The sequence below is a fragment of the Arvicola amphibius genome, chromosome 2 (assembly GCF_903992535.2).
Source record: "Arvicola amphibius chromosome 2, mArvAmp1.2, whole genome shotgun sequence".
Lineage (NCBI taxonomy): Eukaryota > Metazoa > Chordata > Mammalia > Rodentia > Cricetidae > Arvicola > Arvicola amphibius.
This window is the reverse complement of record NC_052048.2, coordinates 168,316,850-169,450,316: the sequence shown is the minus strand read 5'-3', so window position 1 is coordinate 169,450,316 and position 1,133,467 is coordinate 168,316,850. Positions and strand designations below refer to the sequence as shown.

Genomic DNA, 1,133,467 nt, shown 5'->3' with positions numbered 1-1,133,467 from the left:
GCAAGCAGGCTGGTAGCGACAGAAGGAAGCAAATGAAACTGTACAGAACAAGGAAGAACAACAACTCTTAAATACATCAGTAAACCTGACCAGCCACATTGGCACCATCAGTCTGCTAACCAGATAGGTTTGTTGTGGACCTACGTGGCTCCAGCCTGCACTCAGAAAATGTGGAAAGTGTCAAAGTCCATCCAGTCCACATTCTTTCAAGACACTTACCCTCTCCGCAGACATTGATGTAGCCCTGTTTTGTGCTTTTGACTTGCTTTTTTCTCTGGTATTTGTCTTAAGGCAAGGTCTCACATAGCCCAGGCTGGCCTTTAATTCCTTTTCCTCTTGTCTTAGCCTCCTGAGTGCTGAGATTACATGTAGTAATTTCGTGTCTTAGTCTTTCCAAGACTCAATGTCCTACCTCTGTTTGCTTGATTGGTTGGTCTATTTTGTTTTGTATCATCCTCTGTCCACAGATAAGGTTTAGCATAAAGAGATGATGTTTATGCTTTATTTCTTTGACAAATATCTTACAGTCACTAAAGAAATCTTGGTTTTCTAACCCCTAAGTCAGGTCTGCATCTCATGATCAGTTTGCCTTGTGGCTTAATGTCACTAAAGAAAACTCCCAGACATCCATTCAGGATGGAAATCCCACATCTACCATATCTAACTAAGGAGTTATGGTGGGGTCAAATATCATATTAAACTTTTGACTTTCTGTTTTTTGTTTTCTTGTAGTTGGCAACATGCAATTGGACCATTTGGACCGGTCATTCGTTTTCAATGAAAAACGGCGAAGAATTGGAAGAACAGTCAGATCCCAAGAACAGCATGAGAACAATGAACTGGGGTCTTGGAAATTATTCTATGTTCTCTGTTTCATTTCTTCTTACATTTCTAGGGCTGTGCAGAGCTTTTGAAGCTTTTTGGTTGTTAGTCTAGATCTGTACACTATTCAGAAGATTTGTCATTTTAGGGAAAACATGAATGGATTTTGTGGCTCTAACTTCTGAGAGACTGATTTTCTGATACCTGATTTTATGTCTCTGAGGTCTCATGGGATGTCCTATGAGTCAACTCTCTCACACTACCTACTGAGATGTAGAATGTTATTTTGTAGGTTCAAAGGCTCTGCTCTCATAGAAGATGCTAGACACAACTGCAAAGACCCTAGGCACCTCTGTCTAACTTGGTAATAATAAATGTCCCTCCTCAGGTTCAATGGATAATTAGCTATGACTCAGAAAGACTTCTATTTGATAATTTATCATAAAACATAAAGATCGGAAGCAGCCACGTAGATGGGACACACAGGGCAGAATAAGAGCGTGGGAGGCAGAGTCAAGCGGATCTCTGTGAGTTCGAGGTTAGCCTGATCCACACAGTGAGTTCTAGGACAGCCAGGGTAGGGTAGAGCTTTCATGATTTGTTCTGGTGTTCCTGGCACATTGATGTCACCATCATAGAGAGTATTAAAACTTTACTTTAAATTAAACTAAAGTTTGATTTGATTATTTTGAACCGAAGTTTCAGACTGGCAAGGTGGCTCAAAGTGTTCGGGCACTCACAACCAAGCCTGAACACCTGAGTTTGATCTTGGCAGTCGCATTGTGGAAGAAGACTGACATATCCAAGTGGAGGCATCTTCCATATGCATGTGATGGTACACATGTATGTACTCACATGTGCAAAACAGATATACAAATCTATGTTATAAATTTCAGTTTATTTATACAGACACAATAGATTAAAGATTGATCATCAGTTGTTGAATGCAGTTCCAGCCCTATCTCTTTTTCACTAGAAGCTTGATTGTAAGGACGAGGTGTGCTAAAAGCCTTAACCACCACCGGTCAAGGAGCTGTCAAGTCACCTCACTACCATAAACTCAGGTGTGGCTGAGGGGAGCAGTGTGAATAACAAGATATTTCTATCACTCAGGAAATCTCAAGGGGTTTAGAAGCTTTGTACCACCAATGATGAACAAATTACATAAATACACACTCTCACACACATATGTATACATATACACATATGTATGCACACATATATATGTATACATACACACATGTATACACACACACACACATACATACCATACCTACCTATCTCCAGGCTTTTTTGTTAGACCCTATAAGAGCTTGCTTGTGATGTCCTTAGGAACCACATAACAGGAGCCACAGTTAGGTAGAATAGAACAGATACATGACATAAAAAGATACATTTTATTGAAAATAGTTTTTCACACACTACATCCTGATCATCTTCTTCCCCTCATCTCCTCCCAGATCCTCCCAACTTTCCACCTATCCATTTCCATGACTTCTTTCTTGCTATCTTTAGAAAACAACCAGGAAATAAAAACTAGAATAAAACCTACCAAACAAAATTGCATGAGATATACATACATATGCATGCCCCCCCACATAATTCATAAAAACACAAAATTGGAAACCATAATATGCAAGCAGAAGACCAGTAAACAAAAAAATGTCAAAGCAAAATGAGACAAAAAAAATTCTGCAAAAAGACCTTTGAGCTCATTTTGAGTTGATTCACTACTGTTGGGCATGAGACCTGTCCTTAAGTGTGTGTGTGGTTTGCACACCCAGTGAGACACCATTGGAGAAAACTAAATTTTCATTTACTGGTGGTTGTCAACTGGAAATGGCTTCTGGGTTAGGGATGGGGCTAGTATTCACTTCACCCTCTCAGCACTGGGACCCCATCTGGCTTGCACAAGTGTATGCTGCCAAAGATTCTGGGAATTCATATGTGTTTCAGTCCTGTTGTGTCTGGAAGACACCATTTCCTTGGGGTTCTTCATCCCCTCTGACTCTTAAATCTATCTGTCTTCTTCTTCTTCTTCTTCTTCTTCTTCTTCTTCTTCTTCTTCTTCTTCTTCTTCTTCTTCTTCTTCTTCTTCTTCTTCTTCTTCTTCCTCCTCTTCCTCCTCCTCCTCCTCTCCTCCTCCTCCTCCTCCTCTTCCTCCTCCTCCTTTTCCTTCTCCTCCTCCTTCTTCTTCTTCCTCCTCCTCCTCCTCCTTCTCCTTCTCCTCCTCCTTCTTCTTCTTCCTCCTCCTCCTCCTCCTTCTCCTTCTCCTCCTCCTTCTTCTTCTTCCTCCTCCTCCTCCTCCTCCTTCTCCTCCTTCTTCTTCCTCCTCCTCCTCCTCCTCCTCCTCCTCCTCCTCCTCCTCCACTTTCTCCTCCTCTTCCCCCTGTTTCTCTTCCTCCTTCTTCTTCCCTCAGCCCTGAGTTGAGGGATTTGATGAAGACATCACATTTAGGTGTTCCAAGTCCCTAACTTGCTGTATATTGTCCAATTATAGGTTTCTGTCTTGGTTCTCATCTCTTGCATGAGGAAGCTACTCTGCTGATGGGTGATTGAGACATTGACCTATGAGTATAGCAGAAAATCATTAAAAGTAATTTAATGATATGTTCCTTTAGCAGAAAAATAGTATTTGGTTTTTCCCTAAGTCCATAGCCTGTACAGTCTCAGGTTCTTTTTTACCAGAGCATTGTTGGACATGCGACCTATTTTACAGAGTAGCCTTTAAATCCAATCGGATAGGTGATTTTTCCACTATAGTACCAGTGTATCATGCAGGCCAGACACAACTATTGATAGTAGGTTTTGGAACTAGGTTGGTGTTTAGCTTTCTCCTCTGGTAGAGTACCTTCTAGTACCACGAACATGAATTGGTAAGAGCAAAAGGTCTAGTTTGGCATCACTTCAACTTCAAGTTCAATGAGATATGTAAATGTTATCTTCAGCCTTAGGCTCTCACCATCAGTTTGTGGAGAGAAATCAACAGCCTTGAGTTGTTTAAGGATTTCCGTGAGGCCCCTTTGGCTAGCCATTGAGTTGTAGTACTCAGTTCTGGCTCATTAATAGATGTCAGAACAAATACTTCAGCATGTTATGAAAAATAGGATGTTTACATATCATCAGAGTATCTCTTCTTAAGTTCCTATTAATTAAAAGGGAAATGGCAATGCAATTTTTCAATGGAGAATCCAGACAGACCAGTAAGCATATATGATTAATGTTCAACATCAACAAAAATAAGCACATAAACATCATGTGCTCCTGATGCAAAGCTTTGGAAGAGCACAATATCCTTGCATAGAATTCTGCAAAATTGAGCATCTGTTTCAAAATGTGTGATCAAAATCATTCATCATGGGACATAATACAAACTTAGAGAGGGGGATATTCTACAAAATAATTGGACTGTAATCTTCAAAACTTGTTATGGTCATGTAAGGCAAAAATAAAAAGAAATAGTTTTGAACTAAAAAAAATGAGTAACTTGACATAGGAGTCTTCATAATATTTTTGACTATGTTTATTTTTTAAAAAATTATGAAAAATATACTTGTTTATTAAAGCATAATAATAATTTATTAATTCCAATGTTCTAATAGGCACACAAAAGAAAGAGATCTTTGTCTTTTTTTCTTTTCTTTTTTTTTTTTTGGTTTTTCAAGACAGGGTTTCTCTGTGGCTTTGGAGCCTGTCCTGGAACTAGCTCTTGTAGACCAGGCTGGTCTCAAACTCACAGAGATCCGCCTGCCTCTGCCTCCCGAGTGCTGGGATTAAAGGCGTGTGCCACCACCGCCCGGCAGAAATCTTTTTCTTATTACACACTGAGGTTTATAGTGCAGACAAAATCGTGTATGAAACTATTATCTCAGATATACATTTGTTTTGCAATGCTAAGGATGAAGCACAGGATTTTATATATACTAGCAAGTTTCCTGTCACTCCACTACATTGCCAGCCATATATGCGTGTCACACACACACACACACACACACACACACACACACACACACACACACGCACACATTGGAATTATATGTTGTAGGAGGAGGCGTGTTTGTTTCCCAGCCACGCAGACTCCCAAAATAACCACACAGAAACTGTATTCATTAAATCACTGCTTGGCCCATTAGCTCTAGCTTCTTATTTGCTAACTCTTACATCTTAATTCAAACCATCTCCATTAATCTGTGCATCACCACGATGCTGTGGCCTACCAGCAAAGTTTCAGCACATCTGTCTCTGGCAGCATCTCCATGGCTTCTCCATGACTCTGCCTTCTTTCTCCAAGCATTCACTTTATTTTCCCAGCCTAACTAAGTTCTGCCTGCTATAGGTCCAAAGCAGTTTCTTTATTCATTACTGGCAATTCAGCATATGGAGGGGAATCCCACATCAATTATATGTATATTTCTTGATCATTAGAGAACTATTTTCTGATTAATTTTCTGTACTGTATATCTGTAACATAGAGTATACAAAAGTATGCATACTGTATGTGGAAAATATCACCACATATTAACAATTGCAGAATCTCAGTAAAAATGAATTTGAAATTTATTTCAAAATGTAAATTGACCCACAGAAAGTTTAGCTCTCATAGTTTCATTCAAGTCGGAAGGAATCTGTTGTGGAATTAAAGCACTTTTGCTGCTGCCTGGACCACCTACATGGCCTGGGAAGGACTCTCATGGTAATATGGTACACTGGCCTCCTAAGATAGTCATAACAAACTATCAAAAGTTTGATAATTTAAAACAACAGGATTTTCTTCCTTCTCAGTTCTAGAACGCAGAATTCTGAAGCCAAGAGCCTCAGGGCTGCAGTCACTGGAGGCTCTAGGAAAGGAGTCTCCCCTTTTGGGTTCAGGTGTTGTTCATGTACTACTTGACCACCTCAAGCTGTATGAACAAGGCATCCTCCCTGTAGTCCATCTCTACCACCCCTCCCCTCCTTTTACCTTTGGTCCAAGTGTCTTGTCATTTAGATTCAGAGGTCTCTTCTGTAATCCAAGATATTCTCATCTCTAGTTTCTTAATTACATCTGTAAAAACTCTTTTCCAAATAAAGTCATGTTTACTGATCCAAACATATAATTTAGCTTTATCTTTTGTAGGGTGTGGGCAAAATTTCCCCTGCCACATATGATTATCTATTTTTTAAAATAAAAATTCCAAAAGAAAGATAATTTAAATGAGCTTGGTTAAGACTTACTCTTTTTACATTTCAATTATTTTCTCTCACACTCTTTACACTGGACGGCTTCGAAGCTGGTGTGAGGGGTCCTGACGAGAAATCGAATAGACATGTCTTTAGTGAGAAACACATTTAAGGCAGTCTGTTGTTTTGTTGGAAAGCACAATGAATGAATTTGGATGAAGTTGGTATCCAGAAACACTTGTGGGCAAATTATACCTACTTACACATACTATCCTGACACAGAAGTGCAAAGCCATAGGCATATTATTGATATCTAAGCTGTATAGGACTTCTAATCGTGTCTTTTATCAACAAACACTACAAACACATGTGTCAGACAAAGAAGAGTAGGAGCGGGGTTGAAATGCACCGAACAGGAGTGCATTTGGAAGTTTGGACTTCTTCCTATTGCCTTGTCTAGGAGTCATGAACAAAAGCCTGAATCTAATCAACGCTCATGCTGCCCCAAGTCTGTCATATCAGTAGTATACTTGTTATTGCAATATGAAGATTCATAAATTCACAATATTTACATGTAGGCAATGTGGAAGTTTATCAAAATTGTGCTTTTCAAAATTTTAGGGTTTAAGGCATCAAATTTTAATAGTACTCTAAGCAACTGGCATAACTAGGTGTAAAGTCATACATTTTATGCATTGAAAGTTATCAGACTATATATCAGTATAGCTGTTATATCATGAATTAATGAAGTCTATCTATTACAAATTAAATACACACATATGATGGATGCATTGAAATGACCTAAAGAACTGCCAGTTCTGGTGATAAAGCTATACTCTTAAGAGAAGCTTACTTAATTTTTTGAAAAATCTCAAATAAATATTTATATTACATTAAACATGTTTACCTGCAATATGCTTGTATATACTATTGGCATTAACATTAAAATTGGATCAAGTAGTTGAACAAAGAGCAAATTATGTTTTCATCTTCTCTATAGAAGACAAAATTACAAAATAATCATAACATGAAAAAATGAAAAAACTGAATAACATGTAGTCTAAAATAGTAAAAATAATAGTTCAGAGATGAATCAGGCTAATCAGTAAAAGTATTTGCCCAGAGGTATGGCTTTTACAACATCTGATTCTTGTGACTCTAGAGTATTTGAACTGTGGTTTGTCATATTCTAACTGTCCCTTCTTTATATTTACATGTTGAAAATCTAGGATTATATTACACAAAATACGAGCACACACACAAAATTTTTAACTTGCAACTCCATTTCTTTTATATAGTTTTTTATATAGTCTTTACATAGTTATATTACTTTTGTAGAATAGCTGTCTAATCCACACATAATTCCGACTCTCTCTCTACCTGGACTAGGAGTTTTGAATTGATATCAAAGTGTGAAGATGGGTGAACATTAGCAGTTCTGTTTTATCTTAGGTGCTCATCTTTATGGTTGTGGTCCCCCATAGGATCATTTACTTCAGCACTTTCCCAGCTAGTGGCCGGGTGTGAAAAGGCTATGTAAACTTCCAGGAGTTCTTACTGTATTTTGTCACAGCTGCAGAAAAGTAGCTAATACATTTAGAGATGCAGAACTTAGCCTCTTGAAAGAGTCTCCAGCATCATGCTGTATTTAAAACAAAGTCTGTAAGATTAAAATTACTTTCAGATATTTCCCGTGATTTAAATGTGATATATTTTTGGAATGTACCCTACAAACAACTGAAACACTGCTAATTTTTTTTAATGAAGCATATATTGGCAAAAATACAAAAAGCCTGAATTTGAATTTGTTTCCTAAATGTGTGTTTTGTTCACAACTAATAAAAGAGAACAACCATGTTAGGTGTGTTTGTGAGAGAATATCATGACCAAATGGGACATATGGAGGAAAGCGTGTAAATTGGATAACAATTCTAGAGGGAGCGTCCATAATGGCTATGGGGGGTCTGGCCGTAGGGCAGGAGCAGCAAGCTGAAACAGTACATCTTCAACCAGAAGCACCAAGTAGAGAGCAAAGGGAAGTGGGGGAGGTTATACACTCTCAGGGCCCAATCCCAGCAGGTTCCTCCTCTAGCCAAGCTCCGCCTCCTAAAGGTTTCACAACTTCCCCAAATAGCCACCACCAGTTGAGGACCAAGGTTCAAATACCAGAGCCAGTGAGGACATTTCTTATTCAAATCGCCACAACGGCTATATGTACATATTTTCATTTGCTTAAAACCTAAGAGTTGATACTAGGCCGGTAGCCTGCTTGATGCTTCCAGTGCAGGAATTAGAACCGTAGTTGGATCCCAGTAACCAGCTATCTAGCTGGCCAGCACCGCATACCTGCAACTCCAACATTAGGAAGGCAGAGACCAGGGGATCCCGGGACTTAGGAGCTCCAGGTTCAGTGGGAGAGCTAATATCAACAAGTAGGGTGGAAAGTGACAGAGAAAGGTACCTGAGACCAACCGCCACCTCGGCACATGTACTTGCATCCTCTCACACCTTTCTACAAACCCACCCCCACACCATCCCACTTGCATGTTGATGGTTGTTTTAAAAATGGGCTAACATGTTTTACACGTTTAGTCTTAGCCTCAGAAGAAGAACAAGAAAATCTAATTTTTGATGTGATAAAAACATGCTAATTACATGCTAATAATATGTGGCTTAATTATCCCGCTGCTTCTTTTTAATGATGGCAGTCTTAAATCCTTCTCAACAGCACAAATTGTGGCTGAAAAAAAAAAAAAACCCTCAAAAGTATATAGGAAACAGGTTTTTCAAACCAACTATTCCCCTACCCTGCTGCTACCGCTTTTAATATGAACACTGGAGAAAATATACTGAGTGCCAATGAACTGAATGAATGCTTGAAATACTAGGCCATTAACAAGCTAAACTTAGGATATATATATATATATATATATATATATATATATATATCACAAGTTTTATCGATAACACATTAATATTTCATCTTTTACTTTACCGGGGGATTTCCAGTTCATTATTTTCAGGGAGAAAGATTTTTCATACGTCATTGCACAAATGTTTCATGATTGATGTGTTTTGGGACATAAGATCCGTCACTTTTTGGCTAAACCGTAAATCCCTGAAGAGGACAGTCTGAGTCTGTTTGTAGCAGCGTACTTCATCTCCGCCGCAGCCAAGTCTTCCTCTAAACTCTGCGTGGTTCTCTTCTCAGTCTCGAGTCTTCCCTGCCTATTGTTTTTGCTTGTTTTGTTTTACTAATTCCAGCCTGATTATTGTGTCCACAGTATCAAAGGAGTCATGTGATCACAATTACCATGGTGTCCTAATCAGCAGAGTTCTTAGCAATTGCCAAGCTAGGTCTCGGGGGATCAGGCATTGATCTTTGCATGACCCAAGACATTCTGGCCAGGGTTCCAGGAACATGTGACACAAAGCATGGTTCAGGCTATTTCATTTACTTTTAAGCAACTGCTTTGAGGATGGGAGGAGAGATAGCTCAGTAAGCAAAGTGTTTGTCTTATAAGCATGAACTCCAACCCCAGGACACATGTGGAAAAGCCAGCTGTAGTTGTGTGTGTTTGTAATCTCAGCACAGGGAAGTAGAGACAGTGGGGTCTCTAATATTCATTGGCTGTCCAGACTGGTCATATAAGAAGCTCCAGGCCATAGAGAGACCTTGTCTCAGAAACAACAACAACAACAACACAAAGTATATTGTACATATGGATCAATCCCTGTGGTTGTATTCTGCCCTCCACACGCACGCACACACACACACACACACACACACACACACACACACACACACACTAAACAAAGATACACACAAGTTTAAAAAGCACTTTGGAGGTATAATTAAAAATTATGTTACAGACATGCTACATGCATTAAACGTCTATTACAATCAAACTAGAATGAGAACTATGACTACATTTAAACCTAAGCAGACACAATGTGAAATAATACACTCACATACTAAAAAAAAAAAAAAAAAAATCCCAAATTGGCCTAGCTGGAAGACAAATTGTCCTCAGGTTCCCAACCAAACTAAAGGTTAGAAGAACAGTGGCAGATTACATACGCTTGGGGCATATTTTTGGTATCCCATCTGTCAAAATTACTCTGCGTTATTCAGAATATATTTCATCACCATCACGCGGAGTCATGCTTTATCTAAAATGACCAGATAATATCACCACCACCAAGATCCTGGACTGCAGCCAGGCCTCTGGCATTTCAGCGATCCCGAATGTAACCCAACACCACTGTGAACAGGATGTGGAGGCAGCTGTTGTTGCGGGCGGCAGGGCGGGGTAGCATTTTATACCCAGTGGCCAGAGGACTGTATCATAATTGAACAGAGAAACCTAAAGCATTGTAGCCTCGCTTTCTGCAAAACAATCTTCTTGAAAGTACAGCAGTATGAGTTAAGGCTAACTTGCAAACCCAGTAGCTATTTCTCGATTACCATTTCTGTTTCGATGAAACAAGTGTTGTGCAATTTATTTGTGTATACATCTGTGTCGGATGTCCAATTTTGAACATACCTTAACATGTGACTTGTTTTCCAAGTCATTCTTGTAGGTAATTTAAGAAAGAACTACTCAGACTAGGAACAGAAATGGTAAGGAAATCAAAGAGGGGAAAGAGGGGGAGAGGAAGCCATGATCAGAATATATAATACGAAAAACATTTATTTACAATAAAGGAAAGAAAAAGTACTTAGAAGGAGAAAACACAATCTCAAAGAGAGGCACCAATGAGCTGAGTCATGAACACAAAACCCAAAGGAAATGGACTGGAAATATATGAACCCAGAGTCAGGGAAGGATGGACTGGTGTGTAGGTAGCATCAGCACCTTGAGATCCTTAAATGAGAACATTTATAAGGGTTTAGTTTATTAACAAAGACACACCTTTCTTCTCTTCATTGGCTACTGGAATAGATTCTCTCTTTTCCAATTACTATCCCTCCTTCTGCTGATCTCAGACAGCTCCTGCCTTATTCAGCAGTTTAGTGTTGCATTATTAAAAAAAGAGATGGGGCAGAAGGTGAACAAATTTGAGCGCCAAGGAGGGATGCAGACATTGCCACATAAGAGGGGCTGATAAAAAAGGGAGGGTATTTCAGTGATTGCGATAGATTGTATGCCTTCGTTGCAGATTTTAAGGTAAACACATGAAGAACAGAAATGATTTAAAGTCATTGCTTAGATTCCTGGGTTCTGGCTGCCTTGCTGATCCCACCCTGGACCCCCGGGACTTTGCCTCTATAAAAATTCTGTTAACTTGTGCCTAATCCTTAACTTGATCCAACAGCTGGGCATGCTTCTTGTTGAGACTACAGTGAAGAAGAGGAGCCTAAATAGTGACTTGGATGATAAATAGAGAATTATAGCACAGAGGAAACTATGACTTGCTTCATTAATCATCATCGACCTTGTCCTTGGTGATAATGGCTTCTTCCCTGCTTTGCGTTGTGAACTAAACAGCACAAAAGCTTTGTTTGGTTAATGTCTAGTTTCAGTCACTCCCTTCTGCTTCTCTCAACTATAAGTTTCCGAAAGAATCTTCAAAGATACGACCTCTGCCGTCGGAGGACTACTATTGTAGTTTTAAATTTGTCATTAAGTATATTGCTCATCTCAAGCGTACAGTTTCCTCTCTCCTCCCACATATGTCTGAGATGCACAGTAACCAAGTTACAAAAAGGCAGATAACACACACACACACACACACACCCCTCCCACCCTAACCTATTCTCTCTCTCTCTCTCTCTCTCTCTCTCTCTCTCTCTCTCTCACACACACACACACACACAGGAAGAGAGAGAGAGAAAGAGAGAGAGGAGAGAGAGAGAGAGAGAGAGAGAGAGAGAGAGAGAGAGAGAGAGGAGAGAGAGAGACTTACCTTACTTATTAAAGCTTTTGAAAAGTCACAATTAAAAAAGATAAAATAAGTATCCGTTGACTGAAGGAAAAGTTGATGGTAGGCTTTGATTAAACATCACAGTTTTAGCCACTGTGAGAAGAATCTTGGAGCTTAAAATATAGTTAATGGGATGTGGAGATGTCTCATTGTATCAGAATGCTTGCTGCACAGTCATGAGACCCGGGGTTTGAACCCTCAATATCCATACAAAAGCCCGACTTAGACGTGTATGCTTCTAAACTGCAGCACTGTGAAGTGAAGGAAAAGGAAGGTAACTGGGCCTTGATGGCCACGAGCCTAGCTCTAGGCTCAATGAGAGATAGCATCTCAAAGAAAATACGATACAATGATAGACTGAGGACACGTTCACACACGTACATGTATGCAAGCAGCACACATATATACCACATATACACTGACACACATACAAAAACAAAATTAAATAAAACAACAAAGGCCTAGGTTTCCTGTCAAAATGCAAATTCCATATCACAACACCATACCAGTCACGAGACAAGCCACAGCTAATGTGTTTGATATACTATGGCTGTAGTTGTATGATTGAGATATGTAGAGATTGTCCAAGCCATACAATTGACAAGAAACCACAACTCCTTCATAACTTTCCCACCCTGATGAACTGAAATTCCCTTTAAAGCTCTGAATCACAATATACTTTTTGTTCCTTGCTTCTGGCAGGTGTATTGTCACAGCGAGAGAAAAGTAACACGTTAGTCAAAGTATGTATTTCCCAAGAATGAGTACCGCTTAACCAACATGAGCCCTGTTCTCTCTGCCAAGAGACCTTCTCCCTGCTCTCAGGATAAGGAGCGAGTGGATAAATGGATGGAAACAAGCAATCTGAGATGCTGGAGCAGGCAAAGCAGGTGGACCCTGCATTCAGGAAGCCCCTGGGCACCACTTGCTTCAAGGTCATCCTGAGCACCTTAGCCTTGCCTAAAAAGAAAAGTATTAGAAGCAGAATGAACCTGTGTCAGTGTCACTGATGAGACCTGTCCTAGCATGTGCCATTGAAGGAATGGAGTGGGGAGAGGGAAGGAGGGAGGGAGGAAGGGAGGGAGGGAAGAATGGGAAAATGAGAATAGGTATTGATGTATAGTATCCTGGCTCCTTTCTTGTCCTGGGACAGAGGCATGGCTGGCCTCTATGTTTTGTTTAAGGGGATTCCCAGAACCATTGTGCTGCAGCATTGGAGCCTTTAATGAGGAGGACATGCACTGTCACACCACACGAGTCTCTTCTTTCCTCTCGGAAGGTAAAAATCCTAGTGTCGTCTGCTTCTCCCACAAGAATGCTTGCCGCTGGAGGACATCCCTCTCTAACCAAACCAAAGGCTGAACCCCATTGTTTGACTGGTCATAAGGGGGTGTGTCTGAGTCTGCAGCTCCATGACACTTTCACCTTGTCATTGAAACATCCCGTGTGTGATAAGAAAAACGCTACATGGACATTTAACAATGATTTTTCTACTTAACTAGGAGCCGTACCCCCGGAAGCCTATCGTGCTTTGTTTCGACATTTAGTTTGTTAGTACTTCTCACCACTGTAGAGCTTTAAGATCATGGCATTCTACTTACGAGGAGTGACGGAGCTAAATAAGGAGGGCGCTGTGCAGGTTCAATGATACATTTCCACCTTGATCTTGGGCATTTTAATACTCCGTCCCCAGTTGGTAGCAATGTTTGGGGAGATTTAGATGGCATAGCCTTGCTGAAGGAAGCATGGCACTGGGGAGTAAAAAGCCTCACCAGTTCACTCTCTGGACTTCACACGTGCTGTGAAGGATGCGAGCCTCTGCTTCCGGCTCCGTCACCTTCCATTTGTTGCTATGCCTCCACTAAGATGGACTCAATCTTGTTGGAACCGTAGGCCCGAACTTTCTTCCATAATTGATCTGAGCCATGATGTTTGATCACAGAATGGAAAATAATGAACGGAGATAGCCCTTATAATGTGGAATCTTTTTACTTCTAGTAGTAGGGCTTTCAAAGTGTTGGAGGATTGACACATTCCATGTTTTCCACTTCCTTGAGTGATACCTGAACTTCTCGGGTCTAGTTAACCAATAGTGAACAATAACCAATAAGAACAAACCCCTGTTATTAATACAGTCTTGGTAAGTTGCTTATTTGTTTGGTTACATGTATGCTATTTGCCCTACTTAGATAAGTTACAGCAGCTACACAGTACAAACATTTATATCAGATCACATTCATAGCTGCCTCCTTACATTTTATTAATATTTATAGATATGTTCTATTTTCTCAATTAAAATTTTGCTCATAAACAAAGGTAACAAATATAGGCATTTCACAAAGAAAATAATTTTGATAGTATATTCAGTTTTTAGGAAGACTTAAAATCTCACAAACCAACTCAATTAACATAGAATTTATTACTATCCTAAATTTTGGCATAATTCTTTGGAAATGACTTACTAATGGAAAAATAGACTCTCAATGTAACTATGTTTATAGTAATTTGAAATGTGTTATGAAAATTTTAATAAGTGCTAGGGATAAATAGTACATCTGTGTGATATGAATAATTTATTGAACCATGTTATAACCCTAAAGAACAAGTTCAGAAAAGAACTAGCTTAGTGCATTGCTGTGTAATATTTTTCAAAAAATCTCTTTGATATGTCCTTAAAGACTCTTAGAGGATGATTTAATAGAAAATCACTCTGTAAAAGGTAGAATTTGGGGTTATCTTGTGCGTGTTTTAATGGATTGAGAACCTGAAAAACAGTGAGTCAGCAACATAGGAAGTTTAGGAACATAGCAAGAGGTAAAACTTCCACAAATATAAATTCAGGGAATGTCTCTTCTCGCTTCTCCTCTCCTTTCCTCCCCCTCCCCTCCCCCCTCCTCTTCTCTCCCCTCCCCTCCCCTCCTCTCTCTTCTCCTTTCCTCTTCTCTCCCCTCTCCTCTCCTTTTCCTTCTCCCCTCTCTCTTAAAAACATGATGCTTCTATCTTTCAGATTTAAAAGGAGTATATTTTGTGTGTACTTAACGCACTTCTCAACAATTATTTGTTTCATTAGTTTCTTCTAAAATTTAACTTGTCAATGAAATTATTTCATAGGCATAGTTTCAAGTAAAATTCTTCCATAAGTTTGTATTTTAAAAGCCACAGCGTAGCTTGGTTTGTTGTTTGTAGTTTGAAAGGCATTCTTTAAAATAGTCATTAAATACAATTGGAACATTTTCTCTGCTTCTTGCAAAAAAAAAAGACAGAAAGATTGATTCCCCATGTGCATCAAATAATGAACACTGAGCAAATGACAGCAGCTGTCACGACAGCCATTGCACTTTCTGCTTGAACCACACAAAGCTCGTATTTTTAGGAGGCAGACATAGGGCTTTATATCACATTTATTTTGCATCTGTTAAATTAATGCCAAAAATTTCTACCACAAACTAAAGATATATTTTGCATTTTACAGAATTCCATTAAATGGAACGTATCAGGTTTTGGTAGAGTTAATATACTTTACAGTTACTAGAACACATTTGTCATTTGTTATTTCTAGTGTTTTTTTATTGAGATACAATGAACATAAAACGAAAAATCAATTAAGCCTTGTATAATGTTGAGGTGAGGAGCACTGAGTCTGTGCATCATCATAAAATAGTGTAAAACTCCTGACTCCTCCAAAAAAGCAACCTACAGTTGCCTACGACTGGCCAGAAGAGTCAATTAGCCAAGGGTTCTCCACCTAGAGGTTAAAATGATCCTTTGACAGTGTTTGCCTAAGACCATCAGAACACAGAGATGTTTACATGAGGATTCATAACAGTGGCAGAGTTACAGCATGAAGTAGCAGTGAGATAATTTTATGGGTGGGGTCACCCCAACATGATTAGCTGTATCGAAGCATGGCAGCATTAGGAAGGTTGAGAACCACTGCTTTATTGCATATATACAATATATCCTGAAAATATGTGGGACCTGCCAGAAATGATTTCTATGACCATATGTAATTTACAGAAGGGGGCAAACTTTTCACAGAGAGATTATTAGTGTCATGTGCCTCTATCTTATGTATTTTTAAAAACTAAGTTCACTGCAAAAGTATCAGGAAGAAGCTATGAAATAATTATACCAGTATACTATTACTGCAGTTTTTATAGTTTTACATTAGTAATGTACCTTTGTATTTGTTTTCATTTCTCTTGAGTAAAAAATTGAACAATGTATGGTTTGTAAGTATTTCTGCATACAAACCTGGAAAAGTTTAAAAGAAAAACTAGATAAGTCTGTATTTTATGATAGCAAACAATAGACTATTATCAGGATACTTTTTACATTTTCTTAATTTTTTTGTTATCTCCAGGCTTTCCAGTTTAAGACTTCCAAACTGTAACACACTACAAACATTTCCTGTGCCAATGGATCCCTGTACAATTTGTGCCGCCCAAGGATCTACTTTGGAAAGCATTCTGCTGTTCAGATACAGAAAGGTCCACCTAGATTCACTGGTACATGTTGCGGTCTGCTGTTTCCACGCATAGCCTGTGACTGACTTGCTTTCTGCCCCTGTTTTACATTTTCAGGATGTCAAACAAATAGGTTTTGACACCATGTAGATTTTGAGGGAGATTATTTTTATGTAATATAATGCGTTAGAGATTGATCATGATTCATGCATATCAAGCCAGTATTCCTTTTAATAACCAGGGAACATTTCACTGATGAATATGGAATGGTTTCTTAATCCATTATCCATTGACAGTCATGTAGAGTGTTTTCCATTTTAACAATTATTCATAGTTTCTATAAATGTTTCTAAGATGTTTCACCCCATGTTTTCATATTGGAGTACTATTCGTAGGAATGGAATTGTTAGGATGTATGTTACGTGTATGCTTAACTTCATATAAATTTATCTGCAATGACTTGCTATTTCATTAGGACTCCTTTGCCTTATCAAATATCACAATGAGTGCAACATCCAAGAACATCAACTGTCTCTATGTTATTCAGTGTCTGGTTTCTCATTGTTATTTCTACAGGGTATTTTTTGGCAAACAAGTCCTTTAATTGTGGGGGAAACTTTAAAAATTGACTTCTAATCATTGGGTGATTACATATACAAATTATTTCTGTGTACTGATTTTGTAGCTTTCAGCCTTGATAAAATTATATGTTAATTCTAGAAATTGTATGACAAATACTGCACAGTTTTCTACATGGACAATTGTATAAGTAATATATCCAAAAGCAGCTTTACTTTTCCTTTTCATGCTAACTTCATTTTTTTTTTGCAATATGCAGACCTTTATTTTGCAACATTATTGAGATCAACATTGTATTACTTCAAACCAAAAAGCCAACCTTTGCAACTTTATGTCGTAGTGGTCATAAATAGTGCATCTTTTACACTAAACATCCCATCAAGTGATGTCATAGTTTTTATTTCCAAAATTTTTGCAGAATCTAAGTAATTTATAAAAATAAATTAATATACTTTACATGTAATTATATATACTTAGGCATAGTTATATACTTATATATAATTTTAAAAGTTATGTATTAATTATAAGAATTATGTGATTTAGAAAGAACTTATGTGAAAATATCTCTGTGTCTCGTTTCTTTTAAATATCTCTCATTCATTCTTGAAGATTTAGAGGGGGAAGCAGAAGAGGAGAAAGAGATGGGGGAGGAGGAGAAAAAGGAGGCAGAGAAATAGAAAGAGAAGAAACATGAGTGGGAGGAGAAAGGAGAAGGAAAGGGAGAAGGAGGAAGAAGAGGAGAGAACAGTTAAGGAAAAGGAAGAAGAAAATAATGTGAGGCTGGGAATTCTTCTCTTCCAGCAGATTAAAGACTTTTCATCCTTTGTTGTACCGCTTCCTTGGTTTCCTCTGGAAAATTTCTCATTTTTTCTTTGCAGCATTGGAAAAGAAGTAAAAGTGAGGGACAGAGAGCACGCAGCCCCACTGCTTCCCCCTACTATGTTTTCTCTTCCTCCTCTTCTTCTCACTGTGTGGTATTAAATGGCCCATAACTCTGGGAGATTGCAGCCCAGTTTGTTATTTGCTTTCAGGAAGGGTTGGCTTCGTGAACCTATAATGGAAGAGAAATTGTGTATAAAGTGTTTATGATACTGTTTACTGTATCCTGAATGTGTTTTTAAACTTTCACTCCCAGAGAGGATGAGCTCATGGAAATGGGAGCTAATTCACGGCCACCAGAACATCACAGCACCATCTCTGGAGATGCACTCATTACAGTACGACAGTGTATGCTGCCTATGATAAGGCATCAGCAGGCTTTCCCGTCTGATATCCTCATCATCTAGGAATTCTTTGCTGTGATGCTTTAGACCCAGGACATATAGATACTTCAGCACCAGTCGGTCCAGATGCATAACTTACTGTTTGTGTATAAGATACTATATACATCAATACTTGGCTTTAAAAAAAATCAGACCACAGATAGAAATTAGAAGATTTTACTTAGGGGGAAAATAGAATTCTATTAGCAAAGAATCAAAGAAGCATAAGACAAAGGAGAGACAGTGTGTTCCTTTTCAAAGAGCAGCTGACCAATACCTTGTAAGGCAATGGAAAAGTTTACCCGTATGTTCATGATGTAGGTAAGGATCTAGGAATGTTAATAGTTATTCAAAGAATAGAGGCCAAATGGTGAGCCTACATGGTATATCTGTATGTCACTATCAGACTTGATCAAGACAAATTGGTCACCAAGCAAATGTTCATGTATGAACATAGCTATAGGTGAAGAGATTTAAAGTCATGGCTTTCACTGAACAAAGTTCACATTAGGAATAGTTATTGTGTAAGATAATTCATAGGCTAAACTCAAGAAATCTACTGCATAGATTTAAATGAATATAAAGATAAAGAAAATATTTTTCATAAAATTATTTATTCAAACCCTTTATTGAATACAATCTTAAAATTTTGAATGGTGTCAAAAGGAAAAGTAGTAAATGAATATCAAGGCATCTATGCAAACTATTTATAAGCATGGGTTCTGATTATTACTGTCAACTGAAAGGAATGCAAACACAGTGTTATTATAGGGAAAGATTGTACATTAGTATGCATAACATTGCCCTACTTCTGTAAAACAACAAATGAAAGCTATGTGAAGAGAAAGAAGAGAGAGAGAGAGAGAGAGAGAGAGAGAGAGAGAGAGAGAGAGAGAGAGAGAGAGAATGTGCTCATGAACTGATTATATATCTATATGGGAATATAGATCATCTCTTGTTGAGTGAGGAAAGAGTATTTAGATATGAGCTAGGAACCCCTGTTTGTCTTTGTGTGCCTTTTGCATATCTATCTATCTCCCTTGTTACAGCTATCATCTGATACTGGCGGAAATTCAACAACATTTACATTTAAATCTGTGTCCGAGAAAATGTAAGCTACCTTATCACTTCATCTCGAGCTCCCTGGAACCAGTCGTTGGTTTTTCAAGCAAAACTTCTTGGGTAACTACCCTGTTTTTGATCACCAGAACTCATCTATCTAGAACACATCACATGAACTAGATACTCTCTCAAGTATTCTTTGACTACCATGCTTTTGTATTTACATGAATCTATATTTATTAAATTCTCGAACAATATTCTTCCTATTACTCCCAAATAATTTTCTCCTCCATAACACTATCTGGAGTAGAACTGTTAGCATTTATGATGGATGCTTCAGCCTATAACAGATATTCTAGAAACTTTAGCCTTGAAACTTCCTACGAATATATGTGTGTACAAATTGTGAACCTCAGTATGTTCCAACTGAACTAATAAGAACAGATGGGAAAGTGAAGAGCTCCGCCTTCAAGCAGGAACGCTTGCTGACCGAGGCACCATTTGTTTGCTTTGAATTTCCGCTCTTTTCTTCCAACCTCAAGACTCCTGAAGGACTCTGACCAACCTCCCTATACAGCAGTCAGGTTGAGAAAACCTATAGCTAAAATAAGGGACGCCTTCCTCTTTCCTTTGTCTTAGAAATGAGTAATACCAGAATGCATGGAAGATAATGTTTGTAATGGTTTTATTTGACTTTAGCATGGATTGAAACTGAAAGAATCGATAAATGAAATTTATAGCATATTAGTCATTTCCCCTGTTGCATCAGATGACAGAGCTGTGCAGTAACAACAGAAACCTAATGTGTATTTCAACCATTTATTCCTCCGGAGATGAGTTTTGGAAGGCAAGGATTAGTTATTTGGGTTTCATAAACATTCCTTTCAATTTTGTTTTGATTCAATTGTGTTTTTGCTCTGGGTAGTAGAGCAAAAAAAAAACTCGAAGTTTTGCACGTTCTAGGCAAACCTCCTACCACTTAGCTGCATCCCCCACCCCTCTCAGGTCTTACAGAGCACCATATATTCAGCAATTAAGTTAAAGGTTTCAAAATACATCAGTATAAGTGTTTTCTATATGTAACCAGAGGATAAGACAGAAATAATTGTTACTTAAAAACCCAAATGAGAAGGAGACAGTAATAAAAATCCCCCTTTAATTCAGGAAATCCCCCTAATACACTGAAAAAAAACATAAATAAATATGTTCTCATTGCTGGGTGTAGGTGTAGGCATTGTACTTCTCACAAGGGAATGTGTTGTTTTGTTGCCTTAGCCAGTCGTGATTGAGCAGTACAGCTTCCTTTGTAATGAAAAACTTAGAGCAATCTGCCTACATAAGTCTATACACACAACACTTAATAGCAACAGGATGAATCTTTGACAGTCCAATTGTATGGTGACAATACTGAACATTAGTTAGGACTATGGTTTTGGAGCCACAGTGCTCAGCCATTTGTCTCTGCTCCATTCATTACTCACTATAGATGCTGTGGAGTTAGTTTCTCTAAGCATCATCTTCCCCAAATGCCGGCTATACTGTATAGCCTGTGAAGAAGACTCCAGAGAGGTGCTCTGCAAAGCGCTCAGCACAATGCTTGGCACATGGCCAGTAGATTGTATCGCCTAATCATTAACTGTTGTAAGACATCTTCAAGGCCATTGATCTCATTCACTGAGCTAAAAAACAATTTCATATGCTTCCATTTTCTGGGCCCTACAAAGAAGCTTAAGTAAACTTGTGTGAGACCAACTTAGCTAATCCTCATAAGAACCAGATCAAAGAAAAATTGTGAACTCTAGACAATAGAACATCCTCTTTGGAAGTGCTATGGCTTTCGGGAAGTTGCCTGAAGTCTTACTGTCAAAGGAAATAGTCCAGAGGAAACGGTCTCTGCAGCTTTTGAGAACAACAATATCAATTGCAGATTATTTAAACTAATATTTAAACCCTTAAGTTGGCTACTCTGAGGAATGAGGGGAAGTTGAGGGCTTTTCTTTCTTTTTACTTTCTGTATTCTTTTCTTCTTGGTGTCTGGCTACCGTCGCTGATGGCAGTGATCCCAGCGAGAACACAGGAGAGGTACAGTGGTAACAGGAAAAGATGAAAAGGAAGAAGACATGGCTTCATTAATTATTTATCACTGCAAGCTTAAAATAGCATATTCACTGTTCTAAATGCACAAAATCAAAGAGGGGGGAATAGAGCAGAGCCAGTACCGACTTATCAGCTCCCAAGTGTTTGTAGCATCTCCTGGAATCTTTGCATTGATTACATAAGACATTCCATTGGGCTTGACAGGCCATCCTGCAGTGACAAAGTTCAGTGGTTTAGAGGCAAGGCAGATAGAGCAGGCGATTCTGAGAGGCTCTGGTCATCCACAGCACTATACTCTATACACTGTATATCCACAGCTCTTTAGCGTGGTACTCCTTCATCATGCTAACACTTCCTAGTTTGTTCCATTAATGTAAAGAGTATTTGTAATCTTTCCCAAGTCAATGCAGCTTCCAGAACTGATGTTATTCCCATTCATTCCTCGTTGGCCCAAACAAGTGCATGCACTCAAAAAGGAAGAGAATGCACAACTCATAGGATGAGATTTACAGATACTGACAAGCAGTCTTTCCCCCCCCGTAAAAGACAATTTCTTCTTTTGAAGGTGAGAATGTAGAAATCTGGGAGACATGGACATCTAAGACAAATTCATGTTGCCAGTTACCAATCTATTGGGATACACATCTCCCAAATCTTTCTTTTGTATCTTGTTGCTTCACAAACATTCACTTTTACATTAACATCAATGTAACACACAAAACAAATATATTATTTCCCTATGGAGCAGTGAGGTTTACAACTCATACCAAGGCTGGATCCGTGTCCCAGTTTTTGATGAGACACTGATATTGCATTGTGTACTTCCTTTATTTATATTGAGATAAATATTTTCAATTTCATAGTTCCATTTTCGTCTTGTTTGCTTCTCTTGTTCCAAACTCCTGTAGCACTCATGAGCCCTGAAGGAATCTCTGTGTACCCTTCCAGCCCAGTAAAACCATGGCATGTAGTTCAAAGACAGGGCACCAATTAAGCTAAGAACATTTTCCAGATTCAAGAGAGCCTCTGCATTTCGAGCACGGCCTCTGGATCAGTGGCGATAGATAGTAGTTCAAAAGGGACCAGTCAGCTTCGTAAAACAGGCACCTTGGTTACCCATTAAATTTGCCTTTGTAAATAAAGCAGGGCCCGCTTCTCTTTGATCTTCGGAAGGCAGTTCAGCGTGCTATACATAGCACAGGGATGAAAGTGGATGGGGCCGCTTAAAGTGAAATACACTGCCATGTGATATACAGCTTCGGAGCTGCTGCGGGAGGCGCAAGGAATTTGTAAGTAATGTCCTTGTTTTGTATATTTTCATAGGGCGTTTGACATTAATTTCAGGGTTTTAAAAATTCATATAAATAACAATGGGCACTGCAGGGAAAGTTATAAAGAATGAGTCATAAATATGATGGATGGTTCATAACCGCCTGCATGTACCTATTTCCTTTCTTTCAGATTTCATCTTGTTTTCCATCAAGTGCCCTTTGTCAATCTCTCCTCGACCCGGACACTAATTTTTTTTAATCTAATAGAAATGCCTTAATGACTTACATTTGATTTTTATCCCCTTGCTGGCTGTCACGACTTGTGTTTGTGTTGGTAGAGGATGGTGTGCTTAAAATAGAAAATAAAGCAGTTATTGTGTTTTCTGTCCCAATGACCAACTACTTGCTCCTGGTAACTGATGTCTGAGCCATATCCCCCCTCCAAATGTCAAGTTTTATCTTCGTTTTTAATAGCTGCAAGACAAGGTGTATGGTCATATCTAGGTTTTTCTTTATTTTTTGTTTTGCCATTTTAGTACAGAATTTAGATCTAAAGGAGTAAATCCCCATCGGATTGAACTTTTATAAAAGCAAGAGATGAGCTAGAAAGAGAAGGCTGGGGAGGGTTCCAGTATCTTTCTTCCGCTGTCCTCTTTCCTCTCCATTGGAAGCTTTCTCGTGAGCAAATACAAATGATACATGAAATCAACATTTTATTTTAACCTTCTCTAATGTTCATTAGAAAAAGCCTAAGTCTAAGTTTTCGGTGTTTATCAGATTTGCATTTTCTTTAATAAAAATTTGAAAGTACCTACTTTTCAAGCATACTTTTTATTTTTAAAAGCAATTATCTTCCCTAATTTGCTTAAAACTTATTTTAAATAGTGTTTAGACTTGACAGTATGTCTTCAGGTTTTTAAAATAAATTTTGATATCTTTAAAGTTTAGAAGACAATTGTCTATAGACAAATACATAATTATGTAATACCTAAGATCAGTGTATGCCAGAAAACATGGTGACTCCACAAAGACGCTCTGTTTAACTCTTTGGCAGCTACATGAAAGTGGTAGTTTGTTACAGCAATGAAAGGAAAATAATAACGATTTTAGCAGCGAGAATGCATTTGCTCCTGTCCAGTGCATTTCAGGTGTGTGTATGCTGCCGAGGACTGAACCTAGATCTCACACACCCTAGACTGGCTGCTCTTTCACTGAGCCACAGCTTCAGTCCCTTTCATAAACTAGAGAAAATAAATGTGAAGGAATTTAGTTTAGTAAGAAATTTGAAAAAGTAGGCTGCATACACAATTCATCTAATAACTTTTTATATGTATAATTTATATCTTCTTTTAAATGAAAATAGCTTTATTGATTTTCCTCATTATACTGATAATAGAACATTAACACAGGAAAAAAACCTCAAGCAAAATCCAGTCCAAATTCATTTGAACTATTATGAATTTCACCGTTTTGAAACAGCTGCAGTTAGCATTTTGATGATTTTATGGAAATTGGAAATATATTCTATTCTTAAACCAAATCATTGTTTCAAAATAATACTAGACATGTAATGACTTCAAGATTATAACATTTCTGACATATATTTAATGTTGCCAGAAACAAGTCCAGGATGACCAATTAAATTTGAGTAAGCAATGATACTTTATTTTCAGTCAACCTCTCTAGGACACACTAAAAAGAAAAATAATATGGTTTATCTACAATTCAAATTTAATCAGGTACTCTGCATTTTTATTTTCTATGTATAGCATGCCTTCCAATATGATTTGGATACCCTAAATAAGAACAAGGGATTGAACATATAGTTGGATGCTATGAACACACACAGGTTTGACAATGTTGGGCAATGCCTGTGAAAATTAAGAGCCCATTAGTCCTCTTACTATCAATTCTAAGATACATTTTCATATTGAACATGATTAAGGTATAATCAGCGACATTTTCTAATGTTGGCTGGACAGAAAGGAGTCATATTTTATTACCCCTAGAAGCTTGTTATTACCACTAGTATTAGAGGCAACATACAGCCATAAATATTCTTTTATTCAGCAAACAATTCGAGGAGCATTTTGAGGAAAGACCATGACGTCTGCTTGCTGGATATAGCCATGTTTTTGATATGTTTCATTAGGAGCCAGGATGTGTAATTAACAAAAACTGAAGAAAAGATGGCTGTTTAGGAAGAAAACCGTGAATCTTTTCTTTGGAAATTCTGGAGCCTCAATGTCGTTGGTGGCACAGAGACAAGGTGTGTGAAACAGTGCCAATGCCCCCGGTGTCAGGTCCATGAATGACTGAGTATAGTTAACTCTGAGTGACAAACACTACTAGGAATAATTTAAGTTGTTTTTCTTTCCATTTGCTGTAAACAGGAGGGAGACTTATGGTAGAATCTGTCCAAACTTAATCCGGGAGGAGCTTTATAAAGCAAGCACATGATAGTGAGAATTAACCCCCATCTCTAAGGGTGCCAACACAGAATCAGACAGATTCCAGCGCTTAAGAGCACTTGCTTGTCTTGCAGAGGACCCAGGTTTGGTTCCCATTACCTACATGGTGGCTGATAACTACCCATAGCTTTAGATCTAGGGAATCTGATGCCTCCTTTTCCGCTTCTTGGGCACCAGGCATTTACAAGATGCACATCCATGTTTACAGTCAAACCACTCACATACCAATGTAAATAAATGAATAAATAAATAAATAAATGTAAACAAATTTTCTGGGGACATAGATTAATGGTAGAGCAGTAAACCAGCATGCACTGGTCTCCAGGTTCATTCCCTGGTACTTGTATAACAAGGAAGCAAACAAGCCAACAAATCATCACACAAGATTGTCATATTTTAATTGACAAAATTTTGTGCTCACTAACAGAACATAAACTACTGTTCTACTGCAAGACATACTAGGAAGTGATCCAGAGACATAGTGTGGTTGATAGAGTTCTTGCCTATCATGTAGGAAGTCCTGGGGTGGATCCTAGAACTGCATCATCCAGATACAGTAGAACATACATGTAACATCAGCCATTGGAAAAGGAGATGACAGAGGCAAGAGGATCCCACATGAAAGGTCATTTTCAGTTACATAGCAAGTTCAAAGCCAGCCTCAGATACACAAAAGCTTGCCTCAAAAAAAAGTTAAAAAATTAAACAATCAGTAGATCAATAATAAATTAGAGTAGGTAGAATAGTATTTATTAATGATTTTTTTAAAAACATGTTAATTTTTGAAAAATATAAGTTTCCCTTGTTATGGCCTTTTTGAACCTATGTGATAATGGAATTATGTTTTATGTAACATATTTTAGTCTTTAGAAGTAATATTCAGTGGGACTTCATTTTGGAGATAATGTCATACAAGGCTGTTTTTGTCATTGTTATGCTGGGATCATAACAGGGTCAATAGTAAGAAAGAATTGGTGCTGAATGGAAATCAAAACAGTGATCCCTTTTTCCTCATTGTCCACTAGTTTAGCTAATTTGCTTGTTACCTTTCTTTATAATTTGGTTACATTTCTCCCTTCTCTTTTTTCACTCCAAATTCTCTCATATACCTCTTCCTAATCTCCTTCAAAATTATGGTGTCTTTGCTCATGAATTGTTATTGTATGTATATACCTATATATACCTAAATACACATTGTTCAGTCCATATAATATTATTTATATGTTTGTTTTCAGGACTGACCATTTGACTGTAAATAGAGACTGTACTTTTGTTTCCCAGCCACCCAGACCTGAATAAGCATACAAAACTATATTAATTACAGGACTGTTTGGCCAATGTTCAGGCATATTCCTAGCTAGCCTTTATATCTTAAATTAACTCAATTCTATTACTCTGTTTATTGCCAAAAGGCAGTGGCTTACCAGTAAGGTTCTGGCATCTTTCTCTTCTGTCAGCTACATGGCATCTGCCTGACTCTGCCTATTCTTTCTCTCTATTTCTGTTTGGATTACCTGTCTAGCCTTACTCTTCTAAGTCATTGGCTAAAAGCCTTATTCATCAAACCAACAGTAGCAATACATATACAGAAGGACATCCCACATGATGTGCATAATATAATACAAATGGGTTAATTTAAGATATAAGAGTTCATTAATAAGAACCCCGAGCTTCTTTATTAAACAATGATAACACATATTCGTAGCATACAGAGGGGAATTCCACATCATTTGGCAATCAATTTGGACAACCAATTGGTGTGCTCTTCCCTGGTGAGGACCACCTCTCCCATTCCCAACTTTCCTCAGTTGCCTATAGTTGCTTGTTATCTATATCCAGAAATTGCTGATTCCACAGTGGGAATTTAGGATTTAGGAAATGAGTAGATGATATTAGAATAGATGTTTCAAGACCAGCTCAATAATATAACATTTGCAACTTCTGCTGACAAGTGAAGTACATAAAAGTCAAACTTTCAATGAAAGAATTATAGTAACAAATATGTAACTTCATTTCTTGTATCCGGTATTCTCTCTCAATGGGACCATGTTCTAGCAATGATGAGGACACAGAAGGAGGTAGGACAGATGTAAGGTAGAGCCTTGAACCAGCAGCTAGAGTATTTAGATAATGAAGTCCTGGCTGGTGAGCAGTAGACCATATCTTCCCTCTCCTCTGATTATTTGCTTAGTAAACCTCTTAGTACTTCTACTGTGAGTTTGTGGGGGGCTCTTAGAGGGAGTCTCCATTCCTGGTTTTGGAACTGAGGAAGTTTGAGAAACAGACAATGGATCAGAAAAGAGACAAAAATAGTTTAGAGAAGTCGGGTAGCTTCTAGGCCCATTAAACTTGACATTGGTTTGAAATAGTGTATTGATGGAACTTGAAAACACTGCAGATGAGAAAAGGGATAAACTCATTGTAGAAACAAGGAAGGATGATAACCACAGTGGCTTGCATATGCAAGCAGCATTCATCCTGACTCCGTGAGGCAGGAAGCAGTGCACAGCTCCTCCCTGGTACCTTAACAGAACTCTCTTTTTTCTCCTTCATTGCTTCCCCTTTTTTCTACTTCTCTTCTCCTGTCCCTATCTCCATCCTTCTCTTTTCCCTCCCTTGCACCTTTCCCCACATATATGGAAACGAACCTTCCCACAGGATGAACACAGACATTCTGGTCTTCTCTAGTGCTTTGTATTCAGGGACTTTGCTTTGAGATTGAACAATTATACTAGCAATAGTTAGTTTAATGCACTGGGAAAGTTTTTAAAATAAAGTTCACTTTGTTTCATAGCCGAAGATTTATTTTTTACCCATTCTTCATCAGTAATAAAGGTGGTATTGAGCTTCATCTGTTTGAGTCCATATTGCTTCTTAGTGTATACTGAACTTATTGAAGAAGAAAGGGTATTACCTATGTTTCCTTTCAATCATCATATAAGGTTACCTCAGGTTGATGTCGTTAATTAACCAATCATATCCCCAACGTCTCTTCTTTTGATCCCATGCTGCCAAGAAACCCTTGAATTGTTACCTGAGACGTTATGAGGCTTATTTCTAGAAAAATAATTGTGCAGCACATTTAAGTGCCTGATCTCCCTGGTACTTACTTATATTACTCCTTGTGAATTGGTAAATGGCCATTTGATTTGATACTTCACTTTTCTGAGCTTGGTTAATATGTATCTGACCACAAGGGGAAGGTCAGTCCCCAAGATGCTCTTGACATTTTTATGCCAAGTAGACAAAGTTGCAAGATATTTCAGAATCCAATCTGATATGCTTTCAGTATCAGAAAGAGTTGTATCATTTGGTTAGTGTGGTAAAAAGTATGATTTCTATATATTCAAATATGTTCATCTTGAGGTGTAAATTATTTTTACTTACCTCAAGAACTAGGAAAAAATAAAATCAAAATTGGAGATATGGTTAGCTAGTGAAAAGTTAATAGACTATAAGCTGACTTGAAATTGGATAATGATGATTTACTTATGCATGAGTTATGTGAGTGTTTTCTGTTTTCAGTTTTGAAGTTCTTATTATGGCGTGCTGTAAGCAATCTAAAGGGCCCATAATGTTGTCATGCCATAGACAAGATAGTCTTTTCCTAGGACTAGCCTCCATTTATTGGGAAGTTCGGGAATTATGGCAGAGGGAGACAGCTCACTGGTAAAAGAGCTGGACTTGAGTTTAGATCTCCAGCACTCATGTCAAAGCTGGTGCCACCTGTAAACCCAGCCGTGAAGTGATGAGGTGGTGGGGGGGATACTTGGAATCCACTCACCAGCTGGCCTAGCCAGTCAGTGAATTCCAGGCTCAGTGAGAGAACCTGTCTAGAGAACAAAGTGGAGTTCCACAAGTCGATAAAACTACACAGCTGTCACACATATGTAGTGGGCCTAGGCTGGCTCCTCCCTAGCTGTTGGTTCAGAGTCTGTGAGCTCCTATAAACCCAGGTTAGCTGTTTCTGTGGGTTCCTTTATGATGACCTTGACCCCCCTGGCTCATGCAATCCTTCCTCTTTTTCTTCAACTATTTGTGGAACTCAAGCCTGTCCCTAATGCTTGAGCTAGCTTTTCAGAACCTATTCCCCTTACTGGGCTGCCTGACCCAACCTTAATACAAAGGGATGAACTCAGCCCTACCTCAACTTGATATGCCTTGATTTGTTGATACCCCTGGGAGGCCTGACTGTTTCTGAGCAGAAACAGAGGAGGAGTGAATGGGAGGGGTCAGAGGAGAGGTAGGAAGAACAGGGTGGAGGGGAGGAGAGAGGGGAAGCTTCGACCAGGATATAAAAGAAATGAAAAAGTTTCACTAATAATAATGAAAAAGAAAATAGATGAAAAATTTAATTAATAATAAAGAAAAAGTGAAGTGAGATAGAGCAATGCACCCAGTATTTCCCTCTGTCCCCCACATATGTGTACCTACATACACCTGTGAACACTAATGTATACAACACACACACACACACACATATAAACACATACTGAAAATTTCACAAAGGTTTTGTGAGATTTTCTTTGTGGAAAAGGTAATTTTTGATGATAGGCGTTTATAACAGTGCCTTGCTATTCAGTCTAGACTAATGAATATCAACATGTGGGCTGTGGCCCTTCGGGATCACATATCGGATGTCCAACATATCAGATATTTATATTACCATTCATAACAATAGCAAACTTTTATGGTTGGGGTCCCCACAACATGAGGAACTATATAAAAGTGTCACAGCATCAGGAAGGTTGAGAACCACTGTCAGACTGTTTTCACAGTCTTCTTAATGCTATTCTTCCTAATGCTGCGCATCACAGTGAGCTTGAAAATGCATTTTTAATGTCTATGAAGATTTAGATTTCATTTTTAAAAGATTCAGGGCAATCAAAATACAATATAAAATTTCTACTAATGTGTACATGTTTGCTATAAGAAATGGCTTGTGGGTTAAGAGCACTTACTGACCTTGCAAAAGATCCACGTTCAGTTCCCAGAACTCACATTGCTCACAGCAATCTGTAACTCCAGTCCCAGAGAATCCAATGTTTTCTTCTGGTCTCCACAGGCACGTGTACCTGTGTGTGGTGCAAATTAACTGATACAGGCACACTTGAGTGTGCGCACACATGCGTGCACACCACACACACCCACACATCATATTTAAAACCTACATTTACTTTGAGTGATAATTACAGATTCCAAAAATTCCTAAGCAAGTCAATTTTGGTAATAATGAAGATGAATTTGGACCTTTAATGACATAATTGACCTAATCTCTTAATGACTTCCCAAAACAGTTCAAACAAGCTTTTGCCACATCTCTGGGTCTATTATAATGCATGGATAGATGACTAGATACGAGCAGGTGAACCTCATGCTCATTTTCAGAACTTGAACAACATAAAGATATTTAAGCTCCCACTTTTCTAATTGAGTGATAACAAATTATAGTGGTGCTTCAAAGTTTTATAGTGTTATGTGAAGAGGCTTGTTGCATGCCTGACTCAACAGATAACAGGTACCATTTTGGTTGTATTTTTTTTTTAGCACATCCAGAGCATCTAGTATGTTAGAAAGGTGTGCTACCATCCAGCCACATCCGTAGTTCAGACATGATTCTGAAATTGAGATAACGAAGGGATAATTTATTGCAGAAAGCTCTCTCTCTCTCTCTCTCTCTCTGTGTGTGTGTGTGTGTGTGTGTGTGTGTGCAGAACCAGCTGCCTTGACAGCATTATGCTGCAGTGAATCATGGTTGGCTGCCAAACAGAGGCTTCAAAGCCTCTTGTGCAAAGTTAGGTGATGAGCTGCACAGTACAAATGATACCCTGCCAGAGCTCTGACTTCAGATGTCACGGGGTGGAAGCCCCACACAAACCTCCAGAGATCTCATACTCACCACAATAAGAAGAATCTATAAGTCCAACAATTATCCACACAGACTTTTGGGGATGTTTACTTAATTCTTAGGATTTCTTTCCTTCATCAACTGTATTTTCAGGTATTTTGGTCATATGACCATTGAGTGCTTGCCTACATCCCCTCTAGCCTCATGATTATTTGAGCTAAATGAGCAGAATTTGAATTATTTATGGAGCCTGTAAAACAAAGTTTATCTTTCTAATACTTTTGTGACTGGTATAATTCTGATATGGAATTTTATATCAAACCACAACTTTTGACTACATTCAAACAACAAGCAGAATGATCTAGGAAATAACAGGTATTGGGGATCAAAGATGCTGACAAGATTTGGCCTGTCAAGACTCTGAAACATAATGTGCAGATTTTTTTTAAAAAAAATAGCTATATAAAAAGGAAAACGATACCTCCTGCATTGGCAGACTTACGGAAATTAACTGGTTTTCTGTGAGCTCTTTGGATATAAAGACACCTTTTATGTGAGACAATAGAGATGGGATCTCATGAATACCAGAGGAAAACTGACACCAGTTCCTTCAGGTAAAGGGAGCTGAACTAAAATGCTTAACCATCATTCCAAGTCCACTCTGCTGATATCTTCAGTCAGATCAAAAATTCCTTCTTGATAAGCTGCTCCATGGAATTTCCCCCAAACTAGCCCAGATGAAACTAATTTAATTATAAACTAATTAAAATACAGGTTTTAATTATGAAATATGTGTTGATGACTGCATTTTTTCAAATGTTAATTATATGTCTTATGATATAGGTTTAGATTGAACAAAACATTTTAATTATTATTTTAGAGAAGTTAATTTTTTCAGTTTGAAAAATGTTTTGAGAATGCTTCTAGGATAATGCTAATCCATTAAGAAGATGAGCAATGGTAATTATATTTAAAGAGGTTGCTGTCTAATGACAAATATAGATGAAATATCATTATAAAGTATAATTGTCCAAGGGGTTGATGTAATGTGTTTTGGGAGTATTAGTGAAGGGCACTATCCTGGGGCTGGGGAAAGTTTTATTTTTGGCATACTGTGTTGAAGATGCCAGTAGGTTTTCAGCAGAAAGCTGGATTTAAGTAAAAGTTATTGATAGAGCTAGGGAATATTCACATTTATGGGAAAAATTAAATGCTTGTGAGGACATTACTATTCACCAGGAAATGTGCTATTCTTCATGATTAATCTTAAGAATGTGTGAAAATGAAGTTATTTATAAATCTTCTTATAGGTGGGTTTTGATCTAATAGATAAATGTTTGATCATTTTCTCAAGAAAAAAATGTAAGAGAAAGCAAACTCTTTGGTTGGCTGTCCTCATCTCAGATACACAGTGCTTTTTGGTAGTTCCTATGACTGTCTAGAATTAGTAAAAAAATATATATATATTAATAAAATTTTGAAAGCAATAAAATTGGCTACAAGTTGATATCAAAGGTTTCAATCAAGCATACTTTCTCTGTGAGTTTTATATACACTTCTGTCTATTTATTTTGTCTATTATTGTAGTTTTCTCATAAAGTCAAATCTATGCCCTTTGTTGGGGACCTGAAAAATAGACAGAGATTGGTGAGACTACTGAGTTTTACTTCTGCTTCTTCCCTAGAATCATTCATTCTTCTTATATTTTCTACAATTTGAGTATTCACATGCTTAGTTGTGTTTTCTGAGCTGTTTTATTTGTGGGATCATGAAACCTATTATCATGGCCAACATTCCTGTAGTTACAGGGTGATGTGCGATTCCCCTCTGTATGTTGTGAATACCATTGGTCAATAAAGAATCTGTCTTCTGCCTGGCAGGGCAGAAAAGAGGAAGGCAGGGAAAACTAAACTGAATTCTGGGAGAAAGAAGGCAGAGTCAGAGAGATGCCATGTATCCACTGCTGGAGAAAGACATGGGAGAGAAACTTACTGGTAGAACACAAGCCTCTTTGTAAAATATAAAATAATGGAAATGGGTTAATTCTACATGTAAGAGCTAGGTAGCAATATGCTTAAGCTATTGGCCAAACAGTATTGCAAATAATATAGTTTTGTGTGATTATTTTGGGAGTCTGGGTGGCCGGGAAACAAACAAGCAGCCTCATAAAACAAATTGGTGTGCCTATGTGATTGACTATATCCACATAAAACCCGAGAAAGCTTAAAAAGTAATTCTAGACACAAAAGAACAGAGTTAAGCATGGTTTCTTGGTGGTCAGCATGCCGTGCCACAGCTCCTTTAAGAGAGGTCTTCCTGCTTCAGCAGTAGCACCAAATTTCCAAATATTGTTTATAAATGTTTGTTTACATTTAAAGGGGGATGTGATATGGATATACTACAGAGATTTGCATTGGTTTGGATCTTGGTTTATTGATAAAATTTAAGGCCAATTTTATTAGCTGTATATTTCTGTTCTTCATTAAGGTATTGTGATTGTGCTGCTCATTTAGAAATGTAATGCATAATTAAGAAATATAGGTTAATAGATAATCATTTACAATAGCTTGTAGTCATGTTAGTTAGGTTTTCTAGTTATATAGAGATATATTTCAGTTAGATAGATATTTTTCAAATCTTTCAGAGACCTTCAGAATATGGCATTTAAAATGTTTAAGAGATTAAGACTTTTCATGACAATGAGACACATCTGCTCCTGGCAACACCAATAACTTCAAGAGGAAGATGGTACCAAAGAAGTTCCTTATGGAGTTTGCTAGCCATTTGGGCAAGAAACTGCTCTTGCCTGGACTGTTTGATGCCATGCTGTATGAACTGGACATGCAGGACCCACAGAGAAATGACTGCTGAACTTGCCTAAAGGTGAGATAGTCCTTTGGGGTTCCTGCTACATGAAAGAGTCTGCTAGACATTCTGCAGGACACAGAAGAAGGTGACTGACAAGCTGTCAATATAGGTGGAACTGTTTTTGAAATCCTGCTTCATGCAAAAGTCTGCCAGATACTAGTTGAAGATGGGTGCCCAAAACTTTACTGAAGAACCTTGGGTGACTGTCCAGGCAGCGAGATGTCTTTGCCAATGCTTACAATGCACATTCTGTTTACTTAGGTAATATTATATCCTTCTAAAGTCTTTGATGGAGTTGAAGAATAGATAGTTATAATTATAGTTTTTCTTAATTATGATAAAATAAAGTGGATATAAATATTGTAACTGTAATTCTTGTTTGATACCTGTTTTGTTATATGTAAATTTACTATGTTAAAGTTAAAACTTTCCTTTTTATTTAAACAGAAAAGGAGAGGTGATGTGGGATTCCCCTCTGTATGCTATGAATACCATTGATTAATAAAGAATCTGTCTTGGGCTTGGCAGGGCAGAATAGAGGTAAGCAGGGAAAACTAAACTGAATGCTGGGAGAAAGAAGGTGGAGTCAGGGAGATGCTATGTAGCTGCCAGACGGAAAGACATGAGTTGCTAGTTGGAACCTTGCCAGTAGGCCACAAGCCTCATGGTAAAATATAAAATAATGAAAGTGGGTTAATTCTAGATGTAAGAGATAGCTAGCAATACACTTAAGCTATTGGCCAAACAGTATTGCAAATAATATAGTTTTTGTGTGATTATTTTAGGAGTCTGGGTGGCCAGGAAGCAAACACAAGGCCTCTGACAACAACCATGGTGAGGAGTGTAACATGAGGGGCCTGCTTGTTAGGGTTTCTGTCCCACTCAGTCCCCCAACCAATTTTCTCCAGAGAAAATCTCACAGAGGTCTACATAAATCATAAACTGATTTGCCCATTAGCTCAGGCTTTTCATTAACTCTTATAACTTACATTAGCCCATTATTCTAGTATATGTTAGCTACATGGCTCGGTACCTTTTTCAGAGGGGCAGGTCACATCTTCCTTCTTTGGAGGATGGGCAGGACTGGGGAGGAATGGGCTTACTCCTTCCCAGAATTTTCCTGTTCTCATTGACCCACCTCTACTTCCTGTCTGGTTGTCCTGCCTATACTTCCTGCCTGGCTACTGGCCAAAATCAGCATTTATTTAAAACATAATTGACAGAATACAGAATTGTCCCGCACCAGAGGAGTTTGTATTTCACTGTAACTACAAGCGAAATATACCTCAGTGTTTGGCGTGAAAAGTACCTATTTGTGTGCTATAGACATTAGACTACATTTTAGAAAGGGATTTGTGCAGATGTGTCAGAGACTGTAGAAGTAGTCCATTAGAGTCATGGCAGGAATTTGCTTAGGTTGGTGACAGTAGACACAGAGAACTATAAACAACTGAACATATTCTCTGTAGTAAAATGGATAGAACTTTCCATCCAAGTGACTACACATAGGAAGAAGAGTGAGGGATTAAAAATTAGATTTCCAGTTGGGTAAAAAAATAGTTTGAATAAATGGTGGCTATTCACTACTTCCAAAGAGCAATGTGATATTCCACCCATGAAAATATATTGTGTACATTAAACCTGAGATATTTGTAAGTTTGGATACAGGAGTTTTGAGTCCTTAGCTAGAGTCAGGGGATACCTGTAATTTAAAGCTTGAGAACTAATTAAGATGATACAAGGAGATGGAGTGACTGTGGACCCAGAGTAAAAGAAGACAAACACCTGGAAGTCACAAAATGCCCAGCCACACAGCTGTTCTCTACTCCCAGCGCCCTGTAGGGTGGGTGAGCTCTTGAAATTAATCCTGGGTTAATTTTGTGGAGTAGAAAGGGAGCAGTAGAGACATATATGAAATCCCTAAATAGAAACAGCTGCTCACTCTTCTGTGTAGTAACCCGATGACTATTTATTTAGCTTCAGCAGAATATTTTTTTAAGGAAATATTCTTATGCTGTGCGTATCTTGACATCTTACCAATGCTTCTTTGACTGTATTCACAGGAAGTCATTTTTTAAGTAGAATTAAAATGTTTATCATGTACAGAAAATGTGGAGACATCATATAAGTAACTCTCAGGAGCCAGCGCTACCACTAAACTTGTGATGCTCTGAGTATCATTAAAATGAAGCCTCTTCTACCTGTGCTTTGTGCAACTAAGAAAGTAAGGTCACACTGGAAATTTGCCTATCCTGACTCTTTGGCATTTAGTAAGAGATTGTTTTTTTAGTTGGCATTTACTGGAAAGCAATAATTTAATAAGGCCATGATAGCTTTTAAATAATTATTTCATAGACTAAGAAGCTTTTCTTGCTTCTCCTTATTTGGCCTCAAAGCCTGGAGACTTTTGTTTGGCTCTGTTTTCTTTCTTTCCTTTTTCTAAGGCATGAATGAGCTGAAAATCTAAAGCAACCCTGTTATGGTCTGTACTGGGGTTACTTAGTTAAAAAACAAGTTTGTCGAGTTTTAAAGAAAAGACCTGTTGGCTAAGTAGAAGGCAAATATTTTCTTTAGTGCTGAGTGGGGAAGGAGACTTCTCAGGTGACATGCCACTGTCTCTGCCCATCACTTCTCACCAAAGCCCCCTTTATCACAGAGAATAGGGAAACAAGGTAATGCATTTAAAATAAGGTGAATTTATATAAGAAAAAAAGAACCCTTTTCCTCATACAATGCAGAATGAGACAATGCTGTGACTTTATCCAGCACCTTTGGTTCTGTTTTTGAATGGAAAAAAAAAAAACCCACCACCATCACCAACAACAACAAAACACACACACACACACACACACACACACACACACACACCAAAACCTGAGTTCCTACAGTTATTGGGATATGTTTTTGACAAGGATGGAAAAATTAAAGATGATAAAATGGAGATACTAAATACAGAAGGGAAAAGTAAGAAAAGTACTTATGGCTGTCCCACTGTGAGCATGCAGTGGGGCTGCACATTTCCTCACTCCAGATGTCTCTGAAGGCTTTACTGATGCCCTGGAAGACAGCCATGTCACTGCACAATAGAAGTGACCTGAGACTTGCAATAAACTCTAGAGCAAAAGATTTTTCCTCTATAGTGACCTTCGTTCCAGAGAAAACAGTTTGAAGGGGAGAGCCCAAGTGTTCTGTTTTCCAGTTGCGAAAGTTAAATATTACTGACAAGGTTCGATGCCTGCTACTTCGGGTGCCTTCAAAGTGTCTAGGAAATTTGTTCCAATGAAATATTTATGCTCAAGGTTTCGTTAGGAATATGTTGGAGTCCCTGGTCATGACACAACCCAAAGAAAGCTGTCCTTGTTGGAGACGCCTCGTTTTAGCTCCATAAATAGATATTCTTCTACTGAGGGACCAGAACAAGAAAGGAGGCAAAATGTCATGATTTTCCAGCAGAGCAACACCACTGGAGTAGAGTTCAACAGTGGGAATGCAAGCTCAGTCTTGCCTCTAAATCTGCTTTCATGATGTCTGCAGGCATGCCGAGCTTAAAATGTTCTTGTTGAAGGACAGAAGGGTATAAAGCAGTCTGAGAAGAAAAAAAAACCTATTATTGTGGAATATTACTTTAACTATGTAAAGATGTGTTACATTTATTTCTGCTGTGAAGGTTCCTTTAACTGTGTAAAGGTGTGTTATGTTTGTATCTGTTGTCTTTGTTTAATTATGTAAAAATGTGTTCCATTTGTTTTGCTTGGCCTGCCTAAGGCACCTGATTGGTGTAATAAAAAGCTGAATGGCACATAGGCAGGAGAGAGATAGGTGGGGTTGTCGGGCTGAGACAGTAAGTAGGAGGAGGAATTTAGGCTCAAAAAACGAAGAAGGAGAAGAAAGAATGAGAGAAGAAGAAGGAGAACAAGGAAAAAAGAGAAGGACATACCTGGGTCCAGAAGCCAGGCAGCTGCCAGCCAGTCAGGTATAAAAAACAGAAAAGTAGGACATACATACATGTACATACATATATACATCATACATGATACATACAGAAAGGTAAAAAACCCTGAAGCAAAATGTAGATAAAGATAAACAGATTAAAACAAGAGCTAAGATAAGGCCAAGCATTCATAACTAATAATAAACTTTCTTATTTATTATTAAATAATAACAAATAATAAATAAATAATTAAATAATAATGAACTGTTTGGGAGCTGGTTGGTAGCCTAAAAGAATGTCTTCTATGTCCTATGGTTATAATATTCTTTCACCCCAGTGGTTTCTGGAATTTATAATATGTATCCCATTAAGGGACAGTACTAAAAATATTTAATTTATAGTCCAGACTCCAACAAATTAGGATGGGCATTCCAAACCCTTGGAATGTGATTAGGAAGTAAAAGTACTAAGAGTAGCAACTGTGTTGTTCTGAAGAGTACAATGATTTTAATCATAATTTTGGTCACATCATTGCATGCTAGAAGAATATGGTCTCTGAAAAATTAGGCAAAATTTCTCATTGAAAACTTCAATGATATGTAGCATAATTTTTATAGAAGTGATAATCGTCTATGTGTTAATTTCATTGGTTAATAAGGAAACTGCCTCGGCCCTTTACTAGGACAGAAAATTAGGTAGGCGGAGTAAACAGAACAGAATGCTGGGTAGAAGGCAGTGAGGCACACGCTTTAGGCAGTCGCCATGTAAGCAGTCGCCATGCCTCTCCTCTCCGAGAAGGACGCAGGTTAAGATCTCTCCTGGTAAGCAGCCACCTCATGGTGCTACACAGATTACTAAATATGGGTTAAAGCAAGATATGAGAGTTAGCCAATAAGAGGCTGAAACTAATGGGCCAGACAGTGTTTAAATGAATACAGTTTCCGTGTAATTATTTTGGGTAAAGCTAGCAGGGTGGCGGGACACAGCCCACCATTCTATCTACAATAATATCCACTTGTATCATCATAATATATTATTTTATTAATATTAATTCTGATTGAAAACATTTCAACACTACTTATTTTGAGACTTTCTTTATACTTAAGATACATAATCAAAACTGAATTATAATCAAGTGACTTTGGTAAGTCCAAATAAGTTTTCCATTTATATATTGAGACACAATGTTTTTGTTTTTGAGACAGGATTTCCTTGTGTAGCTCTAGATGTCCTGGAACTTACTCTGTAGACCAGGCTGGTCTCAAACTCAGAGATAAACCTGTCTCTGCCTTGCAAGAACTGGATTAAAGGCATGTACCAGTAAGCTTGGCCACATGCTTAATATACATATATGCATGTATTTGAAATATTTCAGGACCATACTACCTGAAAATTTGGAGAAAACTCACTTAGCACAGTTTTTCCACGCATGATTTTTATTGGAGCATAATCTTTCTCTAGCCATAGATTATAAAGGAAGTTGTTTGGAGTTGTAAGCAAGTTGAGAGGACTCAAGACCTCTGCACTGGCTCTTGAATTGATCTCATTTGTCGTTCTATTCAGCATGCCCAGAGTGTATGCCCTGACCAAGCAAAATAGGGCATATATATTTTCTGAAACAGAATTAACTTCTCTTTGACTGTCCCTACAGACCTTAGTGATCAAGTACCACATTTTTAGGAGGCAGTAAGGAATGTAGTTCTGGCAGAGGAAATAGTCCAAGGGGTGACTCAGAGCTCCTTTGGTTATAGAGGAAGGAAAATAAACTGTTAGGTAATTGTAGAACTTTATCTCTTGAAAAATAATAGGCCAGATTTAGTCTTCTCTGCACTTTTCTCCAGAGACAGAAGGATGCTCAAAATGGGGCTGGAGAGATGGCTCAGCAGTTAAGTGCACTGACTGCTCTTACAGACAAACTGGGTTTGATTGCTAATATCCACACGATGGCTCACAACCATCTTTAACACCAGTTTAAGAGGATTCCATTTTTTCTTCTGGATTATATGAACAGCAGGTACACAGTGATATATATATATATATATATATATATATATATATATATATATATATATATCCACCCACCATCCCTCCTATCTGTCTGTCTGTCTGTCTGTCTGTCTGTCTGTCTATGTAAGCAAAACCCTCATACACATACAAACAACCTCCAAGAAAGAAAGTAAAAGATAAAAGAAATGGCTAATAAAACAGGAAACAAAAGAAAAACAAAAATACCATCAATCACTTTCTTCTATTGGTCAAGCAAAGATGATACAGAATAGACAAACATACATACAGATAAAGATAGATTGAGAGATTGTAGGCAGAGGTTGCTCTTTTGTTTCCCGGCTGCCCAGACACAAAATAAACACACAGAAACTGTATTAATTAAGACACTGCTTAGCCCATTAGCTTATGCATATTTTAGCTAGTCCTTATATCTTAAATTAACCCATTTCTATTAATCTGTGTATTGGTTCTGTGTAGCATCTAGCGTCTGTCTCCTGAGGTGGCTACATGGCTTCTCATTGAATCTGCCTACTCACTCCTCTTCTTGGAACTCCCACCTTGCCCTATTCTATGTTGCAATAGTCCCAAAGCAGATTCTTTATTAACCAATGTCAATAAAACATATTCATAGCATAAAGTGGGGAATTCACATCTGTCTAAATAAAAGGAAGGTTTTAATTTTAACATAGGAAAATTACATATAACAAAAGAGTTATCAAGCAAGAATTATGGTTACAATATTTACATCTACTTTATCCTTTATGTTAACTCAGGAAAACTAAGTAAATTTATGTTAACTAAGGAAAACTAAGTAACGTTATGTTAACTAAGGAAAACTTCTGTTCTGCAACTCCATCAAAACCTCTAGAAGGATATATTACCTAAGTAAACAGGAAGTACATTGTAAGCAATGTCCAAAAACTCTAGAATTGACAGAGACATTTTGCTGCGTGGACAGTCACTTAAAGTTTTTCTGTAACAATGGGATGCCCATCTTCAGCCTACAGGCCCATAATATCCATCAGACTATTTCATGAAGCAGGAAATCTGAAGATCTCTTATGCCTTGTACTGATAAAGTTCATCAGTTGCTTTCTGCTGTGTCCTGCAAAATGTCAGGCAGACCCTTTCATGAAACGGAACCTGAAGGACTGTCTCACCTTCTTTATGGAATTTCAGCAGTCATTTTTCTGTGGCTTATGCATGTCCAATTTATCAAGAAATCCAGGCAAGAGCAGTTTCTTGCTCTAATGGCTAACAAACTCCCTAAGGAGTCTCTTCGATACCCATCATCCTCTTGAAATAGACTGGTGCTGCCAGGAGCAGATGTGTCTTACTGTCATAAAAAGTCCCAAGTTATTAAAACATTTTTAATGGCATATTTTGTAATTCTTTGAAAATGTTGAAGATTATCTAACAAAAATATATCTCTATATATCTAGACAACCTAACTAACATGACTACAAGCTTGACTATTATATATGGTTATATATTAACCTATATTTCTTAATTATACATTACATTGTAAATGAGCTCCAAAAGCACAATACCTTAATCAAGAGCAGAAATATACATATAACAAAATTAACCTTAAATTTGTATTAATAGACCAAGTTCCATACCAATGAAAATTTCTATAGTATATCCCCTTTATATATATATATATATATATATATATACACACACATTTATAAACAATAATTTAGGGAATTTGGACATATTTCTCCCAAACTGCATTCTGCTTTTTTGTTGGGCAAAATGTTTTGGGGTTTCACGGGAATCTTTCAGGGGGTCTTGGCCCATCAAACCACATTAGTCTGGAAGAATTTCATTTCTATGAAAACAAAAGCAGAACCTCTTTTCCAAAGCATCATATCCTTAGACCCAGATTTTGAAGTCAAGATACCTTAAATATATGTGTGTGTGTGTGTGTGTGTGTGTGTGTTTTCCTTAGCAGTCCTCAGAATCAAATGTCTCTCTGTAGTCAAAAAATTCAAAGAAAACACAATAATATGCATAATCCAGACTCTCTGTCTATATTCCATCTTTATGTGGCTTATTTTAATCTATGACTTTATCTCTTTAAAGACTTTGTTCTTTTAAAAAATATTTGCTTATTTTTATAACTATTTCTTCTCTCTCCCAAGCCTATGTACACTTACTTATCCAACACCATGACCCATTTAGAGGTCTTTTCCATCTGGACTTGTCTTTATTGCATGAATATCTGTAACTAATTTTGACTCAGAGCACTTTTTCATTTTAAATAAGTGGGAATGGCTAGGACAAACTCCAAGGCACTGCCTATTGGCTTCACCCAGTCCAACATGGCAGAGGCATGTTCACTGCCTCTGAGAGCCATGCACATGGCTCCAGCTCCACAGTTGCAGCAGGTCTGTGTCACGATTAAGCAATTTGTATCACACAGCTCATAGACCCCATTTAAGTGCTTGGCCTCTTGAAAGCATGACTCAGAAAGCCACGGTTTCAAAACTACATGTTTTTGTTGTAGTTGTTGTTGCTGTTGTTTTGTTTTGCTGATACCACTGAATCAGGAAGATCTCTCTCCTAAAGGAGCTATGGCACCCCTGCTCACTGCCAGCAAATAGATCCTATCCCTCCACCCCCAAAAATGCTGGCTACAGAGAAGTCATGCTTAATTCTGTTCTTTTGTGCCTAGAATTCCTTTCCAAGCTTTCTTAGGTTTTACATGGATGTAGTCAGCACATGTTGGCATGCCAATCTGTAGGTGGAGGCTGCTTGTTTGTTTCCCAACCACCCAGACCTGAAATAAGCACACAGAAACTGTATTAATTAAAATAGTGCTTGGTCTATTAGCTTCTGCATATTTATAGCTAGCTTCTGTAACTTAAATGAACCCATTTCTATCAGTCTGTGTGTCACCATGTGGTTGTAGCCTAATGGTAAGGTTTCATCTAGTATCTGGAGTCTGTCTCCTGTAGCGGTTACATGACTTCTCATTGACTCCACCTACTCTTTCCTCCTCTATCTGCTTGGAATTTCTGCCTTGCCCTATTATGCACTGCAATAGGCCCCAAACAGCTTCTTTATTAACCAATGGCATTAAAACATATTCACAGCATACAGAGTGGAATCCCGCATCAGATGATGGGTGGTTGATTGGCTTAGGTAGCCTGCTGAGCAATATGAACACAGCATGATCTCTGTGTCCCCATTTCTACATCTGACAAGCCGTGTCATCAAGGCTTACTTTTCCATTTTTTTCTTGTCTTATTCCTGTGTCCTTGGCTTTCCATTTCTTTTCCACCTCCTCTCAGCATCTTTTTTCTACTCACCGCTGACTCTCTTCCTACTACTTTCTCCTTCCTTCTCTGCCTCATTATATGTCTTTTTTACCTCGCTCATCTGGTGTTCTACAAATACTTTCTTTCCTCTTATAATGCTTCAATACCTACAATTAGCACCTACAATGGAAATTTGGACAGGTTTCTGAGGTGAGGAGATAAGGGTGCCTGGAAAAGGTTTTGGGATACAGGTATTGTAAAATATTTAGTATGCGAACATACTCAGGTTTTGTATAATTAAGATGCCTAGGAAAACATACAAAAGGGTACAGATTAAACTAAATGTGCCTTTAGCTGCTCATTAATTAAATGAAGTGAATGCTTATGATTTGTTTTATCATTTTTACATTAAGAAAAATTCTCAGATGGAGGATAATTGCAGCAGAAGCCTAATTACATGCTAACAGGCCATAGTCTTTCTGTTCTGATGCATTAATGATTTCTTTTGTGTTGTAATTGTTGTATTCATCAGGGCATGGTAAGTGTTTCCTTTGCAATAATCATGTGGAGAATGCAGCGTGCCAAGTGGGGGATGTGGCACTGAAGAACGAGCCAAAGATTTGAAATGTGTTTGATATTTCTAGCTGAATTCACTGCAGCTTTACTACCTAACACTATGAAAATAATTCTAAAACATTTCATATTAATCTTTTTTGTCAGTCATTGGAGTACCAGCCTTTAAATAATGACATGAAGACTTAATATTAATTATGAAAGCTTGACATTAACTTTATTTTTTCCAGTTAGCTTTTATAACTTAAATTAACCTTTCTTTATTAATCTACACTCTGCCACGTGGCTCAGTTACCTTTGTTCTGTATCATGTGTCCGACTTCTTGAGAGTCTCTGGTGAAATCTAGCGTCTTGATTCTTACCATTCTTTCTCCCTCTCCCCCAAAATCCTTTCTATCCCTCTCCTGCCTAGCTATTGGCCGTTCAGCTCTTTACTAAACCAATCAGAAGGTTCCTTAGGTGGAGACACATTTTTACAGTGAATGCAAATATTCTGTAAGAACAATTGGAACTCTCCAGTGAGCTTTAGCAGAGCGCATGTCTTTGGAGAAATCACCCTTTTCCCTCATCTATTGAACTGAAGATCACAAGGACACTTTCACCGAGTTCCTGCAGATCACTGATTCACTAATTATTCTGTGATGATTTCAAGTTTAAAAAGATCCATTATCATTGTCATTTGGCACTGTAAATGAATGAGGATAAGTTGAATGCATCATGTTTTATGCACTTGACTATGGGTTAGAAGAGCAAACCACCAACAATTGGGTGACCCATATTTATAAAGTAAAATGACACTCGCAGTGAATGGTCCAGGTCTAAAAGGCATCATAAGTAAATGTGAGCACAGGTGATTCATATATTTTAATTATAGCCATTTTAAACCTGAAAAGCCAAAGGAGAATCAAAAGGAAAGCAGATTTAAAGTGAAAATTCTTAAATGTACCCACAAAAACCATGAATATTTGACCCGTGTAACAATAGGCCATTTCTGAAGTTCTCCCAAATAAGAAGTTTTTGTTATTGTTGTGAAGTAAAGAAAGTATGTAAACTAATCTTGTACCTTCGAAACCCTTCAAAACACAGATGGGGTGTCTCCATAAAAAATGGATGAGACACCTATTTATTATATCAAAGCTAACTCTAGCTGTCAGGTCCTCCTTGCATCCCTGAATGCCTACCCTTTACAGGGTAGCTAGAACACCCCATCCCTTGCTGGCATACTCCAACCCATACCCTAAACTTCTCTAGCCCAGAGGCTGAGCTGCCCTTCCCTATATAATCCAACCAGTTTGGGTACCTGGTCTTTCTACTCTACCCTCTTTGGGCCTCCTGGCTGATGCACCTGGTTCCTCTGTCTTCTTCTTGCTTCCTCTCCCCTTTTCCTCACATGGCTCAGGGTCATGTCCTCTCTCTCTGACTCAAGCTCTGCTCTCTCCCGTAGCTGTGATAAACCTCCTCCACCATACCTCGGAGCTGTCATGTTCTTTCCCTTCTTATTTCTTCTTTTTATTCATCTGGGGCCAAAACCCGGGACCAGTCATGCTCCTTTCCTTTTTCCTTTTTTCTTTTTTTCTGTTTTCCTTCCAAAAACATTGAACTACTATTGTCTACAGAATCAAAGCACATTGCCCTTATCGTACTAACTGTTTAGGTTTCTAAGAATGAATGTCAGAGTCGTGAATATTCTTCTGGGACACAGAGGCAGACTGGAGAGGTCTGGAAGCAAAAGAGACTGTTCCCTTGTTCTACCTTGTGTGATGTGACAGCTGTGTTAGGACTAGCATTTCAGAGACAAGTATCAAGAAAGTGACTGACAGAAACAAAGAGGGCTGGCTTCACAACTTCGGGGGCAGCAGTTGTGACATTTTCTTTCCTTCCTCTATTTTCTTACTTTCCTCCTTCTTCTCTCCCTTTTCCTTGTTTTCTCTCTCTCCTCTTTCTTTTTTTTTACTTTGTCTCTAGCTATTTTCTATGCCTCTTCCCCTTCATCTCCCTTCCTTTCTCTCTCATACACACTGTTTCCTTCCATTTCCACTGTATTTCTGAGCTTTTGTGCTCCACATTTCCTTCTTTATCAAGTCCTTTAAGATGGCTCAGTATTTATAAAAATTTGTGCTTATTAAATCTTATCCAATGGAGAAGCTTATTTCGTGTTAACGAGAATCTTCCATACGTATACATCTAAATGTGTGCACAAACACACACACACTCACACATACACATACACAAACACACCACACCACATACTGTTTTGGCTGATACACACAAACAAAGGAAATTTCTTTCCTATAGCAATTAGCAGAATGGTCACAACAGTGAAGAGTTTGCCAATGTCTGGGAAGCAAATGGAATAGTTAGTGTTTCCTCTGTTCTTAGACTCCTTAAAAGGCTAGTGTTTTATCCTTTTGTTAAAACCTGCCAATAGAAATGATCTCCTCTCTCTCAGATTTCCTTCAGCAGATTCTACATATTGCTATCTAAATACTCTTCCTAATTACTATACAGCCATTTATTTTTTATGTATTTTGCTGAATGACTAGGTCCTAGAGGATTGTAGGAATAGACAGCCTGGCACAGCATTTTTGTCACTTGCCTTTGCTTAACATGATATGCTTAATTTTCTCAGGACTGATATGGACAGAGTATGAAATTATCACTATTTATATGATGCTTAAAGATAGTTCCTATTATATAGTAAGTACTGTAAAACAAAACAAAACAAAAAGTTTGCTTATTTTTCTTAGGTAGAGAATTATGTAAAAGCCAAAAATTCTAGGGTAAAGACAGATAATAAAATAAAAGATAGTTATGGCATCTGTGTGAGAAGTTACCTGGAATTTGGAGCTGAAGCTCTCTTAGTCAGTGAGAGACCCCAGAGAGAGGGTCTACTGGGAACATAAGGACCACAGATGCTGAAAGTTGCTAACGCTTGTTCTGAGTGTACTATGTGTTGCTACAGAAGCCCCTTCTCACTCTGAGACATTAGTCAAAAGCCGCAGTGAGCATGGATTGTAATGGCTGTACTAAGGGAAACTTCCCAAACAGCTGTCCCCTTCTGACAGAGGCTGGTGTGCAGGAGCTGGCATGGTCTGTAAACTGCATCAGGACTCTATGAGCATTTCCTCCTTCTTGCCCCATTGTTGAATCCCCAAAGGGGGTGAAAGGTGAAAGCATTTTTTACCCATGGCTTGCAGGAAAGTGGCTTACCCTGTTCTATTTAAACCTCCAAGGACAGTGTGACCCCAGCTAAATTTAGGCCACTCACATATTACACAACCTTTGTGTCCTCTTCAGGGGGCAGGTGTGCAGATAAGGAAACTGAGGCGGCTGGCAGTCTCTATCACATCCCTACCAAGAGGTGAAACCACCACCTACAAGCAGGTACCCTCTCCTCAGACTTCTGCGTTATTGTTCAGTCACATGTCGCATCATGCCCTCGGTGGCTCTAAATTCATGACAAGTTTCTCAGCCCGGAGTTGAGATCTCCAATCCAGAGACTGCAAACTTTTCCAATTAGAATACTGGATTCCTAAAATTAGGCTTGAGAAAGTATTCCTTTCAGCCTTATTTGCTGACTTTGTATGGGCTAGAGTTCAGGTCTCTGGATTGGTCTCAGAGCTTGGGCTTGGCAAAGACTGTCTAAATCACCTTGGCAGGAATGGGACTCCTGCTTCAGAGAGACTTTCTACATTCTTTCTCTCCCTCCCTCCCTCCTACTCTTCCTTCATCCCTCCCTCCCTCCCTCCCTCCCTCCCTCCCTCCTACTCTTCCTCCATCCCTCCCTCCCTTCCCCCCTCCCTCCCTCCTTCCTTCCTTCCTTCCTTCCTTCCTTCCTTCCTTCCTTCCTTCTCCTCCTCCTCCTCCTCTTCCTCCTCCTCCTACTCTTCTCTCTCTTCCTTCCTTCCTTCCTTCTCCTCCTCCTCCTCTTCCTCCTCCTCTTCTCTCCCTTCCTTCCTTCCTTCCTTCCTTCCTTCCTTCCTTCTCCTCCTCTTCCTCCTCCTCCGCCTCTTCTCTCTCTCTCTTTCTTCCTTCCTTTCTTTCTTTTTTCTTTCTTTCTTTTCTGCCAAACTCCCTTCCTCCTGAGTTCTGCCCATCTGCCAGGGCACCTGCCCTTCACCATTTGCCCTGTCTCTTTGACTGCCATCTGCCTTCCTGCTGAGATTTCCACCTAGGGCTTGCCAGTACATTCCCCTCATACTCCGTTCCGCTTGGCTGCCTGAATTTACACTGCCTTTTGATGAGTCTTTGCTCAAATTCCAGTCACACTCTAATTGATTGGTTTAGATTTTAGGTTCTGGCCGTCCTCATCCGCTCCCACAACGGAGTGAAATGAGGTTGCGTGTGAAAGCTTGACTTGCTACGGACTGGGTAAGTTTGTCTGGGAGACTTGGAGCTTAACAGCTCGAAGGATGTGGAGCAGAAGGAAAAGGGGAACTGAGTGTGTGATGCCATCTTTCTATAGGTAAGTTCGTGACAGCCAGGGAAAGGAAAATGGGGGGAGAGAATCAGCTTAGGTAGCACAAGTTTCCTGTTTGATTCTCAGTTACGCGTCTGATATGAGGAATGGCCGTGGGGACGCAGCTAATGAAAAGACAGTGCTCAGCTCTCCAGCCCTGGCTGGCTGCTATTGCTCCTTAAGCTTCCTTCCTGGAAATAGGTACCACTTCATCGCATATGGCAGGCTTGGGAAGATTTCAGCCAGGTAACAGAAACACATAAGACATAAGTAAAAATCTCTCTCTCTCTCTCTCTCTCTCTCTCTCTCACACACACACACACACACACACACACACACACACACACACACCAAAAATTAAAAAAAAAAAACAACCAAACATATTTTAATTCTTACCAGTTATTTTTGAAAATATTTACAGATTTTCTAAACCAATCCTGCTACCTTCCAGATCTGTTCTGCAGCTAGTCAGGCAGCTTACTTTGATAATAAAGTTAAGAGATGTGCTCCAATGATGGAAACACCCATACATCATCAGAATTAATTGTGGAGTTTCACTATGGAATTCCTATGCCACTGGCAGGTGATCACCCTCTCCGTTCCCCCTGAGATTAGTGGTCAGTTTATATTGCTTTCTGAGAGAAAAAAAATCAGCCCTAACCAAGATACAACATAATGGAAAGCATCTGTGTCATCTAAGTAAGCATAACATTACCACTAAAAAGAGAATAGACATTAGATTTCCCCATCCTTCAGTCAATAATGTGTGCATCCACACTATGAACTATGAAGTAGAAATTCACCATAACTAGGGATCAGGATATATAGTTTTGGCTAACCAGCACACATAAACATACCTTTATGCACACGTATACACAGACATACAGAGATATGCATATAATAAGAGAAAACTTTAATTCCAATAACACGATTTTTGTAAAGGCTAAATTCTAATCCCAAAATTGTAGCTGATATGGCAACAGTAGTTATCTTCTACATGGTAGAAATAGCATATTTGTGTTTGAGGTAGCTAAGTGAGCATCATTGTAAAAATCGAACATCTCAATATTATAAATGAATAGACATTTTATGAGGTGTCCAGTTGGAGTAGGAACTGAGGGGGCAGAAGTTGAGGGTGTGTTGCAGCTTACTCAGTCTGTCTCTAGTTGTAGTACTGTGGACGTGACCGAGAACTGGTGTCCTGATACAATAGAGTGCTTTGCGACAGCTCTATTAAGGAAAGAGGAGCTTGGTGCCTGATAGTTTATTAGACCTCAATTCTTTCCTTTCCTTTCCTTTCCTTTTATTTATTTTAAATAACTGAAATTAGATTTTTTCATAAAGAAAAGATGTTTTAGGTTTTCTAAGCTTTTCTTTCTGCAAAGAAATTGTGCCAATGAAGTTGTAAACTGAGAGCTGGGATTTCTCTGGAACCTTGACACTTTATGGTCTATGTTTCTAATAATGACCCAGTGGACACCTCTTGAGTATAGTGGGGTTGTTGCCTTCAATGTCTGCTGGTTAATAAGTTCAAAATCTCTGAAGTTGGGGCAAGAGTTGCCTCAGGTGCCGAGACGGTATTCAGATCGGTTTAATATCCACCACAGTAAGACCATACTTATTGTTAGCAACCAATTCATTCATGCAAATGTAACAGGGTCATAGGGAATGAGGCAAGAGTGACACCTTCCCACACTACCTCCAAGGAAGTTTCTGTAATCCCTACGGAGATTAATAGGGAGGAAGTAGTTTCTTTTTTTCTCCAGAAATAGTGGTGATTGAACATGAAGTCTGGATTCACATAATGGCTTTGTGGCTAGGAGGACATGGGAGGGGCGAGGACTCCGAGATGATACATCTCAGAAGATGTCACAAGTGTCAGAAGATGCTAAATGAGCATCATTATAAAAATGATGCCGGGGACAAGGCCTGCCCCCGAGACTGTTACAGAGGAAAGGAGCTGTGTTTGTCAGTTCATTGTCAAGTAAAACGCCCTTCTTACTTAGTGTAGTGGTCGAATTTCTAGTTTCCAATTTGTATATATGTTCAAAATTAAGAGACATTTAGACTCTTCAGTTAAACAATTTTAGGCAAACACTGAAAGTTGCACGTGGTGGTGTTCGTGGGACCATTTTTGTTTATGGGAAATTTTAATCTGACTAGATACTTTGCCTTTTAAATTTATTTTTATTTTTTGGATAAGGTTTCAGTATGTAGTCCTGGCTTTCCTGAAGCTCACTAAGTAGTCTAGGCTCGCCTGGAACTTTCAGGGATCCTTCTGCTTCTGCTTCCTGAGTGCTAGGATTAAAGGCATAAGTTACCATGCTCAGAAGATGCCTTGCATTTTATCTGGGTATTTTAACCTTACAGTACAGAGAAGGTTACTTGAGTCAACAAAGAAAAGGAAGGCTTTTTTGGTCTTATTGGGCATGTGCTTTCAGAAGAGAAAGGTAGGACTATATTTCATAGCTTGAGTATGTGTGTTTGATATACAGCCAGTAGGAAATGACCAATCTGTCTTCCTTTTTGGAGCCTGCCAGTGGGACCTCCCCCCGACCCCCACACACACCAAGATTAGAGATGCTGTAATACAAGTTAACAGTGGAAATAGGAAGGCAAAGCTTATTTAAAAACTAAAAGCTTAGATACTCCTTTAGTTGCTACATCATCATCCTGAAGAGGTCGGTTGAGTCTCAGTATGCCATCATGGTTCTGAGAAGTTCATGTATCACTGTGGGAAGAGGCATTATGCTGTGTACAGAAGACTTGTTTAGTAAAAGCAACCCATTAGCCTCTTTTGGTTCATAATGGTAAAGAACCGCCTTTTACATTTAGAAGTCAGCAAAACTCGTTCATTCATGCAATCAAACACCTATGCCGTTCCTTCCTCTCCACGCCAAGCAGAGTGGGCAGGGTAAGCTGTGCTCAAGTGGAGTGCCTTGTGCTGAGATGAGCTTGTGCCCGTCTTCCTGCATGACTGAGCTTCGCTCTTAACTCTGGACCTGATGAAAAGAGTGCTTGGAAATGCAGATCTTATTCGTATTATTACCACTAAATAAACAGAAAGGAACTGTTCGGTCTTTTCTCAGCAGGCAGGGACTTAAATTTTCAATATCTTCAGCAGGGGGCAGGTACAGTGAGTGCCACACACTCAAATAATACTTAATGAAGCACATACTGCCTTAGAATGGGTTCCTGCCTTCCGGGCAATGAGTAGACTGCGTTCTTAATATGCCACTCCTTACTCAAATGGTAACGGTGCCCATGTAGAGAATGTTGTTGAGGAAGCTTCAGAGCCTACAGAATACAATTGTTAGGCTCCTCCCGGAGAGGGAGGGGAAATGGACTGGACTACTTTTAAGTAGCCCAGGGGCTTCCTGGTAGGGAACCTTGCTCAGGCTCTGGTGGCAAAGGGCAAAATGAGGGTAGAGACTTTGCAAGATGTTTGGTCAAACTGAGGAGGCCATTCCAGCTGCCCTGTGTTCTAAACACGATGCGGTCTTTCATACTGAAGTTGTTTAAACTCTGTAAGTTGCCTTGAGAATTTTGAAATAAATGGCACACTAAGTCCACCCTTTGGAGACTCCGATCGCAGTGTGTTGAAGTTCACCAGAGCTTCAGGATTTTTCTCAGAGCTCACCGGAAGTGATCTAACACAGGGACGTTGAGAACCACTAAACTGTTGTGTTAGACAGACAGCTGGGATTCCAGGCAGCAGTGTGGACTCTGGTTGTAATAAGAGGTGATTTAAACTATATGTTGACTTTCTTTTGGTTCTACATTACTTATTTCTGGTGGAAAGAGGGGACACATGAGCCTCTAAAGCATTTTTATCTATTTTTATTATTTTATCATCCTAGGGCAGGTGACCAGCTTTCTAACAGTGGAAGGGAGTTTTTCTTCTGAGATGTGAGCATTGTTGGCATTCCTTTTCTTGATTTTAATGCAAAGCCTCCCTTCTAGGAGGGAATTTTTATATCTCTCAGGAAGGTGTAGCACCAGCAGCATTCGAATGGTGCTTTGTTTTGTTTTTTTTTTTTTCCAGCTGTCTATTGCGAATCAGGCAGCAGCCTTTGCTTTGCAAACCCACTGGTGAAGGATAAAAGCAGCTTTCTTAGCTCCTCCCCACACTTCCAGAAGTCACTGCATGGCTGGAGTGCGAGGCCATCTGATGGACGCTCTCCTTGGCAATCTGTGTGGATGGTTGAACTTCTTGTATGCTTTTTTAGGGCTGAGTGTCTTAAGGTTTGCTTAGGAAGAATGTTATTAGCTTAGCCCTGGGCATCCACATTGTCTCATGGCGTTGACCTCAGTTCCAACCACCGCGTCTTCTTGTCACTTTGGTCACACGGCTCACAGGTGATGACGGACACAGACTACAGCTGCAAATTATACTGAGGACGCCAGTTATTAGCTTTCCTCAAAGATGTTGCTTGGATCTCAGGTAACTCATATTTTACAAGTGAGGTTTTATTTGCTATTAGATGTGGGAACAGACGATCACTGCAATGTATGCTATTGTGAAGGATAAAACTCAATCTTTTTGTGGGAGCAGCATGATCCAGCAATTTAAATTTTTCAGTGTGAAATTTCTTACTTCTGAAAGAGAAGCTAGGTTTGGAGAGATGCTTTGTGGTTACCGTGATACTTCCTGAATTCCACCCTATTTTTTTTTCAAAACTAGAAATTCAGGAAGTACCACAAAGTTTCTGGAGACTCACTACCCTGTGTGCCTATTGAGACAAATCACCAGTTAGAACACAGTCAAGAGAAATTTGGGAAAATTTGAATTACTTCTGAAAGAATTAACTTCTCTTTTCCCTATCCGAATTCTAAGCCTGGATAGGGATACATTGATGGTCTTGCTAGTATTAGTGGAGTGGAGTGGGTTAGACTGTGTTTTATATATTTATATATTTATTTGTTTTTGATTGGGGGCGTGCAAAAATCAATAAGGATCACAGGGCACCACGTTAATGACAAGTCACAGGAGGCGGCTCCACAAAGGTTGTGAAAACTAGTCTCTCATTGCAGGAATTAGGTTGGGCCACCCGTGGCCCCCCTTCTCAAACACAAATATTTTCATATAATAAAAGCCTGTTTCCTTATGCTTATAACTCAGTCTCCATTCCTGCAACGCCACCATTTTAAAGGGACTTGCTGCGAGGACTCTTCCCTGCTTCGCAGGTTTTTATCTCTCCAGCATTTTGTCTCAAAGAGGTGAAGAATCCCTCTGGGGTGTCACTCTGGGTGAGAGGGACAAGAAACACCCACTAGGACCCAACCGGGCAGCCAGCGGCCGAGCATGCGCTGAGAGTTTGTGCAGCTGGCCCTGGCTGCCGCCGCTGCCTCGTCCGGACTTGGCGAGGACTTGGGAGGGACAGCAGCGTTGGGAGGTGGCTTAGCAGAGACTTTCCAGCGACTGTTGCCCGGGACTTTTTTTTTCCTTTTCTTTTTCCCAGGAGTCAGCGACAGCGACGGCTGGGGAGAGTGAGACAAGGAAGCGTCTGCTGCTGGAGCCAATGCCGCCCTTTGGCTCTCCGGGAGGAGTGTCCCTGCCCGGATGAGTGTCCGCCGCGTGTCCCCGACTGTCCCCCGGTTGGAGCGCGGCTCGGAAGGTGAGTGGCCACAAGTCCTGCATCTCTTCTGCCCACGGTCCCGGCTGCCCGCCGAGTGGCTTCTGCGCTGCTCGGTGCGTCCTGCCGGGGGCGCGCGGCCGCGGTGGCTTTGCTTCACCGCGCGGGCTTTGTGCTCTGCGGGCGGCGGGGACCTCAGGGTCGCGGCGGCATGCGGGGTCCTAAGGTTGGGGGGGGTGGGTGAATGACCTGACCCGAGTGGGCACAGCTGCGCCGACCCTGATTCCCTGAAGTCCCTTCCCGGCTATTCGCCACCCCGCCCCAGGCTCATCTATTATTCCCGGACGACCAACAGTGTTTCTCACATTCTCCCAAAGAAACCCTAGTCCCGGGGCGGAATCCTAGTTTTGCGCTGCGCCCCCTGTAGTCCCCCGAGTTCACACCCGGGATGTGGGACCGGGTGGTGGGGTGGGGAACGTTGAGCTGGGACCCAGGAATTGTCCTGAAAAGAAGGGCACTAGCTTGCTCCAGTTCACTGTGTGTGTGTGTGTGTGTGTGTGTGTATGTGTGTTGGGGGAGATGCCCGTGGCATCTCTAGAGAGGTAAATGTTTGTAACCTTTAGAACAATTGCTGTCCCCTGGGAAGAAGCAAAGAAAATCTCATTAGAATGCAGAAGACCGCGGGGCAGGTCTCCTGGGAGCCACTTTACTGTACACCTTCATTCATCCCGAGAGTCAGCCTTTTTTTCTGGGCAGCAGGTGTTATCCGAGGCCACGTTAGAACTTTTAGGTGTCTTGTTCCCTTTATGACTCTAACAAATAAGTTTTGATGGGACGATGTCTGGAATAAAGGAGGCTAGGGGATTCTGGGACCCATCTGAGGTTTAACAGAATACTAGGCTGGCAGAGGGCTGCACTTGTTGTGAAGTTAGTTCTCTGCTTGTGCCCGTTCCTGCAGATCGCGGCTGCTGTGCCTGGATCGGTAGGATGTGGTGAAAGGATGGGGCTTTACCCTCTGGAGATTCACAATGGCCAGAGAAGATTCCGTGAAGTGTTTGCGCTGCTTGCTCTACGCCCTCAACCTGCTCTTTTGGGTAAGCCTACAGTTCCACCATCCCAGCAGGTGGGCATGGCTGGACCCGGTTTTCTGCACCACCAGAGAAGGCGCCAAAGGGCATGGCCCAGCATTAATTAATGACGTGAGATCACATCCTCTGTTTTGCAGAGAAGTAAAATTTGACCTTCTTAAAATGCCTTTGATCTAGCTCAAGTTCCATGTGTAATTAGAAAAAAAGTCCGCTCCTGTATACAAGTGCCAGTAACATTAGACATGAAGCTAAGCTAAGGATATAAATAAATGCACGCTCTTGTACTGGTAGATAAGAGAATTATGGCATACTACTCGCGAAAACTGCTAGTGTGCAGGACTTTTAGATAACTGTGTAAACCTTACATTTTTCTTTATGTCATAACTCTGCGCCTATATAAATTGGTTGTGGCAAATGGTGTTAATGTCTTTAGAAGGATTCATACTTAGAGATTCTATCAAAAGTCTGGATAGGTTTATAAATGCCATAAACTCTAAAAGGTGGTTGTCACATAACTATTGCTAAGTTGGGATGTTTGAGGAATTTCATGTATGCTTTTGGAAAAATAAAAACCCAGTCATTTAAGAAAACAAAATACATAAAATTTAAGAAGCCCATGGAAATTATGCTGTGTGAGTTAGGGACACTTCATGTTTACATAAAGTGTTAATAGTGTATTATTTCTAATGCTTAGGAAGATTTAAATATTACAACTGTGAATGCTACTTCAGAAGGCTGTCGTGCTTAAGCAAATTCCCTTTTGCTGCTTTTGTTTCCTTTCAGTAATTTATATTCACCATTTCCTGCTGGAAATTTTAGCACGCAGTTTATTTATTTCTCTGTCTGTCTGCCGTCTGCCTGGCATTGGCCAGTCCCCCTTCTTTCCCAGCAGCTATTATATCTGGCCTCAGGATGGCATTAAAAAATATTCCTTTAGGATTGACACCATTCTAAGATGACAAATTAAGTCGTTAATAAGTTATCTGAACAATATCCAAAATGACAACTTTTAAGACGTCAGGGCAAAAATTAGAACATTGAGTAGTTCCATTCGGCATTTGGAACTAGAAAAAAAAATCACTAATATTTCTTATGTTCTTTTCAGTTCTAAAAGGACACATTTTAACAAGGGTCACCAAATGACTGGTTTAGCTATTTGCTCTTAAGACTATGAACTCTGTTTCTCCTGAAATGTGTAATTATTACTCTTATTGCTAGGTTTTGACTTGCCTACGTTATGCTGAGTGACAGATTTGTTACCGTTACAGTTCCTCATGAAGGGACCTTTATGGAAGGCCAGGTTGAACTTCCTTTCTTTGTAAATCAGGAAATTGAGAGCAACTTAAATGGCATGGCAGAGGTCAGCTATTCCGATGGTGGTACCAGGGACAGGGCTGAGCTCCCTGGGACCTAGACGGTGCCCTTAGCACGCAGGCTTTATTTGCCTCTTTGGAGAAATTTCTTATTTTTTTTTCCAACTCCAGAAAATACCCAAATCATTCTGCAAAGGCATTGCTTTTCTGAATAATGAAATCTGCTTACCTCCACCCCCTTAACCGTTTGCAGACCCCTTTATGCTACCAGGGACTTCAAAATGTTATTCTTTTACTGTTAGCCTGTCCTTCATCTTTCTGACCGTAAGAGTATGGATGTTATGATTTGTGTGTTTATATAGATTGCTACCTCCTGTCTGCAGCCCTGTTCTCCCAACTCTGGTCCCTTCTCTGTAACAAGCCAGCACAACTCACTGTGCTTTAATTTGAGTTTTAGACAGAAGTGCCATTTACTTTTGCTATCCAAATGTATCTGCTCATATACGTTCATGATTTATTTCATTATTTTTGTAACTGTCGTAGATATGAGATTGTTTATACCAAAACACTTGCAATGAGAGCAGTAACACAAAGACAGAAATGCAGCTAACATTCATAAAATACGAAAATACAAAGTAGCTCCTATGTAGTTATTGTATATTTACCAGGTAAATTGAGTGCCTTGGTTTTCTATCTTTAAAATAGATAAAAGGCCCGCCATATTTTTAGGGGTGTGCTGAGCATGCAGAACAGTGGCACTTAGTTTAGAAGCTGGGTGGCCAGTGCAGCTACCACAATCTTGCTAATCCCTCAAGGAGACAAACAGGGAGTGGATTGCCACTCTTCCTGGTAATAGGAGTGGTGATTATTATTTTCCTGATTAGCATCGCTGTTCCTGCCACCTCCAGCATGGTACTTTTGATCCAGTAACCTTGCTTCGGCATTCTAGCTCAGAAATAAAGACATCAATATACCTTATTCTTTGTCCAAGAGTATCTGTTACCACCTTGTTCGGAATACTGTGCTTTTCAATTTTGACCCATCTGAAAATTTCAAGTTTTGTGACATTATTACTTCACTTTTTACTTCTTCCAATGCCTGCAAGAATTGCCACCTGCATATCTACTTGCGTATAATTTTGGATGCATCATCCCTCTTGTATTTATATTTATTACCTGCTTTGTTCCTATTGAGGTTTCCCTCTTGCTTGTTGATTTTATCTGTTGTGGCACAGTAGTGAAATCTTTCTATAGTTCCTTTACAAAATGTTTTTCTAGATGGGTTCAGGTTCTCCTATAGTGCTAACACTTTCTTTTTCTTGGTGAAGGTTTCTTTTTCCTTATAGACTTTAAGAAGTTTTTAAAAGTGTGTGTTGCGGGGGGTCTGACAGTGCCATGGCCTGTCAGACCATGGGATGGGGGTGGACATCACAGGATAATTCTGTAGAGCATTCTTCCACCTGTATGTGGATTCAGTTGAACTCAGGTATTTAGAGGCTTGTATGACAAGCCTTTTGTGACTGAAATATAGTAGTACTGGTCCCAAGGTTTGTTTTTTTTTTCCACTCACTTAAAAATATTCATGGTGCCAGGCTCATGCTTGCAGTCCTAGCAGGAAGGCTGACACAGGAGGATCGCTGTGAATACAAGTTCCGCCCGGTTAGGTAATGAAGTCTAAGCTGGGTCTTGGGTACAAAATGAAGCTTTGTTTCAAAAATCAAAACAAACAGCGGTAAACAAAAACAAAATAAACCTTATGAAATATTTGTTAAAATCTTATGAAATAATAATTTCTACTTTGGGAAAGTTGGCAAAATCTTCTAGAGAGAAACCAAAGCAAAATACTGTCCTTTGCTGGCCAGCTCACTCTAGTGTTTATCACTGACCTATTCTTGGGCTTCCTTCCTTCCTTCCTTCCTTCCTTCCTTCCTTCCTTCCTTCCTTCCTTCCTTCCCTCCCTCCCTCCCCCCCCCCCCCCCCCTCTCCCCCCCTCCCTCCCCCCCTCTCTTTCTCTCTCCCTCCCTCTCTCTCTCTCTCTCTCTCTTTCTCTCTCTCTCTCTCTCTTTCTCCTTCCTTTTTAGATAAAGAAAGCAGTGCTCAGATGAGCCTAGTATTCGCTAGGAAGCGTCAGAAACAGGAAGTCCAGGTCCAGCTTTGTTTATTTATCCATATGTAGAAAATAGAAAAGTTATCCTGCTGAGAACCACGCTGAATGTATCCACAGTGATGTCAAGTGAATGTCCTCAGTGGGGAAGGCTTGGCTATCTACCTGCTTGTTCCAAGCCCTCCAGACTTGCTTCTCAGGCCACAGCGTGCACGGAAATCACCCGAGCACGCTGCTAAATTTCAGGCTCAGCTTCCCTGTGTGCCCTTGTGTACATGCATGTGTACCTGTGTGTGTGTGTGTTTGTGTGTGTTCACACGTGTGTGCTGAAATTGAACTGAGGGCTTCAGACCTACCAGGCGAGTACTCTGCCGCCAAGTTAGAACATTAGTGCTGATCACACTAATGAAGTTTCTCTGTCACGTGATTGGTCCGAGTCATTCTCCTTCTTCGCCAGTCGGAACAAGTGCTGGCTTCTCGTTATTATTGGATTTACAAGCAAGGTACACAGTATCTGCACCCCACTCCCTAAACTTCTCTACATCCTGACTGTAGAGAGGGGGCTTATTTCTTTCTCTCTCTTGTGAGTTGGCACACTTTTCCTTGATACCCAATAGTGCTCCAAAGTAGAGCCTTCTACACTTCACACTGTAACATACTCATACCTTTTATGTAATGTATTGGTGCTAGTCCCCTTCGCCCGACACTGAGGGTTTTTTTTTTGTTTTTGTTTTTGTTCTCTGCAGAAGAGAACAATACATCTTACTTGGGAAAACATAGACAGCCCATGTAATATTTGTTTTGCTATCCCTGGCATAGAAAAATCTTTAAGGAAAAATGTAGATCTTGAGTATTTAACTTTTGTTAAGTGTGAGGTGTCGCCGTGTTTAAGAGGAAGCAACCCACAGGTCCTCAGACCCCAGCGCTCTGCATTCTCTTCATTCCCGAGGAGCGGTCACTCTACTTGCCATCTGTTGAGTGTCTTCCAAGTTGTGAAGAAGCTTGACCCTGTCGCGGTTGCACAGGGACAAAGCACAGACTCTGGATGACTCTGATAGTTGTCTAGTGTTTTGTGGGTGTCGCGCAGCTGTGTGGGGAGCTGCACAGAGGGAGTGACTGACACTGGATCTCTGCAGCTGAGAGCTCTCTGGAGATGATGCTTCTTACTGCACCAGATGCTGGAGGGGTAGCGATTATTTTTACCTGAAGCATCACAGTCTTCCCGTTCAAAGGACACATCACTTAAATGAAAGCTTTCTTATGTTTTAAGAATAAATTCTCTAACTTTCTGATTTGGGCATTATTCTTGGGTGATAGGTGCCTGTTATTATAAAGAGGAATAAGTAGGATTTTTTGAAAGTTCAGGAAAATGACAAACACTTCGTATTTGTTCGTTATTTTCTAAAAGCATGCTACCCTTTCTGTAACATTTAGCTCCCATTTCACTTATTATATGTGTGTCATTGGTGTTTGCTTACCATTTTAAAAGGTACTAAAGGTGGACTTTCCCTTATTAACCATGGAAAGAGACCAAAAAGATGAAAGATGAGCAGGAACTCTTGTTCATGGGTCAGGGATGGGCCAGGGATAGATGGAGCAACAGGAGGCACCGAAGAAATTCCCCTTATGTTCTCTGGATGTCAGCATCTGTCACAAGATGGTTTCCTATCGTACACTCCATAAGATGTTACTCTCTTGGCAAGAGGGAGTTTGCCTCCAAAAAATAGTTGTTTTTCATATTGAGATTGATATCCTTTTATCTTTGTACTATGAGTGGTGTTCAAGTTTTTTTTCTCTTCCTAATTGGGGATAAAAAGCACTCTGATCTTTTTGAGCTCTTTTAAAAATAAATTTTCATCATGAAAAAAAATCAATCCAGGCAGAATTAGTATTTTTAAAATACATTGTGTTTCAGCTGTCACAGGCTTGATTGTACCTCATGGAATGCTTTTGTGGAGTAGGCAGTAAATTCTGGATTATGTCAGTTCCCACTGGAGACAGGAACGTTGGGTCCCTCACCCATCCTACCAACTTCAGTCAAGGAACAACCCCAAGCTAGGACACTGGGACAGTAGAGGTTACTGCAACACCCTTAAACTGTAGTGCAGAATGAAATAATCTACCCTCTTCTCGTGACCATATTCATTCTCTTGTAAACTCGTGTGATTTTGAGAATGAAGACAATGTCTGCACTAATTATGTCAGAACATCGGAGACTTAAGAGTGAGTCTCTCTGGTCCAGGGACTGAAAGTTATCATATGTAGGGAGAGATGGTCTCCCTACATTTAATTCTGTCAGAGTGTTTGATTTTGCTAAAGATCTCTAGTATTCAGCTTGCTCAGAAAGCAGAAGATGTTCCATGTAGTTTAATTACTTTCCCATAGACTCACCTAGCTAGTATGAGGCCCAATTACTCAGTGAGTATTCTTCAGTTGAGCAAGTAAAGCAGGAACTGAGATACACACTCCCACAGGACTGCAGCAAGAGCGTTCAGAGTGCTGTGGGTACAGAGGGAGCCTGGAGACAGTCTTTCCATTTTAACTGGGGCTTGGGCTGATGTCCAAGGAGAAGTGGAGGTTACTTTGCTTCTGAGGACTGGAAGGCCAGGGCGGGACAGAGTGACTGCAAGAACAGACACGGGACCTCGGGAGGTATGCACGGTATCCTTTGCAAGGGCTTCCATCATTGTTCAACTATGGGAACACTCTGCCAGCAAACACTATCGATGATGTATGAAATTCTCATTCTGAACTGTTATTATGGGTGTTATTGCTTGCCACTTCTGACTAACAGAGTCTATGCTTAAATTATGCCTGTGAGTAGTTTCTCAATCTTTTCTGGTCATTATTAACATTGTCTATTCCTTGAAGATGTCGTCCAATAGTTTTATCTGTTCTCCCAGCTTCTGTCACCCACTCCTACAAGGAGAGCTGGGAAGGCATGCAGGGAGGGGGCGGAGGTATCATGGGAACATTTCGCTTTGGCCTCCAAACCAGCAAGAATTTATTTTACTTTACGTAAACACAAAGTCAGCTTTTTTAAAGAAGTAAGGCTCTCACTTCAGTTCAGCATTTACAGGAGGAGGGAGATGATGCTCCCGAAAGCCTGGATTGTTTGTCTGAGTGCTCCTTGTGGAGACAGAAGAAGAAGTAAGAGCTAGACCTTGCTGACATTCTATCCTTGTGAACAGATTTGACACACAAAGGAAAAACATCTATCATCCCTGTAGAGAATCTGTGCCACTGCCGATTTCTGTGACTTATGCAAACAGTTGAAGAATCTAGAAGCTTTGTTTATGGCAATGGCCTAGTTTGTGCAAACTATTAGGTAGATGTTTCATAATAAAACTAAGAAAATGTAAATGCACGCATAGTTTTGATTTACAAAGCAACTTGATTTAACACTCTTACCCCCATAGTTAGATTCAGGAGAAAATGGACCATGCTCTCCTCAAATGAGCACACTTGGTATTATTTGTTGAGAGCTAGCATTTTTCTTAGTACTTTACAAGACTGGATGCAGAAAATGACAAATGCATATCTATGAAATAATACTTGTGTTAGTTTCTACATGTTGTCTTGATGTTTAGATAATACACGGCAGTACTGGAGATCCCGAATAACAGGTGAGTAACTATGTCCCTGATTTGATTCATATGCATCCAATTTGTAAATTAAAATATGAATACCTGATAAATACGTATAGTATTTTATATGCTTAGTCCAAAAAAAGAGAAAATATAAGTCTAAAACAAAATAAGAACTGATTTGGGGAAATCACAGAAAACACAGCAACTGAGTTAGGAGTGTGAGCTGTTCCTGTAAGTTACACTTCTTGATTTTGTAATGTGAGAATGACTTATTGAAGTGATTCATTCTCATTTTGGCTTAGTTCCTTGGTGTAGCCATGCTCCGTTTGTGCCTTCCTTTACCACTTTCTCAGCCTCAGTGAGTAAAATCACTCTTTGAGGAAGAGATTGTTTTCAGGCATTTACGTCATTTATTTTTAAGGATGCTTGCTTGCTGTGGTAGAAGGCTTGGTGCTGATATTTATTTTTGACTAGCGTCCCAGGTACAGCAAACTGCAGTGTTTGCTAGACACCTGTCAGAATAACACAGTGACACATGGTAGACTGTACAGTGCACAGTCTAAAGCTTTCCTCTACTAGTTTCTGACCTGCATTGTAAATCATTACATTGCCATTTGGCCAGCATCTTTCAACAGAAATTTTCTAGCAAGTGAAGTTTAGTTCTGCTAAAGATCTCTAGTACTCAGTTTGCTCAGAAAACAGAAGACGTTCCATGTAGTTTAATTAATTTTCCCATCCACTCACCTCTCTTCAGTTGAGCAGGTAAAGCAGGAGCTGAGATAGACGCTCCCGCAGCAGGACTGCAGCAAGAGCGTTCAGAGTGCTGTGGGTACAGAGGGAGTCTCGAGACAGTCTTTCCATTTTAACAGAGGCTTGGGCTGATGTCCAAGGAGAAGTGGAGGTTACTTTGCTTCTGAGGACTGGAAGGCCAGGGCGGGACAGAGTGACTGCAAGAACAGACACGGGACCTCGGGAGGTATGCACGGTATCCTTTGCAAGGGCTTCCATCTTTGTTCACCTGTGGGAACAATCTGCCAGCAAAGACAATGGAAGAACAGTTTAAAGAGAGAGTAAAATGGCCTTGTGTGACTGCTGCCGGCATTTAAACTTCACTCTCGAGGGAGATCAGGGAAAAGGCAGTCGGAGTTGGGAATAATATAGGGACGGCTGTGTGCTGAAGTATGCTTGATCCTGTTTTGTGGACTCGGAGTCTATGGGCTGGAGAGATATCTTATGGAGATGGTTGCTACATCCTGACAAGAGAGGCTGGGGCTTTAACTAGTCCAAAGCAGCAGGAAATGGGGAGGGATTTGCCAGATGCCTCTCAGGAACCATGTAAAGGCTTCAAAACTAATTAAATGTCCAGTGAGGAAGAGGGAGAGGTTCAGGCTGTCTGCCAAGATGCCAGTTGATATGATTGAAGGGCTCGTTATCCCATTCACTAGGCCTGAATACACCGTGAGGGGGACAAAAGAGCAAGCAGAGCTGAGGTTGGTTTCAGACATGCTAAGATTGACAATGGCCATCCAGTAGCTCTCTGAGGTCAGTTTCAGAGATGCTAAGGTTGAGAATAGCCGTCCAGTGGCTTTATGGGCTGTCCACTTGGTAAACCTTCACATGCCCGGTAATTCCATTTCCGAACTGATTTAGGAACAGTCTAGACTCTCACATTAAGAAAGATCAAGAGAAACTCTCAGGTTGAAAGTGGTATGTGATAATCATAGGTAATAGATTTGGGTCCACTGCATTAAAAGAATCTCCTTTAATGCAGATTTTTAAAAAAATGATCATTTAAAAGTGAAGAAAAACTAAGATCAAAGAAAGATTAAATGTCATACCAAAAGTCATCGGCCATAAAGGTATAGAAGTAGGATTCATAGTTGGAGTTCAGAGTTCTATAGCTTCCCATTGTCATCATGATCAAGGACGTACTCCTTCAGGTGGCTTCCAAGGCTGTCATCTGACTCTTGCCTGCGTGTGCCTTCCCACCAGAGCAATTTCCCTTTCCTGAACGTATCACGCTGCCTTCCACTCTGGAACCTTTGCTCTTCTTTTTGACTGGAAAGTTCTTTTTTATCCTTTCCCTCCTAATTAACTTGACATTGCTCTTCAGATCTCAGGCACCTTAGAGAAGTCCCTTTGACCCTGTGGATTATGTCAGACAGTCCAAAAGGACTTGATAATGCCTCTTGTCCTGTTTCTGCCCTACACTTAGTACAGTCTGCAGCTGTGCATTCACACCTCTGAGGAGTTGGTAATGTGTGTCCTCTTCCCTGGTTAATTGCATCGTGGAGATAGTGTCAGTTTCTTCCCATTAGTGTGTCTCTAGCACACAGCACAGTGCCTAGCCAAGATCAATGCATAGTCTTTGAATGGCATCATGACTTCAAAGCCAAAGCTTTATTCATCCTGCCATTTCAGAAATGTCTTGAAACATACAGTTCAAATGAAATGAATTTCTTCTTTCTTTCTTTCTCTCTCTCTCTCTCTCTCTCTCTCTCTCTCTCTCTCTCTCTCTCTCTCTCTCTCTCTCTCTCTCTCTCTCTCTCTCCCTCCCTCTGCCCTCCCTCCCTCCCTCCCTCCCTCCCTCTTTCCCTCCCTCTCTCCCTCCGTCCCTCCCTCTCTCCCTCCATCCCTCCCTCTCTCCCTCCGTCCCTCCCTCTCTCCCTCCGTCCCTCCCTCTCTCTCTCCCTCCCTCCCTCTCTCCCTCCCTCCCTCCCTCCATCCCTCCCTCCCTCCGTTCCTCCCTCCTTCCCTCCCTCCCTTCCTTCCTTCCTTCCTTCCTTCCTTCCTTCCTTCCTTCCTTCCTTCCTTTTTTCCTTCCTCTCCCCCCTCTTCTATAAGGGAAGAACAGTGTCTAGGGACAACCACTGTTAATCAATTTTCACAATGAAGTTTCCTGAGTGTAAAGTTGAAAATGGACTCAGAAACACAAGGATGAGTTGGACGGGGGGGGGGGGAGAGGGGGGAGAATGGGTGGATATGATCAAAATACATTATACTCATGTAGGAAATTCTCAAAATGATTAAAAAGAAAGACATTCAAGGATGGAGATATCAAGATCATTTCTTACGTTGTAGAGCAACGAAAGTGTTCTTTATAACTGCAAAATAATTTAAAATAATGAAATATCTTACCCCTGTGACTTTTACAAGGTTAAGAGTCACTCATTGACAAGCAGATGTGAGATGAAAGGTGTGGAATACAGGTTCCTGAACAAGTGACGGGATAGTAAGTGATCACTGTCTTCCCAGCAGAGAGCCATTCTTAATGGCGGGCAGGACAGGAGCTTGCCTTGGATGCTTTTTCTAGAGAGCCTGTTTCGAGGTCACTGTCTGCATCAGCTTAGACTGATTACCATCTTAGATGACCATCCATCAGCAATAATTCTGAAATAACAGCTGTTCATCAAAATGCCAGAAATGTTAAACGTCAGGTTAAGTCAAATTGCTTGAGTGTTATTCTTGAGTCTTAAGAAAACACAGACATATTTGAAAAGATTTCAGCTAAAACAGGGAAATCTTCAGAATTCAGAAGCCAACTTTCTCTTTTTAGCAATGGTTTCTAGGCAGAATCATTACCAACATGTTTTAGGTAGTTTGTTTCTTCTTGCAGTTTTGAGTTAGGAGAATTTTAAAGCACATATCTACTTGGAAGGACTGTAATTAACCCCTCTTTCCTCATTGCTCAGTACCAGTAGCCACGAACACACCCTGTTCCACTTTCTGCTAACCTTCCCTGCCGGGCATGGCTGTTTATTACTGCCTCTCAGTCATAGTGAAACCTCATCCACAATTCACAGTAAAGCTCTCGAAAGTCAGGGACCTTCACAAATAAATTGAATTTGTGTTCATACCTAAAAGAATAGTCAAGGTCTTAGTATTTTTAAACATCGGTGTTAAAATTTCTCCAGTTGTCTACAAATTCCTTTGATATTGATTTGTTTGAATCAGAGTTCAGAGAAGGCCAGCATATTAAATTGGGCATGTTTTGATCTCCTTTTAATCTTTAACAGTTCTTCCTTTACCTTTTGAAATTTGTGTTTCAGTGTCTACCTTTTTTTTAAAGCAAAGAAACAATTGTGTTTGTTTTGTGAAATAATCTCACGTTCTTGATTTTTTTTTTTTTTTTTGGTTTTTTTGAGACAGGGTTTCTCTGCAGTTTTTTTTAGAGCCTGTCCTGGAGCTAGCTCTTGTAGACCAGGCTGGTCTTGAACTCACAGAGATCCGCCTGCCTCTGCCTCCCGAGTGCTGGGATTAAAGGCGTGCGCCACCACCGCCCGGCTCACGTTCTTGATTTTATTTACTGTATCCCAGAGGTGGTGACGAGATCTAGACCTTGTGTTGTTCCCATAAACTGATACAATTGGATGCTTAGTTGGGTTCAAGCTTGACTTTTTCGGTAAAAATTCCTTATCTATATATCACTGGATCCCGCCGATTGCTCAGATCATGGGACCTGCAGTGTCTGACTGTCTCTCTTATTGAACTAGATGGGTTGGGTGGCTCTGTTATCTGCAGTGTGATCTTTCTGTTCTTCACAGCTCTCTCCGCCTTTCATGGCTGCAGTGGTCTTCAACCCTGCCAGTGAACGGGAGCAGCTGGAAAACTTTCACACCAATGGTGCTTTATTTCTGCTCCAAGGGCTGGTATTCTCTAGGCTCAGGAGTTGCGTGAGTCCTAGGTGACTGTCTGCTGTACAGACAGACTGAGAATTTCTCATCTGCTAATTTCGTCTGGCGTTGAAGAATTTCCTGTATAGTTTCAATGTTTCAGGAGAAGTTGTTAAAAGGCGTTACTGCAGTATAACGGCTGCATGCATGACTAGAAATTCTGTTCTTAAAAAATCTCACTAAGTCTTGGGCTCTGCCTTTACTTTGTATAAGAAAAATAGAATAAAAATAAGTAAGAGGTTCTCATTTTCTGAACAGTGATTTGAGTGTCCATCATGCCATAAAGATAATCATTGATTTTAGAACATAATGATGTTTCAAACCATTACATTTATTACTATTATTCTAATGTTCACTTTGTTTGGATTTTAGTCTACAGAAGTGTTTTTTTTTTTTTTTGTAGCTCCTGTGACCTTTTTGACAATGTTTAATTGTTCAGGAACCATATTTAATTGCTTCATTGCATTTAAGGATGACAGTTTTAGAGCCATCTTAGACTTAAAAGTTGAGTTCTCCTTAGGCAATTTCGTCACTGAACTTGAGGCCACTCACTTAAGTGTGCTTGTCTGTATCCTGTTTGCAGATATTCTGTTTCTTGTTTATGTGATTACTATATAGACTAGCCAGATGTTTATGGTACCAGTAAAATTCAATAGAAAGCCCATAAGTAATTAGGAAAAACATAAAAATAATACAATAAATCCTTCACTTAAGGTTGTTAATCTTCAACTGACTGTTAGAGAAATCTCTGGTAACCAGCTTGTTTGTTATGTCTTCTCTTTAGTTAATGTCCATCAGTGTCTTGGCTGTCTCTGCTTGGATGAGGGACTACCTGAATAATGTATTGACTTTAACTGCAGAAACAAGGTAGGCCTGTTATCATTGAATCTTTTTGCTTGATCTCCCCAGGTCACAGTTTTGAAAAGTCTTTGCTCTAATCTGTTCGTTGAAGGGTTTTCCTCGACTATCTGGTAAAACACTTTTTCCTGCCTCTGCACCTTCATTGCTAGAATTTACTCCTTCCTTCCTCCCTCCCTTCCTTCCTCCCTCCCTCCCTCCCTCCCTCCCTCCCTCCCTCCCTCCCTTCCCTCCTCCCTCCCTCCCCCCCTCCCTTCCTTCCTCCCTCCCTCCCTCCCTCCCTTTCTCCCTCCCTCCCCCTTCCTCCCTCCCTTCCTTCCTCCCCCTTCCTCCCTCCCTCTCTTTCTCCCTCTTTCCCTTCCTCTTCACCCCCTCTCTTTTTTAAACATTCTCATTAAGGAATGCCGCTAGTCCTGTAGGATATCAGGTAACATGGACAATTCTATGATCAGTAACACACCAGTTGCCTGGCTTGTCCTTGTCTCTGAGTGGAGACTGTAATATATATCACCCCGAGTCATGGTAAGAATCAAGTGAGAAGAAATATTTTTGAAAGGACTTTAGTACAACAGTACTATAAGCACTGAGCAATGGCTAAGTTTCATTATCATCACGATCACAGGCTCTGGTTAGTGACTATATATATATATATATATATATATATATATATATATATATATCTTGTCAAAAAAGCTCCTCCTTTCCTTCTCCTGTGATTATCCCCCAATTTTGCTATTCTTCCCTCACATTAGAAAGTGAGCAGTTACCAGAGAGAACAAAAGTGCTGTACCGACTTCAACTTCAAGTTTAGGCAAGAGGGCAATCAGCTGGCTGGACCTTGTGTGATTTTCTTAGGCTGGTGCTTGGGAGCCCACACTTAAAATGTGTTGGGGTAGAAATGCTGACAGCTACATAGAAGCACCATAAGACTAAAACAAAGATAGAGTAAGCAAGCAGATAGACACAAAGCGATAAAAGTCACCAGCTTTGGAAGGCTGATGGCTTGCGGAACCAGAGCTCACAGTGGCATTTCTTCAGTGTCTGGATCTGGGGAGCGTTTTGATCTCGTTGGTAATGCTCTGTTCATCTTGTGATACGATCTTCCTCTTTTAGGGTAGAAGAGGCGGTCATCTTGACTTACTTCCCTGTGGTCCACCCGGTCATGATTGCTGTTTGCTGTTTCCTTATCATCGTGGGAATGCTGGGATATTGTGGAACAGTGAAAAGAAATCTGTTGCTTCTTGCATGGGTACAGTGTTTACACCTTCTCTTTATTAAACGTGTAACATCACCTGATAATGCGCTGCTATGAGTCCATAACTGTATTAGCAACTCTAAGAGGTAGTCATTATTCAACATGCTGTCGGAAGGGAACGTTCTTTCCATAAGAGATAACTTTGGTTCAAATATTTGCTATATTTGCATTATGAGGCAGGAAGATGACATATGCTATTTAATTATTTCACTCTGGCCTTGTTTTGACATTTTCTTTCATTTTTTTTCTTTTCAGTGGTATAGACCTTTCTCCTTTAAGGGCCAGATTTGAGGTGTCATAATGAAAATTTTTATCTTTTAAAAAACCCACCTGGCTACCCTATTTAGAAATTTAGGTAGGGAGATGAGATGTATGGTATATTGTAATCACCACACTGCTTTATATAGTCTTGTGGATACGAGAGAGTCTCGAGTTCTTTAATAATATTTTGCTTTTTTATTTTTTAACTCTGAAAGAGTTGTACTAAATTGCCTTTTAAATTGCGTTTACTCCTTCAGCTTCTATAATTAATTTTATAAATAAAGACTGCTAAACTTTAGAAATTAAAAATGAGAGTCTATTAAAATAGTTTGCATGTACATTTCTAGAAGAATACTGAAAGCGGCATTCCTGTGCCAACAGGCAATGAGCCTGCTAACATGGAAATTGTGGCCGTGAGGGGCTCCAGAAACATTAATTCATTGAGTATGTTCCTTTCTTTGTAGTAGGTTCCCAAATGAGCAGTTTGCTGGTGAGCTGGATCTTTGGGCAGCATGAAAGTTGTACTTTTTAGCATTTAGAGTATTTCCATAGGGCAAATACTCCTAGCATGGCTGACTTCAAGTTACCAAGATGACATCACCGAATGTGGGTCTGGGGAGGAGTGAGTACACACTGGCTTACCACAGCCAGCTTGCTCAGATGTGTGCTTGCCAGGATCCCATCCAGGCCAATTCAAGCAGAATCTTAGTGTGAAGCTGAATTCAGCTTTAAATGTCACAGGAACAACCTTGGATAAATTATCTGTAGGTTCCTTAGAGAGTAATTCCCAGGTTGAAGAATAGAAATTATAAGCTGTAGAAAATAAACCATACTTACAGGATGGAAAATGTACTTAGCACCCTACTTCACATGTGGACATAGAGCGGAAAGGAGAATTGTAGTAGAAGGGTTTCCAAGCTTATGATGCTCTTATAATATCTTTAAAATACCTGAGTAAGTTTGTGAATTCATGGAATGACTTTATATAAGTCTCTTATATAAATCCGAACACTGTGCAATGTATTTCAAAGGTAAGAACATCTCAGCAGCCTTCTTAAGAACCGCAATGCTGCACTGTTCTCTCAAGACCAGTTTCTTTTATATCTAGTTTCAGTTTGATTGGTGTTTTCTGCTTCCTTCCAACTTTTACTCTGGATGGTTCTTGGAAAGCAGTATGAGATGAGTTGGATCAGGTATGTTATGGAACCACAAAAACTTTTGAGAACACATTTTAAAAACCAATTATGTATCCCACTAGGTTGTTTCAATGCTAGCAAAAAAGCCGGTAGAGTAATTCAGTCTGCTACTTGACATGTGACCCAGATTTGTGAATGAGTGTCTAGTTTGTGATGTAGGAAAAGGCCTTATACTATGCAAAGGCATGGAGGACTGAGGTCCTATTATCATTAGCTCATTTATTCATTCGTTAAACATGTATCAACATGTATATGCTATCTGATTTTTTTTGCCGTCAGAACAATGCATGTGATAGATGGATAATTCCACTATTGTCCGAGAAGACCTCTAACATGGTCTGAGGCTAGAGAGGAACAGATCTAAATGCAGCCTTGAGGGTCAGCACCGGTCTAGGCTTGTCGTGGTTGAGCACATCAACCTTATTTCCTTTTTCTGTCTCTTCTCCCTTCTTTCTTTGCTTGTGTTCTTTTTTCCATGAGGTTTCTTCAGGGCTGTTGCTGCCCTCCTAGTCTATAGGTGCCACTTCATCTTGGTTCTTCCTTCAGTCAACTGTCTTTGGGAATCCAGTCTCCAGTCTCCTTACAACGTTACTATTCACTGCAACCTTCTAGACCCTGCTCTGTCTAAACCCAAGCACGGGTTCTCCATTGCTAAAAATAAACTGTGCTCTCAACCCTCAGTGGTCTATCACACATATATCTGCTGTTCCTCAAGCTGTTCGTCCCCCAGCTTCCTCCCCAAGGCCCCCCGCCATAGTCTGTCCCCATGGGTTGTGGTTCTACAACTGCAGGAACTTGGCCACCATTTCTGTTCTTCTTTGGTTTGCTCTGTACAAGCTCCCAGGACATAGAGTTTTCTGCCTCTGCTATTGCCTTGCCTAACCCAGTGTAGTTCAGCTAAGCCAATACGTCCATGATTATATTACTTCTGTTATGCCCTAAGCCTTTGATAGTCTCCCCACTGGTTAGTAAAGTTTTTAAAAGCATCTGGAACTTGCATCAAGCCCTTCTGTAGCTAAGCCTTCCTCTTCCGGTTTTAGTGCTCTTACTTACTTCATTATTCTCTAGGTAAGGTGTATTTCTGATCTCTGGACAGTTTTTCTTCTTCTCCCCTTTTCCTGCTTTTATTCTTGCTGTCTCTTTAAGAGTTCTTTCCTTAACACTTTTGTTTAGCTATTACCATTCCATCAAGACTTATCTGAAATGTTTTCTCCTGAAATACTAATAACAATGATGAGCAAAGTAATAGATAATATTTTTAGGATGCTTCTCATGCTAGACACTGTAGAGTTTTACCCAATTACTGTTATATGTAATTTCTTACATCAATTAATCAACTTTATCCTTCCCACATCTCTAATGAGATAGCTACTATTATAGTCAGATAATTAAAAGGGGACTCTAGATCACAGAGATGTTAAGCCCTTCCCTGAGTCTGCATAGTTTTTAAATAGAGAATTGGCCACTCATACTACGGCAACCAACTTGAATAACATACATTTTGCTATTTTACTGTATAAACATGGATTTTTTCCTAAGTTCTTCGTAATGTATGGTTGCAGCACATAAAATATTTTAGATGTGGCTGTTGACTTCAAACATGACAGTAGTTCTTTGACAGCTATGTTAAATGAAGCCCAGGGAGCTTGGTAACCAGCTCAAGGTCACCGCAGGGCTGTGGCTCAGCTTTGGTGATTCTGATTCCAAGGACAATTCTCACCGGGCCTTTTCTCCAACTTGGAATTCCAGTAAGTTGCCTTTCTCATAAATCTCTTGTTATGTAAGATTGGTCAAACCTGCCATACTCTGTGCAGCCACTCACCTAAAGAATAAATGTCTACTAAATGCAATTGGAGTCGTGAAATTAGAAGGCTGTGAGAGTGGGTGACCAGCACATTAGACTGTATATGGCCCCTGGGAAACTGTGAGAGGAGATGGATGAGTTGGCTGTTGGGAAGATTTAGATTACAGAGGGAAAGGCTTGGTTAAGGGGGCGTCAAGTCAGTGTAGAATGGGACAATATTAAATCTTGGGTAAATATTTGTGAAGCAACCATCATGGCTTCCTCTTTGATGTTTCTTTGCCTTTTATCCTAATTGGGAAAACTTACTGGAGGTTCATTCTTTTTATTTTAGATGCAAATATTTACGTATGCACAGTGTGTTTCTCTAATTTGTTTCCCTGTGTTAGGACTTACTTTGGTTTTAAGACTTATAAGCCACATTAGTGTGCAAAAGCTATTTTTGCTTAGCTTTATTTCTTCAAAACAATTGGTATTTCTGAGAGCTGATGTGTCTCTTGAAGAGTTATGAAAACAGGACTTTTGGTGGGACTGGAACGCCATTCAAGTAAAGTGAAACTGTCATCATCCAGCAGTCCAGTTTAAAACAACATAGGGTCAGGTCTCCTTCCAAACAAATCCTTATAACCCATCTGCCCTTGCCGTGTTCCACCTCCAAGAAAGATACTAAACCAGACTATCTGCAAGCAAACAGACTACGTATTAAAAATCCCGAGGAATGATCATTAACATAATGTAATGAATTATCGGTTTATAGATGTAAGAGTTTAAAACAGCTTGATTTAGGTACCCAAATAAGACACAAGTTGCATAATTAAATTTAAGATAAATAATGGATAATATGTGAGTATATCATGTGTAATGTTCAAAATACGCATGTACCAAAGTATTATTGTTGTTTTTGTGAGGTTTAGTCTGTATTTTTTATGAATCAGGCCACCTTATTCTGATTAGAAATGTTTTCTCCCTCTTTTTTTTTCTGGTGGTAGAGAGAGAGAAAACACAGCCTTGTGTATGCAATACAGGCCAAAGTACAGCTCTAGATTTGATTATAATAGCTATGAAACTTTCATAAACAAGAGCCTATCTTTATGTTTCTCTTTTTAAAGATATGTTCTATGTGTATGTGTGTTTGACTACGTGTGCATAAGTGTACCATGTGTGTGCCTAGTAACTGCAGAGGTTGCAAGAGGGCATTGCATCCCCTGGAACTAAAGTTATAATGAGCTGTGAGCCTCCATGTGGGTGTTCAGAACCATACCCAGGTCCACTGTATGTAAGAGTAGCAAGTGTTCTTTACCACGGAGCTATTTCTTCAGCCCTAGAAATGTATAGTCCTCTGAACAGATTAAGAATAATTAAATTCTAATTACGAGACCATTTTCATTTTCTCATAGGTCAGAAATAATTGGGAAAAGAAACTTGGACATGCAGTGACTTTCAAAGTAATTTCAGTAGCACCAATTCCTTCCATCTTTCACAGAGAAATTGAAACTAAATGGAAATTGGTTTTAAGCTGCAGATAGGCACTCCCCACGGCTTTCGTAGTAGACTAAATGAAATTCATTTGTTATTGCGGTTCTGCTCCACTATTAAGGCAGGCATTAGCGAAGCCGTGCCAGCTCCGGGGGAATGTAAACAGACTAACAGACAGACGCTCTTACAGAGTCGACAGCAGCTGATTGCAACCATCAGGTCATTATTTGCCAGCATGGCAGACTAATGTTTCTGCTCCACTGTCAGCACATGACAGGTAGCCAGGGGCTGGTCAGAAGGAAGCTGGTCGACCTGTGGAGGACCTGTACATTCTCTCGTGGAAGATTATGTCTTCAACTTTATCACTCCAGACAACTTGCATACGATGACTGAGTGTGTGGAAGCATTTCAAATACCTCCTTAAAATATGCAGTGACTGAACCGGCTCTGAATAATTTCCTTTGTGGAAATCAAAGAAATCTTCAACAATCTTGAGGGAGGGCTGTAGAGATGGCTCAGGGGTTAAGAGAATTGCCTGCTCTTCCAAAGGTCCTGAGTTCAATTCCCAGCAACCACATGGTGACTCACAACCATCTGTAATGGGGTCTGGTGCCTCTTCTGGCCTGCAGGCATACACACAGACAGAATATTGTATACATAATAAATAAAAATCCCCAAAAAACCCAACCTTGAGGGAGTTTCCTCTTTTTGAATGGCGTTGTTTAAAACCATAATCTAAAGCCAATATATATTTATGTAGTAATAAATTTTCTACAAGCCTCTGATATAAAATTTTACCTTAGGTAGCTATCTTTTATAGTTATGAAGATGCTCTAAGTGATCAAGTTAAAATACATCTATTAAGTAGACTGTTTCTTGTCTGGCTTGACGTTTGGAGTTGCGAAGCTAACAACTTTACTCCTAAGTTGAGATCCACTGTGTCGCTTTTCACCTGCTCTGCACCCGTCAGGCTTTCCCTTTGGCTTCTCAGAAAGCTTTCCTGATGATGAGCCTTGGGTAGGCTAGTTACAGAGGAGGAAAAGTAGCGTGCCTGGAGTTACACGGCTGGCAGTGCTGTGGTTAGCATTCAAATGCAATCAATCTGTGTGCACACCCATGCTTGTTTCCCCATAAAGTACCGCTATAACGTGTCTGATCGGCCACACTGGCCATGCGTTTTTAATGCTTAGCTTTGCTTTAGTTATTACTACTACCCACTCTATTTATAAGAAGTCTAATCTTTACGCTTTACTAAGACTTTTACCACAGTTACTCTCTCTAACTAAGTCTGTCAAAGGACCACACAGGTTCTCCTCTTACTTCCTCCATCCTCCCCATTGTCCTTTCCCTCCTCCATCACATGCCCTAAGTTGGCAGCCTGTGCAAGGCACTTTGAGAGACAGCGACCTCTGGTCTGCTCTAGGAAGCACCTTGTTCCGTACTGTCTCCTAGTACGTTTGTGATACTTTTTAGTTAGAGATAAGACTACATCCATTGAATGGTTGACTGCTCTTAGGGTATGCAAAGTTTAAAGTTTGGTGTCAGTGTGGTGGCACCTCATCACTGCACCCTGCCTTTAAATGATGCTCACCACTTTTGCTCCGTGTGCCTGTGGTGAGGAAGGTAGCAACTATGAAATGTCCCCTTTCTCTCCTTTGCTTCCACGGGGCCTCTTTTTTGTGAATTTCTTAGGCAAATATCAAATAGTAGCTATTCTTTTAAAACCATGTAGCTCTTTAAATGAGTTGAGAGAAACTCTTTTGCACAGAGTCTTAAAACAAGAGGGCAAAAAATGAAGGTAAAACATGAGAAAATGAAATCCTGTACATCAATGAATAAACTAACTTTCAGAGGAACCGCTTAGATCAACTATGTAATGGCCAATGATATTGATTACTAGGTAATATTACAAATGAAAAACCATTTAGACATTTATCTTTTAAAGATTGGAATTTATATGCCTTCATTCCCTGGGAGATAAAGAGTGGTAATAGGCCCTGGTTATAAGTCTGGAGTTTAAGATAAATCTTAGCAACTCAAATAACAAAAGTTATTTTTTTTATAATTATTTGAATTTTACTAAATGTGGAAATAATATAGTTATACCTATCTAGTAAGTAGTACACAGAATTTGGAGTAGTACTCCAAAATAAATAGCTACTCTTTTTTTTTCTTTCAATTGTCATTACTTCTGTTCCATACCTTTAGTGTTTGGAAGCTACAAATGTGCTCAAAATGATCGCACCCACGAAGACGTTGTAGAAACAGTGTGTTCAAGGAGATAGGAATTTTCATTAGTTGCTGCTTGCTGATGTAAGAATTGTTTCTAATTAAATAAAATTACGAACAATTTCAGGGTGTCTCCCAGGTAAGACCCTCTTCAAATATTTTACAATTTCAAGTTCTACTTAGGCTTCACACCACTGAATTTGAAGCAGATATAGTTGAGGTACAGTTGGGGTGGGTGCTAGGCGCTAGGCTAAGGCTAGGGACTGACTGTCCTGAATATCACATGCATGATTGGCAGTCTGAAGTTTTTAAGCAGAAGAACGATGCCCTCTGGCTCATCTCTAGGGAGCATCCCTGGTAGCAGTGTGTGCTCTTAGTTTCTTTGGGGCCTTTTGCTCAGCAGTCTGGAGGAAGATGAATACCTGCCTATTCTACTCTGGGCTGAGGTCTTCTGTTTATAAAACACTTTTTAATGACGGAAGAGAAAATTGAAGAGATTTTTTAATGCTCTCAAGATGCCTTTAACTGTAAAGGTATTCATTGTAAATAAAACTGTAGCAGTCTGAGTGTCTTCAGTGCAGATTTGATAGCAAAAATATAGCCATCTTGCTAAATTGACACCAAGAAACTGCATGCTGGCCTAAGATGTTTTATGGAAACAACTGAGCACCTAGAGACCTTGTTGGAGGATACAAAGTGCTTATTTGCTATGCTTTTGGGTTGAGCAAACAGTTCCATAGACAGCAGGGCGTGATGGTACAAACCTGTAATCCCAGGCACTCAGGAGGCCAAGGGAGGTGGACTTCAAATATGAATCTCGCCTCTGCTACAGAGGGAGAATTCCCACCAATAAAAAGTTCTGCTGACAGCTCATTTACTTAAGGATTGTGGTAGATTGAGATTGACTTAATGTGATTAGAAGCATTGACTTGGAGATAACGTAATGCTTGACTCAGTCATCATGCGTTTGTTTATGAAAGCAGGTTTCCAAAGCTCATTACTTTTCAGCATTTTCCCTTCAAATATTTGTTTGTAACAATAGAGTATTTATTTAAAATTGTTTTGAAGTTGATGAGGTTTAATTTATACTTTTCCTGCTGTCATCTAGACCAGTTCTCAACCTTCCTAATACTGAGACCCTTTGATACAGTTACTCATGTCGCAGTGACCCCCACCTATAAAATTATTTCATTGCTGCTTCACAGCTGTAATTTTACTACTGTTATGAATAATAGTGTAAATATCTAATACACAGGATATTTGTATGGCCCTGAGGGGGTCATGACCCACAGGTTGAGAACCACTGATCAAGGTTGAACTGTTGCTGTTTTGGAAACTTGAGATTTAATGATTTTGCCATTCATACATGATTTCCTTCCCTTTGTAGTCAACCATGACTGTCAGTCAGATTGTAAGAGTCCCCAAAAGTTGTTTTCCTTTATTATTATTATTATTATTATTATTGTTGTTGTTGTTGTTTTTATGCATGATGTGTTTGTGTGTGCGTGCATGTGTGTGTGTGTGTGTGTGTGCTCAGCACACGTATATGCACTCACACCTACTAGGATGTGCATGTGGATGTCACAACTTTGGACAGTTGGTTCTCCCTTTCTACCTTTACATGGGTCCTGGGGCTGAGGTGCCTCTACCCATTGAGCCATCTCACCAGCCTGAGAGTTCTATTCTTACAGCTGGCTTTCTGCCTTTCTATGTTCAACTGTATGATAGGGCTCTCTTTTTTTGTGTGTGCTGGGTATGTAAATAAAAATGTAGTTGACAATGAAAGTGTAAAACTCTAAGTGGAGCTTCATGACTTCAGAATGGCCATTCTAACTGTATAAAAGATCACTGAGGTAAACGGGGTTTGGGATTGGGCAAGTGTTTGAGTGACAACCTTAATTTATCTGTCTGGTACTTTTACTTGTGGGTTTATTGCAGTAGAGTGATTTTATTTAATTTTTTTTAAAGAAAATATATTCTTCACTCAGGAAGATAACATTATTTAATTTAATAGGTTAAAAACTATGAAAGAACAAGCTTGTCCACATATAATGCGTAATTGACTAAATGGTTTTAGGAAAATAAAACCTTTTTCTTTAATGCTCTTTCTGGCAATGCTGAGGACTGAATGCAGGGTTTCATGAATGTTAGGCCAGTGCTCTATGACTAAATTATATTCCCCAGCATAGTTTTTAAAAAATAGTATGTATGCATGGTGTGTGTGTGTATGTGTGTGTGTGTGTGTGTGTGTGTGTGTGTGTGTATGTACAAAGATAAATTGGATAATTTAACTGAAAATAAGTGTAAAACACTGTGATTGAGTTCTTGTTTTCACAGTTGTGATGTTTTGAGGTTATGAGCAGGTTTTAAATTTGAGTTTTTGTGGTGATATCTTATCTGTACTCTAACAAATAAAGCTTGCCTGAAGGTCATATGGTTAAGCTAGTCACTAGTTAACTACAGAGGCTGAAAATATTTGACAGACTTTTCTGCAAAGCAGGAAACTTAAAAGACTGGCTCACCTAGTTTGGCAAAATTTGCCAGTTGCTTTCTTCTGTGTTCTGCAGAATGTGTGGCAGACCTTTTCATGAAGCAGGAACCCTGAAGGACTGTCCCACCTTGTTTTGTCAAGTTCAGCAGTCCTTTGTTTGTGGGTCCTGCATGCCCAGCTTATACAGCACATTGTCAAGCAGTCCAGGCAAGAGCAGTTTCTTACTCAAATGGCTAACCTTGACACATTAAAACTAACGTCCATAAGAAGCTTCTTCCATGCCCATCATCTTCTTGAAGTAATTGGTGCTGCCAAGAGCAGGTGTCTCTCACTGTTGAGAAAAGTCTAAGTTCTTTAACATTTTAAATCCATATTCTGTAGGTCTTTGAAGTGCTTGAAAATTATCTATCCATTTGAAATATATCTCTGCATATCTAGAGAACCTAACTAAAAAGACTGTAAGCTTGGCTATTAAAGATGACTATTAATTTGTATATTTTAACTATCTATTACATTTAAAATGAACTGCATAAACATAATGCCTTAAATAAGAGTAGAGCACCCACAGTCTGGGGCATGGATCCACATAAGACCTAAAAAAGCTTTAAAAAAAGAGGGATTCTAGGCCCACAAAAATGGGAGCCAAGTGTAATTTCTTGGTAGCAACATTTTGATTTTTAAGATGGGCTCTTTTTGCTGGTAACATGCTACAGCTCCTTTAAGGGAGAGCTTCCTGATTCAGCAGTAGTGGAAAAAACACTGTGCAGTTTTGAAATGGCAGCTTCCTGGTTTATGCTTCTAGCATGAATTTTGGCTCTTTCAGGAGGCTGAGCACTTGAATGGGGTGTGTGGGCAGCATGCTGCAAGTTACTTGGTGGCTGCATGAGCCAACTGGTTACCGGAGTCGAGGTGGTGAGCATGGCTCCCACCTGGCAGTCTCAGAGGCAGTGAACGGACCTCAGCCACGTTGGACTAGGCAGAGCCAAAAGGCAAAGCAGCTTTAAGCCTAGCCACACTGCTTAGCATTTTAAGAAGTGGTCCCGATCAAAAAGGATTACAGATACACAATAAAGACAAATTCAAATGAAAAAGACCTCTAAATGGGTCACAGTGTGTTTTAAAAGTGTACATAGGCATGGGAGAGAGAAGAAAGTGAGTATAGAGAGTTATAAAAAGAAGTAAATGGTTTTTTAAAAAATAAAATAATGCCTTTAAAAAGATAGAGTAAACATGTACAGAAAGTAATAAAGTAAGAAAAATAAATCACACAAAGATGGAATATGCACAGTGAGCTTGGATTATATATATTATTGTGTTTTCTTTAAAGTTTTTGACTGTAAAGGTGCTAAGTACAGAGAGATATTTCATTGTATGGGCTACTAAGCTAAACCAACATATATACTTTAAATGTATCTTGAGTTCAAAATTTGGGTCTAAGGATAAGTTGCTTTGGAAAAGAGGTTCTGCTTTTGTTTCCACAGAGAATTAGAACCTGTGGATTCCTTCCAGACTAATGTTGTTTGTCCCCTGAAAGGTCACCATGAACGCCCCCCCAAAATTACTTAGTCCAACAAAAAGCAGAAAGCAGTTTGGAGAGAACTATGCCCCAATTCCCAAATTTTGTTCATAAATGTTTACATTTAAAGGGGGACATGCTATAGGGATGGATACTTTGCGTTGGTATGGATCTTGATTTATTGATACAAATTTAAGGTCAATTTTGTTATATGTATGTTTCTGTCCTTGATTAAGGTATTGTATTTTTACAGCTCATATAAGAATGTAATATATAATTGAAATATTATGTCAAGCTTGTAGCCATGTTAGTTAGATTTTCTAGATATATAGAGATATATTTCAATTAGATAGGCATTCTTCAAATCTTTCAGAGACCTTCAGAATATGGCATTTAAAATGTATATGTATTGCTTTTATTGGTTAATGAATAAAGAAACTGCTTTGGCTTCTGATAGGGCAGACTGGAGCTAGGTGAGAAAACTAAACTGAATGCTGGGAGAAAGTAGGCAGAGTCAGTGAGATGCCATGTAGCCGCCAGAGGAGAAAGGCATGAACTGCCAGTTGGAACCTTGCTGGTAGGCCACAAGTCTCATGGTCTAGGCATCCAGGAACAAACAAACAGCTTCCACCAACATAGAAATATACATATAGTATAGCAAAATTAAACTTGTATCAATAAACCAAAGTTTATACCAATGTATTTTGAGATTATCAGTTTTTTGCATTAAAGTATATTCAATAATCTACCCCTTTTTATTATTATAATAATCTATCATTTCCCCATCATTTCTATATCATATCTCCCTATTTTATTTAGAAAGAGATTGGCTATGACATTAACCAATTTTAACCAACCTCTCTTAAATAAAAATAAACACCTATAAGCAATATTTTGAGAATTTAGTCATTGTTTTCTAGACTACTTCCTGATGATTGTTGAGCATTGCTAATCTTATGGAGACCCTGAGAAAATTTAGAATTGTGGTTACATCTTGACTGTAGTAGTTTGTGAGGCTACATCATCTTAGCCAATTGCCTTGAAACTATTCAGGATTTTGAATCACCATCCGTCTCATCAGAACCTCTTTTCCAAAGCAATACATCCTTAGACCCAAATTTTGATGACAAGATAGCTTTAAAGAATATAAGTTGGTTTAACTTAGCAGCCTGCACAATCAAATGACTCTTAGTAGTTAGCTCATTAGTAGCCAAAAAGTTTAAAGAAAATACAATGATAAACATAATTCAGACTGCGTATTATCCATCTTTATATGACTTTTTTATATTACATTTAGTGTCTCTTTAAAGACTGTTTTATTCTTTAGGAGCCATGCTCACTACCCCACTCTGGAAAGCAGTAAATCCATGCCTCCACCAGACAGCTTGTAACATGGTACCCATAAAATTTTTCTGTCTGTATGAGTAAAAGCTAAATCTTCCATGTAGCACACTGCATGGCTTGGATTACCCTTGTGTACCATGGTGAGAATCCACCATGTTGTGCTTGAACATTTTGCTCTTACCTTACTGAGAAATCTTCAAATTACTCTAGGCTTGTAGGCTGAAGATGGGTGCCCTAACATTACAGAAGAACTTAGGGTGACTCTCCAGGCAGCCTGATATCTCTGTCATTTCTAGAATTTTGGAAGTTGCTTACAATGTGCTTCCTGTTTACACAGGTAATATTATATCCTTCTGCGGTCTTTGATGGAGTTGAAGACTAGATAGTTATAATTAAGGTTTTCCTTATTTATGATAAAAGATAAATTAGATATGAAATTTTAGACTCACAAAGGTAGACCAGATGATAGAGTATCTTTCTTTAATTTTGCCAAATGAAAATAGACTAACTATTATAGCTGTAATTCTTGAATGATACTTGATTTGGTGTGTGTGATTTTACTATGTCAAAGTTAAAACCTTTCCTTTTAATTAATACAGAAAGAGGGAGGCCTTTTTGATGTGGAATGTTCTCTTGTACACTACAAATATGTTGCTTTTATTTATTTATGGATAAGACTGCTTTGGTCTATGGCAGGGCAGAATATAGCTAAGTGGGAAATCCAAATATACAGGGGAATAAGGGTAGAATCGAGAGATGTCAGTGAGCTGCTGTAGCTGCAATATAAATCAGAGAACAGGTAACACCATGAAGCCACGTGGCAGTACACGTAAATTAGAAATGGGTTGATTTATATGTAAGAGCTAGCCTGTAATAGTCTGAGCCATCGACCAAGCAATTGCAGTTAATATTAAGCTTCCGAATGATTATTTTATGAGCAGCTCTGGGAACTAATGTGCTGGGGAGAAATCGGCCCAGTGGGATCAGGCAGGACACAGAAAACTTCCGGCTACAAGTTTTCATACTTTAGTGTTTCTCTGTTGAATATTATCTCTTTAGATTTCCAGTTACATCTTTTATTAGAATTATTGTCATGGTGATGCCTGCCACTCTCATACTTGGGAAGGGCTGGTACATTTGGTTGGCTCTGCATGAGATCCTGCTCTGGGTCATCAAGTCTTGTGTTGCTTGCCTAGGTTGCTAAGGTAATGTCTAAAGCAATTTTTCCACTGCATGTTCACGCACAGGTTCTTGGAACATGAGCTCTGCCTCCTTTTCTGAGGAATGCCTCAATAATCTGCGGCCATTGCTGCTTCTGAGACCAGGAGCAGCCTGAAAATTATTTGAGATCTGGCTGTGCTTGCAGACTTGAGCTGACCTTGCTTACAAGGGAACAGAAGCTGTATCTATGGTGACCTCTCTAGTGTGTCCAGCTGTTTGTATGTCTTACCCTTAATGCCTTCCTTCTCATGATATAGGTCATTGCCCAACCCCTACCTCAGGAGGAGCTTATAGCACTCAGACCCTCAGAGTCTGGCAGGTCTCCTTTCTCTGATGAGCTGTTGTAGTACCATGTGGTGCACACACTGATTTGGGACTCACCAACAGCTTTGATGAAGACATTGGCTCAGCAAAAGCCAGTAAAAATGAAACTGCAAAGGGCCTAAGTGAAGGTACACGCTTAAAATAGTCTTCTATACATTTTCAGACGTCAAGCGTGAACGTAAGACCATGGCATGCCAATATTCACCTGAGCTTGGATTTCTGTCCAGGTTGAGTAGCTGCAAGAGGGTTGTTCTGTCAGCCACCCTTTTTCGAGGTTTTTCCACAACCAGACTAACCTCATTCTGTTTCTGATTGCTCCAAAGAAGGACGTTCAGTGTTGCCTTTTCTTTGAAAAAGTTGAAGGATAGCATTAGACTCTTGATGCGCCTGCAGTGTCCCACTGCAGGCTTGGCCGGCATGCCATCTCGAGAACTAGCTAAGCAGAGGCCGTGTGGGTATGTGTGTTTTAAGCAGCAAGTATTCTTGGGCTGTTAGTATTTCAGTCCCTGTGAATTCCTAACAGAAGGGCAAACTGTTCCATTATCTTGTACAAATATTTGGCACTGGAATTCCCTTATTTACTAACTGTAAGCAATATAATATTTCTAAACCTGCAGTCGCCGTGGGAGGAAAAATAAACAACTGCCATTGAGATACTTCGCACTGAAAGCTTGCAGAGTTCAGGATCTGGCAGGGAGAAGCTGGAGTTTATCATTTATCATCCCGCGAACGCAGGCCTTTAATCAGACTTTCTGTTTGCTCAAAGAGTTGTTATGTAGCGTGGAGAAAAAGTCAAAGGGTCTGTGTTTTTAAAATATTAAAATGTCCAGTGAGGCATGTTGTACTTTGAAATTGGCTTTATTTAGGAGAATTGTGTCAATTTTCCTAGATAAGCAATTTAGTCTTCTGTGGTTAGGTTAGTTATAAAATACAAAAGGGGAGGATACTTAAATAACTTTTTATAGTGTCATCACTTTCACTTTTTTTAAAAAAAATCAGGAAGCAGTCTCATAGAGTTGGAGTTACTTGGCATATTTATTTTCTCACAATATTCATTCATTTTTCTTACAAACTATAGGTAAACAGCGCAGTTTTGTCTGATTAGAAGGAATATGCCTTCCAGTTGGTGTTGTGAGGGAATCAGGGTGCATAGCAACTACCTTATTTTTTTTTTTTTTTGATGTTATTTACAGGGGCTTGGCTTTCATTCATCATCGACACCACATAGTTCTTACTGTAGGACTGAACGGGACAGCGTGAAGTTTTACACAGAGCATACCTTCACGAAAAGACGACTGCCATAATTAAAAGTATTCATTTTCACCATCTCTCAATGTCCCGCTGTGTCTAGCTTGCCCACAACCTTGATTTTGTTGGCAAAGATTAGTTTCGTAATTCCATTAGGTTGACAAAAGCTAAAAACAAAAGTATTTAAGAATTCAGCTTCCCTAATAATGAAACTACTTCAAAATATTTCATTAAGCTGGGTGGTGGTGGCACACGCCTTTCATCCCAGCACTCAAGAGACAGAGGCAGGCTGAATGTCTGACTTGGAGGCCAGCCTGGTCTACGAGAGCTTGTTCCAGGACAGATAGGACTGTTATACTGAGAAACTCTGTCTCAAAAAAATTCATTAAAAATATATGTTGCCTCCTTAGAAAGTTTTTTTTTTAAAGTATTGTTAGTAGTAAAGTTCTAAAGGTATAAAAAGAAATAAAATCATTTTCTGTTTTCAGTTTACTGAGCTTTGGACACTATCTAGTCCTTTCTTATAAAAATGCGACATGAAAATAAAAATGAATTAATTCTAGTGTCAGAAAGAAGCTAATCTGACCAAAACTAAAACTATATGAAGAAAAGAATATGGAGCCGCTTTCTGATAAGATCTTAACTGCGGTAGAGCAGTTAAGTTTCTGCCCAAAACTCGCCAGAGGTAACAAAGGAAAAAGGGACTTCTTTGTTTTATCATTCTAAAAATGATGTATTGGTAGGTTTTTATTTTTCTGCAACTGGAAAGGAAAACGCTAGATATACAGGGCTTGTGGGACATTCCTCCCCAGTTTAAAGGCAGACATACATGCGCACATGCACAAACACATGCACACACACTACCTACATACATATGAAAGAAAGGAAGATTGAGAATGGAGAGGAGGCTGTGAAATACTGTCATCTCAGTGTGACATCTGACTCACTGAACATTCCAGCGGGGATGGAAAGGGACCATGGAGGAGTTGGAAGGGGAAAGACAGGAGGTGGAAATGATCAAAATGCACCGTCTTTGTGTAGGGAATTCTCGAAGAGTACATTTAAAATATCATTTAATTAAAAAAAAAATTGATAGCCTTATAATTTTTGAGTAGTAAGTTGTATTAATATATGTAGAGGTACTATATGGTTTGTATATGAATGCACATGTTAATGTGTATCTATGCAAACATATCTGTGTATAAATATGCTAGGTTTTTTGTCTCAGTTTTGATATATATGATTTAATTATACCCATATGTGGATATATTTCTTCAGTAAATAAATTCAAGTCTCAGAATAAAGTTACCTTTATAAAGTTATAGCATCTTAAGCTTCTTAATTTTGTTATTGAGGCAAGCTATTGTAGAAGATAATCTCATACTGATTTAGGCAGAACGTGCATATGGTTTTAAGGAACAATATTTCAGAAGACACCGTGATTTCTTGTTGAGGTCAAGGTCATAAATCACATTTAAGTACCTCCTTTGTGTGCTTTACTAAACCGCTCCTATTATGAACTACTGAAGGCAATAACTAAAAGAAAATAGTTACCCGAGCATTTTGGAAAATTTCCTCATGCCACTCAAAGCGTTTGACTCTAATAGCCCTAAAATATATTTCACGGAATGACAATCTTCAGTACTTTGGAGAGACTTCTGTTAGAATTAATTCATCAGTGTAAAGCACACTTAAAGTCCCCTGGTTTCTACGTCTTTTCTCCTGGCCCCGAGGCTGCACGGAGAGATATCTGCTTTAAATTTTTGTCCTCCCTTCTATGGGCGTGCTCCATGGCCATAATTTAAAGAGTTAATTTAGTGCTAAAAGCCTTATGAAATATAGAAGTCCTTTACCCCTGCCATTTTCCACTCCCAAAGGCAACTGCTATCAATTGTGTCTCCGCAGATTCCTCTGTCATTTACCTCTCTACCTCTAAATCACAGTTTTATGTAACTTTCCTCATTCTTCCAGCCTTAGTTTTAAGTACCGTACACAGACTTGAGTAAACGGCGAATGCCTGGTCCTTTCCTGCCCGCCATTGCTATATTTCCTCCTAAGACAGATGTAGTACAGCTTTCGTTAGGTCAGCGTTTAACAAGATGGAATCTATGGACAAGCTACTGACAACTGGGCCGCATTAAATAAGGCTTTAGTTCTGAAATAATGTTTTGTTAAAATTAATAACTTAGTTTCTTATTATAATCTTACATAATCGCAATTCCTTCTGGGATCATTGTTCTCCACCTATTGGAATGTATTGAACCATTTAGTGTTTCAGGCCTCTCGGACTGTTCTAAGCCAGCTCCTGGTGAGGTCTGTAGAAGCTGCAGTCATTTATCAGATGGTCTTTTATCTCTCCGGCATTACAAGTGCCGTCTCTTAGTTTAAATACCTTTGCCTGGCTTTTACCTACCTTCTTTCTGTTTATTCTCTCAATTTTCATCATGGTTTCCTGCAGAGCACACATAAGAGATCTTTTTTGTTTATATGTGTCTGACTGGAAATGGCTCTTTAAATACTCACTCAAACATTGACTTTGGAGCGTGAAGAGTTACAGCTTGGAAATCATCTTTTTGTCAGAATTTTGGAGACCTTTCCCACTGGCCTTTAGCTCAACATGTTGCATCCATGCTTTTGACTGAGTTTCAAACTCTGTAGAAAGGTGTGCAGACGTGGCCTTCAGACCTGCGTCTGTTGGCCCCGCTTGTCTCCTGGTGGACAGCTATCTGAGTATCTCTGTGGCCTCATCTTCTTTCTGGTAGAGACGGGGTAGTCACCCGGCTGCACGGTATCGGGGGAGGAGACAGTAAAGGATTCAATGTTTCCTTAAATGAGCTTTGGAGAAACGTTCTTTGTCAGAACCCACCACCCCTGCAAGTGGACGAAGCTGCTAGTACTCAACTGGGTTCAAGTTGTTCTGAGATTTTCCCCTCTATCCTTTAACATTTTCAGAATCGCAAATACATTTGCTCTTCTCCTTCCGTGTCGTTTCGTGTTTTGTTTCCTCTAGGATGATACCTTTGTTATTATTTTAGCGACAGTGTGAGAGACAGAACAGACAGCCAGGCATGCTCGTGCTTGATCTGTTTACGTGAGGGTGGGATCCTAATGAAGGAGATATCAGGGAGCTAGGCCATTTCTGTAAATAATTGACTCTAGTAAACTCGGGGATTTGCTATTGCTATAATCTTTAGAAAGGGTTGGCTATGCGAACCTCTGTTTCTACTGAGGGATAAATCCACCCACAAGACACCAAGGACTTAAATATATCTGGCCTTCACCCTTGCTGTTTCCACTTCGAAATGATGGAACACCACACCTTTCCCTTCCTCTTCAGAAACTTCCAGGGGACAAAGGCTGGTCATGGATGCCAAGCTGTTCAGCCGTGGGCAGACCTAGTTTTTAAATAGCAAACATTTTGGTTTCAATGCATGACAGAAAGAACTTGACTTCTCTATCCTTCACCATGCTGTAGTCTCCCAACACAGACGCTTAAAAAAGTTCCAGCTCTATTGTCTCCAGACAGGTATTTTACTGATACTTTTAATAGAGAATCTGAAATTATATTCTGTTGTGGGGATGGCACTCATAGACTCCAAAGGATGAACAGTGTTTTATAGGATCATCCTCTAGTCGTAATAACATAATAACAACAGTGCTCCACTGGCCATGTGCCGGGAGGTGAGCCTACTTATTTTAAACATAACAGAGTCTATTATGTGATTAAGAGTGGCTACCATTATTTTAGGGAGTGGTCGGAATGCAAGGGCACATAATGTCATTGAATCCTGTGCATGGTCCTGCTAAACAAATTCTCATTTCACGAAATAGGAAGCAGTCTTAGTGGTTTATGGAAGCCCATCAAGCTATTAGTTAAATTAGTCAGAAACTGAAGCCTGGTCTGTTATGTCACGGTTCATGTTTTTATATTTCTATAACATTTTCATAAAAGCCAGCAATGCAACTCTACATGTGTGTTGCCTGTCCTATTATCAGGAAATCAGACCCTATTACTCAGTGCTTTTTAAAAATTACAGTAGTTTGAGGGGAAAACTGGTATGCATAACGCAAATTTCAGTTTAGTTCGAATAGAGGGTCTTAGCTATTTTAAGGAACCTTACATTAAACAGTTTTACAAAGTAACTAAAATGGTAATGAAAGGAATTACACTTGAGTTTCCCTGCAGAAACTTGCTATTTCTTATTCTTACTTCTTTAAAACACTTAGTTGCTAGTAGCCCAGGAAGATGGCGAGGAGGAGCACGGTGCCCTCCCTCCTTAACTGTAGAAATGGTCTTAAATGTTTCCAGGCACACTGGATTACCAGAGTGTAGTCTACTAAAACAGACGTACATAAAACAGAGAGGCAGTATTTAAAATACAAATGCGTAGACAAAAATCAAGGGAGTCAGATGTTAACAAGAAGCTCAAGGTTCGAATTAGGTAGAAGAAACCCGAGGAAATGCTGAAATTGGCCTTCTGAATGTGCAGACTGATCATTATTTCCACTGACATTTATTGAGTATGCACAGTGTGACAGGTACTGTTTAGGCACTGGGAATAAAATGATGGTTAAGGATAAGATCTTGCCAGCTGGAACTGACGGCCCGGCTACTGACTGACACAGTAACTTGTGGAGAAGGCAGGCAACTGGTTTAAGCCTCCGAGGCCTAAAATACAGCCAAATACACTTAGGGAAGGTGAGAGTCCAGTGGTCAGGAACAAAAGACAGTCCAGGAAGAAGCTGTGCTCCTTTGTGGACAGTACAGGCGGTCCTAGAGGGAAGAGAGCACCAATCGGTGCTGCACCGGGTTTCACAAAGCAATACAGAAGCGTATTTCTAACACACTTCACATTTTCTGGAGCACGTAATGGGGACCAAGTCCCCTTGACAACCTCATTTTTATTCATTGTACAGATGTGTCAATGGATAGCAGGCAGTTGAAAGAACAGACCTAAACCATACTGCTATTTGGAGCTGGCTTTGAACGTCAATCTTCTAGCTCCAAATTCAGAACTTCCCATGTTCTAGAAGGAGAGGTACATGAGAGAGGACATGCTGAGTTGTTGTGTAAGTGCACCAGGTTCAGGGTACCTCATCAAGCAAACCACATGCACGGGGAAATTAGGGAGAGAGGTCCACCAAGAGAGCCTTGCCAAGTGGGACGCTGGTTGCATGACGTTCCTCCACTGTGTGGATGGACAGGGCGTAGCTGTGAAATGCAGTGTGCCCACTCACTTCATGCTGGAACAGAGCTGGATTTGTTACCTAATCCTTAGCTAGCTTTATTCTACTGAAGATAAAGATTACCGTTGGGCGTCCATTGGGCATCAAGATGCTGCAAATTCAGCTCCTCAGTTAAAACAGCAATTGCATGGTTCTGTGCACAATGGTCAGTAGGAGACTGATTTTAGTGATGCAGATCTCACCACAAAGGAAAGCGAAGGGCAAGTACAGTCGGCATGCGTGCTGTAGGGATGGGCTTGATGTGCGGAATGTTCCCAGAACGGATTTGACACTTTGAGTGTGCCTGGAATTAGGTGACTGAATGCTTCATGCTAAAGTGATAGTAACACATGTAGCATCCTTCATTAAAAAAATGTTCACTTGAATTGAAGTGTACATTTAATTTACTTCAGGAAAGCTTGATAGTATAATAAAGAGTATTTTCAACCTCAAGGGCAAATCAGTCGGTCTTCTTGAGTGCTAACGGGATAATGACAGTGACTTGGTTCATGTGGGGTAACTTGCATCTGATGAAACCCCTGGAATTTCCCAGAGTTAAAAGAACGGCCAAGTCATACGTTATGTGGTCAACAATCAGTTCTGAGTTTTGGAAGGAGAGCATGTTTTGCTGTGTGTGCTTTACATATGCATGTCTGTGGATGACTACGTAATAATAGTGGCAGCTCGCTGTCATGGCTGTTTTAAGAAACTGGATGCCGGGACTGGAGAGATGGCTCAGCTGGTAAGAGCACTTGCTATCCTTGAAGAGGACCCTGCAGAGGGTGACACTCAGCTACCTGTAACTTCTATTCCAGGGAACTTACATGCTCTTCAAATGACCTCCATGGGCACCTGCTTACACCCAGACACATAAACACACACAAAATAATAACGGTATAAAGAAACTCTATATTATAGCATATCTGCAGTCATAGCCTGTGACTTGAATCTAGAGGCCTGGCAGTTCTTCGTGTATTGGACATATTACCTACATCTGAGTATGTGCCTAGAGCCAGGCCCTGGGGCCTTTTACAGACTCACCGGTGACTCAAGAAGGCAGAGAATAAGGATGACAGCTCAGCTGGAATTTCAAAGGATTTAGCTCAGTCCAGAAGTCTTCATGGATATCACCGAAGCAGATCGGGGCAGCTCTTTTTCCCAGTCAGCAAACATAGTTACCACCTGGTCCGTAATTATCTTTAGTGATGTTTTCCTTTTTGAGGGGACTGCCTTGGTTTTTACTGTGAGTGAACATGTCTCTTTTCTTCCTTTTTTAAAAAACATATGTTTTATTGATTCTTTGGAAATTTCACACCATGCACCCCAATACCACCCGTCTCCCAGTCCCCCGTTGTCCCTCCTCCCGCCATATCTCACACTCACTCTTGCAGTGTCCCTTCCAATGGAAAACCAAAAAAGAAACAATTAGGTCAGATCCTAATAATAACAATAGCAATATTAAAAAAGAATATCAATTTCAATTAAAAATCAATCACCACCACCACCACCACCGACAACAACAAGAAAAATCCAAATAAGCAAATAAACAACACAACAACAACAACAAAAAAACTAAACTTTCAGATTAAAGCCGTGCAAAGGTATTCCGTAGTGCAAATAGTGTGATTTTCCCTGCGGTCTCCTGGCCTCCGAATAGCTTATTTTAAGTCAAAGGTAAGAAAGATCATTGATTGATATCTTTGTAAGACAATAGTAAATGTATTTTTCATGTTGACATACTTCTTAAGTATTAAAGAGAGCCCAGAGAGAGAGACAGATACGGGGTAACCTAGTTCACCAGATCTCTTCCAGCTCGCCTTTCAAGACTGAAATTTTTCAGTTGACCCCGGGAAATAACACGTAGAGATGGGATCTGAGTCCTGAACCTGCACATGTCTGCATCTGCATTAAACACGCTGGAAGCAGAGATGCTGGTGAACTGGGAGACCCTTAGCAAACGCTACTTTATCTTTTGAACTGATTACTGTTTCTAAGCTTCGCTACTTAGAGATTGTGTGGTTGTGTTTTTTTGTTTGAATGAAGAAATATGAAGGAAGCAAGTTAAAACTACTAGCAGCGGCTTCTATTTTTATGTTGTAAGTACTATTTCGCAGAAATCATAGAAAACTGTAATTTTCGCTGTCGTTGATTGCTCTTCTCTTTTTGACAGCCTTTGAACAAAGCGTCTAAAAATGCCAAGTCTTGAAAGCTGACAGTCCTGTGCCAGTGTGCTCCTTGCTCTTCCTTCCCTCCTCTCCTAGTTTAGCCATCCTTTATGTAAATCTCATGAAGTTGCTTTTCCTATAGGCTGCTCTCCTGCAAATAGAACAGTTAGAAATGTTTCCATGGTGCGTATCAGATCATCTACCCATTGATGGTTCCATCACACTTAGAAGACAATGCACAGGCCTTCCCCCCCCCCCCCCCCCCCCCGCCACTGTACCTCAAAACATTGTCTGGCATCTGCTCTTCTGTCTCAGTCTAGACCTCACTCTGGTTACTTTGAGTCTGCTTAACTCACTAATACACAAAGTGGCTTTTCATTTGCTGCTTCCTCTTCTGAGATGTCTTTTTTTTTTTTTTTCTGGAATCCTTACAGTTTTGCTTCCTCCTCTTCCTCTTAAAGATCACCTTTATTAAGAAGTTCTTTCCAGTCTCTGGGAACTGCAACCACTACCAACCCATTCTGCTTCGTTTCCACTTGGCTGTTTTGTGTAGCAGGAATTTATCTAGTCCTATGTGGTAAAAAAAACACATTTAGGTATCTGCGCTTCCCTGAGCTCTGATCGCAAGGAATGGGGTAGTCTAAAGGTACCACCAGCATCCAGTGCTACCACCTAATTCCGTGCTGTGCCCGAAGCAGAAGACTTGTGTGCCCAGCAGTGTTCTGTTTCTGCGGGAATCAGAGGAAAGAGCTTCTCAGAAGTCCCCTCTTCCTTCGGTTTTCACTACTGGCTTCTGTAAGGTCACCTCCACCAATGGGGAGTGGTAAGGAAGAACAGAGAACAATGCTGCAAAGATCTAGTTCACAAAATCTATCAGGCACATGCCTCAGTCACATGACTTACCATTTGTACTTATTTCCTTGGTGGTAAAATGGGGGTCATCCTGTTTCGGAAGGCTCTTGACTAAATTATGAACTCGAAAAATTGAATGCTATCCAAAAGTTTCTAATAAGAGAATAGTTTCCGGTTCCCTGTCAGGCACCTGAGCTCTGAAGTAACACCTGGAAGGAAATTGTTTTTATATTTTGCTAAAAAGGTGCATACTTCTATTGGTCCTCCCCAAGATGAGTTACTACTGGCGAGATACATCTTTCTCCCTCAGTCTGTGCATCCAGGCGATGCAATGTCTTTAGCTCTATTATTGGAAGGTATTGTTTCCTGCTTGTCTGTAAGGCCACTACCTAAATTCAGGTCTTCACCTCAAACTCGTGTTGACTGCCTTCTATGCTTTTTAACTCGTTCCTCAGTCCTTCCCTTTCAAGCTGATTAGTGTCCTGGCATTATTTAACCCATTTGTGTCTTCCTCTTATTCAGAAACACTGAGGGATGCCACCTTACTGCCTACATGGTCTATTTAAAATCCATTAGCGGGTCATCTGGTTTCATTTACCTTTCGATGTTGGTCTCTCATTTTTCTTTCTTTTGCATACGTGTGTCTGTACTCCTTGATGCTCCGTTGTACCACCCGCCTGCCCCTGTGTATTCATTTACATCCTTTTTTATGTAAACACTTCTCTATTTTCTTCCTTGCAGGTCTGCTCCCTGTTCAGGATCTTGTATATTCTCTACTTCACAGAAATACCAACTCTTTATTTGCATTTCTCTTTTCAATCCTGCATTCAGCTTTGTTACCTATTTGCTTATGTATGCCTCCCAACGCCACTTTCCATAGGAGAAATCTACACTTTATTCTAAATTAACACGATTAGTAGAGATTTTTGTCCTATATTGTCCTTTTTACAGTAAAGGAGCCCTCCACCACTTTATGCTAAAGAAAGGGGAAATATGCACTGGGGAAAGCATTGGACTTGCAAACCTCACCTCATTCTTTCTGAGAAGAACTAGGTGTCATCTCTCAGAGAACTTGATTCAGCTTTATTAAAGTACATCATATAAGTTCTTATTTAGCTCAGTGACACTATTGGCATTTTTAAAAGATTTACCCTAATGACTAATGACAAAGCAAAGGCCATTTAGGTGACTCCTGGTGGTATCCTGTAGCTGGGCCCCGGGCTTGGGGAAACCTGTTCCCTGTGCTACCTGAAGAAGGGCCTGTGTATTCTTGTCATAGATCAGCACAACCCTGGGTACCATTTGCCTCGGACGGTCTCATGCTAACGCTCCCTCTGTCTTTCTGCAGTACTTTGGAACTTTGCTGGTCATCTTCTGTGTAGAACTGGCTTGTGGGGTGTGGACGTACGAGCAGGAGGTTATGGTGAGTTCCCGGTGGGACCCTGGAGTGTGACTGGGCTACATGGTTGTTACTTTGCATGATCACATTACATGGTAAGGGTGAACATTCCTGACACTTCTGAAAAAAATCGTATGTTTTCCCCCTGTGGTTAAAGTACTTTTCCAAGAGGTAATTTAAAATCTTGATCTTGAGGTCCTCCATCGTTAATTCCATAGATTTCTTAAACATGGACATCATGGGTTGGGACTAGTCTAAGACAACTATACCAGCTTCTGAATTAACAGTGAGGAAGCATGAGCTTGCTGAAGAGTGTTAGACCACCTCCATTAAGCCCATCCTTGCTGACCCAAGCAGAAAGCAGGGAGGAAGCCAGTATCTCCTGATTGCAACAAGCTGAACTATATTGCCCTTTAAGAACTGCATTTGGAGAATTGCTGCGTGCTTACCATGGTGTGAAAACTCTCACAGCTTGAGATTTGGCTTCTTGAAAACAGCAGTTCAGCATTTCCTGTCTTTTTTCAGCCATTGAAACCACTAGAAAAAAAAGCCTTTATAGCTTTCTTAGTATAAAAGAGTTTTTTCAACCTTTTCCGCCAGTTGCTTTTTCACTTGCCCACTACCCCACTCCACAGCCTCCTACCCCAACCTTCGCTATTGCTTAAGTTGTTCACTTCAGTGGTGAAATTAGTACGATTGTTCCCAGTGAGAAATGGAGTTGCTTTGCATATCTGTGCATGCTGGCTGGTATCGTGCTTCATAGAGCAATTCTGTTTATGCAAAGTAGTGCTTTTCAATGTGTTGCCCTTAGGCCTTCTGGGGAAGCTCGAAAGGTCGTTCTGAATCATGTGCATTCCTCCCTACCAGTCCAGATGTGCTCGGTTAGAACACAGGAAAAAGGTGGGGCCTGGGCACCTGACAAGCTTCTGGTGTATTGTAAGCATTTAAACATTCAAGACCTCTTAAGAGAGGGCCACAGTAATGAGAAGGTGATAGTGTTGTGTTTGTTTCAGAGATAAGCAGGACATTAGGCATTTGCGTAATACAATTGATGTCATTTCTATTATTGGTATTCTATTATTACTAATATTAATTATATTCTTATTAATATTCTATTATTAGGGAGCCCCTTTGGATTTCTGAGAAATCAGTATGGTGATTTCTCAGAAAATTAGGAAACAACCTTCCTCAAGGACCAGCAATATTACTTTTGGGTATATACCCAAAGAATGCTCAATTGTACCACAAGGACATGTGCTCAACTATGTTCATAGCAGCTTTGTTTATTATAGCCAGAACCTAGAAACAGCCTAAATGACCCTCCGTTGAAGAATGGATAAGGAAAATGTGGTACATTTATACAATGGAGTAGTACACAGCAGAAAAAAATAATGACAACTTGAAATTTGTAGGCAAATGGATGGATCTAGAAAACATCCTATTGAATGAGGTAATCCAGAAAAAGAAAGACAAATATCACAAATATTCATCCATAAGTGGCTTTTAGACATAAAGAAAGGAAAACAAGCCTACAATGCACGGTCCCAGAGACCATAGACAACAGTGAGGACCCTAAGAGAGACACACATGAATCTAATCTACATGGGAAGTAAAGAAAGACAAGACTTCCTAAGTAAATTGGGAGCATGGGGACCATGGGAAAGGGTAGAAGGGGAGGGGAGAAGAAGGGAAGGGAACAGAGAAAAATGTATAGCTCAATAAACTCAATTAAAAAGTAAAAAAAACCCAAAAGAATTTGTTCTGCAAATATAGAAGTTATAAGAATTAAAAAAAAAAGATTCTGTGATGAATCTGTAGTGTTTTGAGGCTGGTCACTGACTGGATATCCCCTGGCTACCACAGATTAATGGTCAAAGGTGACCTGTGCAGGCAACTGTGCTAGGAGTCACAGCTCTGTGAAGACACACATAGCTTCATGTATGAGGACTCACAGGAAGAAGATACAATCTATGGAAGTTGAAGCGTCAGGGTCGGTTCTAACTAACTCAATATAAAATTGAGAATATATGGGTCCATATGAAAAACGGTCCACTTGCTCTCTCTTAGTTAGATTTTCACGTTATACCTAGAAACTTTGTACATTAGCAAAATGAAAAATTGTAGAGCCCGGATTTTTGTTTTAAACCTCCTTATATGTAGTTTACTCTGTTTTTCAGTTTTCAAGAATAGCCTACATCCCTAACATGCAAACAACAGAAAAATAAATCTTATAAATAATCATTATTTTTTAACCCCAGCTTTTGGTTGTATTCTGTGTGGTAATTAAGATGAGTATCTTTATGGATTCATTTATTTAGTTAGTTTAGAGGCAGGATCTTAATAACCCAAGCTAGCCTAGAACTCACTATGTAATACAGGCTGTCCTCATATTCACGGCAACTCTCCTGCCTCCACCCTCCAAGTGCTATAGTTATTTCCACAAGGCGGCACATCCCATTCTTTCTATGAATTTTCTAGATGGGTTGTGAAGTATGTGTCCAACTGATATATGATGAGTCTCTAAAGCAGCCGGAAGCTTAGAATGAGTTCATTCTGCCTGTTTGAGAGGGGCGCTTCCATGTCAAGAAGCATAGAAAACAAATGAACTTTCATTTGCTGTCTATTCAGGGACGGTCCTCAGTGATTTCAGTTCCTGGGACACTAAATGAATGCACACTGCTTGCCATTTCAGCCATGGGCACACGTCATTGTTTTGCTTGTGTAAATCTTCCCTATTCTGTCACCAGGAGAGAGGAGGGAAGGGCCATGTCCAAGTGAAAGATGGAGAGCAGCCTTGCAGAAGAGGAAACCAGCGTTGCCATTTTTATTGCTTCTGTCCTAACAACGGAAAAGAGAAGTCTCATTAAAGTTTATTGTCTGCCAAATTTTGCAGAATCCAACCTTTACATAGAATGGGCTTTGTGCTCCAAGCTGTTTCATGCAAGCAAGCTGTTCACTGTGTGTTGTGTTTTATGGCCAGTGGCCCCCGAATTTGGTGCCAGCACCTCAATGGTCCTCTGTTCTCTTGCCACATTTGGTTTGAGATTGATGGTGGCCACAGTGCAGAAACGACCAGTGTTTATTTTGGAAAGCAAAAATTTAGAAAAAGTTATTCTATTAACTCAGTCAGAAGACTTGACATCTGTCTGCTCCCCCCATTTGTTTTGTTGTTTTTACACCCTCAGCTCCTATCAATATTCCAGCTAAAACTTGTCAATAATATTAACGGTTTCAGATGACGTATTTCTTGAAAACTTATTTTACTTCCATTTATTTTATACCATAAAGGATATGAGATAATGCTAATTCATAGTGGGTGGCTTGAACTTTGTCTAGTTTTCTGAACCTTATGAAATCATAAGAATAGACTAGAACGCATACCCAACCTACTTGCTATTTTTTTTGTATTATGTGTTTCCAGGTGATTATTAAAATAGCCAGAAAAAGTAAAACTGAAGAGTTTCTGTGATTAAGGAATTTTTAAAACTTACTTCGACTGATACTATTTATTTTTCCTCAGGTAGCTCTGGCTCTTCTTCAACTTGCTTTGTAGGCCAGGTTGACCTTGAGCTTATAGAGACCCACCTGTCTCTGCCTCTCAACTGTTGACATTACTTTTAAATTTAATTTTTAATTAAAATTTATATGCACATAAGCACGCTGTGTGCACGTGTGTTGCATGTTCTCAGGTGCACATACACATGCTTCGGTGCTGAGGTCAGAGGAGAGCTGATGTTCTCCTCCGCTGACCCCTTCCTTGCTCCTTTCCGACAATTCTCATATTGAGTCTGGAGACAGGCGTCTTCTGCTAGTTTGGTGCCCTTAAGCTCCACGAGTCCTCTGCTCGCTGTCTTTCCTCCCACCTCCTGAGCTCTGGGGTTACAGGCACATGTACCCACATCCAGCCTTTCCTGAATGATGGAGATCTGAGCTCAGGTCCCAATACTGTGCAGCATGCCCTCTTATACACAGAGCCATCTCTCCAGCCTGAGTTTACGATTCTTAATAAGATCTCAAAATTACCCTGGTCTTAGGTCATGACTTTGCGGGAGGTGGGAGGAATGACTCTTTCATAGAGGTTGACTAAGACTGTTGGAAACCACATATATTTACATTATCATTCATAGCAGTAGCAATATTACAGTTATGTAGTAGCAATGGAAAGGATTATGGTTGGGGGGGGTCACCACAGTATGAGGAACTGTACTAAAGCATTACAGCATTAGAGATGATGAGAACCTCTGTTTAGAAGCTCATATGCATGTCTTCTTTCTACATTCTAGTTCTTGATTCCCATGTCAGTTTCGTGAATGGCAGGCTTGCTGGTGTGAGCTTAATTTAGTCTCTAAACAAGTATAAATTATAATACTATGTGTCAGCCTTAGCACACTCTGTGCACATGTGGTGTTGTGTTTTCAGTGTGCTGAAGGTTGTAGATTTATGCGAGTGAGCCTTTACCAGGCTGCTTGGACTTGTATCTTGATGTTTTGCTTTGCTTTGTTTCGTATCTCTAGGTGCCGGTACAGTGGTCAGATATGGTTACTTTGAAAGCGAGAATGACCAATTACGGCTTACCCAGGTATAGATGGCTTACACATGCTTGGAATTTTTTTCAGAGAGAGGTAAGTGCTGCTATCCCTGGGGGCTGAAAGCATGTTGTCAAAGCAGGTGTGCAAAGAGTTGACTTTGATCATTTCTGCCGTGAAAACTGAAGCCTGGGCATCTGCTGTCAGTGGCGCAGTTTTTCCCCTGCATGCTGCAACTCACTCCCTGTTGTCTTTCCATCTCAGATACGGTCGTTCACCTTCACACCTCTGGTCCACACACGCTTCTTCAGAAGTTGTTTGGCTCAACTACTCTGGTTTCCTTTTCATGAGTTATTTAATAAACAGTTAAAGTTTTGCTTAGAAATTTCTCTTTTAGGATTATTTTACTGCTTTCGGAGTTACCAGGACTTTAAACTTTGTTTCATCGTTTTTAAAGGTTGCTTCCATTTGCGCATTTTGTTCGGATGAACATCATTATCAACCAGCCTGTTTTTTTTTTTTCCTAGTCAGAATGTCTTTGGTTCAAGTCCCATCTCTGTTACTTACGATCAATTCACTTAATTCCTTAAACCTACATTTCCACACCTGTGACATAGGAACAATATAGGTACTCAACCTCTTGAAGTGTTGAGGAGGAAGAAGAAGAGGGAATGAGGTCATCGACTTGATCTCAGTTAGCTTCTGCTTGGTAACAGTGACATTACAAAATAGACTTCTGTTTCAAAGCCGTCTTACATTTCATCCAAGTATTTTAAATGGGAACTGGTTTCTGGATGTTTCAAAATTGAACGACTTGAGATTAATCTTGGATCTTCCTTCAAACCAGCTCTCCTAAGTGTTTTCCTTGTGATTGGAGAGACATTTCTAGAAGACCCTGTGTCTTAGTTTATTTTCTTTTTCTTGCTTTGTCCCATGAAGCATTTGAGGGTGAATATCTTACTGGACAGCCAACCCTGTCCGTGCCTGTGGCAGAGGTTCAAATCTAGGACAATCTCCAAAACCTGGCTTTGGGTCACAGTTGCTGAGATGGTAAAACTATCAATGCCCCACAGATTTCCTGTTATTCCATTGTTTCCTGACTTTGTTTGTTTATTGCATAATTATAGTAGAAACAACACAATGGGAAGACATGTGCGTTTATAAGAAGCTGTGTTCAGGGGCCGTCCTGGGTAGAGCTCCAGAGTCTACTTTCTGGAATGGATGATACAAACTATGATAAACCAGGTTGAGAAACAGCGACCTTGTTTTCCTCCTGTGGGGCTCTACCTCCGTGAGCAGTGTACATGCCCTGCAAACCTTCCACGCTAGTTCCCTTGGCCTGGTCTCTCTTATCTCACAAGGCTCATTTGCCTAAAAAGAGTGCTGAACACTTCCGAATGTGTGGAACACTTTCAAAGCTCTTTCTATTAGTCTGATAGGACTATCATGGTTGAGTGTCACAGACAGGGCCACTTAGGGCAAGTGTTTGTTCATTTGTCTAGAGGCTAAAATTTCAAGATTAGCAGTACTGATTCTTTTGAAGCCTCTTCCTCTGGCTTGTCGATGGCCTTCTCCCCATTCTTGTTCTATTTGTCTTGACTTTATATGTGTCCGTGTTTAATTTTTATCTTCCTATAAGGATGTTATTCATGCTTAATTGTGCCCCTGATGATGGTCTTCTTTGACACTACTTACTCCTCTAAAGGCTCCTCCACCATAAACAGCCACATTCTGTGGCGTGAGGGCTAGAATTTTAACCCATAAATTTAGATGGAGAGCGACGGCTCAGCCTAGCATGCTTCTCTTCCATAATAAATCATGGACCGGGAAATTACCTGGTCAGGTTTTAGCCCTCGAAGCCCCTCATTCCCTGTTACCCCGTGCATGTGCCGTAAGTGAATGGATCTTACATAATTCTTAGTGACACTTACTAATATCTTCTTAAAAACCACATTTTAAAAAAATGTATTTATTTTAACCTGGCAGTGGCTGTATAAGATTTGGAATCACAGTTGCTGCCATAGGATTTTGGAAAATAACTTCGTCCATCAAGGGCCTCGGTTAATTTACATGTAAAATAGGGATTCCATGGTATTTTCTACGGCTTGGCATAGTATCGGCTTGGAGTAGAGCAGTCTCGGCAGGTAGTGGCAGAACACAGATTTTTACTGGGGTAACACCGAGTTTACCTTGAGGAGGTTCAAGAAGCCTCCGTACAGATGCACTGTCCTCTGTTGGGTAGGCAAGACCACTGCAGAGAAGACGGATGTCAGTGGCTCCTTAGCAGTGTTGGCACTGGACATGGATTGTTTATCTGGGAAAGACATTGGTGTGGAAGTCTTCATTTCCTGGCAAAGTCAGAAAAATGGACCACTCCCCTGAGGCTGTCAAGTCAGCTGGAAAAGGCCTGGTGTGGCAAGGAAGTGGAGGAAAAGGTCTTCTCTGGGTAAAAGGCTTTAAAAACACCGACCTAACAATGTGATCGTTTACAGCATTCAGAAAGGGAAGTCTTTTAATTGTGTGCTGTATTTTCAGGATTCCCAATGGTTGGGTCAGTGTGTGACGACACAAGAATCAGTCACTTGCAGTGCTTCGTTGTGCCTTCGTTGTGCCGTTTGTGGTACACCCACGGCTTGAAAACAATACAGAAATTATTTCTAAACTTTCTCAAAGCTCTTAGTGTTAATGGCTCACAGTGATTATCATTCAAAGTGCTTTTCCGACGCCTTTTTCCTTTTTGAGTCATAAGCTCTTGAGTCATAAGCTGTTTAGGCAGAGAGAGTGAAAACGCACAGAATACATTGAATATTTCCCTCGCTTGCTGTCGCTTGAGGAATTCAGAGTTCTTCCAAGTTTTGGTTAAGCTTTGAAATGGCTCTGGATTGTGACATTTCATGATTCAGTGTTAATCTTGAGCGGAGATTGGTCTCCTGGGCTATGTAATTTGCATAACCATCACTCTTGGCAGGGCTCTTCCCCATGACTGCCCATGTCCCTTCCTTCTGACTTTGAGAAGAGGACTTCCCTCTTATCTAAGGGCAAAGCTCTCCTCAGGAGAGTTAGCTCTTCTGAAAGTCTGCACCTGCCTTCAAGCAGTATTTCTTAGCCCTCATCAAAGTAATAATCTACAGTTAAGTACAACAAAAAGCAGTCTTCTTTAGCACAGTTTAGAGAAAGGCAAGCTCACTTCTCTTAAGTCCAACTGCATTCAAGCTAAGCATACCATCATTTTCCTGCATTTATATAGATACGATATGATAGTTTATCAAGAAATCCATCCTACTGGGTGATAATAAGTAGGTCAAATTATTTTCGAAATTTGCCTTGGTTAAGGAACCAAAGACTGCCTGGTGACCTTCGTGATGTGAGCTTTGGTCATCAAGTCATTCCATAGAATTTGTGGAGATTTTTATCACAATAGTTGAATTTGTTGCGTATTTACACTAGTGAAGGGGATAAGAAAGAAAACGATTCACTACTTTCTACTGACTAGAAAAGGTAATGATAATCAACATTCAGCTACGGAATTTGTAAGTATTTGTGTGAGATCTGTCATCATTGTAACCATCCGCAGAAGATCCCAGAGTTGGAGAGTGAGATACCGTTTGCTTTTAGCAGGGGTGGGTGTTGCTGTTCAGAACGGTCCCATTATGCGATGCTGACTTTGATATTCCTTTATGATGCACCTGTCGTCAAGACAGTAAGCTCACAGAGCTTTAGCTAACACACAAGTTTGACCTCGATGACTACCAGCATTTAAGCAATCTACTGTCTCATCTCTCATAAGTTAAACAAAAACTCTTCTGTGTAGTTCCTAAGTGTGGGCTGCTAACTCTTTTTCAGTTTAAGTGCTGTGGAGTAGTGTACTTCACCGACTGGCTGGAAATGACAGAGATGGACTGGCCTCCAGATTCCTGCTGTGTTAGGGAATTCCCAGGATGCTCCAAGCAGGCCCACCAGGAAGATCTCAGTGACCTTTACCAAGAGGTAAGACCATGTATGGTCATCATACCATGGACAAAACTGCCCAAAAGAGCCTTCAACACTGTTCTGATTAAAATTTCACTTTCTGTGTAACTCTTTAGACTGGAAGTTCTTCTCTGATTTATGCAGCAACAAGAAAACAAAATAAAAAGAAAATATCACTAACCACATGTTGACAGAGGCGAGTGGGAAAGACTAGCTCTATCATTAATTTAATTTAATTTTATTTTTTTAAAAAAAAACCCTTCCCGTTGATTAGATTTCACACTCTGATGCCTAGAGCCAATTTCTATCGTGTTCTAGGGCTCTGTTGAAAGTAAACATGTGCAGATTATGTGGCTGACTGGAGCTGTGGGAAGCCTGGGCTGTGCAGTTCCTGGGCAGACTATTTTAGGGCCCTGATGTAGGGGAAAGAAAACTCTCCCGGGAAAAGCCCATGTGCTGCTCTTTGGTTCCCCCTGCTGGTGATAACTGGTAACCTCAGTCTTTGCTGAATCCGTTTGACTTACTGGGTTTAAATGAATGGTTTGGTGCCAGAAATTTACATATTGTATGTCCTTCCGGGATTTATCCCAATCATAAATCACCCGTTCTTAGAAGTTTTATATCCCTTCATATTTAATGGTTTCACAGTCAGTAATGGAATGTCCTTCTCAAATTAAAACATAATGTTTTTCTGCAAATTGGGCTGGAGAGATGGCTCAGTGGTGAAGAAAACTTACTGCTCTTTCAGAGAACCTGGGTTCAGTTCCCAGCACCCACTTGGTGGCTCACAACCATCTGTAACTCCAGTTCCAGGGAGTCTGACACCCCTTCTAAGCCCCATAGGCTCCCGCACACGCTTGCGTGTATTTAAATCTAGGCATACACACATGCACATGAGATTAGATAAATGAAAAAATTGAAAGTTTTACAGTAGTCACCGCTATGTGTGATTATTTTTATTAAATTAGACACATAATTAAATTAAAATTTCATTACTCAGATGCAATAAGTACATTTCTACTTGTGGATGCATTGGTCATGCAGTCATGGGACACGGCTGGACACTTAGGCTTCACATAACTACTTAGACTGTCTATACTGCAGCGGAAATACATCCTTATATATTCCGTGTGTCTATGATACGGCTGTAAAAGGATGCATGTGTGTGTTCTGCGCATATCAGTACACAGAAGTTGATTTCACTTGTCACTTGTCACTCTCCATTGTTCCACCTTGCTGGTTAAGACAGGGTCTCTCACTGACCCTGGAGCTTACTGACTTGGCTCGGCTGGTTAGCAACAAAATCCCTGGCATCTCCCTCTCTCTGCTACCCCAGTGCTGGGGCTACATATATGTACCCAGCATTTATGTAGGTGCTGAGGAATGGAGCTCAGCTTCTAATGCATGTATAACAAATAATCCCATGACTCACTGAGCCACCCCCACCCCCAGCATCAGGACTCTTAAGATATGTGCCTTTCATGTACTTTAGGAGAGAATACATTTTTTTTAACACCACACAATATTGTAGACTCACTTTTTTAGGCTACCTGCAAAGTCAGTTGTGGAGACACATAGTTCATGCTGCATACTAATTGATTTGAATTAATTTCAACATTGAACTGCAAGCTAAGTGATTTAGACAACAGAAACCGGTTTGCAGTTCTACAGAGTAGAAATTCAAGGTCACTAGGCTTGCAAGGTCAGGTCACCTCCTTCCAAGGCCTAGGAGAAAGGGCACTGTATGCCTCTCCCCCAGTTTCTGGTCCTGTGGAACAATTGTGCCGGTCTGTGTTTTTCTCTTCATATGGTATATTCCAGGTGTAGATCTGTCTCCAAATTCCCCCTGAAAGGTCACCTTGGAGCCCAGCATTCTGCAATCTGGGTTCATGATCACTTCATTACACCTTCAACAACCCAAGTATCATGAAATCGCACCCTGAACTGTGAAGAGAGCAGATTCAACATACATTTTTCGAAAACATAGTCTAACCTATAACCAGAATTGTTGTAGCAGCTGGGTAACTCGGCTTGTTTATTTTAAAAGAAAATAAAAACTTGTATCGTGATTTCCTCACATTATGAAAATACAGCGTTTGGCTTTTACTGTTCTGAACGTATTATGATTAGGTGTATTTGGCTTCAATGATACAAAGGACACATCGGATACAGTTAACTGAACAAGACATCTTCGAGTCGATGTTTCTAAGTCCCTCAGTGCTGTGCTCAGGTGAGAGATGAGTGCTGTGTTGCCCAGCGTGTATTGTAGAATGTGATAAAATGTGTCCAAGCCGTCCTTTTTCTATGCTACACAACACAGGACCAGGACTCATTGTTTCTGAGAGTGTTAAGTAGAAACTACCGCAGAGTTTAAATACGTTATATTTTACTGCTGTCCGTTACAAGAACAGATGACTACAGTATGTATATATGTATAGATATGTGAATTGAATCCTATCAATGTTCCTAGTGTAAACTTTGCTGATTGGGAAATCAACCAATCAGCACCGAAAATGACCAGGTTCCGGCACAGTGATGTGGCATCTGCCTTGGTGCTGATGGTTAGAACCATGGTGGAGATCATAAGACTGCAGCCCCACTGTGCTGCTCTTCAAAGCCTGAGAGTGTGGCTCAGATCTTTCTGCTACTGCTTCCTAATGGGATGCTCTCCTTTGGTGGTGTGTTTTCAGGATGTCTAGTGGAGAGGTCAGAGGAAGCCTTATTGCTGTCCTTGTGCAAACTGGTAGCCCAGATTAATTTAAATGTTTTCCGATTTCGATCAGAAAGCTTTCAATAGTCAGCTGGTTCGGGCAGTCATCGATCGATTTCTGACACAGACCTCTGGGTAGATAGGTCATATCAGAGCAATCTGCTTTTACATTTGACAATTAACAACCGATGCTGATATTAGTAATGATAACAGGACAGAGTTAGATGCGTAATTGACTTTCAAAAGTGGATCATTTAGTAGCTTTATGGCTCAAGTAAAATTAAGTCTGTAATTAAGAAATAAGCATCCTGAGATCATCCAGTAGCAAAATGCGTGTTTAAAAGGAGAAATGGGTGACCAAGAGCTGGGGGGTTTGAAAGGATTCTTTTGAAGTTGAGAACACTAAGAGAAAATATTTTAGAGGTTTTCAAATATCTCCAAGTTCATAATTTAGAGCAGGAATGAGGAATGCACAGTGTTGCTCCAAGGGCCAGATGTTATAGGAAGGACATGTGCATCAATGGGAGTAAGACCTTGCTCATCAGCATCTGTCCAATCATGAGATAGATATAAGATCCTATCTCATTACTAAAAATATTAAAGTCGAGGTCGGATGGCCACATCACTGGGTACTGCAGCAGGGGTTTTGAAATTACAAGTGAGTCTGTACTAGATGAACTTCAAGGTCCCTTTATCTCCCACATTCTGCAAGTTCAGAGATAAGTACTTACTTTCTTCCTGTGCTCTTTCTTCACGAGTCTGAAACTAGGGAAATAAATCATTCTCAACCATCTGGTGGCCTGCCTGGTTCCCTGACCCAATAATATTTTATGACACATTTCGAAACCTGTGAAAAATGATAGGGAATAAATATAGCAACAACTGCACATTTTTTGAAATATCCTTACCAGAGCTACAGTTAGGTCTGGCACACAAATCCGTGAATGTCCAATAATTAGAGCATATGCACTTGAGTATGATATAAATTTGATAATTACATGTGCGACTATCTCTGACTCTTACTTTGATTTTGTATATCTGTGTACCCAAAATATTTTGTGATTGTCTTGAGTTCTTCATGTAGTCTAGAATGTTGTGAACAAAATTCTCTCTGATAGCTTAAAAGGGTAGCAATATTGACATGTAGCAACAAGAAGACAATTACAGAAAGAAAAAAAAAACAAGTGGTAGTAAATGATTTGAAGGCTTTGAACTCAGTACTAGAGTGAGACATTATTGGTGGGGGTGCTTTTTTGGCTAGCATGGGGCTATCATCACAGGTAGCATTTCAACTGAAACCAATTGGAGACAAGGATTCAACTGGGCAAAGTCTGTGAAGAGTGTTTTTTTGGTTTAGAAAACTGCAAGTATCAAGGTCTGGTCAATGATCACTGGCTTCCTGGTACCCCATTCTTGAGAAGTATCTGTGTAACCATGCCCTCAAATGCTGCCTGGTAGACTTGACCTCAGCCAAGCTTCAAACTCAGACTTGAAGTTGATGAGATTTAGCATGCTGCATATCTCCTTCTCAGAGCTGACGTTGGTGAGATTCACCATGCTGCATGTCTCCTTTCCTCCATTAGAAATATCCAATGTTTAGGCTTGGCCTGGAGAAAACAAACAAGAAGAGTAGAAAATACATGAAGGATGTTAGAAAGTTTCACAGCACCCGGATCCCAGACCTGCTGCCATGGGTGTGGGCCTTCCTTGGAAGAACTACAAGTTACACCATCGAACAAACTCGCTTTCAGTATCTTGTGTGCATTTTGCCGTTGAGCAGTAGCCAACGCTGCCATCAATACTTTCAGGGGTTTTGTTAGGGAGAATAACAACTCTTCATCTCAGGTGGGCACCAAACAGGCCCTTCAAGGGAACCCAAAGGCTCTAGTGCTCTATCTCAAAAAAAACAGATGACGCCACCAGGCTCATAGCAGCCCTACCTCAGATGGAGCCACTCAAAATGGAAAGCAAGGAGGGACTGAAAGTCAAGTGAAACATGTCTAGAGGCACATTTCTATGTCTTGTAGTTAAAGGAGAGACGATTGTTAAAACGCACTGACTCCTCAAGAAAAATAATGTTCTCCGTGATGTAGTGATGTATGTAAGTGCAGGACAGAGCGAGACCCTTCATGTGGCAGGGTGCCTTTGGGATATTTTCCCTTTAAACCCTTAGACTTTCTATATTTCATGTGTTTGGTCTGAATCTCATATAGTCAATGATTTTTCTCCCTAGCAATTATGTTGCTATAAAGCATGTACAACTTTAGAACAGTGGTTCTCAACCTGTGTGTCACTACCTTATTGGGGTCAACCTACCCTTTCACAGGGGTCGCAAAGCAGATATCCTGTATATCAGACATTTATATTACAATTCCGAACAGTAGCGGAATTGCACTTATGAAGCAGCAACAAAAATAATTTTATTGTTGGGAGGTCACTAAAACATGACAAACTGTATTAAAGGGACACAGCATTAGGAAGGTTGAGAACCACTGCTTTACCTGGTAGCTTATTTCTTCTCCCACTACCTACCACCTATGAAGAAAGGAAGTCACAAAGGGCAGCAAGTGCAGAAGTGAAGGTGTGCATCCTTTTTCTGTTCCTCGGCCTTCAGGACACAGAGAACATGCCAAAGACTTGTGTGTATATAGATCATCAAATACAACATGAACCGGGGACCAGGAGCCACGGCTTAATTTAGGAGTGGGTGAGCATCACTTAGTGGAAAGTTACTAAAAGGAAACCTTAGGAGCAAGGGAGATTCAAGCTAACAGGAACCAATAGAATTCTTGCTGATGGCAGACCAATGCAACCAGACTTTCATAAGGGGCTAGGGGGTGAAGGATGAGATAACAAGAATGGGGGAACTCTATGAACAGAATTCTTGCTAAAATCGGGGCATACAGGCAGGCATGGAGTAGTGGGGAAGAACTACGACTAACCTAGAAATTTGGTCATCAGTGCTGTCTGAAGTCTTCTTATCTCATTTAGAGTACTGGATGATATGTGGGTTGATTATAATGATTTCCTGCTGTTCATCATCTCTGAGTTGCTGTGTGGTTCTGGTCTGTTCTTGCCAATCTCTTTTGTATTGTTCTGAACTTGAAGGATAATTATTACTCCCCCCCTTTTTTCCCTGAGCACTGCCTTTACCCTCTCTGCTGTTCATTAACAACCCTCTCCTGCTAACACTGGCAGCCAATTCTAACAATCAGTATTTTCTGTGTATGGAAACATCTTTCGGATATAACATCCTGTTCTAATTTTTCCTCATTTCTGAGCTGAGGTTGGAAATAGAGCAAAGGCACAAGATGCTCCGGTGGAAAGGAAGTGTGGCCTTTTGTGAAGCTCTCTACTGACAGGGCCAGTTGATCATCACCTAGGTCACCCATTCTTCAGTCTGTATGGGCTTCTTCTCAGGACCAAGAAAGGCTTCACATATGAGACAGACAGGAAACCAGGAGGAGTGAGAATCCCAGAGAAACACAGGGAGGGGAAGGAGGAGGAGTTACGAGCTTCAGGCAAGTTGACCAAGTCATCAGCAAAATAGTCAAAACAGGGTCTAGAAACTGAAGTAAGATTTAGATCCTCTTGAATAAGGGCACAAAAGGGAGCTGGCATGAAAGAGACAATCCTTAGTTGCCGTTGTCTTTGTACTCCAGTTGTGCAGTGGGGGGAAACACGTGGTGATGGTAGTATCTCGTGGGTCTTTCAGTCTAAAGGCTAAGTAGGTGTTATCCATGTGAAGAAAGCTTTTGATTGGCAGGTGGCAGAAGAGGCCGTCTCCAGCTAAGCCCTGGTACACAGTTAGAACTGACAGCATGCCAAGAGAATGGGCTGTCAGTGTGGTGCACAGAGCAGCGGCTGTTATGAATAGCCTCATAAGTTCTGCTAACACACAGATTTTATACTCAAGTCTGTAATTGCCTAGTCAAAAAGCAAGCATGCTCACAAATTTAAGGCATTCCCATGAAAGGGAAACTTAGGACAAAGTAGTCGTGGGATACTGATTTATTAATAATGAATCTCCACTGCCAGATAAACACACAGAGAGCCCCCTGCCCAGATGGTAAACGGTAGGCGGCTTTTCAGGCTCAGTGGTTATTTAGATGGAATTTTCCCCAAGAAGTTTCTTTCTCAGGGTTCTTTATATAAGCTCAGATATCTTCTATCCTGCTTTTCTTCTGACTTCATTATCTCTCTCTAAACTGTCAGCAGGATCAGGTTGACTCTGGCTTGGGGTGTTGCCTTTTTTATCAAAGCCCCTTGCAGGACCAGTTTGGGTTGTTTGTGGCTGGTGGGGCCCAGGGAAGGGCTTTTATCTGCAGGCTTCACTTGATCTAATCTGGCCTGGAAATGCTCTGGCAGTTTTGCTGCTGGTATACAAATGCATTGTTCTTTTCTTTCGCTGGCTTTCTTGATAGAGTTCAATAGGGAGTTTCCTGTTCCTTCTTCACTGTTCAAAAAGACCACTTTCCTTCTCTGCTTTATTAGTAGAGACTAACAATGTTTGCCTGAAGAATGTAGTGCCATCAAAAGCCTTTACTGTATTTTGTCCCCCCAAAAGTATGCTACACAGCAATGGCTTCCAATGTCCTTAAAAATCATAGTGCTGCTCTTGTAAAGAAGGGGATGAGGCAGGCAATTAAGGTGAAGGTCAGGCCTTGAGGCAGGAAAATTAGGTAGGAGATCAGTGGATAATTCATGTGATTACAAGGGCTAGGATTCGGTGTGTGGCATTGAGAATGAACTAGAGGAAACAATTGTGAAAGGCACTTCAAATCAAAAGCAGAAAGGATAGGTGCAGACACGGGGGGTCGGGGGGGGGGGGGTCATGGCAGCCAAGCGGCATGCCTGCTGACTTTGATTGGGACCCTGGATAGAGGAAGCCTGTACTGAGGGGGTGGGGTGATTAGGTTCTATCAGTCCCATTGTTTAAATGCTGCATTGAAGGCAGTGGTGAGGTACAGGTTGAGGCAGAAACCCAGGAGACAATAAGGAGTTCAGGAGGCAGAACTCAGTTAGAGATGTGGATTTTGTGGGTGTCAATAAAAAAAAAAAGATTGCTTCAATGGTTTGGATGAGGTAGGACTTTGTTTCTCTTTCTTGGAGAAGCCTGCTGCTTTGGGCAGCCAGTCAGCTCTGTGTTCAAGTTTGTTCATGGGCCAGTTGTGATGTCACCTTACCTTCTTAGGTTCCTGTCTTTCAAAGTTACTCCTACTTTCTTCAAGGGCCCTGGGCAGAAGGAAAGGATGTGAAATGGGATCATAGCCTGTTCCAGAAAGGCCTATGTGCAGGTTGTGGGTTGGTTGCCCTTAGCCAAGGGTTGTGAAGTAGAATACTGTTTCCTCAGCCAAGCAAAGGGTCAGGGCTGACACTGCTGTACCACAGCTTAACATGTACTCAAGAGAACTTAGGTACCTTGAGCAAGGAAAACCCCAACTCCTAGAGAGCACTGCTGCCTGAAATCTAATGAATGAAGCGTGGAGTAGTGGAGAAACATGTCCACAGAGGGATATGAGCTAGTGATGAGCAACCAGGGAGGGAGGATGTCAGCAAGACCATTTCTGATTCTTTCCTCTGTCTCTTTGTCATATTCCCCGGCACCTCAGTGAGGAGCTGGTCACCCGTCAATGGCTTTCTGATGTGGGATTCCCCTCTGTATGCTGTGAATACCATTGGTTAATAAAGGACTGCTTTGAGTTATAGCAGGGCAGAACATAGCTAGGCAGGGAAAACTAAACTGAATGCTGGGAGAAAGGAGGTGGGGTCAGAGAAGCCGTGTAGCCTGCAGGAGACAGATGCTGGGAACTTTACCCAGTAAGCTACAGCCACATGGTGATACACAGATTAATGGAGATGGGTTAAATTAATATGTAAGAGTTAGTCAATAAGAAGCTAATGGGCCAAGCAGTGATTTAGTTGATATCGTTCCCGTGTGAATATTTCGATTGTGGACGGCAGGGACGACCAAGCGGCCTGCTGCTGCAGATTTCCACAGGGAGGAGATTAGAAAAGAAGTTCTTAGGATTTATGGCTTGCTTCAGAGAACCAGAAGTCTAGTATCTAGATAGCTGTACCTCACCTTGAGGGAAAGAAAGAGGTGGGGGGGGGGGCGGGCAGGAGCTAGGAGAGCAGAAGTTCATGAGACCTTGCTTCTGCAGTGCCTTTTCATGTCCAGCCTCAAAACCCACTGCCACCTTTAGGGTAGGGGTGGGCAAATCCTGATGGACACGTTGAGTTTTTCAAATAGACTAGCTTCCATGATGTTCTGAGTGAGGATTTTGCAGCCATCGCCTTTTAAAGCCCTAGGAGATTTCTCTCAGAATTATCAGCGTTTTGTGGAAAAGCAGCCCAGGAAGAGACCATTTGATTTGGTCTCAGGTTGTCAGGCTGTGAATGACCAAGCTTGAGTCTGCTTGTTCCAGGAGTCCAAGCTTAGATTTCTCAGGTGTTGACTGCACGATTAAGACAAAGCTGAATTTGTTAAAACTCCTCAGATTTCTTGTATGTTAGATAAGATATGCACAGTTCAAAGATGAACAGAAATCCCCCGTACACCACTTGGCATGTAAAAATCACACCACTTCAGTACATAGGGGTAGCTAATGATGCCAGTAACAGCAATTTATTAATGGGTTTATTGAATTAAATAGAAAAAGTAGTGATCTGCAATTAGGTTTTCAACTCGCTGTGTGGCCCTCATTTGGCTCATCCTAAGAGAAAACTCTGCACCTCTGGCTATGTGATTTTGTGCTGACTGAACGTGGAGTTTCTATGTTACAGATTTTGATGTTCTGCCGTCTTCCCTTTCCCCCCTTCTGATAGCTGAACAATAAGCGTAGACAAATCACATTAGGTGGGGACTACACATAAACCTTAGCATGAGGCAGGCAAGGGCCCTCCTCTGCTGTGGAAAGCTGGGTGTGCCCGTTGAGTTGTTAGACTCTGGTCTCCTTATATGCAGTTTTGGTTAAACAGCCAAATGTGCCGCAAGAGCATTTTTTACACTCGGTAATGTAGCTTGTATTCTGTGGATATTGTGATGATTCATTGAGCTATGAGGATCCGTCATACATCCAAAAACAATAAAATAACTTCTTCGTTATGTTTCTTGGGTCTGGATAAACTTTCCTCTGTAGAGGTCAGAAAGTTTTGTTTTGGTGCATGCTGTCCAGGTTTTATTCTTTGAGGAAGCGCTTATTTCCCTGCTGAGTTTAAGATTCTTAGTGAAGAATGTTTGACCAACCTGTTAAACACCTATGAACTCATGAACTGTTACCATTCAGTTCTTGGATTCTAAAAAAAGGAAAGCTGAAGATGATACTGATTATACTTATACTGATAGTTACCTCAGTCATCTCAAACTTGAGACGCATGCTTGTCATCAGAAATCAATTACAAAAATATCAATACTGCTATGCATATATTGGCACCTAGATCTTACTTAATACGGTATCTCCATAACCCTTTCAAGGCCTGCCTGGCTTTCTGATGTGGCCTGAGAATATGGAATACTGAAAAGCCACAGGTGATCTTCCAATTTTAGAAACTCATTTTGGAGATAGATCAGAGAATAATTTCAAGTGTATAATTTCCTCCAATGAAATGAGGCATCCTGACGTGCCTTCCAATAGATGTCAGGAAATGCAGAGATTCATGTGTTTCCCCCCCTCTCATAAATGTAGCCTTGTTATTTATGGCTGAAAGTTGACCAGAATTTTAATACTGCAGCAAGGAAAGTAGGTGAGCCTTGAATTATCTGAGGTTATTAGTATAGGGCTTACACGATTCTATTTAAGATGAAAACGTATTCAAGTAATGTCAACTCAGAATATCTTAACTGCAAATAATCAAATAAATGAAATTCAGTTCTTTCCTACGGTGAGAAAAATGAAACCCATCTTTGTCTAACATTTGTATTCCTTGCTCGAAATAAGTTTGGGTTGACAATTATACATCTATGAACAGGGACAGACCCTGCAAGTGAATACCCCAATTGTTTTGTCTAGACCTAGTGTCCTGCTTTTCAACAATTCAGTTTTACACTGGAAAACTAAATGGTCTTTCAGTGCTCCAAATAAGTTCAGGGTTGTGTTACGATTTAATTACTCCGAGAGGAGTGGTGCAAAACCAAAACTGAATGTTGGAGCTATTTCTGTGACAAATTTAGAGAGGGAAAAAAAGGAGAGAAAAATGAGCACACAATGAGGAATGTTGGCTTGGAAAGTTAATCTGTACATCTAGTTTTAAGAGCTTCTGGAAATGATTCACTGATGTTCCGCATAATGTTTATTATCCTGCAAGATAAGAAAGATTGTTCTGAGTCATCAGAGACGAGTTAAATTGTGTGCACCTTAGAGAAATCTGTGCTGTTATTTATATGCTCATACCTTGTGTCTTTTATTAAATAAAGAATCTAATGCAGTGTATTAATAATAATGAAATAGAATTGAAAAGTCAAGGTGAAGGAAGAGGGAAAAACAAGCAGACACACTCAGTATGAAGGTCACCAGTTGCTTGCTGTCCTTGAGTGTCCTGCTACCTCTGAGCTTCCTGACAGACCCTGAATATGCTTTTCTGCATAATCGGGATTCTGGGAGGGGTAACACTCTAAGTTCTCAGAGGCAGAACAATTCTGAAGTACTATTTCACAAGTGGGATTTTATGTGTACAGCTTATAATGAGTCTAGAAAAGCATCTTCAAGATTCTTTTAACCAGTTTAGAGATGGATTTTCCTCTGTATAATTCAAAATCTCTCAGCAAAATACCTTAGTGGGATGTAATACATAGAAGCCCAGGTTAGGATATTGCACATTGGCAGAATCTGGTAATCTGGTTTGCTGGTACATAGAGGCACCACTTCATTGTGTTGCATTGGAATACTCCATGGATAATATTTCTAAGAAGCTTGTGATAAAGAAAATGTAAACAGTCTTATATGGGGCAAGCTTAAGGGACTAAAATTGTGTAATGTTTGAAGGGTGAACAAAACGAAGTGATGTGAGAGACAGACCGATGGATAAGCAGAAGACTCCAGCAGGATCTCTTCTCTGGGTAAATTGTTTTCACCACAGAGAGGAGATCAAGTCTTTTTATGGCCTCCTGCTGTAGAAGGAAATACAGCCCGTCTTGTGGCACAACAATACAAACTCATGTTAGGTATTCTGAGTGACCCTAAAAGGTTACTTCTCACCTGGATGCAAACTCACTTATAATAGCCTTCGTTTTCTTAAAATTCTATGGCATTTTCTAGTTTTTTTTTTAAATTAAGAAGCTTTATCATTTTCAATGTAACATTGACAAACTGAGCATAATCCAAAAAAAGATCACTAAGGGACCTGGCAGTGGTAGCATACAGCTTTAATTCTAGCACTCGGGGGAGGAAGGCAGAGGCAGGAGGATCTCTGTGAGTTTGAGGCCAACCTGGTCTACAGAGTGAGTTCCAGAACAGCCAGGGCTACACAGAGAAACCTAGTCTTGAAAACCAAAAAACCAACCAAACAAACAAACAATACCACCTCCCCCACCAGCAATAACAACAAAAACCTCAACAGATTACTAGGAGCCTTGGATATGTGTTTGGAATGCTAGAAGGAACTAGGTATATGCACTAAGGGTTAAAGCAAAACAACATTGACCCTGTTGTATGGAAAAGGACAGACTGAGCACAGAATCAGGACCAACTCACACTGTTAGAAAGACACTTCTGGTGCATAAGTGGCAGGTAAGAGCTAGGTGTACAGGGTGCTTAGCTCAGTTGGAAGAGTGCATATGAAGCATGCAGGAATCCTTGGATTTGGTCCCCAGCATCACATAAATCAAGTGTGGTGCACACAGCTTTAATTTCAGGAAGTAGAGGCCATTCTAGTCTCCACTGTGAATTAATTTGAGGCTAGTCTGGCATGTCTGAGATACAGTCAGAAGAAGGAGCAGTGTGGATAAGACTCAATCATGAGACGGGGAATCTTGTTAGATGTGCCACTTCATGATTCCCTTAAAGCATTTTTTCAGCTATGCATGTGGGCCTTTCTTCTTTCCTTGTATATCCTGTAATTATTTTTTCTTTCCTTTCTTCTTACCTCCATCCCTTCCTTATTCCTTCCTTCGCTCCATCCTTCCTACCGTAATTCCTCTTCTCTTTCCATGTATCTTTCCTTTTTCCTTGCTCTCCATCCTTCCAACTGGGTATTTCGGATAATTTAAGAAGCCTCCACCCTGAGCCATAAAAGTTTCTTGTGGTTGCTTGTTAACCTATTGAGTTTTTGACACTAATTTTGTAAGGTCTATGTTGTTATTATATATATATATATATATATATATATACACACACATAATGAATAAACAGATTTCCTGAGGTGATTAAATTCAGCAAGTCTCCTAGCCTTAATTACCCCTAGCCAGCAAGCCTCCAAGTCTCAAAGACTCCCAGACTCTCAAGGTCATTAAGAAGTGAGATCTCAGGGCTTTCTCAGGTCTTTATCAAGCTCATGTCCAACCTTGGGCATGTGTGTAACTGTCTAGATCCTCAAAGGTGCATAGGCATTCTTCCAAGCCCGCTATGGACTCATCATTCTCCAGCTGTGAAATCTCTTAAGCATTTGTTTGGTCCTCCCGCAAAATGTACAAATGTCAACCAACCCGTCGAGCAGCCTCTGTGACCAGCAGACACTCTTGTCTTCGGTGGACACTGCCAGGGGCAAAACTCATGCACTGAGTGGACTCTAGGGTCACACGACAGCCTAGAGTTCCAGGGAATTAAGAGATCTGACAGATAATGGCAATTCTCATAGAAATTAGGCTTTAAAAAGGCAACTCCATCCTGCTCTCTGTGCCCAGCATCCACCATGGATATAGACTGCTGCTTTCCAAGACAATTGCAGACTTAAGAAGACAGATGGAACAAGGGACAGCCAAGTGCCACAAAGCTTTTTTTTCTCTCTCTCTTCCTGAAAGCCCGGTCTTTCTGGAATAAATGCTGCTCACATTGCTGCAAACCTCTGGCGAATTCCTAGAGTCCTGAAGAAGTTGAATCTGACTGGTTCTGCTCGGCTGCCGTTGCTTGTGTGGAAGACACTACTCAGAAGTCTTACTGGGCCACTTTGCTGATGTCACTAATTTTCAACCATGCTTTTAAAAACACGGAAAGGAAACCTACTGACTTCCGAGATCCACCTCACTCTAGAACAGTATATATCAACTAATGTATCTCCTTCCCAAGGAATCCTGGATAATACAATTTACTGTGCCCTTTAAAGGCTAAATTTGATGTTGAAAAATATCAACACTGACTTTCTGTAACTTGCCAAAATATGAAGGCAACAGATTGTACCTGGCCAGCTTCTGTTATGCTTTACCTGCATATTTGAAAAGAAATATTACTTCTCCTATGAGTTTTCTGCCAAAAATGAATTATTTTAAAGGGAAGAGAGTCTTGACACAAAAAGGAAAAGTATATAGGCCAAATTTAAGTTTCAGAGTCTATTGAAGGAGTAAAAATGAAGTAATTGATGTATTGCATTTCAAAGGATTGAGGCACCAGCATGGATATTTTCCAAATGCTGTGCTTTTTAACGCATCATTAACTGTAGTCACTGTGCTGCATAATAGAGCTTTTGAACTTACTTTTCCTATTTAATTGAAAATTCGGATCCTTCCATGGTTCACCTTTCATTCTAAAACTTACTATTAACTAAATATTAGAATGCCCATACTAATTTTTCCTGTGCATTGAAGACTCATATTTAAACCCCAATATGTGAAACAGGGACAAAGATCAGCCCCCATCACCCAAGTCTGTTTTCTGTTCATTTCCTAAGAAACTGATAGAGTATGACACATATTTTTTTTCAGCGATAAAGTTAAGAGAGGTATCTATCTATATTAACTTTCCATATGTCTGAAACTAAAACTTCTGAATTTAAATGGTTTTGAAGAACTGTTTCTAAATTATATAAACTTTTTGTCCATCTGTTCAGGAAGCCAGGTAGACATTTTGGATATTGATTTCACTTTTCTGAAAAATATTAAAGACCACTTTGGTTTTTACAGGCTAGGGTTAAGAAATCAGTATTTTTTGGGGGGGGGGGAGGGTTGAACCAATGAGTTTTATTGGGGTTACTTGCAGGAGTATAGGTGAGCTGTTCCTTACAGGAGCAGAAATGACTTAAGATAGGTGCATTACCAAAGTCTGCTCCAGCATTGGTGACAGCTCACAAAACTAGAACCTGAAGCTCACTGCACAGTCTGCAATCAAATGAACAGGTTGAAGAGCATCCTTCCCAGGTACCCCAGTTCTAGGCAACTCAGCATCTTCCAGGCCGCTTGACTGTTCTCAGACTCCTCGCTGCAGCTTGGCTTACTTAGGTAAGCTTACTTACTTGTCTTACAGCCTGTCTTTATGATTTTCTTTTGAGAAGGAGAAGCCTAGTGAATCTGGTCAGTTTCAGCGAGTTTCTGGGGATATTTTGAGCTGTTTACTTTGTCTTAAGAAGCTTCCCTTCTAGATGGAATGTTTCAATCTCAGAGGAAACTGCTACACAACAATGGACTGGTTTTGCTTCCTCCCAACTTTCTTTTTTTTCCTTGGTTTTATTGAAGTATATATTTTTCTCCACTTTTCTCCCTTCTCCCCTCCCCTTCTACCCTCTTCCATGATCCTCATGCTCCCAATTTACTCAGGAGATCTTGTCTTTTTCTATTTACCATATACATTACAATCATGTATGTTTCTCTTAGGGTCCTCTTTGTTGTCTAGGCTCTCTGGGATTGTGAACTGTAGGCTGTTCTTTTGTTCTTTTTTTTTTTTTGCTTTATGTCTCAAAGCCACTTATGAATGAGTACATATGATATTTGTCTTTCTGCATCTGGGTTATCTCACTTACTAGGATGTTTTCTGGATTCATCCATTTGCCTGCAAATTTCAAGATGTCATTATTTTTTCTGCTGTGTAATACTCCTTGTGCAAATGTACCACATTTTTCTTATCCATTTTTCAGTAGAGGAGCATTTAGGTTGTTTCTATGTTCTGGCTATGACAAATAATGTTGCTATGAACATAGTTGAGCATATATCCTTGTGGTATAATTGAGCATCCTTGGGTATATATCCAAATGTGGTATTGTTGGGTCTTGAGGGAGGTTGTTTCCCAATTTTCTGAGAAATTGCCATACTAAAATTCAAAGCAGCTGTACCATTTTTCTTTCCCACCAGCAATGGAAGAGTGTTCCCTTTACCCACATCCTCTCCAGTCTAAGTTGTCATTAGTGTTTTTTATCTTGGCCATTCTTACAGGTGTAAGATGGAATCTCAGAGTTGTCTTGATTTGCATTTCTTTGATGGCTAAAGATGTTGAGCATTTCTGTAAAGTGTCTTTCACCCATTTTAGATTCCTCTGTTGAGAGTTCTCTCTTTAGGTTTGTACCTCATTTTTAATTGGATTATTTGTTCATTTGATGACCAATTTCTTGAGATATTTGTATATTTTGGAGGTCAGCCCTCTGTCCAATGTTGGGTTTGTAAATATCTTTTCCCATTCTGTAGGCTGTTGAATTGTTTTGTTGACTATGTCCTTTCCTTTACAGAAGCTTCCCAGTTTGAGGAGGTCCCATTTATTAATTGTTTTTCTCAGTGTCTGTGCTGTTGGGGTTATATTTAGGAAGTGGTCTCCTGTGCTAATGTGTTCAAGTGTACTTCCCACTTTCTCTTCTCTGAGATTCAGTGTGGTTGGTTTTATGTTGTGGTCTCTGATTCATTTGGACTTGAGTTTTGTGCATGGCAATAGATATGGATATATTTTCATTCTTCTACATGTTGATATCCAGTTATGCCAGCACCATTTGTTGAACATGCTTTCTTTTTTCCATTTTATATTTTTTACTTCTTTGTCAAAAATCAGATGTTCATAAGCATGTGGCTTGATATCTAGCTCTTCTATTTGGTTCCATTGGTCCTCCTGTTTGTTTTTATGCCAGTATCAGGCTGTGCTCAGTACTGTAGCTCTGTAGTAGTGTTTGAAGTCAGGGATTGTTATGCCTCCAGTAGGTCTTTTATTGTACAGGATTGTTTAGGCTATCCTGAGTTTTTACTTTTTCAATATGAAGTTGAGTATTATTTTTTTGAGGTCTGTGAAGAATTTTTTTGGGATTTTGATGGGCATTACATTGAATCTGTAGATTGCTTTTGGTAAGATTGCCATTTTTCTATGTTAATTCTACTTATCTGGGAGCCTGGGAGATCTTTCCATTTTCTGGTGTCTTCTTCAATTTCTTTCTTCAAAGATTTAAAGTTCTTATCATATAGGTCTTCCACTTGTTTGGTAGAGTTACCGCAAGATATTTTATGTTATTTGTAGTTATTGTGTAGGGTGATGATTTTCTGATTTCTTCCTCAGCCCATTTATCATCTGTGTAAAGGAGGACTACTGATTTTTTTTTTTTTTTTTTTTGGTGGATGTAGCTAACTTCCTTGGGTTGGAGTTTTCCTTCTAGTACTTTGTGTAGGGCTAGGTATTGGTTAAATCTGGTTCCATCATGGAAAATATCTTGTTTGTCTATTGTGATTACTAGTTTTACTGGGTATAGTAGTCTGGGCTGGTCTCTTAATGTCTGGATAAAGCTTGACCAGGACCTTCTGGCTTTCATTGTTTTCATTGAGAAATCAGGTGTAATTCTGATAATTCTGCCTTTATCTGTTTTTTTTTGGCCTTTTTCCTTTGCATCTCTTAATATTCTTTATTTTGTATGTTTAATGTTTTGTTTATTATGTAGTTGAGGGGATTTTCTTTCTTTCCTTTTTTTTTTTTTTGATCCAATCAATTTGGCGTTCTGTAAGCTTCTTGTATTCTCATATGCATATCTTTCTTTAGGTTGGGAAAGTTTTTTTCTATGATTTTGTTGAATCTATTTTCTGTGCTTGTGGTTGGACTTCTTTTCCTTCTTCTATTACTATTATTTGGTCTTTTTGTGGTATCCCATATTTCCTGGATATTTTGCGTAAAGTTTTTGTTAGAGTTAATGTTTTCTTTGACCAATGAGTCTATTTCCTCTATTGTCATCTCAGAACAAGAGATTGCATCTCTTGTATTATGTTGTTTATGCTTGCATTTGTGGTTCCTGATCATTTTCTCATAATTTCCATTTCTATAATTCCCTCAGATTGTTTTCTCTTTATTGTCTCTATTTCAGTTTTCAAGTCTTAAATTGTTTCCCTCATCTGTTTGATTTCTTTTTCTTGATTTTCTTCAAGGTATTTGTTGATTTCTTCTAATTTTTTATTTGTCTTTTCCTCCATTTCTTTGAGGGAATTTTTAATTTCCTCTTTAAGGGCCTCAAATATTCTCCTAAACTCATTTTTAGGTCATTTTCTTCTGCTTCATCTATTTGAGTGTTCAGGTCTTGATTTTGTAGGGCCACTAGTTTTGTTGGTGTCATATTGCTCTTTGTGGTGTTGAGTGTGTTCTTACCTTATCTACCCATCGTTTCCTCTGATTGGTGTAGTTGGGGTTGTGTTTCTGGTGATCAATCTTCCAAGTGCCAGAGGGTCCAAGACTCAGATGGTTATTTATCATGGTGCAGTCAGGCAGTCACCCCAGAGGTCACTCAGCACTCTCAGGGGTCACTCTGCAATCCCTGGGGTCATTTGGCCCTGCTTCCATGGGGGTTGCTTATTTGGGGCTGCTTCCACTGAGATGCTGCCTTGGGCTTGCTCCAGCAGAGGTCACTGTCTCAGACCTGCTCCCTATGTGGTAGCGCCCCTGTACCTGCCCCTATAAAGGTCATTGCCTTGGGCCTGCTCCAGAGGAAGTCACTGGCTCAGACTGCTCCTGTGGAGTTCACTGCTTCTGCTTCAGGCCTGCTTAGGCTGAGGTAGCTGGCTCAGGCCTATTTCCACAGATATCCCTGGCTTGGGCCTGCTCCTGCAGAGGTTCCTGGCTTGGGTCTGGTCCCTTAGAGGTCTCTGGCTTGGATTGCTTCCTCAGAGGTCCCTGACTTGTTGCTTGTCTGCAGAGGTCTCTGGGTCTCAGCTCTGCTCCCTCATAAGTAGCTGCCTTGTACCTGCGCTTACGGAGGTTGTTGGCTCAGACCTGCTCTGACTGAGGTCGCTGGCTCAGGTCTGTTCCCATGGATGTTCCTGACTCATGCCCAGTCCCACAGAGGTCTCTAAGGTATCAGTATTTGTTGGGGGACATAATGCTATATTTTGGTTTTTCATAATCTTGTAAAATGTTGTCATTTACTTTCTGGAGGCCATCAAACTTTTCATCTGCATGTAGTTGAGTTTTCTAATCTATAGCCTGACACAGAGCTCAAAATTAGTACCCCTTTTGCTCTAGCTGTGTTCTAGACAAAATTCTGAGTGTTTTTTCATTAACCCTCCCAAAATCCAAACAAGTGACTCCTATTATTTGTTTCAAGGTAAGAATACTGAAGCTTCAGTTCACTAACAATGGCACAACACTGTTCCGCATAAAGGTTATGCGTGGTTATTTTAAAGTTGGATTCGACTCTGATAGAATTCCTTAGTAGAACGGTTTAAAATATTGTTGAACCTTGTAAATTGTTTTGGTGATGTGTAGTTTGGTTTTCTACACATTATTTGTACACGTCAGTGAGTGTGCTCATCTCTCTTGTTGTGATAAGAAAGTCAGAGATACATGACTACAAATTGATGTTAAATGTTGTAAATCCTTAAGCACTTTAAATTTATTTTTGGTAAGATGGATAGCCCTTTGGCTTTTTTTAAAATGTTTTTATTACCAGGAAAAGGCAGTTATTGCAAAGTGTCTGGCGACTTTTATGGGATTTCTTATTGCTTTGAAGTAATGCTTTATTGGAGTAAAATTACCAACTAGTACTTTTGCAAATGGAAGAACTTCCTTCCGATAAGATATGAGAATGATAACCAATTTCATATCTAGTTCTCATAGACACATGAATTCTTCTTAGATTGTGGTAAAGAATACAGGGAGGCAGGGATTTAAATATTTGTGAATTTCCTTTTGTTCAAGTGGCTGTCTTTATAGGGTAAACACTACGTCACTTTTACTGGAAACCAAAAGCTTTCAAGGGTTTTAAGATGTATTCTTAAAATGATATCTCAGCTAGTCACCTTAATTTAAAATTAAATTCCCTTTAGCAGAGTGAATTACTTCTGAGCTGTGTTGACACAGGCCCCTGGAGACAAGGCACTGGTTTCTCAAGAAGATGACAATGCAGTTCTTAGTCACAGTACTGTTTCTTTGTTTCTTTACTCCATTTTTCTATTTCATGATTTTTCTTTCTTCTACTTTTATTCATGCATAAGTACTGTTCTTACATCATTTCTACCCCACATTCACCTTCCTTCAACTCTTCCCATTCCCCTCTCCCACCCCCTCTGAACTTTATAGCTTCATATTTAATTATTATTGTTATATAACAATATATGTATGAACACAACACAATAGGTCCATTTAGTGTTGCCCAACCTTATCTGTGTTTAGGGCTGACCACTTTGGATTAGAGAACCTATTAGAGCCTGTCTCTGGAGAATACAGATTCTCTCTTTCTTAGAAGCTATTAATTGCTGATAGATCTTCATCTAAGAGTAGGGCTTTGTGAGATTTCTTCCATTGGGATGTCAACTGATGCTGTCATTGTGCAGGTCTTTTAAGGCACCATTTTGTTGAGATTTCACGGGCGCAGATCCCTGTAATGTGTACATGACAAATACCTTGTAGCTGATGTTCTAGTCCTCTGAATCTCAAAACCCTCTACCCTCTCTTCCAAGGTGTTTTCTGTGCCTTAGCTGTAGGGCTTGTGTTATAGACTCATCAGTTGGTAATGAGCACTCTACAGTTATCTGCATTGTGACCAGTTGTGGATTTCTGTAATGGCTTCACGTTGCTGCAAAAAGATCCTTTGTCATGGGATGAGAGCAAGCGAGGTCATGGGTCCTAGAGAACCTACGATTGTCATGTTCCTCACCCATATACCCCCAGGTGCTTTCTAAATACCTATCCCTAGAGCCAAAGAACTAAAGCTGCTACTTTTGTTTACCCTCCCCTTTCCTTTAGAATTCTTTCCAATTATATGATGCAGTTTCTTGTTAGGTTGTTTTTGTAAAACTGGATACCAACAATGACCTTGTTAACTTTTTTCTCAAGTCAAATATCTGTGACCTGTACGGGAACTTAATTTCTATGCTTCACATCCATACCTGGAGGGATAGATGTTACATCATGGCAATAACAACCCCACTAATACCCTTTGTGTGGTATACAGAGTTTGTGAGGACCATAGCTCTACTCATTTGCACCAGTATGTCTGAAAGCAGGCTGAGGAGATGCTTTTGATTCAGTCTCTGACCAAGTGAGGCATTACTATGGCTCAGCAGTGAATAAGAATAATAACAATAATACAATAACAATTTATTGTTTTGAAATAATGTGGTTAAATCTAGATTGTGAGTCAGCAGATTTAGTTTTGGGCTAAATCTGGTGTGGTGCACTTTTGTGTACAGAACTTCATAACAGCACCCACCTCCATTTATTAGCTAATGTCAGCATCTGTTTCTGTATTGCAATGGCAGAAGAATGAAGTTGGAAAATAGACCATATAGGCTGCAAAGCCTATAATACTCTAGTTCTTCACACATATACTATAGCTTCTTAACTGTGATTCTCAATCTCACATGGACTGTTATGAAAAATTTGGCAACATTAAAGGGTTTCTGAACATGAAATAACCACAAGTTAATTCAAAACCAACCCTGTAATGAATTCATGGTGCTTCTAACAGCGTTTGTCCATGTCACATCATGAGTCACAGCAGCTTTGGTATCGGGCACACTTGTGTACTTTGTACTATGCTTGTGTTTGCTCATTCCATACAGTGCCAACGGCATTGCCTAAAACAGGGCCGCTCAGGCATGTGACTATCATATACTACAAGCTGCAGTGCTTTTAACTGTAGAAACAAAGTTGCATGCTTTTATAGAAACAAATGATTAACTACGAAAAATATGACTTTCCTATCACTGTTCCTCACCATGTAAAAACTATATCTTTGGATTCTACTGTATAAGAATTTGGTCTTTAAAATTATTTTTAGTGACTGGTTTTAGATTATTGAAAATTATTAAATAAGTGTTGACATGGGATTAAAATAGAATTTCCAACAGTTTCTGAAATGGTCCTAAGCATACTCCTACTACTATGTGTTTTTTTTCAAAGTGGTATTCTTGGCACTGAAGATTAAATAAAAATGTTGATCAACTCTGAAATACATGGTGAAGGCTAAAGCACTACAATCTGGAATGTTTAACCAAGATTCAGTTCTTCATGTTAAAAGCAACAAACACATCCATTTTATATTATGCAAATTTTTCTTTAGCCTTTCTTAAATGGTAAATTTATATGCATAGTAAGTTTAAAAATATTTATTTATTTGTGTGTGTGTGTGTGTGTGTCTGTCTGTGTACTTCCAAGAGTGTGTGCAGGTGTACTAGCCCATGCTTAAAAGAAAAGAGCATCTGGTGCTCACTCTGCTGCTCTCTGTCATGTAGCCAGGGTCTCTCCCTGAACCTGGGGCTAGGTGGGAAACTCTATCAATCCGCCTTTCTCACATTCTTGAACCTCGAGGTCCAGGCATGCACAGGACTTCTGACTTGTTTCATGGGTGCTTGGATCGAACTCTGGTCCTAACTGTGAAACAAGTGCTCTTAACAGCTGAGTTACCTCTCCAGTCCTAAAGAAGTGTTTTAAAACACATTCCTTTATTATTTATTATCAGTAAATATTTTATTTCTATAGCTATTTTATAAACCTATGTACCCAAAGTTTTATTAAAATTCTCAAGCGAAAAGCAGTTACCATTATAAAATAGTTGATAAGTTATGCTCTAGATGCTGGGTTTTATTTAAGTCTATGTGTGTGGAAAACAAAAGAAGACTGATCAGAATTAGTTAAGGGAGCTTTGCAAGGTGCACACCACTCTCTATGGGTTGAGGGGACACTAACTTAAAATTCATGAACTAACTGGTTCACATTTTTTTTTTTAAATCACTACTTTTGACAGTTTAACACAGACAACATGAAGTTGATTATGTTATTTCTTTTACAGGGTTGTGGAAAGAAAATGTATTCCTTTTTGAGAGGAACCAAACAATTGCAAGTGCTAAGGTTTCTGGGGATCTCCATTGGTGTGACGCAGATCCTGGCCATGATTCTCACCATCACTCTACTCTGGGCTCTATATTATGATCGAAGGGAGCCTGGGACAGACCAAATGCTGTCTCTGAAGAATGAGGCTTCCCAGCACCTACCATGCCATTCTGTGGAACTGTTAAAACCAAGCCTTCCCAGGATCTTTGAGCACGCGTCCGTGGCCAGCAGCTTCAGCACACACTTCGAGATGGAGGAACTATGAGGAATGCCAAAGAAGGAAGTCACAAAGTTGTGGCACTAGTGAGTTCTGGGTACACAGCAACCTGTTTCAGAAATTTTCCAACACAGGGATATTCTGCCAAAGAATGTCTAAGCACACAATTTCCACTCTTTCAAACAAAGGTTTGTAGCAGGCTTTCAGACTGTCAGCCCCCCAGGTCGGGACACAGAGACTTATTAGTTATGAATGCTCGGCCTCATCATATGCTTGTCTCACTAGCTCTTATAACTTAATTTAAACTGTTAGACTCTTTCTCTTTCATTCTGTATGTCCTACTTTTCCTGCTTCTTCTGTGGCTGACTGGCCTTGGGCGTCTCCTCTTTCCCCCTCCTTCTCTCTTCTCTTCTCTCTTAAGACTAGATTCCTTTGCTTATTCCCTCTGCCCACCAGTCTTGCTTATCCGTCCCCTGCCTAGCTATTTGCTCTTCAGCTTTTTATTAGCTCAATCAGGTGCCTGAGGCAGACAAAGCAACACATCTTTACATTGTGAAACAAATGGAGCATAAACCAATGTAACCCACCTTTACATGGTTCAAGTAATAGTCTAGAACAAAGGTTCCTCATGTTAGCACATAGATGGTAACTGATGCCCTTGAAAAACCCCGAGGATAGCTTTAATAAGCACTGTGTTGTTTTCTTTTTTGTTTTTTTGAGCACAATGATGTTTTGAGGTGACACAGTTCAGCCAGCATTTCTGCAGGCAGTCATGGACATGACCCATTCGTGGTGGCACTGGAGCTGCTGTGAAGGGTAACGAACTTCCTTTGGCTAGCCCAGAAACTCTCAGCTGACTGCTAACATAGGTATTTAGACAATACTAATGACCTTCATTACCTGATGATGTATTGCTTTGAGGATGATTCGATTATATATAAAAACTTTTCAAGATTGGTGACTACCTAAATATGATTTTTGTTGGTTACTAAAATAATCTTATTAATAATACTTGTAAGAGCTAACACATTGTCTTAAACTTATCAGGGATATATATGTATATAAGTCTGTGCTGTGTCTGTATAATTCAGTAGATTTCAGTTCTAATGTTATGAATGGCAATCTTTGAAAATGACAAATTTGTCTTATATAGCACCATTACTTTTTGTCTTTCCCACCATCAGAGCTTTTAAATTCTGTCCTGGGTCTGTACTACATTTGTAACTGTTAATTTAAGTCCTTAACCACTAATTTTGGAAATTACCAGTGTGATACATAAGAATCATTGTAATTCTGGCTGCAGGAAGGATTAACTACGGAATTTACACATAGTTGATTCAGCAGAAATTCAGATGCTCTTTTCTCCCAAGTGAGGATTCTTCTTGACAATAAACACTTTGTCAAGGAGCTTATGTTTTCCTTTGGCAAAATAGAAGCAACAGTCTTGAAGTCGATGTAATTTTACAGAGAAACAACATTATCTGCAGAGAGATGCTCATGGGACTCTCTGAACTAAGTGATAGATTAACTAGAGGGAATTTTTGCTTTTATTTCACCAATTAATACACCATGGCAAATTACACAGAATATAATTTTTTTACAAAAGTAGAGGATATTTATTTGAAATGGGAAAAGTGCATTTTACTGTATTTTGTGTATTGTGTTTATTTCTTGGATTATGGAAAGAAAATTAATACAGGTGTCAATAAACATTTTCTAGAGCATGGTGGTTTGTGTGTGTTTATTTTCAAGACAAGGTTTCACTATTAAGTAGTCCTGTAATGTGTGCCCACTTTTGTATAAAACAAGCACTTTTATCAGTGAAGAGACTAGCAAGGAAGAGGATGAGAATGGGAGGAGCGGGCATGGGGAGAGGCCTGCAGTATTGGAACTGATCCATGCAACAGTCACATGACATGTTTCTCAACATCCTCTGCCATTCCACCACCATTGTTAGGAACACTTGAAGTAGAGCATTGGGTTTGGGTTGAAGTGTTCCCTTGAGGGCATACTCATGTGGTCACCTAAAGATCAACGACTGTTTAAGAGGAACCGCATATCTGGATGAGGGTGTCCTTACCTGAGAACACAGCTACAGGCCCCGGCCATGAATTTGAAGGCAGAAGCACCTCAAAGCCCTGTGCTTTGAGCTTTCTTATGCTTCCAGATGTGATGAAGCCTTGGACTCTGATGGCAGCATCATGAGCAAGTTGTGCAGTGAGGGCCCCAGATCCAGCTGCAGAGCCCCATTCCTTCCTGTAAAAGAAATTCGAGTGTTTTTCTGGTGTCTGCCTCTTTCTCTGTGTTCTGTGCCATACCAGGCATCAAGGTATCTTGATGGGTATGAGATTATTTCTTTAGAGGGTCTTACTTGTCAAGATGTCTGCAGTTCTGTCTAGCTTAGTACTGGGCACAGCTAGCCCTCAAAAGAACTATGGGGACCTTGGTTGCCCCAAAGGTCAAGCTGTTCTCACTCACTAGCCAGCTACAGAGAGAAGATATGGTTGAAAAGCCAGCCTTGGGTCAGCCTGTAGGGGGAGGACAAAAGATAGCCCTTCAGGAACACACACACACACACACACACACACACACACACACACACACACCCTTTGTCTTGTTCCAAGTCTTCATAGCTAAGGACCAAAGCAGAACAGATTTTGTGAGGCCTTCATATGGCTCATTTGATCAGGGTCAAAGATAGGTCTTTTATTTATTTATTTATTTATTTTTATTTATTTATTTATTTATTTATTTATTTATTTATTTTTGGCACCATACAAGGTGTGTTGCAAAGTATAAAATAAAGTCTGCAGTCTTCTTCAAATGACTGGATAATTATTACTAATTTGCAAACTCAGTAACTAATATGTAAGCTGCATCTTCACTGAAAAGAGAATGTATTTTTTCAGGTTTATATTTTAGCTAAGTCATAGTGTAATTTAATATAAAAACATGCTCATTTCTGTTAGTTTATCTTTCTAGTACCTCCACATTGAAGATTTTGTTGTGTTGTTGTCAATTTGAAAAAGGAAAAGAATGTTGTCTCAACTCCTTGGAGGGAAGAAGCAGGAAGACCACTTAAACCTTCCAGCTCAAGGCCAGTCTGGTCAGTAAAGAGAGGCTCTGCTCTTGAGAAAAAAGAGGAAGGAAGAACAGAATATGGAGTTATATAAAAGATGAAACCCCAATAAATCACTTCCTCCACTTTCACCTCTGACACCCAAATAATGAACAGAGCTCTGCTTTTCACCTGGACTGTTTAGATAGCTGTGAAGTCCGGCTGCATCTCTTTTGATGTATCGCACGGTCATATAACATGCTTAGATTACGTTGAGCGGAGGGGGAAAACACCAGTCTTCGAATTATAGGAATTGACTTTTAAAAACAGGTATTTTGATATATTACCCGGTTTAGTGCCCTCTAGACTAGTCACCATAAATTTCAACAATCATCTTCTACATAATACATTTGCTTAATGGGAACAAATGACATTTATAGCCGAGGTCCACAAAGGCCTCTTACGGTAGCGGTGCACCTGGAATAATAAAACTGCAAGGAACTTTACAATGCTCATTTAATGCTGTAGAGTTGAGGGACGGCTCTGTTTGGGTACAGTGGGGGAAAACTGTTAACTCTGTCTTTGGCAGCTTTTATAAACCTTTTTCTCTTTTATTTTTTGATAAAATCACATGTTTTAAAGTAAAAAATTTAAGAGATTATTTTTAGATTGGTTAACAGGCCATTCGAAGCACTCCTGAGACCCAGAGAAGGCAATTAGAGATGATGTCTGTTGTAAAACTTATAAAGCCTGTGTTAGAGATGCTTGTGATAACCCCAGGAAAAGTAAATAAAGGCGCATTCAGTGAGCATGGCCGTCCTGAGCAGAGAGAAGAGGAAAGTGGGAGGAAGGCAGATGGACCAGGCTAATGATCCTCGAGCAGAGTAGAGAAGGAGGAGCAGGATGCTCATGGCGGCACTCCATGAGTCAAGGCTCTGAGCTTTAAATAACTGTGTATGGTTTTGAGGCTATGACCTGTGGTCCAGTGTAGAATGCTGGAATGAACAGCCAGTGGGTAAAATGTGGGCTTGGAGTTTCTTTCTGTAGATTCCCATGTTAAGCTGCTGCTGTGTTTTCAGAAGAGGAAATGCATGACTCAGACATTCCACTGTTTCATCCAAGCAAGAGGGATGGGGCCCGGGGGAACAGGTGCAGCCATCCTGCCATCCCTGGGGACAAGGCACGCTTTCCTGTGCTCTAGTGAGGTTAAGATCTCTGGAGCTTCAGCTCTGCATGCTTGTGGAGAGAAAAACCCTCACCAGGAGGATGGAAACACAGAGCTCGGGGTGCATAAACCAGACCGACTGCTACAATGTGAATCAAGGAACAGGGTCCATAAGACTAGACGGCTAGAGTGTGAATACATTCAGGGTAGCAGCAGGTTGGCATTGGGGTTACAGAATGAAAAATAAAAGAACCCATATTTCTAGATTTTATACCGGGTGAGTTGGCAATGGTGTCAACCTAGAAGGAAGGCTGGAGCAGAATAAGAGTGTGGCAGGGTCACTAATTTGGTTTGGGATGTGCTGAGTTAGAGATGCCCGCAGGAACATGCAGATGGAGAAGTCTACAGGCAGCTGTAAACTCCAGGCCGCCACTGCGGAGAATTCACTGTGGAGCCTGAGAACTTCTGTGCACTGCTTTCCCATTTTTGGAAGGCTGACAGAAAACGGGCTGAGGACCAAATCTCGTGAAGAGACTCTCTTAAACAGGGTGCTACCACAGCTTCTCTTCCTCTGGACTCCTGTTCCTACAGATGTGTCAAAGGAGGTAAAGAAATGAGAGCTAAGACTCCTGACTCTTCAGTGACAAAGAGGCTGCCTTTAAAAATATCCTGCCAGCTACCATGTTGCCTGGCACCCACGTTCGCTTACTCATATGATCCTGTGATCTAAAAGTGCGTGTTTCTTTCCTATGAGCACAGTTCCTACCCGAGCAAATCCCAGAAGAAACACATACGGAAGAATCGCGAACATCACCTTGGATGTTCTAATACTTTCCATTTTAATATGGTAATTGCAGGCTTCTGTGCATTCCTTCATGGGAGCCTCCGAGGTTCCAGACACAAATTTCCCCTCTTCTCCACGGTTATTTTCCACTTCGTATGCATCATTACTTCCATTTTGCCAACAAGGAAGAGCAACGTAGACGACTGATTTAGTTCACACCAACAAAGCAGCACTCTGGTTCCCTGCTCTGCATGTTGTTACACAAGGTCTTTATCACTGTGGTGAGGCTCAGCTTGTTCCTCCAGTGAGAAATCCAGACCCTCCTGCAAGCAATTCAGTGTTTTCAGGCACAATTGTGCTCCAAAGTTTTCCTTCAGAGCGGCCTCTTTATCCATGTAATTTCAACCCTCCTACTATCCAGAGTAAGTCCGGATTGTGTGAAGTTTTGGTGGATATCATGTATTTCTTGGTCTCTCTTTCCCCTGCTGCTCTCCTAGTAGACTCTATCTTGTACACTCAAGCAGATCCAAGTTCATTTCTATAGTCAGCTATAACTATATGTTAGGATGTGTCTATAACATCCCTGTAGTGTGGAGCGGCGGGGCGGCTTCCCGCCGCCCGGCTCCTGGTCACCCGGCTAGCTTTACCCCGAAATAATTACAAGGAAACTGTATTCTTTTAAACACTGCCTGGCCCATTATTTCCAGCCTCTTACTCACATCTTGCTTTAACCCATTTCTAATAATCTGTGTAGCACCACGAAGTGGTGTCTTACCGGAAAGATTCTAGCGTAAGTCCATCTTGGGCTGGAGCTTCATCGCATCTCTCTCCCTGAGGAGAGGCACGGCAGTCTGCCTAACTTAGGAGAGGCGTGGCATCTGACTGAGCCATCTACCTTACTTCCTTCTTCCTGTTCTGTCTACTCCACCCACCTAAGGGCTGGCCAATCAAATGGGCCAGGCAGTTTCTTTATTAGCCAATGGGAGTCTTCCATCACATCCCTGTCTTAGTACATATATAACATGCTAACTCTTATGGAATCATAACCACAGTCAAGAGGTAGAGCATCAGTACAGTCTCAGAAAGGCTTCTTTCTGCTCTCTCGTAAACCCTGAAATTCATATTCCTAGCCTCAGTCAACATGGTCCTGCCAAATGGCTCTCACCCACAGGGCCCTTATTTTTAGGAAGACAGGACTATCTAACTCAGTAGCATACATATTATTTATAACTCACTATGGGATAAATGATGGTCAGAGGTCATTAGTTATGCCAAGACTTGTCTGCTTAACACCACAATTATAAGAAAGCAATGGCTCAATCCATGGACTGATGTCTTATGTTAGAGAGTTCAAATTACTAACTTGCTGTACAAAATAGAAGAGCAATTACACCTTAGGAAGCACAAGTGTGAATAGTAGCCCCAAGTGTGTCAGCCGGATGATGCTGTTCTCTTCTCTTCTGCTAGTGCTCCCAGCTCACACAGTCACATTGTGTGCATCACTTCCACGCCCACAGTCCATGCATAAGAGAGGCTGGTAAACAGCCTTCGTTCTGGACCCCCATGCACGCAGCTAACTGGGAAACCGTATGACCATTTTCAGCATCTACAGAATAAAGTCTTCCATTTGTAACTGTTTTTCTAAATGAAAACTTTAATACTTTCTTACACAGCCTGGACAGTCACGATCAATTCAAAGTCTGTTATATGCTATGTGTCCTAGGTCTTCTTGATTTTGGTCACATCATGGACATCCCTAAGATAATTTATCTTTACCTGTATGTCTCAGAAAAGAAACCAATTCTATGAAATGTCTTTTCCATGACTGCTGCAAGCCTCTCTCAATTATATCTAAATTGGTGTTCTGCATTTTGTATTATACTTTTCTGCTTATATTGTTTTTTTACTCGTCTGAATTCTGTTGACAAAAATTACATTTTTATTATTTCTTCTCAGTATATGCATGCATAGGCCAAGGTATATTTCTAATATTTCATTTGTAAGTTTATTTGCTATATGTATAAATTAATATATGCATAAACAATGAGCACCATAAGTAAATCTAAAAGTCATCATTCGTGTTAATTAATAAGGACAACCCAGAACAAAGGAGAGCATTTTTTTTTGAGTTGGACAGAGAACTCAGGGTTATCAAGGGCTAAGTACTCATTTAGCTACAAATGGATATAGATTGGATCTGCAGAATGTGTTTTGGCTCATTCAAGTCTTATAAATGTTTGAGTGAACTCTCAAATTGTACTTGTGGTCCAATAATATAATAGTGCTTTAGATTTATAAATTGCTTTTATGCTTAAGCCTGGATTGCTCAGCTTTCAATATATATTTATTTGATTGGTCTTGTGCAGAGTAAAAAGATGCATAGACATCACTAAGAAAAGCCCTGGAGAGTGAGGGACTGAAGCAGGTGATTTCTAATTGCAGTTCTTAGGCTACTTTAGAAGGGACTTGAAAAAAGGGAGGCATCAAAAATGCTTATGCATGTGTAACAAACAGCAGACATTTGCTCTTCTCAAAAGCCCCACTGGGCTCCATTTTGTCAACCAGATAAGATGTTGAAGAACATTGGCAGGTAAATGACATACTGGTACTTAGCCAGGTTTGCCTAACTCTAAAGCCCACACTTTTGACTACCTTATGAAGAAGCTATTTAGTTAACGGACTGACAAAATCATTTCTCATGGTTGTGATATGTTGTTATATCAGCATATTGCATCACGTTGACGATATTCTTTAAGACTTTTGTGATATATTCAAAATCAATGTTAGTTTGTTTTATTATGTGAATATATTTATCCTAGACACATATTGTATCAAGATGAAGCAAAGTACTTGCAAATGGATTTAATTTAGCCTAACCATTCGGAAGGTGTACATTCCATCTTTAACTTCTCTCAACACTAGAAGTGAGAAAACAGGACATTCTCTTTCAGTCAGGACACAATGACAGGAGCAAAGGATCAGATTTAACTTCCTACCTGGTGTAAATAATTTCAAACTTTGTGCACAAATATTTTAAGTTTTTTTTTTTTTTACATTGTCCATCAGGTAATAAAAGAACAGGATCCGTATGAAATTGGTGAGTTCAGTCCTGTGTTTCCCGGTGCGATGCTTTGAGTGGACTTCCATGATGTGGTAAAGGGAAAGAGAAGCTAGGAAATTCTAGAGGAGACCATGAAAAGGAGGTACAAAGAGAGTTCAGGCGCACCAAAGTGATGCAATTGGAAGACAGAGGAATGAAGTGGAAAGAGGGTGTAAGTCACGGGAGGATGAGCACCTCACTGGATTATTCAGTGGGTACTGCTGACCTGAAAGGGTCTGGATAATTCTCCTGGTGCCTACAGAAGGCTGGGACTAGGGTCCTGGAAAATCTCATTGTTCATGGAGCATTGTGTAGAGCACTGTGGACAGTCCCACCTCAGATCCTGGGTCAAAGCAAACCTTAACATAGCTCTTCCTGCTCCAATGAGTCACCAAGGAAAGACCCTGCTTCTATGTGACTTAACTGCACTCAGAAAGAATCTTAAGAATATTCATAGATAGACCTACATATTCATTTTCCAAAAATAAAAATAGACCCTCACAGTGTTAGACATACAATAACAATCATCAAGACATGCTTGAAAAGTTAAGGAAATAGGATCCATAACAAAAGGAAATATCAGCAGAAATAGACCTAGATTGTCACTATTGGTATAACTAGCGAAAAGAGAGTAGAGACAGTAGCTGTGGAAGTATTCCACACATTCGAGAACTTATGAAATAAGGAAGATAGGTAGATGAGAAACTTAAGTCAAACTTACAGATTAAAAAGATAGAGAAGATATTCTCAATAGAGTTAACATCATATTTTTCATCCTAAATAACAAATTAACAAACACCAAAACACAGACACATAAATCTCAAAAAGAATGAGAAAAGGTAAAACAACTAAAAGGTAATCAAGATTTACAAACTTCCTAATGAAAGCGACCTAATGTGTATGTAACTGAATCATCAAGGAAGAAAGCGAGGTTTAAATAAATGGTAGATAAGTTTCCATTTTTTCAATAAAATTACCTTATATGACTAAACTCATCAATTAAAACATCACATAGCTAGATTAAAGTAGCTGTCCAATGGTTTGGGAGATCCTTCTGTCTATGTGTTGCTTTTATTGGTTAATGAATAAAGAAACTCCCTTGGCTTGATAGGGTAGAACTTAGGTATGTGGGGAAAACTGGACTGAAAGCTGGGAGGAAGAAGGCAGAGTTGGAGAGAAGCCATGAAGCCGCCAGAGACAGATGCTGGGAACTTTACCTGGTAAGTCACTGTAACGTGACAATACACAGATTAAAAGAAATGGGCTAAATTAAAATGTAAGAGTTAGCCAAAAAGAAGCTAGAACTAGGGGCTGGAGAGATGGCTCAGAGGTTAAGAGCACTGACTGCTCTTCCAGAGGTCCTGAGTTCAATTCCCAGCAAACACATCTATAATGGGATCTGGTGCCCTCTTCTGGCCTGCAGGCACACATGGAAGGAATGTTGTATACATAATAAATAAATAAATCTTAAAAAAAAGAAGCTATAACTAATGGGCTGAACAGTGATTTAAATAATATGGTTTCTGTGTGGTTATTTTGGGTCTAAGCTAGTTGGGTAGCTGGGAACCAAAAAGCACCCTCCTCCAACAGTTCAAGTAACCATTTGTCCAGCACTAATACCCAGATGTTGCTATTCTGAGCTCTGAAACTTCAAACAGGACTTGATATTTTAAGTATCAATTATATTTTTCTGCATCTATATAACACAGAAAAAAAGTTCCCATTATAGTTTTAAAACTAGAAAGCCAATTAGCTCTATATTCTTCATAACCAAATTTTCTTGTTAAAAGATTCAAAAATCTAAGAGGACCCTAAGAAATAAAAATGCAACTTCATCAAAAAATATTATCAATTTGCTCTAATTCAGTCACACAGAGAAACATTCTATTGCATCAGAGGAAGAAGTCTTATATGCTTAACTTTAGGATGCCAGACAGCTTTCTAACAAGGTGTATGCAATATAGTGTATCCTAGTGAACCCCCCAAAAATGACTATCCATGATATGGTGGGTAGTTTTATGTCAACCGGACACAAGCTTGAGTTATCTAAAAGTGGTAAACTTCAGTTTAGAGAATGCTCCCATAAGATTTATCTGTAGGACATTTTCTTCATTAATGATTGATTCGGTAGGGTCAGGCTCATTGTGAGTTCTGCTGTCCTTTGTTCTGGTGGTCCTGGATTCTATAACAAAGCAGGTTGAGAAAGCAGGGGAAGCAAGCCAGTAAGCAGCACCTCTCCATGACCTCTGCATCAGCTCCTGCCTCTAGGTTCCAGCCTTGTTTGAATTCCTCTTCTGACTTCTTCAGTGATCACTACCACGTGGAAGTGTCAGCCAAATAAACCCTTTCCTCATCAATCAACAACAACATCATCTACAACACATAGAGCTGTAACAACTGTTCACAATTCTATAGAACATCAGATAACAAAATATCTATCTGGAAAAAGTAATGAAAATGCTTGTCTGGGTAAATATATTTAATTTTTTCTTACTGTGCAAGTTAAGACATAGACTATATTTTCCACACAATGGGACAGTGTATGTAGGAAGCTCAATGGGATCTAACAATCCCTACTAGAAATTATACATTATTTCAGCAAGTATATGAAATGTAAACAAACAAACAAACAAAAATTGTTGTTTAATACACTGGCAATAAACAGAAAGTAAAGTTAAACAAAGCATCATAATCTGAGTAAATTTTAGTTCATAGATTGAAAACTGTACAACTTGACTGAGAAAAAAGTTATACTAAATGGAAACACATGGCATGAAAAGGGACTATGAAATTTAATGTTATTGTTGTGATGTACCCCAAATTTATTTCTAAGTTCAAAGCATTCTCCATTAAATGAGTTTTTACATAAACTGTCAAAATTATTCCAAATCATATGAAGACTTAAAAGATTTGTAATAATCAATGAATGTATAAGCTGAAAAATAAGAACAAAAGTAGAAAGATAATAGAAACTTTCTTTGATGATATCAGTGTTCTGTGGTTCTGGTGTTAAGACACAACTAGATGGAAGGGACAGGGTAGAGATTTCAGGTAAAAAATCTCTCTCACACTCACACACACACACACACACACACACACACACACACACACACACACAGACACACACACTTTTGACCATGATGAAAAAAAATGTGGTGGAAGAAAAGTCCTTGAAACAAATAATGTGGTTCAGTTCGGTATTCCACACGCAAAAGACAAGTTGGGGGAATTTGGATTACTTATCAAAAATATTTCAAAATGGATCTTAGACCTATGTTAAGACCTAAACCAAAATACCTTGAGAACAGATAAAGAGGAACTTGATGGTCTTAGTCTTATGCATAAAACCCATAGACTAAGACATTTGGAAAGTGTATTTTAAAGATTTCTGTTTATTAAAAACTGTTTTTAAAATAGGAGAGATTCGAAGCTAGGACCAAAGAAGTCAAAAAAGTAGAGAGGGACCATGGAAGGAGGCAGACAAGGAACTGGGGGAGCATTGTAGTAGGACTCAGGTGCTGTGAGGGAGGTTAGGGGAAAACGGGGTGAGGAACGTTTACTTGGAAGGGGGAGGAAGGAGAGATAAATAACTGCAAGGATGTTTGAAAAAGCCATGGGGAAGTTATTTTATAAACTTCCTTTAAGATACATATATAATGTATTTATATGTGTATAATATGTATATATTCATACACACAGTGTGTGTGTATATATGAATGAATTTGTGCCACACAGGGTGACAATGCTCCCTGCTCACAAATAAAATTCTAAAATACAAAAAAATTTTCTAAAAAAAATAAAAGGAAGGAAAATTACTAATGGAAAAGAAAAATATTCATAGAACATGTATCTAATATGTACCAGGTAAAAATTTTGCACATGTATTATATGAAGAACTCTAAAATATGAAGTCTAAAGTTTCTTTGATTAAAAATGGTTCGAATATTTTGACACATGTTTCATAAAGAAACATGAATAAATACTCAGCCTTGTTATTCATTAGGAAGCTGTAGGCTGAAGGCACAAGATATCCTACACACCTACTAGAATGGTTGACATAAAGATCTAATAGTTGCAAATGTTGATGACGCTCTGTGGAACTTGACTTGAGGTTGACTGTAAATTGGCCAAGCCACTTTGGAAGCAAATTTATCATTATTTAAAATTATTCAACTTAGACCTAAGTATGACATGGCCATTCCAATCCACTTATTTAAGAGAAAGCAAGTAGAATTACATCCCTGGTCTTTATATGGACGTTTGTGGCAGATTTATTAGCAATAGTCAAATATCTCTGCAGTGTATCTGGAGGAATATGAGTGATATAATTCTATTTTAATTAAAAATGTATTTAAAAATATCAAAACCTGGAAACATTCTAAACACCGCAAGCAATTGAATAGATCAGCAAACTGTAGCATAAAGATCTAGTGGAATAACACTTAAGAGCAAAAACAAATGAGGCTGTTGACTTATGTAACTTGATGGGTGGGGCTTAAAGTATTATGCTTCTTGAAAAGGGCTCAGCAAGCAATGGGAGGGAGGGAAGGAAGGGGGAGAGGGAAGGAGAGTGAGAACACAAATTATGGGTATTCATAAAAAACAGACAAAATAAAAACATTTTGTTAATAAAATAGATCATAATTTTAAGATTCTGTTTGTGTAAGACTAGAAAATTCCAGTTAATTTATTTAACTGGATACAAGAAACATTTATGCCTTTGTTTTTATTCTTGATTGTGGTGATAGATTCATGAATGTGTCCATGTAACGAAATATGAAATGGTACACATGGGGTATGTGAAGTTTCTTTAGAGGAAAGAAGTTGACTTCCATGTAACATAACCTACTAGAAGCAGGCAGGGTGGATTGATAAAGCAAAGCTTGTTTTGATGAGTGTGTGGGGGATGCATGTACTGAAACACTGTACTGGGCCCTAGTGATAATAGACGATGTACGATCATTGCATGATAACACAAATCTTTAAAGGATAAAAATTTTTACGAAGTAGAACACTTACCGAGCAGTTATCTTGATGAAAAGTAATTTTATTCCCCCACAAACTTCCTTAGATTTAGCTGGTATAACACAAGTTCTTTTATGTCTACTATTAAATAACTTCACATATTAAATGCTTTACAAGCCACGTGAGCAATTGCAGCTGATGAGAAGGCCCGCGGTGCCCCCGTTTTCACTGTCTACAAGTCAACAGTACTCCTTGACTCGGGTGGCCGCCTTTGGTTTACCTCCCCACTGCATTCTGATGGGTGAAGTGCTTCCTCTCACAGAAGTGCTGAGCGACATTCTAGGAAAGGGCTAAGCCTCCACTGTTAGCAGTTTGAGGGGCGTTTTTATTATCTCACAATGCGTACATCCCTGAGCCTGACCATTCCTCCAGAAGCCTTGCACAGATTTTCACATCTAGCACCAAGGTCCTAGTCCCCTGAATTAAGGCTGAGTTCCCCTTTCCAGTCCAGGACCTCAGGAGCCTGGCAGCATGTCCTCCGTGGCATTGTCTTGGCTGTACCAGTCACACTCTATGCAGATGCAAGAAAAGGGGAATGAGATACTGACCTTAAGAGGACGATCACATCATTCCAGAAAAGCGTAGGGTACACATGAAGCATCCTTTGGAGAATAGAATCTGACATGAGTCATTCAAACCTAGTTTTTCCTCTTGTGAGTCAAATTCAGGACACGCATAGTGAACACACATTGCAATGGAGCTGTGTCCATCCCTATAATACAGCTTTATTTTTGTCAATATAGTGGAATGTTGAGACATATTATTATCTGTATTCATGCTATAATGTCCTTGAAAATGACATTCCCCCCTCTTTTATTGCCTTATTTTAAAATTAAATTTAGTTGTTGCTCTATATACAATGGGTTTAAATATGACATTTTATACACAAATATTGTATTTTGCTCATACCTACCTTCCCACCACCCTTCCTTTACCTTGTACTCCTTCTGCTGGTCCTCTTCCTCCTTTAGGTAGTTGTATGTAAACTTATACACACACACACACACACACACACATACACACACACACTATATATATATATATATATATATATATATATATATATATATATATATATAATAGAGAGAGACAAATCTGAACTTCTAACCTATGAGAGGAAATGTGATACACGGTCTTTCTTAGTGTCTTCGTCCCCAACACGTTCTATTCTCCTCTTCTCTTTATTCTCATTCCTTAAAATAATCTCGTCAATACTTTACACACACACATACACACAGTCTATATACGAGTGTCTAGATTCTGCATATAAGAGAAAACACACACTATTGTCTTTCTGAGTTTGGCATATTTTATTTAACACGGTGAGATTCTAAATCCTTCATCCATTTTTCGGCAAATTACAGAATTTTATTTTTATTTGCGGTGGGATAAAACTTCATTAAATGTTTATAGCACATTTCTTTATGTGTTCATCTGTTGGTGAGAACCTCAGTAGGTTTTATATCTTGGCTATTGTGAAATTGCTTTGCAATAAACATGGATGGGCAAGTATCTCTGTGTTACGATTCCTTCGGGTGTATCTAGGGGTGGTAGAACTTGGTCATGTGATAGTTCTATTTTTGTTTTTATTTAGAAGGTTCCATATGCTTCCCATAGGAGCTGCACTAGTTTTCATTATCACCAGCAGTGAATAAAGGTTCCTGTTCTCTCTGCCTCCCTCCTGACCTTGCCAGTATTTACTGTCTCTCCCTTCGTAGAAGATACCTCTTCTGACTCAGTCATTATTCTGTCCTCGGTATAGTTTTAATTTGTATTTCTCTGTTAGTTAAGGATGCTTAACAGGCATTTAAAATGTATTTATTAACCATTATACTTCTTTTAAGATCTGTCTGTTCATTTCATTTGTCCATTGTTGACTCAATGATTTGGTGTTTAAGATTTTAAGAATTACTTTTAGTTTCTGGGTATTAAATTCATGTCATATGAGTATTCCCAAAGATTTTTCTCCCAGTCTATAGACTGTCTCTTCATGCTGATTTTTGAGACACAATCAATGACTGTTTGTTTTGTTTTTTTATTGGTTATGAAAACAATACCTGAAAGCAAATAAATAGGAACAAAGCCACATTGTCGAGGTGTGATAGGCCTTACTGACAGTGTCTGACACCTGCTCTTCCATAGGCCAGGTCTTCACTTGACTATTTTAATTTCACTTTCTGTTTGGGTCCTGCATACATATATACACACATAAAAAGGATACATTTCTTTTTAGTCTTAAGGAGAACTTTTCAAATCTAAGTGGGGAAAAAAACTTTGTCTAATCTATTAGGAAGGCAGGTAAAATTTTTTGAGATATGGTCTTGCTGTAATACTCAGGCTGACCCTTAATTCCTGAGCTCAAACAGTCTTCCTGTCTCAGCCTCCCTAATAGCTGGGAATTATAGGCCCAGGCTACTTTGCTGGCTACTTCTGTCTTCATAATTCATTGTTCATTAAATTCTCAAAGAGCAGAACACTGTAAGAATAGCTAAAGAAAAAAATTGATCTATTTTAAAGAAATTTAAAATTAAAACAATTGCCTTTTATATTTTATAGAATAAACATGAGAATTTTGCATGCATAGGTTAAAATTTTTTATCTGATGGAAAGCTGTACTCTAACAAATTTAGAAGAAGAAAATTATGGTGGGAAAGGCTGTGCTATTATTCTGCTAGGGGTTCAATGGGAATCAATCTGACAATCAAATGTCTAATGGTAATTCCTAATTCTCTTCTATTGTCTCCTAGTTTTACTTGTAATTCATTTTTTTATTTTCTCCTGCCAAGTTTGAGAGCAATTCAATTCAAGTCAGGAAGACATAGCAAGCCTCTGCTCCAGAGAATAAGTTGGGCCGAGAACTAGAGATCAGAAGAGAATTATAAAATCCAATCTCTGACTCGAAGAGCTCTCTGTTTACTTGAGCAAAGAGGTGTGTGGACATGTAGTGGTTATTGAGTGCCTGATGGAGTCTCTGATACAGTGAAGGAACTCATTAACGTGTGAACTGAATCAGGCAACACTAAAAAGGGGGGCATAAAGTTCTGTTAAAATACACAAGGTGCCAGAAAAATGAAGGTATCCAAAACGGCAGAAGTTTGCGCAGATCACTAAATCATATTTCTGTAAGGCAGATTTGAATTAGAAAAAACGACTTGTAGTCTAGATTAGGTTAAGTAAAAGAATAAGAGAGATAGACTTGAGTGTGTGTGTGTGTGTGTGTGTGTGTGTGTGTGTGTGTGTGTGTGCGGTCTAGAGAAGACCATACTCTCTTTGGACAAGGTAGAGAAGATGGAAACAGCAATGACAAGACTTCATGAGAATTTTGGAATTTATTCAGGAAACATGTGTTCTAGATTTATGTTACTACCAGGATAAACTAGGAAAAAATACCAGAAAGGCAAGGAGATGTGAATATAGAAATTGCTCAAGTGCTGGTTACATTAAGTAAGGTTGTAGAATTTTTGAGAAGGAAGAAACTGACCTCAAAAAGTAGGGAACAGTAAAGTTTAGTTACCGAGGAGAAAGCAATGAAGCTGAGCTCTCTGCTTTAAAAGTCAAAGATTGAGAAGAACACAACTGGAAGACAAAAAGAGAAAAGGCAGACTTGTGCTGAAGGTGTTGATTGAGATTTACCTTTGGGAATTCTTCGACAATCAGGATGACACAGTTTTAAAGGGAGAGAGTCAGCTAAGGGATGGGTATTTCTAGACCTAGATCTATAAGTCCTTGGCAACAACTGACCTGTCTTTTAACTCACTACAATCTCTGTTCCTGTGTTCTCTCCTTCTGTGTTTTATAAGCCTGGAACAAGCCCATCAAAGGCTCTTCTTTCATGATTCCTACTAAGAATTCATAAAGAGGAACCTAGTTTCTCATTAATCCTGAGACACAGGCATGCTTCATGTAAGGAGAAGATAAACAATGGCTGAGACTGAGCTACATTTAATGGGAAGTATAAATTGGAGAAGAAATAGAAGCAGAAAAACCTGAAGAATATGCAGGAAGTTTTGTAAAAAGAAAAACAGAATTGAACTTACTCTGTAATAGGACTCAAAGTATGTGTATGGGGAACATGGACAAGAGATCTTATTTTTTCAGGGATGAAACAGAGAAAAGGAGATGATATATTGAGCAAAAAGGGGCAATACTCTCGAGTTTAAGGACAACTTGTTAGAGTTCAGTTTCAGTGTAATGAAATTTCAATTCCCGGACCAACATGACATTAGATTGAAGATGATTCAGATCTCCGGAATTTGGTAACAAGGAATCCAAATTGACACATCCCCCAAGTGACTCCAATCTCTCCAGTTGTCTTTGGGCATAAAGAGAGTTGCCATACTTAATAGTGGCGTACTGGGTTTTCATGAGGAGACCCCGTAATGACAATTATAAGAGTAAAGGTATAGATGGGCAGTGTGACACCCACACTTTAGGACTGTGCGAGCTAAAGGGAAAAAGACAGCTGGAGCGAAGGACGTCATTTCTAATTACAGCGCTTCACTTCTTAATAATAATAGATGTATCTGAACCACAGCAAAACAGTAACATTTGTTGGCGCTTAAGGGTGTGAAGACAAATGTTTGTTTACGGTTTCTAATTTTCAGTATTTTCAAAATATTTTAGAGTAGGATATTTTAACATCTTAAACAATTGAAACGAAACTAACAATTGGAACTAAATATGTCTGCAGTTCAGTTCATATTGTGAAAACACTGCCTGTTGGAAAAGGCAATTTTAAAAATAAAGATCCTTAGAATTGTACTGAACTGGGCGCATAGCTCAGTGGTACAGCATTTGCCCTTGGGTTCTAATCACACACACACACACACAGACACACAGACACACTCACACGGAAGGGAAGAGAGAGAGAGAGAGAGAGAGAGAGAGAGAGAGAGAGAGAGAGAGAGAGAGAGAGAGAGAGAGAGAGAGAAACTTCTAGAAGACAAAGACAAAAATTAATGAATAAATGAAATTGATTCTTAATTTTGAAATAGACTTATTTTTATTTTTTGCCAGTTTTATATATGTGCGCAATGAATGTTAGTCCCTTCTTGCTATCCTGTCTTATCCTCATCTCCTCTCTGACCGAAACTCTTCTTCTTTCCCCAAATCCCCCTTCTGCTTGTCGTTTTGGTGTGTGTGGTCCCCTGAGTTTGAACGAGGAAGCCTGCAGGAGCATGTGTGGGAGAATACATGCTGTCGGGGCATCTGAGTGCCTAGCTCACTGAGGAAAGTGACATCCCTTCTCCCAGCTTCCATTACTTGCCCGTAGTCCCTCAGGGAGAGGTGCGGCCTTATGAGCCATTTGTTTCAGGATGAAATGTTGAATGGCCCAATCGTATGCAGGTCTTTTGCAGGTAATAGAGTTGCTGTGAATTCACAACCGAGTCCGCCCTGGGTGTCAACCCATCACGTCCACCAAGTCTGTTTCCCAAGAGTCCCCTTCAACCTCTGATGCTTACAATCTTTCATTCCCCTCTTCTGAGATGTTCTCTGTGCCTAGCACTTCACAGTCGTCACGTATTCTCTGCACTCGAACAGTTGTGAGTCTCCGTACTAACCACTGCCCAACGCAAAAAGCAGTTTTCTGACGAGGGCTGAGAGCTGTAATAATCCCTGGTTACAAAGATAAGTATTTAGCAGGCAGTTTGGCACTATGTCCACTTAGCAGGATAATGCTAGTAAATTTTTCTGCTAGGGCCTCCTGTCTGTTTATGATTTACATTTCTAGCAATTTTTAAATACAGAGATACTGGTTGGATGTGTCATGTCTTTGAGTAGTTGATGGGACAGATTCACTCAGCCTGGTAATCTCATTCATCTCTTCTTGGAGATCTGCAGCTTCCTCCAGGCATGGGGTACTCCTCCCTAGAGCTATGAGAGGAGGAACTCAGTAAATGAACCACTTAAGACTGATACCATGGCTGTCTCACTCACTGACAAGGAACACACACCCAGTTTAACGTTTTGCTTCTGTAAAGGGCGCTTTAATTTAATCACCTACCTTCAACTGGCTGCTCTGATTAGTACCATTCTTCTCAGTGATTTCAGAGGAGAAAAATCAGTAGGTACTGAAAAATCCAGCTGTCGTGATTCAGGTTCAGATATACCTGGGATGTCCTGTGTGTTTAACTCAGATAGTCAGTTTGGTTGCTCACCTTCCTGGACTTAGGGGGAGCTGGGAGGACCTTGGACTTAACATAGTGAAGGGAACCCTGATGGCTCTTTGTCTTGGAGAGGGGTGGAGTGGGGGTATGGGTGGAAGGGAGGGGAGGGAAGGGGGAGGAGGAGGGGAGGAGATGGAAATCTTTAATTAAAAAAATGAGAAAAAAATTAAAAAAGAAAAATAAAAAAAATTGACCTAAAAAAAAGAAAAAGAGCTCATGCCAAGAATTATGAAAGAGAACAAAGAATAAGCAATTTAAAAGTAAAATGTAATAATTGAGTCATGTATAACAGGCTACACGGAAATGACACCCAGTTAGAAATGCGTGCTTTCCATATGATGTGCTAAGCGATGACAGGATGTGAGGAAGCTGAAAAAGGAATATTCAAGGTCCCCAGAGGAATACAGCTGCATCATTGGGCTCTGTCCAGCGTCAACAGGAACACACATGTGACCTGAGTACACAGGCTCGTAGGCGTGACTGTCCTGAAACCTTGTACATTGGAAGACCCTTCTAATATACATGTCTCACTTTCTCTGATCCTTCCCGTCCCACACCAGGGTACTAGCAGACCATCTCAGAAAGGGAAGAAACAGGGCTGAACACACTAGGTACATGTTCATGGTCTTCCAGCAGGCAGTCCAGCCGGACTTTAAGGTGTCCCTTCTCTTATATCTGCACCCTTCGTATTCTTTACTGGGTACTATGTCTTGCCCTTACAACATCAGTTAGGTTGGAGAAGATTTAAAGTGATCCCGTTTGGGAATTCCTTACCAAATCCACAATACACTGGAAGTAGACTCTAGTAAGTCACGTTTCATTAAGAGAAATACCGTAGGGTAGGCTGTATTTATCTAGAATAGTTGAAGGTGGAGAATGTTAGCTGCATAGGACCATGCCATTGGATCTTATTTTTTTGTGTGGAGAAAAAAGTATTGTTTTCAAAATAAACTTACCAGTCATTATTTGTTTTTTTCCCCTTAGGACCAAAGCAATAAGAATGTTGGGAAGAAACTTATTGCGCATAGCTACATGACATTTTCTGCTCCATTATGCTGATATATTCACCATTTATTGCCTCCTAACACACTACTCCCAAAGCTTAGCAGCATCAAATGGCCAATTTTTATTATCTCAAAATTTTTGAGAACCATTTTTTTTTCCTAGATATTCTGTTTCAGAAGATTCAGTGAAGATGTTGAATGAGGAGGCTGTGATCACCAGATCCTGAAGTGATTCTACAGGATCCACTTTAAAGACTACATTACTCTCATTGCCTGTTGACTGTGACTGTTCTAGGTCTCAGATGTCCATACAGATCTTCCCTCTAGACAGTGCCCAGCTCAACTCAGAGCAAATGACTCCAGAGGAAGTCCTAGCAAGACTCAAGATGGGAGTTGCCGTCTCTTTCTAATCTAATCTCAAAGTTGTACTTCGTAGTCCTGCCAGACTTGATTAGTTAGAAGCGAGTCATTAAATGTTGCCCACACACAGGGAAGGGAATTAAGCTATTTCTCAGATGAAGGCTTCTCAAAGAATTTGTGGACACAGCTTTAAAACCTTGCTTTCCCCGGTTCTCGGCTTTTGCAGGAAGAGAAAGAACATAAAGTAGATTTATTCCTCTTCAGCTGGTTCGCACACTAGTAAAGCTGATAAAAACAGATGAAAGCTCTCAGGCTCTGTCCCATCCTTCACTGATGGTTCCTTTTATTTTCCCACTCCCCCTCCTCTGAAGGCCTTTGAAGGCTAGATGCTCCATCTGGCCAGGGCCTCTTCTTTATGCACACACTCACCACACGGCTCCATCCAATACCGTGCTCTACACACCAGCTCCCTTCTCATCATTCTTCTCTTTCTGTCTTCAGCCCTGACCTTGCCTTTCAATTTCAGTTTTATATATGCAGCTTCTCCTTGACACTTCCACACGGAACACATCAATTTAAGGCGTACCATGGCTAAAATGGAACCCTGCGTACTGTTTCTCTTCCAGCCTACTCATTTTTAGTGACTCTACCTAGCTGCTTAAATTCTTCCTGTCTCACAGCTGAGTCCCAGACAAGGCTTGTTAGCACCTCTTTCTAAATTGAACTTAATCTTCCTCAGGTTTCTCCATATCTACTATAACACCCCGGTTCAAACTACCACTATTTACCACTGGGAGAACTATTAGAGGGGGCCCCTCTGTTTCTCCTTGCTTCCTCCCTCCCTCCCTCTTTGCCTCCCTCCCTCTTTGCCTCCCTGCCTCTTTGCCTCCATTCCTCCCTCCCTGCCTCTCTTTCTTTTTTCTCCTTTTTACGAATTTTGCTGTTCTTATTGCGCCACCATACTGTTTTGAGAAGCAAAACAGTATAATTTACTCATAAAAATTCTTGTGGCCTTATATTTCACTTAAAAATAAACCCAGGTTTTTTTTTTTACATGTTTCTCTTCTCTGCTGACTAGCAAGCCGTACTTGCATTATTTATATTTCCTCTTCCATAAGCACTGACTGTGTGCACATGTATATCTATGTTTAGGGATGTATTTGTATGTTGGTGCCTGCTGTATGAGTTGATGTAGCATGTGTGTGGATATGCCTATGTTTCTTGAGTTTATGCATATGTATGCATTTGTGTGTGTGTGTGTGTGTGTGTGTATGTGTGTGTGTGTGCGCGCGCGCGCGCACGTGCATGCATGCACAAGTGTGCGCCCATGCATGGTGTGTGTATCTGCTTACAAGGTCACTCTGACTGATAGGCTGTTTAGACAGAATAGGCAGTATAGGCAGGAATTTTGAGAATTCCTAGGACCTCATTTCTCTGGAGATTCATGAAGTTTACATGGTCTCTTGCCAAATGCAAATATCCAGGGAGTCCCATGTATTGTATCTTTCTTTCAGTTATTATAATTGCATGTGTCCCTTGCAGCCTTGTCCATGACAGTCAAAGATAAGAATGAATGGACAAGTCTCAGGAAAGGAAACACCGGGTCCTTTAGTTTCCTGGCGGGTATCATGCCCGTTGTGGTGACATGCCCCTGTGTCATAGTCTACCCCTCCCCAATAGGATTGGGCAGCACCGGGAGTCAGAGAAGCCAGTTCCCAGCTTCTGCTGAGCATCTTCTGAGCCTCTTCAGCTTCTCATTTTGCAGGGCCCCCAGATGATTGGCATCGTTTTCATTTTTATTTAGAATGGTGAACATATAAATTTGTTCCCAGTAGATGCAGTCACTTCTCAGTAGGCCAAGCAGAGCGCAGTAAGACTATGTATCAGTGACTGTCTCATGCCGTCATACACAGCCACACAGGAAGCCTTCACTGAAGTCCCCAAGAGAAAGCCAGCTTTTTTCTGTGGGGTTTTCTTTTCTGCTTATGTTCTGATTCATTGTTTGTCCTACTTTTTCCTCAGACATTCCTCACTCTGCTTCTCCTTCAGGCCACACCACTTCTTCATTTCCTGGACTTTAAATCATTGCTCCAGAATTTAAGTGGGTTATATTTATATCCTGTCAGGTTGAGAAAATAGGAAACCCACCTATTTACCCCACCCCTAACCATGCAGTTTCTCCTGTAGCCCTTCAGAAGCTAGTTCATTTTTGACCCGTGCTCAGAGCCAAGAGCTTCAGCAGAGTTTTCTGCTCTTGCAGCTTTGGTCTAGAGCTGGTTTTACTTTGGGTGCTTTGCTCAGTGATGCAACGGCCGCTTAGACTCACCTCTTTCCATACCGACTCTCCCAGGCTTTTCAGCAGGCCAGTGAAGTAGCCCACTCCTCTCAGAAACTTCCCCATGTCCCTTGCTTCCGCCAGTCCTTCTGTACATCCTTACACCACTGTACCGTCCTTTCTGGTTCACCTTCATGGATTCCTCTCTTACTCTGCATCTTATTCAATACATTTCGACTTGAGTTCCTCCTCTATGTTGCTCTTCCCACATAAATAACTTTCAGACTTTCTTCTGGGACAAGCACCGCTGTGTCAAACTTGTTTATTAAAATCAAGAAGAGATAGTATCCGGTTCCATTTTAGTCTTCCAATACAGAAGTAAGCATGGCAATTTCAAAACCTCGTTTGACAAACAGTCATGGTAAGTACACAGCATTTCTTGACATTACTGTTATTTTGTCCCTCCTCGATGACCCGCGAACATAGTCAACACAGGATTCCTGATCATCTCAGCAAATGACGCGTTCCTCTGTCAGTCAGCTACCTAAGTCAGACATTGTTGACTTCCCTTGATATCTCTCGCATAGACACAAATCATTACTCAGGATCCTTTACTTTGACTCCAAACTGTCTTCCTAATTACATAGTTCTCTCAGGTTCCACCTTAAATCAGCTGCACCTCACTTCTCATCTGAGTTACTTACTGTAATGATTTTCAAATTGGTCTCTTGGCTTCATCTGCCCTTTTCCTCCAACGTGCTCTTCGGCACACAGCAAGGAGGCTGAATTCTTAAAAGCATAAATTGGATTATGTCATCCCTCATCTCAAATCCTTCATGGTTTCGCAGCAGACCAAGGACAAGCTGCAGTATTCTTAGGTGGGAAGGTCAGTAAGTTCATCCATGCCAAGTATCCCATGCTGCGTCTGATCCACAGCCACGGCTTCCTTCAGTCACTGTAAATTAGCTGCCCAGTCTTTCTAGGAGGTTCCAAAGCTTAGAAAACCTTTTCTATTCTGCAGGTTATCATTTGTCTCTAGAGCATGCCTGGAAAGTTATCTCTCCCTGTTTGTATAATGTCTGCTTCTTTCAACCCCAATAAATTTATCCTTTAATGAAAATTTTTATGAATTTGGGTTTTTTTAATATTTATTTATTTATTATGTATACAATATTCTGTCTGTGTTTATGTCTGCAGGCCAGAAGAGGGCACCAGACCCCATTACAGATGGTTGTGAGCCACCATGTGGTTGTTGGGAATTGAACTCAGGACCTTTGGAAGAGCAGGCAATGCTCTTAACCTCTGAGCCATCTCTCCAGCCCCTGAATTTGGGGTTTTAACTACAGAGCCCCTCCTAATGAATTTCACAGTACCCATGAATTTTCATTAAGGCATCACTAATTGCAATGATATGTTATCTCTCTCTTTTCCTAGACACAAATTTTATAGCGGCATCGATAACAGCTGCCTCCTAGTTGTTTTAGCTTAAGTGTCTAGAGGAGCATCTGTCTCAGTCGTTGGGCTGATTAAGTAAGCAAGTGAAATGTGGTCATCTCATCTCACTGCTTCCTGGTCATCTCAGTGGTGCAGGCACCGCCAGTGTACGATTCTGACCCAAGTGGTCACAGAGGTTCCCATTCTCTTTGCTCTTAAGTGACTAAATCTAGAACTACGGGCTGCACCCAGCTTGAACAGCATTTCATTGTGGTTTTGCAACAGGAAAGTTTTTGTTTGGGAAGTGGATGGGCTTTGCTGTGGGAGTTTGGTCTGAATCTTCTCCTGAAGTGGCCTTGGATCAGTTATTTCACTATTACCCTTGTTTTGAAAATGACTTTTCTAAAATCGGCTTACATGGTCATGACAGAGAAATAAAATTAAGAGAAAGACTGGCATTGGTTGATAAACTAATAAATGTTAGTCGTTGTATTGCATTGAACAATCATATTGGCACTTATGAAAGAAAAATACATAGGAAACAAGGATGACAAATTAGTGATTCATTTATTTGCCAAAACTTTGGCTGAAATTATTAAATGTTTGACCTTCGGCAGCAGAGATGTAAAAGCGTTTAAAAGCTGTGGCTGGTACTCACCCCTTAGATTGGTTCTTTACACTCTAGGGGTGAATGCATGTGTGCTTGCCAGGTCTGCAATGGGGTTGCCGGTGGAACATATCTGTTTCAGCTCTCATGTGCCTTTTCCAGTAGGCTCATTCTCTTTTACATGTTCTGTAGGCCTCCGTTTCCATTTTATTGTGGGTGTGAACATTCTACTTGCTTTTATTTTTCCCAGGATGTACCTCACTGTAAATATAGATTATTACAATGTACTTGGGATCCAAAACAACAACAAAATACGGATACTACCGATAGGAGAATTGCGGTGTAATTTTGCTCCTAGCATCTCCAATACACATCTCGCTTACAAAGAGCATGGAAAAAATGATAGCTACACCGTGTGATTTTCAGTAGTGTACTCTTAGTCTTGTGTTGCAGTATCATATAATGATATCCTGAGAGGGGAAAAGTTCATCATTTTTAGATACTTTCTTGAAATTTGTTTGATTTTTCAGACACTGTGCTGTTTCTGGAGGAAACTTACATACCTTTCTTGAACTGTACTTCACACTGTTTGATATTTAGGCTACAAGCCAAATGGTCATTGAAGGGACGTTGTCTTTTTTATCCGGATGTGTCCTTAGTCCTCCGTGAAGTGCCATATACAGCAACTAACTGGGGAAGGTCAATGATTGTGGGTTTTACACAGCTGTGACCCTTATAAATGAATAAGTAAAAAGAACTTTACGTAGCCAAGTTAGAAGCTCATAGATTTATTTAGTGATAAAAGATTGATATTTTGATGTGTCCTCTAATTATATAGTTCTGAAAGAGAAGTTCAGAATTTACAAACTCACCATCAGATATACATAACTTAAATTTATTTATTTATTTTATTGAGCTGTACATTTTTTTCTCTGCATTCCTCCTCACCTCTCCCCTCCCTGCCTCTCTCCTCCCCTTCAACCCTCTCCCACGGTCCCCATGCTCCCAATTTACTCAGGAGATCTTGTCTTTTTCTACTTCCCATGTAGATTAGATCCATGTCTGTCTCTCTTAGGGTCCTCTTTGTTGTCTAGTTCTCTAGGATTGTTATTTGTAGGCTGTTTTTTTTTTGCTTTATGTTTAAAAATTACTTATGAATGAGTACATGTGATAAATTGTCTTTCTGGATCTGGGTTACCACACTGAGTGTGATTTAACTTAAATTTAAAACAAATAAATCTAAGAGACCGATTACATTTTAAGAAGAAAGCTACTTTTTTTTCTTTAAATAAAAAGGTAAAATTTTAAGTTCAATAAGCAATGGTGATTCTTTTTCATATGTGTCTTTTCAAATCACTGCCACCTTAGCTCTTCTGTGTAGTGGTTGGTGCAGGTTTCAGGATCCCAGGCATTTCATCTTCAGAGAAAAGACAGCAGTGCTCAGTAATACTACAGACGCTACTATACATAGCTTCTCTAGAGCAATTCATTACAAAGCCTAGTGTTGTAGAATATTATTTTAAGGTGCATTGCTTTTGTTTATGCTGCAGTTGTTTAACTCTGTGAAGCTGTGATCCTTTTCTTGTTCAAAACATCTGCTGGTGAAGGGTCAATATTGAGACAGGAGGAAGGATGGGGAGGAGGCGGCAGGCAAAAAGTATATATAGAAGGGAAATCCGGAAGAGGGGAAAAAGCAGGAGGACAAAGAAAGAAGAAAGACAGGCAATGGGAAAAGAGAAAAAATATGATAAAATATATTGTACTAAAAAACTTAAAATAGCTAAAAGAATTAAAGTCTCAAAAGAAGAGAAAACAATACAACAATTTTTTGGACCTTCATTTGTATTTAAAATTTGAAAACAGTTCAGAAGAACTAACAATGTTTTTCTTTAACATAATAAATATTTTTATTTTTTTATTTTTTTGTTTTTTTCTTTTTTTCTTTTTCTTTTTTTATTTTTTTCTCATTTTTTTATTAAAAATTTCCATCTCCTCCCCTCCTCCTCCCCCTTCCCTCCCCTCCCTTCCACCCATACCCCCTCTCCGCCCTACTCCAAGCCAAAGAGCCATCAGGGTTCCCTTCACTATGTTAAGTCCAAGGTCCTCCCAGCTCCCCCTAAGTCCAGGAAGGTGAGCAACCAAACTGATAAGGCTCACAGAGAGCCCGTGAGCATGAAATCTACAATGTTTAATCAGAATCAGAGTCACTGATTTTTTGTCTGGATCTCAGTCTCTAAATTGAGCTCATTGTACTCTCTTGCATGTTTGTTAAAAATTTAGCTGTCATACTTTAATTAGAGGAAATTGATAATGGAAGGAATGTAGTGAATTAATTTTCATCACTCTTAGAAAATTAACAAGTCTATATCTAATCATAAATAATTACATCAACTAAATTGTCAGAATTTTTGCCAATTAATATAATATAATACAGTATAAGTGTGCACTTATATTAGGGTTTACTTGTTCCATAATCCTAGTGTGGAAAATCATTCAGAAGGGATATTTTTCCTTTTGAAGGCAAGTTTGAGAATTCTTATCTTTATAAATTTAAAAAAATGTCATAAAACTACAATTTTCCCATCAAATTTATATAATTTATTATCTGGATTGGACAACAATAAGCTGCATGTGACGTGTGTTCTCACATGCATGTCTTTTGAATGTTAACTACACCTCAAACTTTCACGTCAAAGAAGTTTTGGGCAAAATACAATAAATAATAAATTTACCATTTGAGTGGTAGAAAAGGAAAGGGTGAGAAGAATAAAGAAAAATTATTATTGGGCCAGTGATAGTTTTGAGCATAAAACAAGAAAACGATGAAGCCAAAAGAAGTTTTATGGAAAGTAGTTACCTCCCAAGCACCGTTTAAAAAGGTCCATTAAATTTCCTACAGTTCCCTGTAAATCAAATGCCGGTGTTTACACTTTATTGAAGCTTTTTATTTTATTAGGAACAAATAAAATTTTTGGATTTCTTTGTGAAGATGGAAGCAACCAGGGGTATTTTAACTTTACCATATTTATTTAGAATGCTGAGAGATGCAGTCTTCTTCCCCATCAGGATCTCTTAGTACCTAATTTTGCATGAGGAGGTACTAAATGCCAGTAGGCTCTTCGTAGACATTCTCTGAAACTTTCTGCAAGACTTTAAGAAGTTAGAGAAGGTACTGAAGTGGAGAAATCAAAGTTATTTATATAATTTTGGATATTTGTATTCTGTTACCTCAAGCGTCTAGGATGTAGACTGGGAGCAGCAGGTACTACAGGCTGTGACTGCATTCTTGCTCAGTGACTTAGAAAGTTTTAACCTGTTTTACTTCAAAATGAAAGCAAGGTGATCCAATATAGTCTTCTCCATCCCCACTTACACACACTGTCATGAGTTTCCTGGAAAAATATTTGCTATCTAGAACAGCAATGAATTTCATCACTACCTTTCATTTTATTTTAATTCACTCAAAGTGAACCCAGAAACAGTTCTTAGCAGCACACTTTTTTTTTGAGGTGAAGAACATTTCTGGATTGAGAAAAAGGGAAGAGAAATGAATGGTCTCTCTTTGATCAGAAGAAGCGATGGTATTACAGTATTTTTACACAACAGAACCATTCACAGAAAGACGTGTTTTAAATGTTATAATTTTAAATTAAGAAAGTCTAGACTTGCTATTTCTCAGTTTTGACATTTTTCTGCAGTTACCTGGTATGTTCGTACATTGTTTTCACATCTTTGTGGTTATTATAGTTCATCATTATTTGGTGCTCACTGTGAATATACTTTAAAAGCTGTATACTAAAAAGAGCATGTTAGGGCTCTAGTTCCATGATTTGTGCATTGATTTCTTACCAGGTTGACTAAGGATAAAAATATTGTAGGATTAGAGTGAGTCTTACATAACAGTGTCAAGTTCAAAGTTCTTTCAACTTCAAACCTTACATGTCTTTTTTGTAGTTCTTAGGACTCAATTCTTACTGTGTTGTTTTGGGTTCTATTCTCCACTGTGCGCGTTGTCAAAAATTCTCTTAGAATCTCTGAGCATAATTTCTGAAAACGGATAATACATTAAGATGCCTTTTGTTACAGTTTATACCCCAAAAGAGCAATTGAATGAATGCAATCAAATGCTAAAAATACAGGCTCTTCAACTAAAACTGAACCAAAGGATGCATTTTTACTAGTTTTTAACACCCGTCAACACCCCTCCTCTTGTTTACCAGTGTTCTTCCAAATCTGTGTCTGCCTCTTTTGCTCTGCTGATGCCAGGATCTCAGTCAGCTCTTCCCGTGCTTTGGAGTGGCCATAGATGATCTAGAACCATCTTTTTTGTTGTTGAGTTCCTGGATAGAAGCTTCTTTTTAGATATCCTTCCTCTCAGGTCATACATTTCTGTATGATTCATTATATAAACTATTTTGAGGTATGGTGCGATGATTCACAGCAACATAATTACGTTTGGAGAAAATCCAATTCTAATAATTTCTTTCCACAGTCTCTGAAACTGTAATATGAAATGTGGAGGAGAAGCTTCAAGGAAAGAGTATTTTTCTTTCTCCCAATTATCAAACCACGGTAGTGAGTTCTTCCTTTGTTTTGAATTTGTTTCTTTTTTGGGGGGTTTTCTCTGAATAACAAGAATTCACATGTTGACCTTTTGCCCTACACAGAGAAGATTTCATTGGCATGGTGGAATGATTTGAGACAGCACTGTAAGATCACTATCTACACATAATGCTTTTTAGGGAAATGTCCTCGGGAGATGAGGCCAAGTTGGTATTGAGCAAAGTAGACATTTGCAGTACTGGCCGTGAGTAGCAAGGAGACACACACTGCTTCCACCCATTGACACTATGTAATTCCTCGAGGAAATGTGGCCTACCTTTTACCCCCTTTTGTTGAAAATAGATCTTTTTATACAATACATTCTGATATAGTTCTCTTCCCTATGCCCCCCAGTTCTTGCCTAGGGTTCTACCTCTTTTATGTCTCTCATTAGAAAACAAACAGCAATCTAAGGGATAACAATAAAATAAGATAAAACAAAACAAATAAACAAAAACATTAAGAAAGGAAATAACCCAAGAAATGGCACACGAAACAGATATAGACCCAGAGACAGACTTGTTTCCTCTTGTTCACACATTCAGGAATCCCATAAAAGCACAAAACCAGAAGCCATAATACATAAGCAAAACCAGTAGGCTGAAATAAAATAAAAAATATAAATGAAACAAAAGTTAAAAAAAATATCCTGACATGACATTATGGGACAAAGTAACTCCACCAATGCTATTGAGTTCTTCTATTGGTCATTGGATCTTCTTTCTTTCTTTCTTTCTTCCTTCCTTCCTTCCTTCCTTCCTTCCTTCCTTCCTTCCTTCCTTCCTTCCTTCCTTCCTTCTTCCCTCTTTTCCTCCCTCCCTCCCTCCCTCTTTCCTTCCTTCCTTCTTTCCTTCCTTCCTTTCTTTCTTTCCTTTTCTTTTTTTCCCCCCTTCCTCCCATCCCCTTCTCTTTCTTTCTTTCTCTCTCTCTTTTCTTTCTGGTTTTTTTGAGATAGGATTTCTCTGTGTAGCTTTGAAGCCTGTACTAGAAGTTGTTCTGTAGACCAGGCTGGCCTTGAACTCACAGGGTGAATCTAGTTTCTTAATAGTTATTTTTTTAGTGCTTAATGCAGTATCCAGTTTATGATATGTACTCCGGAAATTGAGTTATGAGTAGAATAAATAGTATATGACTAATGAATTTCTATAGAAAACCCAGAAGAAGAAATTACTAGGGAAAGGAGGAAGCAACCAGAGTAATTAATGCTTGAAGTGAAAAGAGGGAAGTATAAAGCGAGCAGTAAACAGCCAAGCATTAGGGAGTGTGGGCTAATTTCATGGGAAAAGCTTTGCTAGAAATATAATGATTACAAACAAATTGCTTTTTAAATTATTAATTGCTTAGAAATAAAACATAATGACCTGATAAAAATTACTCTCCTAAATGCAGCTAGCTGAGATAAAAGTGGTTTAAATTTTTATTTTATTTTTTTAAATGGTTGTGTTGAAAATTCTGTTGAGGTTGTCACAGTTTAATAACTATCCTTACACCCATGAGTTAACAAAGCAAAAACTGCAATAACTCTTTAGGGAAGATGCATGTCTGCCCTACGAGGCTCAGAGGACTCGTGTTTGATAGCAAGAAATGTTTTTATTCTTTTGAGCAATGTTGCTGGCAGACATGAGTATAACTCCCCAGAGGCGATTTCCAAGCTGTTGTTGAGACTGGAGGTAAGGAAAGAGAGGTGCAATGAACCCTTCGAATCCAAGACTGACGCCTGAGGAGCTCACAGGCCACCATGGAAAACTAACTAACAAGAATATGGATACTGCATACCCAAAATTAGAACATACAGAAAGAGTGAAAATTAGTCTCTGTACTAAATGGCTTGCCTACTTTCCTTCTAAAAATGCATTAAAATTGACGTTCTTCCCTATTAAGTCTATTCCTGGTGTCCTACTGTTGAAGAAAAGCTTAACCAGTTTAGATTACGGTGCACTCCTGAGTTCTTTTAGTCTGCGTGAGCACAGAGACCTCTCAGAGTTACACTGAGTGTGACACATCTGTTGTGAAGAAATTAAATCTAAGAAGAAAGGGTCCCAAGCAACCAGGTTGTCCTGTTCAAGCATGCACGTGTTTTATTTAAGTATTCTCCAAAAGTCTATTTTTTTCCAGCATAATGCAGATATTATGCTATCCTTTGAAATAAGATATATGAATTTCAAACAAAATTGTCAAAAAAACAATGACCTTAGTTACTCCATATGATACACAGAAATAATTACATTTCACTTACAATACAGATGCACTTATCACAGTCATCAATAGTCATCAATATCATTCGCCACCAACACAGTATATTTTTAAATCACCTCAAACATCAAAAAGTTTTTTTAAATTTCTTTTCTGTGAAAATCTGCAGAAATCAATCATTTGTGATAAATGACAATTCAAAAGAGGAAGAATAATTATCAACCCAAATAAGCTAAGTGTATTTCATTTCTTTTTTACTATTAAGAACATGAAAATAGAGCTTTTTATTGGGAATCAAAAGATGTTAAGTGTTCTTGGTTGTACTTTTCTTAGTCTATACTTTGAAAGGTTTTTCAACAATTGCCATCAAAGAAGTTTCACTATATATTTGCTCTAGAAGCACAAAGTGACAAGAGGCAGGTGTTAATAGAACTGTTAGTATTCACGCTGCAGGAAGATTAGTAACTTTTTAAAAGATGCACTAGGAATAAAGCCAGGTCTTCCCGAGAGAAAGTGAGTTCCCCTCCCCGACACTCAGCTGTTTAGGAAGATCTGTGTGCCTAGCACTGTTCTAGAAGCTATTCTATAAACGGGAATCGATCATTTCTGGCTTTATCTGAAAATGGTTGGATTAATTCCTTTTTACGGTAAATTGTGATAAGCATTTTCAAACCTCTATGGTGGAGGATTAATTATAGTAATTATTAATTCTTTCCATGTATAGAAACTAAGCTTTCGTTCTTACGGTGGTGGCTTGAAATAAACAAAACTTCTCATGACATTAAACTTTTTTACACTGTCACGTGCAGACATGTCTGCGGATATTTAAGGGTGAAAAGATAGCAAGACTTTTCACTTAAATGTACATAGTGGTCAACTTCACATCATCACACTTCTGTCCTCCTGATTTTGCAGAGAACTTTGTGCCTTGTGATACACAGGATCATTTGAGATAAGTTGTTGCTTTCTTGGATGGCTTCAAAAGCCTGCTCTCGTTAGATATTGCTACATAAAGCACTTCAGCTTGACTCTGCGTCTCAGTTGTTCTCAAATGTATTCAAGATCTGAAGCAAAATAAATAATACACTGAGACAGATGCTGAGATCGTCGGTCTTGTGATTGTTAGTCCCATTTAACTCCTCTCATGAAATACATATAGATGTTTCCAGGGTCTGTGCTTTCCACAAATAGTGAAAACACTGGAGGTATTTCATGTCAACTCCTTTACTCTAGTTTTTGTCAAGGGGATTAATGACAGTCTACTTATAATAACCAGTTGGGAAATACAAACATAGGAAACTTTTTATTTTACTACAGTAAATACTAATCCTGTCATTAATGGGTAAACCCAGTAGAAAGACACTAGAGAGATCCAGGAACAGAAAAATGCACTGGGTCACTGGAATACAGATGACCAAAGAATACTACCAAAAAAACATTTAGGACACAATAGTTTTGGATTAAAAAGTCACCTAAAGCCTGGACACACCAGAAGGTTTTCTATGAACGTGGCTCTTACTGTATCTATGAATATATGGAGAGTCCAAAAAAAAAATCCTGATTCCTGATACAACAGATATAGAATGAGTTATTGCAGTTTAACAACGACTAGGTGCAAGGTTAAACAATAATTAATACTGAACTATCCAAACACTTTAGATTTACTAGTGTGCATCCCCATGAGAAACACTGCAGTGCTAAAAGGAGTTTATGTGCACAGCCCGTCATGGAACATGGACAATCAGCTCATTGTAAGTGCACAGAAAGTTCCCCTTTCTACAGGTATAGTTTATCATGCCTATTCTGAAGACAACATAAGGAAACTGAGATCACTGCTCCAAAGAATTCTAGCATGCATTAGGATGGTTTCCTTCAGTCCATATAAATGGATCGTATGACTTTTGTCATCTACGATAATCTTCGCCAGAGCCAATGTTCATGGTTTTAACAGGAAAAATTTTTATCAAAATGTTTTCCATATTTTTTTGTTTTGCATTCAACTGGAACATTATGTTCAAAGATTCATTTTGTTTATTTTCTTAAAAAAGAGTCCTGATCATAAGAAGCATCAATAGATGGTATTCCATTGTGCTCATTCACAAAGTCAAAGGACCACAGAGTCTTCCTCTGTGAGCAGGTTGAACTCTGTCTCGAAATGCCCTTTGTTCTTCCAATTCATATCCTCCACTTTGAAAGCTTTATTTTTTTCCACTTCCAAACTTCTTGGTTTACTGTCTTAATCTGCAAAAAAGGATTATTATTTCTTCTTTCTTCTACTTTTGATTCTTTTCATAGTCAGGGTTCCAATTCTCTTAGACCTGTGACAATTGTCTTACAAAGCAGACACCCTGACAATATTTCCTCCCGAGTACTCTGGAGACTCTGGCCTGTCATCACCTTCTGGCGTGGTTACTGGTGGTGTTGGGATGCTTATTATTGCTGTGGTCACGTAAGGTTGTTCACAGTTTAGTTTAACGCACTCTTCCATTTTGGCATTTAAGCTGGATCGGCTGTTTGAGGAAAAAGTACGTTTGAACATGTAAGCTATTGAATTTTTTTCCTTGGAAACTGAAGAATGTATATTTTACTACTAATAAATAGTATTTAAACACATAAACAATAGCATATTTGAAACAATTTTAATATATATTATCTTAAATGTTAGCTCATTAACATGAATTATATTCCTAAAATCATGGTCAACTTACTTCAATCAATTGTTTCTCAAAGTATATTCTATACAAATATAAAAGGAGCTCAGATAAGAATTATATGTCTGAGATGACCAAAGTGAAATAGTTTTTTTGAGGGGTGAAGTCTTTGAGAGGCTTAAGGTGCCAGCATGGAATGTCATTTCATCGAGATTTTATAACATTTCTGGCCATAAAATCTTATAGGTGGTGTTTTGCTGCAGCGCACAGTTCCTTGAAAGTAACCCACTTAATGATGGTCATATAAGACCCTCAACATAACAGCTGTAAGTATCTAAAACTTGAAGGTTTCTCCAAGTAATAGTCTTACACTTGTAGAAAGTGAGACAAGTTCCCATGTCAAACTTTCTGTGAGGACAAGGAGGAGGGAGGAGCAGGGAGTTTGATGTTGGGTATCTTCCCGGTCACTCTGGACTTTATGTGTTGAGACAGGGTCTTCTGCTGACTCACCAACTCCAATTAGTCGAGCTACCCAAGTTGTCCCCAGGATTGCCTGTCTCTGCCTCCCAAGTGATAGGATTATATGCCCCTGTAATGTATGACCACCTTTGATGTGGATCCTAGGGGATTTGAACTCAAGTCCTCAGGTTTTCATGGCAATCAGTTTACCCAAGAAGCTATCCCCTCTGCCTCCTAATGCAACTCTTGACCCTTACTGAATGCTTGCTTTGTTTTGTCAGTTTTGCCTCCCTTGTTTTCTAGGAACTAGGACTTAGTGGACAGATGGGTTGTAGCCTGATTGCAACAGACACGGTCTAGGAACCAGGACAGGCATTTATATCATAAACCCAGATGACAGGGGAATCCCAGGTACCTGTTGGATAGCGGGGTTCTCTCCACACATCGGATCTGAATTGTGCTGAGCTCCTGCACACTGCCTCGATGGCTTCCCGACACATTGGCATTAGGAATGCGGAACGTTTTTTTGTGTCGCCGTGAGCAGCAAGTGCTGGTGATCCCTTGTTGTGAGGACAAGGAGGGGCTGTGACTTGAAGGACGGTTAACCGTGGCAACCTCCATACAGCTTTCTTCAAAGACTTGCTCATCCACAAACTCATGGTTCTGCGCGAGAGTGGGACGAAGGCAGAGAAATGATATTTTCAATGGAAAAGAGATTAAATATCACCATTTTAAAAATTGGCTAGACTTGATCCAATAGGTAAGTAATAGGACTGTCCAAAAGACTAAAATATGAAAGTAAAAATTCCTCTAGGGAAATTTTTTTCGTGGAGAAGAATCTTTCTAGCTAGATGTAGAGGCTGACACGAGCAAGCTGATTCGGTGTTTATTTATAGGCCAACATTTATTTTATTTTGAATATCATTTGTTACCATAAGCATAAAATCAGGATGTCATAAACTAACAAAACCTCTTAAATGAATATAAATAATATTCATAAGGAATTTGTAAACTCCTAGTGACTTTATTATGCAGACTAAACTTATAAAAAGAGACTACTGCAACAGACTATCTTAAGTTAGATTGCCTGTCACATATTAGCAAATACCTTCACGTGTTATAGAAACATTTTCAATTAGACAGTGAGAAACCTCAGGCAGTCCTGTTCCTTTTGATGCTACCCTAAGATTCTCAAAGTGCAGACAGCTATTATTTATTAGTAAAGAATGCAACATATGTACGTATCTCACAAGAGATTAGCTCCAAGCTTGGAGGTCTTTCCTTACCCCTATTCATCATCCTTTCTATTTTCCTAACTCCACACTCAGAACAAACGGTGAGGTTCATCATTTCACGACCATGCTTTACAGACCACATACAAATTTTAATTTAAAAATAGGAAAGAATTGCGTCCTGTAACGCCTACATACGAATTTTGCCTCAGAAATGTTAGAGCAAACATTCTTTAGCATGAATTACTGGGGAAGGACTGCAATTACTATTTTATCTCTCTGTGTGTAGAAATAGCCTTATAATGAAAGGCTTCGCACATTTTAGATTTCACTTAACCATCCCTCATCCTAAAATATTAGTAAAGCAATTGAAGCAGCTCATAGTCTAATGGGAAACAGATTGTTTTAGTTACTCATTTTGTCATTTCTTTGCCGAGAATAGCATTTTGAAGCACACAGAATTCAGCATTCTACTGTTTAGAGCATGGGGAACAATGATTAGGTGACAGAATTTCATGTCGCTTTTTGTAGCACAAAGGATTTATGATCTGTGTTTTTCTCATCCGGTGCATACGCAGCACACATGATAACAGTCGTAGCACACGGCAAGTCAGACTTATCTCTTCTGGAGTGGAATCAAAGAAGCTGCTTTGCTTCTGGTTGCTCTCTCTTTTTCTGGGTAGCTCAAACTAGACTGTATTTCTTGGCGTTGAGGACATTTTATTTTTTCTTTAGAAATATCTTTCAGTGATAAAATAGTGGCAAAGACAAAAGAGTGACACATAAATCTATTTTTAATCTGTCACTCAACTTTGAAATTGTTCTCCGATTACATTAGAAGCACATGTATGGCTTTATTTAAAATTTAAATATAGTCATGTAACTTCCCCGATTAAATCTCTAAATTTTCCACTTCTCATGAGATAATCATCACCTGTCTATCTCGACAGTGCAGGACCGAGCCACTGTCTTTCCCGCACCTCCTAGTGACCTTCGTACTCTTTCTCTGCCTCCTCTCCCGTTTGTCTGCTCTCTTTCTGCTCTTAGATATCCTCTTGCAAGTGCAAACCTAAGCCTTTCATGGCTGTGCCATCTCTCCACCTCTTACATTGACTTCTGCTGTCACCATGTCTTTGACTACCTCCAAATTCATTATGGACACGTTTGCTGTGGAAGAATTCCCACTGATCGTAAGCAAGCCAGGAGACAGAGACTTTTCTGTATCTACGATACTCTGAGATTATCATTTTACTGTACTAAAGATATAATTATTAAGTATCTATCTCTATTCATTATACCTGTGAGTAAAAGAAATATGTGCTTTCTCATCCTTTCTCTCCTTGTCGTTTTTTGTGGCAGCTTTGATAGTTTCTTTATTTAGATATAAAGACACTTGAAATTTTATTAGTTTTCCTGTGTAAATAGTTTTACAAACACAGAAGAAAAATATTTTATTTGGAAGGTATCTTTCGCTCTTTCTTCATCTGGTATCTTGGATTGGATTTAATGGAGCCACTTAAGGCCAAGCATCTATAATAACTATAGCAATTTCCAAGTTGAATTGTAACTACGTAATTTCAATTACTGTGGAGTTGTCTGTACCCTTCCTTTTAGCATACTTTTGGGAGATTCAGAGACTCAAATCCTGCTTGGAGACATCATGTTTGCACAGAAGTGAGCAGCATGGCAGTCAGGGTACAAGGCCGCAGCTCCGCGGTCTCCTTACCGTGGTTTTCTCCAGGCAGTGAAGCAGGTGGTGGTGCTGGGTCTCGAAACTGGATCCGGATTTGCTAACGAAGGCTGGTTCGTCCTCTGAAGACTGCAACACAGGGAAGACACGGAACTGCCTTTTAATTTGTAAGTGAGGAGAATCTGGGCTCCCCATGGGTGCAGAGAGTTCCGGCCTGCTTTCTGAGCCTGGCTGGCAACACTTTACTCATTAAAAATAGACAAATGTATAATTAAGTCTGGGTAATCAGCAGGTTCATTTCCACTTTGTCTTTTAAGACTGCACCTTCTTGAAGCAAAAATGGAACTCCGTATTAGAGTACGTTTATTGAGTTTATCAGGAGTTTGCCAAGTTCTGCTGTGACCATGTGGCCTTTGTAATACTTATTGAGTGCTGTTCTCTCTTCAATGGAAGTAGAGAAGGATATCATGTCTCGCCCCAGACTCCTATCAAAGTGTACTTTTAAATATATGTGAATATATAAGAACTTGAATGAATGAGAAGTTTTTACATCATCCATTTCACAGTGGACAGGATGTCAGTGGACAGCGTGGAGCTGGGATTCCTTAGTGAAAAGAGAAATCATGACCACTGGAAGTATGTCCTAGCACACGTTCTAAGCTCTTATAGGCAACTACAGTGTACAGCGGAGAGTTATAAAAATGTCATTCAGTGTTTCACTGGTCATTGTCATAATCACCCACAATAAAATCCTATGGTTAAGTGGCGCTGAATCACGACCATGCTGATGAGCCCAAAGCGAAGTGAAGGGTTTGACTGTACCTGCAGTTGGTTGCTGAGTAGCCCGTTCCGTTTGCTCTGCATGTAGGCATTTGCACTTCCGCTTTTGGCTGCCCGGATCCTGGCCAGTCTTGCTTTCTACAGGGGAAGAAAATCAAAGATCCTGTGAACACTGATGAATTCTGTTTATAAGTCAGAGAATGAACTCTTTTAAAAGAAGTTATTATTTATGGTGGTGTGTGTGTGTGTGTGTGTGTGTGTGTGTGTGTGTGTGATGTGTGTGGTGTGCACGTCATAGCTCACATGTGTGGCGGTCAGAGCACAGCTTTGATAGAGATCTCATGCTGGTTTCTGAGTTTTAGACTCAGGTCTTGGGATGCCAAGCCTTTACTCACTGAGCCCTGGTGGTGGCCTGCAGAAAATGGATCCTGTGCAATCCTACGAACAACAGACATATTTTCAAAGTAAACCCGCTTCCCAGCTGAAAGTATTCAAAACGCTCCTCCCAGTTTTGAGTGATTTCTTATTAACTGTCTTGGAGCTGGCTTATGCAGTTCAAAATTAGGATTCATCTTCATAGTAAGATCAAATTATTTTGTTATTCTTTCAAATTTTTTTTTGAGGAGCGAAATAACAGTTTCACTTGACTTATACTTCCTCCAATCTGCGTAATGTGATGAAGTGGAAACCACAGGCCCAGCAAAGCAGCTGTCGACTCTTGTTCATGTCACTTGTTTCTTATTTAAAACTTAGTAACTTGTTTCCAGGAATGAGCTGAGACTTCCCCTCCCTCCTTCTCTCTCATGTTCTTGCTTCCGTCTCTACTCCCTCCCTCCTTTCTTTTTTCTTTCTCTTTCTTTCTCTCCTATCTTTCCTTCCTACTTTCTCCTCCCTTCTTCCCTCCCTCTCTCCCTTCCTTTTCCCTCATTCTCTCTTTACCCCTCTCCTTCGCTCCCTATCTTTCTCTAAATTCACTATTATCCAGTACCTGTCGACCCTAATTGATTGTTTCATTTACAGCTATGCTATGAAATTGATCGATGGAGAGCCCAGGCTGAGTCACAACACGTGATCTTAAAATCCTCGACAATTTGATTTGGGTAATTTGATGTCGGCACAGGTTTGTTCATTGATATATTCACTTGATTTCTATTTTACTCTTGAATCTGTTGAGATAAAGTATGCAATGAGTCTACCCAAATGGATTTTGAAAACTACTAAACTTTCAAAGCATTTCCCATAGACTGCTCTTGTGTTTGGAGGATTTCGTATGATTATCCAGTGGTGAGCTTGTCAGTGCAGCGTCATCTACCACGACAACCGGTGGCGAGCTTTCTAATCTCTGCTACATGGCTACCTTCTGACTATCATGGAGGAAACCTGATTTCCCACCACAGACAGCACATTATGGGGACCACTCCTTATGACTAAAGGGTAACCAGCTTATGCAACAAAACAAGGGGTGGTGACTTGGTCAAGAAGTTTCTTGCAAACTTACTCTAAGAAGTCCACTCTCCCTTTTACGAACAATCCATAATTACACTACCTTAAGGTCTCAAGGTCTGGAATGCTGTTTAGTGTAAAAATACAAAAACTGTTTCCATTCTAAAAATAGAACAAAGATGTATGCCATGAAGAAAATTGCTAACATCACAAAGACACACACAAAGCAAGTAGTCTGACTCTTGGCCATTCTCTGTAGCCAAGGGCTGGTGTATGACCTGTCAGAAGCTAAGTACATGCATGTACATGTCTTAACACAGCTGGGAAGACATGAAATTAAGTAGTTTATTCATCTAGGAACTTAATCTAGGAACATACACACAGATGACTATAAATTTCATGGCTGTATGATATGCCACTGTTCCAATAAAGTATGCTTTATTTAGTCAACTATTGACTAAATATTGGTTTCTTAAGTACTGAGAATTGAAGCCAGGGTTTTATGCATGCGGGGCAAGTGCTCTACTGCTCATTTATATCCCTGGTCTTTTCTGCTGATTTTTAAATTTTAATTTGACAGGGATTATACAGGGGGTGGTGTGAAGAAGAGGTTGGAAGGAGGGCACATGGGAGGAGTTGGAGGGAAATAATGTATTATTATCTTGAATCCCCCTGAGCTGAAATTAAAGGTGGTATTGAACCACTTGATTGGAATGGTAGGAGCTGATCTCTAGTCCTCTGGAAAAGGTGCAAGCTCTCTTAACATTCATCTTTTCAGTCACTGTGTTTTATTTAATACTTTGAAGAAAGGGATTTTTTAACTGGGAGAGGCTAGCACTAAACTGATCTCGCTTCATGTCCCTGAGAAGCTGGGATCACAGGCATGTTTTAGCACAATTATCTTCCATTTGTTGTTGTTTTGAGACAGGCTCTTATGAAATTCAGGTTGGCCTTGAGTATATTAAATAGCTGAGGTTGACTGTTGGAAGGCCTTGCTGGCTGGCCAGAGGTTTCAGGCTCTCACGGCCTGGCAACTTTTTTCCAAAGCTTGACAACATGGAGACTGATGTGGGATGCCCTTCTGTATGCTGTGAATGTTTTATTTCCATTACTTAATAAAGAAGCTGATTTGACCAATAGCCAGGCGAAATAGAACCTGGTGGGAAATCCAAGAAAGATAAAAGGAAAAGGAAGGCAGAGACTGAGAGATCCAGCAGCTGCCAGAGAAGCAAGATGTGAGGTAAGAAGCCACAAGACTCATAGTGAAATATAGACTATTAGAAATGGCTTAATTCAAGTTGTAAAAGCTAGTTAATAATAAGTCTGAACTAATAGGCCAAATAGTTTATAATTAATATAAACCTCTGAGTGTTTATTTGGGAACTGTTTGGCAGGAGAAAAAATTCCAGTTACAGGAGACTTCCTCCCTCCCCTGCAGAAACTTCTGATTTCTTTCTGCTATTATCTGGATAGTGGCCCTGGACCTTGAGAGCTGATCTTATCTAAATGCTGTCTCTAAGCCAGCTGCCTGGTTTATCTTTAGCTTGACCCTTGACACAGATTGCTGCTAGAGGACTTGTGCTAGGAGCTCTACTGTAGAACCCTACTGCCACATACAGAGCCTTGTGATAGGAGAGTGCCACTTAATACAAATTAGGTTTTTGTCCCCAGGCTCCCCAATCCTATATATTCTTTATTCTCTGGAATAAAGTTGAGCTGATTGACTCAGTCTGTCTCCAGGCTGGCTGTCTCTGTTGTACTCACAGCTCTCCAAACCCTATTCCCCATTTTTGCTCCCTCCACTCTCATGGACCAGTGCAATCAATGACCTGGAGGAAGAAGCAGAGCCACAGCTGGCCTCAGGATGGTCATTGAATTTCTAAACCTCCTTTCTCCACTTCTCAAGTTCTCGGATCACAGGCATGCTTGTCAATCAAAACTTTAAAGTGGCCTTTGCCATAGCAAGCAAGACTGCTTCCTTTGAGCATTGTGGTGACAAACTTCAGATGGCAGACATGCTTTCATATGGGAGGGGAGACACACACACATACACACACAGAGAGAGAGAGAGAGACAGAGAGACAGAGACAGAGACAGAGAGACAGAGACAGAGAGAGACAGAGAGAAAGTGTGAGAGAAACAAAGAGATATACACAGAGACAGAGAGAAACACACACATACACAGAGAGACACACACACATACACACAGAGAGAAACAGAGACAGAGAGAGAGACAGACAGACAGACAGACAGACACACACACACACACACACACAGAGAGAGAGAGAGAGAGAGAGAGAGAGAGAGAGAGAGAGCGCTTTGGCAGGTTTTATGGACTTCTCATTTCATCTGCTTCTTTGAGAGGGGTGTTGGGGTGTTGAGCTGTCTCAAACACCATTTATCACCATGGCTTAGGTTCTGCTCTTTCTTCCTTCACCCCTGTGCTTTGTGTGTGCCGATTCCGTTTTAAATAATGTACTGAATCAAGATCGTTTCTCAACGTAATGGGAACAATTGACAAATATCACTTCTGTTGTCAGTATAAAGTTTAGATCACTGAAAACATTTCATCAGTACTGGGGAATTAAGTTGGAAGGGAGGAAGAAAACCTTTGCCTTCAAAAGCTGTGAGTCAGGGCTAGGTTTTCAGACCAAACTCAAGATAATGGCACTGACAAGCATGCAGGAAAATGCCCTAGAATTGTCCCAATCAATGGCAAACAAGACTGTTTACCTATTGATTTCTAGGAAGTGTACATGGTGATTTCACTCCTTTCAACTGTTCAAACATTCATTCCCTATTCAATCCACCACGTTTCTTCTGTTCTTCTGCTTCACACTCTCCCTTCTCCATCTCCTGCATTTCTGTGCTTCTTCCCTCTCCTTCTCTCCCCCTCCATTTCCTCCATCCCTACTGTCTTGTATATTGCTTTTCCTATATCATAGTCACCTCTCTCACCTATTCTCTAAGTATTAGGCAGCAATTTGAGTAGTGCTGACTTTTTTCTTTGAAACATGTACCATAAACAAAACTGCTGTCCATCACAGGAGAATGGTATATCTTTCATCACATAATAAGAAGTTTATACGTGCTAGTTGTAGCAGGAGGGGCCGCTTGTTGGTTCCTGGCTACCCGGCTAGCTTAGACCCAAAATAATCACACAGAAACACACTGCTTGGCCCATGAGCTCTAGCTTCTTATTCATTAACTCTTATATCAATTTAACCAAGTTCTATTAATCTGTATATTGTCACATGGCTGTGGCTTACCAGGTAAAGTTCTCAGCACCTATCTCCAGTAGCTCCATGGCATCTCTCTGACTCTGCCCCTCTTTCCCCCAGCATTCAGACTAGCTTTGCCCACCTAGTTGTGTTCTTCCCTGCTGTAGGCTCAAAGCAGTTCTTTATTCATTAACCAATAAAAGCAACACATAGACAGAAGGACCTCCTACATCAGCTAGTAGCAATCACTAACACATCAAGTCTTAGCCTTCTGTAAAAAAAAAAAAAATTGAGGAGAAAGGAGAGCTGGCGGGCTGACCAATCCTGTAACTACCCAGGCTGCAAACCAGGGTTATTTGTTGGCCCACCCAAATATCCACCCCATCTGTGGTCAGCTAGAGTATGTGAAGAGACTGGTCCTGCAGATCCAAAGCTGCAGGATTTCCACAACACAAGGCAACAGCAGGATAAACAGGAGGTGCTCCAGTGAGGATGCAGCATCAATAGTGCAGCAGAAACTAGAAGACTGGAACCAGATCAATGACTCTTTGCAAAGAACAGTTGCAAGTAAAGATAGATGAACAAAAGCATTTGCTGCATGACTCACCATGCTACACTAAGCTTGGATGACAAGACTCCCTTCCCTTTTTTCTTTTCTTTTTTTCTCTCTTAAAATATTTTAGCAGGGGGCTGCAAGGGCAGAAGGCAGATACCCAAGGATGGGAAGTATATGGGACAGAGATGTATGATGTGGAAGACAGAAAGACTAAATGAAAAGAGAGTTAAACTTTTTGTTTTAAAGACAGAACATCCATTTGTAGTAAGCCATGCACTGTATTAGTAAAAGAACCACCTGTTCATTTGTCTTAATTTCATCCACAACGTTTTTTTTCAGTTTGCTGTACTACTGTGAGTTAATTGGCTTAATGCATCCCGTGGAGTGCCATACCAAATACCTGTTGAATCCTAGCCTTTACCATCTGTGATTATAGCTTTGGTTCCAGCAGGTAATTGCAAGAGATTGCTTTACAAAGTTGCTTCAGGAACTCGCTTTTCATGTGGCCTACACAGTATGACAGTCATAGCAATACTGGCTGTGTAATGAGAGGTTAAGAGAGAGCAGTCCCTTCAATCCCCTACTTGTGCCTCAGAGAAAATAGCAGCTTCTTGCAGTAGCAAAGTACCAGCAGTCAGAATGCAAATTAGGATGAGGTTTTAGTAAATGTGGTGAACCATAGTGTTACTGAATCAAAAAATATTTTCAATACTTTGGGAAGATAGAGGTATCCCTGGCAGTCTAGTGATTGAAAGAATGTCTCTCTTTTTACTAACCCGAGACAATTCATCACTCCTAAAATATTGGCTCCCACAGTCCCTGCCTAAACCAGGTGGTCCAGACATCATCACACCACAGTTTGCTTCTTCCGTTCACGGCTCAAATGTTCCATGTGGACGGATGTAGCACACCAAGCTCTGTCCGCTCTGGAGGTCTGAAGGAGTTTATTGGATTATTTCCATCTGCTAAAGAAAATAGCTGCTCCAGAAAGGAGTCAAGCCAAAGCCATGCAAGATGCGAGTGGAAGAGAGCATCTTAGACGGTGTGCTATTCCCAGTTTGAACGTGTGGGTAAGCCCAGAGAGGGAGCCTTGGCAGGCACGGTGCTGGGATTCGGCTCAGTGGAATGAGTGAATGAAATGAACAGTGAGCAAGAGGACTCACAGCTAGGAGAGGCACACAGGGAGCTATGTGAGAGGGCATCAGAGGCAAGGTCATTCATATATATTATATATTAATATTTTAATGTATATGGATATTCAGATTTTATATATTTGAATAATGCTAAAGTTCTCTGGTCTTGGGACTAAACCAACAGGTGTGATCACATGAAAGACCTCTGTAAAACTGAAATAATGATGCAAGCTTTGCAAGAGATTATGACTATAATGACATGTTAAAATCCTCCATGGCATAGTCGAAACCCTGGATGGAGACAGTTGTTTTGGTATTATCACATATTGTGTGGTAAATTCATGTTAGCTTTGAACAGGCATACGACTATGTAGTCTCATTCATATTTCCAAACAGGATAACTTCTTGCTTCAAAATATCACCCTTATGATCTAGTATTCTACCAGTTAAGATTTACTTCTGGCAAATAAACTCTATTTAATATGCTGACTTTTCAATGACAGGATGAAAAATCAATCTAATAAGGTGCAATTGCCAGTAGTTGGGGTAGAACAGGGTACCACAGTTGGTGCCTGTCTTCACTCCCAGGTTGGTACTCAGTAAAGACTATCAAGGGCTGAGAAGAATGGAGTAAATGATGCATTGCTTTGAAGGTGGGAATGTGTAGGAAACAGGACTCAGTATGAGGAAGGGCCTAGAAGGGAAATCCCCTGACAGTACTGGCAGTAAATCTCTCACACGCATACAATGTATGTTTCCGTCCTTGTTTAAGGTTGGAGCCAGCCACAGACCCAAACACAGAAAACTACAATTTCATAATACTATTTTAATTGGTCCATTTGAGTGTTGCTGTTATTGAATTGTTCCTGAGTAGAGTGCTTGCTTGACTGAATTATTGGTTATTTTTCTGCACCTGTGATATTTGCTCACCGAGGATCCAGACACAGATTAATATAAATCATCTTAATCTAATGGAAATTTAGTCTGTTTTGTTTCCAATCTCTCAAGATAGAAAGTAGGGAGCAGTCCTTGGTAACTTATTTTATTTAATATACACGTTCATCTTGAGATTATGCTTAGTTTATGGGACACAGGCTTTTCACTGGGCATACTATATTAGGTTATTATATCTGGCTTTATTAAGTCTATTTCTCTAGTAGTCACATGCAGAATTCATTACACTGTGGCAGAAGTTTGGAATATAAACAAGAGTTTAAAAATGCTGAAAAAAACATTCATGAAGTACACTTGTCAATTATTGTGCTTTATACTATCACATCTATTTAGCTTTGGTCTTCAAATTTATTAAGGTATAAATAGTTGCAAGCATTTTCCCCGCTTTGTAACTGGTCCCATCATGGAGTTTCAACATGCTTGTCAATATTTTATAGCATGCGTAAAGTATAACCTCTCACAAGGTAACCGTTGAGTGAATGACCATGATCTTGCATAGGTACATTCTGTGGAGAGCACATTTATATCATCTGTCAGAGAAGGCTTTCTTTGAACTTGTTTAGCCTTAGAACTGCTTGCTTTAAGGAAATCCAAATATTAAAAAGATATTCTCATTTTTGTTGTTATACATGATATTCTTTGCAGAATAAAAACAACCCACAGCTATTTGTGCTTCGGATTGTTTGTAAGTGGTTTTTATACTAACAGAAGGCCTAAAATGGAGACAGGTAAATGGCCAGAGTTAAGCTCTTTGGAGGATGATTGCTATTTCAGTGTCTGTGAGTGCCTTGGAGAGGGGTTTTGCTGTGTGGCTAGAGCCACTCGAAAGGTCCCTTGTAGAAGTTCCTGGAACCAGTCCTCAGAGCTCTGCTCCAGATGTGTCTTGCAAGGGATGGGAATGGCAGAGAGTGCCTATTCATCTTGCTCCTTTCCTCCCTTCTTTCTCTTTCTTAACATTTCCAGTCTAGGGGATTATTAGAAATCCACAGAAATTTTGTCTGAATTATTTATTGCTGCTCTGGAAAATAATTTAAAGCTAGCAATTTGTTCATCAATGGGGGAGGAATTCCTTAAAGCAACCAGCTCTAATGTTGGCTAAGCAGAAGGAAAAGTGCTCTCTGACCTTGTACATGAATGAGGTCTCTGCAGAATGTGACGTCCCTATAAGGAATCACTGAGATTATCCAAGGGTTCCCTTTTTAGGGTTTATACTTTACTGTTGCTACACATTGCTGACCACCATGTTTAAACTCCATTAGGAGACCAGTCACAAAGCCAGTAGTTCATTAAATTGCTGGTGATGTCTTGCAGGTGCCCTGAATTATCTAGGTTGTGCACCAAATGAAATGTAGTTATGAATAGAGTTTGGGCATTTTAAAGTCGATGCTTTCTGGAAAGGGTAAAAATGCAGTGGCTATGCAGAATACAGGAAATGTAGCATTGTAAGTACAGAGAAAGATTTCCAAAGTGATTTCTAAGCAAAAGGGACTCTAAGAAGATGACTCTTTTGATGTAGAAGGAGGAAGGCATATGTACTAATACTCATCCAGTTTTTCTGAGAAGCACGCAGTGTCAGTGTTAAGTGATTTATTAAACTTAGATTTCCAAATCAGATTTTCACGGTCTTACCAATCAGTCTCAAGATGGTTCCGAGAGAAGGGGACTATCAATGAGCACCAAACTACATCTCAGATGTTCTTCTCACCTGACTCAGGAAGTAGAGAATAACTGATTTATGCCCTTCCCCTTGCTCAGACTGGCTTACACTGAAAGTTTGGTCTTTAACTTTTTAGTTACATGATCTTATAATGGCTTGATTCCTGGAAACTTTAGAATTCCCACCCATTAAATGGGCAGAATGATGGCAACCAAATCCTGGAGTTTGGTGAAGACTATATAAATGATGATTTGAATATTACACCATTTCCTGGCTCATAGGGAGTCATCGGAATATTGAATGTTGCTAATTATAAGTTATTATAAGTTAACTATAAGCTTACACAATGTATATTTCTGCGAATCATCATAGTCTTCTTGTTTCTCCCACTTTACACACAAGTCTATACTGGGATTATTTTTAAAGGCATTAAGTACTTCGAGTAAAGTTCAGAGGCACAGGAAACTACTAGAAAAAAACTATTAGGAAAACAACAACAACAACAACAACAACAACAAACCAAAGAACAACAACTCAGGTCCAAACGCTCAGGATTTTCCTAATTCCTGTCTCAAATGAGTGAAGGAGCTGCGATACACATCTTGGTTCTCATTCATAGCCCTCTCTTATTTGGAACCTGTCTGATCTCTGCTGGATAAGGACTAAATGAATTAGATCTAGAAATCATATTTTAATAATAATTCTTAACCATATGTATCTGAATAAACTGTTATTAGGTCTGTTCACAATTACCCCTTACTTTCTACCTACTGCCCCATCAAAGCCATTCTCTGCCCACTGGTAATCTAAAAGGGGCTGTGTGACCAACTTTGGCTAAAGCATCAGAGGCGCCAGGGTCTGGGGCTACTTCACAAAAGCCCATAGGAGGCAGAGTGCAATTCATCATGCCCATGACCGTAGCGGTGTAGTGCATGGGGAGTTTCCATTTCTAGACTGGTAATGGACCAGTAGTATGGTCTTGATCTATATCCACTCACATTAGTGAAAACACAATCCCTTGTTTTAAGCCTCTGAGATGCTAGGATTTTTTTTTTTTAAATCATTAACCTGTTACTGAATGAACGGAGAGGATTTTTAAAGAAGATCGCCACGCTGCTTTCACGGAGTTCAACGCCTACCTTCTGCGCCCTTCGTTTGTCTGCTCGCTGGTTTTGGTGGTAGATCCGACTGAAGTTGGACACGATCACAGGCACAGGTAGCGCAATGACTAGCACTCCACTCAGTGAGCAGATGGAACCAAATATCTTCCCTGCTATGGTTTTCGGCACCATGTCACCATACCTGGGTCAGAGGAAAAATAACTGACATAAGTCATGGGCAACAGTTCCGCCTGTTACAAACAGTTCTTTTCTTTTTAGCTTTAGGTCAAATGAGTCTTGGGAAACATCTCTATTTCTACTTCATGACTACAATATGCAAGGTGCCAAACTAGTAAGTGAGAAATTATGAATATAAGACTTGCAAAACTTACCTTTCAACCTTGTAGAAAATGATAACTTTTCAAAACCCCCCAGACTAGAAAGTATTTAAAGCCTGATGATGTCATGATAGTTTTTCAATTTGCCTTTTATATAATGTGGCATAGTTTTTTTACATTTATTAATAGTCAATATTTCTATGCTGGAATTTATAGTCTAGATGACACACTTTTCTACTTAATTGTTTTCAGCACTGGATGGGTGATAAAATTTAAGCAGGAAAAGTAGGACAGTATATCACATGTCTTTCGTTTTCTCCAATCATTGTGAAAACAAACCTTGAAAGATTCCCATTAACCTTCGCTTGTGATGTCCCATAGTCATTTCTCATGATAACCTTCCCAGTCCTGTGCTGGTGTGTGATAGCTGACAGTTCTCTCAAACACTTTGTTCTTTGCTTTGGTATTTTTTTACTTTCTTACCTCACTGGGAGCGCCTTTCTCATTTTTTTTTCCTGGCTTCTTTCCCTTCATCTGATTTCTAAAGCTTTGCATAATTTATATCTCAGTTTTGAATCCTTTTGCCTTTTCAATCAACGCCATAGCTTAAGGTTGGTTTTCTGTAGAAGTACCCTAATTTGCACTGACAGCCTCTGTGGATGGATCTCCTGTATGTGAGACCCCCTACCTTCAGTGGTTTGGTCTGATTATTTCTAAACCTGGATGCCTAAAAGTCAACAAAACTGCAAACTAGACAAAACAGGGCTTGTCTGTTTCCAGCTTCCTCTGTCAACTCTCAAATCACTTTTCACAGTTTGCTGTCTATATAGTTAGCAAAATTCTCCCACCCTGACCCCTCCACATTCTTAAGCCAGTACTAACTGACCTACCCAGTCCCTATTAGAGTCACGCCTTATCTTTCAGTTACCCCTTTCATCTCTGACTAAGACATTAAAAAAACCCATGTAGGCCTCTTTCCTCAGCTTCCACTTGCTCACTAACCAACAAGCAGAGCAACTTGTTCACCCTTCCCACATTTACCACAATACAACTCATGGACTAGAGCTCCGCTTTTAAGATGGAAACTGACCAATTGATGCTTCATTTCAGCTTTCCAATGGTTTTGAAACTAAAGCAAATTGAAACTTAGCCCCATTGACACCAGATTATGGCAACACCATGACTACTTAGTCCCTGGCTACTTCTACTAGATTCTGCCACACTCCCTGTCCTGTGGGCACTCTGGCCATTTGGCCTTCTGTTTAGTGTGTGGTGGCACTTAGATGTCCTCATTCCAAAAACTATTTCCAATTCACACTGTTCACAGTTGCTATTCCCTTCTTTCATTGTTCCATGACAACTTCTCATTTTGTTACTTTCACAGTTCACCTGGGATATAGTATTTATTTTTTATTCTTGTTTGTGAGAATGGGGATTGAACATTGTACATGCTAACCAGGGGTTACATCACTGAGCTACATCTCTCATCTGATATCTTCTCCTTACTTTTCATTCTTCATAAAAATAAAGTTGACAGGGTCAGAGCTGTTTGACTTTATCTCTTTCGAGCATGAAGCAGGCTCTTACTGTATATCAGTTAAATGCATTCATTGTTTCCTTCTTTAATAATAGAGGTTGTCTAAGGCTTAATTCTTGGGAAAGAATACCGCATCTTCAGGTATTTATTGGGAAATGATCACCCTTACTAACATGGTTCTTGTGAGAAAACATTTTTTAAAATATTTATTTATTTATTATGTATACAATATTCTGTCTGCGTGTATGCCCACTGGCCAGAAGAGGGCACCAGATCCCATTACAGATGGTTGTGAGCCACCATGTGGTTGCTGGGAATTGAACTCAGGACCTTTGGAAGAGCAGGCAATGCTCTTAACCTCTGAGCCATCTCTCCAGCCCCATGAGAAAACATTGTTATGTTAACCTGTAGATGGGAGAAATTGGCCGAGGACAGGGCAGTGACAGTAACAGACGGGATGCTGACCAGCATCGTATTTGAGGATCCCACTGGGGCTCTTTGAGTCTTTAGTTACTCATTCTAGTGTTTGCAGGTGATCAGAAGTGAAGCCAATTCACGATGATTCAAATTCCTGCACCAGAATGTCTGTATAGTGTTAATTATTGCCCAGCTTCTGTGACTACATGCAGGGTTGCATAACTGGTATAAGATTTCTGAACACTGCCCAGATCAGAAATTGATTAAAAGTCAAACTGGTAACAAATTAGAAGTGTTTCCAGCAGCATTGGCTCGTGTTACATCAGACACCTTCACTGTGACCTTGGCTCTGCTCACATCCCTGTAGCACTTTTCCTAACACATGCAGGCACACACGCCACAGTCAGAACACACTTAAGTGCTGGTTCCCAAGGACTTCGTTCTCAACTACTGTTTGAAGTTTCATACAAAGTCTTTGAATTCATGCATCTCTTCTACTTACTCAATGCCCCAAATGGTACAATACGATTAGTCACAAAAAGAACTAAAGTGAATCCACATATATTTATTTTTTATTTATCTATGTATGCATGTGTGTCTGTATATACACATGCATGCATCTATCATCTATTTGACTTTTTATTAATCTTCTCATTTTTCAGTTTATGTAGGCATGAAAAATTACTAGTTTTTAGGCACAACGTATTATAAATCAAATTTTATTAATATCCATTCATTTTCTTTATTTGACATTTTTACAAAAATTCTACGGCATAGAGATCTCAAAAAAGGAAAAATCATATTTGCGTAGTTTTGAACTCTAAATGGCAGGTGACTTCTTTTATTCATATGCTTTCTCTCTGACCTGAAGACAATATATATATGTTCACATAATAAATGAAAAGCGTTGTAATCCTTCACTTCCCTAGAAAAGTCATGGCTTTTCATGTGCAAATCTATTTTCCATGAATACTAGGAGGGAAGACAAACATGGTGTTTAAAAAACAGTCACACATGCAGAAGGGATCTTCTTTCAAAAGGAAGGAAGTGTTGATGGTAAAATAATCCCGATGTTCAGTCTCTCCCCTGCTCATTTTGTTGTTCTATGATGAAAAGTCACAAGTTGCCTGGTATGAGGGATAGAATGGCTGGATCCCACACAGGTGCAGTGAAGCCCAGAAGAATCATGACTGCTGATGGAGCCAGGTTCTGGGTCCACTATACTGTGTATCAACTACTAAACAGTTAAAATAAACACAGCTCTATCTGGGCAGAAATAAATTCTTAGAGTTATATTTGAATGATTACTGCTCTCTTCTCTTCTCCTTTCCCCTCTTCTCTCTCTGTGATTGATTTTTGTGTGTTGGAGGTTTTATTTTTATTTTTATTTTGGCTTGAGTACTAATCCAAGAGGTATAAGAAACAATTTCTTCTGACCTGGAAACTGGATTACTTATTAACCAATATTTCTATCCCTCAGGGTCTCAGTGGCTATGTTATTCATGGATTTTCTGCCATCAACTTGCAATCTAGAAGGATCACAGCTTGATGGATAGTTTTTTAGTAGCTGCAATGTTTGCAAATAGCAAATGACTTTTTAAAGTGTTGCCATATAACACCTGCTTGTGGTACAGAACTTGTTTGCCAGAGGGGCCCTGGTATTAATTTCAGTGGTAGGATTTCTCTGTGACATTTTGAAATCAACTTTTGCCTAAAAGCTACGCTGATTTTGAGCTTGCCTGTTTTGCCCTAAAAGTCAGTCCTTCTCTCCTACATAGTTTGAGAACTTCACGTACATTTTCCAAGTATTGTGAGCCTCTATTAACCCAAGAAGGGGCAACTAAAAGATCCTCTTTCATAACTAGAGGTCTTGACTGGAAGTAAATAGATTTTCAGGGAATTCATGAATAAAGCTCAGAGGGGTTGTCCAGAAGACAGTTCTACCCGTTCACATTATTTCCCTTTCCTTAGATCTTTTAATTTGTTTGCTTGTTTGTTTTGCTGGAGAGGAATCCTCATGCTGGGTTCCTCTCTACTCTATGACTGAATCCTTAAGAGTTGAAAAACAAAACAAAGCAAAACAAAAACAATTAATCTAGATTCTCTTCCATAACTATAGGTCTTTTCATTAAGTTATTATCATGGATGAGTAACATTTAAAACATGATAACAGTTAAGGGGATCTGACTGTCATATACTGTTGATAAACGTTTGAATTCAATTGAACAAAAGAAAGGCTCTCAAATTATCTCCATGATTTTACAACTGCATAAATACTAACTGTCCACTAGGGGGCATAAAAACCTAAACGAAAGTTTGGAAACAAACCAGGTCTTTTCTGGTCTTCACAAGCTGAGATCCGGAAAAGTATTTCGAGTAAATTGCCCGCACAGATCCCTTATCTTGGTCTACATAAGCTCAACATTTAGGATATATTTTGAGCATCTTATTACTCAGGAAATAGTGGAACAGCACAAAAATCCCACCAATTTCATAGATTACCCAATTTCAAGGCGCTACCAAAAGGATACAGAATAATACCGACAATATTTTGCTTCTTCTAAAAAGATAAATCATCTTCTACAGTGTGTGTTATCACCAAAGCACAATTTTAAACAAGAAATTTTTTACTGGGACCCTGAGGATGACTATGAGGGACATTTAAGGACAGGGTGTGTATAGAGAAGGGGAAGGATGGCAGAGCTTCGATGTCTTCAGCCCATGGACTGAACATTTTCACCAAGTCCATGTAGCTTCATTCAGCCTTACTGACTGGGTTTCACTGGCCTCTGACTTTTTAACAAACAAATTCCCATCTCTCATTTTTCTTTTTACTAGCTTTCCGCATTTCGCATCATAAAAGGAAGGCTTTAAAGTTCATAAACGGAACAGATGATTGTAACGTCACGTCCTAATAAAGTATTTATTGCCAAAATGAATGCCAACATGAAAAGACTTTATAGTCCTGTCTGAAGAATGCTTTCTTATTTTCAAAGAGGCTTTTGATTATTTTTTTAAAGTTAAGACAGCATAAGCATAATTGATTATCGTGAGGCACACATTTGAAAGCAAACAAAATTATGCCCAAACTCTAATAGGAATGGTTTTCCCAGCTGTGGGACAACACAGGGAATTTTTTCTCTGCTTTGACCCTTGTCTTTCTTGTCAGGAGACCATTTTTTGCTGTTTTTAAGTCTGCTTATGTAATTCTTTGGCAGAAAAGCCCTAGATTCTGTCACCTATAAGAAAGAGCCGTGACCCCAATAGCGTTTCACCTTTTGACCACTGGTTCCCCTCTGCTACTTATCCACACACACCACATATTGTAATAGACATAGAAACCTCTTTGTTACCTGAACATAGCACGTTCCTTCATAACTCTAATACCAGGTGTGTCTAACCTTTTGACAATATACACAACATTATCATTTGCAACATTCATAATCAAGAACTGTGAAATATAGTCACAAAAAAGCACCTTAGTGTTTTGAGTAACTTTGCAATTTTATGTTGCCCAGCACTTATAACCATTCTGGGGCAAGTGGAAACTCTGGGCTGCAGGTTGGACTTGCCTGCAAGAATACAACTCTGTAATCGTGTTCTTTCTAGAACAAACATATTTGCATTCCCACTACATGAATCTGATGGGAAAACTACAGTTTAACCTTAATAAACTACAAATATCAGTTCTCACTTGATGAACGTCTTGACCTTCTTCTGGGGGTACAGTAAGTCTATCTATTCTCTCTTTTTTGTATTTTTCAACCAACAAACCACAATTAGTTTTTCTTTTTACAAGCCTGTTCTCTCTTGCTAAACCATGATGCCCAACAGGTCAAGGATCATGTCATCATCATAAACTCAACTTTAGTACAAACCTTGTCTATTGCTCAACAAATAGTTGGAGCACAATAAAAGTTTATTGCTTAAATAAACCAGTCAAGGTGATGTGTGATGGCACATAAGAAATATGGGAGGGACTGAGAAGAGATTCTTGTCTCCTGCTCTTTTTCTCACACCCAGGAACAGGTCATTAATTTCTCTTTTCCTTTCTGGCACTGTGTTTAATGTCCAGATAACTTGGTTCAATTCCCCATCAATGCATCATGCTTTTTGTACCTACAAGACTTGCAATCTTTAAACAAGACAAAGGTGTAGAGACTAGACACTTCCCTACTCCCTACATGCCTTTATTGTCACATGCTTAAGACAGCTGACTATGGACAGCATTTTGAAATGCCTTGACATTTTTTGATAGATTTTGTGACCTCAGATGCTCAGCAATTGGCATGAATAATGACTCTTTGCTATCTTAATCTCTCCCATCGTCCTGGGAAATGGCTGACGTTTTCATTTTACCAGTCTTGCCACTGCTAATCTTAGACTGGGAGCACTAGCAGTCTTCTGGAAAGATCACTGTATGCTGCTCACTTTGCCCAGCTGGGTCCACCATGGTTTTACTTGGGGAATGCATAAGAGGAAACATACTTGTCATCCGCCAAAATAAAATTATCCCAGCAAGCAGGTTAAAGCTCCCACAAATATGATCACTTGGTTTGGGGCCAATTTAGTGTCCCACACAGTGCTATGAAGCTGGTTTGCACAGTGGCTTTCTTCAGTTTCCTGCTGCTGTCACTTCCACCTCCGTTCCTCAATTTGATAGAATACCACCTCTGTGCAGGAACCCATTCTCCCATCCTTCCCCGAGGCTCTTTCTGAAAGAGCAAGTCATGATGGCTTCTTACAGTGTTGCCCAGCTGGCTAGGCCTCTCCATCACTTGCAGATACCATGGAGATATTTCATTCGAAATCATTCAAAGGCGCCTTTGCCCAGGGCGGGGAGGAGGAACTAGCCCCTAGGTTTAGGCCTTCATCACATACATTTCAGATGTTAGTCAGATAACTGAAAAGCCAGTAACCGAGTTATTTATTGTTAACGTTTTCATTTTACCTCACTTGAATTCGAATTGTCTAAAACCTATTAGCTACCACAGGCCTCAAGACACCTTAAATTGCGATTAAGTATTTACCTATTTTATTTTCAACTATGCATTTCAAATTACTTATGGATTATCCAGTAATGACCTAACACATCTCTAATTTCTAATTATGCCCAGACAGTCCTGAGAATTTTGCAAATTGTCTGTTTTGTAGGTCTTACAGAAAAGAATACATAAAATTGCAACTGCTTGCGAGACAGTGGGGCAGAGAACGAATCCCTTTTGGAACCTGTAGTATCTGAGGAGATAGTACAATTCCAAGCCATATGCCTTCTGACAGTTCTGGCAATACAGCTCTATTCCACTACCTCTTCTTCACCCTGTCCCCTGGCCTGAGCCCTTCCTATTCTGAAGGTCCAGGTTGAGTCTGACCACCATAGACCACATTCTTACAAGCCATGAGTCCAAACTGAAGGTTCATCTTGGTCCATAATTTGCGCATCTTTTGGCCTAGCCGCCAACTAGAAACTTGATGCTAAAAAAAGTCTTCATTTTGTGTGTATGTGGAAGTTCAAGGACAATTTGTGGGAGGTGATTCTCTCTTCTAATCACGTCAGAGCTGTGGCTATTGAACTCTGGTTGTGAAACTCAGGCCAGCTGTTTTTCCCCACTGTGTCCTCTTGCTGGAACTTCAGAGCATTTTAAAGATGAATAATGTGCAGCTTCATATACACAGTTATTCTTTCAATACTAAAGAAAGGGAGCCCAGAGAAGCTGTGCTTTTGCATGTGCTATGCTGCGGTGCCGGAGAATTGTCTGTATTCTGTCAATTATGTTTTAAATAAACGCTGATTGGCCAGGCAGGAAGTATAGGCGGGAAAACCAGACAGGAAGAAGAAATGATGCAATGAGAACAGGAAAATTTTGGGAAGGAGGAAGTTGATTCCTCCCAATCCATGCAGATCACTGAGGAAGCAGGATGTGACCTGCCAGCTGAAAAAGGTACCAATCAGCTTATAACTTATGGAGATCTCTGTGTGATTTTCTTTGGGGCTTGCTGGCTGTGGGGAACCGGGCAGGACAGAAACCCCAACAACCAGGCCCTCATGTTACAATGCTGTGTGTGTATATGCATGCACACACACATGTGTGAGTGTGTGTGTGTGTGTGCTTGTGTGTATGTGTGTTATGTGTTCATATGTGTGAGTACACACTGTACACCTGTAAGGGAGAAACTGGCATCAGTGTCTTCCTCAATCATTCAGTGCCTTATAATTGAGGTATTTTCTTTTATTTGAACCCAAAGCTCACTGACTCAACTAGTCTATATAGCTAGCATGATTCAGGTAGCCTCTGCCTCTTCTCGTGAAGATATCTGTATAGATTCTGGGAATTCAAATTCAGGTCCTCGTGTTTTCCTAGCAGGTGCTTTATTTACCCAATGAGCCATTTCCCCAGACTCAAACTACAATGCCGGTTCCCAAAGACAACTGATATTTGCACTAAAATCCCATTCTTCAGGCTAGTCTGGAAATTGTCTATATCCTTAAAGGAACTTTATTTTTGATGAGAAACTAAAGGCTCATGTTTACATGAGAGGTCTTAGGAGAGTAAGTCTTTTTGGATCAATGTGAGGCCAAGTTAACTCCTAAGATTAAATGAAGATACTATATACATTCAAGGTCTAGATTGCTTTGTCTTTTCAGAAGAGATTAAAGAATTGATTGGGAATTCTATCAACTATAGAAGATATACATGAAGAGAGTATTAAATAACTTCAGGTCTCTATTTGTATCGTTCTACTGTGCCATAATTATCTATAAAATGCTCTAACGGTTGCCTTCTCATTGTATCTGTTTAAATATCACCAACAAAAACTAAATTTAATTAAACAGTAAAGTATCCAAGTTTAAATATAAACCAACTTAAAATCTGTAGAATAACATTTGTCTCAAAATACATTTAAAAAAGAAAAAATGGAGTTCTATTGCATGAAAATAAAACTGAGAATTAAACTTTAAAAAAAATAGCAGATAAAATCCTGTATTACAAGGACAATCAACATACAAATTCTTACACCCCCTTTCCATGTTCCTATCTGCATGTAGCTTTCCAGACGGGAAATTATTATAACGTAATACCTTTTCAAATACAAATACAGCTTGTGCTCACATTCTAAGCAAAACATCGCTTCCTGTCTTCACGAAAGAATGGGCTTTATGGTGGAATTTTCATCACATGGCTATAATACCGCAGAGCAGATTGCAACCATCAACACAAGAAGTCACCATGAGCAGGGGTTAGGCGAGAGTGAGGAGTAGTTCGGGGCTAAAGGCTTCAATGGGAGCTGGAAACGTGTGAAGGCATGGGAAGAATTGGAGCCACAGGGGCCATGTGTGTCACCTTACAACATGCACAACAGGAGCAGAAACACTTGCCCCTCTTCCGCAGCCTCCTGCAGGCCCACTGATTACCTTTCCCAGGTAGAACAGCAGATGCCTGCCAGCTTAGGGGACTGCAACCTGCTGGCATCTGCACAATTGAGGGGACCAGGAAGCCAGAACTCAGGGTGTTTTCTCCAAATCTAGCACAGCTCACACCTCAGAATCAAGATTTCTATTTGGTAGAATGCAGTATTTGGGCCCAGATCCAAAGGTATTGGATTTTTTTTTTTGGGGGGGGGAAGGGGTGTCAAACATCATTTTATACTTCTTTAATATTTAAAAGTACTTGAAGAGTGTACAAATAATTCTTAACATGTGGTCCTTTGAAACACAAATGCGACGCTAGATTGGCCTGGGTAGCTTGCTAATTTCTACTGTAGACATTATGGCAATATTAACTTTATTTTATTTAAAAAATCTTATGAATTCTTTGAGAATGTTGCACAATGCATTTTGAGCATATCTATATGCACCCCTAATGCCATCTTGAAACTCCTCCACGTTCAGCCCCAATTCCCTACTGACCCCCAACTTTACATCCCTTTTAAATCAGTCCATCCATAACCTCCAGTTTGTGCCCTTTGGGGTGTGAAGCCATCCACACTGTGAAGCGGTCAACATGCCAGAAGCGACACCCTGAAAACAAAACTCGCTATGCCCACTAGGCCATAAGCGCTTCATTGTTCCTTATTTGAGTGGGGGTTGAAGCCCTCCACAGCCTGTGCTAGGATACCTACTGGCTTGATCTTCCTAAGACAACCACAAGGGTTCTGAGTCACACGCAGAGAGGCTGTTATTTTGCTGATCCCCCCCAACTCTTACTCTTTAAATGAAGAGTATTTGCTAGAACGTGAACCCCAGCAGTGAGACTATTTCACTGGGAGCAGCAACACATGTCACTGTCATGTCACCCCGTGTTTTTGAACAACTACACGCAATTCAGCTTCTTCACTTTAAAACCTGAGACGGTTATACCTTCTTCCAGGGCAGGCTCCAGGGTTTTCAGTTTCGGGCGGGGGTGGAGGAGGACCACTCCTCCTCCAATCTACTCTGAGCAGAGAACAAGATAAGGAATCAGGATTTCTGTTTGGGTAGAATGCAGAGGGGGAAAACAACCACCCAGATGGAAAGCAGTATTATAAAGATGTAAATTGGATTCGGTGATTGTAAAAATGTTCCACTTGTGTGAAATGGGCACACTGTGTAATGAAAGCCGGTCTCAGGGGCTTCCAAGCTTTGTGGTGACTCAGTGCTGGCAAGGGGCTCTTAATTAGAACAAATTGTTTCAGAACAGAACCACCGAGAATGCCATCAGTAATAAATTAAAGTCATATTTTAAAGGCAGGTGAATACATGTGAACCAGGTTGCTTTTATAAACCACAGTTTCACCATTAGCTTATTTGACCACGCATCTTTCAGTGGTAGAAGTCTTTTGTTTCTGTTGTTGTTAGATTTGTTGTTAGTTTTTATTACAGTCATGAAAGTCTATAGCTAAACATACCAGAGACTGGCTGTTACTCATAAATTTACATTTAAAAATATCTTATGCTCAAAGGAGACTATAAGATTGCCAGTGAGGGTTCTGGCAATAAAGTGGAAATATACGATGTGATGTGTGCCTTAAATTAAGAACAAGAAAGAACTCAGTGGTGCCATTATGGGTGTCATTAGTGTGAATAGCAAAGATACTCTCAAAATCTGTTTGACAACTAGGTGCTTCTCCCGCTAATGCGGGCTTATGATAGTGTGTGTTTGCAGTGGTAGGGGAAAGCCTGTGGGGTTGTCAATACTCCAGGAACCTGAGAACAGTGCTTTGTGATCAATGGTGGTTGAGTTTCATTATGAGAAGAGATGCTGAAATTTGAAACAATAGTACATTCCTCGAAACAATTGCAATTGGTTTTATAAGTAGAAATAAAATTGCACAGAACCAAGCACCTAAACTAATGAACTACCATGCACAAGAAGGAAAAGCTAGAAGCAAACACAGCTCTTAAATATATTGCTCTCTTCTCCTGTTTTCCTATAACTTCTCTAATAATTTATCTAGTTCTCATTATGAATTGAGTATTTTGATGCTGAGGATAGACTAAACACTGAGCTCTCCCTTTTTTCCCCAAAGCTCTCCCACTCAACAACAGAAGTTAGAACAAGAAACAAGTAATTGAACTACCATTGTTGCAGGTCTCTAAATATTGTTATGCATCCTTTCTTAACTTCTTCCTTCAGGATGCCCGAGGCTATTGCTTGCCAGCATTGCTCTGTCTGATTCCAGTTCTACAGAAGACAATTGTTAATTACTCCATTTACACCTCTGACATTTACCCTTAAGAGGAATGCTCCATGGCTGGCTTTTTTCTTTTTTTTTCTTCCAGGCTTTACTGCATCATCCCTCCCCATTCCCAATTCTGTCTCTCTCTCTCTCTCTCTCTCTCTCTCTCTCTCTCTCTCTCTCTCTCTGTCTCTCTCTCTCTCTTTCTCTGTGTGTGTGTGTGTGTGTGTGTGTGTGTTTCTGTCGCTCTCTCTCTCTTAAAAAGGTGCATTCTAGTTTGCTTTTTATTCTGGGATAGCCGTTACTGATAGCAACTGGAGGAAGAAAGGACTTATGTATCTTATACTTCCACGTCACAGTCCGTCACTGAGGCAAGTTCCGGCAGGAACTCAGGCAGGGACCTGGAGGCAGGAACAAAGCAGAAGGCATGGAGGGAAAGCTGCTTAAGGGCTAGTTCAACTCCCTCAACCCTGAATATATAACCCTGAATCACCTACTCAGGGAGTGGGGCTGTCCACAGTGGACTAGGGCCTCTTTTATCAATCATTTACCACGGGAACATCCCAGACCACCTACAGGTCACTCTGAAGGAGGGATATCTTCAACTGAGGTTCTGCCTTCCCCAGGGGGTGGGGGCAATGCTAGTTTGTGTCAAGGTGACAAAAACAAGCAAAATGAAACAAAACAAAGCAACTAAGAAGTGCAGGATGAAAGCGGCAGCATTGCCTTGCCTGGCCCGTTCTAGCATCACCTTGTCTGCCTTCTTCCTAGCATAGCTCTCTCAGAACACAGGAAGAGGGCAGGAGGGCACACTGATTAGGCCTCCCAGGATTCTTCCTTTCACAAGCATTCAACTTTACTGGTGTAGAACAAAATCCTATCTGAGCCGTGTATGATCCTATATGAGTGTAACCCAGGGAACTTTATGGACACTTTAAATTACATTTCAAACTAATTTTATATCTGAAAATCTAGTGTCCTTTCAACTTTCTCTAACCGTTTAAATATGTAAAAACGCATCTACAATTAACCAAGGTATGCACTGTTTCTATACGTCTGTTTTTCATGAATAGGAGACGGATAGAATTTGACGCATGGTTTGTCAAATCCTGACTTAGAAGGCTCATTCTTCATGCAGGCTAGCTACGATAGAAAGGCTAATTGCTGTTTCTTCAAGGAGGATTTGACATCATTCACTAAAACCTTACCTCAACTCAGATAAACATTATTTTTTCAAATCCTTTCTGCTTCTTGACTTTTGGCAATGCACTCCCGGGACAAGAGGAAAGGTTATTCGGTGCATTTTTCCTTCCCTCTTTCTTCTTCCTCTGCCATCTCTGGACACCTCTGCCTTCAGGTTAGAGGAGATACAGCAGTCACGGGCTCGCTATCTCGTCTGTAATTTGCCACTTCAGATTGGAGCAGGAGGTGGGCATGGGCAGCACTACCTATGCTCCTAACTCTTTGTTAAGTGGGGAAAGAAACGGATGGACAACAGGTTTCTTGCTCTTAGCGACCCCTAGTAGACAAACAGGGGGAATGGTTAAGGAAACGCAGCAACTGCTACCACAGAGATTATCAGGGGAGTGCCTAGCAGTCCATCAGTCTTGGCAAATGCCTCAATAAGGTGGCAAGATTTGAACAGAAATTAGAAAAATTAAAATGAGGATGTCAAGCAATAAACAGAAGGGCTGTGTTGTGGAGAGGCTTCAGGTAACTTCTGGCTCCTGGCAACAGCAGGGTCATATGAGTGAGTAGACTATAGGATGATTCTGGGATGTCGTCCATTGGGCGACATGTCTCAAACACCTTCTTACATTACTGAAAGTCTGCAGTTAGAGGCTCATTCTGCCAGGGAAACTCTTGTCTTTGATAAAATGCAATTGTTCCCCAGAGTGGCCGCACACGAAGCTTTTGAACACACATGTGTATATCTGGGAAATGAAGGCAGTTTTGAATGAGATGTTGGAGAGGAGAGTTGTATACAAATTCAAGAAAGGGATCTAGAGATGAAGGCGGGGCACTGAAACCCAGATTTATTCTTCTCAAAAGTTTCAGCCAGGGCTGGATGTGCCCAGAGAAAGCTTTTTTTTTGTCCCCCTTTCGTGGGCTGACTTTTAAAAAGGCATTTGTTTGTCTAGCAAGAGTGAAGGGAGCCAGCCATTGTGCCTGGGAGACCCTGTATTGATTCTCACCGAAGAGCTACTAAATAGAACTCGACTACAGCACAATACAGGATTAATTTCCTTCCACATCAGCCCACGATGGGCATGCCAATATGCATTTATGAAGCTTCTCTCTGTGTAGGGATCGGGGACCTCATGAACAAATTAACGTGCTGAAGTCAAAAGGAAAACGGCCAGTTTCAGTTTTGCTTTTCTTAGATTTTATAAAGTAGAATCCAAAAAGAAACATTTTATCTAACTTCCTAACATTGTCCATAACTACTTATATTGAATATGACAAGTAGTTACTTTATGTTTTGAGTCTTATAACTTTATGTTTAAGACAATAAAGACAGCTTTTCTTCCTCTTTGTAAATCTTTGCTATGAAAATGTCCCACAGTTTACAGAAGGTTTGAAATGACTGTGAAGTATAATAACAAACACTTGCCCGTCTAGAAATGAGATCACTCCGGATGAAATTTTGCTTAAGCTTGTTTCTTTCTTTTTTTTTGTGTGTGTGTGTGGTTGAATTGTTCAGATTTAATACATGCTGTCACTTACTGGTTCATGCTAACAGCAAAGAGGTGAGGTGCAATTTATTACCATCACCAGGACTGCAGGTCAGCCTTGGGCATTCAGACAACCTCCCAACTTTATGAAGTCCCCCTGAACAATAATTTCATAGTTCTGTTTGGGTTTATTTAGTATTTTTGTTTGTTTGTTGTTTTTGTACATTTCAGAGACAGGGGCTTGCTCTGCAGCTGATGATCTTCCTGCTTCAGCCCTAAGTACCGGGAGTATAGATGTGATCTCAGGCTGGGGCATATACTTTTTTTAAATTGATTTTTATTGAGCTCTCCATTTTTCTCTGTTCTCCTCCCTGCCTTTCCCCTCCTTTCTTCAACCCTCCCCCAAGGTCAACTATGTTCATAGCAGCTGTGTTTGTCATAGCCAGAACCTTGAAACAACCTAAATGCTCCTCCACCAAAAAATGGATAAGGAAAATGTGGTACATTTACACAATGGAGTACTACACAGCAGAAAAAAAATGACATCTTGAATTTTGCAGGAAAATGGATGCAGCTAGAAAACATTATTTTGAGTGAGGTAATCCAGACACAGAAAGACAATTATCACATGTACTCACTCATAAGTAGTTTTTAAACATAAAGCAAAGAAAACCAACCTCCAAGTCACAATCCCAGAGAACTTAGACAACAATGAGGACACTAAGAGAGACTTACATAGATCTAATCTACATGGGAAGTAGAAAAAGACAAGGTCTCCAGAGTAAATCTGCTTGTTTCTAAGAGAGGGGGAATTTATAAAGATGTTTCTAGTTCAGCATTTACCTTAGTGATCTCAAACAAATTTCACATTTAAAAAATGAAGTGATTGTTTTCTTAATTTAATTGATTAGGGGTGGATACAAGTCTTAACTAATACCCTCCTTTCTAATTAATGATATGGGTCAATGAAGTGTTTGAATGGCATTCAAAGAATGACCAGGTAGAAGACACACATAGAACATTGCATGCAGGCCTTAAATGTGAAGTCAGAGAATCAGTCTGAAACTCGTCAAATGTGGTGTATCATTGGCAGGATGTGGGCCTGTGCTGGTGTGTGTTCAGTTGAAGAGCTACAATTCTGCTCATATGTGTGACATATTGTTTTAGCGTTCCCTTTTCTACTTAAAAACACACTCAAAAACAAAACAACAAAAAGTGACCTTGTTGGTATAGTTTTCAGGTCCTCTAATAGGCCCCTGAGAATTCGTGTTCTTGTCTTTATGTAGAACCTCCTTCCTACTTGAGGTCAAGTCTCTGAGAGCAAGAACATCCTCTTCTTCTGGAGTAAAAGATTCAGAACAGAGTCCTGTCAATCAAGGGTCATTACCTGGAATAGTAATAGTTCTTATTATTTCATAAGTTAGATATTTGAAGACTAAGATACTTTAGATTTGCAGACCACATTTGTATAATTTATCTTACCGGGCCATGAAACTAACTTAAAAATCTTCTTAATATACCTAATAAACACATATTGGATGCATTAGGGGTGTTTATTCCAAATTCTATGCCAAATCACTGCCACGTGCAAGCAGAGCGAGAGTCCTCCGCAGGCTCTGCCTTTACTAGTCAGGAATCCCTCTCAGTCTCTTATTATGCTTCGTACCCTTAATTAAATATTTATTGCTTATTTTACTTAGGTGTATGTATGTATGTATGTATGTATGTATGTATGTATGTATATGTGCCATAGCATGTATGTAGAGTCCAGAGGACAATTTGTGGCTATTTGTTGCCTCCTTTCTCCATGTAGGTCCTAAGGGTTGACCTCAGGTAATCAGGATAGGGGACAAGTGCCTTATATATTTGATCAGTAATGCCTGTGCTCTCTCGTGAATGCCAAGGAGAGTTAGAAACAAGAGAGAGGCTTATCTCCTTGGCACCATTATTCGACTATATATTCCTGGTCCCCATCATTGATTTGGATGACTTAGTACGTCTTTGGTTGTCTCAAGGTTGCTTGCCATCTCCATCGAATTTGTGAGCTTCCATTTAACTCATCTGAAAAGTGCATTGTCTAATTAAAATGGGTGTATGCTTTGATCTGAAAACAAAAGGGGAAGCATGTCTTGACTCTGAAGGTCAGCAATGGCTGCTGTGCTCAGACTTACCATTTCCTGCTTCTGTTTCATTACGTCATTGCTCTCCCTAGGAAAGATGCGTAGGACATAAAGGGATGGTGCCTGGGCATTGCTAAATCCTTAGGGTCCCAGCATTCATAATGCTGGGTCCAGGAGTCCCACAGAGCAATTGTCTCTGTGGTGTGTTTAAGCCTGTGTTTGAATCACAATGGTCCCATTTTAGGTGTTAAGTGCAATGTGTTCTATAATCAAAAATTTTTTACTCACATAATCAGATAAAAACATTAATTTATTTTCTTTCTCAAAACATTCTTATCATCTAAAATAGGCTTTATCTAATCAACTTTAGCCTGTAAATTAAAAATCTCCATGATTAGTGCCCTTTCCAAGAGAAGCATGCAGGAAAGAAAGTACAGTTTCGGAAGAAAATAAGTTGTATTAGTTTAGGGAGAATGAAGGACCCAGAATTATTCAGCAAGTGTTTCATTTTCTTGTATTAGTTCTGTGCTCATTATTATCAGATATGAGATAGTAACTAAATACTACAAAAGAACGACTCAATGGATATGAGCAAATCCTCTTTTGCTCGCTACTTCTCAAATACCTTGATCAGAAAGCTATTCTTACCACTGAGTTCATTTATATTTGCTTTGTCTGAATATAATATACTTTATTCCTGAAAGAACTAAACCAAACCAGGACAAGAAGAGTATGACATCACAATCCTTCCCTTCTGAAGCCCTTACTTCCACATGTAAGGCTGCGTATGCCACAAAGTTAGAATCCGGCAAAACTTAACAAAAACAGGGCTGTTACTGCCCACTTGCCACCGAATTTTGGAATAAAAGAAAACCCCATGATTTTTGAATATAGACTGTACACAACAACATGTGCCCCCATTCATTTCTATCTCTCATGGCAGAGTTGCCTGTCATCTTCGTCTACACGGAGCATGCTACACAAACATTCCGCTGGTACTGATTGCTCAATGATAAGCTGTCGTGCCCTGGGGTACCATTTCATCCCGAGGACATTTTAACTGAAGCCACAGCAGAGTTAACTTCTGCTTGGCCAGATGTGAAGGCAGAGGACCAGCCACCCTGTTCAGACCCCTCTCCCTCTAGTATGTGACATTGTCTGTTACACCATAACCTCTCCTACACTGCTCTCTTGTCTTTCAAATGTGGGGTGAGAACAACTCCCCGTTAGCTCTTCATTAGTGATGGGCATGATTACTCCAAACCATCTTACTCAGGCACGTGAAGCTATTGGCGATCCCTTACACCAGGTTGAATTTCACGCCAATTTTGTGAAACAATAAGCAACTATTGTTATCATTAAAATTATTATATTATTATATGTTATTAATAATTATTAATTATTGGGCACTATGATAAAACATTATATGTGGAGAATGTATTCTTAAAAAGTTCATAGCCTCATTCTGAGGTAAATGTTATTGTTCCTATTTTACACATAGAGGAAAAGAATTTTAGGGAAGTTGTAGCAGCAGCAGGAACAGGAGAGTGGGAAGGGGTGTGTGAGCATGGCCCCGCATTCCTAAAGGAGCTCATCCATATGTTTATGGCCCTGTTTGTAAATGGGTTCATATGAGCAGATACTGTGCGTGCTTATTATTTGTTGAGCAAAAGACTTGAACCAAGCACTTCGGATCTTGCAGTTACACCAAGGCCTTCAAGACGGTGATGGACAGAATTTCAATCTGTTCAGAAAATTTCAGAGACATGGAGTTGCTTTTTGAACGTCCAATTTAAGATTAATTTAATTAAACTATTATTAATTTATTTTACTTCCCTTCGACTATAAAGTCCAATGCAATTTATTTTCTTAGGCGGAAGCGTTTTACATCTTTCATTACAGATTTTTGTTCGCTTGCTTTATCTTGTGTTGTTTTACACATTTGTACTCTTAGGTTACAAACTAAGTTACACAAGAATTTCAAAAGTTCAAAATTCAAAGAAAATCCACAAAAATGTAAAGGATAAAGTAGTTTCTTCAACAGAAGTAAAAAATTTATTTTAATTTTATGTGTATGTTTGCCTAAACTTATAGATGTGCAGTATGGGCAGTGACCAAGAAGGCCCTTGCTAGGACTGGAATTACAGACAGTCGTGAGCCACCATGTGGGTGCTGGGAAGTGAACCTTGGTCCTCTGGAACATCAGCTAGTCCTCTTAACAGCTGAGCCATCTCTTCAGTCCTACTCAGTCCTCTTAATGTGCATGGTGATAAAATTAGAATAAGACACTTGGGATGCGTCTGGCCACATCTTTTCACCTTTTAAATTGGGAGAAAGGCCTTGAGTCATGAACCATCTGGTGTGGCATGAATATTCAGCTTCTTTAGCTTTTCAAGGATTATGCTCTGTTAAGCTCATTTACTGGTCCCTTAGCTTGAGTACTTTGTGCATTTTTCTATTAACTTGTCTGATTATTATGTGGCATCTAATCAAATCTAATTATGATTCCAGCTATAAATATGAAGGGGTAACTTCATATTAAAATGAACCCCTTACATCAAGTAAGGAAGTAAAGGAAGAATACCCTTACTTCCACAAATGAGGTATGAACTGCTTTTGCCCAGATAATGAAGTCTAAAAAAAAATAAAAAGTATAACTAAAAAAATAAAAAGTAACTATAACCAAAATATTCTGTGAACTGGATATAAACAGAACTGTTATGTTATGATACATAAAAACAAAATAGTCATTTTCCTAAAGAAATAAAAAGACTACACACATAACATCCTCAATGTCATGAGAAGCAAGCTATTTTTACATTTGATCTTAACACAGGGAGCCCTTAGGTCCTTGGCTTAACACTTTCTATGGTCTATTTGGTTCAGCTTATTTTCAGAAAAGAACATGATTTCTTTTCATGTGTGACTTCTTTATTGTGGAGAATGACATCATCACAGCTTTTAGATACTGCATTGTTTTAAGGATCTTAGTAAAGAGAATGCAAGTCATTAAAAAAATAAAATGCTGCATTTCCTTCTTTGCATATACTACCTTCATAAAATAAATAATAAATAGCATACATGATGTGGACCATAAAGTAAGGGGTCTGAATATGTATGCACTGTCTACTGTACGGATGTACTGTAGTGTTGGTAAGTCTTTGATCAAATGCTAAAACCAGTGTCTTTGATGAAAGAGTATGGACATCTCTCAGACAATTCACAAGACCTATCTTTTTGCTTCTAATGTAACCACTTGTGTATTAGAAAAATAGCAGAACAATCACATCATATGTGCTTATACGTATATGCTTGGATAGTATACAATAGACCACTTCCATTGTGGCATAGATTAAGGGATACAATGTTGCATTTTATATCTTCAAATAAATCATATCAGAAATGTGGAAAATATGTGTAAGTTTGTGTAGAAATAAATAAATGTGTGCATAAAAATATAGTAAATCTGACTATTGTAAATCAAAGACACTAAGAGAGAGGGCAAAGAGTCTAACAATTCTAGTTTGGTAAAAATCTATGATACTGTTGTTGCTGTATCTTTGGCTTTAATGAGCTAATTAGGACAGATTCATAGAAAAATGCAGGGTTCTGCCAACCCTGGGTGAGTGTAAATCTCGTGCCATTTTCTAGCTGTATGAGTTACTCAACCTTAATGAGACTAAGTCTTATAATCTATCAAACAGACTAAAAAACATGTTTAATTTTCTTGGTGGAATCTAAGTACTCATCTTAGAAATGGCTCCTTAGGCAAAGACAGTCTTGAGCTGTGATCGCTAGAAAGACGTATTTCCTTTTGTGTGGTTGCTGGAATGCACGTCCTTGGAATTACAACTTTGTCAGGAGAAACTACAGGAAAAGCAAAGTCCACACACACACAAGGGATCGGGAAGATAGCCGACTTTGTTTTCGGTTCTTCCTTTCTTCAAAAGAGACCAAGAAGACATCTTCCTGGCTAATTATTACAGAATTCAACCTTCAAATGATTTCAATAATGAAATGAGGGAGAAAATATAGCTGCTCTAAATTACCTGTTCCCTGCTCAGATTTGAATATTTAATAGCTCAGTCAATGGAAAAGCAATTAAAAAACGTCTGCAAATAAAAACGATTCCTCATTCCTGGTGTGCCAACATGTGTACTTGTCTCATTTGCCGCTTACAACAGGAATCTGAAAAGACTTGGGGGCTATTTGTCATCCTTTGTTGTCCTCTTAGTAGGCTGAAGTCATGTATCTTTATCTTAGTGCACCAAGATGCTTTACTGTGGGAATCTGGCAGTAGCATCACCAGGTTCAAAGCAGTAACCTGCAGGAGACTACCACAGTAAACGTGTCTGGCTTCACGGGTGTGATCTGTGTTCCACAGGCCACAGCTCATGGAAGTTCTGTGCTCATTCTCATACTGTCATGGGATGCTTAGTGAGTTTTACCTTTCAGCATGTGCTTTGCAAGTCCAGCGAGACAGCAGAGCAGGAACAAGAATCAAACAATTCTGTTGCTTGTTTGCACTCATAACTTCCTATCTGCCAAGACATTCTGTAACTCAGTATATGGACCAGCTTCGCAAGTCTCTCTGGTTAAGCGTAACGTATACCTTTTTCATCTCCCCCGGGTGAATAGAGACAATAGCTCTCAAAAGTCAAACTCCCTTTGCTTAAATTGCAAATATTTTTTTTCACAGAATACATCCCCACCCCCACTCCTCCTAGATCCACCCTACCTATCCAACTTCAAATCTTCTTTCTCTCTCATTAGTAAACAGACTCTTAAAGTGATTTGTACCACACAGAGAGAATGAATGACATTCATTGTAAGAACATAGATCTAATCTACATGGGAAGTAGAAAAGAACAAGATCTCCTGAGTAAATTGGGAGCATGGGGACCTTAGGGGAGGGTTGTAGTGGTGAGGGGAGAGCCAGACAGGAGAGCAGAGAAAAAATGTAGAGCGCAATAAAAAATCACTAAAATTAACAACAACATAAAAGAGCCATAACAACCAAAGAACCTGCTTTCTACCCTTCCTCTCTCTGTTACTTCCTCTATCAGTTATCCACACAGACAGGCAAATCTTAGTTGTTTGTTCTTTCAGTTCTTCTTTGTTTAACCGCTGTGTGAAAGATAGAGAAGGCACCTATGATGTGTGAAGAGTGAAGGAGTGCCAAAGCAGCATTTGGGTGTGTTGGCTTTGGGAAGGGATACCATGGTTCTGGCAAGAATAAAATGCTCCCTGCCAGGTATAAAGTGTGATCTGCGTGAGGCCGCCGAGAACGCTCTCACTAGTGTTTGTGTTGACGCTGGCAAAGATGAATGAAAAGATTTCTAGTAATAAGCTGAGGTTTAGTTCATTTTGAAATAAAGTGAGCAACAAATAAATGTAACAAGTCAAAGGAACATGGAAGAAAGGAGAAAGCCTTGCGTTAATAACGTTAATGGTATTTTCCATGCGTTTGCATGGGGCCTCTTATTTTAAATTGGTAATGGGTCCTGAAACTTATGTGTTCTACCTGTCATGGATTGGGTAATGAGTGGATAATTCTAAGAACACGGAATACCTGGAGAATCAGATTTAAATGGTGATTTGCCACTTAGTTAATCTCTCAGAACCTTAATCTTTCATTAGTTCTTTACTTAATCTGTTGATTATTGAAGGCTATAGGGTAAAATAAGGAACAAAACAGACATCATACATCTTACCTATTTGGGGAGAAGACAGAAATGAAGTCAATCAAAAAAATACAAAGATCATGCTATGTGCTACCAAGAAAGACTAAGTAAGGTGTTTTGAAAAAGAAATTTGGGGATAGTTTCAAGTCCTGATTCAGTTTTGTGATAGAAAGCTTAATCTGAGTCATGGAGAATGCGTAGGCAATAACTGGAAAATGAGGTTGAAAGGAAAGAAACAGAAATAGCTGTTTGACACAGCGTCCATGAGGTTATGATTTTATGGAACATGTTTGCTCAGGCCCAGCCACAGCAAGCGGTGAGTACAAAATGACTTGCACCCTGACTTGACAGCAGGGACTACTCAGCGTGACGTTAGTCTAATCTTCACCACCCATTCCTATTAATCAATGTGTAAAATGTTTCTTCTCTAGAAAGTCCATTATCGATACAGTCATTCACTTAGTGGTATTTAGTTGACCTATCAGACACAATGCAATTCTGTTGCATGAATTCTCTGACCTTGAATAGCTCTTTCTCATGTATACATATCCGTTTCTAATGAATTTCCCCAGGAGGTCTGTAATTCATGGTCATTTGGCTCAGTTGTGTTCACGCCTACCCTCGGGCACGATAGCATTTCAATTAAAGAACGCGAGTCAAAGTGCGGGTTTCCCTCCTGTCTTTCCTTACATTTGTCACTGGTTTTAGGGCCTCCATTTTATGAGGTTGGGTTAGCAATCTTCCACTGAAGTAGACAAAGGCATCCAAATGTAAATGCTGTAGGATGACTCTTGAGTAGGTGAAGCTGGTCATGGACATCCCTGCCTCATCAGCAGCTCTCAGCAGCCTCAATGTGTCACCGCTCAGAGTTCTTGAGCCTCTCCTCAGGAACAATGCCTATCCACTTCAGCCTGGTGTCCTATCCCTCCCGTAGCATGCTGGGTACTTGGCCTGCCACAACCTCTCAATTACTCTAACAAGAATGGGACCTAAAAAACGTTTTCACTGTGGACACACACACACACACACACACACACACACACTTCCTTTTCTAAATTTCTTTTACTGCTAGTAGAGTAAAATATTCAGACAAAAGTAACTGGAGTGCAAGAGTTTATTCCAGTGAGCTCAAAGCAGAGGACATCATGGTAGGGGGTGGGGAGTCACAGCTACAAGGGCTGAAAAGTAGCTGGTTACTTTTCATTCTCAGTAAAGAAGTAAAGAGATCACAGAAAACTGCAGCTCAGTTCCTTTTCTCCGCACATGCCATCCAGGATCTCCTGCCCAGGGAATGGTCCTACCCACAAGTGTGATGGGTCTTCCCATATGGATTTACATAATAAGTAACTCCATGCATGCATGCATAGAGGAACACCTCTGAGGTGATTTCTAGATTGTGATATCTGATGTGGTTGTAGGTGCCTTGGTGTAGAATTATTTCCAGGATTACACATATTGTCTTCTCTACTCTTCCAGTTTCTCTTTTCTTAAAGGTACAGAGACTATGATTTTGACACACACACACACACACACGCACAGACACACACACAGACACACATGCATATATATATGTATATATATACACACGCGCACATGCATATACATACACACATACACACGTAACACCCCTCTTAAATCATAGTGTATGGATTTTCATGACTAGGCTGAGCTAAATCATTGGAAATGTTTCTGGACACCTATTATATGAACTAGTATGAAAAAGACTCAGTTGAAATTGATGTAAAATTTAGAGAGAAATTCACTCCTGCCAGGAGTAGATGGCTAAAGGAGGGTATAGTGTAGGATATATATTTTATGGAAGTCATAAGGTAGAATTATCAAAATTCTTCTCTTTTTAGAATATAAGCTACAGCAGTACTATAGTAATGAAAATGTCTATCCTATGCCTTCTCTTAGTTAAACGCAAATAAAATGTTGTCAGATGTGCTAGAGAAAACACAAGTTTATCTTTCAGTTCTTGCTGTAAAAACATTGTGAACATTATAGCTATATGCAAAGAATCAAGTTTACAGCATGAAATCTTGGAAAATATTACAGGTGTATGTTAATCAATTCATAGAAATGCTATTTTAAAGATATTTTGAGATTTGTGTCATTTTCAAACATTTTTGCTTTTTTCCTTTTGGAAACAGGCTTTGCGGTGTAACCTCTCTAGCCTGGAACTAGTGATACAGGCCAGGTTGCCTTAATTTTTTGGAAATTCTCTTTTTCATAAAAGGTATGCTGAAATTTTATGCTTATAACTTTTGAGGATGAGTTCTAGCTAACGTTCAAAGTAGAAACCAAATGTCCACCATGAGGGTATGAAGAGGTGTTGGAGGAGGCCGCTTGTTAGTCCCCAGCTGCTCATCCCCGAAAAAAATCACACAGAAACTATATTATTTAAATCACTGCTTGGCCCATTAGCTCTAGCTTCTTATTGGCTAACTCTTACATATTAATTTAATCCATCTCCATTAATCTGTGTATCACCATGTGGCAGTGCCTTTCTGACTACAGTTCTGGCATCTGTTTCTGGCTTCTCTCTAACTCCACTTTCTTCCTCCCAGCATTCAGTTTAGTTATCACTGCCTACCTAAGTTCTGCCCTATCAACAGGCTAAGGCAGTTCCTTTATTCACCAATGGTATTCACAGCATACAGAGGGGAATCTTATCTCTTTAAGATTTTAGCAGTGTGATCAGGTCACGAGATCTCCTTTATTGTAAGGTCCCAGAATGAAAGGTTTCAAAGCAGAGTTTATCTGGCTTGTCTTACCAGTTGCCATGTGAGGATATATACCTCTTCCTTCCAGAGCAGGGGTTTTCAACATTCCTAATGCCATGCTGTGACCCTTTAATTCAGTTGCTCATGTTGTGGTGACTCCCAACCACAAAATAATTTTTGCAGCTACTTCATAACTGTAATTTTGCTACTTAATGCAATATAAATATTTTTGGAGATAGAGGTTTGCCAAAGGGGTTCTGAACCACATGTTGAAAACTATTGTTCTAGATGGTGCAGCCGTAACCAGACAATAAAAAAAGATGCATTGGTATTAGACTTCTTCACTTCTGGAGCTCTGTGAGATAAATAATATCTATTCTTTATAACTTTCCCAACTTGTGGTATTCTGTGATGATAACAGCACAAATTAGACTATTGCAATGACTTTCCTTTTTGTCTTACAAAGGGCTCTCAGCATCATATAACCTTCAGATCCACAACAGTTGGAAATACCCCTGGCTAAATTCCTTTGCAATGTATCATCAGCTACACTTCACACAGGGAAACTTCATGTGGCCTCTTGTAGCATATCCACCTTTCTGCATTTTTATAACATTGATTTTTATAACATTGAGCCTTAAAGTCTTGAGAGACTCTCTGTTTATGGCAACTAGAAGAGACAGCTCACCACCCAGACCTGGTGTCCTTTTAAATACATTTACGCTACATTGGAAGATAGTGGGGGAAATAAGTATGATTAATTGAATGAAATCCAAATTGTTTAACACCTACCCTGTTTTTAATCTGCACAGTATCTCCAGCAGATGGCTCTTACTGACACTTTACAAAGGAGAGAACGTCCTTGGAGAAGGTGAGACAGCAGGAATAGGACCTGGATTGGAACTGAGCTGACTCCACTAGAACTTCTCTTTGCTGTGCTATGCCCCAATGTGTAAAGAAGCTCAAGGAGCTAAGTTCTGCTGATAAAATTTAATCTGTGCCATTGAGCACTCGATTGTTGAATGTTGGAATAGGAAGAAGTCATGTCTTCTAATTCTGCCTCTCACTTCTACACTAAAATCACTGAGGTCTTAGAAAAAAGTAGTTCAGATTTATAGACTAAGTGTTGGCACTGAACTAAGCACTTGGGGTCTCTGGATTCTTTTCATAAATAGTGATTATAAGAAATATAGAATATAAGTCATAGCCTGGTACTGCTGTGGCTGGGTACAAACATGCTTCTTGTAAATTCACATTGATGAAGTTGCATTCTTTATTTCAAAGAGAATACTAATAGACAATATAAAAGTAATCTGAATATAAATTCCTTTAAAAATATTTAAAATTCATCCCTCATTTCAGATATTGTAAATGATTTACCATTTAAATAATTTATTTTGAAACTGTTAAGTAGAAATAATACTGCTCTCATTTATACAACACCCATTGAACTTTATATATTTCTATCCTATACACAATTTAGTATGATCTTTAGAGAACAATAAAACCTAGATAAATTAATTAATTTATACAAGGTCACCCAAATACAAAGGGTAGAATTTAACTAACCTAGATCATGTTAACTTCAAGTAGCAAGTGTTTACCAATATTATTTATTGTTAATTTTTTGACAGTTCCTAACTGTCAAAGAGCTGTCTACACAAACACACACACACACACACACACACACACACACACACACACACACACATATGATGCATTTTGGTCACTCTCCTTTTCTGTCTCATCTCCCTTCACCTTTACCAACTCCCATGTTCTTCCTATCTGTCTATCTACTTGAATCATAGCATGTGAGTGTGCATGCATGGGTGCATGCGTGCATGTATGTGTGTTGTGAGCCATTTACTCTAATCAGGAACATCTGTGTGACTATTGAATTGAAAGTGCTTATTGGAGCCTGGTGTAGTCCCCAGTAGGTACATAACTGAAGGGAATCAGTCTTCTTTTTCATGAAACTATGAGAAGGAAATAGTTCAGTGGTGCGGGGTATAGTCCCCTGAGTCCTTCCGCTGTCCATGCTTGGCTGTTGATCGGCCCATGCTTGTGCCACTCCAGGGAAGCCAAACACATGTATTGAGTTCTTGATTACAATGGCTCAGTATTGCCCAGAAGATAATAGTTTCACCAATTTTACTGAAGTTTAACAAACATAGGATCAAAGTGTGTGTATTCAAGCATGAACTATATTATATTCTTGCTGCTGTGTATTTTTTACACTATATGTGGGACGATTATGCTTTCCATTGAAATCAGCAATCTTTTCAATACCTTTCAAACATTCTTTGGGAAAAAATCTTAGTACATAAACACTCAGGGGTTGTGGATTTACTCATTGAGCAAGAATAGCCTTTGAAGAAAAGATTATTATAAGAAAAACATCTCAGCTGGCCAGAGCTTTAAGATTAAAGAATTATTTCTGTATTTTAAACTGAAGTTCAAGGATTTATAAGATTTACTTAAGCCTATAAAAATATCCTGGTAGTATCCTGAATAATGTATCATCCAAAAATAAACCAGAATTTATTATGAAATTCTGATATTTTAGAAATGTCTCTTTTTAAAATTGCTTTCCTGCTATGCCATGGTTGATTACCCTGATATTGATTTTTGTTCTTCTTGAATAAACAGACAGGGGCTACGGAAGGCACTATTCCCCACTGAGATTTTCTTCACTGAAGATTGTATTAGAAGGAAAGTAGACAGAACTGGAGAGTGTTTGGCCACTAGCCATTATTATGTGAAATAAAATGAGCATACATAAATTCAGCACTATGTCTAGCATACAGAAAAATGCTCAGTAAGGGTTATCCATAGCTGCTTTTATCAGTGAACGCAGAACAATGCCAAGGAAACCACCCGAAATGTGGACGGTTCCCTAGAATGAGCATAGTAATATTTTGTTGAATGTCTCATGAGACACTGGAAACTTAAAGGCTAGTTAGTGGAGAAATACAGCAGGTACAAGCTGTGCTCTGGCTCTAATCTGGCTTTGCGCCAGTCATGGCAGGACCCCTGTCAAAGGCTGACCTGCTGAAGTGACATTGCTGACTCTGTAGTCTTGCCAGAGCCACCTGCAATACATCAGCACTTTTGTTCCTGTAAGTGCCACAGACTTTTAACAAACAACCGATTTCTCACCCAGGGAACACTTTTCCTTTCTTCTTGAGTTGAGGGCTCCACTTCAGCCTGCAGTAGTATGGGAGAGCTGTTCTCAGTGCTACTGAAGATAAACAGGCTAGAATAATTTTATTCACTGGTAGTTCTCTAAAAGGAGAGATTGGTAAGACAAACATGCTATCCACATAGACAGAGAATTCCAGTTATTTTAAATATAAAGAGTGAATGATCACTTCAATATCCTGATAATTATTGCCAGTGAGGGCTCCTAGCCTTTGAGAGGCAGTTTGCCACATGGCAGTATCTGGAGGACCATGCCTCAACGGTGACTCCTGCCATGAAGCAGAAGGATTGAACCCTGAGTGGTTCTCAAGTGAAGCTGTTTTCAGAAGGTTAGGTACAGCTGTGATCTTGTGAAAAGGATAAGTTGGTAACATAAAATCCATCTTGTGTCACTAGTGAAAATGTGATTATCCAAATGATTACCAAAACTGCCATCTCCGTTCCTTAACCACTGGACCTCTTAGGATATGTAGATTGCACAATCCACATCTGAGACAGATTTTTTTTTTGGTTTGTTTGTTTGTTGCTGTTGTTTGTTTGTTATATATGTTGTTATATGCCTTGGAATTGTGGAACTAGGTTGAGATGTTGAGCAATTATTAAGACAAACTTAATATTGTATAGAAGGCAAACCTTTTGTATAATGGGTTATCCCTGATGCATGAGCTAGCTTGTCAGAGCCCATGCCCTAGGCTCATGCTCAGTTAGTGGCAGGGGCAGGAGCTTGGTCCTCCCTCAGCTTAATGGGCCAGACTTTCTTGACTCCCCATGGGAACCCTTCCCTTTGGGAACAGTGGATGGAGAGATTGGGTTGTGGAAGAGACAAGGGGATACAGGAGGAGAGGAGGGAGGGAGAACTGTGGTTGGAATGTGTAAAATGAAATTTTAAAAAAATCATTAAAAAAATTCAGGATAAACCTACCCCAGGACCCAGCAATTCCACTCTTGGGAATTTACCCAAGAGATGCCCAATCATACTACAAAAACATTTGTTCAACTATGTTCATAGCAGCATTATTTGTAATAGCCAGAACCTGGAAACAACCTAGATGTCCTTCAGTGGAAGAATGGATGAAGAAACTGTGGAATATATACATATTAGAATACTACTCAGCGGTAAAAAACAATGACATCTTGAATTTTGCAGGCAAATGGATGGAAATAGAAAACACTATTCTAAGTGAGGTAACCCAGACCCAAAAAGATGAACATGGGATGTACTCACTCATAATCAGTTTCTAGCCATAATTAAAGGACATTGAGCCTATAATTCGTGATCCTTGAGAAGACAATAAGAAGATGAACCCAAATAAAAACATATAGTTATCCTCCTGGATGTTCGAAGTAGATAAGATTGCCGGGCATAAATTGGGAATTTGGGGGTGGGGTGGGGTGGTGGCAAGGGAAGATGCGGAGAGAAAAACGTGAAGGGGAGGATGGGGAGAGCTTGGGGGAAGGGGATGCTTGGGATATAGGAAGGGTGGACATGGGAGCAGGGAAGCATATATCTTAATTAAGTGAGCCATCTGAGGGTTGTCAAGAGACTTGACTCTAGAGGGGTTCCCAGGTGTCCAGGGAGATGCCCCCAGCTAGTTCCTTGGGCAGCTGAGGAGAGGGAGCCGAAAAAGGCCAAATCCTATAACCATACTCATGAATATCTTGCATATCACCATAGAACCTTCACCTGGCGATGGATGGAGATAGAGACAGAGCCCCACATTGGAGCACCGGACTGAGCTCCCAAGGTCCTGATGAGGAGCAGAAGGAGAGAGAGATCATGAGAAAGAAAGTCAGAACTGTGAGGGATGCGTTCACCTACTGAGACGGCAGGACAGAACTAACGGGAGATCACCAAGTCCAGTTGGAATGGGACTGATGGAACATCCGACCAAATCGGACTCTCTGCAAGTGACTGATGGTGGAGGCTGACTGAGAAGCCAAGGACAATGGTGATGGGCTTGGTCTCTCGACAAGGACGGGCTCTGTGTGAGCCTTGTCAGTTTGGTTGCTCACCTTCCTGGACCTGGAGGGAGTTCGGAGGACCTTGGACTCAACATAGTGTAGAGAACCCTGATGGCTCTTTGGCCTGGAGAGGGAGGAAGTGGGGGTATGGGGGGAGGGGAGGGGAGGAAATGGGGAGGAGGAGGGGAGGAGATGGCAATTTTTACTAAAAAATAAACTGGAGAAAAAAAAGATGATGGAGATCTACTAGAATCTGAGTGGTGTCATCTAGTGTCCACTTCATGCTTAGAAATCTTCTACCTTTATACAGGGAAAATAATGTGGCAGAAACTGCTATTTGACTCCTACCTATCTATTTTTTATATGTATAATATACACATCGCATATATACAGCTATAGATTTATAAAGACATATATATGCATATTAACATATTCATAAGTTTGTATTAATTCCTTAAGTGCATAACTAAAGTGTTGATATATATTTCAGTATTGTGCTCATTGAATTTATATTAGTCAAGTTAGGTATGACTATACAATTAAGCTCTAACTGGTGAAGTATATGCAGAAACCGTAATGAAGAATTCTGAGAACTTTCCTTGAAAAAGAAAAATAACAACTTTGTTTTTTCTTTTGGTCACCTTTTGCACAAACATAGCAACTATGATTTCAGTGTCTGTCTTTGCCTGTGAGTACTATGGTTGCATCATGGGAGAGCAAAACCCATGAGTTTTGAATGCTCTGCAGTTCCTGTGCCAGCCTTCTAACTCCTTTATCTAAAAGGAATTAAACATAATTTTATTTTTAGAAACTACTGTAATATATAGAACAGGATGACTTGAAACTCCATTGTACAGAATAGCTGCCTTGAATTCATGGTCTTTTGTCTTAGCCTCTCAAATATTTAATTTATGTTTAGAGTTATGTACCACGATGGCTTTTCTCAAAAATACTTCTCTTTTATTTATGTCACATAGACAAAACTAATGTTTATGCATAGCATAATAGACTTTATAAAAGATTTAAACAGAATATTTATTAGATTTTCTTTTCATTATTCTTTAGAAAATTCTGTACATTTTACTTTCAGAAAATATTTATTAAGAAATGTAAATCTTCACCATCCAAGAACAGGTTGTTTTATACATACTGACAAAACACATTGACTTCAATATTTGTTTGTTCTGTAAAGGACCTTGCCAAGTTGATTAACATTTTGGTTTTATACATCAACCTCATCCATTTTCCTTCCCTTTTTAAGTGCTCAACATTTGTATGTTAAGAGTAACCATAATGTGTTAATCATAATTTATGTCATGATTATGCCTTTTTGCCTAAGTGGGATATTTACTTCCAGTGGTAAAAAGTCAAACTGATTTTCTATTTGTCATGTATCATGGCAAAAAAAAAAAAATAAAGACCAGGGCTTTGAAAAATGAACCGCTATTCAGTTGGGATAATGTATCATATATGTTTCTCCTTCTATTGGCATATTGGCAATAAATGTATATAATAAAGACATTTCCATTAAAAAAATCTCCATGAACTTTCTCCCCATATTTGGTTCATCTACTTTATGGTTTCTTCTGTTTATAATCTTTGCTTCCTAATAAACCTTGAGAAAAGGAAGTCTTGGCCCCTCATATCTTTACTTTCATGAGGTTTATGATTCATTGTCTTGATATCAATCTATGAAATTTTCCACTATTTCTAGCATCATTATCAATGGCTTCTTAAATCTCAGTTTCTCTCTCCTATAAGTGTTTAATCTCTGCTCTCATTCTTTCGTTTATCTTCCTTTCTTTTCAGTCCTAAGTAGTTCTGGACCCAGTAGGCCTCTTCTTTCATTGTCATATGCTGATCAAAGCTTTTGTATGCCATGTGTTTTCTGATGACTAAAATTTGTGCAACCTAGTTTCTGAAGTTTATGCTGTTATGGCTACATTTAACTGTTGTCTTTTCCAACTATATCCTCTCTTTGGGGCATGAGTTTACACGCCCCCTTTCCAAAATCACAGTTTACCTTGAGAATCCTTCAGTCCTTTTTGATTCCTATGTTCCACCTTGACGTTGGCCTTTTCCTTCTTTCATGGTTTTGCTCTTTGTCCCCTTATCATGTGCTTTCATTACTGACTTAATTTTGAAACATTCCCACTCTATGCCAGCTCATTTTGAGAAAGGCTTCTCGTTATTTAACTCCATGTCATTAGGCCCCACAGTGGAGACTCATACAAATGAGAAACCCAAGAAGAAACCCTTTGAATGAATATTTGCTAATCCATTATATAGACAAGTGAAGTTTAGACATGTTTTCAATGATTTCACCCATTTTTCGTTTGACGACTTAAATCGGGTCCTAGCTAGACTTATTTTTATAACTTAAATTTCTATTATGCTTGGAGCACATTATTTATATGTAATTAAATACGGAAGTGCATAAAAACTTTTGGAAGAATCCTATAGTATTATCTTATTTTCCCCATTTGTGGAACACAATTTTTTTGTTGGTGGCACTGGAAAAATGTATGTTATCTAATGTAAAATAGCTTTTGTAGTAAAACTGGGATTAGAGAACTGGTCTACTTTTAGGTCTGATGCTCAGATTTACTCTAAAGTCCATTTAATTCCAGATCCACCGTTGTAGCACTGGGGACTCTTTATTCCACAGAGGATTGACTCCATCCGCTATTGCAAGATCACATAGCATACACTACTCTTAGTAATCTCAAGTACCTGACATTGACTGAGAACATAAATCCTGCCAGGCACGGTCTCTTACTCTTGTACATGCATTTTCTGATTTACGCATCACAGAAATTTTGCAAGCTAGTCCTCCTCCTCATCATTATTTCTAGTAAATTTGGAAACTGAGCCACAGAGTGGAAGAAAAACTGTATAGTTTTCCATTGTATCAGCAAATGGTAGGGATGTAACTTCAGCTCAACAGTTTGACCTCAGCATGTATGCTTTTATGTAATTTGCCACAGCTGTTTTGCAATGTCCAAAAGGATCCCTAACATTATAGCAGGGGTAAAGTCATGAAAATCATCAGCTATCTAAACAGTTAGTTCTGATAGCTTTCAAAAACGAACATAGTGACACACAAAAATCTGTTGCCCCAACTGTGAAAGCAATAAAGGCTCTTTATGGTTTCCTATAACATTTCGTAATTGTGTTTGAGAACAGCTAATAAATGACATTAAAAACACTTATTCTACCTCCGATCCCATCACTATAATTTAGAGTTACTGGCTGGCTCTCTCCTCTTTAGTTGTAAGTTATAGTTTTATTAGTTGTTTTCCCGATATCTCGGAGCTTTTTTTTTTTTTAATCTCAGCTTTTCACTTCCTTGCATTTTTACCACAGGGGTAAGGCTGCTGAATTTTCCTCGTCTGCCTTTCAAACATTTCACACTTTTATGGAAGTCCTCTAAAGGATAATCTGTGAATCGCCACATACATGGATCTCATACTAAAGTATCCCGCCAAAATTTATACTCTACAAAAGTGGTTAGTCCTTTTCTACATAGTAAACTAGGGGCTCTTTCTTATGAGGCATTTTGGTAATTTTAAAATATCCTTAAATTCTACTTTAGATTCTAAAGCAAATAATTAAAATGTAAATTTCAACTCATGCACAGATAAATCAAAAGGGAATTCTTCTACCCATCTAGACAGAAGAAAATATTTTTTAAGAGACTGCATTGAAAATATAAACATTGGAAAAACATTTAGTTAAGTAATGCGAAAAATATTAGTCACATTGCAAAAAAAGGTATCTGCTGATTACTTCATAGTAATAACATGGTAAAGGAGGAAATGCAGAAACAATATCTGTAATTAGAATGCAAACTCACTCCTTTATCAGTGCTTAGGGGGGATTGATCCCCTTAACCCTTCTTGGGTAAAAAATGATAACATCTTCACTAAAGCAGTAACACATGATCTGTACAAAATAGAGCAATCTTGGGAGTCATAAAAGTATATAGAGCATCATTATTTACAAATAAACATAAATCTAGCTTTTAAAATAGGAAGCTAATTGCATTTGCTTGATAATCTATATTCATTCTACTTACTGATCAAGCCATATTATTGAGGATTTAGGTTCTGTCCACATGGGTTTTTAATATGGCCAGTTGCAATATGGAAAAATGCTGCCATCAAAGGAATATATGTAGTTCCAGGTCAAGCACAGTTGTTAAAGTTCTTGCTGCAATCAGGAAGACCTGATCTTCATCCCCATAATCTATTGACACATTATCCCAGTGCTGGAGAAGTAGACAGGTGGATTACTGGGACTTTATGGATGTGGTACTAGGTTTATTTTATCACAGGCATCTTACCACCAAAATGAAGGTACACAGCTTCCAAGAAATGACATCCGAGGCTAACCTTCATCTCCATGGCGTGTACATTCAAAGGAACATCCCTCAGTCCAGCCACTACTCCTCAGCATAAAATCTGGGAGGGCTCATCTCAATCTTCTAATTATCATTTGAAATTCTATTTAAATTTTACCTGACACTTAAAAACCAAAATCAAAGCACTTCACACTCACAATAAAATTATAATTTATCAGCTTTCTCTAGCTGATTCTTTGCTCTTAAAAAACAGTATTTCGGCATACTGAAATGACTTTTCACCTGTTTACTAGCCATAGACGATAAACCCCACAGAGAATAGCATTATCTTGGATTATCTATGAAAAAATAAAATCAGTAACTTAAATTATGTCTGAACAACACAATAAAACCTACAGAATCAACTAACGTGGGTTCATACAGCTCATATAGAGACTGAACCATCAACCAGAGAGCCTACATGGGACTGACCTAGGTCCTCTGCATATATGGTATAGTTGTGTAGCTTGGTCTTCTTGTGGGACTTCTAACGGTGGGAGCAGGGGATGTCTCTGACTCTGTTTCCTGGATTTGGGACCCTTTGCTCCTACTGGGTGCCTTGTCCAGTTTTAACAGGAGAAGAAGTGCCTAGTGGTACTGCAACTTGATATGCCATGGCTCACTGGTAAACATGGGAGCTCTGCTCTTCTCTGAAGAGGGGGAATGGGGAATGGGGGGGTGGGGAGAGCTGGAGGAAGGGACTGGGAAGAGAGCAGCGTGGGGATGGGAAACTGTGATCGGGCTGGGGAAAAAATTAATCAATCAATGAAAAACACAAAATAAAAAAGAACTACACATCACATTTGAACAATAAAAAATTATGTTTGTGTCAGATAGCTTCACGAAGTAGAAAGGCTGCTGGGACAATGATATCTCTGGGTGGCTGCCATATTTGATGCTCCTAGGAACCGTTTCTATAAAGACAAATAAAAGGATTTATGCGACATGGGACTCCAGCCAGGGGTACCTTCTGTATGAGGGACAGCTAATTCTTTGATTTATTTTATGGCACTTAACTTTGCATTTCTTTTTGGAATCAGTTCATGGCAGCGCAGTCAAGACCTCCCGCCTGCAAACCACTCAGAGCACGTATACTTTGAGATATCGTAAGTTTTCTGATTAGTCTCAGAGCATCGTGGGCTTTACTAAAAGGAAATGCTCAAGGTCTTCAGAAGCAGATGGCGGGGAAGGGGAAGGCTAAGTGTATAAGTGAAATACTTGAGTTTCTATGATTTGCTGTTATCGTCATCATTGCCACCACCACTATTATCACCATCAATCTAAATATCTGAAGCTCGCATATGCACTTGCTGTTTTCTCCAGCATTAGCATATTGGAAGGAGCATATATTGGAGAATTATTGAAACTATCCACATCCAAATTTCACATCTCTTTCTTTGTTTCTTGTTTGTTTCTTTGGTCCTTTGCTTGTTTCTTAAAAAGCAAGTGAATGATACAGCAGACCAACAGAAAGAGAGAGAGAGAGAGAGAGAGAGAGAGAGAGAGAGAGAGAGAGAGAGAGAGAGAGAGAGAGAGAGAGAGAGAGAGAATATGGCTATATCAATTGGGTCTTTCCTAAGATATGCCAATGCCTAATATGAGAAACCTCAGAGACTCCTCAGCAGAGTAAACATAAAATATCAAATTTAGAATACATGGCACTGTAAAACTTTGTTCTTATAACTGAGGAGAATCACAATTTTTTTTCTGTAAATGATATAGATTTTTTCATTCAAGTGGAAACTTCTGACATACACACATATTCATATATATATATATATAATTTGAGTTGATTTAAAAATTTTTGATCATCATAAAACAAAAATTGTGCTTTGTTGTGTTTTTAGCATCATGGTGTACTCAATGGCAGGGTAGGAGCTAAGTCCCCCCAAAACCTGGAGGCTTTGCTGAAAGTAAGGATCGTCCAATCAATTTACATCAAGCACTAAAAGGTATATGTGTGTGTGGGGGCAGGGGCGAATGGGGAGGTGTTACTATTGTGGTTTGGTAGATGGGAATCAAATTTAACTTTAATAATCAAGTACAATACATATATTAGCTTGAAATAAAATCTTAAATGTAGAGAAACAGAATACAACATGAGTTGGTTTTCTTAACTGCACAGGTAGTGGATGCAGGAACGCTGATTACCTTGGTCAGACAGAAAAGTCCCATAGCTTCCTGGGATGCTCAGGGCCCAGGTTTCCTTCCACAGTAATTATTTAACCAGTGAACAGCAGGGTTACACATATCTGAGCACTATAGTTCATCATGGAAAGCATTGCCGAAATAAAAGAGAACTGCAATAGTGCTTGTAATTCTTTCTAGATTTTGTATTTTTTATAATAGGAGGCCATGCCGTATTATTTTAGGGAATGTTTCTATAGTTCTATTGGGATGAAGAGAAGCTTAAATTGACTTTGTTATTTTGTATGGCTTGGTTCATATAAGAAGACAGAGTTGTCTTCTAAATTATATCATGTGTCATGGTTTCCAATGAAAGAAACAAGCGCCAAGTTATAATTATTCATGTATGGCTTTTCATGTATGGCTTTCGCCTGGTAATTAGACACAGGTGACATGTTTAATGTCCATGCTTTTTAAAGGCTGTCTATACTTAAGGACATATTCAGGACATGAGGAACACTTATTAACTAAAATATCCAGTTGAGATGAGCACACCCTATCGAAACATGCAGGCAGAAAACAGAGAAAAGTTTTCAAGGTTTTGGAAAATACATTATTTTACCAGTCTGCAGGCAAAACTGTATTTAAGCTGCCATGAGTTGATTCTAAGTCCAGTATTACAAGGTGGATAGGGAAGGTGCTTATCACTCTTTCTGAGAGAGATCAAACATGGTTCATGCTGTCCTCAAACCCACTATGTAGTCCAGGCTTGCCTTGAACGCCTGCCTCCTCCTCCGAAGTTCTAAGATTATAGGTATGCACTAACAAACCTGTCTTGTTTTCCCTCATTTTTGCATGATCACACATTTTCTTCTCTTTTCTGGCATTTTGCTGCTGTGTTGCTTCTCTTTATTGCCTTGCTGTAAGATTCTACTGCCTCAGTATAGCAGAAATCAAAGGGACAAACACACCAAAGATTGCCTTGCTGTAGGAGTTTACTACCTCAGTCGAATACAAATCACAGGGACACATGCACCAAAGAATGAGACTGCTCTCCTGCTACTATCCAGTAATATGACTCTGATCTCCCCAACTCTATTTCAACTTCTATAAAACAAAATGATTATTTTTGGCTGAGATTAATTGACATAGCACATACGAAATAGTAAACACAGAGCTTGCTCTGTAGTCGCAATGCATCGGAAACTAATTTGCTTCATTCCTTTGTCCCGTCCCTACTTTTTCTCCCTTTGTGCTTCCTCATTTTTATTCATTATTTATTTATAAACATAAAAAATCACTTTTAATTTGCAAGGTACTATACTGGGATTAAGGTTGAAATAGTACCTTACGGGGGAATGAATGATCTCTGCCCTCACGAACTAACTGTCAAATACGGCAGACAAACATTAATCAAAATGGAACATAAGTGGGTATAAAAATTGCTACTGCTAAACATACAGGAGAAGCACATGGTGCTGTAAGGGTGAATGACAGGAGTATTAATAACCCCACTTTTCCATTAGTACAAGCAGAAACATAAACTGCACTGCAGAAATTAATGGAAATATTTATATACTTGTGGATTGAATCTGAAAATATATGAATGTTGGTACTTTGGTGTTCTGAGATCCTCAGAATCATGAAGCTGAGTAAGAGATATTATTACAACCTTATTTCTATATTATGGTTTAATGCTATACCTTTGTTATCCATGTGCATGCATGCATGTGCGTGTGTATATGTGTGCGTGTGTATGTGTGTGTGTGTTTGCCTGTGTGCATAGAGCATTTTTTGTAGACTGTGAGATTTAGCCGTCCTTTGATTAAGTGAATAGGATTTCCTTTGTTCCTGTGTGTAGGGATGTACTTTGCTGTTTAAAACTGCGTGTTACCCAGAAACTCTTAAGTTCAATCACATTACAACCACTGCACGGAAAATAAAGCTTCTTCCCCCATAGGAGTTTCACAGTAATGAATGGAGTCAAGGCAGCAGCCCAGTGTGCAATGCCCTGTGGGGGCTGAAGCCTCTCTCAAGCCCTGTGGTTTGCAGCAAATAAAGAAGTTCCACGTTCCATCTACATAAGACCCTTGCCAGGAAGTGCCAGAAATCAGCAGTCTCAAACAGCAAGACACTCTCTTATTGGATAATAATTCTTTTCTTGTTAATCCTAGAAGGGATGGATGCTTGCAGGGAGCCCTGAGGTCTGGGGTGCGAGGACTTGTTATGAAAGGATTGTGCCTGGGGACCTCTCTTCCTTGCTCACTTTGTCTGCCAAGGCTGCGGAACTTAACTCCATCCATTGCATTTGCTACATAAACATCGTCTAGTATGTCTTTCATTGTCATAGCAAGTGACTATCTGACTGTTAAACATGGGGAAAATAACTACAGAAAACAATTTTAATAGAAAATATGGAGTCAATTGATAGACAAGGCACAATAGCCAAGGACTGTTCGTTCCTTTAGATGCCACCCCAGGTGTATATTATCCAGCCATGGTGACCTTGGTTGCTCTAGGAGACGACCTGCCTATAATACACAAGACACATGCTATATCTCCTACCATCGTCCAAAGAAACTGACAGAAAAGCAGACAGAACTTCTCTTAATGGCTCTTTCTTCTTCGGCCAGCTCCTATCCTACTCCTTTCCTAGATAGTATCACTATTTGAGAAAATTTGCTTTACAAGTTTACCTATCTTCACCTTCCTTTCTTTTATAGCCCACTGATACATTTCTACCATTCATAAAAACTCTGAAGGTTCTATAAGTCACTAAGTCACATTAGTGACAATAAATACGTATCTCTAGCTTTAAATAATAATTATCATTTGAAAAGAAATAATTTAAAATAAAAGAACCACTTAAAATATTTGTGCTGTCATTTACCAGGCCGTAAGGACCAGATCAGAGGCCCAGTGGTAAGCAACTTCATTGATGTGACAAGCACCTGTCCGCATCCTGCCCAGACGGTGAGCAGGGCATTGAAGCAGCCACTGATGCATGACCTGGAAGCTCTTTCCCCTACCAATGTTAGTCTAGAGGGTCTAGGATCCTGCTGCTTCTCAAAAGTGTGTTCTGGGGAAGTACTTGATGGAAATACTGTCAAGACAAAAATACAGCATTTTATACCCAGTTTTCGTATCTCTGTAGTATGTAGTGTGTGTTTCCTAAGATGAGGAAAACATGGGTTTATGTAGGAGAAAACCAACTTACCCACGTGGTTCCACAGTACAATGACAGTATGTATCATTGCAGGTTAAAGTACACTGTACATATAGGTTTAGAGAAAAGAATAATAGTTCTAACCAAGCTTGCACATAAATCATAATTACTGAACCACAGTATCGATTTCAAAATAAATTGAAGGGCAACCCACACCATAAATTTTATGGCTTTGCTCCTTGCATATTTCAAGTAAACATTAGATCTAAATTGTATACATGCTGACATTGGTCTCTTTCTTTGTGAACAGAATGAACTGACCTACAGAATCAGACTATTGAACTAGAAACACTTCAGTTCAAATACAAGTATACATATATTTTAATATATTTATCTTTTTGATTCATTTTGCATCCTAACCACAGTTTACACTCCTTCCTTTCAATATGTATATCTAAGGCATATTTGAAAAAATAAAAATTATTCTGTGGTATAATTCACTGTGATTCAAAGTTGATAGTAAAGGAAAGGAAAACACTGCCAATATTCCCTTGTATTCTGTATTTTGTCTGTTGAATATTTTTATTTTTGGACCTTCTGTTGCATTTTTTCTTGTTCTGCAATGAAAATGTAAGGCTATACTACAAGTGAATGTGTGGGTTAGGTTTACTTCTGTGTACTTTATGGACCATAGACCTGTTCCTCATGAGCCAGATGATTCATAATTTGTTATAGACATTTCTAAAGCCCCCGAAACATCACACAACTAAGAGTGGGGCATTTGAAAGAGAGGATGGCTATCTAAAGACTGGATTTTAATCCATTACCTACTTGCCCCACCAACATTATCATTTACCTCATTTAACTGCTTGTATTGTGGCAGCAATGCTAACCATGAGATCTATTCTAAATTTCAGGCACTGAATACGGTATTGTTAACTATACATAATTGTTCAATTTCTCTATTCCCCAGTCTTAGAGTTTGATATAATAGGATATAAGAAGTAAGGCTTCCCTTCCCTGTTCTTGGATTTATGCAGGTCCTTCTGAAGATCTTCAAATGAGGACAGAGAGATACTGTCATTCTTTTAGAGAGGCATATATACTTCTATGTTTGTATTTACAAGCAAGGTAGAGTATTCTTCAGAATAATTTCCCCTTGAGGATTATGTTGTAGATAAAAACTGGAGTGTGGGAAAAATCCTAGAAAGGATTGACAAGCCAAGGCGTTTTTCTCATTTCAAGCAAGCACATCTTCAAACTGGTGAGGGGAGCTTCACTTCCTCCAGAAACTCAACCAGTGGATATCTCTACACAGCAGAGTGTGGGAACTTTAGTAACATTGCTTGCCACATTTTTTTGTGAGATTTGAAACAAAAATGGCTTACACATTTTAAAATGACAGACACAGAATAATGGAATGAATTTAAATACAGTATCTATAAATAAAGTTTTATTCAGACTCAAAAATTTTGTTCATTTGTTGTCTGTTTTCCAGTTGCTTTTCTGGTATTGCAGCAGAGCAGAGTGGTGTTTACAGCATCCATTTGGCTTACAAAGATGAAAGAATTTGCCATCTAGTGCTTTTCAGAAAAACAAAAAGAACAAAAAGCCAAACCAAACCAAACCAAACCAAACAACAACAGCAACAAAAACCATCCCCACTACCACCAACAAAACAAAATTGTGGATCCCTGGTCCAGAGCAGAATTTCTATGAAAATTATGTAATTCTCTGGCCTTAATGTATCTAACACCCTACATATAATATTGTTTATTGTAGTTTACATATTTCAGTTGTATCAGGAATACTTAGCATATGATATACTCTTAAGTCTTGACATGTCCAATCATGTTACAAGTACTGAAATCTATACATACTCTGCTGTACATCAGAGGATTCATTTGTCTTGTACAGCTTTGACCGTGTAACTATTAAACACCCCAACCCTCTGACACTAACTTGTGTTTTCTACATTAGGCTTCTTTGAGTATGACTATTTTTGAGACTTCTTTTAAGTGGAATCATTTAGTATTTTTCCTTCTAGGTATTGCTTATTTCATTTACTCTAGTACCATCTCGATTCATCTATATTTCTGTAGTTGGCAGGGTTTTATCTTTTTAATTTTGGAAACTGGGATGCCCATGATCTGATTTCTGCAGCATTTTTTATAATAGCAAACACCTAAAAACAAATTGAATATATATTCAATTTTGCATTAGAGACCAGATATTCTTATGTAGGGACCCAGATGTGCAAGCATATTTGACAAAAAGATTTCCCAGGCTACATAGAGAATAATATGTTTTTACCACAGGGAAGGTTAGTACTGACCTTCTTCTCTTGGGTGTACTTGTGTTGGGGGGACAGATGGGTATGATTTTCAGTCACTTAATGTCCTGTTGAGATTTATAAAGTTTTGCCATAAAAAGGTAATTAATGAAAATGCAGAAGCAAATTGGCAGTGTTATGTTCACTGAAACCAGATTTGTAAATGACCAATAGCTCACAGGACATTTGTTGGCCACATTTAAATTTGAATATTTGTACCTTAAGCTTTGTGATCCAGTTTTTATCGCAGTAGACCAAATTCTATCTCTTGATACTGGAAAAGCTAGTATATTATAAGAACTTATTTGCTACAGGGCTTTTCCTGAACCACAGAGAAACCACTTTGAGCATCATCAAGAAGAAGACATCTGTGGTGACTTGAACAGACTCGTGTTGTGATGTCATTAACTTCTGACAGATCTACTGACTGAAAAATATGTAGGACTATGTCATAGACTTAGGTTTTCCATAACTTCAGTTAATAACAACCCAGTGTGTAAGGGTGGAGAAGGAGGGAGCTGTGTCTTCCTCCTAGTTTTAATCGAGGGATACAGTCTCTACCTTTACCCGTACTCATCCATGTGGTTATTTGTGGGTCTTGCTATAAACATCTTCTGAGCTGTAAACTGTGCTAGAGAGTCCCTAAAAGGAACAACTGAGAGACCCTTAAGGTAAAGTCAGAGAATATTAACTTTCCTATGATCTAAAGTAGGCCTGTGTTACAAAATCCTCTAACTTCTTCATATTAATATTGAAAAATATTAGCCAATTTGCTACAGTGATCAAGAACTGAGAAGCAAAGTTACATACTGTATTATAACCTTCTGGAAGTGCATCCTATAACGTTTTTCTCTTCATGAATCTTTGTCTCTTGAAAATAACTTCTGTTTACACATAGCTGCTTAAGCCATAAGGCCCAAGGCACTGAAATACAGTACGCCGACTTGAATTTCACAAGTTAGGGATTATACACACGGGCGTATTTTAGCAAAGATGGATTTTCTCTATTTGAAAGTCTCAGGAATAAGGCTACTCCTAGCTAGCCAGCAGAAAGAGTTCAGTCTTTTGTATGAACTGGCTTTTTTTTTTTTTTTTTTTTTAATGGCAGAAGTTTCCATGTAATCAGCACCATCCCTGTTGCTGTCAGGGGATGATCAAACCCTCCATTTTCTTATTATAACTATTTCACTAACTAAAGGCTCTATTTGGAGATGGCACCTATTATCCCAGTGGTTCAAGCTGGAAGCCAGAAAAATCACAAAAAGGGAGGTAAAGGAACAAGGCTTCTCCATGGAAACCGCAGTGGCAGAATCTCTGATGACCCCGCCCTTCCATGACTTCATCTGTGGTGAGCTGAATCACCACCAACCACCCGAATCTCTGAAAAGCTATTACAACTTCTCATTTCATATCATTCTTAAGGCTTTATAGGGGAGTTTCATCTGTTTTATTGGTTACTGTATCATAGTTGTCTTTCCCCCTAATTTATTAATCTGATCTAGTCATTAATTGTGACACTATCTTAAAATATCATGAACCTTAATAATTTTTTCTCTCTAATCATAGAGTATCTTTACCATATTTTACATATTGAAATTGCACACACCTTAAGTTTCAGTAATACAACAATTTAGGCCTTTAAGTAGTTTTTCTTTTATTGAGTAGTGTCGAGTAGTCTTTTTGCTAAACCAACTACACAAAGACTTTCAGCATCTCTCCGAGTAATTGTTATTTTTCAGAGGCTAGAAACCTTCTGTGTGCCACTGATGTCTTCCAGCACTTTGGGCCTCCTGGACACTCCTCTTTCTCATGCTGATTTGACTGAGAGATGCCAACTAGTCAGCTTGCAGTGCCTGCTTTAGAGAAAGTCAAGCAAAATGCATGGGACCCTTTCTCCATCAATGATTAATTGAGGGCAGGAAATACGCTTGTATTCAATACGAAGCACTTTTCTCATCATCTGGGGGAGGGGACCAGTTCCTCACTTAGCCTCTTGGCTTTCAGCTTTGGCTGTGAGTAAAAATTTGATTGGTGTTTTCAGGTGACATTTTCACTCGTAGTGCTTTTTTTTTTTCTGGCAGATATTGACGTTTTCTCTTCCCAGAATTGCTCCCTCTCTCTCTCTCTCTCTCTCTTTCTCTCTCTCTCTCTCTCTCTCTCTCTCTCCCTCTCCCTCTCCCTCTCCTCTCTCTCTCCTCTCCCTCTCCCTCTCCCTCTCTCTCTCTCTCTCTCTCTCTCTCTCTCTCTCTCTCTCTCTCTCTCTCTCTCTCTCTCAGAATTTCACGTACAAAACAATCTCCCCCCTTTTTGGAAAAAGTGTGACCTGAAGCGTTCCATGAGGAAAACCGATATGCTGTCCGAGTCATCCATGCCTATCCTCCTGTCTTTGCCAAGGGCTGGGGTAGAGAATGGCCAAGCCAAACACTTTTCACCAACAGGATAGCTGAGGAATCTGCTCGAGGTCTCAGACACATGGGCTGACTCATCTTCTTTGACTCACTTAGACACTGCTCCTATGAAAACATACTTACATCTGCTATGAGCATTTGAAGAGCCAAAGGTAGACTATCATCAGAATAACAAATCATGTCAGAATGAAAACATGGGGTAAACATTAAGCTTCTGAGAAAAATCATACCACCGGGCAACCCCATAGTTCTTAAGGGAGACTACAACTATGTATTAAGTGCTTCGAACTTCACATGGCTACAGACAGCTAAGTTCTCAGCTGATATATAACCATGACCCCCATTCAAATATATTGATCCATTGCTTCCCTTTCAAGGTATTTCTGCTTAGACTGTATACTGTTATTATAAAAATAGATCATGCCTATCAATAATTACGAAATGGCTAATAAATAGTACCAATTATTTTGTCTGATAGAGGAAAGCTTAATAATTTTTTATTGTCACACTAGAATTTTCATCCATATTGTATAGATTTATAATCTCTATATGTGCCTGTGTGTGCTAGCCCTATAGAATAACAGTAGGCTTCTGGAATTTTAACAGATTTTATATTTGTTTTCTGTCCACAGCCGTGGATTCCAATTTACTCTCTATTCCATGAGTTAAAAAAATATACCATTAATAATATCTTTAATATGCTGATTATTAATTTTCAAATGTCTTAATGATATATGTAATTTATCATGAGAAGTAATCAATTTATTACTGAAGTAATATTTGCTAGCATTTTTCCTCTATACATGAAGGGGATAATTTGTATAATGAAAACAATATTCATTAAGAAGAAACAAAGAAATTTTGTTATGCTATATTTGCATGCTTTAGCTTGGAGAAAGGAAAGCAGAGGAAAATTACTACTGCACTGATGAATGAATAGCTTCAAGTTATGGGAATACATGTTGTGGTGGTGCCCGAGATTGTCTTATTAAAAAAATGAGACAATAACCTATAATTAAAGTAATTTATATCCAGCATATCATGTAGGAGTTTATCATTTGTTTTAATGTAGTATCCTTTCTATTGTACTATTACCGAAGTTTAATTGTGTTTTTTTGAGAAATTTCATTTAATGGTCTCCAGTTACTGCCAGCTTCTTAATCACCCTAATTATGTTATTCTAAACTGAAATACCTTTCATGCGGACATTCAGGAAAAGGTATTTCCCATATGATCTTAAAAAGAGTCCTTAAGAAATCCTCAGTTTCTGCTACAAAGCTAATATTCACATCCTCCCTGTGTTTTCTTAGAAATTCAGTTGATGAACTGGATCCTTGACATTCAACAACAAAAACGTAAATAATGATTCGACAATGGGCAGGAAATTTGAAACCCCCAATTCACTTACGTTTAGCAACTTTCTTTTTTTTCTAAAATCATAATGATTGTTTCGACGTTTCCTAGAAGCAGATGCTAGTTATGTGCATTTTAAATACTTTAGTGTTTACTTTGAAATCTCGCTGGATCTTGGTGTAGGTGAAGAGCAGTTTTAGATTTCAGTGTCTTTTTTTTTTTTTTTTTTGGTTTTTTGAGACAGGGTTTCACTGTAGTTTTAGAGCCTGTCCTGGAACTAGCTCTTGTAGACCAGGCTGGCCTTGAACTCACAGAGATCCTCCTGCCTCTGCCTCCCGAGTGCTGGGATTAAAGGCGTGCGCCACCACCGCCCGGCAGATTTCAGTGTCTTTAAGGAATAATACAGCCGCTTCTCTCATCTTTCTCATCCCTCTAGCAAAGGCTTTCACACAAACAAAGAACCTGGAAGCTTTGCAGCTGGAGCACAATCATCTCTGCCCATACCTGATCCATGAAGAAGGGAACTGTGAAGTTCACAGCTCAGAGATACGGGACTCCTGCTGCTAACCCATGCTCAGAATGCATATCCTGCATCCTTCCCAAATGCCATTTGCAATGAGTCTTCTTTGGAGGACTATTTGTTTATATGCATGAAGGATGCAAATATGCAGGAATAAATTGTTGAAAAAGCTATACAATAATCACAGTCCTGAATGTGAGCTATAAAATTATGTGGTAGAGTGCTAACTACTGTGGACTTAAGAGTTCAACACTTGCTCCAATATGCTGTACAACTTTACCAAGTCATATAGGCATTGGAAGAGCATAGGGGACCCACTTCTTTTGATCTAGTCTTTGTAAATTAGTGATACTGAAGCTTTACACTCAATTTATATAAAATTTAAGTTGAGTATTAATTAAATGTATCTGGATGAAAGTGGGAAGTACTCTACAACACATGGGCACAGGAGGCCACTTCCTATGTACAACCCCAGCAGCACAGGCATTAAGGGCAACAATGAATAAATGGGACCTCCTGAAACTGAGAAGCTTCTGTAAAGCAAAGGACACTGTCATTAAGACAAAAGGGCTACCTACTGACTGGGAGAAGATCTTCACCAAACCCACAACAAAGGTCTGATCTCCAAAATATATAAAGAACTCAGGAAACTAGACTTTAAAATGCTAATTAACCCAATTAAAAAGTGGGGCACTGAACTGAACAGAGAATTCGCAACAGAAGTTCAAATGGCCAAAAGACACTTAAGGTCATGCTCAATCTCCTTAGTGATCAGGGAAATGCAAATCAAAACAACATTGAGATACCATCTTACACCTGTCAGATTGGCTAAAATAAAAAACACTAATGATAGCCTTTGCTGGTGAGGATGTGGAGTAAGGGGTACACTCATCCACTGCTGGTGGGAATGCAAACTTGTGCAACCACTTTGGAAATTAGTGTGGAGGTTTCTCAGGAAATTCAGAATCAACCTACCCCAGGATCCAGGAATACCACTCCTGGGAATATACCCAAGAGATGCCCTATCATACTACAAAAGCATTTGTTCAACTATGTTCATAGCAGCATTATTTGTAATAGCCAGAACCTGGAAACAACGTAGATGTCCTTCAGTGGAAGAATGGATACAGAAAGTATGGAATATATACACATTAGAGTACTACTCAGCGGTAAAAAACAATGACATCTTGAACTTTGCATGCAAATGGATGGAAATAGAAAACACTATTCTGAGTGAGGTAACCCAGACCCAAAAGGATGAACATGGGATGTACTCACTCATCTGTGGATTCTAGACAGAAATAAAGGTCAGTGAGCCTATAATTCCAGATCCTAGAGAAGCTAAATAAGAAGGTGAACCCAAAGGAAAACACATAGTTATCCTCCTGAATATTGGAAGTAGACTAGATTGCCAGGCAAAAATTGGGTTCTTGGGGGTGGGAGCTGGGTGGCGGTAAGGGGTGATGGGGAGATGTGGATAGAAAAGGGAGGAGGGGAGGATGGGGTGACCCTGGGGGAATGGGATGGTTGGGATGGAGGAAGAGTGGATAGGGGTGCAGGGAAGACGATATCTTAATTAAGGGAGCCATTTTAGGGCTAGCAAGAGACTTCACTCTAGAGGGGGTCCCAGGTATCTATGGAGATGTCCACAGCTAGTTCCTTGGGCAGCTGAGGAGAGGGAGCCTGAAATGGCCCCATCCTATAGTCATACTGATGAATATCTTGCATATCACCATAGAAACTTCATCGGGCAATGGATGGAGATAGAGACAGAGACCCACACTGGAGTGCAGGACTGAGCTCTCAAGGCCCAAATGAGGAGCTGAAGGAGGGAGAACATGAGCAAGGAAGTCAAAACCACGAGGCCCACCCACTGAGTCTGCGGGCCTGGTCTAATGGGAGCTCACCAAGGCCAGCCCTACCTTGACTGAAAAAAACGTGGGATCAAACTGGATTCTCTGAACATGTCAGACAATGAAGGCTGACTGAGAAGCCAAGAACAATGGCACTGGGTTTTGATCCTACCGCATGTACTGGCTTTTGGGGAGCCTAGTCTGTTTAGATGCGCACCTTCCTGGACCTAGATGGAGTGGGTTGGACCTTGGACTTCCCGCAGGGCAGGGAACCCTGACTGCTCCTTGGACTGGCAAGGGAGGGGGAGGGGATCTAAGGGAGGGGGAGGTAAATGGGAGGTGGGGAGGAGGTGGAAATTTTTAATAATAAAAATATAAAAATATTAAAAAAATGTATCTGGATGTTTTAAATCCAACTCTTCTAAACTTAAGTGCCTCATTAGTTCCTGAAACAACTTTGCCATTTCTGTTCTTTATTCAGCAAATCTATACAGAGTCAGGCAAATGTATGTCAGGAAAATTCTAATAACAGGATTTTATAGCAGTGGAAAATCCAAGTCTTTCAAGGATTAGTATTGGACATATTACTTAACTAGGCTGACCATATATATTAACATTTAATATAGTAAAATACAGCAGTAAGACTTTCTTATTTGAAGTTGAGTGAGTAGTCAGGGGTGATAATGGTCAGGCTAGGGGAATAAGATGACCCAGTTGGCTAGCAAAGACCTTAAATGTGACATTTGACCCAGGATACCATCCATGTGGCATTTAACAGGTGCTATTTTTTTGCCTTGCAATTTTATTTAACTCATTTACTAAGTGTAAGTTGTGTTTTCTGTTGTGAGGTAAGATACTTGCATTGTTTCAGGAATGTGTTTTTATAAGGTGAAAAGTCAGAAGTATCTGCTATGTGTAGTCCAATAAGCACACGTTCATAACTAACACAAGGCAGGATGTGGGACACACATGAGAAATATTGGTGAATTTCCAGGAAGGGAAGAAGGGTGTCCCTTTACATAGAGACTGCCTTCCCAGCCAGCCTGGAAGGAGGACGGTACCATAATTCTTTCACTCCCAAATTCTAGCAGGTGTCCTTCTTAGCTACTTTTTGGGTGGTGAAAGTTTAGCAGAGGAAGCCCGTCCTTTCTGGTATTGGTGGGTTCCTGCCTTCTTAAATTGACCTGTAGGAGAGACTATTCTTATGCAAATCAGTCATGTCTCCAGCCAATGCCATTTCCACTTTTATTTCCCTTATCTACCTGTACGGGGAGTCTACACACTGTCCGGCCAGCCTCCTCCTTCCCCCATTCTATCAATAACTGCATTATGTATGAATAGCTGAGTCTTTGCGTCTTTCCATCATCCAGTGCAAGTACTGGGGACATGAGCAATGTATATTTAAATGAGAAACTGACTAAATGAAAGTTCTTTTCTGTATTGAATTTAGCAATATTTAATTCAGTTGAGAAATAGACTTTTCATGACTAAAGGAACCAGAGAAGAGGAAAAATTGTCAAGGTCTTTTAAAATTTTTTTCTGTTTAGAAAGGACAGTGTGTGACTTGGGTTCCATGATTATTTTCATTAGAACAGTAGTGCTGCCATTTAATTGCTTGATTAAAAAGATCACATTTTAGGCCAGGTTTGGGGACAAAAAGAGAATTACTGTATTTTCGTGCAGAAAATATTATATTCTGTCTGTGAATTTAAATACATGCATGACTGTCTTCTTTTGTGGTCCCTTTCAAATCCCAAGTGTCTCATTTAAAAAGGAATCATTCAGTTCCTCTCAGTCAAAAGATTAAGGCATTTTAATTTTCCAAGGAGAGAAATTCCCAATGCCATACGGAAGTTTCTAATCCTGTCCCCATATAAACTGAATTCTCAAAAACGCCTGCCTCTGAGGGAAACAAAATCCATTAAAAAGTAGTTATTAAAGCCTTTGAAGAGAAAACAATATTAAAAGTGGAAACATGATAGCTTTGGGGCAATGAAACTCACTGGAAGTCTAGTATCAGGAATGAAAAAGGAGAAAGATCCTTGGTATAAAACAGGATTATGATGAAAAATATAACTAATTAGCATTTTCATTGTTTCTTTCAATAAAAATCTCAAGAAACTTTAAGGGACAAGCAGGGTGATAAAACGATGCCTCAGGGTAGGCTACCAGATGGAATAATTTACACACAATGAAAATCTATACGATATGGAAATGCCACTGTTTATATAAGCTGCCTAACTGCCTCGTCATGGTGTCTGTGTGTATTTGTTGCCACACAGAGTGCTCCAAAGGGTTTAATATGTAAGGACAATATAAATATTTTAGTAAGCACTATTACCTTACACGTATAACTCTAAAGCTATATGTAAATAGGTTAAGTGTCAGAAGTTTTAATATGAATGAAAACACATTCAAATATTGGATAAATTCTGTCGGTCCTTATTGAGTGATAACTTCTCTCTCTAGAGCATAAAAGTTATCAACAAAGAGTGTATATAACTACATGTAGAGGAGAACAGTGGCGGGGAATAAACTCTGCATGTCTTTGTTAGGTTTATATTGCTGTAATAAAGACCACAATCAAAAGTAGCCTAGGGGGATTACTTTTAGTTTATAGCCTATCATGGAGGGAAATCAAGGTAGGAGCCTGGAGGTAGGAGCTGAAGCAGAGGCTCTGGTGGAAGAATACTTACCAGATTACTCCCCTGTCTTGCTCTGACTGCCATCTCATACGACCCAAGACCTTCTGCCTAAGAGTCCACCCACATTGGGTAGGACTCCCGTACATCACTCTGCGAAATGCCTCACAGACTTGTCTATAGGTCAAGCCGATGAAAGCATTTTCTCAGTCGAGGCTCCCTCTTCCCAGATGACCCTAGCTTGTATAAAGTTGACAGAAAGCTAAACAGCACAGTTCACGTTTTATGGTTGTGAATCATCTGTCATTGGAGGCTTGCAGAGGACTGAGAATGTATGACACATTCTTATGCTAGTTCGGAAGAGAAACGATGTGTTGGATCGCCCTAACAATCAGAGTTAATATGCAAGAATCGCAATGAAGTTTAAATGTAACACAGGGCATGTGTTCTGTTCTGATAAGACTTATTATCTCAAAAAAATGGAATGGAAGCTCAGCCTTGGTTTCAAGTCATAAAAGCCCCCCTTCACACTGACAGTTCAACAAAAATGCCCCGCAAACTAATGATTATGTTTCTAATAATGATTATGTTTTTAATAAAGGATTAAGATGGAACACTGATCAATCTATATGGACTGCTGATTAGTTCCATGAATCTGAAAATAACACATGCTATACCTAAGTTTACTGACCTGGAAACAGCTTCAGTCTTTTAAGCCTTAAGCCTGCGTTATAAAATTTGGGAATTAAGTAATTTGTGGATATTGCAGAATCTTTGCATAGAGGCTAGCTTTGGAGTGTCATAGCACATTGAATGCAAAAATCAACACTTTACGAACAACATTTAATGGAGGAAGTTGTTGCCCCTGAAATGGACTGACTTCATCTGGTTCATGTGCTATTTGACTCTGGGAGAAAGGGGTCCTATGTTCCATCTTCTATATATTTTAAATTTTAGAATTTAATATAACCTCTGTTTAGCATTCCTTATTTATTCATACTTCTGTGTGTGGGTAGGTGTTCTGGACACTCAACATCAGATTCACCTCTAGTCTTCACTGTTTCACAGTTACTGAATATGGAGTCTTTTGGGCACCTTACTTATTCTTCTCTGGTTCTCATGAATTTCAATTTCTGGGCATATCAGTTGATTCTTCAGTGGAACTGATTTATTCCAAGCTGCGTAAGTATTCCTAGGGCCCTGAAAGCCAGTCATGGAAGTGTTTGTGTTTCTTCCTACAGTTGTTTTCTTGGTAGCACTGTCTCTAATGGATCTACTTTAAGTTCTGCCACCCTTTCTCCTTTGAATCTGGCCTTTATTGAGTTCCAAAGACTGCAAGAGTCAGTTCCTGTGCTTAAACCTTAACAGCATGAACACTGCTAGGATCTCTGAGACACGAACAAGTTTTCAACTTACTGTAATCATGTACTCACTTGATTTTTTCCCCAAAGCAATTACCCAGTGGATTTACAGAATGCTTATTTAATCAGGACTCAATTTTACCCACTATGATTTTATGGATTCAGGGCTGTCCTTCAACACAACTGATTATTTCCCACAAATTCTTTAGAGAAAGGAACTATTCTCAGTTCTTCCATGGAGTGTAGCTATTTGGATGCCTCTATTCACTTTTCTCCCGGTATCATCAATAATTGGACTTGCAAGCACTTAAGACATTGTTTTTTAAAATCATCAGAAATGCTGGGGAAGGACAAATTATAAGAAAATGAGCCTGCTTACCATGAACTGTAGATGCAGTACTTCTCCTGAAAATCATTTGTCGAGATTTCTACTTGTTTCTTAATTCACGTCTGATATATTGAAATACATTTATCTAATAAGGACTATACCATTTAATACACTATTAACTTTTGTGATGTATCCATGCATTTTTTACATAAGAGTTGTGATTACCTAATAACTGTGAGGATTAGAATTGTATGTGAAAATATTCATCTAAATTTTTTTCAGGCTCAGAACACAACTAACACTGCACTTTTGTACATGGAATTTGACAAGCTCCAAAATGTACTCATTCACTTGCCCATTCACACATTTTTCACATCCTTTGCAATTTTGAACTTGTTGGGAGCAGTGAGACCCCAGATCCTGAATTTCTTGTAATCCACTGATCTGAGTGCCTACAGCTGTTCTGAGCACGAGACCTTCAGGAGTTCTGATGGCAGAGTGGTTTCTGGTGGGTTTGGCTGGGGCGTGGCTATCTCTATATAATCTGCCCCTGACCACAATAAAGGGGGCATTCTTGGGGAATTCAAGGATGACCCATGTCGCTGTCTCTCTGTCTTTGTGTGTCTGTGTATTTTAACCTCCAGCCCCTTGCCCGAAGTTCAGTAACTGGGTAAAAGCGCATCAAATGCAGACACGGGGGCACGGTGCGCAGCAGAACTAATATTAGGCCTTTAGAATTTATTAACATATTGTTTCAAAGACTCTATAACTAATGACTTATACCCACAGATATGGAATCTATTGGTAGTCTAATGCAAGAAGTGATCGACATTCACTCAATGCTTTGGGTTGTCACTCATTTGAAAGGAACCTAAATCAGGCTTACCTTTGGCATTTAGCAAGGATTTCCACAAGTGTTTCTTATATCACTTTTGAAGGACAAACCAGAATTTTGTGGGTAAAGAACAGAAGGCAGCCAAAAGGCAAGGGGGAAGAAGTGTCAAACACTCAAAACTCCCTTGTGATTTGGATTGTTGGCAGTATAAATTGGAAAAGGCAGATGATGCTGAATGCTGTCACTGGGTCATAGAGGGCATTTTATGTCATAATGAAGACTTGGGATTTATTTTGTAGGTGAATAGCCATTGTAAAATTTATAGCAAGAGATGACATCATAAAATTTGCATTTGGGAACACATTTTAGCCGAGTGTGAAGGATTGATTACAACAGAACAACACAAGAGATGACAAGAAGGTCTTGAAATATTTCAGTGATAATTAATATTATAGGAAAGGAGAGTTGATGTGATATTTGTAAAATTAACACTATTTGATAAACAAAATAGGGTAAAAAATAGTCTACAGGAATTCAATCTATCCACGACGAATTCCAGATTTCTGGTTTACATATCGAGTTAGTAGCATGGGTCTGTATTTGTATGATATTTAAACACGAGAAACATTAAAATTTAATGTATTTACGTTTTAACAAGCATTCAGTTTGTGATCACTACAATGCTGTTACATGGTTGAATTTGGTGCACCAGATACTGATGTGAGTCTCATGCTATGACAAATGCGGGTATTCCTGACATGGTTAACTTATATACTTCATCAATAGTTGAAAATGTCATAGTATACCTAGCTAGTTGAATATCATGATTTATCAACACAAGATGCTACAGGATGCCAGTGGCTTATGCCTGTGATCACCAGAGCTGGTCAGCATGGTAAGAACATGTCACCATATGCCTCTAGTTTGGAAAAGATTGAATTCTATAGAACAATCTCTACTGGATATGTACAGTTTTTATAGCTTCAGAAAGGAAAAACCAAACCAACCAACCAAACAAACAAAACCCCAATTAACCAACCAAACAAGAAGTCCCAAAAATCTTAAGCCTAGCCATTGTGGGTCAACTACTCCAGATCACAGATTAGATGACTCAAACAACATAAAATCCCTTTCTCATAATCCTAGAGGTGAGAAGTCCAAGTCAAAGTATCATCAAGACTGGTTCTTGAAGAACGTGGCTTGTAGAAGGTGTTGTGTTCATGTCACTTAGAAAGAATCTCTACAGTTTCATGATACACAGATAGCAATTAAAGATGTTAGCTAACACAAAGGATTCAGAGAACTAACACACAGGAGATGAACATAGAGACAATTCATCAGTTAGAGGTGGCCAATGGCTTTATTTATCTTGAAAATGTTATATTTCTGAAGCATATTTGGGTTCAGCAGAAAAGAGCATAGTAATAATTTTGTAAAATTTGTTTCTGGAATAAATTTGAGATACTTAGCGGATTCATAATGAAAAATGGGAAAAATTTCTTTCTTAAGTAGAGGCAAATTCTTCCTCTATGAAAACTTCCTATATCAGGAAGAAAGAAAGTATGTATAAGAACTCAAACTTTTTCTGAATATGTGCATATGAACTAAAAAAGAGAGATAGTTAAGAAAGAGAGTTTATTGACAAGGCGGGAGGAAATGAAAATAAGGTAAAAGCAGTGAGTAGCTTTTAAGCAGAACAGGATTATCCTCCTGTTTACCATTGCATACCAAGTGATTCCTACCTGGAGAGAGAATGGTGGCTGCTGCTCAGAGAGGGCTGCGCACTAAGGTGTGATGCCAATATGAGGGTTGTCATATCTGCTTCCCTTGTGGGAAGCTGGGGCAGTTTGTGCAAATTCTTGTTCAGTATGCATGGTAGAGAAATTCAAAAGGAGGCTCTAATTTTCTCCATGAAATGTGAATAAATTTACATTCAAAATATAAGGAAGGGCTGCACTGGTTGCTTATGAGTCAAGAGCACTTCTGGCTCTTTCAAAGGCTACTTGTTCAGTTTCCAGACCCCACAACCTGTATATTGTTATGGTTTTGGTCCCTGTCCCTTTAAGAGACAAGCCATGCCCACTCCCTCCCCCATCAGCTGAGAGGCAGCTTCCCTTCTGCCTCTCTTCCCCTGTCTCTCTCTCTCTCCCTCTCCCTCTCCCTCCCCCCCTCCCTCCCTCCCTCCCTCTCTCTCTCTCGCTCGCTCTCTCTCTCTCTCTCTCTCTCTCTCTCTCTCTCTCTCTCTCTCTCTCTCTCTCTCTCTCTCTTCTCTCCCTCCCTCCCTCTCCCTCTCCCTCTCCCCTTTAATAAAGCTTAATGTCTATTTTCTGTGTCTGTGCCATTAAACCACCGCTGCACCGCCTGTTCACCCGCCGCCCTGGTCACACGTGTTCCGCGAGTCTCCGCTCAGCTATGCGCAGCTGCCCAGCTCCTATCTTTTTAAGAACAAAATATATAGCTCCGGGGGGCACAAAGCTTTCAGATGTCTTAAAGCACAAGGATTACATGCGGTGCACATACATTCTTTTAGGAAAAGCATTCACTCATGTTCAATAAATAAAAAATAAGAAGCCTGGAATGAGGAAATTTAAACAGTCAGTAGTCGATGTTCTTTAAACAAATAATTATAGGTTTACTAAGGGGTTGACAATCTATCAAAGCCCTAAACGTCACAACAGAGATAATCGGAGAGATGGTTGGTCCTACTTTTACAGGGACTTCCTCATTTCACTCAGGAAATGGATCAGAACCTTCTGGACACTGGTGTAGATTTTGACAGAACCAGGAAAGAGGAACTATTTAGAAGCAAAGCCCTGAGCCCATATAAACTGAAAGTGCACCTCTCCATTTTAAGGATATTGCCAATGCCTGTCTTAATGTTATTCAATGACTGAAAAATAAGAAAGCCTGTTAGCTATCAGAAAATGCAAATGGAGATGCTAGCATGTATTTCAAAGCCTTTGTATTTTGCCATCCAGAATGACCTGGAATATGAAGTCTATGGAACTCTATGATTATTGAAAACTAATATGCTGGTCTGGAAAAGTAAGCTGGAGGATTTTTCAAGGCAAAATGCAATATTACCAGTGATCATGGCTTAAGAGACTGTGGTCCTGCTTCAAACTTGTCATCATAAGAAGGAGATTCATCTTCTGGAACAGAGTTCAGTAGAGGTGGACACAACACAAACTTTTCTCCTAGACTTTTACTCTTACTGTTGTTGCTATATGTATTGTTACAGTACATGAATTAGCGATGAATTTCTGTGGTATAGCAAGCATCAGGGAGCTTGCTCAATGGTAGAGTACTGGCCTGCATGTGTGGGAACCTGAGTTCAATCTCCCAATGTCACCTACGAAATCTAGGAGTGGTGGTGCATGCTCGTAATCCCAGCTCTTGGAAAGCAGAGGCAGATCAATGGCTTGGCTTTACTGGACAGCCAGATTAGTCTAACTGGTTAATTTTAGGGCAGTGAGAGACCCTGTCTCAAAAAGCATTATGAGCGGTACCTGAGGAATGACATAAGAGTTTGTTCTCTGGTCTTTCTATGCACATACACCTGGACAAATACAATCACGCACATGGTGGCCCCTTTCTTCACCAACAGAGAAACATTAGCCATAGACATTTCCCATGCACTAACATCTGGAAGCGTCCCCCAGATCTTCACGGCTAACACAGATTTCACAGTTGACCGAGGAGAGGGCTCTGCCGCTGGCAGATACTATTTCTATATTTTACACCTCAAGGAGCTCAGTGTTTGGGAAATTGTTGAACTATCTTTGTCCTCTGCAAATCAGAGACAGCAATGGCAGGCAGCCTTCTGGTGGGGTGTCTCCTTGTCTCCGTTCTCAAGGAGCCTGGGAAGTGCTACATGGGTAAATGGCTTTCTTTATATCCAGAGCACCAAGCCAACAAACGGTGCTGACAACATTTCGCCATTCATTATTTCCTCTTTTAATTCTACCAATTAATCTAAATTCCCTTGGAGATAATATTCCAGCAGGTTAAAAATTATAAGGTTATTTCAGAGGCCAAATAAATATAAACTTTATAGTCCTGTTTGTATGATAATTTGCTTGACTTTGGAGAAGGACATGGATGAAACTCAAGATATTTATTTGTACCTGATAAAGAATTTTACTCTTGGAAAATTCATTATTGTTTGGATTTCAGTTTTAAAGCCGTGAAACAACGAGGTTAGAGCATTCTTCTCATCTCCCCCTTCAGGACAGAAGAAAGCTGAGTAACCATTTATTAAATCCTATTTATTTGGTTCTGCTTAGAACCATTTTGAAAGTCTTAATATTTTACTATTATTATGCCTTCCATAAAAAGAAAGAGCTTTGGCAATTCGTTTATACACTGAAGTATAAAGAATAGACAGTTAAAATTCTTCCTTTTTGAGGAGAGCTGTTTAGAAACAGGGCCATCTATCAAGCATGTTAAAAAAGAATTGATCAAATTTTGCAAGTGGTTCCAGATAACAAAGAAAAATGTCGGCGTAGTGAAAGGTAATAATGAAATGATTTGGCAGCTCTATCATCATAAATATCAACGAGCACCGTAATTTTAATGTTGCTGAAATTGGCACTAGGGTATTATTGATTTTCTGTATCATCTAATGGTTTCCTGCAAATATCTTTCACAAAAGCACATTATATGTCTTCTTAATAATCTTTTCTCGAGTCATATACCTTCAAATCCTGCTGAGTACTATTTATTGTGCAGTAAGTTAAAGTTATTAAGCATATTTCTATTAAAATTTTATTAGACCTGAACTAATATCCTCAAACTGATGCAATGTCAGATTAGTATTTAACCAGTGCCTTGATTGTTTTATGATAGGAACCGTTTAAAAAATCAGAAAAAATCGCCTTATAAAGGACTATTCAAATTTATGAGAATTTGAACTTTTTGTATTTTAAAGTAGAGATGATGATTGGAAAGACCTGCTGCAACAATGACTTCCTTTGCTTTCGAAGCCTTTGTCTTTCCATCCCTCCTAGAGCTTTCCACTTGGGCAAAAGATATTCTCATCCCATGACCTACGTGAGATGTGCTTCAATTCTGCTCAATTCCCAGCTGCTCTACACCTTGGCCTCGAATTACTGCCTCGCAGCACCGGGGGATTGAAGAGAGAGGATAATTACTGAACTTTATGTTACTATTGATGTGTGAGAAATTTCCAGAAAGAAAATCCATTCATTTTAACAATATAGGGACACTGGCTAGATGAGAATTTTATTCTTAACACATTTTTAACCCTCTAGGAAGTCACTGTTTGAAAGTATGTCACTGAATTTTGATTTTATTCAGGCTATGAGACACATATTTCGATGTGTGTGTGCTTCCTCCGAATGACACCTTTTAGTAACAACCATTTAAGCTAATGCAGCACTTGATCACTTGATGGCTTTCTTTGGTCTGGTGCTGTCAGCTTACAACGAGTTGACTTTGGTATTACACATCTTTACTTTCTCAATGTTGGGAAGAGGTCTGTGTTCCTTGTATGGAAAATGTGCTAAGAGAAAAATCTGGTGAAATTGTGTTGGGCTCATTGTGTTCTTTTCATTCTTCTTAACCCCTCTCCCCTCTCAATTGCCACAGTTCAGACAAGTTTGGGAATATTCATTTCTACTGCCCAGAGGCAGGAACTGGATTCCTAGGAGATTGGTAATATTTGGTCTATAAACTGCAGTATATATGGAAAGAGAATCACAGGGTATTTCTCATAATCTCCTAACACTTGTCAAAATTACTCTAACAAAGTAAATCCAGACTCAATAATAATTAATCTTTTCCATTGTAATGTTTCTTAAGTTATTAAGATACAGACGTCGATCTGACTCTACATGCTGCTGAGAATGTTCTATCTATACAGTATACAGTTCAAATTTGTTTTTAAATCACTTTAAGGAATTAAAGATTCAAAAGATGCAAATGGAGACAAGATGGTAACCCATAGCTGTGTTCTTGCATGGCTACAAGGATTCTGCAGCTACCTTGAAGTTATATGTAAAAGAAGGTTATACCTGGAGTACTCAGGGGAGTTATATGGCTTCTAGCAGAATTTCAAAGTTTCCCATACTTCAGAGTTCTTAGGAATCTAGCTAGACATACTAGGGTTTTCTTACTATTTTGAAACTAAGGAAGCAAAACACACAGACTTTGCTGTGTGCAAAATCATCTCCCACCAAGGGAAATGGGGGTTAAGCTTGCACATTATAATACTCTGTCTGTACCTAAGAAGTAGATGGTTCACGGGAGCTCAGATTCAGTGTGCTTTCTCCTTTTTAATAATTTATGTTCTTTTGCACCCCTTCTCCTCCTCTTTTTTCAGTATCTCTCTGCACCTACAATGATTCCTACATAACTGAAACCCACAAAACTGATTTGACCCTGCAATTTCTTTACTCTAAGTTTTTCTCAGTCTTTAATATTTTTTTTTTCTGTGAATTATCTGGAGAGTTAAAAGTGGCTTTCTCTGATTTTCATCTGTTGGTTTCATAGAGTGATACAGTGGTAAGAAGCTAGGCGACTGTGCTAATTAGACTAGCCAAACTTTGAATAGGGTCTAGAAGGCAGAATGGATGGATGCTTCTCACCTATTCAGGCATGATGACTTCTCTTTGAATGAGCAGGTGGTAAACCAAGTCTGCAGCTCTTAGGAAGATCCCCCTTTCTGTTGTCTTCATTCATCAGAACTGAGTTATTTCACCACTAGGCTGCCACATTCTTTAGTAAAAGCTGGGTATCTTTTACATTAGTGTCTTTAGGGAGGAGCTGGCAATTGATGCACAGCGAGTACTCAAAGCTGACCAGCTTTGTTGGTCATCCTCAGTTGGTAGGATTTATTTTGGGTCCAGCTAATAGAGGATTTTTCTATTGATTCCCAACTTTCCATTCCATCTTTTGTTCCTGAGTGCACCCCTTCCTCCAGTGGCACCCTTAGAATCATGGCTAACAGTTTTTGTGTTGGTACAAGATTAAAACATTTCATGTTATAATGCTTGATGCAAATGGAGACAAGCATAGTCGCAAACTGCCAAACTTGTCTGGCCTTTTAATATTGTCTACGTGTCTTAAGAAATTTATATTTAATAATTTTGCTCCCACTTTCATCATTATTTTGCAATTCGTTTGTTATTGGATTCGTCTAGTCAGGAAGGTAATATTTGACATACTAAGCTATTTGCAAAACTACAGACCACATTTGAAATACTATCTGCGATTACTAATGGAGCAGCAGCATTTATACTTGATTGGATGTGCATGCTTATGGGCGATTTTCCCATTTGTTATTTGAATAATTGTTCTTGTAATAAGCAGATATAAGCACAGAAAGATCCAATCTAGTTTGATCATTGCAGCACTATTTGAAGAAAAGGAGATGGGTTGTATGAGTCAATTATCGTAAAGAGAATGGAGAGCAAACGACTCCAGTGATTTCTTTTAGATTAGGAAAAGCAGTATAGAAAACCTCCCAATTTCCCTTCTTCCTCCTTAACTAATTTTATGTTGCCTTTATTGCCAGAATGTCCACAGGCATGCACAACACCTTTCCTTTATTCCCTGGAGGAACAGAAGCTGTTGACAATATTTGAGGAAAAAAAGGTAAAAGTCTGGAAACTGTTTTATGCTATACAGGTTTGCAACTCAGTAAAGCAGAGTGAGCTAATGAGGAATTAACTCAATACAAGGCACTGAAAAGGATTCAAGTTGTATGTATAAATTAAATTGTTCTTGGGTGTTGCTGACAGAAGTAATGGTGCTGCATCCATTTAAAAGTCTGGTGCATTTGAATGTAGAACTACAGAAAGGCACAATTATCAATTTATCAACTACCAACTGAAAAGCAAAATCGGGTTATTTTGGCAATTACTTAATGGTTTGCATTATGATGACGATATTCAGAGATATTTTTTCCACTTCATCACTGCCCTTAAATACCCCCTTATCTGCGTTATAACCAAGAGATGATTAATGGCCAGAGCACTATTGGAATCCACATGGTGGTATGGTTCCCGAACTCTCAAATTTTGGTTACTTAAACCATGTCGTCTGTTGGTCTTATAAAACTAAATGTGCTGACTCTGAACAAATTCCAGACTAAGGTGATATTCAGTTATGTCGACAGGGTTACACTTTGTCACAGGATACAATCTGATAAGTCTAAAGTATTAGCCTGGTGAATATTTTTCTACTGTTAGTTTTGATATTATAGCACACTTGCATATCTCCAGAGATCTCTTCTACAAACATCTTGGGCTCACAAGAGTCACCTCATCACTACAACGGTAACAAAAGCTCCAGAAAGCCTCCAGTGAGAAAGGGAATTAAAGTTTTGGGGGTGGAAGGAAACTAAGGGTGAATTCAGTTTCCTTTCCACAATAATCATTCTTAGTCCAGCTCACAAGGCCTGCTCAGCACTTGCCTTACTTTATTTTAAGTAAAGTAACAGAGTCCACAGTTTTGAGAAAGAGCAAGGTATATGACAAGGGATGGTGAGAGGAAATGGGGAAATGGGAAAACTGCTTAATTATATTCTCATTTCAAAAAATCTTTAAGTCTAAATGGCAGCTTCCCCTTACTACTCTGAGTGCGGTTCCTGAACAATGTGGGTCACAGATTAAGATTTGTCCCGGTGTGTGCTGTCTCTGCATGTCTTTTATTCCTGTGTAGGTAAGTGCAGTTATCTGAAGTGTTGCACACAGAGAACATCTGAACACCTCACAGGTCTGGGTCCTCCTGTCTCGCACATGTATATGTACCTTATTCTGTATTTTAGGAATCTGTGGTCATTATTATAGAGATTTAGATTGTTTTGTCCATTTTTAAAAATATGTTTTAAGTTGCTTTTTGATGCAGTGCACAGAGGGTTTTTTTTTTTTTTTGCATTTGGGAACAGTGCTAAATGCATCTCAGTTGGAGATTTGGAAAGTAAATTGTTTTCTTTAAAACCGCTACATCCTCAAACAATTTAGATTCCGTTAAGTCCCTTGATCCCCTTCACCTCACATATGAGGACCAGGGAGTTAGGTGTCTGATTGCATCTCTTAGTAATATAAAAAATTATAGCCATAAATTCTGACCAACATGACTAGGGAAACATGAGCTAAACAATGATGACATCAAGGAACACAGCAAACTGGATGGAGAAAAGCTCCTGAGTCCTCAACCCTACTCCCAGAGCCAAAGGCAACCAAGGAAAACTAGGAGAGAGGAAGGTCCCACGAGAAGACCACACCAATCAGTTGTCCAGTGCCAACAGCTATCCATGAAGACACACATACAAGTAACATCATATAAACTTAACATGTTGTTTTAAACAACATTTATGTATCTACATATATTCATGCAAAAATAGTGAAAAAGGAGGCCATTAATTTCAAAACAAAGTGAGGAGGGATATATAGAAGTGCTTGGATGAAGGAAAGGGAAAGAAAAGAATGCTGTAATTAAATTATAATCTCATACACACAAAAGAAAAAAAAACAAAGAAAGACCCAGGCCATATCATTCCCATTTGTAATACTGCTAAAGAGTCTATTAATACAATCATTTCACAAAAATGAAATAGTAAGAAAAAAGAAAACCAACCTTCTCTAAAATCATGTAAATTCCTTTCCCGTACAAGACAGTATTTTGAAAAAGTTATAGTTACTACTGTTTTCCTCCTTTTCTATTGTTTTTGAAGGAAGGGCTTTTTTGGTTTATAGGTTACTGTCCGTTATTCAGAGATGCTGAGGCAAGAACTAAAGTCTGGAGCCATGGAGAAAGAGTGCTTCCTGGCTTGCTTCCCCTTTCATGTCTAACTACATTTCTTAAACAGCCAGGCCCATCAGGCTCAGGGATGGAATTACGCTGGGCTGGGTCTTCTTACATGGATTGGGAACCAAAAACATGTGCCACAGACATGCCCACAGGCCAATCTGATGATTGCAGCTCCTCAGTTGAAGTCTCCTCTTCCCAAGTGTGTCAAACTGACAACAAAAGTTGGTCACTACTTTTTCATAGTTTTTCCTTTTTTTCACTTTTGTTGAAAATATATTCTTTTCTCATACAATATATCTCGATTACTGTTTAGCCCCCTCTATTCCTGCCAATTCTTCCCCAACTCCTCTCCTCTCTGGATCCACTCGCCTCTGCCTCTCAATGGAAAAGAACAGGCTTTAAAGAGTAACGAGAAAACATCACAAAATAGAATGTAGTAAGATGAAGCAAAAGATATTGTATTGACATTGGACACAGCAACTGAACAAGAGGAAAAGAGTCCTAAGAGCAGGTACAACCTATAGGATACTTCCTTTAAAATGGTGACGGGAAAGAGCGATATAACAGAATTTTTAAAAAATCATTAAATCAAGTCCAAGTGTACTGTATCCCTTGAATAAAATTACAGAGCACAGCACAAAATATTCTTGCTGATAACTTTTAATGACTTTACACTAAATTGGTATTGTAGAATGCAAGCGAGCTTGCTTCACATAATGGTCCGTATTTGTGAATTTGCATTTAATGGTTTTCCATGCCATCCTTGTAGCCCTATTCTAATCAATAATAATGACACAAATTATGTTTTTATAGAAAATTAAGACTAAACAAGCAAAATAACATAAAGTTATTTCTATTGAAATTCAACCAGGTGGAAAGGAAGCAAAGGAAACAGAGGTCATACCTTATAGGGGAATAAACAATCTGTTCCAAATTGTAAATTCCTTTTTACAACTCCTTTTGTTTTATTTAGAAAAATGTTTTTTATTAGGCAGTTTCTCTCTCTCTCTCTCTCTCTCTCTCTCTCTCTCTTTTAAAAACAAGGTCATTGTTTCTCCTTTGAAAATTTAAAAAGAAGAGGATATATACATTTTTTGAGAAGGCTCATTTTACATTGGCTACTCATTTTAATTGGAAGACTTCAGACTCTCGGTGAGAATTGCAATTTCATTGCCATTTGAAAATTTAATTACCATGTTAAAAACAATTTGAATAGTAAAGTAAAATTAGCTCTACAGAATTTTTATTTGCTCAGTGGTAGGAACATCTGTGGCGGTATTTTAATACTCAACAATACACCTGTGACTGTCTGCAGTATCTCCCCCATACCTAGCCTATGGGAAAGATGAATTTTCCTCCTCCAGGTCTTAGGCACAGTTCAAAAGCAATCTCTTATTATTCTTGCCTTGCGGAAATTAGTTTTCTCTTTAAATGACTCATCGGGCTGACATACACGGCCAGTTGCAAATTTACTTACTATTTTTTTTTTCTCATGGTAGGCAATCAACACTATAACATACCATTTTAATCAAAGTAAACTTTCACAATTACAATGTAAATGTATGAGGCAACCATGAATTTGCCAGTCATTTTCTACTATTGTATATCCGCAATTTAAACATGGGACATAATCCCACACAAATGATTCTGCCCAGGTGGTGCTGTTGATAGCACCATGTTTGCTGGATTAAGGTCAGGACCACGTGGTTGCATCATCGGCAGCAGTGGTGATGACTCACAGTCAACATGAAGACTGAGTGTGGAAAATGGGGGCTGTCTGCTATCAGCTCTACTATGGAATGCATCCCAGAAGAATTTATACTAGAGACACAGCCCAAGGATCTAACATTACAGATGTTCATACAGATAAAAACAGGGCCACAGGGAAACAATAAAGCCTATTGAATTTTAATAATTTTATTCTTTGTTATCCCTCCCCAAATTCCATTCTTTAAAACAATTTTAATTCCAATCACATATCTGAATTGCTTACTATTTATACCTAAAACCTGTATCACATACTAGACCTTTTCCCTCACCCTTCATCCTTCTCTCATCTGTCAGGTTCAATTTATTTGATTAAAACAATGAAATCTCGCACATTTCCTTCCTTATGGGTTCTTCTGTATGGTGGCCTGTACAGACTTTTGAAAGAGCATAAATGCCATGATTATAGATGCTGGGCATACAACAGGGACCAGGTGAACGCCAATGTATTTGGACCATTAATTTTATATGAAATAATAAGACGTCATGCGCAATTTCTTCATGTGGGTGTGACTAGTGTGCTGGTTACACTCTGGGAAGTGTGGATTCCAGGTCATCTGATTGATTTCCCAGTTAGTTCCTCTTACTTGCCTAAGAGTTGTATTAGTTAAGTCTCTGTTGCTGTGATAACAATGCCCTAGCCAAAAGCAACTGAAGGGAGTGTTTTTTGCAGCTTACAGTTTTGCAGGAGTAGTCCATACTGGTAAGAAACACATGGCGGCAAAGAACAGGACAATTGGCAGGAAGATGGCTGATCACGTTTCAATCACACAGGAAATGAAGTGAGGGACGAGGTAGTGAGGAGCTGCGGGCTGTGTTCCTGCTGCCCGGCTCCTGGCCGCCTGGCTCTCGCACAGCTAGCTTAAAACCCGAAATAACAACACACAAACTGTATTCTTTTAAACACTGCCTGATCCATTAGTTTCAGCCTATTACTCACATCTTGACTAACCCATATCTAATATTCTATGTAACACCACGAGTGGTGTCTTACTGGGAAAGATTCAGCATGTCTGACCTAGCGGCTGGCTTCATGGCATCTCTCTCCCTGAGGAGAGGCACAGCAGTCTACCTCAGAGAGCAGAGGCATGGCGATTTATCTCACTTAGGAGAGGCGTGGCATCTGACTGAGCCATCTACCTCACTTCCTTCTTCCTGTTCTGTCTACTCCATCCACCTAAGGGCTGGCCAATGCAGTTTCTTTACTAAAACAGAAGGCCCTCCCACATCAGGACTAGGTAGGCCCTCAAAGCCTGCCCATAGAAACAAACTTTATTCAAGAAGACTTAACTAATTAGAGGATCTGAAACCTCTACAAACAGTACTACTGACCAGGGACCAAGTGTTAAATACATGATGCTACAGGGGACATTTCTCATTCAAATCACAACAGGAGTTGACAGCAAGACCAGCAATGTCTTTGAGAACTGTTCTATTGGTCAAGTATCAAAAGGTAATGCAAAATCTGCACAATGGTATACATTATCTAAATATCAGTCCCAAGGTAGGTCACATGCCCAAGGAATGAACACAAATTAAGAGGAAAATCTTTTGCCTTCCAAAAAACAGGTGTAATCCACATGATGAAAATCCTCAAAGGGAAGCTCAATATACATGTCGCAATGACAGTTTTCACATTTCTTAGATGCAAAAGCATCTGTCTTTTTTTTTTTTAAATCAGCTTCAAATTATTCTTTTCTGGTATTGACTACATTTTAAGAAACAAATTCTGAATATTTGAGATGAACAACTTTCCCAGAATTGGCAGTTAAGACTGCATGGGACTGAACTTCTTTTCTATGCTTAACTGAACCAATAATAATGTTTCTTTTAGCTCCATGGTTACAGCTGTTGATTTATCCTACATGAAAATTTCTCAAAAGGCAGAATTAATTTTTCCACCCTCTGAGCAAGCTCTGCTAAAAAGCCATTTCCCTCTGCTGCTTTGGCAAAAAAATAAACAAGTTTTCTTGGGATGCCAGTGCTCTGTATTTGCATGTGCTCCTCTAGTCCCAGCTGGATGGGACCTTGGGACAGGGAAACAGATAACATATCACATTTCACAAGGAGGCTGCCAAATTGTTCTCCTTTATGCACCCCAGTTCTGCAAGCCCCCCCTCCCCGCCAGGGTGAATGAGAGAGAAAAGTGAGCTGTTGAGGGGAATAATCATTTCGCACAAGGTGAAAAGAGAAGAAAAAGTGAAAAACATCTCGCTCAGCACAGGATACATTGTATTAATTAGTCTGGGTGTGACACAGCTCTACAAGTGGAAACGGGATTGATGAAATGGGAACTATCAAATGAACACATTCTGTAGATAAAAATCACTTGGATGTTGTACTTCATAGCTCCCCTACATACTGTAAGAATTACTTCACTTTTCATGACCTCATTAAAATATATTACAGAGATATTTCTGAATATGAATTTTCAGTCTAACCTTAGGCTTTGTGTATTTTTAAAGTGTGATGCCGATCCATTTCTACCATTTCAGATTTAAGCTTTTTTTTTTATTATTTTTACAGTGAGAGATTACGAGAGGAAATAGTGCTCTAAGGTTCATTTGGTAAAATGCCTGAGTCCTCTGGTCTCCAGAAATGAGGAGAAGTTCTGCGTGCCATCCAAACAGACCAAGCAATTCTCTCCTCCACTTCTGGTCTATGTGCACATTCTAAATTCCGCTGAATTTGATTATTAGGAGGTGCTGCACATATAACACAGTTATACTCTAAGTTATACTCTAAGAACACAAGATACTTTAAAAAGGCTTTTGTGTTAGCATTGAACACTTTTAGTATTAATTAAAATGTAGACATTTCATATTTCATAAACGGACAGTCAATAGGAATTTTCAAAATTCCCCAGTTTGTTGAAATACTTCTATGGAAACAAAGTACAACTGCAAACTAATGAAAAGGTTTGTGGTCTGACTGTATTCATTTAAAGTATGATGTTTTCTTTCAATTTTGTTTATAGAATTAAAAGTTAATTAGATATACTAATGTAAATATTAATAAGTATAAATATAAACAAACAACGTTTTATTTGCTTTATTTGTTGTAGATGTCTCTTTTTACCACATGACAGGGACTCCAAAAACTGTGGCCACTTCTTATTATAGTTACTCTTTCTTATCAGTTCACCATTAGATTTTGAAAAAAAATCATGTTGTAATATATATACATGGTAACATATATGTTGTAATATACATATATATATATATATAATTTAAAGTGGTAACCAATAGTAAGTTTATGATTCAGTAGGTTAACCTATATTGGCACTTCACTTTTTACATTAAGCTTGCTTTATATATAAAAGATATAAAACTTCAAAAATTATACATTTTATTGGAATATCATTTGATATATTTGATATATATAACTAATATATATATATATATATATATATATATATATATATATATATATATATATATATATATATATATAATTTCCATTGCTGCATTTGTCACCTTTAGGAATAGCATTCATAAATACAAAAGTCAAAATCCATTTTCTATTATTCTTGAGATAGTGGCTGCATGATTACTTTTTCTGTTCTCTCAGAGCTGCAGATCACAGGTCCTGTCCAACTGTGGCTTAGTAACCATGGGTCAGCCTTTCACTGCCTCCTCTTTCTCTGCTTTCCTAATGCCTCCAGCTCCTGGAAGCCAAGCTTCTGCTCCCAACTCTCCACTCTCCTGAGAAAAACTTTTTGTCTCTCACAGTGAGGGAGACCCTGCAAAACTTCCTTTTTGTGCCTGGTGCATTTCACTTATAGTGCTTTGAAATTCCATTACTGTTGCTGCAAATGGCATGATTTCATTATTTGATTTGGATGACAACTATTTCCTTGTGTATATGTGCCATGTTTTAAAATCTATTCATCAGGTGACAGAGAGGAATGTTTCATTTTGTGGCTATTGTGAGCTGTGCAGTGGTGAACACAAGAGTGAAGATGTCTCTTTGACCTACTGATTTTCTTCCTTTTCAGTAGCTGGATTATATGTTTGCTTTAGCAACCTTCCATGCTGTTCTCCAAAATGGCAGCACTATTTTACATTTCCATCTGCTGTGTTCTTTCTCTCATAATAAGGATCACTTGACGCCTATTTTTTACCCTTGTTGATGAGCATTCTTACTAGAGAGAGGTGATATTACAGTTTTGATTTTCTTTCCTTGATGATCTATGAAGCTGAACATTTTGTTATATATCTGTTGACCAGTTGTATGCTTTTGTTTGATTGATTTCTATTTGTAACAATTTCCTCATTAGCTTTCTCTTGTTGATGTTCAGTAGTTTGTAGATGTGTGTTAAAAATATATCAGATATGGGGGTGGTGGCACACACCTTTAATCCTATTCCTAGGGAGGCAGAAGCAAGTGGATCTCTGAGTCTGAGGTCAGCCTAGTCTAGAGAGTGAGTTTCAGGACAGCGAGAGCTACACATATACATGAGCACATGTGCATTCACGTGCACATGCACACACACACTTACACACACATACACAGACACATACACACACACACATACACACACGCTCACCAGAACAAAACAAAAGCAAAACACCTGCCTTAAAACAAAATAAAACATGTCTGAGAAAGACAGTACTTTAAAAAACATCTAGAAGCAAGTTTTAAATGGACTTAATGCATGTGCATTTTTTTCAAGAAATAATCCAGATAAGAGTTTTCTGTATGTCACCGCTCTTTACAAATACATCGTTGCTCTTAATAAATTCTCCTAAATCTTTTTGTAAACAACTTTATCAACAAATTATAGTTACACTTCCTTAATATATTCCTATGTCAGCATTGTTTCTCTTTTTTGATGAAAGAAGTCATTGCTAAAGTATAATAATCTTTTTTTTTTTCAAGGACTAATTAGGAATGCAACCCTGAATAAGTAATGGTGTGTAAATTACTGCTGGTGTCCCAAGGATCCAGTATCTCACATATTCTCTTCCTTTCAAAAGTTTGTCCTTTCATTATTATGCCTCATTTATGCTACCAAATATCGGATTCATCCTTTTTTATAGCTGATGGTGCCTCTTTTGGAGTAAAATTATTTAAGGTTATTTCCTTCCTCGGGAAAAAAGTAATTTAAAAAATAATGATAAAAAAGCCTCTTTCTAGAAAACCCCTATCTTTTCCTCACATACATATGAAAGTAGATTAACATCAAAACCCTTGTGTATTTATAGAAGAATTGTTTCAAGACAATTATTAGAAGTACTATTGGAGATAAAATTCTGCTCTAGGTATTTTGTTAATTCATTTTTTAATTTCTGAATGTTTAACAGGCATTTGCAATATCTGCTCAAAAATAACTAAGGTTTGTGTGATGGCTGATCTTTCATGTTAACTTCATGGGACTTACCTCTATGTATGCCTGTGAAGACATTTGTGGAGACATTTCACAGACGAAAGAATGCCTACCCTGAATGTGAGTTGGACCAGGAAGTAGTTGGTGTCCAGGACTGAATAGAAAGGGTAGGGGCAGAAGAAACAAGCCAAGCACCAGTGTTTATCTTTGCTTCTGGACTTCCCCATTCTTACAGCTAGAACTGCTCTTGCTCATCCCTGCCCCCCACATATTGCACTGTACCCACAAACCATAAGCTTTACTTTCTGCTATTGCTTTTGTCATGTATTTTGTCACAGAAATAGTTATTAGTATAACATGTATGAACAGCTTTATTTTAACATCATCTCCAATGCTGCAGTGATTATCTCTTGCATATCGTATTAGAGATGGCTTATTCCTAGAATTGTATGAACACATGTGCATGCATATCTATATCCATATTTATATTTATGGAGTCATATTTCTTTACTAAAAACCTCTTATTACACAAAACTGTACCTTGCTATTTCGTTGGATATGTTTTAAGTACATGATGTATGGTTTCATCCTTTTAAAGTACTGTAAACTATTCCATTGTATGTAAACATTTGAAGAAACATTTCATATTCACTACACAAGCTTATGCAATATTTTAATAACTCAGTCATCTATTATGTTGAAAATTTATGTGGTTTCTATTTTTTCTACTATGGTCAGTAAAATAAGTAACATCATCCAATAAGTGCTTATATTACAAGCTGCTGGTTAGTTTCTGGGATCATTTCTGGAGTTAGTATCAGGAAATTTAATGAATTATAAATTATGATTGATTTAGCCAACTCCTTCTGTGTAGAAATTTCATTACTTTATAGTTCAGTGTGTGCTAGATGCAGGTGTGTGTTTCTATCTGCAGTCACATGCAGTATGCTATGTATTAAAAGTGCTATGTTGATTCAGTCAGGGACCTGCTGAGTTTATGTGACAGTGAATATATTTGACATCTGTAAGAAAATATCAGTCTTTTCCTCATGAAAACACCAATATCTTCCGTCCTGGGGTCATGCTACAGTTTTGAGTAAAAGGTCAGTCAGCACTCATTATTAAAGCAGGTAGAAGAAACATAGATGCCCGCCTTTCCCACGCTTAAAACAAGGTATGGGAAGCACCTTGTCTCCCAACAAGGAACATTTGCTGAGCACTAACAATATAGAAGCACTGGAGGAAAAAACCCAACCACACACGAGTCCACATTTGTAGATGGAACGGCGGGCTGTGTCCCTCCATCCGGCTAGCTTTACCCAAAATAATTACACAGAAACTGTATTTTTTTAAACACTGCCTGGCCCACTAGTTTCAGCCTCTTATTGGTTAATTCTCACATCTTTCTTTAACCCATATTTAGTGATCTGTGTAGCACCACGAGGTGGTCGCTTACCAGGAGAGATCTTAACCTGCATCTGTCTTGGAGAGGAGAAGCATGGTGACTTACTATGGCGACTGCCTGAAGCGTCTGCCTTCTCTCTCACAGCATCCTGTTCTGTCTACTCCATCCACCTATGTTCTGACCTATTGGGCCAAGCAGTTTCTTTATTAATTAACCAATGAAAGTCCTCCATCATTTCCCCTTTTACTGTTTAAACAAAAAAAAGAAGGCTTTAACTTTAACATAGCAAAATTACATATAACAGAACAGTTATCACACATTCATGCTTTGCAGACACAGTTTAAGCTGGATAGGAAGGATAAACATAAAATAAGTGGTGAGCAAGAGGGGTTCAAGATCATGATTGGGAAAACAACAGAGACAGCTGACCTGGGCTGGTGGGAGCTCTGGGACTCTGGACTGATGGCTGGGGAGCCTACATGGGAGTGAACGAGGCCTTCCAAGTGCAGGTACAGTTGTGTGGCTTGATCTGTTTGGGCGGGGGGGGGGGCACTGGTAGTGGTACCAGGCCTTATCCTGGAGATAGGTTTATTTTTATTTGTAACTATATGTAGGTGTAGTTATCTCCCTGTGGGTACATGCACATAAGATAGGTGCCCACTTCGGCCAGAGATATTCGGTCCCCTAGAGGTGGAGTTACAAATGGTTGGGAGCTACCTGCTGCACACTGCAATGGTTAATCTTAGTTGTTTCATTTTCCAATTTCCCTTAGTAGTGGTGGGATTATAGATATATGCTGCTGAGCTGGGCTTGACATGGGTTCTGAGGATATGCACTCAGGTATTATACTTGCAAAACAAATGCTTTATCCACTGATCCACCTCCCTAGCTCAGATCAACTTACTTATGTCTTTGATTTTTATAAACTCACAACTAGGAAATTCAAATATTGATCAATTATCTTATTTCCAAATGACACATCCTTTAATATTAGAGGAAGACACATTTTGATATCTTTCTCCCCACCCCCTCCTTCCCTCTGTCTCTTTTCCTGACTCTGTCTTTGTTGACAGAGGCCTCTCGGTCCACCCGATCCTGCAGTCACACAGAGGTCTACATTAATTATAAACTGATTGGCCTACTATATCAGGCTTCTTATTAACTCTTATAACTTATATTAGCCCATAATCCTTGTCTGTGTTAGCCACATGGCTTGGTATCTTTTTTGGCGAGGCAGTCACACCTTGCTTGCTCTGTGTCTGGCTTCCTCTCTGTCTAGGTGACGACTGCAGACTGAAACTTCCCTCTTCCCAGAATTCTCGTTACCCTGTCTCTACTTTCTGCCTGGCTACTGGCCAGTCAGTGTTTATTTAAAATACAAAGTACAGGGTACAGACCATTGTCCCACAACATATCTTTCTCACTTTGTAACTAATTCCTTAATCATACTGTTGGACTATTCCATTGTTTATCTTTTATACATTGTCTTATTACTTATGTTAGATGTTTTTCTTCATTGCAATGAGTCTTGATAAGTATATTCATATTCCCCAAATTTAAAAAATCAACAGAATTAAGTTTAAAAAAATCAGCCTGAATGTGTTAGTAATGGCACACTTCACAGATAACACACACTAACGAAAAAGAGTAAGACAGAGAGACAGAGAGAGACAGAGACAGAGAGACAGAGAGAGAGACAGAGAGAGAGCACTAAATATATTGATCTAGCTGAGAAAGGAAGCTGTTTCTTGAGGTCTAGTCCTTAATTTTGCCATTAATTAGTTGTGTGTGTTATGGAGAGTCTCTTAATTCTGGCTATCTTTTCTCCAGAAGTAAGAGGGAGTTTAGGCCTAATCTATTTTCAGACTTTTTCTTCCTATGTAGATCAAACTGTGCATCAGATATGTTTTCTTTTTTTTTTAACGAGGCACAGCCAATTTGCTATGAAACAACCACACTAATGTAATTAGATGGCTTATTAACTTTTACTTATATTAATATACTGTTAATAAAATTGACTTTTGAAATATTAGAATACAATTTACAGTGACTTTGAAAGACACATTAGTTAAGGTTTAAGAAGCACAGTAACTAAGACAGGCTATTACAGTCACATGGGTGATGGGTTCTATGTTTTGGGTTGCTGGAGAGTAGACTTACTACGCACTGTGCTTCTATGTCGAATTACTTACGACTTTCAGAGATGATAATCAATGAAGACTTTTGGTAGTTTAAGAACTCATGGAAACTATCAAGATTGAAATGGAAAAAAATCAGCCCAAAGTCATTCTTGTACAATGGAATCACTACGCTGCTAGTGTAGCTCAGCAGTGCGCCCTATAGCATAGAAGTGTCCTCACTTTTTAACTCTTACATTTTAGTTTATAAATTAATTTATTTGAAATTTTTATAAACCCTATTATTAAGAAACATGGAAATTAATAAAAGCACCACACACAGAAAATTAACCAGATACAAAGTTTATACAATGCAATGGTCTTTTATAGTTTGGAATTTTATTTTAGAATGAAAGTTGTACGGTGCACATAAAAAGCAATGTTTATGTTTATTCTTTGAGAATTTCATGCAATATGTTTTGATCATATTTTTCCTCTCTCCTCCAACTCCCTTCCCAATCCTATTACAGGTTCCTTTTCTCTCTTAAAAAACAAATGAAAAAATAAACAAGCAAACCAAGGTTTCAATTTATGACGCTGACTATCTCCGAGCATGGAGCCCATGTGGTGTTTGGTGACAGACCCAGTGTTATTCCATTGAAGAAAACTGATTTCCCTCTCCTGTCAGCTCCAGTTGTGAGTAGCTTCCTTAGTAACGGGTAGTAAGTGGGGGGGGGGTTCAAGCCCTCTTCCTCCTTGATGCTTCTTGTGGATAAGTATCCTAGGCTAGCATGATTTTTAATGAACCATTTACCCTTTAGGTTATTACTCAAAATATGTATATCTCAGAAGCAGACCTGAACGTGTAAGGTAGAAAAAGAGATTTTGAGCTGTTGATCTATAAACTGAAACACATCTGAGCAAATATACAACTTGTATTTTGTCAGTAGAAAATGCACTTTAAAAACTGCTTCTTTTGACTAGAAAAGTTGCTCAATGTACAGAGTACTTCTCTTTCCTCTCTGTAGTACAAGCTGACCTATAATTACTTGTTCTTTCCTCAGGAGATACCAAGTCCTCTTCTAGCTTCTATAGGCGCCTGCAATCAAACAAGAAGCATTTACACATACAGAGCACACATACATACTACACATACCACACACACCACACACCACACATACACTATACACATATATACCACACACACACACATATGCACACATACCACACAGACACCACACACACATATATACATACCATACATACTACACATGCACACCACACACTACACACAAACACATACCATATACACACACAAACACACTCACACACATACCACACACATGCACACACACAACACAGCACACATACTACACACATGTATACCACACACACATATATACACATACCACACACACACACCATACACAAACACACCACACACACATACCACACACATACACACATACCCCAACACTTCACACATAAATACATACACCACACATATATCACACATACACAAAACATATGTACAATAAATCTTTAAAAATTGTTCTTTACAGGAATCTGATTGGTACCAGCGATGGTGCAAGTCTGCTGAGAAGAAAGCACAACTATTTCACTGTTTTCCCAGTGCTGAGATAGCTGTAAATTACATCTGACTTCAAACAGTTTCTGCCTTCAGAAACTAATCTTAACACTTCCATTTCTTCCATTTTTTGCCACTTAAAATGGAAGCCATGTGACCATTCATATAATTTGCGCGGGGCAAGGCTTTCCTTGTATGTTGTCATAGACTAAAAGTCCAGAAAATACGATGAGAAAGACAAAGCCAATGCAAACATGAAGACTGAGACAGAAGAGGAATCAACACCAGTGATATGGGAAGACAGTTATTTAATTTTAGATAAAACCACAAGCCACAAATAGAAATACTGTTTCTAAGAAAAAGGTATCTTGAATGTATTATGTCTGAAAGTGCTTAGAAATCCAAACTACTGGGAGAAAAGGAAGGAAGCAGCTGGCAGTAAGAAAGGAGAGCATGGTTTCAGGACAGAAGAAACAGGGTAGTCAATAGCATGGTTGCGGGAGTGACCGCTCTTTAGGTTTCTCATGTTTGCTTACGTGGTAACACAGAACCACTTGTCTAGCTGTGTTAAGTGGGTCACATATGGCTGTAGGAAGAAATACTTTGGACAGATTGTCATTGTGTCATGTCTAGATCACAAAACATTTTCATCAGTGTCCAATTTAATTTCCCATGGCCCCACTTCTGTCTTTCTCAGTAAACTGATTTCACGGTCCTGTTATTGGATGCCTACACTGGGGTAACGTTCCCATCTCACTCAATTCATGGCACTCAAGTCTTTCCAAAAGAGAAGGGCAGAGAACCTCCTAAGTGTCCAACAAATTTATATTATTTTAGGTTTAAGATATCTTATCATCAGACATGTAACCCTGTGTTAGTGTCTCGTTTATCATGTGGCTATGTGAGAGGCAGGTTTTTACAGCAGTAGGGCCCAGGGCTACTGCTATGTTCAATCTCTTTGCTTTGCTGTGAGGGTTGGAACTACTTCTGAGCTTATATCTGTTTTACTAAACCAATTTCCTGAGTCATTTAACAATGTATAACAAATGCCCTCTGAATGCTGATCATTGCAGTAGGCACAGAGAGACATTAAAGGCAGATATAGGACCCATAAAACATTTACAGGAATACAGAAAAGACCAACTTCATGAGGGAGAAATGCTAGCAACACATAAAACAGCTAACTGTGAATCCATTCAATAAATATTCATTGTCTATCACTGTCCAGATACTGCTAACAACTATGGATACAAACAGCCATTATGGAGCGTAATTCTATCCTATCTATCAATCTAGACAGAATGAGGTACCAGGCAGCAGTAAGAACAATTATGAGAATGTAGAGTAATTGTCAACAGAACATATTACCAGTCACAATAATTAGAAAGGGCAACACACACACACACACACACACATACACACACACACACACAAACACACACAACTGGACCTAGGATTAATTTTAAGTAAAAATATTCTTAATGAACACGGAAATAGGACCTAGCTTGCTTCTTTAACAAATGAGCATTTTTAGTAAAGAGAAACCACCATGCGACAAGTGACTAAACTGTGATTTGTGCATCTTTATGAGAATGACAGTCTAGTTGGAGAGACAAAGTGGATGCACAAACACAGCTTTGCTATAATGTCTTTGCTATATTTTATGATTATGACATTTAAGATTATAGAACCTAAATATATTCACTTTTTGGTACTCTGTTCTTTCTTAGGTATTTGGAAATTGATTTTTAAACAATTTGTCTTAGCAGTTACTTTACTAAAGTGACCATATGTATCTATAGCATCCACCTGTTTAGACTCCCCAGGTTGTATTTGGAAGTATAATCTGGGTGCACAATCTGGACCTCAGAAAGGGAGCTGAATTCGTGTATGTGGTTAATGCATTTTTCTATTACAATGGAATACAATGTCTCTGAAGTAGATGGTTCTTCCACGAGCAATGGCTATCTACCACTCTTTTCATAATCCATATCACTTTTTCTGTTTCCTAAGTGGAAATTACAGCCTATCATTTACAATTTATTACTACACTTCATTCTAATTATGCCAAGCTTACCACTGTATTCTCTATGCCTTTTATTCTCAGCTCAGTACTTAGGCACAAATTCTTCTGTGTAGGATACCGAATAGCTTTCGAAAATAACACATTTATTCTGGAAACAACTGCTATATGTACCGTGTGGAAATTGTTATTTAATTGCAAACCTTTTGACTTTTTTTGAACCTGACAGCTTATTTCTTTTTCTGTTACAAAGCCTGTGGAATAACATGGGGGTAATCTTATTTATGCAAGTAATAGAACTTGTTGTAGAGTCACAATTTTTGTTATAGAAAAACGTATCGAAACTTTTATTATAGAGAAACACTCGTGACTTTGGAATCAGGACACATTCTTGAGTACCTGTGACTTTGGAATTACAATAAACGTTTCACTTTCTGTTTGTAAAATCTTGGTAAATCGTTTAGCCTTCTCAGACACAATCAATAATTCTAGCTTCATAGATATCCCTTGCAAACTTTTGGAATGTACTATTGTTGCCAACTTAGTTCTCCCTTTAAAGAGATTGATCATCAACAGAAGAGAAATAAAGTTAAAACATTTAAGCTGCACTGAAAAGCTTTGTATTTAAAATATTAATATGTAGCCATACAGTATATTTTATAGGTTAAAAAATTAGTGTACATCGTGAGCTTAATGAAAAAGACAGATTTTGAGACAAAATTTTCTTTAAAAGAATTCATGGATGTGATCCTAGGATGCAATTTTGGTGTAAATAAATAAAAAGAATTGGCAAAAGTCAGCTCTTACACAGACACCATGAGAGAAAATCATTACAAATGGAGGCTTTCAAAAACACACCCCCCGAAATACTTTAATTATATTCTTACTCGATAAAATATTTGTATTATATGAACTTAGTCTAGGCATCAAAGTCCCAGGAACCATGAAGACAAAGCGACTGAAGAGCCCTAATCATGTGAGGGGCTGGGTTGGCAGTGGCTGGTTTCTCAGGTCACAGCTTAGGAGGCAGACATGAGAGCACCATGCTTTTATTCATCTCATTCTTTCTCTTTGCCTTCTCCCCATTATGTGCCGCTTCATAATGTAGAACACTGCTTATCCTTTCCAGGAAACTTTTATAATTGGATTTTCGGTACCAAATGTGCAGAAAAAAAATTAAATGTAAGACGAAGGAATGCACTTAGAAAACGCTTAATACATGTTATACTTGAATGGAACAGCTGGTGCTTGAGAAAGCAATTTAATGATGCAGTCATGCTCTTAATAGGCATTTATTTGTTTCATGGAATCACATGGATACTAAAAAAAAGGTGAAATGTTGAGGTTTTATCAGTCATCCCTTTCTATCCACGGGATATTTCTTTGGAGGGGCTTCTTCAAACCCATACAGACTTCCCATTGAAACAAGTTCTCTGGAAACAGAGGGAAAGAGGGGCAGGGACTTGGAGAAGGTTTCAATTGTCCTGTGGTTTGTACAGGATAGTCTGGACTCTAAGAGCGTGTCCATAGGGTTGGAATGTTTAGCTGGGTATCCTGCCTGTCTTTCCCTAGGGCCTCTGGAGGGCAAAGGGTTTTTTGGAATAAATAGCCACTCCAGAGAGATCATCTTGTTTAATTTCCGCATATATTCTTTTTGGGTTAAAGGATTCGCTGAGGGTCCCAAAATGACAGTTGCTGATGTTAGATTTACACTGTTTCAACACAATTGGATTTGTTGAGTTAACTATCCAACTGCCCCCAACAAAGCCCTGAGGACATCAATGTAGTTTAAAACCTCAGATAATGATAGTGAATTTTGATTGTAGAAATGGAATTTCTTAGCTATTTCTATTGCCTTTTTATAGTCCTTCTACAAGAGGTATGGTTGATATTAAACAAAAATTTTCAACATATTCCTCCACCAACCATTCTATGGTTAAGTAGCATCTTTGAGAAAAAACCAAATTAAGGACTTACAGCAGGAACTACTAGTAGCAACTAAAAATTTGAAAACAAATTGTAAACTTTCTTCCTCTTCTCAGACAGTTGTGAAGAATTTGTGGTGGAACCTTAGCTTGTCCCATGGAAATTCATTTATGCAGATATAAATCATTTAAATATATGGAATTCTATAATGCTGCTAAGTAAGATTTACAATGGCTCTTGTGTTTATGATGTATTTTCCTGCAACACAACCATTTAATGAAAGGGTTCAAGAAGCCTATTGACATTTACTTTTTTTCTATACAATCTATTTATTAAGCTCAAATATAACATTCACATTAACATCAAGCACAGGTAAAATATGAAATTGCTAGAGAGGAATGATGACATATTTTAGGACTTTGATGGTGGTGCCAACATTTCATTTAGGATATTTATATGTGTCATCTAAAAAGCACAATAAATTTCCGTGAAGGCTCCATATATTATGGGACTTTTCATCAACACACACCACAGGGCAGGGTAAAAATCACAGGGGGAGGAAGAAATAGTGCTGAATAATCAATCTTTGAAAGCATTCAGTGTTATTAAAAAAGCTACATTTAAATTACCCATAAGTCTGAAAACATGAATGTGTCGGAAGGGGTAAGATCCGTATGTGTAGATGAGCGAGTTTTATAGGTAGGAATGGGTATTTTACTTTTGCTTTTTCTCAGTATTAAGATTATTTTGTCAACATCATGTTACTTGTGATATTAAGGATCAGATACAGCCTTCGCCACTGAAAGGATGGGAAAGCCATCTGTGTGGAGTCAGCAGCTTTCCTTGGTATCTAGCCACTGCGTTCATTGGCAAAAGCCTAATTCCAAGGATAGTTCAGTGGGCATGATAAAGCAGTGTGAAGAAAGAGTACTTGGATGAGCCATTCATGACACCTACATGCTGTTGAATGTAGCCATCGAGTTGGTTTGGCTTTTTCCAACAATAAACTGAATTTATAAGAATTAGCATGAATCTACACAATCCACTTTGGCTCAGGACTTGAAAATGGGCAACAGAGATAGAATCAACAGAAGCCAGCTGGGCCATTGATGCCTTCAGGGTTGGTGATGGACTGCTCCCTGCTAGGACTGTGGGTGAGCTGTTCTAAACTGAAGAGACAGCGGGAGAGGGATGGGAGCCTCATACACGAGAAGCAAACATCTTCTTCGCTATATAAAACCAGCTCAGTGGGTCCTTAACCTTGTTCCCTGGCTTATAAAAATGTACCAGACTGAAAGTGAGCAGTTCCTAAGACTCCACCGTAAGCGTGTCCGCTGGTTCACAGTTCCTTTCTCCTTACCTCCATTTTCGCTATGAGTGAGGTAAAAAAGCCAATAGAATTTTCTACAGTCTACATATCTTATTAATATCCTTAACCTTACTCTGGTACCTTTCTCCAAGATTTATTCAGAAGTACTAAGGTATGTGTGAATGCTTGCAGGAGGCTGTTGTACCAAAGGAAAACCTCTGTATCGAATACATAGCAGGAGCCAGACATGGTGTTGTATATTTATAATCCCAACATTTGTTAGCCAGAGACTAGAGGATTGCTGTGGACATAAGGGTAGCTTGGTCCACAAGTTCTAGGCAAGCATGAACTATGGTGTGATATCCCACTTCAAACAAAACCAAACAAAAAAAAATCAAAAGCAAAAACTAAATGGACTTTAAAATAAATTCAAGAAAAATCATTAAAACAGCAATCTGTGAAAGTGATAATCTATCTATCTATCTATCTATCTATCTATCTATCTATCTATCTATATATTTACTTTACATCCCTTTCTGTTTCTGTCTCCCTAATTACATCCTCACAACCCACAAGCCTAATCTCCCAATAACAGGCATGCATAAGAATAATCTCTAAATCTTTAATACTTCCAGTGATTTTTAATTTCCATAAAATCCTAGAGCAGGTTCAATACACCTGCTGGGTAGGAACACTGTTTTGATTTCCAGAAAGACATTTTCATCTTTTGAGGAACAGAGAGAAGCGTGAAAGCCTTCTGAGTATGAAGTACTATTTACAAATGGGTACGTGGTTATCAATGCAGAGTTATACATATGTTATCTTAACTCCCTTCTTGGGAGAAATGTCACCCTCTGTTCAAGGATGTATTTTAGGGCTCATGAGATCTAATCTTTGAGAAAATACTTTGGAAAACCAAATATATACTTATTTAATACAAATCCATATCCCCAGGATAGGCAAAAATCTCCTTTAGCAAATTTATAAAGGAAATATATAGACCTTGGGAGACACATTTGTGGGTTATTGGATTTTGACACTGAGCACAGGTAGAGTCTCTAATTTGTCTTGTTGTGACAAAATTCTCGACTCTGTGACTTTAGGGTAGAGAGGTCTACTTTGCCTCCCTGTTGCAGAGAGGGACATTCATCATGATGAGGGTGATGCAGTAAAGGTCACAGTCTATGGCAGTGTGAGGGGTAAGGGGCAGCTCTTCACATCCTGTTGGATCAGAAAACAGGGTCCTCCAGTCTACAGCAGTGCCTGGCTGTCAGCCATGTTTAGTGATAATCTCTCCAAGCCAGGAGCTATTTTTCAGAGGCTCCACACTTTCTTCAAACACTACAAGCTGGGGACCAAATGTGGGAGGTTTGTCATCTAAACTGCAACAATATCTGTCTCTTGTTTGGCTGCTGGTTCAGTGTTTCCCAAAGATAAAGAATCTCTGGAGACTCATATAAAGTGATAGTCACAGAACATCCCCACCGAAGATGATTAACAGCTCCTTACGACTTTGTTTTGAATCTTACATAGCCACTAAGAGCAGAGACAAAGTGGCTCATGGAAAACTTTGGTTAACACATATGTGAGAAAAGAGCCTAATTCTCTATGTGAGTAACAAACTCTCTCCTCTGAACTACAAAGGACTATAGCTAGTCTTCCTTTTTATCACTTTAATAGTCAAGGTAAGATCTTAATTTTAGATGTTTTGTTTCCTGGTTTGTCTTTACTCTTTCTTATCTTGATGCTATTCTTTTAGGATGCTTCTACTGCTGGCTTCTTCATACTTGATTTTAACATTGAGGTAGGCATTCGATTGAGTTCACCTTTTCGAATGTCCAGGAAAAGCCACATAAAGCCTAATCTCTTCAAGCTAGGTCTTAGACCCCTGAGATGCTTATGATATGTGCCAGACTATTGATAAGGATAAGGGTACTTCAAGCTCTAAAGTCATCTTTAGATTTGAAGAGCACATTTCCCGTATCTGACTTAGTAAAAATTCACCGGAGAGGGATTGCTTTTTCACCTCAACAGTGATCAAATCAAGTTAATCTACTTATCCACACTGAAAATAGGCACTGAGAAACCCTGAGAAATTGTTGCCTTAGGTTAACACTGGTATCAGTGATAGGCAGAAATAAAATCTATTCTGTGCTAATATAGTAGTTGATGTTCATGAAATAATTACCTAAGAGTTATCATTCGTTGAATGGATGACTGCCACTCAATTGCTAAAATATACCCTTAAAAAAAGTCAAGCATGTCAAACATGAATACTATATTAACATTATTTCTACCCTGGTTCTGCCTCTATCTGAACACTAGCTCAAATTCATGACCTCTTCTGCTTTAATTGATATTGCAAATGACATACACATACATCACATACACATATTACATCACACATAGAACCTTTAAAGTTCATTTTCTGTTGTTCCTGTGAATATGTGTTTAGAACTTATCACTTGATACTGGGGAAGCTAATTCTTAGAGAAAACTGATTCTTCTTCTCTTAGCAGCCACCGATTGCCTGTAAATCTCCATCTATAGGTGGGACTTCATAAATTTTTGGGGTAAGTTTTCATATCAGTTGGTGTTCTGTTATGTAAGCTTTGTATAGGCAAGAATATTGTTGAGATTTCATAGATACAACTTACCTGCTATGTCTAGAGGACACTATTATAGTAGTAGGTACTCATGGTCACTGATTCTTAAAATCTTTTGTTCCCTTGTCCATGATGTTTCCTGAAATGCACTTATAGAGGTTGCATTTTCAATATACCATTCTGGGCTGACCAACCCATGGCACTTATTCCCTGAAGTTTGACCACGTTTTTTATCTATGCAATATTCGCCACTGATTGTAAAGGGAGCATTTTTTGATGAGGGGTGAGAGTTATGTTTATCTTTAGCATCATGAGAGCTAGTTCTCAGGGAGGAGGCTTTCAGGTCAGTTCTAGCTTAATTCCTACAAGTACTGTGCCAACAGCTTGTGGTGTCTTCAGAAATAGGGTATTACCTTCATGTTCTAGAAGGCAGCCAAAGGCAATTGCGGTAGCTTATATTGTTTGAGAGTCTCTTGTGCCCTCTTGATCTGAACAACTAAAATACAACTTTAAAACAATAACAAAAGACTGCATGTATTTCAAATACAGGCCCAGAGGAAACTGAGTTGGAGCTGACTTGAAAGCCTTCTCCTGTAGAACGAAGCGGCGGCGCTGCGTCCCGCCACTCAGCCGCCGGCTAGATTTACACCCGAAATAATTACACGGAAACTGTATTCTTTTAAACACTGCCTGGCCCATTATCTGTAGCCTCTTATTGGTTAATTCTCACATCTTCCTTTAACCCATATTTAGTAATCCGTGTAGCACCACGAGGTGTGGCTTGCCAGGAGAGATCTTAACCTGCGTCCATTTCGGAGAGGAGATTCATGGCGACTCACTATGGCGACTGCCTGAAGCATCTCCCCAACTCTACTTCCTTGTTCCCACAATTCTGTTCTGTCTACTCTGCCTACCTAATTTTCTGTCTCTTAAAGGGCCAAGGCAGTATCTTTATTAATAATGAAAGTAACACATAGACATTCCTTCCATCATTCTCCTGAACCAACTTTCATTGTACCAGAAGATGCCAGGCAAGCTCCCAGAGGAGGTAAGCAGCCAACAGTCTTACCTAGGTTTGATGCCTGTGAATCACAACAATTGGCATGGAACCATAATCCCATGGTGCACTAGTGGCATGCACACCTTGGTGGTAACCAACAGCTCACCAACTGTGCTTAAGACCCACTCAAAAAGAGGGAAATTATACCTGGCATTGGAAACCTATTGAACTAACCAGGGCTACAGAAGTCAAGGACCTTGAAGGAGAACATACAACATCCTCTTTACTAAACAAGCACAATCCTTAACTACAGTCTTAATATCTGTCCTTATGCACACAGATAACTATAGTCCTCACGACTCAACTACTAAACTTCTCTATGCCACTAATGGAGACCATTATAGAAAATTACAACCAATCAAAATGTAGATTTATAGAGGTCAGTTCCAACAGATACATGCAGAAGAGGGGAAGGAAAGAATGTTAGAGCCAGAGTAACAAGAAGTTTGATACAAGATTGTTCTTCTAGGAATGTCAGAAGCTACACAGTAAACTCATAAACCTCAGTGCCTTCCAGAATGTGGGAATTAAGCCTCATATTCAGAAAATATCTTTGACAGTATTTCGTGTTTTGAAACCCGATTCAACTTTTCATCAAGTCTCCTACATCTAGACTTTTTGTTATTAACATACCTGCCTAAATATGAACTGAACAAAGACAACCATAATACAAATGCTAATGGGCACGGGAGAAAGTCCAGGATGCTCCAACAGTACAGAAAAAGCTGCAGGAAACTAAGGCTTGCTGAGAATGGGAGAAACAGCCTTCTACAGGGAAGAGCATACGTGTTTTTGTTATCCAAAACAAAATGGGCTGCCTTTAAAACATACATAAAAGTATATTATGAAGACTAAGCATGTTGTATTTAAGTACATTGGAATATATATGTAAATACACATGCATATATGTATGTAACAGTTAATAAAAAAAGAGGCTATGAATCTGGAAGTGCAAACAGGGGTTTGGAAGTAGCAAAGGAAAGTGGGGATTGATTTAATTACATTATAATCTCCTCAAATAAATAAACATATAAATACTTTTTTAAAAATTGAATAAGAATAGTATTGTAAAAGTCTATTATTAATTTCAAATCTGCTTACAGCCTAATACCCTTATTGTACAAAGAATATTGTCATATTATATTTCAGTACTGAAGAGTGAATTTACTCAGTAAGGAAGAAATAAAGAAGACCCTGAACCGTTGATACAAAGCCTTCATTTGAGAAACCCTGTCTCGAAAAACCAAAAAAAAAAAAATTTACTCTGCTTTACAAATTAAGGGGGAGAAGAAACAAAAATCAAAACATCAACAAACCCCACTACTTTCCAGTCTATGGGACTTGGATAGAATTTCCTGAACCTCACATTCAGAAAAAAAATTATAACACTGTTTTTTATTTTGATATATGATCCAACTATGCATCAAGTCTCTTTCTAAAGTCTGGATTCTAGACAACACATTCCTATAGATTAACAGGACTGCTTACTTCTCAGGGGTGCAGTGAGAGAAACAGTGTTTTTCTATCACAGAAGAGAAACATCATGCACACATGTTGGAATAAAATTAGACCAGACCTGAGTCTGGATGAGGATCTTATTCTTTCCAGGTTACTTATCTATGCAGAGGAACCACACAGTTAAAATTCTTTAGGCCCAGATTCGTGGTCATAGTTACGCATGTGGCTAACCATAGTTTTGTCAGAGGATTGCAGACATAGTCCATACAGTACAAATGCTATGATGTTACAAGCAGATTGTAGAATGTACTCTTTCTGTTTAGGTATTCTGAGAAATGCATATTCTTGATGTCCTCTTTGTTATGTTCATTCAGAGACTTCCTTTTAGGGAAAGTTACAGATGGCTCTTTTGTTCATATATTCCTGTTGTCAAGACATTTGCTAAATTATCAAGTTGCATTATTTTGTAGTCAAAGTTTCAAATATGGGGGGAGTTCATTTCCTTCATAATTAAAGAAGTGCAGCTTCATCTGGTAATAAGGAGGATATTGGCAAACACAGCAAAATCTTCTAGTTATCACAAATTTTAACCACCATCTAGTGACATGTGCCTGCTGTGCTAATTGCTTCATTACTGTAATTATGCAAAAAAATAATAGCATCCACAGCAAAACACAGCGCATGAAGCATATTAAAACACAAAGAAACATGTTCCACATTCTTTAGTGCAAATATAAATATTTCATAATGGGGAAAAACACTTTTATATAACAGTAATGAAAATTCTGCAGTTAGCTTGAGTTCTTTCTTTCAAGTAAGTCTTTGCAGCACTCTTACGCACCATGACCTCTGCTGTCTGTGATTAGAACCATAGATTTTTCTCTGACACCCAGATCTCTAAAAGTGAGGGGGTTTGCTTCATTTCTTTCAGAGCCCTGTTATATATTCTTTCCTTATTGCATAATTGTTGATGACTCTGCAGATGCTAACTAAAACAGTAAGCGGAAAAGCAAGTGACTAAATGAACAAATAAATACAACCCATCAATCTATTGTCAGATGCAGAATTACAAAGGATGTCAAGGAACCACTTTACTGAGACAAAAGATAGTATGTCCTGGAGAAGGTGGGCAACAGTTATGCTTGGAGTACTTACAGCAATCCATGGCTAGTTTTTATATAAACATTCCTAGCCCAGGACAAATAGATAAGTATCGTTGGTTAACACTACCCAATTCTATTACTTTAAATATTTTTAAAAGTCTTATTCCTTTAAATGTTTTTAAAAGAAATATTCCTGAGAAGCTGGACATAGCGGCCTATATCTGCAATCCTAGCACCCAAGAAGATGACAGAGTATCTTGGGTGTCCTGTTCATCTGTGCTACATAGTAAGATGCTGTCTCATGGCAGAAAAAGAAATAATATGAAAATCAAGCATTAAAAAAGGAATCTTTTTGAAGGTTTAACACTGATCAAAGTTCAGTTTTGTTGTTTGGTGCTTTCCTCAAATTCAAAACAGTATTGTGGGCTTGCAACCATCTTTACCATATGTAGCTTTTAAATTAAGATGCTGAACAATTCATAGGCATTCTTGAAGGTCAAATAGTTGAAATTGTTAAAGACATTCCAGGACTTTTATGACTCTCAGCACAATTTACAATAAGAGATTCTCAAATTCAATACTTGTACATTTGTAAGCATGCCTTAAGCACCTATAGGTGCCTACATCTCAATTTTGAGACAATAACAAGCACTCATCTGGTTGCAAGATCTCTGTCATATGTTAGTCTTTCCTATTTTAATAGCCCACCATGCCCCCTTTTCCTTAATATCCATCATTATTGTACAGTTCTAATAATGCTTTCAGTATTTTATTGCATTTCTATGTAAAGATATTTAGTACTATCCCACATCAGCATGTGCATGAGAAGATGAAGCATCACCCATAATCTGTGCATATCATTCCTTATGTTACCGAGGAGAAACAGTGTATTAATTTTGTTCAAGCCAACAGCACGCTTAGTACTGTCGCTTTATCCATTCACCCATCCACCCATCCGTTTGTTACACAAGTCCAGTCTTAGATGTTAGGACTTATTGATGACCTTCTACACATCAGGTTTCACACTAGAAACCGGGGCTACAACTGTGAAAGAGATAGAACAAGCTCACACAGCAAAACAACTAAAGTAGGTTTCCCTTCAGGATCCCTGACCTCTCTACGCATGGGTTTTTGGCTACATTTACACTACTAGGCATGAATCTCCTCCTGCAGTGCAAGGATCAAATCTAATCAGAAAGTGATTGGCTGACCCCCCAAACAGCTGACTTGTGCCGCTGTCAGTGCTGATCAGAGTAGGCAGAGTGGTTTATGCAGCGACTGCTAACTCTTTAAAGTGCAGAGAATAGGTAACTACGAGCATGCAGCTACAGACAAGACATCTAGATCAACCTCTTCTATCTCAGGTTGAGGGAACACTGCAGGAGAATGGGCAGAAGGAGGCAGCATGGAGCATAGCCTGTAACTACAATCTCAGAATATAGCCATAACTATGTTGCACACGCTAACCCAGAGAGGCTGTGGTGGCTAAGCAAGACATAAACAAATTGATGCTAATTACACATTTTATTGCATCGAGACCCCTAGCCAGATAAGAACTGCTGGCAGTTGGTAGCTGCTGAGAGAGAAGGGTTATTTTTCTTTAACACTGTGACTACTTGTAGGTTGTGTAAACCTAAGTGGTATTCCTCATATCTATGCACATTTGGACTCAGGGTCATAGTAAAAAAAAAAAGCATGAAGTTGAGAAGTAGTACTGTTGGGTAGCCTAAAAGGAATCAGAAGCGGGGCTACTGTTTGGTGGATTTGATTAAGATACACTGTACATGTATGAAAATTTTAAAGGATAAAAACAAAATAAAAGTGTAAAATTTCATACAGTAAGAAATATAATTTCTTCTGTGTTTTCAGAGGAGAGCAAAAGAAATTCAGAAGCAAAAGGAATTCACAACAGGATTAGCCTGAATTAAGGAACTGACAAAAGGTTTTGGGAGGGAAATGGAATGAGTAAGCAGGCTTGGAGCACCAGTGGGAATCATGCAAATGGAGAAGAGGTAAGAATGTTCCAGGAAAAAGGAGGGCCTTGGAGTGTGACTACGACTTCAATAGCTGGAGATATGAGGCAGGACTCAGTTGACTCCAGGATGACGACATCTAGAGGGCAATATAAGAGAGCAGCCCAAGGTGAGGCTAGCCTCCGGAGGAGAAAGAGTGAACTTTCTCCATGATATTGAACCTCACCTTAAGTCTGGTGAGGGGCTATTTCAGGATTTAGACATTAGCATGGTATTTGCTTCTGCAGTTGCAAAACCTCGCCTTGTTCCAAAGTAGAAAACAGGGGAGCAAGAGATAAAAGAAAACACAAGGAGTACCTTGAGTTTTATAAGCATCAAGGAGAATGGATATGCCAAAGAGAAAATAGCCTGGAGGGCTAAACAGCAGACCTCCAACAGGCTGGAGATAGGCCAGGGTGGATGGCAGACAAGTTGGAGAAGTCACAGGTATAGCTCAGGAGATTCGGCGCTAAGTATAGAGTCCATGCGGTAACAAGTTCTGGGCTCACAAATATGTACATGAAGGTAGTTAGTGTCGGTTGTAATTAGTATGTGTTTGTGACATTCAAGACACAGGTCAAGATGACAAACTGTTGTTAGAGTATAAGTGATTGTTAAACAACATTGCAGAATCCTTATATTGACTTTTCAGGAGTCTCAACATGTTTTCAGACATAAACCCATACACAAAATTTGGATGTAGGAAGGCATTAGCATGAATATTTTATTCAATAAATATTTGTTCACTGAATCTCTACAAGCAACTAAAGCTCAAAACATTAAAAAATGTTTCTTGCCTAAGGTTTTAATATGAGCATAGATTTGCAGTTTCAGGTTTTATATGCTATTGATTAGATCAATAGTGGTACTATCTAGAATGAGATCCGATAAACGCCTGTGAAGTCATGGTGATATTACAATTCTTAGAACTTTTGACATTTTCATGACCATAGTTTCCTTGTTTTAGGCAAAATTCATTTTTCTTATATTAAATAATTTCAAAATACCTGCCTCAGACTTCAAGTTTTTGTTGTTCTAAGGAGCACAGAATCCTGATCTTTTCCCTTTGTATCCATTTTTATATGTTTTAAATGAAAATATAATTACATCCCTTTCCTTCTTCCAGCCCCTCTTCTTTCCTTCTACCAGGTTCTCCCCAGTCCTCTACCTCCAACTCCTTCAATGTTCCCCTGACTGATAGCCTTTTCCAATAGTATTACTATTCTTCATGCACATATATGCATAGATGTTTTGATACATGCTGATGCATCTGTTACTGCTGTTTGTGTGTATAGGGTGTCAGGGCTGACCACTTTGTACTGGATAGCCAACTGTGGAATCCATTGTTGGGAGAGGCTAACTCTTCTTCATTCAGTTGACTGTAGTTGCTCATCTAGGTATGTGACCCCATGAGATATTCCCCCTTAAGTATTAGCATATCTATTAATATTGCTATTATTCAAGTCTTAGTTATGTAGTCATTTCTATGAGAGACTGTTTCACGGTAGACTTCCTGAACACAAATGCAAAAATCCTCGATAAAATATGAGCAAATAGAATGTACGCACATATCAAGAAGATCATTCATCCTGATCAACTTGACTTTATTCCAGAAATGCATGGTTAGTTCAACATACACAAAAAAATCATATAAATTGACTTAAAATTACCTGGTCATCTCAAGAGATTCATTTAAAGTCTTTGACAAAAATCCAACATGCTTTCATGATAAAAGTCCTAGAGAGAGGATTGGAGGGATTTACTATCTCAACATAGTAAAATCTGTATCATATAACCACAGCAAAAATTGTCCTGATTAATTAAATAACTTGAAGCACTCTCATAAAATCAAGAAGGAGATAGCTGTCCATAACCTCCACTACTTTAACTGGACCCATCTCTTTTGGCTCTACATGCCACCTTTGCCTAAATAGAAAATGTTAACCAGTATCACTGTTCAATAAATATCTGTACTAAGTGAGTAATACAATAATCAATAGTGACAACTTGTCTATTTAATTCCATATTAAACAAATAACTTCAGCCATAGCTATTAAATCCTTACTTTCTCTAAAAGGTTCAGAGACATGCCTCTGAAAATGAAATAACAGTAATTCATAATTTTACATGTGTGACTTGTCATGGGCCATCAAGCCTCAAACTTGAGTGAGAAACAGATCAATGACTATTACAGAATGTCATTAGGAGTAATTCTCTTGCTATGTATTTCTTCCCTTAGCAGAAGAGTGGTATTTGGTTTTCCCTTAGCTCTCCAGTTATCTAGTGTCAGGTTGTTGGCCACCCAAGCAGTGTCAGCTATGGGTTTTATCTCATGGAGTTGGCCTTAACTCAAATCAAATATAGGTTGCTTACTTCCACAAGCTTTGAGTCACACTATTGCACCAGTATATCACAAATGTAGGTCTCTCTTGTGGAAGGGTCTGTACCTGGGTTGACATTTACCTTTCTACTTTGGTAGCATGCAGACTGCCTTCCTACGTCATAAATACATGTCTGTAGGGTCGAAGTGCATTATACTCTCATAATTGTTCTTACTAACCACCCATTGCTGTTACTCTCTTTCTAGAACTGTGTACATACATAGTTCTAGACATAGCTATAGTTTATTCATCTCATGGTTTTGGTATCCTTGGGGATCTTAGAATATATTCCTGGTGGGTAAGTACTTTATTCCACAAACACAAAACAGTCATAATGATGGAAATGTGTGCACTCTAAGTTTGTTCACATCTTTCTGTGTGATTGAGAAAGATCATTCCACATCAGTAATAAGAGATCTACTCAAAATGCCCCGTCCACTCTTCAGCTAAATCTAAAGAGAGACATTTCCTTATTCTGAATGATGCATACTTCACCTCGCAGGAAGGTGGTAACTTATGGGTGCTGCCTATGTCTTCCAAAATTCATTGTTTTTAACTCCAGTTTCTTAGGTATGAGGTATATACAAGCAAAAGAAAGAATTGTCTATGTCCTGGAGGTGAGTCCTTGTTTGCTACTATTCAGCACAGGTGCGTATATGCTGCTGAAATTAAAGTCTAATGATAGGAAATTGCAAAGTGATGAGATATTCTGTCTCATCTTATTTTTTAGATATAGAAAATTGAGACACTTTAATTGCAGATGCTGTGCTATGAATACTTCACATTTACTGGAATTGTTATTTTCTTTTTTTCTCTCTTTATTTTTTGCATCTAAGTGACCAGTAGGAAGGTACTGTGTAAGACTTACACCTGAAACAGACCTATTGTGATCAGCCTACAGTCCACTTGAAGGATCTAATGATGCACATGGCATCCACAGGCAGAACTGAATAGCTAGCATCCTTCTTGCTTCACTCCGAACCCATTCAAGAACAACTCTCCTGGTTGTCTTTAAGCCAAGGGTTGTCTGCATTGTGGGATATTGCATCTCATTCTTGACACCTGGTCTCTCCATAACAGTGACAGCTGCATCCCCATTCTCCTGTAGTGCAATTCTCCTGTAGCTACCTTTGGTCTCCTACAAGGTCCTTCCCCTTCTGTCTCCAACTTGAGGTGAATTTTGATAGAGGGGAGGGAGCTTGGTCCTAGGGTTGAGAGTCAAGTTGTAAAGGTTCATTTCTGGCTGTGAGCTCATACAATCTTTAGGGAGTTTTCATCTTTGGATATCTAAGGGCTCAGAGCAAGGGTGGCCTAAGTACGATGATGGATTCTTTGGCAGTATCCTAGAGCGTCCAAACAGTGCTGCAAATCAGTCTAGAAAAAACACTGTGTACTTATTTTCTAATCATTTAGAAATCACGCTATGTCCTGGGGAGGTTATAAAATACATAGAAATCCATTTATCCTCCAAGGGAATAGAGGTCTGGGAGAGAATAATGACAAGAACTTGAAATTTCGTTTGGAACCCTGACATCGTGAATTCAGACAATATCTGGATGATTTCACTTTGGGAGGCCACAGCATCATGAATACATAAAAAAAGAAGAACAAATCTTACCTCACACAGAACATCTATCATTTTAAACTTCTTATGCTATTGCTTAGAATTTATCAAATGTAGGATGAAAAACCTATAATACTTATTTTAGGTTAAATAGAGAACATGAAACTATATATACTATATAATTTTATTATCAGTTGATAGGATCACACATATATAGAATTACTTTAGTTTTAGATATAAAAAACAATCTATGTAATGGAATATACAGTCCAAACAACATTAATATAGAATGCTAAATTCATAAAATAATAAATAAGCCATTTGAGAAAGCATTGTATCCAGTAGAATGCACAATTTTATTCCTTGCCAGAGGAAAGCCTCTAATGTTGATTCTTCTTTGTATCACCCTGCAAAGTGAAAAAATGCTTATAGAAAGTCTTGCATGTTTAATAGGGACTTTCCCATGTGCATTATTTTAAGACTTTGCACAGTAATGAGCTTCAATAACTTCAGCTTTGACTTTAAAAATCACTAGCATTTAAACTGCAGCCCCATGACTAAAGGCTGGACTACTTCATACATTATATTCATGTCTTAGTCCCAGATAAATACCCTGTCATCTCAAGAATATTTGCATAAATATTGAATGCATAACGAGTACTTAAATCCACAAAAGCGGTATTTTGTGAGAAACCTACGTGTGACATAATGTTACCTGAGTGGAAAAGATCAAAATGTTCTCTTGACAGAATCTGCAACATTTCTCAATATGCTAGGTGTTCATTTCCTTTGCTATCAACAGCTTTGGGAGCAGTTGTTAAAAAAAACATTTAATCTCTTTTAAACTGCAGCTCCTCAAGGCTGATGTGATCACTAAACCAAAGATTTTCTAATTTACAGATTTAGTTAGCAGATGCAGTTAACACTCTGCTTACAACATTAACAGGCACAGATACCTAATTTTAATTTCTCCCTTAAAAGATTATAGGAGGATGCTTCTGGCAAGAATAATTTTCATATTAACACAACGGCAATTCAAAATGAGAAACTTTAACTTAGATGTGCTAAAACTCCAAGGAAAACACACTATGAGGAGAATATGGCTTACTAGCCCTTAAGCAGAGATAACACAATTTTCTCATTCTTCTAATAGGTTGAGAACTGCCGAAATATGTAAGCAATAAAAACAAAATTTGCTTACATGTTATGAATAGATATATATTAAGTTATGTTTCTTGTTTTAAATTGTGTGTATATTTGTGTGTGTGTGTGTTTTGTGTGTATTTGTAAATGCTGGAACTGAAGTTACAGGCAGTTGCGAGTTCCCTGCCATGGGTGCGGGGAATGGAATTGGGTCCTTTGCAAGAGCAGTATGCACCCCGAATTGCTGAGCCTTGTCTTCAGATTTTGAATATTTTTGTTTCTTGATTGTTTTCCTTAAAAAAAGTATTAACAGCAAGCTGTTATTAAGTTAAATAAAATCTGTACTATTTCTCTACCATTGAAATGGATTTAGTCAAATCACAGCTAGCTTGTGTAAATGATTAACATAAAATTTGGGATAGCATGGGAGGGAAGTAGATATTTTATGAATAAAAGAAATACAACATCAAGTTGACTTTTCACTTTCTGTATTATGGTTCCATTTTGTGTCCACATTTCTTTTTTAGAATAAAATGGTGCCTTGGTCATTCCAAATGCTAATAGGTTTCTGTTTACTGAAGAGCAGTTGCATCTGTGTAATGGGATCAGTAGGTTTAGGCTTGCAACATCATTGTACAAGTGAGCTGCAAATTATTATCTCGGTATCATTCAGTGATGATCCATGGAAGATGCTTGGATCAGCTCTTTGAGACCTATCCCTTAATGAGAGAAATTCCAAGATGGTGGACTCATTTTATTTACCTCCCCTAAATAACAATCCTGGAACTTTTTATGTCTGATAGATTCACCTCTCAGGTTTTCAATTATATCTCTATCGTTTTTACATTTGCAGTTTTGACCTGAACTTCTTCTCTGAACTTTTGTGTCAGATCTAATGCACATAACATTTCCATTTAGATGCCCAAATGACATCTCAGACTTCTAATTTCCGAAAGTCAACTCTTAATGTCCACTCATTCACTTCAATACAAAACTATTATTCCAGTTGCCCAAAACTTAACATCTGAAACCATTCCCGAAATCTCGCCCTCCTATGCACACCACTATCCATCAAACAACTTCCAAAGGTTCCTAACAATTAAGCAGTGATAACTACCCCCAGCCAGCAGGCCCAGCATGAGAGACACAGCACTGGACTATGGCAATACCCTTCCATGAGCCTTGCAGTCTGATGTGCATCTCTAACATTCTATCATTTGCTTCTTTTTCAGGCCATGTTAAATCTTTTCTGTATCGTTGCAATTTTAGTAGATATGCTGCAGAATCGAGCACTCTCTTTGTCAGTCAACAGGCATGAGATTCATTTAAAATATACCATTAGTTCATTTCCATCTCCCTCTCAGGAGATGCAAATGTGGCTCACAAGCCCCGTGCCATTTCCGTTTTGTTTATTCTCTCACTCTTACTCCAACCTGCTCTTGTTCATCTTAGCCCAACGAACAATCTCTTTACCTCTTTTTGTACATGCATGAAGAGACATTTTTCTGCCTTAGGCAATTCTTCTTCTTCTTTCTTCTTCTTCTTCTTCTTCTTCTTCTTCTTCTTCTTCTTCTTCTTCTTCTTCTTCTTCTTCTTCTTCTTCTTCTTCTTCAAATGAAACCTTTTAGTGGTTTGTACTTCTACAGAAAAGTTTCTTTAGGCCGTTCTGGAGATGACACCTTAGCCAGGAGTTCTTCCACGAGACCTGTATCACTTTCACAAACATCCTGCAGGATCCACCATATCCATCACTTCTTTTCATTTGTATCCCTTGGAAGAACGCAAGTCCCTGGCTTCCATCAAGAGCCCTTTTCAGTGTGTCTTCATTTTCACATAGGAACAGTGCCTGACACCAAGTAGGAACATAATAAAAATTTATTGAATTAATTCCGAAAAGCTGCAGGAAGTGTTGGCATGGAGAACATGGTAACTATGTATTTAATGATGAGAGCCTCCTGGGCGAATATACGCATAAATGAGAACACTCATGTGGCGGCTGTAGTAGCTCAACTTAAGGAATACATTCCTTGTGCAGCTGGTAGAATTCCTGGGAACATTAGGGAAAGAATGTTTTCCCCTAGGGATATAGCTAGCTCTGCTTTCATTAAATTTTTATTTATGACTGAAATGTGCCAAGGGAAATAACATTCTTGGTCCATTCAATTACAATTTGAATATCCCCTCAAATTTTGATTTAGATGGTGAAGCCATCATTAGAGTATTAGTTTCCTTCAAGCTTTCTACACTATTTATACGCTCACTGGCTACATCCAGAATCTAAACCCCAAATTTTCTGTAATGTTTCTTGAGTGAATGAATGGCTTAGTGAATATGTAAATAAATGACAGCAAGCATCTTACAATGGGATTTCACTGGAGATTTCTTATAAGGACATTTACAGTTGTCTTGACAGCATCACACTCAGTTTGCTTCTGTATATGGTAATGCGTATAGTAATGCATATGCTTTGGTATATGGTAGTGTAAAAATTCCCGTGCTCTGAGACCTTTGGAATAGAATACCTTCACTGATTCTCAGATTGCACAACGCTCATACTATTTTATCCACTAAGTATTCGGTATTCTCTAGAACACTGGGACTTCTGGAAATATTGTTTGACCTTTGCACCTTTAGTTTTCTGTTCACTGCCCTCAACTCATAAAAGACTGAAAGTCTCTGTCTAAATTATTCTAAGTCTTGACTTATTTTGAATAATGTGTAAATTGATTGAATTTTGTTTTTATTTTTCCAGGTTTGTAAATTTATTGGAATTGGTGTTTCTTAGATTAAAAATGTTGCTCCACTTTCTCAAAGACATTAATTAATTGATTAAATTTTGACATTTTATTTATTTTTTTAAGGCTTGTTTTATTTTAATGACTGATCCACCTGAGGCCACAGGCAGCCCACTATGTACAGACTCGAGGGAAGCTCTATTTCTTGGTCTCTTCCTTCCTCCTTCTACAGAGTCTTGATGATCTCCTCCTTCTTGGCCTGGAAGCGCTCCTTCCAGCGCTTCCTTGCTTCCTTGTTCTTAGACCTGCGAGCCTCAGCTTGGTCAGCCAGGAGCTTTTTGCGGGCCTTGTCTGCCTTCAGCTTGTGGATGTGCTCCATGTGAATCGGCTTGTTTTTGAAGACATTCCCTTTGACCTTCAGGTACAGGCTGTGATACGTATGGCGGTCAATCTTCTTGGATTCACGGTTTCTCCTGAGGAGCCGGCGCAGGATACGCATCCTTCTCCTCCAGGTCACTTTCTCGGGCATTCGGGCATTGGCAGATACCCTTCTGCTTCCCTATGCCCATAAGCCTGCCCTTCTGTTGAGCCAAAGTGTTTTTCTGCCATCGAGCCCGGGAATGGACAGTCACAGGCTTCCGGATGATCAGCCCATCTTCGATCAGCTTCCGTATCTGCTGACAGGAGTTGGCATTGGCGATTTAATTGGTCTCGTTGGGGTCCAACCAGACCTTCTTTTTACCGAAGCGAAGGACGCTAGAGGCAAGCGTCTTCTGTAGCCTGAGCATACTCATGGCTGCGGACTCAGCAGCGAAAGCTTTGACATTTTTTATATGAAATGGTGTTGCCTTACTAATATGCTTCTCTTTATTTACTTAAATTACTTATTTCTAGGTGAACTAATGTCTCTTACTTTTGGCTTATGTGAGCAAAATTGGTGGCAACAGAAATAATTTTACTTTTGTGAATACATTATTTTCTCATCAAGCTACAATAAATTAATAGTTTTAATATTATATAATGCACTTGCCTTTATATATATATATTATAATTACACAATTTAGATATAAATTGTACATTACAAATGTGATAAATAGTTCTTTCATGAAAACCTTGGTTAAATTATTTGAGTCTTTGACATAATCTTCCAATTTGAAATTGGAATATGGATTAAACAATTCACTTTAATTCAATAGAATTGGTAGTTAGGTAGCTTAGAAATCAGACTGTTAGAATGATATTGGCAAAAATATGTCAATACAAACTGCTCATTACATTTACTCTTAATTGTGTGTATATGATTTCAGAACTGAGTACTTGATATTGGATAACCAATTAGGTGGTTCATCCCAGGGGAAGACTGTTTCTCCCACTCTCCATATTTCTTAGTTGCCTGTAGTTATTTTGGGGCTCTGTCTTTCTATTCTTTATTTCCATGACAAGGACAAATGACAACATTTAAGGATTTGTGGAAATGGTGAATTCAATCTCCAGTCTCACCTAGGATGCTATGGTACAAAGTGCTTACTTGAAGTCATATTGCAATATAATAGCTTTTCGGTGCTTGATGAAAACTGTCGTGTCTACAAATGGGAGTGTGTTAGCCAACTGTAGATAAAATATCTGATGAATTTAAAGGGACTGAGATTGTGTAGAACATAACATTAGACCAGGGAAGAGCAGAGAGATCATGTGAAAACAGCTGTGAGCTATTCAAGGATTTTCTTTATAGTGATCTCTTTCATTAGCACAATATATATTTCAAAGCATATTTATGTCAGCCTCACTTGAACTTCCAAATAGCATTAAGATCTGTGTAGGGTAAAAACCACAATCTTTCTTTGGAAATAGGAAGAATATCTTATAGTGATTTGCCCAAGTAATATTTTTATTTTATCTATTTTTATTTTTATTTTATTTTATTTATTTATTTTTATTTTATTTGCCAGAGTAATATTTGCCCAATATAATTATTCAGATTTCAGTGTTGAATGAAATTGTGTCTTAATATGAATATACAGAATGCAGTAACATTACATTTTGAATAAATTCAAACTTTCTTTTTTGTCTTTTTTTAATTGAAAATAGATTCTTCTCTTATAGAATATACCCCAAACACAGTTTGTCCTCCCTTTTCCCCTCCTAGCTCCCCACCACCACACTCTTTCCAAATCTACTACCTCTCCATGTCTTCTTCAGAAAAGAGCAGGTCTCCAAGAAACAACAGTCAAATAGGAAAAAAAAAACAAGATACAATAAGAGAAGGCAAAAGCCCTCAGATTGAGGCTGGACAAGACAACTCAATAGGAGAAAGAGTCTTAAGAACAGGCAAAAGAGCCAGAGATACATCTGCTCCCAATGTTAGGAGTCCCACAAAAAGCATCAAGCCAACAGCCATAACATAGACCCACGCAGGTCCCATGCTTGCCACTTCAGACTCTGTGAGCCCATGTGAGTACTGCTTAGTGATTCGGTGGGCCCTGTTCTCCTGATGTCCTCCAACCTTCCTGGCTTTACAGTCTTTCATTCCTCTCTTCCTTGGGTTCACTGATTCCTGAGGGGAGGGACCTAATAAAGACCTCCAATTTAGACTCTCGCTGTGCATACTGTCTGACTGTGAGTCTCTCCTCCCACTCCCCTTTGCTACTGGAGGAAGCCTCACTAGTGAGTACTTGTAGTAATGTTGGGTATGGAGACTTAACTGGCCATTTGTATCCAGCCAAAGCTTCCAGTGGTGGGTTACATTTGCTTGAGCTGTTTGGCCAAGGAGGTCCCACAGAGGTCACTAAACAACCCAGGCTGAAGCTAGGACAGAAGGTTGCCCTCCAAACACTGACAGTGACCCCATTGTTCAGGACCATTTCCACACAGCTCACTGAATGTAGTGAGTTCAAGCTGGTGTGGGCCTTTACTTTTATGGATTGTTGGAACAACTCAAAGGCTGATTGAACACTTTTTAAAAAGGCTAGGTTTTCTGTGGTGCAGACTACAGTATAATGATCAAGGACAGTGTGCTGTCAAAATAAACATCTTCTTGAGCTTTTTATTGTACAGTTTGTATCAATTGTTTATCTAGAACACCATGTTGTTCTTACAGTTCAGTTTTCTACAAAGAAGCAAAAGTAGATCAGAAAAAAACTATTTACATATCAATACAAGACGACTAGAAAACTAATCAAATATTACTGAGATCCACACATTCTCAATAGTGATCTTAATTTTAAAAGAAAAGCTGGTAGAATCAAACAGTGTTAATGAAAATAAATTCTTATACAAGCTCAAGGAGAGAGAGGCCTAGTGTATCGGATCATTTTCAAGGACTTCTTTTTCTGTTTTTAATGCAGTTTCTAAGTTGTTTAAAACCTGATTTAAGGAGAAGTCCTTTATGACATTGCTGCACAACTGGAAATAAATTATGAATGTGTGTGTGTGTGTGTGTGTGTGTGTTTTCCACAGCACAGGTGTGGACGTCATAGGACAAGTTTGTGGCGTGGAATCTCTTTCACCACCTTTAGGTCAGTTCCATCAGGCAAACTCAAGTATCTAGGCTTAAGCAACAAGCTTCATTATCTGCTGGGCCATCTCACTGGCCCCAAAATAGACATTTTAAACTACTTTATATAAAATAAGAGACAGTATGATTTTAAACATGTAGGTGAAAACCTATGAATGGACAACGGTATGGCTAATTTCTGTTATTTTGTAATCTAAAACAAGAACTTCAAATCATCCAAGCTGTTCAGAAGAATTGTTGACCAGCTGCCTGAAAGAGATAGTTTCTATCCAACTAAGCTTTCTGGCAGTTGTAGAGTGAGCTCCAGGGCTCCAGCTGTTTTGAGCTGTCATTCATCCATGAATGCAGCTGTCTTTGAGTTATTCTTGCTTTAGTAAGTAAACTCTCAACCATACGTATAAGTAACCCCAATAAGTTTACTGATTCACCAAGCTGGACTTTGGTGATATATTTGACTTGGTCTGTTGTCAGTTCGCTGTGTACAATAAGGAATGTTTGTTCATTTCTCCCCAGGAAGAATCACACACACACACACACACACACACACACACACACACACACACACTAATGGAAGATCTGGATTTTAATTTTCAAAGATAGACTGAGTATTTATACTGATCTTACTAAGATTTATACAGATTTACAAATTATACGGATTTACTGAACTGTAAAAACCCAAACCAGGCAAGATTCTAATACTTTTCAAGTTTCTCATGTTTTTGTTTGACATATCTGCAATCCCCCTAACTTTCTCATAAGAAAGCTATTCTCACATGTTTTCAATTACATCTTACAGTTCAAAAGATGGGCTCCGTTTCTGAAGCAGTGTCTCTTGAGTGTCTCTGATTTCCATTCAGTCTTCTCCACGTGAAAAAAAAATTGTTTTCCTACATACATAGCACGATCAAAGGAGGGCCTTCTATCTGCAGATAGAGTGCCACGCTCAGTCTTGGTGGAAGAAACACCGTGTTCACAGAGCTGGGGCTGGCCCAATGACTCACCACTCATAAATTGCTGAGAGCAAGCGACTGTCAATTGCTCAGCCCAAAGTCAACCAATTCAGAGGCCGTGGAAGAAGAGGAGTTGGAAAGAATGTAAGAGGTAAACGATGGTAGAGAATGCTCTGAAATGCTGTTGTCTGAGTATCATGGCTGCTGTACTCATGAACTGATAGTAGCCATGGTTACCAGCACAAGATTGGAACTGCAAACATTCTATCATGGATGTTCCATGGACTTACTATGTCTCACCTTTCTCTGAGGAACTGCTAGATATTAAAGGCTTCCCGAAGAGATGCGGCCAATGTGCATCTTCTGTCTAGCCACTGGTACATTATTCCTGCTATTAGTGAAATAGCAATACAGAAATGCACATGCAAACAGTCATAATTAAGCTCAATGTGCTATGTTCACATTGAAAAAAGTAGATGGGAACTTCATGTATGAGATCATCAAAGAATTAACTAAAATATTTTGAACAAAAGGACAATTACTTGGAGGATTTTGTAATAAAATGTGTTTCCACTTCCATAGTAGAAAAGAGGAGCAGGAAATAAATTGAATTAGTTGACAATGTACATGGAACCCTAAAACCTACTTATGAAACTTACAGTGCATATTTTTTTGTTGTTGTTGTTTTGTTTTCGAGACAGGGTTTCCCTGTAGTTTCTAGAGCCTGTCCTGGAACTAGCTCTTGTAGACCAGGCTGGCCTTGAACTCAGAGATCCGCCTGCCTCTGCCTCCCGAGTGCTGGGATTAAAGGCGAGCGCCACCACAGCCTGGTTTACAGTGCATATTTAGGAGATTGTTAGTTGACACTTGAATGAAGACTAAATTTTCTTGATAGCTGATAAAACTGTTGCAAAGCTTGGATATAATCTAAAGACGAGAGAATAAAAATGGTGATTGCCTGCAATGTTTTCAATGAGATCACTCAGTTTTTCATTAATGGTAGTTGCTTGGTTATTTCACTGTTTATATCCTGACATCTACTTTGTTTCATTGGTTCTAGGGATGGGAAGAAATAACCATTTGATCCTAGACACCACTTATGAGTGCTACTCAGTTAATTTTATAGCAGCTATTTATTAGATATTAATGCCAAACACTATGGGCCAAGTCCCATTCTACTTCCCTCCAGAGTGAGTCACAGCATAGGAAACACTGAATTTATACACTGTAAATTAGTGACTGAATTTCTCAGCTGTAAATTTGTAGGCTTATGCTCAAAAGTTGTGTTAGTTCTTTTTATAATAAAATCAAAATGGCTTTCCAAAAATGTAATTGTTCCTCTACTACACAGTGCTATAGTATATTTGAACACTTTTGTTTGTTATTGTCAATAGCTAACAGACTGATTTTTTTTTTATATTTCCACCCATTGGTTGCCAATACTTTCATTCATTTTGTGTCTAACTGCAATTATATTAGGTAGAAAACAATGACATCAAATGTGGCTTTTCTCACTAGAAAAGAGATATGGTAAAGTGTGTGGCTACCTAAAAGACTGGGGATGTTAAGTTTAGGGAAACTAAAATCCACTAGTGCACATTCTTGGTTGGAGAACTAAGACCAAATTTATTTAGAGGTATAAAATATATTGATACTTCATTCTCTTGGGAAATGTTTGTTTCTGATTTAACCTTGATAACAAAGGTGGGGGATATGTACAGATTCCTGACACACGGTGTCAATGCAACTGCAGAGACTAAATACTGGGAAGAAACCAAGGGAAAGACCTCCTTGAACAATTTTCTACATTTGTCCTCAACCAATCACAAATGAATATCTAGTATAACTTTACTATAAATTCTTACTTCACACACTCTGATTCAAAACTTTCTATATAGTTATGGCCTACTTTTATAGTTTTGTGAGTTGGGGCTATATGCAAGGCCAGAGTTCTAGTTCTAGGTTCCTTAGAGAGTCGGGGTATGGATGATATGAATCCATTAGGTCATTTCTGCAGCATGTGCTTGTAGCTTGTCTTTGACCAAGGATGAACTAGTACTGTGAGTGGCCTTTAGTTCCTGCATATGTGTACAAACCTCTGATGTTACTACATTTATATCTAGCAGACCTAACAAGGCAATAGTATTTGAACAATTAGCCTTTTAATACAATTCTGCCATATTGTTAATGTGCAAAAGTTTTTTTTTTTCACATCTGAGACCTAGTCTAGATATTTAAACAGAATGGCTTTTGACTTACTCATTAGCACAGACAAGCCTGGAAATTGGAATCTTATTACCTTTCTCTCTTAAGTATCTTGCATTGTATCTGTAGTACCAGGCCCAGACCCATCAACATTTCACTTACTTTTATTCTAACATGAAATTACCAACCATTCTTGTACTTTGATCCTGCTCCACTCTGGCTCAAATTCCTCTCTAGAATTGCCTGCTTTCAACATTCACCTTTCACATCCTTCTAGCTCTTCAAGACCCACGTAAGATCACACAACAAAGCACCTTCTGCTTAATGTGATCATCTTAAAAAATCTTTTTAAAAAAGAGGTTACTTCCAGAGGAAGAGTTTGCAAAGCTCCACCCCGTGTGCATGAAACTATAGGGTTGACCATTACCACTTTTTAAAGCCCTGGCAGTAAATTTACTATTTTATGCATGCATTTCAAATTGTTTTTAATCAAAAAGTATTATTGGGTACTTCCCACATTCGAGGAAAGTCTTAAGTGAGATAGGAACTTTGTTTTCAAAGAAAGCATGGTCAGAGGATCCGGAAATATGGCAAAAATGTGTTATGTTCCCAATCTCTACCTAGATTTATTAACAATTCTTACATTTATTGAAATAACATATGGTACCCTGGTGTAGGAGGTCCTTCTTTCTATGTGTTGCTTGTATTGGTTAATGAATAAAAGAAACTACCTTGGCCTGATAGGGGCAGAACTTAGGTAGGTGGGGAAGATGGAACTAAATTCTGAGAGGAAGAAAGCAGAGTCAGGAGAGCCGCCATGGAGCCACCAGAGTCAGACATGCTGAATATTTCCTGGTAAGCCACTGCCACGTGGCGATACACAGATTAATAGAAATTGGTTAAACTGAGATGTAAGAATTAGCCAATAAGAAGATAGAACTGATGGACCAAGCAGTGTTTTAATGAATACATTTTCTGGGTGGTTATTTTGGGGCTAAGCTAGCTGGGTGGTCAGGAGAACAAGTGGGCCCTCCTCCAACAACTGGTGCCCAACATGTTCATACCAGTTTTATTTTTGCCAGAAAACAATTAAGAAGTTGAAAAAAGAAAGATTTCAGTATTAGCCAACTGATGTCCAGGTTAAGCCTCAAACTCTTGTTTCTATGATGTTTTTTACATTTCTTTACTCAATCTTAAAATTTATGTCTGCAACATCTATGACCTTTTCTATTCAATGTGTTGTAGTTCTCCCAAGCATTAAAACGAGTTGCATATCTTCATGTCTATATTATGCTTCTACTGAATAACTCTGATGTAAAGAATAATTTTTGGAAATAATAATTCTCTAAAGATAAAAAATTAACATGGAGGTTTAGTTTAGCAAAAGTTATCTAAACATAAAAGAACAATGTGAAAAGTGTGTGCAGTGGTAGAGAATCTTGGGAATACACTGTATATGTTATCATAGTTTATATAGAAAAGAATGTGTGTATGCAGGTGTGATTCTATGAGGCAATGAAGATTATATGGTTATGACACTAGTTTGAGAGTCCATTGATTTTGCTTTAAACTTTTGAATATGATAAATAGCTGGTAATATTTTACCAATTTTGTTTATTTATTTAATCACAGAAATTTTGAGTGGTATATGAACATCTTATATATTTACATAATTTACCTAATCCTACAAGGACAAATCATCTTTGAGTAAAAACTTCCATTCACTACACCAATAAGGTTCGAAGAATAATTTTCTTATGTGTTTTGATATAGCATTAGGTTCTCTCTCTTTAAAAAGAGCTCTATAAAATGAAATATATTATTCTTCATGCATTGTTGAACTTTGAAATTGATGGTTTAATAATTAAAACTTTCTGGTTGAGAGGTTTAACACACGTTTCTCTATTTTAAAGCAAACTTGGATATATTAGTTACGGGATGGTTAAAATCCAATATAACATGGTAATAAACCATTTGGTTAAGCAAGATTACTTATTTTTCAGTAAGCAGACTTTTCCTTTTGCGCATAATGAAGGACAATCTATACAGTGTGCTGCCAGCCTTTCTGTCTTATCTTGGCCAAGTCATAATGAATAAATTAAAAAATAAGCCTCTAAGAAACAAGGACATTTTCATTCAAATGTACCCTTTCATTTTTTTTTATATATATATAGTTGAATGTCATTTTTCTCAGAAGTATGAAGGGTAGCTGGCTTCTTTCAAAGGCTGAATGAAAGAGGAGAGAACTCGCTCCCAGCACTGCTCGACTGCCTCCATCAGTCAACAGCGGCAGTAAATGGAGACACTGAAACATGCTCCTTTCATCTTGTTTTCTTCCTGCGCTTACGGTATTTTCTATTTTTTTTTCTTTTTCTACTGTCCCAGAATGCATTCTTTTATTATCAGCTGTCTACAAGATTTCAATTACTTGTACTTCCTGAAAAACAAACTTACCTACTTTACTTAACATCGTTATTTTATTTATAGATGTCAAAATGAACAGATCATTAACTGAAATAAAAGCCTTAAGGACAAGACCTCTTTACTGCTAAGTTTGCTTAATCTCTTTCAAAAATTAAAACATTTACTACATAATTCAGATTTTTTTGTGCTAGATCTGAGAGACCCTGGAATAAGTAGGTAGGTACATTATCCCAAGTGCTCTATGCTAATTACAGCGTGCAAATAAGTGCTAACATCTTAGAAATAACATTTCTGGGTTGCAGATATGACTTAGTTGATCAAGTTCTTGCCAGACAAGCATGAGGACTTAACTTCTGATCCTCAGAATCCATGGGAAAGACTGCAGACCCAGTGGGGGAAAGAGAAGGGGAGGGAGGGAGGGGAGGTAAGGGATCTGCTGGAGAGTCAGGAAACAGCAAGTTCAGTCTTCAAAAATGGGTGATCGGTGTAGGAGGCCTTCTGTATTTGTGTTGCTTTCATTGGTTATTAAAGAAAATGCCTTGGCCTAGTTGATAGGGTGGAACACAGGTAGGCGGGGAAGACAGAACAGAATTCTGGGAGGAAGAAACCAGAGACAGGCAGACGCCATGGTTCCCCTGCCCGAGGTAGACGCTGGTTAGACTCATGCAGGTAAGCCACAGTCAAGTGACGATACACATTAATGGAGATGGGTTAAACTAATATGTGAACGCTAGCCAATAAGAGACTAGATATCATGGGCCAGGCAGTGATTTAATTAATATAATTTCTGTGTGATTATTTTGGGGGTCAAACAGGTGATGGAGGGAGACATGCAACATTGGCTTTTGTCCTCCTTAGGTAATGCTTCAGTTACTACCCCACGTTTGTACACCAGGGTGTTTACTTGATGTGTGTCATCTCATTTATTTGGATTCATACATTATGATCTAGTATAGTAATAACTTTTGTTATCAGTGGGAAGATTTACTCTAGGTTTTAAGATCTGTCTTTCCAAATAACTCAGTAGAAATGTACTTATTAATTTTTTTCTTAGTTTCTCAAAGAAATATAAGGTCTTTTGTTTTGAATTTCATCAATTGACTATTCCATATGCAAATAGTGTACTCTACTACTGGGTGGCAGCCCTGCAGTGGCCAGGTCCCAGAGGTAGTTGGTAAGGGAAGGATGAGCCAGACATGATGGTTAAGAGAATCTCGTAGCCTGACTAACTAGCAGTCAGAATGCTTCTTTATTTATAAAGAATTAAGTAAACAGAGATAGATACATGTTGTTCCAAAACATAGAACATATAATTTTTGTTTTGGACTTGTGTTTAGCATTTTCTCTTACAGATTTGGGTTCACAAGTTCAGTCATCATTAATAAACTGTGACAGAACAGAGTTACCAATTACAACCATTTTCCCTCAAGTTTCATCATCAATGATACACAGTTATCTTTTATATCATTTTTACTCATCAACTCCATAACCCAATTTTTAAGAATCTATAGACATATGACAGCCTGCTCTCAGGCTGATAGCTCTTGAGGCTTCAAGGACACTAGACCAAAAGAAAATCTCTATGCCAGCACACGCAGAATGCCATGTCCCAAGCAGTGTATTATTAACTCTTAATGGTCAGAGTGCCCAAGAAAAATCCGTAGGCCATAGCTGCTTCAGTTATTATTATTCAATTTCTGCCAAAATATAATGTTTTATATTTTATATCTTTAAAGAATGTGTCTATATGTCTTATCATGGCATTCTTTTGTTCCTTGGTTATATGACATCATAGTGGCTCTGCATGAGCTAATTTTCTAAGCAAGGAAGGAGATAATATTTCATCCTTTTATCATCTTATCACATAATTCTTGACACATTCATATAAGTTTCTGTGTGGGGCAGAGGTAACTTCAGTTAAACAACTTTGTTGCTGTCTCTGCCACATAATTACCTGAGTATATAGTGGGAAGAGGCTTGCAATCTGACCTGGAGCCAACTCCTTTAGCCAACCAAATCTTGTTCACATTTTTCAAGTTTATTTTGTTTTAATTAACTTGTTCCTGAGTGAATACAGGGTCAGATTCAATTTACCCATTGAGACGGTGGAACAGATCTAACGGGAGACCACCAAGTCCAGTTGGAATGGGACTGATGGAACAGGGGACCAAACCGGACTCTCTGAATGTGGCTGACGGTGGAGGAGGACTGAGAAACCAAGGACAACGGCAATGCACATGAACTCTACAGCATGGACGGGCTCACTGTGAGCCTTGTCAGTTTGGTTGCTCACCTTCCTGGACTTAGGGGGAGCTGGGAGGACCTTGGACTTAACATAGTGAAGGGAACCCTGATGGCTCTTTGTCTTGGAGAGGGGCGGAGTGGGGGTATGGGTGGAAGGGAGGGGAGGGAAGGGGGAGGAGATGGAAATCTTTAATAAAAAAAAATGAGAAAAAAAATCTCATAGCCTCATAAGTAGACTTTTGGCTTCTTAATGTGTATTACAGACTCCAAGGCATAAGGAAGACCTTTAAGTAGATAAGGATATCTCCTTAAAAGCATGAGGGATGGATAACATGCTTAGAACTTTCCTGAGGGATTTTGGAAGCAGTACTCCTGGAAGGAGGCACACATGATTCATAAGAAAGTTTCCAACAATCCAGTGGCCTTAAATTGTACAAATTAAAAGCCCCTCCCCCTCACGCAGAGATCAAAATCAAAAGTGTCACGGTGGCCATCATGTGGCTCAACTTTGCTGAATCTCTGTCAAGCAGCTGTGCTGGCTTTATGCCTTCTGCCACCCCCCATCGGATATGGCTGCAGCACTTGATATACAAGAGTGAACAGGATAACCGTGGTCTCTGCACGTATCATTCCCTGTGGACTCTGAATCACGTTCCGAGACTCGATATTATAGATAGTGGGTGAATGGAAGCAAGAAAGGCACTTTTAAGATTAAAAGCATCAGTTACATGTTTTGTAGTTAGAATTCAGGATTTTATATTGAGAAAAGAGAAGCATTTAGCTTAGACACTCATAACACAAAGTTTAACATAGTATTTAAATGAAATTACTTTTTCTTATGTCTTTAGTTATAAAATAATCCTAAGGAATATTATGTTATTCGTGAGAAAACATGAATTTTAAAAGCAGGCTACATACTTGCCCCAAGTAAGTGAATAAGACTTCTAAATAAAGAGACCATTCCATTTCTTTTCTCAAGAACAAATCTTTTTGCACCTCTTTCCTATAGACACTCTGAAGTATGAATAATACAAATATTTCCTTTATATTACAGTTTTCAAGTTCATAATTCGATGCTTAGTTTTCAAAAGATTATAAGCCAAGAATAGTCAGGACAATAAGTAAAATAAAATGAAGGCTTTCAGGCTGCAGAGCCAATCCTCTTTAAGAGACCACATCATGGGGCTATATTCTTCCTGTTTAGTGTTTGTTGCCATTGTTATAAATTCTATTTCTTATTTCTCAATTATGTTTTGTGAATTTGCTCCCGCCAAGCATTCTGTTATATGAATGGTTGGTCTTCTGCTGTTCTAAACACTTGCACAAACTGTTGCTTCATCTCAACTGGAAATAAGACAAAGTTACCGACCTCTAAGAACAATTACATCTTGAAGCTGATTACGGACAACCAACTTCTTAGAACATGCAGTTCCTCAGACAGAATGATAGATGCTGGTAAAGCAAAGGGTATCCTTATAGTTTCACTTTCTATTGTGTTAATGAGCTATTAGCCTACACTTGAGGTGCAGAAATTCCCAGTATTCCTTGGGGGAAATAAGAAAGAATTGCCAATTGCTAGACTTCTCCCTAAATTGTTGAATGTTGTATGTCAGGACACGAAATGGAGTTATTTTGTTTATGTGCTTACGAAATTCACATGTTCTTCTATAACATGTTGCAATGCTGCCGAATAAAGTAAATTGTCACTAAATTAAGCTGCACCTTGGTGGGTCTCTCCTAGTTCAATATATCAAGCTATTCATGATGTAATTAAAGAAAATGCACAACAAGAAAATGAAATAAGAGCTTGCATTTTCTAAAATCATTTACTACCTTTGCCTGTTAAACAAAGCTAGTCTCAAAAACACACCAAATGTTAATGTGAATATAACTTCAAATATTTTATAATAAATAAGAGGGAATATAAATAGAATAGCTGTCATTCATTTTAGTGATTCAACAGGAAACTGGAGAGGCATAATTTAAGGTAGACAGGTCAGTGGTGTGTACCATAGAGAGTTAATTTAAGATAGACAATTAGGAAAATGGTATGTACCACTGGGAGTTTATAAGGCACACCTATTCTCAACAGATTGTTAGCTTTCTTCGAAAAGTCATTGTATATATAATTAGATAGCATCATGCATGCAGGTATAAAATTATGCTTACAGGAAAATCATTTTCCTTATGGCTGACTCACATTTTGATTCTGACTTCAAGTAAAGAAAGTAGATAAGCTGGCTAGCGGCATCACAGTAAACACCTGGGGCATACATTTATTACAGTTTCACCGTGAGGCCTCATGCTGTGACCGTCTCGCGCTGCGCTGGACTGCTATCTTGGATGTCGTCCAGAAGAAGGCAATTACAAGAAGCACCGTACTTCTCCTGCTTCATGTCTAACATACTTCTAGGTCATAGCCTAAGAAACCTTGCATTACAGGTCATCTATGAGCATGCCTGGAATCCAACGCATAATTTCTCCCTACCTAATATGGCATTTGCATTATTTCTGAAGCTGGTATGGAATAATTAATGTGATTACTGGGGTCAAGATGTGCGATTTTATGGTTATAACTACCAAGGATTAGTTTTATGTGTATATAAGGTTTTTCTTGGATATCTCAAACAAACAAACCAAACCCAAAACAACAACAATAAAAGCCCAAGCAAAAAGAATTTAAGGTAATAATAGAAAGGGTGGAGAATAAAGAAAGTTGTGTAAAACTAACAAGCAGAGAAGGGCTAACAGGTGGTTTGACACTACAGCATGGAAGATACTTGAGTGTGACCTGACTTAAAACATGCCAGACACATGACAACTGAACATATACAGAAGCACATATGCACCCAGACACACATCTTGCCGCACAGATATGCGAAAAAATGCTTTCTGTAATTTTTACCTTTGGGTAGCCAAATTAAAGGAGGTGCTAAGCATACTCTACACTCTATTCAATTTTGTTCATTAAAATATTAATTATCCACTACAAAGGAAGATATCATTAAGGGGTCCTAATATGTAGCTGCGGGAAAAGTTACCACCGTTAAAGTGTGGCTCTTTTTCTTTTAAGTATGTATTTTTAATTTTAATTATGAGTCTGCACGCATCTCTGTGTGGGTACAGGCACATTTCTGCTGAGGCCAGAGGACTGTGTCAGGGACCTTGGAGCTGGAAGCTGCAAGTGGTTGTTTCATACCAGCTTCAAAACCCTGTTAGTTCTACAGTTTACTCGACTCTCAGCTCTTTATGGTTCTGGTTACACTCTGCTTGATTTTCATGCTATCTGAGGACAACCATGGACACCTACAACTGATCCCCAGGGGTTATTGGTATAAAACCTGGCTCTAGAGCGCGAGGTTACAGCCTCATGACGTGGTTATTCAGAACTAAGCTTGGGGTTTCCGAGCTTAACCTGAGCCATCTCTGGAGCCTGCGAGCATGGTTTCTTTATGCAAAGCCAATGTTTAGGACTGAAGCACTTGTCCAAACCACTGGGAGATTTGAGGGGATGAGCCATTTCCATCAGAATTTCAAGAAGTTTTGTGACATCTCGAGATAATAAAAGCTAAATACTGTAGCACTATTTATACTTAGAATGGCACATAGCACCTGTGTTTTCTACTAACATTTTAGATGTAGTTTCTTGTTTTGTGTTTCTAATAGCATTGTTGGCTTGTCATAGAATTGCATTCCAGTTTTTTACTTGAAGAAATTAATCCTCAGTGGGAGAAAACATTTTTCTCTTCACTGAGGTAGTAAAAAGTAAATACATTTTAATACAGGAAATTTGATTATAGAATTATTTTAAGCCTACTAAATCCAATACACTAATTTTCTTATTTTATCAAAGATTTTCTTCTTCATGCCTTGCCCTGTTGCTACCCCTCAATGCCACAAAATAATTAATACTACTCTGATAGCCTCATCTAATTAAGAATAATTATCTTATCTGAGGGACATATCAAAATCACCACAAGCAACAGAGAAACAAGTTATTTGTAGCGTGTAGCAATTGCCTGTGGCCAGCCATGCAGAGACCTGCTGTCACCGGTAGCATCTTGTTTACAGACCAAGGCTCGGGAGATGCAAAGCATACTTTGTAACTTCTAAGTAGTATTAGCACAGTTCAGATTTCTCCAGATATAGATGCAACTTGGTAAGTTCACACACTACTGGTCATCTCCTCCTATAATGTGAATATTAAAGATTTGGAATCACAGTAATATGGACTATCTATGCGGCATTAGTTGAGGAAAATTACAGATCACAATACAAACAAAAGAACCTCAGCTCATTAGGCCCACGGCTTAATTTCCTTCTTTCATTTCCTGTAAAAAAGTAATCTATGAGACATAAAATCTGCCATACAATTCAAGTCAGTGTTATCTTCCAAAGTGTTTTGCATGATCTACAAATGTAAAGTTATTATGAAATAAATCAGATTATTAAATAGAGGTATAGAATTAATATGAGAAGTTGAAGTTAATATTAAGGTACTAGACTCTGTCCTTGTTTTGTAATTGTCTTTAGTCCAGTTAAGTATTATATAGAAAATATACACCTCTGTTTCTAGCCTTGACCTAGTTTTCAACACCAAAGTATTTTACATATTTCATAGGAAACCTGGTTGTTATTGAAGATTAATTAATCTTTAGAAGTATAACTATCATCATTTAAGTATCCTGTTAACTCTGAAAGCAAATCTAAAAGGAGACACTGGATACTTAGAAGAGGCTGGCATTTCTGTTGAAAAAAGCATGCTGTGCCTAAAGAGATGAGTTGGAAGGAAAAGCAATTCTCTGGATATATATGGATACATATCTTATGACAATGTTGACAAGATGTCAACATAATGCAGTGTATATTCCAAGGATCTCTAACCTACCCTCCTGCTAGAAGACTGGGGAAGGAAGGGGGATGATTTTGACACTAGTCGATGAGGCTCTCCGGTGAGAGTGATGGTTGCTTAAACCCCTTTAGTTTTCTCGAATGAGTGATGATGATGAGCTCTTTATATTTAAGGGAAAATATATTCAGAAATATCAAGTGTAATATGACAAAAATATAATCTTAAATTTCACATTCTTGTTATTCTCAATAAATACTCCCACTTACTAAAACCAGAATCCTGACATTATTTCCATCAACTAACTGTTCAACTCTGAGTCAATAGTGATCTTAATGCCAAATCATAATGTCAAACAATGCACTTTATTTTCATATCTATTTCATGACCCACTTCAGATAATTATATCACCCTTCTTCCCACATATTTAATCTTTTCTACTTTCTTTCCACTTGCCGTTGTTTATTGTAGCAGCAAAGAATTTTCCAACACCAACACATGGTCTATCGATGAAGCTCCCTGGCAACCATACTTCAATGCAGTCTTTATCATACTGAATAGAATCCAAAGGCAAGGCAGTGTTTTCTAAGATCTCAAATAATTCATATTATCTTTTGCCTCGCTTCTTTGCCATTGGTCTTTGTAGTTTGTGGTTTTGCTTTTTGAATAACCCAGACATATTTGCTTGTACTGCTGAGATTCCTCACTCTTCCCCTTAATTGAAGTATCAACTACTTGGAGAGAGAAATCATCGCAATTGTGTAAGTTTTAAAGCATATTGTTCAATCCTATGATGTCTTACATTTTTACCCAGTTCTATAAAATGTATGGTGTTAAACTTGAGTCACCATCAGAAATCTGGAGATGCTATCAGTTATAGAGAACTTGTCTAAAATCAGCAAAGCCCTAGATCTGCCCTCTACCCATGTATGTACTCGTTCTCTCTCTCTCTGTCCTTCTCTTTTTCTCTCCCTCTCTCCACACTCTCTCATACACAAACACTCACACATATATCATTATCAGTATTTTATCAGTATGCACCGTCAAATCTGGAACACAATGAAACTAAGACAGTAGCTGAATGAGCACTAGCCCTTATTCCGTAGAACAGAATAAAGGTGAAATATTCACCTTGTTGCCATGTTCTGCCACCAGTCTCATATTTACAAAGAAAATTGTACTACCATTTTCCCCTAACACTGCTTCTTAAACTTCATAAAGTCAAAGGTGCTTTGCTAAGCACGACTCTTCAAAATTTTCTACAGTTACTGAGAACTATGTACATGCATATGCAATGTGCTCACTAACATCTGAATTTAGCTTCTAACCCGGTATGATGACGTCATACATATGGCTTGCCATTAGTCCTGCAAGTGCATTTGCTTCGTTCACCTCACTTTAAAATCCAACCTGCCTGACTGATAGAAGACCAAATTCCACGAAGTAAAACATTCTCAGATTTGTTAAAGTCCAAGCAATCCTTGTCATTTTCAGCAGTCATCACCCAACTCGACTGCTTTCAAGGCAAAGGTTTCCTGGCATTGGAAAAATGGTTCCTTTGGAGGAAAAACTCATAGTTAGACCTGCTTTCATATCACACCACAAAACTATGCTGTTAGGAAACTCAAATGCCAGAGAAGCAGTTGTTCATTCTATTTTATTCCTGTTTCCTCATACACTGGTGTAGAGTAAAGCGGGTGATTTGTGGGACTCTAGCAAGCAAAGGAAGGATGAGTAAGTGACGAGGACAAGCACTAGAGACAGCACAGACATCCTCTTAGCTGCTGGGAACAGGGCAGTGTTTTAGGTCACTCCTACATGTGTCATTGAGGAGGCGTTTCAGGATGCTTTCCAGGAGAACAATTCATGTCAACATACAGGAGAACAAAGGACATTTTGCCAGGAACGGGAAAAGTCTCCTTCTTTGTTTTTAAAAGGAGCAATGCATTTGACATTTTTGCTGATACTATCTTCCCAGGCAAACCGATTATACATTAGAGTATCTTATCATCATACCATTTGGCCTTTAGAAACAGAGATTTCTAGTTCTATTGGGATTTACAAGGTATCTGTCAGGCCAAAATCTGTTCATGAAAAATTGAGTACTTGGGTCCCAGTAATAAACTACCAATATCATTACTTTTTTCTCTCACCAGTGATTAAGGCCAGTGCTACTTACAGATTTCTGCAGCAAAACAAAGAATTACAGACGCTTCTGTGCAAAGTCACAATAGGATTTTGGATTCAGGATTATACAATCTCATATTGTTACTATGTTTATCTTGCTGTATTACCTTGTTAAAACATACCAATAAAATAGCTAGGTCCTCTACTCTCTTTGCAGATGAAGTTTGGTTTAGATGACCTGTATGTTCTAAGATAGTAGGATAATCAAATTATTAGTCAATTAAATTATTAATATATGTGGTATGAAAAGAAAAGTTCAGATGAAAACATTAAGCCTAGTACTTAGCAACCTTTTCTACTCTGTTTTCCCTCAAGTCTATAATAATATGTACATGTGTCTAGTAATTTCTCAGGAGTATTTTAGCATAAATTTATACAAGTAGCACAATCCACCCATTACCCCATAAAGTACCTTTGTTCTTGCAAAATAGATGTGATAATCATAATTTTTAAACTTTACAAAAAAAATGAATTAAAAGCTCCCGTGTCATATAGTTATCTTGTAGTGTAGAACATTTCCTGGCGTACATTGGCATAGTAAAAGAAGCTTCAAGCCAAGGATCATTGCAGTTTAATTGGGTTTAGGTGGAGAGCGTACACATATAAATAGGGAAGTATATGTGTGTAAAAGGAGGGTGTGTTGGGAAATAAAATCTAAAAGACTGTTGGCAAAGAAATTCAGTGAAGCAGATGAGTCTCACAACTGCAAATAAAAAGAGATGAGGCAGAGAGTTGCACAGATTTCATGAGAGCTGAAGGGGAGAGGAAGTCAAGTTCAACACAGCTAATAGTGATTCTCTTTTGTAGTGCTGCATGCCCACTCCCGGAGGACTGAGTGTGGAGTCTACACTTTCAAATGACCTTCACAAATGTAAACATACATATTTTGTCAATGAATTGTTTATCTGGATAAACACTTTAGAGGTAAAAATATGTAGATTCCAAAATAAGTAAGGGCCCAGATTTTTTTTTTTTTAATTTTATGAAAGCAATGTTTAAGATTAAGGAAAAACATTACCTGATCTAGCAATTGCAGGGGTTTGGAATTTGGAGTTTGACTTTGGTTCATCCAATAGATCCTAACAAATCTACTGGAATTTCTTCTCTTTCACAAATTTCATTCCTAAAATGATCTAATTAAACAGAGTCTGGGAATCATATACAACACTTTTCTAATTAATCAAAAAGAATAAATTATTCTGACATCTCTCTTAAAATGCCTTAAATGTAGCAAGGTTACAATTATAGCACTCATGAATTTATCAATATTCCTGGTATAATAAAACTATCAGGGTTGATAATGAATGATCATATGTACACTGTAAGAAGTACCTCATTGTTTTGAGACCAAACTTCATGACTGAAATATCTTTCTTAAGACATAAGTTTGGTAGTAAACTATGGATACCTGTGTGTGTGTGTGTGTGTGTGTGTGTGTGTGTGTGCAGGGTATTTAATGAAGTATTATGAAAGGGACAAAACATAATTATGCAAAAAATAAGGTGAAAACATTTGTAAAAGGAACAGACATTTCTGACACATACTGTAGTAAGATGGATATAGTTATTATCTGCCAGCATATTCCATAATTTACTTAGTACCTTATCAGAAGGATACCTGATGAGTTGTTTCCTTAACTGCTAAATGCGTCTTAATGATTTTATGTAACGAGAAACAACACTGTACAAATGAAGAAATGGTGGTGAAATTAATTGCGTTAGCATAGGGGATTTGAAAGACAAGTTAGAGTGTTTATTGTTTCAGAAATAGCTGCTTGTTGAAATTCAGCCCGAGTTGTTTACAAAACCTTCATATACAAACTTCAGGACTAATGAGCAATGATACAATGGTTGTTTGTTGTTCGTTTGTAGGAAGCAATTCACAAAGGACATATCTTGGATAGAAGAATTGGCTAGGGTTCTGTCAGGTGTGTTGGGAAAACTACAAGAACCAAGATTTTGAGTTCATTTTCGACGAGACACACTTAGGGGGTTGGATAGGTGGGAATTATTGTGCGTAAGTGGACTTCCTGTGGCTGCAGAACATTTGACAGCACTGTTATTGCAGGGTACAACCCATGGAGTCAAAACACCATGAAGCAAAGCTTTCTTTTTTTGAAACATCCATTTCGTTTCCAGCTCTGTTGGTGGTTTCCACAGAGTAGCTCAGGCAGAGTCATGTCACAGTTCCTGGGTACTGCAGCTTTGGATGATATTTTCAATATTATTACTAAGAAGTTTTAAAAGGTCACTTTGTCAAAAGATTCACCATGGAAAAATATATTTTCACCTTATTTTGTAGGAAAAAAAATAAAGATCGTTGCTCATCTGTGTTCTTTGCACTCTATTCACATTTGAGAGAAAATGGAAATAACAAAAATAAAATTCTTTTTACACTTGTATCTTTGAGAGTTCAAGCTTTGCATCCTGAAGCATGTTTCTTTCTAATATCACCAGTGCCACCTGGATTTTCTAGACGCAGACTAGAGTTTTTAAAGCAATCTTCTCTGCTTCCTGCTTTACACTCTTTAATTCTGACAACATTAAAAAAAATCACAACAGTTCACAAAATCTACTCACATCCTAAGAGCAAAAATAGTTTATTTCTGGGATGATTCATACTCCCTGAGAATGAAGGGTAAATCACCAGTCTCTCAAGGCTGGTCTAGATTTAAGGGATGGATAACTAACAATTACTTTCAAAAGTTCACGTTCATTACCAGAGCTTTCTTTGAGATTCAGACCTAGAGATGCTAAGTAACAAGGAGGATTCAAGGTGGGACACATGGCTCTCCATCTCCCTGGGAAGAAGAAATAGAATAGATTTTGTGGGTGGACAAGGGATGGTTAGGGAAGAAGACAGGAGGGATAAGGCAAGGGGAGGGTGATGGAGAGAATAATGAGAGAGACTACTGGAATTGGGGGTTGTATTTGGGGGTGATGTGGGAACCTGATGTGTGACAACTGTAATTCTATGAGGGTGATCCTAGCCAAGACTCCTGGGTAAACGTGATGCGTAGCCTGAACTGGCCACCTTCCGTAAATAGGAATGGCTTTCAGTTGTGGGACAGGAGTATCAACCAAGTCACAAAACCTTCGACTTACAATTTGCCCTGCATGCAAGATATGCTGGGGCAATGGTAGCACAGAAATTGTGAGAGTAGCCAACCAATGACTGGGCCAGCTTGCGACCTATGACATGAGAGGGAGCCCAAGCCTGCCACTGCTTGCATGGCCAGGAAACAGAGGCTGGCTAGCCCAGAGACCAAGGATACTAACAAACATGACCAGCAAAAAAAAAAGTCAGTGAAATGATTCCTAATGATATTCTGCTATATTCATAGATTGGTGCCCGGCTCAGTTATCATCTGAGAGGCTTCATTCAGCAACTGATGAGAGCAGATGGAGAGACCCACCGTCTCATTAGATGGAGCTGCAAACCTCCATCACAGACTGTTTCCCATGTTGAGAAAAGATGCTTCCAAGTTTTTAGTGTATTTGAACTTCATATAGTTCATGAAATAATAAGTTCTTTTATGATCTGGTGTTCTAAATGAGGAGATGAAAGAAATCAGAAATACTAAATCACATCTAATGTGTTGCATGCCAGTGAGTCCCCACGTAGTATTATTTCTGCTACACCATGATTCATATGGATTCCTTTTTTAAAAATATTTATTTAATTATTATGTATACAGTATTCTGTACTGTGTGTATGCCTGCAGGCCAGAAGAGGGCACCAGACCCCATTACAGATGGTTGTGAGCCACCATGTGGTTGCTGGGAATTGAACTCAGGACCTTTGGAAGAGCAGGCAATGCTTTTAACCTCTGAGCCATCTCTCCAACCCTTCATATGGATTCTTTATAAGGCTTATTTTCCAGTAATATTTGTGCCTTCGTTAAAATACTTATGTATAATTTAACAGTAAATGAATCCCTTTACACATTTTTGTAGATTTTTTTCTTCTTTTTGTCCCAGGATCAAAGGGAACATTTCAACAGATTTATAAATCAGCATTTACTCTTACAAACTGCTTCGTTTTTCTGAGTCTTTATTTCTACCTTTCCTACTTTATTTCAAGAGTTTGTTTAAGAACATTCCTGTAGACACAGCCATAAGAAAAAGTGATGAAATGCATCTTATTCACAGGGGATGAAAGAAAAATTTGAAGAATGCCGAATATTCCAGTGTATTATTAAACACTGAGTCATGGGGTAGTGGGCAGCACTTAGTTTTGTCCAGCTCTGTTGAATAGATGACTTCTAGAGGCCAAAGCAGCTGGCATGAGGTGACAAGAAAACAAACAAGAAAAATGCATCCTAAAGCTTAATGGTATAGTTGTTCAAAAAGAGAGGTAGAGATGAATCCCAAGATGAGGACATTTACGAATCGTGAAGGATTACCAAGAGCTGCCATTTTTCATACCAGCACACTTCTTTGTTTGTTTGTTTTTCAAGACAGGGTTTCTCTGTCCTGGCACTAGCTCTTGTAGACCAGACCGACCTTCAACTCACAGAGATCTGCCTGCCTATGCCTTCCTAGTGCTGGGATTAAAGGCGTGTGCCACCACCATTGGCTTCCATAACAGCACCCGGGAATGGACAAAGCAAAGAACTCTGCTCAGTGTAGAGGATATTCAAATCCTCTCTCACTGCTATTTGTTTGACTTTATTGTTTACCTCTACACCACAAAGGACTGGAGTGGAGGCAATCAAGGTGCCGGAAGGCTTGGGACTGTGTGACTCCAGAGCAGCACACCGAGAAGAGCAATAACTAATGGTGCCTGCTGCAGCAGGTCCTAAATTCTTTGCTCTTATCTTCACTAGACAGTTTTATATTTGAGATTTCCCTTATCCACCTCTTCTAGCTGATCAAATTGCAAAAAAAAAAAAAAAAATCACTGAGTGGAATTCTATATTGGTCTTACATGTGAGCGGGCAGACCTATAAATTAGCTAAGTAAGAAAGGGTTATATATTCCAAAGGACATTACCGCTCAGTGATGGGAGGGGCTTTAAGTCTCTGAGTTGACAACTACAGTTTTTTTTTTCAAAGTGGAGACATATTATGGATTAGTCAGGTGAGTTTTTAGTATGAACGGACTGTTAGAATGTACAACTGATTCACGATGCTAGTATACTATGTTGTATAGTGTGTATATATATGTATATATATATGTATATTAAACTCAGTTTTTAACTGCCACATGCATTGTATATAGAGGAGGGCCTTCTGAACAAAAGGGATGAAGTCCCATTTTCTTTCTATATTCGGTTTGTAAATAATTGACACTCTCTTCAGCTATTGTGGTACACAGTACAGTTAGATGTGCCGAGGAAACTACCTTATCAAATAAACACATACCTGCAGTTGTGACATTATATTTTGAATGCCCCTTTTCTTTTCTTTCCTTCTCCTGCCTCTTCCAAACAGAATTTTCTATGCAGAACTGGTCACTGGTGACCGTTTGTCTCATCCAGCATAGTTCTATACTGCAGCATCAGGGACCTTAGTTCATGGGTACGGCAAGCACTGCTTTAACAGTGGTGTGAAAACGTTAAGCAGCACAATGACTCTGGTTTCCAATTCCTAGTGTTTTTTTCTGGCTCCGGGATCAGGGATAAAGTGTTTCTTTAGCTGGCTCAGGTTCCAAATCCAGGCTGTGTTTCTTTCACTGGCTCAGTGCTCAGAACCAGGATACTAAGGGATTATGCTAGCACTATGGATCACAGATCTGCAGGGGCCTGGCTCTCTCACCTAGGAGCCTACACTTCTGCTGAATTTTACTGATTTCTATTAATAAAGTTGTTTTGCTTAAGAAAATTACTAGAGTAGATCTATGTCTGCATTTTTAAGTCAGAAGTATTTTCCAATAGATTTAAAGATGATGTTGAATTGATTCAGCCATTCATAATTTCTTTTGGGACATCAGCTCTCCAGCTTTTTCTCATTTCTTTGAAGGTAATATATCATTCCCCACCCCATGTGTGCTTTGAAGATTTTTACTTCACTACTTTCATTGACCTTCATTCCTGATACTTGAAGATTTCACTGTGATAAAAACCAATGTGGTTTTCTTTGAGTTCGTTTGACTTTCACTAGCTAACATAAGGCATATGATACTTGGGAAACTCCTACTTATTTTAAAGAATGTTTTGTTCAGTAGTCCCTCTCTCTGTTTCTAACATTAAAGTTACATGAAATTTGCTCTAGGTTATATGTTCTATGCTTCATTTTCTATCTTTTCTTTTTTCTTTTTCTTTTTTTTTAAAAAAGAAAACAAACTATCTCTGTTCGTTATACTAACCAATCTAAGTTCCCACTCCTTTCCCTCCTCCCATTTCCTCCACTCCCGCCCCCATGCCCTCATTCACTCCTCAGAAAGGGTAAGGCACATTGCTTTGGGAAAGGTCCAAGGCCCTCCCTACAATAAATATGACACACTTTACCTCTAGATTCAGAGCATGTTAAAGAAATGTGCCCTGGTCCTAAAATTGAAGTCTAAAAGCTTAAGGGAACCAGAAAAGAAACAGTTTGGACCCAAATCAGAGCCATCTTTTCCTCTGACCAACTGAAACACAAAAATAACCCATCCCTCAGTAGGGAAGTAGCTACATCTAGACCAGAGGCATGACTTCCCCCTGATCTTAGCAGGAGGTGGCCTCTTCCAGTAAGGGAGGCAAGGCCTGACTGCCCCTGACTTTCCTCAGACTTTGGCTCATGAGGTGTCCTCAACCAGAAACTGGCAGCACATCACTCCACAGAAAGAGACCAATCAGGAATGGGCAACACCTCACCTCATAGGGAGAGGCCAATCACAAAGGAGAAAACAAACACAAAAGACACATGAATTGAAAGTTGAGAGATTGCTAAACGTAGCCAGACAAATATGATGAGGTATAGATAGAAACAAATTAGAGAACAACATAATGAGGGTGAAGAAGAGGCAGCTAGGATTAAATCCTGAATGTTAGGATAAAAGCCATGTGACGTCATACCTGGCAAAACAAAGGAAAAAAAATTCACGGGATAATTTGAGACTACAGGCAGACAGAGGTACTGAGAGGCAGTTAGAATAATTTGGGTGAGAAATGATGATACCTTGAGTCTTAAGAAGGACAGAGAATACAAATAGGAAAGAAAGAGCAGACATGGAACTTAGAAGAAGAATCTGAGAGACTGAGACATCTTGGCATTTTTTTTTAAGCATTACTTTCAAGTAAGAGATTTCTTGCCTGGTTGATTACTTGTTTAGAAAATGATGTGAAACAATGTCTAAATATAAAATTGGTATGAAGTCTTACATGTAGAACTTGGTTTCATACATACAAGTCTGAACTTTTTGTTCTTCTTTCATTCAAATTTTCATACATCTACATAATAATCACACTACAGCCCTACTTCAAATTCCTCAGTGATTTTCCCTTATTTAATATTAATTGACTAATTTTTGTTTTTAGTGTGCTCCACTGTTGGGGACCCTTCCCCCACCTCCTTGGCTATGGATGACCCTGGGTAGTGCCGCAGAAACCAGGACACAGGGGATGCAGCGTAGGAGATACAACTGCATCCTTTATTGCAAAGCCAGTGCTCTTTTTATAATACTCAAATCACGATTCAAACTAGGTTCCCATAATACACGAAAATAGTTTCATAGACTAGTCACGTGGTTGCAACTAATTTTAAGGACTTCGTGCCCTAGCTAAGCTAAACAAAAAGCTTGGTGTTATGGGAATAACTCTTGTTGTAATATAATATATAAAAACACCTCATCAGAAGACAAACCACAACCTAATCAGAGCCTTTGAACTACAGTGCACATCTGTGTTCTCAAGGACTGACCATTGGCAAGGCACTCTACTGATGGGAGATGTTTACCTCCTCCCAACTTGGTTTGCCAAGCCTATCAGCAAGAATGCTACCTCAAGTCTCCCTTGCACAGAGTTTCTATGCAGTTCAAAACCAGTCCTCTACACTCCACAATCTGGATCTACATATTAAGCACTAAATTTTATCAATCTCAATCCCCATCCCTCTTTTAATGGACCTCTAAAGATACATATTTTTCCATTGACTATCTGTGTACATTTTACATTCTGTATGAAACATGCGTCATCATCAAAATTATACCTTCTCTAAAAGAAAAAAGATATCCATTGAAGTACATATTAACTAAACAACAGCAACAAAAAGAACAATGAGGTCACAGCACTGACAGGTGTGCTATTCTGAACTGTTACTTATGCATCTGACACAGCTACTAGAGTACCACATATATTTCAACAAGATGTACACTGTTTTTTAACACTTAGCACAAAGCTTTGAACAGTGAAATATAATAAAGTTCTGACTGCATGGATACATGTTATTAAACATATTTAACCAACTTAACAGATAAAGAGAATCTCAGAGAAAAGAACCAGTCCTTAAATATTGAACAAAATTGAAGGAGACTAGATATTTCTATCTAATGCACCACTTACATCTTTTGTCAGCAAAAATAAAGATGCACAACTCAGCGCACCCGTTCATTCAGCTGCTAGCTAATAAACAGTCACAGATAATACAAGCTGGATTAAGACATATTTCCAATTCTGCATGCCACTGAAAATTTAGAAAGTTGTCTAAATTTAATTTAAGAACTTGTCTTAAATTAATTAAAAGGGAATTTCTAAACACTTTCCATAAATCTCTAAGTGAAGGCCAATGATGCTTTCTGATAAATAATAGGATTCATCTGGTAAGTAGACTTATAATTGCCAGTCTCCATTGTCATTAAAATAAATTTACTTTTCTTCATGCTCATCTGATTGATTTGGAGTGATTACTTAGTCAATTATCTGAAATTCAAAGCTAATATCATTTTAGGTGCATCTGAAAAATGACAACCTTAAATGTCAAATATTCTGTCCTTGTAAGTTAGATTCCACTCAAATCTATTCCAGTGGCATACATCTGAATCTTTAACATATCTGATAACAGAAAAAGGTTTTGGAATTTTGCTTATTTGTAATGTTCTGAAATTTGAATTTTTAAGAGTAGAAATAACTGATAAAAATAATTTTTATTAAAATGAAAATGCTGTTTGAGTTTGGTCTGCCTAGTGAACATTAAAAATGGAGCACTGAGGCAGGCGGATCTCTGTGAGTTCGAGGCCAGCCTGGTCTACAAGAGCTAGTTCCAGGACAGGCTCTAAAAAAACAAAGCTACATAGAAACCCTGTCTCGAAAAACCAAAAAAAAAAAAAAAAAAAAAAAATGGAGCACTGAGCATCACTGAAGCCTGACCGTGCCCTTTAATTTTTCAGTGTGTATATCTCCAGGAAATATTGCCAAGGTCAGAAGACTAAGGCTTCTAGGTTAAAACCACAGTTGTTCCGAACAGGATATTTTTAAATGATTTATTTTGATGTGCATGAGCATTTTTCCCTGCTGTATAAGTGCATGCCAGAAGGGGGTCTCAGATTTGCTCAGAACAGAAGCTAATGATGAGGGTTCTAAGTCACCACAGGGATGCTGGAACCAGACACAAGTCCTCTGTAAGAGCTGCAAGTGCCCTTAACCACTGAGCTGTCTGTCCACTAAATTCAGCACAACTCTCTTCAATAAAGCAAATCAACTCAGAAACTGTGGCATTAGTATAAGCATATTTCTCCCAGAGCCCCTCCCTCTTTCCTGTCTTGTTTTCTTCTTCCTTTCTAGGTCTTGTATCTGAGTGTGGCGGATGAGAAGACTGACTGTCACAGATAGCTTTTTCTGTTTGCTCATCCTTTCTCTTGTTGTTTGAGGAACTCCCAGTGTAGTTTTGGGAGAAACTTGATTGATTATATGAAGTTCAGTTATTTTTTCCTTCATAGATAGCCAAGCAGTGAAAAAAGAAAAAGATGACTTGAAACTACGGGGTTTGGTGAACATGATGAAGACAGGGGATTGCGATGGACTTTTGAGAGTCAAATTATAAAGAAGAATAATATGCACACACGTATCACAAGTATATTAGTACATTGTACAGTTAATATTCACTAACCAAGAGAGACAGAAAAAAGAAAATGCCATTGGGATAGTTTGGATGTAGCTATCTGTAGCATAATGTTGAATCTGGATCTGAGAGATGATGGCAAGATTCCTAAAGACATGAACATTCCCATACTTTTAGTTGGATGAAAGTTGTATGTAGAATGGAGAGTATTGAGAGTATTGAGAATTCACTCTCTTTCTCTTTCAGTTTTTATCTCTCTCTCTCTGTGCCTTCCTTCTTCCCTCCCTCCTTCCTTTCTTCTTTCCTGCTCACGCTGAGTTCTGACAAATCAATCTCCAGTCTACTGAGGACTTACAGATGTCTTCAGTGTGGTATACTACTCTGCAGGTAATGGAGGTATTCTGCTTCAGGAGGGAAAGACTGTAATATAAACTATGGTTCTTATATCAGGAAATGTGACGGCTGGACAATAACTCCAGCTCATAACTCAGATTAGTGCCTTCCTAGAACAGGTGACAGACAACTCTTCAGGGCTCTTTCAGCATGGAAAGATCCAGGAGATAACACCCACCAGAACTACCCCAGACATCCTGATGTGTGGATTTCTACCACAGAATAGCGAGAAATGGATATTTGTTCTGTAAGCCACTTGGTCTCCAGTTACTTGTCAGATTAAGAGAGACATTATATACAACCCATTTTTTATCATTTGAATACTTTTCAGCTATAAAAATAAAATCATGAAATTTTCAAGTAATGGATAAAGCTAGGGAAATTATATTTCATTTTATGAATTCTATTATTATTCTAATTAGCTTTTGTTTTATTTTGATGTTTGAGACAAAGTCTCTCCATATAGCCCTGCATGGCCTAGAATTCCCTGTGTAGACCAGGCTGGCCTCCAAGTCAGAGAGATTTGCCTGTCTCTGCTCCCTGAGTGTTGGAATTAAAGGTGTGTACCAGCATGTCTGACCTGTTTTGAGAGCTGCTAACAAGATGATTCTGATAATGTTGGGAAATCTCTGGGATTTGGGAGCATATAATGGTCTTCCAAAAGCTCTGCCTCTCCCCACAACCCCATGTCTGCTTCTGCAACATAAATGTCTCAGTGTGTGGAATCTGGTAGTCCTGGTGGGGGTAAATGCTGTCTGCAGCAGGCCAGTGGAGTAGTCAGTGGAGCAAGGACTTTACAGCATCGAAAACTGGAGAAAATGTACCCTTTCTCTTATTAAGAATTAACTGGGAAGAGGGGCAGGTTCCAAGGACCCTGCCCCCAGTGGCTACTGGGGAGGAAGCAGCTTTCTTAACATAATCAAGGATTTGGCTTCTGTTGATAACAGTAGAAAGTGCCAAAGCATGCACTTGAATGATTTTGTGACAGTCTTCTCAAATATATACGGGGACGATGTCTATGGCCCCTAACTAGAAGGAGATTTAATTAACTTCTTCAATGCATGTTTTGAAATCAATTCTGCTTGGTACGTCTATCAAGACCCTGTTCTACCCCAAATCAAACACTCTGTGGAAACAGTGAAGAGATAAATCGGAGTGTGATTGTTTCGCCTGTCACACGCTGCCTCCTCTTCAGGTCCTAACACCTGCTGTGGGAGAGTATTTGATTAGTAGACGATTTTCTTTCATTCTGTCTGCTGAGCTAAACGGAATAGGCTCATCACAAAGTGATTCTGAAGTAATTCCGTGTTTGCATTCATGCCGTCACACTGTGGGCTTTTGAGTTGTCCATTTTCTATGAACATTTAACAAAATCTGCTTGTTTATGATATTTGACCTTTTCACTGGCGTTGGACATCACTCATGTGTCTGCTCTCAGAAAATGTGGGCATCAAGGATGGGTTATAAGACTGTGTCATAACTGTAATCCCAGCAGACATTTCTTCTCCTTTTGAAAATGTTAAACATCTCCACCAAATAATTTAGAACAAAATGAATGCTGGTGTGTGTGTGGGGTTCAGTAGCACCTAAAGGACTCTGTGGACATCTTCTATTTTATAGCTAAATGAACCAGTTTTATTAAGTAAAATTACACTAATGTTTATCAGTCTTTATAAGCTGTATATATTATCCCACCAGATGAAATATGCAATTTGGAAACGTGTAAATGAAGACTTTTCCTTGTAGCCTGAAGCACAAGGAGAGATAAATACACATTTCTGATTTCACAAATATCATTGCCTAACTTTCCAAAAGTCACATAATTCAAGGCAAAGGGGTCGGGTACGTTTACAGGACATTGTACTCACCATGCTTTTTAATGCAGGAAATAATCTATGGCTCTGCTGCCGTAGGGCCCTGTTTCATCCTAGCTGCTGCATATAGCTAGGCTGTTATGCTTGGTGACTAAACCTATTCAACACAACAATCATACAGACAGCTTGACACTTGAAGGCCTCTAATGCAACCACTACTAACCTCAAATTGGGTGACTAAAATATTCTGAGAATCGATTTAAAAATTAGAAATACCATTAAATTTTAATAAGTGCTGAAAACTGTATTAAGTTTTGTTTGTAAAATAATGCTAGCCACCAACTGTTCTTCACTGAAACCATTTAAAATAGTACACAGTACACATGTGTGTATGTATGTATATATAATATATGTATATTATATATACATATATACAAATTAGCTTAATGAAGTGAATTATCCCTTTGGAACATGTATTACCTTTAATAACAAGGGCTTTATTTGAATTACCTGTGGAAAGAACTCTGCATGCCAGGCAGGCTCAGAAACTAACAAAGATGATATAATTTATCCACAGTGATGCTCAAGTAAAGCCTGCATTGTATTCCTTAAGAGTCCTTTAATTACAGGTTCAAAGTATAGGTTTGGCTGTAGCTATACTTCTATATTAAGAGAGATAATTTTGTAAATGTACAGTAAATGCAGGTTGTATTAATGCTATCTGTTTCTTCTTTTTCTCTCTCTTTTCTTGAGACAGGGTTTCTCTGTGCAGATTTGGAGAGTGTATTGGCACTCACTCTGTAGACCAGACTGGCCTCAAACTCTCAGAGGTCCCCTGCCTCTGCCTGCTGAGTACTGGGATTAAAGGCGTGTGCCACCACTCCTTGACAATATTACCTGTTTCTATAGTACCCTTTTCATAATACTTTTCTACTGTATCATTTTATTTATGCCTATGTACTCTTGTGGTCTTCTGTCTTTCCTTCTTTCCTCCTTCTCTCATTCCTTTCCTTCCTTCCTTTTCTACTTGTGGAGGAGAAACAATTACACCCGCTATTTCAGATCCTGGATTAGAATCAGTGTAGTTTTATGAGAAGGACACTGATTACTCAATCACCTGACTCCTGAAGGCCAATCTCTTCTTTTACTGGGTAGGATATTCAATGAATCACAATTCAAATACAGTAAACGGTTGACAAGTCTATTTCAATATTGCACATGTTATTTAGTGTCTGTAGGGGTAAACAGTCTTTAATATGACGAAGAGGACTCTTTAATTCTCACTGTTCTCGGTATGTGGGTGGAAAGCTGAGGTATAGCTTTCCTTCTGAAAGACATGGGGTATCATTGGTGATCCATGTTATAGGAGGTATAGTGAAGAATAGTATGTCCAAAGATATCAATCCACAGACGTTTTCTGTGAAGTTTTAGTATCTACTGGTCTAGAAGACAGGCATGAGGTAGCTTTTTAGAGTGTTTCCTGAAACTGAAATATAAGTAAAATTTCTGCTACAAGTCTTCATATGTAATTATCATCAAAATTGTCCTAGGAAATGACCCGCTTAATAAGTAAAGTCAAGCCATAATGACAAGGTCATAATACTAACATAATTTGGCATAAATTTTATGAAAACAAACCTATTGTAGAACATATGCATAATTTTAGGAGGACTGGGTTTGTTCAAAACAAATTATGATATATAAGCTACCGCACATTTTTTTTACTATGGGATTACATATCTTTTAAGAGTCAGATAACAGCTTTAATTAGAACTTCAACCTCTAAAACCATGGACATACCTTACTTTCCAATATACTCATTAGAGCAGGTTGAACTTATAAATCTTGTAGCAGTTTTCCTCATGCCCAGTATCCCTTCAATAAAGAAATAATAGTTTAATATTCAACTACTATTATTTACCACAGAAAGCCTTTTGGTAAGGATCAATGACAGGATTTGAATTTGGTAACATGTGGTAAAAGATACATCTTATTGTAGTATGAGGATGATATCATGCACTGAAGACTGAACAGTATGGTGCCTTTATACAATGGAAGAGAACTGCAGTTTAGCGTGACCAGTAAATAGCTTACAGCTCATTCATAAAGAGCTGAGTTGAATCTTCATTGTCCATACTGAAAAGAAAATAGTCAGACACTGTAGTGCACATCTGTAATTCTAGCTCTGGGTAGACAGAGACAGTAGGAGCCCCACATCTTGTTGACCATTCAACCTAGCTGACTGGTGAGTGTCTAGGTTTAGGCAGAGTCTGTGTCTCAAAACATACATTGGTGATCAAGCTAGACAGACAATGACATCAATCTTTTGCCTCAACACACAATGCAGTGTTCCTGTACCCACATACAAAACTGAGCACATACATGCACACACAAGTTAAATAAACAACTATGACATTAGTTCTACAGCTCTTGTAATTAAATGTGTACATAGTAATAATTATAAAAGAACCGATTACTTATTAAGTACAACCATGATCTCACTTGGAGTCCCACTCAATGTTATATAGCTAGGATTGGCATTATTTCTGTTTTGCATAAGAGAGAACTGAAGATCCATATAGTGAGGTAATATCACTTGTGTTCAATCAGGAAAACTTAAAAGAATTCATTTAGAAATGAAATTCTTGTTCTGTACTGAAAAAGCATTGGTATGTTTTCTAGATAAAAATATTACTTTTTAAAAATAAATTGATCTCATAAAAACACATTCTGTATATTAGCAAGCAACATAAAATTTAAAACAGAGCAACTATTAAATTCCTTTTCTTGTCTGCTGTTTTGTCTTGGCACTCGAGGCTTTGTGAGCTGGTGAGCTGGAACGTGCTTTAACAGTTTTCTGTGTGGGCCCTTGACATAGCCAATGCTTACAGCAAATGGACTGTCAAATACTCTCCAGCGGAAGATTTTTAAAAATACCTATACGTTACTCTACAAAATACTCTATTAAATATTCCATATATTCATGCATATTATATTATTTATTAGGAATACATTTTGGGAAAAGCAGAAAAGATCTTAATATTAAGGCATGAAATTCTATTTCTGTTTATCTCTGACACTTGCAATGTATCATATCTCAATATACACTTTTTTGTACATATGTATAATTATAACACTAAAATGTAACCTTAGAAGCAAAAGATTCTACTCTGTGTGTGTGTGTGTGTGTTGCATGTTTGTCTATGCAGGTGTGCCCTCCCTTTCATGTGCACGTGAAGGACGGCAGTTGAACCTGGCTATCTAGTCTAGCATTCTTTATATTTGGAGACAAAGTCTCACACTGAACTTGGAACCTGAATGGCTACCCTGGCCAGCCTGTGAGTCTCTGTGATCTGTCCTGCCTAGCTCTGAAGTCACAGATGTATGTCACTACTTCTGTCTCTCTGTACGGGTGCTGGAGACCTGAACTCAGATACGGCCATGATTTTTTTTCTCATTTTTTTATTAAAAATTTCCATCTCCTCCCCTCCTCCTCCCCCTTCCCTCCCCTCCCTTCCATCCATACCCCCACTCCCTCCCTCTCCAAGCCAAAGAGCCATCAGGGTTCCCTTCACTATGTTAAGTCCAAGGTCCTCCCAACTCCCCCTAAGTCCAGGAAGGTGAGCAATGGGATGTACTCACTCATAATTGGTTTCTGGCCATAAATAAAGGACATCGAGCCTATAATTCGTAAAAAATTCTAGAGAAGCTAAATAAGAAGGTGAATCCAAAGAAAAACATATAGTTATCCTCCTGGATATTGGAAGTAAACAAGATTGCCGGACAAAACCTTGGACTAAATATAGTGAAGGGAACCCTGATGGTTCTTTGTCTTTGGAGAGGGGTGGAGTGGGGGTATGGGTGGAAGGGAGTGGAGGGAAGGGGGAGGAAAAAAAAAGAGAAAGAAAAAAAAGAAAAAAAAAGTAAAGGCCAGGTATTTTCCAAACCTCAAAAAAAAAAAAAAAAAAAGGGAACTTGGGGGTGGGGTGGGATGGGGGTGGGGGGATGGGGAGAGAAAAGTGTGAAGTGGAGGATGGGATATGTCACCTAAGTAACTACCTCCCCAGATTCCAGAGATCTTCTAATGACCATTCCAGCACTTTTGCTTTCGGAAGACAAACACTTGAACTCTCGTTTGCTTCTCCCCTGGGGAGTGAAATGCTGTGTCAACTCTGACTGTGTGCTTAGAAAAAGTGTTTCTCAGTCAGCTAGCAGAAGGTGATCTTTATCAAACTTTTATTTCTTTGCAGTATGACAACACACACACACACACACACACACCAACACACACACACATACAGACACAGATACCACAGACACACATACCATTGTCATAGAGAATAATTTGATATTTTCAAACTCAGTCCAAGAAGTAACGTTTTGAAACCCCAAGACATTAGGATATGCAGCATTATTGAGTCAAATACTGTCAGACAGGTGGGTGGATAATTATGTCCCACATTTAAAGGAATCGGATGAGGCAAATTTAAAAATATACATTAGGCAGTGGTGTTAAATGAATTCAGTCCTCTTCCTGTTCTGGTCTATTTTATCATTCCTTCCTCCACCCCCTTAAGAGTTTCCATTGTAATTGGTGACGGAATGCAGTTTCATAGCAAGCTGTGCTCCCTTAGGCCACAGATGTCGGGAGGTGGGAGTGGATGCAGCTGTGAAACAGGGGCCAAGTTCATCCTCCCCAGCAAGCAGAGGTGAACACAGCTCCACTCTGGTTTTAGCGTGCTTCTTCCTGTTATATTTATCAAGATTATGAACCTGAAAGAGGTGGATGCCTGTTGGATTCTGAGCCTATACGCTGGCTTGTAGAATCTACTCAGCGATATTTGCTCAAAGTGTTTGCCCAAGATCCTTGGGCACAAATCCTTGCAAGGTGCCCTAATTAATCCAGACTGAGGTCTTTTGCTCCCAGGCGTAGGATTCTGTACCTACTGTCACTAGTGTGGGCTTCATCTGCAATATTTTCCTTTTAACAGGACTTGATAGCGTCAGGAACCAGAAAATTATCTGCTTCTACTAATATTTCTAGCACTAACTAAAAAATCGGCAATCTCTGTACATGCTTTTAAGGATAAGAAAAGAAAGAGATCATTTATTACATGTTAGTTTGGGCATTTTGGGTTAGAAAATACTGAGTTGCAATGAATCAGTCGTAAATTACTAAATGCAGACTTGATAGAATCGAAGCAATCAACAGGAAAAAAACCTTTAAAATGATTTCACAGCGAATTGTTTCACCTGGGTGAAATATCACCTACTTAAATATCCTGTGCACTTTTAATACACAGAGCCCCCAGAACTAAGTCTCCCAAAAAGTAGCTGCACAAGAATTCAGTCGAATAGAAGAGAACAGGTGGCAGAATTAAAACGTATACTTTCCCCTTAATTAGTAAAAAGGTGTTACTGACTGACCCTCATGAGTTAAAGCACTTCTTAACATTCTAAAAGTATAGTCTATGCAAAAGGAGCATGATTTCTAAGAAGTCCGACTCTGATTGTGTAAGTGTGAGTCACATGGTACCCAGGAGGCGCTTAATGAGCTACATAGGATCTATGAATGATACAAAACTGCACTTCTGTTTTTTTTTTTTTGAGTCATACGATATTAAGTTCACAAGAATCAGTGCAACAGCACACAGTAGGTTCTGCAACGCATGCTGTGTCTGCTGTTATAAGGGCAGTGCACTGCTTCATGAAAATGGGACCCTCTGAAGACAGGAACATCGATCAAGCTGAGCGTGGATTTTTTATCATAATGTGGAGAGAATAAAGTGACTGATGTAACAAAAGGAATGCTGAGAGAGAAAGGTCATCTTCTTTCTCTCACTTCTGTGTTGTCTTTCCACACAGGTATTTCTGTGAGGAAATCTATTCACTTGGGAAAATTAAATTCTGTACATTATTGGAGGATGCTTTCTCCAGCATGCCTACTGACCATGAGCAGGTCACGCATAATAGGATGTAGCTGCTTTTGAGGTAAAATTTACATTATGACACCTTCCAAGAAATTGATGTTCTTGATGTCTATTTGATTAAACCAGTAAGAGAATTTGCCAAATATTTCTATGTCCACTTTTTCTGGTTCAAATTACTGACTAAATATTTCTTTGCTATATTTTTACATTATGGTTGAAATTAGAGATCCTGGATTAGAAAAAAAACCCAGCACACTCCACTAGCCTTCTCGAACATTTTTCACTACAGATGCAAATCCATGTTCTTTTTGCCTTTGAAGAATATTTTACAGCATTCAAACATAAAAAAAAATATTTAGTTTATAGACTGAGGTAATGGATGTCCTGAACAATTTATATACACAGTGTTTCCTTTCATTAACAAAGACCTAAAACTCCTTATTTATATTTAAAGAAGAAATTTAAAACTATTTTTAATGTTAAATAACGGCTCTACTACCCTCGAGTCAAAGAAATCACCTATATTTAGTTCCCTGAGAGGGTTTTTAGGAAGTTGTGCTTTGTCCCCTAATGAAACAAAACGTTGTTTCTCCCTGATACAGATCTTGAAGAAACTTGAAAAGTATGGGCACTCCTGTCTAAATGAAACCATTCAAGCAGGGCTTTGAATGTGCCTTTGGCAGAGATTTATAACACCTACTTAAAATGCTACATGGGTAGGAAATGAGAAAAAGACGAAGACAAAAACATATCCTCTAAAGTGAGGGGACTGCTGAGGCAAGCGAAGTCTTAGCAACCAAGTACCACACATCACTGGAACATATCCTTGGCTCTTTGACAGTCTACCAAACGCACAAGAGAAGGAGAGACTCACTTGATGTAGGAGACGAGAGTAATTGCCAAAAATTGAAAGAAAATACAGGCCATCAGTTCTGTTGATAGTAAATTTGAACAAAGATGTTGGTACATTTTATGAATGAAGTTAAGCTTTGTACATTAAAACATGTTGTATTCTGACAGTATCAACCTCCAACGACAAGGAGAATTTTGTTACTTAAGCAAAGGAAATAGAATATAAAATCCACACTACATACACAGTTTAGACAACACTAACTTTAGGAGGCACTAGCTTGCTTCTCATAGGGTACAATGGCATCTTTTAAAAAAACCTATTTGTACTTCATGTATGTGTATATGTATGTGAATTTATTAATACATATTTATAACTATTACATATCATCTGTTATGCCATACTGAAGCTCTTAGGAATCTGATCACGTAATCGCCACTTAGGACACAATGCCATATACAGAAATCAAAGAGAGTAGCCTTTGGCATTTTTCTTGAGAAAGGATTATGGGAATGAGCTCAGAATTTATGACGTACTTGATTGGCCCATATAAGTGTTAAAGGGTTCATTGTAAGAAGCTGCCAATTCTCCGTAGCAAAACTCGAGAGGATTTCTCATTAATGTAGTCTAAATGGATAGCCAGTGACAGAGCAGACACCAGAGAAGACCATATAATTTCCTAGAAATGGACGCTTAAGAATTCAGATTCACTGTCATTGCTTTCAAATAATGCTGTGGGTACGGGTCCCTGTTTCAGGCAGCTGATCGCTGAGATATGTCACTCTTCATGGTTAGTCTTTCTATCCTGGCCACGATACCTGCCTCCCTGGCCTGCTTCCTGGAATACATCCCTAATCAGCCTACCCAGGTAGTACCTGCTCTCCCCTTATTCCCTTCCTCCTTGAGAGCCCAGTGAATGATTTCTGACCCACTGAATATATGATGCAAATCCATTCATCTTTTCGGCCGAAATTTGAGGATGTGGCTTTAATCCAAAGCTGCAGCGCAGTATGTTTTCCCACAAAGTTTGCCTATTTTGTCAGACCAAGTCATGCCTACGAAACTCATATAACTCTTTTCTCATGTATTTAAGTCATTTTCAATTAGACCACACCAAAGCCCTTTGCCAACTAAGATGACAATCTTAATCTTCATTCCCTATTATCCTCCACTCACTGAACATATTTCCTCCTATCTCCCCACGATTTCTTAGAGGTTTACATTATTTAATATTACTTTATTTCAAGGTTACGTTATGTATTTCTGCAAGAATTGAGCAGGGGAGGATGGTTCAGTGGGTGAAGTGCTTGCTTCATAGACAGCAGAAGCTTGGGAGCGTCTGAGTGCAGATGTGAGCACCCAGGGAATAAAAATTTGGGCATAGTTTGTATGCCTGCAATTTAAGCAATGGGGTTCAAGAGGAGTTTGGGTGACATTTTCTGGAAAGAGTTTATTCTGCAGGTAGCTAAATTTTGAAATCTCCCCTTTGTATTCTTCTTGATATTTCTGGCTAGTACAGCTTTTTTTTTTTTTTTTTTTTTGATGATGTTCGAGAGTGGCATTGAACATAAAATCCATTTTAGCTGTGAGAATGTTTTCCCTCTTACCGCTAAGAAAGCTGGGTTGGAAAATTGCAACATGAGTCAACTAAAAGAAACAACAGCAAGCATATCAGCAAGTAAACTTTGAAGTGTGTGGAGAAAGCCCAGCACCTGAATGTGAGCCGACCAGTTATCAGTGCATGCCGACACAGCCAAAAGCAATCCACGAATGCCCCTGGGCTAGGGAAAGTCTTGGCAAACCAATGTGCATAGAATGTTAACTGCTGATGCCCTAGAGCAGCGTGCTTGTGATAAGGTGATAGATAGCATGCACCCTCAAAGAGGATGGTGGCTTTCTTTATATTAGTGAAGCATGTGCTCCACCTGTCTCTGCCAGTTTTGCCTTCCTGATAGCTATCTCAGTTTTACAAGACTTTCTCAAGGAAGTATGATTTTATATGATTAACGCCATTTAACATTTCACTGAAAGTATCAGCTACTTCCTTTCCCCTACTGAGATGACGCTGTTCAACCTGTAGCCTCCCTGACATTCTGGGGTTGGCTCCTTCCCAGCTGAAGTCTGCACGCATTGGCTGGATGACTGAGAGAATTTTTTCGTGTGTCTGTGTAGTGAGGAGCTGACGGGCTGGCCTGCTTTTCATCCTGCCCGGCTTCCGGCCACCTGCTAGCTTATGCCCCAAAATAATTACACAGAAACTGTATTCTTTTAAACACTGCCTGGCCCATTATTTTCAGCCTCTTATTCACATCTTGACTAACCCATATCTAATAATCTGTGTAGCACCACAAAGTGGTGCCTTACCAGGTAGATTCTAGCGTGCGTCCATCTTGGGCTGGAGCTTCATCGCATCTGGCTTCTCTCTCTGGAGAGGCATGGCAGTCTGACTAACTTAGGAGAAGTGTGGCATCTTACTGATCCTTCTACCTCACTTCCTCTTCCTGTTCTGTCTACTCCACCCACCTAAGGGGCGGTCTATCAAATGGGCCAGGCAGTTTCTTTATTAGCCAATGAAATCAACTCAAACAGAAGACTCTCCCACATCATTTCCCCTTTTTCTGTTTAAACAATAAAAGAAAGGCTTTAACTTTAACATAGTAAAATTACATATAACAAAATAGTTATCAAGTAAGAATTAGTTACAATACTTATATCCATTTTATCTTTATCATAACAAAGGAAAACTTTAACTATCTATCCATTCTTCAACTCCATCAAAGACTCCAGAAGGATATAATATTACCTAAGTAAATAAGAAGTAAGCAACTTACAAAACTCTAGAAATGACAGAGACATCTCACTGCCTGGACAGTCACCCAAAGTTCCTCTGTACCATTGGGGCATCCATCTTCGGCCTTCAGGCCCATAGTTTCCAGCAGACATTTCCATAAAGCAAGAAATTTCAAAGACAGTTCAGTCACTTTCTGCTGTGTCCTGCAGAATGTCTTGTAGACTCTTTCATGAATCAGGAATCCCGAAAGATCATCTCACTTTTAGGCAAGTTCAGCAGTCCTCTCTCTGAGGGTTCTCTATGTCCAGTTTATGCAATAGTCCAGGCAAGAGCAGTTTCTTGCCCAAATGGCTATCAAACTCAATAAGGATCCTCTTCGATGCCCATCATCTTCTTGAAGTAGATTGGTGCTGCCAGGAGCAGACATGTCTCATTGTCATGAACAGTCCTAAGTTATTAAAACATCTAAAATGCCATATTCTGTAGTCTTTGAAAGATATGAAGAATGCCTATGTAACTTAAAATATCTCTATATAGCTAGAAAATCTAACTAACATAACTACAGGTTTTAATATTATTGATAACTATCCATTAACAACCTATATACATTACATTTTTAAATGAACTACACAATCACAATACATTAATCAGTATCAGAAATACACATACATATAACAAAATTTACCTTAAATTTAAATCACTAAAGCAAAATCCATATCAATGCAAATTATTCATCTCCATATAATATCCCCCTTTAAATGTAAAAAAAAAACATTTATAAACAATATTTGGGAACATGGGCGCAGTTATTTCTCTCCAAACTGCTTCCTGCTGAATGGGGGCGCTGTTAATCAGATCTTCATGGTGTAATGTGTGTGCCAGTTTTATCGCAGTCATTAGTTGGGTGAAGTAATTTTCTGAAGATGTTCACAGCAACCTTTCAGGAGGGCGTGGTCTATCATACCATATTGGGATAGAAGCAATCCATAGGGTCTCATTTTCTGTAAAAACAAAAGAAAACTCTCTTTTCCAAAGTATCATATCCTTAGATCCAAATTCTGAAGTCAAGGTATTTTCAAAATGTTTATTTTGGATTAGTTCAGCAGCATTTATAAACAAGTATCTTTTAGCGGCTGTTGCTCCTTCCTCAGCATTCAAACAATTCAAAGAGAGCATAATAGCATACAGTATCAAGGTTCTCCATGTATTTTCCATCTTTGTGCGGCTTTATTTTAACCTCTATTTCGTTTATTTTTACTTTTATTTTTTTGAGACAGGTTCTCTGTATATCTTTGTCCTGGAATAACTCTGTAGACCAGGCTGTCCTTGAACTCTCAGAAATCCGTCTGTCTCTGCCTCCCCAGTGCTGGGATTAAAGGTGTGTGCTACAACACCTTGAACTCACAGAGATCTTTCTGTCTCTGCCTCCCAGGCATTCGGATTAAAGGTGTGTGCTACCACACCTTGAAGTCACAGAGATCAATCTACCTCTGCCTCCCAAGTGTTGGGATTAAAGGTGTGTACTACCACAAACTACTCTCTTTCTTTTTTCTTTGTTTGTTTTTTTAAGAACTTTAACCTTTAGCCTGCATATAATTTTAACACACTGTAAACCATTTAGAGGTTTTCTTTGTCTTTGAATCGTTCTTTACTGTATATTTCTCTTTTTCTGACCACATGAGTCTTTAATTTACCAAACAATATCAGTAGGACTAAAGCCGTGACTTTGCCGGCTAGATCCAGCCCATTCCTTAGCTTTCCAGCCTCGTGGCAGAGGTACCAGCTGTAGCCATGTTTATCATCACAACTCTGTGGCGGTTCAAGGTCCCTGCCAGCAAGCAAGCTGCAACAGTGTTAAACAACACCCCAAAGCTCCGTAGTCAGGACTGCCTGCTTGAAAGAGTCAGAGTTTGCCCTGGCAGGATGGCCCAGAAAGCTGGCATTTTAAAACGGCACAGCTTTTTTTCCTGCTACAGCTAAAAAACGAAAAACAAACATTCAGCTTTTCATCAACACCATTTAAGTGTTTCGTGGCAGGACCTCTTAAAAGAGCTGCAAGATTTTGCAGCTAAAGCTGAGTCAGGAAGCCTCTCTTAGATGAGAGTGCTTTCTAACCTCTAGCAAGCAAAGCCAAACCTGAGAAATAGCTGCTACCAAGAAAACATGCTTTACTCTATTCTTTCCCAAGGTTTCTCAGGCTTTCTGTGGATTCAATTATCCACGTTGGGCGCCATTCTGTAGTGAGGAGCTGACGGGCTGGCCTGCTTTTCATCCTGCCCGGCTTCCGGCCACCTGCTAGCTTATGCCCCAAAATAATTACACAGAAACTGTATTCTTTTAAACACTGCCTGGCCCATTATTTTCAGCCTCTTATTCACATCTTGACTAACCCATATCTAATAATCTGTGTAGCACCACAAAGTGGTGCCTTACCAGGTAGATTCTAGCGTGCGTCCATCTTGGGCTGGAGCTTCATCGCATCTGGCTTCTCTCTCTGGAGAGGCATGGCAGTCTGACTAACTTAGGAGAAGTGTGGCATCTTACTGATCCTTCTACCTCACTTCCTCTTCCTGTTCTGTCTACTCCACCCACCTAAGGGGCGGTCTATCAAATGGGCCAGGCAGTTTCTTTATTAGCCAATGAAATCAACTCAAACAGAAGACTCTCCCACATCATGTCTGTACTTTGTTTTGTTTCCTTGTCCTTCCTTAAAGCTAAAGTGTTTATTATTTCCATAGCTTTTTGTTTACACATAAGTTCCTACTTGATTCTCTTCTACCTATGGTACATATGATATAACTGTGTCTCCCTAACATTTATTTGTTAGAAAGTCCTGAAGTTAAACTGTAACTACTCAAAGATGTAGGAGGATGGTTGCAAGGTACCTAAGTGAAAACGAGGCTGTTAGCATAGCCCAACTCCATGATGATGGTGGCTACGCGAAGGGTAGAAGGAGGTTCCTGTTAACACAGTTGGGGAAATGGGCCATCTATAAGTCAATGAGGGAACTTAGGAATATGATGGCACTGTCATCTAAGACTCTAGATTTGTATAAGAAATGTGAGAAAATGTATTTCTGATTTATTTCCATTAAAATGTTTTTGTAATATGTATTTTGATCACATTTTCTCCTTTCTTCAGTTCCTCTCGGACAAAACCATATGCACACATCTTCCTCTTGAACCACCCACACAGTAGTGCTTTATGATGCTAACAAAGGAACACACACACACACACACACACACACACGAGTCCCTCATTGTGTGTCTCTCTGCCTCTCTCTCTGTCTCTCTCTCTCTGTCTCTCTCTCTCTCTGTCTGTCTCTGTCTCTCTCTCTGTCTCTGTCTCTCTCTCCCTCTTTCTCTCTCTCTCTCCAAATAAAGCATATGCATCACAGAGAGTCACAGCTGGATAATGTGCAGCAAGTGAGAGCCCTTGGAACACTCAGCCCTAAGTGGGATGTCTCCATCAAAGCCCACAGAGCTCAGGAATCCTACAGAAGAGAAGGTGGATAGAGTATAAGAGCCAGAGGGGATGGGGGATACCAAGGAAACAAGGCATTCTAAATACTGCACAGCACAGAGCAGATCACACATGAACTCTCAGAAACTGTGGCAGCCTTCACAGAGCCTGCTTTGGCCTGATGGGGTCCCAATGCCAAGAGGGTAAGCAATCAAAGCCCCCATCCTTAACCCATCTCCAACTGATAAACATTCGCATGTGAAAAATTAATTTTCTCCTACAGAATCTCATAGGGTAAACAAACAAATCCACATGCCCAGCAGTGAATGGCCCACACAAATGGAATTCCATGGCGTTTTTGGAGGTTCTTCGTCTCAATGCTTTGTTGGGGCTTTTTTTGTTGTTTTCATTCCAGTGCATATTTGGATGTCTTTTTGTTAATTCGACGTTGTGTTGTTATACTATATTTAGCACAGAAGAAAATTATCCAGTCTATACTGATATTAAGAAAAGAAATGATTAGTTGAAAGTAGTCTCATGAGGGCACCACCGTGACAAGATGAAGTGTGTCGCATAGCTATCTTATATGGCAAGGTAAAAGCAGTTGACTTTTAAGTTGTACTGTTCACTGAATTAACAAAAAAGTTAATTATTTTCTGAAAAGTGCCTATTTCTGGTTGTCATCCTTTAACCCAGTAAGGAATAGGTTTCCTAGTTTCTCTTACTATAGAAACGGCTCTGAGCAGACCATTCCTGCTACCCTTTCAGGCAGGAGAACCTCACATAAGGGAACTGTGAGATGATGAATGTCCCCAGAAAGACATATTTCACCAGTGGCCTATTCATAATAACTTATGAATAGAAATCATAGAAACCCAAAAGGAAAAATAAAAATGACCTTCAGACTGTGCTATTATTCTTTTTTTCATCTTCTCAGATCCATCACACACTTAAAAAAAAAAAAAACTTAGAATCGGTGATGTAAAACCTGCCATTGCTATTTTCAAAATATTATTAATTTTTCTATGTCTCCAGAAGGAGCCACATTTTTAAATAGTAAAGCATGTATAATAATGAAATCGACCTTCACTGGCCTGCTGTCAGTGAGTTCTTTCCCCTTTTGCCATTTAGCTGGGAAAGAAGGATGTTTTTTTTTTTGTTTTTTTTTGTTTGTTTGTTTGTTTTTTTTTTGGAGAATGGACAAAAGCAAACAGGTTCAGAAGAAAATCATTCATTCACTTATACAATTAAAAATTTTCAGCTTTGGTAAATTGTGGACTTTGCAACATTTATTGAAAATGACAAAAGATCGTGTTTGAACGTCCAGTCCTACAGAGTCTGAAAAATATTTAAAGGTAATCAAAGGTACGTATAAAATTGCTGCTGCTTACATAATTTGTGAAAAATATCAGAGGTAGGCGGATCTCTGTGAGTTCGAGACCAGCCTGGTCTACAAGAGCTAGTTCCAGGACAGGCTCCAAAGCCACAGAGAAACCCTGTCTCGAAAAACCAAAAAAAAAAAAAAAAAAAAATTTAACCAAAGGGAAACAGTTTAATAAACCTGTAAGGTATAATATTTTTATTTTATAATCAATAAAATTTTGGAGAATATTGAAAAGAATCTTTTCTCTGACAATTAAAAGTATAGAAACCCTATGAAAGATTGAAGTCAAGTGGTAAGCTCTTGAGGTTTGGTCAGTTAGTACTTCATTTACTTTTTAATCAAAACTTGTTACAACAAAAATATTTTAACAATATCTCTGGGTGTATGTATGCATATAAAAGTCTAGATAATTGTAAAAAAAAATACCAGAAAAGAAAAGAGTCAGATCATATAAGTGATGATGGTAAGATATTATGATTATAGGCCTTATCAATTGTTCTGGTTTCCATGGTGTGCCAAAAGCTTTCAAAATGAGTGGTCATGCAAGGCTCGGAGGGACTGAGTCACAGAACGCTGCAATACAATCTTCTTTTTGTATGAGAACTGTGTAACCTATAGTTATATCTATCAGCAGGAAGATAATTTCTAGAAAATGAAGAGAATGATATATGCAATCTGAGAATTTTTCAGAGCTTTAGACATGGCTTTCTCAAATACATTAATTTTGTCTATGAGAACAATGAGGTGAAGCAGGGAAAACCCTCAGGGGTGCATGGGTTAGGGGTGTTCTTGTCTGTGCACAAGCACAAGTCTCCATAGCTGATGCTGGCTAAGCACAACTAGAGATTTACAGCTAAAATAGTGTGCTTCCTCCTAAGACATAAACTAGCTCCTTAAACACGTTATTCCTCAACACCATGCAAGAAGGTGTATAGATTTTTGTGTCGTTGGAATTATTTGGAAGGAGATTCCTTGTGTAGTAATTTGTTGATCTGTTGTGAGGGTAAGAACTAACTGCTCCTTTTAGCGCCAGAGTGATTTGTGCATACGGGTATTTTAGAGAATCCAAAGAAAACATTTTTTTTTTTTAAAAAAAGTCTTTTATATTTTTCCCAGGAATCAAAACAGAGCTATTAGTTTTCTTAAAAGCTGGTTTTTACAAAGTGGCAAGGGTGAGAATTAACTTTTAACCCTGCACTACAACCTATGAAGGAGCCAAGTTTCCATGTCTAGACTGAAACCAATAAAATTCATCAAGGAAATCGAGGGGAGGATGACCCAGAAGTTTTTAAAATGGGGCTTTTGTGTGACTTAAAAGCATAGCTAAGTCAGCTAAGTCTAAAATCCAGCCATCCAGACAACATGGCTTAAATGAGTCCTTGTCTTAGGCATCATTCTTCGCTGCAGTGTTCCCTGGATACATGCTAAGGTTTGAAGTTTCCTCCAAACTCCCAGATGCCCTCCCCAGATCTCATCAACAGAGGCATTCTTGGCTCCGCTGACTGCCATCTTTGCTTCCACTCATCTCTTTAAAGGAATGTCACTGCTATTTGAAATCATCTTTCAACCAGGATACGTAAAGCTGGGCAGCTGACGAGAATTTCTGTTTGTTGCATAGTTAAAGACACTTGGCAGTGATTGAGTTCAAAGCTCCTTGCCTAGGAGGTGACCCAGATCAATTCATTCTGGACTCCATTAAAAGGGAGTCCTTCAACTCTGAAACCTGAAAACGTTTAGTGGTATTATATGCAGCTGTCAACAATGTTACTCTGATTGCATTCATGACTAAATTCTCTGGTTCAGAACCTAACTAGGGAAAGAACTAGTAACACTGAGGATCGTCAACTTTCAAATCATCTAGGGTTAACTGAAATTGGTTCTATTTTTCCTAAAATAAATAAAAAATAAATAAATAAATTAAAAAATAAATAAAAAAAATAAAAAATGTTTATCTGAACCTTCTTTTAAGTAACCAATGTTACCTCAAGAACTGAAGTCCAGGAATTTAAGTGTTAAAATGATGTGTAAATTGTTCTTAATACCTGGATTTAAGTTATTTAAAGACAGGAATGACAGGCAGAAAAGTGGAGGTAGGATTCGTCACAGCATTCGAACTTTTCTGGATTTAATTTCAGAATAATTTCTCAACCATAATTCATCAAAGTGGGTTGCTATAAAATTGGAGTTTTGCTCAGTGTCTGATATCTTGCTAGACTATGTATTAAATTTGGATCTGGTAGAAAAATTGTCTCATTTCTGTGACAGAGATGTTCACATTGTATTTTTCTTACATTTGCTAAATTCTCAAATTTGTCACTCTTTTTTCCTTTTTTTATGGTTTAATTTTTTATATTTAAAAATTTCCATCTCCTTCCCTCCTCCTCCCCCTTCCCTCCCCTCCCCTCCACCCATACCCTCCCCTCCCTCTCCAGGCCAAGGAGCCATCAGGGTTCCCTACTCTATGTTAAGACCAAGGTCCTCAGCCGGGCAGTGGTGGTGCACACCTTTAATCCCAGCACTCGGGAGGCAGAGACAGGCGGATCTCTGTGAGTTCGAGGCCAGCCTGGTCTACAAGAGCTAGCTCCAGGACAGGCTCTAAAAAAAAAAAAGCTGCAGAGAAACCCTGTCTCGAAAAACCAAAAAAAAAAAAAAAAGACCAAGGTCCTCCCAACTCCCCCCAGGTTCAGGAAGGTGATCAACCAAGCTGAGAAGGCTCCCACAGAGCCAGTCCATGCAGAAGAATCAGAGCCCAGCGCCATTGTCCTTGGCTTCTCAGTCAGCCCCCACCGTCGGCCACATTCAGAGAGTCCGGTTTGGTCGCATGTTCCATCAGTCCCATTCCAACTGGAGTTGGTGATCTCCCGTTAGTTCTGTCCCACCGTCTCCATGGGTGAACGCACCCCTCACGGTCCTCACTTTCTTTCTCATGTTCTCCCTCCTTCTGCTCCTCATCAGGACCTTGGGTGCTCAGTCCAGTGCTCCAATGTGGGGCTCAGTCGTTTTCTTCATCTATCGCCAGGTGGAATTTCTTGCATATCACCATAGAACAAATTTGTCACTCTTAAAAATACTCAACAGCACTTGACCTCTTTTCCTCCATCTCTCTTTACCTCTTCCTTCTTTCTTTTCAGGTGTGTGTGTGTGTGTGTGTGTGTGTGTGTGTGTGTGTGTGTGTGTGTGTGTGTGTTAATGTGAGGTCTAGGTTAGTCTTGAATGTTCCTTCCTCAGATGACTTTTACTTTTATTTTTTTTAGGGACAAGTCTCTCTCTGGCTTGTCTAGCAGGCTAGATTGGCCAGCCTGGGATTCCTAGTTATCTGCCTATCTCTGCTCCCCCAGCTCTGGGATTTTAAGTGTATCGTCATGGTTGACTTATTTACATGGTTCTGGGAAATGATCTTAGGTTCTCACACCTGATGGCAAGTAACAGACTAAAAATGAATGAAGGCTTAGTGAAAAGCCAATTTACCTTTTCCTCACTATTACAAGTGGTTTGTAGGTACACTAGACTAGTAGAAAAAGACCATATTAGTAGTGTAGGGAATACTAGTTTTCCATTAAATTCAAGTGGAGAGTTAAAAGTAACAGAGCAACTGTTCTTTTGGGGGGAGGCCTCATTTCATTTTGGAGAATAAATTGGGACATGGGAACATCTGAAGGAATAAGCTGGGAAATTTGTTTCTTACTGAACTTCCAAAAGAGAATTTCTTTTTTAGCATTTTACTCAAACCTTGAGGACAATACTCATTTGCTAGTTCCAATGTGCATTTTTCAATTGCATCTGCCATCTGAATGCTAATGTGCAATATAAAACAAATGGAAGAAGAAATGGAAAAACTGGAAAGCATTGTAACATGACTGACTTGTAGTTATTTTGTGCTTATGCAAATTTAAGTGCTGTGGGAAATAATAACACTCAAAGTATGCTTCTTCCATAAGTTTTTAAAGAATGAATTTAAAGAAGTATAATTGAAGAAAAACCTTGTAATATCCAGATTAAATACTTTATTTGATGGCTCTATAATATTCATTGAGTTCTAATAGTGTACCCAATAAACCATAACATATTAAAAAATTTGAAGCATTTCAGGTTAAGTGTGTAAATATTTTATAAATGAAAAGGATAGCAGCATTTTTTAAAAAGGAAAAGCTCATGTGTGTGCTCTTTTCTATGTGTGTGTGTATGGTGCATATAATTATTAGCTTAGACATTCTCCACTGTCATTTCAACGTATATCAGTTGACCATTAATGTTGCTCATGTTCCTTCACACATTCCGAAATTGTTAAACTGTAACTAATCAGGACAACAGGGCTCATTTAATAGGGCAATTAGTTACTCAATATACACACAGGCAACAGTATAAGTAATCAATCACATACATATGCATATGGTATGGTATAGACACTATAAGCCACTGGAATTGTTTTTTAAATAGTGAAAATCTAGAATAATTGTGTTTAAAATTTCAATCCTAAAATTTCCCTCTCTAATCTAAAACTCTATTGTGAGCATGTAATACTTTCACACTACTGAAAGAGTTTTTTTTCTGAGACATTCAGTACATTCTCCACGCAATCCATATACTGTGTGTGTGTGTGTGTGTGTGTGTGTGTGTGTGTTTTAAGTAGTTGCTATTCTCATGGGAGAATTTTCACAATTGAGCCTTCATGGTCTTGTGCCTAAGCCTATGCACTAAGAATAAGGAAACCATTGTTTTATATCTAGCTATATCATATGCAAATGAAAGTAGATAAGCCTATAACACCAACCATATATTAGTCAGGGAGGTAGAGCCTGGAAGATGCCAGTTTGAGTGCAAAGAATATTTGTCTTCTCCCGGTCCACTCCCCACCTCTCTTCATAGTTTATTACCTTAGGCAGGGTTTTGTGAATAGAGGGTAGAGTGAATTATATCACTGAGAAATAAAAGAAATATTCTGCTTGGAAAATGCAACAAGTAAATCCACATAATTGCTTTCGGAATACAAATAAACAACTTTAACAAAAATTAAACTGGTGGATGATATCTGCATACTTTGGCTTATTTTCAACCGTATATTTGGCTTTCCTTTGCCAGATGTTTAGGTAATGAATGTTGAGGATGATGCTTCATTGAGAAAGAATTATGCAGCTTTAAAAGAGAAGACAGATGTTGAACATGAAAAGGGAGCTCAAGGAATTTTGCCATGATTTTTTTTTTTATGTAAAGTCACAATTTAAGTCATGCCTTGCCCATGCTTTTCTGGGGTGGAGTGATTTAGAGATGCATGCAAAACTAGCGTGTCCTCATTTCTATGGGACAGATTCTAGAAAATCAGACCTGCCTCTTTCTGATGTCTCTTTTCTAACTCCATTCATTCATAACCATCATACTGAATAACTGTGCAAGACATGGAATCGGCACTATTTCAAAAGAGAACCAAGGTTTTGATCAAGATAATTTTTCATCCATCACTTTAAATTAATATAATAGAAATAATATTCACCGGCTTTATTTTCTTTTTTGTCACATTCAACCTTGAGCTTTATTAGTTACAAAGTTCTAGGTAAATGTAGACATGCTGAGGTAAGAAAAGCTGTTTGGAAGCGTACTCCGTGTGCACCCAACACACGAGAACTATCAGTATATAAGTAAGAATGCGGAAGAACACCTTAAGAAAATGCTGAGGGCAAGTGTGGGTGCTGGAGAATGAGGAAGTGGTGACAGTAACAGGAAGGGTGAGAGAAGATAACGATCCGAGAATATGAACAAGTCCTTTACAGGTGTTATGCATCACGTGACATTCATAGCATTTTTAATACAGGCCATAAAAGATGGCACTGATTCATACCAGTTTGGCTAATTACCAAGGATGAAGAGGTCATACTTAGCATTGAGACTAGAACTGCTGGTAATGTTTTAATTAAGGCGAATGCTACTTGGTACACGGAATGCCAGATACTCTGAGACAAAGCGAGTGTGCCACCATAGGTGCAATAATTTAAAAGTTAACACATGGACAGATACTAGCTAGGAAGCCACTTTACTGGGAAAGGTGGTGTGTTATTTATGAATGGAGGAAGCTATCATGAGACAGTAAAAGTTTATTTCAATTGAGAGAGAAAAATAGAAAAAAAAACACAACCACAACACAATGATAATGAGAAATAGGAAATTTACAGGAAAATAAACTCCCAAAATTCTCATTATTTTATATTATGCACACACTCAAAATGATATTTAACAATAGACATTATGTACAAAATATTAAGAAATTCTGGTGGGATTGCTCAGTGGTTAAGACATTTGCTATACAAAATGAATGACCTCAGTCTGATCTTAGGAACCCACACAAAAGTAGAAGGAGAGAATCAACTTCACAAAGAATTCTTCTGACTTTCACATGAATACGTTGGCAACACACACACAGAGTTCCCTCCATGTACACATTGGCACACACATACAAGCACACAAAGAGACACAAACGCAATACACATGCACAGAGCATGCACACACACATTACACATACAGCAATACCCAAACAATACATAATAATATTTATTTACACAAATAGGGATCTCAAAACTTCTCTTTAATATTGTTACTATGTTACTTAAGCGAGACAGTGCTCAGAGTATTTCAGCTATGTTTCTGAAAGCACCATTAGCAATTCTCAAATAGAAATCAATCCCCACCTGAAGGGTCCCCTGTCTCCACTACAGCTCAATCAACCTGTCACTCCATGGCCCTCTGCAAGCATATGTCCAATTACAAATCAATCTTAGCTGTCCTTCATCTCAGCATCTCAGTTTGTAAACACCTTTAAAAAACCATCTCACAGAAATAGCATACAGTATTTTGTTGGAAAGACAATTTAAGCTCCAAATTAATTTTTCCTATTGCAACCCAGAATCTCTTCAACCGGTAGGGAAATACCTAGGAATCATTTGGTAAATTCCCTTTATAGTACTATTTTGTATATACTGAAATAGTTATTTTTGTTTTGTAGTCAATTTATTACGAAGGAGCATCTCCCTCCCCCTATTGGTGAGAGATACAGTACAAGAAAGACCCTGAGTGGAATCCTGACAGGATAGATACAGCCAGATCTTAAGTATGCTGTTGTCCGTGTTTGCATATATGTGTATTTACATTTTCTTACCTAGTATGATAAAGTATCACTTTCAATCAGATACTTTAAGATGCTAAAATAACTAATAATTGAATCAAAGAATAATTTGCTTTAATAACAGTTATGGGGATTTAGTTGCTTTTCCTTTTTCAAAATAGATAGCACACTCTTCCAATGACATGAAGTGGTCTAATGCCCATTGATATGGTGAGGGCAAGTGAATGACTTAGGGACCGATACATAATATTAAGCTGTTGTGTAGGTTCCTGGGATACAAGCACTGTTAGATAGAAGAATGGTTTATCACCGGGGAAAGATCTCATTACTCTACTTACTGTGATATGTGCTTTAAAACTTATGAACTGTTTATTTCGGGAAATTTCCATTTTATATATTTGAACCAGAGGTGGAACTGAAATTTCATAAGGTGAAATTATAGATAGAAAATACCACTATCTTTTTTTGATTATAAAAGTGTGTGTATTTGTTTGTTCATGCACACTGGGGCAGCTGACTGACCTGTAAGCTGGAAAAAATGTCAAAAGCTACTTCACCGAAACTTGAGTTCTTTATTTTGGCTCCTGTCTCTACAGGAATCCTCAAGCGAGACAAGTATTTGAGGATATTGTTCTATTTCTAAATATTGAAATTTGACCAGGAAATAATTAGATGAAGAATTTCAGAGACAACAATTAGTCCTGAGAAATCATATTGCAGAATGCAGCACGAGAGGATACGCTGTGTCCCTTGACACCAACCAAGGATATCTGGAACCAGACAATGTAGCAATTTGTCACACCTTCAGTGATCCTGTCTTGCCCAGATATTGTGAGGCCTTGGTCCTGCCTCAAAGGGATGTGCTAAGCCGGGCGATGGTGGCGCACGCCTTTAATCCCAGCACTCGGGAGGCAGAGGCAGGCGGATCTCTGTGAGTTCGAGACCAGCGTGGTCTACAAGAGCTAGTTCCAGGACAGGCTCCAAAGCCACAGAGAAACCCTGTCTTGAAAAACCAAAAAAAAAAAAAAAAAAAAAAAAAAAAAAAAAAAAAAAAAGGGATGTGCTAGACTTTGTTGACTCCTCATGGGAGGCCTTACCCTCTCTGAGGAGTGGATGAGGATTGGAGTGGGATGGGGGCAGAGAGAAGGAGAGAGAAGGGAGCAGGAGGGGAAGAAGTCGGAACTGGAATTTGTATGTAAATTTTCAATTCAATAATAATAAAAAATAAATAAAAGTAAGAACATACAATAAGATCACTAAAGGCATGTGTTTTATAGGAGAGAATCATAACATGGATACATTTAAAGATAGATAAATGCTGCAAACTTTTTCCTAGATCACTGTGGAAGTAAGGCTATATTTAATATTAAACATCTGGTGTCTATTCTAATGCTTGCTTACTCTGTCCTCACGCTTCTAGTGAATATGGAACTACGTTTTCATGTCAAAGACTCAGTGAGTCAACCCAGGAATAATCGGGGCAAGCAACAGACATACCTTACTGTCACATATCAAACAATTATAATGAGTGTCATCACCTTCACCTTCACAAACATTTAGTTAGCATTCCCTACTTTAGATAGCTTCATCCTCATAAAAACTCTGTGAGGCTCAACCTGCTCTTTATTGATAACGGGGCTTAGTAGCTTCCTAATGGTAATAAATCAAGGAGTGTTAGAGATCAGGCATCCTGGAGCCAAATCCAGGAGCTAATCTACTCTGCACAGAAGCTCTAGGTGTTCTGAAGCTGATTGTTAATTGGCCTTCAAGGTGAAACTTCCCTGATTAGAACTCTTGCCACATACCTTAAGTAACTCTTGTGGAAGTCCTGGGGTTTGATTATAATGAAAACCTTTGCCCTAAAGTGAGATGCAGATGTATCTTTAAGGGAAATGCAATCCCTCACTTTCTCATTCCCGTCTACTCACTAGAATTATGTTACTTAGTTTCTCATCTACTAATGAAAATTCACATTTTGCCAAGAATAAAAGGGAATCTGGCCCATATCATTAGAAGCTCAGAGGCAGGACATAGTGATTCTTAAATCATCACAAAACACTGAAGTTTTAGGCCCGAGAGCATTATTATACAGCAGTCTCCACACAAGCCCACTGAATTTACTACATATTAATCTTCAGGGTTAGAATAGAGTTTATTTGCTTCCTGACTCAAAGTCATCAAACTTGGTTCGTGCACTTATGTTGAAAAAAAAAAAGGCTTATGTAAATGTTCTGGGATATTTTTGCAGTGCTGTACATTGGAAGCTAGTTTGTGTCAACTGTTTTTCTTGTGGGTATATTACCAAGAACATACATACGAACGTGTTAAATCAATCTTTTGTGTATACACTGGCTAAATTTAAGAACAGTACAGGCTTTACCGATGCAAAATACATTCACTAGAGAAAGATGTAAGGATGGCGTGCTTACGTGGTGGAATGCCTCAGGCCTCGAGCATATCTAGATATCTAAATTCTCTGAGCATTGTGTTTACCATCAGATTGGTGGTACCCAGGAGGCTGACATACAAAGTTCAACATCAGCAAATGAATTTGCCCACAGGAATAAAAAATATTGTTGAAAGTGCTATACTGTGTGTTTATAATCACCATTTAATTATAGGATCTAGATGGTACTATATAATTGCATGTAAAATCATATGGTTGTAGAAGTTTATTGTGTGTTTTCTCCATGGTTTTCAGCTGAAATATCAAAGTGTTCTATAACATTTTCAGAAGTAGAAGTCTCCAATTCAAACTATGTAAGGGCATCAGAAGAAAATTCTTCTGAGATACAAATAGTGATAAACCCGTGTTTTCCAAGATCCCAGACACTTTTCAGATGACAGACATACAGACTTGAGAAGAGTGGCTACACCTGAGGCAGTGTTTACGTCAAGCAGAAACAGATACTGAAAAATTATGAACTGCATAGTACTTCTGCTGTGACTTTGGATTACAAGGAACTCATATTAAGTATATACAATTACAAATGACTGTCCACAGACTGTGAGAATGGTAATATCCAGTGCAGCTATTTTGTAAAGGAGAACATTCATATTCCCATGCAAAGCAGCAATCATTCCAGTTGCTGGAGAGAAAATAAAAGGGTCTCCGATGATCACTGAATACAAATAAACACAACAGGAGTAGGAGCATGAGGTTCTTTTCACAAGATTGTTTTTCCTTTAGGGAATAAGTCTAATAATAGACATTCTTATGAAAAATAATTTCCCATTTGTGAGAACTGTAAGGCAGGCTCAAAAGCAAGCCAAATATTTGGTGATTTCTAATGTTTGCTTCTTTAAAACACAATTAGAAAGTATACAAAAGAACCAGCAATTTACCGTGCTGCCAAATGTGCAGGTATGAATGTAAATATGTTTAATATTTATGTAAAATGTTGTCTATTAAAATAATGGGCAAAAAAGGGGAATAACTCAAAACTACAAGAAAGTGATATTTTAAAAATTCCAAAATATATAGGAATGAGAAGAAAAACCATTATACAGAAAACAATTATATGACATCTATATCTTGTATTATATATTATATATTATGGATTCAACAATAATTTTATAAACATGGTACACTCCTTGTATCCATGGGTTTAATCAACAATGAATTGGAATATTAAAAACATAGCAGAAGTTTTTATAATTCAAAAGCTAGATTGGCTGTGTGTCAAGCACTTGGGAATCCAGGCAACTGAAATGATATGTGGACCCAGCTCTGTTCTCACACATCCCTGCATGTTTTTGAGCACTCTTCACTTTACATCTCTTTTCTGTAGTATGTACTTAATCTAAGATTACTGTACATATAATGAACATGAATGTATGTTTTTTTCTTGCTTCTCTAAAACAGAGTACAGTCAAACAACTATGCTTTTAGCACTTACATTTTGCTAGTTATCATACATTATCTAAAGCTGGCTTAAAGTATGTGAAAGGATGTTCACAAGTCATATACACACACGAAGTCGTTTTATATAGTTACTTTAGCCACTGTCGATTTGAGTATTTATGAGCATCCTTGACCAGAACCCTCATCAGTACAGAAAGAATGCATTTTCTCTCATGGAGATTTATTTAACATTTCTGAGCCATAATGATGCTTACAAGAATCCTAAAAAGTATCATTAAAGAAACAACACATGTTTTAAAGGTTTTTTTTTTGATATTTCGATTTTTTTTTTTTACTTTGTAATTTAGAAGGATGAGGAACATGGTGCTTTTTCCGTCAACTCATTCCTCACTTGCCTAGCTCTGTGTACCACTCTGCTATTTCAGGGAGGAAGATGACTCATGCTGAAGCGGAGCTGCTGACACCTCCATGTCAGTAACAGAAAGAAAAATCACAAGCCCCTGTGCTAGCAGTCCTTTCTACACAAGAATTTTCCGAGTCTCCTTTCTTGGGGGAGACTCAGTCCTTTACCTCTGAACATAGGTGTCCACGAGTCCATGAGTCCTGAAAAGAGTTCTCTTAATTTCTGTTTGTTGACTACGATAGTGTGTAGACCCAGCAATTAGAGAATAGGGTGTTTTTTTTTTAACCTTTTTGTGGTATCACTGGGGAAGTGACTAATAATTTTTACCTTGCTGTGAGTTCTGAAACGAAAAGTACTTGTTAAAATTTCATATTTGGATTTCCTCACTCTGGGATCACAAGAGAGAAATAGAGTCATATCAATTCTATTGAGTATTCTGCGATTATATGCAATTATATTTTTTAGAACTCACAGGAGAAACTTTGTGAAAAGAAGACTTCTCGTGGATCATTTCCCTTGACTCAATGCACTTACAATTTGTTTTAAGAATCATGGAATTTTTGTGTTCTCAGAATAATATAAATTTTATACTGAGAATTTTATAAGAATTTTACAGATAACTCCCAAACCAGCTCTTAGTAAGTATCAAAGCCTCATGAATGCTTCACAGAAAACCTGTTACCTCAACACTATGATATACCAATACATTGTTTATATTAGGTAGATATCCAAAAAGTCCTCAGCATTGCCTTCTTATTGGAGATGTAGTCTGAGAGTATTGGCTACCCTAGAACTATTATTTTTAATTAGAGGACCAATCACTTTCTTCTGTCATAGACATACTATAACTAATACACATAGTATATGATGTAAAGATACATCTAAGACGCCTCCTCTTCCAGCATAGATATGAACCCCGAGGTACATCTCCACAGGGTACCTTGCTCGGAGCCCCAGAAACAGGGACCAGCTACCATTCTTTCATGCTGATGGCAGATCTTTCACCTCCATTTTAAAAAAACCTTTCCAACAATCAGAGAACAGCTTCATGGAACCTGTATTTTCTTTTTCTAAACTATACTTATTTTTTTTTGAGTTTTGGAGTTGTAAGAGAAAAAATTATTTTGGTAGCTGCAGCTAAAAATGATTGTAAGTGAATACAATTTCTGAAAATAAAATCCTATTTTTCTTCTCATTACAGCCGTAAGTGTGATTCTAGATGAATAAGAATATTCAGCAATATATTCCATCTGATTCAACACATAGATTTTCTTGTAAGAAAATAAGAAACGAAGGGAAGCAAATTTTGGAGCGATGGCTCCAAAAGGTGGGGTAACAGAGTTTCTCTCAGAATGTCTTAGGGGCACTTATTAAAATGTGAAACCATATGCTTTGAAAAAGATTATTGAGCCAAAATTTTCAACAATGGAAACATTAGTTGTGCTATTTATTATAAACTCTAGAATCAGATACTCAGAGCAACAACTAAATAGGGTTTATTAAAGATAATCTTGATATTTTTCATATTTTATAAAACATATCTCTGCTCCTTTTTTAAAAAATATAATTTTTTGTGAGAGCAGATTTCCTAAACTAAGACTTTGGAGCACTCTCCAAAGAGTCAAATGGATTCTTCAGTGATTGAAGTTAAGTCTAATTCAATTCTGTACATTTTTTTTTTCCTAAAAGACTATGGCTTTGTATCCTTGCAGGGTCACATTTTAAATCAAACATCTGTAATATAAGCAGGCAAATACTTCGTAACCAAAAATTAACTCATAGTTTACTATTGTGATCTCCTCCAAGAAATTCTTTGACATACAGTCCTTGCCACATGTAAATGGGATATAAATCTGTATGGAGTTCCTCAGAAGAACAACTTCACAGTGATGTTTTAATCTGAATTGAAAAAGAAGCCGCAACAGTCACATCACTTTTACAATGAATTACTAACAACAAAAGACTGCAATGTATCCTACTTTATGGACTTCCGTTCTAATTATAAATATATGTATTATTTCTTCATATTTGATCCCTTGATCTTTACAACGATTCTGTGAGTTTTGTTAGTGTGAAAATAGAAGATTTCAGACCAAAAGGTATTTGATCAAATTTACTAATATGTTGAGTACAGGTAAAAAAATGGAGGGTTTTTGTAAAAATCTCAACCATTTATTTAAATTTTATTGAGATATACCTAAAATAGTTTTTTTTGTCCTTGAGCATAATTGGAACAAAATAAAACACAATAAAAATAAAACACAATAAAATAAAACACAATAAAACAACAACAAAAACCAGCCAAAGCAGATATGTGAAGAGGAAGAGGCAGTTTCAATATTATTTTCATCATATGTTTTCTAGGGAGACAAATATGGATTATAAGGGCAGCATACAGGACAGAGATCTAATTTAATTTGGGACCACTGAAGAAAAATTCCTGAAGGAAGAGACATCAGTGATGGCAAATGAAAGAGGGGGCAGAGCATCCAGGTTTAGAAGGTGGGAAGCTTGTAAGGCTCATGATTGCTTAGATGGATGCCTTCTCTCCCTCAACAGTCTGCTTAGCAGCTTCCAGGGCTCTGAAACCCCCCTTGATTTCACCAGTCCTGCAACAAAAATGTGTGCCATCTCCAACAAGATCTTATCAGCTAGTTTTGGTGAAATGATCAAGAAGAATGGCAAAAGCCTGAAATGTTTGGGGGTGACCTTAGGGACTTCTGTGACCAACACCTCATAAGGAAGTATCCTACACCTGGCCCTAGGACTTTTAGGCCTGGGCTTTTAGGAACAACATTATCCCTGCATGCAAGGTATCTCCTTCTCGGGACTATTTTTGATGTGTGTTCACATGTGCATGTGTATACACACACACACACACACACACACACACACACTGAACTGAACTAGAACTACATCACTTTTCTCCTTCCAGCACCTCTCACGTGCTCTCCACCTGCACAGATCCCCATTCTCAAGTTGATAGCCTCTTTTGCTTTATTATTGTTACATATATATGAGTATGTATAATAGATACAAAGAATCAGCTGAGTTCCTTTTTGTTGTTTGTGTATATTTGGTTTTGGAGCTGAATACTCTGCACTGAACAATCAATGATTTGCCTTCTCCTCACATACTAGTTGATTCTAGTTATTTCTCTAGGGGTAAGATCCTGCAAAATTTTTTTCTTCCACGTTAGCATATCCATTGCCATTGTTCAGGTCTTGTTTTATCTTGTCTTGTCTATCTCTATGAAAGAACGCTATATGATGGGAACATTAACTAGTATGCAAATTTCCATTTCCGAAGTTAAAATAAAAGAGGGTGGAGAGGTGAAGGTAGGGATTCTAGACAGGCACCAGTATCTACAAAAGCCGGGAGGTAGCAATGCTTCTGGAATATTGGAAACACTGGAATGCTGAGGTTAATCTGACTGTAGAAAAGGAAAAGAAAAACATGGGTTATATTCTTGAGGATTTTTGAATGCTATTTGGAGGGTTTTGACCTGGGCTCTGTTGATGTTACCATGATATTACAATTATTACATTTGCATTTCAGAATGCTTCTTAGGTGTAGAGGATAGGTTGTGAGGTAGCTGAATTGAGGGGAATCTGTCAAGCTGATGGGCTTAAAAGTGATGATGGTTTCAGTCTAGAAGACAGATAGGTGTAGTGCACAGCAGAGGAGTGGAACTGAAGACCTCTATGACTGATTGGACGGAGCAGAAATGAGGAGCGCAGAATGACAGCTCACCCAGTGGGCAACTGCGTGAACAGTGGCACAAGCTGAAGTAAGATACGCAGAAGGAAAGACTTTATGTTCAAAGAAAAACCACATGCTATCGCAATAGTTTTATTCTAAAAATTGCGTAAAAGCATATTCATCTAAGTAGTAGGAAGTATCCGTTTAATTACACTCCTTAGAATTTTCTAACAGGCCCTTGATTGAACTCATACAGTTAGCAGACACCCTCTTTCATTCTTTTCTTTAGTATATATGTGTCTTTGCTGCATAATCAATTTTAAGGACAGCCTTCGCCTATGAAAGAGAATGATGTGATTTTATCTTCGATTACTAGGAAAAACTGTACTGCGCATTCTTCTAACACATATGTCAGGATTCTATTTTAGAAGAAACAGTTGTAACATTAAGATCTTTACTTATGGGAAACAACAAGCAGCATAATCGGGATCTAAATGAACAATACCCAGGTTTCATAATGTGTAAAGTCAATTTGAATTCAAATTCAAACTAGATCGTATTGTAAATGATTGACTTTTTCTCGGTAATTGTTATAATTTGCAAATAATTTTTAAAAGATACTTTATTTTACCATAAATATTTCACTGTGCTGCACCAGTTCCATACATTTTCCCTTGTTCATCAATGATTCAATACTGTGTCCATGTTCTTGTTGAAGGCTCACGTGAGGAACCAGTTTCAGTGTCCAGTGCTGTGCATGTCTACTAAAACATTTCTATTTTCTTTAAGGAATTGATCTTAGAGCTTGCAACACAGTTTATATGCCAACAATGGCAAACAATTACAAAGTATTTTAAATTTTTGTTTTTAAGTTGACATCTGAAAGAATGAGAAAACTGAGGTTGCCCCTCAAAGATATTAAAGCTGTGATTAGGAAAAACATTTTTGTTTTCCACTTTGCCTACTTTGGCTTCTTTTTCACTAAAGAGAATGTTTCCTTACACCTCAAACCCGTGCTTCAACATAGCACGATGGCCTTTTGTACCCCTGAACGACATTCTTATTAGTGCAGTGAGCACTTTTTATGCCTGTTTCCCCTGACTTCTTAATACCCCATTGCAGAACATATTCTTATTTTTAATTTTTTCATAACACGTGGATGATGTGTTTTATTTTCAGTTCCTTCTGACTTTTACATTTTAACCAGCTATCATAGTTTATTTTCTTATTTTTTTATTTTTTTATTTTTTATTTTTTTGGTTTTTTGAGACAGGGTTTCTCTGCAGCTTTACAGCCTGTCCTGGAGCTAGCTCTTGTAGACCAGGCTGGTCTTGAACTCACAGAGATCCGCCTGCCTCTGCCTCCCGAGTGCTGGGATTAAAGGCGTGAGCCACCACCGCCCGGCTATAGTTTATTTTCTATTCTTATTTCCTCAAAAGCCAGTGTGTGCACTTCAGGGAATCACATTTGTCATTCAGTGTAGGCTCTGAGGAAACTTGTTCACATCCATCCTAGTGAACTGATATGCTCAAAGCTTCTAGAGATGGAAGCAAACACTGACTCCCTCATACATGGATAACTTGAATTTATCCAATCTAATAACCTGGTCATCCTTCTTCCTGTCTCACAAATATATTTTTCCCCATAAACCAGATGCATTTCGGGATCAGTCATTTGTCCATCACTTAATGATGAGGATATTACCTGACAACATTAGACAACTTTTTCCTAGTGCAAACATCATAAAGTGTAAATACACAAGTTCTGTCACCTGGGGCTTCACTAGGCAATATTATCTTAAGGAATCATGGTATCTGCCATCTTCTTGCCACCGGCTGAAAAATAGTAATTTAGCATGTTTGTAGACCCTTTCGTTTAGGCACTCAAGTCACCAGAAGTCATCTATTAAAAACGACACATCTTAATATTTAAGAAGTAGACTACAGCCGTGTGTGGTAGTACGCGTATTTAGTTCCAGGACTCAGGAAGCAGAGGCAGGTGGATCTGAAGTTCAAAGGAAGCCTGGTCTACAAGGGAAAGTTCCAGGACAGGCAGGGATACATGGAGAAACCCTGTTTCAAACAACAACACAAAAAGTGGACTATAGATTAGCTACCAGAACTCACATCCTAGCTGTGACTTTGAGCAAGTTGGTCAACAGTTCTGAGTTTCATTTGCTTATCTAATATGATAATAATATCATTGCATAGGGTTTCTTTGAGGATTACTTTTCATAAAGCCTTGTATAGAGACTCAGAGTATATGTAAATCCTTGTTATTAATCGTCACCTTTTCTGCCTCCTCCTGGATATCTTGAGTCCAATCAATATTTCAATTTTACTAATTGTGTTTCTTACAAATCTACCTTTTTATCTCTCATTGCTTCCAGCTTCCTTAAACAAGGACATATCAGCTCGTATGTCCTTATTGCAGTGCCCAATACAAAATAGACCCTCAACCACTGTTAAGCAATTAATAAGTTATTTTATCAATATTATAAAATTCATTTCTGAAAGAGGATTCGAGAATTCCCATAAGTCCATTGAAGGTAATTGTTTGGGAAGATTGATCATTTGGGCACAAACTAGTGTATTTGTTAATCCATTGCAATTTTTAAAACTACCATGACTTAAAAATACTAATGTCCTGTTTACAGGCAGATATTCAGTGGAACAATCAGACATTTTGGTACTTACTATTTTTATAGCTCTGAGTGAGGCACATACAGCTACTCTGAGTTCTGTTTTCTTCTCTAAAATTAGTAAACTAGATTAGAATGTTCTCAATAATGTTAATGATTCCAACAGATTTTAGCAAGTATTCAAAACTTAGGAAATGAGATTCAGAGAGGAACATATCATGGAAGAAGTATCAGGAGAGGGTATATGAAACTGATAACCTCAGCTGGCCAGAGGGTGCTTAGCTCGTTGAGACAGGCTGAGAGACAAGATTTTATAGAAGGTATCTTTATAAATTTAATTCTGCAAGATGTTCCTGATTCTTAGCTTCCACTTGCATCTACTTCAAATCACAAATCTTTCAAAAAAAAGAGCAACAACAACAACAAAAATTCCCCAAAAATGCTTATCACAGTTTTGACCTTGAGCCAATGAAAGGCCCCATAGAAAGAAAATTCTCTTAAGGTGATGTTGGCCTTTAAAATGATAAGTTCCAACATTTTATTGTCATTTATCCCATTTTTTGAAAAGTAATTTAAATAATATTTAAATTCTCACTTTAAGTAGCAAATCATTTAAATGTAACCTCTTTAAAAACACCTGATCCTTAACATTTCCTCTGTTGATTAATCTATGGCAAACTTTTGTGTAATAAATATATGCTGCAAAAATGATTTCTGAGACCTGGAGAAAGATTTTTTTTTTTTTACAAAAAGTAGCAGTGTTTATATCAATGTTGAATTATTTATGAGTCCGCCACATAAATTCCAAATTTTAACTGAGAACAAGCCAACAATTTTGGGCTCCCAGGCTTATTTGCTTAAAATTATTATTTTATGAAACACAGTCAGACTATGATTTCAGTAGAAACTTACTCCAGTTCCATCACAATGTCCAGAAAGTCATGTGACTACTACCTCCAGCCATCTAATCTGGAGCAGTGTCACCTTTCATCCGAGGACCTTCTCCATCCAAAGGACCCACGCTATTTTCAACACATCCTTAAGAGCATAGTTAGTGACCAACAAGACTTGGCATAATTTTCTGATAAGTATTGCTAGCAAACATCCTCACAAATTCTAATGTTGATGCAGCAGATCATCGTATCATATTTCACAGAGCACACTCAATTAAAAAATGATCTCTTGTGTGATACCTAATCATATTATAAACTGGATTCAGTCAAGTTCCAAAGCACAGGTTATAGCTGTACAATAGACTTAAATTTCAAATATACTGCTTATTTAACCCTGAATACATTTGTTTTCCTATCAGATCATTTGCTTCATACTCTTTTTTAGAAAATACTACTATGCCTAGATGAAAAATGGTGATACAGTAGCTTCTAAATCATATCTTTTTCATGGTTGATATTGAGTTCTGAATTGTGATCATTCCCTTTCTACCTGTGTGATCTTCAGAAAGTTAAGGGATCTGCCTTCAGTATAGTAGAAGGGGAGAGTGAGAATTGTGCGCAGTGAGCACTTCCCACACGATTGATTCCAAGGTCAAATGTAAGACACTGTGTGCACAATACCTGGCAAAAGTACAAGTTATGTGAATTCTTGCTGTTAATAGTTTATTAGTAGTAGAAAGCATTGGAGTGTATCTGAATTTGAATAGTTACTAGAAAATATGTAACTTTACTTTTGGCAGCACTACCACAATATTTTTTATGATATACAAAGTCATGCATTCAATTATGTCCTCATAAAATTGACTCAACTTCTGAAAGCTACAGTTAAATTAACAGTTACTTTTTCTTCAGTGTTTGTTGATATGTACTGAGCACTAGTAGTGCAAGCAACCGAAAACCAAAAATACCAGCAGATAAGGAGATGGCTCTTTGGTTAGAGTGTCTGCTGCACAAGCATGAGGACCTGAACTCAGAGCCCCGTCACAACTGTAAAAGCCAAAGAGCATCGAACTTTTGTCACCTAGCCAGTGGATCAGAGACAGGTGAATCTGATATCGGCTGGCCACCATGCTAGATAAATGAAAAGCTCTTACTCCGGTGGGAGACTGTCTCTCCAAAATAAGAGCAAAGGTTTTAGAGAAAACTCCAGATAAGATCTCTGGTTATCTCCGGTTTCTACATTTATTCATTGGCAAAACCTTTCACCTCTATGTGGCCATGCATTTACACTCAATTCCTGCCAATCAATTTGTCAATCTGCACATTTTTCTATCTATCTATCTGTCTGTCTGTCTGTCTGTCTGTCTGTCCGTCCGTCCGTCCGTCCGTCCGCCCGCCTGCCTGCCCACCCAGTACAAAACTATCTCCATCCCCCTAAATCCTAGAATTCATTGTTTTTAGTTGCTCGTTATTTCTGAAAGTACATCTACAAGTAACTGACACACTAAAATTAAGTGTTGACACTAAATTTGATATGAAGGACTTTTACTGATTAATTATTGTTATTATATAGGAATAATACTTGTTTATCATTTATTTAATCAAATTCTCTGTAACCTTAAAGACCTTAGTATAATGCTGTGGATTATCCACTTTTACACGACTATGCCCTGTCAGATATAGACATTTACAAGATATAGTTTGCTTCTCACCAGGCTTAGTGAGTCTATATTGATGTGGGTGGGCAACACAGATATTTCAAAGAAACAGAAAACTGCATGGTGGGGAGATTGGAAACCATATTATCCTGCTAATAAAGCACAAACTCAACAGTGCATCATTTGAAAAACTTAGTGAACATCTGACTCAATCTCTTTCACCATAGGACGTAGGCCATTATTTTCAGTGAAAGAATTATTAAAGTGTAGATATTATAAGACACAGTGTGGTTAATTAATTGTTCATGTATATTCTACACATCCCATTTAGTTCTTCCTAGAATAGTTCTTTATATGCAGATAGATAAAACTAATGTGTGAGCCAAAATAAGGTGTTAATTCCTACCCCCAATCCTGGGGTGAATAGTTAGGGTGAGGGGTGTTCCTGTGTAGGAGGAAAAGGTTTTCAGTGGTGCTAAATGTTATGGAGAATGCTGTAATTTAAGGGTGTGATGGTTGTCCCTCTCTTTCTCATCCCAGCACCTATGATTGCAACGCCTCTCCTTGTGATTCATCAAGGCCATTTATATTCCCTCCCCTGCAGAGCTTTCTACTAACTTTTTTTAAAAGTCTGAAATAAAATTTTACCTTGTAAGAACCAGTTCATGAGTTTTCAGGGTTTAACGTTGTTATTGGGCTCGAAACAGTATAAAGGCAAAACTAATCGAGCCAAGAAAGTCTACATAACAATTCTCTAATGACCTCTGAAGATCATGGAGAGTCACAAAAATATTAATAATAAAGAATTGACAGAAAATATCAATAGAAGTACATGAGGATTATATCGTAATTTCTTTTGTAGCCAGATTATAAAAAGTTAGCCAGTTAAGGTAATTTGAATTTCAAATCCTGTATTGTTTCAGGAATTTGGTATTTAAAAACTATGAAACAAATATTCATTGTTTTTAGTTGCTCATTATTTCCTAAGATGAATCTTCAAGTACCTGCCAAACTAGCACAGGATTAGGTGTTGACATTAAATTTAATGCAAGTGACTGTAACTGAGCACTCATTAAATGTCACTATTATGTTAGTTAAAATCCAATAACAATAGATAATGAAGTTCTGAACACCTCAAGGATATTAGGTTTCCATTAGAGAGCCATGTAAATCAATTCAAATTACTGGTGCCATTTAAAAGGAAAGCTAGTTGTATGCTATTAGTCACAGAAAATAGACAAACATGCATGTTGCTTAGAGAGTACCATTTGGTGTCTGATATCTCCTTGATGTTAGCTATTTTTATTGGGGTAATATAAAGTCTCAACGTAGTTTTAATTTTTATTTTTCCTAATTGTTAAGAATATTGAACACATTTTTTTTCAAAATTTTTATTCATTTTACATATCAACTACAGTTCTTCCTCACTCCTCTCCTGCTTCACCTCCACCCACTCCTCATCCTTCATCCACTCCTTAGAAAGGGTCAACAAAGCCTGGCATATCAAGTAGAGCAGGGAGCAGGACTCCCCATTCTCCGCTGCATCAAGGCTGAGCAAGGCATCCCACCATAGAGAATGGGCTTCAAAAAGCTCCTTTACCAGGGCTAGATCCTAGTCCCATTGCCAGGGGCCCTACAAACAAACCAAGCCACACAACTGTCACCCACATGCAGAGGGCCTAGTTCAGCCCCATACAGGCACTTCCGCTGTCTTTCGAATTAAAGGTATTTAATAGCTATATTTTTATCTTCTTCTGAGAATATTTTGAAAAGTTCCATAGCCCATTTTTTATTTGGATTATTTTGCTTTCTTGTCTCTCTGAATTTTGAGTTCTTAGTATATTCTGAATATTAATTCTCCATCAGATGTGAATCTTGCAAATATTCTCCCCAACATTGTGGGCTTCTTCATGAGACTGATTGAATTCTTTGCTTTACTGAAGTATTTTAGGTTTTGTAAGGCTACCTTATCAGTTTTGGTCCTTTTAATTCCTGAAAAAGATACTGCACGTTTGTTTCTCATCTGTGAGTCCTAGCTAATTATTAGATGTGAGTGTGTTACCTGGAGTAACTGCAGACGCCAGGGAAGGAAAAAGAGGCGACGGGTGATGGTAAAGAGCTCCAGGCAGGGAGACAGTAAGGAAGACGTTGAACAGAGCTTTGAGGATCCTTAAAATAGACACATCTCTGGGCCAGTCATTCTCTGGATCCTGGGACTCCTGGCAGTGTCAGGGACAGGCTTACTTCTGTTGCGTGGGTCTCTGGTTAGACCAGTGATTCATTGGCTATGCCCACTGCCACTCATACTTCAGCCCATCCTGTAGGGAAGACCGAGTGTAGGCTGAAATTGATATGTCTGGGTTGGGGTCCAAACCCCTCCACTGGAAGTCTCGCCTGATCACAGGATATGGCCGGTTCAAGCTACAAATCCCTGATTACTAGGAGTCTTAGCTGGGGTTATCCTTGTAGATTCCTGGAAGTTTCCATTGCACTAGGTTTCTACCTGATCCCAAAGTGCCCCCAATTCCAGTAGTCTCGTTCAGTACTCTCCTTCTCCACCCCTTCTGTACCTGAACCCTATGCTCCCATATCCCATACACACCTGTTCCAAGTCCACCCACAGAATCTCTTCTATTTCTGCTTCCCTGGGAAAACTTAGTCTCCCACTGCGAGCCTTCCTTGTTACCCATCCTCTCTGTGTCTCTGTATTGTATCATGGTTATTCTTTCCTTTACATCTAAGATCCACTTATAAGTGAGTACATACCATGTTTGTCTTTCTGGGTCTGGGATACCCCATTCAGGATGACTTTTTTTCTAATTTCATCCATTTGCTTGCAAATTTCAAGATGTCATTGTTTGTTTATTTGTTTTTAAACCACTGAGTAATACTCCATTGTGTACACGTACCATTGTGTACATATACCACATTTTCTTTATTCATTCTTTATTCATTCTTTGGTTGAGGGATATCTAGGTTGTTTCCAGGTTCTTGCTACTACAAATAAAACTGCTATGAATATAGATGAGCAAGTGTCCTTGAGTTAGGATTATGCATCCTGTTGGGTACATGCCCAATAGTCATGACTTAGAGACATAGGATAGAACCAAACACAATTGGAGGGAAAAATGTCAATTTAATGTTGCCTAAGAATATTCTGTAATATTCATAGATTCTGCCTAACCCAACTGTCATCAGAGAGTCTTCATCCAGTATCTGATGAAAACAAATGCAGAGATCCACAGCCAAGCATTAGGGTAAGCTCAGGAAACCTTGCTGAAGAGAGGGAGAAAGGATCAGAGGCATTGGAGGATCAAGGACATCATAAAAAAGTCCCACAGAATCAACAAAGTTGTGCTCATAGGGAGCTCACAGTGACTGAACTGACAATCAGTTAGCCTGCAAGAGACTGACCTACGCCCTCCGCATAGAATGACAGTTGTGTACATTGGTCCACTTGTGGTAATCCTTAGCAGTGGGAGCAGGGACTATCCCTTACTCCTGACTTTTGGGACCCTATTCCTTATACTGGTTTGCACTGCCCAGCTATAATATAAGGGAGATCTTACTTTATCTTTATATACCGTGTTTTGTTGATATCCATGCACGGCCTGCACTTTTCTGAATAGAAAAGGAAGAGGAGTGGGCTGGGGGTGTCCATGTGAAGGAGTGGGAGACGGGAAGAAGAGGAGGGAGGGGAACTGCAGTTGGGATGTAAAATAAATAAATAATTTTAAAAAGACTTATATGGTAAAAAGGAAAGACTAGAAGATAGCTCTCAAAATTCATTGATAAAATTCCAGATTACCTTCTTCCAGAGTTAGAGATTAATTAACATACACGCTGCTTTTACAATATGTACAGTAACAAGCAAATCACAAATAACCCTGAATATTTGGGTAAGGAGGCTAGAGATGATCTCAATATAAGGCATTTCAATTTTATGAAATGCTAATATGTTCACAAATTCCTTTAAATAATTTATATTTAATGCTTACTATAGAGATACATCTGTTTTATTAAATCATTTAAATTATCTTCTAACCCATATTTTTTAGGTAGCACCATTTCTATGTGCAGTTGTGAAATAAATCCTTTCTCCTCAGGATATGTAGCAGGTGCTCTTTCAGCACCTCAACTGAGTAAAATGGTATGGTGGATAAAGCAGGAGAGCTACCTAGCTGATGAGGTAGGGGCTCAGGGAATATGCTAGAGCAAAACCTTGAAATGGTGATAGACGAGAAGCCAACTCCAGGATGGTGTTCCATCTATACTAAGGGGAGATCCCTAGGTTGTGAGACAGTGCACAAGCCAATGTCATTGCTCTCCCTAGAAGGCAACTTCTGGCCTCCTCAAGGCACGCTCTTCATTGGCTTCTCTCTTATCACAATAGAAGAGCTGAGACACCTGAATTTGGGTAGTGGTTTGGACTGGTGTTCATTCCATGTGGTGACCAGGCCAGCGTTTGATACAAAGAATGTACATAGGGCGGGAAGAAGCAATCCATGGCTCCCCCTAAGATTTGTTCATTTAACATCCATTCTCCATCCCGTCTTACTCTGGACACACTGAAGAGAGAGATGTGAGGCCAGTTTAAAGTGTCAGGAGCTTTGTTCACTGAAGCTTGCATCTACTAATTTTTATTTAATATGGATCCCTTCAATGTAAATACAACATGGTGGCATACAATAACTTGGACAAGTGATAAGGATGCTACTCTAACTTAAATTTCGGGGAAGCTGGGTTTCTAATGATTCAAGACTTGCTGAACAGGGCCAGGCGGTGGTGGTGCATGCCTTTAATCCCAGCACTCGGGAGGCAGAGGCAGGCGGATCTCTGAGTTCGAGGCCAGCCTGGTCTACAAGAGCTAGTTCCAGGACAGGCTCTAGAAACTACAGGGAAACCCTGTCTCGAAAAACCAAAAAAAAAAAAAAAAAAAAAAAAAAGAATTGCTGAACTGCCAATTGCTTCTCCTAATTACTCTCATATCAGTGTCTCCTCTTAATATATTGCAAGCATTTAAGGAATCCTATTTAAGACACCTTTCCTATAGGGAATAGCATTCCTGAAATTTGTTTATTGATATGCCGATTTAATGATTCTGTATTGCAAATTTTATGTATTTACAATCAGGGATTAAGCATTCATTTGAAAACTGAAGCCAATTTAAACGCTCTCTGAGGTTTTACTGTATTTAAGATGTACACTTATTTAAATATGCCTTTAAATGATGCTTTGTGGAACTACATAGAGCCCACTTATATTTATTTTTGAGGTTATAATATAATTACACCATTTCCCCTTTCTTCATCCAGGTCTCCCACATTTGAACCCAGACAGTAGGCCTTCAGTTTCAGGAAACTAGATCCAGGGCAAACATATGGATTTTTATAATTCACCATGATGAATTTTAGGTGCTGACCTAATAGACCTGATTTCCACGGAATAGGAGGCTTTGCAGTCAATTGCTTCTTTCCACTGTGGGGGGGAGGGGGGGGAGGGACCCAAAGAATAGTGGCAACGTCAGCTGTTTCTAGGACTGGAAGCGATGGTACTTGTTTTGAGTAATTTCCTATAATTTTCATCCCCAAACCGAAATGTCCTCTTAATTTTTGTAAAAATGAAGAGTAATCCAATGTACATTCTGCCACTAGGGGTCAGCAGATACTGGGGATGTTGGGCACAGCTGTCCAAGTGAGAGTCAGGAGACCAGAGATCTCTGTGTGTGGGTAAAATGAGATCTTTCCTTACACTCCCAGTAAGTACAGAACAAGCAGGACCTTAGAGGCTTTTGACTCTTCATCCTTTGACATGCCAAGTTTGGGGACAGGAACAGAAGATGAGGGACATGAAAAAGACCTGTACTGCATGGAATGAAAGGTAATACTCACTGTGTAGGAAGCAGCAGCTAGCTATGTACCTTTTCACCAATGACTCCATAGATCTTTGGGACCTTTCTCTCAGCCAGAATCTACAACACATGGTCCCCAGAGTTAAAAAAAAAAAAAAAACCAAGCATCTCCAAGAAATATCAAAGCACTACTCAGAACTCTCCAATTAGAAACTCTGATGGATTTCACGAATCTATATTTAAAAGACCTCATGGTCCTCAGTGAATCAGATGGAAGGTCATTTGAAATCACTCTCTGCTACAGGACAACAGCATGACAATGACGACGATGACGAGGAGCAGAAAGAACAACATTCTACTCAGTTAATTTTCTTTCGGTTACTCCTTGGATCCTAAGCTGTTCTTTATTATTTTTTTTTCATATTTGTAGCCAAGACTTAGTTTATTCCTCTTCCAGCTCAGCAGAAAAGCATGCTGACCCTAGTGGGAATAGCAACAAAATGCCAGAAAGTCCCAAATGAAGCATACTGTCCGTGCTCTCCAGGGTAAGATGTTCCTAGCAAGGTCAAGTTGTCATAGGAAGATATTATTCTAGAATACCATAAGCTTTGCTTACAGAAGCTACATTAAATCTTTCCTTGAGGGAGAGAGAGAAAATTAGCATCACTTCGGATGGCAGACTACTTACTCACAGCAGTCTCCGAGACTCATGAGTTGGTTGTAAAACACACGAGAAGGTTCACTTTCTTTTCTGCATAATTCTACCCCTCACTTAAATCCACCCTTCAACCAGTAAGTGTCTAGAGACTCATGCCCAATTACAGAGTGATCTAATCTCTGTGCTCACAGGATGGTCTAAAAGCATTCCTAGCAGATATGAGCTCTTTCTATATTTAGAAATGGATCAAGATGAGAATTCATCAACCTCATCAGCAGCTGCAGCCAAAGAAGCAATACATTAAGTAGCCATTGCACAAAATATAATGCAACAGGAGTGGGAGCCACAGTCAAGGGACCTACAATTTAGCCAAATACATAGATGCATTAAAAATTAACATTACTAAGCACAGCCAAGATTAAGAATTACAAGTGTTTTAATATATAGATAAACTAAATGTCATATACACTTGTATAAATATATGTACATTATAATAATCATCTATAAAAAGGAGACAACTGTGATGCTTGTGATAACAACATGGAAAAACCGAGGGAACATTACCTTAAGTGAAATAAGCCAGATACACACTGCATTATCTCACTTATGTGTAGAATGTAAGATGTAACCCTTACTTATACAGAGATTAGAATGATGGACAGCAGTGGCCAAGGAAGGGAGAGACATGCGTGAGTGTATGCGGGGCAGGAAAACATTACTAAAAGATATAAAAGTCAACTGTGAAATGAATAAATTCTGGAGATCCAAAACACATCATTGCAACTGTGGTTAGTGATAATGTATTATGAATCTAAAATTCACCGAGAGAATTACATCTAGAGCAGCGGTTCTCAGCCTTTCTAATCCTTGGTAATTTAATACAGTTCCTCATGTTATGGTGACCCCCCCCCCCAACTGTAAAATTATCTTTGTTCTTATTTCACAACTGGAATTTTGATACTGTTATGAATAATTAGGAATCTGATATGCAGGATGGTCTTATGTGACCCCTGTGAAAAGGTCATTAGACTCCCAAAGTGGTTGAGACTTACAGCTTGAGAACAATTGATTTAAAATATTGCCATACAAGAAAGTACCTATGTATAGTCACAACTTGACTATTATTATAAATTTATTAATTCTGTCAAAATGTGTATATGTGGACAGTATTATGTTGTATACCTAAAATACACCAATTTGTCATTTATACCTAAATTTTTAGGAAAATTGGAAAAAGTCAAAGTTAATTGTATGAAATAAATTATAGAGTTCAAAACATGTTATATAAAAATATGGCACACTGATTTCCATATTTCAAACTAAAGCATTTAACAACTATACAGCAGACTTCCTCTTTTTTTTAAAAAACTTTTTTTCCCCACAAGAAGCCGTGGGAAGGAAGGACACACGGTTCGCACAAGCAGAGCAGACTTCCTCTTTACGCACACATAAACACATAAACACTGTGTCTACAGTGAACCATATGAATGCAAAGGCTGAAGAGTGATTGGATCCCCTGGATCTTTTGTTACAGACAGTGGTGTGATACCGTGTTTGCTGGGAACTGAGTCTGGGTTCCCCAAAAGAGCAGCGAATATTTCTATACCAGCAGGGCCTAAGATTGTCAAGTGTGAACTACCTTCCCATTCCCTAAGAGAAAGGGCGTTCTTAACTCTAAAGATAGAAGAACACCAAGACTCACCATTGCTAAAATACCTTGGTAAGCATTTGTTGGTTATCTTCCTGTGATGGATAATCTTCATTACCAAATTGCCAAGATTTGGATTTACCGAGGAAATACATTTCTGGGCAGGACCATGGATGATTCTAAGCAGATCTAACTGAGGATGAAAAAGCCACCCTAAGAAGGATGGCACCATTCCATGAGCCGTGATCCTAGACTTAAATAGATCCAGGGCCCAGCTTTCTCTTCTAGCCTCTGTGTGCATATGGTGCACCGGTATATAAGCAGGCAAAACACTCATACACATAAAATAAAAACAGATATGATATTAAAAAGAAACACCCAAGGTTAGCCATTTATATTGCAGGCCTTCATTTTTTTTATGAAGACCCATGTTTAACATAAAAGTTAATAATTAATAAGTTTATGAGAGTTTTCCAATTTGCTTATGTGTTTTGTGGGCTGCAGTAAAGAACCTGAAAGGGTGAAGAAATTAATATTTAATATTTGGTAAATGGATGGCAAAGCAGTATTAACTTGAAATCAGAACAAATTTTAGAAACAGTATCTCAAAATTAGTAAATCCTCCACATACAGTAAATAAACACAATGCCCATTTTCTCAATTCAATACAAAGTGATTTTTATGATTCTTTGCAACATAACAAAGATCCATATACCTGGTTAACATTATAAGTCACATATATGATTTTAAGAAAAAATATTCCTCATAAAGATTTACATTTCTTTATAAGAAATGTGTGTTTTTGTTGGAAGGAGACATTTATTGCAGTCTGGTTTCTTGGAGCTATCTATTCTATTTCTCACTGGGTTTCTTGCATCTCCTGCAAAATGAGGCTGTCATGATGCCTGAAGAAAGCAATATAGAAATTGTTTAGAATAGAAACCACTAGTATTGTGTCCCCTGGTTATTTGATGACCCTAGGAAGTCTTATATCACAAAGGTCACTTAGAGGAAATCTTTGTTCTCATCCGTCTTCATGTGTTTGGTATCTGGTTGGAGTGAGTGGCACACACTGAACATTCAACAAGTATCAGGTAACCAAACACATAGTCAACACTCTCTGGGTGTCACATCTTACTATAATTTCTAGCGTAGGTGCAGGTGGACAGTAGGAGACTTAAGAATGCCTTAAAATCAAACTTTCCTGGTTTAGCTTATGAAGAATTACATGACTTTTTCAAAAGTATTCTCTGGCATTTTCTTAAAGTGAGAGGGATAACTACAATGAAACAAATGAGATTATATCCCTGGCTGTGTGCTAAGATAACTTCATTAATTGCACATCACATATAGTCTTGACTTACAGGTGGAAATGCAATTTCAGGTTTCCTCTATTAACTTTAAAAGATTCAACTTCATTTCTTCAGTACCTAGGACAGCTCCCGACACATGGAAAGGGCATAGTGACTATGGACCAATGACTATGTGTGCATAAGCCATACTGGCAGACTTGTGATTCTGTAGCCATCCAGTGAAGTAAATAAATATATGCAGGAGATGTGTATATACTTTAAAGATGGTAGAAAAGAGGTTTTATTTATTTATTTATTTATTTATTTATTTATTGCTATTAGCTATTGCTTTCTCAAACTCAACAGAAAAAGCAGGGATATTTTGAGAGTTACTTTAGATGGACAGAAAAGAAAGTTATGAGGTTTTATTTTGCTGTGAAAATTCTTTAAATGAGGTATTTCCATTTGGGAAGTACTAGTTCCAGGCTGTTTTTCTAACGCCATGAATGTGTTTGCTCTACTGGGAAAGTGCTTCTCTCCCCTCACAATTTGTTCCCTCTCAAACCGATAGGAAGATTCCACAAGCATAAAAGCAAATTGGTCTTACTTTCCAGGAGGCAGTTATGAAGGCATGTTTTATCCTGAAATGGCTCCCTAGAGACCTTGAAGAGCTGTGTGCATACAAAAAGCTAGAGCCTCCTGTGGTTGACTCCAAAGTGCTTGGTTGAAAAAACCATTTCCTTTTCTTTAACATAAGATGGAATCCAGAAAAGCCAAGCACTGTTTAGGAAATGTGGAGCTATGTCACCTTACAATGATTTCTGACCAACTGGGTAGTGCTAACTCTGTCCCTTTCTGTTGGTAGCTTCATATAGGTTTCTCGATTGACAGCAAAATACAAAAAGGCGATGGGCAGTTCTACTCACTTTTCCCCCTGATTTCCTGACTAAGAGGTAACAATTCTTCCTTTTTTTCTTACAGGCTGTTGAATTTCACGCTAATGCATATTTTCCCACAAGTCAAATGGGAACAACACATTATTTCCCTGCATGTCTCACTAAACTATCTTGATAATGCACTTTTTTAAAAAAAAAAACCCTCATTTAAAAGGGTAAAAATTACCTCCGATTTTAAACAAAAACACAAAGAAACACAGTAGACAGAACCAATCAGCACTAATGGAGGATGGGGTACTAGAAGGTGGGTGTTCAGCAAACTGAAATATTTCTCCAGTGGAATCTCTAACTCTAGCTAGGTCTGATGCTGGTTTTGTATTTAGTGGGGCTTACTAAATTATGCATGATTTGATGTATTCTTTCCAACTATGTTTCATCTTTATGTCTTTTACTATACTCATTTTTTATATGGCCATTTCTATTTCATTTTATGAAAACTACCCTTTAGAAGAACACCTGACAGTGTGATGAATGATGTCACACTGCTAATCTCTGAAGACACGGGGAATTCTCTTTGAAATAAAGTATGTCCCCCAGAATAGCATCCTAGGAAGATGATATTTCCAGTACTTCATGGAGCACTAGCTCAGGCGGCTCACGTTAATGTTAATGGGAGCTAATCGGGGAGAGAATAAACACCTTAGCACACATTTCATTTAAAACTCAGCATGATCTGAACAACAGCCATTTTACTCAGTTAGCAGGATGGATGCTTTTAGAGTAAAGGGAAAACCTGCTGTTGAGCTCACAATTCCTCTAGGTAAAAAGGAAAGACATTATTTTAAATGTTATTTGTACCCATAACCCACTACTGTGCTCCAGCTATAATTTGCAGCAACATGTCAGTTAAGTCATAACAGATGAAACCCTAACCTTGTTAATCAACACCCAAACCCCAGAAGTGCAGAGACTGAAGGCTTTGCAGGAATGTGCTATTATGCACCGAGAAAACTACCTCTCTTCTCAACCTCTCTGCTGCTACCTCTTACTTTTTCTTCTCACTTAACTCTTCTATCCATTTCACCCATGCCCACAAAAGGAAATGGCTGACTCCTACAAGTAACCATAACTGATCTATGGAGGAAAAAAGGACGGTTTATTAAATCTGATGCAGCATCGAGGTTCCCTTTCAAATGGCATGTCCAGTCCTGCTGAATGATCACGTCGTTTGAATGTGCCTTCTGAGTCTTCATACTCTAAATTGACGCATTGTTTCTGCTTCTGCTTTGAAAAGATTGAACCCTGCTTGTCTGCTTGTTCACATTTTAATGGATATGGGGTCAGATTTCACTCAGATAAACATCTTGTTAAGGTTCAACTTTTATGACAGCAAGTATTTTTAAAATCTAAAGTCTAGTAAAATGATTATATCTAACTATCACTACTAAACAGAAATGTCCATGGGAGTACAGTGTTGCCACAGGTCAGGAGGTGGGTACTTCTTCCGTAGGTCTTCTGAGGATGCCCGCTCTTTTCATTCTGTGGCATTTTGCATCTGGTTTATCTACTTCCCTAGTCCAGTACTTTCAAATCCTCATTAGAAACACACAAGAATAGACTGGCCACTAGCGATATCTTTATTATTTCCCATGAAATGCAATTCTCTGTGTTAGGCTTTAAAGAAATGAACATACTGATTATTCCTGAGAGAAGGCTACAAGAGTTACCATCCCTCCATCTCATATGACAATATTTATCAAACCTGTGGTACTAAGGTTGTGTTACAGGATTTCCCTCTCACTGAAAGACTTGTGGAAGCAAGACTTTCCTAGCTTGGTCCAGAAGGAATTTGTTGGCTTGGGTGATTTTGAGAAAGGAGGAAGATGAAGGCAACCTGAATTTTTGAAGAGGAGAGTGAGGCATTTACATTTCTGAATTTATGTTGTATAAAGCCAAGCTGCCTTTCAAATGAGAGAAGATCCCTAGTAGTAGATGGAATAGAGGAGAAGTATTTGAATAGCATGTTTTATTGTTAACTTGTTCAGAAATGATTGCCTACCTACTCCCCACCTTCATCCATCATTGAAGTTTAGGTCAGATTTTTTTTCTTTTTATTAAAAATTTCCACCTCCTCCCCTTTCCCTCCGCCTCCCTCCTCCCCTTTCCCTCTCCCTCCCTCGTCCCCCTCCCTCTCCAATCCAAAGAGCAGTTAGGGTTCCCTGCCCAGTGGGAAGTCCAAGGTCCTCCTGCCTCCATCCAGGTCTAGGAAGGTGAGCATCCAAACAGACTAGGCTCCCACAAAGCCAGTACATGCAGTAGAATCAAAACCCAGTGCCATTGTCCTTGGCTTCTCAGTCAGCCCTCATTGTCAGCCACATTCAGAGAGTCTGGTTTAATCACATGCTCCATCAGTCCCAGTCCAGCTGGCCTTGGTGAGCTCCCATTAGGTCAGCCTCGCCATCTTTTTTTTTTTTTTTCTGATCCAAAATATAAAAAAACTATGAGTTCCCACAAGTGTTGGGGGTAGGATCTTACTACTTTGAGTGATTTTCCAAATGTCTCCTGTGCTTCCTGAATTAGGTTTTGATTACCAAAGGAACTATATTGGATTGTTTTGTGTGTCAACTTAATACAAGATAGACTTATCAGAGAGGAAGGAGCCTCAGTTGATGAAATACCTCAATAAGCTCCCATTGTAAGGTACTTTTTCATTAAGTGATCTTTGACGGTGAGAGCAGACCATGGTGGGTGTTGCCATTCCTGGGAAGGTGGTCCTGGGTTCTATAAGAATGTGGGCTGAGCGGGTAGCAAGCCAGTAAGCAGCTCTCCTCCATGGCCTCTGCATTAACTCCTGCCTTCCGGAATCCTGGCCTGTTTGAGTTCCTGTCCTGACTTCCTTCAGAGATGAACAGCAATGCTGAAGTCTAATCCAAATAAACCCTTTCCTCCCCAACCTGCTTTTTGGGCATGGTGCTTCACTGTATCAGTAGAGACCCTAGCCAAGACAGTAATACAGTTTCTCCAGAAAATTCTACCATATACTTTAAGGAATTTTCTGAAGTACTTGGTTATAGATAAGGTTTCTTTTTTTGCTTTTTTAACTATTTAAAGATCAGCGAGAAAAGCTGTTTTTATAATGGCTCTAGGAGGTTAAGTTTCCCAGTAGCAGACAGAAATCATGCTTGTGAAGTTTAAGACTTGACTCTGAAATTCTGATGTTTTTTTGTAAGGTGCCACATGCTTGTAATCACATGGCTTATGAGGTAGAGACAGAAGGAGCGTTCAAGGCTAGTCTCAGCCGCATAGTGAGACCCTGCTCACTTCTCTCTATTCTAGAAACAATGTACCTAGAAACCTCTGGCAAGTTGGCTGCCACACCTTCTTTGTTGTGCCCTTTTCTGGTTAGCATTGTGCCATTGTCACATAATAAGAGTCTACGTTACTGACAATACAAAGAGCATCCAGAAAAGACCTGGACCTTCTTGTTCCTACTCTTAAACCTGGATGAACAGCACTTAAAAGGCAAGGCAGGTCCGTGATTTATCCATGTCCTTGTACCCATTGTGAAATCCATATCACCCCTAAATGTGTTAGATTCCCTAATTGCAACAACAGAGTCTACAGCTTCCGTGAGGCTGTAACAAGCATCTTCTCATATCCCTCTTTAAGATTTTGCTAGAGCAATAGGGGAACTGAGATTCTTTTGTAGCAAAAAAAAAAAAATGGATTTTCAGGGACAAAATGACCTCCATGGAACCCACTTTCACAGGCATAAAAGCACAAGCAGATCATCCCAACACCGGGGCAGAATGGGAAATTATTTCGCCCACTGAGCTCTGACTGAAGTTCATGGTGCAAGCCCAATAGATTTTGGTCAAGTAATTCTAGGACTGACTACGTTTGATTTACTGACGCTCTCCCTCTCCATTATTTGTGGGTTAAGACTCTTGTTAATGTAACCTAAGGGAGAGTGAAATATAATTATAGAGTAGTCAAGTGGATTTCTTGAAAAGAATTTAAATTTTTCTCTGTGTTTGACTAATTGTTTCTATACTAGTGCCACCATTTATGTTTTTCTAATCAAGTACTTGTCATGCAATAACCTGAAAGGTCTTATTAGTCACAATTCTCACAATAGACTCCAGAAACCACGAGGTTGGTAAAATGGGGCATAGACATAGAAAAATAAAAAGTTTTAATATGTACTGATAATCCTTAATGTGAGAATCTGAATAGTTTATTACAAGTAAGTTATTTATGTTGTATAAAGTACTATCTTACTAGACACACAAATACAGAAGGAGTAGGTTCAATTCTGTATCTAAGACAGCTTACAGATTTTACTGTTTCCTAACAACATAGAAATCTCTATTTCGAAGGCTCATTAATTCATGAAATCAAGGGAGGTCTTGGGGGAGAAGATATTTTCTAGGGAATAGAACAAATTAAGTGAAAATATCTGAATGCACGGGAAAATACTCCTCCTACCGCATACAAACACATGCAAACAAACCAAATAACAAGAAAGTAAACAAAAACACAGCTATATAGATTTGTATCTGTGATGCCCCTATAAATCCCCTGAAAACTGTGAAAATTTTTAAATATTTCTAGGTGTGAACTTTTATTTTTAACAATAGGAACATGCAAACCTACCCTATCACAATGGGCAGATTATGAAGATGAGTATGAAATAGCAACTGTAGGCACTTTTAAAAATTCAAATAATGGGATTTTGCTGACATTACTGAATAGATCCCTCTCTAAAGAAGAAAAAGAGCATTAGGTGAATGTCCCTATTCGAAGGATCTCTTCTTTTGTGCCCCATAATACTGTTAAACTTATCAGGGCTTGATTGTTTGCTCAATCTAAAACTAACAAATTTCACTTATAAAATTTGATTTTCAAATGTAGAGAAATTGTTATTTTCCTTTTAGGTTTCTTTGAGAGGGAGATAGAAAATGCAGATGATCTCTGCTGAATATTTATCATGTTAAAAGAATCAGGGAGAAAATTGGATGTTTGAATGTGTTGTGAATATACAACTTTAAGTTTCAGGTTTGCATTTTTTAATTTTAATTACTTATACACCATCTTCCTGTAGACCATGACTGTTTTCTTGATACCTAAGCATATCTTAGTGTTATTAGATCATAGGAAGGGATCCTGACTTCAAAAATCAGTGACTTGTGTGTTACAGTGGGTTTTTTTTTTGTTGTTTGTTTTTTTTTTTTTTTTTTTTTTTGTTTTTGTTTTTTTCGAGACAGGGTTTCCCTGTAGTTTCTAGAGCCTGTCCTGGAACTAGCTCTTGTAGACCAGGCTGGCCTCGAACTCAGTGATCTGCCTGCCTCTGCCTCCTGAGTGCTGGGATTAAAGGCGTGCGCAACCACCACCCGGCTGTTACAGTGGTTTTTGATAAAAGAAAGTTTATTTAGACTTTTGAATATATTTTAGAGTATTTTCTTGTTGATGCAAATATTATTTTACCACTTTGATACCAATACATTCTATTTATTTCAAAGTCACTCTTAGTAATCTGTGCATTTAATTTTTTGCTATAGCAACACTGCTAGCTCACCTGCAATCTGAAAGTACAAATATAAAGATATTACACAGACTATACCTAGAAATGTATATTGGATTAATGAGAATTATTAGAAATGAATAAGAGAATTTTATAAGCCATTTTCATGGAAATTGTTTCATCTCTCTATTAGTGACATTCCCTGTTGATTTGTGATATCCCTGATATAAAAATATAAATGTTTCTGGAACAAAAACGGGGTTCTTCCATGTATTCTACATGAATATCATTTTTTCCAGATATTCAATCTACATTAAATTATTTTTGTAATATTTAGAACACATACTTTGATAACTACTAAAACAATCTTTTATCTGTTCAGGTTTTCCATATTATTCTGAGGAGTGGATTTACATTCATGAGGCTGGACTAAGAAGACAGATACCTCTTTCATTATAAAGTATATTACCCTCTCCCCATTGCATGTTTATTGTACTGTAAGCATGGGGAATATGGGTATTGGTGGGAGGGATATGGAAATGATTTTAAATATAATCAGCTTGCATTGACAAGATATTTTGATTTTGAAAGATAGATTTTAAAAATGGATTTTAATAATTAGAGTACAGGAGTTTACTGAAATATGGAAATATATTTAAAAGGACACTAGGCCTCCTCTGTTGTCTGATGGTGTCCTTCCTCTAATCAAGTAAGATTGGTTTTACGTGCAATTCACTCCCATAACTTTTCACTTCCTAAGAACTTAAGGGATTTTGAATTCAAATGTCATTATAAGACTTAACTTTTTCGGTTGAGGATGAAATAAGAAACAGAGGGATAATGGGGGTGAGCGTGAAGGAAGCATAAGGATTATCATATACAGAAATGCTAGAGAGCCAAATTTGCCCTAGAAATTAATCTTGTTTTTTTTTTTGTTATTGAATATGTGGCCATGAGTCATAGAATTTAAGAATCAACCAATTAAACACTACAAGGTCAAGAGACCAATCATAAAACTCTACAGAAATTATGCCAAAATTGTGTGGTTGCATGTGATTATTAATTTATGGATAATTAAATTAAAAAAAACTCCTTGGATAAGTTTTCAAATAATAATATAGCAAATAAATAATGTTTTAATGGTAATAATGGACTTCATATTTCTACCATCCAAAAAATATTGAAGTACATATATGAATTACATGACATTCTTCTCATGGGTGTGTATTAAACAAGATTGAATCTCTGCTATAATACAGTGCAAGTTTGAATGATTTCTGGTTTTCTTTAAGGCTTCTCATATGTAACTGTCTATCTTTTTGATTGGCTATTGCATCTTAACCTATTTCCATTTGCCTTCACATAGCACATTAACCTTTTTGAGACTGTTTAAAAATAGTATATCTGCTTGTAAATCAAAAATTTTGTGTTTGCTTTTTATTTATATAGACTTCTACACAAATTCTAACATTTTGACTTAATAAAGGCCATAATTCAAATGTTCCATTGAAGTAGATTGTAATTATCATCAGTTGTTCTCTTACTAATCAAATGGTTATCATCCCATGTCCCTTTCAACTTTGCTTATGTGGTTTTATCAGTGGTCTCTACCAATTATACACAAGGTGGAAAAGAGCATGGCTTGTTTAGCCAGCTTTTTATAGGAACCGGGGTCTCCTGCCCTGGGTTTAGACCATGCACAATGGACCAGATCAGTCACTAATTAGGAAATTGTACAATAGACATGCCTACAGGACAGTCTTACAAATGCATTTTCTCAACTGATGGCTCTTCTTCCCAAATGACTCTAGCTTTTGTTGAGCTGCTAAAAACCTAGCTAGGAATATTATCGTACAGATAAACCAACAATGAACATTTCCCAGCTCTCTTATACGCACATTTTCATAAACTGTAACATTGCTATAGGAAAGGTAGATAGCAACTGCGAGTCTTTCTCTCCCTGGACTGACCATCATGGAAATAGATCCACTTTTCTTTTATAAGTCTCTGGCCCTCAATTTATTTTAGAACAAATGAGAGCAAGCAGAAAATCTTAAACAGTTTTGGCAAGTCAGTCAGGGCAGCAAACTCATGGGTCTTAAAGTTAAGAGATTGTTTTGAGTCTCAGGAGAGATTTAGGACTTTTAAACAGTGTTGAGACTAAGAGAAAGACTATGGGGACTTCACAAGATGGACTGAATATATTTTGCATTATGATATGGCTATAAGCAAATGGGGGCTAGGGAGTGGAATGTGGAGGTATGAATGGGCCCCCAAGGCTCAAATATTTGAATACTTCATCACCAGGAGTGACACTATTTGAAACAATAAGAAGTATTAGGTAGTGTGGTCTTTTGGAAGGAGTGTGTCACTGAGGGTTTCACTGAGGGGCATTGAGGTTTTAAAAGCCCATGCTAGGTCCAGTCTCTTTCCTTTTTTGTGAGTCTGTTTCTCTGTATTTCTTTCTTGTTCTCTCTCTCTGTCTCCATCTCCCTCCCTCCCTCTCTCTCTCTCTCTCTCTCTCTCTCTCTCTCTCTCTCTCTCTCTCTCTTTGCTGTAGATTAGAATGTAAATTCTCTGCTATTGCTTCAGCAACATGAGCACTACCATGCTCCTGCCATGTCTATACCCTTATAATAATGGACTAACTCTCTGGAACTGTATTCAAGACCCAAAATAAAAAGCTTTCTTTTACTAAAAAGAGAAGAGAACAGAGTTAAATCTTTATAGAAGATATCTACCTAAAATAAAAGTTCTTAACTAATATTTATGTGTATTGATTCCATCAATCACATCTATTACTTATATGGCACAATGACCAAAAGATCTGCAAGCTTTTTGCAAATCAAACACTTAGGCAACAATGCTTCAAAAGAAAACGTAATTGGGAAAGAAAGAATTTTAGAATTAATGGTGATTTCATGATAAGATTCTTTCTGTAAACATGACCCATAGAACCAAAATAAGACACCAAAATAATTCACCAAAATAAGGCAGTGTTAAATAACAGATCAAATAAGAACAATAAAAAACTGTTTAAATAGCAGTTATTTTTAACTATGTGAGCAGGCAAACAAGGTGCTTTACCTCTCAAAATATGAAATTACTTCTGGATTTTACTGAAGTGCAGAGTACAAATGTGAATCTAGTCATCAGGGATAATCTTATCCTTTCTGGAATGTTATAAATGTATGAGATTTTAAACACACACACATCCAGAGCCCGAGCACAATAAATAGTAGTCTTTTGTTGAATCCTAATGCACAGTCCTTACAAGAGACATCATTTTATTATTATTCATGTCTTATAAATCATATACATATTCTTGCTTCCAAATTGTACCATATGTTATCAATAGAACCCTGGGAATGGTTGAATGTGTCCCTACCAGTATGTAAGGATGAATGTACTCAATTGACTCCTTGAATGACTGAGCTTAGACATTTAATATTTAACAGCAAAATATGAAATCTCATGAAGTGGACTGAATGAAAGAGGAATGTGGTAAAGACAAATCAGTTTTATGTCTCACAATATAGCATTACTGCTGCTGCTGCTGCGTTAGCAGCTTTAGAAATTGCAAGTGTCATAATTCTATCTTTTATTAACAGTCATGTAAATTAAATACATTGGAAATCTTGTGCTGTTGGGGAAGAATAAAATCAATAAATTTCTTCTAAACTGATATGTGGTATCATCATGTGAACATTATGGGTTGTGGTGGTATCTCCCAATCCAGTTGCAGAGTGATTTTAAGCATCCCTTGAAAATGAATATCTCAATGTGTGATGTGGGAGGTCCTTCTGTATATGTGTTGCTTTTATTGGTTAATGAATAAAGAAACTTCTTTAGGCCTATAGCTGGGAAGAACAGAGCTAGGAAGGAAAACTAACCTGAATGCAGTGAGAAAGAAGGCAGATTCAGGAAGATGCCATGTAGCTGCCACTGGGAACAGAACACCAGAACCTTGTTGGTAAGCCACAGCTATGTGGCAATACATAGATTAATGAAGATGGGCTAGTTTAGGATGTAGGAGCTAGCCATAAAAAGCTAGAACTAATAGGTCAAGCAGTGATTTAATTAACACAGTTTCTGTGTGGTTATTTCAGGTCTAGGCAGCTAGGAAAATCCAAGCAGCCTCTTATAAAAAAATGTGTGATGCATGCATGATAAAATTCAACTTTAATATAACATAGTGATATTTTTGATGCTATTGTGATCACCAACAATTTCAACAAGATTTCCATTATCTTTGGTTTTCTCTCTCGCACTGGAGAGCTGCATTGGAAGGGGTTTGAAATTATAGATTTTACTCATAAGCTCATTAATTTACCTATTTGTATAAAGCAAGATTTTAACATCTGTTCCTGATCCTAAAATATTTTAAAATATTTAATAAATTAAAAAGGTAAGAACTTTAGCATATTAAGGCAACAACTGACATTTGAATTACCTAGGGTGTGTCTGAATTTATTGACAGAAACACACAGGCACATATAATAAGTGATTAATGATATAATTTGCTTCATTTACTCCTTCTGACCAGTAAAATTATCTTGCTATGTTTACCTACCTAGGTTAAGAACCTGCTCTTGCTCCCAGATCATCTGGTAGTTCCAGGCATATGGCCAAAGGCAGTTGCAAAGTAAGTGGACTGTAGCTTGTATGGGAAAGCAGCCAAATGAAAGACTTAGGAAGTTAGAAAGAGCACATGCCTGAGTAAGGAATTCATACTTGTAAGCTGTCTAGTCTTCTATTCCATTAGTAGCTACCTTACAGGTAGATGGTATATTACACTTTCTGGTCCTTGCTGAAAATATTTCTGTCACCTTCATCCTCTGATGGACCTTCTTTCTTCTTTCTAGAAATGTAACCATTTTCTTTCTCATATATTCACCATCCATGGTGTGTCACCATTTGCTGTACTCATGAGAAGGCAAACCAATGTCCTACCACTCCTCCCTAAATTTTAAGCTTATAAAATAATGATATAGATCAATGTCCCTTTTAAAATAAGTACCAGCATCAAGTATTTCATTCTACTGATATAAAGTGGGCAAATATAGGTATTCAATCCTTATCACAGTCTAGTTTTCATATAATCTTAGTAATTCAGAGATATCTATGGCAGCCATCTGGGTTTAAGGACAAGAAGTCTTTAAATACAAGTAAATAAATACTCATTAAATACAAGTCATCCATGAAACGAGAACTTCAGTTCTCACTACCAACTGGCCGATTTTACAATGAGTGTCTAAATGACTGCAATACATGAGATGGAAAGGCACACTCTGAAACGTCCAAGGGACAGTAATCACAGGACATTAAAGCCACAGAAGAAGTATTGTTCTCTGAGACATCTGGCAACATCTCTCATGTTGCTCCTACCCCATAAACAACCTTTGGCTGTGTATTTGTTAAATCATTATATATGTTTAAGACAATGGTACATTTTTATATGTAGCATGTAAACAGTGGAACTGTTCTTTATAGTCCCAGTAAATTATCATATCTGTCATCATCTCACAACATCATGTGAATTGTTCTGCTCATTTCCCAAAGTTTGCTGGGGTACCTTACAGTTCTAGCTACTACATTCTGAGCATATATGTATGATGAAGAAGTCTAAGGTAGCACAAGAAGACTATACATTCTTAAAGTTGTTTTTGTAAATATATTCTTTCAATTGAGATTTTTGATAAAAGACTACATTTTAGGGAGTTTTCTACATAAAGGAGAGATGTCACCCAGTACCCTTCAGAATCAGGATCACATTGTTCTTTTCATGGCTGTTTTCCTGTACTCATTACCATGTTTTTATGAGGATGAAAGTGTGAACAGAGCAGGAAGTTATGAGGCAATAAGTCCACGGTTTTGCCTCTGAGGTGGGGAGCAGATAGTGGGGTACCATGGCCTGTGGGAACTGGAAAAAAACAAGTGATTACATCTCAAACTAGAAGCATAGAGGAGGCAAGGGGAGTTCTTGAACCTTTTATAGGAATCTTGTTAAGAGAGCAGTCATGCATTTACATGGAACCTCAATTATATAACACAATCCTGTTGACAGAGGTTTTCTGTTTTGCTGGTTCTACAGCCATTCAGATCCCAAAGAACACACAAAGTTCTACAGTAATATAAACTAGTTGGTAGCTCAGGCTTCTTATTAAGTAACTCTTATATCTTAACCCAGAATTCTTGTCTGTGTTAGCCATGTGGCTTGGTACCTTTTATCAGTGAAGCATTCTCATCTTGCATCCTCTGAGTCTGGATGATGACTGCAGACTGCTGCTTTCTCTTTCCAGAATTCTCCTAATATGGTTGTCCCACCTATACTTCCTGCCTGTCTACTGGCCAATCAGCATTTCATTAAACCAATACAAGTGACAAATCTTTACAGGGTACAAGACCATTTTCCCAAAGCACTTCCCCTTCTTATTTTTCAAAACAAAAACTCTGAATCTAGTCTCCTTTATTTAGCTTTTTTTCCTGAACGCATTATTCATAACAGCTTGTAAACAACACTTTAAACAAAGATAAACATCCACAATTCATTTTTTGGGGGGGATGTGGGTGTAGTTTTTTAAGGCTGATTGCTGATTGGGGTGCTGATAATCATATGGGGACCTAAAGAAAATTTAGAATTATAGTCAAGTCCTGACTGAAATATTCTGTGAGGCTTGATTATCTCAACCAGCAGTCTTGAAGTTATTCTGGATGTAGAACTCAGAGAAACCTCCAACAGAGGTACTCTGAAATGTTGGATGACCTGGGCCATCTGCTCCTATCAGAGATTTTTTAGGGGGTTTTGGTCCATCAAACCACATTAGTCTGGAAGGAATTTACAGGATTTCATCCTCTGTGGAAACAAAAGTAAAACCTTTTTTCCAAAGCAACATATCTTTAGACCCAATTCTGAAGTCAAGATACCATATATATATATATAGAATCAAATGTCTCTCTGCAGTCAAAATATTCAAAGAAAACACAATACTATACATAATACAGATTCTCTGTTAATATCCATATTTTTATGGCTTATTTTTCTTTTTACTCCTTTAATCTGTATCTGTCTATACTTTGTCTTTTAAAGACTTTATTTTATAGAGCCATTTACTTTTTAAGAAACTATTTCTTATCTCTCCCAAGCCTATGTATATTTATCTAACACTGTGACCCATTTAGAGGTCTTTTACATCTGAATTTATTGTATATCTGGTATTCATTTTCTGACCAGGAAGCGCTTTGAAAATGGTAAGCAGCTTGGTCTCAGCCACCCTGGATGCTGGCTCTGCCTCTCTCATCCTTCAGTGTTGTGGAGGTAGTTCACCACCTGCTCTGGGAATGCTGGGTGGGAGCCATCCCCACCATCTCCACTCCAGGCATGTGGCACATAAACCCTTTTTAATCCGAGTAAAAGCTAAATCTGCCATGCAGGACACTGTGCAGTCTGAAGATATCTCTGTGTATGGTAGTGGAAATCCACCATGCTCTACTGCCTTTGCATGTTTAACAGACCCAATCCTGCCACCTGCCAAGGAAGGGAGTGCTGAGTCCCAGATATGTTCTCAGCCACTTTCTCCTGGCCCCAAGTGGGCACATAAGCATCCAGACAGAGTGGGTGGTGAGCATCAGTCCCCCAAAAGAGCCAGAGCTGTTCCTATAACTAGCATGAACGAAGAAGCCTTCCCTTAAAGAAACAGTGCTGTTCTTGATACTAAAACTGAGTCAGGAAACTTCTTAAGGGAACTGTGTCTCTTCTTGTCACTAGTAAACAGAGAAAGAAGCTGTGTTAAATTCTTTTTTATTGTGTCTAGAATTACTTCCCAAACTCTCTCAGGTTTAAGTGGATTTAGTTGGTCATGTTGGTGCCAATTTGTTGGTAGAGTTTGCTCATTAATTCCCATCGGCTAAGACCTGAAATAATTACACAGAAGCTATATTATTTAAAAACACTATTTGGCCAATAGCTTTAGTGTATTGTTAGCTAGATCTCATATTTTAAATTAACGCATCCCATTAATTTGTGCATCACTATGAGTTTGTGGCTTACTGGCAAAGTTTCTGTGGGCTCTGGTGGTGGTGTCTATCTCCTGTGGCAGCTATGTGGCTTCTCCCTGACTCTGCCTACCTCTCTCCTCTCCATCTCTATTTGGATTCCAGCATGGCTTTACTCTGTTAAGCCATTAGCCAAAAGCAGCTTTATTCATTAACCAATAAAAGCAAAACATATACAGAAGGCCTTCCCATACCAAATCCCAATAATCCAATAACCTTTGCTATATTTTATTTACTGAAGGTTAAATAGCATCATCTAATAATGCACCCTGAGGATTAGTCCTCTGATCAGAGTGGAACCATGGGAACACTAAAATTATACCCAAAGTACAACCATATCTTTTATCTTAAACTTCAGAAAAAAACTTCAGATTTTAGATGTCTCAGATTTTTTTAGAATATTTTTATGCATATAATGTGAATAGAACATAAGTTTAAAAAATAAAATCCATTTATTTTCATATAGAGCTAATACGTACAGTCTGTGCATGATTTCAGATCATATTTTCAGTGCACATTATTTTGTCTATAACTCCTCACTTAGCTTCAGTGTGAAATTTTCTACCTGTATGACTAGTTGACATTAAAATTTCTTCACATTCTGTAGGGTTTTTAAATTTCAGATCTTCACACTAAGCCTGTCACCTTATAGTAGACCTTTCTGCTCATGACAAAGTTGAAAGTTTGTGCTTATGCATGCTATTTCTAAGATCTGTCTCTAAAATTTAATTTCCTATTTCTATCTTATCTACATTTTTCAGTGTTGGTGTATTATTTAAATATAATAGATAGTTCACATATGAAATATTGATGTGTTTCTTAATATATTTAATTTATTATTAGTATTTTTACCTATATATGATATGTGTTCCAAAATGAAATAAATGATATAACAAGTTCAACTTAGTGGCTACCTGTCAATTTCTAGCATAAAAATAAAGAAGACAAAAATTACTAGTCTCTGTTTTCTTAACAATTTCTTGTCACTCTGCCTGCAAACTGATTACGTAAAACACACTCGAAGAACACACTCATACACACACATACATACAGGGACCCACACATATTGCAGACACATGCAGACACACACAGAGATACACACACAAAAACCACACACACAACAAACACATGCACATGCAAATATATACAGGGACACATATACAAATACATGCATACACACAGACATGACACACACATACAATAACATGATATAGCATTATAGGAAAGCCTGAAGTGTCTTTTGTGCACGTGAACTGTCACAACCTGGATCCCTTCACTCTCTCTATATATCACACTCATTTGTTCCTATTTCAGCCTCAGAAGACATTGAACACAATTTTAGAAGTTATCCAATTTGTCCAAATATCAATGCTTTAGTATTGGAAGTTAGAAGTATATTAAGATCCAAATTATTTGGAAAATAATGGCTATGAAGAACTCTTTGTAGGCTTAGTAAGATTCATGGTCTAGTTCCAGCTTTCATTAGACACATGTCTTGAGGTGAATAATTTCTTTCTCTGCCTTAATTTCTTCTTTTACAAGACAAAATATTGTAGTAAAGGTACACTTTTATATTACTTTTCAGTTCTAAAATAATTTAAAATAGCTAAATCACATAACCATATTTGAATGTTGTAAAATATATCAATTATCTAGAGCATAGGAGATAGCCCATCAACAAGCTTTTGTTTGTTGCTTTATTTTAATAGAAATTGTATACCGTAGTACAGAAAGCATGAAGATAATATTAAAGCTAAGGCCGTCATGCCTAAAATTGTACAAGTGAAAAACAAGCTTACAATTTTGAATCATGTATGTCAGTAAGAAATAAAAAAAAGCAAAGAGGATCTATCTATCTATCATCTATCTATCATCTGTCTGTCTGTCTGTCTTTCTATCTATCTATCATCTTTCTAGTATCTCTCTCTCTCTACACAACCACACACACAACACACACACACACACACACACACATAGTCAGAGGGGACTATTGCTAGAAGTAAGTCATGATGTAACCATTAATAAATGGAAACATCTAAGAGCTGGAGACCCAGCCCACGACTCTGTAAAAAGATGACGGCAGCAGCAGCACTTTATAGACTTCCCCCAACTCCTCATTGTATAGCAGCAGAGACATTTATAGACATCCCCCAACTCTTCATCTTATTTAGTGAGGCATGCATTTCCACCGTCGTTGTGCCAGTTACAACTCTTTAAAAACTAAGACTCCATATAAAAAAAAATCTTTCAGAATGACAGGAGAACTACACACAGAATATATTTCTAAAGGGGCACATTTCTCATTTAGAAATATCACTGATAACAGATTAAGAATATTTTGTCACCCCCAGTGGATATGGTATTACTCCTATAAACACTAAATAGCGTTTTACGGAAGGTGTATATTTTTAAATTTAAGTACCTTTTTTATTATAGGCTAGATTTAGGTTTACAGGAAGGTCGCAGTATAGCACACACATTCCTGTCTGCCACACCCCTATTTTACCTCCTGCCACCATTACATCAGTATGGTGCAGGCTCACCAATTAAGTTAATATTCTTGGCAGGTAACGTTTAAAGCCAACCGTAGTCTTTGTTTAATGTCTCTCTGTTCCAGTACTGCTTCAGGATACTACATTACACGGGGCCTTCACCCACCTTAGGCTCCTGTGTGTGTAGCTTTCTATCATTTCTTAGTTTAAAATTATTCAAATAGTTTTTTGAACATGCATTACTGAATTTGGGGCGTGTCTCTTGATTTGGGATTGTGCATTGCTTCTCATGTAGTTAGACCAGGTTACCATCAGAGGAGAAGAAAGCACATATAGCGAACTGTCATTCTTATCTCATTTTGTAATGGTGTATGGTCCCCACAGAGCATTATCGATCATATGGCCAACATGATTTTCTCCAGCCTTCTCCCGGGTGTCTTATGACCTGCTCTTTCCATTTATGCTCCGAGCGGTCATCAGCACAGCTCAGCATGCAGGGTTAGCAACGCCGCTTCAGTGACTGATGGGAATATATAACACAAATTACTCTGACTTCCTTTCTATAATGTTTTATTTAAGTGATTTTCTAATACTCTTTCTAGTATACATGGGGAGTGATTCTAAACACTGTCATTCTCTCTCTCTCTCCAAAGCCTTGAACTGTGATCGCAGAGTATTTGCGGGAGTTTAAGAACTTGTCTTGGCATTGCCATTTGACATAGATGGTTGGGGGACTGCTGTGATTACCTTACACCTGGTCACACCCAGAAGGAGACCATTTATATTCTACCCAGTTATTGTTAAACAAAGGGTATAGAAAGAAATTTGTATTAAATTTTAACGTTCCTTAATAGTGATATGAAGTAACAAAGAAAAGCTTCTGGAAACATGTGAATTCCAAAAATAGAATACCATGAGCAGCTCTGATAGCAGAGAGGTTGATTCATCAAATAGTGTGAACAATGTTAATTTAAAATCCTAAACCCCACCATATTTTCATAGATATCTGGTATCCAAAAATGTAACTTTATTGAATGAAAATTATCCCTAAATATTGAGAGTATATTTATATTATTTCACACATATCATTGTTGGTAACAGCATAGCTAACATTGTTAAAATTACTTGCACATAGAACTCTAAGTTGAGAGCAGAGTATTGGTTTGGTTCTGTCAACAAAAGGCAATGATTATAAAGTCAAGCAAAATTATAATAGGCATCTATGCTTAATGCCATATGAATGACACAGAAAATATTCTGACAGCCTACAGAAAAGAATAATCACCAAGGGCTAAATGTATCAAAGGAATCATGGAGAAAAATAAAATATGACCTGAATTTTGAAGGTCCTTCCAGTTTGGGCTGAAAGGGAGTATATATGCAATAGTGTGCTCTCATCATAAACAGAGTTTTAAGTTAAAACAATTTTCAAATACAGACAAGTAAATAGTAATAACTGGCAAACTGCAGTGGAGTAGATTTTAGAGTCACTTATTTACATGCAAAAGTCATTTGTGAATGTCACAGCGCCTGAAGGTTTCCCACTAAACTATCTAATTCCAAAATACTGTTCATTTTATGATGGGTTTTAGATAATGTAATGGTGAACAAGAAAGAAAAAAATCAATTTAGTTAATGTAATCTTTGTAAATAAATATCCGTATAAGTTAATGTGGGTGTTATAATAAAGAAAAGTATTGACAAGAAGATTAAAAAAAAGCAAAGAAATAAAATCATTAGCCAAACCTCCATTGCAGAACTACCACAAATATTTGGTTTAAATCTTTTCAGGTGACTGTTTGCTTTTACACTTGATTCATTACTTTGATATTTTTAGTCACTATATTTAGCATTACCTTACCCTTTATCTCTAGTTTATATTGAAAGGACAAGTCCTTCTGTCATAATTAATAATCATACCATGACTTTTATCCATTATTTTAGCACTGATTTGCTTTAGTTCATGTGGTATGCATATTTAAATCATTTATATATACAAATTACATTTTCATAAATTGCTTTCTTCTTACTCTTTAGTATTTCCTGTTTCCTTCCTGCCTTCATCCTTCCTCATGATGGCTTAATAAGCTTGTTTTGATTTTGTGATCATTTCGAAGCAATGCATAATACTTTAAATTTTAGCTTGAACATTCATTGTTTTGTCCTGCTCCCGTGTTGATTCTGTGTTCCTCAAGTGTATATTTCAAACTGACTTTATAAAATATGGATTTTTATTAAAATGTAAGCATGTAAAGGCTGAAATGTAAGTGATAGAATTTTCTTATACCATAGATAAGAGCAATAGTTTGACTCACACATACCCTGACACACTACTATACCACACCCCACTCCCCGACATACAACTGTACCACATCCATACCCATATACACCCATACACACACACATACACACACACATTCCCCCTCCCCACCCATACCATACATACACATTTAACACACCATACCATATCCTCCCCCATACCACTGCATTTTACAACCCTTTAGGTATTTTAATATTTCATTAATATTTAGTTTTAAATATTTTTATTTTTTATTTTTATTTTAATTATCTTTTTGATTTTCAAGACAGGGTTTCACTGTGTAGTTCTGGTGATCCTGGAACTCACTCTGTACATCAGGCTAGCCCTGTACTCCAAAGAGATCTGCTGAATTTTGGGATTAAAGGTGTGCTCCACCATCACCCTGCCTCTTTTTTTAATTGAAAAATATATTATTTTCCCATATAATATATACTGATTATAGTTTCCCCTCCCTCTACTGGTCCCAGTTTTTCCCAGTCTCTCCTCGCACCTAGATCCACTCTCCTTCTTCATCTCTTTAGAAAAACAGAGGCTTCCAAGAGATAACAGCTGAGGTATTTGGAATGTTAATCACCCCATAGTTTCACAGGGGATAGGGTTTAGTAGAGGTGGCCTTGTTGAGTGGAATGTGTCACGATGTCCAGATGTTCAAGCCTAGTCAGTGTGTCACAGTGTTGTCTTGCTGTCTTCAGATATGGTATGTCGATAATCTCAGCTATCCTCTTCAGCACCTTGTCTGCCTGCATGTCACCATGAGTCCCACCATGATGACAACAGACTAAAGTTCTGAACTGTAAGCCAGCCCCAATTATTTTTTTTCCTTTATAGAGTATCATGGTCATGGTGTCTCTTCATAACAATAGAAACCCTAAGACAGAAGCATTGGTTGGTATGTAACTAGACAGAAGGCTGACATCAGGACTGGGGGTATTGTGGTGATAGCACAGATCATGTTTTTGTTTGGAGGAAGGTGGATTTGGGATTAGAAAAGATGTTGAAAGCTTTAAGTGAGTCCCTTACTCTGGGCCATCCTAGTAGGAATATGGAAGACAGTGGTACTAAGGATTATGTGAACTATGGGACCTGGCACAAGAGGTTTTAGAAGAGAAAAATGTTAGCGTGTTGATTGAGATCTATTATTGTTACATTTCAATGAAGAATGTGGCTGCTTTCTGCCTGCCCTTGTTGGAGAAGTCTGATTGAGGCTAAATTGAAGAGTTTTGGATTAACTTCATTGGAAGAGGAAATCTCAAAACAGCCTAGTATTGACTCTGTTTTGTGGGGGGTTTATTAGATTCACTCTTATGAAGTTCTATAATGAAAAGGACCAAGTTGAGCAAGGAAATTACAAAATGTAAAATTGAGGAGTAAATGGGGGCCAGAAGACGAATGGAGCGAAATCCTTGTTTAAGGAGATAAATAGACCAAGGAAAGCCTGATGTTAATATAGAAAAAAAGAAAGTGGTGACCTCAGGGGCACGAATATCGGCCCCCATGCCTGCGTAAGCCCCCACTAGTGAAAACGATTCAGGCAGGGTGTGGGGTCTCACACCTTTAATTATAGCAATTTTATTGCAAAAATGCAATTGCAAAATACGTGAGGGGATGTGGGATTTCCCTTATCAGGTGGCAGGTGGAGAGACAAATTCGATCAAAGGAATTGTTTTCTAGGACAGAAGTGATACAGAGAGTTTATATATAGAACATTTACAGGAGAAGGTGGAATTAATCACAAGCATATGGGCTTTGAATGCATGAAATAGGTGGAATTGAGTTGAAGTTATAGTTCAGTCATATCAAGGATAGTTCCTACACTGAAAAAAATTAAGAGAAATGAATGAATTAAGGGAAAGGATTGTTGATGAATCTAATTGACTTTTTAAGGAATTGTGAAGTCAAAATAATCAGCTAAGGGAATAAGGATGAGGGAAGAAAAATAAAAGGAGAATGCATCAAGCAGATTTCTGTCATCCAAAGCTGGAACATACTAGAAAAGTACAATGGGATTTATGAATTTGTATCAGTCATCCCGATTGTAAAACTATCATTCTTTGGTTTGTTTTCAACAGTGTTCCCATAGTTGTTCAAGACTGTAGGGCAAGTAGAAGAGAAGGATTTAACCAAAGCTGGGATTTGGCAGACGCATGTGTGTGAAATGGGAGAAGAAAGTAACATGAGAGATTATGCTATATGCTAGGAAGTAAGGCAGGAAGCAATCATGCAACCCTAAATTATGTCAGATGACCTCAAACAGAGTGAAAAGGAGGTAAGGAGAGTTAAAAAAGTTGGAGAGTCGAGGAACGAAGAACCCGGCATAAGCAATCAGATTACTGATACAATAATACGGAAATGAAACAAAGCCAAGGGCTGGATGTTAGATGAAGACCTCCCTAATTCTGAAGTATCAAAGGTTATAGAAGTTTGATTCCCCACCAATGAATGGCATAATATACAAAAGAAACACTGCCTGTAAATACCTGAAACTGCATTCTTAGTATATACCTGTGCATGGGAAGAAAAAAAAAAAAAATACACATCTTAGGGAAGTTATCAAAAATGTATGACATGACAAGTTGAGACCTGATCAGTTGTCAAGAGAACAGAGGTTAGGTAGATCTCTGGCATTCCTTCCCCAGTGGATAGGAGCTGGTCACACTCCAGCAGGAGGAGCGTGCTCCGTAATTACAGCGGTGGACTTGCTTCAGTTCAAAGAAAAAGGCGCCTAGTTTCAACTGAGTTTCAACTCGAGTTAGCAATTGAAAGGCTGTGCACAATAATGTCTGTATTTATTAAAACTGCCTATGAAATAATCCCATGGCAGAATGCCTCCTCTCATGTTTGGGGGTCAGCAGTCTGTTTATTTAGGAAAGGCACTTTTGCTGCTAGCTTGATTTGCTCTTTGGGATTTTTTACTGACATCGTTGAAATTTAGCCAAGGTAATAGAGCATTTCAAATTCAACTGGAAGAAAAGTGTTTGGAGTGCTGCCATGGAAAGCTTTCTAGAAGAGAAACACGGGGTGAAGGTGAAATGGCCCAAGTACATCTGAGATCCTGGCATCTTTCACATCACAATAATTCAAATCCACCGCTGAATAAGCTACTGGGAAAATATCTTTCTCACTTAAGCTCAGATTTACATTGCATACTCTGAACCCACGATAAAGGTAAGATTGTGGGAACCTAACCATAATTGAAAAGAAAACAGATAGAATACTTGCCCGGAACTTGAGTATCCAAATGGGTCAACATTCCCCAAGATAAACATTCGCTGCTTTGTGTAGTCATTGAAATTCCTCTGCTGATATGAAAAATACTAATAGCTAGGAATGAGAAGTCCCAAGAACACACACTTGCTGTGTGTAAGTCATTTAGGAGATGTCAGTACATTATCATTTGCCTTTCCATATTTATAACGTTCATTGATTGCTATTAGAAAATAATTGTGGGACAAAATTAATGACTAAAGTTCTGTCAATATATGTGTTAGTTTGTGAGCATGAACTATTCATTGTTATTCCTTTCGACATTTCATATGTAGTTAGAGACAAAGAGCTAAGAGAGCCACACTAATGTAGATTATGAGACTGAACAGGTAGGAAAGGGCTGCTGGATTAGAAATTAAAAAATTGTAGCCAAATTTAAGCAGAACAATAATTATTGTTGGAAAATTTGCATCAACTTTGTGTTTCTGCTTGTGTTAAGTTGTTTCTGTCCAGGTAACTAATTACTACCTTTGTTCTAGAGCTCGTGAAGAATCTGAGTATGCATAAGAATGCATTCTCAACACAGAGGTCATTGACTGTTACTCTAGTATTTTTATTTCTAAATGACATAGATATTTTACATTACCATAAAGTAATTTAGTATTCAAAGTGAATATTTAGTTCTATAGAGATAATAACTCAAAACTGGAAGAATCTAATTGCTAAGAAATCTTCTTAAATATGTCATCAATTTTCATAACAAATCTTTAATTTTTATTTTTATTTTTTTTATTTTTTCTTTTATTTTTCCATTCAAAATTTACACTTCCTCCCCTCCTCCCTTTCCCCTCCCGCTTCCCCACTCATCCTCCTCCCTTCCCCTCCCTCCTTAAGAGAGGGCAGGGAACCCTGCCCTGTGGGAAGTCCAAGCCCCCCCCACCCAACACACACACATCCAGGCCTAGGAAGCTTTGCATCCAAATAGACTAGGGTCCAAAAAAGCTAGTACATGCAGTAGAAACAAGTCCCAGTGCCTTTATCAATGGCTTCTCAGTCAGCCCCCATTTTCAGCCACATTCAGCAAGTCCAGTTTGATTGCATGCTCATTCAGTCCCTGTCCAGCTGGATTTGGTGAGCTCCCATTAGAACAGGCACACTGTCTCAGTGGGTGGACCAACCCCTCGCGGTCCAGACTTCCTTGCTCATCTTCTCCCTCCTTCTGCTCTTCAACTGGACCTTTGTGTAGCTTTGGTGCCTATCTAGGAACTAGCTCTGTAGGCAATATTTCTTTTATTGCCTTTATTATATTGATGTATGGTCCTAGTACCTTTAATCTCTTCAGGATTTTTATTATGAAGGGATACTGAATTTTGTCAAAGGCCTTTTTTGGCATCTTATGAGATGATCAAGTGGTTTTCGTCTTTTAGTATTCCCTCTAATTTCTTTATCCTTGAACTTATATGTTTTCTCATTCTTATAGAAGTCTCACTGCTATTATGAAGATGGGTTGATCATTTTACTGATCTGTAGTTAACCATAAGCCCAACATGGAAGGTACATGTAGATATGATTACAAGACAGCATGCAGCACCTATAAATGCTGCCATAGAGATTGAACTGTGGAATTTTTAGAAGGAAGGAGTTTTTGTTAAAGTAGCACCCAAATTTGATTTTAGTGTCAGATGCTACCTTAGCCTGGGACATTCAAGATACATAAGTCATGTTAAAGTTTCTTTGGCAAGATGGCAAATGGTTTCCTCTCTCAAATCTATTTGAAATATTACAGAAACATAATGTCTATCTGTCTGTCTGTCGTCTGTCTGTCTGTCTGTCTGTCTGTCTGTCTGTCTATTAGACTAGTACAGCTTATTTCCATCAGGTTAGCCAGTTTTTCATATCTCAGTGATGGTGGTGAAGAAGTGCCTTCAGTCAACTGGAACTAGAAGATTTCTCAATGATATTAAACTAGCAGGAAAAAGGACACCAACTTCCTTTATACATATGAGGCTTTAAAAACAAAGTTCTACACAGGTAAAAGATAAACACACTCACTTAAAGAAACCTATGTAACCATAGCTTAAGGGGGCAATGGAAGATAAGAAGAAAAAGAATAAAGAGCTTTTTAGAAATCACATTCTCAGGATGGATTACTGACAAGTAATTGCCATGGTGATCCAAGAGCCCACCCATCCCCTCATACCACACTAGCAAATAGCCCTTCATATATCCCATCCACATTCATTTATACCCACATCCACATCCCTCAAGAAATTTTATCATTGGAAAGTTTAAACTCATTAAATGACCTGAAAATAGATAAAGGAACATAGGAAATTATGTACAAAATTGAGATTTATCTCATAACCAAACAATTCACAAAATGCTAGTTAAGCAAACTTCAGTTCATTCATGGTAGAAAATAAAGTAGAATACACAGGAAAGTGAGATATAAACATATATGTACATAAAAATATCAGAATAATATGGAGCATATACTTAGGTTTGTGTTATAATTTAGCACAGGATTAATTTGTGCCCATATATTATTTTCTTTACACACAACCAATGTATTTCTAGACAATGATAGCAAAATGTAAATAGACATTATTTGGCAATATACCATTAGAACTGGAAAGATGATAGAGGAAGAATGAAGCAGTGAAGAGAGATATTATAATTACATTTTTTCTTTAAGATAAATGAGTTTGTTTTAAAAGGTAAATTTCAAGATAGAATTCAATGCATATGAATTCATAGCCATTGAGACTAGATTCACAAGACCAAGCTCATTCCAGACAAAAATCTCTAAATAAAAAAGGTAGGATATTACACACTTTTACCCCTTGCTAAGATGCTATTAGCATTGATAATTGCTGGCGGAAAACAAGGCTGTGAGACCATACATTCAAGAATCTATGGGCAGCACCAATGTATTTGTTGGGTTTAAACAAAAACAGAAGAGGAGAAAAATGGCGGCTGAATAGAAAAGGAAGAGAGGGTAGAGCATGAGCGAAGGAAGTAGAGAGACTATGACCAACATTGTAAGAAGTCCCAATAAAAAAAAGATAAAGTCTACACAAATCGATAACGAGATAACAGAAACCACTCCAATTCTCACAAGTATGAGCTGATGGTACAATGTAGAGACGGAATCCTGAGTGCTGTCTCTCTCCACCTATTACCTTGTAGCACTGTTAGTCACCTACCACTTGCTGTGCACTGGTCTCAGAATACAGCTCATGCAAACTTAGCAATCTCATTAGAACTATAGTGTTCCTAAAGTCAGGACTCCTCAGGTGTTGGCAATTTTAAGGATGCTTTTGAACTGAGTCCAACTAACATGCAAGCAAAAGTTAAAAAAAAAAATATGACCCCTTGAAATGTTTTATTGATTTCCAGGAACGAGGCCCCTAATGACCATTACACTTTGCTTGCTACATGTTTTATGGATGTTTTTATTAAAGTTGATTTAATTTCCCCCAGTCCACGTGTTCTTACTAATTGAATCATTTTCCCTAGTTCCCAGAAGACTATAAAGTAGGGAATTTATTATATGCTGCGTAACAATACATTTTAGGGTAAATATATGGATGGATGTAGCTCTACAGATAGCACGTTGTGCAGGTGTGATAGTATATGATTGTAATTACACAACAAACCCAATGAACTTCATTTGATTTTTGTGAGTTCACGGCTTATGAATGTTACAGTAATCCATTGTTGTTATTATTGAATTAAATTCAAATATTTATGTGATTTTTATGTATAAGAAAGATGCCTTACTTTCTCATCATGTTGGCAAGAAATGCTTGTTCAGGAGTTTAGCTACTGCCCTTTGTCAATAAACAAAATATTAGAATTTGTTTAATCGAAAAACTGAAAAAAAATAGAGATAGAAAGTTGTGTATCTCTTTTTCTATATTTGTCACTATACATTTGTGAAGGAGAATGTCTAAATGTAATATAATGACATTTAAAAATAAAGCAGCTACAACTTTACAAATATTCAGAAGATAATAGGTATTCATCAAAATGTGACATAAAGTATTACATTTAAATCTTTACGTCTAAAAGTTTTATTTGTGAATCAATCATTTTATTTGCATGTCAGACATGTACTATATTAAAAAGTAAATCAAAAAGGTATTTTTGTCAAGTGTTCTTATACTAACTCACTGTCTTCTTTTTCCTGCAGGCACATGGAGCACTATATTTTAAAATTCTGCTCTGGACACAAGCACAATATAAAAAACAGCACCAGTAAATCTCTTTCACACTTCATTATAAAGTTTATATTTTACTTTTCCTTGATGTGTAACTTTTCTTTTGTATATTAGGAGACTACTTCAGGGAGATTTTAATACAATTATTCTCGCGCTGAGAACTTCATAAATTTTGTAGCTCAGATTCACTCACCATTCCAGATCCCATTTCTCATTGTACAGTCTGCTGTTTTTCAGAAATGCATAATCAATATTGATTACTTCAGTTCTGAATTGAATCAGAATCAGAAACTGTTGTCTGGTGAATTTGCTAAAAATTCATAAAAGAGAATGTATAGATCACAGCCATACGCTGGCGTGCTAAGGGCAATGTTTGGGGAGAGTGCCCAGGGTTAAGATAAAAGGGAGTCAGCTCTTTTCACTGGGGAATGCTTCTGAATGTTAGAAACGTACATGCAAGCACGTAAGATGGGATCATCTTTTGTTAAGTGAGATGGGCACCTTAACATGAGAAAGACAACAAGGGAGCATATTTGGGTGGAATAGAGAATACTAGAATATCATAGTGATAAAAGTAATAAATATAAGCTGTCTAATAAGAAAAAATTAAAATAGTTCCTGTTTTACATTCTCTTTCTGTGGTTGGTTTATCACAACCAGTTTATGTATCTTACATTGCCAGGTTACACCTGACTTGGTGTAAATCACGGAATAACTGAAGCAGGCGTTGAGGCAGAAAGCATAGAGAAATGTTTGTTTATCCACCCACAAATCCCAGTTAGCTAGCATTTCCACATAGTTTAGGGTGTTTTGTTGTCCACCGTGGGCTGGGCTTTCCCACATCAATAAAATCAATACAATATCACACAGACATGCCATAGGCCTATCAGACCTGTTAGTTTTATTATTATTATTTTGTTGTCATTGAACAAATTGTATTGAGTGAATCGTAAATTTACATCAGGCACAGTATTATATGCCTTACTGAACAAAAGAATGTCTACCTTCAGTATCGAAGAACACATGAAAAGCACATACCAATCGATGAGTCAATCTAAGTTTTCCCAAAAGCAGGTGCTCACCGAGTGTTTGCCACCTGGGAAGGAATGAAACCCTGCCAGACATTTAATTGCACTCTCAGAATTACAAATAAGGATTGTGAAGGTTATCTCAGGTACAGCAGCAATGTGCTGTGCTTAAAAACTATACAGCAGTATTCTGGATGCAAGTAGGTGTCCTGAAATGAGAGCCCCCCCCAGAAAAGTAAGCTAAAATCTCAGAACTAACTACACATACAGAAGCTCTGAGAGGGTTTATTTTTAATAAATAATGTGTTTTTATTAAGATTAAAATAAAAATTTAATTTTTAACTGCCCTTTTGGACTCTGATTTTTATTCTGAACTTGAAGCTTCTTCCACATCATAGACCACGAATATTACTCCCGAGATTGTTCAACTGGTTAAGGACTTGAATTTGTATAGAATAGAAGCTAACCAGAACAAAGTGAGTTTGCAAATCTAAAACCATGATCACAAAAATCACAGTACACCTACCCAGAGATAGATTACACTGAAGCAAAGGTTAATTTATAAACGATAATATTTTTACTAATCAAAATAACTAAAGGGCCATATTTACATGGGGTGAAAACAAAGGTTGGGGGAGTGGTGTGCTATGCTGCCAGCCCCGACTTCCAACTCACTCTAGAGAAGAGTGTGCTAAATGCAGGGAGAGATGCAGCATGTCCTGGCTGCTTTTGTGTGTCAACTTGATACAAGTTACAGTCATCAGAGACCAAGGAGCCTCAGTTGAGGAAATGCTGCCATGAGATCCAGCTTTAGGGCATATTCGCAAATATGATCAAGAGGGAGGATCCAGCCCATGCTGAGTAGTGCCATTCCTAGGATGGTGGTCCTGGGTTCTAGAAGAAAACCCACCGAGCAAGCCAGGGGAAGCAAGCCAGTAAGCAGCATCCTCCAAACCTCTGCAACAGCTCCTGCCTCCAGGTTACAACCCTGTTTCACTTACTAATCTGACTTCCTCCAGTGACAGACTCTGACATGGAAGTGTAAGACCAAATAAACTCCTTCCTCCCCAACTTTCTTTTTTCTCATGGCGTTTCATCACAGAATAGAAACTCTAACATAGACACTGCATAAAGCAGCATTACTGTCCCAATGTTAAACAGAATCCTAAGAAAGTAAAAGCTTTATTGTTTCACTTTTAGAATAATTTGTAATCCTAAGCTAGCTAACTCAAGAAATTTTTAGGCAAGAGATTGTCTCCTATGAGTATAATATACAGTTGGATAGTGACGAGTTTTAGTATAATCAGAAGAATTAAAGTGAAGCAAAAGTTGTCAAAATAAATGAACAACGTACATCCTCAACTTTAATATCTAAGGCTTTTATTATGCTTGTTCTCACAGTTAGTAATTTTCAAAATTCAGCAATTGTCTCCCTGTCATTAGTGTGAATTAACAAGGCTCTGTGGTAATAGCAGCTACATTGGTAATTATGGAAAATGAAATTACATTTCTAAACAAATGAAGGCTAAATTCATATTTAGTACTGACTGAAGACTAAATGTCAAAGAAAGAGCAATTAAACATGCATTTTATAAGCTGGACTAGAATGGATGCAAAAAGTTTTAAGAATTATGTAACAGTCACATACTTCATTTTGTTGAAAAGCCGTAACCCCATTTCTGGTCGCTTAATGCTGTATTATTATTAGTACAATTTCTTTCTGTCCTCCCAATTTTGTTCTAATGAGACATTAGCTGCTTCCTCCCTTCCTCCTCTTCTCCTCTTCTCTCTCTCTCTCCTCTCTCTCTCTCTCTCTCTCTCTCTCTCTCTCTCTCTCTCTCTCTCTCTCTCTCTCTCTCTCTCTCTCTCCTCTCTCTCTCTCTCTCTCTCTCTCTCTCTCTCTCTCGTCTGTGTGTGTGCATGTTTTAAAAATGATTGATTTTAAAGGCTTTTCTTTGAACTTTCCAAACTTTTATTTCATGTCTGTAATTCAACATTTGTTGTGTTTGTCTGTTTACCTTGCTTTGGTGTTGATTAAAATAGAAATTTACATTTCAATGAGGTAATTTGGCTAATTACTTTTTCATAAAAGTCTATAAAAACTGAAATGTCTGACATCAGAACAACAGTTTACCACACCTGAAATGAGAAAACAGTCATTTAAAGGGCACATGAGCTTCTATAAGTTATTTTACTAGTTACTTTTTAAATGTTATTAAATACTATTGTAAATCAGGGTTTAAAAATCATTCTTTGGTCACTTTAGTATGTATAAATAGAAGCTACGTTGGAAATGATGGAAGTATTAATTTTATTATGATATTTAGGCAAACAAGTAGTGCAAAGTTCATGTTGGTATTAAAATGCATTTCTAAAATAAAAATTTCACTCAATACTAAAATTACTTATGTCATTACTGTAAGTGAGAACTCTGTTAATGATAGGAATACATAGATGTGAACCTAACAGTGTCCTGCAGGGATAGCAGCAGGGTAGACAGATGCCTACAGAAAGGACTCCATCAATATAATAAGAATCAAGAATAATTCTGTAAAGGTTATGGAGGAGTGTCTATGTGTTAATTTCATTGGCTAATAAATAAACTGCCTCAGCCCTTTAATAGAACAGAAAATTAGGTAGGCGGAGTAAACAGAACAGAATTCTGGGAAAGAGAAGGGAGACGCTTCAGGCAGTCGCCATGCTTCTGCTCTCCGAGATGGACGCAGGTTAAGATCTCTCCTGGTAAGCGACCACCTCGTGGTGCTACACAGATTACTAAATATGGGTTAAAGCAAAATGTGAGAAGTTAGCCAATAAGAGGCTCAAACTAATGGGCCAGGCAGTATTTAAAAGAATACAGTTTCTGTGTAATTATTTTGGGTAAAGCTAGCCGGGTGGCGGGATGCAAGCCCGCCGTTCCATCAACAGATTGGTTTTGTTGCCCATTCATTGGTTGATGGATATATAGGTAATGGGCAACCCTCTTTGCTCTCTGTGCATGCTGTGGAAGGGATATAAAGAGGTACTGCAGCTGAATTTTATTCAGATGTTTAAATGGACATCATCCTCCCCATGAGCAAGGCCAGTAATTTGGGATGCTTCAGCACAGTGTGTGGAACATAGTGTGGTACAGAATACAGCTGGAAATTACATGGTGCATATGTATTCAAATTTGCCCAGAACTGTAGCAATTTGTGGCAATTACTACAAAAGTACTTAGTAATAGTACCTCCTTTCGGAAAAGAAAGTAAGATAAAGGCTATTTCCACTCTATTTACCAGCCATACTAAATGAAGACTGGGTTGTTATCTTTGGAAGCAAAATGATTTTTTTAATCCAAAGACAGATATGAGTATATTAAATTACAGTTTCTTGCAGGCTAATGCAAGAGGATGAAACACATAATGCCACGAGGAAAGAAGAGTTCACTCTGAGCCAGCTCTCAGCAAGCCATCCCTCATGACCCATGGCGTCAAGGAAGAGTTTATGCAGGGTTTGATATTTGAGATGACCTTAAACAGAATTAGGCCTTGGATCCACATTCTCTTTATTCTCAGTGGCTCAGTCAGCTCAGATTTCCATATAGGAATCATTTACTAATCCTCTTGATGACACTATAAATGTTTAAAAACCCTATGCTTTTAGAAGCATAAAATAAATTTCTATTTTAAAAGATTAAAGAGATGAGAATGAAGTGTCACTCTGACTTTAAAATGAGTCTTATGATGTACAATTATCACAGTATTCTTTTTTTTTTTTTCTCTTTTATTTTTTTTCTCATGGTTTATTTTTTTTTATTTAAAAATTCTTGATTAGATAAATCTGTGAATGTTACATATACTGTAATCTTGTTTTTTTTTTTTTTCAAGACTGAGAAGTATGCTGTTTAGGGAGATGATACAAATTCATAAAGGTGAGTAAGTTTATGATTAGAACATTTTTAAAACATGCATTCATTGAACCAAGTAAAATATTTCATGGTCACACTTTGACATGTGTGTACAGAGTGAACTTTGGGTGCACATTGTGACCCCCTTCCCTTACAGTTCACACTGCTGGAAGGACCCTCACTGGGGAAGAGGAGAGGACTAGAGGTGATCTGTCTAAGATAACTAGGAAGTATTTTCAAATTGTACATTTTAGATATAACAATTGTACATTTTAGATGTACATTTAGATTTTAAAGAATCGACATATTCAGGACTTACTCATTCCTTTTGTTCTCCCAGGGATGGATCTCTGGATTATTATTATATAAAATGAGAATAAAAATCACCTCTTCTAGGGAATTGTCGCAGTGTTTGGAAGAGAGCGAATTACAGGGCACTCATAGCAAAGCACAATAGACCCACAGGGAAAACCCGGGTGAGGATGTGAAGAAATCTTACATTTACTCCTCGGCTTCTTTCCAGAGAACACTTTGCATATGTTATGCCATTGAGTTTTTATTTTCTCTGACTTGGAGTGAGCAAGAATGATTCATTCGGGGACATACTGCGAGATCTTGAAAGTCATTCTGTGTGTTTGTTTTTTAATACGTACCTGGTATCCAACTGTGTAAATTAACTTAGAGTTTTGAGTAATGCTTATTCAGTCCTGTTAAAAAGAGACCGAATGAAATCTAACACAGAAGTGGCACAGCACAAGTGATGTAACTATTTCACATGGGCTAAAGATGAATAAAATATTGAGGAGATGGAAGTGGTCACAAAGATGCAAAGACTAGGATGGGGGAGTTTGCAACCATGTGTGCAAAACAATTTCTTATCACTGTGATGTCAAATCCTCATAGGGCAATAGAACTGGATGGCATTTTTGGAGATTCTTTTTTTTTTTGATTTTTCAAGGTTTCAAGGTTTCTCTGTAGCTTTGTTGCCTGTCCTGGAACTAACTCTTGTAGACCAAGCTGGCCTCAAACTCATAGAGATCCGCCTGCTTCTGCCTGCTGAGTGCTGAGATTAAATGTGTGCCCCAGCACCACCTAGCATTCTTGGATATTATTAAGAATAGTGCTTGCTATTGGGTAACTAAGTAGCTGATGGTACATGATAGAGGGATGTCAAGCTTTTCATTAAAAATATAAAGTAAGTTTTTAAATTCCTAATTTATTACTATCTTTTGATCATACTACTATGTGCCTTTATAACATTACAAACTGACTGTGGGCGAACATCTTAGTAACTATCCAAATATATACACAGACCCTTATTATATACACACAGATATAGTACCTTATATTTCAATATAAGCTGAGAGTCTGTTTATAAAAATGTTTTTTTGTTTCAACAGTATTTATGTAGACCTAAGTGGTATACAGATATTATGATGAATCTAGAGAATGGGCAATTAGTGTCTTAAAATATTATTTAATATATTTAAAATTAAAATGTATCTATGTTTGTGGAATAAAACTCAATATGTAGATTTTTAAGCATAAGGGGGTATAATAAATTCCATAAATTTACTATTATCTGATTAGAGTTACGAATATATCTGACATAGGTAAAAATGCATGCCTGATTGCTTTTTTGATCATTACTCTAATTCTGTAACTGAAAATACTGCTGAAAAATTCAAGAAAGGAGTCATGTCATGTTTGTGAATGCCAGCAATCTCACCGGTATAAAGGTGATGCCTGAGAAACAATGGGTGCAAAAGACCACGTGGCTTATGGAGTGCTCTCTAAGCCAGGGTGAGTTATAGTGTAAGACAGTATATTAAGAAAAGAAGAGATAAGAAAAATTTAAAGACAACATTTGTAATGTAAATATATAAATTATGTTTTAAAAATAACCATTTTAAACTGTGCTCTAGAAGAGTATTTTAAGTTTCATTATTTATGGAAACTAAAATTTACACATTTTAATCCTAATTCATTTTTATGGAAGAGACATTTTTATCATTGCATTTGTATGTACTCTGGTGTTACAAACAGCAAACACATAGGTTCTGTTTTTTTGAGCATCAATGTGATTGTGAAAGAGCTCGTTTAGTTGACAATCTGATGTAATCCTCTTTGCAGATCATGACGTCTACACTAAGATCCCTGGTCTTGTAACCATGCTTGGCCCTGGGACTTTTTTAACCAACGGAGAAATACATATGTTAATAGTTTATTAAGTGGACCTAATTCCTCAATTCTTTCTGTTAACATTTGTTACCAAATTGGTGAATGATACAGCTATAAGCTGGATCAAATCTGAATTCAAAAACCAAGACCCGGAAGAAAGCCAACCACACTGGTAAATTAGTAGTAAACAAACTTCTATTGGACTTAGCTGTTAAAAACTAGGGGATTATTGTAATAATAGCTAGATTAACCGTTATCAATTCACCCAAACACTGTTTTAGCTTTTGTGATGACTATTCTTGGTGTCTATATCTTGACTTTCTCTGGAATTAACTAAAATCTAGGAGCTGGGTTCACCTAGTTCAAAATGGAAGAGCCCTTTCAAATCCTGATACATTGAGGTGGGAAGATATACCTTTAATTTGGCCAAATCTTTTGGTGACAGCATATATAAATGACATAAAGAAGGTGTCTTTCTGTTCTTTGCCTGCTTTCTCTCACTCTCAATGGCAAATTCATTCCCTCACAGGCACTGGAGCCTGCTTCTTCTGGATTCTGCAGATACTAAAATTCAGCTGAGACATCCCACCTTAAAGACTGAACAACTATTGGGTTCTAGGATGTCCTGTTGCTACACAGCCATTGTTGGTCTTCTGGGACTCATTCTGTAAGCTACTTAATCATTCATCCATGCGCATATGTTTATATATACACATATACATTATATTTATATAGTCATATATATCATATATACTAATCATAATTATTTATAATAATCATGTATATTAATTCTATCAGTCTGATAACACAGAGAACCCTGACAAATACACACTTTCTACCACTCTAATACATGAACATAATAAAATAAACTTAAGTGGAAACATATTTTAGCTCATGGATTGAAAAATATTAGTTCATGATTTCCTGGCCCTTTGCCAGTGTTGGCTCTATTCATTATATCTAAGTAATAAATATGTGTAATACAACACATAATCCTTTGGAGACACTCAAAAATCAAATCTAATATTGCATTTCTGTAATTGCTGCTTAAAATGAAATTGGCTAATTTTTAACTGTAATCTTTTTATGCATTTATTAGCACCCTATTGTCAATCAAAATTTGATTCTATCATTTGATGTAGCTGATAATTTGACTAATGTGATATGTTTTATTTACTTCGTGTTATTGGTTTGCTATCCCACTCATAACATCTTTTATTGAATATTAGGGCATCCTTAATCATATACATTTTCCCAAGTAAAGAATATGATCTTTAACTGTACAGTTAAGGAGTACTATCAGGGGTGATGAGAAATGACCAGAAATGCCTCTATGGACATCCACAAATTTGACTGAAGGAATGTGAAGATCTGAATGTAGAAGTACCGTCTAGTGTTTCACTAAGAACGGAACAGTGGACAAGGATCATTAAAACGCAGTTGGACTACTGTATAGTGGAGCATGGCTTTGGGAGATCATGGCAACAGGATCAGAAATTCAATAAAATCTACAGCTAAATATTATTTTAGTTACTTTTCTATTGTTGTGAAGAGCTACCATGGCCAAGGCATCTTACATAAAAAAGAATTTAATTGGTGTTTGCTTATACTTTCAGAGAATGTGCCCATGACCATCGTGACAGGAAGCAGGGACAGCAGATAGGCAGGCACACTGCTGGAGTATTACCTGAGAGCTTACATCTTATCCACAATTGGAGGCAGTGGGATGTTTGGGATGAAATCGGGGCTGGTATGAACATTTTAAACCTCAAAGGCCATCCCCTGTGATATACCTCCTCCTAAGCCACATGGCAAAGTCCTTTGCAAAACAATTTTGTCAACTAGGTACCAAGCACTCAAATATATGAGCCTCTGGGGGGGGGGGCATTTTCATTAAAACCATCACACATAGTAAGTTTGGAACTAGTCTAAATTACATGATGTCACATTGCAACTCAAAAGTAATGTAACTGGAAAGAACCGATTTCACTCACTATTTGGAGTATATCAAGGATCATTTTTTAAAACGTTTATTACTTTATGTACAATGGAGCTTCCATGCCTACATTACCTAGCATGCTATTAAGCAACTGAATAGATGAAAGGAAAAAAATGAAATCATAAGAGTAGGGTGTACAGAGTAGTTATGGTAATATTGGTGACATCTTAATACATGTTAGTAAACATATTCAAATAATATTATAAGGCTGTAAATATGCAATAATCATCAACCTAATTCTATGAAACAAACATTTATTTTTGTATCTTATTCTTTAATATAAAAGTTGTAACCTTAGGTTTTAAGGAATATTAAGTTTTGTAGATAATACTCTCACGAGCTGCTCTAGAGTCATAGCTTCCTTTTACAAGAGTACATTGTATTTCATTGGACTTTCATTCTATAATTATGGCAAAACTTCCAACAGGTTTACCACTGTAAAGGATGCTTAAGTGCATATTTATATGTGCAACTTTCCTTCTAATTTGGATCACTTTATTAAAGTACAATTATAAGTATATAATTTAAAGTATAATTTTTATTCAACTTTTCTCATATATTTTGATCATATTCTTCCCCAAATTCTCCTGGATTCTCCCCAACTTCCTGATTACTTATGCAACATTACATTATTTCGCTCTCAAAAAATATAAAAACTAAACAAAAAATAAAAATCAACACAAAAATGAAAAAAAATAAAAATAATCAATAAGAAAAAATAATCACCACCCAAAACAAAAGATGCACATACATACATGTGCACACACACACACAAAGCCAAAATAGGGAGTCAGTTTGCTTTGTGTTGACCCAGTACTCCTAGGATTAGGGCCTGCCCTGGGGTGTTATTGATATACCTAATGATACCCCATTTTGGATATATCCAATTTTCCTTTTCAGCAGTGTCAATTAAAAATAGCTTATTGGTTAGGGATGGGGCTTTATTTCTACATCCCATTCTTGACATTGGATTTGTCTGGTTTGAGCCTGCATGCTGTAACCATCTCTGTGAGTTCATATGTATAAATTAGTTCTGTTGGGTCTGGAAGGCCAAGTTTCCTAAAAATCATCTGTCACCTCTGGCTCTTGCAATCTTTCTGCATTCTCTTCTGCACAGATCATTGAGTTGTGAGGGGAATGATTTGATAAATATATTCTACTTAAGGCTGAGTGCTTCAAAGATTCTCATTTTCTGCACGCTGTCAAGTTAGGGGTCTCTATGATAATTATCATTTACTGCAAAAGTTAGCTTCTCTGATGAGGGCTGAACAATGAATGGATCTAAGGGCCTAGCCATATGACATTAGGAGTCATTCTATCACTGTGTTTATTTAGCAGAATAATGGTAATAATTTCTCCCCTAGGGCTTGATGTGTGTAATCTAGGTTTCTAGCTCACAACATTCTTGTCAGTTATGGGTTCCATCTCATTGAATGGGCCTTAACTCCAGTTGAAATTTCTTTAGATGCTTCATCATTGTGCCACTATTATTGCCCAAGGTTTTACAGCCAGGTCACTGTTGTAGATTGCAGGGTTTGTAGATGAATATTGTTATCTTTCAGTAGTATGCAAAGTACCTTCTGACAGCACAGATTATAGTCAGTAGGTGTGAAACTTCTAGCCATGGACCAGGTTGATTTTTTCATGGTCTGTGACATAAGTAAGTAGCATCTTCAGCAATAGGGACTTACTATTAGGTTATGGAGTCTAACCAATAGCCTTGGGAATAGCCTGTGATGTTTGTATGTGCTTATGAAACCCCTTTTATTGAGAGTATGTTTTAATAGGTTCTTTTTTTGTCAAAATATAAAGAGTAGGCAAAATCACTTAAATAAAGACTTTCAATTTATAATTAACTTGACTCATATATTACATGGCTATTATTACTTGCTCATTATATGAAATTATTATTAATACATTCTTTGTGAATATACTCCCAAATTAATTAGAGAACAATTATATTAAAAATATTTTCTCTGTGCAAATATTATGATATTTAATAATTATGATAATTTGTAATTTATATTCATGGCTTACCTGATCAAATCATTATATGTCTTAACATTAACTCTGATTGCATAAATATTGCATTAACTTCAATCACACAAGATTTTAGAGACCATGTTAAATAAATATGAAGTAAATAAATTCAAACCAGAGAATTAAAAACCTCAACTGTATAGTAATAAATTTCATATTTTTTAAAAAAGATTCATATGTCATCAGAAAACTGCCCTTAAAGTATAATGGTTATATTAATGAGAGAATGCTTTCATGTAAGATAGATCCAGGAGAAATACATTTTAATTTTCTACTGCCCTTGAAACAAATTTCCATGATGTCTAAGACTTCAAACATCATAAATTCCCTGGCTCTCCAGGTTTGGAATGTAGGTAGGTGCAACTCTTTACCCTGCTCCTATTCCTACAAGCAAAACCACAATGAGCATCAGTCTGGACTCATTCTAGGATTCTGAGGTGTCTTGGGATGAAAATCCAAACCCACACTCACTGAGCTTATTGTCAGGATCCCTTTCTCTAGGGTAGCTCTGGAATCTGAGATTCCTTGCCAGCAGCCAAGGAGGAGCTGCCCTCACTCCTTTCCATGTGAGACCTTCACTATAACCAACAAGCAGCTGTATGCCCAGTCATAATGCTTCAAATCCCCCAGACACTTAGTCTTGTGTCTTCTCTATCATGTAGCCGAGCTAAGTGCTCTCCTCTTAAAATCTTCCATAATGAGATTGAGTCTACTTGGATAATTCACAAGATTCCCAATTTAAGTGCCGCCATCTCAGTCACCCATGCAAAGTCCCTTATCCATGTAATGGCAATGTATTTGTCCCACTGATTAGCAGGATAGACATTTTGGGAACAAAGTGTTATCATATTGGGGAAAAAAAACAAAAAAAAAAAAACCCAAAACTACCATTTCTACATTTCTCAATTCTTTTAAAATTAGAATTTATTTTTATTATTTAAAATAAAATGATTTTTAAACTTAAATATATTTTGATCATATTAATTCCCTCCCCCAAATCTTGCCAGATCCTCTCCTCCTCCCCACCCACTCAAATTTAAGTTCTTTTACAAAAAATAAAATCCAATACAACTATAAACACAAGGAAACAAAACCAAACCCCAAAGGACCAAGCCAAACAAAATCAAGCAAACAAACAAGCAAGCAAGCAACCAAACAAACCCACCAAACTATAACCGAAAAAAACCACACACCACATACGCACAAAACAAAAACAAAAACAAAACAAGACCTGAAAACTGTGGAGTCCAGGTGAACTACTCCGGAACCTGACATCTGTCCTGGAGTGATTGATATATCCATTGTCACTCTATTGGAGAAAAGTGACACCTCTCTCCTTGCAGGTGTCAGTGACATTTACCCTAGTGGTTAGGTCCTCATCCATCCATCCATCCATCCATCCATCCATCCAACCATCCATCCATTAAAACATAACAATATAAATTTATAAAACAAGGACTTTTGACAAAATTCTGTTTCCTTTATTCATAGCAAATACAATAAAATTTAGATTACTTCTAGCAATATTTTCCATTTCATAGAGACAGGTTTACAGAGTTAACAGATGAAATCTTTGCACAGATCAATGTTCTTGAAATTCAGTGTAATAGATGATTTGGGGTATTGGTCATATTAAGGGAAATTCTACAGAATAAAATGAAGAATTGGCAAGTGAAGTACTACAATAACTTTCTGATAAACATCTCTTGTCTAATTTAAAGTTTTCTTCCATTTCTGGTTCCTGTATATTAAAGCAGACATTACTTCCATGTCTCAAATGAATCTGTGAAAAGTGTTTTCATAGCTCGGTGATTGTGCCTTAATACTATGTAATAGCTAATAACTCTTGCTGGAAAAACTGCTTTCAAAGGGGACTGTCACCTTTCTTTAGGAAAGTACTTTCTTTCTTTTTTTTTTTCTTTCTCATGGTTTATTTTTTTTATATTTAAAAATTTCCATCTCCTTCCCTCCTCCTCCCCCTCCCTCCGCTCCTCCTCCCCCTTCCCGCCCCTCCTTCTCCCCCTTCCCTCCACCCATACCTCCCCTCCCTCCCTCTCAAGGCCAAGGAGCCATCAGGGTTCCCCACTCTATGCTAAGACCAAGGTCCTCCCAACTCCCCCCAGGTCCAGGAAGGTGATCGACCAAGCTGAGAAGGCTCCCACAGAGCCCGTCCATGCAGAAGAATCAGAGCCCAGCGCCAATGTCCTTTGCTTCTCAGTCAGCCCCCGCTGTTGGCCACATTCAGAGAGACGGGTTTGGTCGCATGATCCATCAGTCCCATTCCAACTGGAGTTGGTGATCTCCCTTTAGTTCTGTCCCACCGTCTCCATGAGTGAACGCACCCCTCACGTTCCTGACTTTCTCCCTCATGTTCTCGCTCCTCCTTCTGCTCCTCATCAGGACCTTGGGAGCTCAGTCCAGTGCTCCAATGTGGGGCTCAGTCACCTTCCCCATCTGTCGCCAGCTGGAGGTTCCCTCACGGTCCTGACTTTCTTTCTCATGTTCTCCCTCCTTCTGCTCCTCATCAGGACCTTGGGAGCTCAGTCCGGTGCTAGCCATAATTAAAGGACATCGAGCCTATAAATTTGGGATCCTTGAGAAGATAATAAGAAGGTGAACTCCCAAAAAAAGATATAGTAATCCTCCTGGATATTGGAAGTAGACACGATCGCCAGGCAAAATTGGGAACTTGAGGGTTGGGCGAGACTGGGCCAAGGGAAGATGGGGAGAGAAAAATGTGAAGGGGAGAATGGGGGGAGCTCGGAGGAATGGGGTGCTTTGGATATACGAAGGGTGGATATGGGAGCAGGGAAGCATATATCTTAATTTAAGGAAAGTACTTTCTTTAGGAAAGTACAGAGTACTAAATGCTGACGGTGGCCAGCCAAGTGCAAAGGAAGTCTCACAGTGTTACCTAAGTGAGCTTTTCTGCCTACATGTTAAGCTTCCACACTTGACCAACCATTCCTATAGAAATATGGTCACAGTTTCCTATTTACCAAACATGCTGGTCACAGAAATTGTGGATCCTATAGAATGGTGTACCTGCACTTGTAAGAATTTACAGTGTCTCAGAGGTGAGAACCATGGAAAGGATTGGAGATCAAAAATAAAAGCCTTTGTGTCCCAAGACGAGATATAGCCCACGCTTCTTTAAAAGTCTAAACAGAGTCTTAATCAGCACCATGGGGTTTCAGGAAACGAGAGTACTGAGATAGGAGGAACCCACCATGAATTCCTATTGGACTTATAAGTAAGTGCACTGTGATATGACAACCTAATGTTTTTCAAGTATGGTTATGTAATAAAGATAGCAAAGAACAAATGCTCATGCCTGACAATTGCAGAGAATACAGAAAAGCTACATCTTACTGAAGTTATGTGCTAAGCACTTGGCCTACCAATCTTTGAAAATTTGCATAACAATTGTCTAAAATTTCAGCTGACAGGGAATGAAATGCTACCTGCACCGAAATCTTCGCTTTCTTGTTATGCTGCAGTACTTCTTTTAGCGATCAGATCCCAAATAATGACTTTACCAACACTTGACAGCTTATTGACAGTAATTATAACGTGAACTTCAACTATGCATGGTATTTGTGAACATGAATTACTGAAATAATTACAGAAAATGAGATTCTGACTCAACAACTCTACTGAGAATAGCATCTTCCTTATTTTCTCCAATAAAGGATTTGAGTATATCATTAACAATGTCTGACTTTCACCAGATTTAACTATGATTGTTCCTCATGCAGTATTGACTAATTCACAAAAAGCTCATTATAAAATTGCCTGCAAATCCAATTTTGACAAATGCAATTGCTTTTTAAGCATGCAATGTGGGATTTTTAATAAGAGTAATTGTGTAGCCAATAATTTCTAAAATGAATAATCAATTCTTAGCTTGCCATTGTTTTTAGATTAAAACCTGACACGCATTATAAAAACTGTTTTACTTGAACAAATGGTTTCCTTTTGGAAATATGAAATTTTGACAAGTTTAACACTGGTTTCATACTTCACAGAACAACTTTGGGAAATACAGAATTTTATGAAACAGCTCTTTAGGGTGTGTCAAAATTATGTTATGAAAGACCTCATGGTTAAAACCTTCTTTAAATTAAAAATACTTTGTAATCTCAGATGTATACTGCCATCGCTAAGATTTTATTTAAATCAACAACTCTATTGAAAATAGAATTTTCCTTATTTTCTCCAATGAAGGGTTTGAGTATATCATTAACAATGCCTGACTTTCACCAGAATTAACTATGCTGGTTCGCCACGCAGTATTGACTAACTAACAAAAATGAATGTTGACATACCAGCATATTATTGTATGTTAGCATTCATATTTGAGCCATCAATGGATCTCCTGCCTTCTATCAGATTAAAATCAGATTTTTTTTCTATTTAAGTTCAGCTAATTTATCCCCACTTGAAGAATTTTAATGACTTGTGTTACATACTGTGCAGATGGGTGGGATGAGCAGTACTAAGTTGTTTCTGCATGTGTGGACCATGACAGTCTTCACATGGAACTTTGATTTCTCCTGCCTATTTACTCTAGGGTAGCCTACATAGCCTCTTCTGGGAGGAAATCTGCTTCTGAATACCACTGTTGTCACCTTGCTTTAAAGGGAGCAAAGGAGTAAGATAAGTCTGAAAAGTCATACATCATTTTGTTTGACGATTATTTCATTTATATTATTTATTTATTTATAATGAATGCATGTGATGATGTCTGTGGGGACATGCCATACATGCTTGTGAAGGTTAAGGGACATCTTGTAGGAGTACATAATCTGCTTCCATCGTGTGAATTCTGCATATTGAACTCAGTTTATTAGGTTTTGTGGCAAGTATTGTGTAATTATACAGACCAGTGAAAACCCACATTTAAAAAGATCATTCTCTGGAGTACTATTTGGATGCATGTATTACAACAGGCATACTGCATAAAATCCTAAGGAAATTACTTCCAGTGTAGCATAAGAGAAATTCTAATTTTCTCATTATCATCTTTTATAATAGAACACTTCACTATTCATATTTGAAAATGGAATGTCTTTGGATTTGGGAAATACATATCATCGATTCAACAATATTAATTGAAATTTGGAAAGATGAAATATGACTTACATAGGTATTATTTTCAAAGACTGTACAGATTGGTAGGGGATAAGGTTATGCATAACAGTATATCAGGAGGAAGACAGAAGTAAATTCTAAGGTGCTGACTCATACGTTATTCTCTCTTAGTATCAAATCCAAACTTCGGTGCTCCATTTGTGATGGCACACCTGGCTTCTCTTTCCCTCTCAGCTAGCTCCAGGTTAGTTTTCTTTAATCAAGAGAGATGGCTAAAGGAAGGGGAAGAGACATGCCATTTTTTTTGCATGATTTTCTGCTCCTAACAACATAGCCTCAGCAACTGGCTCTTCACCACATCAGAAAACTCCATTCTTCATTCTCTCTTCATTCCCTAGGCAGACACAAGCCCCAGGCAGCTGGCAGCCTTGCATATCATAGTGTCATGTCTCAGTTCTATAGGAGCTTTTGAGTAACTAAAAGACAAGAGGCACCCAAAATTTGTGACTCTTCTAGCCCCCAAGAGACATTCCTCAATATTTCTAAATTCTAATAGTCTAGCATCTTTGTTTTTTCCCCACAGTACGGGAATGATTTTTTTCTACTTGCAATAAATACACATTCACTTCCAGGAACACAGTTCAAGAAACAGTGCTGAAAATACATGGGTTTTCATAGGGCCAATAATAACTATATTAATGACTGGTCAAGCTGAAGTTCAGGCAAACAAACAAAGAAGTGGTAGATGAAGAAACATAAGATCACTGCTCTAGATGATAGGAAGGTCAAATAAGTTACTGGGATAGTGTGAGGACAGGTAGAGGGATGGGCAGTTAGAAATATCACCTTTTGTTTTCTTGGAAAACTTTATTAAGGTTTTTAAGAAATAACACAAACTAAGGGCAACAAAACTAAAAATGTGCTTTCAAAATGAGCGATTATTAATTTTAAAAGTAAGTTTTATTTAAAGAGACAGCATAGACATATTGCAATGGAACACTTGGCTCCTTGAGTTAGAATGCGCAAGAGCTTTAAATACCTTAGTTCCTATAAGTATACACTCAGCGCCTAATTTGTTGTTTTAAAAGAACAAGCTAAAACAAAACTTTACATGAAAACTTTACAGAAAAATACTGTAAAAGCACTCATTTTTAGATGGGACACAATATTGACTATATATGATATTTAAGTAATAAAATCCACATATAAATGCATTATGCTCTGTAATATGTATATTTCAGAGATCTGTAGCTTGCACATTTTCAATTTATGTAGCATCTTTGAGAAACCTGAGCTGTGACTGATATCTCCCTCAGAACCTATTTCATGCATTTCAACAGTGTAATTTTTTTTTTACATCTTCATCAGGTACAAAGCATCCTATGCCTTCTGGTATTTTGATGTAGGCAGGTAAGGGCATGAGCCATTCTTTGGTTATGAGCTAATCTTTAAATCATAGCAGTCATTGACTATGAAAATAAGGTTTGGTTATATTCTTTAGATTTGCAACATGTTTCCAGAAACACATGTCACATCAGAATGATTAGACAATAGGTAACAAAATAAATCATCAGATCAATTGCCGGGTGCTTCCACTGTATGTCCCACACAGGTAGACAAAATGTGGCTGAGGGCAGAGTTCTGGCCATTATTGTTAATGAATTCACATTTAAGTACTCATTAGTAGGTTTTAAATTGTTTGTAATAAGCAATTAAATGCTATCCTGTGTTTTGTTAGATTAGTGGCATGGTTTAAATCAAATAGTCTTCACAACACTTCTTGAATATTCAGTGCTGTTATCTGTTCATTTGGTTAACTATTTTAATTTACTTTATTAACATCTTAAAGTAAATTTTCTAACATGTAATTAAAAATGTATCTTAATGATAAATTCTACTACATTTACATGTGCACAAAAGCAATCTGTTAATTAGGAAAACAAAGAAATGAAACTCTCAAATGTTATAATCATATAATCATGGTTTCTTTATGCCTGTTGATACTATAATTAATACTGTATTCATCTAAATCATGATTCTTCAATCTTCTAATTCAATTAAGGTCATTTCAGTGAAATAAATCTCTGTAATGTATTTTTAAAGTGCTGTATATGAGTGCAATTGCATGTTATATTTTCAACTCTCATATACATACGATCTAAATCCAGATCATGGGAAACAAAGGTTTTAAAACTCTTAGGTTTTTTTTTCTCTGAGAAAAAAAAAATAGAGGTGCAACATTAGTATCAGTTGCCTTTACTGGCTGGCTCCAAAATCTTGAAATGTTAAACAACCAAGTGTGCATTTCTCAAAACATACTTCAGAATGTGTGTACATATTTATAGATTTATGTGAGCTGCCCAAACTAACAGATGAAGGCATAAAAATTGGTTGCATTGGGAAGCTGCTCCATTATTCATTTCCCTGGGAAGAAGTCTCACCCATCCCTAAGCTCATCACTCCTACATGCTTTCAACAGACTCTACTCTCTTTGCCTCTATGAAGGGAGGAGGCTTCTTACTGATTTGTTATAATTGATCCTAACATACATGTGTCATCTACAAATAACCTCATCAACATTCAGTAGGGATTACCCGGGTGAACTGTCTACATGTCGCTTGTTATAATGAGCCTCCACAAGACTAATGACTTATTTGTGCCATGGGCAATGAATGATTAATTAGTTGATTCTAAAGCAAATTGTTAGTAGCATAGCTTAATTACTACCTTTTCCTAATTTCTGAAGGTTAGAAGAAGTTAATGTGATCTTAATGCAACCTCATAGTAGAATTGTGTTTATTAAAGGAATTTTTAAAAGATTCGAATATCTGATCATATATACATATACATACATACACACACTCACACACATATATGCTGGAACTCCTTATATTCATGCTAAAATAAAATATCTACACATTTAAAAATTCTATCATTTAATTCCATTTAAGCAATTTCCCTATTAATTTTAAGTGACATTTGCTCAACTTTTAATGTAAATAAAAATTTTGCACTGCTCTGGCATAGGTGAAATAGCACAATTCTTCTCTTTCATCTGAAGGATGGTGAATTATTTGCTCTTAAAAGTGCAGTGAAGCATGGGAATGTGTTGATCTTCCTAAATACAATCAATTCCTGATATTTAATGTCAATGAAAGGATGCACTGGTATGAATAAATATGCTAGTTGGTAATTCATATATCTGAGTTAGGGCAAGGGCAATTTATCTAAAGCTGTTCCAATCAACTGAATTAAAAGAAAACATAAGTGGAGAAATTCCATTTGTGCCAGGTCGGGAAGGTATTGGAGAGGTGGGTCTCTTATTATATAATATGAATTGGGAAGGGATTCAATGCTGTTAGGAACATAAATGTTCCTCAATGATGAACAGCTGTGTGTTTGCCCAATATTCAATGTTACTCTAATTTACTATTCTCTAGAGGATATTTTCTTCACTGAAATCTTTAGGAAAGGTGTTATTTTTCTTCAACTATAATCAAGAAAATGATCTCAACAGGGGCAAAAAATAAATTCTCCTTATAGTCTACACAGCTAATAGGTGACTGTCATAGTTTAATTACCTACTATATAAAAATGAGACACTACTAACTGATTGTATTCAAGTAGTTTAGAAATAAATTATAAGTTATAAATGCATAAATCATGCTATGCTTTCAAATTGATTAAATCATCGGTTCATTCATTAAGTATCTCCTGAATGCCTACTATGTATGGGTTGTGAATGCACCCAGTAAAAACACCCAGTCTCTGACCTAAAGGGAGCTCATATACTTTGAGGCAAGACAGATAAAGGTAAATAAACAAATGAATGTCTCGATTTAGTAATATTGGATTGTGCTAAGTATTGGGGAGAAAGGCAGCACGCTAGGTAATTTGAATGGAGAAGAGAAAAGAGACAATGTGGGAGGTTTTGTTTGTCAAGGTTGATTTATTTTCAAAAAAGATGTAAGAAAGTGAGTGAGAGCTTAGGGCGTTTTCGGCAAAAATAAAAGTTTACACTAATGAAAACAGAGATATATTTTTGGAGGTGGTGTGTTCAAACTTAGCAAGAAAATTAAGGTAGTTAGGAGTGAACTTGGCATCAGCAGTCAGAAGCTCTAAGAACCAAGTGCAGGTATGAGGATGCCTTTATGATATGGGGGAAGTGTTACACCTCGTGAGAGGTTTAGAGTATTGTAGTATTAGGATTGCCTCGTTAACTACGAAGCGATGGAGGGGTGTTGAAATGAAGTGACTATCTTTGGTCAAATCTCTGGTTGCTGTTATAGGGGCAAAGATGAAAGTACGAAGACTAATTAAGAAGATAAAACTTATGGTTTGTGAAAAATATGCCTAGTGTGCTAAAATATATATTTGTTCTCTGTGTAGTCCTGGCTGTTCCTGGGACTTTCTCTGTAGTCAACACTGGCTTTCAACTCAGAGATCCACTGGCCTCTGCCTCCCAAGTAAACGGACTAAAGGTGTATGCCTTCTTGGCTCAGACTTTGAAGGTTAGGTTCACAACTCAAAGTATATACACTCTTACAGTTTTTCAGCAGTTTTGAATGTGGGAAAGTACATAATGCTCTCAGATAGAGATCTTTGAAATTCATTCAGACTTTTTAAAAGATATGATGTCATATTGTTCCCTTTGTGAACCAGAATTTTGGGAAACAGGAATCTGCTGGAATGTTATTCCTTTATTACTGAATATATTGATATTAAGTGATTTAAAGTTCAAGTTGTGCTTGAATATAAATCTTAAAGTTCACCACACAATGCTCTATTTCCAAGCACCCGAAATAATAATTCTTCGCAGGAAGAATATGATGCGAATTTAATCTAGTGCCACCTGGATTTGCTTCATAAGTAGTGATCTTGGGCAAGCGAATTTAAATTCTGGCTATGGTTTTCTTTTCTAAACATTAAGGGAGTGAAGGTCAACATCAAGGAATGTGCTAAATGTGAGGTTTAAATCAGCTAGAATGCTTAGAAGAATGCCTCAGGGTCATCATCAATCTATTTACTAATAACACGGTCTTCCATGTTAGGAAGGAAGCAATGTTTCTAAGCCACAGCATTAGTACTAAGTGATTTGTGAGAGCATGCATGCACAAGTGTGTGTGTGTGTGTGTGTGTGTGTGTGTGTGTGTGTGTGTGTGTGAAACAAGGAGATTGCAATAATTTTGCGACTAAGAGTTGTTCTTAGTTTGCATTGATGACATGAAACCAAGTTGTAGGGATAAGTGTGATATACGACACACAGGAAACAAGGACACTAAATTTTTAATTGTAATAAAGGAATAAACAATGAAATAAGATTGCCTTACTGAGGGAAAACAAGGAACATTTCCAGTTATACTGAGCTTGCAGCTATTTGATGGGTGATTCAAAAAAGGGTGAAATGAGTTGGCTTTTCTTCTTTCCTTTTGCCTTAACCAAACATGTATGGAATGAATTTGGGAGTTGGTGTCTCTAATCTTGTTTGTTTTCAGCTTGCTGGAACTGCTTGAGCATCTGAAGTCCTTCAGTTAGGGTAGTGACTGACTACCCTTAGTCCATTGGGACAGATCAATACATGCTTGCCTTCTATTTGGACGCATCCTTATCTCTTCTGGGCCAGTGTTGACTTCCCTTCTATTGGTGAGCCCCATTGTCCCATCAAAACCTCTCCTTCATTTGCAAAAATACTTTGCTCAGTGACATTTTTATTATTTCTGTGTCAAAAGATTCCACACCTCTCATAACAGCAATGCCAAACTTGCGATTGGCAACTCATTAGGTAGAAGAAAGAGGCAAAAGCATATCCAACACAGTAACCAAAGAAGTGATTCTAGTACTCTCGCCACACAAATTACTAGGTATCTACTGATTTTTTGATTTTACCTCACAGCCAAGGTAATAATGCAACTTCAGATCACTTAGGCCTCATTTGCTATCCTACTGAATAATCACCTGTTTCTGGTTAACCTGCTTTTAGGAGGACGATGTGACAACCAATTTTACTGGCCTAGGATTTCCATTTAATTACATCCTGAGCTAATAACAGTTTTAATCTTAACACCTGTATCTTACATTCCTTACCCAGAGAATGTGTGTGTGTGGTGTGTGTGTGTGTGTGTGTGTGTGTGTTGTTGTGATTATTCACTACTGAAAGAGACAAAAGGTTGAGAACAATCTTATGGTACACATATATGCCATAAATATTGGACAAAAACTGAAGATACAGCTTGATAAAGTATGTTTGGCAGTAATGACCGCTTTGAGGACTGTTGAGGCTAGTGGGGACAGTTTACCTTGTGAAACTCTGTTAAAGTTTTCGTAAAAAGTCCTTCATTTGTGATGTTTTCTGGGCAGCTTGGTAAATACAGAACAAGGCTCTTGTTAGGGGACAGTTGGAAGACACAGGGAGAGAAATGGAGAAGTCAAATCTGGCTCACTTTTGTTGAATTAATTAAGAAGTCTATGATGTTATTCATTAATGGGGACACAGCTGAGATCTATAATGGTGACTCTAAGTATTTTTAATGTGTATAACTGAAACATCACATTATCATGAATAAAATGGTGGTAATCATTCCTCCTCAAGAGACAGGAGCCCTTTTAAGTACTTGAATCTGATTTTGGAAATTATTATGGAACTGAAAAACTGGCTTTCCTTTGCATTGTTACATTGAGCTATACAAATAAATCTAATTATTGTGGCTTCTTAATAATATATTAAGACAAATATCCTACTTTATTTACAAACATAATAAATGTCCACAAGCAGCAACAGGACTAGAGACAATCTGTTAAATATTCTATAACCTCATCTAATGAGTTTTCAAAACAAATAAGTGTTTGATGTTTGTAATTCCAAGCACAGAGAAGAGTTTGGGTTTTGAGAGGTTGGAAGGTGAATCAGAGACTCTGAGTTTGAATCCCTCAAACCAGGTTTAATTCTGATGCAATAGCGCATGTCTGTTATTCCAGTGGTCCTAGGGTCACATGAAAAGCAAGCGATAATGGCACTCCCTTGAACCTACTACCACAGCTAGCTTGGGCACACAGATATAAGCAATAAGAGATATTGTCCCAAGAGAAGGCCGGAAAACTGACATCCAAAGTTGGCCTCTGACCTCCACATATGCACTGTGCTTGCAACTTGTACACACAAAGACAGGCACGTGTAACTTCACAAAGTAATATTTTATTTTTCAAAATGTACTTTTCAATCTAGAAATGTTAAACAGGGAATGTCCTAAGCTAATCTGCACCAGTACTGTTGTAAGATTGTGTGGTAGCAGACACCCAATGGACCCCAGTTTTCCTGTACATGTGTCCTAGTGTCTGTCCCCTGGGCAGTTCGCCAGTATCCAAACCTCACTGGTTGCCTGCAGCCAGAAGGAAGCAAGGTTAGTAATGACAATTCCCAGAGCAGGCGGAGACCTCTGCTAATTAGCAAGGTTTATACATTATTGTGACTGGTTTCTAAATCATTAACGCAATTAAAAAAGTTGAAAAGGGCATTAGGAAAGTTGAGGCAATATCTTTTTGTTTTGTTTTGTTGCTTGTTTCATCGACTTGTCTTTGCTTCCTTTATGTGTAGTATTAGTGAAAGAACCGAAGCAGCTATTTTGGACGGCACTGTGGAATCTGAAAGCACACACTAGGTCTTCTGATGTCTTAGTGAGTACATGTAGGTCTCCACTGTGTAGAAAGAAGGGCAGGGATGCACAGGCTACTCCCTTTCTTTATTTATCTTCCTAGCGACTTCTTTTACATATGGAGACTTGACATTTATAGGTGAATGAAATGCTATGACAACCAGCAGCTGCAGTTCTTGGGAAGACTTGGATAAATCAATGCTCATTTCTGATTGGAAATTTCATGACTCCTGGATAATAGAATAGTAAGTGATAATTCAATAAGCAAGATAGTTCTATACGGTAGGGATCAAACTAGCTCCTTATGCTTGCTAATAAAGTAATATTCTCAGCTCAGTCAGCGTGATCGCACATAAAATTCTAAACTGCAAACGCTAGAAAAGAGACTTGCTATTTATAATCTAAAGTTTTATAATCCTAAACATAAAGTTTATAATCCTAAGCATAAGAAATATTTTATTTTTTCTAAAAGAATTTAAAAAAAATGAATTCACAAAGAAAAATATTTTCTTTCTGTTCATTAAGCTCACAAATGTGTTTTCCACCTTTTTATTTATTTTTTCATGCTCTTTTTACTTACCTTTTTAGATTGCCATATAATTACAGATTTTTTGTCCTTTTCCTCCCTCTGAAATCCAAACTGTCCTACATATACTTTCCCCTCTTTCAAATTTGTGACTTCAGTTTTCATTATTATTGCATGCAAATATATATTCTTAAAGTTCATAACATATTACTATATACTACATGTAATGTAGATATTATACATATATGTGAATACTATCTGTGTGCGTGTCTTTCCTGGCTGTAACTTGCTCAGTCTGTATAAAATTATTTGTATGCGTGTGCTCAGGGATGACCATGTGGCACTGGACGAATGAATGGTGTGCCCTTCCCCTGGAAGGGGCACTTCTTCCACTCCCAACTTTACTCAATTGCCTGTAGTATTTTTATGAATGAATGTGTTTTAATGTACAAAGAAGTTAATAAGAAAGGGAAACTGTGAAAGTCACTAAAATGATCAAGGAAGCTCAACAAAATTTTAATATCTTGATATTTCATTAAATTGGTTTAATTATATCTATATATGTCATATGTGTTTATATATATTTTAAACATATGTTTAAAATATACATATATTTCTTTACACATAAAATCCAGCTTATTTACACATATATACAAATATATATATATATGTATATATGTGTATATAAGTTATCTAGCTACCTCTATCTTAATAATGTATTCAGGAGAAATTTTGGTCATTACCCTACATATTCTCTTATTCTTCACTACTAATACTTTCTTAGTTTCATTATTTTGTTAAATGATTTATTATTAGCATGGATATGTTGGTATGTTGGGTTGTGGGTGCCTGTATGCTTTGAGTGTATACAGATGTCAGGAGACAACTTTAAGGAGCTTACTGTGAGTGTATGTGTGTGTGGTGGGGGGATATGAATCATAGCCTTTACATCTGAGCCATCTCTCCAGCCCTTTGGCAACATAATAATTTATTAATTCCTTGACAATTTCATATAAATGCCTTTTTATCATGTTAAGTCCTGGGTCCCTCGGCTTCCTCCCAGATTTAACACTCCAATTTCAATTACTCAATTTTGTTTTCGTCTGTTCCCCCTTCTCTCTCTCCCTCTCATGCAGGCACGCACACACATCGCATGCCATTGCTTCCCAAGTCCTGCCAAACTGAGATCAACGTCAGGGAGATCAGTGTAAAGGATGAAGTAGAGAGTCAACTCCAGTCTATCGCATCCCATTCCTAACCCATCCATGCTGATAATAAATAAAATATTCTTTCATACTTTGAAAACTCAAGATAGTATTTGCAAAACAAGACACACACACAACACACACACACACATAGGCCATAATCAAAACATAATGTCACATACATTAATAAATATCAATTAATCCTCATTCTTCACAAGAATGATAAAATCCTATACGCATGTTCATAATAGCACTTCTTATTTATTCAGCATGGCAACTTGTTCCAGTTTATCTGTCCTTGTTCTCTGTGTCCCTAAATGTTAGCTACTGATCAAGGATGACTATGCTCCATAATGTATGTTCCTCTAATTAATCTCTAAGACTACTTGGACATTTAAATGAGCTATCCGCTTATCTGCTTAATTTGTCAGAAAACACTGTAGATGTAATCTTTAGCATATACATAATGCACAAAATATCCCAAGAAATTTAATAAAACCTGCATTTTCCTTCCTTCTTATCTTGAGACCTCCTTCAGAAGGCAAAAAAATAGAGGGGTAATTATTAATATCCAACAACCAACTGAAGAATTCAATAAATGGTGTTAGAGGAGAAGTAAGAACCAAATCAGATGAGATTTGACTGAAACGTCTACTACAAATTATCTTGTCTTAAGTTATATATAGTTGCTGCAAAGAAATCTCTATAGTTATACAGTGTGATATGTCTCTAATTATTTACATAGCTTTTGAATCATCTCATGTTGAAGATCAGTTTATTAATAAATAATTAGAGAACTGCTCAATGTATTTGCTCCTTTGGAGGGGATTTAGTGAGTGGAGGATGGTTCAAGCACTGCGCAGTGCACACTGCTCTCAGAGAACTGCAGTTTGGTTCCCAGAACCAAGATCATTCAGCTCCAAAACCACCTGTAACTCCAGTTCCAGGGATTCAATTCTTTCTTCTGTGGCCTCTGCAGGCTTTCTGCATGCATGTGGTGACATAAAAGGACACAGACACAACACGTTTATACATCAATAAAATAAATAAATAATATAAAACAAGTTTATATGCATTTTCTAGCTTATCATATTAAGCGGTACATTTTTGAGTTCGTTTCTCTTAGGCTAACAAAATTGTATTTTATAGCAGCAATCTTGTAACATATGGCCCCAGAGGATTTTCTATTAATTTTTACTGAGTTTCTGTACTCTTGTGCATCTCTGCTGTTTATTCTTTAAAATGTATTTAGAAGAGATAGAGTACAAATAGTCATGTAGGGCACTAAATCGTACACCATCTATGGCTGAAGAGCAAAAGACAAGCTAATAAGTGGAAACGTATCCTCTTAGCATCATTTACTATGGACGCTCTGACCCAATTTCCCAGGAGAGGCCTGTCCATAAACACTCACTCGCGTGTATTAATCTTTTTACTTGTGTGTACACAACATTCAGCAAACTATTGGCAGGTGGCTAAAGGTAATAACTTGTTAAGCAAATTATAGCCCTATGTTATACACTCTTTAAAGGGGTTCTTTAAAATACGTCCAAAGTTAGAAGGAGAATTAATAAAGGCAAACCATCAACTTTCCCTTTTGGTGAAATGGAACACATATTTCTTTTTTCTATGAGTTAGAACAATCTACGGACAGGATTGGAAGCAATTATATGTGTGGAATACACATTTAAAATTCCTTTATTCAGGGTAATACTGAAACATTACAATGTATTCAATATCAAAAATGTTTTTATTAGTCATATCTTTGCATAAGTCTGGAATAAAGAAACAATTTTCCATCCTTATCTACAGCTGATATTGCTTCGCAGAGCCTAGATTTGTTTCTCTGCATTGTTTGATGTCTTTGAAGGCTAGCTTGAGACTTGGTTTGGTGAATTCTAAGGTAAATGCTATGATCTCGAGGAGAGGATACTTTTATTTCAAAAGGAACAGGATTGCTACCTTAGAGTAATATCATGCTAGAAATTATCTGAGGTTTCTGTCACTGTTTTTAAATAACATAACAAAATAAGATAGTATTAGTGATATGTTCCATGGTACCTAACAGAATATCATAAAAATGAATTCATGATTTTAAATATAGAGTGAACATTTTCCTATTTTTAAAAATGTTGATAAATCTTATCTTTACCATAAACACAAACCAGAAGTGTTAACACTTTAGTTAAAAAAGCCAAAGGAAGTTTTGGAATGGAATAACTGTTGTCTGATTCTTAGACAATATCCAAATGCAAGCATATTTACCACTTATTCATTTGTTAAAAATTTCATATCCATAATATCCACAAATGATCCAGAAGCAGAATTCCCCTAGGCTCAACCCCAGGTATAAAAAGTATATCAGTGCACTACAATGATACTTAGAAAACAGGCCTATAGCTGAATTCAAGCCTTGTAACACTTTGCAAGCTTTCCATAATTTATATGAACCACCCCTTAATCCTTAATTCAAACATGTATACCATATTTTTTTTTCTAATTTTAATGACAATTGTACCACATGGTCTTGTTGGGTATGGCAGTCCTCCTAGAAACTGTTTCAGTAAATTACACACTAAGATGATCTACTCTTGGATTGTCTCCAGAACAAAGACTATGATGTATAATTAAAAACCAGCTAACAATTAGCTGCCATCAATTGTAACACAACGGGACAAGTATTGTAGATTCATTTATTTACAATAAGAACAAGATCAAGGCTTTTTCAATGATGATAAAAATATATCCATACCCTTGAGATTATAATTTTAAGGTTTATATAAAAACTATGAAGCAAATGTTATCTTCCGCTAACATGCTGCAGATTCATTGGCAGTTAACCTAATTTTGTTAGTATAATAAGGACTGTCTGAAAACTCAAACACTACTCTATTTACCATATTTTGAACTAAGAGATTATTTTAACCAACATAGTAATATATTTGGCATCTCTATGAGTTATATAAGTGTGAAAGTGTTAAGTGAGGCAAAATTAATGTTTTTGTACACTAATATATTTGTGCTAACCAAAAAAGAGTCACTTAATTATTGTGAAGTAGCTTTTATATTAACACCCACTTAAGAATCAATCTTAAGATCTGAGCTAACATTTTCTTCATTATTTATTCTTATATAACTTGGGGAGAGGCATCAGGAGGCAGCTATCTAATTACGACTGTTTTAGAGGGTAGAAGAAAGAGCAAAAGAGTTTTCACAAGGCTTTTAAGATAGTGATGCAGAGGGAATTTTGCTGTGCAGTTAATGATCTTCCGGTTTCTTGCTTGCAAGGGTTCCTAACAGGCTTGAACTTAATTTTGGTGTTCATTATTTTAATACTTTAGTTTTTAAAATGTGGCTTGGTCTAAATGACAAGATCTGAAGGCTCCAAGTTAGTTATATCCACCAGTGCTGGACTGAATCTCTGAATCCTTTAGGCTTTAAAGAACTAAATCTACATGATGAACACGGACTCACAGAGAGATTACAGTTCTGTGGAACAATATACAGATATATATTCTTATCAATTTGCATTCAGGCCCATCTTGCACATGTGTGTGTGTGTGTGTGTGTGTGTGTGTGTGTGTGTGTGTGCAATTGTGCTCATGTGGATGTCAGGATACAGCTATGTAGAGTGAGTTCTCTCTAGCCTTTCCCTGGGTCCCAGGGCTCAAATTCAAGTCTTCGGGCTTTCTGAGCATGTGCCTCTACCTCCTTAGCTGTACCACCAGGCCCTGTTCTTACAAAGCAAAATTAATAGCAGCTTACCTTTAAATGTGGGAAAAAAAATGGAAAACATGGTGGTAAAACAGTGGATAGTAATATAAATTGAGAAATGGGGGTGGGAGGAGTGAGAGATGGAAGAAAAAATGTGGTAAAGGGAGGATAAGGGAGTCTCAAAATACTCGTCTTGAAATAACTTGTGTAATTTGCTATTTTCCTCCATGCTGGGATAACAGGTGTGCATTAACAACATTTCTGGGTCATGCAGCATTAGGGACTGAACAAAGGTTCTTCTGAATGCTCAGCAAGAATTGTACCACCTAAGCTGGCTTCTTCAGCCCTCTCGCAACCTGCAACTCTAATCCTACTTCAGAGACTAATCTCTCTCTCTCTCTCCTCTCTCTCTCTCCTCCTCTCTCTCTCACATCTCTCTCTCATCTCTCTCTCTCTCTCTCTCCTCTCATCTCTCTGTGTGTGTTGTGGTGTGGTGTGTGTGTGTGTGTGTGTTTGTGTGTGCCCACGCTTACACACTGGGGGTGAGTTTGATTGTGCATATGCTTGTGGAGGCCAGAAAGCAATGTCAGATGTCCTATACCTATTTATCTGATTTTTGTGATTCATTTGTCTGATTGATTGTCCCTTAATGAACTTGTAGTCTGCAATTTCAGCTAGACTGGTTGCTGTGAGTCTGCCCCCAGGTTTTACCAATCCTTTCCCTTCCAAGAGGGCTGAGCTTACATTTGACCACAGCTACACTGACTTTTATGTAGTATTAAGGATCTGAACTCAGACATTCATGTTTATGCCACAATCTTACATAGTGAATCACCTCTATAATTTAAAAATGGAAACTCTGAAATATTAGCATCAAATTTTACTGTGCTCTGCATATTGTGTTTAGTATTAGTTACTTTTGATTATTTCATTTTGTAATAGAAATTATAGAAATACTACACATCTGGGTTCTAAATAAGCCTCCTCTTCATTCTTTTCTCCCTTTGAATTAATCCATTTTTTAAATGCTTGTGAGGGATTTGATAACTGGCTCAATCTCAATAGACTGTAATTATTATAGCAATTTTTAAATAGACATTTCAGCCTAGGCTCTAAACACTAGGCTTCAGAAAAGAGGCCACACCTCACCAGATTTTATGATAAAATAACAGAAACAGAGAAGGCAGTTTTCCTGCATGCACGACAAGCATACACAATTGCTGAGAATGGGAAAACGAGGTGAACGAGTGACTGCTCTGTGGCCGTGAGTTTTTCACCCCGTCCGGTGTTTCCAAAGAGGAAAAGCATCCTGTTTGACAGAGCTGATGGCAGGGACAGATCGATACTTTGCCCAGGAAAGCTGGGCAGATTTGACAAACTTCTGTGCTGGTGAAGTAAGTTACCGAATGTGGCAGAGAGCTCCACTCACGAACAGAGAGACTTATGTGAAACAAGTTAGTGGCCTGCGAGAGAGCTAGGATGTCAATTAGGCCTGGGAGCCAAAGTCATCACCCTTCCTTGGTAAGCACTCTCCTGTCTCCTCTTGGTAAGCAGCTGTCCCTGCTGAATTCCTAGTAAGAAGACACACCTTAGTAAATAAGATACTAGAATGGTGGTAGATGTTTGCTATAAGAGAAGAGCAAACGACAAACATCGAGAAACTTGTGAAAAAAAAAGTTACCCTTGAGTAGGGGTTTTGGCTGCTGTGTGTAACCAAATGGCTATGGAGGTCAGAAGCGGCTGATTAAACATTTCAGACTTCCAACACTAACAGACCTCCATTGTATAACCACTTCTCCCGAGTACTCTATAAAGAGCAGTGCGGACATCACCCACTGTGGCTTCTTCCCTTGCAGGACTGCTTACCAACACGCCACACTTCCTGTAGATGGCTTTCCTGAGTGGGACCTGATCAATTGGTCAAGACAATAATTTTGAGACATGATCCTGAAAAGCTTGAACCGAGTCTGGTATTTTTTTAATTCCAGGGACTCCAAATGATTATTTAATGAACAATTACATTTTTAACCTGAAGATTTTTATGTGTGAGCTGCACAAGGAGATACAGAAAAATCAGAGAAGGAAAGAAAAAAATCAACTATGTGGGACTGCCAGAATAGACAGTTTCTTAGGTTGTGGGTCTCTACATACCTACAGTTCCCAGAATAGAAACCTATCAAAAGAGTAAGTTGGACTCAGAAGGTAAGTACTTCGAGTAGAGTTTGATTTTCAACATATTCGTTACCTTATCAAACAGTTCCAAAGTGTTGTTTGAACTGGCAACACCTTCCTGTGGAGGTGATGCTCTGAAAGGGGGAGAGGGCATTTATCTGAGTGCTACTTGCTGCCACTGCACTGGCAACCTTTCAGCCTTAGCCTGGGCATGGAGGGAAATATGATAATTAAGTGCATTGCTCTGGAACCTGACTCACAGCTCATTTCTTTTCTGTATGCAGCTATTCTCCCCTACAATGTACAAAACCTTAAGGGAGCTGTCATATAAATATTTCTGAAGATCAGTCAATACCTGCAGCATTGCCATCCATCAATGCTGAACAAGCCCTGCTTTATACAGTTAATCATATAAATCGAGTTACAAGAGATTATAATTCCTTAAGACCCACCTCTTGGTCCTTGGCAAGGTCATTACTGTGCTGCTTCAAGATGACGTATGTCAACGTGTACAGGCTGATACAAGGAAAGAGCAGGGAGCAGGACTAACATTCTGGTGGAAATACTCTAATTCAAAAGGTAATATGCTCAAACTGAAGCTTTAGAGCTTAAGCTAACATTTGATATATCCTTATAAAGTCTACTGAGTTTTAAATCACTTTATATGGAAAGCTAATTATAGTAGTCAAATACAAATTTAACTATTATATATGATTTAATCCATACTTGTGCAAAAATTATCAAATCATATTTATTTACATAATTTGGGTAAAGCTATGTTCACCATGATTATTTGACAGACACAAACTTTAAAAATCATTATGTCAAGGTGAGGGGACATATTAAGTTTTCCAATAGGCCATAATTCTTTCTTTTGTAGGAAATGTGTATCTTAATTTATGTATTTATTTATTTGCTGCTCCTATCATTCTCAGAATTGTTTTGGATTTATTTGCCTTCTTCTGGAAAATGAATCACTCATGTTTTTATTAATCTGGATTAGACTTTACTTTGGACAAATTTCAAAGTGTAAAAGCCGTGTAACTTCTAGATTCAGATAATTAGGAGGTTTCTCTAAAAGTTACAACAAAAAATTCACAAACACAGACACAGTAACAGTTTTGATGATTTCAGAAATCATGATAATGTTTTATTATTTACTTGATGAATGAAGAATGATTAAAGTAACCAAGTGAATGCAAAGTGTTGATGGATGAAAAGATTCATTTATGTTAAAGATGATGCTTGAGATGTGTATTAAAAATGGTTTTATGACCTGGTTCATCTTAGCTGAAATATGATAAATGAGAATTGGTAAGTTCCTTCTCGTTTCCAGTCTAACTAATCACAATCTAAAGTTATATTAGCATTTACTAATTTACATAATAATGCATTTTGCTGATATTTTTATGGCATGGGAGGTTCTTTTATTTATGTGTTGCTTTTATTGGTTAATGAATAAAGAAACTTCCTTGACTTCCTTGCTCATGATCTCCCTCCTTTTTCTCCTCATCAGGACCTTGGGAGGTCAGTCCGGTGCTCCTATGTGGGGCTCTTTCATTTTCTCCATCCAATGCCAGGTGAAGGTTCTATGATGATATGCAAGATATTCATGAGTATGGCAATAGGATCTGGACATTTCTGGCACCCTCTCCTCAGCTGCCCAAGGAACTAGCTGGGGGCATCTTCCTGGACACCTGGGAACCTCTCTAGAGTCAAGTCAGGACCGTGAGGAGTGCGTTTACCCATTGAGATGGTGGGACAGATCTAATGAGAGACCACCAAGTCCAGTTGGAATGGGACTGATGGAACAGGGGACCAAACCAGACTCTCTGAATGTGGTTGATGGTGGAGGAGGACTGAGAAACCAAGGACAACGGCGATGAGCTTGAACTCTACTGCATGGACGGGCTCACTGTGAGCCTTGTCAGTTTGGTTGCTCACTTTCCTGGACTTAGGGGGAGCTGGGAGGACCTTGGACTTAACATAGTGAAGGGGACCCTGATGGCTCTTTGGCTTGGAGAGGGAGGGAGTAGGGGTATGGGTGGAAGGGGGGGGAAGGAAGGGGGAGGTGGAGGGGAGGAGCTGGAAATTTTTTATAAAAAAATAAAGAATTAAAAAAAAAAGAAACTTCCTTGGCCTGTTGATAGGGAAGAACTTAGGTAGGCGGGGAAAACTAAACTGAATGCTGGGAGAAAGAAGGGCAGAGTCAAAGAGAAGCCATGGAGCCACCGCCAGAGACAGACACTGGAAATTTTATCTGGTAAGCCACTGCAGTGTGGCAATACATGGATTAATGGAAATGAGTTAAGTTAAGATGTAAGAGTTATTCAATAAGAAGTTAGAGCTAATAGGCCAAGCAGTATTTTAAATAATATAGTTTCTGTGTCATTATTTCAGGGCTGAGTAATCAGGAACTAACTAGTGGCCTCCTTACAACATTTTTATACAAGTATATAATGTGTTTGACCATAGTCACCTAACATTCTTTTGTCTTGTCCTCTTCCTACTCCTGATTCCTGCCTATTCCTAATTATTCCCCATTACACTTTCATATCTTTCCTCCCTCTGTCATCTCATATATGTGTGAATATATGATTTTAATTAGGTATACTACAGAAACTATTAACTGCCTATAAAACCTCAGGAAGGATGCTCATGGAATCCTCCTTCTCCCATTGAGGGAGCGAGAAAGGAGCCAATCTTGCATAGGTATTGTGTAGGCAATGGCAGCTGCTGAGAGCTCAAGAAGACAAAGGCCATGCCATTCCAGGAATACAACTATCCACAACACTTCATCCCTTTTTCTGGCTATCAAGATTTTTTTGTTGTCTCCCCATGTTTTTCTCTGAGCCATGAAAAGCTTTCTTCATTCACAACAAAGATGATAAAAAATATAGACCTTAAAATTGGCATCTGATCTCAGCTTAGGTTCTAAGGGAACTCTCCCTTCAAGTTGTTGCTTAGGAAACTCCAAGAGACTCCCAAAATAAAGTAAGTTATGGTCATTGTCCTTTGTCGCCATACAGAACACAGAAGTAAGACCCTCTTGCTGAAGACACCGAATACTTCAGCCACGGGACTTCAAGGAATCAATCTGGAACTCACCTGGACGCCTTCCCACTGAGGACTGACTCTTACTAGGCAAAGTTGCTGTGTCAACTACCAAGGGAGAGGAACAATGGGTAATCTGGGCCAGTTGTAGAGCCTTTGAAGTAGTAGCACAATGACTACACCAGAGAGATATCCACAATTGGGTAATAATAATCATTTTATCTTGGTGTTACCATTGGCTATCTTGGACTTAAAGACTTCCCAACAGGAGGGGATTTGTGCCTGGTACGGTAGACTTGGGCAATGACCATGGCTGGAGAGATAGTAGAATAAAGACAAGGACCTACCATGATTTTCCTAAACTTTCTAAATGTCTTCTTTTATCTTCACAACTGCATTTAAGTGTAGCTCCCAACTTTCATTGAGGAAAATGGTCTTGCAACAGATGGTGACTATTATAGAGATCCAAAACTAGTCAAAATTCAGATAAGTGGTTGTGAAGTGCTCAGTCCCAACCAATACATCTCCAACGCAATCCACACCTAAAGCTCGGGGAAAATTACAAAAGATGAGCCAGAATAAAAGAAGACCAGGACATCTGTGAATAATATCCTCTATAAGGAAGCCGCACCCATGAACTCTCAATAACATAGTTGCATGAATAAGATCAGCAAAAGGACAATATCCCAATATTACCAAAAGCAATTCCACATGGTGCCACTCCTTGGTGACAAGGTGGACAATGCCTTCTGAAAGAGGGAGACTCTCTCCCTTGATGAGCTCCTACACAGGTTAGCTAATCCCAAGTAGTCAAGCCTGGACATATGTGCCAAGCTAAATGGACTCAATCGGTTCTATATGCATGCACAGACACATCTATACATATAGACATACATATAATAAAGAAATGTGGGAACAGGAGGCTGAATAGGAGGAATGTCGATGCAGTGCTCATATATGCATTCCTCAAAAAATATAATTAGTTTTCAAAAGAGCATAATTTGGCATTTATTTGAATGTCCTTTTTAGTTTAGTTTTTGAATGATGACTTTAATTTCATTGACCAGGCATGTACACTGTGCTAGGCAGTGGTAGTAATGGTACCAATGTTAATAAGACAGAGACTTAAGCCTCAAAAAACAAGCTGTAGAAGATGATAAAACACTACAAGAAAAATAAGCTGTATGATATTTCAGATAAGTGCACATAGAGGGCAAGCTGATAGGCACTGCTTCTTGGTGGAGACAACATAAAACATTTTGGTGATAACAGGAACGCTGGTTTTGAGACTTATATGGAATTTATTTTACGGCAAGGGTGTGAGGTGTAAGGGATAAGGAAGTGAAGAAGCTTGCTGTGGATTTCAAAGGGATTCTAGGTAAAGAAAATATGAATGAAAGGCTCATGCTTGCAAAATTAATACAATTCAATTGTATTTGCTGGTTACTTTACATTCTTATGTGATAAAGTCATGTGTGCTTTCATGTGCTTTAAACAGATCCCAAACAAAGCATATAAACAGAAATAGCACAGATTTTTTTTTTACCACCAATGATGAATATATGCAAGATGAAAGCTTTCCTTTCCTCTACTTTGGAAGTTAAAATATAAAATAAAACTAATAGGATAGTATAAATGATTTATTATTTGTTTTTAATTGAGCTATAGTTTACTTATAGTGAAATACCTTACTATATTTTGAATAATCATTTTTTTCCCTAAGTCTGTAGGAGTTTGTTTTATAAAATCCCCCTCATCAGAGATGCCATTTAAATACAGCTCAGTCTATAATGAGATTTTCTCCCTTTTTGCTTTGGCTGAATATTTAGCAGTATAGAAACTTGACAGGTTAGGCAATTAGAATATAATTTATGATACAGGCTTCATATGGATGTACTGCTTTTGGCCCATAATTTTAGATGCAATTAAAATCTTATGCTCCTTTGTATGCTAGATTAGAAAGATTTCCTATGAACAGGACAGCGTATAAATAGTTTTACTGAATATTTAAATGTCCATGCTGGAAATGGTGCCTAGGATATGCCATTCATTTGATTTCCTTAAATATTATAAAAATAGCACAAAATCTCTGTATGCTAGTCAAATTAATATTATTTAACATTATGCATATTCTGTGAAGATTGTTAATATGCTCAGACTCCCATGGGGTCTTTTAATGCATTCCTGTCAGGTGGTTAGGAACAATTTTCCCTTATAATATATCTGTGTCAAGGCAAATATCACCTGATGCATTAAAAATGTTTTCAAATGAAGTACTATTAAAGAAGTGCAATGTGACCAAGTTACAATAGCCATCATCGTGATCATGTAGATTCCTCTACTCTTACTCCACTCATGTGTCTGTCTCTTTACATATCTTCACCTTTAAATCTACATCACTTTGTGGAAGACTGGTAGGTGCGCTCTAAAGCATTTACCCCTTCCTCAAGAGTGACACTAAATATCCAAGCTGTAGCTAGTGCACATGTCCAGTAAAATGAGTGAAATCATTCTCTCATACTATTTAGGTTAAATATGGCCATATGATGAATTCAGCTCCACAATGCCATGAAAATGTTCTGTGCCAATTTCTAAGTCTATTCCTTAGAACATAGTTATGTTTCAACCACACCCACTTTTTACAATGTCCTTATGTTTCTGAATGAAGCTTGGATATCATGCATGAGGTTCCAGTAAAAAGTTAGAGTATGAGACAGTTGTCTGGGTAGTTGGTAGTTTCATTGGTTTGTGAAAAGTGTACAAAAAAAGCATACTTCACGAGATGGGGGAACACGTTTTCAAAGAATATTAGCTATTCCTAACTTTAAAGAAAACAGGTGAATTTAATTTGGAGAAACAAGATTCTTTTGTTCTTGTTAAATGTCCTATGAACACATCTTTCAGAAAATCTCCAAAGACTAAGCAAAAACATAAATGGGATCCCATTAATACTTCATTTCCAACTGTGGCCTTATTGGCTTAGCAAGGGATTTCTAAGGGCAGGATTGTCTCTTAAAATAAAGGTCACATGAAAGAGATCACACATTTGGAGCTTGCAGGCAACTAAAAATAATGCAATTAAAGATCTCATGTTAGAATTAAATGTTCCGAGCCTAATTCCCTATCAAAGTTATCATCATACTGCATTTTATTTTCGTGTTTCAATATAGTTAAATAAGAAAATGAATAATCAGTATTTCTACACCCTACACATTACCGTCACTAGAGAAAGGATATTATTTCAGATGCCAAAGTTCATGCAAGTTATATTTATCTTTAAAAACCTTAAACAATATAAAATTTCATCAAAATAATTGCAAAACAAACCAGAGCATGGTGCTTCCTACAAACGAAAAGAAAGTATTTAGAGAGAGGAGTATGTCAGCAAGGTAGAGTTTAGTAAGCATTCAGAAGTATCTGCCAATAGCCTAGATTTACCATTTGGAGAGCATTTTGGAGAGGTGGTCTTCACATGCAGTACTTCTTATGGTCTCCTTGTTCATACATGATGACAAAGCAGCACGTACAACAAAAGAGGTCAGACACTACAATACCAAGTAAGTCTGAGGCTTAGAGACACAAATCTTCCATCCTCAGAGTCCACCACAGCAATTTATTTGTAGCGATTACTACAAGTTTAGTACTTCTGCTACAAAATGGTTTTGAACCAGGTTGGATCTCTCTACCTCCTCTTATGGAAATGTTCCTTCAAGCAGAATTTAGTCTTGTCCACACAAATTCAACAGTCCATGGAAATAATCTTTTCTATATTAATTGTGACTCTGTCTATAGTGATCTGGTTTGTAACTGAGTTTTCTTGCTTTGATTTGCCTAAATCTTGTAGGAACACCTACTTAGCTAAGCCATGTGCCTACTTATTTCCTAGACATGAAGCATGTTAAGTTTAAATCCTAGAGAAATTTTAATCTTCTTTCTTCCTTAAAAGACAGATTTATGATTTATGAGGCCTTAACTTTGCTAACTGGAGACAATGACAACCCAGATGTGGCTGTGTAGAATAAGTTGAAACATTGTCTTTCTAGTAATCTGATCTTGGACTCAGCCAGAAGAAGGTGTAACAATTTTTCAGTGCGGCTTAGTCTATGAACAGCAGTGAAAAGTGTCCCCATCTGAAAATGTGACCACATAAAGCAAAAACTGTAGCTTTGTAAGATTTCTTTTCCTTGCTGGGATGAGAAACTGTTAATAGCATTAAAATGCATTAGGTTGATCAGTCATTATGCTAATGCATAACCTGGACAGTTCTAGGTCAATACCATTATGGCCTCAAGTTTCTTGATTGAAAAGGGACACAGTGACCCTTGCAAATTGGTTTGACAGGCATGTTTCTTATCTCACAGTGATAAAGGAGGTCTCCTTGGAGTGCTTGATCATATTGAATTGGGGTAAGGGATAACATTGTCATTCTATCCTTAAAGTATCTAGTGGTTGCCTGATACCCCTTTTCTTAATAGAATGTTTGATCTCATCCTCTCAAGTTTTTTTTTTCCAAAGAAGGATGTGATTAAAAGAAGCCTAAATTATCTGCTGTTTGTAGAACAGTCTTAAATGCTAGCTTTTACAAACGTAAATACAAAGTGTTTATAGATTAGCATGGCTCAGGGAAGGGGGAACAAGACTAACACTTTTCATAAAGGCACAATTGTATTTGCAAAGCACCTAGCTTTATTTCCTAGCTTTATTATTACTAATGTACATGATTTCAGAGGAGCACAGAGAAGCTGAATTTAAATAACTACTCAAGGCAAGGCAGAACCAATTATACACTTCATGGCTATTTATGTCCCCTAGTGATCAACCAGCAGTGGGAAGCAAAACTGACAACACACTGGTACAATCACAATTATGGGTCAAATTTCAACAAGCCTGTTTAAATGGTTCCATTAGATCCTACTTGATACACTGATTTCCATATATTTTGACTATTCTCAGACATGTTATGTACTTTAAAATGCCGTGATATAATCATTTCCCATGAAGACGCATTAGTCCAGAGATTTGAAAAACAAAGTTGTGTGTCATGCAAAGAAATTTCTTCAGAATTTAAATTGCATTTAGAATAATGTCCACCTTCGTTTTAGATGATTAAAACATCATTTGGATTCCACAGCAGAGTTATCTAAAAGAGAAATTAAATATCCTAAAACTGTTTAGATATTTCTTTTCTTGGAGCACTGATGCATTGGCAAGATAAGTAAAATTTATTTCCATGTGAAAATCTCTCCCCACAGGGACTCATGCCTTACCTACTTTGGGAACTCACTTTGTTAACTTTCTTATATCTCGTCTAGGTCATTGCTCTGGGCAGCTGCAACTCTTCTACAGAGCTTTCCCAATATCTGTCAGAGACATGACATGCTTTCTCATGCTGTCAGTACCATGTTAGAACTACTTAGCTACTTTCTCTTCAGCATAATGTTATTATCAAAAAAACATTGAATTCCACAATATTATCAAGAAAAACATTGGATTCCATAATGATGCAGAACACACGCACAAATACATACTCATTCACTTACACACACAAATACACACTCATTAACTTACACAAATACACACACACACACACACACACACACACACACACGCACACACACAAGCCAGCTGATTTATTCACATTCCTGTCCCTCAAAGTCGCTTGACTCCCTTTCCTAGATCTTAGATCCAGCTTTCCCACTAGAAGAAAGAGCTCCATCCAGCACTGTCTTCTTTCCATTCTGTTATATGAAAATACACAGAGTTTGGATTCCATATAGACAAGCTCCTAAACAATACATTGTTTAGGCTTGTTTCTTTTTTTTTTTTTTTTGGTTTTTCAAGACAGGGTTTCCCTGTAGTTTCTAGAGCCTGTCCTGGAACTAGTTCTTATAGACCAGGCTGACCTCGAACTCAGAGATCGGCCTGCCTCTGCCTCCCAAGTGCTGGGATTAAAGGCGTGCGCCACCACCTTAGGCTTGTTTCTTAAAGACATCCTAAACTAACATTAACCTATCAGTAATACTATTAAATTATTAATAGATTTACTATTAAATTATTTACTATTAAATAGCAGTAAATTATTTATATATTTACTATTTAATACAATTGATTCATGATTCATATAATTAGCTAAAGGTCAGGAATTTAATGATTAATATTCCATTATATAAATCTTAGCTATTTACAAACTATGTCGTAGGAGTTTTTAATGATGTTGTGAACGTTGTTGCTATGAATCCTCCAGATTATGTCTGTGGAAGAAATAGTCATCCTTCAAAAGCAGTTGTAACAATTTATTTATGGACATACAAAAACAATATAGTACTAGTAAACATGTAAACCAACATTTGGTCTTGCTAAATTTCTTCTAATTATAAATATTTATATTTATATTACATGTTCATACATATTTATGGAAAACAAGATGATAATTCATTGTATGTAAACAATGTATGATGATAAATTCAAGGCCACTTGTACTTTTATTTTTTGAAGCAGTTATCAGTTTTATGTCCTGGCAATCTTCAAACTCTTTCCTTGGTGTCTTGAGACAGACAGAAATTCCTGCGGACTGGAATAACCATACCCTGCTGTGGAACACCTTAACTAGTTCTTCCCATCAAACTCTTGTGGAACCCTGTATTTCACCTCTCTTTAATTCCCTTCCACCCTCTGTTTTCTAGTGTCCAGGGACTGCTATTCCATTGTCTTCTGCGAAATTTTCTTTCTTTTCTGATTCTACAACTTTCCAACTTTTAATGACTGGTTTATTTCACTTAATATGCTATTCTCCAGTTCCATTAACTTTGCTATGGAAAAACTTTCATTTTTTTTCTTTTTTAATATTTTGGCTGAATACCTATACATTGTGCATTCATATTTCTTAATTACATTCTTCTTGATGGATTGCTGCAGAAACTTCTTCAACCAGCCCTCCCTCCTGGGTGTGGCCTCTTACACTATAAATGCCTATGTAAAGCACATACTCCCTTTCTGTTCCAGTTGCTACATGGCATCTCTCTGACTCTGCCAACTTTATATATATATATATATATATATATATATATATATATATATATATATATCTTTCAGCCTGTTAAGCCATTAATCGAAAGCAGCTTTTTTATTAACCAATGGCAATAAAACATAATCACAGCAGATATCACCTCACACATCAATGGATACTTTTATAGATTCTTTGATTTTATACCTTAGATATTATAAATACTGTTCCAATAAATATAGGAATGAAGAAGTCTTTTAACAAATGATTTCATTTCTTTTGTAAATGAGTAATATGCAGTTCCATTTTAATTTTTATTAATAACTACTGTTTTATATTGTTGTTACAGAAATTTGGATTATTATCAGCTCTGTGGAGGAATTCCTAACTTGTATTCTCCCTTCATTTGTCAAATTATAATTTTCATAGCATTGTTCTAACTGGAATGAGTTGACATCTCATTGCTATTTTGATGTATATTTCTTAATAATTAGTGATATGCCAAATACTGAAATTGTTAATTTTTGCAAATGTCCTGGGTATTTCCATAAATCCTATAGCTGTAACTTGTATTTTCCTCATTATTCCTAATACAGCACACAGTGTTACAGGTCTTGGTGCTCCTTATGCTCTTCTGTGGAAAGAAAATGCTGGTTTATAGCCCATGTCATCTCTTCTGTTATTTGTATTCTTCTTTTATGTAGTAAGAATGCTTTATGAAACTGTATATAATTTTTTCATGTCTCTCAACACCACGGAACTTCATGTTCGTTCAGGGTAATAACTACTTTATTATTGTATTCATAGTAATAAGACCTGCAATTCAGTTACGTAGTTCTGCAGATAATATCACATTCATCTGTCTAAAATCTCTTCTTGAATTATTAAGAAAGAAAACATTAATTTTCATTTCACAAGTTGCCTTAAATATCCTATGTAGAAAAGAAAAGTAAGGGAAGGATTGTGGGAATACAACAGAAACTACAGAATATGTATCGTATATAGGTCAGTATATCTATATCTATATGTGTGTGAGTATATATATATATATATATATATATGAAAGCACATATAGTTGAATAAAGGCAACTGAGTATATGTGAATGTGTGAATAATACAAATGTATCCATATGAATGTGTGCATATACATGAATGTATGTAACTGTATGTATACATGCATGTATATGTGCACATATCTGGTTATATGTGAATATATATAATATGTATTAATTATGGGTAAATGAATGTGTTTTAGTACATTTGTGCATGTATGCTTCATATAAATCTTCATTTAAATAGACAAATTCATGTATGAATGTATTTTTTGTATACAAGTGTCATATATGTGATATATATATATATATATATATATATAAATGCATGTGAATGAATATATGCATGATCATGAGTGAGAGTATGAACAGATGACTGTTTACATGTGAATATATGTGTTTATGAATACATGAGTGTATACATATATAGTTATACATGCATTCACATATATTTCCATGATTGAATGATTTGACTAGCCTAAATTCATATGTTAAAACTGTAATCCCATTTCCAATATATTCATATCACCAAGGTGATAAAATGCTGAGTTAGAGCAAATGGAAGGAAGGTTATTAGTTCATATGGGCAGAGTCTTCAAGAATTGGATAATTGCTATTATAAACAATATTCCCAAGCACTGTTTTCCTCTCCCACTATATAATGTTAACATAAATGCATCCATCTATGAACCAGAAATATATGCCTGTGAAGTCTATGTCTGCAAGCAGTTTGACCTACATTCCTCTAGAACAGTGACAAATATACTTTTAGAAGCCACACAATTTGATCACAATTTGTTAGAGCAACCTGTTTATACTATGTTTTTATGTTCATGTGTATACATGTGTGTTCACTATGTTTATTCACATAGTTAAAATAGAAAGGAATATTTAATTCTGGTCATCATTTGTCAGTTTTTCTATTAAACAGAGTTGAAGATTCACTTGTCCTCTGTTCTCTCTCTAAATAACAAATATATTATGATTTTGTGTTACTATAGAGAATATATGCTTGGGTGTAAATGTATTTTTGTTTTTATGAGATTTTTATTTAACAATATTGCTTAGAAAAGGGAATTGAAATATTCAAAGACTTAGAAAAATAAATTACTGTTTTTATTTATTTATTTATTTAGGCAGGATTTCTCGGTGTAGCTCTGGATGTTCTGGGACTCACTTTGAAGACCAGGCTGACCTCAGACTCACAGATATATGCCTGCCTCTGCCTTCTGAGTGCTGGAATTAAAGGCATTTGCTACCACACCAAGCAAAGTTCCTATTTTTGATCGATGGCCGTGAAATATTGTGTTCAGGCAAAACCTGATGTCTGACATGAAATTGTGTTTGGCATAAAGATAATAATTTTTTTGTTTAGAAACATAAAATTAAGACTACTAATTTGTGTGGCACTGTTATTGAAATTGTGATTAGACCAGATTAAACTGTCAATGTTTTAAATGAAAATTCATGTTGATTTGGGAAATTCCTAACATTATAAGAATTTTATTAACACATAATAAAATGTAATTATGAAGTTGGAATTATTTACAATAATTATCTAATTGCTCTAATCACATTGATATGTAATAAATATTTTCAAGCATTCCTTAATTGCTTCTAAAATTTTAAGTATTAGTGAGGAGAATTAGAACGAAAATGAAAAAAAATTCAAGATAATTTGCTGAGAGACAATGGTCTTGTACCCTGTAAAGATTTTTCACTTGTACTATTTAATAAAATGCTGATTGGTCAGTAGCCAGACAGGAAGTATAGCTGGGGTGACCAGAACAGGAGAATTCTGGAAAGAGGAAAGACTCAGTCTGAAGTCATCACTCAGATGCAAAGGAAGCAAGATGAGAATGCCTCACTGATAAAAGGTACCAAGCCACATGGCTAACACAGACAAGAATTATGGATTAATTTAAGATGTAAGAGTTAACAAGAAGTGTGAGCTAATAGGCCAACCAGTTTATAATTAATGTAGAACTCTGTGTTTTTTTTTTTTCTGACTTAACAGCTGTGGGACCAGGTGGGACAGAAACCTCTGTCAACAATAATTCATATTTCAAAAGTATGTTTACAACAGCTAAAATGAACCTACATATACTCTGTTTGGATATAACGTTATTTCTATGTGTTTTTCACTGAAGACAGGAATGTTGTTTGCTGTGATGATCTTCAAAATGTTTTCTCTGTGAAATACTAAGAATGTAGGTTAATTTTTCCATATGACTATGGCATGCCTCTTAAAATCACATTTCCTACTAAAAAGAAAGTTTACCCTTGATTTGCATCTTAGAATACCAACTGCAATATGCTGTAACTTCTCAAGGAAAAAAGCCGTTTCCCTACAACTATAAAAAATGTATCATATCAGGATGCCTGAATCATATGCATGCACTACAATTGTATGGCAACACTTTGTTCTCTGGGCCCTGGACAGCTACTTTGTGTAGTACTAATAGATGACCTCTTATTGGTATGTAACTTATTTGTTAATTTATATGCTTTTTAAATTTACTTATGTTTATTTTGACTTCTGTAACAGAAAACAATAGACTGTGTAAATTTTCAAAAACAAAACCTCCACAGAGGAAACACTACCTAGCTTGCCAACACACAGAGGGCCCCTCCCATAGATAAAGAGCTACAGACAATCAATGACTGCTAAGAGAGGGAGAATCAGGCTTCTCCAAAGAACTCTTTAATAGCTTCTCCAATCCCTTGGGGTCAGCTGTAAATACATATACATGAAAAGAACAATAAATTGTTTCAGTATGTTTCTTTGGAAACAAACATACATACATACATACATACACACACAAAAAAATTAGTCATGCATTGGAGAGGGATTAGATTAGGGGAGTATAGGAGAAGCTTGAGGGTGTTGGGTGGATGTGGTATAACAGTATTCATGTATGAAATTCTCAAAAACTTTTTAACGGGAATATTTTTCTCATATTTTTAGATGCCTAGAGGTTCAAGAATTTGATAGTGGTATCAGGCAGGCAAAGGACTACTATAATATGAAGAAATGCAAGGGAGTTTATTGGAACCAGAGAAGGCACTTGCAGGCAAAGCTTCAGGCAAGCCCACTCCAAAGAACGACCTAGTACCCATGCAATGATAGTTGTCCACATTAGAAGAGAGTCTCCCTCATCCTTTCGCCTCTTAAAAGTCCATCTCTTCAGACTGCCATTTTACTGCATTTCATTATGTGTGTTGGAGGTGTGTTCACACTGTAGCAATGTTTTTCTTGTTCTGTATGGTTTGTTTGTTCACCTTACTGAAGGCAACCTTGGATATATTTTCATGTTCCTCAAACATTAGTCATGATTCAACATTGACATCAATGATGCCTATCTGATGAAAAGTTTCCCAGAGCGATCGGACTCCATCATTTTGGGGAAGTATGGCTGTGGCGATATTTTTTTGTGATCTAACAAATAAAGTTTGCCTGAATAAGGAGCTAAACATTAGCCATAGATGCCAGGCTGTGTTGGCGCACAACTTTAATCCCAGCACTAGGGAGGCAGAGGCAGACAGATCTCTGTGAGTTCAAGGATACCTACCCTGAGCTACACAAGATCGATCCAGTCTAAAAGAGAATCAGAACCAGGCAGTGGTGACTCACATCTTTAATTCCAGTACTTGGGAGTCACAGGTCTTTAATCCCAGCACTAAGGAGGTAGAGACAGGAAGGGGTATGGCTGAACAGAGAAAGAGATATAAGGCAGGAAAAATCAGGAACTCATTGTATTCAGTCAGAGAACTTGGGAGACAAGATACCCCATTCGATCTGAGGATTTTGTAGAGGTAAGGACTAGTGGCTCGCTGCTCTGCTTCCCTGATCTTTCAGCTTTCACCCCCTAATATTTGACTCTGGGTTTTTATTTATTGAGCCCAATTAGAATCCACGCCACTTGTGGCTGCAAAAAGCATGCATGCACGTTGGAGCAGGAAACAAATCTCACACCCTCTACCACAAGCATGAAGCAGAGAGTAATCTACAAGAGGCACAAGGCTTTTAATCTCAAAGTCAGTTATATACTTTCTGTGACAAACCACACCTCCTTAACCTCCCAAACAACACTGTCAATTGTGACCAAGTGTTCAAATGCTTAGTCTATCGGGGACATTTCTCATTCAAGCCAGCAAGCTGTGCTAGAAACCTGGGTGGTTTCCTAATCAAAGAGAAGACGCTGAAGCAGTCCTTCAGTCCCATGGCAGTCAGCGAGCATTCTCACATAACTTCCTTCTGACTGGGTGGGACTTTCAGCGCAAGTTCATAGCACACTCATTCTGTCAACCTCTGTGTAACTTCAACAATGAAGTGTGAAAGACTTTGTGTTTTAACAGGAGTTTCGCATAAGGTGCTGGTGACAAATGCTGGATAAGGCCAGAAATATCCTGAGCTGTCCTCCCTTTTTTTTGTGGATTTCAACACTTCTGAAAAAACTCTACGTAGTATTTAAGACTCTGCATAGAGATATAGAGGTTTGTTGAGTTAAAAATCAGTGCACCGCAGAAAGGTCCAGATCCTATTGTCATACTCATGAATATCTTGCATATCACCATAGAACCTTCACCTGGCATTGGATGGAGAAAATGACAGAGCCCCACATAGGAGCACCAGACTGAGCTCTCAAGGTCCTGATGAGGAGCAAAAGGAGGGAGATCATGAGCAAGGAAGCCAGGACCGCGAGGAGTGCTTTTACCCATTGAGACGGTGGGACAGATCTAACGAGAGACCACCAAGTCCAGTTGGAATGGGACTGATGGAACAGGGGACCAAACCGGACTCTCTGAATGTGGCTGACAGTGGAGGAGGACTGAGAAACCAAGGACAATGGCAATGAACATGAACTCTACAGCATGGACGGGCTCACTGAGAGCCTTGTCAGTTTGGTTGCTCACCTTCCTGGACTTAGGGGGAGCTGGGAGGACCTTGGACTAAACATAGTGAAGGGAACCCTGATGGTTCTTTGTCTTTGGAGAGGGGTGGAGTGGGGGTATGGGTGGAAGGGAGTGGAGGGAAGGGGGAGGAGAAGGGGAGGAGATGGAAATCTTTAATAAAAAAATGAGAAAAAAAATCAGTGCACCGGAGACTTTGTATGGTAAGCAGCATAAGTTGTAGCCTAGATTCTGAGTCTCCCGATGGCTTTGTCACATGCTCCTTCCATATTTCCATTCATCTAGTATTTATCCTCTGAGTGTAAACATAAGATCATGAAGCAATCCAGTGACAGTGACATTTCATTGTGGATTTATTTTTTATAGAATTATGATTCTTCATTAACACACTATATATTAACCCTTGAGTCTAATAAATACTTGGCTCACAAAGAAATGATCAGCTAAATGGCATGTAAAGACATTTGCAACTACAAAAATTGGTACAGTGATACCAAGATACAAAGTTAGCATTCTGCTTCATTTCATGATATCATGGAGGTTTCCATAAATAAATAAATAAATCCAGGAAAATATAGTGTTGTTTATTTCTACCCACGGTCTGGAGCAGGAGGATATGACTGATTTTGACGGATTTGTACTCCTTGCCCTAGGCCAGAGTCTGGCATGTGAATGCAAAGGTAGAAGCTGATTGAAGTGAAGTCTCCTCTTTGAACCTAATTTAAAAACATATTTTGGTGGTTGGAGTGATTCAGTGGTCGTCCAGAGGTCCTGAGTTCAATTCCCAGCAACCACAAGGTGGCTCACAAGCACCCATAATGAGATAATAAATATCTTAAAAGAATAACATGTTTTGTTTGGTTTTGGGATCTCAACAAGCTTCATTTTTATTTTCCATAAATGTGGCTGGCTTTTAGAAGTGGGTGTTAGAGCAACATTTATAAACTGTTTCAGAAGTGCTCGGCATTTATGCTAGGATTGTTGTAGAGCAACAACAACAGAAATATATGTAATCTTCAATAATTTCTCAAGCTTGAAATTCTATAAGGATTATTACTTCAAAACTCACATCTCCTTCTTCATACTTTTAGGATGAACCAGAAATACTAACTTTCTTTATGCAAAAGTCCATTACGTGAGGATTCACATTGATTTGAGAAGGATGTAATTCAGGGCATTATAGCAATTGAAAGGAAAACATTTTAATCTCAGCAGATATCAATGTAAATACGACACTAGAAAAGCTCTTTAGATAATGCATCTATGGCAGCAAGATAAGCATTATTTCAGGGAGACAGTGAGCAAAGAAGACCTGTAGTGGTCATGGGATTTCTGTGATACTATTTATTTATAGCATATTATGGTGGCTTATTTCATTAAGAAGTTTGAAGTTTAGTTTTCAAATTCATAAATCACATGAACGTCTGTTTCTAAAATAACCAATAAAGTCAGAGAACTAATTTTCTATTAAAGTTAATAATTTTAAATTTATACTACACATATTACACAAAGTACTATGAGGACATTGCATTTAATTTTTACAGATATAGATTACAGATATCTAAATTAACTAGAGATAATTCAATTACATTGACATAGATTTATTCACAGATATATGACCCAGTTTTCTATGTATGAATGAGTTCCTATTTATGTTACATATTTTTAATATTGTTCATTAGATATATAAATAAAAACTGCTTTAAATGGGAGTAGAGGATTCTTTTGCTATATGTTTAATATACAGAATATTAATACATATTTACAAAGACTGAATGCATTTCAAGCAGAGTGGTAATTTTAATCAGGATGCTTGTTAACATGTAGCTGTGATTGCTGATTTATTCTAATTATCTAACATTCAATACTCTGAAATGGTTGTAGAAAATTGGACAGATTACTTACAGAAACTTTTTGAATATTGGCTTTTCAAAAAATTCTAAAAGGTACACTGACTTTAATTTTCATGAATAAGGCCAAAACTAAGTTGTGCTAATTATACTGGATTTTTCCATGTATTTTATTCCTACTTAAAAGACTAATAAGAAACCTTAAAATTTAATTTTTTCTCAAGTACAAATACCTAAAATACTTTATAAGGGGAAGAAATAATTAGTTGATTACATAAAAATGAGGATGACTTTCGTTTTCTAAATCAAATACCAATTTTGTTTTACTTTCAAATGCTGTTTTCATCTTTAAACAATATAAGTTCTAAAAGATACTAATCAAAAAGGTAAATATCCCCCCATGAAAACAATACCACAATTATTTTCCTGGTCCTTTTGTTTACTTAATAATGTTTACCTGGACATTTTCATGAATGAAAAAATTAATTTTGCTTCTGGATTTTACCTCAGGTGTTTTCCATTTTATCTCCAAGGAGGCCTCCTTTAGAAGAAGTCTCAGTGGGGAGATGAGGGAGGGGTGGTTTCAATATTTCATCATTTGTTCTGCCTATTATTTTAGCACAGTGGAGAAGGGAAGCTGCCTACATGTCAACCGCGGCTCCACATGGCCCACGATTCCTAGGGAAATAGAGGGTTTACACTTGCCTCCTTTGTTTCTTTTTCCCATTTCCCTTCTTTTCTTCTTTCCCCTTTCTGTAGCCTCATCCTCCCCTCACTCCCTCCATTTTCTTGATGCTCTACTTTAAAAACAGTTCTTGAGTGCCTCCTGTCTTGAGCATTTGTGTTTATTTGTACCCAGAAGGGATGTTTTGCTCAGTTTATTTAATAGTAGAGGGGTTAAGTTGATGCCTTAATAACGCTGGTTTCCCTCCATCTCTCTTTCATTCCCTGCCCCCATTACTTAAAGAAATATCCCTTTCCTAGTAAGAGCCGAATGCCTCTCTTGCGAGAAGTAAAAAATCAACTGTTTACATTTAATTGATTGGAAGTGGACAGTAAACACTGGTGAGTGCCATGCTTTTCACACTGGCTTCCAATGGGTTAGCACACTGATTTTACAATTTATGACTTTCAACGTCTTTTTCAGCATTGGTCCTTTGTATCGCTCCAATTTGCTTATGTCAGTCAAGAACAGCGACACTGCTCCATGAGAGAATGGTTCCTCTATAGCTCTGATTTTTTTAATAGCTCAATTCACTTGAAATGGGACTGAAAGTTAATATTTATTTCCCTAGTATTCTCCTAGTTCTAGCCCCATATATTTTGAGCTTATTGGATGTGTTTAAAAGGACAGTTTGGCCAGCCTTTTACACATTTCTCTTTTCTCATTTCTGTAGTTGACCTATAAAGAATGAAACTAGAAAGGAAGAAGGAAAAAAAGAAAAGAAAGAGTGTATAAAAGGAGTGAACACGGTAGGAGGCTTGGGGCTTCCCATATGTCATGATGGATATTTTCACCCCTTTTTTTTTTTGTGGCTGTTTTGGACGCTCTCTGGCTATAAAGCTGGTTTCCTCATTCAAAGTTCATGGGAAGTGATATTGAAGTCCTCTGTCCAAGGCCTGGATGCTGAGTGCTGCCTATTGCTACTTGATTATTTGCATCAATCCCCTCCTTTCTTTAACTGTTCACGGCAAGTCCTGTAATTTTCTAAGCTCAGGCTTTTTTTTAAAAAAAATTAATTATCCTGTACTACGTTCCCTTTGTTCAGCAGATTTCAATAGGAAATGTGCTTGCAGCACAAACCCTACATAGTCATGTCGCATGCAGTCCATGGCTACACTTACAACATCAAAAACTTTTCCTGCAAGTTTATTACAAATTAAAATTAAAAAAAATATCGAGTTGGAAAGTTTTCATGGTTGACTAAAATATACAAATATTATTTGCTTCTATAGAATTATCTTTCTATGAATTTAATTAATTTCTTTACTGCGAATGAAATTATGTGGGTGTGCAGTAAAAATGTAAAACTGGGCTTCCAATACAGGAGGCAACTGTGTATTGATATAGTACTTTTTTTTGTTCGGGGAAAATACTCAAAGACATATAGCTCTTAATTTGATAACTCTCTTAGTAAATATTGAGAAGTTTTACTATAAATAAAAATGGCCATGAATGTAGCCAGTTCTCTTGGTTTGAAGCTCTATGGGAAAACTGCATTTCAGATTTTATGTATTATTAGACAAGCAAAGAAATAAGAAAGATGAAATCCCCTATCAGGCAAAAAACTTTGTCTATTTGATTGAAGGTGTTTGAAACGATTTTAAAGTGTTAAAAAGTCCACATCTGCTGAATGAAATACTAAATTAAAATTTAAATGCATTTGGAAGTTAATATTTTTTTTTTCATGGAGAGGGGCATATTGCATGTCTGGATAAAAGTAGACGATGTGAGGTCTTCACAAAATTAAAAAAAAAAATAAAACCTATCTGCATTAAGGGGACCAGAGGCATGTTTTTAACCACTCAGAAACCATAGGATGCCTACAAACTCTTCCTAAATAGAAAAGCAGAAGTTAAGCCTTCAAAAACAGTAAGTGCTCAAATGGAAGCTGATCCCCCGCTTCACCAGCAATGTGCCCAGTATCCTCATGTGTCTTGCCCTCCCTTCCTATACCTGAAGCAGAGGCATCGTATTTTCTAAAGTTCACCTGCTTTACTCTTTCTCCTATTTTGTTCATTGAAGAATATATGTGTGCATGTGTGCGTTTGTGTGAGCAGGCTGAGTGTCTTCACTTCTGTATGTGTGTGCATGTGTATGTGGACTCTGTGTGTGTGGTCCTGGAGTGGACGCCAGATGCTTCCACAACTGCTCTTCACTGATTTCTGGAGACAATGTCTCTCCGTCACTGTGGCTAACTGCCCAATCACCTTCAGAAAGGTTCCAGTCTCATTATCAGCGTTCAGGTCCCACCCATACAGACATTTTACTGACTGGGCCATATCCTCAGACCAATCATTTGATAACTATTGTTTTGTAATGGCTTTGGACAGGTGATATTTCTAATTCTTCACCTTTTATTTATTTATCAATAAAGCACAATCAATATTTTGATTTACAGGTTAAAGGAAACTATTTCAATGTAGGAATGAGTAGTTATTTTTTAATTTTTCAGTACCTTTATTGCCCCTTCTCACAATCTCTAGAACATGTTCTGCCTCTGTCTTCCACTGTTATTATACTTGGTGACTCTGGAACATAATTTTTTTTTTTAATTTTCCAAACACAATCCTGGTAAGTCATCTCAGCCACTATTGTTCTGTACTTAGTTTCCACCTTTCTTAAGTGAAGATTCTTTCAAGGATAATTTGCCTCCTTTTCTCTCTGCTATTTCCCCTTTTAGATGATCTCAGACATCGCTACTGTTATTCCTATCACTTCCACACAGGTAACTCGCAGATGTGTATATCTAGCTTTGACCTTTCGAAAGCCAAAGGATCCAGACTCATATTCTCGTTGTCTATTGTGCTTTGCCACCTGGCTGTCATTCTGGTGACTCAAACTTGACATTCACAAGCTCTGAATTACTACAGTTTCTTCTCCTGATGTCTCCTTCCTCAGACTTCCCTTGCAAAAGGCCATAAATCTTCTAATATCTGGTACAAATGCTGGATGACTCTTAAGAACTTTGACAAGGGTCAGAAATAGGGTAAATTGATGTTTGCTTCAAGTTCAATCGTTAACATAAAATATATAGTCTTTATCTGTAAAGCTTTAAAATAAGTCATTAAGATCTAAGGTTTGAAGTCAGTCTGCCCAGAGTTTTAATCTCAACATTTAAAACCCTGTAATCTTTGTTATAAATTAACCTTCCATGCCTTTTTCCACCTTTTATTATTTTAGTTACATATTCATTTATTTGGTTTTTCGCGACAGAATTTCTCTGTGTAATATCCTTGACTGTCCTGGAACTCACTCTGTAAACCAGGCTAGCCTGAGCCTCACAGAGCTCCACCTGCTTCTGTCTCCTGAGTGCTGGGAGACGTGTGCCAACACTGCCTGGCTAAATTTATTGCCTTGAGCATAGCTGAAAAAGAGTCAATAAAATTGGTCTTTTAGTTGATATAAGATTGATATGAATATACTGAAATTGTGTACAATAGATTTTGAATAGATAAGTAATCTCTGTCCTAAGGATTAGGCCAGTGTCTAATTCCATCAGCTACATAACTTAACTAGTACATTTAAACTAACCCACAATTACCATTAGGATGGTAAAATATGCATGATTTTATATATTAGCTTATAAAATTTGATGATGCCTCAAGCTATACTTTGAGTGAATCAATGTCATACTGTGAGTTCAGATACACAATGCAATGTATGGTTATAAAGTATTGAAATATCCCTTTGACTCTTCAACACAAAGTGAAAGAATTAAGAATATATTGAAAAGCTTTGCAGACATTATTTTTTTAGAGATTTCTTAATACTACAATTTTAATTTAATGATAAGAAGCAACTCCCATCGGGTATTGCTGGCATATGTGTTTAATCCCAGTGCTTGAGAGTCAGAGACACGTAGATCTCTGTGAGTTTGAGGCTTGCCTGTTTTATAGGACAAGTTCTAGAACAGTCAGATCAACTCTATAGAGAAATCCTATCTCAAAAAAGAAAAACAACAAAGCAAACAAAAAAGAAACTCCAATAAATTCTCCTCAAGTACTTTTAAAATGAGCAATATAATTAATAAGCTTTAGAAAAATTAAAATTGATATAAAATATGGCAAATAACAGAATATTAAAACTTATAAATTTAAATGATCAATTCAGAACATACTTAGGAAGTGCTTTCTACAATAAAATCTTTATTAATTGATATTTATAAAATGATATTAATAGGAACTGTCAATATAAGACTCTTGAATGACTGAGCATGCATCTTGACCACATCAATCATGTTGTAGGAAGGCCCACCATGATTATAGGAAGGCATTCCAACAGCAAGTGATTCCTTATGTAATGTGGAGAAGGTATATTGAGCAATAGGCATGCATTCATTCCCCTCTCCTTGCTCACTGTTAACTTGACATGTGGCTACATGCTTCAAATTTTGATTGTCTTGATCTCTCAATTATGATAAACCATACCACTAAATTATGAGACAGAATAAATGCTTTCTCCCTCAAGTCGATTTTTGCCAGAGTGTGTTATCACAGAAACAGGAAAATAAGACAATATACAATATAGGAAGAAAAAAATGATTCAAATTCTTATATTGTCATTAGCCAGAGTAATCAATTGTGCTAATTTCCCACCACTTATTTTATCTATTTTTGCTGTTATATTTTCCTTTATTATTTAAAAACAAATCTTTATATAATATAATTTTACCAAAATTAATTTCCATTCTACAACAAGGATACTTGTTCAACTATGTATATAGGAGCTTTATTCATAATACTTGTTATCCCTCAACTAAAGAGTAGATAAAGGTAATATGTTATATTTACACAATAGAGTATGGCTGCTTCTTTATTTTTATTTATTTATTTCTTACTCTTTGAGGGTGCTCCACAGAGCTTCCAAGTAAATAAATAAATGGAGACTTATTCTTATTTATGAATGCCTGGCCTTAGCTTGGCTTGTTTCTATCCAGCTTTTCTAACTTAAATTATCCAATTTCTCTCTAACTACATTTTGCTTCTGGGTACTCTTCTTGGCTTCCAAATAAATATATGGAGACTTATTCTTATTTATGAAAGCCTGCCCTTAGCTTAGCTTGTTTCTAGCCAGCTTTTCTAACTTAAATTATCCCATTTCTCTCTAACTACATTTTGCTTCTGGGCTTTTTAACTTTCTTTATTTTACATTTCTTTCTTTCCGTTTTACTCCAGAGCTGGCTGTGTGGCTGGCCACTGGCATCCTCCTCTCCTTCTTCTTTTCTTGTTCTTCCCTCTTCTCTCCCTTCTCTGGATCTTAGCTATCTCTTCCTATTTATTTCCTCTGCCTGGCAGCTCCACCTATTTCTCTCTCTCCTGCCTAGGTATTGGTCATTTAGCTCTATATTAGACAAATCAGGTATTTTATGCAGACAAAGTAACACAGCTTTACAGAGTTAAATAAAAGCAGCATAAAAGAATGAGACACATCTTTGTATCATTAAACAAATATTCCACAGCATAAACAAATGTAATCTTAAACTAATATTCCACAATAATGGGGTACTTCTCAGCTATTGAAAGCAATGCCATCATGAAATTTGTAGGCAAATAGATGGAACTAAAAAAAAAAAAAAGTCATTCGAAGTCATTCGATAACCCAGACCTGAAAGACAAATGTGGTATGTACTCACTTAAAAGTGAATATTGGCTCTAAGTAAAGATAATTACACCACAATCCACAGACACCTAGAGGCTAAGTAATAAGCAGAGCTATGGGGGGGGATCATGGATCTCCCTGGGAAGGGGTAATAGAAGAGGTTTTGTAGATGGACTGGTGATGGGTGGGATAGAGGGATCAAGTGGTGGAAAGAGGTCTGGAGGTAAAGAATATAAACTGGAATTATGAATATCTTGGTGGAGCAATATTGAAACAGTGCAGTAGAAATTTATGGAATCTATAAGGTTGACACTAGTGACTCCTAGTAACGATGAAACACAGAGCCTGAACTTGCCATCTTCTGTAACCAAGCAAGATTCCCAGAAATGGGTCGGGGACATCAGGCCAGTCATAAAACCTATCCTGTTTACAAGATGTACTGGGGCAATGGTGGCTCAGAAGTTATATGAGTGGTCAACCAACGACTGGTCCAGCTTTAAATACCACACCACTAGAGGGAACCCATTTTTGTCAGGGTCTGAATGGTCAGGAACTGGAAGCTGGATGGCCCAGAGACCTAAGGTAGAGCCAAACATGATTGGCCAAAACACAAACAAAAAAATAATGAAAAGATTCCTAGTGATAGTCTGCTGTACTCATAGATCTGTGCCTTGGGCAACTAATAGGAGCAGATGTAGAGATCACAACAAAACTAGGCAGAGCGCAGGGAAACCTACAGAAGATAGAGAGGAAGGACTGTAGGGGCCAGAGGGGTCAAGGACACCAGGACAACAGAGCTCACAACACCAAGTCAGGTAGGGCTTTATATGGGTTCACAGAGACTAAAGCTGCAACAATCATGGATCATGCAAGGGTCTGCTATAGGCCCTCTGCAGGTATTTTTTGGTTATTCAATATAGTGGTTTTGTCGGACTCTTAACACTGGGAGAGGGATTTTCTGTGACTCTTGTACCCACTTTTTGGACCTTTTTATTCCCTTTTATTCTAGGTTGCCTTATCTAGCCTTGATATAAAGGTTTGTGCCTAGTAAAAATGTATCTTGCTATTCCATGTTAGGTTGATATCCCTGTGAGGCCTGCTATTCTCTTAAGAGAAATATAGGAGCCATGGATCTGGGGAAGGGGATGCTGGGAGGAGTGAAGGGAGGGGATGCTGTGATTGGTGATTGTATGAGAGAAGAATACGTCAAAATAAAGAAAAAATAAAAAAAAATCAAAGAATCAAAAATAATACTATTCTGTTACTTTAAAATAATATTTTTGGAAATCAATCTACCTCAAACCTAGCAATACCACTCTTGGGCATATACCCAAAGGATGCACACTCACACCATGAGGACATTTGCTCAACTGTGTTCATGGAAGCATTATTTGTAATAGCCAGAACCTGCCAAGACTCAAGTCAAGATAAGGCCAGGCACTTATAACTAAGAATAAACTTCTTTCTGTGTTTGATTTGGGAGCTGGGTAGAGGGCTCTCAAAAAAAAAAAAAAGAAAGAAAAAAGATCACACAACATTTTGGCACCCAATGTGGTGCTTCAATATCCATTTAAAGCCTGAGAAAGCTGGCAAAGAATATGGCAGCTTTAAGAGTTTGTGTTTCCTGATGAGCTCTTGAACAGCCAGTAAATAAAGTAGGAGCAAAAAAAAAATGTCTGCCACAACACAAGAATCAGCATTCTAGAGTGCTAGGAAGGTTGAATGCAGTTCCTGATCATATACCTCCTGGATGCAAGTTTGGGCTTGGCTTTCACAATCCAACTTCAGAGTCACAGATCCAGCTGGCTGAGCATGCAGAGGATGCAGGTGTAGCTTAACAGTCTAAAGTTCGCTTGTGCAGTCAAAAGATATGCAGTAAAAAGATGTCCAAAGAGAAAAAAACAACAAAAAAGTCACTAAACAGGTCCCAATGTGTTTTGCAATGTGCGTAGACTTAAGAAATAAAGAAAATGGAAATAGGAAGTAGTAGAAAGAAATAAATAGATTAAAAATAAAGTCTTTAAAGAGACAGTAAAAGTAATATAAAAGGAGAAGAAACAATGTAAATGTGAGAAACACACAAAGAGTCTGTTGATTTTGAATTTTTTGATTGCTGAAAAGCAAAGGATAGCTGTTAAAAGACCTGGAAGGAGTGCAGAAATAAATGAACCTAGATATTTTACAAATGCCTTAACTTTAAAAAAGTCAAAAACTATATTTGTCAAATGGAAAGCAAAAATGTTTTGGAGAATCCATTTTGCTTTTTTTTCCACAGGAAACAAGAGGCCTTAGATTAGTTGCAGGTTGATTTGGGTCTGGTTTGATCAAGGGAGACCTCCTGATTCTGGACAAGTGAATCTATCAACAAAAATTATAACTGTTCTTCCCAGGAAATGGCCACTATCTCAAATTTTCTCACTTGGACCCTAAAAATACTTTGGTTACATCAGCAGGAAGCAGTCTAGAGAACAAAACATCGACAATCCAAAGAGAAAAGGGGTGTGGGTTGCCTTTGGTTATTCTGTGGGCTATGGATTTTCTTTTGTCTTTAGCAGAACATAGAAATATAGGATAAAAAGACAAGTACTAATCTCAGACACTTTACATTGGATTTTGGTATAAGGGTCCAAATTCAAAGTCAATTTTGTTACACGGCATATAAGCTTTTACTCTTGTTTAAACGAATTTTGTATATTGATACAAATTTAAAGTAATTTTGTTACAACACACTGTATATATGTTTCTCCTCTTGTTTAAGGGATTTTGTATACTGATACCAATTTAAGGATTTTTTTGTTACAACATATTGTATATATGTTTCTACTCTTATTTAAGGTATTGTACCTATGCAGTTCATTTAAAAATGTAAGGTAAAATTCTAGTTTTTGCAAACTATTATTATGAACTATTTAGAATAATTTAGAAATACAGGCCAGTAGTTAGCCTTCTGTAACAATTAAATTTCTAGATATGTTAGACATGTTTTCCAGATAACATAGAGGTATATTTTACATAGATAGTTGGTTTTCAAACTTTTCAAAGATCTACAGAATATGGCATTTAAAATGTTTTGTTAACTTAAGGTTTTCATGGCAATCTGCTCCTGCTAGTACCAATTTACTTCAGAGAAAATATGGGCATTGAAGAAACTCTCTATGGAGTTTGCTTTCATTGTGGCAAGGTTAGCCACTGGGCATAGAAACTGTTCTTGCCTTTGACTGCTGACTATGCGATGTGTGCAGTAGACTTGCAGGACTCACAGGAAAGTGATTGCTGAAAACTTTGCCAAAACAAGGTAGAATGATTCTTCATGGTTCCTGCTTCACAGAAGAAACTACCCAACATTCTGCATGACACAGAGGAAAATGACTGACAGGTTGCCAAAGTAGATGGGACAGCCTTCAAATTGGCTGCTTCATTGAAAAGTCTGCCAGTTATTACGGGGCTGTAGGCTCAAGAAGGAGGCCCCAGCTACGCAAAGTAACTGTGGGTTACTGGAAGTCATTTGCAATGTACTTTTTGTTTACTTAATAATTTTATATCCCTTTGGTGTCTTTGATGAAGTTGAAGACTATATAGATATAGCTGAAGTTTTTCTTACATATGATATCATGTAGTTAGGAATAAAATTTTGGATTTACAAAGATAAAACAGATTGTGGAGTATTTTCTGTAAATTTACCAGACACAAAATATTGGAATTCAGTACATTATGAATGTAATCTTTATTTGATAGTTGTTCTTATTGCATAAGTCTTATTATACTAAAGTTAAAAGGTTTTATTTTTTTAGAAATAAAAAAGGGGGAATGTTGGATAATATTATTTTCAGGTGTATCAATTTGGTATGCCGCATTTGTTTAACTCTGTGAAGCTGTGTTACTGTGCGTGTCTAAAACACCTAAGGCAGGGCGATGGTGGCGCACGCCTTTAATCCCAGCACTCGGGAGGCAGAGGCAGGCGGATCTCTGTGAGTTCGAGACCAGCCTGGTCTACAAGAGCTAGTTCCAGGACAGGCTCTAAAGCCACAGAGAAACCCTGTCTCGAAAAAAACAAAAACAAACAAACAAAAAAAAAAACACCTAAGGTCCTAATGAAGAGATGAATGGCCAATAGTGAGACCTGAGTAAAGACAGGTGGGGCTAGCAGGCAGAGAGCAAAAAGAGAGAAGAACAGGAAATGAGGAGCAAGAGAAAAAGGAGAGGAGGCTATAAGAGGCCATTCACCCAGCTACCCAATAAGCCATAAAGAAGAAAATAAAAGAATACAGGAATAAAGAAAGATAAAAGCCCATAGGAAAAAGGTAGACAGATTAATATAAGATAACAAAACCTGGGAATAAACAAGCCAAGCTATGGCTGGGCATCTGTAACTAAGAATAAGCCTCTTTGTGTGATTTGTTTGGGAGCTGGGTGGTGGGCCCTCCAAAAAGCCAAAGGAGAAAAAGAATGCATAACATTCAAGAGCATTATGGTCATATTCAGAGACATAGTTGACCTGTGTTAGTGGAGCTAAGTAACTCCAGAATGACATTAGAGAAACCTAAATAGAACCAAACATGGCCCTCTGAATGTAGGTGACAGTTGTGTTCCTGGGGTAGTCTGTGGAGTTAGTGGCAGTGGAACCAGTATTTATCCATAGTGCATAAATTGACTTTTTTGGTGCCCATTCTCTTTGGAGAGATATCTTACTAAGTCTAGATATAGGGGTGGTGGGAGGGCCTTGGTTCTTCCTCAAAGTGACTTTGATGACTCCCCAAGGGAAACCTTATCCTCTCTGAGGAGTGGACGGGCTGTGGGTGGAAGGTGGGGGAAGCAGGAGAAGGGGAGGAAAGGGGAACTGAGATTGGTATGTAAAATGAGAAAAGACTATTTTAAAAAAAATAAAGAAAAGGTATTTAATCATCATTTGACAAACAATATGTCTCTGTGGTGTACTCTGCAGTGTGTCTCCTAAACACTGGTTGACAATATACATCATTCACACATTAAATATTATGAACAATGAACAAGACTACACATCTCCAACTATTCTTTTCTCAACTGTGATCCTTTTCTGGCATGTCAATCAGCTAGGATCCAAGGTCTTAGTATTTAAAGGTGTTCAGTATGCTGGAGAAAAGTTTAGCAAGCATGTGAAGTGAACTGGGATCGATTTCATGTTTATTTAACTAGTCACTATGTAGAAACAGATTTCCATTAGTCTAAAACGTTATAGAACAATTAGTCTAAAACGTTATAGTCTTATCAATTTAGACCTGAAAGTATTTTATAGTAAAATTCTTTTGTGTTGTTGTTTTGATACAAGATCTCAATATATGGTGCACACTGACTTCTAGCTTGATTCTCCTGCTTGTGTCTCCAGATTGCTGGGTCCACAGACATGTTTCAGGGCTGAATAAAAGTCTTAATACTTTAAGATGCGTATGTATATTTTGGTCTGGTATTGGTATCCATCAACATCATTATCACGATAGATCACCTATGCCTTTTGTAGCTGAGTATCCTGATTTTCATGACACTTTTTATGCTAATTATATGAGAAGTTCACATTGACAATAATCAAAATAAACTTTCTAGAATATTTTAAAATTTACTAGCATGTATTCTCAACTATTTCTTGGAATGGTTTTAACCATAAATAATAACTACATGTAGGGCTGGAGTAATGGTCTATAAATTCAATTACTCTAAAGGTTGAAGCAGGAGGTTCATAATTTCAAAATCTGCCAGGGAACCTGGACAGCACAGCAAGACCCCGTCTCATACTAATAGTTTTAAAAGTACGAGCGGGCAGGAACAGTAGCTCAGGAACAGCAGCAGCCTGGTATGTGCTAGGCTCTATGTTTAGTGCCCAGCATTTAAAAACAAAGTACAAAAATACAGAGGGGGGAATACATGGAAGGATGGAAATGAGAGAGAGAGAGAGGGAGGGAGGGAGGGAGGAAGGGAGGGAGGGAGAGGGAGGGAGGGAGGGGGAGGGAGGGAGGGAGGGAGAGAGAGAATAAGAGTGCATGTTACTATTGAGAATAAGAACACATATTTGAGTGAGATTTTGGGTTTCATTTTAAGGAGTAATATTTCCTATTAAAATATTTCTACTGCTTTTGTATATCTATCTATGTATTATTTATCATTTATTCAGCTAACAGTACAGTAATGATAAAATGTATTCCAGATTTAAATTAAATAATTAAATAATATATTATTTCCATTATCTGGAAAGAACAGTGATGTTGCTATATGTATAAAATAAGACAGTTCATGCTTCATAGGAAAAATAGCATGAGGTTTCTCTCCCTTTGTTCCTAATTGATGGAGCTGTATTCAGGTAGCATCACACTGCCTCTGAACACACCACTACACCCTTGAATTTTAAGTTGATATTGCCGGAAGTCAAGTGTGAGTCATGAATTTCAATACATTTGCTTCAATTGTTTTCTGCTGCAAAGATCCAGAAAACACTCATTTCTCTGGTTAGCATCCAATTCAAATGAATTTTCTCATTTGAACCAAGGAGAAAAATCAAATGAACTATCACACCTCTAAAAACATATAATGATGTATAAAACATTGATGGTTTATGCATTTATTATATTAGACTATACCATGGTTTCCTTATACATACCTTGTATATAATTATTCAGCATGGTTATTTTGGAAGAGAATTTTGTAATAGGTAAAATATCATTCTGTCTTCCATGTCTGGTAGAAACCATGGTAGCCAGGGGCCAGAACAATAAATAGTCATAGAGTCAGTGGTACAAACTGGTCCAGGGTTGTTCCCCCTGACTTCCTTTATTGACGTCTGGCTATAATTACATTGTCCAAAAAATATTTACACAAAATTGAAATAGAGAAGTAGATGTTTAAGATTTTGAAAAAATCTTATTTATCACACTAAACAAACCAGAATAAGACCTATTTCCCATGAATTGCTATCTAAGTTGAAGACCAGCTAATTCCCTCTTTTCCCTCAGTATGAGGCATGCAGAGATGATGGTACTAGGGAGTTGCTTGCTGGCACCTCTCTAAACAAAATGAATATATTACTTTCCTTACACAGTTTTGCCTTAAAATGTGATACAACTTACTGATATCAATTTTAGGCAGTTAGTATGATCAAGTAATAATTTATGGCAATTTGAAGGTGAAACACATACACAGGCATATGTATGTATATATATCTATATATGAGTTTATATATATTTTATATATAAACCAATGAATTATAAGGGAAAATTAAAAATTTTGCATGTTGTTCATATCATCTTTAAAGCATACAGTATACTTTACCTAATGTAAATGTTTTAGTACATACTTCTTATCTTTTTATTTTGGGAACTTTGAGAAGTAACTTTAAGAGCTAACATCAATTTCTTGATAGTGTTTCATCCATTTGTTTTTTTTTTGTGTGTGTGTGACTCATGACTAATACATGTTTAGAACATATCATCATCATTATAATACTATTAAAAGAGATAGATCTAATTGTTTTTTATTGATTTTTATTGAGCTCTACATTTTTCTCTGCTCCCCTCCCTGCAGCTCCCCTTCCCCTTTCAACTCTACCCCAATTTACTCAGGAGCTCTTGTCTTTTTCTACTTTCTACTTCCCATGGAGATTAGATCCATGTTAAGTCTACTTCCCATGGAGATTAGATCCATGTTAAGTCTCTCTAAGTGTCCTCATAGCTTTCTAAGTTCTCGGGGATTGTAGTTTGTAGGCTGGTTGTCTTTCTGTGTCTGGGTTACCTCACTCAAAATAATGCTTTCTAGCTGCATCCATTTTCTGACAAAATTCAATCTGTCGTCATTTTTTTTCTGCCGTGTAGTTGTTTTAAAGGCAAAATCAAGTGACATGAAATCCAGAGGTTATGACCAGAAATGGCACCCCAAAGCAGGATTTTCTGAAGGTTTTGGGACTCAAACTCAGTTACTTATGCTCAGATAGTAAACAGTTTATTGGCGGAAATAATTCCTCAATCCCAGAGATGTCCATCCGGATTTCATCTCCCAAGTACAGAGTTAGAAGAGGAAATATTCACCAAATATTGTTGAATTCAACTTGGTCCAGTGTTAGTGTGACGGTGCAGACAAGTGCTGGCGGCGTTTGTCTTGCACGCGTCCCTATAGTGCTTTACCAGACCAATTGCCTAGGACGGTAGCTCTCTTTCCCCAGCGTTCTAGCCATTTATTTTTAGGATGTACGTTTACAAAACTTCAGTGGCAAGCAGAGTGGAAACATGACTCAAGTTATAGTCACAACTAAGATAGGACAGTGAACACTCTCTTTGTAATATACTGTAATATGCTTTATAATTGTATTCTGATTCTGTACCTTTTTAAGTTAATAAATTTCATTTTGATAGAGTAGAATTTAGGTTCACGGCAAATTTAAGCAGGAAGTACAGGGTGCTCTCATCCCTACAAACTGCACATATTGACTGGCAGTTGACATCAAGGAGCAAAGTGGTGCATTTGTCACAACTGATGGACATGCATAGACATATCTTCACCCATAGCCCACAGAATACACTAGAGCTCACTGGTGTCTATTTCTCTTTCTCTTAAATTTAGATGTTAATGTTTCTCTCCTCACAGGTTTACCCTAGGCTATTAGATGCACAGCTAGTTAGCACATAGTAAACTAGTAAGGTTAAGGCAGCACATGGCATGCACAGTTGTAAACCAACCAAAGCTGCTGCATCTAAGCTCTTCCATACCTTTGCATCTTAACATTTATGCACTGATACTAAGCTGGACATTGGATATATGATGGCTTTGGGGAACTATACAACTACTTCTTTTAAAGTCCTGTGGTGAGGGCAATGTCATTTACCACTGAGACATAAAATGAGGTCAGTCTTGCAGAGTGACATTTGGAAAGGTGAAATGATGTTCAAAGCTGGGATGTTCAGAAGTTTGGGGCCAAGAATAACACTCAAACATGGAAGCTAGGCGTGTAGTTTGAGTATTTTATCTTTATTCATTTTGGTAGTAATGTCCTATTTGTATTTTATTAGGCTGTATTATCTTCTAATATAAGTAAACACAAAACTTGCTGAGAAGAGAAAAATGGATAATGGATATTTTGAGCACAAGGACATGAACAAAATTATGGAAGTTGTGAAGAATACTAAGATTCCACACCTGGACTGCGAGTTCTTGTTCGCCTCCACAGACGATGCAGCAGAAAACAATTTAAGGCAATGGCGGTTAGTTATAATGTGCTGACTGACAAACAGGCCTCATAGGAATAAAGTGGAATGGGCAGCTAACTCGGTATTACCCACTTCATGTATCTGGTAAGTGATAATTACTCGATTAGCTGACATGTGTCCTTAAAGGTACCTTTTCGGGCTAAGTGATGTTGTGGACCCTGGAGATAAGACCAAGAACATCTGCGCTTAGGAGATAACACTTTAGCAATGGCTGAAAACTGCTTGTTCTACGCCAGCTACTTCAAGTATTTATTTATATTTTAAGTCACGCAAATGATCCATCTTTAAGAACTCATGCAGATGATAAAATGCCAAAGCCACTAAAAGGGTGAGCAACTTACATGTGGTTAAGAAGCAAGGAAATGAGGTTGTTGAGATTGAAATTGGGTCTGTTCCTCTTTAAGTTTTCCCCCATTTGACCCCTTATGTGGCTTGGGACTAAGAGAAACTTGAAAATCAAAAGCAGTTATAACGCGGCCACTCACTAAAAACAGATACATTTTTTTCTTATGGTTTTCAGAAACTTTAGGGTTTTGTTTTTATGATGCAGGCTCACTGCACCACCACGCATCTGTTCATAAGAACCATCTGGTTAGACGTCCTATGTTATCTGAGACTTAAAGAACTTATGGAGTGAGAAATTCATTATACTCAGTTTATTTTGGTCTAGAATTTTAACCAAATCTATCAAAAGCCGTGGCGTGTGTAGAGTCAATACTCTTACAATATTATGGCATCATGTATGTTGCATGTGGAACTCAACCTCGACTTTACAGAGAGTCATGTGATGTGGCCACAGTGGGGTCACACATATCTTTTCATGAGTTTTTAACGAAGGGAAATTTGAGCAGAAGAATGAGAAGCCATTCCTCCCATGCATTTTAGACACAGTCCCACTGAGTCCTGACGCGTGGCATGACATCCTTCCTTGAGCTCTGTGAAGCTGCTCCTTAGTCTGAAGCAGAGCCACGGGCAGCTTTGAGCCACATGAACAAGATGAATGAGAGGTTAAGGTATATGCAAAATAAATAAAAATTCCTTGACACTTTAAAGGCCTTTTTACATTTTGATTTTAAAATGATTTCAAAGAAGATACGTGTCATTTATCCTGTTAGATGTTAGATGTTTATTTCAGGTCATTCTAAAGATATTTATTTAAAGGAAGCAAAAATGGACTAACAAAGAGGGAGCAGCATTTAACTAGAAGTCACCTAACAAACACTGTCTCTTAATCTTTCCTATTTCTCTATACACAAACAGAGTTCTTGTGATTTATTTACAACTCATGGAACTCAAGAAAGAATACAGAGAAATATAATTACTGCTAGTTTCCTAAAGGCCAGTACTTTAAAAAGATTAATCTTCCATGCTTCCTTTGCCTCTCTGAATTTAAGAAAAAAAAAGTCTAAAAGGATTAAGATTTCATACAGCAACAAATCACAAAGCTGCCATGTACACTCAGATTTGGTAACTAAAACTAGGTCTTTAAAAGGAAAGGCCTTGAAAGGAGATGGTAGTTAAAGTTAGGCATATATGCCAATGGGAATATAGATGGGATTAGTGACCTTGATAGCCGTACTTTGTTTCCTAGACAAAGATGGTTTATGTTGGAAGTAAGGCAATCTTGGTAACGTGGAATTAGCGAGGTGGGGACACAAGTGACTCTGAGAACAACATGCTTCCACTCCTCCGGAAGAACTCTCATGAGTAGCTTCCACTCGGGGGATTTTATGTGGACCACTGATGACTTCACACGAACATTGGCACAATACAAGGAAGAGACAAGCTGGGGATAGTGTCTACACCAGCTTCCCGCCCCTGCACTGTGTTCTGGGAATGCACAACCCGGGTGGGACATGACACCAGATTGGGAGAGATCACTTGGGAGAAAACACAGTGCTATAACAAGGAAGAACAGAATTGTGTAGATGGCAACTGAGAAGCAACAGCTTACACAAGCTGACCCCTGCCAAGGATGCCATTAGATCATATCACTCACTGTTTACCACACTGCAGAGGTCAATTAATGATGACAATGGACAACTACCTAGGGGCTTAGGAAACAAGACCACCCTCAAATCTTCCAAAGCTGAGGATTATTCCTACGTTTCTAGCTTCTCATCTCTCACAATAAGGCCACAAAATCTCCTCTCCCCTACAATTATAGACAATTGATTAGCTGGGATAGGATGGGGAGATTTAGGGGTTATGATATAAGAGATGGGGAATCTCTACCAAAAAACCGAAATACTCTGACATGGCTACAATTGTTGAATTAAAAGAAAAATCACATTGAAATAGATTAAAAGGTTATATTTTATTTATTTTCTTTTTAAACCTACTGCTTAAAAACCTACTGGTTAAAAAAACTCAGAGAAGAGTTAAATAAGACAGAAAGAAATCACATTGCCTATAAGCATAAGCTGGAGTTAGAAGTTTACTATCCTGAGAACAACTGGGGATGGAGGTAGAGAGAGTGGTGGGACGATCAGAGGATTTTCTCCTGTAGGACTGATGGCAGTAACGAGATGCCATTCAGTTAGAATAACATGGTCAGGTGATCACAGAGAAAGGGGAGCATCCCCAAGCCAAGAAACTGGACCTGGGTTGGCTTCAACATACACAATGATCCCTGTGACAATGGCAGTGAGCAGCCAGGCCAACTCCTTAGGTGACCCATTCTATGACATCACTTTAGAGTTCACCAGGGCAAGGATACATTTCACACACTACAGCACCATCCACAGTGGACTTCAACATGCTTCCATTTAGGGTCAAGAAACCTGCTAGCTGGGACCAGTAATGACCAGAAAGCTTTGTTAAGGGCCATATTCTATTGATCCTTGTTATCTGTGAACATCTATATACGGCTCTCTATATTGCCACAGAGACAAATTTCAGTTTGGTTTTCATATCTGAGAACATATTGGTAGATGTTCATTATTTCTGTGGTTCCTCAGTATTCCCTAATGGATTCTAGTCTCACGACATTCCTGTCAGTCATAGTCTTTCCAACTCTCAGTCTATAGTATTCTGCTGATTCCTAAATTCAAGTAAAGGTTACTAAATTAGGTCTAATACAAAATCTTTCCACAAACATAGGCTTCCTCCTTAAAAATAACACGTTCAATAAAAAGTATTTAAAACCAAAACAATTCAGTGAGCAATCGGTATGTAGAACATACTTCAAGTTTGCTAACGATTTTGTAAGAAAATAAGATTATTGCCATTTTCGAAGAACTTCTGGCATGATAATGAAATGGCCTGGGACCACAAACGAAGTCACAGCCTTTATGACTAAGCTGTGCTTTTCCATAATCTGTGCCCATTCTGTCATGTCACACGGAACTTTAATTCCATACTCTTTCATTTTACACGTTATTCTTTATCCATGCACTAAAATGTCACCTTTCCAGATGGGGTTTCTAAGAGAGGGACAATAGCTGGCCATTCGGATAGCAAAGTAAGACATGGAACATAGTAACTGTCACTATAGTATGGTTGTTATTGGCCAAATATTGGTTGACTATTTTGCTGTATTTTTGTCTGTCACTATTCTAAAAATAGAGTTCATTTTCCTTTGTTTTGTTTTATTAAATACAAGCATATCATCACAGCTTGCTCCAAAAAAATACATGTCTCCCTAGAAAGCATACTACAGAGAGTATCTGACATTTACTCTAATAATGTGTAATTGGTAGGATTCGGCACCTTGTCCTGCAGGGCTACTTTTCAAATGAATAATGCTGTCCTGTCAACATCAGTCTTTTCATGACATAGACCCTCAGGACAGTGACGATGAGGTGATAGTAAATTAAAACTTCAGACACATCAAATGTCTACCCTAGCGCGAAGCCGACAGGGTCAGCAAAAGGCTTACATTTCCATCTACCCATCACCACAGCGTTACCCCTTAAAAAAGAGACAAGAAACGAGCCACACACCTCGCCTGAGACTATCAGCTATGCTTGCTTACAAGCCCGTGTGTTGATGACTCACATAGATATGCTCTGCTTAGCGGCAATTTGGAGGGAATATATTCCAAATAATCTTCTTTTCCTGCTACACTATTGCTATGATTAATATTCCACCCCAATATATTGAAAGATGTGGGTAATTGTCCACCAAAACCAATTTTGGCTTTATTTTCAGGGTTAATGCAGTCTAAGAAAAAAAATTTCATTGTATTTTTCAATTTGAAGACAACTGGATGACCCAATAACATCAATCCTCACGAAATAATAAAAAAAGTGTAGCCTTTCTTACTGTATTAAAGGACTGATGACACAGAAGGTCTGTCCTTCCATATTTTATAGTAGCTATGTGATGGTTTCTATACTTTAGTGTGATTGAGCAACACATAAATCATTTAAAAGCATATTAATTAATGTCAGTTTACTAGTTTTTTTTTCAGTTTTTGGAGACAGGGTTTTACTGTTTAACTCTGACTGTCCTGGAACTCACTCTGTAGGTCAGACTGGCCTGGAACTCACAGAGATCCTCTATTCTCTGTCTCCTAGTGCTGGGATTAAAGGCGTGCATCCACCAATTCCCAGCCAACCTTTTTTTCTTATTTACACACATGGGATATACATGAGAACGCAATCTTTCACACTTGTTTAACTAATGAATTAAATACCCAAACTAACATTTAATTTATATGTGAAGCATGGGATTTATTTCAATTATATTATATACTTAAAATATTTTAAATATAAGATTATAGAATACCACATACCCAAGACTGTAACAAACGAATTGAGGTACCATCCAGAATTCTTTTTTATTCCCCTGGATCTTCTATGATAGCATCTATTCTATTCTTTTCTAGAACAACTATTATTTCTTGTAGAAACCTAAACTTTACCAGCTTTGAAAGAGAAGCTAAAGGTCATGCAGTCTTCTACATATTTATTTATATTTTCTCTAAAAGCAAAGGCTAGCGACAATAAAAGTGTTATCTCATTAAAGTACTTACAGAAATTGAATTAGGGGTGGTAGCAGAGAATTCAGTTAGGGGTGAAACTCTAATTACTGCATTTGATCTAGGACAGACAATGATCTGGATCTATACAGAAAAAGTCGATAGTCGCTCCCTGTTGAAGAAGGCAGGACATACTTATCTTACAGAGATGGGGGAAACAAAGAGGGACTCTTCTGGAAAGAAGATCCCAGACTTAGAGCAGTACTACTTGGCAGATTGCTGATAGCTGTTGATAAGGCATTTAGGTTTATTTTCTGCTTTTAGTAGACATGACTGACTGGTAATGGAAATAGTGAAAGGGTATGTGAAGTTAGAAGCTTATTTTTATGTTGCTCCATGGTGTTTCCTAGGAAAAGAGATGCCATTTCTATCAATTTTCATATGTGAAGTGGAATAATTCCTATGATGATTAAATTAATCTTATGATGATTAAAAGGAAAGAAACTTCTGATATCATGTCATTTTAGGAATCTATTCTCTAGACTAAGTACATGAAATAGTGAAGGCTTATTACATCTTGTCCTCCCGAGACATGATATAGTAATAATAATATAATAATAACAATTTAATAACAAGTTGAAGTCTTCATCATTCTCAGTTTACATCCTAACTAAACAGCATGGCAAATCCTGCATTTTTTTCCTGCCTTATGTGTAATGCAATGTCCATCAGTGAACTGAGTAGTTTGATTTATTTCAATTTAACGTACTTATTTCAGATTCATAATTTCAATCAGAAAAAGATACACAAAAGTGGCCTGCCAAAGTGAATGGGAAAAATTTTGGACTGATCTATTTGGTACTATCTCATGGCCAAAGTCTGGGCTCTTAATTTAGCTTCTGCCTCTGTCATATTGCACTGAAACTTCCTGGGGAGATATTCTATGCATCCGGCAGATAAAAACAGACAGAAAGGGAGATGGGAATTCAGCTCCCAATCCTCTGTTGAAACAGAACATTGACTAATGATGATTTCTCTAACAACATTAGTGCGGTTAGAATCTCCCATATCCTTTTGTTGAAGTTTTATGGCACTGGGGACCTAAGAATGAACTCACAGGATATATTTAATGCTAAAAAACCAGTATCTACTGAAGACACTTAAAATTCCGGAATGAAATTTAAGTAGCACTTCATCGTGAACAAAATTTCAATATGCTACTCATGGAAAACTTGAATCCCATTTTACTTTAAAATACATATCTTTATAACATTATTTTCAGCTAATAACTAACCCTATTCCATTACAGAGGAATGGCAAAGATAAAGTGCCGGACTTCACTAATGAGGGGATCCAGTTCATTTATGTTATGTGAATTACTCATGCTTGACATCTAAGGAGTTCATCTGAATAAAATACATAATGAATCAAATATTAGTAAGTTTTTAATTTAATGTTTAATGTAAGATTGCAAATTCAAAGTGTAGCATTTTAACTATGAGAGATACTGTCTCCATATGGACATGTCCATATAAAGAGATCCTTCCAGAATATGTTATCATAGAGAGAGCATGTTTCTTAAGTGTTAAGAAAGTTCTATTATGGAAACAAGAGGGATTTGATGGTAGGCAGTGCCCCCACTTTCACAGAAATCACTGAAGAATAATCCCGAAGCTGGGCTTATATCCTGTGCAATCTCATTATGACAGGTTTCTAGGAAATCAATCTGTCTGCTGTTTATTGCACATTTCTCAGATAGATCACATTGAAATTCAGCCCTTCAGTTCTTTATCTCTCATCCCATAGAAAACAGCAACAGAGGAACCAATTCAGTGTTAAAAAACACATAAATATGTAAATAAAACCATAGCATACAGATAGGCTTGTTGTTGCCATGGCCCTCTAAAACTATAAAAAAATACAGTTTTCTAAAAATACATTGCAGAAAATATATTTCCAAATAGTTGTCACTTGAATGTTTCCAAAAGGAATGTTACAAGTATAAATTAGGAGGATTTGTGCAAATTCTCAGTAGAGAGAAGCACCACCATAATAGGGCCTGTGGAATTCTGCAGGTCTCGGGCATGTTCATGTGTAAGGTAATGAGGTTAAGAAGGACACCCTATGCAATGCTGTCCTGGTGAAGCCTTTTTCATTTCCTAGTCTGCGTCAGAGGAAAGTCATATTAGAACAGAGGGACTCCATTTTTTATTTACTAAGTATGAAAATAAATTACCATTTTTCTTTATCTTATTCGCCTAGCTGTGAAATGTGATTGTAGGAGAGAATTAAGGGAAGCATTTAGTTAGTATTTGTGAGGGATTTAAATGGGAAAACAAGAGAAAATTCAAATAGATGAATGCTATCTTCTATACTTACATGGAATTAAAGATTTTCACTAAACCTACTGGAAGCATTCTCCCTGAGACCAATTAGTTTATAATACAATTTTTCTTTAGTAGAGGCTCAACGCTTCCAGACTCTATCTTGATGAATGTAAGTCTGTATATAGGTATAATTGTCATTTATCAACACTAATGTTAACAGTGAACTTCGTAAGTGCCCACTAAAAATTCTCAGTGAGGTCTGATTTTTCATTGCAAAACTACTACACAAGTACCTTTATGGATTTATGTTCCAGATGGTTGGACCATCTGGGAGCTAACTTTTATTGTCTAATGGTTTCTTGCTACATTTATATGTATTAGACACCCACACCCACTTCTAGTTGCAATCATTTTATTTCCTGCATCAATACTTAGCAGACTGGGTGTTGTGTACGGCTTATGCAACTGATCACAGATGACATAAAGTAGCAAACAGACTTCAAGGTTCATATGGCAAATAAACAGAATGTGCAGCAATAAAGCAACCTCCATTGACCATTTTCAATCTAGAGATCAGTAGCGTTTGTGCTTCACTTGACATTATATTGTATGAAATATGTATCCCAAACAGGTTGAGTCTGCCACTCGTTCCCTTGTTAATGTAGTCTTGCCAGATGGTACTGATGAGACTTATTTTCTGGAGAGGCTGCATTTAAAGAACACCTGATGGCCTCCAATGTACCAGAAATTAAACTGCCAGATTTTCTAGTGGTTTGATAAAAATGAAAATAAAGTGACCAGCAACTACCACAGCACATTTTCCTTCTTTAAAGGCCAATGATCCTATAAAAGTTCAGACCCAAGAATCACATATTTGATGACAGGACAGGGTAGCTTATATGACCAAAGCCTTGATTTTGTTCAGATAAAATGAATATCTAATATAAATTTACCTCTTTGGTCCTGACTGTAGCCTACGCATTACCATCATATTTTCAAAGTATTCCTTTTACCATCTCAGGTGAGACTTAGTAGTGAGCTCCCTGAGATGTCTACATACGAATTCCTGCAGCCAATACTACCGTTTATGGCAAAAAGGGACCTTACGGATATGATCAAATTTTAGATGGGATAGGAGATTATCCTGCCCTATCCAAATCGGCCCATTGAAATTAGCAAAGTCCTTCTGAAAGACAAGGAGTTCAAGTCACTAGAAGAAAATAGATGACGTGTGCAGAAATGGAAGGGATAAATGGTGTGCTAGGGAGATAAAGATAGGACCACGAACTGTGGAAGGGGGAGGGCTTTGGAATCCGTAGAAGACGGGGTGATGGATTGATCCTATCTTACATCCTCCAGAATGAACACAATACTGAGACTTAGCTAGAATTCAGCTTCGTAAGGCTTTCAATTCCCAGGCTCCAGAATTCTAAGAGAGGAGAGCTGTGTTGTTTTAAGCAGTAAGAGGAGAATAGCTCATTACAGTGGTATTAAAAATGAAGTCAGATTTACTGTCTACTGAACCTAGATGTTGATTTTACCTAATCATGAAAAATTTAACTATAAGTCTCTTCAATAAGGAAGATTTTTTTTTTAAACTAAGGATCACTATTAAAGTAAGCCGTGAGTGAGGAAAAACACTGGGAAGAAAAGACAGAAAGGACCACATGTGGATTAATTGTCCTAGTTTAGGTGAATGATATGAAAAGAGTGTCTGATCTCTATGGATAGGAATAGCATTAGCTACTTCATCACTGGGTGACAACTTATGATACTTTTATTCAAAACTTGTTTTGAGAAATTACCCTCCTTATTATTTCTAGGTTTCTCTATCATATATCATATCTTCTTGTAGTAGATAGTAGTTAATGAAGAAACACATAATTGAATAAAATGAAGATAACAAGAGATTTGGGAATGCTTAACCACAACTGGGATATCTATATCACAGTCTTCTTTCAAGGTTCAGGAATCTATGTGAAGGAGGAAGTAGGATGATTTCAAGGGTGGTAGTTAATGGATGATACCAAGAAAATATTGGTTTCCAGACATAACTCACAGACAGACTCCATGCATAAGAGCAACACAACCACAAGCCAGACAAAATTCTAGCATGGAGGAGGCAAAATAGCAGGAAGTCCCAACCATACTCAAGAACTATTCACAACTGACAGCTTTGGGAAGAAGGAAAATCAGTTTTCTTCTAGGAATTGGCAGCAGGTATCTCAACTATGCCAGAGGGTCGGTGCCATGCTTCGGAATATTGAGCCACCCCAAACTGGAAGAAAAATAGGCTAGATAGGGAAATAAGGGAGGATGTAAGATAATAGTGGGAAGGGGTAAGAACAAGATCAAGATATATTGCATGAAATAAAGGTTATGTAAAAATATTTAAAAGAGGAAAAAAATTAAAGTTCCTCTCCCCAGAATCCACAGGCCAGATCTATTTCATCACTGGGTATCTTGACATTCCGACTTACCTTTTAATTGCAATTATATACTGATTGCTTAATCAGCATAAAAACCTTTTAAATCACTAGTCCTCGGTCAATCAGGAATGATTCCCCAGAAGCCTTAGGCAGTGTTTGGAATATTCTGGTCATCTAAAGTTTGGACAATGGATGCTCAATGAATATCTTATGAGACATTACTCAGTCTGTCACAGAAAAAAAAATTAACTGAGCCCAAATGTAAACAGCCCTGCTATTACATGATCATTTCCCAGAAGACACAGCATCTTACAATGGACAGCTTCGTTTCCCTCTATTTTGAGTTATTGAACAAGTTGCCTCTATCCATATGTTCTACTTCTTTTCTGAATTTACTGCAATAAGCTGATTTCTGCTTCTGTAACCCTGTTCTCTGCTTTAAGAGAGCAGGCAAATCTTTTGATCCATTTCATTATATGCTGCTTACAAATGATGCTCACATTACTTATTTATTTTATTATCTATATAGTTATTCAGTTCTACCTTCCCCTTAACTTTTTCAAACATACAAATCTGATTACTAGGCATCTTCACATCTTTCTTTTAAGTATATCAAAAATATACTTTCTTGAGCTGTCTTATCAGTTTTTTATTGATATTTACTCTTCTTCCTACATTTTCTTTTATTCTCTGTAATTATTCAGGTTTTTATACTTGTTTTTTCCTCTTTGTTATTCATTCATCAATATCCATATCTTTATTTAAATTTGAGCACACACACACTGGACAAATGAACAGTCTTATTATATTTTTATAAATATATTACAAATTTCCATATGTCATTGTTGCTATCCTTTCCTCCAATGCTGAAATTCAGCTTTAATGCTCAAAAGAGAGGTGTCCTAAATTGTAGTATAGAAAATTCTAGAATGTCCCCCAAATTGTGTTCCAGTCATTGCTTGCGTGATGCTGTTACCTTCATGACAATATAAGCTGACCTGATGTAATTAGGATACTAATCAAATGACCTTCATTGGAGGTTATCTTTGCAAGTCTAAACCTATCTTATGAGCCTTGTAGAAGTAGGACTTTCTCTAACTCACAGTGGGAGCTAAAATCAGAGACATCTGAACCATAGCCTTCCACAGACTATTAATGCCATTGTAGTGAGAGAAGCCAAAACAGACTGAAGAGAGGTGGTTTTCAGGAGCAGAAAGAAGACCCTGAGACCATCAGTCAAAAAAGGATATCAGTCAAACACCTAGAAAGGGTCAGATTCTATGAAATAGCAGAATGAATAAGGAATGAACATGGAATGAACAGAATGAACATATTTTCCCCATTGTGTCCAGTCAAGCACTGACCAGATCCAATATCTCATTTCAATCCTGAGTGCTCAATGTCAGAAAATACTGTCAAACACATTTAGACCTTAGACCTTGAGAACTTGAGATAAGAAATGGTTAAATGAATAGTTCTAGTCTTTTGAGCCCTCCAATGATCCACTTTCTCCAACTAGTAAACACCTCCCAGTACTTTCAAAGAGCTCCAAAAACTGGGGGACCAAACCTATGAGCCTATCGAGATCATCATCATTTCAACAACTACATAAGTTAATAATGTTATGTTAATTTTAAAGCAGCAATAAACTAATATAATAAGCTACCTATCATAGTTTTGCCTCCACATCAGTGAACAAATAATAACTCTTACTGCGAAACTATGGTTCATAGAGCTGAGTGCTGGTAAATCTATCCCTCAACCACAACTCTGAACATTGCTGAAATATACATTGTATTAATACTCATGTATTATTCAAGAAATAAATGAATGAATGAAGTAGTTTATTACAACAAACCAATTACTCCTATTATTGGTTTGTCTCTCTGGAAATGAAAGCTTTATAAATGACCAGTTCAATGAAACTATCTAATTTTAAGGATAAACACAGATGATCAAAATTTACACAGCCTGGGCACTCTAGGTAGTTACGTAACTTGCTGTCAGGTGGTCCAGTGGATGTTCCCCCTGAAAAGAAAACGCTCACTATAAGGGAAATAATGGATGCTTCCTTTATGCCAATGTATGACAGTGTTTATTGCAATATATGGACAAAAGCATGAAAAATGGACTTGCACAGATTCATGTGTTCAAAGATTTCACATGTATAGTACTCATCTCAATCTAAGATTATCTTTCTTTCCTAGAAGTGATGATCCAGAACTGTCATCTTCAGTTGATAAACTCTTATAAAAAATGCTTAAATGCAGTAAAGAGGTTTCCTCTGTGTTTTTTTCTTCTTTAAATCAAATACTGTATCTACTGGCAATATTCAACTATAATGTTCAACCCGTGAGTAAAAAAAAAAAAAAAACAGGATTAACAGCTGAGCAATTTTGTTTTGACTATATAAACTTGGTTATCTATTTGTTTTTTTTTTTTTTTTTTTTTTTTTTTTTTTTTTTGGTTTTTTCGAGACAGGGTTTCTCTGTGGCTTTGGAGCCTGTCCTGGAACTAGCTCTTGTAGACCAGGCTGCTCTCGAACTCACAGAGATCCGCCTGCCTCTGCCTCCCGAGTGCTGGGATTAAAGGCGTGCGCCACCACCGCCCGGCCGTATCTATTTGTTTTTAAATAACATAGGTGACCTTAAATGTAAGAGATTCAAAGAGTCATCCAAATTAATGGAATTCTGCTTTATGGTAAAACTTTCTGGTGATAGTTTTAAATGCAGATGAATTTATGAAGGGGTTTATTACTTTACACTTGTTTGTTTTTGTTTACACGCCTGATTCTCACCTTATAAAATACAAGTATGAAAATAAAACTTCCTTAAAAGGAAAATATTTTAAGAATATTATTTTACGTTTATCTGGAGAAAGGTACTTATTTAATTATAACATACCACATTCACCAAAATAAAAATAAAAACATAATTCATATATCTTGAAGGATAAGTATGCTCCAAAGACAAAATTATGATATAATCATTTTCATATATATGGGAGATTTTTTGGAATGAATATATGTAGCAACTCCTCAGTTGCACAGGGTTTCTTCAATCTCTGTGTTACTTTCCAAGAGAATGGACATTTTGATTTGTACCACTGACTGATAATAATCTTTACTGTAGCGTTTGCTACATAAACATAGAAATGGGAGGACTGTAAGTATGGATGAACAGATATAGAAAGTGGGTATTAAACAGAGAAAGGTCCAAGCCCACCAAGACATATCAGGGGACTGTTTATCAAACTGAATATGTATGGGATTCACTGAAAATAAGAGACTGACTCCCTGTTCTGTGGTTTGTTTCATGACTCCCTTTTCATTTTTTATTCTCTCTCTTTTATTTCTTTAACATGTGTGACAGGGTTATCTTCTTTTATTCCTTCTTACAAAGAGAATTTGTAAGTTCTGTGATAAAATGGGGATAATCATCACTCAATACAGGAAAAATGAACAACATACATGATTATCTCAGCCAAAGAGAGATTCCAAAGTATAAAATATATGCCATTTTATTTTCTATAATAGAATATTCTCAAAATCATTTTAGGCATTCAGATAGTATAAATATAAATCTATTAAAGGATTATGGAAATAGAACTATTTCTTCAGAGTCAGCACCCTTCTATAGTTACAGTTCCACTATTTTTTCTTTTAAATCCATAAGGTTACCTGCTAACTGTTATTGTCAACACAGAAAATCTGAATAAATCTGAGGATTTAGGACTCTTTTCCTTTAAATATGCAAAGCATCTTTTATATGAGGCGTCAGATGCTAAATGCTGTGCCTCTGTACCCATTCACCCACCAGCTCAGCAAACCACCGTTTACCTATCATCCGTTGTCTCCTCAGCTAGCTAGCTATTCCCTGTCTGTATTTCTGTAGTATTCGAGATTGAACCTAAGGTCTTACACAAGGTAGGCAAGAGCTTGGCTACTACCAAGTGTTTCTTTTGTGGTTGTCTTGATACGTGTTCTCACAAAATTGCCCAGACTAATTTTATAAACTCGCTATGCAGTTCATGCCAGCTTTGAAATTGCAGCTTGCCTGCCTCATAATCTCCTTAGTAGCTGGGATTATAGACTTGCAACACTACGTCTGATGGCCAAATTTTACATACAAGTTGAAAGTCTTAATCATTAAGGCTATTATATGTATTTGTGTTTATGACATGTACCTGCATGTTCTTATAATTTGTGTGTGTGTGTGTGTGTGTGTGTGTGTGTGTGTGTGTATGTGTCCAATTTTTCTGGAACTTTTAGAAAATACTTCTTGAATGTGTTAAAGAACTAATATTTAAAGAACTAACATTATAAAAGTATTTACATGTGAGAGTAATTAATATTTAAAAAAACCCATTAGGTTTTCTTATCCATTTCATAATTGTGAGATTTTAATCTGATAAATCTACATATTTCTTACACTTAAGTGTCTTAGTTTCCTTTTATAATGATGTAAATCATTTAGAAGTTTTTAAGAGAAATAAATGTATGTGCTCAGCTGTCTCTAGTATATTTTCGAAAGTCTTTAATTTCCTAAGCGTACTCACTGATTCGCTAGATCTGCGGTGGAAAACTACAAGCACAGGAGTGGGAAGATGGTGACTTTAGGGAGGTGACAAAAGCAGCAGCAAACGGGAGCAGAAATCTGTTTGAAAAACAAAAATAGCATTCTAGATTTCAAAAAATAACCTGATTTCCATTCATCTACATACATATTTATAGTCTCCTTTGAAGGAGCATCTGAGCCTCTTGGAAACCTCGGTGGTTAGTAGAAGGCGCTGTCAGTTACGTCACTCCAAACAGCAGCTCAGATCCCGAGTAGTCTCCAGAGTCGTGTGCCTGGTGAACATGATAACATGAATGAAAAAACAGAGTCACGTCGACTCTGGCACTGGTGGAAAAGTCTGAGGTTCTTGAACATGAGAAGTGGTCAGAGCAGTGGTGGGAGAAGGGCAAACTGTTTGAACTATCTGGGGGTTTGATCTCCTTGACGACAGAGAGCTATAGAATATTTTTCCCCTCAGAGAAAGAAGGTAAGTTTTTTCCTTGAAAACCTATATAATAACTATGTGCTTTCATAAACACTTCGCACAAAAACATAGAGATCTTTGTGGCAGTTGACCGGCCACTAAGGCTAATTAGCCATGATCCTATGAACAGATACAAATCATCATAGAAGCTGGAGATGGTGCAGAACTGACTTTAAGCTAGTGTGCCTGGGGCAGAAGGCACTAAAGGAGATGATGCCACAACCAAAGGGACCCTGAGGCAGCACAGTGTCTCAGGAAAAGTCCCCAGGAGAAGCATATGAGGGGCCAGATGGGAGCAGAATAAACCACAAGAGGTAGGTTTAACAAGAAAGCATGCATAGGAACAATGGATAGGAGTTTCATCTTCTAAGTAATAGATCCAAGAAGAGAAGCAATAGTAATAATAAAAAAGAGAGAGAAACCTCAAATATCCAGGAAGGTACTATTGCTTTCATGATCTTTAATAAAAAGAATTCCTTGTCTTGACTGAATGTGTAATGCTAAAGCTCATAAATCTCTTTGTCCTATACGTGATCCTGTTACTTTGGATAAACAGAAAGTGGCTATAGCAGGCAGAACCCTCAAATTAGGGTTTCTTTTTCTCACAGCGAAACAAAATGAGTTTTGGTATAAAAATGCCCCTTCTATGTCCATGGGCTGCTTTTAGAAATTTGTGTAAGTCACTTCTCTACATGAATTCTAAATAGATAATTGTTTCTATTCTAGATGATAATTTAAAATGTCTTAAAATAAGAGGCCTTGGTACAAATGAAATGGATTTTTCTTAAGGTTTTTAGTAACTGAAGGATGCCTTTAGGGACTGAGAATAAAACTAAAATGATTTTTTTTTTTTGAGAAGAGTGGATGCATGAAGAGATGTTTGCAATCAGGATGCAGGAAGTGGAAAAAGAAACACTTTGAAATCAGGCTGACAAATGTTTGAGTATAACCTTCATCAGCAGACAGAGGAGGTTGGGATCATTGCCTATTTTGTTCCAACTTGAGGTTTCCAAGTTGTAATATGGGGATAATAATTTAGAGGCCTATTATTGTGGTTCAAATTCAATTACATTATAGCATTTAAAGCTTCTAGAGTGCTCAGTCTACAGTAACATTTAATAAAAGTCTCTAAGGAAGCAACTACATCAACACAAATGTTACAATGATATGCTCAGTTGTGGAGAAAGCTGGTTGCCTATGTCATGGTAATGAAGAGGACTTCCATTTCTCCAAATTTGAACAAGAGGATGGTTTTCTTCTAATTGGGAACATTTAGTTTCTGTCTAGATTAAAGCCTAAGATGAGACTCATTAGCAGGCAGAGACAAAAGGGAAGGAGATAGATACAGACTCCATGAATGCACTAGTTCCTCATTCTTTTCTCCCCATTATTTGGAGGACAAGGAAAGTATCTTTATCTTGTCCTTTAATTGGTGGGGGTGAGGGTGGGGAGAAGGCATTTCTGGGCATTAAGTTCACAGGGGCAAGCACAAAAATATGATGCTCCAAAGTTATATATCAAAATTATCAAGAAAATAAATTCTGGTACAAAAAAATGAAACAGAAAATAAAATATGTTCATATAATCATGTCATTGCTTGCTTAAGAAATTATATATATTTTCTATAATCTAAAAATCTCAAAAAAATAAAAAAAATAAAAATCTCAATGAGTGAGGGACAACAGACACAATACAGTCCTACTTCTATAAATACTTCCTATCAAGTAGTTCACCTTCTAGGAAATAATATTTTATATATATATATATATGTGTGTGTGTGTGTGTGTGTGTGTGTGTGTATGTGTGTGTGTATGTGTGTGTGCAATTATACATATTGTATATTATTAGATATAATGTAATATATCTGTGGCTAGTTATATTTGCATACTATATATTTATATTTGAATGCTCTTTCAACATATGTATACACATATATACATAGATATATATATGTATACGCACATGTATATTTACATTGCAAAGTAAAACAATGTACGGTAACATTGGCAAACTATAAGGGCTGTGAAAAAATATAAAACAAGGAAATGTGGTGTTTTCAGATTTGAAGAGTGTCCCCCACGTTTAAATAATGCATTTAGGGAAGGGGTCAATAAAATGTAAAAGTGAGTTTAAAGGATGCTACAGAACACAACACTCAATGCAGAGAATTATGGGAGAGGATTATAGGAGGGAACAAAGAAAAGTAGGAACATTCAAAGCACTGCACGAGTTCTATGTGAGAAATACAAAGAGGCAACTCTAGTTCTCCACAAGAAAGAGAGGACATGGGACGACCAGCAGGGCTGAACAGAGCTGAGGCAAGACTTCATTCTACCTATTTAAGCTTTTCTTGTGAAAATGTGAACGCCATTAGAATGATCAGAATAACTTGGTCCCAATTCTATTTTAAGAACGTACTTGTGGCTTGTCATTTTTAAACATAAAAACAGACAAGTGATGGTGAATTAATAAGATGGCGCTGGAGAGATGGCTCAACAATTAGAGAGCTCGCTGTCTTCCAGATGACCCAGGTTTGTTTCCCAGCACTCACAGGGTGGCCCCCAAATATCAACTCTGGCTCCAGAGAATCTGGTACTCCTTTCTGGCCTCTGTGGTCACTGCATGCACGTTACACACAGACACACATTCAGGCAAATTACCCATGAAGAAAATAAAACTGAAATAGAAATATTGAAAAAAAAAAAGACTTTTCTGGCTACAAACTAAAACACACTCATGAACCAATGCATGTTGGCCAGAATGATGTCCTAGAGGCAGACATAAAGATTCATCTACGAAGTTCACATGTCCATTATTTCTTAAACTTATAAAATGTAAATTTCTCATAGATAGTTCAGCCTGTTAAGCGCGCGGCGTTGGCGCAAGCGAGGTCCCGAGTTCGAAGCCCGGGTCCGTGGTGTGTGTGATTCTGTCACGGAGCGGTTCCGTGTCCCGTGTGTGTTGCGTGTGTCTGTGTGTGTGAGCATTCCCACGCTGTCTTGTGGGGAAAAAAATGTAAATTTCTCAAGCAATTATGGCATTCATTTTTTTCTTCTTAGTCTTGTGTCCTCCTTGTATACGCCATTAACTCCATGTTATATAAGGTTCAAATTGGAACTCTCATCTCTCATGTTTTATTTACAGAAAGAAAGATGGCTGACTATTCATTCTGCCTGTCTTGATGTGCAGCTAGAATTTGAAGTTCTCTTTGCAGAATCCTTAACAGAGAATACAGTCTAGGGAGTTAATTTATAAGCTATAGCTAGCATTTCCTTTTGTTTTTATCACATAGCTTTTAAGTATGGTTTTCAGAATATTTTTGATTACTTAGATTCATGCTTGCCTTTCCAAATTATAAACATTCTGTAATTGACCCAATATTCTTTTGTAACTTCTGCTTAAGTCACATGTTCCTTTGTGCCTTGGATAAGGAGTCTGCTGAACAGATGCCCACTAAATGAAAGGATGAATGTTTTTAGCATACCTTACAAATCAAATATCCACTGAGTTGAAATGTAAAAGAAAAAAAAAAACACTGCTTCTAAGTCCTAATTTTATCTTCCGGGTTGTCATTTGTAAAGTGTTTTAAAGACATTTGCTGTTGTCATTTGTAAAGTATTGACAGGAAACAAGACAGCTCATGTAGGATTTAACCCTGAAGGGCTCGAGAAAGAATGGCGGCAGTTTCTGGTTTAAGTAATTGACAACATCAAATGTGCCAGAAACAAATTAGGTTAATCTCCATATAAAATTTCACATAGCAGACTTTAATCAGATCAAATCCTACAAGATTTCCCTCTTTAATAAAAGTTTGTGTATTTTTCAAAATACACTCTCAAACAGTTGTGGTAGTTACTCCTCCTTACCAATTTGGCTAATTTTAGAAACCTCAAGGAATACACCTCAGTGAGTATCTGTGGAATCCTTTTCAGAAGGCGAGTCAAGGTACTAACACTGACCGTGCTGTGCCGTGGGCTGAAGGACCCTGGCTAAACCAGCAAGTCACAGCATTTTCCTTTCTCTGCTTCCTGATCTGAAGGACTGTGACAAACACCTGTCACACACCTCCATCACCACAGAGCCACCTGCCACCATGCCTTCCTCATCTTAATAGACTGTGTCCTTTCCAATTTTGGACCAGAGAAATTGCTCCTCCCTGACAGTTTCTCAATATGTGTTTGTTCACAGAGAAATCAAAAAAGTAACAAATAGGAAGGTTAAGTTTCAATGAAGTCTTGCCTTAAGTTTCTGGTTTTCACATGGCTAGGACTTCAAATATACAGCGAATATAATAGTTTTAAAGGAGTGAAATTATATTTACTTAAGATAATATTCCCTAAGAGAAAATAAACTAAAAATTAACTGAGTGGATGTTTTTATTTTTCCTTCAATAGTGCATTGTAACTATCCTAATATTTTGAAAGTTTAAAGATAACAACAAATTAATTGGTTCTAGGCTTTATCAATGCCAACAATTAGTAGCAATGTAAGAATGGATTTTAAAAGCTGTATACATTGTTTCAAACCATCCAAAATAACGAGATTGCTTTGTAGAAAAAGGCCCAAAATAGTAGAGAAACTAGGAATTCCCAGTGTAGCCTGAACTTCTAGAAGAACATTCTTTAATTAGACTTAACACCTTAAAAGCAAAAATACCAATCTTTTCAAATGAAAGTTGCCATAAATACAAACATATGCATCCTATAAGACCTACGTTTGAAAGGAAAGACACTGGAAAGCCTGTGCCTTTCTCTACAGCTACTATGAAGGGCAGCCTTTTCAGGCTTTCTTCTCCAGTATTAGCAAACGCCTGCATATAATTTTTAAAAATTCTTATGTGTATGGCATCCCAGCACAGCATGCTTTTGTCTCCCTCATCTCGCTTAGTGTATCCATGAGTTCTATGAGGTGAGCACTACTGACTGACTCTAATCCTGCAAGAAGTCAGAGAGGAGCCATTCAGTTGTGCACACACACACACACACACACACACACACACACACACACAAAACAACAGCAGAGCCAGACTTCAATCCAGAACTATTCGTCTGTGCTTTAAAGCTTGATGCTTGAAGGTTCCTCAGGTTTATAACTGACATTCAATAAATATGTCCTCTTCTGACCTGGTCTGTTCAAAATGGCATCTTCATTGTTTCTCGATGACTGTAAAGTAAACTTCTAAGCAGATTGAGTTTAGAAATGAAAAAAAAAAAACGAGCACTCTCTCTCAATACTGTTATCTCATAAACAGAAAAAAGATGAACAACTTGGAAATAAGTTCTATTTGGTGGCTTAGCCTATACTTGATATCTGGAAAATTCTTTGAGGCTGTTGCGAGGTCTAGAATGTTTTGTTGTTGTTGTTTTATTGCATTTGAGTATAATTCATTTAGGCCCAGTCTGGGCTGTAGTAGCTCAGGATGGGGAAGAGACTTCATCTCAGAACATTGCATGTTGTGAGTCTGGCACACTTTCTTAACAAGTCTGAACCGATCATGCAAGGGAAGGTAGCATCACCTGAACCAGGTATTTAGCTGACATTTGTAACTGAGTCTGTGTTACCCACCTGGCTTATGTCTACAGCAACGCTGTACTCATTTAGAGAAAGCAGACGCTTATCTGTCTGTAGTTTTAAGGTGCTTGGAATATGATATTATAACCATATGGTGCACAGTGCAGTGCATTAACTATAATATATATTTATTTCATATTTGTAATTACTGCTTATATTTATTATTTACAAGGACATAATCAAGATCTAAGTTTTGGTTGCTTTCCCAATTCAGCAACACAAAATGATGCACTAAAAGTGATTATAATTTACAGTCTTTACACAGAGCTGTTCTTCCAAACATGTATTTGCTTGAGAGTCCATAGACAATCTGGCTAGGGCTAAAGACAAGGAAGGCAAGATAGTGGCTTTTTCGATCTGCAGATTCAGCCATTTGTAGGCTGACCGTTCGACTTCAGTACAAATAGTACCTTGCTGTGGGGACTCACCATATTGGAAAACTCAAGCCCTTCTCTCCAAATACAAATGCACCATGTAGTTGGATCGATTTACTGGAACCACAGGCAAACAAGAAGAAAGGGATGTTGGGTAAGGAATGAACTGTTCTGCTTGGGGAAAAGGCTAAAGAGAGGAGGAAAGGGGTGACAGAAAGAGGGGACAAGGGCAAGAACTCAAAAATACTGCTCTCTACTTACAACCAAAGATAATTTACCTGATGCCTGAAGTAGTGTATGAGTAGATGTCAGGTTCATTGGTGCAAACAGCATAGAAACCCCACTGCTTCCTGTTCACAGCATGCTGAGTAGGAAAGACACTAGAAATATTCATTTAATAGTGTTCTCTCTTGACCTGTGGCACAGAGGTCTCATTTCTGTGTGGAAATCTAAGATGGAGGAGTTGAGCCCTATAAACAGCAATGCCCACAGTCTCGTGATTTGGGTCTTTATGGTTTTATGAGTCAACTCTTAATTCATTTGTTTTCTTCTAATACCCCGACGTCAGATGATATGGAAAGGAAAGCCGAGAGTACACATCTCCTGGGGCACTACCTACGAATCATTCTACTGGAAGTTGTTCCATTCCAGGCGTGAGAAATAGCAACAGCCCACTGTAACTAAACAGTTAATTTTGAGTTCATGCATGGTTGTTTTGTTTCTTCTCCCACAATTCCATGATGTGTTTATAAAGCCACAGCCTGTTAAACTTCAGTCTGCTGATGTAACTTTCCTCTGAAATTTCTATTCTTTCATTTCTGCCTTCTCTTCCCACCATGAAAATAACTGAACAAAATTCTACTGAAGTACTGTACTTGTCTCATGTAAGTCAAGCACATGTGTATAACTGTTAAAAGTATATCTATGATACCTCACTTGAAGTAACCAAGAAAGATACTGCCAGAGTTTACAACTGACTCCTTACAGTCACAAGGTCCCCTGGTGGCTAAACACCACTAACTACAGCTGGATTTTCCCCCTCATATGTCTGAAAGTAAGGACTTAGGACATTAATATAGTTGCCCAACATGAACTAACAAGAGACTTCAACTTCAAGAGCCCCACTTCCATTCTATTCCCATTTACAGGGTGATTGTCACTGTCTGCTTGTGGCCTTTTCTGGAGGATCATGGGAAGAAATGCCCTAGAAGGCAGATCTGGCCTGCTATGGCTTAAGAGGAAGTTTCACCTTAATATATTGTCTACCTCATAACGATTCATAGAAATGCTTTAGGAGTGAAGAGATGATTCAGCATTTAAGAAAATTTACTGCTCTCGATGACTTGAGTTCCATTCCCAGCATCCACATGGTAGCTCCCCATCATGTGTTGCTACAGATTCAGAGGACTCACCTTATCTTTGGACCTCAATGAGCTCCTGCATCCTCACAAAGGACATACGTACAATCTGACACATACACATGTGTCCACATACACATTGCATGTACCCACATAGACACACACAATATAATACGTAAATATTTTGAAAACTTAAAAAGCCTTTAAAATGCCACAATACAAAGCATATCAAGCTAGCGCTTTCCAACTTGCCTTGGAAGATCTACTTCAATATTTTGTTCAAGTGCTTACCATACTAAGTACGTTTCTACTTGAACTGTTTCTCGGCTAAATTCTTCCCTTTGAGAAGATAAGAATACAGAGGAAAACATTGACTTGGTGCCATAGAGAGTGATGTAACAAAATCTCTGTCTCTCTGTAATGTTTTCATTCGAACATGGCTGCAGCTGACATTCTATCACCACGAACTCAGGTGGGAAACAGGGTCAGCAAGCACACAGCGATGGGGTGGACATCACAGGGCCAGGCAAACTAGATAGTGGTGGGCTGCAATAAAGACTATTTCTACTTTAGTTGAAAAGGTATTTAATGATTTTTTTTTCTTCTCAAGATTTCTGATATCATTCATTTGTTTCTATACATAGACTTTATATCCCCAATACTACAATGAATCTAAAAACTTAATTTCAGTGAACTTTTCAAATATTCTACCTGTTTCAATAAATGTTTCATATAAAAAAATTAAATGGACTTTTATTCTGGTTCTCTATGTTAATGGAATCTTCCTTAAAACTATTCATGTCTTAAGAAGCATTCTATCAACCCATTGAACTATTAACTTTGTGGTCTGAAGTGTTTAGCTGTTGAGTTTCATTCTTTAGTATACCAAATAATTTGTCACTTAGAAGTGTTCTGAGATATAGTTTCATGTTTAAAAAGAAAAAAATAAGATGGCTTAAGTTTCATCTTAAAATGTTTCATCCATGATAGTTAATTCTGCATGTACTAGTCTTAGAAGTAAATACACAACCTAAAACCAGAGAGGAATTCTCCCATGTAACCTGTTTTTCGAAGTACCGAGAACAAAAATCCAAGTTTCCCTAGGTCTTGAAATTCAGCAAGGCTTGTGAATGGAAATACAGTGCCCAATCATATTCTGATTTAAAAGATAGAGATGAGATAAAAACAAGGTGTTATGTCTTAAAACAGCAAAGGTCCAGCAAGTCCTCTTTCATAGGTATGATATTGCTTGAAGACAGTCTACAAAGAAGACTGAGAATTTATCTTTTCCGGTGCGATTTCATTTTACGTGTTCCTGTGAAGGTTGCAACAGTTACCTGTTTCTTAATAGTTTTAATCAACTTCAATTTCTATATAAGGCAGAAAGATGACTCTATCTTGAACTGAAGCATACATTTATTTGCTTATCAGTGATAATTATGTGATAGAAAGGATCAAAGTTAGAACTAATTTATACTTTCAAGATATTTTAAAACAAGTTTTTCTTAATTTATCAAAGCAATATAGAATATTTTTTCAATGTAGTAATTGAATCAAGGTGTGTGATCTAATTCTTTCAAGTATCCACTGACAACTGAATTGGAAAATTGGAATTACTATTTTTTTGTCTATTCAACAAGAACTAATTGCATGTATATAGACAAAAACTCTCCCGACTGCATGTTGAATCTAGAAGAAATTCAAGATTGATAAAAATAAGTAGGGATACTAATTGGAAGAAGTAAATTGTTGCAATGTGATAAGTTCTAAAAATCAAAAGTATTTTGGGGTATGGAAATTTTATTTCCTTTTGTTGAGGGTTTTAAGATAAAGGTAACAAGAATTGGCTTAAACAAAATATTATTATTTTCAAAGTCAAGGAACTTGTTGGCAATGAGTCAAAAGCTGTTCAAGGAACTCAAAAGTGTAGATTCTCTGATTCTTCTGTAATTTTCTGATTTATTTTCTCAGGTGCAGCATGGATACATAAACTCAAAACACAGCATCCTCACATATCAGTCCTAAAGTGTGTGTGTGTCGGGTGGATAAGTTCCACTCATAAAGTATATTTTATTTTATTTTAAATTGCAAAAAGTTATAATCACAGGAGGAATTTCTTCCAATTTCATGAATAATTTAAGTGTCCATATTTATAATATCTGATATTAGCCAAGACTAGGAAATGAAATAGATGGGTTTTTTTGTTATTGTTTGTGTTTTAGTTTTTTTTCCAGCTGATGGTGCCCAACAGCCCTGTGGTATTGTAAGTAAGAAAGGGACTTAGTTTTGTCTCTAACTGCTTTGATAAAATACCATGACAAAAACAGCTTGGGCGAGCCAGTTTATTGTAGTGCATGGTAGCAACTTATAGACCACCCTAGTAGGGATGTCAGTACAGGAGGGGTTTGAAGGAACTGGTCACATATTTCTAATATGATCAGAGAATCAATGACTGCATATATGCTTGTTCTTATCTCATGTTTTCCTTTTTAAAATATAATCTAGAACTAAATGGGTGTCACCCATTCTCATGCAGAGCCTTTCCACAATAGATCAATTCACTTCACTGTGAACCCTGTGGGCTACCATAAAGACCTTCTTGGCAAGAGGGGCCAATTGGTGCAATAGTAGCACAAATGGTGTAGTAGTAGCCAACCACACACTGATACCATAAACCATAAATAAAATCTGCTCATAGTGTTGTGCACGCTACCAGAGTAGATAAACAATGAGCTTAGGTTCTTCTTATTCATACAGTATTGGATTGGAAAACAGAGAATGGTGTCACCCACTCTTAGGCTGTCTCTTTGGTATGGGCGGTCCTTCTGTCTATGTGTTGCTTTTTATTGGTTAATGAATAAAAAAATGTTTTGTACCTATGGCAGGTAAGATCAGAATGCAGAGAAAACTAAGCTGAATGCTGGAAAAGAGAAGAGCAGAGTCAGAGAGAGAAGCCATGGAGCCACAGCCAGAGATAGATGTGCTAAAACTTTGCTGGTAGGCCACGACCAGCAAATTTGTGGTGATGCACAGATTACTAGAGATAGGTTAAATTAATATGAAAGAGTTATCCAATAAGAAATTAGAACTAAGGGGCCGAACAGTTTTTTTAATTAATACAGTTCCTGTGTGATTATTTCATGTCTATGCTACTTTGGCAGCGGGAACAAACAAAATCTCTTTCTCCAAAAATCAAGGTTGATTAGGAAATCCATTTCAGACAATTCCACAGGCCAGTCTAACCTAGAAAATCCCTCATTAAAACATCTTGTCCATGTGGTTCTAGACTGTGTAACATTGTCAATTAAAACAAGTATCTCAAAAACAAACTTCCTAAGACTATTCCTAGTTCATTCGGTTCTAAAATACGAGATAATGAGTCTCAATATAAAGAACTTCAATTTCTTAATTTATAAAATGGAAAAAAATAGTTTCTCCTTAATTCATTCAAATTATCATTTTAAAAAGATTTCAAATATTTGAAATGTGCAGCTCTCTGAGAAAAACTGGGGCATAAGATCCCTCTGAGTTAAGATTTGGCAAGACATCTAGCCTCTTACATGGATGCTGGTACCTGAATATTGGCTCTCATGGTTGTACAGTAAGTAATCCTTAATGTAAATCATGAAAAAATGCATTGTTTCATAAAATTGCATCCTGGTATTTGACTCTCTTTGCATATTGCTATAAATGGAGAAATATATATATATATATATTTCATATATATACATACATATATATGTATGTATGTATATATATGAAAAGAATACTGTGACAGGATCACAAGAGAAATTATATTAATTCCATCTTCACAGGCTTAATAACTAATAATAACTTGTTTGGTGTATTAGTTTAACGGCAAACTTCAAAGTATTTGCTCTGCCATCTTCCATCCCATATAACAACAGAAAATGATTATAAGACCAAATAACTAAAACTCTAAATGATATATAAAAACTAGGAAAATGTACATCCATTTAGAGTTTCTGAGTTAGAGACTAGACTCAAGGTTAATAACTACTACCCAAAAATTCATAGTAAGACCTTATTGTTGAATACACCACATACGCATCTCATAGAACATGAAGAAATGTAGCTGGACACTTCACTGTATCTACTAGTGCTGGTAGAGTTGTGCATTCATCAGAGAAGAATAATCAGTCTCACTCAGTTGGGAACCCTGTGACCTACAATAATGACCTTCCTGACAATGTATGTCTATAGGTTCAACAGTGGTACAAATGGTATAGGAGTAACCAACTACTCCTTTTTTTATAATCTTTTTTATTGATTTTTATTGGTCTCTACATTTTTCTCTGCTCCCCTCCACGCCTCTCCTCTCCCCTTCAACCTTTTCTTACTTTCTAGTTAAATTTAAGACCCATTCCATGTCATCTAAAGCCTGCAAGTAGACAGGTTATGGGCTCTAAGGGAAAACCTAATTCTATTATTATAATAAAGGAACATAGACATGAAATGACTCCTATTGACCAAGTACTATAACAATAGATCAATGCATCATCACTCAGGCCTCGTTAGAGTAGCTTCATCTTGAGGGAGATGCCAACCAACAAAGAAAACCACAACTGCTTAATGTGTAGACAATAAGAAGCTTTGGAATTCTCACCTCTATGTGGGATGTCTATATCACATTACTCACCTCCAGGATCCATTCAGAAAAGGAGGCAGAAAATTTCTAAGGGCCAGAGGTATGGATCTTTAGCTAATATTAATTTTTAGGACAAACTTGGTATGTAATAAAATTCAAAATTAACCTCAGTCAAAGTATTCATCTCTACTCACTGAACCATGTTGAGGGACGTTTGCAGGAAGACAAGACCTGAAAGGTTTTAAACAGCCAGTCAGTGCTAAAATTAAAAGTCCTCCTCAGATAAGAGAAACAAAAGAAGAATGGCCCTGGGATATAAATAGGTATGGTTGCTTACCTTTGCTTCAAAGGAACAGGTAACACCAAAGTGCAATGATTATTTTAAGGAAAATCAATGCGCTAAGAGATATGTTCTGAGCGCCCACTATTGACGAACTGGTTCTATGATAAAAATTCATCAGGATTTGATCTCTTCCTTCAAAGGATTTTTTAAATAGCTGTATGTAGTTCAAAGAGGGCATACAGAAAAATATTTCATACAGATCAGTGAATAGGTATCTATAAAATAATAAAAATCTATTAAGAAAAAACATATTTCAAGAATAGTAAAAACCACAATGTGCCAATCAGTAATTTATCTAATGTTTCATAATGTAATATATTTATAATCACATGAAACAATGAATATTTATTTTACATTTATCATTTTCTAAAAGTTTATTTTAAATCACCCCACAACAAACTTCTGTGACAGTAATTCAAGTACTTTTTAATTTTTTAAAATGTATTCTCTCAGCCGGGCGGTGGTGGCGCACGCCTTTAATCCCAGCACTCGGGAGGCAGAGGCAGGCGGATCTCTGTGAGTTCGAGACCAGCCTGGTCTACAAGAGCTAGTTCCAGGACAGGCTCCAAAGCCACAGAGAAACCCTGTCTCGAAAAACCAAAAAAAAAAAAAAAAATGTATTCTCTCATATGTTCCATCCCAACAAGCTTCTGCCCTCTGCTCCTACAAGTCCTTCCTCCCCATCTCTCCTCTCACCGAAAACCACCATTCCTCCATTTCCCTTAAAAATTGAAGGTTTCCCGGGGATATCAACTGAATATCACATAGCAAGTTAGAGCAAGATGAGGCACATCCCCTTATATCAAGGCTGGATGAAGCAACCCAGTAGGAAGAAAAGGGCAAATAAAGTACTTTTAATTAAAGAGTAAGAAAACAGATGCACCATGACATGGCATAACTGACATGCAAAATCATGGAAGGAAACTACAGAGCTCATTTCTGACACTGACTTCCAACCACCAGGTGTTATGAACACAGAATAAACACAAACTTCAAACAGCTTTCTTACATTTACAGAGTCTATTTAGAAATTTTACTGGAATACAATATTTTTATTCAGCCAATAATTCAGTTAATAACTTTCCTCATTATTTTATATATTTCTGCTAAGACATCTGACTAAACTTTGTGTTCAAACTCTTATTTTCAAAGGTGAATATGTAATAAAGAATATTGGGTTTTGCCTTTCATTGGTCATATCAAGGATAACAGAATCAATTTTACCCCAAGTATAATGTGTGAAGAGAGACGTTCAACATCAATGCTCCAGTCACTCAGCCTGACATTTCTTTGTGAAGTGGGCAGAAAATTAAATTGCTTCAAATTAGAGGAAAAAATCACACACCATGAAAAGTAACATGTGCGGTGACAGTGGAGGTCATGCTTCCACGGACGTAAGTGAGGCTCTCACCATATGAGTTTCATTGATGGTAACGGGAGCTGTGCCATTGCCCTTCTTCATGAGCTCCGAACCATTACTCCTCAGCAACCTCAAAATATCAAACTTTCCCTGGCATTTGAAGTTAGTTTTTTATAGAATGGCACTGCTGCAATTGTTTTAAAAAACTTAAATTAACCTCATTAAGTATGTGTAGTCTCAATATTTTAAGCTCCTTTCACCCAACCTTTGCTCCTCAAATCAATATTGTGATAGTCTAGATCTAGACTGTTTTGAATCAAACATAAAAAAGGGGGAGGAGGAGGGAAGGAGATGGAAATCTTTAATAAAAAAAAAATGAGGAAAAATAAACTAGGATGTGTTAGAATTTTAAATATGTACCTTTTTATACAGGAAATGATTTGAAAATTCACTACATTCTCCCTGGGTCCCTTGGAAACAAGATTAATGAGAAGTAGATGTTGACTTTAAGTCTGTCAACAAATGTCTAGGTAGCACAGGAAAAGCAAAAGGAAAATCACAAGTCTAGACAGTAACTAGATCTATATATTGCCCTCATAAAATTAGTAATGTATATTTGGCACTTTAGGTGGAAATTAGTGAATAGCTCAAAGTCTAACAAAACTAGAAGACTTAGGTTTGATTTATCACCATTTTTTTGTGGTGGGAAAATGGCAGAGATGCTGAAGAGTGGCTCTAGTAAAGTAGGTGGCTTCAACTCAACTCACCATGGTCAATCCAACACCGAAGTCAACTTATTATAGAAAATATAATAGAAGTATAGAAAATAGACATATCACATGTCTTAGTTACAGTTACTATTTCTGCAACGGAACACTGTGAACAAAAAGCAAGTTGGGAACAAAAGGGTTTATGTGGTTTATATTTCCATATTGCTGTTCATCATTGAAGGAAGTCAGGACAGGAACTCAAACAGGATAGAATCTTGGAGGCAGGAGCTGATACAGAAGCCAGGGAGGAGAGCTGCTTGCTGGTTTGCATCCCCTGGTTTTGCTCAGTCTGCTTTCTTATAGAACCCAATATGACCACTCCAGGGATGGAATCAGCCACCAAACATTGGACACTCATCCACGGAACACTAACTGAGAAAACACCTTAGAGCTGGATCTTATGGAAGAATTTCCCTCTCTAAGGTACCTCTTTTCAGATGACTCCAGCTTGTGTCAAGTTGACATACAAAACCAACTAGTACACCACAGATGAGAAGATTGTCTTGTATGTATTAGGCACATTGAGGAACGTTTGAAATATTCTTTTGCAGTTCAGGCAGAAGGTAAAATCTCTTTGAACTAGACATCAAGATAACTTCACTAATCCCCCAATGAGTAATCATGTAAATGAAATAGTTCAGGCTAAGCAAATCTCAGAATTATCAACAAAAGCAGGGAGCCAAGAGGCAAACAAGAGTCAAGGCCAGTTCTTGAAAGGAAGTAGCTCACTTCTACTGGGTTTGAAATCAGGTGGGAGAATTCTGGTTGTCACAATGACTGAGGGATGCCATTAGCATTCTTTTCACTGAAGCCTACAAGACTAATAATTTCCTAACCAGAAATACACAACAAACTATGTCCATTCCCAAATTCCAAAATATATCTAATTGAGAAAAAAAAATAAAGAGAAGGCCTGGGAAAAAGAAACAATGAAAACTTGGGAAAAGTGGGCAATAACAGTCAATGTACAGTAACTAATCAGGCAATGACTATATCTCATTGTCAGTCCTGAAAGTCTTTGAAGGGTTTAGAACTGAAGAACAAGGTGATCACTCTTTCCAAGCATTCAGAAGAATGATAGATGCAATTAAAAATGAACTTGTCATTTATTGAAAGATAGCAGAGCTGAGGGAACATGGACAATGGGAAAGAAAGCCAAGGCAGTATACAGCCAGAGAGGCTGAGCAGGATGGAAAGGGTGCTAGCATCTCATTCTCCACTGAATAAACCTGAAATTCCATATGTGTGGAATACATTCTTGCATACCGTGTAGTGACTGCTGTTTTTTTTTTTTAATTCTTTCTGTGTAGTTCATTTACCCATGAAATTTTAGGTTTTCTGAGGGCTTGGAACCCAGTAAAAGAAGGAAACCTCTATCAGACATTTCAAAGGTAGAAATTCTTCTTTTACCCCACTCTTCAATCTGCCACAGTAACAGTGCCTTAAGGGACAGAGTGGAAAAGCAGCTCCAGAAAAGCAATTTCAAAGGCACACCTGACCCTGATTAGCCATAAAAAGCAAGTAAAGGAGTGGCTGCTCTGGGACTTCAAGGTCCAGGTTGTCCATCAAACCTGCCTGCTGTAGCTCTGGAGTTCCTCATAACTCAGAGCCTGTGTCCCAGGAGGACATGAAAATGATAAGGTAGCATGCTGCATATATCTGCATGTGCAGGCACATGTAGCAGAGACACATGCAGGGCAGGTATACATTGCTTGTTTATTCTTGAATGGTATCTCAGGGAAATAAAACAGAGCAAAGAAACTGATGGTGATGACAGAGTATGTATCTCAACCTTCCTTAAATTTAGTTTTGACTAGAATCCCAAGCAATTAAAGGTTAACTGTTGGGTCCTAAGTTTGATTCAATACTAGATCTAGAAATAATCAGCACACAAGGCCAATAACACTGGCTTCCTGGTACAAATGACAGGGATGGCTTATGTAGCCAGTGCTGGTTAGATGCAATCAACGCCATCCTGGGTTTTTGTGTGGCTCCACAGACAGGTATTTGTAAAAATCTTTTCATGAGCCTTGCAATAAACACACCCAGCAATTAATTGCTCTCCAACTATGTAAATCACAAGGTTCAACAGGTTAATTGTATGTTACGTCCAAGAGTATTTGCTATTTTTTCGCTCTGCTGACTTTTAGGTTTCCACTTATTTTTGTGTGACATTTTCCAACTCATGGAATTATTTCAAATATCCACTTATTATTTACCTAGTCAAATAATGAAGGGAATTTCAAATTTAGAAGTAGAAATTTGAAGTAAAGAAGGCAGAGCATACAGCACTTCAGTCATTGTCATTAAATGTTCTTGACAATCACTATATGGGACACACAGAACATGCCCACTGAGTGCAATGGACCCATTGGCTAATTAAAGAGAACTCAGATATTAAAGTTGGCTTTAGTTTTTATGGTAAAGGGGCAGCTCTATGTAAGAGATTGCATTAGAGGGTTCCATTGCTGAATGAGAAATGGAGGGGTTACACCATGCTGGTATTTTTATTTCTTTACAGTTTCTGGGAAGGAATTGTTGAGATGCATTCTCTTTTGCATAGAAAATCTGAATATATCAGTGTCTGAGTTTTTTTTTTTTTCCTAAAACCTGGATCTTACTCTTAGTTCTGAGCCTCCATGAAAGTCAGTTTCTTAACAAGGGGGCCATATCTGGATAAAGATATGGAGACCGTTCTTAGATACTGTCTGGTTGACAATTTGGTGGTATTATCTATAGATTCTCAACAACAGGTAAGGCACTAGAATAAAATTCAGAGTGATGGAAAGAATATAAAATATCACATCAATCTTAAGCACATGCATCACTTTTTAATGCACTTATGCCTTGTAGCAAAATAATTTTACCATATTTTCCAAATCTGTCTATTTGCTCAACTCAGTAGTTACCTATTTTCTAAATATTTGTGGGGAATTCCTCTGTGAGTTAATCATGTGTTCAATAAAAGAGGATTTTTCTTCTATACCATTTTTGTTAGGATTCTTGTTAGATGCACATTTATTTTTATAAGGCATTTATTATTTTACAGACTGTTGTAAAGGTTATATTCATTATTTATATAATAAAAATGCGAAATCCACTCTACAATTCATTGACAACATTAAAGTAATTTCTGACTTTGATAAAATAAACTTCAAGTCAAAGAGCTTTCTCCTGGAAAAGTAAACAAGCAGTCTGAACCAAACTACTTCAGCAGGAAATTTAAAAAAATGTGTGTGTAATACTATTTTAAATGATAGTATTTGTAAGAATTGTGTCCTGCTATCAAGGACATGCTCAGATACCTCCTTAATATCAGAGGAGTTTAATGTCTCCAACTAACTTTAGGCATATTTTCCTAACATGAGTAGACAAAGTGAGTGAGCAAATTTGTGTAAAGAGAAGTAAAACTAAGTTGCACAATTTCACGAGCATTGAAAACATCAGAGTTCGGATTAAGATAGAGAAAAGTGTGAAGTGGAAATTATTAATTATAATAAATAAAAAAAAACTTGGGCCGTCAAAAAAAAAGATACCTCTGGTTCTACAGAGCTTCACTCATGTTTAACATACCTATGAAATTATCCATATATGAAATAATTCAGCATTTCTGAACCAATTAAATTGGTGGTATGTACCTTGTCTTCATGTATTTGGTAGTTATAATGCAGCAAAAGGTGTTCTCACAAATTTTAATTTTAAACTTATCACTGTAATATTATATGCTCTATTCAGGCTTCTCGGGACTGAAATATACTGATACAATCCTTTGGATTCAGAATGCTATCCATAGCCTTAGAGTTCCTAATTTGAGTACAATAATAGGTAAAGAAAAGTATGTGTATGTTTGCACAAATTCCATTTGGCAAGACCACAAGAAAAAACATGAAGCAGTAAAAAAAAAAAAAAATTAGCACAGCTAAACCTGAGAACAGAATCTGCAGTTCCTCTACACTGCTACAGTATAATAGACACTGGAATAATCAGTGATCAAAGTCATATTGATGGTAATGTTTCTAGAGAAATATCATAGTGAATCTGCTATTTACCACTAATCTACCACAATACAGGTTTGGGGAAGGTGATATCCATTTGCTTTACTTTTGCACACAATTTAATACCATTACCAACACAGCAATTGGAATTTAGACAACATGAAGAAATGACCGAACAACTGGTGCTGAAGAAGGGGAATACATATGTTTCTGTCGTTCAGAAAACTGTATGTACTTTTCCAGAAACAAGGTGCCTTCATCTTGAAATAAATACTCGTCCATATATCACTATTTGATTAAATATTTAAAAGCAAAACACCAGGTGAAGACCTTCTTAAGTCATTCATAAGCAACTTAAATCCTAGTCAAACTGAATGTAGGGATTCTTGTCATAAATTCCATATGTTTTTATTATATTATGACCAAAAAGCAGTCAATAAAAATTGGATTTAGTGTTCATCAAATTAAAAAAGTACAAATACTTTAAAACTATTTATCACTCCATCCATCATCCATCTATCATCCATCTATCATCATCCATCCATCCCTTACATACTTATATTTCTAGTATTAATATTCTACATATTCCCTTTATATTTTGGAAATATAATTCAAACTAGCCTATATGAAATACTTCTATTTAAGGCTTAGTAAAAAGAAACCATAATTACAAAGTGGATGAACCAAGAATCTTACCAATGAGCATGGGATATTGCAGGAGAACATCATTAAATTGCTCCATCACTGTGGCAGTCTCCTAAATAATACAGTTAATTTTTACTCAATGACTGTTATTATTGATGTTGTGAGACTCTGAGGAGTAAATGCTTGCTATCACACCCTAAAATTGTTTCCTAGATATGAATCTTTATGTTTAAAGTGGGGTGACTCTTCTATAATTCTGCAGTTTTGTAATAATAGCAAGCATTACTCTGCTCACACGGGTTCCAAATCATCTGTCTTAAGTTCCTTTATCAAATGACACCCAAGTCTTGTAGATCCCTATAATGCAGTACAATCTCAAATCTCTGCATTCAAGTTTCTAATTGTTCAAGTGCACTCTCAGGAGGCACCATAATACTCACCAATGGGTAAAGCTGGATCATATTTGTTTAAGTCATTCAGAATTTATCTAAGCAGTTTTACATTCAATGTGATGATTTCAACTGTTTGTAATGCTTATTGCCCGCAGGAAACAACTACTTTAAGTCTAGAAGCATCTTTGCTATATTATTTAGTAGTCAATACAAAGAAGATGAAATAGCACTGCAATTTTAAATACTATATCTGCATACACATCAATGTAAAATTAAATAATATTACCTAAAAATTATTTCCAGTAGGTTACTGTATTTAAGTTAAAAGTATCTATTTTTGCTTGACATATTTTTTTTTTTTTGCACCATTCCTCTACCTGGGTAGCAGTTAGAATGCCTTGTGCTCATTGTTTCAAGTCAGGACTTACGCAGAATTCAAAAGAAGCAACTTTTTAATTATATTTGGAGTTTCATGGCTCAAAATAATGAGAAGATGTAACATAAGTAAGAAAGCTTCTTTTCTTTGATGTGCCCCTTCTTCAGGAAACAAATCTATAACCTAGAATAAAAAATATGGAGGGGGGAGTGTACTTGTCACGTCACTAGGAAAGAGGGCGGGACCTACAAAATAAGTCCATGTGCTAAAAGGCAGTGACAAAACCTGCGATTCATTTGAGCTCTTGAATGAAAGTCTGACTGGGTGTCAGGGATTAGAACGGTTCATAAATTTTGATAGCCCAGAACTGTATAGAGAAGTATATTCATTCCCCAATGAAAACTGCAGAGAGCCAACAGGTTTACTGTGTCCTTGAAGTAAGGACCAAGGGTTGTAGTGGCAACTGCAAGGACCAGTGACCACAGGCCAGGCTGGAGGGTAGATCCCCCAGGGGGTGTCAGCAGGGATTGTTGATGTCACTGAAGGCCAGATGGCCCCCACCTGGCATTCTGCAGACACAACATCCTGAAAGGCAGTCAGTGCTGATTGAAACGAAAAGCATGCCATGTGATGGAAAAAGGATCTGGAATGCATAGGTTAAGGAGGAGGAAAAAATGGAAGAATTTGTGGGTCTTGAATACTAGAAAGCCTGAGTTTAGGCACTGAGAATCTCTCTGCTCCTATCTATGAATGAAATGCAAAACAACAGGTTTGCCATTTTTAGATATAAAAATAATATACACTAACTATTGTGCTTCTATAAATACCTAATACCACTTCGTAGGGTATTTAGACTGCCATGTTACACATAATAATTATTCTTTTTTATATGAGTGTAAGAAAATCTTTATTATTTATTTTACAACTTGGCTGCAGGATCCCTTCTCTCCTCTCCTCCCTGCCCGCCCCCCCTCCCCCCCACAAATCCCTCATCCAATCCACTCCTCCATTTCTGTTCAGGGAGGGGCAGATCTCTCATGGATATCAACGAAACAGGGCATATCAAATTGTAGTAATACTACACATCTCACCATTTATTAAGACTGGGTAAGGCAACTCAGAATGACAAATTAATTTTAATTTTGAAGTCTGAATCACATTTTGCTATGAGAGTACCTATCTTCTCTATACTGTGCCAGCTTTTTATTTGTTCTTCTACTCCTTTATCTTTGCAAGAACAGATTTCATTCTTAGATCATGTGATAGTAACTATAGTCAAGCTCAAAAGCAAAAGTAAACCTTCTAGAATTGCCTGTATTACTGTTTGTATAGGTCCTCAGTTTTGTATACCAGTACTGTAATTTCTAATCTTTTTTTCTGTTCTTTTAAAAATTTTTTTATTGAACTATGTATTTTTCTCTGCTCCCCTCCCTTCCTCTTCCTTCCCCTTCTACTCTTTCCCACACTCCAATTTTAATCAGGCAATCTCATCTTTATCTACTTCCCATGTAGATTAGATCCACGTATGTCTCCCTTAGGGTACTCTTTGCTCTCTAGGTTTTTGGATTGTGAATTGTAGGCTGGCTTATCTTTATGTCTAAAAGTCACTTATGAGTGAGTACATATTCTATTTGTCTTTCTGTGTCTGGGTTACTTCACTCAATATGATGTTTTCTAGATCCATCCATTTGCCCTCAAATTTCAAGATGTCATTACCTTTTTTCTGTTTTGTAGTACTCCATTATGTAAATGTACCACATTTTCCTCATCTATTCCTTGGTTGAGGAGCATTTTGGTTGTTTCCAGTTTCGAGCTATGACAAATACTGCTACTATGGGCATAGCTGACCACATGTCCTTGTGGTATGATGGTTGAAAGCCACTTAAGAAAATGCTCAACATCCCTAGACATCAGAGAAACACAAGTCTGAAATTTTATATTAAACCTGTAAGAATGTCCAAGATCGGCCGGGCGGTGGTGGTGCACGCCTTTAATCCCAGCACTCCGAAGACAGAAGCGGGGGGATCTCTGAGTTCGAGGCCAGCCTGGTCTACAAGAGCTAGTTCCAGGACAGGCTCTAAAAACTACAGGGAAACCCTGTCTCGAAAAACCAAAAAAAAAAAAAAAATAAGAATTTCCAAGATCAAAAACACTGGTGACAAATTATGCTGGAGATGATGTGGGGTAAAGGGCACACACACTCTCCATTGCTGGTGAGAATAAAAACTGGTACAGCTGCTCTGGATATCAGTATGGCAATTTCTCAGAAAATTAGGAAATGACCTACCCAAGACGCAGCAAAGCACTTTTGGGTATATACCCAAAGGATGCTCCACTGTACCACAAGCGCATGTGCTCAATACCTAATTTTTATTTATTCTGTATTTAAGTTCCGCACTTTAACACTCACATTCGACTCTAAGATATTTTCCTAATCCTTTCATCTGATGAGGTGAGGTATCAAATGATTATATATTGCCAATTCTGAGTCATAGTTTCCATCTGGGAAAACACATCCATTGCCTAATTAGTCCAAGAAACAGACTCACCCCATTACAACAGCTTGTGGTAAATAGTGGAGGGTGGGCCTCACCGAGGCTGGTGGCATGCAATAATTTGTCACAGAAAGAACTGCTGTGCTCAGATCACATTTCAATTTTCTTTCTTTGTTTTTCATGATTACTTATGGCAACTATAAGTTTTGATAGGTTACAAATTGTGCTAGTGCACAATTAATTTTCGAATAAAGTTATTCGTTTGCTTGAATGACATTGGTTCGCCTTTTATATTTTACTACACAAAAGTGGTGATTTTCTTACTCGGTACCTAGTTATTTGTACATATCATGAACTGCTAGATTTTTTAAAACACAATGTTGACTGGAGCGAGTGGAGAGTCACTAATATCAAATGTGCCACTATGCTATTCTATACGATAATTTAAACTTTGCAAGATGTATTATTAATACTTCTCCCCTAAAGATAAAATCAGAGTATTTTTTGCCTTTCAAGTATATCACATGTTTTTATTCATTTATTTTTTTTTTTTTTGAGTTTGAGAGTCCTGTGCGTCCTGGATAGAAGACAATGTGTCCTCTGACATCTGCTAATGGACAATGATCCCAGACGTGTGCAGGTGGGAAATGCTATTTCAGGGTAATAGCTCACACCTGGAAAGGTCTATTTTTTCCCTCTAGGATCTTTTTTACACAGTGGTGAAAATAAACTAATTAGGTCAAAGCATCACATTGGGACTCATGAGCTATGAAGGCCTTTCTACTTGTGTCCCCACAAGAGGCCACTGTCCAAAGGCAAACAAGCAATAAACTCCAACCAGAATAGGAATCACTTAGCCAGTTCTCCTTTTGGTGTAATTTTCCATTGTGTTTCGTTGAATTGAACTCCAGCAATGTTCACAGGGGAAAAAATATGGGGTGATAGAGAAGAAAAGAAATAGAAATGAGGAAGAAATTGAATTCCATGAAAGCGTAACCTCTACTCAGATCCAAGTACTACTCCATTTAGGGTACAAAAGAATTACAAGTTGGGGCCGCGAGCTGGATTCTACAGCTCTTTAGGCACTTATAAATGTTCCTCAGGGATAGCACACAAAGGAATGGAAATTCCGGGCCTGCATTATCTGCTTTTGCTCATTTGATATTTTTTCATAAAGAGGAAAGGGGGAACACAGTTAAAACTAAAACTGTAGTAAATAAGAACCCAGGGCTAGGGCTCTGAACCAGGAGAGTGCTTCCTGCTCTACCCAAGGGCCAGAATTCCCTTCCTTGTACCATACTGTGTGGATCACAGCCATGCTAACTTTGCTTCAGGTGATCATATGTCCTTTTTTGATCACCCACCATCAGGCATACATTCACCAAACATGCAAAAATACACACAAATTTAAAGGAAATAAACCTTAAGCTCAAAATTCTTCTCATTTCCCTACGCCTCCCTAGGGCTTCTTCACCCTATCCTTTAACAGTCCTGTTCCGCTTTCCTGGCTTCTCTGTTGACGTTAGGTGACACAGTCAAATCTCAAGATTCCGTGCTAGGATGCACAAATGAGTAATAGATGCCTCATTTGTCTTTCTGGGTCTGCTTACCACATTAAATGTAATGCTTTCCACAGCTCACCATTTACCTGCACATTTCAAGGTACCATTTTTCTTTGCAGCTTTTATAAGAACTCCATTGAGTATATGAACCATCTTTCCATTATCCATTCATCAGCTGGAGGACATTTAGGTTATGAGTGGCTGCAGGGGACACAGACTATAGAGGAGAAAGCCCTATTGCCATTTAACTAAACTAATATACTGTCTAACTGGATTCCCTCATCAAGAAGCTTCCTTTTCAGTCCCAGTCCAGCTGGCCTTGGTGAGTTCCCATTAGATCAGTCCCACCATCTCCGTGGGTGAACGCACCCCTCGCGGTCCTGACTTCCTTGCACATGTTCTCCCTCCTTCTGCTCTTCATCTGGGCTTTGGGAGCTCAGTCCAGTGCTCCAATGTGGGTCTCTGTCTCTATCTCCATCCATCACCAGATAAAGGTTCTATGGTGATATGCAAGATATTTATCAGTGTGGCTATGGGAGAAGGCCAGTTCAGGCCCCCTCTAATCTGCTGCCCAAGGACCTAGCTGGGGAATGTGGCTGACAATGAGGGCAGACTGAGAAGCCAATGATAATGACACCGGGTTTTGATTCTACTGCATGTACTGGCTTTTTGGGAGCCTAGTCTGTTTGGATGCACACCTTCATAGACCTGGATGGAGGGGGGATGGCCTTGGACTTCCCACAGGGCAGGGCACCCTGACTTCTCTTTGGATGGAGAGCAAGGGGGACAGGGAGGAAGAGGGGGAGGGTAATGGGAGGATAGGAGGAGGAAATTTTTAATAAATAAATATATAAAAAAAGAAGCTTCATTTTCAGTAGACAGAAACAATTAGAGAAATCTGGTGGGAATGCAGAGAATAAGTGACTGAGTGAGGGTGCCCGACCCCAAATTGTACAAATAGAATGAATTCATACAGCTAAGGTTCTGGGACACTGCAGAAGAGGGGCAGAAAGATTGTGGGAACCTGAGAACCTGGTTACCGGCTGCTAGTGTCTTCTATATAAAAGCAGAGAGCTATACCCATGGAATCTCAACAACATTGCTACCTAAGTAAGACATGCTAATGTAGATGGTGGATACATAATTTTTCACCTCTAGCTTAAGTAGTTCAGGAGGCCAATGTCTGGAGAGATGAGGAACAAGTTTCTGCAGGGATGAGCTTCCTGATAAGTTACCTAATCCAAAGTGGTCAGCTCCTAAACACTTGTACATATGAGCAATACTAAATGGGTTCAGTAGGTTTTATATACATGTATTACACATGCCTACACTACCATTTACTCACGTATTCCATGTAACAAACCAAATTAAATTGGAGCTTATGGTTTTGACAGGAAGTAGGGAGAGCGCAGAAGGAGTTGGATGGAAGAAAGTGGGGGAGAAATGATGTGAATACAGTACCTACTGAAGAAATTCCCAAGAAAAGTCATTCAAAAATGATAACTTCCCCTACTCCCTTATCATTTCATACAACTATTTTATGGATGTCATGATCTCAAAATAAAATGTCCCATCATAGACTTGGATCTTTTTTTTTCTCATTTTTTTATTCAAGATTTCCATCTCCTCCCCTTCTCCTCCCCCTTCCCTCCCCTCCCTTCCACCCATACCCCCACTCCACCCCTCTCCAAAGACAAAGAGCCTGGGGAGGACCTTGGACTAAACATAGTGAAGGGAACCCTGATAGACTTGGATCTTTAATGACTTGTCAGAGAGTCAGAGGTACTGTTTTAGGAGTTTATGGGACCTGGTTGTCAAAAGTGGGTTCATGGTGTCAGGCCTTGGAGAATTATAATTAATAAATGATTTAAGTTCACTCTGCTCTTAGCTTCTGGGGTCCCTAAAATGTGAAAATTATCAAGCACTAACTCTCTGAATTATTTTCACCATGTTCATTCCCTTCCATGATAGTCTTAATTATCTGAAACCATGACTTCCATGATAGTCTTAATTATCTGAAACCATGAGGCAAATCAAATACTAATAGGTAAAAAGTTATTTATAAATAATAGAGAAAAATAATTTCCATAGAAAAAATTGTTCAGTATTTCTTCTGCTTTATGTTTATTTTCATGTTTTATCAGCTTGTATAAACTATGGTCATATTTAACATTGGTTTTATGTTTTTTATTTTATTTTAACATGGTTTATTTATAAAAAGGATTTTTTAATTTTTTGTTTTTCTTTTAAAGACATCCCTGTGTGCACATCCCAGATGTGCATTCCTGGCTGTCCTAGAATTTGCTCTGTAAACCAGGCTGACCTGCAAATCTGAAATCTGGCAGCCTCTTCCTGCCAGGGGTTGAGACTAAAGGTGTGTACCAACAATGCTTTTGGTAAGATTTACCAAGCTTATTTATAAAAGGTGTAAAATGTCGTTATTTTACCATTCTGGAATACTAAACTTTAATGTTTTCAAAAAAGTACTGTTATATCTTTCCATACATACTTTTTATATTTTTACTACATAACAGTCAAAAGAGCTCAATGCTATAGAAACAATACGGTTTCTATACTCCTGAGGTTAGAGAACTGAAATGAACTGAGATTTTTGTTTATGGATCATTAGTAGACAGGTGTCCATTGAATTTCTTGTTATCCCTCTCACTGATAATGTGCTACAGAGACTAAATATTGAAGACTTTTATGGCTTTGAGAAAAGATCACATCTGAGTGTACTGTTATGGTTTGGTTTTACGTAGCCCACAGGAGGGGAGAGCAATATGACTCCATCTTTAATCTATGTAAACAACAAGAGGACAAGAACCCTTTCAGGATGTACTAACCCTGACTGATTAGTGCAGTCATTCCCTACTGGGTCAGCAGTACTGGGAGGCAGTAAAATCAGAGGACGGGAGAACAGGTACGTATGGTGATATTTTATTCATGTTTTAATAAAGCTTGCATAAAGAACAGAAGGGCAAAGATAAGCCACTGGTGTTCAGGTAGTGGTGGCACACACATTTAATCCCAGGATTTGGAAGAGAGAGGCAGAGGGATCTCTGTGAGTTCAAGGCCACCTTGGCCTAAGCAAGATCAATACAGAATCAAATCCAGGAGGTGGTGCCTCACACCTTTAATCCCATTACTAGAGAGTCATACACCTTTAATCCCAGTATTTGGGTTGTCACACCTTTAATCTCAGCACGAGAGGGAATATAGGCTGTTTAGTCTGCAGTCACCCAGCCTTGGTTGAGGTAAGACTTCTCTAGTGCTTGGCTGCTTTGCTTTTCTGGTTTTTGATTTGAACCCCAATATCTGACTCTAGATTTTATTACTCGTGCTATAGGTAACTTTAGGGAATTCCCCATATAACACAGCTATCTTATTTTAATCTCTCCAAATCCTCTCCTTGGGTATAAAATCCATTCTAAGTGCTGAAAGCATGGTGTGAGGTGACCAGAGAGATCAAGAAAGCAAGACAAGGAAGGAGTTTAGACGTAACCTTGGAGGTGATGAAGAATGATAAAGTTTCTGAAATAATCCTGCGATGTGGCTCCATGTGGACTTATAATAACAGCTTGAGCGATGTATTAGGAAGACTGAGAAGGCAAAGACTCAAGAACAGAAATAGAATTCTCCAGTAGTGAGTCAATAATGTTAATGTTAAGGTAATGGTGGAAAAGCTTTCTGTCCTTAAACATGAAGCACGCAATGTTTACCAAGTGCAGAATTTAATCGTTCTAAAAATAAGGATTATAGTTGTCATTTAATTTAACTTCATGTTACTTAAAAATGTATGCATATACACAAAAAGATATTCTTATATTAACCATACACTTCTATAAAGAAGTTTTCCAGGCAAACAGGTATGTCCTCATTGATATTTTCTTAGGTTTTTAAAAACAAGCTAATATCTAGTCCCAATGTATATACACTCTTTCAAACACACCTGAAAACACAGTCAGTCATCCAGAGACAAACTTCACAAAGATATTAATGTTCTGGGATATGTCCTTGAGAAGAACCACCAGGAGAGATAAAGTAATGAAAGTCTTGTAATCTGAGATTTGCTTGAAAGTTGGTGATATTTACACTGAAGGACAAACTACTCAATGCACACATAATGGCAATCTTTAAATATTTGAAGATCTGAACATGTTAATATTTTGAATGATCAAAAAAGCATATCTAGAATAAATAAGCATACATCCAATGGTGTCCAAAACAAATTCATCCAAAAGGTTTGTGTGTTAAGAAATGGAAGTGATAAAGAATAGCCAGAAAACAAGTTGAATTTGTGCCTTAGTGACATAGCAGTTCAATTCCAACCACAGTAACTTAGGAAGAGGTGGTTTAAAATTAAAATAATTAAATGGTTAGAAATAGTAGCTTAGTCCTATAGTATCTGTTTGGTATGGTCTAGGTTCATCCCCTAATATTTGAAAGAAGGAAGAGAGGGAAAAATAAAAGGATGGAGTAGGAGGGGAGAAGGGAAGAAGGGATCAACAATGATTAATTCTGTTTTGCAAATGAAACAATTAACTTCCAAGTACTGTACATACTGACTTCTCACAATGAGTTTCATGTGTGTTTGTGGGGTGGGGTAAGGAGGTAGAGCTAATGTTCAATTGAATGAGAGACCTATGAAGTCTGCTAACAACCACACTTCAATTACAGAGCAAATAAAATCCATGTAGCTCTTGTTATTCATTGTTAATATGAATCTTGGAGTCAGCAGCAAAATTAAAAATGATCCCAACTAACCTAGTAGTCTTCCTTGCTCGTACTCTTCTTTTATATCAAACAGGACTGAAAGATAATTTTCTCATGGATGCTAAAGGCAGAAATTGTGTCTCTGCACAGCCTTCATAAGCCATCAAAGTCCTGGACTCTGTTTATATGGTGTTTTTCCACCAGTTGGCTTTAAGCTACAGAATATTTGTTCAAACCGACTGGTTATATTCTCTGCAGCAACCAATGAGCACTTACTCTTCAAGACTAGTGATTCTACTATATCCTGTATACGAGTCAACAAAGTTAACTTCTTTCCTTGAAGGCATAAACCAAATGAAGGCAGAAGCCACGCTTGTTTACTCTTTCTGTGTACAGGGAATTCAGTATAGTGCCACCAACATTTAGGGTTTTCTTCTTATTCTTTTTTGGCAATTTGTTCTCCTCTGACTTTAAACAAAGCCATTCCTCGGGCTTTCATATCAAGTTTGACAAAAAAAGAAAAAGAAACCTTAAGGATACCACAAACTCTAAACACATATGTTCAATATCGTAGTTTCCAAGTTGATGTCTCAAACCTGAATGCATTTTTATGTCAAATACTCTTCAGATACTTGTAAATGACTGCAGTAACTTAGAAGATTTTGCTTATGTGGTACAGTTATTGAGAATCTTAAATATTAGTCTCAAAATGTATTGCCTTGATCTTTGTAAATAACAACAAAGTTCTATTTTTCATTAGCATAAAAAGATTTCCATGAAAACTTACTTCTGAAAACAACAGTAATTAGCATTTTTGCTGTTTTGTTTTTCTCGTTGTTGTTGTTTTGATTTGATTTTACAATGGGTTATTTCCTTAGTGGGCAATTACTAGAAGACAATTCTACTCATATTTGTTTTCTTCACTGAAATTTTATATGATTCCTTGGGTGGCATAAAAAAATGTATTCTTTACAGAGAAACAGAACAGAGGAAAGGATGGCATTCAATACTTTATCAGGCCAGAATGGATATACTTCTTCGATAGGAAAGCAGAACTCACCAAGCAGTTGGCACTTCAAGTTCACTGGTAAGTGGAATCTGCAATCAGATTATTATAGAGTAAATTGTGTCCACTTTTGAAGCCCTAAACTACAAGACCACAAGTGTGACTGTAATCTCAAATAAAGCTTTCATTAGTATCATACTATATTTATTATTATTATTATTATTATTTATTATTATTATTATTATTACATCTCTGCTGCAGTTTCTCCTACTTCCTCTCCTCTCAGTTCTTCCTCTCACACCTCCTCTTGCCCCTCTTCCATCCACTTCTCTTCTGTTTCTATTTTTGAAAAGGCAGGTCTCCCAAGAATTTCAACTAAACATGGAATATGAAGCTGCATCATATTAAGGCTGGAAAAGGCAACTCAGTGTGAGAAATGGGGTCCCAAAAGTCAGTAAAAGCTCAGAGAGAGCCTTCACTCCTACTATTAGGAATCCCACAAGAAGGTCAAGTGACACAGCGTCAAAGGCCTAGGTCAGTGCCTTGTAGACTCCCTGGTGTCAGCACAGTCTGTGTGAGCCTCTGTGTGTTCAGGTTGGTTCAATCTGTGAGCTTTCTTGTGGTGTCCTTGACACCTCTGGTTCCTACAATCAGTTCTCTCCTTCTTCCACAAAATTCCCCAATCTCTAACAAATGTAAGGCTGTAGGATTCTACATCCGTTTCCATCAGTTGCTGGATGAAGCCTCCCTGATGACAATTGGGTCCCCCAAGCACTCCATGTTCCCTAACATCTCTAGGTCTGCGAATTGTAGCGTGGTTACCTTTTACTTTAAAGCTAATATCTCCTTGTGAGTCCATACCATGTTCTTCTTTCTGTGCCCTGCTTATGTCCCTCAGAGTGATTTTTCTGGTTCAATCCATTTGCCCACAAATTTCATGATGCCATCATTTTTATTAACAGCTTGAGTCAGAAAACTGAGAGCTGATATATCTCAATACCCAGCCATATCACTCCAGGGCATATACACACACAACACTCATCCCACCACAAGAACATTTGCTCAACTGTGTGTCTATCAGCTTTATTCATAACAGCCAGAATCTGAAAACAACCTAAATGTCCCTCAAGCAAAGAATTTTTTTTTTTTTTGCAAAGAATTGTTAAAGAAAATGTGGGGTATTTACACAATGGAGTAATACTCAGCTGTCCAAAAAGTTTTGAGAAAAGAAGACAATTATGCTAAAATGAGGTTGTAATAATAGGAGCTTTACCCAGTAGTGTGCTTGTCCTTGTGGAAAGAAGAAGAAACACCAGGGACTGGAAGGTACAGAGACCAAGCCAAGTATGGAGACAGACGGTTATCTGACATCCTAGGAGATAAGCACTCTGTATCCCATGCTGAGTCTCAAAGACTATGAGCAAATGTGTCTCCATGGTATACACCATGGAGACTAAGGCATCATCATATGGCAGCCCTATTAGACCTATAAACACAGCCCTTTTGCTTCTTCCTCGATCTGTTTCACTGAAGAGAGTGTTAATGAACACAAGCTATGTTTATGTGATTTCCATGTGGCCATAAGATTGTTAGACAGACAAGTCACTATAGTTTAACACACAATAAAATTATACAGTTTCCTCTTTTTATAATAGTGCTGTGAACTGGCATTTATTTTTTATGAATTTACTTGTCAGAATTAAAGATTATGACTAAAATTATTTGTGTTTAAATACAGAGTTTTATACATCATTGTAAATTATCAGTAATAAGATAAACACAGTGGAAAACTGAAAATTGTAACTGGATTTTGTAAAGTTTAATCTAATCTTGGTGGTTCCAGCAATACTCTGGGTCCATAATGAAATTTGTGGGCCTCCTAATCCTGAATTTCCAATGTGCTCATATTAACTTTTAAGTCTTTTGTCACTTTCCATATCTGCATCAACTTTATAACAAAATCAATGGAATCTTCAGTCATTTAAAATCACCTCCCTCTCCAGATATGTAAACCCCTCATGTAAGGTTTTCTCTGAATAGAACATTCCTTTCCCTCCTATCCCCAGCACACTACGACATCATTTCAGGTAACACTTAATTACTTCTAAATTCTCTTCCATGGCATTTCTTTTATCATGACAGTTGTATCATACTGGAGCTAACTGTTATTATGTTTGTCCTGTTATTCAGCCAGAAGAGCAAGTACTATTAATAGCTTTCTCTAATGGTGGCAACCTAAAATTACTTTTATACAAATATTAACTGTAGAATATTTAAAGGATGAACAGACATATATAAAATATTAAGTTGATTATAGTAATGTGTACTCTTACATACGAGTCTTTGCAAATATTAAAAGTAAGGCATTACTAGCCATTCAATTTCAATCCCCCACATTTGTGAACAACCTTAAATTCCTTGTCAGATTTGTCCAGTTATGTATCACACAGTGGTATAATAAAGAAAGGTCACTTTAAAAGGGTGGTTCTCAACTTGTTGGTGATGACCCTTTGGGGGAATCTTATATCAGATATTTAAATTCTGATTTATTACAGCTACAAAATTACAGTTATGAAGTAGCAACAAAAACAAGTTATAGTTGGGGGTCATCACAACATGAAGAACTGTAAGGTGGCAGCATTAGGAAGGTTGAGAACCACTCTTTTATAATTGTACAGGATATTATGTTAAAATGCATAGTTTTAAAAGAATTTCAGAAATGTATATCTATAGATAATACTTATCTGTATTAAATTTTCAATAACTGTAATCTCCACTGATGAAAGAATAATAGCAATAATGATACAAAAATTAGTATTTCAACAAGACAAACAATAATGAGGATTCATTTGTTCAATTTTCTAAAGTTCACTCTTCATAATTATATTTAAAAATATAAAATGTCTTCATATTTTTTGTTTTATAGTTGATGCAAATGTTAAAATAATTGACACCTTTTCACAACTAGAGATTTCTACATGTATTTCATATGTATAAGGTTTAGGCAAACCTCTGAGGATGCTCTGATCAGCTAAATGGCTTTTGGATCGTGCAGAGTGACCCATAAAGGCAGAACGTGAAGGCTTTACTGACAAGAGTGCATACGTCACAGGGAGTTTGAGGGAATGTGTAAAGAAGGAGAACATATCATACACTGCGAATGCAGGGTTAATATGTGATATATGGACTTCGTGAAGTACGAGGGACTGTGTAAAGAAGGAGAACATATCATAAACTGCGAATGCAGGGTTAATATGTGATATATGGACTTCATGAAGTACGAGGGAATGTGTAAAGAAGGAGAACGTATCATAAACTGCGAGTGCAGGGTTATTATGTGATATATGGACTTCGTGAAGTATTGGCATGGTTTGTGATCACAACAGTAAAAATGATACTAACCTAAGGGGGGGGGGACAGAATAAAACATGGAAGAACCATGACAATGAAAACTCAGGAAATTAATTTTCAGTAAAGTCTTAGCTTAAAGCAAACCTGAGAACAACATTTAAAACACCAGCTTGGTATTCTTCCATATGCATCCTTTTATCTCTGCAATGTAATCACATCCCTTACAGATTCCTCCCCTATCCAGAGATGATTGGAAAATAACTGTGAAAGCTTGCAAACGTATCATCATGAACAACATCCTTCAGAGCCCTGCGTCATGAGGAAACAATAAAAGCACAGGAAAAGTGTGTGAACTTGGTCATTTAAATTTGAGAGCCATTCTGAACATCTGAACTTTGGCCCTGACTGCCTCTGAAGAAGTGAGTGTCCGACTAGAGGGCCCACCTCTCTAGACCCTAACCCCCAGAGGAACATTTCGTGTCCTACCCCATCCAGCCAAGAAACAGAGGCCTGGGGCAGTCTTGTCATACCCACAACTATACCCCATTGCATCTCTGATCACTGGAGCCATGGCCCTGAATGCCCCTGGAGAGGTTAGTGCCTGGGTTCCTGATTGGAGGGTCCTGCTCTTTAGGTAGCCCTGAGAGGCACATCCTACATCCCAAGCTCAACCACCAAACCCCAGAGACCTGGGAGCAGCCTCTCCCACCACCCACAACCACATCTCTGACTAAGAGAGAGGCGTGGCCCTGACTGCCCTTGTAAAGGTATCTGGGTTCCTGTTTGAAGGGCCCTGCTCTCTAGACCCCAAATCTTCGGAGGCACATCCTGTGCCCCACCCCCAAACACCAAAACACAGAGACCCTGGAACAGCCTCCCCACACTGGCATCCATCCCCCCACTGTACCTACAAACCACTGAAGTCTTGAACCCGACTGCACCTGGAGAGGAGCACCCAAAGCCACACCAGCAGCTACCAGAGCACAGCCCTGCCTACACTAGAAGGAAGAGTGACGACAGGCCCCACCTGCAGCAACTGGAGAAAAAGAGATCCCCTGAAGCACTGGCCCTACCTGTACCCCTAGGAGAAAGAGATGGGTAAGCGCCAATGCAAGAACACATTCAACAACCTAGAGAGCAATATGGCAATACTTGAACCTAGTGGTCCTACAAATGAAAGACCTGAACATCCTAACCCAGAAGCAGAAAGAATCCTTAAATATAACTTTATGAAGATGATAGAGACCCTTAAATGAAAATAATAATAAAAAAGAAAAAAATGTTTTTAACTAAAAAAAAATCAATATAAGTCAGTAGTAGAGCACATATTTAACATGCATAAAGGCTGAGGTTTGACCCCAGCAACATGCACACACACACACACACACACACACACAAAGAGAGAGAGAGAGGGAGAGAGAGAAAGACAGAGAGACAGAGACACAGAGAGAGACAGAGACAGAGACACAGAGAGAGACAGAGACACAGAGAGAGACAGAGACAGAGATCACCACTCTCCATATATAAACATTCCATATTGAAAGGGCATTAACAGTACAGAAATAGAAATATATCCAATCTCTATATATGATATGATTAAGTGGTATATCTATATAGTGTAACAAAATCCCAATTAGCCATATCCATCAATATGAACAAACATGAAACAGAGAGTTGAACAGGTTTATATCATGCAAGACAATCAGCATGGTCAACATAAATTTTGTTAACAGGCAACATCCTTGTTTTAATATTTTTAAGCAGGTAAATTATGAGTGAAAGTTTAGCACACTGGTTATTGCAGACAGGGTGGGGAGAGGGTCAGAGAATGGCACCCTAGACATTCAATATCACTTCTACATCCAGTAGCTCATTCATGGACATTTGGTTTATTGCTATTTCTAGTAGTAATATTAGTTTTAATACTGATTTTTAACAATTGTACCCGTAAAGGTTTTACTTTATTCTAGTAGTTGAATTTTATTTACACCATGATTTTAATAACTTCTCTTTATATGTGACATTTTATAATAAAAAATTTTTAAGAAAAAATGAAGAATTCGCTTAAATAAATAGAGGAAAAGACAAACACAAAATTAGAAGAAATCAATAAATCTCTTTTAAAAAAAAAAGAAAATCAAGACAAACAATTGAACCAGTGAAAAAAACAGTTCAAACAGTTCAAGACTTGAAAATATAAATAGAGTCAATAAAGAACGCCCATACCGAGGGAATTCTGGAAATGGAAAATCTGGATAAATGAACTACAGATGCAAGCATAACCAACAAATTATAAGAGATGGAAGAGGGAATCTCAGAAGTTGAAGAGATGGTAGAGGAAATAGATTCACTGGTCAAAAACAGTGAATCTAACAAATCCTTAAATCCTAAATCCAACAAATCCTTAAAACAAAACATTCAGGAAATCTGGGACACCATGAAAAGACCAAACGTAAGAATAATAGGGATAGAAGAATGCTAGACCATTGACACAGAAAATATATTCAACAAAATCATAGAGGAAAATTTTCTCAACCTAAAGAAGGATATCTCTATTTAAGTACAAGAAGCTTAAAGCACATCAAAAAGTCCCCTTGCCATGTAATAATCAAAACATTAAGCATGCAGAATAAGTAATTTAAGAGCTTAAAATGAAAAAGGCCACATAACATGTAAAGGCAGACCTATCAGAATTATACCAGACTTCTCAATAAAAATCTTGAAAACCAGAAGGTCCTGAACAGATGTGTTACAGGCAATAAGAGACCACAGATACAAGCACCCAGCAAAGCCTTCAGTCACCACAGATGGAGAAAAAGAGATATTCCGTGACCAAACCAGATTTAAACAATACCTATCCACAAATTCAGCCTTACAGAAAGTACTAGAAGAAAACGTCAACCCCTGAAAGTTAGCTGCACCCACAAAACAGAGGTAACAGATGACATCACACCAGGAAAACCCCCCAAAGTGAAATGGGTGGTGAGAAACATGCTTTCTTTATTACCGTGGCCTACTGGCTGTGGTCCAGCTAGTCCATCAAGTTCTACTTACCAATGGAGAGTCCAAGAATCGAGTAGTTAGTTGTTTAATTGATAAGGCTGGATGTCATAAAAGGTCTTTGGTATACATCATAATCCTGAAGATGTAGGACCTAATGTTAGTGTGGGAATAAACTTGCCAACAAGAAGAGGGCACAGAGGCAAAGAGCCAGAGCTCTTTAGTCCTTATCCTTTATCAGTTTCCAATAGAAGTCCTTGTCCTTTATATTGGTCAAAATTTGAGGTGGATCTTCCCATTTCTTTTTTTTAAAGATATAATTATTTAATACACATTGGGAGTTTGTCTTCATATATATCTGTATGAGGGTATAGGTGCCCTGGGGCTGGAATCACAGACAGTTGTAAGCTGCCGTGTGGATGCTGGGAATCGAACTCTGGTTCTCTGGAAGAGCAGCCAGTGCTCTTAACCACTGAGCCATCTCTCCAGCCCCAGGATCTTCCCACTTCTAAAGATCAAAGATATAGGTTGGACAGCCCCACCCCCCCATACATATACAAAAAGAGAGAGACAGGGACAGAGAGACAGAGAATAGAGAGAAGGAGAGGGAGAAAGAGAAAGAGAAAGAAGGAAGGAGAGAGATTTGCATATGTAAATATGAATATACAATGAAATATATATAGTATTTTATTGTATCAGATATTTTCCTCTATGGAACCCTGACTAATACATATTGTGCTACCAAAAGTGGTTCTAGGGAGGCAGAATTGTAAAGATGAATTTGTTAAATATCTGGAGTAGGTTTGGCAATTTGCCTACAACCACAGTTACTGAAAACTTCCCTGGTAGTGTAGAAAACACCAAAAGCCCATGGTTGGAAATGTTTGAAAAGCTTGCTGTATGAACTAAGAATTTAGTATTTCTGCATGTATTTTACAGTTTGTGGAAAATAAAGTCAGTAATGGTAAAAAAAAGAAACATGCTTTCTTTTGTAGACATGGGTACATATGTATGTGCACATGTGTGTATGCATGCCCAGTATATTTTATATATTCATATCAATGTACCTTTCCTAAGTAGTACTCTGTATAGGTGGAATGCATAGTGCAGGGTACACTTATTAACTTTGACAGAGAGAGTGAGCCAGGAAATTACTGTTTATTATTGCATTTTCATTCTATTACATACTCTGTTGACACTTACTATATGTAAATATAAATATAGCAGAGAAGAGCATGAGGAACAAAACAGAATATACACATAATAAATACACGGGATATGAACTATAAACACTGATGAAATACAAGAGGGAGAAATCAATTTGTTGCCCATTTTAGCAAATTCTGCCTTATAATATATTTCAGGGCAATAGAGGTTAAAAACTGTTAAAACAAACTAGAAAAAAATGTATACTGTACAAAATTCTAAATAGCTAACTTTGACTCAAAACCATATAGAAAAAGGAAGAAAATGGCAAATTTTCCTTTATATTAATGAGTTATATTAAAGCTGACTTCATTCACATCTATTGTCAAGTTGACTGGAGGTATATTTGTAATTCCATTTACTTTTATGCTTCTGATTGTTTTCTTCAGTGTGAGATTCAAATTTCTCCAAACCATGTTTGTGTGTGCGTGCGTGCGTGTGTGTGTGTGTGTGTGTGTGTGTGTGTGTGTGTAGAAGACTATGTAAAAGAAATGTGTAGGGAATCCATTTCAGGAGACACTGCAAAAAGGCACCTAGACCCAAGACAAATGGATTTTTCTTTATATGCAATTAGTTCTTAGCTTCCAGAGCTTGGCTTGTGGCCATTAACAAGCATAAATGTGACCAAGATATCTCACCCATTTTAATTTGTTGTGATTGATTTACATGATATTGTTGATAATACCATCTTAATTAGTTGCTGCATATTGTATTTGACAAACAATTAGATACCATATTCCCTCTGTCCATAGAGATCTGGTGCTGAACCAGATTCTTCACATCCGTCATCTTCTGTGGTCTTTATTCACTTCTGCCAAGTGGTGAAAATTATTAAAAAATTTTAAGACAATGAACTCAGGCATTACTAGTGTTATTAGAGTCACAATAGCCATTGTTTGGGAAAGTGAATCCCAGTAATATGGCTTCAAGGCACATTTTCCTAGTGACGACCCTATCATTCATTTAATAGGAAAGCTCATGTATAAAAAGGATATCAAACTCTTTATCAGTACAAGAATAAATTATAATATTTTTCATTTATAAGGAGTCAAGAAGATACAAAAGTATCTATTCTTTTTCTAAAAGACCTATAAGATAACCTACTATGTACAGAGTTTTGTCAAGAGATGCAAAAAAAAACAAAACAAAAAAACAAAACCATGATAGTTAATGTGATGTGAGTGCATTTGTCTTATAAAAATTGTGAGAACACAGGTTCTAAATTATCATATTGTTCTTATTCAAGCTAGAAATAAAAACAAATGAAAGTACAGATAGTAAAATGCAAATCCAATTCTCTGTACCCTTCTCACCAATGACCCTGAATGTGGCAGAATAACTGAATGCAGGGAGGATTCATTTTGGTTCACCCTGCTTGCTTGCTTTCATTACTTTGGACAGAACATCTAGACAGCATGAGCTTGAAGCATGTATTTTCCTCAATTTTTCCCACCATAATGCAGACAGTGAGACTCATCATGGCCAATGATAACATTCTATCAAGGGCTAACCCAAGTAACTTTCTTTCCCTACATAGGCTCTACCTCTCAATATCTCCAGAACATACAAAAAATGTCAGGAGATCAAATGTTCTAATCATGATCTAGAAAACAAGGTAATTGATAATGCTTTGCTATAAGTGCCAGCAGGACAGTGAGAACATCATGAAATCTTCCAGAGAAGATATACTTCCTGCATGCCCTGCTGTATATGGTAAAAGGAGACACATTAGTCCAGCTGCATTTAAACTAGGATTTTTTTCAGTTAATAAAAAAATTCTGATGAAAAAAATAAGCACTGACATCAATTCAGATGTAATCTATGAGACTGAACTTTAAGAAGATAATATCTTATTACTTTGAATTGAAGGTGTGTTTTAGGAATTGACTGACATCTGCAGTAGAGAGATAGGGGGCTGGTGGGCAGAGAGAATAAGTAGGAGGACGAATCTAGGCTTGGGAGAAGAGATCAAGGAAGAGAGTGAGGGACTGAGATTAAGGATCTACATTTTATATTTTGAGACAGAGCTGGGGAACCAGCATGAGACCAAACTAGACTCACTAAATGTGGGTAACAGTTGTGTTGCTATGGGCAGTTTGTGGAACCACCAGCAGTAGAACCAGTATTTATCCCTAATTCATGGACTGGCCCTTTGGAACCCATTCTCTATAGAGGGATACCTTGCTTAGTCAAGATACTAGAGAAGGGCCTTGGTCCTGCCTCAAGTTATTGTGACAGATTTGTGGACTCCCCATGGAAGGCCTCCCCCTCTCTAAGTAGTGTATGGGGGGTGAGGTGGGGAGAAGGTGGGAGGAGTGGGAGAATGGGTGGGAGAGGAAACTGGGATTGCAATGTAAAAAGAGACTGCTTTAAAAATAGTAAATAATAAACAAATAAAGATTTATTTAAAAGTTTTTGTGTATGAGTGTTTTACCTGCATGTATGTATGCACACTACATGTTTGCTTTGTGCCCATAGAAGTCAGAAGAGGGTGTCAGATCCCATGGAGTTTTGAATGGCTGTGAGCCACCATGTACCCTTTGGAAGAACAGCAAGCGCTCTTTAGTGCTTAACATCTCTCCAGACCCTATTTTGTACATTCTTGTATGAAATCATTTGTGCAAGGAAAAACTTTTAAATGGTATTAAACAAATGAATAAGTAACACTAAATTGAACCCTGCAATATTACAGCCACCAGTTAAAAACAGAAGACATAAAAGCTAATTCTGCTGGAGGAAAGTAATTGGAAGAATTTAACTAGGAGAAGGACATTCTTGTCTTATGATTAGGGAAGGTACTTGGATAGTTCAGGCACCAGGGTCTTGATTTCTTATCAAAACAATATAGAGTAACCAAGTGTGTAAGGGACAGTCTACACTTGTGGAATATTACTTCAACTAGCAAACACATGTTACTTTTTTTATGCTTCAGAACATTACTTTAACTATGTGTTACCTTTGTTTCTGCTGCCTTTACAAATGTAAAGGTGTGTTATATTTGTTTATGCCTTATTTTTTAATTATGCAAAAATATTCTGTATTTGTTTTTCCTTACCTGCCTAAGGCACCTGATCTGTACAGCAGCAAGCTGAGAAGCCAATAGCTAGGCAGAAGAAGGATAGGCAGAGCTGACAGGTCGAGAGAATAAGTATTAGGGAAAATCTAGGCTTGAGGAAGAAAAAGAAGGAGGGGAGAATGAGGGAGAAAGAAAGGAACATACACAGTGCCAGAAACTAGGCACGGCCAGTTTGTCATGGAAATAGCATCAAAGTAAGGTCTACAGAAAGAAAGAAAGAAAGGAAGGAAGGAAGGAAGGAAGGAAGGAAGGAAGGAAGGAAGAAAGGAAGGTAGGTAAAAGCCACAAGGCAAAATGTAGATGAAGAGAAACAGGCTAAGGCATAAGAGCTAACAAAAGCTGAGTCTAAGCTAAGGCCGAGCATTCATAACTAATAATAACTCTCGGTCATTATTTGGGAGCTGGCTGGTGGCTCAGCAAAAGAAAAAAGCCCATTACAAGCTATGTAGGGGATAGGGTTCTTTCTGCTCAAGTTGTGCTGCAGATTGATGGGAAGCTGCTGAGAGAAACCCCACACTCAGCAGGGTATTGATTATACTAAGTAGTAATTCAGCAGTGTTGAAGAACAGACCACGAAGTGGTCCTACCTTGCAATGAGTGCTGTCCAGGGCATCCTGAGATGAAAAGAGAGCAGGACATCACTCTGCTCTTCTGTCCTGATTCCTAATGCAATAAAATCTTCCAAAATCTTGTAGCATACTACCAGTAACAGACAGAAAATGTGTTGATGGCCAAAGAATGGCCATAGAACTTCCTTTAGAGATAGGATAGATAGCCAAGGTTGTAGGTGAGAAAGTTCAATTCAGAATCTTGATGGAATAAAGAAAGACCTGAGTCTTAGGTTTTGTACCATTTGTGAAAGAGGACATAGACGCCAGAAACAAGGTAGAAAAGGTATGGGAAGAACATGGTTCTTCTCATTGCCTAGTCTATTAAAAGGAACTGCTAAGGTGGAACAAGACTAAATGGTAGTCTCCAATGCCAGCTGCCCACTAGGAGCCTAGATGAGGGAAACCAAGCATCAGCCTAGAAGTCGATCATAGTGGAGACACTTTCCATCATAACAAAATATAGAGGGGTGCCAAACAATAAGGAAAAAAGATCATGTAGCTCACAGTCTTGAAGGTTTAATGACAGGACATGGGGGTCGGTTTGACTGCTCTGACTATTTTATTATGGGTCCTGTGAGGAAGATGTGGGCACATTCAAGAGGCAGAGATGACTCACTGAGGATCTAGTAAGCAACAGAGTGTAAAGCACCAGGTTTGTTCTTTTGTTTCCACGCCCTCTCAGAGTAGCTAGCCAGGGCCCCTGAAGATTTGAATTAAGCACATTTGCAGGCACTGCCCCCTTGCCTTCAGAGTAAATTCCTACTTTAAAAGTCCTATCATTTCTCTCATGGCCACATTGGCACGAAGCTTATAATAAGCGCAGCTTTCGGGGACACACTCCAGCCTTGTCCAAACCCTCAGGCTGCCTAAGGAAGGCTGAGCTGTTTTCACTTCCACAGGGATAATTGTATTGATGAAGGAGGATGAAGCAGAATTACAGGGTAAGGATCTGGATTTGAATAGGCTGCATATTTTCTTCAGTCTCTTTGGAAAGGTTTTGAAGAACAGCAACAAAGGGATTTAGATAAGGTAAGTCTGAGAGTCTTCCATTTCTTTTCTACCTGCCAGGTTGGTAAGACTCATGAAGATATGTCGAACACTCATAGAACCACGAGTACAGACCTTGGCAAATCTGTCTTGGAGTGTGTAAAATTTCAGCCCTGCTATATATGTCAGACCCAGATGAGAGGAAACACCCCTTCATTCTTTTTCCCCTTTTAGCATTTTGTGAACTTAGTAATTTCCCTTAAAGACACTATAAGAAAGATATCCCACACAGCCTCGTAGCTTTCTTCCACTGTACTGTATTTCAACACTGAATTTCCCAGCATCTCGGCTTTAGGTACATGATCCACAATGTATACAGCTACCTAAGAAACAATGGCTAGTTTACCAGCTCCAGGTCCGTCAATATGTCATGCAATTGTGAGAGGTAGGTTCTATCTTATGCTGGCTGCATTCCAGGTAGCCTAGTGCTTCAAAACTAGAGGACTGCCAGAAATGTTCATAAGTATTTATAACAACCCCAATAAAAACAAGAATGGCATATGAATACAAAAATTCTGGGTGACAGGGGATTTGGTGAATGTTGCCAGATTAATATAGCTTAGAACTGTGGCTTAAGAAATGCTTTTGGAGAAATGTAGATTCTTGATGTGTCATCAGAGGCTAAATGTTTAAGCCACGTTCGTTCACATTGCTTTTCTCATGAAGTCTTCAAAATAGCTTTGTGGTGAATATGCTCTTGTCTCTGCTTTGCAAAGTAGAAACATGATTTTTAGAGACCCTGTCATGTATGGGAATCTCTTGACTGACAATGCAGGAGTGCCCCGACCATCTGCAAGGCCTTTCTTCCGTGTATTTATCTCGATGGATGGAAATTGCTTCACCTTTCTGAGTCACAATTTCATTATTTCTAGAATAGAGATAATTATCAACATTTACAATTGCTATGCCAATAATAATAATAATAATAGTGCCTATTACACAGAGAAAGAATAGCTGGCATTACTACTGTTGTTGACAGTTGAGTGTTTCTTCTTCTTCATGGGCTGGCATTAAGGTAGTTTAACTGCATATGCTGTGATTAGGAAACCTGACACACCACGAGAAAATCTTATAAAGTTAAATGTGTTTCAATGTCAATCACTACTGTTATTTGGCATATCTTATTTTGTAGAATCAACTGGAAATATGTGTGATATCATTAATCACTACAACTACACTTCTTTATTTTATCAGTTATAAATAATTAGGGTTATTTTTAGCTATGTCACTTAACACTACAATTTGCTTCTTTATAAATATCTGCTACTATCAGAAAGAGCTCATGATTTCCTATATGCCAAGTGATATATGAAAGGTTTGATTTTTATGGTAATGTATTTCAGAGGCATGTTTTATGTAACACCTTAAAGAGTGAGTTTTCCTTATGTATTTATCATTTAAAATAACTTTTTCCTCTCTTCCTCTTATCTAAACTCAGATAATGAGTGCCAATCAGGCCATGTTAATGATCATGAGACAAACTAATAAGACTTTAATTCCTGCTTCCTTGTGTATTATAGGCTGATCAAAGTTTTCTGACATACCTTTCTGTTTCCATGGCAGATGGTTATGCACACTTCTCATGAAATTACCCTTGATTAATAACCTTTTGTGACCTTCATGTGTCTAGACAAATTGTGTGCAAAAGAACTCATGGAGTGTTGACATCTCCAAACCCTTCCTTTCCCCTGTAGTACAAGCAAGAGCTATTCAAAAATTATGTCTCACACACACAGCAATAATTATTTGAAATATTTTTTCATACAGTGTAATCTTGTACTGCTTTCCCCTCTCTCTCAACTGTTCCCAGATCTCCCCATCTTCCCACACACTCAATTATACACCCATTCCTTTTATAAAAAAAAAACACAAAAGAAACACAGGCACAGTCCTAAAAAAAAAAAAAAACACCAAAATTGCAAACTATAATATATGAACAAAAGACCAGTTAGGCAAAAACAAACAAACAAACAGAAACAAAAAACAAAAAAGAAAAGCTCAAAGAAAGCAATATAAGACTAAGTCTAAAAAAATACTATTGAGGACATTTTGTCTTGACCATCCACTGCTGGTCATGGAGCCTACACTAAGTCTGGTTTGTATACCCAGTGAGACTCACTGAAGAAAACTATTACTTTTCTATCAGACGTCTTCTGAAGACAGGTTCTTGGTTAGTGATGGGAGATTTTGTCTACTTCCTTCTTCTACTTCTGGGACCTCACTTGAGTGAACAGTGACTGAATCTGTTCTACACATGTGCTATTTAAAGTGCAGGTTTCTTATTTATATATTAATCAATCTTCGTTGCTATGTAACAATGTTTCTTAAAATGCAAAATAAGATACAACAATGCATGCATAGAAATAATTTTCTACAATGCTATAAATAATAAATAGACAAAATATTCCATGCTAAATTATAGTTATAAGGCGGGTCTCAAAAGAGCATTAATTCAATTACTTTTGTCATTATTTTTAAAAGCAGTTAAAATTTAAAATTTAGAAAACTTTATTTTATTTTTATTGAAAACAGATTATGCTCTCCTATAATATCAACACACCATAGCTTTTGTTTCCTCTATACCTCCCAGTTTCCCTCTCCCATAGATCTACTCCCCATCCTCATCAGAAAAGAGAAACCAAGGACAAAGGCGCTGGGCTTTGATTCTTCTGCATGGACGGGCTCTGTGGGAGCCTTCTCAGCTTGGTTGATCACCTTCCTGGACCTGGGGGGAGTTGGGAGGACCTTGGTCTTAGCATAGAGTAGGGAACCCCGATGGCTCCTTGGCCTGAGAGGGAGGGAGGGGGGTATGAGTGGAGGGGAAGGGAGGGAAAGTGGAGGAGAAGGGGAAAAGAAAAAAAAAAGAAAAGAAGAATTGTTGAAGAAAGTGTGGAATATATACATGCTAGAATACTACTCAGCGGTAAAAAACAATGACATCTTGAATTTTGCATGCAAATGGAGGGAAATAGAAAACACCATCCTGAGTGAGGTAACCCAGGCCCAAAAAGATGAACATGGGATGTACTCACTCATAATTGGGTTCTAGCCATAAATAAAGGACATCGAGCCTATAATTCGTAAAAATCCTAGAGAAGCTATATAAGAAGGTGAACCCAAAGAAAAACATATAGTTATCCTCCTGGATACTGGAAGTAGACAAGATTGCCGGACAAAAAATGGGAACATAGGGGTGGGGTGGGATGGAGGGAGGGGGGATAAAAAAAAAAAAGAAAAGAGCTAGTCCCTGAAAGTCAACAGCTAAAAATGACAAGACAAGACACAATGAGACAAGTCAGAAACCCTGATATGGAGGCTGAAGAAGGCAAGCTGACAGGAGGCACAGAGTCCCAAGGGGAATCTGGTACACTAAGAAAAGAACAGATCTAGTCTACATGGGAAGTAGAAAAGGACAAGATCTCCTGAGTGAATTGGGAGCATGGGGACTTTCGGGGAGGGTTCAAGCAGAGAGGGGAGAGGCAGGGAGGGGAGCAGAGAAAAATGTAGAGCTCAATAAAAATCAATAAAAAATAAAAAATAAAGCTAATTAAGATATCCAAAATAGAAAAAGAAACAGGAAAGAAAGGAATCACTTTTTCCAGCGTTTGCTTATCTGTTTGAGTTTTCTTGTTGTTGTATATTTGTTTGCTTTTATGAAAAAAAATCAATTTTATTTTCTATGCAAGGTATAATTAATTACTAAAAAGATCCTAAAATAAAATTTAAATAACAGGAAACAGACAAGAACATCATCTCCTCACTTCTGTAAGTCAGTGAGGGGGAGGGGGAGCCAGTATTTTTAGGTTAGTCATTTTTAGTTTCTTAATCTGGTTCCCCAAAATTAAGTAATAATAGAGCTCATTTTTAGATTCTGACCATAGGTTATAATTATTACCTTTTAATGAAGTTTTAGATATTTTTCATAATACAGGAAAGGAGATATTAGATACTATTTTTAAGACTGTGTGTGTATGTGTGTGTATTTGTGTGTACATGTACAGACTCACCAATATGTACACTGTAAATATGACAGTAATATATTCTGATAAAAGAGTCACATTAGAAATCACACTAGCGTGAAATATACTCCATACCCAAATCTCAGTAATACAGTAAATTGTAGAGCACTGGTGGATCATATCCACAGCCGCATAGGGAACTGCGAACTATTACCTGTTGCTGCCAAGAGAGAACTGCGATATGTATTATTTGTCTGGGGAAAAATAAAATTAAAATTCAAAGTATGGTTCCTAATAGCTGCATATTGTTTTCAACACAAAAATTAAAAAAGAAATTAGCAGTTTCATATTAAGCCAAGAATCACACACACACACACACACACACACACACACACATCTATACACATTTTTGTTGAGATACAAATAGATGTATATGTTAAGAATGAGTTTGTGTGAGAGTATGTACATTTCCCACATTGTTAGCTAAGGTGCTCCAGAACTGATGGAAACATCGTGAATGGGCATGGAATTCTGATCTAGAGGTGTGTTGCAGTGGACTCTGGCATTCAGTTACCCGAGTTAAAGGGAGAATCCAGAGCACATTAGCACACACGTCTAGCACAATATCCGCATAAACGATATTCCCCTGTCATCAAAATACTCTTCAGTCTCATGTGAGGCAAATACAGGGTTTTCTTTTCTATGGCAACTCATTTAAATTTCATTTCCTAAAATACACAGAAGCAATGGGAAGTTCATCACAGGCCTGCAACAACACACCGCAGATGGCATGCGAAGCAGCAGAGAGGCAGGAGGATAAACTCACCCCTCCCGCACAATAGACCTCTCATTTCAGGACAGACTTTGATCCGGGTCTATAAATGACTCAGGTGTTATATATAGGAAGTACAACATGTTCCAGTTTGACAACAGGAGCACTATTCTTTGGAAAGAAAATAGAAGTGCAGGGGTTCGCTTACATTCAATGATATACTTTTAAGAAGACGGGGCTCAGTGGAGCATAAGCCTTTGAATAAGGACTACCAGACTCAATATCCAGTGGGGACTGAGTGTTAATTTAGTCAAGCAAGTGATTTAATTCACGAGTTTTTTTTCCGGTGAATTTCCTGCTTGCTTAAAGCTCTTATTTTTGCCAGTGCTTAGAATATTAAAGCAAGGGGTCTGTTTGTGTGAAAAGTAAGAACCTGAGAATGTGTTCTCTCTCAAGTTTACTGGAGGACTAGGGTCTTCCACTCAGCATCGTCAGAGTGGAGCATCTGGGCTTCTTTAACCTGACTGTTGCTTGTCTTCGGTAGTGACAGAAAGAACGAAGGATTCAGCAAACCGTTCTCAAGCCTGATTACATATAACCAATGATTCTTCAGGAAACTAAGCTAACACACCCAAGCAAGGGCTTCGTTTTAGACTAACTCCCTCAGAATTGCTGCCTGAGGGGAATGAAGAGATTAAGTATGACAGGAGATACCCCTTACCCTGGGAGGTTCTGAATTAGTGCTTTGGGAAACTTCCTTCAGGGTAGTACACGTCTATTCAATATAAAGTGTAGTTGCTAGAAGTAACTTACTTGAACTGTGTATTATTAATGTTATCAAAATGTAATTTCATCATAATTTGTCTTGCTTATCAGATGGGGAAACATCACAGTGCTTATGAAAGACTACCTTGTGAGATCATGGTAAGGAATGCACGAGTCATTTTGTCCATGATGACAATGACATTTAACCTCCTGAAAGATGTGTAACCTTGTTTATGCCAGGATAAAGGCTTTCCAAGGGTTTGGCAGTAAGATAATAGAGTTAAGTGTCTACCATTTTAATAGGATTTAGAAAGAAATGGAGAGATTAATATCAAAACTGAGGTAGTACTGACCTTACTGCAGTAGATGAAGGACAGCTGGAAGAAATTGTTCTATCATAAAATAAATAAAGTAGTTGATGATCCAACAAAATGTATTCTTGGATTTGCTTTATCAAGTGACTGTTTAGTGGTTTCTTTTAAGTGATATGTTATCACATTTCTAAAATTTATAAAAGAACATTAAAAAAGAACAGGATGACCATCGTTATACATACACAGCAGGGCATAGACTTCTGGTTCAAAGATATTAAGTTTATATCCCCATAAGCCAGTTCTTTCTCTGTGCTCTGCACCCGGGACTCTGTTTGGGGTTGGATTCACTGACACTGTAAATTAGAGGATAAAATGGCAAATGTTCACTCTGCTTTCCCCCAGTGCTGTATTCTTTGCTGAGCTTAGGTAAGAAATTTAAATGTTTCAGAAAACCAGATTGCTTTCTTTCCTGCCTAAGGGCCCAACTGGCACAACACAGGATCATATATCATTCCAAAAAATTTATACTTGCTTACAGTATTAGATTTTGTTTGAGCCTTTTATTTCTTCTCAACAGATTCTTCACAGCCACAATACTGGAGGCTGTTTCTGAAAACTGCTAATTTTTAAAAATAGACCAGTCAAGCAAATTAGCAGCATGACGAAGGGAGAACTTTATTAGGGAATGAACAGCCACAAGGTCTCAATAAATCTTTTCAGTCATCTGAAAAGAAAAAAAAAGCTAAGAAGGATGGGAGGGGTTTATGATTAATTCAAATGTGTTCCAACAACTCTGGAAAGCAAATGTAGGATTTTGTTTAAGTCTTTTTGATATTTCATTTCTATACTAAACCTTTTCTTACCTGAGGGGAGCAATCACTTTCTGTGATAACACGGATGTAGAAGCGGTATGTCCTACATTCTTTGGAGATATTTGTTTTAAGGTACTTACCAGGTCTGCCTAAACTTTTGCTCATTGGTCACAACTACAAATATTCTAAACATACAACTGATAGTCACACCTTTATGTTATACTTGCTTTAAGGTCACTGCATCTATGAGCTTCTTCAAAGATGAGGTTTTGTATTATTTTCTGTGTGCTTCACATGTAAAAGCTTGATAAACATTTATACAATTGAGGAAAGAAATGCATTGTTATTTCAAAGAATAATTTTGCTTATTTCCTTAAGTGTTTGACTTGTATAGATTGCAATAGCAATAGACTGGGCATAGCAAACCTTGAATACCCAGTGAATCTTTGCTGAATTGGACTGATCGTCTCTCCCAAAACTGTATCATCAGATCAGTACACTCTCAGCTGCCAAGCCAGACTTCATGGGAAACATTCACAGAATCCCGTGAAACTCAATTATAGGCGACGGATTTTATCTGCATTATCAAGGGAGGTTTCAATGAAAATGTGATACTGGATCCAGGAAAATAAAGTTAATTGAGAAAGGTAGTCACACTGGGGCATGCAGAAAAAGATGGGTGTATTTGAAGCAGAGGAGAAAAAAAAGAGTATAATCAAAGGCCCTGGAATAGACTTGGAGTTGACTCAATTAAAAATGATAAAATCTATTGTTGCTGAAGCATGAAGTGAAAGAAAATAGTTTGTAAATTAATTCTTAATAACATCTGACTTTCAAACAGCACAGTGAAAAAGTGAAGTCAGCTATGAAGATACAGCTGACGTCACAGAAGGTTTCAGGTAAGAAAAGACATGATGGTAGAAAACACTCATGTTCCAGAGCAAAATCTGCAAGGCTTGCTACTGGGTGCTTTCATACTGGTAATATGAAAATGAAAGAAAGGAGCTAGAAATGATTCTTAGGATTCTGAGTTTATAAGTGAGTGTCTGTTTCATGTAGAGCACAGAAAGAAGGCTGAGTACAATATTCAAAATATAGATGTTTCATTTGTCACACCTCAGTTTCTACATAATACTATCTGAAAGAAAGAGTACTGAATTGGTGATTGCCATGAATGACGGTTTTCAAAGAAATGTCATTCACCAAGTTAGTTGGCTTAGAGTGGGGTGTAGAATGAAAATAAAGAGATTCTTGCCTGAGCCTTGAGATTCCCAACAGTTTGCACAACAAAGGAGGAAAATGGACAAGCAAAGAGTATTACAATACATGCGGACAGTTAGGAGAAAGAAAGAATATATCTAGAGGAAACACCTCTTGTAAAAGGAAGATGTGGTCAAAATGCACAGGACATGGGCTTCGACTGTACTGACTTATGGGTTTGGCTTAAGGAATCTATGACATGTGCAGACACAGGATGAGAGCAGAGCTTTGAGTACATTGCTACTAAATAGCTAACTATGTTTTCTGTTATTAAAGTGTCTCTAACAGCAAATCTATTCTAAGGAAGAGGGTTATTTGTTGTTGTTCAGGCCAGTAGTATTTTAGATAATGGAAGGACGAAATGAGGACACTGGAGATTTTTTTTTTACTACATCACACCTAGAGTCCAGCAAGCCTACTATAGTAGGACACAATTGAAGGACAATACAAAGACTTTATAACAGCCTTTATGGAAATGATAGAAATCCATAAAAATGAAACAAATCAATACTTCAAAGAAATCTATGTAAGCATAACTAATCATTGGAAGGAAATGAATAAAATACTTTATGATCTGAGTGTATACATAGAATCAATAAAGAAAATCCTGACTTTCCTAAATAGAAACAGAGGAGGAGTCAACTGGGGCCTGAGGAATTAGGGAGTGACTTGGAGGAAAGGAGGTTGGGAAAAGTGCAGCCAGAATGTAAAATAAATAAATTTATTAAAAAACAAAAAAGAAAATGCAATTATGTAAATATGGAAATGAAAATTTGAAACTCAAACAGGAACCTTACAGAGAAGCCTCACCAACAGAACACAAAAGATGGAAAGAAGAATGTCAGGTATTAAAGACTCAACAGAAGAAATGGATACTTCGGGAAAAGAAAATTTAAATCCAAAAATAATCCCAGCACAAAACATTCAGAAGAAAACTGAACACCATAAAAATTCCAAATCTAACATTAATAGGAATAGAGGAAGGAGGAAAAAAAACCTAGGTCAAAGGCATCAAAATAATTTAAAACAAATCAAATAAGAAAATTCATCCAACCTAAAGATAGAGATGCATATCAGGTACTAGAAGCATATTAGACACCAAACAGTATGGGATAGAAATAAATGTACACTTAATGCATAATAATCAAACACTAAACATATGGAACAAGGAAAGCATATTAAAAGCTGCACGGGGCAAAGATGAATTAACATATAAGGGGCAGACTTATTAGAATAACACCTAACTTCTCCATGAAGATACTAAAAGCCATTAGAGCCAAGAAAAAGACATAGATGCCAGCCCAGAGTACTATAGTGAACAAAATTGAGAAGAATAGATGTAGAAAATGCCAAATTCCATGAACAAACCAAATGTATGCAATATCAATCCAAAAGTCCAACAACTATTCCTGGAAAATGTTCTGGAGAGATTAGGGATATAAGGAACACACCACAACAAAATAAAAGCAATGCATAGCAAGTCTATAACCAAGATCATCTTAAATGAAGAGAAGCTCAAAGCAATCTATTAAAAATCAGGAACAAGACTAGGTGGTCCTGTCTCTACTGTCAGAGTTGCTAAGATCAATAAAAACTGCGAAAACTCATGCTAGCAAGGATGTGGAATAATGGGAACATCCATCCATTGCTTGGGTGATTGCAAACTTGTCCAGTCACTAAGGAAATCAGCATGGCAGTACCTCAGGAAGATGGGAATCGATCTACCTCAACATCAAGCAATATGCCTCATGGGCATATCCTCAAAGGATGCTTCATCCTAGCACAGAGACAACTGACCAGCCAGGTTCATTGCTTCTCTATTCATAAGAGTTAGAGACTGCTAACAACCCAGTTGTCCCTCGACTGAGGAATGGTTAAAAATAATGTGGTGCACTCATAAAGTAAACTATTACACTGCTATTAAATATGAGAAATTTACAGGTAAATGTTTGCAACTAAATATTTACCTTAGTGAGGTAACCCAGACCCAGGAAGAGAAATATGTATGCATATGCTATGTGCACATATTGAATGTGAAGCCAAGCTAACCAAGCTACAACCACAGACGCTAGGCACAGAGTAGTTAAATAATGGAGGAGAGATATTGATTTACCTAAGAAGTGGAAATAGAATAGATAGTTTGGGATAAGTTTGAGGAGGGGGATGTGAACAGGAGGAACTAGTACCGAAGGACAAAAACGAGGGGCACAATGGAGGGAATATGGGGAGAGACAGCTAAAATTAGGGCCATGTGAAGGGTAATATGGAAAAACTAAACAGCAGAATAATTGTAACATATATGAATGTGAGCTAAACGAAAGTAGCAAATAATAGAGGGAGATGGAGTCCCAATTGAACATCTCACCAAATGTAGCTCCCAGTACCTGGATCTCATGGGAAATCCAAAATAACCGAGGCTTGCCAAGACTATATATTGTTCTCTAAAATCTGACTCCAAGGCTCTGTTTCTGAAAACAGCATCTATACAACTCATTGAACATGGAGAAGTGGAGCTTGTGCCTACACGGAACCTTCAGCCCTACATTCTAGTGTCTTTAGCACAGGATAGTACTCTGCACTCTTAACAAAGGGGAAACATAAACACCCAATAAATCCAAAACCCTTTGTACTACAATGAGATCCTACCTGCAAGATATGCTAAGTGTAATGGTGACACAAAGCTTATAAGAATGACCAACCAATATCTCCTATGATATAAGGCATTCTCAGTGAGACAGTGTCATACCTAACAGTGCTTGGGTCATCAGGGACCTCATACTGGATAGCCCAGGGGCCAAGAGTAAAGCCAAAAGCTATTGTTAAAAAAAGTAAAAATAAAATGACTACTAATGATATTCAGCTATACTTATAGTTCAGTGTTGTGATGTAGATCGATCATCAGAGATGCTTCCTCCTAGAGCAAATAGGAAAAAAAATATCAAGACCCACGGTTAGACATTATGCAGAGAATGTGAAGCCTGAAAATACTCAGTCCTAAATAGAATACCTCTATCACATCCCTCCCTTCAGAGCTCAGGATAACCCACAGAAGAGGCGGACAAAAAGATATAGGAGCCAGAGTTGATGGAAGACTGGATAAAAACAAGGTCCTTTAAATCAGCAGAATTGATGCACATGTGAACCACAAAGACCAAGGCAGCATTCTCAGGGCATGCACTGGTTCGCACCAGGTGGATACCTGGAGCTAAGAATGGAAGGTGAAACATGCCTCTTCCCTAACCAGAAAACATCTTGCATTGATAAGCACTTACAAATGAAAATTAGTTTTTTTCCAAGTGAGTCTCACTGGAGAAACAAATTATTACTGAGGACAGGCTGCATGTCCAGCAGTAGATGACCAATAAAAAATGAATTCAATGACATCATAGGCAATTTATTACCTCATGTCATGCAAAGGTTATTTTTGTTGTTGTGAATTTTATCTTGTCAAATATGTATATGTGTGTATACATATACCATTTACCCTACAGGTCCTTTCCATATCCATCCATCCATCTATCTATCTATCTATCTATCTATCTATCTATCTATCTATCTATCTATCTATCTATCTAATCTATCTATCTATCATAAATAATATATATATATATCATTGCTTCCAATTTAGCATTTTAAGGTATTCCTGCCTATGCAAAGAAGGAGTGGCTCTCTATGTCTCTATCCGTTATTGTTCTATGCCTTGAGTTAGTTTCTCTGTTTTGTTCTATTCATATGCATTCATTTTGTTCATGTTATATTTTATATTATATTTTAATATACTATTTTATATTCCTTAGAAGCCTGTTTGTTTCTAATGAAACAGAAAGGGGTTTGGATCCAGATGAGAGGAAAGAAACTTGGAAGAGGATATATTATGTGGGACAAAGGGAATAATGAAAGGAATAAAAGAGAGAAAGCAAAATATAAAATGTCTCTCTCCTCACACACACAAGAAGATAAGACAATAGTTTCTTTTTTTTCAGAAGGGAAGAGAGAATGATTCACAGAAATTCCCTGTTACTGTGGAGGGTCCAAACGCATAAAACAATAGTTATAGTATCGCTAGGTCCCATCTATGATAGTATCTCACCTGAGCTCAGATGAAGATCTGTTTCCGATAAAGCAAAAAGGTGAACTAATTTGGGACTGATGGTTTTTCTTTGATGGAATTTTAAAACATATGGGGTAAAGGGTGACTAAAAAGGGAAATAAAAAGAGTAAGAAGGAAGGTAAAAAAAGGTCTGGAAGAATGTTAGGCTGTATATGTTAAAATGGATTCCACAAATGTGTATGCAGCAGATTTAAGCTAAGAAATAAGGTGCTGCGCTGTGGGGAACTAGGGTATTCAGGAACAGGATTAAACGAAGGGACATTAATCATACATCATCAATGAAATGTCATCAATCAAAGTTATGATTCTAAAACAAAATATACCAGTGACCCTTGGCAATGGCATTGTATCAGCTATATATTGTATCAACGCCGCGTTGCATGTGTATGACAGAAGTATAATACAGAAGTATATGAGAAACAAGATCTAAAGAGCAAGGCCTAGTGATTGCATACACAGAGATAGATGTTCACCGACAAGCATGACTGAGTTGTAATGCACGGAAAACAAGAATGAACTTGATTTAGTGCATCTTAATGAAAGGATTTACAATAACAAAGGGTCTGAATGGAATTATACATCTGGTAATTTATATTTATATTTATACTTGTGAGTATAAGCTGGGAATTTACTAAACAATCCTAAGGCTTCCATCTAGTCGAAAATAAAATAATCCACTGCAAATGTCTTCAAATATGAATCTTCACTTTCTGTCCAAAGGTATAAATTTTTATATGTTAAATATGAGAATAAGTTCTTCTGTTGTTATAGTTAAAGCACGGCGAAAATTCTTACTAATGAAGTACAAATGATCAAAAAAATAAAAAGATAAATAAATTTCTCCAATCAGGGGCTTTTATTACATATTTTCTGCTTTTTTTCCTGGCAGAAGAGAATTATAACCTCACCATCAGATTTAGCACAAGAGAAAAAAAATTAAACTTCATCCTAATAGATTGACTTACTGTACATGTTCCGAACCAAAAAAAGTGGAGGAAATTGGCCTTAGGAAATATCTGAACCATATAAATCAGTTTAAGGAATAAAACAGAAACCATATATCCTGATGTCAAACAACATCCTGGAGGCTGATTCATCAGCGCTGTCTGTGAAGAGAGAACCAAACAACTAAGCAATGCCGAGCATAGCACAGCGAGAAGCTACTGTACAATATTCAGACAGGCGTTGACACCTAACACACAGTGATACACAATTTCCTTGTCCATACATTTTTAAGGTTGTTTTTGATGTTTAATTATAAACTGGAATTCAAAGTTACTTCAAAATTTCAAAGTTAATATGCTTGGTAAAGGGAAAGTTTTGGCACTGAACTATAATAAAGACTACAGGGTGCTGCCATTGGCATATGTTAAACTGAGTACTCATTATTATTTTTTTCTATGTGGTTCTATATGGGTTTTTGCAAGTCTGTGTTAAGTAAATATAATTAGTGGGGTATTTACTATAGTCATAATTCTTGTACACAAATACATTTTAGAAATTAACAGGAAATATGTATATCTAATAATATGTAGACAAATAGGTTTGAGAAAATTGCAAGTTTTCCAATATTTACTCTCCAGATAAAAATTGACTTATTTAAATGAAATGCTTATAATTGCTGGTGAAGGTTATCTGCAATACTAGAAATGTGAGGATGCTGAAAATAAAAAAATATAAAATAAAAAAAAAAAAAAATACCTTTATGATCTGAATGTAATACATAGAATCAATAAAGAAAATCCTGACTTTCCTAAATAGAAACAGAGGAGGAGTCAACCTGGGGCCTGAGGAATTAGGGAGTGACTTGGAGGAATGCTCTATATTCACCGTTTTCTGTGGGACTATATGATGTATTCAATATCACTGTCCCCTGTCAGTTTCCATCCATTCATTAACTTGAGCCTATTTTCAAAATCGATGCCTTAAATAAACTTGATTTTTATAATGGCAGAGTAGGGACGAAGGCAGTAATAATTACAATCTCTATTCCGCCCCACCTTTCTTCAACCATAGGTATTTTTCAATACTTTGCATTGCCAGAATTTGAGAAAAGTTATCCAAAGTGGAGGATATGTGTTAACGTGCCCTGCACAGAACGAATGGTGTGGGTGTAGAGAACTGGCCCTTTCCATGCAAGCTCTAGACCATGGGGCTGCTGTGCTCTGTGGTGTGAATGTCCTTGAAACGGAAGGGACAGAAGTCTTCACTGAGCATCGCAGCAGACGTTCTATCAGGAAGCAAAACTGGTGGCATTCGGGTAATTAACAGCCTCTGTCACGGTGGGTGGAGAAAACACGTGTGTAATCTCTTCACAGCTTTAAAGGAAGGCTACGCCAGAAAAAAGGGCTAGTGATGTGCCAGGCACAGTGCTGTGTAGGCAGCTAGAACAGCAAAAGAGCAAAGCAGATGAACAGGTATCCTCAGGTCTACGGGGAAAGTTCAGAAAACATGGAAAAGGAAACGATAGGATAACAGAAGTGAAGCAAGATCTATTCTCTATATACACCTAAATTGAGGAAGAGCGGTGATTGTGATGAATGCTGATTCTGCTTTTAAAATAAAACTTCGATAATAGATTAATCATAAACCAAGAAATGAAAAGTGTGAAAATCTGTAGACATATAAAAGTAAAATTCATTCATATTCTCAAAATCACATATCATTATTCATTCATTGGTGAACATTGCCACAGTGCATATTTGGAGGTCAAAAGAATTTGCACAAGTCGATTCCTTTCTGCTAACACTTCAAGATCAAAGGCAATCAGGCTTGGCAGAAAGCTGCTTTACCTAATGAGCCATCTTACACTAGGAAATATTCTTACACTGTTGTACAAGAGTGCATAAACTATGAATTTCAGATAGACAGAGATACTAAGTCAACATAGTAACTAGGAAGTGAGTTATTATGTCTCTTAACTAAAAGGTATAATTTCTCAGTTAACCAGTTACAAAATACAGTCTCTTTAATGCATGCCTAGAGCATACAGAACTATGTAAATAAACATATCACAATATTAAAAGAACTATATCCAATGAAGTTTGCTTAGTGAATACCAGCATGGCTATTAGAGGATACTAAATATAAATATAATATCCATGCTTATCTCTCTGAAAAATTAAATCAGTTGCATAAGTAAGAAAGCCCTATCTATGTAAGAAAGGGAAGCCTGTACAAGCAAAGGAGCTGGTGGTCATAGGGCAACAAATATTGATTTATCATTTGCTACTCTCTCATCTCCTAATATTAAAAGGGTCCTATGTTCGCTATCCTGAATCTTCCTTATCTTTATAACAATGAATAATATAGACTACATATATTCTCAGGAATATACTAAGAAATATTGAAGTAAATACCAAATTTCCTGTTACTATTTCCTTTGCCTTTTACAGTCTTATGCTAACATGTGGTTGTTGGGTACATTCAACAGTGGATCTGAGTCACCTCACATAGGATTTTAAGGAGCTATTTTGAGTTTTATTTTTCTAGCTTGGTAGATAACTATAGATGTCATAAAAATCTTTTTTCTCTCAAACTTCTCTTATCATTGTTGAATATGAACTGAAATATGCTAAGGTCACAGATATCTGAGTCTGTGGTAATGTTCTTGAAATAGTAACGTCAAGAAACTAGGTTGAGCCAGGCACGCTCAGTCAGGAAATGAGCTCATAAAGAATGGTGTGTTAGGGACTCTTTTGTGGATACTTTATTAATGATCTTCAAGGACAATGGATTAAAAAAATACCTAAGAGGTGCTCATACCATCTGAATTCTGGAGGACAAAGGATCACTTTTTTTTTTTCCTCATGGTTTATTGTTTTTTATATTTAAAAATTTCCATCTCCTTCCCTCCTCCTCCCCCCTCCCTCCGCTCCTCCCTCCCCCTCCCCCCCCCCCTCCTCCCCCTTCCTCCCCTCCTTCTCCCCCTTCCCCTCCCCTTCCCTCCACCCATACCTTCCCCTCCCTCCCTCTCAAGGCCAAGGGAGCCATCAGGGGTTTCCCCACTCTATGCTAAGTCCAAGTCCTCCCAACTCCCCCAGGTCCAGGAGGTGATCGACCAAGCTGAGAAGGCTCCCACAGACCGTCCATGCAGAAGAATCAGAGCCCAGAGCCATTGTCCTTTGCTTCTTCAGTCAGCCCGCCGCTGTTGGCCACAATTCAGAGAGACGGGTTTGGGTCGCATGATCCATCAGTCCCGTTCCAAGTGGAGTTGGTGATCTCCCTTTAGTTCTGTCCCCCCGTCTCCATGAGTGAACGCACCCCTCACGTTTCCTGACTTTCTCTCCCTCATGTTCTTGCTCCTTCTTGCTCCTCATCCTAAATAATTTTAAAATTATTTAAAATTTACAAAATTATGCTTTAAAAACTTGAATCTTGGTTTCACTATATATTCTCCTTTACCTCATATTATGCTCTTTGCATAGTTTCTGTCTTTACTGTGTATCATGTAAATATAAACTCCATCATCCCCAGTATATGTGTGGTAATGTGACATGGTGGTATATATGCAAAAATTGTATTTACTGTAGTTGAGATCTTTCACTGGAACTACATATATCAAGGTTGACTCTCTCTTAAACAATTCTCCTTGCTACTCTGCAGCTACACAGTTATAAATGCAGCCATATTGAACTTCCAAAATGGCCAACTTTTAATGGTTGTTTTTCTATTGTATTACACCATTTTCCTCACTCTACTCTTTGTTATTCTCTCAACAAACAGCATATTATGTGTTCTCAGTTTTCCATCTTCCTCCCCCCATTACCCTTAAACCATCAAGGCTTTAGGATCACAACCCCTGCTGTTTTCTTCATTTAAGCTGACAGCTATGTTAAACGAATGATACAAAGGTGTCTTGACTTGTCACCCAGGATGATCATTCTAATCTATAAATCTGGGGATTTTTCTTCTAGAACCTTTAGCACCTACACTATCAAGAATTCTATTCAAACAAGTCAAAATCTTCATACCAACATCTATATTTCTCTAGCGCCATCTTCTCTAAACTTATAGTCCTCTTCTATAAGTTATCACACATCCCTGTATTACATGAAGGTCTGCACATGCCTCTATAGGGACTGCCCTCCTAGAGTGCTAGAGTCTTGGCTTGACCCTTCACACTCCCATTTTCCTTTTGACTTCAGAATCCTTTCCCATTTGTCTCAAGGGACATTTGGAAGGCTTTTATCTCTTCTATTTTCAAGTAATATAAAATTTAATAACATTTACAGTACTTATTATGTGACTGATAGACACACAACACATCGAATTTTTATAGTACTATCTGAAATTGTTACAGTTTTAATTATATGCATAATTCTCAGACACAAGAAGAGCAAGGACACACAACCACACCTTGCAGTGGTGAAACCAGCAGTCTACTATTCAAAGTGCATGTGTGGACAGACTCCAGTGTGCTTGCAGCTCTTGTTGAAATACTTTTATCATTGTGTATATTAAGCTATAGTAAATTGTTTCAGGATGGGCTTTATTTATAACTGCTGCACTGTGCACTCTTTGAATATAGTGCCCTTAAATGATTACTAACTATAGTTTTCTGTTGAAAGTCATGTTGGTATGTGACATGGTTGAATATCACTCCACAGATTCCTGTTTCATTTTCTTGGTCTCTAATAGGTGTTCTTTCTTGAAAGCTTGCATACACTATGGAGTTCCAGACTAGGAGGGCATAAGTTGCTGGTGAAGAGTCTTTGGAGGCTATCTGGGGTGCCCATCCCCCTCTCCTGTAGTCCTACTTTCATTCTAATAAGATGTAAATATTTCCTTTTGTCACCTGCTTCTATTCAGTGATGTCTTTCCCAGCCACATGGGTCAAGTCATCAGGTGCTGAAATCTTATGCACCCATGAACTTAAATAATTATTTATGATTAAGTTGCTTTTGCCTATATTTGTTTTTAGAGACAAAAAGCAAATTCTTTGCAATCCAAGGGTGAATTAATTTCATAAATCAAATGCTGCTTTTGTCTTCCTCTACTACTTCCCAATTTTTGGTCTACTGAACTAATTTTATTGGATACCCTTTGGGTAAGATGGCTTCTTTTGTTGAAAGGGATTGAGGATCAGCAGGGTCTTTTGGAGTTTCACAAGCATATCAATGATTTATGAACTATGTAAAGAAACAGTATATAGGAATTTTGTCTTAAATTTTCATTTATAATTTTCAAATACATTTTAGCTTAGCTTTCAAGTCCTGTGCTTCTTCTTATCCTCCCACCCCATCCTATGGAAGCTTCATAATACCTTGTGGAACTCATACTTGAAGACTGTGCCCTGGTAAATTGCGGCTGACTGGAGATGTAGATAAAAATCACTGAGCCAGACTGAAAAGCTGACATACCCTAACTCTAAACATATTTACAGTCTTTCTGCTTCTCTGCAGGTACTTTCCAACAGCTCTACCTACTCTTATTGATAAAACAAACTACAAAGAAACAACAAAAACTTGTCTACTTATTGTTTAACTGATTTCTGGGCTCTTCTTGCCCTTCTCAACACCCATCTCCACTCTCCCTTCCACGCAGCTCAGGTTACTGTCTATGGGTTATATGGAGCTTGCCTGTGCAGCGGAGGTGTCTCCTACAACCCCAATTAGCATTAACTTTGTAAAGCATTCATCTTGCTTTGAGGCACACACGGCCTTGTCATATATTCTAACTGGTGAATGTGAAGGTTACTTAAGTTTAGCATGCTTTTAAATAATTCTGTAAATTCTGGCCATACCAGAATTTTCTCCTTGTCCCTCCAGGGAAAAATCAATACACGAGGCATACTGTTATATGCAGTCTTTCATGGCTGCTTTGAACCAAGTTGAAGACTTTGCCAAAATCATACTCTTTATTATATAATAATGCCGCAAATGAGAATTTCAAATGATGGAGAGTTTACAACTTTGGTGTGGCATAAGCCAGGCTGATTTTGAGATTACTAGGAGGGAAATGCACATTCTTAAGACATCACTGAGTTTTAAATGAAATAATTCTCTATTTGACAGAATTCTAATACTGTATTCAAAAAGTAAAGGAAAATGCTTCTATATGATTAACTGTTGATGCTCCTGAGTTCCTTAGTCAGATTTCATGCAGCTCTCTGGAGTCCCACTGCAGAATAATAAACTACAATAAAATATTTTGTCTTTTATTGGAATTGAACTCTAAAGCAATACCTCACAGATACCCTTACAAAACAAATGCATTTCCCTGCAAGCGCAGAAATGAAAAGTGAAAACTTAGACAATGGATTTCCCTTCCTTTTTAGTTTTAAAACACTAACCAATACCTACTAGGCCACAATAGAAACCAATAAACACTCAGTGTGATCGACAGTCTCATTAGCATATGGAATGTCTCCGAAGCTTTCTTATGTCTAAACTACTCCCATGAAATATAGTGAATACCCCTACATCCCTTTCACATTTAACTCCTGTCATGATTCTGCCTTCAGGAAGAAAAAATAGTCACATGATGACAAAGTCCCCAGTAACTACCTGACAGATGAAAGGGGACTTTATTTTTTTTTCATATAGATCGTTTCCTTTAACTTTTATTTGGATGTGACATCTATTGTTATGCATTTGGCAGATATTCTTTCAACTCTGTTTGTGAGTGATATTTAAGGTTTATTTGCTCATTTTAACTGAAATATTTATATAAAAACATTTAACACAAGTATTGTGTGGTCTTTTAGACAAACATTGGAGTAGTGTTTCAATTCTTCCTGTGCTGTGTCTTACACACTAATCATAGTGAATCACACTCATTATACACACTGGACCATAAGTCAGTCCTTGATGGAGGACTCTAATTGGTTAATAAAGAAACTGCCTTGGCTTTTTGATAGGGCAGGATTTAGATAGGTGGAGTAAACAAAACAGAATGCTGTGAAGAAGGGGAGTTAGGCAGATGCTTCAGGCAATCGCCATGCCTCTCCTCTATGAGACAGGTGTGATGGAGCCAGCCACCAGGTCAGACATGCTGAATCTTTCCCGATAAGACTTCGTGGTGCTACACAGATTATTGCAAATTGGTTAATCAAGATGTGATAATTAGACAATAAGAAGCTGGAACTAATGGGCCAGGCAGTGTTTAAATGAATACAGTTTGTGTGTTGTTATTTCGGGTGTAAGCTAGCCATGTGGGATCCAAGCGGGATGAAAAGCAGGCCTGCTCGCCACATCACTACAAGTCCTGAGCAAATATCAAGAGTAGATGCCACAAACTTGACTGGGAATCACTGTATCAGATAATATCAGTAACCATTCTCAGAGTACTATACAGTAAACCTTAACCTAGTAACTATAAACCATGGATGATACACTGGCCTTACTTTAATACAAATTTTATTGTTTAAACTGGCCTTATTGATACAAGAAAATTGTGACGATTTTTATTTCAAGTTGTCTTGAAAAAGTATGAATCCCTTGCTTACTAGAGGTGATTTATGAAATGGAAACATATTAATATCATGAATCAGAAAGTATTCCCGATCATCTTGTTAACGGAAATTGTGGAAAATCTGTTATGTTCATGGACAACAGAGTCCACTATGTGTTAAGAATGAAAGAATTAATTTGCAAGAATAAGGCATTTCACCACGCCTTTGCATACATGGAATGGTTTGGTTGGCTTTGTCAGTAGTGCCCCTCATCAGGTTGGACATTTGTTATTTACTCCACCAATGTGTCATAAAGCTTAGAAAAGATGGAGACAGAGGCTACAGCGGGGCTCTGAAAAATAAGTTAATGGCAACACAAAGAAAAACCATAGGATTCTAATTCTTGTTCATCATGATGAAAGAGTGTAAGAGAAGTTAAGACTATTGCAGACTCCTGCTGCCAGAGGACAGTGTGGGGTAACAGACTGGATCACAATCTCTTGTCAAGTTAGGAAGGTGCATGACATATATCGGGACTGACGGAAAACAAACATGTCCTCTGGCTTCAAATACTAGCCGAGTTTTCCTTTTCATCAGAACTTGGAGGGTTTTTCTCATGTTCCCAGCTTTTTCCTATTTCCCTATGGCTAAGGCATGCAAAGAAAAGCCAGCAAGCTACTAAAAGTTTTATTTCTTTTTTTTATTATTCAAAGGGATGTGACATTAAGACATGCCACAAATGCAGAGACATTCAGTAGATACTTTTATCCTACAAGCAATGAAGCATAGGTTAAAAAAAAATGCCATGCACTAATAAAAGCCGCGGCACTAATAAGAAGGTTGCGTGCTGGGGAGTGTGCAGGCAGCCTCCCCAAGGTTTGCTGCCATGGCATGATGATCATGTCAGTGTTTGCAAATGTATGACTGATTCACTAATGGATGACAGGTGAATTCAGAGGCAGGGAAGTACATCTAAGGCCCTGTCAGTGAACCCCTCAGAAGTAAATATACAACCTCCTTATTACCAAAGCACCAAAACAATTGCTAGGAACAGTCTTTTCCTTTATTCCTAGACTCAGTGTTGCACAGAAAGCATCTTCGAGACTCTCTTTAAGGATTTTGATAGAATTGGGTTTTGTTTATTTTCCAGAGCACACTTTTATTTCACTAAACAGAAGGCAATTTCATCTTCCTTCTCCCTTTAGTTTTTATCTAACTAAAATACTTTCAAATTGTAAATCCTGGTGTTGGTAAAGGATTTTATGTGTGACTTTTCCCCTCAAATGCTATATTCTACTTTTTCATTGCCTTCATGAAATTCATGTTAGGTTTCTAATCATATTTTTCACATTTAAAATTTGTGATATGGGGTCATTTCTAAAATAATCTGTAGTGGTCATCTCTTAGAGTGTCTTCTTAGAAAAATTTTAGAGAAGGATTCATCACAGCATCAAAATTATTTCAGCAACTGGGACCTGAACTGAAGATATTATAGTTCAGCTGAAGTTGTCTCTGCAAGGAGAATGTGCAAACTTTTGGAAGGTTGGCTCTGCCATGTTTCTACATAGACCCTCCATAGAAGAAAAGCTGTCTGCAGTTGAGAACCAGAAAAATGTACAAAGTCACATATCTTTCTTTGATATCCTTGCTGCTTTTCATTTCTGGTAGGAGATCTGTAGGTTGTTCTGCAAACCTTGGTTTTCTGAAATAATCTATACCTAATCAGTTATTTACTTTTTTTCTGTTTTGCGTTGGTTTTCTAGTTAAGCGCTCTCGACAGGTCTTCTTCTCCTTGTAAAGAGAGTGTTATTCAGAAATATCACCCCATTGTTGTGGATGAGGGTGGTTCTAAGGGCACTTGTGTGTGAAAATGAGAGTGCAGACAAATATATTATTTTTTAATATTAATGTGCTACAAGAATTGTGGCACTCACAATGGGACAAACAGAGTAATAGAATTGTGGCTGTTCATCAGGCTGGGTCCATCAAGAATGAGTTCCCAGTAGACAGTGGGAAAAATATAGCAGTCGAATATTCACTCAGGGAGGTTTTACACATGTGTGGTCTATGGAAGGCAGGAGGCATGGAGGCTATTATGAGGGGCATAAAAACAGGCCTTACTATCTATCATTGCTATAGGAAATGATAACAGCTGAATTCCAAGATGTGCCTGGCACAGATGAATTCTGGAAGCCTCTCTCTCAAAAGAGACTACAAAGGGGTTCTTGTTGCAGGTAAACTGTTAAGTTGCCGTAGCCAAGTGGTTTTCACATAGGAATGATTTTACCCCCATATGGAATGCTGGCAATGGGGAACTGGAATCATCGTTGGAAGTGGGGTAAGGAGTGATTATTGGCATCTTGTGATACAAGGTAGTTAAAAAAAAATCCCAATTTGATTTCTAACAACATATAGGATGTATATATAAAATAAGAAATTGTATCTACATAATTTTACTTAAAAAAAAAACAGGAGACAGAATGCTGACGCAAGCGGTCAGAAGTGTTTCCCTATCCCAAATTCTTCCTGGGTCTCAGAAAGCTTGACTGTATCATAAAAGATTAAAACAGCTAAATATTTCAGATCAGCAACTTTTATATGGTCACCAAACACAAGAATTCTGTGATACTGGCTGATTTTTCATAAACTACCACATGGCTCCTAACTAATTGCTTCTATAACAATTACTACAGATATAGAGGTCCAAAACAACAGAAATATACAATCTAACAGCTCTAGGGACCATGTTTAAGATAGGTATTAATCTGGGTTCTGTTCTGGGACTCAAGAAAGAAATTATTTTCTTTTATTTTTTAACTTCTATCTAGAAGATTCCTTGTGTCTAGTCAAATTACAAAATGAGCAATATGTTTCCCATCTTTCTGGAGTCCATTCCTGGGGTACTGACTCACCTCAATTAACCATTGTGTTATGGTCTGGAGGCTCATGACCCTCCCTCAGTTTCCCTGTTAAGGAATGATAACATCCCTAGGTGATTATACCTGAGGTTGACATTTGGGACATATTTGTGTCATGAGACCAGAGGCTTCATGAATGGTTTCATGCCCAGATAGGAAGGCACAGTTAATTTTCTTCCACGTGAGATACTAAAAGGTCAGAGGACATTTTCAAACCTGTGGGTAAGTTTTTACCACCCACAAGGTCTGTAGGCACTAGATCTAAATTCCCCATGTCCCAGGACTGTGAGTATCATTTTTTTTTTTTTTTGTGAACCACATAAACTCAGAATTTGTTTCAGCAACACAAACTGATCGACAGACTATGTCAAAACCTTGTGATTATATCATCCCAACTATGTAGGCCATATTGTTTGCTTTTACTTAGGTCTACCCGTGCCTTGTTGACACGATGTATGTACACATTGTGAGGATTAGGATAGATACATGTTAGGGGGGAAAGTTTACAATATTCTGCTTAGCACATTCAGTAAAATATCATATTACAAATAATTTAGTTTCATTTTTTAAGCCATGATAACCACATGTTCAGGTTTGAACAAAAATAAAATTTCCATGAGATATCTGAAAGTAAAGTAAACTAAGACCAAATGTGGTAGTGAAGCCTTTATTTCTAGCACTCAGGAAGCAGAGCCCGGTGAATCTCCGTTTAAACATAAATATCCCATTTCTGATCAAGTGCATTTTGAAGTTCGAGAACTTTGCAAGCAAGCTCCCAAGATTTTTCTTCCCCATACAATGCTCAACATCTGTAGATCTTAACAGGCAACCTTGTTTTCGGTCTTCTGTGTCCCATGGTATTGTGGACTGAGTCCAGACACAGTGAAAATGAGTAAGTGCCTTAGGATGGGACAGCCTCTCTCTAAACATACCTCTCTTCATTTTATAAGTAAGTATTTGCCTGCATGTATGCTTGTCTCATGCTTGTGTGATACACACAGAGTTCTTGAAATAGGACTTATGGACCATTGTGAGCTGCTGGGTGGACGCTTGGAATCAAATCCTAGTCTTTGGAAGAGAACTCAGTGCTCTGAACCTGCGAGCGATTTCTCCACTTCTACTCGCTTATGCAAGTCCAAACCCATTTGCTGAGATACACTCTGTATTTGGTTTCACTGTAAAGCCAGTAAAATTAAACCAACATTGGCCCAGTAAATGACTGGTTGAATCACTATCCAGTAATAAAATAAGGAATTTCCGGGGGAGGGGGATTTTTGTGGGATTGCAACTTATTCCAGCACAAGTTCATTTGTTTAACAATCCATCTACAGCACTTGCTTTTCAGCCATTCATCCACCAAAGGACATATAGGCTAATTCCATATCCTGGCAACTGTCAACAGTATAGCAATAAACAAGAGTGAAAACATCTCTCTCTTTGACATCTTCATTTCAATTTGGAAATACACCCAGTAGTGGGATGGCTGAATCATATGGCAGTTCTATTTCTAGATTTTTGATAATAGCCTATTTAAAATATGTAGATTATATAAGTAGACTATGCTTTAAAGAAAACCTATATAATTTTTTTTTAAATTGCAGGTACATATCAAATCTTTGGGAACTTAAAACTACACTGAAATTTATTCTTAAAGTTTCTCTGAAGGAAAGAAAATGAATCATCTTAGGATGGTAAGGAAAAATTTCACTCTCAGGTACAATTGCACGTGACTAACAGCTTTAAAATAGCAACCAGCTATGTAACAAGCAAAGCAAGGAACTCCTGTATCTGACTGATATTGCCTTTTCTAATATCTCTCCCACTTTAAAATATACTCTCCCCTGTTGCAACTGAGAAAAAAATATTTATTAAAAGAACTCCAAGTAAATAAGAAACAGACATTTATGATTCTCAAAAGCTAGACGGCATTAAGTTTCAATGACAGCCCTCTTGTGTGCTCTGCTCCTTGATTGGTGGACCTCCACATCCTTTCTGTGAGAGTAGATGCACCTGGGAAGCTGCCTTAATTTAGTTCCTTTCATCTGAAAATTTCAAAAGCTTTGCTGGTGGCTATTATTTACAGCTGCTGAGTATATGGGAGCAGTGATCCAATGGGAAGGCACAACCATTATCAAAATGAGTTACAAGGGTTTTCAGTCTTGTTTAAAAACTTAGGATATAAAATTCTGAGGCATGTGGCTCCATTCTGAATATTAATTCCATTGCTTTGGTACAACATCCATCTCTTTGTCTCATTTTCTGTATCCTTAGGTAAATAATGGCCTTATTTCGCTCGCTGGACACAAATGAAATTCAGAGTAACAGAGAGTTTGCCTCTGTGAGCTGAAAAAAGGGGTTGTGAAAGCGAACAATTTTGTGGCACACGATTTGAAAGGGCCGAGGGGGTTAAAATGCTGTATGGGTCAAAGAACGAGAAAGGGTGTCCTTAGAACAAAACATTTTAAAAGAATACAGAAGAGGAATGCTGATGAAATCAAATCTATAACCATGTTTTACATGGATGGTTAGAAGAGAGCAGAGTGTGTGTTGGAGGATTTTGAGTAAGAAACAAGTATGTAGCTCAAAGATGGGAGTGGGGAGGGGAGGAAATGAGTTCTCAGAACTATAATTAAATGTTCATTGATTAACACCCTTGTGAAAGTGTTTCAAAGCATGAGAGTCCACACCTGCTTTGTCATTCAAATCACTGATTACTGGCCCAGAGGTTTATAACGTATGAGCTTCTTATATAAATTATCTACCAAGGATTACTGTGCTTTTAGTGAATCACAAAATATACATACTTTAGACTATCTAATTATCTAAAAGCGCATGGCACATACTGGACAGTCACCCAAATAACCCTCTTTGCTAGATACGAACCTTGTAACAGCAACTTAAACTATGAACTGGGAAAAAAAGAGGAGTCTACTGTTTTACTAATGGGCCTTGGTGGTTTTGCGGTAAGACAGTGTCCCCATTTTGTCTTAGACCTCTGAGTCTTAAACATAGAACAGTGGCTATGATTAGATGCAGATGAATTAGAACACCCAAAATTTCCCTATATCCCTAGATGGCTCTCCAATATACCACATAGTAAAACTTAGACTTTTTTCTTTATTCCTTGGGTCTCTTAAAAGTATCAGGCACAGAACAAAAGAGTCAGAAACAAGAGTTGGACCAATGCACTTTATGGTCATCTAAATCTTTGCTAATGGGGTAGTCAGGCCTCAGTCATGGTGACGCTCTCAACTCATAATCCATTATTAACTGCCTAACGGTTTTTCCTAACATTTTCATTAATCAAGTAGGCTCCTTAATCATCTTCATGAAAACTGATAAAAATTTTAGAGAGAGTTATCCTCACTACTGAGTCAGAAATGCTGATGTCCTTGTTAGCATGCACAGTCTCATCTCCGTGATCTACTTTTTAGAGTCCCAGTCTGCAAGAGCTAACATGCCTTTTAAAACAAAACCTTAAAGATCATTTTCTTCTTATAGTTTGAGGATTGATGAAAACCCAATGATAGTTAATTAAGTAATTATTTAGTACATTAAGTTGCACCACAAAGCGTTAATTTGATGTTGCCTGTGAATCAGATACTTGATAAACTCTGGGAATATAAAGACAGAAAGAATGGAGGTTCACGTTCCAGGCAGGTGACACAGCACAGATGAATAGCAATGGGACACCGAAGGAAACTATGGCCAAGACTCAGGAATAAGCCACAGGAAGCTTTTCCCAGTCAGCGCTGGTGCTCCTGGAAAATTGTTGAATAGTTGTACACTTGAAAAGGTGACTACTATACTTTGACTGGTAGTTGCTTGCTATTTATTTCATTGAAAAGTAATCAAATATTTCCTTTAAATTTGCGTAATGAGTTCAGAGGATGCTGTTTATTTCCACATTTTTTTCATTTAGCTATTTTTAAATGATATAATGTTAACAATTCAATGTTGTATTCAGAGGTAATATCCAAATGGGCTACATTAGAACATCCAAAAGCTTCAACCACTATTTTTGGTGCTGTCCAGTGAGGCATTAGACAACATTTTAGAATTACATCGTGCTTCCTTGGATATTCATAGACCCAAAGACCGGGTTGATAAAATTAGCTTGTGATATATTACCTATTGGCAAAATATGTCTTAAATATTACATTAGAAATAAAATTTAAAAATGATAATCACCTAGACATTACGTAACCCTTTAACAAAATGTTTTGTGTTGGTATTTGAGTAAATATGGAATATTTAAATAAAACAATGGTATTTTGTAAGTTTAGAAGGGTTGAAGTGTTATATCAGATTATATAAATGACTGGATATTTAATTTGCTCTGATTTTTCAATAGTAAAAATACAACACACCTTTTTTATCAAATTTAAGAACTCTGTGATCATGTCATTAAAGTATTTGTTGGTTTTTTCTTAGCTATTAATCAGAATAGAGACACAATAATGGCTCACAAAGCATACCTGGTTGTGTCAGAGACCCACAGCTTGATGACACTATGATTACCATATGAATAAAATACATTCTTAAGGATATTTAATTTAAATATAAATATTGAAAATATATTGATTAAACTACATACAGAACCCCCAAATCAAGTAGAATTCAGATGAATAATGCCCTCATAACTACAAAGGTGATGAGAAAAAGACAGACATCTTATAATTTAAGTTAAAGAAAGGCAAGTATCAAGAGCAAATATCCCAAAAAAAAGTAGTATAGATAATAATGACAGGGAGAAGAATCAGTATGAGCTTTAGAGTCCTTAATTATGTGAATATATTAGGCAGCGGTAAAGAGCTGATGTCATAATTCAGAATATTTGTAGTCCTGTCATTTATCACAGTGTCTAGAATTATGAGCTGCAAGGAGAACAGGGATGGTCAGACTAGACTTAGAGCCATTTAATCAGGTTTGGGTTTGGACCTAAGCATCAAAGGTGGTAATCCTCAATGGATGGATGGATGGATGGATGGATGGATGGATGAATGAAACATTTTGATGAAACAATAGAATGTTTGAATGGTAACTAAACAATGAATGTAAACTGATAAGCTATAATAATAAATGTGATAACATCAAATAAACATTTAGTCACAATGGGCTCTTTTACTTGATTAAAAATAGACAAGGTCAGAATAGGAGGCACACTATTTGCAAAAGAAATTGGGAAGATATTATAACTTTTTACAAAATACCTACTTTTATTTCTTCCTTTTCTAAAACAGGTTTCAACCTCGTTTTGTAATATTTCAGTCAATAAAATATTGAAAATTAGTATTATTTTATCTTTAGTGATCTTTCCTTAATTGGAAAGTATTTAAATTATGAAGACTATTTTTCTACATATATAACAATTAAATACAAATCATTAAGATATCATGACTATTTATATAAATGCACATCAAGGAATACTAATATAGCAACTGAACATACAGAAACACATACATAAATACACGCATACAAAACACAATTATATGTTGATATCATGAGAATTTGCCTTTAATCACCTTAATTGGAATAACAGAAGTAAAAATTATGTTTTAGTTGTTTTTGTTTTAGGAAATTGAGAATACTGTAAAATCTAGCAAAATATAGGAAATAATATACTATGCTTGGGAGTTTTAATTCAGTAAACTAACAGGACTTTTGTACTATTGTTTTACTGTTGAAGTAAAATGAAACAATGTCTAGCACTTTAAGACTATATTTTGTAATTGTTGTGACAAGACCATGAATAAATAATTGACTAAAACACTGAGTATTGAAAAGTAAGTAGAGGACTTGGGAAATACTTGCCATCATAAATATTAAGGAGTAAACTAGAATTCATGGTTCTACTTTTATTATGAAAACAACAGTATGTAGGGTTTCCTAGGGAGACTCCCAAGTGAACTTGAACACTAATGACAGTTGCTAAAACAGGAAGACCTACTGTCTGATTTGCAATCTCATTAAAGTACAGAGTTAGGACGTATTCTGTAAGAATTGCCAGATGGCCATCGACATTGGCCTTCATTCCTAGAAACGTAGATTATCTGAAAACAAGAATCAATAAGCAATGCGAGGAAAACTCAGGAAGATTAACTTATCTAAAACTGAAAGCAAAACAATATGGGTAACTTCTCAAAGTCTATGGGAAGAGTGTTAATACTGATAAACTATGACATTAAGTCATATGGAAGAGTAAAGCATTCAATAATTAACAAGAGAACCTAGTCAGGTCTGGGTTGTTATTCAATATGATCAGGATGTTCTTCACTATTGCACAAATGAATTTTGAAGGTAACTACTTTTGCCCCTGTGTCTCCCTACGACAAATGGTTCACAAATACATAACATTCAGGAATTACTTATGTATTATATTAATAATTCACGCAGACACACGCAAGCATGCACACATGATATGTATGTACATATGCACACAAAAAAACGCTGAAAGCAATATTATACTCATGATTGCTGAGCCCTTACTTTCAATTTTGTTAGCTAGGTTACACTGTATTCAGATATTAATAGAGATAAGTAGTAATCAAACTATACCGCTAAACACACAAACCCAAAAATATTCTAATGCAAATCAGTTGGATAATATAGTCCTGAAAATCATAAATACAGCTGTATTATTAATGTTATTATATAAGTATTATATCCAGTCCAAAATGTATAATCACTTGGACTTGTTGCAAAGTAATTTAAGAGTATGCCATGGACATTTATTGCAAAATATACTACCTTAATCTAAGGATATAAATCAGGAAACTATTAGGCAAAGCATATCACTTGATTTGGTAAAGTTCAGCTCCCACATGATAGCTTCAACAGTTAAAAGGAAAACTAATTGGTTTTATGATTAATTTGACGAAAACTGGATGTACATTTCGGTCAAAGCATGAATACTGAGTTGACAGTTGGCAACTGACAACTTGGCTCTCTCTTTTGATGAAAATGAATAATTAATTGACAGATAGAGGCTATAACAGACCCCATACTTATACCTATTAATCTGATTTTATTTGTAAGTTCAACTTGTAAATTTATATACTTTATTTACCTTGATATAATATATTGCTAAACTAGTGTTCTTTTTTTTTTTTTTGAAAATCTTAAGTGATCATAAGATGTTTCCCCAGGTTAAATGGGCAGTTTATTTATTTACACAGGTACACAAATTTGAGTGAATGTAGTCAGGAAGTGAAAATGGCAATATCTATGCTGCTGAAAATTCATTTCATAGTTCTAGCCATATTAGTGTTTTTACCTTGAAAATGAAATTGCAAGTCAAAGAACTGGAACCACTTATCTAGTTAGCATTTACTTACATCGAGCGAGACTGAGTATGAAATTAAATAGTAGAAGAGTTATTAACCACAGCCCCAAATATGTGTGCTTTGCACTATGCAAAACTGTGGTAAAGAAAATGGAACATTCTTTTGGAATTTACGACACATGGAAGATTTTAAAGGACTTAAATTTGAGATACTGAGTAACAATTAAATTTATTTATATGAACAACTAAAAACGTTCTAGAATACATTTCTTCATTACTACAAATCTAGCATGTAAAGATTGGAAGAATTCCATAAATAGAGGAGTTGGGTGACAATCTAAACATAATAGTTGTTAATTTTTCTGGTAAAGAATGCTTCTGAAAGCCTAAAAACAAAACCTAAAACAAAAAATAAAACAAAAAACACCCTGGAGAATAATCTAAAATTTCGGCGATGTTAAAGCTTCCTTTTAATTCTTTCTCAGGCAAAGATAGGAGAGAGCATTTTAATAACTGTGACATGTAAATGAAGAGATTTGTGTGACTTAACTGGTAATGTAACAGCAGAACTGTTAATAGTTACAATGGGTACCTTTCTGGGTATTTTTCCTAACTTAAATTGACTATGATATACACTTAATGGTTAGATGCTTGTGGTGCACTCCTATAATCTCCACACATGAGAGGCAGAGGCAAGAGGGATCCGCAGCTCAAAACCTCTCACAGTTATATAAAATCAAACTATCTGTGCTCTGAAATAATAAAAAAAAAAACTGTTAATCCAAATTTCCCTTATGAAATCATATGTTTTTGAAGTAATTAGAAAAGTTTACTTTTCCATTCCTAGGTACAACAGGACTGAAAGACATTTCCCCGAGTGAGTTTTGAAAGCTAATGAAGGGAAGTGGTGGGCCTTATTCACCATGTGGCACAATGATGCACAACCTAAAATATCTCGGTAGGAAAATTATTCCACAAAATATTCTAATCACTTCGACATTAAGACCACGTATATCTTAAGTCATCATACATTTCACAATATTCACGAGGAAGAAGTGCTTAATTAAACAAAAGCCGCCATGCATTGTTGAAAACACCATCAAAAGAATGACCCATGGTGAGCAACGCCTTAGGTTACTGTGGAAGAGGCTCCAGGAAGAAAGGCAGAGGGCCTTTTACCTCAGATGCATTTTGTTTCCTGGGTTGTTCTTAAAGACAGTTTTGTGTCTCTTCTGGCAAACATTAACATTAAAATTATAACACAAGTTTAATCTTGATGGATGTAAGAACAAAGCTACAGACCCCAGTGTGGTCAGTGTACTGTGGAATCTAGCTATGGCCTTCTGTCTAGCTTTCATGCTTTCCCAGATATAATCTATAGAATATACCAGGCATTGTGTTTAAATTGGTATGTCCTGAAAGCATTCCCGGAAAGGGCTGCTCTGTTCATATCTAGAATGAGTTTACTGATGTTTATTATATGCTTTCTGATCATAATTTTCTGATCATGTTTTTCGTAACTCAAACAATCTTCCATAGATCATTGCTTTCTTATTTCATTTGTGTATGAAAATACACTGAAACCTGAAGTCAGCCTGTCTACATCATTAGACTATAGTCTGCCCCATTCTTTCAGGTCATCGGATCCCAGGTCCATCATAAAAGCTCTGAAAATGTTGGCTGACAATTCAACAAAGCATGATGCCTCAAACGTGTAGTCCCAGAATTCCAGAAAGTCAGGAAGGGGAACGGTAAAGAGCTTGAAGGCAATTTGCCCACACAGGGAAATCAAGCAAGCCTAGGCTACAGATTCTGAAACCCTTTCACCAAAGCACAAAACACCAATGTATTAAGATCATACCTAGGCTACAATGGGATAGAGAAGAGGATGCTACATACAGTGGTACAAAGCTCTACTAGGTGTGGAGGTGCACAACTTTATTATTGCTTTTATTAAATTATATAGCACACTTTCTTGGGAGAGGGCACAGTTAAACTCTATGCCATCATTATTCTTTTCTATATATCCATGATTTAAAATAGATATAGTATATTTGAAACTTCTCCCGCCGCCATTCAAAGTAGAACCCACACAAAAAGTTAATAATCTCAAAACTTTAAAACATCACTAACATTTTACTGAGTATGGGCATATACAGATTTGATCAATGTTTGCTCATTCACTCTTGAGGAAGAGCACATCACTACGTAGTCCAGACTAGCCTTGAGCTCACCATCCTCCTGCATCACTTTACAGAGTGCTGGGATTACAGATGACATCACCATGCTCAGCCTAGTAATGACTTTACAACATAGACTATATTGTTTGCATTTCTTTCTGTTTTTCATTTTTTGAGGAGCTGTCTTTTTTGTTTAATTGATATGTGATTGAATATATTTTTGCACACATCAGAACTCAGATCTTTCTTACTTGAGTCTCAATTTCTTTTTTTAAATTCTTTGAGAATCCCAATTTGATCAACTCTACCGCTCATCCCTTTACCTCCAATTCCTCTTTTACTCTCCCTATACCTTTCCTCTCTATTTTCCATTGCTCTAGAACTTGATGGTGAGAATCTGTTGCTAAAGCCACCACATACTCTAGTCACAGGGTACGGAGAAATTATGCTGGTATTGACTTGGGAACTTCATCCCCAATGTCTGGCTATCATAGTGCTAAAAGGTAGTAAACTTGTCACTAGAAGAGAAAAGTAATCAGTAGTCTTACCCAGTTATGAAACCTGCCAGCTACAGTAACAAGTGACCTGGCAGGTATGTCCACTGGCACAGAGTGGCACAAGTGTTTTGAGAGTAACAACCCTTGTTCTGATTGGGTTTAGAGCCTGTTCCACAAGACATAACTCATGCCTGTACCTTCAACTGGTCCAGGAACCCAGGGCTGGGTAGGTCATAGGACTATAGGTGATCTCTATACTACTCTTCTAAATGAATAAATTACCAAATTGTTCCATAAATTCTCATATTTGCTTACACAAATAAGTACCTCAAGGTACATTTCCGAATAACACTGAAAGGAAGTAGCTTTGGTGTTTATTTAGAAAGTACATGCTCAGTTGTTTTTGTACATATAAGTTTCGCTGTCATTCACTAAAGGACATTCTGAAAAATTCTTTCCTAGTCGATTTACAAAACACATTTAAAAATTTCATGTTGCTTTCTTGATAGCTTTACTAACAAATGACAAGGCATATTGCTGTAGAGGATATTACATTCATAGAAATTCATTGTAGAAGTTCTTATTTGGTTATAGAGATGATATATAATCAAACACAGGGTCACTGAAATGTATAAAATGATAAAATTATTCTTCATATATTTATTTATTATGAGGGAATCAATTTTCTTTTTGCATTGCTTGTTTATTTTTAGAAGCAATTATATTTGTTCCCTTTAGTAGGAAAATTAGACTTATAACTTTTGATGTGTTCCAAAATATTTTGACAGTCACACAGAAAGTATCATAACTAATATGGTCTATTAAATAGATGTTATATGTAAAGTCATTCAGTATGTCATCCATTTATTCATATAGTAAGCTTCACGTGAAAGTCTATCTGTCAGCACTTTCTAGCAGCTGGAATATAGCTTTAATTGAAATAGATAAAAGACTGTGTTTAAGGATCTTACATATTCTTATGAAAAACAAATGTTAGTAATAAAAAATCCTTTAGGGAAATAAAGTAACTAATGCTGAGTGTGGTGATTGAGTTAGCACAGAGTGATAGAATTTAAAATAGTACAAAGATGGATAAGGAATGCCAATGAAAACAAAATGGGCCATGCACTCCTATTTTGAATCTCTGTATTCATCAAAATTGTTAGTCCAAACATAATCCTTCAGTGTTTTCGTCTATATTTTCTCAAGGAAAACTTCAGAGAAATAATTTCAGTACCAAAACCATGTTAAGACAAACAACAGTGAAGGAAATCATCTAATATTTCTAAAAACAGAAAATTTGCAGAAGTTCATATTTTTTCACAATACAGTTAAATGTAAATGATTATATACTGTAGATATATACCAATTTTTTATATTATATCACATAAATACATACAGTAAAAGCAATAGTTATTAATATTTTTAAACTAAAGAGACAAAGTCAATAAAATTTTCTTACTAACATAATATAGAATGGACATCCTCTCATTCTATATCTTTGGTCTGTAACAGTATGACTAATAGATCATCAAACAATATTCAGAGCTGTTTCCTCTTTGGTGTTGAGTCCTCTGCATGGACTTGTTCAAGGAGACCTGCTGTGGTTCTCATGCTGAAACAAACTACTTCTTGACTTCTAAGTCACCCTCACAGTAGCTTACCATTGGTCTAATAGTTTTTCCTACAGACACTTCTCTCTTTCCACGGCCTGCCCCCATCTTTTCTGTCTGCAGGAAAAACTATTAGACCAGTGGTAAGCTAACCACATGTGACACAATGGCGTTCATTTAACTACACCTCAAAGGTGATGTAGGCAAATGACAGAAAGCAACAGGGTTCTGATTCCTGAGGACCTGTCCTATATCCTCAAATACTCTGGGATTTTCTTCCAGGGGCTAGCAAACTTGAGTGATTCCTGAAGTTAACAAAGTGCAGCTGTTTCTAACTTTGTCCATTCTACCATCGAACCTACAATTTAATGGCTGTGCGGTGCTGAGAGCCTCCTGAGGTTAGAAAGAAAACCTGAGCCTTGCACAGAATTCTTAGAATCAATACAAAAGAGTGCCAAGCCAAAAATAATGTCTGCTCAGTCTTAGAGCACAAAGAAGCCTAGATGGAGTCGGCATCATCAGGTAGCCACTGCTCTCATTTCTGGTTGATACTGAAAATAACTAGGTTCTGGATGGAAAATAGCTCAAGGCAGAACAGCTAGAAAGCAGTGCACAAGCCTGCCTACCTGTGATCAAAACAAAGAGGAGGTTCACAGGAAAATATTGGCGAGACGGACAAGATTCTATGTCAAAATTATTTTCTTTCCAAAAATCTTTAATATCAGCTTGGACTAGACGTGCCACAGAGGTATTTTGAGAACATTAAAGAAACTATGAATAACATCATGTATTCCAGATTGGATCCTGTTTTGCCGTTCAATTGCCACATATAAACTACAATTTGTTTGCTTTGAATCAGCCCCCGCTGTTGGCCACTCTGGGCTCTGATTCTTCTGCATGGACGGGCTCTGTGGGAGCCTTCTCAGCTTGGTCGATCACCTTCCTGGACCTGGGGGGAGTTGGGAGGACCTTGGTCTTAGCATAGAGTGGGGAACCCTGATGGCTCCTTGGCCTTGAGAGGGAGGGAGGGGAGGTATGGGTGGAGGGGAGGGGAGGGAAGGGGGGAGAAGGAGGGGAGGGAAGGGGGAGGAGGAGGGGAGGGAGGGGGAGGAGGAGGGGAGGGAGGGGGAGGAGGAGGGAAGGAGATGGAAATTTTTTAAATATAAAAAAAATAATAAACCATGAGAAAAAAAAGAAAAAAAAAGAAGACAAAAATTCAAAAAAAAAATTTGTTTGCTTTGAGGTTCTTGCTCTCCTTCAAAAGTTATTGGATTTTTTTATTGATTTTTATTGAGCTTTACATTTTCCCCTACTCCCCTCCCTGCTTCTCCCCTCCTCTTCAACCCTCTCCCAAGGTCCCCATGCTCTCAGTTTACTCAGGAGATCTTGTCTTTTTCTACTTCCCATGTAGATTAGATCTGTGTATGTCTCTCTGAGTGTCCTCATTGTTGTCTAGGTTCTCTGGGATTGTGGTTTATAGGCTGATTTTCTTTGCTTTATGTTTTCAAACAACTTATGAGTGAGTACATGTGATAATTGTCTTTCTGTATCTGGATTACCTCACTCAAAATGATGTTTTCTAGCTCCATCCATTTGCCTGCAAAATTCAAGATGTCATTTTTTTTCATGCTGTGTAGTACTCCATTGTGTAAATGTACCACATTTTCCTTATGCATTCTTTGGTAGGAGGGCATTTAAGTTGTTTCCAGTTTCTCGCTATGACAAACAATGCTGCTATGAACATAGTTGAGCATATGTCTTTGTGGCACGATTGAGCATCCTTTGGATATTTACCCAAAAGTGGTATTACTGGGTCTTTAGGAAGGTTGTTTCCTAATTTTCTGAGAAATCGCCACACTGACATCCAAAGGGGCTGTAACAGCTTGCATTCCCACCAGCAATGCAGGAGTGTTCTCTTTACCCCACAACCTCTCCAGCATAAGTTGTCATCAGTGTTTTTGATCTTGGCCATACTTACAGGTATAAGATGGATTCTATGGTCAACAAAAAGATAATTTCAAATATTAATTTAAAGGTTCCCCATTTTCATCACTTAAGCATTTTCTAATTTTCACTTATGTTGGGGTAAACATAATTGACAATGACAAATAATTTTCATACAGTGAAAATCATCTACCTAACTTAACTTTAATAATTGCCTGTTGTTATCAGTAATTAATCAAAGCATGGGCTACCAAAAATACACAAAAATTTTCAGTATTTAATAAACCTATTTTCAGAACATTTGATAGGATCTATTATTTTAATTTTCATTGCATTTATCTATTACATAGGGCAGGTATATACAATAATGTACATATGGAGTTGAGAGGACAATTTGCAAGAGTTACATTTCCTTCAACCATGTAGGTTTGGGGGATCAAACTAAGGTTGTCAGGTTTAGTGGTATGTGCTTTTACCTGCTAAAACATCTCACCAGTCCAAGAACCTATGGTGTTAAAATTTATGTATCAATGTATTTCCTTAAGAAAAATAAATAACAAAAAACCTATTTACAGACACAAAAGGTTTCTTCTATATATATTTTTTTTCTTCTTAAAAACAGAGTTCTGCAAGCCCAAAGTCCCCTTGCTTAAGACTCTATCCTCATCCCTCTTGACGGGTATGATCTTTTAATAAAGTTGTGGCAATTTAATTTGAGTGACAGTTATATGAGCCTGTTGTATAATTGGCTCTAAAATTGATGGTAATATTATTTTTAAACAAGGACTCATTGAGATGTTTAACTATATCCCAGGCTATAACTTTAGGATAAAAGAAAAAAAACGTAAAGTTCTAACAATGCTATATGTGGTTTTTGTTTATGTATGTGCATGTGGGGTATATGTCCATGTTTGCATGTATTTAGGTGCATGTCCATTCACAGGCAACTGGAGAACAGAACTTGATGTTGGATGATTCCCTCAAGAGCTCTCCGTTTTATTTATTGACTCAGAGCTTGTCACTGAACCTGAAGCTGATTTACTCTAGCCAGTCAAGTAAGATAAGCTCACCAAGGGATTCCCTGCAGAAGGCTATCGAGATCTGGCATTAGTGGCCCCCATGCCTGCCTGAATTTTATGTGCATTCTAAAGATCAAAACTCCAGTAGTTATGTGTACACATCAAGCACTTTGCCAACCAAGCCATCTCCCACACCATCTATGTATTATCTTCTAGGCCATAATGGATTGAAGTAATGTGATATATTTGTGACAAAGATACAATGTTTTTAGTCAATGTAATATGCTCTATTATGATGTCAGTAGTTCCATAAAAATAAAATTTTATAAATGCATAAATACTCAGAAATAGATGCTTAGGATGCTACTAAAAATATGTTTCAAGTAGGGAAAGGTGGTTGTGCTAATAGTAATTTATTACTATTATACTGACATAGTAATTTATTTTACAGTCTTTCATTTCCTCTTTTTAATTATATTAAGAAATTAAATTTGTTATATATGTTAAATATAAAGTTGAGACAAAGAAGTTATTATCCTAATGGCATAAAATTTACTCAGTCTTAAAGAGTCAATAAGTTCTACCTTATTTTTAACATGGGCATCATTATAAAAAAAAGCATTTTGCTAGCCATATGTCACTCAAAAAACACTCAAGACAGACAAATTAAAGAAGAAAATAATTGATTTGGATGACTATTTCAGAGACAGCAAAGTGTATACACACACACACACACACACACACACACACACACACATGCTGGGTCAGTAGTAAGACAGATGTATTTGCATAGAGAACATGGTAGAGCAAAGTGTCTCAGCTATAACACCCAGAAAGAAAAAAGCTAAAAGGAGGAGCATGGACCTCAATACACTCTTCAAAACACATCCACAATGACCTAGCTCTCACAAAACACCAACAATAGCTTATTCTGGAAAGGATACAGAGTAAGCTGAGCACTCCTCCATTGCTGGTGGTAATGCAAACTAATACAACCACTCTGGAAATAAGGATGGTAGTTTCTCAGAAAATTGGGAATCAACCTACTGCAAAGCACAGCAATACTATTCTTGGGCATATACACATTTGTTCAGCTATGTTCATAGCAGAATTATTCGTAATAGCCTAATCTGGAAACAATCTAGATGTCCCATAACTGAAGAATGGATAAAGAAAATGTGATACATTTAAACAATGGAGTACTACTCAATGACATATTGAAATTTGCATACAAATCGATAGAACTAGAAAAAAAGTCCTGAGTGAGATAACCCAGAACCAGAAAGATGAGCATAGTATATATCCACTCATAGATGAATACTAGCTATAAAGCAAAGACAGAGAAGCTAAGTAACAAGGAGAACCCTAAAAGAAACATACATAGATCATTCTAGGAAGGAGAAATAGACAAGACCGCCTGAGAAAATGGGAGCATGGGGATAGGATGAAGGGAAGGAGTATAGGAGGAGAAGGAGAGGAGAGGGGAAACTAGATGGAATGGGATGGTCAAGATGGGGGAAGGAGAGAGACAGAAAACATGAAAAAAAGATATCTTGATTGCGGGAGCCATTGTGGAACTAGCAAGAAACCTAGTACTAGAGAAATTAGGAATCCACAAAGATGACCCCCCGCTAAGACCCTAAGCAATAGTACAGAGGGTATCCAAACTGACCTTGCCCTGTAGTCACAGTGATGACTATCTTAAATGTCATAACAGAACCTACATACAGCAACTGACGGAAGCAGATGCAGAGAACCACAGCAGAGCTCCCTGAATTCAGTCAAAGAGAGGAAGGAGTGTGAATATGAGCAAAGAGGTATGTTTAGTTTCTAAAAACTTGTACTTGCCTTTATGAACTAAAACCACCAGGGTCAGCCCACGTCTAAAACTGGGAATTCAGGAAGATGAAGCAGGAGCATCACCAGCAGTTATTGTACGCTATAGTGCAAAATCCTGCCTAAACAAGAATATAATAATATAAAATTACAAGAATGGGTGGAGATGTAGGTCAGTGGTAGATTACCTTCTTGTCTTGTGTAATGTTTCAGATTCAATTCTCACCAACAGAAAGAAAATACAAAGGAAACAAGAAGAAGGAAAAGGAGCATTAGTTTTATTTAGATAGGAATTTGCTGGATAATCAGCTAGAGACTAACAAAATCCTCAAGGAAAAAGAAAGTATGCTCAGCATGAGCAATTTGATTCCATCCTGGATAGAACTATAAAAGAACTATAAAGCTAAGTAAATAGCTCATATAAAACTACCAACTATGGAAACTCTACGCCTATAAATAAAAACAATAGATTTGAATTTCAAGTGTATTACTCTCTGAACAGTTTACTGTGAAACCTAATGAGAAAGTACTTCTTTCTTCCTTCTTTTTCTTGAAAGGAGTAGCATGAGTTGTGCTTAAATATGCTCTTTTTCTTTATTTAAGAGTTCTACAAGCAATAAAATTTTAGTCTCATCAAAGTCTGTAAGTGCATAGCTTACAAGCCATTCCATATGAATGATGTTTTATTTGGTTTCTTCAAAGTGTCTGCCTATATTATTGCTATTATTTAGTAAATCTTATCCATGGAGTTAGCTGAATCTACCACAGGTATACCTGAAGATATAAATGGTATACTACAATGTCCATTTACCTTTTTTTATTTTTCCATTGGCATTAAAGGTCCTTTAATTCTTCGTCAAGACGATATCAAACTAAAATGATAATTAAGCACTGACAGATGATAGATACAAATAAATTTTCTATCACTTATACTGTCTTTTGTATTACTCCCAATAGAAATTTATTTTTTAGGAAAAATATAATTACAGTACAGAATTACCTTTTACATAAGAAAATCATATGAAATATCTTGTTATTTATGTCTTAGTAATATTTTCTGAAATTTTTCTCTTTAAATATTTTGTAAAATTATTTTTAAACTTTGTATGTTTTATTATCTGCTTAAGAAATCACAAGTAAATTTAAAGTAATTCATTTAAATAATGTATTACTGTTAAAACATTTTGAATGCTCTTAAGATCAACTCAAAAATTTTAATTAAAAAATGTTTGCATAAATTATTGAAATCCATTTGCACCCTGTAAGAATGGACTTAAAAGTACATTGACGGCTCAAATATAAGGAAGTGGCCCAATGAACGTGGTTGTGGGAGGGGAAAAGGAAGCAAAGCTAGTCAGATGTGAACTGTATCTGTTGTAATAAACATGTTTAAACAAAAAAAAATTTAATAACATTAATATTTTTTCAAAAGTCTTCAGGCCTAATGATGAACACAAGCTCAAATCTATGTCAGTTTGGATGTGAGGAGAAGACTTTTATTTATCTTTCTTTGACAGAATTTTCTACATATTATGACCATAATTTATGTCTGTGTAGTCGAGATCTATATATAACTCAGAAAATGCTTCATGTCGTGTTAATAATTTTTTAGCTCTGAAATGCTCACCCACAAACAAATAAGTTCTAAACACAGAAAGGATTCTATACGGTCTCTGGTGAGATCGATTAGAAAAGCTATTATTAGACTCTTTTATTGTTTCCTATCTCTTCTATATTGTCATTTCCCAAAGTCATACAACTTAGGAAACTTTGTGCAGTGTCAGAAGCCACTGCAGTTCCTGGACTGTGAGAATCCCATTCATCATTCACACTCTGCCTGGACTACAGAGCCTACTTACCTCATCAAAAAATGCAGTATCCTAAAGAAGGGAAGGATGGGAAAAGCAGAAACATTGCTCAACAGTAAGTTCATCCTCATTGGTTCTAATTTAATCTTATTGATGACTATCATTAAAGCATTCAGGAAAGGGCTATGTAAAATGTCTATGAGCATCACTATCTTTCTTCATGCAATAAATACTATTTTTAATATGCATTGGTGTTTTGCTTGCATGTACGTTTGTGTGAGGATTGTCCAAATTTCCTGGAACTGAAGTAACAGACAGTTGTGAGCTGTCATGTGGGTGCTGGGAATTGAATCTGGGTCTTCTGGAAGAGTAGCCAGTGTTCTCTGCTGAGCCACCTCTCCAGTCCCTTTATGTAGTAAATACTTATGAATGTTGTCTAATTCAAATCTGTTCTATAAAATCTGCTCTAAGGTTATTTTATACATTTTCATTTATTGTATTTATCTAGATTATTCTGTTACTGGATGTCATAATTCCTTCAAAATATGTGTAACTCAAGATACTAAAGTAAGCAGACATAATAAGCCATCCCCCAAAGCTTAGTGTCCTATTATAAGAGCATCATAACAAGTATCAATGATAACATTGCATAATTTGGCATAAAGTAACTTTGGTGCCCATAAAATTATAAGCTGTCTGTACTGAATGTGAGGATTAACTGCAGCTCACTCAGCTCAAGACTAGTTCAGTGAGCTCTAGACAAATGATGAGACGCTTTTCTGCACCTAGTAAATGTCACAAGCCTCTCTCCCATTCATATCAGGCAGAACTTTACAAACACAAAAGTCTTGGCTCGATACACTAAATAAGAATAACAGAAATCAAAGCACTTCTTAAAGTTCACCAGCCCATAAACATAAACACGTCATGAAGGGAAGACAAAAGTAAGAGTAATAAAACATAATTTAAATTACTTAAGAGCCAACCACAGATGTTTGTTGAGATATCAAATCATTGAAGTAAATAACATCCCACTTGTCATCTTTCAAAGGCGTATTGTCAACTGATGAGGACGTTAAAGATCATGAAACCAAAGGTGAAATCAACCAGTTATGACCGTAAACACACTCTATTACCTCGTTTCTCTGTTACTGTTCTAGCAATCATAATAGCTTGGCTTATGCTATTACATACAGATGAATGACTTCTATAAATTCTTGCCAATCACCAATAAATATCAGAAACTGTTGTAGAATATTCCTTCTCACTGTGTGAAAATGTGACACTGTAGTTCGTTTAATAAAAGGCTAAATGGCCAACAGGTAGCCAGGAAATATAAGTGTCACTTCTGGAGAGAAAGGTCTTGGGAAGAAGAAAGGAGGGGTTGCCAGCCTAATGCAAACAAAGCAAGAAAGGCAATACAGGGTAAAGGTAACTGAGCCACTTACAACCAAGCCTAAGTGATGGCCGAGCTTTCATAATTAATAATAAGTCTTTGTGTCATGTCTTGGAGGCTGGCCATCCAAATATGCTGCTACAGGTGACACTCTCAAATTACAATTAATTAAAATTTCCATAGTGTGTAAAATATAGTTTTCCAGTCCTGAGCTTTGGGATGTATTTATATAATTTATTGTACTACTAAGAAAGAGTTATACTTGGGGGTGGGGGAATACGAAATAATTTTTCTTATAAAATGATTTGCATGTGAGAAATCTCCCTGCCTTTAACTCACTAGTATAATTTTCTGGACACTTTTTCATTTTTTTCCAGTTATAAAAACGTTCTCTTAAACAGACGAATAAATTTTCATTATAGATTTAAGTAGAAGACATGATCTATTTGCTACTAAGAAGCGTAATATTACACTGAGATTTCACCACCCTTTAGTCCATATAATAGTTTCAATACATGAGATGATGCACATGCATGCGCGCGCACACACACACACACACACACACACACACAAACTTCTCATATTTGTATATATAATACAGACACACCTAAGTAGTTTCTTTTTTTATTTTTTTTTATTTTTTATTTTTTTTTGTTTTTTTTTTATGGTTTACTTTTTTATATTTAAAAATTTCCATCTCCTCCCCTCCTCCTCCCCCTTCCCTCCCTTCCTCCTCCCCCTTCCCTCCCCTCCTCCTCCCCCTTCCCTCCCCTCCTCCTCCTCCTTCCTTCCCCTCCTCTCTACCCATACCTCCCCTCCCTCCCTCTCCAGGCCAAGGAGCCATCAGGGTTCCCTACTCTGTGTTAAGACCAAGGTCCTCCCAACTCCCCCCAGGTCCAGGAAGGTGATCGACCAAGCTGAGAAGGCTCCCACAGAGCCCGTCCATGCAGAAGAATCAGAGCCCAGCGCCATTGTCCTTTGCTTCTCAGTCAGACCCCGCTGTTGGCCACATTCAGAGAGACGGGTTTGGTCGCATGATCCATCAGTCGCATTCCAACTGGAGTTGGTGATCTCCCATTAGTTCTGTCCCACTGTCTCCATTCTTGAACAAAAAGTAAATTACTCTTGCTACGAATGTGATAGTGGCCTACCTAGAACTGCTACTTAACAATGAAACCGAAAGTGATGTTGAGGCAGAAGTTATATTGGAAGATTCCCATTTTTAGTAATCCAGTAAAGCATCACGATTTTGTGAACATGTTTTGCATAAAGTTATATATTTCCAGTTCTATTTATTGGGACAATGTCTTACCTAGTTGAAAAAGCCATTTTATAATTACTGTAGTCACTTATTAATTTACTTAAAAACTGTATATGCTATGCTCCACCAAGAAAAATACAACTACTTTATCAAAAAAACACTTTTCCGGATTATCAGAAAATATTCCAGGACTCTAATAATCACCTGTGGCTACAGTTTTTATGTATCTGCAATTGATGGAACCCTGGAAGGTCGGTGATTTGTGGTTTGAAGCTACATTCAAAATGTCTTTGTCAAAATCTGTACTTAATGGAAGAAAGCAACATATTTATTCTTTCTTTATTTTTGCTACTTTAGTATCATTTTTATAGTTCATTGTGTTAATACTGACATGTTATAAAGGTAAAACATTTAAACAGTTATATGTTTCTATTAGATTATTTTAAACTTTAAATGTCATGTTATTTTCATCGGAATGTTTATATATTATATTTATTTATGCATACATGGAAGAAATGTATAAATGTATAAATTTTGTCCTTAAAGTGTTTCATATATTCTGTCACTGGTAAATATTTTTGCAACATATTCTTCTATTTTTCTTTAATGATAAACTCCTGTGATAACAAAGAACAAGGAAACAAAGTTAAAAGCCAAGTAAACTGTTTATGGGACTGCTATTCCATCTAGACACACACACACACACACACACACACACACATAAATGCATGCACACACGTGCATGCACTCACGAACACACATACATGCACACACATATGCACGGACACACACACGTACGCACACATGCACACACACATATATGCTGGGTTATGGAGGCACATAGAGCAATACTTGCAACACCTATTTCCAAGACAAAGTTGAAGAAACATATAAACATATTCAAGACGAGGCAATTGGGGCATGTGCTTCTCACCATAAAAGCCATGGAAATGGATGGAACATGGTAGGTTCTTGGGATATCTGCTATGAAAAGTTTGCCAACATAAATCACCAGTTTCTCATTCCTACAAATTCAGCTAAGGCTTGGCGATCTCAAGTATCTATACCTTTACATATAGATGTAACTGTGCATCTGTCAGACTCCAAAGTCATAGTGTCAACAGTGCATTCTCATTTGCTCTTGGGGACAGGGAGATGACAAATGAGTATAATTTAAAATTTGGTTACATTTTGAAAACATCTAATTAGATGCTATTTGAGAATTAGCTAAAATATATTTAAGTAAACACATCCAGGGAAGAGGAATTAGTTTTAGTAAACCTTGAACCTCTCTGTCTTTAAACTTGAGCCCACTACATTTCTGCTTGCCTGACTCCTGTGGATCTGTTCTTCATTCACTGGGTGAAAAATAACCTTAATATTCTGAGATAAATGATCTGACTACACATCATAATTTACTTTTAAAATTAAATCTCTATTTTCTATTTCCCTCTTCCTCCTAAAATGGAACAGACAGTTGTTTGCATTATTGTTTTTATACTTAGAAAGTCCAAATTAACTGCTACTGAAGTTAAATTACTTGATCAAAAATCACAAGGTATGAATGCCTGAACCAGAATTTAAATCCTACTTTTCAGACTTTAATTTCAACACTTACTAACACGGTACCTTACACTAAATAAACCATCAAATTTAACTTGAAAATATTCCATTTTCGACTGGATTAAAAATATTAGAAATACTCTTAAAATAGAAGGCATGTATCATAGATTCTACGATGTGTAAGAAAAAGCCTGAGCTTCATTTTGACCAATTCATCATTAAGAAGAATTTGAGAAAATAATATTAATATTAATATTAATATTAATATTAATAATGAAGAAAGAAATTAGTCATGTGAATGCTTTAAAAGAGACAATAGCTACATAATTGTGAAATTTTTATATTTAAAGAAAAGAGACAATATCTATATAATGATGAAATTTTTATATTTAAATTACTTTTTCATACTCTTTCCTTAGCATTCAGTGGAGGTAAAATCAAAGCTAATGTGTAAACAGAGGCTGCATATTCATTCTAGTTGTCAAGTCCCGAATAATCACACTGAAACTGCAGTAATTCCAACACTATTTGGCCAATGGTTCATGCATATTCCTAGTTAGCGCTTACATCTTAAATTAACCCATTTCTATTCATCTTTGTATCACTAAGAGGCTGTGGCCAACCATTAAGTTAAGGTGTCTCCCTCCTTTGGCCTACTCCCTCTCTATTTCCTGTCTAGCTTTACTTTGCTAAACTATTGGCCAAAACAGCTTTATTCAATAACCAATTAGCTTATACAGAATGACAACCCACATTACTAAAGTATTTCATGACTCTTAAAGCATATGTATGTATACACACATACACACACAAACACACAAACACACACACACACGATCAGCTAATGTTTTGGGCAAAATGATGATTAAATGGGTAATCACCAAAATTGATATCATCATATTCTCTAATATTTCAAATATATAAATTCAGGTCAAGGAATCTAATAGAAACATAATTATATATGTATAATTAGGGTATATTTATATTTGTGCTATTCATCCATTTAGATTTATGTCATATGAATATATTTTAAAATAAAAATATGTGAAGATGTTCTATGCAAGTTCTTTAACAAGGAGTTAGACTCAAAGGCCAGTGACAACATTTGAAATAAAGAAATAGGTGAATATCAAATACAGCAAATTAACATATTAACACTGTTAATAATTTATTCTCTTAAAAAAAGCAAAGGAAATCTGAAATGGGTTCCTTGAAATTTGCACAAAGATTCCCACTTGGACTTTAACCTGGCACTTCAGCTCTAGCCTGACAGTGTATGTATGTCTCCCATCCTTCCCAAAAGAGCCTTTCCTCTAACCAGAGCTCCTGGGGTGCTTTGAAGGGAGGAAAGGCAAGTGGAGAATCATGCAAGCATATTATTACCTACAAAGAAATTAAAATCCAAAGAATTTGAAAAACAATGAAATGTAGATAACCCTGACTATTGAAAAGCATAACATTCTTTTATACTTTCTTGATTTATAGGTTAAAAAAAAGATTCTGGACACAAATGTCCATATATCGTCTATAAAATCTGTGATCAGTTGGCATTGAATAATGAAATGACATACGGTAAGGCAAGCACACAGCACAGATTTCAATAGTTCCTGTGGCAAATAATATCCCAAAATGCATTTGTTTTCACTCAAATCTCTACATATCTACTTTGTTACATGGCTAGGAATAGATTCCTTTTTTATGGTGTACATTCCTTAATTGGGGGCTGAAAGAGGATATTTTATAATGTTGAGGAATAATGTCATAATCATTACAGCACCCACACAAACAGACTTAACTCATTTACAAACTTAAGCTTTGTCAGGAAAACGTTCTGTTAACTGGCTTTTCAAATGCCAGTGAATGCTTCATTAGCTTTAACTGTAATATTATGATCACAATTCATGTAATAGAACACAGAGCCATATCTCCGCATCTACATAAAAATAATGCAGCCTCTGGAGAATTTAGGATTTCTGACATTTCAGTTATAAAGCCTTGATATCAATCCATGGTTCGTACTGCAAAGACCTAGTTCTCCCATTCTGGTACATTTAAACTGAGGAGGAATACAACCTAGCAATGCTTCTTCAGTCTTAAAAGATTCAGCATGGTATGTAATAAGCACTGTGTGACTTGGATGACTTGGCATTTACATGCAGAAAACAAAGAAGAAGCTGCATTTCTGATTATACTGAATTAGAAGAAGTACCTGGAGAGTTCTTACTCCATAGTATGTATGTATGTATCTATGTATGTATGTATGTATGTGTGTATGTATGTATGTATGTATGTGTATGTGTGTATGTATGTGTGTATATATGTATGTATATACATATGTGTATGTATATATATGTGTGTGTGTGTGTGTGATTTTTTATTGAGCTCTACATTTTTCTCTGCTCCCCTCCTTGCCTCTTCCCTCCCCCCTTCAACCCTCTCCCAAGGTCCCCATGCTCCCACTCACTCCATAGTTTTTTTATTTATTAATTTATTATGTATACAATATTCTGTCTGTGTGTATGCCTGAAGGCCAGAGGAGGGCACCAGAGCCCATTACAGATGGTTGTGAGCCACCATGTGGTTGCTGGGAATTGAATTCAGGACCTTTGGAAGAGCAGGCAATGCTCTTAACCACTGAGCCATCTCTCCAGCCCACTCCATAGTTTCTTAAAAACTATCTTTTTTAATATTTGAGGGGCTAGGGAAAGGTAGCTATTGTACTGACTTCCTCAAAAAATAATGTTTCCAGAGCACACATGGCAAACCCTAAGAGAATTTAGTGATTTTAATTTAATGGTTGTGGAATACTGATCAAAAAGCAACAGCAAAGGAAACATAAAGCAAAACCATACACTTTTCTTCGTGGCCCTATGCCAAGCACTGTGCATGAGGCAGATGAGTTTTTCCCTTGTTCAGTTTGATGGGTGATGTGAGTACTAGGCAAAACAGCACAGGTTTCTTGTCCAGATAGGACACAGGGCTCTGTAAACACGAAGATATGCTAATACGTTGGCCACTGCAGATGAGGACTGCTGAAGCTCATCAGAAAAATAACAAAGGCAACCTCAAAAGGCTGTTAGAATCAAGGGAGACCATACACACTGGAGAAGCATACAAGCTCAGACTGAAGAAAGCCTGTAGGCAAAGGCATAGCAATGCTGAAAGAAAACAGCCAAGTATTTCAGAACTTGTCCTACAGGCTTCAAGTCTCAATGGAAGGCAAGGCTACATGAGGAAAGATTTGGGTTGCTTTTTAAGGATTCTAAATTTCATCTGAAAAAAATCAATGGAAATCGTTAAAGAAAGTCTCTTAATTAAGATCAAAGTGTATATTAAGATCCATAACTTGTAGTCAATTTGAAGGTGAAATTTACATAAAATAGGATGTGGAGAGAATTCTACAATGTAGTTATTTAGCTGAGAAAATCCTCAAATAATAATATAAAGTATAACTTACAAAATCCTTGCTCAAAACTACTATTTGCAATAGAGCACAATGCTGTATTACAAGAATCAAGCCAATAAACAACATTAATGACAGGCTTACTCTAAATATAGTCTCATTGGTTGATTTTTTTTTACTTTTTTTGTTACTTGAACAGCTACCATGAAGTTGTATGAACTGCAAGAAAAAGCTAAAATAATGCTATCCTATACAAAAGTATCACAACTCATATTCAAGAAAAATATTCCAGTAGAAATTCAAGTGAACATTGGTAAGTTTTTCATACACCCCAAACAATAATAATAAATATTCCACCGAGAATACGGAATTTCAAGTAAGTATTTGAACTGCATTCAATTGACACCTTCAAAAAAAATCACATTAAATATAAAAACAGTATTTAAAAAATGATTAAGGGATGAGGAGCATCAACAATCCTAATTGCTCATATTCCTGGGTTTATTAGGTAGCTAGGAAATGAAGAATTATAGATATATCACACCTACCTATGATTCCCATATGATTTCAAATTTTTCCAGGAAGATTTAATGGAGGCATATTAAACTCATTTAAGTGAAAAGAACTGACTTAATTCTTCAATAGCATTTTTTGGGATATTTTTCTGTCCTCAAATTTTGTGTATATATATTTTAAAAAGAATACATGAAATAAACCAGTTTGGGTGACATAGAAGCACTTCAACTCTATCAATATTTGCTCTCTAGATTACTTGTGGACGTATGTGGCCAGATTCTGATAACATTAAGCATTGGAAGTCAAAGTTTGACATTCGCCCCCTCCTTCTGCTTATGTGTGAAAGTAGTTTTTTATGTCTCTTAAAATTCTGGAAAGTCCCCTCCTAATAGGACAGGTATTCCAGAGGAACAATGAGCTTCATTATTACTCCCAGGCTTGAGGAGCAGTTGCAAACTAAATCGGTTCTGAGGAGGAGGTAAAGAGCTCTGCACATTTGCATGTGAATCACTCCTTATAAAGAGTTGCCTGCTTCTGTGTGTGAGATGATGAATGCTCAGGGCTTATTCTGGACTGCCCTTTGCCAGTTAACACTTTAGAAGAAAGAGCAGGCCTGGGGCTGGTTCCTCACCCAGCAGCAGGGCAGGGGACTATACTTTTCTACCTTCTTCACAGAATAGAAAGAAAATAAATCAATACTAAGTTTAGAAACCTAGCTCAAGGTAAGGAAAAAGCAAAACAGGGTGAGAAAAAAATGTCAAGATAGAAGTAATCACACTAAAAATCAAATAAATTCTGTCTTGAAATTAATAATAAATTAGACTCAGAGAAGACTGAAGCGTTGGCAACAAAGGTGAAAAATTCTGGGAGAGCTCAGGCACAAGTCACTGTATGGTGTCATTTGCCAGAGAATATTCTAGTGAAGTTAAAGGAGCCCTGAGGGGAAATGAAACTCAGGGCACAAATCTGAGGCAAAACTTTATAAAGGGAATTCAATTCACAGGCTTCTGACTTTGGCCCAAAAAGTCCAGGTTCATAAAGACTACAGTTGAAAGGCTGGCAGCAGCTGTTCCATTTTGGGGACTGAGTAGAAAGCTTTGATCCTGGAGTATTAGACAGTGCTAAATTTAACAGTCCGGTTCCTCTGTAGAAAAAAAGAAACCTATCAGATGAGAATGAAGTCAATGGCAAACAGAAAGGGAAATTGCTACCCACGGTTTTGTATTATCTGTGCAAAAGACCTATATGATATTTTTTTTAAAAAAAAGTTATTGAAATTTCTTCAGCTTTGATCATGTGTTCTCTCTTAGGAAAAAATTTACAAATCTTTCCCAAATTTAGTTATTTATTTTAGATCTGCAAAATATGATATGAGGTTTACATTTTAAAAAGTTAAATTGTTAGTTCTGAATTGGGTGAAGTGGACTGTTTTTCTCATAGAACATAGAATTAGTTTAGACTGAAACAAAGAACAGACAGTTTTATGCCTTGTCAGGTAGAATAGAATAATATTAAACTTCAATTCAAGTATGTGAAAAACTTTATATTAATTGCTTTTATATATCAGTTTATGCTGATTCTAGAAATGGCAAGGTAGGAGTATGGGACTTAAAGGGAACATATACTAAATGCTTTAGACTCAGGAAAATTTTAGGCACAAGTGATTTAAGAATAAACAGACAAAAGAATAAAGAGATGATTCAGTGGTCAAGAGAATCTATGCTCTTATAGAGGACCACAATTGATATGACAGCACCCAAATGACAGGTTGCAACCATCTGTAACTACAATTCCAGGAAATGCAGCATCCTCTTCTATGATGAACAAACACTTGGCAAGCACCTGATGCACATACATACACAAAGGCAAAATACTTATATACATTTAACTAAAAAAAATCTTTTATTAAAAAATAAACAAAATATCTTCCTCAGAAAGTATATCATCAAATTATCCTGAATCTCAAAAGTAAATGGGTACCATAAAATACTGCTCAATATAAAAAGGAATTCTACCGTTTGCAAAGGAACATTAGTGGATTTGAGGTTATAGTCTTAAATAAAAGCTGTCAACCAAAAAGCAAATACTGAAAGATTTTATTCATATGGGATCTACTAATACAGAACTTACTGAATTCAAAATCTGAACTGTGTTCAGCAGAGATAAGAAGACAGACAGGTGTCAGGAAGATGTCAGTCAAAAGACCATAAATATAAGTTAGAAGAAATAAGCTCATGAGATCTACTGTGTAGAATAATGAGTAGAGTTAACACTTTATTGTACTTAGCAAGTGCTGAAGATTTTGAGTGTTTTCAGAACAACAATATCTATTGATATAATTCATGTTAGCAAAAATTGCCACAATTTTTGCACCTAAGTCTTGTGGAATTTCAAAGAAGATGAGCTGGAAATATTGTAAAAAACAAAAGACTAAGAAGTCTGCGGTGATACTTTCTTTCCTACTAATGATTGATGGAGGAGTGTCTATGTGTTACTTTCATTATTAATAAAGAAAACTGCCTTGGCCCTTTAAGAGACAGAAAATTAGGTAGGCAGAATAGACAGAACAGAATTGTGGGAAAAAGGAAGCAGAGTTGGGGAGACGCTTCAGGCAGTGGCCATAGTGAGTCTCCATGCTTCTCTTCTCCGAGATGGACGCAGGTTAAGATCTCTCCTGGTAAGCCACACCTCGTGGTGCTACACAGATACTAAATAGGGGTTAAAGCAAGATATGAGAATCAACCAATAAGAAGCTACAGATAATGGGACAGGCAGTATTTAAATGAATACAGTTTCCGTGTAATTATTTTGGGCAAAGCTAGCCGGGTGGCGGGACACAGCCTGCCGCTTCCATTCTACAAATGATAGGGAAATTATACCCATGATACCACAACAATAAAACATATCTTTTAGACAAGAGCTCAACACTGACAATGTCAGTAGATATCCTAACTTTAACGAAGGAAATGTTATGGGCTCCACCCTTAGACAAAGAAGTACAGGTAATTAATGACTGCTGAGAGAGAAAATTAGCCTTTGCTAGGGTTGAAACCCCAAATTGGTCATCCAATACCAAATAGTCAACCATAAAATCATGTCTGTGTAGAGCTATGGCATCTGCCTGAGGTGTCTGCCTCACTCTGCTTTCTTTCTCCCACAATTCTGTTCTGTCTACTCCGCCTACCTAATTTTCTGTCCTATCAAAGGGCCAAGGCAGTTTCTTTATTAACCAATAAAAGTAACACATAAACAGACGACCCTCCTCCATCATGTATGTAAAACTAATGTTATATAAACAGAGCAGATTGTATTTATTGTGTTTATATGTATATATATATATATATTATAATCATACAAAACATATTTATTAATCAAAGATTAAGCAGTCATGAATTCGAGGGTGAGAGGGGAACACAGATGGGTTTAGCGGGAGTAAAGAGAAGGAGGATAATGATTTAATTATCATTTAAAAAATTTTTAAAATATAACATTGAAACCCATTATATACAATTTATCAATTAAAAAAGTAAACACTTAAAAATACTAATGTACACATTTCTGTAAATTTTGAATAGAGAACGAAGTGGAACAAAAGCAATGTTTTCTGACACAGAGATATGCGAAAGAGCTTTCTCATTCTGAGCATCTCTTTGGAATGAGGAATGATGAACTAGAATAGAATCCCTGGCGTATCACTTGCTCTCAGGGAAAATCGATTAAATGAACCCACCTGGTTTTGAGTTAGCAATTGGTCCACTGTGTGGATTTGGGTTCCTTTCATTCTATGTGCCATTATGATGAGGGAGAGAATTGCACACAAACCTTATCTTCAAGGAGATTGCGCTTCATGTAAAGCATGTAAGTGGCATGATATGGCCGTATCCTCTCACACACAGACAGATTCATGTGTACATCAATAGCTCATGTATTTATGCATCGGCACCTATGCCTCCATCAGATGCACAAGTGGTTACTTATGCATCGGCACCTATGCCTCCATCAGATGAACAAGTGGTTACTTATGCATCGGCACCTATGCCTCCATCAGATGCACAAGTGGTTATGTATGCATCAGCACCTATGCCTCCATCAGATGCACAACTGGTTGAAGCTGCATTGACAGAGGGAATAATGTGTGTACTTTCCTATAGAAGAAAAGCATCTCAATTGTCGAGGAAAATTCCTAAGAATCATTACTAATTTCCTGATTCACCCTGTTACTTCTGGAAAATGCCAGAGACACCTAGCTGTAGAGTTTGAAAGACAGACCTTGGAGTTAGAGTTAATTTTACTCTTGGACAATTTCATCTCCCTAAATATGGGATCTGTCTGTGGGATACGCACAGAGTCTGTTGAACTCCGGAATAGTCACATGATTTCCTGTAGCCAATATTAAGAAGCCAGAGCTGAATTCTGTGTGGCAGTCAAAAGATTTAATAGTCAGTCTAGGGAGGTAAGCACCCTTGCTTTCTCATCACCTATAGTACAGCCATGACCCAGATAAGAACAGTTTCTTCTTCTCAAGCCCCAGAATGAAGATAGGAGGAAACAGAGCTGCACTCAGGCTCCTGAGAGGCAGGTAACACCAGGGAGAAATAAACCATGAGTGAGAGACTCTTGTTCCTGCTGCATGAGCTATCTGAATAAGTGAAACATTTGCCTGCAGCGCTAGCATCCATTACCAAGTTCTTTTCTTTCCTTGTAAAATAACAAGAGAAAAAAAATAGCAAAAGGAGATTCATTATAAAGAAAGAAGTAATTGTTGCGCTTTCCTATTACGGCCTTTGGGATAATGCTTTTCAAGACATGAGTAGTACAAATTAAAAGCATATATCCGACCATGCCTGGTTTAAATTCAAGTCCCCCTTCTTACCTGTGTGATTTTCAACACCCCATATGTTTCTTCTGCAAATGAGTATGATAGTTTATGCTCTGGTCCCAGACAGCACTGAGAATCAGCTGAATAAGCACATTTAAATCAGGGCACTATGTACCATACAGCAGTCCTTTGTATGGTATTATTTACCCCTATCATTACTGCTAATATCTGTATTGGTAGGATTTCCAACATGGTCTTTGGCTTCTGCAGCCAATACATTTATTTTATCACTTTGTGTTCTGAACTAAATTCTAATCCACTAGAATATGCCGTTAACATTCGAATTTTATCTAGACTTCAAATAAAACACATGATATCAGGTTTGTACACAAAAGTTTGCAAGAGCATTCCCATTCATCTCAGGGTTAACTAGACCCTCTCAATAGCCAATTATGCCCTCTCTAGCACGGGTTAGGCTCTACCTCCCCTGCCCCTCCCACTGTTACTCACTCATTCTAGTCTAGAGAAGCTGTCCTTGTTCCTTCTTGGCTTTTAATTTGGGGTGTTTACTGTAGCTTTCCCACTGCCTAGAATGTTATTCCTCTAAATACCGTAGGGCTAGGCCCAACACATCCTCCATGGCTTTGTTCAGGAGCCAACTTTAAATGAGGCAGAACTATGACTTCCATTATTCCCACCTAAATTGTATCTATTTGGCCCAAACACCAATCATCGTCTAACACACTACGCTTACGTTAGACAAATATCAAGATTGATGAGAGAAGGGTCTTCTGTTCGCTGGTTGCAAGCACTGAAAGCCGGGTCTGTATCTGACAGGTGCGTGCTGCTGAGTGCTGGAAGTGTGCATAATAGTCACGATTCTTTCCCATCAACGGGGCCTTTGTCCAGCAGGTAAGAATGGCGTCCTAGAAAGTCAACTTCTAAGAAACCGGGCCTTATTAAAGGAGCTACGAAGTGGTAAGATGTAAATGACGCCAAGATGATGAGCGCGCAAAGTCAAGACGAGGGATTTTATATTCAGGCAGCTTCCACATTTGGAGTGAGGAAGGTCAGCTATTTCAGGCTAATAAGGAAATCATGCCCTCCAAAGCCCCGAGACTGTGGAACTGTTTACATCTGTACTTTAATATTTAATTTCATATATTTCCTGAAGGAACGTGATTAATAATTGCAGCCAGTGAAGCATCTTCTTTAAAGGAATGACCCCTGCAAGCTGTTGTTTGTTGAAGATTAAAATTAGTAGCCGTAAAAAAAAAAAAAAAAATAGAATGAGTCATGAAGGGGCATTTTTTTAACTTCACAGAGATGAAAATATGCTAAATAAAAATATGAAAGATAACTAATTAGCCTCAAGCTTTGAAGGGTGTTTTTTTAGGATAACGAAGCTGGCTGTTTCACATTGTGACACTCTGCGATGATTCAAACGTTAATCTGAAATGATCATGCTTTGACACACTCCTACTTCAACAAACTTATCTCAACTCCGCCCCCCCCCCCCCCACAACTGTCAACTTTGACTCTGGCTCATATAAGGAAAAGGATCAAAGATAACAAAGGCAGTGTTAAGGACCATCCCTACTGCAGTAATCCATCAACAGGGGCAGGTGGTCCAAACAGCAGCTCAGTTTAGTGTGGGAAGTGAACACCTGCAGGTTCTCCACAGAAAGTATAATCTTTTAAGCACAATGAAAAACAGAACTCTGATAAAGTAAAAAAATGTTTGAAGTGCAACACGGTGATTTAATTTCCCTTCAGTGCTGCCTTTAATTCCGCCATTTATCTTCCCTGAAAGCCCTGCTGTGTCTTTATTGCAGTCTTCCTCTTTCCAACCCTTTTATTCTTTATGGATGCCAATTAATTATTTCCAAGAAGTCTGGCTTACAGTCAAATTTCCTACAAATATCTCCATACTATTAACCAATTTAAAAATGCCCAAAATGCATTAATAAAAATGAATGCTTCTGAATTTTTAGATGGGATGAATATAGAGCTTAAGATGGGCTCTATTTTGTGTATTTTATTAGAAGTGAAAATGCTGTCAAGTATTTTTAAGTTACATTTGATATAAACTGGAAGAGAGGAGTTGCCTTTTGAATGAAAAGGCTGAGTGGGTCATTTCCATATTTACAAAGATGTACTTCAGGTTCTTCTTTAAAAATTAGCTCTTTGAGAATATCCCATATGATTTTGATCATATTTGTGCTCTGCAGATCCTTCCAGATACTTTGTGTCCGCTTTTTCAAAACAAAATGTAGCTCCATCAAGCCCAGTTTTCCATATAATATACCCTCATGTGGCTTCCAAAAGAAGTGTGGTTAGCCTACTAGCAGCCACTTCCTAACGAAAACTGATTCTCCCTCTCCTAGCACTTAGATAGCTAGGCTTTTGAGATTTATCCCAAGGATACACAATTTGGTTTCTAATATAGTAATATAGTATATTCTCTTCACCTCTCTCTCTCTCTCTCTCTCTCTCTCTCTCTCTCTCTCTCTCTCTGTCTTTCAGTTTCACATATTCTCTCATCACTTAATATTTTGAAACCCAACAACCTTATATTAATGCACAAAATCCTGATACCTATCTCTCATCTAGCTATTACTAGTCAGATCCCTAAAGAGAAAGATTGTCTGGGCCCCCAAAGAAGGTTAAAGAACCCTCTAACTCTGTGATCTAGCAATTTACTTCATTGTTAACAGTGAAAGGAAGTCTGTCCTGAGATGTTTTGCATCAAAGAGACCTTGACACGGTTCTACAATGTGAGGCCAATTGCAAGGGGAAGATGAACAGTATGTCTAGGCATTTAGCTGTGACACTCCTGGTTATGGCTTGCCTGGTTGAATTAGCATCAAATAAAAAAACCATCTCAGGCCTTTTTGCACTCGGGCAACAAATATCCCAGGGCAACTTAGACCTTTAGAGAGGATGTTAGTCAGGATGGATTCCGCCTGTCCTGCGTCACCTTGGTAGGACAATGGGTCAGAAATCACCTCTAACAACTGTGTCCTTGGTGTCCCTTGTTCCTTTTGAGAATGGTTATAAAATTAATTGGTCACTATTTCTGTAACTAACAATCACTACAAGCTGAATCTCCTTTCTTCTGAGGAAAAACTCTATAGCCAATTAGTCACCGGAAGGAAACTCTAAATATGGGAATAAAAATCAGGTCTAGAAAAAGTACTAAGGAACCATATCGTTATCTATTAACAAAAAAATACATGTGTATATATAATAATGATAACTAATTAATTCCAAGCATTAAAAGGTGATTTTTAGGAGAATGAAGCTGACTGGCTCACACTGTAACACTATGAGATGGTTCAAACATTAATCTGAAATGTACATGTTTTGGCACACTCCCTTCTATTTTACCAAACTCATCTCAATCCATACCCTCAAAACTGCCAATTTCAACTCTGGCTCATATACATTTATCAAAGTAAAAGGATCAAAGATAACAAAGGCAGTGTTATCTTTAAACATACCTGGGCTAGATATGACCCTCACAAGAGTCATAGACTATTCAACAAATATGAGAAGCCCTTTTGGTTGTTATTAATCAGAGTTGTCCAAGGGACAAAACATTATACAATTTTTTTTCTGTTAACCTTGGTTGCCTCCAAGAGGCTGAAGGTAAGTCCTTATTGGTGAAGACCCAATGCACTTTGGACAGAGGGCCTGAAGGATACAAGCTAGAACAGGCTTGAAAACCACCTCCCAAGGACTAACTTTCATGGTGCCAGACGTTGTATATAAGCTTTCAAGGAGGGAAGCATCCTGTAGTTCTATGGTGCTGTGATATCTATGAACTACAATTAGCAACATGGCACATTAACACTAAGGTTACAGTAGTTGTACTTATATGCTGGCTGAAACCAAAATATCTCTAGTTGGAATAAAGGACTGCTCATCAAGAGGGAAATCATGCTTCGTACTGTAAACCTAGTTAACTACCATGCCTTGTGATCCCATGGATCTTAGAGGATCTTCAGCCGACACCCAACTAAACCAGCATAATTCCTAACTGCATTCCAAATGTGCATTCTTATATGCACAGAAAGATAGAGCTCTTGACCCTTAATAAAGGAGCTTTTCCTTACAACAGATAATGAAGATTGCAGAAAATCACAAACAAAATGCAGAGAACAAGAGACTATGTATCACCTAGCCCCAATCAATCCATCTCCAACATAACTGCTGCACCTAAGGCTCAGGGAACACCAGGGAAGAGGGAGCAGAAAGCCTCTAAGAGTCTGAGGCACAGGAAATCTGTTGTGATATTGTATCCCTTAGTAATGCCAAGGAAGTTACTCCCACTAGGTGCCAACATCATGACTGCCTAAACAAGGAAGACACCAGCAGGCATATCAATGCAGAAGAGAAAGAAATCTTAAGGACCCCAATCCTAGACAAAGAACTAAAGGCATATAGACAACTAAGTAATGTTGCCAACTTCAAGTGAAGATATAATCTTCACTTAAGAAAAATCCCTAATTGGTTACTCAATACTGAGTAGCAAGACTTGAATATACACATATATGTATTTCAGAAGCACTGGATATATATATATATATATATATAATTTAATACACAATTTTAAATATTTTACAATATTATATAGACTGAGCAGACTATATTTACATGCACTTAAGTATGTATGTATTTATGTATGTATGTATCAAAAAATCAAAATCTAAAGACAAAGATGCCAAAGGACCTGGAATTAAGAGAGACTGAGCATATGGGGGAGGGAGGGACTTGAGTTTGGAAATGGGGACAGATGGGGGAAGTGGTGTAATTATATATAATTCTGAGGAATAGAAACAATTTTAAAAGACTTTTAATCACAATTTAAGTCCTTATTGAGCAGAGGTTCTGTTAAAAGCATCTGCAGTGTGCTTGGTTTTGGTTCTTGAGCTAATGATTTCCACATGTGAAGCCTGTGTTTCAATCTTGAGCTTTATTTTTATCCTAAGCAAGTACCATGATCTAGATTTCTTATCGATGGGAGAAGAATGGTAACTAACTTGTAGACTTACTAAATCTCTAAAGGATAATATATTATAAAGTACAGTGTCTAGTACATTATATGAATTTGTATTTCCTTTGGATATTTAAATATTGTTTAAAGGTATATAAGAAATTTCCAACTTTAAAGTTCTTTTAAGTACATAATATTACTAGATTATAAGAAGAAACATAGAAAGGTGGAAAGAGAGAGAGATAGAGGAGTGTCCTGGTTAGTTGATTTTATCTTTTATTTTCCTTGACTTGGTATAAGATAGAGATGTCTTGGAATAGGAGCCTCAACTGAGAAAAAAAAAAAAAAAACATGTCTCTATCAGATTTCCTCTAGGCAAGGTAAAGGCTGTTTCCTTGATTGACAGCTGAACTGAACCGGAATGTTCCAGTCCACTATGGGCAGTGCCACCATAAGGAAGGAGCCTCGGGAGGAAGGAAAGAAGACTGTGTAAGCCGTCAGGAAGAAGCTAGTAAGCAACATCTGTCTATGACCTCGAACTATAGAACTACACTATAGTTCTAAGTAAGCCCTTCCCTCTTCCAGTTACATTTGGTCACGGAGTTTATCATAGTAATAGAAATCTACTGAGGACACGGAGCAAGAAACGAGGGGAAGAAGGGAAGAGGAAAGAATTATGAGATGGGCAAATCAGTATTAAAGCCATTTTTCCCATTTTAAAACAACATGTAAAGGAATAGCCAAAATGAAAATCTAGTATTCTAGACAGGGTCACATAGTACTAACAAAATTCTAAGCTTAGAAAGAATTTGGTGCAATCTATTCTTTAACAAATGAAGGGACAGACGTTAACCTAACTTCCACTGCTAGAAACATACTGCTCTGCTGTTTCTAGGACAGACACATCCATTGCTTCCTCACATACAGGGATGCAGCAGGGAGCAGGGGCAGCTATGACAAGTGGAGGATTTATTCTGCCTAGTACTCTAGAGAAAAAAGAAGCAAGCAGTGCCAGGCATAGCCCATGTGGTTCTCTCAATACTCCAGACCCCACCTGTTTTCCACACACATTTCAATCTCTTCCATGTGAAGAGCACGAACACAGACACATTCTCTAATTCAGCAAAGCAGCACTCAGTCACAAAACAACCTAGAGCCAAGAAGGCCACAGTGGTGAGAACGTTATCAATATCTTGCTTTCATTTCCTTAATATTCTATCTAAATGCTGAAGATCTAAGAGGAATCCCTTCTTTAATTTCTTTTCCTTCCATAATACTTTGTTCAGTTATTAATTTTGCTCTGATTGTCATTGAGATAAGGACGCATAGGCTTACGAATCATAGGTATTCATCTATCCATGCTCACACATGCTATCTCTGTGAGCAGGCTTACTCAAACTATTTTAAATTTCGTGTGTGTGTGTGTGTGTGTGTGTGTGTGTGTGTGTGTGTGTGTGTGTGTGTGTGTGTGTTAAAGGCATACAGAAATTTGTAGATGTGTTGACGAGACAGCTCCTTTCAGACATGTGCATCCTGTTCTGGAGGAACAAATGCATCCCATCTATTTGTCCTCTGTATGTGCCTTCTGTTTTCCTCTTTCCATTCCTAACCACTCATGTCGCAGTGTTAAGGAACTGGTCAGGTAACACCAGTGCTTTCCCCATTTTTGCTCCATCCCGACACCCTTCATCCTTACCTTAATCAGGACATGGCAGGGTCTAGCTAGGTTTTAGCTGACATATAGGAATTTAGCAAACAAAAATTCAGCCTTTCTGTCTGCTTGGTCCCTCAGAACTGCCTTCCCATTTCTTATTTCTTTCTCTGTCTCCCCATCCATTCATGCTTCCTTTCTTTCATCTCAAGAGCAAACACAAAGAGAAAATTCACAGTTATGAACGTCACCTTTGGCTTTTTCTCCTAATGTTACAATCTTCTTTTTATCAATATAATTTTAAATTATAATATTTTCTCTTTACACTTGGTATGCTTTCCTTTTTGATTTCTACAATCTGTTTTTCTCATGGTCTTAGCTTGTGCTGTATGTAAAATTTGTCTCTACCCTGTATCTAGTTTGCTTTGAACATGGGATTGGCCAGATCTCATTTCTTTTTTTTTTTTTTTCTAGAATTCAAAGCACTGAAAAGTGTCTCCAGTTATTAAGACAGCATTTCTTTGAGATATTACTAATGCAGTGGAGTTGATGGCACCCAGGGGAAGTGTCAGGTTTCATGGTGAACTCAAGTAGAAAGCAGATGCCAGTGGCTAATTTGTTACAGAAGCTGTAAAATAAGACAAAGTCCCAAAGGTAGAAATAGAGCATCTAAGACTATGTACTCAACAAACACTGAGTGGATATTATTATATTCTAGGAAATGAAAGTTTAAGGTACTGAGGATGTTTCAGTGAGCAGAGTAGAAAATGCTGAGACTGTGTAATACAGAAACATTAAGGATCAGGGATCAATATAGCAAATGAATATTTGAGGAGAAGACTCCCAAATGAAGTCTAGTGTGTGCAGGGCTCATCATATGCTCTAGGATTGTAAGAAAATAGCTAGAATCAGCAAGGAAGTATGAGCAGCTGGGTCAAACAGAGCAAAAATCCTGTTTTCAGATATTAGCGCTGGAGATCACAAAGCTAAGAGAAAACCGTGTCAGCACGGCGTACCAGGCAGAAACACACTGATGACAGTGAAAACCGTTTCTGTTGCTTGCTTTTGTATGTTTTTATTTTGGCCTGTTTTGCTTTGTTTTATTTTATTTTATTTTATTCTAATTCATATAAATCTTAAGGCATTCCATGGTACTGGGCAAAAACATAATATACATAAAAAACTAAAGTTATGACTGCATCACTGTGGATATTGAGGAGGAGCAGGAATTGTGGTAGAAGGCAAGTCACGTGGGCATCACAGTGCAAAGGAGGAGGATGGCTGTTTTAAACTGTATGGCAGCAAGAAGCACTTTCTAAATATTTTATATTTTAGCAGACTGACTTAATTTTCGATGTGTATGTATGTATTAAACATTGTTTGTGTGTGTGTGTGTGTGTGTGTGTGTGTGTGTGTGCATACATGTGTATGTAGCTGCCAGCAGAGTCCAAAAAGGGCTCTAAATCCTAGTGCCACAGTTATAAGAAGATGTGAGCTACCTAACATGTGTGTTGGAAAAAGAGCTATGTTCACCTTCCAGAGCAGAAATTACTACTAACCACTGATAATTTACTCCTCAGTCTTTTTTTTCACTTTTTAAACTTTTATTCTTCTCTTATATATTACATTCTATTCAGTTTCCCCTCCCTTCAATCTTCCCAATCCCTTCTCTCACTTCTCTTTGCTCCCATCCACTCCTCTTTTTCTCTTAAAAGGAAAGAAAAGAAAAAAAGAAACAGGTCTCCCAAGATATCCAATGAACATGGCCTAACAAGATAACACTAAGACAAGGCACATGTCCACAAATCTAATTCCTTATTTCAGGGCTGGATGAGGCAACCCAGTAGGAGGAAATGAATCCCAAAAACAGGCAAAAGAGTCAGAGACACACCCTATTCCCACTGTTGATATTCCTATAAGAAGACAAAGCTATACACAGTTATAACATATATGCAAAGGATTTAGTTCAGACACATACAGGGCCCTTGATTTTTGCTTAATTCTCTGTGAGCCCCTATGAGCTGTTCTTAAATGATTCTGTGGGGGATTTTCTGTGTCCTTGAACCCTTGGCTCCTACAATCCTTCCTCACCCTCTTCCACATGTTTCCCTGAGCTTCCCCAAATATTTAGATGTCGGTCTCAGCATCTGCTCTATTGGTTGCTAAATAAAGCCTCTCTGAATATTATTATGTAAGTCTCTGGTCCAATAGTAGAGATTAGTATCATTAGAGATTTTTGTTTGTTTGTTTGGTTGGTTGGTTGGTTGGTTGGTTTTTGGTTAGTAATGATTGGCTCTATTCTAGGTCTCTGGGCTATCCAGTCTCTGGTTTCTGGCCCTCTGAGTTGATGAATGGAATAAAATCAAAGACCCAGAAGTAAACCAACATGCCTATGGATATCTGATTTTTGATAAAGAAGCCAAAAATAAATAGTAAACTAAAAATAGCATCTGAAACAAATGGAGCTGGCCTAATTGCATGTAAGCATGTAGAAAAAAAATGTGAATTGATCCATAGCTATCGCCCCGCACAAAACTCAAGTTCAAGTGAATTAAAGACTTCAACATAAATCCAAGTACACTGAACCTAATATAAGAGAAAATGGGGAATAGTCTTGAATGCATTGGCATAGGAGATAACTTCCTGAAAATATAATCAATAGCTTGGGCACTATGATCAACAATCAATAAATGAGATTTCACGAAAATGAGAAGTTTTTGTAAGGCAAAGAACACCAACAACAAGACAAAACAGCAGCTTACAGATAGGAAAAGATTTTCACCAACTCCACATCCAACAGAGGGTTAATATCAACTACATATAAGAAACTAGATAACAACAAATTAAAAACCCCAATTAAAAATTGGGTATATATCTAAATACAGAATTCTCAAAAGATGAATTTCAGATGGCTGAGAAACACAGAAATGTTCACCATCCTTAGTCATCAGGAAAATGCATATCAAAATGACTCTTTGATTCCATCTTACACCTGCCATAATTGTTAATATAATAAAACACAAGTGACATCTCATGCTGGCAAGGGGTGGAGCAAGGGAACACTCCTCCACTGCTGCTGGAAGTACAAACTAGTACAGCTACTATGGAAACCAATATGGCTGTTCCTCAGAAAATTGGGAATGGATCTACCACAAAAGCCAGTGTCTTAGTTAGGGTTTTTATTTATATGAAGAGACACCATGGCCATCTCTTTAAAAAAAAAAAACAATTAATTGGGGTGAATCACATACACGTTTCAGAGGTCCAGTCCATACTTAAGTTCAATTCAGAGTTCATCATCATGAGAGGGAACATGGTGGAATGCCGGCAGATGTGGTGGTGGCTACACCTTGACCACAAGGCAGCAGGAAGTTGACTGTCAGACTGAGTGAACCTTGAGAAAAAAAACCTCAATGCCCTTTTGTCCAGGGACACACTTCCAATAGAAGGTGTGGCCCAGATTAAAGGTATGCCCTCCAACTTCAAGGTCTGTATTAATGGTGTGTGCCATCCAGCCTTCTCCCACAAGACTACAATCCCTCAATAAGGCAACGTCCCCTACTAGGGCCACGCCTCATGAGCTTATGGGGGTCAAATACTACCACAGCCAGCTATACCACTCTTGGGTATATATCCAAAGGATGTTCAAACCTACCAAAAGGACACTTGCTAAATCATGTTCGTTGAAGCTTTATTCAAAATAGCTAGGAACTGGAAGCAACTTAGCTGTTCCTCAACTGAATAATGTATAAAGAAAATTTATGAAGCATTATTCAGCTGCTAAAAACAATGACATCAAAAAATTTGCAGCCAAATGCATGGAACTACAAAATAACCATTCTAAGTAAGGTAACCCAGACCCAGAAAGACAACATTGAAATACATGGACTCACTTATAAATGGATATTAGCTGTTAATTTAAAGGATAATCACGCTATAATCCACGGACTCAGAAAGGCAAATTAACAAGGAGAGCTCATTGAGGGATACATGGATCTTTCTGCAGAGGGGAAATAGAATAGATTTTGTGGGTGGATAGAGGGAAGATTGGGATGAGAACAGAAGGGATATGGTCACGGGAGAAGGCTGGAGGGACAATGGAAGTAGAATCATTTCGGGGAGATGTAGAAACCTAACACAGTGTAAACTCCCTGGAATCTATAAGAACAAACCTGGCAAAGTTCTAACAATAGGGGCTACAGAGCCTAAACCGGCTATGTTCTATAATCAAGCAAGGCTCCTAGTAGTGGAATTGGGACATCAACCCATCCACAAAACCTCTGATTTACAATCTGTTCTGCCTACAAGATAAATTGCTCTCTTAAGAGAGACAATCTATAACTTTCATTTTTTGACACAGGGTGCCATACAGCCCGTGTGGGCCTCTTGCAGAGACCTACAATGCTTGTGAAGTCCTCATATTCCAGCTTCGACTGTTGGAGAGTCAGATTACGTGCCCATGTGCCTGCCTCAACTCATTTTAGGACATGCAGAGAATGGCACCCAGGGCATTTCCTGTGCTTGGTTAGCCCTCTAGCTAGATCACATTTGAGGTATGACTTGGAATACAGGAGGGTGCCATGATGATGATCCGAACAGAAAAATTGGGTTTCTAACATCTGAGATGATAAGGTTACAAGTGATTTGCAGAGGGGAAGATTGGCAATTCATATTATGTATAGGTAATGTGAGAGAAAACAATGCATCTGAGAATTTACAAAAGAGTTAAAAGCATAAAAATCCTCTCCTCTCTCCATTCTCCCAATCCCCAGGTATTTCCCAACATATTCCCCCGAATAAGTTTTTAACAAGTACATTAGCTTGTTTGCCTTACTCTGACTTTGCTCAAATTTGGTCTAACCTATGATAATATTCAATGGAAAATCTGAACATACTATGTAATTTACTGAGATAAAATAGAATCACTGAGAAGCTGACTCTGATATGAAGCTGGGTAGTAGGAAGCCTATGATGTAGACATACAGACTTTTGGAACCTCGGGCTGAATTCAATGAAAGTTCTTATTTTTCTTGTGAAAGGTTCAGTCCAGGAAGGATAAATGACTTTCCAAAGGGAAGTTCTCTGGTTATTACAGAGCTGGAGGGAGAAGCAGGGACAAAGAAGGCCATCAGGGCCGCTGCCTCTTAGCTGGCTTCCTGCTTTAGCTATAATTTGTATGCTGCAGCAATCACATTCTATTTACATATCTTTATTTGTAAATATAATTAAATTTAAGACTTTTAGCATAAAGTCACCATTTCCCTAATCTTGAAAACAAAACTGTGTCTTTTCCTTCCTTTCCTAATGAGCCTATATTTTGGTACCTTCAGTTAACCTCAGGATGAATAAGACTATGAACTGTCAAACTGCAAATAAAAGAAAATTGTATCGGTAAGATATTCTTCATTTCAACCAGATAAAAAAACCATAATTTTAAATGTAACTGAGCATGGTCAGACAACATAAAATTACAGTGATTCCAAAAATTACACATACGTACGCGCGTGCACACACACACACACACACACACACACACACACACACACACACACACACACACACACAAGTTCTGAACTATCTCTATTTTGTAAAAATTAACAGTTCTTAGAGATTTTATGGCTGTACTTTCTTCAGCTTCAGGTTCAGTCCCGAGTTTATAATTTAGGAATGAATGAGGACAAATTATAGCTCCAGGCCTAGAATATGGGGTAGATTTAATTACATACTCTATAGTTACATAAAATGTTAAGCTATTGATTTCATCCTACTTTTTAATCTTTTTAATTTACTTTCCGAATCATCTAGAAATCTTCACATGATGTGTACAATATCTACAAAGGCAGGAGGTTGATAAGATGTGAATCCTTCTCCTCAGTTCTGCCAGTACAGAAATAGCCTAGACTCCTTGAGGTAATTAAATAGTCAGCTGCACTACAGTCTTTAAATAGAATTAGAACCCACTTTGAAACTTACTTTCAACCAGGTTCTGCCATTACATTAATGAGCCAAGTAGGGATCAATGGTGATTATAGACAGTCTGTGCACTAGATCTGTGCAGTTGCTTGCAAGCCCTTCTGCCTTTACCGTTTTGTTATTCAGTTTCTTTTCCTAGTTTGTTCCCATGAAGCATGTTTAGCATGCATCCCATTTTCCCTCTGGTGCCATCTCTCCTTCTTGCTTGTCCTGAATGTCTCCAATCTCAAAGTCACACCTTCAAATGCTTGGATTTTACAAACTGGTTTTACAAGCAGAGGAAAGATTAATGTGTATGATCTGAGGATATACCTATGCTTCAATTCTAAAAGTGGGGATGAAAGGAAAACTGTTCCACCTCACATGAAACAAGATACCATACTAAGGACTAAAATGTTGGGAGGAAGATAGATTTCTGGTGTCACTGGAGAAAACAGCAATGAGAGCAGTAACTACAACAAAAATAAAAATAATACCAAAAACAATCTCAAATTCACCACAAAATTTCGATGAATGCGATGTTATCTAATCAGATCCTTAATTAAAAATTTAAATCTAAATAAAAATGTAAATAGATCATTTAATGTAATGTATTTTTATTATCTTTTTATTGCTGTTATTGTTATTTTTGTTGTTATTGTTTTGGAAACTCTGTCTACTGGGTAGCTTTGGCTGTCTTAGAACTCACTACCTGCCTCTGCCTCTCAAATGATGGTATTAAAGGTATGTGTCACTAAACCAGACTCCAGTTCACATTCAAAGTGAATGTTAAAGGGTCAAATAATATCATATTACAAGGATAATATTTAAGTTAATGTTAGATGTGTTCCATTAAAACTTTTAGCCCCTTTATCCCAATTAAAAAAAAATTGAAAAAATATATTTTGATGTATGTTTGTCTAAGAGAAAAATGTTTAAGTAACTCTTTAGAAATATTACACTGGATTCCAAAATAACTTGTACCTTCCAGGTAAAAATGCTTCTGTCATAGCCAATAAAAAACAAACAAACAAACAAACAAATAAATAATACATTTAAAAGTGATAGATAACTAAGAATTTTGTGAACATCACCACACTTGGTAAAAGCCCCTCAAACAAACAGGGGTTCAACTGCCACAGTAAAGGACTAATATTTAAATCTCTTACATTCTGATGTGGGATCTATCTATAAAAGTTAGGTTTAACTATCTATAAAACTACCTATAAAAGTTTGGGTTTAACTTAATTTTATGCAAACAAAGATAGATGATAATATCTGTGGGGGTCTTTAACAGAATCTATTCCATTATTTATACCATAAGAGGTAAATCATTTGGAAAAATGAACAAAATAAAAAATAAATATTTTTCTATAGTTTCGGCTATGTAACAGATAGCCACGTTGTCCTGAAATTTTTAACTTTCTTTAAGTGTCATGTTTGTTGTTTAACTATATTTAAATTTTTAATTTTGTTGTGTTTAAGGTGGAATGTTTGTCAAATTAGCACCAGAGTTTAGAGGCAAGGATGAAATTACATTTATTTCAACAAAGAGAGAATATGGAGGGGTCAAAGACAGACAAGAAAAGCACATGACGCTTTTCTAGATTATCTAGGTGAGATCATTAATTAAAAATGAATTTAGAGGACTGGAGAGATAGCTGAGGAGAGGCTGAAAGCACTGACTGTTCTTCACAGGTCTTGAGTTCCAGCAACCGTGTGGTAGGCAGCTCACAACCATCTGTAATAAGTTTGGGTTTCCTCTTCTCAGCTGCAGAAATCTGCAGTGATACATGCAGGCAGAACACTGTCTACATAATTAATAAATAAATCTTCACAAAATGTATTTGGAATATCCGGCCTGTTTTCAAAACAAATGTCATAGAGTTGATAATATTGTTACAAAGGCCTAATCTTTAAACAGAGGTTAGCTTTAGTCTATTCTTTTTGTTTTTTAGTTTTTAATTTTATTTTTTAAAACACTCTTTTTTTATTTTAAATACCAATCCCGGTTTCCTCTCCCTCCACTCCTTTTGCTCCTACTACCTTCTTCCTACCTCATTCCCCATTCAATTTTTAAAGCTTTCAAATATAGTACTTTTTCCAAGACTGTGAGATCAAAAATTTAAGAAGATGATATGTTAAGATTATAATGTATGCAGAAAGAGAAAAGACAAATAAGAGATCAAAGCAAGCTCCCATAAACTTGTGGGTCACAAACTTAGAAAATTTAAGGGTATTCTTATAATATAGCTTGGAAGAAGGCATAGATCTTCATCCTTAAGCTTCAAAACTTACCAGCCATGGTTCATAATAAGTCAGTAAAGAAAATGAATTGGTGGTGTCAATGAACAGTATCACTCTCTGTAACCAGACAGAGTTGTGGGGACAGTTATGCTGACCATGAAACACTTGTCTATGTAAATTCCCGTGGATAAAGCTTTGGATATACAGAATTATTTATGTTCACATACTAAGAACTTTCATCACTAAAGAGGAATTCTTAAAGTTTATCTAATTCATTATAGTAAGTCCATTTATGAAAATATAAAGGAACAATCGGAGATAAAGTATAGCCTACTCTTTACACAAAAGATAGAAATTTGGATTTTTAAATACTATAGGCACTAAGAATTGTGAAAGACACATAAGTCTTTGAAGCATAATGAAGTTCTCAACTCATCTGAAATCCCTAGAAATGTCACTTATTCCATGGCCTCAATTACTAGTGGTACAGGCACACAATAACTAAAAATGCCAAAGGCCATCAAACAGTCAAATATAAAACAATTTCCTTCCTTCCACACACTACCCTAATTACTTGTAATATGCAGGATGTGAGTTGTTACAGAGAGAGAAGGGCACCTTCCTTGGCAGGACACTGAAGAGATTATTTCTATACAGGGTATAAAATCTTTCTAAAAACTGAAGGTAAGCTGCAGACGGGGCTCAATCTGTTCCCATTGTGGCAAGTGCCAAATATCATGCTGGAACACTCATCTCACAACAGCTACAATAGGAAAGAGTCAGCTCCAAAAAGTGATGAATGAGTTTCTCTCAAAATATCTAACCTATGTCGTGACTACGACAGTCAGCAGAAGTCTATGGCGCATCTATGTTATGCACAGTGCAGTACTACTTGGTGTCTGGAATAGTAAATGAAATACTTGCCTTTTGCAAATTTATGTCCCGAGGTTTACAAGCAGAAGCAGCTTCTGAAGGACTTAGCTATAAGTGTATATCCAACTCCACGTTTCATCTTAATGTCACTTATTAGATTTTTTGAAGTTTTTTTAATGAGCTATATGTTTTTCTCCACTCTCCTCCCCTTCTTCCCTCTCCCATGATTCCCACACTCTCAATTTACGCAGGAGAGCTTGTCTTTTTCTACTGCCTATGTAGATTAGATCCATGTATGTCTGTTAGGGTCCTCTTTGTTGTTTAGGTTCTCTGTGATTCTAAATTGTAGGCTGGTTTTTCTTTGCTTTATGTATAAAAATAACCTATGAGTAACTAAATATTATATTTCTCTTTCTGGGTCTGGGTTACCTCACTCCATATGATGTTTTCTAGATCCATAATTTGTTTGCTAATTTCAACATGTCATTATTTTTTCCACTGTGTAGTGCTCTACTGTGTATATGTACATTTTTCTTATCCATTCTTCAGTCGAGGGGCATTTATGCTGTTTCAGGTTCTGGCTATTAGAAATAATGCTGCTATGAACATAGTTGAGCACATGTCCTTGTGATATGATTGAGCATCCTTGGGGTCTATACTCAAATATGGTATTGCTAGGTCCTGAGGTATGCTGTTTCCTAATTTTCTGAGAAGTATTCATACTGATTTCCAAAGTGGCTGTACCAGTTTGCACTCACACCAGCAATGGAGGAGTGTTCCCTTTACCCCACATCCTTTCCAGCAAAGCAGTCTTCAGTGATTTTGGTCTTGGTCATTCTTACAAATGGGATCTTAGAGGTGTTTTGATTTGCAATATCTCTGATGGCTGAAGAAGTTGAGCATTTCTGTAAGTATCATTCTGTTGAGAGTACTCTGTTTAGGTCTACCTTATTTTTTATTGGAGTATTTGTTTTCTGATGACTAATTTCTTGAGTTCTTTCTATATTTTGGAAATCAACCCTCTGTCCGATGTGATGTTGGTGAAGATATTTCCCATTCAATATGATGCCATTTTGTTCTATTGGCTGTTTCGTCTACTTTGCAGAAGCTTCTCAGTTTTAGGCCGTCCCATTTATTAATTCTTGCTCTCAGTGTCCGTGCTACTGGGGTCATATTTAGGAAGTGGTCTGCTGTGCTAATGCATTCAAGTGTACTTCCCACTTTCTCTTCTATGAGGTTCCATGTGGTTGCTGTTATGTTGAGGTCTTTGATCCTTTTGGACTTGAGTTTTGTGCATGGTGATAGATATGGATCAGTTTTCATTCTTCTACATGTTGATATCCAGTTATGCCAGCATCATTTGTTGAATATGCTTTGTTTTTTTCCCATTTTATATGTTTTGCTTCTTTGTCAAAAATCAGGTATATGTAGGTGCATGGATTGATATCCAGGTCTTTGATTTAGTTCCATTGGTCCTCCTGTCTGTTTTTATGCCAGTACCAGGTATTTTCAGAACTGTGGCTCTGTCGTAGAGTTTGAGGTCAGGGATTGTGATGCCTCCAAAAGTTCCTTTGTTGTACAGGATTTTTTGGGCTATCCTGGATTTTTAAATTTTCCTTATTAAGCTTAGTATTGTTCTTTCCAAGTCTGTCACTTTTGCGAGGAATTTTCTAGGCCATCAATACCTGAACTAATAATGTGTATTATTCACATCTAACTCCTGTATGGGCAGTTCATCTTTTTTTTTTCTCATTGTCAGTCTCCATCCGACTATTGTGAAAAAATTTTATACTGTCTCCCTGTTCATTAAGTTCAATTTATATCTCCTCTCTCCATCATACATATCAGAATCCTCTCCACCTATCTGGTACTTAAGTCTTAATGCTCTAATTCTCAAAAAGATTTTTAACTTACTGAAATGAAAATCTTATTTGGTATTATTTATTGACTGGACTAAGTTCCACCTCCCACCAACCAATTGTAGAAACTCTAGCACCAAAGTTTCTGTATTTGTGTGTAAAGACCACTAAAGAAGGATTTGTGTTCAAGTAACTAAAACATATTGCACCCTAGTAAGAAGACAAAGGGACATAAGGTGCACACCTATTGCTGTTAGGAAGGCAAGGAGAACAACGTTAGACAACCAAAGCTTCTCCATGGTACAATGGTCTTGGACTGACAGTTTCTAAATCTATGAGGAATAAGCACTAAGCTCTTATTTTATTTAACTTTGAACTGCGGTTTTGTTATGATAGCCCTTGCAAATCATTACACTTCTTGTTTGTGCAAAGTAACTGTTTTCTTTTAATTATTTGATGATGATACTCTGAAAGACAAGAAGCCAAGTATCTAACACTCTCACAAATCTAGGGTATATTATTTGCTGCAGTGATGTTAATTGTCTATATGCATGCACATATGAATGACTATTAAATGAGTATTCTGTATATAGTTAAAGGGGACAGTGTTGCTTAAGATGGTATAAGCCACGTGTAGAAAACAGGAAGAGCAAATTGAAATAAAAATGATATTTAATTATTCATAAATCCTAAGTTTGAATCATGGCTTTATTTATTAATAAGTATGTAGACCTTATTCCTACAATAAAGTAAATTGGATAACAACAACACTTGACTGTGGGTACTATTTGAGGGAGACAGAGAACATTAAGCATAAATTTCCAATTTCTGGTGACACTTGATTAATAAATCATATTTATCAGTACTCTTAGATAAATAAGAAATTAGTTAAAAATATAAACATAGGAAGGAGTTCAATGTGTTATAAGAAGTCTGAAAAAAATAATAGAATACAGAGTGCATACTACCAACCAGTGCAGAGCAGTGGGGGAACTGACTTTACAGAGAAAACAGTCAACTTTCCTTTTCCCCCAGCAAACCTACCCATCTTAGAAATAACAGGAAGAGAATGTCTAATACACACAGGACTGACATTAGCCCAGATGGTATGGCCCACACAAAGAATACGGATGTTGGAGAGTGCTAGATCCTTAGTCCACACTAGCTAAGTGAGTAGGGCAAGACAACAAAAGCTGATAGGATAATGAAATGGAAATTGTGCCTAGTTTTCTTCTCTCGTATTATAACTATCGTTTAACATAAACAGGTTGTGGCTTTGCAAGATCCCACACTAGAATATGCTCTAATCATGAGTGAAACTGAACTACTGTACCCTGATCATGGTTGTGATTAAATCCTAGCAATACAATTTCAGCTTTATGATTGTCTCATTTCTTACCTATTGTCTTAATACAGTACTATATGACTTGTGGTCACTCAAAATATTAATCTTTGATTTAGAGCACACATTACAAGGTCTTTATGTTTTATGTTCATAAAAGGGCCTACTACATGTTATTATCCATAAAGTAGCTATCCTCTCAGAAGTGTAATTACAGTTTCTATGACATTAAGGGCATATTTATGAGACCATATTATTTCATGACTTTGTAAGGAATGTTATGACTATATATTCGCCAGGCAGAATATCCTTTTTGCCTGGGAACCTTGAAGCATCTGAAAAGTTTTCCATTAGTCACATGAAGTTTGCATCACGAATTAGGTGCCTTCCCTCAATGCAAGGTTACACACTGGAATTGAAGGACTCTACTCTCACAGAGACTGGCTTGTCCTTTCTAATAATTTCCTTGATCCAAGTGAATTTCTTGGCCTCTCAGAGCTCTTGCTCCTAAACTGTAATACTTTAAACGCTCCTTACTCTGCGAATGTAAGGAAAGCAGGAAATGGATTTAATGACCAAGGAAATAATCAGACATGAATTTTTCATGCAAATTTGTTGAGTGATCATAATATTAAGATTTATAAGGAATTTACATGGATAATTTAGAACTTATATTGTTCAATCACTCAAAGATAGCCATGCCGAAAGTTGGAGGGTGCAGATTGGAGTTATGTATTAGAAAGTGTCAAAAAAAGGCAAGTGAGGAAAAACAGAGTAACTTCATCATCAGACTGACACAGGAGAGAAAGAATGAGTAGGTGACAAAGAAGCAGACTGGATGGTATTTACGCCTTAAAAAAATCTGCGTTAATGCTATTCACTTAGATATATTTTCACAGAGCTGACATAGCATTGTAGTTGCATAACTTAATTTTTAACTTATTTTTTATTCTACACTTATGTGTGGGGACCTGAGGGTAGGTACATGCCTCACGCATTCAGGATGCTGGAGGCCAGAAGGCTTTGGGGCCTCTGGAACTAGAGTGACAGGCACTTACGAGGTTTACAGTGTAGTTACCAGATACTGAACTTGGTTTCTCTACCAGCGTACCAATGTGGTGAAACACGAAGCCATTTCCTTAGCTACAAGGATTTCAGTTGGGAAAATGTAATTCACATAAAATATTTTTCATGTGTCTTTCATGCAGAATTTTTAGTTAAATTTTCTTAAATAAAACAAAAAAATATTTAATTAAAACATATTTGTCATTATTAAGTGAGGTCATCCTCAGCCATGTGCCTCTCCTATGCAAAGTATATCAAGATTATCTAAAACAAACCTTAATGATTGGGAAAATGTGTGTGTTAATCTTACTCTCAGATTTGAGAATATAGCCAATTACATCCAAATCTACTATGACACTCTCTTTTTAATTAATTAATTAAAGATAAAATAATAACAATGATGATAATAATGCCATAACTCATTCACTCAACAACACCTTTCCCCTTAGAAATGATGCCATTGATAAAAGTATGAAAAGAGGAAAACATCCACATTTTTGAAAGTTATCATAATGACTGACTTAGTAGAGAAAAACTAGGTCCTTATATTTCCTTTTTTCAGTTAAATATATTGAATATGTTGTGTTTTAAAAAATATAAAAGGAAATTCTACATCCCAAATGGGAGACATATTTTTGTTATCATGCTCAAATAACAAGATATTGTTAGTTAATAGTATATCAGAACTCAAGGAGGGACAGTTTCTGAAAGAACAGCTATAGGGTAGACTCTGAAAACCACATCAAGAAATTTTTATACACTTTGATAAAAATCCATTCCTTTATCTTGGGCATTGACTGAATCATTTTTTTACATACTAATTTTTAACATCCTGCATTGGGCTCATAAATTGTAGTGTTTGAGTTTGTTCCCCTTTCAAATATGGACACATTTCAATATATAATATTTATATAATAACACATTTTAAATGTCATAAACTGATAAAAGCAAAAGTTCAAGTATTTGAAAGCTTCAAAATTCATAGTAATACTTCCAACAAATTTACATCATTCACTTTGATGAAACTTCTAAAGTATGACTGACAATGCTTGCAATATTAACTCTTCCTTTCCAAACAAAATATTACTGTACCAATAGAGGAACTACCCTGACTTTCCACTCTAAAGGAGTTTTATTCTTAATCCAGCAATTAATTTCATGGTGTGTAAGTATAAAGTGATGTAGTTCATCACACAAAATATTACATTATAAAGTTCAAAGGTTTAAAAAGATAAAATTCTTCTGTCCCCCACCAAAACAATGAAAAAGATAAGTGATGTATTGGAATGGAACTTAAACACATTCCTTTTGTGAATTTTCTGTAATGGTCTTCAAAAACCTGGGGCTCTGCATGCCATAAATTGGGTACTACTGCGCCAATTCAACATATTCTTTGATGCTGCAGGCCCACAAGGCCATTGTGTGCTGGAAGTCCTACAGTTGCAAAATCTTCATAAACTATGGGTCACATTCCCTTTTGCTATGGAGAATGTTCTTGTACACTGTAAAGATTTGCCATTCATATAGTTTTAATAAAATGCTGATTGACCAGTAGTCAGACAGGAAGTATAGACGGGACAACCAGACTGGGAGAATTCTGGGAAGAGAAAAGGCAGAGAGACAGTCACAAGTCAGATGCAGAGGAAACAAGATGAGAATGCCTCATTGAGAAAAGGTTCTAAGCCACATAGGTAAACATAAACGATCATTATGGGTTAATTTAAGTTGTAAGAGCTAGTTAATAATAAGTCTGAGCTAAATAGTTTATAATTAATGAAAGTTGTGGGATCAGACAAGACAGAATCTTCCATATACACCCTTTTTCACTACATGTGGTTATTTTAGATTCTGTCTTAGGTCCCATCAATATCCAAGTCAATCAAGTCATAAACTTAGAGGATAGTTTATTTTTCTTTCTCCCAAACCAATATGTTCAATTATATCTAATGCTATCAGTAACTATTTTTCTACTTCCATACACCACCTTTTCATCCAACTAGGACTAAGATCTAAGAAATCAGTGGACACAAAGCTATAGAAAGACACAGGCTGTGTGGCACAGTTATAGGCACAAGTTCATCTGTGAATTATCAGATAAGGTATTTGGTAAATCCTAAAGCTGTGCTATTTTTTTCATCTTTTAAATATATGTACAAATAAACAAATAGACTCTAAAGGAGTCATAGAATGATTCGGAGATGAATGCACTTACTAATACATAGATTAACATCTTAGGATATGAACATATATTAATAATATACAAATGTTTTTGGTTGTAAGCTTAGCATTTAAGAGATGACCAATTCTCCAGTCCATATATCTCAATACAAAATAAAAGGGTTTAAAATAAACAATAAGTAAATGTTAATGTCTCCTTTAAAAAATCTTTCAATGTGATCAGCAGCATTCTCTGGCACAGTTTTCAAACTGATAGAAGGAGATAAAGATTTTAGGGAATGCAGCTGAACTTTGGAGAACACTCAATTCAGGACCAACTATATAAGTATACATTTCTCCAAGTGTTATACATAAAAAGAGCATATTTCTATATATCCTTCAAATATTTTCCTTTTTACTACAAAAGGTTATAATACCTAATATAATAGATTAATACATAAGTGACAGAGGGAATAATGATGAAAATGAATCATAATACATATTAAGTTCAGAAACAGTCATTCCAAGACTAATTAAGCAATATGTATCAACAGTAACATAACATTTTTCATATATATCCAATCAAAAGTAAATTATAAGTTGCAGAGTTTATTTTTTAATGTTCAAGGTTCAACATCAGAAACACAGTTGAAAATTAAAAATTACTAAATATATGAATGTGAATTTCCCCTAATTATCTATATGTAACTTAGTTGTATTACAACATGCAAAACTTAAGTGTCTGCCTTAATTGATTATGTTTCTACAATTCTCTTATTAAAATATAAAATATGATAGTGGACACAATCTAACTTTATAGCAGGTTTAACCTGATAATATTTTGTTTCAATGTGGTCAAAAACTCTAATTTAATTTAGAAGCATTTAAAAACTTCCTTTGTCTGGACAAAGATCAGGGATGCAATAGGAAATTCATTCAATACATGTAATTATAGAGAATACTACGTGTACTTCTAGGAGGAAAACATTTAATAAGTTTTTTTTCAAATTCTTATATGCAGTTGTGATTCAGTGTCCTGTAAATGCTATAGTAGAAAATGGAAAAGGATGTAGTACCAGGAGTTGACAGGGTTCAGGTCAGGTTGCAGGAGAAATATTTTTCACCATGGTAATTTTTGGAACATGTCAACTTCCATAATAAAGGAAAATGCTAACTAGGTCTACATTTATCTGGATTCTAAATATAAATAATATGAAGCCTATAACTCTGAATTCAAGAACCTGACCTCTGAATAAGAACCAGTATAATCATTAAATGACGGTGAAAGTTCTAACACATGCATCTTTGCTGTGTTCACTGGATATGCTGTCAACACTACATATTTTGGGCCTGTGGTAGTAACTTTGCTGCTGCTGCTGCGCTTCTTCTTCTTCTTCTTCTTCTTCTTCTTCTTCTTCTTCTTCTTCTTCTTCTTCTTCTTCTCCTTCTCCTTCTCCTTCTCTTTCTTCTTCTTCCTATTTTTCCTCTTCTTCCTCCTCCACCTCTTCCTCCTCCTCTTGCTCTTTGTGTGTGTGTATGTGTGTTATCTGTGTAGAATCATGCAAGCTCTGGTTTTACAATTTTTAAGATACAAGTAATAAGCAGTAAGTAGTTGTAGTGTGCAGTGTTATGCATTATATAATATAACATGTAAGATATAGTATATGTTCAACCTAAATTTTGTTTCCAAATAAAGCATATTATAAAATGGCGTTTTCTAAACACATGTCTTTTCCAGGGCAAATATATGCATGTTTATGAAGATAAAAATACTTCAAAAGTTTTAGAGGAATATGAATAAAATAAGGTCAGTAATAACAAAGCATTTCTATATTTCTCTAATACAATGTAAATCTTTGTATAAAAGTACAAAGGAATACGTAAGTTTAAGACAGATTTTTATTTTTAACTCATTTTGGTATATTTGTTTGTAAGTGACTTCATGTTTATATCTAGCACACCTGTCTATATATTGCTTACATCAGAGCTTTTTTCAAAATAGAAGTTTGATGGAAAAATAGTTTGGGTCTTTGCAATTGAGTTTCCATTCAGTGGCTGTTAGCGGGTGTTCAGTCACGGGCTATCACAGGGACAGAACTCTATGCTGCAGTTGAAACTGACTAAGAGCTGAGATAGAAATAACGTGAATGTGTTAACAGTGTAAATATTCTGAAATCAAGCAAGCTGATTAAAAATTCACAGATTTGACTTTAAATTTTCTAGTGAAAGAATCATCATTTTGAAATAGTCATTATCAACTTTTCCATCTTTACTATCTGCTCTTGTATCTTTTATCAAAATCTGGAAATTAAGTACAGCATATTTCCATTACTGCACTGCTAAGTCTGTAAATTTAAAAACAGATCAGAGAATACGAAAGTTTAGATGCTCTCAGTAACATTAACTTGTCCGACACTGATTATATATAATTCCTGAATTGCTGGTTGGCACTCTAAAAGTGCACTTTATTATAAGGCATAGAAATGTAGGGAAATTAATGCTGTTATAAAAGGCCTAACTTTTCATGTTTTGAATTATGAAGGTGAATACTTACAGCCTTAACATTATATTAGCATGGGAATTTGCAATTTAATAAAACAAACTGGTGAGAAAGGGAACTGAATTCACTCAATAAAAATTATGCCTAAGATCTTGAAAGCAGCACTTAGAATATCTCAATTTGAAGGCAACAGATGAAAGGTTTAATGATGTATTCATTCTTACAAACACTGATAAAGTTATCTCATAAAATAATGTCATCATGTATAACTGTAAGTTCTGAAGAACTTTATTCATGTCCTATAGAGTTACTAAAATATTTATTCCTTACATGGACAAATTTTAATATATATATATATATATATATATATATATATATATATATAAATCTATTCATTGTACTAATAAAGCTACTACAATGTTACTATACAAAATAATAAATATTATTAGTTTACCATGTATCTTTTGATAGCTATCATGAAGAGCAGTGTAACAGAGAAGAAGACAAAGCCACGGCTGGTAAATAAAGATGCAAGTACTAGGGAACCATATATCTTCTATATATTATTCAGTTATGCTTCAAATGTATTTTCAACCACATCTAGTTTTAAATAGTTGCTCAAAAGAAACCTGAGAAATGAGAGATTTTTAATAATTTTTCCCCAGATTGCTTATGCTGATTGGGATGCTCTCTGAGCATCTGAAGAAGAGGTATAACTCCAACTAACTCCAACTTAACAACAACAGCAACAACATCAACAACACTAATAATAATAATAATAATAAACAATAATAGTAATAAGAGTGCAATAGTTTCTGCTCTATAGTGGATCTCTCAAAATTCTTCTAAACATTCTCTACCATACATACCTATAATCACATGCTCATTCAAGTGCTAAGAAATGTTTATTATTTGCTACCTCATTATGACACGTTTATGATATCTAAATCCTGATGTACTGCTGTGGTAGACTGAAGAGTATCCAATGTACCTTGCAAGGGCATTAGAATAAACTCCCAAATTAAATAGCAATAAAAAAATACATACATATTTAGGAAAAACTCAACGTTATCAGATATGGACATGGCTCAGGGGGCTCAGAACGACCTGAATTTGAATCTTCAGTGTTTACATAAAGTGTTAGATACAGTGAGAGATGCCTATAATCTTAGTTTTGACAAGTGAAGGAGAGGAGAATCCTTAGAGTTTTATGACCTAATCTTCTGAATCAGGAAGCTCAATGTTCAGGGAGAGACCCTGACTCAAGCAATAAGGTAGAGAACAATTAAGGAAAATACCCAGCATCGACATCTGGCCTCTAAATACATGCAAACACATGTATACACGTATGAACATGTACACACACACATGAAAATGTGAACCCACAAACATCTTATATTTCTAAAATGCAAAGGGTGGATATCCTTAATCATGGCTTAAGTAGTCTATCTTAATATACAAAAGAAGAGTGGGGAGAGGTGAAGGCTTTCTTTATGATTATAGATGTCATTTGTTAGAGAGAATGATAGATACATCTACAAGAATACCCTTGTTTACAATGAAGCTGGAATTATTTGTCAATCATGTTCCAGTGCAAGCTGCTGTCACCACCTTTCCTATCAGAGAAAGTGCTTCTTAGCTCCCTTGTATAAACAGTGGTAGCAAGTGCTCCTACCTCAGGCATTAACTGGTTTTTGTTTACTGTATATTAATTCTGTATATTAATTCTAACTTGACAGCCTCTTTAGTCTTTTAATGTCATTTGAAAAACTAGAAGTAATAAAGTTTTTCATAATATGGTCAAAAGAAGGCTTCTTAGGATATCACTGTCAAAAGTTTTGCCTCTTACACCTCAGGAAAATTAGGTTAATCTGTAACAATTACTTTACTCTGCTAAGGGAGGTTTGTGAGGCATGCAAGAAACACTTTCATCATATATGAAGTTATGTAAAGAATATTATGGTGTCTTTCATAATTCTTTTTATATTTATAATGGATGAAATATTTGTATCACAATGTCCTTGTCCCCCCCCATCACCCTCCCCCACAAAAACAAATTTTGAATTTCAGTCCCTAAGTTATGTTATCAAGTGATAGTCATTAGGAGGAAGATACATCATGTGACTGAGGCCTCTATAAATGAAAATATTGGCCCCTTCACAGGTAGCCGAGCAATAGCAAGCTCTCATTGCTTTGCCCAACATGTGAATAAGTGAACACAGAATGACATCAGCAATGTGTAACACAGAAGAGAGCCCTCACCAGAACCCAACAATGATGCAGAACGGATCTCAGATGTGTTGCCTCCAGATAGGAGCAAAAAGCATGCCTCTTATTCATGGGCAACACAGCCTGTGGTTGCTTACTACAACAGCATAAACAAATAGAGACTATTTGTATCTGGCAGAAATATCTTTTATTATCAGACATGAGAGCTTTCTTCTTAAGGTTACACAGTCCTCCAACACGGATGTCATCTCTAACATTATGCCTCATACTGTAGGCATAATGCTGACACACAGAATAATGGCTGTTTGTAATCACAGCTTCCTGTATATATACCTCCAGAATCCTGTATGGAATTAAGCACTATCAAGGGTTAAACGCCTTGATTACTGATGTAAAGATGATTTTCTAGAAAACTAAATTTAAAAATGGTGAGGCCATCCATCAAATCTACAGCTTAATGTGCATCATAAGGAAAGCTAACATTTTCTAACTTCAATACTCATGAAAGGAACTTATTCAGGACAGTGTGAAGATTAGGCTTAACTATTAAGATAAACGTTGCTATAGCACTGTTTGAAAAAAAAAAACTGCTCTGTAAAACCTCGCCAGCAAGCGTGGCTCACTCAGCATGAGGGCTCCACTCTCCTGCTGTAGAGTACAAGCCTTATAGAGACAGAGCTGTGTGGGAAGCAAAGGCCCACACCCTTCTCCCACCCAGAGCCAAGAACAAACCAGCACTTAGTGAACACTATGAAAATGACACGGTTAGTAATCTTTTTTTTTTTTCATGAAAGGCGGTGGAATATTTAAATGAATATTTTTATCACAGTTTTCATCCAGATAGTGTGCTACATTAACTAATAGGAGGTACAGGGAACTGATAAAGCCCAGCCATAGAAGAGGAGAAAGGAAAAAATATAAAAGCAGAGTTTTAAGAAGCTATTTAAGCAATTTCCCACAAATATACATGTTCCTCTTATTTAGGGAAAAAGAAAACTTTATGATTTAAATATGCCATGAAGTTCTATAGTATGTAGTGTGCTTATAAAGATGAGCATTCATACCTTATGCTTCAAAATAAAATTGAGTATAAATAACTAGTAACATTTTCTTCCAGGACAACTCCTATTTCTGACGCCATAAAGATGAACTAGTGGATTTTGTTTAGACTGAATCAGAGTCAATCGATGTGTAAAGAAACAACCTATATAATGAAATAAAATAATTGTAATTTTTAGGAGTTAATGGCCAGAATCAATCAATTACTCCTAGGACTTAATAAAAGAAAGCAGCCCAAATACTCTGTTTTACCTTTAAATAGACAGTTCTTAAGAGAGAAACGGCCTACAATCCTACAAAAGGATGCTCAATATCACACATCATAGGAGATAAAATCAGAATCACAGGGAACTATGACAGTGTCACATCCATCTCTATGGCTAATACCAGAAAAAAAACATAGCAACGGTTGGCGAGGCGGTGAAGGATGCAAGCAGGTGAATGCCATTGGCAGGAACATGCAGCGGTGGGGCTCATTAAGGCAAAGAGCAGCAGGATGGCTTCTAAGCATTCAAAAGAGAATTGCCGAGGTGTGTATCAGAAGGATGGAAAGTTCAAGTATGTTTCACCTCGGTGTACACATTTGCAATGGATGAAAAACTACTGTGTGTGTGTGTGTGTGTGTGTGTGTGTGTGTGTGCGCGCGCGCGCGCGCGCGCAGCGCATGCGTGTGTGTAAATGTTGGCTGTAAAATAAAAGGAAATATATGCTACAGTATAGATCACCCTGGAATTAACCATGCTAACTGAAATAAGTCAGTCCACTTATATGAGACCTAGAAAAGAAAGTGGAATGATAATTTCTAGAGAATGATACTGAGGTAGAAATGGTGAGTTATATTTGCAAATTTTTATTGTTTTTAATTGAGCTATGTACTTTTCTCCTCTCCCCTCCCTTCCTCCCCCCATACTTTTCTACCCTCTCCCATGATCCCCATGCTCCAAATTTGCTCAGGAGATCTTGTCTTTTTCTATTTCCCATGGATATTAGATCCATGCATGTCTCTCTTGGGGTCCTGTTTGAAGTCTAGGTTCACTGGGATTCTAAATTGTAGGCTGGTCTTTCATTGTTTTATGTCTAAAAGCTACTTATGAGTAGTACATATTATATTTGTCTTTCTGGGTCTGGGTTACCTCACTCAACATGATGTTTTCTAGATCTATCCATTTGCCTGAAAATTTCAACATGTCATTATTTTTCCCCCGCTGTGTAGTACTTCATTGTGCAAATGTTCCACATTTTCCTTATCCATTCTTCGGTTGAGGAGTATTTAGGTTGTTTCCAGGTTCTGGCTATGACAAACAATGCTGCTATGAATATAATTGAGCACATGCCCTTCTGGTATGACTGAGCATCTGTGGGTATATACCCAAAAGTGGTATTTTTGTGTCTTGAGGTAGGTTGCTTTCTAATTTTCTGAGAAATCACCATTTTGATTTCCAAAGCACTGTCCAGTTTGCACTCCCAACAGCAATGCAGGAGTGTTCCCTTTACCCCACATCCTCTCCAGCATAAGTTGTCATCAGTGTTTTTGATCTTGGTTATTCTTACAAGTATAAGATGGAATCTCAGAGTTGTTTCGATTTGCATTTCTCTGATTGGCTAAGGATATTGAGCATTTCCTTATGAAAATAGATCCATATCTATCACCATGCACAAAACTCAAGTTTTTTAGTTTTGGGTTTTTAATGAGTATAGAGTTTCTGTTTCAAAAAGCAAATAAGATCTGAGATTGGCTGCATAAAATACGGACATATTTAAACCATAAACTCAAAGTGATTAAAGTGGTCAAGTTTATACTACATATATCAAAACATCATTGAACGGAAACAGATCTTAGGTATTTTACAATGTTCTGCGCTCACTGCCTTCACATTCGAAAGGTATACCACCAAGTGAACACATATGACCAATTATGTTTGACTGGAGTTTAATTCATAATTAACTACCCAAGCCTCACATTTTAATTATTTTTATCAAAATGTTCTAAATTTAAGTACCTGTTTTGAGACACTCCAGAAAACTTCTTTTTCAGTTTTCGGCATGAAACCACATATTGGCCGTGCTTTCCTTTGGTTTTGAATGAAAGTTCTGCTCCACTGGCTTTTATTATCTAATATACAAATACTTCATTGTGGTCCTCTGTTTGTTCTCCAAGTCTTGTTGGCTGAACTTATTATCTTACTGAGTTGATACTTACAACAACTTTCTTAAGGCTTATGAAGGCATCTTCCTCACCCATGTGTCATGTCCCTCAGCAAAGATAGTCAACTCACAGAAGCTAGGTCCTTTTATGCAATGAAGTTGAAATAAAATCTTGTAAAACTGTTTTACTAAACAACTGCCAAAGAAATAGCACGCAGAGATCAAAACAGTAGAAAAGATAAAAACTAAAGACTCCGGAGCCAACAAGAATGCTTGGCTTCTAAGGGTAGCTGCCGCCAGCATGAAAAAATGAGTTCCATCTCTGGGACTCCCTTAGTGGAAGGAGAAAACGGACTCCTTCAAGGTGTCTTTTGACCTCCACACCTGTGCTGTGGAATTCCCCACCACACCCAGACATGCATCTACACATGAGCACACAGAGAATAAAATTTTTAAAAATGTAATTAAAAAACAAAAAATACAGACCTATGCACACCTTCTTAGTAGTAAATAAAAAGGAGGCATGGAGTTTTCATTTTAACTTAATGCAAAATGCCAAATGCAAAGTTTTCCCTAAATAATTTACTCCCAGCTAGTGATCTAAATAGATTCTGATGCGATGCCACCACTAGCCCACTCTCCTTTATCCTCGGGGCTGTACCACTGTAACACTATCTTGTCCCATAAGACCTCAAATCTATTTTGGAAGAAAGTGAGATATGATTAAATATGTAAATATGCAATATGAGGCTAAATATGAAGATGCACCTTAGAAGCTGTTCTTTTTAGTTTTGTTTGTTCCCGGAATAAGATTTCATGCATTTTAGGAAACGCTTAAGCAGCTGGGTGTTCATTGCTGCACCATAAATTCTTCTCTTCTTTACCTGGTCTAATTCTGTCCTGAGTGGATGGTATCATCTGTAGTCCATAATTTGTTTTCTATTGTATATGCAATTCGGTGTGACATTAGATGTTGTCTTTAGCAAAACTATAGTGAAAATATGCTCACTTGAAAAGTAATTAGACAATATAGTCACTTTATTATTTTCTGATTAAGATAAAAACATTTTAGTTGAAATAGTTAAGGTGACTGAAAATATTTTTTCATACATTTGAACCTCAGAAATTATGAAGCATCATAGAGATTTATATTTAAGGTAAATTGTCATTCCTTTGACAGCCATTTGGCAATGGTGGTTTGAATGAGAAACCTCCCCATTGGCTTGGCATTTGTACACTTGGTTCCTAGTCGATGGTGCTGTTTGAAGGCTATGGAGAGATGAAGCCTCATTGGAGGAAGTATGTCACCAGCAGCAGGATTTGGGAATTTAAAGCTGTGCATCACTTCTGGCTGAATCTTCATTTTCAGCTTACAAATAAAAATGTGATCTCTCAGCTCCTGCATCTGTTGCCAGGCCTGTCCCTGTGAGCTCTCAGTTCCTGCTCCTGCTACCATGTTCATCCCTTGCTGCTCTGCATCTGAACCACTGTGATAGGCTCTCCTCCCTCTGGAACTGTAAGTCAAAATATACTCTTCCATAAGCACTATTTAGTATGGTGTGTTATCAGAGCAATAGAAAAATAACAGATACAACAATCTTGGACAATATTGTGTCAGAAAATTCTTCTCAAATCTAAAGATGTTATAGATTAACTAGTGTAATTTACAGTTGATGTGCAAACTCTTTCAAGACAAGACAATAAGCACAAATTTTTGTACAGATACATAAGGTTATATATTGCTTTCTCCAAAAGAATCAACCCTTTATAACCTATGAGTACTCCAGTTAATTTAATTTAATTTAAAGCTGTATAGCTCAACAACTTATACATTGTTTGGTCTTTTGTTAAATGTATCTGCCCCATGTGCTTATGTGATTGGGCATGTGTTTCATAGTTGATAGGGACTTTTGAAACCTTTAGAAGGTAAAAAACCTTGCTAGAGGAACTGAGTTATTGGGGGTGGGACTTGAGGTGACAGACAGGTAAGTAGATACATGCTTGGATAGGTGATAATGATAGACAGACAGACAGATAGATAGATAGATAGATAGATAGATAGATAGATAGATAGATAGACAGACAGACAGATGACAGCAATCATAGCCATACTTCCTGTTTATGCATTGCTTCCAGAATGCAGATGAGACTAACCAGGCTTCTGTTCTTGCTATGTCTTGCCTACAATTATGACATACATCCTCTTGAACCGTAAGCCAGAAAAAATCCTTTCTCGCTCAAATTGCTTTTTCCCGGGTATTTGGCAGAAGAACTAATACATAAACATCAATTGATAAATATAATGATTAAATGTATCAATATCATTTCAATTATAGCAATGGAAGAAAGAAAGCATCTTCAACAAATGGTGCTGGCATAACTGGATGTCAACCTGTAGAAGAATGAAAGTAGATCCATATCTATCACCATGCACAAAACTCAAGTCCAAATGGATTAAAGACCTCAATATCAATCTGAACACACTGAACCTGTTAGAGGAGAAAGTGGGAAGTACTCTATAACATTTGGGCACAGGAGACCGCTTCCTACGTATAGCCCCAGCAGCACAGACATTAAGGGCAATATTGAATAAATGGGACCTCCTGAAGCTGAGCAGCTTCTGTAAAGCAAAGGACACTGTCACTAAGACAAAAAGGCAGCCTACTGACTGGGAAAAGATCTTCACCAACCCCGCAACAGACAAAGGCCTGATCTCCAAAATATATAAGGAATTCAAGAGACTAGACTTTAAAATGCTAATGAACCCAATTAAAAAATGGGGCACCGAACTGAACAGAGAATTCTCAACAGAAGAAGTTCGAATGGCCAAAAGACACTTAAGGGCATGCTCAACCTCCTTAGCAATCAGGGAAATGCAAATCAAAACAACATTGAGATACCATCTTACACCTGTCAGAATGGCTAAAATCAAAAACACCAATGATAGCCTTTGCTGGAGAGGATGTGGAGTAAGGGGTACAATCATCCACTGCTGGTGGGAATGCAAACTTGTGCAACCGCTTTGGAAAGCAGTGTGGAGGTTTCTCAGGAAATTTGGTAACAACCTACCCCAGGACCCGGCAATCCCACTCTTGGGAATTTACCCAAGAGATGTCCAATCATATTAAAAAAGCATCTGTTCAACTATGTTTATAGCAGCATTATTTGTAATAGCCAGAACCTGGAAACAACCTAGATGCCCTTCAGTGGAAGAATGGATGAAGAAAGTGTGGAATATATACATATTAGAGTACTACTCGGCGGTAAAAAACAATGACATCTTGAATTTTGCATGCAAATGGAGGGAAATAGAAAACACCATCCTGAGTGAGGTAACCCAGGCCCAAAAAGATGAACATGGGATGTACTCACTCATAATTGGGTTCTAGACATAAATAAAGGACATCGAGCCTATAATTCGTAAAAAAAAAATCCTAGAGAAGCTATATAAGAAGGTGAACCCAAAGAAAAACATATAGTTATCCTCCTGGATATTGGAAGTAGACAAGATTGCCGGACAAAAAATGGGAACATGGGGGTGGGGTGGGATGGGGGGAGGGGGGATGGGGAGAGAAAAGTGTGAAGTGGAGGATGGGAAGAGCTTGGGGGAATAGGATGGTTGGGATATAGGAAGGGTGGATATGGGAACAAGGAATTATATATCTTACTTAAGGGAGCCATTCTAGGGTTGGCAGGGACTTGACTCTAGAGGGGTTCCCAGGTGTCCAGGAAGACGCCCCCAGCTAGTTCCTTGGGCAGCTGAGGAGAGGGTGCCAGAAATGTACAGATCCTATTGCCATACTCGTGAATATCTTGCATATCACCATAGAACCTGCACCTGGCGATGGATGGAGAAAATGACAGAGCCCCACATTGGAGCACTGGACTGAGCTCCAAAGGTCCTGATGAGGAGCAAAAGGAGGGAGATCATGAGCAAGGAAGTCAGGACCGTGAGGAGTGCGTTTACCCACTGAGACGGTGGGACAGAACTAACGGGAGACCACAAAGTCCAGTTGGAATGGGACTGATGGAACAGGGGACCAAACCGGACTCTCTGAATGTGGCTGACAGTGGAGGAGGACTGAGAAACCAAGGACAATGGCAATGAACATGAACTCTACAGCATGGACGGGCTCACTGTGAGCCTTGTCAGTTTGGTTGCTCACCTTCCTGGACTTAGGGGGGCTGGGAAGACCTTAGACTTAACATAGTGAAGGGAACCCTGATGGCTCTTTGTCTTGGAGAGGGGTGGAGAGGGGGTATGGGTGGAAGGGAGGGGAGGGAAGGGGGGAGGAGGGAAGGAGATGGAAATCTTTAATAATTATTTAATAATAATTTTTAATAAAATCCTTAAAAAAGATACTACTTTCTACACTGCTATTTTTCTATATTTTTTTTTCATTTTTTGTTCCTGCCATTGGTCTCATAAGGAGAAAACCTCAAATATTTTTCAGTGTCTCTATTATAAATTATTGATAGCATGCATTCAATCTGAGTGTAGTTTAACAGAAAATATATTTTGTCTTTGACATTATCACTGTCATAATCATTGCATCATTCATAAAATGCATAAACACTAATATCATGTTTTATGGGCTATGCAAGGCTATTGCTAATTATGCATTCACTTTTTAAAATGTTTAACAGAAGTTAAAACAAACTTTAGAATTTACCATACAGGAGAGTGATAATGACAATATTTTTAGTTGTATAACTCTTTCTTGTGTTTGAATAAACAATAAGGAGCCAAAATTGAAAATGAAAATGTCTACAATACCATGAACAGACTCTAGTCACAGAAACAGCCCAGAACTGGTATAGGAACACATTCATGAATCATGAATCAATGATAAAAATGGAAACAGTTTGCATCATATGTCTGCCTTTGTTACAGAGCCCTATAAATACATTTAGTACTTCAATCTCTTCTTCAAGAAAAGAAACTAACATTAATCAAATAATCATTTTTTGCCAAATGATTTACATCTTCTTACTTAGCCCACACAGTAACTTTATTAAGTATTTTTTTTTATAATTTCAGGGAGGAGACACATTAGTGAAGAACTTAGTTCATAAACTGTAATGCTTTGAAGGGAGCCCAATGTCCTCCTGAGAAGCTAAATAAGAAGGTTAATCCAAAGAAAAACATATAGTTATCCTCCTAGATATTGGAAGTAGACAATATTGCCGGACAAAAAATAGGAACTTGGGGTTGGGGTGGGATGGGGGTATGGGGAGATGGGGAGAGAAAAGTGTGAAGTGGAGGATGGGGAGAGCTTGGGGGAATAGGATGGTTGGGATATAGGAAGGGTGGATATGGGAATAAGGCATTATGTATCTTAATTAAGGGAGCCATTCTAGGGTTGGCAGAGACTTGACTCTAGAGGGGTTCCCAGGTGTACAGGAAGACGCCCCCAGCTAGTTCCTTGGGCAGCTGAGGAGAGGGTGCCAGAAATGTACAGATCCTATTGCCATACTCATGAATATCTTGCATATCACCATAGAACCTGCACCTGGCGATGGATGGAGAAAATGACAGAGCCCCACATTGGAGCACTGGACTGAGCTCCAAAGGTCCCGATGAGGAGCAAAAGGAGGGAGATCATGAGCAAGGAAGTCAGGACCGTGAGGAGTGCGTTTACCCATTGAGACGGTGGGACAGAACTAACAGGAGACCACAAAGTCCAGTTGGAATGGGACTGATGGAACAGGGGACCAAACCGGACTCTCTGAATGTGGCTGACGGTGGAGGAGGACTGAGAAACCAAGGACAATGGCAATGAACATGAACTCTACAGCATGGACGGGCTCACTGTGAGCCTTATCAGTTTGGTTGCTCACCTTCCTGGACTTAGGGGGAGTTGGGAGGACCTTGGACTTAACATAGTGAAGGGAACCCTGATGGCTTTTCGGCCTGGAGAGGGGTGGAGAGGGGGTATGCGTGGAAGGGAGGGGAGGGAAGGGGGAGGAGGAGGGGAGGAGATGGAAATCTAATAAAAATTGAGAAAAAAAGAAAACAAAGAAGTATTAATTTGAACATGCAATTATTTCTGGAGTGTTGCACACCCCACTAGTTTACAACACCTGTAGATGAATACTTTCCTGCTATATGGAGCAATACATGGGCTGAGCAGCTCTCATCACTTAATGAGTTCCTCCATTATGAAAGTCATAATAAAGTCTAAAGCTCTCATAAACGTCTGTCACTGCAGAGGCCACATCGACAGATGGCTATTTCCTTCGTTAGGATCATTTCTGAACCAGTCTCCTTCCTTCCTCTCTGTAAATCTAAATTTTTAAACTCCTGTTATTAAATTATATTCCCCATCACAGTCATTGCTGCAACCACTTTGTGACCTTGCGATTAACATCCCTGATTTCTCAACTATCTTAGCTCCTGTCAAAACTCTCATTCTCTTTACATTACATGCGACCTATTTATTGACAATTCCAATGTATAAGAATGTCATCCTTCCTGAAACTGACTCTGAGTTGACCTTTTATGTCTCGCAAACATCTTGTCACCCACCTTACTTGAGCTAATCAACTCAAAGTCATTTCCTTCCAGACTTAACTATTATCAATAGTGTGCAAACACCTAGAGCGTGTGTTTCACATATTCAGCTCTCTAATCCTCATCATCCTTCCTTAACGCCCATTTGCTCTAGGATGTCAACTCTATTAGGATTTGTTCCTACTTCTCCCGTTAATCTACTAACCATGAATAGTATTCGATGTCCCTCAGCCTGTTTTTGCTAGGCAAAATTACAACCCTGCCTAAATCTATCAACCTTTTCAACAACTATTGAAAATTTACACATGACTGAATAACTCCATTTTTAATTCAATTAAGCAACTATCAGAGGACTCCTAAACATTAACAGAGAGTTGCTATATCTCGCGAATCCATGATATTTTGCTACATCCAAGGGGACTTGTTATGCCTTCTCTTTTCTTTTGAAACTTGCAGCCCTTATCCTAATACTTGTAGTCAGCAAATCTATTTTAGTCCACTGATAACAATGAAGGAAACAGAATCTCAGATACACGCTCACATGTATCAACCCACAATTTTACTTATATGTTTACTCTGTTTGCTTACATGTTTTTTGAGATGCATTTACCTCTTGACAGCTACCCTGTTAATTAGCACAATCGTCCAGCATCTACTCAAGAAAAATCTATTGGAAACATCCCTGTTAATCTTTATCATCTTTTGTTTTGTTGTCATAGGTATCATCAAAACAAATCTAATATTATTTTTATACCTTATTAAGAAAATCAATCTTTAAACACCAATTACTCACTAGTTGTAACTGTAATCATCTCTCTTTTGTACTTATCTATCTTTAGCCATTTCAATATAATGAGTAACACCAACTTCATTCTTCATATCTTTCTCTATCCTCTGAATTCTGTCTGTCTTCTGATCATTATCCCAAAACCATACTTGTCATGTTCACCAATGACCTCTAAAATACTAGACCCAGAAGTCACTTTTTATTTCATCATAAATGACTCACCAACAGTAAGTGTTTCTACCATGGGTTTCCCTGACACTAGATTCTTCTTCCTTTTTGAACTATAGTACTATATTTTTTCTCTTCGATACCATTTAAAATGGCATTTTCCTAGGGTTCCAACCTTTGCTCGGAAAATCTATTCTTTTAAGACTTTCATGCCTTTGAACAACAGCAGAATGCCCACAGCATCCAAATTTATATTTTCTATCATCTGCCTCTACACTCAGCTTTTAATTTTTTTAAAAAATGGGTTATAGGGATCAGACTCAAGTCCACATATTTGTATACCAATCTGTTGTTGAATAAACTGCCTACCCAGGTGAAACATAAAGCATACATTTTTAATCATATATCTCATTATTAAGTAATGAGCTTGATACTATCAGAGCAAAAGATACTAGCCCTGCAGAAAGTGATAATTATAAAAGGAGTAAAACAGATCACTCCACAAGTAACTTCAAAACATACCATACTTTATTCTTGAAAATCCATTAGAGGGTTGGAGATAAAAGTGAAAGTACGAACAAAGTGTAGATAAAATAAGTCATTAAAAGTTTCCCTCTCAAAATAATTCAAGTAAGGACGGACTGTACACTTTAGAAAAGTCTTGTTCTTTCTACTACCTGATAACCAGGAAAACACGCAGACAAACAAAATTTAAGCAATGTGTGAAGGGTTTTTTCATTCTTTAATTAATTTGAACTTATGTTCTGTATATTACACTGTGAAAGCAATAAATAAAATCATAATAAAATTACAGTAGACAATAAAATGCTAACAATGAAAATGCATAAAGAGAACACAGCAATCATGAATAACAAACTCGAACTGCTCAAGTGATATCAATAGACCCTTCAGATTTCTAAAGATCTATCCTATCAAGACTCCTCTGTGTAGAAATGTTATATTTAATAGATAAAAGGACAATTTTTATTACTGGGAAACTCTGAAATGTAAAACAGCTTGACATTTTTGATTCACCATGTCGGCATATCATGTTCAAATAGACTTTATTCTGTGTGGTTCAATAAAAACTTTTATAATTTCAAAAGAACATCGTGTCTTAGAAACATCTCTCAGAAGGGGCAAATTCTCAGCACTTTCTGGAAATTTAGTTTGTTTTCAAAACAATAAATAGTCCTCATTAAAACTTTCAGAAGCTAACAGCGAGTTTTCCTGCAGCCACTTCTCACTCTTGTGTTTTTACTTGGTCACTGTATGTTCATTGTATATATGCATTTTGTATTCAAAATAAATTTTTGTTATATATGCATTTTGTTTCAAAATAACTAATATACTTCTTTAAAAGTATGGCTTATATCATGCACTATAGTGAATATGTACATGAGAAGGAAAATATCTATTATTCTATACTTTTTTTTACTTTGCTTGTCACATAAGTACCACAAGAACAGGAAATTGGAAAAATGCTAATTAAATTTGAGATATCATATGCCTTTTCACATGGTTATACAAAGTTTTGCACCATAAAGAAAAATCTGGTTGGAAGAAAAAAATTTCTTAGTTTTTTTTTTTTTTTAAATTTTCCTATTCATGAGAATTGCTTCTCACAGACTATTTTAAAATCAAAGGTCTTGCTTTTGCAACCACTCTCATCCCCATGACCACATACAAGACAGTTTAATAGGACTCCTCCTAATGAAGTACAACCCCTTGGAGCACCTCTCCACAGTTCAGGACAGCCTTATCTTCATCCCTTCCGTCTATCAGCACTGACTAGGCCAACAGGTTATTTGAGAAACCCACTGGATCAAAGAACACTGAAATAAACTTTATGGGTTCAGAAGAAGAAAAGGTCTCGTTGTTGTTTGTTTTTCTTTTTCTTAATTTAAATGTAGAAGTCAAATGTCTAATCTAATTATTTATTTCTACACTGAAAATCAGTCACCAACTCTATCTCTAGTGTGCACAAGAAATAACACGAAACCTATTTCAAGGTCAGTTTTACAATGAAGGATTTGTAAAGCAAGGCCCAATGTAAAATATCATAGGAGTTAGAGAAACCTCCGACTTAAAGTACCTACAACAGGAAAATGGAAACGGTGACACACTGGGCTTAGATGTCATTCTCCACCTCGGGAGAATCTAGGAGATTGAGAATATGAAAGCAGGATGATTATTAAAAGAAATATCCATTTACATGTAGCAATTTCTACTGGTATTATTGAGGCTGATCATGTGGTAAGTGTAGAAGACTTTCCTAGCATGCACAAAACCCTGGGTTCAGTTCCCAGTACCAGTACACAGACACATGTGCACACCCACTCCTCTGTAGCTGTTAATCCAGTGTAGCTATCTATCAAGCCCTTAAATAAGCTCTGCGCTGTACTGGATGTGTCCTGATTTTAATGATTTTTATTACTTTTTATTGAACATTCCTAACAATTGAACAAGATAGGATTTTTTTAAATAAAGAAACTATATTTATCTCATGTTCCCTTAATAAGCAGGTTTCGTGCTTATATGGTTTTGAGCTTTGGTAGTAACACAGCTTTCCCTAACAAAATTATGTGGGATAGCACTTGTTTGTGTTTCTTTAATTTAAGCATGCCAAGGAAAGAGGAAACAGCTATGACTAAGGTGAAGCAAGGAGTTCATGCATGCTCTAATGTAACAAGCTTGAGAACATTTGACTGCTTATATGGCAGACTCCACCATACAGCTGCCAGGGACTGAAAAAAAAAAAAGATAACTAAACAAAACATCCGTAGCAGAACCCTGGCTGCCTAACAGAGCCATGTATTTACCTCCTATCTGGATTCCTTCCAGAAAGTAAAGTGTCTCCTCCTGGCTTCTGGCTCCTGAGTGAGACAACGACTTGACAGGTACACAGCACCGTCAGCTGCTAGTCAAGGAGCCATCTCCGTGCCTACTCCTCTTCACACCCGCCTCAGAGAATGGGTTCTGAACCACGACATTATATTCCTCGGGAAGGGAAGTCTAAGAAAGGGGTCAGGCTAGCTATTTATTGAAGCACAGGCTAAAACATTTCTACCTGAAGTGTTTACAGGCTAAGAAGATCTGTGATATTTTACCACAGTTGACTAGGGTAATTGCATCAAACTTTCTGCACCTCTCTGTTTGGTACTGCTAGAGTCTTCGGAAGTGGTGAGACATCGGCACTCCTGATCTTGTTGGGGAGCAAATAGCACAGGAGAATCGCTGCACACCTTTTCACGTCATCTACAGTGCCTAAGCTCTCAGGACAATACCTAGAAAGAGAGAAGTGTGGGCTGGCTCGCTGACGGTCTGAGTGATTCATCTGGAGGCTCTCAAAGGGTAGGTTCTATTCCTGACCTTGTTTGGAGTGAATGCCCTTCAAGTTAGCAGGAGTTAGCATTTCTCTATTAAGGAAATGTACAATGTAGAGAATCACAGAGGAACTATTCCAAATAAATGAGAAAATAAATGGGAGAATAAATCTATTAGTTATATAGCTATAATATTACATTACTCATCTTTGCTGAAGGGATGGCGGTGTCCCTGACGGTTAGGTAGTCAAGACTATTTTCACACTAATGTTTATAGGGACTCGATTTAAGAATTCCAGCAACTGCAACAGGAAAGATGGCTCAGCAGTTAGAAAAACTTGGTGCCTTTACAAAGGGCCTTCATTTGGTTCCCAGCACCCAAATGTCAGCTCATAACCATCTGTAAATGCAATTACAGGGTATCTGATGGCCTCTCTGGCCTCCTTGCGTGAGACACAGAGCTATCCACTGTGACAGAAAGTCATCATCAAACTGCCTTCAAAATATACGTAACTAGGAAGTTATCTTAAGAACTCAATTTCTTTCCTGCCTTCTGTAGCAAACAAGATTTTTATTATAAATCACTCAAAGGAAATTCAAGGTTTTTTATTTACATGATGTTTTATAATGTTTTTAATGTTTTAGTATGCTAAGAATTAAAGTGCAAAAGGATATTTTGGAAAATGTCCTTGAATCTAGCCTTCAGACACCATCTCCAACACATGCATTGTCATAGAATTTTGCTAACACCAACTTTGCTTAATATTAATAGATATATCTTCTGAACACGGGGACAGGGGCTAATATAACATGGTAGGTTAATAAGTTCTGATCCATACAAAATAATCACCATAATCAAACCTGTGGATAGTAATCTGGATAAGTTAATTTCTGTCTAGAATTTTGTAATTTCTATAATTCAAATGGTGCCAAATCATAAGATGTGTTATTAGATACTGAGCTTTTCCTGAGTTAGGCTGTACTTCTATAAATGGTGCTGAATTTCTAAGAATCTGCTCATACTGTTTCCTCCATTTCTTGTGGTAATTGGCTGTAATCAACTACAAGGGGGCTAATCTGAGAAGAGAGAGAAAAGTACCCTTCATGGGATGGAGTCAATTGAAACTGGCTGATCTTTGTAAGCCCTTACCAATTGATACAAATACAATTTTAGATCACCCTTGAAATGGGCCTCCTTAAAGAACTCAAGGAATGGCTTACTAACCCATTTGCAGAAACTTTACTTGGCTCAGATTCAGTTGCCTCTAAAGCATCCCAATAACCCCAATTCAGAAGCAGCCCTGTGCCCTGAAATGGTTGGACAATGTTGCAAGGATATCATGAACACTAACAATGTAGGATAACTAAGGCTATGAGAAGATTCACCACAGTGATTCGTAGGCCTGTTGATCTGCATAGGGCAAACACTATGCAAAGCAACATCCTTTTAAGGGCATGATGCTTCTATTCTTTGCTGGTACTCTGTTGCTTAGTTTAAAGTATTTGATCAGTCTGCTGTTCACATATTATTAAGTGGTTTTATGTAATGTAAGCCTCTACTCAAAGTATCAACCATTGGACATAAGTTATAATTTAGGATGTGTAGTCAAAGTATATTTTTTTTCTCCATAAAAATAAAGTGAAAGTAATTAAGCCATGAAGTAACAGAGATCATCTATCCTTTGCTTCTCTGTTGTAGGATTCAGCACGTGGCCATCTAAAGCAGGTTTTTATCCAAAGTTTTATGAAAGACTCTTTTAAAAAGAAGTTCCAGGCTTGGATGCCAAAGCATTAAACATTCAGTGAAGCATTCTAGGGAAAATGCAGGGTGAAAGCCACTCATTCATGCCGGAAACTCGACAGCATTGCATTAAAAGCTAGCTGCATTGCTGACTTCCTTACATTTAATAGAGAGTCTTCCAAAAGATGTCAGTCATTCTCTTCCTTGACACAGTCTTCTTAAACGGGTTTGATAAATGTATTATTGGTATTTAAAACAGGAATAAAATACATGTGGAATAATGCATTATGTCTTCCATTTGCAGACACTTAAAAGACAGCTTTGATATGTTGGAATAGCTGTTAATCACTGGCTTAAAGTTAGTTTTTTTTTTCTTTTTTTAATTCTTCATGTGGATATGTATTTTCTTTGCTATTCAAGGATAATAATAGTTATCTTAATTTGGTAGAGCAATTGAGAGCTGCCTTTGAAGCTACTCAGTTTGTTACTAACACACATGTGGTAGATTTGGGAGATAATTAATGGTATTCAGTAATACAGTGTTTCAGGGAACACTGTGAAGAAAAAAGTCAAAGGCTAGGAAAAGAGGGGTGCAGAAATAGTCTGCAGCATCCTTCGCCCTGAAAAGGAGGTAAAAATAGATGTAAAAGAATTGAAAGCCAAACAGAAAGTAAGACAGGATATATTTTAAAACAGAAGGGACAAAAGTGTTGAAGGGGACAGAGGTGGCTGGAGAAAGTGATATACAGTCAAACTATTTGAGAATCTTGGGCTACAGTACTAAGTACCCAGGGTGTACAAATACTAAGTACCCAGAGCACTGGGTGCTTCTGTGGCTTCTTTAAATAGTTCCCCTGCGTCCACTGAATCATAAGATAATTTATCATGATGGCAGTTTTCTCTCAATTTGACAGATTTCTATGTTATTCAAGAAGAAAAATTATAAGTAGAGTTCCTACTTTATAATCATTGTTAATTTCACCAATTACTTGCAGGGGTGTGAAAGTTAAAACTAAACAATATCACGCATGTCATTATTCTTAGTAACGCAGTATGATGCTGGAAAAACATCCCTTTTTCATAGCTGTGAAACCACATACAAGATTTAGGATATCAGACAAAGGAAAAAAATCATTCTAAAAACTACCAAGCAAAATTGATACGATCATTTAAAATATTATTTTTAAAAGATTTTTAAAAAGCTGTTAGATACTGTGGTATTACATCATCCACAAATATATTTGTTGGGCTACTGCGGTTTTTTAAACTTATTTTTAAATGATCTTTTCCCATTTCATGTACCTGTCCCAGTTCCCATTCCCTCCCAGCCTCCTGCTCCCCCACCATCCCCCACCCCACCTCCAATCCATTTTATTATATTAATCCACTGATACACAATGAAAGGGGACCTTTCTACCTCCTTACACCTTCTTCAATCTCCTTCTTCAATGTCTTAAATTTTAAAATTTTAAAGTAACATATATATATATATATATATATATATATATATATATATATATATATTTGTATGGTTAGGGTTACCAGAATACCAGAAGACAGTTTTGGAGGATGTTGTGAAAAGTGCTATATCCTTGATTTCTTTTTCAGTCTATTCGACATTTGTATACTGATTTTTTGGCATGAATTTTGTGTACATCTACTCTGATGAAGGTGTATCAGTTGTAAGACTTTCCTGCTGAATTTTTAGGGTCACATAGGTATACTATCACGTCTTTGGTGAAAAAAAAGATACTTTGATATTTGTAAAAAAATTTATTAAAATATAGAGAGAAACAAAGGGCCTTTACGTTATTCTGTTAGGATGTTAAATAATTTAAAATGACTAAATTTTAATGCAAAGTTTTAATTTCCTTGAAAATGACTAGCCACTTTTGGTAGCAAAATGAAGAGGTTGAAGTCATGAGCCTGCAAATTGAGGAAAGCGCCTCCTGAAGAGCTGCAGGCTGTTGCGATGGTTAAGCTCTACTAGAACTGCAAGTTGAAACAAGAAATTATTTTAAAGAAAAATCAATGGTCCAAAAAAAAAAAGAAAAAAAAAAAACAATGTTCTGTAAACTATTTACTTTCAGACTAATGGTCTCATTATGTTGGTGTCCCCATGGATTAGAAGGCCACATCCCCCATGCCAGAGCTAGCTGTGTGTATATGTGGGATTTACACAGTTAACAGCATTTCTTAGCTGGGTGTATATGTGGGATTTACATAGTTAACAGCATTTCTTAGTTAGGTTCCACTTGTTCCACTTTTAGAATCCTCTCTGGAGTGTTGAAAGCCTTACATATTCTGTTAGAGCGCCAGCCTCAAACCTAAATAGCAGTATCTGAATACTATAGTTGCTGTGCACCTGTTCCGTTGTGCTGATAGTTCACATTCTAAAAGGTATTCATCACTTGCCTTTGATGTGGGAATTCACAAACACAGCCTCCGGTGTCCCACCCCCTCATTTCAGTAGCTTTTATTTGATGAGAAAGTCTATACTGAGAACAGTAATAGAACTAATGCTTACTGATTACTATGTGCCAGACACTTTTATAATTCAAAACAGATTAATTTTCCACATAGCATCCCTCTAGAGGAGCTATTGTAAGAGCTTAAATTTTATATTGTCAGATACTAATATATAGAAAGTTTGAGAAAAGTGCCCAAGTTTTTGCATATCAAGAATGGATATGTGGGGCTCCCACTTAGGTTAGTAAAACTTTAGAAATTGGTTAATTATGCTGTAACAGAAACTAGAATAGTATAAAGGGACTATAGCCAGGGTGAGGGTATGGGGAAGCAATAGAAAGGGGAACAACAGAATACAAGAGATCTGATCTGGGAAAAATGAAGTATGTGGGATCTAAGTAGAAATAGAGGAAGGAGATAAATACTTAAGAAGAAGAAAGGAGGATAAATAACAGTAAGGATGTCTGGAAAAGCCATAAGAAATCATAATGGTGACTATCTACTTAAATAAACAAAAAATAGCCTACAGTACACAAAAGTAGGTGCATTGATACATATGTATAATTTAATGAAATTCTCTCAACTAGGTTGGCATGTTCTCTCCAAGAGCCAAAGATCAGCTAACAGAAACCCAAGACCAGGAATGAGAAGCCTTTTGTGAGTTATTGGTCAGGGTTTCCTAAGAGTCTTCCAAAACATTACAAGCAAGCGCTATTGCCCTTGTTTGCCCCCTCCCAGGAGTGGAAGTTAAATCCATTTTGCTGAAGACCTGATGCACTTTCCCACACAAGGACCAGTGGTCCTGACTGGGAATAGATAGGAACGCCTCCTTCCTGAGGACTAGCTTTCCTGCTACTAGAAAGTGGAAGCTTCCAAAGGAGAGGAGCAGTCAACAGTCCTACCCAGCTAGAATGGCTGTGAACCACAACAATGACCAGGGTGGCACTCTAAGCCTAAGCATTGACATGCATACCTTGGTGGTAACCAGCAGCTCTCTAATTGGATATAAGACCCTCTCAACAAGAGGGAAATAAAGGCTAGTACTGGATGGAAATCTAGCCAACTACCCAGGACTCGTGAAATCATGGATCTTGGAGCAGAACCCACAGTGGCCACTTTATTAAACAAGCATAAGCCTTTCCTTTCTCCCTTCCCGCCCTTTTTTTCTTTTTTTTTTTTTTTTTTGGCTTTTCGTGGAACACACTACGTAGACCAGGTAGACCGTGTACTCACAGAGATCCATCTGCCTCTACCTCCCAAATACTGGGATTAAAGGCATGTGACACTGTGCGCATCCTATGTTTCTTTTTTAATGACAGATAAACAAAGCAAACTAATAAAGGAGCAGCTGTTTTCAAAGACAAAGATCCTTTTAAAGAATATTATTTCCAGATAAAATTGAAATAATGAAATGAGCTACTTTTAAAGTCCTGGATGACCTGAAGAAGTGGACAATACGGATCCTTCCCGGTCCAGCCTGCAGAGACTCGGAAAAGTCCTACAACTGTCTAACACTACCTGAGGGTTGTCAAGAGACTTGACCCTAGAGGGGTTCCCAGGTTTCCAGGGAGACGCCCCCAGTTAGTTCCTTGGGCAGCTGAGGAGAGGGAGCCTGAAAAGGCCAGTTCCTATAGCCATACTGATGAATTTCTTGCATATCACCATAGAACCTCCACCTGACGATAGATGAAGAAAATGACAGAGCCCCACATTGGAGCACCGGACTGAGCTCCCAAGGTCCTGATGAGGAGCAGAAGGAGAGAGAACATGAGAAAGAAAGTCAGGACCGTGAGGGAACCTCCAGCTGGCGACAGATGGGGAAGGTGACTGAGCCCCACATTGGAGCACTGGACTGAGCTCCCAAGGTCCTGATGAGGAGCAGAAGGAGCGAGAACATGAGGGAGAAAGTCAGGAACGAGAGGGGTGCGTTCACTCATGGAGACGGTGGGACAGAACTAATGGGAGATCACCAACTCCAGTTGGAATGGGACTGATGGATCATGCGACCAAACCCGTCTCTCTGAATGTGGCCAACAGCGGGGGCTGACTGAGAAGCAAAGGACAATGGCTCTGGGCTCTGATTGTTCTTCATGGACGGGCTCTGTGGGAGCCTTCTCAGCTTGGTCGATCACCTTCCTGGACCTGGGGGGAGTTGGGAGGACCTTGGTCTTAGCATAGAGTGGGGAACCCTGATGGCTCCTTGGCCTTGAGAGGGAGGGAGGGGAGGTATGGGTGGAGGGGAGGGGAGGGAAGGGGGAGAAGGAGGGGCGGGAAGGGGGAGGAGGGGCGGAGGGAGGGGGAGGAGGAGGGAAGGAGATGGAAATTTTTAAATATAAAAAAAATAAACCATGAGGAAAAAAAAAACAGAAAAAAAAAAGAAATTCACTGGTCTTTTAAAAAACCTCTAATTGTATGGAAAACAGCCGAAAGTAATTCTTTCCCTGCCTAGGCAGAATCAATTACTCAGCACCTTGAAAGTCCAGTTTTAAACTAGTTTAAAGACATTCGTTGGATCGCTGCAAATCTGGAGCCCTCAGAATAGTTTGTTCAGTCAGAAAAGACTGAGAAAGCACTTTGGGAGAGGAAGGGAAAATAAAAAGACCAAAGGACTAAATATCAGATTTCATGTTGTCAGACCAAGTACCATAATTTCCCTTTTTCTTTACTATTAAAGAATGTCCTTTAAAATTTATTACATTTCTCATTTTTATACATAAACTCTTTGGGGAATTAACTAATTGTGAAGTGGCAAGGACGATTCTTATTAAGATTCTGACTGACAGAGTATCCTTGAGTATAAATACATGCTAAGCTAGTTATTTTTTCATTATCTGGCAGCTTCATCTTACCACATGATGATATTTTATTTCCATGGCAGTAGATTGCACTTGCCCATTACCTATATTCAGGGGATTCCTAACTGAATTAAGGCAGGGCAAATAAGGAACCAATTGAACAATTCTTAGCACAAATTTTTATGGCATTTCCCAGCTGAATTTAGTGAAATAAAATCGAGATAAGTTAAAAAGTACTAAAACCTGGGTGTTACAACTATTAAATGCATCTTATCAAAATATCACCTCTTAGAGAGCATAATTTACATGACAATGCATGACTCAGATTTCAGAAGATATTCAGAATCTCAACACTACATGGAAAATAAAGATTGTACTTCAGCCTGTGCATCTTATGAATACATTCAGACAATTATTTTCCTATTATGATGCTAAGAACAAAATCTGAAAATGAAAGATAAGTAACCTTTAGAATTTAAACTATCATTTCTTCATATTTATCTCCTGTGGTTCTTTGTTTTGGGGATATATTTCATGCTCTGATTCATTCATTATTTAAGACAAAATTTCCTCTGAAGGCCATAATTTAACATGTCTAACATGTCTATTCATTCACAGTGAACTCGAACCCCTGTTTACAGAGAAACAGACTGAGTAGACTCTTACCTTTGTCATCCCCAGCTGAATGTCACTACGGCAATTACTTTATATCTGCACAACCAAGACTGTTATCTCTGATGTGAAAATGAATGTGCCTACATTAATAGGCTTGTTTATAAAACTACATGAGACATGAAGCTCTTAGTGAGATGTAAATACTTGATCAACACCATCAAGTATTAGATAAAAATAATCGTAAATCTGACTACCAGTGAATTTTGGAAATCATTTAAAGTAATAGTTCCTAAGAGCTTTGCAGTAATCCACAGAACTAAAAGATGAAACATCTGTCTTGTTTGAGCTATTGAGAGCTGCTACTGGTTTCCAGTTAAGATTGCTAAAACTTTGCAATATGATATCTAAATGAAATACAAGGCTTCAAGAGGTAGAATAGCATAAAAAGCAAGTAAGATAAGACCTTTGTAGGAGGCTATGTGTTATAGATAATGGTGGGAGCCTAGTGAGGTCTAGGAGAATATGGGCCACAGTCAGTACAGCACGCTCTAAAACACAGCTCAGGAACAAAAACTCAACTAGTCATAGATCACTCTAGGAAACAGATATTTCACTACGTTTTACAGGTAGTCAATAATTTTTAAATATTCCAATTTTTAAAGACGTTGGTCTAGATTTCTTTTAAACCTCCCCTCTCAAGATGCAGAGATCTCAGCAGCAGAGGACACTGAATGGGAGCAGTAAGAGCCGGAGGTGGGGGATGACTCCAAGGAAACAGAATCTTCCAGATACAACAGGACTGATACACACTTGAACTCACAGACACTGTGACAGTGTGCACAAGACCTGAACAGATCCAAACTGAATGCAATTCCAGCACTGAGAAGTCAAAGAGGACACAAGTTACACCTCTAACCAAGGCTCTATTTGCCATTAAAACCTGCTGGGAAGAAGAAAAATCATTTTTTCTACAGTGAGTGTCAATGGCCACTGGGTTTAACTACTCAATAACACAAGCACTATCCTAGGACGAGTTGGCCAACACAAAATACACTCTATATTTCTTTTTGCATTGTTTTACCTCTTCCTTTTTTTTCTTCCTTTCTCTATTTTTTGTTATATTTGTTTGTTTTGGTTTTTGGGTTTTTTTTACTTTCTTCTTTTGCTTTTTTTGTTTAAAGAGTGAGAACATGGAGTTGTGTGGGTACAGAGGTAGAAGTATCTGGGAGGAGCTGGGGGAGGAAAAAGAATATGTTCAAGATGCATTAGATGACAAAAATTAAATTTCCAAAATAACTTTAGAAAATGGTGGTGTTAATGCTTTCTAAAGGAAAGAACGTCCTATAGTGATAGTGATCTCTGCAACGGAGTTCATTAAAACTCTCCATTTTCATTTCCAATAATCCTCATGAAACTAGCTTGAGTAAATATAAGTAGGCTGCAAAGCTGCCAAATAGCATATTATGTGACTCATATTAGAATTGATTATTTCCTATAATTTTATGAATTCATAAATTTCTTTTGTTGCCGTAAGTTGGGACCGATTCTAGCAAAGTTGCATCTTTCTTGTATTTACAATTTTGGCAGAATAGCTTGATAGGGATGAAGAAGAAAGAATTTGCAATCTTAGCTACAGAAGAAACATTTGTGACAAATATGAAGGTGGGAAGCCAGAACCACACAGTCAGAATGTAGTGACCAAGTTTGCCTCCTTCCATGTGCAAAACTTCAAGTTTGGCCAGTTACTATGTAACTGAAAAGTTCCTCGGTAGCCCCTGTATCTTATACTCTTAAATCTGAAGAACATTTCTGCTAATATGTTACTAGGAATGACGGCAGTCAGCTCCACATTATAATCACACTTAAATATAGAATGTCAACTGCTATGGGAGTCTGTGGCTCTATTTCCTGTATTATTTTCTTTTGATGTAGGGCTTATTTAGTGATTCCTGTTGAGGTCATATTATAATGTGTAAGAGACTACTCAGCAGCAATGACTGACTTCAATTGGATCAAAAGGTATTTTTCCTTCACATCTCAGTGAAGTAGAGAGTGTAGTGAGTATTTATTGATGTGTTTTACTTCTGTCCAATTCTGTGCTGGACAAGAAAGAATCAGAACTAGCCTACCCTGGTAACCTCAGGCACTTATTTCATTACCTGGCTGCTCCTTCATTAAAGTCCACTAAGTGTCTACCATGATCTAAGCACTACTGCTGTTTTCCAAAGATACACGTCAGTAAACAAAGCAGATGCTGCTGGTGCATCCCTGAAGCGTAGTCTCTTTATGGGCAATATAGCGACTAGATAAATAGCTCCTGATATATATTTCAGAAATACTGCTTTCTATGCATTTTCTGTGTGAACCTGAACATAATTATCTGTATAACTTTTTATGTCCCTTCTTCTGACTTGCAATCTAAAGATAATGGCTGAGAATTATTATTGATTTTACTTTTACAATCATGAATGTTCATGGAACTGTGAACAATTACACCTACTGCAACTGAAAACATCCCATAAAGAAATATATTCCTTGGTTCTAGATGCATGTTAATGTTAAATCAATATCCAATATATGCAAAACTCTACAAGTCATCCAAAGCATCACAACCTATTTACATACCCAAATACACATACACACACATACACACACACATACACACACATACACACACACACACACACACACACATTCATGTGAATTTGAAATTTCATAGCTTTTCCTTATTGACGTCCTTGAAATCCAGTTGGAATTTCTGCTTCTTCTTTTTTCTTGTTTTGTTTGACTGTTGACTGACCCATGTCAGTGAGCAGAGCATATAATGAGTGTCATTTCTGTTCTATACACATTACAATGTATTAACATATTTATTAATAAAGTGTATTTAAAAATGGCTGTATTGATTAATCTAACAAATCTGTCTTTTTAGGAATGTCCACCCTTTCCAAACTAGATATGTGTATATAGGTTCATTCCACACCAATTCTGCCTAATTAAATATGTGCATATTTGATAAGTGAGTAAACTATTACAGCCCTATACATAAGCTTTAAAAGTATAAAAATGTTTTAATAATTTATTTACTTAAGGGAAGCAAGAGAATGTGCTCAGAGCTGTTTTCATTTATTTCTTTGTATGTGTACACATATATATCATTTATCAAAGGTCTCAAAAAATCAATTTGTACAATTAAGAAAACCTTTGAAAACCACAGTTGCTAATTTCACTAGCAATTGAATTCCTATATACTTGCTTCCCTTTTGATGCCATCTTCTTCTCCTATTGGGCAAACATGACCTCTTTGTGTCCAGAAGTTGACCCCCCATCACAGCACATCAATGTCAGTACAAGGATAATAATCTCCAATGATGTCTCTCCACTTTGATGCCATTCTTTTCAAATGGATGGCTTGGTCTACACACGATCAGCTTTTCCTCCAGGTCATAATTTTAACCTTATTAATTAAAACCACAAGGCTGATAAATGACCTTGTATATCCTTATTCTTTTGTTACAAATCAGAAACCATACACACAGCAAAATGATAATTTAATTATATCTAGAATTCAGCTTAAAATTCTCAGTGCAGTGGCATTAGATAAAATACCAAGGATTAATTTATCTGACACTCAAAAGTCACTTAATAGAACATTTTCTTATCACAAGACAAATATATCATGCTATTAGTAACTCAAGATACAGATATTCCTAACATCTACTTAATGAAGAATGAAACATTCTCTTTAGTCCTTTAATAGATAAAGGATAAAGAATAGGACATAGGGAGTTCAAAAAGATTAGGTAATGATGTCATTATGCTAAAAATAAGAACAGATTGACGAGCACATACCTAAATCCCACTACTCATGAGAAAGATTCAGGCAAATCTCTTTGAGTTAGAGGCCAGCATGGTCTACAGAACTAGTTCTAGGACGGCCAAGTCTACAGAGAGAAACCAATTCTGTCAAAACAAAGAAACAAACGAAAGCATTTCTTTCCTCAAGTGATTATGTTGTCTGAACATGTAAAGGAGTTTACCCCTTGTTATTTAAATTATGTGAGACTATAGAGTCCTATGGTAGATGAGTTGCATTACAATTAACTAAAAATCATCTTGTTTGCCTTATGAAATATGTTCTTTAAAATCCTTTACATTTTCATGCTTCTGGCACTGCTGCGTAGGAAGACCAGAGTTCTGGAGAGAACAGACTCGGAAATTTTTCAGATTCAGCCACAAACCGACTGAGCATCATAAAGAATTGATGATCCTTGGGCCCTCTTTCTTCAGCAGCAAAAGAAAGGATCTACAAAAACAGACTGCTAAATTCTCATATTTCTGAAAGTTTTAAGCCTGTAATAAATATTGTTGCCTATTGAATACAAGTGCTTCAGTTGTGATACAGACATGGGAAGCAGACCCCTCCCCTTAACTCTCTGACTTTTCTTCATCCAATTAGAGATTTGTTTCATCTGAAATTTTTTTCTTTTAACCCAGTTTTAGAGTTGTTTCCAATTCTTCTCTTGGTAACAAATTCTGCACTAATTTGCTGTCTTTATTCTCTACGATACCACTTCTTCATATTTACTTTTCTGGCATCAAATTCATCAACTATTCCCAGAGGAGAAGCAGAGTGAAGATGAAAACCCATTTGGTTGTCTGGCGTGTAAAATTGTAGCAAAAAAAAAAAATGAATGAATAAAGGAATTTTTCAAGTATTTCCTCAGTTTATATTGAGAGTTGAAATTGACTCTTACTGGAATAAGGACTCGTCTGCAAAATTTACTATAATGAGAAATTGTAGTTAGAACAAATAAATCCCAGAAAACAGAGGCCTCATTATCATCCACTGCATTCACACGTGTAGCTTCCTTTCCAGGTCTAACTTCTAGTCGTTTGGGTTGTCCTGGTCACTTGTTTTTGATTTGCTTTGTCTCTTCCATTTGTGTCATTAGGAACTGGACCCAAACTATCCCTATGACAAGCTCACATTCTACAGATGAGCTAGCCCAGTCCCCCATATGGGTTATGATACCCTGATGTTGTAGAGACTCCACATGAGGGATTAGAGCTGGAACAGTTCTGGTCTACAGTGAACTGTTTTGTAGGTATGCTCACCTTCTTTCTGATGTTACCAAAATTGTCTTCTTTCTGCTTGTAATGGCTTTCCATTTGTGTAATCTGCCAATTCAAAAGATCTCTTAAAGTAATTTTGTGTTTAATTACTCAAATTAAGTTATCAGTAATACAGTAATAGTTCTGAAAAACAGGTACTTCTAAAAAATTGCATGTGTTCTCCCCATAATGAAACAGCCAATGCTATATTAGTCCTGCCTTTTAAAAAATACTATATATTTGTTTGCAATTTGTTTCTTTTTAATTTGGGGGCGTGGTACTGTTTTAGATCAACAATTATCACAAACTTTATCCACATAACAGATTTTCTCCAAAATATTGTTTTACCTTTTAAATACATAATCATGAAAGAGCAAGAATGTTGGATTTAAAAATATTAGAACTGATCAAAAGTGAAAGAACATATTTTGCATATATATATATATATATTCATATATATTCTCTTCTAAGCTTATTAGAAGTCACTTTCACATATATATCTCTGCATAACCAGAGGTATTTTATTTAAGTATGAACTTCTTTATAGTATTAATAATGTCAAGATAACAAGTAACAGTGAAATATAAAGGCGTGAACAAGGATTGTTTTCAATAAACCACATAAATGAAAATATAAAGTCTTTAGATAAATTACCTTAATTCATTAATTTTCTGACTCAAAACACAACCTAAGCAGATTCCTAGGTTGACCACATAGCCTAATATTCCACCCAATTCTTTCTGAAAAGAAAGTATTTGCACAGGTCCTTTAACTATGCCCTGCCTTAAAATTAATTTTCTCCAAGAACCTGTTGTTCTTAGTCTTCTTTTTGATTAACAGAATTGCCTGATAGCTTCAACTAGGCCATGCGCTATTGTCAATAGAATGACAGTGTCCCCCAAAGACACATACTTGCATTTAGAATCCACATTTGGTGTGTTGTTTGGAAGGATTACGAGATGTGGCCTTGTTCGAGGAGTCGGTCGTGTCACTAAAAGTGGGTTTTCAGGTTTCAAATGCCCATACTGGTATGGGAGTGTGTGTGTGTGTGTGTGTGTGTGTGTGTGTGTGTGTGTGTGTGTGTGTGTGTGTGTTTGACTAAGGATCAGGGTATAAAATTCTCAGCTACAGTTCCAAGCCTTCATACTTACCTTCTCCCCACCATGATGACAATGGACTAATATTTAAACTGTAAGCAAGTCCCCAATTGAAGGCTTCCTTTTATAAAAGTCACTTTGGTCACAGTGTCTCCTCACATGCAATACAACGGTGACTAGGACAGACGCAGAACATTCACATCCATGCCCCAAACACCATTTTCATTCAGTCAGTCACATGTTATAAGCCTTGCTTTGATTTTCTAGTGCTGTGTTCTTCACTGCATCTTCAGTTTCATAGATTTCATTTCAAGCTATCAAAATCCACTTTGTCTTTCTGCCTCAACCTACTTCAGTCCACATTCAGCAGCCACACTGGTATTTGCTGATTTTAAAATCCCCAGCGATAACTTTATCTTTGAGAGAACAATGAGAACGTGCTTCTGCAGAAGGAAAGGTCTTTGCCTAATTTGCCATCTGAATCTCTTGCACAGATAAACATGAGCTTCACAGTAACCCACTGCTATTCCATAGCATAGAGACTCACATCTAATAATAAGTCTACTGTGCTGTAGGATGTTCATATATACAATAGTGAAATCAACATCTTGTTTTAGAAAACTATTGCTTGGTATTATGTACCAGAGGGTCTACAGCCGATACTTTAAAAATACAAAAATATTTCTATAGTTACCCCATTGTTTACAGCAGAGTAATTTGCAATGAGGATCTGAGCTGATGGAAATTTACTGGTAAAAAGAAAAAGACCAAATAGTCAAATAGCAAACGCAATATCCACTCAGAAAAAAAAAAAAGATATTAGAGTTATCTCTATTTATGAGAGTAGTGGAATGGGAACAGGGGTCGGAAAACGTGAGTCCAAATGCTCTGATTATTCCATTTATTGGTGTTTATACAGAAAAAATGTATAAAATATAGCAACTAAAAAGAATACTATTAAACCTATTAAGTACTGTTAAAACCTATTAAATGGTGAGGGTTGCAATAGCATAATGGAATATCTTAATTGTAGATGAATACATAAAAATACCAAAGACAATCTAACATATATCAATGTTATTTTAGTTTATGTAATTTCTGAAGATTCATTACTGATGTTTGTTTGGTTATTATAAATATTTGAAACAGTGTTCCAAAGAGAATATAAACATGTTGGAAGCTATCTCTCCAGATATAGAAAGCACTGAATGAAATATATGTTTACACTGAAAAAAATAATACTCACTTACCTTACATTAGATAAAACCTAGACATGATTCTTGAAGTTCTTACTATGCAGAAATTATTTTTAATTAATATATTGTTCAAATTGATATGTTGTAATAAATGCTGTAATGCTATAAAAGAATTATTTCTGTATGTATTAAACACTGTAGATGACGTCAGTCATGAATGATATTCAATTTTTTTGCCTTTGAATTTTTTTTATTTTTGAACATGATTTCTGATTTGAAAATATGCTTGATGTTTTATATAATACTTCTCTTACAAGAAATCAATCCTACAAAAATTTATTTGCTAGTATATATAGGCTTATTCCTAACTGATTCTTTTTTCGTTTTTTTGTTTTGTTTTGTTTTTTGGGTTTTTTTTAATTTTTATTTTTTTGCATATAATCAATGAAAAGGAAATAATTTGTCTGTATTATGAGGATTACAATCTAGACACACTGATAGAAATGGATTTTCTGCTTCATCATTCCCTGACTTACTCCTGATGGCTTTGCTGTGTCATTTGTACCGTTTACACTTCACTATCGTTAGTCAACTCAGCACCTACTCGGAACTCTTAGCTTCACTTGTTTTAATTTTGTTTTCTCTTGTACATTCTAATTCTAGAACTGACTCTAAATTTAGATGTGAGGCTTTAAATCGCTTGCATTTTCTAGGTCCTGACAATAGAGCAGGGAAGTTAGACCAAGTAGAATTCTTTCCAAACATTCCATAGATCTCTCACATCTCTCATCCCAACCATCACACCTCGGAGGACACGATGGCAGATACACGCACGTGCTCCATGAATGCCTGCTTAATCACCAGCATAGCATTTACTACTTTATCCATCTGGCCTGTGGCACAGAGACCGGGTCACTTAGAATGTTTCCTAAAAGAAGCAGACAGAAGATTTCACATCTCTCTTCAACTAATTGATTTGAAACCATAGCTGGAAATCTTCCGAATACACCATGGGGATTTATTTTTAAAGCTTTGAGGATGATAATGAGTACACTTAATTACATATGCAGCTTGACAATAATCTCTAAAGGCACTTTAATTTCTGAAACCATGTATTGTAATCTCTGCCAAATCATAGATTAATACAAATCATGGGAGTATAAGGTTTATGGATAGAAAACAATTGGTCTCACTTTGCAGTACTCTTAACCTAACTTTAACTAATGGTAACTTCTGACCCATAAGTTTATTTGAAATAATTATTATACATGAGTATGATTAATTAGAATGAAGAGTTCTTAGTAAATGAAATAGAATCCATAGTAGGCACAGTTGATGTCGGAGTATAATACAGTCACTTTTAAAAGAATGTGATTTCAACTAAGGACACAAACTTGCTATCTTATAGGCATGACAAATACACAGTCAGAACATCATAAGTTTTAATAAAATACTAAATACAAATAATATCTAATATATAACTAACATATATGTTTTTAATTTTTACTCTAATTTTTTCCTGTTTCCTTCCTCCTCTATCCTTCTTCACTGGATCTCAGGCTTCAAGTTCTCTGTCTCAAAAGGATCAGAGGATGATACTGGGCTCATGACCCTTCTTTCTCCACTTCCTAAGGGGAGGAATAAAAACATGCTGCCCACCAAACCTTGACTGTTTTTTAAATACTTGTAGTCTACTGTAAAACAACAATGTATTCTAAATTTTGCAGATTAATTTATGCAATATGATTGTTCAATAAGCAAGACATATATACACTTTGTAATTTTAAAAATATATCCGAAGTTAGGATACTATAGCCTGACTTTTAAACATTGAATATTGACAACACAATGAAGCAGTAAAGTAAAAAATATTTCCTTGCCAAGTAGATGCTTTGGCCAGTGTAAAAATTTGTTTTCAAGGTATGGTGAGTCCTCTCTTATACAAGCTAAAGTAAGTGGCCAATGTGCAAGATGATTTGTGAGTGTACTGATAAAGGCAAAAATATAAACTCTGCATTCATGACTTTTGGCTAAGGCTTAGTAAATCTACAATGAGTAAATCTGTATATTAAATTTCACACATGGAAAAGGCAACTCCATGTAAGTGTGATGCTGGGAAAGACTCAAATGTCTACAAGAAATGAGTTCTTCCCAAAATGAGTTTTGATTTAAATATAAGTTTGAGGTAGTTATGGAAAACATTAGGGGAAATTGGAAAGGCCTTGTTAAAATAATAGAGCTTCCAGAGCCCCGATGAGAATGTAAATCTGGAAATTGCCTCTGCACCACATACAGGCTAAATAATCCTAGAAGTGGAAACATTTTTCATTCTCTGAAAGCAATTGGAATTTTAATAGATGAACGAATAGTACGGAAGCCAGGCACACCTGCATTCCCATTATGTGAGCCATGTGAGGCACATATAAACAAATAGTTTTATCTTTAACTGTCTGAAACTGGAGTTAAATGTTAAATTTTAACTTTCTCTATTAATTATTATGAGTTGTGAACATATTAAATTTTGTAATAAATAAATATCTCTAGCTTTTACTCTTTGAACACCGAAAATCCGTTTCTGACATGCTTATTCACTTATTTATATTTGCTTTGCTTTGTTGTGTTTCCTTTCTCCAGAGGTCTGGATTTTTGAAACATCTACAAAAGTCTGCTTTGGAAATGTTACTTGGTCAATCAACCATCTTCAATTTTCATGAGTTTTCAATGAAAACTTTTCTTAGCTCAAGTTATTAAACACACAACCATGTGTATTCACGCAGACAGACACACAGGTAGACAGACAGACAGACACACACACAGTATCAAGAAGGAAGGAGGGAAAGGTAACTGAGATTATTATGTAAAATAAAAAGATTGTATTAAAAAAGAAAATAAAAAACATACAAAAGTTGTAAAATATAATTGGTCTAATATTCTATAGATATTTATTATTATTTGTTGTCAGGCAAATAAATGATGCCAACAATCACTAAGAAGTGGACAGTTTTGGGTGTCATTCTACTTCTGAACCACCAAGCTTCCTGTGAACATGGGGGATGCACTGTACCTCGTGCAACTGTGTCGCCTTACAAATATGCAGTGGAGGCTGACTCTCCCAGGAGCCCTAGAAAGCACAAGACACCTGTGCCACAGAGCTTTCAAGTCAAATGGCATGAATGTCGAGATAAGCACTGTCTTCTGTGGTTGAACCCATTTCCACCAAAGATTCCTTTTGCTCAGACCCCCACCGCATGAGTGGGAACCAAGCTGTGGAAGTGTGATGGCTCTGCAGGAAGCGGAGCTCTTAACGAAACGCTGAGCAAGGCTGAATTCTCTCAGGCTCACATGGATCTAAGTAAGTCACCTTAATTGATATTCTTCCTTTTACAGAGTAATTAAAATGGGACTAAGCTCTAATCAATTGATAAATTGGTAATTTACATCCATACATCTTTCAATAATTGTTCTTGTGTATCTTCCACAGATTGTGTGCATGAACATATTTGCCTTCCATTGATAAAAGTCTTATAAGGATAAAGCAGGCTTTGTTTCAGTGTAGCAGAGTTCTAGGACTTAACTCCAATGTAATTAATGAGAAGATGTAATTTATCATACTCAGCTTTTTAAAAGTCACATGTTACTATTTTCACATATTGTATAATTTTATACTCCTATCAAGAAATTATATATCTCAGGCTACAATGCTGTTATCTTGACAAGTGACTACATCTTTATTCTGTTTTATCTAGTAACATTCTTTCACATAGAAAACATTTGGCACACTCATTCATGGATTCTTTAGCCTGTTTGAATAAGCATTGTGTATGCTAACCATGACACACATTAGCTGCATGTATGACCTAACAAGCCATCGAAGTCTGTCAGTCTATATAACAGAAAGATCTCCCATACTCTTGGGTATGTAGAATTAGCATAGCAAAAATGGCAATGCTACCAAAAGCAATCAACAGATTCAATGCAATGCCCAGCAAAATCCCAGCAGAATTCTTCACAGACCTCAAAAGAACAATACTCAACTTCATATGGAAAAGCAAAAAGTCCAGGATAGCCACGACAATCATGTACAATAAAGGAACTTCTGTAGGCATCACGATCCCAGACTTCTAACTCTATTACAAAGCTATAGAACTAAAAACAGCCTGTTATTGGCATAAAAACAGACAGGGTTTTGAATTAAAGCCCTGAATATCAATCCACACACCTACAAACACCTGATTTTTGACAAAGAAGCAAAAAATATAAAATTAGAGAAAGCATATTCAACAAATGGTGCTCGCATAACTCCATATCAACAAGTAGAATTAAAATAGATCTATATCTGCTACCATGCACAAAACTCAAATCCAAACAGACCAAAGACCTCAACATAAAGCCAACCACATTAAACCTCATAGAAGAGAAAGTGAGAAGTATTGTTGAATGCATTAGCACAGGAAACTACTTCCTAAATATAACCCCAGTAGCACAGACACTGAAACAATTAAAAAATGGCATCCACTGAAACTGAGAAGCTTCTGTAAAGAAAAGGACACAGCCAACAAAACAAAATAGCAGCCTCAGAAATGGAAAAGATCTTCACCAACCTCACATCAAATAGAGTGCTGATCTCAAAAATATAGAAAGAACTCAAGAAATTGGTCATCAAAAGGACAAATAATCCAATAAAAATGGGATACAGACCTAAACAAATGACTCTCAACAGATGAATCTAAAATGTCTGAAAGACACTTAAGGAAATGCTCAACATACTTAGCCGTCAGAGAAATGAAAATCAAAACAATCTGAGACTTCATCTTACATTAATAAAAATGGCCAAGATCAAAAACACTGATGACAACTTGTGCTAGAGAGATTGTGGGGTAAAAGGAACACTCCTCCATTGCTGTTGGGAGTGCAAACGGGTACAGCCACTTTGGAAATCAGTATGGTGGTTTTGCAGAAAATTAGGGAAAACCCTATTTTAAGACCTAGTAATACCACTTTTGGATATATACCCAAAGGATATTCAATCATACCACAAGGACATATTCTCCTCTATATTAATAGTAACATTATTTGCAATAGCCAGAACCTGAAAACAACCTAAATGTCCCTCAACCTAGTATAGATAAAGAAATTTCAAGTAGATGGATCTAGAAACATCATATTGAGTGAGGTAACCCAGATCCAGAAAGACAAATACATACTCACTCATATGTGGCTTTTAGACATAAAGAAAAGAAAAATTCATAACCCCAGAGAAACTAGGCAACAAAGAAGACCCTAAAAGAGATATACATGGATCTAATCTACATGGGAAGTAGAAAAAAAAAAAAAAAAAAAACAAGATCACTCCAGTAAATTGGGAATGCAGGAATATTGGGCGATGGCAGAAGGGGAGAGGGAGGAAAGGGGAGAGCAGAGAAATATATATAGCTCAATAAAAAAAAAAAGAAAAAAAGAAAAAATCCTTTGACATACTGAGCAGTCCTTCCTGAGGAACAAGAGCTTAGGTATGCTAGCAGGAGTGACTAGGCTAGAAGCTATTTGAAAACCACCAACAAGGTGGCTGGTGACATTTAACAGAACCACAGCTGCTTCAGCTTCCAGAAGTCATCCCATCTTTGTCATTCAGGTCTTGTCATTATTACTGATGACACAGAAAAACAAGACTCTATAAAGCAGTTCTCTTAAATCAAGCCTAACTTTGTGTCTTATATTTAATGTTACTCTAACACACTTTTAAAATTGCAATAATATCTGTTTCACAATGGAGCATTCAATAGTAAACACTTTCTCTCACATACATGCCTTACTGACCAAGTGAGCTGACCACCATCTACGTAATTTCCATGTAGACATTTCTATACATACACAATAATATTTCACCGATCATAATATATACAATTATGTTATCAATAATTTTACTGAGGATAATTTTCTTATTAATACAAAGTATATCCCACATATGCAATCTTTAAATTTTATTTTTATGCTTTTTATGGTTCTGCTAACATTTTGTGTGTGTGTTTATTTACTTGAGAGTGAACCTAGAGCCTCGCATACACTAAATAAAAGTTCCACTTCCAAACTACATTCCCGGTCCTCTTTTTATTTTTTATTTTGAGACAGTCTAATACAGCTGTGCAGGCTGACCCAGAATTGACTCTTTAAGCAGGAGTTCAATTCACAAACTTCCTGTCCAAGCCTCCTACACTGCTACGATTACAGGCCTTTGCTACCAGCCTTGATGGCTGCAATCAAACTATTCTGTAAAACCAGGTGAAGAAAATCTTCAGTGAAGTTTTCATCCAATCACTAATCACTAAGAAAATTAAAAATGTATGATCAACATAGTTAGTGACATCTAGGATTGAATACCAAAGATCCAAACATGTGAAGATGCCTCAGTGAGTAAAGTGTTTGCACTGAAAAGCATGAGGATCTGAATTTGAACCCCCAGAACTCAGAAAAGTTGGGGCACAGTAGCACTCAACTCTTACTCCAGTGTTCCTAAGGAAAGATGAGAAGGTAGGGATGGAAAAATCCCAGGATATTTGTGCGCCATTTGGCCCAGCACTCAGAGCAGTGAATACAAAAGCAGACCCTGTCTCAAAGTGAAAAGCTAGAACTTACACTCAATGCTGTCTTCTGACATCTACACAGCACACTGTACAAATGCATGTGCACACACACATTTTACAAACATACAGAGAGATAGACACAGAGAAAGAGAGGCATAAAGAACTCACACTCAATGCTGTCTTCTGACATCTACACAGCACACTGTACAAATGCATGTGTACACACACATTTTGCAAACATACAGAGAGATAGACACAGAGAAAGAGAGGCATAAAGAACTTACACTCAATGCTGTCTTCTGACATCTACACAGCACACTGTACAAATGCATGTGCACACACACATTTTACAAACATACAGAGAGATAGACACAGAGAAAGAGAGGCATAAAGAGAGCACCACACTTTTTTGTGTACAGACAAAAATGTTTGTCTTAGTTAGCGTTTCTATTGTTGTGAAGAGACACCGTGAGCAAGGCAATGCTTTTAAGGAAAACATTTAACTGGATGGCTTAAAGTTTCAGAGGTTTGGTCCATTATCATCATGGTGAGACATGACAGCATGAAGACATAGTGTTTAAGAAGTAGCTGAGAATGGAAAAGGAGCTACATCTTGGCCCAACAGCCAACAGGAAATGATCTGAGACAATGGGTGCATGTTGAGCATAGGAGACTTCAAAGCCTGCCCCCACAGTGACACAACTCCTCCAACAAGGCCATACCTAATCCAGCAAAGTCACACCTCCTAACAGCGCCACTCCCTATAAGTCTATGGGGTCAATTACATTCAAACTACAACAATGTTCAAATTTATCAACCAAGTGCACTAATTAAATCCATTTTTCATATTTCTATAGTAGAAAAACCCTCAGAGTTTCAGTAACAACCATGCTTCTAGACCAGTCATAGCAGGGATGATTTCATCAGCCCCTGAAAATGAGTGCCCTTCCTGATAATACGTAACAGACGCTAAACCACCTAATCCTTTCTTCATGTTCACATACCACTCCATTATCTTGTGGTTCTTCTTCCTAATACTAACAATATCTATGTGTTTGAGACTTTGTTTTCTTTTATCCCATTGGTAATTTCTCTTTAAGTTAACCCATGTAAAAAATAAAACTAAGCTAGAACTGCTACAGAACTAGCATGGCACTAAGTATTATCTTGACGATTAGTGGGTTAGTGAGTTATAATTAGTAAGTATATGGGGTAAGACATATTGATTGTGGTTGCCACAGTCATGCAGATAAACTTTTGAAAATCCATATCAAATCAAATATCCTTTCCAAACACCTATACAGCCAATTTCTGAAGGCTTAACTTGAGCAAGTATTTACAATTCTGTACTAGTATCATCATCTGGGAAATATTCATTGAAAGTTACCTGTTGCCTGTGCTCTATGAATATAAGCATACAGTTGATCCTTAATGTTTACCATGGTATTGCAGTTAACTCAATAAATGTTTGTCATTGTTGTTCCTGAAAGCACACAGTTTAGAAACTTTGAGCTCATTCTCAACTCTTGCTCAAATTAATGCTATTTATGCAACAATCTATTTTACATCAATTGCCTATATAATTATTTGAAATCATTAGTATCATTGGAAGGGAAAATGCAAACACGTGTTAGAAATATTGTACTATTCCTTTCCCTGGTTTCTTTAATTTGACAAAGGCCACCTAAATTGCTATATACAATGCTTTTCAAAATTTTTTTGAAATGCATGCTTATATAGAAAGGTAACTCTTGGATCAGAAAATATAAATATAATAAGTTAAAATTAACAAAGAGCACAATTTTAATGATATGATCTGGCATGTGCCATTGCACTATTTATCAGATACCTAAATAAAGGAGTAAGAATGTGTGCATGCTTTGAAAATTAAAACCAATCTATCATATCTTTATATCTAAACCATACTACCAGTTCCTCATTTATTCTTCACATATATAAAGTATTTGTTCACTATAAAATTAATGCATATTATTACTTTCCCTCTCTTCCCTTTTCCTCTCCTTTTCTTCTTTTTGTCCTATTCTCCTCTCTAGCCCTTCTTTGTAAAAACAGTGGTAGTATCCTCAGTGTGGTGATACTGAGTTACTCCTGAAGTTTAGGAATGTGCAGTGAACTAGTCAACAGTCCCTCTTTGCAAGTGTACAGCTTTCTTTCTAAAGCACATAGAGCAGAAAAGACAGTTTTTCACAGGTAAATTAACAGGAGGAAGCGGCGACTATGAAGAATGAATTCCCTATAACTTTATAGAGAATCCCTATAGGGAAGTCCCCATAACTTTATAGTGAGGATCAGGATTATTTGCAAAAATAAACAGTTTTATCTCCATTATCTATAGTGTTGGATAGTACAGTTTTAATTTATCAAAAAGATTAGGGATTGTATTAGATGAGTTAAGTGAGTCAGATGGTGATCCATAAATGGCAAAACACCCAATACCCTGGATATTCTTCAAGCTAAGATTTATGGCATACATCACTCAGACTTGAGAGATGGTGAACTATGTCAGAAAAATACCTTATATTATATTTTCCATATTTACTAGAAAAATTCTCCTATATATGTATTTAAAGATATTTTTATCCAGTGATATATGAAATAAAGGATTGATTCTTTATTTAAAAAAACACATGTTCTTTAACAGCACCTCATCTCTCAATTTTCTTTTTCCAAACATTTCTGTTTGGATGTCCTTGAAGAGTAAATATTTTTATCATGGTCTGATAAGGATACAGGCTCACATGCACAGGGTGAAACGGAGATCATAAAGTCTAACTATTCACCTCAAAGATCTTTAAAACATTTTCTTCTCCTGAATAAAAAAAAAATGTGCTCAGCTCCCTATCACAGGTTGTTAGTTCTTACCTTATCTATTCTACTGGGTCATTTCCCACTGCCCGTATGCTTTTCATCTCATTCCTTAAATCTTCTTAGAAACAATCGCTGGCCTCGCCTTTATCCTATTTTTTATTTTCCGAGTAGGTTTACACATTTTGAAAATGCATGTGCTTTATATTTAACAAGAAAGGGACAGAGGAAAATGTATTCAAGTTAATTTGATAAACAGAAAAGGCCTGATGCTTAATTCTGGTCACCAAGCTGAATTTCAGAGAAGTTAAATAACTTGTCATTTGCACAGTTCAAACTGAGCCATGAGCAGAGTCCTTTCTAGATACCCCTGCTTCTGAAGTCATTTCCCCCTATTCCACATTTCTCTACACAATCCAAACCTGACTCTTTGATGAGAAAACAAAATGACCATGTCAAGGGCATTGATCTCTAATCCCTAACAACTGAAAACAAAGTATACGAGCAACATAACTAGAGGTAATTGTGACAATGGGAATCCCACACAATGTCTAACGCGCCTTAAAGGCTTAATTCAGTAAGTGTATCTCTACTTGAGATTTTCTTCACTTACTGTTGAAAACTAATTGCGAAATCATGCTAAGCCCTCCAAAGACAAACCAGAGGAGTGCTCATGCTGATAACAGTGAGAATGGTAATGTGTCATCTCTGCATGGCACTGCTTGGAACTATTTCAGTAAACAGGATAAAACTATGTTGGACCAGAAGAGTCAGTGACCTCCCATCACCTTTATGGGAACCACACCGTGATTATGAGAAGCACAGGCATAAGACTTTTATAATCATAAAAGGTTTTGCATCATTTGAAGGTGTACTGTGGGTAAGGCTAAGATTTTTTTCCCTCTCTCTATTCAGTAAAGCCCTTCAGCAATTCTTATTGTAGGATAAAAGTACCCGAACAACTTCTGTGTTTAAGAGAACCTCATTTAGCAGCCGTGGTGTTAAATTGATAATTGATCACATAAACAACTCAAAGATATCTGTTTATTTTACATAGACTCGGGGTGGGGGGGGTAGAGCTTGCATCATAAAATTCAAAAACCCACAAGTTTTAGCTCTTCTGTCACATCTCAGTGGGTTTAATATCCTCCTGCCATATTATTTACGACTTCACAAAGAAAGTAGTTATTTCCTATTATCTATTCAATAAATACTTAGAGAAACGCAGGCTGCAGAGATGCAGCTTGTTAATGAAACAGCCCAGAGAATCTTCATGGTGTCTAGTTCCAAAAGCTTGTGCAGCATCTATTAAAACTTGCTTTAGTTCTGAAGAGTAATTCCAATTTCTACACACTGATATGTTCCAGTCAGGTTGCTGAGGCAAGCTTTCTGGTGGAGACAATTCCACCTGCATAAAGCACGCTGAGAAAAAACACGTTTCTGACCACACAGGCATGCCTGAGCACTTTTCTCTACCAGTTCTACAGCTGTCTATGACTCGGGAGTACTTTCACTGTGGGAATTAAATGAATACAGACCAAGTCTTTGTCTAACTATTTCCACTCAAGGACATCTAAGGACTTCTCATGAATTAAGATATATATATATATATATATATATATATATATATATATATATATACTCACAAAACATGCTCAGGTCTCTATCAAACAGATCATTCGTTCTTACTTTATCTGTCCTATTGAGTCATTTACCGCTGCCCATTAATTTCCCATATCATTCCTTAAATCTTAGGATAAACACTCACTGCTCACTGGTCTACACTTTTAAAGAAGAGAAGAAAGAAATCTTCCTTGTTGTAGTCCTTAACCAATATACGAAGGCACTGTGACCCGCCATTGTTTATTCTTGCTACAAAGAGCCAATAGCTAAACAGAGGGGAAGGAACATCAGTGCTCCCAAAACTCCATGTATGTTTTCCCACACTGTTAAAAAAAACTAACTAAAAATTCTGCCTTATAATTTTCTAAAGAAAATGAAAGCATTCACTTTGTTCTAACCATTTCAAACTTATTCAGGACAAAACAAAAACAAAAAAAAATACTAAAAATATCATATACAGAGGACTCCTTTATCTCGGTGTAAGTTGAATCTCCTTCATGTAATGAGGAGAGCAGACAGGCTTACTGGAGTAACACCAAATAAGATCTGTTTTTTAAAAATATTTTCTGGAACCAAATGAAGCCTTTCATATCATATATAGAAATCTTTTTCCAATCTTAAGTAGAGCATTGGTTAAACAATCCTATGAATACGTTTGACTTTGATCAAAAGTTCAGAACAACCAAATCTTCTTAAGTCCCAGTACTCCTTGTTTTGACTTTTGAATTGAATTTTTAATTTTCATACAGAAAACTATCTTTTCTTTATTCAGAGTCATGTAAGAGTAGCAACACAGATTTACAATTTGTACAAAAACGAGAGTATAAAATATTGATTGTTAATAAGCCCATATGTCACAAATCTTAATATTGAATATTATTTATGTACTAACAGTAGTCCCTTGGATTTCATGCATATTCAAGAATGCTAATATGTCACTTGTGGAAATCCCTGAAGTAGCTATAACCACTGTCACAGGAAGCCCAGCTCTGCAATGAAATTTTAACAGTAGCCAGCATGCACTTAACAGGTGGGGAAAGTATTTCTTATGAGGGTATATAACACACAAAGTTTGTTTTGATTAACAGTTTCTTCAAATGTAATAATTAGTATCTTTATGAAATTTATTTAATAAAATCATTAGTAACATTTACCAAACTAATTTTAAAATTCAGCTACTAATATACTAATATTTTACTAGGATGTTATCTATTATAATCCATAATTTTATGTTTTGCAGAGAGCCTGAATTATAAGTAAACAATAAACATGGTTAAATATCCTTGATCCTTAAAATAATTCAGAAACCACTATATTTCTTTCTCTTTGTGCATTAACCAAAGCATCTAAAGTATCAGGTCCTTGTACTCAGTCTGTAGATAAGGCTGGCCTTGAACTCACAGATGTCCTCCTGCCTCTGCCTCCTGAGTGCTGAGATTAAAGCCATGTGGAACCACTCCTAGGCTTAAAGTCTGATACTTCTGTGCCTTGCGAGTTTTTGAAACTTTTGCTTCCTGTTCACTTTAATGATTATGAAACGCCCAGAAACAAAGGAACTAAAGTAGACGTGCGATGAGTGTTCTGGGCACTCTATTTCTCTGCCTGTCTAACTCCTAGTCTCTTTTCTTTCCCCCAGGTTCCAAACTAATTTGATAATATTTGATAATAACTAATGTTATTTTTATCTACCACAACTTGTATTTTCCTGGATGAAGGAAGGGGGACTTTGAAACATCCAGAAAAAATTAAGGAGGTATATTACTCATGAACATAAATGTCAAATTTCATAAAGAATGTTTTTGATAAATCTGGCAATGATTAGGAGATTGATCACATAGCTTCGAAGGTTACAGATATTGTTCCAATGCGTCATCATTTCAAGAATGGTAAGAAGACTCCCACTGAACAGTCTTAACGGGCACCTATGGCTGCCACGTGCTTTGTAATATCTCAACTTCCTTTCTTCACTGCCTTCGATGTTCTATTTATAACTTTTAAATTGCTGAAAACTTCACCTATCTAGTGTTTTCTTCAATGAGGTTTTCATGAAAGTTCAAAAGTTAAAAAGCAGTTTCTAAAATATGCAATTAAACAAAAGTTGTTGGTTTGGGAAGACAAATACCACTAAGTTGACTGACGGTGCTATACATACAGGTCTTGCCTTTCAAAGATGTGTATATTTCATTTTATATATCTGAGTGTTTTCCTCTTGTACATGTGTATGTGCAATGTGATGGGGCTGTTGTCTACCGAGGTCAGAAGAAGGAAATGGATGCCTAAGAACTGCTGTTTTATATGTTCTGAGCCGCCATGTGGATGCTAGCCCTGCCCCAAGGTCCTCTGCCAAAGCATGAAGTATTCATAGCTGCTGAGCATCTCTCCAGCACACGCCACCATGCGCAAATGTTTAAGACACTGTCTAAGTGACATTCCAGAGGAAAGGCAACAGTGATATAAACTGCAAGGCAGCACATGGTTACTTAAATTAAGAGAAAGGATACAATTTTTGTTTGAGGATCTATGAGAAGAAAGCCAGGAATGCAAGGAATATAATAGTTGCCCTGTACTGCAGGCTTCCTAACTTCTATCAGGTGCCCTGTCATCTAAAAGATATTCAAGCACCTCTACCTTATAAGCCACATTCTTCCAAACTTAAGGGTTTATACGATTTTTCTGGAGTCCAAGACCCTGCCAAAGGTAAAAGTTGCCAAGAAGGTTTGGAGAGCTTCAGAAAGAGGACTACCTGCCACCAGTATCTGGATCCTTAAAAGCACCATTCAGCAAAACAAAGCTTAGTTAGCAATAACCAATTTGACTGCTACGTGTTTGCAAACGCCATAATTCTGTAGATTTCCTCTGCGGAAACATCAGTGGTGCCTGGTTCTATTTAGCCGTGAAATGAAATCTCAACAGAGAAATCCAGAGAAGAAATATTTTGGAAAGATTAAAAGACAGGCAGGCGGGGATCCATAGGTTCTTCAAAGGCACTGAGAAATAGACGTTGCTGTAAAAGTTGATCAGTGTGGAAAATATTGAGTTAAGAAATCAAAAGCCAGAAAGCTCAGCCACGGCTTCTTTAGGATTGAAAGCAAATAGAAGCTACAACACCTGCTTCATTTCCTCACACGATATAGTCTTTTAATTTTTCACTTTACATTGTATCTTAACAACTCATGAAGCCTTTGGGTGAAAAAACACATTACATAAGTAGACTAAGTACTGCAAGGAACAAAATACAAAGCATATGACTTTGTCTCCGGCTTGGACACTTTTTCAGTTGAATAGCTTGAACCTATAGCTTCACAATTTCATGCTTAGAAAAAGACATTCAAAATTATTTTCTTGATACTCTGCAAAGCTCTGGTTCAGAAAATTACTACCCTTTTGATGTGAAGGCTGCAATAACTAATTATAGCTAGGAAGATACAATTCCTCCTTTAATAATGAAGAAATAGAAATCTTTCACCTAGAATAGAACAGCATCTGGATGTGAAGCATGGAAGATTAAATCAGAAAGCTTTGAGATTCTATTATATTCAGAGAAAGAATGTCTCCAAGGACGACAGTATTGACAATAGAAGGTGGTTCCTTCAAGAGCATTCCAACATCTGAGCGGACCTGCCCCAGTAAAAATTGTGACGGGTGCACTTGGTGTTAGATATTGTTTCTTCTTAGAAACCAGATAACTACACACATCAAATCAGCCAGCTCTCTAGCTCCATAATAATGCAGTGACAACGTTCAATATCTAGTTCACAGTGGCTGAGAGAAGGGAGAACAGAAAGGGGGGAATAGAAAGAGAGCAATGGAGGAAGAAAAGGTTAAGAAGGGGAAAAGGAAATATAGGTAAGGAGGAGGATGAAGGATGAAAAGCGGAGTAACTGAAAGGAAGAGAAACTTGCCACATTATATGTCAGCCAGCGCCTCTTCACCTGAACTGTCACTTTGAACAGCAGAAAGGCTTGCTTTGGCTCGTAACTGGGGGAGGGTTAGTTCAGAATCAGCTGGTTTACTGTGATGTACTACAGGTGCAGTTCACAGGGTAAGAGCGACACTTTCAAACGGTACTGTTCATTATCATTTACATAGACGAGCAAGAAAAAAATAATACACTGTTCATTTGTGGTTTTACCAAAATTAGGCTATGTAAGAATCATTGCTTACTTTGCTCTAAAACATACGCTATAGAAATTATTAAAGAAGACGCTAAAAGAATTACATGAGCCCAAATCTTTGCCACATAAAACTTTGGGGGTAAATCCTTAACACTTATTTTTAGATATTATCGAGAACACTAGAAATATATGTCTGCCTAAGGAAGTAGTTCCAATCATCCATCACCAAAATCACGCTAAATATTTAATTTAAAATCACGAACTCATCAATCACTAAATAGCTAGACCTAAAAGTGAAATGGCCAGACTTTAGTCTCTAATTTGGTGTATTTCAGACTTTTTGTTGCTCTCTTGTGAACAACAAGAACTGTTTGATTTGTATCACATAGTATATTAATACGACTGAACTGCTTGCTAACCACGCCCCTTCTTTCATTACTATTCCAGTCCTCTCATGAAATGACCCTGAAGGAGCCTGTGCCATGCGGAGGCCTATTGTACCTGCGGGGCACGACCTTTCTTGTGAGGTTCAGGCTTAAGCTAACATGATGCTTCTTTCAAAATACAATGTTTTTAACCGCACACTATGTATAAAATAGTTTGACCATATCTAAGATAACTACTAGCAAAATGTGACCACACGAACTTAATGCATAGTAACTAATACAAGTAGAACAATTCCTCAATCACACCATCCACTTGAAAAGCTAGTAGTGATTGTACTGAATGCAAGAGATAAACACCAGTTCCTTTCTCAACAAGTATGTAGTATGGCACTGGGCTAATTCCATTTTAAATTTAACTCAAAATTATGAAATTAATATTGTTTGCAATTAGTTTTGCACAACAGGGCAAATATAACACCCCCAAATGACTCCAAAGTGTGTTATTAGAGAAGGGTCTTTAGCTTCCATGAGAAACAACTACCTACAAAATGACATGACTTAAAAAAAAGTTTTTAAAAATTCAAGCTTCTGAAAAACATTTATGCTTAGAAATTCTTTTATTAATATGATTTTAAAATAGAATGATGAAAATGCTAAGTGCAAACAAAACAACCTGAGCAATGAAACGCTTTCATCTTACAAAGGCCAGCAGCTGAGAATCTTCGTAGAAGAGAACTGCAATGTGCGGAAAGCTTAGTGTCTGGTTATTTCACTCTTCAGCCCTGACATTTTTTATTGATGTCTCTTTTCCAGACCTGGTACCGGTCTCTGCCAAAGTCCATTTCAACTGCCAATAATGATTTCTTGTTTCTCTTAGTACTGAAAAGTGACTTTTTAAAGCAACTTTTTATAGAACAACATCAAATGTATCGAAATTTTCAAATTCATGTGATGTACAATCACACAGACAATTAATTCTAAAGACTATTTTAAGTGATTAAAAGAATTTCTATATGATCATATGACAGACACACACTGCTTTCTGAAAGTCAAGCTATTGGGAACCGAATAATAAGCAACAAGTCATTCTTATGAGAAATATCTTAAATGTAAACTTCCGTTTTTAAGGGATTACATTGAAGAGAGATTTCTGTCTCCTTAGTCCTAGAAATTAAACTTAATAATATTCCCAGCTAAGAAACTTGTTAAAATTGTAGGATATAGCTTACAATTAAAAGGACCACCTTAAACACCTCAAGAGGAAAAATAATATATGTAAAATGCAACCTTCAAAAGTAGGAAGATATGTCACATATATGTCACATTCAAATGAAATACTTCAGTTTCTCATATTCTATATACAAATACAACCAGACCGGTCCAAAAATAGAAACTGGAAGACTTTTTTTTTCCATTAGTAAAGAAGTCATGTAAATCTTTCAATGTGTGAGAAGCAAACTGAAAACTTAAGTACTATCCATTAGAAAAGTGTTCAGCATATTGTGGGTCGTATTTCAGAACTCCATCTTTCAGTTTAAAAAAAAGTCCCATGAACCAGGTGATGGTGGCACATGCCTTGAATCCCAGCACTCAGATAGGGAGAGGCAGGAAGATCTCTATGCATTTGAGTCCAGCCTGGTGTACAGAGTTAGTTCCCTTGTTGTGGAACTACTGGCTCATTGACCTGTGAATCCTGTTTGGGAGAACTGTCAACAGAAACTTCATTATTGGACTTCCCCAACTCACAGTGGCAAGTCTATGAAGGGACTCAGATCAGACTACCTGTGTTTGAAACCCTTATGTTCTATATTTGGAATGGAGAGTAATACCTCATCTACAAACAGATTCAAAACTGAAGAAGGCAATACCCCATGTGAAAGCCTTCCTACAGCTGATAGAAATAATAACTATTAAACACCTACTTCCTGTTTTCACTTTCCAGACAGTGTTCTGCTTATTCCTTTGTTTTTAATATTTTCTTACTCTGGAATGTTATCATTTTCATTGTAATTCTTCTGCAGAGATAATATCCATACATAAAAATTCATTTTGATATACCATAAACAAGGGCGCACTGTGAATTCCAACTAGATGAGGTATCTTTCTTTGGGCTCCAGAACTGTCTGGCATAGTAGTGTAGTTTTGTGTTATAATGTGACATTTGTGATGGTGTGCACACAAATTCGTATGACCAACTACTCTAAAATATTCCTTCAAGTTGAAAAAAATGCTCCATTAAACTTTGTATCCTCAATATTTAGCTAGAGCTTGGGCCAGAATAGATGCTCAAATATTTGCTAAATAAACGAAAGAGTAGAATCTTGATATTTTTCTCATGGTTCCCAAGAAGGAGCCTATAACACTCTTGCAGCTAAAGCTGAACGAACGTGATGTTTTATTGAGTTTGCTTCCGTGGCTTCAATATGAAAGCTTACTCCTACATATTGAAAATCATTATCTCTGTGTCAAGATAATTCCCCTTTATGAATAGAACACTGCATTTTTTTACCCAAAACTACATAAAAATCAAAGAAAGAATGTATTCAATGCACACATATTACAATAAATCAAGTTAGAGGCAGGTCATAGCCTCCAAGAGTTTATAATATAAGAGATAGTCCAATAAAAATAGGAAATAGATACATTGCAAATTTATTTTATATGTATGTATTTGTATATTCATATGCTTTAGAAAAGTAGAAAAGATAAAGAAATATTACAGACCATTTACCTAATGACTAATTACCATAGTTTACTATAAATATTAACTATATTAATGGTTTTTATAGATCCTTTTTAAAAGGTTTTTTAATTCTTTGTTTTTATGTATTTTTATATTCATTAGTGTTTGACCTGCATGTCTTTGTGAGGGAGTCAGATCCACTGAAACTTGAATCACAGAAAAATTTGAACATCCATGTGGGTGCTGCGAATTGACCCAGGTCCTCTGAAAGGGCAGCCACAGCTCTCAACCACTGACACATCTCTCTGGCCCATTTATAATTCCTTTATCACAGAAGAGGCTTTTTGATAGAGTTAGAAAACTTATTCTGAAGACATTGTTAAGATGCTTGCTATAACTTGCATATATCTCCAAATATTCAGTTTTCCGAAAAGGTCTATAGATGTTTATAATCTTGTCATTTTATTTAATGTCTCGCTAACTGAAATCAAGTCAGAAAAAATAATTTTATGAAGAAAAGATAATATAATAAATACACTTCATTCTAGGAGGAAAATTTTAGAGTTAATAAATATTACCTATTATCAAAAGTATGTATCTCACATTTCGGGGATTAATATAAATATCTATCACTGCTGACATGACCAAAAGTCAATCTACAGTCAAATTCTTATATTCCAGATAAAGTCCTTTTCTAAAGAGTGAAGACTGAGTGTACATTTTGTCAAGTCAAGTATTATTTCAATGATACTTAGATGAAAATTACAAACAGAAGATTTTCGTACTGTCTTCAGTGATACTTGCCTTCTACCGGAAGAAAAATATTTAATAGCTGAAGAATATACCCATTTTTTTCATTAAGCCATTCTGAAAATGCTGAATCAGAATTTCTTTTTTATTCCATCTTGAGTGACCTCAACTAGTAATCCTGCACTTTCCAAATCATAGATCATAAGCTCCCAGAGTAAATTTACATATCACCTTAGCATCAATCCATTTACACAAGAGAAAATATGGAATGCATTCTATTATAACCATCATAGCACATCCTAAGAGCAGGAAATTTATGTTTTTATTGCTAGTGTTGGTGCACTTTGAAATAAGCCTTTCTACAATCACACTTCTAGCTTTGTTCTGACAGTTCATCTAATTATTTGACTTTTTCGAATAATTCTAAAAGTTATGCATTTTTTTAAACTGGAGATTTTGCATTTTGGATAAGACCAGGCTAACATCAATCATTTATCATTTTCACTGGTTTATCATCAAAAGCAAGGTAGTGCCTATATTAGTTTGCCGTGCCAACACAACTCTTTATATAAAGCAGGGCTGAATACAGTTTAGATTCAAGACAATTATTCATCAAACGAGAATAACTAGAATTATAGTGAAACTATCACTATCTCATCTCTCAACAATTTGACCAAATATTTAAGAGATGGGAATGTAGGTCTTTTTCTATCTTGATTGTGAAGGGAAAAATAATCATCAGATTGGGATAGCCCATGTTGTTCAAAGAGACCAATAGGACTTGCAATATACTCTTTCTCCTCTTCTCACCCTGTGTGTAGATGCTCCTGATTCCAGTGATGATGCCTGTGTAGTATCTTATAAAAAAAATTGTGGAGTGCATTCTACTCTGTTTTTATGATGCAATTAGTAAAGGCACTGAAGCTACATATATAGGTAACACTGAAACAGTTTATTTTATTAGTTCATAGAATAAAATGTGGTAATATTTGTAAAAAATGTAATAAAATTTATTAAGTAAAATAAGTGGACAATGTAAAAAAAAAAATAAAGGGCCATTGTAACACCGAAGTCTTTGCACTTTTGCTCTATTCTGAGATATACATTATCAATGTCACAGTATACCTTACATCTACTGTACTCTCTTATGGTCAAAAGCCTTTCGGAAGATTCAAATCAAGACAATGATTTAGTTCAGAAACCCAGCAGTGTTTGTTGGATTAGGGGTGTTAACCCTGCTGAAGAAAATCCCAAGCAAAGGCATAATTACCACCCTGGAAATGATGCAATAGTGAAAGCGTACCCAGTTTGACTTCAAGACACCTTATCTGAATAACTGTGTGACAGAAAGGGTGTATATTTCAATCCATTTTTAATCTATGATAAAAATTGGAGCTATGTAAAAGAAATGTGTCAACTTAAAATGTTAATTACATATAATATTTAAAATGTTCATTTAAATCTATATAAATGCAGAGGATACAGGAAAAAATGGAAGAATTTAAATGCATGAAAGTATGAGACAGGTAATCTATAATAATTTTTCTTTTAATTTCAAGATTCAACCAGCCCTTTGTCTCTTCTGTATCAACACAAAAGGTAAAATGAGAATCTACAATGGTTTGGCATTCTATTGATCATAAAAAGTTCAAGTATCATCTAGTACAAGTTCGTCAATCCTTGTGCTAAAAGCATACTTACCTACATTTAAAACTTGATCAAATGATCTGGCACTAGTAAATATAATTTTCATTTATCCTTTCCTTTTACTCCATGAATACCACACAACAGGCAAAATGTTTACAAAATGAAAATACGAATGTGAAAGCAAATATAATTTATGTTAAAGGATTATGCTTGTGCAACAATAATGACTTTCAAATTCATTCCTAGTAGTACGTATTGAGATTCAGAAGGTGACAAATAATTCCAGAGTTTTACTCAAGAGATATTTGAGTGCCAAATAAATCTACTCGCTGTGCCCAGAATTTGCTCAGCATTTTTCTGCCACTGTGACTCTGCTATGCCAGGTAAGGAATGCTTCTAACTCCCGTCGATGGCGGGTTGTACCAACTCATTACAAAATGTGCCTAAGTTCTAACAGAATTGAAAAATGAGCATATATATGTTTATATATGTGTGCATATATGTATACATACATATATCAGTGGTATGAATCTTTTCAAATATTATTGTTTGAGAATTCTATATTTGAATATATAATTTTGTGAAGTGAAGTGAAGGGTTGGAGGTAGATAATATTATTAGCCTAACGATTTTGCGTGAGATTTTGGAAATACTCTCCATTACGGTCAATTCTTATTCTGTCTATAAAAAGCCAAAGACACAATATTTCCTAATAATATAAACCTGAGAATTACTGTCTGAAGCTCAATGGGTCAGGACAGATATGAATAACTCTGAACCAACATCGGGGTTCGGGGGAGAGAAAAGCATCATAGAAACATAGGAATTTCTTTCAGCATTTAAAGATAACAGATAAGGCTTTTGGAGACAGTTTTACAGAGGAATCAAGTGCTCTAGTTCAAGAAGTTTACTCTGCATGTGATAACAATTAGTGTATATATTAAGTTAAAGGATGTGTCCCTGGGATCTTGAATTTTATGCAGACATTTGGAAATCAGAGGATAATGTAGCTATACAAAATATTGTGACTGATAAAAGGTTCTAAAATTGAATGAACCTTTTTTAGCTCTACAGCAAAAGGAGAAAATTCTTTATTCCGCACCTATAGTGATCTATACATTGTTTTGAAACCTATGGGAGTGGTGTTAACGAAAGGCTAGGGTTCTTGGGTATGAAGACTTTTGTCAATAGGTTTCTGAAATTCAACACGGCTCCAGGTGAAGTATAATAGAACCATTGCTTCCTTTCCTTGATTTGTCCTAGAGATACCACAAATAAACATAATGTGTGGCTAGAAGAACTTATTCAAAATTAATTGTAGCTGTGGCTCCTCAAAAACTTCCTCTAAGCGAAGAAACACGAGTAAGAGTCACTGCCCTGCCAGAAACAGAACCTGAGTATAAGTCCGAAGTTGCTTTGCTTTTAGTATTCTAGATTTAAACAAGTCAGAACATTCTCACATGTGAGACAGTTGGCTGGTGATGTCTGGCCTCCAGTGCAGGGAAGGGGCAGCGGGCCTTTTGGAAAATCCGCTTATCCCTTTTTAAAAGATAAGAGTGCTTGTTAATTTTGTAGCTCAAGTCTTCAGTAGGACAATGTACCCCTACTGAGACACCTTCCCTACACAGAAGAGTGAGGACAGGCATTATTTAGTTGAATCATCTCTGATATTATCCCAGAAAACCTCATCTATCAAAATTCAAGACCTGCTTCTCAGAATGTGGCCCTCTGGTTTTTGTTATTTTAACCAAGATTTTCTTATTAACTTTTTTATTTGCCCTGTGGAACGTGTGCAAGATTTCAGCGATGAATCTCTTCTTTTCTGGGTTGTGGGATGGGGTCCTGTCTTGTCAATTTTATTGAGTTATAATTTAGCTAACTTTACCTGTATCTTAGAATGTAGCAAAGGAAATAGGAATACCAATTCACAAAATAAAGAAATGGTATAGTTTAAGCCCATGAATGGCTCTTGACACAGAAAAGGAATATAAAAATGTATTTAAGTTTACCTTAATTAGAGTCAGATTGTGTCCTTACAACCCTTGCTCTCCACTTCACTCCCTCCCATTTTTGTACCATCCATTTATATTTTGTTCAGATTGCAGAGCGTTTTTTCTCATGTAACAGAATTGGAATAAACCATCTCACTTAAAATCAAGATTGAAAATGCTTCAGTTGCCCTTCTGGCCATACCGACACGAACGAACAATCAGGTTAGCATGAAATCATATCAGAACATGAGGACTCCATCATACCTTCTGAACATAGGTTTCCTCATTTTTGGAAACAATGTCCAGAGAGCCTGTAGTCACTACTCATCAGACAGCATTCTCCAAGATGAGAAGTGAATTTCAATTCCTGACAATATGAATCTAGAGCAATGCTTTTGAAAGTCGATTCCTTTATTACCTATTTCTGTAAATTTTCCAGAAGGGAACACAAGGCACTTTAGGCAACTAACAGCCAAAAAAAAAAAAAAAAAAAAAAAAAGCAAAGTCAGCCAAATATTGGTGAATATTTAGATAAGGTTTTTCTTAAAGCGAGGAGTGCTATCTCAGTCATATCATCCTCACATATGGAAGACTGAAGCAAGAGTGTTGTCTCCTCTAGCTTGCAAGTTCGAGGCCAGCACACATTCTACCGTGTATAGTGTATGCCTGAGCTGCATAATGACCTCTAGTATCCCGGGTTAAGAAAAGTCCTCTCTGAAATTAAAACATTAACAACAACAAACTTTGTCCATTTTATTCAATTATAGTAAAGAATCTACCAAGTGCTACACAGCTGAACTCCCCTCCATGTGATTCACTCACTTAGAGATAGTAAACCCTTTTAAAACAACTTTTTTATATAGAATATAATGATAAAGCAGAAAAAATACTCAAAGAAAATACTCACATTGTAAAGTTTGTAATACCCAGTGTTTTTTGTGCATCTGCTTTCTAAGCTCTTCATAGGAAAAGTTTAAGGGTAGGAGATCCACGCTAAAATGAGGTCTTTATCTTTATTATGCAAGTACACTCCATTAGCCTGTACAGGAAAGATTAGCCCACCTCTTTCTGACTGTACTAGGACATGAGTAACTTTAAAAGCTGACAATGCCCCAGTGTCAATGGATGTAGCTCTCCATACTACCATGATGAATGGTTTCATCCTTGAAATTCTATTATCTCTTGTCTCCTAGATACTGGGTCTCAAAACATGACCAGAGAAGAGAAAAGCTAAGGTGATGGTCCCCATCTCTGAAGATCATATGAAGTGCCTTAAGCAAACTCTGGGAGCGGGAAGTTGAATTTAATAAATTAAGTGATTTTAATTCCTAACGTATCTGTCTACACTGTTAAGTACCACTCCAGAATGTTTACCCTGTCTATACTTGTATATCTCATGATGACATAGAGGTTATAGGTTTCAGCTAAGCTATTTGCATTTCCTATGAAAACACTGCTAGATTCTTACAGAACTATTATTTTGCTTTATAAAAGACTTATTAGATATATTGAGTATGTATACATATATATGCATACACACACTCATATATATATATATGTATATATGTACATATATATATGAGATAAAAAGCAGAATTTTAAGATAAAAAGCCCATATTTTTCAACTACTACAAAATTCAACCTAAAATGGTACAAGTCTGAAATTGCAAGATCAATAGAGGAACAATGCCCACACAGGTGCAGAAATAAATATGTCCTTTTTAAATATGAGACCCCAAAAATTACAGGTACCAAAGTTAAAATAAATGAGCAAATGAAATTTTATCAAATTAAAAGGTTTTGTGCATTGAAAATAAAGAGATTACTTACTATGTTTAGAACATGGTGGAAAACTGTAAGCTAATAATCTGATAAAGGATTAAAAGAAATGATGGAGAGCTGAGCAAAAGGAACTCCTTATAACAGCTGCTGGATTAGCAAACGCCACCATAATAGGGGCTTCTCAAAAAGGCCTACTATACCATCCATCATCTCCCTTCAAATACATATATCCTAAGGAAACAGAATATAAAGAAAAACTACATTAGTATCCCTGTTTACTATTACACTATTGGTGATGGGTAAGATACAGAATCAGACAAGACTCTAATGTAAGTGTGACTAAAGGAATGTGTATACAGACAGTGGAATACTATGCATCCATTAAAAAAACCAGCATTATTCTGTCATGTGCATCAAAACTGATAGATTTTTTGCACATTGTGTTAAGTAAAATAAGCCACAATGGAAAAAAAAAAAGCATATACTATCGGTGCTCTCAGATGTGGATGCTAAAAATGATGTCCCCAATGTGGAATCCTTATTTCTAAAGACAGAAAGGGTAGGATCGAGGGATGATGAAGGGAAAGGAAACACTGTGAAACCACACAAAAAAGAAATTTTAATGTTCAATAGAAGAATACTATAATCATCAATAATTGTCATTTATTTCATGAACAACTACAGCAGCTAAAGTGAATTAATACAATCTCTTAAGAAGACAGAAAGATGAGCTACACTGAGTTGATCAGTACATACTGCATATATGCACTGAATATCACACCAAAACCTAAAATATAGGCAGTTATTATGTATTGGCCAAGCACTTTTTAAATATCTAAAAGACAGAAGTGCTACCTGCCACGGTTTCACCTTTAAACACTGTAACCATGTGCTGAGGTATCACACCTTCTTCCGTCTTGATTGGCAACAAAACACTTTCACAGATATATGGCTCAATATTCTGTGTAAGTCCTTTTGCAGAGGAAGTGCAATGTCCTGCCCAGTGACCCAGGGGACAAATGTTTACCTTGACATTTCTCTTCTAAACATGTCCTCACAAAGGCTAATGAGATGTACAGTCAACACTGGTCTTATCTAGTCCATGATTTCATTAACCAAATTTCTTTCTTCGGTAACCCCTCCCCATTTTTAGCACCTAGTACTTACGTATTTCATTGACTTAACACAATATTGTTTCAAACACTTTTAAAGTTGGCAGAATAAAAGAAATATTATAAGAAAATATTATGTACTTTTAAATCAAAATTCTGAGGGACATAGATTTTTACAGTTTTTTTTTCTGATGCATATTAATGAAATGCTTAATTTTCAACCAAAAAAATTGGCTCAAAATTCCAGTATCTGATTTAATGTTCAGCTTAAAGTTTGTCATAAATTAAAAATTCTTCATCAATTATTTCCTACATCATTGAAATAGAAACTTTTACCTATAAAAGAAAAATATGAACACCAGATTTAATGTATATTTGATAAAATAATATGATAGTAAAGCTTATTTTGTACTTACATACAAAGTAGAAGTAAATATGAATATTCATGCTTCCTTCTGCAAAAGGCTTAATATATTTTTATAAGCATTGAGTTTCCATAGTGAAAAACTGATACTTGAATACTGATTATTCCTGATCTGCTATTCCATTAGTTGAGTAAGTAAATCCCTAAAGGGTTTTTAGAGGAAAATAGATACAATTTGAAAGAGCATATTGGAAAAAAAACTTGATACAGAAGAAAAACAGGTAAAAATAACTGGGTATTAAAAGGAAATGTTCTTTAGCAGAAGTTTAGTAAAATGTATATAAGAATTTGTTGTAAATCACCTTAAAATCTATAGACTAATGATTTTAAATGTAGATATATATATATATATATATATATATATATATATATATATATAAGCAAAATGTATTTCTCCTACCACCTACATGCCAGATCTCAAATATTTTATCCCCAATAGTTCGTGTATTTATTCCCAAATAGGAATGGTGTGCATGCCAATACATGAACATGTGCCCAATCCTATTTTTAAATCTATACACTTTCAGTCATGTTTATGTTCCCTAAATGTGTGTTTGAGTGCATATACCAGGCATGCCTACATATACTGGTAACATCTCAAGTAACACACGCAGATCTAAACCTAGAGCACTGGAAAATGTAAGAAATAATGAGACATAAATGAATGGAATGTGAGTGATCTGTCAGATGATTTCTTAGTCGATGCAGAGTTTAGTTTAAAACATACTGCCAATATTTACTACTCTATGTGGTGCCTCCTTCATTTTAAATAAAATTATAGCTTAAATTTATGTGAATATGAACTTTTTGGACACTGCATAAAGATAACAAAATTATTTAAAGATCAATGCACACTTCACTCATCAGCATTTAGAATAAGGCCAACTCTTAATAAACTCCCTGTTTCCAGAGGAAGACCTCATGGCTACCTTCACATTACATCTCTTTCCTTTTACTGGAATATCTACTGTGCTATCATCTGGCATTTTATATCAAATTTATGTGATTTTCAAAATTGGAAAATGTAAAAGAAATGGACAGTTTTTTAGATAAATACCATATACCAAAGTTAAACCAGGACCAGGTAAATGCTCTAAATCGTCCTGTTAGTCGCGAAGAATTAGAAACTGTTATCAGAAACCTCCCTACCAAAAAGAGCCCAGGACCAGATGGTTTCAATGCGGAATTCTACCAGAACTTCCAAGAAGACCTAATACCTATACTCCTTAAGGTATTTCATAATATAGAAACACAAGAGTCACTGCCAAATTCCTTCTATGAAGCTACAGTTACCCTGATACCTAAATCACACAAAGACTCAACCAAGAAAGAGAATTACAGGCCAATCTCACTCATGAACATTGATGCAAAAATTCTCAATAAAATACTGGCAAACCGAATCCAAGAACACATTAGAAAAATTATCCATTACGATCAAGTAGGCTTCATCCCAGAGATGCAGGGCTGGTTCAACATACGAAAATCTATCAATGTAATCCATCATATAAATAAACTGAAGGAAAAAAACCATATGGTCATCTCATTAGATGCTGAAAAAGCATTTGACAAAATTCAGCACCCTTTTATGATAAAGGTCTTGGAGAGATTAGGGATACAAGGGTCATTCCTAAATATAATAAAAGCTATTTACAGCAAGCCAACAGCTAACATCAAATTAAACGGAGAGAAACTCAAGGCTATCCCACTAAATTCAAGAACACGACAAGGCTGTCCACTCTCTCCTTATCTCTTCAATATAGTGCTTGAAGTTCTAGCAATAGCAATAAGACAACATAAGGGAATCAAGGGGATTTGGAAAGGAAGAAGTTAAACTTTCATTATTTGCAGATGATATGACAGTGTACATAAGCAACCCCAAAAACTCCACCAAAGAACTCCTACAGCTGATAAACTCCTTCAGTAACGTTGCAGGTTACAAGATCAACTCCAAAAAATCAGTCGCCCTCCTATACACAAAGGATAAGGAAGCAGAGAGGGAAATCAGAGAAGTATCACCTTTCACAATAGCCACAAATAGCATAAGATATCTGGGAGTATCTCTAACCAAGGAAGTGAAGGATTTATTTGATAAGAACTTTAAGTCTTTGAAGAAAGAAATTGAAGAGGATACCAGAAAATGGAAGGATCTCCCCTGCTCGTGGATTGGGAGGAACAACATAGTAAAAATGGCAATTCTACCAAAAGCAATCTATAGATTCAATGCAATCCCAATCAAGGTCCCATTAAAATTCTTCACAGAGATTGAGAGGACAATAATGAACTTTATATGGAAAAACAAGAAACCCAGGATAGCCAAAAAAATCTTATACAATAAAGGTACTTCTGGAGGCATTACCATCCCTGACTTCAAACTCTATTACAGAGCTACAGTATTGAAAACAGCTTGGTATTGGCATAAAAACAGAGAAGTTGACCAATGGAATCGTATAGAAGACCCGGATCTTAAACCACAAACCTACGAACACCTGATTTTTGATAAAGGAGCCAAAAGTACACAATGGAAGAAAGAGGGCATCTTTAACAAATGGTGCTGGCATAACTGGATGTCAACCTGTAGAAGAATGAAAGTAGATCCGTATCTATCACCATGCACAAAACTCAAGTCCAAATGGATTAAAGACCTCAATATTAATCTGAACACATTGAGCTTGATAGAGGAGAAAGTGGGAAGTACTCTACAACAAATGGGCACAAGGAATCGTTTCCTGCGAATAACCCCTGCTGCACAGACATTAAGGGCAACATTGAATAAATGGGACCTCCTGAAGTTGAGCAGCTTCTGTAAAGCAAAGGACATTGTCACTAAGACACAAAGGCAGCCTACTGACTGGGAAAAGATCTTCACCAACCCTGCAACTGACAAAGGTCTGATCTCTAAAATATATAAGGAACTCAAGAGACTAGACAGTAAAATGCCAATTAACCCAATTAAAAAATGGGGCGCTGAACTGAACAGAGAATTCTCAACAGAAGAAGTTCAAATGGCCAAAAGACACTTTAAGGTCATGCTCAACCTCCCTAGCTATCAGGGAAATGCAAATCAAAACAACTTTGAGATATCATCTTATACCTGTCAGATTGGCTAAAATCCAAAACACCAATAATAACCTTTTCTGGAGAGGTTTTGGGGTAAGGGGTACACTCATCCATTGCTGGTGGGAATGCACACTTGTGCAACCACTTTGGTAAGCAGTGTGGCGGTTTCTCAGGAAATTCAGGATCAACCTACCCCAGGACCCAGCAATTCCACTATTGGGAATCTACCCAAGAGATGCCCAATCATACAACAAAAGCATATGCTCATCTATGTTCATAGCAGCATTATTTGTAATAGCCAGATCCTGGAAACAACCTAGATGCCCTTCAGTGGAAGAATGGATGAAGAAACTGTGGAATATATACATGCTAGAATACTACTCAGCGGTAAAAAACAATGACATCTTGAATTTTGCAGGCAAATGGATGGAAATAGAAAACACTATTCTGAGTGAGGTAACCCAGACCCAAAAAGATGAACATGGGATGTACTCACTCATAATCGGTTTCTAGCCATAATTAAAGGACATCGAGCCTATAATTTGGGATCCTTGAGAAGATAATAAGAAGGTGAACTCCCAAAAGAAGATATAGTAATCCTCCTGGATATTGGAAGTAGACAGGATCGCCAGGCAAAAATTGGGAACTTGAGGGTTGGGCGAGACTGGGCCAAGGGAAGATGGGGAGAGAAAAGCGTGAAGGGGAGAATGGGGGGAGCTCGGAGGAATGGGATGCTTGGGATACAGGAAGGGTGGATATGGGAGCAGGGAAGCATATATCTTAATTTAGGGAGCCACCTGAGGGTTGTCAAGAGACTTGACCCTAGAGGGGTTCCCAGGTTTCCAGGGAGACGCCCCCCAGTTAGTTTCTTGGGCAGCTGAGGAGAGGGAGCCTGAAAAGGCCAGTTCCTATAGCCATACTGATGAATTTCTTGCATATCACCATAGAACCTCCACCTGGCGATAGATGAAGAAAATGACAGAGCCCCACATTGGAGCACCGGACTGAGCTCCCAAGGTCCTGATGAGGAGCAGAAGGAGAGAGAACATGAGAAAGAAAGTCAGGACCATGAGGGAACCTCCACCTGGCGATAGATAAAGAAAATGACTGAGCCCCACATTGGAGCACTGGACTTAGCTCCCAAGGTCCTGATGAGGAGCAGAAGGAGAGAGAACATGAGAAAGAAAGTCAGGAACGTGAGGGGTGCGTTCACTCATGGAGACAGTGGGACATAACTAATGGGAGATCACCAACTCCAGTTGGAATGGGACTGATGGATCATGCGACCAAACCCGTCTCTCTGAATGTGGCCAACAGTGGGGGCTAACTGAGAAGAAAAGGACAATGGCGCTGGGCTCTGATTCTTCTGCATGGACGGGCTCTGTGGGAGCCTTCTCAGCTTGGTCGATCACCTTCCTGGACCTGGGGGGAGTTGGGAGGTCCTTGGTCTTAGCATAGAGTAGGGAACCCTGATGTCTTCTTGGCCTTGAGAGGGAGGGAGGGGAGGTATGGGTGGAGGGGAGGGGAGGGAAGGGGGAGAAGGATGGGAGGGAAGAGGGAGGAGGAGAGGAGGGAAGGGGGAGGAGGAGGGGAGGAGATGGAAATTTTTAAATATAAAAAATAAACCATGAAAAAAAATTTATGTGATTTTATGCCAAAAGCAGAACTGTATTTAAAGAAGACAGTTGATCAACACTTATGAACTCTAGCTTAATTATGCTTTTCACAAAAACTGCCTTTTGTTGCAAACATGAAAATGGCAAAAATATTTATGAAAGAGTAGATATTCACTTTCATACTCATGATTCAAAATTTCCTGAAACAGAAATAATTTATTTTAATGTTTGTTCTTATAATGCTTTTCCCAGTGATGTTTCATTTTCCAGTGGTATAAGAGATGTCTTAAAATCACCATATTTTTTCTAAGTATAGCAACACTGTAATAAGGTAGTAAGTATGAATGTGAAGGATTTAGAATTGTCTTCATTGTTCATATTCATAATAGTTAAATGTAACATTTTATAAAATACTATATTTTCAGAAAATTAACTGAATGTCAGCTTCAATAATCAAATTCTCTCTCTTACATTCTAAGGAATAAGTAAAGTACATCCCTATGAGAAAGTTTTAAGGATGCAGTGTTAATATAGGGCTGTACTAAGTACTTGGCTACAGCATAGGCAAGTTAATGCTAATTATGACACACAACTGCTTCTGAAAGACCAGAGCAGAAGTGACACAAGAAACAATTCTATTCATTTTCACTTCTTGATTCATAGAATGGAGAGCTGGAAAATATATAAAATGATTTAACAACTAGGGGAAAGTAGACACTGTCATTCAATATATAAATACAAATGTTACTAAAATCTCACTTTAAGATATATACACATGTAAAAGATTCAACATGTCAAGAGTTGTCAGAAATCAACCTATGTGAAATCATCACCAAAATACTTGAGAAATTATAGTATAACCACAAAAAAGAAATATATATACCTATATATATTTACACACACACACACACACACACACACACATATATATATATGTATATATATATATATATGTTACATATATATGTTAGAAAACTAACTGTCATACATGGGAAACATGGTTAAACCAAACATAAACTATAGAGAACCTCAAAAGACTGCATACAACATTTTATCCATTCATAAATTAAATAAAATCAGTTACATTTTCATTTTTTAAAAGTGAGAAATATGGAATATCAGTAGATGCTTATCCTGAGAGGTGAGAGAAAGGGCTGCAGCAAAATGTGAAAGAAAAGGAGGTATGTGTGGTTGGATGTATGTTAATATAAAACAAGGAGCTTGTATGTTCTTTAATTTCTTAGCTACTAAATTTAACACAGAGATAAAATGACGAAGAGGGCCATGCATAGATGAGTGACAGGAGTTACATAAAGGAATAATAACTACTTAAAATGGTGTGCACCAAGAGTTAGCCAAAGTCATGCTTCTGTAATTCAAATTCTTAATAACAAAGCCAAGTTTTTAAAATGTATCTTATTGACATTTAAACTACCCCCTTATAATTTATCAAGTTAGCTTCATCATGGAAATCTACCTTAAAATGTTAGAAGTTTCAACTTACTATCAATTTGCTCAATATTCTAACTTTTTACATTCTAAAGCAATTGAAGTGGTCTCCCTTCAAAATCCCTGTGATTAAATGTAAAAGATAGTTTGTATGTCACTTTAAAGTAGAAACATAGTGTTTGAATAAGTTTGAGGAAAACCCATCTCAAAATAAATGCTACATTATTGTGTTTGCTTTTATAGCTAATAAAGACATGATGCAATTATTCAAGGAAATTATGAACTTATCAAATATTTCAACTTTTAAATTTATAGTTACATTCTTTAGTGCCAAATTGAACAAAATAAAATATCTCACACTGAATTCCCAACCTGATTTCAATGAAATTAATACTTTGATCCACTCAATCATAAGTTTACACATTTTCTGTAAAATTTTGGATTAAACCTTTCATTTTGTTAATAAGTTCCCTTCAGTTTAGCAAGATTCCATGGTTAGCAGACTACTCAAAAGAAATGACAAAAGAGGTTTACTACAAGAATTTGCTTAGCTATACTGCTCATTTAGATTCTTACTAGATTAAAAATTACTAAATGTAAAAAAGAAATTATCAAATTTTGATTAAATTGTGAAGAAGCCTTTAGATGGTTTTCTCTAATACTTTCTAATGATGAGTGCTCTGGGATAATGTTTTGTACATAGTAAAGATTTATCACTCATATGGTTTAATAAAACGCTGATTGGCCAATAACCAGGCAAGAAGTATAGGCGAGGCAACCAAACTAAGAGAGTTCTAGGAAGAGCAAAGGCAGAGACATAGTCACCAGCCAGAAACAGAGGAGGCAGGGTAGAATGCTGCACTGAGAAAAAGTACCAAGCCATGTTGCTAAACATAAACAAGAATTATGGGTTAATTTAAGAAGTAAGAGGTAGTCAATAATAAGCCTATGCTAGTAGTCAAAACAGTTTATAATCAATAAAAGCCTCTGTGTGTTTCTTTGGGACTAATCAGCTGTGGACTGGGAAAGACAGAGACTTCTGTTTACCAATGGTGCCCAAATGCTTGTGAAGAATTTCCACACAAAGTTGAGACAGCTTTTAAAAAAGGATTCTAGACCCACAAGAACAGAGTCAACTGCAGCTTCTTGGTAGCTGTCTTTTCTCTGGCAGTCTCTCTTTGCTGGTAGTGAGCAGAGGTAGGGTTCCTTTCTGGCAGAGAGGATTCCTGACTTAGCATTAGTGGCAAAACCCTCACAGTTTTTTTAAGTGGCTCTGTCACCAAATATTACATGGTGTTTATGAGCAGCTGGCATCAGGCTTGTTGGTGGTGGGATGAACCTAGAAAATCCACAGAACTGTGGCAATAAATATGACTCCCCCAGTACCTCTTCCATGAAGCTAGATTCCTAAAAAGTTAAAAAATGAGGTGAAGCGAGCCACCAAAGTCACAGCTTTAATCCTAGCCATACTGCTTAGCAGATATGACTCATGTGGTCAGAAACAGACAGAGATATACAATACAGATTCAGATGGAAAAAACTCTAAACAGCTTCAAGGCTGCTGTCTTAAATGACCTAGCCTTACAGAATACTCAAGTCAGGGCTTGACCATAATCTTTAATTTTCTTTGGGTCCCTGTAAGATTCCAATGTCCCAATCAGCAGGAATGAAGTAACTTAGAAAACTACGACCACATTTCAAAAAACAAAAACGATTATGGATATCTGTCTTTGTTTAGTGTTTTAGTTATAAGTCATTATGGATAATGGTCAGGAAAAAAGCTAAACAAAGGAGATTAGATTCAGGGTTCTTGTATTGAAAAGAAAAAAAGGGGGAAGTGCTGGGGATAATGTTCTTGTACACTGTGAAGATTTGTCAATCATACTGGTTTAATAAAATTGTGATTGCCCAGTAGCCAGGCAGAAAGTATAGGTGGAGTGACGAGACTAGGAGAATTCTGGGAAGAAAAAAAGGATAAAAGAAGTTGCCAGCCAGACAAAGAGGAAACAAGATGAGACTACCTCCCTAAGAAAAGTTATCAAGCCACATGGCTAAGCATAGAAAAGAATTACAGGTTAATTTAAGGTGTAAGAACTAGTTAATAATCCTGAGTAACAATTAGTCAAACAGTTTATAATTAATACAAGCCTCTGTGTGTTTCTTTGGGACTGAAAACCTGTGGGATCAGATGGAACAGAAGCTTTCATCTCTGATGAGAATGTTGTATACTGAAGATAGAAATGCAGGAGGCTTTCCAGGGAATTATACTCTAAATAGCATGAGACTTCAAAAAAATTCCTCCAAATCTTATTCAGGTTCTTTACTAGCCAGCTCTGTGATTTGTGTCAGTTCCAGCTATACCTCATCTTCCTTTCTTCAAACATAATAGGAAGTTTTTAAAAAGCAATTCCTAAAGTTTTCTGCAAGCTTAAACCCCATGATTTTAATGCCTTTGGACTGAAGGATAAAAAACAAGACATTTGTAACAGTTCAATGGGTATATTCTTTTATGACTCAATAAAATATTGGTACACCTTACTAGAGTGATCTAACACTATAATACTTATGCTTGTTTTTCAGTCCAAACCACCACAATTGGCAAAAACTGAAAATACTATTATAAATTCTGAAGTTATTATCTAAAGCACTATGCATAATGTCTTTTTTCCAAAATGCATTAAACTAGAATAGTCAGGCAGTTATTTTGCATAAGATGTGGGAGAGAAACAATGACTTGCTCTAAAAAGCATAAGGAAAATAATTATGAACATGTAACCCATGGCCCATCTTCATAACATGCAAAGACAAGGAAATATCAAGAAATTTCCCATTGTGGTAGACTTTGCATATCATAGGTTTCTTCATCAGTAACCCTGAGGAGTTTCTGGGTAGGATATGGTATTATGTGGAGTGAGGGAAGATGCTTTATTGGTAACAGCATGCTATGGTGAGATGTCAAAGGTAGCCATGTTAGTTTTATGCACATATGAATGTATGCTTTCTGGGTTATTGATAAGTGGATAGGTATTTGATTATGTTCATTCATAAATGCACACTGTGATGCTAATTCTCTCATACATACTCTTTAATGTTAATTCAATTATCATTCTTCTAAGCACAACTGTCTCCAATTATCCATTCATGATTATGTTTAATTCTCCAGCTTTGTGGTTCTTGCCAAAGCACTCTCTCTGTATATTTTTATTATACACCTGTTCCTTGCATGGTCCCAATCTGGTTCTACTAAAAAATATGTATCATATGGGATTCTTCACAGGTTTCAAGATATGTGAACCACTTTCTCTTCCAAGTTCACAAAAGTAACAAAACACCTAGAAAGGATATATATGTACCTGGTGCGAAGTGAGAAAAAGCGTTGGAAATCCTTTAAATAGAATTCAAGATCAGTGTGATATCCTCAAACACTAATATTAGAAGAGACAGCTGCTAATCTTCAGATCCATATTCAAAAATTTTAAATTATCTTGTCATCTCTGAAAAAGTTCCATATCTATTGAACACCAACTCTTTCTTTAAGCTAAAATTTAACTAATCTTTTTTTTTTTTTTCAGTTGGGAGCAATTTAATCAAATCTTGTAAGTTACTTCAGTTTTTTGTTTGTTTTTATTTTTGTTTTTTGAGACAGGGTTTCTTTGTAGCTTTGGAGCCTGTCCTGGAACTAGTTCTTGTAGACCAGGCTAGCCTCGAACTCACAGCAATCCACCTGCCTCTGCCTTCCGAGTGCTGGGATTAAAGGCGTGTGTCACTGCTGCCCAGCCCAGGTTATTTTAACCTTGTAAATAATTGGTTACAATTTAAGCTGAGATCAAAATAAAAAAAAAATTGAAGGACTAAAATTTGTGTATCACTGAAGAAGCTAATTTTGAAATAACATTTAAATTGTTGAAACTATTACAGAACTTGTGTTCATTTTAATAACAGCAAAGTCAAATCCCTGTCATGTTCCTCTTTCTTTAATCCTTTCTTTAATGTCTCTCATTCTTCTATATTTTAACTTACATTTGTCTTGGACTCACCCACTACTGTTCATCTTGAGATGAACTAGTATGGACTTGGCCTCCCTCCCTGGTGTGCAAACACCATCCCTGTCCATGACCTGCACCTTACTAACAGACCTTCTCTCAAAGTGTATGGTGGACTAGGAAAACCGCTTCACCAAAGGCACACACTGGAACCACAAAAGTGTTTTAACTTAAAAAGGCAAAAGTTAAAACCCCAAGTTACATGTGGAATGGCAAGTGTCAAATGTAATTCTTACTGGAGATGAGATAGGCCTCAGAAGCTATACGGTTCCATGGAGAAGGTTAGCATAAAAACTTGCTCTCAGAGCAGAAAACGAGGAAATAGAACATTCACATGGGATCCTATAAAGCAAAGACTCCACAGATGTATACAGAAATAAAGAGGTGCTGCTCCCCTCCTCTGCTGTTTGTTTGTTGCTACATCACAATATCTTACAATGCCGAATCTACAGCTGAAGTAGGAAGAAGTCAGAGTCTTCACAATGGCCTGCGATGTGTGTATCATCTCCTCCCACACACTTTTCACAACCCATTGGCTCCTGAGTCCTGCACTCCGTTTGCTTCAATGACAACTGCATTAGACTCCTCTCGTCATGAGAGCTCTATACAGATTTAGCATTTCCAGTCTAGAACTGAAAGTCCAAATGCCACCAAATGTATATGTACTTCTCTTTGTTTCCCTGTGATGTCGTAAACGGAAAATTCTACATCTAACCCTCAGGCAGCACAACCCATGGCAAACACAAGTGAAGTAAAACTATTGTGTGAAATTATTTTCAGATTCTCTGCATAAAATGCATATAATATAAACAAATTTTGCATTTAGACTTGGGCATGCAACCCAAGACAGCTCATTATACATTTCTAAAATTTTGAAACTTGCAGAAGTCTGAAATCCTTCTCATCTGAAGCACTGTGGATAAGAGATGTTCCTAACTGCTCTTCTTTTCTGCCTCCCTCTAAAGCATCATTCTGACAGCCTCTCTTTTGTTCTATCCCTCGCAGTGATCTGCTCAAATGCATCCCTCCTAAAAGGACCCTATCCAGCCGTCTCCAATATGGCTAAAGTCTCACCACAAGTTATTGCCTTCACAGAACTCATCACAAACTGGTGTCATACTAGGTATCTATGTGTTTACTTTCTGTCTCTCCCATAAGGCTAGTTCTGCATGTGTCTTAGCATTGGGAAGCTGCGTGTAGTTTACTGCCAGAGTCAATGAAGGCTCATAAGGCTTCAACAGATATGTTAAATTAAGTTGAACTCTGCGGGCCACCTTTTCATTTCCTAAGAGTATATGATCCTGGTATGACTCTGAACTTCCAAAAACACTGTGGCTGGTACTCCTCAAAGGGAAGAAAATGAGAAGCATATTAGAATTAGAGCTACTTTACTGGAGGGTGGGGGAGGGACAATTCTGCTTTAGAACAAAGCCTTCCCATCCTATCTGACATTATTTCAACTTTCATCCTACTTTCTCAATGTTATTTTTTGTCATTATTAACTTCTGGTAACTCATTACCTACTCCCCCCCTACACTTTATGTGATTCAGATTTTTCTTTACATAACAGACTTGTCAAAATTTTCAAGGCAAAACTAATTGTACTTAACGAGTAAATACATCTATATTCTCATTTACAACTGTGGTCTACTTTTTTAAGTTTTGAAAAGATTTTAAAGAATTCTTTGAGAATTTCATATATTGTATTTTGACTCATTCTCCTGGCCCACCTCCTCCCAGATCCATAATCCACACAATTTTTGTCTGCTCATTCATTATTTTTAAACCCATCTAAACCCTTAGAAAGAGCTTGTTTATTAAACAGGTGTTTTGACCAAGTCACGCGACCTCTGTACTTTCTGATAGCAACTGCATTTATAGTATACATCCTCTGCAGGCAACAGTTTGCTATTTGTATGCAAATCAGTAGATCTGACAGGAAAAGAAAAGAGCAACCAAAATACCCTGTCACCCTGTGCTAAGGAAGAAAATACCTTGTAGTGACAAAGAGTCATCAAGATACTTTTAGTCCAGGGTCCCTTCAGTTGCTCCTCTTCAGATTAGAACTGTACTTAAGAGAAAAAGCAATGAGTTGCGGATTTGGCAGACAGGACTTGTCCCCTTTTGTTCCCCAGGTATATCTGCAATTTAGGTAAGCTTCAGTGGAGGAGGCAGATTAGAGAAATAGCCAGAGGCAACTATCAATTCGGATCTCTAGCAGAACTAGTTACAGATGATAAATTGGAGATGTTTCATAGTATTTCAAAGAAAAATAATGATAATAATATTACGGAGAAAAGAAAGGCAAGTCAGTGGGTGGGCAGAGAGAGAGAGAGAGAGAGAGAGAGAGAGAGAGAGAGAGAGAGAGAGAGAGAGAGGAGAGAATGGAGGAAGGAAAGGAGGAAGGGAGGGAGGGACATAAGAAGAAAGGGTGGGTTGTGTTACATTAGAAGACCCAAAGAAACAGTAAATTTAAAACAAAGCACATGTTTGACTTCGACAGGTATATTTTTGCCTGTTGAGACGAAGTCCTCCATGCTTCAGGATCTCTCTGTGGCATAAGGGTAACATCCCACTCCTTGATCAACAACATATTAACACAGATCATTTCTACGTTTGAGCAGTGACGGGGGAAAAATTGCTCCTCACTCACATCTCAACAGCCACTGAATCTAGCTAGAAAGGAAAGAAGTAAAGCCAGAAGACATATATAAAATGGCACGTATTAAGTTCAAGTGTAATTGCAAATAGAGACAATGCAGGCATGGGGAGCCGAGAAGGTCTCCTGAAGGTCAGGGTAGAGGCTGGCTCTCAGAAGGGGAGACGAAAAGGAAGCAGTAAGGTGGAGTCCTCTGAATGTGCATAAAAATGAACAGACAGTGCTCAACGTGTGCAATTCTTTTCAATCCTACAGTGTTAGATAACATCCCAGACCATGAAATCTAGCTTCTGAAGTTCATAGAACAAAAACGTCTCCCTCCTTCTCCCCCCTCTTCTCTCTGTTGTTTCACTCTCTGCTTTTTTAGTTCTTTCCCTTTCCACCATCCCTTCCTTCATTTATACACATGGATACTCAGAGACATACATGTATGTGATGGGGCACAGTAAGGAAAGTGCCAACGTGACCATTCCGTTATCAGGGAATGTTTAGATTGTAGATGAGAAAGAACAGCCAGCGTCATCTCTAGGAGTCCAGTGCAGGGAAAGAAATAAGTAGACAAAACATGGTCAGGCAGGAAAGCAGGAGCGTGAGAACGAATAGTAGCTATAATGAGACAGCAAGATGCAGAGAAGAGAGCATACGAGAAAATAGGAGTGAGTAGGAGGCCAAAGGCTTGGAGAGGGATGCGTAGCTGAGGAGGGTGAAGCCTTTGAGCTGGAAAGTCTTTAGGATAGAGGAGGAAGTGAAAAGGACTGGGGCATTAGTGTGAACTTTAAAATGTATAGTAAGGACTTGTGATCTTGAGGGAACCTGGAGGCCAGCATGGGCTTTGGTATGTTCAGAGGTATCACAGGTAGCCATTTGTCCCTTCAGCCAGAGGTAAGGGAAGCAGTTCCTTTAGGAGGATGGGAATTGGTTTCACAGTTTCCTGAGGAGTGCTGGCATTTATCTAATCTCCCAAATTCCTCCTATAGTCAAGATTGGACTCATTTCTAGATATTTGAACAGCCTGAGACCTAACAAAGTGTATGTGTGCGTGCAGGCAGGCACTTGTGTGTGTATGCATATGTGTGCATGCATGTGTGCATGTGTGTGCGTGTGTGTGTTTGTGTGTGTGTAAGTTGTTCGGAAGACAACATGAGACATATTTAGCACGAGAAAAGGAGGAATGAATTCTTATAGCTCTGACAGAAGAAACTACTTCTTCCCGGTGAATGTTCTCTTCACTGTTCTTTCAATGAAATAGAACTTAAAGTGCACATTTTCAGGAATTCACAAACCAACTCTTTTAAGGTAATTTAGACAACATAATTGCTTGATTTTCATTTGCATCAGGCAAGGTACCATTAATTAGTTTCCTCCAAATGGCCTGAAAGTTCACTGGAGGAGAATATGCAGTCTTGTGATAGCGAATGGGTGTTTCATGATCTACCTCGGGCCTTGATAAATAAGGACAAAGACTGCAATGAGATGCACACACGCCAGCAGATGATGGTGCAGACATGAACAGAGAGTTCCCCAATTCAGACCTGGGGTGGGGAGTGCACTGTATTTATAAAATAATAGCCTACTTACTTATTCATCCTCCACTTTGTAGCATTAGAAGCAATCCCTAAATAACTGTTACAACACATTTATTTCTTGAATAAAATAAAAAGATAAAGAAAGAAAAGAAATTTCAAAAATTACTGCTATAATTTCATTGTGTGAATAATGGGCAATCCACAACACTCTCATATTCACAAAATGGCAGACTATCAATAAAAGCTCATTTCTCTTCCTCTAGGAATTTTGCAAGCAGGCAATAAAAAAGTTGAACTTCAAAGCCAGGCATGGTGGAACAAGTCTATAATCCCAGCACTTGGGAGGTAGAGAGAAAAGGATCAGGATTTCAAGGTGATCTTCAGCTACCTGCGGAGTAAGAGGCAAGCCTAGACTACAACAAAATGAAAAAGGAAAGAGAAATTTAAACTTCAACTCATTCAAAAACAAATACAAGGCAGCAGAGAAGACAGAAAAGTACTCTTCATGAAACAATGGCCACTTTGAATCCCAGCATCCCTGTAAAACAGCTCCCCATAGACGCTTTCATAATCTCAGTGCTAGGGAAGTAAAGACAGGATTCCTGAAGCTCACAGGCCCACCAGGTAGAGATAAATCAGCAAGCTCCAGCTTGAAAGAGTCTTGTCTCAAAAAATAAAGTGAAGGTCTGTAATAGAAGACACCAGGCATCAACCTCTGGCCTCCATCTGTATGCTCACACACATGCATACATACAGACACACACATGCCCACACACATGCATACATATACACAGACACACACATGCCCACACACATGCATACATATACACAGACACACACATGCCCCCCCACATGCATGCATACACACAGACACACAGACATACACAAACACATGCATACAGACACACACATGCCACCACACATGCATGATTACACACATACACATACACACACATATACACACATGCATACATACACACAGACACTAAACATGCCCACACACATGCATACGTACACACAAACACACACATGCCCACACACATGCATACATACACACAGACACACATGCATGCATACATACAGACACACATAAGCACACGCATGCAAACACACATGCATACGTACACACAAACACACACATGCCCACACACATGCAGACATACACACAGACACACACACATGCATGCATACATACAGACACACATAAGCACACACATGCAAACACACATACATACATACACACAGATACATACATATGCACACACACATGCATGCATACACACATATGCACACACGCACACATGTGCATGCATAATACACAGACACAAGCATACGCACACACGCACACACACATGCATACATACACACAGACATATACACACACACACAAACACACACAGAGAAAAAATATGGAGGAAATATCAAACATAACTGACTTAACTATAAAAATAAATAGGTATTTAAAAGTCAATGAGTAGTCTCAAGAGGAACTCAGAATGGGAAAGGAACAGCTCAGCAGACACACTGGAAATCACAGTGCCCCCTTCTAGCACGCAGATTATTTTCTGGAATATTCCATTTGGAAATCAAGTGAAAACCTGAATTTTACATTTTAGATGCTAAAATATATAATTTTCAAATGTAATAAGATACTATTTCTATGTCAGTTTAAACAGTAAAATATAATGAAACCATTTAAGATTTGTTTATCTTTGATGCTGAAGAATAAAAGCATACACCTTGTTTTTCTGTTTTTCCTTAAAGGTCAATGTTGACATCCAATAATTCCCTATGAGAATTTTATGTAAGTGCTAAAACATACTGAAATAAAAACAGTGCTCTCTGAACATACATCTGTGTGCCTCGCTCCTCAAGAGAGTTTTCAGATTAAAACATTAGCAATATTTCTGTAAAAGAAGACACAAGAAAACATGATTTCACACAGTTTTCAAAATTACTGGGAAAGGGGGAAGTTTGCCAATAAAAATTTTGCAAATTATCCTCTCGGCATTCCTCAAACTTATGAAACTTACCTAGGGACAGGTAGTAAGAAGATGTGATTTTTAAAAAATTTCTGTATGACTTCGAGATTACCACGCTCTACATAGTGAGTTCCAGGACAATAAGACAGTGAGACCCTATCTCAAAAATCTTCTTTAAAAAAGATATTTTCTGTTTTTCTTTTCAATAACACATATTAATAAATATGTCCTATTTGGTAGATATGATCATATATTGTGATATATTTGTCTCAAATAATATTATTCTAAAAAGAACCGATTCATTGTAAGAAACGTGGCAATGAACTTACTTTGCTTTCTCCTCTTTTCTTAAATTTGATTTTGCTACTGAGGCTAAAATGCAGGACTCTCTTCTATTAAGTATGCCTTTTACCATTGGGCTAACCTCTAGACTCCCATTCATTCTGTTTCTCTTCTATTAAGTACGCCTTTTACCATTGGGCTAACCTCTAGACTCCCATTCATTCTGTTTCTCTTCTATTAAGTATTCCTTTTACCATTGGGCTAACCTCTAGACTCCCATTCATTCTGTTTCTCTTCTATTAAGTATGCCTTTTACCATTGGGCTAACCTCTAGACTCCCATTCATTCTGTTTCTCTTCTATTAAGTACGCCTTTTACCATTGGGCTAACCTCTAGACTCCCATTCATTCTGTTTCTCTTCTATTAAGTACGCCTTTTACCATTGGGCTAACCTCTAGACTCCCATTCATTCTGTTTCGCACAAATAAAATTTCCAAACTGAGTATGATGGCACATGCCTAGAATCTCAAAATTCAGAATCTGGAGGCAGATCAATCAAGAGTTTAGGACCACACTCAGCTACAGATGTACAGATATATCAGTATGGTTTTATGCCATACTGGAATGTCTGAGACCTTGTCTCAGAAAAGAAACAAAATATATAATTCACTAAACCTATTAAAATTGAAATATAATAGGACTAGAATAATTTTTAATTTGGCTTTAGAAACAGATGCTATTATACCATTATCTATGACCAAAGGTACAATTCTACTGTATTTTTTTCCTACAGTGAATATATCAACTTTATACCTTTTTTACAAATTATCTCAGAAATCAAAATATAATTCATATAATTAAACATCGTAGCATTTCATCTTAAGCATGAGCTTTTAAGAAATTGTACAGAGGCTTTTTGACTGCCATACAGAAAACTTTGAAGAAAACAACATAATTTTAAGCTTAAAAGTATAAAATGGACCACAGAAACAATTTTCAGAACTTCCTGAACTCCATTTTATAAACAATATGATTAGAAAATATGACTCGGAACACAAATGCTGCCTAAGATGATGATAAGTCCCCAAGTGTTTAGTGTGCAACTTGGAATCTCTGTCGACTCACGAGTTATGATCATGAAGTAGAATTGTAAACTGAGCCTCAACGCTACCTGACCAATTTCATAAATCAATTTCTGATTGTCATTAGAGAACGCTTAGAAATTTCCTAAATTTAGCATTATGCAAGCACTTCCACCTCAGTAAAATACATCAACTGGATACGATCTCCCAAACCCTGATCAGAGAGGTGCTAACGGTTCTTCCTGGGTTCAGGCAGTTCAAAGCAATGCTGTTTGCGCTATAGAGAGGGGAGTGCAGAGTAGAGAAGGTAGGGAGATAGCACTGGGTCCTGTGTCTGTCAAAAAATATGCTCAAAAAGTGAGGGGAGGATGAGATAAAGTAACTGATTCACAGATCACTCAATCTAAACATTTAAAAACAGATTTATTCTGTTGTACTTTCATTGTTTTTTTTTAAATGTGCTTCAATAGTTTCTGCGTTTACTAATATAAGCTGGATATCCTTTTTTGTTTGTTTGTTTGTTTGTTTTTTGAGACAGGGTTTCTCTGTATAACAGCCCTAGTTGTCCTGGAACTAGCTCTTGTAGACTGGGCTGGCCTCTAACTCACAGAGATCCTCCTGCCTCTGCCTCCCTAGTGCTAGGATTAAAGGCGTGTGCCACTCTGCCCTGCTACTCTTTATTTGTTTGTTTGTTTTAAAACTGGCCATCCTTAAAACTACACACACACACACACATATTGCTGGAAGATTAGACATTTACATAGTAAGCTTGGTCATGTTACAGGCCATGATAAAGCAGACGTTTTAGGAAGCAAAACTGATTATGTAAATACAGCAATTCCCCAAATAGGCACACTGAGTTCTTAAAATCCCAAAACCAAATGGACATTGTCTACAGAGACCTCAGAAGTAGTAGTCCATTCTGTCAGACCTGAGTCACAATGTCCTGATTACATTTTTTTCATGAAAATATTATGTCTATCAGGTGGTATTTCTGATAACATGTGGATTAATACCTTCACATCTGATATCATCAATTAATAAATATAGCTTCATTAAAAATAATAACCACATAAAGAGAACTTAGAAACTTAGGTAGAAAATTCTTCTTGAATGTCTATCGAACACAGCTTGACAACTGTTAAAACTAGTGCTTATTTTCCAGAAAGTTTATAATTAACCTTCTAAAGCTGCAGCACACAAGATAAAGTCGGGGATAGATGTGTCACATCATCTCTTCCATTCTTAAATAAACAGAACCACAAGGCTACTAACAATAAAACACCAAAAAGAGAAGTCATTTAAGAGTCTATTTGTCCAAGCAATTAAAATACTCCAGAGACATTTAGGAAAGGGACTGCAGATAGTCCCTAAGAGACAGTTGCATATTATATAAAGCACAGGCTTTGCTAAATCTTCACGCATGTTCACATTTTTACTGCTTCTGTATATTAAAGGCCTCGATGCTGTTTTCCATAAGAGTGATTAATTAACTTAATCTCTTAAAAATAAAATCTTCAACTCCAGTAAAACTTAAAAATCTTAAAATCAACCCCATGTTGCTTCCAAGTTATAGCAAGTATGTATATTAAGTGCTTCTATCTGCTAACCTACAGACAGAACCAATTGCTTAGATTCTGATCAAGTATCACAACTTATTTTTTTAATTTATTTGCAAGAGAACACTGGTAAGAACCTAATTTATATAAAAAACTTATAACTAATAGCTAACATAGTCTCATTTTTCTAGAAACCACGTATATATTTCAAGATAAGTTAAAAATTGGAAATTGTCTCCAGAAATAAAATGCTACCTTTAACTTCTCAAGTCTTAGAATGAAATTTTCAGCTCCTTAAAATTAGCAACTCATCCCCATTCCTTGTAATGATATCTACATTCAATCATCTAGACAATATGCAACATTAAATAATTCGCTGAGACCTTACGAAAAAGCTGCATGCCACCAAATTTTTAAAAATGTAGTCTCTTAGTAGTTCTTTTTTTGTTTTCTTCTTAACATAGATCTTCTTTAGCACAGTTTAAATGTGACATTATGTCAGCAATACACACTACCTGATTGTCCTTCCATGATCCCCCATGACACAAAGAAAAGACAGAAAGAGAAAAAGCAAAAGACACAGAAAGAAAACATAACTCTTATTGAGAAAGGGTAAGCTTTTGTGAGGCTAAGGTGTTCCACATCCCCTCCAATCTGTCACAAAATGACCAACAGAATAAAGGGAAATGAAAACAAAATGATGGAGACTTCATTCATTCCTGGTTTAAAAACCTATCAGTACACCCTCAAAGGTACTTGAGACTTCATCAAAATCCAAAATATTATATTCTACTTTAGCCAGTTTCTTCATTAACTCAGGCAAAAATTCCTCTCATAAAACATATTCCACTAGTTGACATATAACCTGAGAAATTTTGTTCATCACTATATGACCAACACAACTATGTTGATTTTAGCCACAATGTCACTTAAAGAAGCCAATTAATGAGCCAAAAACACAAAAGTTAAAACACAGGCTTGGGAATAACTTTTCTCTTACAGTCCTTACGAAATCCTTCTTAGGCTAATAACCTAGGCAAGAAAGGGAGCACAGAGCTCAGGAAAGAGCACTCGTATCTCTCCAAGGATTATCGAAGAACTCAAAGAGTAGCCAGGCCCTTCTATTTTGTTTTATTAGTGTTTCTATCGTCGCAAGTACTGCTACTTTCCTGCAGGTTGAGTAGGATTCATGATTACTTCCCACAATTCGTCTTTATAACATCTAAAGTCATCATAGTTGTTTCCTTAAAAGTCCATTTCAGAAATCATGAATTCAGAATATATTTCTTTGGTCTGTACAACTTCATGTCCAAAATAAAAGGATAAAGAAAAGAATTCTAGAAGAAATTTGGAGCCCAAAATTCTAAACAGCAACTGGCCTATGATACCCAATAATCTCACGGATACCACTCTGCCTTCCATGTGTATTTGAAGGACAAGCTGTAGACTCTTTTCCTGATGGGATCCATAACTTCTCAAAACTGTAGAGATGATCTTTTAAAAAATGAGGGGGTGAGGGACAAACCTAGACTTTCAAACATTACAGCTTGTATAGTTGACTACTTTCAGGTCTGATATTCTAAATATATTAGCCATAATAAAAATGAACATGATAACATACTGATATATTATAAAATATTTTGATAATCGTATCTAAAATGTTTATAATCATGTAAATAAGGCAGGGTTCTTAGGTTGAAAACACAAGCTATATTTATTTATTAATTAGTCCATTAATTCTATACTTGTCACTTTCTAGTATTAATATTTGCCTGAAACTCCCTAGTACTTTCAACCTTTGGGCATACCAGTTCACAGATCAAAATAATTTTCCAAAAAAAAAAATATTGCTTTCGTACGTTCATTAAGAGAAAAATGGAGTCACTCTAAAGTGACTTAAGCCTTAAAAGATTCACAATCAACCCACCCATGTCCAATCTCCATCCCATTTCCTACAATGGCACCTACCCCAGTGTTGTCATGGTGACGATGGTGTACCAGAAGGCTGCAGGGATGCTGGTGAACTTGCTGGCTGATGACCCCTTCTCTGCGTAAAACATAACCGTAGCAAAAATGATGATAGCCATGGTGAGAGAGAAGAGCAAGAAGCCCAATTCGGAGGCACAGCTCTTCAGTGTGTACCCCAGGATACGCAGGCCTTGAGAGTGGCGGGAAAACTTAAAGATCCTGAAGACTCGAAAGACTCGGAGTGTGACAAAGGCTCCGCTGACATCCTCATTATCTGTCATGACCAGCCCAATGTAATAGGGCAGGATGGCCACCACATCGATGATACTCATGACGCTGCGCACAAAACGGTAACGACTGGGTGCCGCCGCCAGACGAAGCAGGTACTCAACGGTGAAGATCATGACACAGGCGGTATCCAAGCAGAAGAAGGCCACAGCATACCGTTCCCCACAAGGCAGTTCTTTGATGTGGCCTGGGCTAGACCCACATGGAACTGTTTCCACCACATTGGCGATGACTGAGACGGCAATGAAGAACCCAGTCACGTAGTAGAACACCAGGGCCATGGTGCTGGTGTGAGGATTCTCAAAGGCCCGCCAGACCCTCTGCCTAGCTGTCATGGTGGGCAGCGAGCTCTCTCCGGTGTTGTCAGTGTCAGCGTCATCCTGTAGGCGCTCTGCATTCTCCCGCCTGCGGTCCTTGTACTCCTCGTAACAGCAGTCGCCAATAATCTCTGGGATGAGGCCAAAGAAGGCCAGTTCTTCATCATAAGCAGAGATGCACTCATGGCGGGGATAGTGAAGCTTCCCAGTGCGGTAGAAATTGAGGATGTGGCGGAAGATGTCAGGGTCACGGTCAAAGAAATACTGCTGGGTCTCTGGGTGGTAGAAAAAGTCTCTCTCAGAACTACCCAGAAGAGTATCTGGGTACCGTTCCAGGGTGTCCTGCCATGTCTGGAAGCGGGTGCCGCTCACGTTCAGCACAATTAGAGCATCCTGAGTCCTTTTTCTCTCCTGCCTTGGGGGTGCTGGCATAGGCCCCGAGGCAACAGGCATCCACCCAATGGCTGCCGCCCTGGCAAAGGGCAACCATGCTGCAACACCAGCCGCCATGTTGTCTGGAAGTGGAGGGCTCAAGAGTGATCACAGTCACCCAAAGTAACACAAGGAAAGTAACACAATGCCCCACTTCTTCAAGTCAAACAAAACACTGGGGAACACTGTTCACAGGAACACAGTTATTCCAAGGTGGCGCAGGTGAAGTCACAGTTCTCACAAGGCCAAGTTTCCCTGGCAGACAAGTATTTGGAATACTAAGAAAAAATACAGTGACCTAAAATTCTCTCTCCATAGAACCTAAACAAATCTCTGCTAACAGTTGGACCAGGGCACCCCCTGGCACATGTAAGCACACAGGTGACTTCGGGAGACAGCCGTTTCTTCAAACAGGTGTCTTCACTTCTCCCCTGACACAGTCTGGTTGATATGAGGTCAATAGAGAGTAGGAGGGAGGAAGCAGGAGAAGTCGCCCGGGGGTAGTCTCTTAAAAAGAATGAACCTTTTCACCTTCCCTTTCTGCTGAAGTAGTCCTTCCCGCCAAAGGCGTCTCAAAAGACGACCTGTTGTTGTAGCTCCGGAGATGCGGTCACAGCCACTGTCCCGCGTCCCTGGGAGTCCGCCGGCCGCCTCTAGTCCCGCGGCACTGGCAGAGATGGAGGTGAAGAGCAGGACTCGCGGCGGGGGGCGCCGGTCTAGAGCTCCTTCTCCCCTACGTCGACAGACACCCTCTGTGCCAGCCGAGAGCGTTAGCCCGATGGCCCCTTCACTCTCTGTTCAAGTTCAGCTCAGGTGCAGCGTGACAGTTAGAGAGCCCGGGAGCTGGCAGCCGCCGCCGCCGTGGCGGCAGCATCATCTGCCTCCGCGCAGAACGCGCCTCGCCCGCGGTACATACCTGGCAAAGTGCGCGCCGGGGCTGAGTTGCATAGAGACTTTGCCGTCGCCTTGCACCCGGAAAAGGAAAGGGAGAGCCAGAGACTCCGGAGCAGCCGGATCCCAGGCGCCCGGGGAGCATAAATAAAGCTCTGGCGAGCTCTCCGTCCCCTTCCCCCACCCTCCGTGCCTCCCTCCTCCTTGTCACCTTCCCAAAAGCCAGGCGCAGGCGAGCAGAGCCAAACAGCAACAAGTTCAAAAAGGTGCGGGGGAGGCGAGCCGCCCAGGCCACTCGCTCCTGCCAACTTACTGCGCGGCCGGCGTCCCCGGGGTCGGGGCGCTGCGGGGCTGCGGGGTGCCGGGACTGCGGGGCTGTCGGGCTGCGGGGCGGGCGGCGGCGGCGTGGGGCCGGGGCCGAGGCGCGAGCGGGCTGGCGTCCGGGCGCGGAGGCAGGAGGCGCTCGGCGGCGCGGGGGCGCGAGAGGGCTGCTCGCTGCTTCCCCGCCAGTGGGTGGTCCCGCATCTCCCCCGGGCTCGGCGCGCAGCTCTGCCCGAGCGATCGATAAATAAGCAGGGAAGAGAGCGAGAGCCGCACGCACACCCCGCCACGCAGGTTAGGCAAAGGCGTCTCCTGCCTTTCCCTCGCCTTGACCTTTCTCCGCCCCCGCCCCCCTGGGCTCCTCTCGCTCCACCCTAGCCACCCACCAGCCCAGGCACCAAATGTCACCAAGGGAGAGCATCCAGGTGGTTCTGCCCCAGGGATGAGCGAGCCTAGGATGAACAAAGAGAAGCTTCAAGCCTCTTGGCCGCGATCGTTTGGTGGAGGAGAGGAGGAAGGGGACCGGTGACTTACTGCTGCCTCCGGAGCCCCGGTTCCAGATGAGCGTGGGAAAAGGGGGCCAAAAAAAAAAAATTTGGAGAAAAGCTGGGAAGGAGGGTGAACGAAGCGGAACGCGAAGGAATTGGTTGCCTTCTGGGGGCGAGTGGGTCGCAAAACCTGCAAAGCTCCGCGGCAGATTTTTTTTTTTAAGTGATATCCTTTCTTTAATATTTTTTTTTAAATTTATATTTGTTCAAAACAGATTTCAACGTTACTGAGGTTAATATATTACCCTTCCAACTTGCTGAAAAAGTCAGACAAGTCTCCTCTGGCTAGGTCTTGCCACAACTCCTTTCCCCCGTCCTTTGCAAATGACAGGAGAATTTAGACCCTTTTTTAAATGTCAGCGTGCAGGGGCGTGCGGCTCTGAGAGTGTGTCTCTTCAAGCACTTTGCGCATCCCCTGCGCATATCTAAAACGGTCAAAGGATGAAAAGGTGTCCGGGTGAGGGTTGAGTGATGTGAGGAGAGACAGGAAAATTGTAGTGGCCAGCCGATTTTGGTCTTCGTGCACCCCGCCCCCAGTCATTAGGTGTCTTCCTTAAAGCCAAGCTTTTAACATCCATAGCCACTAGATGGCGTGAGTGGCGAGAAGTTAAATCTGCATCTAGGGTACATGCTTTAGAAAGGCAAAGGATAAGAAAAATTTACTGATTCAAAGAAGAATCTGATCGCACAAATACCCTTAAATTCCCTGCTACCACCCACCTTTTTAGTCTTTATATCAGACGTACTATTGAGGCTTCAGATTGCATTTTTATGGATATGGAATACGATGTAGAGAGTTTCTTGTTTAAAACGTCTCTGAAAATTAAATCTGAAGTACCAAATAGTTATCAGCAAAATCATTAAGATCGTTGGAAAAGTGTGGTGTATGTTAGTTCTTTCGGAAGAGCAGCCTGACTTCTACATGAAAATTACTTTTCAAGGCTTTGTTTGCTTGCCCTTGGTTTGGGAAGTAAGTGGATTGTGATGTACTGTATAGAAATTGACTTCCGAGAGGTCATAGGCATGATGCGTCAACTTTAAATGGATGCTCAAAGAGAACCTATGAACTTAAAGTATAGAAAATCATCAAATAATGACAATAAACAACCCTTATATTATGCGGAATTATCTGTCAAGACGAATAGCTTTGTTATGCTTGCTCACATGCCCAGGTTTAGGAATTCCTGTGCAGGTATGTAATGGAGCTGAACTTAATGTGCCGTGGACGTTTAGGACACACACTGCTTATTTGTTTGTATTGGCTGAGTGAAGGATGCTTGCAAAGCGGAAAACTAGCAGACAGAAAGGAGGGGATTGCCTACCCATTGTTATAAAAAAGAACTAATACAAATACAAAGATGGTATCGTTGTAAAATGAAGGCATGCCATTTAAATAACAGACCTGGGTAGTAAATACCAATAATGGCATGCTACCCTGTAAAAGTGGGACAGACAATTGAAACCCATCTTTTACCGCTCACCTCTGGGAGAAGAAATGCAAATAAAAAGCAACATTTAACTTCATGAGAAGCCTTCGATAATATAACTTTCACAGTGTAGGGGGGCATTGTGATCTGCCCTCCTCCAGCGGCTTCTCACAGTGCCGAGACCTAGAGCTTGAGAATTAAACATATCTAGATTCAAATTCTTGCCCAGAAAATGACTTACTGGTTGAAACAAAACAACTTAGGCAGATATTTCCAAGCACCAATGTGTGTATGTATTTCTTAAAACATGGAAGCTAGCTCTTTTATTATTTAGTAAGCATCCACTTTATCACATCCAATCTGTGCTTATATTACTTACAAGGACATACTTACTACTGTCCCCGAATAAAGTCTATCTCCCTCTCCCAACAAACACCTGATACTTTAATTTTCGTTCATTCATTGAAATGTATGGAGAGTGCACATCCAAAACCCACCAGAGTGCTTGGATTTTCCTTCCTTGTCCAAAAACTCCAATTCATTCCTATTGCCTTCCCTCCCTGTATGCTATATGGTATTCATTAAGGGGGAGGCAAAAGGCAAACAACCAAATAATACTTAATTAACCACCATTGTCTTCTAATCATATCAGCTTCTGGTTTCTTCTCCTGATACGGGAAGACCAGAAAAAAAGAATAATAAGAAAAAAAAAAAAAAAAAAAACCCTGATGGATGCTCACTCCTTTATCACCTGCCCTAGCAAACACACAGGGACCCAGTAAGTCTGAATATTCCATGATTAACTAGTTCTTTCTTTCATGGCCATTGGAGAGTTTGTGAGTTGTGAGGAGTGGTGGACATCCCTTAGTGAATCACCTCCTTCCACTAAAGGTATCGTGTCACAACTACACAGCCATAGCCAGAAAGAGAGCATTCATACCCTCTGAGTTCGCTCAGAGCCACACCAACATCTCACAAACTGGGAGGTTTATGAAAACGTATATTTATTTCTCACAGTTCTGAAAGCTGGAAATCCATGGTCAAGCAGCCAGTAGCATTGGTATTTGGTGAGGATTTGCTTTCTGATTAAGAGATGGTAACGTCTGTGTCTCACATGGTATAAAAGGAAGACAGGCCTCAGGCCTCTTGGCTGTGTGTGTGTGTGTGTGTGTGTGTGTGTGTGTGTATGGGTATGCATATATATGCACCAGTACTATCCTTAAAATGTCTGATCTAATCATTCTTTTCATAATGTAATGGCCTCCCAAAACATCCATATGCTATTTACTACTTCAGTGGGGTGTGCATTTCAACATGAGTTTGGAGAACACATACTTTCTGAGTATAGACTATATAATCTTCTGACTCTATTCAAATTAATTAGTTTTATGAACGCTAACTTTCCCCTTATTGATTTAATTATTGTTTATTGTCCTCCACCATACTAGACATAAAGAATATTACAATAGCAAGGATTAATTTTTGTGTGTTTTTTAATTAATTAATTTTATTTTTAATTAAAATTTTCACTTCTCCCCTCCTCCCATTTCCCTCTCCTCCTCCCATCCCCCTCCCCCTTCCTCTCCAGTCCAAAGAGCAGTCAGGGTTCCCTGCCCTGTGGGAAGTCCAAGGTCCTCTCCCCTCCATCCAGGTCTAGGAAGATGAGCATCTAAACAGACTAGGCTCCCTCAAAGCCAGTACATGCAGTAGAATCAAAACCCAGTGCCATTGTCCTTGGCTTCTCAGTCAGCCCTCCTTGTCAGCCGCCTTCAGAGAGACCGGTTTGATCACATGCTCCATCAGTCCCAGTCCAGCTGGCCTTGGTGAGCTCCCATTAGATCAGCCCCACCGTCTCAGTGGGTGGGCACACCCCTCGTGGTCCTGTCTTGCAAGGATTTTTATAACCATAAAATAGCACTACACTCTATAACCCTTGTCATCATCCTCTAATCTGTTCTCTACCATTTATAACATTGAGAATGGTATCTGAAATGAATCCTGAAGTGTATAACTTTTTAAGACTGTCTACAGTGAATAAACTTAAGACTGCTAGAGGAACTGAATCATCCAGTCCTCCAGGCAGGAATACGGCCTCTCAACCTCTGAGAACACACAGAGCTATGCTGTATGAGCACCGATTGTATGAGGACTAAGACATAATGGGTTCCAACCATTCCTTCTGGATTTTTGTCATTTCTGCACTCCTCTGTTTCAGTCAGATCTCCACCTACTCCGCTGCATCTTCTTATTCTCATTTTAGAATACCTAGCCATAAGCAAGCAAATTGAACTCTAATTAAGTCAATACTGAATTTTTTCCTTACTATAGAGGTATATCAGTGATTCAGATATGATCATCATACATTAACTACTGTCTACACTGATTTTTATTTGTATTTCATGATAGTTTTATGTTTATTTTTCTAATGACTAGTTGTATTGAAGATATTCTTGCATGTATTTGCCATCTGTAAATATTCTTCAATAAAATGTGTATTCCTGACTTTTTCTGTTTTTAATTTGATTGGTCTTTTATGTATACTTTGTTTACTCTGTATATTCTAAACATTTTTCCTGGATCACATGTGTTACTTTCAAGTATTTTTCCTTGTGTGTAACTTGTTTTGAATCTTTTTCATGTGTCTATTATAATGTAAAATTTTCAGTTTAATGAGACTCAGCTTAGTAACTTTCTCCTATTTGTGGTTTACACTTTTGGTTACAAGTAAAAACTCTTATTACTTAATATTGTTTAAAAACTTTATATATTATATTTTAAAATCAAATTAATATCTATTTTGAGTTAAATTTGCATAATATATGTTTTATTCTAACGTTTTTCTTTTGATTTCTATTTTTTTCTTTGTGGAACAGGTATAATTTTATTGAAATGCCTGTTCTTCCCCTACTGATATGTTTTTGTGCCTATGTCAGAACTATGTCAAATGTACTTTGTGCATCTGTTTCTAGTTTTATATCCTGTTTTTTGATCTTTGTGCCTGTAACAACCACTAATATCACCTTCTTTTTGTGATTACATTAGTTATATAGTAACTCAGTACCAGATGAAAAAATTTGTTCTACTTTAGAATGTTTTTCATAATTGTTTTAGCCATTCTACGTCCCTCTTTTTCCATGTAAATTTGATAATAAATTTGCCTGCCTGTGCAGAAAAGTACTGTGATTTTTAACAGGAATTATATTACATCTATAAATCAACTTGGGAAGAATTGACAGGTTTCCTATGTTGAGTGTCTCCCCATTTATTTTGCTTTTTTTATTTTTTATGAGCACTTTGTAATTTTCAAGATATAGAAATTGTACATGTCTTTATTAGGTTTTGCCTAAATTGTGTTTCCTGTGGAGAAATTGTGCTCTTTTACATTTCACTTTTCATATACTCATTCTTGGTGCATAGAAGTATAATGAATTTTTCCTTATCGATTCTGTGCCTTGAAATTTTGTTGAACTCCATTATTCATAGATTTTTCTGTAAATACAATCACGGTATTTGCAAATAAAGTTTGTTTTTTATTTGTTTGCAACTGTCATACATTTTATATAGGATATGGCTTATATTGAATCTAAAATGGGGGCATAACGACTTCCCATATCTTTTATTTGTTCATAAATTAGTCATTAAAAATGATGATGAAGATACCCAGGATCTCAGTTTCTTCTACCTTTATGTCTTGCTACTTTGCCATTAGTCTGCTACTGTCTTACTCAGCTAATTCTAGTTTGCAGAAGTTACTGGATCTGGAAATGACCCATGTTTGTTTGTTTGTTTTCCCCACAGTTAGTCACATGCTTCATGGGGAAAATTACATAACCTTTTCAAAAAAATCCAGCCCTTGCACTCCAGGAGAAACCGGTAGAGTTGTGATTTGTTTGTGACCTTCCACCTCCTCAGAAATTCAAACAATGCAAATCGAGTTTATTATTTACTTTGCTGTTGCTGTGATAAAATGCAATAACTACAAGCAACTTATAAAGGTGTCTAGTTTGGCTTGTGTTTACAGAGGAGAATTCATAATGGTCAGAAGTGTATGCCAGGAGAGAGAAGTTGATTGGTCACATCTCAACTCCACACAGGAAGCAGAAGGAAGAAATACAAAGGAAGGAGATGCCTGCCTCCAGTTTTGTGGTTCTTCCAGCTAGGTTGTACAACATAAATATTCTATAGCACCCCACCCCACCCTCCACACACAAGTAGGACCACCAGCAGGGAACCAAATATTCAAATACAGGAGCATATAGATGGTGCTTCTTATTCAAATCACAGTGAGCAAAACTCATGGGAAATGAAAGGTTATACCTCACATCCAACCAATCATGTTAAAAAATAGCAGAATTTTATTCTTTCTGTTGCTGAATAAAGTATGTATTTATACAACATTTTGTTTATTCATTCATGTATATATTGACAACAAATACTGCTATAAACATGGGAATGCAAGTTTTTCTTCAACAGACTGACTTTGCTTCTTCTGGTTATACACCCAGGAGTGGGGATGAACAGCCATATGGCAGCTCTGTTTCTACATTTCTAGGAAGATCTATATGATGGTTCATAATGATGTCACCTAGGAATGGAGCCTCTGGGAATACCTCTGAGGAATTTTCTTAATTAGGTTAATTGATGTGGAAAAACCCACCCTAAATGCAGATGGCACCATTTCAAGGACCTGGTCCTGAGCTAAATTAGAAGGAAAAAGTAACTGAGTGTTTGTACTTATCATTCTCTGCTTCCTGCACACCAATACAATCTGGCTAGCCAGTCTCTTGCTCCCAACACCATGTCTCCATCTCCTTTGCCTGAAGCCATGATTCTCTCAAGCTATTAGCAGAATGAACTCTTCTTCCTTAAATCACTTCTTTATACATATTTCTTACAGCAAGACAAGTGGCTGATCTATTCTGTAATCTTTGCTCCAATAGCTATATTATTTTCCGTCCTCTTTAGGTATGTGAGGATCCCTCTTACTGTACACCCTAGCAATTTTATTTTGTGGTTTTGAACATGTACATCCTAAATAAAGCAAAGTTATATCCTGTTGTAGGTTTAGTGTGCATTTCTCTGACAAATTTTTTCATATGTTTTATTTCCAAGTGTATGTCATCCTTTGAGAAATTATTCAGTTAAATGCCCATTTGAATTGGACTTTTCTTTCTGTTGCTTTAATTCTGCATCTATTCTGGACACTATTCCTTTGTTTAATGAAAAGTTCACAATATTTTCTATAGGTTAACTCTTAACTCTCAATGTTTTCCTTAGCTCTAGAGTATGCACTTCTGATTGAAGACAAGCCACTGCAAATTTCTACATCATTGTTTATTAGAACAATACATTGTGGTTGGTGCGATGTCTCGGTGTGTAAAACACTTGCCCTCACGTGTAAAGACCTGTATTCCAATCCCCAGAACTCATGTAAATGCAGACACGGTAGCACACATCTGTAATCCTAGCACTCCCATAATGAGATGAGAGATGGAGAGGGAACGTCCACAGCATACATTTCTTCCACTGTGAACAAGAGACCATGTCTCAAACAAGGTGGAAGGTGAACAAACACCACTATTTGTTCTGACCTCTACATAAGTGCTGTGTGACACACATACCTTCTCTCTAGTAATATGCACACACACACACACACACACACACAAACATGTTCATAATCATATTGCACAAAATAATTTAAACAACAGTGTTTATTCATCAACATTATTTGCTAACAGTTAGAATGTCATTTATTTCCACCATTCAAACATAATTTTATTTAGGGAGTTTTATTACATTTTAGGTTAGCATACAAAATAATGAGTTTTCTTATTCTCTCCTTTCAGGCTCTTTATGCCATGCAGTTATAAAATTGGATATCCCAGTAAGATAAAGGAGACACATGAATGACACAGCATTGCTAAGGCTGGTTAAATGCTTAAAACACATCGATATTTCAAAAGCCACAGGAGCCTCTAGAATACAGTCACTGTGGCAAGTGCCATGACCTGAATCTCCCTTTGGGACACCATTAAAAGGATGAGTTGACAACTTGAACTTGATTTATTTTATTCATTTGTCCATTCTCAAACTTTCCAGGTTTTAAACAGGGAATAATTCCAATTTAAAAAGTTTCCATAAACTCATTTTTTTTCAAATGCAGAAAATGCTTAGCTAATTTTTACACAATATCTGTCAATATTTCCATAATGCTTTTCTGAGAAATGGTCACATTCTATAAGATTTGAAATCTATAGCCAGCTCCTCAACCTAAGATCACATAACTGAATTTGGAAGTCTTTATTTTGGCCATAATAAAAAATGTTTGAATGGTAGGTGGCTAAAAAGCTATGCAAAATCACATGTGAAGTGAATCAGAATTGTTTCTGGAAACATTTGCCAATATTACATTGTGCAGCTTCATTTGTAGCCTTGGTTCTGAACATACAACATACATTTTTTTCTTTTGTACTATGTATGCTGTTAGGTCACAGAGCACCAGCAAACATTTCCCAACACTCTACAGCTTATATTTGAATTAGTTATATCAAATTGCAGTGTTTTTAATGTTCATACAACTTCTACCCTTAAAGAACCAAGCTTTCAATTACAAAAAAAAAAAAAAAAGAATGTTTCTCAGATTCTTCTACCATCATTCCACAGGATGTGTCAGATCAGTGTAGTGTATTTCTTCCTGATATATTATAAACAAGCTTTTGTTATAAACATATTCTTAACTTCATGCATTTTAGTGTATTTTACATATGACCTAGGAAAACAATGGAAAATTAGAAGGGAAAATCGGTTGTTAACACGTGGTTTTTATTAATCATTCATGACAAGTTGGCCATTAGAAGCACCCGTATTTTAGTTACTTACGGTCAATCTATCTAAAATGAGCTTAATAAGAGAAAGAATAAAAGATAGGGAGAGAATATAAATCTGCTTTAACCCAAATGAAAATGGTTTATGCATTTTATTTTAGAATTTTTTCTTTTTAGCACAGAAACAGGAATTTTATGTTATATATGTATTTGTTTGCTTGTGTGTTTATTTTTAAAACAACTTTTTCTCGTTTTACATACTAATTCCAGTTCCCACTCCCTCCTCACCTTCCATTCTCAACACCTTCCAAACCACACCTCCCATCCACTCCTCCTTTGGGAAGTCACCAAAATCTGGCATATCATTTTTACACAGGACAAAGGCCCTCACCCCCTATATCTAGTCAGAGCAAGGTATCTCTACAAAAATAAAGGGCTGCAAAAAGCCAATTCAAGGACTAAAGATAAATCCTGGTCCCACCGCTAGCAGCCCTATAGACTGCCAAAGCCTGAAAATTGTTCAGTGGGTCTAATTTGGTTCTATGCAGATTTCCTAGCTGTCATTCTGAAGTCGAGGAGCTCCCACTAACTCAGATCAGCTGTTTTGTGGGTGTCCCCATCATGGCCTTGACATCTTTGCTCGTATTATTTTTCCTCCCTCTCTTCAGCTGGTCTCAGGTATCTCAGCCCAGTGCTTACCTGTGTATCTCTGCATCTGCTTCCATTAGTTGCTGGATAAAGGTTCTATGATGACAATTAAGGTAGTCACCAGCTTAATTACAAGGGAAGGCCAGTTCAGGCATTAGCTCCACTATTGCTTGAGGTCTTAGCTGGGGTCATCCTTGTAGGTTCTTGGGAAATTCCCTAGTGCCCAGTTGCTCACTTGCATAATGGCTCCCTCAAACAAGGTATCTCTTTCCTTGCTCTCCCTCTCTGTCCTTCGCCCATCTAGGCCATCCAGTTCCCTCATGTTCTCCCCCACTTCACCCCTGCCCCTCTTCTTCCAGTCTCTCCATACCCATACTTTCAATTTCTTCAGGAGACCTTGTCTATTTCTTCTTCCAGTGGGATTCATGTATGTCTCTTTTAGGGTTCTCCTTGTTACCTAGCTTCTCTGAGGTCTGATCCTTTGCTTTAAATCTAATACCCACTTAGGAATGAGTACATACCTTTTTTTTGTCCTTCTGGGTCTGGGTTACTTTACTCAGAATGTTTTTATCTAGTTTCATCAATTTTCATCGCCCAAGTGGGGTATTGCTGGATCTTGAGGTAGATTGATTCCCAATTTTCTGAAAAACCGCTATACTGATTTTCAAAGTGGTTGTACAAGTTTACAATCCCACCAGCAATGGAGGAGTTTTCCCCTTACTCTGTATCTTCTCCAGCATAAGCTATGATTGGTGTTTTTTGATCTTAGGCATTCTGACTGGTGTAAGATGGTATCTCAGAGCTTTTAGATTTATATTTTCCTGATGACTAAGGATAATGAACAATTCCTTAAGTATCTTTTGGCCATTTGAGATTCTTCTGATGAAAATTCTCTGTTTAGATCTGTATTCCAGTTTTTAATTAGTTTATTTGGTATTTTGATGTCTAGTTTCCTGAGGTTCTTTCTTTTTGTTTTTTAGGGTTTTTTTTTTCATATTTTGGAAATCGGTCCTCTTTCTGAAGTGGGGTTGGTTAAGATCTTTTCCCACTCAGTTGGCTTCCGTTTTGTCTTATTGACTCTCCTTTGTTTTACAGAAGTTTCTCATTTTCCAGAGATTATTAAAAAATCAGGTATTCATAGGTGTGTAGATTAATATCAGGGTCTTCAATTCTTTTCCATTATTCCACCTGTTTTATGCTAATACCAAGATATTGTTATTACTGCAGCTCTATAATAGACCTTGATACCAGGGATAGTGATGGCTCCAGAACTTCCTTTATTATAGAGGATTGTTCTACCTATCTTGGGTTTTATTTTTTGTTTTTGTTGTTGTTGTTTTTCCATATGAAGTTAAGTGGGGTTTTTCTTGAGGTTTGTTAAGAATTGTTTTGGGATTTTGATGGGGATTTCATTTAGTCAGTATATTGATTTAGGTAAGATTGCCTTTTTATTACGTTGATCCTACCTATCCAAGAGCATGGGAGATCTTCCCATTTTTGATATTTTTTTCAATTTATTTTTTCAAAGACTTAATGTTTTGTCATATAGGTTTTCACTTCTTTGATTTATGTTACCCCAAGGTATTTTATGTTATTGTGGCTATTGTAAAAGGTGATGTTTCTCTGATTTCCTTCTCAATCCTTGTATCATATCCATATAGGAGGGCTACTGATTTTTTGTTGTTGTTGTTTATCTTGCTTCCTGCCACATTACTGAAGATGTTTATTAGCTGTAGTAGTTCACTGGTAAAAATTTTAGAGTCACTTTTGTATACTATAATATCATCAGCAAATAGTTAGTTTGACTTCTACCTCTCCAATTTGTTTCTCCTTGATCTCTGTTTGTTGTCTTATTGCTCTAGCTAGAACTTCAAGTACTACATTGAATAGGTATGGAGAGGGTATACAACCTTTTTTTGTTCTTGATTTTAGTGAAATCTCTTTCTTTCTCTCTATTTAATTTGATGTTGGTTATCAACTTGCTGCATATTGCATTTATTATGTTTAGATACGTTACTTGTATCGCTGATCACTCCAAGACATTTATCATGAAGGGATGTTGGATTTTGCCAAAGGCTTTCTCAGCATCTAATGAGATGGTCATGCAGTTTAATTCTTTTAGTTTTTTTTTATATGGAGGATTATATAGACAGATTTTTTATATGTTGAACCATCCCTGCATCTCTGGAGGGAGGCCAACTTGATCACGGTGGGTGATTTTTTTAATGTGTTCTTGGATTCAGTTTGCCAGTATTTTAATGAGTATTTTTACATCAATGTTCATGAGGGAGATTTTTCTATAATTCTCTCTTAGTTGATTCTTTGGGTACCAGGGTGAATGTAGCTTTCTAAAAAGAGTTTGGCAATGTTCTATCTGTTTTTATTGTTGCGAACACTTTGAGGAGTATAGATATTAGCTCTCTGAAGTTCTTTTAGAATTCTGTACTGAAATCTCTGGGCCTACGACATTTTTGTTGTTGTTGTTTGGGAGACTTTTGATGACTTCTTCTTTTTCCTAAGGGGTAATAGGTCTATTTAAATTGTTCATCTGGTCTTGATTTAATTTTGGTATGTGGTAGCTATCTAGAAAATAGTCCATTTCTTTTAGGTTTTCTAATATTGTGGAGTACAGATTTTTGAAGAATGACCTAATAATTCTCTAGACTTCCTAGGTGTCTGTTGTTATGCCCCCTTTTAGTTCTGATTTTGTTGATTTGGATATTTTCTGCCTTTGGGTTTATTTGGATAAGGGTTTGTTTATCTTCTTGATTTTTTTTTAATTTTTTTATTAAAGATTTCCATCTCCTTCCCTCCTCCTCCCTCTTCCCTCCCCTCCCTTCCACCCATACCCCCACTCCACCCCTCTCCAAGACAAAGAGCCATCAGGGTTCCCTTCACTATGTTAAGTCCAAGGTCCTCCCAGCTCCCCCTAAGTCCAGGAAGGTGAGCAACCAAACTGACAAGGCTCACAGTGAGCCCGTCCATGCTGTAGAGTTCACGTTCATTGCCGTTGTCCTTGGTTTCTTGATTTTACTTGAAGAACCAGATCATTGTTTTGTTAATTCTTTGTATTGTTTTCTTTGTTTCTAGTTTATTGATTTCAGCCCTTAATTTGATTATTTCCTGTCATCTACTCCTCCTGAATGAATCAGTTCCTTTTTGTTCTAGAACTTTCAGGTGTGCTGTTAAGTGGCTAGTGTGAGATTTCTCCACTTTCTTTATTAGGCACTTAGTGCTATGAACTATCTTCTTATCATTGCTTTCACAGTGTCCCATAGGTTTAAGTGTGTTATGTATTCATTTTCATTGAATTATAGGAAGTGTTTAGTTTTTTATTTCTTTCTTGACCCAGGGGTGATTCAATTTAGCATTGTTAAATTTCCATGAGCTTGTATTTTTTCTACAATTAGTGTTGTTGTTAAATTCTAACTTTAAGGAGTGGTAATCCGGTAAAATATAGGGAGTTATTCAACTTTTTTTATCTGTTGACGTTTACTTTGTTACCGAGTATGTGATCAATTTTAGAGAAGGTTCCATGTGCTGAGAAAAAGGTATAAATATATTGTGCTTGGGTGGAATGGTCTATAAATGTCTGTTAAGTCCATTGCATTTATAACATCTGTTAACTCTTTTATTTCTCTGTTAAGATTGTCTAGCATACCTTCCCATTAGTGAGAGTGGAGTATTGAAGTCTCCTACTATTCATGTGTGGGGTTTGATATGCTATTAAGCTAGAGTAATATTTCTTTACATGTATGGGTGTTCTTGTATTTGGGGCATAGATGTTCAGAATTCAGACTTAATCTGAATGGATTTTTCCTGTAATGAGTATAAAGTGACCATCTCAATCTCTTTTGATTGATTTTAGTTTGAGTCTATATTTCAGATATTAGGATAGCTATACCCACTTGTTTCTTAGGTACATTTCATTAGGAAATCTTTTCCCAATTATTTATTCTGAGGTAATATCTGTCCTTGAGGTTGAGGACTGTTTCTTATAGCCAACAGAACAATTGATCCTGTTTTCATATCCATTCTGTTAGCCTTTGTTTTTTATAAGTGAATTGAGTCTATTGTTATTAAGCAATATTAATGACCAGTGATTGTTAATTCCTGTTATGTTTTGATTGTAGTGTTTGTGTGTTTCCTTTTTTGTGTGAGATATTCTGTTGACTGTGTTTTCATTGGAGCAACTTATTTCCTTGGTTTGAAACTTTCCTTCCAGTATTTTCTGTATGGCTAAATTTGTGATAGGTATTGTTTAAATTTAGTTTTTTTCATAAAATAACTTGTTTTTTCAGTCTATGGTGATTGAAGGCTTTGCTGGTAGTCTAGGCTTGCATTCGTGGTTTCTAAGTATCTGTAGCACATTTGTTCAGGACCTTCTGGCTTTCAGAGTTTCCATTGAGAGGTTGTGTGTTATTATTAATGTGTCTGCCTTTATAAATTACTTTGCATTTTCCCATTGCAGCTCTTAATATTCTTTCTTTACTCTGTATATCTTGGGTTTGATTATTATATTATGAGGGGACTTTTTTTTTTGGTCCAGGCTATTTGGTGTTCTGTAAGTTTCTTATATCTTCATAGGCATATTATTCATTAGGTTGGAAACTTTTTCTTCTATGATTTTGTTGAATATACTCTGTACCTTTGACCTGGAGTTCTTCACCTTCTTCTATCCCTATTATTTTTAGGTTTGGTGTTTCCATGGTGTCCCAGATTTCCTGGACGTTTTGTGTTAAGAATTTTTTGAATTTATCATTTTCTTTGACCTATGAATTTATTTCCTCTACCATTTCTTCAACTGTTGCAGGGGGCGGTGGCTGCTCAGTCCCTAAATAAACACATAGAAACTGTATTAATTAAATCATTGCTTGGCCCATTAGCTCTAGCTTCCCACTGGCTAACCCTTATATCTTAATTTAACCCATCTTCATTAATCTGTGTATCACCACCTGGCAGTGGCTTACCGGCAAAGTTCTGGTGTCTGTGTTCGGTAGGGTTACTTACCTTCTCTCTGACTCCACCCTTCTTTCTCCCAGCATTCCGTTTAGTTTTCCCTACCTAGCTAAGTTCTGCCCTGCTAGAGGTCCAAAGCAGTTTCTTTATTCATTAATGATAATCACAGTATACACAGGAGAAACCCACATAATTTAACTCCTGGGATTCTCTCTTCCATCTCTTAGATTCTGTTGGCTATGCTTGCATCTGTAGCTTATGCTTGTTTACCCAGATTTTTCATGTCCAAAATTTCCTCAGTTTCTGTTTTCTTTATTGCTTCTAGTTCAGTTTTCAAGTCTTGAACTGTTTGAACCGTTTACTTCACCTGTTTGATTGGTTTTCGTGGTTTTCTTGGCTTTAAGAAATGTACTTATTTATTTCAATTTTTGTCTTTTTCTGCCTCATTTCCTGTTTAATTTATATTTAAGGTCATTTTCTTCTGCTTCTTCTGGGTTTGGGTGTTCAGGTCTTCCTATGGTAGGACAACCAGGTTCTGTTGTTGCCATATTGCTGTTTAGGTTGTTGAATGTATTCTTGCGTTAGTGCCTACCCACTACCCATCTCTTCCTCCAATTGGTGTAGGCAGTGTCTTTGCCTCTTTGTCCAATCCTTGCAGTCAGTGTGTTTTAGGGATCCTCTCTTGGACCAATCATTGCAGTTGCTCTCTGTGTCTCTGTGAGCCACTCTTGGTCTGCTCTGTGTAGTTGCTGTCTCTGTCTCAGGGAGCCACTGAATTTCTGGGAATGGGTGGTTTGGGGGTCTACTGGTCTTGTAGATTACAGAGTCCAATGGGGTGTATATTGAGGCAGCCCTTTGATCTGATTCATACAGTCCCAGTTTCAGGGAGCCACTGAGATTGTCAAATGGTAGGTTTGGGAACAGAGTGGGATTTGTAGATTACAGAGTACAATGGTGGTGGGGGTTGGAGCAACTTGCCTGCAGGAAGCCTGCCTGCTGGCTTGTGTTTGTGGTGTAGGGGCCCTGGGTTTTCCCACAGGACCTAAGAGCCTAGAATCTGGGTTGTCCTGCTGAGGGCCTGGCCACTCACCTTTTGGTCCACTCTCCGCAGTTGTAGTCTGTAGGGCCCGGGTCTATCCTTGTTCCTGGGGTTCATCTTGAGGACAGTTTCTGGTCAGCCAGCTAAAACATTCTGTTTGTTCTGGTGCTCCCTCTGCCCGCCTGGTGATTGCTATAGGGCATTGTTTACTCCATCTTTGGTGTGGTAATTTCCCACCTGCCTGGGTGCAAATCCTTCAACTGCAGCGAGATACATAAGGATTTCCCCAAGGTTAAATAAAAGGCATTAGGCTGATCTCCTTTCGAATGACCCAGGTCTCTTTGTATGTTCTTTCAATCTCCAGGCCCTTGCCCAACTTGCGTACGGTACAGTGGCGCACAAACTGTACTGAGGGGGTAACACAGAATTGGTGTTACAGTAGTCTGTGTGCTTGTGGGGCATGGGTGGGTTTGGGGGCTGTGTGGGATTTGTAGATTGCAGGATCTTATAGGAGGTGTTGGAGCAGCCTGCCTGCAGGAGGCTTGCCTACTGGTCTGCTAGTACAGCCAAGGTGGATTGGGGAGGATCTGGGATTTTGTCCTGGAGCCAATGAAGTCATAGTCTGTGGCTCAGAGAGCTGCTGAGGTCCCTAGGGAATGGTGGGTTTGGGGGATGGAGTGGGACTTGTAGATTACAGGGTCCAGTGGTGAGATATTGGAGCAATGTCTGTAGTAGGCCTGTTAGCTGGCCCACTAGTGTTGACAGGGGAGGGGCAACCCCCATGGGGCCTATGGCCTAGAGACTGAGTTATCCAACTGTGAGGCAGGTCACTCACCTCTTGGTCTGCACTGTGCAGTTAGTTACAGTATGTGCCTCAGAGAGTCACTGAGGTCGTGGGTAATCTTACTTTAGAATCTGAAGAGTTTTCTTATCTGACAATGTGTTTGTTAGAGATGAGGAAGAAGAGAAGGAATGAGAACACTATAAATGTCCCTCTTAAGATCTCTGTCATAGCCCTGGGAATAATTGTTATGGAGTCATTGTAGTGTCATACAAATTGTGAGTACCAAAGGGAAGGAAGCAGGCAGAATGTTAGAAGCACAATTCTTTTATCTAAACTAGAAAATAGCACATTCTTTATTTGGTCACATGCAGCATGGTGCAAGATGAACTGAGTTTGTAGGACATAGAAAAGAACTGAAGGGGTCAAACAAGGAGAAGAATTTTTCATATAAGTAGCCATGCTCTGCTAGAAACTGCCTAATCTGATTTAGTCGATCCAGTATTTGATATACTCTAAAAATCTACTCTTTTGCATGAAGTACGCTTACTTCGTTATTTTTATGTAAAATTATGTGGTCACTTTTAATATTACTCAAAGTAGAACTTAAAAAAAACAGAAAAATGTAATGATCAAATAATTTGGTTAATAAAAACAACCCCTGCATTATTTCAGTTTATAAAATGATAATATATAACTCTTGGTTTTTACTAAGCCTGTTTAGGTTTCAATTTAAATACAGAAAATCAGTTATTTAATAGATGGCTATTAAGCAGGCTTTCCATTACAGTTGTTCCAGTCCCTCGGGTAAATACTAATTGAGAGAGCTTATTAAAGTTTGCTCGCGATGTGTACAGATTCTCCTTCTTCCCCATTGTATGAAACCCTTGTGGGGACAGTTCTCCCACTGACCTTAACAAGAGTTTGGTGATAAGGATTCAAGGAGCACCAAGCTTTGAATACTTATTAAGGAATTGTCTTTGATGTCCTTGGTCTAATTTTCAATATTTTTAATGCATTGTTTTCTCTTTTGAAATTAAAGCATTATTATGTCATATCTCCCTTACTTTTCCTCTCTCCAACTCTTTTCATGCACACCCTCACCTTTCTTTCTCTTAAGTTCATGATCTCTCTTTCCAAATACACACACAATACACACACACACGCACACACAAACTCACATACATATGTATATATTTCTAAATATATAAATCCATCCATCCAATCTGCCTAATGTTAGTCTTTGCATGTGGAAAATAAATTGATATTATTTTGAATACAGTCATCTACAAAGTATAACATTTCTATCTTAACAATGGTTTGTATAGTGAATGGTGAAACAGGGCATAAATAATTGAATAAATACCTTCAAATTAAAAAAAATTACTGTATGACTATAAAACATTCTAGGATATAAAAAGAGAAATAGGAACAATATTTATGTGAGAGGAAGATACTATAAACTATTACAAATAATGCTTCTATGGACATAGTTGAGCAAGAGTCCTTGTGGTATGACTGAGCATCCATTAGGTATGTACCCAGGAGTGGTATCACTGGGTCTTGAGATAGATTGATTCCCAATTTTCTGAGAAATTGCCATATTGATTTCCAAAGTGACTATACATGTTGGCACTCCCACCATCAATGGAGGAGTGTTCTTTTTGCTCCACAGTCTTTCCAGCATAAGCTGTCATTGGTGTGTTTGATCTTAGCATTTCTGACAAGTAGAAGATAGAATCTCAGTGTCATTTTGATTTGCATTGCCAGGACAGCTAAAATATTGGTCATTATTTTAAGTGTTTCTCTGCTACTTGTGATTCTTATGTTAAGAATTCTGTTTAGATGTGTTCCCTACTTTTTAATTGAATTATTTGGTTTCTACATGTCCAGTTTCTTAAGGTATTATATATTGTGGAGATCTGTTTTCTGTGGACTCCGGGGTTGGTGATGATCTTTTCTCATTCTATAGGGTCCTGTTTTGTCCTATTGACAATGTACTTTGTCTTATGCTTTTCAGATTCCTGGGGTCCCATTTATTAATTGTCAACCTTAGTGCCTGCGCTATTGATGTTCCATGCAGGGAGTTGTCTCTTGTATAAATGGACTCAAGACTATTTTCCCACTTTCTCTTCTGTCAGGTTCAGTGTAACTGGAATTATGCTGAGGTCTTTGATCCACACTTGGACTTGACTTTTGTGCAGAATGATAGATACAAATCTATTTGCTGCTGTGGGAGATTTGTTTGTGTTGTTGCTCTGAGACCTCCAACGGAGTCTGCATCATGGATTAGAAGGCAAAGACTATATTCAGCTAGTTGGAGTGGACTACAGAATTTTCTGGTAGACTCAGAGGAAGCAGCCTGCAGGAGCAATATAGACATGAAGAGAGATACTTAAAAGAAATCCTACTCTAGCTCAGAATTGAGTATAATAGAAGGTTATTTATTTAGGGGTAGACTCACAGATCACAATCCTCTGCTGGAACAGCAACCAAATCCTGTAGCCTGAAAAGATGCCAAATACGCACTTTACATTGGCATATATAGTATAAGAGGCATATATGGTATAAGAGGCAAGTGGGCAGGTAATTTAAAGGCTACTGGTGGTAGGAATTCCTACTGCAAAGAGGAGCAAAGAGAGATGTATAGGCCTTTTCCTTGAGGGAAGTTAGAGCAGGTGCTTATTTCTCTGTCTGTTCATGAATCTCTAAGATTTATTCCCTACTACTTAACTTCTGAACTTTATTTTTTTATAACAAAGCAATAAAAGAAGTTACCATATCTAGTCCCAACATGTGGCCATAGGTCACGCCAAAGTAGCTCAGAGCCACCCCTGTGGCAGCAACAGCCAACAGAAGTTGCTTTGCACTCACTGGGTGGTCCCCTCCACTGACCACTAGAGGTGACTTGGTTCCCTCCCATGCATGGGTTTCTCCTACTCATTTCCCTACAGTACTTCTTCAAGCTGCTCACCCTTGCCTCCCTGCAGTGTGAGAAGTCACAGCAGTTAGCAAGGGCTCAGGGGACTCTGCTGGCCCTCCTTTCCTGTGGGCACAGTTGAACACAGTCACTACAGCTGATTACTCCCCCTGCTCTGCGCCCCACAGCTCTGCCTATGTTGTTGACATCAGCATATCAGCAGATCTAGTGAGAAACATGGAAATTCATAAAGTGAAATAAGATTGAGAGAGAGGGAATCTTTTTCTGGTTAAGAATTGGGAATAATATTATGGTACAGCAAGTTAGGTCTATGTATGGATACACAATGTATGCTTTGAAAGTAGAAAAAAATTAAATGAAGGTATAATGAACTAAGCTAGGATTGGCATAATGTCAATTATAATTATTATCAATTTCTCAACAAGTTAAAAGGTGTTAGTAGAAAATTCTTCCATGAGGTGTGTTAAATAGCCCAACATGTGTCAATATTTTGTACAACAGCCCTTAGAAATAATTTGTAAACAGCTTTCCCAATCTATATTCTATTATTATATGATGATATCTGATTAGTTGATTCAGGTGCAGATACCTTAGAAAGAATGCTTGAAGAAAATTTTGCCTTGGTGGGTATTATAAACAGCTCTTGAAAAAAATGTTAACAGGATATTCTGTTAATTACTTAGGCTTTAAGATAGGTTTACAAAAATTCAAACAAAATGTACAAATCAGTAAAGATCAATTTAAACAATGATTTTCAAAACCTGTTGGGAGATATTAACTGGCTAAGACCCATAATTGGATTAACACCTAACTAAAGAACTAAGTAATTTATTTCAAACCTTACAAGGTAATATGGATTTAAACAGTCCAAGAAAATTATTAGTTGAGGCTGAGAAAGAATTAGCTTTGGTAGAAGAGAAATTACAAATGCACACATGGATCACTTGGATCCAGATCTTGATTTTTCCTGGTCATACTACCTTCTATGTATTCCCTTACAGAAATTCTTATACAGAGAGAAAATAGTATCTTAGAATGGACATCTTTATCACGCAAACAGTAAAACATTAAAGACCTATGGAAGAAAGTTTTCTAAACAAACTCTAAAAAGGAAAATTAAGATTTCCTCAATTAGTAGGAATAGAGTACTTTCTCTGAATTTGCCAATTACAAATAGACTGGACATTGTGAATGTAACTCTTACTTGATATTTCTTCCTATTGTACATAGTTTTACTGTTTTAGAGTAAAAAAAATAAAAAAATTTCCTTTTTATTACATTAAAAGGGGAAAATGTTGCAGGATATTTGATTACAATGGGTGAACAAGAGTCACCATTTTATTCGGAATGGTTTATTATTATTGGTCTAATGAAAAGCTAAATGACCAATAGCAAGGCAGGAGAAGATGTGCAGGACTTCCCAGGCAGAGATAGGAACTCTGGGAAGAAGATAGGAGGGATTCAGCAGGGAGACATGGACCTACTGTACTGTGGAGAAGTGGCAGAATGTAGATTAATATAAATGAGTTAATTTAGGTTAGAAAACCTAGTTGGGAGCAAACCTAAGCTAAAGCAAAGCTTTCATACTTCATAACAAGTCTTCATGTAATTATTTGGGAGTGCGTGATACAAAAAAGTCCCCCAACAGGTAGTATGTATAACACAACATTGGAAGGAGCAAACATAGAGAAGAAGGTACCAGATTCCCTCTAGACACTGCCTTTACCAAGTATGTGCTGTCTGTTTCTCCTTTCTACATTAGACCTTGGAGGTAAACACACCTGTATGTAGTGATGAGGCGAGCAGGCCTGCTTTTCATCTCACCCGGCTTCTGCATGGCTAGCTTTACACCTGAAATAACAACACACAAATTGCATTCTTTTAAACATTGCTTGGCCCATTATCTCTAGCCTCTTACTGGCTAACTTTCACATCTTGATTAACCCATTTCTAATAATCTGTGTAGCACCACAAGGTGGTAGCTTACCGGGAAAGATTTTAGCCTACATCCATCTTGGGTCAGAGAAACATGGCGACTGACTCACTGCCTTATTCCCAGCTTTCTGTTCTGGCTTCCCCGCCTATCTATGTTCTGACCTATCAGGCCAAGCAGTTTTCTTTATTGATTAACCAATGAAAGCAACAGATATATTGAAGACCCACCTACATCACCTGTACAACGAGTCATGAAAGTTGCTTTTTTCTAAGACATTGCTGGGTAGCCCAGAGTGATCTTTAGTTTTGGGTTTTCCATGAACTCCCCAGGCATTGTTCTTACAGATATGTATCCCCAAATTTTGTTTCTGTCAGTCTGTTAAATCTCTGAATGTGTATGGGTCAGAGAGACACATAACAAACTTCTCAAGTGGCTTTCTAACATTAAACTAAGATTTACCATGTGAAAATGGTGCAGAAATTGGCCCAGACCAGGAGAAAGGCAGGATGAACAAAAGCAAGGAAGTAAGAAACAGATATTGGAAATCATGACGTGGTCTACAAGTAGCTCATTTTTGAAGCATGGGGTCTCAGAAAGGTAGTGTTGGAACGCATGAACAGAAGGCATCTCTACATGATTCCATGGAGAGCATTAATAATTTAGGAATCATTCAAGATGAGGAGTTTTATAAGTGAATGATTCAGTGGATATTTGGGACAATAAAAGGCATTTCTATCATTATTACACTTATTAGCTCATTTGTGCTACTATTTATGAATTGTTAATGTCCTACAAAGTCCTTAGCCACTTAACTATCTGTCAATTTAAAAAAAAAAAAAAAGGAACCATGTCGGAGTTCTCTGCACTTAACAGTTCCTTGAAATTTTTTGTGACAGCATTGTATTCTAGCCATATATTTTGATAAATACCAGAGAAGCTAATATCCTCTATATTTAGATGTATCAGCATTTTGTTTTATATAGTTTTGGATATTTTTCTGTCAGTTTAAGAGCCACTTGCAAAGTTTTGAAATATAACACAACTACAAGATGAAATTTATCATTCATGTATCATTTGCAAAGGGGAAAGGGTGCCCACCACTTATAATGTCAGTATGGATGAGGCTCTTAAGCATTTGCCTTTGAAAAAGAAAGCTTTCATCTTCATTCTTTGCTTGAAACCCAGGGACATGCTGTGAAGAGCAACAGGGTAGAACTAAATCCATATGTGGTGATTTTGTTATCTTACTTCGTTTGTGAAATCCTGAAACTTCCCAGTCGATCATCTCAAGGTAGGACATTGCTAGATACGATTTAAAAGTAGCAAGAGCTGTTTCTAAGCTTTATGACATAAATCGTATCTTGACATTTTTGAGACAGATATCTAATTATTTGCCTGAGATGAATATAAAGCATCACTTTAATAGAACATTTTGTCATTTAATAAATATTCATTTCTGTGCCACATATTTCTCTAAGATGTTTTTTTTTGATATTTTAATACATCAAAAAATATCTAACCATATTGCCTCTGAGTTTATTGAACCTAATGATTATCAATGACAGCAATCAATAAAGTGTCTATTTTTAAAAAACATAAATAACTCCGTGAGATGTTGCTGATATTTACAACAAATAAATCCATACTACAGTTATACAAAACAGAAGATTAGCTATTTACTCAGTGGTTAATTTGCTCCGCTATGCATCTTTGCTTATTAGCTAATGCATCACATTCATTGTCAATCCTACTGGGAACTAGCTGAGCCTCACAAGCAGAGTAAATAGTAAGAAATCCTCAAAGTCAAAGGGTATCCCCCAGCTTCACATATTCTTTGAGGAAATATTTGCTTTGTTTTAAATCTATAAGAGTACAAGATACATAGTTGAATATAAATTCTTGGTTTATGATATCTACCAGAATCTTTTGCCTTAGAAAATATTAAGCTATTTTGATGTTAAAGTAAATAAAGCCCAGTCTATATAAGATGATGGAAAAACTAAAGGAAATAAGGCTAGAGATGTTGCTCAGCTGGTGGAGTAACTGCTGAGCAAGCACGGGACCTTGAGTTGGGTCACTTGTTCTGGTGTACGCCTCTAACCAGAGCATATGGAATGCAAAGGCAGGGGTTCAAAGATCAAGGTCACCCTTGAGTGTGTGTGTGTGTGTGTGTGTGTGTGTGTGTGTGTGTGAACTCTGAGGTCAGTTTGGATGATATGAGACCCTGTCTCAAAATGAGATGGAGGGGGAAAATAGAAAGAGGAGAAAAATGGTGGAAGAGAAGGAGGAAGGAAGAAACTACATAAATTTCCACCTGTATTATTGTGAAATCATTAAAATAGTTACTTTGGAGATGGGAACAGTGGCTTTTTCAAAAATTATAATATTACAATATATTTATAAAACAGCTAATAAGTGATTTTTAGCTATTTGTGTCTATTCTGTTATACATTATAAGTTTATGTATTTTAATATACCAAGTTCTTAATTGGACTAACTCTGCTCTAAGAACCAAGACTGTGAAAGCTGACCCAGCAAAGCAGTCTTAGTTCTCCTGGAGGGAACCTCCACCGACAAGAATGTGCTCTATAGTGAAAGGTTTACTCCTAGGAATGCTTTCATTTACTTTTGCTGGGATTATGATTACCTTTTAATACCAAAACCAAGAGCATGGAATCCAAGCAGAAGTCATTTTATTTTCTTTCTTTATCTATAATTTAGGTAAATAAAAATCACATAATATGATTATGTGACTGCAAGTTAACCGTTGCTGAGGGAAGCTCAGGCTCGCAGATCATTCCACATGGGTTTCTCTATGGGGGCTGGCTCTCCTCATCGTATGATGGCTGGCTTCCATTGGCAAATACCCAGAACAAGACCTAGATAAAAGCTATGCATCTTTGATGACTAAACTTGGCCAATGCAGTGTCACTTTCAGTATTTTACTGCCACCCAGGGTCAATGGGAAGAGATACAGGATCCACCCCTTAGTGGCAGAATGACAAGATTCTAGAAAATCGAGTGAGACTGGAAATCTTGTTGCTGTCATCTTTGTAAATGTACAATCAATCTCGAGTATAAGGTATGAAGGATTATTTATGAGAAATACTATTTTACCTTGTTTACAAAACAATGAAGGAGCTCCTGTAAAAAACTGAATGGCTAAAAATCAATGTAACTTTTATATAATGAAGTGGTAGTTGCAGGATCGTGTCTGCATTCATTATGTAAATCCTTCCTAATGAACTGTGACAAAATAAAGTATGAACTTCCATCTTACTGTTCTGTTTGAGTTACCGAATATTGAATGGATGTTGTGAAATGTAGTAAAACCTTATATGACAAACGGTTTAAAATTATAAGCCATTAACACCTTGAGTAAATCAGCTTGAAAGATGGGTATTATGACAAAGACCTTCACCGCCAAAATTACAATAGATTAAATATGAAAGATTACATATGAATAAATTTGTGAAGAAGAGCTAGCTCTCACACTTACAGGTGGAACCTGAAGTTAGGTTTATATGTAGACACTAATGAAGAAGAATGCACCCAGAGGAGTAGACAGGGCCTCTTATGTTTTACTGTGCTCTGGGGAGCATTCAGTAGTTTCTTATCATTTGAATGTAATGTTATCTAAATTATAGTTCAGTTTGAACTCCTTTCCTTTTTTATTATACAATGATTGGGCATTTATAAATAATAGAATGTATGTCACCAATTATCAAACATGATACATTCCCTACCCTTAAATATTGTATTATAGGGCTGGAGAGATGGCTCAGAGGTTAAGAGCATTGCCTGCTCTTACAGTGGTCCTGAGTTCAATTCCCAGCAACCACATGGTGGCTCACAACCATCTGTAATGAGGTCTAGTGCCCTCTTCTGGCCTGTAGGCATACACACAGACAGAATATTGTATACATAATAAATAAATAAATAAATAAATAAATAAATAAATAAATAAATAAAAATATTGTATTATAGTAAATATTATATTATCTTGTATAAAGATTACATTATAGTAAATATCATATTACTTATTATATTATAGTTACTATATTATATTATACTATACAGTGGTCCTCAGCCTTCCTATTGCTTAGACCCTTTAATGCAGTTTCTCATGTCATGGTGACCCAAAACCTAGCATTATTACTGTTACTACATCATAACTGTAATTCTGCTACTGTCACGAATCATAGCGTAAATATCTAATATGCAAGGTACCTGATACATGAACCCTGTGAAAAGAGGTCATAACACACAGGTTAAGAACAACTGTTATATGATAAGGTCACAAGAAAAATAAAACTTAGCTTGCTGGGGTAGACATTGTAAATTGAAAAGACAAAAGCAAATGGAATCTGATCTAAGATAGCTATGAAGAAAAGTAAAATGATCCAAATGATCTTAACAGGACTGAATGTTTTTGGATAAAGAAGCAACAAGTTGTATGGACGAAATGTTGGTCTATTTCTTGACAAAGCAAAACCAAGGATACTAGCTAGATGAAAAAATGTAATAGAACATGGTATATAGAAACTTTGATTCTGGATGCCTTCAGCCTTGAAGCAAGAGAAAACTTGTCTGTTGTTACTAAAGGAAGTTCTTGAAACAAGTTGTATTGTCACAATTAGACCTATCCCTCCCTCCACACTGCCATTTCTGGTCTGAACCCTCTTCCATGGCCCTCACATTTTCCTGGGTGTTGTCATCCTTTTTTTTTCTCTTTCCAGATAAGGTTTACTAAAACTGATTTCATTCTTCTGAGATGTCTTATATAGATCACATGACAAGGAACAGAATGTTACATGATAAATGCCTGATTCCATTTCATTTTCTGAAACAAAACACCTCCTTCTCAAACCTACAATTCCCCAACCATAGGCAAGACACTCACTTAGCCAAGAAAGGACACTGCATCTTTCAGACGTTTGTCTAAATGCTGTATATGTTGCAGTTGCTTTTATTGAAATTCTATTTTCTCCTTTACCTGGAAAGTTCTTACTTAATCATATCCCACTCCCACTCCCTCCCAAATTGCAGAGTTGCATGCTACCCCCACAAACCATTATACCTATATATTTGCATTTGTTATATTTAAAAATATTCAAAGATGGAATTGTATTTCATTTGTCTTTGCATTTTAAATGTAAAGCAAGAAGTTGGCACTATCTTTTGACCCCAAATGCAATTCTTTGTATTGTGTCATTCCGCAGTATCGCTTGAAGAGAAGAATCGTCCAGAAAAATTAATCAAGTGACTAAACATAATTTAAAGCAAATTAAGTCACAAATAGATAATAAAATAACATCTTAAAATAAATTTGACATTATCTACCATTTAAAAGGAACATTTACAGGCACAGATACTAATGAAAAATTGCAAAAGTGATTGAGAGAATTTAATGACACTATAAATATGTTTCATTGGAATAAATTTAAAGCAAATATTGCTTACATATATGTTTCTGCTAATTAACCAAATTGTTTAAAATAGGAACTAAGAACTGTCAATACTAATACTTGGTATTTTCAATATTATTAGATCTATGGGCAACTCAGTTTTTTCACCGTGTTGATGTTGTGATTCAAATCTCTCAGTAACCTATTGTTTTTGACTGTCATTTATACACAAAGACATGAATCATAAGACAGGAAAATGTAATTTGACTTCAAGTCACAAGCTGAAAAGTGTCTAGACACTATATAGATATAGTCTCTCATCAATTTCAGTTTGTGAAACATTCTCATTCTTGAATTTTTATGTGTAGGCTTACTCTTATAATCTTTAGGATTACACTAAGCTGGTGAGCCTGTTCATATGTATGTCAATAGGGATGAATTCTGCCACAAATGGTTTTCTTTCTTATCTAAGAACAATTTAAAATAGTCAGACAGTATATACTGCTTGAAGATGAAGTCATGGGGCTTCAAAACTTGAACAAATTGATAAAAATGCAAATTTGAAAAATGCAACAAGATAAGCATGATGCATCTTCAATTTACCACAGGTTTTTTTTTTTGCTGTTAATTTAAATTGAATGTATAAATAAATATAGAAGATTATATTGGGTTATCAGACATCCAATCTGAAAAGGTCATTTTAATGCATGTATTATTCATTTGTACACTATTGATACTCTAGCCAAAGCTGCAAAAGGTGAAGGTAATCAGCACATTGCAATATGTGTACTTTTAATTTTATGATGTGGAAATTGAATGCACTTTACTTTTATTTAGTCTTGAGATAATTTTAATGTAATAACAATAATCTTGAAATGATATTTAAAACAATGTACACAGAAAATATGATCATTAAGGATACTATTGTATCATTAAATTGATATAACTAAAGTAAAAGATGATGTTTTATGTGGCAAATTGACAGATTCTTGTATCATTAGTTGTCTACATAGCAATAATATTGTCATCATTAACTAATTCATTGCTAAAATAGAAAGATTCATAATTTTAAGCATTATAGTTATTTTAATGAATTTGTATTTACCATGTTTATGGATTTAATTTTCATTTACCTGCTAAGAAGTGATGGTGAGCATTTGCATATATATTTTGTTCACGGGTACATCTTTTTCCTTAGTTGTCAATCAAAATCTTCATGTTAGTTAGTTTTCTCATCATCATGGCAAAATGTCTGACAGAAACAATGCTGACAAAACATAATGAATTCATTTACCATTTCAGAAGTTTCTGGATGTAGCAGAAACTTCATGGCTGTCAAAAATATTGGAGCAATGGCAGGTTAAGACCCAGGGAGAGAACTGACCGTCAATACTATACCTCCACCAGTAGCCTAATTTCTCAAACCAGGCCACAACTGTACTGAAGCATTCACTCAGTCAGAGCATCTTTACAGAGTGGTCCATGGGTGTGTTTTACTAGTGTTGTAGGCATGTGTCTCATAAGAATTTAGTTGATAATCTAGATACAACATCCTACTTTATATAGGCTAATCTATTTAATACTACTAGTAACATGTATTTAAACAATACTCATCAAATTAATTAAAATTCTGACATATATTTTGTGGATACCATTTCTTGCTGTTACTCAACCTCTTTTTTGTTCATATACTCTTGCCATTTATCAATTATTGATTTATGTTTACATTTTTTCCATAAGAAATTTATGCCTATTCAAAAGCAATAGAGTTTCCCCTTTATGTTTTCTGTTAAAGTTTTGTTGAACACCAATTTTAGCATTTCTCTATAAATAACTGATTTATTTTTGAGTTATTTGAATGGTTAAAATGCAACAGACCTAATTATTCCAGATTGGCACAGCTATCCCAAGACCTTTTACTAAAAAGATAATCCTACACTGAAGTACCCACGTGACTTCTAGAAATTAATTTAGCACTCATATATGATTATCTGTTATGTATCATTTATTTACAGCTATAACTTTATATTAGTATTATAGATTTTATATACAGTAAAAATGTATAATAGTTGATAAGTATAAAAATAGGCCATCTATGTCTTCCACATGTTTATGGTATGGTTTTGAAGCTCATGTACCTACACAAGGTGCTTTGTGTATGCACGGAAAGTTTAGAATCATCTACATATCTCCATTAGATGTCTGAATGCCTGGTTGCAATTACAGGTTCTAGACCAGGGGAGCATAGCTGTCAATTAGTATTCATATAGTTCTCTGCCTAAATGACCTCCATTAGTTTCAGCTACATTTTTTAAACCTGAGGGTATTTTACATTTATAATTAGTTAATTTATTTAAAAATATGTTGTGCTATGTTATTTGTAAATTTCCAGTTTCTATTGGTTCAGGTAAGTCTATAGAAATATAACAAGTTATAAAATTATTAAAGAGAACTTAGTACACTTGTTTTCGTGACTCAGTGGCATACACGTAATGCAGCAATGACTATGCTGTAAACAGCCAGAGTATCCTGTGGCTATCCGGTCCCTGAAGCATCAGAAAAGGAAAGCCATGATGACACATTCCCGACTGCAATCCTAGACACTCCTTGGAGAGTTCTTGAAGGGAATGGCTGAGAACTTTAGCATCTCTTGTTAAATAAGAGCAGCAGCAAGAGATTTGGCACTCAGGGAAAGTGGAGCTGGCATCTGCTGTTTGGCTTCCTGTCTCATCTACCTTGTTTCTGCAGAAACGCACAGTCTATTGAGTGGTGCCATCCACACTCAGGGTGGATCTTTCCCTTAATTGCTATGCTAACCATTTCTGAACAGACTTGGGCAGACATGCTAAGGGATTGCTCCACTTTTCTCCTAGGTACCTTTGCATCTAAATGAAATTGACCATCAAGATTAGCTATCTTCAGCATAACGATGACCACATCAAATAAAATTGGATTTGGTTTATCTTCAACTGTTTTCAGGAAGAGTCTTTTGTCTTTAAATATTTGATGAATTTTGTCAGTGGAAGCCATTTTGACATTGATTTTTCTCTGTGGGAAGGGGTGAATTAATCTTGTCAACTTGGTGGTAACAAAAACGCCTAGAAAGCCTGCACTGTTCGCTTGTGGGTGTGTCTGATGGTATTTTCAGGGGCCATTGTATTCAGGTCACATACTGCACAGTCCACTTGTGGATTTGTCTGATGGTATTTCTGGGTACCACTGTATTCAGGCCATATACTGAGGAAAATGACTGCCCATATGACAGTATCATCAGATATCACTAAACAAATATTACCAGAAGAGAGATAGTGGGTATTTCAGTGATTAAGGGTTTTTGTCACCAAACTAATGGCCTCAGTTTATTTCCTAGCACATAACTGGTGAAAGGAGAAAATAATTTCTGCAAGTAATACCTGGACATATATCACATCACACACACACACATAGACACACGCACACATAGACATACAGACACACATAGACACACACACATAGACACACACACAAACATAGACACATACACACACACACCAAAAAACACTAAATAGATGTAAAATGTTATTTTTGTTTATTTCTTTTATCAAAATATGGAATAATTAACAAAATCTCCCATATATTCCTGGGCATTCCTCTTTGGTAAGTGGGTGCTATTTTCATGGCCGTTACAGACTCTGGACTTTTGTTGTTGTTATTTAGTTTGTTTTATTATGTTTCTGTGATGGAGTTTCACTATGTACCTGTGGCTGGACTGGAACTCACTCTAAATGTCAAGCTCACCTTGCACTCACAGAGATGCACCTGCCTCTGTCTTCTGGCTGCTGGAATGAAAAATGTGAGTCACCACACCTAACCTACAAAGTAGACTTTGGATGTTGTCAGTTTGAGACAAGGGTTGAGAAAAGATGCTTTGCTTGTAAAGCTTCCACTTTCTTAGACTTAAATGTTACTGGTTTTGTAGCCCTCCAGCCTGCATGTGGCCATTATAAGGTGATCTAGCATTTGATTGTAAAACAGAACATAGTAACTCTATATGCCTTTAACATTCATTTCAATAGGCCTGTTTCTCTACAGATCCCTGAATAAAATAAAACATTTTGGCCACAATTTCATTAATATGTAAGGGGGAACTGGGTTCATGTGTTGTATTTGCGTATGTGCATACACTGGCATGTATGAGTGCATGCGGAGGACAGAGGTTGATGCCAGTTGTCTTCTCGATGATTTTTATTCATTTATTTATTTTAGACAAGGTTATTATTGAATCCAGAGTTCACCAACTTTGGTAGATATGCTAGCCAGCGGATACCTAAGATCTTCTTTTCTTAGCCTCACCAAAGCTGAGATTAGAGGTGCTTACGTGGGCTGTGACATACGTGATGAGGATCCAAACTCAGTTCCTCAAGCTTGTGCAACAAGCATATTACCCAGCATGCAACCTCCCTAGCCCCTATTGATTTACTTTTCAATGAACTTAAAGCTATTACCTGTTATTTTCTGTTTTTGAGCATGTATTCTTTGTCCTTCAACAAACTTATAATCTTCAAAATTTCAAATGTTTAGGGGACTAAATTTGGTTACATTAATTTCACTGAATATCTGCCAAATCTTTACTGAAATTCTTCCTGAACCATGGTAATAAACAGTTGCCTTTTTCTCTTTACCTCAATAATTTTAATTTTAGAATTACACATTTTTGCAGATTTTTCTACTTTGTAGGTTTCTTATCTTCTTTCATTGCTGCTCACTCATATGAATTTTCACCATTCTCTGTTTTCGTCTACTCTGTCATAGTTATGCTATGACATAATATACTTATATTCTTTTTCAAAGTTTTCAGTCTTCTTGTTGAATGTACATTTTGCTTTTTTGTAGAATCCTCTAGTTAAAGGAAGGCTATGTAGTTTTCAATTAAAAACTGTATTAGTTATATACAGCTTTAGCTTCCAAATTTGATTTTTACATATAAAATTTTCAGTTTTGTGGGATTTAATTCTTATTCCCCCTTTGAATCAATGGTCTTTAAAAGTGTGCTTTTAATTGATAATAATTTTATAATACCTTTGTTACCACAGACATCTTCCTCTAGTTGTTAATCAGATGGGATCGAAGAGACTTCAAAAAGTATATAAGCTTTTGCCATAGTCCTTGATTGCCTCTCAAAACTTGAAGATAGCGGGGCGGTGGTGGCGCACACCTTTAATCCCAGCACTCAGGAGGCAGAGGCAGGTGGATCTCTGTGAGTTCGAGGCCAGCCTGGTCTACAAGAGCTAGTTCCAGGACAGGCTCTAAAAAAGCTGCAGAGAAACCCTGTCTCAAAGAAACAAACAAACAAACAAAAAAACAAAAAAAAAAAACAAAAAAAAAAAGCAAACAAAAAAAACTTGAAGATAAAGAGTTTATTGTTCCAAACAACATACTCCTCCTCCAGACATAAAAATTTTAGGATTCAAGCACCAGAATTGACCTAGAAGCTTTCCACTTGAGGACAATCTCTCAAAGGAGCAAAGGTGCTATGAAGACCGCCAAGGAGGAAAAGCAATCAGTGGGCTTAACTAGGCTTACAGTCTGTGAACTATCACATTGACATGCTAGGAATGATGTCCCCAGTGAGGCAGTATAAGCGCTTTAGCCCAGGGGGTAGCCAACAGGAAAACTCACCCAGTAGCTAAGGGTATGTTAAGCAAATATTCTTATTCTCGCAGATAGGTGTAGCTCTTATTCAACAAAGATACTTCTACTCCACAGCGTATGGAGGCTACTAGAGAGATCCATAACTAATCAGTTCCGTAGATTATATGACCATGGGGAACCTGGGCCCAGTTGTTTCATCGAAAATATTATTACTATAACTAAGGCTGGTAGAATATTGTGAAAGAGGGTACAGAAAGGCCTTAATAGCTAGAAGACTAGATATAAGATCGTATCTTCTAGACATGATAAGTATGCTACACCCATGAAACTTAACAAGATGGTTGCCAGAGTAAAATCTGCATACTAAAAAAAATATCAGTTGATCTGTCAGTGCAAATGGAATGAATTTCACAAGTCCCTGCTCCCAGATGAAGAGATTTAAGTTTTCAATAGCTGCTAAATGAAGAGTCAGACCTCACCAGGAAATATTCCTAATCGGTTAACAAACCCCATGTTATCAGCCTTAAGCTTCTATAAGAAGGAACAGCATTAAATGAATTCAGTAGGTTGTATCAATTTGTCGTGTGTGTGTGTGTGTGTGTGTGTGTGTGTGTGTGTGTGTGTAATCGTTCCTAGTCATCTGTTAACTCTTCCTCACTATTTGGTAGAAAGCAGTATTCTTATTCAATAGATTGTTCTAGTTAAGTTTCCCTTGCAGAATTGCAACATATGTCCTTGAAAATGTTATCTGGTTCCTCTTGCTTCTCTGTTTATTTACACATTAAGTGGGAGAAAGAAGATTAATTCTATGAAGGATCTATCAAAAGTCTGATACATAAATGTTCCAGTCACTACCTCATCTTACATATTTTGCTCATTTCCCCAATGAATAGCATGGGCCACAGTGGAATCCATCACCACAGTAAAGAAAATGGAGTCTCTGATTACAATAATGGCAGTCTCTTGAGATGAGACAGTAAGTAAATATATATATATGTGTGTGTGTGTGTGTGTGTGTGTGTGTGTGTGTGTGTGTGCTAAATACCATAAAAACTGTATAAAATGAAAGGAGAGAAAAAGATTAATGAGAGAGAGAAAGAGAGAAAGGAGAGAGAGAAAAGTGGGAGCAGGCAGGAAGCGAGATGGAAATGACTTTTACTTGGAGGTGTCAAGAGACGACTTTTTATGAATCTGCCACTCAGACCAGGCAGAGGGCTTGGAAAGGTGAAAGGAAAGTAGAGAATGATTCATGTGGATTTGGAAAAAGTATTTCAGACCAAGGTAAGAGAAAATGCCAAAGCCATGAGATAAAAGCTTGATTGGAATTTTGGGGCAAGAGCAACAAGACCTTTCTTCTTGAAATATGGTTAGAAAGGAATGAAATGCTGCGGCATAAAGCCCAAGGGGTAGGGTGATTTCAGATCAATGGGATATGGCCATTTCAGGTATTTAACTTTCATTATGAGCATGTTCCAGGAACACTAGTAGCAGAAACAATGGACTGCATGATGTTCCTATTTGTTGGATTTCCATAATATATATATTTGTAACATTTTATGTATATATACATAATAATTTCAAGCCTTAGTTTATTACTTTGTAGTAACTGCTTTGAAATTCTTTATTTCAACCTTGAAATGCTCTTTTGCAAGTGAAATCTGATAGAACAGTAATGTATCTGAATTACCAGAGGACACACACAAACACAAGAACATTTTGTATTTTGATAATTTTTGAACAACTTTCCCAATATCTGCTTTTTTTGAAAAGCAATATTTGCTTTTTTTTTGTTTTGTTTTGTTTTGTTTTTTTGAGACAGGGTTTCCCTGTAGTTTCTAGAGCCTTTCCTGGAACTAGCTCTTGTAGACCAGGCTGGCTCGAACTCAGAGATCCGCCTGCCTCTGCCTCCCGAGTGCTGGGATTAAAGGCGTGTGCCACCACCACCTGACTCCAATATCTGCTTTGTAGTGTGTCATGTGACACTGTCAGTCCTTCTCAGCTCCATTTTGCAGATTTCCTGCATTTTGGTGATGAAGGAGAATTCGAGGTTTCTTTATTACATGCTGCTATAAGAGACACGAAAAAGTTAGTGACCTAATCAGGCTTTCATTATAGTATTCAATACCCCAAATCAGGCACCTAAGGCTGAATAAATGCACCCATACTACAAACCAAGGAAAAACAAGACTTCCCTTTATATAGTCTAGTGTAGAAGGAAGAGGCAGGGCTGTGTCCCGCCACCCAGCCGCTGGCTAGCTTTACACCCGAAATAATTACACGGAAACTGTATTCTTTTAAACACTGCCTGGCCCATTATCTGTAGCCTCTTATTGGTTAATTCTCACATGTTCCTTTAACCCATATTTAGTAATCCGTGTAGCACCACGAGGTGTGGCTAACTCTCACATTTTGACTAACCCATATTTAGTAATCTATATAGCACCACGAGGGGTGGCTTACCAGAAGAGATCTTAACCTGCATCCATCTAGGAGAGGAGAGGCATGGCGACTCACTATGGCGACTGCCTGAAGCGTCTCCCCAACTCTGCTTCCTTTCTCCCACAATTCTGTTCTGTCTACTCCGCCTACCTAATTTTCTGTCTCTTAAAGGGCCAAGGCAGTATCTTTATTAATAATGAAAGTAACACATAGACACTCCTCCATCAGTCTAGCACCTGAAAAATGAGTTTTCTTCTGTCCTATATGTTTCCAAATCTTGTCTCAACTAATCCAGCTGGCTAACACTGGAAACATAAATTTCTCAAGTAATGATAATATATTATCTATCAAACACTTTATGCCAAGTCTTCTAAACATTTGTCTTTAAATATCATAATAGCTTAATGTGATAGGAATTATTAGAATACCCATTAACCAGAAGAGGAAACAAAGCAGCAAACAGATGCAGAGACATTTCCAAGCCCAGCTTGCTTGTCATCACCAAAACAGTATCAAAAACCAGAGAGTCTATCCCAGAAACTCCTCTGTTATTTCGTGTAAGAGTGCTTTCAATACGATTTCACAGGAGTTCAGAAAGGGGACACATTGGCTTTTGTGTTACCTTAAAATAAAAGGCCAAATCTTTCCAGAAACTATTATGAAAGAATAGAATTAAGAGGAATTTCTTCTTGTGTTAGTTTATGAATTTAGCAGAAAGTTAGACATTTCCTAGTGCAAGTCTCCCTTTTAAATTTGGAATACAGAACATAGGAACTATCTTGGTAGAACCTGGATTTCCTGATAAGTGCTTTAGTGTTCTAGTATGAAATCCCCTGCTTTACATGCATGTGTTCTATTTATGTGTTATACGTACAAATGACAGTCTTTCCCCAAACAGCTACTCATCATTTTGAGAGCAGCACCATAGTATATAGTTCCATGAGCAAGGGCAGATAGTATTAATTATGAGAGTGTCACCTTGTAGTTTTGACATTTGCTTTTGTGTTTGATTGTTTAAGACTTCACCATAAATATTTCACTAACTTCAATTAATGAAATGTAAAGAATTGCATAAGAATCTTATGTGTGTAGTATGAGTTGCAGTCTATCTCACATAATGAAAATACAAAGGGGGATTTTGAAAACCTAAATTGAATATGGAGATGATTTAACACATCTCTTATCCTGTTATTGAATTACTTGGTTTCCATTCCCCATAATCTGTGCTATCTGGAAGTATTCTTTCTTTTGAGTTTCTCTCAATTCCAGAGCCTAGGTGTATCAAGTCCTATCTCTTATTAGACTTGATCCAATGTCTAAGGTAGTAGTTGACTTACCATTACATTTTATTTGTGAAAGCATGTAATTCCTATTATCTTGGAACACTAAGAGGTCACATTCAAATTTTCATTCTTAAATTAATATACTTAACCCGAAATAGGCAAGCACAATTACAAAATTGCATTGAAATAATCAGTGTTGCTTAAATATAAATGTGATTTTACCTTAATATGATAAATGAATTTGATTATTTTTATTTTTAACATAATTTCTTTATTGGACTTTTGGGAATTTTACATCATGCAGACTAATCCTGCTCCCGCTCAGTCTCTCCACATCCTCCTCTCACCTCTGCAGCGCCCCCCACAAGAGAAAAATTTAAAAAACCAAGATAAAATACGCAAATGAAGAAACAAAACAAAAAAAAAAAAACAAAAAGAAAAACACAACAAGTAAACACCCTTTTGGCTCCTCCATTTTTCCAGTCTCTCCAACGCTTTTTCATTTATCCTGGCGAATCGGGAGCCTAGGTGTGACACACAATAAACCCTTTTGTCCAGTCAGCTCTATTTGCAACCGTTCATTGCAATGAGTCATTGGTCAGGTTCAAGGCCTCCGGTTTCTGGCACTGTACTGCTGTTGTCCAGGACAATGATGATATCCAGCCCCAGCTGTTGCTGAGGACCATATCTGGATTTGTGATCCTCCTGTAGTCAGGATCTTTGTTGAAGTCCGAGGCCTATGTTCATCAAATGTTACAAGGAAGCTCGCGGTTGGCAATGAAATCTGTGGCTTCATTGCGCTGCCACCAGAGATATCCTAATTTGAGTGGCCTGTGCTTCCTTCTAGAGCCAGGATATCGTCTGGACCCAAACTGTTGCCAAGGTCCAGGTCTAGTTCCATGGTCCTGCTGCAGCTGTGGTCTGTATTGATGTCTGTGGCCATTGTCACCGCAGGGGGTCATAGGAATCACGATGATGAAATCAGACGGCCATGCTGAGTCGAATCCACCCTTTGCTGGCTCTGGGATAACTGGCCCTGCTCCTCGCTGGACACTGCAGGAAGAAGGTTGCACTATACACACACTCACACTCGGGAGCGATTGCCCCAGTCCTCACCACAGGTGAGGGAGAACAAACTGGGATGGCATGCACTCAGCTGAGCTGGCTCTGACCTTCATCTGAGGAGGTCTGCCCAGGAGCCTGGACTGAGCAGCTCACTCAGGCCCTTAGTTAAGTCTTGGAGCTCATGAAGGAACTGGTCCTGTGGAATGATACTTGAAGGACCTCCATGAATGGGGGAGTGGGGACACAGGATATCAGAGAGGAACTTATTTCTGCTAAATTAATGCCATATAACAAATCCTTGGCTATTCTTTAAGTTCAAATTCTTCTTTTCATTAAAAAAAAATCCATTAAATAGAAACCTTATTGTTCCTTCTCTTTCATACTGGAATATGAATAGAAAATGTTTGCTGTAAGCTTTGGGTGTATCCTGTTTAAATTGACTGATTGTTAATGTGTATCTTGTTCAAACTGGTTGATAGAAGTCTAAATGAACAATTCCTCAGAATGCTGCAATGTTTAAAGCTAGGTCATTAAAAAGGTAAAAGTACAATGAGGTAACGTGGGTGGACCCTAGTCCAACATAAATTGAGTCGTTGAAAGGATATTAGTTAGGACCCAAACAACAAGCTGACTGAGGAGATGATCACACAGAGAGAAGGCAGTCACCTGGAAAGCATAGCAAACAGCCTCCGTGAAACAAGGCTAGTCCTGGTGCTACCTTTGTCTTGGACTCCTTAGCTAAGAAGTGAAACATCAATATTTAGCATTTATGCTGCTCGATCTAGAAGCTGATCTAATTCCTGAAACTGAACAGCAAGAATATCAAATGTAAAATTGTTACATAGAGATATGAAGATTTTGGGGGAAACAGCTAAGGGTGATTGATTTTATGAAGGGCAATTGAGGAGAGTGGAGGTGGGAACTATTATTGTTCACAGAAAACTTTATATAACTCATATTAGATAGGAGAATGTATAAATTTGACAGCAATTAAAATGAAAACTTAAAAAAATACAGACTTTTCTCTATTGGATAAATGACATAAAATATGAAGTAACCTTCTCTTCTCACTTTATTCTTGAAAATCTTAGATGCTTTGAATTGGAAGATCTAACAGAAGTATTAATTTTTGATATTATAAACTATTTGTATTAGATGAAATCATCATAAAGCTATTACCTATAACTTCTAAAAGTGTGCACCAGCCAAAACTCTATCCAATTATGAACTGCTATTACAGTTATATTTTTTATGTTCAAAATGAGCAAGATAATTTATAGATTGACTGGGAATTCTCTTATGTCCCCTCAAATGCACATAGCCTTTCTCTTCTGTAATGCACCCATGGAGTTTAAATTTATAGATGGCATAAACTTATAAATTATATACATTGAACACTCATTTCTGGATCAGAGTTGCATTTCAGAACTGAGCATTCAGAGCAGAAAGCAAGCATGAGGAAGAGATTATTTGACTTGTCTCTCACCTGGTGTGGATGCAGTGGGTTGGTTGTGACCTTCTGATTTGTGTCTTGTTGCATAGGAGCAAAGCTATTCTGAAACTTCATAGGGGTATTCAGGTTACAGATATTATTAGCATATCAAAACTTATAGAAATGAGCAAAGAATGACAGTTAATATGTAAATTGTGATGTAAAATGAGAAAATTGTTTGGTCTGAGGTTAAATGGACCATAATACATCAGTGTGTGAAAAGGAAGATGTGTCTTAACACTACACGTCAAGCTTTATTAATCACAGCTCTACTTCTCTCCAGCAGGCTTCGTTGATGTGCACCCCAACTTGCTCTTTCACTGGGGCAACTATCACCTTTCTGACTTTGAACCTATATTCTATTTGACCTCTTTCATTGGAAATGAGGATTATGCCTCTTCACCACCATCATGATGACAGGAGTATCTACAACTATGAGCCTTGTTATAGAAGGGAGAGCGATCTTTGACCTTTACAGATGCTGCAACGTTCCTTGCATGAGTGCTTTCTCTACCATTTCAGTCAATAGAATGTGATTCAGCCCTTTCTGCAGAATATAAGTTGTTCATTTTTCAACATATGTGGGAATGTGTCCATTTGGGCATGTCTACTTTTCTGAAGTGTTTGATCCTTTCTTTTAGCATTTGTTCCAAATATCTTTCAGTATGAGCCACCTTTTCCCATGTTTCCAAGAGCAACACACGTTACTTCCTGAGACCCTTATCAAAGTACTGACTCCTGTATCAGAGAAAAATCTTACTATAAAACTCCTCCCTCTACCCGGGCGATGGTAGCACATACCTTTGATCCCAGCACTTTGAAATCAGAGGCAGATTGTCTTGAGGTTAGCCTGGTCTACAGATGAGTTCGAGGACAGCCATGGGTACATAGAGAAACCCGGTCCCACAAACAAATAAACAACTGAAGCAAAACAAAGGAACAAAAATAAATAGAATAAATAAGTAATAAAATCTTCACCGGTAATCAGTCTCATTTTTTAGCCTCCTTCATTCAGTACATGTAAGCCTATCTGTACCTTCTAGGACATGTTGCTTAGGGCACTCTAAAATGATGTCATGAGCATCTCAGTCATATTTATCCTCTGGCTGATGGAGACGAGCCTCTTTCCTTGTTACCAGGAAGGCTTCTGCCTTTCATACTTATTTGCGTTTGATAATGAATCTCCATCACCTTTTACATTTTATTGTCCTTATTCAATACATAAATGACCCAGTAAAAGTTATCATGATATGTTTGTCCTTATTCATTGTAAAATGTTAATAGTTGCCTTGTAAGCGTCTATGAGTATCAGCGCATTATTTTGTACTTTGTGCAATGTGGTCCAATTCCAAAATTCGAATTTAGAGTCTGTTTCTTTGGATAGCTCCTGGTACCAGCATTTTTATAGTAGTTGGCCTTGGAAGGACATTATAGAGCAGAGAGTTACATGCTGGAAATTTATTAGGAAGCACCCTCAGGGCCAACACCTGCAGAGGAGTTAAGAAGCAAGATTGGACAGAGTGATTGGACGTTGGTATAATTGCACTAAAATTCTCTGTTGATCCTATGGGAACTCTAGAGAAGGGACAATGATCCAACTCAGGCAAGGACATCAGGTGTTTGCATTCCCACATCAACTAGTCTCTTCCCAAATACTAGCTTCCAAGGTGTTGTAACCTTGGAGTAAGATTTTAGTTTGTCTAAGTACCATTTCCACAAACTGAATATAATTCATTAGCAACTAAAATTCCAAATAAATGCATGCCATAGCTAAGATCAAAAGGGAAATCTAGGGAGCACGTTACTATGTGTGTGTGTGTCCACATATGTGTGTACTTGTGTGTGTGTAATTATAAATATATCATTTATAACTTAATTGTGTCTTATGTTTTTAATTAGCCTAAATAGAACATATAAACATGTAAATATCATTTGATTATACAGTTAACAATTATACTATATAAGTCACAATGTGTACTTATAAAAATATTATGAAATATTTAATTATTGTAATAATGAAAGCTGATGTTAAGAATGCAAAGAAAAATAAACAACAAAGACATATCACTTTTTGGTTTCTAGTACAGGAAAACGAAGGCAGTAATAATTCATGGTAGCCAAAGGGTTTGAAGAGAATAGAATTTTACAAATACTTTGGAGAAAAGGGAACATAAGACGTAAGGAAGAAGCATTAATAAATGAAGACTGGTAAGATCATGACAATTCTGAGGGTCTGAGAAATCAAGCTTATTTTTAAAAATTCATACTGGAAAGAAACAAAGGAATGAAAGAATTTACATATTTGGTAATGTCCATGGAGATCTTGGAAATTGCTTTGAAAATAAAAAGAAAATACTGTTACTATTTTTTCTTCAGAAGAAAAGAGAAGTAGATTAAAAATAGTCAACTCATTTTCCATTTCTGACTATCTCAGCTGTAAATAATTTGTAAATTGAGAGTCTCTGCTTCTCTTCATTATTTGGATCATGATTTTGACCTTCAGGGCATTACTTTTTAACAAAGACTTCTATTGGTTTGAGTGGGAGGAGACATTTCTTCCCAGACAAGTGACTGCCATCACCTGTAGGCAGTTTGTAGTTGACTCTTCCTCTACCCATACCAGATGTCTTCCTCTGAGAAGCCCTGAATCTGCATAGCCAGCAGCTGCCTGTAGGCAACAGTTAGCGGCAGAGATAAACCAAGCTCTCTGGCACGGAGGGATGAAATACAAGTAAACAAAATAATCTTTATGTAGTAATTTTCTTTTCAGTTATCTTAGGTGTTTGCAAGAGACCTAGATTTCACAAAGTAAACACCACCTCTGTAAGACCTCAGCCAATTTTCTCCTCTGAATTTAGAATTAATGCAAAGTAAAAACCAAGCATAAAAAGTGGAAATAGACATGCCCTCCTCAACTAATATTCTCAGGTTTTAAGAACATCTTTCAGCTCTTTCCCACCTCCCTGGTAGATAATTATTACTTGTTTTAACATATTGCTGCTCTCAATGTTAAAATGTTTTTTGTTCAACATCTATTTTTAAACAGCTTTTATTATAAAATGTTACCGAAGATACATTTAAATTTAATATTTAAATTTAAAGCTATTTATATTTTCTCCCTCTTGTCTCACCAATACCTGGAAAAAGTAAGGGTCTCAGAGTGTGGCCAGGAGAGCCTCAATTCATCAGTGTAGGTCGCCTGTCCACAATAAGCCAACAAAACAAACAAGTGCAAAGCAAAGAAAAAGATTTATTCAATCTTGCCACATTAAGAAGAGGGACAAAGAGGTCCAATGACCCATTTATGTTCACCTTTGGGATATTGTCATGTGGTTTAGGTTTAAACGGACTGCAAGGGGCGTGTATAACTGTGAAGTCCTGGCCAAGGAGTGATCCTGTCCATTGTTGACCCACCATTATCTCAGCTCCAGAATCTCCTACAAAATGGCCTCACAAATTAGAAATCTCTTTCCAACAGAAAAACTCCTTCTCCACTCTCTCCAGTCTTCAGCATTTTGTTTACACTGCATGAGATTGGGGGAAATTTCAATTCCTTGAGGTATCATGTTTCGATAGTCTAATATTTGAAAGGAGGAAGGAGGAAGACAAGTTTCTCTTTAGAATATTGTCATGCCTGCCATGACCAAAGCATGACTGTTAACAGATTTTTTTATTTGTTTCTTTGTTGTTTTTGTTTTTCAAGAGAGTTTCTCTGTGGCTTTGGAGCCTGTCCTGGAACTAGCTCTTGTAGACAAGGCTGGTCTCAAAGTCACAGAGATCCACTTGCCACTGCCTCCCAAGTGCTGGGATTAAAGGCATGTGCCACCACGGCCCGACAGACTGTTACAGTTTGCCTAAGTGGCTCCTGCAATAAGCACACACAAACACACACACATACACACACACACACATACACATATGTTCACATGTGTTATTGTGAAATAGATATATCTATGTAATCTATATCTATATCTATCTATGTCTATATCTATGTCTTTATCTATGTGCTCCATGTAAATTTCAACAGGATCTGCCATAGAAGGCATTATGTACTACCATCAAATCTACTTAAAATATGAATGAATTTACAATGTTAGTATCTGCACAGAAAGTGGAAGTTAGTATCTACACAGGAGAGTGGGATCCCTTTGCGGTCAGAGAATGATTCAGTGAAGGATTCTCCTTTGGAGTTCCCAGTCTCATAACAGAATTTAAGAGTAGACTCAATGGAAACTCAAGGACATTTTTATTACAGCTTAAAAGAAAAAAATCTGAAAGCAGAAAAGATGTATTTTGGCAGCCATTTAGAGGAAGAGAATGGAGAAATGAAAAACAGGCAATACCATGTAAGCTGTCATGGAGGTCAGACACTTGACCCACAAACAAGGACATGACAGAAATAGAGGCTTTGGAGAAAGGGCAAGGGACTCAGAACGGTTTTGGGGGAAAGCCCTTAGTGCTAAGGAAAGTATGCTTATAAAAGAGACGGAAGAAAAAAATATAGTTATGGGGACGGACTTGGATTCTAACTGGCTATTTGCACTAGGAGCAGGGAATCTGAAGAAGAAAATGTGCAGCACCTCATCAAATAATTGGTTATTCCTCCAGTCTTTTTAGCATGGCATAGATGAGCCAGCCTTGCTAGGGCGCCTCACATGGCCAAGAGAATAACCTGTCCAATTAGAATGTTAGGTCTTCAGTCAGGCCAGAGTTTGTATTTTCTTAACAAAAAGTTGTTACCCTAACTTGGCAGGCTGAGTTACACCCAACACCCCAACACTCAAGTTTATATATTAAATCTATACCCTCTTGTTCCCAGAAAATGAGCATATTTAGAGATAAAGCTTTTAAGAGGGTAATTAAGTCAAAATAAGTGTATTAATGGGTCCCTAATTTAGCATACTTTTATTATAAAATGAGATTAATATACAAGCATACCTAGGACAAAGAGCCCGAGAAAACACAGGGGTATGATAGTCTTTAGGCGAGATGGGAGGTTTAAGCAAGCAAGCCTGCCAATGTTTTTGATCTCAGCCTTGCAGCATCCAGCCCTGTCAGAAAGCAGTTTACTGTGGTTTATGTCACTCACTTTATAGGATTGGCACTGCAGCCTGAACTGCCACAAAGACTACCCTAAATGTTGTGCTCTGGGGTTGGCTGGAGGGAGCCTAGAAGGAAAAAAAAATTAAAACTTCAGCGGCAGCTGAAGGCTTGGGCTCAGCATTCAGAACAGAACTGAAGAATGACATTTGTAAAGCAGATGATGCTTTATACTAAGAATATAATCCCCCACTGAACCTCCATCCTCCCATGCCCTGCTTCTCCAATAAAAATTTACTTGAAAACATTTTGTAAATGAATTAAAATATTTTTGTTGTTATTGTGCTTGGAAAAACAACCATGCTTCTTAATTTTGTGATTATTACCATTTTTAAATATTGGGTTCCTAATGTGGAGCAAAAAGTTTAAATATATTGTTGTGTCTCAGGAAATGCATATATCCAGAAATGAGCTCACGCTGGACAAGAGGAGAACTTCTAGTGGTTAGATAAGATCCAGAATTCCTCAACACCTTGTCCACCATAAGTAGTCATTTCCTTTGCCTCTGGCATAAGAGACATATGACTCTCTATTTCAATATACCCCTGGTGCCTTTCAACACATCAAAAACCATGCTGACCTGAAGGCTTCCTACATTCCAAAGTTCATGTTAGCATTCTGGCCCCTCTTATCCTCCTTATAACATGTGTGATTTTACCACACCCTGCTTCCCAGCCATGGTCATGTCCAGCCAGTTTCTCTCTTGCTGTTCAAGATTTCAGATTCTTATGACTATTCTGTCTCTCTTAGCTACAATTAAAACCTTCCCCCTAATAAAGTGGTTATTTAGGCTGTCTCTTTACCATTCCCTGTTACATAGATATTTCATCTGGAATCCTCACAAAGTAAAGACTGTATTCTTTTTCCTAGATCAGCAGAGGTGAATCAATTCATTCATGTGAGCAAAAAAAAAGAATTCTAGAGTGAGAATTTAGTCTGGATGAATTTGATAGAATACTCGAGCACTTTTTCAGTTGTACCATGCGGTCTTTCACAATTACTTTGAAGACATTTTGGATGCAGTCCGGTTGCAGTTAACTCTTTTTTTTTTACCTTTCCAAAATGCTTTTATGGTCTGAGATTATGTTCTCCTACTTTCTTTGAGTGTCAACTGCCAATAGCTACATCGTGAGATCTCCTTTGAATCAGTCTGTTGGAAGGAAAGCCATATGCTTCAAGGAGGGTGGCCACATGGAGCTTGCTGAGCTGCAGGGCTGCTTATGGGTTGAGCTGGAGGCTAGATTTTTATGTGCCTGTAAGTCTTTGTAAGCTGCGCCTCTTTCTATCTTTCTTCTGTCTATATTCAGTGGACAACAGCACCTTAATAAATAACTGACAGCATTCCCATCCAAATGCAAAGCACCTAAGGGAAAAAGACTAAAGGTTGAGTGGTATTAACTAGCTAAGCAGTATTGCAAAACAAAATAATAATGTGTGAACATAAAACAACAATGAGCAACAAATAATGACCATCCTTGAGAAAATACAATAAATTTAGTCCATTTCCAAGTGACATCTATGATCTAACTGTTATAAATTATTTTCATAATAGATCTCAATCAGTCATTTTTCTAATTAATGTGTTTTGAACTACCATTTCTCTCCAATATGTTACATACATGTTTTGGAAATCTTTTAAGTCTTTTTCTAGTTGTTGGCTGTTGCTTTATAACTGTTTATTATAAATTTCATTTGCAACACTCATTAGCTAGTTACTACAACTCTTTTTTGTCATACACAGACATACATGCAGGAGAAACTGTCATACACATAAATATAAATTAATGATTGATAACTTTATGAATACTGAACATTATCCAAACATAAGGTATATTTCTAGAATTAGAGTTTGAAAATATTGAGGTGACCACCTGAAAACTATTTATTTAATAAATAGTTAAATTTATTTAATAAATAGCATTCACATTTTACCTTTATTGGGTCACCTGTATTTGCTATCAAAATATGCTATAAATAAATGAAATTTAGTAACTTCCCTTGCAGTATGTAGAAAGAATAAAAATAATGCAGAATTACAGAACAAAACTACTTTTCCAATTTTTTTCTACTTTCTTATATGATATTCTATTGTTTTCAGAATAAGCTAAAAATTAATGTAAACAACAGAACAGAATGTTAAAAATAAAATGAAGAAAACATAAGAAACAAAAGTCTCAGGAGATAGAAGACTCATCTTTTAAAAGCATTATTGTTTTTATAGAGAACCCATATTTGAGTCCTAGCGCCCACATGATGGCTCACAACCAGCTGAACTCCTCTTCCAGGACCCCAACATCTTATTACCAACAAGAGCACTGCAAACACATGCAGGCAACACACTCATAAACATAAAAGAACACATTCATCTAAAGCAAAAGTAAGAAGGTTTCCAGAGGAAGCAGACAGTTGCTCAGCTTGTAGCTTGTGGAACAATTCTTTCAAGGTGACTCAGCAATCAGCTTTAAGTTGCTGTCTTGCCTATCTGAATTTTATGTGGAGGAGGTAATGAAATTGGAACAACTTGGGTTAAATGTCAACTATAATTCAATCATTTGTGGCCAAGTGCCAAAGATTTGTCACAGAATGGCTTATCTTCTTCTTCTCAAAGGGGAATTGTGCAGGTCACTTGGATGTGACCAGACATTCTAAACCTTAGAAGATCAACTCATTACAAGATTACCTTTACACATGGAGAAGAGAGAAAACATTCATATGAATATGTTATCATTGAGAAGTTCTTGCTCCTATAATTCACGTTTTCTTAGGTAACCTTAATTAACTTCCTTATTTAAAAAAAAAAAAAAAAACAGCTTCAAGAACTCTTTGGGTAGAGAAACAAGACTTAGTACCATGCCTTTTGGTTTTGTTTTTAACTGAAAACTTGCTATTGTTTGTGCCATTTAGTTACTAGAACTAGACACTATATATCAAATGTAATCTTAGATAAGTCCTCAAATTAAGTAGGCAATGGGAATGATGTTGCTTTGACTGAAAAAATACATACACATTCCCATTTCATTGGATTTTTCAATTGTCCCACATAATGTCACCAGAAGTTTTTTCCTAGAAACTCAGGCCCTACAGAATCCAATCTACAAAACCGCTACTTGGGAAGATAGAACATAAGGTTTTATATTAAAAGATCCTGCTCTGGAACAAATTTAATCACTTATATTCTTTAAACTACTTTCATTTGTTTATTTGAAATTTATAAAGACTTATAACACAGAAGCCTTATGCATGTAATAAGTCATCTGCCACAAGAAATGCAATGTTGTGCACAGTTAAACACTATAATTGAGATCTGTTCTCTGCCTTCTGAGGGAAACACCCAGGCTTCTAGGTCCCTAAAGAGCCTTTTCGGGGCACTTTCTCCACACACATGTGCCATGATTTCATTTCATTCCATGCTTCTGTCACTTTCTAAATAGCACTTGTATCCCTCTTTCTGATTATCAGACTTTTGAAAAATGAACCCTAAAGAAAGAGAAATTTTCCCTAGGACTGTCATGCAAGGAGTGGGAAAAGATTGTCTCTCAGGAAGACATTTAACAGGACAAGAATCAAACCCAGAAAATGATGGATCAATGATGGGCAGGACCACATATTGACCAGGACTATTTTGAAGGGGATAGCCTTATTCCTCTATTTAAAGATTAATCTAACTTCGGGATTGGAAAAAAGATTCTGAAGAGACCCTGGATCTCTATCCATTTTTCCAGTGTGGTCACATTGAATACATCGCCATACTGAGCTTTTTACTTAATTTAAATTTTGGTCTTTTAATTGGTTAAATGAGGACAGAAGGTTGGCCTGGCTTGGAGCATAGACTATGACCCCTTGCTAGATAAAATCTCCTTTTAAATATTTATGCTTGCCTCTAATGGTACAGCAGACAGCAACAATATGCATCTTAGCAAAACACTGGTGTTTCTGTTATTTTGACATCATATAGAATATTTGGAATGTGATAGTGGTTATTCATCCTCTTTTGTGATTTTAGAAGAGTGAATAGATAGTCCACCATAGAAAGGAGGAATGCTGAGTCATGGATAATATTGGGGCTTCTGCAATCTAAGTATGAAACACAAACTCAATCTCCCTCAGAATCTGCCCAAAGATTCTACGTGGTGGCATGCCCCAGGGGAAATGCAACCAAGGAGACAAAACTCAGTCTTGATAATATGCAGCTGAATTTGATTCTGAACTGTGAAATGATTGACAGATAGAACCTGCTTAAGTTGAGGCTCACATTTTCGCTCTATTTTGAATGCTCATAAACTAACAATGTAATTTAAGCTCAATATTCACATTTTAAAAATTCTCATTGATTTGCGTAAAAGCTGTGCTCCTCAAGACAGAAGCTCCTCGGTAGTAAGGCTGTCTGTTTAGATTTGAAGCCACAAGAACCCTGGTACTTGTTACTAGGACCTATGATTTCTAAAGATATATTGTGCCTGTTAAAACAGGTCAGGATGTCAACTTTTGCACTTAGAAACAGTAAGAGAATCTAGAACTGTTCTTTGTTGGTCTTGCCTCTTGTTAGCAAATAAATTAAAACAAACTGGAGGCCTGAAAGAGAAATAATCCTCCTTCCAAGTGGTTTGTGTAGAGAATGGTATCCTGATTGTTTCAGAATATCACTGGTAATTCTGCATATGAATGAATGGGGGAATAAAGAAGGCACTGCAAATGAAATACACAAAACCGCTTATAGTTTCAGGCCTCAGTAGTAAATATAAATGACACTTTTCTGTTCAAAGTGTGAAGGGGAAATGCAAACCTGAAGTACTTTACCTATGGTTCTGTAGTTTTATATAAGGTCGTGACAGCACAAGACAAAGGACATTTTCCTTGTAATCTGATGGAGTATGTCTCCAAGATAATCACTGTTTTTCCTATAAGGAAAAGCTGACATCATTTGGCTATTAGTTATAGAAGTCAAATAATCTTTCTCAATGCAATTTGAACTGAAAAGCTATGTTTCAAAAATTTCTGTACTCAAATATTATTCACCTTTCATTAGGATCTGATGAGCTTGGAAAGGCTTTAGTTGATGTCCAAAGTAAATATTGTTGATGTATTAAGTATTACACATTATGAAACTTGTTACTTCACAAGGAAAAAGTTGTACAGTGGCATGCTATAATAAAATAAACAATAAAGATCTGTTCAGATTCTGAAATATATATATATATTCAACAATACTGGCTCACATGCATAATCAAGGGCCTCCTGCTGTGCTTTTCTACTCTCCCTCACTTAAGAGGAATAAAGAACTTAATCTCTGTCCAGTATTTACAAAATGATGTTATGTTTCTAAAAATGAAAGAATATTTTGGATATTGTTACTCCAAGTATGGTCCTTCAATTAATCCTCAATAATCCAATCACAAGAACAAAATTGAGAGTAGAAAGCCTAAAAAGGAAATTTTCTCAAGACAATCCCATTGAGAAAGGGGACAAAAAGATACATGCAACTCCAAAGTCAGCCTTCAGAATCCTGAAGTGAGACTACAGTTTAAATTGAAGACCAAGGATTCGCACATCTCAAGTGTCTGGAGAAGGTATGGCCCTGCCTACCATTGCCTGTCCTTGATTAAGCTTCCATCTTATCTTGTAAAATGGTTGAAAAGTTCATTGAAGTGAATTAAACCTCATTCTAGAGTTCTTTTACTGGATGGTACCTTTTCTTTCTCCCAGCACAAAATGCTTCGGCAGAGTCTCATTTCTCTGGAATTTATTCTTTCTATAGTCAGACAATCAGATTGAAAAATCACAAGTATCTTTTAAAAATATGTATGGAAGGAGGGGGGAGGAACTTGGACTTCCCACAGGGCAGGGAACCCTTACTGCTCTTTGGACAGGAGAGGGAGGGGGAGTGGAGGGAGGAGGGGGAGGTAAATGGGAGGCGGGGAGGAGGCAGAAATGTTTAATAGAAAATAAAAACAAAAAACAAAAAACAAAAAACAAAAGACAAAAAAATATGTTCATTTGCCAATCTGTTACAATATGCCATCTTTCTATGAATTGTGAATTCTGAAATGTGGTAGCAATTCTTTTTTTTTTAATAAAACTTTTTATTGCCTGGCAATCTAATCTCCTTCCAATATCCAGGAGGATAACTATATGTTTTCCTTTGGGTTCACCTTCTTATTTAGCTTCTCTAGGATCAGGAATTATAGGCTCACTGACCTTTATTTATGTCTAGAATCCACTGATGAGTGAGTACATACCAAATTCATCCTTTTGGGTCTGGGTTACCTCACTCAGAATAATGTTTTCTATTTCCATCCATTTGCATGCAAAGTTAAAGATGTCATTGTTTTTTACCGCTGAGTAGTACTCTAATGTGTATATATTCCACACTTTCTTTATCCATTCTTCCATTGAAGGACATCTAGGTTGTTTCCAGGTTCTGGCTATTACAAATAATGCTGCTATGAACATAGTTGAACAAATGCTTTTGCAGTATGATAGGGCATCTGTTGGGTATATTCCCAGGAGTACTGATGTATATCTTGCATATCACCATAGAAGCTTCATCTGGCGATGGATGTAGATAGAGACAGAGACCCACACTGGAGTGCAGGACTGAGCTCCCAAGGCCCAAATGAGCTGAAGGAGGGAGAACATGAGCAAGGAAGTCAGGACTCCCCGAGGAGTGCGCCCACCCACTGAGACTGCGGGGCTGGTCTAAGGGGAGCTCACCAAGGTCAGCTCAACCTGGACTGAAAAAGCGTGGGATCAAACTGGATTCTCTGAACCTGGCGGACAATGAAGGCTGACCGAGAAGCCAAGAACAATGGCATTGGGTTTTGATCCTACCACATGTACTGGCTTTTGGGGAGCCTAGTCTGTTTAGATGCGCACCTTCCTGGACCTAGATGGAGTGGGTTAGACCATGGACTTCCCGCAGGGCAGGGAACCCTGACTGCTCCTTGGACTGGAAAGGGAGGGGGAGGGGAGTTAAGGGAGGGGGAGGGAAATGGGAGGTGGGGAGGAGGTGGAAATTTTTAATAATACTAAAAAAGTTACTTATACCTCTCATTATTTATTTAAGAGAACTTTTTTATAGGATTATATCTGAACCATGTGAGCTCTGAATTTACATAAAATAAAAACTATTTTGATCCTGAAAAAAAAAACCTTTTTATTGATTCTTTGTGGATTTTCCATTGTGAATCCCAATCTAATTCATCACCCCATAACTTCATATCTGCCTCTGACCTTGTAATCTCCTCTCAAACTAAAATAAAATTAAAATTAATTAAAATAAAAAATAAACAGATAAAATTACAAATAAACAAAATGAAATAAGATTTAAAAAAAGAAGAAAAAAAAACACAATCAAAACCCAAAATGTCTCTTTGTGGAAGCTGTAGTGTGACACAGTGAGTCACATAGTACACCCTTTAGTCTATACACCTGGTAGGTGTTCATTGCAATGAGTCATTGGTTTGTTCATGGCCTCTGGCTTCTGCTACACCCTCAATATTGGAATAGAAATTCTTATATTTTTTATATTAATTTTCTCTACTTTTGAGTCTGTAAAACTGGCACACTTAAATATATTTGTATCAGTTTCATCAGAAGTTCATTAAGTGATTTCCCTTTCTTGATCACAGGTAAACAAAGTTTTCTAATGACTTTGATATGGATGCTTTCCTGCAACTTGTTTCCACTAATTGATTGTGAGCACAGTGGTATTGTGATGTCTGGTATGGTACAATTATCAGCTGATCTTTAATCTTTTCCTTCTTTTATTGATGCTGTTATTGCATATTTGAAGCCATGTATTACAATTGGCCAAAATTCAGCTCTGCTGGGTCTCTGAGTGACTACATTTCTTTCTGTATTTCCTTCCTTTGTTAAAAACCTACTGTTCTTTGATACAAGTGAGCAATACTCATTTATATTGTTAATCTTCTGAGGTTTGAAGATTATTATAATCCTACCATTCATTATTCACCCCGACTAGTATATACCCAAAGCAAATAATAGAAATTAGGTGAAGTATTGGAGTACAAATCAGGTATAATTAGACATTAGGCACAAAGTCATAAATGTAGAAATGTAGAATTGCTGTAAACATGAGAAATAATAACCAGAACTGGAGATGAGAGAATCTAATGAATACTGGCAATAACAGTCATGTGATACAGCATAACGAGGTCAGGTGAGTAATCATAACTATTCCTTACATTGTCTAAAATGAAAAGAAGCATATGCACTGTTATAAGGATTTTCTTAGTTAATTTCTCTCAAAAACAAAACTATTGGGGAGACACCTCTCCACCTTGAGTTTTCTAATTTTAATTGTTACTAAATACTAATTAAAGATATGGACATTACTATGAGTGCTGAAAGAATAGGGAAAAATATCAGTATTTTTGGGAAATGAATTTTATGATGCTGGCAGAATGAGTTTTAGTGTATGTAGACAGTGACTGCATGTTTGTTTCCTGGTCACCAAAACCCAAATAAGCACACAGAAACTGTATTAATTACAACTCTGTTTTGTCAAATAGTTTAGGCGTATTCCTAGCTAGCTCTTACATCTTAAATTAATCCATTTCTATTCATCTGTATAACCAGGGACTGTGGTCTACTGATAAGATTCCAGCATTTTCTCCTTCTGCAGCTACCTGTTGTCTGTCTGAATCTGCCTTCTCTCTCACTTTATTTCTGCTTGGGTTTCCTGCCTTGTTATATTCTGCCCTGCCAGAGGTCAAAGCAGCTTCTTTATTACCCAATAATAATAAAACATATTCACAGCATGCAAAGGATGAACCCCACAACAGGTGTATATCATGCTACTCAGACTACTTCTCAGAAAAATAACTAACAGTCCCCAGTTTCATCTCCTATTGTGTGGTACCTAAGAGTTCTCAGTCCCACTTCTAGAAGATCACAAAGATCTCTATTTCTAATCTTCCTTTCCCCTACTCATCCCTTTGTCTCAGACCTAATGACAGAGTAAATACTAGGCTCTCTTGAAATTTTCTCTGCCAGTGTCATTAATTTGCCAATGTCAAAACTCTTCAGTTTAGTTTCAGGCAGAATTTTAGGATGAGGGCATAAAGCAGCCACTTCCATGGACAAATATTACAAGATTGCCATCACATCACTCACTAATCTTCTTCTATGCTGAAACTTACTGAGCTGGGCTCCAACAGTTCAATTGCTCTCAGCAGTACTCTGTATTCTCCTAAGAGAATGGCCCAGTAAGCCCCCCAAAAAGTGTTAAACTGCTTTTCTACTCCAAAATCACATAATATTTTAAATTTCTCCAATAAGCAACATGGTTAGTTCTACCACAGCAATACCATAGTCCCTGGTACCATCCTCGATCATTGTCACTTTTCCATTTCTGGAAAAAGACACCAAGACCAAGACAACTCTTATTGAAGAAAATATTTTATTAGAGCTTGCTTAGATGTAGTGCAATGTATGCTCTATGTGCTACTCACCATGGTACGGTTTGAGATTTGGGCAAAGGGTTGGAGAATGTAACACACACAAACACACACACACAAACACACACAGAGAGACAGAGAGAGACAGAGAGAGAGAGAGAGAGAGAGAGATTGAGAGGCTGGTAACACCAAGAATGCTCCAATAATACCCGTTTCTCATGTTCTAGGGCAGCTTATATAGTGCCTTCCCTTGATGAATGGCCACACCCTAACTCTCAGCTGCAAACCCACCAGAAATCCCTTCCTTTTCATCAGGAATTCCTGAGGATCTCATGCTCAGAGCAGCTGCAAGCATAGGAAAACAAGCTATTTACTCTGGCAGGCAGAATGTCACAGGAAATTCAGGGTCTGGGGGTTTACAGTCCCCAACACTGAGAGTTTCATAGGTTTAGTCCATTATCTTGGTGATGAGTGTGGTGGCATGCACACAGTCACTGGAGCTGTAGGTGAGGACTACATCCTGATCTTTAGGCAGAGAGACCTTAGGTCTGACATGGTTGTTTGAAACCTCAAATCCCATTCCTAGTGACACACTTTCTCCATCAAAGCCACATCTACCTCCACAAAGCCACACCTCTTAATCCTTCTAATTCTTTCAAATTGTTCCACTCCCAAGTGACTGAGAATTCTTTGTTGAGTCTATCAGAAACACAAGTATTCAAATCACCACATGTTCATATAGTTCTTTAAATAATCTTAACATTTAAATTCTTCTTGTTTGAAGTAAGACTTTTTGAGCTTCTGTGGCTGTTAAGGAAGTGTGAAATATCCAAGGAAGAGATATTGTTATAATGAAGCTGTCATCTAATATTGTTTTAATATTATCTTGTTTTTCGATATGTAAAAATAGAGAACATCAATTTGCTTCATGTTAAAATGAAGACTATATTATTTTCTTAGAAGAGGAAACTAATTTTATTTACTAGTTAATTATAAACTTTTATGTATTATTTATATAAGAGTATGCTTATATAATATACATTATTATTTTTTCTTAGAGTGAATTGCAAGAGTACAAAAATGAGAATACTAAAATGCTATGTATCAGTTATGAAAGTATAATACTACAATTTATTAAAGACAAGGCTAATTTATGTTGACAATTTCTGAAATATTGAATTCTTGCTTTGTCAAGAGTTCCTTAAAAATCTCAAAATCAGTGTCCAGGTTAACATTAGGAGCATCAACAACTTTTGTTTATTCTTTTTTTTCTGACTTTGTCCGTGTGTGTGTGTGTGTGTGTGTGTGTGTGTGTGTGTTATAATAATCCTATAATGTGAAATTGCTTATTATGATTATTTCTTTCTATTACAACATGAGAAATTAAGATTTGTCCAGATCACACAGTGATAAAGTTCAGAGCTGGGTTATACTCACAGACAGAGTCCAGTCATAGTGCCAGAATTATTGAGCCTCCACATCTCAGGTCCTGTGCCAGTTGTGTCATCATTACTGCCTGATGGGAGATATCTGTGCTTTAGCAGAACAAAGCCAAGGATTTCAGAGCATCAGCAACATGAACTTGCTTTGAGGAATTCTTGCCACCTCAATGAAAACTATTTGAGAGGGACCAGATGACAAGTCCAGAGCTTTCTCCAAGAGGCTTTATATTTATTCATATGATTAGGTGAAGCCTTTAATTTTTATGTCAAGACTGAGCTGATAATTTAGACTTTACAATCTAAATCTAGATACTAGACATTAAATAGTTTAATTGAAATATAAATTTATTAAGCCTACCATTTAGGCTGTCATAAAATGTTAGCTATAAAAGGTTCCACCTTTACTACAAGGTTATGGAGTAATTGACCTATTTGAGTGAAATTATTTAGCATAATCTTTTTCAAGAATGTAGTCAAAATTATTATATGAAATTATCCAAGAGATAATGTTAGGCTATTGTTCCATTATTCATTTTCTTGTCAAGAAATTACACACTTTCGAAAATTTATTAAACATCTATAATCAGTAGACTACACAAAAGAAATAATTTTAGTTTTTTCTAATCACTGCTTTTGACCATACTGATGAATTTCACTTGCTTTCTTCTTAATTCCTAAATGACACCTTTGGAAAATCACCTTTAATTTCTTTCATTTTACATAATTCCAGTCCAATTTGAATTGTCTAAGCATTCTATTCCTATTCCTCTTAAAGTTCTAAGACTCAGTCTGCATCTTATGCACATATAACTGTTGAAGGGAGAGAGTCCTCTTTTTGGTTCCCAGCCACTTAGCCCTGAAATAATCACACAGAAACTATATTATTTAAAACACTGCTTGGCCCATTATCTCTAGCTTCTTATTGGCTAACTCTTACATATTAATTTAACTCATTTCTATTAATCTGAGTATTGCCACATGGCTGTGGCTTACTAGCTAAAGTTCCAGTGTTTCTCTCTGGCAGTACTACATGGCTTCTCTCTGACTCTGCTTTGTTTCTCCCAGCATTCTGTTTAGGTTTCCCTTCTTAGCTCTGTTCCCCTATAGCTCTACTGTGGGCCCAAAGCAACTCCTTTATTAACCAATGATATTCACAGCATACAGAGAGGAATCACATATCATCTCCCATTTTCTGTTTAAAAGGAAGGCTTTATCGTCAACACAGTAAGATTACATATAACAAAACAGGTATCAAGTAAGAATTACAGTTACAATATTTATATCTACTTTATCTTTTATCATATCTAAGGAAAACTTTAACTATCAATTCTTCAACTTCATCAAAGACTCCAGAAGGATATATTATGAGTCAAGTAAACTGGAAGTGTATTGTAAGCAACTTCCAAAACTCTAGAATTGACAGAGGCATCTTGCTGTCTGGACAGTTACCCAAAGTTCATCTGAATCATTGGGAAATCTATCTTCAGCCTACAGGCCCATAGTATCTGGCAGACTTTTCCATGAAGCAGGAAATTTCAAAGACAGTTCTGCCTATATTGGCAGTTTGTCAGTTACTTTCTTCTGTGTTCTACAGAATGTCTGGCAGACTCTTTCATGAAGCAGGAACCCTGAAGGATCATCTCACCTTCAGGCAAATTCAGCAATCATTTCTCTGTGGGTCATGCATGTCCAGTTCATCAAGTGGTCCAGCAAGATCAGTTTCTTGCCCAAATGGTTAACAAGCTCCTTAAGTAGCCTTTTTGATGCCTGTCTCCCTCTTGAAGTAGCTTGATACTGCCAAGAACAAATGTGTATCACTGTTATAAGAAGTCCTAAGTTCTTTTTTTTTGATTTTTGAGACAGGGTTTCTCTGTAGCTTTGGGGGCCTGTCCTGGAACTAACTCTTGTAGTTCTAGGCTGGCCTTAAACTCACAGATATCTACCTGCCTCGGACTCCTGAGTACTGGGATTAAAGGTGTGCACCACCATCACCTGGCTAAGTTCTACATTCTTAAACATTTTAAATGCCATATTCTGTAGTCTTTGAAAGATTTGAAGAATGCCTATCTATCAGAAATACATCTCTGTACATCTAGAAAACCTAAATATCATTACTAAAAGCTTAACTATTATAGATGACTATTATATTACATTTTTAAATGAGCTGCACAAACACAATACCTTAATCAAGAACAGAAATATATACACAGTATAACAAAATTGACATTAAATTTGTATCAAAAAACCAAGATCCATACCAATGCATATCACTATAGCATATCCCCTTTTAAATGTAAAGAAACATAGACAATATTTGGAAACATGGTTATAGTTCTGTCTGAACCTTTTCCTGCGGTTTATTGGGTGAAGTAATTTTTAGAGGGACATTCAAGACAACTTTTCAGGGGGTCTAAGTCCATAAAACCACTTAGTCTAGAAGGATTCATTAGGTTCTCATCCTCTGTGGAAACAAAAGAAGAACCTCTTTTCCAAAGCAACATATCCTTAGACTCAAATTTTAAAGTCAAGGTACTTTTACCTTGGCTAAGCTTAGCAGCCTGTACAATGAAATGTCTTCATTAGCTCCTTTACAGTCAAAAATTTCAAAAAATACACAAGAATATACATAGTTCAGACTCTGTGAACTTTACATGGCTTATTTATTTTTACTCTATTACTTTTTCTGTACTCTGTCTCTTTAAAGACTTTGTTTTAATTTTTTTTATAAACCATTTACTTTATTTTATACTCTTTTTCTTCTCTCTTTCAAGCCTATGCACATTTATCCAACACTCTGACCCTTTTAGAGGTCTTTTATGTCTGAATCTGTCCTATTGTGTATCTGTAACTCTTTGCTGTCCAGGAGCACTTCTTAAAATGCTAAGTGCTTCTTAAAAACTTCAGCAGTACCATTGCTAAGGGAAATAAGGTACTGCCTGCTTGCTTTGCCCAGTCCAGCATGGCAGAGCTGCTCATAGCCTTTGAGAGCCATACACAGTGCCCCATCTCTAGACACACAAATGGTCCATGTTGCTCACAAACCCCATACAAGTGTTTGGTCTCCTGGAAGAGCCAAAGATCACTCTGACAGTATGGCCCAGTCAAAGCCATACTGTCATTTCAAAACAGCATGACATTTTTCTGTTATCGCTGAATCAGAAAGACATCTATTAAAGGAGCTGCAGCATGCCACCAGAAGCAAAGCCCATTAGGGAAAATAAATGCTGCTAAACTTTTTTGTGTGTGTGTCTAGAATTCCTTTCCAAGCCCTCTCAGGTTTTAAATGAATTTAGTCCACCACATTGGTGTACCAAATTGTTGGAGGAAGAGATGCCTCTTGTTTGTTCCTGACCACTTAGCCCCAAAATAATCATATAGAAATTATATATATATATATATATATATATATATATATATATATATAAAACACTATATATTTAAAACACTGCTTGACTCATTAGCTCTAGCTTCTTATTGGCTAACTCTTACATATTAATTTAACCCATTTATAATAATCTGTGTAATCACCACTTGGTTGTGGTTTACTGGCTATAGTTCCAGCATCTGCCTCCTTTCTCCCAGCATTTTGTTTGGTTTTTCCCTCCTAGCTCTGTTCTGATATAGCTCTGCTATAGGCCCAAAGGAGTTCCTTTATTAACCAATGATATTACAGCCTACAGAGGGGAAACCCACATCATATAACTGCCATGGCAAGTACTCCTCCTTAAGTCAATCAAATTCTTCCATGTCTTTTCTCCAAATATTCTATATTAACTTATTATTACAGTGCATGTAAATATGATGAATGAGCATTGTCTCATTATTCTTTCTTCCCTTCAAGAGTTTCCAGAACCAAACTCCGATGGCCAGACTTTCACTCTATGTGTTTCTTGTTTCTGCATGCAGAGCCATCTCATTTACCCATATATTTTTGTCTAATAGGTCAGACAGCAGAAAACCCACAGTGAAAGACTTGTCTGTACCTCTGTCAGTGCATTTTACTTGGTAACTTTCTAAACCTTGAGTTCCTTTGTAACTGTTATGAGAAGATCATAAAGCATTCCCAAAGGCACAGCTCACCATCTTGGAAACTGTAACAATACCTCATCCTGAATACTATTCCTTCTGTTGCCAGTAACCAACAATTTACAAATAGGAACTTCATGATTTACCAATAATACTTAAGCTGAACTCATGAAGGCCTCTCTGACATGTTGATTTTCTCCATATCTAGTCTATCTTTGCTGAAATAACAACTGAAGACAAAGTGTAATTCATTATCTCTATCTACCTATCTATCATCTATCCTATCTATGTATCTACGTATCTACGTATCTATGTATCTATGTATCTATGTATCTATCTATCTATCTATCTATCTATCTATCTATCTATCTATCTATATCTCTCTATCTATCCCTCTATCTATCTCTCTATCTCTCTCTCTATCTATCTATCTATCTATCTATCTATCTATCTATCTATCTATCTATCTATTTATCTATCTATCTATCTAATCTATCTGTTTATCTATCATCTATCTCTATCTATCTATCATCTATCTATCTATCTATCTATCTATCTATCTATCTATCTATCTATCTATCTAATCTATCTGTCTATCTATCATCTCTATCTATCTATCTATCTATCTATCTATCTATCTATCTACCTACCTAAAATGCTATTTCCCTTTTTGGCTTGACCCTGCCCTCTCTAGTTACTATCAGTGGTCTTTCTAAACTGTTACTATTTGCCTTGAACCCACTTATCTGACTTGAATTTAGAAATAAATACAATTAAGAACACACACATACATACACACACACTTAAAAAGAAGTCACTAATGTGAAAGAGAGCAAATAGGGTATATGGCAGGGTTTGGAGTGAGGGAAGAGAAGAAGGAAATAATATATTTATATCATAAACCCAAAAGATATATTTAAAAAGGCATTCAACACTTTTCCCTTAGCTATATTTTACTAGAGTTGTGTAAATTATTTGGCTAGGTAAGGGAGAAGAGAAAATGGACAAGAAGATAATATTCCTGGCTTGAATTCAGCCACATCCCAATAAGTTCTTGAGAATATGTCTGCCTTGCCTGTTTTCTGTAGGGCCCGGGTCTACCCTTGTTCCTGGGGCTCATCTTGAGGACAGTTTCTGGTCAGCTAACTAAGCATCCTGTTTGTTCCTGTGCTCCCTCTGACCGGCCTGGTGATTAGCTGTAGGCATTGTTGACTCCATCATTGGTATGGTAATTTCCCACCTGCCTGGGTGGAAATCCTTGCGCAGCAGGGAGGTATATAAGGATTTCCCCAAAATTAAATAAACAGCATTTGGCTGATCTCCTTTCGAATGACCCAGGTCTCTTTGGGTGTTTTTTCAATCTCCAGGCCCTTGCCCGACTCTCGCCTATGGTACAGTGGCGCGCGAACTGTACCGAGGAGGTAACACAGAATCGGGTGTTACAGTTTTCATCTATTTTAACCAAGTGTTTGAAATGTGACTTTAATTGAAACTAATATGAGGCCATCTTAAATAAGTTTTATTAGCTTTCAAGTGCATTTATCAAGCTTATCTATTCTTAGCAAAGTTCAGTTTAGCATTTTACTATGTTAATATGTTATCACTAGGCTATAATTTAAAATATTATTGCAGAAATATTGATAAAAGAATATAAAAATTCAATTATATAGAATAACTTCATGGCAGTTATTTTGTGCTATGGCAGCTTTAATTAATAGCAAGATATTATGTAAGTGAATATTGATAAAAGAGATTTTCAGTGACCTTATCATACAAAAATGGTAAGTTTGTCAGGGAACCAACATATCAATTAATTTGATCTTTTTCATTTCACAATGGATACATGTGTCAAAACATCATGCTATAAACTTTAAATGCATCAAATCTTTATTTGATAGGATAACTATTATTGGCTCATGCAATTATAATTTATTTTCTATTTAATTAAATGTTTTCCAGATTGATGCAATACGTTTGATTCTTGATTATATGAATGTGCTATAAAACCATTAATGTGTCTCTTATATGTTAGTCTTTTGCCCATGATGCTATAGATAATAGGCACCAGAGATTTTATGCTCAAATTCTTCTTGTATACTCAACTAATTTTTGCAAACCTTTCTTGCACTGGGGTTACTGGTATTGAATATAGTTATCTTTGAAAATGCTGTTAAGGTACACTATTAAATAATGCTCCAGGAAATAAATATTATTTATGTATTTACTAACGTGTGTGAAAATGCTCATATTATCACACAGGATTATATAACACTATGTTTCTGAGATGTATTTAATAAATACAAAGGCAAAATGTGGAACCATTTTTATTTTAACTTCAGTTTCTTTGATTAATGATACTATTATGCACTACTAATAGATCAATTGCCTTTCTTTTTTTTATGGTAGATTTTTTTTCCAATTTATTTATTTTTTATTAAAAATTGCCATCTCCTCCCTTCCTCCTCCCCCTTCCCTCCCCTCCCCTCCACCCATACCCCCACTCCCTCCCTCTCTAGGCCAAAGAGCCATCAGGGTTCTCTACACTATGTTGAGTCCAAGGTCCTCCCAACTCCCTCCAGGTCCAGGAAGGTGAGCAACCAAACTGACAAGGCTCACACAGAGCCCGTACATGTCGTAGAGACCAAGCCCATTGCCACGGGCTCACTGTGAGCCTTAACCTTCACCTGGCGATGGATGGAGATAGAGACAGAGCCCCACATTGGAGCACCAGACTGAGCTCCCAAAGTTCTGATGAGGAGCAGAAGGAGAGAGATCATGAGAAAGAAAGTCAGAACCATGAGGGATGCGTTCACCCACTGAGACGGCAGGACAGAACTAATGGGAGACCACCAAGTCCACTTGGAATGGGACTGATGGAACATGCGACCAAATCGGACTCTCTGAAAGTGGCTGATGGTGGAGGCTGACCGAGGAGCCAAGACCAATTGCCTTTCTATTGGCCATTTTTTTCTGTTTAGGGTAAAAAATTTTATGTAGCAAGAATTCTAATTGTTCTTAATAATAAAACCTCAGATTCAGATATATAGGTTAATGCTGGAAGATCTGAGAAGCAGAACAGCCAACCATTAACTCTTTTTTCTACTTCAGACCTAAGGGGCAATCATGTCTCTACAAATGCTGAGATTTAATGTTTTCTCTATGAATACTCACACTGCATCTCTGATTGAATGGGTGATCTTATCTCAAGGACTGAATGCTTAGACTTAATGCTGTAAAATCCTGCCTCATTCCTCTCTCTGCTTAGCCATATCCCTTTCTGTCTCTACTTCCCTAGAGCTGGGTTTAAAGGTGTGGGACTCCCAAGTTCTGGGATTAAAGGTGTGAGCCACCACTGCCTGGATTTGTTTTTCTTTGAGACTGGACCAATCTCCTATAGCCCAGGGTGGCCTTGAAATAACAGAGATCCATCTGCTTCAGCCTCCCAAATGTTGGGATTAAAGGTGTATGACACCATTGCCTGGTCTCTATGGTTAACTAGTGGCTAACTCGGCACACTGATCTTCAGGTAAGTTATATTTGTTAGAACACAAATAAAATATCATCACAATTTTTTTTATTTACTCCATAATGGTTTCCAACTACTTGTTATGTTTAATTAATGATCTAAGAACAAGGTTTTTATATTTCCCGTCAACGGAATCCATTATAGTTGATAGTCACTATGAAGTACTTGTTTTTTTTTTCCCCCCATGGTTTATTTTTTTTTATATTTAAAAATTTACATCTCCTTCCCTCCTCCTCCCCCCTCCCTCCCCTCCTCCTCCCCCTTCCCTCCCCTCCTTCTCCCCCTTCCCTCCCCTCCCCTCCACCCATACCTCCCCTCCCTCCCTCTCCAGGCCAAGGAGCCATCAGGGTTCCCCACTCTATGCTAAGACCAAGGTCCTCCCAGCTCCCCCCAGGTCCAGGAAGGTGATCGACCAAGCTGAGAAGTCTCCCACAGAGCCCGTCCATGCAGAAAAATCAGAGCCCAGAGCCATTGTCCTTTGCTTCTCAGTCAGCCCCCGCTGTTGGCCACATTCAGAGAGACAGGTTTGGTCGCATGATCCATCAGTCCCATTCCAACTGGAGTTGGTGATCTCCCATTAGTTCTGTCCCACCGTCTCCATGAGAGAACGCACCCCTCTCGTTCCTGACTTTCTCCCTCATGTTCTCGCTCCTTCTGCTCCTCATCAGGACCTTGGGAGCTCAGTCCAGTGCTCCAATGTGGGGCTCAGTCACCTTCCCCATCTGTCGCCTGATGGAGGTTCCCTCACGGTCCTGACTTTCTTTCTCATGTTCTCTCTCCTTCTGCTCCTCATCAGGACCTTGGGAGCTCAGTCCGGTGCTCCAATGTGGGGCTCTGTCATTTTCTTCATCTATCGTCAGGTGGAGGTTCTATGGTGATATGCAAGAAATTCATCAGTATGGCTATAGGAACTGGCCTTTTCAGGCTCCCTCTCCTCAGCTGCCCAAGGAACTAACTGGGGGCGTCTCCCTGGAAACCTGGGAACCCCTCTAGGGTCAAGTCTCTTGACAACCCTCAGGTAGCTCCTTAAATTAAGATATATGCTTCCCTGCTCCCATATCCACCCTTCCTATATCCCAAGCACCCCATTCCTCCGAGCTCCCCCCGTTCTCCCCTTCACACTTTTCTCTCTCCATCTTCCCTTGGCCCAGTCTTGTCCAACCCTCAAGTTCCCAATTTTGCCTGGCGATCGTGTCTACTTCCAATATCCAGGAGGATTACTATATCTTTTTTTGGGAGTTCACCTTCTTATTATCTTCTCAAGGATCCCAAATTTATAGGCTCGATGTTCTTTAATTATGGCTAGAAACCGAATATGAGTGAGTACATCCCATGTTCATCTTTTTGGGTCTGGGTTACCTCACTCAGAATAGTGTTTTCTATTTCCATCCATTTGCCTGTAAAATTCAAGATGTCATTGTTTTTTACCGCTGAGTAGTATTCTAGCATGTATATATTCCACAGTTTCTTCATCCATTCTTCCACTGAAGGGCATCTAGGTTGTTTCCAGGATCTGGCTATTACAAATAATGCTGCTATGAACATAGATGAGCATATGCTTTTGTTGTATGATTGGGCATCTCTTGGGTAGATTCCCAATAGTGGAATTGCTGGGTCCTGGGGTAGGTTGATCCCGAATTTCCTGAGAAACCGCCACACTGCTTTCCAAAGTGGTTGCACAAGTTTGCATTCCCACCAGCAATGGATGAGTGTACCCCTTACCCCACAACCTCTCCAGCAAAGGTTATTATTGGTGTTTTGGATTTTAGCCAATCTGACAGGTGTAAGATGATATCTCAAAGTTGTTTTGATTTACATTTCCCTGATAGCTAGGGAGGTTGAGCATGACCTTAAGTGTTTTTTGGCCATTCGAACTTCTTCTGTTGAGAATTCTCTGTTCAGTTCAGCGCCCCATTTTTTAATTGGGTTAATTGCCATTTTACCGTCTAGTCTCTTGAGTTCCTTATATATTTTAGAGATCAGACCTTTGTCAGTTGCAGGGTTGGTGAAGATCTTTTCCCAGTCAGTAGGCTGCCTTTGTGTCTTAGTGACAATGTCCTTTGCTTTACAGAAGCTGCTCAACTTCAGAAGGTCCCATTTATTCAATGTTGCCCTTAAAGTCTGTGCAGCTGGGGTTATGCATAGGAAACGGTTCCCTGTGCCCATTTGTTGTAGAGTATTTCCCACTTTCTCCTCTATCAAGCTCAATGTGTTCAAATTAATATTGAGGTCTTTAATCCATTTGGACTTGAGTTTTGTGCATGGTGATAGATATGGATCTACTTTCATTCTTCTACAGGTTGACATCCAGTTATGCCAGCACCATTTGTTGAAGATGCCCTCTTTCTTCTGTTGTGTACTTTTGGTTCCTTTATCAAAAATCAGGTGTTCATAGGTTTGTGGTTTAAGATCCTGGTCTTCTATACGATTCCATTGGTCAACTTCTCTGTTTTTATGCCAATACCAAGCTGTTTTCAATACTGTAGCTTTGTAATAGAGTTTGAAGTCAGGGATGCTAATGCTTCCAGAAGAACCTTTATTGTATAAGATTTTTTTGGCTATCCTGGGTTTCTTGTTTTTCCATATAAAGTTGATTATTGTCCTCTCAATCTCTGTGAAGAATTTTAATGGGACCTTGATTGGGATTGCATTGAATCTATAGATTGCTTTTGGTAGAATTGCCATTTTTACTATGTTGATCCTCCCAATCCACGAGCAGGGGAGATCCTTCCATTTTCTGGTATCCTCTTCAATTTCTTTCTTCAAAGACTTAAAGTTCTTGTCAAATAGATCCTTCACTTCCTTGGTTAGAGATACTCCCAGATATCTTATGCTATTTGTGGCTATTGTGAAAGGTGATACTTCTCTGATTTCCCTCTCTGCTTCCTTCTCCTTTGTGTATAAAAGGGCGACTGATTTTTTGGAGTTGATCTTGTAACCTGCCACGTTACTGAAGGAGTTTATCAGCTGTAGGAGTTCTTTGGTGGAGTTTTTGGGGTCGCTTATGTATACTATCATATCATCTGCAAATAATGAAAGTTTAACTTCTTCCTTTCCAAATTGAATCCCCTTGATTCCCTTATGTTGTCTTATTGCTATTGCTAGAACTTCAAGCACTATATTGAAGAGATAAGGAGAGAGTGGACAGCCTTGTCGTGTTCTTGAATTTAGTGGGATAGCCTTGAGTTTCTCTCCGTTTAATTTGATGTTAGCTGTCGGCTTGCTGTAAATAGCTTTTATTATATTTAGGAATGACCCTTGTATCCCTAATCTCTCCAAGACCTTTATCATAAAAGGGTGCTGAATTTTGTCAAATGCTTTTTCAGCATCTAATGAGATGACCATATGGTTTTTTTCCTTCAGTTTGTTTATATGATGGATTACATTGATAGATTTTCGTATGTTGAACCAGCCCTGCATCTCTGGGATGAAGCCTACTTGATCGTAATGGATAATTTTTCTAATGTGTTCTTAGATTTGGTTTGCCAGTATTTTATTGAGAATTTTTGCGTCAATGTTCATGAGTGAGATTGGCCTGTAATTCTCTTTCTTGGTTGAGTCTTTGTGTGGTTTAGGTATCATGGTAACTGTAGCTTCATAGAAGGAATTTGGCAGTGACTCTTGTGTTTCTATATTATGAAATACCTTAAGGAGTATAGGAATTAGGTCTTCTTGGAAGTTCTGGTAGAACTCCGCATTGAAACCATCTGGTCCTGGGCTCTTTATGGTAGGGATGTTTCTGATAACAGTTTCTAATTCTTCGCGACTAACAGGACGATTTAGAGCATTTACCTGGTCCTGGTTTAACTTTGGTATATGGTATTTATCTAAAAAACTGTCCATTTCTTTTACATTTTCCAATTTTGTGGCATAAAGGCTTTTGTAGTAAGATCTAATGATTTTCTGAATTTCCTCTGTGTCTGTGGTTATGTCCCCCTTTTCATTTCTGATCTTATTAATTTGCGTGTTCTCCCTCTGCCGTTTGATTAGTTTGGCTAAGGGTTTGTCAATCTTGTTGATTTTCTCCAAGAACCAGCTTCTTGTTTCATTGATTCTTTGGATTGTTTTCTGTGTTTCTATTTTGTTGATTTCTGCCCACAATTTGATTATTTCCAGTCTTCTACTTCTCCTAGGTGACTCTGCTTCTTTTTTTTCCAGAGCTTTCAGGTGTGCTGTTAAGTCACCAATGATCACTTTCTCTGTTTTCTTTAAGTGGGCACTTAGTGCTATGAACTTTCCTCTTAGCACTGCTTTCATTGTGTCCCATAGGTTTGAGTATGTTGTGTCTTTGTTTTCATTAAATTCAAGAAAGACTTTAATTTCTTTCTTTATTTCTTCCTTGACCCAGGTGTGGGTCAGTAGTTGACTGTTCAGTTTCCATGAGTTTGTGGGCTTTCTGGGGGTAGCATTGTTGTTGAATTCTAATTTTAATCCATGGTGATCCGATAAGACACAGGTAGTTACTAATATTTTTTTGTAACTGTGGAAGTTTGCTTTGTTACCAAGTATATGGTCAATTTTCGAAAAGGTTCCATGAGCCGCAGAGAAGAAGGTATATTCTTTCCTATTTGGGTGGAATGTTCTATAGATGTCTGTTAAGTCCATTTGGTTCATTACCTCCATTAAGTCTTTCAATTCTCTGTTAGGTTTCTGTCTGATTGACCTGTCTATTGGTGAGAGAGGAGTGTTGAAGTCTCCAACTATTAGTGTGTGTGTTTTGATGGCTGCCTTGAGTTCTAGAAGTGTTTCTTTTACATAAGTGGGAGCTTTTATATTAGGGGCATAGATATTCAGGATTGAGACTTTATTCTGATGGATTTTTCCTGTTATGAGTATAAAGTGTCCCTTTCCATCTCTTCTGATTGATTTTAGTTTGAAGTCAACTTTGTTGGAAATTAGTATGGCCACACCCGCTTGTTTCTTAGGGCCATCTGCTTGATAAACCTTTTCCCAACCCTTTACTCTGAGTAGGTGTCTGTCTTTGTGGTTGAGGTGTGTTTCTTGTAAACAGCAAAATGTTGGATTCTGTTTTCGTATCCAGTCTCTTAGCCTGTGCCTTTTTATAGGTGAATTGAGTCCATTGATATTAAGTGATATTAATGACCAGTGGTTGTTAACTTCAGTCATTTTTAGTAGTAGAGTTTGTGTGTTTCCCTTCTTCTAGTTTTGCTGGTGAAGGGTCGCTAGATGCCTGAGTTATTGTGGGCGTTGTTGGACTCCTTGGTTTGTGATTTTCCTTGTATTACTTTCTGCAAGGCTGGATTTGTGGCTGCGTATTGTTTAAATCTGTTTTTGTCCTGGAATATCTTGTTTTCTCCATCAATGGTGAATGCAAGCTTTGTTGGGTATAGTAGTCTAGGCTTGCATCCATGTTCCCTTAGTGTCTGTAGCACATCTATCCAAGCTCTTCTGGATTTCATGGTTTCCATTGAGAAATCAGGTGTAATTCTGATAGGTTTCCCTTTATATGTTACTTGACCTTTTTCCTTTGCAGCTCTTAATATCTGTTCTTTATTCTGTATGTTTTGTGTTTTGATTATTATATGGTGTGGGGATGCTTTCTTTTGATCCAGTCTATTTGGTGTTCTGTAGGCTTCTTGTACCTTCATAGGAACATCCTTCTTTAGGTTGGGGAAGTTTTCTTCTATAATTTTGTTGAATATGTTTTCTGGGCCTTTGAGTTGTAATTCTTCTCCTTCTTCTACCCCAATTATTCTTAGGTTTGGTCTTTTCATGGTGTCCCAGATTTCCTGAATGTTTTGTGTTAAGAATTTGTTAGATTTGTTTAGTTCTTTAATCTGTGAGTTTATTTCCTCTATAGTATCTTCAGAGTCCGAGATTCTTTCTTCCATCTCTTGTATTCGGTTGGAAATACTTGTCTCTGAAGTTTCTGTTCGTTTACTCAGAGTTTCCATTTCCAGTCGTCCCTCAGATTGTGTTTTCTTCAATACCTCCATTTCATTTATCAGGTCTTGTACTGTTTCCCTTACCTGTTTGATTGCTTTTTCTTGTTTTTCTTGTTTTTCTTGGGTATCTTTGAGAGATTTATTTATTTCGTCTACCTTTTTGTTTGTCATCTCCATTTCTTTATGGCAGTTTTTTACCTCCTGTTTAAGGTCCTCTATTATTTTCATAAAGTACTGTTTAAGGTCGGTTTCTTCTATATCTTCTGGGGTAGGGTGTTCAATTCTTGTTGTTTCGGGATGTCTGGCTTGTGGTGATGTCATGTTGCCTTTCATGTTGTTGGGGGAGCTCCTGCGTTGGCGCCTGCCCATCTCTTCCTTCAAAAGGAGCCCGGAGGCGTTTGGTGTCCTAGACCAATCTTTGCTGTGACTGAAACTGGTTGGATCTCCCCAGTGCCAGAGGAGGACCTATTCCTTGAGTCACAATCTGAAGAAGCCCGCACTCCCTTGCAGGAATCCTCAGACCTGCCTGGAGGCCAGAGTCTGACTCCTCTGGGTGGATGGCCTTAGAACAGGAGCAGGACTCCTGAGAACACTAGGGAAAACTTGGGAGACACAAACCGACACAAGCCTGCAGAGGGAAGTGGGGGTAAGGGGTTTGTGCTCTCTTCCAGGGCAGGTTGCCCCAGGGTCCGCATTCACTCACCAGTTCAGATGGAATGTCAGGGCACAGGATCAGGGATTCCAGGCAGCCCAGGGTCGCAGCCCAGACCAAAGGGCCAAGGTGGGGGCAGGGCGGGATGGAATACCACACAGCGAACCTGGCAGCACAATCTGAAGGAGCCCGCACCCCTCCGCAGGAATCCTCAGACCTGCCTGGAGGCCAGAGTCTGACCCCTTTGGGTGGATGGCCTTAGAACAGGAGTAGGACACCTGAGAACACTAGGGAAAACTTGGGAGACACAAACCGACACAAGCCTGCAGAGGGAAGTGGGGGTAGGGGGTCTGTGCTCTCTTCCAGGGCAGGTTGCCCCAGGGTCCGCATTCACTCACCAGTTCAGATGGAATGTCAGGGCACAGGATCAGGGATTCCAGGCAGCCCAGGGTCGCAGCCCAGACCAAGGGGCCACGGTGGGGGCAGGGCCTGTGAAGTACTTGTTTTTTAATTTTTTTTCTTAGTTTTTGAGACAGTCTGAGTTAGCAAAGGCTGGCCTCAAGCTCTCTATGTAGCCACTGCTAATTGTGATCCACTGATCCTCCTGTCTTCAACTCCCAACTGCTGAGATTACAGGTATGCCCTCGCACACCCAACTTCATTTTGGAATTCTATGAGAATTCACTCATAAAGCACTTAGATTAAACATGGTATAGGAAAAGATTACTAGGCCCTAATTTTAGATCTGTGGTTCTCAACCTTCCTAAAGCTGTCAACTTTTATTGTAGTTCTTGATGTTGTGGTAACCTCCAACCTCAGTTGATTTTTGTTGCTACTTCATAACTGTAATTTTGTAACTGTTATGGGTTATAACATAAATATCTGAGTTTTCTGATGCTCTTAAGTGACACCTGCAAAAAGGGCTGTTTGACCCCCAAGGGGTCTTGACCTAAGGCTTGAGAACTGCCACATTAAATGAAGTGCTATAGGCAATTAGTGAAAAGTAGAATGAGTCTTCTCTAGGGATGAGCCCCTGATAGGCCATCCAATCCAAAGTGGTCATCCCTAAGCACATACACATATGAGCAACTCTCAGTGGACTAAGCAGGTTAGATATACAAATGTGTATACATGAATATATATATATATATATATATATATATATATATATATATATATATGTATGTATGTTTGTGTGTGTGTCTAACAATAATCATTAAAGAAGATGGCATGAATCTGAGAGTGGGTAGAAGAGGCATGGAGGAGTTGGAATGAAAGAGATAGGGGGCTAGGAGTAGAAATGATCTAAATACTGTACTCATGTTGAAATTCTTAAAAATAAATGTAATAAAATTGTTTAAATCTTTATTTTATTTAATTTTTAACTTCAATGTGTACTTAAAGTCTAGTGTTTATAAAAGGGGACTTTCCATGCAGACAAATGCAAGGATGAGATATAATATATCTCATATCATATCATAAAACACATATATATGATGTTTGTGTGTGTATGAGAAAGATATATATATTAGTTCAAAGTAATGATTCTTACTTCCATATTCTATATTGATGTGTGAATACTGCTCTATATGCTGTGAATATGTTTTATTACCATTGGTTAATAAAGAAGCTGCTTTGGCCTATGGTAGGACAGAATATAACTAGACAGAGAATCCAAGCTGAATACAAGGAGAAAGAATATAGAGTTAAGGGAGACACAGGCAGCCACTAGAGAAGCAAGATGTGAGGTAACAAGCCATGCGCCTCATGATAAAATATAAACTAATAGAAATGGCTTGTTTAAGTTGCAAGAGCTAGTTAACAAAAAGCCTGATCTAATAGGCCAAACAGTTATGTAATTAATATTAGGCCTTTGAGTGGTTATTTTAAAAGTGATTGCGATACAAGGCAGAACGAGAAAACTCCAGTTTCACTATATGACTTTATATTCCAATAGTAGACCCCCCAAAACTTGTTATCTAGAAATGCATAGAAAATCCCTGTCTCAGAAAACATTACAAACAAAAAAAAAATCTTGCTATCTAATTTTATATTGTTAAAAAACCTGAATCTTCACGGCAGCAACAGCCAATAATGTAAGATACCCTAATTCCTTTTGATAGCCAAGTAACTTATACAAAGCTTCTAAACTATTATTTGAACCAATTCTTATGAGTAGAATAGTTGGGAAATTTTGAAGAAAAGTTCAAATTTTAAAGTTTGATAGGTGTTGTATAATTGAAAAAATTTCAACCAATTCATGGTATCATGCATTTTACACAAAGGTTGCAGCCTGCACCTAATGCAAACTCCTGTTACTATTTGAAGAAAAAAATCTCGTTTTTCACACTATAATCTGCTTAGCTTTCGACCCAATATTATGCACATATATACCATAAGCAATTTCTTCTTTCACACTCTTTAGAACACATAAGGGGGACAAAATGCAAGATAACCAGAGGCTAAACAGTAAGGCAAATTGCTCATACAAAGGTTCCCAGCACTTGATGTTTCTGAAATGTAGTAAACTACATAAGGGATCAGAACAGAAGGACATTGTGTAAGATATATGATGTCAGCCTCTTTCCTGGTTGATAGTTTCAAGCAGGGTGTTAAAACCCTCTAGGCATCATGGGAGAAACTGTTCTATACAAGATACTGAGGAAGGCTGGTAACACTGTTAAAATCTACACCTTAATTGCCTAGTAAATTAGACAAAGTGATAATTCAATCCTGAACTATAAAATTTGAATTTCACCATTAGAAAAATTTAGCTTTTACTCTTCAAAAAACTTGATAATTATATATACACATATGTGTGTGTGTATATATATAATGTAAGCCAGTGATCTGATCTATGAGATATCTTGTTTTTCTTAATTAATATATGTTCCTGTCTTAATGAAACATAATAACACCATTCATAGCTATTTTCTCATCTCAATAAGCAAAATAATAATAGAAGCATAGAATAATATTTGTACTTGGGTGTTTTAACCCTTGCTAATTGTAAGAGTTGATACTTGCAAAATATTTGTAGGAAAGTATAGCCTTTTGAAGAAATACAAATAACAAAAAGTATTTATATTTTAGAGAAAAAGGTTTTGCTTTTTTCTAGTTTATTTCCCTTGAAATATTCAGCATAAAAACATTCTGTGTGACAATATGTGAGATTATAACTATTATTGGATTCATGTAAAAATCTTGTTTTATTTTATTGTCTTAACTTAAAGAAAGAAAATGGCACATTGTTAATTAAGAATACAAAATTAGGCATTGCACCTGAAGAATTAACTCAACAGTTAGGATCACTGACTGTTCTTGTAGAGGACTCAGGTTCAATTCTCAGAAGCCACATGGTGATTCATAAGTGCCTGTCATTGCAGTTCTAGAGGGATCTGACACCAACTTCTGTTTCCTTAGGCACCAGGCTAAATGTGAAACATAAATATAAATACCTACAAAATACCTATATACTTGCAATAAAAAATTAGATATATTGTAAGTACTCTTTTATCAAAGCTTTTAATTCAAAATTTGTAATTCTTAATCATAAGTGAAAAGCTTTAATTTTCAATTTTTACTCCTTTATTATATTAATTATATCTTTTTTGTTTAATTAGATTTCAATTATTAAACTCAACTTCTTCCAAAACCTTTAGTTGAATGAATTATATTGTTTTCCATGAATACATATTATATGAAAGTATATTGTAAAAGCTATATAACATTATTAAATTGATACAGAATCAGTATTATAGCCAATATTTATTTAATGTGATCCAGCTTATTCTAATTTAGGCATAATATCTTAAACATTAATTAAATTTTGTTGAACTATAACTGTATCTGTTGCTGGTTCTGTTTTATTAAATAAATGTTTCAATAACATTAGGAATTGTTTGTCACCTTAAGGAAGAATGAGGCAAGATTTTTAAGGATTTAGTCTCTGGCTAAGAAAATCAGAATTCAGTTTGTTTAATCCTATTTCAGATAGCAAGGAAGCTTGCTCTGCAAAGACCCTTACAGATTAGCAGCTTTTGCACTGGGCATGTATCTTTCATTTTATCTACCTGGTTGCATTTATACAATTGAGTACCATTAAAGTTAATGACAACACAAATGGATAGAAGTAGACAAAATCATCCTGAGGGATGTATCCCAGACTCGGGAAGACAAATATCATTTGTATCCACTTATATGTGGGTATCATCTCTGAAGGTAATGAAAGCTAGAGGAAAGAACAATGCTACAACAATAGAGCTACAGAAGGTAAGTATAGAGTAAGGGACTAGAGGGAACAGAAAGGTCTTATTAAGAAAGGGAAATGGAATGAATAGCTTATGGATTGAAAGGAGGGTGCTGGAATGGGAGAATCAAGTGGAGAGGGGAGAAAATGGAAGCAGTTTGGGGATAGAATACATGAAAATCAAATATGGTTAAACTTTCTTAAAATGCATACATACATGAAGGTAATCTAAATAAAATTGACATATAATCGGGTAAGACAGAATCCCAACTGGACATCTCTTGTCATACAATGACGCTTACAGAACCAGGATTGGGTTACCTATAAAAGCGTTGTTGGCCAAAGGGGCCACCTGGGAATCCTCAAAAAGTTTAGACTTTTGCTAATATAATAGATTGCTCCTCCAAAACTGTCAACAAGGCCCCACTGTTGACGAAAACATCTACACAACCCATTTAGATGAAGAGAGGCATGGACTCAGTAACTATATAGAGCTTTTTCTTCTAAGTTCTAGTATCTTTGGTAGAAGAAAGAACTCTGCACACTTTAAAAAGAGAAACATAATCACCAGGCCAACCACAAACCTCTTCTCTACAATGAGATATGCTAGGGCAGTCATGGAACAAAGCTTTTGTAAGTAACTAACCAATAACTGATTTGACCTAAGTCCCTCTCCATGAGTTGTAACCCACACTTGACATTGCTTGAGTGACCAAGAACCTGCAACTAAATAGCACAGGGACCTAGGATAAAACAAAAATAATACTGGTCTAAAAAGTAAATGTAATGATAAGACAACTCCTATTGATATTCTGCTATACTAATAGAGCACTACCTTGCTCAGTCAGTACCAGAGAAGCTTCCTTCTTTCGCAGATGCAAACAAAAATATATATCCACAATCAAACGATACATAGGGAGTGAAGAGATCTTGAAACAACCAGCCATAAATGATGTATCTTCACCAAATCTCTCCCTTCAGAGCTCAGTGAATCCAGAAGAAGAGGAAGCAAAAAGATTGAAAAAGGCAGAGTATATGGAGGATGCCAAGAAAACAAGAACTTTTAAATAGGTATTATCAAAATTCCTAAGAACTCACAGAGACTGAAACAGCATGCACAGTGCCTTCAACCAGGTATGCTGCATAGCTTATAGTAGTGCTATGGGATATGATCTTGAACCTTTCAAAGATTTGTCACTTGTATTTGTTTAATAAAATGCTGATTGGCCAGTAGCCAGGCAGGAAGTATAAGTAGGGCAACCAGACTAGGAGAATTCTGGGAAGAGGAAAGGCTCAGTCTGCAGTCAAGAGCTAGATGCAGAGGAAGCGAGATGAGAATGCCTCAATGAGTAAGGTACCAAGCCACGTGGCTAAGCATAGATAAGAATTATGGGTTAATTTAAGATACAATAGCTACCTATAAATTTACCTGAACTGTTGTCCAGACAGTTTGTAATTAGTATAGTTTCTGTGTGATTATTTGGGTCTGAGCAACCAGGAAAAATAAGTACTGTCTCAGTTTATAATATTTTAGTGTTTGTGTAGGTTTCTGAGTGTTCAAACAAGTAGGTCTTTCTTGGGATTTTTTTCCTTCTCTTGGACTCTTTTATTCTTTTTTTTTTTGTCTAAATTTGATGTGGTAGTTTTAATTTTACCATTATGTTTTATTTTGTTATATTAAAAGAAAATAAATGAATGAAAACCTAGCTACTAGGGTAAAGGTTAACACTTATCACATATACATGATAGGGAAAAATCAGTTTTCTCCAATAGATTGACACTGGGATGTCAATCACCCTATAGTAGACATCAGGTTCAGGAGTAATTGACCAACATATAATTGGACTCCATCTTTTTTTATGTGTATGTTTTTGTTTGGTTACAGTTTGCTGACTTATTTATTTATTTTTGCCATGTGTTTTTATTTTTTTATTTCTGTTTTTTGAGGTTTGTTGTATTTTTTAATCAAGAACTCAAGGTTGGGTGAGTAGGGGAAGGGAGGAGGATCTGGAAGGACTGGGGAAGAATATGATCAAAATATATGTAATTTATTTTTTTCAAGAGAGGGTTTCTCTGTTTGACAGTTCTGACTGTACTGGAACTTGCACTGTAGACCATATTGGTCTCAAACTTACAGAGACCCTCCTATCTCTGTCTCCCAAGGCATATACTACCAACTCCTGAAGAATATATGTAAATTTGAAAACTGTTCTAAATGAAATTGTAGTAGTAATAAAAAATTTAAAAAGTAAAAAAGAGTCACACCACAAAGAAATAAAAAGGCATTGACAAGATTCTAGTGTTCTCTAGGAATCCTTAAAAGGCATTGATGAAATTACATGCCCACAGGTTGAGCACTGATGGCACACGTCTTTAATCTCTGTACTCAGGAGGAAGAGACAGGCAAATCTCTGTGAGTTGGAGGCCAATCCTATCTGCAGAGTGAGTTTCAGGGCAGTCTCTAAGGCTACAGAGAAATCCTGTCACATACACACACCAAAAAAAACCAAAAAGAAAGAAACAAAGAAATTACATACCCGCAGATATATTTGGATGTATTTGCATCAAATTTATATTAACTACAAAGTCCAGTATTCATTGTCCTTGGGCTTTCTTTTCAGTTTCTTCACCTAATATCATATAGTAGAGAATCAAAAGCACTCTCATCAGCAAGAGAGAAAGCATTATGTTTGTCTGCCTGCAGAGTCTTCAGAGCTAATCTTTTTTACTTAAAACTTTAGGCATCATCTGTTTATTTAGGGCTGTTAGAAGGGAATTTATCTATTTTCCTAGACAATGAAGTTAATATAGAAATTAATTTTATAATCATATGGCATTAATTTTTCAGTACCAGCTAAATGTTAAACTATTTAAATTTCTTTTGAAGCTGAATTTTTGTTCAGGTATGACAAATATAGTCTTTTTATTTACATTTAATATATGAACATAATTAAAATACAAACTCCTTAAACTCTAAATCATTGGGTGATATAAGTGTCAATGGAAAGCATCCGTTATTTTCCACATCATACTATAAAGAGTGGGGTGCATGTGCTATCTTGTTCTTTTTCCCTAAAATATCCAGAGAGTAGAGTAATGGATCAATGGTAAATCTAAAAGGAATGGTTTTATAGATTGTGAAATTGAGGTCCAACAGTGTCAAGACAGAAGGTCGTAGAACAAATCAATGGATCAGAAAGGACAGGAACTTGAACATTTCTTTTTCTTTCACTCTTACTCAACAAAAATATGTTGAAAAGTAATGTTAAGTGGAGACAGCTGTCTGTTGAGTTAAAGTTGTGTAGATCATGCACACAAACACACACATTTTAAAATTTGAAAGTTTCTCCTGATCGTATGTTTTGATTAGCTGTTACATAATACTTTTCTACTTTGCTCTGTTTCTACACTCTCCATAGAGGAAACAACAATCCACATGAAGGGAGGGAATATGTGAAAGTCATGTATCTGATATGAATATTTTCTAGAATATATTTAAAAACTCCTAATTTTTTTCAAAAAACACTAGCAAAGAGTTTAAATAGAACTTCTAAAGATATACAAATGTCCATAAAAATCTAGGAAAGGACTTTGGTATCACAAATAGAGAAACAAATTGACACAACAATGAAATGTTACTTCACATCCATCAGTATCATCAACACTTAAAAAACAAAAATAGAAAATGTTGGTCAGATATGCAGAAAATATAATTTTAACCTCATTTTATATACTATATAACAGATATTTTGGAATGATCATCTACATCTCAGCTTTATATATTGACTTTTTTCCTTTTAATTTTAAAGCAGAGATTCACTATATATTTTAGGTTTGTATCTAGTGAAACATAAACTCTCTCTATAGGCCAGACTGGCTTTGAATTTCTGAAATTAGTGCTTTAGGATCTTAAGTAGCTGGTTTTACAGGTATAAGCCATGAAGTCCAGATAAATATTAAACATGACTCAGAAAAATTAAGGGTAGTATCTCAAGTCCCAAGTCTTCTTGTAGATAAATTTATTCTTCTGAAAATATATTACACCTCTTTTTCTAGCTATATTTGGATATAACTCAGAGAAAGATAAGATTGTTGTCTACCAGGCACCCTCTCCTCAGCTGCTCAAGGAGCAAGCTGCAGACATCTCCTTGGACACCTGGGAACACTTCTAGAGTCTGGTCTCTTGTCAACCCTCAAATGGCTCCCTTAAGTAAGATATATACTTCATACTCCCATATCTACTCTTCCTCCATCCAAAGTCTTCCATTCCCCCAAGCTCACCCCATCCTCCCCTTCTCACTTCTCTCTCCCCCTCTCCTCTTAACCCCATCCTACCCCCACCCCCAAGCTCTCAATTTTGCCTGGCAATCTTGTCTACTTCCAATATCCAGAAAGATAACTACATGTTTTTCTTTGGGTTCACCTTCCTAGTTAGCTTCTCTAGGATTGTGAATTATAGGCTCAATATCCTTTATTTATGGCTAGAATCCACTAATGAGTGAGTACATACCATATTCATCTTTTTGGGTCTGGGTTACCTCACTTAGGATATTTTCTATTTCCATCCATTTGCATGCAAAATTCAAGATGTCATTGTTTTTTTACCACTGAGTAGTACTCTAATGCGTATATATTCCACACTTTATCCATTCTTCCATTGAGAGGTATATAGGTTGTTTCCAGGTTCTGGCTATTACAAATAATGCTGCTATAAACATAGCTGAACAAATACTTTTGTAGTATGATAGGGCATCTCTTGGGTACATAATATAGCCATACTGATGAATATCTTGCATATTACCATAGAACCTTCATCTGGCGATGGATGGAGATAGAGACAGAGACCCACATTGGAGCACTGGATTGAGCTCCCAAGGTCCAAATGAGGAGCAGAAGGAGGGAGAACATGACCAAGGAAGTCAGGACTGTGAGGGGTGCGTCCACTCACTAAGACAATGGGACTAATCTAATGGGAGCTCACCAAGGCCAGCTGGACTGGGACTGATGAAGCATGTGATCAAACCAGTCTCTCTGAACGTGGCTGACAAGGAGGGCTGACTAAGAAGCCAAGGACAATGGCACTGGGTTTTGATTCTACTGCATGTACTGGCTTTGTGGGAACCTAGTCTGTTTGGATCCTCACCTTCCTGGACCTGGATGGAGGGGAGAGGACCTTGGACTTCCCACAGGGCAGGGAACCCTGACTGCTCCTTGGACTGAAGAGGGAGGGGGAGGGGAAATGGGGTGAAGGAAAGGGAAATGGGAGGAGGGGAGGAGGTGAAAATTTGTAAAAATTATATAATTTAATAAAAATGATTGTTGTCTATCTACTTTCCAATTAAGCCTACAATGATATCAGTGATCAGATACAATTAAGCAGCAATCAGAGTTCCATTAAACTTCCAAGCAAAAATATTGAGTCTTTCAGGATGTGGTGGCACATACTTTTAATTCCAGCAGTCAGGATGCAAAGGCATGCATATGTCCTAATAGTCGGAGGCCAGCCTTATCCTATAGTTACTTCCAAGCCAGCTAAGATTCTATAGGTAGACCCTGTCTCAAAATTTAATAGAAAAACACCGGAGTCTTAGAAAGGAGTGGACAAATGGTTTCTAATATTTATTTTTAACACTGTAGAGTGAGTACGATGAAGATAAAAATGACAATAAGTTATACTAAACAATCTCTACTTATTATGACGTTGTAAAAACATACTAGCGATCAAACTGGATTAAACTGGCCTGCATCTACAAATAATACACTAGATCCAGAGAGTAAGGAAAACAATACGGGAAGATTTCAAATTAGTCATATCAACTGTTGCTTCTTGGTATTAAGGAAATGATGTTATTTGCAGTTTTTATTATAACATATGATGTGACTAGCAACGCATGAAAAAGTTTCACTATCCAGCTCATAAAGAATATTTGATGGCATTTTACTATAAGCAGGCTGATTTGGAAGGAGAATTAAATAGGTTTGTAGCCTTGATTTTCATGAAACTGTGGATGGAAAATGAGATGACAAAGAACCATGAAAAAAGGGAAGAAGGGAGGCAGGAACAGAATGAGCAAAGAAGAGAGGGAGAAAGGGAGACAGACAGACAGACAGAGAGAGAGACAGAGAGAGAGAGAGGGAGAGAGAGAGAGACAGAGACAGAGACAGAGAGACAGAGAGAGACAGAGAGAGGGAGAGAGAGAGAGAGAGAGAGAGAGAGAGAGAGAGAGAGAGAGAGAGAGAGAGAGAGAATTAGTGAGAATAAAATGAGAGATTCCTAAAGGTGTTATGAAAGGATTCCCCAATGTCAATGGCTCCACAATCAACATTGGAGAAGGAGAAAACAGAGAGCTGTGTGAAATGGGGGGAGACAGAATCTGATGCTCTAGGGTGTTTGGTTTAATTAAGGTGCTTTGAAGTCCTGGAGAAGTATCAGACAATAATACTTCCAAGATATAACTCACTGAAATAAGCAATAATAATTACAGAGTAGATTTTGTAAAAACAGAAACTTAAAGTCAGTGAATTGTATAGTTAGTCAATCACACGTAATTCAGAAATTTCAATAACATATTATTTAGAGAAACAGAGCTAGTTGTATTGTATATAAAGGGCAAAAAATTTGTTCACAGTGGGAAGTGAGAAGACGAAGGATAGAAATTGTAGGATATATGTGTGTATATATATATGTTAAAATTATATGTATAGTGTGTGTACACATTGCATATACACATATTAACATTTTAATATTTGAAAATGTGTACTTTGCACATGAATGGTAGAATATACTAGTAGTTATAGTACTTCGGAGTTGGAGGCAGAAGAAACAGGAATTAAAGGTCATTTTCAGCTAGATGGAGAATTTAAGACCAGCCTTGGCTATATAAAACATACTTTCAAAAAATAATAGAACAACTTGAAAATAAAATATCTTATATACCTCATTATACATGTATTTAACATTCATTTTTATATATCTATTCGATTCCTAAAAGACAATCATTAGTCTCTATAGTTCAGTAAAATATATCTTTTCATACTGACTTGCAGATAAGCTTTTGAATTCAGAAGAGGAAAACAATTTGCTTTAAGGTTACATATTCATAACTCATGCAAATAGGAGGGCCTGAATCTTTTCGTACTTTAGTGATTTATTCTGTACATTAAGATTTTGGTTACTAGTTTTCAGCATCTTTCTTAAACATTTGTATTTTTCTTAATGTATATATACAATGTTTTTTTTATTTCTGCCATGGAAATTCTTGAGCCTTATATGCCAAAATGCATGTTAAAAATCTTATTCACTTAGCAATTCTTACTTAAATTTTCAAAGGCATGAGGACTAATCAAACTCGAGTGGATCTAATCAAACTTAATGAACGTATAAGTAGAGTTTACATTAATATTCAAAGGCTGACAACTTAATAATTTTTAAACAGTAAATTGTTGGAAAAGTGTATTATGTGCTAAGTTACAAAACAAAAGGAAATGAGCTTTCCAAGTGTACAAGGATGGATGTCTTTTGTCCTGTGATGTTAGCATCAAGACTGCTCTGGGTACCTGCTGGACTTCAGCTCCAAGGATTCAGAGGAGCTAAAAGAACAAACAGCCTTAACAAAAGGTTGATTAAGACCCCTGGATCACACATACATTTGTGTCACAGTTCTTTTATTCAAGCTTTGTAAAAGTATACATTATGAGGCAGAGCCAATAGACACTGCATAAATTCAATATAAGAGCAGAGGAGAGCATTTGAATTCTTTACAGATTAACTGAAGTAAGAAAAAAAAACATGGGGCAGAGACTTAGTTAATCATCTTTCATTTTGTTTTGTTTCTTTTTGCCCAGTGAGAAAACAGTGTTACCAACCACAGATGAGAGTGCCATGAGAGGAACACCATTTAAACAGAAGACTTTCCTTAAATACACATGATAAATATAATGCAATCTCTTTAGTAACAACATGAAATATTTCTTCTATCTTCATCCAGTCGAAAGAATGTTTTCATTTATTCTGAAAAATCTGCCATTTCCTAATGGGACCAATTCCAAATCTGGTCAATATTCAGTCAAGGTAGAAATAATATCAAAACCATAAGTAATTTTGTTATTTAAATTATTTAGAGTTCAGGTATTAATGTGCAGAAGGTTTATTGACTTATATTTAAATGAATTGCTTTAGTTTTCCAGTTTTTATGTAACGGAGATTTGGAGACTGCTAGGGATGTAACTCCTAGAGCTGCATGCAGAATTTCTGGTAATAATTTCTGTCATTACTGAGGATGGCCAATGTAAGTTAGCTTTTCTAAAATTGTATCTTCCATTCTTACATTGCCTGCTACTTTGATAAGTGTTCTGACAGATGCCAGCCAGCACAGGGATGTGATGAAGTTCAGTTGGTTAGCTATCTCTTCAACACTTATCTTTTTGCATGCATATGAGGAGAACCCGTGATATGGTGCTTATTTGTTTCCAATATTTTAGAAAAAAAAATTAAGGTTTTCTCCCAATGAGAGATAACTGCTTAGAATTTCAAAAATAAATTTAGAACAAACTTTTAAAAACTCAATTGTCCAGCAGATATTTCAGCACTAGCAATATGCTTAGGTTGAATTTGGAGTTGTTTATACATCAGGAGAGGAGTAGTAAAAAAAAAAAAAAAAAAAAAAAAAAAAAAAAAAAAAAAAAAAAAAAAAAAAAAAAAAAAGATCAAATCCAAATAATCTAATTGCATCAGAACATAGTAATTGGGAATCAAGGAATTTAATTTTGATTTTCACATAAAAACAAAATTATAAAACATTCTCTATATTATTAAACATCATTTGCTTCTAATAACAGTGTGAAAAATAGTGGTCATTGTTAACTGAACCCAGTATTATGCTTTTCAAGGATCTTGAAAGGTTTCCTACAAAATGCTGTGAACTTGGTGGCTACCAGTGACTAGAGTCAACACCCCTTCTTTTGCCTCCTTTGAGATTGTGGTGTTTGTGGCAATCCTTGGAACTTTTTGGTTTGATCACTCTATCTGTTGTGTCTCTTTTCTTTCCTCTGTGTGTGTGTCTTCAAATGATGTTCATGTCAGGACTCCAGAGAGAGTACATAGAGCCAATCACCTTCCAGTATGACTTGATATTAACAAGGTACATCTTCAAGATCATCCTCTGAGTCATAGTAATTGGTGTAACACTGTAAGTGAATGTATTCAATCCACTGTAATTTTTATGACTTAAACATTTGTAATCTTCCATTTCACTTGCTGAAGATTACCAAATGAAGGTTTTAGCTCAGTTAAAATGGCTATTTTTTAAAAGTAGTATTTTGTGATATGAAAAACTTGTTCAAATAATGGCCATTAGACAGTTAGTGATTCACTGTCCTTTATCATATCCAGCCAACTGTCTCAGGTGATGTCAAGTGAACTGACATATTTAAATCAAAGAAATGACAAGTTTATGGTATCATCTCCACTATTTTCTACACTTCAGAAATCAGAGATCATAATTCTGTTGTGTAACTTCAGATTGTTCATTGTATTACTTCCAACATTGTTTTTTTTTTTTTAGCTCAGAACTACTTGTAATCCAGCATCTTTTTGTTTATATCTAAACTTTATGATAGTTTTTCTCTAGATCTGTGATGAATGTCATTAACATTTTAAAGATCTTTTGCCAGTTGTGAATTTCTGTATTAATCTTCATCTACTATAAAAATAAGCCTCTGAAATGAAGATTGAGAGTTACAGTATTTATGGGTATAAAGGTCAGTATATAAAATATGTTTTTAATATTAAAAGTGCAAAAGCAAGTGTGAAATTCTCAAGTTCAGAATGGCTATTCTAGCTGTACAGAAGTTAATTGCAATATGTAGGCTTTGTGTCTGGTTAATTTCTGTATGAGATGTTTCTATTTCCAAATTATTTTAAAATAAAGTTTATTTTTCAAAGAGACAAGTATTTAGGAGACAGTTTAATACTTCAGCAGAAAAATAGCATTAGATTATCTTTTAGGGCTTATGACTTACAAAATTAAGGTTTTTCATCCAGCTTACTGGATCAGGCATGAATTAAACATTGCAGAGTCAGACTTACATTTTAAAATAAAATAAAATAATTGGTTATACCTATAACATTATTAATACTATTTCACCATGGATGGATCTTGGCAAATGAGATATTACTGTGGCTCTCTGCATTCACAGCTGGGTAAGACTATCGATTTTTCACCTCAAAGTATTCATACCACCTCTTAGTGCCAAAACACATAGCCAGTAAGAATGAAGTTCTATCCAATGAGAGGCAGCCAAACCCTCTGGCTGGAGGGGCATCTACCCAATTTTTGCTGTCTCATCCTCGCTCAAACTCAAGCCAGGCTTTTCTCTGTCTTACAGGCCTCGAAGTACTCGACCCAGGCTTTTATCTATCCTATAGGCTTTGAGGTACAGGCTCTGAGATAATTTGGGCTCAACACTATGCAATATTTGTCATATGGGATTTTACTCTACTTGGGTATGTTGATTAGCTCTAAGAGTTTTATACTGTGGTCTTTAGAATTTCTTATCTATAAATTAATATTGTCCACAAACAGGTAATGTAACTTCTTTTCTCATCTCCATCATATCCCCTTTATTTCTTCTGTTGCATTATTAATCTAGCTAAGACTTCAAGAATAATACTGGGTAAGCGTGGAGAAATTGGGCATCCTTGTTCCATGTGTGACCCATGTATAAATGCTTTGTGTCTTCTTGCTTGCAATATAATGCTCACTACAGCTTTGCTCTATATAGACTTTATCATCCTGAAATATATTCCATTTCTTATTTCTTCAGGTCTGTCAGAAACAGATACTACAATGTATCAGAGGCCTATTCTGCATTTTTGAGAAGATTGATTCCTGTCCTCAACGTAGTATTGTCATAAAAAGAAACACGTAGACCAATGATCGACAATAAATGATCCAGAATTAATTCCTCAGTTATAGTCTCCTCATTTTTGACAAAGTCAGTAACATAAAATGAGAAAAGGTGTTTGTAGGATCTAGCTATGATAAGCTAAATAGAAACAGACCACCCAAAGGAAGTTCTTTACTTCTGACCATTATCACCTGGTAGTGTAGGACTCAGCCTACACTGATAATGGAAGTCTGAGTCTCAGTAGTTTACCCTGAGGCAATACCTGGTAGCAGGAAGAACTACAAACTGAGATTATTTGAGCAACACCCAAGAACAGACTATCTAAAGGAAATGCCTAACGTTCCAACTGTTGTAGACAGGATCACCTATTAGCACACACTCACCAGGACACTCCTAGACAAATGTCAGCCAGTCAGGGGTTCTGAACCTTAAAAATCTCTCACCTCCACCTTTTATATTATAAAAACCCAACCCTAACTGAGCTCGGGGCTCTTCGATTATTCCAATACATTGGATACAAGGAGAGATCGAGTTTGCAACTCTATAAAATAAAGGCTCTTTCCTTTTATGTATGAGACTCGGTCTCCTTGTTGGTTTTTGGGGGACTTCGTGGATCTCTGTTCATATCTTTCATTTTATTTTAAAGTAAACAACTTTAAAGTATTACAAAGCTTTTTTGTTTTAAATTATATCTATTTTTGGGGTGAAGGGGGAAGGGATGCCATGTTGAACTTGATTAGAGGACAACTTTGAAAAATCTGTTCTGTGCTTCAGCTGTGTGGGTCCTGGGGATTGAACTCAAGTCTTAAAGCCTGAAAGTGCGTGCCTTTACCTGCTGAGTCATCTCACTAGTTCTCTGAAGTCCACTTCTTAATTTTAATTTAAAATTATATAAGGTAGGCATGGTGGTGCTGCACACTTGCTATTCCAGTACAAGGCTGAAGCATGAGGATGAGAAGTTGAAGGTTCTCCTCAGATTTGTAATAAATTCCAGGTGAGCTTGGTCGACATGAAGCACTACCTCAAAGGAGAAAAACTCAGAAAGAAGGGGAGAGTGAAAAAGGAAAATGTGAGAAAGGTTAAAAAAAGGAAAAGAGAAGCTGAGGGGTGGGGTTGGATCTAGGAGGTTTTATCAGGAGTCATGGGGAATGAATATGATCAACATTGTGTGTATCCATGAAATTCTCAAAACTAGGAGCATGTTTTTAGGTAGACCAAAAGTGAGCAAAAAAATGAAGAAGGAAGAAAAATGGGAAAGAATAAAGAAAGGAAGGAAGAAAGAATGAAAGAGAGAGAGAGAAAGAAGGAAAGATTCAAGATGTCATTGTTTTTTACTGCTGAATAGTACTCTAAAGTGTATATGTGCCACACCTTTTTATCCGCATTAGAGTACTACTCAGTGGTAAAAAACAATGACATCTTGAATTTTGCATGCAAATGGATGGAAATAGAAAACACCATCCTGAATGAGTTAACTCAGACCCAAAAAGATGAATATGGTATGTACTCACTCATAAGTGGATTCTAGCCATAAATAAAGGACATAGGGCCTATAATTCGTGATCCTAGAGAAGCTAAATAAGAAGGTGAACCCAACGAAAAAGATATTGTTATCATCCTGGATATTGGAAATTGACAAAATTGCTGGGCAGGGGTTGGGAGCACTGGGGTGGGGGTGAGGTGGGGATAAGGGGGATGGGGGCAGAGAAGGGAGAAAAAGAGGATGGGGAGAGCTTGAAGGAATGGGATGGTTGAGATGGAGGAGGGGGAGATATGGGAGCAGGGAAGTATATATCTTAATTACGGGAGCCATTTTAGGGTTGGCAAGAGACTTAACTCTAGAGGGGTTCCCAAGTGTCCAAGGAGATGTCCCCAGCTTGTTCCTTGGGCAGCAGAGGAAAGGTTGCCTGAACTGGCCTTGTCCTATAGCCACACTGATGATTATCTTGCATATTACCATAGAATCTTCATCTGGTGATGGATGGAGATAGAGACAGAGACCCACACTGGAGCCCTGGACTGAGCTCCTAAGGTCCTAATGAGGAGCAGAAGGAGGGAGAACATGAGCAAGAAAGTCAGGACCGTGAGGAGTGTGTTCACCCAATGAAACGGTGGGACAGATCTAATGGGCGCTCACCAAGGCCAGTTGGAATGGGACTGATGGAGCATGTGATCAAACGGGACTCTTTGAATGTTGCTGGTGGTGGAGGATGACTGAGAAGCCAAGGACAATGGTGTTGGGCTTTGATTCTATTGCATGGACGAGCTCTGTGGGAGCCTTGTCAGTTTGGATGCTCACCTTCCTGGACCTGGGGGGAGTTGGGAGGACCTTGGACTTCCCATAGTGTAGGGAAGCCTGACTGCTCTTTGGCCTGGAGAGGGAGGGAGTGGGGGTGTGGGTGGAGGGGAGGGGAGGGAAGTTAGAGGAGGAGAGGAGATGGAAATTTTTAATAAAAAAATAAAAAAGAAAAAAAGAAAGAAAAAAGAAAGGAACAAAGGAGGGAGAAAAGAAAGAAAGAAAACCTCTTGGTGAATTTTAATGACAATAGGGGCTGGTCTTCCTATTTTTCTTAGCCCTGGCTAGGAGGAAACTAAAAAATACCCAGCAGAGCAGGTATGCAACAAATGTGCTAAGTGAGCGAATTCCAGAGATCTGCACAAAGCTCTTAAACATACTCATACCTGTCCTCTTTGATCAGCATCACAGATCATAATGTAAGGCAAAATGCAAAGTTCTGGAGCAGTAGTTCTCAACCATGCTAATGCTGAGACCTTTTAACCCAGTTCCTCATGTTGGGGTGACTCCCAAGCATACCTGTTGCTATTTTATAACTCTTTCTGATACTGTCATGAATTGCAAAGGAAATAGCTGTGTTTTCTGATGGTCCTGTGAAAGGTTGTTTTAACCCGAAGAGGTTGTGACCCAAACATGGAGAACAACTGTACAAAAGGGAAGGAATTCAATTTGTAGGACTAGAAAGAGCCTAATGTAAAGGATTCCAATAGTTTAGGGACTAATGTAAAGAACTGACAAATGAGATTTCATGAAATTAGAAATCGTTTGCATATCAAAAGAAATAATCAAGTAAGGAAAGATACTACATAGTGGGAGATAAATATATCAGACAGAAGATTAATATCTAGAATAAATAATGGGTTCAGAAAACAATAACCCAATCAGTGAATAAGCTAATAAAACAAAAAGATAATGCTCAAAAAATAATACAGTTGGTCAATAAAAATGGGAAAAAATTCTCCAATTAATTATCATGAGCATGCAAATGAAAACTGTGTTAAAATCCCATCTCACCTTGGTCAGAGTAGCCATCATTAAGAAAAAAACAAATGCTGGAGAGAATATGGGGCAAAGGGCATGCTAATGTATGCCAATGTTTATGGAAATGCAAATTGGTCCAGTTACTAGGAAAATTGGTGTGGGTGTTTCTTAAAAATTGAAAAACAGAACTGCCATATGACCTAGTTATACAACTACTGAATATATATCTGCAAATTTTTAAGCTAACTTCTAGAGAGATACACATCTATGTTTATTGCTACATTTTCCCAATAGTCTAACTGAACAATTATATGTGTCTGTCAACAGAGGAATGGATAAAATATTCTATCTGTCTATCTATCTATCTATCTGTCTGTCTGTCTGTCTGTCTGTCTGTCTGTCTGTCTGTCTATCTATCTATCTATCTATCTGGCCAAAACCCCCTGGCTGTGAGTTCATAGGCCCCTATTAATCTGCTAAATTGGGAAAGATTCAAACTGTTAATTGTATGCTAGTACAATTATTACTAATATGCTCTCAGACTTCATCAGAGAAGTTTTATTGTACAGTGGATGCTAGTTAACAAAGTAACTCACAACTGATCAAAATACAGATACTAAATGTCTATGGAATGCCCAGCTATAAATAGGACATCTGTATTGGGCTGCACCCTTAAGGACCATTATCCAAGAGGGCCTGGCAAATTGTAAGAACCAGAGGTTGGGTGAACTGAAACAAAACAGTGCTTTCTGGGCATAGCAGCACCCTTGTACTCATGAACCTTTATCAGCTGTTGTTGTTGGAATGGAATTTGTCTAAGATCAAGAAAGTCACCTTTCTACCTTGGATTGGGAAGAGGTACAAGTAAATGGAGAACAATGGAGCGATGGAGAATTGGTTTTCTTTAAGGGTGTGGCTCCTGGTAATGTTTAGATAGCACAAACTGGATGTGATGGACCATTAAATCTTCAAAGAAAGGAGACATAAAGCTGGGATAAGGTAGTGGTTTGTGGAGCTTGCTTTGCTTGTGTTCTTTGGAAACACATAAGTGTACATTTATATCTTTCACACATGCACACATGCACATGCATACACATACCACAGAAACGGGAGAGAGAAAGGGGGAATGGAGGGACAGAAGGAGAGAAGGGGAGGGAGAAAGTCATTCACTCTGTGGATATATAAGTAGCATATAAGACAAATGAAGTATAACTAAACTCACTGCCTTCACGGTAGGTGATTAGACCAAATAGGAAAACGTTAGTTATCCTAAGCGATGGTCTCAACTAAAGTTGTCAGATTCTAAAACTCCCCATCACAAACACTTTGACATCACCCTCCAAGAATGACTGGACATCAATAACGCAGTTAATGCCCATTTTTCATTTGTCTGCAATGGAGACAGTGTAATCTGAAGAGAGAATTTCAGGGAAACTGTTGATGACTCATCCTGGCTATGGATCTTCCTGGAGTAATGATCTGCTTTATCGAACCTGACATTTATCCAGATTTTGGTTCAGTTGTTGGAAAATATACCTTCTTTATTTATTTCTGAACATGCCCTTAAAGGTTGTTCTCATCTCAAACGGCTATGAAGTTATCTCTTTAGTTATGTTAATCTGTTGCTAAGCATCCACACTTAGCATTTATACATTTTATTGTAGGTTATACTCTGAGACATGAAGCAAAAATATTTTAAATGTCAATGTATTCTCCTTAGAGTGACTGTTACAATGCAGGCAGCAACAATCACGTATCCATCTATTTATTAATTCTTTCATCCATTTGCATGTGTATATCTACGTGTGTGAACTGTGTGTTCTCTTCAATAATAAATAAGGTACAGCATCTCCTGATCCCAGATACAGCAGAAAACCTTCTTTATTCTCTTCTATATCTCACGAGGACCTTCTGTTTAACCACATAGCTGGGCTTCTTTACTTTTTATTGGGTTCAGTGTTACAGACTTCACAAAAGACAGTAAAGGCGAAGTTCTCTTCCATTTTGTTTCCTTGAGCTGTGTCTCATTTATTGCTTAAATGCTTTAAACTTTTTTTAAAATGCTCTTTTAGCTTGCCACCCATTTTATGCAATTCCCTAAGTTATCCATGATCATTAATATTGCTTAACTCACCATTACCATTTTCTATGCCTTCTGGAAAGAGATGTTATATAGTTGTTTCAAAAAAAAAAAAACCCCTTTTTGAAGGAAGAAAAAGACAAATCTCAGAATATCAGACAATTAATAGAATCATGAGACTCAGAAAGTCACAAGAGCCTCCAAGACCTTCATCCAGGTTATATAAATTCTAAATCTTATGGGGAGAGAAGATCCTGGCTGCCCAACCTGCCTTCAAATGTATCAGGGAACTCTTCACATCCCATGCTAGGGTTGGTTGTACTACAGCCACCTTAACTCTCTCATGATCCAGCAAGTACTTCCAAAATTCCCATTGGTTCAGATGATAAGTCAAAACAGAAACAAATAAACTTAGCTCTGCTTTAAAGTCTGTGGTTACTGGAGACAAATATAGACAAAAAACAGACAGACAGACAGACAGACACACACACACACACACACATACACACACACACACTTCACTGTTACTATAAAGCTCAAGCTTAGATAGCTTATTGGTGAGTTCTTCCAAGTGTGTAAAGAAAATATATACCATTAATAACTAAACATGTAAAAAAGATGCTTTAGTACAACCTTTTCTTATTTAGTTTAAGATCTTATGACTTGACAATCTCTGGTGGATTGTGACAGGTACAGTTTTGGATCTTAAATAACTCATGCAGGCATTGTTTCTGCTTCATGAGGTCTCTCCGTCTCAGTTAGGCAAATGTGGGCATGTTTACTTGCCAACTAGTAATACTCTACAAGAAAGAAAAAAATGTTTACAAGGTTCCCTGGTATGAGAGCTTGGAAATGGCACATCATTTTATTTAATTTGTTGGCAAAAAGATATCATGTATATCCTTGCAATAGAAGGAGTTATGAAATCATTTTACCCATGATAAACTAAGAGTAAGACTATTCACAGTTATCTACATTCAATCTGCATTTAATTGTAAATCAGAACAGGATTTTTCACCATTAACTGAGAGTTTATTTTTCAGTTTTAAAATTCTTTAAATAACCTCTGTATAGATGTTACTTATCAGACATGCGTTGGCAATAATTTTTCCTAATCTGCCTGTTGTTTATTTCCATAATGCTTTGTTGACATAAGTAGAATTTTTTTCTTTTAATAAACTCAGGTTTATCTACTATTTCTTTTGTGGTTAGCTTAATGATTCTTATCTAAAACATCTCTGTGTAGCTCAATATTGCAAGGATTATGTTTTTATATTCTTCAACACAATATCTTTATATTTAGCTTTGTAATATGGATCAAATTACTTTTTGTTGTTTTGTAAGCTCAAATTTTAGGTTCAGGTTGGGTTTTCTTTGTAAAAATTCATCTTTTATTTATTTACTTTTGAAAATATGTGTACTTGTGTTTTGACTGTAGGAATGTACATGCCAGGTACCCATGGAGCAAAGATGGAACTGGAGATAGGACACTGTGACCACCTTGTGAGTATTGGGAACTGAACTTTTGGTTCTCTTTAAATTGTTTTAGTGGGTGACCCCATCATAGTCTTGGCCTCTTTGTTCATATTCTCTCTCCTCCAACTCTTTCAACTGGACATTGGGAGCTCAGTCCAGTGCTCTGTTGCAGGTCTCTCCCTCTGTTTCCATCAATTGTTGAATGAAGGTTCCATGGTGACGTTTAAGATATTCATCAATCTGACTACAGGGCAAGGCCAGTTTGGGCACTGTCTCCACTATTGCTTAGGGTCTTAGCTCAGGTCATCCTTGTGGATTCCTGGGAATTTCTCTAGTGCTAGGTTTCTTCCTAAATCCATAATGACGCCCTCAATCAAAATCTCTCTATCTTTGCTCTCATCTCTGTCCTTCCTCCATCTTCACTATCCTGTTCCCACAAGTTCTCCCTCCCTCCCCTTCTTCTTTCCTCTTCCCCTTCCACCATCCTTTTACTCCCACCACTACGCTCCCAATTTTGTCAGGGTATCTTTTCTAGTTCCCCTTTCCAGGAGGATTTATTTACGTTTTCCTTAGGGTTCACCTTGTTAGGTTCTCTAGAGTCATGAACTATAGGCTACAAATCCTTTGCTTTACAGCTAGTATCCACTTATAAGTGAGTACATACCATGCTCATATTTCTGGGTCTGGGTTACCTCACTCGGACTGTTTAAAGATTAAGAACACCACCTTGAACTTTTGATCATTTTATATCAGAATAAGTGTTCCTTATTTCTGAATATTTTAGCACTACCCATGGAGAACACTTTCCTAATGAATGTCTTTGAGTATCATAAAAGAAAAAAATAAGTCAAGTGTGTGTGTATGTGTATGTGTGCGTGTGCGTCCGTGCACAAGCATGCGTTTCTAGTTATACCTACAGTACTTATCACCTAGCCTTGATTTTATAAACTCTTAAGTTCAGATTGCATACTACTTCTAAATTTGTTTTTATTTTTAAAAGACAGTTTCAGCTATGTATGCCATTTAAATTCCTGTCTGTAATTTAGAATTTTTTTTTTTTGTGGGGAGGGTTTATTTGGCTTATACTTCCACATCGCTATTCATCACTCCATGAAGTCAGGACAGGAACTCAAACAGGGCAGGAAAATGGAGGTAGGAGCAGATGCAGAGGACATGGTGGGGAGCTGTTTACTGATTTGCTCCTCGAGGATTGCTCAACTCACTTTTATGTTTAACAACAAAAAAGCTTTACTTAATTCTGATTGATTATTAATTCAAAATGAGTCTATCTCTGTTAGAAATAACAAAAGCTTATAGCAATTAGTGCTGCCATATGGGCATGAATGTGGGGCCATCCCCTGATATAAGGGCATGGGCAATCTGCCAGTGGTTAACCCTATAGAAAAGTGATCCCACATGCTCCTGTGTGTATAGTCCTGGGCATATGGCTAGTACTATTAGGTTTAGAGGGTTATAAAAAATGAAGAAGACTTGAAACTAGAAGCTGGAAGTCGGAATGGAGATATGTTAGGTAGTTAGGCCAGGGAAAGTTTGAGGGAGAAAGATTGGGTTGGATTTCAACAAATTATATACTGGTAAGGTCTGTATTGATGTCTATGGCCCATGTTGCAGATGCCCAGGCCTGCCACCTGTGGCCTTGGGGTTGCCGAGGGCCATGCTGATCCAAATGGCCTGTGCTGTCACTAGGGCCATGGTGTAGTCCAGTCTAGGATTTCTGTTGATTGCCATGTCTGGGCCAATGGGTCTATAGCAACCAGAGTCTGGGCTTTTTGCACCGAGAGCTGTGCAGATGACCTGAGTCAGGTCAGCCACCTGGGATTATCATGGTGTCAGGGACCAAGCCACATTTACAGAAGCATATCCTAACACACTGTAACATGAGTTTTGATAGGTCTTAACATGAAAAGCCCGGAGTCAGATATTGGGGAAAATGCTGAGAGATCAGAGATGAAGGAGCAAAACCACAAACACCTTACCCAGATGAAAAGAGACTGGTTTACTGTTTCTTATCTTCTTATCGCTGCCTCTCTCTTCCCAGCCATATTGCTCCCTGTCTGTCTGTACAGACGTACAGACCTCTATGGTTAGCTCTACATTCTGATCTTTAGGCAAACTTTATTTGTACATACAAGATATCACGGCATTTCCCCATTTTTGTCTAAAAATTTAAAAAGGAAGGTTAAACTAATATAAGAAAAACTATATACAATAAGTATAATAACTATATACAATATATACAGAAAATAAATACATCAACAATGTCTAGTCCATTAACAATGGACAGATTCAGAGAAAATACTCCATATATATCCTATCTTGGTGAGTCCAAAAGTTGTACCTAATTCACTTTCTATTCTAACATGCATTACTAAAACTATCTTTTTACGTTTCTCAAACTTAGACACTTCACATTTCTTTAGTGAATTTCTTCTCTTATGGGCTGAATTGAGCATATAGGGGACTGTAGTGGCCATGTTAGCCCCAAAAAAGTGACAGAAAAAGACACAGTTGGTGCTAAAAGTGTAAGAGCTACACCAAAAGTGTGACAGATTCACCAAAAGCCTAACAGTAATAAACAGTGTTGTTGCAAAGTCCATCAAAATACTCCCAGACAAGATGGCACTGAAGGGGAGCAAGTGAGAGATCTGATTTACAAGAAGATGATTGTGGTTAGACATGGGGTAAGATGAGGTAACAGGTCTGAGGTCTCATGATTCTCTCAGATCATGCAGACATGACTGCTGATGTGATTGGCTAATTTCCCTTCCTCTTCTCCTTGGATTTCTAGCTTTTTGCTTTATAAGTTGCATGCTGTAAGGAAATAAATGAGTTCCTGTTTAACTCGACTTAGCACTGTTTCTGATTGTCTCAGGGACCCCGGAGGTGAGTGGCACACTTCCCCTCTTCAGCCAGGGCCAGTATTGGGCTGGGCGACTGGATCAATTCTTCAGTGGGTCTGCAGAGGGAACCCACATTCTCTCAATCTGTTAACAAGGAAAACTATAACTATAACGTTTTCATCTCCATCAGAGATTTGAGAAGGAAATAATATTACCTGAGTTACCAGGAAGTGCAAACAAGTGACTTCCAAAAACTGTGAGAAATGATAGTAACAGCTGCCTACAAGGACAGTCACCCAAGGCTCCTCTGCAATGGTGGGGCATTCATCTTCAGCCTATAGGCCTACCATATCTGGCAGACTCTTCTGTGAAGCAGGATATTCTGAAGTGCTGTTTACTTTGTATTGTCAAAGTTCAGCAGTCCTTTCTTTGTGTCCAATTTGTATAGCATACTGTCAATAGTCAAGGCAAGAACACTTTCTTACCTAGTGACTATCCTTTACCACAAAGAAAGTAAAATCCATGTGAAGTTTTTTTTGATATCCATCATCTTCTCTGGAGTAGACTGGAGCTGCCAGAAGCAGATATGTCTCAATGTCATAGAAAAAAGAGCCTATGTTATTAAAACATCGTAAATGACATATTTTATAGATCTCTGAAGTATTTGAAGATGACCTGTATATTTAAAATTTATCACTGACCTAGAAAACATACCTAATATGACTTCATGTTCAATTGTAATAGGTGACTAATTGCTAACCACCATTTCTTTATTATATTAAATAGTAGGTAATAATAACTTTCAAGGACTTTGAATTAACAGAAAATTCTCAGCAGAGAAATCTAAAATGGCCAAAAGACACTGAAGAAAATGCTCAACATCCTTAACCATCAGGGAAATACAAATCAAAGCAAATCTGAGACATCATCTTACATTTGTCAGAATGGCTAAGAACAAAAACAATAGTGAAAGCTTGATGGAGGCCTCTCATTGGCTAATAAAGAAACTGCCTGGCCCGTTTGATTGGCCAGCCCTTAGGTGGGTGGAATAGACAGAATAGGAAGAAGGAAGTGAGGTAGATGGCTCAGTCAGATGCCACGCCTCTCCTAAGTGAGATAGACCACCATGCCTCTTCTCAGGGAGAGACATGCAACGAAGTTCCAGCCCAAGATGGACATATGGTGAATCTTTCCCGGTAAGATACCGCTCGTGGTGTTACACAGATTATTAGATATGGGTTAGTCAAGATGTGAGTAAGAGGCTGAAAATAATGGGCCAGGCAGTATTTAAAAGAATACAATTTGTGTGTTGTTATTTCGGGTAAAGCTAGCCGGTGGCTGGGAGCCGGGCGGTGGGAAGCCGCCCGCAGCTCCACACTACAAAAGCTTATGCTGTAGAGGATGTTGAGTAAGGGGAACTTACTTTCCTCCATTACTGGTGTCAGTACAAACTTATGCAGCCATTTTGGAAATCAGTATGGCTTTTTCTTAGAGAACTAGGAATGAGTCTACCTCAAGACCCAGCAATACCACTCTTGGTCATTTACTCAAAGTATGCACACTCATACTATAAGGACATTTGCTCAAATATGTCCATAGCATTATTCATAATATCCAGAACATAGAAACAGCCTAGATGACTCACAACCAAAAAGTGGATAAAGAAAATGTGGTACATTTACACAATGGAGTACTACTCAGTGGGAAGAAAAAGACATATTAAAATTTGCAGACAAATAGATGGAACTAGAAAAAAGCCATCCTAAGTGAGGTAATCCAGATGCAGAAAGACAAATACAGTATATCCTCACTCATAAGTGGTTATTAGACATAAAACAAAGGATAACCAGCCTATAGTCCACAACTACAGAGAAGACAGGAAACAAGGAAAGCCCTAAGAGGGATACATTAATCCCTCTGGGGAGGAGAAGTATACAGGATCTTCTTAGAAAATTGGCATTGTGTGGGGGAGGAGGAGGAGGATGATAAGTGAGTGGGGAGGGTACAAGAAGAGCAGGAACAAGAACTTGAGGGATTTGGAAGGTCGAGTTGGGTGAAGGACAGAGAGAGAGGGAGTAAGGAAGGAAAGAGATACCTTAAAAAAGGGAACCATTATGAGCTTAGTGAGAAACTAGGCACTAGGAAAATTCCCAGGAATCCACTAGGATGATCCCACCATGGAATCTAAACAATAATGAAGAGTGTACCTTAATTGCCCTTCCCCTGTAATCAGATTGATGACTACCTTAATTGTCATCATCCTTCATCCAGTAATTGATGGAAGCAGATGCAGAGATCCATAGCTAAGCACTGGGCCAAACTCCTGGAATTCAGTCATTGATAGGGAGGAGCAATATTATGAACAAAAGGAACGAGACCATGATGGGGTAACCCACAAAACAGTTGACTTGAACAAGTAGGACCTCACTGACTCAGACTGACAGCTGGGGACCTGCATAAGAACATAGTAGGCCTTCTGAATGTGTGTGACAGTTGTGTAAGTTGGGCAGTTTTGGGGGCCACTAGCAGTGGGGCCAATGTTCATTCCAAATGCATGCATTTTGAAGACCAATTTCTATGTAGGGATACCTTGCTTTTTCTAGATACAAGGGGAGGGCCTTGGTCCTGCTTCAGGTGATGTAATAGACTTTGTTGACTTCTGAGCCCTCACTCTCTCAGAAGAGTGGATGGAGGGTGGGATGGGGAGAAGGTAGGGGAAGCAGGAGGACAGCAGAAACATGGAACTGGAATTGGTATGTAGAATAAGATTGTTTTATTTAAAATAACATTTTTCTTAAAGACTTGTGATTATCGCCTCCCTCCCCCAAAAGAAAGAAAAAACCTGAATAGGTGTCAATGGTATGGTGTACATATTTTAATTTTTTCAAATTCTACAAAATGGAACACATCCATCTGCCATATTTTATTCCTTTGGGTTACTTCTTGCAGGTAGTGGTGTTTGGTTGTATAAAGACCATTAGGACAATTTCCTCATAGTTTTCATGGCTTGTTGCCATGTGATGGAAAAGGCTTTTTAAAAAAATAACCTTTGCTATTGACATGATTTCATTATAAAATCCTGAGGCCTCAAACACATTTCCATTCAATAATTAACCATTCTCTGCATTACCTGGTGCTAGAGGTCCTGGCAGACCTGAATGAAATAGAATGAGTGTTATGTATATGGGATTATTCCTATTCCTGATTATTTCTTATAACTCAATAAATAATAAACTTTGTTTGTACAAACAAGATATCACCACAACACAATTTTGCTTTTACAATATCTTGAAATTCCTTTTCTGGCTTGTTAATTTTTTTATTTTTCACTCATTGATTATTTACAAATACACATTCTTTATATGCCCATCAGTAGCTTCAGTCTTTATTGTAAACTTTGTGTTTAAAAGTGGAAATATTCCTTCCTTTTCTACTAAGGGCAATCTGAATTGACTCAAAATCATAAGAACAAAATTTAGCGTGAAGACAATAGCTATTTTTAATCACAAAATCCTAATTATTGCTTCCACACTTGGTTAGACTGGCCCATGAATTTGGTTTAAGAAGAGCAGTACCTTGGATAGGATACCTCTGGTAAGTGTTATGCATTACAGGGAAGTGCTGAAAGGTCTCATTCCTTATTACTCTTGAATCTTTAGGGTTCATTAGTTCTGCATGATGGCGCATATGACAGAAGATCAATAAATCTTCAAGAGTCAACCAACTGCCCTATTTTTCTATAAAAATTTGTTTGTCAGAATGATGCTCTATATTATTCCTTACTAGTGTGTGTGTGTGTGTGTGTGTGTGTGTGTGTGTGTGACAGAGAGAGAGAAAGAGAGAGAGAGAGAGAGAGAGAGAGAGAGAGAACCAAAATTAGGGTGGAAACCTGCTATGAAACTACCACATCTATGGGTTGAATGATCTATGTGACTACTCTGTGTATTGCTGATTTCCCTAAATATGGTAGTTTAGTCAGACATTGCAGTTGGTCACTAATGTCTAGTAATGGCTTCAATTATTATGGTACCATGGGTATTGGTACAGACATTTAATATTCAATATGGTTGGACTTGAAACAAGGGCTAATCATTGTAAAATAGGTAATATGTGTTATTGAAAAATTCTTATTCAGAAGGTGATTTGGTGTATTTAACACCAGGCATATATTTATTGCCATGTAGTTTCTGCCTATGGAGATATAATAATAGATAATATATTTTTAATGACATCCCTTTCCATCTGAATATCTGATCAATTTCTTAATTATGTATATTCAGGATTCTCTTTTTTGGACTCACTGGATTGAAAAATATATAGTTCTAAATAATCATGGGCATGATTTTTTCAATTTTGCCTGTCTTTGAATAAAGGGAAATTATTGCTTTACCACAAAGTCAGAAACTCTACACATATCATTATCCATTTGTCAAATTAACCTTAAAATTTTCTTAAAAGTTTCTGCAATAGGAAACAACAAAGAAGTATTACACAATGAAGAAATTATAGCAAATAACAAGGATAAGAAAACAGTGTAACTATGTACACATGCAGCTCATTTTTTTTCAAAAGTTGTTTTGAACTTGAAGCCAGTCTTACAGTTTCACCTTCTTAGAAGGGATATGTGATAGTTTGAGTAATGTCCCCCACAGATTATAAATTGAACACCTCCTTCTATTTGGTGGTACTGTTTGGTGACCTTACAGAAATTTTAGGACATGACACCTTGCTCGAGGAAGTGTGTCAACTGGGGTTGGCTTTCCAGGTTGATCTCTCTGCATCATGCATGTGGATAAAAATGTGATCAACATCAGCCAGTTTTCTGCCCAAGCAGCCCTCTGCCTTGCCTTCCTAACCAGCATGGACACTCCTGGAATTGCAAGCAAATAAACAGTGTCTATAATTTATATTTAGTCATGATGTTTTATCACAGTAACAAAGAGAAATTAGTACACCATCCAAGGTATGCTCTTAGTATTGTGAGTTCATAAACCAGAAGATTTCCAGGTGATGAATGTCATGCCTCACAAAGAGTACTCACCCCTGGTCCAGCAATGAGCCTACGAAGATGCAAAGGTAAGTTACTGCCTAGCAATTGATGATGTAGTTTATATTCCAAATATCTTCTGTGTTTGAACACTTGTTAGCCAGACAGTGATACTGTTTGAAAAAACTGTAGAACTTTTGAGAGGCAGAACTTAGCTGAAAGGAAGTAGTTTTTCTTGTGGGATTTGGCCTTAAGGTTTGTTCAAGGACGTTTGAGGTTATTTACTGAAACATTGGAAGCTTCTCAGTGGTTATACCACTGATGAAAGCGGCAACATAGCCAAATTCTCTGAGTTGCCAGTGTTCCTCAGGAAGATAATGTCTGACACAAGTACAGAGTCTGCTTGATCACTTTATCAAAGCTAGAGGACCAGCGATCATTCAAATTATAGGGGAGAATGCTATTTTTATATTACTTCCTCGCTTAAGTATAAGAAAAATATCAAATTAAAATAGAATGGAATAATATCATGCTATAATTTCTCACTAATATTTCTATTTTGAACAGCAGTGGGTAAGCCAAAACTTCCATTTGCCTCATCATACAAACATATCCATGTCTCTAGAATTGCTGAATGCATCTGTTTTAAAATCACAGTTAGGAACAGGAAAAAGATCATAAGAAGGATTAACTAATTCATGAGTATGCCATATTATATCCAAAATTCATTTTATGAATGATGCTACCCTCATTTGCTTATAAGTTGAATAAGAAGCTTATGGTTGCTTCTTCAGTTGCAAAACTTTACCTCTGTATATTGAAACCATTCAGCTGCATTTTTTAAAGGAAGTTCAGCTAAGGAAATAAAAAGCATATTAATTGCAATATTGAAAATTCTAGAAATTTATTACATAGGATCTTTAAATAGGAGATGAAATATCTACAAATCTGTAGCAAAACTAGTTTATTGCAATTGTTGTTACCAAATCTTTTTGGATAAACACAGGAAGTATATAGCTTTCTATAAAAACACATTCAACCACAAACAAAGCTAAAACAGCATAAGATTTGCCTGTACACACACTCACTGATAACTCTGAAGGGTACATTCTGTGATACCAAGAGCACATAAGTGAAATATTCCAGCTTGACCCATCTCACCTTGCAAACTGCCTCTAGGTCCCCTTATCTTCCCAACTAAGTGGCAAGACAACTTGCAGAGAGCTCACAAACACGGTGTTTAGGCTCCATACTACAACATAGGGCAGAACGGGGAATAGGAAATAGGACATCTGTGCACCAAATGGTTGGGGACAGGCAAATTATACCGTGTTCCTAGTTATCCATTATACGGTAATAGCGTAAGCCCTCAAACCTAAGCACATTAAAATTGCTGCAGTATATATTTGATCATGAATGGGCAAACTCTGTAGAGCTCTGCTATACTTAGCATCAGCTGGAGGGATCTGAAATCATCTGACACTTTGTTTCCTCACTTGTCTGGTGCTTGATGCTGGTTATCAACTGGGACCTCAGCTGAGACTGTGCCTGGAACAGCTCTATCTACCCTGTCCATGCCACTACTTGGCATTCACTTGCATGGTCTCGTTCCAAGGATGAATATTCCATGAGGATCAGGTTGCAAGCTGTGACAGCTGGAATAGCCAGTGCTGTCTGGATTTCAAATGGAAAATCCTATAGGACCACACATACAGGTGAAGAAATGTCAAAACAATTTTCTAGTAAGGACGTGGGAGATAAAATGTATTATTAGTCTGCATGTGTTCCGGAGGTGTACTTGACATACCAAGAAATCTATAAAATTCCATGACTTTAGTTCAGGCCACTGATTAAGTCCATACACTAGCCAGTGAGAAATACCAGAATTTTATGCTATACACCTCTTTAAATATAGAATCTCTAGTATAAACTGATGACTTCAGTCTCATAGCCTGTAGTTTAAGAATGTATCTCCATATATCATGCAGATTATTCTTGATATAAGTTATCAAAATCTTGAAATCTAGTGTCTATTTTTTAGTTAATATGGTTCTTTAGGAACACAGTAAGCTCTAAATTTAGAGGTCCTGAAATCTTTGGAATAAAGTGACTAAGACTATGTGTCCTGGCTGTGCTTACTGTACTACGGTAAAGCACTTGCATAGCATGCATGAGATCCTGGGCTTAGCAACACCCGTGTGTGTGTGTGTTTGTGTGTGTTTACGTACATGCACGTGCGTGTACACACACATTTGCCTCTTTGTCGTTGAGGTTTTTTTTTTGTTTTTTTTTTTTGTTTTTGTTTTTTGTTTTTGTTTTTTTTTTTTTTTTTTGGTTTTTCGAGACAGAGTTTCTCTGTGGCTTTGGAGCCTGTCCTGGAACTAGCTCTTGTAGACCAGGCTGGCCTCGAACTCACAGAGATCCGTCTGCCTCTGCTTCCCGAGTGATGGGATTAAAGGCGTGTGCCACCACCGCCCGGCTGTCATTGAGGTTTTTATGTAGTGTTTTTATCTTTGTTCTGTTTCTAAGGGAAGTTGTGATACCTCAATCACTCTTCCTCCTCCCCCCCCCCTTTTTATTCTTCTCTTTTAGTTTAAAACTTTAGGTAGCCTGAAGTCCAGAGAGTAAAACAGCCACACTGATCAGTTTTACAAGCCAGGCAGTGGTGACACACACCTTTAATCCCCAGTAGCCACACTAGTTTGCCATAGAAACTGGTTGGTAGTGGTACATGTCTTTAGTCCTAGTAGTAGAGAAGAAGAGAAGATGGGAGAAGACAACTCTCAGATAGTCTCATTCGAGGATTTCTGGGGGCAGCATAGTCATTTCAGACTGAGGCAGAGGTATGAGCCAGTGGCTGGCTGTTTTGCTTTTCTGTCCTTCAGGTTGAACACCAATAACTGTCTCAGGGTTTTTATTAATAGTTCTATATTCTCTCATACATCACATCTTGACCACAGTTTCCCCTCCATCTACTCTTCCTAGTGCTTCTCACCACATCCCCTCTCCCCCAAATCCACTCCTTCTCTCCCTTCAGAAAAGAGCAGGCTTCCAGGGATAGCAAGTGAACACCACATAAGAAGTTATAATAATGAGGCACGGACCCTCATTATAAGGTTGGGCTGGGCAACCCAGGAGGAGGAAAAGAATCCCAAAAACAAGCAAAGGAGCCAGAGACATTCCCACTGTTAGGAGTCCCATAAAAACACCAAGCTACAAAGGTATACATAAGGTATGGCAGAGGACCTAGCCCAGATGCATACAGGCTCCCTGAATGTTGCTTCACTCTCTGTGAGCCTCTATTAGCCCTGCTCTGTTGATTTCTTTAAATATGCAGCTTCCATTGCTTTTCTCCCCTGCACTAGAGTATGATCAGAAATGTGGATTCGGCTGATAAATTTTAGTAAACACAGACTTAAATCTTGTAGTTGCAATTGATAGATTATAGTATTAGAAACTCCTTATCTTTTAAGTTACTTTCTTTAAAATTTCCAGGATGTTTATAAACAACTTACCATTACATTTTGAATAAATTGTTATATATTTTTCTATAGTTTATACATCTAAGAGATATCAGGTTGCAAAAACCAGAGGAAAAAATAATGTTATTTTTATTATTTTACTGAGAGGTAAGTACTCTGGTTACTATTAAAAGAACGGAAGTAAGGAATCTAGTGGAAGGTCAGGTATTTAGATAGAGGTTTAACTTGTTACAGTAGAAATGGAGATTCTTGGATATTGGGTCACCAGAGTCATCCTAGTAACAGTGAATGAGGCATGAGAGAAAGAGTTCAATTGTAAGACTAATGTTGCTAATAATTTGTTCTATTACTTAGTCATTCTCTATGGAAGAAGAAAAGAGTTTCACTATAATCCTTACTGTAATATCTTACTCTCTAAAACTTATGACTTAGTAAGTTATATTTTCACCTGGTTAGAACTTAGAGCATTTTTCTTTTCATGATAAGAATTCCTCTTGTTGGTCTCCCGTTAGATCTGTTCCACCGTCTCAATGGGTAAAAGCACTCCTCGCGGTCCTGGCTTCCTTGCTCATGATCTCCCTCCTTTTGCTCCTCATCAGGACCTTGAGAGCTCAGTCCGGTGCTCCTATGTGGGGCTCTGTCATTTTCTCCATCCAATGCCAGGTGAAGGTTCTATGGTGATATGCAAGACATTCATGAGCATGACAATAGGATCTGGACGTTTCTGGCACCCTCTCCTCAGCTGCCCCAGGAACCAGCTGGGGTCGTCCTCCTGGACACCCGGGAACCCCTCTAGAGTCAATGGGACTGATGGAACAGGGGACCGAGCCGGACTCTCTGAATGTGGCTGACGGTGGAGGAGAAACCAAGGACAATGGCAATGAACATGAACTCTACAGCATGGACGGGCTCACTGTGAGCCTTGTCAGTTTGGTTGCTCACCTTCCTGGACTTGGAGGGAGCTGGGAGGACCTTGGACTTAACATGGTGAAGGGAACCCTGATGGCTCTTTGTCTTTGGAGAGGGGTAGAGTGGGGGTATGGGTGGAGGGGAGGGGAGGGAAGGGGGAGGAGATGGAAATCTTGAATAAAAAAACGAGAAAAAAAAAAAGAATTCCTCTTGTTTTATAATCAGAGTTTTATGTTTATGTGATTTCACATGCTCTTAAACCTTGCATATGTCTTTTCTGTTTCTAAATTTTGTACCTTAACTGCCTATTGGTTTGCAAAATTTCAGTATGTAGATTTCTTCCCACCAAAGCGTGATGTGTTATTTTTTCTAAGTTTCCTGGCATTGGAGAGCATCTTCACTTTGTTTCCTTAGCAGACTAAGAATTAAGTTGTGGATGATTTTTTGGTTGTACAGTTTCACCAGGGCTTTCACATTTTTTACTGCCTCCTTCCTGTTTTTGTACCAGTTTGAGTCTTGCTCAGTTTTTCCCTTTGCTGCTCAATCTTTTCCACTTACCTAAAGGAAACATACTTTAAGATATTTGACTCTTCACATGCCTAGTATGGCCAGGGCTTGTGGCAAATCATGGGCCTGTGATGGGTCTCCACTTGGTGTTCCTGGCCACCATTCTCCACGGAGGGAGAGAAGCAAAGCAAAGGAAAAACTCATCACTGATTTCTATCTTTTAATATAGTTGGGTATACTAGAAATATTTTGGTTTACTGATGCGTTTTGTTTCATGGAAATTTGCTGTCTCATTTCTCTAAATCATTTTCCAGGTTGGGCTGAGTCATGCTGTTAGTAGCCTTGAGATAGATCACGGTTACTGTTCTCTTTGTCCCCATTATCTCCTTCTTATCGCTTTAATCTCCTTTTCCTTTTGCCAGCCTTTGAGTCAGAACACAGAGTGCACCATTCACTATCTTCCTTGGTTCTGTTTTATCTTATTAAGTAATCTTTTGTATCACCCTAGTTTGTAAGGCTGCTCTGCCAACTCCTTCTCTGATGTGATTTAAAACAGAACAAAAGCAAAAGAAAAAAAAAACAAACTTATGTGTGTTTATGTTTGCTCATGGAACATTTAATAGCACATTAATCTTATGAATGTTTAAATTATTGGAATTTTCCTTTTTGCTTTCTGGGTTTTCATAAGCTTTTCTTCATTAATGCTTTATTTTTAATTTGATGTAAAGAAAATTCTCAGCAAAACATTTTAAGTCACTCATTGAAGAGAATTAGTATGTAAACAGACACTAGACTTTTTCTCCACATTTGAGTATAGCTCTTCTTCATTTCTCTTATCTGTGTTTAGGAGATAAAAAGTTATAACTTCTAGGAATTGTCCCATTCCTCAGCTTCTGTTATTATACTATGTGAAAAATAACTATGCAGTTTTAAAGCACAATTCATCATGTTATGAACGCTGCTGAAGTTAAACTTTCTTCTTTCTGTCTTGCTTTGTTTTCAAATGTCAAAGCTATCTTGAGGGCATGATTTTGCCATTGTAATCATGATCTCACAGGAGGAGTGGATGCTTGTACCGGATGTGAATTATTCTAGTCCTAACATTAACCTCTCATAGTTTAAGGAGTTTGAAGAGTCCTACCATTTTCTGCTTAATTACTGGTTACTAGTGGATTGTGGGAGAGGGTCAGTTATTATTTTCTGTTGTCTATGCACTGTTGAATCCGTCAGGCTTTAATGGATAGTTATACACACACAATCACATAAAAGGCCCTCTTAAATGCAGTGGATCATGAAAGAAGAAAAAAAAAAACTAAAAGCATGAATGTGAAAAAGTGATTAAGGAATGGAATTGGTGGAGACAGATAGGACACAAGAGAGAGTTGGGACTGAGAGCAATTAGATTGTAGCACATACATGCTTACATGATATTGATAAACAACAATTTAAAAAAAAATTACAAACAATCAAGTTGGAGACAATAAGTTAAAATGAGTGTCATGTAGATAGTGGTATGTTTAGTAAGAGATATAATTATTAATGAGCCAGCCGTGGCCAGCCTGCTGTTCTTAGGAGATAGAATTGGGAGAAAGGATGCTGGCAGGACAGAAGAGATGCACCCCATCACTACCATTTCTGTGCCCCTGACTCTAGTCTTCAGTATTTCCTTCTAGTAGTTGTCATTATTTTATTTTAGTTTAGTTTATTATTTTAATTATTTTATTATAAGGTAGTATTTCTTTGAATATATTTCCATTTACAGGAACAGTGAAAGAGAAACACTACTTATTTGGGATATTTTAGTCTCCTTGAAATGTCCTTTCTCAAGTGGTCACATTTTGGTATACATTTAATACTTTATTTTCAGAATTTAGCTTTTGTGTTGACTTTTCCCTGAAGTACAATGATTCTTAGTATTGTATACATGCCTAATTTTTTAGCTGATTTGTATTTTAATTCACTTGTTTTGATCTTTTGATGATTTTCTTTCTTGTGAACCCACAGATGCAGTAAAACTTTTGTTAGTGTCAATTCAACCCTTTTCTCTTTAGGAAAGATATTGTTTTTGCATCTAATGATGACTTTAAGAAACTCTAAGAGTCATAATTTGCAGTATTTATTATGTACATTTAATTGTATGTATCTGTGTATAGTTAGTTATCTTGAGTATTTCCACCCTGTATATATTAAAGTTAAAATTGAAACTAAGTCACTGCCATAAAAATTTGAAATATCTGACTCTTTTGTCTGCTCTTGGTATCCTTTTCCTCCAACTGAGTTGTCTCCTCTAGTTTTAGAGTGAGCATTTGTGCCTGATCTTAACTGCATTATTGTGCTGTATTCGGTCATCTCTGGGAGGTCTGCTCTTTTCTATGTGGAATCAGAGTGGAGGATGGCTCTGGGTAAAGAGGAGAACAAGGAAGAGAGGAATGGGAAACTGTGGTCTGGGTGTATTGTACGAGAGAAGAATAAATATTTAAAAAAAATTTGAAATATCTGATTACTGATTTATTAAATATCCAGTTTTGCCCAAGCCCAGGACAGGCAAAGTAAGTTTTCTACCTCTATTTAGAAAAGCAAAACCAAACTTATACTTATACTTATACTAGTATAAGACAATGAAGAGCTCAGGAGAACCGAGACACCATTTGTTTAGGAATCCTAAATGCGAGTATTTAATTTAACTATTTCTTCATGTTAGACTCATACTTTACCTCATTTTAAATTCTTTTGATTTCTTACTTTCAATCTCTCTGGAATTGCATCATGAATTTATTTCACCTTGATTGGATTTTCTTCCTTGTATTTGAGATTTACATTGAGCATTCTGATGTATCTTTACAATTTACAATTTGGGAGATAAGAGGTATTAATATTCAAATTAGATTCCTTTCATTCTTTGTGGGGCAAAGTTACCATAAATCTGAAATTCAATACTTGGAGGGGGACCTGTGGGTGAGATTGACAGACTGGGGTTAAATCTCACGTAGAACTCAAATTATTTCTAGTAAAACCCAGTAGTGCAGAAAAAAATGAGAGACAACATAAATGAAAAGATTGTGTGTTCACAAATTCCTGTATATATTAATAAAATGTGATTACTTATGTTATATAATCCTCTAGACATCTTAAACAACAATACTAGTGAAAAAGAATGAACTTTGGGAAGCAGATACATAGACTTGAACTTCCATAGGTTCTTCTATTATTTGAAAATCAAAATATTATTGCTAAGTATGACTGCTCATGTCTGTAACCTTAAAACTTGACAGACAGAACTGGGAAGATTTCACGAGAGGTTGAGGACAATCTGGTCTATAAACTGTACATCAGAATAGTCTGGGATATATAATAAAACTTTATTTTTTTAAAAAAAAGAAAATGTAAAAGAAACTGAAAGACATACTAGAATCAGCAAAAGTTTCATGGATTAACTCTTTTTTACAAGTCATTCACTAAGTGAACAAAGAAATGTAGAGAAAGCACTTGAACAGAAAGATAAAAATACATTATTATTCAGAAAAAAGAACAAAAATAATGAAATGAATTGTATATGCAACAATTAGACTATATATTGTAAGATGATAAATTAAATCTAGCTATATTGGTAAATAATTTAAGGCTTAAATACACGAATTTAGCCAAAGGAAAAAAGACTGTCAGAATGAATACAAATAAGAGAGTCTACTGTTTACTGTTTACAAAAGTTATGGTCTCAATGACAATATAGATTTACTGAAGGACAAATATCATACCATACAGATATAAAAAATTAATTCTACAATAATGTAAAATTCTCAGTTTTAGTATTGGAAACGTTAGAAATGAAGAAAGACCTTTTATATAGATAAAATGACCCTTAAAATCGGAGTATAGCAATAGGAAATTTGTGAGGAGACACTGACTTCATTTCAAAGTACAAAGTGCCAAAATTTAAAGACATAAAGAAGCAAAATTTTATAATCACAGCTAAGAATTAACACGAATATTGGCAGCTGTTAAAAGCAAAGCAGATATAAAATCATAAATAGTATGCAAAGAATGAACACTGCAATGCCTTCCCTGGTTTGACACAGAACACTACACAAAGAGGATCAGAAACACGCTATTTAGGATGGAAGGCAGGGCGTAGCCCAAATGACCCACATACTAGATACTTGATACAAACACGATGAAAGTATAAATAATAGCAAAGATATATTCTGATCAAAGGAATTATTCTGAAAAGCTTCAGTAGAATAATTGAAAAATCTTCAAATGTCTTATTTGGTTCATTAAAAAAAGTCACTGCAAGACGATAAAATTATTTAATTGAAGAAAATAATTCAGCTAAAGAAGAGCATACAGAGATATGAGAAACTTTAGATATAAACACTAGAAATGTTGATGAGAGGATAAGATCTTCACTGAGCTACAAGTCAAATCACATTTCATGTTTGAGAATTTCTTTCTATATTCAGTGTGGTAGCTTCTACCGAAAGCCAATGTTTACTCTCCTTTTCTATTGTCATATTGGTTCTGAATGTCTTAGAAAGGAAAGTTACATACAAACAAAAAGTGAAAGAGCCACCATCATGATTAGGGCATAGTAGTCTTCACAAGTACATAAAAGATAGCTTATCTTAGTGAACGCTGCTTATTTTTCATGTGTCAACACCAAATTCAACCTTGAAGACTTCTTAATTTCTCTTGCACCGATTCTTAAAGTTACACTTATCACATTTCAAATAAAGTTTGGAAAAGCTTGGGATGTGAGAATTGTGAAGAATTGATTTATAAAATTAAGTAGATGTGACATTTGTGTGTGATATGTCAGGTTGGTTTATTCAATAAAACATAAATAATAACTAGAACAAATTTAAAGATTAAATATGGTTTTATAAAGTCAGCTATTAGAAATAAATGAAATAATGTTAGTAATGCTTGGATTGGAAATCTATAAAAAGATTAATAGCAAAGGTATCTATTTTAACAGATTTTTTTTTAAAAAAAGCTAAAGCAACTTCTCTTAAATGATCAGAAATTGTCAAAATTATTGGGCACCTTAAAAAAACCACACACACACAAAGACACAGATACATACATACATGCATACACACACGTGCACACACATACATCAAAATGCCAAGAAGAATTTAGGGTTGGAAGAAATGTAGGCAGGATATTGTCTGCTGCATTGGTGCACTAAACATGGACTTAGGACTCCGTTTCTCTCAATGTTTTGTTTTTTCTGTCCTGTTACCAACTTGTTTAATTTCTAAAATTTATGTTTGCTTTGGTGTCATAGCAGTCTGAATTTTCTGAAAGTTGTATTTTTTTAAAACTGCTAATGATAGAGAATACAACATACCTCTCAGGCCATTCTCCATTTTATAACTTTTTTTGGCTTCCTGACATGCTACTAAACACCCTCTATTTGGATACTTCATACTGCTGTGTATAACATTTCATTTTCCCCTTAGAATTCTTCTTCAGTCCACAGTAACTCTTAGTTTGTGTTCATATAAAAACAACATTCTTTCAGTAGCCAGGGTGAAGGTTATGCTACAGTAATAATGGAAAGAAATATTTTAAATTTCATGACACATAATACTAAACAAAGTTCACACTTCTGCTATTTTGTCCCTCAGGTCATGGAGGTGTCTCTTAAAGTGGCTTTAACATTCTTTGAGGAGTTCTGCTTTCTTAGAACTGTCTTAAATTAAGTGTGATTCCCACTCTCCCTGACACATATTCTTCCTCTCATTTGTTAATCTTGGAATAGGGTGAACTCAACTACAGCCATGGTGCTGCCTTTTGCCTGGTCTTTCCTCGTGCTTCAGATACAATCAATTACACAATGACTTTCCCTTATGTATATTTCCTTCTGAACTCACAAATTCACACTAACTCTTGACAATGATAAAATATATCCATATCCATGGATAAACTGTATTTTGCATATTTTGAGTTTTTACTTCTAATGTACTCATCTACTCAGTGATTCTCTTTGCATGTAGTTTAATCACAAATCTCTTTTGGGATTAGGCAGAATGTAAATAAATTAAATAACATAAACTAATTCAACAGAGAGAACTGGCCTGACAGGCAACCTACGATGTCCTTGGGAACAAGCATTTCCTGTAAATTTCATTTGGAGAACTATTAATCTTGTCCAGTGCATGTCTGTGATGTTCTTTGCCTTTTTATACCTGTAGCCTCAGTGACATAATATACTTCAGTTCAACATTACTCTGAACACTAAGGCATTAATACATTTACCATCGGAAGCTCTTCTATTTCATGCTTCACAAGCTCAATGGGTTTGACCTTTTAAACAGTATTAATAAATGTCATAACTGTCTTTGACCTCATCATCTTTAAGTGAGACTTTTAAAAGCACTGCCGAGAGGCATAAGATTAAAAACAGTAATTAGAGAAAGCCGCTGCACATTCGTTTAGAAAATAAAACAAGTCTGAACAACAGGCTTCAGTTGTATTGTCTGGAGGTTAGGATAGATTGCGCTGTTCCTATGGTTACTGTGGCAGAGAAAGATGGTTGGGGAGGTAGCTAGGCTCCCCTTTTTGAGTTTCTGCTTCAGTTATGGCACCCACATGGGAATTGTGGAAGAGACAATCGAAAGGTCTTACACGTGAACTCTGTTTTTCAGTGTGTGTAATTTGGGCTGGAACTTCCACTGAATCATTTGCTATCCTGTCCCACTCTTTCTTATAAACCTTACATGTATTCAATTCATTGACCAGAGATTTTATATGTCCTTCTTTGAAAAACCTTTATTCAAAGTGCCCGGTGTTATATTGGTGCCAGACAGACCACAAACTTTAACTCTATTTTAGAAGGATTAACCACTCAAAATGTACATTGGTTCCATCAATCTGTAGTACAACCAGTTCATAAATAACTGTTTTAAAATGGATGTCTTAGTCTGCTTTTGTCAGCTTTATGTATGCCAAATAAAACTTCATTAGATTAAAGCAAACTTAAGGAGAGGAATATTAAGTGTATCAGCATTTGAAAAGGAAACATAAAAATAGCAATTTCTGGCATTTAAATACTCCAAGCTGTGTTACAGATCAGTCTGAAACTGAGTACTGTAAATTGCGTTTTAAGTATGTCTGATTCACTTAATCAGGGAAACTTCAAGAAGCATGGATCTCAGAAAACACTCAGGAATGTTTGGTGCTGCACAGCTGGCAAAATACCTAAAGTGGATTATTCCCATTAGTAATTTTTTATTTTGAATTTTTAGACAATTAAATACATTTAATATCAATTTGCATTATCACTGCTACACCACTGTCCACTTCCAAAGATAAAACTCATGAATTAGTGTTTCCTAGATGAACCAGAGCATTTCCAGAATGATGAAAAGTCTTCTAGCCCACTGAGTACAAAATTAGATTGCTGAACAACTGTGGCTGGCTCAGATTCTGAGGTCATGATGACTCTTCCTTATGCTAAGCAGATGAAATGTCAGAATAAAATCATAGCCTGGCTTTAGTTATGAATCTTAAATTAGGTGAGATAAAAAACCTTTTGAAGTGTCATGTAGCATGATTTAAGTGTACATCTCTTTATTCTTAGTCAGGCTACCGGAAATCTTATTATATACCATGAACACGACATGATAGCTAAGCTAACTTTAAATGAGTTTGTATCCATCCAGCAGACCACTGTGGAATCTTCTCAATGCCCCTGGTTTACAGATGTGTAGATGCCGCTGAACACCTATCTTGTTTTCAGGTCTTTGATAATTAATAGACAGCAAACTTTATAGCGACAACAAGGGAAAATACATCACTTCCTCCATAATTACAGTGTTGTTTCTTCTATTTTTTTAAATCTCTTCTCTGAAGATTAAAGCAAATCTCATTTGGGGAGATGGTAGACCAAAGGTCAATGAGACATGAGTTTGAAAATTATGAATGAAAAAATTTGAGTTGCAATTTTGAGGATAAAAGAGATAGTTACTGTGTTATCTTCAGATTTTTATACTCGACTGTTCAAAGGATATTTCTCTACAGGGATGCTGATTATGAAGTGCTCAATTTGTCAATCTCACCATGCTTTGCTTTTGTTTTTCTATAGCACAGTAATCCTATTTTCTTCTGAACACTGCCATCATTATAATTTTTGTTTTGAATCAATTATGAACTTAATGTGTTCTATTGTGTTGCTAATATTTCATGGATTGGAACCCACTCACAACATATATTGTCATACTTATGTAATTTGACATAGTTATACTTTTAGTAGTGTGGAACCTTGATATTCAGTTTTCTCTTTCCTTATAAAATTTTGAGGCTTGACATTCTTTACAAAATTAAGAAATTCAGAGCTCAAATCAGGAATAGAGTTGTTCATCTTTTACTGTTTAGTTATCTGAAAGAAAATGAAAACCAGAACTCTACAGAACTCCACATATTATTTATTGCTATTTCTAATTTGCTTCTTCCATTTTCTTCACCTCTTTGATTTTTTAAAAAATATTGTAATATTTTATTAACATATAAATACATGGATGAATATATGCATAAACATAAACACATGGTTTATGTATCACACTAGCATTCTATTGTTCTGAGGACAAGAAGTCACACCAATAGTCTATAGTTCAGTTAATGCCAGTTTTGTATTAAGAAATTTATTTTATCACTCTGTTCTATTTATATTTAATATGGCATTATGCATAGATAGGTCAAATCTATTCTTGTCCCAAAATAATTTTATATTAATAGAGTATTAGCCACAATACCCAGCTTCACTTTAACATACCCAATTTTCCAAACTCCTAATTATATCTTCCTAATTAATTTTAACCGTTTTCTTCTGTAAGATTTTAAATTTGTTTCATATATTTCTCTCCTGCCAATTAGTTGGATTTATTGCTTCTATCACTTAAAGGAAATTAATTAATGCTTCTATATATCATCCTTTGAAGGTCTTTTTAATAGATAGCTCATTTCCAGTCAAGCAAGATCTAACATGCAATTTTAGGTTTAAGACAGATGATGAGAACCAGATTACAGAATTTTTCAGGACAGAATACTCGGAGGAATATAAAAATAGGATATTTAAAGTCACATAAAACTGCTTTAAAATGAGTTAGGCTGTATGTCAGTCATTAAAAGAAACAGAAATTTGAGAATGATGAATTTATAATCATCAATTTCTATTTCTTTCCTTCAGAAAAGTCATCTAGGCAATCTAACTACAAATGTGCAGGCAATGGATAAGTTTGCTGCAGTTACAAATAAGGTGCCAATGAGCTGAAGGTTTACCTGCCCCATAAAGACACAACAGAAACATGGCGTCCAAATTCCAGGCAGAGTGTCATTACAAGACTCTATGTTCACCATGGCTTTGATATTGAACTTCCAACTCTGGCAAGCAAATTCCTTCTGTTTATAGGCCACAGTTTATAGTATTTTAGACTATATACAATTTGGGATAGTCTGTATGCTGTATATAATAGGAAATAAACCATGTACTCCCCACGTTGCTTTTCGTCATGGCATTTACTTCTAGCTACAGTGACTTACAATTTCTGGAAAGGAAGTTTGTATAACATGATTATGTAAAGTCACCAAAGTGAGTTCCCTATAACAAATATTGCCTGAACCACAGCATTCTTCCTGTCAGATCTAGAAAAATTTCCCCCAAATATCTTTGTTGATGGCAGTCACACAGATACATTTTTAAGAAGAAAAACATATTGAGCAAGAAGAATGTGCTTTCATTGTTGATGGAAATATACATTGACACAAATACATTAGAAACTGAGCTGATTCCTACAAACTAAACCCTGTGTTTCTATGTGGTCAAAAAACAAATGAATGTACATTCCTCCAATTATAAATGTACACCCTTCTAAGACTTTCCCATGAATGTCAAGGGAAGGGGGCTAGGATTCAGGTGGTATGAAGGAAGAAAAGAGAATAATGGAATGAGAAGTGATCAACGGGGTAAGCGATAAGAGGGCATCACAGAGGAGAACAGGAAAGGATAACTCATGCAAAATCTCATGCACTCTTGAAAATGCCATATGAGAAATTATTGTATAAATCTTTCTAAATACATGCACATAGCTATAAAATTATTTTAAAATAGGTTATCTTCTGACGGGGGTACACTGCTTCCCCTAGACAACATAAGCTATATTAAAAAGCTTAGTTCCAAATATGGATCGCCTCTTTTAAAATTGTTAATTTATGGATCCCATGTTGTCTCCCTTCCCCCCCCCAAAAAAAACCATTAATAGCTATTGTCATCGCTCTTAATTGCCCTCTAAGACTTTATGACAAGCCTTTGGTGCTGGAGACACCGCACCAAGTCCTAGGAAATGGAGAAATCAGGCTGGTACTCACACAAAAGCTTCATTCCTACTAGATCGATTATATAGTGCTAGAAGTTGCTATTCACACAACGTGAGGTGGAAAAGAAACGCAGCAGGCTCAGCTAGCTGTGAACACTGTGAGCTACAAGAATGGTTTGGTCTAATCAAACGGCAGAGGGAGAACACACAAATTAATAAGATCAGAAATGAAAAGGGGGACATAACCACAGACACAGAGGAAATTCAGAGAATCATTAGATCTTACTACAAAAGCCTGTATGCCACAAAATTGGAAAATGTAAAAGAAATGGACAGTTTTTTAGATAAATACCATATACCAAAGTTAAACCAGGACCAGGTAAATGCTCTAAATCGTCCTGTTAGTCGCGAAGAATTAGAAACTGTTATCAGAAACCTCCCTACCAAAAAGAGCCCAGGACCAGATGGTTTCTATGCGGAATTCTACCAGAACTTCCAAGAAGACCTAATACCTATACTCCTTAAGGTATTTCATAATATAGAAACACAAGAGTCACTGCCAAATTCCTTCTATGAAGCTACAGTTACCCTGATACCTAAACCACACAAAGACTCAACCAAGAAAGAGAATTACAGGCAAATCTCACTCATGAACATTGACGCAAAAATTCTCAATAAAATACTGGCAAACCGAATCCAAGAACACATTAGAAAAATTATCCATTACGATCAAGTAGGCTTCATCCCAGAGATGCAGGGCTGGTTCAACATACGAAAATCTATCAATGTAATCCATCATATAAATAAACTGAAGGAAAAAAAACCATATGGTCATCCCATTAGATGCTGAAAAAGCATTTGACAAAATTCAGCACCCTTTTATGATAAAGGTCTTGGAGAGATTAGGGATACAAGGGTCATTCCTAAATATAATAAAAGCTATTTACAGCAAGCCAACAGCTAGCATCAAATTAAACGGAGAGAAACTCAAGGCTATCCCACTAAATTCAGGAACACGACAAGGCTGTCCACTCTCTCCTTATCTCTTCAATATAGTGCTTGAAGTTCTAGCAATAGCAATAAGACAACATAAGGGAATCAAGGGGATTCAATTTGGAAAGGAAGAAGCTAAACTTTCATTATTTGCAGATGATATGATAGTATACATAAGCGACCCCAAAAACTCCACCAAAGAACTCCTACAGCTGATAAACTCCTTCAGTAACGTGGCAGGTTACAAGATCAACTCCAAAAAATCAGTCGCCCTCCTATACACAAAGGATAAGGAAGCAGAGAGGGAAATCAGAGAAGTATCACCTTTCACAATAGCCACAAATAGCATAAGATATCTGGGAGTATCTCTAACCAAGGAAGTGAAGGATTTATTTGACAAGAACTTTAAGTCTTTGAAGAAAGAAATTGAAGAGGATACCAGAAAATGGAAGGATCTCCCCTGCTCGTGGATTGGGAGGATCAACATAGTAAAAATGGCAATTCTACCAAAAGCAATCTATAGATTCAATGCAATCCCAATCAAGGTCCCATTAAAATTCTTCACAGAGATTGAGAGGACAATAATCAACTTTATATGGAAAAACAAGAAACCCAAATAGCCAAAACAATCTTATACAATAAAGGTTCTTCTGGAGGCATTACCATCCCTGACTTCAAACTCAATTACAGAGCTACAGTATTGAAAACAGCTTGGTATTGGCATAAAAACAGAGAAGTTGACCAATGGAATCGTATAGAAGACCCGGATCTTAAACCACAAACCCACGAACACCTGATTTTTGATAAAGGAACCAAAAGTACACAATGGAAGAAAGAGGGCATCTTTAACAAATGGTGCTGGCATAACTGGATATCAACCTGTAGAAGAATGAAAGTAGATCCATATCTATCACCATGCACAAAACTCAAGTCCAAATGGATTAAAGACCTCGATATTAATCTGAACACATTGAGCTTGATAGAGGAGAAAGTGGGAAGTACTCTACAACAAATGGGCACAGGGAACCGTTTCCTACGCATAACCCCAGCTGCACAGACATTAAGGGCAACATTGATTAAATGGGACCTCCTGAAGCTGAGCAGCTTCTGTAAAGCAAAGGACATTGTCACTAAGACACAAAGGCAGCCTACTGACTGGAAAAAGATCTTCACCAACCCTGCAACTGACAAAGGTCTGATCTCTAAAATATATAAGGAACTCAAGAGACTAGACGGTAAAATGCCAATTAACCCAATTAAAAAATGGGGCGCTGAACTGAACAGAGAATTCTCAACAGAAGAAGTTGAAATGGCCAAAAGACACTTAAGGTCATTCTCAACCTCCCTAGCTATCAGGGAAATGCAAATCAAAACAACTTTGATATATCATCTTACACCTGTCAGATTGGCTAAAATCCAAAACACCAATAATAACCTTTGCTGGAGAGGTTGTGGGGTAAGGGGTACACTCATCCATTGCTGGTGGGAATGCACACTTGTGCAACCACTTTGGAAAGCAGTGTGGTGGTTTCTCAGGAAATTCGGGATCAACCTACCCCAGGACCCAGCAATTCCACTATTGGGAATCTACCCAAGAGATGCCCAATCATACAACAAAAGCATATGCTCATCTATGTTCATAGCAGCATTATTTGTAATAGCCAGATCCTGGAAACAACCTAGATGCCCTTCAGTGGAAGAATGGATGAAGAAACTGTGGAATATATACATGCTAGAATACTACTCAGCGGTAAAAAACAATGACATCTTGAATTTTGCATGCAAATGGATGGAAATAGAAAACACTCTTCTGAGTGAGGTAACCCAGACCCAAAAAGATGAACATGGGATGTACTCACTCATAATCGGTTTCTAGCCATAATTAAAGGACATCGAGCCTATAAATTTGGGATCCTTGAGAGATAATAAGAAAGTGAACTCCCAAAAAAAGATAGAGTAATCCTCCTGGATATTGGAAGTAGACACGATCACCAGGCAAAATTGGGAACTTGAGGGTTGGGCGAGACTGGGCCAAGGGAAGATGGGGAGAGAAAAGTGTGAAGGGGAGAATGGGGGGAGCTCGGAAGAATGGGATGCTTGGGATATAGGAAGGGTGGATATGGGAGCAGGGAAGCATTTATCTTAATTTAAGGAGCCACCTGAGGGTTGTCAAGAGACTTGACCCTAGAGGGGTTCCCAGGTTTCCAGGGAGACGCCCCCAGTTAGTTCCTTGGGCAGCTGAGGAGAGGGAGCCTGAAAAGGCCAGTTCCTATAGCCATACTGATGAATTTCTTGCATATCACCATAGAACCTCCATCTGACGATAGATGAAGAAAATGACAGAGCCCCACATTGGAGCACCGACTGAGCTCCCAAGGTCCTGATGAGGAGCAGAAGGAGAGAGAACATGAGAAAGAAAGTCAGGACCATCTGGCGATAGATGGGGAAAATGACTGAGCCCCACATTGGAGCACTGGACTGAGCTCCCAAGGTCCTGATGAGGAGCAGAAGGAGCGAGAACATGAGAGAGAAAGTCAGGAACGTGAGGGGTGCGTTCACTCATGGAGACGGTGGGACAGAACTAATAATGGGAGATCACAAACTGCAGTTGGAATGGGACTGATGGATCATGCGACCAAACCCGTCTCTCTGAATGTGGCCAACAGCGGGGGCTGACTGAGAAGCAAAGGACAGTGGCGCTGGGCTCTGATTCTTCTGCATGGACGGGCTCTGTGGGAGCCTTCTAAGCTTGGTCGATCACCTTCCTGGACCTGGGGGGAGTTGGGAGGACCTTGGTCTTAGCATAGAGTAGGGAACCCTGATGGCTCCTTGGCCTTGAGAGGGAGGGAGGGGAGGTATGGGTGGAGGGGAGGGGAGGGAAGGGGGAGAAGGAGAGGAGGGAAGGGGGAGGAGGAGGGGAGGGAGGGGAGAGGAGGAGGGGAGGAGATGGAAATTTTTAAATATAAAAAAATAAACCACGAGAAAAAAAAAAGAATGGTTTGGTTAGATGTGTTATTTGTTCAATACTAGTGAAGTGCTATGTCAGTAGCCGGCCAATTTTTTATAATTTAATTTAAAGCATATTCCATTATATGAAATCCATGCATGGTACCATCAACTGGGACAAGCACTAGTAGTTAGCTAAGTCACAGACCCTAGAGGAGAACTAGTAATTAACTACACTCTAAACTTTTATCTTTATATGTGTATATTAATGCATCCATACCTGGTTAACATGAAAGAGTCTGTAGAGTATTCAATTCTTAATGGGAAATCTAAATTACACAACCCCCTTCAAGGATCAGGGATGATTGAGGAAGAGTGGTGGAACTATTGTAAGAACCAAGAGAAATGAGTATCTGCAGAGAAAATAGCATTTCTGAGCATGAGAGGGTAGTTATAAACATTAATTAATAATGGTTATGACTACATTCACAAGGCCTTGTTAAGATCAAGCCAGCCAGAATGTCAGCATGGATTATGAAGGTTGGTATGAAGTTCCACCTATAGCTGAGGAAGTTTTAGTAGTTGATGGCTACAGTGGAAGAGAGAGTCAGTTATCTTCATGGATGTGGTCCCCGAGAGACTACCCATATGCCAATATATATGCTTATACATGCATACAAAGCAGTCTTTCACATAAAATGAATAGTAACTATTTATGATCATAAAACATAGAAAAGATCAATTATACATATTTAGGTGAGTGGAGAAAAACTGTAGGATCACCTTTTGGGGAAATAATGTTAACCTATTGAAGGAAGTATACTAGCTGGACATACAGAAACACCAAAGAATATCATGTGAATATTGCTTAAAAATGAATCAGTGTCAATTATCACATGTACTCACTCATAGGTGGTTTTAAACATAAAACAAAAAAACCAGCCTACAAACCAAAATCCCAGTGAACTTAGACAACAATGAGGACACTAAGAGAGTAGAAAAAGCTCTCTGGAGTAAATTGGGAGCATGGGGCCTTGGGTGAGGGGTGAAAGGGGGAGAGGAGAGGCTGGGAGGGGAGCAGAGAAAAATGTAGAGCTCAATAAAAATCAATAAAAAAACAAAAGAAAAATGGAATTGAGTCAAGTATCTTAATATAAGAAAAATGCAGAACCTTGAGCAATTAAACTGCTAATAATTTCAAGCATGTAAATTAAAAAATATTAATAGATTCTCAAAAACTGAATCAGCATCAAAGGCTAGAGGTTACAACATTATATATTAGGTAATATCTTAGTGCATTCATTGGCTGTAACAATGTACCCCAGACTTGTTAACTTATAAAATGAATTGGAATTTCTTTTTAGTAGTTCTAGAGGCTGGAAAGTTCCAACATTAAACTGCTAACAAACCTGATAAGGACTTATTTCCTGCCACATACACACTTGCTTTTCTCTGACCTCACATGATGGGAAGAACAAGCGATCTCCTTAGAGTCTCAGTACTGAGGACACTAAGGACACTTATAAGGGCAGAAGAGGTACGCCATTCCCCAAGGCCCCATCTTATGGTATTATCTTATAATTTACCATTTTAACAGAAAAATATGTTTTATACAAGTTTTCAGAATGAAACTTCTGACATAAAAAGCGAAATTCATTTTCTTAAAAAAGAAAACAATCAGAACTATAATGTAGTATTTAATGCTGGTTTAATGAAGTGGCAGTAGCAGATTCTTCTAAAGTCCATAACCTTACTATTCCAAGCACAACTCTGCCAGGCATTTCCTTTCTGCTGAGTGGGCCTCAAGTCCATTTAGACAGCTGCTCATTGCCACTGACATTTGCGCGCAACTTCTTGCTCTTTTACACATGCCTTTCCATGCTGGTCATTGTCATGGTTTGTAGATATTGTAGCTGAGTAGGAATGTTTAATAACTTACCTCCCTTAGTAGTATGCATAGTATTTTCTCAAACCTGGGAAAATAGATAGCAGTAAAAATGTAAGATCCTGCTCAAGTTTTCTGAATAATTTGTTAAGTATGTTGTGCCTTCAGCAGTAAAGGTTGAACATTAATGCTGAGAAACAACCAAGAGCTTCATTAATCATGTATATTGTTTTTAGAATCCCTTGAACTACTCTGACTAATGTTTTTTAAAGAGAGGTTTTTTTTCATGTCTGGTACTGGGTTCCTTGTTTTTTAATCTATGATTCCTTTATATAACATTATCAAACCAATTAATTGAGCCACTTGGTTTGATAATACTGTATATATTTATTATGCTACGCATTTTATTAAATATACTATCACATTCATTACATAATTACATAGATATGTGTATGACTAAAGAAATAGTTGATTAGTTCGGAGGTCATGGATTAGAATGCATGCAAAACACCTCTAAATTTCTTAGAAATACATGACATAATTTATTGAATGAGGTCAAAGGAATAAGGTGCTGACCTAATTCTCCCTTTGGAAATGAGTGGCAGCAGCAAGGTTAAAAGGAACTCTGCTTAAGTTATACTCTGCTTAATATTGTTGTGTCATTTGGTGAAGCGGCGAAGATTGGAAATAACCAAAAATAGTCCTTTTATAATTATTCAAGTTTAATACAAAGGGAGATAAGGGAACTTACAGAACCAAGGGTCCAGCGGAGTGACCGCGGGGCAAACGAACGGGCTGCCTTCCGGCTCCCCAATCCTATTTAAGGGGCATGGCTACCCCGCTGGAGCAGCCACGCCCCTGAACGCAGGGATTGGGCCAGCTGCCCCAACATCTCCCCTTTTTTGTCTAAATAAGACAGATTCAGAAACCAAATACAACTATATACAATGGGAACTGATCATATAAAATTACAAAAAGTAAACAATATCAGGCGAGAAGTATATAACGAAGAATTTTTCTAATCACTCTACTTTGAGAAGTCTAAATAATCTAGAAGGTAGCTACCATTATCTAATCTTCAACCCCATCAAAGATCTGAGAAGGAGAGTAAAATTACCAAAGCAACCAGGAAGCACAAACGAGAAACTTCCAAAATGTGCAACAGAAGACAGAGACAATTGACTACCTGGGCAACCACACGAAGTCTTGATAGCAATGTTGAGGCAACCAACTTTGGCTGAGGCCTGAAAAAACCTGACATACCATTATACAATGGCAAGGAACCTTTAGTAGAACTATCCTATCCTGTCTTGGCAAGATAAGACAATTCTGTTTTATCCACTTATGGATATTTTGTACTTTAGTCAGTAATGGAGGTATGGGCTTTTCTTTGCCCCAAGGCCAGTTCTGCCAAGTAGAAGACAAACTCCCAGTGGAGTGTCTTTGGTGCTCAACGTTCTCTCGGGAGTAGAGCATTGTTGCCAGGAGTGATTGTGTCTCAAAAATACAAAACTGTAGGTTAGATTAAAGGCCATGTTCTACAGTTCTTCAAAGAGGTTGAAGATTATGCTATCTATACTAAATACAACCTCTATGTGTCTAAAAAACCTGATTGTCCTAAATATAAATATGACCAACATATAATTCTCAACACTTATGTAACTGTATGACTAATAGAATAGACGACTGTGCAAAAAATGAAGACAATGATTTCCAAATGTAAACAGGGTCCTTACATAAATAATATCTGAGGTAGAAATGTACAGTGCAATATGGTAAACAATGTCATTACATAAATAATATCAGAGGTAGAGATGTACATTGCAATATAGTAAACAATGTCAATATAACAATTGTTTCAAACAGAGGTGGTATCATACTCTCATATAATGTTCAATATATCAATATACAAGAATCAACACTCATATAGTTTTTTTTTTTTTTTTTTAAAAAAAAAGAAAAACAATAACTCACAAAAATCAATTATTCCTTCAGATCACCAGTTAATCCCTCCCTCCCCCCCCCTTTTTTTTTAATACATATAGATATACAGATAAATTATACCCCTGAGTCCATATAAAGCCTTCCACAACCCGACCACCCTATACCAGCCACCAATTAGTGTCCCTAAATCTGAGGGTAAACTTTATTGGGAGGGGGGGGCGTCGTCATCCAAGATTGCTTCCAGCTGACATAGGGGCGACTTTTCTTCCCAGGGGTTCCTGTGAAAGCAAATGATGGTAGAATACCCAGGGTAACATTTCGTCTAGGAAAAATGTGTCCAGCCTCTGAATTTTTTTTTTTTTTTTTTTTTTTTTTTTTTTTTTTTTTTTTTTTTTGAAAAATGAGGCCAGAACGTTGTCAAAAATGTGCACCATTCAAAAGTGTTCTGTGCAATTGGTACCAAAAAACAGGCCAAAAATTAGCGCTACTAAAACATGACGTCATAATAACTAGTTGGAGTTGATGTTGCGGGGCCCCGTCTTCATCCTGGAAACTGCAAAGATTACTGAAGAAAAAAAAATTTTTGTCGTTTGTTGTGAGAGAGATAAGCATTATCTACAAGGACACATACAGACGTATACGTGCATATCTTCAATGAAAGGTGCATTAAAAACAACCATAGATATGAATGAAGGCAAAGAAGGCAAATATATTGGTACCATTATCAACATTATTGTTATTAATATTCTGTCTCATAATATTACTCCTAACCTGAGACAGAAACTCTGAGAAATCTCTTATAAACAAGCTTGGAATTGGAGAGGGACTGGGCCAGAGTCCAACTCCAAGAAACCAGCTCTGAATATCTATGAAGAAATGCATATTGACACACATACAAAAATTGTTTTCTATACTCACCGAGCTTACCCAATGTTAATGCTGATCCTTGTTGGGTTGCAATTGGCTCCAATTCATCAATATTCAAGGTATGCAGGGTCCCTCAGGTCCTTTGAAGGTGAGTGTCTTCCTGTGGGGATAAGAAAAAAACCCTGCCCCCGTACTATATGTTTCTTACCATCAGTATGGTCACCATCCTTGTGCATGAATTGTTATTTTTCTTTTCCAAGGGGGTTCTCCTCTTCAAACCGAACCTTTATTAATTTTGATGGTATCCACGATTTTTCTTCTCCTGTGGAGACAAGAGCAAAACCCCTTCCCCAACGCAGCACATCCCCTGGCTTCCATTGTGAGGTTAGCACATCCTTGAAATAAACTGGTTGATTTAATTCAACAGACTTTTCCATTATCCAATGTCTCTCTGCAGCCGTTGTCCCCTTTTCATTAGCGTTGAGAAAATTCAAAGTTAGTAAAGCATTATGTAATCTATTTCTGGGGGTATTCTCCACCCCCTTTTGCTTGTTTAACATTTCCTTTATCGTCCTATTTGATCTTTCAATGACTGCTTGACCTGTAGGATTGTAGGGTATGCCTGTAACATGCTTAATATTGTAATAGGCAAAAAACCGTTTCATTTTTCTAGAGACATAAGCTGGACCATTATCCGTCTTTATTTGCGCAGGTATACCCATGATGGCCATGACTTCTAATAAGTGAGTGATTACTGAATCGGCCTTTTCTGAGCTTAAAGCAGTTGCCCATTGGAATCCTGAATAAGTGTCAATGGTATGATGTACATATTTTAATTTTCCAAATTCTGCAAAATGGAACACATCCATCTGCCAAATTTCATTCCTTTTGGTGCCCTTTGGATTAGTCCCTGCAGGCAGTGGTGCTTGGTTATAGAAAGAGCAAGTAGGGCATTTCTTTACAATCTCCTTAGCTTGTTGCCATGTAATAGAAAACTCTTTTTTCAAGCCTTTGCTATTGACATGATGCTTTTCATGAAATTCGGAAGCCTGCAGCACACTACCAATCAATAGCTGATCAATATCTGCATTGCCACGTGCTAAAGGACCTGGCAGACCCGTATGGGATCGGATGTGTGTTATATACATAGGGCAAAGTCTGTTCCTGATCATTTCTTGTACCTGGATAAACAATGAGGTTAGCTCAGTATCATCAGGTATGAATTCGGCAGTTTCAATATGTAAAATAACTCTTTCTGCATATTGTGAGTCAGTAACAATGTTAAGAGGTTCCTTAAAATCCCTTAGCACCATAAGAATGGCAAATAACTCTGCCTTTTGGACAGAATCATAAGGACTTTGTTCCACCTTACTCAAGTCTTCTGATTTGTAGCCTGCCTTCCCTGATTTATTAGCATCAGTATAAAACGTGCGGGCTCCAGTTATCGGAGCATCACGGACAATTCGAGGAAGAATCCAAGAAGTTCTCTTTATAAAGTTAAGCCTTTTGCTTTTTGGATAGTTGTTATTAATTTCTCCTAAAAAATTAGCACAAGCTCTTTGCCATGGTTCATTATCTTCCCACAATTTTCGTATCTCATCAGCGGTGAAAGGCACTATGATTTCTGCTGGGTCTATGCCTGCTAGTTGGCGAAGTCTCAATTTACCTTTTATGATTAGTTCAGAAACCTTTTCCACATAGGTTTTTAATTTCTTACTTGGCTTATGAGGTAGAAAGAGCCACTCTAAAATAATATCATCTCTTTGCATTAGAATTCCTGTAGGAGAAATTTTTGAAGGCAATATAACGAGAATACTACTGAGTTCTGGATTCACCCTATCCACATGTGCTTCTTGCAATCTTTCTTCAATCATTGTCAGTTCTTTTTCTGCTTCAGCTGTTAATTCTCTGGGACTGTTTAGGTCTCTTTCTCCATCTAAGGTTTTGTTTAAGTGAACTATCATATCAGGTGTTATCCCAACAGCCGGTCGAAGGCTGGAAATGTCTCCCAACAACCTTTGAAAGTCATTAAGAGTATGCAGCTGATCTCTCCTAATTTGTGCCTTTTGTGTCTTAATTTTTTGCAAACCTATTCTATAACCTAGATAATCAACAGAATCTCCTCTCTGAATTTTCTCGGGAGCAATCTGTAATCCCCATTTAGGTAGAACTGTTTTTACCACTTCAAACAGTTTCTCTAAGGTATCCATGTTTGAGTCAGACAATAATATGTCGTCGACATAATGATAAACAACGGATTTGGGAAACATCTTGCGTATTATTTGTAATGGTTGATTCACAAAGTATTGGCACAGGGTAGGAGAGTTCAACATGCCCTGTGGGAGGACGGTCCACTGGTATCTCTTGGTAGGTTGAGAGTTATTATAAGTAGGTACAGTGAAGGCAAACTTTTCTCTATCCTTTTCTTGTAAAGGTATTGTGAAGAAACAGTCCTTCAAATCAATAACTATGAGAGGCCATCCTTTTGGTAATAGAGAAGGCAAAGGAAGTCCAGATTGCAGAGAGCCCATAGGTTGAATAATCCTGTTTATAGCTCTGAGATCCGTCACCATTCTCCATTTACCAGATTTTTTCTTAACCACAAATACAGGAGAATTCCAAGGGCTGGTAGATTCTTCTATATGTCGAGCATCCAATTGCTCTTGTACTAGCTGTTCTAAAGCTTGCAACTTTTCCTCAGATAAAGGCCATTGTTTTGTCCATATCGGTTTCTCAGTCAACCATTTTAGAGGTAGGGCCGTTGGTGGTTCTGGAGGGGCATCCATTGGTTTGTGTTCTTGTACAGCCCGAATGGCTGGTTTTCGCCATCTGTAATACCTTTTGATGTTTTCCTCAGAAATATATGCTCTAGAGGCAGCAGGAATGTTAATTTGAGTATTCCATTGCTGCAATAGGTCACGACCCCATAAATTTACTGCAATATTAGCTACATATGGCCTTAATTTTCCTATCTGTCCCTCAGGACCGATGCATTCGACCCATCTAGTGCTTTGCCTTACTCGAGATAGGGTCCCAATTCCCAAAAGTCGAACATTTACATCCTGTAGTGGCCAATACGGATGCCAAGATTCTGGAGTAATGATACTAACATCCGCTCCTGTGTCCAGCAGGCCAGTAATGAAAATGCCATTTACACACACTCTTAACTTTGGTCTTTGATCACTTATAGAAGTTTGCCAAAATACACGTAATTCATCTCTTGGGCTATTTTCGCTTCCAACAGCAGACATGGGGATTTCTAATTGTCCTGACAAGGCATGTTTTCCATTGTAACGGGAAATGACTGGACCACATTCGCCATGGGGGCCTGCGAGAGGCCCCCCATGGCGTTTCCCGCCTGCAACGGATTTCCTTGCCTATCTCTTGATGATTTGCATTCGCTGTCCCAATGTCTGCCTTTCCCACATCTCCTACATAACCCTGAAGGCTGAGGCCTTCTATTCCTGTTATTCCTGGCAAAGGCATTATTATTATTATTATTTCTGTAAGTCCTTTGTCTGCAATTCCGTTTCATATGTCCTATTCTGCCACAATTAAAACATTTGGTATTCTGATATCTTCTTGTACCGTTGGCAATGGCATCTTCTACCCACTTATCGGCGTGATGGGCGTGATGGGCGTGATGGGCGTGAAGCTCATTCGATTCAATATTCATTGTATGTAAGACCCATTCCTCCAGGGGTGCTGATCTGATCTTTAGGGGCGTCAATACCCTTTTGCACTCTACATTGGCATTCTCATAAGCCAAGGACTCAATTATTACCTGCCTTGCCTCTGGGTCAGATATCCCTATGTGTACAGCTTTAGTTAGTCTATGTAAAAAGTCCACAAATGGTTCTCTCGGATCTTGTTTAACTCTGATATATGATTCCGTTCTCTGTCTTGGGTCTTGAACCCTGTCCCAAGCCTTCAAGGCTGCGGTAGTACATATGGATAGAGTGTGTTCATCATAATTAGCTTGTTCTAGAGGATCAGAATAAAGTCCTTCACCCATAATTTGATCTAGGGTGATGTCAACTCCCTTTGATCTTTCCTGCTGTTCTAAAAGCCTGGCCTCTTGTCTAAACATGCACTTCCAGCTCAACTGATGACCGTTCTCTAACACAGCTGAGACTAGGTCCAACCAGTCCCTAGGGGTTGGGTTAATTGTAAGGGACCAAGACTTTAGCATCTCCTTAACAAAGGAGCTATGCATCCCAAAATTCATAACAGCTTGTTTAATTTCTTTCAGATCATTCATACGGATAGGTTCCCATGTATATTCCTTGGTGATCTTAGGGTTTTTAGAACCAGTCACCTTTTCTGTAGTTATTACTGGGAAAATAGGTAGAGTTCTATTGAAGCTATCCCGGAGAGTTCTATTCGATGGGGTTGGGACTTTCTTTTGTACTATTCGCTCCTGTTCATGAGAGTCCATAAGTTCCTCGATCTTTTCAAATCTATTTACCATTGCCTTCTGCAATGCCTCAATCTCTTGCCCAGTATTATGTTCCAAGGCTTTCATAGAGGATTCAAGGGTATGAAGTTTGTCCAATACCGATAACGTCTCATCCTTGGACAGAATTTTCATGGCATGAATGGTGCCATCTTGTATTGAAATTCTGTCCAGCAATCTTTCATAGCTCTTTGATAAAGTCTTGTTAATACATTTAACGGTTCGAATCTCCTCAGATAATGTTTCAGCTCCTACCGACAGAGATTGTAACTTATGATTCAGATCCGTTGTTCCTGACTCCATACCTTGCATTTTTCTCTCGAGTGATAAAGCCATCTCAGAGAGAGATCTGTTATTTCTTTCCTCATGAAATTCAAACTTCTCCTCGAAAGTTCCAAATTTCTCAAGTAACAAAGCCATCTCAGAGGAAAGTCTCTTATCCCTTTCCTCGAGAGCTGCAACCATCTTTTCAAGCTGTTTATTAGTGTTTTCCAAACCATTTATGTCCTTGTTTAGTTTTTTAGCTCCTGCCTGTAAGGACTCTATCTCCTTTTTATTTTCCAACCACGTTGTAATGAAACAAACAAAAATAAAGAAGATACCAAACCCTGTAAATATCCAGCCAAGGGAAACCACATCTGTATCGCTCAAAAATTCAGTCATCGTGTAGTTGAACACATTATAAAATCCGTTAATAGTGATATTGTCGGACATTGTTAATCCGAACGGTTTTTAATCAAATGAAAAATTACCTGTAATTACCGTTGTCTGCCACTAGATGGCGTAGGGCCCCGAGTTTCACGTGTTGTAGGAAACCAAAGATGGCGTTCCGCGCAGAGCACCGTAGCTGTGGAAGCAGCGGCGAAGTGGCGGGGCGGGGCTTCGGTTCCCTGCAAGAACTTCACAAACGATTTGGCGGGCGACTTGGCCCTGAGGTGTGGGGAGGGGGAGTGCGGCGGGGCGCGAGAGCGGCCGCAGAGCCGAGGGAAGCCGAGGGGGCGGATCGCGCGCGGGCGCCCGCGGACTGCTCTCAATGGCGGGTGTCTGTACCTGGCTACTGGGACGAGCAAAGCAGCCGGCCCGGCACAGTAAAGGATACTGCGTTGCTCCGAATGGAGGCGTGGGAATAATAACAATTAAAAAAAAAATGCGTTCTCCGGCTCAATCAGCTTAATTAAAGTTGAGCTGGCTTCACCCGCCCGCAGCGCGCGGAGCAGCCCGTGAGACCGGGCAAACAGCTCCCGGGCAGCAGGCCTGGTTTCAGGCGCGGTTTCGTCTGGGAGGGAGGGGGGAGCGCGGGCTCCGGCCGGGCCGCGGGGCCAAAGCGAGTCGCGGTTTGACCCACGAGGTTTTTAAGTGGATTTAGCCCCACGTTGGAGCGCCAGATGAAGCGGCGAAGATTGGAAATAACCAAAAATAGTCCTTTTATAATTATTCAAGTTTAATACAAAGGGAGATAAGGGAACTTACAGAACCAAGGGTCCAGCGGAGTGACCGCGGGGCAAACGAACGGGCTGCCTTCCGGCTCCCCAATCCTATTTAAGGGGCATGGCTACCCCGCTGGAGCAGCCACGCCCCTGAACGCAGGGATTGGGCCAGCTGCCCCAACAATTTGGCAACATGGGATAAGGATTTTGAACTACTTTATACTTACACTGCACTTGGTAATAGAGACTTTTTCAATGTTACAGTAAAATATTACAAAATCAATAGCAATCACCTAGAATGAGGCACATGGTGGGCTATTTAAGATGATATCATTATGAACTAATACTTAGTTTATTAATATCAAAACTAATGTATGTTGATGTGTTTATAGACATGCGCATATACACAATTTATGATCCACATGCATGTATGTACACCTATGTACACACTCATATGTATATGACTTCATGAGATAGCCGAACATAGAAAATAATTGTACAACAATAGCAGTAAACTACAAAGATTCATATTACTCAGAATTTAATTGGCATCGTAATGAACAGAGCTTCCATGAAGAGAGATATATTCTAGGACCTGATTCATACAAGTAAATCCCTATGTATTTTTAGTGACTTATTATAATAAAGTTATCAAAATTATAATTATGGTAGTATGTCACAGAGATAGCAGCCAAACATAGCAGTCTTTTTTTTTTAGCTCTATTAGAAGATTCAATTAACAAACAAGTAAAATTAGATTAAAATATTGGCTATAAATATTTATATATTTGTGCTAACTTAAGTAACTCTTGCAGAAGAATGCCTATTGTTTTATTTAGACATTATCTTACAAGTGATGAAGCTCAACTCTCCCACAGTTTCTGTTTTTATTCAGAAGAATTCAATATGAAAACAGAAAAAAGTATATTTTGGGCCTGGAGAAGTCTGTATTCTAAACAATATCTAACCAATATGCCTGCAGTATGTCAGGATCATCAAACACGTGCATTCTGAGTAAGGTTCCATGCTGCCTAGAGATATATTAACTCGATGAATTTGGTATTCTGTACAGGTCCAGAAATTGGAAACGATGTGGGAAAAAGCTGAGGCACGCCTAATAAATGTATTTAATTCATTGCAAGTAGTTAATATTGCTTCATTAATTGTGATAAATGTATAAAACTAAAATATGATCTTATAATTATAGGAAAGTATTGGATCTACAGAAATTATCTGCTGTTTCTATCAATTTTATATATCTAAATATATTATTAAGAATAATAAGCACAGTAAAATCCTTATGTAATTTATGAAATAATTTTACTTTGCAATGCAATGTCAACTTCTTTTTTAATTAGCAAGCTTTCTCCATATGGATAAATGTACACATGCATTAGTGTTTTCCCTCAGTCAGTTAGCTGGGAAAGCCTCAAGGGTTGAGAATATATTAAAGATTCTGAAATTCTAACTATCCCTATATTCATTTTATTTATTAGTATTTCATTTGAACTTGAATTTAATATTTCCAAGGAACTAATTATTGAGAACTTTACTTAATGAGGCTATTTACTTTAGAAATTGCACTTCTCATTCCTTAGTATAGAGAAAACAGCAATGTCAATATAATAAATGAAACATACCAGGATAACACATCTGGGTAGCAACAGGTATCAGAGTACAGAAAGGATATCTGAGCTTATAGTTCTGTTTTTCCTTTCATAACTTTGTAATTGTTGTATTTAGGTTTGGTGCTATCACCATCATCTTAAATATAAATTACATGTAGAGACAATTTCTTCAGTCTTGTCCTGTTATCCTGGAGAAAAATTTGAAAAACATATAAATCCAAATCATTTAACAAGCTATAGTGGCAAAATACAATTAAAGACAAAGATTATAAATATTTAGCATTAAAATATTTTAAACATCTTGTGAGGTTTTGTTTAGTAATGCAAGTATGTACTTCATTTATGCTAATTTTATAGTAAGTCATAGGAAGGCAGACTATCCATATTTATCTGTGAATAAGAAGCAATTTTATCCAAGACACGGCCTATGCACTCCACCTGTATTGACCTATTAGACAGTAATGGTTCATTTGTAACTCTTATATCCTAAGGGCTTCATAATTCACTGTGAAGACACTAATAGACTTTGTCATGATAAAAATCTACAGAGGAGTCAAATGACTTTCATAAATTATCAAAATTTATCAGCCATTTAAAACAATATACATTCTTTTTCTGAGATTATGTAAATGGAAAGGAAACTTCTTAACCACCTGCTTAAATTTTTATCACATTTCTAATTTCACGGTACAGTTTGCTTTTATAGGTGAATATTTACTGCATATTTTCTTTGATTATGGAGCACATTTGCTTAAGAGAAAGAATGCAGAGACCATTCAAACTCTCCTGCATGTTTGGTAGCTCTATTTTTTTAAATTGCATTCATTGTTATAACAATTTATCAAGATATAGAGTGATATAAATATTGATTACATATAATATAGTATTTAATTTTGATCCCATCATTTTCTCATTAGATATTCTGCTTCCTTAAACTAAGCAATACTATTTGCCCTAATTTTATTATTCATATGTGCTGTATATAAAACATCAATGTTATTTATTAAAGTGAAATTTTTTAGTCTATTTGCCTTAGATTATATTTTAGATTTTTTTCTATAACAGTGATGTCAAGTGATTTTCATTTTAGCCAGTGTTTCTATCTGAAGAAACTTTTAAATACTTCACTCAATCTTGTAGCATATTATCTTAACACAGCCAACCTCAGATTATCTTTTATAATAAATTTCTCTAAATTGGGAAATTTTATTTTCAAAATTTTTATATTTTCTTGGAAACAATAAATATATTGGTTCATAAAATGAATTGCAAATTTGATCTAAAATAGACAAAAAGAAACTTTAGTCAGGGAGGGATTAAAAAGAGAAAGGGATTTTATTAAAGGCCCTCAATGAGACAGGAATGAGACATTTGCACTGGAAGCTCCCATTCTGACAATTACTCATATCTTGCATATGACATGTAGAAAAGATCTATGTAAGGGTACAAAAATATTCACTATCTTCAAATTTATGTGGAACAACATGTATCATAATGTGACATTTTTCTGGAGACTAAAACACAACCTAATGCATATTAAAGAGTAAAAGCCACATAAAGTAAGTTCTCAGAATTCAATGAAATGAAAAAGTCAACAATGATAAGAGATCTGAAAGACCTCATATACTTGGGGGTGAAATAACACAACTCTAACACATGACTGGTGAGAAATTAATAAGAATAGTGAAAATGCCATGAATTAAAAGATGTAAATACCACTTTTAGACATTGTGGGATGCATCAAAAGCAATGTTGACAGGAAGTCTGTGTCATTGGAGACACTATAAATAACCATGTGCAGGATGTTTTGTGTGGATGGAAGCACTCAACAACTTTGAGGATTTTTTAGAGAACTTGATTGGCAGATCATTTGGTAAGAACACATTGTGCCTTGTGAGAAACTATCAAACTGTCTTCCAAGTGTCTGGATCACTTTACAGCTCACTAACACATTCTTGGGCTCCTCATCCTTGTCAGCTTGTGGTGGGTCAAGGTTCTGGGCTTTGACTCTGCTCATAACTCCAAATAACTGGGCTTTCCACAGCTTCCATTTTGATTTCCTGGTGACCTAAAATGGGAATTCTCATGGGTGTTTTTGCCATCTGTTTATCTTCATTATGAAGGTGGCAGTTAAAGTCTCCAGATAACTTTTTTTGCATAGCTGTTTACTCTTCCATACTCAATCTAAAGAACTTTTTGTATATCTGAAATAAATTTTTAGTAGATATGTTCTTTGCTGATATTTTCTACCCATCTATGAATTGTATTCTCATTCTCTTGACCTCGTATTTGGTACAGCAGAGGTTGATAGTTGGAATAAAGTCTACCTTATCAATCATGTGGCCCTTTTAGTGTCGAAAGTTGTGGTTACACCTTAACAAACAAATCATCCTCAAGATCTGAGAGGAAAAGCCTTCAAATACAAGAAATTATTTCCTTGCTTTTGACCTAGGCTATTCATGTAATTCCCATAGTTTATACTAATTATCTATACCAAATCTATTTAAAAACATGTTGCTTCCCTTTGAATCAGATATGATAAAGACATACCTTGCCAGAAAAGACGTGTGTATAAGCAAATATCTATAAACATGCAAAAAGCTTTTTTTTAGGAGCAGAAAGAAAGACAAGTTGAAGTGAGGATTTCTTAAATATAATAACGGGTAAGAAAGTACTTTTTTACTTAAATAAGCTTGAAGAAATTGATTTTTATTAATGATAATAAACAACAATGTTCCAAGGAAAGCAAGTTCAAAAGGTAAAAGAGTTCAGGAAATCACAGCGCTCCTTTCAGAAATAATTTCAGCAATATTTTCTAAATGTTTATACAATATAGAAAAAAAGCAAAAATAGGCCAGTTAAAGTCAGAGCTACAAAATGATGTGAAATATATTCAAATTGGTGAACACCGGAATAGGAAAAGAACAAACAGGTCAAAGGTAGTTCAAAGACATTCTTCTTCTGATAAAACACGAAACAGAGGAATATTGTTTTAAGATACATTCTGTATTAACCAGGAGAGAAAGAAAACAAAGTTTCAATAGTTTATTTGAAGGTAACTGGAATAGACTATGTACCGAGTTAAGCTGCTTGTTTTTTTTTGTTGTTGTTGTTGTTTTGTTTTGTTTTTTTTTTTTTTACTGTTAACGTATGCTCTACTTTTTGTAAGAAAATCAATATTTGCAACCTGAGTGTAAGAAGTGTTGACTTAATTTTTTTGAGTAGAGTGTATCTGTTTTGCAGGAGAGATTTGATTTTCAGTCTAATTATTTAATAAATAATTGGCCTACATATATTTGAATGCACAGATGCTTATCTTATGGTTTGACTCATGATTTAATACTGCTTTACCAGACTTTTCAAATAGTTTCAGCCTGGAGGGGATCATGTGGTAACTGGGAATACTTCCAGCTACCTATCCTCCATATCCTTTAGACTCCTATAAATAATGACCATTTTAAAATATTGTTTCTTTACTTTCTTGAATTGTATGATGTTTTAAAATTTTCTTGTATATTATCTGTCATGGTCTTAAAATAATGTATTTCTCTAAGAGGGCCTGATTCTCTTGTTGTTGAGTAGAAGATCCTGGAACTAAGTACAGTTATTGATATTGAAGGGTTCATCAACTCTCAGATAACTTTTACCAAATAGCAAGGAAATATAACTGAGCACACTAAAGCAAGTAAGTATATATATATATGTATATATATATATGTATATATATACATATATATGTACATTTTTATAATCTAACAATCCAGGTGTGTATTATCAATTATAAATTAATAACCTAAAATTTCAAAATTAATACATTATCATATGGGCCAATATAGAATCCTCTTCTTGCTCATCTTCAAATTCCTTCTTCAAATGCATAACTGACTTACTATTCATTACTTTAAGTGCGAAATTCTAATATACTTGTACAACAGTATCAGAATTATAGGTTTTTTTAAAAAAACAACTTAATGTTTATTTTCAAGTATTCAGTAGTTATATAATTTTCTGGCCTTAGTTTTATAGACTAAGCTAATACCCAAAATTTATTAGATGGGCACTTGTAACTAGTCCTGAAACTCAGGTTGTCCCACAGCACATATTACAGAAAGATAGACATAAGCATCCCTGACCTTAAGAGGAAAAACGTTAATTTCCTGCTATTATAATATTCATAGTAGATGTTACTAAACATGTAGAAGAGATTTTCCTCTATTTTATGTTTGATAACTGTCTTATTCTGAGTGCTATACTTTATCAAGTGGATTTTTTTGATTGGCATTGTATTATTTATTTTCACATTATTGAAGCGGTAAAACATATGAATTGACATTTATTTTATAACCATTTTACCCTCTTAACAAACTCAAAAAAGTATTTTCATGAAATTCTGTTTGGTAATGATTTCTTAAAGTATCCTGTATTTATATTTATAAAAGATGAAAGTCTATAGTTTTGCTTTTGCGATGTTTATATGGCTGGCTTTGTTATTAGCTACCACTAATTCAATTAATTCAATACTTAGAGATATATTCATCTTTCTAGAGGACCTTTTTTAGTTTTGACAACTTGTGATCTGTTGACAGAGATTTTAATCCCTCCAAGTACCGCACCCCTTCAGTCCCAAAGAAACACACAGAAGACTACATTAATTATAAATTGGTTGACTGGTTGGCCTATTCAGGCTTCTTATTAACTCTTTTTTTACAAAAGGGATGTCACAGTGTTATTGTAAACAGTATTGTAATTCTCTTACAACCTGATCTTATTTATTTGTTTGTTTATTTATTTTATTTTGGTTTTTCCAGACATTGTTTCACTGTAGTTTTAGAGCCTGTCCTGGAACTAGCTCTTGTAAACCAGGCTTGCCTCGAACTCCCAGAGATCTGCCTACCTCTGCCTCCTGAATGCTGGGATTAAAGGCGTGCGCCACCATCACCTGGCTTGAATTCATTTTTCTAAATAGTGCATTTTCTTTCTTTTTTCTTTCTTTTTTAAAATTGATTGTATATTGAGCTATACATTTTTCTATGCTGCCCTCCCTGCTTCTCCCTTAGATCTTCTTATTAACTCTTACTTCTTAACCCATAATTCTTTTCTGTGTTAGCCACATGGCTTGGTACCTTTTATCAGTGAGACATTCTCAGCTTCCTTCCTCTGCATCTGGGTGATGACTGCAGATTGAGTCTTTCTTCTTCCCAGAATTCTCCTGTTCTGGTTACCCCACCTAGACTTCCTGCCTGGCTACTGGCCAAACAGCATTTTATTACAAATGACAAATCTTTACAGGGTAGAAGACCATTTATCCACAGCAGTAATCAATAGTTTTTGTATTTTAACTCAACTATCAAGTATAAGAATAACTGCATCTGTAGAGAACCTCTGTATAAAACAACTTTGTAGATTTATATTATAAACATCTCTGACCAGAGAAATGGTATCTTCCATTGTTCTTTCAACTTGTAATAATATTTATTATTGGTATTATTTTAATGATGTTTCTTTGTACAAAAAGATAAAACTTCAAAATACCAAATGTTGCTAATGGAAAATAGTAATAAGGAAGGCCTGGAATCAAACATTTTAAGTTTTTATTATTTGAAAATTTTATGCATAATCATCTCTATCTCTTGTGATTCTCCATCTTCTAACTCCTCCTGTGTACCCTCATACTTCCCAAAGTTATGACCCATTAATATCATTGCACACTTGTGCATGTGTGTGCACTCTCACACACACAAACACACACATAGAGTCCATTTAGTTTATCTCATATGTACATCTACCTGTCTAAGCTACTTGGGATCGGACAATTTATGTGGGCACTCATCCCTGGAAGAAAGTATTTCTGCTTCTCTTAGCAGATACAACCATCCATAGTTCATGTTTTAGACATGGGATTTTGAGGGATTACCCTTTCCTCCTCTGCATTTCAACTGGTGTTGTCATTATGAAGGGCTAATTCAGAAAACTATATTTTTGAGAGTTCATGAACACATTTTCCTTATCGTATCTACGGGATTCTATCTCACAATTCACATCATAGTCCTCTGATTGTTACAATCTTTCCACCTCTCTGTGATATGATTTTCCCTAAGACTTGGGAGTAGACTTGCTTTGTAGATTTGATAGTCATACTACACAATTATTAACTTGCGGCAACTTTTTTGCCAGTTGTAGATCTCTGTAATAATAATCTATAAGAAGCTTTTTTTGAATGTAGTTTCATGACATTACATGGAAGAATGAAAACAATATATTTGTTATCCAGTGAAAAGTCAAGAGGAAAATCATCTATGCTATATAGTTAGAATGGAAAAACTATGGAGACCATGAAAATATCTGTAGCTGACAAAAGCTGAATTGGAATAGTAGTTAAGACATGTAAGTAAATGTAAGATGGTAAAATTACAGATTATTATACACATGAATATAATATGTTGTGGTGCATTGTTTCAAACCAAAGAATACATAACACAAAATGAATTAGTTCTAATGTGAACTAAAAATGATTAATTTTGATTTGTCCATGTCATTTTAATAGTTGAAAAAATGTACCAGTCTGATGAGGAATGGTGATAACAGGCATCTATACATGTAAGAACAGAAGAAATTGGAAAAGCATTACACCTCCCCTTGATTTATTTCAGAACTTAAACCTTGTCTCAAATGGTCTTTAAAACAAACTTACTCAGTAGATACATTTCAAAGAGATGATTAATCTTTTTCTTCATTTTCATAAGATGTCACCTATTCTATTACTTCACATGTTACTTTTAATATTTTGAATTTTATTCATATCAGTACAAAGTAATTGATTCCTCAAGCATTAATTCTGACTTCATTGAAATGCTAGCAGACATGAATTTTGATAAAGTTTCTTATTAAACATAGAAATTTTCTTTATAATAGTAGGTTTTAAAATCTCACTACCTATCAATATATATATATATATATATATATATATCTGTATAAATATACACATATCACGTATTAAATTACCTAATTAAAATATTCTCTTAAGATATCAAACACCTATGTTGAATATTTTGAAGGTATTTTGATAATATCTGAACTTTTAAAAATTATTATATTTTTCATTATTGAAAAAAAATTTCAATTCATATATATTTTGTTCATATTCTTCCCACTCCCATTTTTTCCAGATGTTCTTTCTCTTCCTATCCACCCAACTTTAAGTTCTTTCTCAAAAAGAGAAACAAAACCAAATACAATAAAAATGTAAACCAAGAAAACAAAATGAAACCACATCCAAAACAAACAAACAAAAAATAAACTGAAATTTGAGCAAATACAGGCATAGGCAAAAATACTGATGAGTATCATTACACATTTTTCAACTATTCCTGAACATGTGACCTCTCGTGGAGTGGTTGATATATGCAGTGCTAACTTTATGGGAGAAAACTGATTTTACCTCTCTCCTAGTGGGTATGAATAACAGTTTGGTTGTTAATCTTTATCGTAATGACTACATTTTAATTACTTCATTCATTTAAAAAATATATCAAACTAAAATATAATAATACAAAAGAAAAAACTATCACAATAGATTTGTTCAAGACCAAGAAGCAGAGAAAAAGAGTATAAGAATAGTCTTAAGGATACCTAAAACTTTACCCCAAAAAGCACATTAGGTCTAAAGGAACCATTATTATGTATGGAGCACATAGTTAAGAATCCTGGCAATGTTGAAGACAATGACCACATCAATATTTTCTCTTTCTGAGCTAGCAGCTTAATCATATTTGTAATTCACGTAGATGCTGTGTGACTAGGTATGGAAAGTGAATGTGAACAGGAGCAACAGAATCTGATTATAGACTTCAAGCTTAAAATCCTGATACAAAATTTATTCAGAATTTTCCCATTTTAGGAAAGATTCATTCCTGGATATCTTAGAATATGCATGCATTAGAATTTGTAATTATAAGATGACAATAGTTTGAGTGTCAAAATTATTTTTTTATGAACAGAAATGTGTAAACAGAGACTGGACTTTTGTTTACTGGCAACCCAGACTCGAGTAATCACACAAAACTATATTCACTACAAAACTGCTTGGCTTATGACTTTGGCATATTTCTAGGTAGCTCTTAAATCTTAAAGTAACCCATTAATATTAATCTATGTATCACCAAGAGGCTGTGACTTACTATAAAGTTACAGTGTCTGTCTTTTTCAGCAGCTATATGGTGTCTTCTTGACTCTGCCTACTCTTTCTCTATATCTCTATTTGGATTAACCATTTGGCTTTACTCTGCTAAGCCATTGATCAAAACACTTTATTCATTTACCAATGAAAGCAACACATATACAAATATATCCCATATCATCTTCCATTTTCTGTCTAATTTAGAAGGAAAGTTTTAACTTTAACTTTACAGATAGCAAAACAGGTATCAATATAGATGTCCTTCTGTGTTTATTGAAGAGAGAAACCTGAACAGGGAAAACTGGCTTATTGATACAAATTTAAGGTTGATGTTGTTATACTGTGTATATGTATTTCTGGGCTTATTTTAAGTATTTTGTTTGTGCAGCTCACCTAAAAATAAAATGCATAGTTAAGAAATACAGATTAATAGATAGTCATCTGTAATAATTAAACTTTTAATTATATTAGTTAAATTTTCTAGATATACAGAGATATAGTTCAGTTAGATAGATAATCTTCAACATTTCAAAGAGCTATAGAATATGGCATTTAAAAGGTTTTAAAAGCATAGACCTTTGTCAACAGTGAAAAATGTCTGCTTCTGGCAGCACCAATTACTTCCGAGAGGTTGATAGCCATTGAAGAAACTCATTATGGAATTTGCCTTCAATATGACAAGGCTAGCCATTTTGGCGAGAAACTGCTCTTGCCTGAGCTGCTTAATGGTAAGATGTATGAATTGGACATGCCATAGAAAAGTGACTGCCAAACTTTTCAAAATGTGGAATGGTCCTTCAGGGTTCCTGCTTCACAAAGGAAACTGCCAGACATTCTGCAGGACACAGAAGAAAGCAACTGAAGAACTTTGCCATTACAAGGCAGAAGAGATCTTCAAATTTCCTGCTCCATGCAAAAGTCGACTGGATATTATGGGCCTGTAGGCTGAATTTGGTTGCCTCAACATTGCAAATAAGACTTTGGGTGATTGCCCACGTAGCTGGTTGCTTATGTCATTTCTTGCACCTTTTGGAAGCTGACTGATTTCACTTCCTGATTACTAAGGATATGTTATTTCCCTTCTCGGGTCTTTGATAGACATAGTTACTTTCCTTTCATGACTTAGGCAAGCCATTATTAATATAAGACTTACACTTCTTAGGATAGGATAACTATTGAAACATTTAGCATATGTTTCTTGTTTGATCTTGTTCATGCTGGTTGTAATTCTAATTTTTGTATGTGCTTTTACCTCTTCTTTTCCCTGGACGATACTTGATATTTGTTCTTATTGTATATAGTTTTGTATTAGGATTCGAACTCTCTTATTTAGGCAAAAGGGAGAGGTGTTCTAGAAGTTCCTTCAACCAATAACCTTTAAGGTACTAGCCTACTTTGGGCATGATCTCATATACTATAATTGCAGATGAAAAGCTTACATGGCCCTCTTTACTGCTGGATTCAGTTCCAGTTCCCAAAACATGCAGAGATCTGTGGATTGCTACCCTTACTGTGAATTTATCTCCTAAAATAAACCTTTGCTATACTCCATTCCAGGTTATTGTGGAACTCTTTGGTATGACAACAGAAATGTGTGATTCCTTTGAATGTCACATAGATCATATAAATTATAGTGTATTAAGCAGTTGATATTTTGTGTTCTTCATTTAAATAGTAGTGATTAGAATGATTAATATAAGAATAAATACGAATCTGCTAATTTTTAGCAATATAAAAGTTACATATTAGTATATTAATCCAGAAACACCTCTCCCAATATTGTTCGTATTGTTTTAAATAGTAACTAGAATGATTAATATAAGGATAAATAAACATATACTATTCTGAGCAATATCAAATGTGATATATTAGTATATTAATCTAGAAACACTTTTGCTAATATGATTCTTATTGTCTCTTCTAACTTTATGATCTTTTCTTGGAAACTGCTTCACAAATGAATGCTATGAAAGTTATTCATTCAGTAGATCATCTTAATACATCTTTTTATCATTCTACTTTCTTAAATACATACACTTGTATCTGTCTGTTAGGAAACAAAATAACAATGATACTAACATTGGATTCTAAGGAAGAAAGACTTGGAAGATAGGTCAAATTGAATACAGGTCATTGAATCCTTTCTATTGAGGAAAACAAAGTTCTAAATAAATAAAGGTATGATGCTTGAAGTATGGAACTCTAATTCTTCAATATACTTTTTCTAAAAAGACTCAGAATAAACTTAGGTAGTTACATAGAGCCCATTCTTGAGGATACTTGAAATTTTGACTATGCAGTTCAACTTTATACACTGTAAAAAAAAAAGTGTGATTTTTGAACAAGTTGGTGACGTGATTACAGTAGTACTTAGGAAAATTAGCTTTTCAATTACGTGTAGAATTCATCTCAGAAAAGAACACAAAGGAAGAATGTTATTATAACTGTGCATAAAAGAACAATGGAACTGAAACTAATGAGAGAATTCCTGACATATTATGAGTAAATGAAAACTGGATTACTGCAAAGATTATAGTTTTTGTGTTCAAAAAGGACAGAAATTATCATATTCATAAAAATGAGAAAATAACTTGCACAAAATTGTCAAAGAACCAATTTAATAGTTATAATGTAAGTTAATATTCAGATAGTAAAAAATTATATAACGTTTGATCTAATATAAGAATAATATGCCAATATTACTCATATATCAGATATTTTAGTGAATTATGGTTATTATGTCAACACATACAACATGTAACACTTACAGAAAGTATAAATTTAAAGTTTAATACACTCCGTAAGTATTACATTATTTATTCTTTCTTTCTTTCTTTCTTTCTTTCTTTCTTTCTTTCTTTCTTTCTTTGTTGTGGCCTAATTACCTATTTTCCCTCCATTATAATTCATTTTCTTGGTCTCCTTATGTTTGGAGGGGCCCATGTTTATTATTTCAGTATCATAAAATTGAAGGGACTTTTGAAATTTTTTCTGAAAATGACTTTATTGTATTATAGACATGAGAATTTAAGACTGTGGCATGACTCCTAATATAAATGGATATTGAAGCTAGTAACTCTTTTAGTAGAAAATGTTAGAAAAGGCATTACTGATGGTGATTGACAGGTGGCAGGAATAAAAAAACTATAATGTCCATTATAGTAAATTTTTACTAAATTATAAAATATAGTAATAGAAAAAAGAACCATCTTTTTGCTTGACCAATAATTTTCAGTTATGGAATTATACAATGGACTTAAAGATTTAGTCAGTAATAATGACATTTTAATAGTGATTTAAATAATGATATTTAAATAGTGTCGATTTAAAATACATACTATATATGACAGATTAGCATGAACAAATTGACCAATCTGTGGCAATAATGAAGCAATAAGAAGGCCTTTGGAAATAAAAAAGGACTCCACATTGCAGTACAATGTTGGATATGTAAATCAAGATCTGGTAAAAACATATCAGTTGAAGAAGACTGAGAGAAGAGAAGAAAAAGCAAGATTGGAAGGAGGGGGATAGAATGGAAGGATAGAAGAGAAGAAGAGAATAGAGGAAGAAGAAGCCAGAGGATAAAAGTAAATAAGAAAGTGGGTGAGAAAGAAAGAAGTGAGGGGTGGGATTGAAGCAGCAAAAGCATAAGATTCAAAGAACTTTTAAGGTACATATTTTTGACTGTAGAGACATAAAACGTGTAAATGGAGACTGTTGACCAGCTAAGGGAATTACCTTACTTAAGAAACCATAAAGGGTTAAACACATGAACTTCTGGAACCGTTCTACCCTAGTCTTCCATGACCAGTGGGTTTCAAGTGCTCTGCAGGAACCAAGTCAAAGCACTTAGACATATTTAATTCAGTTCATACGAAGGAGTATGATTCAGAAACTTTCAGTGGGAACAAGAGATTTCAACAGTGGCTAGAGTGTTCTTCACAGAGAGACAAATCAATGATGATCATTTTAATTTTATCATCTAACAGTTTTTGTTGAGAACTTGAACTTAATTTCATAAAAACTAATTTTGTTCCTTATGTATGCAACTAAAAATCAATTTTAAAACCCAATCAACAATGCACGGTACTCTTATTTATTATTTGTACTCCTTTAAATCCAACAGTATCTAACTCAAAGCATATCATCTACCCTATTTCACCTTAATATGAAAACATTGACCTATAAAAAGACATTACATATGATCATAGACATGTTTATATACACATTCAGAAGAATATAGTTACATATACACATTAAAAACCTAAACTATATGGATAAAAATATTTAAGAATATGAATTGTTTAGTATAAGTTAGCAACAATTTTTTTGCTAACTTTCCATACTTTTACTAAGTAAAAATAATAAATATTTCTGCTAATAAATATGATTATATAAGCAACTATGTAAATAAAATATGGCATTTTCTAATTAAAAGGAAATAGATAAATGCATGTAGAATTTCACTTCCATATTTTCTGAATACTTGCACTGATTAGTCACAGGAATGCTATAACCAACAATCAATTGAAGGCATAAATAAATCATGTATGTTTATTGGTTATCCAATTATGTATTAGATTGAGGGTTGACTTGATATTGTACAAACAGAAGGGGTTCTTAGATGTTCCATTACAACGATGACATGGGAATCCAAACACATACAGAAAATATAGGCTATCCAAACTCAGGAGCTACATAAAGATTATTTAAAAAAAGAATTGAACTGTTTTGTTTTGCCTTTCCTCACTAGCAACATTAGTAACACTGGATTAAAATACTGCATGTTATCTTTAAACACATCCCTTTTTAAAAATAAATTCATATATGTAAGTATCACACAAATTATGATTGAGTATAAACAATTTCACCTGTTCAGAAACATGCCAAAGCATATAGCTGATTATAGTGCATTTTAAAGCCTGCAATTACAAAACCAAATTAAGAGTGTGGAGAATTAAGGATCATTTGTAGATGATCTCTAATTATATGAATGTTTTCATAATTTACAAGCAAAACATTTTAAAAATGACGCTTGCCAAAGAATTACTTATAGGTAAATTATCAGGTTATTATTTTAATGAGTATATTACAGTGTATACCTTTCAAATAATGGATAATTTAGAAGTATTTTTAAACGGACATCTGCTGCTTGAAACCTACAATTCATTCAATTTTTATTCAAGAATCTAATATTATATCTAAAACATATGAAACATACCTTCTAGGTGGAATATTACTTTAAAATTATTTATGTAATTTTATCAACACTTCCTGAAGTCTAGCACAGTGGTTAAAAAAGTCTAAACATTTAAATACCTTAGAAAACAAGATATTTTGCTAGTATTTTATAATATTAGCGTAGAAAAACAACAATTTTGCACTTTGCTAATTGCAAAATAGCAATGACAAAATATTTTTCTCCTTTAGTAAAAGAGAAAATATAATTAATGAACTATATCTGTTCTGCTGTAGTTGTTTAATAAAATAACACTATCAGTCAATTTTTAATTTAGGTTTTCCCTATGTGTCAGAGTGGTGCTATTGCTTAAGACAATGTAGACCTCTTACAAAGAACTTCTGTGAATCTCATCTCGTCTCATTGTATAGTTGCAATTTTTCTTGTAATAAAAAAGCTTCATAAAATAAGTACATATATAAAAAGATTTTAAAATTAGTTGTCCAATAAAGGGGTAACAATACTCCTACTAGACACCACAGACTAACCAATTAAAAGCTAGATGACATGAATGTGTTGCCACTTTTGGAGTAGTTGGATAATGAGGGGCAAAGGCCCCTGATGTGAATGTACTTCTGTATATAAGTTGCTTTTATTGGTTGTTGAATAAAGTTATTTACATAGCAGTGTAAAGCCAACTAAGTATTCCAAACAGAGATATTGAGTGAGAGTTGGCAGAATCAAGGAGAAGAAATGTAGCTGCTGAAGGAGAAAGATGACCGAACCTTACAGGTAAGCCACAGCCTTGTCGCAATACACAGATTAATAGAAATGAGTTAATTTAAGGTATAAGAACTGGTTAAGAACATGCCTGAGCCATTCACCAAACAGTGTTATAATTAAAATAGTTTTGTGTAATTATTCGGGTCTGGGAAGCCAGGAAACTAAAGCAAGTCTCCTTTTACCTATTTGCAAGCATTATAGGCTATTCACTGTAATCTTCTTTACCCTCCAGAAATTGGAATTAAAATTCCTGAAGTAATCACACACTTAAGATGTGAAGTGTGGATAAATTGCAAGCTCATTTCTACTGTGTAGTTTCTTTAGTACTTGAAGTTACTATGAATGTTACTGGACAGAAATAGTATTTGGTTGTACCTAGTTGTCAACACTGAGCTAGCTTGATAAGACATGACAACTGGTGTATTAACATCACTTTATTATTAGTTTTAAAGTCTAATCCAGAAGATGAAATCTCTATATGTCACTATTGTTATAACAAGACTTCTGGGTAATGGGTTATAAGCTCTAGGGGAAAGCCTACTACCATTATTCTGTTAAATAGACCATATTTTTTTTCACAAGAAAATATCTATTTTGTTGTTCAGAAGGTATTTTCTAGATATTTTATTTGGTCCTGAATAAAGTATTAACAAACATTAATGAGTTAAGAATCAAATATAGACTAGGCATAAAGGTGCACACCTGTTATCTCAGTTCTCAGGAGACTGGGGAATAGGGTTTGTGAGTTTATTTTTGTAATCAGGTGGACTACATAAAAAGCCTCTTGTTTCCTGCTCTCCACCCAACAAAACTCATGAAACATCAAGGGAGAGGTGAAGATACTAATTTAAAGCACTCCAGAAAAATAAAAGGAGTGAATACATGTGTATCTTTTTCTCTTGGTTGATATTGTCAGATAACATGCAAAAGTTAACAATATTCAAACTGTCTGATTAACTTTATTATTTTTTTAAAGAAAAGAAAAAGATGCATATATCATTCAATGAAGGACAGAATTTCAATTAATAGTGTTGTACTAAATTGAAACTTTATAGAAAATAATCAAAAAGACAGAATCTTAACTCAAATTTTTATAGTTTTCATAAAATAAGCTGTAGATCAGAGATATAAATGTAAAATTCAAAGTCATAAAACTAGATGATAGAAAAATATAAAATACATGAGACACTGAGTTTGCTGTTGATGTTTTAGATACAACATCTGAAGCACAATTCATGGAAGAAAACACCCAAATGTTTGATCTCACTAACATAAAAAAATTAAGAGCTAAAAACAAGCAAACAAACAAGCAAACAAAAAATAAAAACAAAACCCCACTGTTTAGAGGATAAAACAAAAGGCAAAGACTAGGGGGATATTTGTAAACCATGTATTAGACAAAAGACTATTATTCCAAGAAACAATTGATATTGAATTCAATAAAAGAAAACAAATAAAATAGGCAAAAATATGAGAAGATACTTTAAAAGAAGATGCATATATGGAAAATAAGCCAATTTTGCTAAGTTAAATAAACAATTTTGTGTCACGACCCACCTTTAACATAATCACAATCTAAATTCATGACATCTTGAAATACTAATGGAGTTACAGGGTGCTACGCATTGGAATTTAAAGGTTGAAGGAATTTGTAGATGGTGCGTATCTCCTTGTAAAAGTGTGATAGTTTCTTGTAATATAATGTCTTGTCATAAGATGGTGAATTAATTCCCCTTGATATTACCAAAAATTTGCACATGTGTCAAGAGCATCAATATTAATGTTTTCCAAAACTTGAAAGCAAATCAAGTTTCCTTCAATATATGAAAAGACAAAGATAGCTCAGCTGTTAAAAAGTAGGCTCACAAGAAAAAAAAAACATACATACATCGACATAGTATTAAATTCAGTCCCCTAATGATTAATCATTATACCGATAGAAAAATTGTATCATAATCCTCATCTGAGTGGGTTCTATTTGCAGTAGATGGCAATTAATACAGAAACCCACAACTGATCAAGGGGCAGAGAATAAGAGACTGGAATGTACATACCTAAATGAAAGATCTACATCAAACTCCTCTCAAGTCTCAGCGATTATTATAGAGAAGAAAGGGGGAAAGTTTCCTAAAATCAGTAACAGTGGGTTACTGCATTGAAAGTATTCTCGGGACACAGCAGGGCCATTGAGAATATTGGTTAGGACTGACCTGAGCACAAATGTTATAATTAAATGGATCCAAGGTATCTTCATTCAGCAGATCAGAGGGCAGCAGCACCTCTCATCTGGGGCATGAGATTTTCATGAAGGAGGGTAAACAACAGCATGAAATGTCTTGATTGTTCATAACTAGTGCTAGCTCCTTTGCCATGAGGGAAATCTATGCCTTGATTCAAGAACACATTGCAAGCGTTTTCCGACCCATTCGGTCTCATCAAACTTTGTTCCAATGTAAAATACAAGTTTAAGTTTTTTTTCTAAATATTATAGCATCCTAATTTTTGATCGTGGTATCTTTCAGTGGCTGCACACTGCGTTTTGTTAACATTTTATATCTTATGCCAGTGTCTCTGCCAGTCTCATTTTATTATTGTTTGCATGGCTCTGAAGGTTCATACCTCCTTACATTTATCCTGCTTTAGTGTCTAAAGGATTTCAATTGTTCTTCAGAGTACTTTTGGGGGTGCCGTTGCTTGAATCTACTAGACTTGAATGTTGGATATAAACTGCTATTAGTATTATTATATTTGTCTTCTGAAGTAGCAAGAATGAGTTTCTGTTTTCTAATCTATTGGTAGAAGACAGAAATATTACATCTTTTAAAACAGCTCTCTGCATTCTCTTAGTCAAATAAAGTAGTCTGGCAATCAAAGGTTTGTGGGAGATGTATGCTTTATTGCCATACTAAGTAAGAATGGGGAAGAAAAGTCTTCCCATGATAAGAATATGGAATAAAAGATACCTCACATTTAAATGAACTTGTCTACATGCTGAATATAGCATATAAATACCTTTACATTTTTCATGTTTTCATTAGTCTATATTATTTATAGTATATTACATCTCAGTACTAAGTAAAATGATTATTAAATTAGCTAGCTTGCATTCTGTTTTGTTAAACATAATGTCATAATCATATGTATCATCAATGTTAAATATACAATTTTCATCCTTATAGAACAGAAGCACATAAAAAGATAGATAATTTTGGATAAAAAATTTGGACAAAATTTACTAAATATTAATTCTAATTAGATGATAAATAGTAGTGCATAGCAATATATCCAAGTTAGGAAGTTGTGCCAAACAATATTATTTATTTGGCTACTCAATTACACAACCATGTTCTATTTTGTGCTTTCTGTGTTGGAAGATTGAACTGTTTTTATGGTCATCTCTCTAATATACCGGCAGGAGTGAGGCTTTGGTGATTTTTATTTGGTTGTTAGTTTTTAATGCACACATAACCTCAGTAAAGCTGTGTTTGTCTACACAGTCAATGATGTTTGCCTAGAGGTTCATGACCAGAGAAAAACATACAGAGTAACTGCATTCTCTGTACTTTAGCTTTTGCCATTATTACTAATAATATGAGTTAAATAGATATTGTAATCATTCCAAAATGAATCTGTACTCTTGCAGTTAGATTTTTGCATGAGCTTTTGATTTCTAACTTATGTGAATATGACAGGTATCTAGTCCATTATTATTCCTGTAACAAGATACTTGAGACTGGGTAATTAGCAATTGAGAAATTTATTTTCTTACAGTTCTGAAAGTTGGAAATCTAAATTCCAGGTAACATCATGGTCAGCTGTTAGAGATGAGAGTGAATCTCTATTTCCCAAGATGATGCTATGAGTTATATCCTCCAGGGATTGTCTTCATAATATTGCATATAATTCCATATTGCAGTGAAAAGGAGGGGAAAGCTGAGATATTAGTGGAGGTTTTTTTTTAATCAGGCCCTTATTCCTGTTCATAATAGAGGAGTCCCCCATCACTGATCAGTATTTTGATGTTCCTTTTTTCAGCACTATAAAATTGGCCATTAAATTTTAATAACTGAATTTTGGAAAGGACACATACCCATCAGAATAGTAAGCCACTCATTGCTTTATATCAATATATTATTAAAGTATACTGTAGAGTAGACTTAATTTTTATTTTATAAATTAAAATTGGTACTCACAAATAGTGACCCATGTATATCAATAAAACACCACAGAGATAAATACTACATTCAGAGATGCACAAATACTAAAATATAGTCTTTTTTATTTAAGCCAATTATAATAATTTAAATTCCATTACATGTTTTCATTCCATCCAGATACTAAGATGTAACCATTTGTTTAAGAAATGAGTAGTGGTCCTGAAAACGCATCGTGTCCTGTTTCCCCTAACAATATTAGATTTTATTTTTCCATCCATTTGAACTAGCATGGATCTATATGAATAAGTGACTGTATATGTAACGTGACCAGCTGATGTTTTCAACTTCTACTTTTAAAAGGCAAGATAGGGGTCATACTCCTTATAACTGCAGTTAGAGTACACAATCATTCATTTCTGGCTATTGAGACAAGCTAAAAGCTTACCAAATGTGGCTGATACAAGATGGAAGATACTAAAGCTTCCTGATGCTAGTGTAGAAAAGCACTATTCTGTTATCATTGGCTTGGCTATTGATCTGCAATAACTCCATAAAAGAAAATAACTTTCTTTTTCTTTCAAACACTGGATTAAGAGCATTTCTCACTACTATCAATGAACTCATTATGGTCATTAGATTATCAACAAGACATCATGATTTAATGTTGCCATTTCTATAGGTCAAACACAGAAATATATCAAGACAGAATTCTTTTGATAATGGAAAAATCTCTCATTTTTCATTACAGATGCTAGCTAAAATATACTCTTGTAATGCAAAAGAAAGTCCTCATTTTACATTATTGTGTGAAAATTCACACAAATTGAATACAGTGAACATCTGAAAGAACCATTTTAAAAATCTGTTTTGAAATTTTCTATTTAAGATAAAATGATTTTTAAAGTTTGACTCTCAACTGACTCTGAAATTACAATTGAAAATATACTGAGAGTAAATAATATTCAGCATAATATTTAAAAACTTTATATAGGAAATGCTTGCTACTATGATGTGCACAGGACCAAATATTTCACTCTTTTTTTACTTTAACTATTTGTTTTTAAATGCAAAAAAAGAAAAAATAAAAATCTGTATTATTACCTGAAATAACAGTGTTTATTTTAAAAACCATTGTACATAATCGAATATGAAATGATGTGATGTCTATTGTGCATGATGGAATCTGCTCCTCCATATAAGCTCAGGTGATAAATAGGGGCAGAATGCTAGGCATTGACATAGAGCTAATAATCAACACATATATCTGTAAACAACAAATGTAAACATATTTCAAATCTGGCATTCATTGACCTATTGATCAGGTAAAGTCATAAGCATAGTTTATTGACTCTAAAATTTGTTTTTTCTCATTTCAGATAAATAAAATGAACAGTTAATTCTTGCACCATTACTCATGAGCTTCAATGTGGTGTCGTAATAAGGGATTTCCAAGGAGAAAGAACATCTGAGATGACTTTCATGGCAATAGTTTAAATTCCTTCACTACAGTCCTGAGACATAAAAGTAAGGAGGTGCTAAACAAAGGGAAAAGCAAAAACAACAATGGATCCCTGAACTAAGTGTTCCTGGAGCTTGTGCCTGCTTGTGACTTGCAGTGAGTAGGTACAGTGTTGTCATAGAAACTACATATGACCTTATGTGGCCCAACCCAATTGTCCTGTTTTGAAGATGTTCAGTCAGTGGAACTGACCATAAAAACAAAAAAGCTAATCCAGTAGAATGGCTCAACAGAGAAAGGTGTTGATGGCCTAAATTGTATCCCTAGAACCTGCCTGACAGAAAGATACCACCAGAGCAGAGTCCCACAAATTGTTCTCAGACTTCTAGCCACTATGGAATGTGTGCACTTACGCACACACTCACACACTAAATAAATATCATAAACAGTTTTAAGTAAAGTAATGAAGCAACCTGTGATTATAATTGATACTGAGAATAAAAATAATCTCTGTCCACTATATTTATATTCCAAGCTGGGTTACATGAGAATAGTAAGAAATAGGTTTCAGTTCATCAAATAAATATTTTATGCCAAAGATTCTTGCAAACAGTACAATGCAATGTTTCAAATTTTAATAATTGCAATATTTATGTATTATTGTCAATGTACAATTATTTGTATATGTATCATCTTCATATTGTAATGATAATTAAAATAATGTCTAACTTTGAGAGAAGTAGTGGAATATTTAAAATTTATTAACGTTTTTAATTGTCTCTTTCTCAGTAGGTATCAATTGCAAATAGCTTCTTGATATACATAAATAAATATATATGCACCCATATCTTCTATATATACATATATATGTATTTGTTCAGATATAGAAATACAAGTTGATGAATCTATTTTTGTTGCTTGTCTGTATATCCTCACAAGTATTTTGAAAATCAGTACATAAGGGCACATAAGCACTCAGAAATTTACAATTGGTCCTGAAATTGACTTAAGGACAAAATCATGATCGTGTCTATTGGCCAGTCACATAAATTAAAAAATAAATCTTGTCAATATATTTTCAGATTAATATAAAAGTTTTACTATATTTTTAAAATTTTCTATACAGATTTATATTACATGAAGTATTTTAATAACAAATTATATAATTAAAGATTTTAAAATTTTCTTAATTTATACACATATTTAATTTTTTTCAGGGTGTTCAAACAGAAGGCATTTTGGCCAGTGTGCAGTTATATTTTCAGTGATTTTTATATTCTGAACTATCTTTTTATATGATGACTTTCACATTTAAGAATCATAAAAGAATCCTAGAGGAAGTCACAATTCATGCTGTATGAACAGGAAGTGTTATATGCTAGAACAATGGTGGAATTCATTGCTCAATTATAATCATAATTTCTACACACTAGAAAATGACAAATTCAGATACATGTAATATTCATTGGGCATCTAAAAATTTATCTTCTTGTTTTTTTGATACATAAATAGAATTTGTCATTAACTCTCAGGAATGATGTGGAATTCCCATCTGTATGATGTGAATATGCTTTATTGCCATTGGCTAATAAAGAAGTTGCATGCAACAAATGGATTAACAGATTAAAACCAGTTGGAAAATCTGAACAGAGATGTAGAGAGATAGTAGGCAGACTCAAAGAGACACCATATAGCTGCCAGAAAAAGACAGATGTTGGAAACTTACCAGTAAACCATGATTTTGCTAAAATACAAAATAATAGAAATAAGTTAAAGATGTACGAGTTACTTAATAAGAAGCTTAAGGTATTGGCCAAGCAGTGTTGTAATTAATATAGTTTCTGAGTAATTATTTGGGTCTGGGATGCTGGGAATGAGCAAGCAGTCTCTGCCTACAAATTGGCATGCCAATGTGAGCTGACCACATCCACATAAAACCTGAGAGAGCTTAAAAAGGAATTCTAGACATAAAAGAACAGAGTTTAGTGCAGCTTCTTAGTAGCCACATTTTTTTTTCTGTTTGTTGACTCCGAGCAAAAGCTCCATGATTCTTTAAGAGAGGCCTTCCTGATTCAGCATTAGAAACAAAAAACCATGTGTCTTCTTTAAGGACTGGCAGCTTGCTGGTTCATGCAAGTTACACAAATAGCTCTGGGCCATTCAGGAGGCTGAGCACTTGAATGGGATCTGTTATCAGCATGCTACATATTGCTTAATGGTGACATAGACCCACTGTGACCCTGGAGTTGTGGTAGTATATATACTCGCAGAGGCAGTGAACATGCCACTGCCATGTTGGACTGGGCAGAGCCAGTAGGCAGGGCCACAGAGTTAGTCCTAGTCATGCCTGCTCAGCATTAAAAAAAAAGAAAAGAAAAAGAAAAAGCACTCCTAGTCTGAAAAGATTTTAGATATACATGCAATAAAGACAAATTCAGATAAAAAAGACCTCTAATTGTATCACAGTGTTTGACATATGTACTAGGAAGGAGAGAGGGAAGGAAGTATAATAGCTACAAAAAGTAAAGTTTTTAAAGAGACAGTATAACTAATCATAGATTAAAGGAGTAAGTTAAACATATATATATATATATATATATATATATATATATATATATATATATATATTAAAGGTATCTTAATTTGAAAATTTGGGTCTAAGGATATATTTCTTTGGAAAAGATGTTCTACTTTTGTTTCTACAGAGGATAGAAAGCTGTGGATTCCTTACCAGCTAATATGGTTTGATCAAACACGACCTGAAGCAATGGCCCAGATGGTCCAACATCCATGACAGCTTCAGGACTGCTGGCGGAGATGGACCTACTACAGAATACCCCATGAAAAATTTGATTAACAGCACTTCCAAATAGCAGGATGTAGTCTAGATAACAATGTCCAAATTCTCTAAATGATTGCTTATAAATGTTGTACACATTTAGAGATAGGTATGCTATAGAGATGAATACTATACATTGTTATGGATCTTGGTTTATTGATACAAATTTAAGGTCAATTTTGTTATATGTATATTTATACTCTTGATTAAGTTATTGTGTTTGTATGTTTAAAATATAGTGTATAATTAAGAAATACAGGTTAATAGCTATCTATACTAGTCAAGCTTGTAGTCATGTCAGTTAGCTTTTGTAGATGTACAGAGATATATTTCAGATGGAGAGTTATTCTTCACATCCTTCAAAGACTTACAATATATGCCATTTAAAATGTTTAAGAAATTAGGACTTTTCTTGACGATGAGACACTTCTGATCCTGGCAGCACTAATCTACTTCAAAAGGTTGATCAGTATTGGAGAGGCTCTTTATGAAGTTTGTTAGGCATTTGGGTAAGAAACTGCTCTTACCTGAACTGCTTGGTGGTTTGCCATATTGATATAGATATGAATAATTTGCATTGGTATAGATTTTAAGGTCAATTTTGTTATATGTATATGTATGTCTGATCTTGATTAAGGTATCGTGATTGTGTAGTTCATTTAAAAATGTAATGTATAATTAGAAAATATAGGTTGTTAATGAATAATCATTGATAATAGTTAAGCTTGTAGTCATGTTAGTTAGATTTTCTAGATATATAGAGATATATTTCAGTTAGATAGGCATACTTCCTATCTTCCAAAGACTACAGAATATTGCATTTTAAATGTCTTAATAACTTAGGACTTTTCATGACAATGAGACATGTCTGCTCCTGGCAGCACAAATCTACTTCAAGAGGAAGATGGGCATCGAAGAGGCTCCTTATTGAGTTTGATAGCCATTTGGGCAAGAAACTGCTCTTGCCTGGACTGTTGCAGAAACTGGACGGACACAAAGAACCCACAGAGAGAGGACTACTGAACTTGCCTAAATGTGAGATGATTCTTTGGGGTTCCTGACTCATGAAAGAGTCTGTGAGACATTCTACAGGACACAACAGATACTGACTGAACTGCCTTCGAAATTTCCTGCTTCATGGAAATGTCTGCTGGATACTTATGGGCCTGTAGGCCGAAGATGGATGCCCCAACGGTACAAAAGAACTTTGGGTGACTGTCCAGGTAGCAAGATGTCTCTGTGATTTCTAGAGTTTGGAAATTGATTATATCTTGTTTACTTAGGTAGTATTATATCTTTCTGGAGTCTTTGATGGAGTTAAAGAGTGGATAGATAGTTATAGTTTTCCATTGTTATGATAAAAGATAAAATAGATATAAATATTGTAACTGTAATTCTTGCTTTATAACTTTTTTTATATGTAGTTATATATATATATATATATATATATATATATATATATATATATATGTAGTTTTACTATGTTAAAGTGAAAGCCTTTCTTTTTTGTTTAAACAGAAAAAGGGGAAATGATGTAGGTGTGTCTTCTATCTATCTGATGATTTCATTGGATAATTAATAAAGAAACTGCCTGGCCCATCTGATAGACCGGCCCTTAGGTGGGTGGAGTAGACAGAACAGGAAGAAGGAAGTGAGGTAGATGGCTCAGTCAGATGCCTCGCCTCTCCTAAGTTAGTCAGACCACCGTGCCTCTCCTCAGGGAGACAGACGCGATGAAGCTCCAGCCCAAGATGGACGTAAGCTAGAAACTTCCCGGTAAGACAGCACTTCGTGGTGCTACACAGATTATTAGATATGGGTTAATCAAGATGTGAGTAAGAGGCTAAAAATAATGGGCCAGGCAGTATTTAAAAGAATACAATTTGTGTGATGTTATTTCGAGGTATAAGCTAGACGGTGGCCGGGAGCTGGGCAGGATGAAAAGCAGGCCTGCCCGCAGCACCACACTACACCATATAAGCTGGACAAGCAGAACCCACGGAAAAATGACTACTGAAGTTGCCTAAAGAAGGTGAGACAGTCCTTTAGGGTTTCTGCTTCATGAAAGAGTCTACCAGACATTCTGCAGGATACAAAAGAAAGTGATTGACGAATTGCCAATATAGGTGAAACAGTCTTTCAAATGTCCTCCTTCGTGGAAAATTCTGCTAGATACTATAGGTCTGTAGGCTGAAGATGGACCCCTAATGTTACAGAAGACTTTGGGGGACTGTCCCATCAGCGAGATGTCTCTGTCAATTTTAGAGTTTAGGAAGTTGCTTATAATGCACTCCTGTTTGCTTAAGTGATATTAGACCCTTTTGAAGTCATTGATGGAGTTGAAGAAAGATAGTTATAATTATAAAAGATAGATTAGATATAAAATTTTAGACTCACAAAGATAGGATAGATGATAGAGTAATTTCCTTAATTGTCAAATGTAAAAGGACTAAATATTATAACTATAATTCTTGCTTAATAACTCTTTTGCTGTTTGTAACCTAACTATGTTAAAGTTAAAACCTTCCTTTTTAATTAGACAGAAAAGGGAGATGAAGTGGGATATCCCCTGTATACTGTGAATATGTTTTATTGCCATTGGTTAATAAATAAGCTGCTTTCAGCCAATAGTTTAACAGAGGAAAGCCAGGTGGAAAACCCAAACAGAGATGTAGAGAGAGAATGTGGAGCAGAAGAGATGCCATGTAGCTGACGAAGGAGACAGACCCTGGAAACTGATGAACTGCAAGCCTCATGGCAAAATACAAAATAATAAAAATGGGTTAACTTAAGATGTAAGAGTTACTCAATAAGAAGCCTAAGCTATTGGCTAAGCAGTATTGTAATTAACACAGTTTCTGTGTAATTATTTGTGTCTGGGGGGACTGGGAACAAACAAGCAGTCTACACCTACACAGGAGAGTTAAAAGGATACTGCTGCTCATTCCCAATGACACAGTGAAAATGCTATAAACAAATTCTGTGGACGTGATCCATTCTGTGTACAAATCTTGTCATGTGTTCAGATTGGATTAGCTTTTCTTTTATTTTACTAGAATCCAGTAAAGGCATACTTCTTAGCAAGTTATAGGTATATTTTGTTAAATAATGATAAGCTACAAGATAAACAACTACTAAAGTCTGTCTTTTATGGTTAAATGAACTAAAAACAATATTCTGGAGAATAGTAAGGGGCAGTTAACTTTGTGTTGTAGTAAATACAACAAAACAAAAACAAAACCTAAGTGGGTAAAGTATTCTACAAATCGTTACTAAGTAATGAATTTAGTGGGAGCTTTAAGTGGACAAAAGATGCTACAGATTATTTACTTCTTTAATTTAGAGATGAAGTCTGTTACTTTACACTGGAATGCTCAAAGCTGCCTCAGTTTAAATTCAAACTATTGCTTGTCTGTAAGAAATATAACATGCATCTTACCCTCTTGAAACCCTGAGTTCCCCTTTAAAATGTTCACTTAAGAAGCTGAGGAGATCATACACAAAGGTTCTAAAGCTCAGAAGAGGAAAGGGACAGCTGAGCTCTATCTAAATAAAGTCTTCTCTGTTCAAGATACAACGTGCAAGTCATCAGAGTGGTCTGGATTAGATCAGCTGGGAGGTAAAATGCAGAGAGTCTCTAACTTACTGTCAAACAGTCTATTATTTTTTGACTTTACACTAATTAAAAGGCATACCAATACAGTCATTGTTCTTTTAATGATTTTAGGATAATAGTCTACAAATTTCATCTCAGATTCACTGCTTCATGTAAAATTAAGTATTGTGTTATAATATTTTGTCCAACCATAAGCTAATATTAATATTCTGAAAATTCAGGTGGAAAATTAGGTAAAGCTACTATACTTGGCAGATTAAGAATATTAATTGTGGCAGATTTAATTTAATTGAACTTTTTATTTGGATAAGTTTGGATGAATGTAACTGTATTATAATGTGAAGAACATGTTTGTTACCTCTGAGAAGTTGATACCATATGCCACAGAAGGCTTAACTTAGCCTCAACTACAGGCGTGAATCACAGACATTGAACCACATCAAGACAGGTATTATTTTGTATTTGTGTATCCATTATTATCATTAAATATCAGATAAAATGGTTGCGACAAAGAAAAGCCCGTATATCTTTATAAATGCATATTTACATCTACCAGCAGCAATGTCATGTCTGCGTAGGCAATTTTGACTGGGGATTTTTTACCTAGATAGCTCTGGGCAAAAAAAAAAAAAAGCTGAAAGATTTTATCTTTCTTATAAATATTCTCTGACACATATTTTGAAAAAAATGATTGGAAATAACCAAGCAGATGAGAGTAGGAAAGCAGAAAGATTTTATTGGCTCAAGGTCAAAGCTGTGACTAGTGGACACGTGTTCATGCAACAAGCTCCAAAAGTCATGCTCTGCCCCATTGTGCTGTCTCGAAGTCCTAGCTTCCTTTCTATCTAGCTCTAAGCTCTGTCAAAGCTTCCCTGAGACTTCAATACTCTTGTAACCAACTTTGTCAAGTCTGTTTCTTTAAAAGGTTTCCCCCCAGCTTTTATTAAAAAAATGTTTGAAAGTCAATTATATTCAGAAACAAATGCAAGAAAGTCAACAATAGAAACTCAGAAGTTGGCAAGAAATATTTTTAAAATTCACTTAAAATAAGTTGATGTTTTGAGATTTATGATGTTTGTTGCCCAAAATGGGTTAAAAATATTTCTTCTTCTTTTTATGCACATGTAAGCCTATCAGTGTAATTTCATTGTGCTGTCAAAAAAGGGATGAGAATTAGATACCATGTGTAGGTATCTACTTTAGTATCTGTCTGGATACTATGGAACATTCCTTATTTGTCATTATAAAACAGGAATACTGGCATACACCTTTAATCTTAGCACTCAAGAAGCAGAGACAGATCAATCTCTATGAGTGTGAAGCCAGCCTGGTCAACATAGCAAGCTCTAGGCCACCCAGTGCGATATAGTAAAAGCATATAAAACATATAAATCAAAGAACATATAAATAAATAAATTAAAAAATAAAATTTCACACAGAGAATGTACCAAGATACAAAAATATTTCATTGTATTTTTCTATGTGACCATGTGGCTTAAAAATTTATCTAAAAATGTTTTTCATATATGATAATCATATAAACAGAAGTGTCATCTGACATAATTTCTTAGTTTCCACTAAAGTAATGCATAGACCTGTGAAGATAAGTAATTAGTACTGAAACCCTCGGCCTTAAAAGGGCAGACCAGTGGTCACTGAAAAGCAAAATTTTCGATGAATTTTTTTGTCACCTATAACTTGATGAAATACTTTTATGTATTGAAACATTTCATATTGGAGAGATGATATTTAAAAACAAAACTTATAAGACTCAAACATCAAAACACAGCACAAAACTCAGCAAGTTATTGAAATCAACAAGATCTCTAAGGCCTCTCTCTAGGGTCTTATAAGTAGTAACAATTCGCTGGAAGGAGAGATGATGTCTCGCTGAATTGCCTGGGTTTGGGTTTCACCTAAGGGAACTTTGAGGATATAACCATTCTGAGTCATCATCACCCATGCTTGAGTGTGATTTTGGTGATGTATCTGACTTTGTGCCATCTATATTCTTTTAAGAAACTCAACAAAATTACTGGTTCAATAAGCTAGGTTTGGGTGGGAGGGTTTCTCTGCTCTATAATCAGTAGTTTATGCTGAGTTGGAGAGACGTTTGTTCATCATTTCCCCAGGAAAATACAGAGCAAAAGAAAGTAAAAATAATCAACAGCAAACAAAATTAACTGCAGTACATTATGCAAAAGTGACCAGTAACTAGGGTTACTTACTTCCAAGGACTACACCTTTGAAATCAAGAGAGGAGACGCAAAAATCTCAAAGATAAAAGTAAAGACATGGGTTCACAATCTATTCAGCCCTTGTATATTGCCACCAATTATAGCATAAACACACCATGGACCTTGAAACGAATAGTGAAGAGATCATGGAGGATTTTCTTTCATCCAAAGACTTGGACCAACCTCTCCAGCTTTGCAGCATGCATTCTGGTCTTCGGGCTATTACAATCTGTCTATCCCCCTTATATGATATTCCTCAAGCCTTTTGATACTGGGCTCGCTTTGCAGTTGCATTCTTCCTACAGAATTTTCAAATCCTCATGAGGTTTACAGTGTCTCTCATACTCATATTTCTTCTGTCATTTTTACCAATATGTTTTATGGACATACATAATGTTAGCATCTCTACTTACATTTATCTTTATGTTAACATTCAATGTTTGTTAACATTTCATAACTATTTGTAGATACTGCTGCCCTTCAGTGCTGTAACAGTCAGAGGACCAGGATGTGAGTGGGGAGATAGTGTCCCCAAGACAAGACAGGGAAAGCACATTGATGAACTCTAAACAGTATGATTGTCTGAACAAGACCAACATAATGACAGCACCAGTTGATGTGCCAATGGGAATGAGAAACATTCCCTAAGAATCTACCCTTAAGCAGAGAGCTTCAGGTAGTTAATGGCTGCCAAGATAGGGAGAGCCATAATTAAAGAAGTCATGGATTTGGGTAGGAGAAGGGGTAGATTGAAACTGATTGGGAAGGGAGGGGTCAGAATGATGTAGATGCAGGGCTCATGTATTACACTCATAAACTGAATGAATGAGAACAGAAATTCAGTAAGGACAGGAAAATGTCCCTAAGTATAATATCTGTTTTAGAACGAAGTTTATATGAAATGAGCCAGCACATAGTTGAAGAGTATAGAGGTATTACTAATAATCTGGATAATAAATAATTAGAATGAGAGTAAAGTAGTACAAGGTGTTTATTATACAAGTAAACATATATAACCCATATACGGGACAGAAGAAAAAAGTAGCAAAGGATGATATGTATCTGTCATTGAAAATGAAAGAAAAGCATGGGAACCAGTTAAAGTAATTTTAACTAACAAAATATGTATATAAATAAGAGAAAAACATAAAAAATAACCCTTTAAAACGTACATAATCAAGCATACAGTGCTCATAACTTAGGTCCAAAGATATGATTATTTGTTTGTTTGTTTGTTTGTCATTTATAGACAGCGTTTTGCTGTAGTTTTGGAGCCTGTCCTGAAACTAGCTCCTACAGACTAGACTGGCCTTGAACTCACAGAGATCTGCCTGTCTCTGCCTCCGCCTCCTGAATGCTGGGATTCAGGCTGTGTGCCACCACTGCCCAGCTGATTTTATTACTATTAATTGAATGTAGAGTAAAATTCATAACTTTCGATTTCATTGACAGAATGAGGAAGGAAAGAAAATTAAAATTTAAAATGAATTTAGTAGTATATTTAATGCCAATTTCCAGCATGTTCCGGAAAAGTCCAGTCAATAGCTTGATTTCAATGACTGGAATGAGATTAGCAGAATTTACTACTAAAACACTCAAAACTATTTATTTATTTATTTGTTTGTTTGCTTATTTATTATTTATTTATAAGCAAACAGACTTATTTCCAAATGTCTGTAGTATTATTCTCAGCATTTTATAGACACAAATTGCTTAATGTGTATAGAAATTATTTATGTTGTATTTTTGCATTAATTTCATATGGATGACATTACAAATTACTTCTGTGGTTACCATAAACACGGATTTACTCATTATGTTTCTGTATGTGATGTGGCTACAAGATTTTATAAGCCTAGAACCAAGTACTTGTAGAACTATGATCTTTACTGCAGTATCTATGAAAGAATTTAGAGTTTTGATCCATCTGTTGGGTCATTTCCTTATTGTGATAGTACTTGCCAGATGTAAGCCAATCCATTGGTGTCTCAAAAACTTTTCTCCACTATCCAAAGAAGCTACGATGGTCAAGTCCTGTCTATACATGAAATTTCCTGATTTCCATGCAGTTTCTTTCTTGCTTTATCTTCAGGAAAAAAAATGTCCCTGACCAATTTTGCTACTGCCCTAGGAGACAGAAGGGGTCACAATGAGCCATCTGTATTATATAGATATTTTATCCTCATATTACTGGAAAAAAAGACTTGATGCCATCTACAAAAATTATTTCACATCAGTATCTAGGCTGACAATTGATTGAATAACCAGGCCTGTGAATCTTGGATGGACATATTTAGAAACATTCAGATCACATTATTATTATTCATATTTCATATAAAATCAAGCTAGATACTAAGTGCTTAAATATAAAACTGTTGTAAGGAGAGGAGGCCAGGAAAGACAAGTCTACTAATCTGCATATTGTCACATGGCAGTGGCTTACTGGAGATTCCAACTGACGTCCACCTCAGGCAGAGGATCCATGGCTTCTCTCACTCTGCCCTTCTTTTTCCCAGCATTCAGTTTTGCTTTCTCCGTCTATCTAAGTTCTGCCCTATTAACTAGGCTAAGGCAGTTTCTTTATTCATTAACCAATGAAAGCAACACACAAACAGAAGGAACTCTTACACCATACAACAATGATGTAAAGTTTAAAGTTGAGTAGCTGGATATTGTCAGAAGGATCTATGATAACTTCCATATTGTCATAAAGAATTGTGCCCACAAGTGTATACTAGTATAGCACCAGACATTAAAGGTATTTCAAGAGACAACAGAAACCAGGAGAGTTGTCATTTTCAACCAATAGCAATTCCATAGACATTATATATTAAAGTGTAAACATAGCATATAAAATGTACTAGAAAAGTCAATGAGTTTTTAACCTCCTCTTGGAAGGATGATTCTATAAGACACTAAGAGAAGCAATACAGCAGAAAAACTATCATCTACAATAGAGACATTATAATTTAAACCCAATTTTAAAGGGGGAAAATCTCTTTAAAAGATTCAAATCACAGGTAAATCTCTTAGGACGTAATATCGACATATTTTTTCCACTCACAGTATTCTCAGAAGCTTACAAAAGACTTTACACTTAAAGGTGAAATATTATTTTAATTTCTTTTCTTCGAGCAGTTTGAAAGAATGGTTTCCACCTTCCTTGTATTACACTGTGAGAGATCCTAGTTATCACAGCAAGTAAAACACAAGAAAGAAAATTTGCAATTCAGAAAGAAAGAGCCACTGTCATAACTTGCTGACAAGATAATTGTTTAAATACAATGTTTAAGGTAATATAATGGTGGCTTATGCACTTTTATCAATATGAGAATTTGGCATTCATGAAGACAAAATTAAAATGAACAGTGGAAATCAAAATGTATATGAGGAATTATCAACAGCAGGAGTTCCCAAGGTTTTTGGAATAAGACAAGAGTAATTTCCTAAATTAATTGCATCTCTCAACACCAGCATAAACTGTCAGACAACATCACTGTTCAACAAGCAGATCTTGTAGTCTGCAACTCAGGATAAAGGTATGAGAATGAGGAATGTAAACATCTTGGAGAAACATTTAACTCAACTTGAATATATCTGAGATCTTTTTTCTAACTCAGATCGCTTATACTTAGACCTTTTATATCACACCTGTAGCTGTTCTTCTTCTTGATGTATAATCTTTTTTTGTTCTTATGTTATAACAATCTCTGTCCATGCATTAAATGTCACCCTCTCTATTCTCCTCAAGGACATAATTCTAGGCATCCTCTCCCGTCTTATGTACTCCCATATGTTCACATGTTTTTTTCTCTCTATTGAACTGTTTTTATGAGTTTAGAAATATGCTGTATTTCTCCCAGTCTGATTATGAAGCAAAACACAGACTTTGTCTTGAACACTATTTCATGGCTTCTATTTTGGCATTGTTTTGTTCCCATGTTGTGGCAACAGTCCTGAAATGGCTTGCCTATCCTCATCTGCTCTGCTAGTCTTCTTTAAATACAATCCAATTGGGCCTTGGTCCCACAGAGCCTGTGCTCTTGACTTCCCTGATGTTAAATCAGCTCCTACTTGACTTAGCAGCGGCATTCCTCACCTTTGACTGTGCTGTGCTTTCCCCCGACATTCTCCAGCTTTCCCTGATTGCTTTCATGCCTCACCTTTTACCCTTCCAGCATTTTACTTATTTCTGCTTTTTGAGGTTGGCCACACCATGCACAGAGTATATTCTTCCCTTCTTCTTTTCCTTTTGAGATTTCACTTATTCCTAATCTTTCTACCAGCAATCCTGAAATTTGCATCTATAGCCAAATAGTTTTCCTGAAATACACACAATTAGACACACACACACACACACACACACACACACACACACACACACACAGGTGCACTTGCACCAAATAATCACATGTCTAGCCATTTGTGCTTTTTTGTGATTTTATTTTATTTTATTTATTTTTTTATTAAAAATTTCCATCTCCTCCCTTCCTCCTCCCCCTTCCCTCCCCTCCCCTCCACCCATACCCCTACTCCCTCCCTCTCCAGGCCAAGGAGCCATGGGGTTCCCTACTCTATGTTAAGACCAAGGTCCTCCCAACTCCCCCCAGGTGCAGGAAGGTGATCAATCAAGCTGAGAAGGCTCACACAGAGCCCGTCCATCCAGAAGAATCAAAGCCCAGCGCCATTGTCCTTTGCTTCTCAGTCAGCCTCCACCTTCGGCCACATTCAGAGAGTCTGGTTTGGTCGTATGTTCCATCAGTCCCATTCCAACTGGAGTTGGTGATCTCCCGTTAGTTCTGTCCCACCGTCTCCATGGGTGAACGCACCCCTCACGGTCCTGACTTTCTCATATTCTCTCTCCTTCTGCTCCTCATCAGGACCTTGGGAGCTCAGTCCGGTGCTCCAATGTGGAGCTCTGTCATTTTCTCCATCCATTGCCAGGTGGAGGTTCTATGGTGATATGCAAGAAATTCATCAGTATGGCTATAGGATTTGGCCTTTTCCGGCTCCCTCTCCTCATGTGCTTTTCTTGATACCTGAAAAACATATCCAGAATACAAGCATATCTTTTTCTTTCTATTCACCTAATTCATTTTATATTGTTTCTCTTCTGCTTTCTGAGATACTACATCTATCCTCATGACAATATAAGAGGACAGAGTCACCCTTTCAGAATCAACGTTTGATTAGGTGACTCCTCTCTTCAAAATCCTGCACACCTCCTCATTTTGCTCTGAGTGCATTATCACAATTTTTTGTGATCCTGCCAGGTCCAAAGCGCTCTCATTGTCACATAAGATGCTTTGAATTCTTAAAGCTCTCTCTGTTCTCCCCTTAACTACACAAGTTGCCATTTTTTTATTTCACCAAGGCAGCAGGCAAACAATTAAAAACATATAAAAATAGTCAAGTAAAAGTGATGGATTCCATAACAAAGTTTCATCTTTGCCCTGAGCTTACTTTTCTTCACTTCACTCTGTGTTTCAGAATATTTGATCACACGGTGACACTTTCTAGACTGTGTTAATAAAGTTAACTTTGAATCAGGGGATGGAGCCAGCTACTAGCTGATTGTGACTAGTAATAGAAAAGCCAGGAAAATGGATAAGAAAGACAGACAGGAGGAGAGGAGAGAGACGTGTGGAGAGAAGAGGTGCTGGTTGGGTCTCCGGTAAGAAGGGGAAGGTTATCCGTTTGCTCATCCTCTGCTTCTTTGAGCTATATGGTTTTACCCAAATATATGACTCTCGATTTTTGGTAATAGAACAATTTATAAAAATACAATATTTTTTGTAGTTTTGTTTTTTATATTTATTTGTTTGTTTATTTGTGGCAGGGTTGCTTTGTGTAACAGTCCTGGCTGTCCTGGAACTCACTCAGTAGACCAGGCTGGCCTCAAATGCACAGAGATACACCTGCCTCTGACTCCTGAGTTTTGGGATTAAAGTCATGTACCACCAATGCCCTCTTGGCCATGAACTAAAAATATGGAGCGCTTCACAAATTCGAGTGTCGTCCTTGTGCAAGAGCTATTCTAATCTTCTCTGTACTTTTTCAATTTTAGTACATGTACTGCCAATGCTAGCATATTAGGCACCAAAATGTTGTGTTTTGCTAATTTTCCTATTGCCAACAAAAACTTGAGAGTCAAATAATGGGTGAAAGCCTTAAGATCAAAGAAACAGAGGATGAGCAACCAGTCAACCTTCCATTTTTAACCAAAGACCCAGCCAGGACCTCTTCCCTCTACTTGTCACATATTGAAAAGACAGAAGGAATTCCAAGTCCCTTCCTTCTCCATCCTGTCTTCCCTTTCCATATTCCTGGCTTCTCTATGAACAATTCCAGTCAGCTAGTCATTGGCTCCACCCCCTGATTAAAATTTAATTTTATTAGCACCGTCTAGGAATGTCAGAGTACAATCATATATCCCACAATTGCTTTGCTTCTTCTTTAAAGTGACTTATGTAAAATGTTTAAAACATTAGGATTTTTTATTTGTCTTCTGATAAAGTGTATAATCTATGTCGTAACTAAGCAAAAAATTCAAATTTATATATATGGTAAATAATTCAAATAATGTCTAATGCACTTGAATAAAATATTTCTCTTTTATATTTCAGTTTTCTGTAGAGTGCTGTCTACACTGTACATAAAAGCTGTGAAATCAATGCATCCTTTCCACTTTGTGCAGAGACACTTTTCAAGGCATTACCTTTAACAATGTGCTTTGTTTTAGCATTAATTTTAATATTGTAATAATTCACTTGGCAACAGAATTTCATCTACCATCCAAATATTTCTAAGTATGTACAAACATTAATTAAGTAGCACAATATCTCTGCAAGGAAAACTATTATTACAACCCTGGAATTGAAGATCGTTGAATAGGAAAACATAATGATGGGGAATTCATTTTAAATTAATCAAAAGGGGAGGACATTGTCAGCTGGAACACTTTCAGTTCACGACTTTGCTCAAAAAAATGTTGAGGAATGAGTGAGGCCAAATCCTGAAATTAGACTATACCTTTCAAATTATCCCTCAGTTCAGGATATGAAAAGAGAGAGATAAGTCATTTGAATAGTTTTTGAGTGACACTTACCGAAAATGAAAGAACTGTTTAAGGCTGCAAAAAAATTCTCTAACAAAAATACAATCACTAAAAGATGCATTTATTAGTTGCTTGTGGTTCTTTGTGTACTGATGAGGTTTCTTGAAATTTCCCCCATCTATGTTAGCTTATCTATGTGTCTTCCAATTGGTTATCCAATACTAAATGATCAGCCCTGAAACCATCTGAATTCAAGTAACATTAAGCAGACTCTGCAGGTTGTATTTAAATATTTGTGTGTGTGTGTGTGTGTGTGTGTGTGTGTGTGTGTGTGTAAAACAACAGTTAATGAAAGAGAGAGAAAGAGAGAGAGAGAGAGAGAGAGAGAGAGAGAGAGACCATTAATTTAAAAGAGAGCAAGGAGGGCTTAGGGTTATTTGTGTTATACTGAATAACTTGAAGTGATCATAGGTGGAGAAAAATGATGTGATTATATTATAATCTCAAGAAAAACAAAGAAGTAGTTATTACCAAAATGAGATAGATTACAAAATGAATAGTTATAAAGGAGATATGGTAATTCAATTGGGAAAGGTTTTATGCTCACAGAAAATGCATCAGAAATCCTGGACCTCTTGAGGTAAATTATAAAATACTTGCTCCGGGTAGGAGTGGTGCACCCCTTTAATCCCAGCACTTGGGAGGCAGAGGTAGGCTGATCTCTGTGAGTTTGAGACCAGCCTGATCTATAAGAGCTAGTTGCAGGATAGGCATCAAAAACTACACAGAAACCCTGTCTCAAAAAACCAAAAAAAAAAAAAAAAAAAAAAAAAGATTATTGCTACATTGAGCATACTTGTTCTTCACAACAAAGACGACCAGGAAAGATCACTTACCTACAAGCAAACAAAAATATGATCCTGAAGATTCTATTATAATAATAATTCTCCTATGATTGATGAGAAATCTAAATATTGGATAATTTGAACAAATTGAAATTTGTTCATCATTATCCATATAACACAGAAACTTTAGAAACTTAACTACTTCAAGTTCTTTATCGAAAACAGAGAAGCAGGGGGATAAGGGAGGACCCAAACTATAACTGTATGTTATCTACACCCAAAAATAACCAATGGATTTGTAAGGAAATAAATCTTATTTTTTTTAAATGCAGCTTTGTTGTATTTAACATCATCTAATTTTAATAGCTGTCAGATTTTGTACAGTTTCACCATGAAAAAGATTTTATGTTTTGCTGGTTTGTCATTGGCAATGCATCCTGAAGGTAAAGCGGTGAAAGACATGGGACTTAAAGGGCTTATGCTCTGTTCAGGAAGCACATTGAATTTGCATTTACCAGTGCTCTCAGAATTTGGAGAGATATATTGTGTTTGCCTGAAAGATAGTTTCGGAATTACTTCAATCCTTTTCAGTACAAGTGGGTGAAAAAGGCTGTGTGAGAATGAGATGTGTCATGACTATGTGGGGGATGCTATAGTGGGGTTTGGCACTGGAGCTACGTCATCCATAAAAATGTACCTCCTCAGTTATGCTTACTACCTTTTTGAAAGTTGGCAGCTGCCTGCCATGATAATAGATGAGATGGAGAACTGGACATCTTTGATGAATTTTAATATAATGGAAATTATCTCATAAAATACTAATGCATAGTGTACTGGAAATTCTGCACTATTTAGTATAAGGTAACCTGACCTTTCTAACAAAAAGTTAGTGTTTTGCAAAATACTACCCCTAAAAAAGAAATAAAATTTTTACCTAAAGCTTAAAGTTCTTAAAATATACAACTTCTATTTTTTGAAATATTTTATCTGAACATTTAGCTGGTCAGTATTTATTCTTACCTGTTCCTCTTTGATTTAGCTTAACAATTTACAGATAAAAGCTATTAATCTGTTTTTTATTTACTAAGCTCCAGACTAAACATGGAAACCTTTTTGCCTTGAATGTTAACTCATCTTCCCCCATTAGCATCATATAGTCCTGCATATGGCAATATCTCATCAGTAGACTCTGGAAATTTAAACATCCTATCTTCCCTTCCAGAAAAAAAGAAAGAAAGAAAGAAAGAAAGAAAGAAAGAAAGAAAGAAAGAAAGAAAGAAAGAAAAAAAGAGGGAGGGAGGGAGGGAGGAAGGAAGGAAGGAAAGAAGGAAGGAAGGAAGGAAGGAAGGAAGAAAGAAAGAAAGAAAGAAAGAAAGAAAGAAAGAAAGAAAGAAAGAAAGAGACTGTATTTCTTAGAACCTGAGCAGGTAATGCCAACAGTGCAAGGGTTCCAATGCAGGAAGCACACACACACACACACACACACACACACACACACACACACACACACACCTTCTCTGTGGGCATTCTTCCTTGAAGCTTGTGCCACATCTTATGTGAGAGATCACGCAGACTTCACAGGAGATAGCGTGACATCTCGTCTGGTGCTTAGTAAATAAAAAACAAAAGACAAACTTAATTAAACAATTAAGTCAGATTCAACAAAAATGGGATAATGATAAAAGAGAGTGATAAATGCCTATAAATTCTTGAGATTTGTTTTGGGGGAGGTTTAAAAAGGAATTAAAATATTTAAAAAAGTTCTTCTGCATAGACTACAAAAACATAAAAAGACTATAGACTGTATGACTATTAACCACAACTGCTTGCCCTTAGCTCAAAATGCCATGAATTCATAGCCTAGATAAAGATTTATATCAAAACTAATGCCAAGCCATATCTAGCATGACCAACCACAAACTCACACCGAGGACATCTGTCTGATAAAAATCTATTCTCATGTATCTGATATAATGATTCTAAAATAATCTGTACCACATAAAAATACATGTGTTAAGCAATTTTTTCTGTATATAGGATGATCCTCATGCCTAATAAAGACACATTTGCTGCGGAAGCTCCTTCTGCTCCTTCAGCCAATAGCCTTTAAGATACCAGCTCACTTGGGCGTGGTCTCTTTGGCTTGAAAAAGCCTTGGTAAGGAAGTCAAGACAGCGAGGGGTGCGCCCACCCACTGAGACGGTGGGGTTGATCTAAAGGGAGCTCACCAAGCCAGCTGGACTGGGACTGAAGGAGCATGTGATCAAACTTGACTCTCTGAAAGTGGCGGACAATAAGGGCTGACTGAGAACTCAAGGACAATGGCACTGGGTTTTTTTCCTACTGCCTGTACTGGCTTTGTGTGAGCCTAGTCTGTTTGGATGCTCACCTTCCTAGACCTGGATGGAGGGGGGGGGAGGAGGACCTTGGACTTCCCACAGGGCAGGGAACCCTGACTGCTCTTTGGACTGGAGAGGGAGGGAAAGAGGGGTCGGGGAGGGGGAGGGAAATGGGAGGAGGGGAAGAGGTGGAAATTTTTAATAAAAAAAGTCAAATTCTAATAAAAAATGTAAAAAAAGAAAAAAAGCTATTAATCTGAGTATTTTCTTTTTTTTCTTATACATTGCATCCAGACCACAATTTACCTCCCAGTCACTCATCCCAGTCCATCCATCCCCTCCCAGTACCACCTCTGTCCTCCAGGTCCATTCCTCTTCTGTTTCCCATAAGAAAACAACACACCTCCTAGGGTTATCAGCAGAGCAGGGCATAATAAGTTGCAATAAGACTAGGCACAAATACTTGTATCAAAGGTGGATGAAGCAACCCAATAGGAGGAAAAGAGGCTGGCAAGAGAGTGAGAGACACCCTCCACTCCTACTGTTAGGAATCCCACGAGAACATCAACAACCATATCATATATGCAGAGAATATAGCTTCAACCCATAATATGGCCTCCCTGATTGTCACTTCAATGTTTATGAGCCCTTATGACCCTGCTTAGTTGATTCTATAGGCTGTGTTCTCATGGTGTCCTCAGCCTCCTGACTTCCATCACTGTTCTGAAGTGTTCCCCAAGATTTACCTATTTCTTATATCTTAGATTTGTGCATTTAATGGAAATCATGCTGGAAAAATTAATATAGCTTATTTGAAGCAATAATTATTAGCAGTAACAGAGAAAAAACTTTTATCAGTCACATAATAAATGTCATATATTTACTTATTAAATTTTTATGGAATTTTTTGAGATGGACATTGTAACTAGTAAAATTTTAAAATACACACACACACACACATACATGTATATGTTGGGAAGTTAAAATGAAAAAATTATCAGCCACTTTCAGAGAGTCCGATTTGGTCGCATGTTCCATCAGTCCCATTCCAAGTGGACTTGGTGGTCTCCCATTAGTTCTGTCCTGCCGTCTCAGTGGGTGAACGCATCCCTCATGGTTCTGACTTTCTTTCTCATGATCTCTCTCCTTCTGCTCCTCATCAGAACTTTGGGAGCTCAGTCCGGTGCTCCAATGTGATGGTGGAGGCTGACCGAGGAGCCAAGGACAATGGCGATGGGCTTGGTCTCTATGACATGGACGGGCTCTGTGTGAGCCTTGTCAGTTTGGTTGCTCACCTTCCTGGACCTGGAGGGAGTTGGGAGGACCTTGGTCTCAACATAGTGTAGAGAACCCTGATGGCTCTTTGGCCTGGAGAGGGAGGGAGTGGGGGTATGGGTGGAGGGGAGGAGAGGGAAGGGGGAGGAGGAAGGGAGGAGATGGCAATTTTTAATAAAAAATAAACTGGAAACAAAAAAAAATTATTTTACCCAAAGCAGTTATAAGCAACTGACACAACTGTTAATTTTATGGAATACTCTATAATATTTTGAATAGCAAATGAAGCTAAGAAAGTTTCTCTTCGTGTGGAAAATCGGATTATGCAAGCTGTAAAAACACAACTTTCAGTGCCAGCATTAAAAAGAAAATCCTAGGCCTTGACTTTAAGAAGTGGGCAGAAGTGTCCATATCTGTAAAACTGATATTGACATGTTTTCTTGGTGACTGTATTTTCCAATGTTTATGTGATATTACATGTCTCTCATTACTCCTGTTTTCTCAGAAATACACATTTTCCCCACGTGAACCCTCTTTGCTATATTTCATAATTGGTTATCTTAGGTAAATATAATACCCTGGATTACAGTCTATATAGTGTGAGCTGATAGTTCAAGGCTACTGATGGCAGGTTTAAATTGCATTGCAATTGACTTCCAGATATAAACTTGCATGAAATACTGATTTAGCTTACAGGGGAAAATCCAGACAGTCAAAACAGTTTCAAAAACGTCACAGAATAAAACAGGGTAAAACTGTCAACAAGCAATGCTGATCAGTATTACAGGGAAACTAAGAAGCATCAGATTGCTTCAAAAGTTTGTAAAGAACAAAGGGAGGTGAAATTACAGTCAAGAGACAAAATTATTAGCAGCAGCACAGCCTATGTAACTGACTTTGTTCCTATCATAGAGGGTTTCTTGCATAGAACAGAATATTCAGTGACTGGTCCTCAGAGTGGCCCCTTCTTCTTGAAACCTAGTCTTTCACTGGTTGCATACATCATCTCATGCATAATACTTGGTAGTACCCAAAGCTGCTTTTTTGTGTGTTTTGTAGGTAATGATGCTTAGTGATAAGTATACTTATTTACATATGGAAGTTATTTCAAAAGATGATTAGTATTTTCCCATGTTGCTTGACTAGAACAATTAAGAGTTTCTAGTCTCACTAAAATATTTTGACCTTCTAGTCCCAGTCCTTTATGAGACCAATAGACAGTGTACCTTCTTGAAATAAGCAGTCATAGTATGTGGTAAAGATGGATCTCATGCTTCCTACAGGATCAAGTTCTTGAGCTCAAGGGATCCCCTAGTGATTGAGAATGTACACTGTAGAGTTCGGTCAACCACCGTGCTACACCACTATCACCCTTTGACAACAGCTTCTCAGATAAGCTGAAAGCAGCCCATAGGAGTACAATAATAAGAATGCAATTTGACAATGTGAGCATTCAGTGAAACATCATTAGGTTCTCCTGTAAGACCTCTATTTCTAGTAACAGGGCTTTGACCAGGTTTAGAGTACCAGACATAGAACTGTCCCACGAAGCAGGTCTCATATCCAATCAGAAAGTAGCTGGTTTCTCTAGTATCTCTCATGTTGCTATAGTACCAATGGATACAAAGTGCCTGGCAGGTCAGTATGGCACACAGGATCCAATGTTAGATGAGGACAATAATGTCTTTTTGTCCCTATGTACCTATCGTATCATCTGCCAGCATAACGAAAGCTAGCCAGTATTGAGGGAGTTTCCTGGACAGTTTTATATTGGTTCCTTGATGTCCTGCAACCAAAGTGGATACTGTTTTTAGCAATAAAGTCTATTTAGTTACCATGAGCCAGGTACCTGAAATGAAGTTCTTGGCCTCTGTTCTCAACATTTTTGTTTTTGTTTGTTGAACATTCAAATCTATTGATCAGGTACATGATATATGTCTTATTTTTAAGTTATAATGAGGAAACTGAGTCCATCCAGTTCTTTTTTTTCTTTATGGTTACAACATGTACTAATAAGACAATTTTAAAAGGTTTTTATGGTCCTTGTAGTATTTCTAACTTATATATAGTTGGTCTGGCCTTGACTTCTTTTAAATTTGTGTTTAGAAATACTTAATTTTAAGATGAAAGAATATATAAGTCCGGAGCTATTCCTGAAATTGGCATGTTATCAGTTTCTAAATAAAATTCCTTAGCTATCTCACCAGTGTGTAGTAATAATACAGTAATATATACTTTATCTTTAAAGAGACATGTTTGCCATTCAATGATAATTAATAATCAAATGGCTAATGATCAAATAATAATGTCAAAGGTATTCAGTCAGGAGCTATGAGATATGAATTCTCTAGACTTTATCTTAATGGAGTCTGCAATGTAGTGGGGCAAGTCATATATCTTGTAGTTCAATATACTTAAAACATAAGGCACAATTGCAAGGACTAAGTTCTACTTGGGAATTAAGCATCATCTTGGGATCTGAGGATTATCTTGTGAAAAATAGCTAAAAATTATTGAGTGGACTGTTAGGATAGTTGAAAACATGTATATCCTAAACATTTAGCATGACACTTTCAAGAATAACAGAAGGGTTGGAGAGATGGCTCAGCCATTAAAGGCTAGACTCACAAGAGAAAAAAAATGTAATTCTTGTAGAAAACACCAGTATGGAAAGAGTGTTCTCTGAAGTGTGTGAGGATTCTTCAAGGTAATTGAGGACACACTGCTTGTAATTTAACAATCTCTCACACACAAGGTATGTGTCTGAGTTCATCCACAGTGGCACAACAGTTACAGAAGCTTCAGGAGCACAGGGCCTGGAGATGACCACTGTGGTAAAAGGTTATGAATCTGCTTCCCTTTTAACTCCTTTGCTGCTTGTATCTTTGCATACTCTGAGCAGTTTCCTCCTTTTTAGGAGTGGCCAAGTCGTTGAGCCGTGACTTCCTGCAACATAATGATGAAGCACTATGTTGGTTTTAGCTGCAGTACCTTGCAGCTTCTTACACACACACACACACACACACACACACACACACACACACACACACACACACCCCTTCTCTGCCTCCTGGAGCTGAAGTAAGATTCTTGGAAATGAGAAAAGCGAACTTTGATGTAGAAATCCATAATACATACTGGCTTACATGGCAAAAGTTACTGGCCTCCTATAAGAAAGTTTCATATTTTCTTCAAGGGCATGAGGCAAGATTACCCTACAGCCTTTATTTTAGTTTGATGTGCCCAAGAAACTATGCCATTGCCAAGGCCATCTTGACCGAGTTAAAGCATGATCAGGACACACTCCTCCAGCTTCTTTCTCCATTTTTGTTTCTACCAGTAACAATGATTCTTATCGTCTTGAAAGCTGTATGTTGAAATGTGAAAGTTCCTTCTCATGTGTGTCCCTAATAATTATTCCACTTTGCTCGTTCCAGATTATCCTACTGCATAACACAGTTTCTCTTGACACTAATATCTGCTTCTCTGGAGTATTAATAAAATAATTATATATTTAATAGCTTAATTCTTTGACATTTTGTTTAGTTGTTTCATTGGTATATTTGCTACTTTATTTCAAATTAACTTACTGACGCAAAACTCTCAAAATTCTCAATGTGCCTTAGGAAATGTATGCATTACAGGTAAACACACCTTTGTATCTTGTTGATATCTAATTAATTAAGCTTCTATGAGGAAATCAAAAGTTAATCATATGTTGTTTCCTTTATATTCAAGGAAGTTTTAAATATGTCCAACTAATTCCTGCAAGTTTAGTGAGATAATTCTAAGCACAAGGGATAAAACGATTTCTTTTGATGGTGAGTTTTCTTCTGATGTACCACTTTCTGATTTAAAGGTTCTATCACTATTATTCAAGTGTTTCAAATGTATGAAATCAAGTTTTTATAGCACTTTTCTATAACTCTTCAAATGATAATTCCGAGAGGGAAGATCTAATTTGGACCTGTAATTGTCTCTTTTCTACTTCAATACATTTTATAGAACTATGACAGACTTTTGTGCTTTGTTCTAAAACATAGTTATCACATTTCACATAAAATTTTAAACATTAAAAAGGTAAAATCTATTAAAAAGGCACAGTACTATATAGTATTAAAGCATATGAGTACCTAATTGGAAAATTAATACAGACTATGATTATAATTTTTCTAGTGTTCTGTTGGAACTCTGTTTTCTAAGTCTATGTGTTCTGGGAACACTTAAGGGTAAGTTACTGAACAAACTTTGGCATAACTCACTGCATATAAAATATCTCTATTACATTTTTTGTTTTGGAAAACAGAAACAAATTTGCTTCTTTTTTATTTTCCATTTGTATGAATGATCATAAAATAAGAAAGGCAAGCTCAGAAAATTTTTGCTTTCATTAATTATAGTAAAATTATTAACAGCGTACTTAATAGCAAAGGAATTTACAAGATATTTTTCTTTATGCAAAAATTAAAGTAGGAAATAAATCTTGTTATGAAATAAATTTCAGTCTTTTGCTGTTTTTATTTTCTTTTGAAGCATAATTTTTCATATAATTTATTCTGATTCTGGCTTTCCCTCCCCCAACTATTCTTTCCTTCACATTCAAATCTGCACCCTTTACCCCCTCTACTTAGAAAATAATCATCTAAAGAAAAATAATAAAATAAAATATGATAAAACAGAAACAAACCAGAATAAAACAATCAAACAAATAGAAAAAAAGAGCCAATGGAAAAGTACAAAAGACACATATAGACACAGAGACAAACACATTCATATATTTAAGAAACCTATTAAAATACAAACTTTGAATACAAGAAACAGAAGAAAGAATCTCAGGTGTTGAAAAAATAGAAGAAATAGTTTCATTGGTCAAAGAAAACATGAAATTCAACAAAATCTTAACACAAGACATTCAGGTAATCTGGGATACCATGAAAAGAACAAACCTAAGAATAATAGGGATAGAAGAAGGAGAACTCTAGATCAAACACGTGGAAAATATATTCAACAAAAATCATAGGGAAAAAATTTCCCAAACTAAAGAAGGATATCCCTAGGTAGGGCCAAGAAGCTTACAGAACACCAAATAGACTGGGGAAAAAGTCCCCTTGCCTTATAATAAGAGCTGCAAAGGAAGAATGCCAAGTAACATATAAAGGTAGACCTATCAGAATTATACCTAACTTCTGAATGGAAACCATGAAAACCAAAAAGTCTTGGGTAGATGTGCTACAGACACTAAGAGACCACAAATGCAAGCCCAGACTACTATATGTAGCAAAATTTCAATCACCATTGATGGAGAAAACATGATATTCCATGATAAAAACCAGATTTAAACAATACATATCCACAAATCCAGCCCTACAGAAAGTACCAGAAAAGAAAAGGCAACCCAAGGAAGTTAACGACACCCACGAAAACACAGGCAACAGATAACATCCCACCAGCAAAACCCAAGGAAGGAAAACACACAAAAACTAGTACAGAAAAATAACAGGCATTAACAACCACTGGCCATTAATATTTCTTAATATCAATGGATTAAATTCTCCTATAAAAGACATGGCTTAAGAGAACAGATAAAAACCAGGAGCTAGCCTTCTGTTGTATACAAGAAACACACTTTAAACTTAAAGACAGATATTACCTCAGAGTAAAGTATTGGGGAAAGATTTTCTAATGAAATGGACCTAAAAAACAAGTGGGGGTGGCTATTCTAATATTAAAAACATTAGACTCAAACTAAAATCAATCAAAATGGATGAAGAAGGACATTTAATACTCATCACAGGAAAAATCTATCAAGATTAAGTCTCAATTCTGAACATCTATATTCTAAATACAAGAGCACCCACATTTATAAAGAAACATTATTAAAGCTTAAAAAACACATCAAACCCCACACACTAATAGTAAGTTCCTTCAAAACACATCTCTTACCAATGGACAGGTCAAACAGACAGAAATTTAACAGAGAAATAAGAGAACTAACAGATGTCACGACTCAAAACATCTAAAGAACATTCCACCCAAACACACAAAAAATACACATTCTTCTCAGCATCTCAGGGAACTTGTTATAAAACTGACCACATACTTAGTAAGAAAGCCAACCTCCACAGATTACAAAATCATTGGAGAGTAACCCATTGCATCTTTTTGCATCACCATGGTTTAAATTTAGAGTTTAACAACAACACTACTCAAAAAGAGCCTACAAACTCATAGAAATTGAAAAGTAAATATTGAACCACCCCTGGGTCAAGGAAGAAATAAGGAAAAAAATTAAAGACTTCCTTGAATTCAATGAAAATGAAGGAAAAACATACCCACACCTATGGGACACTATGAAAGTAGTACTAAGAAAAATGTTCATAGCACTAAGTGTCAACATAAAGAAAGTGGAGAAAGCTCATATCAGTGACTTAACAACATGTCTGAAAGCTCTAGAACAAAAAGAAATAGATGCACCCAGGAGAAATATATGACAGGAAATAATCAAATAGAGGGCTGAAATCAATAAAATAGAAACAAATAAAACAATACAAAGAATCAAAAAGACAAAGAGCTGTTTCCTTGAGAAAATCAACAAGAGAGACAAGCCCTTATCCAAACTAATCAAAAGGCAAAGAAAGAAAATTCAAATTAACAAAATCAGAAATGAAAATTGGGAAATAACAACAGATACTGAGGAAATTCAGAGAATCATCAGGTCATACTACAAAAACCTGTACTCCACAAAATTAAAATTGTAAAAGAAATGGACAATTTTTCTAGACAGGTATGATATACCAAATTTAAATCAAAACCAGGTGAACAATTTATATAAACATATAAGCTGCAAGGAAATAGAAAACTTCCAAACAAAAAAAGCCCAGGACTGGATAGTTTAGTGCATAATTCTACCAGAACTTCTAAGAAAAGCTAATACCTATACTGCTCAAAGTTTTCCATATAACAGACAAAAGGAATGTTGACAAACATTTATGAGGTTACATTTACCCTGATACCAAAAACCACATAAAGACTCAACGAGGAAAGAGAATTATAGGCCAGTCTCACTCATGAACATGGGTGCAAAAATAGTCAATAAAATCCTGGCAAACTGAATCTAAGAATACATTAAAAAAATCATCCACCATGATCAAATGAGCTTCATCCCAGAGATGCAAGGATGGTTCAATATACAAAAATCTTTCAGTGCAATCCATCATATAAATAAACTGAAAGGAAGAACATGTGATAATCTCATGAGATGCTGAAAAAATATTTGACAAAATTCAACACCCTTTATAATAAAGGTTTTTAGGAGATCAGGGATACAGGTAACATATCTAAACATAATGAAAGCAACATACAGCAAGCCAACAGCCAACAACAAATTTAATGGAAAGAAACTTTAATTTCACTAAAATCAGGAACAAGACAAGGCTGTCCACTCTCTCTAAAACTCTTCAACATAGTTCTTGAAGTTCTGGCTATAACAATTAGACAACAAAAGAAGATGAAGGAGATTTAAATTGGAAAAGAAGAAGTCAAACTTTTACTATTTGCAGATGATATAATAAAACACATAAGTGACCCCAAAAGCTCTACCATAGAACTCCTACAGCTGATAAGTACCTTCAGTAATGTGGCAGGTTACCAAATTAACTTTAAAAAGTCAGTAGCCTATATACAAATGATAAAGAATCTGAGAAAGAAATCAGAGAAACATCACCTTTTACAATAGCCAGAAATAACATAAAATATCTTGGGGTAACACTAACCAAAGAAGTGAAATACCTTTTCAACAAGAACTTTAAATCTTTGAAGAAAAAATTGAAGAAGATACCAGAAAATAGAAAGATCTCCCTTGCTCTTAGATAGGTAGGATCAAAATAGTAAAAATCTTACCAAAAGCAATCTATAGATTCAATGCAATCTTTATCAAAATCCCAACACAATTCTTTACAGACCTTGAAAGTACAATAATCAACTTCATATGAAAAAACAAAAAACCCAGGATATAAAAAAATCCTGTATAATAAAGGAACTTCTGGAGGCATCACCATCCCTGACACTAAGCTCTATAAAACATCATAGTGCTGGCATAAAAACAGACAGGTTGACCAATAGAATTTAATCGAAGACCCAGACATTAATCCACACACCTTTGAACACATGATATTTGACAAAGAAGTTAAAATTATGCAGTGGGAAAAAAGCATCTTCAACAAATGGTGTTGGCATAACTTGATGTCAACATGTAGAAGAATTAAAATTGATCCATATATATCCCTATTAACAAAACTCAAGTCCATATGGATTAAAGATCTCATTATAAATCCAACCACACTGAACCTGAGATTTGCAATGGTATGGATCTTGGTTTATAGATACAAATTTAAGGTCAATTTTGTTATACATATATTTCTGCATTTGATTAAAGTGTTTGTGCAGTTCATTTAAAAATATAATGTACAATTAAGAAATACCAGTTAAGAGATAGTCATCTATAGTAGTCATGTATAGTCATGTTAGTTTCTAGATATATAGAGATATATTTCAGTTAGTTATTTTCAAATCTTTCAGAGACCTTCAAAATGTAGTATTTCAAATGTTTTAAGAAGTTGGGACTTTTCAGGATAATGAGACACATCTGCTGGCAGCATCAATCTGCTTCAAGAGGATGATGGGCACTGAAGAGGTTCCTTATGGCGTTGGTTAGCCATTTGGGTAAGAAACTGCTATGCCTTGACTTCTTGATACTATGCTATAAGAACTGGACATATAGGACTCACAGAGAAATGATTGCTGAGCTTGCCTAAAGGTTAAATGGTCTTTTGGGGTTCTTGCTTCATGAAAGAGGTTGCAAGACATTCTGCAAGATACAGAAAAAAGTGACTGACAAATTGCCAATATAGGCAGAACTATCTTTGATATTTCCTGCTTCATGGATAAGTCTGCTGGATACTATAGGTCTGTAGGCTGAAGTTGGAGGCCCCAATAGTACAGAAGAACTTTGCATGACTGCTCAGGCAGCAAGATGTCTCTGTCAATTCTAGAGTTTTGAAAGTTGCTTACCATGAACTTATTGTTAACTTAAGTAATATTATATCTTCTGGAGTCTTTGATGGAGTTGAAGAATAAAAAGATAGTTATAGTTTTTCTTAGTTATAATAAAATATAAAGTAGATATAAATAGTGTAACTGTAATACTTGTTTGATACCTGTTTTGTAAATGTAAATTTACTATGTTAAAATTAAAACCTTCCTTTTTATTTAAACAGAAAAGAGGAGGTGGTGTGGGATTCCCCTCTGTATGTTGTTATTACCATTGTATAATAAATAAACTGTCATGGGTCTGCACAGAGCAGAATAGAGGTAGGAACGAAAACTAAACTGAATGCTTGGGAGAAAGAAGGTGGACTCAGGAGAAGCCATGTAGCCCTACCAGAGGCAGATATCAAATGAATCATTGACAGTAAACCACAGCCACATGGGGATATACAGATTAATAAAAATGGGTTAAATTAAGATATAATAGCTAGCCAAAAAGAAACTAGAGCTATTAGGCCAAGCAGTGATTTAATTAGTACCATTTTCTGAGTGGTTATTTCCAGCTGAGCAGCCAGAAACAAACAAGCTGTTTTCTACAACATAAGGGAAATACTCATATATTGCTGGTGGGAATGCAAACTTGTACAACCACTTCAGAAATCAGTACTTTGATTTCTCAGAAAATTGGGACTCAACCTACCTCAAGATCCATCAATACCACTCTTTGGAATACACCCAAAAGATGCTCAATCATACTACAAAGACATTTGCTCAACTATGTTCATAGCAGCATTATTTGTAATAGCCAGAACCTGGAAACCACTTAGATGCCCCTCAACCAAAGAATGGATAAAGAAAATGTGGCACATTTACTCAGTGGTAAAAATAAATGACATCTTGATTTCTGCATGCGAATGGATGGAACTAGAAAACACCATCCTGAGTGAGGTAACCCAGACCCAAAAAGATGAATATGGTATGTATTCACTCATAAGTGGATACTAGCCATAAACAAAATATATTGAGCCTATAGTTCATGAACCTGGAGAAGCTAAGAAACAAGGTATACACTAAGAAAAAGCATACATAGATCTACCTGGAAAGTTGAAATAGTCAAGATCACCTGACAAAATAGGGAATGTAGGGGCAGAGAGGGAGAGAATGGAGGGAAGAAGGGGAAGATGAGGGGAAAGGAGAGGGGCAAGGAGAACTTGAGGGAATAGGTTTGTAGAAATGGGAAAGGACAGAGATGAGAGAAAGGAAAAAGATATTTTGAATGATGGAGCTATTATAAGGTTAACACGAAACCCGGCTCTAGAGAAATTTCCAGGAATTCACAAGGATGATCCAGCTAAGACCATGAACAATAGAGGAGAGGCTGCCTGAAGTGGCCTTGCCCTGTAGTCAGACTGATGAATGTCTTAAATATCACTATAGAACCTACATCCAGCAACTAATGGAAACAGAGGCAGAGACCTGCATCAGAGAACTGAACCAGCTCCTAGAGCCCAGTTGAGGAGTGGGAAGATTGAGAATATGAGCAAAGAGATCAAGACCATGATGGGTACACCCAGTGAAACAGTTTGCCTGAGCTAATGGGAACTCACCAGCACCAGCAAGACTGGGAAGGAACAAGCATAGGACCAAAGAAGGGGAGGGAGTGGGAACTTGGATTTGTATGTATAATGAAAAAAGATAGTTTGTTTTATTTTAAAAATGAATAATAATAATAATAATAATAATAATAATAATAATAATAATAATAAAACATCTGAAAAATACAGGCTGGAAGTTATAATATTCCTGCAAAGGTATTGTAAGAAAAAATTCCATGGCAATACATTTTCAAACAAAGAACCTTCAAAACATCATTCAGTTCATTTTTGTTGGCATGTAGCCTGTCCTTAAGAATGGTTTGGGGCCCAATGATAGTCTTTTGGTGTAAACTAATTTTATACTTGCAACTAGTAATCAAACAGAGATAGGTTCTGAGTTAGAGATAGGGACTGGTGTTCACAACTCATCTCAACCTTGGGACCCACCTGGTCTAGAACCATTTAGGACTTGTGCACACCACCATGGTGTATGAGTTCATATGTGTGTTGGTTCTTTATTGTCTATAAGGCCTTGTTTCTTGGTATTCTCCATCTCCTCTGTCTTCTACACTCTTCTTGTATCTTCTTCTGCAGGGTTCCTTGAACCCTGCTTTGAGGATTTTTTTTTTTTTCGGAGACAGCCCATTGAGAACTAAGTATCCCAAGGTCCCTTACTCTCTGCATAGTGTCTTGTTTTGCATCTCTGTATGTGTCTCCCTCTACTGAAGAAGGAAGCTTCTCTGATGATGGCTGAACAAGAAACTTATCTATAATAAAATGTCATATGGAGTCATTTTATGGCTATGTTCCTTTAGCAGAACAATAGCATTAACCTTTAAACAAGTCCCCAGGGTATCTGGTCTAACAGTGTTAGGTATGGTTTACAACTCATGACGTGGGTTTTAAATAAAATCAGGTAATGATTCTTTAGTTTAGTCCCACAAGCTTTGCGCTATTATTGTAATAGAGCATCTTGTAGACACATCCGCTTTGTTAACTAAAGAGTTTGTAGTCTTTAACTTTCTCCTTCAGAAGCATACGGAGTAGTCTCTAATCTCTTCTGTTGGTTGCTACTTGTCTAGTGTAACTTGGAATGACTTTCTATTATTAGTGTTATTCTATTTTGATAGTTACTTGTCTAGTGCATTTTGTAACTCCTTTTTGGCATTATTAATGTTATTCTCACAAGCAGCAATTTCTTGTCATATCTTTGACTTAGGGTGGAAATTTCCTTGGTGTTTATAGACATTGTCCCAAATCTCAAAGATATTGCCTACATCTGTGCATGTCTATGTGTCTGTATGTGTGTGCATATTCAAACACATTGTGCTGGTGCATCTATATAATTGTTCATACATGTGGAGGCCAAAGGTCTACTTCAAGTGTAATGTTTCATGTGTCATTCAGTTTGTTTTTTAAGACAGTTTTTCCTCATTGGCCTGTAGCTTGCTTATTAGGCTATGCAGACTGATAGCAAGTTGCAATGATCTGGCTGTACCTTCCTCCTCAGTGCTGGGATAACAAGTGTGTGCCAGCATACTTGAGTTCTGAGTATTTATTGTGAATACTTTACTAAATGAGCTATTTTACTATGTCCTTTAAAAATATTTTTTATTCAATCAAGATATTCTTAGAATAGAATCTTTGAGCGAGAGGTGATGGCATAAGCCTTTAATGATAGGACTTGGGAGGCAAAGGTAGGTGAATTTTTCTGTTCAAGGATAGTCTGGTCTAAAGAGAGAATTATTGGACAGCCAAGGCTACATACATAGAGAAACTCTGCCTCAAAAACCTAGCCCCATTTCAAAAAATTCCAAAACAAGATAACAGTATGGAATCTCTATTTTGTATCAATAACCAAGTCAAGAGATTTCTTACATTGGAACTGAACTCTGAATTGTAATTCTAACACAGACATACACAGACACACCGACACCACCATCCCCACACCCCCCACAAGCATGTATACATGTACACACACACAAATTGACAGACAAAAAGTTCAAACTATTAGCTATTAGTTTAGGTAAAATAATAATGAAAAGTTTTCTTTTACTTATTGCTTTTTTATGCTCTTGGACTCAATATAGTGTAGGGAACCCTGATGGCTCTTTGGCCTGGAGAGGGAGGGAGTGGGGGTATGGGTGGAAGGGAGGGGAGGGAAGGGGGGGGGAGGAGGGGAGGAGATGGAAATTAAAAATAAAAAAGTAAATAAAAAAGAAAAAATGAACAACATAGTATAAGAATCTTTGTTTTAGGAAGACATTAAAAAAGGTAATGGAGATATTAATTACCTACTACACATTTATTTGTCAGAGCCTCTGGAAAAAGGGACCTGAGAGAACAAATATATATATATATATATATATATATATATATATATATATATATATATATATATATACACAAATAAATAAATAAAATATTTATAATAAATATAGAATAATTATATATAATAAAATGGCATGCATTATATTTATTTACACACTAAGGCTGTGCAGTCTAAAAATGGCCTATCTGCAGACTGAAAACTCAGTCACTACTGAGTTCATGAAGTTAGAAGCCACAGTGGTCTCACATCAGTTCTGACAGCATGGAAGAGCTTCCTGAAGAGCTTCTGGCCTTCAATCCATGTTGGACTGAAGTCATTAGAATTTTAAGTTTACAACAAACTAAAACTGAAATGCAAAAATCAGATGAGTCTATTTTTCTGATTTGAGCAGGGGAAGGGGAAGAGTCTGAAAAAGAAGTAGAATTTGACATGATTCTAGATATTTACATAACAATGTAGAAAGACAATAAGAGGAAATGAAAAAGAGAGCACTGCTAGAGAGAGAAATGAGCACAGGGTTTATAACCTGCACATAACTGTGTGTTTGGTCACTATAAACCTCTTCTATGATGTATTTCCTAGGTATAAAGGATATATGGCCCACTATCAACTGCAATATGCTTTAAGGTTATTTTAAAGTATTGCTAAAGAAAAATATGTAGAAATGTACTCCATAACATTAATGTTTCTTGATTTCCATTCTGATAAAGTAGTCTAATGTTTGCATAGATTATATGCAAATGAGTATTGATTCTTAAACCGATATGGAAAGATAGAACAGCATATATGTATCAATATGACAACAATAAAAATATATCTGTGCAGACTATATCATATAGCTATTACATTCATGCTGTGTGGAGATGTAAATCAGAACAATGGAAATGCCCAGTGTATTGATTGTACAAATGGTTACAGCAGTGTTAAAATTGCCAAAAGTCACTGAACTATCATCTGTATATTTTGTCGAATGCTGATTTATATCAGTAATGAAAAAATACGAAGAAACAATAACTGATGGTGTGGAAAAGACTCTACTACTATTAGAAAAGAAACAACCTTAAGATCAACAATGCCTATAAAACAATCCAATTTAAAATGAACTGTGGCATTGTGCAATATGTACTTTTCTTTGTCATAAACTGTTCAATAAAGACTTTAAAGTACCTTTACTTTGTTTCAAGGATTCTCTGTTTATTATAAGTTGGCTTTGGAGTAGATTCTGCAGCAAGGGAGACCTAGCATATAAAACAACATTTCCATTTGTATTATACGATGGCTGTAATTAGATGCCCCTAGATACCTTGAGGATAGGCCTCATGATTGGAAAGACTGAGACATATTTAAAGGCTTTTATTTACATACTGCTGAGAGGGAAAAGAAGTTAGATATTTGAATTGATTCCTAAGGGGTAACGGTATCACAAGTAATGCCGATGGAATGAAACCTCCATAAATATCCCCCAAGAACTGTGTTCTAGAAGTCTCTGGATGGTTGAATGCATGGGTGCTGATGGAAGATGGAGCCTGAGAGGCAAAGAGATCTCCACACCTCTTTCCTAGTCAGTTTTTCCCTGTTGCAAAAAAAAAAAAAAAAAAAAAAAAATTAAACAAGAAAACATTTTAAGTGAGGAGAGAATTTTGGCTTCTTATTTCAGAAGTTTCAGCTCACATTGGTTTAGTTATATGATGTCTGGGCCCATGCATGGTGGGCAGTGTAATATGGAAGCTGCTAGTTAGTTCCTGGCTGCTCAGCAATAAAATAGCCACACAGAAACCATGTAATTTGCATTACTGTTTGGTCAATAGCTTAAGCATATTTCTAGCCAATTCATATCCTAAACTAACCCATCTCCATTAATCTGAATATTTCCACGTGGCTTGGCTTACTAGGTAAAGTTCCATTTGGTGTCTGTCTCTAGTAGGGGCTACATGGCTTCTCTCTGACTTCGCCTTCTTTTTTCCAGCCTTCAGTTTAATTTTCCCCAACTAGTTCTACTCTACATTATCACTGGCCTAAGACAGGTTTTTTTTTTTTAAAGATTTATTTATTTATTATGTATACAACATTCTGCCTCGATGTATGCCCGCACGCCAGAGGAGGGCCCCAGGTCTCAGTACAGATGGTTGTGAGCCACCATGTGGTTGCTGGGAATTGAACTCAGGACCTCCGGAAGAGCAGCCAGTGCTCTTAACCTCTGAGCCACCTCTCCAGCCCCCTAAGACAGGTTTTTTAATTCACCAATGGTATTCACAGAATACAAAGGGGAATCTCATATCATCTCCCCTTTTATGTTCAAATAAAAAGGAAGTTTTTAACTTTAACATAGTAAAGTTACATAAAACAGTTATCAAGAAAGAAGTACAGTTGCAATATTTATATCTATTTTATCCTTTATTATAACTAATGGAAACTATAACTATCTATTCTTCAACTCCATCAAAGACTCCAAAAGGATATAATATTACCTAAGAAACAGGTGGTGCATTGTAAGCTACTTTCAGAACTCTAGAAATGACAGAGATATCTCACTGCCTGTACAGTCACCCAAAGTTCTTCTGTATTGTTGGGGCATCCAATCTTCAGTCTGCAAGCCCATAGTTTCCAGCACACTTTTCATGGAAAAGACAGTTCTGCGGGCCAGACAGTGTTTAAAAGAATACAGTTTCCATGTAATTATTTCGGATGTAAAGCCAGCCGGGTACGGAACACAGCCCCGCCGCTCCTTCTACATTCTGCCTATATTGGCTGTTTGCCAGTCACTTTATTCTGTGTCCTGCAGAATGTCTAGCAGAGTCTTTCATGAAGTAGTAATCCTGAAAGATCATCTCACCTTTAGGCAAATTAGCAGTCATTTTCTGTGGGTGTTCATGGTGACCTTTTGGTGGGTCTTGATCCATCAAACCACATCAGTCTGGAAGAATTTCACAGGTTCTCATCCTCTGTGGAAACAAAAGAAGAACCTCTTTTCCAAAGCAACATATCCTTAGTTTCATATTTTGAAATCAAGATACCTTTAAAGTATATATGTTGGTTTAGCTTAGCAATCCCCAGAATCAAATGTCTTTCTGCAGTCAAAAAAAAAAAAATCAAAGAAAACACAATAGTATACATAATCCAGACTCTGTAAATTTTCCATCAATATGTGGAAAATTTATATATATATATATATATTTATATTTTTCTTTACTCTTTTTAATCTATGACTGCATGTACTCTGTTTCTTTAAAAAACTTTGTTTTTTTTAATAATTTACTTCTTTTCCAACTCTCTATACTATTTTTCTTCTTTCTTCCAAGCCTACATATATTTGTCCAACATCATGACCCATTTAGAGGTTTATTTTATTTGAATTTCTCTTTATTGTATATCTGTAACCCTTTTTTGACCAGAAGTGCTTCTTAAAATGCTAAGTGCTTTTAATGAACTTAAGCGGCATCATTGCTAGGGGAAATATGGCACTGTTGCTTGCCCCACCCAGTCCAGCATGGCAGAGCTGTTCGTTGCCTCTGAGAGCCATGTACATTGACAGGAGAAGGTGTAATGCTTGTGGTTGGAACAGGACATCCTCATGGCAGAACATGGTGGAGGAAAGGTTCTCATCTCAAGGAAGCCAGAAGAAATAAGTCATAGATGGAGATCTAGTGATAAATTGCAGGATACTTAACTGATCTCTGATAATTTCTTGGGGTATTGTTGCACCCATCTTCTGTTTTAATTGCTGTGTTGTATATTAAGTGACTATGAAATAGAATAGAGAAAATACGTTGGTTTTATTCATTATTTCTGTACAAATATACATACATGCATACACACACATATATATCCTTTCATATGTAGACATTCATATATATATATATATATATATATAGTTTTGTTGTTATAGCTGTGACATTATTTTGATGTCACAATGATTGCAGACTGTTGACAGGGTTATATCAAAAATAAAACATTAGATAAATGGAGATCACCACTTCTTGATAAATACATTTCTTTTCAGTTTTCACTTCTCACAAGCATTCGTGTATAAGGTATTTTTAAAATCAGCAATGAAAACCCCAGCAAACAACCACATGGTGAAACAAAGAGAGTGTGAAAATAGGTTCTCTCTTCATTACTCCTTCACAGTAACTGATACTTCTTAGGAATATGCCTTTACAGCTAGGGCCCAAAACTAGGATGTGCCTGCCTCTAAAAGATAAATGTTTTTTGCTGTTAGTACATAACTATGGTAGGAGAACTAGTCATAAATAATCATTTTTATTTCATCCCATTATATTATTCTAATCACAGAATGTGTGCTGGGAAATGGACATTAGGCATAGCAGGATGAGACACCCATGATGATGTTTTAAAACCTGGGCATCAAGACTGAAATGTTCTGTAGCAGATCCCAGAAAATCTTTCTGGAGTGCCTTCCACATGGCTTAATATTTTACCCTCTCATTGACCTCAATTACCAGGCACTGGCACAGTGCCACTTTGTGAGTTGGATATCCTTGCTAGGCCCTAGCAATTTCTCTGGACAAACAGAACAAAAGGTCTACAACCCCTAAAACAAACTGTGAGATTTTTGATAAGATGTATTTAGGCACAGAAATGTATTTTAGGAAAATATGTTTAGTATATGGTTAGATATTAACAGCAAAAAATAAAATAAAGTTCCTTATATTGAGACCCAAATAGAAAAGATAAAGCACAAAGTCATCATAAGCATAAGAGACAAGTCAGATAAAAACTCATGAAAAAATAAAGACATGAATGAGTATTAACCAGGTCCTACTCCCGAGAACCATGTGTAAGGAGAGGCTACACATTTTCAGTGACCATGCTTAATTTTCTTTTTTAACCAGGGATGTGAGCTGGATGTCATTACAGAACCAGAGAGAGGCCTTGTGTTGTCTGCTGTCTAGTTAGCATCACTGTCTGCTGAGTCATAAGACCTCATATCCATGATAGAAGGACTAAACTCAGGGTGTTAAGATAATCTCACAGTGTCAGAGCCAAATTCACAAAAGCTGATTATCATGGAGGTTTTAAAGCAAGACAGACTGGAAAACAGAGCCCTAAACAACTCTTATTATCAGCAAATGTGCACAGCAGCTACTGATAGTCTCTATCCACAAAAAAGGGGACAATATTGTGGATGAGTCCAAATTCTGAGTCTTGGCATCTAACCAAATTTAGCACAGAGCATCAGCATGAATTCAAATATGTGTGATTCACAGTAATCACGCGAAGTGCTAAATCACACATTTCATGGCTTATCCAAGCTACCAAAACACTGCGGTCACTGTGGTGCAAGTTCTGCAGAGCTTTTCAGACTCAGAAGTAATGATTCAGATTTAACACACACACACACACACACACACACCCTAATCCTTTTTTCATATCCCACTGTATTAGAATATCACACAGTGAAGAAATACTAAAAAAAAAAAAAAAATCAGCCATTTGGATATATGAATCAAAATTGTTGATAAGGTCTTTTCATAAAACTCAGTTTACAAGGATGTCCTTGCCTTTGCATATATCATTATTCTTATATTTCTGGGATACTTTCATGGTTTCAGGCTTTTCATTAAGATCAAATTCTATTTTCAGTTAAATATTATAGAGTGGGGATTCAGTTTTATTCTTCTGCACATGGATAGCCAGTTTCCCCAGGACTACTTGATAAAGAGATTTTGTTTCCTACAATGTATTTTTTTAACCACCTTTGTAAAAGCTAAGGCGGTCTAACCTGTGTGGGTTTATATCTGAACCTTCTACTCTGTTTCAGTGTTATACGTGACTTTTTCAGTGCCAGTACTGTATTGTTTTCTAATAAGACACAAACAAAGTCAAAATTCAACAAGTGGTATTTTATCCAGATAAACGGCTGCTTTTGTACAGTAAAGGGAATAATCACCAGAGCCAAGAGTCAGCCTGCACAATGGAGACTAAGGGTTGGCCAACTATATATCAAACAGAAGTTGGTATTTGGAATGCAATGAAGAATTAAATGAGCCAGGTCAAATTATCGAAACAATAAATTCCCCACTAAAGAGAATAGGGTTCTCAGAGGAGAAGATATAATTGATCCATAAATTTGATCCATACATTTTGGGTAAAACTTCCAAAATCCTCGGTAACTATAGAAATTGAAATCATAACTGCTTTGACATTGGGCATCAGTCCAGGAAGAATGACTGTTACTGAGAAAACAAAGAATAATAACAGCCATTGTTATATGGAGAAAGAAAAGCCCTTACTTCCTGCTGGCCATAAAGTGAACTGGTGCAGGTAGTCTGGAAATCAGTGTGGGAGTTTTTCAGAAAACTAAAAGTAGGTCTATCATATGACTCAGTTAGGACATGCCTCACTATGTGCCTGAAGGTATCTGAGTCAACACACCAAAAAATAATTTCATATTGATGTACTATGCACAAATGTTAGCAAATGGAATCTACCTGGATGTCTATCACTACCCGACATGGTAAAGAAACTGGTACATATGACCGTGGAATTTTGTTCAGCCAAAAAGAAAGAAGCCTTGAATTTTTTCTGCTAAGATTTTTCTCTTTCAAGTTTTATGGTTTTGAATTTTATGTGTGTGTCAATTTTCATTTTGACATAATACATGTATGAAATTTAGATAAGATTGCATTTATTTTTTTGATCTGTCCATATTTAAGTGTACATACACTATTTGTTCAAAAGTATGTTTTCTTCTTTGGAATCAACTTCTGACATAATAAGTTAGAAGTATTTTCAGATCTATTCTGCTCCATTGGTTGATGTGACAGGCCAATATCACACTGTAATGACTATTGTAACTATGTGAAAAGTCTTTTTTATCAAAAAGAGTGATTATTTCCACCATATTCACTTATTGAAAATAATTTTAATAATTTTCGCTATTGTAGGGCCTACATGAATTTAATGTGAAATTTAGAATAAGATTGAACAAAACTTCATTAATTCTACAAATCAATTCAAAGAGAATTTAAATCTTTTCTAAATTGAGACTTATAAAAACTCTTAAGATATGTTCAACCATATATGCCTTCTTAGAAATTCCTTAATATTGGTAATTGAGAAAAGACAAATATATAATTCATTTGTGTAACATTATTGTGATGGAAAAAGCATGTAGAAATAAAGACCTCTCTGTTACATGTTAGATGAAAAACAGATTAGGAAAACAGAGAACTAGAAGCCTGGATGTGGTCATAAGGCAATCTGAAGAAGTTCCCTAGTGAATGAATTGTTTTATATTTTGATTGTGTTGGTTAATAGACTATGTTTTGAAATTGCGGGGAACTAAAACAGGCCTACAATGTTTAAGTATTCAGTAAGGAGGTTGTAACTGTATAACCACAAACGCTTGGTATTTACTAATGGGGAGGAATGAATATTCCTAGGAAGAAGAAATATAATAGACAGTTAGGGATGTGGGGGTGGAATATAAGGATCAAACAGGGAGAAGGAGGGAAGAGAGGGTTGAGGGAGGGAATACAGGAGAGACAGCTGAAACTAGGGGATATTTGAAGAAATATATGGGAACCCTTCACACTGGAAGATTCCCAAAATATTTTCATACCTAAAGTCAATCTAAATAGAATTGTCAAATAATTGGAGAGACAGAACCTCAACTGGACATACCTGGTCACCAAATAAAACCTATAATTCCAGGAATGGAGTATACGTAATAATGTTGTTAAGGGCTCCCATGGGAACATCCAAACACTCTAGGTTATTGCCAATGCTATTGTTTATTCCTCACAAACTGATGGTAAAGTCCTATTGCTGAAGATACCACCTACACAACTCATTGAACACAGAGATGTCCAGCTGATGACTTCCTAGAATCTTCACCCCTACAGACTAGTGTTCATTGTAATGAAAGGTACTCTGCACACTACCAAAGGAACAATGTGGACAACAATCAGGCTACAAACCCATCTATCTACAATGGTCACCTCTCGTCCAGATTTGCCAGCTCAATAGTGGTACAAAGTTTGAGGGACTAACCAAAAATATCTGATTTGATTTAAAGCCTAGCCCATGAGATGAAACCCATCTACAACACTATGTGTGGCCAAGAACCTGAGACAAGAAACCCAAGGAACTTAGAATACCAAATACTACTGCTCCACGAAAGGAACATAACAATAAAATGACTCTTAATAACATTCTGCTATATTTGAAGATCAGGTTTTGCTCATTTATCTTTAGAGAAACATCTTCCTGCAGTACATCAGAACAAATAGAGATGCACAACTGGACAAAGCACAGAGAATGAGAGACCTTGGAACACACAGTCCTAAATGGTATATCTCCATAACATCTCTCTCCTTGGGGTTCAGGGAACCTCACAGAAGAGGAAGCAGAAAGATTTTAGGAGCCAGAGTGGATAGAGGACACCAAGGAATATAGGCTTTCTAAGCACAGCAGGAATAATATAGACACAAGCTCATAGTGTCTGTAGCAGCATGCACAGGGGCTGCTCAGGTATGTAGGAGATGGGTCCCAGTGCTGAGAGGAATAGTAAACACAACTCTCCACTCCTAACTCAGAAGTTATCCCCAATTGAAAAACTCATACAAAGGAAAAATATCTTTCTCCAATAGAGAGTCTTACTGTGTATACAAACTACTCTTAAAGCTGAACACATGTCCAATAGTAGATGGCCAACATAAACTGAACTCAATGGCATTTTTAGAGGCCTTTTGTCAGGGCTTTTTATTCTTATTTTATTTTATATTTTTTACAGATATTCTGCATATATATCATGTTTTCTACTTCTTTGTTTTTATAGTATTCCCCTGGGTGTGAATATGTGTCTCTGAGTGTATATGTATTTCTTGTGCTTTTCTACCCTTTTCTTCTGTTTGCTTATGTTTGTTCTGTTATACTCAACTTTGTTTATTCTATTTTAGTTTTATTTTACTTTATCTTATTATTTTTCTAGATGCTTGTTTGTTTTCTAATAGAGAGAGTGAAAGGGTATGGATTTGCATAAGAGGGAAGGTGGAAACCATCTTGTGAAACTGGGTGTGGGGAAAAATCATTAGAATATACTGTATAAATAGTTTCTACTCTTAATGTAAAAAAAGATACAGACACCAAGATAGGGAAAAATGAAACTCCAATAAATGTTAATAAAAATCACTGTATTATATTAGTGTCTATGTTGTTACTCTAACAACGCATTATATATTGTGAGACAGCAAATTGAAACAAATTTAATAATGACTGTGGAGGTTTATTTTCGTTGTCAACTTGACTACACCTACCATTAACTAAAACCCAACAGGATGGGTACAATTGTGGTGATTTTTCTTGATTGAATCATATGACGCAAAAAGATCTACCTCCAAATCTGGACCTTTTGAGGTGGGAATTAGTCCAGCATAAATCTGTGTTTATAGTTGTAGCTTACATAAATGCCATGGAAGAAGGAAGTACTTGTTCTTTGCCTGCTTACCCTTAATCTAGCTGGTGAGTTCATTCCTCCACCTGTGTTCCTCCACACTTCTGGATTCTGGCATATACTAAAAACCAGATGAGACATATCGTCCAGAAGACTGAATAATTGCTGGAGTCTTAGACTTTCCATTTTGAGAGAGCTATTGTCTAAATAGCCTGAGCATAATAAAGCCAGAATAATAAATTCCCTGTATATATTAATCATATATTAACAATATATATTCATTCTATCAGTTCTCTTTCCCTAGAAAACCTTGTGTAATACAAAGCCCATGTGGAGTGTCTCTATAGTATATACTATTATTACATAAATCTCTATAATGTTCTCAAACTTAAAAATGCACTTAAGAAGACAAATGCTGTGGGATAATTTCAAAGATGAATATAAACAACTAGCTGTGAGGTCCATATTAGCCTTATGGGCAAAGGAGACTGAACAGCAACTAGCCAGTGAACAAAATGGGGAAAAATGATTCAGTCACAAGTCTAAATTTTTGCAAATGATGTTACATGTAACACCTGCTTTATATTTTCAAGAAGAATATTCTCTTTGTGTTGGAAAATTAGAAGGGGTGGAGGGTGGCTGACTTTCTATTGGAGTCTGCTTCTGGAATATATGTTTTGAGAACTATTGGATGGCATTAGTGTTTATTGATACAGTTCCAAACTCTTTGAAGCTCTTCAAGGCCTGACTATTTAGACATAAAAATGAAGAAGCAACACTAAAGTGAACATCAGTGCTGATGTGAAGACTAGACACATGATTTCTAGAGTTAAAAAAAATCAAGGTGAAATTCAAGACAGACCTAATATCACAAAGTGGGACAGAACTAAGGGGAGATCACCAACTCCAGTTGGAATGGGAATGATGGAACATGCTACCTAACCGGACTCTCTGAATGTGGCCGATGGTGGAGGATGACTGAGAAGCCAAGGACAATGGCGATGGGCTTGGATTCTACAGTGTGGACGGGCTCTGTGTGGGCCTTGTCAGCTGGGTTGATCACCTTCCTGGATCTGGGGGGAGTTGGGAGGACCTTGGACTTAACATAGAGTAAGGAACCCTGAAGGCTCCTTGGCCTGGAGAGGGAGGGAGGGGGGATATGGGTGGAGGGGAGGGGAGGGAAGGGGGAGGAGGAGGGGGGAGATGGAAATTTTTAAATAAAAAAAAAATAAACCATGAAAAAAAAAAAGAAAAAAAAAAGAAGTAGACTAATACTTTGTGTTTGTGGATATGACACCTCTGGCATGTATGACCAGGATAGCTTTACAGCCTTGAATGCCCATTGTATATAGACACTATGATGAATGAGGTGATCCATTTTATTTCTAGTGTACTGTGGGGTGCTTAGGAAGAGATAGTTCCTAGTTATTGGCATGAGTTTTTTCTTAAGTGTTTTATTGTAACAATTAAAAATTCATTTTTAAATAAGTTAGCTTGCACCTGTCTTTCTTCTCTTTCTTTCTTTCTCTTTTTTTAGAGAGAAACTTTAAGTCTTCTTGTGCTTGAGATAAAAAGTGGCAGCAAATTAACCAAGAAAAAAGTAACTGTTTATTGAGTCAAGCCACGTCAAGCCCTCTAACAATAAGAAGGTTATGTTATGCCTTTCTGATTACGATTGAAGAGATGGGATCACTGTATTTTTGGTACAAATGTTAAAATAATATGTGCTCCCTGAAAATCAAAAGTGTAATATCCACCTAAACAGCATAAGCTGTGACCCTCAACGATTTACAATGTGTTTGAAGCTGCCAAGAGGTGGCAAAAACACTAATTTTAACAAGATAACAAATTGTATTTCTTTTATGATATTCCTGCACTAGTGAAAATGGAAATTATTGATGCTGGGAACAGTGCCCATGGTGGTGTTAATCACTGCATTGCTATTAATTGATTTCCCTAGGCATGAGCCAAGACATGCTAGGACACCACTTATTATACTCCTCTGCCTCTCCACCAAAGTCATGTGATACTTCTTAGAGAGTAGAGGTTTTTAGAGTGAAATTATTTTGGTTCTAAAACCAGAGGTACCTGTGTTTGGCACAAGAGCTATTCAGTTTAAATTATTTAGTAATTGTTTGTCTTTCAGAATGTGAGAGAACTAAACTGTCCTTTTCTCTGCATTACCATAAAACAATTTGAAATTATGAATTAAAATATCCATTCAGTCTTCTTACATATATATACAAAATCATTGCAAGTTTCATTATTCAAATATTAATTACAAATGTTCTTCTTTGTACAGTATAACTAGAGATAGTATTCTCTAGTTATATTTTGTAAAAGAACAAAAGTAAAATCCTAAACAGGCTGAATATCTAAACACCAGCAGCTGAAATCACAATTAAATTTTCTTTTCCTCCTTACCTCCCTCTTTTGTTTCCTTCTGTTCCTTTCTCTCCTTAAAAGATTTACTTGGTAAGAGAATGCATAAGAACTTATATTGAAGCAAAGTATAATTACAAAAAAGAACCTATATTGAAAACAATGATTACTTATTTTAACGTAATATGTATTTGTGAGTGTTTTTATATAGTGAGCATGTGAATCCTTTAAGGAAACTTGTGGTAGTATTATCCAACACATTAGAAAGTTTGATTGGGTTATAATTATCCCTTTTTCTTAGTAGTCTATTACAATAATAGATAAATAAAAAGAAAGTGTACTGCCAATTGATGTGAATCATACAGAACAGGTCAAAACAGAATGGCTCATAACTACTGTCAGAAATGAGTAAAGTATTAACATTATTGTATCATGTTCTCATCACAGAAAGTATGACGGTTACAAAGATATATAATTTCCATTTTTTCCCATGACCAAAAGTGCTATCGATGGAAACCAAAACAGCAAAAATCTAATCTTAGGAGAGGTATTGACTAAAATAAAATAATGCTCAAATTAACATGTGTGTTAGTAACATGTAATATACTATTTTGCCGTAAATAGACCAAAGTGTAAGTGATCATTAAATCATAAAGTAGATGCTAAGTGCATCTACTTAAAAATCATAAGAATAATGATAAAGAATGATCATTTAAGAATTACAATTTGCATTTTGTTGAATTGTGTCTGAATAGCAAACTTCAAAAAAAATACATAAGTTTAAGATTTCCATGGATAATTTAACTTTTAATACCTTAGTAGTTCAAATTATTTCAAAAAAGAGAAAGTAACATTTTCATTGTGATATTTGTGTAAAGCTTGTGCATGCATGCTTGTATGGGCATTCATCTGAGTTGCATTAATTATTCCAACACAGGAATGACACACTAGCTGCTCGACAGAGCATTTTAGAAAGAAATACTGCCAGGTGCTGGGGGCACATGCCTTTAATCCCAGGAGGCAAAGGCAGATGGATTTCTGAATTTGAGGCCAACTTGGTCGACAGAGAGAATTCTAGGACAGGCTCCAAAGCTACAGAGAAACCCTGCTCTAAATAAATAAAGGAAGGAAGGAAGGAAGGAAGGAAGGAAGGAAGGAAGGAAGAAACAAAGAAAGAAACAAAGAAAGAAACAAAGAAGGGAAAGAAAAATGATGCTGATATTCTCCTTCTGCTGATATGTGATAATCAGGACAGGGTAAACAAAGTCTATACTAAGATCACATGCATTGCCCCAGAACTGTTCTATCCCTAGGCCTGATTTTCTAAATGTTGGTGACAAACAGCTTTGGTTTGATTGTTAAGTATAGTCATGTGTAGTCTAAGATTCCAGGGTTTCTTTAAATGACATTAAGAAAAATGACAATGTAGTTACTGTAATAATTAGTAAATGATCAATTCTAATATACTTCCTGATCTGAAGAATATGTGGCCATTGCAGGGAAATTCTGTGATTAACAGTTGTTATTAAGGGAAATGTGAAACTACTGTTTTTATTTTCTAAGAAAAAAAATAAATATGAATTCTGTGTAGTCCTGGGTGGTTTTGAACTCACGACCTAGACCACACTGGCCTTACATTCATAGAGATCTATCTTGAAAGCTGGAATTATGGGTGCACACCTCCACTACAGCCCTAACAAATAGAAGTTCTAAGAAGACTTGAACATTTGAGTCCCTCTAAACTTTGAAGACGACTTTGCTCGGTGCTGTCTCTTGGCATTTCAATTTAAGTTGAGTTTATGTGGTAAACATCTTAAATTGTTTCTACCTTTGAGGAAAGTTGTCATTTAAAATAACTTATTTTAGAGAAAAAAAACATTAGAAATTCAATTCAGTACAATTGCTGAAGACAGAATATTTATATGAATAAAAGCTTGTAGCTAAGTTATTTATTTATTTATTAAAAGTTTCCACCTCCTCCCCTCCTCCTATTTCCCTTCTATCCCCCCTCCCTTTCCAGTCCTAAGAGCAGTCAGGGTGCCCTGCTTTGTGGGAAGTCCAAGGTCCTCCCCCCTCCATCCAGGTCTAGGAAGGTGAACATCCAAACAGACTCCCACAAAGCCAGTCCATTCAGCAGAATCAAAACCCAGTGCCATTGTCCTTGGGTTTTCAATCAGCCCTCACTGTCAGCCACGTTTAGAGAGTCCGGTTTGTTCACATGCTCCATCAGTTCCAGTCCAGCTGGCCTTGGTCAGCTCCCATTTGGTCAGTCCCATTGTCTCCGTGGGTGGACGTACCCCTCACGGTCCTGACTTCCTTGCTCATGTTCTCCCTCCTTCTGCTCCTCATTTGGACCTTGGGAGCCCAGTCCAGTGCTCCATTGTGGGTCTCTGTCTCTATCTCCATCCATCACCGGATAAAGTTTCTATGGTGATATGCAAGATATTCATCAGTGGTGCCCCTCAAAAGAAGAATTGATAAAGAAGGTGTGGCATATATACACTTTAGAGTTTTACTCAGCGGCAAAAAACCATGACATCTTGAATTTTGCATGCAAATGGATCGAAATAGAAAACACTTTACTGAGTGAAATAACCCAGACCCAAAAAGATTAATATGGTATGTACTGGCTCATAAGTGGATTCTAGCCATAAATAAAGGACATTGCGCCTATAATTCGTGATCCTAGAGAAGCTAAATAACCCAAAGAAAAACATATAGTCATCCTCCTGGATATTAGAAGTAGTCAAGATTGCCAGGCAAAAGTTGGAAGCACGGGGGTGGGGATGGAGTGGGGGTAATGGGAGATGGGGAGAGAGAAGGGAGAAGGGAAAGATTGGTGAGAGCTTAGGGGATTGGGATGGTTGGGATGGAGGAAGGGTGGATATGGGAGGAGGGAAGTATATATCTTAATTAAGGGAACCATTTTAGTGTTGGCAAGAGACTTGACTCTAGAGAGGTTCGCAAGTGTCCAAGGAGATGTCTCCAGCTTGTTCCTTGGGCAGCAGAGGAGAGGGTGCCTGAACTGGCCTTATCCTATAGCCACACTGATGAATATGTTGCTAAGTTTTTGTATTAGAAAAAAAGATTCTATTTTAAAGTTGATATTTAATTTAAATATAATTCAATAAACAGTTTAATACCTATTAACAATATAGCCTGGCATGAAATAAATAGATAATAAAGAATGGAGACAAGCTTGGAGAGTCATTGTAGGTGTATTAAAAAGTTTAATTTCATATGTATTGAAACCATAAAGATGTAGTAGGAAAGATTAAAAGAAAAATGATGACACTGGTAAATTATTGCAAAAGAAATGCAAAGAAAATGTTTAACTTAGCAGGAATACCAGATCAAACAATTGAGGGATCGACCCTGCTTGGAAAAAAAAAAAAAGGACATAGTACTTTTGAAATGCATAAGTCATCCAAGTTTTTTATAAAATCGTTTGAATACTTAATGTGGTATGGCCTTGAAGGCTGAAAAGTGATGGCCACATTCGAATAGCCAGAGAATTTATGACAAATGTCAAGTGGGAGACATGACATGCCACTTATTAAGAAGGAGAATCACTAATGCTCCATACACAATAGATTCAGTTATGTGCACTGCTTATAATTCCACAGAAAAATGTCTAGATTGAAATACAGCTGTAAATATATAGGTCTTTTTCTTTCTTTTTTCTTCTTTCTTTCTTTCTTTCTTTCTTTCTTTCTTTTTTTATTATTTTTTGTTCAGACATAGGCAAATATTCTGACTTTCAGTATCAGGTTAGGACAACAATGAAATAAATAACAATGGACTAAATTTCTACTTTGGGAAAAGTTCCATTGAGAAGTACAATAATTACCTGATATATGCAATGAAAACAATAGTATATGAAACACTGGCTCTGGAGATACCCAACACAAGGCAATGTGAGACAGTGAGTTTGAGATGTAATATTGAGCAAATCCTGTGACTTCTGAGAAATTACCCAAGAATGATTGACAGTACATGTCTCAGGCAGAAGACAGGAAGAGTTGTGTTCTCTATATGGGTTGTGATGTATATGAGATTCTAGGGCTGGGAACAAAGAGACTAAATTTCAAGAAGCAAACTACTAAAGGATGAAACATGACATCATCCAATGGTGAGAGAAGTGCAGGAAATCAGAAAATGACCAACTCTGAGTGAGAGCAAATGGCACAAGGCAAGAGAGACTGAGCAGGAACCCTAGATACCACACTGGGGCAGGGAAATCCTTGTTTCTGCTGTATACAATGGGCTCTCCACAGGTTAAAGGCTAAGTTTTCTTACATTCATGAATTCGTTGATATTCTCTCACCAGGAAACATAGTTTTAATCTAAACCACTCCAACATGAGGACTTCACTTAGTAACTGACAACTAGAGAACAAGTCTTAGAGACAGAGAATCAAATCTGTTCAATTCACAATTCATACGATCAAGATGAACACTGCAGTGATGCTTCATTGATTACTTGCTCCTTAAATGGAATGAGAAAGGTTCTTCTCATCTTTATAGTATTTTTCCTCTATGCTATTCATGGACTAAAAAATACAGCTTTCATGTATATTTAATTTGTATGGAAACCAACAGAAGTAAGGATCTATTGGAGACAGGGGCATGGCAAATCTTGTCCTTGTTTAATACTGGAACAGCACTAAATGAATAATCTAGTAACATAAGATTTAGAAAGATTATAGTTTGCTTAAGATTAAAAAAAAAAAAAAACAGAGGAAGAAATGGGTAACCAGAAAATTTGTGCTTTCCAGTAGAATTATATCAAACATTTTAAAAGGAACATAAATTCTCCCATTCTAGAAAACTAAATTCTCAACTAATCTAAAGAGTAAGTAAAGTCCTGAAATAATAAAATCAGAGCATCAACCAAGTGGTGAACAAGATGGGTATGTTCTTTCATGCACAGATAACTTTGATTTTGTTGGGGTTGGAGACAGGTTACTATTCTAGTTGGAAAATCTGTGCTCTGGATTCAAGGAGAGACTCTGGTTTATAGAAAAAAGGAAAGAGTAATACTGAACACTAGATATCCTTTTCTGGAATCATACATAACACACACACACACACACACACACACACACACACACACTCATACATGATTTTAGCAAACCAAACCCAACAATATCTGAATCACTGAATATGTCTTAATAATTTTTTCAAACATTTAAAAATTCAGACAGTTTAGTAGCCCATAGTAATAGAATCACCAAATAAGCTAATAAGAACTTGAAATTAAATAATCTCAAAAGTCATAGAATTATTTGACAATATCTAATATACTTTATATTATGTAAACTATCAGCAAACAAATGTAACTTTCTTAGCCCTGTAAAATGACCTGTGATTCCCCAACAAGAATCACCATACTTCCTAATGCAGCTCTTTGTTATTGTTTACACCTGCTACCACCTTATATCTGTTATCCCATGTAGCTCCTGGAGTTTGCAGTCTGGGATCAGTTTGGTTTTGATTTCAAAATGTTACATAAGATTTTTAGGGAAGCTAGCTGTCTTCCTGCCCTTTTGTGGAAATAAGTTGGTACACACGGCTTCATGTTAAAGCTTAGCCTGCTATGGGGAGTCATGTTGAGCTTCTTTGTTTTGCTTCCAGCAGGGCAGGAGAATAAAGGAATGTTAGAAAAAGAGAGACAAAAAGGTAGAGAAAAAAGGACTTGTTTGACAAGTAGCATGCCATCACTTCAGCCAACTTTACAACCCAAAACCATTACAGTATGTGTTTGGAAAACACTAATCCTGCTGGCAATATGATCTCTTCTTATAGCCAGGTTTATTAACGTATGAATCCACAATGTTTAAAACTTCCATTGATAATTCTCTACTAAATATTACCTGATTATTTTGCATGTGTATCCATGCATGGTCATCTAGTTATATATTATTCATTTCCTTTTGTCAAAATTTATTTTTATAAAGTCATTTAAATGAAAATAGTAATTATCGAATAAGATTCATGGAACAAGCAAGAGAGATAAAGGTTTAAATTTCATATGGGGCAATTTTAGTTTCAAAAAAAAGATAAAAGTGGAAGGAAATAGAGGATGTCCTCTAAAGGGAGAAATGTGGAAAGGAAGGAAAAAAAGAGTGAAGAAGACAAGTATAAGGGAGGAGAAAGGAAAGAAAGAATGAGGAGAATGGGGTGGAGATACGGATAGTGTCAGATGTAATTTGAAGACTAAGAAAAAACACCAAAACATGTTATTGCTAGTGTGGTGTAGGGTTGTCTCTGAAAAGAATGTGGAACATATCCATATGTTAAAGAGCTGCTCATCAAATATATGTGCTTCCCCTAACATATGCAGTTTGAGTATTTTTCCAAATAGAATTACACATTTTTCTAACTCTCAATAGTTCCTTAATATTTAGCTTCGATAATTGCACTTAAAAATGTTTGATTTTAAAACAGATGTTAGAAAAATACAATTCAGCTATGGAAAGACAGAAAAGCTTATTCTGAATAGTCATTTCCCTTCACTCAATTCAGAAGTTCTAAAAATGAAAAGATATAGGAGAAATTGTATGTTATTTGAATGTGAGTTTCAGTTCTAAAGAATGTACATGGTATAAAATATCTCTTACAAAGAATTAGAATATATACATCATATTTTTAGTATTAACTGCTTTTGCTTTTCAGTAGCATCTTGAAGCCCAATACTTTATTGAGATAATATGCTTATATGTTAAGATAATTGATATTGCCAAAATGCATTTCAGTCTATATTTAATAATTTAGGTAACGTAATTTACACAATTTTCTAGTGTGTTTATCCTGTATATTGTTTGAAAGAATAAGAATGATTTTTTTCTTGTAAGGTGGAGAATTCTGGGAAGGATATTTATCCTTATTTACACCGAAATTTAATGAAATGATTAAATTCCAGAGTAGTTAGATATAATCAATGTACAACACATACGTCCAAGGAAATAGCACTGGATTCTTTTAATGAGCCTAATTAATACATCTTAATGAAATAATGCATAAGTTATTTTTATCCAAGTAAGTTTTTAAGGTATACAAATGATTTTTTTCTAAAACTGCCCTAATAAAACATTCATTTATTTCTTGATGTCTTATTATTGCCTTCTGTTAAATTTTAGTTTTTTTTTTAACCAATAACCTTAAAATTCTCATAGCCAATGCTTTTCCACCCATTTTTATTCTTGATCATTTCCAGCAATTCAAACTGGACTATTTTTCAAGTACTTTCCTTGGTCACAAATTGTACATCACTTTTTATAAAGTACATGTGCACGTGCACACAGACACACACACACACAGACACACACACACACACACACCACATACTTCAGTTGTTTTCTTATTTTATTCTTTAAATGATAGTATTATAATTGTGCCTGGAGCTCACTTCTATTCTTAGTCTCCATGCTCTGCTAAGATTACCTTGCCCATTTAGCCTCGTGACTATCAAATATATACCTCCATTTACTCTTTGGTATATTTAGTGTTGTGTCTTCATTACAAGTATGTTGTCATTTAGATAGATTTACAAAAATCCTATGCATTACCTTATAAGTTGCTATGCTACGCTTTTACTCCAAACTTATTTTCCATTTCATGTTCCCTTGTTAATGATATCTCCATTTGATTAGCCTATTCATTCTTTCTTCCATAAGGACAGTGCATTATCTTATCCTGCATTATTCAGTTAACAAACATACCAATAGCCACAAAGTTGATCTACAGTCATGCCCTCCTCACAGCGTGATTGTGTTGTAGTTCACTGTTCTTTAGCACTTAAACCAAAAGATGAGTACGATAACCACCTAATTTCTCAAATTCCCAGATTAGCTAACTTGTCCTTCAGAAAGTTAAAACATTAAAGAATGTAATTGGAAAGTGTTGCGTTGTATTAAATTTTCATGCTTATTCTGGATTTATTTACAAAATAAAATCTTATGAGGTGGTTTAGATTGCTCTTTGCCCCCTCCCCAGCAAGCCTCATTACTCTTTCTCTTTGGGTCAAAAATGGTTTGATTTAGCTATGCTCCAAACTCTCTCTTTTTGTGGTTTACATATGGATGAGGAGTTTTGTCTGGATCCTAATGTTTCACTTAATGTTATATGTCTCAGATGTATAACTTTTGCCTAACGAAAAAGTTGCTATTTTTCTGCAAAACATCATATTTGATTGTTTCTAATACTTAAAAATCACAATTAACTATGCAAAGGAAGACTCTGAATGTGCTCTTTTTTTAACATACAGTAATATATTATGTGTTGTATAGTTAGAGAAGCTAATAAATCATAAAGTATTTACGATTTCCATGTCAGTCATATTCTCAATCTCTAGTGTTTAAATTAAAAGTCTCATTTTTATTTTGCATTTCTATTGAAATTGGATTATTTTCTCATAAAATATATACTTATTTTACTTTTGCCTCTCTTTATTCATCAAGTTCCTCCCAAGGTCCACTATTTCTTATCCTTTCTCTGTCTTTCATTAGAAAAGAATGGAATTCTAAGAGATAACAAACTTGACAAAATAAAATATAATAAGATGAAAAAAGCGTATAATATCGAAGTTGTACATGGCAACTCAAGAGGAAGGAAAAAAATCCCAAGAGCAGGCAAAAACATCAGAGACTCACTTATTCTCATAGTCAGGAGTCCTATTATAAGAAAAAACTAATGGTGTTGCTTCATATAAGCCCTGTGCTTGCTACTTCAAGTCTCTGAGAGCTCATATATGCCTTGCTTAGTCGATTCAGTGGGCAATGTTCTCTCAATGTCCTCTGTCCCCTCTGACTCTTAACAATCTTTCTTCCTCCTCCTCTGTAGAATTCCCTATGCTCCGAGGGAGTGATTTGATGGAGACCTCCAATTTAGAATCTTACTCTAAATATTGCTTGACTATGAGTCTCTGTATCTACTTAGATCTACTGCTAGAGGAAGATTATGATGATGACTGGTTAAGTCACTGGTCTATGAATAAAACAGAATATCAATAGGAATCATTTTATTTATTTTTTAAGACCAGTTGTGTTTGGTTTTACCCTAGATCCTTGGGCTATCTCGTTCTGGTTCTTGATTACCCAAGCAGTGGTGTGTATAGGTTATTTCTCATGGAATGGGCTTTAAGACAAATCAGACATTTGTTGGCTACTCCCACAAGTTTCGTGGCATATTGCCCTAACATATTTTGCACACAGGACAGATTGTAGTCAAAGATTTTGTGATTGGGCTGGTGTCCAAGTTTCTCTTTCAGTAGCTAACAGAGCACCTTCCCATCCCAAAGAGACTGGCATGTAGGTACCAGTTCAACATCTTCATATTCAGCAAGTGTGTGCTTGTTGTCATCAGCAATGGAGCTCTGCAATCACCTTGCAAAGAGCAACCCTTAGTCTTAGCATCAGCCTGCATTGTTTGCGCTATCCATGGGCACTCTTGGCCAACTCAATGAACTCTAGTAAATGTTTCTAAAATCCACCACTGGAAGACTTGTCTGACTGAAAGCGATGGCCAGTTGAGACTTCTAATCCCCAATTACTAGGAATACTCTATAGGATCACCTTTATAGACCTGAGAATGTAAATGGAGATTTAGGTTTCATTTCCTGGCCTCTCAGACCCAAATAATCACACAGAAACTATATTATTTACCACACTGCTTGGTCAATGACTCAGGTGGATTTATAGCTAGCTCTAACACCTTAAACTAACCCATTTCTATTGATATATTTCTATGTGCCCATGAAGTTACTTCATTTTCTAAAAGTTTTTTTCCTCGGTGGCTGGCTGGCAACTTTTGCTTTTGGCAGCTACATGGCATCTCTTGACTCTACCTTCTTTCCCTCTGTATCTTTGTTTGGACTTTCCACCTAACTATATACTGCCCTGCCATAGGTCAAAGCAGTTTCTTTAATAAACAATGGTAATAAAGCATATTTACAACATACAGGGGGAAATCCACATCATAACCCCTTTTCTGTCTAAATAAAAAGGAAGGTTTTAACTTTAACATAGTAAAATTACATATACAAAACAGGTTTCAAACAAGAGTTACAGTTACAATATTTTTGTGAGTCTAAAGTTTCATGTCTAATTTATCTTTTATCACAACTAAGGAAAGGTCGAACTATCTGTCTTGAATTCCATCAAAGACCCCAGAAGGTATAATATTACCTAAGTAAACAGGAACTGTGTTGTAAGCAACTTCCCAGACTCTAGAATTGACAGAGAAATCTCACTGCCTGAACACCAAAAGTTCTTTTGTAGCATTTGGGCATCCACTTCAGTCTACATACTCATCGTATCTGCCAGATGTTTCCATGAAGCAGGAAATTTGAAAGACTGTTTCACTGGTATTGGCAGTTTGTCAGTCACTTTCTTCTGCGTCCTGCAGAATCTCTGGTAGACACTTTCATAAAACAAGAACCTTCTTTGGAAAAGTTTTTTTGGCAGTCATTTTTCTGTGGGTGCTGCATGTCCAGTTTACACAACATACCATCAAACAGTCTAGTCAATAGCAGTTTTTCCCCTCAGTGGCTAGCAAACTCCATAAGTGGCTTCTTTGATGCTCATCATCCTCTTGAAATAGATTGTTGCTTCCAGAAGCAGACACGTCTCATTTTTGAAAAAGTCTAAGTTCTTAAAACCTTTTAAATGCCATATTCTGTAGGTCTTTGAAGTTTTGAAGATCATCAATCTGAGATATATCTCTGTATATCTAGAAAGCCTAACTAATGTAATTTAAAAGTTTGATTATTATAGATGACTACATATTAATCTGTATTTCTTAACTGGGCATTACATTTTTAAATGAGCTACATTAACACAATACCATAAACAGGGGTAGAAATACATATACACAATGAAACAAAATTGATCTTAAATTTGTGTCAATAGATTAAGATCCATACCAATACAAAGTATTAATATCTATATCATATTTCCCCTTTTAAAAATTGAACATGACCATTAATCACTTGTAATCAACTTCATATAAATGAAAACAATTTTTATAAATAATCATTTTTGGAATTTGTGTGTTGCTTTCTCTGAACTGCTTCTTGTTATTTATTGAGCAAAATAACTTTAGTTTTCAGGAGACCTTTCAGGGGATCTTATTCCATCAAACTACTTTAGCCTGAAAGAAATCCATAGATTTCCATCCTCTGTAGAAACAAAAGCAGAACCTTTTTTCCAAAGTAACATATCCTTAGACTCATATTTTAAAGTCAAGATACCTTGATATTCCATGGCTGGTTGATATCTATGGAAGGCCTGACTTTTCTGAAGAGAAAGAGGAAGGAGTGAATGTGGGGGGAGAGAGGAGAGAGAAGATGTTGTGGGAAGTAACCAAGAGAAAAGAGGGAGCAAGGGGAAACTGTAATAGGTTGGAAAAAATTAATTAATTTTTTAAAAATCAAGCTTATCCCATTCTGTCAAATGCCATTTTGTTTAATTGATAGTGAAGTTTGCCTTACAAAAGCTTTTTAGTTCTATGAGATCCCATTTGCTATTTATTAATTGTGAGGACCTGCTTTTCTAGAATGAAGCCCACTTGATCAAGGTGAATGATCTTTTTGGTGTGTTTTTGCATTTAGTTTGTGAGTATTTTATTGAGTATTTTTGTGTCTAAATTCATAAGGGAAATTGGTCTGTAATTCTCTTTCTTTGGTGAATCTTTATGTTTTTTGGATATCAGGATAAGTATGAACTTACAAAATTACTTGGAAAATGTTCCTATTGTTTCTAATTTTGTGGAATAATTTCAGAAGTATTGGTGTTAACTTTTCTTTGAAATTCTGGTATGACTCTGTGCTAAAATAATCTGACCCTAGGCTTTGTGTTGGGAAACTTTTTAAGACAACTTCTATTTCACTAAGTGTTAAAGATCTATTTAAATTGTTCATCTGAGGTTGAGTTAAATTTGGTTAGTGATACCGACAGAGAAAATTACCTATCTCCTCTAGATTTTTCACTTAGGTGGAGTACTGGTTTTTAAAATATGTCCTTATGATATCTGAATTCTTTTAATGTCTTTTGTTATGTCCCCCTTTTTGTTTCTTGTTTTTTTTTCTCTATCTTTTAGTTAATTTGGTTAAGGTTTAGTCTATCTTGTTGATTTTCTCAATCAACTATTTGTGTCATTGATCCATTGTATCATTCTCCTTGTTTGATTGATTTTAGCTTTCAAATTGATTATTTAATTTCATCCTTTCCTCTTGATTATCCTTCCTTCTTTTGGTTCTAGAACTTTTAGAGATTGTTAAGTTGCTAGTATGAAAATTCTTCATTTTTTATGTAAGCTCTCAGTGCTATGAAATTTCCTATTAACACAGTTTTTGCTATGTTCTGTAAGTTTGCATATGCTGTGTACTTATTTTCATTGAATTTTAGAAAATATTTAATTTATTTATTTACCTTCGTCTTGACCCTTTTTCTTTTGGTATAGAGTTGCTCAGTTCTATGAGTCTGCAAGCTTTCTGTTCTTTCTGGTGTTGGTATCCAGCTTTAATTTGACATGGCCTGATAGGATGTAGAAAGTTATTTCAATGTTCTTGTATCTGTTGGGACTTGCTTTGTATCTAAGAATGTGGTCAATTTTTGAGAAAGTTCCATGATGTGCTGGGAAGAAGGTATATTCTTTTGTTTGGGAGTAAATGTTCTGTAAATATTTGTTGGGTCCATTCAGTCTATAATGTCCATTTGTACAATAATTTTTCTGTTTATTTTTAGTCTTGATGAACAGTATATTGGTAAATGTGGAGTACTGAAGTCTCCCACTGTCAGTGTGCCAGGGTAAATATGTGATTTAAGCTCTTATATTTTTTTTTTTTACAAACATGTTGCCCTTGTCCTTCGGGTGTAGATGCTAATAACTGAAATAAAATCTTAGTGGATTTTTCCTTGATAAGTATTATCAGTCCTTATCCATCTCTTAATTACTTGTTTTGAAGCCTATTTTGTTAAATATTAAAATGGCAATAACTGTTTTTTGAGTCTATTTGCTAGTTATATATTTTTCCAACTCTTTGCTCTGAATAATGTCCATTTTTGCTTTTGAGGCTTATTTCTTGAATGCAATAGGAACAGGATTTTTTGCTTCTATTCAATCAATTTGTATCTTTTTATTGGGGAATTGTAACCATTGGGAGATATCAATGACAAGAGATTGTTGATTCTGGTTATTTTGGTGGTGACGATGGTGGTCTCCTGGTAGCTGTCTACTCAATAATGAGACTGGAAATGACCACCTACATCCTCTGGAAACCTGGGAAAATTAGTACATGGGTGGAAAGATGTTCAGCTGGTCAGCTAAAGGCTACCACAGGAAAAGGAAGAGATCTGGTCAGTAGTCATCATCAACTCAAACCATGAAGTTCAATGTGGACCAATTCAACAGAAATACCTCGATTAAAGTCCCAGAATCTGACAGCACCCCAACACCTCCATGTCCTACATGCTAGACAGATGATGTTTCTCTCTTAAAGCTGAAAAGGGGGGAGCTGATAGAAACTGACAGGAAAGGCACTTTCCTTTATGCTGGAAAGAGTTACCACAATAGAGACCTGGAGTAAGAACACTAAATACAATTGAGGGAACTGGCTTGCTCATGCATGAGCTCAGTCATTTCAGGTGGAAAGTCATTGGGTTGAAAGTAACATATTGGACAGAAACATGAGAACTCTCCTAGTAAACAGATACAAGATTATAAACTCAGATGAAGAGGAAATGCAGGTGTCGCTTTAGTGTTATCCAGTTTGGCTCAAAAGCACATGCTTGGGTTCAGACCTGTAAATGACTGAATGATATCAGTCAGATTTCAGACAATAACATATCCAGTAACTATTATACAGTTATATGTGCCAATAGTGGAAGCAGAAGATGTCATCGACAGTTTCTGCACAGATCTATAGAATGAGATCAGCAGGACACATAAGAATGACATACTAATCATTATGGGTGACTTCAATGCAAGAGTGAGATCTAGAGAAAGAATAGACTGTAGTGTCATGGAAACATATGGATTCAGACAAAGTAACAATAGATGGGAATGACTGCTTGACTCCTGCTATAAAAATGATTTCTACATATCTAACACAAAATCCAAGCAGGTCAAACCATCAAGATGATGGACATGGGAATCCCCCTGACCAATGCACATACAGCCAAACTGACTACATTCTGGTCATCAGGAAACTCTTATCTAGGATCCAAAACAGCCGATCATCTCCTAGTGCTGACTTAAGGTCAGTTCATCAACTTGTTATGGCCAGCATTCAACTGAAACTTAGGAGAAGCATGTCAGACAAGAAGAACCAGAAGATCAGTCATAAACAACTGATAAACCCATCTGAATGGAGTGAGTATTAACATAACCGCTGAAAAAGAGATAAGGGAAATCATTAAACAACCCTTTATAAATATGGAAAATTAATCAAAAGAGCTATACTGAGGCTTCAAGGAAGATGTTGGTTATGCAAAAAGGGCAACACCAGTAGAATGACTTATTGCAGAGACATCAGTTTGGCAGAAGGAAGAAGGAAGTCAAAGAGCAACAAAGAAACAATCCACAGGCTGTAAAACTATAACTATTTGTGCAGGAAGATAAGAAAAAGAGCAAAAAAAAGATAGAGAGCTATATATAAAAGTTGTTGTATATATGCAAAGAGTTCAAAGAGGCTAGACTACATAATAAAACACATTGCTGTGGTACAATGGTCTGTACCCTGTTACTTGTATTTTAAATAAATGCTGATTGGCTAGAAGCCAGGCAGGAAGTATAGGCGGGACAACAAGAATTATGGGAAGAGGGAAGTTTCAGTCTGCAGTCATCACCCAGATGGAGAGGAAGTCAGATACAGAGCAAGCACTATGTGACTGACTCACTATAAAAGCCACGTGGCTAACATAGACAAGATTTATGGACTAATGTAAGTTATAAAAGTTAATAAGAAGCCTGAGACACTAGGCCAATAAATTTATAATTAATTTAGACATCTCTGTGATTTCTTTGGGACTTAACAACTGCCGGAACTGGGCAGGACAGAAACCTCAATCAACAACCCATCTTGTCTATGAAGCTATCAGACAGATAACTGCCAGATATGCTCCTCAGATTCAGATGGTTAAAGATGGGCAAGGTCATTTATTAACAGAACCAGGGGAAGTAAAAGCACAGATGGAGACAATACTTTGACACCCTATACTGTCAATGACCCTAATGCTGTCAATGTAGTCTACAATAAGAAACACTTCTACAGCCGCTTGAACACCAGACACAATGAGGAAAGATAGAGAAAGCAAAGCAGAAAGGCCCCAGGAGTGGCTGACATCGGTGGAGGAGCTAGAGGTAGTTACAATAGGCTAAGGGGCTGAGGCACTTCTAAGAATCTTCAGAGAGATATGGAAACTTGAAGTGATTCCCCTAGAATGGAAGTACTCAGTCATATAACTCCCATACACAAGAAGAAGGACAAACTGGACTATTCAAATTACAGGGGCATTAGTTTATTGTGTCATAGCAGCAAGACCTTCTCCATTATCCTTTAAAAGATCAAGGGCAGAACAGAAGAAGTCCTATCAGAGGCCCAGTGCAGATTCAGAGCTAGCAGGACCACAACTGATCAGATCTTCACTTTAAGGCAACTGACAGAAAAACATGAATAATTTGGAAAATACTTATATGTCTGTTACATCAACTTCAGCAAGGCATTTGATAGCATTTGAAGCACTTTGGGAAACAGTGAGATTCTACAGGTACCCAGAAAAAAAATCATAAGAATACTAGAAAATGCATCAGTCAAAGTCTGTGGAGAACAAAGTGATCAGTTTAAGACAATCATAGGAGTGTTGCAGGAATGCATTCTCTCACCACTAGTCTTTAATATAGTCCTGGAATTAATAATAACAACAACCTTGGAGGGTGAGAAGATAGGCGTGCAGATAGGTGGTGTGCGAAACAGTAACTTGTGTTTCTCCCGTGATACAGCACTACTTGCTGAAAGTCCAAATGAGCTGCAGGCCATTGTAAATAGGGTGGTGGAAGTCAGTGAAAAACCTTGGTGTGAAAGTCAACATCAAGGAGACTGAGAGAGAACACAATGGAAGGACACAAAAGGATTTTAACACTATAATAAAGAATCAGAACCTCAAGCAAACAGTCAACTTTACCATCAGAGGAAAGTTCAGCTCAAAGGAGGAAATAATTTCGGGCATCAAGAAGCAGATAGGGATAGTGAGAGCTGCATTCCAGGCACTATAAAAGGTTTTGTCAGCAAGAGACATAAGGAAAATAACAAAATTACAAGTATATGAGACACTTGTCTTAAGCTGCCTTCTTAAAACTCTGAAACCTGGATAATGAAACGGTCCTCAGAGCAGTGGCTGAATGTGTTTGATGTGGCCTGTCTCAGGAGGATTCTAGGTATCACACAAAGAGATAGAATGTGTAAAAATGACATTAAGAAACATCTCCATCCACAGAAAGAAGTAAAGAATTCAGCAGTGGTGCTTGAGATAAATTTGGTGTTCGATATGCTTTTTACACCTTTATATGCATTTCCTTTTTCAGGTTAGGAAATGTCCTTCTATGATTTTGTTGAAAATATTTCCTGGGCCATGTTATGAGAATGAATGATTGCAGATGCCTGAAGGTAGCACTGCTTGGAGGAGTGCACGGGATAAAGCAAAGGGGAAGGCCCCAAAAACACTGAATAAATAGCATTAAGGAAGACTGTAGAACCTTGGGTATGACAATCACACAAGCATCTAGGACTGCCCAAGATAGGAACAACTGGACAATTGCCATAAACAGGCTGCCCATCATGCTTAAGTATTCATGGGACATAAAAGATGTTAAATGATGGTGGAGGTGATAGTGGTGTTAGTGGCGGTGGGGTTTGTGTGCATGTGTGTGTGCACGTGTGTGTGTGTGTGTGTGTTTGTGTGTGTGCTTACCTTATTTAGGTTTTGTTGATATGAGTTTACTTATTTCCTGTGTATTCATGAGTGTAATTAAATTCCCTAAGTTTGTGTTTTCTTTCTAGGCCCTTCTGTTGAGATGGATTTTAAAATGGATTTTGTTTAAATTTAACATTATCATGGAATATCTTACTATTTACATCTATGGTGATTGAAAGTTTTGTTGGATATGATTGTCTATGCTGGTATCACTGGGCTCTTAGAGTCTACAGCTCTTCATTCCATACCATTTTGGCTTTTAGAGTCTCCATTGAGAAGTCAGATACAATTCTATTAGATCTGCCTTTATATGTTTACCCTGCTGCTTTTAATGTTCTTTCCTTGTTGTGTATGATAAACATCATTTTCTTATCCAACCTATTTGGTGTTCTATATGCTTTTTACACCTTGATATGCATTTCCTTTTTCAGGTTAGGAAATTTTCTTCTAGGATTTTGCTGAAAATATTTCCTGGGATATTTTGCTGGAATTACTCTCCTTCTTCTATTCTTATTAATCTGAGGTTTAGTCTTTTCATAATGTCCCATATTTCCTGGAAGTTTTATGCCAGGAGTTTTTTAGATTTACCATCTTCATTCACTGATGTCTCCATTTCTTATTTCTTACTTTAAATGCCAGTCTCAGGCTTTAAACAGGCCTACTTAGCTGCTTTGTTCACAGGGAATTCCTGCTGGTGTTGGAAGCTGGAATGCAAAGGTGAGTTGGGGGAGGGAGTTTAGAGGAATTGGGTCTGGGGGAACACAGAAGGATAAGAAGGTCTGTAAGCAACTTACTTGTTTTTCTAAATAAACGATAGATAGATAGATAGATAGATAGATAGATAGATAGATGATAAATAGACAACAAAAACATTTTGAAGCAATTACATACTTCATTTCACTGTCAATTTGAGTCTATTTTGTTTTCTTACTTCATGAGTGAACTAAATTACTGTGTCATATTTTTAGAACTAAAGTCTAAATTAGACATTCTTCTGTCTTATTAATTGCAAGTGAGTAATACATCATTGATTCCATGATTAAAAAGAAATAAGACACCAAAAGCAAATTATATATTGTTACTAGGTGGCACAGTTTTCCTTCTATTCTATTCAAGGTAAAATATTTGCTTCGTGTGTGTGTGTGTGTGTGTGTGTAGGCCTGAAGTTGATGACTCATGCTTTCTCCAATCACTCTGAAAAAATGCTTTTAGGGCAGGGTCTGTCACAGAACCTGAATTTCATCAATTTGGTTAAATTAGCTGGACAATGAGGATTGAGGAATCTCCTGTATCTGCTTGCCAAGGCTGGGATTATAAATCTATGCCTGGTGTTTTATGTAGCAGGTGGGGATCCAAGCTCAGGCTTTCATTCTGTATGACAAGTCTTTACCCTCTAGACTATTACCCTAGGCCATAAAACAAATAATAATAATAATAATAATAATAATAATAATAATAATAATAATAATAATAAAGTAACTCATCTCTTCCTCAAGTTGGTTGTGTTTTTACTTCTGTCCCTAAGTATTCTCTTCTGTTCATGAAATGATTCTGAGAAAAGATGGAATAAAATACTATTTATGACGTTTGAAGATCAAGTCATTCAGTTGGTTGCAGACCTTTCTAGTATATTTAATAATTATTCTCTATTTTAGTCTCGTTAGTTTTTCTCTGAGTCTTTCATAGATGTTTAGTTTTTACTGCTATAACATAATGAAAATTATCTTAGCACTAGTAGCATCACAATTTTGGGGAATGTGTTTATATGTGTTTATAACCTAAGATCTCAGAGCACCAATTTTTCCTACAGTGCCTAAAGTATTTTAAATATTCAGTTAATTGTTAATGAAATGAGATTATATAAAGCCTGATAATAAATACCCTTCCTTTTGGTAATTGACATTTGTTTTTCTTTCTGCTTTTTAAAGACAGGATTTCGCTATGTAGTTCTGGATGTCTTGGAGTTCAATCTGTTGATCAGGCTGGTCTTGAACTCAGAGATTTGCCTGTCTCTGCTTCCTGAGTGCTGGAATTAAGGACATGTGACACCACCACCTGTCATTAAATGATTTTTAAAGTCTCATGTATTTCTCTTCAGAAGAAAGTTCTTAGCTATCCATCAGGCTTGTCTTGAATACCATAAATATACAATATACACATATAAACATGGGATGTATGCATATAAATTCCTTGATATGTCCATGGTCTTGTTGTTGCACATTTGTCCAGTAGCTCCATGTGATTAGAAGCATGTACAAGTCAGTCACATCTGACTATATGAGAGAGTTTTTTCTTTTCTCTTTTTCTTTTTCTCTTTTAGTAGAGGTAGTGGTCGTTGTGTCTTTCTGTTTTGTTTTTCTGTGTTTTTTTTATATTTTGGGTTTTTTTTTTTTTTTTTTTTTTTTTTTTTTTTTTTTTTTTTTTTTTTTTTTTGGTCATTACAGAGTCTTCTTGAGTCACAATATCAAGATGGATTTTTGCAAGATAGAGACCAAACTCTAGAATGCCAAATCAAATCACTAAGCAGAAGAAGCACTCAGAGCTAGGGATTAGATTAAACATTCTAGATTGGACATATGCAAATTAGTAACTGGAAACAGAATTGGCAGTAAGAGAGCAAAGTCATAACCACTGAGAGGAGTACTGTGTTTTCCAAAGAGTAGTAAGCAAATGCATTTTTGTTATTTTCTTTCTTCCAAGCCTCACCTGTTAGACAGCAAAGTAGCACTGAAATAGGATCTTCATAGCAATGCGGGTCTTTGCTGGATTAACATTCCTTCTCTGTAATGTAAATCTTCCAGAAGCTGAGCTCAGAAATGGAAGGAGTGCTTTGTTTCAGACTAATGCTGACAGGAGGGCGGGAAATGGTATGGAGGTAATTTATGGGAGGCAGTTCACAAGTTTCAGGCTCACTGATTATGGTTTAGATCAGTGGCCAGAAAGAATTAGAACCAAAGAAGCAAAAATAAAAAATAATAAACAAACAATAGAAAGGAAGAAACTATGTTAAACTAGCAAAATTATCGTACTTGCTACTGCTTTACTTTCCACCCTCCTATCCACCCGGATAAGTCATCCTGTTAACAATTTAACGGAGCATTCTTTCACTTCCTTAGAAACCACATGTTATTTACATTTTCTTTGTAAGAGGTTTATTAAAAATATAAACTTATCAGAGAAACCCTGCCTTGAAGAAACAATATATATTTAATTATTTTATTACATTACATTTATATATATATATTTATATCCCACTATAAATATAAATATGTGAATATAATTTAATTTGGCTTTTGTTGTAGTTCGGTTACATACTTTCGACATTAGCAGAATCAAATAAAAGTCACGAAAAGAAACTGAGAAGTTCTTGGTTGAAATGAGTAGTGTTGGCTGTAATGATAGGAAAGGATGATGGTCCAGGGTCAAAGAAGTTTAGGAAGAGCATTGTGAGAGATGACAGCAGGGTGTTCTTTGGCTGTGCCCATATTATCTGTCTTCCTGGTGCTTGTGGGTCTTGATGGTTATATAAGTTCGAAGAACATTTCTGTATTTGATCATAGTCACCACAACTGCCCAACTTTTTCCCTGCAAACCTACCCTTACCTGGCCATACACCTTTGTGTCCTCCTTTTTTTCCTTTTTTAAATATTTTTTTATTTTTTATTAATAATTTCTGCCTCCTCTCCTTCCCCCATTTACCTCCCCCCCCCCCCCCCCCCCGTCCACTCCCTCTTCCTCTCCTGTCCGAAGAGCAGTCAGGGTTCCCTGCCCTGTGGGAAGTCCAAGGTCCTCCCCCCTCCATCCAGGTCTAGGAAGGTGAGCATCCAAACCGGCTAGCCCCCCTCCCCAAAGCCAGTATATGTAGTAGGATCAAAATCCAGTGCCATTGTCCTTTGCTTCCAAGCAGCCCTCATTGTCTGCCAAGTTCAGGGATTCCGGTTTTATCCCGTGCTTTTTCAGTCCCAGTCCAGCTGGCCTTGGTGAGCTCCCATTAGATCAGCCCCACCATCTCGGTGGGTAGGTGCACCCCTCGCGGTCTTGACTTCCTTGCTCATGTTCTGCCTCTTTCTGTTCCTCATTTGGACCTTGGTAGCTCAGTCCAGTGTTCCAATGTGGGGCTCTGTCTCTAACTCCATCCATTGCCAGATGAAGGTTCTATGGTGATATGTAAGATATTCATTAGGATGGCTATAGGATCTGGCCATTTCAGGCTCCCTCTCCTCAGCTACCCAAGAAACTAGCTGGGGGCATCTCCCTGGACACCTAGGAAACCCTCTAGAGTCAAGTCTCTTGCCAATCCTAAAATGGCTCCCTTAATTAAGATATATATATTTCCCTGCTCCCATATCCACCCTTCCTATATCCCAACCATCCCATTCCACCAAGCTCTCTTTTTTTTCTTTCTTTTTTAACATACAAAATCAAGTATATTGATGATACTAATATACTTTTGGATGTATGTAGCCTTCCACAGAAACATGATTAACCTAACACCAGTTTGAATCTTGAGGGTTGCAGAAGAGAACCAGGTGTTGGTCTGAAGATAGTGAGTTATTTATTGCTCAAAGTTAGTTATAGATTGGACTCCTAATCTACAGTTTCCCCTGTCTCACTACTGTGCCTGACTACTTTTAAAGAGTGAGAGAGAGAATCAGTTAGAAAGGATACTGATTTTTTTTAATTCAAGGTTTCTCCATGAATCATTGAAAAAATTAAATGCTGTATATATGCACCAATTCATTTCAAAGAATACTTATGATAAGGAAACTGGGATTTTTGACATATAATTTAGGATATAAGCAAGTTCTCTTTGATATCTTTGAATATCAAATCTTTTCAAAACTCTGAAATACTTTTACAATTTCCCAGCATTGGCTTGGATGAATTTCAGCAATTCTGGAAATAATTATTATATTTGAAGCTAATTAAAAATAGATACTAAATAATGTATTATTGAAAGTTCTTTCTGTGAATGTTCCTACATCTGTTTACATACAGTCAACACTAAATAGATTCTGTGAATTTAAAGATGTAGTATAAGAGATGAGTAGTACAGATTCTGTCTCCTTCATTATTTGGAGACTTCATTAAGATTAGCATCATATATTATAAAGTTTCCACTGCACTGGTTTTCCATGGTCTCACTCAAATGCTCTCCACTTTTAACTGTCTCTCCCTTTATTTCCTCCTTCCAGTCGCATCTCCCCTTCTCTTTCTCACCTGAATATCCCAGTCTTTCCCTAACCCTATCCCCATTCTAATTCACACATAAGATCTATTCTATATCCCTTATCCAGAGGGAAAGATGTTCTCCCTAGACCCTTGCTCTATGCCCAGCTTCTTTGGGTCTACCAATTTTAGTTTGCTTATCATTTACTTAATAGCCAACATCCACTGATAAGTTGAATAACTACCATATTTATTTCTCTGTTCTGTTACCGTACTCATGATTTTTTTCTAGTTCCAACCATTTGCCTGCAGTTTTCATTATTTCATTCTTTTTAACTGCTGAGTAATATTCCATTGTGTAAATATACCACATTGTCTTTATCAGTTATTCTGTTAAGGAACATCTAGATTATATCCACTTTCTGGATATTATCAACAGAGAAGTAATGAATGTGGTTGGTCAAATGTCATTTTGGTAGGATAAATCATCCTTTGTTATGTGACCAAGACTGTTAGCTTGAAATTAGACAGTAATTTCCAGACTGTACAGATATGATCTCTCACCAGAAATGGAGGAGAATTTCTATTGCACAAACATCCTTGCCACTATGAGCTGTTGTTTCAGAAATTTTGATCAGACTGTGACACTCCAAGACTGTTAAAGGACATTTACCTTGAATCAGGGATTAGAGCTAGTGACTAACTGACCAGAATTGGCCATGGAGAAGACAGAAATTTGAATACAAAAGATACACAGGAAGGAAGTGATGGAGACTTAGATTGGATCTTTGTTTTGGTTTTGGGACAAGTAAAGACAGACAAATCTCTTTCTGGATATTTGGCTAAAAAGCAAAGTTAGCTGGTTGCTCCTTGGCTTCTCTGATCTATTAGTTTCTCACCCCTCCATCTGACTTCTGAGCTTTTGTTGCTAAGTAGAATGATAGAAACTTAACCAACACGTACATATTGCTGTCCATGGCGAGAGCCTGGGTTTCAGACTTAAAGATCTTCAGGCCTTGGCCTGAGTAGCCATGGGGGGCATTGACTACAGAGTCTGAAGACATAGACAGTAAGTAAAATATCAATATATTTAGGTGCAGCTGCTAAGCCAACAGTAAAACATCAAGCTGTCACTTGTATAATTGATCTTATTCATTCTGACAGGTTTAAGATGGACTCTCATGGTGGATTTGATAAGCATTTCCCCAATGGTCAAGGATGTTGAGCATTTCTTTCATTTCTTTTCTAAGACAGGGTTTCAGAGTTTCTCTGTATAGCACTATCTGTCCTGGAACTCACTCTGTAAACCAGGTTGGCCTTAATCTCAGAGATCTTCCTGTCTCTGCCTCCTGAGACCTGGTATTAAAGCCATGGTATGCCACCACCACATGACTATTGAGCATTTTAAAGTGTCAATCCTTTGAGTTTCCTCTAATGAGAATTAACTGTTTAGATCTGTACCCATTTTTTTTAGATTGAGTTATTTTTTGATACCAAGTTTCTTGAGTTCTTCATGTATTATTTTGAGTAGTAGACCTATTCTGGGTGTATTTGATATAATTTTTCACCTTCTCTATGCTGCTGTCACTTTGTCTAAATGATGGTGTCCTTTGATAAGTAGAAGTTCTTTTAGTTTCATGAGGTCCCATTTATTAATTTTTATCTTAATTAATGGTGTTCTGTTCAGAAAGTCTTTTCCTCTCCTGATACATTCAAGGTTATTTTCCACATTTTCTTCTGTCAGATGCAGTGTATCAAGTTTTATGTTGAGGTCTTTCATCCATTTATAGTTGGATTTTGAACAAGGTAATATAGGTCTGAATTTATTTGTATTGTTTTACCAACACCATTTGTTGACAATACTGTCTTTTTCCCAGCTTCTTTATAAACCATTATAAAGCACGTGACATCTCACAGAGAGTAAAGCAGCATGCACAGGGCCTACATGGGTATGCACCAGGTCCTCTGAGTATATACTATAGCTTTCAGTTTAGTGCTTTCATGGGACTCCTTAGTATGTAAACAAGTGGATCTCTGTTTTCTGTGCCTTCTCTTAGGGCTCTTTTATTTTTCTGTTAGCTTGTCTTGTCCAAGCTCAATATAATGCTTTTCATTTCCTCTTAGACTATTTTATTTTGTCATGTTTTGTTGTTCTCTCCTACATACCCATTCTTTTCTAGTGAGAAACAGAAAGGGAGTGGATCTGGATGGGAGACGTCAGAGTGAGTGGGAGGAGTAAAGAGAGGAGAAGCTATTCAGATGATATTGGATGAGAAAAGAATGCATTCTTAATAAAAGGGGCAAATAGATAATGAATGCAGAACATACCAAAACTAAAATATAAATATAAATACATATGTATATACACATGCTATATTTGTGTATAGTTACACACTCTATATACACACATATGTACACATATTTCATATATATATATATATATATATATATTGAATGAATTTGGGAGAAAATGTGATAGAACAATAGGAGAGAATTTGGAAGAGAATGAGTGAGGAAGTGGGCTATAACAATACTCATTGCATTCATGTGTAAAATTTTTAAATATTTTTTGGGGAGGGAGGGGGAGGAGAAGGGGAGGAGATGGAAATCTTGAATAAAAAATGAGGAAAAAAAAGCTAATACATATATAAGCATAAAATTAATATGGACAATGTTTTAGACTGATTTGTCTCTGTAGTAGAGGCAGAGTAAGTTTCAGCACAGCTCTAGTTGCATTGGGATTGGGCAGTGATATAAAAATTTTGGGCTAATAGAAGTTCACAGAAAGTGGATAAGAAAACAGGGTGGTCTATATTAAATACTCTCTCCTCTGTAAGCCCCACTTGGCGGGTCAGCTATTCAGGGTCCTCTGAAGGGGTGCTAACCTGCAAGACATGAGCTGAAGAAGAGGAAGGAAACCAAGCAAGATTCTATTGTCAAGGTCTCCGTTTATTGGGGTTAAAGTTACAGCTTATATACCCTTGAATGGGGTGGAGGTAGGGGTAGGCAGGAACTCTGCCGGAGTAACTGAAGGTCATCAGCCAGCACCTGGTGTAAGCCAAAGCATGTGATTCATTAGCATTGGAGTAAGGGGTGGGTTCCATTAACAGAATGTTCTCAAGATAGTTGGGATGAGGGGTGGGTTCTCAGTAAACATCCTTGGGGCAATGACCTCTGCTATCGCTGTAAGGACTGTGGTCCCTGACAAATCTATCCTTTAGGAAAATGGTCCCTGACACTCCTCTACCAATGTAAGTGATCTACGGGGAAGCACATTACCTGTTTTAAAGACATTTACAGTGCAAGAGAAGGGGCATCATGTGGAGTATAGGGATCGCCTTTTCCATATTTATATATGACATAGCTCATTCCCATGAACAAATCCCAAAACAAACAGATTTATGCTACCCAAGCACCCAAGCCAGAAACCTGACTGTTTTCCTGTGAATTCATCACAGAGAAAGCTTCCAATCACTTTTAGTTCCTTCTTTGTTAAAATAAATGAGTTGCCAACATTGAAGGATGAATAATACAAGCAAAGCAAATAAATATAAAAATAAATAGGAAAAATGATAGATCAGAAATAAAGGGCATTGGTTTCAATGATATTAGAGAAAATATTTATGCATTAAAGGTTATTTTAAATTAAGAAAAAAGACATATTAAAAATTTTAAATGGTTATAAAATAAACTTAAAAAGAAAAGCCACATTTAACATATCAAGGAAAAGAAAAAAAGATGTTATATTAAAAGGAAGAAAATTGAAAGAATTAAAAAGATCTGGCTAGTAGGACTTTATAAATATAAATATAATATTATAATGAAAATAATGTCAATGAAAAAGAAGGAAAAGGAATGAAAATAGAAGGAATGAAAAAGAAAAAGAAGACAAGAAGATTGTGGTGTTTGTCCATTTTCTCACCAGGGGTCAGCTGAGTCAGGAACACTTGGAACTCCTGGCCATCTAGGGCTGTAGAATAAAACCCTGTCTCAAAAAGATAAAACAGAAACAATTATCTTCTAGAGGGAAGAGTGTAGCATTCTATTGCTCAGGACCCATAAATATGCTTATCCCAGGAAATAAAATTAAACACCCTGTTTGTATTATTTTTCTCTCATTGAGATACAAATTAAGGAAAGAAGCATTCACTAAAATGCAATCCATCATGGAACTGGTGGTATGGCAGTAGGAGACAGGGCAGTCTGATTGCAATGCATTCACAGTCAGGAACCAGAGGACCTTGAATGTTGGTACTCAGCTAGCTTTCTCTCTGTGTCTGACTGTTAGAGTGAATCCTTCTACCTCAGTTTGATTAATCCAGTTACTATTTCACAAGAATACCTGGAAACCAAATTCATTCCAATAATCTAGCATAGACAAGGAAAGATTGGTCAGACTCCAGACACTGCAAACTTTTATCATCAGAATCAGCCACCACACCTACTGATATATCACCACTGAATTTCAGAGCCTAGACTGTGAGAAGCTTCTGCCATGCTTTGAATGTTGTTTACTGAAGATTGGTGTGCTGGAATCTTGGATGCTAGATTTATCATGCTGACAAGAGGTGGGACCTTTAAGAAGTGAAGCTTGGAAGGAGTTTGTAACTTACAGTTGGTGGTGCTTTGGGAATGTTAATATTGTTTTCATGGGATATTGAGTTTGTCCTGAGACAAAGGATGCTATTGAAAAAATAAACCATAGAGACAAAATGGGAAAGACAAACCTGACCGCAACCCCCTTGCATTTGCTTCCATTGTTGTGAAGCTGTCTTCCTGGAAGTCCTCACCAGAGGCAGGCCAATGTTAACAGCATGCCTTTGAATACACGGAACTATGAGCTTCATAAATCTTTATCCTGTAAAAGACTCTCAATCAATAGATATTTTGTCATAGTAAAGGGAAATAGAATGATGTGGTTTCTAAATGGGCCTCAAGTACTCAGTTATGGTTTCTAGCGAAATATGTCATAAAATTAAAGCTATCTTCTACATTGAAACATGGCAAACTGATATTGTCTCTGCTGGTCTAACTGCAAGGACCGCCAGCCAGCACTTTGCCACTCTGTTTTTGCATGCAAAGTCTGATTGCTTCTTTTCCTTAATTTTTTTTCTCTTTTTGTCACAAGGACTTGCTGTGTAGCTCGACTAGCCTCCAGGTTGTTATCCTCTTTTCGTAATTTCCTAATTGTGGGAGTTACAAGCTTCAATTATAACTCCAGATTAATGTGAAATCTATTTATTCTGTAGTTACTGCTTCTCACAGTTCTGGTTGCTCACTGTGTCCTCCAGAGTATCTCCCAAGGGTCCTTCCCCGGACTAGAATCATCCATGACGGGTGCAGTGTTAATATCTCCGCTCTCCTTTGCTAATTTCATATTTCAGGTATTCACTCAGTCTTATAGGTTGGCACACTTCCACTAACTAAAATATCCTCTTCATATTAATAGGAGATAATTAAAAGATAAATGAATTTCAAAGGAAAAGTATATATAAATGATGGAGAATAGAATGACATCAGATTGGGAAATGAAAATATAGAAACAAGAATATCAGACAATATTTTCAGCATTGAGAGGATAAATATATTTGCAGCCTTAAATCCTTTATTCACTCAGACTCTCTGATGCACATCAAAGTAGCATAAAGTACTTTTATACTTTTAGACAATAGGAAATTGAATTTCTTGTACCTTTTTACAGGAATCTAAGGATCATTTGTAAAGGAAATAAGCCAGAATAGATAAACTGTAGTCCCAGAAAAAGGGCATTCAATATATAAGAAGCTGAAAAACTGCAGGGTTATGGAACAAAAGATGTTTCCGCACCAGAGTTCCACAATAGGCACAGTGTACAGGGGTCCTGTTAGTAGGTCAGAGGTCTCTGGTAGAAATACAAGCAGGAAAACATGTTTCACTTGCGTTGAAAGCCTTGGTGATGTAAGTCAATACTTTACTTTTTCTGGATAAACACCTCTCTGTTACATACAGTAACACCTAAGCACTTAATAGTGTTAGTATCCTGGAGTCTCTTGGAAACCTGACACAGTTAACCTTCTGTGGATGGCAAGCAGGTCCTAATTTGTATACAGATGCAAAGGTCTCTTTAAGAAACAAGCACTGCCCACTCCCCATCTCTTCCTGCTGAGGCAAGAAGGCCTCTCTCTCTCCTTTCCTCCCTTCCCCTCCCCGCCTCTCCTCCCCTCTCCTTTCTCCTCTCTCCTCTCTCCTCCTTTCCTCTCTCGCCTCCCTCCTTCTCTCTTTCAGTCACTTTCTCTGTCTGTCTCTCTGTCTCTCCTTTTCCTCCCTCTCCAATCCTCTCTCAATAAACTCCACACTCAAGTTCTCTCTGTATGGCTTATTGTGTCACCCACTGAGTTTGGGCTCAACCCATTATGGAATCCCACAAAGGGCCCTCTCAAGCTGTATCTTAACAAAATACTAAAAAATGATATGATTCTACTTAGAGTGAAAGAAATGTGTTCAACATGACTGGGCACACAGCAGTGTCACTAAGTAGCCCATCAGCTGCCAAGTATTAACAGCAGCATCAGGGTATCACAGCCTTTCTCTCCCAAACTCATCCATTTTCCAATACGTTTCATGATCTCATACTTCCTTACAGCTGAACAGAATTTCACTTTGTATATGTACTACATTTGTTGTTAGTCATCCATCTTTTGATGAGAATCTAGACTGATCCCACATTCTTGAGATTGCGAATGGAGCAGCATCTTAAGGCAGGATACAGATCCCTATACATACGTTCACAGCAATGGAGTCTATGGGTCATATGTTAGTTTTACCTTTTAACTTGCTGAGAAAGCTTCATAATTATCTTCCTTGTGGCTAAGTGTAGAACTCCAGCAGCACTAAGTGTCACACCTTTTCCAGATCATTGATAATGTGCATTCTCTTTGGGGAGTTTTTTATTTATAACCCTATTGGATGTGGTGAGAATACATATTATATATGTGTTTCAAATATTAACCACTATTTGAAGTATTGCTGGCAAAAATATTATCTTGATTTGTGGGCTTTTTGTTTTATCGACAGATTCATGCTGTATGGAAACATCTTAATTTCATGCTTATTACCTTTTCCAAATCTTAGGGTTATTTTATTTGCAATTTGAGTCCTCGTCAGAAAGTTCTTACCTGTGGTGCTATCTTGCTGTATGTTAAATATATTTTCTTCTATCAATTTCAATGCTCCAGGTTTTTAATTAATGTAATTATTACCTGTAGAAGTAATATTTCTGTAGCTCACTGGTTCTCAACTTTCCAATGCTGTGGTTCTTTAATTCAGTTCTTCATGTTGTGGTGAGTCCCAATCATCAAATTTTCATCAGTATTTCATAACTGTAATTTACTACTGTTATGAATTGCAATGCAAATAAGTGATATACATGTTATCTGATATGTGACCCCTGTGAAATTTTGACCACACCCAAAATGGTCTTGACCTACACATTGAGAACCACTGCTGTAGAGGTTTGCATGTGATTTCGTTTTCTGCAAATGAACAGACATTTTTTTTCCAGTACTTTCTGGTGAGTGGGCTATTTTTTTCTTAGTGTTCATACCAGTGTGGACCTATTCTTTCTTCCTCTGTTTTCCTTTAGCTTACATTTCTGGCTTCTGTTTCAAGCTCAATGTCATCTGTAGCACTATGATTCTGTAATATAATTTGAAGTCAGGAATTAGATATCTCCAACATCCGTTTAGCTACTTAATGTCTTAATGTTGCTTTGAATATTTTGGCATATTATATTTCCCCAAGAGTTATAGGATTTTCTAGTTCTGTGAGAATGTCATTGGAATTTAGATGAGTATTGCATTGCACCCTTAAATTACATTTGATGATACAGCAATTTTTATAATATTGATTCTGTCAATCAGTGACTATAAAAAGTCTTTCCATCATCTACTGACTACGTTAATTATTTTTATAATGGTCTTAATGGCTCTGAATTGTTATAGAGATCTTTCAGTTCACTGGATAGTTTTATTCTTGATACTCTATTTTAAGTTATTTGAATGGAATATTATTTACTGAGTTTTTTTCAAGAAGTTTATTTTTGGGGGGGATAGAGATATATATTTCTATTTTTTTTATTTTGAGATTCTAATATATTAATCATTTATTTCCCTCCCCCCTTTTCTCTCCAAACATGCCTTATTATCTCTCTTGCTCTCTTTCAAATTATGTTTTGAATCCTTCAACTTTACTGAGAAGAACCTGCCAGATCCCATAAGGATATAATCATATCATCAGTAAATCACCAAATAATTTGAATATTTCCTCTCCAAATTGTTTCTGTTTTGTATGCTCTACTTGTGCTATTGTCATTGTGTAACTTCAAGTACTACATTGAATAAGAGTGGAAAGGTTGATCACATTTGGATCATTTTACAGATTTAGAGATAGGATTTCAAAATCTTCTCACCACTAATAATGTTAGCTACATTTTGTCAAATATAGCCTGCTCATAAATATTCTGTTAATTCTGAATATTTTTGAGGCTTTTGTCATAAAAAGATACCAAATTTTATTAAATTTTTTTTCTGGATCTATTGATATGACCAGGTTATTTCTGTCCTTAACTCTACTTTTATCTTGGTTACATTTATTAATTTGTAAATATTGAGCTATCTTTGAACTCTTGCACCAAAACTAAGTTTGTTATAATGTATGATCATCTTATATGGTTTTAATTCAGTGCATAAATACCACATTGAAAAAAATTAAACCTCTATCTGTCTGATATATTTATTTGTAGTTCACTTCTTTTCTTTTCTTATATCTTTAATTTTGTGGGCAACTGAGAATCTTTGTGTGTCAGATTTTCCCCGCCCAGCAGCTTCCAGTGTTCATCTTTAGCTCAGCTCTGGCAATGGGAAGGAAAGGGGAGTAATTCTCTGGCTGGATATCTCAATTTCAGATAATCATAGTCTAAAAGTAATTTAAAGTTTTATGCAAGTAAGTGTTTAATTCTGCATGCAAGTACTGTGTAGCATGTCAATGCATGGTGCATGTGAAGGCCAGGCGAAAACATTGGATTCCATGATGCTAGAGTGACAGATGGGTTGTAATCAACTGTGTGGGTACTGAGAATAGAATGCTGGTCTTTGGAAGAGCAGCCTGTGTTTTTTACCCTCGTTTTAACCTCATTAGCTCCGAGGACACATTCCCATGTTCCCCTTTGTTTGCTCTCTGTGTTTGCTTCTCAGTAGCCAGGATCTTCTTCTCTGTGAAATCCCCTGTATCGTGACTGAGCAGTTTCAATGCTATAGAGAACTACAGTGATCAATACAATGGCTGTGTGGACTGAAGGCCTGTTGGGTGGCAGCAGTGTGCCATCAGGTAGTCAGGGTTCATACGATGAGAAGCTTGCTTTACCAGCTGATTGGTGAAGCATCTTTGAACCATTGGGTAGTATCCCAGCAGCCTTCCTCTTTTTACATTCATTCAAATGAAGCTTCCTCCTCAGCCATCCTACCAAGAATTCCAGGGAAATATTTTAAATGAGGAATTTATAGTACTTCTAGAGGCATGTGGGTGACTTATTTATAAGTTCAAAAAGATTTACAAACCAAAATAGGCAGGGCTTGCAATTTTATCTAAATTTTAAAAAGTTTGAGAGGAAGGAAATGTAATCATAGAATGGTGTCTTAATTCAGCTTTCAACCTTATTAGAAAAAAAAATCATCATGGAAAAGACCAAATGTTTCTAAAGAAGAGTAGATGCATAAAATATTGAAAAGAAATACAGAAGCTTCAAGTCAAATAATTGTAAAACTCTTACAAGAGAAAAAGATCAATACTGTATAGTTAATTAAGAAAAATGTCAGGACCGTGAGGAGTGCGTTTACCCAGTGAGATGGTGGACAGAATCTAACGGGGAGACCACCAAGTCCAGTTGGAATGGGAACTGATGGAACAGGGGACCAAACCGGACTCTCTGAATGTGGCTGACGGTAGAGGAGGGACTGAGAAACCAAGGACAATGGCAATGAACATGAACTCTACAGGCATGGATTGGGCTCACTATGAGCCTTGTCAGTTTGGTTGCTCACCTTCCTGGACTTAGGGGGAGCTGGGAGGACCGTGGACTTAACATAGTGAAGGGACCCTGATGGCTCTTTGTCTTGGAGAGGGGTGGAGTGGGGGGTATGGGTGGAAGGGGAGGGGGGTAGGGGAAGTGGGAGGAGGAAGGGGATTAGATGGAAATCTTTAATAAAAAAAAATGAGAAAAAAAAAGAAAATGTCATAGTGGTATTACTTACATTTTATGGAAGACATTTCTATGTCATGTACCTCTCAGAACCACCATGAGAGCAAATTTGTTTATTTATTTGTTTGCTTGCTTATTTATTTATTTATTTTGAGTTGGTGTGTGTGTGTGGTGTGTGTGTGTGTGTGTGTTTATTATCCGGTGGGAGTTGGGAGTGTTGAATACCATGTATGTGGAGGTCAGAGGTCAGAAGATTGCCTTGGGTATCAATGCTGACTTCCATCTTATTTGAGAAGGAATCTTATTTGCCACTGCATATGACTCACTGGCTAGTGAGTTTCTGGGCATATTCTTATCTCTTCCTCCCATCCTGCTATAGGAGTGCTCTTATTACAGAGGAATAACATTGCATCACGTGGTAATATAATAAAATATAACATAATATAATCTTATTTCATGTTTTCATAACTTTTAGTCCTTTGTGACAGGGAATTTGTGGTCTAAACTGGCAGAGGTGAGAGACCACTGGGCATATTCTAACATGAGCCTCCCATTTCCCAAAGTTTCCCTAGCCACCCAGAAGACCAACATCAGCTGAGTATAAGTGTTCAAATTCATTAACCAATACGGTCTCATTTTACATCCAAATAATAAAACACTAACACCCCATGCTCACATTCCTTGTCCTATAGAGATAGTCACCAAACAACTTACTTTGATTTGGGATTTGCCAAACTTATAACTTGTTTGCCTTGAATATGCATAGCAAACCATAAAGAAAAAGGTCTGTAGCAAGCTTTTATGTTGCACTATCTTTATATTACCAGCCCCCAAATAACCACACACAGACTTCTTATTAATCATGAAAGCTTGGCCATTAGCTTAGGTTTGTCCCACTAGCTCGTAACTTAAATGAGCTTGTTTCTTAGTCTACACAGTTTGTTTCCCTCTACTCTGTCCCATCTGTCTAGCCTCTTCAGTATCTTCCTGCCATGTTTTTTCTCTCTGTCTGTTCTTCCCAGAGTCCTCTTTCTTCCCAGAAATCTTACCTATTCTCTTCTGCCTACATACTGGTCATTCATCTTTTTATTAAACAATCACAGTGATACATCTCCATACAATGTAAACAAACATCATGCATGAAAATATCTATTATTTTAATTCTTACTTCAGAAATTATTTTTATTATAGTTTTGTCCGTTTGATAGAGAATAATTGTTTAAATTTTAAACCCTATTTTCTTACATTTTTGATTGCTGAAAATGTGAGAGTCATACTAGCTAGTCTCTGGGTGTGTTCTATTATCTCTCCTAGTGAAAAAGACTTATAGTATAATTGCTTTCACTATGACATGTTTTGGAATATTAATTCCAAATTTTCTTATAAAAACCTTTTGCTTCGTTTAGTGGCTTTGGTTTATTTCCCTCTAGCTCATATGGTAAATTAATTGGAATACTTCTTAAGAATCGTTACTACTCTCTCTCATTAAGAATACCCTTTGGAGCTCAAATTAGAGGTTGAAAAATAAAATCGTTCTTGAGATCTAATTTATCTGTAGTTTACAGCAATTGAAAAGCTAATTTATCTAATGATGATCAGCATAAATCTCAAGGTCACAGATGGTGATGTGCGCCTAATATTTTTTATGTTGTATTCCTGAGTATCCTAGTACTAAGTAAAAACTTGTAACTCAGATTATGCTTTATTACAGACTTATTGGTAATTAAACTTAAACAAGACGTTCCTGTAGAAAATCTTTTAAATGCCAGATAATTTACTTGAGTCTAAATGAAATACTACAGTGTATGGTCTTGTGGAAGTTGAGCTTATATTCCTACATTTGGAAACTAAAACTTGCCTAGTCTGTTATCCAAATCATCCCACATTCAAATATTCATACATAACCATACTTCTAGTTGTTAGTGAAGAAATGCATTTAATTATCAAGCCCTCATTTTGCAAAGACAAATGCATTGGCTGTTTGTTTTTAAAGCTATGTTCATATAGAGCTGGAACCATAGGTATGTTTGAAATTGTGGTTAAGCCAAGCATAAGTTAGCAGACTAAAACAGTGATTGAGGATTCTATGTATAGTAGTACCTATACATATAATGATGTATTGCTGGGATATAGGTATAGAGCCCTTCAGAGTAATGTGCCCATCTGAGAGAATTATAAATCCAGAGTAATATTGGCAACTGTGTAGGTGTCCTACAGGATACAATGAGACAAATTTCTACCTAAATCCTCTTAAGAGCAATGGTGCCAAAAAGTAAATTTTAAACTATACTGCCAGGATACATAGAAATTTCTTTTCATTACTTCAAATTATTTCAGTTCAGATAAACCAAAGGTATTTTATGAACTGGAAGAAAAATTTAAGATAAACACTTGATTTTGAGCAATAGTGTATGTATTCTTATTGATAGTGAGATATATTTTCAAAGATAAATGGACTGAGTTCTCTTTAGTATATTACAGTAGGCAATAAATAAAATGTTAAATCATAGAAGAATTATAAACTAGATAATTAGCCAAAATATTTATCCTAATCAAAACTTTAATTTTAGTATGTACTCATTCTGCTTTTCAACAAGGTGACTTTTTTAAAAAATCATTCTAAGTAATATTAAATCTTATATTCTAAGTTACAGTGAAATTTGATGAATATCACATAGATATTGTGTGGTACATATATAGCTTAAACATTAACTGGCATATTTTCAAATATTATGTACAAATGCTCTCTAAAATATAATTATGTAATATGATGTGTTGTACATTGATATAATTGTTTATGAATAGTAATCTTTGGTTAACTTTCATTAAAAATCAATATTATAATATTTATATATAAAAAATAATAGACTACAATGCAGAGTTCATCACTGATAAGTGGAAATCATAGTCCATACACATAGTGACTGTTGTTCATACTGTAAAGAGGAATGAAATTATAACAGGAAAAATGGGTGAAAACAGCATAATGCTATATTGAATAATCCATAGAAAGTCAAGCTCAACATATTTGTATGAGTCATAGAGAATTTATTATTGTGTACCCTCTTAAAATATATTAAGATATAATTCAAATGGAAATACTCTGCATGGGTAGGTAGAAGTAAGTTACTAAATGGAAATCTTTGCGTTGAGTATGGAATACCTTTCCATGAGGTATTGATCAAGGAGTGACCAGAAACAGCCTAAAACAATAAAGGCTACTGTCATTGCACTAGTATATCCACCAGAATTTCATCGGTAAGAATTTTATTGTTGAAGGTACTACATACTATGGCTACAGAACATAGAGAAACCAACTTGTGACTGAAGTAGATGATTCCCCCCCCCTTTCTGGAGCTTTCATAGGGCCAGAACATGTTGCTCAGGCTGCTTTGAGAGAAAAATTGCCAATAATTTTACCCAGTTGTGAACCTGGTGGTTTAGAATGATACTTGCTAAAACAAAACAATGCCCACCATTGCAATAATAAAATTGGTATTGTGTGGATAACCAGGCTTCTTTTCTCATTGGATTTGATGTTCAATCCACAAGAAGAAAATTCATTGCCTGATACTATGAATTTGATCAAGAGCAGGGCTGAGTGGTTGTAGGACCTACTGCTCTTGTTTGGCTAGATGGATATATTTCACAACTGTCTTCTAAATATCTTGCCTATACTCATAGACAACTGCTCATCAGAGAAGCTTATTTCTTCAATGAACAGGGATTAAGTAAGAGACATATAGCTGATTCAAGTTCTGAGAATTCTTGACTCTAAGCAAAAAACATCTATTTTACTCTCTTTAAGGCTTGGGGCACATTGTAAAAAAGGCCAGTGAAAGAATAAAGTCAAAAGGTGAGGAATTCTGTATGTGGTATGACTGCTGCCAATCATAAACTTATAGCACCTGTTGTAATTTGCTCAGGACCTCTACAAGATTCTGTCCATCTGCATTTCATTCCAGAGTGGAGGAGAAGCTCACAAGGCCTCCCTCTTCCCTGAAGGACTATTGGCAGTTGTCCCATGGTGGTGGTGGGGGGAAGCAGTGCCATTTTCTTCAGTTGTATAACCTCTTCTAAGTTGCACATGTTCCAATAAATAGCCCCCATTCATGTTTACTCAAGCAACCCAGTAATGCTTACTGGGTCATACAAAAGGAAGTGGATTAAGACATTAAAATAGGAGGGACACTCATCGGCAAGAAAGGTTCTAGTGAAAGAGGGACTGACCTTTCTTGAAAAGTCCATTGTTCAACTACTAACATTCATTAAATAGAGACCTTCATTGTATTGTTACTAATTTAATTTGCAAAATTTAATGGCCAAAAGTCTTAATAGGTGATGGTGAACGAGTAGAGGTAAACATTGATTAGGTCCTTTTCCCCCCAGTAATTCATGCTGCCATTTTGTTTGGGAAGTAAACCAGAAAGATTTATTTTCACTATTTTTTTTTTAGATTCTATAAAGTAGACTTTCACTGTATTTGCATGCTATGCTTATCCATATGAAATTCAGACCTGCTTTTAATTGTCTTAAATGAATCAATGGTCATTTTTCTTAAAAACAGTGTTGCCCACCACACCTGCCTTTCTCTGTTGTGGGTATTCCATACTTAAGGAAAGGATGGTATTTAATGTGTTAATTATGAAATATGACGGTGAGTAACTAAAGGAGAGAAAATCTCTTGTTTAATTTTACATGCATACATGATGGTAGGTATATTAAATTCTTCCCAAGTCTCAGACACTCCAATCCTCTATCAAAGACTAGATTTCTATTTTCATCCTATGATCTTGCACACATGAAATGCTTGGGCGAAGGAGATAAAAGGGCCACCATTTTCATAAACCATTCCATGGGAATTATGGTGATAAATAGTTTTTTCAAGACACGATGACAGCTGTCATTAAAAGGCGCAAGCTGTGAAATCCAGACTCTCATATGTGCTTTGTTCTCAATTTCTAATTTATCCCAGGTTGTTTTCAGAACTTAAAAACACAGTCGTGGGGGTCTGGTGATTAGAGAATGCGTTTGAAGTTCACAATCAGAACAGCTGGTCCAAAGACCATGAAGAATTTTGAAAAAAAAATTTAAGTAAATGCAAAATAGTGATTGGGGAATGTTTTGGCAAATAACAAGAGAAACTGTCAGACACTTATTGCAGGTGTCATGTACCATTCAGGTCATATATGTTTTTTCAAACTAATGTTTCAACTATCCCTTTTTGCTGTAAGGATAAAGCGGCAGGATTACTGAGAACTTTAAAATAAACAATAACAGATTTAAAATAAAACTTACAGTAAGAATAACTCATATATACTGTTTAAAGGCAAGCCACACATTATAAGGGTATAAGATGATATTTATGTGTCATACATAAACCACACCCTGGTATTAAACGTACTCCCTTAAAATAATTTTAAAATTTGCTGGCTCTCATGCTTCTCATTAAGATAAGAATGTGTGACCTACAACCATTTTAGTTTCAATGCATGCTGTAAGAAGGCCACTTGTTCATTTCCCGGCTGCCCAGACTCCCAAAATAATAATATAGAAATATATTATTTAAGTCACTGCTTTTTCATTAGCTCTAGCTTCTTATTGGTTAACTCTTACATCTTAATTTAACCCCATCTCCATTTTAATCTGTGCATCACCATGAGGTTTGTGGCCTACCAACAAATTCGCAACTCATCTGTTTGTCTCCTGCGGCAGCTCCATGACTTCTCCCCGAATCTGCCTCCCTTTTTTAGCAGCATTCAGGTTTAGTTTTCCCTGCCTACCTAAGTTCTGCCCTATCAACATGCCAAGGCAGTTTCTTTATTCACCATTGGTATTCACAGCATACAGAGGGGAATCCCACATCACACCCCCTCTTTTCTGTTTAAATAAAAAGGAAGGTTTTTCTTTAACATATTAAAATGACATATAACAAAACAGTTATCAAGCAAGAATTATAGTTACAATATTTTTATTTTTATCTACTTTCTCTTTTATTATAACAAAGAAAAAACTATAACTATAGCTATAAATTCTTCAACTCCATCAAGTACTTCAGAAAGATTAATATTGCCTAAGCAAATAATAAGTGCACTGTAAGCAATTTCCAAAAACTGTAGAAATAACAGAGACATCATGATGCCTGTACAGTCATTCAAAGTACTTCTGTATCATTGGGGCATGTCCAGTTCATGAGACAGTCCAGACAAGAGCAGTTTCTTCCCAAATGGTCAGGCAACTCCATAATGAGCCTCTTCAATGACCATTATCTTCTTGAAGTAGGTTGGTGTTGCCAGAAGCAAATGTGTCTCACTGTCATGAAAAGTCCTATGTTCTTAAAACACTTTAAATGTCATATTCTGTACTCTATGAAAGATTTGAAGACTCCCTATTCATCTGAAATACATCTCTATATATCTAGAAAATCTAACATGACTACAAGCTTGACTATTATAGATGACTCTCTATTTACCTATATTTCTTAATTATATATTACATTTTTAAATGAGCTGCAGAATCACAATACTTAAATCAAGAACATATATATATATATATATATATATATATATATATATTATATAACAAAATTGACCTTAAATTTGTATCAATAAACCAACAACAATACCCATGCCAATTCTCCTTTAGCATATACCCTTTTAAATGCAAAGAAACATTTATAAACAATATGGGAATAATTCTTATCCAAACTGCTTCCTGATGTTTATTGGGTAATTTTTGAGGGGTAGTCAAGGTGTCTTTTCAAGGGATCTTGGTTCATCAAACCACATTATCCTTGAATGAATCCACAGGATTCTCATCCTCTGTGGAAACAAAAGAAGAAGCTCTTTTCCAAAGAAACATATCCTTAGACCAAGATTTTGAAGACAAGATACCTTTAAAGTATATATGTTGGTTACTTAGCTCCTTCACAGTCAAAAAATTCAAAGAAAACACAGTAATATAAACAATCCAGATTCTCTGTTTATAGTGCATCTTTACATGGCTTATTTTTATTACTTTTTTATTTATGTCTGTACTGTCTGTAGTCTCTTTAAAGACTTAATTTTTTATAAACCATTTATTTCCTGTAATAATTCTTTATACTCTTTTTCTTCTCTGTCCCAAGCCTATGTACATTTCTAAAAAACACTGTGTCTCGTTTAAAGGTCTTTTTTCACCTGAATTTGTCTTTATTTTGTATCTATAATACTTTTTTTGACCAGAACGACTTCTTAAAATGTTAAGTACTTCTTAAAATCTTAAATTGCAGCATTGCTAGGATATATACAATACTTTTTGCTTGCCCTGCCTATTCCAACATGAATGAGGAGCTCCATTCACTGCATCTGAGCCATGCACACTGCCCCAGTTCCAAATATGCAGCTGGTGTATGTCAAGCCATTAAGCAGTTGTAGCACTCCACTCTCCAATTAAATGTCTGATAGCCTGACCTTGTCAGAGTTTGGGCTGGCAGCATGGTCCAGGAAGCCGCAGTTTCATAAGAGCATGTTTTTTTTTTTCTTTTTTTTTCTTTCTTTTTTTCTGCTACCGCAGATTCGGGAAAACCATGCTTAATGCTGTTTTCTTTTTTTTTTCCTTTCTTTTTTTGTGCCTAGAATTCCTTCCTAAATTCTCTCAGGTTTTAAGTGGATTTTAGTAGGCTACATTGGTGCCACTTTATTATAGGGAGGTTGCTTGTTCATTTTCCAGCTGCTCAGACTCATGAAATAATCACATAGAAACCATATTATTTAAATCACTGCTTTTTCATTAGCTCTAGCTTCTTATTGGATAACTCTTACATCTTAATTTAACCCATCTCCATTAATCTGTGCATCACCATGAAGTCATAGCCTACCAGCAAAGTTGTAGCATGTCTGTCTGTCTCCCGTGGCAGCTCCATGGTTTCTCCCTGACTCTGTCTCCTTTCTCCGAGCATTCAGTTTAGTTTTCCCTGCCTACGTAAGTTCTGCCTGCCCTATCAACAGGCCAAGACAGTTTTCTTGATTCACCATTGATATTCAGAGCATACAGAGAGGAATCCCACATCAAATGCATAATGGAATATTGACACAATACCCTTCAGAAAGATCCCAGAAATATTATGTTATTTGTCCATCGATAAATGACCTATCTCATATAGGTTCATGTCCTTCAAGTTCATGCATTCTTTTAATTAGGAAATAATAATAATAATAATAATTGATAATAATAATGAATATTGCATTATGATATCTTTTCTGCTTCCATATCTGTGTTGATGGTTATTTCAATTTCATCTATTATCAGCAGTGTGATAAAGAGCAGAACAGTAAAAAACATCTCATCAATTGAAATCTTTGCTTTAATTTTTTAAAATAAATATGCAGAAGGGGAATTTCTGGATAATATGGAATTCTAGAAGCTTCTAGAGGATCATTTACAATGGCTATAGCAATTAAACTTCATAAATAATTTATAACTGCATGTGTACATGCATGTGTGCACACACGTGTATTGAAGTAGATGCAATATTTCCATGCTAGTTTATAGGGCTAGCATCATAAAGTTTATTAATCACAGAAAATTTGGAGAGATATCACCTCATCTACCAAGGCCTCAAGTCTTATATTCCAATTTAGAATGAAATACAAATCCTTTTTCCAGTTTGAATTACCTCTTATGATATGATTCCTTATTACCTCTCTATCAGACCCTATTTTCACATTCCTTTCAGTTCATTTAGAATACACAGCCTGTCCTGCTATTTATAAAATACACCAATTATTGATAACTTTACTCTGTTCTCTTCATTATGCACTTTTTAATAGATAATTGCACTATTATTTTCTAAAATTTCCTATGACAAGCAAGTTATATTCAAATGTCACCTTCTACTTATCTATATCTTACTAATTGTTTTAATGCTTGTTATTTTAACCTATACATCTACTCATTTGATTCAACCATCATACTATTTGGACCATGGAATGTAAACATCAGTAGATCAGACTGCTCTTTTTTTTTCTCATTTTTTTTGTTAAAAATTTCCATCTTCTCCCCTCCTCCTCCCCCTTCGCTCCCCTCCCTTCCACTCATACCCCCACTCCGCCCCTCTCCAAGCCAAAGAGCCATCAGGGTTCCCTTCACTATGTTAAGTCCAAGGTCCTCCCAGCTCCCCCTAAGTCCAGAAAGGTGAGCAACCCAACTGACAAGGCTCACAGTAAGCCCATCCATGCTGTAGAGTTCATGCTCATCGCCGTTACCCAAGAGATGCCCAATCATATTACAAAAGCATTTGTTCAACTATGTTTATAGCAGCATTATTTGTAATAGCCAGATCCTGGAAACAACCTAGATGCCCTTCAGTGGAAGAATGGACGAAGAAAGTGTGGAATATATACATATTAGAGTACTACTCGGCGGTAAAAAAACAATGACATCTTGAATTTTGTATGCAAATGGATGAAAATAGAAAACACCATCCTGAGTGAGGTAACCCAGGCCCAAAAAGATGAACATGGGATGTACTCACTCATAAGTGGTTTCTAGCAATAAATAAAGGACATTGAGCCTATAATTCGTAAAAAATCCTAGAGAAGCTATATAAGAAGGTGAATCCAAAGAAAAACATATAGTTATCCTCCTGGATATTGGAAATAGACAAGATTGCCGGACAGACTGCTCTTTGTATTGTTCATTTATTTACCACAGTACCTGCAATCCAATTAGTACATAGTATTAAATACATTTATTTTTGTACATTATGATATTTCAGTAATGTTATTTTATATAGTTGAAGTAGTTATGGTAATTAGATTTTAGTGTTCTAATACATTAGACATGTGAATTTTAATTTTATGTCTCAAAGTATCATGGCAGAATATACTAGTTTCAGACAGTAAGTCTGGAACTTGTTATGACTGTGAGCTATTAATATCCAATGCCTGGTGTTGTTTTTGTTTGCCTTATGTACTTGCAGATTTAATTTCTTTCCTTTATTGAAAATGGTATTTTTTGCCCTTAAATGATACATATTGATTATAGTATTTTGTTATCTTACTTTTCACAGTTCTTCCTTACCTACCATCCAATCTAGATCCACATATCCCTCTCAATAGAAACAAGCAGACTCCTAAAGGAAAATAACACACACACACACACCACATATATGTTTATATATATATATATATATATATGTGATTATATATATATATATATATATATATAATCTATCTATCTATCTATCATCTATCATCTATCTTTCTATCTATCTATCTATCTGTCTATCTATATCTATCTATCTATCTATTATCTATCTATCTATCATCTATCTATCTCTTCTCTATATATATTTGTGAATGTGTGTGTGCCTATAAAATAATGTTCTTGTACACTGTAAAGATTTGTCACTTATATTCAGTTTAATAAAATGCTAAGTGGCCAATAACCAAGCAGGAAGTTTAGGCAGGATTACTAGACTAAGAGAATTCTGGGAAGAAAAAAGACAGAGAGTCAGTCACCACCCAGATACAGAAAAAGCAAGATGAGCATACCTAATGGGAAAAAGTTTCTAGGCCACATGGATAAACATAGACAGAATCTGAGTGAATTTAACCATATGACCTAGTTAGTAATAAGCCTGAACAATAGGCCAAAACAGTTTATTTAAGCCTCTGTGTGTTTTTGAGGAGACTGAATGGCTGTGGGAATGGGCAGAAAAGAAACTTCTGTCTACATGTGACACCCAACATTCAACAACTACATCAACATAAAAACCTGAGCATCTTGGAAGAGATTCTAGACACAAAAGAACAAAGTTAAACACAGCTTTATGGTCATAGCATTGTCTAAGGTGGACTCTTATAGAGGTAAGCAGAGGTATAGCTCCTTTAAGAAGACTACCTGACTCAATATTATGATGTTAGCCTCAAAACCTTACAGCTCTTTTGAGATGGTCCTGCCACCAAACACTTAAATGCCGTGTATGAGGAGCCAGCAACATGCTTCTTGTTAGTAGCATAACCTAAAAACTCCACAGAGTTGTGGCAATAAACATGGGCTGTACAATCTACCATGAAGCTAGACTTCAGGAAGCGAAGAGCAGGGCAAAGCCAGCTACCAAAGACACAGCTTTAATCCCAGCCATGCTGCTAGCAGACTAAAGTCTCCATATACCCAGACCCAAATAATCACACAAAAAACTACTATGAATTACAACTCTATTTGACCAATAGCTAGGCATATTCTTAGCTAGCTCTTACATCTTAAATTAACCAATTTCTATTAATCTATGTATCACCATGAGGCTGTGCCTACCAGTATGTTTTCTGGATCTTTCTTCTTGGAAGCTACAAGGCTTCTCTCTGACCCTGCCTTCTTTCTCCAGCATTTAGTCTACTTTTGCTGCCTAACTTTTTTTATGCCCTATTATAGGCCAAAACAGCTTCTTTGCTAACCAATGATAATAAAACATATTCACAGTATACAGAGTGGAATCCCATATCTCTCCACTTTTCTGTCTAAATAAAAGAAGTTTTTTAATTTTAATATAGTAAAATTACCTATAACAAAACAGGCAAGCAAACCTTACAGTTATAAAATTTTTTCATGAGCCTAAAGTTTCATATCTAATTTATTTTTTTTTACTATAACTATAGAACAACTATAACTATCTGTCTTCAAACCCCATCAAATACCCCAGAAGGATATAATATTACCTAAGTAAACAGGAAGTACACTTTAAGTAACTTCCAAAGTTATAGAATTGACAGAGATATCTTGGTGTCTGGGTAGTCAGACAAATTTCTTTTATAATGTTGTGGCATCTGTCTTAGCTATAGGCCCATAGTGTCCAAAAGACTTTTCCATAAAGCAGGAAATTGAAAGACTGTTTGACCTATATTGGCAGCTTGTCAGTAATTTTCTTCCGTGTTTTGCATAATGTCTGCCAGACTTTTTCATGAAGGAGAAACCCTTGAGGACAATGTCATCTTTTGGAAAGTTTAGCAGTCACTTTTCTGTAGGTTCTGCATGTCTAGTTTATACAGCATACCATAAGCAGTCCAGGCAAGAACAGTTCTTGCCCAAATGAATAGCCTTGTCATATTGAAGGCAAATTCTATAAAGAGTTTTGTCTTATTCTACCAACCTCTTTGAAATAATTGGTACTGCTAGAAATAGGACATTGTCTCACTTTCCAAAAAGTCTAAGCTCTTAAACCTTTTAAATGCCATATTCTGTAGGTCTTTGAAGCGTTGAATATTATTTAACATATCTCTGTACATCTAGAAAACCTAACTAAAGAAATTAAAGTTTGGATTATTATAGATGACGACCTATTCATCAACATTTCTAAACTATATCTTACATTTTTAAATGAGCCGTATAAACAAGAATATAAAAATACATGTAAAAATTAACCTTAAATTTGTATCAATAAACCAAGTCCATAACAATGAAAAGTATTCATCTCTATATCATATCCCCTTTAAATAAAAACAAATATTTATAAGCAAACATTTTGGAATCTGGGTTTTATTTTCTTCAAATTTCTTGTTGTTTGTTGGATGAAGTATTTGAGGGTTCATGGAGAACTTTTTGAGAGTATTGTTCCATCAAACCACAATTGCCTGGAAGGAACCCATAGGTCCTCATCTTCTGTGGAAACAAAACCATAACTTCTTTTGTGAAACAATGTAACCATAGACTCAAATTTTGAAGTCAAGATGTCTTTAAAATATAAATGTTGGTTTAACTTAGCTGCTCCCAGAATCAAATGTCTCTGCACTCAAAAAACTCAAAGAAAACCCAATAATATGCATAATCCTGATTCTCTGTGTATTTTCCATTTTTTCATGTTTTTTTACTCTATTACTTTTTAATATGCATTTTATTATCATTACTTCTTTAATCTGTGACTGTCAGTACTCTTTCTTCTCTCTTTCCCAAGTCTATGTACATTTTTAAAACACACCGTGAGTCATTTAGCGTCTTTTATGTCTGAATCTGTCCTATTGTGTATCTGAAATCTCTTTCTGACCAAGAATATTTTTGTAAAAATTGTAAACACGTGTGACTAGGACTAATATTGTGGCTTTTCATGTTGTCTCCACCCAATCAAACATGGCAGAGTTATGTTCACCACCTTGTGAACCATGCTTATCACCCCAGCTCCAGGGACATAGCAATTCTATTCTCTGTTGCCATTAAATATATCACTGTGCCCTAAAACCCCATTTAAGTGCTAGTAGGACTTCCCAAAAGAACCAGAGCTAATTGTTCCACCAGCATGAACCAGGAAGGCAGCTCATAATGAAGATATGCCTCTGTTTCCAACAAACAAGCCTATCTGGAAATAATGCAGCTACCAAGAAGCTGTGTTTGGTTCTTGTTTATGTATGTCTAGAAACCCCCCTTTTTTTAAAAAAAGATTTTTAAGGTCTTATGTGGGCACCATTTTATAAACGGATACTGTGCTTTCGTTTCCTGGGTGCCCAGACATGAATAATCACATAGAAATTATATTAATTACAACACTGTTCTGGTAACAGCTTAGGCATATTTCTAGCTCTTACATCTTAAGTCAACCCATTTTTATTAATCTATGTATCACTATGAGGCTATGGCCTACTAGTAGGGTTCTGTCATTTTTCTCCTTGGCAGCTACATGGCATTGACCCCACCTTATTTCTCCCAGCATTCAGTTTAGTTTTTCTGTCTAGCCCTATTCTGTCCTGCCTTAGACCAAAAGCTTCCTTACTAACCAATAGTAATAGTACATATTTACAACTTACAGATGGGAATACCACATCACTCACTGTGCTCAGAAGAAAAGATAGATGTATATAGCAAAGACAGATTCAGACAGGGGAAAAAAAAAACTCTAAATGGTTTACAGTGTGTTTTAAATATATGTAGGCTTGGGAAAGAAAAGAAAAAGGATAGAAAAAGACTTTTAAAAAAAGAAATAGAGTAGCCAGGTGTGGTGACACACACCATTTTACCAGCACTTGGAGGCAGAGGCAGGCAGATCTCTGTGAATTGAGGTCATCCTGGTCTACAGAGTGAGATTCAGGAAAGTTAAGATACACAGAAAATACCTATATCAAAAAACCAAAATAATAATAATAATAGTATTAATAATAATTAATAATAAATATAAAAGAAATAGAGTAAAAATATTTCCATAAAGATGGAAAATAAACAAAGAGTCTGTATACTGTATGTTTTTTTTTGTCTTTGAATTTTTTGACTGCTGAGGAAGGAACAACAGCTGCTAAAAGACATTATATATAAATGTGCTGGATTAATCCAACATACATAATTTGAAGTGTTTTTACTTCAAAATTTAAGTCAAAAGCTCTGTTACTTCGGAGAAGAGGTTTTGCTTTTGTTTTCCACAGAATGAGAGGCTGTGGATTTACTCATGGGCAAAGAAAAACTCAGGATTGTTCAAGGATGAACCCCTGATAAAGTCTCTGATAGAAACTGATGATCCAACATTTTAGAGCACCTCTACTGCAGTTTCCCTCTGAGCTCTTACTTCCAGAACAGTTTCAATACTGTTGGCTGAAATGATCAGGCTCAGAGAATACTACAGTTAGGACATAACATAATCCTAAATTTCTTTGGGTCCCCATAAGATTATCAGTGTCTCAACCAACAGGAAGTAGCCTAGAAACTCTTCCCTCACATTTCCCAAACAAATATATCATAGATATTTGTTTTTGTTTAGGGTATTGCTTATAAGTTGTTATGGATAAGGATCAGAAAAAAGATTTCTTTTTTTGAAAAGAAAAAAGAAGAATGCTATAGAATAATGCCCATGTACAGTGTAAATATTTATAAATATTTGTAATCACTTGCATTAGTTTAAATAAACACTGATTGTCCAGTATCCAGTCAGGAAGGACAGTCAGGGTGACCATACAAAGGAGTTCTGAGAAGAAGAAAGGCAGTCAGGTACCACCAGACTCAGAGGAAGCAAGATGAGAATGCCTTATTGAGAAAAAGGTAGCAAGGCACATGGCTAAACTCCGGCTGCACCGCGCTCACTCCACGCTGTCAGGCTAGCGCTGCCATCCCCAGATCATCTACCGGGACATCATCAGCCATGACGATCTGTTCTCCGACATCTACAAGATCCGAGAGATCGCAGACGGGCTGTGCCTGGAGGTGGAGGACAAGATGGTCAGTAGAAACAGAGGTTAACATCAATGACTCGCTCATTGGTGGGAATGCTTCCGCTTGAAGGCCCAGAGGGCGAAGGTACTTAGGACAAATAGGACTGATGTCACCTTTGAGCTCTTATTTTGACCATGATTTAATCTGGAGTGGAGACATTGTTTTTTCTTTTTTTTTCTTTTTAAAGAAAAAACTTGTCATGTAGGTTGTCTAAAAATAGTGCATTTAAATTCACTTAAAAAACAGAGACAATAATTATGGGTGAATTTGAGTTGTTAGAGTTGGTTAGTAATAAGCCGAGCAATAAGCCGAATAGTTATAATAGTATAAGCCTCGTATGTTTTTTTTTTTGTGTGTGTATGTGTGTTTGTGGGGGTTGAGGGGGGAGAATTGTATTACTTCAGGGACTGGGTAGGACAGAAACTTCTGCCTACTATGTGTACTATGAATAAATATAATAAGCATAAAACCAAAAACTCATATATTTGAATAGACAAAACAAGCAAACAGAAGGAAAAGAATTCAAGAGAAGACACTCAAAACATGGACCGAATTTTATGCACTGTATAGAAGTCTTATAAAAAGTACTTAACTGTTTTAAGCCGGGCGGTGGTGGCGCATGCCTTTAATCCCAGCACTCGGGAGGCAGAGGCAGGCGGATCTCTGTGAGTTCGAGGCCAGCCTGGTCTACAAGAGCTAGTTCCAGGACAGGCTCTAGAAACTACAGGGAAACCCTGTCTCGAAAAAAAAAAAAAAAAAACAAAAAAAAGTACTTAACTGAAGATCATAATATATATGCAAAGGACCTGTATGTTAAGAGACATAGAGACAGAGAGAGAAGAAAAAAATCAAAAATAAAACTAGTACAGTTTTTTTATTCCACACAAAAAACCAAAAACCAAAAAACAAGAAAGGTCCTGTCATGAAATTGTTAGACAATAAACCTCCAAATATGAAATTGGGATCATTTTCTTTTGGATATTAACTGCTGACTAAATAGCCTTCCCTTAGGCTAAGTTTGTTTCCTTAGTGAAAATCTTTTGGAGGAAATAAATTTTTCTCTTACAATTGCTTATCTATTGGAGATTTTTTCTGATTTAGGGATGGAGAAATGGATCCACTGGTCCTTTCAGTTCTAGGACCCCATCTGTTGTAGGCCCATGCAAGCCCTGTGCATACTGCCTCAGTCTCTGTGAATTCCTATGTGTGTCCATTATGTTGATTTATAGGGCTTTGTTACCTGGTGTACTCCATCACCCCTGTGGCACTTGGTGTGGGAGGTCCTTTCTGTCTATGTGTTGCTTTTATTGGTTAATGAATAAAGAAACTGTCTTGGCCTGTAATAGGGCAAAAGAACAAAGCTAGGTAAAGAAAACTGAAATGATTGCTGGAGAAGGAGGGCATGGTCATAGAGAAGCCATGGAACCACGGGAGACAGATGCTGGGAATTTTACCTGGTAAGCCACAGCCATGTGGCAATATAAGATTAATGGAAATGGGTTAAATTAATATATAAGGTTAACCAATAAGAAGCCCCCTAAATAATCACATGGAAAACTGTATTAATTAAAACATTGCTTGGCCCTTAGCTCTAGCTTTCTATTGGCTAAGTCTTATATTAATTTAACCATTTCTATAATCTGTATATTTGCGACCATCACAGTGGCTACCAGCAAGATTCAGCATGTCTGACTCTGGTGGCTCCATTGGCATCTCTCACTCTGCTTTCTTTTTCCCAGCATTCAGTCCAGTCTTCCCCACATACCTAAGTTCTGCCCTATCAGGCCAAAACAGTTTCTTTATTCATTAATGGTAATCACAGCACACAGAGGGGGCTCCGACATCAACTGGAAGCTGCATTTGGAAACAAGAGATGGCTAGTTGAGACTCTGTTTTTCCCATTATTCGTCATTTAACTCTCCTTTAAATTATGTATTACAAAAATTCTATTGTGTTAAATTTCCATACTCCAACTTAATGGCCCTTAATTTTAACTGCTGATACCTGTATTCTTCCCCTTTCCCTCCTATTCTCTCTACACTCGATCTTCCTGCTCCAGACTCCCCCTGACATCAGTACATAACTATTATATTTTTCTATCCTCAGGAGTTATCTCTGCCTTATTTTCTTAATCTATGCCTAACTTCTCTGGTTCTAGGTATTATAGACTGGTTAGAACTGAGTTAACAGCTAATAAACACCTCTAAGTGAATGCATGCCCTATTTGTTTTTCTAGGTCTGGGTTACTTCACTCGGGATATTTTGTTTTCTAGCTCTGTTCATTTACCTGCAAATTTCAAGTTTTTAAGCAGCTGATCGCTACTCCATTGTGTAAATGTACCACATATTCTTGATCCATTCTTCTATTTAGGGACAGCTAGGTTGTTTCCACTTCTGGTCATGATGAACAAAACAACAAGGACCTTGACTGAGCCAAAGTCTCTTTGTTAAGATGAGGCATTCTTTGAATATATGCATGAGAGTAGTGTAGCTGGATATTTGAGTAAATTGGTTCCCATCTTCCCGAGGAACCTCCAAACTGATTTCCATAGTAACTGAACACATTTATCCTCCCACCAGTAAAGAATGAGTGTTCCTTTTACACCACATCCTCACTAACAAGACATGACAAGTTTTATTGATTTTAACCGTTGTGACAGGCATAAGACAAAATTTCATAGTTTTGATTTGTATTCCCCTCTTGACTAAAGATATTGGACAATTCTTTAAGTGTTTCTCAGTCATTTGAAATTCTATGGATTTTTTTTTGTTCAGAATTGTACCCATTTTTAAATTGTTAACATATTTTTAATGATTTTTAATATATAATTTTTATATATTTTATGTACTTTAGAAATTAATCCTTTATCAGATGTGCACTTGGTAAAAATCTTTTCCCATTCTGTAGGCTGCTGCTTTGTCTGATTGATGGTTATCCTTTCACTTACAGGAGTTTCTCGGTTTTATGAGGGTCCCATTTATTCATTATTATTTTATTGCCTGCACTGTTGTCTCTTCAAAAAGTCATCTCCTATGAAAATGCTTCACGTCTATCCTCATTTTCTCTTCTACCAAGTTTTAGTGTGTCTAGTTTATGTTCAGTTCTTTGATACATTTGAATTTGAGTTTTGTTGCCGGTTGATGAGTATGGATCTATTTTTATTCCTCTACGTTCAGTCAGTTTCATCAGTGCCCTTTTTTGAAGATGCTGTCCATTTTCCAGTGAGTGTTTCTGACTTTGTAAAATCTAAAATCCAAAATTATATGGTTATGACTGGATTTATGTCTGGATCTTTAAGTCAATTTTATTGATCATCATGAGTGTTTTTGTGCCAATACCATAGTATTTTATTACTATAGTTCTGTATGTACTTGAAATAAGGGATGGTGTTGATACCTTCATTGGCATTTGTTTTTCATTATTCAGGATTATTTTTTATTACTCAGGATTCTTTTAACCACTCTAGGCTTCTTGTTTTTCATTACAATGCTGAAAATTGTTGCTTCAAAATCTGTACAAAATTATGTTAGTATTTTGATGGTAATGAATTGGATCTGTAGATTGCTTTTGGTAAGATGGACATTTTTACTATATTCATCCTCCTGATTCATGAATTTCATCGTGTGATATTTATAAAATTTCTTTCTTTAGTGTCTTTTTAAATTTTTTTATGCTTATAAATAATACCATTCAAAATTTTAGTTCCTCTTCTCCTCCCATTTCCCTCCCCACTTCCCCACTCACCCTCCTTCCTCCCCTCTCCAGTCCTAAGAGAGGTCAGGGTAGCCTGCCCTGTGTGAAGTCCAAGGTCCTTTCCCCTCCATCCAGGCCTAGGAAGGTGTTCATCCAAACAGACTAGGATCCCGAAAAGCCAGTACATTGCAGTAGAGACAAATCCCAGTTCCATTATCATTGGCTTCTCAGTTAGCTCCCATTGTCAGCCACAATCAGAGAGTCCGGTTTGATCATATGATCGTTCAGTCCCGGTCCAGAAGTCTTTGGTGAGTTCCCATTAGATCAGGCACATTGTCTCAGTGGTGGACCAACCCTTCGCGGTCCTGACTTGCTTGCTCATCTTCTCCCTCCTTCTGCTCTTCAACTGGACCTTGGGAGCTCAGTCCAGTTCTCTGATGTGTTCTCTTTCTCTTGCTTTGTTAGAGGTTGTCCAAGACATTTTATATTATTTAGACTATTGGGAAAGCTGTTATTTCCCTGATTTCTTTCACAAATCATTTGCCAGTTATATATAGAAGGGGGTCCCAATTGTTTATGAGTTAACTTTATATCCTGCTACTTTGCTGAAGGTGCTTATCAGCTAAAGGAGTTTCCTGGTACAATTTTTTTAGGGTCATTATATATACTAGCATATGTCTGCAAAATAAACATATTTTGCTTCTTGCTTTACAGTTTTATTACCCTTGGTCTTCATTTGTCTTATTGCTCTAGCTAAGAATCAAGAACAATATTGAAAGTTATGTATAGGGTAGGCAACTTTGTCTTGTTCCAGATTTTTGTGGAATTGCCTTCTGTTTCTCTTCATTTAAGTTGATTTTAGCTATGGGCTTGCTGTAAACTATCTTTTTTATGTGAAGAATATCCCTTGTACCTCCACTTTCTACAGGACTATTATCATGAAAGAGTCTCAGATTTTGTCAAAGTCCTTCCCTTTTTGATATGAGATGATTATGCATTTTTTGTCTTTCAGATTATTTACATGGCAGATTTATTTATTTATAAATCATTTATTGTTTTACATACGCTGAACCATCTCTTCATCTCTGGATAAAGCTTAATTGATTACTTTGGTGGTCTTTTTGATGTGTTCTTGGATTCAATTTGTAAGTATTTTACTGAGAATTTTCAGATTAGTGTTTATAAGGGAAATTGGTCTGTGATTTGTTCTTTGTTGCTTGTTTATGTTGTTTGGGTATCAGGGTAACTATGGCCTCATAAAATGAATTGTAAGTCTTCCTTTTGTTTCTATTTAATGGAATGGAATAATTTGAGGAGTATTGGCATTAACTTTTTATTCTTTTTTAAATCTGGCCGAATTCTGTGCTAAAACCATTAGGCCAGGGCTAGCTCTCTCTCTTTGGTTGCTAGGCTTCTGATGGCTGCTTCTGTTTCCTTAGGTAATTAGCAGGTAAGAGGTTTTCTTAAATTACTTATCTGATCTTTATTAACCAATGGTAAGTGGTATATATAATGAAAATGAAAGTTATCCATTTCTTTTAGATTTTACAATTTGGTGGAAAACAAATTTTTTCAAATATGTCATTATTCTCTATTTTTCCTAAGTGTCAGTTGTTTCTTTTCTCTCTTGTTCTCCACAGTTGTTAACTTGGGTTTTGTCTCTGCATTTTAGTTAATTTGAATATGCACTTGGTAAGTGTGTTGATTTTTTTCAAATATTTTGTGTAATGTTTTTTGTTTGTTTGTTTGCTTATTTCTTGTACCTATTTTATTAACTATAGCCCTGAGTTTTATTATTTCTATTTTTATTATTTTCTTTTAGATGTGATTTCTTTTTTTTTTTTGTTCTAGAGATTTCAGTTGTTAAGTACTTAGTATGAGATCTCACCATTTTTTTAACGTAGGCGTTTAGTTCTATGAGCTTGTCTCTTAGAATTGCATTCATTGCGACCATAAGTTTGGATATTTTGTGTATCCAGTTCTAAAACTTCTTCAGTTTCAGGTTTGACACCTTTTTCTTTCTGTAGTTAGACACCTTTTTCTTTCTGTAGTTAGGTATTCAGCTTCAATGATATTGTGTGCTTTCTGTTTTTTGTTTTTTGTTTTTTTTCCCCCTATTGCTGTTGATATTCATTTTTAATCTGTGGTGGTCAGATGGGATACAGGAAGTTATTATAATTTCTTGCAGAGAAAAACTTGCTTTGTGTCTGAATAAGTAGTAATTTTTGGAGAAAGTTCCATGCAGTTAAATTTCACTGAGTGCTGAGATGAAGGTATATTCTATTTATGTTTTGGTGGAAAAAAAAGGCTAAGTTCCTAAATATTTAATTGCCATATTTTCCCCCAGATGGTTTTTTTTTTTTTGTTGTTTCTCTGTTTCCACATTTTTCTCTTGAACTGTTTAATTCATTTCCTTACATCATTGTTTTTTCATAGACTCTTTAAGGCCTTTATTCGTACTTTAGTAAAGGCTTCTATCATGTTTGTCAAGGACTATTTCTTCTCTTTCTCTGTGATTTTGCTATTTTGGAATAGTGCTTGCTGTGGTAGAGCTGGTGGCTCTAGTGGAGACATATAGTCCCAGCTGTTATTGATTGTGTTTTTTTGCTAGTATCTCTTCTTGTCTTTGCTGGATGGATATTTCCCCCCTTGGTTTCTGTTGCCCTCTGTGGTTCTTAGGAGACTATGGCAGCTATGTTTTGCCTAGTATGAAATTCAACTGGAATTCTGAAAGCTGTGGCATCTGGGGGTTCCAGGAATATTTATTTCTAGACACTAAGCATTAACGCTTAGGAATGGGATGGTCTCTGGAGCGCTGAGGGGGTCCAAAGGAGGGAGGGGACCAGGGTGTTATACCAAGATCTGCTTAGTCCCCTGGAATGAAGCCCGAGAGTGAGGAGAGGCCTTAGCAGAACTTCTGCTAGAGAGCTGGGATGAGGACTGGGGGATTGGACTAGGAGGGATGGAGACGAGAGGTAAAGATCTGCAGTTAGCCCACATGCTCTGCTGGTTCAGTGGCCTGCGTGTTCCCCTTTGCCTGCTGGAGTTGGGGCCTTTGTTAATTATAATGAGTCCAGTCAAGGAAGTTGATGGGGAAGACCTACGTGGTCCACCTAGTCCACTAAAGCTAAAGATGGGGTGGAGTTGGAGGTTGCAGCAGGTGGTCTGCTTAAGAGCGGATGAGAAGATTAAGGCGTTGGTTTTTGGAGGAGGGTGAAGGACAGGTTAAGATCTTCAGCTAGCCTACCTATTTGTAGTAGTTCCTGGGTTGAGCCTGCTGTGTTGAAGAATGTGGTAATGGCACGAGTGTGGGAAAGGAGAAGGTCAGTGGGATCCCCTGCATAGGGTTGTAGAGATAGGTACAGATGTTTCAGTCGGTGGTCTACTGCAGAGCTGCCGCGGAGACTAGGGAGAGGGAGAGATGAGGATCTACAGTAACCTACCTCATTTCCTGGCTGGACTGGCCTTCTAAAAATGAGTTTTAAGGGGGAGAAGGAGGGGAGGGAAGGGGGAGGAGGAGAGGAGGGAAGGGGGAGGAGGAGGGGAGGAAAGGGGGAGAAGGAGAGGAGGGAAGGGGGAGGAGGAGGGGAGGAGATGGAAATTTTTAAATATAAAAAAAAACCATGAAAAAAAATGAGTTTTAATGTCTTAGGCAATTGCTGAAATATCTTGCTACCCTATTTTAAATTATGTCTATTCTAACTATTTTTTGTGAATCTCAAATACCACACCGAAAGCAAAATTAATATACCAGTCTTTATTTTCCTGATTATATGAAATCTGCAGTTTTGTCCATAACACAGCCCACAGCAGCACTGCCCATCAGAACTGAGCAAGTCTCAGCTGGGTTACTAGAAACAGTACTTCTTTCTTTCTTACTGGTTCATATTCCTCTAAGACACCACTCCAAGGGGCAGGAAATTGCATTGTTATTGACATAATACTCTAGTTTATTTTGCATGACAGCATCTATTAATATTTAGCAATTAAATATCTTAGTTATACCCTAAGGGCAATTTGTACATGAGCTCAAATATATTGTTTACTATAGGCAGCACTGCCTTGAAGTATACATGAGCGGTACTTCTATGCAAAGCAACATGCTGAATTCACCCCTGCTGATGGCGTCTGTTCCAGAGCTTCCTGACAGGAGATTTGGCCAAATGATCATAACATACACAAGCACCTCACTGAGTATACTTGCTTTGAGATCTTCTTTAAATGCTATGTATTTGTTTCCATGTAAGTGTATCTCATGTAGACAGATTCTACACTGGCTAGAAGAGGGGCTTCTATCCCTTGAAACTTGTGCTACAGCTGGTTGTAGAACACCATGTGTTTTCTGGGACCCAAATCTGGGTCTCCTGTAAGAGCATCAAGTACCCTTGATGGCTGAGCCAGTCTTCAGTTCCTAGTATTTATGTTTAGTATTTATTTATTTATTTATTTATTTATCTATTTATTTATTTTGTGTGTGTGTGTGTGAACACCACCACCAATGTGCACTTGTGGAGGTCAGAGGAGAATACGTGAGAGTGGGCTCTTTCTTTCACCTGTGTGGTGCCCTAGGGAACCAACATGGGTTATTACCTTTGATATTAAGTTCCTCTATCTATTGAGGAGTCTCTCCAATCTAGTATTTAAAATTGGATTTTTTTCTTTGTATTGTGGAACACACATAAAATGTCAATACTTGAGAGATAGAAGCAGGAGAGAGGAAGGACACAACCTTCCTTGTCTACATTGTAAATTTGAGGCCAGGGCAAGCTACAGGAGACCCTTCAAAAAAAAAAAAAACCAGAAACAAAAAGAAATGACCTGGGGTTTATTATTACTTATTTTCTGCTTTCTACGGATACTAACCATGTGTGCAAATATGCCATGAGAACCTGAAATATCTCAAAGGGAATTATTAAATATTATCCTGTAACCTCTCCTGAGATGAAAATTAATTGAAAGTTAAGATAGTAAAATGATAAGATAAAAAGGAAATTAATAAAAGTGAGTAGAATAGAGAATGTAGGAATCTATTAAGTGAATAATTTGCTTGCTAACACTTCTACAATGTAGATAACAAAATGATATAAAGCAAAGTCATTAAATCTACCTTCCCCTGGACCTAAATGAAGGTCAAATGAATCAAATTAACATGGAGAAGAAAACAAAAGCTTGCACATTTATATGAGCTTTATAGGGTCCTAACAGTTCAAACCCCAAATTTAAATTTACTAAATTAGATATCATCTTAATATTAGTAAATTTTCTTATTGTTCTGTTTTTTGCTAACTATTATTAACTTATGTATTTATGCTTTTATTCTTTTAAAAACACATGAAAACATAGCATAATTTTAACTTTGTCATTGAGAGCTAACAAGTCACTATTTCTCCATCCCTCACACACTCATTATAAGGGGCAACATTGTTCCCTGTCCGGTAATAACACTCTCTAGACTTTTATGTGTGGATTCATTTTATATGCTATAGACACTTTCACAATCTCGTATTAATAGTCACAGGCAAGAGTACACCATTGTGTTTGTATTTTGATATGCATTGGATCATATCTAAGGTTGCTTCTTAGTTGGCATTGTGACATTAACCATTGATTGAGAGAGTTAGTGATTTATTGAGGGAGAAGGGCACAATATCCTTTATGAAGCTTTTCATAGTGTAGGGCCCTTGTTCACAGAAAGAACAATTTATGTAGGCCTGGCAGTTAGCCTTTCTACTCTGTCCACAGTAGAGTGGTTTTGAAATTGGAAATATAGTGATGGATTTCTGGTCTGTATGATGGGATCAGGAGTAAGGCCCACTGTCGCTGGCATTTAGTGTTCCAGTCTTCAGCTACAGCAATGATAGCCATTCTGTAAAATTATTTCCTCTTCCTCTACATTTACTCCCGTCTTAATCTCTTTCTATAGTGCTACGTATAATTGCCTTCTCTCCCCACTTACATCTCTATTATTTTCTTTTATAGTCATAGTTATCATTCTGTCCCAGTGTAGTCCTTTGGGGCTCTAGAAAATAAAACTATAAAAGAAGAAAATAGAAGTTTGAAATTTCAGTTGCTTGCTTTTCCATTGTGTGGGCTTTTTCATTTTGTTCTTACAAGTTTGCAGTCACTGTATAGTACCGATAAGAAGAAAGACCCAGCTCTTTTCTCTACCACAAATGAGAAGGATACTGTTGTTTGAGCCATAAAAACCGGTAAAGAAATAACCACATTTTGAAATAACTAATAATTTGTGGAGTAATTATTTACATACATTAAAAAAATTAGAGTTTATGCAATGAAATAAAATTTACAGCTCTATAATCACCTGCATTTATCTCTTTCTCTAGTGGGAAGCCACTTTTTAAAACTTCTTGTATACTTTCAGAAATAACTTTGAACATATGCAAGCGTATATAAGCATGTATTTGTACACATATGCTTTACATAATTTTATATATTCATTTGTGTATTATACATACTTACAGACGTATATACCAATAGATGAATTTAAAATGTGTTCTTAGCCAGATGGCCCTTGGCGCACACCTTTAATCCCAGCACATGGAAGCAGAGGTAGGTGAATCTCTGTGAGCTGGAGGCCAGCCTGGTCTACAGAGTGAGTTCTTGGACAGGCAAGGCTGGTACACAGAGAAACCCTGTCTTTAAAGCCCACTAAACAAAACAAAGCAAAATGTAATCTTAACCAAGCATAGTGACACAAGTCTTTAATCTCAGCTAGCTCTTGGAAGGCAGAGGCAGGAGGATCTTTGTGACTTCAAGGCGAGATTGGTCTTCATAGATAGTTCTAAGACAGAACTTGTCTCAAAAATATATATTATTAATAATATATTTATATATATACATGTTATTTTCCTTGTGTTGGCTACTTTTATGTCAACTTGACACAAGCTAGAGTCACTAGAGAGGTGAGAGCCTCAGTTGAGCAAAAGCCTGCATGAGCTTAGGCAAGCCTATAAGACATTTTCTTAACTTGTGATTGATGCGGGAGGGCCCAGCCCCATTGTGGGTGGGGACCATCCCTGGGCAGGTAGTTCTGGGTTCTGAAAGAAAGCTGACTGAGCAAGTCATGGAGCGTAAGCCAGTAAGAAACATTTCTGTTCAGTGAGAGCAGTGAAATGTGAGGGAAGATTTTGGACAACAGGGTATGGGCGATTATCAGTGTCATGGCTGCTTGTTTAAAACAGCCGAAACCGTGTTCTTTATAGGAAATCATAATGATCCGTTCTCAACTATGAAATTAGCTTTTTATAGTCAGTTGGTCCCCAGGCTGTAATATCATTTTCTATCAAAGAGAATGAGGAATCTGATAGGAGTTTTAGATTTTGGAATTTTGTATTCCTTCCAATGTCCTGCTACACACCAGTAGTGTGATTATGTTCTATTGAGAGCAGATTTTTGCCCTATCCTTAATTACCCTATCCTTGCCCTGAATGTCTCCATTTTACAAGAAGTTAGTTCTCTTACTACAATCTTCGCGTGGAGGATGATCTGTACTTGAGTGGACCAATTAAGGCACCATCTATCCTGGTTCACCCATGCAGTGCAGATTATTAAATGATGCCTTCTTGAAACAGAAAGAAGATTGTCCTATACATTCATCAGGGTAAGTCAGGACTATACAGAACATGGTCATACTGAGGTCATATCATAACAATATTGCAAGAATGTATTGGCCATGGGAGAATGAGTGCGATTCACAAAAAACAAACAAACAAACAAACAAACAAAACAAAACAAAACATGAAGTGTGGAATACTTAGCACTGTTGTAGTGATGTCTCCCCTACTTAGCTGTCCACTTGGTTTGTACATTAGAAGACCTACAAAGAGAAAACTTCAGAGTGGCCCTGGGATTTCAGTTCAGTTTACTCCACATAACTGACATGATCATCTTGAATTGCATTCATCCCTCTGCTCATTTTTCAAGCTGGAGTTCTTACATAGCCATTCGCTACACTAAATCCTGGTTCTGCCCTTTACATCAGTTTTTGTCATTCCTGTTTATATTCTTCTACTCTTTCCCTGAAGTTGAAATCTTTGCCACCACCGGCAGCAACTTCCTTCCACCCTTCCAGAAAGTGTGCTATCTTTTGCATTTCTGTTGACTTCTTTACTTTTCAGGACTATATGAAACAAAGCTGTGGCCTTTTTGACCCTTTACAGTTACTCTTGTTAGATCACAGAACTTCTATTTGCTGTTCTTCCTCATATATCAAGTCAAGCCCCCTGAAATCTGCCCCTTAGGACAAAAAACTGACAGGTGCCTATTGTAAAAACTTAGGCCTCAACAGGTAAAACAAGCCTGGTGTCTCTCCCAACCTCCTCCCTTCCAGGCCCTAGGACCAAGGTGAATTTGAACTGTCCCTGCTTATTGCCTGCCTCTGTGGTTTCTGGTGGTTAGGCACTGCCATGCAATATGAAATTTGTCAGCAACCCAGGAAAACAATATGATAAGACACCCACATTGTTCTCTGAATGTATTCTTTATCTTTTCAAGGCTTATATTTAGCAGTCTGGCCATGATTATGGCTCTCTCCTGATATTACAGGGACTTAAGGGTGGGCCTTTATCTTCAAGACTCTTGTCAGGAGACCCATGATGACTATCTCCCATAATGAAGTTCCTCTTAAACATGAAGGCTTACTCTCTCCACTCAGGACCCATCTCCGTAACACTCCACTAGATCCTTCCCATGGACCTGTCACCTCTCCTTTTAAATTATAACAGCTCCCTGACCTGGAGAAATACATATAACTAGCTATATTAGCCAGGTGATGTGCAACATAGAATTAAGGAGTTAATACCAGTAACTGTGATTGCTATGGAAGAATCTGTCTCTGCCTTGATCAAGGATGTCAAGGAAAGTGTGACTATGTGACAAGTTTGCATCAGTGAAAAGTGAACTTGTTTCATTATGACAAGAAGGTTTTGAGCAAGGCATTTGTAGAGTAAAACTCTCACTCTTCATATAAAGTGGGCACAGGGTCCTACTTCCCTTGGAGCCTGGTGCTAGAAATAACTGTTTCAGATCCATGAGAAAGACACTTCTGGGCTGGAAAGCTGGTAAGAGGCTTTTCAATAGATTTACATCTCAAAGGGCAGAGAAAGAACTTACATTTTCAAGGTTTTCAGAGTAAATTCTCTTAAGTAAAGGGAAGTCAGAGGCCTAGAGTCAGGGAGGAGACTGCCTCAAATTTAGTCAAGCTGAGGGAAAAAGATTAAGGTCATTTTGATCAATTTAAATAAAAAAGTCTTAAAGTAAAAACAGACTTTACAACAGTCACCACCTATAACCTCATCATGGGATATAAATCCTTGGATATTTAAATATCAGCTACCTCAGAATGAATTGCACATCGAATTTCAGTCATTGGAAGAATATATATATATATATATATATATATATATATATATATATATAATACAATTAAGATTATGGAAATACTGTACCAGATATAAAACTGCTTAGGCACCTTCATTTGTATTTATAAGCTGTCTAATTGTACTTTTCAAAATATTAAAACATGATGCTTATCTTTTCTGCTTTAAATGCTTTTCAGTCTCTTTAGACCTCCTGATATTCAATGAATCGTCCATAATTTAACTACATTGTCATTTAGATCTCTGGTGCTGGAATGATAATTTTTTACTGATGATTGCTAAGTTAATGAATGAGAGATAATCATAGAAACATATATTTGATAGTAAATTTGGCATTCACTAACAAATGTCTAAGGGATGCCATATCAAAAATAATGTGTTAGAAATGACACCTCCCTAGGGCATTGCATAACAATGTACTGAAAAGTTCACAGTATTCATTGCAGCAATTACCATAATGATTGTGCCTTTAAATGTGTCTCCACTTGTAAATCTTCGGGCAATTAGCTTTAATAATGCCAGCATATTTTCACCTATTAAACATCTCCAGAATTTTTTCTAAAGGCATAAAATTCACGTGCCTTACAGTGAATAAAATCAACACATTAAACTACAAAGACTCATAGAAAAAACAATCCAAAAGAGATAGAAATTGTCACCATAATATAACATCTACTTCAATTTTATTCACACTTATTTATCATGATGTACCTTATCCTGTTGTCATTCTATGAGATCAAGAAAAGTTTTGCTGAAAGGTGTCTTAAATATTCTTGCTGACACAGGAAACCATAGTAGCCTTATTTTATTGAGATATCACTTGGTCACATTGTTCGGCGGTTTGAGTCTATTTTTCAACATTTCAGTCCTTGTCTAAAATAGCACACATTTTAGGCTGTGATTTTTGCTTAAAAATGGTGTGAGAGGAACTCTGGTCAATAACTGGAGTCACAAGGTCAGAAAGATCATGCTGTGGGCACCAAGTTAACCCATGACTTGGTCTTTCTTTGCACTAATATTAGTCCCCTTCAGCTGTCTAAGAGTAAGAGAGATGTTGTCACTTGAACTCAGATAGAATAAAGTAATGATTCACATATACTCAGAGGCTCCATTAGGGATCGCCCAGACTACTGCCTATTCTGGATTGCAAAGATGTCCTAGTGGCCCTGGTAGCACTGACCAGCCATCTTCTGTAACAATGCTCTGTTGCTTTCTGCAGTCAGTCCAGAAGTGAAGAAAATCGCTTTAAATGAGCTCCTTTATCTGGAGGAAGGAAAAATGTCTCCTTAAGGGTCACTTCAAAGGGGCTGTTCACTTAACAAAGGCTCTAGACAAGCATGGCTAAACACGTGATGGAGTGTAAATTAGAAACAAAACAAAATACCATAATAAGGTGTGGAACACAGGAAGGTGAAGCCCTAAGCATTTCCTGAGAAATCTGCTTGACTATTCTGAGGGATCATCTGACAATGACTTCCTGTTTGTGGGCAGTCCCCAAGTTATTGATTTTGAAGAGCTGGGCTTTTTAAATTCAGAATTTATCTTTAAGGAGCAGATTAGAATAATGAATGGATAAGGGAGAGACAGGTTCAGTGGATGGCAGAAAATCGAGGCTTTTTCCAGCCTTTGAAAAAGCGGGCTTCAGATCAAATTTGGAAGGCATCTTTCTGAAAATTGATGCTTCTTAGGTGGGAGTGAATGTCTTTGGTGAAATGCCAGAATGAGAAGGTGTCTGTTTTGATGCCAATATAAATTTATTGATACCGCGAAATTTCAACAAAAGGATATATTTGCTATATATGACAAATCAGATAATTAGTCCTTTAGAAAAGAAGCTGCCAGTTATGAACACATTAACACTGCTTGGAAACATTGTTTTCTTTGCAGAAGGAATATTGTAATTTCATTTTGTGCTGGAGAATTTCAGAATGTCTATAATACGTTTTTATCAGATTTCCTACCCAGGCATCTCCCCTCTAATTGATTTCCTATCCTTCCCCCACAATCCTCTCCCACTTCTATGTGCTCTTTTCTTCTTAGGCCCCTGAGTTCCCTTAGTGCTGCTTTTTGCCTGTATGTTCTTAAGAATATAGCAATCGATAGTTTTGGTACCCTGTCAGAGGGTATAGAAAACTGATTTCTTTTGCATCAGCCATCAATTGCCAATAGCTCCTCAGCTAGGGGTGTGACTTCATGTGCTCTTCATGGTGGGGGTTTTGTTTGGCTTGATTTTGTACAGGTTTTATGCATTCATTCACAGCTGCTGAGAGGTCATGTGTTTGACTCATAGTGACTAACTTTTCACAGCTGACTCTGTGCATTCAATTCTTTTTCTCTGTTTTAAGTTACTAAGCTGTCTCCTTAACCTTCCCCTTTCTTTAAAACAAATGCTTTTTAGTTAATGTGCAGACTAATTTTTTTCTTTCTCCATTAGTGTGTCTAGGTGATATCAGTCTCATACTTTATCTGTGGAACGAGTAGTGTGTAGCTGGGGCTTCTTATGTGTGCCACCATAATGGCTTTAACAATCGCGTTTTCCTACACCATATGAACTTGCATTCTGGAGAAGTAAGTAGACATTTTAGAAAGGCTCATAAAGAGAAATAAGATGAGTCATGTAAAAAGTTCAAATAAGATACAATGACACTGCAGGTGAAATACAGTGGGGTTGGAAGAGGTATGCACAGAGAGTGCACAATAGGTGAGTCAATTGCATGTTCTGTTTACATAGTGTAAGTTATATTTGAGCTATTTTGAAGAGTCTACTTAGCTTTTATTGCTTTCTCATGATTGATTTTGAAACACATAATGAGACCATGCACTGTGCTCCTCTAATTAACAGTGTGTTGCAAAGTGAAATAAAACTTTCCTCATTTTTTTCCATTAGGAAAAAGGTCAATAATGTAAAATGGCATCTGGCTGGCAGTTGCTGATGTAGCCTACCACAACTACACATAAATCCATAGATTCGGCCCTGCCCCCACCTTGGCCCTTTTGTCCGGGCAGCATCCCTGGGCTGCCTGGAATCCCTGATCCTGTGCCCTAAAGTTCCATCTGGACTGGTGTCCTGCTCCTGTACTAAGGCCATCCACCCAAAGGGGTCAGACTCTGGCCTCCAGGCAGATCTGAGGATTCCTGCGGAGGGTGCGGGCCTCCTTCAGATTGTGCTGCCAGGTTCGCTGTGTGATATTCCATCCAGCCCTGCCCCTACCTTGGCCCTTTTGTCCGGTTGGCTTCCCTGGGCTGCCTGGAATCCCTGATCCTGTGCCCTGAAGTTCCATCTGGACTGGTGAGTGAGTGCGGACCCTGGGGCAACCTGCCCTGGAAGAGAGCACAGACCCCCTCCCCCCAGCTCCCTCTGCAGGCTTGTCTTTGTTTCTCAAGTCCCTGTCTCTCCCAAGCCTTCCCTAGTGTTTTCAGGTGTCCTGCTCCTGTACTAAGGCCATCCACCCAAAGGGGTCAGACTCTGGCCTCCAGGCAGGTCTGAGGATTCCTGCAAGGGAGTGCAGGCTTCTTCAGATTGTGATGCAAGGAATAGGTCCTCCTCTGGCACTGGGGAGATCCAACCAGTTTCAGTCACAGCAAAGATTGGTCTAGGACACTAAGCGCCTCCCGGCTCCTTTTGAAGGAACAAATGGGCAGGCGCCAATGCAGGAGCTCCTCCAACAACATGAAAAGCAACATGACATCACTACAATCCAGACATCCCGAAACAACAAGAATTGAACACCCTACCCCAGAAGATATAGAAGAAACCGACCTTAAACAGTACTTTATGAAAATAATAGAGGACCTTAAACAGGAGGTAAAAAACTGCCATAAAGAAATGGAGATGACAAACAAAAAGGTAGATGAAATAAATAAATCTCTCAAAGATACCCAAGAAAAACAAGAAAAACAAGAAAAAAGCAATCAAACAGGTAAGGGAAACAGTACAAGACCTGATAAATGAAATGGAGGTAATGAAGAAAACACAATCTGAGGAAAGACTGGAAATGGAAACTCTGAGTAAACGAACAGAAACTTCAGAGACAAGTATTTCCAACCGAATACAAGAGATGGAAGAAAGAATCTCAGACTCTGAAGATACTATAGAGGAAATAAATTCACAGATTAAAGAACTAAACAAATCTAACAAATTCTTAAAACAAAACATCCAGGAAATCTGGGACACCATGAAAAGACCAAACCTAAGAATAATTGGGGTAGAAGAAGGAGAAGAATTACAACTCAAAGGCCCAGAAAACATATTCAACAAAATTATAGAAGAAAACTTAACATACAGAATAAAGAACAGATATTAAGAGCTGCAAAGGAAAAAGGTCAAGTAACATACAAAGGGAAACCTATCAGAATTACACCTGATTTCTCAATGGAAACCATGAAAGCCAGAAGAGCTTGGATAGATGTGCTACAGACACTAAGGGAACATGGATGCAAGCCTAGACTACTATACCCAGCAAAACTTGCATTCACCATTGATGGAGAAAAACAAGATATTCCAGGACAAAAACAGATTTTAAACAATACGTAGCCACAAATCCAGCCTTGCAGAAAGTAATATAAGGAAAATCACAAACCAAGGAGTCCAACAATGCCCACAATAACTCAGGCATCTAGCGACCCTTCACCAGCACAACTAGAAGAAGGGAAACACACAAACTCTACAACAAAAAAAATAACTGGAGTTAACAACCACTGGTCATTAATATCACTTAATATCAATGGACTCAATTCACCTATAAAAAGGCACAGGCTAAGAGATTGGATACGAAAACAGGATCCAACATTCTGCTGTTTACAGGAAACACACCTCAACCAAAAGACAGACACCTACTCAGAGTAAAGGGTTGGGAAAAGGTTATCAAGCAAATGGACCTAAGAAACAAGCTGGTGTGGCCATACTAATTTCCAACAAAGTTGACTTCAAACTAAAATCAATCAGAAGAGATGGAAAGGGACACTTTATACTCATAACAGGAAAAATCCATCAGAATGAAGTCTCAATCCTGAATATCTATGCCCCTAATATAAAAGCTCCCACTTATGTAAAAGAAACACTTCTAGAACTCAAGGCAGCTATCAAACCACACACATTAATAGTTGGAGACTTCAACACTCCTCTCTCACCAATGGACAGGTCAATCAGACAGAAACCTAACAGAGAATTGAAAGACTTAATGGAGTTAATGAACCAAATGGACTTAGCAGACATCTACAGAACACTCCACCCAAATAGGAAAGAATATACCTTCTTCTCTGCGGCTCATGGAACCTTTACAAAAATTGACCATATACTTGGTAACAAAGCAAACTTCCACAGTTACAAAAAAATATTAGTAACCACCTGTGTCTTATCGGATCACCATGGATTAAAATTAGAAATCAACAACAATGCTACCCCCAGAAAGCCCACAAACTCATGGAAACTGAACAGTCAACTACTGAACCACACCTGGGTCAAGGAAGAAATAAAGAAAGAAATTAAAGTCTTTCTTGAATTTAATGAAAACAAAGACACAACATACTCAAACCTATGGGACACAATGAAAGCAGTGCTAAGAGGAAAATTCATAGCACTAAGTGCCCACTTAAAGAAAACGGAGAAAGCGCTCATTGGTGACTTAACAGCACACCTGAAAGCTCTGGAAAAAAAAAGAAGCAGACTCACCTAGGAGAAGTAGAAGACTGGAAATAATCAAACTGAGGGTTGAAATCAACAGTGGGGGGCTGACAGAGAAGCTAAGGACAAAGGCGCTGATCTTTGACTCTTCTGCATGGACAGGCTCTGTGGGAGCCTTCTCAGCTTGGTTGATCACCTTCCTGGACCTGGGGGGAGTTGGGAGGACCTTGGTCTTAAAGGGAACCCTGATGGCTCCTTGGCCTGAAAAGGGAGGGAGGGAGGGTATGGGGAAAGAGTAGGGGAGGGAAGGGGGAGGAAGAGGGGAGGAGATGGAAACTTTTTAAATAAATGAAAAAAAATCAAAAAAAGAAAAAAAATCCATAGATTAAACATAGCAAAAAAGATGAAAATGAAATGTACCATCAAAATTGAAGACTTATTTACATGTAACCAACTATAACATTTTGGAGGAATTTCCACCAGGTTTAGATTTGACGAACAAGGCTTTTGTGGTCTTAAAGTTCTCATTGTGAAAACTTGAAGCGAAAATCAATGGACAAGAACAGAACACTCAGATGGGTAAAATGTCCATGTTCCTCACATTCTTTTGGATGAGTCTATTTCCTTCTCTGTTTTCATTGTTTTGGATTATCTGCTGGATGTATTCAGTCATGTAAGATCTAACCTTTTATGCCTGCTGCTCTGTTTACCAACTTTTTCTAATTTATTCACGGTGTCTCATGTGTTCGCTTTATGTTTCTCCTACTGCAGAGTGTACAGGTGTATGGTTTGATTTCAGAAACACTTCCTACTTGATATTTGAATTGATTGCAAGCATCAGTTCCTGTGGCTCAGGCTATTGTGCATCTGGTACATCTTTTAAGATGGTCATAATTTTATGGCTCAATTGTTATTTCTGTTAAATAATAGACTTGAAATTATCTTATCATTTAATAAATGAACTTTTCAGTTATTAATCAAAAAAGAAAAATACTGAGTTGTTATTTGGAATCGCTAGACAATGGTGGGTTTTTTCACAATTAATGTGTTTTCTAATTGCTTTACATCAATGCAGAATTTTTTAGAATTTGAACTTTTATATTCTTATAAATATGAAGCAATATACATCATTACTTTTCATATATGTTATTCCTCCCATTCTACATTATTACTAAAGATTAATTTTTTCATGTATTTACATAATATTTGCATAATTCTTTTTGAAGGCTTTCAAATCTTTTACTTTATTATTTTTGTTTGAGACAGGGTGTGACTATGTAACCTGGGCTGTCCTGGGCTATGTACACCCAGACTTGCCACAACCCTGTAACCCCTGCTATCTGTCTCTTTCTGCTTCCTAAGTGCTGGGAATAAAGGACTGCGCTACCAGACATGGTTCTTATTTTGTGTTTCTAAAATGGTTGACTTGCCATATAAACATTTCACTATTTATTTTAAAATTGTTTTATTTTATTTTGATAATTTTATAAATGTATATAACATAATTTGATAATATTTACTTCTATTGCCTGTAGTGATGAGCTGCTGGCAAGCCTGTTCATCCTGCCCGGCTCCCGCATGGTTAGCTTTACACCCGAAATAACACACAACTGTATTCTTTTAAACACTGCCTGGCCCATTAGCTCTAGCCTCTTACTGGCTAACTCTCTCTTGCTTTAACCCATATTTAATAATCTGTGTAGCACCACAAGGTGGTGTCTTACCAGGAAAGATTCAGCATGTCTGACCTGGTGGCTGGCTTCATGGCGACTGTCCCAGAGAGGAGAGGCAGGGCAATTGTCTGAGCCATCTACTTCACTTCCTTCTTCCTGTTCTGTCTACTCCATCCACTTAAGGGCTGGCCTATTAAACGGGCCAAGGCAGTTTCTTTATTAACAAATGAAATCAACACAAACAGAAGACTCTCCCACATCAATTGCCCTATTTTTTCTTTTAATTATTTTTATTACAAATTTTCACCTCCTCCCCTCCTCCCATTTCCCTCTCCCTCCCCCCATTCCTCCCACCCTTTCCAGTTCAAAGAGCAGTCAGGGTTCCCTGTCCTGTGGGAAGTCCAAGGTCCTCCCCCCCTCCATCCAGGTCTAGGAAGGTGAGCATCCAAACATACTAGGTACCCACAAAGCCAGTACATGGAGTAGAATCAAAACCCAGTGCCATTGTCTTTGGCTTCTCAGTCAGCACTCCATGTAAGCCACGTTCAGAGAGTCCAGTTTGATCACATGCTCCATCAGAACCAGTCCAGCTGGCCTTGGTGAGTTCCCATTAGATCAGCCACACCATCACAGTGAGTGGGCACACTCCTCGCGGCCCTGACTTCCTTGCTCATGTTCTCTCTCCTTCTGCTCCTCATTTGGACCTTGGGAGCTCAGTCCAGTGCTCCAATGTGGGGCTCTGTCTCTATCTCCAACCATCGCCAGATGAAGGTTCTATGGTGGTATACAAGATATTTATCAGAGTGGCTATAGTATAGGGCCGGTTAAGGCACCCTCTCCTCAGCTGCTCAAGGAACTAGCTAGGGACATCTCCTTGGATACCTGGGAACCCCTCTAGAGTCCAGTCTCTTGCCAACCCTCAAATAGCTCCCTTAATTAAAATATATACTTCCCTGCTCCCATATCTACTCCTTCTCCATCCCAACTGTCCCATTCCCCCAAGTTCTTACCATCCTCCCCTTCTCACTTCTCTTTCCCCATCTTCCCTTACCCACATCCCAGCCCCACACCCAAGCTCTCCATTTTGCCTAGAAATCTTGTCTACTTCCAATATCCAGGAGGATAACAACATGTTTTTTGGGGGGTTCACCTTCCTATTTAGCTTCTCTAGGATCATGAATTATAGGCTCAATGTCATTCATTTATGGCTAGAATCCACTAATAAGTAAGTACATACCATATTCATCTTTTTGTGTATGGGTTACCTCACTCAGGATAGTGTTCTCTATTCTATCCATTTGCATGCAAAATTCATTGTTTTTTACTGCTGAGTAGTACTCTAATGTGTATATATTCCACACTTTCTTTATCCATTGAAGGACATCTAGGTTGTTTCCAGGTTCTGGCTATTACAAATAATGCTGCTATGAACATTGTTGAACAAATGCTTTTGTAGTATGATAGGGCATCTCTTGGGTATATTCACAGGAGTGGTATTGCTGGATCCTGGGGTAGGTTGATCCAGAATTTCCTGAAAATCCTCTACACTGATTTCCAAAGTGGTCGCACAAATTTGCAGTCCCACCAGCAATGGATGAGTGTTCCCCTTACTCCACATCATCTCCAGCAAAGGCTATCATTAGTGTTTTTGATTTTAGCCATTCTGAAAGGTGTAAGATGGTATCTGAAAGTTGTTTTGATTTGCATTTCCCTGATCGCTAAAGAGGTTGAACATGACCTTAAGAGTCTTTTGGCCATTTTAACTTCTTCAGTTGAGAATTCTCTGTTCTGATCAGTACCCCATTTTTAAATTGGGTTAAGAAGCATTTTAAAGTCCAATTTCTTGAGTTCTTTATATATTTTAGAGATCAGACCTTTGTCTGTGGTGGGGTTGGTGAAGATCTTCACCTAGTCAGTAGGTAACCTTTTTGTCTTAATGACAGTGTCCTTTGCTTTACAGAAGCTTCTCAGTTTCAGGAGGTCCCATTTATTCAATGATGCCCTTATTGTCTGTGCTACAGGGGTTATACGTAGGAAGTGGTCTCCTGTGCCCATATGTTGTAGAGTACTTCCCACTTTCTCTTCTATCAGGTTCAGTGTACTCAGGTTGATATTGAGATCTTTAATCCATTTGGACTTGAGTTTTGTGCATGGTGATAGATATGGATCTACTTTCATTCTTCTACAGGTTGACATCCAGTTCTGCCAGCACCATTTGTTGAAGATGCCCTCTTTCTTTCATTGTATACTTTTAGCTCCTTTATCAAAAATCAGGTGTTCATAGTTTTGTGGGTTAAGATCCGGGTGTTCTATTTGATTCCATTGGTCGACTTCTCTGTTTTTATGCCAGAACCAAGCTGTTTTCAATACTGTAGCTCTGTAATAGAGTTTGAAGTCAGGGATGGTAATGCCTCCAGAAGTTTCTTTATTGTGTAAGATTGTTTTGGTTATCCTGGGTTTTTGGTTTTTCCAAATAAAATTGACTATTGTTCTCTCACGGTCTGTGAAGAATTTTGTTGGGATTTTAATGAGATTGCATTGAACTTATAGATTGCCTTTGGTAGAATTGCCATTTTTACTATGTTGATCCTATCCATCCAAGAGCATGGGAGGTCTTTTCATTTTCTGGTATCCTCTTCAATTTATTTCTTCAAAGCCTTAAAGTTCTTGTCAAATAGATCTTTCACTACCTTGGTTAGAGTTACCCCAAGATACTTTATGCTATTTGTGGCTATCATAAAAGGTGAAGTTTCTCTGAATTCCCTTTCTTCTTCTCTTTCCTTTGTGTATAGGAGGGCTACTCATTTTTTGAGTTCATCTTGTAACCTGCCACTTCACTGAAGGCATTTATCAGTTGTAGGAGTTCTTTGGTAGAGGTTTGGGGGTCGCTAATGTACACTATCATATCATCTGCAAATAACAAAAGTTTGACTTCTTCCTTTCCGATTTGAATGCCCTTGATCTCCTGATGTTGTCTTATTGCTATTGCTAGAACTTCAAGAACTATGTTGAAGAGATATTGTGAGAGTGGACAGCCTTGTCTTGTTCCTGAATTTAGTGGAATGGCTTTAAGTTTCTCTCCATTTAACTTGACATTGTCTGTTGGCTTGCTATATATTGCTTTTATTATATATTTATATATCCTTGTATCCCTATCCTCTCCAAAATCTTTGTCATAAAGGGGTGTTGAATTTTGACAAATGCTTTTTCCGCATCTAATGAAGTGATCATATGTTTTTTTTTCTTTCAGTTTATTTATATGATGGATTACATTTATAGATTTTTGTATGTTGAAACAGCCCTGCTTCTCAGGGATGAAGCCTACTTGATAGTACTGGAAAATTTTTTAATGTGTTCTTGGATTCTGTTAGCCAGAATTTTATTGAGAATTTTTGCATTGATGTTCATGATTGGTCTGTAATTCTCTTTCTTGGTTGGGTCTTTGTGTGGTTTTGGAATCAGGATGACTGTATCTTCATAAAAAGAGTTTGGCAATGACTCTTCTATTTCTATTATGTGAAACACATTAAGGAGAATAGGTATCAGCTCTTCTTGGAATTTCTGATAAAATTCTGCATTAAAACCAACAGGTCCTGGGCTTTGTTTGGTTGGGAGGTTTTTTTATGACAGCTTCTATTTCCTCACAACTTATAGGTCTATTTAAATTGTTCATCTGGTCTTGATTTAATTTTGGTAAATTGTACTTATCTAAAAACAAGTCCATTTCTTTTACATTTTCCAACTTTGTGTCATATAAGATTTTGTAGTAAGACCTAATGATTCTCTGGATTTCCTCAGTGTCTGTTGTTATGTCCCCATTTTCATTTCTGATCTTGTTAATTTGCATATTCTCTCTCTGTCTTTTGATTAATTTGGGTAAAGGTTTGTCAATCTTGTTGACTTTCTCAAAGAACCAGCTCTTTGTTTCACTGATTCTTTGGACTGGTTTCTGTGTTATTATTTTGTTGATTTCAGCCCTCAGTTTAATTATTACCAATCTTCTACTCCACCTGGGTTTGTCTGCTTCTTTTTTTTTTTTCTAGAAATTTCAGCTATGCTGTTAGGTCTCTAATGTGAGCTTTTTCCGTTTTCTTAATGTGGGCACTTAGAGCTATGAACTTTCCTCTTAACACTGCTTTCATAGTGTTCCATAGGCTTGGGTATGTTGTGTCTTTATTTTCTTTGAATTCAAGGAGGACTTTAATTTCTTTCTTTATTTCTTCCCTGACCCAGGGGTGGTTCAGTAGTTGACTGTTCAGCTTCCAAGAGTTTGTAGGCTTTCTGGGGGTAGAATTATTGTTAAATTCTTGCTTTATTCCATGGTGATCTGATAAGACACAGGCGGTTATTAATATTTTTTTGTATTTGTGGAAGTTTGCTTTGTTACCGAGTATGTGGTCAATTTTCGAGAAGGTTATATGAGCTGCAGAGAAGAAGGTATATTCTTTCCTGTTTGGGTGGAATGTTCTATAGATGTCTGTTAAGTCCATTTGATTTGTTACCTCCATTAATTCTCTTATTTCTCTGTTAGGTTTCTGTCTGATTGACCTGTCCATTGGTGAGAGAGGAGTGTTAAAATCTCCTACTATTAGTGTTTGTGGTTTGATGTCTGCCTTGAGTTCTAGAAGTGTTTCTTTTACATAAGTGGGTGCTTTTATATTAGGGGCATAGATATTCAGGATTGAGACTTCATCCTGATGGATTGTTCCTGTTATGAGTATAAAATGTCCCTCTCCATCTCTTCTGTTTGATTTTAGTTTGAAGTCAACTTTGTTAGAAATTAGTATGGCCACACCTGCTTGTTTCTTAGGTCCATTTGCTGATAAACCTTTTCCCAACCCTTTACTCTGAGTAGATGTCTGTCTTTGTGGTTGAGGTGTGTTTCTTGTAAACAGCAGAATGTTGGATCCCATTTTCGTATTCAATTTCTTTGCCTGTGCCTTTTTATGAATTGAGTCCATTGATATTAAGTGATATTAATGACCAGTGGTTATAATTCTGGTCATTTTTTTTTTTGGTAGTAGAGTTTGTTTGTTTCCCATCTTCGAGTTGTGCTGTGAAGGGTCGCTAGATGTCTGAGTTATTGTGGGCATTGTTGGTCTCCTTGGTTTGTGATTTTCCTTTATTACTTTCTGTAAGGCTGGATTTGTGGCTATGTATTGTTTAAATTTGATTTTATCCTGGAATATTTTGTATTCTCCAATAATAGTGAATGAAAGCTTGGCTATGTATAGTAGTCTGGGCTTGCATCCATGGTCTCTTAGTTTCTGTAATACCTCTATCTAAGACCTTCTGGCTTTCATGGTTTCCATAGAGAAGTCAGGTGTAAGTCTGATAGGTTTACCTTTATAAGTTACTTGACCTTTTTCCTTTGCAGCTCTTAATATTCTTTCTTTATTCTGTATGTTTTGTGTTTTGATTATTAAATTGAAAAGACCCTCGTTTTCAAGGGTGGCGATTTCCCCCTTAACTCGATGACCCAAACCAACAGATGCAATTAGCATGAGGTTATTTTATTAATTTCACAGGCGTCTGTGGGTGAATCAGCAGGTCTCGCCAACTGATCACACCGATCCGACTTTTTGTTCAGCTTTTATAGGTTTACAGGTTACATGGGGGGGGGGTTTAGTAACAGTAATTCTATTGGTAGGGGCTTGGGTCATCTTGGGGACAGTCCCATTTGTCTGTTCCCAGGTTTTCTCACAAGGTATACTTCATCAATTTGACAGCTGTGATAAGGAGGTCTGAGATCTTAGTCCGGTCAGCTAGTCTCTTGACCAGATGTATCCCATAAAATACCCTGCTGTGGTGCCAGTTGTCCATAACGGAGACAGTATCTGACCCAAAGGTCACCTTATCTCTGTCTCCTAAAGGTTAGCTCAGTTCACCTCTGTCGTTTATCAGGACTGGCCAGGACACCATTCTAAATTTATAGGGGGGCATTCTGGTCTTGTAAATGAAACAGCCAGTCGTAAAATGACCTAAGCTTCCCAAACATCTGAGAAAACAGCTCCCTGTGAGTGAATGATCCTTGATCTGCTGGAAAAGCTGCTGATGGTCTGTTCTCATTCTCCCAGACTTGCAACTATATATATATATTCCTCATTTTTGGAATCCATATTTATTTCTTGGACTCTTCAAAATGACGAGGGGATTTTTTTTTTTTTTTGATCCAGTGTATTCGGTGTTCTGTATGCTTCTTGAACCTTCATAGGAATATCTTTCTTTAGGTTGGGAAAGTTTTCTTCTATAATTTTATTGAATATATTTTCTGGGCCTTTGAGCTGTAATTCTTCTCCTTCATCAACCCCTATTATTCTTAGGTTTGATCTTTTTATTGTGTCACAGATTTTCTGAATGTTTTGTGATGATAATTTGTTGGATTTACTATTTTCTTTGATCAGTGCGTTTATTTTCTCTATGGTGTTTTCAGAATCTGAGATTCTTTCTTCTAACTCTTGTATTCTGTTGGTTATGCTTGTTTCTGTGGTCTCTGTTTGTTTACCTTGATTTTCCATATCCAGCCGGCCCTTGGTTTGTGTTTTCTTCATTGCCTCCATTTCAGTTTTCAAGTCTTGGACTGTTTCCATTATTTGTTTGATTGTTTTTTCTTGGATTCCTAGGATATCATTTACAGATTTACTCATTTCTTCAAACTTTTTCTTATTCTTCCCATTCATTTCTTTAAAGGAGTTTTTCACATCCTGTTTAAGGGACTCTATCACTTTCATAAAGTCAATTTTTTTCTACTTCTTCTTGATTAGGGTGTTCAAGTCCTCCTGTTGTAAGTTTGCTGGGTTCCAGTGTTTTCATGTTGTTTTTCAGATTGTTGGAGGGATTCTTGCATTGGTGCCTGCCCATCTCTTCCTCCAAATACTCCCCATGGATCTTCTGATTCAGTATCAGTTCCGCTTGTTGGCCAGGGACCTCACAGACAAAAGGCCTACTTTGCTGCAGGCAGGCTATTGAAACAAAGGAACTCCTGCCCAGTTGTGCTCATCACCATGTCCCAGCACCCAAACAGGCTGAGCTGGGGGATCTTATGGCACCGAAGAGGGAATGAAGAAGGGAGGGTTTTCTGGGTGCAAGCTGGGATGGGATAGGTAGAGAGAGGCTGTAGTTGGGGAGAGTAGCCCCTGCAGAATGACCAGGAAGTATATGGAGTTGAGGAATATCTGTGCTCCATCTCCTGGGCTGCTGCCAAGGGTCAAGAACTAACTCACCCCTCTGATGGATCTTCTGGTACAGGATCAAAGCCCCTAGGTGTCCAGGGACCTTGCAGACAAAAGGCCTACCTTGCTGCAGGCAGGCTATTGAAACAAAGGAACTCCTGCCCATTGTGCTCACCACCCCTTCCCAGTGCCCTATTTTCCTATCTTATGTTCCTTTTACTTTGCCTAAGCTCTTTTCCAAAAGTTTTTTTCTTAGTTTTATGTATTTTAAATAACCCACTGAGTTTAATTGTATATTTCAATGACAGTTCAATATATATATGTATATATACATATATGTATATATACATACACACACACATATATATATATATAAAACAGTATGATAAATGTGATATATAGTTCATGGCATATGGTATATAATATAATATGTAGTCTTTTTTCACAATGTCTTTAAAATATTGCTATAATTTTTTAATTTGTAATTTTAACATTTATGAGTCATTCTTTTGGCTATCATCCTTAGAAATCTTTATTCACATTCAAGAATTAAGCAAATTTTATGGCTGCAATAAACTCTGAGCTACCTTTAATTAAATGTGGTGTGCAATGTGCAAAAAGACAGAGGCTGACTCATTATGAAGAGGATATTTGGCTACTGGAATGGTTAACGTATTTAAATAAAGGGGAAATAGATTGAAATCTAATATAACCTATAATCTGTAAAAGCATAAGATGTCTACAAATTCATCTGCTTTAATTTTAGTCTGGAAGATGTTTCCCTCAATATGTGCTTTTGTGTTAGTCCTTTCTTTCATGAACCAGTGTAAATTGTCTTTTCATTTCTGTGAATTTTCCTTCACAGTTGGGACAGGCTGGGTTGTCCTTCAGTGTTGTGTGAGTTTATTCACCTGTGCTATGTGTTCATAGTAATTCATTCATTCATGATAGTGAAGTATACTGATGAAGGAAACATTACTATATTAAAGTTTATTCACTAAGCAGTTGGAAATATTTTTCCTTGATTTTTGTACTTCTGAAATAAACTTATGTGAACATTCATGGACAAATATTTTTGTTGAGATACATTTTCAATTGGTAAAAAACCCAGTAAATGTGTGTGTGCATGTGTGTGAGTGTGTGTGTGTGTGTGTGTGTGTGTGTGTGTGTGTGCAGCTGCACACCGACTTTACTTTTACTTATTCCTTAGGTATATTTATCTTATGTGTTCGGATATTTTGCCTTATGTATGTACACTATGTGCATGACTGCTATATGCAGAGGCCAAAAGAGGGTTTCTAGTCTCCTGGAACTGAAGTCACAGTTGTGAGCCACTGTGTGTATGCTGGGAAGCAAATCTGGAAGCAAATTCAAGCTCTCACAACTATTCCACCTCTCCAGCCCCTGCAGTGAATTTATCTGAAAACACTAAAATTTCATGCCATTTGACTTTCTATAGGCAATTAGATTTCAAATAGTTGTGGGGTGTCAATGTACTTTATAATCAAGACTTTTAGAAAAATATTAAATTAGTTCTTTGAGGGTTACTTGCGATAAACATTCATTACTCATACCATTCCAGATGCAGCCTCTCCACCCTGAACTCCCTGACCATCAAAGCTGGTTTTGTCCTTTATTTTTATTTTATTTCTTATTGATTTTGAAGTTATATAATAAATTTTGCCATTTGCCTTGCATTTCTGAAGTAAAGAAAAATACCAAACGTATTAAAAATATTTGGGTGTGGTATTCTCATATTCTTGATATAAAACGTCTGTTCAAATCCTGTGTTCACTTTCACTGGACTAGTTGCTGTAAAGTCTCTTGCCAACATTATTTATTCAAGACAATAGCTTATTTTTATTTTGAAATACATAAATTATCAAAGATTTATTGCATGGTAGGGTTCAATACACTTAAAATTCTAATTTTATGTCTCACAGCTATTTGTATCTAATAAATATTCATGTGGCCAAAACGTACACATTTCTCCAGATAGATATTTTTCTAGAACTTCATAGATCTTTGCTCATAGTAATTATAAACATTTGTGTCTAATTTTCTTTATGTTATGAGCATAAGGATAAATCACTGATTTATTTCATACAAACATGTGTATTTTGCACCACGACTTGCTAGGAAGATGATTACTTTCCACTATTACTCCAGTGCCTTTGTCAAGTGTCAATTAAACATGTATGTGAGAGTCCTTGTGTTTATAGTTTCTCTATCCTTTCCACTGTTCTCTGTCTCTAACATTATACATTCTTGGTTATGGAAACTATTTGCTCTACAGGGCTGGATCGATTGCTCAGTAGCTAAGAGTGGCTACTCCTCCTGCAGAGGACCTGACACCCAAATCAGAGAGCTCAGAAGCATTGCAACGTCATTCTCCAGGGCATCTGACACCCTCTTCTGGATCCCACATGTACCTGCACTAACACTAACCTGCACAAACCACACACAGGCTTGCACACATGCAGACATAATTAAAAATAAATAAAAAGAATACTGTTTACCTATATTACTCATATCTGCATCTAAGCTTAAGTAGTCAGTCTTCTATTTTACCAAACTGCTCAACAGTTTTAATAGGATGTGCATTGAACTAAAACATATATTATTAAAATAATCCAAATGGGGCTCTGATCTGAACAGAGAATTCTCAACAGAAGAAGTTCAAATGGCCAAAAGACACTTAAGGGCATGTTCAACCTCCTTAGCTATCAGGGAAATGCAAATCAAAACAATTTTGAGATACCATCTTACACCTGTCAGATTGGCTAAAATCAAAAACACCAATGATAGCCTTTGCTGGAGAGGTTGTGGGGTAAGGGGAACACTCATCCATTGCTAGTGGGAATTCACACTTGTGCAACCACTTTGGAAAGCAGTGTGGTGGTTTCTCAGGAAATTCGGTATCAACCTACCCCAGGACCCAGCAATTCCACTCTTGGGAATTTACCCAAGAGATGCCCAATCATACTACAAAAGCATCTGCTCAACTATGTTCATAGCAGCATTATTTGTAATAGCCAGATCCTGGAAACAACCTAGATGCCCTTCAGTGGAAGAATGGATGAAGAAACTGTGGAATATATACATGTTAGAATACTACTCAGCGGTAAAAAACAATGACATCTTGAATTTTGCATGCAAATGGATGGAAATAGAAAACACTCTTCTGAGTGAGGTAACCCAGGCCCAAAAAGATGAACATGGGATGTACTCACTTATAATCGGTTTCTAGCCATAATTAAAGGACATCGAGCCTTAATTCGGGATCCTTGAGAAGATAATAATAAGGTGAACCCAAAGAAAAACATATAGTAATCCTCCTGGATATTGGAAGTAGACAAGATCGCCGGGAAAAAATTGGGAACTTGGGGATGGGGTGGGACGGGGCCAAGGGCAGATGGGGAGAGAAAAGTGTGAAAGGGAGAATGGGGAGAGCTGGGAGAATGGGATGCTTGGGATATAGGAAGGGTGGATATGGGAGCAGGGAAGCATATATCTTAATTAAGGGAGCCATCTGAGGATTGTCAAGAGACTTTACTCTAGAGGGGTTCCCAGGTATCCAGGGAGATGCCCCCAGCTAGTTCCTTGGGCAGCTGACAGAGGAGAGGGAGCAGGAAAAGGCCAGATCCTATAGCCATACTGATGAATTTCTTGCATATCACCATAGAACCTTCACCTGGCGATGGATGGAGAAAATGACAGAGCCCCACATTGGTGCACCATACTGAGCTCCCAAGGTCCTGATGAGGAGCAGAAGGAGGGAGAACATGAGAAAGAAAGTCAGGACCATGAGCGGTGCGTTCACCCATGGAGATGGTGGGACAGAACTAACGAGAGATCACCAACTCCAGTTGGAATGGGACTGATGGAACTTGCGACCAAACCCGACTCTCTGAATGTGGCCGAAGGTGGAGGCTGACTGAGAAGCCAAGCACAATGGCAATGTGCTTGGATTCTACGGAGTGGACAGGCTCTGTGCGATTCTTGTCAGCTTGGTTGCTCACCAACCTAGACCTGGGGGGTGTTGGGAGGACCTTGGACTTAACATAGAGTAGGGAACCCTGATGGCTCCTTGGCCTGGAGAGGGAGGGAGTGGGGGTATGGGTGGAGGGGAGGGGAGGGAAGGTGGAGGAGGAGGGGAGGAAATGGAAATTTTCAATAAAAAAATAAAATAATCCCATACAGTGTATTTTGATCATATTGACCTCTAATCTTCCTCTTACCTCCTCCCACATATTATATCACCCCTACACTACCAGCAACTTCATCTTTATGTCCCTTATTTTGTTTTATACAATTTTGGATCTGCAGCCCTTCACTGGAGCACTGGAGTGTGGCATACCTACCAGAAGCCATGCCCTTGAGGTAAACTGACTCTTCCTCCCATAGAAGCCACCACCTGTCCATAGCTCTTCAGTTAGATACAGGGCTCATGAACCACTTCTAATTTCATGCTAGAACATTGATTGGGGTGATCACATGCTGTCAACCCCAGCTGGTGGGCAGCATCCCTGTCATATCCAGAAGATAGTGTTTTGTTCTAATCCTCCTCAACTTCTAACACTTAGTCTCTCTGCCTCTCAAATTACAATACTCTCCTTATTATTTTGACCCATTTTATCAATAATTTTCTTGGTTTACTCTTTCATTCTTTCTTGTTTGAAGGGGAAGCCTAGCCAAAAACCTTGTTTTGTAAGGCGTGTCCCCCTTTGTCTAAAGGCGTGTCCCCTTTGGCTAAAGGCGTGTCCCCCTTAGGCTAATATTGACTTATAAAATCTTGCGGGCCTGCTCTTTGTTTTCCTGCGCTCCTCGCTGGAACCTTGGATCTGTAAGTTCCCTTTTCTTTCCTTTATTAAAACTGAATTATATATATTAAAGCTTGTCTGGTGAATCATAACTGCCGATCAACCACGCACCTTCACTTGTTTGTTTGGACTTGAGGATATGTATTTCTACTTTCTAATTCAAAAGTGCAACTGCTTATTTTCTTATTCTCTTTGTTGAAGGTTTATTTTTTATTTATTTTTTTATTAAGGAGATCTTTAAAGCATTTGGCAATGTTGCCACAAAGGGGTAATTCCTTATGAATACTTTGTTCCTCTCTAGCATCAATGGATTTTGTGTGTGTGCATGTGTGTGTGTATCGCCATGTGTGCCTTCATTCATGCAATTGTGTATGTGTGTATGTGTATATATGTTTGCATGTGTGTTCACATTGTATTTCATTGATTTTTCAATGTTATCGTCCACTGCTATGAGACTCTTGAATCTTTGTGGTGGTAGGTCATTTTTAAAAACCAAAAAACTAGGCAGAATGCTGACCAAGGGTCATTGTTATTGAGATTTATTTTCAATAGACAACATTAAGAGTGATATTCCCTCTTCCTGGTCTTGTAATTTGATAGTGCTTTAAAGGTTTTTTTTTTTTAATTTTTTACTGCTTAAGTAGTTACTAACGTTTTGTCTTATGTTGCAAAAGAGCTGCAACAATTTACCTATTTTCTCATCCAGTTAGCAGTTGCTCTGATGTCAGTTTGCATATTATACATGTTTTTCCTCTTACTGTGCTGTTCAAGCAGAAGCTAAAATGTAAGTTTTGAAAATGTATAGACAGTGCACTTTCAAATATTTATTGTACCCATGCCTTTCAATCTATAAAGCCAATGTTAGAAAGTCAATAGCAACTGTATTTTCCTTTTGATATTGTCCAATATATCTTTAGTAACTGCTTTTATTATTTTTACTCACTTGGTTTTATTTCAAATATTTTCTATTGCTATACTTTAAAATTTACTTATCTCTTAGCAGAAATTCTACACGATTAAAATTTCTGTGTTGTTTGAGAATTTTTTTTGGATTTATTTATTTATTTATTATGTATACAACATTCCTTCCATATATGCTTGCATGCCAGAAGAGGGCACCAGATCTCATCATAGATGGCCGTGAGCCACCATGTGGTTGCTGGAAATTGAACACAGGACCTCTGGAAGAGCAGTCAGTGCTCTTAACCTCTGAGCCATCTCTCCAGCCTGAGAAACTTTATTTTGAGCTATTTTGCTTTTTACACAAAGTGTTTTAAACTTATTTTTGTATCACCTATCTCTTTTCTTGTGCTTATATTTTACATTGACTTTTTGAGCACATTTTAATGGCTCATTTGATGCTTCTACTTCCTAATTATATTATTTCTATCAATTGTAAACATTTATTTTAACTATGTATTATTAAAGGTGTTACCATTTGCTGTTTATAAACTATCTACTATGACTATTTCTTGTTTGTATAGATATGATGCTAATACATTGACGAATACTTAAATTTTTTAATTTAAAAACCATCTTCATATTTGTCTTCATAAGAGACCTATAGATTCATTTTGTACTTTTGTGGCTTAAGTTTGAGACTATTAAGTTAGTCCTAAGATAGTTTTCACTCCGGGGCTATCAGGTCTTACTATAAATATAACTCCTTTATTGGCACTAACTGAATTATCTAAGCTTTCAGCTAAGTCTCTCTACTGTGGCCGGTTTGAACTTTGTACTTCTCCAGTCCTGTGAGAGCTTGGATGATCACATTTTCATCTCTGGCAGTGGCTAATGTTCACATTGAACAATTTTATGCTATGCCTATGCTGTGCTTAGATACCGACACATGGGATCTTCGGGGGGCGCTTCGAGCACTTTTTGCATGTATATAGTTCCTCTACCAGTCTGAGCAACAAAATTGCATATGCTTCCGCTTCCACAGCTTCTGTCATGTGTCACATCAATTCAATGAGACTCTGTTTAAATTCCCTCTGTGGTCAAGAAGCTGCCTTGAAGGTCACAGCCAGGGCAAGTGGGGTCTCACAGATCTGCTCTCTCACGGGTCATGGCTTTTCCTTCCTTGGACATCTGAAAGTGTTACTGTGAATCTTCTCCAGCCTTTCCATATTAGATTCTCATAATCATTATTCCATTTGAGGGAATCTTTTTGTTTCACTTGCTTTAGAGCACAGTAATTAAGGTTTTCATTTTACGGATAGGTAAGTGGGCCGCATTGTTTTCTCATGGCATTTGCTGGATGACCTTGCATATCACTTATTTAATAAACACATAACAAGAATTAGGTTCAACTTTTTTCTTGTGCATGATGTTTCGGTTAATGCCAATGTTGCCAAAATGCATAATGATTAGTAAAAGTTTACTTAGGGTTTTGCAAATTACATATTTTATTTAATGTTCCTTGTGTTTCTCCGAGATTTTGATATTTGTTTAGCCTGTGTCCTATTACAAAACTGAGACTTGAAAGTGTTACTAACATGCACACTATATCCTACCCTCTTAGACCTTGACTCCAGTTTCAGTCTGTCCTCAGCAAGCATGACTCACCACCAGAAACTACAAATCTAGTGTGCTGTGTCTTCACTCCGAAGCTCTGGCCTGTATTTTGCAAGAAAAGTTCCTGTCAGAACTAGTCTGAATAGTAAGAAGAGCTTTCATTCTTAACGTTACTTTTAAAAAGTTGTGGGTTAAAAAAATGAACAGATTATTTTAAACCATATAATGAGATAGCTTTATCACAAGAGGAAACTATCTGTGTTTCTCTTGATTTAGGGGCCTGAGGTTATTTGTCATATTCAGACCTATGATGAAGCCTAGTGCCACAAACAGGGAGTTATGCCATTACTGATACTAGAGATGAAGGGCTATGTCTCTGGAAGGAACATTGGCCACAGTGATTATCAAGCTTATTCTCTAGAGGGAAAGAGGTCAAAACAGAAAGGTCTGAAAACTGATGCTTGAGTAGAACTATACTCTTTTGATAGAAGTGTGTCTTAACATGCCAGATCTTCTAGAAGATGGGCTAGAAAACACAGAAAATAGCCCTCTTCTACACCACCTTCCACAGAAGAGCTGATTCATGATTGGTTTGGCAATGTGGCATTTATGTAACTGTGTTGTAGTAAAAGGAGAGTAAATAGTAATACACATGTACATATATAATGGTAGTCATTTAAAATTAATTTAGTGGCAAGCCATAGGTCAATAAATGTGTCCTTTGAATATTAGATAACAAATCAGTTATGTATCATTTTTGATATCTAATTATTTGTATCTGTAGGGTTCTGTTATCTTACCTATCTTTCTGTACTATACTTATGATCTACCAGGCATTGGGAAAGGATTTAAAAGCCCATTTAATTTTAAAGCAAAGTATAGTTATATGCTTAATATTAGATGATTTTACATTCCTTCCACCTTTCTTAAAAAGCTCATAAAATGATGATGCCCCAGAGATTTATAATTAGTTTCATATTGTAGGAAGATACAGAGCTATATATTAACACTACTTATTTAAGAAGAGAGTGACTGAGATATTTAGGTGTCACCATTGTAGTTTTTCTTTATATTAATTTTAATTTGCTTTGCTATTTATAGAGACACATATTTAATGGGAAATGAAAATGAGAAAAAAATAAAAATAAACTATTAACATTGGTATATAAATAGGAGTAGTTCGAAATTACATCACATGTGTATGTATAACTACTGTGTGTTGTACTAAGACCTATAGAAACCTTGCTTTACAGTTTCAACAGTTTTCAGCCATAGTTTCCCAGTAAGTTTCTTAAGGTTTTTATCAGTACTGATTTTAATGAACATCACCCCAAATATCTACGATTTAGTATTGGAAATCTTGAATTCTGGTGTAGCAAATGTTTCCTGTCTTAGAATAAAGCATGTTATTCATTCTGTTAAATTATTTATTGATATTATATTTTAATTCTGTGAATATTTTTTAATTTTAGATAATAATAATAATATTATTATTATATCTTATTGTGTTGGGAGACTGGTGAGGGGCATGTAAATTTCACAGTGACTATGAGGGTCAGCAGACACTTATGGAGTTGGCTTTCATCTTCCCTTCTTAGTTGGATTCTAGGAATCAAATTCCAGTCTTCAAGCTTGGGTGGCAAGTACTTTATCCACAGAGTCATCTCACTGATCAGATTCTATTATTTATGTAACCAAATAAGTTTTGTTTTTTTTTTAAGCTGGAAAATAACAAAATATGACTTAATTTATTATCCAAAGGCATGTATACACTTAACTAAAGACATGAGCATTCTAACTGCATTTGCTTTAGTCAGTGTTCTATTGCTATCAAAAGACACTATGGCCATGGCAACTCTCATAAAATTAAGCATTTATTTTAAGTCTTGCTTATAGTTTCTGAAGCTCAGTTCATTATGACCATAGCAGGAATCATGGTGGCATACAGGGGGTGTGCTGGAGCACTAGGTGAGAACGCCATCCTGATTTACAGGCAGAGAGACAGACTCTGGTATTGACATGAACTTTTTAGCCTCAAAGACCAGTTCTAGTGACACAATTCATCCCACAAATCCATATCTCCTAACCTTCTCTAATAATGTCACTCTCTGGTAGTGAAATCTATGCACCTATCAGACCATATTCATTCAAGTCACCACCGCATTGCACTAGATAATATGAGTTGACTCAAGATGGGAAATCACATATGAAAAGTTATGTCCCACAGTGATTTCTCACAACTATTGTTTTATTTTGAGAAACTGTGACACTTTGCAAATTCTTGAATGGATCTATGATCCAATGTCTGATCTACCAAGTAGGAGAATTTCTGAAGATTCCAGAACATGGCAAGGAGATGGAAAATATTGTATTATTAAGCGTGTAATAGATAAGCACACATTTTTACACAAAAAAGAGGATTCTAGAAAAAAGCTGAAAAATTTTGTGAAACAAGAAAAAAATCACTATAGGTAGTTAATTTAAAATTTAAATATTGGAAAATATAAGAAAATAAATGAAGAGTTTAAATAAATACAATTATAAATTTTCCTATGGTTAATTGAAAATATATACAATCTCTTGGTGTAAGTCATATGTAATAGTTAAGACATTAAAAAGAAGTATAAGACTGTATTAAACATGTACATTTAATTATAATTAAAAGCCTACATCAAATTATATTTTTGCATGTTTTATTTAGAGAAGATAATATAAAAGACTGTCAGTGTTCAATACTAATCAACAGTACCTGAACAAATCATCTAAAAATGACAGAATTAGATTGCATCACATCACCACTTTTTACAATTGTAGAATTTTAAAAGCACTATACTTTAAAAATAGATAAGTAAAGTATTAATAACAGGATCTCAGAAACCAGAAAGATTGAAAAGATGTTTGGCAGTCAAGTTAAAGTGTCCCCAGATAGACAAAGATACCAGAAATATCAATATTTTCCATAAATATTGAGAAAAATATCTGGGGCTTGACTTTTTTCCCTCTCCCTTATGCTTAGTGAGTTCTAGAGTGGACTGTCACAAGAAAGGGATGGAGCAGTCTAAGCATCATTGGATTCTTGTTCCTAAATATTTCTTCCCTTTGCTGAGAGCATATGTAATTCTAGTGACATCTGTTGTGTTTTCCCAAGTGTGGTTTATGTATTTCTTCCCCAATTCATGCCCAGCCATGAGACTTTCCAGGACTAATAAACCACGAATAAATTCAACAGTGTGCCCTTTCTAAGTCAGTATACACAACTTTACATATTCCTACTCATTCTTTCTAATTGAAGTATGCAGCTTGAATTACATAATGAACTGATAAGCAATTTATAGCAGAAAATTAATAACCTTCAATTATATAGCAGGTACTCCTGTTTAAGTTGTTTATTTTTATGCAATTATAATTTACTGAGAATTTGTAAGGGCTCATTGGCTTATTGCACTCATATTATCTAGTGCAATGTGGTTATGATTATGGCCCCATAGGAGCATAGATTTGGCTACCGGAGAGTTAGGAGATATTGGACATAGAGCATAAGCTCTTAGCATTATTACAGAATCAAACAAACCTCAGGTTTTCTAGAAACTAGGACTCCAAAGTTATGACCTTCATCTGGCGGGGTCTGAGCTTACAGGAATGTGACTAAAAGAAAATAATCATCTATAGACTAGTAATGAAGCAGGATAAACATACAGCATATATATGGCAAGAATGTGGTCAATGGTACCAGCTGGTACCTCAACAACTCAACTCCTATACCTATAGCTCAGGAAATACCATGGAAGTGGGGCAGAAATATTGTGAGCCTGAGAACTGGGATGTCTGCTGCTAGTTAGTATCATCTAGATAAGACAGGGATGGTGTGCATATGATGTCTCAACAATATATCTGTCAAAACAAGAACTAAATGATGATGTGAGTTGATATACCAATATGAATGGGGGGGGGGAATTTCACAAGCTCTGTACTCCCATAGAGGAAGAGAACAAGCAATAAGTGGCTTTTGAGATAAGAAGAACCAGTTTTCTCTAGAAAGGATCTCTCTGAGAGGTTATCCAGTGTCAAATTGCCAGTCCTAGACAAGTGTAATGATAGAGGACTCAACTTATGAAGGAATAATTATGGCACAAGAAGAGGTTATGAATTTGAGATAGGTGGAGGGCTGCAGGAAGTGTTGGATGAGGTTCATTTCAGGCAAGGATATAAATAATGTAAATGAACTACTCATGTGTTAAGTTCTCAAAACATATTAAAAGGCCAAGAAAAATAAAGCAAGTAAAGGAAAGAAACAAAAGAAGTATAAGAACAAAATATCCAAGGCAAAAATGAGGAAATGGAAGGAGAGCTGACATATCCAATGTGTTAAAATAGGATCAGATTATATAAAGTATATGCTTGATTATGCTGATTGAGAGGCAAATTTAACACAAATTACTTGAACATGTAAACTATTATAAGATTTAACTTAATAAGAATATCAGAAAAAAAGAAGGGAGGAAAATATAGCTTGTAGACCTAAGTAACCAAGTCGAAGAACAAAGAATTAAAATAAATTCTAAGAAATAAAAGGCATTGAACAAGGTAGAAATTGTACATATCTATAGAACCTAAGCAATCTAGTACACATAGCCATTAGAGAAATTCAAGTTGTAGAATTATATAGAAAACCTCTGATTTATCTTTATCATTTCTCTGCATATATAAAGTTTCCTAAACAACATCTTCATAAAGATAGTTAGTGATAGCTGCCCATGGGCAGTTAATTAGGAGCAATATGTCTCCATTAATATTTTGCTGAATGAATTCCACCTCCACATAAAATTAATGTGTTTAGAAATGACCTAATATTACAAAATAATAAATAATTTAAAATTTCATATGTAATGTTTAGCCTAAAACATTTTTCAGTACTAAAAGTTATTTTCTTTATTTTTAATCAGATTATATTATGCTTTGCTATGTTTTGTCATTCTCTACAGGGTTCCATTTCAACTTTTGGGGAAAAGGTATGTTCTGTAAGCACAGCACATTATTTTTAACTTGTGATATATTTGAGAAATAGTCTATATAATTTTGACCAGAATGCTGAGGGTAAAAATTGGAAAATAAGTAAAGAATTAAACAGTAAAGAAAGGAATTATTTTCTGTCTTCTGATGGAGCCACTGGAGTTTATTTTACTTCATAGCTTATTCACCTCAAACTTTATTTTTTCACTTCATTTTAAAAATCATCCTCTTAATTGTATTCTTTTCTTGTCCAAAGTATAAACATTAGTTTTATTAAATTTCTTTATAGTATATTTATCTGAAACATGCACATAAAATGTTACCCTAATTCCTGAGGGTTGAGACAATGTGTGGTTGAATGTAATACATTCTCTTCAAAGAGCCTTTTCTATCCTTAAACTCTAAATCAAATTTAAGTTTGCAAGTACTTTATTTCAATGTTATTGACTGAAAAGGATAAAGGGGTTATTAGTTTGATGTAACTTAACAGTTACAATATAAAGTTTGATGGTTATTAGCTTTTTAAAAGGTATTTTACATTGTTTTTTCATCTTGTAAATCCTTAGTACAGAAATTCAAGACCCTGTTCATGTTAGAACCTTTCTGTGAACAAGTGATGCTTAAAGCAAGGTTGCTACAAGCTAGACTGTGATTGCATATTATAACAAGGTTTATTTAAAAGCATTCATGCCTGAAGTACTTTTTAATCTATATAATCATGTAATCTTATAAGTCAAAGTTGTTTCCATTTACAGAAAACATTTGATGCAAACTTTGTGAATCTTACACTCAGGTATTTACAAAGTAGAAAAAATAAACTTATGCAGCAGAAAGGAGATGCCTGGTCCCAAAGACATAGCCAGGAAGAAAAACCTAAAAATAATCAAATTATTTTTCTTATTTTTAATTAATACAGCAATATAAATACATATACACTTTCAATGGCTATATATCATGTTTTAAAGACTATACCAAGCTTTTCTTATTATATGATAAACTGCAACTCTGTCTCAGTGTCTCTGTCTTTTTCTCTCTCCTGTTCCTACTGCTCATGGTCCCCTCTCAGTTCTCTCCCTGTTCTTTTCTTTGATATTCACTGTACAGAGGTTGCATGAGAAATGGTAGTGAGACATTTTATAGTTTTCTCACATGATCTCTACCATTCAGAGAATCAATCATTGATGGCATGAAACTAAGCAGCCAAACCCATGTTGACTGCTGATTCTTTTAAATCCAAGACAAAATATTGACCTTTCAGTTAGCTATCATTTTTCAGATGCATCTAGAGGTAGTGATTCTGAAGAAAGAGAAATCTTTATGGAGAAACAAGCAAGAGCAATTGTGTGTGTGTGTGTGTGTGTGTGTGTGTGTGTGTGTGTGTGTTGGGGGAACTTCTAGACTTAACTTTTTATATTGTAAGTTGTTGCAGGTTAAGCACAAGGAAGTCGGAGCAGAGAGGGAAACAAAGAAATGAACAAACAAAACACCCAGCAGGGTGTTCGTGATGATTTCATATCAGGGCTGGAGATAATTACATAGGTTCACAAGAGGTTGCAGACACATTATGGAGATGTATGAGCAAGAATAATCAGGACGTAATGGATTGAACTTGGAGCTTTAGAGGATGAATTATTCTGTACATAAACTAAAGGGAAAATGTCCAAGTACAGAGTGCAAAGTGGGCAATAATGGTAGTAACCCTGTTTCTTCTTATTAGTACGACAGCAGCAACATCCTCTGGAATCACTAATCCATTCACTGAATTAGGGACTTTGCACATAATATAATACCTAATTCTCTGGACAAGTAACTGAGATCTAGTTAGCATTATCTCATTTTACAGACCAGAAAACAGTCAGAAAGAATGTTTAATTAATTTTTTTAAGATCACATAATTGTTTAGGAGCATAGGAAGTATTAAGATACTCCACAAACAGATACACTATTGAGCATACCCACATATACACATGCACACAATGTATGCAACACAACACAAAACATACAAGATAGTGTGTAGGCTCAAATTCTTTGCAGAGTGCTTAAACTGCATCTAACATTTTGTGACTGGTTGTATATATGACTTTCACAGAAAAAAATCCACTGAAGAAATTTTAAGTAACACTTTTATTAGGAATTATACTACATAGCTGCACACTATTTGAATACAAACTGCATTCCAAAACTTAAGCACTGCATAATCCTCTCACTGTAGAGAAGATCTATTTCCCTTATAGTATTTTATTTCACCATGCTCTGAGAATTCTCTGAATCTTTACTATCCTAGATCTTGATTTATTTTATTTTTAAATATGGACCTATTAATGAGATTTCTGTCCCCTGAGAGTTATTTAACTTGAAATCCAAGAATGCCATAACCTTTCTGGAAGTGTTTTTAATTGATTAGCAATTATAAGTAATTCAATTAAATGAGCTCATTTTTATTTTCAATGAAGTTGTTAGTGTAGTAATTATTTCCTGAACACTGTACTTCAAGCATCTAAATATATTTCTTCTATTTGTCTAAATAATCTCTTCTGCAAATTAAAACAATAACTCTTTATTTCAATACTTAATCTCTTCTTCATTTCCAGAGAAGTCAGTAAACATCCCTTTGGTGCCTTTCCAACTTCCAGAGGTAAGCAATAATTCCACAGTTGTAAGTAAAAATAGAACAGAGGAATGGAGTGTGATGGGTCATCATTATGGCCACCCATATGGAAGTGAGTAGAAAGCATATTTATCTTTTTGGGTCAGTCAGGGTTGCCTCATTCAGAATGATTTATAGCTAGATCCATCTATTTACATGCAAATGTATTCTTTTAAAAACTGAGCAATATCTCATTGTTTAAGTGTACTATATTTTCTTTTCGTTCATTCATTGAGATATAGGTTATTTCCAATTTCTTCTATTATGAATGAAACAGCAATAAACATGGTTGAACAAGTGTCTTTGCAGTAGCATGTAGTCAGTTGAATACATGCCCAAGAAAGAATTAGCTGAATCTGGAGTTAGATCTATTTACACATTTCTGATGTACACTAATCTCTATAGTAACTGTAACAGCAATGGAGGAGTGGTTCTCTTACTCTGTATCCTTGTGAGCACGGGGTATTTGTTTTATTCATCTTGGTCATTCTGACTGGTGTAAGATGAAATCCCAAAGTAGTTTTGATTTGCCTTTGAATAACGATGTTGAACATGTCATTAAGTATTTCTTGGCCGTTTATGTATCTTCTTTCAAAATGTCTTGTTTGAATCTGTACCCCATTTTAAAATTGAATTGTTTTCTTGATATCTATTTTTTGAGTTCATTATATATTTTGGAATTTAGCCCCAATCAAATGAATGGTTGGTAAAATGTTTTTTTATTCTATAAAGTACTGCATTCTACAGGGTAAAGGACTGATAGGGTCCTTTACCTTACAGAAGTTTTTCAGTATTGTGAGGTCTCAGTCAATAATTGTTGCTCTTCATTCCTGTGTTAACGGAGTTGTCTTCTGAAATTCTTTTCTTCTTTCAATAACTTTGAGGCTATTCCTCCCTTTCTATTCTATCAGAGTCTCTGATTCTAGGATTTATGTTGAGATGATTGAGCATTTTGGAATTGAGTTTTGTGCAGGGTGATAACTATGGACATATCTGGATTATTCTACATGCCAACAACCAGTTTGACCAGCTTGAAGATGCTATCATATTTATACTGAGTATTCTGGCTTCTTTATAAAAGTAGGCACCCATGAGTATATTAATTTATGTTTAGGTCTTCAGTTTGATTCCATTGATCAATATTTCTGTTTTTGTGTCAAGACCATGATAGTTTTACTACTATAAATATATAGTAAAACTTGAAATCAGGAAAGGTGATACTTCCTGCAGTTTCTTAATATACAGGATTATTTTATATATTTTTTTTATTGTGTGTATGTTTCCACATGAAGCTGAAAATTGTCCTTTAAAGATATAAAGAATTGTGTTTGAATTTTGATGGGTATTGCATTGAATCTGTAGATTGTTTTTGGTTAGATGGTTATGTCTTACTCTGTTAACTGTATCTATGCATGATCATTGGAAATATTTTCATCTTCTGATATCTTCTTCAGTTTCTTTCTTTTATGTCTTAAAGTTTTTATTTTACATGTCTTCCACTTGCTTGGCTAGAGTTATCTGAAGGTATTTTAAAGCATTTTAAGGCTGTTGTGAAAGGTGTTTTCCTGATTTCATTCTTGATCTGTTGGTCATTTTTATATAAGAGAACTGCTTATATTTCTATTCTAATTTTATAACTAGCTAATTTACTGAATGTTTTTTATCAACTATAGAAATTTCCAGGTGGAAATTTTGGGGTCACTTGTACATATTGTCATACAATGTACAAATAAAGATGCTTTTGCTTCATCCCATCCTATTTGCATCTACCGAACTCCTTTAGTTGTCTTTTTGCTTATGTTAGATAGCTTTAGGCTAACTTGATGTAAGATAATAATGTCAAAAAAAAAAACAAAAAACAAAACAAAAAAAAAAAAGCCGGGCGGTGGTGGCGCATGCCTTTAATCCCAGCACTCGGGAGGCAGAGGCAGGTGGATCTCTGTGAGTTCGAGACCAGCCTGGTCTACAAGAGCTAGCTCCAGGACAGGCTCTAAAGCTACAGAGAAACCCTGTCTCTAAAACCAAAAAAAAAAAAAAACCCAAAAAAAGATAATAATGTCACCAGATAAAGGGAACCTCAAGTAATAAAATGCTTCCAAATGATTTTATAGATGAAAGTTTCTGTCCAGCTCAGTCTTGTAGTCAATCAGTCCCAAATAAACACACAGAAGCTTGTATCAATTATAAATCATTTGACCTATTACTCAAGCTTATTATTAACCAGCTCTTACAACTTAAATTAACCCATACTATTTATGTTTAGCCACATGACTTGGTACCTTTTCTCAGTAAGCATTCTCATCTTGTTTCCTCTGTGTCTGCCTTTCTTCTTCCCAGAATTCTCCTGTTTTTATCAATCTACCTATAGTTTCTGCCTGGCTACTGGCCAATCAGTTATTAATGAAGCAATACAAGTGACAGATCTTTACAATATACAAGAGCATTATTCCACAGCATTTTCCCTTCTTCTTTTCAAAGCAAGAACCCCGAATCTAATCTCCTTTTTTTGACCATTATTCATAACTACTTCTAACTAACACTTGATACAAATCAAACTACCATAATCTATTTTGGGGGATGTGGGTATAGCTTCATAGGCTACTTCCTACTGATTGGGGACATTGGTAATCTTTGGGGGACAATGAGAAAATTTGAGATTATGATCAAATCTTCATTGGAGTATTATTTGAAGCTGGATCACTCAACCAGGCACCTTGAAATTGTCCTGGATGTGGAACTCAGAGGAAACTGCAGCAAAGGTGTACTTAGATGTTAGATCATCTGGGCCATCTGCTCAATAATAGATTTTTCAAGGGACCTTCCTTGATATTAAACCTGAAATCTCTTAACCAAAGATGAATCCATAACCTCTCATTTGCTGTGAAAATAAAAGCAGAAACTCTTTCCCAAAGTAACATATCTTCTGACATAAATTTTGAAGTCAAGATAATTTTAAAATAGATGGGTTGATTTGGTATAGCAGCATTCAAAATCAGATGACTTTTTTAGTAACTTTTGTTCTTTACTCAGCGATAAAACAAATCAAAGACAACACAATGACATACAGTATCCATACTCTGTGTATTTTACATCTTTATGTGGCTTTTAAAAGTTACTTTATTTCTTTTTTAAGGACTCTATCCTTTTTTCTTCTCTTCCAAGCCTACATGTATTTTTCTTCTTTTTTTTTCTCATTTTTTTTATTAAAGATTTCCATCTCCTTCCCTCCTCCTCCCACTTCCCTCCCCTCCCTTCCACCCATACCCCCTCTCCCTCCCTCTCCAAGACAAAGAGCCATCAGGGTTCCCTTCACTTTGTTAAGTTCAATGTCCTCCCAGCTCCCCCTGTGTCCAGGAAGGTGAGCAACCAAACTGACAAGGCTCACAGTGAGCCCGTCCATGCTGTAGAGTTCATGTTCATTGCCATTGTCCTTGGTTTCTCAGTCCTCCTCCACCGTCAGCCACATTCAGAGAGCCCGGTTTGGTTCCCTGTTCCATTAGTCCCATTCCAACTGGACTTGGTGGTCTCCCGTTAGATCTGTCCCACCGTTAAGGGAGCCATTCTAGGGTTGGCAGAGACTTGACTCTAGAGGGGTTCCCAGGTGTCCAGGAAGACGCCCCCAGCTAGGTCCTTGGGCAGCTGAGGAGAGGGTGCCAGAAATGTACAGATCCTATTGCCATACTCATGAATATCTTGCATATCACCATAGAACCTTCACCTGGCTTTGGATGGAGAAAATGACAGAGCCCCACCGGACTGAGCTCCCAAGGTCCCGATGGGGAGCAAAAGGAGGGAGATCATGAACAAGGAAGTCAGGACCGTGAGGAGTGCGTTTACCCATTGAGCCTACATGTATTTTTAAACAAACTGTAAACTGTGTAGAGCCTTTTTTCTTCAGACTCTGTCTTTACTGTATATATCTCTATCTTTTTCTGACCACACGAGTCTTTCATCTGCTAAATGGCATTGCTAGAATTAAATTGAGGGCTTTGGCAGCTGGGTATACCCAATGATTTGGCTTCCTGAGATGCTAGTGTCATGGCAGAGGTACAGGAGCAGGACAATTATTGTCACAACTCTGCAAAGTTTCTAAATCTATGCCACCACAAAGAAGCATGTCACCAGCTGCTCATAAACACCATTTTAAGTATTTGGTAGCAGTGCCTCTTAAAAGGGCTACACAGTTTTTTGCCAATAACACTGAGTCAGGAAACCTTTCTTGAAGCAGCTATGCCTTTGTTTATCTATAGCAAACAGAGTCCACCTGAGAAAATGCTACTATTAATAAGTCGTGCATGACTCTGATTTTATGTGTCTGGAATCCCTTCCCAAGTTCCCCTAAGTTTTATGTGGACACAGTTGCCAAACATTGGGTGTCATTTATAGATGGATGTTTCTTTTCCACCTGGTCCCACAGCCATTCAGTCCCAAATAAACACACAAAGGATTATCTTAATTACAAACTTCTTGACCTATTGCTTAGACTTATTGTAATTATAAACTGTTTGACCTATTTCTCAGGCTTATTATTAACTAGCAATAAACACTTAAATTAACCCATAATTCTTATCTATGTTTAGTCACATAACTTGGTACTGCTCTTGTACACTGTAAAGATTTGTTACTAGTATTGGTCTAATAAAACAATGATTGACAAGTAGCCAGGTAGGAAGTGTAGGCAGGTGATAAAACTCGGAGAATTATGGAAAGAGGAAAGGGAGAGATGCCATTGTCAGTCAGAACCCAACAGCTGTGGGACCAGATGGAACAGAAACATCTGTCTAAAATGTTGGGCTGCAGGCAAGTCTCTAGTGGATTTTTTTAATCAGTGATTGATGAATGAAGATTCAGCGCATTGTTGGTAATGCCAAACATGGGCTATTGGTTCTGGATTCTATAAGAAAATAGGCTAAATAAGATATAGGGAACAAGACAGTAAGCAGCACTCCTCAATGGTCTCTACATCAGTTTCTGCCTTCAGGTTTCTGCATTAATTGAATTCCTGTTCGGACTTCCTTCCATGATAAACAGTGATGTGTGAGTGCAAGTCAAATAAACCCCTTCCTTCCCCACTTTATTTTTGGTAATGGTGTTTTGCTGCAGCATAGAGTCCCTAACTAAGGTATGGTTCTAGCTAAGACAAGCTATTAAAGTGAATAAATGAGAGTGAACAACATTGTCCATGTTCCTCTCCATTGTGGTTGACATTGGCAGTGGACTTGCTGCAAATGGCCTTTGTTATGCTTAGGTATGTCTCTTGTACATCTAATTTCTCTAGGACTTTTACTATGAAGGGGTGTTGAAGTTTGTAGAGGCATTTTCTATGTCTAATAACATAATTTTTCAGTCTCTTTACATGGTGAATCAGATTTATTGACTTATGTATGTTCAAGCATCTTTACATCATTGGGAACATACTTACTTGATTATGGTGAATGAGCTTTTTAAAGAGGTCTTAGGTTTGGATGGGAAGAATTTTAGTGAGAATTCTTACATCTATGTTCATAAGAATTGATTTGTAATTTTCTTTATTGGTGTTTATGCTATTTAGGTATCAGAGTAACTGTAACTATAAGAAATTAGTTAAATTTTTGTCTAATTTGTATGGGTATTAATTTTTGAAAGTCTAGAAGAAATCTAGGATGCATTATTCATTTTTTGGCAGAGGGTTTTTTGATTCTTATTGATTCTGTCAAGAATCAATTTTTTTGTTGCATCAACTCTTTGTTTGCTTTTGTTTGTTTGGATCTTATTAATTTTAGCCTGGTTTAATTATTTCTTGACATCTAATCTTTTTGGATGCTATTACTTATTTTTGTTCTAGAGGTTTCAGGTATGACATTAAGTTACTTATATAAAATTTCTCAATTTTTTCATGTAGATGAATAGTGCTATGAACTTGCCTTATAGAACCATCTTCAGTGTGTTAGAAAAGTTTGAATGTGTTGTTTTGTTTTTCATTCAATTCTGAAAAGTCTTTAATTTCTTTATTAATTTCTGTCTTGATCCATTTTCACCTAGAATTCAATTGTTCTATTTCATTAATTTTGTAAGTATTCTGTTGTTTCTGTTGTTGATAGTCAGCTTTAAGTCATGGAGGTCAAATAGGATTCAGGGAGTTGTTTCAATTTTCTTTTACTTGTTGAGACTTGCTTTGTGCTCAAGTATGTGGTCAATTTTGGAGAAAGTCCTGTGAGGTGTTAAGGAGAAGGAATGTTCTTTTGTGTTTGGATGAAATGTTATGATTCTTTTAAGTCTATTTGGCTTATAGTGTCAGTTAGCCCCAGCTTTCTCTATTTAGTTTTTGTCTGGATGCCCTGTATATTACGGTTATTGGGTATGGAAGTGACCCACTACCATTCTGCGAGAACGTATATGATTTTTAATGTACTATTGTTTGTTTTAGAAATTTGGGTACTCTGTGTTTGGTGTACAGATGTTTAGAATTGCAATATCCTGTGGTTAATTTTACTTTGATAGGTATATTGTGTCCTTTCTTACCTCTTTTATTCCTTTGATTTCTCTTCTAGTTTATTAGATATTAAAATGACTACATAGGCTTATTTCTTTGGTACAGCTGCTTGGATTATTTTTTCTTCATCCTTTTATCCTTGATGTTAAGTTGTGTTTCTTATAAGCAGCAGAAGAAGTGATCCTGTCATTAGATCCATTCTGTTTTCTGTGTTTTATTTATTGAGGAATAGAAACTATCAATCCTGAGGACTGCCACTGGGCAGTGCTTAATGATTCCTACTGTATTGTTGTCATGAGTGTTTTATTATCTCTTTTGATCTGTTGGTTGGATATATATTTATTTCTTTCTTTCCTTCTCTACAGATAGAATTTTCTATCTTGCCAACTAGCTTCCAAAAGAGACTAATCATTAATTGTAAATGCTGTGCTGACAACTTAGACTTGTTACTAACTAGCTCTTTTTTCTTTTTTATAAATTTATTTATTTGTTTATTTATTTATTTTTCTTTTAATTAAAAATTCCCACCTCCTCCCAGCCTCCCATTTACCCCCCTCCCCCCTTCACTCCCCCCCTCTTATCCAGAGAGCAGCAAGGGCTCCCCGTCCCGTGGGAAGTCCAAGGTCCTCCCCCATCAATCCAGGTCCAGGAAGGTGAGCATCCAAACAGGCCAGGCACCCCCAAAGCCAGTATGCATAGTAGGATCCAAATCCAGTGTCATTGTCCTTGGCTTCTCAGCAGCCCTCATTGTCTGCCATGTTCAGGGAGACCGGTTTTATCTCATGCTTTTTTCAGTCCCAGTCCAGCTGGCCTTGGTAAGCTCCAAATAGATCAGTCCCACCATCTCAGTTGATGGGGGGACCCCTCGCAGTCCAGAATTCCTTGCTCATGTTTTCCCTACTTCTGCTCCTCATTTGGACCTTGGGAGCTCAGTGTGGTGCACCAATGTGGGGCTCTGTCTCTATCTCCATCCATCGCCAGGTGAAGGTTCCCTCATGGTCCTGACTTTCTTTCCCATGTTCTCCTTCCCTCTGCTCCTCATCAGGATTTTGGGAGCTCAGTCCAGTGCACCAATGCGGGGCTCTGTCTCCATCTCCGTCCATCGCCAGGTGAAGGTTCCACGGTGACATGCAAGATACTCATCAGTATGGCTATAGGATCTGGCCTTTTCCGGCTCCCTCTCCTCAGCTGCCCACGGAACCAGCTGGGGGCATCTCCCTGGATAGCTGGGAACTCCTCTAGAGTCAAGTCTTTTAATAATCCTAAACTGGCTCCCTTAATTAGGAAATATGCTTCCCTGATCCCATATCCACCCTTCCTATATCGAATTAACTCATATTTATTAGTTTTGTGCTGCCATGTGGCTCATGGCTTGTTATCTCATCGTCTTTTCTTCCTTCTTTCTCTGCATCTAGTTGGTTATTTCACCCTTTTTCTTTCTAGCATTCTCTCAGTCTGGGTCTCCAGCCTAACCTCTTCCTACCTAAATTAAAAAATTGAGAGGAACATATCTTCACAGTGTACAAAAGAATTATAATACAGAAAACTTCTTCAGATTGAAGATTTTGTTCCAGCACTTTATGTAGAGCTGTATTTGGAGATAGTTGTTGCTTACAATTAGTTTAATTATGGAATTGTCTTAAGCTATTGTGGATGCCAGTTTTACCGGCATCTGTGGTCTCTTTTACTGGTTGACAATTTTTGGTTGACGCCTACGGTCTCTTTACAGATTACTGGTTCTTTGACGACTTGCTGTTCTTAATCTTTCTTTCTTCTTTATGTTTATGGCTTTGGTTATTAGGTGCTGAGGAGAATATCTCTTCTGGTGCAGTCTGTATTTAGTTTTCTGTGTACTTCTTGTATCTTGATAACATATTCTTTTTGAGGTTATGAAACGCTTCTTCTATGCTTTTGGTGAATATATTTTTCATGCATTTGACTTGGGTTCTTTCTTTCTAAGTGCCCATTATTTTTAGGTTTGGTCTTTTCAAAGTGCCCCATATTTCCTGAATGCTTTGTTCCAGGATTATTTTAGATTTACATTTTTTTTGAAGATTTATTTTTTTCTTTTCTATCTTCACTGCTGGAGATTCTCTTTTCCATCTCTTGTATTCTTCTGGTGAACCTTGCCTCAGAGTGAGTATCCTGTTAGAGTGCTTAAATTTTTTATGTCCAATTTTATGTAATGGTTTTCTTTAGGTATTCCATTTTCAATGTCTGCTGAGAAAAATGCATGTCTCATAATGGATCTTGAACTTAAGAAAGGAAAATCTATGTAAAGTTAAAAAGAGAGTAAAGCAGAATTACAAATAAACAATAGAAAAAACAAACACATGGAAGCTTCAAGGACTACTTTGTCCATATCCATAAGAGATTGGAAGTATATCACGTATCAAGAAATAAACCCTTAAATTATCTTACAGGTCACAAAATATTATAAGATATATTGCAAGTGAAAACTACAAAATACTATAATAAAATAATGAAATGGGGAGAAGAGGTAAGAAGAAAATCAGTGCCATATCAAATGCTCCCTGCAGGGGAATGTTTTATATCTTGTTATAAATATGAGCAAAAGAGTTTAGTCAAATTTTTTCATTAAGTATATTTTCAAATTAGAAATTTGCGTATCCAGCAATACAAGATCTTTAAAACATTGAAAACAAGATTAAGCCAAGTTATCTATTAAAAGTAAATGTGAATCTGAATGTATTTTCATAAAATGTAAGGGAAATACCATTAAAATGCAATAGAATCTTATAATCCATTAAAGTAAAAAATGATAAAAGAAATCACGCAATTTTGTTGATTTCAGCCCTCAGTTTGATAATTTCCAGTCTTCTACTCCTCCTAGGTGAGTCTGCTTCTTTTTTTTCCAGAGCTTTCGGGTGTGTTGTTAAGTCACCAATGAGTCCTTTCTCCGTTTTCTTTAAGTGGACACTTAATGCTATGAATTTTCCTCTTAGCACTGCTTTCATAGTGTCCCATAAGTTTGAGTATGTTGTGTCTTTATTTTCATTAAATTCAAGGAAAACTTTAATTTCTTTCTTTATTTCTTCCTTGACCCAGGTGTGGTTCAGTAGTTGACTGTTCAGTTTCCATGAGTTTGTAGGCTTTCTGGGGGTAGCATTGTTGTTGAATTCTAATTTTAATCCATGGTGATCTGATAAGATGCAGGTTGTTACTAATATGTTTTTGTAATTGTGAAAGTTTGCTTTGTTACCGAGTATGTGGTCAATTTTCGAAAAGGTTCCATGAGCCACAGAGAAGAGGTATATTCTTTCCTGTTTGGGTGGAAGGTTCTATAGATGTCTGTTAAGTCCATTTGGTTCATTACCTCTTCAGTGGAAGAATGGATGAAGAAAGTGTGGAATATATACATATTAGAGTACTACTCGGCGGTAAAAAACAATGACATCTTGAATTTTGCATGCAAATGGATGGAAATAGAAAACACCATCCTGAGTGAGGTAACCCAGGCCCAAAAAGATGAACATGGGATGTACTCACTCATAATCGGTTTCTAGCCATAAATAAAGGACATCGAGCCTATAATTCGTAAAAAATCCTAAAGAAGCTATATAAGAAGGTTAATCCAAAGAAAAACATATAGTTATCTTCCTGGATATTGGAAGTAGACAAGATTGCCGGACAAAAAAATGGGAACTTGGGGGTGGGGTGGGATGGGGGTAAGGGGGTATGGGGAGAGAAAAGTGTGAAGCGGAGGATGGGGAGAGCTTGCGGGAATAGGATGGTTGGGATATAGGAAGGGTGGATATGGGAACAAGGAATTATATATCTTAATTAAGGGAGCCATTATAGGGTTGGCAGAGACTTGACTCTAGAGGGGTTCCTAGGTGTCCAGGAAGATGCCCCCAGCTAGTTCCTTGGGCAGCTGAGGAGAGGGTGCCAGAAATGTACAGATCCTATTGCCATACTCACGAATATCTTGCATATCACCATAGAACCTTCACCTGGCGTTGGATGGAGAAAATGACAGAGCCCCACATAGGAGCACCGGACTGTGCTCCCAAGGTCCTGATGAGGAGCAAAAGGAGGGAGATCATGAGCAAGGAAGTCAGGACCGTGAGGGGTGCGTTCACCCATTGAGACGGTGGGACAGATCTAACAGGAGACCACCAAGTCCAGTTGGAATGGGACAGATGGAACAGGAGACCAAACCGGACTCTCTGAATGTGGCTGACGGTGGAGGAGGACTGAGAAACCAAGGACAACGGCGATGGGCTTGAACTCTACAGCATGGACGGGCTCACTGTGAGCCTTGTCAGTTTGGTTGCTCACCTTCCTGGACTTAGGGGGAGTTGGGAGGACCTTGGACTTAACATAGTGAAGGGAACCCTGATGGCTCTTTGGCTTGGAGAGGGAGGGAGTGGGGTTCTGGGTGGAAGGGAGGGGAGGGAAGGGGGAGGAGGAGGGGAGGAGATGGAAATTTTTAATAAAAAAATGAGAAAAAAAATAGAATAAAAAAAAAGAAATCACCCAAGTGTATGTGAAGTTAATCAAGGAAACAGAATAAAACACTAAAGAAAATGGTAACAACAAAGTATAAATGATTACATTTTAAATAAATTTTCATAGAGCAAAGATGATAAATACAAATAACTCCCTTTCAAATAAAGATAGACATTCAGCAGTTCTGTGTATGAGCATGGGTATTCCTTCATAGTCAAAGGTTACTTAGTGTTGAAAGTATTCTTTGTGATAAAATAAACATCTTAAATTGAATGTGGGAATATTGACTACAGAATTTAGAGGAAATAGGACCAATGTATTTCTTTAAAGGAGTTTTTCTAAAACAGTACAAAAAATATAGTCACCACTGGTAAAAGTAAAAATAAAAACACCATTTATTTTAGAAGGAATAATTACCACTAAATAAATTACGTACTATTTTCTGAATGTAGACAGTGCCTAAAGAATTAGACTGATAAGAAAAGCTGCTTCCATTTCTGATCTTTTAATAAGAATAGACATGACTTACTCAGGTAATTATTACAGTTTTCAGTATTAATAGCTTAAACTGACAAAGATATTGGAAGTCAGAGAGCTAGGTTTCTGAGAAATATTTAAAATATAAAAGGTTTATTCGACATTTTGTTTCTACATACAGTATACAAATTGCATCATAGTGTGGCCATCACTGTCAATTCTTTTGTTGACGTTGACTTTTTTAGTGGTGTAGTTATGTTGATATATGATAGAACTAAGAATCCTCTTGTTTATTTCTATATATTGTTCGTTTTTAAAAAAAATTGTTCTACTCATGCTGAGATGCCATGAGGTTTTTTAAGTCTAGTGTTCACATAGCAAACTACATTAATATTCTTATCGTGCCTTCACTTTTAAATGTGGGATATTTGTTCAAAAGAAATTGACTAAGAACACTCTGAAAAGTGATTTTACACAACCCTTCTCTTCTTTTTTTTTTCATGGTTTATTTTTTTATATTTAAAAATTTCCATCTCCTTCCCTCCTCCTCCCCCTTCCCTCCCCTCCTCCTCCCCCTTCCCTCCCCTCCTCCTCCCCCTTCCCTCCCCTCCCCTCCACCCGTACCTCCCCTCCCTCCCTCTCAAGGCCAAGGAGACATCAGGATTCCCTACTCTATGCTAAGACCAAGGTCCTCCCAACTCCCCCCAGGTCCAAGAAGGTGATTGACCAAGCTGAGAAGGCTCCCACAGAGCCCGTCCATGCAGAAGAATCAGAGCCCAGCGCCATTGTCCTTTGCTTCTCAGTCAGCCCCCAATGTTGGCCACATTCAGAGAGACGGGTTTGGTCGCATGATCCATCAGTACCATTCCAACTGGAGTTGGTGATCTCCCATTAGTTCTGTCCCACTGTCTCCATGAGTGAACGCACCCCTCACGTTCCTGACTTTCTTTCTCATGTTCTCTCTCCTTCTGCTCTTCATCAGGACCTTGGGAGCTCAGTCCAGTGCTCCAATGTGACGCTCAGTCATTTTCTTCATCTATCGCCAGGTGGAGGTTCCCTCACGGTCCTGACTTTCTTTCTCATGTTCTCTCTCCTTCTGCTCCTCATCAGGACCTTGAGAGCTCAGTCTGGTGCTCCAATGTGGGGCTCAGTCATTTTCTTCATCTCTCGCCCGGTGGAGGTTCTATGGTGATATGCAAGAAATTCATTAGTTTGGCTATAGGAACTGGCCTTTTCAGGCTCCCTCTCCTCAGCTGCCCAAGGAACTAACTGGCGGTGTCTCCCTACAAACCTGGGAACCCCTCTAGGGTCAAGTCTCTTGACAACCCTCAGATGGCTCCCTAAATTAAGATATATGCTTCCCTGCTCCCATATCCACCCTTCCTGTGTCCCAAGCATCCCATTCCTCTGAGCTCCCCGCATTCTCCCCTTCACGCTTTTCTCTCCCCATCTTCCCTTGGCCGCGTCTCGCCCCACCCTCAAGTTCCCAATTTTTGCCTGGCGATCGTGTCTACTTCCAATATCCAGGAGGATTACTATATCTTTTTGGGGGGGTTCACCTTATTATCTTCTCAAGGATCCCCAGTTATAGGCTTGATGTCCTCTTCTATTGATGAATGAAATTCCTGTTACTGTTATGTGACAATAAACAACAACACACATGAAATGTTATTGGGAGTCCTTTTCAGTGTTGAAGAGAAATAGGAAGAATAGTTGAAAAATAATAAAAACATGTTTCCATATTATGGATGATATTTGTTATACGATAGATACATCATATTAATAAAATGTACTTACTTTCTTATTGTGCTTAAAAGATTATTTATTAGGATGAAGTATATAGATCCACCATACATATAATAACTGCATTAAGTCACATAACAGTATTATAATTATGATACTAGAATTTTATCACTAAACTTCATAAACTAAACTATCAAGTCATTCTTACACAAACACCAGTTAGTTGCAATCTGTCTTCTTTAAACACAGATTTTTAATCTTATTAATGATGCAATCATGTTTCATATGTTTTCATTATTTTTATGTGTTTTTATACTCATGATTACAGCTATTGTAAATAATTCATTTTATTATTAATATATTTTACATGTTGAAATGCATAGATTCAATGCTTATGTTTGAATTTATTCAGAAGTAGGCAAATGAAGATGCTCTGTGTTGGTTGGTTTTAGTTAACTTGACACATATCTATGCTTATCTGAGAAGAGGAACACCAATTGAGAAAATTGGTTTTCCTTTTATAGTTTAGTTTCTCACATTTCAGCCATCATATCTCCTCTCACAATTACTGTTCCCTTTACAGTATCCAGTCATTCTTCATCTGCTGCATCTCCAGATAACATTTGACCTTAGAGTCATTCCAGGGAACATCAGTATAGCAGTCAATTCCATTTGGGCTTCACCGTTGGGGTGGATAGAACTGAGGCTGGGGTAGGACTGCGCTAGGAGCATGTCATTGTATAGGAAAGAGTTCTCTAAAGCAACAGCTCTTTTTCTGGGAGAATCTGAGTGCACCCTCCACATCTGAGTGCTGATGCAGGTGGTAGTCTGTCACATATTCCTCAGCAAGACAAGCAACCATCTCTACCCACATCCGTTCCCTCTGCCCTTAATTCTCCTGTACCTCACCAGAAAATCTGGGAAGATGGTTGGTTTAGGATTTGACAGAGAGAGGGAAGATAAAAAGTAAATTTGAATTAATTTAAGTAACTATGATTGCGTCAAAATTAGAATTGTATTGATTCTGATACTCTGGGCTCAACATCTTGGAGCTCCTGATGAACAGATCTCAGTTGTGACATTTTTCTGTTCACTAATGAAAATTTCTTTCTTGGACTGATACAAAAAGTATGTTTGGTTTCTTCATTTGTCAGTGGTGGAGGATGTTACAGTTCCTAACTCTTGCCATATGAAAGCTGAAATTGGAAGACACAGTTTTATAATTATTATTTAATAATAAAAGTTAAAAAAAACAAGACAACACAAGAAATTTTTTTATAAAATAATTTTATCTAATTTATTTGTAAGGCCAGTTTAATCCCAGAAATCTGTAGATCAGTAGCAAGGTTAGTTGCATATTTATGATTAAACAAACCAGAAGGCACAACAAAAAAAGAACCCATTTGACTTTGTAATTAAAATTTGTTAATTAATAATTAAAGTCCTTCGTTTCCTAGTACTTCACCAAGAAACTAAATCCTGGATTAATCTTGCTGCCAGTTATATCTTCCAGAACACTGAAGGGAAAAAATATGGAGATCATTTAAAGTTTAGGTTCTCGTTAGCAATGTCCTACCCCACTCCTTCATTTAATTCTGTGTTTTACATCTGAAATCAGATATGTATTATTTCTAGTTTACTGTGATTGTTTCTGAACAAATTCAAGACAATGAAAGACAAACTGGTGTCAGGGAATTTTTAAATTATCTTTGGATCCGTGAAACACTCATAACCAAGGAAACTCAAATTTTATTTTTAAGATACAAAATTAGGCCAAGGACAGCACCTGCCCTCCATTTGTGTCTCCCTCTTAACTTCTGTTGGCATTGGAGACTTTGCTGTTTATTGTCTGTATTCCCTACCAATAAAGGACTGAAAATAATTCACATGAATGCCCCCCCCCACCTCACAGAAATGAGCTCAGTGTGTAAAAAGACACTGGCATCAAATACCTGGCCTAGAAGAGGACACAACCATCGCAATGACAAGCTATTAAGGCTTTTGAAAGGTGAGGTATAATACAAGTGGGCTTTGTGAGAAGACCAAAATGATTTGATTAACTATACACCAGATGCAAAAACTGTCTGTTAAAGGATTTTTTAAAGGAAAATAATGGTTAATAACGAAGTATTCACTTTAAATATAATCTGCAATTAGTATGACAGTCTATCTAAAAAGAAACCCTGGTTTAATCACTTTTTACTTTAATAATGTAAGAGTGAAATCTTCTTGGATTTTTGAATACTTTCCCGAAGAAAGTCTTGAGTGAGTTGAATAAACTGTTTTCTTGTTTTATTGTGAGGATAGAAAGCCATGCAGATTAAGATAGGTAATTTTCTGACTGACTGCTTTGAGGGGCGCTGTAGGAGGTTGCTTGTTTTCTTTCCCAGCCACCCAGACTCTCTAAGTAGTCACACTATATATAATATATATATAAAATATATAGAAACTATATTATTTGCAATATTGTTTGGTCAATAGATTAAGCATATTTCTATCTCACTCTTTTATCTTAAATTAATACATTTCTATTATTTTATATCTTGCCATGAGACTCATGACTTAATGGCAAGGTTCCAACTGGCAGTTCAAATCTTTCCCCTCTGATAGCCAAATGGCTTCTCTCTGACTCTACTATCTTTCTCCCAGCATTCAGTTTAGTTTTCCCTGACCAGCACTGTTGTTAAGCCATTGGCCAAAAGCAGCCTCTTTATTCATTAAAAAAAGGCAACACATATGCAGAACAACTTTCCACACAATTTCCCCTTTTCTTTCTAAATAGAAAGGAAGGTTTTAACTTTAACATAGTATAATTATATATAACAAAACAGTTATCAAGCATGAATTAGAGTTACAATATTTATATCTACTTTATCTTTTATCGTAACTAAGGAAAACTGTAACTATCTATTCTTCAACTCCATTAAAGATTCCAGAAGGATGCAATATTACCTAAGTAAACAGGAAATGCATTGTAAGCAACTTCCAAAATTCTAGAATTGACAGAGACATCTTGCTGCCTGGACAGTCACCCAAAGTTCTTCTGTAACATTGGGCTTCCAGTTTTTGGTCTATAGGCAAACTATTCCATGAAGCAAGAAATTTGAAGATCTGTTCTGTCTTGTAATGTCAAAGTCCATCAGTTGCTTTTTTCTGTGTCCTTCAGAATGTTTAGCAGATTCTTTTATGAAACAGGAATCCCAAAGAATCATTTCATCTTCTTTTGGTAGCTCAGCAGTCATTTTTCTGTGTGTCCTGCAAATCCAATCAAACAGTTCAGGAAAGAGCAGTTTCTTACCCATATAGCTAACACAGTCCATAAGGAGCCTCTCTGATGCCCATCTTTCCTTTGAAGTAATTGGTGCTGCAAGGAGCAGATGTGTCTTATTGAATGAAAAGTCCTAAGTTCTTACAACACTTTAAATGCTATATTCTGAAGGTCTCTGAAAGATTTAAAGAATACCTATCTAACTGAAATATATCTCGGTATATCTAGAAAATCTCACTAACATGACTATAAGCTTGACTATTATAGATAGTTATATATTAACCTATATTTCTTAATTATGCATTACATTTTTAAATGAGCTACACAAACACAATACCTTAATCAGAAGCAGAAATACATATCAACAGTTGTCAATCCAAAAATTGACCTTAACTTTATATCAATAGACTAAGATCCACACCAGTGCAAAGTATCCATCTCTGAAGCATATCCTCCTTTAACTGTAAAGAAATATTTATAAACAATATTTGGGAATTCGAGCATAGTTTTCTCCAAACTGCTTCTTGCTTTTTTTGGACAAAGTAACTTTAAGGGTGTTCATAGTGACCTGTCAGGGGCTCTTGGTCCATCAAGCCATACAAGTCTGGAAGGATTCCATGGTTTCTTATCCTCTGTGGGAACAACAACAACAAAAAGAACCTTTTTCCAAAGCAACAAATCCTTAGACCTAAATTTTGAAGTAACTATACCTTTAAAATATTTATGTGGGTTTAGCTTAGCAGCGCTTACAATGAAATGTCCTTCCATACTTAGCTCTTCCCAGTCAAAAACATTCAAAGAAAACACAGTAATATACATATTCCCAACTGTCTATTTTTATTCCATCTTTATGTGGCTTTCTTGTTTTAACTCTATTACATTTAATATTTATTTAATTATTTTTACTCCTTTAATCTATGACTGTCTGTACTCTTTTATATTATATTTACTCTCTTTTTACTTTTTATTCTCTCTCCCAAGCCTACATCCATTTTTTAAACACACTGTGCCTCAGTTAAAGGTTTTTTATGTCTGAATATGTCCTATTGTGTATCTGAAATCCTTTTCTGACCCGGATCGCTTCTTAAAATACAAAGAAGCCTTACTAGGACTAAGGTACTTTGTCTTTTGGCTCTGCCCAGGCTGACATGGCAGAGGTCTGGTCCTTGTTTCTGTGAGCCATTTTCTCACCCTCCAGATCCATGGTCAGGTGGCAGCAGGTCTATGTTGTAATTAAGCAAGTTGTAGCACTCTGTTTACAAACCCCATTTAAATGATCTGTAACCAGACTTCTCAAAAGATTCAGAGCCATTCTTGCTGATGAACCCAAAAACTGCCATTTTGAAACTACACCTTTTTTCTGCTGTTGCTGAATCAGGAAGACCTCTTTTAAGGAAGCTGTGACATGTCACCAGCTGAAAACAAATGCCACTAAACTTTTGTATGTGTGTGTGTCTAGAATTCCTTTCTAAGCCTTCTCAAGTTTTTTTTTTTCTCATGGTTTATTTTTTTTTATATTTAAAAATTTCCATCTCCTTCCCTCCTCCTCCCCCCTCCCTCCCCTCCTCCTCCCCCTTCCCTCCCCTCCTTCTCCCCCTTCCCTCCCCTCCTTCTCCCCCTTCCCTCCCCTCCCCTCCACCCATACCTCCCCTCCCTCCCTCTCAAGGCCAAGGAGCCATCAGGGTTCCCCACTCTATGCTAAGACCAAGGTCCTCCCAACTCCCCCCAGGACCAGGAAGGTGATCGACCAAGCTGAGAAGGCTCCCACAGAGCCCGTCCATGAAGAACAATCAGAGCCCAGCGCCATTGTCCTTTGCTTCTCAGTCAGCCTCCGCTGTTGGCCACAGTCAGAGAGCCGGGTTTGGTCGCATGATCCATCAGTCCCATTCCAACTGGAGTTGGTGATCTCCCATTAGTTCTGTCCCACCGTTTCCATGAGTGAACGCACCCCTCTCGTTCCTGACTTTCTCCCTCATGCTCTCGCTCCTTCTGCTCCTCATCAGGACCTTTTGTAATAGCCAGATCCTGGAGACAGCCTAGATGCCCTTCAGTGGAAGAATGGATGAAGAAACTGTGGAATATATACATGCTAGAATACTACTCAGCGGTAAAAAACAATGACATCTTGAATTTTGCAGGCAAATGGATGGAAATAGAAAACACTATTCTGAGTGAGGTAACCCAGACCCATAAAGATGAACATGGGATGTACTCACTCATATTCGGCTTCTCAAGTTTTTATGTGGATATAGTTACCCATGTTGGTGCACCAGTCAGTTGTAAGAGGCTGCTTGTTTAGTTTCCTGGCCACCCAGTCTTCCGAAATAATCACACAGATACTAAATTATTTGAAATACTCCTTGGCCAATAACTTAAGCATATTTATAGCTTACTCTTTCCTCCTAAATTAATCCATTTCTATTATTTTATATTTTACCATGAGATTCATGGCCGGCCTGCTGGCAAGGTTCCAAAGCTCACATCTTTCCCCTCTGGTGGCTAAATGTCTTCTCTCTGACTCCACCTCCTTTCTTCCAGCATTCAGTTTAGTTTCCCCCTCCCCCTAGCTCTGTTCTGATAAGCCACTAGCCCAAAGCAGTCTCTTTATTCCTTTACCAATAAAAGCAACACATATATAGAACAACTTCCCACACCAAAGGAGTATCAGTTTCTATAGCTATTTCTTTTCATCAAAGTTTTGTTTAGCTTTTGACTTCACAAAGTGTGTACTATTAAACCTTAAGATTAAGCTACAGAATAGTTTTAATAGAGCAATTTAGGTAACTTGTCTGCAACCCAGAAATAAACACTTTTGAAGAAAATTCTCAGAAATACCTTTTTTTCCCTTCTATATACCACTATTCTCTGAAAAAAAAAATGCTCCATAAGGCAAAACATTTTTTCCCCAACTGTGGCCATTTTGGCGTCTTCCATGTGGACACTCTGGAGCAGTCCTAGTTTTTGTCACTCTGTGAAGGTAAAATACCAGTAAACCCTCAAAATGATTAAGGTATTGCTTTCTCTTTGAAAAAACAAAATATTTCCCTACAGTGGCCACCAAAATGTTTGACAATAAGTTTCTCATGAAGGAGATGAATGGAGTTAAAAATGAAGTAGAGAATTCAGTTCTCCTTGTCACAGAGTTGCAACACTTTTCTCTGCTTCTGAAGACAAGAGTAACAACCCCCCTCCCTTTTAAGCATCAATAGCTGCTTCATTAACTGAAACCGTACTGTCAAATTCACCATCCAAGCCCACCAATCCCCAGCCTAGCCCAGTACTCAGTGATTGCAGCAAGCAGGCCACAGTTTCCATCCACATTTGCATTTTTATTCTGTAAGTTCATATTATCTATAAATTTTTCTCAGAATACTAAAAACACTCTAGTGTTGAAAGAGAGAAAGTACATTTCTCTTTTTGTCAGTTTCTAACTCAGTAAGTATATTTCAAATTTACTTTTATGGAATGAAACCCTTTTTTCTTTCTGCTCACTCATATATTTGAATCCCATAGAACAGTTTCTGGCAATGACTCGTAGCTGGCCAAAATGCTGAGAATAAATATCTGTTTAATATTCTGTCTTAAATGAGACATCTATGTCACTCTCTCCAGGAAACATGAGAGAAGAGAGGGTATGTGCAATCTAAGAGCCAGAAAAATGTGGACGATGACTTCCAGGCATGGCACACGTTTATGTTCTCAGCAGTTATGATTACCTACCTGTACAATATTCAGCCTGTCCTTTCATCATAGAGCAAAAAGGAACTCGTGAAGCTCTGTCTGCACCTCCCTGAGAATTTATAAGCAGTCAAATAATTGAGAGGGGAGGGACAATTAATTTCTTTAGTGGTGTAGTCACCATTAAGTTGTGTGTTCCACAAATACACTTCACCCATGATCCAACTAATCTGATTGGTTCACTACAGAACAGTTGAAAAGCATTAAAGTAGGGCTGGAGAGATGGCTCAGTGGATAAGAGCAATAGCTGCTCTTCCAGAGGTTGTGAGTTCAATTCCCAGAAACCACATAGTGACTTACAACCATCTGTAGTGAGATCTGGCACCCTCTTCTGGTGTGTGGGCACACATGGAGGCAGAATGTTGTATACATAATAAATAAATCTAAAAAACAACATTAAATTAGAAAGGGGACTATTTGGAGGAACAAAAAATATTATGGAGAAGCAGACAAGAGAAAGTAACAAATACAATGTAACATATGAAAATGTTATATTAAACACATCATGCTGGTTAGTATGTAAATATGGAAAGCCAAGGTCAAAAGAACATTATCTGTCATAGTAGCCCAGATGATATTCATATCAAGTAAGAATCAATAAAATCCTACATAAGAAAAACACAGATCCATGCCAGGTATTTTTCCTTCAAAGTACATTGCTAATGAAGAATCATTATTAGCAACAGATTTGTTAGTCAGCTCTATTTGTTGGAATAGGACATATTTTAAAGACTATTTAAGTATACATAATAGTCTTTAAAATATACATATATACATATGCACATATATATGTATGTATATTTCATATATGCATATATATTATATGTATATATATATATTTAATCAAAATCAAAAGACTCAATGTGTTCATGAAAAGAAAAGAATTCTATGTATACGATAGTATTACATACCTTGGTGGCTAATATGCTAGAATTGGAGCGCACCTTAACACCCCTTGCTCAAGAAGGAAGTCTTTACTATTCTATATTCAGAAACTTCAATTATTCTTACATACAGAATTATTTTAAAATTCTTAGATGTATGGTTAGGTAATTTCCAGGGACATTAGAACTTAAATAATGAAAACATGAGATTTGAAATAAGCTACAGATACTGGCCTACATATTTCCCCCTTCTTGACTATTCTTCAAACATCTAAACATGACTGTGAGATTATTTTTTCTTTATAGTTAGTATTTTCTATAATCCAATTATATGCATATCCAATTACATCCATATCTAATTATAGATATACATCCCAATTATTTGTTTCTTAAGTAGGCTTTGGGTTGGGAGGACAAACACAATATGATATTAACCAAATCATTTATCCCAACATAAATGAGAAACTAGGACAGTTAGTGTTTAAAGAACTACTGGAATTTAAGTACACATGATATTCCAACTAGCAATTGCAGGCCATCTAATAATTGAGAGGTAATCAAGACTGTAACCAGTGTTTTACAGGGAATTAGTTCAAGAAGATAAGAGATTACCTAATGTCCCTGTCCTTTTAGAAATTCTAATTGAAAAGTAAGTACTCATTCCTCAGTGGCCAGTCATAATTTGTCACTACGAGTGATGGCACTGTTGGGAGTTAATGGAGAAATTTTAACTTTATCTTATTTTATTTTTGGTTTGTAAGACAAGATTTTTCTGTAGATTTGGAGCCTTTCCTGGAACTAGCTCTTGTAGACCAGACTGGCCTTAAACTCAAAGAGATCCACCTGCCTCTGCCTCCTAAGTGCTGGTATTAAAAGCATGTGCAAGCACCACCCAGCACTTAACTTTATATTAGTATCCAAAGGGGAAACCTTTTTATCTTCCCCTATGCATATCTCTTTATATTATATTTAACATTCAAAATAATAAAACAGGCTATTTTTTTGTGTCAAAGGGTAAAGAAAGGTCTTTGTATCTGTAACATGTTATTTCATTCTATATCTGGAATATGTGACTACATATTTTAGTTGATATTAATGAGAATGATTAGTCAGAGGTAGAGGTAAAAAGGGAAGAGAGGAGGGAGAGGGAAAGAGAAAGATGAAAACAAGAGATAGACAGAGATACAGAGAAAGATATGAGTGGCAGAGATACAAAGAGACAGAATGAGACAGAGAAAAACAGATGAAACAGAAAGGAGCTAGAGGAAAGGATGAGGAGGCAGAGGAGAAAAAAAACAGGTGTTATAACAGTATTGTATTGATATGTGTTGAGTCAACATCTATTTTTATGGTCCAAATTGGAGTTTGAAGTAGATATATTGACAAGATCTGGAGATTTTGATATGGTAGAGTTTTTATACTTTGTCATATATAAAAGCAAAGCATATTTATATAACTGACCAAAAGATTCCCACTGAAATTCAGCCAGCAGAGCACACATGTTTCTGCCTTGTTATTTTCAGTGGTATCTTTTTGTAGTAATCTTATAACTTTGTTATCCAGTTCCAAGATTGATCTTTCTCATCATTTTTTTAAAATTTCCTAACTTTAACCTTAATTAGTGTGTATCCTTCATGCCTACTGACATTGGGTATAGGATCTATATTTCTCTTGGAATCCAGTTAAACATCACTCAATTCTCAGAATTATTTAAAAATCTCTGCATGTGACAGTGATACCTATGACAGCCCTTTGTATACTTCTTCAAAGTTCTTAGGATGAATCTGCAGTTCAGAGAGGTATCTGTCTCTTGTGTTAACTAACAAATACAGAAAAGACGTGATGGAATGCACTGGTCCTTTTTATGCTTATAGACTTTGTGTATTTTAAATTTAAAAAATTCCATTTTTATGGATTAAAGAATGAAATTTAACATTTGAAAATGTCTCCAAAGTATTAAATGTGAATGTTTAAGAATAAACATTAAAGTGCTGTTTGTTTTATCTCAGTACTTACATGTAATCTATTTTAATATAGATTTTCACTAATAAATTCAAAGAAAGTGATGCATGTCATGGTTTTTTATATTTCTTTTTTAAGAGTCATATTTCATATTCAAACCTCACCAAGGTCTAAAAGAAGAAGGGGGCTAGAGGAAAATGGAGAGAGGACATATACTTCCCTTTACATGCAGAGCAATTATTTAAATGCTCACTTGCAATTGTATATGTCAAGAAAGCAGAAGGTGGGTTGTTGGAGACAAGAAATAGCAATGGAGTTGAATATGAGTGAGATACAAAGAGCTGCATGTATAAACATTAAAACATAATAATGAGAAACATTTAAATAAATGAATATCAGTGAACAACAATTTAAAGTTTAATTTCTGGGGCAGACTGAGGGGCCACTGACAGTGGCACAGGAGTTAACCCTACTGCTACTGACTTTTTGAAACCCCGTCCTCTTTGGAGGGATACCTTGCTCAGCCTAGATATAGTAAGGAGGGCCTTGGACCTTCCTCAAATGTGTCTTGCACTCTCAGAAGAGTGGATGGGGGTGGAATGGGGGTATGTGGAGGGAATGGGATGAGGGGAGGGAGTTGGAACTTGGATTGTTATGTATAATAAAAAATAATTTGTTTTCTTTTTAAAAAAATAAAAAATAAATAAAATACTTGAGGATTTTCCTTGAAAAAATATGTTCCTTGTTTCCACAGGAAATGAGAGGCTGTGGATTTACTGTGTGTTAATGAAAATCAGGTTTGATCAAGGTAGACTCCCTGAAAAATCTCCAATAGAATCAAATAGCCCAGTAAACCATTTTAGAGGGCCTCTGTTGGAGTTTTCTGTGAGTTCTACATTCAGAACATCCTCAAAACTGCTGCCTGAGATGATCAAGCCTCATAGAATATTCCAGTCAGGACTTGACCATAATCCTAAATTTTCTTTAGGTTTCCATAAGATTTTCAGTGCCCCCAGTCAGTAGGGAGTAGCCTAGAAAACTATATCCACATTTCCAAACAATGGATTATGGATGTTTGTCTTTGTTTAGAGTGTTGATTACAAGTTGTTATAGATAATAGTCAGGAAAAATGCCAAACAAAGAGATTAGATTTAGAGATTTTGTTTTGAAAAAGAATGAGGAGGTAGTGCTTTGGGACAATGGTCTTGTACCCTGTAAAGATTTGTCACTTGTACTATTTTGATAAAGCACTAATTGGCCAATAGCTAGGCAGGAAGTATAGGTGGGGCAACGAGAACAGGAGAATTCTGGGAAGAGTAAAGACCCAGTCTAAAGTTGTCACCCAGAAACAGGGAAAGCAAGATGAGAATGCCTGGCTGTTAAAAGCTAACAAGCCACGTGGCTAATACAGACAAGAATGATATGTTAATGTACGAAGTAAGAGTTAGTTAATAAGAAAGTCTTAGCTAATAGGCCAACCAGTTTATAATTAAAAAAAATAACTAAAAAGATAAAGTTTAATTTCTACAGACTACAGCTTTTTGGAGGATTTCTATAAAACCAAAATGTTTTCCTATATCTAAGTTTACTAAATTACATATTTAAAAAATAAAAAATAATGAAGCAATATTTCTTAAAGTGTTAAATATCTTTAGAGATAGCCATATCTTCATCTTCTCCATGAAAAGTTTTGATGCTGTGATGAATAGTCATTTCATTATTTTAGTTAATTTTGTTCAAATATTGATCACTTCTGACTTGCTAACTTCTTTTACATACAGAATGCATTTATACACTTAGAGTAATACAAACTTCATATCTTGCTGTTTGTTTGACTCCAGTTTGAACTGACTGTTTTTTATCTTCCTGTCTCATTGTTATAGGAATGAAGTCATAATATTTTCTAGTTTGTCCATTATTAGGAGATTCTAGGACACAACATTTTCCTGGCTCATTTAGATTTTGGGGAACATCTAGATCATTGTGGTTGTTTCACTAAAGTTTTTGTCTCATTCCTAGATGATTTCATCTTGGTGGATGCCATCCTTTGGGTACCTGGGTATTTGCACCTCAATCATGCATAAATTCTTCTCAGGTTAGGAACTGCCTGAGTTCTGTGACTTCATTTCCCTGCTATTCAGCTGGTCATGTTGTCTGTAATCAAGGGCCATGGGACTTACTGTCCTGGATCTGCTGAGATAATTCAGGACTTAGGTCCTGTCTTAAGTTCTCCAATCTTACCTACACCAGGAAATCTATTATTTTCTATTCAATAATTACACAATTTCTAAGAGTTATACTTGCAGGGTTATTGTTTTCCCAATTAACTTAATTCTTTACATTCTGTCACATCTAGTCTACTGCTGAATTCTTTCAGTGTTTCTTATGAGATGAGATGCTACTTTGCACTGGGTACTGCCCAATGAGCAATGGTTTATAACTGTTTTACAATTAAATCATCCTATGCACACTTTCTAAGGAAAATATTTTAATAGATCTTAAAGTGATTTATTTTTCATTATCATTTTAGAGGAGTGTATTTGAAAGTTTAGTTTCAAAAATTACATAGTGAATTTTTTGCTCGTGTATTAAAAATATGTGTTGTATTATTTTTAGTGCTTTTATATGAAAGTCTTTTTTAATCTTGCCATACTTGAGTTTACACCTAATCACCTCTATTAACACTCTATATTTATATATTGCTTTTGTAATTCACAGGTGCTTAAAATACACAGCCTAATTCAATCAGTGTGATACAAATAATTGTGCCATTTTGAGGTACATAATATAAAGATTTAGAGAAGCTAACTCTACCTAAAAAGGAGAAGAAAATCAGTTACATGTATTAAATACGTCTAGTGTTTAAGTTCATACTAAACTATAGAAAGTTCCATTTTTACATTAATATCTTGTTACCTAAATATTTGTTCTCTATAAACCTGTGAAAAACCTGTAACAAATATTATAAAAGCTTATATATCATATATATGTATATTTACTCTACACTTTAGTGGAAAACATAAGTATACAATACATACACATGTGTATATATATAAATTCTAGTAAAATTTCAAAAATAAATTTTAAACCCTTACTTATTATATTTTATTTTATAGAAGCTTACTTCTCTTCTTAAAAATGGTTTGTTTATTTTAGTTTTATGTGTACAGATGTTTTGTTTGCATGTGTATTTATGCGCCATTTTGAGTACAGAACTCAAGGAGTCCAGAAGGGTCTATTGGATCCCTAGGAACTGGAGTTATAGACAGTTGAGAGCTTACACGTCCAGGTCATCTGGAAGAACAGCCTCATTCTTAACTGCTGAGCTGTTGCCTTAGCCAAGAATTCTTTTCTCTTATTATTATTCTCTTTCTGAAAGAAACTATATATGATATAGTGTATTTGGTTCTCAATATTATACCTTGTCTACTGGTCAGCATTAAGCCCAGCATCTTAAGTGGTAGCACTTTAACATCTATTTATTGAATGCTGGATTTTGTTAAATTTTATGCTCAGAGCTTGGAGAACCTGACATCTGTGGTGGTACAAGCTGGTAGACAAATGTGGAAGAAGATGAAGCAGCAGGATTTCTACTTTGAGGCTAGTCGTGGCTAAGCCATTAATCAGCTGAGTGTGGGGATCCACTCAATAATCACATCACGTGGAAGGCTGGGGCAAGAGGATCGGGAGTTCCAGGCCAGCTACAAGGGTATAGAAAGTTTAAAGCCAACAAGGGTTACAAGAAACTATGTTTCATCAAATCAAAATACAGAGAAAGTCAGTGATGAAAGCTGTGTAATCACTTCTTTTCAAAAATTGTCATTTTAAAAACAAGTCATCATTATTTCTACTTAAATGCCCAGAAAAATAATAACAATTCAGTAAACTGGAGGGCATAAATTAGAGAATAATATTCAACAAAAAAATCATAAAAATGACAAATAAGCAATTGTCCCCATGAAATATTGATGGAAAACTTAGCAGAATAAAAGCAAAACACACACACATTACTCATTCGATATATCTTGGTCCTATGAAGCTGATAATAAGAATATAAATATGCTTTATGTAAAAAAAAATCAGAAAAGAAAACACATAACAAGGTTTCCAGTGATTCCATTTATGGTAAAAGTTGTTCCACCTCTCTCTGAACTTTAACCAGCACTGATCCAGGTACCAATTTCTAGTGGTAGTGTCTTCAGGACAACTTACATCAGCCTCAGCTCCTCAACATGCTTTCGTGTGTCCTTTTCTCTGCTGGTTTCTGAGATTCTCCCATATTTGAAAGAATAGCACCTTAATCTGTATTTATTTTCTTTTGCCGTTAGTGTGTGCATGTGTGTTCCTATGATCATATGTGTTTGTCTGTGTGTGTGTGTGTGTGTGTGTGTGTGTGTGTGTGTGCATGCGTGTTTGAAAGTTGCAGGACAATGTTGGATATTATCCATAGGAAAGCCATCCATCTCCTGTCTGACAGGGTCTTCTGTTGGCCTGGGCTCACTTATTAGTATAGACAACTGGTAATCAACTCCTCAACAATCCTCCTGTCTCATCTCCACAGGGCTGCTGGCACAGGAGATCGTTTGAGTAGTTCTACATAAGTGATAATGATTGAATTCAGGGCCTCCTGTTTGTTTCTTTTGATAAATTCCATATCCATTTCCTTGGCTTATAAAACCTTATAGCGTTGCCTCTTACCTCAGCAGTTCAGCAGGGAGATTTTCTGGTGAGTCATCTAGAAAGGGACACATAAAAGGATCACATACTATAGGAGTAACTTTCCAGCTCCAATATCTATCATGTTATTTTGGTTACAATGAAGTCACAAATCCTATTACACTTAAAGAAAATAACCTACAAAACCAGAACACAGGAATTATTGATAATCATATTCTTACATGATTGCTAAGCCCTCTGATTTTATTTAAACATGATGTTCTCTTTTTTTAACTTCAGGTTTTAAAGAAAAATATTAACAAAAATTTTAAAATTTCTATTTTTCAATAATTTTTTTCTATAATATCCTCATCAGGTTTTAAAACCACATTTATGAAAGCCTTGTACAACTTAAAGTGGTATAAATTTGAAAGGATTGTTATTCATTTTTATTTTATTATTAAACTGTTACTAAAATAGTAGAGACTAATATTTGCTCTTTCTTTTAAAATGTTTTTATTAATCTTTTGAAAATATTATGCAATGCATTTTGAATATAATCACACCATCTCTGTCCCTTAACTCTTCCCAAATCTATACCATCTGCTGTACCAGAACGTTCTTTTTTTTTCTAAAATTAATAACCCAGTGACTCTTTTATGCTCTGCAGGTACTCATGAATGTTTTGGGGCTGTCCCCTGATGCCTGGTTGACACTTCTTTAAATAAAACTGACATTCCTTTCTTCAGAAGGCATCTATTGACAATACCTCCTCACTTAGGTATGTTGACTCATGAATATGACCATGCTACAATGTTTACTGGCTTGATCTTGTTTAGCCGGTCACTGCTTTTGTAGTTCATGAATGTGGTTGTACTGCCATGTCCAGTAGATTTTTTTTTTTTTCATTCAAGTCTTGCTCTCCCAGTCTTTCTGCCCCTTTTCTGTGATACTTTCTAAGTTTCCTGTGGGGTGTGATATAGATGTCACATTTGTAGCTGAGTGTTGCTCAGCTCGTTATTTCTGTACTTTGGCAGTTTGTGAATTTATGCTACATTTAACTACAGGTGGAGGGTATTTTGATAGTATATCCATTTGGCAAAATATGAGTCGTATGCTTGTTCTGTGCCCTGTGAGGTCCAAATCATGGATTCTTGACAAAATTTACAGTACCAGGAATAAGATTCATCCTGTAGGGTGGACCATAAATACAATAAAACTCTACTTTTAATTAGCAATTTTAAGGTTTTACTTTACACCCCACATTTTATTTTCTCTACTTACACTGTTTCCCAAATGCGGTTTTATCTCCTCTTATTGCATTCTACTTTAAAACGTCAGGAACATTTTAGCTCCACATTTCTATAGTACTCGTTTTGATGGCCCATGCCGTTGATTTATAGTATTTTTAACTTCCATGATATTTAACGCACAGTTTAATGGACTGTTATTTTGATTTAGCTAAATGATTTTCACTTAAGAAAATTAATTATAAATAAACCTATTCTTTTATAATTAATTGACCATCATTTCTGATTGTCTTTATTTGGTGCAGCATTTAAGAAATAATTTCTGCTTATAAAATTCGAATATTTGTTTACATTGCTAGTTTTCAGATCATTTATTTTGATACAATTGGAATTATCAGTAAAAATGGTATGCATTTATATAGTAAAATTTAATGTTGACTCATAGGTTTAGTGGACTGTTAATATTCTTAATTTTCACTTTATTCTCTTTTTTCTTCATTCCCCCTCCCTCGCTCCTTCTCCCCTTCCTCCCTCCATGCCCCTCTCCACAAGATATATGTTTATGAAATTATGAAATTATGTGCAACATGTACATGTAGAATGCCTAAGAGGCAAGAAGAGGCCATTAGATCTCCTGGAGCAGAAGTCACAGAGAGTTGTGACCTTCCCAGTGTGTGTTTGGGAACTGAACATTGGTCCTTTACAGAGGAAGAAAGTACTCAAGCAGGGCGGTGCTGGCAGATGCCTATAATCCCAGCACTCAGGAGGCAGAGGTAGGCGGATCTATGTGAGATCAAGGAAAGCCTGGTCTACAACAGCAAGTTACAGGACTGGCTCCAAAGTTGCAGAGAAACCCTGTCTCAAAAAAAAAAACAAAAATAAAAATAAAAATAAATAAAATGAAATAAATAACTACTCTTAATTGCTGACCATTTCTCCAGTCCCTTTTCATATACTTTTGACGCTTAATACGTTGACAATTCTTTTATTTTTCTCTTGCAACTTTCACTCTGTGGTAAGCTTATTTACTAAAAATTTTATATCCTACATGTGCCCTTTAGAATTTTTTTTTCTCATGGTTTATTTTTTTTATATTTAAAAATTTCCATCTCCTTCCCTCCTCCTCCCCCCTCCCTCCTCTCCTCCTCCACCTTTCCTCCCCTCCTTCTCCCCCTTCCCTCCCCTCCCCTCCACCCATACCTCCCCTACCTCCCTCTCAAGGCCAAGGAGCCATCAGGGTTCCCCACTCTATGCTAAGACCAAGGTCCTCCCAACTCCCCCCAGGTCCAGGAAGGTGATCGACCAAGCTGAGAAGGCTCCCACAGAGCCCGTCCATGCAGAAGAATCAGAGCCCAGAGCCATTGTCCTTTGCTTCTCAGTCAGCCCCCGCTGTTTAAAGATAAAATATTTGAACTTTTTAAAGATTGTGTCTAGAAGCTTTTTCAGAGAAAGCAAGTTTCAATTATTTCTTCTTTTATTAAAATGGTTAAAGTGGAAATTTTTCATGATTATGAACCGTGAATTTATAGTTATCCTTAGTTCTTATTAATTTTTGAGGGACAAAGAAACATTTTTGATAATACACTGCAAAGTCCGTTTGTTGTTTTCCACTGAATAATTTAAATCCGGTGGTACAGACAGCAGTTTCCCCACTGAACTGCCAGTTTGAGCCTGAGGAATCTTACTCCTTTGCTTGCATCTCAGGCTCCTCTAATTTGGCAGAAATCTGATTGACTCTAAACCTTGTTAGGGCTTCATTTTAAACCTTCTTACAGAAGGTCTGAGGTATTTGATTTGGACATACTCAAAAAAGGGGACAATTGGCACTGAATTCCATTTTTTCTGTGTTACAATCTGGAAATTTACTGTTGTAGAAAATTGATGGTGATGTTCATCTCATTAATGCTTATTATACTACCTATTATCCACTTTTAAAACACTCCACCACGGCAATTTTATATTATTATACTCCTTTCAGGAGAACATACAATTTTTTTGACAAAACATAACTTTTTCATCTCTTGTCACTATTTTTCTACTAAGTAAATGGAGTAATAATTTTCAGAAATTATGTTTATTAATGTTAATGGTTGCATAAATTAAAAACTATCCACCAATTATTACATTAAATACTACTGTTCACACTGACTTTATGCTACAGAACATGTGGAATCAGAGTACTGAGAAAATCCTCGGGTAAGGTCATGTTAAGCCAAAGTCAAGGACTGTACATCTTCTTGTTTAATCTATTTCTTAAAACTTTTCCAAAAAAAGATGGAAATTATGTACTTATACTTGCTACAGTATTGCAAAATATTACTGATGGAAAATTCAATATTGTTGGAAGAAATCATGATTCATCAGCAATATGAACCTAAAGGAGTTGTTAGAAAATAGTCCATTATAATTTTTGTCAAACCCATCTTTGTACTTTATGTAATCAAAACTTTCACTGCTGTGAAAAATGTGTTAAACATATTTTCAATAAAAGTGCACATCATTTTATAGCCAGGTATTGCAAACCAGTAATAGAAATAGACTAACATAGAATTTAAACCAGTCTTCAACACAGCTTATCTCAGTATTTTTGGTTCTCAACTATGATTTGTAGCAACTAATGAAACACATGTATAGTGGAATATATTAATAATTATCTCTAAATATTAAAGCAAATGAAAGAAAAGAGTCAAGACCTTCTTCAAGATCCTTTCTAAAATGACAGAGGTTTTGATACTAATTCTACTCAGTGAGTTCGTTGGCAAATGTGGACTTTACAATTTACTGGCAACTGTGAAGAGTTTTTTTGTTTGTTTGTTTCTTTATTTTTATTAATTTATGCAACTTCATAAGGCTTTATTCTCTAGTCTTTATGAATATATATCTATATATAATTTTATATTTCATATAATTTATAGAATTAGTGTCTTTGTAGTATTTTTATTTTTCAACTAATTATTTTTCTATTTATTTTCATCCTATTGGTAGTTTTACCTACCTTCTCTCTTCCCATTCCCTCTCCTCACCTGCCTTTTATCCACTCCTCTTAGGGGGTGCTCTTTCAGGGTTAGGGAGAAACCTGGTGCCAGGGAAATCCCCAGAAATTCACAAGAATTACCCCAGATAAAACTCCTAGCAATAGTGGAGAGGATGCCTGAACTGCTCATCTCCTCCTGCAGTGACTACCTTAATTGTCATCAGAGAGCTTTCATCCAGTAACTGATGGAAGCTGATGCCCAAGATCCATAGCCAAGCATTGAGCCTTGCTCAGTCCTGTTGAAAAGAGGAGAAGGGATTGAATGAGCCAGAAGGGTCAAGGTCATGATGGGGAAAACACACAGAGGTTACTGATTTGAGCTCGTGGGAACTCAAGGACTTTGGACTAACAGCTAAGGAACAAAAAAGAAAAAGAAAAAAAAAAAAAAAGAAACCCATGTATATTGCTATCCTCCCATTTTTTTTTCAATGCAACTTGGTAATGAGTTCACGTGTCATTTTCTACTTGTTTGTTATAAAGCCTAATTTATGTTCAAGCCAATTGAGACTCCTAAAATGTGCCATGTTTTCCATGATGCTGTATCCGCATCACAAGTGGTAATTGCCTGGTCAAGAGGATCAGCTCGTGAGTAAATCTGGAGATGTAGGAGAGTTTATACACATGTCTACCATTTGTCATGAAATGTGTTTATGCATATTATATCTACATTTATATACATAAAATTATTACATTATATTATTACACATTATTATATTATCTAATATATTATATATAAATACATATAATTTTTCAAGATATACTTATTTTAATTATAAATATCAATAGTTATTATTCTTTCTTCTTAACAAAACAGGCAAGTAAGAGATTAGCATCAGGCTCCTTGGTAAGGATATTAACATTTATAAATTAAAGACTGGGATATAGCAGCTCATTATTAGAGTGATTGCATGAAGACTTGGGTTTGTTTCCCAGTAGATCATAAATTTCAGTGCACAGAGCACATCTGAAATCTCAGATCTCTAGAGGTACAGGCAGGGGGATCCAAAGGTGATAAAATTATCCTTGGCTACGTACTGAGGTAGAAGCAATCTTGGCAACATGAAACTCTGTCTTAAAAGCAAAAGTCTTTGTGAGTTCAAATGCAATTGTGATATTTCATACAATGGCACCTTTTAGTTCTCTGCTAAATCTTTCCTTATATGGGTGCAGGAAATATTACTGCTGAGCAAGCCTTCATGATAATTAACTTTATTTTTACCATGTACAACTTTTCATTTCTATCTCTGTATTCTGATTTCTTCAGGAATGCACATTTATGGTCCAATATCGGTATTTCTACTGAGAAGCATGTCTAATGCTTTGCATTATTGGATGTGATCTCCTAAAAGCTATAAGGCTAAAATGTTCACGGTAAATGCAAAATATAGTATTAGCATTAGTATTATGTGAATACTCAATGACTAATAAACACTTTCAACATTCTTCCCCTCTCATAAGGCAGTGATTACCCATGTGCTCTGTGCTACATACACAGCAGACACTGTTAATTCCACAGGACAGAAGGAAATTGCTGCTCACACAGCAGTGATTTCTCCACTTTGGTATTGCAGAAGAAAGGCTTGACCTTCCAGGCAGCTGGGGTAACTAGAAAGTGAAAGTCTATTCTAGCAAACAGAAATAATGGTAATTCCTGCTATTTTTCCAGTGGTTGAAACTCTGTGATGATTTACCTCGGAACAGTTTTAGTCCATGCGCTTCTGTCCCCCATTATAGTAGAGCTCCTAAAGAGAGCTAAAGTTGTAAATAAAATGGCTACAGTCAGGCTCATTCCCCATAATAATTCCAATTTGAGTATATTTTTGAGTATTTAGAATCCAAATATATGGAAATATTTTTTAATGTGATTTATTTATTTATTTTTATATTATTAAAATTTTCTGCCTCCTCCCCGCCTCCCATTTATCTCCCCCTTCCCCCTCCATTCCCCCTCCCTTTCAGGCCCGAAGAGCAGTAAGGGTTCCCTGCCCTGAGGGAAGTCCAATTTCCTCCCCCTCCATCCAGGTCTAGGAAGGTGTGCATCCAAACAGTCTAGTCCCTCCCCTCCCCCAAAGCCAGTATGTGTAGTAGGATCAAAATCCAGTGCCATTGTTCTTGGCTTCTCAGCAGCCCTCATTGTCCGCCATGTTCAGGGAGTCCGGTTTTATCCCATGCTTTTTCAGTCCCAGTCCAGCTGGCCTTGGTGAGCTCCCATTAGATCAGCCCCACCATCTCAGTGGGTGGGTGCACCCCTCATGGTCCTGACTTCCTTGCTCATGTTCTGCCTCCTTCTGCTCCTCATTTGGACCTTGGGAGCTCAGTCCGGTGCTCCAATGTGGTGTTCTGTCTCTATCTACATCCATCGCCAGATGAAGGTTCTATGGTGATATGCAAGATAATCATCAGTATGGCTATAGGATCTGGCCTTTTCCGGCTCCCTCTCCTCAGCTGCCCAAGGAACTAGCTGGGGGCATCTCCCTGGACACCTGGGAATCCCTCTAGAGTCAAGTCTCTCGACAACCCTAAAATGGCTCCCTTAATTAAGATATATGCTTCCCTGCTTCCATATCCACCCTTCCTATATTCCAACCATCCCATTCCCCCAAGCTCTCCCCATCCTCCCCTTCACACTTTTCTCTCCCCATCTCCCCTTGTCCCCACCCCCTCCTCCCAAGTTCCCAATTTTTGCCCGGCAATCTTGTCTACTTACAATATCCAGGAGGATAACTATATGTTTTTCTTTGGGTTCACCTTCTTATTATTTTCTCTAGGATCACGAATTATAGGCCCGATGTCCTTTATTTATGGCTAGAAACCGATTATGAGTGAGTACATCTCATGTTCATCTTTTTGGGTCTGGGTTACTTCACTTTTATTATTAATTGTGATGCCCATTCTTTGTTGTCAACCTGACAATATCTGGAATAAGAAAATGGTGGGGTAAACTTGTGAGGGATATTTGTTTATTTTGAAGAGGGAAGATCTTCTAAAGAGGATTTTTGAGAGAGGACAACACACCTTTAACCCAGATCCTTTGAAGGGAACAGCCCACTTCTCATACGGGCCATGCCTTCTGCTGGCAGCCTATATAAGGGCATGGAGGAAGGAACCTTCACCCTTTGGCTAATGGCTCTTGCTTCACAAGAAAGTTCCTTACTTCACAGGGCTTAGCGCCTGTTTCTTTGGGATTCTTGTGTACCGAAGACCAGATGTGGCATCCAGCCTCATGGACTGTACAACTGCTGGATTCGTCAACCTTCTGTTCATAGGCATCCATTATTGGATTAGTTGGGACATCAGCTCTAAATTACTCTAAGAATTCCCTTTTATTTGTATGTTCACAATACCTATGTAAAAAAAGTGAGTTAGAGAGAGATATTCATTGTATAGTTTCTGTTCCTCTAGAGAATTCTAATACATTGACTAAATTAAATCCTAGGGCTACCGTTGCATACACTTCATTATGCTGATAACATACACTTTTAAAGTGGTAAAGTTGGGCTTTCTTTTAAAACTGTATTATTGTGAAGCAAGTGGCTTTTGAAGATATAAACCCTTCATGGATATCCATACTGGCAGCTGGGAAAGTGTCCTGGTGCCTTAGTTTCCGGTAACAGGAAAAACCTAATCGGAGCTTCAAGGGCGTTTAACTTTACAGGAACATTTTGGCCATCAGGGGATGTTGTAACAGAGACAAGGCCATGGTGGCCTTGGTTGTCTCATCTCAAACATGCTGGCAACTTGGCTCCATTTCAACTGTCTATTAATATTTACATAACTATCCTAAGATATGTTTGACACCGATCTCTTCAGATGATACATCTTTGTTAGCCAAGAATATTCTCCTGTTTACTACAATTTTCCATATGGCTCAGGGTCCATGAGGATGAAATCCAGTCATGGTTTACTGTCTTGGTTTTGAAAGCCATAGGTTTCATAAGAACCAAACCCTTTCCAATTCCCCACTCATGGTTTCCAGTGCCACTAAAGGGATAAACTCAGTTACAATATCCACAGGTCACTGCATGGTGATCATCAAACCCTTAGGACTACCCCTGGCTGATGAATTATTTTCCCAACCCCTCAAAAAATAAACAAACAGAAAACAAGATTGCTAATGGTTTCATAATAATACCCTTTATATTGCTAAACTAACAAGGCTGATCAGGTAATGAAGGACAAACTGCATACCGAAGGGAAAACAGTTTCCTCACTTTCACTCAAAGCTTGTGCCCACATAGAGCATGATTTGAAAAAAAGTCATCAGAAAGACAGGAGCCAAGTGACTATGCCTCAGAGACAGGGCCAGACTATTTGAAGAATACAAGGAGGCAATGAGAAGCAAAATAAGAAAAATTAGAAAGGATATAGTTTGGAGTGTTACTGTGACTATGGGAAAAACAGAGTCCTCTAACAGGTTTACTTCCTGCAGGAGGGCAGTACTACAACATTGTTGCCAGATTTAATCTTCTGGCTTGTTTACTCTCGGGCATTGCAATATTACATTTGAAATGCGCTTCTCTTTACACAGTCTGAAAAAGTAAACTGGGCAGGAAAGCCACATCAATATTACAGTGTTTTCTTTAGTACAGAATGTCTTTGCTTATCTGAAGCAGTCTTAATTGCTTTTGAGTGAACAGAAGCCATTTCAGTTTTATTTCTGTCTGTCTATATCATAGAGACATAAAGAGTAAGACTATATATATGTATATATATATATACACACAAATATATGCAGATATATGTATGCATATATATGTATATGACTGTATATATTTCAGTTTTTCACTGATGAATTGAAAACTCATTAATTTAAGTTTCCTTCCTCGAATTTCTTCTATTGTGATAACTACCAAATTCCCTGGGGATCCATATACACACTAGCACTGTGAACTTTATAAGTTTTCACAACTATCTACCAAACACACTTTAGTAACCTTCAGGGCATGCCATAACTTCCATTTTCTTTCATATTCTTCCAGACTGTCTGTCTAATACTATACAGATTATTTAGACTTTAGAAATAGACAGAATTCCTAAAAGACTCAAGAAAAGTAGGAAACTAAGGTGAATTAACTTTTGTAAAGACTAAATCCTCATATCCCAAATATACAAAGACTAACAAAATGTATAGGTGTCCTAAAATCCAGAGGAAAGCAAACATAAACTTCTTGTGATACAGCTCTAAGCACAGCCCTTGTCCACTTTATCACAGGCACAAAAGTAAATAAAATGAAAGAAAATCCAACACCAAAGAAGCAGACAGAACTGAAAAGAGACCTGTATTGGCACTAAAGCTAAATTAATGGAAAACAAACAAATAGATAAATAAATAAACAAGGCAATAAATATGGCCCAATGGTTATCAGAAATTTAATTGTTAGTTAATAAACATAATGAAACAAAATTTAAAATAAATTAAACAAAACTTCCTCAGAAATCTCTACAGCACATTATAAACAATATGCAACATACATATAAACCCTACTAGACATGTTAACACAATCAGATTTGGCTTGTAATCTCTGAAGAGAAAATTAACTCAGAAAAACCCACATGCTAAACTTACTATAAAATTTTAAATGAAATTATTATTATTATTATTATTATTATTATTATTATTATTACTATTACTACTACTACTACTACTACTACTACTACAACTACTACTATTGCTGTAGTCATTAAGTCAGCTAATTTTATTTCCTCATTTTTATCATAATGTCAATTCTTTCTTTAAAACCAACTTTGTTGATATTCTCCCAGGCATGTCCCCTTTGGCGTCAGCTGTATGCAGTGGAGGACAGCAACAAAGGTGGCCAAACAAAATCATAACTTTATTTAAAACATGATACTTTAAGTGATTTTTTTTTCTTTTGTTGAAAGCAGAATTTTTTCTCACATAATATATCATGATTTTGGTTTCCCCTCTCTCTGTTAATCCTTGGTTCTCTCTCCATGTTTTATTTCAGTTTCAGCTTCCTGAGACTGAGCAGGCAGCTTCTGAAAGAGACACCAACTAAGGACAACCCCCACCACTCAACAAGAAGGAGGCCTGGTACAGGCAGCACACCAGGCTACACCCAGCCACAATCAGCAGTTCAAGGACAAGGCCTACAACTTGTTTAGGGCTGCCCCAAAATAGAAAACTGTAGCATTAACCAGTTCCGGACTAGCTTTGACCAATTAAAAGGCAACAATATGATTGCCATTTGCTTAAGCCAATCATATCTAAAATAACCTAACCGCCTAAAAAACAAACAAACAAACAAACAAAACCCTTCTGCTGTGCTTAGAAGAAGCCAACATGTCCCTTTGGGGGTATTTTGTCATCTTGTTTCTCTGTGTGGTGACACCTTAGCATGCTGGAATAATAAAGACGCTCTTACTGCTTGCATACATGATTGGCTTTTTTTTTTTTTTTTTGCGGGACTTCTTCATGCTTACGAGACAATGAGAGTGTCAACAAGATACACCTAGCTTTCTTTTCTCTTATCAAATCATAGCTATAGTACATCAATGTTTTATTTTGCTAAATTTTGTTCCCTTTCAACATTTCAAATGTCGTACCTTTCTCTAATTTCATAATCATTAATAAACATAAAATGTGCATGAAAACAAACAAAAGGGAAATAAATGGGCATCTGTGGAATAATAATAAAATCTAATAAAATACACGGAGTAGAATCAAAACACTTTGTACTGGCTTTGTGGGAGCCTAGTCTGTTTGGATGCTCACCTTCCTAGATCTGGATGGAGCGGGGAGGACCTTGGACTTCCCACAGGGCAGGGAACCCTGAATGCTCTTTGGATTGGTAGGGAGGGGAAGGGGGAATGGGAATGGGGGGAGGGAAATGGGAGGAGATGAAAATCTGTAATAATAATAATAATAATAGGAAAAATAAAAATAAAAAATATAATAAAATAAAAATCATGATTGACTCCATTAACATAGAAAGAGAGATGACAAGTGAACATTATTTTAGTTTGCTGAAATGGAAAAGAGAAAAACACACACAGTCTTTCAATCTCATATCAATACCAGAAAACAAAAGCTTTTAAGGAATGAGATTAGAATAAAAACATTTTCAGATTATTAGTTGGTTTCCAATTTTATCACCAGAAATTCTGAACTAAAAGAAAAAAATAGAAAGAATGCTTTGTGTTGAATGTAAAACATACATAGGGGAAATTAAATATTTGGGGAAAGAAAAAAACAAACTTGTGAGAGTACTATAAATAGTTATTTTCTTTCTTTTCAAATGACTGTGAGGAAGGACTTTCATATCTGACTAATAATCTATAGTAATAAAACATCTGACATAAATTAGATACAGGAAATAGATAGATTGTTGAAACTTACATGATATTAAATTTTACATAAATAGAAACATATCAGACCAATATAATTTACTAGCATAAAATGGAAATCTTTAAATTAACATTATGAAAATGAAAATATAGTATTATTATGATTATTAGTAGTGACAGTATATTTTTCTAGAATATAAAGCTCCTTTTAACTTTTTATTGTTTTATTTTTATTAATCAAATGAATTTACCCTTTAGCAATTTAATGTATTAAGGAACTTAAATAATGAAACCTTAAAATAATTTTAATATATCAAACAACAGTTGAAAAATCATCTAATATAACAATGAATATAAAAAAAGAACAAACCCTCAAGTCTACCAAGGGAAAATATATATATATAATAAATGATATCTTTTAAAAGTTGAAATGAAACCATCTTCTTACTTATGTAAGAAGGTGAGTATGTAATATGAAAAATGATGAAATATTGAATATGTTCCTTCATAGTTTGAGTTCAAGACAAGAATTAATACCAGTCTTGAACAAGAAGGAATACTAGAAGAATATGCTATTCCATAAAAATTTCTTTTACAACAATGAAATCATCTATCATATGACAATGTTTCATTTTCCATATATCTACTACATGCTTGAAGACAAGGCAGTTATGTCTGATCCTTTTTATTCAACAACTCTATTAATACTGTATTCAGTAAAAAAAAATCTTAATAAAGTAATTTCAGTCCGAAAGGAACAAGTAAAATACATTCAACTGTGAAAGATCTTATTATATCTTTGTATATGTTGCACGGCCCATCTAAACCTATTTGAAATAATCAGCTGTACTAGTGAGTTTTCATCTGTGGCGATAAAAGACCCTGCCAAAAGGCAACTTAAGGAAGAGAGAATTTATTTTGTTTGACCTGTGGTTCTAGAGGCATAAGCATCCACGATGGTTGACTGGAGTGGTAATAAGTGGTTCTAACTATAAGCTAAGAAGCTGTTTCCACTCCATCATGGTTGCACCACCAAACAGAACTCCACCAACTGGGGGCGTGATCAAGTACCTTAGACTGTGGCGGCCATTTCTCATTCCAGCCACCGTATCAGTAAACTCAGGTTCTTAGATTCAAAGCAAGTTTATAGATTTGTGCAGTGTTATTATTAGAATGAAAAATAATTTAGAAAACAGACTAATAAATTCTGGTTATAGTAAAGTATTAAAAATAATATTATTAAAAGCACAAGTACAAAAATGTAAAATCAAAATTATGACACAATCGACATTCAATAAGTTTACAAATATTAAATAAAAGTATACTGACTATATTAGTGGAGTCAGACACTTAATAGGAATATTTTTTCATTTATCTTGTGCATATATTTTTTTGCAGATCGACAAAACAGCAGATATTTTGGTGTTAATTAGTAATAACATCAATAAAATGTATTAAAATATAAAAGATCTAGACTAGGAAACACTGAAACATTTCTGAGAAAATGACCTTGAGTAACAGATACCAACAAGCCAGTGTTTGTGTCTACTAAATATTTAATTTTTTTTAAATTGATGTCAATGACCTGAGAAGTTCCAATAACATTCTAAGGAGAAATATGTAAATATAATCTCAAAAGTCAAAAGAGGAAACAAACAAACAAAAAACCTAGATTTTATTTATTATCTAGTTTCTATCCAAGGTTTCTGCAACAGAGATGAAGAGAATTTTCATTATTTATAAAATAAGAATGATTTTTGGATTGCAAACTCAGAAAGATCTATATCTCAAGCACTTTCCCATATTCATATGCAAATGATATTAATGAAATGACTCAATAAAGCAAAAGTAATGAATAATTAAAATATCTTTATCCTTCTGTTATTAAAGGAATCCATATTATAGCAACATGTGAAGAAAACTGAACCAAGTTTCGTGTTAGGGCCCTTACATAGCTCTTCATAAAATACTAAGAAAATTATTAAAATTTCTTTGTAGAATAGTCTGGAATTTGAAGACTAACAATTAAAGGTTCCACTGCATAATCCCACACTGCTAATAAACTTACAAAAATTTAGAGAAAGATGTTAGAATAAGGAAATTGGTCCTTCAGCAGAAAACTAAACAGATATCCATTGATAATGTTAAAATTACTCTCTAAATTCTAGTATGATGTACTAAGGGAATGAACCAATTCACTCTAAACTAATAATAATTTTGATATATTCCTGAACTACTCTAAGAAAAGTAACTCACTGTTTAAAAAAATAGATACTTTTACGTAAATCTTTTAAATGTATGACATAAAAAGAACATATAACAGCTTCTTATGAAGAATGGTGAATTGACCTACAACTGTACTGTATTTTCAAAATAAAAATTGGTATTAATTTGATACTAGACCTCTAAATTGCTTATGTATCTGATAATGTCAAAAAAACTCTGCAACATGTTGATCTGCATAATTATATTATATTCATATGATTTCTGTTCATAAAACTGAACTTAAGACAGTGCACTGACAAACAAGTATTTGTAAATTGTTAAGATCATTCACACCTCCTTAGTATTTACCAACAGAGACTGTTTTATTATATACAAATGCTATATTAAAATACTCCATTTAAATTAATTAAAATTTACAATTATAGAGTATGATAATAAAGTTATGTTTTATTTCTATGCTGTCAAGATTTGCATTTTATTATCCTAAAATTTTATAATCCACTATTCTAGTTGGTTTTTTTGTGGAATGTGAATTTCTAGATTTTGAGAATCACTTAAATTTTTACTTTGCTATTTGTTCCTACTTAACATACTGGCTACTCAAGGGCTCACTAGCAGGCAGAAATAAATTTATTTATTTATTTATTTATTTATTTATATTAAAAATTTCCACCTCCTCCCACTTCTCTTCCCTCCCCCCCACCTCCTCCCTCTCCAGGCCAAAGAGCAGTCAGGGTTCCCTACCCTATGGGAAGTCCAAGGTCCTCCCCACTCCCCCCCATGTCCAGGAAGGTGAGCATCCAAACAGACAAGGCTCCCACAAAGCCCATCCTTGCAGCAGAATCAAAGCCCAGTGCCATTGTCCTTGGCTTCTCAGTCAGCCTCCACCATCAGCCATGTTCAGAGAATCCGGTTTGATCACATGCTCCATCAGTCCCAATCCAGCTGGCCTTGGTCATCTCCCATTAGATCTGCCCCACCATCTCAGTGGGTGGACACACCCCTTGCGGTACTAACTTCCTTGCTCATGTTCTCCCTCCTTCTGCTCCTCATTAGGACCTTGGGAGTTCAGTCCAGTGCTCCAATGTGGGCTCTGTCTCTATCTCCATCCATCACCAGATGAAGGTTCTATGGTAATATGCAAGATATTTATCAGTGTGGCTATAGGACAAGGCCATTTCAGGAACCCTTTCCTCTGCTGCCCAAGGAACAAGCTGGGGACATCTCCTTGCACATGGGAAACCCTCTAGAATCAAATCTCTTGCCAACTCTAAAATGGCTCCCTTAATTAAAATATCTACTTCCCTGCTCCCACATCCAACCCTCCTTCATCCCAACCATCCCATTCCTTCAAGCTCTCCCCATCCTCCCGTTCTCACTTCTCTCTCCCCATCTCCCCTTATCCCCACCCCAACCCCACTCCCGTGCTCCCAACCCCTGCCTGGAAATTTTGTCCAATTACAATATCCTGGAGGATAATTATATGTTTTTTGGGGAGGGTTCACTTTCTTATTTAGCTTCTCTAGGATCACAAATTATAGGCTCAACGTCCTTTATTTATGGCTAGAATCCACTTATGAGTGAGTACATACCATACTCCTCTCTTTGGTTCTGGTTTACCTCACTCAGTAAAGTGTTTTCTATTTCCATCCATTTGCATGCAAAATTCAAGATGTCATTGTTTTTTACCACTGAGTAGAACTCTAAAGTGTATATGTGCCACACTTTCTTATCCATTCTTCTATTGAGGGGCACCTAGATTGTTTCCAGGTTCTGGCTATTACAAATAGTGCTGCTATGATCATAGATAAGCAAATGGGCATCTCTTGGGTATATTCTCAGGAGTGGAATTGCTGGGTCCTGAGGTAGGTTGACTCCCAGTTTCCTGAGAAACCGCCACACTGCTTTCCAAAGTGGTTGCATGAGTTTGCATTCCCATCAACAATGGATGAGTGTTCCCCTTACTCCACATCCTCTCCAGCATCGACTACCATTGGTGTTTTTTATTTTAGCCATTCTGACAGCTGTAAGATGGTATCTCAGAGTTGTTTTGATTTGTATTTCCCTGATTGCTAAGGAGGTTGAGCATGACCTTAAGTGTCTTTTGTCCATATGAACTTCTTTTTTTTTTTTTTTTTTTTTTTTTTTTTTTTTTTTTTTTTTTTTTTTTTTTTTTTTGGTTTTTCGAGACAGGGTTTCCCTGTAGTTTCTAGAGCCTGTCCTGGAACTAGCTCTTGTAGACCAGGCTGGCCTCGAACTCAGAGATCCGCCTGCCTCTGCCTCCCGAGTGCTGGGATTAAAGGCGTGCGCCACCACCGCCCGGCCCATATGAACTTCTTTTGTTGAGAATTCTCTGTTCGGTTCAGTACCCCATTTTTTGATTGTGTTAATTAGAGTTTTAATATCTAGTTTCTTGAGTTCTTTATATATTTTGGAGATCAGACCTTTGTCTGATGTGGGGTTGGTGAAGATCTTTTCCCAATCAGTAGGTTGTCTTTTTGTCTTAATGACAGTGTCCTTTGCCTTACAGAAGCTTCTCAGTTTTGGGAGGTCCCATTTATTCATTGTTGCTCTTACTGTCTGTGCTACTGGGGTTATATGAAGGAAATGATGTCCTCTGCCCATGTATGGTAGACTACTTCCCACTTCCTTTTCTATCAGATTCAGTGTGAAGGCAGAAACTCTTAAAGGTGCTGTACAACTCTTCTTCAGCTTTCTCAAACATTACTTGGAAATTCAGCCCATATTGGGCACCAACTGTGGTTATATGTTTTTTGAACAGTGACTGTCCTGAAACCTCATCTTCAGCTGTGTGAGCCTCAGCTTGAGGGGATTCTGTTCCCCCAGGCACCGCTCTTTTTAAGATACTAAAGGAAGATATCTAAATCTGAAGAACTCACAATTCAAGGTTTGAGGTTGAATTATTTTTGCTATGAGAGGATGAATAGCAAGTAGTGAATGTTCTCCCTTTGCTGGAACCTTCCAACAATATCAGTGTTCTCTTCACCCTGACTTAGAAACCCTTGCTATACATGATTACACCTTACCTTTCCTGTCAGCTACTTACTGACTCAGCTTTCAGCTCACAAGTAAATTTTATTTAATCAAACACATCTTTGAATTGTTAACAAAACCAGTAGGAAAAATGCAACATACTTTAAAATAATATCCTCCAACACAAAAGTTGAGTCAAAGAAAAACTTTAAACCAGGGTGGTAGATGATAGGACCTTTTATAGCCCAGGAAAAAGTGTACTTCTTTATTTACCAATATGTATTGTGTAAAATACATTTTTTAATTTCTGATGTAGACTAGAAGACAAGAAGTTAAGCATTCAGGAAACAAATATGATCACTTAAAATACAGAAATAACTAGATTTTTGTTTGTATCTACTCATGGTTTATCATTAAGGAGGCATATTAGGAAGTCTAAGAGGCATATGTGTTCATCATGGAGTCTATGCTATATCAAGGGCATTATTTCTTTAATGAGTAAATAAGATACAGAAATTCTTTTATATGCATATATTATTTCAGATTAATATGAATTTTCTGTCTCAATGTTGTTTAAAATTTTGGTACTAAATAGACTATTGCCATACATCAATCAATAGGTTAACTTGATTTAATCATTTCCCTATGCTAAAGTGTGCCACCATTTAGTTTTGGTGTAGTTTATTTTTGTTTGAGAATATTTGATAGGATCAATAGCAATTTATATTATGAGCTTTAAATATAAACTATGCTTTATCATCAGTATTTGACATATATTACTATATTCAGGGCAGTTTACAAAGTTGTGAGGCAGCTACTAGTGCTCGTACAAATTTTCAGACTGAAGGTGTGAGGAATTGAGTGCCATAATAGGAGTTCTAAGCCTAGAAATTTAGTAGATCTTGCAAACAGAACTTGAGCTTACAGTGATTAAATTGCAAAACCTGTCGTTATACCATTACCATGTGTTATACACATATTGATCATTTGGGCCACTCATTTCTTATGAATTGTGATACTTCCATATAAATCACAAAAGATACAATAAACACTAGAACAGATTGGGCATTAGGCACTTTCATATTGCTGTGATCACACTTGTTGATGGAAATGTTAAGGGAGAAAGAGGGAAAAAGCATTATGGCTCATGATTTCAGTCCATCATGACAGGGAAGGCCTGGAGCAGCAACTCAGTTCATAATGGAGAAAAATGTTGTTGAGACTGTTTATATTATGGTGGATCAAGTTGCAAGAAAAGTAGATAAAAGCAGTTGTGGTAAAAATCATTTACAACTAAACATACTTTCAGTACCTAGGCCCCACTTTTGAAGGATCTACACCTTTCACCTGCTACCTGGTGGGCCTAAGAATTAAAATGAGTAACAATTGAGAGAATATTTGGTATTCAAAGCAAATATCTGTGAAGAATAAACCCAAATTAGAAGAGGATAAAGATAGATGACCTAAGAATAAGGTCAAATCCAGTCATTAGATGGTTGGTGTAGTTCTCTGAGTGGCTGTAATCAAGTAATTATGGCTACTTCCTTTATGATTCTTAGATGATGATGTTCATTACATCATTCAAGGCTCCAGATATAACCCATCTCTCTCAGATTCTCAGAGGAGGAGTAGAAGAGAATACAATAATGAGGATCACTTCTTTACTGTTCTAGAACTTTTTAAAATCACCTCTCATTCTTACATCTCTTATGGTCCACAAATTAGTCAATATTCACTTGTATCTAGAAAGATGAATAGAAAATACAGTCCTTATTCAGTATGCTGATAGAATGAATGGGACAATTATAATGATATCAGAATACAAATTGTTCAAATTTTGTCATATACATGAACAAACAAACTGAAAAATTATTGAATAAAATATTTTTTCTGCTAGCTAGTATTCATACTTCCTATATTGTGTCACTCCATTCCAAATAAATTATTGTTATAAAAATAATTGTGAAAGAAATTGTAAGATCACACTCTCAACTTAAAAGTAATAAAATACAAGTTTCTTTCACTTTCATAAACATATATTGAAGGCATATGTATTTTATTTTTCCTAGAAAAGAAATAAAAATTTTACTGAGCTAGACTGAGTATATTTTAAAACAAAAACACTTTACAGTGTAGATTAGTTTTGTTCATAAATTCTAAATCAATTTCAGGAAAAGTTGAACACAACTTTTGTGGTGGAGTTTAGGGTGTAAGTATTTGTTAAGAATAGATATCTTTGAAAAGAAGGAGAAGAAACAAAATTGAAGCTAAGAATGAGGCAATGCTTTGACTCATAAATGTCAAAGATTTGATGAACAACATGAGGATTCTATAGCAAGTACTGCCCACCGAAAGTATCTACTATTGATCTCAAAGGTTTGTTCTTTTGTGATCTTCCTTGCACAGTCTCCAAATTGAGTCATCCCCGGCAGGGACTACTTGTTTAAGACTAATTTTAGAGTTGAGTGATGATTCTATTTTTCCCCAGCCTCTTATTGCCTGTCTATATGGTAGAATCTCATCATTCATTTGAGAAGTAAATTTTGTATGTCACTTCCAGACTGGAACCATGATATCTCAGGCCAGTACCTCTAGTGCTATTTTTATTTCTTCGAGAACCAGCCACATATAAACTCAGGCTTGTAATCTGGGTATCTAAATCAGCAATGATCATGGACCTTATGTTGATCCACATGAGACCAAACAATGAATGCATTTACAATCCCCATTAGGGTTTTAATTTTTTTATTACAGTGGCATGATTTATATATCCCATTTGTTTTTATTGGTAATAGAATCATTATTGATAAATGTAATGAGGTAAAATAATGTGCCAATATTTGCACAGATTCTATCTCATCTCATTTTCTTATGACTCTTTGCTACCAGGAACTCATAGCTACCACATTTGACTAGGAACCAAAATCCATCACTACCAAGAACCTCAAAGACAATACTCTTAACTAGGACCCAGTCTTTACTTTTAGCCCATCTCTGTTCTTAGTGACACCCCACTGACTCACAGAACCTCTTATTAACAGATACCCCTAGCTACCTACTTAGAAACCAGATTATAATAGCAGCAACCAAAGAAGGGAATGTTCACCTGTTAAAAAGTGAGACCAGAAATTTACATCAAGAAATATCTTAGAGGTCATAGCTCCAGATTCCTAGATCGCAGTGCAAAAACACAACATGAACAACTAAGACAATATGTCTCCTCTAAAAACATGTGTGCTTATATTTTAAGTCCTTGAGAAAAGCAATTTAGTTCAAGCACAAGAAAGGGACTTCCAAATAACTTTTATGAATATGTTCAATGACCTTGAAAGAAACTACTAAAATGTCTCAAAGAAGACTATGAAAATACAAAAAAAAAAAAAAAAAAAAACCCTGAATGAAATGCACATCTTTCTTTGGCATCCATTGCTCTTCTACATATCTTTTCTTTACAGTTTCATCTTTTTTACCTCCACACAGTTGCAAATCTCCATACAGCTACAGCTATAAATCTCATTTACACAGCTCTCCCACCATACAGTTCTTTACACACTTTCTTCACACAGCTCTTCTATGTAACAATAGCTCTTTCTTTCTCTCTCTCTCTCTCTCTCTCTCTCTCTCTCTCTCTCTCTCCTGCTCCTCTCACAGTCAAACTGAACAATTAATTATGTGTAACATTCTCAGGACCTGGCTCACTCTCATAACACAAGATAAATCACATAGTTTCTCTTAGGCTAAGGTGGTCACATTGACTGGCCAGAGAGTAATGCTTGACCATGCATGTAGCTCTAAGTTGGTGAGGGTTCCTAGACAGAAAGTAAACAGTTAGTTGGCTGAACCTTGAGTCTGTAACATAAATTGAGGATGGAACTATGTGGAAAAAGTCAATTACTGAGAAAATTATGTATAATAAAGTTGTTTGAAACTCTGATCTAGAATCAGCAATAAACACTTGGGCAAATGATTCGTATATTTGTCTTAGGGGCAACAATTTTGCTTTGAAATCTAAATTAGCTCTCTTTGTGACTGAGGAAACTATTATCTTCTTATGTCAGTCTGAATAATAAATAATAACCTAGTATTATTTTTATTCATCAAAATTATGTAGTTTAATCAGGAATCATCTTCCTGACCATCCACAGTTATATGTATGCCCAATAGATGGAATATTTACCTGAGATACACACACAAGCAATGAGAAATCACCAATAGCAATTATTAGGGAAGTAATACAGTTCTTAGGGAAGAAATGAAGTGGCACATGAGAAAAAACACAGGCAGGAGAAGCTGGTCATTTACAGTCAGTAACTCCATACCCATGCCAGGTGGGGCTCCCCTGTTATAAGCCCTATGTTGAGGGCCATTTGTTGTGTTCTGCATCTGGGTGACAACTGCCAGATCCCATCTAGTTTGTTCATCCATGCTTGGAGGTAATCATGGATTAAGAAAGAAATAGATAAGAGAGAGGCAGATAGAGTTGGGGGGTATCTAGTAAATACTAATATTTGCCTTGTGTTTATTTTTTATAGCCTTTATATAACTCAATCCACAAAGTAGGGTGAAGGCAAAAGACTTCTTTACCAAGATACAAATAAGAAAAAGAAATTTTTCACTTTCATAATACCCCAAATCTCAAGTAACCATACCCTAGGTCAAAAGATACTGTTAGTAGTAGCCACACTTTGGGTCATACCTCCTGTCATATAATCAGGAAGAAGCAAGACTAGGTCCTAACTATCTGACCTTTAGTCAAGATGGGATAGATCCACATCTGTGGGTTCCCACACTTCCCATCAGAGAGTCATTCCTCTGGTGGTTTGACTTGCTGAACAGTGGCTGTGTGACCTGCTGTATATGTTTAGCTCTCAGCATGGGCAGATGTGTTTGACTTTAAGACTCAAAAGATGCTAGTTCAGACTACTATACCCGGTAAAACTTTTAATCACCATAGATGGAAAAAATAAGTATTCTATAATAAAGTCAAATTTTAACAACATCTATATAGTAATCCAGCAATACAGATGCTGCTAGAAAGAAAACTCATACCTAAAAGGGTAACTACACCATGAAAACACAGGGATTAAATAAATAATAAATAAATATCACCAGGAGAATAAAAGGAAGGGAAATACACACACACACACACACACACACACACACACACACCACACCACCACCACCACAACCATCACCAGAACCACAACAATAACAAAGTAGTCAGAATCAGTCAACATTCTCATTGGTGATGTCATGACTCATTGACCTCTTAACATCAATGGTTTCAATTCCTCCTAAGACATAGACATAAACTAACAGAATGGATGTGTTAATAGTATCAGTCCTTCAGGTACATTTAGGAAACACAACTCAATATCAGGGATTGACATTACCTCAGGGTAAAATGTAGAAAAAAATATTCCAAAGAGATGAACATAAGAAGGAAAGTGGTTTAGCTATTTTAATATCTAATAAAATAGACTTTAACCCTAATCTGACCAAAAACAATAAGGAAAAATACTACATACTCATCAAAGGAAAAATCCACCAAGATAGCATTTCAATTTTTAATATCTCTGCCCAAAGACAGGATTCTAAAGTTTGTAAAAGAAACATCACTGTGGCTTAAGTCATGTATTGACCCTTTCATACTAAAAGCTAAGGACTTAAATACTCCAGTTCCAACAATGGATAAAACATCCAGGAAATAAAAACTAAACAGAAAAATACTGGAGAAGATAAACATTATAAACCAAATGGACCTAACGGATATCTATAGACTATTTCACTTAAACACAATAATATACATTCTTCTCAGTATCTCCTTGAACTTTCTCGAAAATGGAGTACACATTCAAACATAAAGCAAATCTCAAAAGATAAAAAGAAATTGAAATAACTCCCTACATCCTATCATATCACCATGGGTTAAAGCTGGATATCAACAATAGAAACAACAGAAAACATACAAACTATAGAAAGTGAACAACTCTCTATTGAATTAAAAATTGTTCAAGGCAAATACAAATAAAGAAATTAATGTCTTTATAGAATTCAACGAAAATGAATACACAGCATACCCAGATTATGGGACAAAATGAAAGTGGTTCTGAGAGGAAAGTTCATATCACTAAGTGCCCACATTAAAGAAATAAAAAAAGCAAAACAAAACAAAATAAACAAAACCTGGAGTGATCTCATCCTATCAATTTAACAACATCCCTAAAGCTCTAGAAAAAAAGAAGCAATTATACCGAAGAATGGATGGCAGGAATCATCAAACTAGGGGCTGAAATCAATAAAACAGAAATGAAGAGAACAATTCAAAGAATCAATGAAATGTCTTAGTCCTTTGAGAAAAATAACAAGATAGACAAAACTTTATCCAAACTAACTAAAAGGTACAGGGAGGATGTATGATTTTGTTAATTGTAGTTCAATATTCAATATATGCAGATCATTAAATGTAATCCACCATATAAACAAAGTGAAAGAAAAAATATGATCATCTAATTAGATTCAGAAAAAGTCTTTGGCAAAATCCAATACCCTTTTAGGATAAAAGTCTTGGAGAGATTAGGGATACAAGGGGTACTTCCAAACTAATAAAAGCAGTTTACAGCAAACCTATAGCCAACATCAAATTAAATGGAGAGAAATTCAAAGGAATTCCACTAATAACAGGAACAAGAAACAGTTGTCCACTGTCTTCACATCTATTCAGTGCAGAGTTTGAGGACTTGTTTAGAACAGTAAGACAAAGGAAAGAGATCAAGAGTAGAGCATGCAAATTAGAAAGAAAGAAGTCAAAGTAGTTTTCTTTGCAGAGGATAAGATAGTATACATAAGTGATCCTAAAAATTTAACTGGAGTATTCCTGCAGCTGACAAACTCCATCAGCAAAGTAGCTGGATACAAGCTTGCCTGACAAAAGTCAGTGTCCCCCACCATATACAGATGATAGAATAAGGAAGAAATCATGGAAACAACACCTTTCACAGTAACCTCAATTAATATAAATAACTTAACTCCAAAGACTTGCATGATAAAGTTTTAAGATATTGAAAAAACATTGAAGAAGATATCAGGAGATGGAAACATCTCCAATGATCACGGATATATAGAATTAACATAAAAAGATATTCCTACCAAAAGCAATTTGCAGATTTAATACAATCCTAACATTATTCCAACATAATACTCTAAAGACTTTGGAAAAATAATTCTCGATTTCATATGGTAAAGCAAACAAATGGTCAAACAGACAAACGAAAAACAGGATCGCTAAAACAAGTCTGAACAACAAAAGAACTGTAGGAGGCCCCACATTCAAAATTTAAGGTTGTACTAGAGAGCTATAGTAATAAAAAACATCTGGTATTGATATAAAAACAGACACATTGATCAATACAGTTGAACTGAAGTTCCAGACACAAACTCAAACATCTATGGATACCTGACTTTTTAAAAATAATCCTCAAATACACATTGGGAAACCAATACAGCATCGTCAACAAATGGTCCTCGTAACAATGAATATCTGCACGTAGAAGAATCCAAATTGATCTATATATAATGCCTGCACAAAACTCAACTCCCAGTGGATCAACAATCTCAATTTAAAAGTAGGTACACTAAATTAGAGAGAATGCAAAGTAGGAATAACCTTGAACTCATTGGCAAAGGAAAAGACTTCATGAACAGAACCCTGATAGTACAGGCACTGAGATCAACAATTAATTAACAACATCTAATGAAACTGTAAAGCTTCTGCAAGGCAATGGACACATCATTTGAACAAAGCAGTAGCCTACAGAATGGGAAACGATTTTTAACAACCCAAGAAACCTTGAATGATAATACCCTCAACAGATATTTTGTCATTCAGGATTATTTTAGCCATCCTGTTTTGTTTTCTTTTGCTTTGTGTGCATGTGTGTGCCTCTGTGTGTGTGTGTGTGTGTGTGTGTGTGTGTGTGTGTGTGTCTGTGTGGTCTCTCTGTTTATGTTTTCCATATGAAGCTAGAAATTTGTCCTTTCAAGTTCTGTAAAGAAATATGCTGAAATTCTGATCAGGGCACCACTGAACACACAGATTGCTTTTGGTGAGATGGTCATTTTCACAGAATTAATCCTACCAATCCACGATCATGAGCTCTTCTGGGATCTTTTCTCTATTTCTTCCATTAGTGCCTTAAAGTTTTATTACATAAATTACAATTGCTTCAGTACAGTTATCCCATATTTCTTGGTTCATTAAAGAGCTATGGTAATAAAAAACTGTATGGTAATGACATGAGACTCATTGATCTTAAGTTTTTAGTGACCTCAAGGTATATTATTAACTCTGGCTATGAGGTCCAATGGAATTTTCAGGGTTTTAGAATTTAAGAGAGATTTTAATCATAGTGCATGTCTACACTAAGCTATCATGAAAATGCAGATTGAAAGTTCTTTGAGATTTTGAAAAGAGTGATAAAAACAAATGATAGTACATTCTGTGGAGTATACAAGAAAGGGAACACTTATTCATTGCTGGTGGAAGTAAAAACTGATACTATGGAAATTGGTGTGAATGTTCCTTGAAAAGGTGAACATTTACCCACCACAAGATCTAACTATATCCTGGGAAAACATCCAAAGGACTCTATCTTTTAACACAGAGCTACTTATTTATCACTGTTCAGTTTTGTTCTATTAATAAAAGCCAGATATTAAAAACAGCTCACACACCTATGAAACTGATAAATAGATAATTAAAATAGATAATTAAATTTACACAATGGAGTATTATTCGGCTGTTAAGAAAAATAAAAATGAGCCGGGCGGTGGTAGCGCACGCCTTTAATCCCAGCACTCGGGAGGCAGAGGCAGGCGGATCTCTGTGAGTTCGAGACCAGCCTGGTCTACAAGAGCTAGTTCCAGGACAGGCTCCAAAGCCACAGAGAAACCCTGTCTTGAAAACCCCCCCAAAAAAAAAGAAAAAGAAAAATAAAAATGACAGGTAATTGATGGAACTAGAAATAATAATCACAAAGCCATGTTACATGTTTTCTCTTATATGTGGTTTTGTGCTTTTAAGCTTTAGTGTTGTATGTGTGTATATATGTGTGTGTGTCTTAATTAATTTGAATAAGTGTAGATTTTAGGTAGCCAGTAAGCAGCCAGCGGGGAAAGGGATTTTTTTTATAGAAAGGGAAATAGAATATAGTGATTTATAGATATAGAGCAGAAACAAGAATAGAAAGTTTAAGTGAAAAGAAGATGAATGGGCAGTGTAAAAGAGGGGATATAGTTAGAACTAACTAACACAAAAATATATACATATATACAAAGATTTTAAATAAAGTCACTATACAATGGAGGAGACATTGACCTAACTAGTTATTTTATATCACAAAGTAAAATCTCCAGTGCTAGGAATAAGTTTTATGTTGTGGAGTGATTAGCCAAAGGGGTTTCATAAACCCTCCTCAAACATCAAAGGCTATTTCAACATGGCTATTGGGTATCCTCCACAACCTGATAGTAAGGCATTATTGTCGAAGAGACCACCCATTTATGTCATCAAACATGGAGAAATTGAGCTGGTGCCCAGCTAGAAGCTTCAACACTACTAATTGGCATTCAGTGTTTTAGGAAGTGCTTTATCCTCTTTACCAGAAGAGGAAATGAATTACCAATATTATCCATATCCAAATCTGTGACCTAAAACAGTGAACTGCCTGTAAACTATACAGTTACAAATGAGATTGAGTAATCAACCGCTTTTCAATGAAATATAATGCCTACTTCATGAAACAGAATCCATTTCTGATACTGCTATGTGTCAAAGAATATGAGAGTAGATTGGTCATGAGACCTAGGGAACAGCATTCTACTGTTATTCTGGTAAAGTAACAGAGCAATTATATGACTCCAGCCAATACATTTCTATACCTATCAGTACATTGCTGAACCTTCATCAGATAAGCGTCTTCGTTTGGGTAATAAAAATGGAGACCCACAAACAGACGATCTGCTGAGAGTGAGAAACTTTGGATCACTCAGTCCTACATGATATCTCTATCAACTCCCTCTCCTCAAGTTTCTGGTATCGATGCAAAATAGAAAGAGGTAAGAGTATAAGAGCCAGAGACGATAAGTGAGTCTTCAGACACAAAGAGGCTATCAACTAACCAAGCATGACTAAGACCTACTCAAGTCAAACCAGACAGAAACCCATCACTGAGAATGGTAACAGAATATGAACCCCATCCTAGTCAAGATATTATGGTTGATATTTACCAGAAAAGAGAAAATTAGTTTTCGCCAATATAGTGACACTGAGTTTATCTATCACACTCCAAGGAAGGCCCCAAGTCCAGGAATAGTCAGACAACACCAAGTGCATTCATGTTATTTGTTTGAGTATTTTTTGCCTCCTTAGATTTTTCATTCATATATTTATTTGATTTTTTTTCTTATTGAGAGAGATAGGGAAAATAAAATTGGATATACAGGGAGGTATAATGGATCTAAGAGGAGGTGGGTGTGGGAAAGAATATGATTAAAATATATGAAAAACAGTTTAAAAACTGTTGAAGATCAAAACATCTCAGGAGTTTTGGGGTTCTGTACATATATTTTATTTTGTATAGTTATTAATGGAAAGTTTGAGATCTTAAGATTGAATCTCTAACATCTTTGAAGGATATATTGTCTCATGCCTTTAGTTCCAGTGCGAAGGAGGCAGATGGAAATTTAAAAATTGTTGTCTAGCCATTCTAGTCAAACTGGAGAGTTCTAGGTTCTGAGTTGAACCTCGTAGGAAACCTTGTCTCAAAAATTAAGGTTGACAGCAATGTTGGAAGAAACTCAATATTAAACCTTGGTTTCCAGTGATGCACACATGCACATGAACACATGTGCACACACACATTTACACTTATATGCAGATATAGTAATACACATAAGTATGTATGGACACATATAGTATACGCACACACACATGCACACACACACACACACACTCACTCTCACACACCTTTTTCTTGGAAAGCAAAGGTAAAACTCTCAAAGGATGGGAAGACCAAAGTTAATGACTGATATGAGAAATCAACCCGTAAGCTAGTTGAACTTTCATCACAATTCTGCTAGCTCATTTCTGTGAAGCAAGACAGAAAATTTTGCCCTGATTTAAATTCCTTCCCCATATATTGTTGGTGTTTACCACTTGTCAAGTAATCCCATTTAGTTTCGTGAGCTTTCATATTGTCTTCAGTTGCTATTTATAACATATGTTATACATTTATTTTTATTGCATTATCTCCTTTTCTTAAATAGACTTAGGCATTTGTTGGCTGATTTGCTGTCCAGTATATTTTCAAATAGTTTTTCATTATACAACAGAATCTCATAATGTAGTAGAGATGACTTAGCTTAGAAAGTCAGTATTTCTCTGTATTTAAACACTGGCTACACTATTTTCTCTCTGTAATCTGAAGTTCTTCCTTCATGCTATTTATGGCAATGAGTTCTAGAGATTTTGTTTTCCCCAGATGTCCAAACAAAGACAAGCAGCAACAAACAAACTTCAAATCATTTATTTCATCTCAATAATTTACCAATAAAACAAACATTCTCTTTTATAAATATAGCCAGATGGTCATTATGTTTAAATGAAAACACAAAAGCTGACTCTGTTTTGTCTTTCATCACTGACTTGGGTGTTCCTGAGAAAAATCTCATAGATTCTCTGGGCCTTTTTTGGTCTTTAACATGACATAAAATAACATTTTAAGGATGGATGATTTCCATACACCTTTTTTTTTTTTTGTACCGGAGGACAAAGAAGAAATAAATCATTACTTATTTACGCATAAAAAACAAATTTAAATGTAAAGTTAGTATCATTATTAAAAGAGATGGCCTGATACAGAGTGACTGATATACCTGTGGATCACATTGCAGAGCAAAGAAATTTCTGCTTTCAGGGGCAAGCAGACTTTGAGGTGTTTAGCACCAAGAGAACCGCAGAGTGAAGCTGAATCCTTCTGCAGTGGGAGTGGAATTGAATGGGAGATGGCATATGTGGTTTGAACTGTGCCCACACTCCCCTCAGCAGGTCCCTCGGGGCCTGAACTGTCTGCCTTATCATCATATGTAGAGAGATCAGACATGGATGGGGCTGAGGTGAAGAAAAGGTCACCTGCTTAGTGCCACTAGGATGGGATCTCAGCGTTTACCCTCTGTAGGGACCCAGAGAATTCAATTTCAAGCTAAATGATCTAAGTATTTAATCTTTTAAACAACAGTCATTACTTTGTTACAATAAATTAAATCATCTGTAGGTAACTGTGACATGGAAAAGGAGGATCATTATTAGAACAAGAATTCTGAAAATTACTATTAATTTGTTCCCTTTGAAGTTAGGGCAATTGAAAAAGTATTCCTTATAATATTGCCAAGAGAACAGATACTATAAAAATAAATATGTGATAAAATTGCCTGGAATTTAATTTTAAGTATTTTATAGAAGCTAACATGATTCAAAATTTTATACTTATGTTCCAAGGGAAGGTGAGGTACACGAAGCTTGAGTTTGTTTATGAGCTGTCAGAGCCAAATCAGAGAGCTCTACCTTCAAAGAGAAACCTTATATAAGCTGTAACAAATTAACTAATATATGCACTAAATTATTTGAAAGAAGTCAATTAAAATAAAATCATCAAAGCTGTAGATAAATGGAAATTAAGTGCAAGTACTATGGGTATTTATTATTTATATGTGTATGTCTCTGCAAGTGTACATACTGTAGTGCAATTACGGAGGTCATAGGACAACTTGGAGATTTTGATTCCCTATTTTATTCTATGAGATCTGGAAATTAAAATAAGATTGTCAGCCTTGGAAGCAAACAACTTTGTGTGCTGAGCCATCTCAGTGGCTTATAATAGAAACATTAATTAGGATACATTCTGTGACCAAAATCTCAATTTATCTGATATTTACAAATTAAATATTTAATTTAGTTAAAAAGATGAATTCATGTCATTTGAATAAACATGGGACACAAACAAAGTTTATGGTCTCTGGTCCATCATCATCATCATTATTTTATTACTATTTTAGCATTGATTACCATTACCTTTTTTTAAGACATAAACTACATTCTAAGATTAAAACAATTAAATCTTTGTGTAAGGTAGCTAATAAGGGACCAGACTGGAAAAAAGAATCTTCCAAAAATGGTAAAATAGAATATAGAGTTATAATGAGATAAAGTGGATATGAGAATAAGAGGAGTAAATGGGGAGGGGATGAAAGCACACAGTAAAAAATGGAAAATAGACAACCAACATTAAAATTTTTTTTGAAAATTCACATAGAAAACAAATACTGTAAAAACTTCCTTAATTCACTACCTATATAAAAGAAATTTGTATGTAGTGACAATATAATGGCTGAGACCATGTTCCAGATACACATCTTATGGTACCAGTGCAGGGATTGAGTTGTATATGGTTGAGTCATTGACCAAAGGGTCCATCCTACATGTTCCCAGATACATCATAGACTACTGCCTCAAAGCTATTGCTTACCCTTCACAACCTGGGGGGTAAGACGTTATTATTGAACATGCCACTTACTTATCAAAAGTGGAGAAGTTTAACTGGTTTCTGCTCAGATGTATCATCACTACTGACTAGCTTTTATGGTGTTGCATGGTACTTGGCACACAGATGTGGGATGGACTTTTTTATATGTGCTGCTTTTGTTGGTTGATGAATAAAGCTGTTTCTGCCAATGGCTTAGCAGAATAAAGACAGGTGGGACTGTCAGCAGGAGAATTTCATGCAGGTAGGCTGCCTCAATACCCACTCCCCTATTCCCCAGACCCTGCAAGTTTACTAGCCACATTCTGTCCACAAACTCACCTATCCTCCAGCATAGTTCTTCGGAGGAACTATGAAACATAGCTTGTTACAATATAGACAGGGCTAAGGGGCAGGCTGCCCCAATATCCACCCCCATCCCCTAGACCCTGCAAGATATTAGTCCCATCCTGTTCCCAAACTTGCCTGTAACATTGGTGGAACTCTGAAACACAAATTTCTACAATACAGAGAGGAGCAAGAGGTGAGTGAGTAACCACCAGGCAGGACACCCCACTCTCTAGGCTCTCCACAGTGGGACAAAACCTGGGCTCCTGCCCCACCTGCCTCGGTTTCTCTAGGCAGCCAGCAGGAGAGTTTCTGGCTGCTAGGACCAAGAGAGTGGACCAAGAGAGAAGACCAAGAGAGGAACTCTAAAGCACAAACTGTTACTGCACAAAGGGGATCAAGAGAGTTAACCAAGAGAGAAGATCAAGAGAACAGGCTACAATAGACCTCCGTGGCTCCCTGAGACAGACATTGACAGTACATAGTAGACCAAGAGCAATTCCCAAAGACTCAGACAGCCACTGCAAGGATTGGACCAAGATGCAAAGACACTGCAGGCATCAACTGAAGGAAAAGATGGGTAGGAGCCAATAAGAATTTGTCCAACAACCTAAAAAAACAACATAGTAACACTAGAACCCAGTGGTCACACAACAGGAAGACTTCATCACCCTAATCAGAAGAAGCAGAAGAAAAAGGATTTAAATGTAACTTTATGAAGATGATGGAGACCTTTAAAGAGGAAATAAAAAAACTCCCTTAAAGAATTGGAGGAAAAGGCAAGCAAAAAATTGGAAGAAATTAATAAATCCCTCAAAGAAACCCAAGAAACAACAATCAAACAGGAGAAACAAACAGTTCAAGACTTGAAGACTAAATTAGAGGCAATAACAAAAATTGAGGGAATTCTGGATATGTAAAATCTGGGTAAACAAACAGGAACTTCAGAGGCAAGTATAAACAACAGAATACAAGAAATGAAAGAGAATCTCAGGTGTTGAAGATACTATAGAGGAAACTGATCCATTCGTCAAAGAAAACATTAAGTCCAACAAATTCTTAACCCAAAACCTACAAGAAATCTGGGATACCTTGAAAAGACTAAATCTAAGAATAATAGGGATAGATTAAGGAGAAGTCCAGCTCAAAGGCACAGAAAAGATATTCAACAAAATCATAGAGGAAAACTTTTCCAACATAAAGAAGGATATCCCTATAAAGATACAAGAAGCTTATAGAACACCAAAAAGACAGAAAAAAAAGTTCCCTTGCCATATAATAATCAAAACATATAGAATGAAGAGAGAATATGAAGAGCTGCAAAGGAAAAAGGTCAAGTAGCATATAAAGGTAGACCTATCAGAATTACACCTGACTTCTGAATGGAAACCAAGAAAAGTCAGAAGGTCCTGGGCATGTGTGCTGCAGATACTAGGAGACCATGGATGTAAGCCCAGACTACTATACTCAGCAAAGCTTTTAATCACCATCTATGGAGAAAACAAGATATTGTATGACAAAACCAATTTTAAACAATATGTATCCAAAAACCCAGTCATACAGAAAGTACTATCAGGAAAAACCCAACTCAAGGAAACTAACAGATAACCTCCCACAAGCAAAACCCAAATAAAAGGGAAACACACAACCACTAACACCAAAAAAAAAAAAAAACCCCAACAACCCAGGAATTAACAACACCTGGTCATTAATATCTCTTAATATCAATGGACTCAATTCACCTATAAAACGACTCAGGCTAAAAGAATGGATATGAAATCAGTGTCTAGCATTCTGCTATATAGAAGAAACACACCACAACCTTAAAGATATTACCTTAGAGTAAAGGGTTGTAAAAAGGTTTTCCAATCAATTAAACTAAGAAACAAGCTTGTGTAGCTGTACTAATATCTAACAGAGTTGATTTCAAATTAAATCAATCAGAAGAGATGCAAGAAGGACACTTTATACTCGTAACAGGAACAATCCATCAAGATGAAATCTCAGTTGTGAACATCTATGCCCCATATACAAGAGCACCCACATACGTAAAAGAAATAATAATAAGCTTAAATTATACATCAAAGCCCACACACTAATAGTAGGAGACCTCAGCACTCCACTCTTGCCAATGGACAGGTCAACCAGAGAGAAACTTAACAGAGAAATGAGAGAACTAATCGATGTCATGACTCAAATGGACTAATAGACATCTATAGAACATTCCACCCAAATACCAAAGAATAAGCCTTCTTCTCAGAACTTCATATAACCTTCTCTAAAACTGACCACATACATTAACAAGTAAACCTCCACAGATACAAAAAAATTTGGAAAAACATCCTGCATCTTATTGGATCACCATGGTTTAAAGTTAGAATTTAACGACAACACTACTCTCAGAAAATCTACAAACTTATGGAAATTGAACAGTGAATTATTCACCCACCCCTGGCTCAAGGAAGAAATAAAGAAAGAAATTAAAGACTTCCTAGAATTCAATGAAAATGAAGGCATAACATGCCCAAACCTATAGGACATTTTGAAAGCATTACTAAGAGGAAAGTTCAGAGCACTAAGTGTCCACATAAAGAAAGAAGAGAAATCTCACACAAGTGACTTAACAGTACACCTGAAAACTCTAGAACAAAAAGAAGCAGATGCACCCAGGAGGAATAGAAGACAGGAAATAATCAAATCAAGGGCTAAGATCAATAAAATAGAAACAAAAAACCCCCAAAGAATCAGTAAGACAAAGACAACCACACTAAACCTGAGAGTAGAGAAAATGGGAAGTAGCCTTCAATTCATGGGTACATGAGACCGCTTACTAAATATAACCCCGTTAGCACAAACACTGAAAGAAACATGAAGTAATTGGGACCTCCTGAAGCTGAGAAGTTTCTGTAAAGCAAAGGACACAGTCAATAAAACAAAAAGGCAGCCTACTGAGTGGGCAAAGATCTTCACAAAAACCACATCAGACACAGGACTAATATCCAAAATATATAAGGAACTTAAGGAATTAGACATCAAAATTACAAATAACCCAATTTAAAAAAAATGGGGTACAGAACTAAGCAGAATAGCCTTGTCAGTTTGTTTGCTCACCTTCCAGGACTTAGGGGGAGCTGGGAGGACCTTGAACTTAACATAGTGAAGGGAACCCTGATGGCTCTTTGTCTTTGGAGAGGGGTGGAGTGGGGGTATGGGTGGAAGGGAGGGGAGGGAAGGGGGAGGAGGAGGGGAGGAGATGGAAATCTTTAATAAAAATGAGAAAAAAAAGAATTCTCAATAGAAGAATCTCAAATGGCTGAAAGACACTTAATATAATGTTCAACATCCTTAGCCATCAGGGAAATGCAAATCAAGCCACCCTAAGATATCATCTTACATCAGTCAGAATGCTAAGATAAAAAACAATGATAACTTATGCTGGAGAGGATGTGGAATAATGGTAACATTCATCCATTGCTGGTGGGAATGCAAACTTGTACAACTACTTCGGAAATAAGTGTGGAGGTTTCTCAGAAAATTGGGAATCAACCTACCTAAGAAACCAGCAATACCCATCTTGTACATATACCCAAAAGATGCTCAATCATACTACAAAGACATATGTTCAACTATGTTCATAGCAGCATTATTTGTAATAGCCAGAACCTGGAAACAACCCAGATGCCCCTAAACCAAAGAATGGATAAAGAAAATGTGACACATTTACACATTAGAGTAGTACTCAGAAGTAACAAACAATGACATCTTGAATTTTGCATGCAAATGGATGGAACTAGAAAACATTATTCTGATGAGTTAAACTATACCCAAAAAGATGAATATGGTAAGAACTCATTCATAAGTGGATACTAACTATAAACAAAAGATATTGAGCCTATAGTTCATGATCCTAGAGAAGCTAAGTAACGAGGTGAACCATAAGAAAAACATATCTGGATCCACCTGGAAAGTCGAAATAGACAAGATCACCTGACAAAATTGAGAGCATAGGGGTGGGTGGAGAAGGAAGGGAAGAAAGAGAAGAGGAGGGGAGAATGGGAGGGGCGAGAGATCTTGAGGGAATGGGATAGTTGAGATGGAGGAAGGACAGAGATGAGAGCAAGGAAAAAGTGATCCTGATTGAGGAAACCATCACGGGGTTAGCAAGAAGCCTAGCTCTCAAGAAATTCCCAGGAATCCACAAGGATGAACCCAGATAAGACCCTAAGCAATAGACGAGAGGATCCCCGAACTGGCTTTGCTCTATAGTCAGACTGATGAATGTCTTAAATATCACCATAGAACCTGCATCCAGCAACTGATGGAAACAGAGGCAGAGACCCGCAATGGGGCACTGGACTGAGCTCTCAAAGTCAACTTGAAGAGTTGGAGGAATGAGAATATGAGCAAAGTGATCAAGACCATGTTGGGTATACCCACTGAAACAGTCCGTCTGAGCTAATGGGAGCTCACCAACATAAGCAGTACTGGAAAGGAACAATCATAGGACCAAGTTAGTCCCTCTGAATGTGGTTGACAGTTGCATGGCTGGGGAAGACTGAGGGGCCACTGTTAGTGGCACCAGGATCTATCTCTACTGCTTGTACTGGCTTTTGGGAACCTATTCTCTTTGGATGGATACATTGCTCAACCTAGATATAGTAGAGAGGGCCTTGGACCATCTTCAAAGCAATGTCTTACCATCTCTGAGTAGTGGATCAGGTGTGGGGTGGGGGAGTAAGTGGAGGGAATGGAAGGAGGAGAGGGACTAGGAACTTGGATTGGGTATATAATAAATAAATTAAAAAAAGAAAGATGGATGGAACATTCAAATAGAGATAGAAAAGTAGGAGAGTCAAAGAGATGCTGTGTAGCTACCAAAGGAGAAGATGCCGGAACCTAACCACAGCCTTGTGACAATACACAGATTATTAGAATTGGATTAATTTAATATATATGAACTAAGAATATGGCTGAGCCGTTGTCCAAATAGTATTTTAATTAATGTAGTTTTGTGTGATTATTAGGGTCTGGGTGGCCGGGAAAGAAAAACACAGCTTCTGTTTGCAAATGACTCCCAATATTTGTGGTACAAAATCATTAAAAAGCCATTTGTCTGAGTTCTTTTAGCCACTGTCACAGGCCAGAGCTGAGCCCAAACCTAGCCACCTGAATTCAGGAGAGAAACTAATGCTCCCAACTTTTATCTTCCCCAGCTTAGTTTCCTCTTCTGCCCCACCTGTCTATGCATGGCTTCCCATGGCTCCTGCAGCTTGCTGTGACCCCGGTGCAACCCCCAAACAGCTTCCAGTGGCTCCCGTGGTCCCCATGTCTTGCTGTCAACAGCGCTCCTGCATGCAGTTCCCATGTGGCTAGTGTGGCTTCCCTTGGCTCCTGTGGTTTGTGTGTACCCACTGCAGGGCTTCCCTACCAGTGTTATTTTAACAAAAACCTGTTCAGTTTGGTTTTGATTTGTGCTTAGAAAACCCACAGGTTAGCACTATTGGAACAGGTAAGACCGAATTTGAATCCCAGTTTCAGTCTCTGTGTTATTATTAGTTGTGCTACAGCACACTACCATATAAGAAGAGCATCACCAAGCTACAAACCCTGTGACCTAGACAATGACCTGCCTGCAAGATATACTGGTGTAACAGTGGTAAAAATGTCATTGAGTAGTCAACTACTCTCTGGTTGGATTTAAACCACTCCATGATAGCAAACCTATATTTAACACTGCAAAATTACTATGATCCTGAGAATGGATAGGTCATGATCCCAAGAGAACAATCTATTTTTTTGGTGAAGTAATATAGCAATAATACTACTCCTGGTGACATGTTGCTATACCTGTAGATCAATGCATGATTAAACCCTCATCAAAGATGCTTCTCCTTGCAGTAGCTAGTGATCAACACAGAAACTCAAAACTGGGCAGTGTATAGAGAGTGAGAGACTTTGGGGCACTCCAAAGTTCTCAACTCTTCCCTGAAGTAAGAAAGGATTTTTTTTTAAACTTCACTAGAAAGATTTTAAGAACCAGAGCTAGTGGATAAATCCAAAGAAAGTCACACCTGGACTTTTGCATAGATAAACTTACAGACAAAAATCCCTGAACTGAGAAGAGAAAGTGATATGATTTCCCAGCTCTAACTGAGAAGTTCTTTGCAATGGATACCTGTTTCGTAAGAGAAAGTCAGTTTTCTGTAGCCAGAGGCTTTTCTCTGTCTCTCCCGGGTCCACTGAGCCAGGATCTCTCCCACCCATTGGTTACCTCAATTGCTTACAGAATAATCAATCACTCAGAGGCTAATATCAATATAATTGGCCGATCGCTTAGGTTCTAACTGGCTAGCTCTCACGTGTAAATTAACCCATTTCTAATAATCTGTATATCTCCAAGTGACCTTGGTGCTACCTTAAGTGTTCTGGCATCCTGTTCAATGGGCAGTCCCTTGGCATCTCTTTCTACCCCACCTTTCTTTTCTCCTGTGTTCAGTTTGACTTTCCCACCTGACTCCATTCTGTCTGGCCATAGACTATATCATGGTTCTTTATTAACCAACTAAAGGAATATATGTTCATAACATGCAGAAGGACATCCTACATTAGTTTTTTAAATGAAGTTTCTCTAATATCATTATATTTCTATATAATAATAGATATATCAAACACACTCAAGATAGGCCCCTTGCCCAAGAGTAGTTGAACAATACAAAAGAGTTTTCATTGTGTGTGTGGCAGGGGAGAGTGGGATGTTTATTTAGTTTTAATTTGATGTTTTTGTCTTATTGGTTTTTTTTATTTGTATAGTTTGATTTTAAGTTTTGTTTTGCTTTTGTCAGAGAGAGGAGATAGAAATAAATAGATAGGTAGGTGGATGGATAATTAGAAGGTTCAAACAACAGATAGATAAATAGATAGATACATAGATAGATACACAGATAGATTCATAGATAGATAACATGAAATGGGTGGATGGTAGGGGAGTGGGAAAGCCTTTTAAAGAGTTGGGGATGGTTAGAAATATGATGAAAATAGATTACATATAAAGAAAAGTTCAAATACCCAAAACAGTGATTTTACAGAATATTTTGTCCGTGTACATGTTCACAGCCTGGAGTATTCATAGGGCAGGCAGTTCTGCTGTTTCTTTGAAAATCTGCTTCAGATCCCACCTTGTGTGAACTTTTTCACACAGGAATTTTGCAAATAAAACCAGTGACAATGAAGGAAGAATAAATTGTGAAAGGTGTCTCCCCTTAGAATGTAGAATGCTACATGAAATGCAAAATCCCACTACATGGTGAAAGCTGTAAGTGAGAAAAGGAAGACAAAACAAGTTGTTCCATTAGAAATAAAGTGGGAAAAAAAGAAAAAAAAAGAAATAAAGTGGGGACATTTCTAGTAGACAAAGTGGGCCATTTAGATTGTACAGACAGTATGAAACTGTGTGATATTTATTTTTCTTTTTGTAGTCTGCATTAATAGTAGGTTTATGCAATGTGTATGATCTGCAATAACCTGATGAAATCACTTTTTTCTCTGTACTCTGTACTGTGAGCTTGCTTAGGTGTGGTTTCACCTTTCTTTGTTAAATTTGAAGCATGTTGCTTTAAACAAATGCGATAAATCTGTTTATTTAAAACTTGCTGATGGCTCCCCCTGCCTCATCCTCCCGTCTTTGGGGCCACAAAATCCCACAGCTCACCCTGTTTGGGCTCTGGGGACCTGGAATTGAGTGCACCCAGGCCGGTGGGAGGTCCCCTCCTTCATTTGACTGCCCGGGGCAAGGTAGGCCTTTGTCTGAGAGCTGCTTGGCCTGCAAGGGGACCTGACGTCTGCCAGAGGATCCATCATTCTTTGGGACACTGCAGTCCTGATGATGACTTCTGGAGATGCACTTTCATACCTCGCTGACCTCTCAACACAGTAGCACCAGTGATATTTTCTTAGTTGTTCTCAGGTGTCCTGCTCCAGTTCTAAGGCCTTCCACCCAAAGGGGTCAGACTCTGGCCTCCAGGCAGGTCTGAGGATTCCTGTGGAGGGGTGCGGGCTCCTTCAGATTGTGCTGCCAGGTTCGCTGTGTGGTATTCCATCCCGCCCTGCCCCCACCTTGGCCCTTTTGTCTGGGCTGCGACCCTGGGCTGCCTGGAATCCCTGATCCTGTGCACTGACATTCCATCTGAACTGGTGAGTGAATGCGGACCCTGGGGCAACCTGCCCTGGAAGAGAGCACAGACCCCCTACCCCCACTTCCCTCTGCAGGCTTGTGTCTGTTTCTCCCATCCCTGTGTCTCCCAAGCTTTCCCTAGTGTTCTCAGGTGTCCTGCTCCTGTTCTAAGGCCATCCACCCAAAGGGGTCAGACTCTGGCCTCCAGGCAGGTCTGAGGATTCCTGCGGAGGGGTGCGGGCTCGTTCAGATTGTGCTGCCAGGTTCGCTGTGTGGTATTCCACCAGTTCAGTTCCACCTGAACTGGTGTCCTGCTCCTGTTCTAAGGCCATCCACCCAGAGGAATCAGACTCTGGCCTCCAGGCAGGTCTGGGGATTCCTGCAAGGGAGTGTGGGCTTCTTCAGATTGTGACGCAAGGAATAGGTCCTCCTCTGACACTGGGGAGATCCAACCAGTTTCAGTCACAGCAAAGATTGGTCTAGGACACCAAACGCCTCCGGGCTTCTTTTGAAGGAAGAGATGGGCAGGCGCCAATGCAGGAGCTCCTCCAACAACATGACATCACCACAATCCAGACATCCCGAAACAACAAGAATTGAACACCCTACCCCAGAAGATATAGAAGAATCCGACCTTAAACAGTACTTTATGAAAATAATAGAGGACCTTAAACAGGAGGTAAAAAACTGCCATAAAGAAATGGAGATGACAAACAAAAAGGTAGACGAAATAAATAAATCTCTCAAAGATACCCAAGAAAAGCAAGAAAAACAAGAAAAAGCAATCAAACAGGTAAGGGAAACAGTACAAGACCTGATAAATGAAATGGAGGTATTGAAGAAAATACAATCTGAGGGACGACTGGAAATGGAAACTCTGAGTAAACGAACAGAAACTTCAGAGACAAGTATTTCCAACCGAATACAAGAGATGGAAGAAAGAATCTCGGACTCTGAAGATACTATAGAGGAAATAAACTCACAGATTAAAGAACTAAACAAATCTAACAAATTCTTAACACAAAACATTCAGGAAATCTGGGACACCATGAAAAGACCAAACCTAAGAATAATTGGGGTAGAAGAAGGAGAAGAATTACAACTCAAAGGCCCAGAAAACATATTCAACAAAATTATAGAAGAAAACTTCCCCAACCTAAAGAAGGATGTTCCTATGAAGGTACAAGAAGCCTATAGAACACCAAATAGACTGGATCAAAAGAAAGCATCCCCATGCCATATAATAATCAAAACACAAAACATACAGAATAAAGAACAGATATTAAGAGCTGCAAAGGAAAAAGGTCAAGTAACATATAAAGGGAAACCTATCAGAATTACACCTGATTTCTCAATGGAAACCATGAAAGCCAGAAGAGCTTGGATAGATGTGCTACAGACACTAAGGGAACATGGATGCAAGCCTAGACTACTATACCCAGCAAAGCTTGCATTCATCATTGATGGACAAAACAAGATATTCCAGGACAAAAACAGATTTAAACAATATGCAGCCACTAATCCAGCCTTGCAGAGAGTAATAGAAGGAAAATCACAAACCAAGGAGTCCAACAACACCCACAATAACTCAGGCATCTAGCGACCCTTCACCAGCACAACTAGAAGAAGGGAAACACACAAACTCTACTACTAAAAATGACTGAAGTTAACAACCACTGGTCATTAATATCACTTAATATCAATGGACTCAATTCACCTATAAAAAGGCACAGGCTAAGAGATTGGATACGAAAACAGAATCCAACATTTTGCTGTTTACAAGAAACACACCTCAACCACAAAGACAGACACCTACTCAGAGTAAAGGGTTGGGAAAAGGTTTATCAAGCAAATGGCCCTAAGAAACAAGCGGGTGTGGCCATACTAATTTCCAACAAAGTTGACTTCAAACTAAAATCAATCAGAAGAGATGGAAAGGACACTTTATACTCATAACAGGAAAAATCCATCAGAATGAAGTCTCAATCCTGAATATCTATGCCCCTAATATAAAAGCTCCCACTTATGTAAAAGAAACACTTCTAGAACTCAAGGCAGCCATCAAACCACACACACTAATAGTTGGAGACTTCAACACTCCTCTCTCACCAATGGACAGGTCAATCAGACAGAAACCTAACAGAGAATTGAAAGACTTAATAGAGGTAATGAACCAAATGGACTTAACAGACATATATAGAACATTCCACCCAAATAGGAAAGAATATACCTTCTTCTCTGCGGCTCATGGAACCTTTTCGAAAATTGACCATATACTTGGTAACAAAGCAAACTTCCACAGTTACAAAAAAATCTTAGTAAAACTTGCTGATGAACATGTTGTTTTTGAGAAAATTTTGAAAAACATGTTTTTAAGCTGAAAAGTGTACAAGATGAAGATACTTACAATTGCAAGAAAGCACGGAAAACACTAAGGAGATTTTCTTCTGTGATACATGACTCCGGCATCCTGTTACCACAGTGGTCAAAGCGCTGACATCTTTTGGGTATACTGACCTTTCTTTTTCCTGAGCATGGAACATCAAGGTTATTCTCACATTCTTGTAGAAGAATTATTACATAGCTTGTAGATGGTAAAATATTAAAAGTGAAAAATTTCCAGTGCTCTTCCTAGGTCAGTTAAAAAACATGTTCTAAGAGAATCATCTAACACACACTTAAAAAATAATAAAAATAATCTGTTATTTCTGATGGTGCCAATATCCTAAAAGTGCTTCATCTACCTTAATTTATTTACTGAATTTACTCAGTCAAAAGAAACATGGCTAATACACAAAGTAAGTGTATGTTTGACATCATTTCATTTACCGTGTCTTTTGATGTCCTTATTCTATTTTTTTTCTCATTTTTTTTATTAAAGATTTCCATCTCTTCCCCTCCTCCTTCCCCTTCCCTCCCCTCCCTTCCACCCATACCCCTCTCCACACCTCTCCAAAGACAAAGAGCCATCAGGGTTCCCTTCACTATGTTAAGTCCAAGGTCCTCCCAACTCCCCCTAAGTCCAGGAAGGTGAGCAACCAAACTGACAAGGCTCACAGTGAGCCCGTCCATGCTGTAGAGTTCATGTTCATTGCGATTGTCCTTGGTTTCTCAGTCCTCCTCCACCGTCAGCCATGTCCTTATTCTAAAGCCAGAACTTAAACAAGGTTGATAGGCAGAAAGTTTGGGAACAAATTTTCATGAAAATATAAAAAAACATAATAAGAAAATGGACACAATTTTTCCTAGTTCTGTAAGCTTACATGGGGGAAATCTGCATGGTGATGATTCCCAGACTTGAAGAAAGTATGCCGAGTACAAGAACATCACAGAACTCAGGACTGGCATTAGATAGATTTAGATGTACAGAATTTGAGGACAGAATTGGTACCACATGCCAGGAAAACCTGAAAAATACGAAGGGGATGGTCCTTGTAGTCTCACAGATTGTTTACTTTACATATATGTAGGTTAATGTTTGTTATGTTAGGTAAAACCACATCAGACATTCCTTATTGACTAGGCATGTCTTTCTTTTCATTTCATACTCCTCTGTTGTTTCCTTCCTTTATTTGAGACAACAGTTTGCCATAGAGCATAGGTTGTACCTGAATTCATTCTGTATCTAAAGCTGGTCTTAAAATTACAAAAATTCTCTCTTAGTATCCTCAGTACTGCTGGGACTACAGGTGTGTGGTACGACTCCTGAAAAAATTGAGATGTTGGTAGATATTTTGTTTATGGTTATTAATACAACAAAGGAAATATTATGTTCTTAAATTTAAATATAAATACTATATCTACAAGTAGACATACACACAAATGAATATATGTATATACACAGATATTATTTGTATATCCTTCTTAGGAAATGTGAGCAACAAGTTGTAGAAACCTAAAATATATAGGAGAACTCCTAAAGCCACATATGTATATTAACCTACAGGGTCATATGAGAGAATAATTAGATGTGAGAAATTAAAATTAAGTTAGTATAGCAAATGGAGAATGAAAAAATGCTCCTCCCTGAAAATATTGTAGAACACCAATACGTAAATATTGGTACAATTAAATAACTAGAAAAATCAAATTTCTTGAACTGAATCAAGTATAAAATCCAAAAAAATAGAGCTATACCACCCATAAAGCCAAACTCACAAAGCAGAAGGACAGTATCCTTCAGGTTGCAAAGGTAGATGCAACTCTTGAGTGAGGGTTCACAGGAGCACCTGATGTAGAATTTCCAGATTCTGTCATGGATGAGGACATTTTCCCTTGACACAGCAATTTCTGCTAAATTGTGCTTCAAAATAAAAATGAAAGTCAATAATGGTGTGTGAGATTAGACTCACTGTGACAGTTCTTCCAGAACAAGTGACTATCTGGGAATGAACCATTTTCTTAAGAGCAAGAGCCAGGAAGACAGCAACAGAGACAGGTTTCAAGATGCTTATCAAGAAAACTGGAAATTATAAAACCTCTAATTCATGAGTGTTTAATAGGACTGGAAACCACAGAAGTAGGATGTTAATGGAGAACTGGGAATAAATAAATACAACTTAGCATATCACAGAAAATACCACAAAACATATATACATCTTTGCAACATCTAGCATCCAGGTTGGGAAGATGTTTCATTGGGTAAAGTTATTTGTCAACATGCCTGATGAACTTGAGTTAGTTCACCAGACATACACTGTGTTAGGGAAGAACCAATAAAGCTTTATTCTGACTCCCACATGTATCCTGTGACATGACCACACACATGAATGGTGCACACACACACACACACACGCACGCACACAAATGTAATTTAAGATTTTAACAATAAAATAAACTAAATATTTACAAATATAATATAAAATATGATAAGATTTAACAACATTTTTAGGAAAATAGAATTTCTCAAATATTCTCATATAGCCATATCTGGCTATTAATATATTTGGATGAATTGATATTTACTGTTGATAAGAATTTAAAAGTAATGCTACTGCAATAGGGCTGCTTCATGACAAATAGTAAATATTACATGAGGGTCAAACAGCATTTGCACATATATGCCAACTATTCATTTGTACAACTCCAACTTTAGCGGTATTTGTAGTATATAAATCCATTCCCATTTTTTAATTCCAAAGCAAGAGAAAACATTTACAATTAGTAGATTAATACAGGTTATATGACTATGTTGCCTGATAACAAGTAGTTCACACAGACAAGATTTCTTTAAAGGAGCATTTGCAGAAGAATATCTTATTTATTTTAATCACAAGAAAAATAATAAAATTAACCAAACGTAAAAATACAGAAACTGTAGGAACTAGGCAGCCATGGCCAAAAATATAAAATTTGTGTGATAATATTCTAAATTGTTTTCTAGACAAAACATGATATGCAGTGTGTTAGTAGTACTAAAGTCGCTCTGTTTTATATAAGAATGCTTAGTGAAGATGTTTGATGAATACATCTAATGAGAAAATGTTAGGACTAGCTAACAAGTAACAAAGAGTTTTATACCGTTAATGACAAGTTTTTATGATATCTATACATATTCCCAAACAACCATGGATATTAGAAACAATGCTTCAACAGGAATAAACACTGGGAATAATTAAATTCTTAAAAAACTATTTTTGTAAAGGTAATTTACAATTGCATAGACTCAAGACATAGCTCTAGAGATGTCTGTTTCTACTTCAAAGTACAACGAGGGCAGGACCTGGTATACATCTTCATGTCTTAAAATTAATGACTCCTCAGGATTAATTTTGCTTTTTGAGAGATACATTTGCATTCTCAAGATTAGTGAGAACTCAGAATATTTTTAAAAATCATGTCTCCCAGGACCAATGATACTTTATCCTGTTTGATTGAACATGGCTGGTGGTGGGAAGCAAAGTAAGAGAGGCCAGTGAGTATCAGCTATCATTTTCCCCTAGGATGTAAACAGAGAAAATCATGTTCTCGTGTCTATGGACTGTATTTGAGATTTTGTAAGTGATATTTGATTTAGTGATTTTTGTGTTGTCCCTGAGGTCCAAATGTGAATATAAGGAAATTCACTCTTTTTGCTTTTAAGTGACTAAATATATTTGGTTTCAAATACAGAATAACTTGGATACAAATGCAGGAGAAAGTTACTACAGACTGAAATTGAAAATACATGGCTCCTTATCAATAGTTAAAGGAGGGAAATACTTTTCAGTAGATTACACATGTCAGGACAGGGATACCACACCCAGTAAATGAGTTATATTCTTCATGATATAGGCATATGTAGTTCTATGTAATTATCTCAAATCCACTTCAACCATAAGCATAATTTGACCATCAGTACCATCACTGAGTCATAGCTAGGTATTTATTTCAAAGACAAAGCAGCCTGGGATTAAGATAATTTCTCTTCTTAGATTTGGCCTTTTTCTTAGTACTGAAATAAACTTAGAAAAAAAATAACCTGTGGTGTTACAGGTACCCTCTAATTCCAAAGCAGGGAATGTTTGTAAAAGTGGATTAAATTGTTTGGATTGACTATAAAGAAAAATATAGTTTCAAATGGATTAATATGAAACTGGTACAAGTACTTGTAAAGGGAGATTTTTCTCTGTCTTGCCAAGTCCCAATGGACCAGTTTCTCACCACCCATCAGTCCCCACAGCCACTTAGAAGATAACCACTCAGATGCCTCATATTAATTATAATTGTTTGGCCAAAGGCTTAGGCATATTACTAACTAGCTCTCACAATTAAATCGACCCATTTTTAGTAATATGTATCATGTATTATCGCATGTCCATCGCTTACTGTTGATGCCCTGGCATGTTACTCCTTTGGCACCTACATGGCCTCTCCCTGACTCTACTGTCTTTCTCTCTGTATCTTTGTTTGATTTTCTGTCTGGTTCTATTCTTCCTGGCCACTGGTTGAAACAGCTTTATTCATCAACCAATGAGAGGAGAGTCACATCATATTGACAACATACAAAAGGATGTCTTATATTAAGCACTTCCAGATGAATTAGATAATTAAAAATTAATTAAAAAATAGGATTAAGAGTACATATTGGCACGCATGAAGCCCTATGTTCAATCCTTGCATCAATAAGAGTAACAAGAAAGGAAAAGAGGAAAGAGGAGGAAGAGAAAATTGACCTTCTTGTTAGAGATAACCTTTTCTTCAATCCTCCTTGGGTAACTTTGTGTATCTACATATCTAGTATCTCTTTTATTTGTTTTTCTTTTACTTTTCCATTAGTTTAAAGACAAAAATGGTATGAGGCAGCAACAGTAATTTTGCATCCAGAGAAAAATGTTACATTTTTGTGATAATATTCTCCATTGTAGTCAAGACATGGGATGGAAGGTGTTGATACAATGAAAGTCACTCTGTTGTGTCAAAAGAATACTTGAAAAAAAATTGATGAAATCATCTAAGAATCTCCTCCTTTAATTTCTTCTCACTAGTACCCAAATACTTTACATTTTTTTAAACAGGTACACTAGACTTTAATGCTACTATTTAGTGACCCAAGTGAGAGGCAAGTGCTTTTGAAGAGAACTAATTTCTGACTGCTTGTCCCAATATAGCCCAAAACTCTACCAAAATGGTTAATTTAACCTGTATTTCTTTTTTTATTAAAAATTTCCACCTCCTCCCACCTCCCATTTACCTTCCTCTCCTCCACTTCCCTCCCCCTCCCTCTCCAGTCTGAAGAGCAGTAAGGGTTCCCTGCCCTGTGGGAAGTCCACGGTCCTCCCCTCTCCATCCAGGTCTAGGAATGTGAGCATCCAAACAGGATAGGCCCCTCCAAAGCCAGTACATAGGGTAGGATCAAAACCCAGTGCCATTGTCTTTGCCTTTTCATCAGCCCTCATTGTCCGCCATGTTCTGGGAGTCTGGTTTTATCCCATGCTTTTTGAGTCCCAGTCGAGCTGGCCTTGGTGAGCTCCCATTAGATCAGTCCCACTATCTGAGTGGGTGGATGCTCTCCTCACGGTCCTGACTTCCTTGCTCATGTTCTCCCTCCTTGTGCTCCTCATTTGGACCTTGGGAGCTCAGTCCAGTGCTCCAATGTGGGGTTCTGTCTCTATCTCCATCCATCACCAGATGAAGGTTCTATGGTGATATGCAAGATATTCATTAGTATGGCTATAGGATCTGGCCATTTCTGGCTCCCTCTCCTCAGCTTCCTAAGGACCTAGCTGGGGATATCTCCCTGGACACCTGGGAACCCCTCTAGAGTCAGACTCTTGCCAACCCTAAAATGGCTCCCTTAGTTAAGCTATATACTTCCCTGCTCCCATATCCACCCTTCCTTTATCCCAACCATACCATTCCCCCACGCTCTCCACATCCTCCCCTTCACACATTTCTCTCCCCATCTCCCCTTAGCCCCATCCCACCGCACCCCCAAGTTCCCAATTCTTGCCCGGCAATCTTATCTCCTTCCAATATCCAGGAGGATAACTATATATTTTTCTTTGGGTTCACCTTGTTATTTAGCATCTCTAGGATCATGAATTATAGGCTCAATGTCCTTTATTTATGGCTAGAAACCAATTATGAGTGAGTACATCCCATGTTCATCTTTTTGGGTCTGGGTTGCCTCACTCAGAATAGTGTTTTCTATTTCCATCCATTTGCACGCAAAATTCAAGATGTCATTGTTTTTTACTGCTGAGTAGTACTCTAATATGTATATTTTCCACACTTTCTTCATCCATTCTTCCACTGAAGGGCATCTAGGTTTTTTCCAGGTTCTGGCTATTACAAATAATGCTGCTATGAACATAGTTGAACAAATGCTTTTGTAATGTGATAGGGTATCTCTTGGGTATATTCCCAAGAGTGGGATTGCTGGGTCCTGCGGTAGGTTGATCCAGAATTTCCTGAGAAATTGCCACAGTGCTTTCCAAAGTGGTTGCACTAGTTTGCATTTCCACCAGCAATGGATGAGTGTACCCCTTACCCCACAACCTCTCCAGCAAAGGCTATCATTGTTGTTTTTGATTTTATCCAATCTGACAGGTATAAAATGGTATCTCAAAGTTGTTTTGATTTGCATTTCCCTGATTGCTAAGGTGGTTGAGCATGACTTTAAATGTCTTTTGGCCATTTGAATTTCTTCTGTTGAGAATTCTCTGTTCAGTTCAGTACCCAATTTTTTAATTGGGTTAATTAGCATTTTAAAGTCTAGTTTCTTGAGTTCTTTATATATTTTGGAGATCAGACCTTTGTCTGTTGCGGGGTTGGTGAAGATCTTCTCCTAGTCAATAGGTTGCCTTTTTGTCTTACTGACAGTGTCCTTTGCTTTACAGAAGCTGCTCAGCTTCAGGAGGTCCCATTTATTCAATGTTGCCCTTAATGTCTGTGCTGCTAGGGTTATACGTAGGAAGCAGTTTCCTGTGCCCATATGTTGTAGAGTACTTCCCACTTTCTCTTCTATCAGGTTCAGTGTGTTCAGATTGATATTGAGGTCCTTAATACATTTGGACTTGAGTTTTGTGCATGGTGAGAGATATGGATCTATTTTCATTCTTCTACAGATTGACATCCAGTTATGCCAGCACCATTTGTTGAAGATGCTCTCCTTCTTCCATTGTGTACTTTTAGCTTCTTTATCAAATATCAGGTGTTCATAGGTTTGTGGGATATATTCCAGGTCTCCTATTCGATTCCATTGGTCGACTTCTCTGCTTCTCCGTTTTTATGCCAAATCAAGCTGTTTTCAATACTGTAGCTCTCTGTAATAGAGTTTGAAGTCAGGGATGGTAATGCCCCCAGAAATTCCTTTATTGTATAAGATTGTTTGGGCTATCCTGGGTTTCTTGTTTTTCCATATAAAGTTGATTATCCTCTCAAGATCTGTGAAGAATTTTGATGGGACCTTGATGGGGATTGCATTGAATCTATAGAATGCCTTTGGTAGAATTGTTATTTTTACTATGTTGATCCTCCCAATCCACGAGCAAGGGAAATCCTTCCATTTTCTGGGATCCTCTTCAATTTCTTTCTTCAAAGACTTATCCTATAGTCATACTGATGAATATCTTGCATATCACCATAGAACCTTCATCTGGCAATAGATGGAGATAGAGACAGAACCCAACATTGGAGCTCATTGGACTGAGCTCCCAAGGTCCAAATGAGGAGCACAAGGAGGGAGAACATGAGCAAGGAAGTCAGGACTGCGAGGAGAGCACCCACCCACTGAGATAGTAGGGCTGATCTAATGGGAGCTCACCAAGGCCAGCTCAACTGGGACTCAAAAAGCATGGGATAAAACCAGACTCCCAGAACATGGCGGACAATGAGGGCTGCTGAAAAGCCAAGGACAATGGCACTGGGTTTTGATCCTACCCTATGTACTGGTTTTGGGGGGGGGGCTATCCTGTTTGGATGCTCACATTCCTAGACCTGGATAGAAGGGGGAGGACCGTGGACTTCCCACAGGGCAGGGAACCCTTACTGCTCTTCAGACTGGAGAGGGAGGGGGAGAGGAGTGGGGAAGGGGGAGGAAAATGGGAGGCAGGGAGGAAGCAGAAATTTTTAATAAAATAATAATAATAATAAACAAAAAACAAAAAGAAGTTTAGTCCTTGATAAAAACAAAACAAAATAAACATAGAAATAAACAAAAAAAATTTATATTTCTATGTCTTCAACATGTTTTGAAGATTTGGTATTTATATTTAGTACAATATCCTTTACACTTTTTGGGAGAAGATTGTTTTGGTATTTTTTATTGTTTTTATCGAGTTACACATTTTTCTCTACTCCCCTCTTTTCCTTCCCTCTCACTGTATACCCATTCCTGGGATCTCCACACTCACAGTTTACTAAGGAAATCTTGTGTTTTTCTTCATCCCCCGTAGGTTCATATGGGATTGTTATGATATTTATTTCATATCCTCAAGTTATGACTCATATTAGAAACAAGACTTCCGTAATAATAGATACTACAATTTCAGAAATTCAAACATGATATTCAAAAAAGGCTCTTTTGTGGAAACTTGAGAGTAGTATTGTATCATCTTAAGAAGAATGTTAGATAGTGTAGGCAGCAATAATTATTAAGAAAATTAAACTTGGTGTTATCTGAGTATGAAATTTATTAAAAGTATTTGTAAAACTGAGTTTAGTATTTTCTTTTCTATTAGTAGTTGTTAGTTATATATGATCATGAGTTTCATTAGATTTTGCTACACATGTATATAATGTATTTGGATATATTCACCCTTCATATGTTACAGCAACGAGGAAGTATATGGATCAAGGGATACTATTGTAGGCATGGGTTGTGACAAGGATAATTTATAAAGTTTAGCCTCGAAACCTTTCCAAATACATTTGCATTGAGAGTATTTCAATTCACCTTGTGAAATTTTAAGCATTGTTTTTCCTTAAGAAATATTATAAATGTGTTAATGCAATGCTTACTTTTGACCATGTTTTTGAGAAAAATAAGAAAATTAAAAATATATTTTTACATACAAAATGTAGATATGAGATTTGTTTTTATATTTTATAAGAAGGGATGGAGTGGTACTGAACAAAACAAAAGTCTTTGCTTAGACTACTGAATGCTGAAAATCAAAGTTTCTGCATTATTTTGAGCCAACTAGTTCTCTCTTCCCCTCAGGTTTGCTCATTGGTACTGTTGGCTTGAGTTTCCCTCAAACTTAGCCAATAGCTTATGAGACACTTCAAATTCTTCGTACCTATCAAAAGGAAGTAATATGTTAATAACCATCATGTGGTTCAGCATGGCAATGTTGCAAATAGTGGTAGAGCATTGCTTATAATACAGTGTCTCCCTACTGTCCACATTAGCTAAAATACTTAAGTGTTGAAGAGGAGTAGCAGAAGGTTAACAATATGAATGTTCATCCCTATGATAATAGGTTTACACCTATAGTAGATTTTGTCTTGGAGGATATGTTAGAACATGCAAATCACAACCTAAATGTTTATGACTGAACTCCACAAAGAGAATCTTCAGTGACAATGAGAGGCACAAATGAATGTAGGTGTGCCTCTGCTTTAATGGCAAGACAAATGAACAGTGTCATTAGTTAGAATAGTGATAAAGAGAGGGTTTATGAATAGAAGGGGTATGAGGAGTTGCTGGGCATGTTATGTTTATTAACAATTTATGTGAGCTTAGTGATTCTCACTTTGTAAACTGTCATAAATTAATTGATAGGACAACATTATCCGGAATATATTTTAAAAATTCAGAAACTTAACAACATATCAAGTAATCCAACCAATAACTAAGTAAATAATTTGAACAGGAATATTTCTAAAGAAGCTTAAGTATTCAATAAATAGAAAAAGAAATGTCCAACGTTTGAGCGAATGAGAAAGGAAAATCAAAATTATAATGAGCTTCCATCTCCTTACAGTAGAATAATCAATATTCAAAACCAAATAAAAATAGCAAATGCTGAGGATTGTTGAAGGGAAAAAGTCCTTACACATAGTTTGCAGAATTATGAATTAGTACAGTCAGGATGGAAAACAGCTTAATAGCTTCTCAAAACCTAATAAGAGAGCTGCCATCTAACCCAGTTATCCCACTACTGGTTACATCCAATGGAAAACAAAAGTAGATAAGACAAATTTGCATATCCATATATACCGTGTGCATTTATAATAACTAAACTATGAAGTCTACCTAAGGGACTGTCAGCAAATGGACAGGTAAAACACATATACATAACCATAAAGAGAAACAAAAATATGCCATGTGCATGAAAATGGACGAAGCTATGTAGCATTAAGCTATGAAGCTGGTTTAGAAAGAGAAGTGTTACATTGTTTTTCTCTTACATGGAAGTGAGAATAATGGTAACAACAGAAGTTAAAAGAGTTGTGAGACCATATAGCAGGGAGGGGAGGATAATAATAATATAGGATGTTATTTATGACCAAAACTGCTGTATCATGTTAAGGTTTGTATTTATTAGAATTTAGTGTGGAGTACACATTTAAAAATACCTGTCAACTTTCAGCTTGGTAGACTGTGTGCTGCAGATCATCTCATGCATGTGTAATGTATGTTGAAAGAGTACGGACAAAATTTCTAATTAAGGGGACAAAAGCAGATTACATTGCAGGAAATACAACTGTAGCTGACGTCTAAGGGCATGTCTCTTGGTTGCTTTTAATGATCATATGACTCTAAATTGCTCATCCCCTTTCATTTTATATTACTGGTTTCGTTACTTTCTGTAATTTTCTTTAATGACAAAAAGTTCCTTTTATTCTTTGAGACAAATACAGAGAGGAGACACTTAAAACAGGGTAAGTATTTTTCCAAGTTGGTTGTTACCATTCATGTTTCATTTACATGATTCTAAAACACAGCCTTTACCTTAGTAAGAGCTTGGATGTGATTGAGCTAGAGTTCAGAATACAGCTTCTAAATATTCTTCTGAGTCTATATACTGACTATGACTCTCTGATATGACATTTTATTCCTGCTCCAACTGTTGCTAACCTGTTTTCACCACTAAAGACTACAATAAGATAAGTCATTCTATTATTCAATTCTTTTCTCAGTCTCTAGTTAAAATTTTATTTCAACTGTAGATGCTATCAACTTTACAAGCTATTTTACTAAAAAAGATCAGGTGCATATCTTTATAGTACCTTTATCATTTAAATCCTAATTTTCAGATGAAATTCTCTCTTCTACCTTTAAATTCATTTATAATTTGTAGTTAGGGTCAGTAAAGAGAATTAGTAGGAAATAACTCTAATAAGTTTCATTTTCAAATCATGATGTGCATTTCTATTCTCCTGAGCTTCATATAAGCCCATACTTTAATCACACAGTTTTAATGGGCTGTCTTTGTGCCCAATGAAACAAATAAGCATCAAATATTCACTCCTAACTATTACCCAGTTCTTGGTTTGTAAGAAATAATTATGTATTTTTATTACAATATTTTTTCCTTTCCTTTTCTCCCTTCAAACCCTCTGCTACACCCCTCTCCACTCTCTTTTTAAACTCGAGCTCTCTTTTTTCACTGTTATTACATGTATATATGTATACACACACAGACACACACACACATACACACACAGGATATATATATATATATCCTGATCAGTCCATGTACTGTTACTTCTATATATGTTTTCAAGGCTGAGAGTCTACACTGAACAACCAAATGGTGCAGTCTTCTCTGGGGAAGAACACTTCTGCCTCCAATACTCTTCAGTGGCATACAGTTCTTTGTGTAGGATTGAAGTCTTGAGGTCTTTCCCCCTTCTGTTTTGGAAAGCTAGAAATCTAGATACCTTTTCAATACTAGTGAATACTAAAGGAAAAGTCAAGGATTTCTATTTTTCTCTAAAAAAATCCCAAGTAATAAAACCATAGCATATATCTATAAATATTTTCATATGTAACTGATAGTGCTTAAGAAGTGTAACTAAGAATTGTGATACATAGCAAAATGTATTCTAAAATTTTAACCCAAACACCTCTGTGCTATCAGACTTTATGGGATAACATTTTCAGTAATTTTTCTGATTGTTTTTATGAGTCTTTATGGGCTGATTTCTTCCCATTAGCCAAGATCTCTCACACAAAGGCTCACTAATTTGCCAGACTTATTCTTGATGGTATTACACTGTACCTGGGATACCACGTGACACTCATGATTTCCCACCTCTATTTGGCAGTAAATGTTGGGTCTGGTTTAACTTCCTCTGCACTTTCTATAATTCCAACAACCAAATTGATCTGCTTGCAATCTCTCAGACTGTAGCCCCCCCCCCCCCCCAGCAATTGAAGGATATAGCCTGGTAAAACATTGGGGCATGCTGTCCAGTAATGTATTCATTTTCTCTGAAAGGGCACTTGAAAGAACATCAGTCCTATACATAGTTGCCAGAGGTATTTCATGTCTCTGAGGCCACAGAGAAATTTACAACCAAATCTGTAGTGTATTATTTAAAACTATTTTCCTCTATTCTTCCCTACTTATATATTTACTTATTTTACTCAAAGTTGTCCTAAATCTTGGTCTCACACACTAAAAGTGCATTCTGGTGAACTTTCGGTACAGGTGATTTTCCCAACTTTGCCAGAAAGGAAATATGGAAGTTGCAACATGCAAAGTATAAAATATCCATTAGTTAACTAACAAAAACAAACAAAGATATATAGCATCCTGAATAAGATAAAATAACAAGGACTTGCTTTCTAATTTTGTCTGAAGAAGCTAAAACTTTGAAGTAACTATATGAAAAAAATTGTTTTCCTGTGTAAAACTAATCCTGAAAAGAATGGGACCAATACAGACAGGCCTGCACTTGAGAGGTTACCGCAGTCCAGGCAGGGAGAAGGTGCAAAGGCAAAATGGACACACCCATGAAAATATAGAACTCACTAAATTTGACATCAAAAATCAAAAATTATTGCAGATACATGTGTTGCTTGAATGAACTTATTTGATTGATGCCGAGTATAGACAGCTTAGGAATTGAGGTCAATTTCTAATATAGGAGGAGCTTATATAGGAGCTTGACTTTCAAAGACAAAAATCAAAATATTTTGAAGAAAAAAACTGTCAAAATTGCTACTCAAATCACTGGTGTTCTATTAAATAATTAAATTTGTTAATTATTTATTAATTAAATGATTAGTAAAATGATTAAATTCTTAATCATAAAATTGCAAATATACATGATATTTAATGAACACAAATATACAGCCAGCTTATGTATACTTCAAAGAGATGTTTCCAATAATACAAAGAGTACAATAAAATCACCAAGTAGACAAACTTTATAAAGAAAGTAAAGTTAATCGGCTTACAGTTTGAACTACGTTAGCCGATGAGTAGGTATCCATGTTGGTTGGCGCTATAATTATTGTCTAATCTTAGATGTTATCATGAGTATGTGGGAAAGCAAGAAATCAAACTCCAAGACAGGAAGCCAGAGATCTGTATGGGGTCAAGATTGCTTTTTCCCTAACAAATCTCTCTGGAAACGCAACAGCATTTAGGGAGGGGCTGCCTCCCTCGGGTCTTAAATGCTAGGGGCCACTGTTTTTCACAGCACTGTGTTGATGTCCAAGTTCCCAGAAAAAGAAGCCTTGGGGAATAAATTATAGCACCAATGTGGTTTCTTTTTTACTTTATATTTGTTTTATTTTTAATGGTCTGTGACAGGTTTCTTTCCTAAGGTATGGACAATTCTTTCTCTTTTCAGTTTTGTAACTTATTAGATATTGGCAAGGCAATTCTAAGCTAGTTACCAAACTATATATTAGATATTTAAGGTAATTCTAAGCTATGTAGTTTGCTAGAATTTTGATTGACCTTATAGGCAGTGCCATCATAAACAGTCTACTGAACCACGGTCCTAGACTACAAATCTAATCACTTTGATGTTGTTTTTCTTGATTCTATATTGTCAACCACAATTAATGAGGATGAATTCTATCCCACTGTAGAGTTCAGTATTTGCTACCCGATTAATTGATATTTGTGATTTGGGGGAAGGATAGAGAGAAATACAAAGTTCTTGCCTTTCTTTGTTTCAGTACTTCACTTTCTTAAGAAGTAGTTTCTGATAACCTTAGTGTACCGCTGTGCAATTTCACTTTCTAGGATTTGCTCAAGACAATAAAAATAAAAATGTGAAAAACGATTGTTCAAGTTGATTTATTTGTAGTTGCTTCAGACTGGAAGCTGTGGGATATCTTTTTGTATGAAAATAAACTGATTTATATTCGTGCAAGCGATAAAAATAATAAAAATATTGATTTATGCAACAACATAGGTTACTCTGAATAATAATATTCTTAGTAAAAAGCTGACATAGAATCATATAACACAACATGATTATACCTTTATCACATTCTGGAAGAAGAGAAATTGTTTCATGGTTGAAAAAAACTAAAGGAGGGATCATTGACTTTCAAGGCACTAGAAATGTATATTGACTCACGGAAGTAGAAACAGTCCCAAGTAGACATACTATATCTGCAAGGCATGATTTTCACAGATATATTTTCCCAGTTTCTCATACTTCTATAATCAAGCTTTGTTCATTTAACCATATTTAAAATATTTAAAATTAAAATCAAAAAAAGTAAAATTATGTAAAATCCCCTAATATTAAATACTTACAGATCATGTAGATTTTTTATTAATTATAGTTTTTCCAATTAATTTTTTATCTGGACCTCAGTTTCCACTCCTGTTTCCTCCCTCTACCTCCCCTCTTCCCTTGCATCCATTCCTCCTCAGTCTCTTTTCACAAAGGGGCAGGTCAATCATGAGGGTCACAAAGGGGCAGGTCAATCATGAGGGTCACAAGGGTTGGCTTGTCAAGTTGTGGCAGGACTAAGCTCCTCCCCACGCAACTCATAATGGGGAATAGGTTCCCAAAAGCCCCCTGAAGTGCCAGGGACAGCTCATGATCTCACTGTTAAGAGAGCCACAAACAGACCGAACTACACAACTGTCACACACGTGCAAAGGGCCTAAGGGAGTCCCATGAAGGTCTCCTAGGTGTTGACCCAGAGTCTGTGAGCTCCCACGAGCCCAGATCAGTTGTCTCTGTGGACTCCTGTCATGATCTTGTTCTGCCTGGCTCACACAATCCGTCCTCCCTCTCGTCTCATCGACAGGACTCCAGGCTTGACTCAGTTTCTGGCTTAATATCTCTGCATCTGTGTCCATTAGTTACGGAATGAAGGCTTTCTGAAGACTGTTAGGATAATTACCAATCTGATTTCAGGAAATGGCCAGTTCAGAAATCCTCTCCACTATTGCTTAGTTGGTGTCATCGTTGTGGATTCCTAGGCGTTTCCCAAGCACCAGGTTTCTTCCTAACCCCTCCCATTAAGATATCTCTTTTATTACTCTCCCCTTCAATCCTGCCTACAGCCTGTCCAACCTGATCCCAAATGTTCCCATTCTCCCACAATCCCTCAACTCTAGTTTACCCAGGAGATCTCCTCTACCTCCCCTTCCCAGAGAAATCTACGGGTCCCTCTTTGCACTCTTCTTGTTACCTAGATTCTCTGGGGCTGTGGATTCTAGCCTGGTTATCATGTATTTTACAGCTTATATCCACTTATGAGTGAGTATACAGCATGTTTGTCTTTCTGAGTCTGGGTTACTTCATTCAGAATGATTTTTTTTTCTATTTCCTCTCATTTGTCTGCAAATTTCATGATGGCTTATTTATGTATTTATTTATGTATTTATGTATTTATTTATGTGTTTATTTATTTATTTATTTATTTATTTCAGCAAAGAAATTCTCCATTGTGTGAATGTACCACATTTTCTTTATCCATTCTTAGGTTAAAAGGCATCTAACTTGTTTTCAGGTTCTGGGTATAATGAATAACACTCCTACTTCTATGAACATAATTGAGCAAGTGTCTTTGTTGTACAATTTAGAATGCTTTATGTATACAACCAAGATAGGTATAAATGGGTATTGAAGTAGATTGATTTCTGATTCTCTGAGAAACCACCATATCAATTTCCAAAGTGGCTATACTAGTTTACCCACCCACCAGCAATGGAGGAGTGTTCCCTTTTCTCCACATTCTATCCAATATAAGCTGTCAACTGTGTTTTTGATTTTAGACATCCTGACAGGTGTAAAATGATATCTGAGTCATTTTGGTTTGCACGTCCTTGATTGACTAAAGATGTTACACTTTAAGTGTATCTCAGCCATGTGAGATTACTCTGTTGAGAATTCTCTGTTTTGATTACTAACCCATTTTTAATTAGATTATTTGGTATTTTGATGTCTAGGTTCTTGAGTTCCTAATTTGTTTTGGAGATCAGCCCTCTGTCAGATATGAGTCAGTGAAGGTCTTTTCCCATTCTTGGGGCTGCCATTTCTCTTATTGACCTTGTCCTTTGCGTTACAGAAACTTTTCAGTTTCAGGAGGTTCCATGTATTAATTGTCAATCAGTGTCTGCACTACCAGTGTTATATTCTGGAACTTGTCTGCTGTGTCAATTGGTTTACTGCTACTTCCCACTCTATCTTCTATCTTGGTCCATGTAACTGGATTTATGTTGAGGTCTTTGATCCACTTGTGCTTGAGTTTTGTGCAGGGCGATAGATATGGGTCTATTTGAAATTGTTTTCATGCCAGTATCCAGTTACGACAGTACTACTTGTTGAGGATGTTTTCTTTTTTTCATTGGATTTTGGCTTCCTTGTCAAAAATTAGGTGTTCCTGAGTGTACTGATTTATATCAGGATCTTCAATTTTATTTCACTGATCCACATGCCAATACCAATTCGTTTTTATTACCTTAGTTCTATAGTAGAACTTGAAGTAAGGAATGGTGTTACCTCCAGAATTTCCTTTATTGTACAGAATTGTTTTAGCTATCCTGGTTTTTTTGTTTTTCCATATGAAGCTGAGTATAGTTCTTTGTAGGTTTGTGAAGAATTGTGTTGGAATTTTGATGGGGATTGCATTAAATCTGAGCATTGCTTTTTGTCAGATTGCCATTTTTACTGTTAACCCTACCAATCCATGAGCATGGATGATCTTTCCATTTTCTGATATCTTCTCCAATTTATTTCTTCAAAGGCTTAAAGTTCTTGCCACACAGGTCTTTCACTTGTTTGGTTACAATAATTCAAAGTAATATTTCTCATGGCTATTGTAAAGAATGTTGTTTTTTTTTTATTTCTTTTTCAACCCAATTATCATTTGTATATTGGAAAGGTAATTTTTTAATTACTCTTGTATCCACCCCCATTACTGAATGTGTTTACCAGTTGTAGGAATTCTCTGGTAGAATTTTTGGAGTCACTTATATATGCTATCATATTATATGCAAATAGTGAAAGTTTAACTTCTTCCTTTTTAATTTGTGTCCTATTGACCTTCTTTTGCTGTCTTATTGCTCTGTCTAGAACTTCTAATACTGTATTTAATTGATATTCAGAGACCAGCCTTGTCTTGCTTCTGATTTTAGTAGACTTGTTTTGTGTTACTCTCCACTTAATTTGATGTTGGCTGTCAGCTTGTTGTATATTGCTTTTAGTATGGTTAGGTATGCTCTTTGTATCCTAGTCTCTCTAAGACCTTTATCATGAAGGGATGCTCGATTTTGTCAAAGAGTTTTTCATCATCTAGTGAGATGATCATGTGGGTTTTTTATTTCACTGTATTTATATTGTGGATTACATTGACAGATTTTCATATGTTGAATCATCCTTGCATTTCTGGAATGAAGCCTAGTTGACCATGGTGAACAATCTTTTTGATGTATTATTGGATTTGGTTTGCTAGTATTTTATTCAGTATTTTTGCTTCAATGTTCATGAGGGAAATTGGTCTGTAATTTCCTTTTTTTTTTTTTTACATATTTACATGGTTTGGGTATCAGGATAAATGTAAACTCATAAAAGAATATGGGAAATCTCCCAACTTTAAAAGCCAGTGCCAGATGGTTTCAGCACAAAATTCTACCAGACTTTCAAAGAACAGCTAATGCCAATCTTCCTCACATTGTTCCTTACAATAGAAACAGAAGGAACATTGTTAAATTCTTTTTATCATGTGTATTTTAAGTATTTGGGAAAATACAAATATTTACAGATTAATTTGAAACCTACAAAATATGGTGCATTCATTGATGACTATGGCACAGGAAAAACATGGTTAAAGCAGAATTCTAGAATCTAAACAGTGTAAGGTTTCATAGAAGTTCGTGCTTCCCTAAAAAAGTTGTAACTATATACAACTTAATAATAAAAATTAAAATTAGAAAGCTTTGTTTTCCTCTAATATATTCTAAAAGGATTCTAATGTGTCTGTTTAGGAAAATCAGCTGTAGGTTTTTTTTTTAAATTTTTTTATTAAAGATTTCTATCTCCTCCCCTCCTCCTCCCCCTTCCCTCCCCTCCCCTCTACCCATACCCCCACTCCCTTCCTCTCCAGGCCAAAGAGCCATCAGGGTTCCCTTCACTATGTTAAGTCCAAGGTCCTCCCAACTCCCCCTAAGTCCAGGAAGGTGAGCAACCAAACTGACAAGGCTCACAGTGAGCCCTTCCATGCTGTAGAGTCCAAGCCCATCGCCGTTGTCCTTGGTTTCTCAGTCCTCCTCCACCGTCAGCCACATTCAGAGAGCCTGGTTTGGTCGCTTGTTCCATCAGTCCCATTCCAACTGGATTTGGTGGTCTCCCGTTAGTTCTGTCCCACCGTCTCAATGGGTGCTCCAATGTGAGGCTCTGTCATTTTCTCCATCCAAAGTCAGGTGAAGGTTCCCAATGAATTATTGATCTTCTGTTAGACAGTCAGGTCTCCTTGCTGGCCAAGCAGCTCGCTGACAATGGGCCTACCTTGCTGCAGGCAGACTATTGAATAAGGGGACCTCCCACTGGACTGGGTGCACTCAATTCCCAGTCCCGGCTCCTAAACAGGCTGCACTCTGGGATTTTGTGGCCCGAAAGATGGGAGCATGAAGGGGGGGGGGGGTTCTGGGTGCAAGCTGGGAAGGGACAGGAAGAGACTCAGCTGTAGGATTTTAGGATGCTTTTGAAGTTGTTTCAGTCACTCTTCTGGGAGCCAACTTTAATTATTTTGTTTGGGGATAGAGAGAATCTCATCACAGTTAAGTGTGTTACACACATAGACATCTTCCCCAGCAAATGGCATAAAATCTATATGCAGTACTGATAGTTATTTATTCTATATATTCAGATATTAAAATCATAATTACCAATTGGATACATTTTCAGCCATAATTTTCTGAATGCAATATTAAATTTAAGGATTTATCATACATCCAGGTTTAACACACAAAATAATTACTGAAAAATACAAAGGATAAAAAGAACTATGATCAGCTCATAAAACAAGGCACTGACAGTGCTAACTGTGTACATGCATAACATTGGGTTGGAAACAGTTTTTTAAAAATTGAACTTTGAATATTTATTCATGTTAATATTATAACCAAAACAACTAGAAAGGTAGAACAAACATGTATTTTACAAGACTATTCCCTTTGTTAAAGTATTATAGGGGAAATCATAGTTCAGTCACTAGAAATTCTTTAAATTGTTGTGAATCAAGGGCTATACTATTTTACAAATTACATGTACAAATCTTACTGTTTTTCTTTGACTGAGAAAGTAGTTTTGCTCACAATAGGTGTTTTTTTTTATGTTGTTGAAGTTGCTTTAACAATTTACTGCCTATGAAGGAAAGTTACTGCGCTCATAGTATTTTAAATGTTGGGTTTACATTTCTTAGAGTTTAGCTAACACACTTGTAATTAGAAAAATAATTAACATTACACAAATACAACTCTATTACACATTTGACGGGCAACAATATTTTTATTAATATAATGACATGATAATTGAAAGGTGAAATCAGACCTCATATGATACATGGTTTATTTTAATTCCATTTGATGTGCTCATACTTTTGAAATTTCTATTTTATATACTCATATATCTTAACTTGAAGCATTTTTTTCTGGTTGAAAAGATATTTTCTTACAAAGAATATTTTTGAGTTTTATATGACAACTTATTGGGAAGCTTGCTGATGACTTAACTCAATTGTTCTTGAAAACAATAGATGACATATTTAATTTGAGTTGGTATTAATTTCTTATTCTAAAATTGTCTATTAATCCTTCATATGAAAATAAATGTAGCTGATGTGTTTAGAATGAGTTATTTTTTCAAGCAAAGGATGCAATTGTATACCACCATGTAGCGATTGTAAGATTTATGAATCTACTGACAGTCCCCAAGCCTCAGCTGATTTATGTCTCAAAGCTTTCCAATGTTTTGAAACAATCAAATTGACAGTTATAGTACTTACATGAAACAACTAGCTTATTGCTACACAGCCATTATAGTACCATTAATTCTTAATCACTTGTAATGGCAACTAAACATGTTTTGATCATTACGATACTGCATTTTAGGAATGATTGTTCTAAGGAGTGATTTCTGAAACAGTGCCATCTTGTGGCACTGTTTATGACATAAACTGATGAAAACAAAAACTGATTAATAGGTAAACAAAAATGATAGCTATGGAAACCTATAGAACAAAAATAGCCTATAACTTAATTAGGAAGCATTCCTTCTCTGTTCATCCAGACTAATGTAGTATCATAAGCAGAAGGTATAATATATTCTACTTGCCTACACAATTATTATGAGGAAATAATTAAGGGAGAAATTTAGTCAATACTAGCTAATACTCTCCAAAGGGGAAAAGGCTTAAGTTTTAATAAACCTGAAGTGCTTCTATAAAGAAATTTTGTCTTAGGCTTGTTCAATATAAGCTTTATTTAAATCTTAGCAAACACACATACTCATTGACTGTCCTTGACTTTAGATTGAACAGGATCTCTTTTGCAGCATGATTTGAGATATAAGTAATGTGGTCTTATAGTGGCATGATTAAGTTGTTTGATAATTCAGGATCTTCTAATAACATCACTCTCTCTTCGGATTAATTCAAACATATAAATAATATGCACATACTGAGTTAGCTTAGACTCTATTTTGTGACTGTCAAGTTATTTCGTTGAATTTCTGTACATAAAAGCAAGTAAAACTTCAAATTAAGCCTTTTTCCCAAACAAAGGATATTTGAGTATTTGCCATTGTTAAAGAAAAATAGAGACTATTTGACATGATCTGAAAAATATCCCAAAATTGTTTAGATGATACTGGCAAAAATCACAGTGTCTGCTTGAAACTATAGGTTTAGGTATATCCAAATGATGCATTCTGTTACTTTAAGTTTTATGTTACAAAGATTCAGGAATTACACAACCATTATATGAAGATATTCTGAAAATTTAACCCCCTGGAAAACCAACTACATGGTCTTATGTACTAAGAAGTTCCCTGGTAATTCACCAGGGGCATTTGATAGATCACAGACATAAAAAGAATTTTTGTACACTCTCTTAAGATTTGTTTAGGCCTGTCTTGTAGCTGAAACACAAGGAAGCAGTACAAAGTAATCCTGAATAAAATGGCCCCAAGCTTTGAGTACTGAAATAGTTTTCATAAAATAAAAGGAAAACTCCTTATGTGGCAACCTTGCTCTTGCTCTCAAGACAGGCTTTTATTTTCTGTGGGGGAATTAATGTGAGTACTATCAATGAACTCAGCCTTGTAAGAATCCTTCCTTACATCTTTGTTAAATGCTTTTTGTTTCTGTACATCTTAGTCCAAAATTCAAGTGCTTTTACTTTTACTGTGGACTCAGAGACAAACTTCTCAATTTTCTTTTGGCATTGAATCTTTGATGCTGTGATGGCATCAACAATATTAGTGGCCTTCCTCAGCATGTCTCCAAATGCTGAATACAGAATTAACCAATGTTTAAAGAAGGAAGCATAATATGTTTGAGTAAGAAACAATGCTGGTATGGTAAGACAAAATACTTTTATGAGTGATATATTCCTTCTCATTGATAATTATTGCTATAATTTCATTTTTAAAAGCCATTTGATTATGATCCAAAATGTGAAAAAGTGTTTAGAGATAGAAACTCAATCATGTTTAGAATAAAGATGTTAATGTATATGCTATTTGAAAAAGGATGGTATTATTTTCCATAAAAGATGCAACAATATTCAATTCCAAGCAACACTTACACATGAATAGAATTCACAACTATAAAGTCATGTACAAATGTGCCCTGCTATGTCTTGGTATTCAGTAGTCTAAAGACATCCTCTCAGAGAGACGATAGGTATGAACTGTGTTATTATGAATGCATAATGCAATGAGCTAAGAAGCTCAAATTTGTGGAGAACATGCAATTCTAAAACAGTTTAGACATTTTCAGTACACATATGTACATATATAGATATATGTATGTGTATGTATATATAACATAGAGATGCAAACATATTCTGTCATAAATATGTATATATATGAAGAATCTATTTTATTGAGCTAAAGTGGCTTTGTAGAAACAAAAACAAGATGTTTAAAAGCAACAAACATTTCAATATATCACTAAAAAAGTAAAAAGCACTTTTAAGTTTGTGTATCTCATACACTATTGCTTCAGAATGAAGAAAACATTGATGGGTTGATCAATGAATAATGTTGACTTCTCTTTCTTGTGTGAATAATCCAGTAGTTGCAGAGGTGTAATTCTAGTGATTATTCACTCTTAGAACAAATATTGTGATCTGAAGTTGTCCATTGAAGACTACTCATGCAGGTACAAAGTGATTCTTGATAAGTAACCAGAGAATACTAACTCATTATTCATAAACTCTAACTCCTAAAATGATACAAAAATGTTTTGAGATTAGGGAAAAGTAATTTAGAGCACAGTGTGTTTATTCTTGCATGCGTTACTGGAAGGTCTCTGAGAGTTCCACAGTGTCTTTATTCTTGCATGAGGTACAGCTAGGTCTCAGAGTTCCAATTTAAAGTTGCAAATACTATTCAGTGGAAAACGCTAGTTGAAAATGGGAGATTTCTCAAAGAAATATTAAAATCATCTGAAATCCATCCTTTCAAAAGAATGATGGCCTTTAAAATTAAGACGTTAGATCACATTTAGTGTGGTTTTTCAGCGTGTTCATTGTCCTTGATACTATAGCCTAGTTTCATGTTTTCACAGTTTAGTCTTTAGATTCCCCCATGGGCAGGATGGGGGTATGCACATAGCAAGAACAGCCTCAAACAAGCATATGGCACAAGATAAGCTCTTAATGTCCTGACTTTCAAATATAGTGAATGGACTAATTTTTCTAATTCAAAGAGCATAAGAAAAAAGTAGAAATACATCCATGGAACTTAGCTTTTCATCTCATTATTTTAAAGTTGTTTAAAATTGAGCATGGGAATCCTCAGACACCTTGGTCGATCACCTTCCTGGACCTGGGGGGAGTTGGGAGGACCTTGGTCTTAGCATAGAGTGGGGAACCCTGATGGCTCCTTGGCCTTGAGAGGGAGGGAGGAGAGGTATGGGTGGAGGGGAGGGGAGGGAAGGGGGAGAAGGAGGGGAGGGAAGGGGGAGGAGGAGGGGAGGAGATGGAAATTTTTAAATATAAAAAAAAAAACCATGAGGAAAAAAAAATAAAAAAAAATGAAAAAAAAATGAGCATGGGAAATTTTCTACATTTTACAATATCATCTACTTTATTTAACCCCAAACTTGTCTAAGAACAGAAAGACGATAGGAAAAATAACTATTAATTTTCAATGTTCGATATCACATTATTTTTCTATAACATTCTATATTTCTTATAATTGAAACACTGTTTCTGATTTAAACTTAATTTTCTAATACTCCTTAACTGTGTTAAATTAATTTATTTCAGTAATTCAAAACACTCTTCCATAATATCTTAAGCTCAAAATGATTATCACTTACACTCCTTTAGATTGTAAGACTTAGTACTCTAATATCTAATAATAATAATATTAAGAATAGAAGCCTCTTCCCTCAGTTACTTGTCCTCCAAATGCTTCATGAAACTCTAGTAGAGATATAGACAGATGTGGTACAGGGAAAACTGCTTACAAAGTTGTGACTGCTATCAATAAGAATGTGTGTTCCTGGCTTTGTGTCCATTTGGAGTCAATATTTCTCATTTACAGAATTTCTAGATGTTAGTGTCTACATTTTTCCTTTTATGACCTTCCATTTTTCTTTTCAAATTTTCCATTTCTTTTGACTATAAATCTTTTTATCCTGTTTATATTTTGCCATTTTTGTCTTTTCATGTATTCAACCTAAAAGTAAGTCATTAAAAATCAAAATTATTCATCTACTATATGATTTTTGCATCATTAATCTAGTATACATTTGATTTGCTAATGACCAATCCTAGGCTTTATGTTCTTCATATAAATCATTTTCTGTTTATTGTTAGTCTTAATATACAACTGTCTATTCATTTTTGTTAATAAGAATAATAACCTCTTAGTAATTAAGATTAACATTGTAATTCAATTAGCCTACAAAATCTTAATCATATATTCCATGGATTATCACACTTTCTGTTTTGTTTTTTTTTTGTTTATTCATACTTGATTTATGGCCAGTTATATGAGCACTGGGGACAAGGATTGATTTCTTTGCTCATTTTCTATTTCTATCCCTCTTTCTCCCCACTTTACTGTTTTGTCCTTTTTCTTTCCCACCAAAATTTTCCTTGATATGGAACAATTAAAGACCAATTTTACTGAGGCTTTTATTTTGCATGTAGAACTCCTGCGAGAGGTGGTCTTACCTGCTGACACACTAGAGATTACTCTAGGCTCCAGACACTGTTTGGCAATTGCACAGACAGAAACAATGATTAGGGCCTATTACATAATCACAAAGCTGTAGTTTCAAGCAGGGCTCCAGGGGGTCAGGCATGGCTTTGAATATTTAAGGAAGCTGTGGCATGGGAGGGGCAAGCTCTGGGTCTGCCTTGAGCAACTTGGACATCAGGGACAGAGTCTAAACATCTGGTGGCTACAGGGATCTCCACCACATTCTTTACCTGACCAGAGGATTTCTGAAGGACCTTCTGGCAAACTTGTCCTAGACGCCAGCTCTTCGTACTTTCTAAGGTGCTCTGGTCGTCTAGGGACACCAGCCTTGATCTGCCCAGTGCAGAATCTCACCACTAGGTCAGCAATGAAAATATGAGTCCCCAGACTGACAGGACTCACACCCCAACCGTTGAACTGTCCCAGCTTATGCTCCTACAGATTCTTGGTCACAGACGCAATTTGGCTCACTTTGAGGAGGCTGTGAAGGACTTCCTGCCCGCAGTCTTGGCAATTCTAGTAGGGTTAGTTACGTCATCCTGAACCACCTGTACTGGCTGTGAACTTAGGCCAGGCTTGCTAGGATTGCCAAAGCATCTGAGAAACCTCTTTCTTTCCTGTGCAACAACCCGAAGGCCAGAAATTCACCATGTCAGTCTCAAGATCCATGTCAGAGAGATCTGTGACTCTCATGGAATTCCCTCTATTGAGGTTGATCTCTATGCCTAAAAAGGACTCTTCTGACCTGCGGTGCCCAGCAGTGCCTCCACTGGTGTCTATGAGGTCCTGGACAAAACATACTACATGGGAAAGCCTGCCTCAAAGGCTGTTGAGCACATGAATAAAGCTATGGCACCCTTTATGGTTAGCAAGAAACTGAATGTTGTGGAAAAACATTCTGATGGTCTAGATGGATGGAACTGATAATACATCTAAATTTGGTGCAAATGCCATTCTGCAAGTCTCACTAGCTGGCTGCAGAGTTTGTGTCATGAAAAAGGGCTAGTACCCCTGAAGTCACCCTGCACGCACCATCTTTCAATGTGATTAAGGGTGATTCTCAAGCTGGCAACAAGCTAGCTATGCAAGAGTCCATGATCTTCCCTGCAATGGTGTCCAGTTTCCCAGAAGCTATGGTTATTGGAGCAGAGGTTTACCAGAACCTGAAGAAAGTCATCAAGGAGAAATGCAGGAAGAATTCCACCAATGTGAGTAATGCGGACAGGTTTGCATCTAACATCCCGGAGAACAAAGAAGCCCCAGAGGTGCTGAGGAGTGCAATTGCAAAAGTAGGCTACACTGACCAGTCATTAGCATAGAGGTGGCTGCCCCGCCTCTGTGTTCTTCAGGTCTGGTAAGTATGACCTGGACTTCAAATCAGTGGTATGTCACATCTGACCAGCTGGCTGACTTGCACAAGTCCTTCATTTGGGAGTATGCACTGGTGTCTATTATACATCATTTGACCATTCTTTTGAGGGGGAGGGTGGTAAGGTGGTTGTGGGTATTCTTCTTCTCCCTGATTGTGCAGTCACAGGAAGCCTTCCCATAGCATGCACTGCTATTGCATCAAACTATCATTGTGTTGAAGTTCCCCATTCTGTCAAGCCTGCTTAAGTTTCCCCCAGTGCTCCTCTCTGCCTTCCAGAGGACCCAGCCTGCCAACAAAGTAAAGTGTTCAGTGCTTACAGAAATGAGCTCACTGCTTTGTGCTCATGGCGGCCTTGTAGCACTCCTTTAAGACAGAGTATTCAGTGTGAATTTGCATTTTCAACTTCATTGACAGTTATTTAAATAATGCTAAATTTCCTTAAAGTTTACTGTTCAGTTATGTGTGTGTGTGTGTGTGTGTGTGTGTGTGTGTGTTGTGTGTAGGTAAAACAACTGTGGTCATCAGTTCTCTTTTTTGCCTTTGTGAGTCCTGGAATCAAACAAAGACCATCAAATGTGGAAGTAAATATATTTACCTGATGAGATTTCTCACTGGCCCAATCTTGGTTCATTTTCATTACAAAATTCCCCTTAGATATTAGCTATTTAAGAATTAACATCATTCAAAAATAGAACTTGGTTTTTATGGTTATACAAATCTAATTCCATTTAATCATATTTAGGAAAGAGTAAGTATATTACTTACTAAATAAAGCCCACAAAATTAAATTATTCTGTGGTCTAAATTCTCCAGTAAGAAATAAATTTTATTGAGAACAAGTCAGATGTACACCTTTGTTTCATATAATTACTAATAAGTAACTTTTAATAGGTTTCCCAGTAGTACTTCTTTGTAGATATTTCTCAGCATGAAGTTTTACTTAATGATGTACAGATAGCAAATGAAATTCTTCATGTATATAGTAAGTAAATATTGAGAAAAAATATATCATGTGTATTTGAAAATCATATGGTGTATTAGTTATTTTCATTATTGCTTTGACAAAACATTTAATCAAAGCAACTTAACAGGGAAAAGGGATTATTATGGCTCCCCATTTCAGGGCTTCACAGTTCATCATTGAGGTGAAGACATTCGGTCAGGATCTGAGTCAGCTGATGGATGACACTGCATCTGCAGTCAGGAGTCCGGGAGTGATGTCTACTTTTCTCCATCCCATTCTCTCTTTCTAATGCAGTCTAGGACCTAAGCCCCAGGACCCGCACTTCCTACTTTTAGGCTTGGTCATCTCACCTCCACTAACAAAATCTATCTAATACCTCTGATCAAGAGACTTGTCTCGCTGCTCTTGTCAAAGTGACAAAGTTATCCAAGACCAGCGTTCACTCTGCTTTGAATTTTCATGTTCAAAAGAGTCATAAGCAAAATAATGTATAACTATTTCTTCATTCATTAGGTAAACCTGCATTTGCTATGGCTTATAATAAATGGTCTCAAGTTGTGGAGATTGATCTATTTATTCTTGTGTTTATCTGAATGGTTTTTGAATAAAAATTCGTTTCCAGAATAAAATCTCTGCTTCTATCACATATTGACAGATTTTCCCACTGAAAACAACAACCTTATAATGTCCTCATAAACAACATGATGTCCAAGATTCAGTCATATAAAATATGCATAGAATATAAATAAAGTGTTAATTTCAGTTAAATCTTTAACTGTTATGATGATAAATTATTGTATAACAAGCTGTGTGTCTATGCCTCTGTGTGTATGTGTATGTAAGTGCTCAAAATGCAAATAATTAAATTTATATTCTTTGTGTCTGTTTTTTTTCCAAAAAAGGCATCTAACACAAGAAAGTCATTTAAATTCTTTGGGTTTCTCATCCCAGCATACTGTATTCTTTCAAACTACTTCTTATTTAACTAAAATCCCAGGGGCTAGAAGGCTGCCAAGAAGTATAGTATTTCTGGCTCAAAGAACAAGGACAATTCCCCAAGTGTGGAATGTATTGAAAGTTGTTTATTATAAACACGAAGATGCTGAAACTCTATTCACTGTAAGACAAATTGAAATCCAGTGCACTTGAAGGTAAGCATTGCAGAAGCAGCTGCAGCCACAAGCTTGTTGGAGTCGGCAGTTTTAATGAGAACATTATGAAAAAGTCGAATTTTGCTATTTTCTATTGGCTGTCAACAGCATCTATTCACCAGTATTTTCTGTTATAGTAGAAAAGTTAATCATCTGGATTCATTGAGCATCCCAATAAGCATATCATTATCATATAAATATACTCTGCACTGAGAAAACCTTCTGTGTTGTAACTAGACAGGGCATGGTCTTGCAAGGTCATTGAATCTATATAAATCAGGATTTTGAAAAAGCCTAGTTTATGGCAGTTTATTGTTGAAGAGAGCTGTGAAGCATTTGGAGAAGACAGTAATAATGTGCTTCTCCTTAGAAACTTCAGTGACTAAAGAAATTAATCACAAAAAGCGACAATTGCACCCAAAATTATTCTGCAGTTGTTTAATTTCTTAGCTGTTTGCTCGTGGCAGGGTATGCAGTACACACAGGCTAGACCTGTAGCAGAATTCGTTATCTTGTTTCCCTGAGGTGTGCAGATGTAACTAAACTTCAAATAAAGCCAAACCAGGGCTCACACAGTAGTTAGGGTCAGAGTTCTCGAGCTTTCAACATCCCTGTTCTCTGGCCTCTCCCCTCTGCATCTATCTAACCTTGGTTCCATGTCTTAATGAAGCCAGTCAGAACTAGAGAAAATTTATGTTCTGAGATGTTCACAGTGATTTTTGGATTGATTTTGGTTGGAATAGGTAAAGTTGCAGACCTTAGATGCTTTACCAGAGGATGAGTGCAGACTGGTACAAATGTCTTTCCTTTGACTTCCTTTCCTAGGAAGTACATAGGCAGTAAGAGATATCAAAAGTTGGGTACTTTAATCTTAACAAGGGTTATAATCATTAACCAGAAGATGTATATGAGCAATAATAACACTAAGATCTCCATAGAATTCTCACTTAAAAATGTTTGTATGTGTATTAGCATGAGCATGAAGGCACAAAGATGGAGGTTGGAGGGAATCTCGTGTGTAGTAGCCTACTCCCACACAGCCAGCTGTTCCTGGATTTGAGGGATGGTAAAGGCTAAGGAAATGTCAGATAAAAGAAACTGAGACAGAAAACACAGGATAGAATTGGCAAATCTGTTCGGTCATGCCAAAACAGTCAAACAGCCCAGAGTTTATTTCTGAACTTGCTCTTATATAGATCAATGACAGAAGGCAGAACAAAGAGAGATACCATCAGTCAATCATCTTCCTGTACTGTCTTTGGGAGAAAACGTAAGCAGTTTCATTACACGTGTGAATTCTGCTAGCAGCATACAGCTTTCATTTTTCTACTTCTTAATAGATAATGTATTCTTTTCTCATGGGCAACATCTCTTCCCCATGGGCTTAATCAGAACTTTCTCACAGCCCTCAAGGATACAGACAGAGCAGGCATGTTTGAACTCAAATGAGTATTTTAAGTCAGAATTGACTCCAGATGGAAACTGAGTCACCTGTGTGCTAACGCACTTGTGAGAACTGGATCTCTTTCTTCTACACGCTTTCTGGCAGTCTAACCCAAGTTGTTAAGCTTGGTATCAAGTTCCTTTACCAGTAATCTTGTAATCTTTGAGTATACATGTTGTATAATATCACTTTAATTATGTAAAGGTGTGTTACATTTGTTTACGCTACATTTGATTAACAATGTAAAGATATGCTGTTCAGATGTACCTGCCTAAGGTACATGATTGGTCTAATAAGAAGCTGAATGTTCAATAGCTAGGCAGTAGAGGGATAGGCAAGACTGGCAGGCAGAGAGAATAAGCAATAAGAGAAATCTAGGCTCTGAGAGAAAAGAAAACAAGGGAAAAAAGAGAGAGAGAGACACCTTGAATCAGCCATCTAGGAAGTTTCCAGATAGACACAGAAGAAGCAGGAAAAGTAGAACATATAGAATGAAATAAAGGCAAAAATCCTGAGGGAAAAACTGGACGGAGAAACAGTTTAAATTAAGTTATAAGAGCTAGTGGGACAAGCATAAGATAAGGCTGATCATTCGCAACTAATAAGAAGTCTCCATGTCATGATTTGCAAGCTGGTTTGTGGCCAAAAGAAATCCTGCTCCATCTACAAGTTTTCAATAAGTACATTAACATATACCATCATACATTTAAAACTTATGTTTTATTTCCAAGCACTTGCAATAATCTCACCTAGTTGTAACATTCTGTGCACTGATAAACCCAGCTGAAATCAAATGATAAAGATAACATAGCTAAGCTGCACAGCATTTTAGGTATGAAATGATATAAATAACTCTAGAAAAATCTACAAGATTAATTTTATATATAAAAGAGTGTATTAACTATTTTTCTTGTTTCTGTGACAAACTACTTGAAAAGTAACTTAAGAAATTAGCATTAGCTGACAGTTTGAGGGGACAGCACATTCCAGGGAGGAAGGTTTTGTGGCAGGAACAATTTTACTAAGGTAACAAATAGGACAGCTGGTCACAATGTGTCCACAGTCAGGATGCAGAGTGTAGCATGTTAATGTTTGCCTGGTTTCCTCCTTTTTTACTTTTTATTCATCTTGAGATCCCAGTTTATGGATACTCTCGCCCATGCTCATTTTTGATCTTTCATCTTCAGATAAACCTCAATGAATTCATTTCTACAAATATGCTGAGAGATGTGTCTACTAGGTGGCTCAAAATCCAATCTAATTGAGAGTAAGAATTAATCATTGTAAAACCACTGTTTCTCAAATCGACACCTAAAAACATCATTTGTGTGTGTGTGTGTGTGTGTGTGTGTGTGTGTGTGTGTAAGTATGGTATATACACACAAATGTGTACAGGTGTGCATTTTCTTGTGAATCCAAAAAGTACAGAGAAACACATGTGATTTTTTTTTGCTTGTTTTTTGAAACATGTTCTTTCGCTCAGCTAAGTTTGTGTTCATTTGTGTCCATCAACTAATTAGGAGTCCAACAAGCTCAACTGTTTTTCCTATAACTTTGTTCTTCAGTACTGTGCTTCTAAGTATATGATACTCAGTTGTAATGTGGTGCTGGGATCCAGTCCTCATACTTGTGTTAGTAATTGATCTTAACATTGAGATGTAGCTCCACTCACCAAACACATATCTCTTAAATATAACATTTCAACTCCATCCCTCTAGACTCAATCTAATAATGCAAATATGCATTAATTCCAACATTAATAGTTCCTATAATTTTAATGGTTTCAATACTGTTTAAAAGTATAAAGTCTCTTCAGAGATTTAAGGAAACCTTATAGCTGTGAATGCCATCAAAAATATGAGCTAAATATTTCCAATTTACAATGGTATAGAAAAGTAATCATTCGTATGCTAAAAGGAGGGATGGGGGTCACCGAAAAAAAAAGATCAGACCAAGGCAAGGTCAAAATCCAGAGCAAATAAGAAACCTCGCACAGTTCAGTCCAGTACTAAGGGCTCCTAGTGTCATTCTAGGATCCACAGGCTTTATCCCACACTTCTTTTTCCGACAGAAAATGTCTCCATCTTAGTCCTGATCCACTGTTTTTCTGAGTTTGAGGCTTTCTTTAGTGAATATACCATGGAGTTTTTATCTCCTGTATCTTGTGGTCTTCACTGAACATTAGGTAGTACCTTCAAGACTTCATGAAGTGACCCTTCAGAGCCTTATCACGGAATCTGGCCTCAACACCTCTTTGGAATGTAGGTTGAGTCTCCATGACTATATAGTTAACTGTTGCATTCCTCATACTTATAAAAATCAGCACCACACTGTGTGTCTAATGCTGCCAAGATCTGCTTCTGACTTAATAAAGTCCTCCTTTGGTTTTCAACCCAGATGTGATAATCTGTAACTTTGTGGCAGAGTCTGTGTTGACCAATGTTTCTATTCTGCCCGGTTTCCACATCATTAAGTCCCAAAGAAATCACACAGAGGTCTACATTATTTATAAACTGATTAGACTATTAGCTCAGACTTCTTATTAACTCTTATAACTTATATCAGCCCATTATTCTTGTCTATGCTAGCCACATGGCTTGGTACCTTATTTGGCGAGGCAGTCACATCTTGCTTCTTCCGTGCCTGGGTCATGACTGCAGATGAGGACTTCCTTCTTCCCAGAATTCTCCTGTTCTCCTTGACCCACCTCTCCTTCCTGTCTGGTTGTCCCACCTATACTTCCTACCTGGCTACTGGCCAATCAGTGTTTATTTAAAATATAATGGACAGAATACAGACCATTGTCCTACACCAAATCTGCATGCATGCCCACTCCCATCCCCTTGTGGCTGTTTCTAAGTATCATTCTGTTCAGTTCCTCTTCTTCCAAATGACTTCAGTTTTACAAGCCAGGTCCTTAAATAGGTAGGCTCTTTCTCTTACGGGACATTATCTATTATCTTCTTGAAAATAATTGCTTTTATTTTTATTGTGCTCACAATGCTTTGTATATAACTTTCTTATATAAAGTTAATCATATTCATGAATTTTTGTTTGCCAAACACACAGTTTGGATGTCTTCAAGTTCTGTGCTTTCATTACAAACTTCAGTAAATTTAGTATGCAACAACGTTTTGACAGCATGAACACTTCAGTGTCTTGAGATACACTTTGCCAAATGATGGAGTCTGTTACTTTTTAATATAGTTCTAGTAAAATTATGATGATGAAAACTATACTTAACCACATATTTTGCCAGAGTAAAGCAGTAATAACCTCTAGTCCAATTTACAATAGAATCCTTGTTACTGAAAAACACAGAGCTAGTCCTCCATTGTCTGAATTTTTCTCAGAATTTTGATCTTTAAAAGTCCCTACTAAAGTTGCCAATAAGCTCTTCTGAAAGCATTTTAGGACTTCTCTAACCCACAGCCCAAAATTTGTCAATATCCTCCCCAAAATAAGTTTCAAAGGCCGATAAATAACATGGTAAAGTTTATCACTGCAATGACCCCAATTCTGATGCCAGGTTTTTATTTTGGTTTCTACTGATGTAGTAAAAATAATTGACAAAAACAAGAAAGACCAGGGTTTATTTTGACTCACACTTTGAGGGGAAAGCATTGTGGAAAAAACAGGCCTCAAATGATTGGAAGAGTGCAAGACAGTTGGTTTCCACTTTCTACACGCAGAAAAAAAGGAATAAAGAGGGATATATATGGATGCTTAACTGGTTGTCTTATTTTTCCCTTCTTATTCAGGGGTATCAGACCCCAGTTTGTGATATTTTGACACTCACATTCATGGTGGATCTTAATAACCCTCTTAAATCTCCCTTAAAAATACCTTCACAAACATAGTGAAAAGCATGTCTCCTATGCATTTCCAAATTTAATCAAATTGATAATGAAGAATAAATTAATCATTGCACACAGATGGAACACATTGCAACATTTTTGTTAATTCTAGAACAAATATCCTAAAATATAGAACAAAACATTTCTAGGCTGTCAGTGAACTAATTAAATATTATGTCTGATGTTATTCTGTTTTCTTAATTTTGGATCATCTCATCTGGCAAGTTTGCATTTACTTGTCTTACTCCTAATGGAATACCTCTATATAATATAATGGTCACTGATGGTCTAGGTACAGGACAGTCTATCATTGTTGCCCTTGGTTACCTGCCATACCTACATGGCAAGATCCAATGGATGAAGACACTTTACACTTTGTTTTCAGGGCATTAATAAATAAATCTCAATCAAAGATGAAATTTTCTCACTTACAGATAGCTTTCACAGTGCCAGAATAATGCTTTTAGGCTTCAGGGAAGAAAAGATAATTGTCTCACCTGTGGTGAATCCTGCATGCTATAACACAAAACTTCCAGGCAACTTACACCTAATGGTGCAATAGCAGCATATCTGTTATTGGAGAACTGACCATTTTCTGATTCAATCTGGGATCAATTCCACAATAGCAAATTTTATGCCTTGTGCCATAATGTTGATCAGAATCCATGACTTGGGGGGTCATAGATCCTAACACAGAACCTGCCATTGTCATTTATCTAAATAGTTATGGTATCAAACTGCTTTCCACATATTTATATTTTTAACATAGAACTGGGCATAAGATTGAGAAGATGGTCAGGGAAGTTTCTTTGTTTGCAGTGACAGAAAAGTCAATGGAGAGATGCATAACTAGCAAAAATGTTGTAAACAAGAGTCTGAGTATTCAGCCTAAATGAGACATCTACATGACTCATACTCTTATTGAAGCTAAGAGAATATCATAAAAAATGAGGCAAAAAAAGAGTAAGAGTTGGCCAGGCGGTAATGGCGCATGCCTTTAATTCCAGCACTCAGGAGGCAGAGGTAGGCAGATTGCTGTGAGTTAGAGGCCAGCCTAGTCTACAAGAATTAGTTCCAGGACAGGCTCCAAAACTACAGAGAAACCCTGTCTTGAAAAACAAAAACAAACAAAAGCAGAAACAAGACAAGACAAGAGTTAAAGGATAGATGATACTGCTGTAAGTGAGGTTTTCCAAACATGGCACGACTGTTGGCATCATGAGCTCACAGCAACTTTGGTTATCTGGAAGAGTTACATGAAATCGAGCTTGCCAAAATCCCAACAACAAAGCAGTATTGATCTCATGGCTCGACCTCATACCGAAGACCTATTGCTAGTAGATTGTTGCTTGGAGAAAGACAATATTTTTTAATAAACATATGCCCACTTCAATGCTTCTCAGGCTCCAGTGTATAGCTACGCAACCATTCACATATAGGTAACAATAACTGGACAAAAAAAAGGAAAAAGAAACAGAAAGAACAGAAAGTAAAAGATACAAAATAGGTAGGGGTTGTTTATGGGAGTATAGGAAATTTGGATAGGGTTTGGCCATTATATAACATCTTTTTTTATTATATATATATGCATGCCATTGACAAAAATAAAAACGATAAAAGGAATATGAAACATGTTCCATTAACCAAGGCATGGTTTTAAGCAGCCTGTTAGCTTTTAGTGTATGTTAATGAAAGGCAAGATTAGCCCATGGCTCTGAGTAATATAGATCATTTGGAGATAAGATTATTGCATATAATTTCTAATGGATATTTTTGTTAGCTCTCTATATTTCTTTGATTTAGATTTAAAATCTATTAAGGAATGCTAATGATCTTGCCTACTTTTATCTCTTACGTCTCATTTCCTGTCTTGACTGAGCATTCTCTCCATCTTCAGCAGGCTTTTGTGACTTTCAGCTCCTTAGTATTCAAGTCATTCTTTCCATTTGTACTACTGGCTTCTTTTTGGTTTCTAGATCTTGAGGAATTAAAACTAATTGCCTGTTAGAGTATGGAGAGGAAAAGGAATCCTTACAACATTAAGCACAGACTCTATGAGAGATAGTGCATTACAGAAGCCCAGAGAAATCCAACTTTTAACATATGATCATCATATAAATTTTGCCAACTGTGCTTTAATAACATTAACTTGGTTCCCAGCATTGTTCTTCAATTCTTTCAGTTTCAGGTTACTGGAATCAAAATAATCTTAGATTTTAGGAATATATATACATATATACACATATATGTATATATATATCCAAAATAATGTGATATATATATGCAAACACACATGACACACACAGACATACACATACAGAGAGATAGACTGACAGACACACGTAAATATGTATGTACACATATATATGCAAATATATAATTATATTACCTCAAAACTTTCAAGGATTTTTTTCTTCTTTGCTCTTAGCCACTATGCAAAAGAACTTAAAACAGGGATTAAAGTAATTTTAATTACAGTAGAAGTCAAAGTCTGGAACTGTGAGGATGGAGAGGAATGTGGGTAAAACAGATAGAGGGAAAACTCACTGCTCCTCAGCATTCTCCCACCACTTTCTCCTGTGCACTTCTTTATGGCTTTCTGCAAGTCCTGGGGGCACACATGTCTAAAATCATCATTTATGAGCTGAGAGAGATGACTCAGCAGTTGAGAGTGCCGTCTGCTCTTCCAGACGACCTGGGTCTGACTCTCAGAATCCATGTGGCCGCTCACATTTACAACTGCATTCTAGGGGATCCAGCTTCCTCTTCTGTTCTTTGCAGATACAGCGCATACACAGTACAGCAGCATGCATGCAGAAAAGTACCCATAGACCTAAAAATAAAGACATTCATTCATAAAATCATCCCAGATAATCTAAATTGTTCCTTTTACATATGCAGGTAATTGTTTTTTTTTTTTTTAAGTCACTGCTGATTTTATTGAGACCATGCCTTAAGTTTGCTTTTAACATATTTTTTCTCAATAATTGATTAACTTTAAGAAAAATTAAAGTGTTGTGTTGCATTTAAGCTTTATCTGTTCTGAATTGCCAAAACTCTTATTTTAACCTTTCTGTATTATTTTAAACTTTTAGAAATATTATAGTCTCTGGTGCTGTATTGAAGCAAGGTCACTATAGATAGAAGCAAGCTGGGTTATCTTAAACGTATTTAAGCCATAAAAGTTGAGAAGTTACAAGCAAAATAAAAAAGTTATTAGTTTAACCTTGGAAAATGTATCTTCCTGTGACTCAGTCTAATGAACATGTACATACATGCATACATACATACATACATACATACATATATACTTATATTAGCACTAGCATACATCAACCTAGGTCTTGAATTTAACTTGCTTCTAATAGCATTCAAGTTAAGTTAACATATATTTAAACACTTGGTATCCATTGATAATATGTCATAGAATATCATAATTATTTATGAGCATTTAAAAATTTACTACAATTTGAATATTTTATAGTTGTTTCTTGGATAACTTCTAATTCCACAAAAATAGCATTATGGTGCTTTACAGGGTATCTATAAGTCTGTATATCAAAGCTTATAAGAAAAAATGTATTTGATCCTCTAGTTGTACTTTTAGAAATTTACTGATATTTTAAAATATGTATAATACTTCTATGTTTCATTTCCTTTTATAGTTCAAGTATACTCATATCTTTTATAAAATTTATTTCCACAAATATTTGTCCTGTGCTATTATCAATACTACTAATTACACTAATTTTGTTGATTCTAATTTATAAAGTTTCTTACAGTTTGTGTTTTCCTCTTTAATATGTATACTTCTGAGGCAGTAAAATATTATTTATATTTTTTGAATTTTATAATGTCTACAAAAATTTAAATGACAATAACAGAAACTTTAGACTTTGTAGCTTGTATTTTTGTGCTTAATGAGATTATCAAGAGCTTGCTTTGTATATTGCTTAGTTTCTAGCTACTCATGACTTATCTCTTGTTAAGCTACCTGTAAACAATGCAAATACTGCTGTGAATAATGCCATTTAAATGATAATTTCCTCATTCAAATTCAAGCATTTGAAGTTACACAAAATGTATCCCTTTCAGAAAGAATATCACTAGAACTTTCTCAGTTTTGGTCCCTGTCTTAGTTTGGTTAATGTTTCCCAAGCTTTCACCTCCACAGTCTCTGTATGTGATGAGACTGAACCACAGGACAATTCATCTCGGAGTGTAAACTACTTTGGGCCACACAGATCTCTGAGATTACTGGCGCGAATGAAAGTACAAAATAAAGGAGGAGAATGGAAGATATAAACTAGCCAAGTGTGGTCATTTAAGTGATGGAGAGGAGTCTGTTTACAGACTCACTGAGATATATTTGGAGATGTGTTGGAGAAATACAGTTTGGCTGAGGGGGTTGAAGAAGCAGCAGTAGAGCAAAGGAATTATTTATGTGATCCCGGAAAGTGAGTATTGTTCATCACCAGAGCCCTACAATATGGGGCAAGTAACATAGAATCTCTGATGTAATTACACGGAGGTCTAATTCAAAGAAACTATCTCCAGCTTTGCAAATATCAGCAGGAGTAATTGAAGCTATCACAGTAGTCACGGTTTCTTCATGAGCAAGACTCTTTCTGTGTGTGGAGGGCTCAGAGAGAAGTAGAGCTAACTTTGTACTTGCCAGCACAATAGTTTTAGGAATAACATGGGTACAGTATGGATAAAGGCTATTTCTATAATACTCATCTCAAGACACAGTTGAGAAAAATTCTTACATTGTTTAATGTCATCACTAAATGTTCTTATTTTAATAGACCCAGTGCAGCTCATATGTTTGACTACTCCTTGGTAATGCTACCCATCCACCCACAAATTTGCCTTTCACTATTTTAAAGAACAGACTTTAAATTGCAGAGAAAAGGGCTGAGAGGGTTGAAGATGGAGTCCTGGGGGGTTAGTAGGGTATTTAATTATTTATTTTATTTTAAAAAATAATCGATTACAAATAAATAAATAAACAAATAAATAAATAAATAGACCAGGGGCTAAAAGGACAGTCCTGTTATTCTGACACTTGAGAGAAAGGTAGGGTGGGGCTGACCTGGATGCTAAACTGAGGTCAGTCATCTCTCTTATCCACCCACAACAAAGATATGAAAATGAAAGTCACAGAAGTCACATGCTCAAGATGATAGCATACCCGGGACTCTTTACCAGGCCGCAGAAAAAGTTATACAAATGTAAGATGATGACTTGAAGATTTCCTGATATAAGAAGGAGAGTGGGGGGAGAATCAACCAAATTAACTGTGATATATTTGTAATGGAGAAAATATGTCAAAATTACAAAACAAAGAAAATGGAGTGAACAAGTCAAAATAATATGGAGTACTCTGCAGAAGAAATGTTTGTTTAGTGTTCATTTCTATGCTCAACCTTGTGGAAGTAGTAAAAATGCATTTTTATTAGAAGGAAATAGAAGATATTTCTATCAATTGTTTGATGCTTTATATAATAATTTTCTATGTTTTCTTATCACTTTACTATCTTTAGGATAAAATTTCTTTTAAGAAAGCAGAAAATGTATTCTTTATAGTTGACAGATTGAATTTTACTGTTTTTAACTTTGAAAAACATTTATTCACCTTCTGAACCGTCTGTTACTATACTAGTGACATAAACAAAAAACCACAATGAGGTAACAGGGTTCTTCTGTTATTTTATATTGCATTTCAATACTGTAAAGTTGTCTTAATTCAAATGATAAAATAAGAGGATTTTTAACCTTGGAAAGGAGAGACTAAACAGAATCCCTGTGAACAGGAAAGGAAGTAAGCACATTCTTCAGAAAAAGATATGTATCAAGAGTGAGAAAAGCCCCTGAATTGTAGAGTCACATTGAGTTTAGGGAGACCTAGAAGGCAAGTAGAACATTAGAGAGAATGAATCTGTGCTGAGAACGCTGACGGAGTCTTTTTCTGCATTCTGGATTGAGTATACTAGCGAAACCTTATCTAAGGTCAAGGCAAACACTTCTGTCAACAGCAATACAAAACCATTGCAGCTTCATGGGTCTGAGTGTATTTTGAATAGAATAAAAACTACTAATGCTTTTCAAATCATGTCAAGTACATGATAGCTCTTTACCTTAGTAGTAGGGCCAAATTTCACCTAATCCAAAGGCTATATTTGTTCCCTGATATTTTAAAAGAAGCAAAAGTTAAAAATACACATTGAATCCACAATGACGACCCCAGCTAAGATCCTAAGCAACAGTAGAGAGGGTGCCTGAACTGGCCTTGCCCCATAATCAGATTGATGACTACCTTAATTATCATCATAGAACCTTTATGCAGCAACTAATGGAAGCAGATGCAGAGACCACAGAGCTAATCATTGGGCAGAGCTTCTGAACATCAGTCAAAGAGAGGGAGGAGCAATAATATGATCAAAGGGGTCAAAACCATAATGGTGATACCCACAGAAACAGCTCATCTGGGCTAGTGGAAGCTCACTGCCTCCAGGCTGGTAGTGGGGGACCTACATGAGACCAAACTAGGCCCTCTGAATATAGGTGACAGTTGTGTGGCTGGGGCAGTCTGTGAAGCAGGGAGAATGGAATTTATCCCTTGTGCTTGATCTGGCCTTTTGGACCTCATTCTTTTTGGAGTTATACCTTGCTCAGCCTAAATATAGGTCTGTGTGTGTTGGGGGGGGGGGGTTTGTCCTGACTCCAGTATTGTGTCAGACTTTGTTGACTTCTCATGAAAAGCCTTACCTTATCTGAGGAGTGGATGGGGGTCTCGGGTAGGAGAAGGTTGGAGGAGCAAGAGAGGGGGTAGGAGTAGGAATTGGGATAAGTATATATAATGAGGGAAATCATTTTAAAAATTATTTATTTAATTAATTAAAAATTCACATTGAAAAGATCAAACTCTATTCCAGTAAGCTAGCAGCATCATATAAAATACAGGAAATACTGAGAGGACATCACTATCCCCCAAAGCCCTGTAAGCTATTCAATGTCTAATATGCTAAGAAAGAGAAAAATAACTAATTAGCAGGTAAATCAGAAAGTGACCGTAGAGCTTAAATAGTAGATACTAAAAAAATAGATATGGCAATTATAAAGCAGTTAAAATTCTACCAGTGTTAAAGAAGATGGAAACAGAATATAAGAAGGAAAGCAAAAAGCTAGACTAGAAAACAGAAAACCCAACTTGAATGAAAAGCAATGTTAACAGTCATTTGTTGAACACAAAGCATTTTAAGCCAGAAAAAAAATTGAAACTCTTCTCTCAGCTTGCTTTCATATAGAACTCAGAATCATCAGCCCAGGGGTGGTCCCACCTACAATGAGCTGGACCCACTCTCATCAATCACTAAATAAGAAAATTCACCATAGGCTTGGAAATATCAGATCTTAACAGAGGTACTCTCTTTATTGGAGTTCCTTCCTCTCAGATGATTTCAGCTTCTGTCAAGTCGACATACATACAGCACAAATACCAGAGCAAGAAACATAAAAAATGAGTTAAACTCATATTTTACTAATATTATTACCACTGATAAAGAAAATTTTAAAGGCAAGTAGAAGCATTGACCAGAGAAATAATGTGTGACCAGAAGATCATGGATGATAAAAAAATTCATCTGGGAAATTAGATAAGTTATAAAATGTGAAACATCTTTGTAGTTTTGAGTGAAAACAATCAACTTAAATTACAGAAGAATGGATAAAGAAAATGTGGTATATTTATACAATAAACTATTACTCAGCCTTTAACAAAATGAAATCGTAAAATTCACAGGTAAATGGATGGACATAGAAATAAAATCATCCTGATTGGTATCCAGTCCCAGAAAGAAAAATATGATGTGTCTTCTCCTGTAAGTAGATCAACCTCAACAGTGGGAATTCCATGAAAGTCAAAGATCTCTCTGGCACGGATCTGGAAAATAAACATTAGTTATGAAGTCGATGCTAACAAAGCTAAAGTCCATAGACCCACAGAAGTCTGACACAGAGTAGGTGACTAGGAAAGGGGGGCAGATATATCACCCTAAAAGGGGAAATAGAGTAGATAGTTTTGGATGGATGGAGCAGGGACGAAATGGAAAGATCAAAGGAAGGGACGGCAAGAAAGGGAATACAGAGAGAGACAGCTAAAACTACAGAGCATTTGAGGGGTAGTGTGGAAACATAATACAGTAGAAATTTCCTAAAATATTTCCAAATATTAAGTGTATCTAAATGAAATTGCCAAATAATGGGGGAGACAGATCCCGTTGGGACTTTGTCACCAAATGAAGTTTACAGTACATAGACTGGGTTATAACTAATTGATTTGTTGGCCAAAAGGGTCCAAAAATGCCTAACGAACCCAGGCTGTTGGCAAGACTCTAAATCGTTTTCCACAAATGTCAACAAGCTGCCTTTGCTAAAGATAACATCTACATAACTCATTCAATGTGGAAAAGTCAAGCTCGTGCCTATATACAGCTTCCATTTCTCCATTCTAGAGTCTTTGGTATAGGGTGTACTCTTCAGGCTACCAAAAGAGAAACAGGAACACCAAACCTGCCACAAAACCTTTTGCTCTTCATTAGTGTTCTACCTGCAAGATTTCCTAGTGCTTTGATAGTACAAAGCTTGTGGGACTAACCATCCCCAGACTGGAACTCATAGTTGACACTAATATTACTTGGGTGACCAAGAACATGAGACTAGATAGCCTAGGGACTCAGGGTAAAACCAAATGTATTATTCTAAGAAACAAAACAGAACAAAATAAACACCAAACAAACAATCAAAAACATAGCAATAAAATGATTCCTAATGGCATTCTGCTATACTCAGAAATCTGTGCTTTGTAATTAGCATTCTTATATGTTGGTAGGAAAACAAATAATTCAAATAACTGTCAATATCTAGCAAAACTGAATATGTGCACACTCTATCACCTAGAAATTACACTCTAGGTAAGAATAAAAAAAGAAATTCCGAAATAAAAATGTAAAAACTGCTAAAGTGATGGAATCATCATAGAATCATCACCACAAACCACCAGTGAGAGCATGAGTTTCACGCAATAACAAGGCAAATAGCAGAGAGTAGCAGGATCAGCCTTATTAGGTGTAGTAACAGAGTCTAATACCATAGAAATAATGGTGATTGAAAGAAAGAAGCCAAATGCAAGACTGTATCTTATGATACCATTTGGTGAAGTCCAAAGGTGAAAGTCTATATGCAGTTACAAGTGGGAACAGTACTATTCTTCTCTGTGTAGTGAAAGGTTTTTTTTCTCTCGAATGAAAAAATGATGTTTCTTTTCTTCTTTTTTTATTTTTCTCATTTTTTTATTCAAGATTTCCGTCTCCTCCCCTCCTCCTCCCCCTTCCCTCCCCTCCCTTCCACCCATACCCCCGCTCCACCCCTCTCCAAAGACAAAGAGCCATCAGGGTTCCCTTCACTATGTTAAGTCCAAGGTCCTCCCAGCTCCCCCTAAGTCCAGGAAGGTGAGCAACCAAACTGACAAGGCTCACAGTGAGCCCGTCCATGCTGTAGAGTTCATGTTCATTGCCATTGTCCTTGGTTTCTCAGTCCTCCTCCACCGTCAGCCACATTCAGAGAGTCCGGTTTGGTCCCCTGTTCCATCAGTCCCATTCCGACTGGACTTGATGGTCTCCCGTTAGATCTGTCCCACCGTCTCAATGGGTAAACGCACTCCTCGCGGTCCTGGCTTCCTTGCTCATGATCTCCCTCCTTTTGCTCCTCATCAGGACCTTGAGAGCTCAGTCTGGTGCTCCTATGTGGGGCTCTGTCATTTTCTCCATCCAATGCCACGTGAAGGTTCTATGGTGATATGCAAGATATTCATGAGTATGACAATAGGATCTGGACATTTCTGGCACCCTCCCCTCAGCTGCCCAAGGAACTAGCTGGGGGCGTCTTCCTGGACACCTGGGAACCCCTCTAGAGTCAAGTCTCTGCCAAACCTATAATGGCTCCCTTAACTAAGATATATAATTCCTTGTTCCCATATCCACCCTTCCTATATCCCAACCATCCTATTCCCCCAAGCTCTTCCCATCCTCCACTTCACACTTTTTTCTCCCCATTCCCCCATCCCCCCATCCCACCCCACCCCCATGTTCAAATTTTTTGTCCGGCAATCTTGTCTACTTCCAATAACCAGGAGGATAACTATATGTTTTTTCTTTGGGTTCACCTTCTTATATAGCTTCTCTAGGATTTTTTACGGATTATAGGCTCGATGTCCTTTATTTATGGCTAGAAACCAATTATGAGTGAGTACATCCCATGTTCATCTTTTTGGGCCTGGGTTACCTCGCTCAGGATGGTGTTTTCTATTTCCATCCATTTGCATGCAAAATTCAAGATGTCATTGTTTTTTACCACCGAGTAGTACTCTAATATGTATATATTCCACAATTTCTTCATCCATTCTTCCACTGAAGGGCATCTAGGTTGTTTCCAGGTTCTGGCTATTACAAATAATGCTGCTATAAACATAGTTGAACAAATGCTTTTGTAATATGATTGGGCATTTCTTGGGTAAATTCCCAATAGTGGGATTGCTGGGTCCTGGGGTAGGTTGATCCCAAATTTCCTGAGAAACCTCCACACTGCTTTCCAAAGCAGTTGCACAAGTTTGCATTCCCACCAGCAATGGATGAGTGTACCCCTTACTCCACATCCTCTCCAGCAAAGGCTATCATTGGTGTTTTTGATTTTAGCCATTCTGACAGGTGTAAGATGGTATTTCAGCATTGTTTTGATTTGCATTTCCCTGATTGCTAAGGAGGTTGAGCATGCCCTTAAGTGTCTTTTGGCCATTCGACTTCTTCTGTTGAGAATTCTCTGTTCAGTTCAGTGCCCCATTTTTTAATTGGGTTAATTAGCATTTTAATGTCTAGTCTCTTGAGTTCCTTATATATTTTGGAGATCAGGCCTTTGTCTGTAGCAGGGTTGGTGAAGATCTTTTCCCAGTCAGTAGGCTGCCTTTTTGTCTTAGTGACAGTGTCCTTTGCTTTACAGAAGCTGCTCAGCTTCAGGAGGTCCCATTTATTCAATGTTGTCCTTAATGTCTGTGCTGCTGCAGCTATACGTAGGAAGCAGTCTCCTGTGCCCAAATGTTGTAGAGTACTTCCCACTTTCTCCTCTAACAGGTTCAATGTGTTCAGATTGATATTGAGGTCTTTAATCCATTTGGACTTGAGTTTTGTGCATGGTGATAGACACAGATCTACTTTCATTCTTCTACAGGTTGACATCCAGTTATGCCAGCACCATTTGTTGAAGATGCTTTCTTTCTTCCATTGTGTGCTTTTAGCTCCTTTATCAAAAATCAGGTGTTCATAGATTTGTGGGTTAAGATCTGGGTCTTCTGTTTGATTCCATTGGTCGACTTCTCTATTTTTATGCCAATACCAAGCTGTTTTCAATACTGTAGCTCTGTAATAGAGTTTGAAGTCAGGGATGGTAATGCCTCCAGAAGTTCCTTTATTGTATAATATTGTTTTGGCTATCCTGGGTTTCTTGTTCTTCCATATAAAGTTGATTATTGTCCTCTCAAGATCTGTGAAGAATTTTGATGGGATCATTAAGGGGATTGCATTAAATCTATAGATTGCCTTTGGTAGTATTGCCATTTTTACTATGTTGATCCTCCCCATCCAAGAGCAAGGGAGATCCTTCCATTTTCTGGTGTCCTCTTCAATTTCTTTCTTCAAAGACTTAAAGTTCTTGTCAAATAGGTCTTTCACTTCCTTGGTTAGAGTTACCCCAAGATATTTTATGCTATTTGTGGCTATCGTGAATGGTGACGCTTCTCTGATTTCTTTTTCTGCTTCCTTATCCTTTGAGTATAGGAGGGTGACTGATTTTTTATTTTTTTGTTTTTTGTTTTATAAATTTTTATTTCCACAGGTTACACAGTGAAGGAAGAAGTAAGCAAGGACAAGGTTAGGGCATGGAAGGGATGGAGGCAATCAGGGTACCAGATAGCATGGAATGAGGGAAGCAATTTGGAGTTGATCCGCTGTAGGAGTTCTTTGGTGGAGTTTTTCGGGTCGCTTATGTACACTATCATATCATCAGCAAATAATGAAAGTTTAACTTCTTCCTTTCCAATTCGAATCCCCTTGATCCCCTTGTTTTGTCTTATTGCTATTGCTAGAACTTCAAGTACTATATTGAAGAGATAAGGAGAGAGTGGACAGCCTTGTCGCGTTCCTGAATTTAGTGGGATGGCCTTGAGTTTCTCTCCATTTAATTTGATGTTACCTGCCGGCTTGCTGTAAATAGCCTTTATTATATTTAGGAATGACCCCTGTATCTCTAATCTCTCCAAGACCTTTATCATAAAGGGGTGCTGAATTTTGTCAAATGCTTTTTCTGCATCTAATGAGATGATCATATGGTTTTTATCCTTCAGTTTATTTATATGATGGATTACATTGATAGATTTTCATATGTTGAACCAGCCCTGCATCTCTGGGATGAAGCCTACTTGATCATAGTGGATAATTTTTCTAATGTGTTCTTGGATTCTGTTTGCCAGTATTTTATTGAGAATTTTTGCATCGATGTTCATAAGTGAGATTGGCCTGTAATTCTCTTTCTTGGTTGAGTCTTTGTGTGGTTTAGGTATCAGGGTAATTGTAGCTTCATAAAAGGAATTTGGCAATGACTGTTCTGTTTCTATATTATGAAATACCTTAAGGAGTATAGGTATTAGGTCTTCTTGGAAGTTCTGGTAGAATTCTGCATTGAACCCATCAGGTCCTGGGCTCTTTTTGGTAGGGAGGTTTCTGATAACAATTTCCAATTCTTCGCGTCTAACAGGACTATTTAGAGCATTTACCTGGTCCTGGTTTAACTTTGGTATATGGTACTTATCTAAAAAAGTGTCCATTTCTTTTACATTTTCCAATTTTGTGGCATACAGGCTTTTGTAGTAAGATCTAATGATTCTCTGAATTTCCTCTGTGTCTGTGGTTATGTCCCCTTTTTCATTTCTGATCTTATTAATTTGTGTGTTCTCTCTCTGCCGTTTGATTAGTTTGGCTAGAGGTTTGTCAATCTTGTTGATTTTCTCCAAGAACCAGCTTTTTGTTTCATTGATTCTTTGGATTCTTTTCTGTGTTTCTATTTTGTTGATTTCTGCCCTCAGTTTGATAATTTCCAGTCTTCTACTCCTCCTAGGTGAGTCTGCTTCTTTCTTTTCTAAAGCTTTCAGGTGTGCTGTTAAGTCTCCAATGTGTGCTTTCTCCATTTTTTTTAAAGTGGGCACTTAGTGCTATGAATTTTCCTCTTAGCACTGCTTTCATAGTGTCCCATAAGTTTGAATATGTTGTGTCTTTATTTTCATTAAATTCAAGAAAGACTTTAATTTCTTTCTTTATTTCTTCCTTGACCCAGGTGTGGTTCAGTAGTTGACTGTTCAGTTTCCGTGAGTTTGTAGGCTTTCTGGGGGTAGCATTATTGTTGAATTCTAATTTTAATCCATGGCGACCCGATAAGATGCAGGTGGTTACTAATATGTTTTTGTAACTGTGGAAGTTGGCTTTGTTACCGAGTATGTGGTCAATTTTCGAAAAGGTTCCATGAGCCGCAGAGAAGAAGGTATATTCTTTCCTGTTTGGGTGGAAGGTTCTATAGATGTCTGTTAAGTCCATTTGGTTCATTACCTCTATTAAGTCTCTTAATTCTCTGTTAGGTTTCTGTCGAATTGACCTGTCCATTGGTGAAAGAGGAGTGTTGAAGTCTCCCACTCTTAGTGTGTTTGGTTTGATGGCTGCCTTGAGTTCTAGTAATGTTTCTTTTATATAAGTGGGTGCTTTTGTATTAGGGGCATAGATATTCAGGATTGAGACTTCATTCTGATAGATTTTTCCTGTAATGAGTATAAAGTGTCCCTTTCCATCTCTTCTGATTGATTTTAGTTTGAAGTCAACTTTGTTAGAAATTAGTATGGCCACACCGGCTTGTTTCTTAGGTCCATTTGCTTGATAAACCTTTTCCCAACCCTTTACTCTGAGTAGATGTCTGTCTTTGTGGTTGAGGTGTGTTTCTTGTAAACAGCAGAATGTTGGATCCTGTTTTCGTATCCAATCTCTTAGCCTGTGCCTTTTTATAGGTGAATTGAGTCCATTGATATTAAGCGATATTAATGACCAGTGGGTGTTAATTCCGGTTGTCATTTTTTATTTGGTAGTAGAGATTGTGTGTTTCCTTTCTTTGTGATGTGCTGGTAAAGGGTCGCTAGATGTCTGAGTTATTTTGGGCAATGCTGGACTCCTTTGTTTGTGAATTTCCTTCTATTACTTTCTGTAAGGCTGGATTTGTGGCTATGTATTGTTTAAATTCGTTTTTATCCTGGAATATTTTGTTTTCTCCATTTATAGTGAATGAAAGCTTGGCTGGGTATAGTAATCTGGGCTTGCATCCATGTTCTCTTAGTTTCTGCAAAACATTTATCCAGGACCTTCTGGCTTTCATGGTTTCCATAGAGAAGTCAGGTGTTAGTCTGATAGGTTTACCTTTATATGTTACTTGACCTTTTTCCTTTGCAGCTCTTAATATTCTTTCTTTATTCTGTATGTTTTGGGTTTTGATTATAATATGGCGAGGGGATTTTTTTTTTTTTGATCCAGTCTATTTGGTGTTCTGTAAGCTTCTTGAACCTTAATAGGAATATCTTTCTTTAGGTTTGGGAAGTTTTCTTCTATAATTTTATTAAATATATTTTCTGGACCATTGAGCTGTATTTCTTCTCCTTCTTCTATGCCTATTATTCTTAGGTTTGGTCTTTTTATTGTGTCCCAGATTTCCTGAATGTTTTGTGATGAGAATTTGTTGGATTTGCTGTTTTCTTTGATCAGTGCGTTTATTTTCTCTATGGTATCTTCAGAATCTGAGATTCTTTCTTCTATCTCTTGTATTCTGTTGGTTATGCTTGTTTCTGTAGTCTTTGTTCATTTACACAGATTTTCCATATCCGGCTGGCCCTCGGGTTGTGTTTTCTTCCTTGCCTCCATTTCAGTTTTCAAGTCTTGCACTGTTTCCATTATCTGTTTGATTGTTTTTTCTTGGTTTCCTAGGATATCATTTACGGATTTACTCAATTCTTCAAACTTTTTGTTATTCTTCTCGTCCATTTCCTTAAGGGAGTTTTTCACTTCCTGTTTAAGGAACTCTATTACTTTCATAAAGTCAATTTTTTCTACTTCTTCTTGATTAGTGTGTTCAAGTCCTCCTGTTATAACTTCGTTGGGTTCTGGTGCTTTCATGTTGTTTTTCAAATTGTTAGAGGAATTCTTGCATTGGCGCCTGCCCATTTCTTCCTCTGAATAATCCCCTTAGGGTCTTCTTTTAGAAGTTCAATTCCCCCCAATGAATTAAATTCACTCACCCCAATGAATGATGGATCCTCTGGCAGACTGTCAGGTCTCCTTGCAGGCCAAACAGCTCGCTGACAAAGGGCCTACCTTGCTGGAGGCAGGCTAATGAAGGAGGGGACCTCCCACCGGCCTGGGTGCACTCAATTCCAGGTCCCCGGCGCCCAAACAGGCTGAGCTGTGGGATTTTGTGGCCCCAAAGACAGGAGGATGAGGCGGGGTAGGAGGTTCTGGGTGCAAGCTGGGAAGGGACAGGAAGAGAGAGGCAGTATCCCTCTTTTTTTCTTCTTTTAAAAAGAGTTTTAACTTTCTTTTTATTTATTCTTTGTGTTTTTCACATTTCTATTCCACTTATTTCCCTACCCCTTCATTCCACCCTCTATCCTTGCAATCCCCCAATAAAATAAAATAACATAAAATAAAATTTAAGGGAAAATAAAAAGAAAAGGAAAAACCAGTCTCATCATGGAAGCTGTAGTGTGGCACAGTGAATCACACTGTAATCCCTTTATTCACATATCTTTACTTTCTAGTTTTCTTTGCAGAGTAGTTGGTCTGGTTTGAGTCCTCTGGTTTCTGCTACACTATTGATACTGGGCTCTCACTGGGACTCCTTTTGGCCATCCTGTTGTTGCCCTTTCATGGAGATCCTGCAGCTTTAAATCACAGGACTTGTCCCTTCACGGGCTCCAGCAGATCACAGATGCAACAGATGTTGGGGTGAGCCAACTCATAACCCTGTTTCTGGGCCTGGGTAGTTACAGAGCTGATCAGCTTGCCAGGCCTCCTTTGTCCTCATCGCCTGGGTAAGCTCTCCAGCATTGCCCTGGCTAGTTCACCCCTTGCAGCATGGGCAAGGGGCGGCGCCAGTGCTTCTGCTTTCCCATCCTCAGGATCACAGACCTGTAGCATCAGCTCTACTCTGATGCCAGGTAATCCTGATTCTTAACGCATGAAACAATTACAGTGTGTGCTGCAGAGGGAACAACCATGTCATTCTCCTCTTGAATCTTTCATGTCTATGAGTAAAATATATTGTGTCATACAGATAGATGGAAAAACTGTTTAGATTTGTTACAGTGCATTTGGACCTCAGAGACACTATCTAGAGGTTAATTAATTGGGGTGCGGTCATTTTCTTCCAACTCCTTGGCATCTTAGCTTTTATTGTCTTCTGAAGTCATTAAGCTCATTCTCAAAACCTTTCGTTGATTTAGTGTTCCAAGACTTATAGGTGGATATTGAGGGAGAGGAGCCATTTTAAAGCTCTCAATTATTGTTAGCACATTAATTTCTTCAGGACTAAATTTCTTTCTTTGTCAAATGTGATCTTCCAGGTAGTGCATTGATCCATAAATCCGTCAAGACGTTAACAATATATTTGCATATTATGTATGTATTAAGACATCCAGTAATTTAACTCTCTAACTCTCAGTTTTCTTTTCAGTTGTATTTAAGAGCTATCCAATGTTATTGGGATATATTATACTTTTTAATTAAAAATTTCACAAACTCATATAAGCAAGTTAAATATCATTCTGTGACCTGTATCTGAGGACTCCACTGTGCTGTGGGTCAGGCTGGGTTTACTGCAATATACACATTTCTGTACCATCCTTTATTACTCTCTGAAGTGCTCCTAGAAATTGATTGATTTTGAGCTACCAATAAATTTAATAAATAAAATATATTGAGAGAAATATTGCTGTGGTAAGGAAATTTCCTATCTATATACCGATTAACTTGAGTTATGGAGTAATGGATTTTAGCTGAGTTCAAAGGCAAATCAATGTCATGCAGAATGGGGTAATAAAATTGTGCCCCATAAAGCTCTTCTTGAATCTCAGCCAAATCATGGAATATTTGGCAGGATTCCTGGAGTTTTCTTGTAGAATATAACTTTAGAATTTCTTAAAATGCTCATAAACACATTTAATGTGCACATTGCCAATAAACTAGAAAGCTGTTGATAATGTTTCATTATTCTGATATTCACAAGTCAGTAGGTCTCCCCAATAATTCAAAGTGGTAAAGTGGCTTAAATCAGAAACAAGCTGAATTCCAAGAAAACTAAAATATTCACATGAAGAGGAGATGCTTATCACTTATATTGTTTTATCAGTGTGGAGTCAGAAGTGTCTGGGTCTGTGGGACATAAAAATGAAAATAAGAAATAGGACTACCATTTGAAGACTAGAAAATGGCTGGCTGCATTTTAAAGAGAGAAAGACAAAATCTCCCATTGGTTTGGTGTAAAACATGTAAGTGGTATGGTACAGGGGTCATCCAAATCAAAGTGAGTAGCCTGAAGCTGAAATAATGCAATTGTAGACTATATCTATATCTATCTATAGAGAGAGGAGTTAATCTGTAGAAGATTAATATGAAATAATTCTAGAGCTTGTGAGATGAATGTTTAGCACTTGATTACTAATTTTCTAAGCACAGGAGAATGAAGAATATTCATGGATGGAATACTCTCATAGGGCATATAAATTAAAAGCATTAAATAAGTATTTAGATAATTTAATGCATGACAAAAGAAACAATTCTGTAGATTTGTCTGATACAACTGTTTGGTAAAAGATTGTTAGTTAACAGTAATATATATTGTTAAATTTCTGTTACTGTTTAATGAGCCATTTATCTTTTCCATAACTTAATTTATGGGAAAAGTTGTCACCCAAGATACATATTACCTGTCCTCATGAAAGGAAGGAGACAAGTTTTCTGAGAAAGGCCCATGAATATACATATGATGATTGTTGTAATTCTCACACAATATGCACACATCAGGTATCATACCTTTTACCCTTTTAATATTTAACATATTATACACTACATTATCATTTTACTATTACTTTTACAAGTATCATTACAACTTCCCAGGAAGGTAGTATATGCCATTGCACAATATAATTGTTTTAAAGTTCTTTTACTGAAACATATTTAATTCAGTTCTCAATATCTATCAGTTATATACTAACTAAGGTACAGACTGATAATGGCAGATGGGTAAGTAGACCTGCTTCCCCAGAATTGATGAATGAAATAACAAACTACTCTAAGATGGTTTAGAATAAATATTGTCACAGTATATTTAACAACTGAAGAATATGGATCCATGTCTATAAATAACTAGAATAAAGCATTCTTTAATGTGTAGGCACACTAATAAATACAGATTTCAGTCTTTTCCATTGAAAAGGAAAAGAGGTGGCAGCTATGATCCTTGTATCAATAAAAGCACAAAGCACATGATACATATATCATTCTTCACTAAGAGAAACAAATCTCAAGATGGAAGGTACCATAAAAAACATTAATCAAGATGGTCTTAGATTTCCTTATAAAAGATAAGTTCAAAAGGTGATGATCATATGTGAGGAATATTTCACTGCTCCAATACTAACAACTGGAGCTCTGAACCACACAATCAAGTTTAGACATTATATCTCTAAAGAACGCATTTCCTAAAAGTGATGACATTCTCTTGTATAATCAATATACAATTATAAAAAGCTGGAATTTAATCAAATTCTTGATAACAACTTCTGTAAAAAATAGATCCTGTCAGCTTATACTAATATATATTATATATATATCCATATCATATGTTATTAAGCTGAAATAGAAAACAGTTATATCTGAAATTACTATTTGTGTGTTTGTATATATGTTTCCTTAAAAGGCAGCATTAAATTATTAATACATCTGTTTTCAGTTTTTTTCTAAAACCTATATTTAAAGGTCTATTTTTACTTTACTTATTTCTCTAGTTTATTATTTGCAACATAAATAGTTGTTTTTGTCTTCTGAGTTATGTTATATTGGAATAATTTGTTCAAGGAAACTTATTTGTTATAGAAATTCTATGTGATCCCAGGATATTATCTTAGTAAATTTTGTCAGAAACTTTCTCAAAAGAACTCAAAGGAGAGCACATAAAATAAAGCCAACTGACAATGAAAGAATTTATAGCTACAAAGGGATTAGATACTGCTGTAAATTCTAATGCACTTTGAGAATACCAATCTAACTTACCTATATCTAAATTTAGCAACACTCAGTAAACATGTACAAAAGATGTCATGAGGCATAAGAATTTCCTTAGGTTAAGGAGGCTGTGACATAACTAATTTCAGCCAAAAGAAGAAGAAATTTCAATAGTACCAGCATCAAAATGTTTTGGCTCGATGGGTTCCTGAAATGACATTGAGAAGGAAATATTAATTTGATGTTATTATGGGAAGATAATAGTATGCATGAGCTTAACACAGACATGCATCTGTTTGGGAGTTAATAAAACACATTTAAGTATAAATCTTGGATGTATTTATTGAACCATTTATTTTTAAGTACATTGTTGGAAGTGGAACATTTTGGTATTGATACTATCTGATAAAGCTGTTTCATTTTTCTTCTGTTTTATCCCTTTTCTAAGACATCAAAGGACAAAGGATCCTTTGCTTTGTAACCCTTGTGGTGGTGCCACACACTGTGCCTCAAACCATCCTTATTTTCTACTGATCTGGGGTTGAAATAAACTGAGTATATATTCCTAAGACTTTTAAAAATAGACATTTATAACTTTTGTTCAGTTAATAAGTGGTAGTCGGTAAGAGTCTGAACTCTGGAATCAGATTGTTTGTATTCAAATTTCTACTGTGAATATAACCAATATGTAAACCATTTATGCCTCTATTTTCTCAGATGCAAAGTGAGAATTATCTGTAAAACTGGAGAAAATTAAATAAATTAGTGTATATTAGGTATCCAAAGCTCAATCTGACACATGACCTATTTTGAAAGTATTTTCTAACAAGAGTGAGGTACCTGACACATTACTTGCCTGTTTATGTTTTTTGTTTATTTACTTATTTAGACCTCATATTGGATGAATGATGAGTATTAGAGAAGAATTAAATGAGGTATGGAAATAGAAATAAATTACCCCCATATCACACAACTTTACTTATAGACATGGGAGTTCAGAATGTTCATGTTTGATTACTATTACAGAAAATTTTATATATCTGCACTGGAAATTCTGTGCATAAAAAGAACCTAAATCTACCTGTAAGCAATTTAAAAGACAAAAATAATAAAGAAAACCAATGAGCGAACTAGTCATTTCATTACCATGAACATATTAGTACATTTTCTTACAGACTTGGCAAAGACAAGACAGATAAACAGTTCACACTATATTGTGGTTTGTTTGGGTTTTACTTTAGTAAAGCAAATGAATCAACCAAAACAATTTCATCCACATGAGCACATGTTTGTTTATTGAGGTGACTAGAAATTTAACTCATAAGGAAAATTAAGAAACTCCTTTTCTGTGGAGGGAAAAATCGTTTGTTCCTTCATATCTATTGATCGTACTAAACCCATGAGCTGTGCTGGAGAGCAGCTGAGCAATTTCTGCAGCCGCAGCATAGACACATAAGGATCTGTCTGTGCTCTGAAGGGACAGCAGAACAGAACCATCCAATAGGAATCCACAGTCAAGCGTCTGAGCCTGCACGGGTTTTTAGTGGCAGGAGTAAACTTTCAATGGAGAGTGTGGTATCTAGCTGCATGCAACAACAGCGATGGCAGGATGGGGCCATACATACACATAAACATTATTCTACTTCTTTTTCAGGGTTATTTTGTTTGGATTAATATTCCAATCAGACAGAGTAAAGCAGGCTGTCCTCTGGGAGAGGGAGAATGTGTTAACCGAAGTCCTGAGCAAACAAATAGTCCTTCCTTTTGGTGAGACAATCCACATTGCTTAATGGTGGGATTAAAACAATAAAATAAACAAAACGTTGTTTGACTCAAACCTAAACAACAGCTGTCACAGGTTTGGTCTTCACAGAAGCCACGTCTTTGGCCCTCTTGATTGTCAGTCCTTTGAACACAGATTTAATGAAGACAAGTGGAGATTAAACCAACCTAAACTTTTCTAGTGCTTTGGCATCCTGCTCAGAAAGTGATCCTCCTGGCAGTCTCTAGAGGGCAGCAGCAGCAACTCCAGGCTCAATCATCATAAGGGGATCAAGAGTTAGCATATATCCTAATTAAGGGAGCCAGTTTAGGATTATTAAGAGACTTGACTCTAGAGGGGTTCCCAGGTATCCAGTGAGACGCCCCCAGCTAGTTCCCTGGGCAGCTGAGGAGAGGGAGTCGGAAAAGGCCAGATCCTATAGCCATACTGATGATTATCTTGCATATCACCATAGAATCTTCATCTGCCGACGGATGGAGCTAGAGACAGAGCCCCACATTGGAGCACTGGACTGAGTTCCCAAGGTCCTGACGTGGAGCAGAAGGAGGGAGAACATGAGAAAGAAAGTCAGGACCGTGAGGGAACCTTCATCTGGCGATGGATGGAGATAAAGACAGAGCCACACATTGGTGCACCGAACTGAGCGCCCAAGGTCCAAATGAGGAGGAGAAGCAAGGAAAACATGAGCAAGGAAGTCTGGACTGCGAGGAGTGCTCCCACCCACTGAGATGGTGGGGCTGATCTATTCGGAGCTTACCAAGCCCAGCAGAACTGGGACTGAAAAAGCATGAGATAAAACCGGTCTTCCTGAACATGGCAAACAATGAGGGCTGCCGAGAAGCCAAGGACAATGACACTGGATTTGGATCCTACTACACATACTGGCTTTGGGGGTCCTGGCCTGTTTGGATGCTCACCTTCCTAGACCTGGATGGAGGGGGGAGGAACTTCGACTTCCCACAGGGCAGGGAATCCCTTCCTGCTCTCTGGAAAGGAGAGGGAGGAGGAGTGGAGGAGGGAGGGGGTAATTGGGAGGTGGGGAGGAGGCAGAAACTTTTAATTAAAAAAAATAAAAAAAAGAACACACCATTTTTAGTTGTTAGGTTCAGTACAGGTGACTACTACTGATTGCTATATAATAAAATCACCCTGGTCAAAGTAAAAAAAAAAAAAAAAAAAAAAAAAAAAGAGTTGAAAGTAGGGAAAATTTTCTTTCTTTCTTTTTTTTTAATTAAAAATTTCCACCTCCTCCCTTCCTCCTATTTCCCTCCCACTTCCCCCTCCCCCCCCCCCCCAGTCCAAAGAGCAGTCAGAGTTCCCTGCCCTGTGGGAAGTCCAATGATCTCCCCCATCCATCCAGGTCCAGGAAGGTGAGCATCGAAACAGATTAGGCTCCCACAAAGCCAGTACATGCAGTAAGATCAAAACCCAGTGCCATTGTCCTTGGCTTCTCATTCAGTCCTCATTGTCCACCACGTTCAGAGAGTCTGGTTTGATCACATGCTCCATCAGTCCCAGTCCAGTTGGCCTTGGTGAGCTCCCATTAGATCAGGTCCGTCTCAGTGGGTGGGCGCACCCCTCGTGGTCCTGACTTCCTTGCTCATGTTCTCCCTCCTTCTGCTCCTCATTTTGACCTTGGGAGATCAGTCCAGTGCTCCAATGTGGGTCTTGTCTCTATCTCCATCCATCGCCAGATGAAGGTTCGTATTCATCTTTTTGGGTCTGGGTTACCTCACTTAGAACAGTGTTTTCTATTCCCATCCATTTGCATGCAAAATTCAAAATGTCATTGTTTTTTACCACTGAGTAGTACTCTAATGCGTATATATTTCACACTTTCTTTTGCCATTCTTCCATTGAGGAGCATCTAGGTTCTTTTCAGGTTCTGGCAATTACAAATAATGCTGCTATGAACATAGTTGAACAAATGCTTTTGTAATATGATGGGTCATCTCTTGGGTAGATTCCCAAGAGTGAAAGAAAGCATCTTCAACAAATGGTGTTGGCATAACTGGATGTCAACCTGTATTAGAATGAAAGTAGATCCATATCTATCACCATGCACAAAACTCAAGTCCAAATGGATTAAAGACCTCAATATCAATCTGAACACACTGAACCTGATAGAGGAGAAAGTGGGAAGTAGTCTACAACACATGGGCACAGGAGACCACTTCCTATGTACAACCCCAGCAGCACAGGCATTAAGGGCAACATTGAATAAATGGGACCTCCTGAAGCTGAGCAGCTTCTGTAAAGCAAAGGACACTGTCAGTAAGACAAAAAGGCAGCCTACTGATTGGGAGAAGATCTTCACCAACCCTGCAACAGACAAAGGTCTGATCTCCAAAATATATAAAGAACTCAAGAAACTTGACTATAAAACGCTAATTAACCCAATTAATAAATGAGGCACCAAACTAATCAGAGAATTCTCAACAGAAGAATTTCAAATGGCCAAAAGACACTTAAGGACATGCTCAACCTCCTTAGCGGTGGTGGAAATGCAAATCAAAACAACTTTGAGATATCATCTTACACCTGTCAGAATGCCTAGAATAAAAAACTCCAATTATAGCCTTTGCTGGAGAGGATGTGGAGTAAGGGGAACACTTATCCATTGCTGGTGGGAATGCAAACTTGTGCAACCACTTTGAAAATTTTCAAATGAAAAAGAAAATGTTGTTACAGGATGTTCAATGATGATGTAAATTCTTTTTATAAAAACATAACAAAGAAAAATAATTTCGATACTATAATGATGTCTCTGCGATAGCATTTATGTTTTGGCATATATATATATATATATATATATATATATATATATATATCCTTAAATTTCCATATTTGGTTGGTTTAGCTGTCATTGCTGGTTCTGCTGTTAGGGGTGTTGGGAGAGGTGGAATCTTCTGGCTTAAAAGGCAATTTTGTTCTCCTGGGTTTGTCCATCAGCAAGCTCTGTTTCTCGCCTCTTTTGCCCCACACTTATTAATCTTGTTTAAGGATTGATAGCTCTGCCATACTGCTCAACACTACTAACAAAAATGTTGATTTTTTTGACATATTCTTCAGCAGAATTCCACACATTTAGCCAATCGTTGATTCAGCCAGCTGGTCTCTGATAAAGCATTTCCAGTCACCATGCTTTGGCTTGGTGAGTTACTTTGGAGGTGTAGTTTCCTTTCATCCAAATGAATGTACATTTTAATTAGCAATATCTTATTTTTTCCTTTATCTTTCAACTTGAGACTTGAAGTTGAAGAAATGCTAGTGATAGCTCCATCTTTTGCTTACTCATCACTTCTTGCTTTCCTTCACAACTCTAGAATTCTCCATTACCTCTTACATTGTGACTACACTTTACCAGATTTTAAAAATTTCTCTGGATGATTCTTTATAGAGATGACACTTGTTTTCAAACCAATTAATTGTTGGTATCTATAATATTGATTTTGAATATCATTTTTTTCTGGTCATATTCAATTAATTGTTGGTGTCTTTACATATGCATGCCTTAAATATAAGTTTTCAATTTTAGTATGAATCAATAATAAGGCATTAATAGTACAGTCAAACTCAATAATATTACATTTAAATTATGTTTATAAAGATTCAAGAAAATTGTTGCACTAATGTCTTTAGCTATGTCAGTACAATTAATTTTAATTTTTCTAACAATTATAACCAAATATCTAAGTATTAGTTGTCAGAGCTAATACTAAATCATGTTGTTTAAATGTTTTTTCAAAAGGGACGGGCCCTTTACTCAATTATTTTCTTTGTGGTGTTCCCTATTCTTGCTGTGTTTGCATTTCAGAATTCCAGAGCAGTTTCATAGGTAATATTGTGCACCCACAGCAAGTAGGAATATAACATACTCATAGGCTACATTTGTGCGGATTTCAAGTGTGGTTGGCACATCTTGCTATATTTCCCCGAATAGTCTTTCTCTTTAGGTATGTAGCAAAGAACATACCCGCCAGAGAGACTTACTAAAGCATGAAAAACTAACAATATTATCGTAAGCCATTATGCAATTACCACAGTGTCTAATTGGCTTCTGGTAATTCATCAAAAAGACACAAGTAAGTGACATATTGTGCTACTTTAACGAATGAAGAAAATCCAGCAAGATTTATTATTACAATTGTGATCTTCTATGTGTGAACTCAACAATAAAATTTTTTTAAAAAGCTACACACACACACACACACACACACACACACACACACACAATTCTTTGAGACTAAGGCTATGAACATTTTGAAGAAATTATAGACCATTTCATTCATTGAAGCTGTAAGCTAATTCAGAATAAACGTAATTTGAAAAGCATTGTCTCCAAACTATACATAGAAAATAATTGGAAATTTAATGAACTCTATCTTTGGTCAAATAACACATTTCACAACAGAGAAAAGTTTAGAATTTGTTAGCTTTTCTAATTTACAAATTATTGCAGATATAAATTCATACCATGCCTGTTCAACCCAAATTAAGTCATAATTATTATATGTTCTGTTTGTTATTTAAGTAGGAAAGCATGTCCATATTTCATTTAATGAGGAACAAAGAGATTGTTGGGTAAAGAAGAGATAGGAATCTTAAATGGAATAAAAACTAATTTTTGCTGATTAAGATTCTTAGGAAATAACTATTTTGTGACTAAAAACAGATTTTATAAGGATGGTTGTGTGTGTCCTGTGTTCATGGAGGTGTGACAGACTGTATAGACCTGTGTGGAGCCTGGAGAAAAATCACAAATTTTGTCCTAGGGAAATCTATTCCCCTTTGATTCAGGGTCTTTCATTGGCCATGGAGCCCAATAAAACTACACTCACTCCCAGCGAGTTTCAGAGATCCCTCAGTCTCTCATCCCAGAAGTCTTAGGGGTACAACCATACCACCACCAAGCTAAAGATTCTGTCTGGATTCTTTCTGATCACAGTTATGTCCTCATGCTTTCAAAGCAAGCACTTTGCCTGTTAAGCCATCCCACCAACTCCTACAAGGGACAGATTTTAAGTCCTTGTTGGCACGAAGTGCTTTGTTGTCCAGTCAAGACCACCAGACTTTTACTTAGCTTGGACAAAGTTGATAGAACCTGGCAGATTATTTACTGGAAAACTAAACCAGCAGTGTTAAAAAAGGATTATCAAATGAAGAATCAAGCCAAGTGTTAATAAGTTAATTGACTTATAACAAAGGGTTTTTTGCCTTTTCAGTGTTATATGTACAATTGACTCAAAATATTTACAATCTTTTTATTACATATCAGAAAAAAATTTTTAAATGATTTTTGAATTAAAATAATTTTGAAAAAGGCAACAGAAAACGACCATATTATCTTAAAATATATACCTTTTTCTTTCTTTCTTTCCTTCCTTCCTTCCTTCCTTCCTTCCTTTCTTCCTTCCTCCCTTTCTTTTTTCCTTCCTTCCTTTCTTCCTTTGCTGCTTCATGCTTTCTGTGCCAGAATTTGAAACTTGAGCTTTGTGTATGTTAAGAGAGTTAAGCAAGTGCTCTACCACTGAGCTATAGTCCCAGCTCAAAATCAAATTTCTTCTGAATGGAAATTGAATAAAGGACAAGAAATAGGAAACTGAAGAACTAAAATAACCCATGTTAATCTTATTAGAGAAAAATATCATGTCATAAAGAAAAGTACTGGTAAAATATTATGTATGAATAGAATCTTGCTCCTTTTGACAAACAAAACAAATGAAGATAATGACTTCAAATTCTCCTGTGAACTTACAAGTTTTAGTGAAAATGTATCTCAATAGAAACCAATTAAGATAGAGTTAGTCTTAAGTCATATTTTTATATCAACATCAAAAGAAAGATCTGTCTTTACCTCTTCAGAGTATGTCCCGATTTTTATGTAATCAAACTTTGATGTTAATCTAAAATCAATTAATGCTATCTAAAATATAAGTCTTTTCTCCTTGTTACTTAAAGACAGTAATTATAGCTGAAATGACAATGAAATGACCCCACAGCCTTCATTTTGAAACGTTTGAAACATTTCAGAGTGAACTCCCAATGATTTGCATGGATCTATCTCTTTATAAGCAACTTGGATAAAATCTCTGAAGATATTATTCTTATGTAATCTACTTGCTGAATAATGTACCTAATGCTTTCTAATAAAATCTTCATATATAAATATGTATAAATGTGTATATATACACACTTATATGCAGTTTATATGTGACAAATTTTAAATATCTATATATATGAAGTATATATACATATACTTATTTATTGGTAGTGTTATTTTATTTGTCTTGAAAAAAGGAATAGTACATCAAGTAATCATAAATTATCAAGTAACATATAATTCAAAATCTTTCATGTTTCAATTCATGGTCCCCAAATCCTCCTAACTATTTCTGAAAAAAAAAAAAGACAAAGTAAAACAAAACAAAGCAAAAAAATACCTATCCTACTTCTACCTTGCTTGTTGTATTGAAATACACAGAATAATAACTTAATCATCTGGTACTGAGTTTTGAAAACAGATTCTGCTTTGGTTATAGCTATGCTTTTAGTCTGTAACCATGATGAATTTTTTAAATGCCCTATCATACTACAAAAGCATTTGTTCAGCTATGTTCATAGCAGCATTATTTGTAATATTATAGCTATGCTTTTAGTCTGTAACCATGATGAATTTTTTAAATGCCCTATCATACTACAAAATCATTTGTTCAGCTATGTTCATAGCAGCATTATTTGTAATAGCCAGAACCTGGAGACAACCTACATGCCCCCTCAATGGAAGAATGGATAAAGAAAGTGTGGAATATATACACATTAGAGTACTACTCAGCGGTAAAAAAATAATGACATCTTGAATTTTGCATGAAAATGCATGGAAATAGAAAACACCTGAGTGAGGTAACCCAGACGCCAAAAGATGAATATGGTATGTACTCACTCATAAGTGGATTCTAGCCATAGAATTGAGCCTATATTTCATGATCCTAGAGAAGCTAGATAGGAAGGTGAACCCAAAGAAAAACATGTAGTTATCCTCCTTGATACTGGAGGTGGACAGGATTGCCAGGCAAGGGTTGAGGGCTCGGGGGTGGAGGTGAGGTGGGGGTGGGGGGAGATGGGGGAGAGAGGTGAGAAGGGGAGGATGGGGAGAGCTTGGGGAAGTGGGACAGTTGGGATGGAGGAGGAGTGGATGTGGAATCTGGGAAGTGTATGTTTGATTGAGGGAGCCATTTGAGGGTGGGCGGGAGATTGGACTCTGGAAGGGTTCCCAGGTGTCCAAGGAGATGTCCCCAGTTTTGCTCCTTGAGCAGCTGAGGAGAGGGGGCCTGAGCTGGCCCTTTACTGTTGCCACACTGACGAAAGTCTTGCATATCACCATGGAAACTTTATCTGGCGTTGGATGGAGATAGAGACAGAGACCCACATTGGAGCACAGGACTGGGCTCCCAAGGTCCAAATGAGAAGCAGAAGGAGGGAGAACATGACCAAGGAAGTCACGACCATGAGGGGTGCGATCACCGAGACAATGGGACTGATCTAATGGAAGCTCACCAAGGCCAACTGGACTGGGACTGATGGAGCATGTGATCAAACCGGACTCTCTGAACGTGGCTGACAATGAGGGCTGACTGAGAAGCCAAGGACAATGGCACTGGGTTTTGACTCTACTGTAGGTACTGGCTTTGTGGGAGCATAGTCTGTTTGGATCCTCACCTTCCTGGACCTGGATGGATGGGGGAGGAACTTGGACTTCCCACAGGTCAGGGAACCCTGACTGCTCCTTGGACTGAAGAGGGGAGGGAGGGGGTAAGGGTAGTGGGAGAAGGGGAGGAGGGGAAAATTTGTAAAATTATATAATTTAATAAAAAAATACAGAATGAAAAAAATTTCCTTCATAAACCTTTTGTTTTCCTGCTAGTTATATTGTTCAGCATAATACTAATCTAATACTGGTCACAAAGTATGTACAATGTTTTGAACTGGACTGTGAATATTATAGATATGGTGATCATTACAGATGGACAGTGCAATATATTAAACTAAGTAACATCCAGATTTTAAATTAATATTAAATGATTAAGCAGAGATATATACATCTGTAGAATCCAAGGATGTTAAGAGGGTTCTTCATATATTTTCGCAAATCATTCCTATCTGTCCTTACATTTAAAATTGATGTAGTCTTTTCGTATATTTATTTGGTTGGTTTTGTTTTAGTCTAAAAACTGTTTTGATGCCCCTGCTAGAATCTAGAAACAGTGGTTCCTTGAAATCTATGACAAAACCTAAACCTATATTTTAAAGTACTTTAGATGAGATTGTTTTGCATTAAAGTATCTTGGATTTTGCAGGCAAGTGGATGGATCTAGAAAACATCATTTTCAGTGAGCTAAGCCAGACTATGAAAGACAATTATCACATGTACTCAATCATAAGTGTTTTTAAAACATAAAGCAAAGAAGACCAGCCCACAAATCACAATCTCAGAGAACCTAGATAACAATGAGGACCCTAAGAGAGACATACATAGATCTAATCCACATTGAAAGTAGAACAAGAAAATATCTCCTGAGTAAATTGGGAGCATGGGGACCTTGGGAGAGGGTTGAAGAGGGGAGGGGAGAGGCAGAGAGGGAGAGAGGGGAGCAGAGAAAAATATAGAGCTCAATAGAAATTAATAAAAATATTTTTAGAGCAAATACCACTGTTCTAAAAATGTACAAAGTAGCTTCTAATGGCATTTTGCTATATCCATATATATCATAGTTCAGTGCCTTCCTCAGCCACCATCAGAAAAGCTTCCTCCTGCATCAGATATGAACAAACTGAGACCCACAGTCAGATAAAATGCAGAGAGTGAAAAGTTTAGAACACTGTCCTAGATGGGATGCCTCCATCAAATCTCTCCTTTAAGAGCTTTGGACTCCCAAAAAGAAGAGGCAGAAAATGTGTAAGAGCCAGAGGAGATGGACAACATCAAAGTAATAAGATCTTATACTAACAAGATCAACACACATATAAACTCATAGAGACTGAGGCCTGCAGGGATCTGCCCCAGGTCCTCTGCATATATGTTGTAGCTTCCTTTTAGTGATGTTATGGGATTCCTAAGTGTGTGAACAAGGAGGTCACTGTTTCATGTGCCTTCTCTTGGGCTATTTTCCTCCTAGGTCAACTCTGATGTGTTAATTTTTGTTTCATCTTTTATTTTATTTCATTATTATTTCATAGGTACCTGTTGGTTTTTTAATGAGAGACAGGAAGGAAGTGGATTCTGATAAGATGGGAGGGGAGAGGAACTGGGAGTAGAGGGAGAGGAAACAGTAACCAGAATATACTATGTGAGAAAAAGAAGCAATTTTTATGAAAAGAAAGAAATTAAGAACAGGAAAAAAATTTTTTTCCTTTCTGTGCTAGTTCCTTTGAAGGCCAGAAAAGGCCACAAGATCTCTTGGAGCTAGGGTTCCAGTTAATTGTGAGCTTTCTTGGGTAGATCCTGGGATCTAAACACAGTTCTGTGACAGAGCATAAACACCGTTAAAGATTGACTCATCTCTACTATTCCAGGTGTCTAGATTTAAAATCGTATTTCAAAATGAACTCTTAATGAGTTCACCCAGTGCTTTGACTAATCTGTAAATATATGTGATGTTTAAATATGTTAATTATGTTTTTTCTCTTCTGATAGTGCATTTCTCACAACATGAATTTAACCTTGTTGTTCTTAGGAAGGAGGAATAAAATGCTTAACCTTGGGAAGATGAATGGAAATTAACACTTACAAATGTGTGTGCTTCCTCCACTGATATCCGTTTTTAAGCAAATATTTTATCTTTCGAAGACTTAAAATTTGTGGTTGTAAAAAGATTTTAAAATTAGATAAGTCCAAATTGATATTGTTCTTTATTTTTGTCAATTTATTTGATTTCTATGCTTCTAAAGATTTAGTCTAGTTTAATTATCTACGGAGAAGACAGAATAGGCTGTTGGGTCCCCTAGAGATGATGTTACAAGTTTGTGAGTTCCTTTACTTGAGTACTTGTGTACCTAACTCAGATCCTCTGAAAGAGCTCACTGTTAACCCAGGAGCCCTCTCTCCCCAGCCCTGTCTCTCTGTTCTTGTGTGTCCTATCCAGGAACTGAAAGCATCTCTCTGTCATCCACCGCTGTTCCTTACAAAATGCCAGAAATGTAGTCTGAACTGCTGGCTTCATCTTCCTGGAGATCACACCCAGGTTTTTTTCCCCAACAGTCTATTGGCTATAGAAACAGAGTTTATTGTTTTTACCATTCTCTTTCACTGGTATACAGAATGGGACTCTAGTAGCTCATTTAACTGAAATTTACTTGTGGTTTTTTTCATTCTGACCATGAATTTGCATTAATTATTGACAATGTTTTAAGACATTTGACAGTTATTTGAAAAAAAGATATTTCATTGTCTCTGCATTATACTTCAAATGTATATTTACTAACAAATTAAGAGAGATGAACAGTCTGAAAGCAAGGGTTGGGAAATATAAATGTATATAGTGTTGGTAGTGCAGCAATATAAATGTCACATGTTTATAATTACTCTTATATTAATCTGGTACAACATATAATGAACTGTAAGTGGTTTAGTGAATATAACTGCAATACCGTCATTTTTCTGTGGAAAATTCCTTTTCTTGTTCACATTGTTTCCTACGTGATGAAAATATTCATTCAACACCTGCTTCAGCCCGGGAAGAATGTCTTCTGTTGTTGCTATCTGTTGTGATTAATTTAGTAGAAAATAGCCGACCCCTTAGGGTGTGTCATGAATTACACCTATTTGCTATTACCCAATGCTTGGAGAAATTCATGAGGCAAAAATAATTTAGCAACTGACAAACAGTGCCAGATACTTTCTCTGTAATAGTGTCAACTTAATTTACTTTCCATATTTCATAAAGAGCTAGAAATTTTCCCAAGTAGAGAATTTATACTTGTTTTCCCTCTACACATTATAGGTAATATTTGCCCTGGGTACTTAAAATGCCGTTATTAATTAGCAGTCATTTTGCATTCTTCTTTAGATTATGAAAAGAGAAATGGAAAATAAAGGAAGTTCCTCTGTTCATGTTTTTTTGTGATGCTTGTCGGCTGCTGAGTGGAACTGACTTTGAATTCAGAGTCAATATCTCACTATCTGATCTCACGGAGGAAAGCAGGACCAGTCTTTAATGTTGTCCTAAGGCTTTGAGGAAACCCTGCTTTCTGTGATGGCTATCATGGGAAACCCTGCTTTCTCCGTTGACCATCATGAACTCTTCAATTTGTATCACAATCAGACAGCCCCAGGTGGCCTCAAACTGAAAAAGGTTTTATTTGATACAAGAGTTAAGATAAATATCACTATTTGGCTTAAGACATGTGTGTGCGTGCATGTGTGTGTGTGTGTGTGTGTGTGTGTGTGTGTGTGTGTGTCACATTAAGCTCTTGCTAAAAAAAAAGACCTCAATTTTGTCTCTCATTTTGGGGTTTGGACACGTGAGGCATGCGGCATATAAGAGGAGCAATCCTACACTCTATGAGAGAATTGATGGCAATATTCTCATTGATGGCTACAGTGAACTATTAGTTTCTGCCCTATTTCCCTAAGGCTGCTGTAAATATACCATGTACTGGATGGATAATAACATCAGAAATTTTTATTTTACATCCCTGGTGGCTAAAGATCTGAGAAGAGGGGACTGGGCCTTGTCCCCTCTGAAGCCCTGGGAAGTCTTGCTCTCCTTCCTTCTTGTGTTTTGAGGAAATGCCTGGCATTCCTGGCTTGAGGATGCAAATGTGCAATATCTGCTTTGATCTCCACATAGTTATTTCTCATTTGTAGTTTTGTGTCAGCAATTGTGTTTCCCCAGAAGGCATCAACCATAGTACACGGGGCCCATTGTGATCTATGTTTGAGAATATTTTTATTTGACTTTATCTACAAAGATGATTTTTCATAATCTCACAATTATAGGGCTTTTTGATGGATACAAAATTCCTACTCCATTTTTATCTTTTTTTCATTTAAAAGTTTGTTTTTTTTTTTATTTCACATACCAACCAGAGTCCCCTTTTTCTGCCCCTCCCCTACATTCTCCCCACCAATCGCCTCCTCAGGAAGGGTAAGGCCTCCTATGTGGAGTCAGCAAAGTCTGGCATATCAAGTTGAGGCAGGACCAAGCCCCTCCTCTTCCTATTTAGGCTGAGCAAGATATTCCTTCCATTGCGAATGTATTCCAAAAAAGCCAGTTCTTGCATTAGGGATAATAAATCCTGGTCCCACTGCCAGAGTTCCCACAGACTGCCTAAGCCACACAACTGTCACTCGCCTTCAGTGGGCCTAGTTTGGTCCTATGCAGATTCCTCAGCTATCAGTCCAGAGTCAATGAGCTCCAGCTAGCTCAGGTTGGTTGTCTCTGTGGGTTTCCCATTCATGATACTGACCCCTTTGCTCATATAATCTCTCCTCCCTCTCTTTGACTGGACTCTGGGAGCTTGTCCCAGTGTTAGCTGTGGATCTCTGCATCTCCTTTGATCAGTTAACTGCATGCAGTTTCCATGATGACAATTAGAGCAGTTACCATCAATCTGATTGCAAGGGAAGGCCAGTTCAGGATCCCTCTCCACAATCGCTAGAAATCTGAGCTGGGGTCATCCTTATGGATTTCTGGGAGTTTCTCTAGCACCAGAGTTCTCTTTTTCTGTACATCTCCTAACTCAACCATCCTATTCCCTCATGTTCTCCTCCCTCCTTCCCTTCACCCTTCCTTCCACTCTCCTACCCTCTCATGCTCCCAATTTACTCAGGAGATCTTATCTATTTTCCCTTCCCAAGGGTCATCCATGCACTTCTCTCTTAATTCCCTCCTTATCATCTAACTTCTCAGTCCTTTTCTTTATGTTTACTATCCACTTATCCAAATACTGTATTTGTCTTTAATGGATCTGGGTTGCCTCTCTAGTTCCATTCATTTGCCTGCTGTCTGCTCTATCCATAGCTGATAAACACCTTCAGCACTGTGGTGAGATACAATAGTAACTCAAAAAAGCCAACACCTATACACAAGTTATAAACTAGCTGAAGAAGAAATCAGGGAAACATCACACTTTACAATTGTCACAAATAAAATATCTTGAGATAGCTCTAACCAAATGGTTGAAAAATCTGTATGATAAGAACTGAAGTCTCTGAAGAAAGAAACTGAAGAAGATATCAGAAAATGGAAAGATCTCCCATGCTCTTGGATTGATAGGATCAACATAGTAAAATGTCTATCTTAACAAAGTAGTCTACAGATTCAGTGCAATCCCCATCAAAATCCCATCAAAATTCTTTAAAGACCTCGAAAGAATAATACTCAACTTCATATGGAAAAACAAACAACTCAGGATAATCAAAGCAATACTGCACAATAAAGGAACCTCCAGAGTCATGCCATACCTAAATTCAAGTTATACTATAGAATTATAATAATAGAAACAGCTTGATGTTGGCATAAAAGTAGACACATGAATCAATGGAATTGAATTGAAAATGCTGACATTAATTAATACACCAGTGAATACCTGGTTTTTGACAAAGAAGTTAAATTATACAGTAGGAAAAAAGGAAAACATTTTCAACACATGGTTCTGGCATAACTGGATGTCAACATATAGAAAAAAAAAGTCCAAATGGATCAAAGACCAGAACATAAATTCATTTTCAAGGAACTTGATAGAAGAGAAAATGAGAAATAACTTTGAACACATTAGCACAGAAGACTAATTCCTAAATATAACGCTACTGAGCACAGACAATGAAAATGACAATTAATAAATGGAACCTCCTGAAACAGAGAAGCTTCAGTAAGTCAAAGGACATAATCAATAAGACAATAATCCACATTTTACAGAGGGCTGATCTCTAAAATTCTTAAGGACCTGAAGAAATTAGGCATCAAAATACAAATAATCCATTTAAAAACTGAAGTACAAGTCTAAACAGATAATTCTCAAGAGAAGAAACTTAAGTGTCCGAAAGATAGCCATACATAGATCTAATCAACATGGGAAGTAGAAAAAGAAAAGATCTCCTAAGTAAATTGGGAGCATGGGGACCATGGGAGAGGGTTGAAGTGGAGGGGAAAGGTAGGGAGGGGAAAGGTAGGGAGGGGAGCAAAGACAAATGTAGAGCTCAATAAAAATCAATACAAAAGAATTGCTCCACATACTTAACTATCAGAGAAATGCAAGTCAAAATGACTCTTAGGTACTATCTTACACCTGTCAGAATGTCTAAGATCAAAAACACAGATGACAGCTTACTCTGAAGAAGATGTGGAGTAAGGAAAACCCTCCTCCACTGCTGGTGAGAGTACAACTTGTATAGTTGCTTTGGAAATCAGTGTGGTTATTCCTCAGAAAATTAGGAAACAATTTACCTCATGACTGAGCAGTGCCACTTTTGGGTATATATCCAAAGGATGATCAATTATTCCACAAGGACATGTGTTCAACTATATTCATAGCAGCATTATTTGTAATAGCCAGGACCTGTAAACAACCTATATATTCCTCAATCGAAAGAAGGATAGTGAAATGTGATACTTTTAAGAATGGAGAGAATGGAGTATTAGTGGTACCACACAAACCAACAAACAAAAATTTCAGCGGTTCACAGTGTTTTTCTATGTTATAATTTCAACACATCTATTTGGGTCACCTAAGTCAGCCCACCATTCTCATCTGATAAACAGATCTACAAAGCAGGTGGTTACTTTGGAGAAAGTACAAGGAGCAGGTAAAATAGAGGGAAACAAAATAAAATGCTCTAAATACATATTTATTAATGCAAATACTGTTTTCTTTAAAGACATCCAGTGAAGTACTTATCTCATAATAATGACTATGTTTGCCAGTTGAAATTATCTTCTAGTAAAAGACTTACATTTCAGTCCTGTCTGTCCCTAACAGAGCCAAAAGGAGACTTACTGTTATAATACATAATGTAGGAAAATGCTAAATTGTTGGGAAAAAAAGAGAAAAATGTATTGTGGAAAAAAGTGCAGGAGCATATGCTCTTTCTTGGCCCATGGCAGGTCTTGAACAAATATAGAATTTGAGTGTGCAAATAAAAGTAGACTAGCTAATTAAGAAGGAAATGACTTAATATTACATTTTATAGCATCTTCATCTCTTAATGAACATGGAAATAAATATTGAAAAACATTTTGTTTCAAACTTATTAAATAAGAATTCTAGAAATACATTAACTCTGGAAAAAATTTTTCTACTAAATCTGAACTAAATGATTTAAAAACCAGGCAGGTCAAAAACACAAATTCTAGCAAGTGCCTAAACTCTAAATTTGTTACTTTCCTTCCAAACCTAGCTCTGGTTTGGAAATATAGTTCAAGGATAGAACATCTGCATATTAATGCCTGTGTAAGTGTCCCTGGATTCAATTCCCAGCAATGAAAAATAAATAAAACAAAAGAAGAAAATATCTACCATTTTTTGCCACTTCTTTCTTTTAATCCTTTTGGATATAATCATAGAAATACATCAGTGTTAATGTTATGAACTCATATGCCGGATATAAATGTGTGGGTTAGGCTTATTTTTCAATAAATATAGAATGGAGAAAGATAAATACAATTGAATACCAATAACAGGGTGTTAGAAAAAAGTCAATGATATAATTTTACCATATTTTTCTTAATCATATAAAATATACCCATGCTTTAAGTGAAGATGTTAAGTATAGAGGGTGGAATACCCATCTAACATTGAAAAGAAACACAAATTAAATAAATACAAAAGCAAGTGATGTTGATAACAACATGGAAGAAGGGGAAAGAATTGGGGTAAATGCCTTAAATCTCTTGAGGAGTGTCAGTAGACAAGTTCTAAGCAAAAAAGAAGGATCCTGATGTTAGTGTCTTGCTTTGTGGTCACAGCTACAGCAACAGTAATGGAACCAACTTTCGCAGACTATAGAACTCTATCTTCTAGGGTATTGCTTCTGAAATAATGAAGAAATATAGCTAATCATTATTGAACACAATTTACATGAAGAAGAATGAAATGTCTCTAGAATTTTGCAAGGTAAGTGCTACAGAAATGTTATTAACACACTGAAAGAATGAAAACAACCATGCCATCCCTTGATATGTACACTTCTTGATATGAAAGTATTTCTCTGAAATATCAGTCACAAAATAAATGAACAATTGAAACATTATCTTGGGAAATGGGCTAAGAAAATATTATTTGTTCACCAGAAAGATTACATTTTTTTTTTAAAAAAAAAAGATAAAGAAGAATGGAAAATACAGAAAAATCTGGCATCATGCCGTTTTTCAAATCATGAGTATGTTTTGGTTTCTAATTCAAACAAAGAGGAAAGTAAAGTTCACTTTGGAAATGAAACTACCCTCTTCCAGGAAGATAGAATTAGATAACGAGGTGCCTTCACTTCTCTTTTCTCTATTTCTCTGAGTTTCTAATGTATTCCCCACACATCGCATGATAATTCAGTATTCATGCCAGAACCAAAATCTAACTAAAAGTAGTATCTGAAACAGCCCAGTTTGCCTTAACAACCACATGAGAACAATGTTGAAATGAGGAAGTCTGAAAATAGATGGGAAGAGAGATCGAGGAAAATTGATCCATGTCGGTCATCAGAGAATTGCTTCTGTTCCGTCACAGAAACTGTCTATAGCTTGCTGCAGGACTCCAGCAATTTGGTGTGCACATCTCATCTGCTCACCTATTGTGAATAATCTGCAGGAACATGGATGTGCTGGTCTTTTAGAAAAAAAAATATAGAAATATGGAGAAACCCTGTTGGATAGAATAAGGCTCATGAGTTCTCATTTGGGGAGATGACAAAGCCTCTCCAATCATGACATGACCAGAATAAATGAACTCCGTGCTGGACAGAGGGCCAGAAAAATTCTTCGTGGGATTCCACAGTATCCTCAGAAGTGTTTTAATGCTGTCTGCCTCACTAAATCTGTTTCATACACTGAAGGAGTGATCTCATTCGAATGCATATTATTCGTGGATTCTAAAATAGTCTTTAGGTGAGGATTTTAAGGTGCATATATAGATAACTAGAATATCCTGTTAGTTTTTATTAATATGAAAGTAAATATAACACCTTAACAACAAGCTCTAATTTTTCTGTTTTTAAATTCCTGTTAAGTCCTAGAACATATTTTTAAATAACAGATTCACAGAACTTCATAAAAATCAATATTCTGAGTCAAACACCCCATTTTCTGGATTGTGACAGTATTTGCCAGCTTCCCAGAGATCCATCCAATTAACAACTTCTTTAATGCTCTATGTGTTCCAGTTTGGATAAGAATTTATGTGAACACTCTACTAATATTCACATACACACAATGCCCAACTGCTTAAGGGACTTATTTAGGAAGAATTTATCTGTCCCATGCCAAGCTGTTTCTGCTAGTTACATGTGTTATTGAAACCGTGCACTTTAATTAAAGAGTACATAATTTGACTCCTACGACTCAACAAAATCAAAACTATAATTTAAAAGAGCTTAAATGAGTGATCTGTGGGTTTTCATAAGAGTTACATGCTAAAAATGCAATTCAAATAGGGTAAAAATATAACATATTTTTAATTTTATTTTTTAGGTTTAAAAACTATTTTGTTTTATTTTTTAAATATTTGAACATACCCTAACCCATCTTAACTCCTCCCCTTACCACCCTCTTAACATTTTCATTTCTTCCCACCCAACTTTGAGATACTTCTCTTTCTTCTTTCCTCATTTTTTTTCATGGTAGTTAAGAGAGATGCTTTTCTCACATAATATACCCTGATCTCCTGATTGTAGTTCCCCTTGCTCTAATCTTCCCAGTTTCCCCCCATCTTTCCACCCATCCAAATCCATGCCATCTCTGTCCTTCATTAGAAAACAAACAGGCTTCTACATCTAAGTAATGGAATGTAACAAAAGTAAATATAATACCATACCACACAGGAGTTAGACAGTGCAAATCAACAAAAGGAAAGGAGCTCAAGAGAAGACAAAAGGATCAGAGACCCATTTGTTTGCACACTCAGGAATCCACTAAAACCACTAAACCGGAAAACTTTATATATAGTACCTGGTGCAGAAATGTGTAAGCCTGCATCAGGCTGTGCTATCTTATTTTGAAATTTATGTTGATACACATTAACATAAATCCTTGTTAGTCACTATTGATAACTCTTTTTATTCTATCATCTATAATTAATTTATTTACAATTCAAATCAGTATTATTGTATCTCTAGATGGTTAAATATTGTCCTGATTTAAACTAATTAGAACCAAAGGGCATAGTTTACGATTTTCATTCTCAAGCATTCTTTAGTGCCAATTTAATATGTCTCCTTAATTCACTGTTGCAGACAAGTCCTTTGGTACAGAACACTGCTGGACTTGTGATACACTTTGTGTACTAAGGTTTTGTTTGAGAATCTCTGATTTCATAACATTTTTACTCTGTTCAAATATGCTCAGTCTCTACTAGCTATCTAGTCTCAAATTCTCAGCATGGAAGAAAAATTGGCTTCAACTTCCATAAGTCTTGGCTTACAAGGGCTGAAAAATAGATTTCCAATCACACTACACTTACACCTCATGTCATTTACAATAAGTGTTTTTCTCAAAAAGAAAAATTTTCTTACACCCACTAACAACATATTATTAGTGTAGGTTTAATGTATATAAAAATCCATGTCTGTAGCTCACTCTATGTGACAGAATATTTTCTCTAAACTGTAAACTATGATGTGATTTCATTCTGTATGTTTTCAGAAACCTCACAACCCAGGTTTTGCTCTTTCTGCTGAAATAAATGAATAGTTTTTAACCACTTGTGCAATGCTTTCTAGGATGATTTTACAAAGAAAAAAATGCCAGAGATTTCCACAGACTGAATTTATAAATTTGCTCAACTGTGATGACTCTTTTATCTTCATATCTTAAATAAGTTTGATTTCATTTTTTTTCTTTTTTTATTTAAAATTTTATTATGTCCATCTCCTCCCCTCCGCCTCCCCCTTCCCTCCCCTCCCTTCCACCCATACCCCCACTCCACCCCTCTCCAAGACAAAGAGCCATCAGGGTTCCCTTTACTATGTTAAGTCCAAGGTCCTCCCAGCTCCTGCTAAGTCCAGGAATGTGAGCAACCAAACTGACAAGGCTCACAGTGAGCCCGTCCATGCTGTAGAGTTCACATTCATTGCCGTTGTCCTTGGTTTCTCAGTCCTCCTCCACCGTCAGCCACATTCAGAGAGTCCGGTTTGGTCCCCTGGTCCATCAGTCCCATTCCGACTGGACTTGGTGGTCTCCCATTAGCCCTGTCCCACCATCTCAATGGGTAAACGCACTCCTCACGGTTCTGAGTTCCCTGCTCATGATCTCCCTCCTTTTGCTCCTCATCAGGACCTTGGGAGGTCAGTCCGGTGCTCCTATGTGGGGCTCTGTCATTTTCTCCATCCAACGCCAGGTGAAGGTTCTATGGTGATATGCAAGATATTCATGAGTATGGCAATAGGATCTGGACATTTCTGGCACCCTCTCCTCAGCTGCCCAACATGGGATGTACTCACTCATAATTGGTTTCTAGCTATAAATAAAGGACATCGAGCCTATAATCCGTAAAAAAAAATCCTAGAGAAGCTATATAAGAAGGTGAACCCAAAGAAAAACATATAGTTATCCTCCTGGATACTGGAAGTAGACAAGATTGCCGGACAAAAAATGGGAACATGAGGGTGGGGTGGGATGGGGGGAGAGGGGGTTGGAGAGAGAAAAGTGTGAAGTGGAGGATGGGAAGAGCTTGGGGGAATAGGATGGTTGGGATATAGGAAGGGTGGATATGGGAACAAGGAATTATATATCTTAGTTAAGGGAGCCATTCTAGGGTTGGCAGAGACTTGATTTCATTTTTGTATAAGAAACAATATGGAGAGAGTTGGTGTTGGATCCACATTTCAGAGACATTATCAGAAACCATCTTTGTTTTTCTTTTCCCAAACATAACCCTTATCAAACAGCGTCCTGAAAAGGATAACACATTATGTAAAATTGATGAAGTTATATTGATGGATTTCATAACCTAAAGTCTATATTGTGGTTTCAATATAATTTTGTGTTAGTGCATTTTATATATTTGAGCAATGGCATAATGGCGTTTATTCATCACTGTGTCATACAGAGGAGTTCCAATGGCCTCTAAGTCCCTGTATCCTTCTCTAAATATCAGCCCCAGGTGATCCTTTTTTCTTTCATTTTATTTTATCTATATTTTTGTCTTTTTCAAATTACCATGTAGTGGAACTCAAAAAGTGAAAAGGCTTTTCAGATTGAGTTGTTTTGTTTAGAAATACACATTTAAGTTTTTTCATGTTTTTTATGTATTTGTAGTACATTTCTTTTCAGTATCAAATACAAATTAATTGGATATGCAATAGTTTACTTATCCATTATCTACTAGAGCACATCTTGGTTGCTTCCAAGTTTGGCAAATAGGTGTAAAACCACTATAGAGATCTTTGGGAAATTTCTGAGTTGGCATAAGTTTTCAACTAATATACTGAGTAGTATATTAGTTAGGTCATGCAAAGACAAAGTTTAATTCCTAAAAAGGGACCACTCTTTCTTTCTATGGGACTAAAATATTTTGTAACTCCTCAAGTAATGAATGTATTCCTGTTTCTTCGTATCTTCATCTAATTTGTGTTGCCTGTGTTCTCAATTTTGGCTGGCATCATAGATGGAGATTTTAGCCTCACTATTCTTTTAAGTGATAGTATAGTTAGATAACCTTGACAACATGTTATGTGGTCATCATTCTCTGACGTCCATCAACTTTATGATTTATTTCATGAGTTGTGTGTTAATTTTTTGGTAGAAATTTGAGTTTTGTTATTGCAGAATCTTAATTATTTCCATACTTTGGACAATATAATTATAACAGACATGTTTTTCATAAATATTTTCTTTCATTCAGTTACCTAAAAATGTATTTTAAATATATTTAATATATTTTAAACATTTTGATTACATCCTGCTTCCTGCTGTTTTTCCCATGGGTGAACCTTCATGTTCTATCTAAAATGTCATTCCTCAGATCAAATTGAGGTCTTTCTTCTATGGACATGAATTATCTTTTTTGTGTTTAGGACTACTGTTTTTACTGAGGAAATCTTTCTGTATGGTTGAAGGTCTAGTTCTTGATGCCATTTTAACATGTGAATGATTATTCAGCTTTTACAATATTTTTTTTTGAAAAGCTTTCGGCTGGACCAGGTGAGTCATCTCTTTGTGGGGCTATCTACATTCTTTTTGAGCATGTTTCTTAAATCCTACACTATCTTGATCACAGTAACTGTATAATAATCTCTCCTTCAGTATTGTGTTGACCATTCTGAGTCTTTTGTGTTTTGTATAAATGTCATAATCAGTGTGTCAATATGTACATGGTAGTATTCTTATATATTCATTGCAATTGACTCTGCATACAGGTCACAGAGAACAGACCTCTAAGTATCATAGTCCATGTATGACAAGAAATGTAAATTATCGTGCCACAAACTCTTTGTGGAGTAGTAAAACCCCAGTTCTTCACACAAACTCTTTCAGTTATACCATACTGTTTCCAGTGTTATCCACTCTGAGGGAAACTCTAAGTTGAATATTTTACTTGTAACATTTCAAAAGTGAAACAAAAGGAGAAAGAAAAGAGTGAAATTAGCACGATAAAGAAAACCCTGTAAATTTAGTAGAAGGATAGAACCAAGTCCAACAAGGTTTCCTCTGATCTCCTTTTCACACTGTAACATGGAGTTATTGACAAACATACACATAAAAAGATAAATAATAAAAAGGTAATAAAGACATCATTGTTTTTGATATAGAAAGGTAAGGGAAGTGATGAAAGTTGTTTTTATTGATTTTTATTGAGCTCTACATTTTTCTCTGCTCCCCTCCCTGCCTCTCTCCCTCCCCTTTAAATCCTCCCCCAAGATCCCCATGCTCCCAGTTTACTCAGGAGGAGATCTTGTCTTTTTTCTACTTCCTATGTAGATTTTAGCCAGATATAGTTATATACCCATGATAGAGGGGCTAGTTTTTAAATGAAAATGGAACAGTTAATAGAAGTATGCTTCCCTTCATGTTTGATGAAGAATAATTGCCAGCAGACATAGTAGCCATGATTTTACGCTGCTGATAATCTAAAGATGCAGAGAGGGGCACGAGAAGCTGAATTTATGGTGTGCAATTGTAGTGAGCAAGAATGTGTATGTCTGCTAAATGAACTGCCTCTCTCCAAAGAGCTTAACTGCTAACAGTTTTAACAGTGAAAGAACAAACATAATTCATCACTATAAAAATTAAAAGCCATAGGTAGTAATAATGGATGGCTAATTAGAAAACAGAGATAAAAGGTGAGATTTAGCATTTGGTGTATCATTATCTCAACTCCAGAAGCTGTGTCAAGTGGACACAGCTTTTAGCAGGCGCTCTCACAACAGACTCAAATAGAATGTGCTGTTAAACCCTATCTTTGGAAATAAAGGATGCTCAAAACAAGCATCTACTTACAAAAATAGCATCTTGGGTTTTGTAATATTGATATCTGTCCTCATTTTTGTGTTTTATTGAAATCATTGCTTGTGCTTATCAAGATCCTAAGGAACTGTGTGTTTATAAAAACTTTTTGTTGCATTGCTAAACAATCTGCTTCAGCTCCAGAGCCCTTGATTGTACTGTGGAGCTTCCTGGGACTTCACCTTTGCACAGTCTCCTTAAGTCTCATTTCTTCAATGTGCTGCTTTGTTCTTTTATTCATTAGCCATTTCTTTATTCAGCAGTTGCTATTTGCTGGGGTGGTTTGGAAGCATTACATAGACATATAAAATGTTAAGGAAAATATTTAGGAAAAGAGTGCCAAAGCAAACACAAAAATGTAACAAATTTTATACATGGTGAAGGTTGAAATTAGAATTTGGAAGTTAATAAAAAAATAGGCAGGCTAATGAGTTGGAGCTGGTAGTTAGGGCAGAGAAACTGCAGCTCTTTAGTATAGACAGACAGGTCTTAGAACACTGATTTAATGGTTGCTCTTTATCTTCTAGCCCAGTTTGCTTCCACTTAGAAAGCCCAGGGATCCCTCTAGACCCTAGCCGCTACCAAGAAGGAATAAGCAATTATTTGCAGAAGCTACTCCTTTCTAGAACAAATACCAGTAACCAACAGTGAGGTTTTCAGCTATTGGAATGAAAATATTTACAGTTCTCCTAATCTGACAAGAGAACATTCAATAAAAGTGAGGGACATTGTGTTTCAAGTGCCATTTGATAGATGTAAAAGACAAAGACAAAATACAATAAAATCTGCGACTATTACATGTTAAATTTTTCTAAAATGAGAACAACTAATATAATATGGGTGTTTTGTAGGCAGATTTGGGACATCTACCTTATTATGAATGTATGATATGTGCTATGCCCATGGACAATAGCAGGTATCAGGGACAATATGTAATACTTATCTCTCCCACCACCATCCAAGTTGGGAAAACCCTGATTTTTTATTTAGATCAAAGATTGCTTATTTTTCAAAGTATCCCTTGCATATTTAACTCGAAAAAGTAAGCATATGGAGCTTTGAGTTTTTGAGAATCAGAAAACAGAGTGGAAAAGTTCTGAGGTCTCTCTTTGATATCCACATGCTAAAATAATAACTGCTTTATCATATTGCATGCATTACCAATGAGGTCATGATGGATGAAAAACATTTGTTTTTTGCGGCATTAATATAGTACTAAATGTTTTAACAGAGGCTGGGTTGGGACAATGGCCCTAAGCTAATATGTCTTGCATGAACTCATGTTAGTCATGTCTGGCTAAATAGAATACTACACCCAACCTGACATGCTTTCTCTATTTCTCTCTCTTTCCCCTTTTCCCCCTTCACTCCTCTCTCTCCTTCCTCCTCTTCTTCTTACTTTCCATTTTCTGTCTCTTTGGAGAAAATGGTTTTGCAAGTGTTAAGATAACTTACTACATTAGAACCACAATTCTCACCTTTAATTTTCTTTTAACACCAGTCTTCATTGTTTTCTACGTTTGGAATTAGTAGCCTTTTAGCTAAAATAGTTTCATTGTTTTCCTTCATGGTGTAGAGGTGAAATGTTCACACATAGTTTCATGGAGTAAAGACTAATTTTAAAGTGTGAGCTTAGAGAAAATGCATTAAAAATCCTATATTGCATAGAGGAATGAGAAGTTATGACTTAAGTTCTCAGAAATATGCAAACAGGTTCTGAAATTGGGCAACGCTCCTATAATCCCAGCACTCAAGAGGCACAGTAAGATGATTATAAGTTTCAGGGCCAGAGCTGGATATAAAGGAGACCCTGTCAAGTAAAAATAGATGAACAAGCAAGTACAATGAGCAAACACATGAAGAACATGTGAAGGTCAACCACGGGTGCTGATAACTCGGTGCTCTGAAGCAAGGGTACAGATGTATGAAAGGATGCTGTGGCTCCTTGAGAGAGACTGTATTCAGCTTGTTCTGTCAGAAGCTGGTGGTTTCTTTCACCTTTGAAAGAGTGCCTGGCAGTGCTATGGATAAATATTTGTTGAGTAAAGTTCAATTGAAATCAAAGGAGAACTAAACCATCTCAGTTACTATCCTGGTAACATTGTAAACTGTAACATTGTCTAGTCTGGAAACTAGAAACTAAACAATAGATTTTATATATTTATTTACTTATTTCTTTATTCATTTATTCATTCATTTATTTATTTATTTATTTATTTATTTATAATTTTACCCCTCACTCTTTTTCTCCTATTCCCCTCTCTTCTCCACCTCTGCTAATTTACTCTTCCGCTGTTTCTGTTCAGAAAAAGACTGGACTCCCATGGGTATCAGCAAAACATGACATTTCAAGTTGCTGTGTGACTAAGTACCTTCCCTTGTTTTAAGGCTGGGCAAGGCATCACAGTATGAGGAATAGGTTCCTGAAAGACAGACAGACATTAGGGACAACATCTGCTCCCACTGTTAGGAGTTCCCAAGTAGACTGAGCTACACAATTGTCACTTAAATGTAGAGGTCCTAGGTCTGTCCCAGACCGACCCCAGACTGTAGTTTCAGACTCTCTTATGAGTTCTTAGGAGCCCAGGTCAGTTGCTTCTGTGGGTTTTCTTCTGGAGTCCTTGACCCCTCTGGCTCCTGCAATCCTTCTTCCCTCTCTTCAGCACAATTCCTAGAGCTCTGCACAAGGTTTAGCTGTGGATCTTCTGCATCTGTTTCTGTTATTTTTTGTATATTTTTTTTATTGAACTCTACATTTTTCTCTGCTCCTCTCCCTAACTCTCTCCTCCCCTTCATTCCTTTCCTAAGGTCCCCATGATCCCAATTTACTTAGAAGATACTGTCTTTTTCTACTTCCCATGTAACCTAGATGTATGTATGTCTGTCTTAGAGTCATCATTGTTGTCTAGGTTCTCGGGATTGTGATTTATAGGATGCTATTTTTTGCTTTGTGCTTAAAAACCACTTATGAGTAAGTACATGTCATAATTGTCTTTCTATGTCTGGGTTACCTCTCTCAAAATGATTTTTTCTAGCTCTATCCATTTGCCTGCAAATTTCAAAGTGCCATTATTTTTCTCTGCTGTGTAGTACTCCATTGTGAAAAGGTACCATAGTTTCCTTATCCATTCTTTGGTTGAGGGACATTTAGGTTGTTTCCAGGTTCTGGCTATTACAAACAATGCTCCTATGAACATAGTTGAGCATATATCCTTGTGACACAGTTCAGCATCCTTTGGATATATACTCAAAAGTGGTATTACTGGGTCTTGAGTAAGGTTGTTTCCTAATTTTCTGAAAAATCACCACACTGATATCCAAAGGGGCTGTACCAGCTTGCACTCCCACCAGTAATGCAGGAGACCACTTTCTAAATATAACTCCAGTATCATAGAAACTGAGAGAAACAATTAATAAATGGGACCTCGTGAAACTGAAAAGCTTCTGTTAAGCAAAGGACATGGTCAACAAGACAAAATAACAGCCTACAGAATGGGAAAAGATCTTCACCAACCCCACATCGAACAGAGGTCTAATCTCCAAAACATACAAAGAACTCAAGAAATTGGTCATCAAAAGAACAAATAATCCAATAAAAAAAAAATGAAGTACAGACCTAAACAGAGAACTCTCAACAGAGGGATCTAAGATGGCTGAAAGACACTAAGGAAATGTTCAACAACCTTAGCCATCAGAGAAATGCAAATCAAAACAACTCTGAGATTCCATCTAAAACCTGTAAGAATGACCAAGATCAAAAACACTGATGACAGCTTATGCTGGAGAGGATGTTGGGTAAAGGGAACACTGTGTTTCTATTATTTACTGAATGAAGAAAACTAAGAATTTGATGGGAATAGATTGCTTACTGCAAGTGTGGTACTCAGGGGTAGAGGGCTGAAAACTCAGTGGGATCCCAATGATGACCCACAGTTAATTACTATAGGAAGCAGCTATGTTCTAGAACTCAGGCAACAGTGGATAGGAAGAAAAGTCACCAGTGCTCCAGTTAAGAAACAACATTCCAGAAATGTTAGGACCTGTGATTCTCCATTGTTCTCCTGAGCACTTGTAACATAACTAGAGTCTAATGACCCTGGCTGGCTGGCTGAGATAGTGCTTCTCATTCTTGACAATTGATTAGTGTTATCAATGGTCTAAGGAAATACCAGCCATATAGATTTCTGGTAGATAGTGGTACCCCACTGAGTTTCAGCACTCTTTACTCCTTTCTGTGAAATCCATGACAAAGTGATACACAGATGCTGCTTACTTTGCTCTACCACAAAACTTCATCACATTAATTACAGTGATGATTTACATTGCTATAAGCAAATGAAAAGCAAATGCTCATTTTCAACCATAGCTGTGAGATACTGTTGTCAGTTTAGCATTAGGTTTTCTAATTTGCAAGAGAACTTCGAATACAATCCCACAGAATGCATAATGCAACATCGAACCTCCGATGAATACAAATCGGCCTCCCACCCTTCTGTGCTTCTCAACATATTCACTGGTGCATGCTGTGTTTCTGCCTTTTACAAGGACAATCAATCTTGGGCTTTTCAGTGTGTCTCCTTGCCACATTACGGACTTCTGCAGCAATAAACTCACACTTTATATTGATATAAAACTCACTTTCACTGTAAACAAGGGCTGTTGAGGGGGAAAGCACACAAACAGGTATGTCTTCTCGGGCCAGATGGTGTTTTCATTCCATCGAGCCAGCGCCTGTCAGCACCATAGTTACATTTTTAGTTAGGGTTGAAAAGGAGCCTGCTGATCTCATTAGAGCACAATGTCATTTTCTGCTATTCTTTAATGAAATGATTAACTATGCACTGTGCTAGGCTAGCCATTTTATGGCAAATCCTAGAATTTATAAATATTAATGCCGTGATGCCATGTTCTGGATAAGCAGCATATAGAAACAGTTTATATCATCATTATCACATGCACACTAGAAATCTGGGTTTACATAAATTTAAAAATTATCAGTAAGTGTAAAACCTGTTAAGTTTCGTTCTGTACCCACCCATATACCATGCATATAATGTACTAATTATTCAGAAAACCACTTAGAAACTATTTTGTTCTAGTATTATTAATTGTTTTCTAATGAGAAGATTAAAGCACAGTCCAGAAGTGTGCTATTTACTTAAATGGGAAATAATTATGAAGATAGACTTTAAAATATTTTGTTTTCTGTAGTAGTATATCATACATTTGTTTTATGAGAGAAGTTTGGTTAGTGTTTTGTATATTTACCTGCTTTAGTTCTCAAAGAAATTTGGTTTAGAAGCTAGTATTTCTCTCTGTCTTATTAGTAGTCCTAATAATCCATCACTAGTTCAGTGGCTCACTGAGAGAACTCGTACTCTTCATGAAATTACATTTATGGTTAAGATGTGGACAGGCAAGAAGACAGTTGAAGGAAAATCAAGTGAAAAGCATATTCACAAAAGAGCGATCAAAAGTAACCTTTCTTCCTCTGTGTGTACTGCATAATCTTGGCTTTGTGTTTAATTATTTCTTTTATTGTTTGAGATTATATTATTACAGAATTTCCTCCATACAAATCATCACATATATCCCTTATTGCTCTCTTTCAAGTTTGTGCTCTCCTTTTGATTGGTTTTTGTTACATACAGAAACTCAGACCACACACGCACGCACACACACACACACACACACACACACACACACATTCCTAAATACACAAATACAACCTGCTCTTTATCTATCTGCAATGCAAATGAAACTGTTTTTGTATACTTGCCTTAGATATTCCTCATGAACCTTGAAACCCAAACAAACCATGATATCACTTCCCAAAATGCACCAGAAATACTTAACGAACCTTTGGTTTTTACTTTAAATATGATACATGATCTGCTTTAGTTCACTGTTTCTAATACCTTTATAAATACATTATCAAATAATCATAAGAATATCCCAGTAAGTTAGTTTTCAGAGTTTCACTGGAGGCTACTTCTGTTGTTTACAGAGCTGAATAAGAATTGGGCAACAAAGATCTGTTCTGTTAACTCGTTTCTGCAAATTACACAGGAGAGTTGGACAATCTATGAATACCAGAACTGTTTTCTAAGTTAAAATAAATGTTGATTTAGAATTAATAATATTAATCACTGAATAAAAGCACCTTTTAAAAATATTTGGACTTTTATTTTCAGTAGTGTGCCTGCATGAATGTCTGTGGACCATGTGTATCCCTGGTACCTACAGAATCCAGAAGAACTGGAACTGGAGTTACCTATGGTTACAGGCTACTATGAGAGTGTGGCAGGTGAACCCATGTCCTTTGGAAAAACAGCCGTCTCCAACCCTCAAAGAATATTTATATCATGTTACATAAATAAATATGGTTTAGCACAGTCTTTGTGCTGTCACCAAGGAGCCAGGAGTTTCATTTCCTTATACTGCCACCCTAAGTCTGACAATGACTGACTATTCAAAACAAAAAGGTTGCCACTGCTCCAAAATTAAAATCTCACTCTGCCATGAACAAATACAGAAAGTTATGGAAATTTTTTTTTCCTATGCATCTCGTGTTACTGCAGGACTTTTAACACGAGCAAACAATAAAAACTAAACAATTTATCATCACATCTTCTTTTCATTGGGATACTTTAATCATTAGTAATGGCTACTAATGATTGCCAGTCAGCATGTATTACTACAATTAGTTTTTATAAAGAAAATTGCCTGTGTCTTGTTCACTTTCGTGAGCTGAGTCACAACGTGGGTAGGAGCTATGGAGGACTTCTGTCGAAACACCACTGTAGCTGGGCCAGACTCATATCTGAATCAATCCTGTTTACAGGTCCAGATCTCCAGTTCTCTTCAGTTATTAAACTCAATACCAAGTGCTGAGTAGTTATTGAACCCATTGCAGAGAGTTCTCAAAATGCAATCGCATTGCAGAATATTGAGTACATTTGCCACTGTGCTCAACTAAATCTCATACACTATTGTTCTATTCAGATAAAAGCATCTTGTACTTCTACTTTCCTTTCTGTGCACTATTCTGTTGTGTATGTCTGTCATGGTTTGAAGGAGAATACCCCAAATGGGCTCATGTTTGAATGTTTGGTGTCAAGTTGGTGGAATTTTTAGGAGTCTGACTTTGCTGGAGGCAGTGTGGCACTAGGGGTAGTCTTTTGTTTCAAAAACACACATCATACTGGGTTAGATCTCCTCTCTCTCTCTCTCTCTCTCTCTCTCTCTCTCTCTCTCTCTCTCTCTCTCTCTCTCTCTCTCTGTATATCTTGCTCTCTGCCTGATGCTTGTGCATCAGGAGGTAAGCACGCAGCCACTTCTCAAGCACCACGCCTGCCTGATTGCTGCCGTGCTCCCTGCCATGATGATCATGGACTCTGAAACCAGGAGCCCCAGGATATGTTTTCTTTTATAAGTTACCAGGTTCAGCATCACTTGAAATCAATAGAAAAGCCACTAAACCATTGTGCAGATAATGTCTTAGGGGTTGTGAAGATACGTGCTATCCACTTGTGCAATGACTAAACTCATTTCTTCATGTCAATCTACACAGTTCTGTACCATTCTAAATTGATGGAGATGCAGCATCCAGTTATAGTAAATAGTTTTATCTTTTATCCATTTTATGTGTTTTCTACTCAATTCTCTGGTTGATTTAATACACTACAATCCAACTTTTTTGAAAAATGTGAATAAATTGAAATACTTAAGGATCTAGAGTAATTTTAATATTCATTTGAAAAAAATCAGTGCTTTTTTTTCAATGTTCCGAAATTTTCCATACCAGGACCCTCTATGGTTATTCTTCACCAACTACTTGTACAATGAAAATCAAGTTTTAAATAGTATTTAAAAACATTAACTAAACATTTTTGGCATGGATTATGACTACTCACAAGTGAAGCAAAACAAGTAAACATGTACACCTGCAGTTTGTGAGTCTATCACTCACACACATTACAGAGAGCGAATCAGATAGTTCAGGTTCTAAGCCCCTATTTACATCTCCACGCCCCTTCTGCATGCTAAGTATGCATCTTACCAGACTACTGCATAAAACTCCACCTATTTTAATCTGATCATTACTCTCTTGAATAGTAAGTATGAATAAAATACTTTGCATATATGAAAGTTTATAGGTGCAGCAGTAAGGTCATATGTTAAGCACAATTGTCAATCTATTAAACTTGAAAAGTATTTTAAAGGTGATTTCTTTAAATCCATCCCATTTTAATATAGTTATTCAATTTTTTAAACCAATATTTTATTTTTTCTTTGGAAAACATATATGTTTTACATCATCTCAACTCTATAATATATATCTTAAAATATTCCAGGGAGTCCAACTTATGTTTTTAATGTTTATATGATTCTGTTAACCTCCAACATTTATATTTGGAATGACCAGTTGAAGTCACTCAGTCTACATTTGCCTAAAAGCAACACTCACAATTGGACATGAAGAATCCTCAGAGAAAGGACTGCTGGGACTTGCCTAAAGGGTGGATGGTCCTTCAGGGTTCCTGCTTCATGAAAGAGTCTGTGGCAGATTCTGCAGGATATAAAAAAAAGTGACTGAATGTCTTTGAAAATTGCTGCTTCATGGAGAAGTTTGCTGGATACTATGGGCCTGAAGGCCGAATATGGATGCCCCAATGGTACAGAAAAAACTTTGGGTGACTGTCCATGTAGCGAGATGTCTCTGTCATTCTAGAGTTTGGAAGTTCCTTACTTCTGTTTACTTAGGCAATATTATATCCTTCTGGAGTCTTTGATGGAGTTGAAGAATGGTAGTTATAGTTTTCCTTGTTATGGATAAAAGATAAAATAGATATAAATATTGTAACTGTAGTTCCTATTTGAAACCTGTATCGTTATACATAATTTTACTATGTTAAAATGGAAAGCTTTTATTTTTTCTTGTAAACAGAAATGGGGAAATGGTGTAGGATGTCCTTCTGTATTTGTATTGCTTTCATTGTTTTAAATAAAGAAACTGCCTTGGCCTTTTGATAGGGCAGCCCTCAGGTGACATAGTAGGACAGAACAGACTGCTGGGAAGAAGGGAAGTGTGAAAGATGCCATGAATCTCCGGGCCCTGAGACAGACGTAGGTTAGAATCTTGCCGGTAAGCCACAGTCATGTGGTAATACACAGATTTAATCGAAATCGGTTAATCAAGATATTATAGTTAGCCAGTAGAGTTAGAGCTAATGGACCAGGCAGTAAGTTTAATTTAATACAGATTTCTATGTTGATTATTTCGGGGCTAACACTAGCCGGGATGAAAAGCAGGCCCCCTCTTCCTTACTACAACTTTCAATATCATTAAAACTTTTTCAAGAAACAGAGCTCTTATATCAACCTGAAAGTTTGCTCTAAATCAGGCAGAGTTTATTTAACAATCGTTCATGTAGTTGATTTTTCATAACTGATTTCCTAGCGTAGGAAGAAAATGCTCCTACTGCTCTGCTTATTTAAGGGGTTATCTATATCAGCTAAAACTTTATCTGTAAGAATTATTGTTATAAACCTCTGATGGAATATTTATTATGTTAAACGTTCCAGTGAAGTACATTGAACTGTATTTTTCTGTAGAAAGTTCATTTTCCCCCATTATCATGTATCTATGTATGTGGTATGTATGTGTGTATACATGCAAGTTTTATATGTGTATGCAAGCATGCAGAAGCCTAGGTTTAGAGAGGTCTGGGTGCTCTGTCCCTTATTCATTAAGAAAGTTTTCGCAGTGAAGTCGAGGGCTTGGCTATATGTCTAGTATCCCTAGTCACATTGATCTGTCTTCTTCTTCTAAAGCTTGGACTTACAGGAAGAACTCTTTATCTACCTGGTTATGGGGAATCAAGTTCATCCTTTACACAAATATGTTAATCACTGAGATTGTACCATGTTTTATCAAAAAGATTTTAGATATATAGAAAACATAACTATTTCTTAGTATTATTAATGAGATAAAACTAGCTTCTATAAACAGAACGTTAAGAATCTGAGAGAGTATGACTGTGTAATTATGAAGGCTAATAACTGCATTAGTGAAGGCAAACTGCACTGGGGTTCTAGATTAAGTCATCAGCCTCTTACAAAAACTGATAGCCTTGGATAGATCTGGGAATGCTACTTACCATTGTAATGGATGAATTGTGCTTTCTTCACTGCCCAGTGTCATATGCTGAAAGCACTGCAAAGATCTCATAAAGTGTATGCATTTGTAAACAGACCTTCAAAAAGGTGATTTTGAAAAAAATGGGGCAGATGAGTTGAACTCAAATCCAATTATGTTCCTATTATATAAAAAAAAGAAAATTGGACCATGGAGAGACACCAGGGACTTACATGCACAGAGGGAAACTAGGTGGAGAGACATGGAGAAAGTGATACTTGCAGGTCAAGGATACAGGATCCTTGAGTTTGAACTTGTAGACTACACTGCGAAAGAGAATCTTTGCTCTTCAGTCTGTGAGATTTTGTCATAGAAGCCATACCAAAATAACATGATTGCCATATATTAAACTAATTTTTGTTACTATAGCTGTTAGTCTTTGTATTGAGACATAAAGTCCTTAATAAGATTTACTGACTTTATTAGTGAACAATGACTCATTCATTTCCATTCTACATCATGTATAAATTGGCTAGAGACAAATATTACCTTCTGATTTGGAAATGCAATTTTGTAGTGATAAAATATTTGATAGAGGACAACTTGACCTGAGTGTCAAGTACTTTTCCTTTTATACAAAATCCTTAGTGGTTACAAAGCTTAAAATAGCCTTAAGGCAAAAACTATTGATATTAATAATTCAAGATTTTAAATGCTCATTTTAAAGTACCTTATTTATTCCCTTATTTTATGATCTTACCAAAATAATTGCTTTATCTGAAGCCATTTTTTACTACCTAGGTTATTACAGCATAAATAAATTGTTTTATGATATTTTTATAGTACTTTGGGAAAACATGAAAGTTAGGTGTCAACAGTTTGCACATCACCTAATATAGAAGTCCATATCTCACGTGTTTTCTATCGAACTCAGATATCAACCAAACAGAGAAGTGGACCCTAATGAATCTGGAAGCATTATTATTTTTGAGATACCCCTCTTTATTGCTGTTAATAATTGGTTCAGCTTAAAGGATAAAAGTGTGTCCAGAGAAAGAAACAAGTCTGTAAAGAAGAAGAAATAATTGGTCTTTCACTTGTCACCAAAATAGATCCCCTAGACTCCACATGTCTGGCTTCTACTTGATTTCTCAATTGTGTTTACTTCTTAAGAGAAGTCAGGCAAAGTTCTATTGCTAAACATTGCACTGCCAGGGTCCTTCGGTCATATTTCTAAAAAGGAAACAATCCCAGTAAATCAAATTTTATAACACGTTGGGCATAAAAGAAAAAATAGAAAGAAAAGAAGGATATTATTATTGAAGTTTAATATGTAAGATAAAGCATCATGCTCTGAATGGCTTACATTTAAAAGTGTCATTAGTGAAATGATCTAAAGTCAGATCATTTTGATATTGAATTAATTACATACTGAATTTGTTTGCTAAGGCTGTAATAACAAAACACCGCAGTATGAGCAACATATGCGGTGAATAATATGTTCTTTTTATTAAGATCTTAAGGTCTGTATCAAGTAGTTAGAAGAATTGCTTCAAATTAAGTCTTTCCCTTCCAGTTCTTATCTCTCATCTCCTACCTACATCTCACCAAATTACCATTTTCTCTGCCTTCTTCTCTGTGTCATAGAGTCCTCATTATATGCAGACATCAGGCACGATTGGATTAGAGACCACCTTTATGATCTAATTTTGCCTTGATTTCCTCAACAAACAGACTATTTCGGGTATACAGTCACATTCTGCTCTGTGCAGGGTTAGAGCTTTAACATAAGAGAGGGAACATATTTTGACCCATACTACCAACTGCAATTCAGTATAATTTTAAAGTAACTTCATCAAGACATGGATCCTTCACCTCTGGGCTTTAAATTATGCACTGAGTGTTTCTACGACTATGGGGTGATGAGTAGAAGCTGGAGAAAAAATCCAGTAATTGCAGAGTTTGTAAAATGCTGTCAGAAAATATGAGCCCCCGTACATGAATTAACAGTAGACACCCTGTGAAGAACCACAGTATGTCAACCATACAGACCTCACTAACCCTTAACTGTAACTGGCAATTTTCTTCAGCAATAGCAACTTGCAAACCTAACAGTTATATGATTTATTAAAAACAAAACAAATATAATATGAGTATTCTTAGAGTGAAGATAGTGTGAGAGTAACAGTCCAGCATGACCAATGAAGACTACAGTATTTTGGAATTTAAATAATAGGATAGGGAACTTGAGGAAGTAGGCTAACGAGGAAGACAGCCAGGCCATTGGTGAAATGTTTATGAAAGTTCCTTACAATGCAAGAGAAGGCCCGTCTTCGGGCCTATAAAGCGTTTGCACATCAAAGTTTCTTTCAATTCTCTTAGAGAGTAGAATTTCAAAACACACAAAACAAGAGAATGTAAAAGGTTGGCAAGGTGTGTCAGTAATAAAAGGAATAAAGGTCTTGGTTTGATTCCAGGTACAGAATTAAGGAAAGAGTGTATAAGAGAAGGACAAGGGAAGAAGGGACAGACAGAGGGGGAAAACAGATATTTCATCCTCAGTTTTCCTTGAGAATTTAATTCATGCTCTTAAAGTTTTCCTCAACAACATGAAACAAATTTGCTCCATCAGAAGTTTATGTGCTTTTCTTATGTAAATAAAAGAGTAAACCAGTATACAATTTATAATTGTTTAAAATAAGATGAAATTATGGGGCTTTAGCTTTAAAATCCTAATATTGTGCATATATTGGTCAAGTGATGCATGGAGGATGTCTGTTTGACTAAGTGGGGAAAACCAGCTACAGATGACGATGAAAATGAACATGATGACATCCATCATGCAGATATTGAAAAATTACTCTGGATGTTTTAAGTAATACAAAGCAATTTAAAGATAGAAACTGAATAATGATATCTCAAAACATGGGCAAACCTCAAGTATGTTATTGCTCCTAGGGTTTTGTGAAGCATTCGGTAGTCAACTAGGAGAAAAAATAAACATATATCAATATTTATGTATGTGTTAGTATAGTACAAGGAAATACGTCTTGAAAGAGCCTGTTCAATCCTATTATTATGAATTCCTCATATTCATTCTTTATACTTCCCTTCAGTCTCATTCTTCTATCTTTGATGAACATGTTTTTGCTTTTGTGGTAGCATAGCTCTAAGAAATGTTGCTGTGTATTTAAAAGCATGAAGAGCCCATAGCCACATGATCAAACAATGGAATAAACACGTTTTGGAATGGGTGATTGCAGTAAATGGCAGCTGAGGACAAAAGAGCACGGAGACAGAGCATGCATTATTAGTGCACACAGGCTTCTTCTATGAAAGTCTTTCCACTCAGAGACCACCACTGTTAATGATTTGTTGACTGAATTGTTGTCTAGGTTTATTGAAGTTTTCACATTGTAGCACTGTAGGAATGAAAGTGGTTCTTTTTGTTGCTAGTTCCCGGAACATTGGTTCTTCTCTCACTAATTGGCCTTGGCAAGAACTGATCCCTTTTAGATTTCAGATGAATGAAGTCCATATGAAATCTTACCTTCATAATTTTTACAGTTCTTGACCACTCCCTAGGAACTCAGACTTAGCATAAAAAAGCTCAGGAAAAAACTTCATTAGATGTTAGCACTTGATCTCTGAAGTTCCTCCAGGCACAGGACTTAAATTCTTAATCCCTGCTTACTGGGGAAAGGTCTACATCCACTCCTCTCTCCTCCTTTCAGTTAACAGATTCTCCAATTAGTAAATAATGAAATTTATATTAATATATAAAAATGCAAACATCATAAAAGGAAATATTTTGACTATGTAAAGCATAATTATAAAAACATAATCATCTGTCTTAGTTACAGTTTTTTATTGCTGTGAAGAGACACCATAACCATATTAATTCCCCTAGGGAAAGCATTTAATCCAGGTTGGTTTATAGTTCAGAGGATTAGTTCATTGCATCATGGTGGGAAGCCATTGTGGCCTGCAGACCAACAGGGTGCTAGAGTGGCAGCTCAGAGTTTGACATCCTGATTGGTAGACAGCAGGAAGGGAGAATGGCCCTGGGCCTGGTTTGTACTTTTAAGACCTCAGGGCAGATCCCCACTGACACACTTCCTCCATTAAGGCCATACCTACAACAACAAGGCCACACCTCCTAATAGTGCCACTCCCTATAGATCTATGAGGGTCATTTTCATTCAAAGCACCACCCTATCTATCCCAGATTTTTAAAAAGTAACCATTATTCAAGTAAACGCACATCTGGAATCAGCCAAAATTTGTAATCATTTTCATGAACACATAATACAATTAACATGCATGAAGAATACTCTGAGGCTGTGTAATTACCTATTATCTAGTAATAAGTATACTATACCTTAAGAAAGTCTTCACATGTTAACTACATGACAATCTCACTCTTTTTTTTTTTTTTTTTTTTTGGTTTTTCGAGACAGGGTTTTCCCTGTAGTTCTAGAGCCTGTCCCTGGAACTAGCTCTTGTAGACCAGGGGCCTTGAACTCAGAGATCCGCCTGCCTCTGCCTCCCCAAGTGCTGGATTAAAGGCGTGCGTGCGGCCACTACCGCTGGCTAATCTCAACCCATTTTTATAGTTCTTGATCTTCATCTTATGGTATATCTCCATAAATATGAATAAAACATATACATACATTATATGCATATATCATCAATATGCATGCAAACAGAAGAATTATTACTTCTGCATAAAATATGCTCAACATTATATGTGTTAAATTTTGTGTATTATTTTTCTAATTAAGTTAATATATTTCAAAAATTATTTAGAATATATACCATTTAATTTTATCTGTATTTGAAAAGTATCTCTTATTAGAAGAGGAATTTGTTGAAAGTTAAGTTTTTTTCTGTGACAAAGTGACAATAAATTAAGAACTTTGAACTCATTGCTTTTCTTGGTAGGAAAATAGATGCATATTTAAGAGCTAGAGATGTGTCTGCACCATTTTAAAGAATCCTCATTCTTTTCTTCTGTTACTTTTTCTCTCCTGTAATACTATTTAGTGTGTGTTTGTACCATAGACATATTAGCAATTCAAGTAGTATTTCCTGGTAAATTAAATAGAAAATCTTTAGCTTTGCTTCGTGTGAATTAAGGCAGATTGATAACATAGGCACAATAAGAAAGAATATTTTGATTTATTATATCACACTAATAATTACTCTAACCAATAATAGAACTGACTACTTTGGATGGCAAGGAGTTATAAATTATCATAAATACTCCATGTATGAATACTTATGATTCAATATACAGAAGTTTCATTTCTGGACAAAAGCATACAATGGTTTCATTATATCTTTTTTCACAGAGTATATTTCTCAATATTGCTAAAAATGAATATGTAATTATATAGTACTTGCTAATAATCACCTCGTATTTGTTACATAAACAACTTACTAAAAATGAATTACAATCATTTATTTTACAAAAGGCAACTGAAACATTAGCTGTATAAATGACACAGACCCTGAAAAAAATCCTATTGGGGTTGAAAGGGAATAGAATGAATATCACTGGATTCAAAGGGCAGTATAATTTCTGTTAGTCCACGGTTACTTAACTGGAAGAGTAGAGAGAAATGGCTATAGTTATGGGTGGATAGGTCACTTAAAGTCCTTGCTTCACAGGACAGTTCTTTTGGCAGTAGCTGTGAGCATGCTGAGTTCTCATAGGGACAGATGGATTTGGTGACAGCAATACTGCATAAAGGCTTTTTATTAATAGCCTTTATTTTTAGCCAAGCATATGCTATTCTTGTCTAAATATTTCAAACATTTTGGAAACTTGCTAAGTATTTTAATACTTATGATATCTTATTGTAAAATGTTGAATGAATTGCTTATTGCTGCATAAAAGAAAACAATGGCACAGTGACCTCTGAGTGTCTAAGATGGCAAAGTGCTATCTTTGCGTGGGTAGTTGCCACGAACTATATCGTGGTTTATAAGAGAAAAAAGATCCAGGGTTATTGTTTATGGGCATGGCATTGATGACAACATGATATTAGTATCCTCTTAGAAATGGTTTAATAATAACTAAGGGCTGTCCAGAAAATAAAAGTCTCAGACCTTGAGAATTTTAATTATAAACCATCGATTAAAATAAGGTTTTAACAACAAGAAGATAATTGATCATTTTAGACTCATTTATTATCTAAGTATTTATTTATTCCCTTTTGAATGCCTTTCCACCAAGCAAGTATAATTGCAGAATGACCCAGTTGCTATTTTTTAAATACATCAAAAGAGAATATTATTCACTAGGCTGGTTTCTAATTCTAGTTCTTCTTCTAATCAAACTATTATCTGTTATAAAGTATACTTTGTTTTTATATAATTTAGGGTCTGAACTAGACTATCTTCTCTATGTTGTTTATATGATCTATGATATGTGACTCTAAATATAATTATTTTATCAAGATATAGGAGGGCACATTGTAAGCATCAATATTGTTTTAGGATTTGAAACTTAAAGCATGAAAAATATTTCAAAATATAAGATACTATATTGTCCTAAATTTTCAGCCCTTTTCTGTTGAAAATACAAGTATATTTTTTCATGTATCTTAGAAAACTTTAATAGAATTAAATAGCCATATATGCCTTACCATACATTCCTCCACATTTAGGGAAAAGACACAAGTGCCACTAGAGTACTACCCCAGCTGATCAGCAGTCATTTATTATATAATATTCTGTTGAAAAACAAATTCTCTCTAAACATATATTTAGATGGAGATAGGGAATGGAAAGTATATAATTCTTTTTTATTTATTTAGAAGCATTTTTTATTTTATCTTTTTATTGTTTTATTGAGTATACATTTTTCTCTGCTCCCTTCCTTTCCTCTCCCCTCCTCTTCCACCCTCTCCCATGGTCCCCATGCTCCCAATTTACTCAGGAGATCTTGGCTTTTTCTACTTCCCATGTAGGTTAGATGTATGTCTCTCTTAGGGTCCTCATTGTTGTCTAGGTTCTTTGGAATTGTGATTCTTAGGCTGGTTTTCTTTGCTTTATGTCTAAAAGCCACCGATGAGTGAATACATATGATATTTGTCCTTCTGGGTCTGGGTTACCTTACTCAATAAGATGTTTTCCTAGTTCATCCATTTGTTTGCAAATTTCAAGTTGTCATTTTTTTCCTGTTCTGTAGTACTCCATTGTGTAAAGGTAACAGAGTTTTCTTATCCATTCTTCAGTCAAGTGGCATTTAGAATATTTACAATTCTTTACTGGTAAAATAATCTTTATTAAAAGAAATTAAACTAGCAATTATAATTCAAAATATGAATATTTTGTGCTTTGAGATCAATTCCCTTACTGGTATCAGCATTTCTTATATTTATAAGATATATTAACTGCTATATCATTTATATATGAAAAGTAAACAAGCAGTAGAGGAAAGAAGGAACAATTGAAATATGATGAAAATGTAAATCCAAATAGCTTTACAATCATGAATAGTTTGCCCTAATGCAAAATAAACATTAAATAATTGCAGCTATACCCTTTGTGGGTGGACTTTTTCCCTTGGTTGGAGCCCTGGACTATATAAAATGAAATAAAGTGAGTTGAACATAACCATCCCTTGCTCTCCATTTCATGACTATGGGTGACGACAGCTGCTTTAGTATACTTTTCTGACTTCCCTGCTATGGTATACTGTACCTCAGACTTGACCTAATAAAGCCTTTCCCCCTTAAGTTTTTTGTTTGCCGGAATATTTTGTCAAAGTAACAAAAAGGTAACTAAAACACAAAAGGAAATATCTTGTCTTTAGTCTTGGCAATGATTTCTTGAAAACAGAAGGAAACATAGACCTGTTTGAATGCATTGAAAAAAATGGCCTACATAACAAAGAAAACAATAAACAAATAAACCAATGGAATAGAGTAAACTATTCCTAAAGGTAAATCTGAGAAGGGTCTAATGCCCAAAATACACAAGAATGTTCTACTGATCTATTGCAATTGATAGAGGAATATAATACAAATGGGCAAAGTTTTTTTTAACTTCTCTTCAAAGACTACATAGGAGTTATTATAATAGGTAAATAAATTTTCAATAAAATGTTTTCCATTCTAGTCGTGAAGGTAAAGCAAATCTAATGAAACTGTGTTATAACCTCATACTTGTTAGATGGCCAAAATGAATTAAAGTTAGCACTTTAATTTGTGATGATTTGATGAAAAAGAGTCATCTAAAATGTTAATGGGAACCTAAATGGGCAGGAGGGTAACACGGAAGATTCCTTAAAGATAAGTAGAAATACTGTCTGGTACAGTAATCTTAATTTTTGATATCTATTAAAAATAATTAAAGTATGGATTCCAAGCCTGGAGAGATTGCTAAGCTGTTAAAACCTTGATGTTCTTGTAGATGACCTGAGCTCAGTTTCCAGCACCCACACAGGGCAGCTCATGACTGTACGTAATTCCAGCTCTTGGGGATGCTGTGCCCCTTCTGTTCTCTCAAGGTATCAATGAACATAGATACACACTCATACACAGAAACAAAAATAAAAATAATAAAAACAAATATTTTTACAGGCTTCCAGATTCTTTTGTAATATTCACAATATCCGGCATGAAATAAACTTAAAGGCCCAGAGTAGATGAAAGAAAAATACAAATGATGGATGTTGATAATGTTTTATCATGTATTTTATGAAACCGATGGCATAAAATCATGTGATACAATATGTAAGCCATGAGGATGGCATATTAACTAATTCTAAACATAAAATATAACAATATTATTCATCCTTTAAAAACAGAAAACTGCCCTACTTGTGAAAAGCATGACTGAACCTTGCAGACTTCAGTCCCTGAATGTCTCTACTTACTGACAGTATCTAAAATAGTCAAATGAATAGGAGCAGAATAGAACAGTGTTCACTAGAGACTGGGAGGAAGAGGAGAGGGAATTGATGTTCTGTGGATATACAGCTTTGAATACACAAGGCAAATAAGTTCTGTGCAGCACAGTGGTTGCAGTTAACACTCCTGTACTATATACTTTCACATTTGTTAAGACTATCTCATGTTGTGTCTTCTCACAAGAGCAAAAATAAAAACTATAAACAGAGGTAAAAGCAAACTTGGTAACTCAAGGGCTGCGTCAACCACTATAACAGACTGTGCTTATGGTGTTATGGTATGTATATATAACAAATCTTATCAAAACATATCTATTTTAATGTGAACAATTCAGATATCTGTTTTATTTCCAGAAATGTATAAAATTAACTAAATATCAGGAAAAAAATATTAGAAAACACTAGTATGATTAAATAATAAAATTGCTTGTGATAAACAGAATGAACAGTTTTTAAAAATTTAAACTATGTACTGGATACCTGAGTCAAAAAATTAATGTGTCTTGAGATACAAACATTATATAATGAGTAAAAACATCAAAGGATAGAAAGTTAGTTCAATATAACAATAACAGTAAAAGTACTTTTTTCCAGTTAGGGAATATAGAAGAGACATTTTTATAACACCGAACGATGGACATCATAATTCTTAGTTGTCAATATTCTAATAATTATTAATAGCACTCTTCTGAATTTTTGATAAGCCCAGAACTTGGGAAGGTGATTTATAGAGGAATGAGTTGGTAAAGTTTTGTTTGCTCTGTTTCTTATGCTAGATATTAGATCCTTCTTCCCCTAAGCCTCAGTCTGCCCATCTTAAAACAGTGCCACTATCCCATTAGCATCCTCAAACATCTTTTTTTTTTGTTATAGGGCCCTGAGTTTTATTTGCATACTGACAGAGTCTCCGCCCCCTCCAGGAGGAGGGAGGATGGGCCATCCTCAAACATCTTAAAGTCATTTTAAGGTTTGACTTTCTTAATGTTTTACTCAAGAATTAATTTTATGATCTCTCTCCATCCGCTCCTCATCAGAACTTTGGGAGCTCAGTCCGGTGCTCCAATGTGGGGCTCTGTCTCTATCTCCATCCATCGCCAGGTGAAGGTTAAGGCTCACAGTGAGCCCGTCCATGCTGTAGAGTTCACATTCATTGCCGTTGTCCTTGGTTTCTCAGTCCTCCTCCACCGTCAGCCACATACAGAGAGCCCGGTTTGGTCCCCTGTTCCATCAATTCCATTCCAACTGGACTTGGTGGTCTCCCGTTAGATCTGTCCCACCGTCTCAATGGGTAAACGCACTCCTCACGGTCCTGACTTCCTTGCTCATGATCTCCCTCCTTTTGCTCCTCATTGGGACCTTGGGAGCTCAGTCCCGGTGCTCCTATGTGGGGCTCTGTCATTTTTTCTCCATCCAATGCCCGGTGAAGGTTCTATGGTGATATGCAAGATATTCATGAGTATGGCAATGAGAAAGTCAGAACCATGAGGGACGCGTTCACCCACTGAGACGGCAGGACAGAACTAATGGGAGACCACCAAGTCCACTTGGAATGGGACTGATGGAACATGCGACCAAATCGGACTCTCTGAGGGTGGCTGATGGTGGAGGCTGACCTAGGAGCCAAGGACAATGGCGATGGGCTTGGTCTGTACGACATGGACGGGCTCTGTGTGAGCCTTGTCAGTTCGGTTGCTCACCTTCCTGGACCTGGGGGGAGTTGGGAGGACCTTGGTCTCAACATAGTGTAGAGAACCCTGATGGCTGTTTGGCCTCAAGAGGGAGGGAGTGGGGGTGTGGCTGGAGGGGAAGGGAGGGAAGGGGGCGGAGGAGGGGAGGAGATGGCAATTTTTAATAAAAAATAAATAAACTGGAAAAAAAAGAATTAATTTTAGTTATTAAATCAGATATATCCCATTATTACAATTGTGATATATTGTGAGTGCATATTATCAAAAATTCAGTTAATAATGATATAGTGTAATAAGTCACAATTAAAGAAATATTAAGTGCCTATTAATTTTGTCTAGTATATACAGTGATAGGAATGAGGTGGAGCATTGTGAAAACAGCTAACCTTCCAAGTAAGAAAGAAGAATGGGCTTTACACCCTATGCGCACATGTACACACATCTTTATAGTGCACATATAATGTACATATAACAATATGAATTATATAAGTTGTAGAATCAACTTATACAATAAGCAAATTATTATATTTTAATATTCTATGTTTATTTTAACACTGGAATCAATATTATACTTGTATTATTACCCTATTCTATTACATTAGTTTTCCTTTGTTGATTTATTTTCTGTTCAAATTAGACAACAGTTCAGTTACACAGGTTCTAAAATCAGCATTCTTTTATTAACTTGTCGGTTTATGAAGCTATTCAACAATCATATGTATCTATTTAAATTACATTTTTAAAGTTATATATTAAGAATCCCTTGGTTTATTAGAATGACAATCCATGAGTTAAATATCAATACTGCATTAATAAAAATTATGTAGAAAGAGGAATATTGATATTTTTCTTTTTTATTAAAGATATATTGAGATTTATTTTAGTGTGGAGCTAAATGAATTATCTCTATAATTCAAAATAACAAATATATTGAAAATTAGAATATTTCATAATATATAAAGTACAAAACATTAAGCTCAACATATATTAAATACATACAAATGAAATGATTAATAAATATGTATACATAAATAAAGAAAGATAAAATAGTCACTGACATTCAGCCCTATATCATGAAAAGTATTTTTTCCTAGACATTAGCTATCAGAAACTTTAGTAGTAAGAGTTATGTTTAATAAGAAACTGGTAATGTTTGGTGAAATAGATTGGTTCTACTTCACTCTGCGATGTACATTAATTCTGAAACATCACATAGTAATTATTCAAAATTATGTGCAATTTTAATTTTGTATGCTATAAAATGAAAACGTTTCTGTTTTCATATCTGTTTATTAATTTTAAAATTATTTGTATGTGCATGTGTTTGTGTGTGAGTATGAGAATGTGAATACAAATTCCCTTGAAGAGCAGCTCCCCTGGAGTTGGAGTATCAGGTAGTGTATAAACCTTTCACATGGGTACTGAGAACAGAATCAGCCCCTCCGAAAAAGCAATCCATGCTCTTTACTGTTGTGCCCTTTCTCCAACCCTGAGGTGCCATTTTAATATGGAATATTTGATCAGTGTCTGTGATGGTTTAAATAAGAAATATTTTCTTTGATTTATGTATTTGAGCCCTTGGTTTCAAGGTGGTCCTCTTTAGGAAATGGAATGGACGCATTAGGAGTTGAATCCCTCCTTAAGAGATTATATACATCGTTGGGGGAGAGATTTGAGAGTTTTATCTTTCCCCCACCTTCAATTCACTCTTTACTTGTTTGTGCTTGACAATGTTATCTGTCAGCCTTCTGCTCTCTATGCCTGCTGCCAAGCCCTCCATGCCATTATGGATTTTTTTTCCTTTGGAACTGTGGACCTATTAAGGCCTTTCTTCCCTTAATATTCCCTTTGATTAGGGTGCATTGTTATAGCAGAGAAAGTAACGAATGTATTGTCTTAGTTCATTTGGATTGCTATAACAGAATAATACTCTGGATAGCTCAAGAACAATAGCAATTCCTGTACCTTAGCTCTATAAGCTATGAAGTTTACAAGGAAGGCCCTGACCAAGTCTGTGTGGTGAAAGCCCAAAATTCAACCTACAGACCAACTCTTGTCTATGACTGTGCATGCAGGAGGGCTAATGGTACTCATTTCAGCCTCTTTATGTATTCTGTTAATCCTGTATTCTTGACCTCTGTGCTCATTACCTAAATGAATTCCCCAAACCTATAATTTCTGGTAGCATTACATTTGAATTCAATGTCAATGTACCAATTTTCAGTTGACACCTTCAGTTTGTGACACTTATGCCAAGAACATTCCTTTATCAGGAATACAAAATATACATCATAGAAATGTCTTCATGTCATACTCATTGTGAGGATGTTCAACCCATTTTTACATCCTAGCACATATATTCTAACACACTTTGAAAATGTTTATGACTTTATTTGTATTTGCTCTCATTGTTTGGGTAAATTCATCATTGTATTTCTCTACTTTATTACTAGATTTATTGCAGTTGAAATATTATCATACTAACTTTGTGTGTTTATTTTCTGCCATCTCTTCCTAAATATAAGCTCTTGTTTATTGGCAGTTTCTATTTGATATTTTCCTACCTTTTTAAACTAGCATCTTAACATTGAAAGATGCAGGCTAGTTATTAAATAAGCATGCATAGAGTGAAATAGTAACTTATTCTTCATGCACTGTGACACGAAGAAAGTATCCATTCAATGATATTCTACAGCATGAAATTTATTAGAGACTGAGAAATGACAATTTAGTGACTTTGATAAAATTTCAGATAAATATTTAAAGTGAAAATTGATAGGGAATACAGGGAGAGCACAGATTCTAGGATACACTAAGATTTTCCATCATGAACAAGGTATGTTTACAGAGATTAATTTACACTCTTCCTTGAAACAAAAGTAAAACCTTTTTTACAAAAGTAAAGTAAATGAAATAATGGTTTGCAAGGCAGTACCCAGTAGACAAAGAAGCAGTGACATCTAAGAACAGGAAATAAGTGAAGCCTTACTGTGGCCATGGCTAACTTGCCTAATACAGGTAGGAGATTACGAGGCACAGCACCAAGATTCCTTCACTGTAGAAGGAAGAACAAGGCTAGGACAGCAATGGAGAGAGTTCACACAGAAATCCTGTACAGAGAAGCAAAACCTATTTCCCCAGCTTGAATCCAGTGCATCCATGTGGGAAGCAGCAGCAGACATTCTGCTGAAACAAGCCGGTCAGAACTGTAAACAGGAACAAAAAAATCCCTTAACTAGGGCAAAGCCTTTTAACAATTCTGTCCCCCAAATAATAGAAGATGATAGGGAAAGGCAGGAATGAAATTCTGACTTGTTTTAATCCTATTTTGCACAACACAACCACAGAACATCAGGACATACGGATATTTCTATAAACAAGATATTCAAATCTTCCAACAAGATTATTCAACTTTTAGCAATGTTCAGAAAACAAATGCTTTAAACTATAGCACAAATGTGAGGATTGGGAAAATCATTGCTTTGGAATATTGTTATTACTAGATCTAGTTCCACATGAAGAAATACTAGGGATATTTAGTGACAATCCTTAAACAACTAAATGTGATTGCTACATTTATGAAGATAATTTGTTTGTAGCATTTCAGATTGAATCATTTAATTTTATGTCACTTATTGGATCAGTTCATATCTCAAGAGGATCATAAAGGTGTTATATCTGTTGGAAGGAAGAATACTTTATGGGGAAATTTTTGTTGCTAAGTTATTTTAGCTATGGAAATTTCTAGTTTTGACTGTGAATAAATTGTTAGACTTAAGAACATATCAATCAACTAGATTGTAATTCTTTCTGCTTCAAATAAAATAATCCCTGGATTATTTTGAAAGGCTTTTATGTTATCATTGAACTTAGAGTTTCTTGACATTCTGGCATTAAACAATACAATTGGATATAATAGTTGAAAATTTCCTCCATGGGATAGAAGAATGTGAGCTTGGAAACAGGCTACAGATTCTCCGTCATTAAATGGAATATCATTTGTAAAAAATTGTCTCAATTATTTATTCAAATGAAGTTTGTGGTTAATTAGTAACTACTGTCAAATTAATATACTTATTCCCAAAGATACCACAAGTACCACAAGTATGCTCTACTTGCTCAGCAGCTGCTATATGTATATATTTTGTGCTTATGTCTACACATCTTAAATTTTTGTATGTATGTATATTTAATTGAGTATGAATGAGAACAGAGGCATTTGTCCAAACTGTGTCTTGTCTTTCTTTCCAGAACGGCATTGGCAATTGTGGGTGATATAATGACACACGTTCTGCCAGTTGCTGGGAGTGCTGCCCAATGTTGGTTTACAGCCGACTCTCTTCACCAGAATGATACTCAGACAAATGAAGCCATCTTCCCTAAGGCTATACCACCTGAAAAAGCTCACATCAAATGGCCTGTTACATCTGTTACAACCCTGATATTGTGACTCACTTAGGTCTCCCCTAGAGGGGCATCCACGGTCTAAATTCATGGGAGTCTGTAATATTGATGGTGCAACCATATCACAGCTAAATCTCTTTCTCTTATCAATATGTTTTCCATGTTCCAGCTGGATGTTGACTGAGATTACTCCCCAATAAATCCTGTAAATAAAAGTCTGTCTTACTGTGTGTTTGCCTAGGCTTACAAAAGAAATACTAATTTTTCTCTTAAGTTTGTCTAATGTGCTTTACAATCTAGTTTTATACTTTTCGGTTTCTGTATTTCTAAATAGGATTCTCTGCATTACAGCTCTGGTTGTCCTGGAACTGGTTTTGTAGACCATGCTGGCCTCTAAACTTAGACACCTGCCTTCCTCTGCTTCCTGAGTGCTGGTATTAAAGGTGTGTACCACCATTATCAGGCATAGTTTTACTTTCTAAAAGTTATTTTCAAAACTTTTCTGGTTCTACCTGTATTTAATTTTTTTTTCTGATAAATTCAATCCACTTTAATTACATCAAAAAGTTTGTGAAGTTTATAATGAGTTATATTTTATTACCTTTTAGCCTTAGAAAATTCTTGCAAGGATGTTATGTCACGGTCCCATCTAAGCAAACTCATTGTGATTGTGTATGCAGTCCAGGATTTCTGGGAATGGTTTTAGCACCACACCCCAAATTGTTTTATTACAAAGTAAGTTGAATATTTACATGTGTTCAAATTCCTGTGTTGATATTGTCTCAAGTAATAGTATTCAAGAACTGAGACTCTGGAAGATGATTAAATTATGACAGAGGAATCATCAAAATTTAAATCCATTGCCTTATAGAGTCTCCAGGCAAAAAAAAAAAAAAAAAAAAAATTGGATATCTGAAATCAAGAGAATTGACCTTAGCAAACTGCAGAGTTCTCACATAATGTCACCACTATCCAAAGTGTGAGAATAACTTAATTTGAACCTTTACAGAATCTTGGCCCATAGTAATCTACTTTGGTAGTAAAAACTGAAATAACGCATAAAGTCTGAATTGACTATTTCATGTACCTATTTGCACATTTCTATTGGCAGGGTCAGTGGTGGCTTCATGAACACTGACAATCTGGTCACTGTCTCTTCTTACAAACCAGTCTTACCCTCATGTTTCTTGGCATTTTTTTATCATAGCTAAATGTTAATATATTACTAATATATTATAATATATTAATTATAATATATTATATATATTAATATATTATTATATCTATATAATAGATTAACTATATATATATGACTATGTTGAGAAATTGATTAATTTCGGAATGTTGGCTATAAGACCTTAAATAATCTGTTTTAAGATACTGTAATGAGAAAAATTTCAAATGTTGCACAGACTTTAAGGGCAACATTGAATAAATGGGACCTCCTGAAGTTGAGCAGCTTCTGTAAAGCAAAGGACATTGTCACTAAGACACAAAGGCAGCCTACTGACTGGGAAAAGATCTTCACCAACCCTGCAACTGACAAAGGTCTGATCTCTAAAATATATAAGGAACTCAAGAGACTAGACGGTTAAAATGCCAATTAACCCAATTAAAAAATGGGGGCGATGAACTGAACAGAGAATTCTCAACAGAAGAAGTTCGAATGGCCAAAAGACACTTAAGGTCATGCTCAACCTCCCTAGCTATCAGGGAAATGCAAATCAAAACAACTTGAGATATCATCTTACACCTGTCAGATTGGCTAAAATCCAAAACACCAATAATAACCTTTGCTGGAGAGGTTGTGGGGTAAGGGGCACACTCATCCATTGCTGGTGGGAATGCAAACTTGTGCAACCACTTTGGAAAGCAGTGTGGCGGTTTCTCAGGAAATTCGGGATCAACCTACCCCAGGACCCAGCAATTCCACTATTGGGAATCTACCCAAGAGATGCCCAATCATACAACAAAAGCATATGCTCATCTATGTTCATAGCAGCATTATTTGTAATAGCCAGATCCTGGAGACAGCCTAGATGCCCTTCAGTGGAAGAATGGATGAAGAAACTGTGGAATATATACATGCTAGAATACTACTCAGCGGTAAAAAACAATGACATCTTGAATTTTGCAGGCAAATGGATGGAAATAGAAAACACTATTCTGAGTGAGGTAACCCAGACCCATAAAGATGAACATGGGATGTACTCACTCATATTCGGTTTCTAGCCATATTAAAGGACATCGAGCCTATAAGTTTGGGATCCTTGAGAAGATAATAAGAAGGTGAACTCCCAAAAAAGATATAGTAATCCTCCTGGATATTGGAAGTAGACACGATCGCCAGGCAAAATTGGGAACTTGAGGGTTGGGCAAGACTGGGCCAAGGGAAGATGGGGAGAGAAAAGTGTGAAGGGGAGAGTGGGGGGGAGCTCGGAGGAATGGGGTGCTTGGGATATAGGAAGGGTGGATATGAGAGCAGGGAAGCATATATCTTAATTTAAGGAGCTACCTGAGGGTTGTCAAGAGACTTGACCCTAGAGGGGTTCCCAGGTTTCCAGGGAGACGCCCCCAGTTAGTTCCTTGGGCAGCTGAGGAGAGGGAGCCTGAAAAGGCCAGTTCCTATAGCCATACTGATGAATTTCTTGCATATCACCATAGAACCTCCACCTGACGATAGATGAAGAAAATGACAGAGCCCCACCTTGGAGCACCGGACTGAGCTCCCAAGGTCCTGATGAGGAGCAGAAGGAGAGAGAAAATGAGAAAGAAAGTCAGGACCGTGAGGGAACCTCCAGCTGGCGACAGATGGGGAAGGTGACTGAGCCCCACATTGGAGCACTGGACTGAGCTCCCAAGGTCCCGATGAGGAGCAGAAGGAGCGAGAACATGAGGGAGAAAGTCGGAAACGAGAGGGGTGCGTTCACTCATGGAGACGGTGGGACAGAACTAATGGGAGATCACCCAACTCCAGTTGGAATGGGACTGATGGATCATGCGACCAAACCCGTCTCTCTGAATGTGGCCAACAGCGGGGGCTGACTGAGAAGCAAAGGACAATGGCTCTGGGGCTCTGATTGTTCTCATGGACGGGCTCTGTGGGAGCCTTCTCAGCTTGGTCGATCACCTTCCTGACCTGGGGGGGAGTTGGAGGACCTTGGTCTTAGCATAGAGTGGGGAACCCTGATGGCTCCTTGGCCTTGAGAGGGAGGAGGGGAGGTATGGTGGAGGGGAGGGGAGGGAAGGGGGAGAAGGAGGGGAGAGAAGGGGAGAAGAAGGAGGGGAGGGAGGGGGGAGGGAGGAGGGAAGGAGCTGGAAATTTTTTAAATATAAAAAAATAAACATGAGAAAAAAAAAAAAAAAAATGAGGTAACAAGTCATGAGCCAAATAGCAAAGAATGGATAAGAATATGGGTTATTTAAGTGTAAGAGTTAGTTAGTAATAAGCCTGAGCTATCGGAGGAGCAATGGCTATTAATATAAGTCTACTTATATATTTATACTGTATCTGTGCAGTAATTTGGAAGCTGCTCCTGGGATGGGAAAACTCTGCCTACAACTCTCTATGCTGGTATTCATTCTGGCTTAAGTTTGCACAGGTCTTATGTTGATGTCACAACCCCTGTGAGTTCATACGTGCATCTTCATGTTGTATCTAGAGTTCTCTTCTATTCATTCATAGTCTGTGTCTCTTACACTCCTTCTGTTTTCTCTTTGACAATGATCCCTAAGGAAAGGGTGGGAAGGAAGGGTGAAATCTAGGTGTTCCATTTAGGGTCAAACATTTCACAAGTCTTTTTTTTTTTTTTTGCACCTTAGCCATTTTTGGATTACTGTATTAAAAACTACTACAATAAAAGGACAATGGCGGCTGGGGCTCGATTTCTTCTGCATGGGACGGGCTCTGTGGGAGCCTTCTGCAGCTTGGCTCGAATCACCTTCCTGGACTCTGGGGGGAGTTGGGAGGACCTTGGACGTAGCATAGAGTGGGGAACCCTGATGGCTCCTTGGCCTTGAGAGGGAGGGAGGGGAGGTATATGGTGGAGGGAAGGGGAGGGAAGGGGGAGAATGAGGGGAGGGAAGGGGGGAGGAGGAGCGGAGGGAGGGGGGGAGGAGGGAGGGAAGGAGAATGGAAATTTTTAATATAAAAAAAAATAGAACCATGAGAAGTTAAAAAAAAAGCTTATCTGATGAGCTTTTAAAGATGCATTAACATATGGAATTACAACAAGTTATTAGTAGTTAGTTTTTATGGTTCATCCATTTATACAAAACAATAATATTAATATTCTGTCCTAGGGCCTATGGCCAGGCTTGCTATAGTTGTTACCAACAATGTTGACAGACTGGTGTTTCAACTTGTAGAACATAACTACTTTAATATTTTAAAATGCTAATTAAAAAATATTAAAATGTAACTTTATTCTAATATTTTTGTTTGGGGGTATTATAGTAATCTCCCATTGTTCTCTTTAACTATTATCATTAGCTCTGCAATTATTTGTAGACAGAAGTTCTGTCTCATCAAGGTTCCTCAGTTGGTTCAGACTCCCAAATAAACCCACTGAGGCTTATATTAGAAGTATAACTATTTGGCCTATTGCTCAGGCTTATTACTAACTAGGGTCTTAGAACTTAAATTAACCATATTTTCTTATTCTATGTTTAGCGACATGGCTGGTACCCTTGCTCAGTAAGGCATTCACACGTCTGGCTCCTCTGTGTCTGACTGGTGCCTGACTCTCCTGCCTTTCCCTTCCCAGAATTCTTATAGTCTGGTTACCACCCTGCCATATCTTTCTTACCTGGCTACTTGCCAATCAACATTTTAATTAAAGCTAATATGAATGACAAATATTTATAGTGTACAAGAACATTCTCCCACAGTAATTATTGGATCAAAAGTATTATTTAATGAGTAGGGCTAGACTAATTAGTACTTTCTCCTGTTCTAAGTTTGATTATCTCTGACTGAATCCCAGCATTTTCAATAGATATGTACATGTAGACTTTTCTATCCTTGTGTTTGTTAATGTGTAAAATCTGGATGATAGCAAACCACATGCAAAGGGAATTGTTGGTATTCCATGATAACGTAAATATTTATTGAATGCAGGCTATATTGTGGCCTCATATCACATCATATTATTATGCCAAATCTGTTTTGTTTTGTTTGCTCTATTTATTGCTTGTTTTCTTTTCTGGGGGTTGATTCAATAATGGGCAATAGGTCCATAAATTTTTCACAGTGATTAATATAATTAGGTTTTCAATCATATCTGGAGGATTGTAATTAACTATGCTCATAAATATATCTAATAATTTTGCTCCTTAAATATTGGGGTAGGGGTCAAGGATTGATTGACTTATAATTCCATATTAATAGTCCATCATTGAAGAAAGTCATAACAGCAGAAAAATCAAAACAAGAGACAGGAACCTAGAGGCAAGAACTGAGGTAGAGGCCATGGATGGAGTGGTCCCGACTGGCTTACCCCTCATGGCTTACTTCAGTCTATTTTTAATAGAAACCAGGTCCACCAGCTCATGGATATCACTACCTACAAAGAGGGGCTGGGTCTTTCCCATTGATGAACTAATTAGACAATGTCAGGTGGTGGTGACATGCACCTTTAATCCCAGCACTCAGGAGCAGAGACAAGCAGATCTCTGAGAGTTCGAGGCAGCCTGGTGGTTAAGTGAGTTCCAGGACAGGGCTCCAAAGCTACAAAAGTAACCATGTCTCAACCAAAACCAAACAAAGAAAATCTCAAGCAAGCAACCAAACAAAACAAAAAGACAGTGGCATGATAGTGGATCTTATGGAGGCATGCTCTCAGTTGATGTTCCCTCCTTTCAGATAACTCTATCTTGTGTCAGCTGAGTAAAATTATCCAGGACAATTGACCCCGTTGTCCTCTTGACAGACAAATATGTCCTCCTGCTAACCCATACCTTTCCTTTAGTGTTCATACTCAAGAGTACATAGTAGTATCAAAATTTCAATGTAAAACATTTTACAAACTTTAGAAGTCCCACAGCGTCTAGAAATTTAAACATTTGTAAAAATGAAGATTTCTTTTTTAAAAAAGTCATGAGTTCATTCCCAAGCACCTACATGGTGGCTCACACCAACGACATTGGGAGATGATAGCTCTCTTCTGGCATAAAGGTGTATATGCAAATAGAGCACTCATACATAAAATAAACAAATAACATCTTTTTAATAATTAAAAATCTACTATGGTGCCTAGTAAATCTCTTGTGAAAATTCCACTATGGTACCTAATAAAATAAAACAGTAAGTTAAGTACTTCCTTACTTTAAGAAGGAAGTAACAGGGCACAGTCAAATTCAGAGCAAAACAAAACTAAACTTCAGAAGTATAAATACTTCAATGTCCAACATCTGAGATTCACTTAGGATCTTCTGGGCTCCTCCAAATTTTGGGTAACTATTGGTCTGCACACACACACACACACACACACACACACACACACACAGCTTGTCTTCTGAGCTCTGGAAGGACTCCACTGTAAGGCTACTGTTGCTCTTGGTGATCATCCCATAGTACTAGCATCTTCCAAAATTCTGGGAACATCTGCTGCAACCTGGGCTGTGCTTTCACCAATAGCCTGCCATAGGTTTCCTTTATGGTTACAAGCTTCATCTTCTTTGCATAACCCCCCCTAATCCTGGGCTTTCAGCCTCCACTGAGAATACACCTTCACCAATTGCCTCTCTTGTTCTCTCATAGTGTCAAGCCTCAATTTCTCTCCATGATCCTTCATTCTTTAAAAACCATTACCTTGTAAATAACTCTCACACTACCAACTTTGGCTGTCAGCACAAAGCACAAACATGGCTGCCACTATGACATAGCTAATTGTCAGAAAAACACTTCCCCAAATATTTACATTAATAATGCTGGTGTCCTTTATTTTAATCCCTGCTAATTTCTCAAACCTACCTGGCTAGTATCAATTATTCCTGTATAGCAAAGGTTTTAATTTAGGTGCCTGTTTCTCCTTAATCACAGTGATTCTTCCAACTCCAGCTGACCAGATACCACATATTTGTCACATCAAAATGCCTAGTTAGAGACTTTGCTTCCCTCTGAAATGTCACAAGCCTGGCCTCCAATGTCTACACTGCTCTCAACATTCTTATTTTCCAAACTTGTACAGAAAACCTCACTGAGATCTCAGCATTCAATGGTTTTTCTAACCTCAAGTTCAAAGGTCTTTCCACAATGCTCCCCAAAGTAATATGGTCAGGTATGTCAAAGCAATACCCCATTTATACTATGCATTTGTCATAGCTAGGGCTTCTATTGCTCTGGCAAAAATAGCATTACCAAAGAATGAGTTGGGGAGAAAGGGTTTATGTGGCTTACATTTTGTATTGTAGTCGTTATTGAAGGAAGCTAGAACAGGCAACTCAAACATGTTGGTACCTGAAGTCAGGAATTGATGCAGAGGCCATAGAGTAGGGCTGTTTTCTAGTTTGCTTCTCAATGATTTGTATTTATTTATATTTTTTACTTTTATTTTAATAACCCAACTGCAGCTTCCTTTCTCTTTATATCTCCTAGCTCCCTCATACCTCCCCTCTTCATCAGAACCATTCCTCCTCCATTTCTTCTTCTGAAAAGAGCTGGTCTCTAAGAGATAGCAGCTACATAATGAAAAACAAGAGACAATAAGAAAAGGCAACATTCCTCTTATCAGGGCTTGACAAAGCAATCCAATAAGAGGAAAAGAGTCTCAAGAGCAAGCAAAAGATTCAAATATCTACCTGCTTCCTGTAAACAGAAGTTTCTGTTCCAATAGTACCACAGCATTCAGTTCCAAAGAAACGCCAGAAGCTTATATTAATTATCAACCTTTTTGTTTGTTAGCTCAGGTTTATCATAACTAGCTCTTACAAATTAAATCAACCAATATGTTTTGTCTGTGTTAGCCATGTGACTTGGTACCTTTTTTTCAGTGAGATATTCCTCATCTTGCTTCCTCTGTGCCTAGCAGGTACTGTGTCTGTGCCATTCCTCTTCCCAAAATTCTTTTAGTATGGACACCCACTTATTCTTCGTGCCCAGATATTAGCCAATCAATGTTTTATAGAGCCAATGTAAGTGACAAATCTTTACAGAGTTAAAATATATCCCACAGCATTTCCCCTTTTCTCTTTTCAAAACAAATCCCAGAAACTAATCTCCTTTGTTTAGCTTTTTCCTGGCTATTATCTATAATAATTTGTAACCAGCACACTAAACAAAGACAAATTTCCATAATCTATTTCTTGGGAATGTGGGAATTGTTTTCTAGGTTACTTCCTGTTTGTTGGGGGCACTGGTAATCTTCTGAGGACCCAAAGGAAATTTAGGATTATTGTCAAATACTGAATGGAGTACTAGAGTGTTCTGTGAGGTTGAATCATCCCAGCCAGCAGCCTTGAGGTTGTTCTGGGTGTAGAACTCTTAGGGAGCTGCAACTGAGGTGCTCTGAAATATTGGATCATCTGAACAATCCGTTCCACCCTGGAGATTTTTCATGGGATCTACCTTGAGCAAACCTCACTTTGCTTAGCTCAAAATGTTCTCTTTTTCTATATTAACAAATACAAAACCTTTTCTCCAAAGTAACATATCTTTGACTTAAATTTTGAAGTCAGTGCATCTTCAAAATATATAGTTTGGGTTAATCCTGCAGCATTTAAATCAAATATCTTTTAACAGCAATTACTCTATCCTCAGTAGTCATATAATTCAAAGACAACACAATAACATACAGTATCCAGACTCTGTGTGTTTTTCCATCTTTACATGGCTTTTTCTTCCTCTATTTCTTTAATTTTCATTTAACTTTTGTGGGTTTTTTTGAGAACAGGTTTCTTTGTGTATTTTTGACTGTTATAGAAATCACTCTGTAGATGAGGCTGGCCTCTAACTCACAAAGATCTGCTTGCCTCTGGTTCCAAAGTTTTTGGATTAAAGGTATGCACTGCCATGCCAGACTACTCTATATTTTTAAGCACTTTCTCCATCCTTTTTTCTCTCCCAAGCATAAATATATTTTTAAACACACTGTAAACTGTTTAGAGGTATTTTCCATCTGAATCTGTCTTTACTGCATATCTCTATTTTTTCCTGCACACACAAATCTTAAATATGCTAATTATCATGGCTAGGATTATAACTGTGGCTTTGGTGGCTGGCTTCACTCCATTCATTAGCTTTCTGAGAATCTAGTTTCATGTTGGAGGTACTGGCAGGAGCCATGTTTATTGCAACAACTCTGTGGAGTTCCAAGTTCCATGCCACCACCAAGAAGCCTGATGCCTACAACTTTTAAACAAATTTAAATGTTTGGTTTCAGAGCCTCTTAAAAGAACTGAGAGTTTTTGCTACTAAAGCTATGTCAGGAAACCTTTCCTAAAGAAGCTGTTCCCATGCTTGCCTCCAGCAAACAGAGTCTACCAGAGAAAAGACAATTACCAAGAAGCTGTACTTGACTCTGCTTTTGTCTATCTAGAAAACTTTTTCTTAAAGCTTTCTCAGGCTTTATGTGGAAATGCCAAATGTTTGGGTGCCATTTGTAGACTGAAGTTTCTGTCCTGTCCAGTCCCTCAACCATTCAGTCCCAAATTAGCACATAGAGGCTTATACTAATTACAAACTGTTTGGCCTATTAGCTCAGGCTTATTATTAACTTGCTCTTGTAACTTAAATTAATCCATAATTCTTTTCTATGTTCAGCCATGTGGCTTAGTACCTTTTCTCAGTGGGGCATTCTAATTTCATTTCCTCAGTTTCTGGCTGGTGACTGCCTCTCTGCTGTTTGTCTTCCCAGAATTCTCTTAGTCTAGTTGTTCAACCTATATTTCCTGCCTGGTGTTGGCTAATCAGTGTTCTATTAAACGAATGTGAGTGACAAATCTTTACAGTGGTCAAGAGCTTTATCCCACAGCAGCTCCCACTGTTAGGAATCATACAAAAATACCAAGCTAACAAACATAACATTTACTCAGAGGACCTGATAAAGACCCAAGCAGGCCCCATGCTATCCATTTCAATTTCTGCATGCCCATCTGAGATCTGTTTAGTTGATTAAGTGGGACATGCTCTCCCAGTGCCCTCAACTCCTCTGGCTCCCACAGTCTCTCCTCCCTCTCTTCCGTAAGATGCCCAGATCTCTGAGGAAAGGGACCTGATGAAAACCTCCATTTTAGAATTCCTCTGTATAATGTCTGGCTGTGGGTCTCTGCATCTGCTACCATATGCTGCTGGAGGAAACTCTCTGATGATGACTTTACAAGTCATTCCTATATGAGTATAGTAGAATATTATTAATAATAATTTCACCTTTTTCTGCCAGTCATGTTTGGTGCTACACTTTAATTTTAAAGATGACAACTTTCTTATATTTATTAGGTTTGCAATTCTTTGTTCTTGCAGATGTCACCATTATTGTTTTCTTCCTCATCCCCTATTAAGCTAAATTAATCAGCTGCAGTTTAATATAGGAAGCAAACAGCATATATGATGCAGTACCATCCGTTATCTTTCTTTCATAGTTGCAAAGATAAAACTTAATTCTCCTGTGGATCAGTGGCTTGAAACCTTTCCTAATCCCAGAGTTAAAACAATGGAAGGCTTATTAAATTCTTTATGGAGTCCTAGAGTGTCCTCAGAGTAATCCGGCTAATTGATTCTTTTAAAATATTTGTAGGTTATCTGTCACTTCATATGTTAATGTGACAGATTTATTTTCTTAATACTCCCTGTTGAAAACAATTATGTTGTATATGTAAAAATTAAAAAAGTGCTTTCAATGAAGCCAAGGAGGTAACACATATCAAACAATGACAGTGTTCATCATGACGTTCTTTGAGTGATGGGGATAATATGTTGCAAATTATACCAGTGGCATGGGAGAAAGAAATTAGCTAGGCATAGCCAAAGCAGTTGATTAATAGGCATGAATTAATAGACATGAATAATGTCTTTAGTACCCACGAGATCTAGTGGATATGATTATATAAATGAGTGACAGGCTTTCAGTCTTAACCATTAAATATTTTCCAAATTGTGAGTGAAGGCCAGAAAGCACCAACTATTTTGATTCATTCTATTAATCAAAATTTTGTGTTTAAGACTTCACATGTCCTAGTGTTCTTGTGAAGTTGATTATAAACACATGGTCCTAAAATATTCCTCGGGCACTTGGGATTCCTCCACAGTGCTTATTTCTTCTGCTCATAGCTATGAAAAGATGCTGGTCAGTTTTCGTATCTTTAAAACACTTTTGAAGAACTAAGAAATTAGTGAAAAAGAGAAAACTTTCAGAAATTTGCCTGTGGTTCCAGGAAAAAAATGGCATAATCTGGGAACAGACTTACTCTTCTTTTATAGCATGAAATATTTTCAAAACATAAATTATGAACGGCATTCGCCATTCAGAATGTGAAAGATAGCATCTTCAGAATTAAAGATTGGTTAATGGACACAATTTTATGTGACTTTTTCTGTATTAGAAAACATTCTTAATGTTAGTCAGTTTATCCTTTAATGCTAGCAGACATGAATAGAGTGTGCAATGATTTGGTCCATGTTCATTTTTCAACTAAGGATTATATGATTGCCAAAAGGATCACTTTAGGGAAAGACTCTGTAAGCTTTTTAAAAATAAATAAGCCTTTGGAAAAGTTGCATGTTTCAGAAAGCAGATTTTTACTGAGTGAAAAATTATTGTCATAGTAATAAAATTACTTGCACAACAAAGAATTAACCTTGCTCTTTAACTTGACTTTATTTAGTCATTTCCTCAATGAAGGCTCTATCCTCTCCAGTGACGCTAGTTTGTGATAACTTGATGCCAAACATGCCAGCATGAACATGCAATTAAAAGATGAAATTCAGATTATTTTAGAGATGCCACCAGAGAAAGTATTCTGTGGTGGAGAAAGACCATGTAAAATCCTGACAGCTGTATGTACACCATTTCATCCTAAATGAAATATACCACTACCTTTAGGAAAAAGATTCCAAAGTCTCCAAAATACTTCAATAGTGAAGAAATAACTGAATAAATATTTAAATATCTTTTAAAATAGGAGAAGAATAATGTTGAACTGTAGTGTGAAGCAGCAGGGCTGCATCCTGCCACCCGGCTAGCTTTACCCAAAATAATTACACGGAAACTGTATTCTTTTAAACACGGCCTGGCCCATTATCTGTAGCCTCTTATTGGCTAATTCTCACATCTTCCTTTAACCCATATTTAGTAATCTGGGTAGCACCACGAGGTGTGGCTTACCAGGAGAGATCTTAACCTGCGTCCATCTCGGAGAGGAACAGCATGGAGACTCCCTATGGTGACTGCCTCAAGCGTCTCCACAACTCTACTTCCTTGTTCCCACAATTCTGTTCTGTCTACTCCACCTACCTAATTTTCTGTCTCTTAAAGGGCCAAGGCAGTTTTCCTTATTAATTAACCAATGAAAGAAACATAGACAGATAACTCTCCTCCATCATTTCCCCTTTTTCTGTTTAAACAAAAAAGAAAGGCTTCAACTTTAACATAGCAAAATTACATATAACAAAACAGTTATCAAGCAAGTATTACAGTTACAATATTTAAATCTATTTTATCTTTTATCATAACTAAGGAAATCTATAACTATCTATTTATTCTTCAACTCCATTAAAGACTCTAGAAGGATATAATATTACCTAAGTAAACAAGTCATTTGTAACTTTCAAACTCTAGAAATGACAGAGACAACTCGCTGCCTAGACAGTCACCCAAAGTTCCTCTGTACCGTTGGGGCATCCATCTTCAGCCTACAGGCCCATCAGTATCCAGCAGACATTTCCATGAAGCAGGAAATTCCAAAGACAGTTCAGTCACTTTCTGCTGTGTCCTGCAGAACGTCTCGCAGACTCTTTCATGAATCAGGAACCCCGAAAGACCATCTCACCTTTAGGCAAGTTCAGCAGTCCTCTCTCTGCGGGTTCTTTGTGTCCAGTTTATGTAACAGTCCAGCCAAGAGCAGTTTCTTGCCCAAATGGCTAACAAACTCCATGAGTAGCCTCTTCGATGCCCATCTTCCTCTCGAAGTAGATTGGTGCTGCCAGGAGCAGACGTGTCTCATTGTCATGAAAAACCCTAAGTTATTAAAACATTAAATGCCATATTCTGCAGTCTTTGAAAGATATGAAGAATGTCTATCTAACTGAAATATATCTCTACATATCTAGAAAATCTAATAACATGACTACAAGCTTAACTATTATTGATGATTATCCATTAACCTATATTTCCTAATTATACATTACATTCTTAAATGAACTACACAATCACAATAGCTTAATCAAGATCAGAAATACATATACATATAACAAAATTGACCTTAAAATCTATACCAATGCAAATTATTCATATCTATATCATCTCCCCCTTTAAATGTAAAAGAACATTTATAAACAATATTTGGGAAAATGGGCACAGTTTTTTCTCTCTAAACTGCTTCCTGCTGAATGGGGGCGCTGTTATTTAGGTCTTTCATGGTGTAACCTGTGTGCTAGGTTCCTCTCAGTTGGCAGTTGAGTGAAGTAATTTTTTGAAGATGTTCACAGCAACCTTTCAGGAGGGCGTGGTCTATCATACCATATTGGGATAGAAGCAATCCACAGAGTCTCATCCTCTGTGAAAACAAAAGAAGAAACTCTTTTCCAAAGCATCATGTTCTTAGATCCAAATCCTGAAGTCATACCGTTAAGATGTCCATTTTGGTCTAGACTGGCAGCCCATATAATGAAATGTCTCTCTGTATTTAGCTCCTTTACAGTCAAAAATTTCAAAGAAAACACAATAAAATACATAATCCAGACTCTCTGTGAATTTTCCATTTTTACGTGGCTTATATTTACTCTATCAATTTATTTTGTCTCTTTAAACAGTTTACCCTTTTTTTTAAAGGCATTAACTTTATTCTCTATATTTTCTTTTTCTCTCTTTTAAGCCTACGTGAGCCATTTAAAGGCCTTCTATGTCTGAATCTTTCCTATTGTGAATCTGTAATTTTTTACTATCCAGGAGCACTTCTTAAAAGGTTAACCAGTTCTTAAAAACTTAAGTTGCGCCAGGTAGAGGTAATACGGTACCGCCTGTTTACAGCCAAGTCTAAACCTAAACTGCGCTGTTATTATGGTAATTACGATAGACCTGCCTGAGGTCAGCACAGTTTAGCATGGCAGAGCAGAGCCAGAGCTGCTACTGCCTCAGACATTTGGTGCCCCTGAGCTGCACAAAGTTCCAGGTACACAGCAGTCCACATTGGAGCTGCACTCAGCAGTTTAATTTTGATACTGAGCGCGCAGCACAGAAACTCTTTTAATCCAAGTTACAGCCAAATCTGACGCGCAGAGCACCACGCAGTCTGAAAACATCTCTCTCTCTATGGTGGCAGGAATCCGCAAATGCTCTCCCACTCGCCTAAGCCTGATTCCGCCATCTGCCCAGGTGCAGGCAGGGAGCAGTGAGCCATTGGCATGGTCTCAGAGTACTTTCTTTCCGATCCCAAGCGGGCACACAAACATCCAGTCCATAAAAGCCATTGAAATGCTTTAAAGCCAGAGTTCACGCTGGCCGCACAGCACCAGGAAGCCGTGTTTTAAAATGACTCAGCTTTTTCTCTGCCGCTATTGCCAAAACAGGAAATCTCTCTACAGCATGTCCAGGCAAACAGCAAAAAGCTGTGTTAAACTCTCTCTATCCTTTATTTAAAGCCAACTCAGGTTTTTAAGTGGATTTAGTCGCCACGTTGGAGCGCCAATCTGTAGTGGGAAGCGGAGGGCTGTGTCCCGCCACCCGGCTAGCTTTACCCAAAATAATTACACGGAAACTGTATTCTTTTAAAACACTGCCTGGCCCATTATCTGTAGCCTCTTATTGGTTAATAAGTTTTTAAGAAGTGCTTAACCTTTTAAGAAGTGCTCCTGGATAGTAAAAAAATTACAGATTCACAATAGGAAAGATTCAGACATAGAAGGCCTTTAAATGGCTCACGTAGGCTTAAAAGAGAAAAGAAGAAAATATAAAAAATAAAGTTAATGCCTAAAAACAGGATAAAGTCTTTAAAGAGACAGAATAAAGTAAAGTGATAGAGTGAAAATAAGCCACGTAAAAATGGAAAATTCACAGAGAGTCTGGATTGTGTATTTTGTTGTGTTTTCTTTGAAATTTTTGACTGTAAAGGAGCTAAATACAGAGAGACATTTCATTATATGGGCTGCCAGGCTAGACCAGAATGGACATTTTAATGGTATGACTTCAGGATTTGGATCTAAGAACATGATGCTTTGGAAAAGAGTTTCTTCTTTTGTTTTCACAGAGGACGAGACTCTGTGGATTGCTTCTATCCCAATATGGTATGATAGACCACGCCCTCCTGAAAGGTTGCTATGAACATCTTCAAAAAATTACTTCACTCAACTGCCAACTGAGAGGAACCTAGCACACAGGTTACACCATGAAAGACCTAAATAACAGCGCCCCCATTCAGCAGGAAGCAGTTTGGAGAGAAAAAACTGCGCCCATTTCCCAAATATTGCTTATAAATGTTCTTTTACATTTAAAGGGGGAGATGATATAGATATGAATTTGCATTGGTATAGATTTTAAGGTCAATTTTGTTATATGTATATGTATTTCTGATCTTGATTAAGCTATTGTGATTGTAGTTCATTTTAAAAACTGTAATGTATAATTAGGAAATATAGGTTGTTAATGGATAATCATTGATAATAGTTAAGCTTGTAGTCATGTTATTAGATTTTCTAGATATGTAGAGATATATTTCAGTTAGATAGACATTCTTCATATCTTTCAAAGACTGCAGAATATGGCATTTAATGTTTTAATAACTTAGGGTTTTTCATGACAATGAGACACGTCTGCTCCTGGCAGCACCAATCTATTTCGAGAGGAAGATGGGCATCGAAGAGGCTACTTATGGAGTTTGTTAGCCATTTGGGCAAGAAACTGCTCTTGGCTGGACTGTTACATAAACTGGACAAAAAGAACCCGCAGAGAGAGGACTGCTGAACTTGCCTAAAGGTGAGATGGTCTCTCAGGGTTCCTGATTCATTAAAGAGTCTGCGAGACGTTCTGCAGGACACAGCAGAAAGTGACTGAACTGTCTTTGGAATTTCCTGCTTCATGGAAATGTCTGCTGGATACTTATGGGCCTGTAGGCTGAAGATGGATGCCCCAACGGTACAGAGGAACTTTGGGTGACTGTCCAGGCAGCGAGTTGTCTCTGTCATTTCTAGAGTTTGAAAGTTACTTACTTCTTGTTTACTTAGGTAGTATTATATCCTTCTGGAGTCTTTGATGGAGTTGAAGAATAAATAGATAGTTATAGATTTCCTTAGTTATGATAAAAGATAAAATAGATTTAAATATTGTAACTGTAATTCTTGCTTGATAACTGTTTTGTTACATGTAATTTTACTATGTTAAAGCCTTTCTTTTTTGTTTAAACAGAAAAAGGGGAAATGATGGAGGAGAGTTATCTGTCTATGTTTCTTTCATTGGTTAATTAATAAAGAAAACTGCCTTGGCCCTTTAAGAGACAGAAAATTAGGTAGGTGGAGTAGACAGAACAGAATTGTGGGAACAAGGAAGTAGAGTGGGGGAGACGCTTCAGGCAGTCGCCTGGGGAGTCTCCATGCTGCTCCTCTCCGAGATGGACGCAGGTTAAGATCTCTCCTGGTAAGCCACACCTCGTGGTGCTACCCAGATTATTAAATATGGGTTAAAGGAAGATGTGAGAATTAACCAATAAGAGGCTACAGATAATGGGCCAGGCAGTGTTTTAAAAGAATACAGTTTCCGTGTAATTATTTTGGGTAAAGCTAGCCGGGTGGCGGGACACAGCCCGCCGCTTCCCACTACATTGAACTTTATTCCCACCAAGTTAAAGGAGTTTGAAAATTGAAATCTTAGGTCAGAAAAGATGGCTCAGGGGTAAGAGTTCTTATTGCTCTTGGAGAGAACCAGGACATAGTTGCCGACATCCACTTTACAACACACAACAGATCCTGGTGATCTGATGCCCTCTTCGGCCCACAATCAGCCATGTATGCTGTGCATATATATGTATATGCAGGAAAACACTAAAACATATAAAATAAAAATAAATAATTCCACCAATAAGGAAATGAACATATTTATTTTCTCAGAACCAGTGTGATCATTACTCCTGATTTAGTGATAACTTAATTAGATTGAAAATTACTAAGAAATTAGTAAGGACACTTCTAGGTTTGTCTGAGAACATTTCTAGAAAAATTAACCAAGCAGAGAAAACTTCTCAAAATATGAGAGGTGCCACCCAATAGGCTAGAGTCCATGGTGGGACTAAAGAATTAGAAAGACAGTCTTAGCTTCACCAACAGAGCAATACCCAGTTACATGTATCTTCTTAGGTTGATTCCTCCTATTTTAACCCAGACACAGAAGCAGTAGAGTCAGACTAACTAGACCTTCTGTAAATGTTAGCAAAAATAAACAAATTTTTTTTGTAATAGTTTATGTCAGCACGAAAGTTTTCCATACTGGATTGCAGATATGTGTACAACCAAAAATAATGTATATGTTAGGAGAAAAATACATTCACAAGTTCTCTGCAAATTCATACGCTCTATATAGTTCATTTGTGACCAATGTTGCCATTCTTACTGAGGAATCTGCAATTAAAGCCTCAGCTATTTATCAAACACAACACCTTGTTTCAAGCAGTTGCTATTGCAAGATAGGTGGGACATACTACCATGGTCAAAAATAAGACTTTAAGAATTTAAACAAATATGACTCAGAATTTGAATTACACACTTTATATTTTAAAAAGACCATGAGGTTAAAGAGATAGGTGCTTCAAAATATGATAGTAGAGATCCACACAGAGAAAAAAAAATAAAATTTCAGAAATTAAGGAATTAAAAACGTGTAGAATAAACAACAAAATACAACGAGTGAAGTTTTAGCAGGTTAGATATGGTAAAAAGGTCAAAGGTTGCCTACTACAAGTTAAGTCAATATGCAGAAGACTACAGGTGAAATCAAAGAAGTGAACAGATTCATGAGCCACTGTGGATGTTTCAACATATGCAGCTGTAATTTTAAAAAGAGGACTGAACAGGTTTATGAGACTAAATGCCTAAAAACAAACATGGCTTCTTCATCTCAGGTATAATTATTTATACTTGTTTTATGAGTATTTTTGGAGAGATACAAATAAATATTCATCTCTGATAGAGCACTACAGAAGCCATCCCTCTCTAATTATTTTAGTGAAATAATGTGTTTGTGTTGGGATTAATCATAAGAGTACAGAAGTATGCATAAAGGGTTATTTCTCATAGTATTCATTCCAAGACAGTTGAATCACTTCAAAGCCCATCAGTGCATCATTGGCGCTCCTGTCTGACCTGTAGCCCCACACCCAATGAGGGAGTATTGTACTTCTTCTAAGTTTCAGGAGTTTCCAGAAGTTTTTCTTTTTGTTACTTCCTGAGGCCTGTAGGTTCTGTTTGATTCCTGAGACGTAAGGGACCTCTCTCCAGGAATAAATATTTCACTTAGGAGGAAACAGGTATATAACAATATTTTATGAACAATATTGATTGTCTGATTTTGTTTTCATAGAATTCAAGGAACAAGAACACAAATTCCAGGAGTTTCCTGAAGTGATTTCCTCAAGATGGACATCCCTCTGTTTAACTGTCTTATGGACAGCAGGAAGGTGTTGGCTCAGAATAAACAGCCTTGAGGCAGGTTCAGATTATGTTTCAGCAGTGATGTTGGTGAAACTTTATGGGTACAACTTTTGACATTCTTAGGAGACACAATCTCAATATCAACTTCCTGATGCTCTGACCCTTAAAGTCTTTCTGTCTCCTCATCTGTAAAGTTCTCTGGGCTTTAGTCATGGGGATGACTTATAGATGTGTCCTTTGGAACTAAGCTCCACAGCTTTGAATTTTGATTGGTTGTGGTTTTCTACAGTAGTTCCATCTACTGTGAAGGGTAATTTCCTTGATGAAGAGTGAAGAACATATTTGTCTTTGGGAAAAAAAAAACCCAAAAGTTTCTAGATTGATGTATGGATTGGACTGATTTAGTAAATTAGTGGTTGTAGATTCTCCTCCAATAACAATGACTTCACTAACACACTATAGTTAGTTAAGTTTCTAGTACAAGACATGGTCTCCCTCTTTTATTTTATTGATTTTTATTGAGCTCTACATTTTTCTCTGCTCCCCTCCCTGTCTCTGCCCTCCCCTTCAACCTTTCCCCAAGGTCCCCATGCTCCCAATTTACTCAGGAGATCTTGTCTTTTTCTACATGCCATGTAGATTAGATCTGTGTATGTCTCTCTGAGTGTCCTCATTGTTGTCTAAGTTCTCTGGGATTGTGGTTTGTAGGCTGATTTTCTTTGCTTTATGTTTAAAAACAACTTATGAGTGAGTACATGTGATAAATGCTTTTCTCTTCTGGGTTACCTCACTCAAAATGATGTTTTCTAGCTCCATCCATTTTCCTGCAAAATTAAAGATGTCATTATCTTTTTCTAGTGTGTAATACTCCATTGTGACATGGTCTTCCTCTTGTTGAGCAGGTCCCAAGTCTGATTAAATAACTGTTGGTTGCCAGTAAGATAGGAATGCCATTGTTGCAGCCTGTGGGTTATTGTTCCAAGCTGGTAGTTGATGTGGTTCATAGGGTTTATAACTGCTTAGGACTGTTGGTTGCCTCCTTTTTTTTTGGAAGTTTATATGGCACCCTCCAGTATACTTAAATCGAGTTCTCAGAGATGGAGCATTCAGGTCATCCCACCTCAGGCGTCTTTGGGCCCTATTTTTGAAGTTCATAGTGTCCTCCTTGCATCAGGAGCTTTCTTTCCCCTCTGGTGTTACCCAAGAGCAACAGCAAAATGCTCTATGTTTTGTGAGTCTTTTGGACAACCTTATTCAAAAACACAAAATAGGCCTTCTCATGTCTTCTCTTGTAATTTTGTTAGTTGGTCTTTGTCTCTTAGAGCAAGCACTGTTGGCACATATAATGAGAGCTCGCTAAAATTATATATCAATATTTATATACAGAATTATATGTATTTTAGTTTTTAAAAATAACATAGTATAGTCACTTGTTCCTTTTCTTCAGATATCCTTATTAATATTTTACCTACCTCCATTCTTTTGTGTTTACTTCCTTTCTACTTACATAAAAAGAGCTACCTTTTCCCATTTTCCCATCCTGTTATTCCCTTTTCCCCTCCTCCTTCCTTCTCCTGTATTTACCTCTCACCCCTACTGAAAGGACATCCATTTTCATATTTAGAATGTGATATCAATTCTATTCTGGTAGTCTTCTTGATCCTACTTCTATCTTAAATAATTATTGTGAAGGAAAACCATAGATTTAATCTTAACTTGAAAATTTGAAGGATTCATAGGCCTATGTGATATTTGAGGTAACGCTTATCACTTGTTTTGTTTTCTCAAGGAAGGATTTTACCTAAATAATTCTACTAGCCTGCATTTTACTTTTTGGGCCTTTATTATAAAAGGAAGGAATATTTGTTTTGTTTCAACACTGCTAAAGCAAAATACCCATAATGTGTGATTATAATCAAACTAGACCTCATATTTATAAGAGTATAAATAAACTAGACCTAGTATATATTCTATATAAATAGTGGAAATATATATCTTATGTTTAGAACATTTGGAAGACCAATCAGTGAAATAGCAGGGTGTCTGATGAGGCTTCTGCTCATAAATGGTGTTACTTCTATGCCAAGAGAGTGAAATAGAGGATTAGGAATTAGAAAGGGAGCTTATATACATAATATCTCAGTAAAATGATAGCAAACAAAGTCACCATGACGACAGTATCAGTTGAAATGCAAATATTAATGGGGAAATTTCATAGGGCACTACCTTTACATCAAGAATTAAAGGCATATAATGGCTGCTAGAGAGACAGTTGTCTTAATGGATGGATTTTTGATAGTTTTTCTAGTCTCAAGTCGTCAGTTCCACACATACACATACATATACACACAAACACATTACACACAGGTGATACTAAGCAGACTCATCAGTTCATGTTTGTGTGTGTGTGTGTGTGTGTGTGTGTGTGTGTGTGTAGAGCAATAATTAGACATGAATTCATTAGTATGACAGGGAGAGAGAGGTGAGATACATAGAGGATGGAGGAAGAAGAGTAAGGGGTGAAATGATGTAAATGCAGTTTTCATATATGTAATTCTAGAAAATGAAATAATGTGTTATTGGATTTGGTTTTCCAGTTTTTATTCAATGATACTTAAGGAAATGTTCAACTTCTTTAGCTATCAGGAAAATGCAAATCAAAACAACTCTGAGATATCATTTGCACCTGTCAGAATGGCTAAGATCAAAAACACTAATGATAGCTTATGATGGAGCAGATGTGGAGTAAAGGGAACACTCATCCATTGCTGGTGCCAATTCAAACTTGTACAACCACTTTGGAAAACAGTATGGCAGTTTCTCAAAAAACTTGGAATCAACCTACCTCAGGATCCAGCAATACCACTCTTGGGAATATATCCAAAAGATGCTCAATCATACTACAATAGCACTTGTTCAATTATGTTCATAGCAGCATTATTCACAATAGCCAGAAACAACCTAGATGCCCCTCAACTGAAGAATGGGTAAAGACAATGTGGCACATTTACACATTAGAGTACTACTCAGAGGGGAAAAAAACCAATGACACCTTGAATTTTGTATGCAAATGGATGGAATTGGAAAACACTATTCTGAGTGAGGTAACCCAGACCCCAAAAGATAAATATGTTATGTACTTACTCATAAGTGGATACTAGCTATAAACAAAGCATATTGAGCCTATAGTTCATGATCCTAGGGAAGCTAAGTAATAAGATGAACCACAAGAAAAACATACATGGACCCACCTGGGGGTTGGAAACAGACAGGGTCTCCTGATAGGACTGGGAGCATGGGAGTGGAAGGGGGTAGTAGAGGGAGGGGGAGAGGAGGAAAAGGAGGAGAGAAGGGAAGAATTGAGGATAACTTGAGGTAATGGGATGGTCGAGATAGAAGGGGGACTGATATGAGAGCAAAGAGAAAGATATCTTGATTGGGGGAGCCATAATCGGTTGGCAAGAAGCCTGTCTCTACAAAAATCCCAAGAATTCACAAGGATGGCCCCAGCTAAGACCCTAGACAATAGTGGAGAGGGTGCCCCAGCTGGCATTCCCCTTATTCAGATTGATGATTATCTTAAATATCACCATAGAACCTTCATCCAGCAACAGATGGAAACAGAGGCAGAGTCCCACATCAAAGCACTGGACTGAGCTCCCAAGGTCCAGTTGAAGAGTAGAAGGAATTATAATATGAGCAAACAGGTCAAGACCATGAAGAGATAATCCACTGAAGCAGTTTACCGGAGCTAATAGGAGCTTACCAACTCCAGCAGAAATGGGAAGGACCAAGCATAGGAACAAGCTAGTCCCTCTGAATGTGGTTGACAGTTGTATAGCTGGGGCAGACTGAGGAGCCACTGGCAGTGGCACTGGGCTTTGTCTCTACTACATGTACTGGTTTTTTGGGATCCTATTCTCTTTGGATGTATACCTTGTTTAGCCTAGAGGTAGTGGAGAGAGCCTTGGACCTTCCACAGGGCAAGGTTCCTTGCCCTCTCTTAGGATTGGAGAGGGGGGGGGGTAGAAGGGGTGTGTGGATAGATGGGAGAAGGGGAGTTAGTGGATATTTGGATTGATATTTTTTTAAAAAATCTAATAAAAAATTTAAAAAGTAAATAAAATAAAAAAGGGACAAATCATTATGATGAGTGGGGGAGATAGATTACAGTTAAGAGCACTTGTTGAAACTTCAGGGGACACAGGCTTATGTGTTCGTTTTTAGCCCACATTTTGAAGTTCACAACAATCTCTTATCCAGGTCCATGAGTTCAGATGCCTCCATCTCCTCAGACCCAGCACACAGGGAGTCCTACAGAATTGGCTGCTTGTTGGGGTTTCTGTCCCACAACAAGTTCCCACAGCCAGTAAGCCCCAAAGAAAATCACAGAGAGTCTGCATTATGATAAACTGATTGACCCATTAGCTCAGACTTTGTATTAGTTCTTATAACTTATATTAACCCATTATTCTTATCTATGTTAGCCACATGGCTCAGTAGGTCACATCCTGCTTCTTCATGATCTGGCAGTATTGGGGAGAAATGGGCTTCCTCCTTCCCAGCATTCTCCTGTTTCTCATTGCTACAACCGTTACTTCCTATCTGGTGGTCCTACCTATACTTCTGGTTACCCTGGCCAATCAGTTTTATGTAAATCAGGATTGACAGAATACAGACAATTCCCCTGCACCAATACACTTTGTATGTTATTCCACTAATAAAAAGTTAAGTTCATCTGGGGTACGCTAAGAGCCCCACTTGTGAAGCTTTATCGTGACAGTTATTTTCACTTATTTCTAGATATTTTCTGTATCTTATTAGACTTTAAGTTCTTGAAAGATGGACCAAGTTTTGAGCTTTTCTCCATGATCCTTTCATAGTTATATGAGCAATATATACTCATTTATCAAGAGGTGATTTTATAACAAAGATCAATAAATATTTTAGTAACCTATTTTTAGATAATTATTTTGTACTGCTCATATTTAATAACATTGATGAATTCTTTGGGGTCTTTTATTAACTTGTTAAATTATTTCAAACTAAAAACACTTTGCTAAATATCCTTCCTGCCATAAATATTTTTTGAAACTATTATGCAAATTTAGTTTGAAAAATCCAAGCAATAATTACATTGTTTAATTATTTTTTAGCTCAGAGAACATATTTTGGTGGGTGATAACCTCAAGAGCACTCACTATTTTCTTTTTCTCATATTACTTTCCTGATATTTACCAACAGAGTTGAGGAGAAAGCTTTTCCCAGTCCATTTTTCTCCTAAGTTTTATGTCTTTATGATAATCAGGATATCAAATTTTCCCCACTTGTACAGGATAATTAGGTATAAGGTATTTGGTTTTGCAGAGTAGTCTGTGATATGTCATTCTAGTTTTTTATTTTA

General features: G+C 37.2%; 2 protein-coding genes, 2 non-coding genes and 2 pseudogenes across 7 annotated transcripts; 3 read left to right on the top strand and 3 right to left on the bottom strand.

The window, feature by feature from the left end:
* Nucleotides 1-22,543: 22,543 nt before the first annotated feature.
* Tspan12 (tetraspanin 12) lies at nt 22,544-126,564 on the top strand. 4 transcript variants are annotated; one of them, XM_038320383.2, is made up of 9 exons: nt 22,544-22,665; nt 53,532-53,687; nt 54,604-54,739; nt 67,197-67,279; nt 68,384-68,519; nt 93,224-93,298; nt 97,789-97,896; nt 101,644-101,787; nt 124,583-126,564. In XM_038320383.2, the coding sequence occupies exons 3-9, from the start codon at nt 54,674-54,676 to the stop codon at nt 124,886-124,888; spliced, it is 918 nt and encodes a 305-aa protein (XP_038176311.1). In that variant the 5' UTR covers nt 22,544-22,665; nt 53,532-53,687; nt 54,604-54,673; the 3' UTR covers nt 124,889-126,564. The 4 variants fall into 4 exon arrangements, with proteins under 4 accessions (XP_038176311.1, XP_038176313.1, XP_038176310.1 ...); XM_038320385.2 differs by lacking the exon at nt 22,544-22,665 and adding an exon at nt 52,228-52,513; XM_038320382.2 differs by lacking the exon at nt 22,544-22,665 and adding an exon at nt 53,137-53,289.
* A 32,382-nt stretch (nt 126,565-158,946) lies between these two features.
* On the bottom strand, nt 158,947-651,950 carry Kcnd2 (potassium voltage-gated channel subfamily D member 2). The gene is made up of 6 exons (XM_038319769.1): nt 650,836-651,950; nt 173,530-173,692; nt 163,469-163,564; nt 162,683-162,775; nt 160,140-160,387; nt 158,947-159,124 (listed from the first exon to the last, which is right to left on the bottom strand). Exons 1-6 carry the CDS (start codon nt 651,948-651,950, stop codon nt 158,947-158,949), a joined length of 1,893 nt encoding a protein of 630 aa, XP_038175697.1.
* LOC119806460 lies at nt 270,571-271,231 on the bottom strand (annotated as a pseudogene).
* A 165,257-nt stretch (nt 651,951-817,207) lies between the features above and the next one.
* LOC119808508 lies at nt 817,208-817,314 on the bottom strand. Its single transcript, XR_005284448.1, has one exon. It is a non-coding gene; the product is annotated as a U6 spliceosomal RNA (small nuclear RNA).
* Nucleotides 817,315-848,723: 31,409 nt separating this feature from the next.
* On the top strand, nt 848,724-848,853 carry LOC119808558. Its single transcript, XR_005284483.1, has one exon. It is a non-coding gene; the product is annotated as a small nucleolar RNA SNORA72 (small nucleolar RNA).
* A 183,007-nt stretch (nt 848,854-1,031,860) lies between these two features.
* LOC119807435 lies at nt 1,031,861-1,033,037 on the top strand (annotated as a pseudogene).
* Nucleotides 1,033,038-1,133,467: the final 100,430 nt, after the last annotated feature.

Bases quoted from the DNA above. Each gene is read 5' to 3' on its own strand.
- Tspan12 (XM_038320383.2), top strand. From the start codon at position 54,674: ATGGCCAGAGAAGATTCCGTGAAGTGTTTGCGCTGCTTGCTCTACGCC. The intron at 67,280-68,383 runs GTAGGCCTGTTA...TTCCTCTTTTAG, and splicing joins ACTTTAACTGCAGAAACAAG to GGTAGAAGAGGCGGTCATCT. The intron at 101,788-124,582 runs GTAAGACCATGT...TTTCTTTTACAG, and splicing joins TCAGTGACCTTTACCAAGAG to GGTTGTGGAAAGAAAATGTA.
- Kcnd2 (XM_038319769.1), bottom strand. From the start codon at position 651,950: ATGGCGGCTGGTGTTGCAGCATGGTTGCCCTTTGCCAGGGCGGCAGCC. The intron at 173,693-650,835 runs GTAGGTGCCATT...CCTCTGACCCAG, and splicing joins GTCACCATGACAACACTGGG to GTATGGTGACATGGTGCCGA. The intron at 160,388-162,682 runs GTAAGGAGACCG...ACTCTCGCGCAG, and splicing joins ACTGCCTGGAGAAAACCACG to AACCATGAGTTTGTGGATGA.